General features: G+C 33.6%; 50 protein-coding genes and 1 long non-coding RNA gene across 76 annotated transcripts in view; 26 read left to right on the forward strand and 25 right to left on the reverse strand.

The window, feature by feature from the left end:
- The first annotated feature begins 12,956 nt into the window (after positions 1 to 12,956).
- On the forward strand, positions 12,957 to 249,752 carry LOC129809660 (small conductance calcium-activated potassium channel protein). The gene is made up of 16 exons (XM_055859676.1): positions 12,957 to 14,715; positions 75,581 to 76,118; positions 78,218 to 78,553; positions 94,746 to 94,847; positions 153,174 to 153,310; positions 158,312 to 158,540; positions 167,914 to 168,009; positions 170,084 to 170,400; positions 176,069 to 176,173; positions 206,379 to 206,517; positions 218,462 to 218,572; positions 222,188 to 222,315; positions 222,435 to 222,504; positions 225,260 to 225,361; positions 228,632 to 228,798; positions 239,497 to 249,752. The coding sequence occupies exons 2-16, from the start codon at positions 75,594 to 75,596 to the stop codon at positions 239,684 to 239,686; spliced, it is 2,754 nt and encodes a 917-aa protein (XP_055715651.1). The 5' UTR covers positions 12,957 to 14,715; positions 75,581 to 75,593; the 3' UTR covers positions 239,687 to 249,752.
- An 8,865-nt stretch (positions 249,753 to 258,617) lies between these two features.
- LOC129809667 (zinc finger protein OZF-like) lies at positions 258,618 to 262,011 on the forward strand. Of its 3 annotated transcripts, XM_055859691.1 has the most exons (5): positions 258,618 to 258,757; positions 258,830 to 259,690; positions 259,766 to 260,773; positions 260,845 to 260,982; positions 261,032 to 262,011. In XM_055859691.1, exons 2-5 carry the CDS (start codon positions 259,505 to 259,507, stop codon positions 261,032 to 261,034), a joined length of 1,335 nt encoding a protein of 444 aa, XP_055715666.1. In that variant the 5' UTR covers positions 258,618 to 258,757; positions 258,830 to 259,504; the 3' UTR covers positions 261,035 to 262,011. The 3 variants fall into 3 exon arrangements, with proteins under 3 accessions (XP_055715666.1, XP_055715665.1, XP_055715667.1); XM_055859690.1 differs by having other exon boundaries at positions 260,845 to 262,011; XM_055859692.1 differs by lacking the exon at positions 258,618 to 258,757 and having other exon boundaries at positions 259,425 to 259,690; positions 259,844 to 260,773; positions 260,845 to 262,011.
- A 5,458-nt stretch (positions 262,012 to 267,469) lies between these two features.
- On the reverse strand, positions 267,470 to 268,790 carry LOC129809679 (retinol dehydrogenase 12-like). The gene is made up of 2 exons (XM_055859704.1): positions 268,606 to 268,790; positions 267,470 to 268,537 (listed from the first exon to the last, which is right to left on the reverse strand). Exons 1-2 carry the CDS (start codon positions 268,698 to 268,700, stop codon positions 267,664 to 267,666), a joined length of 969 nt encoding a protein of 322 aa, XP_055715679.1. The 5' UTR covers positions 268,701 to 268,790; the 3' UTR covers positions 267,470 to 267,663.
- A 3,996-nt stretch (positions 268,791 to 272,786) lies between these two features.
- LOC129809676 (retinol dehydrogenase 11-like) lies at positions 272,787 to 274,732 on the reverse strand. Its single transcript, XM_055859701.1, has 4 exons — positions 274,304 to 274,732; positions 273,736 to 274,245; positions 273,483 to 273,675; positions 272,787 to 273,416 (listed from the first exon to the last, which is right to left on the reverse strand). The coding sequence occupies exons 1-4, from the start codon at positions 274,497 to 274,499 to the stop codon at positions 273,293 to 273,295; spliced, it is 1,023 nt and encodes a 340-aa protein (XP_055715676.1). The 5' UTR covers positions 274,500 to 274,732; the 3' UTR covers positions 272,787 to 273,292.
- Positions 274,733 to 275,590: 858 nt separating this feature from the next.
- LOC129809675 (retinol dehydrogenase 12-like) lies at positions 275,591 to 277,325 on the reverse strand. The gene is made up of 4 exons (XM_055859700.1): positions 277,066 to 277,325; positions 276,499 to 277,008; positions 275,843 to 276,041; positions 275,591 to 275,776 (listed from the first exon to the last, which is right to left on the reverse strand). The coding sequence occupies exons 1-4, from the start codon at positions 277,259 to 277,261 to the stop codon at positions 275,653 to 275,655; spliced, it is 1,029 nt and encodes a 342-aa protein (XP_055715675.1). The 5' UTR covers positions 277,262 to 277,325; the 3' UTR covers positions 275,591 to 275,652.
- A 349-nt stretch (positions 277,326 to 277,674) lies between these two features.
- LOC129809677 (retinol dehydrogenase 11-like) lies at positions 277,675 to 279,183 on the reverse strand. Its single transcript, XM_055859702.1, has 4 exons — positions 278,866 to 279,183; positions 278,298 to 278,807; positions 278,042 to 278,234; positions 277,675 to 277,972 (listed from the first exon to the last, which is right to left on the reverse strand). The coding sequence occupies exons 1-4, from the start codon at positions 279,059 to 279,061 to the stop codon at positions 277,849 to 277,851; spliced, it is 1,023 nt and encodes a 340-aa protein (XP_055715677.1). The 5' UTR covers positions 279,062 to 279,183; the 3' UTR covers positions 277,675 to 277,848.
- Positions 279,184 to 279,859: 676 nt separating this feature from the next.
- On the reverse strand, positions 279,860 to 281,608 carry LOC129809674 (retinol dehydrogenase 12-like). Its single transcript, XM_055859699.1, has 4 exons — positions 281,315 to 281,608; positions 280,746 to 281,255; positions 280,275 to 280,479; positions 279,860 to 280,204 (listed from the first exon to the last, which is right to left on the reverse strand). Exons 1-4 carry the CDS (start codon positions 281,505 to 281,507, stop codon positions 280,081 to 280,083), a joined length of 1,032 nt encoding a protein of 343 aa, XP_055715674.1. The 5' UTR covers positions 281,508 to 281,608; the 3' UTR covers positions 279,860 to 280,080.
- A 107-nt stretch (positions 281,609 to 281,715) lies between these two features.
- Positions 281,716 to 285,965, reverse strand: LOC129809681 (retinol dehydrogenase 12-like). Its single transcript, XM_055859706.1, has 4 exons — positions 285,712 to 285,965; positions 285,141 to 285,650; positions 282,936 to 283,143; positions 281,716 to 281,865 (listed from the first exon to the last, which is right to left on the reverse strand). The coding sequence occupies exons 1-4, from the start codon at positions 285,908 to 285,910 to the stop codon at positions 281,742 to 281,744; spliced, it is 1,041 nt and encodes a 346-aa protein (XP_055715681.1). The 5' UTR covers positions 285,911 to 285,965; the 3' UTR covers positions 281,716 to 281,741.
- Positions 285,966 to 286,277: 312 nt separating this feature from the next.
- LOC129809444 (retinol dehydrogenase 12-like) lies at positions 286,278 to 289,732 on the reverse strand. The gene is made up of 4 exons (XM_055859272.1): positions 289,638 to 289,732; positions 289,067 to 289,576; positions 288,112 to 288,319; positions 286,278 to 286,386 (listed from the first exon to the last, which is right to left on the reverse strand). Exons 1-4 carry the CDS (start codon positions 289,708 to 289,710, stop codon positions 286,278 to 286,280), a joined length of 900 nt encoding a protein of 299 aa, XP_055715247.1. The 5' UTR covers positions 289,711 to 289,732.
- A 783-nt stretch (positions 289,733 to 290,515) lies between these two features.
- LOC129809678 (retinol dehydrogenase 13-like) lies at positions 290,516 to 299,095 on the reverse strand. Its single transcript, XM_055859703.1, has 6 exons — positions 299,059 to 299,095; positions 298,385 to 298,815; positions 298,194 to 298,320; positions 297,638 to 297,808; positions 293,939 to 294,432; positions 290,516 to 290,634 (listed from the first exon to the last, which is right to left on the reverse strand). Exons 2-6 carry the CDS (start codon positions 298,492 to 298,494, stop codon positions 290,526 to 290,528), a joined length of 1,011 nt encoding a protein of 336 aa, XP_055715678.1. The 5' UTR covers positions 298,495 to 298,815; positions 299,059 to 299,095; the 3' UTR covers positions 290,516 to 290,525.
- Positions 299,096 to 306,627: 7,532 nt separating this feature from the next.
- Positions 306,628 to 307,819, forward strand: LOC129809699 (putative defense protein 1). The gene is made up of 3 exons (XM_055859732.1): positions 306,628 to 306,832; positions 307,125 to 307,338; positions 307,408 to 307,819. Exons 1-3 carry the CDS (start codon positions 306,667 to 306,669, stop codon positions 307,460 to 307,462), a joined length of 435 nt encoding a protein of 144 aa, XP_055715707.1. The 5' UTR covers positions 306,628 to 306,666; the 3' UTR covers positions 307,463 to 307,819.
- An 11,174-nt stretch (positions 307,820 to 318,993) lies between these two features.
- On the forward strand, positions 318,994 to 319,716 carry LOC129809698 (uncharacterized). The gene is made up of 3 exons (XM_055859731.1): positions 318,994 to 319,185; positions 319,256 to 319,472; positions 319,544 to 319,716. The coding sequence occupies exons 1-3, from the start codon at positions 319,017 to 319,019 to the stop codon at positions 319,650 to 319,652; spliced, it is 495 nt and encodes a 164-aa protein (XP_055715706.1). The 5' UTR covers positions 318,994 to 319,016; the 3' UTR covers positions 319,653 to 319,716.
- Positions 319,717 to 331,969: 12,253 nt separating this feature from the next.
- LOC129809650 (histone acetyltransferase KAT6A-like) lies at positions 331,970 to 370,911 on the reverse strand. 2 transcript variants are annotated; one of them, XM_055859647.1, is made up of 8 exons: positions 370,731 to 370,911; positions 359,852 to 360,478; positions 356,248 to 356,585; positions 356,036 to 356,164; positions 353,464 to 353,636; positions 347,124 to 347,391; positions 337,821 to 344,151; positions 331,970 to 332,845 (listed from the first exon to the last, which is right to left on the reverse strand). In XM_055859647.1, the coding sequence occupies exons 2-8, from the start codon at positions 360,446 to 360,448 to the stop codon at positions 332,570 to 332,572; spliced, it is 8,112 nt and encodes a 2,703-aa protein (XP_055715622.1). In that variant the 5' UTR covers positions 360,449 to 360,478; positions 370,731 to 370,911; the 3' UTR covers positions 331,970 to 332,569. The 2 variants fall into 2 exon arrangements, with proteins under 2 accessions (XP_055715622.1, XP_055715621.1); XM_055859646.1 differs by having other exon boundaries at positions 352,018 to 353,636; positions 370,731 to 370,900.
- A 3,844-nt stretch (positions 370,912 to 374,755) lies between these two features.
- Positions 374,756 to 376,232, forward strand: LOC129809684 (cleavage and polyadenylation specificity factor subunit 4). Its single transcript, XM_055859709.1, has 2 exons — positions 374,756 to 374,946; positions 375,012 to 376,232. The coding sequence occupies exons 1-2, from the start codon at positions 374,844 to 374,846 to the stop codon at positions 375,782 to 375,784; spliced, it is 876 nt and encodes a 291-aa protein (XP_055715684.1). The 5' UTR covers positions 374,756 to 374,843; the 3' UTR covers positions 375,785 to 376,232.
- Positions 375,774 to 381,369, reverse strand: LOC129809692 (FAD synthase). The gene is made up of 3 exons (XM_055859719.1): positions 381,171 to 381,369; positions 380,745 to 381,104; positions 375,774 to 376,147 (listed from the first exon to the last, which is right to left on the reverse strand). Exons 1-3 carry the CDS (start codon positions 381,255 to 381,257, stop codon positions 375,887 to 375,889), a joined length of 708 nt encoding a protein of 235 aa, XP_055715694.1. The 5' UTR covers positions 381,258 to 381,369; the 3' UTR covers positions 375,774 to 375,886.
- A 65-nt stretch (positions 381,370 to 381,434) lies between these two features.
- LOC129809683 (uncharacterized) lies at positions 381,435 to 382,658 on the reverse strand. The gene is made up of 2 exons (XM_055859708.1): positions 382,508 to 382,658; positions 381,435 to 382,439 (listed from the first exon to the last, which is right to left on the reverse strand). The coding sequence occupies exons 1-2, from the start codon at positions 382,514 to 382,516 to the stop codon at positions 381,573 to 381,575; spliced, it is 876 nt and encodes a 291-aa protein (XP_055715683.1). The 5' UTR covers positions 382,517 to 382,658; the 3' UTR covers positions 381,435 to 381,572.
- A 4,680-nt stretch (positions 382,659 to 387,338) lies between these two features.
- On the forward strand, positions 387,339 to 548,951 carry LOC129809663 (5-hydroxytryptamine receptor-like). Of its 6 annotated transcripts, XM_055859684.1 has the most exons (8): positions 387,339 to 387,999; positions 388,062 to 388,751; positions 402,247 to 402,368; positions 432,675 to 433,018; positions 456,639 to 456,882; positions 469,569 to 469,866; positions 504,306 to 504,904; positions 509,618 to 511,765. In XM_055859684.1, the coding sequence occupies exons 3-8, from the start codon at positions 402,262 to 402,264 to the stop codon at positions 509,685 to 509,687; spliced, it is 1,662 nt and encodes a 553-aa protein (XP_055715659.1). In that variant the 5' UTR covers positions 387,339 to 387,999; positions 388,062 to 388,751; positions 402,247 to 402,261; the 3' UTR covers positions 509,688 to 511,765. The 6 variants fall into 6 exon arrangements, with proteins under 6 accessions (XP_055715659.1, XP_055715656.1, XP_055715655.1 ...); XM_055859681.1 differs by lacking the exons at positions 387,339 to 387,999; positions 388,062 to 388,751; positions 509,618 to 511,765 and adding an exon at positions 548,345 to 548,951 and having other exon boundaries at positions 402,309 to 402,368; positions 432,083 to 433,018; positions 469,569 to 469,959; XM_055859680.1 differs by lacking the exons at positions 387,339 to 387,999; positions 388,062 to 388,751 and having other exon boundaries at positions 402,309 to 402,368; positions 432,083 to 433,018; positions 469,569 to 469,959.
- A 57-nt stretch (positions 548,952 to 549,008) lies between these two features.
- On the reverse strand, positions 549,009 to 562,258 carry LOC129809665 (gastrula zinc finger protein XlCGF46.1-like). Its single transcript, XM_055859688.1, has 4 exons — positions 561,966 to 562,258; positions 561,031 to 561,907; positions 553,824 to 554,042; positions 549,009 to 549,322 (listed from the first exon to the last, which is right to left on the reverse strand). The coding sequence occupies exons 1-4, from the start codon at positions 562,089 to 562,091 to the stop codon at positions 549,108 to 549,110; spliced, it is 1,437 nt and encodes a 478-aa protein (XP_055715663.1). The 5' UTR covers positions 562,092 to 562,258; the 3' UTR covers positions 549,009 to 549,107.
- Positions 562,259 to 562,725: 467 nt separating this feature from the next.
- LOC129809666 (gastrula zinc finger protein XlCGF46.1-like) lies at positions 562,726 to 570,517 on the reverse strand. The gene is made up of 4 exons (XM_055859689.1): positions 570,236 to 570,517; positions 569,307 to 570,177; positions 565,775 to 565,993; positions 562,726 to 563,108 (listed from the first exon to the last, which is right to left on the reverse strand). Exons 1-4 carry the CDS (start codon positions 570,359 to 570,361, stop codon positions 562,897 to 562,899), a joined length of 1,428 nt encoding a protein of 475 aa, XP_055715664.1. The 5' UTR covers positions 570,362 to 570,517; the 3' UTR covers positions 562,726 to 562,896.
- Positions 570,518 to 573,549: 3,032 nt separating this feature from the next.
- LOC129809651 (cell adhesion molecule Dscam2) lies at positions 573,550 to 745,095 on the reverse strand. Of its 2 annotated transcripts, XM_055859648.1 has the most exons (30): positions 744,932 to 745,082; positions 739,372 to 739,692; positions 726,189 to 726,376; positions 721,512 to 721,650; positions 716,580 to 716,741; positions 715,825 to 716,004; positions 715,538 to 715,699; positions 711,583 to 711,744; positions 711,265 to 711,435; positions 710,956 to 711,123; positions 710,673 to 710,843; positions 710,269 to 710,442; positions 709,988 to 710,149; positions 709,694 to 709,867; positions 706,796 to 706,945; positions 697,568 to 697,691; positions 686,196 to 687,040; positions 682,734 to 682,895; positions 660,628 to 660,912; positions 631,431 to 632,780; positions 626,338 to 627,463; positions 619,898 to 620,064; positions 611,252 to 611,452; positions 604,883 to 605,038; positions 600,786 to 600,911; positions 599,662 to 599,864; positions 596,143 to 596,253; positions 592,560 to 592,896; positions 585,376 to 585,439; positions 573,550 to 579,969 (listed from the first exon to the last, which is right to left on the reverse strand). In XM_055859648.1, exons 2-30 carry the CDS (start codon positions 739,439 to 739,441, stop codon positions 579,894 to 579,896), a joined length of 7,566 nt encoding a protein of 2,521 aa, XP_055715623.1. In that variant the 5' UTR covers positions 739,442 to 739,692; positions 744,932 to 745,082; the 3' UTR covers positions 573,550 to 579,893. The 2 variants fall into 2 exon arrangements, with proteins under 2 accessions (XP_055715623.1, XP_055715624.1); XM_055859649.1 differs by lacking the exons at positions 585,376 to 585,439; positions 611,252 to 611,452; positions 660,628 to 660,912; ... (9 more) ...; positions 715,825 to 716,004; positions 716,580 to 716,741 and adding exons at positions 611,769 to 611,936; positions 643,964 to 644,254; positions 704,699 to 704,822; positions 720,616 to 720,777 and having other exon boundaries at positions 578,854 to 579,969; positions 596,143 to 596,244; positions 604,871 to 605,038; positions 744,932 to 745,095.
- Positions 737,233 to 893,058, forward strand: LOC129809694 (cdc42 homolog). 5 transcript variants are annotated; one of them, XM_055859724.1, is made up of 5 exons: positions 737,233 to 737,243; positions 882,243 to 882,452; positions 882,523 to 882,632; positions 888,703 to 888,900; positions 889,018 to 893,058. In XM_055859724.1, the coding sequence occupies exons 2-5, from the start codon at positions 882,275 to 882,277 to the stop codon at positions 889,105 to 889,107; spliced, it is 576 nt and encodes a 191-aa protein (XP_055715699.1). In that variant the 5' UTR covers positions 737,233 to 737,243; positions 882,243 to 882,274; the 3' UTR covers positions 889,108 to 893,058. The 5 variants fall into 5 exon arrangements, with proteins under 5 accessions (XP_055715699.1, XP_055715698.1, XP_055715700.1 ...); XM_055859723.1 differs by lacking the exon at positions 737,233 to 737,243 and adding an exon at positions 752,666 to 752,675; XM_055859725.1 differs by lacking the exon at positions 737,233 to 737,243 and adding an exon at positions 782,461 to 782,470.
- LOC129809658 (kinesin-like protein costa) lies at positions 745,266 to 748,951 on the reverse strand. Its single transcript, XM_055859674.1, has one exon. The coding sequence runs from the start codon at positions 748,803 to 748,805 to the stop codon at positions 745,665 to 745,667; it is 3,141 nt and encodes a 1,046-aa protein (XP_055715649.1). The 5' UTR covers positions 748,806 to 748,951; the 3' UTR covers positions 745,266 to 745,664.
- On the reverse strand, positions 748,988 to 770,436 carry LOC129809655 (1-phosphatidylinositol 4,5-bisphosphate phosphodiesterase gamma-1). The gene is made up of 6 exons (XM_055859653.1): positions 770,061 to 770,436; positions 765,802 to 766,512; positions 759,273 to 759,886; positions 754,343 to 756,210; positions 749,354 to 749,493; positions 748,988 to 749,280 (listed from the first exon to the last, which is right to left on the reverse strand). The coding sequence occupies exons 1-6, from the start codon at positions 770,199 to 770,201 to the stop codon at positions 749,173 to 749,175; spliced, it is 3,582 nt and encodes a 1,193-aa protein (XP_055715628.1). The 5' UTR covers positions 770,202 to 770,436; the 3' UTR covers positions 748,988 to 749,172.
- Positions 775,025 to 776,404, forward strand: LOC129809696 (protein cereblon-like). Of its 2 annotated transcripts, none has more exons than XM_055859726.1 (4): positions 775,025 to 775,181; positions 775,325 to 775,560; positions 775,625 to 775,802; positions 775,863 to 776,404. In XM_055859726.1, exons 1-4 carry the CDS (start codon positions 775,094 to 775,096, stop codon positions 775,907 to 775,909), a joined length of 549 nt encoding a protein of 182 aa, XP_055715701.1. In that variant the 5' UTR covers positions 775,025 to 775,093; the 3' UTR covers positions 775,910 to 776,404. The 2 variants fall into 2 exon arrangements, with proteins under 2 accessions (XP_055715701.1, XP_055715702.1); XM_055859727.1 differs by having other exon boundaries at positions 775,031 to 775,181; positions 775,325 to 775,527.
- Positions 775,918 to 776,404, forward strand: LOC129809700 (RNA guanine-N7 methyltransferase activating subunit). The gene has a single exon (XM_055859733.1). The coding sequence runs from the start codon at positions 775,918 to 775,920 to the stop codon at positions 776,218 to 776,220; it is 303 nt and encodes a 100-aa protein (XP_055715708.1). The 3' UTR covers positions 776,221 to 776,404.
- On the forward strand, positions 776,571 to 814,053 carry LOC129809654 (uncharacterized). 2 transcript variants are annotated; one of them, XM_055859652.1, is made up of 7 exons: positions 776,571 to 776,846; positions 782,848 to 782,912; positions 782,995 to 783,372; positions 795,610 to 797,415; positions 804,822 to 806,301; positions 810,933 to 811,417; positions 811,674 to 814,053. In XM_055859652.1, exons 1-7 carry the CDS (start codon positions 776,774 to 776,776, stop codon positions 811,719 to 811,721), a joined length of 4,335 nt encoding a protein of 1,444 aa, XP_055715627.1. In that variant the 5' UTR covers positions 776,571 to 776,773; the 3' UTR covers positions 811,722 to 814,053. The 2 variants fall into 2 exon arrangements, with proteins under 2 accessions (XP_055715627.1, XP_055715626.1); XM_055859651.1 differs by having other exon boundaries at positions 776,591 to 776,846; positions 783,028 to 783,372.
- LOC129809691 (protein takeout-like) lies at positions 817,980 to 825,487 on the reverse strand. Its single transcript, XM_055859718.1, has 3 exons — positions 825,324 to 825,487; positions 824,856 to 825,260; positions 817,980 to 818,365 (listed from the first exon to the last, which is right to left on the reverse strand). Exons 1-3 carry the CDS (start codon positions 825,382 to 825,384, stop codon positions 818,085 to 818,087), a joined length of 747 nt encoding a protein of 248 aa, XP_055715693.1. The 5' UTR covers positions 825,385 to 825,487; the 3' UTR covers positions 817,980 to 818,084.
- On the forward strand, positions 839,899 to 858,665 carry LOC129809664 (cryptochrome-1). Of its 2 annotated transcripts, XM_055859686.1 has the most exons (5): positions 839,899 to 840,273; positions 845,278 to 846,379; positions 846,440 to 846,723; positions 846,793 to 847,127; positions 850,608 to 858,665. In XM_055859686.1, the coding sequence occupies exons 3-5, from the start codon at positions 846,570 to 846,572 to the stop codon at positions 851,757 to 851,759; spliced, it is 1,641 nt and encodes a 546-aa protein (XP_055715661.1). In that variant the 5' UTR covers positions 839,899 to 840,273; positions 845,278 to 846,379; positions 846,440 to 846,569; the 3' UTR covers positions 851,760 to 858,665. The 2 variants fall into 2 exon arrangements, with proteins under 2 accessions (XP_055715661.1, XP_055715662.1); XM_055859687.1 differs by lacking the exon at positions 839,899 to 840,273 and having other exon boundaries at positions 845,558 to 846,379; positions 846,445 to 846,723.
- LOC129809455 (45 kDa calcium-binding protein) lies at positions 845,304 to 846,305 on the forward strand. Its single transcript, XM_055859283.1, has one exon. The coding sequence runs from the start codon at positions 845,304 to 845,306 to the stop codon at positions 846,303 to 846,305; it is 1,002 nt and encodes a 333-aa protein (XP_055715258.1).
- LOC129809688 (phosphatidylinositol transfer protein alpha isoform) lies at positions 856,001 to 879,710 on the reverse strand. 2 transcript variants are annotated; one of them, XM_055859714.1, is made up of 7 exons: positions 879,495 to 879,710; positions 878,872 to 878,902; positions 872,734 to 872,845; positions 872,477 to 872,628; positions 868,946 to 869,023; positions 865,031 to 865,320; positions 856,001 to 861,751 (listed from the first exon to the last, which is right to left on the reverse strand). In XM_055859714.1, exons 1-7 carry the CDS (start codon positions 879,509 to 879,511, stop codon positions 861,613 to 861,615), a joined length of 819 nt encoding a protein of 272 aa, XP_055715689.1. In that variant the 5' UTR covers positions 879,512 to 879,710; the 3' UTR covers positions 856,001 to 861,612. The 2 variants fall into 2 exon arrangements, with proteins under 2 accessions (XP_055715689.1, XP_055715688.1); XM_055859713.1 differs by lacking the exon at positions 868,946 to 869,023 and adding an exon at positions 869,346 to 869,423 and having other exon boundaries at positions 879,495 to 879,620.
- Positions 879,823 to 880,774, forward strand: LOC129809685 (N-acetylglucosaminyl-phosphatidylinositol de-N-acetylase). Its single transcript, XM_055859710.1, has one exon. The coding sequence runs from the start codon at positions 879,823 to 879,825 to the stop codon at positions 880,690 to 880,692; it is 870 nt and encodes a 289-aa protein (XP_055715685.1). The 3' UTR covers positions 880,693 to 880,774.
- LOC129809697 (uncharacterized) lies at positions 880,820 to 881,506 on the forward strand. Its single transcript, XM_055859728.1, has 2 exons — positions 880,820 to 881,075; positions 881,132 to 881,506. Exons 1-2 carry the CDS (start codon positions 880,899 to 880,901, stop codon positions 881,486 to 881,488), a joined length of 534 nt encoding a protein of 177 aa, XP_055715703.1. The 5' UTR covers positions 880,820 to 880,898; the 3' UTR covers positions 881,489 to 881,506.
- LOC129809701 (uncharacterized) lies at positions 893,025 to 893,484 on the reverse strand. The gene has a single exon (XM_055859734.1). The coding sequence runs from the start codon at positions 893,425 to 893,427 to the stop codon at positions 893,200 to 893,202; it is 228 nt and encodes a 75-aa protein (XP_055715709.1). The 5' UTR covers positions 893,428 to 893,484; the 3' UTR covers positions 893,025 to 893,199.
- Positions 893,485 to 894,433: 949 nt separating this feature from the next.
- On the forward strand, positions 894,434 to 931,614 carry LOC129809661 (tyrosine-protein phosphatase corkscrew). Of its 2 annotated transcripts, XM_055859677.1 has the most exons (9): positions 894,434 to 894,540; positions 894,757 to 894,944; positions 895,048 to 895,177; positions 916,335 to 917,106; positions 923,812 to 924,288; positions 924,368 to 924,458; positions 928,837 to 929,140; positions 931,190 to 931,254; positions 931,337 to 931,614. In XM_055859677.1, the coding sequence occupies exons 1-9, from the start codon at positions 894,527 to 894,529 to the stop codon at positions 931,396 to 931,398; spliced, it is 2,103 nt and encodes a 700-aa protein (XP_055715652.1). In that variant the 5' UTR covers positions 894,434 to 894,526; the 3' UTR covers positions 931,399 to 931,614. The 2 variants fall into 2 exon arrangements, with proteins under 2 accessions (XP_055715652.1, XP_055715653.1); XM_055859678.1 differs by lacking the exons at positions 894,434 to 894,540; positions 894,757 to 894,944; positions 895,048 to 895,177 and adding an exon at positions 909,075 to 910,026.
- A 3,750-nt stretch (positions 931,615 to 935,364) lies between these two features.
- Positions 935,365 to 948,148, reverse strand: LOC129809693 (actin-binding Rho-activating protein). The gene is made up of 4 exons (XM_055859720.1): positions 947,309 to 948,148; positions 941,654 to 941,793; positions 941,072 to 941,231; positions 935,365 to 936,039 (listed from the first exon to the last, which is right to left on the reverse strand). Exons 1-4 carry the CDS (start codon positions 947,351 to 947,353, stop codon positions 935,794 to 935,796), a joined length of 591 nt encoding a protein of 196 aa, XP_055715695.1. The 5' UTR covers positions 947,354 to 948,148; the 3' UTR covers positions 935,365 to 935,793.
- A 12,300-nt stretch (positions 948,149 to 960,448) lies between these two features.
- Positions 960,449 to 971,663, forward strand: LOC129809702 (serine/arginine repetitive matrix protein 1). 2 transcript variants are annotated; one of them, XM_055859735.1, is made up of 5 exons: positions 960,449 to 960,487; positions 960,834 to 961,324; positions 964,376 to 965,679; positions 969,582 to 970,054; positions 970,288 to 971,663. In XM_055859735.1, exons 1-5 carry the CDS (start codon positions 960,477 to 960,479, stop codon positions 970,352 to 970,354), a joined length of 2,346 nt encoding a protein of 781 aa, XP_055715710.1. In that variant the 5' UTR covers positions 960,449 to 960,476; the 3' UTR covers positions 970,355 to 971,663. The 2 variants fall into 2 exon arrangements, with proteins under 2 accessions (XP_055715710.1, XP_055715711.1); XM_055859736.1 differs by having other exon boundaries at positions 964,403 to 965,679.
- Positions 971,664 to 995,353: 23,690 nt separating this feature from the next.
- On the forward strand, positions 995,354 to 1,016,600 carry LOC129809703 (uncharacterized). Its single transcript, XM_055859737.1, has 5 exons — positions 995,354 to 998,371; positions 1,007,676 to 1,007,761; positions 1,011,595 to 1,011,951; positions 1,012,031 to 1,012,776; positions 1,016,351 to 1,016,600. Exons 1-5 carry the CDS (start codon positions 997,325 to 997,327, stop codon positions 1,016,455 to 1,016,457), a joined length of 2,343 nt encoding a protein of 780 aa, XP_055715712.1. The 5' UTR covers positions 995,354 to 997,324; the 3' UTR covers positions 1,016,458 to 1,016,600.
- On the reverse strand, positions 1,016,495 to 1,021,884 carry LOC129809705 (phosphatidylinositol N-acetylglucosaminyltransferase subunit A). Its single transcript, XM_055859738.1, has 6 exons — positions 1,021,741 to 1,021,884; positions 1,021,585 to 1,021,675; positions 1,021,038 to 1,021,521; positions 1,017,322 to 1,017,533; positions 1,016,831 to 1,017,258; positions 1,016,495 to 1,016,769 (listed from the first exon to the last, which is right to left on the reverse strand). The coding sequence occupies exons 1-6, from the start codon at positions 1,021,749 to 1,021,751 to the stop codon at positions 1,016,598 to 1,016,600; spliced, it is 1,398 nt and encodes a 465-aa protein (XP_055715713.1). The 5' UTR covers positions 1,021,752 to 1,021,884; the 3' UTR covers positions 1,016,495 to 1,016,597.
- A 50-nt stretch (positions 1,021,885 to 1,021,934) lies between these two features.
- Positions 1,021,935 to 1,028,831, reverse strand: LOC129809707 (tryptophan 2,3-dioxygenase). Its single transcript, XM_055859740.1, has 7 exons — positions 1,028,474 to 1,028,831; positions 1,028,230 to 1,028,282; positions 1,023,313 to 1,023,414; positions 1,023,110 to 1,023,243; positions 1,022,626 to 1,022,985; positions 1,022,307 to 1,022,556; positions 1,021,935 to 1,022,242 (listed from the first exon to the last, which is right to left on the reverse strand). The coding sequence occupies exons 1-7, from the start codon at positions 1,028,491 to 1,028,493 to the stop codon at positions 1,022,028 to 1,022,030; spliced, it is 1,134 nt and encodes a 377-aa protein (XP_055715715.1). The 5' UTR covers positions 1,028,494 to 1,028,831; the 3' UTR covers positions 1,021,935 to 1,022,027.
- Positions 1,028,832 to 1,028,854: 23 nt separating this feature from the next.
- LOC129809708 (MTRF1L release factor glutamine methyltransferase) lies at positions 1,028,855 to 1,034,918 on the forward strand. The gene is made up of 3 exons (XM_055859742.1): positions 1,028,855 to 1,029,158; positions 1,029,218 to 1,029,732; positions 1,034,649 to 1,034,918. The coding sequence occupies exons 1-3, from the start codon at positions 1,028,958 to 1,028,960 to the stop codon at positions 1,034,902 to 1,034,904; spliced, it is 972 nt and encodes a 323-aa protein (XP_055715717.1). The 5' UTR covers positions 1,028,855 to 1,028,957; the 3' UTR covers positions 1,034,905 to 1,034,918.
- LOC129809706 (ER degradation-enhancing alpha-mannosidase-like protein 3) lies at positions 1,034,915 to 1,059,449 on the reverse strand. The gene is made up of 9 exons (XM_055859739.1): positions 1,059,151 to 1,059,449; positions 1,058,922 to 1,059,068; positions 1,058,700 to 1,058,852; positions 1,058,203 to 1,058,641; positions 1,039,779 to 1,040,147; positions 1,038,868 to 1,039,383; positions 1,038,568 to 1,038,802; positions 1,035,452 to 1,035,714; positions 1,034,915 to 1,035,384 (listed from the first exon to the last, which is right to left on the reverse strand). Exons 1-9 carry the CDS (start codon positions 1,059,279 to 1,059,281, stop codon positions 1,035,298 to 1,035,300), a joined length of 2,340 nt encoding a protein of 779 aa, XP_055715714.1. The 5' UTR covers positions 1,059,282 to 1,059,449; the 3' UTR covers positions 1,034,915 to 1,035,297.
- Positions 1,059,450 to 1,059,665: 216 nt separating this feature from the next.
- On the forward strand, positions 1,059,666 to 1,066,178 carry LOC129809464 (sodium channel protein Nach-like). The gene is made up of 3 exons (XM_055859297.1): positions 1,059,666 to 1,060,000; positions 1,064,842 to 1,065,644; positions 1,065,709 to 1,066,178. The coding sequence occupies exons 1-3, from the start codon at positions 1,059,666 to 1,059,668 to the stop codon at positions 1,066,176 to 1,066,178; spliced, it is 1,608 nt and encodes a 535-aa protein (XP_055715272.1).
- A 4,643-nt stretch (positions 1,066,179 to 1,070,821) lies between these two features.
- On the forward strand, positions 1,070,822 to 1,071,521 carry LOC129809709 (uncharacterized). The gene is made up of 2 exons (XM_055859743.1): positions 1,070,822 to 1,071,228; positions 1,071,299 to 1,071,521. The coding sequence occupies exons 1-2, from the start codon at positions 1,070,946 to 1,070,948 to the stop codon at positions 1,071,391 to 1,071,393; spliced, it is 378 nt and encodes a 125-aa protein (XP_055715718.1). The 5' UTR covers positions 1,070,822 to 1,070,945; the 3' UTR covers positions 1,071,394 to 1,071,521.
- A 208-nt stretch (positions 1,071,522 to 1,071,729) lies between these two features.
- LOC129809710 (location of vulva defective 1-like) lies at positions 1,071,730 to 1,073,643 on the forward strand. Its single transcript, XM_055859744.1, has 2 exons — positions 1,071,730 to 1,072,295; positions 1,072,653 to 1,073,643. Exons 1-2 carry the CDS (start codon positions 1,071,846 to 1,071,848, stop codon positions 1,073,424 to 1,073,426), a joined length of 1,224 nt encoding a protein of 407 aa, XP_055715719.1. The 5' UTR covers positions 1,071,730 to 1,071,845; the 3' UTR covers positions 1,073,427 to 1,073,643.
- A 4,257-nt stretch (positions 1,073,644 to 1,077,900) lies between these two features.
- On the forward strand, positions 1,077,901 to 1,078,775 carry LOC129809711 (uncharacterized). The gene has a single exon (XM_055859745.1). It carries the CDS (start codon positions 1,077,958 to 1,077,960, stop codon positions 1,078,675 to 1,078,677), a length of 720 nt encoding a protein of 239 aa, XP_055715720.1. The 5' UTR covers positions 1,077,901 to 1,077,957; the 3' UTR covers positions 1,078,678 to 1,078,775.
- An 869-nt stretch (positions 1,078,776 to 1,079,644) lies between these two features.
- Positions 1,079,645 to 1,097,190, forward strand: LOC129809712 (probable ATP-dependent RNA helicase DHX34). 2 transcript variants are annotated; one of them, XM_055859746.1, is made up of 4 exons: positions 1,079,645 to 1,079,711; positions 1,081,436 to 1,081,528; positions 1,090,059 to 1,093,293; positions 1,096,984 to 1,097,190. In XM_055859746.1, the coding sequence occupies exons 2-4, from the start codon at positions 1,081,454 to 1,081,456 to the stop codon at positions 1,097,148 to 1,097,150; spliced, it is 3,477 nt and encodes a 1,158-aa protein (XP_055715721.1). In that variant the 5' UTR covers positions 1,079,645 to 1,079,711; positions 1,081,436 to 1,081,453; the 3' UTR covers positions 1,097,151 to 1,097,190. The 2 variants fall into 2 exon arrangements, with proteins under 2 accessions (XP_055715721.1, XP_055715722.1); XM_055859747.1 differs by lacking the exon at positions 1,079,645 to 1,079,711 and adding an exon at positions 1,079,983 to 1,080,047.
- LOC129809715 (GPI mannosyltransferase 2) lies at positions 1,079,646 to 1,081,372 on the forward strand. Its single transcript, XM_055859749.1, has 2 exons — positions 1,079,646 to 1,079,711; positions 1,079,822 to 1,081,372. Exon 2 carries the CDS (start codon positions 1,079,864 to 1,079,866, stop codon positions 1,081,319 to 1,081,321), a length of 1,458 nt encoding a protein of 485 aa, XP_055715724.1. The 5' UTR covers positions 1,079,646 to 1,079,711; positions 1,079,822 to 1,079,863; the 3' UTR covers positions 1,081,322 to 1,081,372.
- Positions 1,097,146 to 1,123,831, reverse strand: LOC129809471 (photoreceptor-specific nuclear receptor-like). Its single transcript, XM_055859308.1, has 5 exons — positions 1,123,692 to 1,123,831; positions 1,116,144 to 1,116,259; positions 1,097,934 to 1,098,257; positions 1,097,607 to 1,097,861; positions 1,097,146 to 1,097,543 (listed from the first exon to the last, which is right to left on the reverse strand). The coding sequence occupies exons 1-5, from the start codon at positions 1,123,829 to 1,123,831 to the stop codon at positions 1,097,200 to 1,097,202; spliced, it is 1,179 nt and encodes a 392-aa protein (XP_055715283.1). The 3' UTR covers positions 1,097,146 to 1,097,199.
- Positions 1,098,304 to 1,111,161, forward strand: LOC129809713 (protein vreteno-like). Of its 6 annotated transcripts, none has more exons than XR_008752665.1 (5): positions 1,098,304 to 1,099,182; positions 1,104,478 to 1,105,475; positions 1,105,539 to 1,105,673; positions 1,105,741 to 1,105,897; positions 1,110,531 to 1,111,161. XR_008752665.1 is itself a non-coding variant. In XM_055859748.1 (4 exons), the coding sequence occupies exons 1-3, from the start codon at positions 1,098,422 to 1,098,424 to the stop codon at positions 1,105,667 to 1,105,669; spliced, it is 1,890 nt and encodes a 629-aa protein (XP_055715723.1). In that variant the 5' UTR covers positions 1,098,304 to 1,098,421; the 3' UTR covers positions 1,105,670 to 1,105,673; positions 1,105,741 to 1,106,143. The 6 variants fall into 6 exon arrangements, 1 of the variants encoding a protein (XP_055715723.1); XR_008752664.1 differs by having other exon boundaries at positions 1,110,536 to 1,111,161; XR_008752668.1 differs by lacking the exon at positions 1,110,531 to 1,111,161 and adding an exon at positions 1,105,956 to 1,106,143.
- On the reverse strand, positions 1,118,720 to 1,121,129 carry LOC129809716 (uncharacterized). Its single transcript, XR_008752669.1, has 6 exons — positions 1,120,754 to 1,121,129; positions 1,119,884 to 1,119,938; positions 1,119,703 to 1,119,777; positions 1,119,575 to 1,119,616; positions 1,119,337 to 1,119,491; positions 1,118,720 to 1,118,949 (listed from the first exon to the last, which is right to left on the reverse strand). It is a non-coding gene; the product is annotated as an uncharacterized LOC129809716 (long non-coding RNA).
- Positions 1,123,832 to 1,135,818: 11,987 nt separating the features above from the next.
- Positions 1,135,819 to 1,153,433, forward strand: part of LOC129809718 (dystrophin, isoforms A/C/F/G/H-like) — a gene marked incomplete at its 3' end in the record, with an annotated part of 29,239 nt that continues 11,624 nt past the window's right edge. The window contains exon 1 of the mRNA XM_055859757.1: positions 1,135,819 to 1,136,018. Within this exon, the coding sequence (XP_055715732.1) occupies positions 1,135,907 to 1,136,018 (112 nt within the window). The remainder of the gene's footprint in view (positions 1,136,019 to 1,153,433) is intronic.

Raw genomic sequence — 1,153,433 nt, forward strand, 5'->3', positions numbered from 1 at the left:
GTCCTATCGATCGTTTAGTTTTCTAAACAGGCCCTTCCTTCTCCTTCATAAAACATCGTTTTTACGTATATCTTAAGAATTAAACCATCAATTCTTTCTAGGCTTATGCCCTACAAAGACTTGTGCCCTCGATAAACTTACGACTTAAACCGAGGGACTGCTTATTATAATTAAAATATTGATCAGACTATATTTCCATCAGTTTCTGACTAATGACCAGCGCACAATAACTTTTGTTTGTAAAAATGTTTTCAAAATTCCCCATGAGAATGAGCGAGACAACTAGATGTAGATCTCATTCACTCTCATTGAAATGTCAAAAACATGTTTACTAAACAAAAGTTATTGTGCGTTGGCTATAATCCGTCTCTCGTCTTAAGCCGAGAAACGGCCTATTTACTGGGAAACTGATGATAATTTGCTCAAATCATTATTTTGATTATAATTACTTTAAATCGACTCTCTTCTCAAGTCGTAAGTGAGTCTTGAGCATTACGGTTTAAGCCGAGACCTGGTTTAGTGAGAAACTAGTAGGAATGTAGCCAAATCATTATTATGATTATAATTACGTTTAGCCGTCTCTTGGGTTAAGTCATAGGTGTGTTTAGTACATTAGGTATGTTTTAGAGGTTATCCTACAATTCTCGCAAATCCTACACTTTAAATTCTGACCATTAAGCCACATTATTCATTGGCTCTTTTATTCGCTTTGTTTACACTGCTATGGGCCACGAAAATTGGTACCAATTATTCATTGTAGAATTATGCATGCAACTATACACAATACTTGAATTGATTTATCAATGAATTCAAATCAATTGTAAAGTAAATCATATACCTTTGCGCGTCTGACACAGGGTTATTGCCCAATAATACACCTCCTGATTATACTTTCAAATATTGTACAAATGGTAGGAATTATAGGGGTAGGGATATCCTGTCTGACACTAGGGTAAGTGTTGCTGATTTGGTTAGGTTTCTATGAGTTTTTCCTAAAAGAGGTATGAAGGATAGAGATTAATTCAGGCTTTAACTCACGCTTACCACGAATCCACGACCAAGAACAATTCGTTACAATTTTAAAATAAGAATCATGAAATAAGGATTAAAAATATTCAATTTAATCGTTTTGCCATGGGGCTGATTTCTTTTTGTTTTTCATTTTCGGTCTAAGAAAATTTATATTTACATATTTAAAAGGCGCAGCTGACTTTCTCTTAAAATGCCTGTAATTATCACAATGTTATTATTCCAAGAAAATTGTGTGCTTGTTCATCTTCTGTGTAAATTTGGAGATAGCAACTGTTGTCTTTGCCTTGATCTTTGTCGTTCAAGGTAATCAAGAGTCGAATGGAGGCGCCTAGTTATTTATAGAAAACTCGCAATTTTCCTCATATTTCCCTCGTTATGTCTACTAATGAAACATGCAATATTAAATTTCACATTGAATTCGACTAATTCAGTTTCGACATGAGCACTCAAGCAGTAAATAAATAGAAATTGAAGAGGCAAAAAAATAAAAAATATATTAATGGAAAATTTAATAGGGGAAATGTTTGAATTTTCTAAAAACGAAAATAAGCTTTTCTCTGGGGGGTTCGAGGTGGGACAGGGTATGTTTTCGTGTTTGTATGTGATGTAATTCTATAAAGTTGAAAGTGTAAACAATCACCCACCACTGCCAGTAAGCTCGTGGCTGAATTTTGGTTTGACTTTCTGTGGAAAGTATCTCACACAGAAATAGCTTCTTAACACAATATGCCCATTATGGGGATGGTTTTGGTTTAAGTGACACATTGTATTAGAAAAGTGCGTTGTGACGACAAATCTATTTTTGATTCATTTGACATTAAACAATAAAAAGCCACATTTATGAGCTTTTGTGTACCATCCAAAAACCAAATGCAGCAAATATCTTTTTGCCATTCGACTGGATGAGGTTATTGATGATGGTTACATGACAATAAAAAGCAAAACCACAAATGGATATTCAATTTGAATGATGTCGATGAAAAATGACCGTGAATTGTGCCAAAAAAATGTCTCTAAAGTGCATATTTGGAGGTGTGACGTCATGTAATGGATATATAACACCCAGAAGCAAATGTGCATTATAGTGAGGAAATTGGATTTTGTGTGAAGAAAGGGTGCGGTAGAGAGTGAAATGGGGAAAATTTGACAGTGAAACGCGTAAATAAAAGGCTATGTATATTATTTGGCTTGGTGCCACAATTTTGCACGACGAAATTATGAAAAGCAGGGAAATAATTTATGCATTGTTTGGGATTCCGAGAGGCCTTTTCTATTTACACCAAAGCATTGTTATGTACATGCCAACTGATGACATAGCGGCGGGGAGTTTATGTTCATCTCTTCACACATCATCTCCAAGTCGCCGTAATCTCATATTAATTGACTACACTGTGTTGATCCACATACCATTGTCTTTTATACAACAGGGTGTTCTACTATGCTGAAAGTATCAGTTATATTTCATAAATTTCATAGAACTTCTTGTAGAGCGCATGGCCCGTTCGACAATTGTTAACCCAGTCGACGGCCAAACCCATGAATCCAGGGGCCTCTCGACATTTAATTTTTCCATACGTTTCTACATAGAGGCACTGAAGACTATTGGCAAGTTTTTTCCTAAAGAGAATTGACTTATCAGTCGGATATATTTCGAAATTGTGCACTAAAAGCTATCTAAAAATACATATTTCATAATGCTCGTCGAAGTAATACAAGAACTACGACAAAATTTGTCTAAGTCTAAGTCTAAGTAAGAGAAAAAATTGAATTTTCCGAAGGTTGAGTCGTCCGAAGGTAGCGTGCTTTCCCCTATAGATGACATTTCTCACTCCTCAAATCTTAACAATATTTTCAAAAACGTAACGGAATTCATGTAAAATTCACTTTTCCAATATTAAGAAAAATAATTTTAGAGAATTTTATCAATTGAATTAGTTGTGAAATAGGTGGAATTTGTTTAGGAAATTAATACAGTGCGTACCATTACCATAAGGTCATTTTGCAGAACTCAAAATTTTTGTCTGTTTTCGTTTTATTTAATTTCTTTTCTGCAAAATACTTTGAATTGTATTATTTTACACTTGATTATTGTATTTTTTTGACATTGTAACGGTTCTCCTTGATTTTTATGGTTTTCCGGTGTATCCTTACTATAAGGTCACTGGGGAATCAGTGGTGCAATAGGCAAGACCGTTGGCTCTTGAGCGGAAAAATTCCCCGGCTCGACTCACAGTAAGTGTATTGGCAAATATCGGCTTAAATATGGCAATCAAGAATCTCCCAAATATTTTCAATTGGATTGAAGTCAGGAGTTCGAGAGGTAAGGTGGCCACGGCAAGATTTTGATATTCAGACCTCAGATCCAATATAAAGCTTTTGCGCTCACATGGATCCCAGCATTATCCTTTTGGAATACGAAGTCTTGGCGCCGGTTTATTGGAATTAAAGGTAGCAGACTACCTCTGAGACCTTCAATATAATCCTGGCTTTTCAAATAATGCTCGAAACCATATGAACGCAGAATCTTTATATTGGATCCGAGCTCAAATATTAAAATCTTGGCGTGGCCACCTGAAAATATTTGGGGGATTCTTGATTGCCATATTTACACCGATATTCGCCAATACACTTACGTTTTGGAGTTTAAATCTGCAATTTTGGATCCTTGGAGCAAGTCTGAAGATAAGTTCATCGAAAATTTAATCGATAATATGCCTAATCGCATTCTTGAAATACTTCAGAAAACGCTGGAATCACTAATTTTAAAGATTTGCATAAAAATTATCTCGCCTAATAATATTACAAAAGAATTTATTGACATTATCGTAGTTATACGACCAAAAACGCGTAAAATATTAATATTTTGTAATATCTTAATATTTTTTTCTATTTTTATCTTGGTCTTAGAAATAGATAATTCTCAACCAAATTGTTCATGTGACCGTTAAGATTTTGATTTTTAACTTTTTCCGTGATACATCAGTTCTTTCAAGATTAAGATCACCATAACCTTAAAATCCCCTATTGATCATACTAAATAAAAGACTGTAAATCATTGAATCTATTATTTGAACCTTCAGTTATGAATCAAGTAAATAAAATTTTAGTAACAAAAATAATTTCAGTTGAATAAAAAAATATTCTAACCTAACATGAGGAATACCAAGAAATGTGACAGAAGGTTCTGACATTCTGTCATTTCTATAAAGAAATTGATAGACCTCTGTCACTTGGAAATAGATTTTGATTCAAAATTGTCACAAAGAGCTGGAGTTATCAAAGCTTTTTCTCAGATCTAAGCCATAAAATTTCAAAAATTACGAAGCTTTTCGTAAATCAGAAATTTCACAGATTTTTCAAAAAACCTAATGGTTAGATAACCTCAGATGAACAGACAAGGGAAGAGCCTATATGTTTGTATTGTATTGTGGAAAATCTTCCTCTGGGTTTATTATTAAGAATGACGACGACAACGGTGCCAACGATGATGAAGACATGAAGACGATGTCGATGTAACAATTGCAAATTGCTGTATCACAATATAGTCGCAATGATGGGGAGTATTTTGCCTTGGGTAACAATATTGAGCTCAGACGATGAAATGAATATAAAATGCCAATATTATTTAGCAAAGCAACATTTAGGGGTGAGTTGAGTAAAAGGAAAAGAGAGCAATCTTCATCATATAAGCCAACAAGAAAACTTCAATTAAGTTTGTTGATTCAGCAAGGCGGTTTTGGTGGTGTATAGAGTAAAGAAAACTCTATCAATGACTGAAAGAGACGTGAGAGATTGAGCGAAAATCTCTTGTGATATAGGGGAAATGCTTCTAATTTTGTCCAGTTTCTTATTTTGGACACTTTGAGGATAACATTGGACACTAAAAATAAATTGATTAAAATGATGGATTTTTATTCCAATATTTGATGAATAATGAATTCTATCTAAATATTTGTTCTTTTTGGAATATTTTAACACTAAATACGTTAAAATTTGAATATGATTTGAGTTAAAATTGCTTTGTTGAAAATTCAGTGTGAGCAATTGCTTACGAGAAATATGACAGAACTTCGTGGCTTACTTCAGTCTTATTTAGTTTTGGTGAAGTACTAACAAAGTTTGTTCGCTGTTTTTGAGTGATATTATTGAATATTCATTGAATATTGTGTTGATTCACGTTACTGATGATTTGTACATTTGACCTGAAGTGAGATTTGCCTTGTGAATTATATTTTTCGTGTGAAAAATGGGAAATTTTTTAAGACATTCACCAGTGAGGTGATGATTCTTATTTTGGACAGGTGTTTTTCTCACGAAATTTCGTGAAGTTTTAGCTTGTGTGATGACTAGGTTGGACAAATGCCTGGAGAAATGAAGGAGCATCATCTCTACGAAAGAGATGCAGTGAGAAATGCCTTGAAAGGCTCCCGGAAAGGGCAGGGAATGAGCGAATCCGCACGTACTTGGAGTACCGAAGTCAACTCACTTTAATGAATGATATGGAAAGTTTCTGGGCTTCTTGTGACATTCCACGTTTCCCTTATATGAACAGGAAGAGGACTTGGTAAGATTGGTTCATAAAATGAAGAACAATGGGCATCCTGTTGAGGCGGATTATCTGTCCAAATTTACAGACAAGTTGTAAAAATTAATAACCAAGTTGTCCAAAATAAGAGTCAAATTCACCTCTACATATCAATTCATTTTTAAACGTATTAAAACTAATTTTAGTAAAAATAAGATGAAAAATAGCTTGCCAAGTTTCTAAACAATCCTTCTGAAAAGAGAGTAACAAGAAAAGTCAATTAGTATTGAAAATATCGCACTTCAAACTTGGGATATCGATGCTTATATGCAGACTGTCCAAAATTATAAGCACTTCCCCTAGCGGTTCTCCATTAATGTTTTTAACACGTGCCTGCATTCATGGAGTGTCAAAGGTCAGAGGTGGGAAAATTTATCTACCACGCTCAACTGCTCACAAAATGTAGGACACTCACCCCTTTCGATCAATTTTCCACATCGCAACCACATCGTCCCAATTACACAAAATTTTCTCTTCTTTGGGGCGTCTTTTGTATGTTACTTATAGGTCTTTGATCCCCCTCAACAATCACAAAGAGGAATGTGGTTTGTTTGGGGGTGTCAAGCGCACGCAATGAACTTATCCCCCTTATCCTCAGGAAATACAATTTGATAAGGAAACAATAATATCCCTAAATTTGACGATTTTTGATGGATTTCTATTTCTCCGAAACGACGAAAGCCCTCATTTAGCACCAACTTTTTCACGCATCGTTGGCTCCATGTGAAAATAATATTTTCGAATGAAATAATCTCGTGTGATTTATGGGGAATAAATTTGTTATTTTTTGCACTCCTCCAGTTCGTAGTATCACACATAAAGCACCAATGAGAGCTTTTTGTGGGAAGATTTGGTGCTCTTTTAATACAGAGGTATGAAAAAGAGTTGATGGATTGTTAGATTTCGGATTGATGACAACTAATATTAGTCGCGTAAATTCATGGAAATATCTGCTGACTATCAATAATATATAATTAAATTTTTCTTTAATTATTTAATTATATCACTCGAATACTATTTTTTGTTAAATTCAGAATCCATTAATAGAGACTGAAGACCAAAATGGTATAAAATATTTATAAAAAAAATCCTGAAAATATAAGCTTTCAACGAATTTATGAATAATCTGGAAAGTGTTTCAAACTTTCAAATCAGTGTTAAATAATTAATAAAAATTTTATTAAATAAAAGTCCTAAAATTATAATATTTCAAGGGAATTACGAATAAACTTGAAAAAGTTTTATTCAATTTTATCTTTCAGAGAAGGCTTTATAAATAATTTATGAAATAATTAAAAAAGGAATAACAAACAATTAAATAAATAAATTTCCTTAAGGGAAGGTTCCGAAAATGCAATGAAGTCAATTTCAGAAAATTTTAGAGAATGCCTTAATAAGTAAAGTTAAAAATGACAAAAATGCAACAACGTTATATATTTTCATTTCAATTTTCTGGTGACAGGTATATTTGAAACTTAAGATCAAGTAAAAAAAAATTCCGAAATATCTGTCACCGTTTAACCCTTTAAGGACGATTGGGTCACCGGTGACCCAAAAATTAAATTTTTTCTACTATCTTCTAAATTTAAATTTTCTTAAAATAAATGTCCTTTTTATGAACCCACTTTCGCGCAACTCATCATTTTAAATTTTCGAACTTCCAACGAGTTCTTAAGTAAGTTTTCTCTGATATACCTTCGAATCGGTACAGCCCCCCCCATAAATGAGCATGATCTCGGATAGCCTTTTTTCCTGATTCCCCTGTCTCCCCTACATCCCCTAAAAACCATGTTTTTCTGGTTTTTCTCAAAATTGTCCCAAGTTTTTCAATGATTTTCGAAAATGTTTTAGAGGTAGTCTAGGCGAACATTTCGTCCAAGCATACCTATGACCGGAAAATTCGCCATTTTGAATTATTGAAGGTCAAAGGTCATCCAATTTGTTTTATTTAATTTCCAGTAGATCAGTAAGCACTAAGAGATCATGTGAAAAATTTATTTACGGAAAGCTCTATCTCGTGAGTTCGAGCATTCCGCGAAGCTCGCACGCTTTGCCATCTCTTTTTAATATTATAGATCAATTAGCCTTAGAAAACGTGCTTTTCAAGCGTTTGAGACAATTCTGTACTTATTCGAAAGGCATTGGAATCTCTGAAGAGTGTGTAGGAGAAAGTGGGGCGGTTCCACGTTGTAGATCTTTGGAAAATATAAAATTTTGGAATAATCAATTTGTATATGGAAAATGTGTTATATATAATATTTTGAACTCAAGAATAATAACCTGAATTTAGTTAATTTAATTTCATGAACATTTGGTAAATCATTTTTAAAAATAACTTAAGCTTTGTGGAACTGCCCCTCTCTTCCTTATCGGTTTTTAGCAGTTATAGAAACTTGTGCTTGATCGAGTATGAATTTTATCCAAAACAACGCATTGGAAATCATTCTGTCGAAGATAATTGACTAATAATTCCTCACTTAGATACATACACTAGTCTTTCATATATCATCAACAGAGTTCGAGCAACAAAATATTACTTTTTATAGATCATATCACACGTTCAAATTGTGGTGAGATGTTTAATGAATATAACTGTGTGTCAAAATCAAAACCAATTTTCAGGAAGATTAATTGAGACTTTCCGGTTAAATTATGTTGATATTCAGTGAAATTTTGTTACATTGAAATGACCTTTCCATTCCAATTTCTAGTATAACAAATTAAAATGCTACTCCATTTATTTTCTACCCGAAAAATTTTCACCCTACATTTGAGGTTTCATTTTGGTACTATATGGAGCAACCAAAAAATGAGGCAAAGTCCAAAACATCGTGGTCTTTGGAGGAAATTCAGCGGAAGTGATTAATGAAAATTAAGCTGAAGCATTCATTTAATTTCTCTATCTGGGGCCAAAATCAAAAAATCCACTCCCTAAGTCCCCCCTTTCACTTTCTTATCTAGACTAACTTTCTGTCCAACTCTGGAGTGAGTGCTTGGTTGGTTTGATGTTGGGAAAGGGAAACGAAAGCTCTCTGCGAACGTATGGTAGGGCGCTTTGTGAGGTAAAGTGAGTGAAAGGTAAAATAAATCTTGCGCGCTGCCACTTTTATCCTTTCTATATCTTTTTTATACCCCCAGGTTTGTGGGGGGGGTTGTGGAGGAATGGGTGGGCTAACGAAGTGGATTATAACCTATATGCGGCAATATAAATAATGTCTTCAATTCTGTACAGAGCTTTCTCTCCTTCTCTCACTTTCTCTCTGTTACTTGCACATTTTTGTCCTTTTGGGCTTATAGGGAATGTAACCAAGGGATCATGTCAGTGTATTAGAATTGTGAACTTTTTACAAATGAGAGGACAAAAGGGAGCAAAAGAGAAATGTGAGGAATGAAACGTGCGCGCCTGGAGAGAATTTCAAATTGAGAGAGCTTTTGTCAGTGGAGGCGCCGGGTGGGAAGGTTATCACGTTCTAGAACTGGCTCCAACGTGGATTTCTGACTGAATTTTTCGAATGTGAGTCGTTGTGAAATCATCAGATGGAAAGTACAGTTGTACTGGTGAATGCTTAGAGGGACATCATGAATACACAGTAAAAATAAATTAGAAATAAACCTATAATGTATATTACTGTTGTTTGAACTCCACGAGGGAACTACGTAATTACGTAAAAATCACATAAAATAACCAAATTTAATGTTAAAAATAATTTAATTACATACTATATTTCTTAACTGGTTGGGGCTAGTTTCAATCGATTATGAAATGGTAATTTATTGATTATAGCAAAAAGAGCTTTTCGACAATCTATGAATCTATGAAATTTGTTATGAGCCACATTTTGAATAATGCAAGTGAGCAAGAGACTATCCTTCATGAATTGAACTGCTAAACGATTCTATTAACTTGTGTTCTAATTTGGGTCACTTTATTTAAAATTTACCATCTAACTCTCAAGTTTAAGTATTCTGATAGGCTGAATGGCTTTGTCATCTGTTTTCTCAATCATTTAAATTAATCCAGAAGATTACTATAAAATATTTCAAGTTAATTGTCTTACAGTTTTCAAGACAATCTATTTACTAAATCCATTTAGTATCTCAAGATATGGAAGGTACGTTCAGGCTTATCAGGAATTCCAAGACCTTTTCAACAATCCCAAATATGATACAATTCGCTTGAGAAATATTCTTTCTAGACTTTTTTTAACATTTGAATTTAAAAAAAAAACGTTATTAGGAATGATTTAATAGTATTTTCGTATAAGAACGAAATATCCACCTGGATAAGGTCTAAAACATATTTAAATATGAAAATAGGTGTGATTAGAAGGAATCACACCTAAAAAAAAACACACAAATCATTTTCGAGCAATTCCAAAAAACATGGTTTTAGAGGGAAAGATGAGGATGGAAAATAAGGGGCATGTAACTGCTCCCAGGGTCGTCTTATGGAGGGTCCTGAAGGTCCCAACCCAAGTCTCTATCCCTAACCGTTTGGGCTCTAGGCATAATAACGGCCGGACGGACAAACAGCATGTCAATAAAAAAAAACTCGAAATTTCAAATTCCCAAAATTCTACCAAAATATGATTCCTTAAGAAGTACGGAGTTGAAATATATGCATAGTTCCACATCGAGAGATTTCATATACTGCTCTCTCTGTGGAGTTTGAGTTCGAACACTAGTACACTCCTATAGGAAAAACGTGTAAGATACACGGTGATGACATGAACTTTCCCAAGAAGTTAAATTGCTATTACAACCTTATCAAACAAGCGCTTTGACAAGTCTTTTAATCCTTTTAATGCACCTTTAAAACGTTTATAATTCGAAGTTTGAATTGCACTTTTAGTAGAAGCTCTTGCCCCGTAAAAGTCCGCGATGGTAACTTTTCTTTGTTTTTATTAGCTTAACTAAAGGTCAAAAAATCGATAGGGGGAAGTGGGGCTACTTTGAGCTGTGGGGCTACATTGATGCATTGTAAATTTAAAATATTTACTGTATAAAATTTATACATCCTATGGATGATCGGCATATACAACCTGTGATGGAGTTTTCCACCGTTTTCACTCCTGAGGTTGGTCATCAACGCTAAGACGGCGGTGGCCGCTAATAATTACAATGTACTTGTGTGGTTCCTTTTAAGCATTGCTGATGAATAAATATCTATCTATCTATATTAGTTTTAGTAGTCTAAACGCCTGAAATGGTTTAAAAATCGGGTTATAGTATTCTTTTTCGTCAAGTACGTGGCAAGTTAACTTTTTTATATGGAGCTATGTGAAGCCAATTCCCTAAATTGATCTCAGACTCAGCTCACGGTGCTCCGAGGAAAAAATGTATTTAAACAAAAATTTAGTATGTTATATTTATCCTTCGACGCGGTAAAGGGTCTTATAGTACGAAAAAACTTCTCAATTTTTATATATTTAGCGTACACAGTAAAAATAGGAGGATCATATTGATTCATAAATGGATCCTATTTGATTCATTTGCAAAGGATGGATCAAATTTGAAACTTTGAATGCACATTTATCACGATAGAGCATGCTTTATTGTAATCTTATTACTCACGACATATTTCTCTTATCTGACTGAACATCAATGGTAACTTTTCTTTGTTTTTATTAGCTTAACTAAAGGTCAAAAAATCGATAGGGGGAAGTGGGGCTACTTTGAGCTGTGGGGCTACATTGTTATACGATTTTTTCGCATATTTCTAATGGAAACTGAGTTTTAACTTGATATAATTTGGATAGACAAAATAATTGTGGATCTAAATAAAATAATTGTAAGGACCAGCTTCATTGGGAAATAGGCGAAAAAGTCGTATAACAATCTAGCCCCACAGCTCAAAGTAGCCCCACCTCCCCCTACTTTAGAATGGATCCTCGGTGATCCTTTCTTTTTTACCAGTGTAACGGTCGCGAGTGCAAAAAAATCCCAAATTGAAGTACGAGAAAGTGGCTTCAAATTTCAGGCAACTTTCCAGGGGCTAGTTTTTCGTGTTTAACAGTTCTTCAATGGGTGTTTGGTGACTAATTATACGAAGTGAACTTTGAACGGTGATCGACAGATCGGCGCCGATCTAGAATCAAAAATCAATAAATCGCTACCTGTGTGAACTGTGAGGAGCACAATTATCTACCCCTTATAAGAACTAATTGATGTAATTTTATTGTTATTTGATATAAAAATATGATAAGCTCAAATTGGTAAACACATACGAATCTGAATATGTTATGGGTGATCGGCGCCGATCAGCGGCTTTAATCGGCTGTTATGAATCCTGTTGAGAGATTTATTCGTTCGTTTCGAATTAAGTATTTTCGTATTGGAAAAATTAGCCAGTATTTTATTGGACTAGCCAGACTACCCACGAGTATCACTATTAAATGAGGATCCTTCTTCTGTACCTCTTTTATTACGTTTCGTTGTGGCTAGTGGCAATGCTTAATATGAGTCTATGATACCCATGTTACCAGTTTCATAAAAATTTCTGCAAACACTGGGCAAGATTAGTCTCTTGAACCAAGGACCTCTGTGCCGTTGATCTAATACTTAATCCACCAATCCATTGAGACCTCTTACTTTTATCGGCTGATCGATGCCGATAAGTCATCTTGATAATCGGCGCCGATTATTAGTTCTAACGAGTCGCTAAACTACCTAAATGTTGTCATACAACAATGAGTAGTAGTACACGAAAGTTATACCGTAGATGCGGATGATTTTGACCCCATCCTATTTGTAAGCTTTTCTTTACTTTTAGAACTTAAGGATGGTCTCTACCGATAGGATCTATCAGATCAGAACCGTTCTTAACCATTAGATTTAAAGAAAAGCTTACGAACAGTAGTGGGTCAAAGTCAGCCGTACTTACAGTACGGTGAAGTGGAGCACCTTTTTCACCTATGTTTAAGTGGACAAAGCCAGATCATAATGCAATTCAGCTTCTCAATCTGTTTGTGTAGCTGAATTTTATCACGATAAGACTAAATTTTATTTAAAAATGGGTGAAAAATCCGAATTTCAAAGGTGCCCCACTTCCCCCTATGTATGTGAAACTTTTCAACAAACTTCAAGAAAACTTTGAGAAACCCTCTACTTTTTTACAGTGTAGTTCTTTGGATGGGAAAAAGAGATAGCATAAGGTGAGGGAAATTTTGTGGGAAAAGCGAATGGAAGCCGATAGGCACCGGTTGTATTTTCAAAATATAACATTAATCTTAAAAGTATACAGAGAGGAAAAGTCTCTCTACTGGTTCACACATTCTCTCTCTCTTGTGTAGGAAAATTGTCTGCTCCAAATAGACTTTCCACCACAATCATCAGTCCACACGAGGACGTTGAACACGGAGGAACGAGGAAAACAGTTTTTCATATCGTGTCTCCCAACAAATTCTGAGTGTGTCTCTCTTGATTTTTCATTTCTCATAAATATAATTTTTTTTAAATCAAACTTACGCCATTCATCGGGATTACATAGAGTTCTTTTCTTCAATAAAGTGGTGACTAAATTAAAACTATCAGTTTTTGGTAAATTTTAAAAGAAGATATAGAGTTCAAATCTCAGAAGAAACATTTTAAAGTGATACAAAGCGCGAGGAATAAGAAAAGCCTAAGAATATTGCTTCGGCACAAACCACACGAGGCGATAAAGTAATTTTTAAATAAAAATTTGTAATTTGTTGAACGATAAAAAGGAATTTAATGATGTGATGCTAAATGGAGGAGACTCTGGTGTAACAAGAGCGTGGAAAGAAGGCAAATAGATAGGAGAGTGTGTTAATTTAGTGGAGTCTATAAAAATCGCAAAGTTGTACAAAGAGGAATTTAATTAGTGAAAATATAATTAGAACCAGAAACATTTTCCTCACCCTTTTCTAAATCAGAACAGTTTGTTCTTTCTGTTTTGGGTAAAAATAAATATGTTTTTTTTTTATTATTGTGTGAAATCCTGTGGACCAAATTTATAGACAATAATTCATTTTTTGCATAAAACCTTATTACTGAGTATTTTAGTGACGACCAACACTTAGGCATATCCATATCTACCCCAGTAACAAAGAAAAAAAGATTAATTATATACAAGAATTTGAAATTGCGTGTAAAAATCCATGTAATTCACACCAACACATTTTTTTCGTGGTTAAAACGGAAAATATCATTAATTTTCTTAAAGTGCTTTGTGTAAATTGTTCTCCCTCCAAAGACCTTTTGATAAAATAAAAAAAAGGAAAGCAGAAAACTGTCACAGGAAAAAATTATCACGATCAATATTTACAAGTTTTCCTCGTAGTTTTTTTTATTCTGTCCCACCCTCACCAAAGTAAAAAAAAAACTGAATAATACAAGCAGAGAAAACAGCGAATGTGAAGTTTTATACCCCAATATTGTGACCTAAAACAGTGCTTATATTAGTGACATTAGGCAAAAAGAGATTCCAAAGTCAATTTATCTAATTAATTAATACAGAAAAGTAAATAAATCGATTAAACACATAAAATTAATCAATATCTGTCGCACATTTAGTGAATGTTTCTGCACAATAAACAAACCAAAAGAAAAAGACAGAAAATTAATACACATTGAAAAGGGCACATAAAATTAATGTGAATATTTAGACTTGGAGCTGTGTTCAATGCAATTGTGACATATCATTGTCGAAAAAAATGTGCTTATGAAAATATCATTTCTCTGGCATGAAAGTTTGAAGAGGAAACCGACAAATATTTCTCATACTTAAACAACAACAAAAAAAATCCATTTTATCGCATAAATTTATCAAATGAACGGAGGTGGAAAAGTCAAGCGGAAAATGTGAAAGAGTGCGAGAAAATGGTAAATATTTTAGGAAGGAAGCGACAAGATAAAAAAAATATGAATAACTAACTCTGAGTTTTGTAAATTTATTATACGATTTATGAACCTCTAAAATAGTGATTCAACTGATAAAAAAGGCACAAAATTACGAATACCAAAAAAAAACAAAAACGACCAAACTTCGTTTGTGTATCCAGAAAGTGGACACGAGTCATTAATCAGAGAAATAATCGAGTTTAAGTGATAAAAGCAAAATATCAACCAACAAATTGGTAAGTCTGAACCATCAGTTGTTTTTTCTTCATCCCCCTAAAAACCTTCCCGCCCGTAAAATTGAATTAGCTTCAAATTGAAGAATAAAAAACCAGGCAAAAAGACGCGCAAAAAGAGACTCCTCGCGATGGATAAAAGTTCGTCAGTTCGATTTAAATGTAAATGGGGTGGAATAAAGTACAATCACTCATTCTCGGCTGCATATAAAATCGTGCTTTATTACTTGGATTTTTAGTTCTTGCGAGACGTCCGGCTGTTAAATATTCATGTATATAAAAATCGATTTATTAAAGTGATATATTAAGAGGGGAAAAAATATGCACAAGTTTTTTTTTGTGGGATTCATCAAAAATATATGATGTGTTAAGACATGCGCTCCGTTAGCACAATTTAAAGTGTCTCCCTATAGTTTTTAAGCTGACTATATATAGTGAAAATTTACTGCTTGACTTTATATGCAAGAAAGACATTCGCTCTTTTCACTCTTCACTTGCAATTTCCATCGAGTTGAATTATCCCACAGAACGCTAGATAGATAATTGGTATTTTGCCAAAGAAATAATATACATGCATTGATATGCGCTTAATGCGTTTGAAATTTGGAGATGTGATTTATAATCGGACTTAGTGATTGCTTCATCAAACAGGAAAGTCTCTATATTTCCTTTGCTATGATTTCATTTTGAAATTGTCTTCACTTAAACAAGATTAAAAGTTAACCGGCATGGCACAGAATCAAAGTAACATCATGGTCCACTTTTTGGGATGTGGGTGCATCCCACTTCTGAGTTTGTAGGCCCTGATATAGTTTGCAGAACTGAAAGTGCTATCTGTCTTTCAACTCCGTCGGTGTGAGTTGCCTCTTATGGTATCTACACACTAGAAGCATTTTTCTTCAAAAATTTCCTTTTCTGTTTTTAAATTGACGTTTCTGTATACAGATAGGCAAAATTTCTACACTGAGAAAAAAATGGGGGTGCGATTAAGTTTTCATCCTCATAATTTTACCACTTTTTAGGTGTAAAAATATTAACATTTTTTAATGTTAATTTTACATCTTTTTAAGGATAAAATTAACATGAAAAAGAGTAACTTTAACCCCCCTAATACATCTGAAAAGCATAATATTTACACCGATTTCGAATCAATACTGCAGGGTAAAATAAACATTTCCGGAATATTATTTTAACTTTTTCGGATTTCTCTCAGTATAGTTACCATTATTTCTAAAAGACTCAGACAAAACGTGTTCTTCTTGAACCTCGTCTGAGTTTCTAAACTTGCTTCCAGTGTTACGGTTTGCAGTTAAAAACTAAAGATACCCTCTATCATTCGAATGGTAACTGACGTTATGTAGAATTTTAAAGACTTAGGGAGATCATCTCTTTCCGAGTGCGTCAGTGGTGTTTCTCTTTTCATGGACACGAAAAACACACAGGATTCTTTGCCAAAGCTGCAGCGCACTGCAGCGCCGAAAGCTTCGGCAAAGAATCCTGTGTGTTTTTCGTGTCCCTGAAAAGAGAAACAGGAGAAACACCACTGACACACCCGGAAGGAGGTGATCTCCCTAAGTCTTTAAAATACCCTCTATCGTATTCAATGATGGGGATTCATCTTTGAGGAATTCTACTTTTTTTTCGACTGTACATTGTAAAAATGGAAGACTAATAATAATAATAATTTTCATTAAAAAAAACATTTAAAAAAAAAGCTCCTTAATGTGTAGCGGCCGTTATGTTACTTCACTGGTGTAAGGCACAGTGAAAGAACATAGTATACCTTCAGTCCATAGGTAAGAGCCTAAATAGACTCACACTGATCCTAGAGACTATTTTGCTTGAAAATTTGGCAGCAAAGATTAATCTCAAACTGTCACACATTGAAAGCTTAGTATAAATCCTTTACTGCAAAATTGTACAGGCTGAATGGGCTAAATACTTTCGATTACCAGCCTCAGTCTATTTGAGCCCTAAAGCTTTGAGAGGAATAAATGAAAGCTAGGAATTGGCGAGTTTAATCGTCAACTGAATACAGGTCGTTTGAAAAATTGTGAGACCTACACCTATAAACAATTAGGAGAATTATTATATTTTAATTTAGTATCACTCCTAATATGGATCTATACCAAGCATTATTTGCATCTGCAAATTCTTTCTTATCTTAAAAGGCAATTGAAGTTCGTGTGTCGATGGATTTTTCAAAATGGAAAAAAAAACTTCGTGCAGTGAATAAGTCCTTTGTTAAAAAAAATTTGAAGACAGTGGAAATTAATTCCAAAATGGTAAAACTACTAAGAACATCTCCTCTTTCAAAATCAATTCCCTCCTTGGACATTACAAGGGGCCAACTATTTTTCGGCCATTTTTCAGGAGACAGCATGAAGAATTCAATTTTGTGTAAATAAGTATCTCAGTTTAATGACTGAACAAAAACAACTTATTTCTTTTGTATTTGTATGAGCACTAATATAAACATCGAAACCTTTATATTTTTACCTTTCAAAATATGTTTTTTTTAATGAGTTAGCTCCTTGTCGTTCTAAATGATGTGCAAATTTTGCTGAAATTAGAATGACAAGGGATCAACTTGCTTGAGTTAGTCCCCTGTTTCACAAAAATTTGAACGATGAATATATTTTGTGCCCCTTTACTTCAAGCAAAATTATGCAAGTAATCAAAAAGATTAAAATTTTGAAAAACTTTTCTAATAACGAAATTTAATGACTTATATCATCTGAAAATTTATTAAATTGACTTTCTAAGTGCAGTAGAATCTCAAAATCGCAAAAAAGTGAGTTCACTCCTTTTAATTTCCAAGGAGCGAATTGTTTGAAGTTGGTCACTTGAGTTTTAAGGTAGTCTGCTTGCTCTAAAAGTGATCCATGCAGTCAAAGTCCAAAATACGCATCAACCCAATAATTATTGAAAAAATCCAAGTTATTGTCTTTGTAGACTCAATAAGTGTGGTGTGACTACGCGTTAAATTGCTTATACTATTGGCATCTCAAATCAATAAGTGCGATACACTTTGTAAAAATAATTACATATGAAAAATCTTATTGAAAAAGTGGTGCCCCGTACGTAAAAAAAAATTATAAAATATTACTTCAATACTAAAATCCGAAATTCGACATTCATCTGCCAGGAAACGCGAGTAAATTTCCCCATAGGAAACACTTTAAGCCGAATATAGAAGCAATAGCAGTCGTCCTAAGAACCAAAATAGCTGCCTTATAGAACCAAGTATTAGACAAGTATTTTAGTGCACTTTTAAAAGATTTAAAATGAGAATTTTCTATTTAAATTCCTATAGAAGTTCTTAAGATCCTTGAGAATGCGCTACTTTACTTATAGTAATCTCAATGATGGAATCAAGAGCGTTATGAGCAAATAAAAAAAATTTGGTTCTATATTGCCTTAGAGAATTCTACAATACTATATTAAGAAAAAATGCGTCTTGGAACAGAAGCATATTTTGCAGATGTTCCAGAAACACGGTTATGCCATTGTTTAGAATTACTGAAGGGTCATTAGGTCAAAAACGCCACAGTCGTACGAAATTATTGATTAGATAAAAGATCTTGGAATAATGTATTCCCTTTTCCTGTCCCCTTTCAGAACTTTTCACCCGACCTGTATGCTATTAGAAACGTACTTGTTGGTGTAGAATTATATTACATTACCGTACATTAATTTTGAAATCTTTTACATAAAAAATTTAGGGGGATGTGGGCCCACATTGAATTGGAGTTACATTAAAAACAATTTTTTTTCTTACCGTAGAAGCGGGTGACTCATCTCCTCCTATTCGTAAGCTTTTCTTTAATTCTAGCACTGAAGGATGTCTTTACCGATCCGATGTACAACGTCTAATCGGTGATGACCATTATTACACATTAAAATTAAAGAAAATATTGAGAACAGTAGGGGAGAAAGTCACTAATGGAGGACAAAATCATCCGCATCTACATCCTTTTTTTTTCTAAAAATGCTGCACCTCTTCATAATTTAATTTAGATCTATAACTGTTTTGTCTATCTGAATTGCATTATTTTAAAGCCCAGCTTTCATTAGAAGTATGCAAAAATATTGCGTTTTTAATGTAGCCCCAACTCAATGTAGCCCCATTTCGCCTTAAGTAGTTTTTGACTTCAATATTGAACACCCTTGTACAATAATTTCAGATTCATTTTTCTATGAAGATTATCTTGTTGCAAAACAGGAAAAATGCCCAAAATGCTTAACTTTTAGAATGCACTTTTCCTGCTTTGACACCTTTACTCTTCCTCTTTCCATTATTTATATTAAATTTATTATTATTTTTATACAAGAAATGTCGCGACATTATAAAATGTTCGCGACCCATTGTAATTTGGTTCAGTTCTACTCAATAAACCGCGAAAACTTCACCACGCCTTTTCATTTCGCTTCAGTGGTGCCGTGACCAGGAAAAAAAGTGCTAGTCAAAGAAGTGAAAGTGAAGAGCAAATCTTGCTCTGGTGAAGTGAAATCCGCTGAACCCTCCTGCATAGCCGATTTAGGAGTCGCAGAACCATCCTGTGCAGCCAAATTAGAAGCCGCTGATCCCTTCAAGAAAAGCAGTCTACTACAACGGTCACCACCGACGCCTTCTACAGCCCAAACCCACCTATCGAGTGACTCCTCTGCTGAAAGAGATCGAGAAGCTGCCTGTAGTCTTCAATTCATCCGAATCTGACGAAGAAATTCCTGTGTTCAACGAGGAAACACCAAGGAAAGCTACATCAAAGTCGTCTCAACATCTATCCTTGGGAGAACCATCAAAGGCTCCACAAAAGCTTCAGCCACAAAAATCATCGCTGGAGCCTACTCAAACATCTCAGCATCCTCCAGAGCCATCTCAGCAATCTACAAAGCCACAGCAGTCTTCAAAGCGATCACCACCACAGAAACCAACAAATCCTCCACCTCTGCCACCAAATCCTGTTCATCGGACATCTACATCGTCTACAATGTCGCTACAAGAGAGCAGAAACCTTCTTCAGTTCCAGGAACTCTACAAAAATATTCCTGTTTGTACGGGTGAGTCAAGAGTTATTGTCCATTTTCTCGCGATTTGTGATGGAATTTATGAGGAATTTTTCAAGCAATATGAGGGAGCAAGAGATATGGAATTTATTCGATATCTTTTGCTAAAAGTAGATTCTGAAATTTATGAAGTTCTAAGAGGTCAAAATTATAATTCTTATGAAGAATTTCGCAATGTAATTAATTCTGTAAATGAACCTGAATTGAGTATTGGAGAAGCTGCACTTTCATTACAAAAACTCTCGATAGGACCTAAGGAAACATTAAGACAATTCGCAAAAAGGGTAGAGGATGCGTTAAGGGCATTTGACTTGGCTTGTTCTGCCCATTGCGACGGGATTCTTTCCCCATCAGTTAAATCGAAAAATTTACGAGAGGCATTAGATGTATTCTGTAGTGCAATCCGCAATACCGATACAAGAATTATTATGCTGACGCGCGATTTTAAAACAATTAATGCGGCACTCACCTTTGCAGAAAACAGATTACGATCTCTTCCCTTCCACCCAACTGAGAATTCAGCGGAAAATATAGGAAACAGATCGACAAATAATTCTAATTTCAGAAATTCTCATGGGGGAAATCAGTCTAACCGTCCTAGAGATAATTCAAATCAGCCCCAAAACAACTCTTACACCCAAAATTCCAATTTTCGCCCAAATCATTCCAGAAATTTTCGCCAAAATCATTCCGCTCATCAGAATAACAATTCGTCTTTTAATCGAACTTCTAATAATAATCAATCTATTGAATAATACTGGTGGAAGATCTTCTTTAAATCCTAATGAAACTACGTTTTTCAATCCCCCAGGAGGTCAATTTAATTCCACCGCCCTCCCGCTTAATTCATTTCCTAATTGTTCTCAGACTCATGAGACACGCGAGTCGGAAAACGAAATTCGGTCGGCAGGTCAAATGCAATGAGATCACCTGTCGACCGGGAAAAAGTTATTAAAATACCCAGCTATTTTATTGAAAAGCCCGAAAATCCTCACTTATTAGAAGTATATTGCGTTTACAAAACAGATAGGGCTCAATTTACATTTTTAGTGGACACCGGCTCTCCTTTTTCCTTTATAAAACTTAGATGCTTACACCCGGAAATACCTGTTGTGGTCTCAAGAACAATGGCAATTGGAGGAATAACTGAAGGTGTAGTGAAGACACTCGGTACAGTCTCACTACGTATGGGATTTACGTCATTTGATCATCAAGATGTCTTAGCATTGCTCCACGTACTTCCTAACAGACCATTCCCTTTTGATGGCATCATAGGGAGAGATCTTTTATCAGCATTAGATGCAGTGATTCATGTCAATCAAAGGCTCGTTCTCTTTAACAAATTACAGATAGCTGTTCCATTCATTCCTTTTTCTCTGGATCAGCATCGTCTCCAAGATGAATTTAACTCGAATTCCCCTGGCCAAAATAATTTATCTAAATCGCATGCAAAAAGCGATCCGCTCTTATCGCCAGAATTCGATGATTCTCCCCAAAATCAGTCTTCCACGCATGACAAGACCAATGAGCCCACAGAAAGAATTTCTTCACAAAATGCTGATTCAGACCAAATTCAATTGAGACCCAATTCCGAAACTTATGTTGAATTTGCATTTCCGCATAATGAACCTCAAGTGTGTCACCAACATAATTTTGATGACAAAGTATATATTCCGGATTGTGTCATCACCCCAATAAATAATAAAGCGCGAATTCCCATAATAAATAAAAATCCGCACACAGTTCAAGTGCAACGCATTGCTCCGATTACTGACCTTCTCCACGAATATTGTGTATTCTCTTTGGAGCCCACCACTAAAAATGATGATTCAGATATAGAAGCAAGGGCAAATAAAATTTTGTCAATTCTTCAAGTTAATGAAAAACTGAATGTTAATGACCGAGAATTTCGCCGTCGGCGAGTGATTTCGCCACCGATTCCTATTGTAGCTTCTTCGGTATTGCTTGAACGACCGTCATTACCTGCTCTTCCGCCTCCTCTACCAAATGACGTCTATGAAACGCCTATAAGAAAACCTATTTTTTTTTAAATAACCCTTCCAGAGTATTCTTTTCTTTATATAAAAAAAAAAAAAACACCGCCAAAAAAAAAAAAAAAAAAAAGTAGCTATATACAAAAATAATTAATTTAAGTAATCTATTCATTGTGTAATGCTAATATTTGCAATATTTTATACCACTATTTATTATACTATATTTTATATTCTATACTATACTATACTTTTCTATACTATTGTATCATTATTATATTTGACGATCACGGTAAACAAACAAGCTATAATTTATAACTATTTATTGTAACTTATAATCTAATTGTCTTTTTTTATTGTAAAACATAGTCTACATTAATGATATGAATTTTAAAATTTTATTGCCAATCGTATACAAAAATACAAATTATATACAAAAAAAAAGAAAGATACACCATTGTAAAAAAAAAAAAAAAAAAAAAAAAAAAAATTTAATGTAATTAGATATATTAATTTATATGCCTTCGTCCAAAAGGGGAGGAGTGTTGCAAAACAGGAAAAATGCCCAAAATGCTTAACTTTTAGAATGCACTTTTCCTGCTTTGACACCTTTACTCTTCCTCTTTCCATTATTTATATTAAATTTATTATTATTTTTATACAAGAAATGTCGCGACATTATAAAATGTTCGCGACCCATTGTAATTTGGTTCAGTTCTACTCAATAAACCGCGAAAACTTCACCACGCCTTTTCATTTCGCTTCAATCTTTAGAAAATCAAAAATGAAATTTTGAGAAATGCTTGAATTCTTGACTTATACGGTCTTCACTTCAGACTTTATTTTTAATCACATGGGTTGACATCGACACCTCTAATACTGAAAAGTTTTCAGAGAAAGTTTTAGTTTTCGCTTGAATATTGAGGATTAATGATCCATTATATATTCTAAAATCACTAAAATTGCTTTTTATTTTGAATTTGGAGACCGTCAGGAACTGGGATAATCCATCGGCGTGAAACACGTTTTAGATTCCATGCCACAAAGATAGTATTGTTGCCCTGGATCCTGGAATAATAAATTATCCAGTTCTAAAGGCTGAGAACACGGTGTTCCATGCTTCCGGTTGCTCGAACCAACCAAGACTCTCCCTCCCTCCACACGTCCACACCATCTCGAACAACTCATTTTTCTCAACACGTTTTTAATGACGTTGATCCATTATAATATTACAATTTAATAGCTAGTCCAGTGCCCCATATCTTCCAAAAAGAGCCATCCATTAAGAACATAGAAAAAAATTGAGTTGCTTGAAACTTAAATCGTCCGAAGGTGGCGCGTTTTCCCCTACAATTGAATTTTGAATCAAAATTAGCTACCGGTTCTTAACTGATTCAAAACCGATTGCAATTGATTTAGGCTTGTCAATAATTCCAAGACCTTTCCAACAATGCTCAATTTTCTCAAATCTATTTGGAAATATACATTCTAGAGCCTTCTTAATGGTTAATCTAAAGGAAAATACCCATTCTGAGGAATGATTCAACGGTGATTTCATATACGAGCCAAAATATCCGGTAAAAGATATTCCTAAAAGAGATGGTATTTAAAGATAGAGGGAGTTTCGGGAAAAATGAATATCCTGGTAATGATCCTACAGTCGACTTTAAAGACTCCAAGCCTTTATCTCTAACCGTGTGGCTTCTAGCTTTACTGGCGAGCGCAGTAATTAGACTAACAAAGAAGTGATGCAATTGTGAAGATATGTTTGGTTCCCTGAGGTATGGGTGATGGAAATTTTAAGGGATAAAAAAAACCAAGAGATATATTGCTCACTGTGTAGTTCGAACAATAAAAATCAAATCCATTCAGATTTAAACTATATAAAATGCATACAATAGGATTGCAAGAGATAAAGTTACCCTTCCGTAAACTACAGAGATGGACTTCTTTTCAATGTATTCAGAAAAATATGTCATGTTTCCCAAAATTTTCAGAGTTATGTACACCATATTCTAATGTAAAATGTGAATGCTATGAATTTCAATTCGTTTTTTGAATTTTTTATTCGATGAAAATGAAAAGTATTTAATAAATAAGGAAGGATATTGATACTCATGGGTCAGTCATCACAAAGAGATAAAGAACTAGTAGTGATATCAAGTCTCACCCTCTGTTTACTTGATGTATTTCCCCTCTTAAGATTCAGAGCACTTAGACTTGGCCATTGAGAGAGGCGTGAAGTGCTATGAAAGCTTTGAGAATCTGAGAGGAGTTCCTTGAATCGGAAAGTTTTTCACTCGTGCTTCTTAAAGGAATATCTTGTATTTTAATCCTATTATCATATTCTAGATATATACGTTATGCAAACTTCGTAGTTTAGGATCTGCCTCAAGATTTACCCTTAATATAACTGTAAAGTATAAGCGAGATTAATAGAGATTAATAAATTAATCTAGCCTATTAATTTTAAGACTTATAAAGGTTAACCGCCCATCTTATGTTATGCCCTAGATAGGCTTATGGCTTAAGCCGAGTGGGAAACTAATGGAAATGTAGCTTAATCGTTAATTTGATTATAATTACGTTAAGCCGTCTCGCGGCTTAAGACGTAAGAGTATCTTGCACAATATTCTAAGTTATAATTACTCCAAGTATCTTTGAATCCTAACATACTTTTAATAAATTAAAAAATATATAATTTTTAAAAAAGTGTTTCAAGCATTTTATTTAAAGTATTTGAATAGCAAAATGATATTTTCTTAGATATTTTAGCAATACAATTTACTAATTGAAATTAAATATTTATAAATGATAAAATGAAATTTTCTATATCGTCATTGCAGAAGAACTTTTATAGCCAAGGAAAAATGTACAATGAAAGTATAACTTTGTCACTTTGTGAATTTATGAGAAACTTGTAGTTTTTCTTAAGTTTGAAAATTTCCATCTTAGAATTGCGAAAAAACACTGACAGTCTAAAGACAAATCGACCAATTTACAATTCCAACGTTGAGCTCTAATGGACCTTTTTGCAATATCTCCCAGATCCATTAGCATCTAACGTCCGTACGGTGGTAATGTTTCGTGAAAAACCATCTTAGAATCGTAATGCTAAGACATTGAACCTCTCGATTTTCCCTTTTTCTTCGGAGATTTGTTCTGATTTCTCATCACAATTGCTAAATAACATGGAACATTGTTAATTATTGATGAAAACTGTATGGTAGATAAATTCTTATCTAAGATGTCAAATGCATAAATGTATCTCAACTCCGTTTGTCACGTTTGAAGAATGAGGGAACGTAAAATTGGGAGGAGGGTACAAGTTAAATTTACTCTCTACTCTAATGGATTAGTTGGACGTAGTGATTTAAAATTCTACCTATCTCTCTCTCTAGTTCTCTAGAGCGAGGATTGAATTACAAAGTAACACAATTGAGAAAATGTTGTCGCATGAATTCTACAGAGGGAAAAAGTTTTCAGTTAGAGCCCTTGACGCCTTTATTTGAATCCCAAAGCCGTATTTGGAAATGTCATGGAAGGAAAATATCCTCTTCGACATGGTCAATTGACCTTTCTAATAGAAAATTCTCACATGGTTTCACATTGTTATTTAAATATATTTTCCCGGTTCAAATGCGGTAACCGCTCTATTGGGAGTTTTCTATTTAGTAAAACATTCTTAAAAAGCTCATTTACGATAATCCTTTAAAGACTTTATGTCCTCGGATCAAGCTCATATTTTGTTAAAGTGTGTTTCGTAACACCTAGGGGATAAACAGTTTTGGTTTAAAAACGGTTGGCCAAAACGGTTCGGTTTTGCAGAATGCTCGAACTCCTCGTGACTTACATTTTATACCTCACACTATTTTCGTATGATTTACCGTTTATCGGATATCAACCGATTTAAACCGATTCACAAATTACTCAAGGGATCGCCCAAAGTAGCTTATGAGTAACTTAATTGAATTTTGGATTGAAATTAGTTATCGGTTAATGGTTATTGGAATCGGTTTTGGCTTGTCGGAAATTCCAAGACCTTTGCAACAAACCTAAACGTGATATCATTTAGTTGAGAAATACGCTCTAAAGAGCCATTTTAATCCTTGGTCTTGAAAAACCGTTATTAGGAACGATTAAACGGGATATATCCAAAAAACATGGTTTGGAGATATCGTTTTTTTTTGGGTTACCGTACACCGGAAGTTGATATATCTCTGACCGTTTGAACTTTAGGACAGTGACAAGTTTGAAAAAGTTGAATATGTAACTGCTCTCTCTTTGAGTTCGAGCAGTAAGATAACTTCTCTTTTTATTAGGCTTGATGGGCCCCTGAGGATGTTAATAGTTCCCGATTCTAAACTTAATAAATTCGAAGTTCATTTTCAAAAGCCAAAGAAAAGATATTTTCACTTTTCGCTTCAACCTCGTGGTGGCTGAAATACTTCTTCGAATTTCAAAGTGTCTCGAGTGTGAGTCTTTCCTTTGATATGAGGAAAAACAAAGCAATAACATTCATAAGATTCCTATTTCATTATAATTCCTTTCCACTGAGTAATTTATTCAAGAAAGATTTTTAATGTCATATTTCCCAACTTTGTGCGATTGTTTAGTCGGAAAAATTCGAAATTGACTTTGAATACACCAGGCATCAATGACTTTTTGTGCAAATAGAGTTTTGTTTGCTTACTATCCAAGACACTATTGGAAAACCAAACTACAACTGGAAATAGAAAGGTGAGAGAAAAACTCATAATTTTGGACAGTTTCTAAATTTGGACACTTTGAGAATAAAATTGGACACTAAAAATAAATTGATTAAAATTATGAATTTTTATTTCCATATTTGATGAATAATGAATTTTATCTAAATATTTATTCTTTTTGGAAGATTTTAACACTAAATTCGTTAACTTTTGAATATGATTTGAGTTAAAATTGCTTTGTTGAAAATTCAGTGTGAACAATTGCTTACGAGAAATATTTATCACAGAACTTCGTGTTTACTTCAGTCTTATTTAGCTGTGGTGAAGTACTAACAATGTTTCTTCGCTTTTTTGAGTGATATTATTGAATATTCATTGAATATTATGTTGATTCACGTTAATGGTCATTTGTACATTTGACCTGAAGTGAGATTTGCTTTGTGAATTACGTTTTTCGTGTCAAAAATGGGAAATTTTTTACGAGGTTCACTAGTGAGGTGATAATCCTTATTTCGGATAGGTGCTTTTCTCTCGAAATTTCGTGAAATATCGTGAAACAGGAAGAGGACTTGGTAAGATAGGTTTTTGAAATGGAGATAATGCGCTGGGCATCCTTTTGAGACGAATTAACTGTCCAAATATACAACCAAGTTGTCCAAAATAAGAGTCAAATACATCTCTACATATCAATTCATTTTTAAACATATTAAAACTAATTTTAGTAAAAAAAACGATAAATAGCTTGCCAAGTTTCTAAACAACCCTTCTGAAAGGAGAGTAACAAAAAAAAGTCTATAGTATTGAAAATATCGCACTGCAAACTTGGAATATCGATGCTTATAAGCAGACTGTAAAAAATTATGAGCCTCTACCCTATATCTTTTACTATCTGTATTGCACGAAAATATAATTTGAAAATTCGAAATTGAGTTCAAATTCCTCAAACATCAACGACATTTTTTGAAAATAGAGTTTTATTTATCTTTTGGCTGAAATGCTTTTGGACAATCGAACTCTGGCTGTGAACGTATACCCATTATGAGACTTTCACTCAGTCAGGAGATGGCTTAACGTAATTATGATCAAAATAATTATCAGGTTGCATTTCCTTCAGTTTCTAACCAATCTATCTCTCGGTTTAAATCGTAAGTGTGTCTAGAGCATTACAGTATATGCAATGCATGCACTTACCTATTAAAATAGCTCGCTTTTCCTCTGAGCGACACATGCCGCGGATCCTGCATAACCGATAAAGTCAAGTGGATTTTTATTTCTAAATTTAGCCAAAAATTCCATCCTTACGCCAAATTTAGCTTCAAAAAATTGGAAGATATCTCGAGTTGGTTTACATTGAAAATCTTACAAACAAAAAGTCAATCTAGTCTTATCACTCATTTCTATTTTATTCCTCATCCAAGCAAGATACATACGCAAAACTTTCTTCCGGAGGGATGTAAGGTTGAGTTGTGGAATATTACATTTATATTACATTGTATATAAGGTAATGCAAGATGTGGAGCACGAGGGATGATCTCAGAAACTTTCTCATATAGGATGTGTGTAAACATGTACATATAAGCATTGTAATAATGTTCGTACAATTGAGAAAATTCAATCAATTTTTGTTCTTATGGAGGGTTAAAGGGGCCCGTATTACCTAGATTCCATACAATATAAATAGAAATGAAAATCAATAAGTGAAACACAACCCAAAAAATTCAGCCACAAAAAAAAGTATATTGATACCAGGAGAGCTTTTTTTCTCCTTTTTTTTTTGCATGGAGAAATGTGTTATTTTTCATCGTCTTACTTGAATGTTATTTTTTATTTTTTTTTACAAGATTTTTTTCGTATTGAAAATTACACTGTCCATCTTGATCTTTGCTTTTGCAGTAAATGGAGAAAAAATGGCAAAAGTCCTCCCTGGAGAGACGAATATAATTAAAAAGGCAGAGCAATGTGAGAGCTTTTTTGCTCGTTGAACCAAAGTAAATAAACTTGGGGTTGGTAACTCCAGTTCATATATATATGTTTATTTTTGTTTAATTGAAAAAAGAATCAGAATTTTTGCTCATTTTCGTATAAATAATTTCACTTGATTGCCCATTTTTCTAATGGGAGGGTAGTTCTTTTCCTGTCAGCAGAAAAAAAGAGAAGCTTTTCGTGAGAAGCATGGAAGGAAATTAAAATTTGGCAGATAAACAGATAGAAATAACAGACTTTTCTAACTTGAAACCATCATTCTATATTTGCTATTATTATTCCACATAGGGGTTGTTTTTCTTTTATCACACCCAAACATTCTTACTTTGTGAACTTGCTGTTGAAGCACCGGGGGACAATAATTTAAGTTAAATATTCACAGAGGGATCATTTACAGCTCAAGATACTTCCCTAATTCACCCCCAAATTTCCCATGAATTATAGCTCAGATTTAAATTAAAGATATTAGCTTTAGCCTCTCAAGAGGATGAAGGGATTACTCAATGATTTTCTACTTTTCGAATACGATGCCCCTAAAGTTACTAAGAAGGTTAAAGTGGATCCTTTACGAAGGTCTCTCTCTCAGAGATGAGTTGTGATAAGGGATTGCGAATTGTTCAACATTTATTATTTTATATGGTTTCAAAATATTGAGATGAATCGAGTGATATTGAATCAAAAAGGTCATACGATGACCTGATAAATTGATAACTTTGAGTAACTTTTCTACATCAAAAGCCATCAAAGGCATCAAATAATCTTTTCAATTGATTTGATGGGTCTAATACAGATGCCTATAAATATTTTAGAACGTTTCAGGAATTTATTCACATATAACTAAATTTTATTGAAATTTAATTGCATAAGGAAAATGGCAAACACTTTATCAATTTCAAGTATCCATTATTTTTGTATTGCAATTCAAGCCTTATCGGCATGTAATTAAACATTTATGCCTAGCGCACACTAACTTTTGTTTGTAAACATGTTTTCAAAATTGTTTGTGAGAGTGAGCGAGATGACTAGATCTAGATCTCGCTCACTCTCATTCAAATGTCAAAAAATATGCTTATTAAACAAAAGTTATTGTGCGTTGGGCATTTGTCTCATAAAATATTTTAATACCTCCAAGTTCCCTGATTGCCTAAAAATTTAAATCAGAGGTGAACAAGAAACGTTTGGAACCGAACAAATGTCAAATTAAAATTGTACATTAATGTTCAAAACGCTACCTGGACAAACTTATTTTGGCGTTTATTCGGTTTCAAACGGTTCTTGATGCTCATTCCTGATTTAAATTTTTTAACACATTTAAAACCAATCAAATCAGAGGATATGATGGGACTAAAATATGTCATGACATGACATTAAATATTTAATTATATACTGATCATATTTTTGTCTTTTAATTCGTCTCTTGAAGAATTTGTTACGTACTTCTAGTTTGTTTTTCAACTTGCATTAAAACAAAAACAAAATACATCTGACGATTTTTGGAAACTAGGAACATTTCTAACCGTGTTGTCACAATTCTTCATTACAATTTTAATGTGATTCGCATTAATTGTCGTTAAAGTGTGTTGAAATATGTGAGATGTGTCTCATAAGAACTTATAATTTAGAGTTTGCTCAAATAATTCTCATTAAGTTTTTAATTAAAAAAAAATTGAGTGCCAAGTCTTCCTTTTTATCAAAAAATAGGTCAAATTCCAAATATTAAGTGATTCAAAGACATAAATAACACATTTGAATGCCCATTAGCGACAATTAATGTGAATCGCATTAAAATTTTAATGAGCAAGTATGAGACACGGGTAACACTTCTGCAATATGGATTAAAATTTAAGCATAATATATGACCCGATAATTTAAAGGCATATGTCGATTTTCATAAAATTTAAAATTTAAGTGACTTGTGCTTTAAGAATATTTTGTCATTCATTTCTTTTCCATAAGCCTTTTTTTCCGTTGAGCCTAAAAGCGATTGCAAGAGCTTTTCGAAAATGCGATTTAGATCAATCTCTAAGAAGGGCTTCCTTGTAATTTTTATTCTATTATTACTGCCATAGAATGTGGTACACGGTGTGCATAACCCGAAAGTATTACGAAAATTTGATACAAGACTTAGACATATTATAGAATTTGCTTCTGGTATATACTGACAACGTAAAAATCTTAATATCCTCCCCAATTGATTAAATAGCACAATGTATTGTAATCGTCTTTTCGCAATAGGGAAAATTCAAAGATTATTTATAAGATAGTGTAAGCAGTTTTGGACATGTACATATAAAAGCCTTTGGCCACTCAATTAATAAGACATTATGAATCCGTAATACTGCGAAATAAGTATTATTCTTGTTCGATTAGAATACTGTAGGTTAATTTCGAACTGAATTTAATCATGAATTTTGAAATTTGCTCACTCTTTCAGAGGTTTTAGATGACCAAAAGAAAAAGGCAAAGAAGAATACGCTAGAGGTCTAAAGCCAAGGTCTTGTACTTTAAACAGTGAGAAAAACTCAAAGTTCAGTATTAAATTCGGTTCACAATTAGTCTACTGTACTCTACTCTAAAGAGGCATTAGGGGAGACTGGGGCACATGTAACCATTTTCGATAGATGCGAATTTGACGTGATTTTCCAAGGACACCGTGATTTTTTGGAAAATATTTCTTAGCTCATGTTTTACCCTTGGGTATAGGCAATTCGTCGAGGGTAATGCGGATGCTGGAAAACAATTGAGTTTTCCATAAAAATAAAATTTGTGTCCCTGTGCATTTTTCTCTTTTCACAAAATACCTGGGGTAGAAGTAACCACTTTCTGGGGAGGATGTAAACACCTTTTTTCCTACCCTTGAAATTAACTTTACACCACTTTCGATTATTTTAATTACTTAAGAGATATATAAAGACTGTATATTTTTCAAAAAATCACGACACTTTTTACAAAGAATACTTAAAATAGCAAAAAAACTAAAAGCATGCATATCAAAGACATTTTTTAATGGATTTTCTCCATATTTTGACATCATGTGATTTTTTATTGAACACAGCACCACCAATTTTTTCGTAATCTATGAATTATAGATATTTCGCATGAAGGTCAATTTCCCGCTCTTTTACCTACTCATTTTGTGAAATTAAAATTGCCTGGTTCCATCTACCCCAAATGCTGTTTTCTGACCAATTATTAATTCTTTTGAAATAATGAGAATCTCAATTTGTCTAGTAAATCCATAAATATAATCCTAAAAGATGTAGGAAAGAACTGGTATTGCTACATTTCGATTATTTTACACAGTTTTTAATTTCCAGGTGGAAATCCAAATGACCAAAATAATTGAAATATCAACATTTTCGGGAAAAATGATTTTTATTTTTAAAGTATTAGGATTTTATTGACCAATTCTTCTGTGGACATACATCCCCATGGTATCTATGAATACTTATGGGTTTTATCCTCTGGAGTCTTAAAATTAATGAAAAAATCACAGTGTTTACAACTACCCCAGTTTACTACTGCCCCAGTTCCCCCTACATGTTTTATTCAATTCTAATACAGTTTGAAAATAAGTGACAGTATGTTTAAAACATGCGAGATAGTGAAAAAGAAATGTTTTTAATGAGATATTCAAAAATTCGATATTTTTAAAGTTTTCAAGACAATTGAAGCTTATTATGTAAACGTAATTGCTTACACAGTAAAAAAAATTACCACTATTATAGTGTGTAATCTTTCACACCACTATTATAGTGTTAAATTTGGAAAAAATGTTTAATTAAAAATTGTTTAATTTAAAGTTGTTGAATTTCAAGTTGTTGAATTTGGAGTTGGTGAATTTAAAAATTTTTGAATTTTTGTGTGTAAACTCAAAAATTGTTGAATTCTACATATATGTTGAATTTTTGCTTTTTTAGACATATGGAATGTTTTTTGCTGTCTCAGGATCCCCCCTAATGTGAGATGCTTACATCTGATGCTCGAATCTTTACGATATATTTATTATACTTATAAATATTTGATGTTCTATATGACCTTTGCCCATCGAAATGCATCTTGACTGAAGTATAAGTCTTAAATGGAAATTCAACAATTTTTACATAACTTTTGTTTAAAAATTCAACAATTTTTGTTTAAATATTCAACAACTTTGGTTGAAATACACAAGGCTTCACACTATAATAGTGTGAAAAATTATACTATAATAGTGTTAATTTTTGATCATGTGACAAAAAATACCATAAAGTTGTGTATTTTTTCACACTATAATAGTGGTAATTTTTAGAATTTTTCAACACTTTTACTGCACAAAAAACATTGTTGAAAATTTTTTTACCACTATTATAGTAGTAAAATGTCAAAAATTACCACTATAATGGTGTCAAATTTTCAACATTTTCGAATTAAACAATATTGTTGAAAATTTGGAACTATAATAGTGGTAATTTTCAATCACGTGACAAAAAATTACCAAAATGTTGTGTATTTTTTAAAACATTTTTAATTTAAACAACTAAAATCGTCGATTTTGCACTATTATAGTAGTAAAATTTTACACATTTTTTTACTGTGTACTTCAGTGTATCCAACACCACGATCACAACAAAAATTTGACTGTCCTTAAAATGTATAAAGAATTGAAAAATAAACAAAATTATATTTCTGGTTGAATTGTACCAATAGAAGTTGGGGTGACTATTAAAATGAAGATTACGTCAACTGTCGAGTAAATAAAGTATTCCTCACAAGCTTCAAGTTTCTATAATCGTTATCTATCTCTAACTTGGCTAGTATTCCGATACGCTCTCAAACAAACAGAAATTAAATTTTGGGAAATTGCCTGATTCGCTATGAAAAAGACTATTTTTTATTACACTGAGAAAAAAAGGATGCGTTTAACTTTTTTCCTCGTAACTTTAACACTTTTTAGGTGTAAAAATATATCAACATTTTTTAATGTTAATTTTACACATTTTTAAGTGTAAAATTAACACGAAAAAGGGTAACTTTAATCCATAATACACCTAAAAAGCATAATATTTACACCGATTTCGGATCAATAATGCAGGGTAAAATTAACATTTCCGGAATGTTATTGTAACTTTTTCGGATTTCTCTCAGTGTATGAAGTTCCGGGAATTCTAAACCAATTACTACTAGTTCTAGGGGAGATTATGGTAGAATTACCCAGTAAATGAAATTTTTCTTTGAGTATGATGTGCAGAAAACATTTTTGTATCAAGCTTATAAATATTTAAATGAATAGAAAAGGAGGTGCAGTGGTTTCCTCGATACTCCTTGTAAAGGCCTCTATACATTGGGAACAATTTTCGTCAAAAATTGCGTTTTTGATAGAATTTTGAGGTTTATAATGCAGTCAATTTCCTTCAAAAAAGCAATTTTTGACGAAAATTGCCTCCAATGTGTAGAGACCGTAGAGGCCATAAGCCAAACTGGGATATTCGATTCTAATTCCATATAACTGATTCTGCCCCGGTCTGCTCTACTCACTATAAGAAATCTTCGTGTTAGGAGTATTGAGACAAATTGTTTACGTCTTGAATTTTAATAAAATTTTAGAATATTTCACCCGTTACAGCTAATTTAAAAAAAGGAAAATTGACGACGATTAGTTTGAACTTCTTTCTTATGTTTCATACATATTTCAGCCACCATAAAGTTTTGTATAACTTGTTTTAGATTTATTTTTTATGATTTCGCCTTAACAGTTTTTCATCATATTTCAAGAAAGTTATAGAAACAGTTTTGTGTATGATATGAATATGAACGAGTTTTGGTCTTTTTCCTTTCAGAATCAGACCAGTATAAGAAGTTCCTTATGCAAGAAAATTTCCTGTAATCCTCGATTTTACTCGAAAAGTCTGTCCATTAATTGTCCAATTAGCCTCAGAAAAAGTCGTTTGCAAATCTTTCCAATGAATATCATTCTTGGATAGCATTCCCTTACATAAAAATCCCAATACATCAGAGAAGAATTAATGGTCGTTAATTTAATGATGCCCTAACGATCTCATATTGTTAACCTACTCATGGGAACACATGGGAATATTGGATGTCATAATGAAAAAAAAGATTTTCCTATTAGGGATTTCCATCTGAATTTTCTGGGCTAACATCAAAAAGTCACAATTCCAACAGATGATGACAATTAATTTCAGAGAAGAATCCTGAGGAGTGCAGATGGTTTCGCTAGATGATGCTTATACAATTGTGCGAATTCTAAGAAAATTTCCACATGGTGAATCCAAAACAGTGCCAAAGAATGTGTTTGTGACACGTAGTATTCACCCCTTGGTATTTTAGTATCTCTTTCTCTATATGAGTTCCTTATGTCGAATATTTACAATGCTTATTTGGATATAAGACCTCAGATAAGAAAATCTATGTTGTGTATTGTGTAGTTGCTTGTGAGAAGAAAATGGAAGAGAAATGGATGAAAATGTTCTTTGAATATTTCAGGCAATTATCATGTGACTTTTCCCAATGTATTCATTGGCATTTTCACACACCCAAACTTCTCTTGTACATCCATGAAAATGCTCAACGGCCTTTCCCTCTTTTTTTTTTTTGATTCACTGACTTGTCTTCTCTTTTTTCTCGCGCGATCATCTGACGAAGTGTTTGAGCGCAAAAAAGAACTATTTAGTCTTTTCTCTAAAAAAAGCATCCAACACGAGACAGCATAGTAATAAAAAAAAAGCAGCACGTTAACATTTTCTGTGTTGATGGCTCCCCAAAGGAGAGAAAGAGAAACGCAAGCGCGTATTTCCTTCGTGTAATTTTCATCGCGACGGGAAATGAATTTTATATGTATACCCACTTTCACATAATTGCAAATCATACTGTGGATGAAGGAACATGGAATGAGGGGAAATTTCCTTCGATGATTCTTATTGTAATGTTTTTATTGGCTAAACTCGCTTCGAATTTTACCCTGTGGTGACATTCACTATAATCAACTGATTTCAGAAAAAATTCATACTGGAGTTAGAAATCAAAATATAAAAATAAATTCTGATATAAGTTAAATAAAGTCTGATATAGTTATCTTTAACCTTTTAAGGATTAATATATTATTTAAGCAAAAAAAGACACTGACCAAAATATTGGAACAAATTTTTCTTTGAAACAAATTTGAAACTACAAGAGACAGTTATTTGTTCAAATTATTTTTTTTTGTTACGAAATATAGTAAGAATTCTTTTAGAGTTTTCTTTGGGAACCGTTTTGATACGGTGGAATATCTACAAATTTGAGTCGATTTCGTTTCATATAAATTTGTTCTTAAAAGTTGGAGTCGAATATAGACATTTTGTTCCCATTGTCGGGAACAAATTTGTGTAATTGAAAAGACTTCTCCGTTTCGTCTAACAGTTAAGGCCTTTACTTCAGTCGAGATGGATTTCGTTGACGAAAGTTCATAAGCAACATCAAATAAAAGTCAACTTAAGAGCGTTTTATACAGACGCGTGCATTACAAAATCATATGAAAGTGCTGGCACCAAGACGGGAAGGGAATCTCGGGAATCTCGAATTACAAAAACGTGAAACCATAAATATTGTAACTCAAAAAATGCCCATACCACAAATTTGGCGTCCTCCTCGCTACGATGGTAACTTTCGGAACAAATTCGTTACTAATATTGGGTGTCTTTTTGTTTCTCCTAGAAGGTACAAATTTGTTCCAAAAATTTTCAGTGTCCATAGACAAGCTAATTTATGGAACAAATTCGTTACTAATGTTGAGTACCTACCCGAGTCTCATAAAAGGAACAAGATTGTGACAAAAATTGGGGTATCCGTGGACGAGCTAATTTTCGAAGTTACAATAAAGGCTTGTTTGAAGGTTGTAGTAGATTGGGCAGTATTTCGAAAAAAAAGTGGTCAATAAAATGAAAAATAAAAAGTTATGAATCATTTTAATTTTATACTAACCAAAAATATATTTCACTTATCAAAATTAAATTGTCCGCGATCCCAATAGGGATAAGCGGTTGAAAATGATGATGATGACAAAAATTAAATTATTAACTGGTCGTTTTGAATTTATTACTAATGAATTTGAATTTCTTACTTACCAAATTTGCTAATTTACTGATCCAAAATATATTTCTAATTGGATATTTTTTTGTGTTATTCGTCGTAGGATTAAGCAATTATTAAAGAAATGTTTTGTCAAAAATAATAAGAAAAATCTTAATTTCTTAAAGATAAACCTATTCATTAGTATGGAAATCTTTGAATGGTAAGAAATTTTAATGGGACACTAGTATTTTATCACTAATTGTTCTGTCAAAGTCCTTGTCATGGTCCTTGTCGTACGTGTCTAAAGGATTTGAGGAGCAAAAGTAGAATCAACGTTATTTATCTTCAATTAATTAAGTTGATTTAGATTAATTATAAAATCAAAGATCTGATAATAACCCATTCATAAAGTCTAAAAGTTAGCTAATGATGTACAATGCGTAATCACAGAAAATGTTCCTCAAATAAATTGTAATTTGAGAAATTATAATGATGAATTTTTTTGTTATTCAAGATACCACAAATGCTAATTATAATTAAAGACATGAGATACAATAGTAAAAAACAACGTGTAGAATGTGTTTATTAGAATATGTTAGAAATATTTAATTTTACCCAAAATTTTTGGAGCAATATTTTTAATTCACAATTTATAAAAGATCACATATTATCGTCATAAAGAATTTTATCACGAAATCGAGTACTCAAATAAAAAATTCGTCAGTTTGTTACACATTTTCCCTTGAATTGTGTGAATAATGAAGATCAATGAATTTAATAAAGAATTTAATAATATTTATTATTCAATATATCATTTTAAGATATTGCCACCAGGTAAGCTGATTTTTTAAATTTCTTTATTTTTCAAAACCATAAATCATAGTTATTTTGCGAATACCTATAATCTTTATTTATATCAAAATTTATCATCACATTAATTACGTTTGAAGACTACATAACCACTTGATATTATGCTACTTGTGGTGCCAAATTGGTTTTTGTGGTCAAATAGAACATCTGATACTTTATCGAAATTTCATTGTTTATTAGTGTTATAACACTTGCACATAATTTTAATGTGACTTGACTCGCAAAAAATAGTTAAATTAATTTAGAGCATTAGTGCGAAAAATTGGTGTAATTTTCAAAGTCAATTTTTTAATGTGAAACATATTTATTCTTTAGGTAAATTTAACCCTAATTTTGGAATTGAAATGTTTGTCTTTAGAACAAACTCTAAAAGAAACATTTAGTGATTCTATAGTTTAGTTCTCAACCCTAGGATAACCATTTATGCACACCCCAAGACTCAGATTACGAAGCTCCATGTCTCCTGCTCGACTGCCCAGATGCCCATCCCTTTCTCCCATTCCCTTTCTTGATAATACTTTTTTTTATTAAAACTACAGGTTAATATACCCTTCAATTATCTTAGTCTTAGCATAATCTATGATTTCCCAGGATTTACAAATGTCACACCTAACTCATTCTATGATATTAAATATTTTGTAAGATGAAAGTAATGCTAATTTATGTGAAATTCATTAATTTAAAATTATTAACTATTCTTCGTGCTGGTAATATTCATATGAGAAACATACTGTTTTTAATTTAAATTTATTTGCTAGTTTAGTATCTTGCAAAGACTTCAACGTTTTGTACTTTGTCTTTTCTTTGTTTTGTTCTTATAGCCCCTTCCATTTAATTTTCCGCATAACACACTCAATTCGTCTTAGTTGCTTCCGGGGTGATAATGCCACCAAAAAAGCGAAATCGGGTGGATTTCTTTAAGGATTTCCTTTTATTTGGGGAATGGTTTGAGGTTGAAAAAATTTTGACACATTGTGATTTTATGAGGGTTTCTGATTTCTTTCTTTTCATCACCCTTCAGTTCAGCATTTTCCACCATCGTCACCATTTCTCTTCCCTGGAAAGTGGCTTTTGTGAGCTTTTCTCGGGTGTAAAGTTCAATAGAATATAAGAATGTCTCCCACTCCCTCATTGTCTCGCTTTTCCATTGACCTCCCGTGGAGAAATTGGTCACATTTCCTCTGTTACGACGTCTATCGAAGCCCAGACTGTTGGGATGATGATGTTGCATGATTCTGTATCTTTTTCTGCCCACCTCCTCTTCTGGTCTCTGTGGTCTGTCTGGATACTATGTCCTTCCAGTACAGGATTAGGGAAATTCATGTGGGAATAGAAGGCTTCAATTTTGCACGAAAATGCTTTCAAGTATTTCATACAGAGGGAGAGTAAATAATACTTCTAAAACCACATTACAACTCAAGCTGTAAAGGAATACCCACGGTATAGAGGTCTAACCAAAGTACATTTTTTTTTAATATGATTGCATACAATCTTCTCCTTTGTAAGAAAATTTTCCTATTCAACCACATAAAGGAATAAATTGTTATGTTTTCGTTGAAATGAACGTCAACTTGTCGCTGTCAAGTCAATCATGTTGAACTTCCAAAATGAACTGGCTAAATTTTAAATAGACTTTAAAATTGTACCAGCATCTCACCAAGATGCTCAGAGTTACTAAGATATTAATCATCAATTTTAATTATACAGCGCAGTGGAACGAAATTCTCTTGTGAAATAAATGGGAGACCGTGAAGAATTATATGGGAAAATTTGGCAAGTTTTAGATTCATTTAGTTCAGTGCAAAGCTGTAGATAGTAATTGTCGTTGCATTTAACTGTCGCTGCGGAGTAATAAACGATTATTACTCTGTCTGATAATTTGAAATATTTAAGCAATTACAAATCGCGATATTTAGAAAAAATAAATTTGTATTTTTACTATTTTAAACACTTTCAAAGTTTGAAATTAACTATGTCTAAAAGAAGTTTTCGAAACGATTTACTCTGCTGAAGGTTTATTAAGAACAATAAGACGCCGGTGGACACATATTTCGAGCTGTATCTTTTACCCCTTTTACCCATAATGACCTCTACTCACTGGGAAAATTTATATCCATATTGAAGCAAATTGCCTAAGTTTGTGTAGGAAAAACCGTTAAATATGGATGGAATTTTCTTTAGTGTGTAAGTGCCATAAATAACATTTGTATAGGTACTGACGTGAGAAATGGTAATGAAAATAGGAAGACGAACACTTCCTCCGGTTGCGTCAGGGTTGTTTATCTTCTCAGGACACGAAAAACACGTAGATCTTTGCCAAAGCTTTCGACGCTAACAACGCGCCTTCCTCAGTGGTGAAAATCGTGAACAATGTCTCTGAAAATTGTCGTATTTTATCTCCTCCGCTCCTAATGAGGAAACACCAGGGAAACATAGGATTTAGCCGGGGTAGCACCTCTCCGGACATTGATCACAAGCCAACTCAACACAGCCAAACAAGGTTGGCTTGTGATCAATGTCCGGAGAGGTGCTACCCCGGCTAAATCCTGTGCTTCCCTGGTGTTTCCTCATTAGGAGCGGAGGAAATAAAATACGACAATTTTCAGAGACATTGTTCACGATTTTCACCACTGAGGAAGGCGCGTTGTTAGCGTCGAAAGCTTTGGCAAAGATCTACGTGTTTTTCTTGTCCTGAGAAGATAAACAACCCTGACGCAACCGGAGGAAGTGTTCGTCTTCCTATTTTCATTATAAATAACATTTACGTGATTGTTGAATACTTAATTCCAAAGCCTCTGTATTTCTTAAATAAATAATATAAATAAGAATACATTTATATGTGTGGAGTAAGAGGAAAAGAATTTTGGAAAGGACCGGAACTTCTGTGAAACACTACCGATTTCCTCAATGATCGGTACTAATCTGACCGGTCTTATGAAAGCAACCCACTAAGTAGTTAATTTGTATGAGTCCTTAATTAAGTAGTTCATATTAAGGGCTTGAAAAATCCTTCACTAAGTACTTAATTAAGGACTTTCAACTATTAAGCACTTTTTAAGTAGTTACCCTAATGCCTATAAAACATATACAGTGCCCGCTTTCTAATCCGGATCGCCGTAATCCGGACAAGTTCTCGACGGTTACATTTAAAATACTTTTGAGGTTATGTATGCATGCGTGTTCAGGAATTAAAATGAACTATCCTGTGACATTTTTGTTTAATAAATGAAGTATAACAAAATAGACTCCTCCAATTATGTCTTTTAATCTTCTGTAAAAGTTTTATTCTAATTCTACAAAAAAAATCTTGTATTATATTTTGGAGACGTTGAATAAATTAAAAAAAATCCATCCGGATTACGAAGCGGACATCTGTCATTTTGTCTCCCAATCATCCGGATTACAAAGCGGGCACTGTACTTTTAATACTTAATTTTTTTATATCTCAAAGAAATCCAACAAAAAAAAACACTTTTGCCTAATTGGCAAGGTGTACTCGTTGTTATCAGCTCTGTTGAGTTTTCTGAGCATGCACGTTTTTCTCTATCAGCAACTGTTGCCTTACAGAACTGATGTTCTGTCTCAAATCCCTTGGAATTTTTCAAATGTGACTGGAAAAGAAAAATTGATAGGATAATCGATTAAAACATATGATTTCGAAAATTTTGTAAAATGTAAACTCCCAGATCATGAGTTTATATGGGACTCAAGGGAAAGTATACATCCTGGTTCCCGGTTTATGCGCTGGTAGGACTAGAGAAAGATTCGTCAAAATTTGGGTGGGAATCTTGTGAGCCTTGTGGGAAACTTATTTAATAGAATATGGGACAGTTGTTGGAAATTTACGCTTCGATATCTCAAGTTGAAGGCATGAAAGGAAAGATTTAACAGATTTCGAGATACTTGTGAACAGAATTATATTTCCCAGACTACAAGAAGTTGGGATTAAAGTGAGGGCCTTGAGTCTATACTTACCAAATTATAATGCAAGCAAGAATGTTGAATTATACTGCACTGATATCACTCATCTTAACTTTTCATAGATTTATCACTAAAAGAATGAAACTTTTGTAAAGACATTTTACATATATATTAGCATTTTGTGGTTATATTTTTTTTCTGGAATGTCAAATTATTCCATCTGTTTCTATCCAATGACCAAAGAGACAAAGTCACTAACTTTGTCTCTTTGGTCAGAAAATTTATCAAAAGAAATTCTGCTCGTCTGACCAGATTATTAGCAAGTGCAAGAAGAAGAGGTCGGGCGTCTTTGAGATGTATGAATGAAATGTTCGCTAGGACACTCTCTAAAACATATCCAAAAATAAAATGCACCGATGGTCTGGTTCTTGAGATATTCCCAAAAGAGTGATTTCTGGAGGAGAAGGAGTGGGATGAGAGGCAAATGCATATGTTTTTTCGATTCCTTAGATTGACTTTGGGGGGGGGGGTACTCAGAACAATCAAGGTCGCTAACTTTGTCTCTTTAGTCAGAAAATTGATCAGAAGAAATTCTGCTCTTCTGACCAGATTATTAGCATGTGCAAGAAGAAGGGGTTGGACGTATTTGAGATGTATGGATGAAATGTCCGCTAGGACACTCTCTAAAACATATCCAAAAATGAAATGCACCGTTGGTTTGGTTTTTGAGATACTCTTAAAAGAGTGATTTCTGGAGGAGAAGCATAGACGTTGGGGTGAAATTGAAGTGACCTTTGGATTCCTTGGATCAACTTATGGGGGGATACTCAGAGCATTCCAAGTCGATATCTTCATCAGTTTGTCCAAAAAATGGGATAGAAGGATTTCTGTAATTTTTTCCTTGCGTTTAACACTTTAAAATTCTTGAAAAAGTCGATGAATAAAAAAAAGTAGGATGTCAAAAAAAAAGTTTCTTCTACAAATTATACCCTTTGAGTTCCTCTAACGAACAGTCCAAGTGCGAGAATTGTGGGTCACTCCTGGTCCCAGCAGTAGATGGTCAAAAATGACGCTGCAAAAAGTGTCTTCTTCGACATAAATGGTTCTGGATGACCATGATTTACCCATAGCCAATTACATATACCAGATTCTGAAAGCTAATGAACCAAGCTTTCCAACAATAGTTCACTCATCCAATTATGTTCATCAGGAGCTGAGATATACCACTCCAAACTTTTTACCTCTTCTACTGACAGAATATATGAACTCATCTAATATATTCCTTACAGCTGATATCAATTTTTATCTATTTATTTTCCAAAATTGATGCCCTGGTGGTGAGTATTTCCTAAATGATTTGGATTCTTTGAATACGAAGCCGCTATCTATTTTAGCTTTTTCCAAAGATTCTTTTCTCCACAAATCCTTTTAATAAAAATGACCACTTTGAGGTAAAAAGTAAGAAAAGATATGGGGCAAAAAGTGACAAACACCGTAGCAATTTCTGATGTCTCACAGCGAAAAGAAAACGTCATTGTCTCGTGTCGCCGCTTGTAGCTGTAGACAGTTATTTTGATGAAGAACCGATAAAATTAAATATTACGCACAACCCAATGTATGTACATATATACTCTGGACTCTGGAGGATAAAAATTATGTCGAGATTTATTAAATCTAAGATATTTAGTTTAAAAAGAACACAAATTAATTCTATTACTGGAACCGGTGACGTCGGGGAAAGGGGAGTCAGCTTGGAAAATTCTAGATTCTTCCCAAGGCTTTCGGCTCAGACTCCAAGCCTTTGTCAGTGGTCAAATCTTGTCTTTTCTTGCTTTGTTGTAAAATCAGGGATTTCACAGCGAGACAAAGCGAGAAAAAACAAGATTTGACCATGGAGGACGGCTTGGAGTCTGAGCCGAAAGCTCTGGGAAGAATCTAGTATTTTCTAAGCTGACCCTCCTTTCCCCGACGTTCACCTGTTCCAGTAATAGTATAGATAACCCGTCGGATAATACTCTCAATACAAATTAATTCTTTCCATTATTTTTTGATTTTGTTTTTCTTCTACACTTATGTGACGTTTGCTGGGAAAACTTTCGGCATATTTAGCCAGATTCAGAATAGTTGAATTGGATTTTCTTGCCAAAAATAGCTTTTGGAAAATAACTTAAAATACGCTTTTATTGTTCAGAGAGGAATCAGTGTTGTAAAGGAATGCATTTCCTATGAACTTATGTCATCTAGGTATTTTTTTTAATTTACGGGAGCCCGTAATACAGCGAATCAAAATGTGATAATTTTAGACCATACCTGATTCTGGTACTATTTGCCCCAGAATTTTTGAGAATGGTCACAAAATTACCTTTAAGAAAACGACTGTGTAAATGTATTTCCTTACAAAATACAGGAAAACTATCACAAAGTTGTAGGGTGGTAAATTTCCTATAAAACTGGTCTAATTAGAAATTTATAGGGCGCTCGGGTAGCTTGTAAAAAAATAAAATATCCGTTTTGTGACTCTGCCCCAGTCTCCCCTGAAGTATAGGATTCACACTCCGTTCTTTTAAATAAAAAAAATATAGTCCTCATCATACTCAATTCAAAAGGCAATTCAACTCTAAAGCGGTCTTCAGACTAGTTTAGCCCAGTTCCCGTAGGACTCAAAATGCTAAATAGCGTGCAATTTAATTGCTTTTTGAGGGCCTAATAGGTTATTTGTCTTTAATAATCCAATCTTAAATTAAAGTTGAATTAAAGTTAAATTTTCTCAAAAAATCATGATTGATAAGAAATTAGGGCAGTTAAGCCATTTCGCTAAACCTTAGATCTGAAGCCCGTATAAGACGATTTGAAAAATAAGAAAATCTCCAATTTTTCATTGTCCAGGGATTACGAAATAAAGCAATATTTAAGGAATATCACTGAACATATCACACAAACCGACAATTTCGACAATGTACGCAGGAACAACTTCCGACAAGATTTTTCTAAGAAACGTACCTAAAATTAGGTAACCTAGGAATTATGATTGACTCTTTTTCTTTAGTCTTTATTATATTATACTTATTGTACTGTTATAGATTTTCAAAACCAACAATATCAGTAATAGCAAAAGTTCATTGTTCGTATCCGTTTTATTAAATTTTTATAAAAGTTCTATACTCCGGCTTGACTACATAGTTCTGTGAAATTGCTCTTTTGTTTAAACCACTTGTTTTTCATCTTCACCACAAAAGGGTACCAATATTTGTTTGGTAATACTATTGATTGGGCAAGACAAATAATAAAATTAATAACATTTTCAAAATGAAAAACAGAGTGTAATTATGAATCTCAGTAAATGACGATATTGCCAACAGAAATTAATTGTTTTTCAGTTGAAATTGAATCAATATATTTCTGTGATAGGTGAATTCGATGAAAATTAATCAAACAGTATCATCAATAGAATTCTCAATAAATTAAATGTGTAAGTGAATGAAGAAAAATAAAAGGCCATTATGTTTGATCAAAGTGCAGCATTTGTATTGCATCAAAGAACCAGGAAATCAATAAAGTTCTCTCTAACGTGGTTGATGCCTTCCCAGTAAACTTTGAGTTCACTAACTTTTGCGAGGAAAGTTTTTTTTTGGCAGACAAACCCATTGAGGTTCAAGAGAATGCATAATGTGCAAAAATGTTTCTTGTGATTTTTTGTGTAAATGAACTACAATCAGAGATAATTAATAGCAAATACAAAATGCAACATAATGGGTAAATATTGTTTTTGCTCTGAATAATAAAATGGGAAGCTGAGGGAAATGAGGCCATTTGCCATTGGTAGCAAATTTTGAAATATTACCCGCAAAGTTCTGGAGAAGATGAGAATTGTATTCATCCTTTCTCTGAAATACAGAGATATTTCTCTGACACGTATTCCTTTTGAGTTAAACAATAAATGTTAAATTGTCTGTTGTGTATCTTTCACACATGAGACAGATAATTATATACAGAGAGATGTGATGTCCTGAAAATGAAGTTGAGTGAAATTCTATCAGTTCAACTCATCTTTCAAAGACTATGATGATCCATCACGATAGAAAAGTCACTCACACCTCATGAACGCGCCTCTTTTATTCTAATAATAAACCACGGACGGTGCATAAAAGAGTCCGATTCTCCCAGAGGAACAGATGTTTAATTAGATGTGAGGCACTTTTGCATGATATTTGCTCATTAATCAACAAAAAATATATATAAAAAAGGGAAGACTAAAAAATATAGAGAATATATACTCTTAATGTAATGTACTTCGGATGAATAAAGGATAAAAACCAGCGATATCCTGTAATAAAAAAATGTTAATAGGCAATTCATGTGCCAACATGCAAAAATTCATTCTTGTCTTCTAATCCATTCGCTTTGTTGAAAGCTTCAATTACTATTGAACACATGAACATGACGCACATTTAGAGAACAAAGGCATATCTTGATTTGAAAACCTCACTAATAGGTATAGTACTGAGGTTTACCATTTCATCATTTAATTACAAACATTGAAGCCGTAATATTACTGAGTTCATAAATAAATTCTTAATATTCATTATAGTTTTCAAACCCATTTCGATCTACCAAAATAATAATAATTGAGTTATTAATCGATACAAACGTTGTTGGCCAATAACATTGCAATTTAATTTACAAAGCAATAAATTTTCAGTTAGTAGAAAATACCAACATTTCACAAGGGACTGAGCCCTTTTCGAGATAGGACCCAAATCTATTCTTCGAGAATATTTAGACTGTAGAATTAGAAAGTAAAGATTTAGTGCAAATTCTAAACTGTTAGGGGAAGGCACTCTCCCTTCGAACGTTCATGCCTTCGAATAATGTGATTTTTTTTTAATTTTTCCTAAGAGATTTACACATTTCTATTAAATAATTACTTAACATGTGATAATCATGTTTAAGTTACCTTAGGAAAAGTAAAATAAATTCACATTATTCAAAGGCATGAACGTTCGAAGAGAGAGTACTTTCCCCTATACACTGAAGGCTTAGGATCATCGATTTAGAGATCCTTTGCATAAATTTCCTTTACCTAATCCTTTTCTGCTAAGTTTTATATGTTAAATATTTTTTAGGATCAGCTTGAATTTTTTATTTGGGCTCTTAGGGTTGTCAGTTCAATACCCTATGTAGGGGAAAGCACTCTCCCTTCGAACGTTCATACCTTCGAATAATGTGAATTTTCTTTAAGTTTTCCTAAGAGACTAAAATATTTCTATTGAATATTAGTTAGCTTAAATATCAATTACTGATAATTATGTGAAAATGTGTGGAAATCTTTTAGGAAAAGTAAAAGAAATTCACATTAATTCGAAGACATGAACGTTAGCAGGGAGAGTACTTTCCCCTATTATTCTAAAATTAAAAATTCAACAAATTGCCAAAAATTATATTCTAAGCACAATTGATCTACTTCTGTCAAAACGATTACTTTTATCTTTTGAAATCATTTAATATAATCATAGTAAAATACTGAAGAATATGTTCAATAATTTTTCAAAGTTTTCATTTTCTCTAAAATCGAGAGTATCAAGCGCAGTCTTGAAAATTCACTGGAATATTTTATCACACTTGAACGTTATTCATATAAATCTACTATACTCGCTATTTTTCTGCCATCTGTGAAAGCTCGAACCTCGAACACATAATTTTGAAAAATTTGTTTTATATATGTATGTACTTTGTCATATTATTGGCAATATTGTACAATTTTATGGCTCGTGGGTATCTTAACACATTTATCATTTAGGGAAAACTGGGGCAGTAGTAATCACGGGGTAGTTGTAAACACAGCAATTTTTTAATTAAATTTTAGACTTCAGAGGACGAGACTTATATGAATTCATAGATTCTAAAGGGATCAGCACCTCAGAACCCCAGCTGTTTATGGACATTGTCCACTACTTCTTCCCATCCACTGGTAAAAATAAAAGGATCAAATTGATCCAAATTTGATCCTTTTGCAAAGGATGGATCAAATTTTGAAGTCTGAATGCATATTTTTCATAAGAACATGCTAATTTGATCCATCTCTTGCAAAAGGATCAATTTGATCCTTTTATTTTTACCATTGTCGTTCTCTGAGACGTCCTCTCATCTTCGTTTTTTTAGGCGAACTGTTTAGTATCTTTCTGGAATTTTTTTATAGGCTTCTTTCTGGCATTCGTTGAATGTGTCTCAGCCACCTAATTCGGCGTGCTAGGATGGTGACCATATTATGTGGCTCCATTATAGAGGGCGTTCAGCTCATGGTTCGTCCGGATGCGGTACTCTTCACCAACTGATCCTCTTACTGGGCTAAAGATCCGTCTCAAAAATCGCCTCTCGAAGTCCAGTAGCGATTGCTTTTCAGCTTGTGTTATTGGTACTACCTTTAAGCTATAAAATGACAATGGGCTTAATTATATACAGGCTACAGACCTAAGGCTTAGTCATACGGTTTAACTGCTCTAATTTCTTATCAATAACGATTTTTTTGGAATAGTTCAATTAAGGATTGGATTATTAAAGATATAACCTATAAGGTTCTCAAAAAGCATTACAATTGCTCGCTATTTAAGTTTTTGAGACCTTGAGGAACTGGGATAAACCTCTAGTCTGACGACCGTTTAAGTTGACGAACATCTCCTTTACCGCTGTTGCAATCCGACTTTTGACAATGATATCATCCGCATACGAAAACAATTGCGGCGACTTATATAGGATGCATGATCGTTGGTTGTATCTACGGATCCTAAAATGATCTATTCTACGGCGAGATTAAACAGAATCGGAGACAGTGCATCACCGTGCCTTAGCTTGGACGTAGAGCATTGTAGTTCTAGTTTCTGCGACTTTCACCTGTCAGGCGTCTTCTATACGGGAGGATTTCGAAATGCACCCCACTGTGCTATGCATCGGTGAGTCTCGGGAAATCTCCCTTAGTGGTTCATTCCCGAGATAAATTTTCTCCACCGTCTGTTATAAATTCTCCAAGTGTGCTCTAACTAAAATAGTTAATCTGGAAGACTTTCTATTTTATTTCGAAACGTTTTAGACGTCAATCACATAGTATTTTACAATCAAAGAATTTGTTAAAGAGTAGTAAAGTTAATATTATGGCTGGTAACGAACACTTTATATGAAAAAGGAAATGGGGCATCCATCCCCATCCTCTATATCAAAACCGCAGGATTTTATGCATATATTGTTGCTAAATTAAGGAAATATCCTAAGTTTCCATTTTTTTGTAAATCAATTTTATTCTATTTAACTTTTCTTTATTTCTTTTCAATGATGTCTATTTAACAATTCGACCATATTCGAAAAAAAGTAGGTTCGATTAACTTTTTTTCCTCATAACTTTAACACTTTTTAGGTGTAAAAATATATCAACATTTTTAAGGTTAATTTGACACTTTTTTAAGTGTAAAATTAACATGAAAAAGGGTAACTTTAACCCATAATACACCTAAAAAGCATAATATTTACACCGATTTCGGATCAATAATGCAGGATAAAATTAACATGTTTGGAATGTTATTTTAACTTTTTCGGATTTCTCTCAGTGAATGTGTAGGTAGAGGTCTTTTAGCACATCCTCTGTACTAGGGTGTTTCTTGACTGATTTTTACACAAAGATAGCTGTGATTGGCAACCCCCTCACTCAGACAACACAGCTCAAATCTTAATTGACTCTACAGACAGAGAAATTTACTTACATATCTGGCAGTCTTTCCTATATAAGCGTAGGTAATTTTCTTCATTATGGACATAAATTTCTCTAGTGTGTAGGACCCATAAAGCTGAAAATTGTATTATAAGACTTGTTAGTTTTACAATATTATTCCTTCTCGATTTTTCTAAAAGTTTTCTTTTTCTTTTTTTAAGTAGATGTTAATAAGCAGTAAAGAGTAATAAAATTATAAGCAAGAGCTACAAACAGAGACTGCTATAAAGTATCTCCACAAAAATCAATTATATCATCATAATGAATTATTGAAATTTGAAGCCTATTCGTAGATATTCCCATTTTCTCAGTCAACAAGCCATATCTCTCATAAGCTCTCTACATTTAGAACCTACTCATAATTTATTGATGTATTATTTACATTCACATAGCCTCAGATAACCTCCCTCCTCAACGAACTCCATCACCAATTATCCTGTCAATGAGCAAATTGATGTGATTCACTCATTCTGGCGCCAGAAATCTTCCAACCAGTCTTATCACTGTAAAGTCCCCCTCACCACCCGTAGCAATGTGATAAATTATTAAATTCATTTGTCGTTCTCAATTGACCCATTTTAACAGTGAAGTACACTTGACAAGGAAATGTCCTCCTGCCACTCCAAGTTGAAATACAATTAAGTAGATTCTGCAATAGATTTAGCCCGGATGACTTATTTTAAAACCACATTTCTGCGGAATGGGAAAATATTTCAAATACCAAAGTGAATTCCAATCGATTTTTACTCACTGCTTTTTGTGGGCCAAAATGAAAAGGGTAGAATTACCAAAATCGTGTGAAAATTCTATGGACAGAAGAGGAATTTGAGGGCACTGTTCAAATGAAATGGATCGGGGATATATTAAATATGCTCTGGAATATAAGAGAAACTTTCTGAAAATTTTATTTTTACAAATTCAGGCAGAAACTAGTTCAGAATTTTCTGTTACATCATTAAAAATTTGTTACTCTAACTCTAGTCACATGGAACTTTTGCAAAAAAAAACATTCACCTGTTTGATCTAATTTCAATGAAAGTTTTCAATATATAAAAATAATATGTAGCACTGAAAGGATTTAATTTAATCTAATTTCCAGTACAATGGTTGAATGATTAAATACTGACAAATTTGCTGATTTATTGTCATGTTTTTATCTCCACAGCTTTTCATCTATTAACGAGATTTTCCTTCTCATTCAAAAATTGTTGGGGATTATCTTTTGCTCTAATTCTCTGCTTTTTATCCACTCTGTTTTTTTTTTCCTTAATTAATGGCACGAAGCTCGTGTATTAAGTGTATTTAAAATTTAGTTCACCGCAGAATGCGAAATTAAAAGAGATTATTTTTCTCCAAAGGTAAACCACTGTTTCTCATGTACTTAAAAACATGTAAAAAAATTTTCCTAGGATTTTTTTTGTCTACCACAATTTACCGGTAAAAAACCAAAATCACATGAGACATTTTGTGATAAATTGATAAGGGTAATACGAGTGCCTTTTCGGAGAAACGTTAGGGGTTCCATAAAAAATGCAGAATTTTGGAAATGCCAGAGGTAAAAATATTGAATTTTTCACAAATGATACCTCTCTAAAAATCTTCAAAGTCATTCAAGGATTGACCGTGCTTTATTTTTCACAAAAAAATGCTTTGGCAGAGAGATTCTATTTTTACAATGGGGTTGTTCATTAAAATTTCATCAACAATAAAGAATTTTGTCATTTGGGCGAATTGTGGCTGAAATTAAATTAAACCAAAAGTGTCCTCATGCATGATTTATGTTTATCTCTTTCCTCTATATAAATATTTTGTCATGATGACAATTTGAACTAGAGAAATACGTGGTTTTTTATGTGCATTCAAAATCAACATCATTCAAATTTTGCAATTTCAACGACTTTGTTGAGGGAATTTTGCATTTCAAATGTATCACAAGAATGAAAAAAAATATGTTGAAGAAAATTCATTCACTAAAGCATCCCCAAAGCTCTCACAATGTCGCATGGCAATTTGTAAAATTCAAAATATGGTGGAAATTGTGAATTTTTCACCAGCAGTCTCATCATTCACACATTAGTTCAAAGAAAGAAGAGAGAAATGCCCCAGAGAAGATTTTCCGAGGATGGCAAAAAGTGAATTAAAAAAATATATATGTAGCCAAAACCCGCGGGAAATAACTGAAATTGAACTGAAATTTTCTCATATGGCCAGAGAAAATGTATTAAAGGGCGTTGAAATTGTGGAAAAAAAGTGTCTAAAGCAGCGCTTAAAGCTCTTCGCTGAATGCTCCTTTTCAGTTGAAGTTTAAATTCTAACACTATCCTTATTGTAAAGGATTAATATTAAATATTCATACTAAACTTTAAGCTTAATGCATTCTCTTGAAATCAGAGGAATACAAGAGAAACGTTTAAAGAGTTAATTATACAGTACCAATTTTACAAAAATAAAGCCCTCAATGTGTTTTTTAAGGATCAATAATAATCTGTATCCAAGTATTGCGTGGTATATTTTCACGAAAAGTACAGCTTGCATACAGTTCATTCTTATTTCATTGAAGAGCCTTCAAAGAGAAGTTATGTGAGTTAAGTCCCCCAATTATCCAAGTTTTAATACCGTATTATACCAGTTTCCTGGGAGATTGAAATATCAAATTCAAGCTTTTTGCTACCAACTGCAAAATTGAAATTATACATTTAGTGTACTAATTTTAATAGCTACATTAAAAAGTTTAATTGATGGGTAAATAGAGTTTTTAGTTGGTATATAATTAGATAATAAATTGGAAATATAAAAAAAAAGAAATATAATGTTTAAAAATATTATAGAAGTTGCAAAATAAAATGGTAAATTTGGTGAATCTGATAAATCAATATGTCAAACTTAATAAGGGTCCTTGTTAGAGTCTATTTTTTATGGTAAATGTCTTATAATAAGGTATAGTACCTTCTAGTCGGCCGGTTTCTCAACCAGTGCGACTATTTATTCAATTTACTTAGATTTGTTATAATATGGTCTTACCGATTTAACATTATAAGGTGTATTATATTACATATAACGTAAATCAGTGAAAATTTCATAGAAATTGACTATAAAACGTTAAAAATTGGTTAAATAATTCAACTGGCCGAGTTGAGAAACTGGCCGACTAGAGGGTACTTTACCTTAATAATAATAATAATAATGCTGTCACAACATTCCATGAAGAAACTAGGCCTTCCCGCAAGGGAATTTCTAGACATTCACTAATATTTTTTCATATACGGGATGAGTTACTGGATGCAATCTGAACGCCTTCCTGTAGGGGAATTCTGTAATTTTCGTGGCATTGTCACGCGTGAGTTCAAAAAATGACAATGTCAAACAAGCTTTTGTTGTCATATCATAGAGTTCGAAAATGCAATTCACTGATTATTTTAATGAAATCCCTTTACTTGGTGATGTTATACACATACAGTCTGTCTTTGTTGATTTGTTTAACAAAATTCATTGTCATATGATAAATTTTCGTTCTAAATTCGGGAACAGGACAGCATTAAAGCTCAATGACCATCTAATGGTAATTGGAAGTAGTTCTACAAAGCTATTTGTAACTGATATAAATCGGATTTACAATTAGTTCTTTAGAATTAACTAGATAAAAAAAAATTAAATTTGTCATATGACATTGTCATACTGTTACAGAATTCCTCTACTGGTGACCTAAAGGGGATCCGAATTCGGGACACTTGCATCATAGAGCGGGTGCTCTACCACTTGACCCATTGAGTGCCCTAAATGTCTTATAACCTGAAAAAGTAGGTGAGATTGTTAAGAATCTCACCTAATATTTATTCAAATAATTTTTCTATTTATTTTATTTAACTTCCTTAAGTTTATTTTGACTGTTTATTAAAAGAAGAATCGTCTGATCATTGATTACGATTACACAATATTCATTTACAAATTTTTAATTTATTATTTTAATTTTTAAGGATTATTTTGCTGGTTTCTCGTGATGTATTTAGTAATAGATTAGAGCTCTTGGGTAGATAGACCCCTTGCTTCACTCCTGCGATTGTAAGCGTGCTATCATACTAGAATTTTTTCAATTTGTAAATTCAATTTAATTTTCAGATGAATTCTTCCTATGCGCTATTTTGCATTAAAAATCATTTGAATTAATAGATTTTCGTTTATTTATTGTTATAACGACTACTTGGCCCATCAAAACATGTTTAAACACGCTAAAATAGCAAAAATGTGGTTGCTCAATTAAATTTGAATTTAGCAAATTAAAATGCTAAAATTGGTCATTAATTTCAATTTTATTGCAGTTAAACAAGTATCCTTTTGAACCAAATTGTTCTCATTATATTTATTTACTCGTAATTAATTATTATATGAGGCCAAAAAATAAGATAAGTACAGTAATTTAGTGATAAACTTGTACGCGAGTGAAGTATCAGTATCGGGAGTAATTTGCTAATTTCCTCTTAAGCAATTATTGTACCAAGAAATCTCCTGTTTATATGACTTCACACAGATTTTCAAAAAGATGTTTGAGAGTCGCTTCATCAGCTCTTTCCCTACAAATTTTTCTTCTGGCTTTGAGGATCCTTTTGAATAACAGATAAGTGATTTATAAGACATTTTAAGTACTATCTCACATTTTCCGAAGTCATTCACAATTAAAAATATTGAGCAAATTTCTTGCAAAATGTGTCCTGGCTGCGAGAATTTTCAAGTAAATTCTAGAAATCTTATAATGCTCAATTGGCACAATTGAATTTAAATTTAAATTGTAAAAATCCTAGTGTGATAGCACTGTAAAATTGAGTACCGCCTTTGATCCTGCTCGATATAAAAAAAATCAAACGTCCTGAGGAGGGGACTTTGGCACGTCACATGTATTAATATCGTAGAACGGCGGTATTATCGACATTTTAAATATTTTGATGATTGATAAGCTATCAAACATTGACCAAGAACTCAGCCAAGATTGAACTTTATTAGGACCCTGAGTACCCAAGGAAGGATTTGTATTCTTAAAGTTTTGACATTTTTAAAGTTGATAAAATCCAATTCCCCTAAATGATTACTACGAACTATAAGGATGTTCAAATCTAAGATATTATTTTACCAAAAAATCGTTAAAGTGGCTCGCTGTATATGCTATATAGTCCGGAAAGAGTTAAGTAAGAAGGAGCCGAATCTTAAATGTATGTCATCTGATACAATAAGAGCCCAAATAAATTCAATCTGATCCTCGATTAAGCTATTAAATGTGGCAATAAAGATTTATCCTAAACTTTTTTTTTTTAATTTTTTTTACAATGTAATTTATTTAATATTTCTGTGTAACTTGCATTTAATTCTTACTCTACTAACAGTTTTCAGCCTAAGCTGTTCTCTGTCTTATTTATATTATATTTTTAATTGTCTTATAAGTTTGTATTATGTATATTTGTGATTAGATTTATAATATGTTTTTTGTCATATCCTTTTTATTTTTATCCTAAATTAAAGGCTTAGGATCATCAATCAGAGGTCTTTTACATAAGCTTTCTTTACCTAATCTTTTACTGCTAAATTTTATGAACTAAATATTTTCAAGAATGAGCCTAATTCCAGCTTCAGACTGGAGGTTTAGCCCAGTTCCCGAAGGTCTCAAAAATCTAAATAACAAGAAATTTTATTGATTTTTCAAAATCTAGTGAATCATTTGCTCTTATAAACCAAACCTAAACAACAATTTTCTAAAAAATCATGCCTGATTAGGAATTAGGGGAGTTAAGCCATATGGATAAGTCTCAGGTCTGAAGCTATCCTAAGTCTATTTGGGCTCTAAGGTATGTTTTTGACAGATCATCCAAAATAAATGTTTTCCGAACGCAAAGAACAGGGGTTTTTAGTAAAAAAAAACCCTTTTCTAGGTACAATTTTAAAATGTTTTAGACCAAAATCTACTTAGCGTCTGTGGCTTGAAAAAAATCTATTCATTGTTTTATTTATGTACCGATTTTGATTAAATTAGTCAAAGTTACAACATCGTTCTTATATATGTATCTGGCTAGCGCTTTTAGATTAAATTACAAGTAAAATTGTTTTTAAGAATACACTGGTAAAAATAAAAGGATCAAATTGATCGTTTTGCAAAGGATGGATCAAAATTACATGTTCTATTATGATAAATGTGCATTCAGAGTTCGAAATTTGATCCATCTTTTGCATAAGGATCCAATTTGATCCTTTTATTTTTACCAGTGTAATAATAGGACACCAAAAAATTGTGCTTATACGAGAAATACTTTAGATTATACTTTTCAAAAGACTTCTGAAAAATTTATGTTACATCGTATTATAATCCGATTTTGATGATTTTAAGTCGTTTGAATTGCTGATAAACTTTTTCATTAATTTTTCAATTACCGAAGCTTTGAGTTTAGAGAAAATGCATCAAAAGCAACTTTAGATTTTCTTTGAAAGTGCTTTTGGAAGTTTTCCAAAAGCTTTCTATTCTAATTTCACTATAAATCTACTTCAAGTTCGAGCTGTAAAACTAACATCCTAAGGACCCAATACATATTTTCTAATTTTTTTGGTTGAAAACACCTTCAATTTGATCGTTCCACCAAAAATAAATTGAAAATGTATTGCTGTGCTAAAGCGGAGTTAAATCAGATAAATTAATCAATTATAATTAGTTAAACTATTTAATTTTTTTTAATGATTGCCTGGATTTTTTTTCAAATATTATACTAAAAAGTCATAAGTTACTTAATGCGAACAAATGTATCTTATATATTTTTCATTATGTAAATTTTCTACATAATCTATGGTAATTTACGTGATATATTCCAGTTTATGTAATATTCTCAAAAATGCTTTCCATATTCATGTGACGGAAGATATAATGTGAATGGACTTTAGGGATAGAGCAAAAAAAAAAAGAAAAATAAAATAAAAAGAGAAAATCGATTAACGTGTGAGACATTTTCTATAAAAGGTATTCCGAGAGTTGAAAATACAAAATATAACCAATAGCGAATTAAAAATTAAAAGATAACCCCTTGTATATTGAGAGGGTTCGTGGACTTCCAATCGTCCGATGGACGCATTACACATGTAATTCTAACTGGTTTCTCATGCTATATGCATACATTATTTACAACATGGAATCGATTTATGATATAACAGACAAAACAGGGAAATTTCATTATCTCTGCTCATGTGGAAATGCCTAAACCTTTTCCTTCTCTCCAATTGTTCCACAATCTAAAATGAAAACTACACAAAATTAAAAAAAAATGTGGAGATTGCAGCATTTTCCAATGAAAAATCAATTTGCGGTGGCTCTATCAGTCGAAAAAAAATAACAAACATCGTGTTTAACATTCAGGAGCCGATAAAGAGGTACTTTGGAGTGAAATTGAGCGTGGAAAATACCTCAATTACATTGCATATTTAGATACACATTTCACGTAATTTTGGGATTACCTGCAATATATATGCTAAAATATTTTCTATTATTAACTATACATTTTGTCGTGTGTCACATCCGTCGTTCCTTCTATCATTACAAATTATATATATATTCCCTACGTCATCAGCATTTCCTTTCTCATCCCCATAATTTATGCCCGGTGAAAGTAGGAAAAAGGGGGTCACCGAAAAAGGTGGAAAATGTCACGAAGGGAATGGAAATTGTGCATCAACCTCATTTTCAAACCGTGTTTTAAACCCATTTTAGAGAAACTTTCTTCCACCACACAACTGATGTCTTTTCCGCGGTTAATTTATGACTTTAATGCATTTTTTTTCCATACGGAAACTTTTGTAATTCCATTTCTGTGTTAATTACTGCTACATGTTCCACAACGTAATGTTTTGAATAATGGAGCTTTGGGAATAACTGACAAGTGTCGAAAATGAATTGATGGCATTTGTAAATTATGCAGAAATCATCTGGTCTCTCAGGATAAACATTCGCTGGAAATGTTATTTGAAAATTTTGTATACAACTCTGTATGTCAACACTATTGACTGATAAATCCCAAGACACGTGCAAAAGACTTAATTAACATGTAGAAATGGGAAAAGTTTAATGGGACCGTTGATTGAGGGCACTTAATGGAAATACAAACTTTTAACATACTTTTAGAACATAAAGTTGCTTAAATATTCAAGATTAGAAATTAAAATTTTACATATTGTCACATGCAGAATTCCATGATAATTTTTTTAAGGAGATATTTATTTATTTATAATTTTTAATAAATATTTTAAAAGCAAAATAATCGATAAAAAAAGGTTCATGAAACTCCAAGTGTAATTATACAGATTAGAACTCAATGAAAGTATCAAGAAATAGATTAGAGCTTTTTCACCACTATAATAATATACCGATTGGAATAGGTATTCGTGAGGATTTCTATAATCTACGATGCTTCCAATGAAACCCGTATTTAATGCTTACATAAACGTAAAATTTATATATTTTTGTCCATCGTAAATGGTATTTTATCGCCTTGGAGTAATGTATTTTCCCACCCACTACAGTCTGGAATTTTAAAGATCCAATTTAAATATATTTTTCAGAAGCACGAATACCCATCTAAAAATATAGTTACTTGAAATTTAAAACAAAGAGCTGAGAAGAGCTCTGGAAAATATTACCACTTTAAGTATAAAGTTTTTCTTCCTTTTTTTTACCGCACTGCCCTTTGGCCCTTTTATTTCAAGTAGTAAAACTTACTATCCGGCTAGTAAAATCTACTATCCGAAAATTAGAAACTAGGAGAGGCCAAAGTAAAATCTAAAGGAGGATAGTAGATTTTACAATCCGACTATTAGAATTTACTATGGATAGGGCAAGTGAGCCTTTGAATGCGGCAGCCTTTCAATGTTTCAATTTTTTTTCTTATTTCCCGAAGCGAAAATTCTGCAGGCCACTTTCCCCTAAATTTTAAAATTTGCAAGATAAGATTCTTAAGAAAAATGTCTTTAGAGGATGTGATTTTCTATTATCTTTTGAGACAGTTGAATTTAAAGACAGGATATGTAGAAAATATCATCCAAGTTTTTCTCGGTGTATATATAACTTAAATTTTTCATTCTTTTCTAAGAAGCTTTTAAGTCTTTATTACATTATTACTTATCCTTTCCACAGAAATAGAGGAATGTAGGCATGATTCGCACAGATTGAACCTTCAAACGATGCGAATTTTCTCTTTGTTTGCAAAGAGCTGACTTACTATTTCTCATCTCGTTTCATGAGCTTAATAATTAACTATCTTATGGCTAAGAAATGACAAACTAGCTCTTTGCAAACAAAGAGAAAATTTGCGTTGTTTGAAGGTTCACTCTATGCGAACCTTGCCAACATTCCCCTACTGGTCAATAAATAAAGAAAAATTGAAAAAAGGAATTTGTCAATTTCTGCTGATCGCTAAGGAATTAAATATAACCATTAGAAAATCTTGCCATTTGAAAAAACATAAAATCAAAATAAAATTTATAAATAAATGATAAATAATTATAAAATAAAATTAAAAAAAAACTATATAAAAGCAAAGGATATGGATTTATTTGTATAAATCCATATCGTTTGAAGAAAAATTTAAAATTCTTTAGTTTCCCTTTACTAAAACTTATAATATTTCACTAGTTTTAATGTTCCAAATGTAATACTTATAAAATTTTATTTTTGTTGACTTAATTGCTTTTTTACTGTTCAGTACTACAGTGCTAATATTTACTTTTACTTTAAGTAAGGCGCAGATTTGCAGAAAACGGTAGATACTTGAGTACCTTAGCCTTATGCCCTAGATGGGTCCTGGTCAAAATCCCGAAAGCCAAAATCTGTTAGTGTAAGATGAGAGAAACATGAAAATCTAAAATTTCATGAAAACTTAATGAAAATTTCACAAAATTTTCGCTACATAATGAATGCATTTTTTCTACTTCTCAAATGACATATTTTCAGAATTTTCGAGATTTGGTTTTTCGGGATTATGGCTTTCGGGATTTCGAATCATTCGGGATTTTGGCTTTTCGAGATTTTGGCTTTTCGGGATTATGGCTTTCGGGATTTTGGCTTTTCGAGATTTTGGAGTTCGGGATTTTGGATTTCGGTATTTTGGCTTTTCGGAATTTTGACTTATTTGGGATTATGGCTTTTCGGGATTTTGGCTTTTCGGGATTTTAGCTTTCGGGATTTTGACTCATTCGGGATTTTGGCTTTTCGGGATTTTGGCTTTCGGGATTTTAGCTTTTCGGGATTTTGACCCATTCGGGATTTTGACCCATTTGGGATTTTGGCTTTCGGGATTTCGACCCATTCGGGATTTTGACCTTTTCGGGATTTTGGCGTTCGGGATTTTGGCTTTCGGGATTTTTGGCGTTCGGTATTTTGGCCGGCACCGGCCCTAGATACCTTACGACTTAATCCGAGAGACGGTTTAACGTAATTATAATCAAAATAATGATCATTACATTTCCATCAGTTCTTTACTAATCCATCTCTCAGGTTAAGCCGAGAAACGGCTTTGTTAGTTGGAAACTCATGGGAATTTATTCAAAACCTTATTTGGATTATAATTACAGTGAACCGCTTCTCGGCCATAAGTCGTAAGAACGTCTAGAACGTCACGCAAGTCACGCGAAAGTCTAGTCGTCTAGAACGTTATGCAATTTAGAAATTTTTGAAATAGTTTAGATGCATTGAAACAGAAGGCATTTCATGAATTTTTAGTTACTTTATTTACCTTACTTAGGTGGATGCAAAGTACCTTTAAGGGATACTCATCTTCTAATCTTCTACCACTAATTTTCTCTAGTTCTGGCGTCTCTCCGACAGCTCCCTCCAGCATCTCAGTACCCCAGCTGTTTATGGACATTGTCCATTACTTTTTCTCATCGTTCTCTGGGGCGTCCTCTCATCCTCGACCCTTCAGTCTCACTGTTTAGTAGCTTTCCGGACGTTCTTTCAGCTGGTATTCTTTGGATGCGTTGGATGTGTCCAATCCAGCTAATGCGGTGTGCTAATGTCTGGCTCCTCATAGAGGACTTCTAACTCATGGTTCGTCCGGATACGGTACTAACTGTTTCTCTCACTGGGCTAAAGATCCATCTCAAAATTCGCCTCTCAAAGATCAATAGCGATTGCTCTCCAGTTTGGGTCATTGACACTACCTCTAAACCATAAAAGACAATGGGTCTCACTATATACTTAATGTACTACTGTATTGGAAGTTTGTATTGGTGAGATTACTGTAATTCAAAATTTTTTGGTGATCATCCGCCATTGGGATCGACGCCATAACCAAGATCAAAATGTGTTCAAGATCAAAAAGAGGTGACTTCAATACTACTGGCGTTCACTGGAAAATCTTGAAGTACTTACGATCCACGGTAACAAAATAAGAAACTTAAGAACTTAAGAAAAATAAGAAAATAAGAAACAAAGATATGCAAAAAATAAAATTAGTCATAAGTTGAAGCACAAATTGTTAAGTAATCTGTAAATTTTTAATTAGTAAAAGTGACAATATCATTTTCAGAATTTAGTCTAATTTATTAAAATATTTTTTTCAAAAACTTTCATGAATTTTTGATTGTTTTTAATCACGTAATTCAATCCATTTTTCACTTATTTTAATTAAAAGAAAGTTTTAAAACTGAAAATCGTAATAGTCGAGTAACGCTCGATTTTTTCAAAGTTTCAATGGCTTCAATAATTCTTACCTTATGGTATAATATAATAATGTTTTATTAGCTGGTACTACAATACACATCCTGAACAGGGACATGGTTCAAATTCATTAACCCATTTGAGGACCGTTGGTTACTAGCTGAGAAAAATAGCTAAAAGTAGATAGTGAGAAATTGTTTATTTCTTCCATTGGTTACCGGTGACGCTCTGATTTTCAAATGGATTAAGGAATATAGGAAAGCATGTGTTGCGTGTCATCCATGTAATCCCAAGCTTTAATTTAAAATTTATCCCTATCTGTTAAAACTTAGAAATCAAATTTATGAAAATTACTTAAATAATTTAAATTAAACTCATTTCTGTAGATATTTTTCTATTGACCGCAATTTTATATACATTGGCTATTTTGTATTTATTATAGAACATTTTGATTTTCTTGCATATAAATTTTTAATAGATTACTACAAACAATTTAGTGTTAAATTTTATGTAGTTTATGAGAAAAGTTGGAGTTCAGAAATATTACAAGAAGATATTCACCTAGATGCAGTGTGGGTTATTGCTCAAACGTGTTTTACACTTTCTGAACATCACATTTCTTCTATTTGAAACTTAAATTCTGAAACCCATCAACTATTTTAAAAGTTCCTTTTGGTAAATGTAAAAAAAAATATACATAAAGTAATTCAATTTGATAAATTTGATAGTAGTACAATGCTCTACTGCATGATTAAAATAACACATAAATTCGTATTAATAAACTTTACACAATTTTAACATGTCTTTTTTTTCGAGAAACAAATTTCTTAATGGACTTTTGTTGTCTAAATTCTATTATACTAATACATACTTGGATACGCTATAAAGCACCGTTTTATGTTTGAAGAACGAGTTAGTATACAAAAACTTAATAAAGTTTTGAGTTTGAAAGCTTCAACAGGCAAGCTTTGTATGATAGTACTTTTTTTGTTAGTAACACAACCATCTTAAAGTTCTCTTGAGTTAAATATAGCTAAGTAAGTTTTCTGAGCATATTCCTTTCTGTCTGTTGCCACGGTTTTCGCAATCAACGTGTCGCAAAATCAAATAAAAAATTTTCAAAGGAATTTTTTTGCCCGAAGCTTTCATACACATGACTGGAGAAATTTCCGTTTTTCGTAGAAAAATATTTTCTGCTTTGGAAATATCGAGTCAATGGGGGAGTTGGAAAAAAGGCTCTTGTACAACTTACTTAACCATGTACATGTGTCTGAGGCGAAGGAAGTGAAAGCTGAGGTAGGACATAGTCATGTTTTGCTGAAGAAATATTGCAAGTGGGTTTTGTATTCGTGGAAGAGGAGCTCTATGGTGACGACATGGCACAAAAAAGAAACTATCGAGGGAAGTTATGGTTAAATTACTTGATTTATGTATTTATACACATTTATTTGGCTGTGTAATTTAATTGTAACGCTCAAATATCACAATAATTAAGTTGCTGTAATTACTGAGTGTTGCCTATCTTTTATTCTGTACAGAAATTGGGTAATTATGATATCCCTGCTGTCCCTGCTGTACGATTCAAAAGTCGAGAGTTCGAATCTCCTTTAAAAATCTTTTTAATAAGGGGAAAGTGCCCATACTTTGCCCGGTCCCAAACGTCATAATTATACTAAATTTTCCTATGTTTTTCAATAAACGTGACTCATCGCACCCATATTTTATGAACTAGGGGAAAGTGTCTTGTTTTTAAAATATATTGCGGAGTCATATTTATTCGGAAATATGGGAATAAATTAGTCATTATGAAGCTTGAGACCGTGCAAAGCAAGGGCACTTTCCATTATTTCAGTGCATTAATTATAATTTTTAATTTTACTATTCGAATTCAAAACCATTCAGTAGTTCAAACGGTAAGAGATATCCACCTCTGGTCTTCAGTGTTTAACCCTTTAAGGACGAGAAGGTCAAAAATTGTGCGTCAGAAAAAATCACTTTTTCTAACTTTTTAGAGCAAAATACAACTTTAGAAGACCCTAGGAAAAGTTTCATTTTTGGGTCACCGGTGCCCAATCGTCCTTAAAGGGTTAAATATATAAAATATATAAAAATAAAATAAAAAACGTGCATTTTTACTTTTTCCAGCAAAAATTTACAAACAAATGTTTGTAAAAGAACAAAAAGTGCTCGTCAAATGATGGTGTTGTGAATAATATATGTGAAAAACGTGCAACTTTTATGAGCTTTTTAGTTCATTATACGATTTACGAGATAGTCTGTCTAATTTCACTCAATTTCAGTGGATATTAGGTGTATTGTAGTCCGTTTCCGTTATTTATTGATTAATTATTTTTTTTAGTATTAACAGTTTGATCTTTTTTAGGTTTTTTATTGGACAGGAAATGGGTCAGAATAGGCCTAAGGCCTAAGACCGTCTTCAGACTAGAGGTTTAGCCCAGTTCCCAAGGGTCTCAAAACCTTAAACAGCAACCGATTTTATTGATTTTTCAAAATGTAATAGGTCATTTGCCCTTAATAAACCAATTCTATGTCAAAATTTTCCAAAAAATCTTGACTGATAAGACATTAGAGAAGTTAAGCCATATGGCTAAGCCTTAGGTCTGAAGCCCGTATAAGACCTGAGCAAAGGGATTTAAAGGGGGGAACAAAAAAAACCATTTACGAACATTTCGTAGATCCTCAGCAGAAATTTTTTTTTTTCTGTAGAATGTCCCATAGACCAACTAGCGTTCTTAACTGTGTTTTGTTGAAATTTAATATATCTTTTCTTCATTTGTCGTCTTGTAAACCTACTTCCAATGAATTGTATACGTTGCAAAAATCCTGGCAGTTATAAACGTTACTATTCAATCCGTGCCTGAGCCGCTTCTAAGCCGTTGTGGTGTCATTGCTTTCTGGGTCTTTGTCACTGTACCTATAAGTTGGAGATCCGAGAGAGTCAGTCAGGTTTAGAATGACGAAATATAAGGACTTGTGGACTTGAGTCTCTTGGGGGAATCTGGTTGGGTGCTGGAAGGTGTGGCGGCTAGTCACTTAACTCTTTCGTCTCTTTTGGGACTGTAGTACCCAAAGAAGCATATGAATATTCTATGAAAAACGATGTATTTAATTATTAAGAACTGATAAAAATCCGATTCTTTTGGATGATTACAAACTATAAGAATGTCTAAATGTGAGATATTTTTTGTAGGTCCTCAACTAATTCCTGAGCTTAGATATTTTGGATTAAAAAATTGTTAAATTGGCTTGCAGCATATGCTGCGGTCCGGAAAGAGTTAAGAGTGCCCATTTCCTATCAATCCTTTCAACCTAAAAATCCGATCGGTAGTTTATATACTTAGGGGAGACTGGGGCAAAATTTGTCAAAACGAAAATTTCAATATTTACTATTTTCTAAAATAAAAGAGACTGAGGCTTGAAATTTTTATTATAGATAGCCTTTATGAACCTTCTTAAACTTACGAAGTTTCAAGGGATTCGAGGAAGGATTATGTAAAATAAAAAATAATGAAATTTTGAGCCCTATTTTTGGAATATTTGGCTTACAGAAAATATCAATACTGATTAGCTCAATTTAAGCACATTTCTCATTAAGATAGAGAAAAATTATCTTCGACAAAGTTGTAGAGGAATAAATTTCCTATAAAAATATGTCTATTTGATATTTTTAACGTTTGCGAGAGTAAAACGTTAAAAATTATCCGAAGACTGACAAAATTTGCCCCAGCAATTTTGAGAATCTCCACAAAATCGACTTTTAGAAAAGGATTCGAAAATCACATTTCTTTCGAGATTAGAGGAAAATAGTCTTCTGCAATGTTGTAGAGCAGTAAATTTCCTATAAGAATATGCTTATTATAAAACGTTTAAGTTTTCTCAGAGCTCGTGAAAGAATTAAATATGCGTTTTGCCATGTTTTGCCCCAGTCTCCCCTACTTACTCAGGTGGCTGCAACGTCCCTTGTTATATCATTTAATAAATATAAAATTTGTTTTATTATTATATTTACTGACATTATCTTTGAGGTTTAAAAACCGTGATGTTTTAAAGTAATTTGAAGATATTCCAGTATATAGTGTTATTTTTTAAAGTTTTAGTAGGGGAGACTGGGGCAAAAAGTCACAAAACGGATATTTTATTCTTTACAAGCTACTCGAGCCATTCAAAAATTTCTAATTAGCACAGTTTTATAGGAAATTTATCGCTCTACAACTTTGTGAAAGTAATTTTCCTCTATTTTGTAAGGAAATACGTTTATCGAGCCAATTTCTAAAAGGTAATTTTGTGACTATTCTCAAAAATGCTGGGGCAAATGGAACCAGACATTGGGTATTATCATATTTTGTTTCGCTTCCTTACGGGCTTCTGTAAATTTGAAAAAATACCTAGAGGACATATTTTCATAGAAAATTTATTCATCTACACCTTTGTAAAATACCGTTTTCTCTACGAAAAAAATGATAAAACGAAAAAAGCGCTTTTCAAGCTATTTTAGAAAAAAACATACAAAAGACTGCAAATCGTTTGACCAATGCAAACAAGAAGCGGCGAGACATGATAATGACGTTTCTTTTCGCCGTGAGACATCAGAAACCGCTTCGCTCGTTGTTACTTTTTGCTCTATACTTTTTGTTACTTTTTACCCCAAGTGGCCATTTTTAATAAAAGGATTTCTGGAGAAAAGAACTTTTGTGAAATTCTAAAATAGATAACGGATTCGTATTCAATGAATCCAAATTATTTAGAAAATATTCACCAGTGCATCAATTTTGAAAAATAAGTAGGTAATAATTGTTATTTTCTGCAAGGAAAATATTTCGAAAATAGGGCTAAAAATTTCAATATTTTTTTATTTTCTAAATTCCTTGTTCGAATTCTATAAAACTTACGACATTGAAGAAGGTCTATGGAGGTTATTTATAGAAAAAATTTGAACCGCTATCTTTTTACATTGGAAGATATTGAATTTTAAATTTTTCGATTTGTGACTTTTTACCCCAGTCTCCTCTAAACTTTGCAGAGTTTAAATATATAATTCTTTTCAATAAAAAAATTATTACTCTAAAAATACGAAAAAAAATCTCGGACAAATACTTAAAAGTTTATGAACCTAGGTTAATAGACGCGTAATTAAACAATACTGATCGAGACTTATATAGCATGAAAGAACATAAAACGAAGTATAGGGACGCCTTTTATGAAAGTGTGCCAAGTGTGAGATATATGTGAGTCTATCAAACAAACAAATCTATATAAAATGTTAGGAGTCTCACTCTCCTCTCTCTCTCTAGAGAAAGGTAAATTTTACCTTTTTGCCTGAACACATACATATGGACAGTGTAGGGGTTTGGGCAAATGATATAGAGAGGTTTGAAGGGTTGTTTGGGGTGGTGACCCACTGAGAAAATATTTGAAAACTCACCTCTTCATACAGCATAACTCTATATGTCGTGAAAGTGAATTCAAGCGTTGGGAAAGGTTGGGAAAGAGCGTTTCTGCTTTCTCATATTTCCATCCTCAATTTTCCAATGCCCCTTTTTTCGAACCCCTTTCGAATAATGTCGCACATAAACAATTGGGGATCATTTGCTATTGTGTCAAATATATCATTCTCCTGATATATCGGATTTCGCTAAAATATTTGATGGAAATTGGGAGGAAATACGGTGTGGTCGAACTAACGAAAATATCATTATATTGATCACCAGAAACTGACACGAATTAGTCATTCAGGAAATGTGTCTTGTATAGTGAGAGTTTGAAATTAGAGATGACTAGAATTGTCAATACTAGTTTTTATCAGAGTTTTCAATAAAACCGTGCTTTTGTGGTGTGTATTTGTATCCATACCATTAATCTGCTCCAAATAGTGGCATCTTTTTGACCACCAACCTTATTGAAACTGTGCTAACGTTTTGAAGTAAGGAACGGTGAGAGATAATGACTTGCAGTTTTTTGACTGATAATATCAATAACATTTACGACAGAATTCTAAATGATAGATTCTTACACGAAAAGAAATATTGCGTAAAATTATTCATAAATCTGTGAATTCCTATACTGAGAAATTACGAAATGTTCGTAAGTAATTCGTGTAGTCAATTTTCCCAGTAAGAATTTACAAACATTTCCCAACTGTTTTACAATTTTTTTCTGTTTTCTTTTTCTTTTTTTTTCAAAATTTTAAAATTGTGAATATAAAAATGTTTCGCACACTATTTTCTCACAATTTTGCTGACCCTATCCCTGGATCATACAAAATAATGATCCTCTAAACGCTAAACTCTAAGATAGAAATAGAACTTTAAGAGTTAGATCTTTAAGTCGACTATTAAAGACAGGATTAATCGCGTACTCGAATACAAGGAACGTATTAGTTATTATTAGGCACGTTCCTTATTTCGGAATACTCAAATATATTTTTCGCAATGTTTCAGGGTTTATATTTTTTAGGATTAAATTGTAATACGGGTTTCAAACTTGCAGTTTATCTTATCAAGATGCCGTGATTGCCGTGTTGATTTCACTGTGTTTGTCTGCTAATTTAAATTACTGTCAAAATGTAGAACTCATGCGATTGACCTGAAATTTTAGTATGTTCTAGGTGATATCAAGGCCTTTTCCGAACGTATCTATGATCCAGTCTATGTAAAGCAATTACCTAAATAAAGAGACTTAAACTTTCAAATATGGAAATAATCATACTTCCATGATCTTTATTATTTAATCTTATGGAGCCTAAACGAAATCTCTTAAAGCATTAAAAATAGTTGAAGCTTTAATTTTTAAATATTCATTTGCTTACGATAAGAGCTGCTGATCTTTTAGTGATGGTTTTAATAAAAACTCCTGTATTCATAGGAGTGTCAAAATTTTCAACTTAGAGCGCGTGTATCTTGGCATATTGCTTAATCCAAGTCGGATTACAAATATATTCTGAAAAGGCCTTGACATCAGCTACAATATACTAAAATTTTAACACAAACGGATAAGTTTTATGTTTTGACAATTTCTCAAAGCGGAGGACAGAAACGTCAAATAATATCTAGCGACCATGCCATCTCGTAGGTCTCGAACATTTTATCTAAAGTTACCATATACTTGGATAATTTTTGTTCAAATAGTTTTCTAATTTTTCTTTAGAAAGACCATCATATACCTTTATATCACGTAAATCATGCGTTCCTAAGAAGAAAATAATAAAAAAATAATATTTTAATGAAAATTTAAGAAAATCGAAATGGATTATTCTAGTAAGATAATTTTAGAATTGATTTAGGCAGATTACTACTCAGAATCCGTTTTTGGAATTAGACTTTCAGATAATTTTTTGGCGGAATCAATTTTTGGAAAAGTAGGTACCAATGTTTGCATTACTGAAACCATTACTGACTATTACTGAAACCACACTGAGAGAAATCCGAAAAAGTTAAAATAACATTCCGGAAATGTTTATTTTACCCTGCAGTATTGATCTGAAATCGGCATAAATATTATGCTTTTTAGGTGTATTAGGGGTTAAAGTTCTTCTTAATTCTACCCTTAAAAAGGTGTAAAATTAATATTAAAAATTTTGATATATTTTTACACCTAAAAAGAGTTAAAATTATGAGGAAAAAAAGTAAAAAGTTTTCTCAGTGTATAAGTATCCGTTTGCAGATTCTTCTGTCCTGTTTGGTACATAACATATCTCTAATAAGACATGGAATTAAAGAAAAGCTTACGAACGGCAGGAGGACAAAGTCACATGTACTTACGGTTTATTTAGTCTGACTCTGAGACTTTTCGAGTGAATGATTAGAATTTTAATTCTATTGAACTTTTTGCTCCTTAATCTTAAGATTCAATTCATGACTTAACACTTCGTAGAACCCTAACTAAAAGTGTCGCGGAGGGACCAAGTGGCAGCCGCTGCCATCTATCGAATTTTACATAATTTTTTGATATTTTTACGTATATTTAAACATTCGGAGCTTTAGTCAGTTCTTTTCTGGTGTCTGAATCAGAAATTTCATCTCCTTGGGTACTGTATCTAAAGATTTTTAACCATTCAATGTTTTCATCTTTATCAGAATCATGGAGTAAGGGAAAGTGGTCTGCCTTTGAATGCGGCAGCCTTTGAATGTTTCAATTTTTCTCTTATTTTTCAAAGCAAAAAATCTACTTTATGAACAATAGTTAATACTTAGCTATTTTCTATTAACTTCGCTTAACAAAATAGATTTTTAGCTTTGGAAAAAAAAAGAAAAATTGAAGCATTCAGAAACGGACGCATCCAAAGGCATCCCACTTTCCCCCATAATTCTTCTGAATAATTTGCAAAAACACTTTCAATTTGTTCTTTTAAGGTTTTTAACAATCAAGAAAATTATATCTGCAGAACGTCAAACTCCCATATAAAATGCATATGGCAGCAACTGCCACTTGGTCCTCCTTTCGGGTGCAGTTTTTTTGTTTTTGCAATATATTTACATTAATATTAAATTTTTATTAAAAATTTTATTAAAAATTTTATAACGAAAAAATAGCCAGATAAATTCTGCACGTATTCAATCAGGCCTCCAGGCGAAATGATATATTCTTCACTATAAAAAATTAAATTGAAAACTAAATTGGCAGCGGCTGCCACTAGGGTCCTTCCAAGTGTTAACCGATTGGATCAGATGTTTTTACTGAATGATTTAAATCTATTTCCTGACGGAATACCATCCACTGGATGATGTCCTGTAAATAAATTCATTAATTAATTAAATATATTTCTTACCGGTCCAGTTTTAGTTCCTACTGTACCATTCCTGGAATGACAAGATCTATAAGAGAACTTTTGCTGTACATTTTTCTCCCTTCTGATTTATTTTGCGTACTATAGTAACCTTCAAAACTACGTCGTAATTTAATTAAATTTTTGTGAATTTTTAGCTGATCTATCATGTCATCTGCAACATTTTTTTGAGTATAGAATTCCGAGGTTATTTGTAAATAATTCTCTCTACGACAAGCTTATCAAAGCTTTTTTATGATTTCGTAAATTACGAACCATTGAATAATTTTACTAAGGAAAAATTCATGAAATTTTGATGAAAATATTTGCATTTCAATCTTCCATCTAGAATATCTTTAAATTTGATACGGGATATCAACCTTTCTCTTTAATCTGTAATTGAGAGTTTCCTTTCAAATTTTGAATGCATTTCACCAATTAAACTGAAAAATTCTCTTCATTTGCGCCATCATGACCAGAATTTTAAAATTTAAAGCTACTTTTCCATCTACAAATGCACAAATTGCATTATTTTTCATCATAAATGGGATCCACTTGGAAGCTGTCGTTGGATCGTGATATTTATTCAAATTACAGAAATATTCTAGCCAGAAGTTGTGCTGTGAAAGAATTTGTTGTAAGAAAGTTTGTGCAATTTCATTGAAATTCTTGGTGGCACTCAAGACTTGCTTGAGAATGATACATAGCTAGAAAAATGAGAAGTGCTGTTTTAAGTTCGTGCTTTCAAGTATGTGCTGAATTTTCCATTTTCAGGGATCAAAATACGATGCACTCTTGAGCTCCCTCTCAAAAAAAAAGTCTGCCCTCTTGGCTTGCAGATCAAGCCTATAATGGAAAGAATGGCAGGGAGTCGTCATTCAATGAAAGCACTCGAGTATTCCGAGTATTCCTGAGTACAAATATGTGCACCCGGTTGTTTACTCAAGCACACAAACACATGGCAAAAGCTCCCGAAAGGCTCACTATATGAGAATCGTGGGGGTTGCACTCAAATAATGACCCCTATGTAGGACAAATCGCTAGAGGAATAATATTTGACGATACATTTGCATGCAATTCAGAACCTATGCAGGAACAAAAGTTTACATTTACGCCCTAAACAATCCCTTTCACGGTATTTTTATCGCTTGAGGAAAGAGTTCATATTTTTCCTCATATGTTGAAAGCTTTTTATGAAAAATAAATAAAACACTCGGTGAGATGTCACTCTTTTTTCACACCTCTTGACACTGAAACTGAATTTGTTTTTAATTAACGTACACATTTTGAGCTTTCTCCGGGTTTTTCCTAGCACAAATAAACAGAAGATTCCTCTATAACAAGAAGGGTTTATCAGTAAACCTTTCGATGTACAAAGAAGTGATTTAATTTACGTAGCAATGAAATTCAATTCAATTGTTGCATTATTCTATTATACTGCATGTGACTGATTCATGAATCACACCACATTTTCAGCATTTCTGATAAAATATTCACAAATTTTGAATATGTCCGTACCACAAGCATTAGTTTCAATTCTAAGACTATGGAAACAAAACAAGGAGCAAGAAATTTATGAGATTTAGGTATTGTGAAGTAACAGAATGATGTACCTTACCACCTATTTGGCTTTTTGTTTGTTAAATGCACAAGTTTTGAATACATCCTGGTACAAGCATTAGCTTCAATTCAGAAATGAATAACAAAAGATATTGTGAAGACTCTCACTTAGCTAATTAAACTGCCCATTCTGCATTCAAAATTTAGGCATTATTATCTTAGACTCTTTACAATCTCCTTCATAATTACAGTTTACAAGTTGCTCTTGATTATATTTATAAGTTTTACCACTTTGGTTTAGTTATAGAAAATGTGCCAGATACTGAGCCTCATCATAATAGTCTTCTAAGCATTTTATCACTATCAATTCAATTTATTTTTATCTCATTTCATCTTGTTACCACCTTCCCATGCGTCCATCGCCGTCTTAGCGTTGATTCCAATCTCCAGGACTAAACGATAGAAAAGTTCTTTCTCAGACTGTATATTGTTTGTTATAATATCATTGTTACAATTACATTGGAAATAGGCCAGACATAAAAGAGAGAGGAGAAAACTATTTCCGAACCAAAGATTGTTTGGAAAAGTGGGTGCTTTTTTACATTTAAAAACACTACAAAAAACAGGGGGGTGACATTAGCTCTGAAAAATGCGACCAGTGTTAGTATAATTTTTTTCCCGTTTTCGTACACATTTCACGAGATACCTCCAAAACTACGTAGGTTGCCAATATGGGGTTTTCGGTTGCCTATTCTATATTAAATTGGCTTTTATTTTGAATTTGTAATATTTGCTAATTCATTTTACAATGACAGAAAATAGCTAATGAACTCAAAAGTTTTTTCGGCACGCTAGAAACATATGGGAGACATAGAAAATGTTATGCAATAGACAAAAAATATCAAGATCTAAAAACTAAACATTATCATTTTCAACCTCTTATCCCTATTGGGGTCGCGGGTCCAGGATGTTTACGATCGATTCAAAGACGAACCTAGAGAAAATCCTGAATTTGAATCAGCCACCTTGTCCTAGGTCTTCCTCAAAGTCGAGGAACCTCTGAAATGGCTTGCATAGGGGGAAGTGGGGCACCTTTGAAAGTGGAGTACCTTTGAAATTGGGATTTTTCGCCTATTTTTAAATAAAATTGAGCCTTATAGTGATATAATTTAGCTGTACAAACAAAGTGAGAAGCTAAATTAAATTTTGATATGACTCAGTTCCGCTTAAATGTAGGAGAAAAATCCCAATTTCAAAGATGCCCCACTTTCAAAGGTGCCCCATTTCCCCCTATCTGGGAAATCATTTCTTCATTCCCACGCTGAACATGGCCATACTATCGAAGTTGTGATCTCTCAACACGAAGAAGCATCTCCTCGACTCCTAGCTTCTTGCGAACGACTTCGTTCCTCACTCGATCGCGGCGAGTGACTCCCTTAACCGCCCGGAATCTTACTCCTAATTTTACTTTATCGGTCATTACTTAAATTTCATGACCATTGCTTTGAAAACCAATAATTTAGCCGAGCGACTAAGCTTAGCCTTCCTCATCACGCTTCTGCTAAGTCCGCGACGAGACTTCTGCCTCCATCCTATCATCACTCGTGAATAACATTTCAAGATACTTGGTACTTTCCACTTGTTTTAATGGAATTGCACTCAATGTACACTGAGAGAAATCTGAAAAAGTTAAAATAACATTTCGGAAATGTTAATTTTACCCTGCAGTATTGATCCGAAATTGGTGTAAATATTACCCTTTTTAGTTGTATTGGGGGTTAAAGTTATCCTTTTTAATGTTAATTTTACCCTTAAAAAGGTGTAATTTAACATTAAAAATGTTGATATATTTTACACCTAAAAAGTGTTAAAGTTATGAGGAAAAACAGTTAATCGCACCCTCTTTTTTTCTCAGCGTATGTTTCAATGTAAATTGCATCCTACAAGCTGGCATTTTATCGATTTTGCAATTCTTATTCACACGAAGGTTGAATAAAAAGATCGCTCGGATGAAATTATTGAACCCGGTACGGTTGTGCTCACTGACAGATCACATGTAGAAAAAATCCTCTGGGGCCGAGTACCACCGTGCAGAATTTAGACTCGGTGGGTCTGTGCCTCTTGGCCGGAATACCACAGTATTTCAGACTAAAGTCATAGCGATCTTTTTCGCAATACGGAATCAGATTGAAGCTGGTATTTCTAACCGCAGGATAGACACAGTTTCTGATAGCAGAGCTACTCTACTATCCATCTCAGAATATAACTCCCACTCTTCGCTGATGCTTGAATGCCAGAAAATTATAGAAATAGTTTCGTTTAATTGTGAGATCGCTTTTCATTGGGTGTCTGGGTACTGCGGTATAGCGGGTATCGATGTGGCGGATCGCCTCGCAATGGCAGCGGCGAAGACTTGGGCGAAGACCGAATTTATCGGTTCTAAACCTTCTGCTTGTTTATCCTCCCGAATGAAAAATAGGAAACGCTCTGGGCTGCTTCAGGGAACTATCGCGCGCCGGTTTGTGCATGCCACAAGTTATGACAGGAAAAGAACGGAGTACCTGCGCTCTTAGAAAATTTTAGTCCCAACTATCTCATATGCAGTTATGGAAACTATAAAATATAGTAAGCATAGACCCATCCATATATTTAGCTAGAGTAACTAAATGAAATAGTTGACCAATATTAGTTACAGTATCTTTTTTATTTAGTTATCATAACTAAATTAGATTAGTAACGGGTACTATAACATATTAGTTCCCATAACTAAATAAATGTGGTTGATACCCATCTTATTGGCTGTAATAACTATATCATATTAGTTGTGGTTACTATATAGCTCGAAAAAACTTCAACACATAAGAAAAAACCACTTTTTACTATTGAAAAAGTTGTCAGAACTTTATGAAAATATAGGCCCATTTATTTGTATTAGTTGTGAGAACTAAAAGGAATTAGTGACCAATATTAGTTGGCATATCGATTTCATTTAATTAACAGAAGCAAACATAATTATATGAAACCATTATGAAATAATTGCCGCTACTTATACTCGTAAATGTTGCCTAATGTTCTCACTACTAATAAATTTATTATAAGTAAAATGTTTTAAGATTATACGAACTATTTTAAATTGATTGAATAAATCACCCGATCAACTAATTTTCATTAGTAATGATGTCTAAGCTTTTCTAAGAGTGTGGTGGGCACCAACCTCTGCAAAGCGCGGCAGTTTGCTCTATCCATTTCTATGATTGTTTAATATTTCGTCCGTTTCTCCTTAACGTAACGTTTTTGAAGAGAGAACGGTCAGAGATATCAACTTGCGGCTTTTTGTAAAAGGTTATACGTCCAAAAAATCTTGAAATTTTGTCTCTCTCAATGACTCAGACCCTTATTTGGCATGATTCACGCTGAAATTTTACTAAGATGATGATTGAAAATAAATTAATGACCCCAATCGACCTCTTGACCTGTTAAATGTAGCGTGCTGAAGTTATTCTTAAAAATAGCCTTTTATTGTCTTATTCTTATAGTCGAAATTTCACTATCGATGCGGTAAATGAATGGCCTCGTGAAATACTGTAACTACTCAGACTCTTAGAAATTCTGAAGTTGCATTAAAAGTATTTCAATTTTATGGAACTTGTTCAATTTGTTATAGTGAACCCCTTAATTTACAAAACTTAAACTCGGATTCTCACAATCTTCTGCGGTAATTTATTTTGTATTAAATGACTTTCCCTTGTTTCTTCCAAAGATTAATTGGTCTACATGTAAATCTGTTGCATTTTCAGTAAAGTTTCTCGTTCAATGTAATTCGCGTTACAATCGTACGAAGTGGCATTTATCTTGGAAAGTAGTAAATCACTGTGGTATTGTATGAAATATGACAAACCCTTTTGGCAGTTTTCCCCTTGAGAAATTCACATGAATTTTTTTTGAGAGCTTTTTTTTCGTTTGAGCTGTTTGGGAAGTGAAAAATTTTACATTTGCAAAATGGTTGTGTATGTTTATAAATTGCTGGAAAACAGAAAAATGGATCTCAAGAATGGGAAGTTGAACTGTGTTGAGAATTTCTGATGAACACAGAGTGGAAATGCAAAAATAATGGAGAGAAAAATAGCGTCTGTGAGAAATCTTTTGGGCGGGGAAAAGTTTTATAGGAAAACTCTTTTCGAAACTTCCATGGATTGTAAAAAAAAAACGAATAGGGAGACACTCTGTGACCATAAGGTTACAAATACCCCTGTTAAATCTAATAAATTGCCGGAGATATTTTATTTGAGGGTAGGAAATTGGAAAAAAACCGGGAAAAGTCTCGAGAGAGAGTGTCGGTGGGAAAAAGTTTCTATCTAATTGTTTGCTTTACCGGCTTTACCCTTCCATTAAAAGGGAGAGTCTCTAAAGAACTGGGGGGAAATTTAAATGATTAAGTTACCGCCTTTGGAATTAAATTTTAATTTGATTTGGCAAAATTTCTGTTCTCATTAATTTTTGCAGATTAGTGAAAAAGATGTCTCTGCACAACGAGCCGGACAACTCAACCAATTCCGGATACGGAAGTGCTGACGAAACCGTCTCACTTCTCGTCATAACGACTCCAGCCACAAAGACAACGACTACAGTAACTGTGACAACGACTTCCGCCATCATTGCCAAAGGGGCCTCCATCAATGGACCCACCACAAGCTCAGCTGCAGCCGGAAAGCCCGTCCTTATGCGCCAGGATCGCACCTCCACCTATCTCACAAGTCCCCAGCTGTCACAGACAATGGGTGGCTCGGAGGAGAGTGGAGGAAATGATGAGGAGCCCGAAATCTCACAGATTCGCTCTGTACCGGATCTCGAGCTTCAGTGTCGCCTGGAAGCACCTGTGATCTCAGTTTCAATGACCAATGCAGCTCATGAGCACCGTGGTTCTGTCAGTGGCTACCAGTTGGCACCACATTCGCGCTGCCGTGCCTGCCGCACATGCGAGCGACGCGCCTCGACTACGGCTCCTGTGTCTTCGCTACACCTTGCTCGATCGGCGTCTAAGGTAAGGCTAACGATATTTTCTGTTTTTTGCTCGAACTTCACAGAAACAGCAGTACACAAGAACCTTCGATTTTATCACCCTCCAAAAATTTATAACTTCCACCCCACGGAGACCATTTTTCTCAAGATATCTTCGCGTTCTATCCGTCTGTCTATCTGTCCTTCTGGCTGTCCGCATATCCATCAATCCGGCCGTTACCACACCTAGAGCCCAAACGGTTAGAAATAGCGACTTTGGACCTTCGAGGAACCCCACCATAAGTCGACATTTCAGACGATTTCTGAGAAATTATGTCACGCTGCTTGTCCGTCTGAGCATATACAGTAGACTCTCGCTAATTCGGCTCTTTGTAAGATCGGGCTACTTTTTAATTCGGGCAGCGGTTACATTTGAAAAAAGTTTGATTATGATTATCAAATGAATCAAATATGCTCAAATTTGGCATGGTTTGTCTTAGTTTTGATGTGATTTTGCATTATTGAGGGATTTTCATGCAATTTACGTTATATATGAGTGTGTAAACTCAATATCTATATGCACATGAATAAAAAATCGTTGCATTTCATAAAGTTTGTCGCCCGAATTTCTGTCTAATTCGGCTGACATTTCGGTCCCATATGCCCGAATTTGAGAGAGTCTACTGTATCCGTTCGGTCGTTACCACGCGTAGAGTCGTGTGATTTTTTTTAATTCTTGGATATATTAGATGAGTTCATATATTCTGTCAGTAGAAGAGGTAAAAAGTTTGGAGTGGTATATCTCAGCTCCTGATGAACATAATTGGATGGGTGAACTATTGTTGGAAAGCTTGGTTCATTAGCTTTTAGAATCTGGTATACTTAATCTGCTATGGATAAACCATGGTCATCCAGAACCATTTATGTCGAAGAAGACACTTTTTGCAGCGTCTTTTTTGACCATCCACTGCAGGGACCAGGAGTGACCCACGATTATCGCACTTAGACTGTTCGTTAGAGGAACTCAAAGGGTATAATTTGTAGAAGAAACTTTTTTTTTGGACATCTTACTTTTTTTTATTCATCGACTTTTGCAAGAATTTTAACATTTTACACGCATAGAAAAAAATGACAGAAATCCTTCTATCTCATTTTCTGGACAAACTAATGAAGATATCGACTTGGAATGTTCTAAGTACTCCCGCATAAGTTGATCTAAGGAATCCAAATATCACATCAATTTCATCCCCACGTCTATCCTTCCCCTCCAGAAACCACTCTTTTAGGATTTCAGTAATTTTTTCCTTGCGTTTAACACTTCAAAATTCTTGCAAAAGTCGATGAATAAAAAAAAGTAAGATGTCCAAAAAAAAAAGTTTCTTCCACAAATTATACCTTTTGAGTTTCTCTAACAAATAGTCCTTGTGCGATAATCGTGGGTCACTCCTGGTCCCAGCAGTGGATGGTCAAAAAAGACGTTGCAAAAAGTGTCTTCTTCGACATAAATTGTTCTGGATGACCATGATTTACTCATAGAAGATTATATATACCAGATTCTGAAGCCAAGCTTTCCAGCAATAGTTCACCCATCCAATTATGTTCATCAGGAGCTGAGATATACCACTCCAAACTTTCAACCTCTTCTACTGACAGAATATATGAACTTGTCCAATATTTTAAAGTTTATCCAGGTGGATATTCGCCCTTATAAGAAAATCCCGCTGAATCATTCCTAATAAATAATGGTTTTTCAAGGTCAAAGCTTAAAAAAAAGCTCTAGGAAGCGTATTACTTAACCGAATGGTATCATGTTTGACTTCGTTGGAAAAGTCGTGGAATTCGGGACAAGCCTGAACCGGTTCTAATCGGTTATGAATCAGTAATGAACCGGTTCACTACTGATAACTAATTTTTACCCAAAATTCAATTTACTCCTAAGGTGTATTTTGGGAAATGTTTTGAGTGATATATAAATCAGTTCAAATCGGTAATGAACCGGTAATGAACCGGTAAATAATCTTTGTCAGAATATAATTCTGAATATAGAGTCAGAATATAAAAGCTGTTTATTACAACTTTGAAATTTTCATCTGTTCTGCAAAATTCATTCTTTTCATGAAACTTTCAATCCCTCTATTGAAGGAGAGTGTGCGCAGTGTTCTCCACGGGACGCATTTGGCGCCAGCTGGTATGGCTGTTGGCGGTGGTAGTCCTGGCTACATTCATCAGCATTCAGCCTCTGTGCCACCGGTATTCATCACGACATCCCCAAATTCGGGATCACGTATCATTCGCCAGAGTTCGCAACCAGAGGCCAGCACTGCAGCTGTTGTGTGCTGTGGTGGCCACACGTGCATCCACCCACACTCTGTGCCCACGTCGTCGTTGCGGCAGTTGCGGGAGCCCGCAGCAGAGGGCATTGCAGGTATTGCCGCCGACTCACTGCGAATCAATGGCGCCATGAGGCCATTCAAACAGGTGAGTTCACGCATTTGCTATATTTATTTACAAGTTCTTGAAGAGATCTGTGTAGGTTTTTTGCATTGTGGGACTGTCTCCCTCTCTCTCTACCTCTTTTTCTCTCTCTCTCTCTCACTCCGTCTCTCGTAAAATTTTTGGTTGGTATAGTAATTGGGGATCTTCCGACTCGGTGTTGAGAGGGGCGTTTAAGCACTGTGTTCTGTGTTTAATTTTTAGGTTAAGTATCGTAAATGCTTGCTTTTCTTTGAAAGTAAGGTTATCTTTTTAAAAAACATTTTTCTTGAAATGTCTGACGACCAATATTTAAAAGCTTAATAATTTAAACCTCATACAAAATTACTGATGCTTTTACGTTTTAAAAGTGAGGTTATATTTTGCGAAAAGGAACAAATTTGAGAGGTTACATGGAAATTCATTTGTACTCAGGAAATGACTGCACCTCTGTTTTTCGTAATCTTTTCTTTAATTCTAGCACTTAAGAACGATCTGTGAACCATAGGTGCCCTTATAGATACAAGACTTAAAGTATCTACTAGAAATAGAAGAATAGAGTACTAGAATTAAAGCAAAGTTTGTAGAAAGCAGGGGTGCAAAGTCACCCCCGATGTGCAAAGTCACACACGTCTACGGTAAGGTTTTTTCAAATAAGAACTTTTAAATTAAATTTTAAATTAACTACTATCAATTAACTACCAATTTAAACATTTAATTCAGCATAGAATTCACAAGTTTTAAAAATTACAACCATTAGAAACCTGCCTGAAATTACGATATAATAAAATTTCAAAAAAAAAAAATAATTGCTAGAAATTTGTTAAAAGTATTGTAGATACGGGTGACTTTGACCCCCTTCGGTTCGTAAACTTTTCTTTAATTCTAATATTTAAGAATGGTTCTCACCGATGGACGTGGTAGATCGGATCGGTAAAGAACATACTTAAGTTCTAGAAGTAAAGAAAAGCTTACGAACAGGAGAGTGTCAGTCACTCGCAATTACGGTAAAAAAATGTTTTATATCTTTAAAATCGCTAATTTTAGTAAAATCGGAAACAAAAATTGTGCTTTTTCAATGTGCTTTTTCTAGGCAAATAGGGTCGTTAAGCTTTCCCTCACTGTATTTTTTTTTTTGGAGATAAAAATTGACATTTCACCTCTTTGTTTTTGTATTAAACATCGAGCGTCAATTAAACGACAATAGACTGAATTTTTCGTTTCCATTTTCAGCCAAAGTTTTTATGATTCAATAAACTGTGTCCTAATTTTCCTGGCTTAAATACAATTCACTTTGTATCTACTGAAAAATATAAATTAAATTATTATAGCACAAAAATATGTAAAAAATTCTGTGGTAATTTGTATAAATGTTTTTGAATAAAAGTTGGAAAAATGACTCAAATAATGTCAGAACAAAGGCATGGGAGTAAAGTATTTAGGACAATTTGTAGATAAGTCAATATTTCGCGTTTTATGGAAGAATACACTGACCATAAAGTATTGCCAACGTCTTATTGACTCAAGCACACGGGTATCTAATGAATTTTTCAGTGGAAAAAAGTCCAATATCGTGGGTTTTGTAAATAGATGATGGCAAATGGAAAGCAATCATAAAATGCTTGACATTTGAAATCCCACATTACTCTAATAGAAATGAATAATATTGGTTACAAAAGTTGAGTGCTGGAGCCTCTAATGAGAAATCCCTTCTTTGGCCAAGTGCCTAAGTTTCTTTTTTGTTCAGGAAATTCACAAATGCCATCATGAAATATCGAAAGACGACTTAATGGAATTTATTTCACGCCAAAACAATATGAACAAAGCTCTATTTTTAAGTAAAATTCACAGCGTTCCAGATGGTCTCTCTTTCTCTATTAGTAAATTATTGATACCCCATTGAATCCCTAAAAACCCTGTGTTCAATAATAAATTAAGACTTTTCTGCACTTTGATACATTCTTCGGTCTATAATGTCTGCAAATTGGGACAATTGGGTAAATCATTAGGTGGCAAGATTAAGTTTCTGTTCCTCGCTTTACGACTTCAACAAAGAAAGACACTGTAATTTCTATATTTATATGGATAGAATATTATTCTTCAATTGGTGCTTAATGGAACTTCGTGAGGTTTGCAACTAATGAATGATCAATCAGCCTGAGATCATTAAAATATAGTGGTATTTCAAAAGTTTATCAGTATATTGTGGCATTTTATCTTGAGAAGTCAAACTTTTTTAGAGTCTCATTGGTGTTTCCTCAATATTTCTTTTAAGTTATTCTAAAAGTTTTTTTCAAAACCATTCGAGAAAGATTTATAGAAATGATGGATAATTTAAGGAAGTGAATGCAATAATATTGTACTTTTTATTTTGCAAGTTTTATTACTAATCCTAAAAAGAGAAATTGATGTAAACTTTCCTACTTCACATAATTTCGCGTAATAATTTGACCATTTGCTGAACAAATAAAAGATAAATCTAGGAATAATTTCACTCTTAAATTTAATGAATATGATAAAAACCTAATTTAACCAGGTTATACCGAATATAATGTCAAGTTTTAAATTTTTTTATCTAGTTTTATCTGTTTTCTAGTCAAGGAAAATCAATACAAATAAAGTATTTCAAAATAAGGAAAATACAAATTAAACTTGAAATATATTTTTCTGTATTTAAAAATAAATGTAAAAAAAACTATTAAATTCAAAAGTAGGTAGAAATTCTGTAAGCTTAGGTAACATTAGTTAGTATGGCTCGTAGATAAAGAAAATATTTTAAATTTTTAATTATGCCCTTAACTCAAAAAGATAATTCTTAATTCGAAAAGTTAAAAATGTTTCTTGATTGCCAGAAAGCCAGACAAATCTCTATTGAACTATTGAACAAGATCATTAATTAAAATTTGCATATATGCGAGACATTTAAACGTCTGCTATTTATGTATGATAAACCTCATATCAATAAACCACTGATGTCACAAGAAAATCAGACTTAATAATCCATAAACTGAAATATTTAATAAATACGATATAGGGAAACGTGTTCAGCTTTCGAATCTGACGATATTCAAAAGCTTCTCTTACAAATTAACAGTCTTAAAAACTCAATAACCAATCGTTTGTTTAAATTATATTGCAAATAGAAATTCTCTCTAGAAATAGTTTAAAAATATTTATTCATTTGATCAATAAGACTTTCACGTATTCAAATAACTTCAAAATTTCGCCTATTTAACAAATTCTGATACTATAGGAGAGACCCTTGCATCTTCGTACAGAAAATGAAGCCTAAGTTTCAAGGTTTTTTAGTCGAATGCTACACAAGCCGAATTAATTACGCCACTATGTCAAAAAAAATCTCTTATTATGTGCGTAATTCCACCTCACAAAATTTCTGGAAATGAAAATTAATTAGAAATTTTTACAAACCCGCCCCGGTTTGCACAGCTACGTACGAATTTTGTCCACCTACGTACGCTTCATTTTCACGGTAAACACTACACCCGGATGCAAAGATTTTCACATCAGTATTCAGATGGAACATTCGTTAACATATTTAATTGTTTGTAGAAGGTGGGGTCGAAGAAGCACTTGTTCGGCTGGTTTCCTATCGGCCAATTCGTCAAAATATTTAAATTGATTTAATGTATCTTATAAAATGCAAGTAATATAACGGTCTTTCATTAATCAACCTCTTCCTATAAGGACAGATGTTCAAATTTCATATCCCAAGTGGTACAAAATAAGGTGGCAATAGGTCGTGACACAAGATCTTAAAGTACCAATAGGTGTTCTTCGACCCTATCATTCATTTGAAGATCAATCTTATACAATTTTTCATAAAGATGTTTTTATGATACTTGGAAAACAATTTTTGTATTGCGTTCTGACAGTCATTTTTATGTGAGTCTCTTATAATCACACCTATTGTAATCCTCGGATTTTCTCTAGCACCTTCAATTTGTCTTTCAGGACATGTTTTGAATATCACTGATTATGAAAATGACCACTGACCAATTTATAGTGAAATGTGGAAAATTGCACGTGAAAACAAGGAAACAAAGGCATCTGATTAAGTCTCATTAAGTCTCAATAAGTCTTTTGATGGAAAAGTGTGTGTTTTTCTTCGAGTTTTTGTGAAAAATGTTCATTATCTTGCTAATTTTTGTAAAGTATTATAATTATAAGGAATTCATCGAAGAGTCATATATTCCAGAGCGGCTTGCACAGTGCGGCCCAAAACAGTTAGAAATTACCAAAGTCAGTGGTCAATAGCTGTGACTGATATTTTTCCAAAACTGCAAAGTACGATTTTCCCGAGCTGACAAAGTAGGGGAAAGCGACCATGTTTCGTACGATCCCAAGCTTCGTAATGACTAAATCTTTCTTATGCTTCTCAATAAATGTGACTCCGAAATGTATTTTAAAAACTAAGCACTTTCCCTTAGTTTTACGAAGCATAGGCACTTTCCCCTAGTAAGTGTTTGTGAGTTATTGACAAAAACTCAGAAACAACTCCCTTGGAACAAAATATTTACACATTTTCTTTTTAAATTTCACTTCTTGAACTTGGAGAAAAGGCCTTGGCTATCACCTTTTTCAGAAAATTTAGATTAATTTAGTAAAATAGAAAAAAAAATCGACTTTTATGAAGTTGCAATATTACGAAGCTGCACAGGTTTCCTCTATAACAATATTTTGGTAAATATTCTGATAATGGTGGTTATATCCCGAACGATCTAGGGTGAAAGGAACACCTATTGACACTTCAAGAACTCGTGTCAGGACCTATTGACACCTTACTCTATACCATTTGGAACACAAAATTTGAACATTTATCCCTTTCAGAAAACGTTGATTAATGAGAAAACATCATATTACATACATTTTATTACATACATTAAATAAATTTTCACATTTTGAAAAATGTGCCAATAGAGGTTCCCTGTCGAAGAGATGTTCCTTTGACTCTAATATAACTTAAGCCATCTTCAGATGTCTGTAATTGTCGAACCACTAGTTAACTCGCGCTCATTTTTCGTTCAATGATAGCTTATCTTATCGTTTATAAATGCGTAGAGGGGAGTGGACGTTCCAACAAGATCAGAAGCAAGTTCGATCGATTTCTCCATATAGAACGTTTAACTGACTAAGATAAATACTAAAAACAAAAACCAGAGAGTCCATCTGTTGAAAACAAGCCTTTATTGGTAATTGGGTGGCAATCCGGAGCCTTATATTTGGTCAGTGAGATCGGTTGATCTAGGAATGATAAGGTCCTTTAAATATATCCTCGAATTTATATAATAATATGTTCCTAATATTTTCGTTCAAAATATTGAAATTCATCTTTAGTAAAATAAAACACAGAGTTTTGTATATTTTCAGTTAAATTTAAATTACATGATTTAAAAACTGTCACTTTTATCACGATATAAAGTTGTTAGCCTCAGCAAGCACAGTTAGCTGATAACGGCAGCGTTTTTAGCATACTTATCCTGAGTCGATTAGCAAAAATATGCTGACCGGTTAGCAGTTCTCGAAGAAAAAGTGCTAACCAAATATATGAAAATGACACTGCCTCGCGAGAGTCGTTTTAAGGTTAGTAGAATTCAGCTGAAAATACATGTTTTCAACTAAATTGAAATCGGTTATCATTAGCGCTCTCTGGAGTTTGTTAATCCTTTTGATTTCACCAAGTCAGTGAAAATTGTCAGTAGAAATGAAATTTCGTCAGTATAATTGTGTTATCACACTTGCACATTAAAATTTTAATATGATTCACATTAATTGTCGCTGGTGAGAGTCCAAATGTGTAATTTGTGTGTTTGAATCATTTTATATTCAAAATTTGATCTATTTGTTGATAAAAAGGTAGACTTGGCCCGCAAAATTTGATATAAATTGATTTATAGCATTAATGCGAAAAATTAATGCGATTTTCTCTTTAATTTTTTAATGTGAAAAATAATTATGCTTTAGGTAAATTTAAACTTATTTTTGCACGCCAAGTCCACTTCTTTATCAATAAATAGAAAAAACCCCAAATATTAAGTGACTCAAAGACACAAATAACATATTTGGACGCTCACAAGCGACAATTAATATGAATCACATTAAAATTTTAATGTGCAAGTGTGATAACGCCGTAAGAATAAAAGAGAAATCATAAATAGCGAATGCCCAAAAATAGTGAAATATATTTGACAAAGAGATAATAAAGAAGTTGTACACCATTTGGAATTTTTCAGTTTAATTTAACCGCACGTTTTTAGTTCTTTTGAACATTTCGAATTTTCTACAGCTGAATCTGCTAATTTACTGACTGAAAAATGTTTTTCCCATTCGTTTCGTGCCATACAACATTACAATTATTTTTTTTGGACTAAATTTCCAAGTTTATCTCTCAATTCACAGTTTTTTTTATTTTAATTAATTTTGAAAATAATTTATTTTGATATCGTTGTAAATTTATCTGCAGAAAATTCACTTAAAAAAACATTAAATAATTTACCGAACCTCCCTGCAACTGAGCTCGTGATTTTTATCGAAATTTTTAAAAATTTATTGAACCAAGTTTCATTTAAACGCAATACTGCTAGTAGATTTTTGCTAGTTATTTTTCGCAGAAAGCAATTTATTTTATGAGCGTGGAAATGTCTCTAAAAATTGCAAAAATCACTCAATATAAATAGATTGAAATTGGTAAATTTCCAATTTAACCCATTGCAATTGCTGCAATATTTGTTGAATTGTATTAAAGTACCATCAATTTTCCCAAATGGCGTGCACTGAGCTGATAAATGGGAAGGAGTTTAAGTATATGAGGATATTTCATCCTGAAAGGAAAGACGTATCAAGCATAGATCCGTAGTTTATTTCTCACAAAGATATTTCTAACATCTTTTAGCGATGGTAATCGCAAAAATAGATCCCTTGAAAGTGCATTTTATGCATTTTGAAGTGATGCTCCTCAAAAAACAAGACCACCGAGTCGGAGGTTATTTTGTGCGGGAATTTCTGGGTTTCTCTGCACAATTTAAAGTTATGTATTAAGTTTTGGGAAGTGTATGAGATGGGAAAATGAGAAAGAGAGAGAGAAAATGAGAAATTGTGTGTGTTTTGTAAAGACATAAGAATAATGCATTATAGGGGTTAATAACCACACTATTGAGCATGTCTACTAAATAGTGCAAGAAAAGTGCTAAAGAAGCCAATGAAAATTTTGAGAAAAAGGAGCAAATGAACCCTCTGAAGAACCCACAGAAAATCAACCTTTATTTCTGATTTACTGTGCTAATGTCTTTTGTGTGTTGTAAGACTTTTCCGACTTATTTATTTTTCAGTGAGTATTTTTTCTTTTCATTTTATGATTTAAAAAAAACTCCCTTTAATAGTTTAATCTACAACTAACAGACGACGATGTTTGCATAGTTTTCTTACCTTTCCATATCACCTTAAAAAAAAGCTTCCTCCCAAAATAATTTAAAAAAAAACGAAATGAATATATGAAAAATATTTAGAAATAGTAAGAAGTTGTAAAAAAAAACTATTCATTCATATTCACGAAACGTAGACTTGTGTAAACATTCTGTACTTATCTTCCTCTCTCTAAAATTAATTTTCTATTCTACCGGTGCTTTCCCGATGAAAAAAAAAAACACCGAAGACGCGTATCAAAAAGTATATAAAGAGGTTTATTAATAGTGAATGTATTTGGTGGCCACTTGACGCTACTATTTTTGATTTGCTCAATTTTCCTGCGCGTTTTCCAACTCTTTCCACTTCGATACATCTCTATTTGAGAGATATTTGTTGTGGGTTTTTCTTTCTTTCATTTCTATGGGATGATGATATGGAATACCCAGTCATACAAAAGAAAAAAATGAAAGAAACATACCATACCGGAAGACAGGGCAGTTTTACGCATGTTTTCTTGATTTTTTTGGATAAATTAGAAAAAATCTTCCATTTTTCTAACAGCCTGCAAATTATTAGCCGTACTCACTATGGCGCTGTTATCTTGTAATATCGTTATCTTGTTATCTCGTTATGTTCTCGTAATGTATTTTATAAATGAAAATTTATAACAAGATAACAGATTACGGAGATTACGAGATAACAACGCCATAGTGAGTACGGCTATTATAAATATTTATTACATTAAAAATAGTAGAATTTACTATAAGTGTAACTGAATCTACAAGAACGTTTTTTATAAAAAAAATAATAATAAATAAAAATAAAATAATAATTATAATAAAAATAAAATAATAAATTATTAGTTTGTCATTGACGTAGATTCAAATTCACTGTCTATAAATATTTTTATAAATAATTTTAGGTAGCAAGAGATCTGTAGCATTTATAGAAATTTTAATTAAATCCTAAAGCTCTTAGTATTAAATTTCATTAGTCAAAAACGAAAATTTTTAATCAAAGTAAATAAAATTCTTGTGATATCATTTTAGGATAGGCCATATGAAAGAGCAAATCCTATAGGTTTTCTTTTAATCCCATAATCGGCAAAAACATCAAGTCTAAAACAAACGGTGCCGGTCAATATCCCGGAAAGCCAAAATCTCGAAAAGCCGAAATCCCGAACGAGTCGAAATCTTGAATTGGCCAAAATCCCGAAAATCGAAAATCCAGAACGGCCAAAATTCTGAATGGACCAAAATCCCGAAAGCCAAAGTTCCGAAAATCCATAACGCCAAAATCCCGAAAAACCAAAATATCGAAAACCAAAATCCAAAATTTCGACGTTCGGGATTTTGACCTTTTCGGGATTTTTTCATTCAGGATTTTGGCTTTCGAGGTTTTAGCCTTTTAATATTAGTTTATTGATGTTTTAGTCCTGATATCTAGACTGGTTAAAGAATTTAAAAAATTCTTGAACAGATTTTGGGATGAGTCTCTATTTTTTATTAAATTGACATCTAAATAATAATGTACTGGAACAACAGTAAAACATGATTAGTAAAAAATATTTATTGTCATTTAGGAAACCTAGATCTTTATAAAAAAAGGTTTAATTCATTTTTATTTAATTTTATTAAGATTTAAGATGTTTCCAGGCAAAATGAAAAGTCTTTATCTGCTCTTCTCTTAAAGTGACATGAAAATTTCACTGTTTTTTAAATTTCAAATTGAAAACTGATTAAATTTGATTATTTGCTGACCAAATTTAATTTGTTACTGCTCATATGTATAGTTCCGAATATTAATGTACTTAAGATATCGTCGAGTTTCTCGACTCGACCGGTAAAGTTATTTACTCAATTTAACATTAATAGGTCAATTATTCCATAAGTAATACGAATCAGTGACAATATAATAGAAATTGTCATTCAAATATTCAAAACATTTGAAAATTAACAGACTGGTCGAGTCGAGGACACCGGTTGAGGTAGGTTACCTAAGGTAGGTTTCTGAAGAACGAGTTCCGATTCCCGATTCCAGTTAAAATTCCGAAAGCCGAAATCCAGATTGGGTCGAAATACAGAATGGACAAAATCCTTAATGGGCCAAATCCCAAATGGGCCAAGATTTCGAATGGTCCATTCGGCATTTTGAACTATTCGGAATATCGACCCATTCGGGATTTTGCCTTCTTCGGAGTTTTATATTCTTCGATATTTCGGCGTTCGGGATTTTAGCCAGCACAGTGACTTAGAAATAGCCTTTCATTTTCTCAGTTTTTCCAGGTTTTCCTTATAAATCCTTAAATATCCTTCAAATTCATAAAGGAATTGAATATAGGGCTGTATGATCCTTACAAAATTATTCTTATGGAAAAACGGGTTCAGGCTTAAGATCGTAGGGTTCTAAAAGATACGTCTATCCAAATGTATTACACTCTGAATCTTTTGTTAATTTTTTTACTTAATGGTAATCTTTTTGATCATTTCATCTTCAGAGCCTTAAGTTAATTTTTTCAGGCGAATTTAGTCGGAAAAAAGACAAGTTGCCTTACGTAATCCTTCTCTTGCATATGAAGGATATTTAAAACTTTATGAGAAAAATCTGGAAAATTTCAGGGAAGTGCAAACATATTTTTTTAAAGAAATCTTTTTCAATCCTCCTCTACAAATATTTCCCAAATCAATCAAATTTCTTAAAAACCTTTATTTCAGGATATTTCAGAAACCTGACTTTGAACTATAAATTTTTTTCTGAGAGATATGTTCAAAGAAAAGCGTTATCATTTTATTGCGATTGTCAATATTCATATAGTAAATACTTATTACATTTAAATTTTCAATTGATTTCCGTTTTACATTTTCAATCGAAATTATTTATTTAAAATGTGTGAAACTGCCCTATTTACCCTTAGGGGGAAGTGGGGCACTTTTGAAATTGGGAGTTTTCTCCTATGTTTAAGTGGAACTGAGCCATATCATAATGCAATTTAGCTCCGAATTTCGAAAAATCCGAATTTCAAAGGTGTCTCACTTTCAAAGGTGCCCCACTTTCCCCTACAGTATTTCCCCATGAGATGTTTTTCCTCGTATCGTATTTTTTCCACTGCAAAGAACAAACTTTTCCCATAATTTCCTTTTCAGACACCCTCCTCAATTGTATCCAGAATAAATCCAAAAGTATTTCTTTTCCTATCAGTTTCTGTTTTTCTGTCTTTCAACGCTTCTTATCCCCTACTCCCCTTCCTTCCCAAAACAAAAAAAAGAGAACAAAAATCCCAAACACATTTAGAGAAAAACCAAATGAAAAATCAGATTTGAGACTTCCAAAACGCACCTTCACAACATTTTCCGCACCTGGGTTTATCCAATAAGCCAAAGAAATGAGAAAGAAAAACACATCACGATGAAAAAGTAACTCAAAATAATTTAACTGTAAGACTGTAAAGTTGTAAGTAAATTTTGCCCAATGTACATAACTAGTTGAAATTTGTACATAAAACAACTGTTTTTCGCACTTGGGTTATTTTTTGCTCTGTGTGCGCCTGTACAGAAGATGTTGCAAGTCTTAAAGGAAAATCCATCCCAACAATTTCTTCCTCCAATAAATGTGTCTACGGGGATTTTGAGGTGAACGATAAAAATTCAACACATATATCCATCTTGTGTGTGGATGATGATAAGAAAAAAGTGTATGTTTTTAGCATTTCAATGGCTACAGCATCTTGGGCCAGAGACATGAGGTAGATAGCCTGATGTGCAAAAATCACAGTCATGACGTTACAAATGATGGGTTGAAACACCTGAGCAAAAGAGAAATGAGGGGATTTCCTTTTTGATACCAAAATCATACTGAAAAATTTTTCTATATTCTTTTTCTTTGCCTTTTTGACTTATAAGACATGAAGAAAAAATGACGTTGAGGAAGATTTAGGTGAATATGAATTTTAGGGGCAGAATACGAGGGGTTTATGACTCTTCCCAGAATTCAGGAGAATTGTCTTCATGATAATCCGTTTCTAAAACTTTTTTTCGATATATTTTCCTAAGCAAATGGGTAAATAAGGGAACTTTATACACACAGTTGAGTTAATCAAAAGAATCCCTTTTTTGTTGATGTTGTGGATTTGATTTTGAATTCCTTTATCAATTTCCTTTTCAATACCAAAATGAGAAACTTTAAGAAAAGTTTCAGTTACAAACTGAAAAGTTCAAGCGAAGAAAGATTAATATTTCATGAGCATCAAGGGATAAAGCTGTATTTTTTTAGAGTTTAAAAAATATTAATTAGGGGAAAGTACTCTCCCTTCGAACGTACTGCCTTCGAATAATGTGAATTTTCTTTCATTTTTCATAAGAGATTTTTTTCTTAATTATCACAAAATTATTAAATTGATTATAAGCCAACTATTATTCACAAAAATTCACATTATTCGAAGGCATGAATGTTCGAAGGGAAAGTATACTTTTCCCTACTATGCATGGAATCTTTTGTATAGCGTGAAGTCACATAATGTGGCCAGGTATAACAAGAATTGGCACAATATTCCTGTTTTTAAGTAAGACTAGACTGATATACATACTGTAAAGTTGTGTGGATTTCATATTTTACAAAATAAATAAGAATTTATACAGTCTGATACTTAAGTTACACTCTAATTTTAAAGCCTAGAAAATGACGATTATTCTTTGTTCTTTTTATTTAAAATTACTTAAAGGGGAAGTCTGAATTAGAATGTCAAAATGAGAGGTGGAGTAAACGCGCTTCAGAGTTTTGGGTTTCCCAAACTTTTGTTAATCTTCTCGACGCTCCTTTGCTTCTATTCCTGTATCTTCGAAAATATTTCGAATTGGCTTTTGCAAATTTTTATGGTATAGATAATTTATCTATACCTTTAAACAATAAAAAATATATATTCAGGTTTCCTCGTTAAGGGGTAACGTAAGTCACGAAAACTGAAAGCAAGTAGGAGGAAGTGGGGTACCTTTGAAAGTGGGGCATCTTTAAAATTGGGATTTTTCATCTACTTTTAAATGTAATTGAGCCATGCTATAATGTAATTTAGCTTCTCAACCTGTTTGTGCAGCTAAATTATATCACGATAAGGCTCAATTTTATTTAAAAATAGGTGAAAATCCCAATTTTAAAGGTGCCCCAGTTTTAAAGGTGCCCCACTTCCCCTTATACAAGATTTAAATTATATTTCCTATTATTTTCATTTAAAAAATCTGAAAATTCAGCCGCTGGGACCTGTATTTTGGAGACCTTTTTTGAAGAAAACTTATTATGTGGTGGACAAGATATCTTAGAGTATATTCATCAGAAATAAAAAAAAGTCTGTTAGCAGACGAATTAAACTCGTACTTGAAGGATGGATTTTTATTTCATTTTTATCACAAATTATTTTACAAAACAGAACATGGTTTAAAATAGGCCAAAAATGTTTGTTTTCGTATATGAAAGAAGTTGGCATTCACTTAATCTAATACGGGCTTCAGACCTAACGCTTAGCCATCTGGATTAACTCCTCTAATTCCCAAAAATACAAATTTTAATTTTTCAAAAATCAAACATTTTTCAAAAAAGATTTTTTTTTTGTTTTTTAATTTGTGATGAATCTTTTCTGAATAATCGCGACTACCGCAAAATAAGTTTTTTTTTAAAAAAAAGTATTCGAAAATCTGGGACAACGAGATAGGGGAAACCGGGATATAATTAGCCACCAAATGAAATTTTTCATTGCGTAAAATTTGTACAAAAAATGTTTGTTTGAGGCTGATAAATATTTCAATAAATTGGAAGGGAAGTATATACTTCGAATAAATAATGGTTTTCTCAATATTTCTTAGAAGGCAAACTATAAGATACCACTATCTAACTATACGTAGCTAATTCTGCCTCGGTCTCCCCTAATTTATTGTCGATAGTATCGACTGTTGATACTGAAAAATTTAAACGATAGTTGCACTTTACGTAGCTAAAATAGATATTTTCCAACAATGAGTAAGAAGTTGGCATTCACTTAATCTAATACGGGCTTCAGACCTAAAGCTTATCCATCTGGCTTAACTTCTCTAATTCCTCATCAGGCATTATTTTTTAAGGAATTGCTGTTTAGGATTGGATATTATAGGCAAATGATCCGTTATATTTTCAAAAATCAATAAAATATATTCTCACTTTTTTATTTAGATTTATGAAACCTTTAGAAACTGGGCTAAACCTCCAGTCTAAAGCCGGCATAAACAGATACAGATTTATCGATATTATCGATTCGATAGTATCGAAAAGTCACCATACCAACTCCAGGTCACAACGGTTGAATTTTCAAAATTTTTAAATAAGTTTTCAGAAAATATAGTTTAAGTTTTGGATTCTCATGTACCTTAGAGCTTCCCCTTAATATATTTTTTTAATTTGTTGAAATAATAGAATGGAAAAAATTATTGTTTAGTTTCTCTTCGTGACCCATGTAACCCCTTGCGTTGAATTGGTCAATATAGTTGTGACTCCGCTGTAAATTTTGCATCCTTTGAAAAAAAACATCTTGTTAATTTAACAAGAAAAGTTTCGTCAAATCGATGACCAACTGGATCTTGTTAAAAGTTTCTCAATAGGATGTTTTTCCAAATAAAATGTAAGAAAAAGTTTTGTCAAATTGGTGAATAACATCGATTTGGAAAATTTTGAACAAGATCCATTAATCTATTTGGCAAACCATTTTATCAAAGTAGTTTCGGTTAAAGCAAGGAGCTCTGCATATGGCAGAACGGGGATGTTTTGAGGGAGATCTAGTTCATGACGCTGGGATTTTTCCCTCTTTTATTGAACAAAAAGGGGTAACAGATTTTTAAGGTAGTTTTCTAAAATTAAATTACAAAAATGCATCTGAAAAACTTGATATCAAACATTTCCGATCTCCCCTATGTGCCTCCTTGTTGTTGATTCAACTCGTATAAGTTAATTTTTTTAGGAAATTCGTTAACACAATTAAATAAAATGCGGCATTACTTTACTAGATTTTTTTTAATATTTTAATAAAGAGACAGTATTCAACCTCTTAAATAAGTTTCTTACAAAAATAATTTCAGATCATGTGTCTTATAAGGGCTATAGTATCGCGAAGTTGATGTTATTTTTTTAGTTTCTAAGGGAATTGTATAACAAATCAAAATCACTTTTGTAATTTTAATCTCCGCCTATTAGACGGATAGTCACTCCCCCTACAACATTTCCAACTTGAAAATTGGCACAGTGCATTTTATTTTTGTTATATTCTACTCTATAATTTTTGTAATTTCTATATTTTGGAGTTTTACATTAAATACTGTAAGCTACAAGAGAACGTGACTAACTTTTGACTTCAGATAAAGTATTAAAAGGGGCGTGGCTTATTTTCCAGAGATCTTTTTCTAGTTGAATTTATATAAGTGGTTTGATTGGTAATTCTTTATTGTTTCCACAAATAATATAAAAGTAATCCAATTTCATAATTTTATTGGGAGAGGACAAAGCCTAAAACTATTATTTGAATACAGGAATTACTTAATAGGTCCCTTGCAAGAAGGTCCTGTTGCTCTATCGAATACTGTGGTACCTTTATTTTTTTAATTATTAAATGAATTTTAAACCAAATTCACCATCGAAGCATATAAATCAGTCAAACTTTAATGTTTCAGCAGCCATTATAAATGAAACAACTTTTCTATAAAGGCTTTTATGTGAACACTTTAATAAATACAAATTTTTAAATTTTCTATGTTCGTTTCAAATAGTATATTAAATTTAAATGGTGGTATAACAAATAAATATTGCAAACAATATAAACATAAAAGTTCCCCTATCAAAAATATTTATTTCAAATTTATGAACTTCACAAAATTAAATATGCATTTTTCATTTTAAATAATTTTTGAAATTCTTTGTTTGCCTTTTAATTTATAATATTAAATATTTAATCCCTAATAATATTTTACTTCCATTGCCTTCTAAAATTTGGCTATAGCTTTAAATACTTTCGAGCTTTAGCCAATCAGAAAATGCGATGGGTTTAAATATTTTATGGGATTTATTAAATACAGATAATGCTTTATCCATTTTAATTTTAAAGCAAATTGAATTTTCCTGTAGTGCAAAAAATATTTAAATGGGAAAATAGAGTAACAATCGTTCCGTTGATCTTTTTCCAATAGAGTTGTTTTGACTTCATGATATTCTACAGAATTAAATCGTAATAGAAAAACCATTTGCAGTCAAACACGAAGGATTTGATGACGAAAAATCGTTTTAGATTTAGATATTCCCTGAATCCTGAGGAAGAGCTGAAATTGAGTTGCAGGGTGATTTTTCAAAATGACAAAACCACAATGGAAAAAGTCAGTGAAAAGGAGGAAAATTGTGAGCATATGTGTGCACAAGAAGAATAAAAAAGAGGCACAATGCACAGGGAAAAAAAGGGGGAGTAAATAGGGTGAAGAAAGCTTCCACAGAGTCTGCATAGAATTTTATGAAGACGAAGACTCTCATAAGGCAACAATGTGGCCTTTGTGACGATAAATAAATTGTATTACATTGAATTTTTTTCCTTTTTTTTCGTTAGTCCCACGACAATTTCACAGATTTCTCTTCATCTTTCTCATCACTTTCTCTTCATATTCTTCTTTTTCATTTTTTAAAGTAAAAGAATTAAATAAAGTCTTATGAGGGAGAAATGCTTAAACGAAAGAATAATTTCTTCTTGGAAAATTACTTCTTTTCTGTTAATTTCTTGCTATAGGGTGTTCTGCTGTGTCCCCAAACTCTGTCGCAAAGCAGACGTACGCGTCTACGACGCGCCTTCACCGAGGCTACCAGCGATACCATGCAATATGTTAGAACGGTACATAAATTTACTACAAAGTCACTTAAAAAAAAAGATTCTTATCAATCATTTTTATTCCTTATAGTCACACTTTTCTGTTTTGATTACTTTGTCCAGCATTTCCGCATATAGATTGCAATTTTGCAAATATTTTATTTCTTTTATTTAAAATATCCCCTCATTTTGTCCCATTGAGACAGCTATTTTTACAAGGCGCATTGATGTAGAACAAATTGTTCAATGTTCATGACAAAATTAATTTTTGAAAAATTGATTTTGAGCAAGAAATTCAACAGCAAATTTTTTTATTGATATTTTTTGCAAAAGAATTTCTTGGCCTTATTTCATTCTAGTAGATGATGCACAACCAATTTTCCAAAACATTTATTTATACAGAGAAAACTTGTCTCCACAAACTCTTTACAAAATTGTTTGCGAAAAGTTTATCCAAAATTTGCAAAGTTTTGTGTTTTTTTTTCTTTTTCAAATTTCTTTAATAAATAAAATTAAAATATAAATCTAATGATCTAGTCTAGAGAAATAATAGCTTTAAAATCCAAATAATTATGGTCAAGAAGTGATAGGGGATAGGTATGTTCTGTTATTTTTTTCTAGTCATTTGATATTCAAAGAATTATTTTCTAAATTAAAAATAATAAAAATAATAAAAATCTTGCAATAATTTACATCTTATTGAGTGATTGGTTAGAGCTTTTTATGATTCAAAGCTGTAACCGATTAGCCCAAAGGATGATCTTAACTTTATAGAATTAATATTCAATAATTATTTTTTCATTACCTATTATCAAGATATTAAACATTAATAATAAATATTTAATCAGATGAAATATTGTAGTTCTATAGCATTTTTCTTATTGGCTAAAACAGCTAAAACTTTCCATGCTTTGAAAGCTTTCAAGCTGTTTTACGCAATCAGAGAATAAGATGGGACTACACAGAAAGAAATATTTTGTAAAATTGTTCGTAAATTCCTTGTGAATTCCTAATGAGGATTTGCGAAATGCTCGTAAATCGTACTACCCACTAAAAAGTTCGTAAAAGTTTGTGTACTTTTTCACAAATACGGTTCGTAATATGATCATTTGACGAACATTCCTTGAACTTTTTATAAATATTTGTTCGTAAATATTCGTAAACAAAAAAAATGTTCGTAAAATTTTGTGAAACATTTATTCGTACATTTTTGTCTGTCTAACCAAAATTTAGGAACAAATGACAAAATTGTGCAAACTTTTTTTGTGTGTTTACGAACATTTACAAACAAATGTCTGGAACAGAACAAAAAATACTCGTCAAGTGATCATGTCACGAACAATGTTTGTAAGAGAAAAGTACAAACATTTACGAATTTTATTTGTAAATTGTTCGTAAAGACAAAGACATGTTCGTAAAATTTTGTCAAACATTAGTTTGTACATTTTTATCTGTCTGACAACGAATTTTTATCTGTCTGACGAACGAATTACAAATTTTTACGAACATTTGTCTGTGTTCACGAATATTTCCGAACAACTGTTTGCAAAAAGTACAAAAACCTGCTCCTCAAGTGATCATGTTACAAATAATGTTTGCAAAAAGAGTATAAAGGTTTACAAACTTTATTTTGGGTTATTCAATTTATGAGCATTTCGTAAGTTCCGAGAAGAAATTCACAAAAATTTATTAACAATTTTACGAAATATGTTTTTCTGTGTAAAAGATTTGGTAGGATCAAATTTATTGAATGTGGATTATGCTTAAGAAATTAATTCTAAAAATGGGTTTTAAATTTTGTTGAATGCTTTGAGTAAAATTCTACAGAGGAATAAATACAAAGCTTTTGGCAAACCAGCTAAGAAATACTTGAGAATAATAGGATTTTCGGTAAAAGAAAATCATATGAAAATTGCATTGCATACAATAAGTTATTTATGTCGAATTTTGAGTTATTTGCAAACTAAATTGATTATTACTTTATTGAGCATTCAAATTGTCTATTCTCTTTAATATTTTTTTAAATAAGAAATAAGATCATTTTCAACTTATGAAAATTGGTAATATTGTCTGTGCAATTCAAGTTAAATAATGTCCAATTAACTCAATGTTTTACTTATATAACATTTTAGGAGTCTTTAATGACTATTTATAATTAAACAAAACATTAGGAAATTTTGTATTTTCATTTCAATTAATGCCCAACGCACAATAACTTTTGTTTGTAAATATCTTTGCAAAATTCCCTATGAGAGTGAGCGAAATGACTAGATCTAGGTCTCACTCACTCTCATTGAAATGTCAAAAACATGTTTACAAAACAAAAATGATTGAGCCTTGGGCATAAGTCTTATGAAGTTTGTTGTGCTTCGACTTTAATTTTTAAGAAATTTGACAATTTAAAATTATCTATCTATAGTGTGTGTCAAAAGTTTGTTGCCTAACGTAATTTCGAGAAATCACGTGGAAAAAATCATAGACATTTATTTCCTTCTTGTTTTTGCAAATTAGTTGTCTCTAATGCCCAACGCACAATAAGTTTAGTTTTGTAAATATATTTTTGACATTTCAATGAGAGTAAATGAAACAGACATCTAGACATCTCGCTCTCACTCATAGGAAATTTTGAAAATTTGTTTACAAACAAAAGTTATTGTGCATTGGGCATAATGACCAGCGCACAGCAACTTTTGTTTTTAAACATGTTGTCATAATTTTCTGTGAGAGTGAGTGAGATGACTAGATCTAGATCTCACTCGCTCTCACTGAAATGTCAAAAATACGTTTACTAAACAAAATTTATTGCGCTCTGGGCAAAACCCCCTCAACGCACAATAACTTTTATTTTGTAAACATGCTTTTGTTTTGATGTTTAAATGAGACTGAGCGAGATTTTGATCTAGTCATCTCGCTCGCTCTCATAGAGAATTTAAAAAACGTATTTATAAAAAAAAGTTATTGTGCGTTTGGCATAACACGTAGATCTCATTTATGTTTTTAGGATAATTTAATATATTTTATTTCATATATAAAATAATTGTTTGCCATAAGTTGAATATTTTTCATTGCCAAAAGTTTGTTGCCTCATTTGAAGAAGATACTCAAAATGCTCAGAACCGTTCAACAAAGTTAATGTAATTTATGTTATTTGGGCGGAATATCAAACATAATGCAACAAACTTTTGATACTCACTGTATATTGCAGATTATCTGAGAATATGTTTTAAAATTTAAATTTTTAAAATTTAGTTCAAAATCGACTGGTAACACGGGGTAAAACATTTTATTATGGTTAAAAACATTTATAAACATTTATCATTTTCAAAGGCAAAATTACCATTTAAGTCCAGTTTTTGTTTTCCTGCATCACAATAAATGTATTATTATCTTTCGATTTGTATGTAAATATATATTGTAATATATTAAAAATCGCATATTTAAATTATTATATATGATTGTATTGTTAAAAAAAAACAATTTATATTTCATTGATACATTATTTCAATGATATATTTTTATTAATTTTTATTTATTATAAAAGTTAGCTGAGATTTTGAATTTTATGTTGAATTTATTGTTGAGTTCGTGTTGAGCATTAAGAATTTACAACTAATTAACGACTATTTATTATAGAAGGAGTTTTAAGACAAAACTTTTGCAAAGTTTTTGGCAAATATTTCGCAAACTCTATCCACAAAGTCGCCCCATTTAACTTCTAAATAAAAATCATGTGCCATTTTAACAAGGAAACACTTGTATCCAACGTTTTTTAAAGAATGATTTATTAATATTGTTCCCCCTCAGAACCCCCTATTTTGTCACCCCAAAGTTTTGTAAGTAGAGCAAAAGAAAAGCTTATGTTTTTTTTATTATAGTATGTGACTTTTACTTGCAAATACACAGCATTTCACCCCCTCAATTGTTAATTGAACCACGCCCTCCCTTAATTTTGAATTGCTAAAATTTTCACAAGTGTCGTCGTCACTTCCCACTTAATCACTTTCTTTTTACCAAAAATAATTTTGCTTCTTTAATTGCTTCTTCTCTGAGCAGCACCAAAAATAACATTAATGCTGTATATAGACATTATTATATATATATATTAAACTTTTGTGTACAATAATTATACAAAACAGGCTATGTTCGACAGAAAAGGACACAGCTATACAGATGTAACAAAATTATACATTCGTCACACTCACAGGGGTATACTTTTCACAACCCCAAACGTCTTCTCTGCCACCCCACGGAAAATTAACACTAACCCATTTCAAATGGGCTTCGCGATATGGGGAGAGCTTTTACTAAACAAAAAAAAAATTCTATAGGTGTGGGAGAAAAAGCTCACACTCAATTTCTGTCCAGGAAGTTGGTAAATGAGCAAAAACAGTCCCATGTTATCACGGGAAATGGAAATTGTTTTACATGGGCTTTTTTCCCTCTGTGTATAAATTTTCATCGCTTAACTTTTCCCGTGGGAACCTGTCCAGAGAGTGCCACAAAAATTCATTCATGAAAAGCAGGGGTGTTAAAAAGTGAAAGGGATTTTGGGAGATGTTGCATTAGAAAAGACAAAGAGGTGTACCAAAAGCTTTTTATTCACAATATTCTGTTGTCATCAATCAAGCGGTATTATTACATGATGTAATCACACTGAGGATTTTTTTCCTGGATGATGCAAGACAAAATGTAAGGTGATGACAAATAATCCCTTAACATAATCTCGTCAAAAAGTGCTCTTGTTGACACTCATTATTTGATGCTGTGATCAGAGTTGAATTGGTGACTGATAGATTTTTATCTATAGACTGCTACAAAAATTTATTATGAAACCTAGATGGCGCTAATATAGATTTAATTGGAAAAATTTATCTGAGACACAAACTCATTGTTTCGATTTGCTGAGTAAGCTATGAACACAAAAAATCGCAAGGAGTTCATTTATGGTGTTACAATAATTAAAAATGAAAAAAAGAAATCTTGAACATTTTTTAGTACATGACTGTTCCCAAGTAGGGGAAAGTCGTCTGCCTTCAAACGAAAAATGGAGTTCCACATTTAAGATTTTTTTCTGAAGAATCCACAAAATGGATTTTATTTTCTACTACACCAAAAAATTCTCTTGTTCATTCGGCGTATATGATTACCTCATTTAGCACTTGCAAGTCCTCAGTTTTTCCTTCTGAGGAAATTAAAAAAGTGATGTCGATTTGTATGAAGGCAGCTGGCATAGTCTGCTTTCAAACGCAAGGCAGCTGCCTTTAAATGTTTTTTTTCACTGAGAATATTGAATCACTAAAACTAAATGGGCTATAAATGATTAGGTTGAAGCCTAACGCACTCACTAAAATCATCACTGCAGTCAAAAGACATTAAACAATAACTTTTCTTCACATTTTTCTGAAGCACTGTTTTGCACATGAAAATTTGGAAGAAAAAGCCATTGAAGTTGAAAATTGTCAAGTTGAAACATCCCGGCCGGAGCAAGATAGCAGGTTATAAGTATTTGTATGACGTTCGTCAGAGAAAAGTAGGAGTTAGATTTCACATGTTTTGATGTATGGAAAGATAGGATTTAAAGGCACACGACATTAGCATTTAAAGGCTGCTGCAGGGTGATATTTGCAAATTTTTGCCACCCACAAAAATTGTGTCATCTGAAACAAAATGTATTAACAGAAATATTAAGCCTGATTAACCTTCTATGTGTCACAATGGAAGATTTATTTGTAAAATGATTTTTACTATGAAAAATCACATGATTTGTGGAACATCAAAATTACAGTTTAGAGCTCATTTTCATTTTTTTTATCTAGCATCTAGGAAATAGGAGCTAGGCTCTCCATTTTTTGATGATTTGTGAGGATGATGGATATCTACCTAATAGTTAATAGAATATAATTTATGCTTTTGAGAACAACGAAAAAATCGCAACATTTGAAGGCTGCTGCATTTAAAGGCAGATGACTTTCCCCTACTTCAACATAATCGATTTTTCTTTGTGTTGGTTTCTGTCACGACTGTTTGGTAGTTTTGGATTGCGACAGGAACTGGGGTAAACATTCGCAATAAGATTACGAAGAAAAATCGATAGTGGTACTATTCTAATCAAAAATTAACAGGGAAAATCTTTCCTCTGAACATTTTTTTAGAACATGACTGTTTTCAAGTGCTTCAATATTATAGACTTCTCTTTGTGATAGATCCTGTCACGACTGTTTGGCCGTTTTGACAAACGACGAAGACAGTAAAAAGAGTCAAGACAAGAACTATTACAAACAAAAATCGATAATATAGAAGCACTTGAGAAGAGTCATGTGCTAAAAAAATGTTTGAGGAAAATAATTTCAATGAAAAATAATTCCAATAATTCCAATGAAAAATGAAAAGGGAAAATCTTTCTCCTGATCCTGAACATTTTGTAGCACATGACTGTTCTCAAGTACGTTAACGTAATCGACTTTGCTTTGTGTTGATTTCTGTCATGACTGTTTGGTGATTTTGAAATAAGACGAAGACTGGGAAAAGAGCCGAGACAGGGACCATCACAGAGAAAAGTCGTTAATGTGAAACAGATTGCTCAATCAGCGCGATCTCGGAAACTGATCGTCGCGATCACTGCAATCAGTGCAATCATGAAGACTAATTAGCGCAATCCGCCGATTTGCCACTCACGGTTCACTTGCTGGCTACACTTATTAACCCCCTGTATTAAACTTAAACCTTTAAGCTTCCTTTATCTTAAATTTGAGGAATTAAAAACGCTAAGTTTTCCTAGACGAGAAACCATGATAAGCGTAATATCCCTGTTGGGTGGCAAAGTATGATAAGCTTTACCACCCATTTTTTCATTACTTGTTATTCGCTGATACTTAATTGTTTCCCTTTTTAAAAATTAGTCAATCTGTGAAAAGTACACAGCGTGGTAAAGTTATTGAAAGAGTTTCTTAATAATAATAGTATGTTTATTTGAATTAAAAAATGGTGTCATTATGCCCAAAGCACAATAACTTTTGTTTTGTAAACATGTTCTTGACATTTTAATGAGAGTGACTGAGATCTAAATCTAGTCATCTCGCTCACTCTCATAGGAAATTATGAAAACATATTTACAAACAAAAGTTATTGTGTGCTGGCCATTACTCTTATGAATTCTGATGGAAAAACAATCACAAAAACTTGAAAAAAAAACATAACCTTTGCAAAACATAATTAGTATAATGTCCTACGCACAATAAGTTTCGTTTTGTATACATGGATTTAACATTCCAATGAGAGCGAGTGAGATCTAGATCTAGTTGTCTCTCTCACTTTCATAGGAAATTAAATAATTATATATTTACAAACAAAAGTTATTGTGCGCTCAACTTAAATCATATGAACCGTCACCGTTAAAGCTTGATATTTTTTGTGGTCCACAACTTTTCCGTATTACGAAATTTCACAATAAACAACATAGCAAAATATGGCAGAATTGTAATAATTTCTTCTGTTTCCATAGATATATTTTTTATTCTCTCGAAATATCCAATGCAGCCTGCAATATACATGTTTTATGATTGCAAATTACTCTGTGAATCACAATCGAAAAGAGTGAATTGATAAATAAACGGTCGGTTTATGATGGTTAATGTGATGCAGCCCTTATACTGATAATGAGATTACTTCTAGCAACGTAGGGTCGAAGGAACAACTGTTTGGTAGGCAACACCTATTGGAAATTTCGTCAAAATATTGAAATTTATTTAATGTATCAAATAGAAACAAATAATATGACATTTTTCCTCAATCTACCTTTTCCAACAAGGATAGGTCATCAAATTTAATACCCCAAATGGTACAAAATAGGGTGATAATAGGTCATGATATGATTTCTTAAAGTGCTAATAGGTGTTCGTCCGACCATATACGATTGATTATCAATATTGATTATCAATGATTATCATTCATCAACAGCATATTCACTTGGTACGTTATAAATTATTTATAGCTATGATTTTACATATTTAATAATTGCATCTATTACATTAGGTTTAATGAACGAGGTTTAGCTACAGGGGGCCAAAAACAAATTTGTAAAATTAAACCTACAAAGTATAATTTACTAAATATACCAACTTTTTGAGTGCATTCTACGTGACGATTGATCTCATCATAAGTGCATACAGAAGTGCAAATTTGATCATGCATGAAAAATGGCACTGCCCAGAATTCTTTAGTGAATATAGCGTCTCAAGTATATTGATTGACAGTCTTCAGTGTACTTTCTCTCAACTTCCAACATTCTCTCACATGAGCTTCACGAAAAAATATACAAAAAAACTCACAAAAATACGAAGTTATGTAAATTGCATGGTTTTTGGGTGGCATTAAAATGCTACAATTTTATTATTCCAACTGCTCTAATGACAACCATTTTTGGTGCTTAGGGTGGTTCATTGTTAATTTCATGTAAATTCACAATTTCTGTGTTGAAAATTGTCAGTTTGACCATTAAAAGTCTGGTAAAATGAAAAATTTGAACAGCTGGCCACGTTTGTCTTCATAATAAATAAACAATAATTATGTTTTGGCACGATATTTTCTAACACTCTATCCTCTTGAAAATTCCACCTTTTCCCAATGATACACGAACAATTTTTCCGTTTTTTTCCCATTATATTTAGGTATTTATCTTATACCGCATTCCCAATTAAAATTCTTACAATGCAGGAAGAATTCTAGGGCAAAAGTTGGATATTTCAAATATGCTAAAGCTCATGCTATTTACTGAATAATAAAATGGTCTTGGAGACAATAAAATGGATATTTACCACAAAGCAAACATGATAAGAAGGATGTTGTGGAAAAATCCTATGTTAGAGTTAAACTTCTCCAAATCTGCTTATGTGGCTGTAAACTTTTTTTTTTGTGAATGCCAAATCTGAGATATTTTGCGTGATCTACATTGAATGTGGGGCTTCGTTGAGCTCTGTGGGTGTCTGCTATATTGAAAATTATAATGGGAGTTACAGGAGAGATGGTAGTAGCAAATCCATAGCATAATACCCTTCTGTGACCGTACAAATATGGACCAAAACCACAATTTGTAGCATCTTCAATGTAAGTCTCCATTTCACATTATGAATTTTAATTTATTAATACTTAAATCTCTAAACAATTAAAATTTCTGCTACAAAACTTAATACTGAAAGTAATTGAGTCATAAAATGTGCTATTCGTAAATTGCTATTACGTTTTATTTTTTCTGAAACATTTAAGCATTGTTGGAATCCTGATAGTACCGTTAGAGTCAAATAAACTGAAATTAGGAATATATAATCTCAAATTTTCCAATTAAACTCTTTTAAACGATTTTTTTTATTTTGAAAATTCCCATAAGAATCTTAATAAATATTTACCCGTGTATAGAGTCATCGAAAACCTGCATCTTTTTAGAATCAAGCGGTATTGAATTATAACAGGAAAAATAAAGAAAACGTTTTAAGAAATTAAAATTAATTAAAAAATAAATTAAAATGGTTATTAACAATAATCTAAAACACTTGTAACGTATTTTTCTCCATTTCTCATCCGCTACTATTTTTCCGAACTAGATACAAACTCAATTTATATTAAGACAACATTTATAATAATAGTCCTATGTAAGTACTCTGTATTTTTGGGCATAAATAAAATTCCAGTTCAGTTCAAATTCAATAGATAGTCTTGAGTCCCACATTTTCTGAAAATTAATTTACGTTTCTGAAGGAAACTGGGCTTTGAAGTACTCCAATCTAGATAAATAAAACAATCATGTATTTAAATTAAATTATGGCTAGATCCAACTTCCTTTAGAAATTTGCGAAAAATAGCATTTTCAATGTAGTCCCAACATTCCCCTATATACAATCCAATTTTTTTGCAACTTTTTATCATTCTGACTTCCAAACGGTAAGAGATATCGTTTTCCGATCTTCGACGACCCCCCATAAGTCAGCATTATCTACTGAGAGAAATCCGAAAAAGTTAAAATAACATTCTGGAAATGTTAATTTTACCCTGCAGTATTGATCCAAAATCGGTGTAAATATTACCCTTTTTAGGTGTATTATGGGTTAAAGTTACCCTTTTTAATGTTAATTGTACCCTTAAATAGGTGTAAAATTAACATTAAAAAATGTTGATATATTTTTACACCTAAAAAGTGTTATAGTTCTGAAGAGAAAAAGCTAATCACACCCTCTTTTTTTCTCAGTGTATAAAAGTAATTTTTTCTTTACCCCCTGCCCCCTCCCTACCATCCAAAACCGATATTTTCTTGCTTTATTTCGAAAACGTCTCCTAGATTTTATTTTAATTTTCGAATATGGTTTGAAAGTTCTCAAAGCGAATATTTCGTCCTTAGAAACCTATGTTCGAAAAACTTTTGAATATCGAATTTTGGAAGGTCAAAGTTTAACCACTTTGAAGGGCCTATTTTTCAATCGATTTGCATAAATTTGAATATTTTTGAAAAATATTGAAATTTACAATCCGGCTGAATCAAACGTAATCGGTTATGAGTTTGCAATATACCCGAAAGTGTTTACCTTTCTCGGATTTACTTTTTTTATTTGTTCGTATGTTTATTACACATGCTAAAATATTCTAAAACCTACTTTACTTAAGCAATTTCTTATTTAAGACATTTTTTTTTAATTTGTCATTTAATTTAATCGGTAGTAGAGCGGTATGTACCCAAAAAGTATGCGAAAAGATAATACACGGATAGCTCTGTCTCGTGAGTTCGAACACTCCGCAAAGCTTGGACGCTTTTCCATCTCTTTTCTAGATGTAGCTAAACGTTTCATCCTTAAACGCTTTTTGTCGGAAAATCGCTATTTTGAATTATTCAATATCAAAGTTCAACCACCCTGGAGGGCCTATATTTCAACGGATTTGATCAAATATGGATTTATTTGAAAGGCCTTAGAATTTCTCACAAGTCTAAACTAGGTCCAATCCATTATGAACGGGTTATGAATCTGTAAGTAATTTTTGTACAAAAATAACTTCTATTACTCTTAAATCTATTTTGTGGGAGCTTTTGAGTGATTTATAAATCGAGTCAAATCATTTATGAACCGGTATATGGTAAATTATGCCTAAGTACTTTTACACCATTCCACGAGTTCGGGCATTTCGTAAAACATGGAACGCATCGCCACCTTTTTTTCTTCAGCGATTCAGGGTTATAGGAAGGGTATGGAAATTCCGTAAAACTTTAATTCGATTTAACATTTTAAGGACGAGTGGGGCACAGGCAGACACGAATGTCACAAAAACTAAAATATTTTTTTTTTGTCTATTTATAGGACAAAATAACTTACTACAGTTAAAAACATTGTTTTTGGTTTTGGACAACGGTTTCCCAGTCGTCCTTAAAGGGTTAATTGAGATGCTCAGAGCAGAAATGGCCTCTTGTATGCATTTCCCTATTAAAACAGTCCAATTCTGCTCTGAGCGTCTCAATTGTAAGTTTAATAATGCGAAACTTAATTGAATTGTGAAGTGCTCCATTTCATAAGTAGATGCTTTGGTCAGTAAATATTTCTTTTATTAATCCAAACAGACAATAATGAAGAATCCTTCATGGTATAGGGTACACTAGAGTAATTTTAAATAGTAGTCTTCAATTTTGAGACTTCTTCACTGTTTTGGATAGACAAAAAGAAAAGGAATACTATCACTAAAAAAATATCACTCTTTTGTATTTTTGTTTTTTAAATTGTTAAGCTAAAATAAAAAGGAAATCGCAAAAATTAAAATAAGTACCATTGTACCCTACATAGAAAAAAAAATTTCTTAAAATAGTTTGTAAATGTTTGTACTTTTTCATAAACATTGTTCGTAAAATTATCACTTAGCGAACATTTTTTTGTTCTTTTACAATCATTTGTTCATAAAATGCTTGTAAACACACACAAAATGATCGTAAAATTTTGTTAAATGTGTGTAAAGTTTTGTCAGACAAACAAGTACAAACAATGTTTGTAAAATAACCAAACATGCTCGTCGGGTGATCATGTTACGAACAATGTTTGTGAAAAATTACAAACTTTTACGAATATTTTACTAGGTTATACGATTTACGAGCATTTCGTAAGTTTCTAATAGGAATTTACGAACAATTCTACAATTTTTTTTCTCTGTAGAATCTAAAGACGTGAGTCCTCTGTAGCAAAACTCTTTTCAATTTAACAAGAAAAGTTTGTCGAAAGGATGTTCTTCTATGCAGAATATGGGAAGGTTTTGGCAAATGGGCGGTCAACTGGATATTGTTAAAAGTTTGTCAAAAGGATCTTTCTCCATATAAAATGTGAGAACAAATTTGATCAAATTGGTAAACAATTTGTGTGGTGATTAGTTGACTACCTAGTAGTTCCTGGACATTTCACTTTTTGTAGTTTTTTTTATGTAAAAGAAAACTTGCACTTTTCCAAACAGCCTTTGAATCGGAAGTGGTTTTTCTTCCTCTCTCAATTCTGATTGGCCTATTTCCATATCAGTTATTGTAATAATGGTAGGGGAGGCTGGGGCAAAAAGTAACAAAACGGATATTTTATTTTTTTACAAGCTACCCTAGCGCCCAAAAATTTCTAATTAGTGCAGCTTTATAGGGAATTTACTGCTCTACAACTTTGTGAAAGTCATTTTCCTCTATTTTGTAAGGAAACATATTTATCGAGCTGTTTTGTAAAAGGTAATTTTGTGACCATTCTCAAAAATGCTGGGGCAAATAGTAACAGGTATGGGATATTATCACATTTTGATTTGCTTTATTACGAGCTTTCGTAAATTTAAAAAAAATAGCTAGGTGACATATTTTCATAGGAAATTTATTCCTCTATACCTTTTTAAAACACAGTTTTTTCTATATGAACGAGAAAAGCGCTTTTTAAGCTATTTTAGAAAAAAACTCACAAGAGACTGCTAATCGTTTGAAATGATGTTTCTTTTCGCCGTGAGACATCAGAAATTGCTTCGGTCTTTGTTACTTTTCGCTCCATACCTTTTGTTACTTTTTACCCCAAGTGGTCATTTTTAATAAAATGATTTCTGGAGAAAAGAATGTTTGTAAAATTCTAAAATAAATAGGTGTTTCGTATTCAAAGAATCCAAATCATTTGGGAAATACTTACCAGTGCATCAATTTTGGAAAATAAGTAGGTAAAAATTCATATCTGTTGTAAGGAAAACATTTCAAAAATAGCGCTAAAAATTTCAATATTTTTTATCTTCTGAATTCCATGTTCGAATTCTAAAAAACTTACGACTTTGAAGAAGGTCTATGGAGGCCATCTATTGAAAAAATTTCAAACCGCTATCTCTTTTATCTTGAAAAATATTAAATTTTTAAATTTTCAATTTGTGACTTTTTACCCCAGACTTCCCTATTGTAACAAATAACATACAGCCTGCGAAGGGACATTTCCATCGTTTATTCCTGGAGGCTAGAATTAACGCTAAGACGGCGATGGACACATGAGAAAAGGGAGCGGTAAAACGACAAAATGAGATGAAAATAATTTTAATTGAAGTGAATCTAAACCATTTGTCCGTTTATCAAGACTTTCTTTCGGAGTTTGAGAAAACTGGGTCGATTGCCATGTCATTATTACTTAAATTCGTTATTTAATTACTTCAAATAAATTACGCACAAAACATAATGGGCCTTTAACAATGTACATTGTCTGTACATTGTCTGTAATAGCAGCGGAGGCGCCGGGGTGCTGTGGAAACGCCTGGTATCAGTGTCACATGGCAATCTTAAGGCATATTGTCCTCAAAGGCGGAAACTTTTGCTATTGTAGCACTTGTTCTAGGTCTCCAAAATAGGGGCTACTATAAAAAGCATAAGGGTCATGAGGGTAGAAGGTGGTGAAACATTAATGAAGTAAAAGGTTTACAATGGAAACTATCCCTTTTCTTCAGTCTTGTGTGTAATTGGGGGTGAAGGGACAGTCACATAATTGGCATAACAGGTCGATTAGTCACAAAAGAGGCAAATTTGTGGTGTTTAAGGGTTTTTTTTTTTGGTTCAAAGCAACTAACTGGGTGTTTTGTGTACGCTACAGAAGCATACACATGTATATGTATACAAAAGCTCTATGACGAAATTTTCTCAGCAATCAAAAGATTGCGGAAAGCGATTTAGAATGTTTTCTTTCCTCATTGTTTTAGAAAAAAAAAAGAACAATAAACACCCACTTTGTTAATGCTTAAGAAACATGTTTGTTATCTAAATTTAAGATTGTGTGAAAATATCATTCAACTTCAGTATGGAAAATCTCGTGGGAAATAAATTAATTTGCAATGACGGTGAAAACTGTAGCAAATTGTTAGTGTATGTCATAAGAGGATTGAACCACAAACTTTATTAATACAAAATATTTACAAATTCAGCAATTGGGGTGTTCCATTACAATAGCAAAACTGAAAATCATTTTAGCAACAATTGTGCACCGATTTCCACCAAATTTATCCAATTTAGCCAACTTATACTCTTCAATTAAATATTTTGTGATTTTTGAATACAAATACATTCTCATATTATCCTTTATTTCCCGTAAACATTGCCTTTTTGAACTTTGAGAAAATAATAGCATATATAAAATATCGCTTTTCGCAGTAAAACGAGCTCAAGTTGATGCTATTTCATACATTAATGGTAATGTCGTTAATTCAGGATTAATAGACCAATTTAAAGAGAAACTGTATAAAAGCACAAAATGACTTTTTTATAAACTCTCATAATTTTCAAATAGTTAGTGGGATGATGGAGTCATGGGAGAATGGGTGTTTTAATTTAATTTTGCAATGTAGGGGTAATTTTATAAGATTTCCCTCGAGAGCAACATTATGGCCGTTGAGTTGTTCAGAAAATTGATCGACTTTTAATAATAATTATTTGTTGGGATTTGATGATGTTTGCTCTTAGGTTTACGATTCTTGTATAACCCCACTCTCTTTTAGCACCCTCTTACTTGAAAATGTCTTAGCATCTTAAAGGGAAATTACCACTTTAAATTTAAATATTATATTTTGGTCTCAGCTGAATTCAGCAGAGTTAAAAAAAATAATAAATCAAGTGAAATTAATTCATTTTCTCTTAATTGATTGTTTTAAATATTTTGCATTTCTTGTAGAGACTGAGGCACCTTTGAATGTGGGGCAGCTTTTATATTGGGATTTTTCCTCCTAGGTTTAAATGGAATTGAGCCATATCATAATTTAATTTAGATTCTCAATCTGTTTGTGCAGCTAAATTATAACATGGTAAGGCTCAATTTTATTTAAAAATAGGTGAAAATTCCGAATTTCAAAGGTGCCCCACATTCCAAGTTGCCCTACATTCAGAAGTGCCTCACTTCCCCTTTAATCTGTACTGAAAATTGTATTTAAACATTTCTTTATCTTATGACGAGCGCACAATAACTTTTGTTTCTAAACATGATTTCAAAATTTTCTATAAGAGTGAATGAGATAACTAGATAAGTCTCACTTACTCTCATTGTTATTTCAAAAATATGTTTACAAACAAAAGTTATTGCGAGTTGGACATTATAATTTTCTAAACATAATCAGGCTGTGCAAATAAAAAATATTTCTTTTCTTAATTTTCAAAAAAAAAACTCCTCAAGAATTGGGTTAGTACATAATGGCCCATAAAAATGTCCATCACCCGTTTTTTATGCATTTTGGAATTGTTTATTAAGCCGTTAAAAAAATCAATTTTAAATATTAAAAAAGGGTGGCTAGCATCTCATGCATTGCAAAATGCTGGAACTCATGATTCCGGTGCTGTACCTCATAAATACATACGCATTATTTACTGTTAACCAGAATATACAACCGATTTTAATCGGTTTATAAATTGCTCAAATCTCGCTAAAAAGCTTAGGACTCTTACCACACCCAGCTCTTCAAAATCCTATTTATATTTCGTACCGAAATGATAGAACTGCAATAATTGCAACCCCGGTACAGTTTCTTTGAAAATTAAAAAAAAAATAACGAAATTTAATCTAATAATTCCAATTTGCGCGTATTTCACTGAATTTAATACATCTTCTTGCATGTTAATTGACATAAATAAATACTAGATGTCATTCTCTAATGCAGTATAGACTTGCACAACGACAATTCAAAATATGATTCAGAATTTGAATTATAGTGAAACACATAAATATATTTAAAAACAAATTTCCATAAGCAATGAGAATTTTCCTTTATTTGATCTGGGAGTTAGTTGTATGGAAAATACAATCGACGCTTGCAGCGACAGTTGTCGTATCTGTTTTTTCGGATTTTCAGGTTGCAATTCATTTTGAAATATTTTTAATTTTTATTTTTATTTTTAGCTCTGACACTGAGTGAGAGAAATCCGAAAAAGTTAAAATAACATTCCGGAAATGTTTATTTTACCCTGCAGTATTGCAGGAAAAATACATACACCAAAAACGGTGTAAATATTATGCTTTTTAGGTGTGTTAGGGGTTAAAGTTACCCTTTTTTATGTTAATTTTACGCTTAAAAAGGTGTAAAATTAACATTAAAAAATGTTGATATATTTTTACACCTAAAAAGTGTTAAAGTTATGAGGAAAAAAAGTTAATCCTATTTTGACCCTGTTACTGACTTCAGACCTAACGACCCAGACCAACTTACAACTCAAGCCGTGCGTGAGACAGCTTAATGGGAAACTGATGCAAATGTAATCTAATCATTATTTTAAATATAATTACGTTAAGGCGTCTCTCGACTTATACGGGTTTCAGACCTAAAGCTTAGCCATTTAGCTTAACTCCTCTAATTCTACATCAGGCATGATTTTTTAAGAAATTGTTGTTTAGGATTGAATATTAAGAGCAAATAATTCATTAGGTTTTGAAAAGTCAATAAAATTGCTTGTTATTAAAATTTTGGGGCCTTCGGGAACTGGGCTAAACCAGTTAGGCTAAACATTTAACTTCTTTAAATTCTTATCAGTCAAGAATTTTTGAAAAATTGGGACTTAAGATTTGATTCTTAAGGACAAATGATCAATTCATTCTGAAACACCAATAAATTGAATTGCTATTTAGGATTCTGACACCTTTGGGAACTAGGCTAAATCTTTAGTCTGAAGACCGCTTATGTGTGTTCACAACATAAGGCTTACCCATATGACTCAACTTCTCCAATTTAACAATTACGATTTTTTTTTAGAAAATTTTGATTTAGAATTGGATGTATTAGATTCTGAAGAAAAAAATAATTGGTCGCTATTTAGGATTTTGACATCTTGGGAATTGGGCTAAATCTCTAAATGACTAGGTTAACAATTGCTGAATAAGTCACAAGGGTTGTGCTATCTACTGACTATTCAGTCAGTAAATAATATGTTCTATCTTAGTAGATGGTAACCGGAATTCGCCGGGAAAGGGCGTCACTCTCAGGAAAACGACAACTCTTTTGGAAGCTTTCGGCTCGGTATCCAAGCCTTTATTAATGGTCGAATCAATGAGAAATTAAAAGTATTGTCTCTCAATCCAACTAGGAATCTACAGGGCATAACAGAGGATGTGGGGGCAGTTTTCTAACATCTTCTGTTATAAGAAAGTGAAGGAGATGGATCTCTACGGATTCGCCAAACCTGAACCATCGTCCGGATGTTTCGAACCTTCAAAACGCCTTTTACAGTGGACAAATCTGTAATTTGTCTTTGAAAATCTACGCTCTACAAATCACAGATTTGACCACTGAGGAAGATGCATTGAAGCGTCGAAAGCTTTGGCAAAAAAATTTGTGTTTCGCTGTCTTGAAAGGATTGCACCCCCTGACGCATACAGAGCGTGTCCATCTCCTTGACTTTCTTATGCTATTGGTGCCGTCAGTAATATAATATTTAGAGGCATCCTCTCCATCCTCTGTTATGCCTTGTAGATTCCTTGACAGATTGCCACAAAAAAACTCTTGAAAATCCTCATTGGTTCAACCACTAATAAAGGCTTGGAGCCCAAGCCAAAAGCTTTGATAAGACTTGCCGTTTCTCTTAAGAGTAACTCCACTTCCCCGACAAATTCCGGTTCCTTTCTACTAAATTTCCCTAAAGCCGATTCTTTCACAATACTCTGTTTAGCTGAGTATAAAAATATAGTAACAATCGAGGAAGAGGTTTCATTACTCTTACCATTCGCACCACAAGTTCCCAATTATAAAACAATTATAAATGGAATATTTAAATATTCAAAAAAGAATATTATAGAGCGTACAACCTATTCGACACATGAAAACCCAGTCGACGCCCGAAAGACACCAAATCCTAATCCTTTATTCCTTTGGGGCTCTTACTGTTAGAATGATTCACTCACATGAAGTGAAACATGGATGGTACTTTAAGTTCTCCAATTTCTCTTTGTTTTTAATATTATTTAGGTAAGCCTTATCAGGGCTTACAACATATTTTTGGAACCTTCTTAAATAGAATATATGTATAAAGAAAATTCAAAAAGAACAAAATCCAATGATAGAAAAAAATACACATTCGACAATTGTTGATACAAACGGCGAACTGTAAATTTGAACGCTATCTAATCCGATAAAATCTTAGACAAGTTTCTCTTGAGAGCTTTGCCACAAAGTCCCAAACATACAGCGAAAATTGTGCTGGATATACCGAAAATTCTCTAAACAAATAAAATTTTCCCAAGGAGATCTGGGAGTGTTAATTGTGGAGCTTTTGCTACTTGTGCTTTTGCCTGCCCCTTTTCCACGCCAATTGTGCATGCGTGTGTGTGTGTTCTTAAGGGATGATTCCAAAAAAGAAGATATGCCCGTCAATATCATTGAAGATAGGAGGGTGTGTTTCTTGTCGTCATTCTTAAATACAAATCGCTATGTCGGATTTTTCTTTTTGCTTGTCGTTTTCACGGAGTTGCGTGATTGAGTACAGTGTTCACGGAGGAAAGTCAAGTGTGAGGGGAGTGGTGCAAAAAATATATAATCTAAAAGAAGGAGAAAATTAAATGAGACTATGGGAATGGAATTAAGTTTAATCTCTCACTAATAAGGTTATTTCTTTTGCTCGATGGTAAAAGTTATTTTGCATTGGGGGAATTTTTGGGTGTCGTATGGATTAATTGGGATGAGATTTTCATTTGCGCTATGGCCCTTTTTCCTCTCCCCAATATTATTGACGATGATTGAGTCGGTGAGGAAAATGCTGCTTATGTGTGTTTTAAGTTTTCTGATGAAAAGCTGTGCGTGTTAAACTTCGTTTGTCGTCGCGACGCCGTTAAATTCATCGACCCATTGCATCGTTTACATCGACAGTGTCGTCGTAAGTTTTCGTTATGTCGTCACCGATCTCTCTCTCGGTTTTCCACGTTTTCCACTCGTATGGCTCTGTACCATCGAGAGCTCCAAATGCCGACCCCACCGAGTGAACTCACAATTTTTCCCACAAACTCCTCTCTCAGTTCGTTTCCAACTCTCGTTGTTAATGCAGTTAAACCACATTCATCTCGGCGAATAAACCGCGGAATTTCAATGCCATTTATACCCTAAATAAGAACAAGAAGTGTTCAACTAAAAGGATAATTAGATAGTGTTTCGGGGTGTGTTAACTGATTAACTTTCTTAGGCTTACTTCAGTGACCTTTAGCGGTGTGTGCTAATACAAGAAAAAAAAAGATAACGTGTGACACATTCAAAGAAGTGACCCCATAAGACTCCCCCATCGTAATCTTAAGATTTATAAAAAATTAAGTGGAGCCTTCCGGCAAAAAAAATAACAACTCTAGTGTAGAGGAAGTTTTAAATGAGGAAAGAGAATCTCATCAAATATGACCCAAGAAGAAAATTTACTGAAATTGACGAAGCAAGGATAAGGAGTTCCTAAGACGGTGTCCTAGCAGATAGGCCGCAAAAAGTAATATATATGTCTTCAAAAAAGTTAAACGAGCAGAGATAGAAGAGTGTCCTTCACACGAGGAGCACAGTTGTGCGGTTTAATGTATATGAGATAAGAAGGTGGTTAGATTGTGGAAAATATATAGGCGCCCGTCGGTTGTGCGTCTCTTAACGAATTTAGGAGTGTCTTGCAATTGAAAATATATACTTCTCATTTTTCCTCAAAACACAAAATGAGCTCACACACACTGGCACAGGGAAAAAAGAAATTAACTATATATCAGTTTCTTTATTTATTTTTTTTTACCCGTACTCTATCTTCACTTTGAGGAGTGCTCTGTGGTTGAAGAATGACTTCTCATCTTGCAAAATAGAACTGGAGGAAGATGGATTGGGGTTTAAATGCTCCCAAGATATAGGGTGTGTCAATTTTCGATTTGGAAATAAACTCCCAGTCACAAATACTTCAATATCAGTCGATAACAATACAATAACAACAAAAAAAAAACATTAAAATTGAAAGTCACTGCGGAAAGCCTACAATGAAATTTAAAAACAAAATAATTGTAGTTTTAATTGCTTTTCAATTTATCGGAAAATGAAATCTAAATTGAATATTTATTTAAAGTGGTATGAATAGTTTAAAGTTTTATGTTTGTGGGGAATATTACGATCGTCAATTTCATTTATATTATTGGCGTATTCGGAAACCATTTACTTTTATTTAAGAATTGAAATAATTATTATTATTTTGAACTTTTGGAATTATTATTTAACAGAACCGCAGTGTTCAAGAAAAAGGCTAACGCATTCACATTAACATCTTGAAATTATTTAAATTTCAGTATTAATTTTGTTCGCAGATTTTAGGTTCTTATTTAAAAATGGTTTAAAGAAAATTGAAAATGTTTTTAATAGCTTCGACACAACTTTTAGATCAGGGAAATTCCATGAAGTCAAAATTTGAATCCCTTTCTCTCTCAAACGTTTTGCATTATGTCTATCTCATTCCCTCGCACTCTTCTTCTTCTTTTAAATATCGCAACAAATCCAATTTAACTCAATCGAATTTGGAATGCGAAAGAATGAGATAGACGTGCTAAACTTTTAAGACGGAAATGGATGTGAATTTTGATTTCATGGAATTTTCTTGATCTAAAAGGCATGCCATAAAAGAAGCCATAAAACTCTAGAAATTAATTAATAGCAAGTTTAAAATTTTTAGTACAAGCATGTTCTAAACTAAATCGTTAATTCATTAATCAAAATTCGCGCCCCTTTCGTTGTCAAAAGATTTGTGTAAGTCTATCCCACTCTTTCGATCTCAACATTATATTGAACTAAATTGAATTTGTTATGAAGTTCAAAAGAAGAAGAAGAGTCCGAAAGAATGAAACAGACATATACAAAGCTTTTCAGAAATTATGAATTTTGATTTCATGAAATTTCCCTGATCTAAAATCTATGCAGGAGCCATATAACACTAAAATTCATTAAAAGCAAATTTAAAATTTTTAGTACGTTCTAAACAACATCGCTAATGGGGCTATTCTAATCAAAAATAAAAATGCAAATTCGCTTTTAATATTCCTTAGTACGTGAATAAAAAGCACATGATATGAAAATATTGTAGGCAAAAAATAGATTGAAAAGGACAAAAAGCTATTTTTTTTATAAATCATGAAAGGTTTTTCAGTGGAACAGCCCCATAATCCGCAAACAACTTCTTAGAAATTTATGGAAGAAAGCTTTATGATACATTTTGGGGTTTTATGATACAACTCATTGTAATTCTTCATCCGTTAATTCATCCTAGCTGTATTTTGATTCAAATTAGGATATTGAAAGAAAACGGCTATCAATTGGGAGCTCCTCATTAAAAGCTTTTCATATTTAGAACATTCCTGTACTAAACATTTTATGGAAGCGGAGCCTGAAAAATTAAGATCTATACAGTTTTGAAACCGATTTATTTGGGTGAATAAAACCGCTTTCAAATATAAAGAATATTTTAAAAATGTTTGTTTATTGTTATTTACAAAAAAAATTTAATAAATCTGAAACAACTGCAATTGCGTCCACGAAAACCGATTTTCGTGAATAGAGTAAGATGGGGTAATTCGGAACCATGTCAGTTTTTGGAGTTTTGAGATTTTCTAACTGTTTCAGATGGTCAAAGAAAAAAAGCAAACCATGAAGAGGTACAAGACTTTACTTTCGAATACTGTATCAGACGTAGTTGTATATTATCTTTAGTTTCTTCCGTTGTTAAAGGATTGTCTTCTTCTCAAAATCATAAAGACTCAATTTTCTCCAAAGCTTTCGATCATAGGTATGGGTCTCGGAATGACCCACTAAGAAAGACCCATACCGAGGGTCGAAAGCTTTGGAGCAAATTGAGTCTTTTTGGATTTGAGATGAAGACAATCCTCTGACGAACACCGGAAGAAACTGAAGATAATATAAAAGACTTTACATTCGAATTTCTTCTTTGTTTTCTCCATTTTCCATTTGAAACAGTTAGAAAATCTCAAAGTTCCAAATTAGACATGATTCCAAATTACCTCGTGTACCTAAAATTTGGGCCCGATCCGACGAGGTCGGATTTCACCTCGAATCACAAAGCCGAGATTATAAAGAATGTCAACTAAAATGTTATTAAAGTTAGGGTATATTGAGAAATGTTTTTCAATTAAAGCTTTTCATTTTTAGAACATTTACGAACTAAATCAATTCATGAAAGAAATTTACGTGAAAGTATTTAATAGCAGGGTAATAAAATTGATCTTGAAGGAGTTTTGAGTAATAAAATATATCTATTTTCACAGTGCCTATAAAGAAATAAAAACTTTTAAAAGTAAGAATGAAATTGCGTCCATCCGCTCATCCTCGTACTTTATTAAATATATTACGACATTTAAAAAAAAGTGACTAATGTAATTTGTTCATTAATTAAGGAATCATGTGAGAAATAGGGAAATAATAAGCTAAAAATATCCAGAATGTATTTGCATTGAGGCTTATTATTTTTAGCACATGCATGTACTAAAAATACACTCGTGATAACTTTAAAATATTTGTTTCTTTTTTGTGTAAATCACATGTGATGCAAATGCTAGTTGAATTCACGAATGATCATGAAAAAGAAACAATAAAATGGTTGACTTTATATTATTTTATACTCATGTCCGGCTATTGCTGATATATTTAATGCATTTAATGTTCATAAAACCTCCTGAGCAATGGCTTTGACTCTTACTCTGTAAAATCGTATATATTTTATTGTTAACTTCCAAAAGGAGCATAAAAAAATTCGAAAATGCTACTGTCTTCTCCATGGGAAATACTGAAGAGTTTCCTGGAGAAGTTCAAGATGCTATAAGTGGGTGAAAAAGTGCATCCTGGATGAAATTTTCTATATAGTTCAAGTCACCTTGCCAAAAAAGGTGTTTCTGACACGAGAAAAGAAACCTTTTCTTCTGCCCGAAAATATTTATGGTGGAAACTTCCTTTTCCAAGCAGACAGACACAGAAGCCACCAAACCCTTATTTTACTTCCTTCCCTAACACTCGAGACATGCTTAACTCATCCTTCTGGGGAGAATTGTCATGGGGATTCCTTGTGAATTTACACGCAAGTGACACAGAAAAGCAGATGAAGACAAACGCAAGAACAGTGATTTATCGATTGGCGTGTTTAATTTTTCCCCATTGAGCTTCTCTGCGTGTGTAAATATTGAGTGGTGAAAAAAAGGGAAAATCACAGCTCATCAGAGCTTTTTCCCAAGCACTCCAGAGGCGCCCCTTCCTTCAGAAAATTTAATTCCATTTCCCTGCCACGAGGAATCACTGAGATATTTGCCTAATAAATAGGGATTTGGGATGGAAATTCAACACCAAAGGCAAGCACGGAAAAGCAATATTTGTCTTGATTTGAAAAATTTCTAAACAAAATCATTGATATCACTTCCCCATAGAGTTCAGATTTCAAAAAAGTCTTAAGGCAGAAAAAAATCACTGAAAAGCACAATAAAAAAGGCCACTGTCCATAAAAAGAACTTTCTCAAAACGTTCAATTTTGAAATGAATAATAAATCAAATTGATTTCAGAACACATTGAAGATACGAATGTGAGATACAAATTGCACTTTCCTATATTTTTTTAACAAATCAATCCACAATTTTCTTCTGAAATTTTAATAAAACGAATTATTTAGCGACACATTCCCAACCAGCTGTCGATGATTGTATAGAATTGATGGTTCACTTAATATATTGAAATTAAAATTGTTTAGTGGTTATTAAAAAGAGAATTTTAATATTTAATAAAAGCAGCTTCTTTTCAATTTAAGAATGACTGAAAGAATTTTTTTATTAAAAAAATTAAAAAGTATATTTAATTTTCATGCTGAAAAAGCAAAAAAAATTCTACGTCTTAATTCGATGCGATGACATTGCATTCAATAGACGGGAAAGTCCCAAAACGACCCCATACCCAACATACTTTACATTGATCATATCTCTGCACTTCTTATGAATTTTAAATTAAATACTAATAATAATATTGGATAAGTTCATATATTCTGTCAGTAGAAGAGGTCGAAAGTTTGGAGTGGTATATCTCAGCTCCTGATGAACATAATTGGATGGGTGAACTATTGTTGGAAAGCTTGGTTCATTAGCTTTCAGAATCTGGTATATATAATCTTCTATGAGTAAACCATGGTCATCCAGAACCATTTATGTCGAAGAAGACACTTTTTGCAACGTCTTTTTTGACCATCCACTGCTGGGACCAGGAGTGACCCACGATTATCGCACAAGGACTATTTGTTAGAGGAACTCAAAAGGTATAATTTGTGGAAGAAACTTTTTTTTTGGACATCTTACTTTTTTTTATTCATCGACTTTTGCAAGAATTTTGAAGTGTTAAACGCAAGGAAAAAATACTGAAATCCTAAAAGAGTGGTTTCTGGAGGGGAAGGATAGACGTGGGGATGAAATTGATGTGATATTTGGATTCCTTGGATCAACTTATGGGGGGGTACTCAGAACATTCCAAGTCGATATCTTCATCAGTTTGTCCAGAAAATGGAATAGAAGGATTTCTGTAATATTTTCCTTGCGTTTAACATTTTAAAATTATTGCAAAAGTCGATGAATAAAAAAAAAGTAATATGTCCAAAAAAAAGTTTCTTCTACAAATTATACCCTTTGAGTTCCTCTAACGAACAGTCCTTGTGCGAGAATTGTGGGTCACTCCTGGTCCCAGCAGTAGATGGTCAAAAATGACGCTGCAAAAAGTGTCTTCTTCGACATAAATGGTTCTGGATGACCATGATTTACCCATAGCCAATTACATATACCAGATTCTGAAAGCTAATGAACCAAGCTTTCCAACAATAGTTCACTCATCCAATTATGTTCATCAGGAGCTGAGATATACCACTCCAAACTTTTTACCTCTTCTACTGACAGAATATATGAACTCATCTAATATATAATATTTGGAGATTAGAACTCTAGTTGTTTCGGAATTATCAGACATGCGGGGTGCCCAAAATTATATTCTTTATCCGTAGTTCCGTAATGTTCTAAACAGACCAACGGCTGTTGCTGAAAGACAGTTTAACGTAATTATAATCAAAATAATGATTAGACTACATTACCAACAGTTTGTCTAAGGTCAAAGAAATGCTCAACCAGGGGCCTCTCGACATTTCATTTTTCCATACGTTTTTGCATAGAAGCACTGAAGATTATTCGCAAGTTTTTTCCTAAAGAGAATTGACTTATCAGTTTAATATATTTCGAAATCGTCCATTAAAAGCTATTTAAAAATACATATTTCATAATGTTCGCCGAAATAATACAAAAACTACGAGAGAATTTGTTTAAGTAGCGGTGCAATATCTGCAAAATTTTTACAAGGAAAAGTGAAAAATATCTTCACTTTTTATTAGGCTTGATGGGCCCCTGGCTCAACAGAACCATCAGCACTTTCAACCGCTTATCTCTATTACGGTCGCGGGTCGTAGCTACAGTTGAATTTAACGTAGGGTAGAAATGGTTAAAAATAGGGTGGTAGTTCAAATTTTGATTAATCTGTTTTGATCAATCGATTTCCATCGCGCTTCACTTGAATATGAGTGACTGAAGTAACATATTAAACAATAAAAATAAAAAAAAACATATATAAAAATATAAAACATATTTTCCTAATTTTCCGATGCATACACTTAATTGATAGAAAATTCGTAACTTAGAAAAGAAAATAGAAAGAGCTTTTTTTTAAATAAGAATCTTTACGCTGATTTTGCTCAGAACCATCTAAAAAGATTGTTCCATTTAAGGGGTTACGTGGGTCGAAGAGACAGAAAAATACCATATTTTCTCTCATGTTATTTTTACCATAATAAATTTTTATTTTTATTTTTATTATTATTTATTATAAAAACAATACTTTCTTTATGTAGTCCCAAGCTGTTGTACCCCAACAGGGGCATTAACTGTATAATAAATAAATAAAATTAAAAAAAAATTAAGTTCTTAAGCATATAAAAGTGTAACATTTTAACTATATTTCTTGAAATTTTTATTATAATATCTCCAAAATTCAGCCGTTAGGACCCAATTTTCGGGAGAATGTTTTGAAAAAAAAAACATATTTTTTGTGGATAGGATTTCTAAGAGTAATATTCATTTGACGTCAAAAAACTAAATATTTCTTGTTAGCTCATGACTTAAACTCGTACACGAACAGTAGAATTTTCTTTACTTCGATCACAAGATATTTTATAGGACAAAGCGTGGTGTGAAATACCCCGAAAATTGTAGTTTCTTGTAAAAAATTCTGTCAAAAATCCAAATTTAATTTTAATAGTCAAAAATGTACCGTTGAAGTACGAGTTCAACTCATCAACTCTCACAAAATATTTAGTTTTTTTCTATCTTTAGATGAACATACTCTTAGAAATCTTGTCCGACGAAAAAAATGTTTGTTTTTTAAAAAGATCTTTGAAAAAAGATCCTTACGACTGCATTTTTAGGATTTTTAATTAAAAATTTCAGAAAATATAATCTATATATGTTGTATTTTTATATGCTTAAGAACTTAAATAAAAATAAAAATTAATAATAAAAAAAAATAGAAAAAATATGGTGTTTTTCAGGTTTTTGATCCACGTAACCCCTTAATTAAATATCAAATAATTGAAATTTTAGCTTAATAATGCCAAGTTGATGGATAAACATTCTATATTTTATATTTTTAGACGTTTAAGAAAGTTTTTGTTTTTTCACAAAGTTGGTATTCAACCAAAATCATGCCAATAACCATTCAAGAAGCAAAATAGTTGCCTTATAAAACCAGGACTTTGATAAGTTTTGTCAAGGTATTGTCCAGATTTGTGACTGTCTTAAAATGAGGTATTGGGGCTCATTTCCGGAAGGCTAGTGATGAAGAGTGTTTCAGTATATTCTAACTTGGACTGGTAGCAATTTTTGCTGCTAATTATGATCGAAATAATGATTAGATTACATTTCTCACTATAAGTCTTTTCTCTTCTTAAACCGTAAGTCTGTCTAAGACATAGGGTTATTAGCAAAGGAAAAGCTCTGTATAAATACTCCATATAAACTAAATTATTTTCTTTAATAATGACAAATATCTGAAGGGTGTGGCCTATTGACAGTGCGAAAAATATTAAGTAGTGAGAGTAGTTCAATTCATATCTTCTGTAGAGCGTACAATTAATGCAAATTTCTTTGAAAGGATTAAACAGAAAGTTCTTCAATCCAATTCATTTTATTGTTATAGTTTATCAATTTTAAAACTTATTAAACATTTGTGCTCAAAAGACCTATTAACATTATGAAATAATATTAGAATGATTTGAAATTTGTTCTAAAACATTCGGAATCCATTCTATACTCTATAAAATCCAATTAATTTTAACTAAATTACTGGTACAATTCATACTGATACTCTTTAAGAATTATTTATTCTCATTACAGTACACTCTCTCAATTGAGCATTTGGGGCAAAATGTCATTCGATTTATCGAGAGATTTGGGCCACATAGTCATTGTAAATTCCACAAAAAGCGCTCAATTATAAATAATCACGATAAAATAAGAGGAACTACAGCGAATTTGAACAAATTTGCTCCAAAAAAGAACCGATTGAGCTAGAGTCTACTGTACCTTAACAAATTGTATGTAGTTATGTCCGGTTAATGTTTATGAATACTTTTGCATATCTGAAGCCTGATAACTCAAGACTAAAAGGTGCAGTACACAATATCTCATTTGCATTTAAAATCCATTTCAGGCTTTATAAAAAAAACATGATAAGTTTGATAATTATTGATAATAAAATTTTAGAATTAAAAAAAAAACATATTTTTTCGATTTATTTTCATGACATGTGCATGATTTGGTTTTGCAGTGAATTCAAATTGGTACGACATTTTTTTCTAGTTTTTGTATTTGATCTGATGAAAAAATCCAATTAGTCTTTGTTGTTGAAATTTCCCCCGAAATATGGAAAGTCATTTTTCCCTCGAACACTGACAGGAAAATAAATTCTGCAGATAGTTAGCAGATATGGTTTTGAGTGCAATGTTCTCAAATCATACCGAGTCTACGTGATTAATTGCATGAAATACATGCATCACAACTTTATTATGTGCTGCATCATGATGCAGAACTATGCAATTCGCCTGTGAACTTGCGAGTCTTGGCGAATATTAATTTTATCCAAAATTATGCCTTGATATTTCCGTGTTGAGTTCAAGCTTTTGTTATCCTGCAATTCGAGAAATTTTTCATTACGGAGAAAATACCAATGAGTAATGTGATTTATGTTTCTGCACTAGGATACAAAATGGATATTCAGTTCAGTGAGTTTCTGTGGGAGGATGTGCAGAAAAATTGGGAGGGTCTATCTTTACGGAAATCGTAGTATTTAAATGGAATAGTAACAAGAATGGGAGAAGAGCATCTTTCCCACCTCTAGCGCTGCGATCGTTGAGAAGATTCGTACAGTTGATAACTTGTTGTTTGAGGTTGATCGGAGGAGAAAAAAACATAAATTTAGGATTTTATTACTATGGGGACATAAATCTATAACTGTGAACAGATATCCTTCTTACTGAAACATTCTTAGATTGCTATTCTGCCGCCATCCAATGTTGTAAGAGAAAAAAAGTGGCAATAGTCCCTGGAGGCTCAAGAAAATCCATCTCAAAATTATTCACGGAAAATTCTCATTTTTCTCTCTTGCCAAACATGAGTTTTCTTGCCTTGGGGATAATTTATGGGTATTTCCTCAGTGATTCCCTCCACAAGATCCATTTTTACTTGAAATCCATTTTCACCATTCTCGATATCAGACGCATATTTCCTTCATTCACCATTTAGCTAGAATGAGAAATTCCAGAAGCATGTGGCGCAAAAATGAGCTTTGGTGAAGTGTTGAAAAAATAAAACACTGACCACTTCCAAATCAATTTATAGATAGCAAGAGCAATTAGTATCGAAAGTCATTTAAATTATTTACAACCACGTGTGTGTGAGCTTATTTATTTATTTGGTGAGGAAAAGTGCCAATGGACTGTCATACTTTATGGCTTTTCAATAGTATATTTAAATCTATTTTAAATTACATATAAAAAAAATTACAAATAAACGGAATTTACAGTATAGAGGTGACTATAATAGAAAAATCCATACATCAGACACAGAGATATAGCGAGTGAAAAAGCTGCAGAACTAATAAAATATTTAGAACAAGTGAGAGGTGGAGGATCATAGCCAGAAAATAATAACAGATATCGTCGAAATAAATAATAAAAAGCACGAGGAGGATATATAAAAGTTTTTTATTATTATTATTTTTGAGTGGAAAGCTATTAACACATGTGAATAGATCATAGTATGGAAGACCATCGACAATTTTTACCACTGTGCCGTGTTATTTGCCAATTTTTGGGATCGCCATTGCCATCATCTGGATTTTATGTGGCCAATGATGATATTGAGTGCATCCTTCCTCGCAATCACTCGTCACGAGTTCATTTCTGAAGCAAACACAATAAATGACCTGACGTAGAGACAGCCGCACCCTATACCTCAAGGTAACAATCAGCAAAAAAAAAAAAAGAACAACCCTACCTGACATCCAAGATAAATTTCTCTCAGAAAACTCATTTTCTCAAACCTGTTTGACTTTCGCGGGATGTGCTTTTGCTTCAGTATCATCAATTTTCAACAGATTTAAACTCATTTGAATTATAGTGAAATATCCATTTCCATAAATAATTACGTTTACACAAAATCAATTATAATATATAGCTTTTGATATTCTTCATTCATATTATGTGACATGAAAGCTTTCAACCAAACTCACCATGCCTGAAAATCAATCATGTTCAGCTAAGTGATACAAATGCAATACTCAATATTTGATATAACAGAGCCTATAACAGGACGTATAAACTGATACATATAAAATTTTCAGTAATTTATTTGAACTTTATTACGAGAAATGTACCAAACTGTGAACAGCTTGGAAATATCGGACATTTTGAGTGAAACTTCGGACACTGCAGCAGCTGCAGCTAAATTGAATAAAATTATGAAAATGTTTTTGAATATTTTATTCTTAGGGAAATCAGGTCATTCAATGGGTTTAGTGATAGAGTACTCGTACTATGGTATAATGCCAGTTTCAAACTGGCGGTTTATCCCAGTTTCCGAACGTTTCAAATGTTTGAATAACAAGCATTTTTTCTATGTTTTGAAATGCAGGGTAAGTGTGCCAAATTTCGGCATAGTTGCATATAAGCACCGAAGTCCTAAGTTTGAAATGCAATATTTTTAATTCATATTGATATTTTTTGATACTTCCTTTTCGGGAGGGTTGTGTGGAACCTTGAAGACAAGTTTATCATCCTTGTTTTCTTTAAATCACTTCCTAAAATATTGAAAAAATAATAAAAATATGGACATTGCTTTGGGTAGTATTCCGGCCAGTTTGAGTGAAATGCCGGCCACCTTTTTTCTGACCACCTTCTGTGACGCAACGGATGGAAAATTTCAAAACGTCAAACGGAACGAGTTTAATATTTAGTTTATTACGTTTATATGACCCACAAGCCCGTGTAATTTGTCCTGAAAACTTGAAAAGTAGCATCTCAAATTTACGCGCAGATTTCCGTATCAATTTTCCCTTCCTGAACTCTTCCAAGGCCTTTTCCACATCATCTTTTTCATAGAAGCGTGTTTTTTTCCTCTGGACATTGTAGAACTCAGAAATTGAAAGAAAAAAAACATAAAATGAATAAGAAATTTAGGAAAGCAAAAGATGTTGCCGGAATAGGCAACACTACCTCACCGGAGAGACGATCACAAAGTATATACTTTTTTGTGCGAAATACAGCATCCAGCTGAGAAATTTCACCCGAAATTTAAAGATTGATTCACTATTTATTAACATAAGTAGAAACAATCTTTAATGAACACTAATCAATTTTCACGAAAAACACTGAAGGAAAACTTTCAGCACTTCACCACAAATCACAAGACTGCTAGAAACACAATCGATCTGTCACATTTTTTGTAAGACTCTTTCCACACTGAGTTTTTACAACGCAATTTAAATTCAAATTATACCTAAAATTTAACGGTCTTTGTTTTAATACTTCTTAAAATGAATAAAAATTCAAAAGCAAAATGAATTCATTGACTATTCGAAGATTAATTTATTTGCATGGCCGAAATTACACTCAAAATGGCCGAAATTAGAAGCCGGCCGAAATTTGACACACTTCCCCTAAAATGATTTTCTTAAATCTGTTCCCATATAAGTGACCTAAGTGCACATGTATAGTCCCAAAATATACAACCAGTGAAGAAGTTTCCATCGTTTTCATCCCAAAGGTTGCAATCGATGCTAAGACGGCAATGGCCGCATCGGGGGTGGGAAAAATCAGAGATGACAATAAAATCCAATTCAAATTTTTTAGCCACAGCATTGTATAACTATCCAACCTTTTCACTTTGCTAAAACTTTCCACATATTGTGAGGAATTTATGTCCACATTATTTATAATCAAATGTGATTAATTGATATTGAAATTTGGAAGAAGTAAAATTTGGTCACCGTGCTCGATGTGAAAGCAACTTAGTTCAAAGTTTCATTTCAGTCAGTATTTAGTTTTTAGATCGAATCTTTAAGAAAATGTTGATTTGTAAGATGACCGGGCTCTGAAGAACTCATATTCGTTATCTCTAACTGTTTGACATCTAAATGCGTAATAATTTTTTTCAATTTTACAAAACTTCAAATTTACAGTGAATTTTCAATCAGTGAATCAGTGAAATTTTAATTTAATTGATAAAAAATATTAAAAACGCTTGAATAATCAAACAATTACATGAAGTAATAATATTTTTCCGGTGGAAAAACGTGGAAAAACAATTTATTTTAATTTTGAATATTTAATGATTTTTTCTGTAATTAAAAATATATTTTTCACTATATATATTAAATTGATCCCCGGACATAAATAATAGAGTTTGTGGCTTTATGGCGGTCGTCGTGTCAACAATAGAACCCATCCTTCCGACTGAAAAAAAGCTCACCCTTCGTAAGAAAATGATTGAGTACCTATTAAAAAAATTTTAAGTATTTTCTGAGTATCCAATTTTACTCCTGTGTGAGCTTTTTAGGACTTTGGCGTTAATTGATTGTGTGAAATCAGCATATATTGATTTATGGGGTATTTTTTTTGTGTGACCAATTTCATCGTTACTTTGTTCCCTGGTACTATACCAATTCTTCACCCTCCGTGTCTATTCGTGTCACCCATTAAATATTCATGAAGGCATCGCGACACACGAGCTATAAAGCCGGGGATGGAAAAATTGCCAGTGAAACTTTGCGTAAAAATTTATCAGACACAATCAAGGGGGACATTCTCATCTAAAATGTAAATTGTGCTTTGTCCTAAACTTTTCCTTGGTCCTTTCCTATTAATTCAACAATATTGGTTAATGCGCAAAATTTACCTCTAAATTGACTCTAATGAATTTTAATTTACTGTCATGGGCAATTTAAGAAAAAAAAAGAAAATTCACTTCATAAGATTAATTGCGAAAGCTTTTCATTCAAACGTATTTAGGGGCAAATATATTGCCCGAAACAGAATTGATTTTGTTTTCTTTTTACATTTAGAATGATTGAAAGAGGACTAGTTCCAATCAACTTGCTTATTCATAAAAGTGCTTTCAAAAACATATTTTTAAAAATTAATAGTATACCTACAGCTCATTATATTTCAAAAGTATCTCTAAATAGTTCCCTACAAAGGTTCTAACACGTGTTTTCTTTCTCCAAAAAAAGAGAAAACATATTTTAATTAAATATTTACTCGATAAAAAGGGTCTTATTAGTTTTGAAAGGTGTCAATAGAATCTATCAACGCTTTTCCCGAGAGAACTTGTTTTTGTGAATAGGCCAATATTAGTAATTGACATCCCATCATTTATGAGTCTTGAGACACATGATCGCTTGAATGTTTCTCATAGGAATTTACAAGAAAATAAACATAATCATAAATACATTGTGGGAGCAATAAATCCATGTAATTTCCAACACAGACACTCCCCAGGAGATTTCATCTGCATTTTGTTCATTGGGCTTTTTTCTATGTTGATATTGAGGGTACTAAATGAGGACAATACTGAAGCAAAGGGATCACTTGATGATTAAATACATAGGACATTTTTATACTCATTTATTTACGTGTAATTTATTCAAGAGTGGTTTTAAGTAGTCTGAAAGTTTCTATAATGGTTTTTTTTTAAGATAGAAGAAGTTTCTGCATATTGTTTTTAAATTAAGCATCACTGAAATTAAATTAAAATAAAATTTAAGTGTACGTCAAAAACTATCTTATCAACAAATAATTTGTGAAGTTGAAAATTCATTTTGCTGTAAAGGAAAGTGCGAATACTTCGTACGATCCCAAGCTTCATTATAACTATTTTTTCCTACGTTTATCAATAAAAATGTAACTCATCGTAGGCATATTTTAAAAACTAGGCGAATGCGCCTAGTTTTTAAAATGCATTGCGGAGTCACATTTATTCAGACACATAACAAAAAAATTAGTCTTTACGAAGCTTGGGATCGTACGAACCATGAAAACTTTCCACTACAAACTAACCTAGAGCGATGACTGTTTTTATTTTCCAGTAAAACTTTTCAAAAATGTTTCTTGAGAATTTTGTGATACTTGAAAATATTCGTAAAATAATATTTTAAACTGTGAAAATGCACAAAATAGCGCAAAGAATAAATTAGACGTCAGGGTAGCAAAATGCAGAAGAATTCCAACTTTGTGGAATATTTCAGCTTTGTACAGGAAAAGTTGTTCCTTGAATGAATTTTTCATGAGTTTCATGAATTTTTATGCACTTTAGTCGCAAAAGTGAGTATTGGTATATTATCATGAACGTGGACATATATTTTTGTGCAAAAAATTGAAGTATTTCTTGTCCTTTTGAATACTATACACCTATTCAAGAAAAACAAGAGTTATGAAATTTAAAAAGTTTGTCATTTGAAGATATCTTTTTATCTGGAAGAATAAAAGTATTTTTATTCAATTTTAACAAATAAATTTTAAATCAGTCTGTGAAATAATATTTTGAATAATTCCTAAACTACCGTAAATGCGGATGATTTTGACCCATTCATGCTCGTAAGTTTTTCTTTAATTCCAATATTTAAGAACGGCTTTCATCGATCAGACATGGTAGATCGGATTGGCAAAGCCCATCATTAAATTCTAGAAGTAAGGAAAAGCATACGAACATGATCGGGTTAAAGTCACCCGCAGGGGACAAAGTCACCTGCACTTACGCTATCTATTTGAAATTTCTAAAATAATAAATAATTCGAAATTCTAAAATAATAAATATTTGTATGGAATAGCAAAATGATGTGAAAGTTCACTGAAAATCCGTGTCGATATATATTGAGTTTAATCGACACTCCTGTTCAAAAACGTACCATATATTTTTTATAATCCTAACATTGAATTATCATAAAAAATAAACTTCTTGAAAGTGTGAAAAAAAGATTTAATAAAGTTAATAAAATGTTTTTAAATGCTATTCAACTATTTGTTTTAAAAATTAATTCTTTGGTTTCCAGGGGTGACAGAAGTCACAGAATGTAGCGTAAATTATAATTATGATCATACATTTGTAAATATTTGTGGGCTCTGAATACTATAATGCCCAACGCACAATAACTTTTGTTTTGTAAACATATTTTGGAAATTGCCTGTGAGAGTGAGCGAGATGACTTGATTTAGATCTCTTTTGCTCTCACTGAAAGGTCGAAAACATGTTTACAAAACAAAAGTTATTGTGCGTTGGGCATTATAGTATTCAGAGCCTACAAATATTTATAAATGTATGATCATAATTATAATTTTGCTAAATACTAATATTTTCAATTTTAATTTTTTTATATTGTTTTTAAATATTTTCCATCGTTTTCTTCCCGAAGATTAAAATCCGTGTGAAGACGGCGATAGCCACTTGTAGTTTGCATAAAGACACAAAGAAAAAAAAACATTCATTGATTCATTCATTCATCAACCCTTTAAGAACGATTGGGTTATAGATGCCCTATAGAGAAGACAATTATTTCTGATTATTATTTAACGTTATTTCTTCTAATGCTTAACAAAGTAGAAGGTTGAAGGAATATGATGTTTTTGCAAATCTCAAACTATTTGTTATGTATAATATATTAAATATTGAACCATAAAAAATAGGAATTACCGCATTAACGAGCAAAATTTAATATATATATATATATATATATTTTTTTTTTCATTTTTTAAGCATTACCATCTTGGTACTAGGAACTACGATATACTATACGTAAAAACTTTTCATTAGAGCAAAAATTATCATTCATTGGTATTTTAGGAGATTTTTTTTAAGTTTACGAGCTATGTCTCAATCGTGAAAAGGGATACAAAAGGCATAGAATCAGCCTCTTTTGGAATAAATAATCCATTCTTTGCAAAATGATAAAATTTGGATCAATTTGATCCTTTTATTTTTACCAGTGTCTGTTTTTGCAATAAAATATTACTGTTGGAGCGTTGGAGGGGACAGTTAAATACCAATGGCGGCACATAAAAAACCAACTACAAATTTACAAAACTCTACAAAACATCGAATTTTGAGATCATAGAGAAAACTGTTAAAAAATTTCGCTGAGATTTATCTTTTAAATTTAATAATCGAAAACGACCGTTATAGTTAATCGTTCTATTATTTTGGTTTATCGGTTTTGTTTTTGTTGTTGAATTTTGGCCAGTGAACAGCTTCTCGTTATTAATCCTTTAAGGACAAGAAAGTCAAAAATTGGGGGTCCGGAAAAGATATTTTTCCTGTCTGTTCAAAGCAAAATATATATTTAGACAGACGTAGAATTTTTTTTGGGTCATCCTCCTTAATGAGTTAAAGGGCTAATGGTACTTTAACTGACATCAAGATAATATAAAGGCAGGACACTCATAAAAGGTTAATATCCGTCAAATGATTTTTAAGTAAATTCTATCGAATGCATCTTGAAACCGTTAAAAACAAATCTAAGCTGATAAAGTCTCCTAAATCGGATATTTTTTTCACGACTTATAAATAAATGAAAAGATTTATTATTTAATGGCTATCTTATGAAGAAGTTAAAATATCTTTTTCTCCCGAAGAAGACAAATATTAAAAAAAAATTTGTAAATAACCTTGAAGCATTGGTCCATAATTATTATACTGCGGATATTTTAAGCTTTGCTTATTTAGAACCATTAGAGTTCTCAATACAGAAAATTGCCTGGTTTCTTAAATTTTTTTTCAAAGCCCTTCCATGATACTTGTAATTTTCAATATATTAACAATCAGAAGAGTTTTATACGCTACTTTTTAATGAGAAAAATTTCTGTATAAGCCCTGATGGTACTCACTGCTCACGCAAATAATATTAAAAATTCTAAAGAAAAAAGTCCTAAAGGGTTCTCATTCACTTAAGTACCGGTGGTAATTGCCACAAGAAACAAGAGCACCATACAAGCAGCCTTTAGCACCTGCCTTGAGAAGATGGTTTGGGTGTCCGTATGTTTAATATAAACGAGGGTATATCATTACAGGATATCTGCAGAAAGACAAAAACCTTTATAGAAAGTGAGCTATCGTAAATTGTCAGGGAATTTCTAAATTTTGATTCATAATTCAAACTAAGGCTAAAAAATCATTTTAAAAATAAGGATAAGAAATATTGATCTTTTCAATTATGAAATTAGTTATTAAAAGAATTTTTACGAACTTTAGTTCAATGTTAATTGTATTTCAATACAGAAAATCGTCAATCAAAACAAGTGGCACTCGAATCATCCAGTTTTATCTGTCTCCACCCAGGATCGAACTGGAGACCTTTCGTTAACTAGACGAGTGCTCTACCAACTGAACTATTAGAGACCACATACTCTGCTTGACTTCCTACACGACCTTAACCAATTGCATTGTGCACTGCAATCGTTTACTCTAGGTCTGGGGGTTAAATTAGTTTAGTAGGGTCGAAGGAACACCTGTTCGGCAGGGAACCCCTATTGACACTTTTGTCAAAATTTTGAAATTTATTTAAGGTATCTAATAAAATGTAAGTAATATGACGTTTTTTTCATTAATCTACGTTTTTCGATAAGGATAATTGTTCAAATTTCGTATTCCAAATGATAAGAACAGGGTGTCAATAGATCCTGATACGAGTTCTTCAATAGGTGTTCCTTTCACCCTAATTAAGTTAAAAGAGGTTAGTAATTAAACATTAAATCTTTAATCGTCCTCTTAAAGTTTATTTCATATTATCCAATAAAAATCTTTAATTTATTTTAAGTGTCTGAAAACCTGAAGTGTGTCTGAAGCCTGAAAACTTTCCCTTATACTTATTTATAGATATATGGCGCTTCAACGATTTAAATGGCACATTTAATATATGGGTATTTTGAGATAAAACCCCTCAAACATTTTACAGTTTTAAAACAGTAATAATTAATATTTCAAGTGGAACTTTCTACAAGTTGATATGACGTTTTAGCTAGCTTTAATTATTCACATTTAACACTATTTTCTCTTTTGAAATATCTATTTTCCCTTTTTATTTTCAAAGTGTCACTATTGGACTTAATGTCAGTCACAATGTGCACAAAATTCTATATCCATTATTCTGCACTGAGAGAAATCCGGAAAAGTTAAAATAACATTCCGGAAATGTTAATTTTACCCTGCATTATTTATCCGAAATTGGTGTAAATATTATGCTTTTTGGGTGTATTAGGGGTTAAAGTAACCCCCTTTCATGTTAATTTTACATTTAAAAAGGTGTAAAATTAACATTAAAAAATGTCGATATATATTTTTACACCTAAAAAGTGTTAAAGTTACGAGGAAAAAAGTTAATCGCACCCTCTTTTTTTTTCTCAGTGTGTAATAAATTGAAAAATCGGAAAAATCCTCAAAATGCCACTCAAATCGCGGAGGTGCAATGGATAAAGTTTAGTTTGTCCCTTGCTGAACATGTTACATTTAATAAAAACGTGTAATTTAGCATCAGTCTAGGAGTTGCCTTTAGTGAATTTAAAGAAGCTAACGAATGTTTGGGATGTGGTGACAAAAGGAGGAAAATTACAATTCGAAAAGCATTTCTCGTACGATTTCTTCGGTGGGTTGAATTTACGAGATAATACATAAAATGGTGTGTCTGTGTGCGACGTGAAAATGGTTTTAGTGTCTGTCGTGGTCTCATGAACATATACTCATAGTGGGAAAAGTTTCCCAGCTTGGCTGTGTGCGAAGAAAATTTGGCTCCTGGCGCAAAGGGAAAGATGATGGGAATTAATTCAGTGTCGGTTAGACCACCTCATTAATCTCCCAGCAATATAGAACACCACAAGCAAATTGGATGTGATGATATTTGAGAGTAAATTTAACAATATAGCAAAGTGTTTATTTTGGAGTTGTTCTCTCTGGGCAAAAAGAAGTCACAATGTACTGCTACTCGAAAATGTGTTGAGAGAGATACTTTTTGAGTGGTTTTTATTCATTTTCTGTCTCTTGTCACACATTTTCTCCTCCAACCAGCAACCATTTCCCGACCCAAACTCCTCGATATTGACCGGCTGTGTTCTATTTTCGTTTATCACGATATAATATCATACATTATTAGGTGAGTGAGTTCATTGGGGCGACACTGAATTTACAAGAGACACCACCCAGGATCCCATTTAAAATTCTTCACTCTCTATTGATTTTGGGGCCCTTTTTAGTTCTTCCACATAAGAACTTCCTTATTCCATCTGCCATTTAACCTCAAAGACTCTCTAGGATATCTACAAATTTCGAGGTTATTCGACTTAACCTAATTTTTTTCTATTTCGCGAACTCCAATGTTAAAGTAAATTTAATGAAAATTTCACATAAATTCGCTTATTTATTCATCTTCTTCATCTCCCTGTAGGCGAGATAGGCATATTAAATATTGACACTAAAGCCACACTGAACATTGCTAACATTGGGTACAGCAGTGAAATTCTCGAGGGAAAAATTTGGGTGAAAAATTAAGAGGGAGGCATAAGATAAAAAAAAAGGGCAAGTCTGATATGACGTTGGAATTTTATCTACAATATTGTTTGGCGCTATATTTGCTACAACAACAAAATGCTTCCCTCACAAGTGTTTCTCAAAATTTTTCCTCTGCACTAAAAATATCCGCCTTGAAAATCACACAGTGATATAATTTAAAAATATCCCAAAATCTACAAGAGTTTTTGAACATGAAAAAAATACCCGCCAAAGTGGCACTTTTCTGTGTGCGTGTCTCATGATCTCATCCACTTAGTGTCACGCAGACATGCGGAAAAGACGGGAAAAGCGTGGCAAAAAGAATGTGTGAAAAAAGCGTAATTCATCAGGGTATAAACTTTAGTACCCTGCACTCCAAGGTGGTTAGACGATATACAAAAAATTGTTATTGCTAGTGTTTAGTCTAGACACAAAAAAGTAATTGAAGACACCAACCATTAAGTGCTTTTCGCATTTTTCTACTATTCTTGGGTGGAGAAGCTAAACATATTGCCCGGTAAATCCTGCTCTAACATCGAAAATTTACAGCGTTGAGACATCAAAAATACCAATAGGTTATGTAAATTATACAGTTCTCGTTCCATAAATACAGGTATCTCGGGTTCGAATCCCATTCGGATCATTAGAGATTTTATTGCACTGGAAATGTCGAATTGTTTCTAATTATTATCAATACGAGTCCGGAAATCGTCAGAAGTGGAAAATCACTCAGGGAAAATGCATCAACTTTTTCCAGAGCTTTCGGCTTTGTCTCCAAGCCTTTATCAATTGTCAAGTCTTTAGGTTCTTCTCTGAGTTTCGTTTAACTTGGTCAAACTTTGTTCGCCCTTTGTAGTGCAAACAAAGACTGGCTCCCTGACACCACAAAAATCCCAAGAAAAAGGAAAATATAAAATTTGTTATTGCCTATAGTAGCGAAAAATTGTTAAATTAATAAGACAGTGTCACCATTCTCTAAATGTGCCTGGTCTAAATAAGTCTGACCAAGTTGAACGAAACTCAGAGAAGAACCTAAAAACTTGACCACTGATGAAGGCTTGGAGACTGAGCCGGAAGCTCTGGAAAAAGTTGATGCATTTTCCCTGAGTGATTTTCCACTTCTGACGATTTCCGGACCCCCAATTGATAATACTAGTTTTCACGTCGGTTTTTTCTTTACAATGTTTCTAATTAATTTTACGTACTCAACTTTATGATATATAATTAAAAAAGAAACGAATGTCTATAATTCGTGATTACGAATAGGTTAGGGGTGATCTATTATATCACTCCTAACTCTTTGCTATTTTTTTTTAGCTAATTTAGATATTTATCAACAGCCACATTCTTTATAGAATATCACAATAAATGGTCCATCAATGCACAAAAAGTCTGCATTCATTTAATCTAACAGATATAGATTTATCGATATCGATACTACCGATTCAATAACATCGACAAGTTCACTGAGAAAAAAAAGAGGGTGCGATTAACTTTTTTCCTCATAACTTTAACACTTTTTAGGTGTAAAAATATATCAACATTTTTTAATGTTAATTTTACACCTTTTTAAGTGTAAAATTAACATGAAAAGGGTAACTTTAACCTATAATACACCTAAAAAGCATAATATTTACACCGATTTCGGATCAATAATGCAGGGTAAAATTAGCATTTCCGGAATGTTATTTTAACTAAGAAAAAGTTAAAATAACATTCCGGAAATGTTAATTTTACCTTGCAGTATTGATACAAAATCGGTGTAAATATTACCCTTTTTGGGTGTACTGGGGGTTAAAGTTACCATTATTCATGTTAATTTTACCCTTAAAAAGGTGTAAAATTAACATTAAAAAATGTTGATATATTTTTACACCTAAAAAGTGTTAAATTTCTGAGGAAAAAAAGTTAATCGCACCCTCTTTTTCTTCTCAGTTTTAAGACTTATTCCACAGTGCCCAGGATACCAGAGAAGTTTTATATTTGACTTGTTTATTATTAATATATCTCTTATTTCACTAATAATAGTGTCATTATTTTTAATATTAAGAATTGCTTTTAATACTGAAAGACTATCAGTAATAATTAATCTTTTTGTCCCCGATTCTAAGGGAACAATACAAGCATCCAAAATTGCTTTTGCTTCTGCATAAAACATTGAACAAAAGTCAGGGATTTTAACGCATTGTAGAACATTATCACTAGAGACCACACTGTAACCAGTTCCCAAATCTTCTTTAGAACCGTCAGTAAAAAAAAATTCATTTGATTCGTAATTCAACATTTTGATATTAAATTCTGATTTAAATTGCACTGGATGCGTATTATCTTTATCTTAAACTGAATATTAAAGATTATTTTAAATATTTAGGTCATATTATTTAGATAAGTAGTTGAACCAGCCAGATATTTATCACACACAATTTATAAATAGTAAACAAATATTTCTCTCGCCTCAATCCACCTTGGTACTCCGTGACTCTTCATCTGAAGCTTTTTAACAGGTGTGACATCGCTTTTTTGCCGCCAAATTTCCATTCAATTCGCCATAACACGGCATTTATAGCTCTACAGTGCAATTTCTGTATCACCTTTTCACCTTCTTTTGGGCGCCACTTTCTCAGACATCAAAGGCATGGGCGATGAAGAGCTTTTTATCACCAAAGACCCTCATACTGTAGAGCTCAAAGCTTAAGATTTGCTTAGGATTTGCTCGGAGATTAAATTTTAATAAGGTGTATCATGTGGGATGCTTTGGGCTGGCGCCAATTTCAGAGGATATCTCTCCATTGCTGAGTAACTGAGAGGAAAATTTAATTTTCCCTCCCGGATGTCCGTCAATATTGAGTGTACTTTAAACTATGTGTTATATGGTAAGGGAAATACTTTGGAATTCCCAAAGTTTAACCCCATAGAATTTTGCAATATCATCCAGAAAATTTCACTCAACATAAAATTTCTCGCGACACTCGATGGAAAAGTTTCTGTGATGATGCTGTTAGTGGCTAAAAGTTTAACGTTTTTCCTTTTTTTTGAGGGGGAGAGGATAAAAAAGCACTTAAGAACAGCATAAAGTCATTAAATAAAGTTTGAGTGCAAGCTATTGAGGAATTAAAATCTTTCCCTCAGGAAATTAACAATTTTTGAAGTCCTACATATTGCGAATCACAAACCATCCGATTGGTGTCAATTTAAGCTGAAAGTTCTACTAAAACCAAGATTCAATATTGGGAAAAGCTCGTGAAACAGAATGCAAATGATAATTACGCTAATTTGACTGGGGATCCGGTGCTTTTTAAAGCTCCAGAGAAGGAAATATTCAAATTACAATTCCTCCGGGGAATATAGAGTTGGGAAAAAAGAGAGCTCTTCCATATTCACAATTGTGTGGTAGCCTCATTAAAAATCCACACAGCATATGAATGAAAAATTTATCAGGTGCTCCATGGCAGAAGCATATGAACCATACTAGACAAGAGACGGACATTTCCGAAAGACTAAAAGCACTCAAAGAATTTCCTATGATACTCAACATTGAATAAGTTGAGTGGAAGAGCGCCGCATACAGCTCATTTATCATCCCCTATTAGTTTAAAATAATTTACCCAGTTGACATAAATCAATTTTGTATATGGATAGAGAATCAATAGCCAAAAGGGCATTGTGTGAATTTTGTGTCATCAATTTGTCACCATATGTCATCCTCTGCCTCCCCAAACTGCCCTTATCGATAACTATCGTCTGTAATTTGGCTCTTGGATGCTTTCCAGAACACAATTTGGGTGGAAATGGGGGTCGATTGAAATCTCAAGCATAAACCCTGACACTAATTCAGGAAATTATGATAAAACATTACTCAGTTTATGCTTTCAGCCACACAAAACAATGCAATGGTCAGCAGGAATGGTCCAATAGTTCAATATAATTATATGGACGATAAATTGATAAAAAAGATTGAATAATTCCTAAAATATACAAAGCATCTTAGTAATTTTTATCTTTGAGAACAGTAGTTATAAAGTTTAAAGAAGCTTTATAGAACTAAAGAAACTTGAAATTTTTTAATAAAAAATAGTAGGGAAAGTGTGCCAAATTTCGGCCAGCTTCTAATTTTGGTCACCTTGGATGTAATTTCGGCCATGGAAATTAATTAATTAAAATTATGTATGTTATCTTCGAATAGTCAATGAATTCATTTTGCTTTTAAATATTTATTCATTTTAGGTATTAACACAAAGACCGTTAAATTTCAGGTATAATTTGAATTTAAATTTCGTTGTAAAACTCAGTGTGGAAAGAGTCTTAGGGCCTTGACAGACTTGAGGATTAGCGGAGAGACGACTTAGCGTAATTATATTAGAAATAATATTCGAACTACATTTCCAGCATTTTCCACTAAGTCGCCTCTCGGCTTAAGTCGTAAGTTTGTCTAGGGCATTACAAAAGATGTGACAGATCGATTGTGTTTCTAGCAGTCTTACGATTTGTCGTGAAGTGCAAAAGATTTTCCTTCGGTGTTTTTCATGAAAATGGATTAGTTTTCATTAAAGATTGTTTCTGTTTCTGTTAATACTGAATCAATCTTTAAATTTCGGGTAAAATTTCCCAGCTGGATCCTGTATTTCGCGTAAAAAAGTATACACTTTGTGAGCGTCTCTGCGGTGAGGTAATGTTGCCTATTCCGGCAACATCTCTTGCTTTCCTAAATTTCTTATTAATTTTATGATTTTTTTTTTCAATTTCTGAGTTCTACAATGTCCAGAGAAAAAACCATCCCTTCTATGAAAAACATGATGTGGAAAAGGCCTTGGAAGAGTTCAGGAAGGGAAAATTGCTACGGGAATCTGCGCGTAAATTTGAGATGCTACTCTTCAGGTCTTCAGGACAAATTACACGGAAGATCTCAGGGCTTGTGGGTCATATAAACATATTAAACTAAATATTAAGCTCGTTCCGTTTGGCGTTTTGAAATTTTATCCGTTGCGTCACAAAAGATGGTCCGGGTGGTCAGAAAAAAGGTGGCCGGTATTTCACTCAAAGTGGCCGGAATACTACCCAAAGCAATGTTCATATTATTTTTAATTTTTCAATATTTTAGGAAGTGATTGAAAGAAAACAAAGATGATAAAGTAGTTTTCAAGGTTCCAGACAACCTTCCCGAAAAGGAAGTAACAAAAAATATCAATATGAATTAAAAATATTGCATTTCAAACTTAAGACTTCGGTGCTTATATGCAACTATGCCGAAATTTGGCACACTTACCCTAATATCGGTTGCTGTCTCAAATAATTAGAGTGAAGAATACTCAGCAATTTATTTTATAGAAGCCTTAATTTAATAAATAAAGAATTTCTTTCGATAGAAAAATGAAATAAACCAGCTAACATATTCAATACATATTAAACACTTGTTAAACTAGTACGTCAATGATCTGTACTAATCCATATCAAGTGAACATTTTTTGTAGACTTTCCTTTATCTGTTCAAAAGAAAGCTAAAAGGTCTATATAGATGGTTTTTCTCAATCTTTGAGCATGTCCTCTTCTTCATTTAAAAGAAAGGGAAGAAGGAGGGATTGAGAAGATATATTCCATCGTTTTCATGCCGGAATAAGTTGGAATCAATGCTAAGACAGCGATGGCCACACGGAGAGTGGACCAATAAAGAAAAACAGAGAGATGATAATAAATAAATTAAACTAATTAGCTTCATTTTAAGGATCTGTGAAATTCCTGGCGCATAGCCAAAATAAAGCGGACACGAAGTACTTAATTAATCACTTCTTACTAAGTACTTTTTAAGTAGCTATAAAATATTTACTGTGAAAGTTTGCTAACTAAGCTAAATATAAAAAATAACGTCTATTAACGTTGAAGTTATTATGCAGTCAATAGGGGAAAGTGCTCTCCCTTCGAACGTTCATACCTTCGAATAATGTAAATTTCTTTTGTTTTTCGTAAGAGATTTACACTAAATTATCACGGAAATATCAACAATTGATGATAAGTCAACTAATATTTAATAGAAATGTGTAAGTCTCTTAGGAAAACTAAAAGAATATTCACATTTTTCGAAGGCATGAACGTTCGAAGGGTGAGTACTTTCCCCTATATTTAATTGAAGACCCTGTTCAAATGATCTAGGAAAAAAAGATCATGTGTAATAAAATGATAGACCTTTTATTTATTCTAAAACCTACTAGAAAATTATCATTTTAATTTTACACCTGGCTAATTTAGACCCGGTTCCCCTGCTCTCCGCTGTTTAGCACAAATCCATTTTTTTCTTAAAAGCAAATTTCTCTCTGTGTTTCATATTATTCTCTGGCATTTATGCCTCGGCTTGTACTACAATTACCATAACTCCGCAATTCTTACATTTTCACAAACTATATATCAGAATTTCTCTTATTACTTCGAAGGATAAACGTAATAATTGTGAATTCGTATGGTATCTACGAACTTAACAAGACGTATACTGTGTTGTTATAAAATGTATTATGCATTAAATTCGTACCGAGAATTGCCTTCCTTTTCAGAGCTTATAGCTTTAACGCTATATATTCAGATTGATTACCTTTATCTATTAAACTTTTACGATTAATCGAGGCACTCATCTCAAAAGCTGGTCATCTAATCCATACATATTATGCGATTGATATTGTTTAAAATTCTATTTAGGATCCAATACGAGAATTTATAAAGGTCTTAATCCAAGTATTGTGCTTGACAGCCATCTGACGATACATTTTAGCTTTAAATATAAAGTTAAGAATAGAAAGGGGTTAGCGAGACTTATAACCAAAAGAATATTTACCTGCAAAAAGGGGAAAAAAGACTTTTAAAAAACTGCATACAGTCGAGTGTGCTAATTCGGGCGCTTCGCTATCTGGATCGTTTATGACTAATCCACTTAAAATAATATTTTTATTTTTATTTCCGTAATATAGTCACTACAGTAACATAATAGAACTATTCAACTTTGAGAAAAAGCAAAAATAATATTTTTATCTATTAAATGAGTGTAATCGACTCATTTGAATCTTGTGCCAGCTGGGTTCTTCACTAAAAAATTTCTAGCACTGATATTTTCGCTAATGACAGCTGATTGATTGAAAACATTTATTGTTTTTTCCTTGTGAAAAAAGTATTTTAAATCCAAAGGTTTAATTAAAAGTTAATTAGCGAAAAGGCGACCCAATTAGTGCATGCTGACTTATTTCAGTATTATCATTATTTTATAAATTTTCTTTAATATTTTAGATAATTTTTTTTATAATATGTTTCTGAATGAAACAGTAAATAATTCTATGGATTTAGAAGAAGTAAAAAAGAATTTCATCAGTCCAAAAACAAGTGTTTAAATAGCACTCTTCGAAAAACGATCCAGTTACCCCACCTTACTATATTTTCTCTAGATTTTTTTCAACGTAATAAAAAAAATCTTTTTAATTTAAGCTCTCAAGCATATAAAAGTTCAAAATTCAAACAAACCTTTCTGGAATTTTCATTTAAAATTTTTTTAAATATTCAGCAGCAGGGAGCTAATTTTTGGACCTTTTTAAACTAAGGCGGTTTTCAGACTAGATGTTTGGCCCAGTTTTCGAAGATCTCCAAATCCTATATAGCGCGTAATTTTATTGCTTCTTGAAAGCCTAATAGGTTAATTATCTTTAATAATCGAATTCTAAGTTAAATCTTTTCAAAAAATCGTGATTGATAAGGAATTAAAGCAGTTAAGCCGTATGGCAAAGCCTTAGGTCTGAAGCCCATATAACTTTGCTTTGAACAAGTTTACTTAGGGTAGATTCATCGGAAATAAAACAAAACGGAATTTTTCGTATTTTCATGCAAGATTACCTAGTCCCTTAACCCTTTCAGGACGAAAAAAGAAATTTAGATTTTTAGAAGTATACTATACAAAAAATTATGAGAGACACAGGGAATCAGTTGGTATAGGTATAGGTAGTATCTTTATGACTGTGACGTATTGCGTTCGAAACTCGAAAGCTGCATATTTTTCAGCAGCTCTATCGACAATGAACCGTCTGAACCAGAACCGAGTTCAGCATCGAAGAAAACATTTATTCAAAAAGGTGTCTGAAAATCAGGTCTCGATATCTGAATTTTTAAAATTTTCAAATAAATTTAAAAAAAAAATGTAGTTTAAATGTTATCTGCTTAAAGCTTTAGTTAAATATATATTTTTATTTTTCAGACAAGAGATAAAATATCTTGTTTTTTTTTAGTCTTCTTAAACCATATAACCCCTTAACTTTTTATGGACGAATAAGTGACTAGTGACCCAAAAAAATTTTCTTTCCTACGGTTATATAAAATTAAATTTTGCTCTAAAAAGTCAAAAAAAGTGATTTTTTATCCTTAAAGGATTAAAGACAGAATCATAATCATCACTTTCAAAATTCTTTGCTATAAGGGAAAAGTACCCCGGATCGGAATGTTGAGAGACATGCTCGATATTTAATTGAAAATATAAGCCTCAAAATACAATTTGGTATTTTTGCGTATGCTAATCGGTATATTAGTGATCTATTTAACTATATCTGTGCGTTTGAACTCTAAATTTTACAATAAAATAATAAAAAATAGATGTAATTGCTACTGTGTACTCTGTACCTCGGATCGTCACGAATTTAATCAGGTGTCTCACGGAATATCGGCTTTATAAATTAAATATACACTAATGCACTGTATTCTTGTAAGAATTAAATGGTAAAAAGTAGCTAATAATTTTTAAAAGTTCATTTTAATTGGTGCAATATTATGACAATAACTTGACGATCCGAGGAACACTGCCGATCGCCGGTGCTCTTCCCTTAATTCTCAAAATTGTGTTCTTATTGAGACTGCCGATGATATATTCTGAAATATTATTCTATTAAGATAATAGAAAAAATTGGAAGACAGAGTGAACAATGTGCCTGCAGCTAACCTGCAATCAAGTTAATGATATGAGCTCTACTTGTCACAGCTTTTCTGAAAACCCCAAGTCTTTAACTCTAATCGTTTGGTGTTTAGCTCTGGTAATAACCAGACAGATGGGAGGTTAGTGGGAACGCCCTGGGTAGGGATTCTGTAAGTGAAATTATCGGCTCACTTGTATTTTGGATTGATCAAGAATTGACCCAGTCCAGGTCAAAAACAAATAAAAAAACATCAATTTTTAAAGAGTATTCAGGGCTATTCTACGGAACTGGTGCTATTTACTATGCTATTACTATTGCTTCATAAACCTATTGTACGGCTGAATTACATTATGATAAGCCTTAATTCCTTTTAAAATTAAGAGAAAAAGGTCAATTTTTAAAGGTAATCCAATTCAAAGGTTTCAGTTAACCATTTTAGAAAAATGGATAAGCTTTTGTCGTGAAGGTTAGGATTTAACTGTCCAATGTGACTCGGTTTTAAAAATAGATCATTCGTTCTGAAAACAATTTTCAATGAATAAGTTTAGACTATCCACAGGAGAACTTTTACTAGAATCTCCCTAAGCTGAAGGGTGTCATGTGTATGATCTCATATTAATCATCTCTAATTTTAGCTCAATTAATTCCCACAAAATATGAATCATTTTAGTAAATCAGAAAATCTTTCTACGCGGCACTAAACACCAAAAAAAACTTAACATCCAATTAAAACTATCTACGCGCGAAATCAGCCATAATCTCTCTCAGTAATCTTCTATATGGAAAGAATAACCTTCTCCAAGGTGTCTGGTTTAATCTTTTTCTCTGCTATGCGTTTAATTTGCAAGCGTTGCTGTGGCGCGCCTTATCTCTGCAGCCCTAACTTAAGCTAGATATATTCCTCCTCCTTACCGTATAGTAAAGCCAGGGAGGATGTGTGATTAGGTTGGAAGGTAGGGGATGTAAAAGTGAGATATATGGTGCGACAATAGAGCATAAAAAGCACATATCTTAGCCTCTGCGAGCACCTTCAAATTAATTTTACATAAAAACGACACATAGATAGGGTATGAGTGGGAGTTTTTGCACTAAAACCACCCTAGTTTTGTATATAAAATTGTATGAGATACATTTTCTGTAGTGAATGCACATAGCGATGGGAAAAATACTATGTGAAGGAAGGATATGAAGGAGGATGAGACCTCAAGAGATGGGAAATATGAGGCAAAAAGACGAGTACAATGGGGATTGGCAGAAAGTCACTGTGAGATGATGCTGTAATTGGAGATTCCTGTATGGGGAAGAGATTTAAGATGATGTTGTAAAAAATTTTACCATCTTAGGGGATGCCTTGAGGACAGTGGCAGCAAAAAACCAACACTCTGGATAATCTTGATAATTAAAATTTTACGATACCATTTACGGTTATGGCAATAAATTAGTGCTAACTAAACTTCTCTTCTTAATATCTCTTCAATGCTCGCATAACAGAAATTTACTGGCACTCTTAGTATAAGAACGACAAACGGTATTGGTGGTAAATGAGGTGAAAAAAAATATAGCATGTGGAGTGAGAATAGCAAAAGCTTTTCCTTAATGGAATTTTTGATTTGTAAAGCTCTCTATACACTATATTCTTCGTATTTTTTTTGTTCTTCCCCCCATTTTTCTATATATAGAAAAAAAAGAGCAAAAATCCCAATGCAATATTTCATGTCAATAGGACCTTTTTACAACTCTTAAACCACTCAACAACGAAAAAAAGAAATTTCACGATACTTTCACACACAAAACTGAAAAAGGGACTCAACACAAAATTGCTGCAAATTAATCACGAACAACAAGAGAGGCAAAATACTCCAAAAAGTGCCATTGAGCTCGATTTACACATTTTACCATCACTTCACAATCCCAGAGACATTTCCATTACATTGATTTTATTGCATATCCTGAGCTTTTTTTTTAGGTGATTCTCTTTTCACTTGAAAAAAAGGCGCTGAAGTGGTATTTTTTCCAGCAAGATAGATACTAGCACGTCTAGCACTATATGCAAAATTTTTGGCTGAATAGCAATTGTTGAAATTCACTGACACAAATTGATAGACGTTTAATAAAATTTTTGATCGAGGGGCTGCTTGCTAATATCACCATGAATAAAGCATTGTCCACATAAAATTGAATAATTGAGCCCATAACATATTTAGGTCCATCACGTTTTGTTATTGACTGAAGCTATAAATGCTTTCAAGCTCTAGTCAATCAGAAAACGCTTCTAAACTGAAAAAATAATTGTATTAAATTTAAGAATAGGGTAAGAGCTCATAATTTCGACCAGTTTCTTATTTTGGACACTTTGATGATAAAATTGGACGGTAAAAATAAATTGATTAAAATTATGGATTTTTATTTCAATATTTGATGAACAATGAATTCTATCTAAATATTTTTTCTTTTTGGAAGGTTTTAGCACTAAATACGTTAAATTTTAAATATGATTTGAGTTGAAATTGCTTTGTTGAAAATTCAGTGTGAGCAATTGCTTACGAGAAATATGACAGAACTTCATGTTTACTTCAGTTCTTATTTAGCTGTGGTGAAGTACAAACAATGTTTCTTCGCCTTTTTTGAGTGATATTATTGAATATTCTTACTGAATATTGTGTTGATTCACGTTTGTGATGATTTGTAAATTTGACCTGAAGTGAGATTTGCCTTGTGAATTAGATTTTTCTTGTGAAAAATGGGAAATTTCCTAAGGCATTCACCAGTGAGGTGATACTCCTTATTTTGGACAGGTGTTTTTCTCACGAAATTTCGTGAAGTTTTAACTTTTGTGATGACTAGGTTGGACAAATGCCTGGGGAAACAAAGGAGCATCATCTCTGCGAAAGAGATGTAGTGAGAAAAGCCTTAAAAGGAATGCGCAAATCCGCACGTACTTGGATTACCGAATCCAACTCACTTTAATGAATGATATGGAAAATTTCCGGGCTTCTTGCGACATTCTACGTTTCTCTTACATGAACAGGAAGAGGACTTGGTACGATTGGTTTATGAAATGAAGAAAAATGGGCATCCTGTTGAGGCGGGTTAGCTGTCCAGATTTACAGCCAAGTTGTCCAAATTAATAACCAAGTTGTCCAAAATAAGAGTCAAATTCACCTCAACATATCAATTCATTTTTAAACGTATTAAGATTAATGTTAGTAAAATCAAAGACAATAAACCCTTGCCAAGTTTCTAAATAACCTTTCTGAAAAGAGAGTAACAAAAACATTCAATTAATATCGAAAACATCACACTTCAAACTTGGAACATCGATGCTTAAGCAGACTGTCCAAAATTATGAGCTCTTACCCTATATGAATATTGTTCAATTCTAATTCATTAGTGAAAATGAGTCTTTCTAGTCATTGTTGAAAAAAAAACATATTTATCTTTAAAATTATTTTTAGAGTAATTACTAGAAATTAATAGATTATTTAGCCCTCTGGGGTTAAATAAATAGTCTATACACACTAGGTAAACTTATATCCATATTATAGAGTTTTTCCTACAAAAGCGTTGCCTATTTGTTTTGATAAAGACACAAATTTCTCTAGTGTGTAGAGGCCATAAGTCTTTACATCCTTTCTAAGGTGCGTTAACGTTAATGTTAAGGTGCGTAAAATAATTCAAAATTCGAAATTGCAAATACTTTAATTAATAAAGCAATAAGTAACTACACACTATAATAAATTTTAATGAAAATCGTTTGTTTGCTTTTACATCACAATTATTCTAGTAAAACTACACAAAGACACAAGTCAGAAAAATGTGTAATCTAAATTTTGTGTAATGGTAAATTGTGTAATCTGCCGCACTATCTAGCAAATTATGAGACATTTATGTTTATTTTAATACAACTTTTGTGTATAAATCCATAGGCTTTATACATAATTTGTAGAAATGACCCAGATGGGTAGCCAGTACACAAAAACTACATATTTCAACACTGGAAACGTTTTAGAATACATATAGTGCTGTCCAGCTATAAATAACTACACAGAAAAATAAATTACAATGATAATCGTTACTTCACATTTTACAACAAATTTTATTGTAGTATACATAAAAATTCCATTCAGGAAAACATGCAATCTTATAATGTGTAATATAAATTTAGTGTAATCTGACGGAAAATTTAGAAATTTATGACACATTTATGCACATTTAATAGAGATTCTATGCAAAATTCCATAAATTTTAGACCAAACCTGTAGAAGTGCACAAAAACTACATTTTTGTGCAAATTTACAACGAAAATCGGAATAAAACGGTAAATAAATTTTTACTATGTGTAACTTTCACTAATATTTTTATCATCTAGTTCAAACTCAATTTAACAAGCCTTATTAGAAAATCTACCCGAAGTCTCAAGTGAAAATTTATATATTTTCTACTACAGTGCTCTTGAGATCCAAATTTTGATTAATTCTGACAAATATAAATGTACGAGGTGTGTTCAAAAAGTAAAGTGAATTTTTATTTTTCTCGAAAAATGCTTATTTATTCATCAAAATCTATTTTGTTCCTTTCAAAGAAAACCCTTTTAGATACAATGCGCTTGTGCTTAGGCTTTTGCTATTCCTTGAAGTCCTTCTGATATGCACTTCTTGATATATTTTCTAACACTTACGGCAATGGGGTCTTTATCTCCTTAATTGTGTTATAATGCCACTCTTCCTGGAGCTTTTCAGTTCTACGAATAGGAAAAAGTCTCTGGGGATCATAATCTAGTAAAAGCCATAGACGAGGTAAGATTAAAGCCCTGTTCTTGGCCAGAAAATCACGAACATGGATGTATGAAGTAGCTCAGTTTTCCGAGCAAACTTTTCTAGCACAAGTTTCATGCTCAAAACATCCAAAAAGAATTGCGTGGAGCTGATATGCTACACTGAGAGAAATCCGAAAAAGTTAAAATAACATTCCGGAAATGTTTATTTTACACTGCAGTATTGATCCAAAATCGATGTAAATATTACACTTTTTAGGTGTATTAAGGGTTAAAGGTACCCTTCTTCATGTTAATTTTACCCTTTAAAAGGTGTAAAATTAACATTAAAAAATGTTGATATATTTTTGCACTTAAAAAGTGTTAAATTTCTGAGGAAAAAATGTTAATCGCACCCTCTTTTTTTCTCAGTGTAATAACTCAAATACTTCTTTAATAGCGATTCCGCAATTTTCCATAAAAATGTCTTTATGGCTTCAATATTTTCATCGGTTTTTGACGTCCAAGTCGAGTATTATCATTAACATGTTCTAGACCTTCTGTGAAGAACCTGTACCTCTAATAAAAATTCTTTTTGTTACACCTGGCTAATTGTAACCCGGTCTCCCCTAATTACGAATTTGAACTATTCTGTTTTTATCAAATTTTTCTTATTCACAATGGTGTTCAAGATTTCGTTCTCAAAATAGAAAAATGGGATTGGGAAATTCAGAAAATGGGACATATACATCTTTTGATAGATAGGACAAAGCCTCAATGGACAGGTAGCCCCAAATTCATAAAGGTTATACTTGTAATATAGGTTCAATTGGAGTGAATTCAAAATTCATTCTGTGTCGATCAGTCGAATGGTGAACCTCAAAGTGCAATCTGTAATCCAAGTCCAAAAACGTGTAACCATTTCCCGTCTGTACGTGATTTTCCCAACAAAATTCGATACCTGATGAAAAGGATATTCATCTTCGAAACGTCGTACAGAATAAAATTGCGAAAATCAAGAAAGCTCTAGTGTTTCCGTCAATTCTTGCTTTAAAATGTTCATTAACCTTCATGAGAATAAAGTATCTTGTTTTTTTTTGTCAAAAAAAATGTAATCAAATTTTATCCCGATTCATGGTATCTTATTCATCTGAGTAGAGTCCCCTGAAGACAACTTTCTCGTTGATTCAATTTTGTAATTCGCGAGATAAGAAGAAAGGAGATACAGAGTCGTTGATTTGAACCAAAAATGAATCAACTTGATAATACTTTTGAAAGCAGCCATAATACACTTTCATTACCAATGTTCTAAAACATTCAAAATCTTATGTTAATAAATAAGGCCTTAATGATTTACTGTCCAGACCCATTACATACAATCAATACAAAGAGCGATAATCAATTAGAATCTTGATCTGAATTTGGAAATGGAATATTGATTCACTTATAATTTGCAGATATAACTCTATTAAAAACATGTCCCTTCTGTGTTAAATTTTAAGAATTATCACTAGACTAGTTTATTGCTAAATCTATATAATTGGACTTTTAAATAAAAACGGAATAAAGGTTCAAACTTTATTAAATTATTCAAAATTCCATTGTTTTTTTTTATTGTTTCCAACAAGCCAACAATTGAAAAACTGACAATAAATTGCATTCCAGTTTACCGATCCAATATCCGACTATTAATAGCCAGAATTTATTTTCTAATTACTTTCGGTATAAAAAGTATCGTATCAATTAACGTAAAAATTGAAATAAAAACGTTTATTTATAGAAAATTACAAAAAACCTAACATTCTTTGAGGATTTAGGGTAAAGTGGGGTAATTTGGAACCATGTGTAATTTGAAACTGTTAGATTTCTTAATAGTTTTAAATGGCAAAAGGTAAAATAACAGAGTTGTACTTTTGAAAGTAAAATCTTGTACTTCTTCGTTGTTTTCTTTGCCTGTTTTAGCATCTGAAACAGTAAGAAAATCCCAAAATTCCAAATAAACATGATTCCAAATTACCCCATCTTACCCTATGTGAATGAATTTTTACTAATTTTTACCTTTTTCTTTAAACATTTGCTATCTATGTCCTCTGGAGCTTTTGTTGGCCGCTCGAGGGTTAAACAATATACACACACAGTTCAGTTGCATTTATTTTTAACTTATCAACGCTTCTATAAGCCAATTCGAATAAACATTAATACATTTATAATACAAAACTGATTCAATGTGATTATAAAGCTTCGAAATTGCGCTAGGAATTTTTTAACTGATTATTAAATTTTTTATTGTTTTTTTGGTTATGTTTGCGGAAATTTGTAATAGTCGGATACTACAATTTAATAAATACGTTATCGCTTCTCATGGAAATTTTTAATTAGCAATTTTAAATTAGTATTAAATATCAATTTGCAAATATAAATCAGATAATATATTTTGTGAAACATAAATTAAGAACTCGCTATTCAAACTGCTTTGAAAAATGGTTAAAAGTTTCAAATATATCTTGTTGAAATTGGGATAGGGTAAGTGTGCCAAATTTCAGCATATTTTCATGCAAGCGCCAAAAACTAAAGTTTAAAATGTAATGTTTTTAATGCAAATTGATTTTTTATTACTTCTTCTTAAGGAGTATTGCTTGGAACCTTGTAGACAGTTTATCGTCCTGTAAAATCATTCTTAACACTAAACCTACCAAAACCAAGATCAAAACCGGTCAAATTGACCGTTTTAAAAACTTTTTAAACTTAACACATATTTAAACGGTACAATGTCGCTATTAAACATTATGGATTTCTTAAAATATGCATGTAATATATTTTTCAGTATTTATATTTTAATTTTTTCGTTTTGTTCATGAAAAATTTGTTGAGTATCCTACCCATCGTGGTCGGTTATTCAACCGAAATATATAATATATATAATATGAATTAAAAATATACAGTAGACTCTCTCAAATTCGGGCATATGAGACCGAAATGTCAGCCGAATTAGACAGAAATTTGTGCGACAAACTTTTTGAAATGCAACGATTTTTTATTCATGTGCATATAGATATTGAGTTTACACACTCATATATAACGTAAATTGCATGAAAATCCCTCAATAATGCAAAATCACATCAAAACTAAGAAAACCATGCCAAATTTGAGCATATTTGATTCATTTGATAATCATAATCAAACTTGAAAAATGACAATAAACTTTTTTCAAATGTAACCGCTGCCCGAATTAAAAAGTAGCCCGATCTTAAAAGAGCCGAATTTGCGAGAGTCTACTGTATAATAAATATATAACAGTATATTGGTCGATTTTTCAACCGACCACGATAGGAAAAACCACCAAAAACGTTCGGTAGGTTTAGTGTTAATAAATTTTAAAATGAATAAAAATATAAGCATAGCTTTGGTGGCCTATTTCGGCCACCTTCATTCTCATAGTTCTTTACCCTTCCGGAAGTCTTCCCATGTCTTTTTCACATCATCTCGTTAGTCGAAGTGATAAAATTCATGGAAATTCGAGGATCCAAAAAAGTGGCCGGAATTACAAGCTGGCCGAAATTTGGTACACTTACCCTATACGGAGATATTTATATATTTGCAAGTAGGGGAAGGCTTTCAAGCTTCACATTCACACACTCTCTGGCCTCGAACATTTAATATTTTTCTCCATGTTCCTTTAATGAATCTTATCTAATGGTAATTTGATAGCTAGTCTTGAGTCACACATTTCCTGGACAAAACTAAGACAGATTATAGGTAAAGTAAAACAAGGTATAATTTACAAATTATTCAATTCAAGATCTCCTTCTGCAGAAATAATTAATATTCCTGGGAGACAATTTTATCCTACATCAATATAATTAATTATATTTTATAAGGATTGAACTAAAGTTGCTATATCGACTCCATAAATATCCTTCTTATGTGTCAATGTATAAAAAAAGCTGTTGTGTACTAAAGAAAATTAAATTGTTGTGAGCTTGATTAACTCTCAAGTGGCTTCTGAATATTCTGTGCAAATATTTGCGATTTTCTCGAGAAATTTATCAAGAGAAGTGGCGAAAAAAAAAACCATTGACCTCCCTCAATACGAAAGCTTCGCTGGAGCTTTACTTCTCCCTGGGAAAAAAGAAATGATCGAGTTATTTGTGGAAGAGGGTGTTAAGAAAAAGGAATCCTGAGTGGAAAAAGACGATAAATAGAAAGTCATTGACACTTTTGCCACCCCCCTCCTCTATACATTTTTATACTTCACCAAAAATATCTCCCACACTGCTTATTTATTGAGCTTTTCCTCCCAAAATGCTTGATGTTAGCTGAATGGTTCTATTGCAATGGGAAATGTTTATGTTTTTTTTTGTGCTCTCCCCCAAAAGGTAGGAAGGGGCAGATGAAACAATAAATTTCACTTCCTCTGCTTCCGAAAATCACAAAAAGCATGCAAGAAAACACCAAACAATAGACTAACATACAAAACAGCGTATGTAAAGTTTAGTTAAGAGGAGAAAAGCTTCCAGAGAGCCTCTCAACATTTTTGCACACAATAACACAATGAACTTCTATCTTTCTGTAGAATTGTGTACAAATGCTGGATGTTGTATTATACCATATTACTAGTTTTGCTTTCATAAATAATGCCACATATATAGCAAAAAAAAAGGTATAGAGCTTTTTTTGCTAGCGGGAGCTTTGGGTTAGATTATTGGGGCACAAATGGTAAGAGAAGTAAAAGCACATTCAACGCCGAAAAGAAAGGATTCTCCATGCTTCATACGAAAAGTCAGTATGGAGAATTCTTACCGGGAATTTATGGGTAATTTTCCCGGAGGTCGAATTTCACATCATATGCACGTGGAGGGAAAATAAAAAAATGTATCCCAAGATTTAGAGGAGGTGTATTGAGAAAAAAAAATCAGCACACCCTCAAAGATTGGGATCATTTCAAAAAATGGGCGGGAAAATCAATTGGCCATTTGTTGTGATTTTATAGAAAATATTTTGTGACATTCTGTCTTTTCTCTTCCGCCCACCACCAATTTCTTGCAGCTCCGGAAACCTGTGTCCACGTTGTCGATTCCAGGCTCCATGAAGACACCGTGTGCCGGAAATCGGGAAACCGTAACGGCTGCATGCAACGAAGAGGCCGGCATCGCACTCGTAGGAGTTCATTCCGAATACCCCAGGTAAGTTTTGCACATCTCCTTGTTTCCCCATGAATCCCTCATCAATGCTAAAACTTTGTCTTTGAATACTAAAAGTTGCTCTTTTCTCTTTGGAGAAACTTGCCATAAAACTTGTATAGCATGAATTGAGAATAATTGTCATAAAGTTTTCTCTTTTGCAATATGATAAATATTAAGGTGAGAATCTTTACATTCTCATCTACTATTTTATTTATTATTATAATAAGATGTATGTGTATGTCAAGGGGTAACTCATTACGGGAAACACGGGTCAATCTGGTCAGGAATCCAAGGCGGAACCTAGGGAATCCCTACATTTTCAATGAACTCATGGGAAACTCACAGAGAATTCAGAGAACCCAGGCATTTTTCTGGGAAGTCAGGGAACTTTTTCTTCAGGGAACTCAAGGAATCGATATAGGGGAAAGTGCTCATGCTTTGCACGGTACCAAGCTCCAAAATGTCTAAATTTTTCCTATGTTTTTTAATAAATGTGACTAATCGCAAATCGCATACACATTTTAAAAGCCAAGGAAATAGTCTTGCTTTTTAAAATATATGCGGTGTCACATTTATTCAGCAACATAAGAAAAATTTTGTCAATGAAGCTTGGGACTGTCCAAAGCATGGGCACTTTCTCCTACATTGTCGAGGTACCGAGACCCAGAACCACTCTATGTGATTGCTTATGAGTTACCCCTTGCAATAAATTCTAGTTAGGGGAGACCGGGGTAGATTTAGCTAGCAAATGATATTTTTGTTTGTCTATAAATTATGAAAAATATTTTTCTGTTAGATTGATAAATATTTAAATGAATAGGCAGGGAGTTAATTACTCTGAAAGGATAGCAGTTTTCTTAATAATCTTTCTTAGGAAAACTGTAACACCACACTATTTAATACTATACGAGGCTAATTCTGCCCCGGTTTCCCCTACTCAAAATTGATAATTGTAGCGTGGCTGTATCAAATTTCGGACAGCTTGCAATTTCGGCCACGTCTTTTGTTCCTCAAATTTCCATCAATTTTAAGCTCTCGTATACTCCAGAAATTACACAACTCAAAAAAACAAGAAATGTCGCTTCGAAGAACGAAATGATATGAAAAAGACTTCTGAAAGAATTCCGAAAGAGCAAGGAACTCTAAGAATCAAGGTGGCCGAAATATTACTCGAAGCTGTGTCTATATTTTTATTCACTTTAAAATGTATTGAGAATGATTTTAGAGAAAACAAATACGATAAACTCTTTGCAAGATTTCAAGCAACACTCCTTAAAAAGAAGTAAGAAAAGAATTCAATTTGTATTAAATTAGATGCTATACCTCAAAAGTACTTTCGCATACCGTTTACCGGTACTCAACCGATTCGAATCGATTCATAAATCACTCAATAGATTCCACAAAAGAGTTTGAAGAGCAATAATTATTATATTTGTTCAAAAATTACTTATCGGTAAATAACCGGTTCACAATCGATTTGAACATTTGAACCGACTTGTAAATCACTCAAAATATTTCCCAAAATACATCTCAGGAGTAATTTAATTGAATTTGGTATAAAAATTATTTATCGGTTGTGAACCGTTTCATTATAATAATGGTGGCACAAGGTTTCATAGAGGAACTAGGCCTTCCCACAAGGGGAGTTCGGGACATCCATTATTATTATTTTTTCTAATACAGGGATGGGGTTGTCAGTCCCATGCCCCGTGGAATCAAGTGCAGTGAAGATCACTGGATGGAATTCGAACACCTTTAACGCCAGAAAAATTCCTGGTGACCTAAAGGGGATTCGAACCCGGGACACTTGAATCATATAGCTAGTGCTCTACCACTTGACAGACTGAGTGCGGTTCATTACAAATTCAAAACCGATTGGAACCGGTTCAGTTTTATAGGAAATTTCTAAGACATTTCCAAAGAGCCCAAACATGACCCCATTCCCTTGATAAATCCGCTCTCTAGTGTCTTTTTAGTGGAGTTCGAGCACTAAAATATTGGAGGAAAGCGGGCTACCTTCGGACGATTCAAGCTTCGTACAAGTTCTTCTTCAAGAGTGTTGGTTGCAACCTTGAAAAATAGTTTTCATCTTTGTTTTCTTTAAAACAATTCCTAAAATTTTTAAAAATTATTAAATAAAATACATATTGCCTTGAGTAGTATTCCGGCCAATTTGAGTGGAATTCCGGCCACCTTATGTGTGACCATTTTGTGAGAAACAACGGATAGAAAATTTGAAAACGTTATACGGATCGAGTTTAGTATTTAATTTAATATATATAATATTTATATGACAAGTAAGCATGAGATCTTCCTTACATTATTCTGAAACATGAAGAGTTGATATTGGCATCCAAAATTTGCCCTCAGATTTCTATAGCGACTTGCCATTCCTGAGCTCATTCAAGGCCCTTTCAACATATTTTTTTCGTTTTCATAGAAGCGATGCTTTTTTATTTCTTTGAGCGTCCTACAACTTATAAACTGAAAACAATGAAATAACTAAGATTCTTGGGAGAGCAAAAGATATGGCCGAAATAGTAAACTTTATCTCACTGGAGAGAAGCTCAAAAAAAGTTTATTTTTTTGCACGAAATACATGATCCAGCAGCAAAATTTCACTCGGAATTTAATGAACTCTAATTAATTTTACAAAAAAACATTGAAGGAACATCATTTGTACTTCACCACAAACCACTAAACCGCTAGAAATACAAGCGATACTTATCACATTTTTTGTAAGACTTTTTCCAAGCTTACATCATAATTTTAATTCAAATTATACCTAGAATTTAACGATCTCTGTGTTACTACACTCAGTTCCGGGATTATACACATTTTCGAAACCGAAGAAAACGCGCGTAATGGCGTTACGCATCGAGAAAATTTGCATACCCGCAGGGGTTTTCTTTTGAATAAATCGGCCGTAGACCGAATTTCGCGCGGAGTAGTCAAAACAAAGAGATTCAACTGCTTAATAGAAATGCATTCACAAACAATATTTTATGGTAAGAGTTCTTCAATAAATGGTTAGAATATTTAAAATTTTACCTCACTAAAAAGAATTAAAGTTTTGTTCTGAAAACGAAATACAGTGTTTTCAAATTTCCCGCGTCGCAACATAATATACATTCAGGCTATTTCAAAAATAATTTCATAAATTGACTCCCAATGGTATGCAAACTTTCAAAATTGTATATGCATAATTCCGTCAGGTGCATAATCCCGAAGTGCGTAATGCCGGGACTGAGTGTACATTCTAAAAAGAATAAATACTTATAGGGAAAAATTCATTGACTATTCTAAGATTAAATATTTAATATCAATTAATTTATGAGTTACTTGGCCGAAGTTACACTCACAGTGGCTGAAATTCAAAGCTGGCCGAAATTTGGCACCTTTACGCTATTTAACTATGAACAGTTAATGCAGAAAATTGTCCGAAAAACTGGCGTCACAAATGTTTTGCATATTGTCGGTATCTGTTGGATAAGCCACTGTCCTAACTGCATTTGAAGCATCGTTTACAACGACTGCAGACACAAATCGACTGCAGTTAGCACAATTGATTATCCAACCGACGATATATTGGAGTGTTCCTGTAGTTTATTTGAAAGAAAACTCCTGGTGCGTTTACAAATCGACCAGTAAAAATATAAGTCGCACAACTCGGGTTTTTACAAAAATCGTTTTGTTCGATTTATGGATAGTTCTTTATAACTTCAACCTTCCCTGTGAATATTATACTTGAAAGATAATTATTTTCAAAGTCATAGAGATTTTAAATCTCAAAAATCCTATGCTCTGCATGTAAAATCTCGGCTTCAAATCGCTCTCCTGTAAAATTTGCCTACTGCGAGTTGTTCGTTTCTTATTCTGAGCGGTCGAAATTTTCCGGGTGCATAAAATTATTTCACGCAATTTTCTACAGTCCGAAAAATGTGCATAATCCCGGACCTCCTGTAGTTTCAATATTTTTATCAATTTACACACTATATTTCCCATTTCCTTAAATGACAGAAAACAAATTGTCGTGAATTTTCTCACAGTGGCAAGCGACAATGTTTTCCTCCAATTACCTAGCGCCCCTGCTGAGAGAAATCTTCCGCTAGAGGCGCTATAACCCATTTTCAATTTTAATTCTCACGCTTTTAGTTAAAAAGTTTGTTCATATTGAACAAAAAAAAACCGATAAAACTTCTTTTAAACCTCGTTTTTTCTCTAAACCTGACCATTTCTATGCAGTTTTTTTTATCAAACTCCATTAGGTTATTAATAAGTAAAAATACAAGTTTATCAACAACAAAATTTCGAAAAAAAATATGAAATGCAAATTTATTAAGAGAAATTGCAGACTTAATCTTATCGAAGAAATAAAAAAATTCAATGAATATGAATAAGATTTCCAATTTCTAAACTTTCACTAAAAATTTCACTAGTGTTTTTCTTTCTGTCTTTCTGTTGCATTTTTTATTCAAAAAATATATAACAACACTGATGATCTTGTTAAAGCGTTTTTTTAAGGAAATTAAAATTTCTCAGAAATTTCCCAGGAGAACTATAAACTGAAAGAAATTTGAACACTTTATATTCTTGTTTTAATTCCTGTCTTGAGATGACATTTATAAAAGTGTACTACTAGCACTATTTATACTCATTTGCATTTAATTAATGATAAAATTTTAGTACGTTAGGTGTTTTATTAAAGCAACATTCTTTAAATTTCGTGTTTATATCTATGTATAATTTGATTCATTGTGAAAAGAAGTGATAATTTTCATTTGACTTCTCACACCAAACAATTAAGATTGCAGAAATGAAGTCATGAATGAAACTGTCTTATATGTTAACGTATAACGTGTTGTTGAATAGAGAAATTGGATAATGTCCTGTATTAAGTTCAATGTGCAGAAGCATGATTCCTGGGATATATCCATTAATATCCCTGAGTGACAGTTGAGATTGTGTACAGAAGGGAATGTTTATGTGTATATTTTGCAGGTACATGGAGGAGCGAGGCCTAGGTGGCGGCTTAATTAAAGGGTCTAGTGTGACTTCTGGTACGGGAACACAAAAGCACAAACCAAATGTTGGATATCGTTTGGGACGGCGGAAAGCACTCTTCGAGAAGAGGAAACGAATCAGTGACTATGCTCTAGTGATGGGCATGTTTGGCATTATCGTGATGGTGATCGAAAATGAATTGAGTAGTGCTGGCATATACACAAAAGTAAGTACCTACCATACCATCCATGTATCCCCCAATCTCTTGTTTCTTCATCAGCAAAATTGAACGTTAATCCGAGGGGTATGCGTGTGAGGAAATTTAAATTTTTCAGTTTACTATCTCCACTACCAAATGGGACAAACGATTTACCGTAAAAAGGTGCACTCGGATATAACCAATAATCGATTTAAGGACATCACTTTCTCAGCCTTGAACCGAAACTATAATAGTAGAATATTGATTTTTTTACGGGGAGTGAAGGAAAAAAAAAGAACAAGAAAGAGAAGAAACCACCCCTTTCTCAATTGATTCTGTTTCTGTTTTATTATTCTTCCATCCTCTCAATTCTATCAGTTTCTTTTTTTATACATCTACCCATAAAAATTTTCCTCAACTTTATAGTTTTCCTCTTTCCTTGCCATCTTTGGCAGAGCCTTTCTATTTCGAGGCAATATGATATGAATGTAACATTTTGAAATGGAAATTTCACAGACTTATAAGGCAGCAAGGGGTGTATGGGGTGAATATATTAGGATAGATGTAATGCAAAGAATTTTGTAATTCAAAAAAATATCAAATATCTTCATTCGGGCACAAGATATTACCCAAATAGGAATATCTTTTAGCCACCGTTTTAAAAAGAATAATCTTTCTCTTAGTACCAACTTGCTCGAAGGACCAAAAATTGGATGTGAAGTGGTGAATTTACAGAGTTAAGAAGTATTTTCAATGAGAGAGATTTATTGAAGGCTAGATACTAAACTTTAAATTTTGCAAAATAAAGCTTTCTGGAGACCTATGCTTCATAAACTAATTTAAGCTATCTACATAATTTAATAACAGGTGGATTTTTAGGAATTTTCAGTTGGGCATATGAGTTAATATGACTAGGGGAAACTGGGGCACCACCAAACACTGCGATTTTTTAATCGGATATTCGACTTCAGAGGATAAGACCTATAGGAATTTATAGGCACTATAGGGATGCTTGTCCACTGAAGAAATGGTCAAGATAGTCCCAGTAGTTTAGAAATAAAAATTAGTGTTTGGTGGTACCCCGTGTTTGGTGGTGCCCCAGTTTCCCCTACTTCTTACATTTCTTAAAATTCACCTTAGATTAGTTGATTAGATGCTAAGAGCATTCATTTACGAATGTAAACACAGGGGATGAAGGATGATCAGCGAGTGTACCGGGAGTGACAGATCGACTGATCGGTGCTGAGAAATCACTCTGACCGGCTGATTGGCGCGAATCAGTCTCTATGAAGCCCTTAATACCACCGCATTAGATTGAAACTGTATTGTCCCAAAATTCTATTTTGGGACAATTCAGTCTCAATCTGATGCGACCGTGTAAACAATATCCATGAAATTTCCCCTTAGTTTGAGGCTGAATTGTCCCAAAATCCGATCTTGGGACAAATAAATCTCAATCCAATTCAGCGATATAAATCACCTCTATGATCAACTGCTCGAGAATCTTATGCCGGCTTCAGAGTGGAGGCTTAGCCCAGTTCCTGAAGGTCTCAAAAATCTAAATAACAAGCAATTTTATTGATTTTTCAAAATCTAATGGAACATTTGCAATTAATATGTAATCCTAAATAACAATTTCCTAAAATATCGTGCCTGATAAGGAATTAGAGGACTTAAGCCAGATGGCTAAGCCTTAGGTCTGAAGCCCGTATTATGGAACAGGTAGATGAGAACGCTAATCAGTTCTTTGACGAAGAGATCCCTGGCGAGATACGAGCAAATATAACCAAAAATCCGGTTTAGTACAAATGTCTGAAATGGGGCATATTCCTCTGCATATTCCCGTGTCGTAATGTAACATTTGTCCCCAGGTAACTGATTATCCGCTCCCCTAAGCCCATAGCACGCAGCACAATGCTCCCTTTGCCCTGACCCTGAGTACCACAGACATGACCACTGATTTTTTCTTCCACTCATACTGCCTGACGTTTTCGTCCATTTGCGGAGGGGAAATTACACAGAAGTTTTAAATAGTAACCGTTAAGATTATTGTAGAAGGACGTCCAGGAACAATGAAAGGCATTAATATGCTAGGCCTTTGTCCGAAAAACCAGAAGCATTCAAGAAAAACCGAGGGGTAGATAATTATGCCGCTCACGGTTCACGGCAAATCTGCAAATTGTGCCGATTTTCCGATTTTGCACGAATATTGTCGACCTCTTGCAGGTCTACCGAGTAAGTCTCGAAAATCAGTGTTTCTAGTACAGTACATTAAAATTTACCACTGGAATTGTCAGTACAAAATCTATTATGTTACACGAATTTAAATGAATGCTATGCTTCATAAGAGCGAACTGACATTTAAATCTGCAAATTCTTTGCTAAAATCTGACGATTTTTGATAAGAACGCGCCGATCTGTTACTTTCTAACCAAATTGTGCCGATGTGTTGAATTCTTAGTAAAATAATGCCTATCTGTCGATTTGTAGCTCCAAATAGGCACAATTTTGTCGATCACCGCTCACGGTTCACACTGAGTGAGAGAGCCCCTTATTCGACCTCTTATCCCTAAGAGGTCGTATTTTGGAAATCTTAAATTTGAAGTGTTTTAACGTGACGCTCTTTGTCCACCTGTCCGTCTGTCTGTTTGTTTGCCTGTACTGCCGTTACCACATCTTGAGCCCAAACTGTTAAAGATAGAGACCTAGATTTTCGGGAAACCTCCCTAAAAGTCGACCCTAGGGCTATTACCATGGTCCTCAGCGTGTTAATGGTGCTCTGCCCCCCAGCAAAATCATGTTTTTTTAGTTATATATTTTAGATATTACCCAAGCGAACATTTCGTCCTACCGTTGAATACCGTTAAATCGGTCCTAGTGGTTTTTCTCGGTCAAAGGTTTGAAAGGCTCTAGACAGCGCATTTCTCAACCGAATGCTTTCATATTTGGGCTCGTCAGAAGGGCCTTGGAATTCTGATAAGTCTGAATCGATTCCATTCGGTTCCGATACGGTTCATAACCGATAACAAATTTTTATCAGAAAATCAATTTTATTACTCTAATGGATTTCGACCGTTTATTGTATCAATATAGTCTTCAACTGATGATGGGTGAGAGAGCTTCAAAGGTACAAGATCAGGAAGTAGTGTTTTATGTGAAATTGACAATTGTTCTCCTTGATACTTTGATGCCCTGAAGAAGATCCCTTCCAGGATCGAAACGTCGGCAATAATAAAGTAAAATTGCAGAGCATAAATTAGACCGAAATCCCGCCTTTGACTATATCAATTTTATTACTCCTAAGCTATTTTGGGTGATTTTTTTGAGTAATTTAGGAATCGCTTTAAATCGGTTGGGAACCGGTAAACGGTAAATTATGCGAAAATGCTTGTGAGATATAGGGAAAACTGGGACACCACCTAGCATGGGGTAGCACCAAACACTGCGATTTTTTAATCAGATATTCGACTTCTGCACACAGAAAAATTATGACTCTAAATTTAAGAATATATAAGATCCTGGGAACTTAAATTGGACGTGAATCCCCGAGGCGTTTAAGTTTAGAAGCTCTGAGCGAAAGAAATGAGCTAGAATCCTTAGCTCTTTCAAATTAAGAGATCGGGAACTTAAGTTCAGCATTGGCTGGAAAATGAAAAAATGTCTACAGATTTGCAAATTGCAACTAAAACTAAAAGATAAAGGATTTAGAATTAGGACATTGGCATTTATTCGATGGGATTTGAAATTAAATTCCTGGGTGTTTCTGTTTAAGAATTTTTCATTTTTCTGTGTGTGAAGACAAGACCTTTGGGCATGTATAGGCACTATAAAGATGCTTGTCCACTGAAAAAATGGTTGAGATACTCCAAATAGTTTAACAATGAAAATTAGTGTTTGGTGCTACCCCGTGTTTGGTGGTGCCCCAGTTTCCCCTAACGTCTAAAACGGTCTTCAGGCTAGAGGTTTCGCCCGGTTTTCAAAGGTATTAAATCCTAAATATTGAGCATTTTTATTGCTTTTTATGAGCCTAAAAATGTCACTTATCTTTAGTGATCCAATCCCAAGTTAAATTTTTCCAAAAAATTGATTGATAAAAATTAGAGCAGTTAAGCCACATAGTTAAACCTCAGGTCTGAAGCCTGTGTAAGTCATGAGTTTGAGCATTTCACAAACCTGGAATGCTTTGTCACTCCACAAATCTAGTCAGACAATTTAAACATGAAAGGTAATTTTAAGAAAAATGAACACATACCGTCGGTTGCGTCTACCTCTGTCGTATCTACATTTCCTTTGTGTCAGCATTTCACGCAAAATGGGACGTCTGTATTGTAGCTTGCACCGAATGCAGATACAAAACAAATGCAGATATGACAGAGGTAGACGTAACCGACGATATATCAAATATTCAAAAATTTGCATCTACGGCCGTAAATATGTTCTCTAACCTCCATAGAGGCTTGAGCTTACAGCATAAACCCCTTGAATATGAATGATTATGCTGGAAAGCTTGTCTCTCTATGTCTGTGACTATTTGAAAAATGTGAAGGAAGAGGCTTTAAGGAAGGGCTGACGAGTGAATATATCTGTCCATATGGCTATTTTCTATTTACATTTGCTCTTTTGGCCTTTTTTTCTCCACACACTTGACTATCACTCAAGCTAGTAGCCCCTCCATCTTGCCCATTTTGAGCATGTGGAACCACATAACAGCCCACAATATGTCACGGATCATATACACAAGCTTGATGACTCCCCTATGAATTTCAAGTTGATGGAGCTTTGCATATTTTTCTGAGATTAGTATATAACGTGTGTATCCAAGGCTTTTCTCCGCAATTTCTCTTTTTATACTATCGTCCACCTTTGGGAAGTTAAAAATTGAAAAATTCATTATATTTTGTTTTGTATAATGTAGGTATATTTACAAATGACAACCCAAAATGCAAAATGCAGTAAATTCATATTTTGATTAGGTTTTCTAACCGCTGGACTGTAATTGAAATCTCGGCTACATCAGAGCTTTCATATGAGCTTTTATATGAAATTTTTGGTGCAATTGCCAAATGCATTTACATTTACATCAATTTCAAAAGTGGGTGTGAATGTTGTTGGATGCCAGAATATGTGTAGTTTGTGGTAAAACTTTTCCAGAATCAATTTGAATATTTGGTAGAATTTGGAGTAAAGCTTAGCATTGAGAAGAGGATTTTGGGAAATGCTCCATTTGTCTGAAAAGCTCTCTGAATAGAATAACCCTGTCAGACACAAATGTTACACTATTCAAATGGAAATTTATAGAATATATACAAAAGAAAAAGAAATGAGCAATAGTTTTTAAAGGTGAATTCTGACAGAAATAAAATTTCACTAGGCGTCTCTATCGTTTAAAATACATGACCCCACAACTGACACCAATATCACATTCACCATAAATCTCCATTCTTATCACTCACAACTTCAGTTCTGTCTCGGAAATTCTCCTTCAAATTCACTTTCAGTTAAAGTGAGAAGTGAATCCTTAATGGGAATGCTTCTCCTGTGAAAGTGTCTAGTGTACATCACTCAAGTAAATTCGATTGTAATCATGTAATATCTTCATTTTTCTATTTCTTACTCTTCAGTCCTTTATCCATCTCATGAATATTTTGGCACTGAGACGATATTTGTGGTAAGGATCCTATGTGCTATTGCTCCAAAAAGGGGATAAAGTCAGATAAAACAGAAATAAGACCTAGACGGGTGGAAATCTTGTGTGAATTACATCAAGACAATTCTTGTGTGAAATTTTTCTCTGGCACAAATACCAGAAAATTGCTTGTTGAAGATGAAATTGTAAAACTATTGTCACAAGCATTTTCCACGTTGATTCACTCCCATCGACAAGAGAGACACTTTTCTGCAGAAAAATAAGAAGCATTCTGTATTCGGGGATCTTCCCTTGCACTCAGGGAGAAAATCTAGGGAAAATTAGAAAATCTCATTCACTTCTCTTCTTACATCTCAAACCTCTCAAACAGTGACAATCCCTTTTCATGGTGAGCTTTTCATCTTAAATTAGTTTTTTCTTTCATATAACTGTAGAAAAAAAACAGTTCAGACAAAGTAAATGACGAAAGTCTGAAAAAACTCAATTTTAATTCGGCCATAATAAATATTCATTCATTGTACTCACAACTTATATATTCGAACTGACATTTTCTTTGGTTTATTGTAGTTTGCGACTTTTACAACTCAATGGGGTGGTTCGTTGAACAAGGGAGAGAGGTTTCTCAACAAAGTTTTGAAAAGAAATAATTTTTATGTATTATTTGTTGTTTGCCGCGGTTTGGAAAACTGACTGGTTGGTTTATTTTCTAGTAAGTCCTTAACCTCATAAAAGAATTTTTTTATGATTGTAAAATAGTAAAACAGCGTCTACTGCATATACTTAATTTTGTGTTTTTCCTTGTGCATTTTATTCATAAGAAAATTGCCTGTGACTTAATAACTATATTTTTTTTAAGAATTATGTCCTAGACACACTTACGACTTAAGGTGAGAGACGGCTAAACATAATTATAAACAAAATAATGATTTTCTACTAACCGTGTAGAAAGACCGTGTCTCCAGGATAAGAAGGCCTGTGACCTTAGATTTGAACCAGGCAGGGTGGTGACAATAGCTCTAAAAAATGCGACCAGTTTTAGTGTACATTTTTCGCTGTTTTTGTACACATTTCATGAGATATCTCCGAAACAACGTAGGTTGCTAATGTGGGGTTTTCGGTTACCCATTCCATATTAAATTGACTTTTATTTTGTATTTGTATTTTTGGCTAATTCATTCCACAATGACAGAAAACACCGAATAAACTCCAAAGTTTTTTCGGCACTCTAGAAACATATGGGAAACATAGGAAACGTCATGCCCCTGTTTTGAACCCTGTTTCACAGTTTGCTCGCAAAAGATTGACGTAAGGTTTGGCAAACCTACTACGAAGACCTTACGACGAAGCGATTTTGTAGCAGATCCAGGACAAGGTAGCTGAACAAAATTCACTAACTTTCCTTGAGTTGTTTTGGGACCGACCCCGTATACTCTTCTGAAGTGGCGGAGGATTAACAGGAGAGGGCTGCTAATTTGGGTGTCCTATCCTTGATAGGAATAAGCAGATAAAAATGAATAAAAAATTATTAAAATAGAAAATTCCTAGTATCAAATTAAAGGATTAAGTATAAAGATTCAATTTCAATCATATCGAATAAACTCGAAATCAAACTGATTGGAGTTTTCGATTCCTCGAAAAACCGTACTGCTTTCCATAAGCTTCCGTAAGTTTCTTATCAGTTTCCAAGGGGTATTAACTATCCCTCTTGGATTCCTAAGCATTCCTCGCGAGTTGTCAATTGCTACCAAGGGATCTCAAGCATTCCCTGGCTTTCTAGGTGTTCCCCATAATTCTTTTAGAGGCTTTTTGGGGGGGTTCCAGTTACCTAGCCAGGCTTATTCAGGTTTCGCGCAATGATTGCCCCTTGGTTGCAACAGTAACGATAGCTTTAATGAAATCGTTATATGTTTGCTTCAGTGCCGGTCTAAATCCCGGAAACCCAAATCCTTGAGAAACAAAATTTTAAAGGCCAAAATCCCTAAAAACGAAAATCCCGACGAGCTTAAAACACAAAATCCAAAATCCAAAACCAAAATCTCAAACGGCAAAATCCCAAAAACCAAAATCCCGAATGGCCAAAATCCTGAAAAGGAAGAAATTATGCGGAGGATGATGTATATAGAATAAATTTCCAGAACACAGAAAATTTTCCTTTGCCATCAATAAGTTCAAGCGCAGTCGTGGAAGTAACTATGATCCTTAAGAATTCGGAATTTTGGCTTTTAGGATTTTAGCTTTTCGAGACTTTGGTTTTCGAGATTTTTGCGTTCGCGACTTGGGCTTTCGAAATTTTGTCCTATTCGGGATTTTGACGTTTAGAATTTGGGTTTCCGGGCTTCGGCTTTCGGGATTTTGCTTTTCTGAATATAGACCAGGACCCATATTTGCTTATATTAACAGAATTTCACTAGTGTCCCCACATTGAAACATTTAGTCGCTATTACATATTTATCTAGACCCTTTTATCCTTTCGATACGCAATTACTCCTGCGAACCCAATGTAACGCAAAATTACAAATTTTTGTCATTTTGTCCATGAGTTTGAAATCACTGTTATCTAATAATGGAACAAAATATTTGTTATCTTAATTCTTCACTGACGTCGGAAAAATAGCTCCACAGAGGTAGAAATAAATTTTGTTGCTCTTTCTTCACCTCGCTGAAAGTTTTGCAAATTTTGTTGATAAAGTTATGCGCGGAAGATTGACATTACGTCGATTTTGATAATACTTTCCTTCATTTTCTTTCTTAATTGGAATATTGGGTGATAAATTCTTTTCCTTAATAGTTACACTATATAAATTAATGGTCCTTAAATTGATTCGATGTAGGGAATGTAAATATAAAGGACCGTTAACACATTAATTAGATAACATCTGTTCACGTCCTCTAATAGATATTTTTCCACAAAAAATTATTTATTATTCACTACGAAAAAAATTCTAAATTCTACATTGATCTAATGAACTAAGATAAAAGCCAATTAATGAAAAGATGATTATAAATTCCATTCTTATGATAACTGCTAATTGGGATTTGGAACAAATTTTCCACTTTTAAATTTGATAAGATTTCGATGGGAAAATAGTTTTGTTATCTAAGTTGAATTTTACTGTAGAGTGTCTTTTGATTAATTTTATGCCTTTTAAAGCTAATTTTCCCTAATTAGGTTATAAGGCTATCCCTTTGTGTTGAAAATAAAATATCGAGGACACCGAGGGTTGACCTCTTAAAATTGTCTCGACCTTTTAGCCACATATATTGGCCCTAGAATTGTTTCTATGAAACGACGCGACTGATCAAACAAACACACATTATTTTGTGAATAATATTTTGGAACAATTTATGCTGTTTGTTCCAAGTCAATGGAAGAGTGTATGTGGTTCCAAAAAAAGGGATGGAAATTGTCTGGGAAATGGATTTATTTGTGACGCCAGGAATATATCCTTTCGAATGGGAATTTTCCTTTCTTATTATTTTCTTCGACATGACACAGACTTGGCAATCTCTCCTATCACTGAATCATTTTCATTTAATCTCTCCTATAACATCCATATTTTTCTCCGTGGGATTTATGATTTGTTGTTCTATCGAAAGTTTCTTCTTTTGGGTAGCAATTTGTTTCCTCATTCGATTCCTTTTCATGGTGAAAATGGTCTTTGTCTGATGGAAGTCTTTTCACTGTCCTATTTTTATTACTTTCAGTGTTCGTTCATTTAATTTGATGGATTTTTGGTGTATTTTATCTTACAGGCGACATTTTACTCAACAGCATTAAAAACATTAATATCCGTATCGACTGTGATCCTTCTTGGTCTTATCGTAGCCTATCATGCTTTGGAAGTTCAGGTAAATTTCTTTTGTTTTTCTGTTTTATTTTTGATGATATAAATACAATTTTGTAAATATTATGTTAAACTTAATGTCATATATTTACGATTTTTATATTGGATGATTTCCTGCCATAGGGAAAGTAGAGCACCTTTGAAATTGAGCTTTTTCCTCCTATTTTTAAATAGAACTGAGCCTTACATAATTTAGCTTCACAATAGGCTTAGGGGAAGTGGTCTTAATTTGGAACAGGGTGCATATATGCCTTGAGAAGTAATTTATAGCCATTGCTTCTTCTAAAATTAGTCTTAATACATTTAAAACTGAATAAATATGTAGAGAACAATTTGAATGTAATTTTGGACAAGTTGCTTTTAATATTGGACACTTTTCTTGTAATTTTGGACAGATAGTCCGCCTCAATAGGATACCTATTGTTGTTCACTTTAAGCACTTAACTTACGAACTCCTCTTCCTGTTTATGAGAAGGAACCGTAGAATGTTCCAAGGAGTTCGGAAGCTTTTCATTAATTCATTAAAAAGAGTTGACTTCGATACTCCAAGTCCGAGCGAATTCTTCTAATCCCTTGCCTGTTCGGGACTCTTTTAACTCTTTTATCGCTACATCTCGTTCGTAAAGATGATGATCCTTTGTTTTTTCGTGAATTTTTACAACCTAATCATCACAAAAATTAAAAATTTACAAAATTTCGAGAAAAGACACCTGTCCAAAATAGCAAGCATCACTTCACTGGTGAATTTCTGTCAAAATTTTTTGAGACACTTTATTTCTATTACAATGTAATCTTTACAATGTGCTCGTGTTGGAAGAATCTGCTGATCATAGATCACCCAGGAACGCCTTCCTCGTAGTGTGGTTGCTTCTTCCATGTTCCCAGAATTCTTGGGCAGAGGCGGTGCATTTTTATTACGTTAAATCACAGTGAAAATGTCTTTTTCTAGACATTCAGATCGGATTGATGTGCCCAAGAGCCAACTGTCTTACCTATTGCGCCACTGAGATCCCCACTCCAAGTTAAATGAACAAAATAATATCACTCATATCAAATTAAATAATATCACTTAAAAATATCCAAGAAAATTTAGAAGAACTTCACCACAGCTTAATAAGATTGAAATAAACAAAAAGGTTTGTCATATTTCTTGTAAAAAAAATCACACTGAAGTTTCAACAAAACAATTTTAATTCAAATTATATTCAAAATTTTACGTATTTCGTGGTTAAATCTTCTAAAAAGAATAATTATTTAGATAGAATTCCTTACTCATTAAATATTGGATGAAAATTCCATAATTTTAATCAATTTATTTGTGGTGTCCAAAATTACCCTCAAAGTGTCCAATATTACATGCAGTCCCAGAATACAAGCAATTCCTCTATATGAATCTAAATTACAAAAGGATAAGGTCTCATTTCATTTAAATATAGGACAAAAAAGTCTAATTTCAAAGGTGATTCAATTCAAAGGTGCCCCGCTTTTCCCTAACGTTAAAATTCACATAACAATTAGTTTAAAAATTTAAAAGGGAAATAATAAAATGGAGAACTAATTTTAAAATGCATCCATTTAAGGTGTTACAAAGAGCTTTTCCATTAAATTGTATTGCGATTCTCACTATTTTATGTTATCTGCTACCAAGGAGCAATTGCTATCAAATAATCCCCTTTTCTTTCTACCATTTTAAGTCATTTCCCCATGAAAACTGCACAAGTAGGAGCTTCTTCAATTATTCTTCCCATTTTTCGTAAGTTCTCTGCTGTTTAAGAGACACTTGTCTCGCCTTCTAAATACCTCTTACAAGCGCTATTTAATTGCACTGCACTTGTTTATTGCTCCTAAATTTCAGCCATTTCTTCTGAAGAACTTTCTGTCTTCTCGAAAGGATCTTGGAGGATTTTTTTTTGAGAGAAAAAGCTCCTGCTCGTATATTATGTGATATTTAATGCTGAAAAGTCTGAAATATAGTGCACAGTGAATTTGATCCAACAGAAAAAGCATTTTAGATAAGGAAAAATGTCAACAAGAATTCTAACATTCTTACTTGTTCTATATCTTGTGTCTTCCTGCAGTTATTTATGATTGATAATTGTGCGGACGACTGGCGAATAGCGATGACCTGGCAACGTATGAGTCAAATAACATTAGAGTTATGTATATGTGCAGTGCATCCCATTCCTGGCCAATACTATTTCCTGTGGACAACCAAGTTAGCCAATAAGAACAAGGCAATTGGCACAGAACTAGTGCCATATGATGTAGCACTATCATTGCCAATGTTCCTCCGTTTGTACCTGATATGTCGTGTTATGCTGTTACATTCAAAACTATTTACGGACGCTTCATCGCGTAGCATAGGAGCATTGAATCGAATTAATTTTAATACAAGGTAATTTATGCATTTTTCTATCTACTAATGGGTTCCCTTTCAGGCTGCTTCATCATTTAACCGCGCATCATTTTGAATTCTTTTCCGGGATGACGAGTGAAAAATCATTGAGTGCTTAACCCAGTTCACCCACATAATCGCCAGCATTAGAGTTGATGGGATATGTCATGGGTATTTTTTTGCAAATGAAGATAAAGATTCCAATATTATTTTGAAAGTAGTGACAAGGCAATTTTATGACTAAGGATATGCAGTAAAGAACAAGGAATTAAAAATACCATTAGCGAGTGAACATTGTTTGTTGAAGGGTAAATGAGTCATTAAGGTCCTTATAGGGTAAGGAACCGACGTAACAATTTATTAACAACAATCATGTGATCGTCGGATAGGAAATTTCAGCCCAGAATAAAACACTTTCTTCCCACCGAAAGCTCTGGGAAGAAAAGTTTTTTATTCTGGGCTGAAATCTCCCATCCGACGATCACTGAATTATTGTTAATAAATCATTAAAATCCCTTTACATAAGGGTATTCTTATTCAAAATCTCACTATCAATCGAGTTTAATTGTCTTTATTTACGGCTTTCTTGCAAAAAACTGTAACAAAATGATTTCGAAATAACTCAAATTCAAAATATTTGATGTGTTATGATAGCATATCACATTTTTTGGTTTTCAGAATCATTTTCTGACAAAAATTGTGACGCGCCATAAAGAAAGACAGGTGACAAGTATAATGCTGCCACATTATAAGATATCATCTGAGAAAATTTATGTTCGAAATATTTTCGGAAATATAGGAAATCTTTACTTTTTACAACTATCTATAATTTATTATAATGTCACCTGCTATTATCAACAATAATTGGGTAATTTAGACATAATGAACAGGTAAACTACAATAAAATGGTAAAATTAAACTTAAAATGATTTCTTAGATTAGTAGCCACTCTAACATAAAACCCATTCGGTGAGACAGATATCGCACAAAGAATAATTACCTGCCCCATTATCTCTTCCTTACAAAATTTTTTCACTTGTCTAGAAATGCTACAAGGGAATTATGTCAATTTCGGACAGCTTAAAATATCGGACGCTTCTCTTGTTTCTCAAAATTCCATGCATTCTTAGCTTTATTTCAGTTTACAGAAGTTAGAAAATGCCAAAGAAACATAGGAATGTCGCTTGTATATATGAACGAAATGAAAGAAAATCCTTGGACAAGTTCCAGATAGGGAGAGGACTACAAGAAACTCAGTGTCCGATATATCACAAAAAGCAAATTATCTGTATTTTTATTCAATTTTAAAAAGTATTAAGAATAATTTTAAAGATAATAAACTAGTAACAAAAAATTCAATTTATTTTGCAAATGTTATTGCAGTTCTACACGTCCGAAATTTGGCACAGTTCCCTTATGACTTTTCATTTAAAATTCCATTAATGGCGTACTCATTTATTTAATGATAAAACTTTTTAAAATGCAATAGAAAGTCTAATTGAATTTCTAGTCACAAGGCAATAAGATTTTATCAAAGGAACAAACCACTGGGAGAGAATTTCTTAAAATCATCGATGCATACACAGTAGGGTGCACTCTAAAATCCTTAGGGATTAAATAGTTTCTGAGTGACATCGTTTATTTAACCATTCCATGGTTTAAACTGAAAACAATCCAAATAATAGAAAATATTTCTTTTCATATTATTATATTTGTTTCTTTTTAGAAATTATTTCAATGCAGTATATTTACCCTCTGAAAGATTGAATCTTTATGCCTACGTTGTTTAAAGTGAAAAATTATTATTTCCGAAATTTTCATTTATTGTCAGTCCTGACTTTTTAATTGAATTAAATCCTGAAACAACTCTTCTTTCAAAATTTAATGCTGAAAATCGAAGTTTCAGATCTAATTGAAATTCCGAGTGACAACTGTCAATCAGATGAGTATACAATCGTCCAATTGTTCTCTTTAACTATACTTTCATTGGGGTATCTGTAGTAATTATAAAATGGTTCTATTTGAAGTGGAATAAAATTGTGAGAATAGCAGTCAAGCGGTTAAGTCCTAGCTGTCAAAAATTTTCAAACGTGTCACATCTTCTCTCTTGGGTGCACTACCCCAAGCTGAGGTACTGCAAATCTATGACCGCTAAAATCTCGAAAGCCACAATCCCAAAACAACAAAATCTACAAAATCCCAATTTGATTGAAATCTTTAATCGTAAAATTCAGTAATAACTTTCCCGATTTTAGTGCTCTCTCCAGTTGAGGCTTATACTGTACCCACTGCACCCAGTATACCGATTCGAAAGTATATCAGACAAAACTTACCTAAAAACCCGTTGGAAGTTCGAAAATTTAAACCAACGATTTTTATAAAAGTGAATAACTTCATGAAAATGACATTTATTTTAATGAATATGAAATTCAAATGTTTTGCTATCCTGAAAATCCACAAAATATCATGTTGTGCAGAAAACGTTTAAGCATTCTTCTTAGCGTTGCTTACTAATGAAGTATCAAGAATACATAAAATTGGAAATATGGAAGAACATCCAGCGCTAAAATGGCGAATATGTGAACTTTAACTTTCGACTTATTTTAGAATTTCGAATTTCTAATTTTCTGACCTTGTCTCTTCGAAAGATTATTACTGAACAGAACCAATCTGACCATCTCACCATTCACAAGTAGAGTTTTAAAAATTCGAAGATATATTTGAAAAAGCAAAAAGAAACATTCTTACTTCTTGATAGTTCCGCAGTCTAACATCCTGTTCGAATTTCGAACTGCTCAAGTGTTAAAATATGTAGGTCTTCACTTTGTTGTAGGGAAACCACAAAAAAACGAAATTTGTTGCTTCTGTTCCATTATTAGATGTGCAGGAACCGTTGAAACCGAATAAATGTCAAAATAAGTTTGTTCAGGTAGCGTTTTGACCATTGACGTACAAGTTTCATTTGACGTTTGTTCAGTTTCAAACGAATCTTACACACCTTAATCACTTCATAATCACTGAGTAATTTTTTTGCGAGATTTTAAGTATGATATTTCATAAATTTTCCCTATTTTGTATGAAAATTTAGTATGAAATTTCGAAACTAAGTTTGAATTCTTCGAACACCAACAACTCTTCGCGCAAATAGAGTTCCATTTACCTTTAATCCAAGACAGTATTGGAAAATCAAATTCTACTTATGTTTGTTCCCAATGAGGATTTTACGTTTCCCAGAGAAGTCTTGGAAATATTTTAGCGCATAAAGGAATTGACACAAAAATAGAAGTGTTAGCGACTATCTGCATGGGATCACACACAATACGCATTATGTACAGTGGCGGCCAAAATAATAGAATCAGCTCCGCAAAGACAACTATTTTACCTTTAGCATTTTTGTTTATTCCAATTCGTTGAAATAATTTTAATATAAAAATGCTTAAATAACCCTACGTCAAATAAGTATTGTTTTGGCCGCTAGAGGTCTCTATTTTTCATAGAATACATCAATAATGAAATTTGGTTTGAACAACACGATAGGACCACTTTTATTTATATTAAAGAATATGGTCTATAAATCGAATAAGTTTATATAAAGTCATATTTATAAACCATAAATGACAGTTTTCCAATTTTTTTGGCCAAACTGAATTTCATTATTGACGTATTCTGTGTAAAGTAGAGACCCCTAGCGGCCAAAACAACTTTTATTCTACAATTCTAATAATTTGATGATTTCTACTTCAGAATCATATCAACAAATTAGGAAAAAATAGAAAAGTTAAAAAAATATAAGTTTTGCAAAGTGATTCTATTATTTTGGCCGCCACTGTATATGTAGGTTATGTACCGTAGATGCGGGTCATTTTATCCTTCGTGGGTGGCTTTGCCTCCCTTCTGTTCATAAGCTTTTCTTTATTTCTAGAACTTAAGGATGTTCTTTACCGATCCGATCTACCATGTCTGCTCGGTGAGAACCGTTCTCAAACATTAAAATTAAAGAAAAGTTTAGGGACAGCAGGGGATCAAAGTCACCCACATCTACGGTATAGTGAGATATATTTAAAATTTTAGCTTTCAGGTTTTTAACTTTCGGAATTTTGATTCTTCAAGGATTTTTGGTGTTCGGGATGTTGGCTATCGGAATTTTGATCTGGACCCTTATAGACATCTATAGCACCATTGTTAAAGCCCTTTGACATTAAGTTAACTAAAACTCTAATTTTAGCATCATCTAGGCTCGAAGGAACACCTATTCGACAGGGAATTGATATTGACACTTTTGCCAAGATGATGAAATTTATTGAATGTATCTGATGGCAAGTAATATGATGTTTTTCTGCGGTGGCAGCCAGAATCCCGAAAGCCAAAATCCCGAACGTCAAAATCCCGAACGCCAAAATCCCGAAAAGGTAAAAATTCGGAAAGCCAAAATCCCGAATGTTCAAAATCCTGAAAGGAATGAAATTATATGGAGGAAAATATTTAGAATAATTTCCCAGGACACAGAAAATTTCCCTTTGCCTTCAGCAAACGCGGGTACAATCGTGGGTGTAGCTATGACACTTTTAAGAATTCGGGATTTTGGCGTTCGGGATTTTGGCTTTCGGGATTTTGACCAGGACCCGTTTTTCTATAATCTACCTTTCCTTATAAAAAGAGATGTTCAAATTTCATATCCTAAATCGGTACTGAGAGTGTCAATAAGTATGACATGATAAATTCTTAAAGTGTCAATAGGTGTTCCTTTCACCCTAGTTCACTTTCGAAATTAAAAAAAAATTCACTACAACTGGAACGATCATGACCGAAGTTTTATTCTCGAAAAGTTTCTTTGCTGAAAAAATAGCTTCCTATATTTACACAAAATGTTGCTGATGTTAGAAGTATCAAACATAATTTCGAATTTTGATTTTAAAAATTTATGAATCAGTAAGAAACTGTCAAAGAAGTTTCAAAGTGATTTATGAATTTATAAATTTATAAATTAATGAATAGATTTAACAATGGAACAGGCATATCACAAGCCCGTTGCTTTGATATTCCCCACAACAAAGTGAACATGTTAACATTCGAGACATTCGGAAATTCGAACAAAAAATACTTCAGCCACCACACGGACAAAACGAGAAGTAAAACAGTATTTTTTCGTTTTCGAAACCGATCTTCGAATATTCTTTTCTCCTGCAGGGGAATTCTGTAATTTTCGTGGCATTGTCACGCGTGAGTTTGAAACCTGATAATGCCATCCAAGCTTTTTTTGTCATATCATACAAGTTCGAAAATGCAAATCATTGATTTTTTAATGAAATCCTTTTGCTTGAAGATTTTATGAAAATAGAGTACGTCTTGGTTGACATGTTTAACAAAATTAATTGTTATTTGAATTGCCAGAAATCTCAAATATGTGACTTCTGACAATGCCACGTGAGCTGAAATGGCAATGTCACGGCTACAGAATCACATTTTCGAAAAAGGTCTCCTAAGATTCGAACCCAATTTGTTATATGGCATTGCCAGAGCATTACAGACTTCCCCTCCTGGACAAACAGCGACTGTGAGCACTCCGAATCTTTCATTTACAATCCCATCAACTCTACCACGATGTCGATGAAGGAAAAGCATGAAGTCTTGTGATTTTAATGCATTTTACTATGCTCTCTCTTCGCAGGTTCGTTTTAAAAACTTTAATGACAATATGTCCCGGAACCGTTCTACTTGTATTTATGGTTTCACTATGGATAATAGCGTCGTGGACATTGCGACAGTGTGAGAGGTAAGTGCTCAGTATAAAAAAAATATAGAAATATGAAGAATTAGAGAAGAAAAGAACTAACATTAGGGATGGGAGGAGAACTTAAGCTCAATTTGGAATTCTATATGTTTCTTTGTGGTATTTTTTCATTATTATTTTCTTTTTTTTCTTTATTGTTGTGGGCAGAAATTTGAGATGCAAAAATTCAATTTTATTTCCAATAATTCATTTGGTCAAATTTAATTTTGACCACACACATTTTTTTAATAGATACAATAAATTTTATTTGATGAATTTATGGGTTGTATAGTTATGTGTGTGGTTCAATAGGGATTTTCTTTCTTTTGTTGAAAAAAAATATGGGTTTTTATTTGTGAAAGATTTTGAACAATATATAGGCAACATTTTAGAAAGAAAAAAAGAATCAATTTATAAGGGAATTGCTTTTTATTTATCAAAAAGAAACAATCGCTCGAAATATTAATTTTCAACAGCAAACAGAATAATTTGAGAAACAATTTTTTATAGTTAATTTTCATAATTTTCACCATGAATTAATTGTGTTTAATTAATTCATTTCTTTTTCTATAAAATGCATGCTTTCTCTCACATTGTATTCAAAGTGAAAGCGAAACACCCTCTTTATTTTCTTCAATAAAGTTTTTTTTTCTACCCCAAAAAAAAATTATTCCGAAAAAATAATATTTACTGAGGATTCAAGGATATTTTCTTCTAATGTCCGGCATTTTTTTTTTAATTTTCCCTCCTTTACAGTTGAATAAATAATTCCAGAAGTTCCATTTGATTTTCTTTTAAATAACACAACATTAATTATGTTCTTAATACATTTCCTCCTTGAGTATTTTCCATCCTGTTTCAATGATTTCACATGTAAAAGACATTTGAAACAAAACTCGTAGAATTTAATCAATAATTGAAGGACTTGTGATGTTTTCTGTGTAGAGAATTAAATAAATCTCCTATTTCTAATGTAAATTAAATCCTTGAATTAATTAATCCTCAATTTGAGTCACTGCAAACATAATAAAATGGTTTAGTATTTAAACAACTCTTTGCCCTCTATCAGTTTATTTTAGGCAGACTCAATTAACTCTATGTACTGTGTAATTAGAAAATAATGCAGTATGTACAATTTATACATTGTATCCCTTGGATGACTAGTTTCCAAAAACTAACACAAGATACAACAATTTAAAACAAACATTATCAGTGATAGTTAAAAAAAAAATTAAGAAGGAATTGGTAACATTAAAAAATTTTGAGCATGATTTCAATTAGAATTTATTTATTTATTTTTTAATTATTTCCAAATAATTTAAAATTTATTTTAAACATATTTTTTTGAGAATGATTTGTTTTTTGTTATAGCCAATCAATTGACTCAACAAAGTTTGTTTTTTGATGGAGAAACGAGAGAGATTTTTTGAAGAAGTAAATTTTTTGCCTAATTTTTCTTTCTTATATTAGTTTTCCTTTAAAAAAAAAGAAATTATATAGAAAAATCACGCACAGCCATTTAGTTAAATCCACTTTTATTTTCTCTGTGGTTTGTTATAATTCAAAAGTTATGAGCTTTTGCCATTTCTTTGAGCTGGCTGAAGAAAGTAACATGAGAGAAAGTTATAAAGAGTTTTTGAAAATTTATAGTTTCCTTTTTGAGTTCTTATTTCCGTTGCTCAGTTTTTCACTCCTTTTAACGTATTACAATTTATCATGAAAGTGCTTATCGCTTGCCTTTAAAAAAATATCCCCACTCACTCTTTCTTAAATCATCATCACGTCTCATTGCGGTAAAAGAGGAAAATGTTAAAGACGAAGCAACTGAACAGAAAGCTTTACTTAATGAGTAATTTAGAGTTTTTCACCCACCTCTTTCAGTTTTCAAAATTTCCATTTGTGTAGCTATTGAATTTTAGACAAACATTTCTTTTTGTTTGCATCTCATTGATTATTCAATGAAATGTGCAAAATTAAGTGAATTTTCATACACTTTCACGTGACTAATCGATTGTGAGTCTTAAAATGAATTGAACATAATTCAAGAATTCATTTACAAAACTTCTTTAACACGACTAAATTTTAATGTGTAATCTTGATCAAATTGGTGCAAGAATTTAGCAATTACAGTAGAACCCCGCTATAGGCCATTGCTATATAGTAAACAATTTATCGACCGTTCATTTCAAAACACTGATTTTAAGTTAGGTTATGTTTTTTAGTACGCGATATGCAATGTTGTCATAATTATTTTAATATTTTTGGCAAACTTTATTGAGTAGTTGTGATAATTGTGATCCATAAATAAACAGAGCGAGGACAAGTACCACAATCGCAAAGAAAGTGGAAGCTGTCGAGCAATTTCAATACTAAAAGTCGTTGATAATTTTGAAAAATGACATGGACTATAGTGCGATCCAAGTGTCAAATCTGGAACCAAATATGTCCTATAGCGAGGCTCTACTGTATTTGGAACACAATGACTCTGCTACAAGTTTTAGATCATAATAGCTCCGGCTCACATTTAAGATCGGGAACATTTCTTGAAATCAATATTCCCATCTCTTTCTTTTTCAATAATTTTCCATATGTCTATCTTACTCTTTTGCAATCTTCTTCTTTTTTTAAACGTCACAACAAATTTAATTTAGTTTAATCTAATTTTAAAAACTAGGAAATAGTGGGATAGACATATGCGAAACTTTTGAAAAAGAAAGAGATGTGGGATTTTGCGAAATTTTCCTGATCTAAAACATGTGCCAACCAAAATCCCGAAAGCCAAAATCTCGAATGTTCAAAATCCTTAAAGGGATGAAATTATATTAATGATAATATGTAGAATAATTTACCGAAGCTTTTGGCTTTCGGGATTTTGACCGGGACACATGCCGGAGACATAATAATTTAATGAAATCAAAATTGACATTTTCTTTCTGAAACACTTTTTATATGTCCATCCCACTCTTTCGCACTCTTCTTGTTTTTAACATCACAAGAAATTCAATTTAGCTCAATTTAATTTAATGAAGTGGGAAGGATTGAGGTAGTCATATGCAAAATCGCTTAAGAAAGAATAGGATTTGAATTTTGATTTGATGAAATTTTTCTGATCTAAAAGTTGAGCCGGATTCATAATTTAGTATATTTAATATTGCTAAATTTTTATCAATAAATTTTATTTATATGGCTCATTTTGATGAAAAATTTGAAGAAAAATATGTTTTTTTTTTCGTTTAATTTTGGATAGTTACAAAATGCTCGTAAATTGAATTACCCACTAAAATATTAGCAAAAGTTCGTACTTTTTCATAAATATTGTTCGTAACATGATCACTTAACGAGCATTTTTTGTTCCTTTACAAAAATTTGTTTGTAAATGATCGTAAGAACTTAAAAAAAAATGTTCGCAAAATTTCGTCATTTGTTCGCAAAATTTTGTCAGATAAACAAAAATATACAAACAAATGTTTGTAAAAGAACAACAAATGTTCATTAAGTACTCATATTACAAATAATTTTTGTGGAAAACTACAAACTTTTACGATTTTTTTTGTGGGATACATGCTTTACGAGCATTTTGTAAGTCACAAACATTTACGAAAAATATTTTGAAAGATTCTTTCTTAGAAAAAAGTTCGCAAAAATGTGTACTTTTTCACAAACATTGTTCGTAATATGATCACTTAACGAGCATTTTTTTTTCTATTATTGCTCTTATATTTTGTTTATTTGACAAAACTTTATAAACATTTTTCTCAGGGGCCTCTCGACACTTCAGTTTTCCATACATTTTTGCATAGAGGCACTGAAGACTATTGGCAAGTTTTTTCCTAAAAAGAATTGACTTATCAGTCTGATATATTTCGAAATCGTGCATTAAAAGCTATTTAAAAATGCATATTTCATAATGTTCGCCAAAATAATACAAGAACTACGAGTAAATTTGTTTAAGTCGCGGTGCAATATCTGCAAAAATTTTGCAAGGAAAAGTGAAAAATAGCTTCACTTTTTATTAGACTTGATGGGCCCCTGATTTTTCTGCAAAAAACCGAAAAATACTCATCAAGTAGTCATGTTAGGAACAATGTTTGAAGAAAAAATACAAAAAATTACAAACTTTTTTGGAAGTTTTACGATTTGTAAACATTTCGTAAGTCCGCTGTGGAAATTCACAAACATTTACGAACAATTTTACGAAATATTTTTCTCTGTTTAGTAAAAGTCAGTTAAAATCTACTATATTTCTTTGCTAATCAAGGGTATGACACGATCTCTATATTCGATACGATTTTGGTTTTATAAAATTGAATTTTTAGCCCCGTGGCATTTATTTGATGATGATCACTCTTTCACGATGAAATCTAAATACGAAAGAATAGATTGATATATAGTGCTCTACATTTTATACAAAACGGAATAGAAAATTTGATTTCACAAAAATTTTCCCTATCTAAAAAGATATATCAAAGGTAATATACAAACATTTTAAATTATATTAAAATTCTACAATGGTGCTTTTAACGATTTTATGTAGATTAAAACGTACAGCGAAAGATAAAACTTGCAAAGCCCGAGGAATTTTTCAGAGCTCGTATCAAACAGTTAATTTATAAAAAAAAAAAATTAACAATATTTATACAGCAGAACAAAATATTTTTCTTTTTTTGTCATTATTTCCTAGGGAAAACTTAATTTCCTTAAATACACATTTAAATTATTTCGGTAGATGGAACAATTATTTGTTCGATTTAATTACTTTAAAATAATTAGTAAATCGCAATTAGTTAATTAACTAACTTTTGAAGTCAGTATTTATAAAAACCTTTGTAGTTCTGTAGGTCTTTAATTGCATTAAAACAACGAAATACCTTTCTTTGGAATAAGATTCCATTTTTACTCTTCTTAAACTTTTATCAAAAATTTATAGAATTTATAGTAGTTTCTACAACGTGCACCAAAGAAGCAAAGTGAATAAGTATCTTTCGAATGGTAAGACTCTCTCTTGATTGGCATGTGCGTGAATTTTCTCTTAGAAATTATTCCTTTGCTGGCACACCTTTTCAATTTAGTGAAATTCAATCGATTGAAATTTTACCTCTTACTCTTTCAAACTGAAGTAAGATATGTTTGTCTCTTTCTGTCAAATGAAAATTGAAATTTCAATTTCATTTTCAATTTCAATTTGAAATTTCATTTGACAGAAAAAGACAGATGTATCTGATTTCAGTTTGGAAGAGTAAGAGGAAAAATTTCAATCGATTTAATTTCACACAATTGAAAAGGTGTACCAGCGCCATTACTTTTCAAGCAGTAAAATTGTGATATGATCAGTGAATAAATTATTTTCTTCAGTAGAAAAATTTATATCAATTAGAATAACACACATTGTCAAAAATTTTAATCTTCGCTCAGAAAGTTAAAAAAAAAAAAACGTTTACGCTCTCACGTATGATCGCATATTGGGTCAAGTGCATAAATTTAAAAGGTTCGAACATATAGAGTTGAAATTGAAACCTACATAAAATACACATTGTTCTCACTATCAATCCTGTATTTGATATTTATTTTCGTTGGTTATATTAATCATTTAAGAACTAATATGAGAAATATGTTTTTAAATAACGTTTTAATGAATTTTTTTTTGCACATTCATATCTTGTTTATCACTATATGCAACACACACGGATATTGGTCAGTAAAATAGTGTAGTAAATCCACATTTTTATTACTCAAACAGATTTGTAGGGGCACAACTCATTTTCAGCAGACAGCCTTAAAAATTCAATTTGTTGTAGATAATTTTCTCTTGCTAATGTCTGAACAAGAATTACCTATTTATTATTTTTTTATTTGTTTAACCAATGACAAACATCGGAACTTTCGGGTTTATACCGTTACAAATAATTCTTGTGGCTTTTTAATTCAAATTAGTTGAGTAAGAAAAAAATTAATCAATCAAAAAATATAGGAGAAAGTGGCCTTTATATAAATATTTCATTTTTTAACTAAGTAAGAAATTTAGTTGTTCCTTTTATATATACCGCTTAATCCAGCGATAGAGTATTCTTTATTATGCTACCGAGGCAAGGTCGAATTCCTTTTCTAGATGCATAATGTCATGTCCCGAAAATGTCCACAATACCAGGACCACTGTAGCCACTGTAACCTAATAGTATGGTATATGTCCTAGGCAGACTTACGACTTAATCTGTGAGACAGCTTAATGAGAAACTGATGGGATTGTATTCCTATCTTTATTTTGATTAAAATAACGTTAAGCCGTATCTCGGCTTAAGTCGTGGGTGTGAAGTTCAATACTGACGAATTTTATGGTTTTAGGTCGACATGTCGTTCAACTCTCTTTCAGAATGTCGTTCAGCAAAGTCGACTGACTGTCGAGAATACCGCCGTACAAAATTCTTTCTATGAGTCGTTTTGTTTCGATCGTAATAATTCGATGCATAAAAAGAATTTTATCCTTTATTGCTATATTTGACAAATTGGCCGACATTCTGGCAGATTATCGAACGACATAAATTGCACTTCAAATATACGTGCGTTTAGGGGAAGGTGATCAGTGGACAGCTTCCGAAAGCGCTAGCCTACGAATATTGCATTTTTTTCTGATCAATTCCTATTTGAAAGCAAATCGTCTACCCTAAATAGTTAATAGAATATAATTTTTACTTGAGAAAGAGAAGAAAAATAAATATAAAATAATGGAATATGGTGAAAGGAAAAGCTATTGACACTTTAAAAATTTATCATGCCATACCTATTGACCCTTTCAGTACCGATTTGGAATGAAAAATTTGAACACCTCCCTTTATAAAAAAAAGGTAGGAAAACGTCATATTAGAGGAAAGTACCTATGCTTCGTACGATACCAAGCTTCTTAATGACTAAATTTTTCCTAGTTTTTAAAATATTGAACATTATTTTATCTTGACTTCTAGGACTTAGCATAGTTCATAATTGCTGTGCCATTAGATTTAAATGCTTCAACCAGCAAAATGGACTATATTTATTCCTAAATGAACAAGAAGTATTTCGAGCCGTCTGTCTCCCGTTTCAACGCTGAAGTATCAAACTTCCCTAAATACGGGTGCGATGAGTCACATTTATTGAAAAATATAAGAAAAATTCAGTCATTACGAAGCTTGGGATCGTACGAAGTATGGGCACGCTCCCCTACTTACATTTTCTTGGATAATAATAAGGGTAGCATAACGTTCCATAGAGGAACAAGGCCTTCCGACAAGGGGAGTTCGGAACATCCATTATTATTTTTTCTTATACAGAGATGGATTTGTCAGTCCGGTCAGTCCTATGCCCCGTTGAATCATGTGCAGTGAAGCTCAATTGATGGAATTCGATCGCCATTAATGCCAACAAAATTCCTGGTGACCTAAATGGGATTCAATTCAATTAAATTCAATTTTATTTCAATTAACTGCATTAGAACCCGGAACAGTTGCATCAGAGAGCGAGTGCTCTATCACTTAACCCAATGAGTGTCCCACACTAAATTGCATAGGGGAGACCGGGCTAAAATTAGCCACGTATAGTATTATGTTGTCTACACTTACTTACTTACCTATCCGGCGCTACAACCAATTACTGGTCTTGGCCTGACTCAGAACCCGTCGCCACTCGAGCCTGTTACGCGCCACTGTTCTCCAATTCCGCACCCCTAATGAGCTGGCGTCCTGGTCCACGCCATCGGTCCATCTGAGGCTGGGTCGGCCTCGCCTAAAGTCCACCCCTAAAGACTTTCCAGGCTGGGTCGTCCTCATCCTTGCGAACCAGATGACCAGCCCACCGAAGCCTATTGAGGCGTATTTGCTTGACGACAGTTACCTCTCGGTAGCGCTCATACACCTCATGGTTGTATAGGCTCCGGATTCGTCCTTCCTCACATATGGGGCCAAAAATCCATCGTAGGATCGCTGTCTACACACTAGAAGCAATTTTCGCCAAAAATTGTCTTTTAAAAAAAAAATTCTGACGTTTCTGCCTACAAGGATAGGGGAAATTTTCTTCAAAAAAGCATTTTTTAAAGATATTTCTCATAGTGTGTAGAGGTCATTAGATAGTGGTACCTTATAGTTTGCCTTGGAAGGAATATTGAGGAAACTACTCTTTATTCTAAATTACTTTCCTTACTATTCATTGAAATATTTATCTACCTCATACAAACATTTTTTGTACAAATTATACGATATTAAAAATTTCATTTGATGGCTAATTCTACCCCGATCTCCCCTACACTAAATGAATTTCAACATTTTGACAAAAGTGTCAATAGGAGTTCCCTGTCGAAGAGGTATTCCTTTAACTCTAATCCGACAATCTTTCCCTATTTCTTTACTCTATTAGTTTGAACTTTTCAAATTTATGCATTTAGGCGTAACATGCGATTATACATTTCATCTTTGTATTATTGAAAATATTTAAATTATTCAATAAATATTAAAAACGAAAATTGAAATATCTGAAATAAATATTCTGATCTAATTTGCAAAAATTTAAAACTTATTATTCTTTTCATTTATATTCGGAGAATTTGCATTTTTTTTAATGATCATTCACGGGTGATTGGTTTTTTTAAAATCAAACAGCATTTTTAAAAGTTATTATAAATTTTTCTACCGAATAATTCTATTTTATTCTGGCTGACCTATTGCATATTTCACTGCTATATATATATTTTCCCAGAAATTTGGGATATTTGTTCTAATTTCCAATGGCTACGCAAATTCTTGGGGAAATGGAATTGAGTAATACGAGTTAGGAGAATTCATTTGAAAAAGATAAATAGCAATTCAATGTCTTTAACTTGGACAAACCAATTAAGATTAATTTTGTGCTAAATAATACGATATTCATGTCAATTGCGAGTTGACTTGAGCTATCAGTGGCATGGAAAATACCTTTAGGCTAAAATTGTGATTTGCATAATGAAATGCCGCAGCAGAATTTGCAATTAATATCTAATCTATCGGACATCAAATATTTGACATCATTTCACCTCATTGCTATTTAATCAATTGCCTCTAGTGTAAGGTCATATTGTTCTACTACATGTTATTCTTTATCTCTAAAACACCTTTATCGCAGAATTGATTGAAGAAATATTATTAAAAAAAAAACTTGTTTGAGAGAGATGAAATTGTGTTGTAGAAGAAGCATGTCTAATGTTTTTCAATGATGTATTTTTGCTCCAATTTCTTTTCCAACTTGATTCCCTTGACTAATGGCTCATGTGGAATGAATTCTAAATTGATTCTTTTCTGTCCCTAATTTGTTGTTTGTTCACTTTAATTTTTCCCAGGTAAGAATTTGTCATGTGAATTAACTGCATGCAATTTCTTTCTCTCATGTTTCAAATCCCTGGTGCATTTATACAATACACAGGGAAGTTTTTTAAGTGCGGATTTTGTACTTAAAATTATTGTAAAATTGATTGTTTTTTTTTTGCAGTTTTTGGGTATATACACAATTCAGAAAAGGCTATTTTAAAATAATAAATTTTATAAAAATATCAGTTGAGCTGTTTCAATTAATCTCTCAGAGTAATGGTTTTAAGTACTTTTTCGCATTGTTCGTTACAACTGAAATCATGTTAATTACTCATCGTATAAATTTATTTAATCTTGAATTCAACAATAGGGCTTCATTAATTTCAGTAATTCATAGAGATAATATAAATGGCTATATATTACAGCGGATTTTAATTTATTTCTATGGGGTTTAAACAATTGAGAGAAATATTGTTATTGAAATTATTGCCATTTGAACCTTGGAAGGTACAATGTTATATTCTTTGCCTCTTGAATTAAAGAACTTTCTATTGATTTTGAGAAAGTTTCTTGGAGCTTATAGCTAAAGCCAGTTTTTGCATTAAATATCTTTATGACCACCGTAGTGTCTCTTTCGTAAATTAAACTACACTGCCTCATTATGCATTCACCTAACATTTTCTTCTCCAACGTAATTATATCGCTTATGAAAGTTAATATGACCTCCTTTTTTTTTGTAACGTAATCTCCCACTATACACGTTTATATTACTGTATTAGTTTGAACGTTTTCATTATTTAATATTTAATTAATTAATAAATAGCATGTTCTTTGCTGTTTCTTTCTTTTTTGAAAAGTAACATTGACATTGATTATATTTGGATTGTAACCCTTCTTGGATCTCTTTTGTTTGACATTAGTTTAATTCTAAATATTTGCCTGCGATATTGTTCAACAGAGTATTTTGAGAAAAAAAAAACAACAAACATATAGAGCAAGTGAAAAACTTATATACAAGAATGATTTTTGAAAAATATATTAAACAATTACACAGATTTTATACCAATTTCTTTTAAGTTCTCATTACATTTTTTATTTTTATTTATCCGTTATTCTTTTTGAATTTTATACCACATTTCTATCAGAAGGTTTTTTTTTTAAATTTGATTTTTGGTCCAAAATTTATTTTTTTTAGAAATCAAAAAAGATGTTAAAGAAAGATTTAAAAAAAGAGAAATTAGAATGTAAGAACGTGAATATTAAAATGTTGACTATATTGCTAAAACAATTTAAAAGCTAATCATATTAATTTTTCTAGAATTAATTTAGAATGTAACATGTAGTTTTATCTTTAAAAAATGATTCCTTTTTTTCTTCTCTTTTATTTCTCTGCGGATGGCAAAGTTGGGGGAGTTTAGCAATTAAAGAGTAATTCTCAGAGGAAGTATGAGAAAAAAATTATTTAAAAAAAACCCCTCAGAGCAATTTAAAAAACAGGAAACACGGTTTTCGTGTATTTTTCTCGCCCATCGAAAAAAAAGACAGCAAAAATCTCACAGATTTTATTTGTTTTAGACATTCAGGCTCTAGATATCATCTCATCATTGGGTTGAGTGGTAGGAAATTGAGAAGAAGATTCTTTTTATTGCTTGTTTGGATTAAATTAGATATTTGATGGGGAATGAAAATAAAAAAAAAGGAAGAAGACAAAAATACCAACCAAATCAACTTAAATTTTCCCTCAGACGAACTTTTTTTTTCTTTGCCACTGTAAATTCTTCCTAAGAGCTTCTTTGTACAGTAATTTGGTGGAGTTAAGAGAGCGAGAACCAACAAGAAGAAAAAAGCTTCTTAAAGCTCCGTAGATATATAGCTGTGAGTGAAAAAAAAAGATAGAAATTAATTGTTGAGCATTAAATGTGAAAATGGGAAAATTAATTTGATAAATCAGTTATCTTATGTTCCTGGCTATTTTTATATTTAAATTGAATCCCTTTTGTGCATTGTGGTGTGAAAAGCTCTACTAATTTGCATTGTTTTTCCTCATAAATTTACAATATACGATTTACAAAAAAAAAAAAACCCCCGAGTGCAGCATCTCTCATCATTTATCACAGTCGCATAATTCCTCCTCTATTTCATAATTCGAAATATCCTTTAAAAAAAATCAACCAACATAAAAAACCCATTTGTATCAAATATGCAAAAATTGTGCAGTTTTTTTCCTTTATCCAGTGTTTAAATAACGGAGAGAGAGAGAGAAAATAGCGAAAGTTTTTATGTGTGCTTTTTGTGCTTTTTAAAGCTATTCGCATTAAAAGCTCGAAAGAGTGTGAAATAAATTTTATTTCATCCCATAAGCTTATCATGTCACACAGATATTCCTGCAAGTCAATGAGAAAGCTCTATGCAGATATAAAGCTCATGCCCAGGGGATTCACCAAAAGCTCTATGTAGAAATAAGGGGTAACTAATATGAATCTACCAAATAAGTTAAATTTCTTGTATTCACTGGTGTTTTATCTCGAGAACCACGTCAATAATTTGTTTGATCACAGTATTTTGAGCAAATGTATGTGCAAGAAACACGAGAACAGAATAATTCTTTTTATGTTTTTTTATGCTAAAGCACTTTGTTAAATATCCTTCTATTTGAATTTGGTTGTCTCTTGTGGACAAAGCTCACCCACATGCAATGTTCTCTAAAAAATAAAATGTTCTGTTAATTAGAAGCAAGAAAAAAAAGAAGTATAAAAAAGAAACCTCAAAATTATGCAGCCATCACAGTAAATACCAAAAGCATTTATCGTATTTGAGAAGCAACAGAGAGAGATTTATTATTTAAGAGAAGCGTTGGTTTTTATTGTTTGGTTTCAAAATTTCAATCCAAATTAATTTTTATTTATTCTCACATTTCTCTTTGAGTTGAACACCATGAATTTATTAAATTTTTTTTAGTCACCTTTTTGTCAAACAATTTGATGTTGTCTCATTTGTTGTAGTATTTTATTGGCTATTTTATTGAATATATCTGTGTGTCGTCATTGTTTACACTAAATAAATAAAAAGGACATTGTGTTGTTTCTATTTGATATATCGAATTTAGAAGATAAATCGGTGTTGATATGCGAGAGAAGAGATCAATTAGGTCAATGTGAAATAGGGTGTTTAATGCATCAAAAAAAAAGGCAGAAATACTGATGATTTTTGTTTTGGTAGAAGGATATATTTTGAGAATATCTCTGTACATAAAATAAATGTTTTATCTGTGTTTTTATTTTTTGTCTAAATGTGCATAAGAATGGTTTATTTTATATTAAATATTTACTGTGTAAAATAAATATAAAAATGAAATTGTTAAATGATCAAGTAATGGTATAACCTATTATCCTAAATACCCTCTATCTTTGAATCAAAAAAAAATAGTTGAAGTAAGGACTGTATAATATTCAATGCTATAAAATATTTCAGTTACTTTGTATTCTGATTTTGGTCGAATCTTATCAAATATTATGATAAAACTAAAATATTTAATAGGAATTAATATTTATTTACATCTGAATAATACTTAAACTTTAAAGGATAACCAGAAAACTCTATACCTCTCTTCAAAAAAAAATGTTTTTGAAGCATATGGCATATTCGACAATAATTGTCAGCCCAATTTTCGATGTAACAAAACTTTTTGCCTTTAATTATGAAATTATTGGGTAAACGATAACACTTTCCTATGCAATCAGTCACAATAGTTGGGTATCGAAAGTAACAACAAGAAAGTTTCTTTCCCAATCAATCATTTTTGGCAGAAACTTCTGCTTTAAGGGGAAGCCTGAATTAAAAGGTAAAAAATTGATTTTCTTATTTCATAAATTGATAAACAAACTTTTTAAAAACATATCAAAAAATATCAGAAGTCAGTTCAAAGTATTTTCGAAGATACAGAGACAGAACCAAAGGAGCACCGAGCAGATTTATGAGCGCTTGGGCGAACATCCAAATCCTTGAAGAACGTTTTTTCAACTTCTAATTTTTACGATTTTATCAAATTGACAGGAAAGATAGCAAGAAAAACCGAATAAAATGAATAGGCTTATTATCTTCGGAACTAAAGTCTCTTTTAGTTGATCCTTAATAGTTTTCGAAAGCATTTTTCATAATATTCTAAAGAAAATGTTTCTCCCAAAATTATGTTTTTTTAAATCCCGTAAAAATTCCACTGTGAGAATTTTTTCTGATATTTAGGTACTTTTTTCTTACAAGAATTGCGGGCTGCACATTTCCTTCTAGTTAAGGACTGCTGCGACGAAGCGCTCCCGTAAATTATTTATTAGTCCACCATTTTGTATTTTTTTTTTAAATCTAGTTAAGCAATTTAAATATGTAATGCGAAAGCATTGATGAATTTCAAAAAAAGAAAATATTGCAAAACATAGATAATTTTTAATCTTTTAATTCAGGCTCCCCCCTTAAACCCTGTCTCTTTACCTTTGAAAGGTAAATTCTATTTATCAAGACTTATCCATAAGCTTTTGGACTGTATACACTAAGAAAATTGCCTTACCTCTTGATAAGTGCAATTTGAAATTTCGCGTGTTAGTATAAAACATTTAAGTGTAGCAATAGACTTAAAAATATCAGTAAGGGAGAATGGGGAAGATTCAGGCAAGTTCTTTTTTGTAAAACCCTTGTGCCAACCGCATATAAATTATATTCAGGATAAATAAGCTCTTCTAGTCTTATAGTGAATATTGTTTTCTCCATTTTACACAGAACATTTCCGATTTATTAATATCCGATTTATTATCCCAAAATTTTATATTTTCGTAAGCCATAAATTCTTAATGCCGCCTCAACATGCTCTACTTCATTTAAATATGGGTATATTAAAATGTACCCTATTACTCTACGAATCGGTAAGTCTTGAAATATCCAGTTCGGTGCCGATTGTCTAAAATGTATTCTGTGTATTCAAATTATGGCTAAAGTTTCGAAAATTCCAAGATAAATTTTAAAAACCGAAAAAAAGATATTTTGGCTTTGTGATAATTCCACATGGTGGTTCAGGTGGTTCATGTAAATTCTTATTTGAATTTCAGAGCGTCTCATGTGTCAACGTCAGTCTTGCGTTGTGAGGACAGTCAAAGTAACGAAGTTCATAACACCTCCTGCTTGCTTTTTTGTAACTCCATTATAATCAATAAGTAACTAGCATATTTAGCAGTTTTTTTTTAAGTTCTTATTTCAAATTGAAATAAGAACTTAAATAAAAAAAAAATAAATTGAAATTAAAGTCAAAATTAAATTGTGTTGTAAACTCGTGCGAAAATTATTTTAAAAATCGAAATACTGTTTGAATTTTTGGAATATCAAAGATATTTTGAGTAAGGAAAGAGTTATATACTTTATAGCCGAGACACTTTTGGGGAATCAAACCATGGCTGTGAATAGTACGATTCTGAGCCTTCACAGCTGGAGTTTGGTATCCCAAAATTGTCATGACTAAAATGTTAATGAAACTATTTATATAAAATTTTGTTGAATTTCGAAGAATTCAAACTCAATATTGAATTTTGAAGTTAAATTTTCACAAGGAATTAGGAAAATTCATGAAATACTACGCTAAGAAGCTGCTTAAAATAGTATCCAGAGATTTTAATGGGAATTAAAATTTTAATGGAATCTCAGTGATGCACTAAGCAAAACCGTTGGCTCCTGGACGGAAGAGATCTCTGATTCCACTCTCACCGTTGTGAGTTCGAGTCTTGCCCGGTGAAAAGATCTGAATGTCTGATTCAAACAATTCTCACATGTAATAATAACGTAATATAATGTACCGCCTTCACCCAACAACTTCGAAAGCGTGAAAAAAGCAATTACACCACCGGAAGGCGTTCTTGGGCGGTTTGCAATGGACTCAGCGGATTCTTCCAATAATGGATATATTATTATTTATGTTTATTTCGATGTACTGGGTACTTCTGCCATTTTGTACATTATTCGGTTTACATTTCTTTATTCATTTGCAACGAGCGGGATTCGAACTCACAACAGTGACAGTCGACTCGGGGGTTACACCCACCTCTCAAATCCGAGCGCTCTTACCAAATGGACCACGAACCCCCTTTATACCAGATATGACATTGTAAAAAATGATCAGTTTGTAATACTATATCTCGATACGATTAATAATAATAATAATAGTGATTATGATAATAATTGGAAATAAAATGGAAATGAAATATTAGTAGCCTTGTTTGCGCATAACAAAAGAGGCTGACACATGTTGACGCCCGAGACACTATGAAATTCGAACTGGAAGTACTTCAGCCACCACATGGACGAGACGAGAAGTAAAAATGTTCTGTTTTTGGATTTCATTAGAATGAGAAAAAAGCAAACTATACGACTACGAACAAACTGTTTCCATTTCATTGTGTTATTAGTCTTTTCCCTTTTTTCTTTTGTTAGAAAATTTAAATGCTTTCATAAAGAAACTTTAAAATTTTCCTCTGTATGAAATTGAAAACAAGTGTGGCACCTTTGAAATTGTCATCTTTCACATATTTTAAAATAAAATTCAGCCTTATCATGATGTAATTAAGCTGCACAAACAGATTGAGATTATAATACAGCTCTGTCCCATTTTAATATTGGTGAAAAATCCCAATTTCAAATATGCTCCACTTTCAAAGGTGCCCCACTTCCCCCTAAGGTAACTTTTTAATTTTCTTTAAATTCGAAAAAATAAGAAGAAACAATTCCTGATTTATTTTTCTTTTACTTGGCTCAGGTATACGTTTTACGAAGCACATAAAAGTTTACCCTGAGTGTTTTGTTTATTTTCGAACACCTGGAGGTAGTATGATATCTCCTAGGTTAAGCCATCAGTGAAAATTCCTCTTTAAATGGACGGTTATAAATGAAATAGTTCAGAGTGTATTAAAATAACATATCGACGGCTCCATTCCATACTATTCTAAGTCGACTTAGAATTATATTACTCCGAGAGATATATTGTTCCTGGTACCGAGATCTACAACTGGGAAAATTTGGTGGTCATCCGGCGTTCGGGTAACGAGATATTCAATTTTTTTCGAAAAAAATTACACGAGCAGCATAGCAAATCGCCAACTTCAAATGGCTCTCCTGAAATATTGTCATTCTGAGATAGAATAGTATGGAATGGAACCGTCGATATATAAGTTCTGAGATAACCACAAATTTTCAGATGGCATAAAAGGAAAAGAATTTCCAACATTCTGTGCTGTTTTCAAAATATGAAGTTGAAAATTCCAATTATTACACAGGATTTTAATTTTAAACAGTGTTGAATTAACCCTTTAAGGACGAATGGGACACCGGTATCCCGAAAATAAAAATAATTGTCTTGACTACTGAAAGTTATTTTGTCCTTTAAATAGTAAGAAAAACATATTTTTGTTTTTGAGACACCGGTGTCCCACTCGTCCTTAAAGGGTTAAAGTCTTTCTACCTGAATGCTTTACTTCTGAACGCGAAATCACTGTTTAATGTTTAAAATGTACAGTCCAACAGCTTATGGGTTAATTCGATTAATTCACAATCAAAATGGTCAGAAAAGTTAACCAGAGGATAGGGTAGTTCATGCAGATAATGTTTTATTAATGGCCTTTACACACTAGAAAAATTAACGTGCATATTTGACAATTTCGTCCAGATAGTTTCTCTTCTATAATTTGAGAAATTATAGCTCATTTTCCTAAACGTTCATAATCACGAAACAGTTTCGAGCAAAACTGCCCGACAATCCCCTACTGATATTTTTTAAAATCTCTATCTTTAAATTCCGAATTCCGAAATTTAAAACAATTTATAAAGTCTTCCATTGGGTTTTAAGAAGTCGATTTACCTTAAAAATATGCCAAAGATATCTAATATATTTCTGATGCCTTGAATACGACCCTCTTTTATACGATGTTAAAAATTTTGGCCTTCGTTTTTATTAACATACCGAAATATTTGTTTATAAATGCCTTATTGTATAATCTCCAACCTTATATTAGTTCCACTAAGTTCCTCTAAACTATTTCAAAGATGATAGGTCATACTGAGACTTCAACATTTCACAACAGCACAATGAATTTTCCTTACAACCATAAGGTGTGAAGAAATCGTTGTTTAAACCCAAGAAACTTGGCATTTTCATAGCTTCAATATGTTATTTCAATTTAATGTGTCTCTATCACGTGCTTTAGCACACGAAGAGAACCTGAAAGTTCTCCCACCCCCTCGAGTTCTCAGAAAGTAGGAAGTCCTTTAAAGTTTAATATTTACTGGAGATGGAAGACTGTGAGAGGAACATTATTGGAATTCTTCACATTTTCATATCAATAATCACATTTGAGATTGGAAATCATGGCAAATTGTACAGTATGGTTATTTTGGCACATTAGTGATTCATTTGGAAGAAAAAGGTACTTTTCCCTCCAAATTCTCTTCATGTTGTACAACTCATGAATTTTTCCGAAGAATTTCACTTGAGTATTTCGTGTGAATAAACATTCCGGGCATATTTTTTCATCACAAAATATTTCTATAATTAAAAAAGGTACAAAAAATATTGGTTGATATTACAACATCGTGTTTTTCCTGGTAGAATCACTGAAGTACAGAGTTCCTGTGAATTTTTGTCCCAAAACTTTCTGTAATAAAATGCCAGAAATGATTAATTCAAACATTCCTCTACCACTACGACGTAACTAAAAGTTCCCAATGATCTCTTGAGGAATTTCTGGACTGTTTTATCATTGAACTTCTACTTCACATACCATGCCATATCACCATTGCACTTGTAGATATTTTTGCGGAAAATTGAAAGAGTTTATGTGGGTTTCTAAAGAATTTAGAGTTGAGATATGGAGCTATTACGTACAAAGTGGTCGCAAACTAAGTTAATTCTGCTTGGGACAAGTTTCGTTCTATATTTCTTCCATTATCATAAGTTTGCATATATTTTAACTCAATTTGCAAGTATTACAATTTACTCCAAATCACAGTCTTACGAGTACAGATAAAATGTAAAGAATCTCGGCTAATTTAGTACACCTAGGGAGATGTGGGACACCTTTGAATAGGGGCAGCTTTGAAGTAGAGCTTTTTCTCCTCTTCACAAACCGAATTTGAACCTAAATTACTTTCCGATCAGGCTCGATTCCATTTACAAATGGAAAATAAAAGAACTATTTTAAAGCTGCCCCAATTCAAAGGTGCCCCACATCTCCCTATGAGGTACTAAAATCCCTCAGACATGCAGAACTATGATGATTTTGATACTGAATTTTGAATTAGTCAATCTTTTGAACTGTTCCCAACCGAAGTTTATATGACAAAAGTGTTTCGGCTAAAACAGATCAAGAAGTTCAAATGTCTCTTCTTTGGTTTTTTTTTTAAACCATTTTTTATTTTTCTAACCTCGAAGGCTAACAGCATGAATCTCTTTAAACTCGGCCGGTATTTCTTAAGACAAAAAATCATTATTCCTTTTAAAAGCCAGATAAAAGGTTTTTTGACTCTTTGATAAATCCTATAGATGGCTCATACGATTTCATGTTCGAATTTCAAAGTTAGATTTTACTTATCTTCTTCTTGCCTTCAATGCCTTTACGGGCCATCCGACCTCCAAATTCAAACAGCCTTTAAGTATCTCAAGTCCCAATAAAAAAACTTAGTTTTGAAAATTCCAAATTTTTAATTTCGGAGTTTGAATTATTAACTTACATTTTGTGCAAAAAGAGTTTCACATGTAATCGAGACACTTTTAGAGAATCAAGCAATGGTTCTAAAACGTATCAATGTGTTTTTTTTTTAATTTTTGCGAAGATTCTAATGGAAACTTGTTGCTCCATTTTCACATCAGAGGAAGGTGGGGCTACATTGAGCTGGGGCTATATAAAAAATGGTACTTTTTCGAATATTTTTGAAGAAAGCCGGACTTTAACGTAATGTAATTGTAGTAGGACTGTTGAATTTAGGGGAGTTGGAGGGAGAAAGCCCGTCCTGACGAAGGCTCTTCTAAGCCAACGGTACTTTTCACTGTTCAGCTGGGGTGGTAACTTTGAGGAGTACTATAACGGCGGCTAATTTCAAGTTATGAAATCGCTGTATATTTGTTTTGAAAAAACCGACGTTAGGGAAATTTACTAGAAGGGAACCGGAATTCGTCGGGGGAATGGAGTCACTCTTGGAAAAACGACAATCCTTTCCAAAGCTTTCGGATCAGTCTCCAAGCCTTCATCAGGGGTCGAATAAATTAGGAACTTCCAGAGTTTTATCTCTCAATCTGTCTAGAGAAGCTACAGGGCATAACAGAGGGTGTGGGGGCACTCTACTAACAAAAACAATTCACTTTTTCTTATAAAGAATTTGACACAAATTTTAAATTTCTCAACTTCTTCTAGAGACTACTGCAGAAGAAGTTGAGAAATTTTAAATTTGTGCCAAATTGTTTATAAAAAAAAGTGAATTGTTTTTGTTAGTAGAGTGCCCCCATATTCTCTGTTATGCCCTGTAGCTTCCCTAAACAGATTGAGAGACAAAACACTGGAAGTTCATAATTGATTCGACCACTGATGAAGACTTGGAGACTGAGCCGAAAGCTTTGAAAAAGGTTGTTGTTTTTCCAAGAGTGACTCCATTCCCCCAACGAATTCTGGTTCCCTTCTAGTAGAAATCGCTGTAGTTCCACGAGATGGAGTAGTGAGTATTCGACGAGTTATTCCGAAGGCACAATCGAATTGGCTCCTCAGTCGGTCTTTACCAGGAAAGCGAGGAGGACACCAGATTCGTGGCTGTCTTGGAATGTGCAATGGGGCTCAATTCCAGAAGAAGGGTGCTCCAGGATGTTCTGGTGTAAAACCTGTAGCAGTCGTGCTCGTGCTATAGACAAAACAATTGTGGATCTAAATTAAACGTTGGATAAATCTAGCTTCATTTCGAGATATGTGAAAAAATAGCGTTTTCAATGACGTCCCTGCTCAATATAGTCCCACTTCTCCCTATACCGAAAAAAAATTTTGCGATTATTGTTATAACCTCAATATTGTTCAATAATTTGTTTTATTAATTAAGAAATCTTTGAAAGATTCCTCCGAAAATTGATTTCCGGAACCATTATAGTTTTTCGACAAAGATATTGAAGTTAAAATCTTAAAATTTTGAAAATAATATAAATTTTGTGAAAATATAGATAGAACTTTTCTATTCGCATTTTTAGGATTTTGAAATTTGTGTTTATTTTGATAAAGATATAAGGGAGGATGAAGTAATTCAGGCATCTCAATTTTTTTTCATGACTTTTTTGTAAAATTCATATGAGCTATATATCAGCTGAATATATTCGATTATTCTTGGATACCATAAAATGTATAAAACAGTTGCTAGATATTGATTATTTATCCTAAAAATGTATATTTTCTAAATTCATGCATGCGTAAAACTGCCCGATCCTCCCCTAATATTTTATCAGGCTATTTATTTTTCCTGATTTTTCCATTATTTTCTCATCCGAGTACCTTATCGTAAACATGGAATGGAATCTCCCTGGAACGGGGGCAGCCAAAATCCAGAAAGCCAAAATCCCGAAGGCCGAAATCCGGAAAAAGGGCCATAATCCCGAAAGTTAGAATCCTGAATATTCGAAATTCTGAAAGGGATAAAATTATATGGCGGATAATGTGTAAAATAATATCCCAAACACAGAAAATTTCCCAGAAAGGAAGGGCGGGTGCAATCATTGGGCTAGCTATGACATTTTTAAGTATTTGGATTTTGGGATTTTGGGATTTTGGCATTCGGGATTTTGGTTTTCGGGATTTTGGCTTTCAGAATTTTGACTGAGACTCCCCCCTGAAAGTGTATAAATTTCTAGTAGTGTTAGGGCCTTGACAGACCTAAAGATTAGCCGAGAGACGGCTTAGCGTAATTATATTAAAAATAATAGTTAAACTACATTTCCATCATTTTCCACTAAGTCGTCTCTCGGCTTAAGTCGTAAGTGTGTCTAGGGCATTATATTCTACAAATTTAATAGATATAACACGCCAGACTTTTGATTTCCATTCCATTGCAAATCTCAAGAAAAAAATAAATAAAATAAAATAGGGGAGACTGGGGCAAAACTTGTCAAAACGCATATTTAATTTTTTCACGAGCTCTGAGAAAAATTAAACGTTTTATAATGAGCATATTCTTATAGGAAATTTACTGCTCTACAACATTGCAGAAGACTATTTTCCTCTATCTCGAAAGAAATGTGATTTTCGAATCATTTTCTAAAAGTCGATTTTGTGGAGATTCTCAAAATTGCTGGGGAAAATTTTGTCAGTCTTCGGATAATTTGAGACGTTTAACTCTCGCAAACGTTAAAAATATCAAATAGACAGATTTTTATAGGAAATTTATTCCTATACAACTTTGTCGAAAATCATTTTTCTCTATCTTAACGCGAAATGTGCTTAAATTGAGCTAATCAGTATTGATATTTTCTGTAAGCCAAATATTCCAAAAATAGGGCTCAAAATTTCATTTTTTTTTACATAATCCTTCGTCAAATCCATTGAAACTTTGTAAGTTTAAGAAGGTCTCTGAAGGCTATCTATAATAAAAATTTCAAGCCTCAGTCTCTTTTATTTTAGAAAATAATAAATATTGAAATTTTCGTTTTGACAAATTTTGCCCCAGTCTCCCCTACACAAACTAGTAGTTTGTTTTCTTAAGATCTTCTGATTAAATTTTACAAATAAAATATGCAAATTTATGTTACAATTTGTTTTAGAACAAACCTGTACTAAATCTTTTGGATAAAGATTTTCAATGTAATAGCTCCATCATAGAGATAATTTTGCTTATGTAAAAACTGATCCCTTTTGAAGGTGGATTTGTAAAATAAAAATCATCTTTTTAGGGAACTCTCCTAAGTATACTAAATTCCAATAAAATTTGCAAGAGTTAAATACTCAAGCATCATAACCATTCTCATTCTCGCTCCCTTGGCATCCAAAAGGGATTGTTTTTTTGATATGGTGTAAAAATATTTCTAATATTTGTTAATTGGTGCTTTGAGTGACACGCAGTATAACCATTTTTTGTTGCTAAGAATTGAGCACGCATTTCTTTTCCACATAATTTCCAAGTTTTATTCATTTTTTTTTTAACTCACCCTCCTTCCTTTCCGTGATTTTTTACGAAGAGAAAATTATTTTGCGTGATAAGCAGGATTTTTCCATGAATTTTGTATGTATTTTTTTTTTGCTGAAGAAGCGATTTTTTTTCTACAAGTGTTATATTTTCTGTTATTTCTATTTAATTTCACCCTTTTTTCTGAACTATCAACTGTAAGGTAAAAAGTACACCACAAAATATCAAAATTACACAACAAACACACAGTAAAAGAGTTGTAGGCAATATTTTTCTGCACTAAAAAAAATGTAACAGTAAAAGATTTAATGGTGATATTTTGGAGAGTTGTTGCTGTTTAATTGTAACCGTTTGATTTATAAATAAAAAATATCTAAGGGTAGTTTGTGGCAAATTGCTAACAAGTTGAAGTTGAAAAGTATTTCTATATTTTGTAAAAGTCCTGCAAATAATGCACTAAAAGTAAGAAACTTGAAGTCCAACTACACATATAGTTCTCACGAGTATATACCTACCCTTTTCAATCACATGGAAAAAGAGTAATTTCCTGGCAGTTGTCCAGGATAAAAATTGGGACAGATTTTTTTTATCGCCCACGTTTATCGAGTTTCAATAATCCACTAATTTTAATTCATTATCAACTTTGTTTTTTGCTCGTTTTTCTTTTTTTTTCTTTTAACCCCTAAATTGAAATATCATTTGTAATTTATCCCAATGTCCCATGTGTTTTTGACATTTTTCGATAAATTAGTGAGATTGAGCGAACAACGATAACATATCGATTACAAATTATTCTCCGGTCCGACAAATAGGAGATGTTATTTCGATTTGTGGTTGTTGTTAAGCACCATCCACAATATTGTTGAAATAATCTTTGACATGCACTGAATCACGGGCAAAAATTTTTCACATTCTTCTGGATTTGCTGTTAAACACCAAAGTGCCTTAAGAACCCTTCTATTTGATTGATAAATGTAGAATATATTCTCAATTATTTGAGATGTTACGTCTAAGATTGGTCTACGTTAATATCTAAGTTTGAATTTTAAAATTTTGATGGCTTTCAAACAATTGTCCTAAATATCGTAATGAATATTCCTTCAGATTAATTGAAGAACAACCTCATCGTCATATCAAACATGCTTAATAAAATCACTTTTTACGACATTCAAACGAGTTCTGTCTTACTAGGTAGGATTGACAGAATTCATATTAATTGTGTGCCCTTTCTGTACCACAATTTACTAGCCATAATTGGGGCAATTACGCTTCAACAAGTTTGTCTATAGTATGATAACAAATTGAATTAATATCAAGTATTCTAAAATTAGATTTGTTATCAATATTTGTAAAGCAAATAATAAAATTTATTATTTATTTTGTTTTAATATAATAATCTACGAACGTTAGGTACTGTCCCTAGAATAAAACCTTTCAACTCAGTCTGAATAATTGGTATTGCGCGTATTGAGTGTCAAATTTTTGATTTATTTTCAAAATAACCTAGCAAAGTCTCAAGATAAATATTAAAGACTAAATCTTTATAAAATAGAATTTAAAGTCCTTGTAATAAGGGATAATTCACACAATTGAGGGCACTTTTAAACTATTTCTCATATTTTATAATATTTTAGATCATAGTATAAACAGTATTCAATATGAATTATACTCGATATAATTTGATTCGAAGTATTGACTAATTGTACTAGATAATACAATATTCTGGTAGTAGGGCGAAGTGGGGCTATTTTAAGCTGTGGGCCTACATTGATATACGATTTTTTCGCACATTTCTAAAAGAAGCTGGGCCCCAATTGTTTTCCAAAGCTAAATTGCATTACGTTAAATCTCAGTTTCTTTTAAATACAAATACGAGAAAAAATCGTATATCAATGTGACCCCACAGCTCAAAATAGCCCCACTTCCCCTTATGGATGTTTCAGGCGTTCCCATTCTCTTTTACTGAAATTTCTATTTTGTTTTCAAATTAAGATACTTATCAGTCAGAACATATTTCTATTAAGATCCAGCTATAGAATTTTTTATGATCTGGTTTCTATCAAGGATCTAGGAACTCAAAATCTAATCTATTCCCTAATCTAATGAGTCTAATTAAGCTTTTTATAAAAATAATACAACTATCTTGTCATTTCTTGAACTGCCCATTTAGCTTAACTGGATTATATGAGTTGGCTTAAACGGTCTCCGAACCACCATCCAGCGAGCACCAAATGGTAACCTATGTAAATTCATCAGAAATCATAAGTATTTTCAGCTGAATTCCGCTAACCTTAAAACGACACTAGCAAGGCAGTGCCATTTTCATATATTTGGTTAACAGTTTTTGTTCGAGAAGTGCTAACTGCTCAGCTTAATTTTCCTAATCGATTCAACAAAAATATGCTGAAAACACTGTTTTTTTTAGCTAATTGTGCTCGTTGGACAGGGTTTCTGCCGTTTAACTAGGGTGACTAGTAATGATAAGTCGGCGGCGGGCAAACTTAAGCACACGTTTGGGAAGCAAATAAATAAGTAAAAGTCTGATTCAAAGATAATAAGACATAACCTTTTAACTCAAGTTTTAAAAAACTAAATTCTAGTTTAGAATTAGCTTAAAATTACTTCAAAATGGTCAAGAACCTTATGCAAAACTCATATCCTGATTTTAAGATAACTCGTTAAGATTTAAATCTTCAAATTTGTTATGAAAAATTAGGTTTTCTTTAGAAACAAAATTTTATTAATTAAATGTAATAAAACTAGAATTAAAGAAATTTTAATCTCAGATACTGGGATTATAAACTGCGTATCGTCGGTCGGTTGGCCTTCGTAGCAAACGACGCAACATTGCCTGGTATTTGGAATGAATGCAGACACAAAGCAAATGCAGTTAGCACAGTTGCTGATCAAACTGACGATATTAAATATGAATTTAAAAGAATCTTCGAATGACCTACATTAATAAATTAAAGGAACTTAATTTAAAAAAATCTTACAATTGGAAGTTCATAATTTAAAATTTTGTTACTTTAAAAATATAAATATTTCAAAACATTTCTGAAAAACATTATTTTCTTTGGTTATTTCAATTAATTTGTTGAGTTATTAAATTAGAGTATATATATTAAAGATTAATACACAGTACATGGTGTAGTTATTTATTTATTTATTTTTACAATTTGTGATTGGAAAACTTAAAAATATTAATATTTTTCTTTAAAACTGTTTTTAAATCTTAAGTAACGAAAAATTTAGAGTGAACTTCCTAAATATGATGCGTTAATAGTTTTTAAAAACATGCCACATACTTATATGCAGTTTTCAGTTTTAATTCAGGATGTAATTAAAAACCGTTTTTCGAAATCTTTAGTGTAAACTTAAAATTTTTAAGCATTTATTATAAAATTACTTTCATGGTTTTTTAAACTAAAAATTACGGTCAATTCAGATTAAAATACGAAAAATAAATATTATTAATATTAAATTAGCAGATTAGTCAGTAGAAAAAGATTCAAAAAGATCAGTAGAAGAATAGAATATTCTATTTAATTTCATTCTTAAACTGAAAAGTAAGATGAGATAAGAAAGGATTTTCCCATATGTTTATTTAATAATTGCGACCACCGCCGACTTACCACTACCGGCCTCAGTATGTAAACGGCAGACCGTATAGGTCAACTCATACAATCGAGTAAAAAAACAATAAAAATATAAGTAAATATAAACAAAGAAGTGTTATTATAGCTCTATTTAATTTGGTATCGATAATGCCCTAGACATACTTACGACTTAAGCCGAGAGACGGCTTAACATAATTATAATCAAAATTATGATAACTTTACATTTCTATCAATTTCTGACTAATGCGTCTCGCGACTTAAGAACAGAAATGGCTTAGTTAGTGGGAAACTGATTGAAATGTAGTTAAATCATTATTTTGATTATCATTATTTGGTTTAGGGGAAACTGGGGCACCACCAAACACGGGCTACCACCAAACACTAATTTTTATTTCTAAACTATTTGGACTATCTCGACCATTCTTTCAGTGGACAAGCATCCCTATAGTGCCTATAAATTCCTATAGGTCTTATCCTCTGATGTCGAATATCCGATTAAAAAATCGCAGTGTTTGGTGGTACCCCGTGTTTGGTGGTGTCCCAGTTTCCCCTATTATTTTATTTGGTTTATTACGTTAAGCAGTCTGTCGGATTAAGTCGTAAGTGTGCCTAGGATATAAGAAAGAAGAAGGCAATCATGAAAGATATGGGATTACTAAGCGACAATGAACTCTAAGAGAGAAAATGTGTTGCTGTCACTTATTCAGTCAGGAAGATAGAGCCCTTGAAGCAGAGACATACACGTACCTGATATAACATTTAATGTGAAAGGAAAAACTATGATGGAAAAGAAAGAAAAACAGCCAAAACAAAAGAAATGCGAGTGAAGTATCAGAATAAAGGAAAAATAGTAATTGGACAAACTACAAAGCAAGTAGATATTTAGCGAAAAAGAGAGAAACCGAAAAGTGATTGATGTTCAAAAAAAAAAAGGTGCAGGAAGCGATACCAGACAATAATTCAAAGTGCTCCCAAGTGTGTGATATAAATTTTAGTTTTCTCTTTTCCAATAACAAATTGAATTAAGCACTAATTTATAAAATCAATTTTAATAATCTAATTTTAATTGGCAAACTGTACCTTTGCGACAGGGCAGTATTTTCTTCCGCAAATGGCGCTAGCAACTGTTTTTAATTTTCAATTCTCAAACTAAAAAACAATCATTAAAATTGAATAAAAAATCATGAAAGTATTACCGTGCTCTCTCTTTTTCTAAATAAAGCTTATAATTCTTAAAAAATATTCTTTAACATAGTTTGACCATTAGATTAAATTTATGCATATCATAAAGGCCTCTACACATTGGGTGCAATTGATTTGAAAGATTCCAGTGATCACTTCACCAGTGAGATTTTTCTTCAACTCAAGACAAAAACACCTTTTTAATCTTTCCCAGAGCTTTCGGTCCGGTTATGGACCTTCTTCAGTGGATGACTAATGGCCTCTACACACTAGAGGAAAATATGTCCATATTGAAAAGTTTTTCCTACACAAGTACAGAAAATTTGCTTCAATATGGACATAAATTGCTCTAGTGTGTAGAGGCCATGAGACTATGTTCTTTTTTTTCCTAAGGATTCGTTAACTTTGTGGAAATTAAGGAAAAACATAACTAGCAGGAAAATTCGTTGGGGAGGTTTGTATGAGATTTAAATATTTCAAAATTTTATAATTTTGAAATTTTTTTCTTTCTGCAAAGACACTTTCTGTAACGTGTTTGGATCTTTAGCTTAATTTCCACAAAGTTAACGAATCTTCAGAAAATCACAAAAATATAGTCTTAGTCAACCACTGAAGAAAATCCATATTCGAACCGAAAGCTCTGGGAAAGATTAAAAAGATGTAAAAGATGTTTTTAGTTCCATTACGATTTGATACAATTTTCGTCAAAAATCGCAATGCAACAATGCAAGATTATTTTCTTCAAAAAAACAATTTTTGACGAAAATTGCTCCTAATGTGTGTATGCCTTAACGACCACCCTCGTATTCTTAAAACAAAATGTCAAAATGAAGTATTTTGAAGTAAAGGCCAATACATATTGAGAGCAATTTTTGTCAAAAATTGCTCAGAATTTGTAGAGTAAAATGGGTCCGTCAAGTAAAGTTTGAAATTTTAATATTTCTCACTGTATTACATGGGCAAAAGAGGAAGAACCACAAAGCTACTTTCTTATCTCTTCTATATCTTAGCCTTCCTTTTCTCTTTGCCCTTTTGAAACAGTTGAGAAAATTTCAAAATTCCAAATTAGAATAGATTCCAAATTACACATTACCCTGAATGCCTGAAATCTCTTGCACATATTAAAGTAAATCAGTTCATAATGCTGTATTTTGACAATAATTTTTCATAATGTACAGAAGCCATAACGCAAAATAAAGCCATCAAAATTGTTCTGAATATCAAATTTACGAAATAAAATGGAATTTTTAATATTTAAAAATGAAAATAAACTATTCTAACGGCGTTATCACACTTGCACATTAAAATTTTAATGTGATTCACATTAATTGTCGCTTGTGAGCGTCCAAATATGTTGTTTGTGTCTTTGAGTCACTTAATATTTAAGGGTTTTCTATTTATTGATAAAGAAGTGGACTTGGCCTGCAAAAATAAGTTTAAATTTACCTAAAGCGTAAATATTTTTCACATTAAAAAATTAAAGAGAAAATCGCATTAATTTTTCGCATTAATGCTATAAATCAATTTATATCAAATTTTGCGGGCCAAGTCTACAGTTTTATCAACAAATACATCAAATTTTGAATATAAAATGATTCAAACACACAAATTACACATTTGGACTCTCACCAGCGACAATTAATGTGAATCATATTAAAATTTTAATGTCAAGTGTGATAACACGGTAAATAGAAGGGTTCACACACATGAAAAACATATTTACTAATGATTGTTGTATTTTTCTGGGTATTGATGCAAAGTTTAGAGAAAATGTTTTAAATGTTTATATAGATGTCTATAAAGCAAAATTTAAATACTCTTTCCATTTTGACACTCTCACAAATGTTCACCAACTCGGTTATCCAATGTACCCCATCGTGACATCAAGATTCCATGACTTGGATCACGCCAATTACTTGAATGCTTTATGGCTCACCGCCATCACGTTTCTATGCGTGGGATATGGGGATATAGTCCCCAATACATATTGTGGCCGTGGCATAACGCTAACCTGTGGAATGGTGGTAAGTAAGAGATGATTGTAACAAAAGAAAAAAAATTAAGAAAAAAACCCTCCCAATCAACAAAAGAAATACTATAATCATCAACTACCTCTTTCTTCTCTTTTTTTTTTGTTATTGTGTGTTATAATATTAAACTTAATGAGGTATATACTATCATAACTTCCTGTTTCTCTCTCTCTCTCTCTCTCTGTGCTTTATTCTTCCTCTGTATCGTATTTCTACACAATTTTTACTGTGTACTTTCTCTTTCTCTCTCTGTATTTCCCAAAGCTTATCTTCCAAAAGCTCCTTAATATTTTCCTCGGTGAACTTTTCATTCTAAATTGTTTGTGTGTGTTGTGTGTTTCAAAATTGTAAAAAAAAAATAATATTCTTGAAGGAGGAAAACTCGACGAAAAGTAGGATATAAAAGCTATTCTCTCTACTATTGAGATTACATTGATGTTTTGTGTTGCTTTCGTCCTGCTAATTTTTCATAATAATGATGCAAAAAAGGATGAATTCACAGTGGATGTAATAATCCAAAAAAATAATAATAGAGATATGCTGCTTGATACGAAGATTCATAGTTGGTTGATATCATATTTCTCCCACTATTAATGCAAAAGAATTGTGGAAATATTGCGAAGTTGGGGTGATAGTTGTATAGTTTAGCGAAGAAAAAAAAACCAGAAAATAAACGATCAACCAATTGAGAGCAAGGATAAAGCTATGCTCTATGATAAATGATGCGATAAATTTGTGCAAGAGATGATTTTGCACTTGTATCGATTCTAACAAGACCAAGAATAAAAAAATAGAACCTTTGCCATCCATCCAGGAAAGTAAAAGAGGATAAGAAATGTGAATCACGTAGAATTTAAGTGATGAAAGATCTCGACGTTATTTGCCATTCCTTTTCATATAGATTTCACGATCCGGACAATTTTGCAAATTTGCTGAATAGTATGTGGTTGATTGCGATAACGTTCTTAAGTGTTGGATTTGGTGATATTGTGCCTAATACGTACTGTGGGCGAGGAATTGCCGTCAGTACAGGAATCATGGTGAGTTGCTGTCTTAAGTCTTGATTTTTTTGTTACAGTTTAATTTTTGATATATATTTTTCTTTTGTAAAAATGTGTCTACAAAATGCCACCTATTCTTCTTACAACTATCTATCACGTTCTTTTTGGTGTGATCAAGTGACAACAGTATTTTGAAATTCACTTTAGAAAGTATTTAAATTTGATATCTCTGTCTTATACTCTAGCCTAGAGCTTACCTAGAGTGAGAGACGTACGAAAGCTCTCCCACTTGTACTGAACTTCCTAAACACACTGCAAAGTAAATATCAATTCTTATTCCATGATGACGTGCTGTTTTAGTGTAAATTTAATTTAGATAGCAATCACGATAATTGTCTCCACAGCCTAGTGACAAAATGATAGTGATTAGTACGTTAATAAATTGACAATTCCAAAAGTTTCCCTACTAGAGGTATGAGCTTCTGGCAGTTTTCCTTCGGTTTGGGGGATATATCCCAAAAACCCAAATAAATTTCCAGGAGAATGCGTACGTTGTTAGTGGTTTAAATGAATTTCCCCACGGATACCACAGAGGTGAAAATTGATTTGAAATTCCCTAGGGTAGGTCTTCCTGGAGCAGGGGGTGGAACGTTTGCCAGAGAAGCCCCAGAATTGTTCCACCCGCCTGAACAATTACACCTCATTTGGCGCGAAAGATTCAGCAAAATCACATTGAATTCATTTTGACGCTATGAGCAAAATATTCAGCAATAATTCGGGCAGAATATCCGATTTGCAGATATATTTTAGGGAAGAGTGGAGCAGTTTTAATTTACAGATATCTCTCATTATTGAGCAGTCTTTGCTTAAGCATTATGCCCTAAACAGACTTATGGCCTAGACACACTTACGACTTAAGCTGAGAGAAGACTTACCCAAGAAGCAAAATAGCTACCTTATAGAACCAAGTATTAAACAAGTCTTTTAGTGCACTTTTAAAGGACTTAAAGTGATAATTTTCTGTAGAAATTCCTAAAGGAGCTCTTAAGATCCTAAAGAGTGCGCCACTTTACTTATAGTAATCTCAGTAATGGGACCAAGAGCGTTATAAGCAAATAATAAGATTTATGGTTCTACAGTGTCTTATTTAAGGGATACTACAAGACTATATTAAGAAAAAATTGTTTCTTGGGTAACGTAATTTAATCAAAATAGTGATTTGACTAAATTACCATCAAGTTCCTATTAACTAAGCCGTTTCTCTGCTTAAGTCTTAAGGATAGAAACTGATGGAAATGTAATCTGATCATTATTTTGATGATAATTACGATAAGCCGTCTCTCGGCTTAAGTCGTAATTGTGTCTATGGCATAAGATTCAAGCCAACAGACGGCTTAGTTGGAAACTGATTGCAATGTATCTTAATCATTATTCTGATTATAATTACGTTAAGCTCTGTCTCGGCTTAAACCGTAGGTCTTTTACATAATTCACGGATGCAACAAATTCAGTAAATTCATCAAGGTCAATTAAATTAAATGTAATAAGTTAAAGTAAAACAAAAATAAAACCTACATTTTAATGCATAAAAATTGTGACATTTTCCTGATGAAAGCAAAATTGTCAATTTATAGTGCCGTTGTAATTGTGCCAACATATAATAATTTTGAACTTTTGAACACTATCGAAAGAAATTTAAAAAATGCCAAAGTTTATGTCAAACTTTTAAACAACTTTTTTTTAATTAAAGAAGCTAAGATAGATTCTAAAAAGCAAACTAGTAATTACAACAATTAATAGCTTAGAAAACATCAGGATCATGACAACCAAACGCGTTGAAAGTATTGGAGTCGTACTGTACGAATCATCTTGGCAACTTAAAGGGGTTTCCCTAATTTCGAGGTCAAAAAACTTCTATATTTTTTTTAATGCTAAAATAGGTATATAAACTATCGAAGAACACACCTTAAAAATTTGAGAAGGCAATTCGACATATTTCCGAAGATACAGAGACGAAAGAAAAACGCGTTTTCTCCACTTCTAATTTTGACAGTTCTTTCGAATTAACAGGAAAGATTACGAAAAAAAACTTACGAATGGAATAAAACGAATAAAGGCCTATTCTCTTGCTTTTTCTCAGTAAAAATTACGAACTACAGATTTCCCGTCAATTAAAGAGAGGCGCTCCAGTGAATCATTCATTAGTTTTTATAGAATTTGGAAATCTGAATTTCGAGTTTTTTAACCTCATGCCTGTCCAGTCTGTCCGTTTGTCCGTGTGGCCGTCACTTTGTTACCTTGTGCCCAAACAGATAAAGACTTGGACCGTAAGTCGACCCTCAGACCATTAACAATACCCTTTATTTCCTCCATGCCTCTTCATTCCTTATCATAACCTCTTTTCGGGATTCATCGATAACGCGTTGCGTATTTTTTTTGGTTATGTTTTGAAAGTTGTCCAGGCAAACATTTCGTCTTTATGTGAAAATACCGCTGAATCATTCCGAATAACGGTTTCTCAATCTCAAAGTTTAAAAAAGCTCTACAAAGCGTATATCACGACCGATTGGGGTCACATTTGGGCTCATTGGAAAAGTACTGGAATTTCTGACAGACTTGAGCCGATTCCAATCGGTCATAAACCGGTAATGAAAGGGTTATAAACCGACAAGTATTTTTCCAAAAATCAATCCTACTACTCTTAAAATTATTTTGCAGGATCTTTTGAATGATTTATAAATCGGATCAAATCGGTTGAGAATCGGTAAACGGTAAATTATTAATCGTATCGGGATGCATCTGTTACAATTTATTCATGGTGTCGTATATCCCATGTTGGAAGAATCTGCTGATCGTAGATCGACCAAGAGCGCCTTCCTCGTAATGTAGATGCTTCTTCAATATTCCCGGAGGTTTGGGCAGAGGCAGTGCATTTTTATTACGTTATATCACAGTGAAAATGTCTAGATATTCAGATTTTTACAATGGGCGGGACTCAACTCACAACACTGTAAGTCAAGCCGGGGATCGATCCGCCCAAGAGCCAACGGTATTGCCTATTGCGCCACCGAGATCCTCCAACGGTAAATAATGCGAAAGTATTTTCAGGTGAAGCATCTAAGTTACGAGTTCAAGCACTTTGCAAAACCTGGGAGACTTTGCCACCCCTTTTTAGGCTTATACAACCAAAAAGAACCAAGATTTCATAGAATTTAAAGAAACATAACAAGTGTCCGATGTTGCAATCTGTCCGAAAATTGACACAGTCGACATATTTAGCATCAAACGCATTGTAAGATGATTTTGTGGTATGAAAATAATCAAGAAATGATAATAAAATACAAAAATTAAAATCCTTGCCTAAGGCATATAGTTTTGTATTTGGAATTCTTGCAAAATGTTAAAATTTATAGTAAAAGGGTACCCTTTTTATTATACCAAAAATTTAATCATTAAGAAAATTTTCTAAAAAAAATTCCATATTTTTCCGATAAATTGCTCCACTCGTCCCTATTCTACTTTTATTTTGCTTCACATTAAAATTTCCCAACATTTCAATGTTCAATGGGATACCAAATTCTGTCATGAATATTTTATGAAATTTGTGTGAAATTTCACTAACTGATTTTCCCATAGGGCTTTAAATTTACATTATTCGCACTTCCCAAAGTTATAAATACATTATTAATGCTAAAGAGTTCTAAGTCAATTTTTCATCTTGATCTCCAATCTTATTAAATCAGCCATTCATTAAAATTTACCACCAAAGTGACTTATGAAAAAGGGGATTTTGATTTCATTGAAGGGCCATCGAAGGACAAAAATCCCACTTAAAATTCACCAAAGCTATTTTTATTTATTCAGAACGTGTAATATCGTGAAAAGTCCATAAAATTGCTATATAAATACCAAAAATATTAGGTGAGATTCTTAACAATCTCACCTACTATAATCCTAACAAAATTTCATGTCGTCCGATCGACCTCAAATTTGGCCAAAATGTGTTTCAGCACTTCCTGATCACGAATATATATGTGGCTAATTTACGTTCCCGGCCGGCCGGCCGGCTGGCCGGCCGGCCGGCCGGCCGGCCGCTCTTTGGAGCTTAATAGCTCCTAAACTAAAAAAGATATCGACTTGCGGTTTTCGGCAAAGGTTATATATCGGGTGAAAATTGCAACTTGGTGCATTGACCCCCCACCCCCCACCCCTCCTTCCGCCATTTTGAAGACCCCCCTTTTTTTGTTTTCTCAATAGCTCCGCCCCTATGGCATCGAGCGGGCTCAAATTTTAGTATGTTATAGCTGGGCCTTAGAGCTTTCCATCAATACCAAACTTAAGGTCCCCTGACCCCCCAGACCCGAGCTATAAGGGTCCAAAAAAAATTTCTTAAAATGGCCATAACTCCGGTTCTAATTGTCAGAATTTAAAAAGTGAGGGCTTTTTGGAAAGCTCTCGTGAAATGCCACTTCCCCTTCTAACATCGCAAGTTCATAAAACCACCGCTAGGGGCGCTATTATTAAAAAGAAAATTTTTAAATCTTAAAAGTTAAATAACTCAAAAATTCCATTGTGCATCGGGCTGAAATTTTAATATGTTGTAGCCGTTGATTATACCTATCAAACAAAAAAAACCTTAAGTCGATCCATAACCCCTGACCCGAGCTATAAGGGGTCAAAGTTCGAACATTGACCGGCCTCTATCTCCGGTTCTAATTAACATATCGACCTAAATTTTACCTTTTTGGTTTCGTCTCGATGAGCACTTTCAGATGGAAGTTCAAAAAGTCACCACAGGTGGCGCTGTGATAGCGTCAAAATTCATCGAAATTCAAAGTCACTTTTCTCAAAAACGGCATTGTGCAAGTTAATGAAATTTTAGTATGTTGTAGTCCAGTCTAGGACGTTTCCAAAATGGTGCGTATGCGCGCTGTGGTTTCAATAGAACCGGAGATATGAGGGGTCAAAGTTCACAAAATTCAAAAAATCATATCTCCGGTTCTATGTGACCGATTTTGATGAATGAGGGCTTAAACGAAAGATCTCACCAAATGCTACAACTTTCTAGAACATTTGAACTTTGTGGGACCAACACCAGGGGCGCCACAGTCGAAAAACCAATTTCAATATCACATAACCTCAATTATCTCGACTGTCGCTGAACCGATTTTGATGATTACTTCGACATAATTGTAGAGCACATTTGTCTCTACATTTCGTCCATACATCATTTTCCGCTCAGACAACGCTATCACTCCGATTTTGCCGTTTAAGTGTGAAAAAATTGATTTTTCCCATAATAACGCTTTGAAATCACTCAAATGCCAATTTGACTGCCTCTACTCCACCAAGACACTTAAAATAGGGGTTTAAATGGAAAGTCCCGCAAAATACAACAATTCTTTGATATAGTTGAAGTTCAACAAATGACTACTTGGGGCACTCTGGATGAAAAAACGAGTTAAGAAACAAAAAACCTCGCTTATCTTGACTTCTGAGTAATCGATGAGATCATGTTCTATGGGAAAATTATAGAGAACATTCTGGTCTACATTTCACCCATATAACACTTTTCTGTCAGTTCATCCAAATCCTTGATATTTTGGTTTAAATACAAAATTTGTATAATTTCACGAATTTGATTCAAGATAACTGAATGGCGTCTCCCAACTTCAGCTCTAAATCGAATTTGCATGCACTCCGAGTTAGCTCACGTTAAGAATCTCACCTACATAAGCCGGTTAGGATTATCTGTCCCTTTATTCTGTACAGAGATTCGATTTAGAACTCGATACTTTTGGATGGTAAAAGGGGGAGGTGGGGGGGGGGGGGGCGGGGGTGCTGGATAGCAAGGGCAAATTTTTAGTCCTGAAAATCGATATATAGAATTTTTTATTTATGACTTTCAAAATATCCCATGAGAAAATGAACAAACAACTACCATCAGCATGTTTCAATTTCAATATAACAAGATTAGTTTAGAGAAAATTGTGTTCAGAATATTTTGCTCTACCGGTGATTCTGACGAGGGGTGAAGAACCATGAAACTGTGCTTTCATGTGGTCAAATTGCCCTGCTTTTGGGAACAAAGTTGCATAAAAAGCATTTTTACAGGCATAGCTTTTTTATCTGGCAATCAGCGTATGTACTTTTGTGTCCTTCCTTGCTTAAGGAAGATTTTCTTCTGTTAATTCTCTGATGATTTTGCTGAAAATTGCATATTTGATGTCACAGTTCACACAAAATTGTTCCATACCCTTATGTAACAGAATATAAATGAGTTTTGAGGAAGAAATGATAGAATGTTCCTTCCGAACTTTTCCATGGCATGTGCAACTATACCACAGCAGATGCAATGGAATCCTCTTGGATGCATAACTCTTGAATGTGGTCATGTCTCTGACATCTACAACACAGCTATTTTTCTAATTATTCAGAAACATTTTGCATTTAAATAAAATAACAGGAATAATGTTTATTTATATCCGTTTTATTTATGTTTTTATTCAAAAATTCCATGATATCACGTTTGATCATAGAAAATTTAATTCAATTCACATAAATTGTCGCTAAGGCGGGTTCAGATGTGTGATCTGTATCTTTGAATAACTTATATTCTGCGTTTGATATGTTATTTGATAAAAATACAGGGGTTATATGATAGCTGAACTTTTTGAAACTAAATTAGATATTTTTCAAAGGTCACATTCTTTTAAGAGCATTACAAATAATCCAACAAATGCTTAAATTTAAATCTAAATTTATCGACACTTTCAATTCAATGTTATCGAAAAGGTATCATTCCTCCCCAGGCTTGTCCCACAAAAAATTGGTTCAAATTGACTTTAAACATAAATTAAAATTAAAAATGTTTGTAATTCTCAAAAATCTTTTTATAAAAATAAAACACAAACCACTCATTTAAATGCATATTAGCGGCAATTATAGTAAAACGCATTAAAATTTTAATGAGCAAGTGTGATACCAGGATTATTATTCTATCTATCATAATTACAGGTTATTAAGTCAACGTAATATCTTAAATCGATTTTGGGATTTGTTTTATTTATACCATTCCTACCATTCAATAGCCCGTAGCTATTGAATAAGCCTTTTAAATTTCTAATCTCTGACATGTGCCACTATAAAAGTTCCAATTTATAGGAATGACCAAATAATGGTTAACCCCTTATTTTTGTGTACATTCTTCCAACAACAAACTCGGTAATTTTTTACAGTCGCCAGAAAAAAAACAAATATACTTTTGGGGAAGGGGATAGCCTGCAATAAGAATTGAGAAAAATAATTTGAAAAAATAAAAATAAAAGCAACCAAAGCAGGAATCCTGTGGCGATTTCCGTAAAATGCGGACCCCACTTAATTTACACACAATGTTACATATTTGTGCCAAAAATGTAATAATACTTTTTTTTACAGAGAATGAGAGCCTCCCTGGGAAAATTGTGCCAGTGGCACATAAACAAGGGTCGTTGGGGTGGTTTTTTTTTTTCGAGGTTTGGGGTGGGTATGAATTTTTATGGGAGTGACATACAAGATAAGAGAATGAAAGCTCTATTAAATGTGTGGCGCTTGAAGGGAGACGCACTGACGTTAAAATCTCACGCGATTGTCTCCCATTCGTTATTTGATGATGCTCAATTGACGATTTATAGCACTTAGTTATGTTCATTGCAATCTCCCCATGTCGCATCTAAACAATATCTCGTTCACAGTGTCATCATGTGAAAATCCATGAGCAGATGGACAAAAATTCTGAGTGGGATTGATCCGCAAGACCATAAATTTTGCAAGAGAAACATGGCAAAAATTCAACCAACTCCCAAACATAAATGCCAAAAATGCAGAAAAATACAAAAATTTATACGTTTTGACTGGCGATCCTTAAGGGATGATTGGCGTTTCTTATCTTACCCTCCCTCCCGCCGCCACCTCCTCAAAGAATCACTATTGGAAATATTTAGCCCATAGCAGTATTATATGTATATGTAGAGGAGAAAAAAAAGCACAAGATTTCACTACCAAAAGCACCCCACTTTTGTGGCACCCAAGTAGTAAAAAGAACTTTCTCAATTTGGGGCGCCAGAGAAAAGAAAAATAGAGAAGAACTTAGAAAGACTAGTAGGAGAGAAGACAAGAAAACACCAACCCCATATAAAAGTGTCAACATAAACTTGGTCTTTTCTCACAACTTTCATATACATTACAATTCGCTATTATTTACAATTTAGGAGCGCACAACGCAAGATGAAGTGACTTTGGCAATATTTTCATTCCTAAAGCATACTTACAATTTTAGCGATTATCTACATCGTTGTTATTTAATGTTGTGTATGATACGTCGAATGAGTAGAATAACCTTTTTGGCAAAAGCACCACATCCCAAAAGACACTGCAAATCTTCCTTGTGCGGGAGGATTTTCACCCAAGAATAGAAATCTCCTTGGTGCACGACTTGGAATATCCCCAGGAGAATATACATTACGTTCTGAGTGGTGCTTCTCAAGGACTCACTGGGTAAATTGCATTAAGTAATCAGTTGAAGAAGATAAAGTTGAGAAATGATGAAATATTATTATGTATTTTTAAAATACTTTGAATACTTCAAAATCTCATCATAAAATTAATAAAAATAGTAGTACTTAGGAATTCACTTAACGGACCCCAAAAAAATTATACATGATTTGAAATTCAGACCTTGTTTCGTATTTGAGCTACAGGTTATACGGTCTTCTGGCCTAAGATTGACTCATATGGCTTTAGCTTTCTAAATTCTTATCAGACAAAATTTTTGATAAATTGAATTTAAGATTAGATTATTATTTCGTCCCGCGACCCCAATAGGGATAAGCGGTTGAAAATGAATGAATGAATTATTATTTCGTATTAAGACACTTTATTTCTATTACATTGTAATCTTTACAACGTGCTCGTATTGGAAGAATCTGCTGATCGTAGATCGCCCAGGAACGCCTTCCTTATAATGTGGTTGCTTCTTACATGTTCCCGGAGTTTTTGGGCAGAGGCGGTGCATTTTCATTACGTTATATCACAGTGAAAATATCTTTTTCTAGACAACATTATGGGTCAAGCCTGGGATCAATCGTCCCAAGAGCTAACAGCGCTAACGGTCTTGCCTATTGCGCCACTGAGATATCCAAGATTAGATTATTAAGGACAAATTCATGTGACCGCATAACTATGCCAAATTCCAAGCCTGAAGTTTATCCATGAGCGTAATCCGAAAGTATTAAAATAATGTTTCAGTTGTTAATTTTATCCCTATACGGGCTTCAGACTTAAAGCTTAGCTATGTGGCTTAACTTCTCTAATTCTTTATCAATCACGGTTTTTAAAAAAAAACACCTTCGGATCATAAGACCGACCTATTATATTCTGAAAAGCAATAAAATTTGTTATTAATTTAGGATTTTGAGACCTTCAAGAACTGGGTTAAATCTTTAATCTGAAGACTACTTTACTCTGTAAATCTCCAAACATTTATCCATTTAGTTTAACCAGAATTGATTTGAAAAGTTTAAAAAAAATTAAAGATTTTCGCGACTGAACTTAACTTCAATTTTAAGAAATATCTGAAAATGTTAAAGTAACACCCCAGTTGTTAAATTTACCCTTATTTGGGCTTCAGACCTAAAACTTAGCCATACGGCTTCTCTTATTTCTTATCAGTCAAGTTTTTTTTGGAAAAATGTGACTTAGGATTATATATTGAGGGCAGATAATCCATTAGATTCTAGGAAAAACCTAATGAAATTTGTTAATGTTTAGGATTTTGAGGCTGTAACTAAAAATGGACGGAAAACACTAGACTTCTCTTGATTTTCGTAACTTTATTTTTTTACGACGTTTCGAGGATGAATGTCCTCTTCATCAAGTCTACGTCTACAGGTCTCGAAACGTCGTAAAGTCGTAAAAGAGCCGTAAAGAGAGGTCTAGTGTTTTCCGTCCATTTTTTTGCTACACCCCGGACTAAAATTCTTCAGGCTTTCTTGAGGCTTTTCGAAAATGGGCTAAACTCTCGTTTAAAGATCGCTTAACGGTCGTTTTACCTTTTAAGGTGTATTAGTCGTTATACAGTTACCCTTAAATAGTTGAAAAAAAATAACATAAAAAAATAAGAATACATTTCTACACTTAAAAAGTGTAATGACTATGACGAGAAAAAGTTAATTCTATTCCCTATTGCTTCTCAGTGTAGTCTGGTCTGTTATAGTCTTAAGCTAAGACCATCTTCCGACTATATGTTTAACCTAGTTTCCGAAGGTCTCAAAATCCTAAATAACAACCAATTTATTTTGTTCTTCTGATTCAAATAGATGAAGTCCCCCTAACAGCCCATTTGTAAGACAAAATTTTCCAAACATATTCGAATAATAAGAAGTTAAGCCTTATAGCTAAACCTTAGATCTGAAGCCCGTATAAAGGTTGGTCATTAAACCTAAATTTCAAAGATAATCAAAAACCTTATCCACGTTTTAGATATGAAGAATATAACAGTAACTTTTAATATTTTTCAACTGATCATATAGACTTCAATATTTTAAATCGTACCATTAGGGAAGAATAACATAATTTAGGTAAATGATGAGATTTTAACGTAAATAAATATTAAAAAATAGTTACTGTGTCTATGAAGGGGTTACGTGGGTTACAAAGCCCAAAATTTTTTTCTAATTTTTTTTCAATATTAATTCAAGGTTAAATTAAATTAAATTAAAAAAAAATAATTCAAGGTCTTAGGCATATAAAGGTAAAATATTGCTACAATATATTCTGAACTTTCATTTAAAAATTTTAAAAACTCAGCCGCTGAGACCTCATTGTCAGAGATCTGATTTTGTCCAAAAATCAGAACTAAATGGTTACATTATCAAAATTTTTGCATAAAAATTACACAAAATATAGTTTAAATATCAAACTTTTATATGCCTGAAGCTTGAATTAATTTTTTTATACTAAAAAAAAATAAAAAATATGCTGGTTTTTGTCTTTTTGACCCATGGCCTCTACACACTATGAGAAATTTCTTTAAAAAATGCATTTTTAAAGAAAATTTCTCCTATCCTTGTAGGCAGAAACGTCAGATTTTTTTAAAAAAGGCAATTTTTGACGAAAATTACTTCAAGTTTGTAGACACCATTAAGGAAAAATTCTCTATTCTCATATAAAGTTATGAAAAATTCCCATTTAGAGTAAATTTTGAACTAGGCTATTCTATTGTATTTAAGGCTTAAGTACTCTAAATGGATAATACAAAAAAATCAGACACAAAGTATATAAAAAATTATCCAAATTTCACATTTATTTTGTATGTGAATAATGCTTAGAATTTTTAATATTCAAATTTCAAAATAAACTTACTACTATAAATTAATTTTCATATTGCAATATTGACTCCTTGATCGAATTGAATTTTAATCTATAAAAAAAGTTTCTAAAGGAGAGGAGATTCCTTGGTAAAGAATTTCCCACAATTCAGAGAACTTTTCCTTGTGGTTTCTCCATCAAGATAAATTCAATGGAAATTGCTCGAAAATCTCTCTGGGAATTATTCGATTTACCCCCTTTTGGTGAGTACCCGAGAAGCCCACTCTTGAGTCCAGCCACAGAAAGGTTTTTCACCCAGAATCCCACACAAAAGTTGTGAAGAAACCTCAAAGTTGAGCTTTTTTTCTTTTCTGAGAAAATTCCATGGACATTTTGTATTTTTCACTTCATTGAAGATGAAAGCAATCAAAAAGGAGGATTTATTGATTCTCATTTTGATTGTGGTTAACACTGTGAGTAGAATTGATAAACCCTTTTTTTGGCAAACGAGACAGTCTGTCTTGCTTCCTAAAATTGTGTATGAGTGGTGTTTTCTCACAAAAGAAAACAAAGTACAGCAAAAGTCCTCAGTATTTCTACATTGGTGGTTCTTTTTCTGCAATTTATGTATTTCTAGGGTGCCGGTTGTACAGCTCTTCTAGTTGCAGTTGTTTCCAGAAAGTTGGAATTAACTAGAGCTGAAAAGCATGTACACAATTTTATGATGGATACTCAACTCACGAAGAGGGTAATTTTTTTGACTTTTTTTATCCCAACAAACTTTACTTCCTGCATTCACAAGTAACCTTTTCGAATTGACAATGTCTTCAATTGGGCCTTTTATTTACTCTATCAACTTGAAAATTATTCGAAGGGATTGGAACGATTGGAAGTCAGTCTTGACCGTTGAAAATTCGAGTTTGTTAATAATGTAATTCGTTATAAATTTATAGAGAAGTATTAATATTATATTTCAATATTTATTATAAGAAATTGGATTTATAAAAATACTAAATAAAATTTTAAATAATACGAAAATCTAAGAATAAACTATTCCATCAGTTTACTTTGGAAGAATGTTTCCTACTTTGATATGGCGATGAACGCACGAAATATACATTAACCGATTAATTATGCATTTAAGAAAAACGTCTAGCAGTTACGTTTCTGCAATTTTCAATTTATTTCACTTTAAATTTTCCAAGTCTTCTTCTAAGACCTCAGGCTCTTAGGTAATTAAGGTAATTTATAAATAAGACGATTATTCATAAATTTTTCATTTTAATTTTTTTCATTTTAAAATTATAGGTAATTGCATTATTGACAACCGTTGTTTCCCCTCCCTAAATGAAAGGATTTATCTATCAAAATAATTGATTAAATACTGTATTTATTTCATTTCCAATTGCAATCTAAAACTTCCGTTATATGGGTAGACCAAAATCTCGATTATTAAACTGTTTTAATCGTTTTAAAAGATAAAATAGGTTAATATCCGATTATGCGATTATTATTGAAAGCCACGTTGATAAATTAGCAATCATTTTAACAAATCATCCATCAATTTTGAGGAAAAAAACATGCAAACTTAATTTTCTAAATCGGTCTTTAATAGGTCATTCGTATTCTTAATTAAAGACAAGTCAAGGATTTATGCCAAGATGTATCAAGCTTCAAAAAAGCTAAGCTGAAAAAGAAGTGTGAAAATTTTTTATAGTTTGCTTTTAATTTTTAAGCTAGTTGTGAGGACCTTTAATATCTTAAAATACTAAAAATTGCGAGATGAACTTGTAACGAAGTGTCTTTGTCTCTTAAGGGGTTACCTGGGTCAAGAAGACTAAAAAAACATAATATTCTTTTCCAAATTTTTTTCCAACATAATAAAAATAATTCAAGATCTTAGGTATATTAAAGTTTGATATTTAAACTATACTTTCTAAAATTTTCATTTAAAAATTTTGAAAATTCAGTAATTGAAACCTGATTTTTGGTGTTTTTTTTTTTTGAAAAATAACTTAGTTTTCGGTAGACAATATTTCTCAAAATTGGTTTTTCTGAAATACAAAAAACAAATATTTCCTGTTAGGTAATGAGTTAAACTAGTACACGAACGAAGGATTTTATATTTACTTGATTAAAACTTTTTTACAAGACGAAATGTGGTATAAAATACGTCAAAATTTTTTTTTGTATAAAAATCTTCTCAAAAAATTTAAATTACATTTTTTTTTCAATAATCCATCGTACAAGGCCTAGTTTAACTCATAAGTTAATAGGAAAAATTTGGTTTTCGGATTTCAAATGAACCACTTCCGAGAAATCTTGTCCACCAAAAAGTATGTTTTTTTTTTAAATCTCCGAAAATCAAATCCCAGGGGCTGAACTTTTATTTATTTATTTTTTATATGAATATTTCAAAAAATATATTGTGGGAATAAACCGACGTGAAATGCAATCAACAGTAGGAGGTTTCGAAAGTCGTCGGGAAACTAACAATCACTCAGGGAAACACACTAACTACAGTAGACTCTCTCAAATTCGGGCATTTGGGACCGAAATGTCAGCCGAATAAGAGAGAAATTCGGGCGACAAAGTTTTTGAAATGCAACGATTTTTTTTATTCATCTTCACACTCATTAAGTTTATTTACTCATATTTAATGTAAATGTCATAAAAATCCCTTAATAATGCAAAATCACATCATAGCTAAGGCAAATCATTGCAAATTTAAGAACATTTCTTTCATTCAATTACCAAGATCAAACTTGAAAAATGTCAATCAACTTTTTTTAAAATATAACTACTGCCCGAATTAAAAAGTATCCCGATCTTAAGAGAGCCGAATTAGCGAGAGTCTACTGTATCTCCAGAGCTTTCGGCTCAGTCTCCAAGCCTTCAGCAATAGTTATAAAAGATTCATGAGTGATTGTTAGTTTCCCGACGGCTTACGGAATTCCCTGTTAGTCAGGAAATGTAGTTTAAATGTTGTACTTTTATGCCTGAGCTTGAATTAAATAAATTTTTTATTATGTTGAAGAAAATAAAGAAAAATATGCTGTTTTTTTTATTTTATTATTTTCACCTACCTAACTTAAAAATCTTAATTTTTTGAATTGAAGAATTACCTTTAAATTCTGTAAAGAAAATCTTTCAAAATAAATCTTTTTATTGGTATTTTTAATTTTACGACTATTTAAAAAGAATTATTCATTTTCTTATTTATTTGTTTTAAATTAATAATGATATTTTACGAATATATAGTTTTATAATTTTAATACATACGGTACGACATTGTACAAAAGTTCCTAAATGGAATAAAGTAAAAAAGAATTTCCTTTTATTCTTCGTCTTAACCTCAACAAATTTTTTCTGGATCTTTTCAAAAATTATTCTACTTCTGAAGTTCTAGTTTATCAACTCCATTAATGAATACATTTAAATTGTCATTCTTAATTATTCGTTAACAAATTGATAATCTTTTTTATAAATATTATTTTTAAATAGAAAACGAAAAAAAGTTTTTTCTATAACTAGTGAAAAAAAAGGTTTGTAGGAAGAGATAGAAGGAATAAAACTTTGTCTTGATAAAGTTTTTTTTTTTTAAATTGTCTTTTAAACAGGCGAAAAGTCAGATAGTTTCTAGAGAAAGAAATAGGAAAAGAGATAATTTTCAGCACATTTTGAACATTTTAAGTGCATAACCACCCGACTGGAAAATACGTGACTTGCAAATGATCTGCGAAATAGAGTTTCGAAAGGCTTTGAAATTTCGAAAGGTTACTTGTGAATGCAAAAGACTGTGTTTTTTGTTGTTGCAAAATGCTTATCAAGGAAAAGGTGTTTTAGGCATTTTTTGCTCATATTCAAGAATTTTGGCATAAATATAAATTTTTTGTGGGTTGAAATATCGTGGTGTGAAGAGCATCGCAAGAGATAGGGACTTTTCCCATACTCTTTTTCTTAAAGGGAAAATTTATTCAATATATTCTCGCATCCATTTGGCTGAAGAGTTTGCCTCGTGATAAATGTGCCAAAATCCATTTGCATGAAATATTTAGGGCAATTTCACAAATCAACGATCATTGAGTGGTGTTATACTTAAGTATCACTCACTAAATTGGATTACGATTGATCTATTGGGCAATTGTGGAGGTGCAAAAATTCAAAAATCAATCACTTGTTAAATCCCTGCGATGCGTGGGAAAAAATCGCCTCTAAGCGTTATTCGGTATTTCGGGATTCCGTGCCAAAACATTGTGCCAAAAAAGCATCAATAAATCCAAACCACAAATTCATCTACTTCATACAATTTTTTTTTCCTTTGGGGATTCATTTTCTTTTTTCACAAACTACCTTTTTCCAGCTGAAAAACGCTGCAGCGAATGTTCTTCGTGAGACTTGGCTAATTTACAAACACACAAGACTGGTTAAACGGGTAAATCCTGGCCGAGTAAGAACACACCAACGGAAGTTTCTACTCGCTATTTATGCGTAAGTGCATAATTTTGCAATATTGTGGAGTTTTTTTTCATGGTTTCCTAGCATTAGAACAACATCAAGGTTTATGGTTAAATGCTTATAAATAATTTTGTATTTCTCTTCCCCATTAGACTGCGAAAAGTAAAAATGGACCAACGAAAATTAATGGACAACGCCAACACAATTACAGATATGGCAAAGGTAAGAAAAAATCATCCTTAATTTTCTTGAATACTTTATTCACATGAAATATACTTCCTTAGAAACATTGCATTTTTATCTTTGAGAGAGTTGGCTACTTTCCAAAAAGATAGAAAAAAGATAAGATAGTAGGGGAAAACATGCTACCTTCGGATGACTCAAGTTTCGAACAACTCATTTTTTTCAATATGCCTTTAATAAACTTGACCCATTGTAATAATACATTTTAATCTAGATGATCAAATGCCTTAAATTTTACGAAAGGAACAATAGGTCAAATTCATCAAGAACGTAGAAAAAAAATGAGTTGTCCTAAGGCAGCGCTCTTTCCCCTACAACACAATTATCTAATAGTATTTTGTAAAGAAAATAGCCAAACTTCACATTCGTGAAATGTTATTTTTAAATAAAATGGTAACAATGGTTTGTCAAGTAAAGAAAAATTTATTATTATAATTTAATGAAATCTTAATTTTAGTATAGGGGAAGGCTTCAAGGCACCGCACACACTCTGGCTTCGAACACTTGATATTTTTCAAATGTTCCTTTAACCCTTTAACACTAAACCTACCAAGACCCGGTCAAATTGACCGGTATAAAATTAACACATATTTAAACGGTACAATGCCACTATCAAACTTTATAAATTTCCTAAAATATGCATGTAATATATTTTTGAGTGTTTAAATTTTAAGTTTTTGCTCTTTTCCAAGACAAATTTGTTGAATATTCTGCCCTACCGCGGTTTATCATTTGACCGAAAAACGACCAAAAACGGTCGGTAGGTATAGTGTTAACGACAGTTAGAAACAGTTTTCGCTAGCCGAAAATCAGCAATAAAAATGAAACCGATAAACAAAATCAGTAAATGGTCTTACATCTAACCTTACAAAGTCCAACGAAGTCTGATTTGGTGTATTTTTTGTCTCTATGAACGATAGACACAAAAACAGCCCAAAAAAGTCAGTCTGCAGAGAAAAGATCGTTTAACACGACAAAAGACTATACAGCCTGAGAAAAAGCATTTCCGCCGTTTGGCTTTGGAGGCTGGTCGTCAACGTTAAGACGGCGGCGGACGGTTGGTATGGGGGGGCTAATGTAAAGACTCATGTTGGTAATAAAAATACAATACAATACAATACAAATTTAAGTAATTTTTCTGATGATACTAATCACTGATAATTTTCACTCTGATGAAAAATATTATACTTGAGTACTGTAGTTTCTTTTACCAAAACGGTTTTGCTTAAAAAAAATCGGAAGTATAAAAAATAATTAAAATCAATTTTCAATACGAAAGTTTAAAAATTCGTTATTTTTTAGCTTAAAAATTTACTATATAGAAAATAGTTGGATACTTGCAAAAATTATCCTAGATTACTTCAATCTTCTACTTTGCAATTACGTCCAAACATAAGAAAAAATAAATTTAGATAGCCAGGAAAAATTATTTTCTTTATGGGACACCGGTGTTCCAATCATCCTTAAAGGGTTAATGAATATGGCCTATTCTTTCAGTGAATGTATGACATGAGACTATCTATTAAAAAATAATGCCACTATATCAGATTCATAAAAGAAATACAGGAAAAATATAAATTATTCGAAGCCAGAGTGTGTACGAAGCCTGAAAGCCTTCCCTTAGATAAAAGTTATAAAAGTTAGCAGAAAATCTAATTTTTCAACCAATTTGAAATGTCTCTTAGATTTAATTACATTCTTTAAAAAATTATAATTTCTTTAAAACAATTTTCGTTTAAAACCTAAAATGTGAAAAAAAAATCAGAGCAAAACAAAAATTTAGAATTCTTTGAGAATAGCATCCTTTTACTCCTCGTGAGGGCGTTGTTTTCTCTCACGAGTGGCGCTGGGAACTGTTCCCAATTTTTAATTCTTAAAATTCTCGTTAAAAGATTCAGGCGCGATACACAAAAGTTCTGAAAAATCGCAGCTCAGATTTTCTGTGTATGGAGTTCACAATTCATGAATAATTTGACTAACAGAAAAAATTAAAATAAAGACGTTAACTATTTGTTCATAACGTATTACTGGAATGTATCCACAATGTTCTTTATTTCATAAAGCAATAGGTTATAATAATGTTGCACATAACCGTTCACGCGCTTAAATATTTATTCATAAATTGCAATAACTGAATAAATATAGTAGAAAAAATGCAATTGATTTAACGTTCAAACTATCACAAGTCTCCTGTTCAAATAATCATTTCATAGATTAAACTATGATGATTGTAAACAATATCAACTAAATTAATCCACAGTACATAAATAAATATTTATGAAACATTATCCTAGTCTGATTGTTTAATGGATTTAAAATGAATTGAATAAACGTTAAAAATAAATCTTTAGTGCAATACATTTGAAAAATTAATTTAATTATTTAATTTTAAATAATAATTATTATCTAACTATTTTTAATTATATCTATTAAACTAACTTTTCGTTTAACCATATTAAACTATAAGATTTTCAAAAGTTTTCTGTAGACATTTCTCTCAACCAAACTAAAAGTTTTTCCAATTTTCCAATCATGGTCACATAAAGTCGCTCAAAAAAAAAAAGATCTCCAACTCAAATATAAATTTCACATTTCATTGACTTTGTTCTGATTGCATGATTTTCAGAAAATAAAATTGTCCCCTTTCTAATACAGAAGGATAAAGAAAACTCTTAATCATTCTCGTCTCATTTGATAGAAGCTTTTAGCAACTCTGTCTTTTCTTCACTTTCAGACACAAAACACAGTGTACGAAATTGTTTCGGACATGTCATCGCGCCAAGACGCCGTCGAGGAGAGACTGTCAAGCCTTGAAGATAAATTGCAGAGTCTGCAGGTTGGTATTTTTCTTCCACACTTCATTGTGCAGGGATCTTGGGGGTTGATATTGAGGGTGGTTTGGCACTCTGAAAGAGCATTCCGGATGAGCGTTTATTCGGTTTATTCTTCAAGCCTATTTGATATCAGGATCAAGGTTAGGGCTAAGAAAAGGATTTATGAGTAGAAAGGATAATTCGTGATTTTACTGGTTATAGGCGCTCACAATTTGGCCAATTCTTACAGAATTTATTACTGGAGCATTACGAGTGTATTATGCTATGAAGCAAAATTAAAAGAATCAGCACTTTATGAATCATATTACGTTCACTTGCTTTTTTTCTTACAATCTGGGATATATTTCCTTCAATTTTATATATTCTGTACATGATTGAATGGAAATCTTGTGTCCTAGAATTCCTTGAATGGAATTGTCCCCTGATAGTAGCGCTAAAAGCATATTCACATGAGACATATGCTTTATACGAGTGAGGAATAATAATAAATAAGATTCTTGGGAAGCTCGCCCTTTAAAAACTTAAAAAAAGTAAAGTGAAAGTAAAAAGTGAGTGACTGAAACAAGCTAAGGATTATGAAAATTATGTAAAACTTATTATAAAGGCCTATTACGATCCTTTTCGGTACTATTGCTCTTCTTTAAGTTTTTAAAAGGAAAGTATTTTTGTAAAACTTTTCATATTAGTCTTCAATTTTTTTCCCTGATTTCTCCTTTAAAGTCAATTAAACTTAAAGTCATGTCGCGGAACAGAAAAACTCCCTAAAGAGGACTATTAGTCCATTTGGCCAGTTAGTCTAAAAACGAATCAAAAAAGTTTCCACTTATGGCCATACCCAAATCTTGCTGTAATTTTTCAAAAAGTAACGTGAAAATGATAATAAAACTTATTCATGTTTATAAAAAAGAAAAATATTTAGATGAGAATACCAAATATTCTTTTGGAAATAAATGAATTTATTTAAAATAAAGTCATACAATATGAATAAAATTTTAATGTTTTAGGAATTTTTTTCTATTCATTTAATAAATAGAACATGAAGCACAGCTAATTTTCTTATTTTTTTAATATCTTTTATTTATAATAACTATTGAAGATTCCTTCCCATTCCCAGTAACCATAAGTTACATTAACGGTCATAATATGGGCTTCAGACTTAATTATAAGCGTGCCTTATCTCTCAGTCAGTGGTTTTGGAGACGTCAATTGATTTTGCATCTGGGAACCGTTGAGGTCATTGTGCTCCAAAATTGAAAAACGAAACGTTGTTTTTAAGCCAATCTGGTTTGTCTCGTGATTTCTACGACGGTGCAGAGTCTTGTTCGAACTTCCAAAATCCTTTTCCGGTGTCCATTCTAGAAATCAATCTTGCAATTGTGTTAGTTATTCTCCAAAATATGTTTATTATTTATCACCAAAGTGATTTCTACAATCAAAGGTAGTTCAGAAGAACCTTTCGTTCGTATTTATCTTAACTCTTTTTGCATTTTTTTTTCAATATAAAAATCTCTTCTTAGGGGCATATTTTTTTTAAAGGATTCTGGTAAAAAATCTGTACATTCGAAAGGTCTTGAAATTCTCAATCAGTCTTTGCCGAATTTAACCAGTTAAGATCTCGTGAGGCAATTGGTAGGAGTGTCTCTTAGGGCTTTGATCGTGAGATCCTTGGCCCTACTCTCATGATAATGAGTTGAATCTCCTCTTCCGATGCACAGAACTGAATGTCTTTAAAATGACATTTTCTCATGTTATGAAACATAATAAATTGCACCAGCTTTGCCCAAAAAATCCGGAGTCACGAAGCATCTAGATTGCATGGAGGTACTTCTGGACAATCTACACTGAATTTAGGGAATTTAGCAGATTCTTCCAATACGTGATATAAAACATGATTTATTACCTTGTAATAGAAAACATTTTTCGGTAAGATTAATAATAATAAGCGGTAATTAAATTTCTATCGAAAATACGATTGTGTACTCAACTTTAAACAGTTTGAGGTGATTTATCATCGGGTTTAAATCAATTTTGAATCAGTTTATACTTGCAAAAAACAAAATGTAATCTTGAAAAATACTTGAACTTCCGGCATTCTTTATAAATTTAGCTATCATATTGTACTGAAAGCCTTTGGTCAGTTAAAAAAGGCAAAAAACAAACGAGCAGTAAAAAATTCAAAATGGGCAGTAAAAAATTAAAAATGAGCAGTAAAATATCTGATTATGGTCAGTAAAAAACTTAAATCTTTACAAAAATGGGTCTATTTTATATATTTAACATTTAAAATAGTTACATATAGAGTGAAAAGCCCTTTATTTTCCCTTTGCCAAAATTTGGACGATAATATCACTGTTTCAAAATTTTTTGTTACTGATCAATTTTAACTTTTTACTGCTCATTTATTCAATGCCGTTAAAAATTTGATGCACAAAGTCGATATTCATTTCAATTGTGAAAGTGATTGAGTGCAAAATCAATAAAATGTCTAATTAATCTATCTGGGAATTCTACACCTCTAAAGAATTTATGTAAGAACTTGTTTACTATTTAGGAGTATTGCATTTTCTTGATGTTTTGCAATGATAGCCATAGGGGATGCTGAAGTGGTCAAATAAAATACCTTGACTATACACAATTTGAGCTGGAAATACGTATGATATAATGCCCTTATAGAGAAATGCTTTTAGCTGTCAACACAATAAGATGTTTCGGAATAGATAAATGAAATAAGCTCCGAGATATATATTTTATGGAGGAATTTTCTGAACAATAAGCTAATCTTCCTGTAAGGATTTGTATCTTTTTTAAGATCTAAATCCTGACCAATTCCATTGATAATGGACGAGAGATACGTGCAAAATTTATCGTGTATCATTTGAATATTCAGAAAGTGCTGAAAGTAGCAAAAGAGCTCCATGTTCTCGAGAAAGCTAGTAAAATTCTTTTAAGAGCTTGATAAATATTGCATTGAGTATCTCCTGCTGAAGTGTCAGATTGATCCAGTTTTTCAGATACATGGGGAAAAATCAAATCTATTTGCTGTCAGACTGTTTGATTAAATTCAAGTGTGAATTTATAGCGTGAAATCTAGAATGTGAACATTGAAATCGATTTTTGGAAATGTTTTCAGTAGATCTTTTTTTATTACCATTTTTTGAGTTTGACGAGATTGGCAGGAATATTGAAAGTTGCTTGAAAGAAAGCTAAGAGTTTGATGCATAAATTTCTTTGAAAAGCGCAGCTTCATTTTTTGTCTGATTTTTTGATTGCAGGAACAAATAGAATCTCTGCCTGAACTTCTGACACGGTGCCTGAGCCAACATCAGGAAAGGGTGGATCAGAGGAGAAACTTCCTGCATCCGGATGCTGCAGCCACGGCGTCTTCGTCCAATTTGCCAACTCCAGGACCACCTCTCGGATCACCATTTCCACATTCGAGGTAGATGTTCTATTCAATAACTCATACTCAATTTCTGGTAAAAGTCTTGTCTTTTCGCCTGGACTCCCCACATCAATCTTTCAGGTCCTTTCATCCCCAACCATTATGATTCTATTATATTTCCAGCAATATTGAATCATTCACTTGAGACTTTCTTTTCGTCCCCATGCCCCCAAAAAAAAACTCTCATTCACAAAGAGAAACAGTCATAAAGAGAGAGAAAAAATATTTATTGACTATATTTTCTTATACTTTCTACACACACTCTTGCTCTATTTTCCTCCTCCTCAACTTGTCCTCATGAAATAAAGTCATAGATCTTTAATAAATCCCTCCCCTTCCTTTATATTTCGTCTTAAAAGGATGACCATCTCGCACAGAAGACATAATCTTCAATTTATTTCTTAAAACATTTTATGCAAAATTGTTTATTTTAATTGCTATCACGAGCTTTCTTCCACACAAACACCAAGAGAGAAAGCTCGTGCTAAAAGTTTCAAAAGACGATGTAGCCTTTCACTATTGCAAAAGAGGAACTATACAGCTGAATCATATCCTTTCATGGAGTTTTAATTGCTTTGGCAAATTGACTTGAAATTTGTAACTCAAGACGATGGTAACGAAGTTTTTGCAAGTTTATCTTGTTCCACTAAGCCAATCAAAAGACAAATACGAGAGGGCTTCATTTTGGTTCTCTATTTATATCAAATTTTAGAAGACTTATTGAGGCTGAGGTTAATTTAAATGCTACTTTTATAACTTATTTTATTTCCCCCCTAGGAAATAAGCAAAATAATCTGAAATTTGAATAAATATTGACAAGAATTGCTGTAGAGTGTAGAACATCAAGAATTTTACGTTGCGAGTACGTTTATTATCAAAACAGAAACATAAAATTTATGATACATTTTTTTCTTCTTTTGAATGCAAATAAAAATATTTCTAATGAAATTTCAGTTTGATTTAACAATATCATATTTTTCTAAAATAATTTTTGTAGGGTAAAGTGGTACAAGTTGGACAATTGTACAAGTTGGACAGGGCTTTTTCCTTGATAAATTTAGTGCTTTATTTTTATTTGTATATTTTTAATGCATTAGTTTTATAATTTGGTTCCTAGTGCTTAAAAACAAATTTTGTACTGTATTTATCAAGAAAAAATCCCTGTCCAACTTGTAACACTATGTCCAACTTGTATCACTTTGCCCTATTAGGGACCAAAAAAGACTGATCCTTTAGAATATTTAGCCTGTAAAATTTAGAAGTAAAGGATTGATCAAATAATAACCCTCAGTGTATGACATTTTGGGATAAATCTTACTGACAAATTTTACAAGATTTTCATTCTCAAGGACCAGCCTGAATCTTCAGTCTTTCTAAAAAAAAACACTAAAAATTAATTTTGGAAAATACCATCTTAGAAAATTATTATTGCAATAAATTAAAAATTTTAAAAATATTTTTTTTATGATTAAAGGAATTGTGTTTAAATTTTCTTGTACACTTTATTTTATAAATATATAAAATATATCATATAAGAATAATAGCTTATGTTCTTAATAATAGCTTTGTCTATAAATTTTTTTTTTGAAAAAGCATTTCCCTAAAGCTTAAAGTATTCCAGTTTAATACTTTCCAGTTTAATATAGTTTTTTCAGTATTCAGTATTTTCAGTTTAACACAATTAACTTCCGAGAAAGTTTTCAAAAATTTTCAAAAAATAAAGATCACCCAAAAGTTAAGTACATAATCCCTGCAAAAATAGGTTTTAAAAATAATGTTAGCTCAGTAAATTTTATTTTATTTTATTTTTACATGTTTTATTTTTAAATGTTGAATTTCTGATAATTTAGCAAAATGTGTTTTTCTGTTTTTTTTTTAAATAAAATACTTCAAATGAATTACTAGAACTAGCCTGTCGTAAACCTTTAGGTATTTAAATTTGTTCACAGAAAATTCTTAAAAAGAAAAGCTATTATTTTTAGAAGAGACGTGGCTTAAGATATCTTTTTGCCCAAATATCTCAAAAAATGATATAACAAAACTTTAAAAATATAGGTTTTAAAAATGTTATGCTCTTTAGGTTGCAATTAGACTAAATGTTGCAGAACTCTTTTAATAATTTTTTTCAAAATAACATTTTATCTATAACAATTTCTAACTAAAAGAAAATAAAATTCTAACTAAGAAAATATTGAGTTTTGTGCCAAAAAGCAGCATTTGCGGGAAGTGAAACTTATTATAATAACTTTAATTTGACAAAAAAAAAATAAGTAAAGCACATCATTTGGTTAGAAAGATGAAAATCGAATATGCTCCATCGGGAATCACCCCAAAAATTTAATTAAATACTTTAGAAATGGCGATTTTGACTTAAAGATCCAAAAGACCAAAAACAATTAATAGAGCCGATCGGTAAATATTTCTGGATGAAGAATGTAATATTGGCTTTCCGGTGCATTAAACTTGACTCGGTAAAATATTTTCAAGCGTTTGCATTCTTTTGATAAAACTAAAATAAAGGAAAATGGGTGCCGTGAAAATTGAATTAAAAAAAAACAGGCAAACATTCAAAGATTCACTTCCGAAATTTTTTCTTTGCGGTATGAAGGAAGGATTTTCAGCATCGTTGTGGTACTTGCGGTGAGAAAGGGTATTATTCGAGTATCCTGAACCCGAAACGTTGTAGCTTTCACCTGATGAAAACGTCCATATATCTCCAGGGAGAAGACAATGCTTATCACATGAAGGGTGAGCTACCAAGGAATTATGCAGTATGATTTGCTAAAAGTGAGCAAAATCGGCTTTTGATCGATTTTGATCATTGCTCGTAAAACCGATAGAATAGGTTAATCAACTCGAACAAGTGATATTGTAATATAAGACCACGCTTCTTTCCATTGCACTTCTGTGGTCCAGATTAACATCGAAACGCTGAATTGGGATGTTCTACCACTCTCACTGTATTCTCCAGACTTGGCTGTTTCCGATAATCACTTGCTCCTGTCGATTACACATGTTTCTGTTATGCAGCACTTTGCCAACTTCAAAGAAGTGGAAAATTGAATGTATGAATAGTTTTGATCTATAGGAATGTCTCATTTTATCTTCGGGGTATCCATTTATTGGCAGAGAGATGGCAAAAATATGTATCCTAGCGAGCATCGATTTTTTAATAATTTATTTTTTTGATTTTCTTCAGAAATTGATCATGTTTATTTGATCAAAGAACGGCAGATTTAAAGCTGAGGATATAGTATATTAAGATATTTTAAAAACACTGTAATTACTTTTTATATAAAACTATTAGCCCCTCGGCAATTAAACCACATACGTATATTCTGGAGACCGTTTTAGAAAATGTTTATAAACATTCTTTAGAGTTTGTTAAATTCATAATGACGTATATTGAATGGTTATAACGGTTCTAACATTCCAACTTTTCCCCTTTACAATTGCAAACACTATAATTCTCTCAAATTTAGTGCGATAACTCTTAACGTTTGGTCTGTCCACCCCTTGAAAGGCGGAAAACAGGAAAGCATGCATATTTTCTTGGCCTTAAGAAGTCATGGGTGGAGATATACAGGCATCGAAAAATGCAATAAATATTTTGTGCAGAAGAATATTCCATTTTAGTCAGCAGAATATTCTATGTTGGTCAGAAAGTAATCCAGAATTGTTAAAAAATTAATCATACCTGAAATGTTCATAGAATTCATAATTTCTTAGTCTCCCTTTAACAGGGACACTTCACTATATTTTATTGCATTAAAGATTCAAGATTTAAAATTCAAAACTTGATTTTCCAGACTATCTTAATCAATTATTTCACTTTTATGCTCTCTTTCGCGCAGTTAGACCTCACTTTCATTTTCCAACTTAATTTGAATTCAATGAATATTCTAATAAACCTCTTTTTTTAAGATTTTTATAGAATGCCTAGAAATAATTTCTTAATCCCAAAATCTTTCCAATCGTACGACTTTTTCGGAACAGAAGTACTATGTAGGGGATGTAGAGTAAGATGGGGTAATTCGGAATCATGTCTAATTTGAAACTTTGATATTTCCAAACAGTTTTAGACGGCAAAAGAAAAAAACAACGAAGAAGCACTATCGAATGTAAAGTCTTATATACTTCTTCGTGGTTTTCTTTTCCTCTTTGACCATCTAAAACAGTGAGAAAATCTCAAAATTCCAAAATAGAAGTAATTTCAGATTACCCCATCGTTCCCTATATAATGAAAAATCTTAAGATTTCCAATTCTTTTTTAAAGACTAATAGCTTTATATTTAGCAAGCTCACCTAAAAATTTTCTATATCTAATAAGGTTCCAAAAGTCCTTGTAATCAACTTTAAATCTTAATAGAAATTTAAAAAAAATGCTTTTTAAGCTTAACTTTTAAAAGGTTAGTTGCACTAATTTTAAGGTCTCTATTGAACAATACGGATAAACATCTAATTTTTAAATATTTAAATTAAAAGATTGGGTCCCAGTCAAAATCCCGAAAACATCCTCAATTTCGGGATTTTGACCCATTAGGGATTTCGATCTATCCGGGATTTTAGTTTTTCGGGATTTTGGCGCTCACGATTTTGGCTTTCGGGATATTGACATTCGGGATTTTGACCGGCATCGAAAAGATTAATCTCTAAATTGAAGAATATAAATTACCTTTTTTTGTTTCAAAAGGTATAACATTTTTTTTGCAACAGATTAAAATCATTCATTCCATTAAAATTTCGTTCTAATTTTATATTTTTGAATTTCTATCTTTTTTTTTCAATATTTACAAATCCTTCTTGTTTAAAAATTGACCCAAACAAAGCAGTGTATGGTAATTTTTTTCTGCTTCTGAGATGGTCATCCTTGCAACACAATATAAATTTAATTTTAAAATTGTTATTCTTGTTTGTTTCTTTTTTTTACAAATTGGTCATGTTTGTTTTTTTTTTATCATGCATTTAGGAGCCGAAGGACACAAATTGATTGAATGAGTGTGGCATGAATATCATTCAGAGTTTTTTACGAATAAAAAAGCTCATTGAAAAGAGAGATGATGTAAGAAAGCCATAGAACTTGTCTAAGCACATGTACACAAAAGAATTTTCTTGTAAAAATGCCAATACAAAATCTTAAGTTTCTTTCTATGTCATTTCTTACGAGATACATCTAAAACAACTTTTTCCCTCTTTTTTGTTGCTAAATTTCCTGCTGTAAAAGAAAACAGCAAATTTTTCTCAACTTTTTTCTTCTTTTTTTCTTGCTGTATTTGGTGTTTTGGTGTCTAACACGACAAGAAGAAAATCGAAATGAAAAATGTTTCTCAAATGCAAATTCTCTACTTGTTCATATTATTACACTTCTCTATGTGAATATTTCTTATTTAATTCACTTAGTTTTTTTCCTGTTTTCTTTAATAACTTTGAAAAGAGGAGAAGAAAAAAGTTGACAACTCTCTTAATACACCTGCTTCCAATTTCTATTAGTTTGCCTCGATGTTGTTTCTAATTGAAAAGTGTTCTCTGTAATAAACTTTTCCTATTGCGCAATATTTTACCCATTTTGTGACATTTCTGAAAAGTCCATCTGAAGCATTGCTGAAAAACTTTCTCGGGACCATTTTCCGTAGCAGGATGACAAATTAAATTGTTGCATTGCGCTGGATTAAAAATTGAAAAGCTACAGGACTTTGTAGAAAATTCAAATTAAAGTTCATTTAAACTTACTCTGCAAATTTTCTATATGAAAAAAATAAAAATTGTTTTAAAATTAACTATTTTTGACCTCAATGTATCTAGCTGATTTTTTTTTACATTTCCATGAGTTTAAGAATATTTCCACAAAAATAAATGAGAAAATCCCAAAGGAAATCCCTTTTCAAGATAAATCAAATTTCTTAATTTATTCTATCACTTTCTTAAATTATTTAAATTCAAATTATTGAAGTCAATAAATAATAGGTGTGATGAGAAGGAATCACACCTAATTAGATATGCCTTGGTTTATCTAAAAAAGTACTTAATCCATATGATAATGTTCAAAGAAAGATAATTCAATGAAAAATTGCAAACCAGAAGATAAATTCTGGAGCGTCATTAGTATCACAATTCGTTACTGTCTGTTTCGTTTTTCGATTGCCTGATTACCCCTTTAAAGACGAATGGGACACCGGTGTCCCAAAAACAAAAACATTTTTTTTTACTATAGAAAGTTATTTTGACTTCTAAAATAGTCCGGGAAATTAATTTTTATTTTTGGGATACCGGTCTCCCATTCGTCTTTAAAGGGTTAATCGAAAATTTAGCCATAGCTAAAACCAATTATCTCATACAACATTTCATGTTGTATTAATCCGAAACGCTTTACCTTTAACCAATTGCTGGTCTTGGCGTGACTCACGACCCGTCGCTACTCGAGCCTGTCATGCACCACTGTTCTCAAATTTCGCACCCAATGAGCTGGCGTCCTGGTCCACACGTCAATACAGTAGACTCTCTCAAATTGGGGCATTTGGGACCAAAATGTCACCCGAATTAGAGAGAAATTCGGGCGACAAACGTTTTGAAATGCAACGATTTTAAATCTATCTGCCTACCGGTGGGAGCCAAAATCCCGAAAGCCAAAATCCCGAAAAGGTCAAAATCCCGAAAAGACCAAAATCCCGAAAACCAAAATTCCGAAAGCCAAAATCCCGAATTTTCAAAATCCTGAAAGGGATGAAATTATATGGAGGAAAATGTTTAGAATAATTTCCTAAGACACAGAAGATTTCTCTTTGCCTCCAGCAAGCACGGGTACTATCGTGGAAGTAGCTGTGGCACTTTTAAGAATTTCGGGATTTTGGATTTCGGGATTTTGACCGGGACCCGTCGGCCTTGTTTGCGCGAAGCATAGAGTCCGCCCATAAAGACTTTCCAGACTGGTTCGTCCTCATCCTTGTGAACCAGATGACCAGTCCACCGGAGCCTATTGAAGCGTATTTGCTTGACAACAATTACATCTCGGTAGCGTTCATATACCTTACGGTTGTATAGACTCCGGAACCGGCCATCCTCACGTTCGGGGACAAAAATCCGTAGTATAATCTTTTTCTCAAAGTGGCTAAGAATTTACAATTCGGTTTGTTGAGGGCCTACGCCTCAGACGAATATGTGAGGCCTGGCAGGATCATAGTTCTATACAGTAGTAGCTTAGTCTTAATTAGGAAATTATCTCTATAAAATATATTAACCAGTAACCAATGAATTTGAACTTAGATTTTGATCTTTTTCCGTCTCTCAAATAAACTGAAGGAAAAAAACGGTTTGAGATATCGACTTTGCCGTGAATTTATTTTCACTAGCAACATATTCCCACACAAGAGGGCACTGTTTTCTCCCGCAAGTGGCGCTGGTAACTGTTCTCAAGTCTTAATTCATAAACTAGGTTCTCTTTAATCATGTTTTCACATAATTAACGGCTCATTACACTAAAAAATTGTAGAACAGGCAATCGAAAGAGAATTTTTGCTGATGATAAAAATTCTCGAATTCTTCATTCCGCAGTATTCTTCCATAAATATTTGAGAAAACTTAATCAATTAATAACACATTCCTAATTCATTACAACAATAACAACACCTTCAACTAAATGATGCATATTAATTGGGAAAATATTGCTGAATTCCTATTTAAACAGCAAAGTCAAAATCCTTTTCGCGATTCTTTGAAATTTACACAAATATATAATTAAATCTGTGCAATAATTTATAATGCTTCGTCCTGTAATTCTATATACTCCAATTCAAAATGAGAACTTTGATGTTACTTCCACATTCTATATTCTTCCATATTGATCTTCAGGCATTTCAAATTACTCAATTGTTCTTCTTAGATGGCTTTAACCCCTCCCCTTCCTGTAATGATTCCATGAAAATTTTCATGACAGCCTCTTCAATGTAATTTTAATTATTCGCTCTTTCGGGAAATGAGCTTAAGTTATGAGAGCAATTGAAATAAAGCATGTAACTTTCTTGAAATTTTAATTAAGTTTAAATTCACTGCCATTATTTGGCCAGAGATGCTGTAATACAATTCAGGAATCTAAAAATAAACTTTCAGATATTTGCTCTCATTGATTTTTCCAGCAAGGGAAATAGCTGAGCTTTTGCAAACTGTCCCTGTCAATCAGATTCATATTAGAATTTCAGAAATACGGCAATTTGATAGAGTCAATCACAAAAAAATCTGCAAGGACTATCGAATATGCAAATTTGATATTTCGCATACACCATACCTGTTAAAAAAAACTTAATGTTTTGACTGTTGAATATGATTCTTTGAATATCACAGCAATTCTTGTACTCAAGATGCAACTTTCGCTGACTCGCCAATACCGGTCTCGTTGAAAAAAGGATAGAGCTTGTATTTCTTAAGTAATATGTTTTTATTCACACAACTTTCAATCATATTAAAATACATTTTAGCAATTAATAATAAAATTATTAAAGATTTCGGTCAATTTCGAATTTCGAAAGCAAAGTTGCATCGTCTTTTGTTATCATAGATGCTAGTAGTATAGAACTAAAACAAAACTGGACAATATTTTATTCTATCTTTTATAAAAAAAAACAAATCGTCGGTTGGATCAGCAATTGTCGTAACTTCCTCATCACCTCATAGCAGTTCTTGTATAGTATTTCCATCTTGTTAGAAGATGTGCTGATGAGGCGATGTCAAAGTTATGAAAATTGCTGATCCAACTGCCGAAATATTAAAAAATTAGAAAAAAAATACCAAGAAAATAATGCGAAACAATACGTCAAATTCAGAAACAATTTTAAAAGATTTGATTAAATTTGGGGCTTTTGGAAGGGTATTGAAATCTCGAACCCCGCTGCATCAATCTTCACCGCTAATGAATCCGTTATGTACCGATTTTTGAATAATTTTTTTTCGGAAATTATTTTTTTTACTTGACCTTAAGTTTCTTCCTGAGATAGAGGTCAAACGGTAGGAGATATCAACTTCCGGTCTTGGATGACCCCCGTCTATAAGTGGACATTACTTCGGACGGACTTTTTTCTTCCTAATCCTCCTCCATACCCACCTAAAACGATATTTTTCGGTTTATTTCGTAAACGGCACTATAGCTTTTTTTATTTTTCGGATACGTTTCACAGAGGTAGCATAGGCGATCGTTTCGTCCATACATACCTATGACAGGAAAAATCGACATTTTGAATTCATAAAAGTCAAAGACCAATCATTTTGGAGAGCTCATTTTTCAACCGATTTAGATAAATGTGTATTTTTGGAAAGGTTGAAATCGCGAATCCGGCTATGTCAATCCCAATCGGTAATAAATAATTTAAGTAATCAATTTCGATTTCAATTTCGAAAAAGAGAGAATGATTTTTGTTTAGTAATTAAGAATATTAAAAAGATTTTTATTCTAAAAACAAGAGAAGTTCTAAAACGTTGTAGTGATCTTTCAATGTTTGGAAATAGTTTAGCACAGCCTAATACCTTATATTTACAAATTAAATTATCTAAATTCAAGTTTTATAAGTTTTCAAACTTATAAAAAAATGTTTCTAAAATTATATATTTTGTGTGCTTAAAGCCTTAAAGACGGAGGGGATGGGTCTGACATCAGCAACTTCTAACCACCTATCGATATTTAACCTTTGCCGAAACCTACTTGTAGATATCTCTTTCCGTTCTCTCTTCGGAAGTGGTTATACGACGGACGGAACGGACGTCTACGAAAATCGATCTTTAGCGCAAATGGTATCCATGATCTATGAGTATCAAAACGTGTAAATCCAAAATTTGCATCCGATCTAACGAAGTCTGATTTCACCAAGGACCACAAAAACTGAGATTGTAAAGAATCTCAGTTAAAATGTAACGTAAAATTGTTCATAAATGTCTGTCAATTTACACTGTGGCATTACAAAATGCTCGTAAATCGTATAAATGTTTCTAAATGTTTGTAAAAGTTTATACTTTTATCACAAAAATGGATCGTAACGAGCATTTGACGAGAATTTTTTGTTCCTTTACAAACATTTGTTTGTAAATTTTCGTAAATATACAGAAACATGTTCGTAAAGTTTTGTCATTTGTTCATAAAACTTTGTCAGACAAACAAAAATGTTTGTAAAAGAATAGAAAATGCTCAATGCTACAATTTTTATGAAAAAAGTGTACAAGAACATAAATAACTGTTCTGAAATCGTCGTTTTTTTTTCAAATTTGAGTCACAACACTCAAAATTAAATTACCTGCCATTGCCAACGGATAAATCTTGTTTCCTAAACTAGTTCTTTTTTACCCATAAGCCCCATAAGCATCCAATTAAAAAGCAATGCTACAATATTTCTCAATATTCTCTTTCAAAGGTAAAACATGGGATAAATAGCTAAATATGTAAGATGGCTTGGAAGCACTAATTAAGAGCAAGCCACAATAGGTGTTCTCATGGAAATTTCCACCCACATTCATTGAACAATCCTCTGCTTTCTCTCTTCCTCTCTACCATAGGCGATGGTTGAACTATTTGTTGTGGCCTCTGTGTGTTGTTGAAATTGATTTTGGTGGGAATATCTATAGCAAAACTCCTCATCCGGAGGGGCATTTTTTCTCTGAGCCTTTATGTGTGCATGTGCTGGTCTAACGTATAGCATACATATTCAGTTTCTCTTTCAGGAGTGTCCCAGCGGCTGCCACAACACCCGCATATCCGTGGCCAGCCAGTCCCATTCTGCCTCCCATCTCCAGTCGTACCCCGCATCTGGTGCCGGAAACCCTAGTGCCCACCACAGCGGGTGGTGCTACATCACAGGACGTCACAGCGACGATGACCACGAGTCACCAGCCAGACAGGAGTAGTAGCTGAATCGAAGCCAGGTCAGAGCAGCGGCAGTCATCTTCAGATGCCTCCGACTCCTCACTTCGTGATGTCGCTACCACTAAATTTACTAAGCGCCGTGAACGAGCGACTCGTGTGTGAAGTGGATACCAGACACCCCCGCAGTTGTAGGTAAATAAGCTTTCTCATTGTACATAACCTCCTGCCTCAAATTGTTAAAGCAGCGAGAAACAATTTCTAGGGTATCGAACTTGTATTTAGTGCACTGTACAGAGACCATGCATATAGGAATATATAAAACGAGAAAATCCACTAAACACCACATTTCTAAATAAAAACCGAGAGAAACCAATAATACTGGCCGGGTGGAAGTTACCTGGGCAGAAATGTAAACACAGACCTTTTGAAATCAGAAAGCTTTCCTTTTAGACGCAACACCATGGGCTGATGTATAGAGACTATAGGATTACTTTAGGGTTTTTTTTCTGTGTTGTAAATCACTTCATCTCATCCGTTTCTCCTTTTTTTCCACTGATATCTGAGGGGTGGTCTAGTTCAAATCTTTCAAATCCAAACATTTATTTAGGGCTCTGATACTCCATCATTCTCTTGAAATTCAAATGCTGATCAAATATAGTTCAATGAGGTTTCTAAAATCTTAGGAAATGCTATTTCTTTTGCATGTATTTGATATTGTTAGTGGCGCCATCTCTAAGCTACATTTAGATTCAAGAAAGTTTCCAATTAAAACTACTATTAATTTATTTGACATTGATGAAAATGAAAAATTTAATAAAACCTCTATCTCTTTTTGATGGGCTTTAAACCGAATTATTCGATTTACAATAATGCTCATATTAACTTTATTATCTCAATACAATTTGTCAATACAAATCGAATAGCTAATGACTTTAATTAAATAGCTGCGAATTGGTAAATTCTATTTTGATAGGGTAACAAAAGCACTCATAGTTGATCTGTTTCAATATAAATGATATTGAACTGCTATTGAAATTTATTGAAGCTAGAAATTAATTTAATTATGCACTGGAAACTTTAATTGGACTTGGATCTTAAGATTTCTGATGTTTCTGTTTATAATATTTCTATCCCTATAATACTTTACGTAATTATTTGTCTGCTTTTAAATTTGGTAAAGTAATTTTAAATATAATATTAATCATTCTTGTGGAAGAAAAGGTTTCCTGAAGCACCGCAAGTGATGCTTCCATCGAATTTTCTTCTAATGTAAAGCTTTATTAAAGAACTTTACCAAAAAATTATTAAAGTTTCATAGGATTCAATTTTCATTTCAAATATATTTTCAATTTTATTTCATATTGATTTTTCGTAATTGCACTGGGGTAATTTCCCTTCACAGAAGTATCCCAAATGCTTTCCTAAATGAAAATAGCATAATTATATCGATTCGAAATAATTAGTTTCGCTCCCTTTAAAAAAGAATAAAAATGTTCATTTGCATTTATAATTAAAATCACGTTGATTCAATTAAACTTATTATGCACTAATAGAATTTAATGGGTCTTTTACTTCGTGCAGTCAGGTGAACTGTCGCACGAGATTAACATGTATATTTAATTAACAAAGTTCAATTGTTGCGCTTTATTAAATAAACGTTAAACCACAATTTTGTTAATTACTTTGAGAGAGAGAGAGAGATGGATGCATTGGAGCCAAAAAGCCTGCATGGATTGAATACTGGAACACCCATCCCTCCTTAAAAGGTCCATCCTCAATCACAATACATTTCTCATGTGAAAGCCTGGGTGTAGGATGATTTTGTAATTAATCTTAGTGGAATAAAAAGGGGTCATTTGGGATAGGTTGTTACAACAATGTCATTTTAATTACAACGTGATTTTACATGTGGACAAATCCTCATGAGACATCTCCAAAGACATTTGTAGACGGATTTATCGAGACAGCAAACATTGAGTAGCATTTCTAAATTAGCTGAATGGATTTTAACAAATTAAAAAAAAAATAAAAGTTGTAGCACGAAAAGACAAGAGAGTTTCATATATAAAATGTTTTTTAACAATATACACATTAACGAGTTTTTCAAACTCATAAAATTGAGCACTGGAAAGTTTGGACAACTTTAATATAATGCCATTGCAATTTTCCGATTGATCAATCGGTTGAAAAACATACCAATTGGCTCAAAAGTCAATCAGTTAAATTATTTCCAATTAAAGAAATCAATATCATAATTTTAGCATGGAATAAATAACTTTATTTAGTATTATTTTGAGCCTGAGTTTCTTCCAAATTTTCAGAAGATATCCAATATTCGAATTTGGAAAGAAAGAAATTTGGACCAGAATATTATTTAATAAAGATCCATAATTGTTTTTTTAATATATAATATAAATTACATTGCATTAAAGCTCAGCTTATTTTTAAAAATTGTGAAGAAATAGCGTTATCAGTATAGCACCACCTCCCCCTATACAGAAGACTTAAAGAAACTTCTAACAATTCTTACATAAGCTTTTCAAACCAAAAAGAAAGTGTAGAAAGTTTTAAGGAAGTTTAAAAGAAACTTTCAAAACTTGAATAAAATTTCCAACAAAGGAATATTAGGAGTATTAGTAATATTCTGAACGTTTGAATAGTACTTATTTCAAAACGAAAAATATTACAAGTGTCGAAAGTGTTATGGAACAAACTTTTAATACTTTAATTGGGTTTCTAAACGAAAGTTTTAAGAAGTCTTAGAAAATGGAATACTAAAAGAAACTTCCTATACTTTTTTTCAAGCGAAAAATCTTTGAAGAATTAAAATTTTTATAATTTGAAAAAAATGCTAAATAATATTCTTATTATAATTCTAAAATATCGTTAGGTCACAGTAGAGGAGACTGAGGCAGAATTAGACGGCAAATGAAATTTTTCATCGCATATAGGGGAAAGTGACCATGCTTGATACGATCCAAGCTTGATAATAACTGTTTATTTTCTATGTTAATCAATAGTTATGACTCATAGCAATATATTTTAATAGCTGGTGCTAAGCCTCACATTTCCTAAAAAAATTAGGATCCTAGCTCTTTTTTCCTAGTTTCAGGAAGCAAAAATCAAAAATAGGCCCAAAACTGTAATTTCGATACATGATATTTCATAAGTATTTCTTAATTAATGTCGCTGTACAGGAAAACTACTATCATAGGCACATAGAGAGTTCATCAATACTAATATTTATGTAAAAATATTTTTAATTGGTGGACACTGTTTTTGTGGGTGGTAACAAATTCATAAATTCTACTTGTGTCCATCCTATATTTTAAGAAGGGTCCATGAATGATAATTCTAATGTGGCAACTATATCATTAGATGTGATTATTTCATAATTACACCTATTGTAATCCGCCAATTTTATCGACAATTGACATAATCTTCAACCCTGTTGCCTGAATTTTAAAGTTGCAGAATGACATTTTCATGGACTCAAAGTGAAAAAATGGTTTTCACTAGCGCCCTAATGTCATAAAAACATGGCTTAGAAAAATTACATAAAAGTGATTTTAAAACTAATAACCAGTCATATAAACGATTTAAGCAGATAGATTAGAGTTCCGTCTAAATATTGATGTGCAATTTTTTGTATCCGGTGAATTTTTTGCCGTGAAAATGGGCCTCCGAATTGTCGAATCAATTATTATACAGGAAGGCCCCGGACCCAACTTGTATAAAAATCGCTACTGAATTTCCATTTTCTTCTTGAGGAAAATCTAAGGATTTCCAGGAATTATTTGAGGTTGGATTATGAACCTAATATGTAAGTGAGACATTTTTTTGTCATAGTGCAAGAATCGCTTCGGTTTGTGTGTTAATCAGAAAGTAATCACAAACCTTGAACATCATTTTACAGTATCAAGCATGGTCACTTTCCCCTACAGGTTGAGCCAATTGAAGTGTAACCATCTCCAGGGCCCTATAACTTTCATATTAGTAGTCGCAGCGCCTTTATATTTTGCATAATGATAGTTTATTTTATTTGGTATTTGGTAATTTAAGTGGAATTGCTAATTGTTCAACATTCTATTATTCGGATATAACTCCCTTGTGTCCTAGTTTTCCTAATGTAGTGGCTGAAGGACCAGTTTTAACCCAATTTTATACAATTTTGCTCCATTTTTGGTTTTTCGGTTTTGATCTAAAGTGAGTATATACGCGGCTACCAATGCGCTAACCTTTTTATACCTAAAATATCATGTAAGATGTTAAATATCACATAGTATCTTTGTGATCTTAGCCAACTTCCTTAATTTGATAAAAACTTTGTCATTTTAAACTGGAATTCCTCTGGAAAATTTCAAGATCGGTAATATCCCCCTTCTTCGTCTCAATCGATTAGCTCTTTCGAATTTAGCAATTGGCAATGGAATGATATTAGAAGTGCCTAACCATTCCAGTGTTCAGCTTTAAAAATCTGAAAGATGTAACACCATTTCTTAACAAGGAAATCGAGGAGTTTAGTGAGAAAAGTAAAAAAAAAATTAAAATACAAAAACAGCCAGGATAAACCAGAAACAAACTTTAATATTTAGACATTTTTTGTATTTCTTTTTCATTTTGTTTTAATTTTTTTTTTTCATAAATTAGAATAAAACAGAAAAAACGATCTTTTACACATATTTTAGAGAAAACAAAAGAAATGGCGACATTAAATATTTCAAAAATATAAATTGTATAAATTATCTTTAGGTACACCCAAGTGAGAAATTGTCCAAGACAAACTTCTTGCGAATCGCAGAAAAGCTTTACGTTTATATATGATAAAAATGAGAAAAACTGAACATAGTGAAATGGATGCGCGAAAATTGTAGAGAAAATATTGATTGTATGAGATATAGTAATAGCGTAAACACTATAAGTAGGGGAAACTGGGGCACCACCAAACACGGGGTACCACCAAACAGTAATTTTTATTTCTAAACTACTTGAACTATCTCAACCATTCCTTCAGTGCACAAGCATCCCTATAGTGCCTACAAATTCCTATCGGTCTTATCCTCTGATATCCAATACCCGATTAAAAAATCGCAGTGTTTGGTGGTACCCCGTGTTTGGTGGTGCCCCAGTTTCCCCTATATATTTAAAGTGAATGACAACAGTTTATTAAACAATTAAACATCACCCAGACAACATTTTAGTGAATGGATTGAGTGTGAGAATTATTTATTGTTTTAGAGTAAATAAACAATGAGGTTTTTTGGTAAAGGAGGTGCGAAAATAATGAGAAAATAGGGTGCCTGCATAATGCTAAGACATACCAAAAAGATAATTAGGAATTGTAGAGCAAATTTTTTGCTTCATTTTTCCTCAGTATTTTTCCCCTGTGTTCCAATTAATTTCAGAAACAGATCCGCAAAGTTCTCTTATCAATGAAAAATCATTCATTTATAAATTTCTCTTTAGCAGAAAAAAATAATTATTTGAAAATGTCACCTTTCTTTTACTAACTGCCACTGAAGGTTATGGGAAAAATTAAATTGAAAAAGAAATGACTATTATTATTCCTTCCATTCAATTGGCAAATTCCTCTCTACAATTTTTCCTTGAACCTGCCACAGTAATTTTCCCTCCAAGTGGCTCTTTTGAAAAATAATATTTCTTCTGTTCCTTCTTCCTTTTAGCGATTTCATCTTTTTTTTGTTTCACTGCTGAAAACCCTTTCGAGTGCACTGAAATATGAAAAAGCGAATCCTAAAGGTTTTTTTTCTCGAGCAAATCTTCGCGGTAAAAAATGATATTATTGCAATTTGCAATATTGCAATTTTATCCTTTAGAGATATAGAAATACTAAAATTGAATAGATATGCAAAAAAAAAGTTTAAAAAGAAACATAAAACAGTCGTCAAATGCTGTGAGATTTAGTATAAAAGAAAATAATAGTGACAGAGAGAAAATCTCAAAAGTAGCATGAAAAACGTGTTACTCTAAAAAATACAAGACATTGTAATAAAGCGTCGTGTTATCCACAAATGAACAATGCAAAATCATAAGAGATAAAAATATTAACATATTTATATTTCGATATTTCCTTATATTCGATGTAGACCCAAAAAAAAATTATAGAAAATTTTAAAATTGAAGATTCTCTTAAATGTTTCCAAATAAAAATTCGTTGTTTCGTATTTAAAAAAAAATTGTCAGTCTAAGGATCGTTTCAATGTTTCTCAACAGGTAATCAAACAAAATAACCAAAAAGAATGGTAATCTGGGACGTAATAATTTTATCACAATTTTCCGGCGTTTCACTTTTTTTAAAAAGAAAAACTCATAGCAAAAAAAATAAAAGAAAGAGGGTTTGAATAGCAGAAACATGTTAAAAAAAAAACTGACGCACAAAACTTAACAAAAATTGATCTTTCTAACTTAAGTCTAAAAAGAATTGTAGCAAAACAAACTCAATAGACGGTTTCCACAACGTTTTCACCTACAAAGAGAAAATTAACAAATTAGAAGAAAAACCAAGAATATTGATCTAAACTCGAGACGTTTTGTCTTTTGGGAAGACCTGCAATCTTCGATGTAGTTCCGTGGGATTCCCTGAGAATACTGGCAAGTGATTCTCTGTAGATTTTGCTTGAGGTTCCAATTAAGTGTCTGCAGCGACACCGTGGAATTCACTCAAGTGATTTATCATCATAATATGTTGAATGATGACACACTGACTTATTCAATCCCATTGAATTCCAACATACTCGTGTTGATCGATAGCACATGACAAAAACAGGAAACTCTCATGATTTTCACTTAATCCCCTTTTCTCTGATTACTCCGTGACCTCTAACACACCATTAGCCGACAAGGTGCTTCGATAACATTTATTTGATTTTAATTTGTTTATTTCAATTTCTACAAAAAATCACTAAATAATTTTTAATCTATAGAAAAATCATGCAATTTTTAAACGATTTCGAAGAAGATAAAAGAATATAGGAAAAACTGTAGCGGCAGTAAACACGGGGTAATTGTAAACGGGATATGGAAACTTCGTATTTTACATTTCGTATTTTACATGTTCGTATTGCACATTTCGTATTGCGGAAACTTCGTATTCTTACAAAATGTATGAAAGACGAAATGTGAAATACGAAATGGTAAAATACGAAATGTATGTACTAGAATATTCTGTGGGGACACTTCCGGTAATCGCCAGTGGAAATTCATTTCACCTCAAGAAGAAAAACAAATTTTCTGTCTTGCAAAAAACTTTCGTTCCTAAGCTTTTGGACCGAAAGCTCTGGGCAAGACAGAAAATTTGTTTTTCTTCTTGAGGTGAAATAAATTTCCACTGGCGATTACCGGAAGTGTCCCCACAGAATATCCATCACGCCAGCTCATTATTCAACAATGTACTAGAATACGAAGTTTCCGCAATACGAAATGTACAATACGAAGATGTAAAATACGAAACGTGAAATACGAAGTTTCCGCAAACCATTGTAAACACTGCGATTTTTTAAATTAAATGTTGGACTTCAGAAGACGAGACCTTTATAAATCCTGAAGGAATAACCTAACGAAATGATGAACATAAGTTCTTGTAGTGCAGACATAAATACCTGTGTTTACAACTACCCCATTTTTTACTGCCTTAGGGCAGAATCACATTGACAATAGAATGCTCACCGTAGCCATACAGCCATAATTTACGCATTTTCATTGGAATTCTTACGCAAATTTTCCATTACCGTATTACCTTATCTCATACTCGGTGGCACTAGGTGAAAATAATATTTTAAAAAAATTAAGAAATAAAACGAAAATGCGATAAACAGTGAGCAAAAAAAACTGTAAGAGAAATTAATCTTACAATTTTTTACTGTTTTCAGTTTATAGCATTTTCGTTTCATTTCTTAATTTTTTTCTTATATTATTTTCACCTAGTGCCACCGAGTATGAGATAAGGTAATACGATAATCGAGAAATTGCATGAGAATTGCAATGAAATACGGTGAGTATTTTACTGTCAATGTGATTATGCCTTTAATTTCCCTTATGTCGTTCTCATATGAGTTGTTTGTTTTTTATTTTTAAATGATTTTTTTTTAAAAATAATAAAATATAATTTTATTATGTTCAAATAATGCGAAATCAGAATTTCATTCTGAGCAAGTTCTTGAGTAAATAAAAATATTTTTTTTTACTAAACTCCGCCTACAGATAAATTTAAGTCACGCCCCCTGGGTAGATTTTTGGCCAATTAGAGTTGAAAGTGTGGATTTTCTTAAAGCCTGCTTGCAGTTCACTTCTACATGACTCTATCAAACTAAAAAACATTCTTTCCGAATACTATCTTGTTTAACTATTTAAATAAAACATTGCAAATAAATATATTAAATGAGACCGGGGCAAAATTAGTCAGCAAATGAAATTTTTTACTACCTATAATTTGTGGAAAAATGTTTGTGTCAGCCTGATAAAGATTTTCAATGAATAGAACAGGAGGTGTTTAAGTTCTAAACAATAACATCCCATTGACTAAATCTATTTACTCCTGGATAAATCTGCCCCGTTCTCTCCTGTTAGTTTTTGTTTGTATCACTTCTTATTCGTTTGCAGCGACTCTTAAAAATAAACTAGCTCTGTGATAAAAGTCTTAGAGACTTTATACAAACATAAACTCTAAATTTCAGTTATAAATTTTTTATAAAAAAGATTAGACAAAAGGCTTCTAAAAAGTATTTTGTATTTAAGTAATTGTGTAATACAGGTTTCAGACTGGAAGTTTAGCCTAGATCTCAACGGTTTCGAAATCCTAATACCTAAGGATTTATGACTTTTTATCTAATATATCATCGACTCTTAATATTCAATCCCAAATCAAAATTTTCTAAAAAAAAATCTTTTGTAAGAAATTATAGAGAAGTTAATGTGCTGTGTACACACTTAGCCACATTTAAGCCATATATCGGTTTAAGTCGTAAGTTTGCGCAGCCCATAAGCCTCATATGGCTAAACTGTAGGTCAGAAGCCTGTATCTGAACGTTTTTATCAGTGGACTACTGTTTTTCTTTTCAAAGCCACAGTAATTGATCAAGAAGTGACACAAGCGAGCTTTGAGCTTTAAGAATATATGGTTCTATAATATTTTATTTAAAGAATTCATCAGAACTTTGTGGCAAAGAAGGGGCCTCAGTGAATCAGTGGATAGAGTAGTGGATCCATGACTGTGAGGTCTCGGGTTCGATACTGGGCAGCTGCAAAATTTTCAGCTATTGTACTATTAGTCTCGAATTCGTCCAGTGAATGAATGGAAAAGTAATGCCAATGCATTGAGACGATGCATTGGCACAATTTTGACAACAATTTTAAAAGAGTTATCAATTTTTTAATTTTTTTTTTTTTGGCTACAATTTTAAAAGAGAGGTTGGTATAGGAAACAAGTTTCGACATGCAGAGTTCAGTCGAATACAAATACACATTCACTGCCCAGATCCACAAACCGAGGCTGGTTTACCGTGATAGAAAGCGGTACTGTGTGTATCAGAACGCACACAGAGCACTGTGATATAGAACGGGTTTACCCGCCTTGGGGATTAAGATAGAACAGGAGAATGGGGTGTGCATAATGGGCCCAAAAAAGTGACCTGTGTGCAGTATTTCCGAAAGGAATATAACCGACCCATAGACAAATCTTAATCTTAATCTTGTGTCAAGGAAAATATTTCTTATTTTTTTTCTCTTATATTATAAAACAGAAACCAAAATTTTAAATGTGACCTGTTAACAACTAGGTATAATTTGTTAATATACGACAGCTATTTTGCTTCATCCTAAATCACCAAGGCTTGTTTAATCGGACTTTGAGTCTAGAGAGCCTTACTTACATAAAAAATAGACCACACCCTTAAGACTTGTTAAAAAAACAGAAGCGGAAGTACTATTTTAAAACATTATTTTTAATTACCAATTCCTTTGTCCAGATTCTCAACGATACAAAACAGCAGGGATGCATCCAAAGAAAGTTTTTGGGAAATCCTCAGTGGAAAAGAATTAAGTTTCCTTAACCTTATATGCATCTAAAAGCTATTATGATAGACAAAAAAAGACAAAATAATTTGCATAAATATTAGACATCAAAAATGAATTTTCTAAATTCAACCATAGACAGCCACCTTTAGCTCATACAATACACCATTTTCTTATTATATCAAATATATTTTTGGTAAAGTGAAAATTGCACTCTGAAAATCATACTGAGTCTTACCTCCTATGGCTAGGGTAAAAAATCATTCAAATTTCTAAAATCGAAAGCCAGAACGATATGCACCAAAACTCTTTTTTCTCAGTTTCCTATTTTTAAAAGAATTTCAATTGATCAAAGAGCGAAGAAATAAAAGCTCGTGAAGAAGAACATTGCACAATATAGGCCTAGCTTCTGAAGAAGCACGATATTTCTAAATGTTTGCTTTCATCCAGAACTTCGAAATAGAATTAAAGACTGGATTCACAGAGCATTCAATTCTCTAACAATTAAAGATACAACAGAATTAATTTCAACTTATTTTAGTTTATTTTATATCAATTTTAACTTTTGCCCCCTTCCCATACGACCATCGCCGTCTTAGAGCCGAAATGGACTCAGTCTGATCCTCGAAAATATTTAAATTATAAATTTTGACAGTAAAGCGTTAAGTGAAGGAAATTTATGCAAAGGACCTCTAATAAATGTTCTGCATAATCGAAGCCCGTAGTGTATGACAAATTAGGATTAATCGTTACTGAAAAATTTTTCAGGCTGCATGTTCTTTTTTGGGTCCTTAGCGTCGATTTCAACCTCCGGGATTAAGATTAAGATTTGTCTATGGGTCGGCTTAAGCATTTATCGGTTCCACTGCATCCAGGCCACTTATTTAGGCCCATTATGCATATGCACTCTCTATTCCTTACAGTATCTTAACCCCCAAGGCGGTCATTCAGTATCTACATCTCAGCTTCTGTGTGCCTGAGATACACACACACACACACACACACACACACACACAGTTCCGTTCCTACTGCTTACCAGCCCTGGTTGGATCAGTTGCAGTGAATGTGTTTTGTATCGACAGATGTCTTCAAACAAACAAAACTTAATTTTGTACCAGCATCTCTTGCATTATAGGCAGTTCATTGTCAATGCATTGGCATTACTTTTGTCAATGCATTACTTTTCATTTATTAAAATATCAGGAAGTACAACTTAGTCGACCAGTGAAGGAGGTCCTTATTGCAATCTCTGGGCGGAATTTATTCAATCATTGGCGATCAACGAATCGATCACCCATCACACGAGACAAAAGTCCCTCATGAAAAATATACCTTACAGACCTAAGTATTTCTTTTGCTCTTCTCACAAATCATTATAGGGGCGTGGCTTATTTGTTAGTTAGGAAAGCTCTCTAAGCTCCGCCCCTGATTAAATAAAATTGCGGAGGATTTAGTTCCCATGTGGTATCATACACCCTTCTTGAATAGAACTTTTGGAAACATAAATCTGTTTGATTTCGAAAGGGGGCGTGACCTAAAATTGTTGTTGAGCGAAACTTATTTCCAAATAGGTCTTTCTGAAAAGTACGACGTTACATTCATCAATCAAGAGTCTCAAATAAATATTTCATCAACTAATTTTTATTCTCGATTTTTTTCTACAACATTTTAAGTAATTTGTAGTTAAATTTGAAATGTACATCGTGTAAGTACCTTGACTAAAAATAAACTACAGCATAATCCCATATATCCTTAGTACATTTTCTTTCGAATTTTCAAAAAACCAAACACCCTGTAAATATTTAAATTACCATTTTTATGAATAATTCAAGCAATTGTGTAGATGAAAAAGACAAGTTCCCCAATCCGGAATTCCTCCTCAAAAGTCGAACGTTTTGATGAAAAACTGTAGAAATCGCGATTATAGATGTGAAACATGAAAATAGAGAAAACACAAAAAAGAATAAACTTTGTAAATTCGATGATATCAAAGGCTGTCGGGTAATTGCTTTAATTTTGTTCTTGTACGAGAAAGATTGATATGGGAGATTAACGAGTCTCTAATTAGATGTGCGAGATGTTGAATGAAAATATTTAGACATACGTATGATGGAAAATTAACAAAATAAAAACAATATACAAAGAGACATAATGCAAAACCGCGAAGGAGATAAAAAGAAAAAAAAACATGAGTAAAATCAATTCAGTACCTTCATAAGGAATGCTCTTACTAAATAGCGGATAGAAAACAGATAAAAATCCGAGCTATATTATTGAAGAAGAAAAATATAACAGAAGAAACCTTGATAAAAATATTTATTCTATATTCTAGAAGAAAATATTAGATAAAAAAAATTATTACTTGCAATGGAAATTGAAAAGTGACGAGAGAAAATTATTTGAAAAAGCGTGGGTATTCGTAATTTTCCCAACATTGACCAAATTAGTAATAATAATATATTGTAATATATTATTATAAAAAGAAAATCTAGATATTAATTCCTTAAAATAAATTTTAATAATATATAAAAATTTAGGTGAGAGTTAATGAAAGGTTTAGGTTGTGTTTTTTTATTTATTTCTTTGTTCTAAATTTAAAAAAAAAAGAAATTGTTAAATAATTTATGGTGTTTTCATTTTCGAAAACCTATTGAAAGTGATATGGATAAGACCTTATTTTTAATTTATAATTTCATTCACAAGTTACAACCCCAAAACTTAAAAAAAAATCTAATTAACTAACTCTATACCCTCTTTCTAACTATCTAAACTGAAAAAAAAGTATTGAAAATGTACTTCTCAGCTAAACAAAAAATATTGAAATAACAGAAATCCCAATAAATTTAAACAAATAATCCAAGAAGGAATTTAAAAAAACAAAAAATATGAATCTTATTATTAAAAGTACTAGTTAAAAATAAATCCCATTTTACTGTCTTACAAGTTAAATTAATTGAAGAAAAAAATATAAAATAAAAATAATTAAAATTAAAAAAAAACACTTTAAAGTTTCTATGCAATTTAAAGAATAAATTATAAATTGTCAACATTTAAAACACTTTAAAAAGAAAGGTAGTAAATATCTTCTTAACTTTACCTTATCCACCAGTAAATACTATCTTAAAAAGTTTGTTTCTTGTTGAGAATTTAAGATAAAGAATTCTTTAATTTTTTTACTTATGTAAAAGAAAACTCTCTCTATGAACAACTATTTATATAAAAAGATGAAAAATAAATTTTATGAATTAAAGAAAAAAAAACACAAAAAGAATTCCCCAAGAAACCCTAATTATATATTGAAATTTATTAGAAAGAAATAACACTCAAGTTAAGTATAAGCAAATGTATTGTATAAAAGAAATTATTTAAAAGAAATATTAATAGTTAACAAATTAATTATAAATTAAAATGAAATGCTATTTATTTGAATGAGAATCATAATGTGAATGAGATAATTCCTGATTGTAATATTATTTAGTACTCGTTTTTTTGTGTAGGAAAATTAATAGGCAATCCTAATTAAAACGAAATAAAATTTATTTTTAATAATATTTCCAATTTTACGATAAATAATTAAATCACCTAGCAAAAATTTTGTTTTTATTTTAAATTATTTCCGAATCGTGCGAGCGAATTGAGAGAGAGAAAGAATTTTATGGGATTATTTGGGTGATTTTTGAGCACCACTTAATGATAAATATATACATAGAAAAATATGTAGTTATGAATTTAAAAAAAAAGAAGAGTTTTAATCCCAGTTGGGGATGTTTGTGATGAGAATGATAATGTGGATATCCTTCATTAATCTACCACAAAAAAAAATGATTGAAAAAAGCTTTAAATTACCACGACACTGGATCAATTCGACATGATTGAAAAGTTAATCAGTTAAACTCTCGGACAATGTATAATAAAACTTTGCACACAAAATTCCTAAACTCTCATTCTCTCAGAAATATCCCCCAAAAATTATTTGTATATAAAGTATATGATATTGTTACATAGTTTTAAATACAGAGAAAAAGATGAAAAAAAAGAGAGATATATAATGAATCTGTTTGCATATCGGGACATTAAAATCAATTAGTAAAACCAAATTTATTGTATTTCCGATGCCACACATTCTCTGTTCCGGCCAAAATTCTGCTCTGCTTCTGGCAATTCCATGATGAATTTTTCATAATGAATGGATTGAATTTTACGGATAGATAATCCAATGTGGCTTCCGCTCAGAGGTACACAAAGTTTTACATTGTAACTTGTGCGCATTTAATCATTTGACTTTTGATGCCATTTTCCTAGAGATTTCACATGAGATTCTCTCATGTTTCATTAATACACTGCCATCTAAATAGAAGTTAATGAGAATGAGGAGATAGATTCCTCCTTTCAGCTCTTCAAAAGTATCAACTTAATCTATAACCCGGGGGTAAGTACTTTGTATTACAATTGCAAAATAGACGGAGAATATTTTAATACAATGAACAACATATCGATCGTCCTTTTCTTACCAGTCGCTCATGGTGAATTATGATGCCCCATAAAACATATTACTTCCTAGAATATGAACACTTGAATTATAAATTTTGTAATAACAGGATATTAGGTTATTAAGCTCTTTCATTTTTTAACTTAAAACCATTCGCACTGTGGAATTAAAGGACTATTATTTTCATTAGGTGAAGGTGTAGATACGAGTTGAAAATGCATCATCATCAGGATATGATCAGGAAGGTGTTCAGGTTCGATCTCAAGGCACACCAAGGCAAGATTCTGAATTTGATTCAGCTACCTTGTCCTAGGTCTCCCTCGAGGTCAACGTCTCCTCACAATGGCTTGCATAGCTTTCCTGTGGAGTCTTTTTCTATTCATGCACTAAAAATGCATTTTGCAAAATTGAAAGTACAGCTCGAAGGACCAAAATTGTTCTTATGTTCTTAAAAATCTCACATATTTTAGTATACGCACATACTACATGATTTTGTTTGATAGCTTTATTACTTGAAAATATTACTTCTTTCCAAGCAATTTGGAGAAATGTTGTTGAATATTAAGGCTCGGGTACCAAGGCGTTGATAACTTGTCATTTTTTCATTAGTAGCTCCCAACCTTGCTCCCAACTGTTTTCCAAATCTGATGAGTGTAATAATCTAAGATAATAAACTAACTAAAAACTACTAAAGAAGACACGATACAGTGTCGAAAGCTCTGGAAACTTGAGTATTTTAATTTTGGATTAAACCACTTCACTGACGCTCATCAGACGGACAATTTTAGACTCTAGAAAGCATTTTTTCACTACTGACATCACCTGAAGTTAGCAACAATGCTGGTTGACATCTTTAGTCAGCTACAGTTGAATTAATCGATAAATCGATTAATTGTTGAAATTTAAATTTCCTCCCGTTCAGTCGGGTTTTGAACAATAGATCACTCCATGGCTATGTATTTTAAGCATTTTAAGTCCTCTTCTGCAGAACTTAGCAATTTAACTGCAAAATTTAAAAAGACGTGCATTCCAATTTTGAAAATATAGAATATTTAAATTTTCTTTTGCCTCATTTTACCTCAGATCCTCCCACTTCGTCCGAAAGATTAAAAGTTTAAATAGAAAGCTCGTGCTCAAAGCGATGAAGGTCTTCTTTAAACTTTCAGATTTCTCCTGAATTTTCATCTTCGGAAAGTCAAATTAATGGTTATGAAAAGACATTAAAAATTCCTGAGGTAGGGTTAGAGAGAATGCACTGAAATTCTATTTACAATGATATCTTCGACCATTATTAACCAGTCAAATAATCTTAGAATGGCTTAAGAATCTCTTTTGTAATCTCAATTCAAAAGCTTCTCTTCCACTTAAAATTCTTGGAATGTGGGTAAAATTGCAGCAAAAGTTTTTAATGAAAACAGACCAAGGGAGTTGAGCACTATTGTTTCTGTTAGATAACATATAAATTCAATCAAGAATCAATTTCAACCCAAATCAATTTTATATACTTGGGTATTTAAATAAAGCAAGATGAATTAAAAGGACTCTTCAGTGTCTCTTGATTACTTATAAAACCCTTTGGAATATGAAAAAAATATTCAATTTGATAAAATTATAAAAATTCCACCCAGTGTTTTCAGCAAATTAGAAGCTACTTTATACGCTTGAAAAATACTTTATCTTGTTAGAGAAGAATAAAGAACTACTCAAAGTTCCTTTGCTATAACAAAAAGGCTTATTAAGTTCCCAAAAGGAAATGTAAGAAATATGTCCTTTTCTTTTTCTTTTTTGATCTCTTATATTTCGATTTTTCATTATTTTATTAACATTATATGTTTTCGTTTCTCATCAGTCACTGGCACGATTGTCATTCGTAAATTTATTTTTCTTGATTTTATTTAATTTCCTTTCCAGTTTAGTTTGCAATTTTTCTAAGGATTTCATTGGGTCGTCTGTTTCAAAATTATAAATTTAAATTTATCTGTGTTTTATTTTGACTGGTTTTAACATTTTTTTTCCTTTTGGGCCTCATTTACTCACTTTTGCGAAACTCTTCGGTTTAAATGTTCGAACTTCCACCTAGTTTTTTTCTTCTCTTTGATATACCTTCGAATCGGTACACAAAAAACCTCTCTAAAAAGAGAGCTCTTAAATCGGAAAGGATATTACTGAACGAGAATATTGAATCTTTTGTACCACTGGTTGAAGAAACTTAATAAAAAGTGATTTAAATTGTGAAATTTTTGTTAAATAGATAAGAATAAATTTGTGTATTTCTTGAAAAGAATTGTGAGAAAATCGTTAACATTTTTTTTGTTTGGAATACGGAAAATACTACCAATTTCATAGCTGTAGTTTATGATTTCGTTGATATTTGATTAATTCGAAATCAATTTCGAAATTTTTAAATAAATTTTCGCACTAAGTGGGAAAAATTTGTAAAATTACTTTAAGAAAGTGATGATTATTAAGATAGAGAAAAGACGAAAAGAGAGGCAATAATAAGTCAAATTTTTAATGGAAAAATACCTGTGTTGGAAATAATTCACTCTAGTAGAGTAATATGATGATCAGTCAGATATTACTGTTAGCATTTTTTTTTTGAACTTTCTGAATCATCTTAAAAGCAATTCGAGCAATTTTCCATGGGTGCCAACTGTGATTCGGTCAGTTTTCGAGGGATTTCATGTCTGCCAACTTTGTACGCTGTGGGGAGGTACGCGTCCCGTCAAATAATATCTGCAGATATCTTTAAGATTTCTGTAGAGAAAATCTACACCTCTACAGAATATCTGCAGATAAATTCTGTAGATATTCTTACGAATTTTATTTGGGCTTGGGACAAAATTCGTCAGAATATTTCGGCAGATTTATGACGAATCTCTGATGAATTTCTGTAGATATTCTGTAGATTTTTTCTACATTCCAGACTTTCCAGACAAGATGTGTCAGAAGAGATGGAAAAATTTTTCACTGAAGTTTGCAAAATTCTATAGAGTTATTCTTAGTGATATCACGGTGTTTATATAAAATAAAGAATTCTGCGACGCCGTGTTACAAGTAGAGAAAAGTGAAGTGAAAACTTTAAACAGAGTGTCGACCAAAATTTCGTGTTTTTGTATCATTCGATTGGTGATTTTTAAGAAATTAGTATTTTTGCTCGCAGTTTTTTTACTTATCTAAAATGTGTACTCGGTAATGCTTGTTAAGCAGAGCATACAATTTTCTTTATAACTTCTACAGTTTCTTCATAAATCAACAATATTTTTGTGAAGTAATGGAGGTTATGCAGATTTTCTAGGGAGAAATTCTGCCGAGAATCTGCAGATTTTCTCTGAATGTACTAGAATATACCGTTAAAATTCAAAAAAACCTCCGAGTAAAATCGGCAGGTAGAGCAATGATTTGACGGGGTACGAGTGACAGGCAAGACTAAAAAAAACCCAGCTATCTTTTTTATACCATTCTTGCAGTTTAGAAAGTATTAATCTTATATGTGACAATACGATCAGAGTAATTATAGTGAATAAGGATATTCTGAGAGTCGTTCCTTTATTGTACCTCACACAAAGTGAAAACCGACACTCGAAACCCTTCGAAATTCAAACAGAAGTTTCATGACCATGACACAAGATTAATATTAAGGTCAATACTTTCTGAACTGCGAGAATGCCAAAAAAAAAAGATAGCAAGTGTTTTATCTTGCCTCTCTCTTGTATTTCGCTCGAAAACTGACCGAATCACAATTGGCACGCATGGAAAATTGCTCGAATTGCCTGTAATACGAATCAGACAGCAATTAATACGATTCAAAAAACAATTAATACGAACAGTGATATCTTACTCATGGTATTATTCCACTAGAGTGTACTCTTTCTAACACACATGATATTCCATTTGAAATTTTGAATACTATATACCTCTCTCTCCGGCTTTTCTTAATATTAATATTAATCTTATATGTGACACCACGGTCATCCACCACTCGAACGAAATTAGAAGTAAAAATTTCTGTTTTTTGGCTTTCGAAACCAATCTTCAAATTTTTTAAACCGCAGCTGTGAATGAATGAAAAATGAACTATATAGGTAAGGTATACTTAAAAATTGCTTAATTTTCTATTGAAATTCCTATTATTATACAAATTATATTTCCCCTTAAATTACATTTTCGAAAGATATTGTATCTTGAAATGTGGTTACTTTATGAATTGCATATTATAGCCTACAATATTTTCAAATTGCAATATTCAAATTTCTGTATAGTTCCTCACGAAGTTTTCATAGCCCCTGATTTTCTTTTTAAGCTCATCAAGAAAGCTCCCTCGGTAATCTGTTCACACTCTTGTCTCGTAGGCTAATTAATGAGTGGAAGCGATAAGAATCTCATGCAATTATCCCTTGTTACTTCCAAGCAATAATTAGCTGTTCTTTCCGCCATTGACAGTCAGATCGATAATAGAGAATACTATAAAAGGGAACATAAGGGGAGCTCACAGGCTCAGAAATGACCAAACCAGACAACAGTCCCCAGAGACAATGAAGAGTGAAGTGTTGTTATCATTAGTGTTGCTTTTCGTGGCATTTCTGGCCTTACCAGGCGCAGTGAGTGGTTTTTTTTTCTGTGGATGAAAAGCTACTGATTTGCTGACTAATGTATTTTGTTGGCTTTCGCAGAGATGCCAGGAAGACGACGTGAGTACCTTAGCAGACGATTATGATCCTTCAAGTGAAGTGACACGAATTGAGAGGCATGCACAAGTACCACCAGAGAAATATCAGAAACCTGATGCGCTCCTGCAAAGACAGAGAAGACATAGTCCCCCAGGACCAGGTCCAGATCCCCCATTTCCATATCCAGAATCTATGCCGGGTAAGCCCTTTGCTGTACCACAGAAGATCTATGAGCGAGTGAGGAGGTCTGCCAAAGGGACTGGTGCTCTCCCCCAGCGAAAAGGTTAAATGAATTTTTGTACAAAGGATTTTACACGAATTTTTACAATTTTCTGCGAGGTGCTCTGAGGACAAGAAACAGGGAAATAAAAATATTTGTTGCAGCAATTTTAAGAGTTTTTATGTCAACAGCCGTTGGTAAGAGGTTTATAGTTCAAAATCGTATTTATCGGTAAAGTCGGTAAAAGTTTTCATGTGTATAACTCAACTGTTATACACTCCTATTTAACCGATCCATATGTCAATTCCACTCATTTCACTTAAAAATCTTTGTTTACTTCGTTTACATATTTTGCACTACAAAAGTATTTAGTTTTTTAATTATAAAATTGAAATTGATTGAATTGAACTGAATTGAATTGAATTGAATTGAATTTGAATACAAAACATCTCGAAAAGATGGACAACAAGTCCCAGGGAAATGTAATTTTCCTTCCGGACGACTATATGGAAACTATCTGCCGGATTTGCCTAGGGATAGATAGCAAATTGGTCAGTGTCTTCTCGACTCTGGTCCTGGAGGTTAGTGATGAAGGAGAGAGCGTTAAGATTTCTGACCTTGCCGCTCATACCTTGAATTTATTCGTAAGTATCTTCCTGATTTTCCCCCTAAACTTCCCAAGAAGCGAATGATATCCTAAAACTGGGTATTAATCTCAGATCCATCCGGAAGATAAACTACCAAAGAACGTCTGTAAAATGTGCATTAATAGTATTCTTGAATTCCGTGGGTTTAAGATAAAAGCTCAGGAATCAGAGAGGAGTCTTATTTGTAGTCTTGAAGCTCTGGAGGAGCGATTAGCTAGGGAAGAAGCTGTTATGAAAGAATCAGCTAAAGAGGATTCCCATAGGAATAATGAGAATCCTCCTGAAAATGGAGAAGTAGAAGAGGAGAGTGTTGAGGGTGATATTCAAGTATCTACTGAATATTTTTGCTCAATCTGTAGCAAATTCTTCCAGAATCACCTTCAGCTGGAATCTCATGAAAAATACCACGAATCCACAAGATTAGTATCAACTTACTGCACATTTTTCACCTGCCACTCCTGTCATACTGTCTTCCTGAAAAAACTAGACCTTACTAAGCATTGGGAAGACTTTCCTGACCATTCACATACCCTCCCTCGGAATCAGGAAGAAGTCTTTGAGAATTGTGAATATTCCTGCGGAATCTGCTCCCAGAAATTGCCACAGATTGAAGAGCTCAAGATGCATGTCTTCCAGCATTCAGAGAAATTTGTGTGTCCTATTAGGGAATGCGGCTGGGAGTATGGGACTTTTGCCAGACTCAGCTTCCACATGCGGAAGAAGCATGTAGCCAGACAGGAGCACAAGTGTGAATACTGCCTGGAGACCTTTGAGGACTATACCGAACTCAGAAGTCACATAAGATTCAAGTGTGCAGAGAGGAAGTTCAAATGTTCCCACTGTGATAAATCCTTCTTCAACAAGAAAGCCTTGCAATTCCATCTCAAATGTGCCAATGATAAGAACTTCATCTGCGAAGTCTGTGGCAAGGGTTTTGGCTACAGAGGAGATCTCACCATTCACATGAGAGCTCATACAAATGAACGACCATTCCAGTGTAAAATCTGTGGGAAGAAATACAAAACTCCCAGTATGAGGATTGCCCACATGGATGTTCATATCGAAGGAAAAACCTATCCCGTGAGGATTTCAGGATTTCTTCAAATTTCCCAAAGAAAAATCTTTCTAACCCAATTTCATTTTGCTTTCAGTGTGATATCTGTGGATTGAGGCTGCAGTCGAAAGCCAGCTTCAGGGGTCATATGAGGCGCCACAAGGAATACAAGCAACATGGATGTGACCTCTGTGGACGACTCTTCAACAGCAAGTACCGGCTGAAGGTTCACAAAGTGGGCTTCCATAAAATCATGCCGAGCGCTTAGAAATGTCCCTGTTCAGTGATTCTTAAATTTTAGTATTTCAGCGAAATAAAAAATTTACCAATTCCAGGAGAGAATTGTAGCAGATGGAAGGCTTCCAAGGACAACCAGAAAGCATACCAGAAAACAGAAATCTTGAGTGGTTCTAAAAACCTTGAAAGTTACAGGGAAAATGAAGAGATAGGGATATGATTTGTTCTAGTAAAATCTTCCTTGACCGTGATGTCACATATAGGAGGAGGTGGGATTACTTTAAACTGTGGGGCTACATTGTTATACGATTTTGTCGCACATTATAAATGGAAACTGGGTTTCAATATGATGTAAGGGCCTTGACAGACCTGAGGATTAGCCGAGAGACGGCTTAGCGTAATTATAATATAAATAATGGTCGAACTACATTTCCATCATTTTCCACTAAGTCGTCTCTCGGCTTAAGTCGTAAGTGTGTCTAGGGCATAATTCGAACAGGCAAAATAATTGTGGATCTAAATAAAATAATTGTAAGGACCAGTTTCATTTAGAAATAGGCGGACAAGTCGTATAGCAATCTAGTCCCACAGTTCAAAGTAACCCCTCCTCACCCTAAGATTAATATTAAAACTCTCTGAATAACGATAATATCAAAAAAAAAAAAACAAATGAGTGAACCTGCTTCTCACTCGCAAATACCAAAAGTATAAACTTTGACGTACAAAGTTGGCAGACATGTAAAGTACTCGAAAACTGCCCGAAACACAGTTGGCACGCTTGGAAAATTGTTTGAAATGCTTTTCAGGTGGTGATTAAAAAAATCAATTTAAACGAACAGTATAACAGTCAGAAAATATTAATATTAATATCAATATTATGTGACACTACGATAACACTAACATTAACATCCTACATTGTATCATTATTGATATAAAACAAATTTTATAGAACGACTGTGCTATAATCCATGCAATTATAAAAAAAAACGTCAGAAAAGTCACAAATAAATACTTTTCTTCCAATAAATTATTTTTGGTCAAATTATTTAATACAGTAGACTCTCGCTTATCCGTGGACTCTTTTTCCGGGTGACATAAAAAAAATCCGTGAGAAAGTTGAATTTTAAAAATTTTGTTGACATATTTTCCCCGTTTTGGGTTTTTTTGTTAAAGCAAATGTGCTCTATCTACTGTTAATTCTTTCTCATTGTAACTTTTTTGGACAGTACGCATGTTTAGAGAGAATGTCGATTCAGTCAGATCAGAATTCACTCCATAAATTTGCAATGTAAACGAAAAAATCGTTAGATTTCAAACAATTTGATGCACTCTCAAAATCCGTGTGACATTTCGGTCCCGCTCCACGGATAAGCGAGAGTCTACTGTAAGACAATTTCAAAACTTGTGATCCGAAGAGGAATAAAACACCTTCCGATTAGGTTCAAATGCTGAATGAACAGTTCTATTAGGTGTGATTCCTTCTAATCACACTTACTGTAATCCTCGGATTTTCTCAAAGTGCTAAGATCGAGTTGAAATTCACAGGGTATATGTTTTGAACATCCCTGATGCCGAAAATCACAAGCCGGCAATTTCGAATCCGGTCGGCCGTAGTACGCAATATCTCTGGTTTGGAAAAAGATATATTCATATTTTTTTTTTTTAAATATATCTACTCGGGCGTACGACGATTTCTATGCTATTAGTTTAAAAAAAAAAACCGGTTCTAAACCGGTTAAAAATCAAGTTTTGTAGATTATCTCGAAATCTAAGCATGCGATTTTGAAAATTTTATGTTTATGTTGTAGCCCAGAATATTTAGACCAATTTTTAAAAAAAAAATTAAGACATTCGTCGAGTACTTCTCGGGATATTTAGAGTTTTCCGTTCAAGTTTCGAGTTTCGAGAATACAGTAGACTCTCTCTTAATCGGGAATATGGGACGAAATGTCATCCGGTTTATCGATAGATTTGGGCGTCAAAATCTTTGTAAATTCCACAAAAAGCGCTCAATTATAAAGAATCACGATAAAATAGGAAGAACTACAGCGAATTTGAGCAAATTACCTTCATAATTAAACGTGAAAATTGTCAACAAAATTTGTCGCCCGATTGATAAAGAGCCGATTGAGTGAGAGTCTACTGCATCGTTCGAGTTTGCCACAATCTAAATTTGCAATGAAGGAATCGCACCTCTATAAGCTAATCTAGGCTTATCACTGGCTTTTATATTTATCCATTTCGATCATTGATCGTTTGCTTGCGACAATTTTTTATCCCTAAAAATCGATTCCGAGGTTAGCTAAAAACAATATCAGCTAAGCTACCATAAGCTTATCAGGTTAGCAGTCCGCGTCCGCACCTGTCGATCCTCCGCTAGGAAAGTGTTTGGGTTTCATCTCAAGCCATTACAAGGTAAGATCCTGAATTTAATTCAACCACCTTGTACTAGGTCTGCCCCGAGATCGAGATCTCCTCACAATGGCTTGCATATTCTGGGTATTCTGAGAAATATTTCTTTATCCATATACTGAACATGACCATTCCATCAAAGTTGTGATCTCTCAATCCGAAGAAGCAACTCCTCAACTCTTAGATGCTCATAACGGCTACGTTCCTTACTTGATCACGACGAGTAATTATCTCAATCGGCCGGATATACCTCTTCATAAAAATTAGTGGAAATTATTAATAGACACAGAATTATAGAATAGAGTTGAAAATTAGGAGAAGGTTTTCAGGCTTAGCACACATTTTGATTTCGAACATTTCATATTTCACCATATTCCTTTAATAAATTTGACCTGTCTATGATAGTATATTTTAATAGCTAGTCTTAAGTCACAAATTTTCTGAAAGAATACGGAAGATTCCCGTAAGGAATACGAGAAAAATATAACATGTTCGAAACCAGAGTGTGTGCGAAATTTAAATTATCAAGAAATATATAAAAGTTTCTCATTTTTGAGCTAAAATTTTTGAATATGTTTACATTTCATTAATGTAGGCTAGAGCAGCTAGAGTATAACTCATTATTCTCAAATTAGAGGAAGGCGGGGCTACATTCAAGCTAAGCTACGTTGAAAACGATATTTTTCGCAAATTTCTAAAGGAAGTTGGGCTTATACGTATTATAATCTCTAGATTATATACAAAACAAATATGAACCTAAATTAAATTCTGGCTACGACCAGCTTTCTTTCGAAATATGCACAAAATAGCGTTTCCAATGTAGCCCCAGTCTCAATTCAAAAAAAAACAAAGCTTAGAGATTTAATTTAAAAGGGACAGATAATCCTAACCGGCTTATGTAGGTGAGATTCTTAACGTGAGCTAACTCGGAGTGTATGCAAATTCGATTTGGAGCTGAAGTTGGGAGACGCCATTCAGTTATCTTGAATCAAATTCGTGAAATTATACAAATTTTGTATTTAAACCAAAATATCAAGGATTTGGATGAACTGATAGAAAAGTGATATATGGATGAAATGTAGACCAGAATGTTCTCTATAATTTTCCCATAGAACATGATCTCATCGATTACTCAGAAGCCAAGATAAGCGAGGTTTTTTGTTTCTTAACTCGTTTTTTCATCCAGAGTGCCCCAAGTAGTCATTTGTTGAACTTCAACTATATCAAAGAATTGTTGTATTTTGTGGGACTTTCCATTTAAAACCATATTTTAAGTGTCTTGCTGGAGTAGAGGCAGTCAAATTGGCATCTGAGTGATTTCAAAGCGTTATTATGGGAAAAATCAATTTTTTCACACTTAAACGGCAAAATCGGAGTGATAGCGTAGTCTGAGCGGAAAATGATGTATGGACGAAATGTAGAGACAAATGTGCTCTACAATTATGTCGAAGTAATCATCAAAATCGGTTTAGCGACAGTCGAGATAATTGAGGTTATGTGATATTGAAATTGGTTTTTCGACTGTGGCGCCCCTGGTGTTGGTCCCACGAAGTTCAAATATTCTAGAAAGTTGTAGCATTTGGTGAGATCTTTCGTTTAAGCCCTCACCCATCAAAATCGGTCACATAGAACCGGAGATATGATTTTTTGAATTTTGTGAACTTTGACCCCTTATATCTCCGGTTCTGTTTTAACCACAGCGCGCATACGCACCATTTTGGAAACGTCCTAGACTGGACTACAACATACTAAAATTTCATTAACTTGCACAATGCCGTTTTTGAGAAAAGTGACTTTGAATTTCGATGAATTTTGACGCTATCACAGCGCCACCTGTGGTGACTTTTTGAACTTCCATCTGAAAGTGCTCATCGAGACGAAACCAAAAAGGTAAAATTTAGGTCGCTATGTTAATTAGAACCGGAGATAGAGGCCGGTCAATGTTCGAACTTTGACCCCTTATAGCTCGGGTCAGGGGTTATGGATCGACTTAAGGTTTTTTTTGTTTGATAGGTATAATCAACGGCTACAACATACTAAATTTTCAGCCCGATGCACAATGGAATTTTTGAGTTATTTAACTTTTAAGATTTAAAAATTTTCTTTTTAAAAAAAGCGCCCCTAGCGGTGGTTTTATGAACTTGCGATGTTAGAAGGGGAAGTGGCATTTCACGTGAGCTTTCCAAAAAGCCCTCACTTTTTAAATTCTGACAATTAGAACCGGAGTTATGGCCATTTTAAGAAATTTTTTTTGGACCCTTATAGCTCGGGTCAGGGGGGTCGGGGGACCTTAAGTTTGGTATTGATGGAAAGCTCTAAGGCCCAGCTATAACATACTAAAATTTGAGTCCGCTGAATGCCATACGGGCGGAGCTATTGAGAAAACAAAAAAAGGGGGGTCTTCAAAATGGCGGAAGGAGGGGTGGGGGGTGGGGGGTCTATGCACCAAGTTGCAATTTTCACCCGATATATAACCTTTGCCGAAAACCGCAAGTCGATATCTTTTTTAGTTTAGGAGCTATTAAGCTCCAAAGAGCGGCCGGCCGGGAACGTAACTTAGCCACATATATATTCGGAATCAGGAAGTGGCGAAACACATTTTGGCCAAATTTGAGGTCGATCGGACGACATGAAATTTTGTTAGGATTATAGTAGGTGAGATTTTGTTAAGAATCTCACCTAATATAAAGGGTCAAAATTAGAAATTTCTAATTCTATTTAAAGGCTGATGATGCTTCATCTATTTTCTCTATTCCGATGTCGCTTAGAAATTTTCTACATTTAAATAAAAGTTTAAAAGGCTTTCGAACAAGGTTTAAAATTAAAATATTTTTTAAAGAAATATCATGTTTCCATTTTAGCTTCGTTCTTGTGCGAAATTCGGTACATATCAGCTTTAGAGTTAGAGAAAATTTGACATTTTAAAGAAAAATCTAAAGAAAAATTTAAAAAAAAGATCTAACGCTTTTTTAAAAAAATAAGATTTTTTTAATTGGTGCCGAAAATATATTGCGTTTGCAAACACAAGTTGTTAATTGCGATTCTGCGCGTTTTTTCGATCCCGATATGTGCATAATCCCGGGACCACTGTAATGGAATACCGCCTGCCTGAGGACCAATTCGAATCTGGCAATTCTCCTACAACTTCTATCAAGGATCATCTAGTACGGCGAAACGCCGAACTCAATCCTGAAGAATGGATCATCTGCAGGCGTCTCTGAATCACATAGATCTTCTAAAGCAGACGATTATCCTTACACTGAGTGAGAGAAATCCGAAAAAGTTAAAATAACATCCCGAAAATGTTAATTTTACCCTGCAGTATTGATCCAAAATCGGTGTAAATATTACTCTTTTTAGGTGTATTAGGGGTTAAAGATACCCTTTTTCATGTTAATTTTACACTTAAAAAGGAGTAAAATTAACATTAAAAAATGTTGACATATTTTTACACCTAAGAAGTGTTAAAGTTACAAGGAAAAAAAGTTAAACGCACCCCCTTTTTTCTCAGTGTAGAAATTCCCTTACGGGAAAGCTTTGTTCCTTCATGGAATGTTGTGCCAGCATTATTAAGAACATCATAAGTAGCTTTCATTAAGTACTTCATTAAAAAAATTTGACTTCTTACATAATAAGTAATTACCCTAAAGGCCAAAAAACATTTCTGTTACTTCCTAATGTTTTGTTTTTTCAAGAGAAACAACAATAAACACTGAGAGAAATCCGAAAAAGTTAAAATAACATTCCGGAAATGTTAATTTTACCCTGCATTATTGATACGAAATCGGTATATATGCTTTTTAGGTGTATTATGGGTTAAAGTTACCCTTTTTTATGTTAATTTTACCCTTAAAAAGGAGTAAAATTAACATTAAAAATGTTGATATATTTTTACACCTAAAAAGTGTTAAAGTTCTGAGGAAAAAAAGTTAATCGCACCCTCTTTTTTTTATCAGTGTAGTTATTCTTCCTACAAGTAAATAAGTCAGCTAATCACAAAAAAGTAAGAAAGAAACTTTGGCGCCAATAAAAAGTTGTCCTAGTCAATTGAAAAAATAAATAAAATTCATTGCTTTTCTTTGAAAATTGATTTTATTAACAATCCCCTTTGAAAAACTTCCCTGAATATCAAAACAAAATCCCCAAAAAAAAAATTACATTTGAAAGCATTATAATATTGAAAAATCCCAGAAAGTTGGTAACTTTCAATCCCATTTCTACACATTTGGTAGGAAAAATCAGTCAATTGTTCTTATTAGAAAATTGGTTAGAAGAAATCCTCTTCTTTAGTCCCAGTCACAGTGAAACTTTGTTTCCACAACCATTCAGCTAATGTTGCATTTTTTGCCACCTCAGACGGTTCCATCTCTTCACAGTCAGCGAAAAATTTCCCAGATAATCCCTCAAGGTCAGGGTCAACTGCCAGACGAATTGGAGTCTGGGCTGCTGATCGGGGTGTCTTGAAGAAGTACTCCAAAATGGAGCTATCAATTTTCTTAGTGAGACTTTCTGGAAGGATTTTTTGAGCTGTGAAGCCTTCGTGGTAGCAATTGACAGTGACTCCGGTGCCTGAGAGTTTTCTGGCCAGATGTCGAGTGAAGAGTACATTTGCTAATTTACTCCTGAAATAGCCACTGCAGGATGATGTCCCAGTTGACTCTTGGGGGAGCTTTTTTGAGAATCTATGCAATTTGCTGGATTTAACGACAATTCTGCTTGGAGAGGACTTCCTGAGGACATCAAGGAGCAAGAGTGTAAGAAGGAAGTGTCCATAGTGATTCTGAAGCATTGTCATTTCAATTCCTTCCTCATTCTGTCCGGAATCTATTTCTTCAAAGCTATTTATGAGGATATCCAGATGCTTCTCATTCTCCCGGAAGTGCTCCGCGAAACTCTTAATTGAGTCAAAAGATGCTAGATTTAGTTCCTGGACAGTCACATTGGTATTCCCTGTTCTGTCAATTATCTCATCAATAATTTTTTCCCCTTTGGCGAGATCTTTCACTCCCAGAACTATTTTGGCTTCTCTCCTTGCCAGATCCACTGCAATTTCCAGGGATGATTCTCCACCAGTGATCACCACAATTTTGTCTTCCAACTGGACAAACCCCTTCCGGAATTGACCACCTTGGACGTATTTTCTGCAATTGAAATTAAAGTAAAACTTACAGAATCTTCATGAGAATGCCCAAAAACTCTTTGGTATTACCTAACTGGAGCAAGTAGCCTCTTGGGAATAGCCATAATGATTGTCCAGAAGACATTAAACACCATAGAAGTCCTCTCCACTATTGTCTTCATCATTCTCCGAGCTACTTTCTGACACTAAGTACTCGAGAAGATTCCCCTCAAAAAAACCTCAAATGCCGAGTCACAGCGTCAATAGCTGGTTTTACTTCTTTTTGCTCCGGCTATTTTTGTCATGGGCAGTGGAAGAGGAAAAAAGACAAAACATGAGGCATTAACTTGATAAAAGTGTTGTGAGACCAATTGCAAGGTTCTTTTTTTTTGGTTCCCTCAGTCTGAACTGCAATCCATGCCTTATTGCCCAGACTTTAACGGTTGATTTGGTTTTGTATAGGCTTTTGAGGACTCTGTGATGGGATTCACAGAACGACTCTCCATGCAGATCACATTTTTGCATAAGCGAATAAAATAATAAAATCTTATACCTGATGGATTTTGAAAATATATCGTAAAATTGGTTGATTTTGCAATGTTTTAACTTTGTGATTTTGGGTTTTAACCCTTTAAGGACGAGGAGCTTTCCGCTGAGCGAAATTCAACGAAATCAAGTTTCCCTCGATATTTTAGCCTAAATAAGAGATTTACGGTTAAAAAGAAATTTTCCCATCCCTAGGAGTCCTGGAAAACTATGGGTCATATATGAGCCAATCGTCCTTAAAGGTAAAAAAGCCCAATATTTTCCAGACAACTAGTTTGCTCGTTTGCTCTGTTATTTTTGAAAGATAAATAACTTGAATATATTTGAAATAATAAAAAATATTTAGAATATTTAAAAATTAAAACGATCAAAAATTAATTTTAAAAAATCTCATTCAATTTTTGATCTCAAAGACTCTTGAAGACTTGTACACAAAAACAATAATTTTTATGACAAAATGTATTATTTTTACTTAATTTTTAATTTTTATGATATTCATCGAAACAAATTTCGCATACTGGTAAGGTAACACAGAGATAAATGTCGCATGCCTCACAAATACAATTGGTCTTATAATCCTCTTTTCTGATAGCACCATGTGCTCCTCAGTTTTCTTCGAAACATGTTTGATGGTAAAGGGTAGGTGCAATGTTGCTTGTCTCTGGGAATTTCAGTCGTACAGTTGCACATTGCTGTGGATCCGGGAGTTCTTCCTGAGTTGATACGTTCTCGATGAAGACTTCAAAGTCAACTTCATCCACGTCTTGTTCCAAATATATTATGTCGCTTTCGTTCAGGACAATATTGTCGGCATCATCACTATCTTCCTGGCACAATACGTGGATGATTTCGGGTTCATTGATCATGAAATTTTTCTTCCATTTTTGAAGTCATATTCAAGAGTAAAAAGTTATGACGCAGAAGTATCTTATATATAAGTTATGTACGCAGAAGTATCTTATAAATTATCAAAATATCACCTTCTTCAGTCAGTATTGCACTGGGAAAACTCAGCTAATTGATATATCACACAAAATTACACGAATAATTAACTATTTTGCGCACACATAAACAAAAACATGAAACAGTCTAACCTCAAATCTTCGAAAAACCACTTAGAGATAAATTCAGTGTATTTTACCTTTAAGGACGATTGGGTCATATATGACCCATGAAAATTATTAAGCTTTCCTGAAAATACCAATAAACTATAATTTTTACTTTCTTGAGAAATATTATGTATAATCATTATAGTTTCTAGTTTCAAGAGCTTTTTGCTTAAAAAAAATTAGAAATATTAAAAATATTAAAATTCAAGCACCAACGTAAAAATTTGAAAATTCGTTATTTTTTAGCTCAAATATTTTTTATATAGCAAATAGCTGGAGATTTGCAAAAAATATCCTAGATTCCTACATCTTTCTACTTCGTGATTATGTACAAACATTAGAAAAAAATAACTTCAGGTAGTCAGGAAAAATTATTTTTTCTATGGGTCACGGGTGACCCAATCGTCCTTAAAGGGTTAAATAAGAAATACAAAATCACAATATGATTAAAATCATTAATAAAATTAATTTATCAGTTGCCTGGCAGTATCACTCCTAGGGCTCCCAGGAGTAGGAGTGCTTAAAAGTGTGTAGATTACAGATTTATGTTATTTATTTATTTTTATTTAAGTAATTGTGAGTTAGTGACAGTTGTTCCACCGTGTAGGTTTTCGATCATGATAGATCTAGGGCCTGCGACCTGGGTATAGAGAGGGAAGGGTGGGGATATAAAAAAAAATAAACTGTTTTTGTATTATGCCCAACGCACAATAACTTTTGTTTTGTAAATATGTTTTTGAAATTTCAATGAGAGTGAATGAGATGTAGATCTAGTCATCTCGCTCACTCTCATAGGAAATTTTGAAAACATATTTATAAACAAAATATATTTTGCGTTGGTCATTATTATTAAATTAACAGTAGAAGTTGTCATCCTAATTTTATTTTTTATTTCCAAATCAATAATCAAGAGGTGACTCATATAATATTAAACTGATAAGGGTTTTTTCTTCAGGTTTCGCTGACCTTGTGAGCTTTTTTTGGATCTTCTGGATTTTATTTAAATTTTTAGGGTTTCGCACAACTTTTTAAAAATTTATCTAGATTCACAATTTTTTCTTGTGTTTCTTTTTAATTTCACGAAACTCTTTTTGTCATTTTTGTAAAATTTATTGATACCATTGTCTTTAGATCCAAAGACAATGTTGATACTCAGTTTTATCGCACATGCTCATTAAAATTTTACCGCAATACACATTAGATTGTCTCTAATGTACATTTAAATGTGTGATTTGTGTCTTTGATTCACTTATGCTAATGAGGCAAGTGATTTTAAAAATTAAGAAGAAATTCAAAGACCTTTCCAACGAGCCCAAATATGGTACCATTCGATTGAGAAATACCTTATTTAGAGTCCTTTTAATCTTTGACTTTAGGAACCATTCAACGGTGTTTTCGTGTATGGATCCCCGTAGGTCCTAAGTCGCTATGTCTTACCCTTTGGCCTGTAAAGTAGGCGACAGCCGGATGGACATACGGATCAGCCGAACAAACAGCGTGACGTCATGTAGCAGAAATCGTCTGAAACACGAAGATTTGTTGAGAAAAGTGGTCTCCGGGGGGGGGGGGGGGGGGGGGGGGTGAATAAATCGAGGGATTATAAATACTGCTCTCTCTGTGCAGTTCGAGCACTAGAAAATATGAGCAGTTATAAAACATTTTTTTTTTACAACCGGTAAGGTAATTACTTAGAAAGTGCTTAGTCGAAAGTCCTTAATTAAGCATTTAGTGAAAAGTACTTTTCATGTTCTTATTACAAACTCTTGGAACGAGGACTTTTACAAATGATATAATTAATTACATAGCGTTAAATCGAGCATTTTATTTTTGTTATTCACTGCACAAAGCACTGTTGTTTTTTAAAATTAAATATTTGATCTTAGAACTTATTAAGTACTTAACAAGTAGTTAATGTATTAACCAGGACAAATATAAAATAATATAATATGGAATAATATTTATTCTAAAAATATATTCATTTAAACGTCAGCGCTTTGTGGTGAATAACAAAAATAAAATGGATTAACTCAGCCTTAACACTAAGTAGTTACTTAAGGTAAGGCCTTTGAAAAGCCATTGATTTGATAGCTTGCATTAAGAACATCATAAGTAGCTTTCATTAAGTACTTAATTAAAAACTTTTGACTTCTCACATAATAAGTAATTACCCTAATGGCCAAAAAACATTTCTGTTACTTCCTAATGTTTAGTTTTTTTTCAAGAGAATCAATAATAAACACTGAGAGAAATCCGAAAAAGTTAAAATAACATTCCGGAAATGTTAATTTTACCCTGCATTATTGATCCGAAATCGGTATAAATATTATGCTTTTTATGTGTAATATGGGTTAAAGTTACCCTTTTTCATGTTAATTTTGCACTTAAAAAGGAGTAAAATTAACATACAAAAATGCTGTTGATATATTTTTACACCTAAAAAGTGTTAAGGTTACGAGGAAAAAAAGTTAAACGCACCCCCTTTTTTTCTCAGTGAAATTATTTGCATATACTCAGTTTAAACCAGTTTTTGGACGTAAAATGCTCCTTTTTTAATTAATGGGTCCAACTCTAAATACTAAGTGATTCAAAGATACAAATCACACATTAAAACGCATATTAGTAACAATTTATGTGCCTCGCATTATAATTTTAATGACCAAGAGTAATGACACCATAAGACAATTAAAATATTATTCGCTATCGCGTGTTTTTGAATTTATTACACAATTTTCTTGCATAAAAACTTAATAACTTAGATATACATGTACCATATTGATAAAAAGACAGTTTAATTACTATAATGATATAGCATCGATTTGAGTTGAAAAGAAAAGTCTCATTTATTTTTCTTCATGCATTTTTTCTTATAACACTTTGTTTCAAAATATGTTTGTCTACTGATTATGATAGTCAAATTCACGATCATAATCAGATTAAATTGGTTATTAGGGTTATTAATATGGTTATAAACCGAAATTTAAGTATGGACAACACTAAATATCTCGTACAACATACCACTTTTCCTCAATCCGAGAAACTTCTTTACTTGGAATTATTAACAGTATGTACTTAAATCTCAATCTGGTTATGCTTGTGAATTTTAACTTAGAGGCAATCCAAAATCACTGGTAACGGAAATCATTGGGAATTTTGGCCAGACGAATGCTCTCGTTCCAGATAAAATCTCTGATATCTTCATCCCTTCCTTGTCCTTCCAATTTCTTATCTGGAACTTCTTCACAGTCACTGTGAAAAATAAAAGTTTAAATTAAATAAGAAAACTTTGAAGAAAGTGATTCAACAAAAAGTTACCTGAAGTATTTTCCAGAAACCGTTGATAAATCAGGATCAACAGCTAAACGAATCGTCGTTTGAGCTCCTGATTTGACGGATTTAGTAAAAATTGTAAAAATTGAAAATATCCATATTAGAGGCTTTGCGACATTTCTTCCGATTTCTGTTTTAATAGATCCTGGGTGGAGACTGTTAACAGTAACACCGGTTCCTGAACGAGGATAAAAAAAACATGACAAAGTCCTCCTTCAATCACAAATAAATGTCTTACCTTCCAATTCCTCGGCAAATCTTTGAGTTGTAAGGACTTGAGCAAGTTTCGAATTAGCATAAGCCTGCATCTTACTGAAGGATTTTTCAAGATGAAGATCGTCCTTTTTAATTTTTGCGTAAGCATAAGCCAAACTAGACACATTCACGATCCTTCCTTGAGGAGCTCTCTTAAGGTGATCAAGCAGAAGATGAGACAAGAGGAAGTGACTCAAGTGATTAACCTGGAGGGTTCTTTCACAACCTTCTTTTGTTATCGAATGCGGGATAAACATAACTCCAGCGTTGTTGATCAGAACGTCCAGATGCTTCTCCTCCTTTGAAAATTCTTCAACAAATTCTCGGACTGAATCCAGAGTATTGAGATCAAGGTGCCTATTGTAAACTTCTGTGTTCCCTGTTGCTTGGACAATTTCCTTACGAGCTGATTCACAGCGATCGTAGTCACGACATGCCAGATAAATCTTGGCATTCCTCCTGGCCAAATCAAGGGCTGTCTCCTTCCCAATTCCTGGCCAGAAAGTCATTTTATAAAAGACCGCGTAAAACCGAATAAAAAATTCTCTTACCTGTATTAGCTCCAGTAATTATGACCACTTTTCCATCCATTTTCACATGATCCTTCTGGAACTGACCACCTTCACAGTACTTCCTAAGCCAGTAGATACCCATTGCAGCAGCCGCTGCCCCAAAGAGATAATTCTCCAGTGGAATTTTTTCTCTCAGGAGAGCAATTTGTCCGGAAAAATTATTAAGCAACTCCATTTTATTCCCGCACGGTCAAAATATGAATGATTTGCCGAAAAGTGAAATGAAACAAGCAACTAAATTACGCTTATCTCTCCAACACGTCACACAACATGATAACATTTAGAAAGATAAAAAACGAAAATAGAAAAATACACATATTGATACAAATGACACTGAAATTTGTAATAATATTAGCTTTTTATAAATGAGTAGTTGTCCAACTTCAGACGAAATAATGATTTGACCAAATTCCCATCAGTATCCCACTAACTAAACCGTTTCTCCACCTAAATCGTAAATGTGTCTAAAAGGCATAGAAAGCTCTCGTTTCCAGATCAAATTATCTAAATACGTCTTTTAGAAAATTTAGTTTTTTCAAACTTATTGAGGTTTCATGAAATAGGGTAAGTGTGCCAAATTCCGGCCAGCTTGCAATTACGGCCAACTTTTTTGTTCCTCGAATTTCCATGAACTTTTAGATTTTACGTACTCTAGAGATTAGAAAATGCAAAAGAATAACAAAAAATGTAGCTTCGACAAAAGAGATGACGTGAAAAAGATATTGGAAGAATTCTCGAAGGGCAAGGAACTATGAGAATGAAGGTGGCCGAAATAGGGCACCAAAGCTATATCTATATTTTTATTCATTTTTAAATGTATTAAGACTGATTTTATAGTAAATAAAGACGGTAAACTCTTTACAAGGTTCCAAACAACACTCTTTTAGAAGAAAGAATTAAAAAAAAATTGTATTTAAAATATTACATTTCAAACTTGAGACTTTGACGCTTGCATGCAACTATGCCGAAATTTGGCACACTTACCCTACCCTTTTATAAAAACGAAAGCACGTGACTTCTGAATTTTAGTCATTGCAAAGAATTAACATAAGACAATTTTAATATTGATCCTCATCTCATGTTTCAAAAATATATCACAGATTTTTCCTGTGTGTCAACTCGAATATTCAAGTAGAAATATTTAATGCTACTTGAAAAACTGTATACTTAAGGTATCAATTACTACAATGACGTCGCTTTTTTCTCTCAACAACTTTAACGATCTGAGTGGAAAAGAAATTCTTCACTAAACCTCTTAATATGTTCTTTACACCAATAAAATTTTATTATAAAAAATAGCTAGTTACAAAATCAGAAATCATATAAGTTCACTTGTAGCGAAAATCACTGGGAATTTTGGCCAGACGAATACTCTCATTCCAGACAAAATCTCTGATGTCTTCATCCCTTCCTTGTCCTTTCAATTTCTTGTCTGGAACTTCTTCACAGTCACTGTAAAAAATTAAATTTTCTGTGAGATAAGACAGCTTTGGAGGTAGTGATTCAGCAAGAAGTCACCTGAAGTATTTCCCAGAAACCGTTGATAAATCAGGATCAACAGCTAAACGAATCGTGGTTTGAGCTCCAGACTTAACAGATTTCGTGAAAAAAGTAAGAGGTGATAATATCCATATTACAGGCTTCGAGATGTTCATATTTCTCCAGATTTCTGTCTTAATAGCTCCAGGATGGAGACTATTGACAGTAACGTTTGTTCCTGAACAAGGATGAAATGAAGGGAAAATGAGATTTTTGCTGTAAGCCAAATGCCTTATGTCTTAGATAGACTTATCACTAAACCCTTTAAGGACGATTGGGTCACCGTTGACCCAAAAATGAAATTTTTCCTACGGACATCTAAAGTTGTGTATTGCTCTAAAACAGAGGTGTGCAAGAACCGTTGAAACCGAATATACGTCAAAATAAGTTTGTTCTGGTAGCGTTTTTACTATTGACGTACATGTTTCATTTGACGTTTATTCGGTTTCAACGGTTCTTGCACGCCTCAGCTCTAAAAAGTCAGAAAAAGTGTTTTATCTGCCCCCCGATTTTTGACCCTGTCGTCCTTAAAGGGTTAAATCGAGAAACGGCTTAATGGGAAACTCATGAGAATGTAGTTTAATCATTCTTAAACTGTCTCTTGGCTTAAGTCGTATGTCTGTGCGACACATTACCCTCCAATTTCTTGGCAAATATCTGAGTTGTAAGGACTTGAGCAAGCTTAGAGTTATAATAAGCCTGAAGCTTCCCAAATTTTTTCTGTAGATGAAGATCGTCCTTTTTAATTTTTCCAGAAGCGTAACCAATGCTAGAAACATTCACAATTCTTCCTTGAGGAGCTCTCTTAAGATGATCAAGCAGAAGATGAGACAGGAGGAAGTGACTTAAATGATTGACCTGGAGGGTAGTTTCACAACCATCTTTTGTTATCGAGTGTGGAAGATAGAGTACTCCAGCATTGTTGATCAGTACGTCCAGATGCTTCTCTTCCTTGGAAAACTCTTCAACAAATTCTCGGACTGAATCCAGAGTATTGAGATCAAGGTGTCTATTGTAGACTTTTGTGTTCCCTGTTGCTTGGACAATTTCCTCACGAGCTGATTCACAGCGATCGTAGTCACGACATGCCAGATAAATCTTGGCATTCCTCCTGGCCAAATCGAGAGCTGTTTCCTTCCCAATTCCTGGCCAGAATGAAATTTTATACAAGGGGTTGCAAAGATAAGATTAAAAAATTTTACCTGTATTAGCTCCAGTAATAATAACTACTTTTCCGTCCATTCTCAAATGATCCTTTTGGAATTGACCACCTTCAATATATTTTCTGCAAAAGTAAAAACCCATTGCGGTAATTCCAGCCCCAAAAATATAGTTCTCCACGGGAATTCTTTCTCTCAAAAGAGTGATTTGTTCAGATAAATTGTTATATAACTCCATTACACTTCCACGGTCAGAATATGAATGATTTGTCGAAAATGAAATGGAACAATCAATTGTTATGCGTTTATCTCTCCCATATCATGATAACGTTTAAAGAGGTAAATGAGAAACAAAATTAAAAAAAACATGTAGATCCAAATTGTACGACAAATCGTAATTGATTGATTTCTTCTTAAATCGTTTTTAGTCCAAGTTCCGGTTTAACTATAGCCCCTTCCGAATCGCTATTAAAATTTCTTGTTCTCGCTGAATTTCCTGTCTTAACTAAGGTCAAAGGCGCACCTTCGTCAGGAAACAATTTTTTACAGGTTCGTTAAAATATGAAAATTTATTTATATCCAATAAAATGCAATACTGTTTTGTCTTTAATCTATCTCTTCCTGTAAAAAAAAATTATTCAAATTTCGTATCCCAAATAGTACCAAAAAACTTCCTATGGGTCATCATAAGACAAATTCTTAAAGTACCAATATAGGTATTCCTTTAACTCTAGTCTGATTTGAAAATACATTCTTCAATCCTTGTTGACTTTTCATAAAATTTCACTGTACCCATATTTAAATACAATTATAAATCGTATAAAATTATTTGTAACGGAAATCACTTCGAATTTTGGCCAGGCGAATACTCTCGTTCCAGATAAAATCTCTAATATCTTCATCTCTTCCTTGTCCTTTCAATTTCTTGTCTGGAACTTCTTCACAGTCACTGTGAAAAGTAAAAGTTTAAGTAATTATATAAGACAGCTTTGGAGAAAGTGATTCAGCAAAAAGTTACCTGAAGTATTTCCCAGAAACCGTTGATAAATCAGGATCAACAGCTAAACGAATCGTCGTTTGAGCTCCTGATTTGACGGATTTAGTAAAAATTGTAAAAACTGAAAATACCCACATAAGAGCCTTTGGGACATTTCTTCCAATGTCTGTCTTAATAACTCCAGGATGCAGACTATTGACAGTAACATTGGTTCCTGTATCGCAAAGAACAAATAAAATAAGAAGGTCTTCCTTTAATTTATAAACGTGTGTCCTACCTTTCAATTCTTTAGCAAATCTTTGCGTTGTAAGGACTTGAGCAAGTTTTGAATTATAATAAGCCTGCATCTTATCAAATTTCTTCTGTAGATGAAGATCGTCCTTTTTAATTTTTCCAGAAACGTAACCAATGCTAGACACATTCACGATCCTTCCTTGAGGAGCCCTCTTAAGATGATCAAGCAGAAGATGAGATAAGAGAAAATGACTTAAATGATTGACCTGGAGGGTAGTTTCACAACCATCTTTAGTTATCGAGTGTGGAAGATAGAGTACTCCAGCGTTGTTGATCAGCACGTCCAGATGCTTCTCTTCCTTAGAAAACTCTTTAATAAATTCCCGGACAGAATCCAGAGTATTAAGATCAAGGTGTCTATTGTAGATTTTTGTGTTCCCTGTTGCTTGGACAATTTCCTTACGAGCTAATTCACAGCGATCGTAGTCACGACATGCCAGATAAATCTTGGCATTTCTTCTGGCCAAATCGAGGGCTGTCTCCTTCCCAATTCCTGACCAGAAAGTCATTTTATAGAAGACCGCGTAAAACAGAATAAAAAATTCTCTTACCTGTATTAGCTCCAGTAATTATGACCACTTTTCCGTCCATTTTCAGATGATCCTTTTGGAACTGACCACCTTCAAAATACCTCTTACAGCAGTAGAAACACATTGCGATAGCTGCAGCTCCAAAAATATAATTCTCTAGGGGAACTTTTTCGGTCAGGAGAGAAATTTGTTCAGTAAAATTGCTAAATAAATCCATTTCACTGCCACCACGATCTGAATACGAATGATTTGCCGAAAAATAAAATGAAACAAACAACTAAAATACGTCTATCTCTCCCTCAAAATATGTTAACATTTTGAAAGATAAAAAAACGAAAATAGAAAAATAGACTAAACTGCAATGATTCAGATAGTAAGCATTAGGGGTCTTAACTTTTCCTTGTTTTTATAACGCTGTGTCATTATCATTTTTTCTTTTCTTCTTCTTAACTCTTTCGCGTCCATAGGGTAATGTCATGACTCGGGGAAAAAAGTTTTTTTTGGACATTTACATTAATTGAAATCTATCTGTTCGTGCACGACATCATAATAGAAGGATGTAAGATTCTTGGCTCATTTTCTCAAGACTCCAGTTAGATTTCAATTAATGTAAATAGCCAAAAAGAAACTTTTTTCCCCGGGTCATATATGACCCTATGGACGCGAAAGAGTTAAACGGACTGTAAAGGTGTGAATTTGATTATTGAGACTATTATTTACTAAATTATTTGAAAAAAAATCAATAATATTAATATATTTTTGTTATCTATGTGCTAGAGACAAGTTTTCAATATTTCAAGTTTTAAGTTTAAAAACCATTTTTAAGCAGGAATGACAAATTTATTCTGAAGAAAACTAATATAGGGCAATCATCTTATAGATGAACCCCTCATAAAAATAAGAAAACTAATGCAACTTGATTAAATAACACAACTTGCAATTTCGATTAGCTGATACAATTTTGTCACATCATAAACTGATTTGTTTAATTCATCTTTTTATTTTATAATCTAATTTTTTAATTTACACTTTTAATAATATTAATTAAAAATAAGAAAAAACCTCTTAAAAAATGTCAAATTATAAAAAAAATTTGAAAGCCAAAATCCTCGATATTTCTGAGTCTTAGAACCGCTTCAAAATCACGCAATTCCACCAAAAACTGTCAAAAATATGATCTCTAGTGAATATGAACAGCCAATAAAAAATTTCAAAGTCTTTAAATTTATTTCACAATTATTTGTAAGAAAAATCACTGGGAATTTTAGCCAGGCGTATACTCTCCTTCCAGATAAAATCCCTGAGGTCGTTATCTTTAGCCGGATCCAACAATTTCTTCTCTTTAACTTCTTCACAATCACTGCAATGACAATTTTTTTTGTTGGAGATTAGATAATGAAGCTTTGGAAAATGATTCGGCAAAGACTTACCTGAAGTATTTTCCAGAAACTGTGGCCAATTCGGGATCGACAGCACAACGAATTTGTGTCTGAGCCCCTGATTTAACGGATTTATTGAAAAGAAAGCCAAAGACAGGATTCATTATCCACTGAAGTGGTTTTGGGATGTTCATATTTCGTCCGATTTCAGTCTGAATAACTCCGGGATGGAGACTGTAAACAGTAATGTTGGTGCCTGAAGGAAAATGGTAGTTAGAGCAAGAACTTAACGTACCGCAGATGCTGGTAACTTTGCCCTCCTTGGATGACTTTGAGCCCCTCCTGTTCGTAAACTTTTCTTTAAGTGTAGCAGATAATGATGGTCTTTACCGATCCGATCTACCATGTCTAATAGGTGAGGACCATTCTTAAACATTAGAATTAAAGAAAAGCTTACGAAGAGTAGGGAGTCAAAGTCATCCAAGGAAGTCACGTGCATCTACGGTATGCTTAGTGTCCTACCTTCCAATTCTTTAGCAAGTCTCTGAGTTGTAAGGATTTGAGCAAGCTTCGAGTTGGCATAAGCCTTATACTTCCCGAAGGATTTTTTAAGATGAAGATCATCTTCATCTATTTTGGCTCTACCATACAGTAAACTAGACACATTCACAATCCTTCCTTGAGGAGCTTTCTTAAGATGCTCCAGAAGAAGATGAGTAAGGAGGAAATGACTGATATGATTAACCTGGAGGGTAGTTTCACAACCATCTTTAGTTATAGAGTGAGGAAGGAAAAACACTCCAGCATTGTTAATCAGGACGTCCAGGTGCTTCTCCTCTTTGGAAAACTGAGCAGCAAAATCTCTAACGGACTTGAGAGAGTTCAGATCGAGATGTCTATTGTAAATCTTTGTATTCCCTGTTTGCTCAATGATGTCCTGTCGAGCTTCTTCACAACGCTTTTGATCTCTGCAAGCCAGATAAATCTTGGCATTTCTCCTAGCCAGGTCCAAAGCTGTTTCCTTTCCAATTCCTTCAAAGAATTCATGGCTACTAAAGAATAAAATTGCGTAAGTACCTCACAATGCTCACCTGTATTTGCTCCTGTTATGATAACGACCTTTCCATCCATCTTCACATGATTCTTTCGGAACTGACCACCCTCAACGTATTTCCTATACAAGAAGATCGTCACAATAGCAACTCCAGCTCCGAAGATGTACCTCTCCAGAGGAAAATTCTCCCTTAGGAGAGCGATTTGTTCAGAGAACTCAAAGAACTCCATCACACTGTGATTCTAAAACGTGAATGAATAGCCCAAAAAAGCCTGAACCAGATATCAAAATGAAACATTATCGCTTCGATAGAGAATCGAATGTGATAAGTTAACCAGAAGATAAAGAGTAAAACTCTACAACTGATTCTGCGAAAAACGAATATATTGCTTTACATTAATCGTTAAAAAAAAAACAATATTGTAAATTTTGAAAATGTATTTCTTTAGGTTTAATTAAATTGTCTATTTGTAAGAGAAGTCAATTGGAATTTTAGCCAGTCGAAGACTCTCCCTCCAGATAAATTCTCTAGTATTTTTATTCTTCGCCTGTGGGAATATGAATATCGGATGGACTTCCTTACAAGCGCTGTTGAAAGAGAAAGATTTGTGATTACATAATGATCTAGCTACTGAAGTCAAATAGGGGAAAGCGCTCTACCTTCGGACGAATTATACTTCGCACAAATCATTTTTTTCAATGTGTTATGAATAAATTTGGCCAATTAAAATATTATACCTTAATAGCTAGTCCAATGCCTCAAATTTTCAGAAAAAGATCTATGGGTGAAATCCATAAAGAACATACACTGAGAAAAAAAAGGCTACGATTAACTTTTTTCGTCATAACTTTAACACTTTTCAGGTGTAAAAATATATCAACATTTTTTAATGTTATAATTTTACATCTTTTAAGGGTAAAATCAACATGAAAATAGGGTAACTTTAACCCATAATACACCTAAAAAGGGTAATATTTACACTGATTTCGGATCAATACTGCAGGGTAAAATTAACATTTCCGGAATGTTACACACAGAAAAATGATAAATTCTTAAATAGAAACACCCAGGAATTTAATTTCAAATCCCATCGAATGAATGCCAATGCCCTAATTCTAAATCCTTGATCATTCAGTTTTAGTTGAAATTTGCAAATCTGTAGACATTTTTCATTTTCCAGCTAATGCTGAACTAAAGTTCCCGATCTCTTAATTTGAAAGAGCTAGGGATTCTAGCTCATTTCTTTCGCTCAGAGCTTCTAAACTCAAACGCCTCGGGGATTCACGTCCAATTTAAGTTCCCAGGATCTTATATATTCTTAAATTTAGAGTCAAAATTTTTCTGTGTGTATTTTAACTTTTTCGGATTTCTCTCCGTGTACCTACAAGGTGTTACTTCAATATATTGCCAAAAATTGATATTTCTGGGGACATTTAGACTTATACAGATCCTAGATTTAGATTGAAGGACAACCTTTGATCTCTTGAAATCCATTTATGGGATCTGGGGCAAATTGTGGCAAATCAGATATTTTAAAAATTCGATATCTTCAAAGGTAAAAGATTTCTCATTTTTCAGATTTCTCTCAAGTGTAGAGAAAAAAATGAATTGTCCGAAACTTGAGTCCTCCGAAGGTAGCGCACTTTCCCCTACTTACGAAAAGAATTTCCCAGAAACTGTTGCTAATTTGGGATCAACAGCACAGCGGATTTGTGTTTGGGCTCCAGAAGTTACGGATTTGTAAATTAATAAATTGATTGCAAAACTTATAATCCAGCTGAAAGGCCATGGAATAAATGGTACATTTCGCCAGATGTCTGTAGAAATAATACCTGGATGGACTACGTTGACAGTAACATTTGTTCCTGGGAAATAGTAATAATAATAATAATAATAATAATAAAGTGAGGAATAATTACGGTTTCATGCACTTCTTTTCGACTTATATTTTTATTTACTGAGCTTTTCATAAAATCAAGAAAGAGTGTATTATTGCACAGATAAAGTTTAATTCAAGAAATTAGATAACTCATCTTTACTTTTGGGTTATGATAACAAAGAATACAGTAGACCCTCGCTCAATCGGCTCTTTTTCAATCGGGCGATAAATTTTGTTGACAATTTTCATATTTAAATATGAAGCTAATTTGTTCAAATTTGCTGTAGTTCTTCCTATTTTATCGTGATTTTTATAATTGAGCGCTTTTTGTGAATTTTACAAAAGCTTTGACGCCCAAATCTATCGATAAATCGGATGACATTTTCAATTGAGAGAGAGTCTTCTGTAAAGTGATTAGAATCGAATAGGGAAAGCGCACTCCCTTCAGACAACTCGAGCTCCGGACAACTCATTTTTTTCGATGTTCTTAATGAATTTGATCTAAGGCTTTATTCAGGAAATTTGAGATACTGAACTAGCTATTTAACATATTATTATCATAAAGCATCAAACATATTCGAAAAATATTGGAAAAATGAGTTGTAGGAAGCTTGAATCGTAGCACGCTTTCCCCTAACCAAAATCAAAATTATCTAAATTTCTTACTCAAAAGCCAAACGAACGTTTCTTTTCGTTCTTAGGTAGGAAAATAATCCCAGGCCAGTGGCATTAAACAGGGGGCATGAAAACCTGCACCAAAAATTAGGGAAGCCCGAAAATTAGAGAATGAAAATAAGGAAGTGTTTTAAAAAAAAGCTGCTGTAAAAAATTTGACCTGCATCTAAAATTAGAACAATATATGAATTGGTATCTGGGTGGGCTCATTTAGCCATGTATTTCACAGAGTTGGATAAAAACCAAAAACCTACCAAAAACCTTTAATAAACTACCAAAATCCTTTAATAAAAATGAACGCAGGACACCAATTGTCCTTTCCGGAAGCGAGAAGGTATTAATTCAGAGTTAAACTCCTCTCTTCAATTCTCTAAAGCTTTTGACGTACTGCACGTCCTGTGCTACGTAGGCTACGTAGAGCTACGTCAGTAGCTACGTAGGGGAAATTTTTAATGCATATTTTGCATTTTACATTAAGGAGATATAAGGTAAGTAATTTAGTTCTTTGGCTTCCATACACTTACTGACTGAATATAAATTTTAACACTGAATATCGTCAAATTCAAAAGACTCACCAACTTAATAGGGAGGGGGCCTAACACACTATAAAAGAATTTGAAGAGAGGTGAGTATTAATTAAAAAGATTTATACAATATATAAACTAAAAAACTGATCCTATGAGGCTATCCTGATGATTTGATGACCTGTTTGATTTGGTCTTGTTTTTATTTCAATTTCTGCGTTTGTTAGTTATTTAATGATATTCAGGAATTAAATTTAATTATTGGTTTAATCTTTCTTGTTTTTTAATAAAATAATATAAGTGACATTTCTTTCTACAATTGGGCGTATGCCCGAATGGCTCACAGCTCAGTTTGAGCTAGCCATTCTCAATTTTCTCTAACAATGCTTAAAACCGCACAAGTTGGACAGATCAGTGTTTTTCCTGTTTCTTTTTCTTTATGATTTTATGTGAAAAGATTTTGTTACAAGTTGTCTTTTATCATACATTTGATGACTAATTTACCATGGCATATACAACCTACGAAAGAGCTTTTCCATCGTTTTGGTCTGGAGGTTGGGCACCAACGCTAAGACGGCGGTGGACGCAAAGTCACAAACATCTCACAAAAATCCTATTGTAACGCGCTATTAAGACATTGTTGATGAAATAAATTATCTATCTATCTATCTATCTATCTAAACTCATTTAAAAAAAGCTTCAATTCCTTTCAAAAATTTGAGAAAAAGCCCAATTTTAAACGTGCCCCGCTTCACCCATATTGCCATTTGACTAAAGAACTTACCTTTTAATTCCTGGGCAAGCCTCTGGGTTGTGAGAATCTGAGCTAGCTTAGAATTTGCATAGGCCCTCATCATTCCGAATGATTTGTTTAGATGTAGATCATCCTTATCAATTCTTGATAATATGTAAGCAATACTAGATATGTTAATTATTCTTCCTTGAGGAGCTCTCTTGAGATGTCCAAGAAGAAGATGAGACAAGAGGAAGTGACTGATGTGATTAACCTGGAGGGTAGTTTCACAACCGTCTTTAGTAATCGAGTGCGGAATATAGAGAACACCAGCATTGTTGATCAGTACGTCCAGATGCTTCTCGTCTGTGGAAAATTCTTCAACAAATTCCCGGACTGAATCCAGAGTATTGAGATCAAGGTGTCTATTGTAGATTTTTGTATTCCCTGTGGCTTGGATGATTTCCTTACGAGCTAATTCACAGCGATCGTAGTCACGACATGCCAGATAAATCTTGGCATTCCTTCTGGCCAGATCCAGGGCGGTTTCCTTCCCAATTCCTTGTCAGAAAGTCTTTTTTATTCACCAGAGCATAGGTAGATTAAAAAGAAATTTACTCACCTGAATTAGCTCCAGTAATTACAACCACTTTTTCATCCATTGTTATGTAGTCTTTCCGGAATTGTCCACCCATAACGAAATTTCTGAATAACAGTATCACAACGATCACCACTGCAATCATCGATCCCAGAATACAGATTTTTAGTGAAATACTCTCCCTCAGGAGATTGATATATTGAAAAAAGTCTGATAACTCCATATCCTACTGATGCAACGTCCCAATGATGAATGATTTACCTCATAAAGCCAGCGAATTAAGATGTCCAACCTGCTATGGAATTAAATGCTTTTCATTCACTCATGTATTTTCTTCATAAGTATGTTTCTTCTACAATTTCTGAAGTTTTCTTGATCAGAGAATTGCTTTACAGCGTCATAAGTAAAGATAACAAGATATAATGTATAGTTCTTTTGCACATATCAATTTAATTGTCTTGTCTTTATATCCCTTTCATAAAAAAATGTTAATTCCAACATTTTGTAGCACCTTTGATCTCTTCGACAATAATTCATATTATATGGTAATGAAACGCTAATGATAAGATCAATATTTGTAATTCATTTATTTATACATTTCTATCGTACAATTCAGTAAGTCTCAAGCTCTCATTCCACAACCATTCAGCAGTCTGCTCGTCTTCTGCATGAGGAACTAGATCCTCCTCTTTGACTTCACTGCAAAAGATCAAAACAAAATAACACGTTATTGGTTGCATTAATAATCATACAATCTCAAGTTCATTAATTTGCGTGCTTCACGTAATTTTCAAGGAACAATTGTCCAAAGTGTCTCTTTTCCCAAGTCTCATTCGTCACTTGATTAAAAATACTTGATACAGAAAAGCTGATAAAAATTGAGAATCAACCTTCACCTTAACTTTCCACGTTTTATTGTTCGTGGTTCGTCATAAGTAATAAGGTAATTTTTATTATTTAATAAAGTGCTTGTACATCATTGTATTGCGTGTATCGAAGTTATTTTATTGATTACCAAATGAAATGTTGAAACGGAGGAAGGGTTCATAAGCATAATTAACTAGAAATGACCAGAGATTCATGATTTTTTTAAAGCTATTCATGAATCATATATCAATTCCATTGATACAAAGAAACGAAAAAATATAAGTCGTATTGACAATTTTCTATATTATTCCAAGGTCTTTAAACTCTACTCTTACCTTCACAAGGCTTAAAATACTTCTTACCCGATTCAACAGTTCATTGGATTCGCATAAGGCGTATGTTTAGTCGTATATAAGGCATATACTACTCTAAAAAAAAATTGAAGCAACTTATCTAAATATCGTATCTCCGGGCCCAGGGCTAGCCAATTATCTCATTACCCTAAGACCTAAACGTCTCACCCTCCCTACGAACGCTCTCCTTTCTAGTTTATCTCGAACGATCCCATTCTAGTCTAGCGTTTAGAAATAACCTCGTGAATTACAAAATTATGATCTTTAGAACGTTATAGAAGAACAGACCTTTTCATAGAAAATAGAATGTAATAAGTTATTCAGAAGTTTAAGAGAAGCTCAACAACTGATTCTGCGAAAAACTTTGATATATATTAAATAATAATAATGCTGGCACAACATTCCATGAAAGAACAAAGCCTTTCTGCAAGGGAATTTCTAGACATGCATTATTATTTTTTCTTGTACGGGATGAGGTTGTCAGTTTCATGTCCGTGGAATCAAGTGCAGAGAAGCTCACTGGATGCAATCCGAACTCCAAACACCTTTAATGCCAGGAAAGTACTTGGTGACCTAAAGTGGATTCGAACCCGGGACACTTGCATCACAGAGCGAGTGCTCTACCACTTGACACATTGAGTGCTTCATATTAATCTTAAAATAGTGTAGAGCGTATGGCCTATTCGACACATGTCAACCCAGTCGACGAATGGCCGTATCCCACCAATCCTAATCATTTATTCCTTTGACACGCCCAACCCCATGTAATCCATATGGGACCTGAAGGATGTTATATAGTGGTCTTGTTGCTTATGGCAATTAACACTAGTCTTCAATGAGTGATCGCCAGTCGCCGTGGATAGTTCACTTTGTAGAAGTGAAGAAAAATGGGTGATACCTTAAGTTCTCGAATTCTCCTAAAATTGTTTAATTTTATTTAGGTGAGTTCCATCAGGGCTTACAGAAGAAAAACTATATATCGTAAATTTTAAAAATGTTTTCTTTAGATTTAACTTAACTGTCTATTTGTAAGAGAAGTCAATTGGAATTTTAGTCAGCCGAAGACTCTCCCTCCAGATAAATTCTCTGGTATCTTTATTCTTCGCTTGTGGAAACAGGAATATCGGATGGACTTGCTTACAAGCCCTGTTGAAAAAGAAAGACATGTGATTACATGATCTAGGTTCTGAGGTCAAATACTTACGAAAAGAATTTCCCAGAAACATTTGCTAATTTGGGATCAACAGCACAACGGATTTGTGTTTGGGCTCCAGAAGTTACAGATTTGTAAGTAAATAAATTGATTGCAAAACATATAATCCAACTGAAAGTTCGTGAAATACATGGTACATCTCGCCAGATGTCTGTAGAAATAATACCTGGATGGACTGCGTTAACAGTAACATTTGTTCCTGGGAAACAATAATGATGTTAAGTGAAAAATATTAACGATTTCATGGGACATCTTTTTTGGACTAGGGCTTTTAGCTCCGATAACTACTCGAACTACACAGAGAGAGCAGTATAAGCCCTTGATTTTTTCACCTCCCAAAATTTTCATCTCCCTATCATCCACATCTACATCCTTTCTTTTCATCAGAAAGATGTCTTTTTAAAATATCTCAAGATCTAAACTATTATTTCTTTTCTTTTTTGGACTTTCTTAGTTGATAGTATCCTAGTGGTGTTGCCCAGGGGCTAAGGACCACCGATAAAAAACGACAAGTATTTTTTATAAAGATACTAAAAACTATGTTTTTAAAATGTAGAACGCGCGAAGAACTTGATGTTCTTAAATAAATATAGAGACTTCGTCTTAACACTGAAAAATACTGAGTGAGTGTAAACTTTTTGGAATATTTTTAGATTCTTCACCTTCAAGTTTCAGCACAAAAACAATATTCTTCTTAACTAATTGTAATTAAATCACTACACTTATTGATATCTAGAAACATTTTCAGAGGAAATTTCTGGGAATGAAATTTTAGAGGATATTTATTCCTAAAAACCTTGATTATCAATATAAACCGAATCCACTCCGCGATGGGTTCTTCTAATATAATAGTTACGTATTGGCAAATTAAAAAAAAGTCTTGGATACTAATAAATTGTTTATCTATGGGAACTATAGGAATCGTTCTTGTGGTAAAGAAACTTACCCTTTAACTCCTTGGCAAACCTCTGCGTTGTGAGAATCTGGGCTAACTTAGAGTTTGTATAGGCCCTGATCATTCCGAATGATTTGTTTAAATGTAGATCAGCCTTATCAATTCTTGATAATATATACAAAATACTAGATACGTTAATTATTCTTCCTTGAGGAGCCCTCTTGAGATGCCCAAGAAGAAGATGAGACAGAAGGAAATGACTCAGGTGATTAACTTGGAGGGTAGTTTCACAATTATCTTTAGTCATTGAGTGTTGAAGACTAGCAACACCAGCATTGTTGATCAGAACGTCCAGATGCTTCTCGTCTTTGGAAAATTCTTCAACAAATTCCCGGACAGAATCCAGATTATTGAGATCAAGGTGCCTATTGTATATTTTTGTGTTCCCTGTGGCTTGGATGATTTCCTGACGAGCTAATTCACAGCGATCGTAGTTGCGACATGCCAGATAAATCTTGGCATTCCTTCTGGCCAGATCCAGGGCGGTTTCCTTCCCAATTCCTGGCCAGAAAGTGTTTTTTATTCACCAGAACATAGGTAGATTAAAAAGAAATTTACTCACCTGAATTAGCTCCAGTAATTATAACCACTTTTCCATCCATTGCCACGTAGTCTTCCTGAAACTGTCCACCCATAATGAAATATCTAAAAATCAGTATCACAATCACAACCATCACAGTCACAACTGCTATTATCAATCCCAGACCCAGAATATAAAATTTCAGTGAAATAGTCTCCGTCAGGAGATTGATATATTGAGGAAAGTCCAATAATTCCATATCCTACTGATGGAACATTTCAGTAGTAAATGATTTATCTCGTAAAGCCAGCGAATTAAGATGTCCAACTTGATATGGGATTAAATGCTCTTTTATTCAGTCATATATTTTTTTCAATTAGTACCTATATATTTCTTCATCAGAGATTTGGTTTATAGCTCAATAACTAAACATATTAAGATTTAATGTTTAGTAGATTAAATGTGTCGTCTTCATATCCCTTTCATAAAAAATGTTAATTTCAACAAAGTTATACAGTAAAAACTCTGAAATTCGGGCATATTTGACCGAAATGTCACCTCAATTATAGAGAAATTCGGGAACTTTAAGCTTTTTTAAATGCAACGATTTTTTTGTTCATGACGTCGAATTTAGTATATACTCATATTTATTATAAATTCCAAGTTCCAAGTTTTTTAATAATTAAAAATCACTTCATAACTATCAAAAACTATGGCAAATTTGCTTCATTTGATAATCATAAATCAAACCTGAAAAATGCAGACAAACTTTTCTTAAATTTAACTGCTGCCCGCATTAAAAAGTATCCCGACCTTAAGACAACCGAATTAGAGAGAGTCACCTGTAGCACCTCTGAGCCCTTGGACAGTGATTCATATTATACAGTAATGAAAAGATAATGATAAGATCAATATTTATAATTCATTTATTTATACATTTCTATCGTACAATTCAGTAAGTCTCAAGCTCTCATTCCACAACCATTCAGCAGTCTGCTCGTCTTCTGCATGAGGAACTAGATCCTCCTCTTTGACTTCACTGCAAAAGATCAAAACAAAATAACACGTTATTGGTTGCATTAATAATCATACAATCTCAAGTTCATTAATTTGCGTGCTTCACATAATTTTCAAAGAGCAATTGTCCAAAGTGTCTCTTTTCCCAGGTCTCATTTTAAGAAAATATTTCTTAATAAATCTTTTGAAATGTGAAAACCATCCTCATTCATTGGAATATTTAAGAAAAGAATTATTTATGAAAGTAATACAGTACGTCTCCAATAGCGTTAATTCCTAAGCTTTTTCAATATCTATCTTTGATAAAAATTGTATAATTTTTGTTATGTATAAAAATGATTAAAAAAAACTTTTAAGCATCGAACAATCGTAATTAAAACGACTAATAAATAAAAAAAAACTCAGAAATATAAAAATCAAACGGATTGGTCCTATTGGAATGATTGGAATCGTACTGTATTTTCAAAGGGACAGATAATCCTAACCGGCTTATGTAGGTGAGATTCTTAACGTGAGCTAACTCGGAGTGCATGCAAATTCGATTTGGAGCTGAAGTTGGGAGACGCCATTCAGTTATCTTGAATAAAATTCGTGAAATTATACAAATTTTGTATTTAAACCAAAATATCAAGGATTTGGATGAACTGACAGAAAAGTGTTATATGGGTGAAATGTAGACCAGAATGTTCTCTATAATTTTGCCGTAGAACTTGAACTCATCGATTACTCAGAAGCCAAGATAAGCGAGGTTTTTTGTTTCTTAACTCGTTTTTTCATCCAGAGTTCCCCAAGTAGTCATTTGTTGAACTTCAACTATATCAAAGAATTGTTGTATTTTGCGGGACTTTCCATTTAAACCCCTATTTTAAGTGTCTCGGTGGAGTAGAGGCAGTCAAATTGGCATCTGAGGGATTTCAAAGCGTTATTATTGGAAAAATCAATTTTTTCACACTTAAACGGCAAAATCGGAGTGATAGCGTAGTCTGACCGGAAAATGATGTATGGACGAAATGTAGAGACAAATGTCCTCTACAATTATGTCGAAGTAATCATCAAAATCGGTTCAGCGACAGTCGAGATAAGTGAGGTTATGTGATATTGAAATTCGTTTTTTGACTGTGGCGCCCCTGGTGTTGGTCCCACGAAGTTCAAATGTTCTAGAAAGTTGTAGTATTTGGTGAGATCTTTCGTTTAAGCCCTCATTCATCAAAATCGGTCACATAGAACCGGAGATATGATTTTTTGAATTTTGTGAACTTTGACCCCTCATATCTCCGGTTCTGTTTTAACCACAGCGCACATACGCACCATTTTGGAAACGTCCTAGACTGGACTACAACATACTAAAATTTCATTAACTTGCACAATGCCGTTTTTGAGAAAAGTGACTTTGAATTTCGATGAATTTTGACGCTATCACAGCGCCACCTGTGGTGACTTTTTGAACTTCCATCTGAAAGTGCTCATCGAGACGAAACCAAAAAGGTAAAATTTATGTCGCTATGTTAATTAGAACCGGAGATAGAGGCCGGTCAATGTTCGAACTTTGACCCCTTATAGCTCGGGTCAGGGGTTTTAGATCGACTTAAGGTTTTTTTTGTTTGATAGGTATAATCAACGGCTACAACATACTAAAATTTCAGCCCGATTGCATAAGGAATTTTTGAGTTATTTAACTTTTAAGATTTAAAAATTTTCTTTTTAATAATAGCGCCCCTAGCGGTGGTTTTATGAACTTGCGATGTTAGAAGAGGAAGTGGCATTTCACGAGAGCTTTCCAAAAAGCCCCCATTTTTTAAATTCTGACAATTAGAACCGGAGTTATGGCCATTTTAAGAAAATTTTTTTGGACCCTTATAGCTCGGGTCAGGGGGGTCGGGGGACCTTAAGTTTGGTATTGATGGAAAGCTCTAAGGCCCAGCTATAACATACTAAAATTTGAGCCCGCTCGATGCCATAGGGCTGGAGCTATTGAGAAAACAAAAAAAGGGGGGTCTTCAAAATGTCGGAAGGAGGGGTGGGGGGTGGGGGGTCAATGCACCATGTTGCAATTTTCATACGATATTTAACCTTTGCCGAAAACCGCAAGTCGATATCTTTTTTAGTTTAGGAGCTATTAAGCTCCAAAGAGCGGCCGGACGGCCGGCCGGCCGGCCGGCCGGCCGGGAACGTAACTTAGCCCCCCATATATTCGTGATCAGGAAGTGGCGAAACACATTTTGGCCAAGTTTGAGCGCGATCGGAGGACATGAAATTTTGTTAGGATTATAGTAGGTGAGATTGTTAAGAATCTCACCTAATAATCATCGAATGGCCATTGCAAGGAGCTCTATGAAGCTATTAATATCTGAATCTGATTTCCGATTAATTTTTCCGAATTTATCTCATCAAATTTTTTAAATTTATCACACTGTTACAGAATTCCACTACTTACTAAGAATATTGTCTTGGTTTTGCTCCAACACGTCACATTTTTTTAATTAATTGTTTTATATATTACTGCTCGAACTCAAAGAGAGAGCAGTTATATAATTCACTTTTTTCGACTTGCGACGCGGCTAGATGCCAAACGGTAAGAGATATCGACTTTCCGGACTTTGATGACCTCTCCAAATAAGTCAACATTATTTAGGACAGGTTTTTTTCTTTTTCTCTCCACCCCCTGCTCCCTCTTTAAATATCGAACAAATGTCGAATATATTTTGGAGCCAGTCAAGATGAATATTTCATCATTAGACACATATGTTCAAAAAACATTTTGATATCGAATTTTCGAAGATCAATTTAACCGCTTTGGAGAGCATATTTTTCAACCAATTTCCTTAAAGAATTAAAGAAATGATCTTTTAAAGGATAATTGGTATTTTTTTGGTTTCAGAAGTCTTTTATGGTCTTTAAAGGTATTCTGTTTAGAAGAATATTTTTTTTTTTCAAATTTATTTACAAGATTGTCTATTACTCGTAAGGTCGCTTTCATTAATTTCTGGGTCACTTCCTGCATGTTCAGCGGATTTAAACCATTTTAGAAGTCACATGAAGCATGTAAATGCTTTATGCGTTATCAAGTAGGAAATGCAATTATAATAATTCCACTCAGGTTGACTGGTTGAATTTATAATCTTCCGAAACGTTAGCTTAGAAAAAATTGCTGTTCCATTATTTCTTCTAAAATTAACAAATATTGTTCATACATTTATTTATGAACAGTGTGCATAAAACCAAAGTATAGTTTGTAATTCTGTCGCACGATCTGGAACTATGCCCACAGAGAATTATTTTGCTTATCTCCCCCAAAAATCTTGACCAATTGAGCAAATTTAACTCACCTGAAATATTTTCCGCTGATGAACTCGAGTTTGGGATCAACAGCTACCTTGATGCTCGTTTGGGCACCAGATCTGGGAGTCTTCAAGATGAATGTGGACAAAACAGGTCCAACAGCATGAGCCAGTCGATGGATACGCATGTGGCGTGAGATATTCGTGAGCACATTTCCAGGATTTACAGCATTAACAGTGACGCGCGTACAGCGAAGTTGATGAGCCAGATGCCTCGTGAACAGTATCAAAGCCAATTTGGACTGATTGTAGGCTGAGATACGGTCGTAGGTCTGTCTGCTGTCCAGATCATTCTTGTTAATATGTCCCTGAGCATAGAAGTAGGAAGACACATTGACGATGCGACTAGGTTCAGATTTCTTCAGAGTGTCTAATAAAAGGTTTGTCAGCAGGAAATGCCCCAAATAGTTGACCCCAAAGTGCATCTCATGACCTTCCTTAGTCAGCAAGTAAGGGGCATAAAAGACACCAGCATTGTTTATCTAGAGAAAGAAATTTTTATTGAAACTATTTACTACTGAGGCCTCTGTCATTTTCAAAGACTGCAAAATTTGCAAATCTTTTATCTTAATTTTTTGTCAAAGAAGACACGGTAGAGGAGACCGGGGCAGAATTAGCCACGGATTAAATTAGACAGTGCATTGGGGTGTTATAGTTTTTCCTTAGAAAGATTCATGAGCTAACTACAATTAATTCAGTGTAATAACCTCCCTGCCTATTCATGGAAACAGGAAGGATGCCCATTTTTAACTATTCCAAGACGTAGAATGTCCCAAGGAACCCGGAAACTTTTCATAGAATTCATTAAGTAGATTTGATTTCGGTACTCCAACTACGCGCGGATTTGAGCATTCCCTTGTCTTTCCAGAACGGTTTAAAGTTTAAGGCTCTTTGCACTGCATCTTATTTGCAGAGTTGATGACCCTTTCTTTCTTGAGGTAATTATACAACCGATACAATCTACGTCACAAAAGATTCAATAAAAAAGACACCTGTCCGAAAAAGCAAGCATAATCTCACTGATGCATCTCTGACAAAATTGCCCATTTTTAACACGAAAAACAGGCTACAAATCACTACTAACGTGAATTAACACAATATTCAATAAATATTTAATAATATCACTTAAAAATATAGAAAATATTAATAATAATTAGTAGTTTGCGATATAGCTAAACAAGACTGCAGTACATAAAAAGTTCTGTCAAATTTTTCGAAAGAAACTGCTCACATTGAAAGTTTCAACATGGAAATTTTAATTCAAATCATATTAAAAATTCGACGAATTTAATGTTACGCCCTTCTAAGAAGAATAAATATTTTGATACAATACATTATTCATTAAATGTTGAAAGAAAATTCCACAATGTTAATCAATTTATTTGTGGTGTCCAAAATTATAAACAAAGGGACCAAAATTACAAGCTGTCCGAAATTATAAGCAGTTCTCCTATCACAGTCAGTTTTAAGTGATTTAATTCTTTTTATTACCGCTTTCTTTATGGCATCAACTGTGATAAGTCAGCGGTATTCGCATCAAGAATTTATTGACGTGAATATATTTAAATAGAATTTAATTCTAATCAATATTGTGTTATGGGTTGATCAAAATTGATTTTTTCTAGTCAAAAAGGATAATTGATTAACCACTCTAGTTTTTTACTGTGAAAACTGTAAAAAATAATAATAATAATTTTCACTTCTGGCCTCTGTACACTAGAGAAATTTATGTTCATATTGAAGTGTTTTTCCAGTACAAACATAAGGAATTTGCTTCAATATGGACATAAATTTCTCGAGCGTATATAGAAGCCATTAAAGTCAATATAATAATAATAATAATAATAATAATAATATTTATTTCCAACATCATATCTCAAATGCGGCTGCCGACCGACTTCACAACCGGTCTCCCCAAGTAAACGGCAGAAACCTTGGTTCACAGACCGTATATGCCGAAAAGTATTGTACAAAGCATGTTACATATTAATCAATACAATTCAATAAAATATTCAATAATTCAGTAATACTTTATGTAACAAAAAACACGTACAATCTCACTTATGGGAAGGCAGGGACAGGGCAAGCGAGACAGATGGGCCAAAAGCAACGGCGGGGCCACATAAGTGGCTCGTATTGTCGTTGCTGAGTTCGGAAGAACAAAAAAGAAATTCCAATCACCAATTTTTGTTCTTATAAATCCAAGAATATTTTAATAGTAAAATAATATTAGTAGAACGTGTAGAAAATGAAGAAAAAATATCTTACTGGTTTCATCAGTTTTTCTAAGAACATTAATTTTAATATATATTTATATTTAAAAATTATTTAAAAAAAAAACTTGAACGACTTGCAAACTCTCTTTCGCATTTACGGCCATAATCTGTATTTAGGCCCGCTTTGGAGTAGGGGAGGGCCTGCATGTTTGAGACGCGGGTAGTTTGAGATGCAATGTATTATTCTTTAATTGTGGCAAAAACACTAATCGAATTATTTTTGTTAAAGTCTATACTAGTAAGTATACTAATCGCTATATAAAATTTCAAAATAATTTTCTGAGTTTCGGAAATAATGCCTTAAAGTCAAAATACAAAAAAGTGTTTAAAACATGCCGGCTCTCCCCTATTTCAATTTTCCTTTATTTTCAAAACAAAAATTTTATTCCATATAAACTAAAACTAATAGTAGTAAATATTTTCTATTAACTTCGAATAATAAAATGAAATTTTAGATTTGGGAAATAAAAAAAATGGTAGGGCACATTTCCCTGTATGCTGCATTTTATAACTGTTTTAATAAAATTGCGTAATTTAAAATTCAATAAATCTGAACTAGCAAAGGCTTATCATAATTTTTAGTGTTTAAATTCTTTTTCAAAAAGAACGCTAAAATAAATAAATTAACAAAGTATTATTTAAAAAATATCTGATGGAAAATTTGCGATTTTTTATCTTCTATAATCACTTTTTTATGAAATTAAAAAAAAACTAAGTGTACCTAAATTTATAGGGGAAAGTACTGTCCCTTCGAATAATGTGAATTTATTTTACTTCTCCTGAGAGATTTCCACATGATTGTCACATAATTATCAGTATTTGATAATAAGCTAGCTAATATTTAACAGAAATGTTTAAGCATGAACGTTCGAAGGGATAGTACTTTCCCCTATAATAATATTTTATAAAAATCAAATAGTTTTGCGTGCAGAAATTTTTCTTAAGGAAAAATGAGATTATTTGTTAAGTCTGTCTGAATTGGAATAAAAGATTTATAAATAAGCAGAAAGAATATACCGTAAATACGGGTCACTATGCAATGCACTCCCATTTTTCGCAAAGCATTGCTTTAGTTCTAGGAAGGGATGGTCGCATTGACCATAAGGGCTATTAAGGATTAACCTTAGAGAATTACGGTAATTTACGTTAAAAAATAAAATTTCTATCAAAAATTTAAAGAAAATTCAAATTGAAAATATTTGAAATTAATTAGAATTTGAAAATTAGAATTTTGTCAAATAAAAAGATTTAATAGAAAAGAAGATTCTCTTTTTGTAGAATAATATTTGGAACTTTTTTTGAAATTAAACCTGTTTTTTAAGCTCTTATAATCTTTGCAAATTTTCCTTTCCACATGTGAAACATCAAAATAATTTTTTTTAGTGATAGAACATCCCATTTAGGTACTCACCAGAACGTCTAGACGAGTTTCTTCATCCAAGAATGTACTAACGAAGCTCCTGATGGAGTCAAACGATGCCAGGTCAAGAGATCTGTTGTAAATGTTGGAATTGTCGGATTTACGAACAATTTCCAATCGCGCTATTTCGCACTTTTCGTAATTTCTACAAGCCATGTAAATCTAAATTTGAAAAAGAAAAAGAACAGGAAATTTCAACGATATTTTCCGGGGAGTTGTTGTTTGTTGAACAAAAACAAGCAAAGAACATTCCAAGAATTCAATTGCACATATAAACCTATAATTTTAAATTGGGAAAATCAACTCAATTTAAGAGAAAAGCTTTCTTGCAGGTCATTTGGACGAGTAATCACTCTTGATTAATTCTATCACGCACTATTGAGCACTCATGAAACAGTTAATAAAATTGTTACCAGCGTCCATGCCCTCCTTTTCACATCAATAATTTCCTAGCACTTGCACTTAAGTCTTTGTGATTTAATCCTCTTTGTCACTGATTCACATTTAACCATTTATATTGCACAAATTTTCACTAGTTTTCTCTTACCCTGGCACCACGTCTGGCAAGATCAAGGGCAGTTTCGAATCCAATTCCAGAACTGGAACCTGTAATGATGACCACTTTTCCATCCATTCGATGATTCTTTCTGTATTGCCCTCCCTGGGCATATTGTCTGCAATAGAGCCAAGTGTTAAAATCTCTAAGAAACTTTCTAAAAAAAAAAACAGCGATTATACCTAACATTGTAGAGAATCACAAACAAGAGGAGGAAACTGGCCAGAGAAGCACCAAAAATAATCCATACTTCCACGTCTATTTGACTCAGGAGATCCAACATCTCTATCATAAGCACTAACTAAACTTCAACGGCAAGAAACAAAATCCAACTGCAAGTTTTTTTTACAATTCTAGAGGCCTTTATAGACATTTTGCAATCCAGTGGAACTTCCTGTGCTTCTTAGAGCCCCTCCATACTAATTTGTCCGGAAGACTTTGGTGTAACAGAAGCAAAGAGAAAACCTTGCCATGCGAGTGCGTTTTGTCGTTAAAGAATATATATTAGTTCTTAGAAGTTCACAAGTTATTGCAAGTGATCCAAAAACTTTTAGGCCCATTTTAAATGTATAAAGACTTTTTATAGGTAGTTTACTTCAATGTCCGTACTTATCTAAAAAGTACGATAAAAATTAAAAATAAATATTTTAATTTTTTGTGATTTAGAGAGAATGGGGAAGTATTTTAGTCGTAAATCTTCTATTTATTTCTTTGTAAGTGCCTATAAATTAGCTGAAGAAGAAACATTTTCTTGAATAGCATCATTAACATCGCAATGTTTTTAATATTACTTTAGTCTAATCAGTTAAACAGAAAAACAATTAGCAGAACGATACTTTCCAAGTTTTATATGTACCAGCATTTTCCAGATAGGGCTAAGTCAAACACTTTTGAACTGGGGCACCTTTGAATTAAGGCTTTTTCCTACTATTTTTAAAAAGGACTGAGCCATATCATAATGCAATTTAACTCTACATTGTGAATATAAACTATATCATGGTAAGGTTCAGATCCATTTAAAAATAAGAGAATAAGTCATATTTCAAAGGTATCCTAATTCTAAGGTGTCCCACTTTCCATGACAGAACTTTGACGTTTTCACGTGAAGTTCAAACGATTTTCCTCAAAAAGCAATTTTTGTCGATAATTGTTCCCAATGTGTAGACCGTGTAGAGATCCTAACTGCTCTTATAAAAAGATACTTACACTTTAGGGAAAAGAATCACCAGGAGTTTGTAACTTTTCATGATTTTTACGCATGGAGAGGCACTAGGCCTCCTGCAAGTGGGAATTTTAGCTAAGTTTTCTTATACGGGCTTCAGACTAAAGACCTAACCATATGGCTTACCTGTTCCAAATTCTTATCAATCAAAATTTCTTGGAAAAAAATCAATTAGAATTGGATTATTAAGGACAGTGACCTATAAGAATCTGAAAAAGCAGTAAAATTGGTTGCTATTCAGGGTTTTGAGACCTTATAGAGAACGGGGCTAAACCTCAAGTCTGAACATCGTTTTATACTGGGATTGGGTTTTATCGCGTTGTCAAGTCCATACCCCGCGGAATCAAATGCAAGGAAGTTCACTAATGCCAGACAAATTTCTCATGAACTAAAAGAAATTCGAAGACGGGGCCCATTGACCCGACTGACCCATTAAGTTCATTCATGAGAACAATTTGTTGCCCTGGGCCATGAGATATGCAATTTATCGGCCTTATCAGACCCAGGACACGGAGCCCGAATACACCCTCTGCCTCACTCCAACCAAGACTGACTTTCCCTGCACATAAATACGCTCCCTTCTGTACCGTTCTAAAAAGAGGAAAGTACTCGTTAATTTCAAAACATGACCGCTTCAAGTCTTAAGCCTTTAAAGACGATTGGAACACCGGTGTCCCATAAAGAAAATAATTTTTCCTGACTAAATAAAATTATTTTTTTCTTATGTCTGTACATAATTGTAAAGTAGAAGGTTGAAGGAATCTAGAATATTTTTTGCAAGTCTCTAGCTATTTGCTATGTAGTAAATATTTAAGCTCAAAAATGGCGGTTTTTTAAATTCTTACATTCATAATTTATTTTATTTATTTTTTATACTTTCAATTTTTTTTAAGCAAATCCCCTTTGACAATAAAAACTACAATACTCATACGTAATATTTTTCATTAAAGCGAAGAATATTATTCATTGGTATTGTCAGAAAAATTACTTAAATTTTTGGGCTATTTTTGTCCCTATCGTTCATAGAAGCACAAATACACCGAATCAGACTCTTTGGACTTTTCAAGGTTAGATGTAAGACTTATCATTGATTATGTTTCTCAGTTTAATTTTTATTGTTCATTTTCAGTCCGTAAAAAGTGTCTCGTCGTTAAAGGGTTAAACTCCCTCGGAGTGAACTGTCCACGGCGACTGATGCTGATTCAATGAAGTACGGAGATAACTGAATCAAACAAAAAACAAAGACTCCAGCCACTTTCATCACCCGCCTAGCAATGATGGATTGAGTGTGTCATAGGAATGAAGGATTGGAATTGGTGGGTTTGGCCGTCGACTGGGTTAAGAATTGTCGAATCAGCCATACGATCTACACTATCTAAAGTTGTTTTTTTCTTAAATATGTACATAATTACAAAAAGGTTGCATGAATCTAGGATTTTTTTTTTTGCAATCTCCAGCTATTTGCTACAGGGGAAGGATTTGCGGGTTCGCACACAAAAATGATGTTCAAGTTGAGTGATTTATTTTCTGACTATCAAGCAGACCGTATCGATTCCTCTACTATGCCACAAAATCTTTTACGTATAACGCTCATAATCCCACCTTACAAAATCCCAGGAAATCCTTAGATTCTCCTGTAGAAGAAAATGAAAAAATAGTGGCGATTTGTATGAAATATCAATGAAGTTTCTATCTTCGTACACAATTCATGTCATCATAGAGCACCCTATTTTCACCGTAAATTTTGCGCCGAACGCTAAAAGTTGCACATCACTGTTTAATTTACATTGAACTCTAATCTACTTGATTAAAGGTTTGTTAAAGGAATAAAACGCTTTAATATCACTTTTTTGGAATTTTTCTAAAACATGTTTTCGTGACAATAAAAACCACTTTTTGCTTGGTTCCATGAGAATTTTACTCTGGAAAACTGTTAATCTGGTAAATGTTTTCTTGAAAAGCCTTGATCTCACCACGTTCACTAAAAGTTCACTAAGTCAGTAAGTTTTTTAAAGCTTAAATTAAAAGTGACTAAATTGCTGCAAGCGAGAAGACCACACAGCTCCATTATTCCTCTATACGGAGCCGGATAGGGAGAGATGGGGCTACTTTTTTTTTTAGCTATGGGGCTACATTGATATACAACTTTTTCACATGTTTCTTAAGAAAACTGGGTTTCAACGTAATAAAATTTATATATATAAAACAAGACTAAATAAAATAATTGTAAGGCCTAGCTTCCTTCAGAAATATGCGAAAAAATCGAATATCAATGTAGCTCAATACACTGAAAGTGATCCGAAAAAGTTAAAATAACATTCCGGAAATGTTAATTTTACCCAGCATTATTGATCCGAAATCGGTGTAAATATTATGCTTCTTAGGTGTATTATGGGTCAAAGTTACCCTTTTTCATGTTAATTTTACACTTAAAAAGGTGTAAAATTAACACTAAATAATGTTGATATATTTTTACTCCCAAAAACTGTTAAAGTTATGAGGAAAAAGTTAATCGCACCCACTTTTTTTTCTCAGTGATAGCTCAAAATAATCCCACTTCCCCCTATATTCAAAAACGTTTTTGAATGCACACCACTAAAGTTTCCCTCATTCCCACAGCTGCAGGAATTAGGATTTAGCACAGATATTGAGTTTCCTTTAACGCTTTAAGAGGACGAGTGGGACACCGGTCGTCCCAAAAACAAAACCATTTTTTTCTGACTATAGAAAGTTTATTTTGTCCTCTAAATATCCCGAAAAATTAGTTTCTGTTTTTGGAACACCGTTGTCCCATTCGTCCTTAAATGGTTAACATGAAAAACAACATAAATGTGCGTTTATGTGAAATATGTTCAAAAATCACTTATGAAAGCGCTATGAAAGTTTATCGTACATGTGATTCTTTCATTGAACATTCAGTTGGTGCAAGCTTGAAAAATATTTTCAAAAAAGTAATGCAAAATTACTTTTATGGTAAATTAAGCTAATTCAAAACCTGCTCCAAATGGAATTTTTTCGCTACTCCAAATGGTAACGTCACTGTTTTCATGATAAATACAGTAAATTATATTTGGGCCAATCCATCTCAAAACGACCGAAAAAATCGAAAATCGAGGGGTCATGGTCTTAGATGTTTTTGAATTTTACATATGTTAAAGTACACGATAAAATAATATACCCCTATTTTTTTTTCGTCCGAAAAAAAATCGTGGCCGGAGATACATGGCGTCAAAGATGGCGCCTCGCGCTTCATTCCTCAAATGTGATTTTTAGCAAATATTTTAAAATGCTCTATTTCGGGAACGGGTTGAGATTTCTTCTTACTCTTTTTTTTATTTGAAAGATAATTTTATACTCTTTAAAACGATATACTTGATTTTGCATTATCTGCTTAAGTTTTTTTGTAACGGTCTTTTAAAAAAATTTTGAAAAAACTTAAAAATTAATTTTTTTCAAAAACCCCATTCTCAAACATTTTGATTTTTTTACTGTTGATCAATAACATTGAGTACTATATTCCCTGAAAAGGCGAGCTTCCACTTTTGCACTTACTTTTTTTTAAAAATATTTAAAAAATTACCATATTTTCAAAATTAAAAATAACCAGTTAAACTCAAAATTTTGAGTTCAACTTTTCAGGGAATATAGTACTCCACAATACTTATAAACAGCCAAAAAATCAAAATTTTTCGAAATCAAGTTTTTGAAAAATTTTTTTTTGATTTTTAAATAAAAATGTCTTTTATTGACAAAAATCAAACTTTAAGATACATTTGACACATGTGTCAATATGTAGATTTTTTTTTAAACGGAATTTCAAAAAAAAATTTTTTTTTAATTTTTCAAAAATAATCCAAAAAAATTTCCAAATTTTTTTTTTTTGAAAAACTAAAAGAAAACAAAAAAAACATAATTAGTACATGTGTTTAATATGATTTAAAGGCTTATTTTTGTCAATAAAAGACATTTTTATTTAAAAATCAAAAAAAAAATTTTTTTCAAAAACTTGATTACGAAAAATTTTGATTTTTTGGCTGTTTATAAGTATTGTGGAGTACTATATTCTCTGAAAAGTTGAACTCAAAATTTTGAGTTTAACTGGTTATTTTTAATTTTGAAAATATGGTAATTTTTCAAATATTTTTAAAAAAAAGTAAGTGCAAAAGTGGAAGCTCGCCTTTTCAGGGAATGTAGTGCTCAATGTTATTGATCAACAGTAAAAAAATCAAAATTTTTGAGAATGGGGTTTTTGAGAAAAATTAATTTTTAAATTTTTTCAAAAATTTTTTAAAAGACCGTTACAAAAAAAACTTAAGCAGATAATGCAAAATCAAGTATATCGTTTTAAAGAGTATAAAATTATCTTTCAAATAAAAAAAAGAGTAAGAAGAAATCTCAACCCGTTCCCGAAATAGAGCATTTTAAAATATTTGCCAAAAATCACAATTGAGGAATGAAGCGCGAGGCGCCATCTTTGACGCCATGTATCTCCGGCCAGGAATTTTTTTCAGACGAAAAAAAAATAGGGGTATATTATTTTATCGTATACTTTAACATATGTAAAATTCAAAAACATCCAAGACCATGAAGGGTACCCCTATGGTCGTCTTGAGATGGATTGGCCCATTTATATAATTCCTATACCACATTTTCATTATTTAGTTAATTTTGCTCCAAATAAAGCGAAAATCCATTCATATTCACGAATTTTAATTTGTTAATTTCTCAGAAAAAAGATCGACCATGTTTTCCAATGAAAACCACAATAAAGTGACTGTTGTTTATTCGTTTTGTTTAACATTTATGTCATATTTCTGACTAATTTTAGTTAATTTAAGTGCTAACCTTTATTGTTAACGGTACGTGAAGTTTTCAAATGAAATAATTACCTATTTCGTGAACAAAAAGGGTTTTTCTGAAATGTCTGCAAATGCTTCAATAGGAAACCCTAGAAATATGATTTTTTTTTGAGAGATTTTCCTATTGTTTTAGATAGTAAAGGAGATAAGACCAGAAATAAGAACAAATCCTGCATTCAAGAACAATTCAACAAGGTTTTGGAAGCCTTTCATCACGGTTTCACTTACATTTTTTGTCTCCAATTAAAAACTTTCCCTTGTCTCCATTTGGATTAATTTGTTTCCAATAGAAGCATTTTACACTCACGTATTTTTCTTGTATTTAAGAAGTTTTCAAATTATATCTAAAGAATTTTCACCAAACAGTAACATTCTAGAAGAGTAAAGGAGCAAATTTATGTAATTCTCTTCAGAAAAAAATATGAACTTAATGTGTTGAATCTTCTGTCAAAGTTAAAGCGTCTGAAAATTGTTTTGAATTAGGACTTTTACCCTACAATTACTCAATACTCAACTGCAGTCTATTTAAGTCAAATTACATCATGTTTATCGACTTTAAGGTTTTTTTTTTAAATTTTACTACATAATTGGATCAAATTGGAGACTTACAATTGATGTGATTATGAGAGAATCGCATCAATTGTGAAGTTTCCTGAAAAATGTTTGAAGATTCAATCTCTTCGATGCGCGATTCATCAATGTAAGTCAAGTTTTGAATTTTCTTCCACCGACAAAAAGGAATTCCTTTAGCAAAAAAGGTTTTTACATAAATAAAAACCCTTATAACTCCTCTACGCCATGTGATAGTAGTTTTTCAGAAAAGTCATATTAATTGTGCAAAATTGTATGAAGTAGGGTAAAGTGATACAAGTTGGACATTGTGTTACAATTTGGACAATTCGCCGGTACAAGTTCGACAGGGATTTTTTCTTGATAAATACAGCACTAATTTTTTTAAGCACAAGGAACCAAATTATGAAACTAAAGCATTAAAAATATACAAATAAAAATGAAGTACTAAATTTATCAAGAAAAAAAAGACCTGTCCAACTTGTACCACTTTACCCTAATCAAAATTACAGTTTTGGACTTGTTTTTAATTTTTGCACCTGAAACTAGGAAAAAAGGAAAGCAGTTCTTGGAGCAAAGCATGACGAGTTTTGATTCTAGTATCAGATTTTTTCTGCTGTATCGCAACAATATTGACGTACACTCACAATTAAAAAAATCAACAGAATTTTTCGTTTTTTTTTATTGAATTACCAACGTTTACACTTCTTATTTTATAATATTTCACTTTCAGTATTTTTTTCCTAAAATCTAAGCGAAATTGATCAATTTTTAACTAAATGAAAACTCACAATTGGGAAGATATTTCTCCATCCGACTATCGTTAAACGAGATGCCCGACATGTTTACAATTTTTTTTCACCTGAACCACCTCACAAAAATCTTTAAATCTTTCCTCCAGACACTTGAGCGAGCTTATGGGGCACAATATTTTATTTTTCAGGAAAAAATATTTTCCTATTTTACAAGCGTCAATTCACCAAATTTCCACATAATTCTTATCGACACTGTATTTTTTACACCACAAGACACTTCACCACTTATAGAGGCTTTTCCCCATAATTTGCACTATAATTTTATTAAAAAAGCTCGCGAAAACAATCACAACTTTGCGAATTAATTGCACTGTGAATTATTTTGTCTGCCATTTGACAACACTGAAAGTCACTGGAAATTTTCTATAGAGACGGTACTTCGCTCAAGACACTTCAGCTCTTAGTTGATCTGTTTTAGAACGCAGCTCTTAATTCAAAGCACGACATCTTTAGGTTGATTCGGCTCTTAAAATATTCTTACAGACAAGAGCTGTATTTTTGCAGATCCCATACAAAGTTAGAACTGCCTTTTTCTGAGTGTAGCTATTAAAATATTAAAGTATATAGCCATAGATGAGATTCATAAAGGAATAAGGGAGAAATAAGAAGTGTTTGAAGGTGGCGTATATGCGATCCATCAAAACCTTCCCCTAATACTCAGCCATTTTGATATAATACAGCTTTGAAATCATGAGGTTTAGCCTATCGCAAAGCCGTAACACTTTATCACCCCATTTATAAAAATATGTTCTCCCATGGACAAATGCAAATAATGAGGCTGTGGGAACTGAGTCGACCAATTGACAATTGACTTTTAATCTGTGGGAAAAACCAGGTTATCAGGATTTTTATGTTTAAAATAATTGAGTGATAGCAAAATTCTCCAGAATTGCAGCGAAAATGTAAACATACACTGAACTTTTGAACTTTCAATGGCTTATAAATTGCAGAAGATTTGAATTAATTCTTAGTCAAGTATTCGTCTTTGAATCGCAATCATGTTGCCGATTTTCTTAATTATCAGCCTGTGCTCTATGCAGGTTTTTGCAAAGTTCTCTTGTGATTTCGACAACTTCCATGGAGTTCCTGCCCAACCTGAGGACACAATCCCGTACAAACTAAGTGCTTCAAGCTACGAGTATGGTCCTGGAACCACCACTACGAGTAAGTTTAATGAACAATTAGGTGAAAGGAACATCTATTGACACTTTAAGAACTCGTGTCAGCACCCATTGACACCCTACTCTGTACCATTTGGGATATGAAATTTTAACATCTCTGTTAATAGTAAAAGGTACATTACAGAAAAACATTATATAACTTATATTTTACTAGATACATTAAATAATTTTCAACATTTTGAAAAAAGTCTCAATAGGGGTTCCCTGTCGAACAGCCGTTCATCCGACCCTAGTGAAAAATCTTCAGAAGTGTATTAAATTTGTGATTTATTTAGTTTCAATTAGTGGAGATGAAGATGCTATCCGTGGATTCTACGTTCGGGCATTCGATGAGCAAACTAACGATCCGATTGGGTCTTGGCAACAAGGACTCCAAGGAAACCCAATGCAGCAGTGCAATGCAATTATGCAAGCAGATCGTGAAGATAAAAAATCCGTTGAGCTCAAATGGAACTCTCCCATCGAAGGGAATGGAAAAGTGAAATTCCGGTAGTACAAAAACTAAATTAGAATGTTTTTTTTTAATTCCTTCTGAATTTAATTTTTCAAATCTTCCAGGGTTATGGTGATGAAGGATTACTCGACTTACTGGTGGAAGAATCTAAAAGCATAAATCCGTTGGAGAGATGAAAGCAAGAAAAATTAATAGGGGAAAGTGAGGCATCTTCAAAAGTGGGGCATCTTTGAAATTGGGATTTTCATCTATTTTTAAATACAATTTAGCCTTATCATTATATAATTTAGCTGGAAAAAAGGATTAAGAAGCTAAATTATATTGGCCAAATTCTGCTTAAACATAGGAGAAAAATCCCAATTTCAAAGCTGCCCCACATTCAATGGTGCCTCACTTTTCCCTGGCAAACAGCCTAAGCTGAATTTTAAGACTTTCAATGTGGTCTTACCTCCTTAGTAGACGGAATGTAAAAATTTTCTTAACCACATTTTAAAATAAATGCTGTTCGCAATAGAATTCTTTTTTTTTGCGACGAACGCCCAAGTTAACCCTTTAAGGACGATTGGAACACCGGTGTCCCATAAAGAAAATATTTTTTCCTAACTACATAAAGTTATTTTTTCTCTATGTTTGTACATTATTGCAAAAAAGAAGGTTGAAGGAATCTAGGACATTTTTTGAAAGTCTCCAGCTTTTTTCTATATAGTAAATTTTTAATGATGATTTAAAACACGGATTATGACCTATGTTTGGATTTATTCAATTGTAACTTCACACTGCATTTGACTATCATGGTGTCCATGTGCTATGAGTGTTGCAAAGTGTTAGTATCAGAAATCCCTTGTGACCCGATTTATCCCAATTATCTCCATACCTGAAGAAGGAGACAAGCATCTCAGAAACGTCGTGTGAAGTTACAATTGAATAAATCCAAACATACGTCATAATCCGTGTTTTAAATCATCATCAAGTATAACAAACTGATCGTACCATTTCAGTCAATTTTTAAGCTCAAAAATTACTAATTTTTAAATTCTCATAATGAAAATTAATTTTAAATATTTTTTTATACTTCCAATTTATTTTTAAGCAAAACCGTTTTGGGAAAAGAAACTAGAATACTCAAACATAATATTTTTCATTAGATTGAAATTATCTCTCATTAGTATTGTCAGAAAAATTATTTAAATTTTTAGGCTATTTTTATCAATATCGTTCATAGAGACAAAAAATACACCAAATCAGACTCTGTTGGCTTTTCGAAGGCCAGTTATAAGACCTTTTACTGGTTTTGTTCATTGGTTTCATTTTTATTACTGATTTTCGGTCCGCGAAAACTGTCTCGTCGTTAAAGGGTTAAGAAGTCGAGAGGCATCTTGACGTAATTATAATCTAAATAATGATAAGACTATATTCCCTGGATTCCCCGAATTTCTCGTGGATTCCCCAGCGAAGTCTCCGTGGGTTCTCTGGTCATGGATCGAGATCATTAACTCACTAACTCTGGAAAATTATTATCTTCCCTTTTAATTACACGGTGCGACAAAATTTACCTTTTTGTGGGTGTCTTTGACGAGAGTGCCAAAACTTGTTAGAGGGTCATTTAAGGACCTCAAATCTGCAATCCGTTTGTACGGGTCACCTCTAGATTTTTTTGGAAAAGCATTTTTTGTTTTTTTCTGTTTTATAAAATTCAACAATTCATATCTCCGGTTATAATTATCCGGTGGTAGTCACATAAAGCTAAACTGACGCGTAATTTCATCCTCTATAACTCTTGTGAACATATCAAGCACCTACGATGAAATTAAAGTATATTTTTTAAAATTTTTTTGAAAAAGGGCACCTAAAATGGTGCATTTTTCTGTGTTTTTTCCATCTTCTAGTAATTTTCCCACTTTAATAGAGCATTTTATATGTCAAATAACTATGCCTAAAAGTTAGAGAATTTAATATTCTTTCATTTTCTTTTGGTTTGAATTTTCTATCTTAATTTGTTTATTCACAATAATTTCTTGAAAATAAAATGCATTATTATAAAATAATAAGGCCTTTAGGTCACCAGGAATTTTTCTGGCGTTAAAGGTATTCGGATTGTTTCCAGTGAGCTTCGCTGCACTTAATTCCACGGGGCATGGGACTGACAATCTCATCCCGTACAAGAAAAAACAATAATGCATGTCTAGAAATTCCCTTGCAGGAAGGACTTGTTCCTTCATGGAATATTGTGACAGCATTATCATTATATTATTATTAAAACTTTGCTGAATTGGCTGAATTAATTTCTTTTCACAAAGAAAATTAAAAATTAATTTTTTTTTGTTGAAATATTATATTAAAGCCTTTATTTAAACATTTTATAAATCATTTTTTTTATAAAAAATAGATTGTTATAGAATAATCAAGGAGCAGCTTTCTTGACACTTATAGTAGTCGGGAAATTGTTCTGGAATGAAATCTTAAGAACGGAATGAGTGAACATGATATGACTCCAATATGACGATAAGCCGGTATGACAGACCATTGCTGTCATCCTTTACATTTCTACCTCATGGACTAAGACTAAGCAGATGAGCATGTTCTGCAGTTCAGCCAGGTTTTAAAAGAGGAGTAAGGTTTGTTGTGTAGACATAAAGGACTCAAATAGAGCTTAGGTCTCTGCAGCCCACAGATCGTACCACTTCCTGTACAATCTAATCTTATCCACCTCATGGACTACTCTGCTGATAGGGTATCTAGCTCTGAATTAGGCCTCTAGGGTGACGGAGGTGCCCCTGGATGCTTGGGTCGTGGTGATACCTTTGAATGGGTGATCTGTGTCTTTCTGATATTCCTACTATAACCTCTTCTTGTCCTCCCATATCCATACATTTCATTTTAAAGAACACATAAATTCTTGGCCAAGATGAGACTTATCCCTCACCATGCTTACTCCTGATACCGCGCGACTATCATTCACATTTTTTATTATTGAAAGGATTGAAATTGTAAAAGTGTTACGACATGAAGAAATTTCGGCATATACGATCAATGATTCAGTGGTTTGTGCCATTTAGCTGATAGGATTGGTAGTGAAGCCTGTCGGCAGCCGCAACCAGGCATAAGTGAAGAGAATAAATTGAATTGATTTGAAATTGACTCAGCATCGTCATATACTAATCGCGCGCTAAAAATTATAGGCTTGAAAAAACATTTCGTTGCACATTTAGATTGCACAATAGCCTTTGTGTTCACCGGGTTCACCGTATACAAATCCTTTCGACTTATCGATATCAGGCATTCCTGCATTTCCGCAGACCGGGACTAATACTAAAAAAAAAATCCGCATTGTAAATTATCTAAAAGCCTCCAATCATTCATACTGGATTTATATTTCAAGTTCAAGAGGCTTTCATTCGGGCAGCGTGCGAAGTGTACATCGTCCGATTCATGGCCATGTCACATATAAGATTAATATTAAGATTAACACTTCGAAGAACCCTAACTAAAAGTGTCACGGAAGGACCAAGTGGCAGCCGCTGCCACTTATCGGATTTTACATAATATTTTAATATTTTTACATATATTTTAACATTCGGAGCCTCAGTCAGTTCTTTTCTGGTGTCTGAATCAGAAATTTCACCTCCTTGGGTACTGTATCTAAAGATTTTTAACCATTCGATATTTTCATTTTTATCAGAATCATGGCGTCAGGGAAAGTGGTCTGCCTTTGAATGCGGCAGCCTTTGAATATTTCAATTTTTCTCTTATTTTTCAAAGCAAAAATTCAACATATGAACAATAGTTAATACTATTAACTATTTTCTATTAACTTCGCTTAACAAAATGGATTTTGAGCTTTGGTAAATAAGAGAAAAATTGAATAATTCCCATAATTATTCATATTTCATACATATTTCCCAATTCAATATTTCCCATAATTCTTCTCAATAATTTGCAAAAACACTTTCAATTTGTTCTTTTAAGGCTTTTATACACTAACAATCAAGAAAATTACATCTGCAGAACGTCAAACTGCCATATAAAATGCATATGGCAGCTACTGCCACTTGGTCCTTCCGAGTGCAGTTTTTTGTTTTTGCAATATATTTACATTAATATTTAATTTTTATTAAAAATTTTATAACGAAAAAATAGCCAGATAAATTCTGCACGCATTCAATCGGGTCTCCAGGCGAAATAATATATTCTTCACTATAAAGAATAAAATTGAAAATTAAATTGGCAGCGGCTGCCACTAGGGTCCTTCCAAGTGTTAATACTTTCTGAACTGCGAGAATGGCAAAAAAAAAGATAGCAATTGTTTTATCTTGCCTCTCTCTCGCATTTCCCCTCTGCGTACAAAGTTGGCAGCACTACATAGCTCGAAAACTGACCGAATCACAGTTGGCACGTGTAGGTTTTTTTCTCCAAGTAATCTGTCAAACAAAAATGGAAAAAGTAGCGTGGACTATTGAAGGGGTCTCGGTAGCTCAATAGGCAAAGTGTTGGCTTTGTGACGCAGAGGCCCTCGGTTCGATCCTTGATCGAAGCGCGTCCGGTGAATAATTGGAAAACAATTTTTCACCGTCCTTAAAAGCCAAGGTGTTTACATTCACACTTCACCTCCCTATAAGGTGAATCACTAAAATCAGCGACGTCACAGTGAGACTATCTACGTCATCAAAATGGCTACTCGGGTTTGGCGGGATCCGAAATTTCGGATGGCGCCAAAATAAAATTCAGAGTAAGGTTGCTATAGCTTATGCGTGGTGTGATTCTCCCTTCATTTTTGATTTGTATACAAACTGGGTACAAATTTATGGATAAAAAATGAAAGATATTCGCATCACACATACTCTAGTCTAAAATTAAACACATTTAATGATTTTAAGTTTCGCGAGAAAAAAAATCTGAAGAAAGTCAAGGGGGTCGTTAGGAAAATAGGATTTCGAGATTTGGGTGAACGCGTACGAAGACGAGGGAAAAATTACCTTGAACTTTAAAAGAGTCGAAAGTCGAAGTTAAATAAAAGAAGATAATTTAAAGATGTGAACGACTTTATTTCTTTCTTCTTTACATTTATTGTACATATCAGTTGTCTCTACATACACTTGCACTTGCAGACATCTCGATATTTTTGTTAATCATCTTCCTGTTGGTCTGCAGTAGTTTGATCAGCAAAAATCAAAAGTGTGGTCAGTAGAAAATAAAAAGTGGTCAGTAAAAAATTAAAAATGCTCAGTAAAAAATTAAAAATGAGCAGTAAAAAATAAAATTTGATCAGTAGAAAATAAAAAGTGATCAGTGAAAAATAAAAAAGTTGAAAATTTCCCTTCAGGGCAAAGGGAAATTTTCTGTTTTGGAAAATTTTTGTTTCGTCCTTTGGGGCAAAGGGAAATTTTCTGTATTTTGGGAAATTTTTAGTTTCGTCTTTTGGGACAAGGGTGTTTTGGGAAGTTAACAGTATCGCCTGTCGAGACAAAGGGAAATTTTCTGTTTTTTAGGAGGTTTTTAGTTTCGTCCTTTGGCGCAAAGGGATATTTTCTGTGTTTTGGGAAATTTTTAGTTTCGTCATTTTGGGCAAAGGAAAATTTTCTGTGTTTTGGGAAATTTTTAGTTTCATCCTTTGAGTCAAAACGAAATTTTCTTGTTTTTGGCAGGTTTTTAGTTTCGTACTTTGGGGCAAAGGGAAATTCTCAGTGTTTTGGGAAGTTTTTAGTTTCGTCCTTTGGGGCAAATGAAAATTTTTTGACAAAAGGGAAATTTTTGGAAAGTTATAAAATATGTTTGTGCACAGACAAAATGTTACAGACAAAATTTATGAAAATTGTGAAAAATGTATGAAAGACAAGATTTCCAAAGACAAAGTTTTCAAAAAACAAAAGTTACCGAAGACAAAGATTTCAAAGAAAAAACTGGGAAAAACAAAAGTGTAAAAAAATGGAAGAAAAAGAAGATTTCCGATCTCGATGGAAATGCACCTCTATAAGCTGATTTAGGATTATCACTGGCTTTTTATTCTTTGCTGACCAATTTAAATTTTTACTGACCGATTTTAATTTTTTACTGACCAATTTTAATTTCTTACTGATCATTCACTCTTAAATTTTTACTGGCCACTTTTAATTATTTACTGATCACATTTAATGTTTTACTGACCACTTTTAATTTTTTACTGACCACATTCAATTTTTTACTGTTCACTTTTAATATTTTACTAACCAATTTTTATCTTTTACTGCTCATTTTTAATTTTTTACTGACCGATTTTTATTTTTTACTGGCCACTTTTAATTTTTTACTGACCTCTTTTAATTTTTTGCTGATTAATTTTTATTTTTTACTGCTCCTTTTTAATTTTTTTCTGACCACTTTTTAATATTTCACTGATCAATACGAATATTTCTACTGATCATATTTAATTTTTTGCTGACCACTTTTAATTTTTTACTGCTCATTTTAAATTTTTTTCTGCTGCTCATTTTTAATTTTTTGCTTATCAACTCGAATATTTTTACTGCTCATTTTTAATTTTTTACTAACCATATCTTCTTTTTACTGATCATTTTTAATTTTTTGCTGATTAATTTTTTTTATTTTTTACTGATCAACTCGAATTATTTGCTGGTTATATATTTGCTGATCAAATTTGGAAATCCAACCCGTGGGAGCTCTACTTCTATGATTCTTATTCTTAAAAAATAGCACGTTCCTACTAACATGTCGCAAATGTGCAATGTCTGCTGTACTGATGAATTCCAAACACTCAATGGCAGCAGTTCCTTTGACCTAGGTCTGAAGCATGTAGAAGGCATCGAAGATCGATGCCTGTGTCCTCCTGTAGTATTTGCGTAATGCAACAATACTAAAATCTTCACACTGAACAGACAGCAGGAATCCCCTCAATTTTATCATTTTACACACTGATCCGTCATACAGGGAAGTCTTTTCTGTTGCAGCATTCGAAGCAAATCCTCTAATTACCTGTAAATTTCTTCCGAAGTGTCTCAAAACAATCCTGGGTGCAATCATTTTGTGACCAAACGACACATTTACAGCAAAAATAATCCAGCACTTTTACAATACAGAAAGTTATCAGAGTCGCACCGTAGTATAAGTTGCTTAAAAAATGTTGTTTTTGTTGAGAATTGTGTTTAATGAAGGTAATTTTATGAAATCAGAAATATTCCGTACTATTAACAAAGACAATTGATCAAATCGGTCGATTACAATAGCTGTGAAAATAAGAGAATCACAGTAATTATTCGGAATTGTCAAATGATATTTTTTCATTCTTCTTCTTATTCTTCGGAATGTGTTTCGGAAGAAATTTGACCCATAACCTAAAAAATGCATTTAGTGATAGCACCCGGCCGGAACAAAATCGGAGTTATAACATATTTCTATGATACTAGTCTGACAAAAATCTGAGTCCGATTTGTATTATATTTTTCATTTAACACTTGGAAGGACCCTAGTGGCAGCCGCTGCCAATTTAGTTTTCAATGTTATTTTTTATAGTGAAGAATATATCATTTCGCCTGGACGCCTGATTGAATGCGTGCAGAATTTATCTGGCTATTTTTTCGTTATAAAATGTTTAATAAAAATTAAATATTAATGTAAATATATTGCAAAAACAAAAAACTGCACTCGGAAGGACCAAGTGGCAGTAGCTGCCATATGCATTTTATATGGCAGTTTGACGTTCTGCAGATGTAATTTTCTTGATTGTTAGTGTATAAAAGCCCTAAAAGAACAAATTGAAAGTGTTTTTGCAAATTATTGAGAAGAATTATGGGAAATATTGAATTGGGAAATATGTATGAAATATGAATAATTATGGGAATTATTCAATTTTTCTCTTATTTACCAAAGCTCAAAATCCATTTTGTTAAGCGAAGTTAATAGAAAATAGTTAATAGTATTAACTATTGTTCATATGTAGAATTTTTGCTTTGAAAAATAAGAGAAAAATTGAAATATTCAAAGGCAGCCGCATTCAAAGGCAGACTACTTTCCCTTACTCCATGATTCTGATAAAAATGAAAACATCGAATGGTTAAAAATCTTTAGATACAGTACCCAAGGAGGTGAAATTTCTGATTCAGACACCAGAAAAGAACTGACTGAGGCTCCGAATGTTAAAATATATGTAAAAATATTAAAATATTATGTAAAATCCGATAAGTGGCAGCGGCTGCCACTTGGTCCTTCCGTGACACTTTTAGTTAGGGTTCTTCGAAGTGTTAAAAATATATGATATTCGTACCCTGTAATTGTCCGAGATATGTTCCACTCATTCTACAGTGTCTCTGATATGTTCCACTGCCACAATAACATCGAAAATAAATGTGCAATATTTTTACTATTTTGCAAAGTTTTATACGAAAAGAGGCATAAAAGTAGCCAATGAAGCTTAAGAATTACGTTTCCTGTAAGAAAATGGCCTCAACAGATGATAAAATTAATAATTGTGATTCACACGTACACGGCAGTCACACCAATACTAATTCTGGCAAAAAGTCTCTTCCACTAGTAAAACGACACAGTCTTTTATATGGAGGGTAGGCCTACAATCGGCCTACTATCCCGACTATAGTAGGCCTACTCTACCTATTAGTATATAATATTTATCTAATATTGTATAACATTTGTTCCGGCCGGGCAGCCTGAACTACGTACCAATTTGACAGTACCAAATTTCGGAAGGTGCACTGAGAAAAAAAGTAGTGCAAATTGAAATGAAAACAAAGTGGTTTTTCAGCGTTTTAGTGGAAATTACACACAAATTCCATCCTCAGAGCCTCAGTGAATCCTGTATTGACTCCCAGAAACTTAATAAAACTTGTACTATAGTGAAAATATCGCATTTTATTAAATTTGTGGCTCAGTACAAATTAGCCAGCTGTCAAATTGGTACGAACTTCAGCTTTTTTGGTACCAAATTTATTTACGGATTTTCAAGTGAATGTGGCCAGGATTCCTCTTCCCCAGTATCTCAGGGGGTAGTTAGCGTCTTCCTGGCCACCCCAGTGATATCCCGCAGTGAATAATTGTGAATTAATTAAAATAGAAGCTATCAAAAATTTGGTACAAACTTCAGCTTTTTGCTGATACCAAATTTCATTGAAAAAAGCTGAAGTTCGTACCAATTTGACAGCTGGCTATTCTGTACTGAATCACAAAAAATCGATTATTATTAATCGTATCGAGATATTTGTTACAAGGTAATCATTTTTACAATGTCATATCCCGTGTTGGAAGAATCTGCTAAGTCCATTGTAGACCGCCCAGGAGCGCCTTCCCGTGATGTGAATGCTTCTTCCATGCTCCCGGAGTTGTTGGGCGAGGCGGTGCATTATATTACGTTATTGAACATGTGAAAATTGTCTAAATTAGACATTCAGATCTTTGCACCGGGCGGGACTCGAACTCACAACAGTGAGTCGAGCCGGGGAATCGATCCGCCCAAGAGCCAACGGTCTTGCCTATTGCGCCACTGATTCCCCAAAAAATCGATAAAATGTTATAATTTTATTACAACACAAGTCCTATTAAGTTCCTGTGAGTCAATAGAGGATTCAATAAGCTCTGGAGATGCGTTTTCATCGAAAATTACCTTTATTTCTGTTGAAAACTAAGTAATTCCCTCTTCATATCCCATTTTTTCTCAGTGTATTAACGGTCAAATTTAAAATTTGGTACTTGTCAAATTGGTACGAAGTTCAGCTTGCTTTTAGTGATTCACCTTATAGGGAGGTGAAGTGTGAATGTAAACACCTTGCTTAAAAGCTCCAAATTGAACGCAAAAATATCAAGAAGGAAGTATGATAAAAGATAAGGGAGCAAAAAATAGGATTTGTGATGGAACAAAAAGAAAAATGATGAGAGATGAGTAAATAAGAGTGAGCGAAATGGCTAATATGGACCTGATTGAGTATGACAGCCAAAAACATAAAAAGGAGAGAGAGAGTGGACTATTGAAATGGAGAAGATGGTGATTGAAGAATTCCGCAACTTACACAGAAGGCGTATACTCCCACTCCAATCACGGCTAGAAAAATTCGTTTTCAAATGAAATGTACAAGATTTGGAGGAGTTGCAATTCAATTAGCTCTCCCTGTGCGAGTGAAATCAATTATTTAAGAGTATAGCTTCAAAGTCAAGAGATCGAGTATACCATAGATCACCTTACCACTCCTTTAATAGAAATAATTTTTCCGATGATAAGCAATGGACAAACATTTTAAAAACAAAAAATAGTTTAACGGATACTTTAATAACATTTTACCGTGTAAACAGACGGAATTCCCACGGGAATTCCCATGAGATTTTCCATTCCGGATGGGAATTCCGGATGGAAATTCCCATATTGAACTGTCAAATTTTTACCATCCGCTCTATGCGCCTCTGGTGGACTTCAAGCGCAACACAAAAATGCTCCGAAGATTTGAATTTCAAATTTTGTTTTTTCCGAATATAAATAACGGAATGTGTATTTAGAAGATATTTTACGTACTTTATTTTATTAAAGTGGCTTTATTATACCACAAGGATATTAGTAATATTATCTATTAATACATTTCATGGAAAATCTTTTAAAATTTCTCGAGAAATGATTAGAAACGTTGTTATAGCGTAAATATCTTGTCAAAAACCCCCAATTAAAGTGGATAAATCAACGACAGGCTTTGGATATCTTTGCTGATAGGACCTATTGATTAATTTTCGTTTAATTGTAGTGCTGATAATTTAAAATTTTATAAAGTGTTGGGAGAAAATGTATAAAATATCCCTGGGTGACCAAGCAGTCAATTCATTCGGAACAGAGATGTTTACAAAAATTAGTTAATTGTATAATAATTGAATACAAATTGTTTTAAAAAAACAAGAAGACTGTAAAATATTTTAAAATTTTATTTCCAAAAAAAGTAAACAATAAAAAATATTGAAGTAATATTTTATATCCGAAAAGGCAGTTTATATGGTTTCTGGCTATAATTTTCATCAGTGAACTTCGATAGTTCTTACTATTCTTTGTATTTCCTTATTTACATTATTATATTCTTTACATTTTTTAATAATAGGATTTATTGAAAAAGATAAATTTTGAATCTGCCTTTCCAATCATTTAAACCTCTTCTGAAATGTTATTGATGAATATTTGATTTAATCCAGAAACACTAATCCTTTCAAAATTATTATAGTATTATTATTCGATTTCAAATTTGCTTTTAAATCAATGTTTTGATCACTACAGGAGATTTTACATGTTTTTTCATATATTATTTGCTTAAAAACACTCCAAATTAAATTTTCGGAATTCTCCGGAAGCAAAAAGCTATCTCGATCGAGATAGCTTTTTTCCATTTTAGAAAATTGAATATTTCACCCTCCAACGGAAAATTTCCATTTGAAATTCAAAATATTTCAAGACATTCGGGCAGTTTCATGCACTTTTGCAGAGGGCGCTTGTATAGCAAATTTACCATTTGCTCGTGGGAATTCCCGTGGAAATTCCGTCTGTTTACACGGTTATTGATGTTCGGGGTCACACCGCCTCGTTATCACGACATTTGATTTTAAAATGATTTGTTTAGAAATAATCAATTTCCTAGAATTTCAGTGAAATGTAAATGAATATTTGCAAACATCAGCATTTTCACCAGTTTATAAAAGCTGAAAACTTGAATCATTCCTTAGTAAAGTGGTTCATCCAGGAATAGCAATGAACTGGCCGATTTTTTTAATTCTCGGACTCTGCTCTGTGCAGTTTTTAGCAAATTTCTCTGGCAATTTCAACATTGTTCATGGAACTTCTGCTGAACGTGAGGACTTACCTCCGTACAAAGTAAATGCTTCGAGTTACGAGTATAGTCCAGGAACAACAATAACTGGTAAGTTGAAGGCGAACTTAGAACTGATAACGAATCTTTGGAACTACAAAGACCGATTTTACGTTTTTAGTTACAATTACCGGAGATCCAGGAAATGTTTTCTGTGAATTCTACGTTCAGGCACTTGATAATAAAACCGATGCTCGAATTGGATCTTGGCAGAAAGGACCCCAAAGTAATCCAATCTTGAACAGAACTGTGATTAAGGAAGCAGATCTCGGAGAAAAACAATCTGTTGAGCTCAAGTGGGACTCTCCCAGCGAAGGGAACGGATATCTGGACATCTGGTAGTACAAAAACGCCAATTTTATTTTATATTTTTATATGCTTCCTCAATTATATCTTTCTTTTCTTCTAGGGTTAAATTAAGGACGAACGAGGGGAATTACTATTGGATATCATATCCAGATCCATTCAAAGGTTGTTCTATTGATACGAATGATGAAATATCATGTACATTCGATTAATTATGTTAAATAATGTAGTACATGTTCGTAGTCGTATTTTTTTAATAAATGCAATTTCGCACTAGATTTTTTTTTTTAGGATTTTTGATAAACTACTCAATAATTTGGTGCAGTGGAAACATATGGAAAGCATAAGAAGAGTTCATCCCTTTGCAAAACATATCCAAAAATTTGGAAATAATCGTACAACGTGTTTCGATCAATCCTAAAAAAACATGATTTTGCAGAGGAAGGGAAGGGGTTGGAGGGAAATGAAGATCACGTTAATGATCCTTGGATCGACTTATGGGGGGTCCCCTTAAGGTGCTAAGTTACTATCTCAATCTCAATCCATTTGGCTTCTACGTCTGATTAAGGCCGAACGGAACAGCATGACGTCAAGATAGCTTGAAGCTCTAGCTCTACCAAAAATTCTACTAGAATTTGACCCCTTAAGGGGCAAGGTGATAAAATATATACAGTAAGCTCTCTCAAATTCGGGCATTTGGGACCGAAATATCACCCGAATTAGAGAGAAATTCGGGCGTCAAACTGTTTGAAGTACAACGATTTTTATTTATTGTAAATTTCATGAAAATCCATTAATAATGCAAAATCACATAACAGCTAAGACAAATCCTGGAGATTTAAGTTGCAAAATGTCAACAAAGTGTTTTCAAATTTAACTGCTGTCCGAATTAAAAAGTAACCCGATGTTAAAAGAGCCGAATTAGCGAGTGTCTACTGCAATTAAAACGAATGATTATATATCGTCGGTTGCATTAACCGTTGTCGTATTTGTGTTTGTCTTGTATCTAAATTTGGCGCAAGCAACAATACAGACGTCATCTTTTTCATGAATTGCTGACATTAAGGAAATGCAGATACGCCAACCGTCGATGCAACCGACGACGATATACTGCTCTCTCAATGGAATTCGAGCAGTAGGGTAAGGTGGGGTAATTTGAAATTGTCTATTTTGAAATTCTGAGATTTTCTCACAAAAAAAAGTCAAGTTTTATTAACTTAATCACTCTGAATCCATTTTAACTGCTCGAATTTTATTCAAGTTCAAATCCACTGTATTATACGTTATGATAAGACTGATATTTTTAATCTTGCGTATCTACGTGTTCGAACTTAACTCTTTTTTCCGAATTTTGTTGACGCAGACGACATAAACCATTTGCGAGGGAGTATTTCCACCGTTTGGCTCTGGAGTACTCTTTCTGTGCTTTTAAGAGATTTATTATCAACAGCGCGCAAATTTTATTAGTAAAGACCTCTACGGCCTCTACACACTGGGAGCAAGTTTTGTAAAAGGGGTGGCACAGCGTCCGAGCCGAGGCTTTGCGAACTGCTGGAATTCCCAAGAGGAACCTCTGCCTTATATTACTTTTCGCAAATTTTTCTGATGCATATAAAATTCACCGAAGACCTGAAGTCGATATCTTTTACAGTTTGAATTTTATATGGTTCAGAAGATATAAAAAAACGCAAAAAATAGTATTTTTAATATTAAGCCATTACCATTACTTTACTATCTATTACCGATCCATCAGAGATTGTGACCGATGCAGTCATGTTCAGAATTAAAATGCCTTTCAAAAAAATCTAAGTTTGACGAAATCTGTTGAAAATTACGCCCTTTATTTATTTTTTTGCTACTGAACACAGATATAATTAATTTTTAGAAATAACTAAACCACCAATGCATTTTCACTAAACTCTGAAAGATCCAGGCGATCTGAATTATGATTGATATGTATTACTCCCTCCGTTCCAAAATAAGTTGTACGTTTGGGGAAAGGAAAAACTAGGGATTAAGGAATGGTTTCAGAGAATGTTTTTGTTACTTGCAAATATCTTTGGACTATCCTCCATGTTCAAGGATAATATGGGGATCTTACGACGATGGTAAGTTGAGGAAAACCGATATGTTGAAGTTGTTCTTTTTTGCTTCTTTTTTTCAGAGAGCTCCGGTAGATAGTTAATTACTAAAAAAATGGACTGTGATTAACATTACAGGCTAGAATTTTTTCTAAATTTTTAGTATGCACAAGTAGAACTCAAAAGTTATAACCGATATGACATTTTTTATTGCTCAAATTTTGCAAAATGAGCAATCAAAAGAACATTCTTCTTTTATATGTTCGAATATCTGGGTGCTAAATGATTAGAGATAGGGACTTGGGACCTTCACCGGATCCCCCCATAAGTTGGCTCTGGGACCATTAATATGTCCCTCATTTTTCCCCCATTCCTCCTCTTCCCCTCCAAAACCATGTGTTGGAGGAGCGAGCGGAAAAAGTAGGGACATATTAATGGTCCTAGGGTCAACTTATAGGGGGTCCCTCGAAGGTCTCAAGTCTCTATCTCTCACTATTTCTCACTTAATTTAGATTTAAAATAAAATGCAAAAATAAGAAATTTTTAAGACATTCGTTCCTCAACTTACCATCAAGACTGGACCCAAATTTTAGTTCTGAACATTAACAATAGTTCTTTACAAGAGATAATTGTTGATACACAAGAAATACATACATAAGAAATACATAAGAAATTAAGGCAATATTGAAGCCATTTGCACTGCCGCGTTGGAGTAAGATTGAATTATCGCAAAATCGGTTTTAATTGGCTAAATTCAGTTATAGGGTGTGCCAAATTTCGGCCACTTTGAGTGTAATTTCGGCCATGCAAATAAATTAATTAAAATTATGTATGTAATCTTCGAATAGTCAATGAATTAATTTTGATTTTAAATATTTATTCATTTAACTCTTTCGCGTCTTTAGGCTCATATATGACCCGGGGAAAAAAGTTTCTTTTTGGCTATTTACATTAATTGAAATCTAACTGGAGTCTTGAGAAAATGAGCCAAGAATCTTACACCCTTCTATTATGATGTCGTGCACGAACAGATAGATTTCAATTAATGTAAATTCCCAAAAAAAACTTTTTTCCCCGAGTCATCATGACCCTAAAGACGCGAAAGAGTTAAGGACGTCCCACCCGGCAAATTCTGCAGAATTCTGCAGAAATTCGTCAGATTTGAATTACTAACTGCCGAAAAATCAGCAGAATTTCTGCAGAATTTTGTTCTAAGGTGGATCCGATCGTTGTATGAAAATTCTGCAGAATTTTCTGCAGAATTCCTATAGAAAATTTTAAAATTATCGGCAGAATTTCTTTAGAGTATTTAGATGATTTCTACATTTCTTCTACCCTTCCTAATGTTTCTAAACATTATTTTAACTACGTAAAAATATGTATTTCAATTTATTTAAAATTCAATTTTTATTCAACAATTTTACGTGAATACTCTCTTTTTTTACAATATTATTATAATGTTATAATACAATATTATTAAATCAGCCATAATAGAAAATACGAAGGGGAAAAAATGGTTAGAAAACACGAAAGAAATTCGCGATGCTCACGAAGTCGCATGACTATCCCGAAGCCACACGAAGTATCCGATTGAATGACAAGAAACGTTAAAATTTCAAAAGTGCAGAATTGCAGATCGAAGTTTTGCTGGGGTCACAAAGACCGTTAAATTTTAGGTATAATTTGAATTTAAATTGCGTTGTAAAAACTCAGTGTGGAAAGAGTCTTACAGTAGACTCTCACTCAATCGGCTCTTTTTCAATCGGGCGAAAAATTTTGTTGACAATTTTCACGTTTAATTACGAAGCTAATTCGCTCAAATTCGCTGTAGTTCTTCCTATTTTTTCGTGATTCTTTATAATTGAGCGCTTTTTGTGGAATTTACAAAGGCTTTAACACTCAATTCTATCGCTAAACCGGATGACATTTTGCCCCATATTCCCGATTGAGAGAGAGTCTACTGTACAAAAAATGTGACAGATCGATTGTGTTTCTAGCAGTCTTGTGATTTGTGGTGAAGTGCAGAAGGTTTTCCTTCGATGTTTTTCATGAAAATTGATTACTTTTCATTAAAGATTGTTTCTATTTATGTTAATAGTGAACCAATCTCTAAATTTCGGGTAAAATTTCCCAGCTGGATCCTGTATTTCGCGTAAAAAAGTATATACTTTGTGAGCGTCTCTCCGGTGAGGTAGTGTTGTCTATTCTGGCAACATCTTTTGCTTTCCTAAATTTCTTATTCATTTTATGTTTTTTTTTCTTTTTCAATTTCTGAGTTCTACAATGTCCAGAGAAAAGAAACCATCGCTTCTATGAAAAAGATGACGTGGAAAAGGCGTTAGAAGAGTTCAGGGTTTGTGAGTCATATAAACGTCCCGTCTGACCAGATAAGCGTGGATTATAGCCTCAATTAACCCCTATCTTTCATACCTTACTTTTAAGAAGCTCCCATACAAAATACCCCTTACTAAATATATGCGAAGGACACTGTTTTGCGTTCATGGTGGTGAAGAGCGGAACTACGAAAATTATGTTGCCGGCCCTTGTTGCTCAGCTGTCAGTGACAAGATGGAATATTTTCCAATCATTTTATTTGTTTTTAAAATTATCGCAAAGATTCTCAGTGATTTTAGTGTTTTTTTTAATAATAATAAATGTGCGTGGGTGCGTTTCGTCTAGAGAAAAGTGTCGTGGTAACTATAAACAAATGTCCAACCCTGAAATACGTGTTTTTATTCCCTTTAGGGGGTATTTTTTAGGAGACAATTTTTTTCACAATAGTTTTTGCTTTTCTAAAGTGTTAAATCGTTCATCCTGGTTAAATAAAACATATTCCTATCTTTGTAGCTTCTATAATTTACATAAAATTTGAAGGTGAAATCAGGATGTGAAATTGACAGTTTCATTCCACCGCCATTGATGTACGTGGCAAAATCCAGTCCTTAATTCGGGCCTACCACTCGGATCTCGCCAATGAGGGCTAAAATAGTGCCTAAAGTTGGGTGTTAATTAATGACTAAACACTGGGTCCCCCTTACCCTGTGTCAGACGGGATATTAAACTAAATATTAAACTCGTTCCGTTTGACGTTTTGAAATTTTCTATCCGTTGCGTCACAAAAGGTGGTCAGAAAAAAGGTGCCCGGAATTTCACACAAAGTGGCCGAAATACTACCCAAAGCAATGTCCATATTTTTATTAATTTTTCAATATTTTAGGAAGTGATTTAAAGAAAACAAGGATGATGAACTAGTCTTCAAGGTTCCAAACAACCCTCTCGAAAAGGAAGTAACAAAAAATAACAATAAGAATTAAAAATATTGCATTTCAAACTTAGGACTTCGGTGCTTATATGGAACTATGCCGAAATTTGGCACACTTACCCTTAGGTCTCCAAATTTGTTGATGCGGCATAAATGGCCTTATTGGGAAACTTTTTTGTAATAATTCAAATACAATTAAGATCATTTTCGTTATTTAACATATAACAAAAACTTCCTTCTTTTAGAACTATCCACCAAGGCATCACGAAACCGTCCGTCACAAGTATCCTAGAAAATTCGAAAAATATAATTTTGGGAAAGCTATAAAAAATATTCTCAGTTTTGTTTCTGTATAATTACACGAAATCCACTTTTCCATTCCCTTCGATGGGGGAGTTCCAGTTGAGCTCAATGAATTGTTTTGTTTCGTCATCTGCATGTATAATTGCGGTGTTGTTCAAGATTAGAGCGCTTTGGGGTCCTTTCTCCCAAGTCCCAATAGGATCTTTCGTTTGATTATCTTCTGCCGAAACGTAGAACCAACGGAAAGTATCTCCACTAATTGTAACTATAAATCATAAAATCAATGTAAGTTCCGAATATTTTCCACAAATTTCTTCTAAGTTTGTTTTCAACTTACTAGTAATTGTTGTTCCTGGACTGTAAACGTGACTTGAAGCTGTTACATTGTACGGAATTTTGACCTCAGATTTTATTGGAACTCCATGCACAATGTTGAAATTATCAGAGAACTCTGCTAAGAACTGCACAGAGCAGAGTCCGAGAATTAAAAAAATCGGCCAGTTCATTGCGATTCAAAGATGAATACTTGACTAAGAAATAATTCAAATTTTCCGCTTTTATATGCTGCTAAAACTGCGTAGATGTGTAAATATTTACATTCTCGCTGCACACTGGGAAATTTGATACTATTTTAAATTAACTTAAAACATAAACATTTTGATGACGAGGTATTTCCCACAGTTTAGAAGACATTTTCGAATTAGGGAAAGGCTTTCAGGCTTCACACAAATTCTGGTTTCGAGCACTTCATATTTTTTCCCATATTCCTTTACAGCTGAATGTTGAAACTAAGAATAACTTCAGTTGAACCTCAGATTAGCGTTAATCTAGAGTTAAAATTAAGCTAGGTTTAAATTTTTTTTCGTATGCAGAAACGAGGAATAGTGCTTTGGCGTAAGCTGTTTTTGTCATACGGCAACCCCATATTTTGGCATTTCTGGCATGCCAGAAAGTGTCAATTCGTCAATGTTTTCGTTCGATTTAGCAAGATTCCACGGCTTTTTCTCGTTATTTGGTGATCTTGAACCATCAGACTTGCTAAAAATTCTCTAAAATAAAATAGGAATCAATATTGTGGATGTGAAAGAATGTGCATGTTTTTTTGGGTGCAAAAAAAGCGCGATTCCCGCGACTCCTCCTTCAGTGGCGACTCATTGAAGTTGCATATGGTGGATGTTTCTTTTTATTTCAGGCAAAATTGGCTTTTTAAGAAGTTGTAAATATAGTGAAGGCTTTATTTCTTTTCATTAAATCCACTAAAGTGCAGATTACATCAATTTGGTATCATTTAACAGTATTTTCAGGAAGAATTTAGGGATAGATGTGGACAGGCTTATTCCATCTTTAAGCCAAAAATTATACCTCCGAAATCGGGGGTCTAATTTTTGGCTTAAACGTTAATCCACTGTTTAAATTTATCCTATTTCTCGTTCAAACATTAGAAAACGGTGGATCATCCTCGAATTATCTTTATACTTCGATTCAAGATTCAGCTATTAATGAATTTGACCTACGGCAATACCATATAGAATAATAGCTAGTATCAAGTCACGTTTCCTGAAAAACTTTAGTCAGATTCATTAAAGGAACATGGTGTTCGAAAACAGAATACGTACAAAGCTTGAAAGCCTTCCTCTTTTTAGATAATAAATCTCCGCTTTTTTTCCAAAGTTTTTATCACATTAATCATCATTTCACGATGGAGACACTGGGATTCTCGGGTTTCTCGATGCAATTTTTGGGTTTCGCGATGCAATTTTTGGGTTTCTCGGGTTTCGCGATGTAATTTTTGAGTTTCTCGGGTTTCGCGATGCAATTTTTAGGTTTCTCGGGTTTCGCGATGCACAAATTGGGTTTCTCGGGTTTCGCGATGCAATTTTTGGGTTTCTCGGGTTTCGCGATGCAAAAAGTGGGTTTCTTGGATTTCGCGAAGCGTTTCTCGGACAATTGACGAGGGTTTCTCAATATGAGTTACCCCTTGCCGGCTCCTGCTTTGAGACCCTGTGCAGAACCGTCCGTGAACACTTTAACATTGCACCTAGAGGTTTCCTCAACGCAATTATAGAGCTCATCGTTTTCAGTTAAGATTCTGATTTTCTCTATATTCTCGGAAAACATTTCCTTTGGGTACGAAACATCTGACAACATAGCAGAATCCCGCCAAAGTATTTCCGGCTCGGTCCTTTGGTTCGGTGGCGTGTTTGCAATTACGAGTTTAAGCTAGTACACATAGTGTCCAGAAACTCAATTCCTCTGTAGTTGTTACAGTCTAGGCTATTACCTTTCTTGTAAATTGGGATGATGAGTGCCACGTTCCAATCTTTTGGCATCTACTCCGTTTCCCAAATTTTACGGATTAGACCGTTGATGCGGTTAAAAAGCTTATTCTCCCCATGCTTCACCAAATCCGCAAAGAGCGGATTGCCCTCGTCACATCTGTCTAAGTAGGGGCATCCTCCTCCTGACCTTCCGTAGCTAAATAGTTTGCGTACAACAGGTCTCGGAAGTACTCTTCCCATCTTGCTACAACTTCAGGTGCTTGAATCAAAAGGTAACCTACCCGGCGGGACCAAACTACGTATAAATTGTGTATATACGTTGTACGAATACTCAGTATCATCATGTACGCCCATACTTTTTACTCAGTAGGGGGAGGCTTTGAACTTTCGCATACAAAAATGATGTTCAAGTTCAGTGATTTTTTCTGACTACCATGCAAACTGTATGGATTCTCCAACTATGCCAAAAAAATGTCTTACTTATAAGGTTTATAATCCCACCAAACAAAATTCCAGGAAATCCTTAGATTTTCCTCCAGAGGAAAATGAAAATTTAATGGCGATTTATCCGATAGATGAATCAAGTTTCTATTATCGCACACGATTCACGCCATCATTGAACACCCCATTTTCACCGTAAATTTTGCACCGGACACTAAAAGTTGCACATCATTGTTTAAAGGGAACTCTAATCTACTTGATTAAACCATTTTTATATAGAATAAAACATTTTAATATCACTTTTTTGGAACTTTTCTGAGAGATGTTTTATTGACATTAAAAACCATTTTTTTGATTGGTTCTACGAGAATTTCACTCCGGAAACGGTTAAATCTGATGAATACTTTCTTAAAAAGTCCAAATATCACCAAATTTACACGAATCAATAAGTTTTTAAAGCTAAAAATTGACTAAAACTCTGCAAGCGAGAAGACCACACAAGATTCCACCATTCCTCCACGGAGCCGGATATGCACAAAAACGTTTGAATGCGCACCATTGAAGATTTCTCTGTTCCTGCAGCTGCAGGAATCGGGATTTAGCTCAGATATTGAGCTTCAGCAGGTGAACAAGCTAAAATTTTCACAAAACAGCTTCTCACGGACAATTTCTTTTCTTTGTCATGCAAAACAACACAATAGTGAGGTTATGTCAAAGATTGTCAAAAAACCAGTTGTAAACTGTATGAGCTTATTGCAGATGTGATTCTTTCATTGCACATTCAGTTTGTGCAAGCTTGAAAAATATTTTTATATCAAAGAAATGCAAAATTGCTTAATAATTACTCAACTGCAGCCTATTTGAGTCAAATTACTTCTTGTTTATCAACTTTACGATTTTTAAGTTTTCCTTTTTAGTGGTGGATCAAATCGGTAGATTACAATAGATGTGAATATGAGGGATCGTATCTAAAATGAAGTTTCCTGGAAAATATCTGAAAGAAGCAGTCTTCTATATGCGATCGATGAATCTGAGTCAAGTTTGTGAATTTTGTTCCACCCACAAAAAGTGCCTGTTCAGCCTAAAAGATTTTTACATAAATCTGATTCCTAATAACCCTTCTACCCTTTGTGATAGTAGTTTTTCAGAAAAGTGATATTAATTCTGCACAATCGTATGAAATATTGCACAGCAAAATTACAGTTTTGGACCTGTTTTTATTTTTTGTTTCCTGAAACTAGGAAAAAAGGATTAGACTCTCAATTTTTTCAGGAAAGATGGGATTTAAGGTTAGCTATTACAATATATAGCCATATGTGAGATTCATAAAGGAATATGGGAGAAATATGAAGTGTCTGAAGGTAGCGTATGTGCGAACGATCAAAGCCTTCCCCTACTATTTGCACCAAATGAGACCCGAAGTGTTCTTTTGTGTGAGTGCGTCCGTGTGAAGTATTATCTCTTACAGAGTAAATACGTAGTACTACATACATCGTAAATATATAATAAAAACCCTGTATGACAGAAAATGCTGTTGGCAGGCGTGTTGTCAGCTGCTTTGACAACGGGAAATATTTTCCATTGGAATATTCTGTTTACAAATTATGTGTTAAAATTATTAGTAATTTTAGTGATTATAATAATATAATAATTATGCGACGCTGTGTTATCTGTAGAAAATAGTGAAGTGATAATATTAACTCTTTCGCGTCTTTAGGGTAATGTCATGACTCGGGGAAAAAGTTTTTTTTGGGTATTTACATTAATTGAAATCTATCTGTTCGTGCACGACATCATAATAGAAGGATGTAAGATTCTTGGCTCATTTTCTCAAGACTCCAGTTAGATTTCAATTAATGTAAATAGCCAAAAAGAAACTTTTTTCCCCGGGTCATATATGACCCTAAAGACGCGAAAGAGTTAAAGAAGTTGCAAACCTAAAATACGCGTGTTTTTATTCCATTCTGTGAGTGTTTTTGGGAAATATTTTTTTTATACGATACTTTGTGATTACAGTGCTGTCTCTCTATATGCACACTCTCTATATGCACAGCTTTTGTGTCGGTTGCATTCAAAATCAATTTGTTTACATTTTGACAAAGTAATAAAGAAAATTATTTTCTTGGTAACTAATTTTTCTTGTTTTTAATTTTCTTAATTTTATTTTTTCTGTCTCATATTATATTTAAAATAACACGGGAAAATCTAGAACAATAAAAAAATGATAATTTATTAAAAGAAAGAAAAAAACCGTTGGGAATTTCAAAAAAAGTTGTGCATATTCAGAGAGAGAACTGTCAAAAAAAGTACCCAAACTGTGCATATAGCGAGACAGCACTGTATATAGGGTCGGAGGAATGTCTGTTCGACAGGGAACCCCTATTGACACTTTTGTCAAAATATTGAAAATTATTTAATGTATTTAGTAATATATAAAGTAATATAACGTTTTTTCTGTAATATATCTTTTACTATAAACAGAGATGTTCAAATTTCATATCCCAAATAGTACAGAGTAGGGTGTCAATAGGTGCTGACATGAATTCTTAAAGTGTCAATAGACGTTCCTTTCACCCTAATTTGTTCAATCGTTATCTCTGGCTAAATAAAATATATTAAAATCATTGTGACTTTTATAATTTCGTCAATATTTGAAAATTAAAACGGCAGGTGCATGTGACAAGTTTGTTTGGCAGCCATTTATTCTCGTGGGCGGACATATGTGTGCGTGTGTATGTGTGTGTGTTGAGTTATTTTCTAGATACAAGTACGTAGTTTATACAGAGTTTTCGTACAACTATGTACTCTCTGCACAGAAATACGTAGTTTATACTGTGTATATGAGTGAACTGGTATTTTTGAATGACAAGTACTCATCAAATACATTATACATGTGTAAACTGTGTATCTCTCCTCCACGAATAAGTCGTAAATACATTGTATGACATGTGAACTGTGTATTTTGGTCCCGCCGGGTACCTTATCCTTACATATTGACATCTGCGGTTGGAAACCATTGCGTTTAAACACTATTGTCCTGTAAAAGGCCCTGACTTTACTTACCATAAGATAATCTAGATTTATCACTGGGCTTTCATACCGTACTACTCCATGACGTTTTCTCTTTGATTATCGGACAGTGAATAAACTATCAAAAATAATTTTGCATAGCGAAATGAAGGATTGGAGCTTAGGAAAATCGTTTTGACTGAGTCCTGGAACGCAAATTTCTGTTCCAAAGCACGATGTTTACATTCTCACTTCACATCCCTATAAGGTGAATCACTAAATGCATTTTTCAGGTTATGGGTCAAATTCCTTCCGAAAACATTCCGAAGAATAAGAGTATTTTTATATGTACTATAGTTTTTTAATGAGTCATTAATTTGTCTTCTTCGCGCATTTAAACCCGGGACACGCTTTATTAGACAATACCGATAATGTACTGGGTTAAATATAGCCCCCTAAAATCTCAATAAACTGCGTCTCGACTGTTAATTTAAGCACCTCGATAACCTCTCAATATCATTCCCGATGACTTGTTGGCTATTAAACGCGCTGAAGTGAGTAATAAGTGGACTAATTTTCCGAAGATAAATCCTCAAGATCACAAAACGCCGGAGATTATGATTTTGATGACAACTATTTCTTTTATTGTTTTCCTTATCAAAATATTAATTTACTAACATCCTGTCTTAGAGATTAAGTAGTTTACAATAAAATTTTATACATTTTCCGCTTCAGCAGATCTTTTTTTTGTGTTTAAGTTTTCACTCAATTTATCATTTTAAAATTATTGTTTTTTCATCTTTTTTTTATGTATAATATACTTTTTAAACAAGTCACATATATATATATATATATATATATTAATTCATCTGCTCTATTCACTAAAACTCGTCGGTTCAGACAATGATTTTCATCTTCTTTTTCACAAATATAGAATTGTTTTTCTTTACTTTTTACACGTTTTTTCAACAAATTTGATTTCTTTGTACACAAAAATCCTCTTCTCACTCTCTTGCATATAAGTTAGAGTACAAAAAAAAAAACTTTATATTCTTTGATAAATAGTTCAATAAATGAAAGTGTAGGCAGGATTTTTTTTTTTTGGATTTGGGGAAAGGGATGTAATAAACATGGAAAAGTGATACAAAAAAGTATTTCATTTTGGTAATAATTTAATCAATAAAAAAAAAAAACAACACAATGTCAATTACTAAAGTAAATCCGTAACTACACGTAAATAACACAAATTCCACAAAAGGAATATCGAATAGGAGAAATTCGCTCTGATCCTCAATCTTTCACCTGTCAAATTCCACATCAGTAATAATAATATAATAATAATAATAGGAGGGTTATTAAAAAAAATGAGCAATAATAAGTAGAAATAATCCAATAGTGTACAGAATTATCTTCACAAAAAAATAGTTTTTTAAATTAAAAAAAAAATATATACACAACACTTGCAATATAGAATTTAAAAAAAATTACTTACGGCGCGAGCGACTTAATGACTTTCAATGTGTGCAACACTCTTGAGTGAGTTTCTCCTTCACATTCTTTCTTCACCTTCTCAATTAATTTTCTTCTCTTTTTTTTCTTCTTCTATAAACATTATATACTTTTGATTCTCTTTTGCCAAACGCTGGAATGTGTGTCTATTAGTCATAGTAATCATTGTCCTCTTCGTCATTGTCCACATCCTGTGGCTCAGTTTTGGTCACCCAGCCAGAACAGCTGGGTGACGATCTCGTACTCTACCGACGCATCGACCCATTCAAACTTATATAGTACGGCGAATAGACGGAATTCTGCTGAGCAGCTCGCTGAATTGAAGCTGGATCTTGATACTGAGATTGCATATTCATCACATTCATCTGCACGGGCAATTGAGGATTGAAACCGGCAGCAGCTGCTGAATTTGTGATGTAAGTGGCTACAGAACCGGCTGATTGCTGAGCGGCCATCCGATAGCCATTGAGAGTTCCATACGGAGACATAAGATTGGGACTGATAGTCACATTCGGACTCACCTAAACCAGAGAAAAGTTTACCATGAAAACCTTCCCTTCATTAAATTTATATTTACAAAAAAACATAGTAGACAAATGAGAGAACATTCGGAACAGTTGTTCATATTCGCCACCAGAGTGGCGCTTTGATCGCTAAGAAGTCTTTTTGTTAATTGATAATATGAATAACGATTTTCTTAAAGCAATTGTTATGGCTTCTACACATTGGGAGCAATTTTTGTCAAAAATTGCTTTTTTGAAGGAAATTCCCTGCAGAGTTGTAGAGGGAAACGTCAAAGGAGGAATGGTCAAATCCGGTCCCGGAATCGCCACGAACGGGACCTATGTCAATGGATAGACATTGGTATAGGTAACAACTTTTGTTCTGAGACCAATGTTCTAAACTATGGAGGAAAAGTTCTAGAGCATAAAAACTATTTCTTAGAAGGAAGAATGGTCAAAAGTATATATGGGCACCGATTCATCTTCATCCAGAAATGAGAGTAGGCGCATTTTGCAGATACTGGTATAAGATTTAAAAAAAAACTCCGGTACCCAGGACGATAAACGCTGGGAGTCCTTGTAAAAAAGCCTCTATCCTTCCGAAAAAATCGCTGTTTTGACAACGAATTACGCAAGAACTGCTAAAGCCATCTTGATGAAATTCAGTATAGGGTCAGTGTATTACTTAAACTTTTTATTTATTCATACCACCCCCTCCCAACACCCTCCATTCTGATAGCCCCCATACAAAATGAGAGCATTTTACTTTATAACTCCTTTCTGAGAAGAGGTATTTTCATCAATCCTCACGAAGAACTTTTTGATCGAGCTTGATTGAATGAAAAAAAAAATTAAAAAGTAATAACGTTAACAATAATTTTCCAGATTTTTTATATTTCGTTTTTCGCCGCATTAAGATCTGTTGGTACGTGAAAAAAGAAACATATCCTCGTTGTATAATCTAATTGGCATTAGTGGTGATTTTTTTGATATTGTAATCAAGGTTTTGGAGTTGCTTCTCGATTTATTGTCTACAGAAGTTGTACTAATATTCAATTTAGGTGATTAATAACAATTTGTGCGAAGGAATTCTTTCTATATTTGGACTATCAGACAGGTGGATGTTGGGGTGGTATGCAAGTTAAAGAGTCTTTCCTAAGCTTTGTTCCCAAGTCGAATTTCAGCTTTTTACCTCCTCTCAGAAAGGAATTATAAGGTAAAATGCTCTTATTTTGTATGGGGGCTACCATAAAGGATGATGGACGAAGGGTTCGGTATGTATGGTTAAAAAGTTTTCTTTAAGCCTTATTTGCATGCCGTATTTCAACTTTCTATCTTTTCTCAGAAAGGAGTTATAAAGTAAAATGCTTTCATTTTGTATGGGGGCTACCAGAATGGAGGGTGGGGGAGGGGGTGGTATGCATGTATAAAAAGTTTAAGTAATACACTGACCCTATACCGAATTTCATCAAGATCGCTTCAGCAGTTCTTGTGTAATTTCTTGTCAAAATAGTGATTTATAAGAAAGATTAGAGGCCTTTTTACAAGGACTCCCAGCATTTATCGTCCTAGGTGCCGGCAATTTTTCATTCTTATATCAGTACCTACAAAATGCGCCTACTCTCGTTTGTGGCGATTCCGGGACCAGCGCCCATATACTTTTGACCATTCTCCTTTCTGTCAAAAACGCAATTTTTGACGAAAATTGCTCCCAATGTTTAGAGAACAAAACAGAATATTTCGGCAATAAAATTCAATTTAGGGTAAATGTCCTAATTCAAAACCATTTCCAGACGCTTTAACTTTGACAGAAGATTCAACACATTAAGTTCATATTTTTTTCTGAAGAGAATTACATAAATTTGCTCCTTGACTCTTCTAGAATGTTACTGTTTACTGAAAATTCCTTAAATATAATTTGAGAACTTCTTAAATACAAGAAATACACACAAGTGCAAAATGCTTCTATTGGAAACAAATTAATCCAAATGGAGACAAGGGAAATTTTCTAATTGGAGACAAACAGTGTAAGTCAAACCGCGACGAAATGCTTCCAAAACTTTATTAAGTTGCTCTTGACTGCAGGATTTGTTCTTATTCCTGGTCTTTTCTCCTTTCCCATCTAAAACAATAGGAAATTCTCTCCAAAAAAATCATATTTCCAGGGTTTCCTATTGAAACATTTACAGACACTTCAGAAAAACCCTTTTGTTCACGAAATAGGTTCTTTCTTGGAAAACTTAATTTCCTCTCGAGACATTCTTGGGCGCTCCTCTAGTTCTTAAAATGCATTTTTTCCTTATATTTCAAAATTTCGCGCTGAAGTAGAAAAAAAAGATTTTTTAATTTCCTCACTTTCGGAAGCATCCAGTTGTTAAAACAGCTTTTTTCTGGTGCTCATAAAGCTCTCAAAATACATTTTGTCCTTATATTTTTTGCATGATTTCATGTTGAAGTAAAAAAACAAAACACTTTAAATTCCTTCAGGTGCTTTTTGTTGGCGCCTAATTTCTTACAGAGCTTTCTTGGAGCTCTTTTTGCTCCTAAAACGAATTTTGTCCTTATTATTCTTTAAAGATTTCTATGTGAAATAAAAAAAAATACTTTAAAATATTAAATCAATATTGTGCTGAAAATACGCACAGCTTAAGCATAAGATGGTTCAGATTGTGCATAAAACTCGTACTTCTCAGATATTTCTGATTTAAACAGAAATGCGTTGAATATAGGGCAAAGTAAATAATAAAATAAGTGGAATATTCAAGTATCTATTCTATATAATATCGAAAACCTATTTTATTCCATGGGAGAGAGTCCTATATCCTATACCGTAGACCTCTTAATGCATCTTGCATACATATCATTGCATACATACATACATACATACATTGCATACATATCAAGAGCAACTCAACAAGGTTTTGGAAGCCCTTTGTCGCGGTTTGACTTACACTGTTTGTCTCCAATTAGAACATTTCCCTTGTCTCCATTTAGATTAATATGTTTCCAATAGAAGCATTTTACACTCGCGTATTTTTCTTGTATTTAAGAAGTTTTCAAATTATATCTAAAGAATTTTCACTAAACAGTAACATTCTAGAAGAGTCAAGGAGCAAATTTATGTAATTCCCTTCAGAAAAAATATGAACTTAATGTGTTGAATCTTCTGTCAAAGTTAAAGCATCTGGAAATGAATTTGAATTAGAACATTTACTCTATCTAATAAATCTATACAATGAATTATAGTTTCAAAAAATATTTTCTTTTTTTTTAATATTATGTAGACTTCATTTTTAAGGTATTAACGTATGGCCAGTGAAATCCGCACAAAATTTTGAAGGCTTAAAAAAAATTAAAATGTATACCAGTATTAAAATTTATACCACTTTACAGTGTTGCCAGATGTGCTCTTAACATGACATAAAAGTTTTCCTAGATTTAGTTAGGAAACATGGCTCCCACAAATAATACTGAAGAGTATAGACGAAAATTAGTTTGTAATTTTTAGGACAGTCATCCCACATTGAATAAATCTGAAGTCGTAAAACATTTTGTGACTATGGGAATATCGCGAAGGAGTATTTATAGCATCCTGTCGAACTATGGGAACCGAAAAATCACTACACGAGCTAAGGGACCTGGAAATTTTAGCATAGAAGATGCGGGCTCGACTTGCAAGTTAACATCCAATAAAGTTGCAAAGTCGTACCGTGAGCTTGGTAACAAACTTGAATGTAGCAAAACAACGGTGAAGAAGTATCTGGAGTCTATGGGAATCAAGAGGAGAACCAGAAAACCGAAGCCAGCTGTCTCAGAAACTCAGGAAAAGAGTCAGAAAATTCGTTTGTCTCTTTTGATCCAAAATGTTTTTCACGCTCAGAACGACGTGTTTGTGTCATGGACGATGAGTCCTATTTCACCATGGATGGAAATAAGTGACAGGGGCAGTATTATTATGTACGTGATGACAATGTAGACAAGAAAGATAAGTACGTTGAGCATACTAAGTACCCGAAAAAGGTCCTTTTGTGGCTTGCAATCAGTGCTGCTGGAATGTCTGAGCCCGCGTTCCTCACAAAGAATCTAACGCAAAATTCTGACGTCTATATCAGAGATTGCTTGCCTAAGCTGGAAGCTTTCATCAAAAAGTATCATCGAAGGGACAATGTGATCTTCTGGCCAGACCTAGCACCCAGCCATTACTCAAGGAAGACAATGAACGCATTGGAGGAACTTGACATACCTGTTGTCAAGAAGCAAGAAAACTACCCCTAACGTCCCCCAATTGAGGCCTATTAAATCATTTTGGGCTAATATTAAGTGAAAGGTGTATGCCCGAAACTTTCGACCCAAAACCGAAGTCACGCTGAAGGGAAAAATAAAACGAGAGTTGAAGAAGATGCCAACATCCACATTTTCGACATCAATGGCGGAAGTTCCCCGAATGTGCCGAAAAGCTCATCGGATCGGACCGGATTTTTTCTTGAAATAAGTTCATACATATACCTTTCAAAACATGTAAAAAAGTTATAATAAAACTATGTACAAATATTAGAAAATTGTGTTTGAATTTTGTGCAGATTTCACTGGCCATACGTTATTCTTGGGTACAATCTTAACGTGGACACTCTTTATTGTATAAGGATATCTTAGTCTCGGATATTTTTTACGGAAACCCGGAAAGTTATGTTACTTTTGAATAAAAAATCGTTAAATTATCTCACTGGAAATGTTACAGTCCGGGAGGGGTTAATGTATCTGGGACGTCAAACTAAAACCTATTTTACTACGAATTCCGGAAATCACTTGGAAATATCAATCACTCAGGGAAAACACATCTTACTTCTTCAAAATCAAAACTAAGTCTCAAATAACGTTGTTTGATCTCCAAAAACATCTTCAATACCGAAAACAACAAAAGTCCGTCTCTCGCTGCTAACTTCACTTCGTTCCTAGGATACTCAAAGAAAATTGAAATAAAATGTCAACTCACCCTACTCGGTGCAGCTGCCATATGCTGAACTGGAGCCGATGCTGTATTCCTGGACGTCCTCCCTCCACCTCCACCCGCTGCCGCTGCTCCACTATTCGCTCCCCCTGAAGCGCCCAACGGTGAATTGACATTTCCCGGATAGTACTTATGATGGTACCCGAGAGATGCTGCCATCTGTGTTTGCAGTGAAGCTGGAGGGGTTGAAATATTCCTGGTGGGATTCTGCTGAACCAAATGCGTTGGTGGCGGAGTCATTGTTGCGTGTGGATGGTGATTTGGAGGTGGAGTTAGATTGACAGTTCCAGCTGGTGGTGTATTGCATCCTCCCGGCTGAATCATCTCCAGTCCATTCGTCAGTTGCTGCAACTTCGACAGGCTACACATATTTCCTGCACCTTGAGCCCCAACGGCCGCTGTTCCCCCTCCTCCTCCTCCACCTCCGCCACTCATTTGTGGAGTTGGAGTAGCTGAGGGTGTTGGAGTGGCAATCTGGGGAACTGGCGTATGACTCTGATGGTGAGTAGCATTCCCACCTGGGGATTGGATGTAGAAATTGTTGCCGGAACATGCCGAAGGCGATGGGCCCAGTCTCTGTTGAGGACTAGACAGTGGATTGTGAGCTGTTAAGTTTCCATGACTCCCGGACATCCGATGCTGAATGACTGTTGGCATGGATCCGTAGGAATTAGGAGACTGTGCTGGAAAATTTTGGGTCATCTGTGCAGCTCCAATGTAGTTTCCCTGAGGCGTCATTGCCTGATGATGTCCATGCAGCATATGGCCATATTGCATGTGCTGCAAATTCTGCTGCTGCTGCGTTTGTTGATTGAGATGTTGATGTTGTAGTTGTTGATGCTGTGCCTGATTTGGACTAGCCATCTGTTGATTGTTGACCGGAGGCGTTGCACTGTGTTGCTGTCTCTGATTGGCTCCCGGAGTTGACGTGTTCCTGTGATGCTGTGCACTAACCTTAGGCGTTGACGCCCTGTTGTTGCCTCCTCCTCCGCCACTCCTCTGACTCTGCTGATGATGTTGTGACATCTTTCGCGATTGTGACTGTGACATTCCTTGGCTCGGTACCATATTTGCAGCCATTGCCATTGCCATCTGATGCTGAGGACTAGATGTCGGCACCATACTGATATGTTGCTGTTGCATCTGTGTTGATTGATGCTGCTGCTGTTGATGCTGATGCACCGAACAATCCGAATACTGCTGTACTTGTTGACTATGTTGCTGTGGCACAACACTCGGCGGTCTGACATTCTCAACGGAATTCTGACTGGCTATATCACTACTTGTACTAGTTGGAGATTCCAATCCCAACTGACTAACATCAATATCGCACTGTCCATAGTGCAGACTGTGCACAGAATTTGTTGTCGAATCCGGAGTATAGACTCCCATTGATGGAATATCGGGAGCTGGGGGAGTATGTTGCTTAATGTCAGAAGTCACAGTAGTGACATCTGTATGTTGTTGATCTTCAGACTTTCCCATCATCTGATGACTCTGATGTTGATGATGCATTGAATTGATCCCCATGGTTTCCTGGTTGACCATTATAGCCGACTGATGCTGTCCCTGACTCGCTTGACTCATATGCCCCGACACATTCTTCTCTTCAGTCTTTTGATGATGACCCTTTGACTTTGACGAAGTATTTGACGAACTTGACGTCATTCCATGAGATCCCGATGTATTGTACTGCTGTCCTTTTGTCTGCATCATTCCCGCTTGAAAGGCTTTCTCCTCCGATTTTGACGATTTCGATGACTTTTGCTTATCACTCCTCTGTGACTTCTCCTTAACAACTGGCGGAGCAATGTGTTGCGTCTGCGGAGGTTGTGGTTGCATCGTCAGTGTGTTCTGATAGAGATTCTGTGGCAATCCATGACTGTACGCCATTGATGACGCCAAATCTTTATGGAATTTATTGGGGGACTTTTGTGTTGTCGGATCCAAATGTGGCAGGGGATTGTAGCCCTGGTAGTAGGCTTCCCATTGCCAATACTGTGGATGCGTTGTATGGTAATTCGGTAGAGAATTCATCGTAGCAAACTGCATCTTATTCAACTCAATCGCCTTCTGATCTAGCAAACTCTGCTGCGTTGAATGTTGTTGCTGATACTGCTGTTGTTGTTGTTGCTGCTGCTGCTGCTGAGTTTGTTGCTTCGAAGATTGCCTACTACTGTTTGACGACGTAGATGACGACGAAGACGATGAGGAATTTGATGAACTCCCACTACTCTTTGCACTCTCCTGCTGCTGTGGCTTCGTATTGTTTGCCGTTTGCTGTTGATGTCTACTAGTTGTTGATGTTGTCGACGAATTCGTCACACTAACTGTCGTTGAAGTCTTATGCTCTTTCTTATTTGGTGAATCATCCTTTCTCGGTTGATTCCCACCCAATTCTGTCTGATTACATCGTGTTTCAGTCTTTACTTCCAAATTATTGCTGCGACTATGAGATTTGTGTTCCATCTTGAAATCAGTAACAGTTGACTGAGACTTTTTTGTCACAGTTTGCACAGATTCTTGACTCGGAACTTTGACATTTGGCGTTGAACGGGAATCTTTAGACATTCTCCGAACTTCAGACAGACTTTCAGGCTCCTTCTGTGGAACTTGTGAAGGTTGTTTTTCAGGTTCTTTTTCTACAGAAGACGGAGTTTCTGCCGAATTCCCATTTGTGGACTTTGCTTCCCCACCTCCAGGTGGTGGTGGTTCACATGTTGCAACCTTCCCCCCTCCACCTGCTTTAGCAACATCCAAGGAGTTTTTTGGCTGCGGAAGTTCTTCTTTCTTTTCAACAACTTCCGATACTACAATTGCAGGAACAGGAGTTTCTGACTGTTCTTTGCTTATCTTAATCACAGACATCTCCTTGATTTCCTTTGTTATAGTCGTCACTTCAGTCTCGACTTGTTTAATGACATTCTTCACGAGATCTTCAGGTGGATTCTTCAGGATTTTAATTTTTTGACCATCAATCTCAGTTTCTGATTCTGAATCTGACAGAACTATCTTGTTAGGATCATTGTTGTCTTTATTCCTCGAGGAACTTTTGGATTTCTTCGGTGACTCTTCCATTTCCTTGGATTTTGATTTTTCTGGTGACGCCTTCGTCTCTTCTGCTTTCTTAGCTGGAATTTCCTTTGGGGGTTCCTCCACTTCGATATCCATAGGAATAGGATCAACAATCACATTAGGGCGTGTTTCAGTCTGACTTGATGGCTTTGATGTATAATTCTCATTGACTTTGAGGACACTCGTTGCATTTTCAGGAGCTGTCGCTTCTACTGGCTTGCTGTCCTCGGAAATATTCTTGCTTTCTTTGATAACTGGCACTTTTTCTTGTTGATCCTTCTTCACAGGTGACAACGAATCTCTCTTTTCTTCTTTTGGAACTTCAAGAGGTTTGGGCACTGACTTTGGGACAGATACCATGGCAACAGTGGATTCAGTTATTGTATTATTCGTTTTTGCAACAATCACAGATTTCTCTAGTTCGACAACCTTTTCAACAGGCCTCTCTTTCTTAGTTTTCTCCTTCGAAACTTCGCAACTTTTCTGTGAATTGTTTTCTGATCCACTATTTGAAGATGAAGATGACGATGATGACGAAGAAGATGAAGAAGATGATGAACTTGACGAACTGGATGAAGATGATTTTTCCTGCTTCAGAACATCCCTCATAACCTGTTTCTTTGTTTTCTTTGCAACAGCATCAGCATGAAGATCAACTGAAGAGTCCTTCTTGGCATTCAACGTAGATACAGATACTTCAGCTGTTGGAGGTATAACTGGAGGTGCCTTTTCAGGCTTCAGCTCGACTTTTACCTTTTCAGGAGATTTTGTCTCAGTCTTTGATTTTTCCGGAGGAATTTCTTTCTTTGGGACATTTTTGGGTGCTTCCACGGGAGCAGAATCAATAGGAATGACTGGGATTGTTGGTTGTTTTATTTGCTGTGAATTTATCGTTGAAGCTTTGACTTCTTTGTCTTCCATTTCATCGTCTGCTTCAGCTGATGATTCCTGAGAAGCTGAATCAGTTGTTGCTTCCTTCAACTTCTTCTTACTTCTCAATTTTGGAGTTGGAACGGGTTTTTTCTTCTCCTTTGGGACCTCTTCAACTTTCTCCGGAGTCTCCTTTGCTTTCACTTCAACAGATTTCTCCTTCACTTTCTCTTTGATCTTCTCTTTTAGTTCTTTTACTTCTTTTACTTCCTCTTCTCGAACTTCAATTTTCTTACTTTCTACCACTTCCTTTTTGACCTCCTTCGACTTGAGCATCTCCGGAATGGTTATCTGCTTTTTTGCTGGTTGTTCATCTTCACTGGTTGTTGGTTGTTCCTTCTGATGAACCTTTATAGCCTTCACTGATGGAGGTTCTCGCTTCCTTTTGACTGTCACAGGACTTTTAACTTCAATCTTCTCCTCTTCCACTTTCTTCACCTTCTCCGGTTTCTTTTTTGCCGGCGGCTCTTCAGGTACTTCCTTCTCAGTCTCCTTCTTCTTACTCTGGGCCTCTTTTGCTTCCTGCCTCAACGAATGCCGAACACCCCGATTGGAAGGGGCTGGAGTTTTGTTCATAATTCGTCGTGATCTTGCTCCAAGCAGAGAACTTTCGCTCATTTCCGACGGAGTATCCGATTCTTGACTGGAAGCTACTAAGGCTTTCTTCACCTCACTCCTCGATCTACTTGATCGCGTTGGGGTTTCTGTTCTTTCGACTTTCTCAGGTTTTTCACTTTTTTCCACCTTCTCTCTTTTCTCCGGTTTCTCACTTTTCTCCGCTTTTTCATTTTTTATCGGTTTATCGACCTTTTCCGGCTTCTCAGCTTTTTCAGGCTTCTGAACCTTTTCAGGCTTCTCAGCTTTCTCAGGTTTCTCAGATTTCTCTGATTTTTCCAATCTTGCAGCTTTTTCTGCTTTTTCTGCTTTTTCAGCTGCCTTCTGCTCCTTCTTCGACGGGCGGGACTTTTTCTTTTCCGGAGACGGTTCCCGATTGCTTTCGGCTGCTTGAACTGGAGTTGACAGACGCCTTTTGTTCCTGGAAGAGCTCCCAGCTACTGTTTTTGCAGGTTTTGGCGTTTCCTCTGGTGCTTCATCACCTCCAGATGCCGTTTCCGTTGACTTGAATCTGATATCCCGGAAAGTTGTTTCATTAAACTTGCTAGGACGGGTTCGCTTCCTCCCTGATGACGTTGTATCGAGGTATTCAGGTGTTTGGGTTGGTTGAGGCTTTTCCTTCGGCGGCTTCTCTTTGGGCGGCGCAACCGGTGTCGGAGCCGGAGTCGGAACCGGTACTGGAACCGGAGTCACTTGAACTGGTTTCTTTGGTGTCTTTGGCAATCTCTGGCCAGTTGACGTATATCGTCTTCGTTTGAGCTTCACTCCACTGTTGTCAATGATATTGCTTTGAAGAGCCGCAACAACTGAGATTGGATGTGATTTTATTTCTTCTTCATTTCCTCCATCTACCTTCTCGACATCCTTCTTCCTCTCCGGCGATGCTGCTGCACTGCTGTCGTCCGAATCGAGACGAAATGGATTGACCGAAGGTGTCAACAAAGGCGTCCACCTCAAACATTCACTATCAATTGGAATTCTCGATTTGCTCTTGCACACCTTTTCATGATGCGCTTCGACTTTTTTGTAGTCAATCACAACAACAGATTGAGCCTTTTCACCATCTTCACGCTGAATCTGCTTGACAAAGTGCAAAAGATTGAGAGTTGTTGCAATATCCGGAATGCACATTCCTGTATCCTTGGCCAATTTCTTGATTGAGAACGGTTCTCCTTGATTAGCATGCAAATACTCAAGCACCACAGACTTCCAGTAAGCATGATAGGACACCCTTCCAAGGTCTGAAAGTGGCTTTTCTGGAGTTCCTGGTTGACCCTCCTCTCGACTCAACAAATAACTGAAGTCAATGAGAAATCTCCCATATCCCTGCCTCTGATACTGTGGCATTGTCATGATGCAGGACACATTGTACTTCTGCTGGCAGTGCTTCTCTTTCGAAAAGTACCCTACCAAATGACAACCCTTTCGGTCATTTCTGGTCAGGACGTAAAATAGAAAAGGTTCCACATCGTAGTAGAGAGTTTTGTGATCGAGAAATAGCTTAGCTAGGAGACAGAGATTCTGACAATAGAGTTTGTTGACATTTCCATCCACCTCAAAGACAGAAAGTTCCCCACATCGGTAGATTTCTGTCCCTGGTGGATGACGCCAACTGCATTTGTCCTGATGACGCTCAAGGACGGCTTTGCTCTTGGTATACTTGAGGCAGAATTCGCACAGGAAGAGCTTGGGCAACCTACGACAATGGATAACAATATTCTCAGACTTGACATTTTTGTACTACTGAGAAACTTCAAAAACTCAAATATTTTCAATTTAAAGAAATGACTGAATAAATTATCCTAATGAATTATAACCGTTTCATTCCCGGTATATAACCGATTGGACTCGGTTCGGGTTTGTCAGGGATTCCAAGACCTTTCCAACGAACCTAAACTCGTTTAAATTGATTGAGAAATTTGCTCTCTAGAGCCTTTTAAACCTTTGACCTTGAGAACCCATTATTAAAAGCGATTCAAGAACATTTTTTCATATGTACCGAAAGTTCACCTAGACAACGGCAACGTCTGAAATAATTTTAAAAGAGAAAAACAAACCCCTTGATGCATCTTCATTGTTACGATGCCAAAAAAGATAAAGCTACATGATGATTTTTCACTTTAAGGCTATAATTCCTGTGAGAAACACATATGCAACTTAATAGATTAAGGTTTGACCGAGAGTGATCTAGTGTAGAAAAACCCTTGCCACAAGTTTCTAAAGTAATCAATCTGGTCCACGGACAGATATTACAGTGGGAGCGGTTACTTGCGGAACCGCTATATCCAGGCCTTCAATTGGGTCCATTATGCATCCCCAATTAAATTAACCCTTATTAAGGGCAAGATAGTTAAAGCCAGTTCGTTTTTCACATGAACTCCATTAACTCTTTCGTCTCCTTTGGGACACTGAGTACCCATGGAAACAACAATTTTTTTATACTATCTAGAATCGATAAAAATCTGATTCTTCTGGATAAGTACAAACTAGAGGGATGACCAAATCTAGGATATTTTTTGCAGGATCCTAATTAACTCCTGAGCTAAGATATTCTTGGTCAAAACTCGTGAATATTCGATTTTCTACTTCCTTGCAGATATTGTGACTTTTTTGATATTTCTAGAACCGAATAAGGAAAAACCTCTCGGGGCCAATAAGTATGATAACTAACAATCACAGATTGCATAAATTCGAAAAATATTTTTTTCTTAAATTTTCCAAAAACTTGTTCAAACTTTATGGGTACTCTCGTCCACAAAAATCTAGAGGTCAAATGTAAGGTTATCCTGCCAATGCCCGCCATTTGCTATTTGACAACAACCTGTAACAAAATTCCAAGCGGGAGCGACATTTTTGCCAAAATGGCCTATAATTTTGACATTTGGCAGCGCGGGAGACTGCTTTCAGGGAAGTTTTTCCTATTCTTCCAGATTTTGGTGAATTCTGATTGTCCAGAAAGTGTTTTTTTGGCTTTTGAGAAAGCTTAATGTGTCTACAATAACATCGTGTTGAGAGAAATGTGTTTTAAAGTGTTATTGTGTGAAATATTTTGAGAAATCTGTTAGCATGCAGGAATTTGGTGTCTTCTTGACCACTTCCTGGACATCCCACAAGATACTGGTCAATAATTCTTCTTGTTTTAGTAATCAGTCTTGTAAAGGAGTCATTGGACACGCAAAAATTATTCACAAAATTAAAGTTTGTCTCCTTCTCGTTCTTTTGAGGACGAGAGTACCCATGAGTTTTCCAATTTCCCAGAGGCGGAAAAAAATCTTTCTCTACAAAAGTATTCTCCCACCCCTCCCTCTTCCCTTCAACACCATGTTTTTTGGGATTACACAAGAAAACGTCATGCGATTTATTAACTTTTGGACATATTTTAGAGGTTGCCTAGGTGGACATTTTGTTACGGATTATTTTTTTAATTTTTATTTATTTATTGCACTTGAGCTATTATCCATGAAAATTGTTTTGCTTGATTACAAAAACAAAAAAAAAACTTAAAGCGTGAGTAAGTTGTGTTTTAAAGCGTCCACCGCCGTCAACGCTAAATACCCAACCTCCAGAGCAAAACGGTGGAAAAGCTCCTTCGTAGGTTGTATATGCCAAACATCTATAGGATGCGTATGTTTACAGAATGTTCACGCAGAGCAAATTGAAACATTTACAATAATATTGGAAAACCAAAATTAGAGTATATCATGCAAAACATACATAACTTAATATGAAGCGAAAAGAAAATAATGCTCAAGGTAAGAGATGTCTGAATTTGTAAAACAAAATTCGTTTGACATCTCTGAGTTCAGTTTTAAGTGAAATAATTTACAATATAAGAAAAATAAAAAATAGAATAAAATAAAAATTAATGAAAACTAAAGTAATAAAAATAGATTAATGAAGAGACATAGATTAGGTAGCCGAAAGTCAACGTAAGCCACAGAAGTATGTGTCAATACGAGGACAATGGAGGAAGAGCAGGAGAACGGAAGAGCAGCGCGAGAAAGACGTCAAAATTTAGAAAATTTAGAAAACAGGAAGACAGGCATGACTATGCAAAAATCAAATCAGAAAAAAGACAAGAAAGAAAAGATACACAAAAAGTAGCACACAGTATGCACCGCAGAAGGGCCAGATCGGCAAGAGCTGAATGATTTTTCAAGGTCAAATGATTAAAAGGCTCTAGAGAGCGTATTTATCAACCGAATGGGGTATATTTCGGCTCGTTGGAAAGGTCTTGGAATTTCTGATAAAACTGAACCGCTTTCAATCGTTTCTGAACCGATTCTTAATCGGTAACTACCCGAAATAAAAACTAAGTAAATTCTTGTATGAATCTTGTAAGTAATGACATGCAATGAAAGTAATTCACTTAATTGTTTTTCTCTTTTCATTTTCAATTCTTTCTGTACATTTTTTTTTTTTTTAATATTTTCTTTTTTTTCTCTTTTTTCTTTCATAATTGTTTTGTGAATAAAGTATATTATTATTATTATTAATGACAAAATATGAAATATTATATTTTTTTATTTTCTTTTTGACTTCCTATTTTTACGAAAATTGCTGATTGAAGGGAAAAGTAAGTTACAACAATTGCTGATCCAAGCAACGATATGGTCTTCAGTTAAATTTTCAGTTGAAAATTTCTGCTGTAAGAAAATAATAACTCACCTGGCATATTCCTGAGGAAATGGACTGGAATACCATGTATCAATCTCCCACTGGCCAAACTCAATGGCTGCTGGACATCTCTCCTGCGCTACAATGGCCATCGATGGCGGACTCAGGTACTTGGGCGTTAGAGAACTCCCAGCTACAGCTAGATTCATCTTCCCGCCCGGATTCATCACTTCCGTCACCACTTCCACAGCCTTCTCGCGGATTTCCTTGTACAGTTGCACATCCTTCTGCGTGACTCCCGGCGGAAGAGGTTGTTGCTCTGAAGACGAAGTACAAAAATGACTTTGAGTCTCCAAAAACACTGCCAAAAAAAAACGGTCACAGAAAGCAATCCAACAAAAACTCTCATACAAGATCAAATGTAGTGTGAAAATGCCGAAAGAAACATTAGGAAGATTAATGGAATAGTTAAAACAATTTAAAAATAAAAATAAAGGCCATTAAAAATATGAAATAATAAAAGCTAGAAAACTTAGTGGTGTGTGGATATAAAAGTAAAGAATTGATCTTTTTTTTTGGTTTTAAATCTAATTGGTTACACAACAATTACATTAATTATTGTAGGATAAGAGTAAGAAATGAAGCCGAAAAGCAAAAAGGATGGGAAGCTAATAAACATTTGTTTATCCAAATTCATCATCCTTAGATTTTTTTTTCATCTCACAAATCCCGCTTTTCTAAGCTTTTATTGTATATTTTTTTTTAAAGCACTTCACCAGCAACAATTAGTCAGACCGATTTCTTCCAGATAAAATTTCTTCTACATTTTCTTTTCTAAAAAAACACTTTTGCACCATTCTACATTTATTTATTAAAAAAACAGAATTTTGGAAAAAAGATTTTGAAAAACAAAATAGAATAAAAACAGTGGATTTTCAGAGGAAATCTATGAAGAAAATAATTTGTCTAAAAGGAAGAGATTAGATTAGGAAAAAGTCTCCAGCTCCAACCGCCATAGAACACTAATCAGAAAACCTCAAAGAGTTTCTTTCGTCTTCTTCATTGAAGTAAACCCAAAAAGGGGAAAATTTTGCCGAATATTTCCCCTTTTAAAGAGATTTTCCCCAAATATATTTTGTTGTCAATTGTATTAGAATATTTACCACACACCACTTAACCAATATTCGCTAAATTAAAGAATGATTAATTATAGAAAACAACAATCAACTGAAAGAAAATTGTTAGAAATACTGCAAAGCATGCTCTCCCTCACTCCCTCATACACTCTTTCCACAATTCCACCAGATTTATCACAAGAATGTTATAATAGAATTTGCAAAAAAAAATTGCACCAAGACTCTTAACAAAAGCACTCCCATTCGTTTTTTTCACTTTGATAAGGAAATCAATAGGCAAGTTCTGTTCGTAGTACATGTGATCCACTTATATGCACCCCCCAAATTTGATGGATTTTATGAATTCATGAAATTGACTTTTTATTTAAGTAAAGCACTTCAGACCGTTCCAGGAACTTGTAATTAAGTTAAAGGAAAGTACTCATGCTTTGTACGATCCGAAGCTTCGTAAATCGTTCCCATATTTCTCAATAGGGGAAAGTGTCCATGCTTGATACCATTGGAAGCTTCGTAATGACTAAATTTTTCCTATGTTTCTCAATAAACGTGACTCCACAATATATTTTAAAAACTGGCCACTTTCCCATAGTTATTAAAATATGGTTGCGATGAGTCACATATAAGGTAAAGTACCCTCTAGTCGGCCGGTTCCTCAACTCGGCCAGTTGAATTATTTAACCAATTTTTTAACGTTTTATAGTCAATTTCTATGAAATTTTCACAGATTTATGTTTTATATAATATAATACACCTTATAATGTTAAATCGGTAAGACCATATTATAATAAATCTAAGTAAATTGAATAAATAGTCGCACTGGCCGAGTTGAGAAACCGGCCGACTACAGGGTACTTTACCTTATTGTGAAACGTAGAAAATTTAGTCATTGGAATCATACGAACCATGGGCACTTTCCCCTACCATATTATTATTATTTTTTATTTATTATTATTATATATTTATTACTCTTAAGCATATACAATTAACAAAAAAGTATGCAGCAATAAGGCATGAATCAGGCGTCCGCCGCCGTCTTAGCGTTGGTGACCAGCCTCCAATGCCAAACGGCGGAAGTGCTTCTTCTCAGGCTGTATAGTCTTTTGTCGTGTATAACGATCTTTTATGTTTTATCAGACAAATAAATTTCAATTACAAAATAGGCCCTATTGCAGAGATAATCGGAAATATGCTCAAGGTAGATGTGACAGGAGCAACTAGGCTCGTGGCGTCACGAGTTCAATTCAGCGCAAAGAAAAAAAATTAATAAAGAAAAAATAATAAAGAGTTCATCAAAAGTGTAACAGAAAACCCAGAAACCCACATGAAAAATCCAAGAAAAGAAGAAAAGTTAGAAACAAAATAATTAATATAATAATTATTATAATAATTAATAATTAATATAATAATTAATATAATACAGTGCGCGAAATTCAAATAGGTATATCGAAATTGAAATAGGTATGTGGGTGGTCGGTTGGTCGGATCAACTTAGTACTATTATGTCAAGTAGAGGTCTACCCAACATCCATTTTTATCGTAGTGACCTGCACTCACTGTCGTCCGTGCGTGCATACTAATTTACGAAGAGGATGAGTCGTTTGGGTAACATTATTTATCAATTCTTCAAGAAATAGGACTCCTAAGGACGAAAATACTGCACTTTCAAAGGTAATACCATGTTATCTGATATGGAATTGATACAAATTTATTGCGAAGCGGTGACTTTTACTTATAAAACTTCTCAAATACTGGAAGGATATTGAAGTACCAATCACTACATGTCGTATCCGACAAATCCTGATGACTACAAACTGGCTACAGTGAATAAAACCGCTAAAGGAACCATTACTTAAGAAGCACCATTTTGCCGCTCGATTGAAATTTGGCAAAAAAATAATTATCATGGCAAATTTTGACGGATTGTTATAAATTGACCTTTTTCTCATCCGAAAAAATAATATTTATTCCGTCACTTATTGTCCAAAGAAATCTATTTTTTCTGAATTCCAATCGAACGGCAAAATGGTGCTTCTTAAGTAATGGTTCCTTTAGCGGTTTTATTCACTGTAGCCAGTTTGTAGTCATCAGGATTTGTCGGATACGACATGTAGTGATTGGTACTTCAATATCCTTCCAGTATTTGAGAAGTTTTATAAGTAAAAGTCACCGCTTGGCAATAAATTTGTATCAATTCCATATCAGATAACATGGTATTACCTTTGAAAGTGCAGTATTTTCGTCCTTAGGAGTCCTATTTCTTGAAGAATTGATAAATAATGTTACCCAAACGACTCATCCTCTTCGTAAATTAGTATGCACGCACGGACGACAGTGAGTGCGGGTCACTACGATAAAAATGGATGTTGGGTAGACCTCTACTTGACATAATAGTACTAAGTTAATCCGACCCACCGACCACCCACATACCTATTTCAATTTCGATATACCTATTTGAATTTCGCGCACTGTATTATATATTTCTAATATCCGTATATTATCGATTTTTATTGTTTTAATATTTAATCAGAGTGTTTTATATTATTAATACTACTAATTGGAACATTGTAATTGCGAGTAGCCACCGCTAGGCAGCGCTGAATATAAAAAATTTCTAAATGTAAGTTGTATCCTATAAAAAAAACCGCCGTGACTGGATATCCTAATTTCAACTATTCCAAACAATGACGTTTGGCACTACAAATGATCAGTAAATATATTAAATTTTCGAATTAGATCAATTTAGAGCACCGGCAAACTTTTATATCAGGAGAATTTAATAATCAAAATTCACATCCTTTCCTTTCTCCCTTTCTCTTACAAGTAACACGTAGTCCATTATGTCTGATCCACTCTTTCGCACTTAACATTTTGATTGAATCTTCCTGTTCTATTTAAAAACTTTGTCGGAGTTTTAATGCAGAGTAATTTTCATTCAAGTTTTAGCAAAGGAAAAATAAACAGGAAGGTTTTCTTTTTTGAACAGACTTTTTGTTTGTAACTAAACAAACCTTCCTCTAATAGGGGAAAGTACTCTCGTTTCGAACGTTCATGCCTTCGAATAATGTGAATTTTCTTTTGTTTTTCGCAAGAGACTTACACATTTCTATTAAATATTAGTTGGCTTATCATCAGTTGTTGATAATTTCGTGATAATTTAGTGTAAATCTCTTACGAAAATCAAAAGAAATTCACATTATTCGAAGGCATGAACGTTCGAAACGAGAGTACTTTCCCCTAATAGAGGAATGTAAATAGCCACTGCGGAAATTTCACTCGCGATGCACAAATTAAGGCAAATTTTGATTCTTCTGCAAGAACCACTTGCAATATCAGTGAGTTCTTCCAAGGAACTCAACAGAACTGCCTTCAGCTAAATATTGATTGCAGAAATGAGATAACACAATCAACATAAAAATACATCAAAACCATTTGGACGTAAATGCACAATACACATATGAATTTTTCCCATTATTGTGAGTAATTAACCCAATTTCCTCTCTTTTTTCTTCTTCTTCTTCTTTCTCTCACTCTCCAAAAAAAACCTGCTGCATCGGAAGCGCACACAACTCATGTCAAAAAATTTTTCAATCGATACTTCGGTTGAAGAAAACATGACACAGAAAAAACTTCTCTCTCTCTTGCTTACTCTCACATCACTCACAAATCAATTATTATCAATGAAAATGGTAGGAAGTTTTCATTATTTTTGGGGTTTTTTTTGAGCTCACTGAGAATTTTTCGATAAATTTTTGATGTTTTTTTTTTGCTTTTTTGGTTCGGGGGGAAGATGAATTTTTGAAGACTCTTACCCATTGAATTCTGATTACTGATGTATGGCTGTTGGGCTGCTTGGGATTCACCACGTCCAGTAGTGGAATTTGTGGCTTGTGATGGGGTGTTCTCGTTATCCCTCTGATTACCACCACTGTTTGCACCACCCAAACTGAATAATTTGCTATCATTGAAGAGTGACATATAGCGTCGTTCATGTTCCAATGTCTTGGAATTTACAGCAGATTTCACAAGATTACTTGGTGTCATCTGCGTCTGCTCCTTATCTATCCCTTTCCCATCATCATTATTATCTTCTTCTTCTCGATTTGTTGAACCACGTTTTTGCTTTCGCGTCGTTTGCCTCGAATTTGCAGCAGCTGGATTTTCTTCAGGCTTCTGCTGAGCCTGCTGTTTCTCAGCTGCCAAACTCTTGGCAAAATCCCTGTAAGTACTACGGGTTTCTTTCAAAACCACCCTCTGAGGTTCCTTTGTTGATTCCTGCTTCAGGGAATTCCTACTGGTATTCCCAAAGGATGATTGTTGACCAGGAAAACTTCCTTGAGTTGTTGCTGTTGTTGCTGTTGTTGATGTTGTTGTTTTTGATTTCTGCTTTGGAGGTTTTATTACACTCTCCTCCTCGGTAAATGTCCCAAAAATCCTCTGAGGATTTGTTGATGGTTGAGGTGTTGCTGCTGCTGAATCTTTCGAAAAAATATCTAAATTTTTCTTAGCTTCAGCTGCAAAACCCCAAACACCACCCTCTTTGTTGGATTCCGCTGTAAAACTGTTAAAAAGCCTATGAGGCTCAGGATTAATTCTCGTTTTAACTTGAGAATTGAATGTATGTGATGTCTCTGGCCACTTTTCCTGCTTACTACTACTCTCCCTCTTCACGGACGAACACGATTTTCCCGTTGAACTCTTTGCCTTTACACTTTCAAATTCTTCATCATCGTCATCATCATCATCATCTGATGATGATGTATTTGATGATGTTGAACCTGAACCTGAATCACTCGTACTGTAGCTTCCTGATGATGATGTATCATCATCATCATCATCATCATCATCGCTACTAGAACAAGAAGTTGTTGTATCCGACAACTGTTCCTGCCTCTTCCTATGCTGCTGATGCTGCTGTTGCTGTTGCTGCTGTTGCTGCTGTCCAACCTTCTGTCTAACTCCCTCCCTTTTCACAACACTCTCGCACTCACCACCATCACCACCCAATCTATTGTGAAAGATGGGTGATATTTTAGCACCACCACCGCGATCACTATTGATAGCATGAAGACGAAAAAATTTCTGCTTCTCTTTCGAAATACGGTCTGATTTCCCTAATTGTTGCTGCTGATTTGCTGCTGTACCCAGCACTGATGCAGCACGATTACAATCGACAATATTTTTTAAACTAGATACTGATGATGCCTTCGGTTGACTGACACTCTTAATTTTTTGCTGTTGAACAACACTCATTTTACCCGGATGACCACCACCATCGGAATCATCATCATCATCAGAATCTTCCGTTGTTGTCATTGCCACAATTGGCGGTACTCGCGGACGCTTTGTCGATGACACTGATGATGTTGGCGTCACACTGGCGGCGGCAGCGGCAGCGGCGGCGGATGTTGATGGCTTTTCCGGGGATACTCTTTACATTGCCAAATTTAAAAATTTACCCAAAAAAAAGGAACCATTTACCGAAAGAGATAAGACACAAAAAATTTTGCAACACAAGATGCCCGGAATTTCACAGAGCGCAATCACAGACAGGGACAGAGAAAGAGAAAAAAAGAAACAATAAAAGAAAATATATTAGCAGGATTCTGAAAAAAAAATTAAAAAATAGTAAATACATTGCACTCTGAACCGATTGAAAATAATCAGATTACCGAAACATCGAAATCCTATTAGTAAATAGCTTACAGCAAAAAATTAATATTAACAGCCTATGACTTAGAGAAACTAGCTGGACTTGGTTAGATTGAATATAATTCATAAAAGCTTGCCAAATGAGTGTTAAAAGACTTCATCTGGGTGAAACTGCCCCATCCTTCTCTATTTCCTAAAACTGACATGATCCGATTACACGGTAAAAAATTTCGGCACGTATTTGTTCCAAAAACTAGCTCGTCCGCGGACACCACGATTTTTGGCACAATTTTGTTCATTTTACGAGACTCAAAAAGATAATCAATATTAGTAATGAAATTTGTTCCAAAAACTAGCTCGTCCACAGACACCGAAAATTTTTGGAATAAATTTTGTATCTTCTAGGAGAAACAAAAAGATACCCAATATTAGTAATGAATTTGTTCCAATAAATAGCTCGTCTAGTATAAAAGCGTATCCCTCCTCTCACACTCAGTCACCCGTCACCAAAGTGAAGAGGACGCCAAATCTGTAGCAATTTTCGTGCTACATGGTTTCACTTTTTTAATTCGAGATTCCTTTCCCCTCCTGCTCCCAGCACTCGCATAAGATTTCGTCATGCACGCATCCATATAAAACACTCTTAAGTTTATTTTTATTTGATGTTCCTTATGAACTTTCGCCACCGAAATCCATCTCGACTGAAGTATAGGCCTTAACTGTAAGACGACGGATTTTTTCCTGAGAATGGGAACAAAAAGATTCCCCATATGAGTAACAATTTCGTTCAAAAAATTACCTCGTCCACGAACACCGAAAATTGTTGGAACAAATATGTTATGGATGTAGGAAAAATACTGTTATAAAAAATATGTACCAATTTGTTCCTGACAGTAGGAACAAAACAGCCGAGTGCAACAAATTCTATTCTAACTTTCTGGAACAAATTTGTATAAAACGAAATTTAACTCAAATTTGTAGACATTTCACTGTATCAAAACGGTTTCAAAAGAAAACTCTAACTGAATTGTAACTATATTTCGTAACGAAACTGTAAAGAAAACTTTGGAACAAACAAATATCTTCTCTAGGTACAAATTGATTCCAAAAAATTGTTCTAAGGAAAAATTGTTCCTATATTTTGGTCAGTGTCCAAAAGTTTTTACCGTGTACAGCAATAAATGGTAATAAAATGTGAGTAGAGTCCGAATTTTCTAATCCTACCACTGGATCACTGGATTTCTGTGATATGGCCTAAATCATGTTTCCATTATTGAATACACTTTTTCATAAAGAGAGCGTATTTTACTCAAATATACCATTAATTAGGTTGTAAGTGAAAAAACTCCGGAAGTGTTCATGCAAAATGCATTAATAACAGCCGAAAGTCATTATATTGAATTCCTATTTACGTAAATATAGTTCATAAAATAAAATTATAGAACAAAAAGTAGCGTTTGGATACAAGTGACAAAATTGTTCCAATGCATCCTGTTTTTAAAAGGCTCTACAAAAATATTATTCCTTCTCCTAAAAAATTCTAATAAGGCACAATTTGTAACTTTATAATAAAACTATCTAAGAAAAAAAAGTTTCAGTTAAAATATAGATTAGATCTTGAGATATTAAATTCTTTATTGGCACAATTTTGTCCGGTACTGTACCTCAAATATTTTTCTAGACTATCTCTTTTCTGAAATTTTGACAAATAATTCATTTAGATTCAGAGAGAACAGAAAAACTTTTATAATCACTTAAGGACAGTAAACTAACATTTTGGTATGTGTCTCGGCTTATCATAGTTTCTTTATGGCACAGAGTTTTCCCTTAAAATAATTTATGGAAATTGTTTTGACAAACCTAATTCCCAATTCAGAGAGTTATTAGATTAAATTTATTTCTTTTATTCTAAAACAAACTTCAAAAATTTTTAGGTGCGAAAATTGGTCAATTTTTAAAGTATCTAAAGTACTTTTTCACCTTTGCATAAAATTGATCATTGCTATTTCAAATAAAAGGCAAACTTCTTATAAATTTTTTTAAAAATTTATATCCCTTCAGACATAAAATCAAAGAAAACACTGAATTTTATTAAATCTTATGACAACATCTGTCACACATCTTATTCGATTCAAAGTGCAATGTAAAAAAAATTCAATCAATTGCAATATCTCTTACCTTCTCTTCTTGCTTTCAGCTACTTTCTTTTCCCTTCCAGCTGCTACTTTCCTCTCTGGACTTCTCTTCTCCTCCGCCTTAATCGAAGAAAAAGACTTCTTCTCGTGATGATCTAAACAATGGCGACATCTACAACAAATCCCAAAAGTAATTTTAAAAATAATCCTTTTTTCCTTCACAAAATCACTGTAAAATTGAAAAATTAAACTGACCTCCATGGACATTTGATTTTCTTGACAGGCACTGGATCCAAACAGCTAAAATGATAATTCTTATGGCACGCAAAGCAGCCAAGCAGGCACGGACCGTTCTCGGCAGTGCTGGAGTTGCATCCTTCGCAGGATCTGCACTCTTCGCAGTACCACTCACTCCCTTTGGCCACCAGAGCTGACAGCTCAACATGTGGCGCTCCCTTTCGACTCGTCAAATTCGCGCAAGTTGTGTGCATCGCCATGCCACAGGCTCCGCATGAACTAAGGATCTCAGGGATCCCGCGGGGTCCCTTGAGCTCAGTTCCTAAGCACTCTGCACAAACTGCTCCCAGACCAGACTGCAAAGCAAAGTTTAATTGGAGGATATTTTTATAGCTTTCACATTAAAAAAAAAAGTCGTAGAAATGTTGCAACGCACAGAAAAAAAATTAATTGAGGTTTTTTGGCAAGAGAACACAACAAGCTGAAAGAAATATACTAAAAAAACTTAAATGATTTTGAATATTTTGTTAAAAAGTCATTTTGAGCTTTAAATATATTCAGACGGTAGAACTCTAAATTCGTTCAAGATTCCTAAGTTCTTGTAAATTATAGGACGTATAAGTTTTTTAAAATTTATCAAACACTAAAAGTAATCATGATACTATAAAAATAATTAGCCGAGACACATACCAGACATCCATAAAAAATATGGAAAGTTTATTTTTCAAGTAAATTAATTTTCTAACCAAACTTATATTTTCCGTAGAATGAAATTATATAAAATACTTCACCGTGGCTCTGATGAATCGCTTTAAAAACAAAGGTTTGTGATGGAATTTTGTGCTATAATTTTGTCAAAAGAATTTTTTCCATAAAATTTCGGAAAATGTTGGCCACTGATTTATCAATACATTTTAATTTTTTCATGCAAAAAAACTGTAGAGTTAAATGTCCTAATTCAAACCCATTTCCAGACGCTTTAACTTTGACAGAAGATTCAACACTTTAAGTTCATATTTTTTCTGAAGAGAATTATATAAATTTGTTCCTTGACTCTTCTAGAATGTTACTGTTTAGTGAAAATTCTTTAGATATAATTTGAAAACTTCTTTAAAAAAAAGAAAACTACGCGAGTGTAAAATGCTTCTATTGGAAACAAATTAATCCAAATGGAGACAAGGGAGTTTCTAATTGGAGACAAACAGTGCAAGTGAAACCGCGACGAAAGGCTTCCAAAACCTTGTTGAGTTGCTCTTGAGTGCAGGATTTGTTTTTATTCCTGGTATTTTCTCCTTTCCCATCTTAAACAATAAGAAAATCTCTCCAAAAAAATCATATTTCCGGGGTTTCCTATTGAAGCATTTGCAGACACTTCAGAAAAACATTTTTTGTTCACGAAATAGGTAATTATTTCATTTGAAAACTTCACGTAACGTTAACAATAAAGATTAGCACTTAATTTAACTAAAATTATCCAGAAATTTGACATACAGTGGCGGCCATAATAACAGAATCAACTCCGCAAAGACCACTATTTTACGTTTAGCATTTTTTATTTTCCAATTCGATGAAATAATTTTGATATAGAAATGTTCAGATAATTACCTTACGTCAAATAAGTATTGTTTTGTCCGCTAGAGGTCTCTATGTTTCACAGAATATATTAATAGTGAAATTTGATTTGAACAACACGATAGAGCCACTTTCATTTAAATTAAAGAAAGTGATCTATGAATCGAATAAGTTTAAATAAAGCCATATTTAGAAACCATAAAAGACAGTTTTCCAATTTTTTTTTGAAAGAAATGAATTTCATAATTGACGTATTCTGTGTAAAATAGAGAACTCTAGCGGCCAAAGCAACCCTTACTCTACGATTCTAATAATAATTTGAAGAATTCTACTTCAGAATTATATAAAAAAAATTGGGAAAAAATACAAAAGTTAAAAAAATGTAAGCTTTGCAAAGTGATTCTATTATTTTGGCCGCCACTGTAAATATTAAACAAAACGAATAAACAACAATCACTTTATTGTGTTTTTCATTGGAAAGCATGGTAGATCGATGAAAAATTCGATGGTGAAAAGGTACACTTTTAATTTTTCTGAGAAATTAACAAATTAAAATTTGTGAATATGAATGGATTTTCGCTTAATTTGGAGCAAAATTAACTAAATAATGAAATTGTGGTATAGAACATATACGAATATAGTAATTTAGTACTGTATTTATCATGAAAACAGTGACGTTTCCATTTGGAATAGCGAAAAATCTCCATTTGGAGCAGGTTGCGAATTAGCTTAATTTACCCTACTCCAAACTATTTAAAATAGAAAATGACCAGCGATAAGCCCAAATAAGCTTCTGATAGATAAGATTCTTTACAGATCATCTCGGAGTGCTTGCAACTCTGAATGCTTGAAAATTCGATTGTGAGTTGAATTTTGGGGGTAAAGAATCGTGTTCAGCCAAGGTAATCCTTTTCTGCCATCGAAAACAGTTTGCTCGATGCGATCATTTACCCCCAAAATTCGAACAATCGAATGTATTTCGGGTATTTCGAGTTGCAGGCACCCCAAAGTTCGAGGTCACCTATAAAAAATCTCAGCAACCATAAGCTTATTTGGGCTTAACACTGTTTTTTTATAATGTTTCCTATGTTCCGCATACTCTGTCCGAAATATAGATAAGAAAAATGTGGACAAAAAAATAAACAAAAACAATTACAGTAGCACGATCGAATAGAAGTTATCTTTAGTATTTGTTGCATTTCATCATTAAAATTTTGCGTACAATTTTTTTCTCATTCACTGTTTGTTCCAAATTTCATATTTATGTACTCATTCCTTATCTCATTATCATTGTCATACATCTCAATATTAGCGACAGGAAAGCTCACTCATTTGCGATTTTTATAGGACCAGCGTTAGAGATACGTAGATTTTATTTTATTTTTTTGGCTGCGGTGACAACGATCCGACAGTAAAAGTATAATTAATAACTTAAGTGAAGATTTTGTTGGAAAAAAATTAAATTATTTAAAGATAAAGAACAGGGCCAGGGCTGTAAAGATTCACAACCTTTTGCAGGATTAGCAATTGCAATATTAAATTACTGTAAAAAATCAGTAAGATCATAATTGAAAAGCAATCAATTGAAACGATTGATTACTTGATTGATAATTGATTTCAATTTAAAAATAATGAAAAATAATATTTAAATTTACAAATATTTAAAAATATTGCTGGAAAAATTAATTAATGTGATTTATAATCATTTTTCCACTTCGTTGATAAAATCTTTAAATTACTTTAATTCTGCTAATGGCATTTTGAATTACATTTTATATAATTTTTTGACCCCTTTCATTTCAATCTTTCCGTTGAAAGGAAGCTTCAAAAATTTTGCCAATACCTCTTAAAAACTGAAAACCCCATTTTTTTTTAAAGAAAATATGTTATCAACAAAAGAATCTGTTTAAAAAAAATATATTCAGCACTGCAACATTGCATAAATTATTCTAATGGGTTAATTAAAATGTTACGGGTTTTTGAAAAAGAAAAAGAAAACGCCACCTAAAATAGAATGTTAATAAAATTGGGAAAATGCGTTTTTTTTTACCTTTGTGGAGGCCGATGTTGGCGTCTTAGCATCCGGAACCGGTGCAGTTGTTGGAGTAGCAGGTGTTGCCTTCTTTCTCGGTGTTCCCACTGCCTTCTTCTTCGGCGTCACCTTCACCTTTCCCACCTTGTACAACTTGCCCTCATTGATCAGCAACCCATTGGTCACTGCTGTTTTCACTGAATTCCTGATCACATCCTTAAGATCTGCATCAGGTGCCAATTGAATATTATTGGACTTTTGCACATAATTCTCAATGGACTTTATCGTAGAACCATCACATTCTCCCAATTCCTTTACGGCTTTCGCCACAAGTCTCGAGAGATCTGTGGTATTATTGACAGAAACACATCTCCTGGCCATTGGTGCCTTGTAGGAGTGCAATCCTTTGTTGTACACCTTAATCACCGAACCCGCCTCGACGGCCTCCTCCAGTTTCACCGCCACAATGTCCTCGTGGAACTTGTGATGTGCCCCAATAGCCTGACATATTCGCTGAATACTTGGCCGTTGCTTCTGGAAACGTATCTTCCGGATCGCCTCCAAGATCCACTCGCTCCACACCTGAGCGCTCACCTCGTTGGACGATTCTCGCATTTCGCGATTTGTCGTCTCGTTCACTCAACACTGTTGTTGTTGTGTTGTCGAAAGACAATGGACAACCAGAGAATCAAGAATATGGATGGAGAGAATCAGTAAAATTGCTAATGATTTTTTACACACTCACACACTTCCTCTCTCTGTTCTCTCTCTTTCTCTTTCTCTCTCTCTCTGAATGCATAACAAGCCTCAATTACACGCAGTTATCAAATTATTAAGACAAACCAAGATTTCTTTAAAAATATATAGGACACCTTCATACAGTTCAATTTTTTTCAAGACTCATTTGTCATACGTTTATGAACTACATTCAACCTAAAGTAGGGGAAGGCTTTTAGGCTTCGAACACATCACATCAGGTTAGATTCTTAACAATCTCAGCTACTATAATCCTAAAAAAAATTTCATGTCCTCTGATCGGGCTTAAACTTTGCCAAAATGTATTTAGCCACTTCCTGATCACGAATATATGGCAAGATAAGTTACGTTCCCGGCCGGCCGGCCGCTTTTGGAGCTTAATAACTCCCGAACTACGAAAAATATCGACTTACGATTACTTAGTTAAAGAGTCTTCTCTAAGCTTTGTTCCCATGGCGAATTACAAATTTATGCCTCCTCTTAGAAAGGAGTTATAAGGTAAAATGCTCTCATTTTGTATGGGAGCTACCAGAAGGAGTGATAGAGAAAGAGTTTGGTATGCCTGACTAAAAAGTTTTCTTTAAGCCTTGTTCACATACCGTATTTCAGCTTTCTATCTTTTCTCAGAAAGAAGTCATAAGGTAAAATGTTCTCATTTTGTATGGGAGCTAACAGAACGGAAGCTGATGGAAGGGGGTGGTATGCATAAATAAGAAGTTTTAGTAGTACACTGACTCTATAACGAATTTCATTAAGATCGCTTTAGCCATTCTTGAGTAATTCGTTGTCAAAACAGCAATTTATCGGAAGTATAAGATAAATGTCTTTTTACAAGGACTCCCAGCGGTTATCAGCCTGAGTCCCGGCAATTTTTTAATCTTACACCAGCGCCTACTCTCATCTCTGGATATAGATGAACCGGTATTCATATATACTTTTGATCGTTCTTCCTTCTAAGAAATACTTTTTATGCTCTAGAACGTTTCCTCTATGGTTTAGAACATTGGTCCCAGAGCAAAAGTTGTTACCTATACCAATGTCTATCCATTGACATAGGTCCCGTTCATGGCGATTCCGGGACCGGACTTGACCACTCTCCTTTTAGTCCTTTTTCCTTTTTTTATTACACTGAGAGAAATCCGAAAAAGTTAAAATAACATTCCGGAAATGTTTATTTTACCCTAGAGTATTGATCCGAAATCGGTGTAAATATTGTCCTTTTTAGGTGTATCAGGGGTTAAAGGTACCCTTTTTCATGTTAATTTTACCCTTAATAAGGTGTAATATTATCATTTAAAAATTTTGATATATTTTTACACCTAAAAAGTGTTAAAGTTATGAGGAAAAAAGTTAATCGCACCCTCTTTTTTTCTCAATGTAACAACAATTTTTTTCAATTTTCTGAGTTAAATAACTCAAAAACCCCTTTCTGCATCGGGTTCAAATTTTAGTATGTTGCAGCCGCTGATTATACCTATCAAACAAAAAAATACTTAAGTCGATCGATAACCCCTGACCCGAGCTATAAGGGGTCAAAGTTCGAAAATTGACCGACCTCTATCAATTAACATTTTGACCTAACAATTAACATTTTGAGCTAAATTTTGGGTTTTGGATTTCGTCGCGATGAGCACTTTCAGATGGAAATTCAAAGTCACCACCACAGGTTGCGCTACCATAGCGTTAAAATTCAATCTCATTTTTCTCAAGAACGCCATTCGGCATTTTGGTCAAATTTTAGAGTATTGTAGTCTGGGCTATGAAGTTTACAAAAACTGACATAACTTCGCTGTAGTTAAAATAGAACCGGAGATATAAAGGGTCAAAGTTCACGAAATTCAAAACATCATATCTCCGCTTCTATTTGACCGATTTTGACGAGTAAGTGCGCAAATTAAAAGTCTCGCAAAGCACTACAATTTTTTAGAACATTTTAATTTCGTAGAACCAATGCTAGGAGCGCTACAGTCAAAAAACAAGTTTCATATTACATAAACTCAACTATCTCGACTCTTGCTCAACCGATTTTAGTGATTACTTCGGCATAATTGTAGAGGACATTTATATTTATATTTCGTTCAAACATCATTTTATGTTCAGATTATGCCATATGTCCGATTTTGTCGTTATAATGTTGCAAAAGTACGCAAGTCCTGATATGAGCGCTTTTACTCGACTACATTATTTAAAATAAAGTTTAAAGGAAAATCCTTACAAAATTCAATCATTCTTTGATATTGCTATAGTTCACCACATGGACAAAATGCCCGTTGTGGTTAGAAAACGTGTTCCAAAACAAATGAATTATCTTATTTTTAGGGTAAAGTGGTACAAGTTGGTCAGGGCTTTTTTTCTTAATAAATTTAGTAGGGTAAGTGTGCCAAATTTCGGCATAGTTGCATGCAAGCGTCAAAGTCTCAAGTTTGAAATGTAATATTTTAAATACAAATTGATTTTTTTTATTATTTCTTTTGCAAGAGTGTTGCTTGGAACCTTGCAAAGAGTTTACCGTCTTTATTTACTCTAAAATCATTCTTAATACATTTTAAAATAAATAAAAATATAGACATAGCTTTGGTGCCCTATTTCGGGCACCTTCATTCTCATAGTTCCTTGCCCTTCGAGAATTCTTCCAATATCTTTTTCTCGTCATCTCGTTTGTCGAATCTAGATTTTTTGTTATTCTTTTGCATTGTATAATCTCTAGAGTATGCAAAAACTTAAAATTCATGGAAATTCGAGGAACAAAAAAGGTGGCCGAAATTGCAAGCTGGCCGGAATTTGGCACACTTACCCTATTTGATTTTTATTTGTATCTTTTCAATGCTTTATTTTTATAATTTGGTTCCTTGTGCTTGAAAAAAATTAGTACTGTGTTTATCAAGGAAAAATCCCTGTCCAACTTGTACCGGCGAATTATACAACTTTTAACACTATGTCCAACTTGTATCACTTTACCCTAGTTCCAAATCGAATTTGCATGCAATCCGAGTTTGCTCCCGTTTAGAATCTCACCTACAATAAGCTGATCTAGGCTTATCACTAGCTTTCTTTTATTAAAAAAAAAATTCGCAAGATACTGCAACAGTTTTTCTTCAAAATCGTTACAATTTGATAAATGAAAACTCTATTTTTTTTATTTTAATTTGTTATCAGACTATAAAACCAAAGAAATGTTTAATAGAAACACTTAATAATTTTTCACTATTTTAAATTATTAAAAATATGTATGTTTTTCTACACGAAAAATTTGGTAGTAAATTAATTAAATTTCTTATTAGATTAATTAATTGGTACCCTACCGGTTCGTAAGGGGTTAACACTATAAGAATGATTGGGTCATCCCAATGACTCCTAAAAAATCTTACTACCAACTAAAGATATGCTTTCCTCCAAATATTCAGAAAAAAATCATTTTTTCTGACCCCTTTGTCATTAGGAGGGTTAATAAGTTCACATATGTTCGAGATTCAAAGACCTTTCAGATGGTTCCATACTTGTCCAAATCGAGTTAAAAATGAATTCTTCAGAGCCTTTTAAACATTTGACCTTGAAAACCTACCATCGGTCATTATCATAAATGGACAAATCTTAGATCTGGGTAACATCCAAAACATATTCAAAGATAAGAAGAAGAATAGAAATCAGCTAAAAATAATATTTTTGAATTGGTAAATGATCATTTCTTAATAGACTGATAACTTGTCCCTATAATTTATTAATCGCCTGTATAAACTCGAACATTTCCCCTCACTATTTATTGCTTCTTCTCTTTCACCTTCTTTTCTTTTCTCACAAACACATTCACACAAAGAAATATTCAACCATTTCTCCCTCAGCCACTTGCATTTTTTGTGCCCTTGTCATTCCCCCTGCGTTTTCTCGGAGTCGACTCACTTTGAGGAGTCACGCCGGTGTCTCCCGCTTTTAATTTTCCCAAATGCACACACAATACAACCTCCTTATGAATATTTCGCTACAAATTTTTATCGTTGGGGGAAAGTCTACACAGCACAGGGAGAGAGAGAGAGGAAGAGAGATAGTAAGAGAAAGAAATAAGAAGGGAACTTGGACAACTCTTGTATACACAAAGGTGAGAAACTCCTTATTTCAACGATTTGAATGTTTATAGAGGTAATTTTACAGTCATAAAACTTTTGTTCAATTAATTATTTCTTGTGCAAAAATTAACCAGAAGAGAGAAGAATCAGAAGCTCAGTGCATTATTTTTTTTTCGCCGTGAAAATAACAACAAGAACACCTGAAGAAAGCCCATAACAGGAAACTTGGCCTTTTACAAATTGCACGACAATTTTCCCTTCATGTGATTCAACACAAAAGAGACTTTTATTTTGGTTGCTGCTGCTAAAGAGGTTTTTGCCTGAAAATTGAGGCTCAACGTTTGCCCTTTAAAATCGCACAATCAAGGTCACGATTATTATTGTTCTTTGCTGCTGTAACTTACAAAGTTTAACCAGTCAAACAATTGAAAATTGAGATATATTTTCAGGTATTGAGGTTTTCCTAATGAGCCAGATTTAAAGGGCTACAATCTAAAAACGATTAAGAGAGTTTGGATTCAAATAAAAGTTTAAAGGTCTCAAAAACCAGCTGAAAGTAGGTTATCTCTATTTTTTTGTCCCTATAAAACAATAGGACAAGATTATTTATTAAGCGTCAATAAAATAAGGAACTTTCCTATAATAATCCAATAATGAACCGTTGAGAGACAAACTCAAACAAGCTTTAAAGAAATTAGCACTCTTGTAAACATACTAATTACTAATTGGTTCACGAGTTTGTCCTATTGGTGATAATAGCCTGAGGTCAATGATCTTCCAACCACAATATTTTGGTTTAACTCACAAATGAAGCATTTGTTCATTCTCGAATTGGATGGAAAATTGAAGAAGTCTTCATTAAATATTTGATTTAAACTTAATTGTGAAAATAAGAAATACGTATTAGCATTGAAATTACGATTCAGCAAATAAAGTTTTGAATTTATCAAGTTTTATTGCCTGAATTTTTTGATACCTTTTTTTTACTGTAATTAACCTTCCACTCCAAAGAATAAATTTGGAAAAAAATTTACGAACCCTATGGGCCCAGATTTTCTTAAGCAAGAATTTATTTGACGGGTAAGGATAAATCGTTAATGCCAAATTTTATAGGCCGAATATTCTGGAAGATCAGACCGATTTTATAGGCCCTAAGTATTAAGAGAAACTATACTTCAGTCCGTTTGTTATAAGAGCCAAACGATGAAGGATATCGTCTTTTGAAGGGTCTTAAGACTAGAAGTTTGACACAGTTCCTGAAGGTCTCAAAATTTTAAATAATAAGCCATGTAATCGGCTTTGTTTTTCAGAATCTAATGGAACTTTTACCGACATAACATTCCATAAAGGACTAGGCCTTTGAGGCCTTCCCTCCGGGGGATTTCTAGACACGCATTATTATTTTCTCTTATACGGGATGAATTTGTCAGTCCCATGTTCCGTGTAATCAAGTGTAATGAAAAGCTCACTGTATGCAATCTGGCCACCTTTAACGCCGCAGAAAAATTCCTAGTGACCTAAAAGGAGTTCGAACTCGAGACACATGCATCATAGAGCGTATGCTCAACCACTTGACCTATTGAATACCCCTACCTTTAGTACACAATCCTCAGTTATTTTTCCCAAAAAAAAAATTGGACTGATAAGAATTTATAGAAGTTGAGACATGGATAAGCCCTAAATCTGAAGTCCGTTATTATCCTGTCTTCATTCCTCTGATTTCTCTCATATTTATTTTTTGTTTTTAAAAATTTGTCTTACGATTTTTTTTTAATTCAAACTGTTCTAGAGGACCTATTGGCGCATATTTCATTCTTATGACTCTATGACCTTGAATCGTTTTATTTTTGGTTTTTTCAACATCAAAAGGATAAGTTATAAACCTGTTTACAACTCTTCGAGCACCATTGGGCCACCGGTCACTCATAGAATTTTTTGACTGTCTCAATGTATTTTACCCTGTAAAGCGGTCTTCAGACTGGTTTAGCCCAGTTCCCGAAGGTCTCAAAATCTTAAATAGTGAGCATTTTTATCGCTTTTTGAGAACTTAATAGGCCTTTAATATTTAATAATCCAATCCTAAGTTAAATTTTGCCAAAAATCGTGATTGGTAAGAAATTAGAGTAGTCAAGCCATATGGCTAAGCCTTAGGTCTGAAGCCCGTATAAAGTCAATAAAAATAGTTGTTATTTCTGGGTTATCGGTGATATATACTGTTCCCCAATATATAAGAGAATATTTAGCCTGTAAAAATTTGGCAATAAAGGATTACATAAAGATACAGAATGTTTATATAAAAGACCTCTATGATGTTCCAAAAAGCCTTCCCTGTATGTCAGTTTCGGATAAATATTTTCTGTCAAATTTTACAGGTTTAATATTCTCGAGGATTGACCTGAGCCTATTTGGGATATAAAGAATTAATTTTTTTTTTGTAAAAAAATACATTCTTTAAAAGGGTTTCAAAGTCAGATTTCTAACATCCTTCTACTTTGCAGTTACCCATAAGGACCATTTTGTTTATAATTGTAAATGGCTCAAAACTGGTTTGTTTTTGGGCACTCAGAGTGTCAATAAAAACGAATTTTTCTTTGATTTTAAGGCTGGTTGGAAAGACCTTTTAAAACTTTAAATATATAAAATTTTGAAACAAAACGAGATGAAGCCTTTATTAGCATTTAATTTAAAATAGCGGGAGATTAAAATAACCGAGGACTTGGAAAACTGTCACAATTGCACGGTGATGGTGCGGTCCAACAAGATTAGGGGAAAGCACGGTACGTTCGGTCGACTCAAGCTTCGGACAATGCAATTTATTATATGTTCTTTATGGATTTGATCCATGAATCTTTTCAGGAAATTTAAGGCATTGGACTATTTATTAAAATATAATATTATATATTAATAAATATTAATTATTGAGTTTTTTGCCCACAATTTTGCTATAATTAATTTAAAAGTAGTGTTAACTAGAAGATATTCAATGCGTAAGTATGATGAAATAGTTTTAAAAGCTGAAAGTATACTAATTGCAGTGAAATTAATGAAACTAAATTTTAGCTGTCAAACTTTAAACCTCTTTCCTGTAAAGTTTACATTTTGGACTTACAATAGTCTTCTTCGGAATCGACGATATGTTGACAAATTTTAATAAAACATTTTTTTAATCAAAAAATAATTAGGGGTAGGTAGGACTATTTTGAGTTGTAGGGCTACCTTGATATACGATTTATTCGCATATTTCCAAAGGAAACTGGGTCTCACAATTACTTTATTTAGTTCCCCAATTATTTTGTAGAGCTAAATTGCAATACGTTAAATCCCAATTTCCTTTAGATTTAAATATTTTTACATCCTCTTTTTTTATTATTATTATTTTCAAATTCATAATCTTAATATCTTCGATTTGAATAGCATTGAAAACCAATTTTATTAAACCTATTAAACCAATTTTTAATCCTTGCCTTAACCCTTTAAGGACGATTGGAACACCGGTATCCCATAAAGAAAATATTTTTTCCTGACTACCTAAAGTTATTTTTCTTTTTCTGATCTTAATACGTAATTGCAAAGTAGAATGTTGAAGGAATCTGGGATATTTTTTGTAAGTCTCCATCTATTTGCTATAAATTGTTAAGCTCAAAAATGACAAATTTTTGTAAAAAAAAAACTACAATACTTAAACGTAATACTTTTCATTAGAGTGAAAAATTATCATTTTTTTGTATTGTTATAAAAATTACTGGGATATTTTTGTCCCTATCGCTCATAGAAGTAAAAAATACAGCAAATCAGACCTTGTTGGATTTTCAAAAATTGGAGGTATAACCTTTTATTAGTTTTGTTTATCGGTTTCATTTTTACCGGTTTTTATTTCATTTTTACACTGATTTTCGGTCAGTTAAAACTGTCTCGTCGTCAAAGGGTTAATCCTTTAAGGACAATTCTGTTACCAGTGATTCCAAAAAAAATTCTTCGTTCTTCTAAAATCATATTTTGCTCTTAAAATTAGAAAAAATATATATATATTTCTGGCCCTTAATTTTTAACCTTCCCGTCCTTAACCATTTAAGGACGAGAAGGTCAAAAATCCTAGGTCCGAATAAAAATATTTTTCTTAATTTTTATAACAAAACCGTAGGAAAAATGTCATTATTGTGTCACCAGTGACACAATCGTTCTTAAAGGGTTAATGATCAATTCACAAAATCGAGCATTCCACAAAACCTTATCCACTTCTTTATTCGGCTCATTCGGTTATTCAAAATTTCACACAAAAGTAAACTTTCAACAACTAAAAACATTTGACATTTTTTTTGAGTCAAGATATCGAACTTTGCACCTTCAAATAATAACTTTTTTTTTTCTGAATTATTGAAACAATGAACAGAATATTTGAGCTCATCAAATATTTAAAGTGATACCGTAACGTTGTTTATTCAGGTAAAAACAAGACAATTTGACGCCTTGAGCAATTCAATGATACCGTCCAAGATAATAGCAAATCAATAAGATGATTTCCTGATAAAATATTTAATGTAGGTCATAAAAAAATGGTTTAATCTATTCTTAGCCTTAAATCTAAAATTCTAATGACGTAAGTGACCGTAAAGACCGTAAATGCACTTGAATGAAGGGGTGTTAAAAGGAATTAGATTTAAATTTTAGGGATATGAGGGATATGATGTTCAATACCCAGAGGATGACCTAGTTTCTCCCAAGGTTTTTTTTTTTACTGAAAATGCTAGGACGGTAAATTCCGATCATCCCGATTTTTCAAAGTCGGATGAAGGACAGGGCTGTTTTTTTTTAAGCTTTCTGGTTAATCTATTGTCAACAAAACCACAATGTGCGTAGTTTTTTTCTTCCAGAGTCTTCTGCTTGTGCCCAGGGAATCTAGAAACACTATGAATCACCTCATTTCGTCACATTTCATCGCAATTGCAGCTTTTTACGAGCATCCCGGAGATTTAGAATCTTGAGGGGAATTGCTTGCTCATCCATTGGATTTGCATCCATAAACACTCAGCGAAATATACCAGTGAGAATTTAAGTAAGAAATGATGATGATTCACTTCCCAACCTAGACTCCTTCTCCCCCAAAAAACAAGCCCATCTCTCTCCCTCAACTTCCGCGAAAGGAAAGAAAAAAGAAAATGCGGTCATCGAGACAAGGAAGGGACAGAAAAACACTGAGACTTTTCCCCTTCAATTAATCAATCTCTTGTGGAGTGTTTATGGATTTTCCTGCCCAATTGGCGGGCTGGGAATATCGGAGAGATGGTGAGTGGCTCCGAAGAGTTGAACTAACCAGCGCGACATGTATTTTAATTATATAATTGCAAATGTATTCAGCAAACACATATCATCGTGAATATAATTTTTGCGCGGTGCAAAAGTGTTGGAAGCGAAAATGCGAATTAATCGCCAATTTCAATCGTTTCTCATTCTGCAGATGACCAGGCAGAGTGATCATTTTCTCATGGGCCAACAAGATTCCTAAAGTTTGTGTCTGGGTCAGGAAGTAATACCCAGGAAAAACAAGGAAATGCACAAGGGAGCAAGAGTAAAAAAACAGGTCAATTGCCGAAGAGTTGGGAAAATCAATAAAATTGCCATTGTTGGAGAGGACAAAGACCAAGTGTGGGTGTCCCATGGAATTGTCCAGGATGTCCAGGAAAGGGGAAGGCCACATTCAGGGCATCAACTATTCCGAAGAAAATCCCAAAAGATAGGACACTTTCTCACTGAATTCCCAAGCGCAAAAAAAAACTGGTTCTGGCACAAGAAAGCGCCATCCGGGACAAGAATGCACGCTAAAAAGCAGCAGAAAAAAATGTAATATCGAACGTGGAAATGTACAAAAGTCTCTCTTTCCGACACATTTTCAACCATTTGCTGCCGTTCCTTTTTTTCTCGCACGTCAAGCGCCCCAGCAGAAGAAAATGCGAATGGAGAAGCCGACGGCAGCCATCTTTTTTTCCTCACTCGCACCACTCTCACACAAATCACCCCAAAAAGGCCACTTTAGCCCCAAATTTCCCAAAAATTCCACCACAGGTCTCTACTTTGGCACTCACCTAGACAATTTAGCACAATTTCTGGGCAAATAGACACTGTTAATTGGGTCAAAAAGTCCCTCAAAAACTGTTTCGCACATCAAAATGGTGTTTTCTCACTGCGACTTCATCACCGACGGCTCACATCACTCACACACATTCAGCTCTTGCCAATATTTGTACAATGCCATGTATACATACACTACCTCTTTATTTTTTTTATAAGCCGGACGTCTCCCTGTCAGATATAATACCATTTTGCTCCACACTTCACTGCGATATTATTCTACAGCTGACTTCACAGCCTTTTCATATAACAATTTTAAAAAATTATCGGTTTTTTGTTCTTCAAGTAAACGAAAAGTGAACTATTTTTATATCCCAGCTTTCTCATGTTTTAATTCTGTAAACTAGATTTAAAAATAATTGCAACATTTTGGAAATTAATTTATATAATTGGCTATTTAGAATTCCGGATGAGAAAATTAATTTGATTTTTACACATTTGTTTCTACGCATTTAAGGCCCCTCCATACACCTACACATTTTGGAAGGGATTTTTTGTCAATAAATTCCTTTTGAGAAAGAGTGGATTATTCTTTTTAAATCACTTTTTAAAATATCAATAAAAGTTATATTGATAAATAAACAAGGACGGGTAAGTCATTCCCATTTTTTCTGACAAGGATTTCTGGTTTGTTGGGTTTCGCGATGCATTTTTTGGGTTTCACGGTGCAAAGAGTGGGTTTCTAGGGTTTCGCAAAGTTCTTCTCGGACAATTGACAAAGGTATCTCAACATGAGTAACGCCTTGTAAATTAAACAACCTCCTATTTTCACATTGAGGATAGTATTATTTTATTAATTTTTTTACTCCGTGTGGTTGGGATAGGGGAAACCGGTGCAGAATTATCCAGGGGTAGAATTAAACTAATTAGACAAATCAAATTTTCTAGTTTCTAGTCTATTTTATGTTTTAGATCTAGACGATCTAGACACACTTACGACTAAAGTCCAGAGACGACTTAAGGCAAGGGGTAACTCATATTGAGAAACCCTCGTTAATTGTCCGAGAAATGCTTCGCGAAACCCGAGAAACCCACGTTTTGCATCGCGAAACCCGAGAAACCCAATTTCTGCATCGAGAAACCCGAGAAACCCTATTTCTGCATCGCGAAACCCGAGAAACCCAATTTCTGCAACGGCAAACCCGAGAAACTCAATTTCTGCAACGCGAAACCCGAGAAACTCAAAAATTGCATCGCGAAACCCGAGAAACCAGAAACTCTTGTCGGAAAAAATAGAAATGAATTACCTCTTGACTTAAGGGGTCAATTCACAGATTCAGCTGATTACTGATTACACATTAATAAACCTGCTTTCCAATTCACACATCCCAGCTGATTACTGATTTAGCTGGTTTAAAAAATCTCCAAAAAGCTCCTAATCTGCTGTTTTCGTATTGAGACATATCAGTGAAATCAGCAAATTACTGATTAGTCGCTGATTTATTCTCGACCACCTCTCGCGGAGGCCGATAAACTGATTAAAATAATTTGACACTTGAAAATGAAAATGAAGAAATGCAAATTGTGAATTATAGACATATTTTCTTGGTGATTTTCTTTAAAATTATCAAAAAAAAAACAAATTTTGTATTTTTTTAGTGGGCTTTATTATAGATTTACTATAGATTTTTATGAAATGTTAAATGATGAATTCCTATCAGAAGAGACAACACAACAACACCAAGATCAATATAGGAAACTTTGAAGGCTCCATATCAATATATTTTAAAAACTCTGTGAGCACACATCTCGAGATTCTTCAGTTTCTAATTCCCAATCGTTAGGGGTTTCTTTTAGTTGCGGTCAGTTCCGTTCGTTCCGTTGGGATTTTCTCCAATCTCGTTACTGGGACTTCGCGCGATGATCTCGGGAAAGTTTTCCTGAATTTTCCTCCTAATCTTCTTCATCTATTGGCTACTTAAAAGACAAATATCCACTGTTAAGCATGGATAGGGTCTTTTCTAGATTATTTTTCTCACCAATCAAATTGTTCTCAAAAACATCTTGACGAACAGATTTTTTATTCTGAATGAAAAACACTTCCTTGCTCTCTGGTTGTCTTCTCTTTCCATATTTCACAAATCCGACATAAAATATAACACAATGATACAATATTAAATTTCTAAATATTATTATGCAATATTAAATTTTTAGTTATCTTGTTTATCTAATGTTGGCAAGGTAAAGAAATGAATATTTTCAATAAATATAATCTGAATATTCTGAATTGACCATAAAATGCGAGAAGTGAAAGAATTAATAAATATGATGATGTGAAAATCATGAAATTTCAGTTCACAACATTACAAATTTAATATAAAATGACAATAACCGGTTTGAGGAAATTTTGATTTCCCGCCAAACAGCAAACTCTTCACACTGATTTGCGATAATCAGTACCCGTTAAGAGCTTTTTTGGAGAAAGCTCGTAACCTGTGAATTGCTACGCACATTTGTCTTTAAATCAGCTAAACTGATGCTAAACAATTCAGCCAAATCCCTGAATTGACCCCTTACCTCGTTCATAGCCAAGTCAATTCCTGACTCACTACAAACGAGGCTTAGCATTCACTCACTGAGAGAAATCCAAAAAAGTTAAAATAACATTCCGGAAATGTTAATTTTGCCCTGCAGTATTGATCCAAAATCGGTGTAAATATTACCCTTTTTAGGTGTATTGGGGGTTAAAGGTACCCTTTTTCATGTTGATTTTACCGTTAAAAAGGTGTAAAATTAACATTAAAAAATGTTGATATATTTTTACATCTAACAAGTGTTAAAGTTATGAGGAAAAATAGTTAATCGCACCCTCTTTTTTTCTCAGTGCTGGAATCCACAAAACATAGCTTTTGTTTTTTTATGGTTTTTATGCAGGTATTTTTATATTTACTCTATTTACAATGAAACTATTTGTGAATTTATATCTCAGTTCACGTGCAATTATTATTGTTAATTGCAATTATTTGTAAAGTGAAAGCTAACTCGCGACTTAAACCAATTTAGGTGATTCTGGGCCTCAACAGACATGAGGATTAGCCGAGAGACGGCTTAGCGTAATTATATTCGAAATAATGATTAAAGTACATTTCCATTATTTTCCACTAAGTCGTCTCTCGGCTTAAGTCGTAAGTGTGTCCAGGGCATAAGTAAATAATTCTGATTGTAATACGTGAATTAGGAAGTAAATTTACAAGTTTTCATTTTCATTTTCAAAGGAGTATCAGTGAATTTCAGTAGAAATTGATAGAAATGTCTGCATAAAAACCAATGAAAGATATTTTGTGGGTGCATCTGCTTTAAAACTTTTATTCTAATTCTACCAATTCTACAAAAGAAAATTTGCATTATATTGTCAAGACGTTGAACGAATTCAAATAATCCATTTGGGTAACGACACCGAAGCGGATTTGTCATTTACTGCTAAAAAAATGACAAAAATGAAGCATTTTGAATTTTCACTTTACTTCAAAATGACTCCATTTTGACGAAAATTTCCTTCATATGCAGATGCCTTTTTTACCAGCTATTTTAACATTGGCTAGATATATATATTTTTAATTATTAATTTTTCTCGTATTTTTTGTTTTAATAAATTATCCAAATGATCCACATCAATGTATTTGAAATTAAAAACAAAAATTTATTTAAAAATATTCAAATTTGCATAATGCATAACGTTATAAATTCAAATCTTAATTTTCCTCTTCTTTCTAGTGGTGGCGCTACTGTCTTGAAAAGAGAAATCCTGAGCTAAAAACTGACAGCATTTCCGCTTTTTTTATTCAAAAATGTTTTTCTTAATTTCTGTTTTTTGAGGAAAAGTAATGTAAATTTCACTTCAATTATCTATCAGGAAAAGTGAAAATTTATTATTTGACGTGCTGATTCTCTTTTTTCTATTTGATACTCTCGAAAATGTGAAGTATGTATTCTGGACGTACAGGATTCTTCCTTCAATCCTCCATTGGAATTATCAGACAAATTTCCCAACACACTAGAAGTTAGGTTGTTGGGTTGGCCGGAGTGGCTGCTTTTTTCCTGTTTTTCCGTGTTTTTCACGCTTAAAAATGGATATTTTAATAGCAAATGTGGAGCATTTAGAGTTTAAGATCGAGAGGGATCTCAATGAGCAGTATGGAGCTCTTCCACTTCCCTTTCCCGGGATGGACAGTGAGTTGAACCAATTCTAACCTCAAAATGTCATCTAAAAAGGAGTTTTTGGGGCGCTTTTTCAGAGTCCACGGCGGCTGTTTGTCAATTCTTCAATGGAAGGGATGGAATGGAATGTGACAAGGGGGCTGCATGCCCCTTCAGACACATCCGGGGCGATAGAACAATTGTCTGTAAGCACTGGCTGCGAGGATTGTGCAAAAAGGGGGATCAGTGTGAATTCCTGCACGAATATGACATGACAAAGATGCCCGAGTGCTACTTCTATTCCCGATTCAATGCTTGCCACAACAAAGAGTGCCCATTTTTGCACATTGATCCTGAGAGCAAGATAAAGGATTGTCCGTGGTATGACAGAGGATTCTGCCGGCATGGACCCCATTGTCGCCATCGGCATGTCCGTAGGATCCTCTGTACGAATTACCTGGCAGGTTTTTGTCCAGATGGGAAGCAGTGCAAGTACATGCATCCCCGCTTCGAACTGCCTCCACCTCCGGAAATCCCTCGGGATCAGCTGCAGAAGCGCGCTCCCACGTGCCATTACTGCGGAGAATTGGGCCACAAGGCATCCTACTGTCAGAAGATGCCACAGGAACAGCGTGAAGCTGTGCAGCGACAGGATGAGCTTCGCTATCGCACAATGGGCTACATGAATCGCGGTGGCTTCGAGGAGGGACAAATGCAAGGTCCTCCGCCCCGAGGGCCCCCTAAGCCCCTGGAAGAGATCACATGCTTCAAATGCGGCAACAAAGGACACTACGCCAACAAATGCCCCAAAGGTCACCTCGCCTTCCTCTCCCACAATCCCCATGCCCAACACTTTGGTAAAAAAGTCTAAGTCAGTTTATTTGCGCCATCCCCCGCAAGGAGCGCTAATACTTCAACCACAAAACAGACAAAAAAAAAACAAAAAGAAAAAAAACATCCAAGAGAGAGAGACTCAGCTGCGTCCAGCGCGCTCCATTCCGTCGTTCCGGAGACAGTAGGCAGGATAGTACTTGATCTCGCCAGTTTTGGGGTCCACGTAGCGCAAATTGGGATTGGGAGAGGTATTGCTTCGGCCGCCCAGGGAAGTGTAGCCGACGTCATAGAGGCGACAGTAGGGCACATGGTTCTTCTGCAGATACTCCCAAACATCATTGCACGTCCAGTCCAACAAAGGACTGATGCGCATCAAATCGGGCCAGCCGGGATCGGTTTTCTGCCAATTGGAAAAAAAAGAAGAGAAAAGTGGAATTTGTGCTGAAGCTTTAAGTTCGAGAAATAAATGTATTTTTCAAATTGAATTCCGTGGTTTTTATCTCTTTGTTGATAAAAAAGGCAAATAAATGCAGAAATTGCAAATATGCAAATATTAATTTCAATTTCAGGAAAAAAATTACAGTTCTGTGCAAGAAATATTATCGCAAAGTTAAATTTAAAACCATTAAAACCAATTAAAATATCGCATTAAAGCCCCATTCACATGGTAATTAAATATTTAACGCCATAAAATATTTCAGTTCTATTGTGTACTCTGATTGGCTAGAGCTAGAAAGCATTGACAGCTCCAGCCAATCAGAGAGTGCCAAGGAACTATAAAATTTTATGTCACTAAATATTCAAAAAACAAAGTGAAAAGTGCTTTATATCTCCAGAAATTACTAAAGAACATTCTGAATGTCATTTTAAACGGTTTTAGAAAAAGAAGTCTATATTTTATATTGCTTAAATCGATAGACAAACTATCTAAAGCTGTCTATACACTAGGAAAAATTTACAAATTTACAAATTTCAGAAGTCAATTCAAAATACATTCCAAAGATACAGAGACGAAAGCAAAAGAGCAAGAGCGCTGAGCACATTTTCAAGCGCTCGGGCGAACATCAAAGACTTTGAATTGCGTTTCTCCAATTCTAATTTTTGCGATTTTGTCGAAATAAAATATGAAATTATGAGAATTAAATTACTTTAAATGTTTTTTTTTTCTCTGACAAGAATTACAAGCTGCAAATTTTCCGCCAATTAAGAAGTGCAGCGACGAAATGCCTAACGTTCATTAATCCGCCATTTTGGAATTCTTTCTTTAAAAAAAAAAAATATTTAAGCACTATAAATATATTATAAACATGTACCAAAAATTTCGAGACAATTGGATGAAAAATTCTTTATCTCATTATTTTTAAAATATTCCGAATCGATTTGAAAACAGTTTTGAGGAAATCGTTACGACCGTTGATGACGATTATTAAAATGTCACAACTTTTTTTTCTAATAACGAAGAGGAAATCTAAATAACCAACATTTTGAAAGCTAAGGAAGACTAATGAATTGATTAAATATTAAATTTGTCTAATTCTGTATGCTAGAATTTTTGCTACACATTTTTTTTAAATCAGAAAATGATTTTACAACCGATCAAATGCAATAACCTAATATTTTATGGTTAAAATTAGGGGGGTGACATAAGCTCTGAAAAATGCGACCAGTTTAGTGTGATTTTTTTTTCCTGTTTTCGTACACATTTCACGAGATATCTCCAAAACTACGTAGGTTGCCAATTTGGGGTTTTCGGTTGCCTTTTCAATATTAAGTTGGCATTTATTATGTATTTGTATTATTTGCCAATTCATTTTACAAGGACAGAAAATAGCTAATGAACTCAAAACTTTTTTCGGCACGCTAGAAATATATGGGAAACATAGAAAATGTCATGCCCTGGTTAAAACGTTGTTGTCTTCGAGAATTAAAATTCTTAAAACATCCGCAAATGTCTTTTGAACATTTGCAATTAAAATTATTATACTTTTCCATAATAAAATTTGGCTAATTCTTTTATTAACCTAGAAATTAATTAGCAGTTGTAAGGTTAGTTTAAACATAACCTGCAATAATAATATTTAAAATTTGAATGGAATAAATTTTAAAATTCTTTGTGATAATTATAAACAGGTATTCATAACACATTCGCATCCATTTTAATGAATTACAGTGCTCGCTTTCTTATTTAGCTAATTGGAAGACAAAATGACATGTCTGCTTCGTGTTATTCGCTTGTATTTTTTTTAAATTTGTCCAACATTTCGAAAATAAATATTTTTAAATATAAAATAGCACAAGATATTATTTTGTAGGATTAGAATAAAATTTATAAAAAGAAAACTAATCAAAAGGGCATTATTAGATACAGTAGAGTCTCGCTATAGGCCATCGCTCTATAGTCCACAATTTTTCGACCGTTGATTTCAAAACACTGATTTTAAGTTAGGCTATGTGTTTTAGTACGCGACATGCAGTGTTGTCATAATTATTTTAATATTTTTGGCAAACTTTATTAAGTAGTTGTGATCCATAATGAAGAGAGCAAGGACAAGTACCACAATCGCAAAGAAAGTGGAAGCCGTCGAGTAATTTCAATACTAAAAGTCGTTGATAATTTTAAAAAATTACATGGACTATAGTGCGACCCAAGTGTCAAATTTGAAACCAAATATGGACTATAGCGAGACTCTACTGTAGATTAGATTAAACTCAAAAACCTTTCAATTAAACACAATTTTATCCGAATCTGTTCAATATTTGTTTTTAGAACACTTTAATATATGACTAATGATGGTTTTCCAATGAAAAATGAACATGTTTTTTTTTTAATTTTACTGTTCACAAGTGCTTCTACATAATTGACTTTTCTTTGTGCTACTTCCTGTCACGACTGTTTGGTGGTTTTAGAACACGGCGTGGACTGAGAAAAACAGTCGAAACAGTAATAAACCCAGAGAAAAATCGATAATACAGAAGCACTTGAGAACAGTAAAGTGCTAAAAAAAAACACCTAAGACTACAAAAGCTGAGATTATAATAAAGAATCTCAGCTAAAATATATGCATTTTTCATTGGAATAGCACTGCACTATTATGGCCTCTACAGCGGAGGTGTGCAAGAAACCGTTGAAACCGAATTAATGTCAAATGAAACATGTACGTCAATGGTCAAAACGCTACTACAGTAGAGTCTCTTAAATTCGAACGCTCGGGGGGTATTTTTGACATTTCTGACCTCCCAAATTCGAACGATTTTTTCAAAACTAACGAAATGTACATATGTGAGATAAAATTGTACTTTGAATAAAATTCCCGTACTTTCTCACAAGTTTTAGCAGTAACATACTTCTTTTTCATTTTATACGATCATAATGTATGTAAACATTCAGGAAGAAGCACATAAATTTGATGTTCATTCATCCAGAATACGAACTTTTTAACATAACCTCACAATTGACATTTTGAATCCAAACGGCGTTCGAATTTAAGAGATTCAGATTTGAGAGACTCTACTGTATAACAAACTTATTTTGACGTTAATTCGGTTTCAACGGTTTCTTGCACACCTCTGCTCTACAGTCTACACACTATGAGAAATTTCTTTAAAAAAAAAGCCTTTTTAAAGAAAATTTCCCCTATACTTGTAGGCAGAAACGTCAGAATTTTTTAAAAAAGGCAATTTTTGACGAAAATTCAAAAACATTCTAACTCGAATCTTTTCCAAAATGTGTTCCTAGCAGTTTAATATTTAACCTTGAATATTTTGGTTATTCAAGGTCAAATTTATAGGAATTAAGGCTGCCATTTAAATAAAAAATTAACATGTTTTTTTCAGAAGTTTACTCTTCTCGAGTGCTTCTATATTCTACACTACATGATCAACTGCTCTTCGTGTTGGTTCTTATCACGACTGTTTGGTGGTTTTATAACACACCGAGGACTTGGAAAAGCAGTTGAATCAACACAAAGAAAGGTCGATAATCCAGGAGCACTTGAGAACAGTCATATGCTAAAAGACATGTTCATTTTTTATTGGAATAGCACCATTAATTATACACAAAAACTTTTTGATTGCACGAATCTGTTCTAAAATATGCTGCTAGCACTGTCCTGACCGTCCTGATCTTAAATATTTTGAATATTCAAGGTAAATTTACAGGAATTAAGGCGAAAAGTGCTATTTCAAAGAACACGACGTGGACAGGGGAAAACAGTCGAGACAAAAACCAACACAAAGAAAAGTCGATAATGCAGGGGCACTTGAGAACAGTCAAGTACTAAAAAAAATCATGTTCATTTTTTATTGGAATAGCACCATAAGATATTGCAGAAAGTGTTCCGGGAACGCAATAAGATTAAAAGAGAAGCTTTTATTTTAAGTTAAAATTAGGAAATCCCTGATATCCCTCACCGTTTCGCCTCTACACGGGCAAAACTGCAGAATGATCCATATTAATAAATTCACATTTTATACTCGCTATAAAATATTCCTATCAATCAATATTTTGTGTCCAATATTTGCAATCTCAGCAAATTATTGTTCTCAATATCGTTTCTTGTTCTGATTAAACATTGATGCAGTTTGAGACCTAAAAATTTTGCATACCAATTTTTAGTACATAAATGATAATTTATTTTTCTAGTTATTAAAAAAGTGCTTCGTAATTATAGTACGTTTACTGCTCTATTGATTCATTAACAGCCAAGATAAGAAAATCTTATCATTTCTAGTCAAAGAGATAAGAAAATTAAGCCATCGAATTTACGTACGTTCTTCCCGAAATTCTAGTCTGAAGGTCATTGTATTTTGAAGAATAAAATGCTCCAACAGGTTTTCCATCTAACGATTCTTGACCTCTTGATCTTGGAACAAGTCTAGAGGCCTCCCAAAAAAAATCTAGTTTTGAGAGAAATTATCTCGAGATGCTCTCAAAAATCAATTTGGCGGAAAATGTGGAGCACAATGAGGGAAAATTATTAGAATGTCTCTCTACGCACCTGAAAGTGGTCCAAGTTGCTGCAGAATGGATCTGTCCTCCGGCTTCCCATGAAACAGGCTTCAAAGGCATCCTTTTGGGATCCTTCGACATTGCAGATTTTCCCTAAGGCCTCCCTAATGGTCCCACGGACCCTTTTGATCTCTATGCTATAGTAGTTCTCACAGAATATCACAAATTCCTCAACTTCAGCGAACGGATCATCTGGCTGGAAGTACCAGCAATGCAGAGCACTGAGTGAGATACCTTCATGCTCCAGGAATTTTATCACCATGTGCAGAAGCACTGTGCAATCTTTTCCGCCGTTGAATGAGAGAAACACACGCTCGGGGAGAAAGTCTTGGAATGCCCGACGAAGGATCTGCAGAGCAAAGGCCAGAAATCACCAAATCATCATGACACGTCCGGAAGTTTCAAAAGGACTCACTTGATCTGTTTGAGCCACTTTTGCCTGCAAACTGTGGCTGTAGTCAGTCCCATTGGGGACTAGAGTCACCTCCTCAGTACTCTCCATCTGCACAACTGACTGCTTTCCACCTCGACGGGCTGTTTTTTATTTTCATCGCCACGAAACTTACATAAGACAAAAGTGAGGTTATGGCATTCCCACCGCAACTTGGATAAACTTGGATAAAAATTGCCGCCAATTACAGTCGTCGCTGGAAAATAAAGATTTTATAAAAAAAAGTTATTTCGCGAATAAATAAGCGTGATTTATTAGAAAAGGGTGTAAAATATGTTCTAAACAAGTGATTTGGTTATTATACAATTGCTAAATGCCTCATTTTATGTTTGAGTTCCACATAAAATGTTAAAAATGAAAAAAAACTTAGTTCCGGATAGCCTTGCGAGGAGCCCAACGCCGTGGAGGCGGAAGTGGTTGGAATTGATTTCTGGGCATTCCCAAATTTATGCTGTCTCGCCAGATCATAGCTATGAGCATGTAAAAGCCTCCTACAATTTTCGAAAAGACATCCAATGTTCCTAAGAAGAGTGGAGTTAGGACATGTACGCACTTCCTGATTTCCGCAATTAGCCGCAAACTGAAGTCCCCAAGAGCCTGGACAACGTGAATTGACGACACAACGGCTGATATGATCACTAAAATCGTCATCTTAATGAAGGGGATTATCTGGGAAGGATTGATACGGAGAGAGAGCAGAAATATCAGGAAATTGCGCAGTTGTTGCTGGATCCAGATGCCAAAATCCTTGCCCATACGTTGAATCAGTGGCCAGTCAAAGTCCTCCCATTTGAAATTGAGCTCCTGCTCAGCAGTCCTCGGTGGAGGATCATCAACTGACCGGAGAACTTTGAGTTTCAGGAGAATCTCATTGTTCCGGAACCGAACGGTTTTGATCTGGAACCAATACCTGCCGAATGTGTAGAATGACTCGAGTTCTGTCCAAATCAACACACTTTCACGATTATGACTCTTGGTCACACCAATCCAGTGATTATCCCCTTTTTGCCCATGCACACTCAGCAATTTGCAGCAAACAATATCCAAATCATTGGCAATTGCTGATTCACTGTGCACATCCACCACAATGACATCCCTATAACTCTCCAACGGTGACACCAGGCGCTTCTCCTTGAACTCGCCCAGGAAGATCCTGGACTTTAGCACCTTCTTGCAGAAGCTCTCCAGGGAATCAGAATCGGAAGAAGTGTCAGGTAAGTCTTGTTTGGATGACTGCAAAATAATCCAATTTATTATTGAGCAAATTTTGGGGCAAAACTGGCTAAATTTTCGGCACTTACCTGGGACATGGTGAAATTACTGATTCACACTAATGAGATTCGATAACACATCCCTCGATGGGAAAGAAAAACAGAAAAGATTAAGGTGATAAACCTCACGTCAAACCCAGGCGCAAGCGAACTACAGAGAAGGGGAATTCACACTGAAGTGGGCAGAGAATGGCTCAAAGTTTGAATTCTCAGCCGGTACAGTTCCTGGTCAGACAGGGAGTGCGCCGAGGAGCACCATTCAGAATTTTCAACAAATTAAGTGAATAACCCCTCTTTGAGAACTTTTCTTGTAAGATCCTTGACACACTTAGGACTTAAGCCGAGAAACGGCTTAGTGAAAAATGATAGAAATGTGGTTTCACCATTATTTCGAAAATTATTACGCTAAGCCGTCTTTCGGCTAATCCTCAAGTGTGTCAAGGCCCTAAGAATACCTTCCTTATAAGATCTTCAACGGTCTTGAAGAATTGAAATGAATCTTAAATGAAAGGGCTGCCAAAGTATCCCAGGATTTTCGAAATTCTCAAGCCCGTGACTGAGATGCTATACCTCAAAAGTACTTTTGCATCATTTGAATTGATTTTTGAGCGAAAAAAACTTATCGGTTCTTAACCGGTTCATTAGTTGGTTTTTAGAACCGTTTTGAACCGATTTTTATATCACTCAAAACATTGCCCAAAATACACCTCAGGAGCAATATAATTAAATTTTGAATAAAAGTTTGTTATCGGTTATGAACCGGTTCATTATCGGTCCATAACCTATTGAAACCGGTTCAGATTTGTGAGAAATTCCAAGACCTTTCCAATAAACCCTAACATGATACCATTCGATGAGAAATACTCTTTTTAGAGCCTTTTTAATTTTTGACATTGAAAAATCGTATTAGGAATGATTCAACGGTATTTTCGTTTATGGATTTAAAATTTTTAGATTTAAATATCTGCCTGTATGTAACCTCTCTCTATGTAATGCTGGTTCCAAGTTTTAAGAAATGTTCGAACTCATGACTTGGAGGCTATTCCTCGAAAGGTCTTTCACATCATTTACCGTTTACCGGTTCTCAACCGATTTAAACCGATTCATAAACCACTCAAAAGATCCCACAAAATAGTTTTGAGAGTAATAAAATTGACTTTAGGATTAAAATTAGTTACCATTTGTGAACTGGTTCAGAACTGATTGGACTCGGTTCAGGCTTGTCAGAAATTCCAATACCTTTCCAATGAGCCCAATCATGATCGTAAATTCGGTGATAAATCCTCTCTTTAGAGACTTTTTAACTTTTGATGTTGAAAAACCGTATTAGGAAAGATTCAACGAGATTTTGTACGTGGACAAAATGTTCGCCCGAGTAACTTATCCAAAAAATAAAAGAAATCGTACGATGCGTTTTCTCCGTTTTCTAGCAATCAAACCTTTTTTTAAGTAGTACAGGAACTGCAGGAGGATATAACATTTGTAATGGAATTTTCAATATTCATTTACCGGTTTATTACCCATTCATGTGGTTCTAAAAATTCAGACATGTTGAGAATTTCAATACCTTTCAAATAAATCTAATGTTTTTTAAAACGGTTAAGAAAAAAAAGACTTTTGGGTAGGTTTAAATATTTATCCTTAAAAAGAGGTATTCAGTACAAATTCATAAAATGACAAAAATGGCTATGGATCACTTGAGTGAACCTGACAGCAAAATATAAAATTGAATAAAGAAAAAGAATGCTACAAAACTCAACTTCATTAAAATTAATCTATATAATTAAAAAGGGGACCAACATTTTTGTCACTTCATGTGACGTTTCTGCACTGCTGTACGTCAATATTCTATCAAAAATGCAATTTTTGACAGGAAATTGTTCTCAATGTGTAGAGGCCTTTACAGGTTTCTAAGGCGGACAGACCCTTAAGGGGTAACATCCACCAGAGCGCTTAAAATTAAATCATTCAACCATTGAATTACAAAGATATTATTAAATAATGAAGTTCAGTGGATAAAATCATATTACATTGATTATACTAATTCAGAAGACCTACTGCATCAAAGCTCTTTAAAAAAATCACTAGTTTTTGATGGGAATAAAACTTAAAAAAAACCTTTTGATTTAACACAATCTAGTTCGAATCTGTTTGAAAGTGTCTTCCCTACAGCACTTTAATATTTGTCTTTGAATGTTAATATGCCATATCCTCTTTTTTGGGCAATAGGTTAATTAGAAAAATTTTAGGTTATGTCAGGTTTAACCTCAAAAATTCAATATAAATTTTGTGTAACAGAATTTCAAAGTTTATCTTGTAGATGAGTTTTTTTCATGAATAACTTGGCTACAATAAAAAAATGTTTAAATTGAATTCTAATGTAATAAAAATGTAACGTCAGAAATGTAACAAATGTTGGCTAAAGATTTAAACAAATATTTTAAACAAATATTTATAAAGGGTTGATTAGATTATTCAAAAATTGTAAATTTTGATCTGAGGGAGAATCACATGCTACGTTGTACTTAGAAATTTACTTAATTTATTACATTTTTAAATGAAATCGTCAAAATGTCATCCTAATAACTCCGATTCGAAATAATGAGCGTGTACTGAAGCTCTGTAAAAACAACAATAAACATGATAAAGATAATTAGAAAAATAACACGGTGAAAAGTACAGAAAATATGATCGATCTCACTTTCTTATTCGAACAAGTATAGGTTAATAGTTAATTCACTTTAGGTTATGTTTAAGAATAAACCTTCAAACAGCAAAGATATTTTTGTTCAACAATTTTATTATTTGTCCTTTAGATAAATGTTTGATTACTAAATTTAGTCGAAAAAAACTGAAGAATGAAACGCATTAAACCCGAAAGGATGGAAATTATAACCTAAAAAATGAATAAAAGATCCAGGCTGTTTGAATTTTAAATGTTCCTGGAATGTTTTTTCTTCTAATTCTAAAAGAAGAGGATTTTTGATTTAAAAATTACAATGTAATACAAACTTCGATAATATCTTCAAAAGATTTTAAGGTTATGTCATACTTAACCTTAAATTATAAAATATTCTTTTATTTTTCACCTAAATAAGAAAATTAGAAACAAGTAAAGGAAAAAAATTTCGATTTGATCTTATTGGACCAAGAAGTTAATGTGAAAAATTTTAGGCTGTGTTGAGTATACCCTTAAAAAAATGGATAAATATCCTTTTTATCAGGAAGAACGTCAATGTTGGATATAAACAGGAATTTTAAACCTATAATCGTTTCATACTGAAGAAACTGAATTAAAAAAAATATTTGAATTTCAAACGAATCAAATTTAAAGCTCAAAAATCTTATCACTTATTGACCAATTGAAAAACGTTTCTGGATTTTTATTTTTAATTTCTGTAACCAGAGATTATAGGTTTTTGAATAAATAAGATATTTCCGTGTTACTTAAAAATCTGAAATTTCTTATTGAGAGATTTATGGTTTGGTTAGGATGCATAACCTATCCTCAAATTACAAACTCTCTAAATTTAAAGTTTTCGGTTTAGCAAATAAAGTGAATCAGGCTCACTTGACTTCATTCCTTTATTTGGTAAAGCAGTTTCTCTATAATTCGAGGTTATGAATGACCTAACTTGAGAAGTTTAATTAATAGATTATATTTTCAAGTTCAATGTACCAAAAAATTTTTAAGAATATGATATACTTCTGAGATATGGTAAAGTTTTCAAACTTCGCACACATTCTGGCTTCGAACACTTCAAATTTTTTCCCATACTCCCTTAATAAAATTGACCTAATAACAATATATTTTAATAGCTAGTCTTAAGTCACACATTGCTTGAAAAAAATTAGATCGCATTCATTAAAGAAACATGGAAATAATTTTAAAAAATAGTTCGAAGCCAGAGTATGCGCGAAGGCTCCAAGCCTTCCCCTAAGATTTTGATATTCTGAAAGGTGTAAAATTTAATTTGAATTATAATGGCTCTGGCACACATTTTAGATCAGGAAATTTCATGAAATCAAAATTCTCATCCCTTGCTTTCTCACACGTTTTGTATATGTGTCATTCTTTCGCACTCCAAATTCGATTGGGTTAAATTCAATCTGTTGTGATGGTTACAAGAAGAAGAAGAGTGACAAAGAATGAGAGAGACATATGCAAAGCGTTTGAGAAAGGGATTTGAATTCCGATTTCATGAAATTTTCCTGATCTAAAAGGTATGCCGGAGCTATAAATATTTTATTTATAGTGAACAAATTATTATTAAAAAACATTCTTTATAGACAAGATTAGGAAATTCTGCTTAATAAAATGTCTTTTTTTTTAGGTTAAACTTAGCATAACCTAAAATTTTCAGATAACCTCTTTTAAAATTAGATTTAATTTTGCTTTTATTTGTTATTAACATCCAAATGAAATGTAATTAAATAAAATATCAGGGTGGGGTTTACTGAAGGGTTTAAATGGTTGAAAAGTTTAAACACTACTCCTGTGAAAAATAATAAAGGTTAGAAGGATTAGAAGGTAGTAAAAAAATTTCTTTAATTATTCAACTAAGAAATGTAAAAAGAACAAATTAACTTCAATTTCTATCCAAAAATTTCATAATTAGATTTAAAACAAAATAGACAAAAAAAACTATTTGTCTTCGATATTTTAAGAAAAAAATAACTTTGAGCTTATTTTCTGAAGAAAATAGTTTCTAAAAGATGTGCAAATTATTAACAAATTTATTTTTTATCTGCAAAATAAAGCGATCAAAAATTGTACTTGATTTGATAAAGATCTCTAGAAAAAAAGTCCAATAAATCCAATCAATTGATCCCTCCTCTCTGTGCTGCTTAAAATAGATCTCATTGCACTGTTAACTTATCTGGTTGCCGTTAATCAGAGTGGATAAAAAGCCCAGAATTTTCTGGGCTCTTCCTTTAATGTTGGAAGTTCGTCCAACGTGTTGTGTCGTTAGTAGTGTCTTTAAGTGTTCAGTGTTTGTGCAAAAAAAATGCAAGGACTAAGTGAGATGAGTGATAAGGGATATTCATCTACCCCGGAACCTCAATCTAATGTCAGGAGGCATCGATTTGAATTTGGGGCTAGAGATCCGGACTTGGTGAAGCGCAGGAGGTGCAGAAGTGCATTGTTCAGGAAAAAGAAAGTTTCTGTACCATTTGCTGGATACTATTCGGATAGCGATATGCAGCCGGTGAATCTCGCCAGGGGAAGACGTCGTGTAAAGAGACGCTGTTATACGCCAGGACCTTTCGTTGGGGAGCCGAATCTTGGGGATTTGAGCCCAATTGGAAGTGAGAAGGAGATCAGGAGTTATTCTTCCTCCAGGGCTTCAAGCATCGTCCTTTGTACCATCAGCAGCAATGATGATATTAATGGGCTGCCCAATGAAGTCTTCTATGATGATGAGGGAATTAGGAAGTTCCTCAATGAACGCATGACTTTAAAGGGCGTCTTAGTCATGTCCTTGGCGGGACATCTCTTGCCGAAATTTGAAGCTGCTAAAGTTAGTTTTGAAATTTTCATTGGATTTTTTTTCTAGCTTATCAATCTCATTTTCCATTTCAGTACGAGGTCGACGACCTCCTTAGCATGAAGAATGATGATTTCGTCGAGTTGGGCATCACTGGCAAGAGAGATATCGGACTGATCAAGTTGACAATCATGTCAACTGGTAGATCGCCCGCAACATTTCTAAGCGATACTCCAAGCGACAATTGAGGCCTCAAAGACTTTTCAATTTGAAATTCTAAATGACTTCAAGGAGTGTTAAGTGGATTTTCCCACGAAAAAAAATGTACAAGATGAATTTCAGTGGAAAATATTTGAGTGTCCAATAAAACTTGCATAAATGTGTTGTGCATTTCATCAGGAAAAAATGTGCATTGGAGTAATTTTTAATATCCAACGTTATCCTTTGTGCTTCCAACTCTTTCATTATTGCTTCCTGCTGTGTCCTCTATTGTTGTTTCATTCTGGCTAAAATAATGTTGCGGGATTAATTCACAGTTTTCTGGCCAACCTTTGAAAAGTGATTTGAGCAAAATGCACCAGATGTAACATTGCAGGTGAAGCAAATTAATTACAGTGGGGACTGAGGAGCAGTGAATATCAAGCAGAAAATTTCTGTATATTTTGTTGGTGAACGTGGGAGAAAATGTGCAAGGAAAATTTGTTGATTGAAAGAAAGCTTCAGAAGGGGTTTCTTAAGCTTCTGAGTGGTTCTTCCTACTCAAAAATGACGACGACTGTCGAGAGGTGAATATTCCAAGTATCTTGAAAATAAAATATTAATGAAGTAAGACTTTAAATTACATTCATATTGATTTTTTCGCTCGTTTCCGTTCCTTTAAAGTCACTCGAATATATAAATTTATAAGTTCAACAAGTTAAAAGGGCAATGCCTTTCGCTACTGAAGTATACGATTAAGATAAAATTTAGAATTTTTCGACAACTTTTAGGTTTCTCGCTAAATTTTTCTTATTAATCGTGGATTGGTGTAAGATTGGAACTTAAAATTTCTTTTTTTTAATAAATCCAGTACCTAACACATCAAGCTTATAAAATATCTTGAAAACTACTAGGGGAAAGCTTTCAGATTTTGCACACATTTCGTATTTTTTCAGAAAATGTGTGACTTAAGACTAGTTTCTATTAAAAGCCAAGTAGTGATTCCAAATAACCGGGTTTTTAGGATAGACGGTTAACCGGTTTTGGATGGCTCTGAAACCGATTAACCGGATTAAAACCGGTTTCAAATTTAGGATTAGATTATGAAATTTTGAGTAATTTTTCAGAACTTGAATTTTGATATAATATTTAACACATAAATATTGTATATTCCTTTTCTCAGTTACTTTAGAAGGTTTAGAACTTATTTATTTTGATGCATTATTTTGTATTTAAAATAGTTCAGGAAATTTCAGAGTACAGGAAAATTACTGGGAATTTTTCCAATAATATTGTACAGTGGAAAAGCTAAGACAATGTAGATTTCCGTAAAAAATAACTATTTTGTCATAAAATTTATTTTTTTGTAGAATAAATTGGTTATAAAGGTTATAAACGATGTCATTTTTGACAATCTTTAACGAGGAAATACTTAAAAATTTTATTCTAGATCTTGGAAAATGAAAAAAAAAGAATTTTATAGAGAACGTTTTAACGTAAGGTAAAGTACCCTTTATTCGACCGGTTCCTCTATTCGACCGGTAGATTTATTTATTCAATTTATTTATATTTGCTATAATATTAGGTGAGATTCTTAACAATCTCACCTACTATAATCCTAACAAAATTTCATGTCCTCCGATCGCGCTCAAACTTGGCCAAAATGTGTTTCGCCACTTCCTGATCACGAATATATGGGGGGCTAAGTTATGTTCCCGGCCGGCCGTCCGGCCGCTCTTTGGAGCTTAATAGCTCCTAAACTAAAAAAGATATCGACTTGCGGTTTTCGGCAAAGGTTAAATATCGTATGAAAATTGCAACATGGTGCATTGACCCCCCACCCCCCACCCCTCCTTCCGACATTTTGAAGACCCCCCTTTTTTTGTTTTCTCAATAGCTCCAGCCCTATGGCATCGAGCGGGCTCAAATTTTAGTATGTTATAGCTGGGCCTTAGAGCTTTCCATCAATACCAAACTTAAGGTCCCTCGACCCCCCTGACCCGAGCTATAAGGGTCCAAAAAAAATTTCTTAAAATGGCCATAACTCCGGTTCTAATTGTCAGAATTTAAAAAATGGGGGCTTTTTGGAAAGCTCTCGTGAAATGCCACTTCCTCTTCTAACATCGCAAGTTCATAAAACCACCGCTAGGGGCGCTATTATTAAAAAGAAAATTTTTAAATCTTAAAAGTTAAATAACTCAAAAATTCCTTATGCAATCGGGCTGAAATTTTAGTATGTTGTAGCCGTTGATTATACCTATCAAACAAAAAAAACCTTAAGTCGATCTAAAACCCCTGACCCGAGCTATAAGGGGTCAAAGTTTGAACATTGACCGGCCTCTATCTCCGGTTCTAATTAACATATCGACATAAATTTTACCTTTTTGGTTTCGTCTCGATGAGCACTTTCAGATGGAAGTTCAAAAAGTCACTACAGCTGGCGCTGTGATAGCGTCAAAATTCATCGAAATTCAAAGTCACTTTTCTCAAAAACGGCATTGTGCAAGTTAATGAAATTTTAGTATGTTGTAGTCCAGTCTAGGACGTTTCCAAAATGGTGCGTATGTGCGCTGTGGTTTCAATAGAACCGGAGATATGAGGGGTCAAAGTTCACAAAATTCAAAAAATCATATCTCCGGTTCTATGTGACCGATTTTGATGAATGAGGGCTTAAACGAAAGATCTCACCAAATACTACAACTTTCTAGAACATTTGAACTTCGTGGGACCAACACCAGGGGCGCCACAGTCAAAAAACGAATTTCAATATCACATAACCTCACTTATCTCGACTGTCGCTGAACCGATTTTGATGATTACTTCGACATAATTGTAGAGGACATTTGTCTCTACATTTCGTCCATACATCATTTTCCGGTCAGACTACGCTATCACTCCGATTTTGCCGTTTAAGTGTGAAAAAATTGATTTTTCCCATAATAACGCTTTGAAAACACTCAGATGCCAATTTGACTGCCTCTACTCCACCAAGACACTTAAAATAGGGGTTTAAATGGAAAGTCCCGCAAAATACAACAATTCTTTGATATAGTTGAAGTTCAACAAATGACTACTTGGGGAACTCTGGATGAAAAAACGAGTTAAGAAACAAAAAACCTCGATTATCTTGGCTTCTGAGTAATCGATGAGATCATGTTCTATGGAAAAATTATAGAGAACATTCTGGTCTACATTTCACCCATATAACACTTTTCTGTCAGTTCATCCAAATCCTTGATATTTTGGTTTAAATACAAAATTTGTATAATTTCACGAATTTTATTCAAGATAACTGAATGGTGTCTCCCAACTTCAGCTCCAAATCGAATTTGCATGCACTCCGAGTTAGCTCACGTTAATGCCCAGCACACAATAACTTTTGTTTTGTAAATATGTTTTCAAAATTTCCTAAAAGAGTGAGTGAGATGACTAGATCTAGGTTTCATTCACTCTCACTGAAATATTAAAAACATGTTTACAAAACAAAAGTTATTGTGCGCTAGACATAAGAATCTCACCTACATAAGCCGGTTAGGATTATCTGTCCCTTTTGTGTATGATCTAACATTAATAGGTCAATTATTCCATGAATAATACGAATCAGTGACAAATTCATAGAAATTGACGAAATTCACCATCAAATATTCAAAAATTGACCCACCGGTCGAATAGAGGAACCCGGTCGAGTGAGGGTACTTTACCTTACACACCGAAAGAGTTTTCCTCTTCATTTTTAAAATTCTATGACTAGTTAAATCTTGTTAAACTTAAGTAGAAAATTTAAATTGTGGAAGAAAATAATATTCGCAAAAATATAAAAAAAAGAATATTGGAAGGATAGCACTAAAGTTTTTAGCTACCTATATCCGCTATAAACTTTTATTTTTGTAAAATTTTGTAAAAGTATTGCCAAAACTATCCTTTTTTAAACAAAAAATCCAGATTTTTGTATTGGAAATGGTTTCTAAAGTATTTTTTTATATCATTATTTTATATTATTCTCTACAGAAAACACCCATGCATAACTTCTGGTTTTATATATCACGAAAAATATGATTATAATTTACACGAAATCCACAAATAATTTCATAGAAAAAATTCCATAGGCATTTTGACAAAAAAAGACAAAATATAAGGAAATCTTTGTTGTCTTTTATTCCATTGGTTGAAAAACTAATAAATACCGGAATAGAGATTATAACTTTTTTTTCCATGCTATCGAATCGATAGTATCGATAAATCGGTAACTCCTAGATTTAGTGAATAACAAGTTTGTAAATATTATTATACCATGTATTGTGTCTTTCTATAAAAACATGAATGTCGCTAATTATTTATATTAGCTACAAAAAGTATAGCTATCATTCCAATTTTTCAGAATCGAAAGTCGATACTATCGAAAAGAAGTTTTCATGTCACTCCAGATTTTGATAAAAAATTTACAAGAATCGTGTAACAATCTTGGTAAATTTGGGTATAATAAGATATATAGTTAAAATAAAGCAAGATTTAATAAAAAATTTCTACATAGAAAAAAATATTTTGTAAAAATGTTCGTACACTCTTAGAAAAGTTTAGACGTGATTACTAATGAAAATTAGTTGTTCGGGCGATTATTATCAAATCTATTTAAAATAGTTCTTATATTCTTAAAACATTATACTCATAATAAATTTATTAGTAGTGAGAATATAAGACAATATTTACGTGGATAAGTTGCGGCAATTATTTCATAATGCTTTCATACAATTATATTTGCTTGTGTTAATTAAATGAAATCATTATCCCAACTAATATTGGTCACTAATTCCTTTTAGTTCTCACAACCAATGTAAATAGATGGGCCTATATTTTCATAAAGTTATGACTACTTTTCCAATAGTAAAGAGTGGTTTTTATTTTAGTAATGCGTTGAAGCTCTTTCGAATTTTAAGCAACTAATAAGAAATATGCATCACAATGAATGCTATATAGTAACCACAACTAATATGATATAGTTATTACAGCCAATAAGATGGGTATCAACCCCATTTATTTAGTAATTGGAACTAATATGTTATAGTACCCATTACTATTTTGATTTAGTTGTGATAACTAAATGAAAAGGATACTTTAACTAACTGTGGTCAACTATTTCATTTAGTTACCCAAACTAAATATATAGTTGGGTCTATATTTACTGTATTTTATAGTTCTAATAACTGCATATGAGCTTGTACGAACTAATTTTTTCTAAGAGTGTAAATGTTTGTGAATTCCTATGGGGGAGTTATAAAATGCTCGTGAATCGTATAACCCACAAACAAGATTGTAAAATTTTGTACTTTTTTCACAAACATTTTTCGTAAAATAATCATTTGACGAACATTTTTTGAACTTTTACGAATATTTGTTCGTAAATGTTCGTAAACACACAAAAAAAATTTCGTAAAATTTTGTCATTTGTTCGTATTTGTTCGTAAATTTTTGCCAGACAAACAAAAATTTACGAACATTTTTATTAATTTTAAATGGGTTTGAAGCTTATCAATTATCATGTTGTAATTTTGCTGATATATTTTAATTTTCCAATTCTATTTAAAAATAGAACAAAGAAGAATAATTTTAAATCTGCCCCAACACAAAGGTGCCCCACTTTCCCATAAATGGACAGCGAATTTTGATTTATTAATGATCAAAAACAATTTAATATTGGACGTTTGGACTGGCGTGATTAGTGTATGATTGAAGATTTTCCAGTCATGGCCAGTGCGAATGGAGTCAACTCAAAATTAAAACACTTTTCTAGTCTTCCCAAGAATATCCTTATAGCCACTGAAGAAGGTCTATATTCGGACCGAAAGCTCTGGGGAAGATTAAAAAGTGTTTAATCTTGAGGTGACTGCATTCCCACTGCCGATCACCGGAAAATCTTCAATCAAAAACAATTTATTTTATTTTTCGTAAAAAAATTAAACAAATGTAAGGTTGTGGCGTGTCTTACCTAAAAAATAAACAATTATTTAAATGAGTGTAAAAGTAAAAGTAAATTGAAGAGTTTAATTTTGTAGCAAAATTAAAGATTTTTTTGGTTCCCCCTTCTCTAATTCCCCCTTTATCGAGGACTTACCGAGATTTTGAAGAATTCCTGATACACAAAGTGATTATTTATAAGACTTTCAGGATGTTTAACAAAATAATTAACTAAAATTATATTTTCATAGCATTCAATACAATCGCTATCTTATACAAAAAGAAAACTAAACAGAGAGCACTGACACAAAACCTAACCTATTGCTAGTCCCTCTTTCATGATTCTTTAATTAGGAAGATTTTTTCATTTTTAAATTTTCAAAATTTTAAGCTAAAAAAACATAACAGATCGAAATTAATTAGAATTTAGATGAATGTTCAATTCTGAAGTTATTAATTGCCTGCTTTAATGAATTTGAATATTTTCTGATGAGAAGACCTCTTTTTTGAGGTTAGATTACACATAACCTCAATTTCTGGGATAACCTCTTAGCAAAGGAAAAAATAAGGTTTATCTTTTTATATTTTGACATATGATTGATAACATTTCTTGTTTGAATTTGGAACTAGAAATTTTTTATAACAAATATTTTCCCATTATTTATGATTTTTCTCATAGAAATATGAATGAACGATTGTCAAAATATTACTAAAAAGAACTTTATGAGAGAAGGAACTTACAAAAAATATAAATATGAAATCGACATTACAATGTTGAAAAAACGTCCATTGCAAAACTTGAATTGCAAAATTCAAAATCCCAAAATTTGTCCCAATTTTACAACGCACAAAATCCCACATGCAAATCATACTTCTTAACTTGTGAGGTGAGCTTTCAACCTGAGAAGATTTGATTTATTTGTCAACGCCTTCACAAGGCGATAAAGTACTCCAAAAAAAAAGAAGAATGATAAAGAATGCGCGGAAAAGCGTGAGTGAGAAAAATGTCCCTCATTTTCCTGTGCTGATTCCATCGCGTTTTGGTGACTAAGAAGAAGATTCGGATAGGGATGATCTATGGAGATGGTTATAAATTGGATAGGTGAATAATTGGAAGTGCTGAGAAGAAAAGAGCGGGTGATTGTCATCGGGATTAGGCAAGCACTTGAAACACGTGATACCCTCGAGGTGTTTGATGATGACTAAGTTGCTCTTGGAAGTCTCATCAGCCAAAATCCCAGGAATATCCCGGGAGTTAGGGGAGGTAGGGTAACTTTAGTAGGGAGTTAGCTGGAGCATTTTGGATATTGTCGTGTGTCTCTTCTTTCACAACAATCACCGGAGAGATTGAGTTGTGTCGTGTCTGCTTCAGAGGCAGAGACCTGACAACACAATCACTGATAAAACATAGCGTTGTGGTATTCTTGACGCTCCAGGGAATTGTCTACTTGTTTCTGGAATATTTAGTAACCCAAATCCGGAAAAACCATAAATGTATTTCTTGGGTAAATTACAGAATAACCCCAATGATTCACACTTTCATAAAAAAATTTACAGTAGAACCCCGCTATAGGCCATCGCTCTATAGTCCACAATTTATCGACCGTTGCTTTCAAAACACTGATTTTAAGTTAGGTTATGTTTTTTAGTACGCGACATACAATGTTGTCATAATTATTTTAATATTTTTGGCAAACTTTATTGAGTATATAGTTGTGATAATTGTGATTCATAATGAAGAGAGCGAGGACAAGTACCACAATCGCAAAGAAAGTGGAAGCCGTCGAGTAATTTCATTACTAAAAGTCGTTGATAATTTTAAAAAAATAACATGGAATAGTGCGACCCAAGTGTCAAATCTGGAACCAAATATGGCCTACAGCGAGGCTCTACTGTACTTTGGTTAGGTTTCTGAGGTTAGAATTTTCAGCATTGGATTTATGACCTTCGGGGGACCCCCTAAATCGACCCAAGGATCGTAAACATGTCCCTAATTTCCCTACACCTCCCTCCTTCTCCACTAAAACCATGTTTTTTTGGTATTACTCGAAAACGCGTCGTGTCTTTTATTTATTTTTGGATGTGGTTTAGAGGTTATCCAGGTGGACATTTCGTACTTATACGAAAATCATTCCTAATAACGAGTTTTCAAGATTAAAAGTTAAAAAAGCTCTAGAGAGCGTATTTTTCATCCGAATGGTTTGATATTTGGGCCCGTTGGAAAGGTCTTGGAATATACGATAAAACTGAACCGGTTGCAATCAGTTCTGAACTGGTAATGACCCGGTTAATAACCGATAACTAATTCTTCTATAGGGTAAATTCCCTAATTCAAAACCATTTCCAGATGCTTTAACTTTGACAGAAAATTCAACACATTAAGTTAATTTTTTTCTGAAGAAAATTACATAAATTTGCTCATTGACTCTTCTAGAATGTTACTGTTTAGTGAAAATTCTTCAAATATACTTTAAAAACTTCTTAAATACAACAAAAATACTCGAGTGCAAAATGCTTCTAATGGAAACAAATTAATCCAAATAGAGAAAAGAGAAATGTTCTAATTGGAGACCAACAGTATAAGTGAAACCGCGACGGAAGGCTTCCAAAAAACTTTGTTGAGTTCCTCTTGAGTGTAGGATTTGTTCTTATTCCTGGTCTTTTCTCCTTTTTTATCTTAGACAATAAGAAAATCTCTCCAAAAAAAACAATATTTCCGGTGTTTCCTATTGAAGCATTTGCAGACATTTCAGAAACACCCTTTTTGTTCACGAAATAGATAATTATTTCATTTCAAAACTTTACGTACCGTTAACAATAAAGATTACCACTTAATTTCACATAATTTTTCCACAAATATTACATAAATGTAAGAAGAAACGAATAAAGAACAATCACCCTATTGTGCTTTTCATTAGAAAAATTTGGTTGATCAATGAAAAATTCGATGATGAAAAGGTACAATTTTTTTCTGAGAAATTTATAAATTAAAATTTGTGAATATGAATGGATTTTTGCTTTATTTTGGAGCAAAATTAACTAAATAATGAAACTGAGGTTATAGAAAATATATAAATAAAAATTGAATACTGCATTTATCATAAAAAAAAATGATGTTTCCATTTGGAATAGCAAAAAGTTTCCATTTAGAACAGGTTTTGAATTAGCTTAATTTACCCTATATTACAATATTTCTTTTAAACCTCTTGAAGATTTCAACAATCTTTCTGTCTAAAATTCACCATAGATTCAATTCCACATAGTTTTTTTTGATCTCAAATTATATGCAAAATCATAAACCTTCCACAAAAAATCTATAAAACATCTAATTCCAAATGGGCTATTCTTTAGTGGAAATTCTAATAAAGAAAAAAAAGCTTTTTTTAGATTTTTTTTAAAATTAAATACATGAAGAAAATAAATCAAACAAAATTAAACTAAATCACAGAATTTATATAATATTTATTCTAAATATGTTTGTAAGTAAAATGTGAAATATTTCAATTTGCAATCTATTTGCATTAAATTTAATTAAAATTAATTTATTTGAATATTTAATTGAGATCGGGAAATAAATTATACAGCGCAATTTAAATGAAAAGGCATGATTTAACTGGGATAGCATTTGACTTAAGATCCGCGTGCACCAACTTCCGGAAATCTTCATCCTCTTTACCTTGAGAGTATATGAAAATTAAAGGTAAAATATCCGGTATAGCAGAAATACTGAGGGTTGGCTTTTTGATTGTGGTATGGTGAGAAAAAGTTCATCATTTGATTGTGCCATATCATGTTTTTCTGGGGAAAGTCTTTTGGGGAGGGAGAATGGGAAAAATATGTTGAGGATGTTGAAGAAAGAGATCGAAATAGTGAGGGTGAAAAAGTCACGTCACAGCCTATAACTCTTTGTTTCCGGTGAGAAGATTTTCCCATCCCTCATCCTCATTTTATCTTCCCATTGTGTGCCGTCTTGGATGGGAATTGAGAGTCATTTGCTCCTGGTTTTCTTCCCTGATGTCGTCATTGTACCCCCCGGGGCGCGGTATTTTTGTTGCGGGAATGAGCTACGATGAACGCGCCAACGGCAAATCAGGCCTCCACTATGATCCAAAGTGAACTCGAAAAAGACTCTTCATATAGGAGGTGAAAGGATAATGATTATAGCTGGAGCCTGCGCTGCCTGATATTGATTTTGTATACCATCACGGTACTGCAACTATCCCTCAATCCATCATTGTGAGCCAAGGTGCCACACTGTGTTGCTAGTGAGAGTGGATCTTTGTCTCTCGCACCTCCAAAATTCACCTGCTCGTCATACCTTCATCTTTCATGAAATCTCTCACTGTTACAATATTAGTGCATTCCCTGAGATATTCTGGACAAGTTTCAAGCACAGGGATTACACTAGTAACACTTGCGACAGGGGGATTTCCTTGGACGTTCCAGTAGGTTTAAGAGATGGGAAAATTTACTTGAGCACAGACTACAAAGAAATTACAAAATGATTTGTTGCTTACCTTACAGTATGATCACTGTTTGACTGTGTAATTAATAAAATGGCAAATTTGTCTATTGTCCATAAAAATTATAAATAAAGGAAAACAATAACAAAATGCTGATCGAAATATAGAAGGAAAAAGATATAAACAAATAAATATGTTTAAAATGCCTTAGTTATATAAAATGCGACAATATGTAATTTTTCTAATAAATAACTGTAATTAATAAATATGTTTAAAATGCCTTAGTTATATAAAATACGACAATATGTAATTTTTCTGCATCCATCGCCGTCTCAGTAAAGCCAGAGAACCTCTTTTGATTGTAAAGGTCCCTACATTGTTTTGAGCAATATTCATCAAAAATTGCTTTTTTGAAGGAAAGTACTATTACTGTAATGGCCTCTACACACTAGAGAAATTTATGTCCATATTGAAGAAAATTCCCTACGCTTGTGTATGAGAAACTCTTCAATATGGACATAAATTTCTTTAGTGTGTAGAGGCCATAAGGGAAAACATCAAAATTCAGTGAAGAATCAATTTTTGACAGATTTTTGTTTTTTTACTGCTCGAATTCAAAGAAAAAACACTTCAGCTTGTTATGGTGCTGGAGTTTAAACACTGTAAGATATAGACTTCCGGTCTTTGCTGACCCACTCCTCCACCCCCCTAAAAACATCCTTTAACGAGTCATTTTTACCGAATCATTTTAGCTAAACCCCAAAATTCTCCATTTTTAATTTTTGAAAGTTGAAATTTTATTTTGAACAAAAAGCTCGCAAAATTCTCACATTTATTTATTTATTTTATTTATTAGAAATGTTGTTGATATTTCCATTAAGTCTGATTTGGTTCAAAATAGACAAATCGGTAATAAAACTGTGATTTAATTTATATTGAAAGTTCAATTTCATTGTTTGTTTCAGAGCTATTTTATGCTGATTTAATGCCAGTTTATTTTATCAATAAATTTATTCCTCGTATGCCACGGAGAGAGCAATATTATAATTCCAATTTTGGAATTCGGAAGTTTTCAGATAAATTGCATCACACTTTTTATCCGGCTGTTTGCAGAGCTAGAGGCCAAACGGTTAGAGATAGTGACTCATAGTTTTAGCCTCGTTTATTCTGAAAGATTAATCAGCTCTTAAGGAAATATTTCTTAATCGATTAGAATAAGAGTAAGTTTGTTTGATAGGCTTTGATATTTCGGACCGCTACCGGTCAAAATCATGAATTTGTCGAAATCCTGAATGGTTGAAAATATCGCAAAGCCAAAATCTCGAAAGCTTAAATTCCGAAAAGATAAAACCCTTAACCATTTAAGGACGATTTGATCACCCGTGACCCAAAAATGAAATTTTTTCAACGGCCTTCTAAAGCTGTACTTTGCTTGAAAAAGTTAGAAAAAATGATTTTTTCTGACCCTCGATTTTTGACTTTCTCCCGAAGTCTAAATCCCGAAAGTTTCAGATCGATTTCAGGTCGAAATCCTGAATGGTTTAAAATCTTAAAAAGCCATAATCCCGAAATCCAAAATCCTTAATGGTTCAAAATCCAGAAAGCCAAAATCCCGAACGCTCAAATCCCGAAAGCCAAAATCTCGAAAAGCCAAAACCTCAAAGAGCTATAATTCCGAAAGCCAAAATCCCCAAAAGACTAAAGCTCGAAAAGCCAAAATTCTGAATGGGTCGAAATCGTGAATGGTTCATAATCCAGAAAGCCAAAAGCCCGAACGCTCAAATTCCGAAAACCAAATTCTCAAAGCCAAAATCCCGAAAAGCTAAAATGTCGCATGAGTCGAAATTCTGAATAGTTCAAAATCTCGAAAAGCCAAAATCCTGAATACTAAAATCCCGAATAGGTTGAAATCTTGAATGGTTTAAAATCCCGAAAGCCAAAATCCTGAAAGCCAAAATCCCGAATGGGTCGAAATCTTAAATGGTTCAAAATCTCGAAAGCCAAAATCTTAAACGACCAAATTCTGAAAGCCAAAATCCTGAAATCCAAAATCCCAAAATGGTTGAAATCCTGAATGGTTCAAAATCAAGAAAAGCCACAACGCCTAAAGCCAAGATCCCAAATGCCAAAATCCTGAATAGTTCGAATCCTGAATTCCTCGGGATTTTGACTTCCAGGATTTCGGAATTCAGGTGTTTTTACTTTAGAGATTTTGACCCTTTTGAGATTTTAGCGTTCGCGATTTTGGTTTTCAGAATTTTGGCTTTTGGGATTTTGACCGCAACCCATCCCGGACAAGTTTGAATTAGTTTTACGTAACGTAAACCGAATATGGAAATAACGTGTGAACCGGTAAACATAAAATAATACTACGAAATTGATAAAAATTTTGCAAAAATCCAAATTCCATCTTGTATACCATATTCGTGTTCTGTTTCATACCGCTAAGCATTGTTTTGCATCAAAACATCAAAACAATAATTAAGCAATCATTTTTTAGGGAATATAATAATAAAGCTGTAAGTTTGAGCATTCCACAAACCCTCTGCCATTTCTTTTAATTTGTGTTTCTTCACGGAGTTCTTATTAATTAGAAATCGAGCCTGTGATTAAGTGATTAAAATGATTAATGATGTATTAGCGATTGATATTTCAAAGAGAAATGATATGCAAATAGAAGGAAAAATAATGGATAAAATCTTTTAATTGAAGAAGCAGACAAAATCAATGGTAAAAAGGAAACCAAAAATAAGTTTTGGAGAGTTTAACAGAAACCTCAACTGACAAAGCAGATGTTTAATCGTGAATGAGAGGGTTTGAACTTTCAAGAGAAAGTTTATAATTGTTGTAAAAAAAATGTTAACAAAGTTTTGTTGTTATGCAGTAAAATATTTCAATTTAAGAAGCAGGATTTGATGATACAAAATATCTCTGAAGTACCTTTTCTGATTTTCTTAATTTACCACGAAAACCACTAAATCATTACTGATTTTAATTTGAGGGAAAATACCCAAATTTTTAGATACCGAGACAAAGTCTTTGAAAGAATTTATCATGTGGAGTAACTTTTACATAAAAATTTCTCAACATTTTGAGGTTTCACTGTAAACAAGAAAAATTTCTAGAAAGATGATGTATGGAAATGGTAAGCTTGTAAGTTATTCAACTGCTAAACGATCTATTCAACATGATTAAATTGTGGTTAGATTGTGGAGTAAACTGCATTTAGTCTAAGTCGTTACAAGTGATAAATGACTTGGACGTCTCTTTTATGTACAAACTCCTAAATTTCTAAAATATGAATTGTTAATGAGAAGCAGTGTTTCTCAAGAAAACACTGAAAAATCATAGATTTGGAGTATAGTATAAAATCACTTAAATATTTACAATTTTCATTAAGACGCCTTTAAAATGAGAAAAACAAAGAGTATTTGAATGAAAGCTCTTTAATCTTCCTTTGGATTATTTTGCAATAATAAGAAGAAAAGACTCTTTGTCGGGTGAAGAGAAGATTGATTACTTCTTGTGTAAATTAATTTAAATCCAACTTCCTTTAATAAATAATTTGAAGAATTTAAAGGAAATCTTTTGAAAGTCTTTCTCTGTCTATCATTCTCTCAGAAATTTTCACATTAATTCATATTTCAAAGGGACTTTTCTTTCATAGATTTTCCGGCACATTATGAAAGGGTTCTCGGGCTGGGTATATCAAACAATCTCCATTGAAAGACCACATGGGGCTGAAAAGGAGCACATCCCCGGGAAGCACAATGGACAGCGTCAATTGAGGTGAGTACTGATGAATTCCAAGGACAATTGAGAGATTTATTTCCATGTCAGTTGAGACTGGTGTAATTTATATTTCAAAACCAAGACACACCTGTGTGATCAGGGGCAGTGGGTGTGTAGGTTTTAAATCCACCAGCATAATAAGAGTTCAATCGACTGAAGGGATGACCGTGAAAACTATTAATAAAAGGTGGGATACACTCTCTCCTCTATATAGCTATTTTCCCACCACAATGAGCACAAGGTGTATGGATTGGAACCCAGAGGAGCATAAGCTAGTGGTAAACCTATTACACTTTATTGGATTTCTGATTCTTTTATTGGAAATTCAATTTGTGATACAATTCGAAGGGAATTGCTGTTGCAATTGCAATAGAATGGGTGTAAATAATGTTGTTATTAAAATTTCAAGAGACGCAATGGAATTTTGAACTTGCTTTGGCACGCTCCAAGCAAAAGGGATCTATTGTGTATGTATTTACCTATTAAGCCAACTCTTGCTGTGAGGCTTTTTCCCAAAAGCCCAGCCTGACCTTTCATAATGTTCTAAATGAAGAGAAAATAGAATTTGTTCTCAATATTTTAGAGAAACATAGTTAATTTTCTAGATATTGTTTTTACAAAATATCATTGAGATCGGATAACAAATATTCTAAGAAAAACTAGCAATCAGCTTATTGTAGATGAGATTCTTAACGCGAGCAAACACTGAGAAAAAAAGAGGCTACGATTAACTTTTTTCGTCATTTAACACTTTTCGGGTGTAAAAATATATCAACATTTTTTAATGTTCATTTTACACCTTTTGAGGGTAAAATCAACATGAAAAAAGGGTAACTTTAACCCATAATACACCTAAAAAGGGTAATATTTACACCGATTTCGGATCAATACTGCAGGATAAAATTAACATTTCCGGGATGTTATTTTGACTTTTTGCATTTTTCTCAGTGAACTCGTATTGCATACAAAATCGATTTGGAACTAAAGATGAGAGATATTATTCAGGAATTTGGAATCAAATTTCTGAAAAATTGCAATCTTTTTATTTAAATCAAAATATCTAGGATGTAAATGAACAGTGACAGAAAGATGATAGTGGAATATAGAACAGAATCTCCTTTACAATTTTGCCCCAAAACTTGATCTTATTGTTTGCTCGGTAGCTGAGATAGTTCAATTTGATTGGAACACGTATTTTGACCGCACAGCGAGCAGTTCATGTGACGAACTACGACAATATCAAAGAATAATTTAATTTTGTAAGGATTTTCTTTTAAACCTTATTTTAAATAATGTAGTCGAGTAAAAATGGTCATGTCAATACCTTCACTGAGAAAAAAACAGGGGTGCGATTAACTTTTTTACCTCATATAACACTTTTTAGGTGTAAAAATATATCAAATTTTTTTAATGTTAACTTTACACCTTTTTAAGGGTAAAATTAACATGAAAAAGGGTAAATTTAACCCCTAATACACCTATAAAGCATAAGATTTACACTGATTTCGGATCAATATTGCAGGGTAAAATAAATATTTCCGGAATGTTATTTTAACTCTTTCGGATTTCTCTCAGTGTTCGTACTTTCGTAGCGTTATTGTGGGAAAAATAGTTTTTTTTGCACTAATTCAACAAAATCATATCGCATAATCTGAACATAAAATGATGTTTGAACGAAATATAGATGTAAATGTCCTCTACAATTATGCCGAAATAATCATTAAAATCCGTTGAGCAAGAGTGGAGATAATTGAGTTTATGCAATATGAAAATTGATTTCTCAACTACAGCGCCCCTGTTGGTTCTACGAAGATCAAATGTTCTAGAAAGTTGTAGTAGCACTTTGCGAGACCTTTAATATGCGCCCTCACTCGCCAAAACCGGTCAAATAGAACCGGAGATATGGCGTTTTAAATTTCGTGAACTTTGACTCCTTACATCTCCGGTTCTATAGGATTTCAATTAGGATTTCAATATTTCCTTTAAAATTATAGCCTATAGCCTCTCAATTTTGTGATTAGAAAATTTAAAGATTTCTGTTAATGGCTGATGCTTTATCTATCTCAAAATTTTTTTATATTTAAAGGTTAAGAGATTATCTCGGAACAGCTTTCAAATAAAAAAGTTTGATATTTTAATTTTAGCTCAACTGTTGTGACAGTTGTTACCTTTTAGCTTGACCCTTAAAGACGATTGGAACTCCAGCGTCCCAAAAAAAAAGTTTCTTCTCAACCAATTCCTTACCATGGTATTATACATCATACATAAATTGCGTGATTTCAGATGATTTATTCCTGGGCAATTGATATCCGGATTGCTGTCAGGAATCGATTTTTAGTACTTTTAGTCCATCAATTACTTGGAAAAAATAATTCGACAGAGATAGGAATACATTTTGTTGTGATTTTGCGCTTTGCGGAAAGTCATGCAAAATTTTTGCTCAAAATGAAAAAAAAAGATTGAAAAGACGACATCTCGTCAAGTTTGTTAAAATTGACCTCTATCCTCTTTCCTTATTTGAATTGTAATCGCCAAATCGTTTTCGTGAACAGTTACATCTAATCAGGGCGGAGCATTCTCATACATTTTCCATACAAAAGTATGGTATATTTTTTCTTAAGCGATTTTTTAGTTTTATTATAAAACCAAATGCAATCATTTTAAAACTTTTACCAAATGAAAGAGTATCTAATGTTATGTTAATGGCTCAAAATTTATAATGATTGCACGAGGATAAAAGTTTCTAAAACACATTTGAAAAAGACGTAAAATTCGCAATTTTTTGTATTTTTCTGACAAATTTTCTATTTGTAACACCAGTAACATTTTAAATTCAATAAAAATATATTCTCTGTACATGTGCCTACCATTTCGTGTTATATTTATTTTTGTGGGATCTAAGACTTAAAAATTAAAAAGAATTTAAGAAAAATATACCATTTCTGAATTAAAATGTTTCATCCGTTAGTTAATCATCCTAGCATCTAATGGCCTCTACACACTAACGAAAAATACGTCCATATTTTAGAGTTTTTCCTACACAAGCATAGGGAATTTTTTCAATATGGACATAAATTTCTCTAGTGTGTAGAGGCCATAAAGGGTTAAAGGATTAACGAAATTTAGCATTATAAAATTAAAGATCTTTATCAGAGACTACGAATCGGTATTCAAAAGCTTATTTAAATATTTTTAGTTCCCCAATTAACTTTTAAAAATCGTTTGGTGTATCGGTTCTGCCGGTATAAGATGTTTTTGGAATAAAAGAGGATGCTCAAATCCTAATATCGTGGGAATATGAGCTCAATCTGAGAACAGTGCTTGAGTTGTAGCTTCTCAGCAGCTGTAGTCGTAAAAAAATAATAGCTAATTGATGAAAATAGTTTATGGGAAAAAGCACGATTCGCCAATAGAGATGAATATCAAAGAGAATGTTCTGACTTGAAAATTTTGCGAAAAAAAATTGCCTCTCACAGTATCATTCTTGTGGTGGAGCGATTATTTATAATATGTAAACATACCACAACTGTTCTCATCCAAGATGATGACTAGCAATAATGAAAAACTATTAAATTTGATGCAGATAAATCGTCTGCTTTTCTCAGATAAACATTTCCAACGTAAAATTTGTAGCGTTGCAAAATCACGAACACAAACACTGAGGATATGAAGACGCTCTTTTCGATGAATGCTTTTCGTGGCTGGAGAGAGAGAAAATCATTTTCCTCCTCTATAGCATCTCTCTCCTCAGGAAAACCTTGTTTATTTGGTGCGTTAATGAATTTACTTTTGAAATCAAAACAGAACCCAACTCAATTCAACGATGAGATCTTTACAATCCCTCCTTTAGAGGGGATTTTGTGTATACCACCGTACGAAAATATGAGTAAAGAATATTAATTGAGACGAATATGACGAGTAATTAATTTTTCTTTCAATTTTATGTTTGATGGTAGCGAAGCATCAGTATAACCATTGAAAATTTGTGAGGAAAACAACAAAGTGCAATGAGCAATTAGGTCATTGATTTACCATTAAAATATAAATAAAGCATTTCACTTAGAAAGTGTTGATAAAAGTTCATGGAAGTAAAAAGTTGATATAGTTTATATAGGATGGGAGAGTGAAATTCAATGAAATATTCTCTGCGGCAGTAAGTTTCAACTCCATTGGGGGGAAAGTTTTAGTGTTTAGGGAGAAAGGGAAGGGGTGAGGGTGAGAAAAAACTGCACAAAATTGGTCCCCAATTAGTTGACACACAACTAGTGAAAGTTTAAATGCAATTTTGTGATGTTTTCAAAAGTTTGCGACATTTGTTTGTGCAGGAAGAGAACATGTGAAATGAATTAGAAAAAAAGTTAATTTTCATTTTGTCAGTTGAACTAATGTTCATGCTCAGCTTTCCGCACTTTATGACATAAGTCATGTGGAGAATTTTAATTACATTCTTTACAAAAAGGGCAACATAATTCTGTGTAATACATTGACTGTTCATTCCTCTAGTGATAATATTTTAGGAGAATTTTATAAATATGAAGTTTCGAGAAGGATTATGTTATGCTATTTGCTCGTCTGGTCGATAGGAAAGGTAGAGACCAAGCGGTTTGAGATAGTTATATGAGGTCTTTCAGGAACCCCCTTAAGAAATCCACCCTTGCATCGTTAAAAAGCCTTTAATAAGATATTTCAAAAATGTGTCGTGCGGAAATTACAAAGTATCAACTCTTCGTCCATATGTGAATATGCCCTTGAATTATTTCTTTTGAAGGATTTTTCAAGGTCACAGCATAAAGTGCTTTTAAAAATGTATTTCTGAATCAATTAAATATCTACTCAATATTCAATTGATCGTTTGGAAAGCTTTAAATCATTAAATTTAAAGTATTTAAATTTAATGATTTTGAGCATTTAAATTTTTAGTATTTAAATCATGTGTTGGCTTTAAATATGCTAAGCCAAGAGAAGGAAGATTTCTCATATTCCGCCAAGAAATTTCCTGCTCTTGGATTGTTGGTTTTTTGCCAACATCTCGCACGGAAAATTTGGGTTGTTTCTCGAAAACCTCTAGCATTTTCGTTACCATCCTCTTGCCCTCAATCTCAGGCGTTTGGTTGCTTCCTGGCTTCTTAGCAACAGTCTTAAGTCTCTTGAACTGAATTATACAGTACGACAACGATAGAGTAATAGAAAAATTATGTAAAATTCCATGTTAAATTCTAAACTTTTAAACAAATTTTGTTAAGTAAAAATCAGAGACAATTTTTAACGAGTGAAATAGTAACTACAATAATTAATAACCTAAAATATTGCAGGTATTTAAGAATCAAATATGTTGACTCTATTGGAGTCGTACTGTATTTATAATCTTTCTGACGGTGACACAATGAGTTTGGAATTTCACAAAACTAAAATGCTCTGCCACTTCTTATTTCTCGCACCTTTTCTTATCATGATTCTCGTATTGCTTTTGAATTTTAGGAAATTAATCTTTTATTTATTAAAATAGGAAATTTTCTTATGATAGAATTATGATTGGTTGATGTATCCCTGTTCTTAATCTACTTGCCTTTCAAAGTATGCTAAATTACTCAAAGTGATATAAATAAATAATAATTAAATCCATCAAATGTGGAGCTCAGAGGCAAAATGGCACATATCCTATGGCTAAAGCATAGGATATGTGCCATTTTGCCTCTGAGCTACACAAATATTTTAATCTTATGAGATCCCAGATTGGCTAATGCTTTGGAAACACTTACGACTTAAGCGGAGAGATAGGCTTAACGTAATTATAATCAAAATAATAATTTGACTAAATTCCCATCTGTTTATCACTAATTAAGCCGTTTCTCGGCTTAAGCTGAAAGACGAATTATTCAAAAAGTGATGGAAAAGTAATCTGATCATTATTTTGATTACAATTACGTTAATGCCCGGCGCACAATAACTTTTGTTTTTAAACATGTTTTCAAAATTTTCTATGAGAAAGAGCGAGATGACTACATCTTTCATTCACTCTCACAGGAAATTTTGAAAACATGTTTAACAACAAAAGTTATGCTGAGCGTAAGCCGTCGCCCTGCTTAAGTTGTAAGTGTGTCTAGAGAAGCTTCAAAGCGATTAAAAGTTTTAGATTTAGATAATCAGGGAAAGGTTTGCTATTAAAATATTTTATGAGATTTAAGCATGAGCAAAACTTAAGCCTGAATTTTAATAAAGTAAAGCTAAAAGTTTCTTGACATTTAAATTTAGCTAAAAGGTTGCAGATTAACTTTTCCAACATGTTTAATGTAAAATTGCATCCTTTTGAACTTACCTATTCATGAAATCCTAGGAGTAATCTAACCATTCTTAACACTTTTCTCAATTTGAGCCTAAGTTTTGTAACTATAGGGGCTACTTGTCCCTTCACCAACCAACTTACATTGAATTTGTGAAACAGATATCAAAAATCACTATCACTATCAAAGATAATTAAAATTCGATTATCAATCTTTAAGTCGAAACCTTTGGCTTGCCAGAAGCATTTTCAAGATGTGCTTGTGTCTCTATTTATCGTACCTATTTGACTATTTTACGTATATCCTGTCGTGTTTTCCCATAAAATTCTTCAGTATCTCTATATGATTTTCCATCTTTTAACTTATGATTTCTTTTCATTTTAATAATAATATAATAATGCTGGCACAACATTCCATGAAGGAATAAGGCCTTCCCGCAAGGGGATAGACATGCATTATTATTTTTTCTTGTGTACGGGATGAGGTTGTCAGTCCCATGCCCATTTTAACCTAGATTTTAAGTTAACAAAAAAATAGGGGAATGTTGGTATGGTTCGCACAGAGTGAACCTTCAAAGAACGCAAATTTTCTCTTTGTTTGCAAAGAGTTAGTTCGTCATTTGTTAGCCATAGGATAGATGAATATTAACCTCATGAGACGAGATGAGAAATGGTAAACCAGCTCTTTGCAAACAATGAAAAAAAACGGTGGCAGCCAAAATCCCGAAAGCCAAAATCCCGAAAGCCAAAATCCCGAACGCCAAAATCCCGAAAAGGCCAAAATCCCGTAAGCCAAAATCCCGAAAGCCAAAATCCCGAATTTTTAAAATCCTGAAAGGGATGAAATTATATGGAGGAAAATGTTTAGAATAATTTCCCAAGGCACAGAAGATTTCCCTTTGCCTCCAGCAAGCACGAGTGCAATCGTGGGAGTAGCTTATGATGCTTATGATACTTTTAAGAATTCGGGATTTTGGCTTTCAGGATTTTGGCGTTCGGGATTTTGGCTTTCGGGATTTTGGTTTTCGGGATTTTGACCGGGACCCGAAAAAAATTGCATCGTTTGAAGGTTCACTTGATTTATCGATACTATCGATTCGATAGTGTCGAAAAGTTATCATCCGCCCCCTGAACAATTTGGCCGTGCTGTTGATTTTGAGATACTCGAATCATATCCATTTCTCATCATCTGTGTCAATTCGATACTGGAAAGTCTCGTTTTCATTTTCCCAAATGCAAAATCTCTTACCAAAGTACATTTTTGAGTTTTCATTTCTCTTTCAATAAATTTGTTTTCCTTCCTTTAGTTTTTTTTCTAACGCGTGTAAATGTTTAAAAAAATACATTTCCGAGTCGTATTTAATGCCTTCTAATTTTTGTCTTATCATCTTCACCCAGAAACTCAGATTGGTGCTATCAATTGCTTTTGGTGTTTTTGTCCTTTGCGTCGAAATTGCCATTTCTGAAGCATATGAATCAGTTTTCAAGGTGGCTCTTGATGGTTTATGTTATTTATATGAAATATAAATAATATAATAATTTATTATGAAATTTAACATAATTCTATTCTATACGCTAACAGTTGAGGATCTAGTAGGGGAAAGTACTCTCCCTTCGAACGTTCATGCCTTCGAATAATGTGAATATTCTTTAAGTATTCCTAAGAAATTTAAAGATTTCTATTAAATATTAGCTGGCTTATTATCAATTATTGATAACTATGTGACGATCATGTGAAAATCTCTTAGGAAAAGTAAAAGAAATTCACATTATTCAAAGGCATGAACGTTCAAATGGAGAGTACTTTCCTCTATGAGGTTTCGGAGAATTAATAATAGTTTTACCATATCCAACAAAATTTTAAAGCATTTGAGACATTTTGAAAGGCTTTCATGTTATTACACTAAAATTGCAATTTCTCTGTGAACATTATCAATTAGATTTTTTGTAGAGAAGCAAAAATGTGAACTGGTAATTACATTTTGTACCAAATTTGTCAGAAAATTCCTGAACATTTCCCTCTGGCATACCAAAAGCTCAATTTTAAGCTTTGAATTTTATCTAAAATGTTTTACAGAGGATTAACTACTTCTCGCCATTTAATTATAATTTTGAGATATTCCTGAATTTCAAGGAGGATGTTTTTTTTTTAATTTAATAAACAAAGTCTTATTTTCTGTTATTTCGAATGAGTTTCTATTGCAAGTAATTTAAAATTGTCTTTTTTTTAAATAAAGAGAATCAAGGAGTGAGCTGTACTGACTGAAAAGAGGGAAAGCCACTTCATGGAAGTAATCATTTTTTAATGGAATCTGTTTATTTAACTTTGACGGGTGATTTGTTGAATATTTAAGGAGTTGAACGAGTTCTTAATAAGCGAATTGTTTGGAAATATACGTCAGGTTTAATATCCAATTTTTGAAAGTATGAGTTAAAAAAGAAAATAATGAAATAAAAGATCAGCAGAAGAAAGTGAGGGACAGGGAAGTTTTCCGACAAGGGAAAATGTGCTTCAAGCTGATTTGTGAGTGATCCCACAAATCATCCCCCAAAATGATTTATCTGTGTGGCATTTGTGGAGGATATTTTCTCCTTTTCATTAATATTTTAGGATATATGAAATATCCATAGCCCGTAACGAAAATCACTTCGCTGGGAATAGTTGTGTGTATGCTAGAAAGATATGCCGTTGGAAAATATTACATTCTTTCTGGGATTTTCTCATCACGTCCGGCAATCCGGGGGCCAGAGAGGAAAGAATTCTTTGGGTGTATATATATATGGTGTATTGGAGGGAATCTCTGAGGACAGGAGGTAGATGTTAGAGGATTGAGAAATGCCACAGGAATGGGCAAAGAATGAAGATAAGCTTTGGCAATTCATAGCAAATTCTTCCTTGTTTCTCATGTCATGAAAATTATGGATGGATTCCTAGCCCATGAAATGCGTACTTATGTGTTTTTCCTGCTATAACCAGCTTATGTAAAATTGAGTTTGAACATCCATTGGGGTATTTTTTTCCACCTGAGACCCTTGTAGCGCCTCTCCATCCAGTCATATCCTCCTGTCGTCCCATTCCAAAGTTTCATAATTTTCTGCCTCACACACCAGGTGGGAAAATTCTTTTTTTTTCTACCTCCCATTCCCCCCTCTCATGTGAAACTTTCACTCTGCAAGAAAATTGCGAGTGCACCATTTGTTTGCTGTACACACATATTTAGTTTATAAGTTAAACAAATATACCCCAGGTTGTTCGTTTACAAAATGAGCATAGAAATTGCGAGAGAAGCGTCTCCCAATGTGTGTGTTATACTTTCGATATATATCAGCGAAAAGGTGGAAGAGTGGAAAATTGCGTATTGATGAGGGGCCTTTTCCGAAAACGTCCACCCAAACCCAAACCACCACCACATCCCCCTGACAAAAAAAAATCGTCAGTAAGCCAAAAACTCGACGGTGGAATAGCAATTCTGGACTTTCATATGTGTGCCCGATTTTAGCATTACTCTTCCAATCTCTAAGTGGCGTTTGGAGATTGAAATTTGCAATTGATTGATTTATGGTATTCACTTACCTAAAGGGGATTGCATTTCTCATAATAAAAGTTTACATTTCTGTCTGGTTATTTGATGAGAGTTGTCTAATACATACAATTGAAGATTGAGACAGCATTACAAATCAAACATGAGCACAATAATTTAAATTCCAATTAGTGCTGTGCATATCTGGGATTCTTGCAATGGAATAGCACAGCAATTCAAATTCAAATGTAGAAGTTAGTATACATGGGATACGTCAAATGCAGTCTGATCATAAATGTAATCAATGAGTACGAGGTACATGAAGATCAGAAAGTCTTTGATTTCAATCCTTTCAATCAAAATCTATTGTTTTATTGCATTTTACTACCTCAATATTATTGTTTGACTTTACATTAATTATTAAATCTTCCACTCTGTGTACTATTGCGTAAGATTATCAAGTAAATGTAGTAGTATGTATTCTCTTATAAGTAAATTATGAATTGTTGATAATATTCATAAAATATTAAAAGACTAGATTAGTATTATATATATTCAGACTTAGGAGAATGTTGGCATGGTTCGCACACAGTAAACCTTCAAACAATGCAAATTTTCTCTTTATTTGCAAAGAGCTAGTTCGTCATTTCTTAGCCATAAGATAGATCATTATTAAGCTCATGAAACGAGATAAGAAATGGCAGGTCAGCTTTCTACAAACAAAGAGAAAATTCGCATCGTTTGCATGCGTATGCGAACCATGCCTACATTCCCCTATTGGATTGTCGCAGTTGTTTATGAAGCAAATTACCTTGTTATCACTAAATATTTTAGATATTTAAAAAAAAAAAATAAAACAACTAGATCTTTCGTAATTTACATTATGAAATCAATAATTTTTAACATTCACGATCCTATGAGGAACTTCACGGAATTTTTGTTTATTTACGACTATTCAGATAATTCGGTTAGGGGAAGTTTGGCATGGTTCGCTCGCGCGAACTTTCGAACAATACGAATTTTCTCTTCGTTATGAAAGAGATGAATCCGAATTTCTTAGTCGTAAGATACGAAATCATAGAATTTAGAATAACATAGAAAAAACATAGAATTGGCCCAAAATTGGTGATTTTGATGGTGCACATTTCATGTGATTTCTCACAGTTAAATTCATTTTCAGAAAAAAATCACTTAACCAATAGATGAAGGGATAATGTGAGTTGGTATTTACGTAATAATTTTTTGCATCGGTGGAAAATTTTCCGAGTGGCGTAAAACACGCAAATACTACACTGTGTATTGGTTCGATCACTGAAAGTGTTATTGTTTGCCAACCCATCAGGCAGCCTTAACAGATTGAAAATCAAAACCTAACCTCAATGAGGAAAACGGCTTGCGGAATCTTTGTTTTTCCCATGTTTTTATACTCCTCTTTTTCCCAGTTTGTCTTTGGAATCTTTGTCTTAGTAATTTTTGTTTTTTGGACACTTCATCTCTTGAAATCTTGCCCTTTCCCTTTCATGCTTTCAATATTATTAAAAATTTTGATTGATTGAAAAAAGTTTGGTTAAGTTGAAAATTGAGGTTATGTTGCAAACGACATTGTTGTGGTTCTCACCTGAGGAGGAATAGGAGTATTTAGTATAATGTCTTATTCCAGCCTTGTTGCCAAATGGTCCGAGTGGAGCACGGTGGGTTTTGTTTAGAACAATAGGGGCGGACCTTATTAGCTTAGATTTAAATTCGGACTTAGATTCGGACGACTCAAGCTTCGGACAACTCATTTTTTTTTGTGTTCCTAATGGATTTAACCCATGGTCCTTTTAAGAAAATTTGACGAATTTTACTAGATATTGAAATATAATATTGAAATGAGTCAAATTCAATAAAAAATATAGAAAAAAAATGAATTGTTCGAATCTTAGGTCCTCCGAAGGGAACGTACTTTTCTCTACATACTTTTACTGCTCTCAGAATTCGCTTTACGGCCGACTTATTGAATAGAGATCTCTTGCGGTTATGCAAATTTTCTAGTTGCATAATGCCATTTCGCGCTGGTTTGATCGATTTCGAAAAATGTGCATAATCCTTAGACTCCCCGTATCTAAATTTCGCAAGGTGTAGAAACAAAAGAGACGGCAAAGTAGCCCAGCTTTGCAGAGTGCTCGAACTTATAAAATACATATTGGGATTCTAAAATACGTATTGAGAAATTCGTATTTGAGAATGTTTTGGCATGAGTAACAAGTATACCTACAGACAGACGGAAAAGTAAATTCGAGAATTTGTTAATCATTTATGGGTACTTTCTCGATTGAAATCTATGCAGCCGGATTGGGAATTTGAAGACAGTGCGAAGGCCTTTTTAAAAATCGTCAGTTAAATCAGCATTTATCGTAACTTCATTTTTGCGATTTTGAGATATATACATATTTGGAATCAGCGTAATTTTGTTTATTAAACGAACTTCTGAAAAAGAAACTTTTATAAGCCCAATAAAAATTATTTTAAACAAAAATTATCGTAAGTGCCCTTAATTAAGAAAAAATTATCAGAATTTGTCGTAACTTCCATTTTTGGGGAAGTTACGACAAATTTCCATACAAAATTTTCAATAATCAGCATTTGCCGTAACTTCTTTTGCTCACTTGCGTGGCTTGTAATTTGCAGCAAAATTGCAATATTTATCAATAAAACGTTTTTAAACTCTTCCAAATATCGAAAGACACTGCGAATAGTGTTACATGAAATCATTTTAATTCAATATTTGCGAGAAAAAAGTGAGAAAAAATCCCTATCCATCTGTCATTAATTCAGAACAAAACAAACGCAATTTATTACAATTTATTTAATAAAACTTATTAAATAAAAACTTTTAGGGACAGGGATAACAGTATTATTGACTAATTTAGTCAAATAAAGGCGCTTATTATCACTAGAATAATTCAAATTGATATAATGCATTTTAGAAAATTGTCGTAACTTCCAGAATCTCCATATACATTAGAAGTTACGGCTTTATAAACGATGGAAGTTACGATAAAATATTATTGTGTTTCTTCTAACATATTTCTCAATATTGCAGCTTTTAAATAATTTTATAAAGATTTTCTCAAGTCAACTTACAGTTTATTAGTGCCACTTTTATTATTTTTACTCAAAAGTATCGCATTCGGGGCTCATTTTTAAGAAAAATAATATTGAACTGAAAATTTCGTCTCCTGAAAAGTTGTCAAAAGGAAGTTACGACAAATGCTGATTTAACTGACGAAATGTAAATGTGGCTAAATTGGTTGAGAAATTCAGCCCTCTAGAGCGGTGAAACATTGACTTTCAAAAATTCAAATGGCGAATTTTACGGTTTTAGTTGTCTGTGGACGAAATGTTCACCTAGCTATACAATATATCTGGAAATTAATAAAATTAGTTAGAGAAAGTTTTTCTAGCGTGGGGGTTCACCGAAGACCGGTAGTCAATATCATTGACCGTTTAAGCTGCAGAACGATGAAAAGTTGAAAAAAGATCTTTATTTGAGTTCGTGCAATAAAATTGAAGATTAAAAAAAATATTAGAATAAAGAAAAAGGATCGTAAGCATAATAACGAATATTAACCCAATAAAATCTCCTCAAAATTTTATTTTCAAAATTGGATTTAAAGTGATTATTAGCCATATTGGAAAAATATTTAAAATACGCAGTTAGAAAGAGTTGATTGTTTTATCCCATTCAGTCAATGTACCAGAAATACTTGAGATAGAATGTTCATATTTTGGGATTAGTTTCTTACAGATAAACGATCTGTGATTCAGGGTTTCTGCCGTTTACCTGATGAGATCGGTCGTGGTAAGTCGGCGGCAGCCGCAACCAAGCATTATTTGAGGAGAAATATATTGAATTGAATTGAATTGAATTAATAGATGATTTTTTGAAAAGATTTTTTTTTAATCTATTATAGGGGCACTGAGAGCCCCTGTCAAACACATGTCTTAACGGTCACTGAATTTAAATTTTGTGCATTAATTCATTATAAACTCTATTGATTTAAATAGAGTAACTATTCAAGAAAACAAATTAGCAACTAGAATTCAAATCAGAAAAGAGGAAAGAGGCCAATTCTAACAAATTCGACGGGAGGACGAATTTTCCGTTCGCTATTTTGAGCAAAAATTTTGCATGACCTTCCGCGAAGCATGAAAACAATAACAAAATGTATTTTTATCTCTGTCGGACCATTTTTTCCCAAGTAATTAAAAAACTAAATTTACTAAAAATCCATTCCCGACAGCAATTCGGACAGCAGTTGCCGAGGAATAAATTTTCTAAAAGCAATCAAATTTACGTATGATGTATAATGCCATGGTAAGGAATGGGTTAAATCCGACGGCTCAGAATATAAGTCGAACAACTCAATTTTTTACAACAATCGTTTTATTCGCTTTTTGAATACCACTTTATACCCTCTATCGTCCGTGTGAGTGTACTTGAATCATAATTATTTTCAAAATTATAGAGATTTTAAATCTCAAAAATCCAATAGAGGAAAGGCTCATAATTTTGTCCAGTTTCTTATTTTGGACACTTTGAGGATAAAATTGGACACTAAAAATAAATTGATTAAAATTATGGATTTTTATTCCAATATTTGATGAATAATGAATTCTATCTAAATATTTGTTTTTTTTTAGAAGATTTTAACACTAAATACGTTAAATTTTGAATATGATTTGAGTTGAAATTGCATTGTTAAAAATTCAGTGTGAGCAATTGCTTACGAGAAATATGAAAGAACTTCGTGTTGTACTTCAGTCTTACTTAGCTGTGATGAAGTACTAAAAATGTTTCTTCGCTTTTTTTGAGTGATATTATTGAATATTCATTGAATATTATGTTGATTAACGTTAGTGGTGATTTGTACATTTGACCTGAAATTAGATTTTCCTTGTGAATTAGATTTTTCGTTTGAAAAATAGGAAATTTTTTAAGACATTCATCAGTGTGGTGATACTCCTTATTTTTGGACAGGTGTTTTTCTCACGAAATTTCGGGAATTTTTAGTTTTTGTGATGACTAGGTTGGACAAATGTCTAGGGAAACAAATGAGCATCATCTCTGCGAAAGATATGTAGCGAGAAAAGCCTTAAAAGGCTCCCGGAAAGGCCAGGGAATGAGCGAATCCGCACGTACTTAGAGTACCGAAGTCAACTCACTTTAATGAATGATATGAAAAGTTTCCGGGCTTCTTGTGACATTCTACGTTTCCTATACATGAACAGGAAGAGGACTTGGTAAGATTGGTTCATTAAATGAAGAACAATGGGCATCCTGTTGAGGCAGATTAGCCGTCCAAATTTACAACCAAGTTGTCCAAATTAATAACCAAGTTGTCCAAAATTCGAGTCAAATTCACCTCTACATATCAATTCATTTTTAAACGTATTAAGACTAATTTTAGTAAAAACAAAGACAATAAACCCTTGCCAAGTTTCTAAACAACCCTTCTGAAAAGAGAGTAACAAAAAAAGTCAATTAGTATTGAAAATATCGCACTTCAAACTTAGAACATCGATGCTTATAAGTAGACTGTCAAAAATTATGAGCCTTTACCCTACTCTGCATGTAAAATCTCAGCTTCAAATCGCTCTTCTGTAAATTTTGCCTACTGCGAGTTGTTCGTTTCTTATTCTGAGCGATCGAATTGTTTTACTCGTTTTGCTTGACTTTCATTAAAATATGAAATTTTTACGCGATTTAAACGCTTGTGTATTTGCGACTTCTTTATTATTCTTACAATTCTTATTGATAATCACAATGTAAATATGAAAGAATGATTATCTTTTGTTTTTAGAAAGTAAATTAGTATTTCTGTTAGTAAAAAATATTTTTGATTAATTAAATTTTCTATCTTAATCAATAAATTATTAAAAGTTGATCAAAAATTCTGCCAAAGAATTTTTTACTTAAATATTATATTTCGCAATCTGGTAGTCTTTGTCACAGTGTATAAAATTATTTGAAATCCTCTTACCAATTGTACAATTTGCATTTGCATTACATAAAACATTTGGACACTGGCAATTCGTGCATTAAATCCTATGATAAATCCCACGCTGAGTGATCTAATAGTCTAGTAGTTTATTAATTTTTTTTTTTGATGTACCTGTCGTCTAAAATTCTAATTATACAAAAGCTTTTCATAAAGTCTACCTAACGCTGAATTAACTCAAAAATATAATCTGGCTAAAGGATTACTTTTTCCATCATTCCAACATCAAAAGCTTTATGATTGGATCATTACGTTGTATGTAGATTGCGGTTGCCTTAAACCAGGCACTTCGCGAAGAGCTTTAAGCACTTGGTCTGGCTTTTCGGGACATTCAGTTTTCCCATGTGCGGAGATAATTTTGAGATTTCTAAAGCGGTTGATGAGATGATGTGAGAGAAATATGCAGAAAAAAAGCGGAGTCAAAATAACCCCAAAATACTCAAAAGACAGCTTTCATTTGTCTATGTCGCTCAGAGCTTTCTATCTCCATCTCTGTTCGTCCCAATTTAGAAGGATATATGAATATTATTAAAAAAATAAACCAAAAAAGCCATCTCTTGGTTTTTTGTTGTTGTTGTTGCTAAAAGGAGGGGAAGATGGCTTGTGAGAGTTTCTAATGATGCTGTTTGTGGGGGGCGAATTGTATGAGTGGGAGTGAGAGGGAAATATTGGGGAGGATTAGAGCTTCAAAAGCATGTGAGAGCTTTTTTTTGTTGGAGGAATGGTATGTGGTCCCTGTCCGTCTTACTGAGAGACAATGATGGGAATTTTTCTTCTCAGTCCAACCAGCACCTTTTCAACTGGTGTCTGTGTATTTGCGGGAAAAAGTGTGCTGGAAAATCGTGTGGTGACGTCATTGGGCAGAGGGGGACTTTGTGACGGCAATTGAATGTATAGGAGAGAAGAGAATCTGGTGAGAGAGAGCTTGGAAGCTTTCCCCCAAAAAAGGTTCAGTCAAAGCCCAAACAGTGTGTTGTGAAGGCATGAGAAAATTCAGTCTCAACTGGCGCGTCGTGTGGAAAACATGCTGAAAGTAGCATCGATATAATTTAAATTAAAAAAAAAAACAATCCGAAAATAAGAAAATCCCAGGGAAAGAAAAAAAAACACTGTTGAGATCTTTCTTTGTTGTTTCTCAAGGAAGAAGCATAGATATAGCACAAAAATTCTGAGTGATTGAGAAGTAGTCAAAAATATCCATAAAGCATAAACTCATCTCTTTCAATAAATTAAATAAATATGATATAAATTACCGTGGTGCTTGAGAGAGAGGATTCCACTTGCCGGTGATTGAGACACATTAAGTGTGTTTATTGGGGGAGATGAAGAATTTCTTCTCCTGTTGTTCTAACTCCTCTTCACATCATTTATTTGAAATCAATCAGCAATTTTCCCAAGAGATAATTTGAGAGGATGATGAAGAGTGTTTTTCCACCAATATTTTTTCACACGCTCCCATTTTCACTCATGCTCCTGCAACAGTTACAAGAAAAATGCTCAAGCGGCAAAAAAGAACTTCATTTTGTACCAATTTTCATACTTTCTGAAAAAAACTGAATTTTCCGGCGACTCTTTAAGAGAGAGTAACTCGCGATTTTTCCATCATCAAACTTGATGCTCCAGGGCATTTTTTTTTATATTTCGGGAGAAAGTTATCACCCTGATTTTCGAGCTCCTAAAAAAAGGGTGACAATGTCATGCACAGCTGAAGGGTTTAAAAGGGTGTGAAAAACAAGAAATGTGTCGAAAGGAATAAAATAAAAATTGAGTTAATAATTGTCGGCTGAAAATAATATAATAACACAGAGAGGACATAGAGAGATACAGCCCAGAAATTTGGGAGAAAAGACAGAGGCAGAAAATTCACAATATCGCAAAATATCGGGGGGAAAAGGTTATTTCATTTATGATTAAATTGCTTCACCACCTTTTTTTTGGGGTGGAGAGCTTCCATGAGCTTCGACTATACTATGATAAAAAAAAAGATTAAATTTGTCGTGATACTCGAGTGGGCACATGTGTTGGGAAAAAGCAGAGAAAAAAAAATTGATGTTGAGTGTGAGAAAAAAATTGTCATCGAGTTGTGTCGGAGTTTATCACTTGGTTGAGATTCGCTTTATTATTAACTTTTATTGTAAGTTTGTCACATCGGCAGATTGAGACTAATTTTGTGCTTCAAACACTTGATTATCGCACTGCTGTGGATATAGTGGCACATCCCCTTAATATTCTTTGTTCCGGGAAAATCCACAATAGAAAGTGTTTAAATTTAAAGGAGTGTGAACTAAATATAGAAACTCCATCTAAATTGGATCAAATTAAGAAAATCTTTTTTCTTTCAATCAACTTGAGCATTGCAAATTTAAAGTTGTTTTCCAGTTTTGGAGTTTGTGAGAAAGTTTATGAACACTTTAGAATACAAATTGAATTTGAGCTAACCATTTCCCATGAGCTTCACTGACTGAGAGATTTTGATTAAATTAATTAGGTCAATTTTTATCCAGAAAACTCTGCTCAACCAGTGTAATTTTGTCTTTGTGTCTTTATTTATCCTATTCTTCATAAAATTAATGGATACTGTACATAAATAACGTGAATTAAAAAGCTTCCATGTTAGAATATCTCAAATAAAAATAACTTTTGGGAGTTAGGGCAGAATCACATTGACAATAAGATGCTCGCCGTAGCATCATCGTATTTCGTTAATTTACGCATTTTTTTACGCTTGGAATCGTACAAAGCATGGGCACTTTTTCCTATTTGTAAGAGAGGTAACGTCCCTAGGTTTTTTTGGTCCATAAAAGGTCTCACTGTAAATAATGTTGAATTTAAAATAAGGGCAGAATCACATTGACAGTAAAATGGTCAACGTATTTCGTTATTTTACGCATTTTCATTGCAATTCTTACGCAAATTCTCGATTACCGTATTACCATATCTCATACTCGGTGGCACTTAAGTGAAAATAATATAAGAAAATTGAAGAAATAAAACGAAAATTCGATAAACGGTGAACAAAAACAAAACTGTAAAACAAATTAATCGTACAGCTTTTTCGCTCACCGTTTATAGCATTTTCGTTTTATTTCTTAAATTTTTTCTAATATTATTTTCATCTAGTGCCACCGAGTATGAGATAAGGTAATACGGTAATCGAGAATTTGCGTAAGAATTGCAACGAAAATACGTAAAATAACGAAATACGTTGAGCATTTTACTGTCAACGTGATTCTGCCCTTATTTTAAATTCAACATTATTTACAGACCTTTTTTGGAGCAAAAAAAATTTAGGGACGTTATCTCTCTTACAAGTAGGAAAAACTGCCCATGCTTTGTACGATTCCAAGCTTCGTAATGACTTAATTTTTCCTATGTTTCTCAATAAATGTGACTACGCGAAATATTTTAAAAACTGGACACCTCCCCCTACAAATTTAAACATTTAATTTATGAATTGTGAGTGAAATTATTTAATGCTAACGTGAATGACTTTTATTGGTTCCTAATACAATAAAAAAAATATTGATAAAAAACAATATTCAAGTTTAAAATTGAAAATAAGTACGTACTATAAGTAAAAGTTGACAATTACACAAAGATTTTACACAATTATCGTTACAATGCTACACAAGCATTTAATTTAAAAAAAAAAGTTTATTACACTGCACAGCAAAAAAAAAATGCAAAAATGATCATTGGTTTGTTTTTTTACCACAGTTAATATTGTAAAGTTACACAAAATGTGTATTTTACAAAATCGTGTAATCTAAAAATGTGTAATTTTATGATAAATTGTGTAGGTAGACGGCAAAATTAGCAATTGATTACACAATTGATGTGCACAATTAGTTACACATTTTGTGTAAAATTACATAGATTGTCGTCAAAATGTGTAGAAATTTCGTAAATGTGTTGTAATCTCAGAGTAATACACGGAGAGGACGTTCGAATAAAAAATCTGTGCCAGTTTTCATGTAAAATAATTTTCCTCAAATTGAATAAAATGAGTGTAAGGTAAAGTGCCCTCAAGTCGACCGGTTCCTCAATTCGATTATTCAATTTATTTATATTTGCACTAATATTTGGCGTATGAGGTCAATTATTCCATAAATAAATACGAATCAGTGACAATTTTACAGAAATTCACGATATCATTCAAATATTGATCATCGGTCGACTCGAGGGCACTTTACCTTAACTGGCACTGGTTTCTCGGGTGATGCATGCACTTTTATAACAAATTCAACTACTTCAGACTTTTTTTTTGTTGATAGCTCGTATGAATTTAAAAAAAAATTAATTAATTAATTTGTTTAATTAATTTTTATTGAAATTAATTAAACAAATTTTTATGTACACAGAAAGAAATATTTTGTAAAACTGTTTATATATCGACGGCTCCATTCCTTACTATACTAAGTCGACTTAGCTTTATATTACTCCGAGAGATATGTTGTTCCTGAGACCGAGATCTACAACTGGTGAAAATTTGGTGGTCATTCGATATTCGGGTAACGAGAAATTTGAGACTTCCGAAAAAAAATTACACGGGCAGCATAGGAAATCGCCAATTATTGTTTTGATGTACTGGGCTATTTCTGAATTTTTGTAAATTTTTTAGTTTACAAATTTATTATTCAGTTTGCAATGATTCGTGGAAAATGTTCCTTCAAAGGCTTCAATCCAGGGGCGACATTTCATTTTTCTATAAGTTTTTGCATAGAGGCGCTGAAGACTATTGGCAAGTTTTTTCCTAAAGAGAATTGACTTATCAGTCTGATATATTTCGAAATCGTGCACTAAAAGATATTTAAAAAAAAAACATTTTTCATAATGTTCGCCGAAATAATACAAGAACTACGAGCAAATTTGTTTAAGTCGCAGTGCAATATCTGCAAAATTTTTACATGGAAAAGTGAAAAATAGCTTCACTTTTTATTACGCTTGATAGGCCCCTGCTTCAATCATTGAAGTTCATTCGTTGCAGTTAGAAGGGAGGGAAATTTTTAATAAAGCTTCTACTGTATACACATTTTTCTGATAGAAATATTTGATAAGATATTTTCTGACAAGAAGAGGGTAAAATGCAAAATTTACTGTTAAAGATATGAAACACATTAATGTCTTGAACAGCTTTTGGAAATAGATATTCGTTTACTCGAGTATGCCAGCAATTCTTAACAGATTTATCAAAGAAAAATTCAAATTCAAAGAAGTCTTAAATGGTAAGAAAAGAATATTTTTTGAATTATGTTTTCTTTTACATATATATCATGCAATTTTTAGTAATTTCATGTGTTCCAGTTGTAACAAAATGTTATGTTCTCCGGTGAATAATTCGAAAATGTACAATGATATCAATTTATGATTTTCGGTGTATATTCAATTTGACTTCCAGCATAATTATAGTGGACAACCTCATTCCTAATTATTATTTGTCCATATATCATGTTTTGTCAGCTTACGCAAAATTCCACCTTTATTAGTCGGAATGGAAAATTTGACTGAAAGTTGGTACAACGGGATCTCCAAACAAAATTTAGTGCGAATTCTGCAAATTAATCTCAACCAATAATGCGCTGATTTAGGTTTGTCACAAACTTTCTTCTTCTAATGATGCAAAATTATTTTAAAATGACAACAGTTCTTTTCAATTGACTTCAGTTATGTAAAAGCACTTTTTGATTACAATAACATAAAAAAACATCCTTGTTAAAATCGTATACTTTTAAAAAGAAAAATTATTAAATACGTAAACTGAAGGTGTGATAGATCCAAGATTCTTTTTACGTTAAACAAGAAATGGTATTAGGGTAAAAGTATCAAATGCTAATATAAATCTAAAGTAGAAGCAAAAGCCAACTTATGACCGAAGCAACTTATTAAATTTTGTTATTTATTATTTGCTCTTTAGGAATAAATGACTTAAATGACATGAAAAGCACTCGCTCAATGGTGCAACTGTCCGAGGTTCAAAACTCCTTTTTTAAAATTGTGTTTTTTTTTGTAATTTTGGGCACACTGGGCTCGGAGGTATTAGGAAATAAAATCAATACAGTACGACTCCAATACTGTCAATCTCTCTAAAGAAAAATAAAACATTAAATTCCAATGGGAAAAAATGTGTGAAATTTTACGATAGAATGTCAAAATTTTAATTATTTTTGTTCCGAAACATTTTTTAATGATTGAACTAGAAACTATAACGTTTGTTTACATAAGGAATTGTAGAAATATAAAAGTCAAATACGTCAAAAGACAAACTATTGGAATGGAACTGTAAAAAAATGTAGTTTTGTTAATAGAATTTAACAAGAAATTATAGAAAAGAAAATGCTTCATCTTGGGTAACGCCGCTGTGAGACGTGCCATATTATTATTATTATTATTACAGTAGACTCTCTCAAATTTTGGAATTTGGAACCGAAATGTCTCCCGAAATTCTGAGAAGTTCCGGCGTAAAACAATTTGAAATTCAACGATTTTTGTTAATGATACTAAATTTACTTATACACGGAAAAAAATATTTCGTAAAATTTTACGTAAATGTTTGTTAATTCCTACTGGAGACTTACAAAATGTTTGTAAATCGTTTAACTCACTGAAAAGCTCGTAAAAGTTTCTACTTTTTTTTTATAAAACATTGCTTGTAACATGATTATTTAACGAGAATTTTTAGTTTTTTCTTAACAACCATTTGTTAGTAAATAATGTTCGTAAAAACACAGAAAAATGTTCGTAAAATTTTGTCATCTGTTCGTAAATTTTTGCCAAATAAACAAAAATGCACGAACAATTTTTTATAAAAGAACAAAAAGTGTTCGTCAAGTGATCATGTTACGAACAAAGTTTGTGAAAAAGTACAAACTTTTATGAACGTTTTAGTGGGTTAGGGGAGATCAGGGCAGCATTAGCCACGTATCGTATTAGATAGTGGTATCTTATAGTTTGCCTTCAAAGGAATATTGAGGAAACCATTCTTTATTCTAAATATAAACTTCCCTTACTATTCATTGAATTATCAGCCTCAAACAAACATTTTTTGTACAAATTATACGCAATGAAAAATTTCATTTTGTGGCTAATTCTACCCCGGTCTCCCCTATACGATTTACGAGTATTTTGTAAGTATCCGGTAGGAATTAACAACACTGGTAAAAATAAAAGGATCAAATTGATCCAAATTTGATCCTCTTGAAAAGGATGGATCAAATTTCGAACTCTGAATGTACATTTATCATATTATAATATGTTAATTTGATCCATCCTTTGCAAAAGGATCAATTTAATCCTTTTATTTTTACCACTAAAACATTTACGAACAATTTTAGAAAATATTTTTCCTGTGTACTCATAATAGCAAATTCCAAGAAAAACTTTCATTATTGAGAACTAAGAAAAGTCTTGGTGAATTTAAGCCTATTTGCTTCATTCGAAAATCATAACTAAACTTTAAAATGTCAATAAACTTTTTTGCAAATTCAACAGCCTTCCGAATATACTAGTATCCCGATTTTGAAAGAACCAAATTAGCGGAAGTCTACTGTATTATTATTTTTTTAATATATTTTTTTTATTCGATCTCTACAATCGTCTCCTTACTATGCGTCTGCCGTCGACTCAGCGTTGTTGACCAGCCTTATTTTTAAATTATATCTACAAATTTTCTTGAAATACTGAATTTATTAAAAATCATTTTAAAATTAATGAACCGTTTTTTTTTCAATTAAAAAAAAAGAAATAGAAAAGCTAGACAGTTAGGTAAGAATATTGAAGATCTGATCTATATGTATGTACTTAAAAAGTCACCAAGTACTTTAATTTCACCCCCTAATAACTTTTACTAGAAAAGCTTTTCCTTCGATTAGAAAAAATAATCAGTCTTGCGGTCAAATTCCAGAATATAATCAGTCTGAACTGGCTACTGACTGTCTATTTCGTTTATCGATTGCCTGGTTAATCGTAAATTTAGCCATGACCAAAATCAATTATCTCGTGCAACACTCCATTTCGTATTAATCCGAGACACTTTCACTTCTTTTAAGCAGTAAAGCAAAATTATCTTTGTAAAATATATTAACCAATAACCAGTCGAAAACTTACCTCATTACGCTCGTGAATTTGGACTCAGTTGTAATTTATTAAAAATTATGTCAAAATATTACTCATTACGAAAATTAAAAACAAATATAATCGAGATGTGCCACGATAAAGTTTAAAGTGCGACTGTTACAAAATGAAAGAGCTTTTTTGTGTGTCCACGTCCGGTTTGTTGCAGAGTGGTCGTTTGGGTCATCCGGCCCAGTTCCCTCCTCTCCCTGATGGTTTGAGGGATTTTGATAAACTTCAGCTGTGCCCTTCTTTTTTGAGCTTTAGCGTAGTCTTTTAGCGCAATATTGGGAAATTTTGTCAGTGTTTTTATATTCAGAATCCCATAAAAAAGTGAGAAAAAAAATGATATAAAGCACCATATAACACAATAAAATAAAGAAGAAACTTCTGATACATGTATATAGAAAAAGATAGGCGAGAAAAAAAATCTTTTGCGAGTGCGAAAAAAGTGGTGCAGAGATTGTAAATTTTGTCACAGAGTTTTTTTTCCTTTTTTTGTGCGCTTTATATGAAAGTTACAATAATTCAAAGGCATATATAGCTACCATTAAAAGGAGCAGAAAAAAAGAGGAGAGAAAAAACTATATAAGAAAAAATAGGGGATGATTTTTGGGTTTGGGGGGTGTGAATGTGTTGGAGATTATGGGGAGGAAAATGTAACCATTTGTTATCATTTCATGCATCTTGTCTCCATAACGGCTTCTGTTGCTTCGCATCGCGAAAACTTTTGCCCATAGAAAAGTCCTAGTAAAGAGATTTTCCTCAATGCGAAGGGCTGAGATGGAAGAGAGTAAAAGGGTGGAAAGTTTGATGTGGATGGGGTTAAACTCAATAGGGGATGGTAAAAGACAAGAAAACTTGCAAAGAATATCTCACGCATTCGAAGGCGTTACCTTGTTAAATGTATATTTCCCTTAGTTCATAATATTATATAGACAATTCCTACAAAACCCAAAACTTAAGGGGTGAAGTACTATACAACCAAATCGATCAGAACTAATGTAACAAAGTTAGACCCATTAGACCTCTAAATCTTGCGAGAGTTTTGTAAGAAAATTACCATAATTGTTTGAGGAGAGAGATTGCTGAATTTTGATTTGAGTTCGGGTCAAAAGAATAATCGTAAATTCTATTTGATAAAATTTAAGACGATATGCTTATTCAATTTATATAACTACCTCAACTTGGAAATTATATTAAGTTTGTGAAACAATCATAAAAGTGTAATATTTTCTACCATTCAAATAAATTTGAATTTTCACAGAGTGATTTAAGTGTTTGAGTCGAATTTATTTGAAAGAATATGTCTGCAGAACATCTGGAGAGAAAATCAAAGGAATAGAAAAAAGCGACTAATAAAAGAAAAACCAATTAAAGAAAATGAAGAATAGGCTAAAAATAAGAAAAAGTTCAAGAATTATTGCAAGCCGCTCTTAGTTAACTCCTAAATGAGCCCAAACAGAAATAGATTTTGATTCTCCAATAGTGTCTTGGATAAAAGGTAAATAGAACTCTTAACAAATTAGAACAAAAAGTCGTTGAAGTTCGAAGAATTAAAATTCAATTTCGAATTTTCATACTAAATTTTCGAACAAGGGGAAAATTTATCAAATATCGCACTAAAAATGGCAAAAGAGTTACTCAGTGATTATGGAGTGATTAAATAGTTGGACAAGAACAGTAAACGTCGTTGTTCTGTTTTTTTTCTCACAACAATGTGAAGACCGTCACATTTTGACACTTCAGCACTTCGAAATTCGAACAGGATATAACTTCCGCCACCTTGCGAAAGTATTAAGAAGTAAGAAAGTCTCTTTTTTGGATCTTAAATAGATTTTCGAATTTTTCAAGATCTACTTCTGTACGGAAAGAATATGGTCCTCGGAGTAGAGGTTTGGTTCAGTAGCCGAAGGTATGAAATTCCTAGACAACTAGTAAGTAGAGGAAAGTGCGATACCTTCGGACGACTGAAGCTTCGGACAACTGAAGCTTCGGACAACTCATTTTTTTCTGTGTTCTTCATGGATTTAATCCATGGTTCTTCAAAATGTTATTAAAATATATTATTATAATGGGACAAATTAATTAAAAACATGAATTGTTCGAAGCTTGATTTATCCGAAGGTGACGCTCTTCCCCTACAGTGGTATTTCGAAATCTTATAGATTTACCCTTGAAATGACATTGAAAGTTTTTCCGAAAAATCTCCCCTGGTAAAAAATTTAAGCAATTAAGCCATATTAACAAGCAAAATTGGCATTACTCGGTTTAAAGGACCATGCCTAAAATCGTTCTTGAATATTTCGAATTTATAAACAAACTAGAGTCGTGATTTTTGAATTTATTTTTAATTTGCTTAAGTTATTTTTTTTTTCCTTAAAAAGCTTTTTAGCCACACGGATAAATATTATTTAGATCCGATGGTCGTAAGGGAAAGCGCGGTACCTTCAGGTGCCCTTAAGCTTCGGACAATTAATTTTTTTCTATGTTCTTAATGGATTTTATCCATAGCTCTTTTCTGGAAATTTAAGACATTCGACTAGATGAAAATAAATTGTTTGAAGCTTGAGCCGTCCGAAGGTAGGGCGCTTTCCCCTACTTATTTAATCAGTAGATTATTCATATTTTAAACATTAGAATCTGATGAAGAATTGTTAAAGATTTTCTATTCTTGTGCAGTTTCAAGAACTTAAAAAAAAACTTTTTTATTATTTAAAAAAATTGTTGTATTCAGAATATTTGTAAAGAACTATGATAATGTTCTATATTTATTTCAATTGGTTAAGAGATAGTCTTTCTTTTTTAAGAAATTGTTTTTTAGCTTGTAATTAACTTTTCTTTTACTTGGCCTCACTTCTGATTCCTAAGGCCTCCTCCTTTAATTAATTAATTAATTAAATCAATAAGAAAGAAAGAAAAATTATGGGCAGATAGAGTAACTGTACCAAATTTCGGCCAGCTTACAATTTCGACCACTTCTTTTATTTCCCAAATTCTCATGATTTTTTTTGTTTTTTCGTACTCTAGAGATTATACAACGTGAAAAATAACAAAAAGTATCGCTTCGACGAACGAGATGATATGAAAAAGACATTGAAAGAATTTCGGTAGGGATTCTGTAAGTGAAGTAATTTACCCAGGTGGCCCAAAATATTACCCAAAGCTTTGTCTATATTTTTTTTATTTTTTTTTATGTATAAAAAATTATTTTAGAAAAAAAAACAAACACGATAAACTATCCACAATGTTCCAAGCAACAATTCTCAAAAAGAAGTTACAGAAAATTCAATTTGTATTAAAAATATTAAATTTCAAATTTTTGGCGCTTGGATGCAACTATGCAGTAATTTAGTACACGGAAAGAGTAAAGAATAGTAAAGAATACACGGAATTTTAATCCCATTCCAACTGTAATAAAGTTTTCAAGTAGGGTCTTGTTGCCGTTTAAAAGAAAATTTAAAAATAATGTTTTCGTTATTTTTTTCGAACCATGATTCAGATGATTTGTTTTAATTTGTTGTCGTATTAAAGGAGTTAGAAAACCTGTTGAATAATGTACTTAAATGCATCAGGTGCAATATCTTGCAATGTTTCTTTCATGCTTCAGCTACCGAGTTTCGATACGCTCTTAGATCAAGTGGGATACATGCATCGAATACCTATCAAATTGCGCTATCTCTAAGTGCTCTCAAATGGTTTGATTGATATGTTTAACACGAGAATGGTACCAAGAAACTCTACGTTACACACCTAGTCTTTTGTCTACTTATTGGGGTTAAAAGTTGTGAAAAAGTAGATCACTTGTTATATTTTTTTTAAATAATTAAAAGCTTCTTAAGTCTCAGAGAAAGACTTCATAAAAATATGATCGGAATTGGCAGTAATATTGAAAATGATCGTTTGCTATTAGCATTAGATGAAAGAATAACAATAAAAAACTTAAGGAACTACTGAAAGTTATTGAATACTAAAACCTTTTGTTAGAGAAAGTCATAATGTCTAATAGCTAACCTACAATAACTTTTGTTTTGTAAACATTTTTTGACATTTCAGAGTGACTGAAATCTAGATCTAGTCATCTTGCTCACACTTATAGAAAATTTTGAAAACATGTTTAGAAACAAAAGTTATTGTGCGTTGAACACAATGCTCAACACACAATAACTTTTGTTTTGTAAACATGTTTTTTGATATTACAGTGAGAGTGAATGAAACCTAGATCTTGTCATCTCTCTCACTCTCATAGGCCATTTTGAAAATATGATTACAGATCAAAATATTTGTGAGTTGAGCTTAATGACCAGAGCACAATAACTTTTGTTTGTAAACATGTTTTCAAAATTTCCCATGAGAATGAGCGAGGTGACTAGATCTAGATCTCACTATATCTCATCGAAATGTCAAAAACATGTTTACTAAACAAAAGTTATTGTGCGTTGAGCATAATGCCCAGTGTATAATAACTTTCGTTTGTAAACATGTTTTCATCATTTCATATGAGAGAGAGAGCGAGATGACTAGATCTACGTTTCATTCACTCTCACTGAAATATCAAAAACATGTTTACAAAACAAAAGTTATTATGCGCTGGGCATAATGATCAACACACAATAACTTTACTTGAGATTACTTGATCTAGGTTTGGTTCACTGTCAGTGCGATATCAAAAACATGTTTACAAACAAAATTTTATTGTGCGCTGCGCTAGGCATAATACACAACGCACAATAGCTATGTTTTGTAAACATACTTTTGACACTTCAATGAGAGTGAGTGAGACCTAGATCTAGTCATCTCGCTCACTCTTATATACACTCTTTGTAAACATGTTTCGAAAACATGTTTACAAAACAAAAGTTATTGTGCGATGGGCATAATACTCAAAAAGGATATTGTAATCCTTGAGCTAGAATTTGTGGTACTTATTAGAAATCTTGATCTTGACTGCATATTATAAACCTTGAAAATCAAATTCAATATCACGCTCCAATATTCTTGGCAATATTTTTCATTTTCCTGCACGTGATCCAGACCACGCAAAGCCAAACGATACCTTATTGTCTTATGAAGTCTTCAAGACTTTCGGAATGTTTATGAGTTTGCTGTAAGTGTGCTAAAGAAATTCAATATCGTTCAAAAACACTCATGATTGAGACACAAGTAAAAAATAAAACTAAAAGGGGAGAGAAAGGTATTGATTTCTAAGAAAAGAGATCCCCCCTATGTAATGGGATCGCGTAGAGCTAATATGATTTTTAGATGAACATATTGGTACAAATTTAGAGAGAGAGAAAAAAATATCAAGTGCAAAAAGGACTCATAAGTTACTCAATCTTAGTACATGAGAGTCTTCGATGGGATTTCTGGGAAAATTATCGTGGGGCGGAGTCTTGGTAAATGGGCACGTGAGTGAAATGGATGTTGAGAGAAAATGTGGATGGCAAGAACTCTTCATTAGTAATTGAAGATTGCAATACCATAAATTAAATCTCATTCCACACAAACTTTCAGTTGGTAGAAGATGGAGTTGTCTTTGGTGTGAAAAGTGGCAGCAAAGTGGGTGGTTTTGAAGAAATAATATTGGGTGTAATTTAAAACGCAATATTACGACATATTCCACACATTTGCGCTGAAGTGTAAAGACTAATTGGACGGAGAATGTAATACGATAATCCATATCATTAATTAACTAACATATGTGTCTCACTCGTTCACATGCCAATTTATACATTGTTTTACTCACATGTTTATTAGGGGGTAGGGGTGTTGTGAGGTGTGAGTGAATTCCTACTTCATCAAGAAACATCATCATCATTGTCAGGTGCACAAACTGTCGACGATGTCGGCAGCAGGGGCACACTGAGGTGCTGTGTCAGATGGAGGGATTGGTGAAAGAAGTGTGTGAGTGACGATGAAGGAATTATTGAGTGGATTGAATGAGTTTCACCTGATCCTGGGAATCAATTAAATTTCAACATCCACTTTTGTGAGAAATAACACATCATCTCCCTAAAAACTTTGGGGGGTTGACAAGGGGAAAGAGAGAGAGAGAGAGTGAGAAGGGGAGACGGACCCAAAGGAAAATGGGGAAGTGATTGCAAGTTGGGCTGGGTGGCAAAAACAAGTGCTAAGCGAAAAATTTGCTGGCTGAGAGTGGAGGTGTTGTGGAGAGTTGGAAGATGAATGAGTTTCTCCCTTCATGGTGGCCATGGTCTCGTCCAGATGATAGTCCCCAGAATGAAAGTCCACCGTCATCAAATGATGACACGGATCAAGCGCCAATTTGGCGTCTCGGACTCTACAATGGACTCACAGGACTTCTAACTAATATCTCAACATCAATTAGTGGTGTTGCTGAGCACAGTTCTGCCACAAAGACTCCGGCATATCTCACATCATCACAGGCAGCCTCCAGTGTTGGGTCACTCTTCGACGCTACCACATCCGACCCGAACTCTCTCAATCTCACAGTCCAATCCATCGAATGGACTTATGCCAATTGCACACGATACCTCCACTGTGATCCAGTGAATAGTTTCGTGAATGATAGTGCAGTTAGTGCTATTGAAGTGAATTCTGTGGGTATAACCTACAATAGGACAGATTTCTTCTCACTAAATAGTGAGACATTGATCACTATGATCGTGACTGCAATAATACTCGGGATCGTCATTTTAGCGACTGTGATTGGTGAGTAAATGATCTTGTGAAATATTCCAGACTTTTACTTGTCTTGTTCCCTGTGAATGTTACACAACACTCGAAATATCTCTCACTCCTCATTGCCTGCCATATCAGTGCCTAGCTTGCCATTTTAGTGTGGGATTTACAGCAGGAGGCGAGCAATTGCTATGAAATAACACCACAAGACACCTTCAACATTTTACTGTTTATTTGCACGGTCCGATAACTGGCGCCAGCAATTTCAAGAATCTTTGTTTTTTATGAAATGGGCTATTCAATACTTCAATTTAACGTTGTTTGAGGACACAAGGTGTTGCCTTTGCAAATAACATCAATGATAAATATTAAATATAACCTTTAAAAATAATTTTACTAAGTTTAAATTTAGTTTTCTTAGTCTATGTCTTGAACCCTCACAAATTCACAATGCGTAAAACTTAATCAAAGGGAAAGGGTTATGTTATGTTTTAATGAAAGTAACGGTTAATTTGGGATGTAACCTATGATGGTACGATGAAGAATGATAGCCTCTAGGGCTATTTTAACAGGAAAATGCAAACACCAAGGCCTTTTTTGCTCTAAGCGTCTCATATATGATATTATAAAAACGCATAGGGGAAAGTGAGCTACCTTTAAATGCTCCATCGGCTCCATCCTTGGAATATTTCAATTTTAGCTGATACAGTCAGTCTCGGCATTATGTACTTCGGGATTATGCACCTGTCGAAATTATTCACATATAATTATGGAAGTTTTGCCTACAATTGGCAGTCCTAATCAGGGAATTTTACTCATAAGTTTTACTAATTTATTGTTCTAGAAATACGCAAAACTCGATTGTAAAACGATTAGGAATGCGCTTAAAAACACGCACAGTTGAATCGTAAAAGGGTTATTTATGCGCTTAGAAACACGCACAGGTCAATTATAAAATGGATAAAATTGTTTTAAAAATGCGTACGGTTTCTAATAATAAAATGATTAAGATTATGCTGAAGACACAGACAGCTTTTAATAATAAAATGGTTAAGATTATACTGAAAACGCACGCAGTCTAATAATAATAGAAATAGAATAGCTAGAATTGTGCAGAAAGCACATACAGATTAATCATAAAACTGTTAAGATTGAGCTGAAAACACGAACAGCTGAACCAGAAGAATCCTCACTGTTTGTGATTGAGCTGAGCGTGCTTTTAAGCGCATTCTTAAACGTTTTACGATTGAGCTGTGCGTGAAAATTTCAAAAATGTAGTTTAAATTTTGTACTTTTATATAAAGAATTTGAACTGAATTAAATTTTATTATGCTGCATAGTAATATTAGAGAATATAGGCTTTCCTAGATTTCTTGACACACGTAAAAGTATAAGAAATAAAAAAAAAACTTTCTTAAATCAAGTAATGTAATTTTTAAAACTAAAAAAAAGTAAAATTCTTAGCGCAGACTTGGCTTTATTTTTAGAGTGAATTTTCATTATTATTATCAGATATACCTCGGTATAAAGGTTGCCAAAATAGCTTAAGAGTAAAACAATTATTTTTTGGATAAAAACTAGTCTTGGAGGGGAAGGGGAGGGATGGGGAGAAAATGAGGGGAATATTAATGATCCTTGGGTTGACTTATAGGGGGGTCTCCCTTAGGCCCCAAGTCGCTATCTCTAACCGTTTGCCCTATTTAATATGATTTGTTGGTATTCAAGAGCCCTATGTACGTGTTACCCCCCTATCCCCTATATATTTTTTTTTAAATTTTCATGTCCAAAAATTAATTCAGGGACCCCAAATTACCTATATATGACCTTCGCAATTTGTATGGAGTGGCCCCACTGTGCACTGGTAAAAATAAAAGGATCGAATTGATCCAAATTTGATCCTTTTACAAAGGATGGATCAAATTTCCAACTTTGAATATACATTTATCATAATAGAACATGTAAATTTGATCCATCCTGTGAAGAAGAATCAAATTTGGATCAATTTGATCCTTTTATTTTTACCAGTGAGTAACATCACCTTTACCCACGTAACACATTTGTAAATTAAAATTTTAATGTCATTCGAATCAATTATCACAAATGTACGTTCAAATCTCTGATTTGTGTCTTTTAATTATTTTAAATTTAGATTATGATCTCTTTTTTTGAAATGGAGGTTACACTTGACCCAAAAAAATCGATCTCATCTAGCAACTTTATAGAACGATTTCAAAGTTCTGTAAAGTTCTTCAAAGATAGAATAATGATATTGGAATTCCTGAACTAAACACTACTTTTTATCACATATAACCTTAAATTTCTCATTTGCTAACCCTTTGAGGATCTTTAAGTTATCATTCAGTAGGAAAACAACATCCGGTACTCACAATTCCAAAGTAAAAAAAAAGCAAATGAGCAATTAAAATTAAATACGATTTTACTGAGCAAACTTAACTTACTGCTTACTTGTCCTTGCCTTTAGAAGTATCAGTAAAAATCACTTTCCCCCGACTGATAACTCATTGGTCCTGAAAAGCCTAATTAAACGCTTTGGATAAGTCCTTTACCAATTTTTCATAACCAACTCAATATACCGATATTTTGATTTTACACGAAAATTGCATAGGGTAAATGCCCTAATTTAAAACCAGTTCCAGACGCTTTAACTTTGACAGAAAATTCAACACATTAAGTTCGTATTTTTTCTGAAGAGAATTACATAAATTTTCTCCTTGGCTCTTCTAGAATGTTACTGTTTAGTGAAAATTATTTAGATATAATTTGATAACTTATTAAATACAAGAAAAACACGCGAGCGTAAAATGCTTCTATTGGAAACATATTAATCCAAATGGAGACAAGGGAAAGTTTCTAATTGGAAACAAACAGTGTAAGTGAAACCGCGACGAAAGGCTTCCAAAACCTTGTTGAGTTGCTCCTGAGTGCAGGATTTGTTCTTATTCTTGGTCTTTTCACCTTTCCCATCTAAAACAATAAAAAAATCTCTCCAAAAAAATAATATTTCCTGGGTTTCCTATTGAAGCATTTGTAGACATTTCAGAAAAACCCTTTTTGTTCACGAAATAGGTAATTATTTCATTTGAAAACTTCACGAACCGTTAACAATAAAGATTAACACTTAAATTAACTAAAATTAGGCAGAAATATGACATAAATGTTAAACAAAACGAATTAACAACAGTCACCTCATTGTATTTTTCATTGGAAAACAAGGTCGATTGATGAAAAATTCGATGATGAAAAGGTAAACTTTTAATTTTTCTGAGAAATTAACAAATTAAAATTTGTGTATATGAATGGATTTTCGCTTTATTTGAAGCAAAATTAACTAAATAATGAAACTGTGGTATAGAAAATATATCAATATAGGGTAAGTGTGCCTAATTCCGGTCAGCTTGCAATTTCGGCCACCTTTTTTGTGCCTCGAATTTCTATGAACTTTTAGATTTTACGTACTCTAGAGATTATACAATGCAAAAGAATATCAAACAATGTAGCTACGACAAACGAAATGACGTGAAAAAGATATTGGAAGAATTCCCGAAGGGCAAGGAACTATGAGAATGAAAGTGGCCGAAATAGGGTACCAAAGCTATGTCTATATTTTTATTCATTTTAAAATGTATTAAGAATGATTTTAGAGTAAATAAAGACGGTAAACTCTTTACAAGGTTCCAAGCAACTCTCTTTCAGAAGAAAGAGTAAAAAAAATCACTTTATATTTAAAATATTAAATTTCAAACTTGAGACTTTGGTGCTTGCATGCAACTATGCCGAAATTTGGCACACTTACCCTAGTAATTTAGTACTGTATTTATCGTGAAAACAGTGACATTTCCATTTGGAGTAGCGAAAAATTTCCATTTGGAGCAGGTTTTGAATTAGCTTAATTTTACCCTAGATTTTTCACTTTTAGAGTTGAATCAAATGAAGAATCACACTCACCGTAAACCAATTCAGGTTTAGATTGAAAATTATTGATTTTTAATTTCGAATTGTATTGTACGAAAAGTTAAGCAGATTTATTATATTTAGAAGCTTCATCGAAAGTGACATTTTAAATTTAAAGTTTAATATTTTCATTTATGATCATTACGGTGCTTCTGTACATTATGATGTGCCAATCAATATAAATTTTAAAAGACAGAGACGACATAATTAAATTTATTTCAACTTGAATTGATGTGAATTTAATATTTATTGATATGAGTAATTTGCTTCAAAATTTCGAGTTCAAGGCCGTTCAATCTTACCCTTAAAATTCCAGACTTTTCAGTTAAGTCATCAATGATGCAACAATACAGTCTCCCTTTTTGTTTATTGAAGTTATGTCTGTTTAATTAGTGCTTTAATCGCCTTGTGACTTGTGAGCTTGTGATGTTCACATTCAATTCTCAAAAGATTAATGTCTAGAAATACAGTCTCCTTTCAAGTTATATTATGTTTTCTCCTCTGGAGCCAACTCGTTAGATGTGTGTTATGAAATACCTTCAGGTTTTTTTTAATTCCCGTAATGGATGTTATCAAACTAATTCTTAAAGTATTTTATGTATGTTTATGCCCTTGGTGAAGCTTCCATAATTCCATTTTACCTTGAGATCATTCTTAAGAATGAACCTTTAAAGGGTTGTAGTAAGACTTATGTTCATTGAAAATTTAAAAGGAAGAAAAATGTTTCGAGTGTAGAGAGTCTTATATTGCAAAGTTTTCTAGAGATGAAATTATGGATGTAGAGCCAACAATTGCAAGGGATGTAAACATTTTCTCAAATGACCCTTTTCCATCATTCTGCCTCTTGGTGTTGCATTTGCAAGCGGGTTTATCTCTTTTTCTGGTGTTTTGTTAAGTCTTAGAAAGTGTAATAAATTGCCTACTTGAAAGCCTCTTGGGTACTCGTACTCCAACACTCTGAAAATATTGTGCTGCCGAGAGAAAATTTGTTGATCTCAATTGAGTACAAAAATGTTGAGTGAAGTGGAAGACATTGCTATGTTGGAAGATTGTTCTCTTATGTCCCTTTTATATAAGTTCTCATTTCTATAGAGATTTTCCGGGGAAATCCTTATCACCAATCTTCCAGTGTTTCTTTTTTTCTCTCCTTATGGTTTAGATTTTGGGGTTGGGGATATCACGAAAAAGTTTAATAATATGACAAATACACAAGATTTTTGAGAAACTTGAAAACTTTTTTTTTTCTTTTAAAGAATCTTGAGAAAATGTTCTGTAAACTTTGAGAGAATTCTGGGAAAAGTGCACGGCAAACAGATATCTTATTTTGATTCACATTGAGTGTCTTGTTTTATTTATGCTTGTGTTGCTCGAGCTCAAAGAGAAAGTAATGTAATATTTATTATTTTTGAATTTAATCCTCGCACCCTTAAGGAAACATAGGTATTTTGGCGAAATTTTAAATTTCTGAAGTTGAGTAGAAATTTGCGAAATTGTCCATTTTTCAGTCCGTTTGAGAACGATAATAACCAGTAATAAACCCAGATAAGCTTATGGTAGCTTACAACTCGGAATGCGTGGAAATTCGACTGTGAATTGGTTTTTGGGGAAAAAGAATACCCCCAAGCAAACAGTTTTCGGCAGCAATCGAATTTTCAAGCACCCCGAGTTGCAAGAATTCCAATGTCGCCTGTAGAGAATCTCGGCTACCATAAGCTTATCTGGGTTAATCGTTGGTCATTTTCTTTTTTAAATTGCTTTACTACAGGGCAACAAAAGAAAAAGAAAGTTCATTGAAATCGATTAATAATGGCTCCGGCACATCTTTTAGATCAGGAAAATTTCATGAAATCGAAATTCGAAACCCTTTTTTTCTCACATGTTTTGCATATGACTATCTCATTCTTTCGCATACCAAATTCGATTGAGCTAAATTGAATTTGGAGTTATGTTTAAGAGAAGAAGAAGAGTGCGAGAGAATGAGATAGATATATGCAAAACATGTGAGAAAGAAATAGATCCGAAATTCGACTTCATGAAATTTTCTTGATCTAAAAGGTGTGCCGCAGCCATAAACATTAGCGATAGAGTCTGGCCAATTTCGACATAGTAAGGGTAGGGTTGGGGTATAGTGAGATGGGTTAGGGACGTATGCGACCTATCGTCAGGAAGATCTCGATCTCCGAAACAAATTACTAAAATTTCCCCGAAATTGCTTCATAAACTCCGAAGATGTGGTCCGATCAGGATATGTTCATTTAGCTGAAACTGCAGCACCACTAAATACGGGGTAGCACCGAACACTACGATTTTTTAATGGGTATTAGAGTTTAGAGGAAGAGTGTGTTTCTGTTTAACCGACGCTTCAACCAATTGTCGGTCTTGTCCTGATTCAAGGCCCGTTGCCACTCGAGCCTGTTATGCACCACTGTTTTTCAATTCCGCACCCCTAATAAGTTGGCATCCTGGTCCACGCCGTCCGTCCATCGTAGGCTTGGTCGGCCTCGTTTCCTTGAAGCATAGAGTCCGCCTCTAAAGATTTTCCAGACAGGGTCGTCTTCATCCTTGTAAATCAGATGACTATAATCCACCGGAGCCTATTGAGGCGTATTTGCTTACGACAATTACTTCTCGGTAGCGCTAATACATCGTAGAATCTTCCCCTCAAACGCGACTAAGAGTTCGCAATTCTGTTGGCTGAGGACCAACGTCTCAGACGAATATGTGAGGTCTAGCAGGATCATAGTTTAGAGAAAGAGACAAATATATGAATTCTATATAAAATAGGGATCCACTGAAAAAATAAATGTTCGGTGGTACCCTAGTTTCCTCTATAGCTATGGTCAGGAGGGTAGAGCGAGCGACCTCAGCTACAACATACTAAAATTTCATTTAAAGTGAAAATGGAAATTCCGAGATAGTGGAGATTGAATTTTCGATCTTGATTTTCTCGTTTAATCAGACCTTATAGAAGAGTTGTAGCGTTTAACAGCTTTCCAAATCACCAAAATGTTTCAAAGTCTGGCAATTAGAACCGGAGATGTCTATTTCAAAATTGAGTTTTTGATTCCTTCTGCCGGTATCAGAGAATTCCGGTGGTGCTTACGTTTTTTTAATCGAAAGCTCTTAGATCCAGTTATAACATACTAAAATTTGAGACCGGTCTATGCCATGGGGTTTGAGTTATTGAGAAAATAAAATTTGGGGATTTTTCAAAATGCCGGAAAGCGGTGGAGGGATGGATATCATATCACCTTCTGATGTCATCCATCCGATATTTCACCGTTGCCAAAAATCGCTTGTCGATATCTTTTTCCGTTTTCCCGCCTGAAACACTTATGCAACGCAGAATCTGCCGGTCGGACGTACACTGAGAAAAAACGGGGATGCGATTAACTTTTTTTCCTTATAACTTTAACACTTTTTAGGTGTTAAAATATATCAACATTTTTTAATGTTAATTTTACACTTTTTTAAGGGTGAAAATAACATGAAAAAGGGTAACTTTAACCCCTAATACACCTAAAAAGCATAATATTTACACCGATTTTGGGTCAATACTGCAGGGTAAAATTAACATTTCCGGAATGTTATTTTAAGTTTTTCGGATTTCTCTCAGTGTACGGTCATGAAAATCGGTTATTAGCGGCTATGATATCTGTGATCTATGAGTGTCAAAATGTGTTTATGCAAAGTTTGGGCACGATCTGACAAGGTCGGATTTTATCTCGGACCACAAAAGCTGAAATTGAAAAGAATCTCAGCTAATTCTTACTCGATACTAGATATGGATTTACGGTTTTGAGTGCCCCCTATGGCATTCTAAAACCTGGAATTTGTATTTATTTTTAAATCAGATTTTGCAATTTCTCTCATTTTCGGTTATGCTAGGTTGATACTCTGTTCTTGTTGATACTGATTTTTTTAAAGCTAAAGCTAAAACATTATTAGACTTAAATCACGCATTTTCCGATAAAATTATGTCAGATTCATTAAAGGAACATGATACGAAATGTTCGAAGTCAGAGTACGTGCAATTGAAAACCGTCCCCTATAGGGAGAGAAATGTTTTTTCTCAATTGATTGGCCAAAGATATAAATTGAAAGATATAAAAGTATTAAATACCGTAAATGCAGGTGACTTTGTCCCCTTCCTGTTCGTAAGCTTTTCTTTAATTCTAATATTTAAGAACGGTTTTCACCGATCGGACATGGTAGATCGGATCGGTAAAGACTATCCTTAAGTTTCCCTGCAGGGGACAAAGTATCCCGGACTTACGGTACATTTTTTTTATTATTTCGGTTTTAGTATATTGAGAATCTAATAATCTGTGAAGTAGTTTAAATCGGTAATCTCATATTCATCCAAAACCAGTTGCGAAACAAAATTCCCGGTGTGCTCGATATCGTGAATTCGAGCATTCCGCAAAACTGAGTCTCTTTTTCAATGCCTTTTTCTCTCAATTTCCAAGAATATTTTTATCTCCAGTCCGGAAGATTTTTTTGTATGCTTGAGCTTATTTAAAAAATTCTGGCCAAGTCTCTGGCAAATATTGATAAATGAAAACCTTGAAGATAGCGCATATGAGATAATACAGAGTTTATTTAAAATGAAAGTTTATTTTTGAATGTAAATATTCAAAATTACCTCAATAATGTTCATTATCTGTATAATTTTGCCATTTTTTTTAACTCCCCATAAAAGTCTATATACCAAAAATTGATTTAGCCTAATCGGCAAAATTGATCTAAAGTATCTTCTCAAGACACGGATATTGTTAATAAGACAGGGGTTGAAGTGAAATTTTCGACTTTATAGTACCTTTTTATAACTTCCAATCTCTTCAATCTCAATTGTATTAGAATTTTTATCTGATATTCTTTTGCTCGGCAACTTTCCCTTTCACTCACTTAAATATTTTCCCGATATTATTATTCCATTATTTAAGATAATTGAATGAAACTTTGTGAAAGTTTCCACACCACATCACTTTCCTCAAAGCTTTTCCCCATATCTTTCTGGTTGAGGATGAAAATTTACCACCATTAAACTTTATCTTTTGGCCACACTTTGGGAATATAGAATTAAGGGCGCCGAAAGGTGCTAGCAAACTCTCTGGGGAGAAATTAAAGTTAAACACTTGGGTGTCAGGGATCATATTTCAAATGGTAAATTGAAAATTCCATCGCGACATATCACATCGTTTGGGCGGTAACAATACATTCCATCCTCCTCCTCAACCTTGACCTGTCACTCAATGTTTTCCCAGTAGACGCTTTTTTTATCCGTCGTTGATAAATGTGGCTTTATCAGAAATTATAATGGTTAAATGCTTGAATACCAATGAGGTACTTTTAAAATATTCATAAATCGAAAATAGAAAAGAGAGTGAAAAGCCCACAATAATCATAAATTAATAAACATCAAATTTATCGGTTAATGTGAGATCAAGGGTAAAATTTTTAGGAGCTTTTCATTTAGCGTCATTTATGAAAATTCATTGAGCATGTATGGAATGGCAAAGAATATTTAATTTATTTATTTTTTATGTTAAAAGATAATAGACAGAATTTATATTTATATATAATTTGTGTGTGGTACTTTGATCCTCTTTACATGAAGTGCTATTGATGGAAAAGTTATGCAAAGTATTTTGTAAAATCTCTGTTTTATTTCACAACGTAAATCATTCCATTCAATTGATGTTATTCACAGTTTAACTTTCAACAGTGCAAACTATCCCATAGTATTGAAGTATATGTTGAATGTTTGTCAGTAAAATGCGTTTTGCCTTTAGCTCGATTTCAATTGAAATCGTATTAATGTCAACATACAGAGTGCTTCATTCTCAATGCAAATAAACATAGGATTATTTTTTAAATAATAAAAATAATTTCATTTATATGTATATTTTATGAAATAAATAGAATATCCCGATTATCCACTGTACTGATATGCACTTGAACTTTTATGAAACGTTGTTTTTATTCAATATGAAAATCCTATAAACTACTCATACCGTAAATAGTAAGGTGGGGTAACTGGATCATTTTCCGAAGAGTGCTACTTAAACGCTTGTTTTTGGACTGATGAAATTCTTTTTTACTTCTTCTAAATCTATAGAATTATTCACTGTTTCATTCGGAAACATAATATTAAAAAAAATATATAAAAAATATTAAAGAAAATTTATAAAATAATAATAATACTGAAATAAGTCAGCATGCACTAACTGGGTCGCCTTTTCGCTAATTCATTTTTAATTAAGCCTTTGGATTTAAAATACTTTTTTCACAAGGAAAAAGCAATAAATGTTTTCAATTAACCAGCTGTCATTAGCGAAAATATCATTGACTAGAAAATTTTTAGTGAAGAACCAAGCTGGCAGAAGATTGAAATGAGTCGATTACACTCACTTATTTAATGGATAAAAATAATTATTTTTGCCTTTTCTCAAACTTGAATAGATATATTATGTTACTGTAGTGACTATATTACGGAAATGAAAATAAAAATATTATTTTAAGTGATTTGTCATAAACGATCCAGATAGCGAAGCGCCCGGATTAGCACACTTGACTGTACTTATTATCGCTCTGCCTACAATACTTATTTAAAACATCTTAAAGTTTTTTTTTTAAATTTCTGCTTAGAGTTCGTAATCAATGCTAAGACGGTGGTGGACGTCTATTACTCATTTCAGGATCATGGGCTCCATATCTTTACCTTTACACTAAATTCGATTTTTTTAAACTTCAAAGTGATAAATGACAAATACAGTAAAATCATTTTAAAAGTCGAACGGTTTGGTCCATACCTATCACAAACGTTGGATGCTATTAGCATTAAGGGGAAGGTTGTCGGTCTTCTCTACGCTCTCTGGCTTCGAACATTCCATATTTGTCTTATATTTCTTTATAAATCTAACCTATCTATGGCAATATACCGTAGATGCGGGTGACTTTGTCCTCCGTAGATGACTCTTTTCGTAAGCTTTGTTTTAATTCTAGCACTTAAGAATTGTCTTTACCGATCCGATCTACGATGTCTGATCGGTAAGGACCAATCTTATACATTACAAAAGAAAAGTTTACGAACAATACGGGGAAGTTGGGTGGGCACTTTTGAAACTGGGATTTTTCACCTATTTTTAAATAAAATTGAGCCTTATCGTGATATAATTTAGCTGCACGAACAGATTGAGAAGCTAATATATCACGATAAGGCTCAATTTTCTTTAAAAATAGATGAATAATCTCAATTTCAAAGGTGCCCCACTTTCAAAGGTGCCCTACTTCCGCCTAGGAGGGCGAAGTCGCCCACATCTACGGTATTGTAATTGCCAGTATTTAGTCATATATTTCTTGAAAAAATAGGCCGGATTTATTTTAAAAAAAAAAAGATAAATGTGAAATGACCGAATCAAGAGTATGTGCAAAACCTGAAGGCCTTCGTACGAAATTAACGGTTTTGAAATTAGCTTGTAAAATTTTACTGATTATATTTCTAATTAGAAATTATAGGGACGAAACTATACTCACGGTTTATATTTCGTAAAGCAACTTTATTTTTGTTCTTTTTTATGTTCTTAGTTCTTTATTTTCTCTTTCTAATTTTATTTATTATTTATTTATTTATTCACACCCCAAAATAAATTTACAATCTACAGTCGGTTTTTAAATCAGAAGGGCACAAAATATCAATTAGAAATTGAAACTCTCAAATTTGATGAAAACCCATCATTACAAATGATTGAAGTAAATTATTTTATTTAGACTAGAGTAAAGAAAGAATTAAAAAAGTAATCAATCAATTAGGAATTGAAAATGCATTCCAACGGAACATTTTAGCGAATAATATTTAAAAATTAATTTTTAATCCAAATAAGAGAAGAAGCTTCATGCTGATTAATCCAATGCTCAGTTAAATCTGAATTATATTTTCTTAAAATACATATCAAGGGATAATTAATTTCGGGGAACTTATGTCAATTTGGTCGGGGATACTACCGTTAAAACTCGGAGAAACTAGGGAACCTATAGGGCAAGTGTGCCAAATTTCGGCATAGTTGCATGCAAGCGCCAAAGTCTCAAGTTTGAAATGTAATATCATTAATAGAAATTGATTTTTTCATTCCTTCTGCTTTAAGAGAGTTGCTTAGAACTTTGTAGACAGTTTATCGTCTTTATTTACTTTAAAATCGTTCTTAATACATTTTAAAATGAATAAAAATGTAGACATAGCTATGGTGCCCTATTTCGGCCACTTTCATTCTCATAGTTCCTTGCCCTTCGGGAATTTTTCCAATGTCTTTTTCACGTCATCTCGTTTGTCAAAGCTACATTTTCTGTTATCCTTTTGCATTGTATAATCTCTAGAGTATGTAAAAACTAAAAAATCATGGAAATTCGAGGAACAAAAAAGGTGGCCGGAATTGCAAGCTGGCCGGAATTTGGCACACTTACCCTATGTATTTTTCAAAAAACCCCAGAACGCATACAATATTTTATAGAATTTGGGGAACTCATAAAGTTATTTAGAAAACCAGGGGATCGTATATAATTTTTCAAGGATCTCGGGAAACATATACAATTTTTTTTAGGAACTTAAGGAACCTAAATTTTTGAAGAGCTTAAGGAACCTATACAAATTTTCTGAGAACTCAATGACCCCATACAATTTTTCTGAGAGCCTGAGTTTCCTCTGTACAATTTTAGGAGAATCGGGGATCCCTTACTTTTTTGTCAAGGAACTTGGGAGACCTGTGCAATTTTTTGGGAACGAAGGGAACCTATATACAATTTTTCCGGGGACTCTAGGAACTTATGCAATCCTTCAGGGAAATCGGGGAATCCATACAATTTTTTTTTAGAAGAAACTGTGGAACCCATTGACGAGCTGGGGAACTTAGGGAATCGTACACTTCTTTAGGGAACTCTGGAGAACCCATATATTTTCTAGGGGCCTCAGGAAACTCTTGCATTTTTTTAAGGTATCCGAGAAACCCGTACATTTTTTAGGCAACTCGGGGGTCCCATAGAATTTTTTCACGGAAACTTGGGGACCTGTACAATTTTTCTGGGTACACAGGAAACCTATACAATTTGTCTGGGAAGTCTATGAGTTCATGTAATTCTTCAGGGAAATAGGGGAAAACATACATTTTTTTAAGGAAGCTTTAAAAAACTCGAAGAATTCGGACAATTTTTTAGAGGTCACTAGGAATCCGTACATTTTTTAGATGTTTCGAGGATCTCATACATTTTTGCAAGGAATTTGGAGAACTTAGGGCAAGTGTACATAAAATCTAAAAGTTCATGGAAATTCGAGGAACAAAAAAGGTGGCCGAAATTGCAAGCTGGCTGGAATTTGGCACACTTACCCTATACATTCTTTTCTCAGGGTTTTTTTTTAGGAACCCAGAGGGAATTCGGGAACCCATACCATTTTTTAAGGAACTCAGGGAACCCATACAGTTTTTGGGGATCCGAGAACTCGAACTACTTTGACTAATTGGGTTTTGAGTCACCTCTCTCTAGACTAGATACTCAGATTAAATTGAATTTACGAAATGCCTCTGGAGAACCAGAACAAAAATAACAAATTTGGTATTCAGAATAGGACACACGGTTGCTTTCACCACAAAAATTACAATATTATTCAAAGGTTTTAGTTGAAAATTGTCGAGTTCATAGGTGCAAAAAATCCTGAGCTTTCAAAAACATTCATCCAGATACAAATTAATTTAAAAAAAGCCATATTATAAGCACCTTGTTGAGCTTCGACCTTTTATAAATGTTATGTTATACATTATTGCTGTAGTAGTGACGATAGAAATATACGGGTACCCGGAAAGCATGAGAAAAAGCATAATTCAATTGATTTATGAAGTTAGTAAGCATGTAAATTGAATTAATTTTAAACTATTCTGTGGGGTGGAAGTTGTGTATACGTTATGTAATTTTCGGTTTTGTCTAGCTTTCCCCTTATCTTTTTGCATGGATACAAACCCCCCTATCGTATATGTTATATGAGATATCCTCTTTTGAGTGTGAGCTAGAGCATATAATAGTGCTGTGAAGTGCTCTTGTATGTTTTCCCATTGTAAAGATTGTGAGCTTTATAATATGATGGGATGTTCTTGTTATGGAGTTATGGGAAAATATAATTATTAATTATCATTCAAAGTTGTAATATGTCTTCAAGAACATGCTCATAAACAATTTTCATTTTAATAAATTTTGTGTAAATTTATATAATCCTTGTTGTGTTATTTTAGGGGGGCAAAATTTCATTATAAATATTTCATATTTATGGAGTTTCACATGAAAATAATAGTAATTTATTTTTTTTACAAGGTTTTTTGAGGTGTGCTCACCACTTGGTGCCAAACAAAAATATTATTCAAATATAACTTTTTATCATGCTAGTGGTATCACAATAAATCTCACTTCCGCTTTTTTTCATGACAAATTGAACTTTGAGGGTGGAATATATCATATAAATGACCCACGTGTTCACTAAAATGTAATAAAGTTTTAATTATATGAATTGTGTTCTCTTGTCCAATGATAGTCATACAACATTGAGTTGGAATATTCAGTCAACATGCTCATCAGTGAAAATAAAGGTTATTTTTGAACAAAATTTCAACTAATTTGATATTTTTATTGTCAATTAATCATAATTTTTCCACAATTGATGCCACTTTTGAAAAATCCCCATGCAATTTTTTTTAATTTTAAATTAAGTAATTAATTGCCAGATGATTTTTGGTGGAGAAAATTAAAAAAAAAACACTCTGTTGAAACTGTTGCTCATTTTTCAAACCACATTTATTGTGGGAAAGTGGTAATGGGGAAAAAGGGGAAAAAATATCATGCAATGTTGCGAAAAAAAGGTAAATATTTTGTCAGGATGGAAAAAAATTCAATTTGAAAATGCGCAAATAATTCCAAGTAAAAAAAAAATTATATCTCGCATATCTTGACACGGAAGACGTTGAAGAATATGAAATAAATTTCCATCCAATTTTCCTATATACTTACCGTCAAGTTTGCGCAAAAATGTGAAACCTGGTGAAAATCCCCACTAAGGGATTAGGTTTTCAATTCGTCACTTTTTGCTGCATCTTCTTCCACCGTCCTCTTGCAATTTAGTTATCTGAAAAAATATGAGCAAAAAGCCATGAAAAGCGATTCATATGAAAAATATTAAAATTGTTTATGCAAATAAACATTCGTCTCTTGGTGCAGTCAGCATGAAAACTTTATTTGAGATACTTTGCTGAAAAGACATCTCATTTAAATTTTCTACATTGTAGAATTTCAGCAGCATCATTTGAGTTCATTAAAATGGTTTAAGTTCAGAGCGAGAGAGTTTTTTGATATAAAGAAATGGTACATTGTTGCTCTTGATTTTATTTTTATTCGTCACAGGCAAAACGTGTACCAATTACCAAATTTGTTTGAGGCTCTTGTTGTCAAATCAGTGAATTTATATATGGTTTCGTGTCCGTCGCCATCTTAACAAATTGTACCTCTAATTCCTAGATATATTGTTTTGGTTTATTTTCTGACAATTAACATTTGTTATACTGTATGCTTTTTTTAGAAAAATTCTTGAAAGAAGTAAAGTAAGAAGGTGTTCGAGTTCGATATCAAGTTGCTCCAAGGCAAGATTCTGAATTTGATTCGGCCACCTTGTCCTAGGTCTGCTTCCACGACGCTTCCTCACAATGGCTTGCATAGCTTTTCTGGGGAATCCGAAACTTTTATCAACTGAGTCATTATTATGTTTTTACTGACTCAGAAACGTTTCGAATTAACGAATCATTCTAAATCCACTCCAAATGCCCAAATTAATGCAATCCTCACAACATTACGGAATATCCGTATTTGTGAATTACACGGGCTTGAGACCTAAGGTTTAGTCATATGGCTTAACTCTCATAATTTCTTATTGAGCAGGTTTCTTATAAAAATTTAAATTGAAAACTAGACAATAAGATTGGATACTAAGGTCAAGGGATCCTTTAGATTTTGACTCTGAAATTGCTTGTTATTCAGGATTTCAAGATATTCGGATACGTGATTAGACGCTAAATCTATAACGTGAAACTCATATTAGATACTGTACCTGATAAAAGTACTTTCGTATTATTTTCGATCATAGCAAAGTTGTTTAATTATCTAACTTATGATGGTTCGGACTCATGCGTTCGAGCACTTTGCATTGTTTTTTTTTGCTCTGAGCAATGATGTTTTTTCAGTTCACAACTCATTGGAACCGATGGATGTACTGATCCCTTAAAATATTATTTAAAATCGCGGAGAAGTATGGTAAAATGGAGTAATTAGGAATCGGACATGAACAGGAATTCTGAGATTTCTTTCCTGTTTCAGACGGGCAAAGGGAAAAAGAAGATAAGGAAGAAGTCCTACATTTGAGAGTGGTGCCGAGTTGCGCCAAAATTTCGTAAAGTCAAAATCGCAAAGAGGTAAAACCCGAATGGGTCGAAATTCGGAAACTCGAAATCCTGAATGGGGTCAAAATTTTAACTCTTTCGCGTCTTTAGGGTCATATATGACCCGGGGAAAAAAGTTTCTTTTTGGCTATTTACATTAATTGAAATCTAACTGGAGTCTTGAGAAAATGAGCCAAGAATCTTACATCCTTCTATTATGATGTCGTGCACGAACAGATAGATTTCAATTAATGTAAATACCCAAAAAAAAACTTTTTTCCCCGAATCATGACATTACCCTAAAGACGCGAAAGAGTTAAATGGGGTCGAAATTTGGGAAATCAAAAATCACGAAAACCATAATCTCGAACCCCAAATCCCTAAAAAACAAAATCGTAATGAGACAAAATCCCGAATTAGTTGAAAATCTGAAAGCCAAAATCCCAAATGGGTCGTAATCCCGAAAAGCTAAAATCAAGAAAATCCAAATTTGGAAAATCAAAATCCCAAAAGCCAAAATCCTGAATGGGTTAAAATTCCAATAAGCCAAAATCTGGAACGCCAAAATCCCGAAAAATCGAAATCGTAAAGAGACAAAATCCCCAAAGGCAAAATCCCAAATGTGTTGAAGTCCCGAAAAGCCAAAATACCATAAAGCTAAAATCACGAAAATCTAAATTCCGAAAGTCAAAATCCCGAAAGTCAAAATCACGAATGGATCTAAATCCAGAAAGATATGAAATTATACAGAGGATAATGTGTAAAATGATTTCCCAAAACACAGAACAAGAAGGTGCGTAGGGCGTCAAAAACTCCGGGAAGAAAAGTTTTTTTTCTATTCTGAACTGAATTTTCCCATCCGATGATCACGGGATTATTGTTTTTGGAAAATTGTAATGTCGATCCTTTACCCAAAACACAGAAAATTTCCCTTTGCCTCTAACGCGGGTGCAATTGTCGGAGTAGATGTGATTCGAAGTGGAATAATTCGTGATTTCGGCTTTCGAGGTTTTGCTTTTCGGCATTTCGCCTCATTCGGGATTTTGATTTTGGGATTTTGGCTTTGGGATTTTAGGTTTTGGAATTTTGGCATTGGGATTTTAGGTTTTGGGATTTTGACCGTGACCCATTTTAGGCTCATTTAAAACAACGAGGAAATCACAAAATTTCATTTTCTGTCCTATTCCAAACTACGCCATTGTACCCTAATACAATTGAATTTAAGGAATAAACATTTCTGGTTCAGTGCAAGAGTGGTCTATTTTATTACGGAAGTACATATGTGATAGGCCGCTTTTGCTCCGAGCGCTGCAAACAATATTTGGTTCATAAGTATTAGGAATCGGTTCAAACTTCAAACGTTTACAGAGTCTTCAGCGTTTGATCTTGAAAAACTATTATGGAAGTGATTCAAGGGCATTTTCGTGTACAGTAGACTCTCGCTTATCCGTGGACTCTTCGTCCGGATGACATAAAATAATCCGTGAGAAAGTCCAATTTTCAAAATTTTATTGAGATATGGTTCACGTTTTAACCCTTTAAGGACGATTGGTTCACCGGTGTCCCAAAAATGAAATTTTTCCTACGGCTATACAAAGTTGTGTTTTGCTCTAAAAAGTCAGAAAAAAACTATTTTTTCTTACCCTCAATTTTTGACCTTCTCCTCCTTAAAGGGTTAAGTTTTTGTTAAGGCAAATGTACTCTAATCTGCGGTGATTCTCTCTCATTATGACTTTTTAGGAACGTACGCATATTCAGGGAGAATGTCTCATCGATCAGGTCAAGATTCACTCCACAAACTTACTAAGTAAATAAAAAAAATCGATAGAATTCCAAAGATTTGATGTTTATCAATCTCCTAATCCGTGTGACATTTCGGTCCCGGTCTCATGGATAAGCGAGGGTCTACTATATTGATAAAATACTGGCGTATATATATCCAAAGTTAAATAAAAGAAAATAAATGGAAAACTGCACATCGAGTTATTTAAAAAAAAAAGGCGAGAAGTTGACATAATGTTACGGGGTTTCTCGAAGTCTTTAAATTGCTATCTCTAAGCGCTTCGCTTCTAACGACTTTAACAACATTAAAAAGCGATTTACTTTACTGTTCTATAAAAGTCTGAGGTAAATTTGTAAGCTTGGAATTCTTAAAATTTTGCGTAAATCGGAAGAATTTTATTCGTAAAAATTTTCAGTTTTAAAATATAGAATTGTCTAGGGGAAACTGGGGCACCACCAAACACGGGGTAGCACCAAACACTGCGATTTTTTAATCAGATATTCGACTTCTAAAGACAGGACCTATAGGAATTTATAGGCACTATAGGGATGCTTGTCCATTGAAGAAATGGTCGAGATAGTCCAAGTAGTTAAGAAATAAAAATTAGTGTTTGGTGGTGTCCCAGTTTCCCCTAATATATTTTAGTTAAAGCGCATTATATCAAGAATCAGAAGTCTTTTACGCAAAATATGAAGTATCTGCTTCTTGCGTCTGATCAATCCACTGTTTTGTGGGGCATAGGGCACAACTAATAAAATTACGAGAATATCTATTTTTATGATGCTTTATATTAGAAATTTGACAAATTTTGAAATATCCGTTTTATGCTTCTTAATTTGATGAGTGTCTTTCAATAAGGAAATTACTTCATTGACTTTCGAACAAATTTAAAGAATAATAAAACAGTATAAAGGTATGAAATCTCCCTCAGAATTGAGGCTGAATGTCATGAGGTATACAGAGCCAGAAAAAAAGAGACGAGAATCCTGAAAAAAAAAGTTCTCCCCTAAGAGATTTATGTCCCTTTTTTATGACGACACACACATTGTATAAAACATTGCTCCTTTTTTTTCTTCTTGTATGCTTTACGTTTTTTCAATATACCAAAGAGGACCCATCCTTTGCAAGGTTCATTAAGCCACATGGGAGAGGCATTTAAAGTTCTCTTCTGTTTGTTGCTTTTACCAAAGCCACACAGATCGCCATTAAAGTGAGTTTGAAAGTACTTTAAGAACAATATAAAGAGTGTCTCATGAAGGGACATGATCTGAAATTTAATTTGAAAGATGAGTGAGTGGATTAAGCAGCTATGGACGGGAAGTTTATTTAAAGCACTTCCTTTTTCATCAATCAATATTAGGTGAAATAACTCAAGTTGCATGTCAATCATATTTCCCTTGAAAATGTTGCAATTTAAAAGACAATTGCATGAGAATCATAATTTTGATAGACTTTGAACAAGACAAAAATTGTGAGCTTTCCGATTTAAGAAAATTCGTTGTGATGTACATGGCTTTGAATCTATATTTAAGTTCTCCTTTTCAAGTTCTCGAGATTCTCACACCAAATCGATATTTATCTATCTGTTCTTTTATTGGAAAACACATTATATATTTGTGCCATAATTCTCAGTATTATTTGCCTAACATGAAGTATTCACATTTACACAGTGCTACTATTTACCCATGGGAAAAGCTATCGGATGGAAAGGGTTTTTTTTTTGGAAAAGGCATAGATATGACTTGATTATGTAGATGGAAATCCAGTGAAGTACTACAATATTTAGATGTTAATCTTAAAAGGGATTCACGCGTCACCATTGAGGGTAACCAGGCGGATAATTTAGTGGCGCACATTTTCGACTCGGGCGGTTTATCAATTGAAAATATCCGAAATGGAAAACCACAATTTGCATTTTCTCAATTTCACAACACACTGATGATTTTATCGATTGAGGGTGGAATTGTGAGATATTGTCGAAGGGAAAACCAATTTGTTATGTCAAAGATTAAATTTTTTTTGGCTTTTATATTCTATACAGAAGAATTAGAGGATTGGGGACAAAAAAAATGCTCTCTAGAAATTGCTCAAGAGAAAAGTTTTACACGATATTGCTTGAGATTGCAGTGGAATCTTGTAGAATCAATTGAGTAGATCTTAAACATTTTAATTTATTTGATTTCAATTTGAAATGTTTATGTAAAAGATATTTTTAATGCTTAGAACAAAAATGCAAAAATCGAAAATCCCTTTCTTTAAAAAAGGTTATTGTTATTATTAAATGTATCTTGAAGATATAATAAATGATTTACTATCATTGTCAACTTAAACTTGCAATAAAACGTGTAAAATTTAAAAGAAAACTATGGTAAATCTACAAAACCTCATGTAGGTCGTCTTACTCAATTTTAGTTGTATTTATCACAAGGCTTACATGGACTATGAAGCCTGGAAATCGTATTTTTTCAATATTTTCTAATATTTAAAAAAATGATTTATTTTCTTCAAAACTATTTTGACGACATTTTGAGAGAAATTATAACCACGTTGCGACCACATTCTGACAAAAAGTTCACCCACTTTATGACCATATTTTGATAGAAAATATAAAAGAATTATAACTACATTTTGACGGAAAACACAACCACATTTTGTTAAAAATTATTAGCACATTTTACCCATATTATAATGAAAATTATGACTACATTTTTTTGGAAAATTATAACAGCATTATCACCATATTTGACCACATTTTGATAGACAATGTGTCCACAATTTGAAATAAATTTTAACTACATTTTGACCATATTTCTACTATATTTTGACCACATTTTGACAGACATTATTATATTGACACAAATTTTAACCACATTATGACTAAATTTTGACCACACTTTGGCGAAACTTATAACTCCATTGTAACCCACCCCCTGGCAAGTTACCTGAAATTTGAAGTCACTTTCTCATACTTCGATTTAAATTTATATGGGAATTTTTTTGCACTCGCTACCGTTATGCTAAATATTTAAAAAGTGAGAAATTTTTCCGTATTATAAGATACCTTTCCGTATGGAAGGATAAATATACTAAATTTTTGTTTAAATAATTTTTTTCCTCGGAACATTGTGAGCTGAGTCCGAGATAAATTTAAGAATTGGCTTCAAATAGCTCCATATAAAATGGCCAACTTTCCAGGGTGTTGATTATAACGATATTTTGACAGACAATATGACTATATTTTGACCAAAATTATAACCACATTATGATCACAATTTGACCGAAATTAGAACCATATTTTGACGGAAATTGTAGTCACATTTTTACTCCAATTTGCCGGAAAGTATAATCACATTATGTCCACACTTTGACGGAAAGTATATCCACATCATGACAACATCTTGACTGGAATTATAACCATATTGTTGCAAAAATTGCAACCATATTTTATCGAAAATTGTGTCCACATTGTGACAATAATTTTAACCACATTTTGACAGACATTACGGCAGCATTTTGACGGAAATTATTAGCACATTATTATGACATTGGGATGCTAAACTGAACGTGACGGGCCAGCGAATTAACTCTTTCGCGTCATTAGGGTCATATATGACCCGGGGAAAAAACAATTTCTTTTGACTATTTACATTAATTGAAATCTATCGGTTTGTGCACGACATCATAATAGAAGGATGTAAGATTCTTGGCTAATTTTCTCAAGACTCCAGATATTCAAGAAAAGAAAATATTTGAGATCAAAAATCACGAATTTCAAACTTTGTGAAATGACTTTTCTTTTTCAAAATTTTTTATATTCATTTATTTTTTTCAGCAAAAAGTCCTTTAGAAACACAAAATAGAATATCCAAAGATTGTATATTGCATATTTTGATATAATAAATTACTCTCAATTTTCCAGAAAAGCGTGTAGAATTTACCGGGTCATATATGACCCTGTGGTCCCCAAGGGTAACAGTGTTTTCGTCCCAAAGCTATAGCGAAATGTAGTTGGGACATTGTTTTTCTTTGTGAAATGCAGGTGGGACATCTTGCTCCTGGACATTTCATCTTATATCTGATGAATTATAACATATTTTGCAATATTTTAGAGTATTCTGCAAGCGTTTCATATTGTGCAATTGTATTGTGTGTGAATAAATATGTGGATGAGTTTATTTTTGCCAAATACCACTCAAAATATTGTGACAGTGACTGTTTAAGGGATTACCAGGAAGATTCCTTGAACACCAGGAGTACAGTGTTCATCAAGACAATCCAGTTTGCCATGGTTTTGGCCAAATTAGTAACTTCAAGCAAAAAAAACTCTTAAAAAGCCCGTGATATAGATTTTAAAAATGGTAAATACACTTCCCTTGAGGACAACAGGGTCATATATGACCCGGGGTTTTTCCGAGTTTTCACGCAATGGAAAATTTTTTTCCTCTCTGAACTATTATATTTGATCATAAAGCATTAGGAAAAACTCAATTTTGCATGAATTCATCTGCTGAATAAAAGTGGGACGCGAAAGAGTTAATAGGGATAAGCGATTGATAATGTGATTATGATGATTATTATGACATTTTGACAGGTATTTTAATCACATGTTTTGACTACATTTGACGGAAATTATAACAATATCATGACCACATTTTAACGGAAGTTATAATCACATTATGACTACATTTTGACGAGAAGTATATCTGTATCATGATCACGTTTTCACGGAAATTATAACCACATTATTACTAAATTTTGAGAGAAATTATAACCACATTATGGCTCTATTTTTGACTACATATTTGACAGAATTTATAACCATATTATAACCTTATTAAAACTATATTTTGACACAATTTATAACTTCATTATGACAATATTTTGACCACATTTTGACAGATATCATGACTACATTTTGACGGAAATCATTGCCACATTTTGGCAAAAATTAGAATCATATTTTATAGAAAGTTATGACCCTTATGACCACATCATGACTACATTGTGACTGAAATTATAACCACATTTTTATAAAAATTATAACAATAAGCTTCATTGCAGTTAATCATTTACTACGAGAAGGTCTAATTTATGAGATGTCTTGTCTACATTATTATTATTATTGCGATTACAATAATTTCCCAGGGGCGCTTTTCATGAATTTTCAGAAAATCGTTCCTTCAGTTGTACTAACCATTCATTCCGCGCTAAATTCATGTGAAAGATTACGGCTTGAGGCTTAACGCGACGTGAATTGATAAGTAAAATTGTTTGCAAATTAGAATTTCAAGAAGCTTTTATGTGATGGCAAATAAACTCTTACCCCTAAAGTTGGATTTATGTGACGTAATCTCCCATACCATGTCCTTAATCACTAAACTATTGTGCTCTTGCTGAAAATAGTATCGTTTTTTTGGGTGTAATTTTGCAGGCAATGTCTTCGTGATTGCGGCTATTTTGCTGGAGCGCAACCTGCAGAGTGTGGCCAATTATTTGATCTTGTCGCTGGCCGTAGCGGATTTGCTGGTGGCGTGTCTGGTGATGCCACTGAGTGCTGTGTATGAGGTATCCCAGGAGTGGCGTCTGGGTGCTGAACTCTGTGATATGTGGACATCGAGTGATGTTCTATGCTGCACGGCATCGATTCTCCATTTAGTGGCAATAGCTTTGGACAGGTGAGTGTCTCCCTCATACCACTAAATTATTGTCTCCTCACTTCATTGAAAATTCCCTCAATGGGTGTTATATAGATTGTGCTTTTCCCTGACTTTCTCACTCTTTTTCGCGTTTAACCATCCCCACGGAGCTTAATTTTGGGTGCGTAAATGTGGGTGGTTAGAACTTGGCAATAGAGATGATTGATGGTTTGATTGATTGATTGATGGGCTTCTCTGTCTGCGTGCTCATCTATATGAAAATTTTCCTCATTCTGTTGCTCATTTTCATTTGATACACTCACTCTTACAGCCCTACCTTTTGCAATTGAAAGGGCATATCACTTTTTGGGTAAATTGGGAGGAATAAAAGAACTTTAATTCTTATATTTATTTTTTTTTTGTAAAATAAATAAATTTTGGGTAGCAAAAAGTTAAGTGAGAGCTACGGAATAATTATCAATTTAGTAGGGAGGCTTTGAAGTTGAATTTTTTCACAAGGACTAGAATGGAATTTCTTTGTTACACTAATGGTCATTTTTAAAATCACTGATGTTCAAGACATGTTCTGTAAGACAGATCGGAGGTGATAGAGAAAATCCGAGGATCACAATACGTATGATCATGTGAGAGTCGCACCTAATAAATTGTCAGAGTGCAGTGAAGAATGGTTTTCCAAGTGTCATAAAAACATGTGTTAGGAAAATAGCATAAAGTTGATTTTAAAACGTATGATGCTTCCTATTAACGGTTAAAGCAAGTAGACGAAAGGTTTGTCTAAACACTGATCTTCAAATTTTTGTGTCCTGTGTAATGTTTACGATGAAAATAAGGCGTACGTAGGTGGAATAACTTTGTACGAAGCTGAACAAACCGAAGCAGCCACACGTAGAAATTTCCACTAAATTTTAGTTTTCTTTTAGATGAAAATCTAAGGATTTCTAGTGATTTTATGTGGTGGATTTACCAACCTAATGAGAGGTTTTTTTTTGACATAATTGTATAATTGATTCAGCTTGTATGTCATTCAGTAAAAAATCCTGAATCTTGGATATCATTTTCCGTAGACCAAGTTGCAGAAACTTCACCCTTAATTTAACACAAAATATGTAGTGATACAAAGTATGCACAATTGTGTAATTATCAATTTTTTCGCACGGAAAAAAGAGATGTAAAAACTTTTGAGGGTTAGCGGAGGTCGCGACAGTGTTCTAAAATTTATCGACTTCTCAAAACTTTATCAAGCTTCCTGAATTCACAAAGGTTTCCTAGTTTCGAAAGGGATCACTAGACTAACAAGGATTCTTATCAACTTAGCATTCCCTTGAACTATTGAAATTTCTTCAAAAAATGTGTTTTCAGAGGGGAAACTCAGTCCGGATACGGCAACACAATTCGCGGAGTTATCAATCCAAAATCAAAAACTACCTATTCTCCAGCGCTTTCGACCTGCTCCGTGTCTTTTTCAGTCTTCTCAGTAGTCTAGTGGTATAAAAGGTATATGGGATTGTTAATTTCAAAACAAGTCACTTTGGATTGCAAGCTAACAAAATCTGGAATGATATTACGGATTGATCTTTCCTGAAAACCCTGGTATTTTTCGGCGAATACAAAGTAGTCCCTTTCCAACGAAATCCATAGGGGAAACTGGGGTAGCACCGACCGAACACTGAATTTTATGTCTAAACTACTTGGTTTATGACTACCATTTTTTTAGTGGTGTGGCATAAACATAATATATGAATGTATATGCATGTCAAGTATATGTATATTAAGCATAAGTACTCAATAAACGATCAGTCGATCAACGAACATCAAGCTTATTGGATCAACCTTCCACATGGCGACCGTGACTCGGTCACAAAATGCCACATCCTAAAAAATTTAAAAATCTCATTGTGTCCCAAAAGTTAATCGGTAGTGAAAATGTGCAATAATCGCTACCATTATCGTCGAGTGTATAAGCGTGAAGATGAAGTGGATGCTGAGATAGTGCCACAGAATGATAAGATGGGATGCGAAAAAGACATATTACAGGAGCTCGCGAAGCTACAGCGAGTGGAAATAATATTATTTGTGATATTATCAGTGATCACTACTATCATCCTGTATGCAATCTACAGAAAATGGAAAGCTCGTATTAAGGCAAGAGCATCTCAACAAGCAGCAGTTTTAGCATTGAGAAGATCCGCAGAGAACGTTTTAGAATCTGGACAATAAACACGAAAGTGGAAAAAAAAAGTGATTTAAAAACTATAACATCCAGAATAGTGATTAAAATGAACTATAGTGCGAAAAATGCATTGAATAAAAAAAAAACCGAGTCCAGAAGATCAGCTGAACATCAATATGATCAGCGAAACATCAGCGAGATAAATCATCAAAAAAAAAGGAGAATGCTGAAAGAAGCTGTCATAGGATAAACTACAAGATTGCCACATCTCCGAAAATTCATCATGAATAATTTTTCACGTAGAGGTATGATCCCACAAAGTTCAAATTTCTAAAGTCCTGCGTACGTTGCATATAGTCTGGCTGATGACGTCTGGGAGCATCCGGTTGCTGAGTCGACAGGCAATTGCACCTAAGGTGAGCGACCAACGATGGACTTTGGCGAGAGAGTGGATCGTATGAAGTCAACGATTCATCATTGCTGAGTTGCCGATTGAAGACAGCGTGTGCAAAGTTGCAGAGTTCACCGAACAACAACTAGCAGCTGATGAAGCAAAGTCGGATCAAGTAGCAAAACAATGAATTGCAAGTACTGTCAACACTTAGTAAACAATAACATAAGAAGTAGGTCAATCATATAGGTCAAATTATATTATCTAAGATATGGGTAAATTTTAAGTTTTTATTAACTAAATGGGTGACTTTTCAATTTTAAATAAAGTAATTGAGGATTTAAAGAAACTCCTGCAGAATTTTAAGAAGCACAATGCTGATCGACAGTATGCTGTTGATTATGTAGAAATAAAAAGAGAAGTTACCAATGATTGGCATAATAGTTTTGTCATTGCCTATAGAAGTTTACTTACTCAATTAGAACCTCAAGAATTAGAAATTTTGAAAAAGAAAGGTCAAGAAGAAAAGAATTTGGTTGATGAAATTGAAAAATTTTATAAAAGTATACAGGAGAAGATAAATAAAGCTAAAATTGAAGAAAATTTAGTACTTGAAGATCGGACAGAAACAGAACAGACATCAATAGAAAACATGGCTCAATTCGATATAAAAACGGCTTCTCAAATTATTCCTGATTTCAGTGGAGAAAGTGATAAGATGTTAGACTTTATTTCGGCTGTAGAATTTTATTGGAACACCCTGAATGAACAGAGCAAGACTTTGTTAATCAATTTTGTAATTAGCATAAAGGTCAAGGGTAAAGCCAAAAATTCTATTAGTTTTTCTAACATTACAACTTATGCTCAGTTGAAAAAAGCTGTTTCTGAACGCTTCGAATCTAAGAAGACAGTCAGTACCTTAACTCACGAATTAGCACAAGCTCGACAAGGTCAAAGTTCAGTTACCGAATTTGCTGATAAAATAGAAAAGATTTCCCATGAATTATCAAAGATTCAGATTCTTGCTCAAGATGGTAGTAATGCAGAAGTAATTCGGGCACTGAATGATGCGACAGCAGCAAGTGCATTCAAGAATGGGCTCAAGAATGATCTTAAGGTAGTTGTTTTAGCGTCACGCACTCAAACTTTTTCTGAAGCAGTTTCTGTAGCTCATGAAGCTGAAGCTTCTCTCCCTAAAGATACAAAGCAAGTTAACTTTGTAAAATCATATGGTCAGAAAAAACATTTCAATAGTAACGGTCAAAGAGGATATTCCAAGCGCGGAGGATACCAAGGACGCGGCAATTCCAGTAGTCGAGGACAATCTTCTGGTAGTGGAAATAATTCGAATAATAACAGCCGAAATAATAGAGGAAATTACAATAATAAAGGGAATTACCGCGGTCATGGTAATCGAGCAAATTATCGCGGACGGGGTAATTTTCATAACAGCAATAACTACCGTGTTTGTATGATGCAAGAAAGTCCTGGTGCGTACCAAACGCACGGCTGTTGCCAACATTTGGGAAACGCTGTGGCCCCTGGTCCAGCGGAGCAACAGCCGGGGGCAATGATGCAAAACCATCGATTTACTCAGTAAACGTTTCTTTATCCAACTTTATCAAAATTTTTGTACCAGATACACAATCTATCTGCACCCTTTTGGTTGACTCTGGTGCAGATATATCACTTTTTAAAATTGAAAAACTAATACACTCAACTTTTCAAAATAGAAATGACTCCGTAAATTTTACAGGAGTTGGTACAGAAAATTTTAAATCTCTTGGAACATGTAATATTATTTTAAATTTGCTTTCGAGTCATTCCGTTCAACATAAATTTCATTTAATTGATGATAGTTTCACAATTCCATTTGATGGTATTTTAGGAAGAGACTTCTTAAAATTATATAAATGTAATATTGACTATTATAGTTACTTATTACATTTATCCGTACAAGATGAAGTCATTTCAATTCCTCTCTATGACAGAGCTGAGGAAGGTACCTTAATTTTACCACCTCGAAGCCAAGTCGTAAGAAGGGTTGATGCAATTATAACCGAAGATTCAGTTGTCATTGGAGAAGAAATTGCTCCTGGAGTGTATTCGTCAAGTTCAATTGTCAGTAATGTACCGTTAGTATCATTTTTAAATACAACGGATAAAAAATTAATATTGAAAAACTTTAAACCGAAAGTTATGCCTTTAAATTCATTTTACACTGTTGATTCTTTAAAGAAGGATAAGGAATATGATGAGCGAAGATTAAAACAACTTTTTAATGAAATAGATTTATCCAACGTTCCAGAATTTGCTCAAGATTCAATTCAAAAAATTTGCAGCAGTTTTAATGATATTTTCTGTTTAAAAGATGATAAAGTAACGTGTAATAATTAATTAAAGTTTTTACTAGATTGCGGAAATTCAATTTGAAACTTAACCCTAATAAATGCAAATTCTTGCAAAATGAAGTTACTTATCTCGGTCATCGACTGACACCTGAAGGTGTACTACCATATCCCTCAAAATTTCACGTCGTCCAAAATTATCCAGTCCCAAAATCTGCAGACGATGTCCGCAGATTTGTTGCCTTCTGCAACTACTATCGTAAATTTATTGCTAACTTTGCTGAAAAGGCAGCACCCCTTAATAAACTTCTTCGAAAGAATATTAAATTTTCCTGGGACAATGATTGTGCTAAGTCTTTTGATACTCTCAAACGAGATCTGATAAATCCGAAAGTATTACAATATCCAGATTTCGATAAGCACTTTCTTTTAACAACTGATGCCTCCAATATTGCAGCCTCTGCTATCTTGTCTCAAGGACAAATTGGTGAAGACTTACCAATTGCGTATGCAAGTAAATCTTTCACAAAAGGCGAAAAGAATAAATCTACGATAGAAAAAGAGTTAACTGCAATCCATTGGGGCATTCAACATTTTCGTCCTTACCTCTATGGTCGTAAATTCACAATAATCACTGACCATAAGCCTTTGGTATATTTGTTTAACTTGAAGAATCCGTCTTCGAAACTTATGCGTATGCGTTTAGATTTGGAGGAATATGACTTCGATATAATACATAGATCTGGTAAAGAAAACGCGAATGCAGATGCACTTAGTCGAATTGATATTGATTCAGAATTTCTTAAAAATCTTCTAGTTCTTCCTGTTCAAACTAGAAGTATGGCTCAAAATGAAAGAAAATTGAAAGATCAGAAAAAATTAGAAAGTTTAATGACTCCTAGCTGTGCTAAGCCTGATCACCTTGGTATAGTCGAGGTTTCTAAGCTTTCTGAGATTTCCAATATGCCTGAACTCATTTTCTACACAGACACAGATTTAATTCCATCAAATTGCTCAGGTGGCTCAAGCGCGCTTAAAAAGAAAAATAATTCGAAATATACAGTAAAGATGACGGCAAATTATAATGATCTGGCACTAGAGCAAGATCTACAAATTATTGAAAACACGTGCATAAATTTAAAAGTAAAAGAGATATCTTTATCCTTACAAAATGCTGTCTTTCGCTTTATTAACTTTGAAAGTTTTAAAGCAATCGCTAATAAAACGCTGCAGCGTATTAGAATATTACTGTATAAGCCACCAAAACTAATTTCTGATAAACAAGAAGTTAAAGCAATTTTAGGCCAACACCATCTAAGTCCCATGGGAGGTCACGTTGGCCAAAATCGACTCTATAAAAAATTAAGAGAGATATATCGATGGAAGGGAATGTCTAAGGATATTTCTAATTACGTAAAATCGTGTCAATCTTGCCAAATTTCAAAAAGTAGTTTGAATAAGAAGGAGCCAATGATGTTAACGCATACTCCGCAAAGTGCATTTGATATTGTATCGGTCGATACGATTGGTCCTTTTATTAGAACAAGTCGTGGAAATCGTTACGCAGTAACTTTGCAATGCGATTTAACAAAATTTCTTTGCATAGTGCCAATAGCAGATAAAGAAGCGAATACACTTGCCAGAGCAATCACAGAACATTTTATCTTGAAATACGGACTAATGAAAACCTTAAAATCGGATATGGGCACAGAATACATTAATAATGTTTTTGAAAAGTTATGTGAGACGCTTCACATCGACCAAGTTCATTCGACCCCATATCACCATGAATCTCTTGGTAGTATTGAGAGGAGTCATAAGACTCTCAATGAATTTTTAAGGTCCTATATTAATGAGCAAAAGGACGATTGGGACAATTGGTTAGGATATTTTGAATTTTGTTTCAATACAACACCAACTGTCCATGATTACAGTCCATTCCAACTGGTATACGGTAAAATAGCGAATTTTCCGTCAACATTACAAACAGAGTGTGTACAGCCTGTTTATAATATAGATTTGTACTCAGCAGAGCTAAAGTATAAATTACAAAGATGTTGGAAATTCGTTAAAGAAAAATTAGATAAAGAAAAATTAAAATATAAGTACTATTACGATAAAAATATAAGGAAATCGAATTTTAATGTTAATGATACTGTATGGTTAAAGAAATTTAATAATAAGAAACTAGATGTATTGTACGAGGGTCCCTACGTAATTACAGAAAGATTAGGTGTTAACAGTAAAATTAGAAATATAGAAACAAATAAGGAAAAAATAGTTCATAACAATATTCTAAAACATTTTCATAATTAAGTTTTACACTGGGATTACATATTAAAGAACATATAAATTAAAAAAAATTAAATAAAAAAAATAGAAAATAAAAAATGTAAAAAAAAATTATGTTAGATTATAATTTTTTTTCCTTTTTGGGGGGAGGTGTGGCATAAACATAATATATGAATGTATATGCATGTCAAGTATATGTATATTAAGCATAAGTACTCAATAAACGATCAGTCGATCAACGAACATCAAGCTTATTGGATCAACCTTCCACAGTGGACATACATCCCTATAGTGTCTATGAATTCATAGAGGTTTAGTCCTCTGAAGTCTAATATGATCGAATCATCGCAGTATTAGGCTTTACTGCGGATTTTTGTACGGATTGACCGTACAAGTAAGGTGAATAAAGAGGAGATAATCACTAAGGTTGATCTGTGTTTTTCATCGTTGAGGTCAATGGATTTTGTTGGGAAGGGACTGTTTCGCATCGGCAGAAAGATTCCAAGATTTTCACAATACAATCTCAACGGACGCGCCAGGCATTCTTCAATCATCCGGGGACAGTTGAAGTTCTGATTTTCCCCAAATCTTCAGTTTTCCCGGGATGAAGAGTGTCTACTTTGTCCGTTAAGATTTTTTTGAGTGGAAACCCTAGAATTTTTCCGCTAATACAAAACAGACCTTATTCAACGGAACCTATTGATCTCTGATATCAATAAACCACTGAGGCAGGCATGGAGCGCGTCAAAAGCTCTGGGGAAGAGGCGGTTTTTGATCTTAGGTTTCAAAAAACCACAAATTGTGTTGCCGTATCCGGACCGGACGGAGTTCCCACTCCGAAAACACCACACAAATCCACACGGCAAAGTCTCTTCAATATTTCCCGGGTTTTTGACGGTTCCGGAAACTGTTCCGGATTACAGGGTCTCCTGCAAGCTTCTGAACATTTTCCTAAATCGCGAGAATTTCCCGGCTTACTTAAAGTTTTTGAAAGTAATTTAGAAAATTTTTCGAATTTCTGATGACTCTTAAAAATTTTCCGGATTTCTTAACAATTTTCTAGGATATTCTCAGGATCCTAGAAAGGGTTTACGGGAATGCAAGTGGTGTGATAATTTTTTTTGTTACTATTCAAATTTAATAAACAGCAGAAGAATATTAAAAATAAATTTTATTGTTCAATAAGGTATAATTGAAAATGGAATAAATACGTACTTTCTATTGAAAATGTTAAAAAGAAAGTGAGCCCTTCCGATTGCAAAGGTGTGATATTTAGAAATAATAGTATGAGAATTTTCTCGGTACGATAGAATGCTGGAATTTTGGAGAAATAAGCACATGCTCATCCTGGCGTTGATGAGTAAAATATATTCAGCAGAAAATTTGCCACGACATTCCAGGGAAAAATCTATTAGACACCTCTAAGCTATTTTCTTGATAGCGAGATATGGAGGTAAATGTGTTTTGTGGAAAAGCTGCGGAATTGTAAAATTCATTTTCATTTCTCGAGATTATTTTACAAAATGCCCTAGAGGTGTTTTTTCTGTAACGCATATAGTTCTTGAAATCTCAACCAGTAAATGTCAATATTTCCGTTCAAATATCCTTATCACTCCCTTCCACTTGATTTCACGTTTTGTTGCACGTATACTCCTCCCCAAAAGTTGAACAATATCAACTTTCAAAAGTATTTATTGAAAATCATTTTAAAATATGCTATAGAAGACTTTAAGTTTCTTTTAAAGATATTCTAACACACCATTTTCAGAAGAAATTAATTTGTGTCATTTTAATGATTATTTTGTGAAAACTTTCACATGCAATTGCTAACATAAAAACTTGTACAATGCCATTACGAAAATGCTACTGAAATTTTAATGATTTGGTGAAATAATCAGTTAAACTTTCAAAGCTTCTGTTAAAATTTGAATAAGATTTTCAATAAACTTGAAAGTTGAATTGAGAAAGTTTCGAGTTTTAATAGAAGATTGAATTACTTTTATGTGATAATTATTTGCTGTTGTGAAAAAAAATCTTTTAAATATAGTTTTAGAATTTTTAAAACAATCATCTCAAAATTGTTTAATTTATTTCAAAACAGAAAAAGAAAATTTTATTAAATTTCTAATAAATTCTGAAGTGCTTAGTTAGAATATTGTGAAGAGAAAGTTTTAACGTCATTAACACTAAATGCCTAAGGTTAAAGGTGAACTTTATAGCACTGTTGAGCTATATAATGAATTGAAGTTGTGTTTGAAATTAAATACGATTGATTTAATGTATAATTAAATTATGTATAATTGGATTTATATCCTGTGTCAAATTTCAAGAATTAGTCTCACAAATTACGATTAACTGAGTTAAAATTATTACAATCTTAATCCCCACGACTAATTCTCAATTGTTGCATTGACAAAAAATATATTTCATTGCGTAAAAGTAAAATTGTACAAAGGTCAAATGTGTCGCACTAAATTTAAAATATAATTTTCATAAGGTCGAAAAAGTATTAAATTTCAACTAATAATTTGCAATATGTATTTACTTCTAAGATTAATTTAGAAAAGGGAAAATATCGGTTAGAAATAAAAACGACATCTTTCAAAGAAAGAATGTTACAGAATGAGCTATGTTTTGGTAAAAAAAAAATATTTAGTGGTGGTTATGGCACATCTTTCAGGTCAGGAAAATTTCATGAAGTCGAAATTCACATCCTTTTCTCCCTTAGACGTTTTGTCTATGTGTATCTCACTTTTTTGCATTCTTCTTCTTCCTTTAAACGTCGTAATAAATTTAATTTAGTTCAATCCAATTTTAAGAGCCTAAAAAAATTAAAGGAATATGAAAAAACGATTGAGAAAGAAAGGGATGTGAATTTTGATTTTATGAAAATTTCCTGATCTAAAAGATGTGCCACAGAGATATAAAAATCACTTTTCGGCAATCGTAAATCAATTTTGGTAAGTAAGTAAAAATGGCGGTGACCAGTAAATATTCAAATTTGGTCAGTAAAAAAATAAAATTGATGTTTGGTAAATATATAGTATTAGGTGAGATTCTTAACAATCTCACCTACTATAATCCTAATATTTTGTTTTCCTCAGTACCATCTTGGATGATAATTTATAAATTATATTATTTTTTTGCAATTTTATGTATTTGCTAACTGTGTGTTTTTTTTTTGGGAAAAATTGAATTTCGTACTAATCAAAATCTTTTTTTGTTGACCAAAATTGTATTTTTTACTTCTAAATTCCATTTTTTTACTGATCAAAATTGAATTCTTTATGCCTCCGGCACACCTTTTAGATCGGTAAAATTTCATGTGATTAAAAATTGCATTTTTATCAAAATATTTGTATCAGTTTATTCCACTCTTTGGGGCTCAAAATTGGACTGAACTAAATCTAATTTGGTGTGATATTCAAAAGAAGAAGAAGGGTGTGAAAATTAGGATAAACATATGCGAAACTTTCAGATCCCTTTGAATTTTGGATTTATGAAAATTTCCTGATCTAGAAGGTATGCCGGAACCATTACTGAATAAGAACTATTTTTACTGACAAAAATTGAATTTTAATAGCTTTGGCACATCTTTTAGATCAAGAAAATTCCATAAAGTCAAAATTCATATCCATTTCTTTCTTAAAAGTTTTACATTTGCCTGTCCTACTTTTTCGCATTTTTGTTTTTCCTTTGAACATCACACCAAATTAAATTTAGTTGTTTTTTTTATTTCAAAGTACTGGCAGAGACTTATGTAAATTTTTTGAGAAAGAAAGGAACGCGGATTTTGATTTCAAGAAATCAAAATTCGTACTAAAATTGCAATTCAATTGACGAAATTGAATATTTTACTGACACAAATTTCTATTCTACTGACAATTATTGAATTTTTTACTGAATAAGATCGAATTTATATTAACCAATTTTGTTATTTTACTGACGAAAAGAATTCTTTTTGCCTCCAGCACACCTTTTCGATCAGGAAAATTTCATAAAGTCTAAATCCACGTCCCTTTCTTTCTTAAAAGCTTTGCATACGTCTATTATACTCTTTCGTCCTTTTCTTCTTCTCTTGAACATGACACCAAATTAAATTTAGTTCAGTCTAATTTTGAGATCGAAAGAGCGGGGCAGAGTTTTGCAAATCTTTTGAGAGAGATAGGGACGCGAATTTTGATTTCATGAAATTATACCGAACTAAAAGGTGTGGCGGAGCCATTACTGAATAAAATCGAATTTTTACTGACAAATATTTTTTTTACTCAATAAGTTCGATCTTTTCCTGGCCCTTTTTTACAGATGATCTTTAATTGGTTTCAAATGCTATTCTACTGCTCAAAATTAAACTTGTTACTGAATGAAATCGTTTTTTTACTCACCAAAATGAAATACTTAACTGAATAAGATCGACTATTACTAAATACTTTACTGAATAAGATCGACTATTACTAACAATAATTTAATTTATTAATGAATAAAATCTATCTTCTACTGACTAAAATTGTAATTCTACTGACAAAATTGAACAGTCTTCTGATACAAATTGCTATTCTAGTTGTCTATTCTAGTCTTTCTCACTCTACTTCTTCTTCGTCTTCTTTTGAGCTTCAAAACAAATTCAATTTAGATTTGAGTGCAATAGAGCGAAATAGACATACATGTACTATACGTGTGAAAAGGAAAGGGATATGAATTTTGATTTCATGAAGTTTACCTGATCTAAAAGATATTCTGGAGGTGAAGTACAGTAAATAATTATCAAGATATAGAATTAAATTCTTCCTTGAATTCTTATCTATTTTTTGTTCACTTTTCTTGAAGATTTCAAGTTTAAAAAAATCATCACATTCCTTTAATCGTTTCTCATATTTCAGAGATGTTATCAAGTCTTTCGCCTTATTTATGTTTTTTTATGTGACTTTTTTCCATTTAAAATAAAAATTGATAAACTTCTTTGTCACAGTAGCTAAAGAGCAGAGAATACATAATCCATGAATAAAGAAATAAAGCTCATTGTAAATAACTGCAAGCCTGGTGAGCTTACAGGATTTAGACGTTAAGCTTATCTATGCTTTTTGTGATTTCTGATTCTATTTTTAGATATTTTCTGTGTGATTCTCGCTCAATTGTTTAATTATTTGATGATTAGATACGTTCAGTAATTTCGATTTTGTCTGTATAATTGTATCAGTAATAAATCCATTAAATCTAATGATTGTAAATTAAATGAACAAATTGCTTAGCAACAATTTATCTTGAGAGCAAAATGTCTAAACTGGATTTGAAATTGAATGGAATTCCCATGAAGAATCTCGTTACACCTTTTTGAGGGTATATACATTTAGTCAGTCTTTATATCGGTGCTGGAGCCCGGATGAGAGAAGGGTGGAGGGTTAAGTAATGATTTCCGCGAATGTAATCATGCTGATGTATGAGAGAGTGCCGCCTTGAGGAAGATTTATGTGTGAACCCATCCTCTTTGCTTTCTCTCTTGCAGATATTGGGCTGTGACTGACATAGATTATGCCCATCAGCGAACAGCCCGAAGGATTGGAGTGATGATTCTGGTGGTATGGACACTGTCATTTTTGGTGTCAGTAGCCCCATTGCTGGGGTGGAAGGATCCCGAATGGGGCAATAGGCTCAACGTTGAATACAAGTGCATGGTATCGCAGGATGTTGGATATCAGATATTTGCAACGGCTTCCAGCTTCTATCTACCCCTCCTGGTGATACTCGTCCTGTATTGGCGCATTTTTCAGACGGCACGCAAACGAATCCGACGGCGACAACAGGTGAATTTATACTACTATCGCTTAGTTAGACGAAAAACACCGGGCCACAAGAAAAAGCGTAGAAGTGAGATGAAGAGAGAGAAAACACGTCAGGTACTTTATGTTGTGACGCACTACACTAAATTATTTTGGATAATTAACCTTCCCTCCGTGCTTTTCTCGCCTGAGAAAAGAAAATACCTCAATGTCTTACCTTTTCTTCATACCTGAGCTATAAAACATTGTGCTCTTTCTTCGGCGAACTCTGTGTCATGACTCCGATTTTTCCCTTAATTTTCCTGCTATGCTTTCTCTAATATCAACCCACTTTTACCCCTATTTAAGCCATGATTCTTTCATCATTCACAGCTATTGAAATTTTGAAAATTTTATGCTTTGTTCAAAATTTCCATTCTGACTAATACCAGAAAGATTTCGCAAAATTATAGTGTTATTGATCCTGATTCTTCTATTTGGTAAAGAGGTTATTGTGAAAATTGTGGTTATGATACGCCTAACCTAAAATGTTTTCAATGCATAATTTAAACGGAAGAAATACTTTAAGTTTTTTTTCTTCAATTTGGCAACCTCTAAGACAAATTAATACTATTCATTTACTTTTATACCGATATCAAGCGTTTCATTGCATTTAATTCTTGCTTCATAATATTTTCTTAGGTTAACATTTTTTTTAACTTTGTGATTTTTACACAAATATTAACCAAAATGTCGCGAGAACGATAATTTCTTCATTCAATTTATTTAAATAATTTGAATGCCATATTTTCCATCGTTTTATCATGTTTTTAGGTTAAGTGAAAGATATTTTGAATAAATTCGGTCTGATGGGGTATAGCAGATAGTGGACGGAATAAAGACCCCTTTTCATTTTTTTCAAGTCTACGAAGCACTTTTTTTTAATATTCTTTGTTTGTTTTGATAGAAAGTTTGTTTTTTAGAATATTTTAGCATGAGCAAAGAGCTTTCGGACCAATAAAAAAGTAAATCCGAAAAAAGTAATCCGACCGATTAAATCTAATGAAATCATGTTGGAAATTTCAAAATCTTCAAAAAAAATCCAAATTTAAGCAAATCGGTTGAAATTTACGCCCTCCAAAGTGGTTAAACTTTGATTTTCGAAAATTCGATATTGAAATAGTTTTCGAATATAGGTGTCCTAGGACGAAATATTCGCCTTGACTATCTCGAAAACATATTCGAAAATGAAAGAAATAATAGAAACCGTTTTCGAAATAAACCAGAAGACATGATTTTGGAAGGGTAGGAGGGGGTGGGGAAGAAAAACAAACTTTCCTAGATAATTTTGGCTCATGGAGGGGGGGGGGGGGTTGCCGAAAACCGCAAAGTATCAATCAAGATTTCTTGGAAAATTATCACTTAAGATTGGAAAACATAGGCAAGTGATCCATTAAATTTTAACAAAGCAATAAAATTGATTACAATTTTAAATTTCGAGATCATCGGGAACTGAATTAAACTTTAGGTTTGAAGCCGGCCTAAAGGTACAACATTTAAGGTATATTTTTTGAAAATTTCATTAAAAAATCTTAAAAATTCAGCCGTTGGGATCTGATTTTCGGAGACCTCTTTCAAAAAACATACTTTTCGGTGAACAAGATTTCTTTGAGTATATTAATCTAACTTATCAAAAACTAAATACTTCCTTTTAGCTGATGAGTTAAACTCGTACTTGAACGGTAGAATTTTTTTCTACCTCGATCAAAACTTATTTTGCAAAACAAAACATGGTGTAAAATACGCAAAAATTCATTTTTTTTGTATAAAATTCTGCCACAAATCCAAATTTTATTTTAAAAAAGAAATGTAGCGTTCAAGTACGAGTTTAACTCATCATTTAATAGGAAATATTTAGTTTTTTGATGTCAGATGAATATACCCTAAGAAATCTTATCCACTCAGAAGTTTTTTTCCAAAACCGCCTCCAAAAATTAGGTCCTAACGGCTGAATTTTTAAAATTTTGAAATGAATGATTAAATTTTTAATGGTTGAGAGCTCTAATTAATTTTTTTGTAATGTTTAAAAAATGATAAAGGGAAAACATGCTGTTTTTCAGTCTGCGTTACCCACGTAACCCCTTAAAAGAAGTGCTAGGACGTGAATGAAAAAAAATGTTTCAGTATTTTTAAAATTGAATTTTCGTTGCTAAAACATTTTTTTGACAACAAAAAACTATATTTTTGTGAAAAAATACTGGCTCCATACTTTAAGTTTAATGTGATAAATATTAACATTTGCTTGTCAAAAATGCAATTGGTTTTGACATGGGGTAACATTAGCTTTGAAAAATACGACCGGTTTTAGTGTAAATTTTTTCCTGTTTTCGTACACATTTCACGAGATATCTCCAAAAGTACGTAGGTTGTCAATTTGAGGTTTTCGGTTGCTTATTCAGTATTACATTAGCTTTTATTTTGTATTTGTAGTTTTTTCTAATTCGTTTTACAATAATAGAAAACAGCTAACAAACACAAAAGTTTTTTCGGCACGCTAGAAACACATGGTAAACATAGGAAACGTCATGCCCCTGGGTTTTGATAAGATCGCAATTTATTAGAAATATAGTCATTCGAGGAGAGTTGGAACAGTGGGAGAGATGGACCACTTCGCCTCCTGCCTACACCCTATGCACGATCTCCACCTCATTTGGTCTATTTGTGCCCTTCAACATTCTAATGAAAACCCCCAAGTTACAGCTTTCTACCTATAAAATTGTACGAGAAAATTGAAATTGAATTTTTTGGATGTCTGAAAAATGGCCAAAAAACTTAATAGTTAGTTAACTTAATAGTTTTGGCAACACTTCCAATGTGAATTTTGGTCAATGTTCTTCAAAATCTTTTCAAGTAAATCTTAGAAATTATTTTCCCTAAATTTCTGGTAAGACTGACTTGATACACTCAGCAAAATTGCCATCGAAGTATATGAGCCACATATTCCACAAAATAAATCATTTATAATGAAAAAATAAAATAAACTCCAATAAATTCAATGAAATAGTGTTCATGTCTAAAATCACTTCCCTCCTATTCTAAATTAATAAAATAAACTATAAATATTTTGCTAAAATTAGGGGTGTTCCATCTCACCGGCACTTTTTTTGAATACCTCAAAATGCAACTTTTTTAAATCCTATTTTTCGAAGTGACTATTTTCATCTAGGCTTTTCTAATATTGATATCTTAAATTTAGAGTATTCAAATGATAAACCAGTGAGATTCGTCTTGGTCTCGCATTCAAAACGTATCCGCAATATTGAATATAAAAAAGGTGTTCCATCTCTCCTCGAATGACTATACATGTCAAAAGTGAGCCGAGACACATACACAAGCTCGTTGTCTGTGCTATAATAAATAATTTTATTTATTCTCTATAAGTTTTTACTGTAAATAAATTATTAAAAATGTTATAGCAGTTTGCAAAGTGATTCGTTTTCAAAATGGGAAGGTTAAAAATACTCTTAGCATTCATACTTTATCCTTGTATCTTTATGACTATTTGGTGTGTGTCTTGACTAACAGTATTTGTTCTTGGTTTTCACGATTAGTATGTTCCAACCTTGATCTTTATACTAGAAAATCGTCACAAAAACATACACAGAAACACGATAAAAACCTTTTGCTTCTCGATGTTTTGGTTTAGAAAAATTTTGAGATTTTGATGCTTTAACGCAATCGCCTGGCTTTGATGGTGTGTGTCTCGATTAATTGTGAATTTGAATCCTGTAATGAAATCTTTCTTTGCTATACAGTATTAATCTTTGAAGTTTTAGCTGACAAACTAAATTGGTGAGAGAAAGAATCATAGCTATTGTAACCCAAATTGGTCTTATCACTTTTATCTTCTACTCTGAACTCCTTGTACAGTCTAACATTTTGTTATTCAATACAACATCTTCTCCATATAGTTCTCCCTTAATCTTCCCAGGCAATTCTTTTGAATCTTGCCACTTTTTTATTTAGTTTTTCCCCTACAACGTTTAATTTGAAATTGCATGCCTTGAGTGCGTCTTTTAAAACCCCTTGCAAGACAAAAAAAAACCAAAGGGAGAAAACTTAAACCCCCTGGAAAATAATGAGTCTGAGAAAATTTCCAGGAAATTACTACAAAACACTAATTAACTCCCTCGATTGTGCATTAAAGTCGAATGAAGAGTAGCGAAAGCCAAAAGAGCGAAGCAGAAGTTGGGCATTTTTGAGAGACAGCACCGGGAAATGGGAGTTTGAGGAAATTAATGTGGGTGGTTTATAGCCACAAAGCGCTCTGGAGGAAGGAGGTCAGAGGCCTGTGATTTAGTGATTTTGGGCGCTAAAACGGGCCACAAAGAAAATTGTTGTAAAAAAAATCCCTTTAGATGAGGGTTAAATTGAAGCGAAGCTAAAATTACAAGCATGGCATTAATTCATTTTTTCCGGTGATGTTTGGTTGTGTAAATATTCAAGTATATTTGCACAGCTAATAGTAATAAATATTGCGTGGGAGGGGACATAGATAAAAGTGTTGGTATTTGCAGAGGAAATGAAACTGCAAAAATACCAAAAAAAAAATTTTTTTTTACTAAGAGCTTTTGATTAGGCATCTCCCTCGATATTTTTGTTAATCAAAGTACGCAAATATTTAATTATTTCCGAAAGTCTCTCCTTAATTAATGAATAGGTTTGTTATGCTAAAATATATTCATGTAATTTTTATATTGCACATATTATTGGGAAAGCTTTTTCTTTCTTTCTATACAATAATATTCGTTATCGTAAGTTTTCTCTCGCAAACTTCAGGCTTCGAAATGAGCGAGTTTCGATAAGGATTCTATTTTTCCTAACTCGCAGAAAGTTTTTGAAGAGAGAAAAATGAATTTTCTTACTGATTTGAACATGGTGAAACTGTAATAATTCTTGAAGATATTTTCCACAAACTTTCAGAATGGTTGGGTGAAAAATAATTGAATAATTTAATCATTTATATAAAGAAGTAAAGTTAAGCGAGATATTGAACAATTTGTGAAAGCATGCTCTTGTGTTGAAGCACGTTTTGGAAAAATGTTCTGGCACAAGAGCTTGAAGATGTAGCCAAAAGTCTTGTAAGAAGGAATGGATAAGACTTATAAGCAAAATACTCAAACTCTAGGATTAGATGATAAATCTTTAAGTTAAGACTTTTAACTTGATTTGCCAAAATAATTTTAGAGATTCAAGACTCGTACCTGAAGTGGCATATCATCTAATCCCAGACTTCAAGTACTTCGCAAGGTCTTACGCAGTTCTTTTTTAATAGCATTGAGCTATATGTTCTGTCTACCGTAGAAAAGTTGCAAGGGTATAAGTCGCTGTTAGAGTGAACCAAGAGCGGCGATGGGCAAAATAGTGCTCAAGTCGAAGTAAGAATCAGCAGATTGGCTCAATTTTTGGAAGAAATAGACAGATTTGCACCCAAGTGAACCATGAGCGGTACAATTAGTCCCTTGAAAAGTTCTAATGTTTCCTGAAATGTTATTAACTTTTAAAAAATCTTAAGAAAATTAAAACTTAAAAATTTTTAAGATTAAAATTAACTTGTAACCGGTTGTGACTTATCGGAGAATCAAAGACCTTTCAATAAATCCAGTTTTGTTTTTTAAACTGGCGTAGCAAATTCCTATATGAACGCAGGTCATCAATGTCCTTTCCGGAAGCGTCAGTGAAAAGGTATCAATTCAGAGTGAAACTGATCAGTTTTCCAGAGCTTTCGGCATACTGCAAAATTCTATTTTATTTGCGACCGTTCGAGATTTTAGCTCAAAGGAAATTTTCATCCATTCCTGATTTTTCCGTTTTGGCGATTTTGACCAATTTGAAATTTGGACCTACAGTAGAACCCCGCTATAGTCCATCGCTCTATAGTCCACAATTTATCGACTGTTGATTTCAAAACACTGATTTTAAGTTAGGTTATGTTTTTTAGTAGGCGACATGCAATGTTGTCATAATTATTTTAATATTTTTGGCAAACTTTATTGAGTAGTTGTGATAATTGTGATCCATAAATAAAGAGAGCAAGGACAAGTATCATAATCGCAAAGAAAGTGAAGCCGTGGAGCAATTTCAATACCAAAAGTCGTTGGTAATTTTAAAAAATGACATGGACTATAGTGCGACCCAAGTGTCAAATCTGGAACCAAATATGGCCTATAGCGAGGCTCTACTGTATTTGGAATTTTTGCTCTTTAGAATTTTAACCTATTCGATTTTTTGGCTCTTCGGGATTTTAATCATTTCAAGATTTTGAATCATTAGCAATTTTGGTTCTTCGGTTTTTCGATCTATCTAGGATTTTGGCTCTTCGGGATTTTGACGCACTTCAAATTTTTAACCGGTTTTCGATTTTGGCTTAACGAGATTTTAACACGTTTATGATTTCTGACATTTCTGATTTTATGGGATGTCAATCTATTCGAGATTTGGACTTTTCCATGTTTCAATCCATTCACGATTTTGGTTCTTCTGGATTTTGCCTATTTCGAGATACTGATTTACTTCCGATTTTGATGCTTTCAAACTTGTAATCATTCGGGCTTTTGTACCATTTACGATTTTGACTCTTTTAGGATTTCGACGTATTCAGAATTTTGGTTCTTCGGAACACATACACATTTGAGATCTTGGATTTCATGGACTTCATCCCTTTTGCGTTTTTAGTTCTTTTGACCTATTCGGGATTTTGACTTTCGGGATTGCAATGCACTTGCTATTTTGGATCTTTGGGATTTTGATTCACTTGCAATTTTGGTGCTTTTGGATTTCGACCCAATTGGGCTTTTGACCAGTTTTCGATTTTGACTCCTTGGGATTTCGATCAAATTCGGCTTTTGACCCATTTTCGATTTTGGTTCTTTGGTATTTTGGGCCCATTCGGGGTTTAGATCCATTTACTATTTTGGCTCTTTTAGGATTTCGACTTATTAACAATTTTGGCTCTTCGGAATTTAAACCCATTTTCGATTTTGTCTCTTCTGAATTTTAATCCATTTGGAATTGTGTCTCTTCAGGCTTTTGATTCATTTGCAATTTCGGTTCTCTGGAAATTCGACTCATACGGACTTTTGACCTATTTACGATCTTGGTTCATTTAGGATGTCGATGTGTTCAGATGTTTGGCGATTTTGAATCTTCTGGATTTCGACTCAGTTTTGATTTTAGTTCTTTTGGAATTTCAACCTATACTGGATTTTGATTTTTCGGAATTTCATCAACCCATTTGGGGTTTTCGCTCTTCGTGATTTGTTTCATTTGAGATTTTGTATCTTTGGAATATCGACCCATTCGGGCTTTTGAAGTATTTACGATTTTGATTTTTTTAGGATTTCGACATATTTATAATTTTAGCTCTTCTGGATTTTAACCTATTTACGATTTTGAATTTTGAATCATCTGACCCAGTCGAAATTTTGGCTCCTTGGATTTTTGACAAATGCGATTTTGGTTCTTTGGGATTTAGGCCCATTCGGGCTCCCATTTACGATCTTGGCTCTTTTTTAAATTTTCACTTATTTGGAGTTTTGACTCTTCTGAATTTAAAGACCTTTACGATTTTGGATCTCCTGGATTTTAAATCTAATGTGATTTTAGCCCTTTCTGAGATTTCGTCTTATTATGGATTTTAGCTCTTCGGGATTTCATCAACCCATTTGAGATTTTATCTCTTCTGGAATTTAATGCATTCGGAATTTTATCTCTTTGAGATTTTGATCATTTAAGATTTTGTCTCATTTGCGATTTTGGATCTTTAGGATTTCGACCCATTTGGGATTTTAATCAATTTACAATTTTGGCTATTTGAGTTTTCGGACTTTAATTCTTTCCTTTAAATTATTTTCTAAGATTCTGGTAAAATGAAAAATTCTATTAAAGGCCTTTGATAAAGCTTTTAAGAAAATTTTACTCAGAAATAAAATTATTTAATTAGGATATCTTAAAAGAATAATTTTAATTAGCAATTAAATTTGAAAAGTTGTACTTGTCCTATTTTTACTGATTTTAAATGTCAGGATTATTCATCCAAGTTTGTAGACTAAGTATAGGATGTCATTGGGATTGGGTATTGAGCTCTTTATGCCAAATTTAATCCCTTATCCTAATTCTATTGATTCATTCATCAGAGTTTTTGCAGTAATTCCCGACTAACAAGAACGGAAAGATTCCAGTGGTTATCCTAACCTCAGTCTTTATATTTAGAAACCTCATGCAAAATGAGTTGGAAAATTTCATTGATTTTTAGGAAGATTCCTGCACAATTCACTCCCAAAATAACTCAGAACATTGTTTACTAAATAATCATTGTCTGGATGTTTTTCAAAAACTGCTTCACAACATTTATTAATTACTTTTTAATTTATTTACCGTGCTATTTTGTTCGGAAAATTACCGTGAAATACTACATATAATTGATGGTCATTGACCGGAAGTATCTGAAAGATTTATTCACAGTGAATTGGTAGAATTTCGAGGGGAAAGCCATTAGGGTAGCAAAAAATAAAGGTGGACTTGTAGGTGGATTTCGTAAGCGAGAAAGAAAAACAAACCACGTGCGAGGTTATTTCCCGATGGAGTTTCTTCTGTGCAACTTAAAGTTCACATCTGGTATTTAAGGTAGTTCGCGGTGGTTTCATTTTCTACCTACAATATGATAAATAAAGGGATGTTTTGAGGTGGAGAGAGTTAGGAAAAATAGGGAAAGTTTGTGTTGTCACATTGATAATTCATTGGTTGGGAAAATGAACTAACATTAATACTAAATATATATGGCTTTGCCTGCCACATGACAGAATATCCTCACGAATTTTCCAGACCACTTTCAAGTGTCTCGTGGCTCTGTTATCTCTATACCAAACCATCCAAAAACACGGAGAAAAGACAGGTCAGAACCAAGTCTAGTCTAGTCACATGAAATACTTTTTATGGAAGCTTTCCAGTCATATAAAATGATAAAGAGGATATTTCTAGAAACAAGTAGAATATTCAGTGCCCATAAATTAGTAAAAAAAATTTGAAAAGTCTTATACAGTACTGGGTGATACACAATAGGAATTATGTTTATCTGTCAATCAATTGAGAGAACTCTTCCTTCAGAATGAAATTCAATAAAGAGTAACTAGACACTAGGTGGATAGCCTAATCCCTTTTTTCTGCACGTACGGCACGTACAGTAGATGCAGGTGTCTTTGACCTTCGGGAGTAATTCCCCTCTTGCTGTTTGTAAGTCTTTCTTTAATTCTAGCTCTTTATAATGACCTTCACCGATCCTCTTTACCCTACCTGATCGTTGACGACCATCCTTAAGTACTAGAATTAAAGAAGGGCTTACGAACAGCAGGGGGCAAGGTCACCCGCATCTACGGTAATACGGATTTCACACCTAAGGCTTAGCCATAAGGCTTAACTGCTCTAATTTTTTATCAATTACGATTTTTTGGAAAAATTAACTTAGGATTGAATTATTATTATTAATCGTGTCGAGGCCTAAGATCAAGTTTGTCTTTCCCAAAAATGGGCCACGTCAATGGGAAGCGGACTTGCCGACATCAAATTCCCTGTTCCGCATGAAGCAGGGGACAACGGACAAACACAGAAGTGGGGGGTGGTTTGGATCACCCCACAGTCACAAAGGATGTCACATTCGGAGAATTCCCATCGCTCTAGGACTGGATTATTAAAGATAAATGACCTAGAAGCAAAAAATTGCTCGTTATTTAGAACTTTGAGATCTTCGAGAACTGGGCTAAACCTCTAGTCTGAAAACCGCTTAAGTAACGTATAACCTGACTTCTTTTCTTTTTAAACAACACGGTCCTCATCAGATAAACGAAGCAAGATACCCTGTAACGATTTAATACCCGGTTTACCTTAACATCATACTTCGGACCTTCATAAAATTTGACCATTTTCCTGAGAACTTTATTACGTTGCACGTAGATGACAACAAAGTTTAGAATATCAATATTCTATATAGAGCTAATCTGAACAGGGTACTCTCCCATGTCTGGTCACGCCTTTGTGAGCATCCCATGTAGTCACGAAGTAGTTCACGTGAATCGTCGTTGCGTAATGCGGTAATTATCAAATTTTGTTGAAGAAACCGACTGCCCGTTAACCGTTAACCGTTGTTATTGGAATCACTACCAATATTTTTTCCCAAAACCACTAGCGCCACTTACACGGGCTTCAGATCTAAGACTTAGCCAAATGACTTAACTGATCTAATTTCTTATCAATTACGATTTTTTTGGAAAAATTTAACTTAAGATTGGATTATTAAGGACATATGACCAATTGGGCTCTCAAAAAGCATTAAAATTGCTCGCAATTTAAGATTTTGAGATATTCGGGAACTGGGCTAAACCTCTAGTCTGAAGCCAGCCCTACGGAAGAAAACTATCGTTAGGTGGTGCTATCGACTGTTCTTATTTTTCTATTTATGATCTTTTAGTCGTAAAGTTCGACGAGACTGAATAAAAATTGATAAATTATACGATTTTCACAGATTTTTTTGTAAGTCTTATTAAGCTCAACTAAGTTATAAAATTATAAAGGGAAAATGGGAACTTAAGGTGCCACAGGTGGCGACTATCTTACAACTAATACGAACATACGAAGTAAACTGTCCTCTGTGACTGATGTTCACCAAATAAAATACGGGCGTTGAACAAAAGCTCCTATATCATAACTAACTCGCCTAGGGAAGGCTCATCCCTAGGACGTTTGGATGTTTCATAGGAATAAAAGATTAGGAATTATGGGTTCAGACGATGACTGGGTAAACAATTGTCAAATACGCCATATGCGCTTAAAGTTTTTAAACAAATTTCTTTTATATGAATACTCTTTTACCTCGTGAATGTTAAAAAATGTACACTTAAAATTAAAAACTAATAACCCAGTTATATGGGTCAGGCGCCTAAAGTCGATTTAATGGTTTCAGGATTGAACATTTGTCTGAAGATTCAGGGGTTCCTTATTTAACAGGTTTTGCCTACCCCAGCTTGAAATTTAAAAGCAACTTTAAGAAATTTCTTTTATTTCCGAATTAATTCTTTAAAATTTATATAAGTTTAATCGGTCTTTAAAACCTAATTCGCATTGTTCAATGAAGGGAATCTTCATTTCGGTGCTGGCCAAAATCCCGAAAAGCGAAATTTTCGTGATTTTGACTTTCGGAATTTTGGCTTTTGGGATTATTGCTTTTCAGAATTTTGTTCCATTCGGGATTTTAGTTTTTCGGCATTTCGACCCATTTGTTTTTTTCGAAATTCTAACGTTCAGGATTTTGGTTTTCGGCCTTTGGGCTATCGGTATTTGATCTATCAGGATTTGAGCCATTGGGATTTTAGCTTTTGATATTTTGACTTTCGGAAGTTCGCCGTTCGGAATTTTGGTGTTCGGGATTTTGATGTTCGAGAATTTACGTTTTTGGGATTTTGACGTTCATGGTTTTGGCTTTTCGGAATTTTTGTTACGTTCGGGATTTTGGTTTTTCGGGAGTTCAATCTATTCCGGATTTTGGCTTTCGGGATTCTGGCGATCCGGAATTTGTCTTTTTAAGAATTTTGTTGTTCGGGATTTCGGTTCCTGAATTTTGGCTTTTAAGGTTTTGACTGGAACCTCTTCATTTGAATCGATAATTTTATTTGAGGTTTTAAGTTAAAACGCAACAATCGTTACCTTGTAATTTATATGGCGTCTCTGTAGCCGTCAATCCAGAGCAAATAGTAGGATCAATCTTATTTTACGTAGAAGTATCCGAAAAATTATTTCAAAATTTTTAATTTAAGTAAGTATTAAAATTATATTTCACTCAATCAACAATAGTGTCAATATTTTATTTGTAAGCCTTCCAAGTGCAATAACATTACAAACTTTATTGGACACATAAGCTTATTAATATTATCTCAAATTTTCTTTACTGAAATCAAAGGCCTTGCAATTTTTTCTCACTCATCTTGTGATTTTCTGTGTTACTCCCAAATATCTAATTTTCTCCCCCTAGAAAAGGCATCAATTTTGAGGGCTGGAATGATTTTTTTGTCATTGTCGGAAATTCTGTGCAAAAATAACCGTATTTCTGTACACACAAATCGATATTATGTGTATTTAATTGAATCATATGCGTTATATTTTGGCACGTGTACATCGACAACGACACTCAATCAACAGACTTTTTTTATGGTCCTATCTCTTTCTCGGTGGAAAATGTTGAAAAATCACTGAGGTAAAATATTCACGATGAGATGAATGATGGGTTAGAAAGAAAGTTGAAAAAAAGCTCCACAATCACTTTTTTTCGTTAAAAGTTTGTTTGTTCTTTCCATCAAGAAGACAGGTTCATGCGATATAGCGCAAACTTTTACCACTATATGTTCAACTGATCGTGATTAATTTAAATGACTTTTGCCTTCTTGGCTCTGAAAATGAATTGTTTGAGAATTTTCCATTAGACCGTCCAATTCTTCATCCATTAGACTGAATTTGTTCAGTCAATTTGCAAAATTTTCGTGCAGAAAACTGCCATTTAATCAGCTGCCGAAGAATACTTTATTCAGTGTGAAAATGCTTTTTATGACTCTGTTGATGTGTCTGTTCAATCGTGTTGAAAATCATTCTGGCACTTTTACAAGATGAGGTCAATGTCGAAAATTATGGGAGCAAAATTAATTCCTTTATAGGAATGTCTGTGGCGCCATCTATTTAAGAGATGTTACGCTTTAAAAAAATCCGAAAGCTTAAAGATAAACTTTCTAAATGTTATGGATTTTTCCTAGATTATTGCAAAACTACTTAAATCGTTGTTATTCCCAGACTCTATGTCGACGATGAATATCCTACAGTTACGTAATATATTTTGATAGTGAATAGTAAAATAAGAGTGCTTTTTCCCGTGATTGGTTGTCAGAACTCTCTTAATCGATCGAATGTAAATAATTTTCTTGCTTAGGAAAATGTTAAGAATAACAGATTAAAAAAGTTTTTTCTTATTATTAAAAAGTTCATTTTTTATAATTATGATTATAATATATATATATATATATATATATATATATATATATATATTTTTATATTTCATGATATGATTTTTTTATTCATTTAGCAATCATATGATTCGTCTTTTATCTTAATATTTCAGACGTTTTTCTGTTTTAGAATAATTTCGATTTAGTAAAGTAACCTAAAGGTTCAAGGGCCTTCCTCGAATAACCGGGTCAAAATCTGTAAATAAACTGTCTAAGAATATACCATAAAAAATTCAGAAGTCAATTTGAATTATTTTTGAAGCTATAGTCAAGTGTGCTAATCCGGGCGCTTCGCTATCTGGATCGTTTATGACTAATCCACTTAAAATAATATTTCTATTTTTATTTCCGTAATATAGTCACCACAGTAACATAATATAACTATTCAAGTTTGAGAAAAAGCAAAAATAATATTTTTATCAATTAAATAAGTGTAATCGACTCATTTCAATCTTGTGCCAGCAGGGTTCTTTCACTAAAAATTTTCTAACAGTGATATTTTCGCTAATGACAGCTGGCTGATTGAAAACATTTATTGTTTTTTCCTTGTGAAAAAAGTATTTTAAATCCAAAGGTTTATTTAAAAGTGAATTAGCAAAAAGGCAACCCAGTTAGTGCATGCTGACTAATTTCAGTATTATCATTACTTTATAAATTTTCTTTAATATTTTTGATAATTTTTTTTATATTATGTTTCTGAATGAAACAGTGAATAATTCTATGGATTTAGAAGAAGTAGAAAATAATTTCATCAGTCCAAAAACAAGCGTTTAAGTAGCACTCTTCGGAAAGCGATCCAGTTACCCCACCTTACTATATAGAGACGAAAGCAAAGGAACGCCAAGCAGATTTGCAAGCGTTCGAGCAAACTTCCAAAACTTTGAAGCACGTATTCTACACTTCTCATTTTTACGATTTTGTTGAATTGGCGGGAAATATTGAAAAAAAAATTATGGACTGATTTAAAGAAATTGCTTCCATTCATTTTTGCTGAAAAATAAAATATCGCAACACAAACAAGCACAGGGTAAAGAGGTCTACCACTTGCGGTTCACTTTGGGTGTCGATCAGTGCGATCCTGGACACTGATTGCGCAATCAGCATGATCTGGGAGACTGATCGCGCAATCAGCGCGAATAATGATACGATGTCAAATCTGGCCAGAAGATTGGGGGTACGTTATGTGTGTTGTTCATGATGTCCTGCATGAACAACACCACGTATGTTTCATCATCTATCAAGATGCACCCTTTGAAACCCACGGTTATAGGTCTTCAGTCCACTTCTGTGTTTCATATTGTTCACGAGATTGGGAGAAAACTTAATTTTACAGATGTCGAAGGATTATCCTTGTATTGTATTTCTCCAGAACTAGAGCACAAATACTCCGTTTTTTTCTGGCTTTTGGACAGCGGTTTTATTGTCAAGGAATCGAAGAACCACCTTCCGGGCGGTCTGGCGTGAAGTATTCGTGAGTTTTCCAAGGTGTACATAATTGATTCCAGGATTTTGGAAATAGACTTTAATGATCAGTTCCATTCTCTTTTGCATTATCATCTTGTATCTCGTTGAAAAATGCATAGAAGTTGATGGTAGTTTTACGAATAAAAATGCTACAGTGATAAACTAGTGACGTCTCTCATCAAAATGCCACATGATTAGGAACATTTTTATCGTGGACATACTTTAAAATGCTCAAAATTGTTTTAAAAAATTCGCTTGAGACTTCAAGATTATTCCATAACTTCGAAATTGATATTTTATTGAGAATATTTCACTATTTTTAGGTATTAAAAAATACTTCGTCATTTTAAATTCTGCTCATCACATTTGATATAATCAAATTTAAACTAAATTTAGAAAAATTCTGACCAAAATATTTCACCCATTAAATTATACTAAGACATTAATTACATTTTCTTACATCGTGACCATAATTCTTGATGAGGTCCTTAACCTGAATAAATTTGAATCTCACTAATTTTTTAATTTTGGAAATTGCAAATTAAATTCATGCAATGAATTTTGAGGAATTCATTATAAAAAAAGTAGCATCAACATTTTCCAACGATGTGACGTGAAAATATGTTGAATAAGAGGGTTTATGGATGAGAGAAGGTGATGAAGGGAAAATGAGAAAAGCTCATGAAATATCATCTCCCAGAGAGAGATACTAGCACTCACAAAAAAAGAACCCCAATTGTGTGTCAATTTCACTCCCTCGTTACATATTTCTGTGGTTTATATTCACAAAAAAAAAAATTAGAAAAAATGTAACTGACCTAAATAATCATCTTTCCATTTATAACATTCAGTGGTTATGGAATTGTACTTTTTTTTTGGGAACTCCTCCTCGAAAAAGTGGTTTTTCTTTGCAGAAGATTTTTTTTTCTGTGAGTGTGCTGTTGATGGAAGATTTTGTGATTTGAAATGATTTTGATTGATTCAATTGAGCAGAAGAAGATTAATATTGCAAAATCTTCGAAGGTTAACATGGGTTTTCTTTGCAATACAAAACCCATTGGTCGCTATAGAATATGTTGGAAGTATATTTTCAAGAAGATTTTCCATAAATATTGTGCGTATGTGGGATATTAAATTTATTACTTTGACTCATTCACCTCAGTGAATGTTCTCACAAATGAATTTGCACATTATACAGTCAGATGGATTTTCAAGAGTATCAAGAAAATGATGGAAAATGTTACAGATATTTCCCAACATCTCTCCGAAGTTCATTTTGAGAGGGTGGGAATGAGAGAAAGAGGAAGGAAAATCACCCTTGAAAAATCATTGAAAATTTCTCCATGAATATCTACAAAATTTTATTCAATATTTATGTTCATGTGTTCTTAATTAAGGAACAGAAATTAGGAGTAAGTCGATAAAAAGCCCTTCTGAATATGGTCTTTTAGTATATAATTTTCCACAGTGTACCACAGAATCTCATAATCTTATTTCGATTTTGGAAACAATTTAAATCTCATTGTATGAAGAAACTTCCTTCTTCCCGACAAAACGGAAAAAGAGATAGAAAATATGACTTCATATTCTAAACCATCCACTTTCCCTTTTTGGTGGATTTTGAGACGATATCCTTGTTCGTCATTTCCACCTCAACCATAAAATTGTTGGAGGGATTTTGGGTGAGAAGCCCCTTTTACACAATAATATTTCACTTCTACACTCAATTCTCGTCCCAGCACACACATATCATCCATAAACTGGAAAATTTTCACGTAAATCCCTGTTACAAGGCATTCTTGAACGGATTTTGTGTCATACATTTCGTCCCTCATTCCACAAGATTCTCTCGTCAAAAGCTCCCCCCAAAGAAGCTTGATACTCATTGCCACCCACTCTTCAAGTGTCCTCAGCACCAACTTTGTGGGTGCAGGGTTTTATTGAGAGGGAGAGTGAATGGAATCAGGAGGTAAGGATCCGTAGAGATGTGCGGTTTTAGAAGATATTGAATCTCTATTGACCAGAGTTGAAAAGTGAATAAGAAGATTAATTTATTTAGATTAGAAATATTTTATTCAGATACGACCAATTTTATAATTGGTCGTTATTATTTGGTTTAACATTTAACCTACAAAAAAGTTTTGTCTTATACGATTTTAATGACTGACCCTTCAATTCTGAAATAAATCTTTAAGCGTTAGATCTTTAAATCGCTCCTTAAAGGTCGATAAAAGTGTTCAATTTGTTTAAATCCCCAAGCTAAAACGATATGAATTTAAGTAGAGGAAAGTGCCCATACTTCGTACGATCCCAGGCTTCATAATGACTAATTTTTTCCATAGCGTCGCATCCATATTTTAAAAACTAGGAGAAAGTGTCCAGTTTTTAAAATATGTTGCGCAGTCAGATTTCAGAAATATAGGAAAAATTAGTCATTGTAAAGTTTGGGTCCGTGCAAAGCATGGGCATCTTCTTCTAATGAACCTGAAATGGATCTCTTTTAACCCTAAAGCAACCGACCGTTTTTGGTGGTTTTTCGGTCAAATGACCTAGTCCCCGGCGAGTGGCCTTTAAAGTTGAAGCCAATTTCTTACTTTCACATACAAATGCGTATGGGAATTTTTCTGCACTCGCGACAGTTACAAGATATATGTCAAAATTGAGGTGAGCATTGTGTACAAGACTTTGAGCCTTGTAAAGAGGGATAAATATACTATATCTGTCTAAATAAGGTCTTGTTCTGAGAAGTGTAAGTTCAGTTTCTGATCAATTTGTGAGTTGGCTTCAAACAGCTCCATATAAGAAAAACACTTCGTCGGGGGCTAGCAAATGACAAACCGTGGTAAGGTAGGATACTCAACAAATTTGCCTTGGAAAAGAGCAGAAAAATTAAAATATAAACACTGCACTGAAAAATTTAGGCAATTTCTGCTGAAAAATGAACCATCTAGAGTGTTTGATATTTTTTTTTATTTATTTATTTTTCAAATACTGCTTTTGAGCTAGAGCTCTTGAAAGCAGAAATTTAGACAGAGATATAGGTGTACAAAGAATTCAATGTTTGTGTGATAGCGGCCACCGCCGTCTTAGCGTTGGTAACCAACCTCCAGAGTAAAACGGTGGAAAACTCTTTCTCAGGTTGTATAAGCCATCTGCATCAAAAAAACAGGAATAAGATATGTACATTTATGAGAGTACGGGTAGGAAAAGAAAAAAAGCAAAAAATAAAAAAAATAAAAAGCAATCTAAGACGCCAAAAAGATTTGGATAACCCGCCGTTTCCTGTTCCTGGGAAGCTCATTCCAGAGAATTACTCCCTCAATGAAGAGGGATTTGATCGTCAAAAATTCAAAATAACTTTTCTTCCGGTCATGGGCATATTTGAACGCAATGTTTGTTTGGACTTGTTACAAAATAGGAGTATAATTTAAAAATGAATAAAATCGCTTCAATCAATTTCTAACCAGAAAAACTAACAAAATAAACGGAGTTTTTGAGGGGCAAGATAGAAGCGGGATTGGAGAAACAGGAAAAAAAACTTCTTGAGACAATAGTTGTACTTTTAAAAGGGGTCACCGGAAACCAGAAGCTTGATATCTCGTACCATTTGAGCTCGTTTGAGTTCGATGATAAGTTGTAAATCTTAGGAAATTAGTTTATATTTTAGCGATTTGTTAAATTATTTAATCTTTTATATTTATTTATTTATTCAATTCATTTGTTTTGAAATAATGTATCACTTGGATTCTGCAAGTTAGAAAATTAAAAATAAGTATTCCAAATTTAGTTGAGGAACCGGGCGACTACAGGGTCTTTACCTTATATTCTAATTCTAGGACATAAAAGGGTACTTTTTTTAACCACAGATAACACTACTATGGATAGTATAGGTAGATATTTTCGTTTTCTATCTTTTCTATAGTAGGGCAAACAAAGCAAATAAAAACGCACGAAGGAATAAAGCGATTTAATAATCTTGAATTATGTTCGGCACTTTCAGTCTCGAGAGTATCCAGAAGGAGGGATAGCGCGTCTTCATGATGCATGGCAGATATGTCCGCTAAGATGGTCTCTAAAACATATCTAAAACGGGAGCAAGGGAATCGCTGATTCAGTTCTTTCAAATAGAACTAAACCGTCGATTCCCTCCAGTTTTAGATATGTTTTATAATGGAGGCAGCTAAAGTCCCGAACGCCAAAATCCTGAATGTTCAAAATCTTGAAAGGGATGAAATTATATAGAGGATAATGCATAGAATAATTTCCCAAGACACAGAAAATTTCCCTTTGCCTTCAGCAAGTGCGGATCCAATCGTGGGAGTAGCTATGACCATTTTTAAGAATTCTGGATTTTGGCTTTGGGGATTTTAGTCAATTCGGGATTTTGGCTTTCGGGATTTTGGCTTTTGGAATTTTGGCTTTCGGAATTTTGACTGGGACCCGTTTTAGAGAACATCTTAGCGGATATTTCTCCCACATCCTGAAGACGTCCTATCCCTCCTTCTGGCCACTGAAACTGGCCTTCTGAAACTTAAAGCAGCGAAACTTAATTCGCAAACATCAAATTAGATTATTCCTTGGGGCACTTCTATCAGCGTTGTTTGCACTACTATGAGACACGAAAGTTTTTACCTGCTATCCATTGTTATCCAAGTTTTAACCCACAACGGTATTGATTCTAACCTTTGAAATATTGACTTTAAACTTCCCAGCGAGCACCAAATGCTAACCGATTGCAATTCAGCTGAAAACATATGTATTTTCAGCTGAATTCTGCTAACCTTGAAACAAAATTGGCGATTCAGTGCCATTTCCATATATTTGGTTAGCACTTTTTGTTCGACAACTGCTGCTCAGTCAGCAAATTTTTGCTAGTCGATTCAGCAAAAATATGCTGAAAACGCTACTTTTTTCAGCTAAGTGTGCTCGCTGGGTTTTTCATGTGCAGATTCAAATAGGATATTGTGAGGGCGTTGATTCCAATGCGTTATTTTCTGCGTGTTTTTTTTGTTTTAATCTTTGTGCAAATTTGGAACATTTGCTCTTTTGAGTAACATTCAAACTGCGCCTAATTTTTGTTCAGCAATTTAACCTTTGAAAGCCCATTGTTAACTTTTTAATGAATTCGCTGCTACTGAAAAAAATTAATTTAATTTTCTTCTTTTGAACACAAATAAACACATTGAGTTTCTAAATAAATTTTCTAATTTTTGGCAAATAATGTTCCCACGCTTATGTTTTCAACTCTGATGTTGAACCCTTTCATATAACACACGCCCCACCGGTGGATGATCATAAATTTGTGCCACAAAATCGTCTGTAGAATTTAATGTGTGAAATAATTTTTCCACCCTTTTGTATAGCGAAGCTTTTTATATCCATGGGGAGAGTCTTCTGCAAATTAAAACGTGTTGGGAGAGAAAGTGACCAGAAAAAAAACAGACATATTTATTTTCTGATCCACGAGGGAGGGTGGTTAAAAATAAACATATGCTTTTTCACTGCCAATAAATTTGACGTGGTATTTAAAAACAAAGATAATAAATTATTCTTTTTTACATATTTTTTTCTGCTATAGAGAAACATTTAATAAATGTACTGGAAAAGTCTTGAGGGAAAAGATTCATACACTTTTAAATCTTTTCCCTACTCCACCAGAGAGTCAATAATGTAATCCAATTTCTATAAATTGCTGTTTTGTTGCTTTAGACTGTGAAGAGTTGTTTGGGAGGGTGGTTGGGGAAGGGGATAAAAAGTCAGAATGGGTGGTAAAAGTAGCTCTGAAAGAGCCTCTGAACAAATATAGCATAACAATACAATCCATCTCGTCAAGCCATTCTCTGCAACTTTCCAAAGAGATCACCTTCTTCAGTCACCAGAAGTGGGTGGAAAGTAGATGGGAGGTATAAGCAATAATACAATTTCCCAGATACTAGAGTGCGATGGAAAAAAATAAAGCTTACAAATAGAGGTTTGGGACATGGGAACTTATAAAGATAGAAGAACGTAGGGCCAACAAAAAACGAAGAGGTGAATAAACACAACAATGAAAGTTGAAAGTTTGAATAAAACATTCGAAATTGGTTACCCGGCTCTGACGTCATTTGTTGTTTTTTAACACTGTCAAAAATTGTTTCTAATAAGAAAAAAACAATATTACTTTATAACCGTGCTTATCATGGAACTTTTTCACTAATTTTAAATGAATAAGATGATAAACTTATATTGAGAAAGTTCACTAGAATCATTTAACGCAAAATAGTTTTGTAATCAAGAAATTAGGGTAATTCGCTAAAAGTCGGACACATTGAAAATCGGAAATAATGAAAGTCGGACATAAAGTTGAATTTGTTTCTTAATTGTCTGTCTTTCCGAATTTTACCTTCTGAAGACAATTTTGTATTTTTTTTATCTAGCAGAAAGTTTTGAGTATTAGGAGAAGAGATCATAATTTTGGACAGTTTCTAAATTTGGACACTTTGAGGGTAAAATTAGACACTAAAAATAAATTGATTTAAATTAGATTTTAAGACTTAATTCGTTAAATTAGAAAAGGTAATTGACCACCTTTCGTCGGTCTTATTCTGTTGCTCTTACCATCTATATGCAGCTGATTTGTAAGTGTTTTCTGATGGTGACCCAGGTAATCTAACCGAGACCTTTAATAATAATAATAATAATAATTAATAATGGTGGCACAACGTTCCATAGAGGAACTAAACCTTCCCATATAGGGAGTTCGGGACATCCATTATTATTTTTTCATACAGGAATTAGGTTGTCAGTCCCATGCCCGTGGAATCAAGTGCAGTAAAGCTCACTGGATGCAATTCAAACACCTTTAACGCCAGAAAAATTCCTGGTGACTTAAAGGGGATTCGAACCCGGGACACTTGCATTATAGAGCGAGTGCTCTACCACTTGACCCATTGAGTGCCCCTAACCGAAACCTTTGACCACCTAAATATGGTTTTTAGCTCGCATTGAGTATTGGGCAATTCAGAATGGCCTCCATTTTAACCCTAAAAAGTCACAGGCCATTATAATTATCCAATAGGCTGTTGTGTGGTCCGATTAAACCTCTTACAATTTACGGGCAATTCATTCCGTTTGTTGAGAAAGCACGTAATCATCCTCAATTCGGCTTTCTGCTGGACAGACAACATTTCTCATATTAACCAAAGAGTTTGTTGCACTCTGCGAACACTTCGTAGGTATCACGAGCTTACGCAAAAAGTACTTGACTACTTTTGGTTAAGGCGTTACTCATATCGATAATAACCTGTGGGGCTGAACTGTTCTTCGTAGTGGATTGTAAAATGCTGTATTTACAGCTATGCAACGTACTTTTTTGGTCTTGGTCCCCGTGATCACATCTCAGAGCAATGTAACATCCTGGTGGATTGAGATCTCCCATTACTTCTCTGTATGAGGGCGGTGTCATTCCTTTTCCGTTCCGTCATCTCTGAGAGGAGGTCGCAATACTTAGCCTCACTACTGATTCCCGGAGCCTCTAACAGGGTCTGCGGACTTTTAGTTCTTGTTCCTAGTGCTAACTTGAATCAGCTGTCTGCACGGTAAAAAATTTCGGCACATATTTGTTCCAAAAATTAACTCGTCCACGGACACCATAATTTTAGGCATAATCTTGTTCATTTTACGAGCCTCAAAAAGATACCTAATATTAGTAACGAATTTGTTCCAAAATGTAGCTCGTCCACAGACACCGAAAATTTTTGGAACAAATTTGTACCTTCTAGGAGGAACAAAAAGATACCCAATGTAAGTAACGAATTTGTTCCAATAAATAGCTCATCTAGTATAAAATCATATCTCTCCTCCTCTCACACTGAGTCACCCGTCACTGAAGCGAAGAGGACGCCAAATCTGGCAATTTTCGTGCTACATGGTTTCATTTTTTTAATTCGAGATTCTCTTCCCCTCCTGCTGCCAGCACTCGCATATGACTTCGTGAACTTTCGCCACCGAAATCCTGGTCGCATTTTTCAGAGCTAATGTAACCCCTCTGACCGAAATCCATCTCGACTGAAGTAGAGGCCTTAACTGTAAGACGAAACCTTTTACACGAATTTGGTTCAGATAATGAGAACAAAAAGATTCCCCATATGAGTAACAATTTCGTTCTAAAAATTACCTTGTCCACGGACACCGAAAATTTTTAGAACAAATATATTACAGACGTAGGAATAATATTGTTATTATGTACCAATTTGTTCCTGATAGTGGGAACAAAACAGCCGAGTGCAACAAATTCTGTTCCAAATTTCAGGAACAAATTTGTATAAAACGAAATCAACTCAAATTTGTAGATATTTCATCGTATCAAAATGGTTCCTAAAGAAAACTCTAACAAAATTGTAACTGCATTTTATACCAAAACTATAAAGAAAACATTTTGGAACAAAAATATCTTTTCTAGGTGCAAATCGATTCCAAAAAAATTTTTTCCAAGGAAAACATGTTCCAATATTTTGGTCAGTGTCCAAACGTTTTTACCATATAGTACGCCATTTGTCAAGGGGATAGTTTTATTTAATTTTTGCCCCAAATGCCAGACTGTTGACGGAATATTACGCTACTTTCAATCCTAGTCTAACTAATCATTAACTTTTATTTGTTTTTTTTCGTTATTATTGCTTTTAATTTATATTCACGTGGATATGGCCCTGGTCGCCGCGTGCCTGAGAAGTCCATATCGATGATGATGGTTTATATCCACTGTGTTATAACAGCTTTTGCTACTTTAAATCCTCAAGTAATCGTAAAACCACTTTTTATTAACTTTTGATAAAAGAATTAAAATATTTAATAGGTTTTTATGAAATTTTACAGAAGTAGTCCACCTTTCTGAACTGGTTCGTTCATCTCCAAAACTATCTTTTTTTATTATTACTCTAAATGCGTCATAAGATTTTTTTTTCATTTTTAGATATGTTTTAGAGATTACCTAGGCGTACGTATTGCCCATATACGAAAATACTCTTAAATCTTTCCTAATGCCGGTTTTGCAAGGTCAAAGGTTAAAAAGGCTCTAGAAATCGTATTTTTCAACCCAATGGTATTGTGTTTAAGCTCTTTGGAAAGGTCGTGGAGTTTTTGATAAGACCGAACCGATTCCAATATGTTGTGAACCGGTAATAATAATAATAATAATTTATTGATTGATGCCCAGGTTACATAAAGTAACAAACAGGACTATACAATGAACCGGTACTGACTATATAATGAACCGGTACATAACCTATAACTAATTTTATCCGAAACTTTACTTATATTACTTCTGAGTTGTATTTTGGAGAATATTATGAGTCATTTATGAATCGGTTCAAAACGGTTGTGAATCGGTAATGAACCGATTATGAACCTATAAGTAATTTTTGCCCACATATCAATTTTATTATTCTTTAAATAATTTCGGGAGATCTTTTAAGTGATTACTGAATCGGTTAAAATCGGTTGAGGACTGATAAATATTATAATCATTAATGTCACGAAAATAAGTCAAAAATTTCGAATTGAAACTCATATTAGCGATGAATAAAATAAATCGTCGTAAAATCTCAATTAAAGTGTAATAAATCCCGACTTTACTAAAGCAAGAAGTGATTAATTTTAAATAAGATTTTTGTTGTCTTTTATAATTAAAATGAGTCCTCTTGTATTATTTGTAAAGGTAGCCAAAAATACTGTTCTTCTGTAAAAACAACTTGTTCCATTGTTTCATTTAAATTTACTTTTCTGAAAAACTTCTTGGAAAAGTTTCTTCAATTAAGTTTCTAATGTCAGTAGAAGGATTTAAAGAACCTTGAGGGCTTTAATTTTTTTTCCTCATTTATTTTTATGTTAAATGTAACAAAACCTAAACTGGCGTCAAAAAAAGAAACTTTTTAATCTGAGACATTTCATCATTTAACAAATAGACCCTCCTTTCTTGAGCAGAAAGAGTGCTCCTCAAGGGAGCAACTCCCTAACAAGGCTCTTGTGTGGTTTAAGCACCACTCAAAAATAGCTCTTTCATAAGTTCCAAAGGAATAAGTAAGAGGTCAAGGCGAGAAGCATAGCGAATTGGTGGTTGCAAAAGAATTTTCTTCGATTGTTGCCCTCCTTGTTTCATCTTCATCCAACAGCAAACTTCCATGAAATTGATGGGGAGGAAAAAATGTTGGCCATTGAGGAAAAGTTTTTCGCTCCCCAGCAACTTTCTAAATTACCTCAATATCGAGAAAATCAAGAGAGTGCAGAACATTGGCCAAGTGTTTGATTCTCTGAAGGGGGATTTTCTGTACTTTCTGCGTCTCACCAGACAAATCACAGCAAAATCACAAATGCAATTCTCTACCCCAATCGATCCTTCCCAACTGATAAGGCGGACTGAGTGGATAAACACTGCAAATTGCTAAATTCGCAATAAATTCTTCATTTAGACGTGGTGCCTCTGAGTAAGACGACACTTAAAAGTTGGGGGAAGGGACGTTTGTAACAGAATTCTGTCAGTGGGATTATCGTTCGAAATATATCCGAAAAATCCAATATCCCGAAGACAGTTTTTAAGTAATAATTTACAAGAAAAGTAAAATGGGTACAAGAACTGTCTGATTTTGATTATTTTTGAACTCAAAAGAGAGCTTTAATGTAATATACTTCTTTATCCTAAATAAATCAAACTTGTGCTAGATGCCATCGCTAGAAACAGAGAACTTTAAATTAGTCTTCTTATTTTTTTTTCGTTTTTTTGGCAACGAGGTTATTTGGAAAATGAGATTGTGTCATGTTTAACCTAGAATTTAGAACAAATTTATCTTAGAAAATTTATCTGCTGTAATGGATTTTTGTAGCTCGTTATTTGAGCTGATAAGTGAACTAATGTGTTTTTATAGAAAAAAAGTGTTTGAGGTTATGCAAAACATAACCACAATTTTCAAAATAACCTCTCGAATAAACGAATGAATTGAATAGTTTCCTTTTCAAAGTACCTACTATTCAATGCACGAAATAAATTAGTAGATCGGATTCTCTTGTTTTTGTTTCAAAGTTTTCAACAAAAACAATGGTTCTGTTAGAACTTATTTTAAATATTAAAGATTTATTGAATTGGAATTTCTCATTCCAGAAATAAAGGCTATTTGTGACATAACCACAAAGGGACTAAGATTATTGCAATACAATTTTTTTACAATAACTCAAAAATCCTTGCAAAACCGATTTCATACAAAATTAAACAAAAAAATCACTACAAAGTTACTCGAAATTGACAAGACTTGTATTCTTTCTGAATTGTGAGTTAGATTTTAAAAAAATCTAATTTTTCCATAAATATGTCAGTTTTTAAGGTTTTTCGCAAGATAACCTAAAACTGTTTTTCAACCTAACCTTATTCAGCAATATAACAATACGAGTAGACTCTCGTAAATTCGGCTCTTTTAAGATCGGGCTACTTTTTAATTCGGGCAGCGGTTATATTTGAAAAAAGCTTGTTGTCATTTTTCAAGTTTGATTATGATTATCAAATGAATCAAATATGCTCAAATTTGGCATGGTTTCTCTTAATTTTGATGTGATTTTGCATTATTGAGGGATTTTCATGCAATTCAATAATCTTAATTTTAATCTTCATGCAATTCACGTTATATATGAGTGTGTAAACTCTCAATATCTATATGCACATGAATAAAAAATCGTTGCATTTCAAAAAGTTTGTCGCCCGAATTTCTGTCTAATTCGGCTGACATTTCGCTCCCATATGCCCGAATTTGAGAGAGTCTACTGTATATGACCAAATACAAAACTGTTTTATGATGTATATCGGGAAAGGCTTTCATAGTCCTTTAATGCAAAACAATGAAAAACAATGAACAATGAACAATGAAAAACCGAATTTAATCTTATAAGTTTATATCGTAATGTGGAGATTGATTTAGATTTATAGCGGGATGACTTTTGTGAGGTTAGGAACAATTGAAATATTATTCTAAATTTCTAAAAGCAATTTTTGTTTAAATTCTAGTAACTCAGTGAATAATTTCAGCTAAATTATTTCCACTTAATGCTTTCTGACTGATTCCACTTTCATAGACTGTTATCTAAATTATTTTATTTCTTGTATTATTTGAAAAAAAAACCTTAGGTTGTGTCCTCGCTCTTTTCTTTCTAGTCTTTTTAGCTCTTACAGTGCCCAATTTGTAATCCGGATGATTGGGAGACAATATGACAGATGTCCGTTTCATAATCCTGATGGATTTTTTGAATTTGTTCAACGTCTCGAAAATATAATAGAAGATTTTTGTTGTAGAATTAGTAATAAAAGTTTTAAAGAAGAATAAAAAGACATAATTAGTGAATTCTATGCTATTATATTTCATATATTAAACAAAAACTTCACAAGAAAATTCATTTTCATTTCTGAAGAGGCATGGATACACAACCTCAAAATTATTTTATGTGTAACCGTCGTCGGGAACTCGTCCGGATTACGCCGATCCGAATTAGAGAGCGGGCACTGTATTTCTTTTAAAGAAGCTGTAAAAACCACAAAAATAATTTGTATCTGTCGCTTTACCACCAAAACCGTCAAATGAGGTTAGATTGAACGTTAAACATTGCTCAGAATACGTTTTCGTGGCTCCGATTTTTTTGGCACAAATGGGACAAGTCAAATGCAATTCAATTAAATGCGTGGGATCGTTTTGGATTTGCCTTATACATTGACAAAATTCAAGTTAATATCAATCCAATACGACGATCTGAATGGATTCATAACCTCAACCATTTCTATTCTAACTTCATTGAATTTGACAATTCGACAATTTCGTCTATTTTATTTTATTTTATTTATTTTTTATTGTCAACTATGATTTTAAATGTGTCTATGGCATTAGGATCAGGCTAATTATTCAGGCTTACAGGCTAAATATTCTCGAGGATCAGCCTGAGTCTATTTGATAAGTAAGGATTAAGCCTAATAATTTCGAATAAATGTGAATTATGACACATTTTAAGGAAAAACTTTGATATGTTTGACACTGCCGATAATTAGGTGACCGTTAATGTGATCATGGCTTTATCCTTCCGACTTTGGACACCTGGTACAGCTAGTCCTGTAAATCTTCATTCATTAAGTATGAAAATAGCCCGCTATTGATTAAAAAAAAAATCACAATTGATGAGAAAATCACTTTGTCGTTTTGGGACACAAATTTCAAATTAACATTTTAGAGGGGAAATAGAGGAAAATTCCTGTAGAAAGGAATTGTGAGAGAAAGTGAATGAAATTCAATTTTCCAAGAAATTGAATTAAATTAAGAGAGAGAGTTTTTTTCATTCTCTTCTAAGGTTTTGTCTTTTGTGTAGGACGAAAGTAAAGAAAATGGTTGCAAGGGAATATTTTTGGGGCACAGGAAAGATGAGGGGATCACTTTCTAAAATTAACATAGAATCCAATATTTCCATCGAGCAGCATCATAAATACATTTGAATGGAGTGTTATGTGTTTGGAATGCAAGGAAAAAAAGGGGTTTAGTTTGAAGAGGTTTTTTGGTGTCTGTGGGGAGGATGGGTTTGTGGGTGGAATTTTGGCTAAAGTGGCAGAACCGATGGATTGCTGGCAAGTTGAGCCGACTTGAATACAGAAGTGGTCCTATTCGCAATAATAGCTGTAGCATAAATGATGATGTTTTTGCGTCCTGTGCAAACCAAGAAGGAAAACAATAACGAGGAGAATGGGATGTATCCTTCATAGTTTTGGTGATGCCCAGGAGGTGGAAATAACACATCTCAAGAAGTCAGTGTTGAAATATTTGCAAGAGACACATCACCATTGGAAGAGTGCCGGAGTGTCTTTGGGGATGCCACTCTGATGGAATTGCCACGGTGGCTTGAGAAAACAAACAACTCCCTGGCAAATCCCATTCTCAGCCCAAAAACACACACGCATCTCATTTCTCATGATATCTTCCACTCACATTCGCTCCCATACCTTCTATTTGGATTTTGGGGGAGGATCAATCCACTCAGAAATGCACTTTATGTCACAAGATGGCTTACCGCAAGCACGTCTGCCGCAAGCAATTTCCTCACTGTATCTCACAGCAATGCAACCGTGCTTCTTGCACCTCAAACAATCGCACTTAATGCCACTTTTCAGTTCAAATTCAACTGATTTGCCCCTTTTTTAGTTGAAACCCAATACACCATCTCATCGGGACTATATTGAGGGGCATATTATGCGTACGTGATACTTTTTCTCATCATCCCTATTTACATCTCACCCTCACCCTTCGTCTGGGAAAACCCTGATCACGGGGAGGTTTAGGAATTGGCTGATGTGAAAGGAGAGACTCAGTGCTCTTCCGCATGAGAAACTCTTACGACCGTATAATTTTCACTGTTCCAGGATTTCTCACCTAAAGGCTAAACTCTAGCTCTTTTTGTTTATTCGTCGGATCAAAATGGCTAAAATATTGCCGATGGCAGGAATGAAATTCTAGGCACATTTTAGCCGTAAAATGTTACTTTAGCAGCTATACCTTTCAATGAAAATATACAACCCCATCCAGAAGTCACTGAGACTCAATAATAGACAGTAAATTTCCTTCCTGGAAAATCCCTATGCTGGAATTTTATTTCCATTCGCACTCGACAATATGTGCGGCTATAATTTGAAGAGCCGGTAATTGGAAAATGGGATACTTGAAAATAAATTTCTTTACAGAATGAAAACAAATTTCTTGAAAGAGAGAAAAACATGCTTGGCTTCTTTCAAAATCAACTGACTAATTCTCTAAAGTTGTTTTACATTAATACTCTACAAGATCACAACATATTAATTTCAGATGGAAAATGTTACTTCTAACACAGAAAATACAGAAGTACAGTAAGTGTGCATTGCAAAATTGACGATCTGTAGGATAAAGTGGTACAATTTGGACCATGGTACAAGTTGGACAGGGCTTTTCTTCTTGATAAATTTGGTACTTCATTTTTATTTGTATATTTTTAATGCTTTAGTTTTATAATTTGGTTCCTTGTGCTTAAAAAAAATTCTACTGTATTTATCAAGAAAAAATCCCTGTCCAACTTGTACTGGCGAATTGTCCAACTTGTAGCACTATGTCCAACTTGTATCACTTTACCCTACTTTATTTAAATAATCTTAACATTCCAAAAAAATCAATATGGAATCGGTAATGAACCGATTGAATTTTTATCGAAAATTAAGTTCTATTGTTTTGGTGGTTTTGAGGTAATTTGTGAAGCGATTTCTCCACCAATTATTGTACCATAAAACTTTATTAAAAAAAAACGACCTATGATGAAAAAGCTTGGGTCGTTTCACTTCGGAATATGCATGCACATCAATGTTAAGTCAACGATAGCCGCGTGGTACGAAAAAAATTGGAGAGATTAACTAAATTATTATTATTGTCATTTGAACTGTTTATAATTTTATACATAACTTCAGAAAAAAGTGAGCTGATAAATAACTACTTTTTATTTTAAAAAAAATAGCACTTCTACACAATTTTCTGTAAAATTTTTAGGTTATCTAAGAATTAGTTTAAATCGGTTGATAACCTAACTTAAATAAATGGTCACTTATATGCAGGACACCCCTATAACTTATGTCGAGAGACGGCTTAACTTAATTATAATAATCAAAATAATGATTAGGCTACATTTCCATCAGGTTCCCATTAAGCCGTTATTGAGCTTAAACTGGAATGCGGGCTTTAGACCTGAGGCTTAGCTGCATGGTTCAACTTCCCTAATATATTTTTAGTCAAGGATTTTTGGAAAATAAAGGTTGAAAAATTAATATCATGCGCAAATAACCTTTAAATTTTCAAAAAACCAATAAAACTAATTGGTATTTTTAATTTTTAGACCTTCGGAATTAGGCTAAAGCAGAGGTTTGAAGCCGGTATAAGTCTGACTAGGGCATTACTTTTAGAAACAAGGCCTTCTGCACAACACCTCGCCATTCCATACGATCTAGTGCCAGTATCTACCAGCGTTGTAGCACACTCGGTTGTTAAAGAGATAGTTCACTAGGCTCTTCTACCTTATTTGGGGACGCTCTCCTTCTTCTCGTCCCCTTCATTTCGTTTATATACTGTCCTAACCATTCTTTCTTCTGGCATACGGTATAATAAATATTACAGCAAATGCGATCGAACCATCTCAGTTTTGCTAAACGGTTAACAACTTCTAAGTCGAGATTGAAGTTGTTGACCGTTAAACAGAAAAAGTGTCGAAATGGAAAATCTCGAACGATTACTGGCTTTTCCCATGATTTTTACTACTAAATTAATTTCTTAATCGAAATGATCAGTTCCCAATTCCCAACAGATTTTCGAGTGTTCCGCAGATCTGAGGCACATTGCTATCTTTTAGTTGCAATTTGCAAAACTGTAGACATTTTTCATTTTCCAGCTAATACTGAACTCAAGTTTCCGATCTCTTAACTTGAAAGAGCTAGGGATTCTAGCCCATTTCTTTCGCTCAGAGCTTCTAAACTTAAACGCCTCGGAGATTCACGTCCAATTTAAGTTCGCAGGATCTTATATATTCTTCAATTTAGGGTCAAAATTTTTCTGTGAGCACAAAGCAATTGTGAATCTAAATTAAATTATGGTCAGATCCAGATTCCTTTTGAAATATGCGAAAAAATAGTATTTAAATGTAATTCCACTTTCCCCTATATTTGATCGATTGCAAATGTGATAATTTTACCTTACCAAGTACAAAAGCTTTCTGAGCATTAAATTTGTGAAATTCAGAGTGTTATAAATTTCAAATTCTGATAAAAATCAGGTTTATCATCAGGTTTATATTGTAACCTGCAAAATTACACAGAAATATGAATATTTGTTGGCTTTCATATTTCAGTTTTTACTGAACTAATTAAACTAATTAAATGTTAAAACGAAATTAATTTTCGTGGAAATATTTCAGTTATAATTTGGACGTAAACAGAAATCTTTTTTTATTAATTATGTCCTAAATTTTTGAGGTTAGACTCTACAAGTTAGGGCTTAAGATTTTCTTTTTTCTTAAGTTTTTATCTTAAAATTACCTCTTCAAAAACCTTAAAATATCTTAAAATACCTAGAGTTGGTAAATTTCAAGAAATTTAATGAATTTCCGCCTAAAGTAGGTGGCGACTGCTGTGAAATTTCTGAAATCTCACCATCTCTACTCAGGACAACGAAAGCCTGGGATGTGTAAAAGAAACCCGTAATTTTATGTAAGGTATAGGTTGAAATGTCGAACGAAATTTTGATAAGCCAAATGGTTAGGTTGTGTCAAGCTTGAAAACAATTAAACGTATTCCACTTTAATCTCCATTTGTAACAATTCGAAATATTTTTTTTTAATACTTATAAGCCAGAAATAAATTTATAAATATATTCCATCTTAACCTAACCCAACCTAGCTTAAATACAGTATCTCTTTACGAAAAATTTACTTAGTTAAGTTTGTTTATGTGGAATTAAACAGAATGAAAGCTTTCTCAAAATACCAAATTAATTTTTAAAATTGCATTTAGAGTTTAAATGTAGTTCTTAGTCAGAATTTTAGGTTAGATTCTCAGTTTCACCATCACAACAATTTTTATTTATTTTTTAATCAATTTAACAACTTACCTACTGACTTTTTTAAAATCCACGAATGCAATAAAAAATCGTAATAAAATTAGTTAGGTCACATTTAAGTAATAAGGGTTTCAGACTAAAGGTATAGCCTATTTCCTGAAGGTCTCAAAATCCTAAATAACAAGGGTAAGTGTACCAAATTTCGGCCAGATTGCAATTCCGGCCACTTTTTTAGTCTTCGAATTTCCATGATATTTAGTTTTTGCATACAATAGAGATTATACAATGCAAAAAATAGCAAAAATTGTCGCTTGGATAAACGAGATGACGTGAAAAAGATATTGGAAGAATTCCCGAAGGGCAAGGAACTATGAGAATGAATGTGTCCGAAATAGGCCACCAATTCTATATCTACATTTTTATTCATTTTAAAAAGTATTAGAAATTATTCTAGAGAAAATAAAGGCGATGAACTGTGTACAAGTTTCCAAGCAACACTCCTTAAACAGTAATAAAAAAAAATGAATTCGTATTAAAAATATAACATTTCAAACTTGAGACATTAGCGCTTGCATGCAATTATGCCGAAATTTGGCACACTTACCCAAACACTTTAAATTGATTTTCAAAATTGGAAGAATAAAAGGCTTCAAATTTGAAGCTTCTGCCCTAGTCTAGACACATTTCCGATTTAACTCTTTAAGGACGATTGGAACACCGGTGTCCCATAAAGAAAATACTTTTTCCTGACTACCTAAAGTTATTTTTTCTTAAGTTTGTACCTAATTGCAAAGTAAAAGGTTGAATGAATCTAGGATAATTTCTCAAAATCTCCAGGTATTTGCTATATAGTATCGAAAAATTATTTTAATTATTTTTTATACTTACATTTTGTTTTAACAAAACCATTTTGGATAAAGAAACTACAATACTCATACATAATATTTTTCATTAGTTTGAAAATTATTATTCATTGGTATAGTCAGAAAAATTACTTAACTCTCTAACGGGTAAGACCGCCTCCAGGCTGTCTTCACAAAAATCACATTTACAGCGACAATAAAGGTTTTATTTATTTAAAAGTGCTATAGTGTCCTCGGTAAGTCTTATAAACATCTCTTGAAAGTTTGGACTCATTTTGACTCTTCGTTTTGTTACTATCCCCAGTTTTGTGTGACAGGTCAGAGAAAAAGCAACAGAAAATATTTGTGCAAAAAAACTCATTTCCAATTTCCATAAAAATACCGATTTAAAGTTATCTGACTAAAATAAATTTATTTTTCACTGAAAGATGTGTCATTCTACTTTGTATATTTTATTTAAAAAATTTTAAAAAAAACTAAAAATGTGAATTTTAGAAGCGAAAAGAGTTTCAAAAAATTTTTATATTTTCTCACCTAGCGCGTAAACTAAAAAAGATAATGAAGAATGGATGGTTTTTTCGACTTTATTGGATTATAATTATCCTAGAAAATATTGTTTTAGAACTTTTCTTCGCATATTAAAGAAAACACCGTTAGAGGGTTAAACTTTTAGGCTATTTTTGTCCCTATCGGTCTTAGAGTTAAAAAATGCATCGAATCAGACTCTTTTGGATTTTCCAAAATCAGATATAAAACGTTTCATTGATTTTGTTTATCGCTTAATTTTTCATTGTTGATTTTCGGTCCGTGAAAAGTGTCTCGTCGTTAAAGGGTTAAGTCGAGATACGACTTAACATTGTTATAATCAAAATAATGATTTGATTAAGTTCCAATCAGTTTCCTGCTAACTAAGCTGTTAATTAGCTTAAGTCATGAGTGTGTCTAGTCTAGGGCAAAGCCTCAAATCCGAAGCCTATCAAAAGGTTGTTCTACGAAATTCCACTCCTCTGTAAAATAAAACAATGCAAGAAAAACCTGAAATATTCCTTCAAAAGCATTTACAAAATCGGATGTATCCGATTGACAAACCTTTAAATCCATGAGAACCTTCTGTAAAAAAAATCCACCCAAATGGATTTCTTTTTCAACTCTCTCTCTCTCTCTCTCTATCTCTCTTCTGGCTCGAAGATTGGCAAATAAAATAGGGCACACACCTTGACGGAAAATCCTTTTATCGGGAAGTCGAAAGCTAGTAAAAAAAAAATAAGCGCGGGAATGAGAGAGATGGGATGTTTTGGTGAAGAAGTCCAAGAGAAAGAAAAAGGGGTTGAAGAAATTCCTGCAAGACGGAAGAATGTGCTGGAAGTTGAGGGTAGAATTTTGTGAGAAGAAAAAGGATGTTGATTCTGATTGTAGATGGGTTGGGGTATTGTTTGTCTTTCTAGGTGAGTGGAGCCCAGGCTCAGCCGTGTGGAATGATTGCAACGGCTGCTGGAGGAAGTGCTGGTGTGGCAGCTGCGGTTGTCACAGTGATTGGGCGTCCATTGCCGACAATCAGTGAGACGACGACGGCTTTTACAAATGTTTCGTCAACCAATACGAGTCCGGAAAAGACGTGCAACAATGGCGTGGAGAAGGAGAAAAATCAGGTGGAGCCTGAATCGACAACGGTGGATTTGTCTGTGGCTTATCCAACAACATCAGCAGCTACATCGGTCAGGACAACAATAACACGGCGAAAGCATCACAATTCCACAGACTCGAAGAGGGAACGAAAGGCTGCTAAAACACTGGCCATCATCACAGGCGCCTTTGTCTGTTGCTGGCTTCCGTTTTTCATCCTTGCCGTCCTCATTCCAGTCTGTGCCTCCTGTGACATTTCACCCATCGTCATGAGCATCTTCCTGTGGCTGGGATACTTCAATTCAACCCTCAATCCCATCATCTATACCATCTTCTCTCCAGAATTCCGACAGGCCTTCAAGAGACTCCTGTGCAGGCGCAAGAGTCATCGGTTGAGGACTCGACACATGGGACTGAGACGGTAAATAGCTAATCTTCATTGTGCTTCCCCTTTTTTTCTTACTTTTATTATCCACAAAAAACCATTGACACCCACAAATCCCCGTGGTTAATTGATGAGTGGGCAGATAGACAATTCACCAATCTTCAACGAATTTAATCGAATCCCTTCTGTTTTTGCCATAATCAAATCCTATTTCTTCAATGTGGTTTTCTCCTCAAAGAAACCAACTGATATGATAAAAGAAACAGTCTGTAGCTGAAGAAATTGACACGCATTTTCAGCATCTTTCCCAACGCACCATCATCCTTCTTTTCTTCAACAACAACTCACAGTTCAGGGGCATAATATTGCAAAGGTATCTTAATAAAAAAAAATATTTTTTCTTTGTGAAGCATTACACCCGAAAAGCTTTAATAGAGCTTTTGAGATGCTTCGGTATTTAGAGGAGATTTAATCTTGACATTCCATTTTGTAAATTTCTGAAAATGACCTCAGGACGTTTTGTTGGTGTTGCCATGCGATTAGACCACTTTATGTTGCAAAATGTCTTTCATAAACACATTTGCCACAAGCAATTTCCACACTGCAAATGCCTTCAATGTGACTGTGCTTTGGACAACTCAAACAGTTGAACCTATTGGTCAAAGCATACCTATCAAGTGATTAAATTGAATGATTTTGATGGTTTGGCAGATGTAATTTAATTTTACTCGATTAATCTATAAAGGCTTGATATTTAACTTGGAAAAGCATCATCAAGAGAAAGTAATAAAAGTTAAATTATTGCATTTCTATCTGCTACAAAGAACATTTGCAAAGTTAAATTGGTTTGATTGGTCCTTTAGTTTTGATAATCTTATCTAAAAGGAAATATTTATTACGATGTTTGTTACAAGTTTGGAAAAAAAAGTCCCTTCTATGTGATTTTTACACTGTCATACGATTTTACAAAACTTTAAAAACTTTTATCAAAAATGTAATAAATTACAATGAAAAAGACCATCTTTATTAATCGCTTTGTGGCATCTACACTGAGAGAAATCCGAAAAGGTTAAAATAACATTCCGGAAATGTTTATTTTACCCTGCAGTACTGATCCGAAATCGGTGTAAATAATATGCTTTTTAGGTGAATTAAGAGTTAAAATTACCCTTTTTCATGTTAATTTTACCTTTAAAAAGGTGTAAAATTAACATTAAAAAATGTTGATATATTTTTACACCTAAAAAGTGTTAAAGTTATCAGGAAAAAAGTTAATCGCACCCCCTTTTTTCTCAGTGTAATATGCACGTGATACATCATTAAATTTTGTCATTGAAATTGTTTAGTAAATGAATTCAATTCACATATAATTGAGCATTACACAATAAATTAAAATTGAAAATTTGCAAAATCAACCACAAATTTAAGTAAATAACCATAGTCATCACATAAATTAAATTGCTGGTTCCGATTTAGAGCGGACGCATCATAAGATAATTGAAAAATCCAGTATAAATGTTTTTAATTAGCTCATTAATTGTCATTTGAAATTAAATGAGATTATAATGTCTCTCGCAGTCGCACTTGCGGCAAGCAATTTCCACACTGCACATACCTTTAGTATGACCATGCTTTTGGCAGCTCTAACAATTTCAACATTGAAAAAAAAAATAAAACTAAATTTTCTTTTTATAATTATTAAATATATTGTCAAAATTCTTATTGGTTCTTTCTAATTTTTATAAAACAAATTTAAAAAAAAAAACCAAGCCTTGTTCTCTTATTTTTCCAAGAGATTATATTGAAAAGTGAGGTTATGTCAGAACGAAATATTAGAAATTTCCACGGCGATTGCAACACCAGAGCCTTAATGGAGGTAGGGCTACATAGATAATGCTATTTTTCGCGTTTTTCTAAAAGAAGCTGGGCCTTATCATAACTTAAATTAGTTCAACCATTATTTTGTAGGGCTAAATTGCATTACGTTAACTCAGCTTATGTGAGACATACAGTGCCCGCTTCGTAATCCGGATGGATTTTTTGAATTTGTTCAACGTCTCGAAAATAAAATAGAAGTTTTTTTGTAGAATTAGAATGAAAGTTTTAAAGAAGAATAAAAATACCTAATTAGAGAATTCTATGCTATTATACTTCATTTATTAAACAAAAACTTCACAAGATAATTCATTTTCATTGGTGAACAGACATGCATACATAACCTCAAACTTATTTCATATGTAACCGTTGAGAACTCGTCCGGATTACGCCGATCCGGATTAGACAGCGGATACTGTATGTGAAAAATTTTGTTTTCATTGTAGCCCCAATCTCAATATGACCCTACCTCTCTCTACATTTACTTTATAAATAATTACATTTTTTTCTTTTACCTGTGAAATCTCGATATGTCTCAAGATTGCAACATAACCTCTAATTTGTTAAGTTAATTTTAGGTAAAACTATATTTTGCAGTATATTTTGCTGAATTTGACTCAGTCACCTTGTTCTAGGTCTGCCTCGAGGTCTACGTCTCTTTACAATGGCTTTCATAGCTTTTTTGAGGAATTATTCTTCATTCATTCGCTGATTCATCTCGGCAGCTTGTACTCGCGATCTTACTTTTTCGGTCATTACCCAAATCTCATGACCATAGGTGAGAATAGGAATGAATATAGCTTTGTAAACTGACAATTCAGCTGAATAACTAAACTTCACCTCCCTTTTCGCTTCTGCCAAGCTTCCTGCAGAAGCTTAACTGATACGCTATAATAGTTCAGTGTCCATTCTACCATCCCTCGTGATTGAAAAAAAAAGGATAACACAAAGAATAATTAAAAAATACTAACAATACTAAAAATACTTTCCAAGGCATCTTTACCGAAGCAAAATGTCTTTATTGCATTTTAAAGGGTCTTTTGTTGAATCTTATAAGCGTTCCCAAAAACGCAAAATCATTCAATTTGGAATTGAAAACTTAAAAATAGCTTTTGTTTTGAAGAACTTTGGAAAAGCTTTAAATCTACTTTTCTCAGGGAAAGCTTCAATGTTGACTTAGAAGATATCTTAAGGGAATCTATCAAGTTTTCCGCTTCAGTCTCTTTAGTTCAGGCTTACTAAAATCTAAAGTTGCTCAAATTGGGATAGAAGTGAATTTTGCAGAGAGATGCAAGAACTTTCGTTCTAGAGCTTTCAATGGGTCAAGTGGTAGACCACCTGCTCTATGATGCAAGTGTCCCGGGTTCGAATCCCTTTAGGTCACCAGAGTAGGAATTCTATAACTCTGTGAACGCCTTCACTAATGAACGATTCACTTGTGAAAGGATCTGCTAGAAAACTAGAAAACGACTGCTAGAAAAGTTATTCTGTAACTTTGTGTGAAGCGAGGGGGAAGTGTTTTGAAATTTTCAGTAAATTTCATATTTTCATTAATATTTCAACTAAATAAGTATGACAAACACTAGAATTGAGTGTTATAAAGGATGTAGTGTTGGTTTTAAGGCTGAATATGGAAAGATTTTTTTTTGGAATATTGGAAAGATATGGAAAGAGTATGGAAAGAATAAATTAAGTGAATTAAATTAAATTTTTCAGTAGCTTTACCGAATGATAACATCAACTTCATCGAAAAATTGACAAGTGAAACACATAACCTCAAACGTGAAGCTATCGCAAGTTACAGAATCTCTTTTGCTATCACTTCAACGAAGCGTTCACCAATTTTGACAGATGATCACATCACAGAGTTATACCGTCTTCAGACTAGAGGTTTAGCCTAGTTTCCGAAGGTTTCAAAATCTAAAATAGCAATCAATTTAATTTGTTCTATTGATTCAAATAGATTAATTCCCCTTAATAGTCCATTTCTAAGTCAAAATTTTCTAAAAATTTTCGGCTGATAAGTTTCTAGAGAAGTTAAGCAGTAAGGCTAAGCCTTAGGTCTGAAGCCCGTATTACAGAATTTCCCCCCAGGATTTTTTTTGGCAATGAACCTGTTCGAATGGAGTTCGGTGAGCCTCATCCACTTGACTCCATGGGGTATGGGGACTGATAACTCCATCCCTGTGTAATGATGAATTACAATGGATGTCCCGAACTCCCCTTATGGGAAGACCTAAGTTCCTCTATGGAACGTTATGCCCCCATTTTAAGAACTTTCGCCACTTTTACAATTATATTGTGATTTAACTTTTTGGTTAAGTTCAACATAACCTCACATTTCAAAATAACCTTTTATCCATGAAGCCACTTAAGATGTTAACTTTTTAGACAGCGCAGAGTCATTTGCTGCAAGAAAATGTTAGTAATGATGGAGATTGTTCAAACTTTGCTTCCATTTGATAAACTTTTATTAAATATTGTTACAAAAGTTTTTCTTTCAAGAGCAAAATAGTGTCCATGAACTGTTGCGATTACGCGAAAACTCTCTGCAAAAGTCAATGAATTTGTAGAAAGAGTAATCAATAGAAAATTGGCAAGAATATTAATGGATCGTGCAATCCTGGGTAAAAATACAAACAATTGCGGGGGATGTTAGAAGAAAAGAAGGAGCAATATGGTGAAATTAGGGAAAATAATGTGTGAATAGGAGGATATGAGAAAAAAAGGAGTTAATTAATTGATTTGTACATACAAACACAGCCAAATAATCTTCTCAATAGGAAATTATTCAAGTAATTGATATACTGGATGGTATTAATAGAAGTCAGAATAAAATAGAAGCATATGTTGAAATTTATTTACATGCCTCAGGGGGGCGCGGCGGGAACGATACATAGGACTACATGTACAAAAAAAAAATTACAACAGAGTTTTAGCTTGAAATAAACACTCATGAGTTATTGAGAAAGTCATCCATCAAAAGATATTGGCACGAAGACATACGCATAAACAAGGAAAAAAAAGATCCAGAAAAGCTCAAAATATACCGAAAAAAATGAGAAGATATGAGAAATGAAAAAAGGAGATTTATTTAATATTTTAGGCAAAAAAAGAAGATATATATAATAAATAATACCGGGGATGCGTGAGAGAGTCGACTTTTGAAAACCAATCTTCCAATGAAAGTATAGAACATTTATTATAAATTTTCATCTGTTTCTTATTATGTTTGATGAAAGGTATAAAAAAAAGGAGAAAAAGAGAAGAAAATTTATTTATAGAATGAATTTAAATGAGACAGTGCGAAGAGAAATTTATTGTTAGAAAATTAAAATGTTGAATTTGCATTTTGCGAAGAAGAGACGATGTGTTTACTAGACAAGGTGAAAATGACGTAAATTAGTGAAAAATTAAGATGCGGGTGTTTTCCCATGAGAATTTTCCATCTCTTCAACATAGATTTTCTCTTAGGCCTTTCTCTTTCTCTCTTTCTCCTTGGTCTCTTTTTTCTTAGTTAAGTATCTCGTCTGGGGTAGATAATGACGCAAAGGTACTTGGAAGGATAAGCAAACGAAAAGAGATTTTTATGTTAACCTAAATTCCTCTACTGTCTCCTTTTGGCGCGACGGCATTTCTCTGCATAAGAAGAAAAGTGAGAGTATTTATCCTTTGAAGAGATTATCTTCAATTTTCATTTTTACCCCCATTTTCGCTATATTTGCTATATTTTCTTATTCTTTTTTTAGGGAGAAAAACTAAGACAAAGAGGAGGGCTGTCAGGCTTCGCACACGGTGTGGCTTCGAACACTTTATATTTTTCCCATGCTCCTCTAATGAATCTGATCTATTTCAAGAAAATATATTGCCATTAGGTTAGATTCATTAAAAAAAATACATCAAGAATATGAAGTGTTCAAAGCTACAATATCTGTGTACGAAGCTTGAAAACCTTCCCCTACTCGAAGAGAAAGAGAGAGAAAAAGTCCTTTTTTTGTCTTCAGACAAACAAAAAATTATGTGAAGTACAATCATTAATATTTATATGATACGGAAAAAGAAATATATATAAATATAGGACAAATTTTATCCTTAAGAAGAAAAAGCATAGGGACAAAAAAAGGGGGAGGAAAATTCACGAGAGGAATCGCAGGATAGATTTATGAAAAGAAGAATAAATGGGTGAAAAGAGGATCAAGTTTAATGGAATGAAGAGTTGGGGAGAAACTTTTTTTGTTGTTGTGCGTGAGTTTTTTTTTCTACAAAAAAACAGAAATTCCGAGACCTTTCACCAACAAAAAATACATATTTTCCGGATTATATACTCCTAGCAATTTTCTCAAATGCTTTGCACTCATTTCTGATGTAGACATAAAAAAAACTGTGAATAAATGTTCTCAACAAGGGAGTAAAGTGATGAGTAGTAGAGTGATGTGCTAGGAAATGTCATTTTTTACACTGGAATACTTTGAGTGGCTGAAAGGAATAAAAGGATTTTTCAATTTGAATATTTTCCAAGGAAAATTATTGAATGCTCTACAAATGAAACTCTCTACATTTGCGAAAGAATGAGTGGAGATACTTGGAAAGTTTTTACGTTACGTAACACATAGTCAAAAGGCTATGTTTTTATACGACGTTTTGTTAGATGCAACGTAACCTATTTTTTTTTAATTCAAAGCTCTGGAATTGGTTATAGGCTCTTTTGCTTCACAATTTTAATCACAAATTTATTACTCTTCAAGAATTTATAAAGTGGTTCTAATTCTCACAATTCGAAAGGTAAAATAAGCTTTTATATACTATATTTTATAACATAACCTCAATTTTATGATCTACCATTTCTAACCTTTTTCTCAAGGATTTTGAGGATATGAACTTTGAAATTTCGATAATGCCATAAATACAATTTTTTTTGGCAAAAATCACACGATCTGGCGCTTTTTGTATAAGATTTTGAACGATCTGTGACCTTAGTGGTATACTCTTTCATTGAAGAATTTAAAAAGACAATGAAAAAAAGGAAAAGCGAAATTCTCTGATCAAATACTAACCTAATTTGATGAACTTTGAGCAAATAATAGCGCGATGTGGCGCTTTTTGAGCAAAAATCAGCACGATATGGAAATCTTTCACCAAAAATTCGTACAATTTGGCAACCTTGGACAAAAATTCGCGCAAACTGGCATTCTCTGAGCAAAAATTTGCTCAATCTGGTAATATTTGATCAAAAATTTCCTCGATCCGGTGATTTTTGAGCAAGAATTTACTCTATATGAGGAATTTTTAGCAACATTTTGCTTAATCTGGCGATTTTATAGCAACAATTTGCTCAATGTGGCAATTTGAGTAAAAATTTACTCAAACTGGCGAGTTTTGAAGAAGAATCTAAGCGATCTGACAATCTTTATTTTATAAAAATCTCGCGATTTGTCAGTCTTTGAGCAAGTATTTGCTCGATCTAGCATTTTTTGGGTAAGCATTTTCTCAGTATACCAATTTTTGATCAAGCATTTGCTCAAGCTGCCTAATTTTGAGCAAAAATTTGCTCGATCTGGCAACTGGTTAAATAAAATCGTACTTATCTCTCAATCCTTGACAGATAAGTACGACAGAATTTACTCCATCTGGTAATTTTTGAGCAAGAATTCGTTCGATTTGGAAATCTTTAACCAAAAATTGGCGTGATTTGTAAATCTTTAAGCAAGTATTTGGAAGATCTGACGATCTTTGAGCAAAAATTCCAGCGATATATGTAACATACTTTATTTAAAAGGAAATTTTTGTACAGAATATCCTAGGCAGTTTTCTCGCGATCTGGCAATCTTTCAGCAAGAATTTGCACAATCTTGCAATATTTGAGCAAGAATTAATTCGATCTGGCAACATTTGAGCAAAAATTTGCTCGATCTGGCAGCGTTTAACCAAAAATTCGCGATATCTGGCAATATTTTAGCAAGAATATGCCCAATCTTACAATATTTGAGCAAGAATTCGGAGAATCTACCAATCTTTCAGCAAGAATTTGTACAATCTCTCGATTTTTGAGCAAGAATTCCCTCAATCTGGCAATCTTTGAGCAAGTATTTGCTCAATCTGGCAATCTTTAACCAAAAATTTGCAAGATCTGGTGATTTTTAGCTAGAATTCACACAATGTGTGTAATAAGCTTTGTTAAAATAAATCGCAGGGTCTGGTAATCTGTACAGAATTACGCGGATCGTGTAATCAAATTGATGCAAAATTTCTCGCGATCGGACAATCTTTCAGCAAAATGTCCATAAACTAGTAAAATTTTGCTCGATCTGGTGAGATTTGAGCAAGAATTTGCTCAGTCTAGCGATTTTTTTTGCAAGAATTTACGCGATATGGCAATCTTTGAGCAGAAATTTGTTTGATCTGGTAAACTTTGAGCAAGAATTCGCCCAATCTGGTGTTTTTTTGAGAAAGAATTCGTGCAATTTTGGCGATTTTTAATCAAAATTTCGCGCGATCTTGCTATCTTTGAGCACGAAATTACACAATCTGGCGACTTTTGAGCAAAAATTTAAAATTTTTCTTGCCAATTTTGATATTCTCATTCTTTCTATAATTTATTTCAAACTATAAGAATTTCATTTTCATGCTTTTTGCTTAGCATTTCAGTTTATTATACAAATTTAGAAGAAAAAAAATATTTCTAAACTTGTGCCAAGTGGAAAAAATCCAACTCTTTCTTAAAAAAAAGTTTAGAATAATTTTCGTGTATTATTTGGCCAGATTTCGTACAAAAAACTCAAGAAAGCATTGCTGTTAGATGAAGGAAAAAGCTGCCAGTCTGAGTGAATTCTCGGAAATTTATTTTATTCATGTCGCTATGAAAATATTTTTTCCGTAAAAATGAAGCCATTCCGTAGCCTCTCTCGAGATGAAAATTGTGAAGTGAAAATTGTACTGATAGTGCAGAAAGGTTTCCATTTAATTTTTTGCTAATTATATTGCAGAACAAACGTCAAACTTAAACTTAAAATACCAGAAAGATATTTGAGTTTAATTAAAGAAAATGTGTGCTTTTTGCCAATAAAGTAACGAAAAAGATGCTTGAATTTTGTTTGACCATGTCTAGGGCTATTTTTCAGTAATTTTAATATTTTTAACAAAGTAAAATCGCCTTGATTTTCAGAAATTTTTACTTCGTAGTTATGTTTTTAGTTTGAAATTTATGAAAGAAACAAACAATTTTTCTGAGTTATTTTTAATTTAGAAAACGTTTTGATTCACATTTGTAACAGCTCTGTAATATTTAGTCAATTAAATTTACCCTCCAGTTATAAAACGTTTTTGTCCCAACTCCAAAATGAGTGTGAAATTAGAATAATTTTATGTCTGGCTCTATGGCTTGCAAAAGCTCTAGCGTTACAGCATTTAATTAGGAAAGTGTGAGAAAAGTTTACTAATTATCCTCAAAAATTCAAATTATTTTACCATGATGATTTTCTTTAGTGAAATCTGCAGTCTAATGAGAAATTGAAGAAATGCATTTGCCTTTTGAGAAATGTTCTTTGAGGATTGTCGGAAAATTAAATGGAAAATATTAATGAGAGTTTATGATAATATTCTTTTTTCTTGGATTCGACTGTGTCTCCGTCTATAATTCTTCGACTTTTATGTATTGTATTTGAATAAAAAATAATCTTCGTCCCCACTGTCTCTCTAATTCTTAATGGATAAGGGAAGTGCTCATAATTTCGGACAGAGTGCATATAAGCAGCAATGTTCTAAGTTTGAAGTGTAATATTTTCAAAACAAATTGAAGTTTTTATTACTTTCTTTTTGGAAGTGTTGTTTGGGATCTTGACAAGCAGTTCATCATCCTTGTTTTTTTTGTAAAATTAACTTTACTACTCTTAAAAAGGTATAATTATGTAGAGATGAATTTGATTGCAATTTCGGACACCTTGTTTGTAATTTTGGACAACAGATTTGCCTCAATACGATGCCCATTGTTGTCCATTTCAAGAACCAAAATTACCAAGTTCTCTTTTTGTTTTTAAGAAGGAGCTGTAGAATGTTCCAAGGAGCTCGGAAACTTTTCATTAATTCATTAAAGAGAGTTGACTTCGGCACTCCAAGTACGCGCGGATTCACGTAATCTCTTGCCTTTCCGGAACTCTTTTAAGGCTTTTTACACTACATCTCGTTCGTTGAGATGATGATTCTTTGTTTTTGCAGGGATTTTTACACCCTAACAACCACAGAAACTAAAAATTTGGAAATTTTCGAGGAAAAAGACACATGTCCAAAATACCAAGCATCATCTCAGTAGTGGGGTAAATTTGTCACAAAAGATACAAGATACAAGATAATCGAGAAAAATAAATCAATCAAGAAATCAATTACGATTCCTTTACCAATTAGAAAGAATTGATAAGAAAAATCCAGATCTTTTTAAAAAAATTCAAATTTAACCAAATCGGTTAAAATATGGCAAGTTGAAAAAAAGAACATTATGTGTATAACTGCTCTCTCTTTGAGTTCGAGCAGTAAAAAAGTTCATTGAAATCGATTAAGAAATATTAGAGGTTAAGGGTCGGGGTACATTGAGGTGGAGCTGAGACGGATGTGTGCCACCGTTAGAAAGGTTTCAATCTCAGATACAATTTACTCAAATTTAAACTAAAAGCATCGTCTAGTTTTCGAAATTTTCAACATCGAATTTTCGAATTCAACGTCGAATCTCAGCTAAATATCGAAGAAAATTTATTAGTACTTCACCACAGCTATTAAAGACTGATGTAAACAAAATTTCTGTCATATTTCTTGTAAGATAAGAAACTGCGCACAAATAAGTTTAAGACTTAACCTACCGTACGTTTTTGGTCGTTTTTCGGTAAAATGACAAACCGCGGTATGGTAGGATACTCAACAAATTTGTTTCGGAAAAGAGCAAAAAATTAAAATTTAAATACTGAAAAATATATTACATGCATATTTTAAGAAATTTATAAAGTTTGATAGCGACATTGTACCGTTTAAGTATGTGTTAATTTGAAACCGTTCAATTTAACCGGGTTTTGGTAGGTTTAGTGTTAAACAAAGGAATTTTAATTTAAATCATATTCAAAATTCAACGTATTTAGTGTTCATATCTTCTAATAAAAAGACTAAATGTTGAGATAGAATGCATTACTCATTAAATATTGGAAGAAAATTCCATGATTTTAATCAATTTATTTGTGATGTCCGAAATTACCCTCAAAGTGTCCAAAATTGCATACCATCCCAAATTATAGGCAGTCCCCTATTTAAATTATGCAAAATGAAATTATTTTCTTTTTTTTAATGTTTTGACAAGGTAAGGAAATTGAGTTTCTGCTCTATTTTCTACAAGTCAAATCGTATAGAAAAATATTAGTGAAAATTGCAAAAGATTTTCTTGAGATATTTGAAAGTACCCCAAGAGAGTGAATTTAAAGAAAACTTTCTGACTCTTTGCCAATTTTACTTGGCATCTTAACTTCCTATAGAGAAGCATCCTCTTAAGCCATCTATCCTCAAAAGAGTTTCTGTAGCTCCAGGCATGTTGCTCAAATAGCATCAAATCTCAATTATTGGTGGTTGGATGGAAACATGAGACGACTTCATAAGGACAATTTTCACACAATTTATGACTCAATAAATCTCACAAACTAAAAGTCAAAGATGAAATTCCTGTAAATAGAACAGGTCTCTTTTGTTTGGGAAGAAACTTTTCTTGTATGTAAAAGTTTGTTGGTGTGAAAAGAAAAAGCACAAGAAAGGAGGATAAATTGTGCATTTTTCTCGCCATTTGAGAACTTAGACATATTGAATAAAAGTTGCTAAAGTGAATTTTGTTTGAGGAGAATGGGGAGAAATCTAATAAGTGTTCAAGTTGTCTCTCCAATGAATGTAAATTAATTAAGAGACTTTGAACAGTGCACAATGATATTTTGTACAAGTTGCAGACAGGAGTCATGTAACTCTACCAATTGAGATTCATGCCAAGAAACTTTATACAATTTAACAAGTCTGTACCTACTCTCATTGTTATTGCTCTCTAGAAACGAAAAAATATTAATGATAAAGTATCTCTGAGGTAAACCATATAAATTTAAATATTGAGATCTCTTTTTTCCAAGGGAAAGATAAACTTTCACGTGTGCTGTTAAAAAAATATTTTTACTCCCATTTTTCATTGACAAATTTTCAGGCATATCCGTTGAATGTTTAAAGTTTAGCAATGAAAAATGATAAAGTGGTCCCATGAAAAGGAAGCAAAAAAAAAACTTTCCCATCCATTTATCAAAAAAATCACGATTTATGAGATGTGTATTAAAAACATTTTGAAAATCTCAAATCCACATCATTTATTTTGCTCTTGTTATTCACCTCAAAACACTTTTTTTTCAACTTTTTCTCATTCCTTTTCATTCATGCAATAATCACATAGATTAAAACGGGTTAAAATATGATATCATAAAGAAATGAGTAGTGAAATTGTGGAATACAATTTCCCCGCAATATGAAAAAAACTCGTTTAGAAAATTTCATATCAAAATGAAAAGCAGCTAAACAATACAATAAATTCTGCTTACAAGCTAAGAGAAAAGCATCATCAACATATTTCTTTTAAACACTCTGGCTAAAGCTGGTAAAAATCTTGGATATAATGAACATCGCGTGAATAGAATGTACCGAGCAAAAACCCTCATGATAAATAGAACACAATATTTTTCACCCTACTTTGTGCATCAAATTCCAGAAGAAAATTAAATAAAAATCCATCTCAATTTTATACACATTCTCAGCCATTCTTTTCCCAGTAAACATTGTATGTTTGAGAAAAATGGTGATAAAGGGGTTACTCATGCGGAGAATACAGTGTCATTTGTCTGAAAAATATTTCGAGAGACTAAAGAAAAATGCACAATATTCGGGTAACCCGATAAACTCAAGGGATCTGCACAAGCTTTCGCAAATACAGGATTTATAAATTGGAATAGGTTTAGGCTTGTCAGGAAACCCAAGACGCCCAAGACATTTCCAACGAGCCCCAACATCATACCATTGGTTTAGAAATACGCTCTCTGGAGCCTTTTTAACATTTGGTCTTGAAAAATCGTTGTTGGGAATGATCATCATCGTTTTCAACCGTTTCTCCCTTTTGCGATCGCGGGTCCATGATATCCAGTTTAGCAGCCCGTGCTTTTCAATCCTCCACTATTTCAGGAAGATGTTCGGGTTCGATTTCAAGGAGCGTCAAGGCCAAGATCCTGAATTATGATTCAACCACCTTGTCCTAGATCTCGAGGTCGACGCTTCCTCACAATGCCTTGGATAGCTTTTCTGGGGAATCTTTATTAAGAATAATTCAACAGTATTTTAGTATAGGGGGAAGTAGGGCACCTTTGAAAGTGGGGCACCTTTGAAAGTGGAGCACCTTTGAAATTGGAATTTTTCAATGTTTAAGTTTAACTGAGCAATATTTCATAATGTAATTTAGCTTCTCAGTCTGTTTATGCAGTTAAATTATATCACGATAAGGCTCAATTTTATTTAAAAATAGGTAAAAATCTCAATTTCAAATAGTTAGATCTCACGATCATAAATCATATATTAAGTGTCCTCATTTTTTGAATCGACATAAGAATGTCGAAATGTTTATATTAATTTTTCTGAGAATTATCTTTAAAAGTTTCGGCTTATATGGATCACTCTTTGATGTTTAAGAATCACAATGTTTATATTACCTTGAAAAGGAATGTACTTCTTGCGAAATTCAAATCGGTATAAGATCATAAAATTCTAAAAATAGATATCTGATAAAAGTCAAAGAAGATCGAAGGGAGAGCAACCATATAAATATCATGTATCAATAGAAAGAAGAGAGAATAAAGTGGACATCGAAAGAAGAAAGACGTCTTCTTTATTTCTTAATTCTGATTTCTCCGCTCGGAAATCATAATTAAAGGTATCCCACTTTCAAAGGTGCCCCACTTCCCTCAAAGGACGAAATGTCTGTTTAGGTAATATACCAAACATATACAAAAATGAAAAAAAAAATCGACGCACATTTTCGAGCAATCCTGAGAAAACGTGGTTTTGGAGGGGAAGGGGTTACTTGGGGAAAAATGAAGGTACTTTAACCAGCCTTGGATTGACTTATGTGGGGGGGGTCCCCCGAAGGTCCCAAGTCTCTATCTCTAACCGTTTGACCTCTAGAGCTAGCGACAGCTGAAAGGATCAGACGGACACACCTTCGCTAAAAAGAAACAACTCTGGGCTTAAGGACAGCCGTAACTTGCCACATGATGTATAAAGGGAACAAAAATGGAGCTTCCATACTTCTTATGGGTCCTCTCACTAATTTCATGCCATTAATCCTTGATCGACGTTGCATGGGGTCCCTGAGTCTCCTAAAGACAAAGAATATCACATTTATATTTTCCACAAATATCACAAAGAAGATTTTTGCACGTAGATATGCCCTCAATATTCATTGAAATGATACTAAGAACCGGCCTTGAAAAGGATTTCTTTATGTTGAGTAGTTATTACCGAAAGATAGAATAAGCGAGTTTTCCGTGAGTTTTCAGTCCCCGAGGGCTGTCCAAAAACACCGATTTAGTTCCGATGAAAGCTCTAATACACATGGAGGTTCTTTTCTTGCTTCCATGAACTATGATTAAGGAATGGTTTGTACAAGGAAAATATTTTTAGACTCCTCCTATACAAATCATTTTTTGACACCATCATCCTAGGATGTATACCATTATTGAGATCATACAAATTTTGTTTAATATTTCTATTAATTCTGTTGAAGTTGTTTTTTCTCTAATTTCACAGCAATCGGTTAAACTATGATCCAGTAATGTTATGATCGTTTATAGCTCGGCTCAGGAAAGAAAGGTCTCGAACCTAGATGTAATATACTTTAACTGAATAATTGTGTATCTGAAGTTTAGGTAGCATCTCATGAACTCGCATTTCCCTCGTACTACAGACGCAGGGGCCTCTTGACATTTCATTTTTCCATACGTTTTTGCATAGAGGCACGGAAGACTGTTGGCAAGTGTTTTCCTAAAGAGAATTGACTTATCAGTCAATTCTCTGTCGTGTATTAAAAGCTATCTAAAAATACATGTTTCATAATGTTCGCCAAAATAATACAAGAACTACAAGCAAATTTGTTTAAGTCGCGGTGCAATATCTGCAAAATTTTTACAAGGAAAAGTAAAAAATAGCTTCACTTTTTATTAGGCTTGATGGGCCCCTGACAGACGCATACATTAAGGCCATTTACACCGCCGCATTGGATTGAGATTGAATTGTCCCAAAATCGGATTGTGGGACGAGTCAGTCTGAATTTAATGCGATAGTCTAAATGACCTGAATGACACCGTTTAGATTGCGGCCTTAGGGCCTCGACAGACCTGAGGATTAGCCGAGAGACGGCTTAGCGTAATTTTATTCGAAATAATGATTAAACTACATTTCCACAATTTTCCACTAAGTCGTCTCTCGGCTTAAGTCGTAAGTGTGTCTAGGGCATTAGATTGAGACTTAATGATCCGAAATTCGATTTTGGAACAATTCAATCCCAATCTAATGCGGCGATGTAAATAGCCTCATTGTAAGGAATCCCAACTATCTACTAGAATATTCACCAAACTCAAAAAAAAAACAAGAATTCATTGTCAGTCAAATATTCGAATGAGTTACCCCTTGATGGTAACAATAAAAAGGACAAAATGGGAATAATATGATAGTTTTCATATGCGAGAAGAATAGTATCTGAATCGTGATCACACAGAAATGTAAGACACTTTTAGTATCAATCAAAAGGAACATAACGATATGTTTGAAAATGTTATTTATCATTTTGTAAGAGGTATTGTAAAGTCGTTTAATGGAAAAGTACTTCTTTACTTGCATTCATGTTCGTTTCCCAATACTATGTAATTGGTTTTTATCCTTTATTTATTTGAAAGCTACTTACAATATTTTTCAAAGCTCTATGAAAAGTCCTCCATAATTGGTATAAATACGAAGAGAGTTGTTATATGATTCATGACAAATTTTGAAGACACAATGTGGTTTTTTGATTAGTAAAAATGTGAGGTTATGTTATTTATAACCTAAAAAAGACAATATATTTCTTATCGTGAATAAGAGTTTGTTATAACAGTAAACAGTTTTTTTTTACCTTTTTAACAGTAAATAAGAGCCAATTTAACATTAACATAGAATTTCCAAAGAAAAATTTAGGAATTTTGGTAATATAAAACACATGACTTTTTAGGTTATGTCATCTGTTCAACATAACCTTCATGTATTTCTATTTTAAATTTATTTCTCCTAGAAAATGCCACCGCAAAAGCCTCCAATAAATTGAGTGCAATTGATTTATACACAATTTTGCATCAACTATTTTATTTAACTTTGCTCGACAAATATGGTCATAAATAAATATTGCTATCTCATTTGCCAAGTATTTAGAAGGAACTGTTTTATATAGCATTTGTTTGCATAACGTTGTTAATGCACCTATAAATTTGAACATGTTTAATCTGCAAGACATTTGGAGCATTTGGAAATGTACCCCAAATAAATGTCCACCAACCTCTGATTTTGGACAAATTGTGATAGTTTGCATAACAAGAGCCAGGAGAACAAAGAAATGTTAGTTAGCAAATATTCTACCCACAACGTAGTGTGACATGTTAATTTCCCCAATAAAATGCTCTGTTGCAGAAGATGGTAAAGTACCTCAAAGGAAAGGTTGCTTTCACTACTCAGAGAGCTTAGTTGGGAAAATTTTCCCCTAAAATAGAAAGTTTCAGTAGAGCAAGAGAGAAGGGAATAAATTGGGAAAGTTTCCTTTGCATATTGTGAAGGATGCTCAAGTACGCAATCATGCTGCAAAATGTCGAAGGTTTGTAGTTTCCAATCAATTCTTCGACTGATTTATTGTGCTGCAGGGTGGAAAATTTTCATCCTCTTAGGACACAAATTCAACTTCAGTAATTAAATTCTCAAATCAACAAGAGGTTTCAACAATAAATGAACCATGATTCAAAAGTTTCTTACATTTGGGAATATAATAATAATTTTTTTTAGATAAAATACACCCACGATTCTTTAAATACAATTTCTACTTTTCTTACCTTACCTCTTGACCTTTCACATTACAAAGTGATTAAGAGATTTGTAGGAAAAAGAAAAAAAAAGTGTGCCAGATATCGACAAATATCCCGAGTATTTATCAATTTTAGCGTCTACTGAAGTAAGAGTTTTCTCAAGTTGAGATAAATGAGACATTTTCGCTCGCTGAAGCACTCAAGAAAGTCTAATTGAGAGTGAAATTGGAAGAATTTGCTTCAAATTGAAATTCATCTCAAATGTATCGTGTTTCCAGGAGGAATGAGGGAAATTTCCTACGGTGAGGTAAAGAACACTAGTCAAAGTTTGTGGCAACAATTAATAAGTAAGGATATTTTAATTGAAAATTATTGTGGTGTAGTAGCAATTTGTATGCACAAATTCATGCAAATTGAGTTATTTAGAAAATGCATCAAGGGGTTTCCAACCTAAATGAATCTTGTACTTACCGAGGTACTTGCTGCAACTTAACACGTGATCTGACATGCTTTATTGCATTTCATTTTACAAAATATTTGTTTGGAATTTATTGTACTAGAAATTTATCATTACAGTCCTCAAAAGGCGCTTACGTAAATTAACTCTAATATGTCGCAAATTAATCCTCTTATTTTTCTAGAATTTTTGAACAACTTCATTTTTGTGATTAAATTTATTAACTATTGAAAAAAAGTATATAGAATTTCGGTGAGTGATCTTAAATTTAATTTTCCATATTTATCATGTAACATTTTGGAAAACAAGTCAGTTTATTTTCCATTTGAATTTAAAAGAAATGTTAATTTAAAAGAAAATGCGTAAAAACTGAGAGCCTGAAAAATTTCACGGTTTTTTATGCTTCGTATGCTCGTTTAGTGGACAAAAGGACGCAGGGCTCTAGTTTAGATAATTCAACTGTAATAACTTATAAGTTATTTATTAACGAAAGCTGGATAGATTAAAATTTCAAGTTCAAGATTCAGGATTATTTGTAGGATTAGAATAGACTATAGCAACGTAGGGTAACTGGATCGTTTTCCGAAGAGTGCTACTTAAACGCTTGTTTTTGGACTGATGAAATTCTTTTTTACTTCTTCTAAATCCATAGAATTATTCACTGTTTCATTCAGAAACATAATATAAAAAAAAATTATCAAAAATATTAAAGAAAAATTATAAAATAATGATAATACTGAAATAAGTCAGCATGCACTAACTGGGTCGCCTTTTCGCAAATTCACTTTTAAATAAACTTTTGGATTTAAAATACTTTTTTCACAAGGAAAAACAATAAATGTTTTCAATCAACCAGCTGTCATTAGCGAAAATATCACTGCTAGAAAATTTTTAGTTTTAGCTGGCACAAGATTGAAATGAGTCGATTGCACTCACTTATTTAATGGATAAAAATATTATTTTTGCTTTTTCTCAAACTTGTATAGCTATATTATGTTACTGTAGTGACTATATTACGGAAATAAAAATAAAAATATTATTTTAATTGGATTAGTCATAAGCGATCCAGATAGTGAAGCGCCCGGATTAGCACACTTGACTGTAAATGATTTCTTACCGATATGAAGAGACTTAATAATGAAAAGAACACATAAAACATAATTCTATTACAAAATATGACCAAATTTTTTCTAACTAATTTTATGATCCCCAAATATTTGTTCATCAAGTTTTATGAATTCAGAAATACTATAATGACCAAAATTTTGAATTCAAAAATTTCGATAGCCAAATATTTGATGACCAAATTTTTGAGTCCTTAAATGTTGATTACCAAATTTCTAAACCCAGAACTTTCGATGAGCAATTTTATTACCAAATTTTTGAGTCGCAAAATTCAGTTGATTAAATATTTGACCGCTAATTTTTCAGTCCCAAAGTTTAGATGACTAATAATCAGGAAATTTTCGAGATTCAAAGTTTTCATCACCACTGATCACTGAAATTTTGATGATGACGGGTTTTTCGCGTTTTTCGTCTTAAAATTATAATGAAAAATCTTTCAGTCCCAAAGTTTATATATCAAAACATTTGGTCACCAAATTTTTCAGATTCAAAATTTTGATAACTAAATATTTTATCACCAAAATTTTATGTTCTAAATTTTAACTGCTCGAACTCCAAGAGAGCAGTTTTCACAATCGACTTTTTATGATGATAAACTTACCTTTCAAGTTTTTATGATTAAAAATTTTGATCTTCAAATTTCCTAGTTCTAAAATTTTTTGTTTTAAAATTTTGATGACACATTATTTAATTACCAAGATTCTTATGACTAATTGTTTGAGTATAAAAACTTTAATGACAAAATATTTGATAACCAAATTCTTGAATCCTAAAAATTATGAATAATTAATATTTGGTCACCAATTTTGTGAATCACAAAATTTTGTTCAACTAACTTGAGTCCGAAAAGGATTCTGATTATGATCACCAAATTTTGATTACTAGAATTTTAATGACCAAATCTTTGAGTTCCAAAATTTTGATGACGTAATATTTGATCATTAAATTTTTAAGTTCTTAATTTTTCGGATTATATATTTCGCCTTCAATTTTTTTTTGGACTAAATAGGGTAAAGTGATACAAGTGGGACATTAGTGCTACAAGTTGGACAATTCGCCGGTACAAGTTGGACAGAGATTTTTTCTTGATAAATACAGTAGAATTTTTTTTAATCACAATGAACCAAATTGTAAAACTAATGCATTAAAAATATACAAATAAAAATGAAGTATTAAATTTATCAAGAAAAAAAAGCCCTGTCCAACTTGTACCACTTTACTCTATTCGATACCCAAATTTTTAAGTTCTAAAATTTTGAGTCTCAAAATTTTGATGATCAAATAGGGGAAAGTGATACAAGTTGGACAGTGATACAAGTTGGACAGGGCTTTTTGTCTTAATAAATTTAGTACTTCATTTTTATTTGTATATTTTTAATGCTTTAGTTTTATAATTTCCTTGTGCTTAAAAACAAATTTTGTACTGTATTTATCAAGAAAAGAGCCATGTCCAACTTGTACCGGCGAATTGTCCAACTTGCAACACTAATTCCAAATTATATCACTTTACCCTATTTTATCTTCAAATTTTTCTGACCAAATATTTGATCATTAAGTTATTGACCCTCGAAACTTTGATGACTAACTATTTAATTACCAAATTTTTGAGTCCAAAAATTTGGCCATCAATTCTCTGATTCCCAAAATTTTTAGTACCATTTATTTGATCACTAACTCTCAGTCTCCTGATTTCTTTAAAAAGATTTCAAGAGATTTTTTCTCAAATTCAAAAGTATCGGGAAATGGGGAAATGCTTCAAATAAATTCATATTAAAAGATACTTAAAAACCACACTTGAAAGCGAAACGATAATTTGAACAATTGCAATTGTTCAAATAAAATCAAAAAGGATCTAAAATGAATTAATACTGTATGAAGTGGTTTATTTAAAATCGCAAATTGTGGTTTAATTTGTATGATTAAACTCTTCAAAATATGATTAAATCTATGCAAGTATTTTGATATGCACTTAGCACAAATTTGCAGTAACAAACAGACAATGATATTAAATTCTTCATCAACAAATTTAACGAATTTTACGAGGGTGTTTAGTGGTGGGAAAAAAAGGAGGCAATTTGTATCACATTTTCCCTCATTCACCATAAATATCTCTGCAGACTTGCGAATGTGAAAAAAGGAGAGAAATGTTTTTATTGCATACGAAAGATTATGTCATAAAGAGGACAATTCTTGAAAAAAAAAACCTTCTGTCGATACCATCAAGCCAAACACTTTACGATGCTATTCAAAATTAGGGAAAAGATACAACTTGATGTTGCCACTGAAGAGTAAGGAAAAAGTAAAAAAAAAAACCTTTTTTATCGTCATTTTGAATAACATTGTGTTACCTGCTTTTAATGCAAAACAATAAAGATATTCAGTATAATGTTTTTTTTGCACAAAAGATTTTCTGAAGAACCCTCTTCATTATTTAACAAAAAAAATAGATATAGAGAACCCTTTTTTATTGCCCAAGCATTCATTTGAGATCTCAAGCAAAAACTTTGCCTTTTCCCCTATTTTAATATGAAAATCTCTATGAAACCTGTTTTAACAATTTATCTGCAAGTGAAATGATATGATGTACTTCTTCTTTCCGCTGGAAATTGCGAGAATTTTTCAATAAAACTTTCATTTTTGATGCTAAAATGAAGTAGGGGGAAAGGGGAGTTGTTGGAAGAGAATGAAGAGCATATGAGGAAAAAATGTTCAACTCTTCCACAAAACATATTTCCAACTTCCCTGGAGAGGCAATATTTCAAAAGGATGAGAAATGGTCGAGAACACTGGGTCAGGAAATATATATAGAAAAGAACACGGAAAATGATTCAGATGCAATGTCTGTTGAAGAATTTTTATATTGAAGAAGTCTATGGCATAAAAAAGTCTATTAAATTCTGAGCAAGAGAGATGGAGAGGCTATACGTGCATAGTTCAAGGAAAAAATTATGACAAAAGCACACCAAAAATTGAGGCTGCAACCCTGAAATTAAACCCCTATTGTACATAGTCATCATCCCGAATGGTCAATAAACATGCACAAGTAGCTGATTCACAAAATTTTCACCGAAAAAAAGTTATTAATAAAATTGAAAATACAATGTTTGCACAATCAATTGAGTAATAAAATTTAATTAAATTGAATTCAATGAAAATAAGCATAAAAAGTCAATTGGAAATGATTTTTTTTAATAATCATAATTTTACCAATATCTCCGGATATTTAATTTTTAATGAGATTTTAAATAGTTTACCAATTTTTAATACAGTTTCAAGCATTAAATGCATAAATCCATTTCAACAGCTTCCATGGAAAAATATGGCAATAAATTTCCATCACTTGGAAAATTAAGAACGAAATAGGATGTATTAAGGTGCGGTAACTGGATCGTTTTCCGAAGAGTGCTACTTAAAAGTTTGTTTTTGGACTGATGAAATTCTTTTTTACTTCTTCTAAATCCACAGAATTATTCACTGTTTCATTCAGAAACATAATATAACAAAAAATATCAAAAATATTAAAGAAAATTTATAAAATAATGATAATACTGAAATAAGTCAGCATGCACTAACTGGGTCGCCTTTTCGCTAATTCACTTTTAATTAAACCTTTGGATTTGAAATACTTTTTTCACAAGGAAAAAACAATAAATGTTTTCAATCAACCAGCTGTCATTAGGGAAAATATCACTGCTAGAAATTTTTTAGTGAATAATCCACTTGGCACAAGATTGAAATGAGTCGATTACACTCACTTATTTAATGGATAAAAATATTATTTTTGCTTTTTCTCAAATTTGAATAGTTATATTATGTTACTGTAGTGACTATATTACGGAAATAAAAATAAAAAATATTATTTTAAGTGGATTAGTCATAAACGATCCAGATAGCGAAGCGCCCGGATTAGCACACTTGACTATACTGGTACATTTTAAGCTTCTGCTTACACTGTGCTCGTTACACTGAGAACCAGAAATCGCAAATAGCAAGAAAAAGACAGAAAACAGATGTAAAAGTCAAACGAAAGAATATTAAAAAATCGAGAAATGGGATTAAATAATAATACGAAAAAACAAAAAAAATACAAATGATAAAGCAGGACATTGTGAGACAACAATATTTATTTGTTTTTTTTTTATTTCATTTGAAATTTCGAATAAAAGCTTTGAGAAATTAAAATTGAGAACAGTTTCCAGCGCCATACTCGGCAAAAAATAGTGCCCTCATGCGGAGGAAAGGATTGTCAGGCCAATATTTCTCGGCATTGGTTATCATTTCGAAGTGAAAAAAAAAAATTTACATGAAAATGAAGCCATTCAACACTCTTTAGTAGGAAATACTAAAAATTAATAAAAATAAATTAAAATTTGATTCGTAGAACATAAAGATTTTCATTTTACTATCACAAACGAAGTTTTCGGAACAGAATTAAACATAGCCATCTAACTGCACTAAAACGAAAATGAGGTTTTCCAAACTGAAATACTGAAAATATATAAATAAATAAATAAATAATGAATACTGAAGAAACAATAATTTATTACCATCCTGTTCATTGAAATATTTATCAGTCTCATTCAAACATTTTTTTTTAATAAATACTGGGTTATAGAAAAATTTCATTTACTGTCTAATTTTGCCCGGATTTTCTTTTATTTTGAAATTCTGTTTGTTTTAAATTAAAGTTGTGGTAAATTCCAACAATTTTGTAACAATTTGGGCTGAATTATAACTAATATAACACGTCAAGTTTGAAATTTACCTCAATTTAGACTGAATTTAATTAAATTTTTAATTACACGACCACAATTGAATTTGAAAATCGATCGGACTTAAATTTAACTGACAGTTTAATAAATGACTGATTGAATTGATTTACTTTAATATTAATTACATTTTAAATTATGCAAGGCTAAATTAGGGCTCGAATTAAATTACATTTAATTTGACTTTTTGTCTAATCAATTACATTTTCATTTAAGCTGAATTTGATTTAAATTGACGTAAAATTTAAAATCAAGATGGAGCACAGTTCAAACTAATCGAACTAAATATAAGTCAAATTTGGTTTCAACTTACCTGAAAATTGAAATTAATTCAGACTGAGATTGTTAATTGGTTTTGAAAACGAAAATAAAAGGAAATTTAATATGAAAATTGATCGGACTTGAATATAACTCAAATTTAATTACATGGCCGATTGCATTTATTTACTTTAATATTGATTACATCTGAAATAATGCAAGACTTAAATTTGAGCTCAACTTAGATTAAATTTGAGTTGAATTTGTTGTCTAATTTGTCGAGCAAATCTTTTAGATCAGGAAAATTTCATGAAGTCGAAATTGGAATTCTTTGTTCCCTCGTACGTTTTGCAAATGTCTATCTAATTATTTCGCACTTTCGATATGAATTTTGATTTCATGAAATAGTCCTGATCTAAATGTTGTGCCAGAGCCATGAAAATCAATAAGTTTTTAATTCAAATTGAATTTGACCTGAATTGGCGGAAATCTAAAATCAAAACGGGCTAAATTTGACTTAAATTTAAAAACTATTTGAATTTAAAGCTTAAAGTGAATTGATTTCTATTGAAAATGTAATTAAAATCAGACTTGACTTTAAACTCAATTTAATTTAAATTTTTATACAGAAGACAAATTGGACTAAATTTTTCTTAAGATCTACCGAGTCAAATGAATACTAACCAAATTTGGATTTGATGTAAGTAAAATTTGAAATAAAATTGGGTTAAGATTAAATTCACCGGAGTGAAAAATTAAATTATATCACCCAAATTCAAATGTATACTTAATTTGGATCAGATTCAAGTGAAGCTCAAATTAAGCTTAAAATAAATTTGGATCAAAATTTAATTTATGAAAAAGATCAGACTTGAATTTTCATGACTCAATTTTGTTTGAATTTCAGTAAAGGTTGATATTAGTTAATATCAAAATTAGACTAAATGTTGAGAGAGTACTGCACTAAATTTGCATAAAATTCTATCTAACAACTAGTGAAACCAATGAAGACTTGGGAACTAAACCCAAACTTGAATTTTAGTCTAATTTGATTGGATTAAACTAAAGATTAAATTAAGGATATAGATTAAATCCTTCCATTCAGTAATAACCTTTCTGGTTTGAGAGCTCTTTCCGGTTAAGGTTTATATTCTACCAATTCGAAGGTATAGAGGAAACTGGGGCACTACCAAAAAGAGGTAGCACCGATCACTCATTTCTATATCTAAACTACTTGCACTATCTCGACTATTTCTTTACTGGACTAGACAAGCATCCCTATAATGCATATAAATTCCTATGGTCTCGTCCTCTGAAGTTTTATATCTTAATAAAAAATCGCAGTGTTCAGTGCTACCCCGTGTTCAGCGGTGACTCAGCTTCCCCTATATTTATCAGATAGAACTTAATTAAAAATCCGTTGTAAGTTCGAAAATTTAAACAGACGAGTTACACAAACAGAAGTGATTGAGTTCATGAAAATGATAAATTATTCTAATAGAATTGAAAGGTTTTGCTGTCGCCCTGAAATTTCATAGCATACAAAAAAATCACTTTTTGCAGCAAACGTTTACACACGGTTGTTGAGAACTAAAGTATCAAGAATACCGAAAATTTGAAATGGAAGATCAGTTAGCGCTAAAGCGGCGAATACGTGAACTTGAACTTTAGACTTCCGATCGATTTTCGAATAGATTTAGTTTGGTCTTGGAGTCGCTTTGTCTCTTCGAAAAACACGAAAAACTCAACAGAGCCAATTTGGATCAGACTTAAATTTAAACCCATATTTGATTTGATTATCAATTAGGGCTAAAATTCAATTGGACTAAATTTTTCTTAAGTTCTGTCTAAAAATCGATTCGGATTAGTAGAAAATCGAATTTGTATTCAAACAAGTTTATGGCCCTAGCACATCTTTTAGATCGGGAAAATTTCATGAAATCCAAATTCATACCCTTATCTTTCTCAAACGTTTTGCATATGCCTATCCCACTCTTTCGCACTTTGAGATTTGAATATCAATTGCATGAAATTTTCCTGATCAAAATGTTGTACTGGCGACATTATAATAAGTTATATTAAGATTAAATTAGACAGACCAACTAAAATACAAATTCTTAATTAACTTTTCTTAAAAATTAAAAATACAAAAACTTAATTAAAAGCTTAATTTGACTTAACTTAAGGTCGAATTAAATTTACGTCAGATTTGAATTTAAATTCAATTCTAATAACATTCCTAGGTTGAAAATCGAGTAGACTCGAATTTTTACTCAATTTGGTTTGGACCAACTTGAACTAAATATGACTTTAATTATATCTAAAAATCTATTCGAATTTAAACGCAGTCTTCACTAAATTTCAGTAAACTTTAAAGTTAATATTGAATTAGACTTGAACTTAAACCTAGTTTAAATAAATTTAAAATTAATCTTCTATGCAAATTCGATAAAATGTGAATAAAAAAAAGTCTTTTAAAATTAGATTTAAGACAATAAATTGATTGAATTAGTTGATAAATTCGACAAAATGTCCCATTGTCACCAATCAACAATTTTTTAGGAAAAAAATGCTAACGGAAACGCATCCATTCATTGTGTCTGACCTTTTAAAATAATCCGTAGGTTTAATTATTCAAAAATTAAAATGGAAGTTTCAGTTTCAGTTACTAATCCATTTCACAAAATTGCATTTTGAAACTTTGCAACCAACCCTGTGGGGCCTAGAGGCTAAAAGAACGTTTGGGATTATGTAGTGTATGTAAAATAATCCTTGAAATGAAAATTTTAACACAGAATAGAGAAGAGATAGAGGAAGTTTCGAAATAATTTTGGTGAGGAAAGTTTTTACCCCAGAAATTGGAGAATGTTACTTTGGAAGAGTGACAATTTTGCTGTTCAACAGGAAAATTATGGTTAGTGGACATGGTTTTGGGAAAGAGTGCATTCTGCTAAAGTTTTCATGAGATGAACTTCAACAAGTTTCACATATTTTTATGTTAACCGAACGTGCCACTCCTTCCATTTGGAAAAATGTAAGATGTGCTAAAAAGAAACAAATAGTCAACAACATGAACAGCAATTTTACAAAATAACCTTTCACTGTTATATGATATTTCAAGTAAAAAAATTATGACCATTTGTGAATTCTAGGGAGCACAAAAGCCATTTTTCTTCCCTTCTTGTTCCATTTCTTTAGCCATTATTGTAAAAGTCTTGTGAGATACTTTTCTCCGTGGCGTTATTGAATTATTCACTAAAAGTGCACCATCACAAAACTGTCTGGCTTCATCTCATTTTACAGCAATATTCTTGCATTGTATGGTGACACAATGCTAAAATCTCTTGTGCAAAAAGGACCCTTTAGGGTTAAGGAAACCCAACTAAATTGGTGCAGAGTGATAAATAAAAAACCAAAAAAAAAATGAAGAAAAATTGCTAGACCGTAATCACTCATCATCAATTTATTCCAAAGTTGAACAGTTAACAACAAACTCATAGATTTTAGATTAATGATCAACTTTTCAATAAAATCTGTGCCTACAATTAGAGATTAGATCACTCACGAGACGCATCACATTTCAATCTCATCCTTTGATGGCGATTTCAAATGTCGCAGACCTAGCGCGAGATAAACTTTTGAAAGTCGCCTTTAAGTTTTTGAAGTCAGTTTTTAGTTCAGAAAATCATGAAACTCACCAAAGTCCATCAACTTTCCATCCAACTCTCAAAGTGCTTTGTAAAAGTTTTATGAAAGTTTCCGCGAAAAATATTACAAAGGAAATGAAGCTAATCACTTATGGAATACTCAGGAAATTTCGGAAATACATGATATTAGTAGATAAATTATTTCATGAGGACACTTTAAAAATTCCGTTATAAGCCCTGGATACGTAATATTGAAATAAATTTCATCTAAAGTAAGATTTGTTAAACATTTTCAACAAGTGATTAAGTACTTAATCCTATAAAATATTTTAGCCCAAACGTGAACCCTGATTGGCTATTGTTTTGAAAGCTTCTAAGTCATGACCAATCAGAGAGCGCTATAGGTCTAAAACAAATTTTGAGAAAAAAATATTTATTCAAATGTGGATCATGTTACACTCCTGACTGTGATTAAAATTGCGATTAAGCATTGCCTGTTGCAAGACAAATAAAAAAATCCTTAATATGTTTTTTTTTAAATAATTTTTTATCATTACGAGACGGTTTCACAGTTTTTTTTATAATGGAAAAAAATTGAACCTAAAATAAAATTATTACAAAAGTTTCCTAAAATCGTATATTTAAAAAAAACATTTGATTCGAAAATTAAATGATTTTTTGCAATGAATTTTATTAAGTTTTTTGATAAGAGATGAAACAGAAGATGGACGAAAACACTGGAACTTTTTTGAGGCTCCACTCAAGAGATTCCACTCAATTCTTCCAGAGTTGTGACGAAAATTTATGCCAAAAGGGAGGTTCATTTTGTGTCTGTCAGTCAAATGGTTAACATTATAGCAGAAGTTGTGATCCATGTCCAAGTGCAGTGTAACAATTCCCACCTGTACATGGTTTTCCCTGCCATATTCGATGCAAGAAATTTACAAATATTTTTGACTAGTGTCTCTAAAAATTGTTCACTTGAATTGTAAATCTGATGAAAAGGATATCAAGAGAGGTTCAGTGTTTCCGTCCATCTTCTGTTACATTCAATCGGACCGAAAGTTTTCTGTAAAATCTTGAATAAAACTTCAGCTGCCCTACTCTTTCTCCTATTTAAGCCTCAACTACCTTTCAGGTTAGATTCTAAGGTTATACAATTTATCACAAAGTCCTCAAAATCCTAAATGGCAACCAATTAAATTGATTCCTAAGAATCATAAAAAGATTATAAAAGAGAAATAGGTTATTTGCCCTTAATTATCCAATTCTAAATCAAGATTTAAAAAAAAGTCTTGACTGATAAGAAATCACAGAAGTAAAGCCATATTGCAGCAAGAATTGCTACGGGTCCACACCAGAACTTGCTGGAACACCCTTCATCGCTTGCCTCCGGGAGTGAGCCCCATTGCCCATTCCAAGAGAGCCACGAATCTGGCGTCCTCCTCGCTTCCCTGGTGAAGACCGACTGAGCGGAATTATAGCGTTGTCGTAACTTGAAGTTAGCTGCAGTTATAGCACTCCTCAAAGTTACCACCCCAGCTAAACAATGATTGGTACCGTTGGCTTAGAAGAAGTCTTCGTCAGGACGGGCTTTCTCCCTCCAACTCCTCTAGGTTCAACAGTCCTACTACAATATATCTAAGCCTCAAGCCCGTGTTATCTTCATATTGAACTGAGCCAAGTTATGAACGATCAAATTCACAATCTAATCTTATAAAATCGGTTTGCACACCTAGATCAGTAAAATTTTATGAAATCAAAATTCGCATCCTTTTCTGTCTCATGAAGATTTATATAACACTATCCCATTCTATCAGACTCAAAATTAGGCTGAACTAAATTTAATTAGGTGTGATGTTATAAAGAAGAAGAAGAGTGCCAGAGAGTAGGATAGACATATCCAAATCTTTTAAGAAAGAAAAGAATATGAATTTCGACTTTATGAAATATTCGTGACGTTAAAGGTCCCAGAGAGCACAGTTAGCTGAAATACGCAGCGTTTTCAGCATTTTTTTGCTGAATCCATCAGCAAAAATATGCTGACCAGTCAGCAGTTCTCGAACAAAAAGTACTAACCAAATATATGGAAATGGCACTGTCCCGCAAGTGTCGCTTTAAAATTAAAATTTGATCTATACCATCTATATATTACCTAATAAATTTAGACAGAAAGGGATGAGCAGTAAAAATAAGTTAAAAAAAATAAAATTAAATTTGATCAGTAAAACATTTAAATTTTGGTCAGTAAAAGTTTTGAATCTCTATAGAGGAGGGTTTATTTGTATAATTAGCCTCCAATATGCTCACAGGTTAAGTGGAAAATTATTTATTTTCTCTTAGCCAAAAAATGCACGGTAATTTCACTCCTTGTAAAATTTTAAATTTAGTACTGATCAAATTTGATTTGTTCTGGCCAAATCCAATTTTTTACTACTCATTTGTACAGTTACATAAAATTATTTTTAAAATAACTGACATAAATTCCAGTTGCACACTCTCTTAAGTTATCTTTAATTTTGAAGTAACTCTAAGTATCTTTTTATACTGAAAACTTCAAAGTCTTCTTGTTTTTTGTGAAGTGTTATTAGTTTATTCAAAATTTTAATATGTTTCACATTAAATTATATCTTTAACATAGGCTTTGATTTAGTCACACTCTTAAGCCTCAAATAGACTCAGGTTAATCCACGAAAATATTATCCTGTAAAACTTGTCAGTAAAGATTTATACCTTTCATACACTTAAGGCTTAGATTTAGATCATCAATTTATAGGTCCTTTGTATGAATTTTCCTTTACCTAAATCTTTATTGCCAAATTTTTCAGAGTCTCGAAGATCAACCTATGTTTATTTAGACCCTAACAAGTTCAAATTTTCTTTAGTTTTAAAACAACTCATTAAGGTAATTTATGTTAAAAAAAAAAGAAAAAAATAGAGTGATTTGGTTTTATGAAGTGTCATAAGCTTTTTCAATTAGGTTTCGAGTTAGTCAAAGCCTAGCGAAGCTATAAACGGAAAGAATTTTTATTCAAGGGGCTGCCTGCTCAATTGTGCATACCATAACGTTTCCAAAGCTCTCAAACCCAAAAGTAATGGATTGAAGTACACAATGCAATTGGTCAAGGTCACGTGTTAAGTCAAGCAGGGCTTGTGATCTCTAATAGTTCAGTTGGTAGAGCATTCGTTTAGTTTCCTATCTCTACTCAGGAGAAGACTGGATGAACTTTGAGTGTTACGTGCTCTATTGACTATTCTCTGTACATAAATACAATTGATATTGAGCAAAAAGTAAGCAAATTCTCACAAAAAAAGGATTCATTTTAAAAATCACCTATTACGTATAGAATTTATACATTTTGTGTTATGCTTTCAAAATATTCTCTGAGATGCATCGATCGATATTTCTTGAGAATGTCGTTCGACATGTCGCTTGGTGTCGATCGACAAATGGTCGACACAAAAATAGAATTTTATTTGGCTGCCCGCAAGAAATAATCGAAGTCAATCGATGTCATGAAAAACGATAAAAACGTTTGAACGAAATGTTAACTGAATAAAAAGCGTAAACCAGGGGTGTGCAAGAACCGTTTGAAACCGAATAAACGTCAAAATAAACTTGCTCACAAGTTTCATTTGACGTTTGTTCGGTTTCAAACGGTTCTAGCATACCTCTGGCCTAAACCTTAAAGATCTTAGAGCTTTGCCATAAAAACGTTCAGGACTTTAAATAGGGGTTAAATTTTCAAGGGTTTTATTTTCTGTTGAATCATAAAAAGGCCATTTATAATTGCGATTTATACGCCACTATCGGCAATTAAGTGAACTTCTAATGTTTTAAAAACTTGTAAATATTCCAAATCCTCAAAATCAGTTAATCTTGAAACATAAGGATAAGTATGATTGGTATAGACTCCTTGTTAATAACGGCTGATCCTTTAATCCAAATCTTAGTAATTTACTAACTCTGATGGGAGCATTGTGTATGAATTTGATCAGAAATGCCTGATGAAAGTAAATGTGATAATTTAGTGTACCAATTGGTAAGCATTATGTCGCATTTTCCTTCATCTCAGCCTGGTTGAGGTCGTGATTGTTGCGTATCGAGCACAAGTGTATAGAATTTATCTAGTGGAAACGTTTGATCTTCTCCACAAGACGGCGAAAGTGCAAAAACGAATGAAGAGAAATCACGAAATTTGTATTTCATTTCATCTCCAAATTCGATATATTCCTTTCAGTATTGCCATTATTTTTATTATCATCGTTTTTTTCTCTCTCCTTTGCTCTTCTTTGGTTCATCCAAATCGACCTGAATATTTCTACCAAAGTTCAATCGATGGGCTTTTGGGGGGAGGTAAAAACCACGAAAATCGTCATATTGAGGAGATTTTTCGTCTCAATTTTATTTTGAGGATGGGATGGTTTGAGAGGGAGGTTCGTGTGCCTCTTCTTTGGGGGAGACCGCACATAACTAGTCTGGGTTTCAATTTAGGTGAATGGTGAGGGAGGGCTTCTTTTTGATTTCCAAACAGTCGCTCGTAGAGATGACAGAAGCAACTTTTGAATTTCCTCTCAATCTTTGCTTCAATTTTTGCTGCCTCCCACCTCCAACCACCCAGAAACTTCTACTCCTGGCTTCGTCAACTTTTTGGGGACAAGCTGAGGGATGGATGGCATTGTTCTGGAGAGTTTTCTTGGCTCCGTAGCAAAATTGTATACAAAATGGATTTTTTTTGAAAACCCAAAACACTCGAGGGCATCACCGTCGGAAGAGTTTTTTTTTCGTTCAATTGATCCTCCTTCCAAATTCCTCAGCACCTTCAACATCTCATTATCTCCTTTCATTTTCCCTCTCCTCCTCCTTTGTGGCTCAACATATTCACCACAAAGTCACTGACTGATAAGCCAGAGTTGGAGAAATTCTCAGGAAAATATCCAGAACCCCTCCGGTTTTCACATGATTCAAGAATTATTTAATATTGCATTGAGCTTATGGAATGCTGAATTAAAAATGAGGATTCTTGTTAACAATTTTCACGGAGTCAGCAGCCATTCTTCGCAATTAAAATTTCAATTTTGTCTATCGAACAAAATTGAATAGGGTTCTACCTGGGAAATTCATAAACTATTCAGTGGACTTATCAAAGTCTTTAACGTGGTTATTGAAAAATTTAAAAATCTTATCGGTTGTTCTTGACAGTTTTGACGAAAAAAAATAAGCAATCTCACAAAGTTTTTTGTGGATCTGGAAGGGTTTTTTGTAACGTATCTTTAAAATCGTTATATCAAACTTTTAATCTGTGCAAGCGAAAAGCATTTCCTAAAGATTTAAGAAGTTTTCACTCATTTGATATCACAGGAGCATAACATAAACCAAGTATCCGGAAGGGAGAACAAAGGTTTTGTTACTAAAACTCATCGTTTTGTTTAAAATTGATAGGGGAAAGTGCTCTCCTTTCGAACGTTCATGCCTTCGAATAATGTGAATTTCTTTTGTTTTTCGAATTGATGATAAACCAACTAATATTTAATAGAAATGTGTAAGTCTCTTAGGAAAACTAAAAGAAAATTCATATTATTCGAAGGCATGAGCGTTCGAAGGGAGAGTACTTTCCCCTATCCACTCATAAAGCTGAAAAACCCGGATTTGCAACTCTAAATTGACCGTTCTAAATCGGTAGGGGAGACTGGGGCAGATTAACCACAACCACTAAATAAAATTTTTCCTTGTCTATAATTTGTGAAAAATACGTTTGAATCAGACTGATAAGATGTAGGGGAAAGTGCTCTCCCTTCGAATATTCATGCCTTCGAATAATGTAAATTTTCTTTTATTTTTCCTAAGAGACTTACACATTTTTATTAAACATTTAGTTAGCTTATTATCAAATATTGATAATTATGTGATTGTGATAATTAAGTGTAGTTAAAATAGGATTAAGAAAAATAAAAGAAATTCACATTTAGAAGGCATGGACATTCGAAGGGAGAATATTGTCACCAAATATTGTTACGTGTGCTGAGGTAGTTCCAAGAACGGATCGGGGCACCACGGCTGGTCAGTATTGCACACCTATCCCCTCTATTTGTTAAAGTTCTATTTTGATGTCTTTAATGAAGGACAATAAAGCTCCAAGTTGGGGAATTTTGGCCGTGTCCCTTCTTGTAATACGTACTTTTGCATTCCTTATTAATCAAAAAAGTATTGCACAAAAGGATTTTTGTCAAACCTATCCTGAATTTTGAGTCAGCTCAAAAGAATATGAGTCTTCCAGCTCAAAATTTCATCCCGATGTTTTTGTTATAATATCGACAAGTATTTACAATCAAGCCAAATAGCTGTATTCAACTAAATTATAAAAAGGATTTTCTTGTGAAAATGACTTAACTCTAAGGAATTAAACAATTTTCACATTAATAAACCTTTCGTTTTCTCAACGTGAATTTTCGCAGCATTTCGAACAATGCCAACAGGCACCACCAAATTCACTTCGGCTTTTCTTTTAGCTCAGGCCTCCTTTAGGGATTTATTTCAGCTTTTAGTTGTTACAGCATGACCCATTGTTGAGCATATTTATTTAAAAAGACTCGCTTATTCGGACCTGAAACGGTCTTCAGACTGGAGGTTTAGTTCAGTTTCCGAAGATATCGTAAACCAAAATGGCAGCCAATTGTTTTGGATTTTCAAAATCTAATGGATCATTTGTCCTTAATAATTCAACTCTGTCAAAATTTATAAATCTTGCCTAACTAGAAATTAGAGAAGTTAAACCATATGGCTATAGGCTTAACTTCTTATATAGCAATATGGCTAAAGCGGTCTTCCGACTAGAGGTTCAGCCCAGTTCCCGACGTTCACAAAATTGCTGAAAAATTAGAGAAGTTAAACCATATGGCTAAATCTTAGATCTGAAGCCCGTATAAGCCTTAGGTCTGAATCTGAAGCTCGTATAACCCTGCAACATCACAGTGAGTCCTGCAAGAATCGTCCAATAATCCGCTTCCAACTGACCCCTCGCGTGAGAAAAACCCCAAGAATACTTTTATAAATTGAAATTTTTCTTACCTCTTTTTCAGAAGTGTTGTACAGCACTTTAAAAAAATAGTTTATCATAGGGTAAGTGTGCCAAATTACGGCATAGTTGCATGCAAGCGCCAAAGTCGCAAGTTTGAAATGTAATATCTTTAATAGAAATTGATTTTTTTCATTCCTTCTCCTTTAGGAGTGTTGTTATTTACTTTAAAATCGTTCTTAACACATTTTAAAATGAATAAAAATGTAGACATAGCTTTGGTGCCCTATTTCGGCCACTTTCATTCTCATAGTTCCTTGCCCTTCGGAAATTCTTCCAATATCTTTTTCACGTCATCTCGTTTGTCGTAGCTACATTTTTTTGTTATTCTTTTGCATTGTATAATCTCTAGAGTATGAATAACTAAAAAATTATGGAAATTCGAGGAACAAAAAAGGTGGCCGGAATTGCAAGCTGGCCGGAATTTGGCACACCTACCCTATATATTTTCTCCAGAATATTGAATATATTGAGCAGGAAATGTAATATCCTCTGTCTTGTATGAAATATCTTGCGCCTTTAGAGCTGCTTTTGTTAGAACAGACGATGCTCTTCTGTTTCTTTGAGCATTGTACCAGGTAAAAAGCTCATGAAATCTTAAAGAATAGAACAAAGTAGATGACATTAGAAACATGTTCTCATCGATCGATGAACTGATAGCAGAATATTTGCTTTTATATGAAAAACGTGATCCATCTGCGGAACTTTTGTCTAGATCAAGCGCCTAGCAAGTTGGCCTTTTTATATGGAGCTATTTGAAACCAATTCCTAAATTGATCTCGGACTCAGCTCACAGTGCTCCAAGGAAAAATTTATTTAAACAAAAATTTAGTATATTTATCCCTCAATACGGAAAGGTATCTTAGAATACGGAAAAACTTCTCACTTTTTAAATATTTAGCATAATGATCACGAGTGCAGAGAAATTCTCATACGCATTTGTATGTGAAAGTAAGAAATTGGCTTCAACTTTGAAGGCCACTGGCCGGGGACTAGGTCTAGATATAATTCAAGAACTCATCACTATAAAGCGGGTAAGGGCCTTGACAGATCTGAGGATTAGCCGAGAGAGGGCCTAGTGTAATTATATTAGAAATAATGGTCAAACTACATTTCTATCATTTTCCACTAAGTCGTCTCTCGGCTAAAGTCTTAAGTGTGTCTAGGGCATAAGAGGAGAGATTAAAGAAGAACATCTATCTGGAATAATGTTTATTTTTCTGGAGGGTCGCCGAAGATCGGATGCTGATATCTTTTACCGTTTAAGCTACAGATCGGTTCGAACAATAAATTCAACAATTTTTCCGTTGATGCAGATCGATTAATTAAATAAAACGCATTGTACTCAACCTACAATCGCCACAGAACATGAGACATTAGTTGAATTGCCAATAGATGGTGTTGATATCACCCTCAACGCTAAGAGCTACTCCTCTTCCTTATAATTCTCTAATAAAACATCTGCTTTATGGGAGCTATAAAATCACCCTAAAAGGCAATTGGGGCTTAATTTAATTTTAGAAATAAAAAAAAGTCCCAAACGATACCCTTTCAATATTGACCAGAATAACCAATTAAAATTCACCCCAATTTTGTGTGTGCACATGGCCTGAAAATTATTCAACCCAATCCAATGGAAAGCCAAAAAGGAAGTCTTTCCTCAAATCTGTGATATCTGTCAATGTGGTTTTCTCCATGGACTCAAGGCGTGATTTAATTTCTCTACAATTGCTCCCTAATGATTTTCGGATAGTTCAGAGAAGTGTCCGAAAGTGACGATGGGGACGGGGGGAACCTTTGACTTAATGGATTGCCTAAGAGAGAGAGGTGAATCTCTGAGCCCCTGAGAAGAGTATCTCCTTTCATGCCCAGAAAACTATTCCACTTTGCTAAATTAAAGTCGACAAAATGGATTGCAATTAGAGAAAGAAGGGGATGGCATTTGTGTTGTGAATTATTTATTCCTATATTAATTGAATTTTGGGGGTATATTGGAAATAATTAGTGAATAATTCAGCAAAAACTTGGAAGTTTTCCATTGCCTCCGGAGGCATTGCGCTTTTCCAAAGAAATATTTCTCTATAAAAGGCACAGTATATAATTTTGTGAGGAAAAAGATATCTATAAAGAGAGAACCGTGAAACTTTTTGCTGGACTTGTGCACAAATAAATTCAATTTTAATGAAATTCCTCTTATGGGAAAAATAATATTGGCCTTGGAGGAAAATTCGAAAAGAAAAGCGTAATATAATGTGAATAATATTTTTGGGAGAGGAATAATCGAAAAACTTCAAAGCTTTATTGAATAATTTGGTCCAACAGAGAAATTTATATGAAAGTTTTTCCACAATTTAGCAAATACTATCATTCTGCTGAATTTTCCGAGAATGCAAGAAGTGGGAGCAAATAGAACGTTCAAAAATCCATCATAGAGCAAAAATTGATTGCGCTACTGACATTTTGAACAAAAAGACTTGAGTGTCAATTAAAGTTTTGTGGTAGTTTTAAATCAATAAAACCCTCTCTAATCCAACCCATTTTCTCCCATATAATCGCCTTTTTCATCACCCCAAAGCCTATAGTTTGGAACTTTTTTTTTATTTTTGGGGGGAAAATGAATAAAATGAACCTTCCGGTGAAATGTCTGCCTTACTTTTCCCATTCAGCGCGCCAATTGGAACAGCCCTCACGTTCATCGATAGTCGATTGAGTGGGAAAATTTCTCGCCAAATGTTGAAAGGATTAAATTGCGAGCGCAAACACCACGGAGAATTATTACGGGGAAAGACTGGGTTTTAAATTAGGTCTCTATGATGAAGATTCAAAAGGATTTCCCATCAGCGTGGTGTAACTTTCAATTGGAAAATTGGATAGCTCTTCCCGCTATCCCTGATACATTCATTTTCGCGTAATATTTAATCTCGGATTCATGACAATTTGTAACATTTTCTGCTATTTTAATAACTTACATCAAATGAAAGCTTTTTCTAGGTTAAATTCAACATAACACTATATTTAAAATACCATCGGTTTGCTGAATGAGATTCATCTCAGGATACCACTTTAATTAAATTTTATGTAGATTATATTGGTACACTGTAAATTCCGGACAAATCTTTACAAATTTCAGAGTATTCTCTCTTCAAAAGTTATTAAACTAAGTTTTTTATAGGGTTAGATCCATCATAACCTCAAAGTTCCATTATTTAAATTTGAGGTTATATCCACAATAACCTCTCCAGACATTCACAATACTTTAGACAATTATAAATCTCTAAAAGCTATAAAACTTTAATCAATGAAACGTATTCTGAATTCTGACCATGAAATAGGTTAGAGGTCAAGCCAAAATGAAAACTTGTCTTTTGAAGTTGTAAAATATTGTCCAATTTCAATTATTAACTCTATTTGCGTTTCTTTTATCACAAAGTGTCTTATTATGACAAGGCTCAATACCTTTTGAAGATAGGAGAAAAAAACCACTTTCAAAGGTACCCCAATTCAAAGGTGCCCCACTTCTCCCTATGGCTTAACTTCTAATTTCTTATGAGCAAGGATTTTTCTTTGAAAATCTTAACTTAGGAATGAATAGTAAGTGTAAATGACTCATTATTTTTTGAAAGAACCAATAAAATTGGATAATAAGGTAAAGTGCCCTCGAGTCGACCGGTTCCTCGACTCGACCGGTGGTCAATTTTTGAATGTTTGATGGTGAATTTCTATAAAATTGTCACTGATTCGTATTTATTCTATTTATTTATGGAATAATTGACCTATTAATGTTAGATCATACGCCAAATATTAGTGTAAATATAAATAAATTGGATAAATGAGACGCTCAGAGCAGAAGTGGACTCTTTTAATAGGGAAATACATACGAATTAGACCACTTCTGCTCTGAGCGTCTCAAATAACTCTACCGCTCGAATTAAGGAACCGGTCGACTTGAGGGTACTTTACCTTATTTAGGATTTTGAGATTTTCTGGAACAAGGCTAATGCAGCTAAACCTCTTCTAGTCTGAAGATTACCTTACAGACATAGGGGGAAGTGGGGAACCTTTGAAATGGGTTACGTTTGAAAATGGACTTTTTCCTCCAATTTTTAAAAGGAATTAATGTTTATCATAATGTTATTTAGCTTCACAATGGGTTTGTAAAGCCAAATAATATCACGGTAAGGTTCGTAAGGTTCAGTTCCGCTTAAAAATAGGAGAAAAAGTCCATTTTTAAAGCTACCCCAATTGAAAGGTGCACCACTTCCACCTAGGTTTGATCCAGCTTAAGATTTTTAAATATTAAAAAACAAAGAACATTATTGGATTTTCAAAATCTAATCTAATCTAATAATAAATTATTTGGCCTTTGTATTCAATCCCAAGTCGACATTTAAGGATCTAAATATCAGGTATGAATTCCCAAATGCCCGCACACAGAGAAATTTTAGTGGAATGACAACTCCAATTGGTGTTGCCGGACACACCAACCTCAACCCCAAAATCAACTAACCCTAATTCGGTGTTCAGATTACACCAATTGGTGCCAAAATGGCAACCAACACCGGCATTGGGTTTCTGACTACACCAATTTCACACCAATTATTAACACCAAATTTAGCGTTGTTGGAACACCATTCTGGATTTTGTATCACACCATCTCAATAAAATATGGGTGTTCCTTTTGCACCAATAAAAGTGTGAATATTCCACCACTTTTTTTTAAATATAACGATTTTTTTTAAAATGCTGCCATATTGAAATAAAATAAATGAAACATGAATTTTTGATATCTCTAATAAATATTTTTATTAGAAGATTTTTGAACAGTTATACATTAAATGTAATAGTATAACATTATTTTTTTTGATTTTATATTTTTTAATCACATATTTTTTCTGAAGTTTTTGCAGTCCACAATTTTTTTTCTATAATATTTTGATTTTCTGATACAACTGTGATGATATTTTTAATCTTCTTACATAATTTACATTAAATATAATAAAATATATAACATACTTTTTTAATAATATTTTTTACTCGACTTTTTTGTGTGCTAAAGTTTTACTAACATGATATTTTTTATAATTTACCCAGATTGGTGAGGTTCTATTCCTCTTCAGAAATTTTTAACCGGGACAAATACTGAGAAATCTTTTTCAACTCACTAAAGGCTTAGAATCAGCATACAACTCCTCAAATTCAGAATTAATCTAGTAATAAAGGGAATATAAAATAATTTTAATTAAGTAAATTTTTAATAAACTGAATTTTAAAATACGGTGATAATATTTTGCAAGATATATATTAAAAGAATATTTACCAATTTGTGAGCGTATCAAGTGGACAAAGTCGAACATTCATCTTTTAATTCAGCAAGAGTGCACCTCTTGTCCACTTGTTTCCACCAGCTGGATATTTTTTCTCATCTGAAATATATAAAAAGTATAGTAAGAGTAGGACAGACAAATATGCAAAGCTTTTGAGAGAGAAAGAAGAGAATTTTGATTTCATGAAATTTTCCTAATCTAAAAGGTGTACCGGAGCCATAAAAGAAAAAGGAATTGCGGGGCAATCATATTCCAGATAGACCCCTAATAAAAAAAAAGAAATTTGGTTAACTATAATTACGGTTTCAAATTACATACCTTGACAAAAATCTCCACGACCCCAAAGGAATATGCGGTTAAAATGGTAAAAATCTCGTCTTTTTTTTATTTTATTGATGATGATGCTTGCACTTTTCCTGAGACATCTTCCGAACTGCCCTTTTAAGACTTCTGCCTTTAAATTCGCCATTCGCCCAGTTTGGCTTGAAATTTTTCAAAAGAAATGTCAGTAAGAATGCATTAACACAATTTTGAAAAAATAAATGGGATTTTTTAAATCTACTGAGCGGTAATTTCCTGATATAGATATTCAAAGGGCAAGCTTACCAAGAAATCTCTGTACAGTTTCCACTGGAAAACCTCATTGAAACATAAAAAAAACACTTCTACGACCAAAATATTATTCAAATTATTGGTAAATGAAATTACTTTCCAAAAATGCATTAATTAACACAATTTATACTCGAGGTAAAGTACAGAAATTTGCGTAAACATTACTTCTGCACTCTTCACTGGTCAATTTGGTACTGCTGCAGCGGGGAGGGAAAATAGCACACGAAGGATAGTGAAGAACACCGGTTGGCGTTATGACAGCACCATTATAGAGAATTACTGGTGTTAATGTTGCATCATTTTACACATTTTGGTGGCGGAGTTAATGCAACACCGCCTATGTATTTCATACAACACCTTCGATTCAAAACTTGGTGTGAATTTGATGTGAACGATACAACGGTTGGTGTTCCAGCAACTCCAACACCAAATTTAACCCCAAATTCAACACCGCTTTCTCAAAATCATTTCTCTGTGTGCGAACTTGAGAGAGTCTAGTGTAAATGAATTGAATTCTAATCTCCCAAAAACAGAAGAGATAGAAGAGATCTAGGTACAGGTTGCAAGTTATTTAATTATTTTACCAATTCAACCTAGAAGAACGGATTTATCAACTGAATGGTATCACGTTTGGGCTCATTGGAAATGTCTTGGAATTTCCCATAAATCTGAATCGGTTCCAAACGGTTCTGAACCAGTAATGAACCGGTTCATAACCGAAAACTAATTTTTATCTGAAAATCAATTATATCACATCTGAGGTGTATTTTGGACAATGTTTTAAGTGGTTTATAAATCCATTAAAATCAGGTCGTGAACCGGCAATAAACTAAACTGTTTCTGAACAGATAACTAATTTTTGCCCGAAAATTAATTTTATTACTCTTAAAATTATTTTATGGGATCTTTCGAGTTTTTTTTACGAATCGGTTTAAATCGGTTAAGAACAGGTAAATGGTAAATGATGCGAAAGTACTTTTGAGGGATAGCATTAACCCACGAATTCGAGCACTTCACAAAGCCTGGAACGCTTTACTACCTCTTTTTGCTAATTTCCCTTAAGAAATTATATTGGGTAATTGCTCAACCATCAGGAGCAGTTTTTACTATTTTCCAGAGACGTTGTTGGTGAAGGGTGTCTGAATCTTTTCATTTTTCATTACCAGAATTCTGATCGTCTTGGATCTCGGATTTAATGACACACTCTTAGAAAAGTTTACAGAACATTATTAAGGAAAATTACAAAAGTTATGAAGCCATTCAGATCATCGCATTGGATTGAGATTTACTTTAATTTTGTCAATTTTTGTAGCAAATCCGAAACGATCCCACGCATTGGGTTGCTCAAATTGGAATAGAAGTGAATTTTACAGAGAGAGATGCAAGAACTTTCGTTCTATAGGGCATTCAATAAGTAAAGTGTAGCAAATTAAGTCCCGGCATGTTTCGCAATTGTACACAAGCTTAGATTATTCTTTTCCTTGACTTAGTACAGGCTAATCAGTGTCTTTTAATTCTGATTGTCTTCTGGAAAGTTTGTCATTCAGGATCGTTCTACATACTCCATACTTTGAGGAAGTTTTCGAGGGGGTTCGCTTACCATAGTGACATTCAGAACATTTTTATATAAGACTGTGAGATTTTGAGAAATTATTGTTTTCAGATTAGGACCCTAATACAGTGATTGAGTAAATTTGGTGAATAATTATCTTAAAAAGTTGAAGAAGAAATTAATTCAGCAGATCACATATAAACAAACGCATGATATATTTTGCAAAAGATAAATGGTAAAACTTATTTAGTAATTTTTAAACATTTATTTTACCTTGATGACTAATCAGTTCTGCAAACTGGACGATCCAAAATGCATGGTCGATGTGCTTCTCATAGGTCCTAGATCCCCAGGCACACTCACGACATAAACCGCAGACGACTTAACGTAATTATAATCAAAATATTGATTTAACTACATTCAAATCAGTTTCCCACAAACTAAGCTGTTTCTCGACTTAAGCCGGAAGACGGATTAGTTAGAAACTGATGGAAAGATAATCTGATCATTATTTTAATTATAATAACATTAAGCCTTCTTTTGGCTTAAGTCGTACGTGTGTCCAGGGCATTACCTTATTTGAGGTTATGTTTAACATAACCACAATTTCCTTAATAACCTCTTTACAAAGTAAGGGCCTAGACAGACCTGAGGATTAGCCGAGAGGCGGCTTAGCATAATTATATTCGAAATAATGGTTAGACTTAATTTCCATCATTTTCCACTAAGTCGTTTCTCGGCTTAAATCGTAAGTGTGTCTAGGGCATAAGACATTAAGGCTTAATATATTTTAAATGAAAATTGATAGAGGTATTTTCCTCTAAAAATATCCTGTGTAAGGGTATTCCTCAACCATATTTACGTGTAATTTTAACTCTTAATTATCCAAACGACCATTTTCAAAGCCAAAAGCACAAAATATGGTATTATTTACTTTAGAACAAAATGTCTTTTCTTATAATTGTCTCTAAAAGTTTTTACGGCACGTGCTGTAAAAGTTATGTTGCTCTCAAAAGGGTTTTCCTTCATAGAAATTTTCGTAGAAAATTCCATTTTTCTTGAGAAGAGAGTTTGTGAAACCCTTTTCTCAGAAAGTTAAAATTTACAAAACTAAAAAGCATTATTGTGTTTATGCAACAAATGAAAATGAAAATTTCTTTTTTTTTTTGAGAGGAGAAGAGAATCTCTTTTGGGAGGAGAAAACTGCCCTTTTTGAAAGCTTTAATATGCTAAGGACGAGGAGAGCAAAATCTTTGGCAAAGTCCTCAAGCGGAAAATGGAATTCCTGGTCTTGAGATTATATTCCCTCTAAATATATCGTGAATTTTCCTCTCACCCATTCCACTTTTCTGCTCTGCAAATTCTTCCATTAGCAAGGAATTATTATTTCTTGTGAAAATAGAGAAAAATCCCAGCTCAATCAATCTTTTTTTCTGTTACTGGTGAGAGCGCATATAGGGAAAGTTGCTGAAGAAAAATTGCCATACATTTTGGCAGCAATTTTTCACTCATGACTTGTGTTGATACAGAGAATTGAATGAATGAATGAAGCAAAAAAAATAAATAGAGAATAAAAAAACATGTAAAAGAAACCCACAAATCTAATGAAGCAATTTAGTGTGGATAATTTTCTTTTCACAGGACAAAAAGAAAGCTGAAAATGAATCATTTGTAGAGGGAAATCCATTCCACAATTAAGAAAAAAAAATACCTTGAAGAAATAATTGTTGATAAAAGGACGATAATTTAGTGATAGATTGTTTTTAATAATAGTTTATTGCACAGAAAAAGAAATTTAATTTTCTTCTTCTCCTTTTTTTCCTATTTATTAACCTATGATTTACTCCATGAAAGAGAAATTGTAATATATTTAGTAAATAAATTAACAATAAGTAAAAAAGAAAAACAAAAATCAATTAAGTGTGAGTTGTATTGTAAAAAGAAAAAAAACTATTTAAGTGAGAAATGAATGATTTTTAGGAAGAAAAAAACAATATAAAATTATTTTTTTGCCCATTTGAAGTGAGAAAATAATATTGATGTTTGTTGTAAAAGAAAAAAAAGTGATTTTAAATCATAATGTTGCCAAATTCCCTGGTGGAATTCCTGTGTGTAAATAAAATAGGACATTAATAAGAGATAAAGAAGAAATAGGAAGAGAAACCAAAAAAAAAATTGTTGAGAACAAAGAATATTGTACAGATGAGAATAAAAGACGTCTTTTTGTTTTATCCTTAACTCCAAGATGACAAAACAGCCACAAGGATCTTTGGGGGAGGGAGGAGTGAAAAAAAATGGTGAAAAATGCTTTTGAAAGAGGAATAAATTATATTTTGTAGATAATGAAGAAAAATTTGCGGGGTTGCTCTCTCTCTCTCTACGTGGAAGGATTGGGAATTGGGAGTCACTTGGACTTGAAGTGAGTCTTCATGTGAGTATTTAGTGCTGTTGGTTGAATAAATCTCTTGCCACATTCTCTGCAAGCATGAGGCTTTTCTCCCGTATGAGTCATCACATGGTGCTTCAGAGTCTCTGCTTTGGCGAAAGATCTCTCACAGTGCGGACATTGGAAATCCTTTACACCCTGGTGAACCACCTTGATGTGACGCTTCACATTTGCTGTTCAAATATTCCAAAAAAAAAGAGACACCCAAAAAAAATTGATTAAAATCTTTTGCAAACTAGGGCAGACCGGGGCAGAATTAGCCAACTGATTTTTTTCTTTACCCGTAATTTGTGAAAAAAAAGTCTGTGATCACATTGATAAATATTTCAATGGATAAGGAAGGACTTAATTAGTCTGAATCAATCGAAGTTTGCTCAGTATTCTTTCTAAAGAAAATTATAACATCACACTGTCTAATTTTACCCCGGTCTCCCTTACTGACCGTAAGTATAATTTACATGTATTTAAATATTTGATTTCGTAAAATATTTAGCTCTTATCGCTTCCTCTGACTGTCTAAAAATTTGAATGCTTCAGAGAATTAGAGAATACAATTGTACCAAAATAGTTTATAAGATTGGCATAATTACTGATTGAGGTGTTTCAGAGAAAGATTTTTGAATCAAATAATAGAGATTTTTGAGACCTTAATTATCATTAATTTTATTTATTAAATTTTATACACTCAGTCCCGACATTAAGTCCTTCGGGATTATGCACCTGACGGAATTATACACATACAATTATGCAAGTTTGCCTACCATTGGGAGTAAATTTATGAAATTTTTATTGAAATACGCCTGAATGTATACTATCTTGCGACGCTAGACATTTGAAAACATTTTGCTACTTTTTCAGAATAAAACTTTAATTTCTTTTATTAAGGTGATTTTTTTTTAAATATTCTAACCATTTATTGAAGAACTCTGGCCAAAAAGTACTGTTTGTTAATGCATTTCTATTAAACAATTGAATCTTTTTGTTTGAACTACTTTTACTCCGCGCGAAACTCGTTCTACGGGATTTATTCAAAAGAAAGCCCCTGCGGTTATGCAAATTTTCTCTGCCATTTCGCGCGTTTTTTTTTTCGATCCCGAAAATGTGCATAATCCCGGGACTGAGTGTATCTTTAATGGTGTCTACACACTAGAAGCAATTTTCGTCAAAGATTATGTACATTTTTTTTTCAAAATTCTGACGTTTCTTCCTACAAAGATAGGGAAAATTTTCTTTAAAAAGGCATATTTTAAAGAAAATGCTCCTAGTGTGTAAAGGCCTTAAGGAGATAGTCTGAATTCTGAATAGATCAAAATTGAACTATTTTACGCGATTTTCTTCGGAATACAAAGAAACGACCAAACCTCTTGAAACTTTTAAAACACCTATGTTTATATGTACGTAAAGTGCATTAAAAAAAATTGAAAAAAAAAGAATTACAAAATGACGGAAAAATAAGTTGTTCATTGAAGCACCTTGTCAAAACAGAACTAATTTTTTAGGCATTTTTGTCAATAAGAGATAGAAAATTTCTAGAGAAATACAAAAACTAGTTCAATTACCGATCTTTGCTAGGTACATATTTTCACCATTTTTTGGTAACATGCCACGTGAATACCTCGACGACAAAATGAGATGTCCTTTGAACCAAAACCATTCAAACACTCGATTTTTCACTTCTTCAAAATTTCTAAAGTGCTACTCACGCACGCCATGAAAAATCAACCAGAATAATCGGTGATCGAAAGAATCTAGGTCTGAAAAATACAGGAAGGGTTTAGCTTTTTTAGTTGTCAAAACATGATCGTTGTCATGTTGCAATATCAGTCGTTTATGTAGCTATTTCCTATAGATAGTATTCCTTAGTTGAACCCTTTAAGAACGATTGGGTCACCGGTGACCAAAAAAAGAAAATTTCCTACGATCTTCTAAAGTTATGCTTTGCTCTAAAGTCAGAAAAAGTGATTTTTTCTGACCCTCGATTTTTGACCTTCTCGTACTTACAGGATTAACCCTTTAACGACTAGACAGTTTTCACGGACCGATAAATCAGCAATAAAAATGAATCCAATGAACAAAACCAGTTAAATATCTTATATTTGGTCTTCGAAAAGCCAACAGAGGCTGGTATGCACAGTTACAGCTGATTTATTAGGCTTATTTATTAATTAATCAGAAAACCTATGCACAAACACAGAAAATTACGTCCTGAAAGCTCTGTTAATAAATCAGTTGGTGTCCCCTATCCACCGCCTGAGGGCAGGACTAACGCTGAGAAAAACTTGAGAGGTTTTTAAATTTAAAGCATTTTGTACATTTTGAAGCATTCAAGAGATTATTTTTTGGGTTTATTTTACGTCTTTTTACTGTGAGATGTTGGAAATCCTAGTAATGATGTATGAACATTTATTTTCTTTGTGGATTTCGCAAAGAAAGAGTTACTAATTTGTAGAAGAAAAATAGATACGAAAATTTATAAAAATTTACAGTAAATATAAAATATAAGAAGAAATCTGACCATTATTTCTCAAATGAAGTCTATGTGTTCATTAAATCTTTAAAAACAAGACTGTTAAAATTAAAACCTCTTTGGGATATGTAAAATTAATTTCCATTGCCTCCTTTTCCTCACAGTCCCAGGTTATTTTCACTTGATTATAAAAAAAATGAAAATTTTTAAAGCTTCTCATCAAAAACATTTTTACTTGATTTTAAGGTGATCACCTGTAAAACTGTATAAGACAACATAAATCGTAATTTACTTCGTAAAATATATCAATTCCTAATGTTTTTTCTACTTAATTTGACGATAATAAGTCTAACAAGCTCCTCTCGAGGAGCATGTTTATAAATCAAAAATTTTATTAATCAATAAATTGTGAAGTACTGTGTATAGGAACACTTATTAATTTGAAATTAAGCTTTCAACTTAATAAGTAAGCTGGTTACTGTGCATAGCTTTTCTTATTTATTAACGAATTAATAAATCAACTGGTTACTGTGCATAACCCCCAGTCTGATTTGGTGTATTTTTTGTCTCTTTATAGGGACAAAAATAGCCTAAAATTTAAGTAATTTTTCTGACAATACTAATGAATGATAGTTTTCGATCTAATAAAAAATATTATGTTTGAGTATTGTAGTTTCTTTTCCCAAAACGGTTTTGCTTAAAAATAAATTGGAAATATAAAAAATATTTAAAATTAATTTTCATTATGAGAATTAAAAAATTCGTCATTTTTTTAGCTTAAAAATTTACTTTATAGCAAATATCTGGAGACTTCCAAAAATATCCTAGATTCCCTCGACCTTCAACTTTGCAACTACGTACAAACTTAAGAAAAAATTAGATTAGGTGGTCAGGAAAAATTATCTTCTTTATGGGACACCGGTGTTCCAATCGTCCTTAAAGGGTTAAGCAACTCGTAAACAAAAAAAAAAGTTTTTTTTAGCATGTAGGGTAGATTGGGTAAATTCGAAATCATCTTACAGAGACGCAACACCTTCAATACACACAAATTAATTTTTTTTTTCGAAAACGTAGTTTTTGGCCCTTCTTGGATTTTACTGATTAGTACAAATATATTAAATATAGCTTGAAAACAGGTTTTCCAATTACGGTATTCCGGAATACTGAAATCCCGGAAATTTTACACTTTTCCTGCCCGATATTTTTGAGATCTCGGGATTTTCGGGATTCCGAGATTTTTCGGATCTCTGGATTTTCAGAATCGTTGGCTTTTCGGGATCCCGTGATTTTCCGAATCTCAGAATTTTCAGGATCCCAGAATTTTCGTAATCCCGGTATCTTTCTGATCTCAAGATCTCGTATCTAATTTACTGAACCTAAATAAGTTTCCTGGATACAGCGGAATCGATAAAGATTTAAGCCGGAACATAACAAATCATAATTTTCTGCGAAAAAAAGTTTCCAATACTTTGTTTACTTGCTCAAGATTTGTGATACTTCGATCCTTTTCTTTTTGTCTAAAATCGTATTCCCGGGATTGAAAATTGGCACAATCGCTTAAATTTCACAGAAGCAATTTTTTTTTAAACAAAATAATAAGCATTATGCCCAACACCCAATAACTTTTGTTTGTAAACATGTTTTCAAAATTTCCTATGAGAGAGAGCGAGATAACTAGATCCCAGTTTCATTCACTCTGATTGAAATGCCAAAAACATGTTTACAAAACAAAAGTTATTGCGCGTTGGGCATTATATCAAATTGAAAACACACTTCAACTTTTTTTCACTTCTTTTCAAAATAAGCAAATGAATTTTTGTTGTCTGAAATACAAGGAACCAAAAAATAAGTCTGTAGCACATAAAATAAATAAAAAATTAGTTAGAGAAAGTCTCTGTTCCCATTAAGCGATAAGAAAATCTCCGATTCAGGCTAGATTCCTAATTCATTCAATCTGTCCTTGACAGTGGATGTTATTCAGAATTTGTATTTAGTAAGGGAAACTCGGAAAAGTGTGATACTCGTAGATAAAACGGTTTTTCCATTCTCCTCTATGCAGAAAAAAGAGAAATTCATGTTCTTCAAAATTTGAATTCGATTAAATTTAAGCGGACGTCACATTCTAAATCTTAAAACATCTAAGAAAAAAAAGTTCCAACTCTGAAACCCCAATATTTTGGCTATAAATAAAAATCTTTGGTACTCACCTTGAGTGGTGGATTTGAAATCACAAAATTCACAGGGCCAGAGAATTTCTCTCGTGTGCGTGTTCATGTGAATCCTCAATTCACGTGCTGTTACCTTCCGGAGACCGCAAACTGTGCAAACGTGATTCTTAATCCCTTCGTGACGTAAAATATGCACATTCAGCTTGTCTTTCGTGTTAAATCGTCTTGGACATTGGGTGCACGCAAAAGGTCTTGGAGCTGAAAGGTAAGATAATTTACTTTACTCATTTCTTGTATTAAAAGTTAGGCCGTTTTTTTCATCATTTTGCAAAAATAAATTACATAATTTTCGATATCACATTGATTCATACTTTTTGAAAATTTGTTTTAAATTGAAAGTTTTTAATACAATTCTATCAGTGGATTTTCTGTGGTATAAATCATTTGTTAAACTTTTTTTTATGCTCTATACATTTAATACCATTCAATTTGAAAGGGTGTAAAATAAACAACAAAACAATAATTTATGATTCTGTCATAATCGCAGCTTCTCGTAAACCGTGGTTATGCCAACTATCTTCAATCAAATTCATATTCAGTGAATGTATTTTGAATATTCCTGATTCTGAGACTAGCCACCAAAATCACTCCGGTAGTCCAGAAAAGTTTGGGTATAAAACTTGCAAGATTTCCCTTACAACCTCTTGTTTTCTTGAAATACTTCCTTTTCTATTTATTTTGCCCGTACATAAACTTGTACATGGTACGGAATTGTTGAAAAGATGATGATTTACATTAGCTAGAGAAAAGTTTCTCAGGATAACTTGTAAGGTCATCTAAAATAAATTATTAAAAGAAAAAGTTACTTACCTGGTAAATTTACATGGTAAGAAAAGCACTGGAGGGATCGACATTGAAAGTCGAAATGTCATTCCAAAATAAAATGATGTTTTGAAAATTATTATTCATTATTTTGCATTGACTGAGAGAAATCCGAAAAAGTTAAAATAACATTCCGAAAATGTTTGTTTTACCCTGCAGTATTGATCAGAAATCGGTGTAAATATTATGCTTTTTAGGTGTATTATGGGTTAAAGTTACCCTTTTTCATTTAATTTTACCCTTAAAAAGGTGTAAAATTAACATTAAAAATGTTGATATATTTTTACACCTAAAAAGTGTTAAAATTATGAGAAAAAAAAGTCAATCGCACCCCCATTTTTTCTCAGTGTTATGTGTACCCCATTAGGTCAATTTGCCAAAAGTCGGACTGTGCTAAAAGTCGGACACATAGAAAGTCGTACTAAGGTAAAGCGTCTTCAGCACCCAAATTACATACAAAGTTCCGTAGATAAGAATTGGGAAAAAAAACATAAAACAATTTTCAATAACATCATTTTTCTTTCGGGCTGACGATCCGATCTTCCGTTTTGATCGTTTCAGCGCTCCTCTTATAGTAAATTTTTCTATTAAGGGAAAAGGGAGAAGATCACTTATCCTCCCTGGTCAATTGCCCGATAAATGTCTTGATAAATACGAGAAACACACAAATAGATTTGTAAAATCCGAGAATCTTAGTGAACATCAAGAAACTAGAAAAAATCGTGCGTAAAAATAGGAATACGTCACCTTTTATTCCATTACTCTAACAGGGAAAGTGCTAGTAATTTGGGACAGCTTGTAATTTTGGACAATTCCTAAAATTACAAACAGTGTCCAAAATTACAAGCAAGGTGTCCAAAATTACAGTTGAATTACAGTCGGCGAAGTCTACACATTAGTCTATTTTTGACGAAGCAATTTTCGTCAAAAATAGACATTTTCAAAAATCTTGACGTATTTGTCTGATAAGGGAAATTTTCTTTAAAAAATATTTAAGGTTTGCTCCTAGAACCTCTAAACGCTTATAAGAGGAATTGTGATGTTTTCTTGGGCCTAGGTTTTCATGTCGTCTTCCCTTTGGTCGCATGTCAATTGAGGATAGTAGCGAGAGTTTGAAAGGTTCTGGCCTCCTTTCAGAATCGTAACAATATATTAACAGATTTATTTATTTTAAAGTGTAAAAAAAAATACAAGTCAAATTTGGAATTTCTATTTTGATTTTTGTTTGCATTATTTTAAATGCAAAAGTTCTTTCAGACATCTTATTCAAGTGTCCCTTCCATAGTTTTCTTCCAAGGCCGCAAAATGTTTGTCAGTATTTTAGTAACATTTGATTAAAAAAATAAAATTGTGAAGTATAGATAGATAGATAGATAATTTATTCATCACAATGTTTTAGAAGTACAAATTGTTGATCATGCGTGAGTATGTAGTTTTTTCTTTCTCCGGCCACCGCCGTCTTAGTGTTGATGACCAACCTCCAGAGTGAAAACGGTGGAAAACTCTTTCACAGGTTGTATATGCCAGTCATGAATCAACATGAATAAATAAATCATGGTGTGTACTAAACTCAAACATACATTTTACTCATTTAATGAGCAGAAAGAAAAGGCAAACAGAAGATGCTGCTCTGTACCATCCGTACTCTCTATTTACATTGTGAGAGAATTGAAAAATGGCTAGCTCTGACTGAGCTGTAAGCCATTAGTGGGCAAGGCCCTAAAGAAAAAAATCGTTTGGTGCAGTAATTAACATAAAAAAAATAGATTAGCTTAAATTTATAATTTAGGAACAGACGATCCCATGAAATCCGTGAAAAAAAATTGAAATCTAAAATTTAAAGGAATTCTTAAAAATAAAAAAATAAATAAAATAAAATAAAAATTACGAGTGGCAGTGGCGCCAGTGTCTTTAACAAAATTAATTAATTAATAAATCCAAAAGTAAAGAATGATTTAATGACAAAATAAAGAAAGGATATTCAGAGTTCATGATAAGACAGAGGAGAAAAAAGAAAATACAAATCCACTGAAACAAGGTGGAATCTGCCCCGCGGCATCCCCCCAGACCCACAGAGCCAGATGATCCCGGAGTCGCTCCACCCACCCCCATACATACAGGTCCAAGCTTCACATTTTATTTAACAATAAGGGGAGAGAGACCTCAGTGAAGCCGAGGGAGAGACACCGCAGCAGGGACCGGAGACGCAGGTGAAGAACTTCATCTCAAGCTCAGCAGAGCAACCTCGTTAGCTGAAGGCCAGAAAAGAAGTTAGAAAAAAAAAGTATCATGCAAGCTTTACAAACAGATCACCCCCTACAGGCCAAGGATGGAGAAGCCACAGTGACAAAAGATATCTTCCACCATAGATCAGTAATCAGGGATCAAAATTAAAAAAATAAATAAAAAGTTTATAAAGAAAAGAAACAAAAAATGCAAAAATAAAGGATTTCACTGATATATCGTGTTCGGTGAGTGAAGTTAAAAAAAAAACCCGTTGAAGACAATGAAAAACAAAATTATATTATAACAATAATTTCCAAAAAATTATTCATAAAAAATCGATCATTGAAAATTTAAAGGAGTGACAAATAATCTAAACAAAAAACAAAGATAATCTAAACATAAAACATGAAATTTTAATTGTGCCTTCATAATGTACAAAAATAATTTTTAAAAACTGTTGAAAAAATTATTGAATTTTATTATTTTTGAACTTTTTACTGCTCGAACTCCACGGAGAGAGCAGCATATCGTCGGTTGCATCTACCTTTGTCGTAGGGTAAATTAAGCTAATTCAAAACCTGCTCCAAATGGAAACTTTTCGCTACCCCAAATGGAAACGTCATTTTCCACGATAAATACAGTACTAAATTATTATTAATATAATTTTCTATACCACAGTTTCATTATATGGTTAATTTTGCTCCAAATAAATGGAAAATCAATTCATATTCACAAATTTTATTTTGTTAATGTTTCAGAAAAATTAAAAGTGTACCCTTTCACCATCGAATTTTTCATCGATCGACCATGTTTTCCAATGAAAAACACAATAAGGTGAATGTTTTTTATACGTTTTGTTTAACATTTATGTCATATTTCTGACTAATTTTAGTTAAATTAAGTGTTAATCTTTATTGTTAACGATACGTGAAGTTTTCAAATGAAATAATCACCTATTTCGTGAACAAAAAGGGCTTTTTTCTGAAGTGTCTGCAAATGCTTCAAAAGGAAACCCAGGAAATATGATTTTTTGGAGATTTTCTTATTGTTTTAGATGGGAAAGGAGAAAAGACCAGGAATAAGAACAAATCCTGCACTCACGAGCAACTCAACAAGGTTTTGGAAGCCTTTCGTCGCGGTTTCACTTACATTGTTTGTCTCCAATTAGGAACTTTCCCTTGTCTCCATTTGGATTCATTTGTTTCCAATAGAAGTATTTTACACTCGCGTATTTTTCTTGTATTTAAGAAGTTTTCAAATTATATCTAAAGAATTTTCACTAAACAGTAACATTCTAGAAGAGTCAAGGAGCAAATTCATGTAATTCTCTTCAGAAAAAATATGAACTTAATGTGTTGAATCTTCTGTCAAACTTAAAGCGTCTGGAAATAGTTTTGAATTAGGACATTTTATCTTAATTTAAAATTTTAAAGGTTCCTAAAAAAATATAAGACAGTTTTGGAATTTCTGTTTTTGATTTTTGTTTTTTTGTTTGCATCATTTTGTATGCAAAAATTCTTTCAAACTTTTTATTTGAGTGCCCCTTCCATAGTTTTCGTCGAAGGCCGCAAAATGTTTGTGGGTATTTTAGTAAATGTGGTTAAAAAATAAAATTGGGAAGTAGATAATCTAAACACAAAACATAAAATTTTAATTGTGCCTTCATAATGTACAAAAATAATTTTTAAAAAAAATCCTGTCGAAAAAATTATTAAATTTAATTATTTGTAAGCATTTTTACCAATTCATAAGTAAAATCTTACTGACCAAAAATGAATATTTATGCCCAGCGCACAATAACTTTTGTTTGTAAACATGTTTTTAAAATTTCCCATGAGAATGAGCGAGATGACTAGATCTAGATCTCACTCACTCTCATTGAAATGTCAAAAACATGTTTATAAAAAAAAAGTTATTGTGCGTTGGGCATTACACGGAAAGAAATATTTCGTAAAATTGTTCGTAAATATTTGTAAATTCCCGCTGGGGACTTATGAAATGTTCGTAAATCGTATAATCCACTAAAAAGTTCGTAAAAGTTTGTACTCTTTGCACAAACATCATTCGTAACATGATCACTTGACGAGCATTGCTTGATCTTTTACAAACATTTTGTACATTTTTGTTTGTGTGACAAAACTTTACGAACAAATGACAAAATTTCTCAGTAAACTCTCGCTTATCCGTGAGAGCAGGACCAAAATGTCACACGGATTTTGAGATTAATACACATCAAATTATTTGACATCCAACGATTTTTTTGTTCACATTGAAAATTTGTGGAGTGAATTTTGACCTGACTGAATCGACATTCTTTCTAAACATGCGTACAGTCTAAAAAGTTACAGTGAGAAAGAATTACAGTAGATAGTGCATATTTGCTTTAACAAAAAAACCCTAAAACGGGGACAAATATGTCAACAAAATTTTTAAAATTCAACTGTCTCACGGACTTTTTTATGTCACCCGGAAAAAGAGTCCACGAATAAGCGAGAGTCTACTGTACAAAGATTTTTCAGTGTGTAAAGAAACAAAAAATGTTCGTCAAGTGTTCATCTTACGAACAATGTTTGTAAAAAAAGCACGAACTTGTACCAACTTTTTAGATGGTTATACCGGTTATACGATTTACGAGTATTTAAAAAATCTATTGCAGGACTTTACAAACATTTACGAAAAATTAAAAAAAAAACATATTTTCTGTGTCTAGACTCTTTTGGATTTTTAATTCCCATTGCTATTTTACCAAATTATATTTTCTTTCTTTTTAAGAAGGTATTTCATTTAAAATTAAAATTTCTTGACAAAATGTAAATATGGATGGTTCAGAAAATATTCTTAATAACATTCTATGATCCTTCTATATTTACTCACGAAAACAGCCAAACAATATTTCCGGATTAAGTAAAACACGAATCCCGTAAAAGTAGCGATTTTCACAAAATTTAGTATAATATTCATATTCATGGATGTTATTTATTCAATGTACACACCTCGAAAAATTCAGATATTCCCATTTCTCTTCAAGTTCTCTTCATGAAGTGAGCATATCTGAATTTTGCCGGATGTATAACTTATTACCCGGCCGGAACAAATGTTATACAATATTAGATAAATATTATATACTAATAGGGAGAGTAGGCCTACTATAATCGGGATAGTAGGCCGATTGTAGGCCTACCCTCCATATAAAAGACTGTGTCGTTTTACTAGTGGAAGAGACTTTTTGCCAGCATTAGTATTGGTGTGACTGCCGTGTACACTAGATCCCGGCATTATGCACATTTTCGGGACCGAAAAAAACGCGCGAAATGGCATTATGCATCGAGAAAATTTGCATACCTACAGGGGCTTTCTTTTGAATAAATTGACCGTTGAACGAATTTCGCGCAGAGTAAAAGTCGCTAAAAGTAGTTCAAACAAAAAGATTCAAATGTTTCAACTAATTCAACAATATAAATGCATTAACAAACAGTACATGGCCAGAGTTCTTCAATAAATGGTTAGAATAATAAAAAAAAATACCTTTAAAAAAAGAAATTAAAATTTTGTTCTGAAAAAGTAGCAAAATGTTTTCAAATTTCCCGCGTCGCGCCATAGTATGCATTCAGGCGTATTTCAAAAATGATTTCATAAATTGACCCCCGATGGTAGGCAAATTTGCATAATTGTGTGTGCATAATTCCGTCAGGTGCATAATCCCGAAGGACTTAATGCCGGGACTGAGTGTACGTGTGAATCACAATTATTAATTTTATCATCTGATGAGGCCATTTTCTTACAGGAAACGTAATTCTTAAGCTTCATTGGCTACTTTTATGCCTCTTTTCGTATAAATCTTTGCAAAATAGTAAAAATATTGCACATTTATTTTCGATGTTATTGTGGCAGTGGAACATATCAGAGACACTGTAGAATGAATGGAACTTATCTCGGACAATTACGGGGTACGAATATCATATATTTTTAAATGAAAAATAATACAAATCGGACTCAGATTTTTGTCATACTAGTATAATGGAAATATGTTATAGCTCCGATTTTGTTCCGGCCGGGTACCTCAAGTGAATTTTTTATCAATTCGAGTGTCACGACAGAATTTCTTGAGAAAAAAAAAAGAGAGAAATACTTTACTTACCTCCGTGAGAATAGCTATGCTTCTTGAGATAGGCCGGGCACTGAAACGCCTTTCCACATACTTCGCATATATAATTATAGGGAAGGATATGCCTGGGTTTCGGCTCCCTTGGATTCTCTGGATCATGCCAGATCTTCACGTGATTCTGCAAACCCTCTTCAGTTGCATAGTGTCTGTCACAATTCGGTTCTTTGCATGGGAAAGCCCTCTTTTTACCATGCTTAGTGGCCATGTGCCCCTTCAGGGAATCTACTCTCGTAAATTCCTTCAAACAGATCTTACACTGAGAAGCCATTTTCAAGCCCTGATGCTTAATCCTCATGTGCGCTTCCAGTCGTTCCTTGAGCCAGTACTTCAAATGGCAATAGCTGCACTCCAAAGTGGGTGGCTCTCGGCGCTTAACTGGCTTCTCAACCTCTCCAGGAAGAAGAGGTTTCTTCTTTTTATGAGATCTGTAGGGCTTTTCTGAATTCTCTCCCAGCTTCTTGCCAGGCTTCCTCCCTCTCTTCTTCGGTAAGACATAATCTGGATCCGTTTGATCCTCTTTTATTGGCTCAATATCCTTGGCCAGTGAAGAAGATTCAGTAGCCACAGGAGGAGTGTATTTGTTCTCTGGAGGAGAATATTTCTCTTCCGGAGGACTTTCTGTATTGGAAAAATTTGACATATCGTCATCGTCCGGATCGGACTTTGTGACCATCAGGGGATCACATAGCACCTCGGGAGGTGTGTATTTTTGCTCAGGGACACCCAGAGCAAGGATTTGCTGGAAATGGAGGGCAGTGGTGGTGCACATTTGGCGGAAATTGTAAGCCTCCAGAAGGCGATTGTAGCAATTAAAACAGAGAACTTCGGGCAGTCCATCATTCTGGTGAATCTGCAAAGGTGATTAGGATTACGGGGATGCCAAGGGATTCTTTGGGAGTTTGTCTTACATCCAGGGATGTGGTTTCTTGGAAAATATCCGAGAGATTGTGGGTGGCAAAGATAAATATCTGAGACTCCTTCTGAGTCTTGATTTGACACCCTCGGCACCTTTCTAGGATATTCAGACACTCCATCTCACTTTTCACTTTTTCAGGACACTAAACAGATTTTTTTCTACAAGATACTATCACTTCCGGTTGCTCAATACCCTTTTTATTGGGGAAAATTGAAAGAAATTGTCTTTTGATGTTTTTGTTTACGCGACGTCCGGAGACAACATGGCAAGCTTCGCAGCAAACTTCAAGCCGTCCGGGAGTAGCTGGCGGCTTTGGCGGGAATAAATTAACCCCAAAATGCAAGAAAATATTTCTTGTTTTACCATTTAATTACCAAATTAGTGGTACAAGAACTCGAATTTTATTGTTTTATATCGAGCAAGGCAACGAAAAATTAATACAATTAGAAATAATAATGAAATTCAAACCCGCTTTACTTTTAAAATGGAACAGCGGTTTCAATTAAAATTGACTCCCAAATGGTATATTTTTGGTATTTTTTATGATAAAAGTTTGGGGGGCAAGTTTAGAAAATTCCTTATAAATATTATAATTTTTTTTGTATCCCAAAAGCAAATTTTCGTTTTTTTTTTCGCACGAGAAACAAATATGTAATCCAAAGCAAATTTCATTATAGGGGAAGCCGGGATTATTGATAACAATACTGTGTTAGTATAACTTTAAAGGGAATTTTAAGCTAAATAAAATAAGCTTTTTTCAAAAGAATATCACAATTTATTCAATAATTCGCATCGAAAATGACGAGGTCTGACTCAGTTTTGGAAATTAGATTAAAGAATCTTCATCCAAAGAGGACGGATTGACAATTAATTACAGTCAAAAATTCCACTGATTAAAAAAAATTGAAAGAAATAATTTGCATTCAGGTATTCAAATGCATCTTCTTGTGATAATTCAAAGCAGTTAGTTGGATAAATCTCTTCCCACATACGTTGCAAGCATAAGGTTTTTCTCCTGTATGGATCCTTTCATGATTCCTCAGGGTCTTTAAATGACCAAAAGATTTATTGCAGTGTGCACATTCATATTTCTTCTCACCCCGATGAACTGCCTTTACATGGTGTTTTCTACCTGCTGCTCATTGATTCCAAAATTTCCATAAAGAAAATAATAAGAGGTAATATAAATTTCCAATCTCACTTTTACTTTCGAATTTTATCACGCCTGAAGTATATGCCTTAAGATAAAATAACGTTCATTCGAGGAAATACACCACAGTGACTGAATAAATTTCATGGCAAACCATATAGTTCTCCAGTGGATCAGTGGATCAGTGGATAGAGAAGTGGCTCTGTGACTGTGAGGTCGAGGGTTCGAGACTAGGCAGCTGCAGATTTTTCAGCTGCTGTAATAGTCTCGAATTCGTCCAGTGAATGAATGGAAAAGTCATGCCAATACATTGACAATGAACCGCCTAAAAAGAGAGGTTGGTATAGGAAATAAGTTTTGACATGCAGAGTTCAGTCGAATACAAATACACATTCACTGCCCAGATCCACAAACCGAGGCTGGGGGTGGATTATGTAAAAATCGTGAACGTTCACTGGTGAAACGTTCACAAGTGAACGATTCACCGCTCGCGTTCACAACTGCTAGAAAAGTGATTATGAATGAATGAGTGAATCAGTTGCGGTGAAAAACTGCTAGAGTGAATTCGAAGACGTCAAAAGTTATTGTTTTTGTTCAGTGGTCATGTAGTTTTTCACAAATTTTCTAAGTTTTCCGCGATATTTTAGCAAAAATGGAGTGAAATTGGTGTTAAAATAATACAAAATGTGTACAAACCCGAGGCAAGTGTCTGTTAACATGATTGAGAAATTTTGTCAATCTTTTCAATTTGTCCGGAAGTGAATACTCTCTACGTGCCACGTAAACAGTGTTTCGATAAATTATATTTTGGCAATTTTTTTTGCGTTAAATGCTTTATAAACTCAATGATTTCGAGTCACATTATAAACTAGTTCTGTGAAAAAGCCTTACTTCCGGTCCTTCAATGTATTTTTCGTCCTAAAAATTGCATTCACTTCCAGTTTCACCCCATCCAAATGACGGTGAAAAATCTAACCTCAAAAAACTGAGTGAAGTGAATCGTTCACCGCGTTCATAATCACATTTTAGCGGTTCACTAGTGAAACGTTCACTTTGACCTGTCAAGTGAATCGTTCACCGGGTTCACTTACTTACATAATCCACCCCCTGGTTTACCGTGATATAAAGCGGTACTGTGTGTATCAGAACGCACACAGAGCACTATGATATAAAACGGGTTTACTTGCCTTGGGGGTTACGATAGAACAGGAGAATGGGGAGTGCATAATGGGCCCAAATAAGTGGCCTGGGTGCAGCGGTTCCGCAAGGAATATAACCGACCCATAGACAAATCTTAATCTTAATATAGTTCTCCAAGATTTTAACCACCGAATGTCGATCTGAAGTGGAACTACCCAGCGAGCACCAAATGATTTAGATTAGCGAGTATCAAATTAACTCTTTTCAATTCAGTTAAAAACATATACAGTAGACTCTTGCTCAATCGGCTTTTCTTCAATCGGGCGAAAAATTTTGTTGACAATTTTCACGTTTAATTATGAAGCAAATTTGCTTAAATTCACTTTAGTTCCTCTTATTTTATCATGATTCTTTATAATTGAGCGCTTTTTGTGGAACTTACAATGACTTTGACATCCAAATCTATCGATAATTTGGATATCATTTTCCCCCTATGCCCGATTGAGAGAGTCTACTGTATTTTCAACTGAATTCTGCTAACCTTTAAACGAAACTTGCCAGGCAGTGCCATTTCCATATATTTGGTTAGCACTTTTTGTTCAAAAACTGCTGAACGGTCAGCATATTTTTCTGATCAACTCAGCAAATATATGCTGAAAACGCTACCTTCTTCAGCTAACTGTGCTCGCTTGGTAAGGCAGGTACATTTTCAAAAAAAAAAAAGCAGAATTTGGAGAAAACGGAGAAAAAGCGTACATCGGTGGACGAAAAATGAGAGGCATGTAATTGGTTCCAGGGTCGACTTATGAAGGAAGGTGGCCCCGAAGCCCGAAGGTTCTAAGTCTTTGTTTGTAACCGTTTGGACTCTAGGCGTGGTAATGATCGGACGAACAGACTGAGAATGCGTGACGTTATTGCTCGTAAAAATGTAATATAAGGTCCATAAGATAATATAAGATAAAAGGTAAAAAAACATTGAAAGAATTAATTTGTCTTTAACCTCTAGTCATAAGTCAAAATTTTCCCAAAAATTACTTGATAATGAGTCATAAAAGTTACTATCTGTGATAACGTTGTGATAAACAATGTGACGTATTTTTCAGAAAAAATGTTAGTCTTGTGGTTATATCAAAATATGTCTTATTGAGACGTGAAGATTATAAATCTAAAACTACAGAAAAATAAAGGAATTCATTTTAGCATACACTTGTACACATAAAGGATTTCGTGGTGAAATTGGTAAGTGCGTCAACTTATGGACACAGAGATCCTTGAATTAATTTTTGCAGTTATGAGACCTAGTCCCGTGTCAGGCTCAAAGGGATAATATGTTCTAGGGTCTAGCAAACAATTTTTTCTCCATTTTTACACTTTTAAAATTAAATTATAAGACCGTTTTTAGCAAAAGTCACTGCGATGTACTTCCTAAATAAAACGTATTGCAAAACATTTCATTTCTAAAACCTGAACGTCTGTCTACGTATCAGTAAAACCAGTAAATTCGTACTCACCTTGAGTTGTGGATTTGAAATCACAAAATTCACAGGGCCAGAGATTATCCTTTGTATGAGAATTCACGTGAATTCTCAGTGCACTCGCTGTTACCGTCCGAAGTCCACAAATTGTGCAAACATGATTTTTAATCCCCTCATGACGCAAAATATGTACACTTATCTGGTTTTTCGTGTAAAATCGTCTTGGACATTGGCTGCACGCAAAAGGTCTTTCACCTGAAAGGTAAGTTCAACCCTTTGCAAAAGCTAGTGATAAACTAGTCTTAGCTTTTTAAAGCTTAGAATTTTTTGTTTGTAAAATCACCTTGCGTGGAAAATCTTATGAAATCAATCGCAAAAACATTTTGATCAACACAGAAGTTAGTCATACGAAATGTTCATTTTTAGAATAGTGTTAAATTTTGTGTGTAAAGCTTTCTCAGCATGGAACGACATACGATAAAGTTTCTAGTCCAAAACACTTTTCCTGTTAAATCTGATATATAGTTCACTGAATTTAGTAAAAACGATTATGACAGAATCATAACTAATTATAGGACATATCCTGTTAAAAAAATACTTTTACTATAAAATGGATTCATATTTTCCGAAAAGTTGTTATGATTTCAAAATATTTGTTCAAAAAGTTTCAATTTATTATTTTATGGTGGAGAATAAAATGTAAATGAATTCATTGTTTACGCATTACAATTCATTATTTTCAGAGCTAAAGTTTCACTTTTCCTATTCAACTTATAAACTAAAGGATTCAAAATATAATAATAATGCATATGATAAACAAACTAAGAGAAGTTTCTAAACTCTAAACCTAAAGTAAAATTCACTTCATTGACAGTGTTAGCCAAATATTGAGATAAGTAAACACTAAGTTAACGTGCAAGCCTTCGAATGTTGATTTTTTTTCTATTCTTCCGAAAGAAAAGATTCTGTACTAATTAACTAAGGGCAAGTGTGGTCTACTTTATAAGAAAAAATAATATTAGGGGAAACTAGAACACAATCGAACACGGGGTAGCCTTTTTCTCTGAAGTCTAATATTAGAATAAAAAATCGCAGTGTTGGGTGCTACCCCATGTTCGGTGGTGCCCCAATTTCTACTAAATATTAATTTTTTATGAATTAATCTGAAAATATACAATAATTCATAGGCTGACGTGTTCAGAAACCAACCACCTTCTCTCAAATTCAGTAAGATATTATAATTATCTAGTTAATATTTTAAACTTTTAATTTAAGTATATTTCTAGTATTTTTTGTTGATTCTTGTACCTTTTGTTAATCTGGTAGAGGAACTGGGGGGAAAATGTGACAAAACGGATATTTTTTATCTTGTTTAGAGCTCTAAGAAACCTGAGACATTAAATCAGCACATTACCACAGAAAATTTACTAATTCGACTATTTCACAAATTTCAGAACTTTGACAAAGATCATCCTTCTTTATGTTAGAGAAAACTTAATTATTTTTTAAAAGTTGATTTTACACAAATCTTTGATATATCGGGGCAAAAATTAACAAGCGTATGAGGTAGTTTATAAATTACGCCGACCAAAATCCCGGTGAGAGAATTCCGTATTTATTGAAATCCCGAAAACCAAAATGTAGTAGGACGTAGGACTGTTGAGCTCAGAGGAGTTGGAGGGAGAAAACCCGTCCTGACGAAGACTCTTCTTATTCAGTTGCGGTGGTGACTCTGAGGAGTGCTATAACGGTTAACTTCAGAGGACACTATATCGCCGGTAGATGGAGTTATAAGCGTCCAATAGATTATCCCGAAGGCACATACGAATCGGTTCCTCATTCCTCATTCAGCCTTTAACCGTGAAGCTGGGAGGAAGCTCGATCCATGGCTCCCCGGGAATGGGCAATGGGGCTCTACTCCGCAAGGCTAACGATGGAGGGCACTCCAGCATGTTCCGGTGCAAGGTCTGTAGCATTCGTGCTACAAAAATCTCAAATGCGTCGAAATCCCGAATAGTCAAAATTCGAAATCTTGATTTTTTGAAATTTCGACGAATTGATAAATTTGGCTTTCGCAATTCTGGCGTTCGAAATTTTGGTATTTTCGGGATTTTGGCGTTGGAAATTATTACATTTTGTAAGAAAGAAGTGACAAAGCACCTAGCTTTAAAGAGTAGCCCGTATTCACGAGAAAGAGCTCTCCGTGAATTATCTTTCGCATGGTTTTTTGGGTGTATACCGGTTTGGCATGAGTAACAACCATACGGACAAATAGAAAAGTAGATTTTAAAAAAGTAAATCATTTATGGGTACTTTACCTATTCATTACTGATGCTGTCGTGTTCAAAATTTCAAGACATTTAAAAAACAAAATAATTATAACAAATCGGCTGAGAAATATGCCATTTTGGTTTAACTTTGACCTTCGAAAATTTGCTCTCGAAATATTTTTTAGACATATTTAGGTGTCTATGAACGAAATTTCTAGTTTCTGAAAGAATCAGCATCCCCGACGCACCCGATTGAATTCCCAATGCATTCTATATAAAGGAAATATTTATCTTACCTACCTCTAAAACATATTCGAAAACGAAAAAAAATCTAGGAGCACTTTCCGAAAGAATCAAAATAAACATGGTTCTGGAGGGGAAGGAGGAGGGTGAGGAAGAAAAGAAGAAGAATGTCGTAGATAATATTGACTTATGGGAGGGATGGTCATCGATTACCAGAATTCAATATCTATTACCGTCGGACTTCTACCTGTGTCATAAAATTTCGTAGAAATAAAAAGGATTTTTGAAAAATATTGGATGACGATACACCAATTGCAAGTACTCTAACGATTAAATAGGATGCAGCTGGGTTGGAAATTTCAAGATGTTAAAAACAAAAAACAAAAAAAAAAACAAAATCCAAATTTGAGCAAATCGGTTGAAAAATGAGAGATCCAGAGTGGTTTAATTTTGACTTTCGAAAATTCGATATAATTTTTTTCGGTCATACACTGAGAAAAAAAGGGGGTGCGATTAACTTTTTTTCCTCATAATTTTAACACTTTATAGGTGTAAAAATATATCTACAATTTTTAATGTTAATTTTACACCTTTTTAAGGGTAAAATCAACATAAAAAGGGTAACTTTAACCCCTAATACACCTTAAAAGCATAATATTTACACCAATTTCGGATCAATACTGCAGGGTAAAATAAACATTTCCGGAATGTTATTTTAACTTTTTCGGATTTCTCTCAGTGTAGGTGCCTGTGTGCGAAACATTCACCATGGCGACCCTGACACCTATTGTAAAAAATATTAAACTTTGATCTCTTTTATTTTGGATGATATTCAATGTTTGAACTCTTGACTTTCACATTTCGCCCCACATTCCCCTATTACTTATCTATTAAAAGAAAAACATTAAAAATCGATTTAAAATATTTTTCTTTTAACTTTTAAGTCAATAATACAATTATGCGATTTTTTACTAAATTAATTCTTTGTGCAATTCATTTAATATTAAAAACAGCATTTAAAAAATATTTAGTGTTGAAAAAAATATATAACTTACCTCCATGAGAATAACTATGCTTCTTGAGGTAGGCTGGACACTCAAAAGCTTTTCCACATAATTCACACACGTAGTTATAAGTTTTCACCCGTTTCCGTTCCTTAGGATTCTCCGGATCATGCCAGGACTTCATGTGATTCTGCAAACCTTCTTCAGTTACATATTGCTTTTTACAATTTGGCTCTTTGCATGGAAAAGCATATGTTTTCCCATGCTGCGTTGCCATGTGCATCCTTAGATAATCAACTTGGGTAAATTCCTTCAAGCACACCTTACATTGAGTGGCTTTTTTCATTCCCTGATGCTTAACTCTCATGTGTGCCTCCAGCCATTCCTTCATACGGAATTTCGTATTACAAAGGTGGCATTCCAGAGTTAGTTGGCCCTGCCGTTTAACGGGCTTCTCAACCTCCCCAGGAAGAAGAGGTTTCTTCTTTTTGTGAGATCTGTAGGGCTTTTCTGAATTCTCTCCCAGCTTCTTGCCAGGCTTCCTCCCTCTCTTCTTCGGTAAGACATAATCTGGCTCTGTCTCATCCTCTTTTATTGGCTCATTATCCTTGGCCAGAGAAGAAGATTCAGAAGCCTCGGGAGGAGTGTATTTGTTCTCTGGAGGAGAATATTTCTCTTCCGGAGGACTTTCTGTATTGGAAAAATTTGACATATCGTCATCGTCCGGATCGGACTTTGTGACCATCAAGGGATCACATAGCACCTCGGGAGGTGTGTATTTTTGCTCAGGGACACCCAGAGCAAGGATTTGCTGGAAATGGAGGGCAGTGGTGGTGCACATTTGGCGGAAATTGTAAGCCTCCAGAAGGCGATTGTAGCAATTAAAACAGAGAACTTCGGGCAGTCCATCATTCTGGTGAATCTGCAAAGGTGATTAGGATTACGGGGATGCCAAGGGATTCTTTGGGAGTTTGTCTTACATCCAGGGATGTGGTTTCTTGGAAAATATCCGAGAGATTGTGGGTGGCAAAGATAAATATCTGAGACTCCTTCTGAGTCTTGATTTGACACCCTCGGCACCTTTCTAGGATATTCAGACACTCCATCTCACTTTTCACTTTTCCAGGACACTAAACAGATTTTTTTCTACAAGATACTATCACTTCCGGTGGCTCAATACCTTTTTTATTGGGAAAAATTGAGAGAAATCGTCTTTTGATGTTTTTGTTTACGCGACGTCCGGAGACAACATGGCAAGCTTCGCAGCAAACTTCAGACTGTCCGGGAAGATATTGGTTTGGCGGGAATCGCGGGAATAATCAGAGAAATGGAAGAAATGGGAGAATTGGATCATCGGGATCATCTTGGAGAAAGAGAATAAATTTAAAGTCCTTAATACACTTAGGAAGACTTTGAACATCTTCATATTAAAATAATAAAGGGCATTCTCAGGCAAAGGAATTTGAGAAGGCGTGGAAAGATTATCCTGAACCTATAATCCTGTTAGTGACCCAAGTAGCAAAAACCAGTCCTTAGAACGTAAATTTTAGGATATCTGACATGTTAATTTTCCTGAGATCACACAGCTCATTAAAATTTTAAATCGATTTACATAAATTGTCGCTACTATGCAATTTGTGTTTTTCAATCATTTAATATAAATTTGTTCTATTTATAGACAAAAATTTTCATTTGTTTTTTTTTTAATATGAAGACACTTATGTTTTAGGCTAATTTAATCTAAATCAATTTATACGGCCCAAGTAAGGTAAAATGCCCTGAAGTCGACCGGTTCCTCAATTCGACCGGTAAAGTTATTTATTCAATTTATTTATATTTGCACTAATATTTGGCGTACGATCTAACATTAATAGGTCAATTATTCCATAAATAAATCCGAATCATTGATAATTTTATAGAAATTCACCATTAAATATTCAAATATTCACTACCAGTCGAGTCGAGGAACCGGTCGACTCGAGGGCACTTTACCTTATACCATTTTATTTATAAATGGAACAAATTACTTATAAATAATATTTTGTTTCAAAAATTGTAAGTGAGATTGTTAAAAATCTTTTTGTTAAGGATTTCTTAAGAGCCATCACCGACAATTAAAGAGAATCGCATTAAAATTTTAATGACTACCCTATGTAACAAAGGATAAGTCATATTTAAGACCACTGACTGTCATATGACTGAAAATTAGGAGTCGTCAAGAAATACGTTACACTTTCTAACTGAAGACTTTGTGGATGACTACTGATATGACAGGGAAAACCGGGGCAAATTTAGCCAGGAAATGATTTTTTTTGCTTACAATTTGCGAAAAAAATATTCGAATCAGACCGATAAGTATTTCAATGAACAGAGAGGGAAATGTTCATTCTGAATAGAAGTTTATTTAGACTGTGTAGCTTTTATAGGTTTCGTCAGAGTTTGAAGCTCTTTCAACCCTTCAATTATGATATGGGTCACCGGTGACCCAAAAAAAAATTTTCCTATGTCCATATTGTGCACTATGTAACTAAACTAAAGCGATCGGATTCGTACCAATATTCGTTCTAATCCAAATTAAAATATCCCAATCAAAGTCTAAATCAGCCCCTGGCTAAATCTGTCCCGGTTCCTTCTATAATGTTCACGGTATGGCCAATTTGCTTGGGCCGCCTTTTATTAATTTTGTCAAAAGATTATGTGAAATGGAGTCTGTAAGAATAATGATGTTATTAATTGAAATGCTTGAAATACATCTATTTTGAACATTAGTATTGAGTTTAAATATTACGTATAAATATGCAAATGGTTCTTTAACGACGATATCACACGTGCACATTAAAAAATTGATCTGATTCACATTGTAGATTAGAGATGCACAAGAACGGTTTGAGACCGAACAAACGTTAAATGAAACTTCTACGTCAATGGTCAAAACGCTGCCTGAACAAACTTATTTTGATGTATATTCGGTTTCAAACAGTTCTTGCACACCTCTGTTGTGGATGGTGAGTGTCCAAATGTATTACTTGTATTTTTGAACAACTTTACATTTAGAATTTGATCTATTTATTTGATTAAAAAGGTATATTTGCCCTGAATTGATTTAATGAATGCGATTTTCGCATTAGTTTTTTAATATTAAGAATATTGTGAGAATTTTACGAACTTTAGTTCAATGTTAATTGTATTTATGTACAAAGAAATCGTCAATCAGAGCAAGCGACACTCAAATCATCCAGTTTTTTCTCAGTAGAGAGAAGAAAAATTCCTGCCTCCACCCAGAATGGAACTGGAGACCTCTCGTTAACTAGACGAGTGCTCTACCAATTGAGCTATTAGAGGCCACATGCTAAAATTTCATATATAAAGAATATTTTTCCGTTAGGTAACTGCAGGGTCACTGTAAACCTATATTTTAATATACAAGTGTGATACCAATAAAGAATTTAAGTGAAATTTAAGTGGAAGATCTTATTGGCTCAGTTGGTAAGAGTTCTGACTCAACTTTTGTAAGACAACTTTTGTGTGAGACTTTCAGTGATAAGACACACACTGATTCGACGTGAAGCACAGTAACTCTGTACCATGATGATTTTCACCATGATGACTGTCAATATTTGTTGCATTTTTTTATAATTTGTTAATGCTATGTGAACTTTAATTTGTTTTGAACTATTATAATTATTTTTGTTATATCACTTATTGTAATATTAATATCAGCGGCTTATACGACTAGTGATCCGGGGTTTTCTGCCGTCTCACCCGGTGAAGTCGGTTTTGAAGTCGGCGGCAGACGCAAAAATAGAGATTGGCAATAAATTATTATTATTATTATTATTATTATTGAGAGTTAACAATAATAAAGATTTTTATAAAGACTTTTTATTTCTTCAACTTTTTAATCTGATTTTTTTTATTATTGGTCGTAAAGCAGTCATATAATGGTTACCGTAATGTCGGCACTTCAACACAAAATCTACACAATTCCGATTGCTGTCAAACTTGAAAAATTATAGTCAATCTACTGACTTAAGAATTAAATCGCAAAGACGACAACTTCGTGACTTAACCCTTTAAGTACGAGAGGGCTTAAAAATAGTGGTCAGAAAAGTAATTTTTGCTGCCTTTTTATAGCGAAACATGACTTTAGATGGCTGTATAGAATTTTATTTGTTGGTTGACCGGTGACCCAATCGTCCTTAAAGGGTTAATGTTGTGCCTCTGGTCATGTTATGCCACTTGGGATTGCGGTATATGAAAAATGGATAACTCAGATGATGAAGAAAACCTCAAATTTATTACATAACGCTTTTATTCTCGAAAATCAGTGAAAAAATGTACAAATTAGATACCTAGAAAATTAGTAAATACAAAAATTACACAGAAATATGTCATAGAGAATGTGACAAAGCATCTAAAGTCCTAAGGAATTGTCTCAATATGGCAAAAAAAACGCAACACTTTTGAGCGCATGGCCAAAAAGGAAGATTACAATTTTTTTTCTTGTGCTGTTATTAACTTAATTTCCGATCAAATAAATTGATGCAAAAATTTATTCTTCAAATATGGAAAAATCTATAGCAATAATCTCTGGGGTATCTATTTTACTTTCTATACGTAAATTTTCTTTTTTTTTTCCTCTTTTTTTTATCTCTCAAAAATACACAAAAATAAGCGAGCAAATACATCTACATTTAATCCATTAGTTTAATTTTTTTTCTTGCATCTTTAATCGAACATTGGAATTTTTTTTTATTTCTTGCTCAAATATCTATGAATGTTTTTTTTTTCTTGTAATTAGTTATGTATTTTTTTCTGTAGTATTAGCAATATCGTATAGTTTGAGATTGTTTTTCTCATTTTAATTTGTTTTTATTTAGGATTATGCAATTTTTTTTTTATTGAGCGAAAGGGGAAAACAGTGAAAATATTTCAGTTTTCGTCTCAATTCACATAAAGCATCAATGCAAGGGTTGATTTTGTTAAAGGAAAGATATCAGCCAATAGAATGCAAGGAAATGTCAGCCATGTTGAAAATGCTCGTTTTCTATTGGTTGAAATTTTTTCACACAAATAATTATTGCAATTTTGCTTTATGTGAATGGGACTTTAAGTAAAATAATTACTAGAAAACTGTGTAATTGCAAAATAATTTTAAAAATAGGGTAAAATTAGGTAATTTGGAACTATTTACAATTTGGGACATTTGAGATTTTCTCACAGTTTTAGAGATTCAAAGAGAAGAAAAGCTGTTCCTTTTCTTCTTAATCGTTTTGCCATCTGAAACAATGAAAAAATCTCAAATATCCCAAATTGTAAATTGTTCCGAATTACCTCATTTTGCCCTAGTTACTTTTTTCTTTAAAAAAAATCCTGTGCTGAATAAAAATTTAATTAATTTTGTTATTTTGCACGATGGAGAAAGGAAAGGGTTACACAATGGTTTGCAGGGATGTGTTTGCTCAATTTATCTCCTCTCAACTATGTCCTAGAGAATTCTCTTTTCTATTTTATCGCCGTCTTTATGTCCTTGGCTAAGAGATAAAGAAAATGTCACACAGAAGCTAGCAATTGGAGTTAACAACATTCAACAAATACTAGCAATCGATTAGATAGTTAAAAATTTGATTATTTTATACGTTTTTTTTTCTTCTTCCATTTTACTGCGCTTTTACTTTTTCACCTTTCCGGGAATAATAGGTTGTTTTTTTTTTGTTTACTCGAACTTCGCTTCATTCTCTTTTCATTGATTAGATTGATAATTCTTTATTATATATTCATATATAGAGTAATATATATGTTTTATGTAATTCAAAAATTCATTTAATTCTAAGTATATTCTCCTCATCATCGCTTTCTTCTCATTATCTTTTTTTTTGCTTTTTTTTAATATCAATATTATGATAAATGCATAGATAGTAATTTTAATTTTTTTCCTTTAATTGGTTGTTTTTTTTCGAAAAATGAAAAAAATAAATTTTTAAAAACACCAAGATCTATTTTTTTCTTAAAATTTTTCTTTTCGATAATATCCGCTAAATTTATTACTCAAAAATGATTTCATTTCAATGAATATATTTTTTCTCTATCAGTAAATATTTTATTCTTTTTCTTCTCATCTATATCTCTTCAACTCTTTCTATCTTGTAAAATTTGATTTTGTGTTTCCAAATGCATTTAAATAAATTTAGAAAAAGAAATTCTTCTGTTTTTTTTTTAATAATCATAAGAGAAATTTGCAAATTTTGATTTCATTCTACGTGCACATCTAGAATGAGCAAATTCTCGTCAGTCGCCGAAATTTTTTTACCAAAGGAAAAACTAATTTTTAAAAATATATTTAAAAAAACAAAATATTAGAAAAAACTTTCTACATCTCTATTAGTTCATATATCTCTCAAGTTATTCACGATAGAATGTCACAATTATGTTTCCTCATAGTTATTATAAGTATTTTTTTCTTTTATTAAATATTTTATACCTCTTAGTTTAATTTTTTTTTTATGCTTTTAAGCGATCTACGCAATATTCTCCATCATCCACTGTAAGATTATCATGGACACTAATTAAATGCCTATTTTTTTCTTTTATTATTTTTAGAGGAAAAAATATGACTCGACAAAATTAATTTATTAAAAAAAATACACCTAATTAAAAAAAAAACACAATTAAATTCATCAACTGATAAGTGAGAATTTAAATAAAATATCACAAAGGTATTTTTTTCAATCAATAATTAATAAAAAATTATACACTTTTTATCGTTTTGAGCTCTGAAATTAGGTTTTTCATCAAAGAAAAACTCACAGAAAACTCAAATTTTAAACACAATTTTTTTTCAAGTTGATTTCATACAAAACATTTTCTCATTTGCTCCTGCTATTTCCTGGAGTGAAGATACATTTGGGCCCCCTAATGATCATACTGCTAAAAATATGGCTAAATCACTATTTGCAGATAAATCATTATTTTCGAAGACTAGGAATTTGTTTTTATTTTTATTTTTCGTTTTTGTTTTGGAAGATGGGATACCGGAAAATTCTCAAAATTTATTTCCTCCTTCGATAAAACCAACTCTTTTGAGGAAAATCAATCCACAACCTTTTGCAAGCACAACCAACTCTTGTTTTTTTTTCCTTACAGATAACTTAGTAAAATAAAATTTAGAACAAGAGACATGTCAAAGTTTTTCATGAAGGAATAAGAAAAAAAAGTGTTCAAAACATATCCATTCACTTTTCCTAAACTTTAGTGATGTTAAAATGCATTTCACGCTATCATCTCTCTGATTCAATTCACGATGCCTCTCCCTGAAATGGATTTTCCCGGGAATGGATAGGGGATTCAACTATGAGGGTGGGAAATCGGATGGAATTTCTACTTCTATGTGCACAATTGCAAGAATGACAGTAAACTCCGATAAAAGCATCAAATTCTCACTATTGGAAGATCTCATTTTATATGTTCCATTCACTAACTTTCACTTTAGGATTTACTTTAAAATGTGAGGTTGGGAAGAGTCTAACCTAAAAAAAGTAAGACAGTTTATAGGTTATGTGTCAAAAAACTTCAAATATCAATCTTATTTTTAATGAGTTAATGTAATTACGTGTGGAACTCTTAGAAGTCTCATCTCAATGTAATATAGAAATTGAAGTGACTTTAAATTGTATTATGCATCCCACATAACCTATTAAAATTACCAAGAGGAATATACACAAAGTAACTTTTGTTATCATTAGGATACTCAGTTTCACCAAGGTATGTGCTTTAAGTTTGTATTTTTCTAAGAAAGTTATTATAAAGCTAAACTTTTCCCCTAAAAAACCTCAACTGAACGCATTTTATTCTTTCGAAGATCTAAAATACGAAATTTAGCGATAAATATTGAAATATTAATATTAATAAAAAGAATCTAAATAATTCATATGAGGGTAATTATCAAAAAAGAACTTGAATAAACCAATGCATAACTAAAAGTTTACTTATCAAAAGGTTAAGAGGAAATGTTAGGTTATGTCACTCAAAACGTCGAAAACCAGAGAGGATTTTATGGAATTGCAAATTATCTTAGATGTTACGCCTGAGAGCAATTTTTATCAATAATTCAACCCGAAAAGTAGATTATTAAATATATATGAATATACCAAATGAAGACGTTCAATAAAAATTATTTGCGACGACGTCTGCAACTAAATTAACCAGAACAACACGCCTAAAATTACATTTCAATAAAATGCTTTTTGATAAATTCTAGAAAGTCAACAAAAAGTCAATGACTTTCTGAAAAGTTTTCACCAAAAATATTAGTTACAGGAGGTATAAATGTCAATTGGTCGTGGTAGAACAATTGGACGTGGTTAGTTTTACTTAATCAAAAAGAAAAAAAAAAGATTCGATAATTTGACTCATCTTTTAGGTGATAATTGTGATTTTACCATGAAACTTCGGAAATTTAGTAACTAGATTTTTGAGGTTATGTTTAATATAACTTCAAATTTCAAGATAACATCTTTACCAAACAAAAGAATTTGGCACAATCCCTCAAATTTAAGTTTTTTCTTGTAATGATTCCTTTTAAAATTAGTTTCACTTTTAAAAAATCGGTCAACGCGCGAATATAGTCGATGTCGCAGCTCGCCTACATAACCTCAATACTAATATATTTTTAATAATTCTATATTTAGTGGTTAGAATTCATTCTTAGCACTGGCTTTGAATTGACACCCTAGATGTTTTCGGAGCGGCGCCGATTTCTCCTAAGAGCTTTTCTAGTTCTAACCTGTGAGTTACCCCTTCGGGAAGGGTATAGTAGACAGAATTAGTATTGAGACTTAGTTCATGTTGGATCGTCGTAGGGATAGATCATTAGGAGGAACGCTAACGATTCTGAAGAAACCTCTGGCAAGCAAAGGCGCTCATCCTCGCGATTGCCTTTAGGGGTTCCGTCCTTACAGATTCCCTGACAGTTCTAACATGATTATTTTCTTTAGATTTATCAAAATAAAAAAAATATTAAATGCACTTCTTAAAATATTGTATTTATACTTTGAAACTTCGGAATTCTCGCTACGATCAGGATTTTCGAGGTTATGTTAAATATAACCTATAACTTCAAATTTCAAACTAACATCTTTATCAAATAAGAGAGTTTGGTACAGTCCAGTCTCTCAAATCTATTTTTTTCTAATATTTTATGATTCTTCTTAAAACAGGCTTTACTTTAAAAAAATTGTAAAATAATTAATTTTCGTTGCAGACATGCCTAAAAACTCTAGGTAATCCTAAATTTTACTCTTATGCCCTAGACATACTTCTGACTTAAGCAAAGAGACGATTTAACGTCGTTATTATTAAAATAATGATTAAATTACATTTCCATCAGTTTATGATTACTTCGCCTCTTGGCTAAGCCTAAAAACGGCTTAGTAGGAAACTGATGGGACTTTAGTCATATCATTATTTTGATTATAATTACGCTAAGGTCACTCGGCTTAAGTCATAAGTGAGTCAAGGGCATAACTTCGCGAAGATTCAAAATATTAGTAAAACTGATCACACTGATGAAACTTTCGCGTAATAAATCCCATCGCCTTGTTTGATTTTAACTCTTTTGAGGTTAGATATATCTTAACCTCACTTTTAAAGTAAACCCTTGACAAAGTTAGAGAAATAGCAACTATACCATTATTATTACCTATTTGACTGGTTTTATGTGCGATTGTTACTCGTGATATTCTAAATAAAATCCCTTATTTTAAGAGTGTATGATACAAGAGATTTTGCTGGTGTTCTTGAGGAACTTTCTCCTGAAAACAAATGCTTCAATTAAGTGATGAAACCTACAAGTTGATCCCTTTCTAAAATATATATCTTCATCCTATTTATGTTTTTTTTCTTCTTTGCTATACAAAAATCTCTTTCTATACACAAATTTTCTATAAAATAGTCAAATGATCTTCACTAAAAGATCCTTCTGTTGTTTTTTTTTTAAACGCCCAAATGATATCTTCACGCCAAGTTTTATTTTTGAAATTGAGAAAATTGAATAAATCGACACTTTTGCAAAGTGTCCAACAAAATAATTCCTGTGAAAAGCTCTAAATGCTTTTTAAATAAAATTGACACAACATAATTAAATGGAAATAAAAATCGTGCTGAATCCTTCCTCTCACACATTACAAAGTTTTGAAAAATTACAAATATTATAAAGAGTTTTTTTTTAATCTCTCCTCGGATCTAGTTTTTTTCTTGTATAGTACAAAAATGTGTCAAGAAACATTTAAAAAATTCTTGTAGTCAAAAAATCATATGATTTTGTATATCATATTTTTTTGTAAAATTGTGATTTTTGAAAAAACATTTCTTCAATCTTTTCAGTAGATCGCGATCGCATTTTTCCTCCAGGGAAATAAAAAAAAAATATTGTAAATAAAAATTGGCAGGAAAAATTTATAATAAATTAGGTAGAGAAAAATGGAGCAAATTTCTTTGGCACCAAATTGTGTGTCGTTTTTTCTTTTCTTTTTTTTTCTTAAAATAAATATCGACTTTCGAATTTAAAAATCGCTAAGCTTAAGATGGCAAAGGAATCAATGATCGCGATCTGTTCCTCCTTGGGGTTGATCATCTTATAAATTACACTGCCAGAGTATCGTAGGCTGTGAGTCCGGAGGTGCCACTTTGTTGTTGGTATTTGGTGCCGATTTCGTTTCTGCTAGAAAGGAAAATCCCATCGGATTTTTTTTTGTGTTTGACCCCAAATGAGAGAGGTCATGAGGTAGAAAAAAAAGAGATTAGTCATGTTGAACAACATAACTCCTTTCATCGTTTTCTCTCTCTCTCTAAACATTCAATGAAAAAACTTTCAGCCAAAAAAGAAAGGTGGAAGGCTGGAGAAAGGACTTTTTCTTCATTCTTTCGAAGGCTTTTCATCCTCACTCTCTCCTCTTCAATTTTTTTAAATACTTTCTTCCCCTTTCATTTCATGTTACAATATCTTGTTTTTTTTTTCTCTCAACTTTTGAAAGAGAGAGTGCTCCAAAAAAAGAAAATACAGAGACGGGAAAGTTTGTGTAAGTAGGGTAGTAAAATAGAAAGAAAAATCAAAGAAAAATTCGTTCAAGGATTAAGGCTAGAAACTTCGAAGGAAGACACGCCAGGAGACAAAAAATAAAAGAAGCCAACAATTAAGCATAAGAAACAAATTCAATTAATACCTTTTACTACTTTGAACAAGCCAAAATTTCCTTTTTCCTTCTAATATTTCCCGCGCTAAACACAGAAAAAATCAACATTAGTAAAAGCATTCACATGCACATTCTTCCGGCCCAAAACGAACATCAAAAGCAGCAATCATTAAAAAGTTTCTGCAATTAATCTCAACTAATTGCCCTCACACATTTCCAATCTTTTCCTTTTTTCCCTCTCATCGAATAAAAACTTCCACATCCAGCTATAAAAATCCCCAGAGCAAGGAAAAGCTTGAAAAAACGTGCAAAGACACTTCAAAATATCATATCATTAAACTTACGATTTCTTTCCACTGCAGACAGGTTTTGGTGTTAGTTGTGTTGTTAGTTGATTTTTGTAAATTGTTTTAAATGGTATAGCCAACATCAAATTTGTAAATATGTATTTTTTTTTCAAAGGTAACAGGCCACAAAAAGGAATTACGTGGTGAGAGAGGCAATGTTTGAAAGAGAAATTACACAACACATTAAATTTGTTTAAAAAGGGATTATAATAAAATTTTCAAAAAAAAGATTTGTGAAACAGGCCAAGTTCAAAAAAGCAGTAAATTTGCAAACGATGCTCAATTATTTTTTTTTTAAATTGTAACTTTGCAAAAAACGCCCACAAAAATTTTGCGGAAATTTTCTTTGCCAATATAACAAGAATAAAATTACGTGTAATACATTGCATTGCAAAATTCAATTTTACGCCTCTATGGTTTTAGTCGAGTTTGCACATTAAAAAAGGTAGGTAGAGAGCAATTAAATAATAAAACACTCCTAATGTCAACATTTAATCAATACAGGATTGCTCAGAAAATTGTAAACAAAAACTTGTGTGGGTGAGTAATTATATAAAGAAAATAATAAATATTTAGCTTTATTCAAGCTTTAAAACAATAATTTCTTATTTAGACAAATTATTTCATAAATATTATGGGGAATGCACAATTTTTTTTTGAAGTCATGTTTTCGAAATTTCACGTGTAAGTGAGCGAGATGACTATAGGGTAAGACGGGGTAATTTGGAATCATATGTATAATTTGGGACTTTGTGATTTCAGAACAGTTTTAGATGAAAAAAAGATAAACAACGAAGAAGTACTCTCGAATGTAAAATCTTGTACATCTTCGTGGTATTCTTTTTCTCTTTGGCCATCTAAAATACTGAGAAAATCTAAAAATTCCAAAATAGACATGATTTCGAATTACCTCGTCAAACATATTTTCGTAAAATTGACAATTATTAGCTATGGCTATAGGGACCCGAGTGAGTCCGATAACCTAAACGTAAAATAGAAGAAGAAGAAGATAGTTATTAGCACTAGAGTATTCAATGGGTCATGTGGTAGAGTACTCGCTCTATGATACCAGTATCCTAAGTTTGAATCCTCTTTAGGTTACCAGGATTTTTTGTGGCACTGAACGTATTCGAATGGAATCCAATGAGCCTTATTGCATTTGACTAAATGGGGCATGGGACTGACAACCCAATCCCTGTATTAGAAAAATGATAATAATCCGAAAATCTGCGGGAAGGTCCAGTTCCTCTATACGGAACGTTATGTCATCATATTATTATATATACTGCGTCTAATAAAAGATAACCAGACTTTCCGGTTTCTTTTGACCTGGTTGCCAAGTATTGATTTTTGTAGGGAAAGGCTAGAAGTTCTGAGCGTGGAATCTCCATAAGGCTGTTAATTCACCTTAAATGGTTTTCAGACTAGTAGGTTTAGATCAGTTCTCGAAGATCTCAAAATCCTAAATAGCAACCAAGTTTATTTATCTGTCAGAATCTAATACGTCATGTAATACGTCTAATACGTTTATTGAACCAATCCTAAGCCGAAATTTTTCAAAAAATTCAAAAACAAAATCCTGATTGATAAGAAATTAGAGCAGTTAAGAGCTAAGAAGTTAAGAAGTTACAGCTACGTTCAGAAGTTAAGAGCTAAGCCTTAGGTTCGACACCCGTATTATCCCCTAAGGATTAAGACTTGGGGTTTGTCTCAAAGCGGCCTCTCATTAAATATACCCGCCTTTTGGGCTTTGCCGAAAGTCTATAGAACACACGATAAATGCATGTTGGCACCAAAAATAAATAAACAAACAACATTAAAACAATGCAAGATATCTCTGAGATGTTATCAATCAGGTATTTTTGTATCACAGATGGTTTACGGATTTCCGATTTTTCCAGTCTCTTATGTTAGTTAAATGAATTAAAGTTAAATGAATCGGTCCATAAAGGGTCAAGATTGACATTTAACATTTATGGGACGTTGCAGTGGGTTTGGGGATTACCCAATGCCAGATATTAACTACTCTCCATAGTCCATGAACTCGTTATAAATAAAAATTGAAAGAAAGGTCATCGAAACGGTGATTATGAATCTTTTGGTATGTACACGATAATGGGCAACATTGAGGCAAAGGTTGTTTTGCACAACCAACTACGGGAAGAAGTATTTAAATATTTCAACCCTGTCCCTGAATCTTTCAGCAAGTCCATTCCCATCCTCGTGGCGGATTGTGGAAAAAACAATCTTAAAATTAATTCTTTCGTATCTTTTTTGTATTTGGGTACGCAAAGGAAAATATGGATACATCGGGCGGGAAGAATAACTTTTGGACTAGAATCGATAAAAATCCGATTCTTGTGGGTCAATGATATTTTTTGCAGGAGCCCAAATAATTTCAGTGCTAAGATATTTTTATTACAAAAAACGTTCAATTAGCTCGCTGGGTATGTTAAGGGTCCGGAAAAAGTTAAGGGCAAGATAGTTCAAGCCAATCTAGTTTTGAACAAAATCCATTAAACACTGCGACTTTAATTTTAATAATTCCTCATTAGAGAGCATTGCTTAACCAGAAAAGCATAAGAAGGGACGCTGAGACAAGTCAGCAATTTTCCGGACACTTTAGATTTTAGATATGACGCTGTCGTTATCCATGAAAAATTTAGACATGCCACAATCTTTATTCAATCCGTTAGACGGGCTTCAGATCTAAGGCTTAGCCTTATGGCTTAACTTCTCTTATTTCTTATCAGTCAAGATTTTTTGAAAAAATATTACTTAGGATTGAATATTATGGATAAATGATCTGGTTTAATTCTGAAAAATTAATAAAATTGGTTACCATTTTGAAATTTGAGACTTTCGGGAACTGGGCTAAACCTAAGGTCTGAAGCCGGCCTTACATGTGATGAAGTTTTAATAATTCCATCTGTATGGTAGACTTCCGTGTTTGTAAAGAAAATCCTACAGTAGATTTGGATCACATGAAATCCTTTTTTACCCCTGCTACCGCTTCTTATTTTTCCGCTATACTACTATGTTAGGATCCATATTCAATGTAGATTGATATTACATTTCTGTAAGGTCGCTTCCTGCACAACAGTCCCAAGTGAAGAATGCGACTCATACCCAGTTAGATAGAATTATACGGGCTTTAGACCTAAGACTTAGCCATATGGCTTAACTGCTCAAATCCCTTATCAAACAGGATTTCTTGGAAAGATTTAACTTAGAATTGGATTATTAAAGATAATTAACTTATTAGGCTTTCAAGAAGCAATAAAATTGCTCGCTAGACCTTCGGGAACTGGGCTAAACCTCTAGTCTGAAAACCGATTTACAGCTCTACTACCTTAATAAGGTTTATATTCTTCAACGCCAGATAAGCATGATAACGACGACTTCAGGATAAAACAAAATCGTGTATTGACTGAGGAGCATTGATCCGTTAATTTCAAGCTTCAACCGAAGATAACAAGCGCCTGAAGATCCCCCGCAACTTGAGAATCAGTGAATAGAGCGACCGCATTGGACACAATGGTCTTATCTCCATTGTAATTTTTACATTTATACTTATACTTCGGGAGGCCAACGCATATGGTTGGAACCTGTACCCATATAAAGTAGTGAGTATGTATAGCGCTATGTCATAGCGATCTCTGTCTGTTGTCTGATTGCAAAAGGCTCTTGAGCCTCTTGAGGAAGCAACAACAGTGGCAAACCATACCATGTACGTCGCGTGTGTCCTTCTTATTCTTATTTCGATCTAAACTTCCCGAGGCTCATTACAGTGCATAGCACAGCACAGTGAGATCCATTTCGAAATAGGGGGAAGTGGGGCACCTTTGAAATTGGTATTTTTCACCTATTTTTAAATAAAATTGAGCATTAATGTGATATAATTCAGCTGCACAAACAGATTGAGAAGCTAAATTACATTTGGTATGGCTCAGTTCCATTTAAATTAAACATAGGAGAAAAATCTCAATTTCAAAGGTGCCCCACTTCCCCTACCCTTGTTTAAAAAAAAATCCTCCAACCTTCGTTTGTTTCGTAAACATTACGTTTCATATTTTAGCGATAGTAGACGAAACGCAGCTTTAATCATCTCACTCATTACTCCTTATTACACGGAATTTCGAATAACTTCAAAGTTTTATTCTAAGTACAAATTCTCTGAATAATCCTGTAAATTAGTAGCTTTTCTAGAGACACATCCATGAGAATTACATTTCGTGTAAGAATTAGCAACGCTAGAAGGGGCGACAAAAAAAATGTGTGTAAAGATGGGAGACAAAAAGAAAAGATGCTCATCAGCGAAGAAAGAAATAACAGGGAATATTTCCAACTGATTTGCTCCTTTTCTTCCCTCCTGCCCAATTCATCTTCACACACAAACACCCAGCCCACATACGTTAATGTGTGCCTTTGAGCTGATTTCTAATATCAAACGATGACACAGAGGAAAAAAAATACAGAACAAGGGCACGATTTGGGGGGCTCAGGGTGGTAGATAATTAAAGAGACAGTAAAAAAAGAAAAAAAGAAATTTGTCAACAAAAAAAGAAAGATTCCTTCACATACCTCTCAATCAATTTGCGCATTTCTTCAGTTGTGCGCCCATCCTTCTGATGAGGAGACCTTAGGGCTGTGAAATTTCATATACAAATTACGATAATTTTCCTCTCATTGCACCATTTTTGCGTCATTTCTGTTCTACAATTTTTTTTTGTTATGTATTTTGTTGTGTAAAATGCTATTATTACTTGTGACAAGTGTGGAATTACGCGAAAGACCGAGAATTTTCCTCTTAAAACAATCGCATGGAAAGCATTATTTTTATGTTAACAATTTTCTCTGCACAGAGCTCTGGTGAATAAGGAAAAACACTCCACAAACATTATATGGGAAAATTAATCTCTTTAGAATGCTTTCTTCAGTGAAGACTTTTTAGTCGAATGAGGAAGATTAACCCTCAATTGTTCCTCAGGAAAACATCTGAAGTTAATGGACCAAGAATTAACCACAGCTTACATCTTGAATGCTTGTCAAGCAATTTTTGTTGCTCTCAGTCACAATGAAAAGCTAATCCAATGGCTTACAAATGGCTTTTTTTTTATAACATAAGAAATTCATCAGATCCAACGCCCATGACGCTTTTATCACATTTCTGAATGATATGATATACAAAATAAAACATGACGTAAGGTATTTACAAAAAAATTACACTAACGCTACTAGCGGTGGCCTGATGAAGTTTACATGTACTAAAACCTTGAATAACATTAGATTATCTTTTCACAGTGTCTAAAGTGACTTATACGAGCTGTTAAATGTGATAAACACCCAAGATATTTTCTCTAAAAACCGAAAATTGCAGTAAGGTTACACAAAACTACCTTATAATTTTAGACCACGCCCATTTTAAAATCTCTTTTAACTGAAAATAACATTATTCAATTTTTATGTCTTACGAATTTTAATTGCATAAATCATTAAAAAAAATGGAGTGGAGGAAGGCTTTTAGGCTTCGCACATACTCTGGCTTCGAACACTTCATATTTTTTCAAATATTCCATTAATTAATATGACCAATAATGGCTCCGTTCAGTAATAACCTTTCGAAGAGACAAAGCCACTCCAAAGCCAAGCCAAACCTATTCGAAAATCTACCGGAAGCCTAAAGTGCAAGTTCATATTTCCGCCGCTTTAGCGCTGATTGTTCTGTCATTTCGAATTTCGGTAATCTTGACACTTCAATCGTCAACAATGGCAACAACAATGTGCAAACGTTTGCCGCAAAAAGTGAATTGTTGTCAAGATTTTTGTGTAGTTTTGTGGAATTTCAGGATGGCAGAACACAGCAAAATGTTCTAATCGCAATTTTATTTAAACAAATGTCCATTTCATGAACTTGCACACTTTTGTGTAACTCGTCGGTTTAAACATTCGAACTTCCAACGAGTTTTTAGGTAAGTTCTCTCTGATATACCTTCGAATCGGTAAAGGAAAAACCTCAACCAGAGAGAGGCTCTCAAAACGGGAAGGTTATTACTCAACGAGAGGAATGGGTAAATGCTTTAATAACTAGCATTAAGTCACACATTTCCTCAAAAAATTAAGTCAGATACATTAAAGGAATATGAGACAAATGGTTCCGTTCAGTAATTATAACCTTTCGAAAAGACAAAGCCACTCCAAAGTCAAGCTGAACTTATTCGAAAATCCACCGGAAGACTAAAGAACACGTTCACGCGTATTGCTCTGCCATTTCGAATTTCGATATTCTTTACACTTCAATCGTGAGCAATGTCAACAACACTGTATAAACGGTGGCAGCCAAAATCCCGAAAGCCAAAATCCCTAAAGCCAAAATCCCGAATTTTCAAAATCCTGAAATGAATGAAATTATATGAAGGAAAATGCTTAGAATAATTTCCCAAGACACAGAAGATTTCCCTTTGCCTCCAGAAAGCGCGGGTACAATAGTGGGAGTAGCTGTAACACTTTTAAAAATTCGGGATTTTGGCTTTCGGGATTTTGGCGTTCGGGATTTTGACCGGGACCCCTGTATAAACGGTTGCTGCAAAACGTGAATTTTTATGTAGTCTTGTGAAATTTCAGGATGGCAGAACGTTTCAATCGCAATTTTATTAAAATAAATATCCTTTTCAAGAACTTGCTCACTTTTGTAAAATTCGTCGGTTTACATGTTCGAACTTCCAACGAGGTTTTAGGTAAGTTCTCTCTGTTTTACCTTCAAGTCGATACAGAAAACTATGCAGTTGTACGAAGCTTGAGTCATCCGATAATACCACGCAATTTCGAAGGTTTGAAGTTAATATCTCTAACCGTTTGTCCTCAATCTGCGGAAGCCGATAATTGACGAAATCACGCAAGTGAGAAAATCTTTCAGCGATCGTATATACTTTGGGTTCGAACACTACATATTTCTCCCATATTCCTTTAATGAATCTGACTTAATTTTATTCAGGAAATGTGTGGCTTAGGGCTAGGTATTAAAATATATTGCCATACGTCAGATTCTTTAAAGGAATATGGGAAAAATTTGAAATGTTCGAAGTCAGAGTATGTGAGGAGCCTGAAAGCCTTCCCCTACTTTTTTCGCATCAGACAATTTTATAGATGTTTAACCCTTTAAGAACGATTGGGTCACCGGTGACCCAAAAATGGCATTTTTCCTATGGCCTTCTAATGTTGCGTTTTGCTTTAAAAAGTCAGAAAGTGATTTTTTCTGATCCTCGATTTTTGATCCTCGCGTCCTTAAAGGGTTAATATAATTTAAAGGCATCAATTGTTTTGGGATTCTCACATTTACTGTCTGTGTCGACAAGAAGAGATAGGTTATGTATTTTTGCTTTGTCATGACTTTAGACAACTTTACACGTGACAGGACATAAACTTTAAAGCTAGGGAAAGAATAAACTTTACAAATAGGCGTGACTTAAGAAGGGGCGTGTCACTATCGTATTTTAATTTTATTGGTCGCTTCTTTTAGCTACATTTGTCCCTTGTAGATCATTCCTGACAGTCAAAATATCGTACTTGGCTGATTCGCCTCAGATTCTTTAAAAAAAGGCGTGGCTAATTTTTAACTGATATTGACGAGAATTTCCTTAAATCGCAATTGTGGTAATTCAATTTTTTTCATCAGGATTTCAAGCAAGCTTGTATCACAAGACGTAAACGTTAATTGTTCAGGGTAATAATGAAGTTTTTAAGTAGGCGTGGCTTTGAAAAAATGTATCATTGCTAAATTTTTCTTTTTTTTTGTAAATTATTTTCTCTAACTTAATTTTTTTTTGTTAACTTGATAATTCTTCTTGATTAATTTAGCTAGTATTCTTTACAATGTTTTTAAGTTTTTTTTACAAGCCTCAATGAGGTGTGGCTTATTTTTTAAGAGCCAAAATAAAGACTCCTCTGTATATTGAAATTTTTGTCACGAGTTGTCCAAGGGATGCTATGATCTACCCCTCCATCCTTTTGAATATTGACTATTTCAACATGTCAATATTATTTATTCCATTTGACCATAATATATAGACTTCCATAAAGGCACTTCGAAAGGTACCACTAGCCTTCTTAATAACCTAAATCAGACTGCTCTCAACATGTTTCCCAAGCCTCAGGCAACCTGTTCCCATCATCCCTGATAGCGCCATTTATCTATAATCATGACATTAGCAAAGTTGACGGCCATTCCGCATAACGTTTACAATAACTCTAAAAAGGGGCGTGGCCTAAATTTCCTTTAACAAAGTTTCCTTAGCAAATTCAGCACCTCAGATTTATTTTCCTGGACTTCAAATTTCACTCAAAGAACAATTGAGGGTTAAAATAGTTACAATTATTTAAGCTCTTATTTGCTGTGCTTTTGTCTCTATGAAGTCCATATTGTATTCTTTTTCTTTAATATAATATGAGAAATCGTGTTAGACACAGTGAAAGAATAAAAATTCCATTTCTTGCCACATGCCACAAACACACACACCACACACAGAAAAATTAATTGCCATTTTAATTTTGATGTAAATAGAAATTTAAAAACAAAAGGAAAAATTGTTACACATAAAAACACTCCACAGGACAGACACATAATGCTATAGAAAAATATGATTATATTATTTGATCTCTTTGTTGTAAAAATGTCAAGATTTTCTACCCACAAAAATGCGACAACCAAACATAATGTTAAAACAATTATTTGGTGAAGAAAAATGGAGCATGAAAAATCATTTAAGAAATAAAACAATGGCAGAAATTAAATTGGCGAAGGGTGAATGGATGGGAGGATAAAATAAATTAAATATTGATCATGAAAATTATTTGTTTCTATGCAATGTTTTATGCTCTTATGTAACACTGTATAATCTTCCCTTTTGAAGGGAAATAGTTTAATAAAAAATAAATAAATAAAAAAAGGGATAAATAAGAAGATGAGTACACCAAAGTGAATCAGTTCTCAATGTGATGAACAAATGGCGATGAAATTCAATCCATTTGATGATTTAAACCCAAAAGAAGAAACTATAAAAGATGAGTGATAATTGCAACTCAATTTGTAACTGTTGGTCTTTTTCTCTCACTGATTGAGAATTTTCTCGTCAGTTCATGTGTGAAAATTCAACTTAAGAAAACCAATTATGTTGTTTTACAAAATCTATTTTGACGAAACACATCAAGAACTTTTTCTATTGGCTATTAGACTCACCCTCGTCTGTGTTCTCTGTGTGTAAGAAGAAAACAGACATGAGAATCTTTTCTTCTACTCTAATAAATCTCTTAAGAAATTTAACGAGTTTTCCATTAATTAAAAAAGAAAATTCAGAGATATAAACGTGAGCGTTATTTTTAGAAAATTTCTTTGTCTCTAATTAACCCAATTGTTTTATTACATTTGAGGTTATGTTGAACCTAACCTTAAGTTCTAAGGCATAATTTAGAAAGTAAGAATTTCTTCATAAATTCAGACATTTCAAAAATAAATAAAATGATTTAGCGATGAAATTCCAATTTTTAGAAAAATTAAGAAACGTAATCTAACCTAAAAAAAAGTTGTGAGGTTAAAATTCGGAAAATTTCTTGTATTTGCAAATAAAGAGTTCTTTTTAAAATATTTTTTCAATATTAAAAATGTAATCAAAATGAATAAATATTTCATTCAATTTTTAAAGCTTTCTTAATATGAAACAATGAGACAATTTGAAATCGGTATTGCATGATTTTCTCATTGTTTTATTAGGTGGGTAAAAGAAAAGGAAAACTACTTTAGAGTGTAAGGTAAGGGCCAAAATACACTAGGGCTGATCCTTTGAATAGAATTTGGTAAAGGAAATTTAGGAAAAATGATCTTTATTCGATGATTTTAATCGCTAAATTGGGATAAATCTTCACTACCAAATTTTACAGGCTAAATATTCTCGAGGATTAGCCTGGGTCTATTTGGGCCCTAAGGTTTATACTTCTTCTTGATCACCTTTTTCTGTAAGTCCATCTAAAAGGCTGAGAAAATCTGAAAATTCCAATTCAGATCCTATTCCAAATTACACCAAATGTACCCTACCGTCTTTACCTCTTTACACGACTTTATATAAAATTATTCTTGAAGACAAATACAAGTATTTTGGATTGATATGATGTGATTTTTAAAAGCTATTTAGATTAGGATTCAAAATACAGCCAAGTTCCAAGTTCCTCAAATATGAACGACAAATAAACTCAAAATGTAAAAATTGAGGTTATGTGAAGAAGGTGTTCCGTGGAATCTGAATTAAAACTATTTTTCTCCGGTGCTTCGCTTCCTTATTTTCACCGTATTATCTGAATTAGATAAATATACATTTATTCATTGACAAATGGTTTTAAAGCGTAACAACATTAGAGAAACAGTGACTTATTTTCCATCTATTGCGTCTACCGCCGACTTAGAGTTTGCTGACCAACCTTCAGAGGAAAACGGTGGAAAACCTCCTTCACAGGTTGTATAAGTCGTTGCAGAAGATTCACAATTTCCTCGATAAATTCCATTTAATTAACATCAAATTACATTAAAGAAATCTCTAAACTTATTTTTTTGATTCAGGTTTAGTGCATTTCACATGAATTCTGCTAAATTTTTGAAAATGTTGTTCAGATTTGAGGAGTAAGAAATATCATCCATAACCCCAAACTTACATATTTTAGGAATTGGACTGTTAATTGGAATAAAAAATGAGCTTCATTTTCTAGTTAAAAAAGGACTAAAAAAGATTTTATTTAACCTCAAATACATTAAAAACCGTTAAAAATGCAAAATCCAATAAAATAATTGACAAATTTTGGATTTTTTTTAAGTTACTTCCATTTAAAGCTTAAAGGTTATGTGTAGCATAACCTCAAAACGTAGACAAGCTTTTTCACTGAATAAAAGAATAAGGACCAAACACGAAAAATAATGTAGATATATTTTCCAAATTTCTGTGACTAGATTAAAAGCTACATATAAAAGAATTCTGGAAATCCCTACCATAATATTATGCCATGATTTCTTTTAGGTTAGGACTAAAATAACCTCAAATTTTAAACGAATTATGTGAATGAAAAAATCAAGCTTCTGCATTCAAAATTTCCCGTATTTCCCGTTAAAATCAGCAACAAAAAGTCTTTAGGGGAAAGTGCTCTCCCTTCGAACGTTCAACAACTATATGATTATCATAAGCCATTGATATGATTAAGCTTATCATGAGCTATGCTATTGAGCTATGCTTATCATTGATATGATAAGCCAAGTAATATTTAATAGAAATGTGTAAGTCTATTAGGAAAACTAAAAGAAAATTCACATTATTCGAAGGCATGAACGTTCGAAGGGAGAGTACTTTCCCTTATGCTTTTTTTCCTGACGCTTCAAAACAAAAAGGAACACAATTGCCTGGGACATTAAAAATAAAGAAAACAAGGGAAATATCTAAATTTTATAGGCTTATTAATTTTAGAGTAACACAAAATATATTTTGGTTTTTTTTTGTTCAAAATTGTCAATAAAAAGACAAATATTTTATCATAAAGCAAAAGCTTATCGCATAATAAGCTCACAAAGCAGTATTTACAATGATTACTGCGGGATCTTCGAAGTTAATATCTCTGAATTCTTCCTGAATTCCTCGTCAAAAAAATCATTAGACGATTTTCAACCCTGAGAATTCCCATTAGACTCTCAATAAATCCTCAAAAATCAATTTTATCCTGAAAAATGAATCACTTACCTCCATAATTTCCACGGGGTCCATGATCACGATCGCATTCAGCCTCTGATATTTCGTTGCTCTCTTTGGAATCATTGAAGGAAGAGTTGCTTTCGGCATGATTACGTGGCGGTGGTGGAGGAGGTTCTGGTGATCCATTTGGTAGATTCCTGGTGGACCCTACGCTGCGACGTCCAACTGAGCCACGAGAACCGTAGTGATCATATGGAGCTCCGTACGGGGCACCGTACTGAGAACCATATTGATCTTCCTCCGGAGCACAATTGGCTGGATCATCGTACTCAGGACCACCCGGACCGCCATACAGTGAGCCAGAATTGACACGAGTATAGCGACGCTACGAGTAAGAGCAATTCAATGGCAATTTGTTTGAGTAAATAGCCAACAGTCACTTTTCACAGTGCTCATTTCCATTAAATTTTCCCGTCAAATAAACACATTTTGCGAAACTGTGATGGAAATGAGGCAAAGTGCCCAGACAGAGTTGGACTAAAGACGGATTAGAGATTTTTAATGGGATATTTGCAGCACAATCAAGAAATAAGATTAAATTTAGAGAAAAAATCTATGTCATTTTTGATATTCTTAATATTTTTAAAAGCATAGAATGAAAATTAGAGATAGTAATCGTGCAACCATAAAAAGTTAAATTTCCTTCTCAGCATTGCACTAAATGTAATCAAAATATAGAGATTTAATAGAAAACGCAGAAAGATTATTGATTTGTAAACTACATCTCAAATTCACATTTTCCACAGTGCAATTTATATTGTAATTGTGGTATTACACTTGCCTTTTAAAATTTTAATAGGATTTGGGGTAGACTTGGGCGCAAAAGTTTGTTTAAATTGATTTAGGATAAATGCGAAAAACTTAATGTGATTTTTTAAAAATGTGAAACATACTTCTGCTTCCTGTAAATCAAGTAAAATTATGTTATCTTAATGATGGAAAAAGGGCTAGGCTCCTAATTTTGTCAGGAAATGTGAGGTGCTGGTTTAGCTATTACAGCATATATCTATGGGTTACATTCATTTAGTAAAATAGAAAAAGAAAACGACTTTAATTGAGCTGCAACTGTACGAAGTTGCAGAAGTTTCCCATATCTTTTCATAACCGGTTCAGTACCGGTGCATAAGCGATAGGAACTTTAGACTTCTGATTTGTCAGAAATAGTGATTCCAACAACGGTTAACCGGTTGCGAAAAACCGGTTAACCGGCCAATTTTGAAGACGGTTTTAAAACCGGTTTTAGAGATGAAACCGGTTGAAAACCGTCTCTTTACAAAAATTTTAAAATTTTTCTTAAGCTTAAGTTTATTTCTTGAAAATCAAGATACACTATAAAATATTTCCTGAATTAGAAGGGAACCTGAAGTGCAATATGATTCTAAGTATAATCTATAGTACGGTAGTATGTTAATAATATATAAAAGCTAGCAGTAATGGGTGTTCTGTATACGTTTATTCCACTCTTGAAAAGAATTATTTGCTTAAAATTTATCGGAAATTATTTCAGGACTTCTACAGTTGAAAATATTTTTTTCTTTTAAACCTCAGTTAAATATTTAGAAGCCTAAAAAATAATTGTGTAATGAGAAAAAAATTGTAAAACATTTAGTATAATCTTGTAAAATATTGTTTTATGTGGAAAAGTAACAAGACTTTTACATCTCCAAAATCTAGAATAAAAATTTTTAAGTGTTTCCTCATTAAAGACTATAGAAAATGACAACGTTTGTAACTAATTTATTCTAAGAAAAATTAATTGTATGAAAAAATAGTTATTTTTACGAAAATATAGATTTCATTACCTTTTTTACGATACGATATTATTGAAAAAAAGTCCTAGTAATTTTCCTGCACTCTGAATTTTCTGAATTATTTTAAATACAAAATAAAGCAATAAATAAAATAACTAACAGAGAAAAAGAATATATTTATATCCTTTATATGTTAAATATTACATCAAACTACAAGTTCTGAAAAATTGCTCAAAATTCCATATCAAATTCTAAATTAGTAACCGGTTTAAAACCGGTTAGCCGGTTTCAGAGCCATCCAAAACCGGTTAACCGTCTATCCTAAAAACCCGGTTATTTGGAATCACAAGTCAGAACCTCCAAGACCTTTACGATGAGCCCAACCTTGATCCCATTTAGCGGAAAAATACTTACGCTCTCTAAAGCTTTTTTAACATTTGACCTTAAAAAACTATTCGGAATGATGATATATCCAAAAATGAACAAATAGACGACGCGTTTTTGAGCAATTTTAAACACATAGCTTTCGGGAGGAAGAAGAAACGTGGAGGGTAAATGAGAGGTATGTTCATGGTCATAGGATTACGGTGAAGGGTCCCCCGAAGAATCAAAGCTTCTATTTGCAATCGTTTGCCCTATAGATATGGTAACGGCAGTAAGGCAGGACAGACAAATAGTATAAGATTATTGGTTTCAAATAATTTTCATAGAACCCTAGAACCAGTATAATCTTTGAAAAAAAAAAATTTGAGAAGACAAACAGAATTAAAAGAGATGGCAAAGTGTCCCAGCTTTGCGGAATGTTCAAGCTCACGGTCATATATAACAATAAAACATATATAAAAATAAAAGGAATTGTAGGAAGCGTTTTCGTAGAAAGCAGAGACAAAAGGAAAAGTACGTTTCAAGATAATGTTTTTTTTAGGGTCATCGGAAATCGGAAGCTGATATCTCGTACCATTTAAACTCTAAATAGGTAACAAAGTGAAGAAAAGCAGAGTATATACACTGCTCTCTCTTTGAGTTCGAACAGTAATAATGTTAGAAATTTAAATAAAAAAGTATTACGAAAAGAATATAGAGTAAGTGTACCAAATTTCGACCAGCTTGCAATTTCGGCCACTTTTTTTGTTCCTCGAACTTCCATGAATTTTTGGTTTTCAAATAGTCTAGAGATTATACAATGCAAAAAATAAAAAAAATATCGCTTGGACAAACGAGATACTATGAAAAAGACATTGAAAGATTTTCGGAAGGGCAAAGAACTATGAGAATAAAGGTGTTCGAAATAGGCCGCCAAAGCTATATCTACAGTATTATTTATTTTAAAATGTGTTATGAATGATTTTAGAGAAAATAAAGACGATAAACTATCTACAAGGTTCCAAGCAACACTTTTTAAAAAGAAGTAACAAAAAAATCAACTTTTTGGCACTGAGTAAGGTTTAGAACGCAAGCCGAATACTTTGGAAAAATTGAATTATTCTCGGCAACTCTTTATCAAAAATCTCGCTTTCATAATATTCAAATTACCCTTCGGAAAACACTAACAAACTTTTTGCAATTATTCTCCATAAATTCTTTTCCATTTGCGAATAATTTGCATCTCTAAAAGTTTTCCAACTCATTAGAACTTGCAGCTCTATTTTGCAAATAATTTTTCTCTCTTTTTTTCTAATGCTCATTGTGCTCTCAAAAACAGTTTCAATAGCTGTTGTGGAAATCATCAAATTTAAAGTATCCCAAATGATTTATTAATAAAGAAAAAAATCTCTAATCTACCTTAAAGTCAAAATGAAAGAAAAATGGTGCAGACTTACATATTGATCCTCCTCAGCACAATTAGCCGGATCATCGTACTCTGGAGCCGGTGTGTAGATGGAACTCTGACCACCTTGGCTATTCTTGCGCGCATAGCGGTTCTGGCGTGGCTAGCAACCACAACAAAATGAACAAATGCCACCACCCAAGGCAAACAATTCATTTGGGGAATTAATAGCATCTCCTTTTGCGCGGATTCAATTTCACACGTTGCTTTTTCTGTGCCACCCCCTCAAACACTTAATCCCTTCAATCCGTCTATTTTAACTTTCATCGCCCCCTCAAGCCTTTGTCCTCATTAAGTCTCTCACTTTCTCACTTCAAAATTCGCTTCGCTTCCTGCTCGACTTTTTTTCCTTGCTGTCGAATAAAATAGAGAATATCGACAACGAAACTCCGTGGATGTTCTTGACAAAAGAGAAGCCTCTTTTCTTTGTGTGAAAAACCACAGCTTTTCCCTCACGCCTTCCCAGCCCCCCGCTCCCCCTCAACACTGTTTCGCGCGCCCTTTTGTACCGTGAAAAACCCCACAAACAATTATGAGGCTTGTATATGGTTCTCCTACTAAATCACAATGAATAATAAAATTACTCTTCACTGGAAAATTCAACAAATAAAACTTTACTAATTGCTCTCCCAACACAAACTCGGTCAATTAATTTTTTGGTTGACTCTTTCAGACAAATTCAAGAGACGACAATTTGCTATATACTTGCGTCTACTAGCTAGAGAGACTTTTCATCATAATATTTTTATAGTCCTTAATTTAAGGACCGTGAAAAGTACCAGGGAATATAAAGTACTTGAGAAAAAATTACAGTAATCCTATTAGATTCTTTTAAAAGAAAGTCCATCAAAAAATCAAAAGGGTTCTGGGCAAGTTAACAACATAGAAAAAACGTAAAAACCGTTTATTTCTTCTTCATTTTTATGGATCAATTTATTAAAGTTTAAATGAATTTCCTTCTCTCTGAAGTTTTTTTCCGCATGATACGAGTTTCATTGATGTACTATTACTTAAAATTTGGTTTTAGTTTTTTAAGTAATATTCAGATTCATAACATCAGAACATATTAACTTTACCTATTTCATTGTCTTTAGATCTAAAACAATTTCTTATTAAAAACAAGAAGGAATATCTTCATATGTAAGGGCCTTGACAGACCTGAGGATTAGACGAGAGACGGCTTAGCGTAATTATATCAGAAATATTGGTCAAACTATATTTCCATCATTTTCCACTAAGTCGTCTCTCGGCTTAAATCATAAGTGTGTCTAGGGTCTAGGGCATTATGGTAAAATGCTCAAGATCCACAAGATGGCGTGTCCGCATTCTTGTCGATGTTGACGTTTTTGTTCGCCATTTTGAATAAATGATAACATCTAAAAGTCATCAGATTGTACTGAAATTTTAGTATGATGTAGCTGATGTCAGGGCCTTTTCGGAACGAATCTGTGTTCCAGTTTAGGTCAAGAAGTTACCCAGATACAGAGGCTCAAATTATTTCATTTGATTAACTAAAAGGGCATAACGAAGAGCGGACAGGGTGGGACCATTGCCCATTTTATACCCGATATTCTATTTATATAAAAAATACTATAAGACTAAAAATAATTCAAGGGTACAAGGAATAAATTAAAAATAGGGCTAGCGATTGAACCGTAAATAGAAGACACGTTGATCGGTAGCAATCTGCCACTATAATCAGTTGATCGTCACCAATCAATCATCACAATCAATTGATAGGTACTAATCTGTGATCAGATAATCGGCGACAATTGGTCAGTGATCGGCTGATCCGTAACAAATAGTCGTTGTGATTGAGTGATTAGCACCAATCAGTCTCTGTGATCGAATAATCGGCAACAATCTGTTACTATGATTGGTTGGTCGGTAACAACCAGTCGTCATGATTGGGTAATGAACGTCGATCAGATTACCGACGATAATCTGTCACTGTGATTGGGTAATCGATAACGACCAGTCGTCGTAATTGGGTGACTAGCGCTAATCAGTCGCTGTGATCGGATAATCGGCGATAATATGTTACTGTGATCGGCTGATCGGTAACGACCACTCATCATGATTAGGTGAAGATTAGCGTCGATCAGTCACCGTGATCGAATAATCGGCAACAATCTGTTACTGTGATTGGTTGATCGGTAACAACCAGTCGTCGTGAATAGGTAATTAGCATCGATCAGTTACTCTGATCGGATAATCGGCGACAATCTGTTACTGTGATCGGCTGATCGGTAACAACCAATCGTCTTGATTGGGTGATTGGCTTGGATTACTCACTGTGATTAGATGATCGGTACCAACCAGTCGTAGTTACTGTGATCGGTTAATTGGCGACAATCTGTTACTGTGATCGGCTGATCGGTACTAAACAGTCGTCGCGATTGGGTGATTAGCACCGATCAGTCACTGTGATCGAATAATCGGCAACACTCTGTTACAGTGATTGGTTGATCGGTAACAACCAATCGCCCTGGTTTGGCGATTAGCACCGAAAAGTCACTGTGATTGGATAGTCGGCAACAATCCGTCACTGTGATCGGCTGATCAGTACTTCTACTAAACAGTGGTCGTGATTGGGTGATTAGCGCCGATCACTCACTATGATTAGATAAACGGCGACAACCTGACACTGTGATCAGCTGATCCGTAACAACCAGTCGCCCTGATTGGGTGATAAGCTTCGATCAGTCACTGTGATCGGCTGATCAGTACCGACCAGTCGTCGTGATTGAGTGATAACCGTAGATCAGTCAGTGTGATCGGATAACTGAAGAAATCTGTCACGACGATCACCTGATCAGTAACGACCAGTCGTCGTGATTTTGTGATTAGCTTCGATCACTCACTGTGATCAACTGATCGGTAACAACCAGGCGCCGTGAATGGGTGATCAGCGTCGATCAGTCACTGTGATCGAATAATTGGCAACAATCTGTCACAGTGATTGGTTGATCGGTAACAACTAGTCGCCCTGATTGAGTGATTAGCACCGATCAGTCACTGTGATCAGATAGTCGGCGACAATCTGTCACTGTGATCGGCTGATCGGTACCGACCAGTCGTCATGATTGAGTGATAACCGCCGATCAGTCAGTGTGATCGGATAACTGAAGATAATCAGTCACGATGATCGACTGATCAGTAACGACCAGTCGTCGTGATTTTGTGATTAGCGCGGTTAAGTTACTGGGTCAGCTGATTGGTAACGACTAGTCGTCGTGATGGGGTTTTTGTAGAGTTTATGTCTCGACATTTGTGTAACAGAATTACTTCCAACAAATTATCAACTTTTATATTGTTCCCTGAACAATTTCTTTGAATGATTTAAGGCCCCCTTAAATTCTAACGATCTATGTGAGAAAAGAGATACCTTGAGGTTGACGTTAAGACGGCGATGGTCGTATAAAGAGGTGGGGAATACAATGGCTCAGAAAGGAGATGCTGTAAATTCACCAAGTAAAAGAGATAAAATCGGGAGTAAACTGACACTGACCATTGATTGGGATCCAGAGCGTGAATGCACGTGTCCAGGATGCTGCATTGTTCCCGGTGGTCCCATAGTACCCACATGCCCAGGCGCCCCATGGCCATTCTGGTGTGGGAAGGTCTGGAAGTTCATTGCCTTGGTGGGATCCATCTCCTCCCGGAACCCAAGCAAGTGGAACGTGGCGTATGGGCAGATTTCATCCTCCATACCTCCATTGTGTGATAATTGTATGTGAAGTTGAATTATGAAAAGGAAAGATAAGAAGGGGAAGGCAATTGATTAGCAATTTCCACTCGACTTCGTGACGAAGGAGGGAAAAAAAATGTCTCCTTCTTTAAAACACCAAACAACACACAATGAACGATGAATAACATGAGAGATTGATGATGAAGCTAATTAATCAAACAAAAATAATACACTTTCTAACAAACGAGGGAAGTCTATCACTCTCGTTTGTTCTTAATTTTTTTTTATTTATTTATTTATTTTTTCTTGGTGGACTAATAAGAATATTGTATAACGATAAAAAAAGGGAGTGATGATGAGAACGCTAATTATCATAGCAACAACGAGATGGTAGGAAGAAAAAAGAAAACAAATACAAGAACAACTTTTACTGGCCTTACCAAATTCATCCCCCAACAGTCCGTTGATGAAAATTATCTTCTTCGGACAATTTAACCAAAACTCATATCAAAATTCCATGTCAGACAAATTATTTGGCAAAAATTGTTGCAAAACACATGGTAAAGTTCGAAATTATCATAAAAATTTTAATGTTTGTTTTGCTTCAGCATTTTTTTTTTGGTTTTTTTTTAACGGAAATATAATTAAAATAAAGGTATAATTGTTAGTAAAAAAATATATATAAAGAAATAAGGTAAAAACTGTCCAATTGTTTAAAAGAAAATGAGAAAGCAGAAAAGGCAAAATAAGCAATTTTTTTTCAATTCACTTTTCCGACTTTTCCCTATCAATTAAAATCTCAGTATTTTTTTTAAAGCGTATATACAAAATCCTGTATAACAAATAAAATCCATTAGATTTCCCTTCTAAATAAATTTACTTATTTTGCCTTTTGTAAAAACAAAAGTGAAAGAATAAACAAAATGAAATTGTACTCTATCTACCTGTGCCATGCGGATGGTAACATTCATCTGAGCCATGGTATCTCCTGGGAATTGGTGGTGGCTTCAGTTCCTCATACAGAGGTCTCCTCGGATCCCAAGTGGAGTGATTAGATCTCATACTACGGCCTGGGCTCAATTGAAATGCCAATGATGTGGATTTTTTTTTATATATAGGGAGTTTCACATTGACAAAACAACAGCAAAAATTGTTGAACGGAAATACCATGGAAATTTTCAGGATATGCGGAAAATGGAAGAGAAAACAAAAATGCGCGAATGAAGTAAAGTAACAAAAAAAAAGAAAATTTTTGTCACAAAAATAATTGACCTAGGATTGAAATGATGGGGAATATTTTGTGAACACAAAAAATGCTCAGTACAATGAGAGATGAACCCAATTTGTACGTGCATCAATTTTTAATATGAAAAATGTAACATTCAAATATAAATTCTAAAGCAATATACAACCTTATCCATCCGGGAACCACAAACCATTAATATTTTTTTACGTATATACTTGCATTTTTTCATTGAACCGAGTCTGTGTCCAAATGAAAAACTTTCTGATGTTGTTAACTTATTTGAAATTCAAAAGTCATGTTTACATGTCAAATTTGCATGACGTCTTTTATTGACTTTTGACAGCTGTCATTTTGCGGACCTACTATAAATTTATAATTAACTCTCTTGAGATACTTTAACGATATTTCTATAGATTGTAGAGAGAGAGAGAGATAATTTTAGAATGTTTGATTATGTTATTATTAACCTCAAATATTTTTAGATTCGAAAATTTCCAAGAATTCTTGTTACAAGGCTGTCTTAACCTATTCAATCAATGTACTAATGAGGTAGAATGTTCAAATTTTGGCGAGGTGCGTCTTATCGGGTACTGGATTTAAATTCTTTACATCCAATCATTTAAAACTGTATTAACTTAGATAATTAACCATCAAAGAAAATAAATTAGTAACCACAATTCAAATAAGGAAAGAGGTTATAGACTAATTTTAACAAATTCGATGAGATGTCAAATTTTCCGTCCGCCATATTGATCAAAAACTTTGCACGACTTTCCACGACGTGAGAAAAGAAACAACAAAACGTATTTCCATCTCTGTCGGGTTATTTTTCTTCAAGTAATAGAAAGGAGTACACTAAAGCAATCATATTAGTTGTGTTACTATATAGCATTTATTGTGATGCCTATATCTTATTAGTTATGAAGATTAATTCGTAATAGTTATTCTTTCCTTTAGAATTATTAAAATTATTTTATGCTTTTCATATTCATGTTCCATTTTCTTATACAAATTCTTGTATAAGAAGAACAACGGAAGTTTACATGTAAAATGATGCACAATATCACTCTACGATGGATAGGGGAGACTGGGGCAAAAAGTCACAAATCGAAAAATTCAAAATTCAATATCTTCCAAAGTAAAAAATATAGCGGCTCAAATTTTTTTCTATAGATAGCCTCCATAGACCTTCATTACAATAATAACAATTAATAACAATTGATAACAATTATTACCTACTTATTTTCCAAAATTGATTCACTGGTGAATATAGCCTAAATTCTTTGGATTCTTTGAATACGAATCCGCTATCTATTTTAGAATTGTACAAAAGTTCTTTTCTCCAGAAATCCTTTCATTAAAAATGGCCACTTGGGGTAAAAAGTAACAAAAGGTATAGAGAAAAAGTAACAAAATTGACATCAATCTTAAAACAAATAGATATTCAAAACGATTAATTAATTTTTTTTAATATCAATTGCATAAAAAATGAAAATCGAATATTCAAGTTATTTGTCAAAATCATATTATTAAATCGATATTTCCAAAGATCAAATAAAAGTAGTTTTGACATTTCATACAAACTTTTGACATTTGTCATTTTTACACGTCCGTCAAATCATTTCGTCAGATATCTTTTAGATTTCTGCGGAAAATATCTACACGTCGGGAGAGCATCTTCCGATAAATCTGTAGATATTCCTACGAATTTTATTTGGGCTTGGGACAAAATTCGTCAGAAAGATTTTGCAGATTTTCTGACGAATCCTGATGCATACTCTGACGAAGTTCTGTGGATATTTTGCCAATTTTTTTGCAGATTTTTTCTACATTCCAGACTTTCCAGAATTGATTTTTTTTTGCAAAATTCAATAGTGTTTTTTAGTGACAATCAAAGCGTTTATATAAAATAAAGAATTTTACAACGTCGTGTTATAAGTAGAGAATAGTGAAGTAAAAACTTTAAGTAGAGTGTCAACCTAAATTTCGTGTTTTTGTATCATTCCATTGGCGATTTTTAAGAAATTAGTATTTTGCTCGGTAATGCTTGTTAAGCATAACAAGTCATTTGCCTTATAACTTCTACAATTTCTTCATAAATCAACAATATTTTTGTGAAGTAATGGAGACTATGCAGATCTTCTAGGCAGAAATTCTGGCGAAAATCTACAGATTTTCTCTGAATAACTGGAATATACCGTTACAATTCGAAAAACCTCCGGGTAAAATCGGCAGGTAGAGCAAAGATTTGACGGGCGAATATTGAAACTTTCATGTAAAACTAAATCACAGAGGTTAAATTCAGGATAGTAATCAGATAAAACTGCACAAAAAAGAGATATTTCATAAAATTGTTCGTAAATATATGTGAATTACTACTGGGAACTTACGAACTGCTCGTAAATCGTATAACCCACTAAAAAGTTCGTAAAAGTTTGTACTTTTTCACTAACATTGTTCGTAAGATGATTTATTGACGAGTATTTCTTGTTCTTTTACAAACATTTGTTCATAAATGTTTGTAAACACAAAGAAAGTTGCTCGTAAAATTTTGTCATTCCTTCGTAAAGTTTTGCATGTCAAAAAAATATGTATACGAGCAAATGTTTGTGAATTTTCACTGGGGACTTACGAAGTGTTCGAAAATCGTATAACCCACTATAAAGTTCGCACAAGCTTGTACTTTATGTAATATCATCACTTGACGAACATTTTTTGTTCTTTTACAAACATTTGTTTGTCTGACAAAACTTTACAAACAAATGACAAAATTTTTGGAAACATTTTTTGTGTTTATGAAGAAATGTTCGTAAAATAACAAAAATACTTATCAAGTGATCATATTACGAACAATCTGTGTGAAAAAGTACGAACTTTTACAAACTTTTGTAGTATGTTACACATATTAGGAGACATTATGAGATTCACGATTTTTTTTCTGTATGGGTATTTGTTCCTATTTATTTAATTCAGCGACGTTTAAAAAGGAACATTTAAATATGGACAATACTAATTATCTCGTACAACATATCATTTCCCCTTTAGCCGAGAAACTTTTCAATTTATAAAAACTAGTGAGCACGCAGTGAGCACAATTAGATGAAAAAAAGGAGCGTTTTCAACATATTTTTGCAGAACAGGTCATCAGAAAAATGCTTACTAGTCAGCAGTTCTCGAACAAAAAGTGCTAACCTACAGAAATGGCATTGTCTCGCGAGTGTCGTTTAAAGGTTACACTGAGAAAAAATAGAGTGTGCGATTAACTTTTTTCCTCGTAACTTTAACACTTTTTAGGTGTAAAAATATATCAACATTTTTTAATGTTAATTTCACACCTTTTTAAGTGTAAAATTAACATGAAAAGGGGTTAATTTAACCCCTAATACACCTAAAAAGGGTAATATTTACACCGATTTCGGTTCAAAATTGCAGGGTAAAATTAACATATCCAGAATGTTATCGTATTTCTCTCAGTATAGCAGAATTCAGCAGAAAATACATATGTTTTCAGCTCAATTGTAATCGATTAGCATTTAGTGCTCGCTGGGCAGTCAAAATTTAATTTGATTCAATTTTTTGATAGCTGTCACACAAGAAAGCTATAAAATGCTAAATAAAAAAAAAACACCAGTTGCAATTCTCATGAAAATTTTGGTCTTCCCGAATGAATAAAGTTCTATGTAAATATTTTACATGTAGAATTCAGCATAGCAAAAATGTAGAAATGGGAAAAGTCATCTAATGAATAATTGAAAAATATGTTATGGATTCTTGGACGCTTACTTATAACTGTACCTCGCTTGATGCGGTCACAGGTGTTGTAGTTTGAGCCCGGAACAGGTGGTAGCTTCCTGTTGGGCGGGGCAATGTAACCCAACTCATCCCTAAGGTCCGGTCGACGCTTATCCAATGTTGCTCCCGGTCCCATTGTTTGATTGTAAACTACATCATCTAGAATTAATAATAGTTCCCAATTGAATGGGGGACACCAAGATGCTTTCTCTTTACCCATTTTCATTTTTCATCGTCAATAAATTCATTTTATTTTTCTTTTTTTCAAAACGTTTCACCGTCATCTTCACATTTGCTTTGCTTGCGCAATCAATATCAATTTGAGAGTCATCTTTTTTGCCTTTGGCACCGACAAGATTTTCTCAAGTCAAAATATACAAGTTATTCATGAATAAAGGAACAAAAAAATCAAATTGAGCAATTTGCAAACCAAGGAGAGCAAGTCTTTTTTGTGCAAAAAAATTGTGCAGTGAGCAAAATGCATCCTGTGCAGAAAAATGTGAGATTTTACTCTTTTTTTTTTTGAACAAATTTATGAAAAACCACGAAAAAGGAAAAATCATAAGATGGAAATGATATTAAACAAGAATTTTTTTTTCTTAAACTCCTGAATGATTTTTTTCGTCATTCTTTCGTGATAATGAAAAGCATCTTCGTTTGTGAGTGGGAAGGGCACATTTTCTACCAAGCATGTTCTTTTTAAAATCTTTTAAAGTGTGCAGAAAAATTCAGTTGGTGATATTAGTTGTCTCATCAATTTTTGAACATTACCGAGAAAATTTGTCACAAGATAATTCGCGTCATAAGTCTTCTAAAAATAGAGTATTTATTAGTGTACCATTAAGTTTATGCCCAAAAGAGAAAATTAATATAAATGCGAATTTAATTAAAGAAAATCAATAACAATGAATATGATGAATTTTCTCCAATTAACTGACACAAGAGATTAAACATATTTGGAATAAAAATATCCATGCGGATGAGTCATGAGAAAACTAATAGTACCAACCAAAATTAAGGCACATTGTCCAATTTTAAGGGCACTTTTGGATTATTCTTTCAAATAGAATATAGCTAAACACAGAGAATTAAAAAAAAGGATATCAATATGAGAAACAGAAATGTGAGAAAACTTAAAGAGACAGATGTTAAAGAAAGATATTGGCTTGAAGAAAATTTCAAAAAAAAAACTCAAGAGGTTAGAAGTTGCATGTGAAGAGATAGAGTGAGAGACAATATTTTTCAAAAGTCAATTAATATTATCAGGAGGAAATATTTTTGATGATGATGATGATGAAAATGTGAAATATTCCTTTATATATGGTGAGTCACTGTTAGGTACTTAATCTTCATTAGTGTATCATATCTCGTGCAATTTCTTTTCCTAAATAAATAATGTGAGGAGAAAGAGATTTTTTTTTCGTTTAGAAAACATTTCCAGCTGGTGTTCACAAATGTCAGTTTCATATGTCAGGTTAACTGTCAAATTCAGAAAGATAAACTTGACAGATGTCACCTCGCAGTAACTAAGAACTTTTCAATTTAGAAAGTCTTAATAAATACTTTTAAATAAAAAAATTGAAATAGTCCCTTTTTTAGACCATCAAGTCTTATGAGACTTTCTGAAAATCCTCAAGATCTATCACTTTTAAATACACAAACTTTAAAACTGACACTTTTGCCAAAATGTCAAGCCATTTTGCGACTAAAGTCATCTGACATTAAATAGCGGATTTTTGACAGCTGCCATTGTTACAGAATGCCTAAGTCATGTAAAACTGAAATATGGTTTTGTAAAATTTAATTGTCATGCCTTCGGCACATCTTTTAGACCAGGAGAATTTCGTACAATCAAAATTTACATCTCACAGAAAAAAATATTTTGTAAAATTCTTCGTAAATGTTTGTGAATTCCTATGGGGGAGTTACAAAATGCTCGTTAATCGTATAACCCACAAACAAGTTGGTAAAATTTTGTACTTTTTTCACAAATATTGTTCGTAAAATTATCATTTGACGAACATTTTTTGTAATTTTACAAACATTTGTTCGTAAATGTTCGTAAACACACAAAAAAAATTTCGTAAAATTTAGTCATTTGTTCGTATTTCTTTGTAAATTTTTGCCAGACAAACAAAAATTTACGAAGAAATGACAAAATTTTAGGAACATTTTTTGTGTGTTTACGAACATTTACGAACAAATGTTTGTAAAAGTACAAAAAAAATGTTCGTCAAATGATTATCTTACGAGCAATATTTGTGAAAAAAGTACAAAATTTTACGAATTTGTTTGTGGGTTATATGATTCACGAGTATTTCGTAAGTCCTCTATAGGATTTCACAAACATTTACGAACAATTTTACAAAATATTAGGTGAGATTCTTAACAATCTCACCTACTATAATCCTAACAAAATTTCATGTCGTCCGATCGACCTCAAATTTGGCCAAAATGTGTTTCAGCACTTCCTGATCACGAATATATATGTGGCTAATTTACGTTCCCGGCCGACCGGCCGGCCGGCCGCTCTTTGGAGCTTAATAGCTCCTAAACTAAAAAAGATATCGACTTGCGGTTTTCGGCAAAGGTTATATATCGGGTGAAAATTGCAACTTGGTGCATTGACCCCCCACCCCCCACCCCTCCTTCCGCCATTTTGAAGACCCCCCTTTTTTTGTTTTCTCAATAGCTCCGCCCCTATGGCATTCAGCGGACTCAAATTTTAGTATGTTATAGCTGGGCCTTAGAGCTTTCCATCAATACCAAACTTAAGGTCCCCCGACCCCCCTGACCCGAGCTATAAGGGTCCAAAAAAAATTTCTTAAAATGGCCATAACTCCGGTTCTAATTGTCAGAATTTAAAAAGTGAGGGCTTTTTGGAAAGCTCTCGTGAAATGCCACTTCCCCTTCTAACATCGCAAGTTCATAAAACCACCGCTAGGGGCGCTTTTTTTAAAAAGAAAATTTTTAAATCTTAAAAGTTAAATAACTCAAAAATTCCATTGTGCATCGGGCTGAAATTTTAGTTTGTTGTAGCCGTTGATTATACCTATCAAACAAAAAAAACCTTAAGTCGATCCATAACCCCTGACCCGAGCTATAAGGGGTCAAAGTTCGAACATTGACCGGCCTCTATCTCCGGTTCTAATTAACATAGCGACCTAAATTTTACCTTTTTGGTTTCGTCTCGATGAGCACTTTCAGATGGAAGTTCAAAAAGTCACCACAGATGGCGCTGTGATAGCGTCAAAATTCATCGAAATTCAAAGTCACTTTTCTCAAAAACGGCATTGTGCAAGTTAATGAAATTTTAGTATGTTGTAGTCCAGTCTAGGACGTTTCCAAAATGGTGCGTATGCGCGCTGTGGTTTCAATAGAACCGGAGATATGAGGGGTCAAAGTTCACGAAATTCAAAAAATCATATCTCCGGTTCTATGTGACCGATTTTGATGAGTGAGGGCTTAAACGAAAGATCTCACCAAATGCTACAACTTTCTAGAATGTTTGAACTTCGTGGGACCAACACCAGGGGCGCCACAGTCGAAAAACCAATTTCAATATCACATAACCTCAATTATCTCGACTGTCGCTGAACCGATTTTGATGATTACTTCAACATAATTGTAGAGCACATTTGTCTCTACATTTTGTCCATACACCATTTTCCGCTCAGACTACGCTATCACTCCGATTTTGCCGTTTAAGTGTGAAAAAATTGATTTTTCCCATAATAACGCTTTGAAATCACTCAGATGCCAATTTGACTGCCTCTACTCCACCGAGACACTTAAAATATGGTTTTAAATGGAAAGTCCCACAAAATACAACAATTCTTTGAAATAGTTGAAGTTCAACAAATGACTACTTGGGGCACTCTGGATGAAAAAACGAGTTAAGAAACAAAAAACCTCGCTTATCTTGGCTTCTGAGTAATCGATGAGTTCAAGTTCTACGGCAAAATTATAGAGAACATTCTGGTCTACATTTCACCCATATAACACTTTTCTGTCAGTTCATCCAAATCCTTGACATTTTGGTTCAAATACAAAACTTGTATAATTTCACGAATTTGGTTCAAGATAACTGAATGGCGTCTCCCAACTTCAGCTCCAAATCGAATTTGCATGCACTCCGAGTTAGCTCACGTTAAGAATCTCACCTACATAAGCCGGTTAGGATTATCTGTCCCTTTTTTTCTGTGTTCTTTCTTTTTCGAAAGTTCAGCAAAAAGTTTCTTTTTCAAAAGTTTAGCATAATGGCATCTAAACTTTAGTTAAATTTATGTCCATATTGAAGAGATTTTCCTACACAAGTGTAGCGAATTTGCTTCAATATGCACATAAATTTTTCTAGTCTGTAGAGGCCATAACTCTATTCCATTCTGTCGCCCTCAAAATTGGACTGTACTAAATTTAATTTGGTGTGACGTTCAAAAAAAGAAGAAGAGTGCGAAAGAGTGGGATAGACATATCCAAATCTTTTAAGAAAGAAAAGTATGTCTATAAGAAAAGTATGGCTTTATGAAATTTTCCTGATCTAAAAGGTGTGCCGGAGCCATTGTAGTCGAAATTGGTTTGAACTAAGTTGAATTTGTTATGATATTTGAAAAAAGAAAGAGTACGGTAGAGTGGGACAAACATAAGCAATTTTTTTTTTAGAAAGAAAACGTTGTAAATTTCGATTTCATGCAGTTTTCCTGATCTAAAAGCTATACCGGGGCTATCAGATTCAATATTACTATGGCTCCGGCACACCTTTTATACCGCGAAAATTTGATATGTTCGAAATTCATATCCCTTACTTTCTCAAATGTTTTGAATGTAGATGTTTCTTTCTTTCTCACTCAATATTTTATTGAATTAATTTTAATTTGGTGTGATGTTCAAAAGAAGAAGAAGAGCCCAAAGGACTGGAATAGACATATGCAAAACATTTGAGTGAATTTCGATTACATGAAATTTTTCCGATCTAAAATGTGTGCCGGAATCAAAATTTAATGAGGAAAGTTTAATCTTGAAATTTGCTGCAAGTTGTTAAGATTTGTCACTCTTAAATTTATTTATATATTTTGTAACTGATACATTTTCCAGAATGCTTCTTCTTCTTCCGTTTTACGTTATGGCTGTCATATGTTAGAATGCAGGCGTGAATGACAACCAATATTTGACGTTAAATCGAACTTATGTCAGTTGATTTTTTCAATTTTGATTAAACTGTCATTTTAAAATTACAGAAGACTCTTGGTAATTTGATTTTTTGAGATCGGGCTACATTTTAATTCGGACGGCAGTTAAGTTTGAAAAAAAAAGTTTGTTGACATTTTTCAAGTGTGATTACTATTACCGAATAAAGCAAATCTGCTTAAATTTTCCACGGTGTTTTTTAGTTATGACGTCATTTTAGATAATTTAAGAAGTTGTTTCATAGAATTTACAATGATTACAAGAACGTAAGATTAACAAAAAAATAAAAATAGCGTCAAACAGTTTGACGCCCGAATTTTTCTCTAATTCGGGTAATATTTCGGTCGCAAATGCCCGAATTTTGTGAGAGCCTACTGTAAATGAAATTTAATACTTTATATGACAGATATTACCAAATTGACATGCATTTTGGAACTGTCATTTCGCAAGAGAAATCGTAAGTCAAAATACAGGAAGTTGTCAAAATCCCAATTTTTGATTTAAAATTGATCAAATTTATATTTTTTTAAATAAATCCTTAGTACAAATAAAGCCAGTAGTTATCAATATTACTATTCGAGTTGACGTATAAAAATTATTGTACGTATCTTGTCCAAAAACGGATCACGTCAAAAGCATCAGAATTAGCTGTTAGCAAATTTCCTCCAACACATGTTACAGAAGGTACGGAAGTTAGTGGAGGATAGTAACCAATTAGAATCAAACACTAAACCGATCCATGACGTTAATGTCATATTCAAGTCTCAATTCTGACATTATTAATATAAATTCTCAAAAGCTGTCATTTTTTATATAAATTGAACCAAAAAGTACATTTTAAAATCAATATGATCAATATAAAATTCAATTGACATTTCGGTTAAATTTTATGACAGCTGTCATTAACTTTTTTTAACTTTTCATTTAAAATTTGTTATTTAAATAAAAAAAGAGACCAAAGCACCAATCTACTGAAACATTAACTTATTTTTAAATCAAGCCTGTCAATTTCATTTTTAAATGTCAAAATGACAGTCATGACGTTGACATTAATTTTTGACAGCTGTCACTTCAAAACCATCCGTTAGTTTTTTTTTTAAAGCGACATTTGTGAATCCCACCTATTGTGTTGTAAATAATGACAAATTTTGCAGAGAAAAAAATAAAACAATATGGGAAACCTACAGTAGACATCCTTTGGTCCACCACGGTCGTCTAACCGTCGCCTGGATAGAGCGACGCATATCACAAGAATACCCACCGCGACGACAATAACGGTCGCTATTAAAGGCACCATAAAATTAAGGTCCAGCCACTCAGGCATCCAAGGCAGGTATTGCTTGAAGCCGGGCCTCGTATCGCTCCCCAGTGGCGGTGAGATTGTTCCTAAACTCCATGTGAGGGTGTTTTTTGCGTGTGTTGTACGGGTATTTTGTGCACAAATGTGTATTTTGAAATGTCCATGGATGAATGTGAGTGTAATATGATGGCAGGAAAATTGACGGGATTGAGAGAATCATCAAGGGAAAAGGATATTTTGCGTGTGTTTTGTGTGTTTAGAATTCAAGAGGAATAGGATGGATATATTCAGGATAGGATGAGGAGTTTTTTTTGCCAAAACAGGGGGATTTTTTTTTGAGGAAGAAGAAAAAGAAACCGAGAAAAAAGAGAAAAGAATTAATATACCTTAAAGTTAATATACCTTTGTGATGATGTCCCTTGCTACGCAGGATACAAATCACAATAATGGCAATTAATATAACTAGAATCGCGGCAACTACAGGTACCACTAGGTTCAAATTGGACAGGATGATGCGTAGGGTGTCCTCAGCAGTGAGATCAGGTAATTTGCGCGGGGGTGCAATTGTCCCTGAAACAACCAATTTTCACGATTTGTTTCTTATCTTTTTCAGAGTTTCTTTTGCATTTAGTATTTTTGATTTTAAATTTTTAATAGGTTTTTGAATTTAGCAAAATTAATTTTTAAATTATTTTGTTTAAGAATATGAAAAATAATTGCAGGAAAATTTAGAAATCAACACATAAATATATCCTCATTAATTTTAAAGAGGTTTTCAATAGAACCAGGAAAAGCATGAAATAGGAAGAATAGGTAACTCAACACACTGCCAATAGAGACACAATTGAAATTATGTGAAAAGAATAAGAATAACAGGGGTTAAATTCAAGGCAAATTTCCATTTATACACCAAAAATATTTGTACAATAAAATTATTTGTTTTAGAGAGAAAAAAATCTAATTATTTCAAAATGTTCTACAAGTAATTTTAAAGTATTAAATATCAAGTCAGTTCATATATTTGTCACAGCGAAAACAACAATAAAAATACTAATTAATTCTGGGCGAATTCCTAAATAAATCCCGCCCATAAAAACTTAGGTCACGCCCTCATTGGCCTACAGCCAACTGAAGCAAATATTTTTCAATTTACAATACTTCGAAATAGTATAGGCCTTAAAAAATAACGAAACAAACAGATGCCGAACAAAGGTGGTTCACAAAATAACCCAAACCCCATAGGATTTTGAATTAAAAACAAAAGATTTAAGACTTTCATGTAATATTATTAAATTAGAATATTAAAAAAGCAAAATGAACATTTTAGGGTGCACTTTTACAAAAAGTCGTAAATAATTTAAATACATTTCAGATTCTTGGAATGTTTAAAAAAAGAAGATGATTATGACTTAAGATATTTAAAACTGGATAATTTTAAGTAAAGATATAAATTTTTGAATTCAAGAAAAACATAAAAACTTTAATTGCATGTGGAAAAAACTAGGAGATCATTGCGATGAATGTACGGGATGCGTTCAAAAAGTAACCTGAATTTTTCTCTTGAAAAAAAAAACTTATTTATTCATCAAAATTTATTTTGTTCCCTTTAAAGTAATCGTCCTTAGATTAAAACACTTGCACTTGCGCTTTTTCCATTCCTCGAAGTCTTTCTCCTAGGGTAGACGGGGGTATTACCAAAACGCTCCTATAATATCGATCAAGCGAGGCTTGTAATATCGACTTCTCTTCCAATAGATAGATAAAAAAATAATTTTTCTACATAAACATTAATTATTATATGATTGTTTAATTATTTTGTGTTTCACGATATCACATAAAAAATTTCCCAATTTTTCCGGTAATATTTGCACAAGAAAAGTTTTTTTTTTAAAAATCTGTGCACAGAATTACAATAGTAGCCATTCCATAAATTCACTTTGCTGTCATTTGTCTTAACTCTATCCGAATTAACTCTATAACGAATTTCAGTAAAACTCACTTTATTGCAAGTCTTAGTGGTCAAATATGATACTTTTGTAGAGAAAGAATTTTTTCCGCCTCTGGGAAATTGGAAAACTCATGGGTACTCTCGTCCCCAAAAGAACGAAAAGGAGACAAAGTTCAATTTTCCAAAAGCCAATAATATCAATTTTGTGAATAATTTTTGCGTGTCAAATGACTACTTTACAAGGTTGATCGCTAAAACAAGAAGAATTATTGACCAGTATCATCTGGGATGTCCAGGAAGTGGTCAAGAAGACACCAAATTCCTGCTTTCCAACAGATTCCTCAAAATATTTCACACAAAAACACTTTAAAACACATTTCTCTCAGCACGATGTTATTGTAGACACATTAAGCTTTCTCAAAAGCATAAAAGACACTTCCTGGACAATCAGAATTCACCAAATCAGGAAGAATAGGAAAAACTTCCCTGAAAGCAATCTCCCGCGATGCCAAATGTCAAAATTATCGGCCATATTGGCAAAAATGTCACTCCCGTTTGGAATTTTGTTACAAGGTTGGTGTCAAAAAGCAAATGGCGGGCATTGGCGGGATAACCTTACATTTGACCTCTAGATTTTTGGGGACGAGAGTACCCATGAAGTTTGAACAAGTTTTTTGAAAATTTAAGAAAATAATTGTTTTTCGAATTTACGTAATATGTAATTGTTAGTTATCAAACTTATTGGCCCCGAGAGGTTTTCCCTTATTATGGTCTAAAAATATTTAAAAAAAAAAAAGTCAGGATATCTGCAAGAAAGCAGAAAATCGAAAATTCACGATTTTTGACCAAAAATATCTAAGCTCAGGAGTTAATTAGGATCCTGCAAAAAATATCCTAGATTTGGACATCCTTATAGTTTGTAATTATCCAGAAGAATTGGATTTTTATCGATTCTAGTCTAAAAAAAATTGTTGTTTCCATGGGTACCCAGAGTCCCAAAGGAGACGAAAGTGTTAACATGTTTTACACCTCTTATGTAGAGCCTGTCTCTATACGACGGATAAATCTACTATGAAAAGCTGGTAGATATTTTCGTGTCCCATAGTAGTGCAAACAAACCGAATAAAATTACAGCCAGGAATAATGCGATTTTATGTTTATAAATTAAATGCAGTATTTGCGAGACTTTTATTCTCAAAAATACTTAAAAGAAAGGATAGAACATCTTTGAAACATTTGAAATGTATGGCTGCTCATGTCAACATAATATTGGGAACATACCCAAGCAGCAATTTTTTCTTAAAATAATCTTGTAGAATTCCCTAAGTAAGGCACTATAGAACCAAAAATCCATTTATTTACTTATAACGCTCTTGCTTCCATCACTGAGATTACTATAAGTAAAGTGGCGCACTCTTAAAGATCTTAAGTGATGCTATAGAAATTTTCACAGAAAATTTTCGCTTTAAGTCTTTTAAAAGTGCACTAAAAGACTTGTTGGTTCTATAAGACAGCTATTTTGCTTCTTGGGTAGGTACTAACATAACGTAAAAGAAAAATCAAGAATCTAATGTACAGTCCTCAAAATCTGAAAATTCATGTTACTTTTTGAACACATTTCGTATTACAGGTTTGATATCCTTAAGGAACCTTTATCAAGTTTCAGGAAGGACAATTAAGACTTCAAAGCTACTCCGCATTAGAGCAAAACCTATAAGGATTGTGGATAAAGATGGCTGTCGCACTTTAGTGGAATATGCGATCATTTTGAGTTTATCGCATCTAAGTATTGCTTCTAGAATAATCAAAATACCTAACGACAATTAGAAAATAAAACATAAATTTCATTACTTTAAAAACTTACTCTTTTGTCCATGCTACATCACCTTCTTGAGGCTAGTAAGCAAAAGCTATTATTCATTCAAGCGGAAAAATAAAAGACGATTTTTTTCAAAGTTTTTTCTATTTATTAAGATATAAATTTTGAGTATTAAAATATAAAAAAATTAAGAAAGAAAAGAAATTCAATAATTTTACTCAGTTACATCAGAAACCGGTCTTTTCTGCAAGTCTCTGTTATGAATATTATGAGCAATCATCCGGGAAATCGGCGGAAGGACCAGATCATCAATAGTCAAAGCCGGAGGTTCGGAAGAAGGCTCTTTTAAATCAGAATCCAATCCTTTTTTGAAAGTTGCCATGTGACTATTATGAGAAATAGTTTGAGGTGGATTATCATCATCTGACGTTGAAGTAGCTTTAGATCCAAAGCCCCCAATCTTAGCAATCGACGGCAAGATTAGATCATTAATAGTCAAAGCCGGAGGTTCGTAAGTAGACACCTTAAGACCAGGATCCAACCTTGAGTGAGGTAGCGATCCAGGATCTGGGAAATCTGCTTCAAGGCGGTACCGATTCCTCCTTTCAGGATGAAAGTCTGTAACATGAGACGAAGCACTTTTTTTGCTATTCAGAGGATGCCTAAGATTATTTACTGAACGGGATCTTTTCATCGAGTGTTGATAAGCAGCAGTGTCCGACGGATAACCGAACGTTTTACCCGAGAATGTCACCGGTTCTAAGTGATTCAAAAGAGCCTTTACATTGACGTGCAAGGTATGACACAGTGCTAAGTCAAGCCTCAGTTGCACATTTTCCTCCTTAAGCGCATTAACTTGGCGTTCGAGACCCTCCATTCTGTCGAAAACTGAACCTATACCCAACTCGATCTCACGAACACTGGTTTTTGGAAATTTGTCTAATACCATAGGTGCAGAGGTAGTTGTATCAACTGCTTCGCTAATAGAAATTAGGGTTGTGGTTGCAGTATCATCAAGCGATTCGCCAGACAAGCAATTGATACAATGTCCAGACGGTCCAGACGTATTAGCATCCGGTACATCGAATATTGGGCTCAAAGCCTCTGGAGAAATACAACAACAAACTGGTACAAACTACCCTCAAATTTCAACCAAGCAAAGCGGTTCCAAGAATTTTTTCAAAAACTTAAAGTCAACGGGCATAACTATCATTTTCAGTTAATGATTTAAATCGAAAATTTTAGGTTATGTGAAGCCTAACCTCAAGAATTCGAGGAACATACATAAAAAAAATTGAAGAGCTTTAAATTGTAAGGGAAAATTCTCGTAATTCATTAAATTACAAGTACATATTCTAGTATGAGATAGGCCTTTGAGGTTAGATCATACATAACCTTAAATTATAGAATAACCTTTTTATCAAACAAGTGAATCAGACCCCGCATATGTTAAGTACCCATTAAATATATGAAGTACACCAAAATGATTAGAATGGGAGTCTTCTTTGTGGAAGGATGCCTGTAAATACGACGAAGTATACCACGAATGATTGGATGGTCCCCTCTTGTAAGTTTTCTGTATTAATGGATACCTATGACAAAAATGACTTAGTATTCGGCTGAAGGACAATGCTGTTCGCTCATTCCTGGAAAGTTTCCTGGCACATTCACTGAGGTTTTCACAATAAAAATAAACTTTGGATTTGATATTTTTCACTGGACTAGTGAGAATTTCTATGTGTTAAAATTTTACGGAAGCAGACTTAACAATTGACATTAAATTTAATCGCGTTTGAATTTCCACTATCGCGCGATTGTGACACTTCGGGACTAATTTGATGACATCAAATGTAATAACTGCCACAAATACCCGAATAAAATAGATTTAGGAAAGCGAAAATACGGAAATATCAATTTATCAGTTGTTATAGGATGTCTTTTCGTTTCCGAACATTTTATTCGTTTTTTTAGGTTTAAATTTAAATTGTTCCAGAAAAAATAGGTATTTTTTAGGAGCCTGAATTTGTTCTTATCGCTTATCATCTTTTATTGTTATCTCATTTTAATCAATCCTGTCTTATTAAAAAGAATATGCATCACAAAATTCTTGAGGATAGTGCATCAATGAACTGCTTATTACTCAGATTACTCATTTACTAAATTACTCAGAGAATCCTGCTAACACGAGTTTCAGACTAACTAGCGGTTACGCCCAGTTCCCCGTTCATTTAATAAGGACGAGAGACTCTTTTGGATCATCGGTGAAGCAATAGTCCACAAGGAGTTAAATTGCTGCATCGGTTCGGTTACGGTTACTGCTACCGATCTGAGCAGTATCGTTAAGAGTGATGTCTCTTTGTTTAGCATGAGCAGATCTTACTCATATTTCACCTTCGCATCCTGAAGCTGAAGAGACTGAATCTCTGTAGAACAAAATCGTTCTGCTAAGAGAACGAAAAGACTTTTTGCTATCGGTATTTGGCGGATTATTCGGAGGATTTCGAAAAGCCTGGAACACTTTGCCAACTCTTTTACTTCTTGAACTCCACAGAGAGTTGCATATAATCCCTCTGTCACGCTTTGTATCCTTCCGGATGTCGCCAGCTCTACAGGCCAAACGGTAATAGATAGCGACTTGGGACCTTTGGGGAAGCCCCCCTATAAGTCGACCCAATGATCGTTTCCCACCACCCCTTCCCTACTCCACCAAAGTCATGTTCTTTTCCTGATTGCTCGAAAACGCGTAATGCAATTCTTTTTTCATTTTTAGACATGTTTTTGACCTTATACAAAAATAAAGTTGAATCATTTCTAATTACGGTTTTTCAAGGTCAAAAGTTTAAAAGATTCTAGGAGCGTATTTCTCATCCGAATGGTATCATATTTGGGCTCGTTGGAAAGGTCTTGGAATTTTCTATAAAACTGAACCAGTTTCAAACATTTCTGAACCGGTTTCTATGGTTCTGAACAGATAATGGACCGGTTCATAATCCGTAAATAATTTTTATCCTAAATTCAATTATTTTATTCCTGAGGTGTATTTTGGGTAATTTTTTGAATGATTTATAAATCAGTTTGAATCGGTTCTACATCGGCAATGAACCGGTTATAAACCGATTGGTAATTTTCGTCTGAAAATCAATTCTGTTACTCTTAAAACTATTTTGGGTAATCTTTTGAGTGATTTATAAATCAGTTCGAATCGGTTCTACATCGGCAATGAACCGGTTATAAACCGATTGGTAATTTTCGTCTGAAAATCAATTCTGTTACTCTTAAAACTATTTTGGGTAATCTTTTGAGTGATTTATAAATCAGTTCGAATCGGTTCTACATCGGCAATGAACCGGTTATAAACCGATTGGTAATTTTCGTCTGAAAATTAATTCTGTTACTTTTAAAGCTATTTTGGGGGATTTTTTGAGTAATTTATGTATCGGTTTAAATCGGTTGAGAAGCGGTAAATGATGCGAAAGTGCTTTTGAGGTATAGCATCTAAATCACGAGTTCGAGCACTTCGTAAAGCCTGAGCCGCTTTGCTGCCCCTTTTGGCCTTGTTACCGATATAGAGGCCAAACGGTGAGAGATATTGACTTCTGGTCTTCGATGACCCTCCTTAAATTTACATTATCTAAAAAACGATATAAATTTATTCAGGCTCCTAAATTAGCTGCAAATTCATTTTTAGGTTTTAAGTTCACGCATTTTGAGTTCTATTCAAACTAATTTAGAAAGGAATGTGGTTTACAAGTTATTCTTTTGTCACAACTAAAAAAGGAAATGAAACACAATTAAAATTCGAATAATTTTGATTCCAACCCAACCCACGTAGGATTTTTTTTAATTTTAACATCTGCAAATAACCCTTCGTTGATGAACACAAATATAGCACGATAATGAACTGACTTGACATTCAGCTAAAGCATAACAGAGAACGGTCCAAAAAAAATGATTTGTTTTAAGTAACATGTAAACAACAATGAACAAACATGAGGGAATAAAATTGGTTAATAAATAGATGCTCTATATATGCCTTCTAGGAAGAACTCAACCCGTTAAATCATTAAGCAAACTTACCAATTAAAATTAAATTTTGTTCATTGAGCAATAAATGTGTGTCAAGTAACCAATTTAAAAAATATATATATTTAAACTAGTGACAATAAGGCAATATGAGTATAAAGTAAATAATGTAACAACTACAGTAACGTCATTCCATTAAGAATTTTTTTGTTTATTGTTTATCTACGGATAATTTAGATTTTAGGTTGTTTCAGGGAAATTTTTATTTCATTGGCTTTTATTGAAATTACTTCTTTTTCTTTTTGGTAAATAAATTAATTCAATTTAATTGATGTGCGAAAGGAAAGTCTTTTGCACAAAATTTCAATTCTCAATTGAAATGAAATTAATAGCCAAGGGTTTTATTTATTTTTTTATTTTTTTTGGTGAAAGAGAAAAGCAGCAAAAATCTCCCTTGCGAGAGAAAAGTGAAACAGAAAAACTGAGGAGATGGAAATGAACTTTTATCATAGGAAATTTAATTTTTAAATCACTTTGCGGGACATTTGAAATTTTTTTGTTCTTCTCAAATTGCATGCACTTTGAATCATGCAGGAAATTTCAATTTGTCTCAAATGGTTAATTCACATTTGTGTTGGACGAGTGTTCAGTGTGCCTAACTAAATTTTGTATAATGTTATTATTTGTTTTTTTTTTTAAACTGAAGGAAGGGTGCATTAAATGTGCAAAAATCAACCTTACCTCCCGTCACTGTGAGCGTGGCAAATTCATATTCAGCTACAGTGAAGCCAGCACTATTGTGAGCTGTTATCCTCAAATTGTACCACGTTGCCGGCTCCAAATCCAACACCACAAAATTTCCACCTGGTTTCACATTATTCGAAATCTGATTCCATTCCGTTTGATCCCTTCAAGGATGCGCCATTGCATGTGAAAAGTGCCGGAAAAAAAGACCATTGAGGAACGAAAGAAAAATAGGAAGATTCACGGTTAGAACAAAATGTTTTTCACTCCTAAAGTCCCCCTTGCTACTCTTAATATAGATGGAAGAATTTTTCAAGGGAGATTTTTATCAAGGGGATGATTGACTCTATTCTCTCTTTCTTCTTCTTTTGCATGAAGAATTTTTACACGAGATTTAAAATTGTAGCACAAACAAGGGGTATATATTTAAATTGTGATTCCACAACATAAATTTTTCTACAATATGAAAGACCTTCAGCTATTTCGTGATTGCCTGATGATATTTGATGATATAAGATTTAACAGAAAAATGGAATTTTTAGATCATTTCTATAAAATGAACAAGAACTTAAGCTTTCACACTGAAAACCTATCAGCAATTGTCACAAATTACTCTCGTTACCTAAATCAGCAATTCTTGTACACAGAAAAAAATATTTCTTAAAATTGTTCGTAAATGTTTGTGAATTTCCTTTGGGCATTTACGAAATGCTCAAAAATCGTATAATCCGCTACAAAGTTCGCAATAGTTTGTACTTCTTCACTGATATTGTTTGTAATATCATAATTTGACAAACATTTTTGTTTGTCTGACAAAACTTTACAAACAAATGACAAAATTTTACGAACATTTTTGGGTGTTTACGAACACATTTACGAACAAATTTTTGTAAAAGTACAAAAAAGCTTATCAAGTGAACATGTTACGAACAAAGTTTGTGAAAAAATACAAACTTTTACGAACTTGTTTGTAGGTTTACAAGCATCTCGTAAATTCCTAATAGGAATTCACAAACATTCACGTAGTACAATATTACGAAATATTTTTTCTATGTATACAATCCGTGTATTTCCATGAAGCAAGTACTGCTGACAGTAAAAAAATGTGTAAAATTTTACTACTAATGACCAACGAACAATAAGTTTTGTTTATAAATATGTTTTCAGAGTTTCCTATGAGAGAGAGCGAGGTGACTAGATTTTTGTTTCATTCACTCTCATTGAAATGCCAAAAACATGTTTACAAAACAAAAACTATTGTGCGTTGGGCATAATAGTGCAAAATGGACCATTTTAGTTCTTTAATTTAAAAATGGTTATAAAATGCACAATATTTTGGTATTTTATTGTCACGTGATTGAAAATTACCACTATTATAGTTGAACAATTTTCAACAATGTTGTTTAATTTGAAAATGTGTAAAATTTTAACACTATAATAGTGTGAAATCGATGATTATCGATGATTTTATGATTATCGTTTTTCATATTATTATAGTGTGAAAAAATACACAACTTTATGGTATTTTTTGTCACATGATCAAAAATTAACACTTTCATAGTTTGATCATAATTTTTCACGCTATTATAGTGTGAAGCCTTGTGAATTTCAACCAAAGTTGTTGAATTTTTAAACGAAAGTTGTGTAAAAATTGTTGAATTTCCATTTAAGACATATACTTCAGTCGAGATGCTTTTCATTGGGCAAAAGTCATATAGAACATCAAATATTTATATGCATAATAAGTATATCGTGAAGATTAGAGCATCAGATGTAATTATCTCGCATTAGGGAGGATCCCTAGTACAGGAAAAAAACATTACAAATGTCTAAAAGGGCAAAAAAAAAACTATAATAAACGAAATGAAATGAAAATTCAACAATTTTTGAGTTTACACGCAAAAATTTAACAATTTTTAAATTCAACAACTCCAAATTCCACAACTTGAAATTCAACAACTTTAAATTAAACAATTTTAAATTAAACATTTTTTTCCAAATTTGACACTATAATATTGTTGTGAAAGATTACACACTATAATAGAGTTAATTTTTTTACGGTGTACGTGTTACGAGAGTTACGACAATTCCTGTTACAAGCGACGCGTGATGTATTTCCAAAATATTATGCGGTTCATTTGAAGTCACTTACGGTAAAGTACCAAATTTCGGTATAGTTACAAATTAGCACCAAAGTTCCAAGTTTGTAATGCAAAATTTTTAATACATATTGAAATTTCTTGTTATACTTCTTTTACAGGAGGGTTGTTTGGCACATTGAAAAGTAGTTTATCATCTTTGTTTTCTTTAAATCATTTCCAAAAATATTGAAAAATTAATAAATATATAAACATTGTTTTAGGAAGTATTACGGCCAGTTTGAGTGTAATTTCGGCCGCTTTGTTTGTGACAACCTTGTGTAAAACAACAGATAGAAAATTGCGAAACGTTATATTTAATTCAATACATTTATATGATTCACAAGCCCTGATATCTTCCGTGTAATTTATCCTGAAGACCTGACGAGCTGACCTTGGTATCCCAAATTAACTCGCATATTTCCATAGCTATTTACCCATCCTGATATTTTGCAAGATCTTTTCACATTATCAAGATCTTTTTTACAGAGGCGGTGCTTTTTTTCTTTCTTTAAGTCTTCGACAATCCAAAAATTGAAAAAGAACCAAAAAAAAAGTTTTGGGGAAGCAAAAGATGTGGCCGAAATAGTAAGCATCACCTCATTGGAGAGACGCTCACAAAATGTCTCCTTTTTGACACGAAATACAAGATCCAGCTGGGGAATTTCACTCAGAATCTAAAGAACAATTCACAATTAACATGAACTAAAATAATCTTTACTGAAGATTAATCAATTTGAATGAAAAACATTGAAGGAAAATGATTTGCACTCTTTCCACACCGAATTTTCTATAACACAATTGTAATTTAAATTATACCGTAAATTTATCGATGTTGTTACGTTTAAAAAAAAATACTCAAAAGAAAAAAATCATTGACTATTCGAAAATTAAATTGATAATTTTAATTAATTCAGTTGCTTGGCCGAAGTTACACTCAAAATGTCCGAAATTTGGCACAATTACCCTAACGTGTAGAAAGTAACCAAATACATTCAGAACTTCACAATAATTTTTATAAAATCGCGTTATTTTTCAAAATCAAATTATTTTGTTCAAATTCATAGCATTTGAAATTGATTATTGTCATCTGTATTCTTGGAGTATCCACCCCCCGCATCTCCTCCCCCGTAATTCGGCCATCGCCGTTTTAACATCACTTCTAACTTCCGGAATAGACGTTACGACGGCGATGGGCGCCTGAAATTCGCGTAAGGGATATGCTTGTAATTTGGGACAGCTGGTAATTTTGGACATCACTAATAAATTTATTAAAAGGATTTTTTTTCTTCTAAAAAATTCAGGAATTTTTTATCGCAATTTTTCGCATTTGAAATTTTGTTCTTCTTCTTCTATTTTATGTAAGGCTCTCGGACTTACTCGGGTCCATATAGGCACTTTTGTTCACTTAGTTCAAATTTAAACTTTCCGTTATTACATGTACTTCACTCGATTTCACTATTTTATTTTATTTTTAAATTTATCACTTATTTATTTATCACTCTTTTTTTATATCACTTTATATTTTATGCTCACTTTTTCATTATTAATGCACTTATAGTTTTCTCTTATCTCATTAAATTTTCTGCATTGGATCACTATGTGATTTATATCTTCCACGGTTTCGCACTTATCGCATAATTCTGTGTCTGCTTTTTTTTATTAGTTTTAGAAACTTCTTATCACAGCAATGTCCACTTCTAATCCTTTGGATTATCTTTATTTGCTCACTTCTTAAATTTATATTTTTGAACCATAGTTTTTTTTTCTAATACTCCCTGTCTGATTTCATGGTTGAATTTTCCTTTAATTTCACAATTTTTTTTCCACAAATTTGTCCATTTTTTCCACATGAATTCTTTTCTTGTTCTGTCCACCTCTTTTCTATTTAAGCTACATTGGATTGAAATTTGGTTAACTAAAAATTAATTTGAAGTGACGTTTATAAAAAGAAGAAGAGTGCGATTGAATGGGAAACACATGTACCAAATTCCGGTCAGCTTGCAATTTCGGCCACCTTTTTTGTTCCTCGAATTTCCATGAGTTTTTAGTTTTTACATATTCTAGAGATTATACAATGCAAAATAATAACAAAAAATGTAGCTTCGACAAAAGAGATGACGTGAAAAAGCCATTGGAAGAATTCCTGAAGGTCAAGGAACTATGAGAATGAAGGTGGCCGAAATAGGGCACCAAAGCTATGTCTACATTTTTATTCATTTTAAAATGTATTAAGAATAATTTTAAAGTAAATAAAGACAATAAACGGTTTACAAGGTTCCAAGCAACACTCCTCAAGAAGATGGAATAAAAAAATCAATTTTTATTAAAAATATTACATTTCAAACTTGAGACTTTGGCGCTTGCATGCAACTTTGTATGCAAAACTTTTGAGACGAAAAAGGGATGTGAATTTTGATTTCATAAAATTTTCCTGATCTAAAAGGTGTGCCGAAAGCGAAAAGTAATAAATTGAGTATATTAATTAAATTTGCGAAATGTATTTCTGTCTCTGGCACACCTTTTAGATCAGGAAAAATGAATGAAGCATAAATTCACAACCATTTCTTTCTCACGCGTTTTGCATATGTCTATCTCATTCTTTCGCGCTCAAAAACAAATTGAACTAAATTTAATTTTGTGTGATGCTCAAAAGAAAAAGAAGAGTGCAAAAAGAATGGGATAGGCATATGCAAAACTCTTAAGAAAGAAAAGAATGTGAATTTTGACTTTATGAAATTTTCCTGATCTAAAAGGTGTACCGAAGTCATTATGGATCCGGCACACCTTTTAGATCAGGAAAAATTCATGAAGTCGAAATTTGAATCTCTTGCTCACATTCTTTGCATATTGTCTATCTCGTTCTCTCGCACTCTTCTTCTTCTGCTAAACATCACTCCAAATTCAATTTAGCTTAATCGAATTTAGAGTGCGAAAGAATGAGATGGTCATATGCAAAAGGTGTGATAAAGAAAGGGATGCGAATTTCGACTTCATGAAATTTTCCTGATCTAAAAGGTGTTCCGGAGCCATTATGGCTACACCTTTTAGATCAGGAAAATTTTATGAAGTTGAAATTCATATCTCTTTCTTTTTCAAACGTTTTGCATATACATGATCCACTCTTTTTAACTCTTCTTCTTCTTCTTTTGAACATCACACTAAATTAAATTTAATTCAATCCAATTTTGAGCCCGAAAGACTGGGATAGACTTATGTAAACCTTTTTAAAAAGAAGGTGACGGAAATTTTGATTACGTGAAATTTACCGATCTAACGGCGTTATCACACTTGCACATTAAAATTTTAATGTGATTCACATTAATTGTCGTTTGTGAGCGTCCAAATATGTTATTGGCGTCTTTGAGTCACTTAATATTTGGGATTTTTCTATTTATTGATAAAGAAGTGGACTTGGCCTGCAAAAATAAGTATAAATTTATCTAAAGCATAAATATTTTTCACATTAAAAAATTAAAGAGAAAATCGCATTAATTTTTCGTATTAATGCTATAAATCAATTTATGTCAAATTTTGCGGGCCAAGTCTACCTTTTTATCAACAAATAGATCAAATTTTGAATATAAAATGATTCAAACACACAAATTACACATTTAGACTCTCACCAGCGACAATTAATGTGAATGATATTAAAATTTTAATGTGCAAGTGTTATAACACAGTAAAAGGTGTATCCAAGCCATTATTCTTTAAAAAATATTCAACTTATAGGAAAATTTGTCAAGTTAGATAGCGCTGAAAGTCAAACACTCCGAAAGTCGGACAATGTTGAGCTGTTTCTTTAAATTTAAAAAAAAAATCCCAGATGATGTATTTTACAAATCAAAGCAGAATGAAGTATTTTTATTTTGTTAATTAAAATTTATAAATGACTTGTAAATAATTTAGCAAAGAATTTGAATTTTGCTTATGACAAATAAATATTCAAAAACACGAATATTAAGCAAAAGGTAAGAAAATCCTGCTCTTATTGAAATAGAACGCAAATACATTCTTTTTAATTTTTTTCCAAGAAATTTGGGCCAAATAGATAATAAGTATTTCTCAGAGACTTTCCCTGAAACTTTCTATTATCTCAGAAAAACATTGAAATGTCTCTAAATTCTCAGTTTAAGATTTATCATTCCCCGGAGAATACCCAAAAACGTTAGCAAAAGAAAAATAAGAGAGAGAGAGAGCAATCAGGAAAAAGGGTATTTGTCCCCAAAGTCCTCCTCCTCATTCTTAACATCCCAAGATAAAGCTTTCAAAGCTTCAACAAAAGGATAGTCAACTTACTTTCTCTTGTGTTCCACGACAAAATGCGACATGCGACATCCGCCATCCTTCCACGTTGGCAGCCGGAGTGTGATGGAATTCGAAGAGACATCGATAAATCGAGACATTTCCGGGAGAATTGGCTTGGATCCCTTTGTGCGCGTGTTGAGAATGTCCGAAGCCTCGCCAGCCCCAATGGTATTGTATCCTGTGGCATAAACCTGATACCTTGAGCCACAGAAAAGATTTTCAATTGTGTACTTTTGAGCATCAACAGCAACTTCCACCGTATCCCAATCTCCAAATTCCGGCTTGTAGTGCAATGTGTATCCGTGCAGGGGAGCTGAGTCAGTGTCATGGGGCTTAAGTTTGAGGGTCAGGGAGTCCGTTGTGGTGGTCGTGAGAGTAACTTGAGGTGATTGAGGTGGAGCCAAAACGATCAATTTGTGCGTGATTGAATCCTTGGCAATGGAATTTTCAGCTATGCATGTATACTCTCCGGCATCTTGACGTGTGACCTCCTTGATAAATAGTGAGCCCTCGGGCAATTGACGCATCCTATCAGTCGGCTGAAATACCACCCCCTTGATCATCCACTTGATATCGGGCGTTGGAGCACCAACAGCCAAACACGGAAGTTTCGTGTCTTCCTTAAATGTGGCCGTGAAGGTATCATCGAAGGAAGCAATTCTTGCCGGAACTTTTTCATTGGGAATAGCCATAACAATTCGACTAGCCTGACCCTCTCCAATTATCGTACTAGCAGTCACCCAAAACTCATATGGCTTATTCACTTCCAATCCCGAAGATTCCAAACTCATTTGATATGCTGGCACTTTCTGACTGGTGGGTTCACCCTCACTTCCCTTCTCCTTCCCATAGACCACATACTGCAAAATGACTCCATTGGGATGAGTAGGTGGACGCCAGGATACCAAAATCGCCTTATTGGACATAACAGAAGCTTTGACGTCTGTTGGGGCTTCTGGGACATCCTGTTCGGTTTGACAGTGAATAGGAGCACTCCGGACACCGTCTCCGCCGGATGTTGTGGCCAGAACTTGCATGGTATAGTTGGTGTATTTCTTCAGGCCATGCAAGACCGTATCACTCGAGGCGGTCTTCTTGTAATCCTTGTTTTTGTCATCTAGAGCGTAACAGATGAGCGCAAAAGGACGAAACGCACGGAAGCAGAAAATAATACTTGAGCATTTTACCAGCATGCATCATTAGACTGAACACTGGCAGATTTTTCAAAGATTCGCGCCACTCATTCTAAAGTGTCCTATTCATTCACTGAGAAAAAACGGGGGTACGATCAACTTTTCTTCCTCATAACTTTAACACTTTTTAGGTGTAAAAATATATCAACAATTTTTAATGTTAAGTTTACACCTTTTTAAGGGTAAAATTAACATTAAAAAGGGTAACTTTAACCCATAATACACCTAAAATGCATAATATTTACATCGATTTCGGATCAATACTGCAGGGTAAAATAAACATTTTCGGAATGTTAAAATAACATTCCGGAAATGTAAATTTTACCCTGCACTACAGGGCCTGCAGTATTGATCCGAAATCGGTGTAAATATTACCCTTTTTAGGTGTATTATGGGTAAAAATAACCCTTTTTCATGTTAATTTTACCCTTAGAAAGGTATAAAATTAACATTAAAAAAACGTTGATATATTTTTACACCTAAAAAATGTTAAAGTTAGAAGAAAAAAAGTTAATCACACCCTCTTTTTTCTTAGTGTATATTGAAAATCCTTTAAAAAAAACTAAAAATATCCATAGAAATAGATACCGAAATCATCAATCTGTCAAATTACTATCTGACTTATACTGAAAAAAAAAAAAATAAATAACAAAGACGGGAACCTTACGCATTAATAACCGTACTGCTTTCTTGGTTCCTGTCACAACTGTTTGATATTTCTGGAACATGACGAAGATTGGGATAAACAGTCAAGATAGGAACCAACGCAAAGAAAAATTGATAACACAAAGGCACATGATAACAGCCGTGAACTAAAAAAAATGTCCAGGAGAAAGATTTCCACTTTTAATTTTTCGTTGGAATAGCACCATAACTTATCGAAGGACAGTTTAAGGCCGGGACAGTTTTATCTTTTACGATTTTTGCTTATAATTTTAAAAAGGAATAATAATAATTCTTTATTAGAGATTTTAATAAATTTACGACGGTATAACTCCATTAGTGTCAACCTCTAAAAATGTTAGACCAGGATTTTTTTGACAAGTGCACTAGTAACTAGAACTAGAACCACAAATAACTTAGGAAATTGTAGAAATTTTTTATAAAAATCAAACACGTCTAAACTCTTGGAAACTTACTGTATACGGATTTAAATCATATCTCGAAATGCTATTTATTTGTACAACTGAACGTTTAAAGACGTAAGCCAAACGTTCAAAAACACGTTTAAAGAAATTTAGATACAACTATTCAGTTCTCAGATCAGTTGCCTAATGTACATATTTCTCTAATACCTCTCTGATAAAAAATTATAAAACGATATAATTAAATCTTTTAATAATGCAATAATTTTAAGCACTTCAAAGAACTATCATTTATGCTTTTTGTCCTATAAATCGATGATAAACGTACAGTAGACTTTCTCAAATTCGGGCATTTTAGACCGAAATACCATCCGAATTTTGTGTTCCTGAAGTCCTGGAAACACCAGTATTCAGTGCTGAAACTTAAATTTCCTTGAAATAATCTCACACTATTGAAAAACTTTTAGACACTCTCCCATTCAGATGACATTATTTTCCTCAAACCAAACTAACAATATTTTGGAATTAGGGCAGAATAACATTGACAGTAAAATGCTCGCCGTAGCCTCGCCGTATTTCGTTAATTTACGCATTTTCATTGTAATTCTTACGTAAATTTTCCATTACCGTATTACCTTATCTCATACTCGGTGGCACTAGGTAAATATAAGAAAATAGAAGAAATAAAACGAAAATGTGATAAACGGTGAGCAACAAAACTAAACGATTATTTTCTCGTACAGTTTTTTTTTTCTCACCGTTTATCGAATTTTCGTTTTATTATTTTCAATTTTCTTATATTATTTTCACCTAGTGTCACCGAGTATAAGGGCCTTGACAGACCTGAGGATTAGCCGACAGACGGCTTAGCGTAATTATATTCGAAATAATGATTAAACTACATTTCCATCATTTTCCACTGAGTCGTCTCTCGGCTTAAGTCGTAAGTGTGTATAGGGCATAAGATAAGGTAATACGGTAATGGAAAATTTGCGTAAGAATTGCAATAAAAATTGCGAAAATTAACGAAATACGGTGAGCATTTTACTGTCAATGTGATTCTACTCTTATTGTTACAATATTTAATCTAATAATCCTGTAGGGGAATTCTGTAACGACATGACAATGGCATATAAGAAATTTTGTTGGTGGATTCGGGAGCAAGATAATATTAAAGGCCAGTGAGTATCAAATCGCTATTGCAAGGAGCTCTGTAAAGCTCATAGTAATTAATATGAATCGTATTTTCGATCAGTTTTCCTGAATTTACCTAAAAAAAATCTAAATTTGTCAATTTGCAAATAAAAATCATCTTTATTTTGAAATAAAGGTGATTTGATAAATTTCTCTTTATAATTCACGATGTAACAGGTTAGTCTTCAATGTAAAAATATTTGTATTATAAAATTTGTAATAGTTTATTAATATTACGTCAGGTTGTTTTTTTTTTTACTTTTTTTATTTAACTTTTGTATAGTATTTTAGTTTTTCTGAGCTAGTACGCTGAATTTCTCAAAAATAGAGGGTAGGGTAGTTTTATACATGCATTATTTTCGGAAATACTCATTTTTGGTATAATAAGTATATATTTAGGAATTATACTATGGATTGTTAAATAGCTAATACAATAGAGACACTTAAAGGACATAGTTATTTTGAATATGGTTTATATTGGTTTAGTAAATCAGTCTTGAAAAAAAACACAGCTGCGTCAAACTGCCTTACCCTCGCGTACCGTAGATAAAATTCGGTTTTTGAACTTACATCAAGTCTGGATCGTACGTTAATGTCCTGGACACACTTACGACATAAGTCGAGAGACGGCTTAACGTAATTATAATCAAAATAATGATCAGATTTCATTTCCATCAGTTTCAGACTAATCCGTCTCTCGGATTAAGCTGAGAAACGGCTTAGCTGGTAGGAAACTAATGGCAATTTAGTCCTACCATTATTTTGATTATAATTACGTTAAGCTATCTCTCGGCTTGAGTCGTAAGTGTGTCTAAGGCATAAGTCTGGATACCTAGACTTTCGTCTTTGTCAAAGCATGGGAACAACACGACCTAAAATTTAAGTCACGCAGTTGTATCTCCTATGTGCTTTTCTCTGACAGTTTCCTTACCCCAACTCTTAAAATTTTTAAACCGCTTTTATGCTTGATGATTTGAGTTTTTTTAACACTTCGTAGAACCCTAACTAAAAGTGTCAGAGAGGGACCAAGTGGCAGCCGCTGCCATTTATCGAATTTTACATAATATTTTGATATTTTTACTTATATTTTAATATTCGAAGCTTTAGTCAATTCTTATCTGGTGTCTGAATCAGAAATTTCATCTCATTGAGTACTGTATCTAAAGATTTCTAACCATTCGATGCTTTCATCTTTATCAGAATCATGGAGTAAGGGAAAGTGGTCTGCCTTTGAATGCGGCAGCCTCTGAATGTTTCAATTTTTGTCTTATTTTTCAAAGCAAAAATGATAAATTCTGCACGCATTCAATCGGGCCTCCAGGCGAAATTATATATTTTTCAGTTTAAAAAATTAAATTGAAAACTAAATTGGCAGCGGCTGCCACTAGGGTCCTTCCAAGTGTTAATCAGCAACGTCAAAAATTAGCAAATGGGGTAGAAGGGGAATAGCTACTAGTTCTTAATTCAGCTAAAATCGTAAACTTCCGAATTTGCAAATAAGACACTTTAGAATGGGATGCGTATTTCTTCTGCCGCCAGATAAAAGTGAACTGATAAATTCACCCACTCAATAGACAAGATAGCGGATTAATTGAGAGATAGTGATACTTACCATACCACAAATCACTCGGAGCATAAACCACTTTGTAGCCCTTAATGACGCCATTAGCGGATTCCAGGGGCGGAGACACCCATGACACCCGAATCGTCTGCGACGTGAGAGTTGTGCAAGTTGTATCACTTGGCGGCTGATCAGGGGTTCCTTCGGCCGTGTACTGCTTCTCCTCATCACTCAGAGGACCCGCGCCGACTTTGTTGAATGCCTGAATGACTACAGAGTATTGCGTATATGTTCGGAGATTGTTCAGTTCGAGACTATGCTCCTTGCCCTCTTCTGTGACATAATTAACGGTTTCGTAGATGTAAGAGGTATTTGTGCTGGTAAGTCTGTAGCCAACGTAGTACCCAAGGATTTCGCCATTCCAGTCAGACCTTGCTGGTGGCTTCCAGGAAACTCTCAGGGCTGTTTGGCTAATGGGATCAATCTTGATATTTTGGGGCTTTCCGGAAGGTGCTTCTTCGGCTGTGATAATGGTCACAACTTCTGACGAATCAGACACTCCAATGGCATTTTCTGCGATAATCCTAATGTTGTACGTGGTAGCTGGACTGAGTTTTTGCACTTGAGCTTCATTTGTGTGTCCAGGAACAAAGACTCTCTCAACATCATGTTCCCAGGAACCACGGGATCTCTTAGATTCAATCACATATCTGTCCAAATTGGAATTTCCATCGTACGGTTTAGCCCAACTCAACTGAACAGTCCTTCCGGATTTATCCAAAACTTTCAAGGCATAGGGAATTTCCGGAACTTCCTGGATAATCATATTAATACTGGCATCGTCACTTCCAAAAGCATTTGTGGCTACGCAAGTAAACAGAGCAGAATCTGTGCGTTCAGTTCGTTTTATGGACAAACTTGACATAACTCCAGTGGTCAGAATCTCTTCTCGGATTGTATAGCGATTGTCAGTCTTTGGATCCAGACGATTATTGTTCATATTCCACAAAATCCCAATTGGTTTCTCCCCTTTAGCTTCACACTGAAGCACAGCCGGTTCTCCCCTTCTGGCTGTTTGATTCCTCAATTTCTCCGTAAATTCCGGTGGTGCTTGAACACTAACAAGAATCACCGCACTCAAACCACTACCAATCCCATTGATTGCCTCACAGAGATAGTATCCTTCATTGTTCTTCTGAATATTATTGACAAAGAGTGTACCATCTTCAACCCGAATATTGTCATTTGCCTTCAAATCCTTATAATCCCCAGGAGTATCCCCAACAGCCTTTTTCCATGTCACCTGTGGCTTTGGGAATCCATCAGCTTTGCACTCAACCTTGGCATTTGAGCCTTGTGCAAAAGCTTTATCAGTCGGCTCCAAAATCCAACGAGGTGGAACTGGAATATCGCATAAATTCCCATTAGTTAGTGCATTCCTCGTATTTCTCATAGGAAACACACAAAGCGACATTTCATTTTAGCATGCATTTGGACAGACGAGCACCAGGACTTTGATTCTCCATTTCTCACATTCCAAATATACATTTTATTCTTTTTTTTTCAAATTCAGAATAGTGAGAAAAGGACAATCAAATGCAGATAGAATATTTCAAACTCAAAATGAAACTCAAAAGAGAAATTTAACAAGGACAACTTAATAGAGTTAAGGAAAATTAATTGTTTGTTAAAATGCAGGTTATTTATCAATTTATGGAACTTGAGATGATAAATTAGTACACTTCCCTCTGAAAATAATGAATTTAAAAAGAAACAACCTAATGGGGCATGGAAGTGACAGCGCTATACCTGTAGAAAAAATAATAATATGGAAAAGTGCCCATGCTTCGTACAATCCCAAGCTTCGTAATGACTAAATTTTTCCTATGTTTCTCAATAAATGTGACTCATTGCATTTATATTTTAAAAACTAAAGGAAAGAGCCTAGTTTTTAAAATAAATAGGAGAAAGTACTCTTCCTTCGAACGTTCATGCCTTCGAATAATGTGAATTTCTTTTACTTTTCCTAAGAGATTTCCAGATGATCGTCCCATAATTATCAATAATTGATAATAAGCTAGCTAATATTTAATAGAAATGTTTAAATCTTTAAGGAAAACTTAAAGAAAATTCACATTATCCGAAGGTATGAACGTTCGAAGGGAAAGTACATTCCCCTATATTGTGGAGTCGCATTTATTCAGAAACACAGGAAAAATTTAGTCGCTGCGATGTTTGGAATCGTACGAAGCATGGGCATGGGTACTTTCCCCTAATGCATATTTCGAACTCCTTGTTCGACCTTGAAGAAGACCTAGTTCCTCTATAGAATTTTGGTCCAGTATTATTATTATCATTAACCTAATCTTTTAATTGAACACTGATAAAGTTATTCAATTTATTGCACATTGTAATATTAATTTATTGAATTTTAGCTAATTATAGCAAATTAATCTGAATTCTACAAATCATAATTAAATTAAATTGAACTCATGACAATGATTTTTTATTAATTTTTTATCTCTTTTTATTATCATTTTATAGATATAATAATGTTGAGAACAATTTTAATAAATTTACAAATTAACAAATACTTCAGTCGAGATGGTATTTTTTTATGAGAAAAGTTCATTTAAAACTTCAAAATTAATCTCAACATAAAAGGGAGGTATTTGACTCCCAATCTGCTGAGAAAAAGATTTGAGATTAATTGAAAATAATGAGAAAACTGAAAGATTGCATTTCGTCACTTGCATCAGCAATTGTTCTAAAAGCCTATACATTTCAAGAAAAAAAAAGTTTTCGAATTCAACCATTTCTCGCTAAAACTCGAGCTTCGGAAATAAAATTTTGGACAACTAAGTCTGATTTGTTAGTTTTTCACACAATAATTTATTATTTTGAATTTTGAAGACGAAGTGAAAACGTCGCTAGGACAGTAGCTGGTTCAAGCGACGAGATTTCTTGTTCGATAAAAAAATACTTTCGTAATATTTACATGTAATATTTGCCAAGTCTAGTTACAATTTTTTCTTCTACAGACTTTCAAGTTAAAATAGTGTACAAAATATCCATATTGGTCGTCGATTGAACCAGCAATTGTCGTAACTTCATCATAACCTAAATATACAGTGGTGGCGAAAATAATAGGACCACCTTTGCAAAAAACATTATTTTCTCTTTGGTATTTTTTTTATTCCAATTTGTTCAAATAATTTTGATGTATAAATGTTCAAATAATTATCTTACGTCAAATACATTATTATTTTGGCCGCAAGAAGTCTCTATTTTTCACAGAATATGTCAATAGTGAAATTATGTTTTAACAAAGTAATAGGACCACTTTAATTTAAATAAATGAATGTGACCTATAAATCGAATAAGTGGAACTAAAGCTATATTTAGAAAATATAAATTATTATTATTATTATTTATTATTATTATTATTTATTTATACACTGGACTTTTGAGACACAAATCTCTTGAAAGCAAAGTGTGGTAGTATAAGAAAAAGAGAGTAGCAACAAGCGTCATGTAAACACGCGTAAATGACAATTATCCTATTTTATTGTCCGAATTGAATTTCAGTATCTATGTATTCTGCGCAATATAGAGACCTCTAGCGGACAAAACAACTTTTATTCTACGATGTTAATAATTTGAAGATTTTGAAAAAAATTTGCCAATTTAATTAGATAATATTTAAAATGAAATTATAGTAAGTCTTAGTAGGGGAAAGTATTCTCCCTTCGAACGTTCATGCCTTCGAATGTTAATTTTCTTTTATTTTTCCAAGAGACTGACACATTGGTTAGTCAGCTTATTATCAATTATTGATATTTAAATTATAATTACGTATAAGTCTCTTAAGGAAGATAAAATTCACATTATTCGAAGGTATGAACGTTCGAAGGTAGAGTACTTTCCCCTATGGAAATTTTGAAAACTACGACAAAATACACCGTCTTAAGAAAACTTTAAAAAGTCAAAATTGTTGCCTCGATAGTTAAAAAGCGTAAGACTTAAATGATATGAAAAGAAATTATTATTTTCATATCATCAGACATGAGAGTACAATTATTGAATTTATCGGAGTTTTGAATAAGGTTTTTCTGATAAAAAATATTTCTTAAAAACCTTGTTTAGAGTAAATAAAACAAAATGTTTATTTTATATTTAATAAAAAGAATATTCTCTAAACGAAGTTACAACATTAGCTGATGGAAGCGACGATTTGTATAGCAAGCATTAAAGTTAAAGGATACCTATTTTACAGTTTGAGAAAAATCATGACAATATAGAGGGGAAGGCTGTCAAGCTTCGAACACACTCTGGCTTCGAACACTTCATATTTTTCCTTATTTCTTTAATGAATCTGACCTAATCTTTTCAGATTCATTAAAGAAATAAGGAAAAATATGAAGTATTCGACGGCAGAGTATGTGCGAAACCTGAAACATTTCCTGTAACTATTGAAATTCAAATAGTACATTACGCCAACATTTTTTTCAGCTGCTCTTTTGGTTGATACTTTTTTGTATCATTCTACAAAAAAAAAGTTTACCAAAAAATCAATACCATCCCTATGTCATACAGTATACAAATATTTTAATTACATTTACTTTTCGATACTATTATTTGACTATTTTTATTTTAATGTGCAATGATTCTATAACAATGATATCATTTTCCAATATCATTGCCCTATGCAAACAAAAGGAACATATTTGATTATTTTGAAAGAGTTTCTATAAAAATATTATCAGTGAATGAATTTAAAGCATAAATTTTCCAACAATAACATATTCCCTGTCTCATAGATAACAAAATCAATTTAATTCACTTTTGAAACATCCTCAAAAATTCAAAATTCCATGACCCCAATAAATCTCTGCAGCCAAAGACATTTTTTACGCGGGGGTGGTAAAAAGTAAACCTTGAGGGTGCAAGAAGTGCAATAAAATTTCACTGACATAAATTTATCATCTCATAGTTCCAAATTGAATTACATCATGCGATTTTTGTTCTATAAAAACACCACCATTAGTTGAGCAACATAAAAAACTATTAGTAAAGTGGATGGGAATTGAGAGTGATGGGATTCTGTTGCAAATTGAGTCTTTCCACCGTGAGCACTTTGGTCGACTAGGGAAAATGCTTGAGGAAAATAAAGGACAATATGGGATAAGGACAGGAGATTTTATTGTGCTCAGAGACTCATAATAATATTCGAGACACCATCCCCGCAGGAAATGCCCCACATCCCGACTTGAGAAGCTCCTAGGAAAAAAAAATTGGCCCAGAAGAGGAAAAATCCTATAGAAGGACTTACACATCCTTTCAAACCCACCGTACTATAAGATCCCCTGCAATTGAGACGCAATTCTTCGACTTTTCCTCATAGCAAGAAAATGCTAGCAGGGAGGAAAAAAAACATACGCTGACTTGGAGTGTTCTGGCGATGACGAAGGTGGGAAAAAAACAGACAGCCTGAGTGTGGGTGCGAAAAAATCCCGAGGACCAACATAAAATGGAAAATAAGGAAAATGTAGAGAAAAAAAGTGCAGGAATTTCAGAGCGAATGGGGAAGGTTGAAGAGCAAAGCGATATGGTTTGAGGGTGTCTCAATATTCCAAAAGATTTGGAGCATAATCTTAGAAATTTGACCTCTTTGAACAATTGCTTAAAAAATCCTTCCGGATTGAACCTTTTTTTTTTAAAAAAAAATTATTTATGCATTAAAAAACTTCGATAAAATTTTCTTAGACGAAAAATTGATAGGATTTAGAACTTATTAGGTATAAAGTAGGGGAAAGCTTTTAGGCTTCGCACATACTCTGGCTTCGAACACTTCATATTTTTTCCACATTCCTTTAATGAATCTGACCTAATATTTTTAGGAAATGTAAGACTTAGGTCTAGCTAAAATGGAAAAAAATATTAAGTGTTCGAAGCCAGAGAATGTTCGAAGCCTGAAAGCTTTCCTCTATAGTAAAATTCCCATTGCTGAAATTTTACTGCTAGTGTTTTTCTTTTCCTTTTTCTACTAAAGGTTTTAATTAAATTTTCAATCATTGAGATCTCAATGCTCGGTCAGTAGAAGTAGGCTTTCAGACTTCGCCCACACTGTGGCTTCGAACACTTCATATTTTTCCCATATTCCTTAAATAAATCTGACTTAATTTTTTCAATAAATATGTGGCTTAAGGCTGGCTATTAAAATTTATTGATAGGTCAGATTCATTAAAGAAATATGGGAGAAATATGAAGTGTTCGAAGCCAGAGTATGTGCGAAGCCACAAAGACTTCCCCTGAATGAGATGAATTCACATAAAAAGATCGATTATTATTAAAATATTTTTTAAAAAAATCCAAAGACTAGGCTTTCTGCACAACGAAAACTTTCAAGATATATAAAGTGCATACCATTACCATAAGGTCATTTTGCAGAACTCAATTTTTTCTGTAAGGTAAAGTGTGGTATTTCGGGACACTTTTTAGCACTTTCAAGTTTCAAACAGCTTAATGATCTCTCAAATTATTTTTTCCTTTGTTGATACAAATATTATATTTATGTTCCTTATGCTATCCAGAATAATCCCCAACGCACAATAATTTTTGTTTTGTAAAGTTTTTGACATTTCAATGTGAGTGAGTGAGATCTAGATGTAGTCGTCTCGCTCATTCTCATGAGAAATTGTGAAAACATGTTTACAAACAAAAGTTATTGTGCGCTGAACATAAGATTCTGATCGAAAAATGTTGAAAAATGCATCATTTTTTATACAAAATAACAAAATATGTAAAGAAGTAAAAGTAGTATATTTCGGGACATTTGCGTATTTCGGGACAGACAAAAGTAGCTATTATGCAAATAAATTTCACCGAGCCTGATTATTTACTTTTAAGTAGAAGTTCTAAACTTCACTCTTTCATAAAAATTTTATTAAAATTTCACTTGTAAAGTGACTTAAATCGAAAAAACTAAGCACTGTTTGTGTTGACATCTGCAAAATTGACCACACTGAAGGTTTTGTTAAAGTGGAATGTGACACTCACAATTCACGCGTATTTCACGCTTTAAATTAAATAAAATTTCAGAAGTTTTATGTTTATCTGATACGTAAAGAGCTTAATATTTCATATAAAACTTAAAAATAATTAGAAAACAAATATTTATAGGATTTTTGATGTGTCCCAAAATACCCATATTAAGTCCCGAAAAGCACCTTGTCCAGAAATACCACACGTTACCCTATTTCAATTCAATTTTCAATTTATTGGAAACCACACAAATTAGGGTGTATCCCTCTTACAAATGTGCAGTGATATTTTCTATTCGTTTTATTTAATTTTTTTTCTGCAAAATACTTTGAATTGAATTATTTTGCAACTGATTATTGTAATTTTTTGACATTGCAACGGCTCTCTCATTAATTTCATTGAAGAAATGCTGATTTTTATGGTTTTCCAGTAGTGTATCATTACCATAAGGTCACTTCTCAATAAGCACATATTCTTCTATATATTTTTTTAATTAAATTTTTTTCCACAAAATACTTTGATTTAAACCTATTTATAATAATTTTTTGACAGAGCAACATCTTTCTTAAATTTTAATTAAAAGAATATCAATTTTACACGTTTTTGATCGTATAACTACGATAATGTCAATAAATTCTTTTGTAATATTATTAGGCGAGATAATTTTTATGCAAATCTTTAAAATTAGAGATTCCAGTGTTTTTCTGAAGAATTTCAAGAGTGCGATTAGGCATACTATCAATTAAATTTTCGATTAACTTATCTTTAGGCTTGTTCAAGGCATTCGAAATTGCATTTTTTAACTCCAAAGTTTAAGTGTATTGGCGAATATCGGCGTAATTAAGAAAATTCTTTTTTAATAAATATTTTCCAGCACTGAGGTTTGTGTCTCAGCTCAAAGTTTATATTCGTAGCTGCCCATGAATTTTAACACAGAATCACAAATTACATAATCTAATTCAATGGACATTGTACATTCTATAGGCAGAAATATTCCGATTATTTCCCAAGATTTAGTCACAAAGTATTCTGCAAATAGTTTGTGTCCACGATAAACACTCGGAAGGAGTTAAAACTTCTGAAAAATTGAGACACCCTCATTGTGATATTGTCTCTTATCCATTTGAGGCAACATATTTCACATTATGCAAAAGAGAGAGGTACCCTTTACTGCCAACTTGGCTGACTCCGTGGCATTTCCAGCAGGATTTGTGGCTGTGCATGTGTACAATCCGGCATGTTGATGCCTCACATTCTGTACAATCAGCAAACTACAAATCCCCCAAGAGACCGAGAAAAAAATTTTTTTTTCAACAAATCCACGGGAAGAGATGTCCATGAGATTCATCGTGAGATAAATGTGAGAAAAATTACATCATATTACAATTACAATAATCTTTTCTTTTTCCTCCACTCCTTTTCCCAAATACCGCAGAGCTGGAGAAAAAAAAAGCATGAGGCGGAAACTAATAAATAAAAAAAGCTCATGCATATTTCTAAGCCTCTTTTACTTTCATGTTTTCCTCATGAAGGATTCATTTCCTTTTACTCTGAGGCTTTTTTTAGCGCATCTAATATCCGTTCCTGTCACAATGAACACACATTTTTCATCTTCATCTTCAATCCAGCATAATTAAAATAATAAGAAGCTCTCGTGTATTATTTTCCATCATTTATGTTCTTTTTTGTTTGTAGCTTTTTTTGGGAAAGCAGTGGAGGAAATTTAATGTGACACTGAAAGAAATTGTGTTGAAATTTGGGCAAATATAGAGAAATTATGATGCAAAATTTGTTTACTACTTTTTTTGTGAATCTTTATAAAGTTTTGTAAAATACTGAGATATTTACAATATAGAATGAGTTATATACATAAATTGTGATAATATTTAAAGCTTATTTTCTTTTTTGACATTGTACAAATATGAAGTACAAAGCTTTCACATTTCAATCAATTTTGTCATATATGCAAATGCAGCAGTGAAGCAAAATTTCAAGAGCGTTAATTTTTAAAGAATACACGATATATTGAATATTGACGTACAAATAAAGTGACAATTACACGACATAAATAATGTCACAGCTGTCACTTTTAAATTTTTAGCAGCCTTCAAAACCCAGCAATAAAGGAATTATTTATGAGAAATTTTTATCAGAGATACAAGACACGTATTTACAATTTAACATATGCTTGACGTTTATAATGACAACTGTAATAGTTATCAAAATAACTTTTTTATTATATTTTATTTAATTTAGGCAGTAAAAATCAAATTTGATCAGCAAAACGAATTTGATTTCTTGTTAAAAATTGCACTGGATCTCTATTCAAAATTTGGAAAACTTTTGACAAATTTGACTAATTTTAAATGGGAAAAGTCTTTTCGATAATATGTCATTGAATATTGTTAAATTGATGACTAAACACACGACTTCAATTTTAAAAATTGTATTGTATATTCAAATCTTGACATTTCTGTTACATAAAATTGACATCTGTCATTTTCCTATCAACCGTTATTTTAATTGACATTTTATGTTAAGCGGTATTGAAATTTTATTAGGGTAAGTGTACCAAATTTCGGCATAGTTGCATGCAAGAACCAAAGTTTTAGGTTTGAAATGTAATATTTTTAATAAAAATTGAACTTTTCTGTTAAATCTTTTTAAGGAGTGTTGTTGACCGTCTTTGTTGCCTCTGAAATCATTCTTAATACATTTCAAAATGACTAAAAATTTAGACATAGTTTTGGGTAGTATTTCGGCCACCTTGATTCTCACAGTTCCTTGTCTTTTCGGAATGTTTCCAAAGTTATTTTCACATCATCTCGTTCGTTGAAGCAGTGTTTTTTTTTTGTTTTTGCATTGTATAATCTCTAGAGTAAGCAACAACTAAAAATTCATGGAAATTTTAGGAACAAAAGAAATGTCCGAAAGTGCAAGCCGACCGATATTAGATACACTTAGCCTAGTAAATAAAATTCAGTTAATATTTGAATCTCTTTTGATCAACAACAAATTCTAAATGTGATTAACAGTGCTGAAACTTTTTCTAGAATTTTTTTATTAGTCAATAAATGATCCTAAATTGTACAGAAATGAGTCTTATTCATTTCATTGATTTAAATCATGCTCATTATCAAATTTCAGACACCTCCTTTACCATAAAAAATTGCCCTCAGTTCACAATGTCAATATAAAACCTTACTAATTTTATTTTAACAAATTTTACTGGTCGAATTTGATTTTGAAGTATCATAAAAATATGACTTTTTGTTCAATATAAAATGTATTTTTGTGCAGATATTTAATCGCAAATTAACTCTTTCGCGTCATTTAGGTCATATATGACCCGGGGAAAAAACAATTTTTTTGACTATTTACATTAATTGAAATCTATCGGTTTGTGCACGACATCGTATTAGAAGGATGTAAGATTCTTGGCTTATTTTCTCAAGACTCCAGATATTCAGGAAAAGAAAATATTTGAGATCAAGAATCACTAATTTCGAACTTTGTGAAATGGACTTTTCTTTTTCAAAATTTTTTATATTAATTTATTTTTTTCAGCAAAAAGTTCTTTAGAAACACAAAATAGAATATCCAAAGAATGTATATTGCATATTTTAATATAATAAACTACTCTCAATTTTCCAGAAAAGCGTGTAGAATTTTCCGGGTCATATATGACCCTATTGTCGGCAAGGGTAACAGTGTTTTCGTCCCAAACGTATAGCGAAATGTAGTTGGGACATTGTTTTTCTTTGTGAAATGCAGGTGGAACATCTTGCTCCTGGACATTTCATCTTATATCTGATGAATTATAACATATTTTGCAATATTTTAGAGTATTCTGCAAGCGTCTCATATTGTGCAATTGTATTGTGTGTGAATAAATATTTGGATAAGTTTATTTTTGTCAAATACCTATCAAAATATTGTGACAGTGACTGTTCAAGGGATTACCAGGGAGATTCCTTGAACACCAGGAGTACAGTGTTCATCAAGACAATCCAGTTTGCCATGATTTTGGCCAAATTAATAACTTCAAGCAAAAAAAAACTCTTAAAAAGCCCTTGATATAGATTTTGAAAATGGTATGTACACTTCCCTTGAGGACAATAGGGACATATATGACCCGGGGTTTTTCCGAGTTTTCACGCAATGGAATTTTTTTTTCCTCTCTGAACTATTACATTTGATCATAAAGCATTAGGAAAAACTCAATTTACATGAATTCATCTGCTGAATAAAAGTGTGATGCGAAAGAGTTAAATATATATTTCCATGAAATAGGAGAAAGCTTTCAGGCTTCGCACAAACTCTGACTTCGAACACTTTATATTAATCCCATATTTCTTTAAAGAATCCTCGAATGATCATTAAAGGAATATAGGAAAAATATAAAGTGTTCGAAGCCAGAATGTGTGCGTAGCCTGAAAGCCTTCCTCTACATTCGTCGCATCATTTTGTTGCCCGGAGAACTTTTAATGGTTTGAAAGCTTTTAAGCTCAAGGCAATCACAAAATGCTTTGGAATTAAAGTATTTGATGAGATTAAACATTCCATTAGATAGAATAATGCTTCACTGTCTAAAATGTATCATCTATAAAAAGCTCTGAGCTTTGATACATAGAAGCAAAAGCTCATCACTTAGCCAAAAATAAATTTGCCACAATTTTTCTAACAGTGCACAAGAGATTTATGATGCCCATTTTTACCTTGTTTGACGCCCTACATTGAGTGTGGTGGCCGCCCTTGGCCCTGAACTTGCGACAGGCTGCCCATTTAACGACCACGAAAAGACTATTGGGAAATCCCCTTTGGACACGATACACGTTAATTGAACATAATCGCCTTCATTGCTGGTGTCCGTTGACACAGCCAAGGGTTGAATCTGTGGCAATTCTTTTCAATATTCATCCCCCACAAGAACACAGCGAGATAGAGAGAGAGAGAGAAGAAAAAGAGGCAAGGATAATATTAAGAAATACTTTCTGGGCAATTTTATAGTAATTATAGACTTATTTTAATTACTATTTGCATCATTAAATCCCTCAGAGAAATCCCACATAATTGGTTGTTAGAGGTTCTTTCACCTTTTTTTCCTTCCACAGACTTTTGCAAGGGGAAACTTTCTACTTCTTTTTTTCTTTTTTTTTTTAATTTCCCCCCATGATACGTGTTATTTTCCCATGAGCCAACAAAAAAAAAGTTTAAAGCCCCATTTCAGTGGTGAGTATGAAGGAAGTGAAAAAAGTTTAAAAAGGGATTTTAGTCTGTATTATGAAAGCCAAAAAAAAAAATGTTGTGGAAAATTTGCAAATATTTCAAAAGCTTTTAAACGGTTGTCGCAATTAAATTATCAAACCGAGCTTAAGTGAACTTATTTTGCGAAATTTATTCTCTAAAAATTATTTGAAAATTTCCCAACAAAATTTTCCACCATTCTCCCCACCGTGTCAGTGTAAAAACTCCACATTAGAACATTACACAAAAGTATAGCGTGGAAGAAAAAAGGCATGTAATGTGGTTAAAGTCACCCTTAACAGTGAGTTTGGTGGTGGCTGTGGCATTTCCAGCCCTATTTGCAGCCACACAAGTGTAATTTCCGGCATGATGAGCCATCACTGAGTCAATATTCAGGGAGCTGCTCCTTTTTCCCTGCATTAATATCGTCACGTCGCCAGTTCCACCACCAAGGGGTACATTATTGAACCACCATGTGATATTAAAGGGATAATCTCCATGGACCACAGCGCAATTTAATTGAAAATAGTCACCGAGAAAGAGAGGCTCATCTCCGGCCACCAATGGGGCTATTTTTGGGAGAACTGCATGGGAGATAAAGGGTATATAATTGTGAAATAAATTGGCATTTTAACTTGGCCACAAAAAATATAATTTTTCATTGAGGGTTTATCCAGTTGGATATAACCAAATGTAAATAACATAAAAAATTAAATTTATGCTTATTTTCCCCAGAATCTCTGTTCAAGCTTCATTCTGCCCATTTTCTGTACTATGGACATTTAATTTGCCAGTGGTAACACAATTGAGCTTTCAAAAGTTACAACGCAATATAATTAAAATTCTGAGAAAACATTTTCCAAGCTGTTCCAAGAAAAAAAATTTATTAAATATTTGAATTTTCTAAAAATAAGCTAATGGAGCTTTTTGGTGAAATATTTAGTAATTCTTAGAAAATTATATTAATAGGATAAAAACATGGATTTCCGGAGTCATTGAGGAATGATTATATCATAACATTTGAAATCCAATTTTAAGCTCATTTCCTGTTTTACATAAGAACGCATAAAGCAACATTGAGGAAATAAATAATCAAAAGTTCTGTCTTTTATACACCGAGAAAAATGTAAAAAGTAATTTGAAAAAAGTTTATTATATCAATAAAAAAGGGATACACGATGAATTATGATAGACCACTAGTTCTACAAAATGCAAATGTTCCGGGTTCGAATCTCCTTTAAGTCATGAGAAATTTTATTCAATTTTTTTGAAAATTTATTCAAAATTATAAAAATTATTTTAGCTAAATGCACGAGAAATTCTTGGAGGCACTTACAAAATGATTTATTCAATTTCTTAATGAATTATTCAAATCCCCAGAGTTATCAATGGTCCTTCTCGATCCCGTGTTCACGATAAAGTATCAGACCACCTAATCAAACTTATAGATTATCTACTTAAAGCATTATTTTTAAAAGTTATTTAAAATCCTAAAATATAAATTTTAGAAAAAAATAAATTTAAGTTAATCTTGATCTACGAAAATTCTAAATCCTAGGCGAAAATGGGCAATTTTCCTTTTTTAATCAGGGAAATAATTATTTAATTTTCTGTTCTTCCTGCGTGATACTATGATAAGCAGTATTAGATTCTGAGAGGTATTCTACTACACCGCACCGGTGCTGACCAAAATTCCGAAAGCTAAAATTCCGAACGCCAAAATCTCGAAAAACCAAAATCTTGAAATCCAAAATCCCGAAAAGCCAAAATTGCAAAAGCTACAATAGTGAAAAGTCAAAATCCTTAACATCAAAATCTCGGAAGGCCAAAATCCCGAAAACCAGAATACCGAAAAACCAAAATTCCGAACGACAAAATTTCGAGAAGCCAAAATCCCGAAAGCCAAAACACCGAAAATCGCAAAACGCCAAAATTCCTAAAAGCCAAAATACTGAAAGCCAAAATCTAGAAAAACCAAATTCTCGAGAACCACGATAACGAAAAGCCAAAACCCCGAAGGCCAAAATAAAGAATGTACCGAAATTCCGAATAGCCAAAATCCCGAAAAGCCAAAATCCCGAAAAACTAAAATTCCCGAATGACCCAAAGTTCCGAAAAGCCAAAGTCACGAATGAGCCAAAATTCTGTGTAGGACGAAGTACCAAATGGGTCAAAATTCTGAAAAACTAAAATCCTAAAAGCCTAAAAATCTCGAAAAGGCCAAAATCCCGAATAGGTAAAAATTTCGAAAAGCCATAATCCATAAAAGGCGAAAGTCCTAAAAGTCACAATCTTGAAATCCAAAAAAGCGAATAATCAAACTCCTGTAAAAGACGAAATTGTACGGAGGATAATTTGTGAAATAATTTCCCAAAGCACAGAAAATTTCTGTGTTTTGGTTTTCGGGATTTTGGCTTTTCGGGATTTTGGCCCATTCGGAATTTCGACTTTTTCGGGGTTGTGGTTCATTCGGGATATTTGTTTTTTTGGGATTTTGATCTAGTCGGAAATTCAACCCACTCAGGATTTTGGCTGATTCGGGATTTCGGCTTTTCGGGATTTCAACTCATTCTTGATGTTGGATTTCGGAATTTTAACCAGGGTCCGTACTAGGCATATCTTCGACTTCAAAAACACTTTGCATATTGTATATGGATATAACTTATTACAGAAACTATTCCGGAGATCGAACTGAAAATCTAATCCGAGATACTCACATCCCAGAACGTGGGCTGAACTATAAGCTACTTTTAAAAAACAGATTACAAATTAAATAGGACAACTTCATATTGAACTACTAAAACAATCTTATTTTGCCCATAAGTAATATCTCATTTCCTTGAACAAAGCCCATCCAAGGATAATTTTAAGTCACGCCTTGTTAAGGACTCATAACAAATTTAAGATTATATTTTTGTTTTCTCGTTTTTTTATATTGTTAGAAAACCTATCACAAGTCTTGGAAATCATTCTGAAAATTATAAAATATTCACGTTTATTATTTCAAAAGTCGTTGTATTACTAGGGGCGTGGTCTATTTTCATAGGGTAGAATCTGTTGCAGCTAGATAAATTCACCATATTTTTCTTAAAGCATGACTTCAAATTTTCAGGCAGAGATTTCGCAGAAAATCAAGTATTAAATCTTTGTATCGCTTTTATCTGGGTGTAAGCCCATTATGATTATCTTCTTTGATGAAAGACTCTTAATTTTAAATCACATAGGAAAAAAATGTCAGTCAAAAGCTGAAGACATTAAAGTAAAAAGCATTTTCTCATTACTTTGTCCCAAAACTGGGTGTTGAAAGCTTTTCTGCTGTCTGATATTGCGTGTATCCTAATTAAAACTGATCAAAAGATAAATCCTCCTATACAAAGACCAACCGCAAAACCATTTCAATTTGCTTGGTTATTCATTGACAGTGCTGAAAGTCCTGCAGAATGGCAATTTCCAACAATTAATCTTGAACTGAGATTCATTGGAGAAGATTGTATATATCGGAAAATCATGATTCTATTCATTATCATCACCATAGACACTCAATTCAGTAGAGTGTTGCGCTTTTCCGGCTCCATTCTTGGCCTGACACATGAAAACACCCGCATGTTGAGCCCTCACAGACTCAATGCTCAGTACATTGGTCCTCTTTCCCACCTTCATCATAGATATATCGTCAGTGTCCATTATAGCATGACCATTGAAATACCACTGAATATCAATGGGCAAATCCCCATCTGGCACCGAGCATGTCAGCGTCAAATCCTGCCCCATGACCGCTGGTCCCTTTTCAAAGGCAAACGGAATGATCCGTGGCAGGACTTTTGGATGGGTATATTGAGTGCGAGTGAGCAGAGATTGAAAGGGAATAAAATAGGGAAGAAGAAAAGCCAAGGAATAAATTAGTGAGAATCTGCTTTGAAAGACGTTAACAACAATTTACCATTAACCACTAATTGAGCAGAATACTCCACAGTAGCTGCTCTATTTGATGCCTGACATACATAATTCCCCGCATGAATCCCCCTCACGGCATCAATGGTCAGAAGACTAACCTTCTTCCCAAATCTAACCGTTCGCACACCATACGTAGCATCAATGCTTGTACCATTGAATAGCCAGGAAATGTTCATCGGTAAATCACCAGAAGATATAGTACACTGTACTGACACTGAATCACCAGAATTTTGAGCTTCTTCCCCAAAATCAAATGGTGCTATTTTTGGTGGAACTGAAAGTGCACAATTATCAAAAGATCTTATGGCAAAAAAATAAATAAATTCAGGAAATAAAATAATAATCACAAAAAAAAGATAGCTTCATAAAGAAAAAGAGTGTGAGTTTTTTTTGCGCACCATTCACTCGCAATTCCGCTGAATGCTGCACAATTCCTGCTCTATTGACAGCCACACAGGTGTAATTACCCATGTGCTTCCCCACAACTGAGTCAATCATGAGATTATTGATGCGATTACCACGCTTTTCAGTGTAAACGCCAAGGTATGTCTCCAGGGGAAGACCATTGTAGTACCATGTTACGTTAACCGGTAAATCACCCCCAGATATTGTACACTGAGCCTGCACGGTCTCACCATAATTCATGGCTTCGTCCCCAAAGGTGAAAGGGGCAATCTTTGGTGGTACTTTTGGGTGAACATAAGGCGACAACAATTGTAAATTATTGCTAAATAATTGAATTTTCACTCAATGTATCGTGAATCCCACATCTATAACCAAACACTCCAACATACATTTCCTTTGCATTTGAGTTGAAATTTTCACGAAATTTTGTAATACAGAAATAATAGGAAAAGGCTTCCAGGCTTCGAACATACTCTGGCTTCAAACACTTCATATTTTTTCCCATATTTCTTAGTATGAAGTGTTCGGAACCAGAATATGTGCGAAGCCTGAAAGTCTTTCTCTACTTAGACAAAAAATCCTAAGAATTGGACTTAAATTTTGTAAATATTTTGTAGTAAGATATTTAAAAATTCCTGATAACACAAAATTCTGAAAAAATCCATAATGTGTATTAAACATTACTCGCCAAGGTATACTCAAGCATATAAACGTATTAGAAAAAATCACAATAAAGGAAAATGGATGATGCATGAGTTGACTGAAAGACGAATCTATATTATAATCGAGAAATATTATGATCATTATGATCTTTGTGATCCATTACAATTTTATGGTTCAGGGCAGAATAAAAACGCTGAGCTGGGATATGACCCGGGATATATATGATGAAATATGCTGGGATCGAAAGGATACTTGAACTGTCAACAATAGTCAATAAAATGCAAATATACGTATTTTAAGAGAAAATGTCTCTGGAAAAAAGCTATCTGAGAAAGTCTAATTCCATAAATGGATTCTGAGTAGTAAATTGCCTAAATCTATTCGAAATTTATCTGGCTAGAATAATCCATTGCGATTTTGTTAATTTTTTTATTAAAATACATTTTATCACAACTTTCTTAGAAAATATTTGAATAAAGATCATTCAAGTAGGAAAATAAGATAAAATGCACGAGATCTAAAAGATGGCGTGATCGTTATCTTCATTTGACGTTTATATCAGCCATTTTAAATAATTATAAACACAAAAATCTCATCCGATTGAGCTGAAATTTTAGTATGTTTTAGTTGATACCAAGGCCTGTTAAGAACATATATAAAATATGACCTAGGTCAAGGAATGCCTAGATACAGAGGCTCCAAGTTAAGGATATTGGCACTACCATGAATAAAGGGGTGCTTCTTTTACTCACACCAACACAAAATAGCGCAATAGTTAGGTGATGAGGTCTAACAAACAAAGAAAAGAAAACTAAGGTTTTTCCTAATAACAGCATATTATTTGAAAATCTAAAATTTTGTTGTTGTAAAAATGAAAAAATAAATAAACTAATGACCTTTTCGTTTATTTTTTTAATTATATAAAAGTAAATGAAGTTTGAGTCTCTGTATCTAGATGATTGCTTGATCTAGACCGGTATATAGAAACGTTCTGAAAAGGTCTTCACATCAGCTACAATATACTAAAATTTCAGCCCAATCGAGCGAGTTTTAAGGTTATGATAGTTATTCAAAATGGCGGACAGAAACGTTAAACTAAGATAGCGACCACGCCATTTTGTAGATCTTCAGCATCTTACCCTTATGCCGGAAATAGACACAGGCTGATCCTAGAGAATACTCAGCTCGTAAAATTTGGCGGTAAAGGATCAGCCCAAACTATCATAAACTGAGGATTTAGAATCAAAGATTAGCGTTTTTTCGTTAGTTTCTACTAAATAAATGAAGGGATTTTCCATCGTTTTCATCCCGGAGGTTGGAACCGACGCTAAGACGGCGATGGCCGCATGGGGGTGGGGAAAAAACAGAGATGAAAAATAAATCAATCAATCAAATCAATGAATATCCACACTCTGATTGCTGAAAGATTTCTTAAGTGCAATATCAATGGATTTTTTTACGCAGATAGAAACACTCTGACCGTCCCATTACTCCAATCTTAATGGATTTTAAGATTTTGTGATATTGCGTACCATTACTCTCCATGTTTTTTCACCCAATTGACACTTCGAAAAGCACCCAAAAACACCCAAAGTGAAGCCTTTTATTCTCAGCACTGGCGCTGATGTCGCCGAATCCCCGTATAATTTCACTAGACCTCATGAATTTAGAAGATCAGCCTGATCTTCCAAATTATGGGCTGATCCGTGAGTGTATCGACACCAATCCTCATTTTTCGGGCTAATCCCTAAGCCGATCCCTGTGTCTATTTTGGGCTTTAGGTCTGAAGCTCGTTTAGGCCTCATTAATTTAGAAGCTCAGCCTGATTCCTCAAATTTTGGACAGATCCCTAAACCGATCTCTGTGTCTATTTTGGGCTTTACGTGTGAAAACCTTCAATATCCTTCAAATGCAAGTATTTTTCTTGATTTTTAACAAAGTAAAATTTTATCAAGATTTAAATTTTTTTTGAAGGATTTTGAGTAAATTTTTAAGATTTTTAAACCAAAAAGCAATAAACTGTGCTTAAAAATATTCCAACCAGATAAAATAAAGTAATTAAGGATTCCGAATATACGTTGTTCTACGTACGTACGTATGTCCAATAGGTTTATATGACTAATAAAAAAATATTTAATTATTTGTAAAATTAACACCAATATTTAAACGGAAGTACTCACTTTCATATCAAACAAATAATCTCTTTGATACGATTGCAATAACATGGTGTAATTTTCAATAAAAATTATCAAAGTTAAATTGTGTTGTGTAATATAATTCCTATGAAAAAAAGCCTCAATTTGAACCACAAATTAAACTTGAATTCCAAATTGATTGAACCCAACCAAAATGATACTTTTGATGTGGTTCGAAAACATTAAATTAAATTCATAGTATTTGCATAAAACTATCCATAAATCAATCATTAAGTCATATTTGAAAGTAATTTAATTCATGTCATGTCAATTAATATTATTACAAACGATTTATCTATAATATTGAAGTCAGAATTTCTGTCTAAAATCCTTTGAATAATAAATTGTCAACCTCTATATTGAATAAACTACGTCAAAAAAGTTAATTTAGTATGTAAAGTTGATCAAAATGTTTCACAGTTATGAAACATATAACATGAGGACATCAAACTCATCTTCAAACTCTACTGGAAAATTTCCCAGAAAATTGCATGAAACCTTATTAGAGCCATCTCACTCATGTCATTTCCGTATGTATTTTGCTTGGGTATTGTATGGGACACAAAATGGAGTTGCGGTTGAAATGGAAATAAGGAGAGAAATTAATAACTCAGGAAGATACACCACAAACCATTAACTCTGAGCTCGGACGAATGGATAGCAACACCAGCACGATTTTCAGCCCGACATGAATAATTTCCAATATGCTTTGCCGAGACACTATCTATTGTAAGGGCATTTATGCGCCTTCCACGTGCTTCTGTGTTGATCTCCAAGAAAGCTTCCAGGGGTTGCTCATTGTGCAACCATGAAATATTAACAGGCAAATCACCACCGGAAACAGTACACTGAATTGAAACTGTGTCACCGTAGCTCATAGCTTCATCCCCAAAACTGAACGATGCTATTTTCGGTGGAACTGCAAACACAATTTTTTTTTGTAAATGGATTTGCTAACTTTTTTTCTGTCAGCCCTACACAGCTCAGTGCGGAGTATTTTATCCACTTTATCGCTCAATTTGAGGGTGATCTTCTATGCTATCTCATGGAAATTTTATGTACTTGCACTTGGTGCACTTTTATATGGTCAAACTCAAAGAAAAAGTAACATATACATTTTTTGTAAAAAAAAAACTGCAGAGAAATATTATTTTGAAGTTTTTGGGAGCCTCTTGAAACTACCTATCAATATTTTAAATCCCTGGAGTAGGCGATTTTCAGAAGCTTCACAAGCTTCACTAAAATATTCTCAAAGTATATTCAACTAACCTAAATCATTTAGAATTAGTTAAAGAATGGTAAAAACCGATAATAAAATGTTAGATATTATAGTGTAACCCTCTAAGGAGGCACGTAAACCGACAATCTTTCAAAATATCACTTGAATTATTCTTTATCATTGGTGACACACATAACAAATTTTATTGGGAAATACGAAAATCATTCTCATTGTCGAATTACAGGGTGAGTCAATTGAACTGCAACCAAATTTGGATCGCTGTAACTTTGAAATCATTTGGGATAGCAAACTAATATTTGCATAAAATTAATTCATTGTATTGGTTTCAAGTTCACAAAAACATTTTACGATTTCGCGACCGCTCTATATTTGATCGGAAAGGTTGAAATACCTATATTTAGGACCCTTCAAAACCTAAAAGTGATTAAATCTTCTGAATTTTGAAAGATACCTCGATAATTTTATCGGGGATACTGCCAACATTATAAATCGCTATGTTGGATCTCGAATTGCATCATCACCAATTATTATCGTTCTTAAGGTAAAGAAGAGAATTGAACGAAATCCGCGTCATATAGCTGCAACTAGACCAATAGATCTTGAGACTCACATATAACAAATAACCATGAAACAAATATCTTAAAAGGGCCTATATAAAGCTCTCTATGTATATTCCAAAAAGGACAAGATTTCGATATTAAAAAAAAATTCTGGTCAATAGGGTAAATAAGTTGCTTTGCATGGTCTTCAGCAACTCTGAGGGACAAGATTACCCAATTGAGCAATTCGTTAATAAGTAAAATGGCTGTAGAGTACGGGCCCAAATAGACCTAGGCTGATCCTGCAAAATATTTAGCCTGTAAAATTTGGCAGTAAAGATCTATCCCAAATTTCCATACACTGAGGGCTTAGGATCATCAATTAGAGGTCCTGTGCTTAAATTTCCTTTTCCTAATCCTTTACTGCCAAAATTTTACAGGATGAATATTTTCGAGGATTAGCCTGAGTCTGTGGCGTCAAAATTAATACCAATGGTTATCGGGAAATTGTCCTAGAAGGAGTTCTAAACCTGTGAATACATAAAGAAATATGTTAGAAATAGTGGATAACCCAACAAGTTTTGGAACGATTGGAACTATCACAGAAATTGCTCGTTGAACAAGATTGGTTAAAAATTCAACATTTCGAGCGCTCGTTAGCTTCCACTGTCACCGAATGCCAATTCTCCTGACTTCTCCAAAAGAGGCACTTTGTTGGCCAATGTCACGACTAAAAAATACCAGAATGTAGATCCGCTGAAGACAGCCTTTCGTCTTGAATTGGCTAACATTACGGAGGCTGACCTTCGGGCAGCGCGCGATACATTCATTGATCAACATAGAGCTATTATCCATTCCAAAGGTAGTTTTATTCAAAATTCTAAATAGACTCTCAAATTTTGACAATTTTTTGATTTTTTCTCGTTTACGCCAATAAATTTATCTTCAAATAAAAGAAAATACAGCACTTTCAAAAATTGCAGTTCAATTGACTCACCCTGTAGTGAAATTAATTTATTTTCGAATTATCTAGAAAAGTTAATTTTTTTGAAATAGAAAAAAGGTATTATACAATAAATTCGACTCTTGTTTTCACGTAAATTTAAGGACAAAAAGAGTCAAAGTTATCCTAAATTGAATTGAACAACGACTCTTCTAAAATCACCACGAAAACAAGTAAAAAATAATTTTAAAAAGAGTTAATAGGATTTTACTATGAAAAAGAATTATTTTTCATCGATTCGAGTATGTTTAATTCGTTTTTACTCGACTAAGCCCCTTTTCTGAATAAATAAAAGCTTTTGAGTACAGAACTTGGACAAAGACCACAAGATAACTTAGTTAGAAATAATCTGAGATCAATAGATAAATCGCTTACAAATTGCTCTGTAACGTTTTGGTAAAATGCTCTAATAATTCAATGATTTTTAACCCTTTAAGGACGATTGGAACACCGGTGTCCCATAAAGAAGATAATTTTTCCTGACTACCCAAAGTTATTTTTTTCTTATGTCTGTACATAATTGTAAAGTAGAAAATTGAAAGAATCTACAATATTTTTTGCAAGTCTCTAGCTATTTGCTATGTAGTAAATATTTATGATAAAAAATGGCGAATTTTTAAATTCTCAAATTTATTTTATTTATTTTTTTATACTTCTAAAATTTTTTTAAGCAAAACCCTTTTGGCAATAAAAACTACAATACTCATACGTAATATTTTTCATTAAAGCGAAAAATATTATTCATTGTTATTGTCAGAAAAATTACTTAAATTTTTGGGCTATTTTTGTCCCTATCGTTCATAGAAGCACAAAATACACCGAATTAGACTCTGTTGGACTTTCCAAGGTTAGATGTAAGACTTATCATTGATTTATGTTTACCAGTTTAATTTTTATTGTTGATTTTCAGTCAGTAAAAAGTAAAGGGTTGCCAGTTTAATGCCCAGCGCACAATAACTTTTGTTTGTAAACATGTTTTCAAAATTTTCTATAAGAGTGAGCGAGATAACTAGATCTAGTTCTCACTCACTCTCATTTAAATGTCAAAAACATGTTTAGTAAACAAAACTTATTGTGCGCTGGGCATAATGAAAAGTGAAGCTATTTTTTTACTTTACCCTGTTAATATTTTGCAGATTTTGCACCTCGATTCAAACAATTTGCTCGTAATTCTTGTTGGGGATTATAAATCATATATTTTTGAACAACTTCTAATGGCATAATTCCGTAATATATCAAAGTGATAAGTCAATTCTCTTTGGGGAAAAACTTTTCATTAGGTTCATTTTATTTCTGTAAAAATGTATGGAAAAATGAATGTGGTTGCCCCCTGGTAAAAAGTGTCTCGTCGTTAAAGGGTTAACATTTTGATTAGGTTTCCTTTAAAACGTCGATCGACAACAGAGAACGATTTTTCGGACAAATCTAGAAGAATTACACAGGAATCATCGAAATGTTGAAGGTTTTGTCGTTAACGATTAGCGAAAAGACAAGCAACATTATTAAAGATTGTCAATAGACATGTACTCCTAAAAGTTTTTTATGAAGTTCTAAAGATATTTAATCATGTTCAAACCGTTTAAAATCAGTATTAAACCCATACCTGAGTCCAAAATTGAGTTAATTTATAAAGATAATTTTTGCCTCACTGCTTAAAAAAAGGGAAAGTGTCTCGGATTAATACAAAATGGTGTGTTGTACGAGATAATTGGTTTTGGCCATGGCTAAATTTACGATTAACCAGTAACCAAATCTTTTCTGACTGGCTACATTGGAGAATTTGACCTCTGATTATTTCAAAGAGTTTTTTTGGAAAATGGGGAGAAAATAATAAAAAGAAGAATGTTTCAGAAGAGTAAAGCAAATTAAACAGCTAAAAAAATATCATAGTTAAATAACCATTAACAACTAGTTGAACTGTGAAATTCACAATTGCAGCATCATTAGCAGCTTCACAGGTGTAATTGCCAGCATGGCTTGCCTCCACAAAGTCAATATTGAGGGCATTAGACCGTTTGCCCACTTGGGATGTAGAGACACCCGAATCCCCCGTGAGAGCCAACCCATTGAACAACCATCGGATGTGAATTGGAAAATCGCCAGATGTCACGGAGCACTGAACACTTGCTGAATCCCCAAAATTTGCCGGTTCATCGCCAAAGGAAAAGGGCACAATTCTGGGAGGGACTTTTAAATAAGGGGAAACAAAAATACAAAGGCAGAAATAAATAAAATAGAATGATAAAATATTCTATAAAAATAGAAGGAAAAATTCTGTGAAAATAACCATTAACCCGCAACACAGATGTATGTCTAATTCTTCCGGCAATATTGGCAGCTTCACAGGTATAATTCCCAGAATGCTTTGCTGACACCGAGTCAATCATTAAATTATGCATCCTCTGACCTCGACTCTCAGTCAACACCTCGAGGTAAGATTGCAGAGGTTCCCCATTGAACATCCATGTGACATTTACGGGCAAATCCCCACCGGATATTGTACATTGAACTGACACAGGTTCTCCAAAATTCATAGTCTCATCCCCAAAGGAAAATGGAGTGATTTTCGGTGGGACTGGATGGGCAAATAAAAAAGCAATGGAAAAAATATATATATCAAAAAAAAAAGTACCATTGACAGTAAGATGAGCGGAAAAACTTGTAGCTCCTGCACGATTTTCCGCAAAGCATGAATAATGTCCAGCATGATGGCCAGAAACTGCCTCAATTGTCAAAACATTGACTCTTTTTCCAATTTTAGCAACAGAAATATCAGCAAAAACCTCTACAGTCTTGTTGTTTAACAACCAGGTAACATTAATGGGCAAATCACCGCCAAGAATTGTGCACTGGACAGATGCAGGTTCCCCGTAATTCAATGGCTCATCCCCAAAGTCAAAAGGGGCAATTTTGGGTGGAACTGTATTAAGGAAATTTGAGGTAGAGAAAGGCAAAAAAATATAAGCCAGAGAGAAAACATAATAAGCCAATCAAATAAGAACATAATTAGCCATAAAAGGAAGTATACACGGATAGAGAGAAAAACGTCCAACCATTAACCGACAGATTGGCCGTGTGATTGACAATCCCAGCGTGATTCTTCACCAGACACGTGTAATTTCCCGCATGTTCAGCAGAAACTGACTCAATGGTGAGGACACTAACTCTCCTCCCCTGACGCTGAGTCGACAGACCCATCACATTGTCCACTGGCCGCCCATTGAGCAACCACGTCATCTTGTCCGGGACGTCCCCGGATCCAGCAGCACATTGAACTGTCACTAGATCACCCACAAAAGGTGGCTCCTCCGGAAAGGAGAATGGGGCAATTTTGGGAAGTACTGCAAAGGACCATCCTCTGTTATTGACACACCCCCCATCTGACCTCTTGCAAAATATTTACATTGAAATCCCTTTAAATAAATATATGTATAGGAAAGTTTTTGCCGATTCCGAAACCCCAAACAAATCACTTCTTGCTGTGTTTGCATGCTTCGTCAAATAAATGCTAAAACTTTCAATAGTTTATTTAGGGTAAGTGCTCATAATTTTGGACAGTTTCTAAATTTGGACACTTTGAGGCTAAAATTGGACACTAAAAATAAATTGATTAAAATGATGGATTTTTATTCCAATATTTGATGAAAAATGAATTCTATCTAAATATTTGTTCTTTTTGGAAGATTTTGACACTAAATACGTTAAATTTTGAATATGATTTGAGTTGAAATTGCTTTGTTGAAAATTCAGTGTGAGCAATTGCTTACGAGAAATATGACAGAACTTCGTGGCTTACTTCAGTCTTATTTAGTTTTGGTGAAGTACTAACAAAGTTTGTTCGCTGTTTTTGAGTGATATTATTGAATATTCATTGAATATTGTGTTGATTCACGTTACTGATGATTTGTACATTTGACCTGAAGTGAGATTTGCCTTGTGAATTAGATTTTTCGTGTGAAAAATGGGAAATTTTTTAAGACATTCACCAGTGAGGTGATGATTCTTATTTTGGACAGGTGTTTTTCTCACGAAATTTCGTGAAGTTTTAGCTTTTGTGATGACTAGGTTGGACAAATGCCTGGAGAAACAAAGGAGCATCATCTCTACGAAAGAGATGTAGCGAGAAATGTCCTGAAAGGCTCCCGGAAAGGTCAGGGAATGAGCGAATCTGCACGTACTTGGAGTATCGAAGTCAACTCACTTTAATGAATGATATGGAAAGTTTCCGGGCTTCTGTGACATTCTACGTTTCCCTTACATGAACAGGAAGAGGACTTGGTAAGATTGGTTCATGAAATGAAGAACAATGGGCACCCTATTGAGGCGGATTAGCTGTCCAAATTTACAGCCAAGTTGGACAAATTAATAAACAAGTTGTCCAAAATAAGAGCCAAAGTCACCTCTACATATCAATTCATTTTTAAACGTATTAAAACTAATTTTAATAAAAATAGGTCGATAAATAGCTTGCTAAGTTTCTAAACAACCCTTCTGAAAAGAGAGTAACAAGAAATGTCAATTAGTATAGAAAATATCGCACTTCAAACTTGGAACTTCGATGCTTATAAGCAGACTGTCCAAAATTATAAGCACTTCCCCTATAGTGTATTTCTAAAATCAAAAGTTTGTATCATGTGAATGTCTTGAAATTCTTTTCAAATGCTACTTTCGCAAATGTTTACTAAAGTTCGAATCTTTGCCTTTTCAGTTTAAAAAATCATTTTAGTTTTTTTGCTTAAAGGATTTCAATTCCAGGAAAAAAAACTGATTTAAAAAAAACTTTCGAACATATTTTCAAATTCGACATTCGGAATTAAATTTTTAAAGTCTGATATCTTATGAATGTGGTTTGTTTAAAAAGCACACAAAATTGAACTGAAAACTTCAAAATTGTAAAGGCTTTTTGCAAATAAACTTTCAAAGGCATTTTCGAAAATTTAGTTCTTTACACAATGCGAATTTGCAGATTCTGTTTAAATTAAAACCTCATAAAAGTGAGAAAACCTAAAAACTCTAAGACACTTTTAAAACAAGCTTAAGTACATTATTATTAGACGTCAAACTTGAACAATCAGACTTAAGTTGCTATTTCCGGAAAATTAAAATTCGAAACGCAGTTACGAAATTTCATTTTGTCACACGTAATCTCATCTTCAATGTTACATTATTTGCGACATTTCATTTTAACTTTAAATAAATTTAATTAAATTGTTATTGCGTTTCAAACTTGAATTGGAAAACCAAAGTTCAGTTACTAATTCCGAAAAATAAAAATTCAAACTTTCCGTACAGAAGTAGATCTCGAAAAATTCGAAAATCTGTTTGAAGACCCAAAAAAGAGACTTTCTGACTTCTTAATACTTTATCAAGGTGGCTGAAGTTACATCCTGTTCGAATTTCAAAGTGCTCAAGTGTCAAAATGTGACGGTCTTCACATTGTGTAAGGAAAAAAACAGAACAACAACGTTTACTGTTCTTGCCCCAGTATTTAATCACTCCATAATCACTGAATAACTCTTCTGCTAGCCTTTTAGTGTGATATTTGATAAATTTTCCCCACCTTGTTCGAATATTTAGTATGAAAATTCGAAATTAAATTTGAATTCTTCGAACTTCAACGACATTTTGTGAAAATAGACTTCCATTTACCTTTTATCCAAGACACTATTGGAGAATCAAAATCTACTTCTGTTTGGGCTCAAAATGTACTTTCGAAATTATGTTTCGACGTACGAAAACTGATCTTGGGGCATTAAGTACATATTTTTCTACTTTTCATTTTTAGTACGTAGAAAGAGTTGAATTTCAGAAGCTTTATTTTTTTTTTCAATGTTTAAATTGAAAATGAATTTAAAAATTCGAAATTTCCGTTTTTTGAATTTTACTTTTGATCATAATAAAATATCGTTCAACTGTTTTTTTATGGTATGTCCATTTCAGGACTATCCTTGAACGTAACTTTAATTTTATAAACAAAAATTTGCTTCTTTGTTTTGTGTGGAAATAAGCACAATTTTTAAAATAGACCTTTCAAATAATTTATATTAGAAAAAGGTGCATTAATAACCTTCCTAGTCCTAGTTGTATATTATTTTAAATATATTTTTGTAATTACTTTAAAGTGATAGGCCCGCAGTATTACTTACAGTCTGTCTATACTTATGGCCTCGTTGAAATTTTCGTCAGAAAATGATTTCGAAAAACCAAAAAAAAATTGTGATGAGCTATCATAATTATCATAATACATAAAATATTCTTAATTTTGTGGTTCTTCCAAATCATTTTGCGATAAAAAATGAAGATTTGTGTGAGAAAAACATAAGTATTGACAGGTATTTATTTTTGACACATTTATTTTTCGAAAATGTTGTTTGGTTTTCGAAGATTTCAGACTTTTGAAATTCAAATATAACAAATTTGAAAAAAAACATACCGTAGAAAAATATCCTTTAAAATTATTGAGTAAGCTTGGTCTTATAAATTTCGAAAGTTGAATATCAAAAATAAAAATTTCTGATTTCGAATTATTTTTAAGTTTTCGGACAAAATATTAAAAAAAAAATATATTGTTTTTATAGTATTTACTCATTGGAAATTTTAAAGTTCACAAATCCTGCCGAAAGCTACTATCAAGTTCAACAAGTCTATCTCACTTAACCCAACAGAATTTGCCATATAATTATATTACGATATTATCAAGAGCTGCTTAATATAGATTAAATGCAGATGTGTGTTCTGTTGAAACAATCTACTACAAATTACCTTCTGGACAAGAGGAACCCTTCAAAAGGCAAGAGCTAAATTTAGTTTATGATATTACACATACAATTAAGGGGTTTGAGGGTGAGTTGAAGTGTTAATTGTTAATTTGGTTAAATGATGCATCAGCTTTTCACTCAAAAGCATCAAGAGAGAGAGCGAGAGAAAGGCAAATGAGCTTGAATCTTGAGGAGAATACCATTGACTGTGAGTGTTGCTGTGTAGCTAGTCGTTGCTGCTGCATTTGATGCAGTACACGTATAATTTCCACTGTGATCCGGTGTAACAACTTTGATTGACAACAAAGAGGACCTCTCAGAAATCCTCTTTGTACGTATCTCCAAATCCTTCATCTCAGACAACCCATGAAAATTCCACGATATCTTTACCGGACGATCCCCCTTGGACACCTGACACAGAAAATCAACAGAATCCCCAGGATTGACGTCATCCTCGTAGGAGAAGGGATTGATATGGGGTGGAACTTATGCAAAAGACAACAAACAAAAGCACCAAAGTTAAATTAATAAATATAAAATGTTTCAGGGTGAAAGATGATTAAAATAATAATAAGAATAATAAATAAAAACGATGGCAAACCGTGAACATTTAGTTGAGCACTGTGTTCAACAACACCAGCCCCATTCTCTGCCAGACACGAATACTCCCCCATATGCCCAGCAGACACTGACGATATGATAAGCATGCTTGTCTTATCCCCCAGATTTATCGTATTGATCCCTAAACTAGGTCTCAATTCCTCCTTCTTGAATTTCCACGAAATATTCAGCGGTTTATCCCCTTTTGTGACATGACACGTCACCTGAACCGAATCCCCATTGAAAACATCCTCATCGAAGGTGAAGGGACTTATGTGTGGAAGGACTTTAACAGGTGCAGAAGAGAAAAAAAAGACACCAAAAGAAAATCATCAATTTACAAACCATTCACGAACAATTCAGCGGAAAAGTTCACTTTTCCCGCCACATTCGAAGCAACACATGTAAAGATGCCCGAATGTTGAGCCTCTACCGAGGATATTGTCAGTAAACTAATACGATCACCAATTTTATTGGCCAGGATACCCGAATGAGAATAAATGGGTTTCCCATTGTGCGTCCATTTAATCACCAGTGGTAAATCACCCTTGGACACGTGGCAAGTCAATTGAATGCTATCCCCCGAATTTGCTTCCCCATCGAATGAGAATGGATGGATGTTGGGCAGAACTGTTGGAGGAGTATTGGGATAAAAATCAGAAGAAAAATAACAGAAAAGAAACCCTTCAATAAAAGGAAATTCAACAAAATATTTCTTCGCTCCCCCATTTTATTGTGAGGATAAATTACACATAAGTCAAATTGTGAAATGAACCAGATGCTTACAAATCCAAAAATTAATTTTCCAAGTCATTTTTCAAAATGCAAAATTATAATTTGAACTTACTGAATAAGACACAATGTGAAATAACTCAATTTAATATCGAAAGGCAATTTTCAAATGCGAAATCGGAGATTTCAGCTATTAAGAAAATGTTCAAATTTGTTATTAACAATTGTCTATTATGGAAATATATTTTCAAAATCTTAATCTGAAAATCAAAGATATATTCCAAGCGTTCGTAGTTGGAGTTTGCCCAAGAGAAAATACGAAGATCGGTTTCGAAAGTCAAGGAAAGACATTTTAGCTCTGTTCAGTAATAATATTTCAAAGAAATAAAGCCACTCCAAAGCCAAGGCAAACCTATTTGAATATCGACCCGCCTATCCATCTATTTCGAATTTTCGATGTTCTTGACATTTTAATAGTCAACAACAACCACAACATTGCGTAAAAGCTTGCTGCAAAAAGTGATTTTTTGTGTAGCTTTGTGGAATTTCAGAATAGAATAACGTTGTAATTTCAAATTCATTAAAATATATGTCCTTTTCGGTTTAATTTTCGAACTTAAACATATAACCGCAAAAACCTCAACTAGATAGAGCTCTCAAATCGGGAAGGTTATTACTCAACGCAAGGATTCGAAATTTTGGGTCTTCGGGATTTTGGCTTTTTGGAATTTTAACCTATTTGAATTTCAATATGATTAAAATAAATGTGCTTTCCATGATGGTTTTGTGTTAATCGTTGGTTTAAATTTTCGAACTTCCAACGAGTTTGTAAGGAAGTTCTCTAATATGTTGTATTTGAGTTTAACGGTAACTGTTCAATCTGGGGGAGCAGTTGGATACGAATGTGTAAGGTCTCTTGTTTTAGTAGGACTGTTTGTGGAGCATGAACACGGGCTACCCCTCATGTTGTTCCGGCATTTAGGAGCCTTGCATGGCTTCTACAGATATACCTTCGCATCAGTTATATACCTCAACTAAAAAAGCTCTAAAATCCGAAAGGCTATTAATGAACGTGGGGTTTAATTCTCGTTTCGTTCGCTTGGTGACTGAAATATTTTTTTTTTTTTTGAATTTCGAAATATCTCATAAGTGTCATGAGACCCATAATATTCCTGCCTCATTGTTAAAAATCCCCAGTTTTCGAAGTTATTGGTCTCTCAGCAGAGACCAAATTTTGGAGAATTAAACTCAGACTGTGAGCACAACACTGGAAATTTTGAACACTTTTTTGGATGCTCAAGCAACTAATCGAAAATAAACTGTCATTCAAAAGTCAAAAGTGACGCCGTTGTTTGAATATTTAAAATATTTAACACCAATGCTAAATCGATGGATTTTACATTATAACAATATTTTAAAAGTAATTTTCGAAATTGTCACACGTATTGGTGTTTTTGTTTTTTGGATTTGAAATTTCGAAAAACCAATGACCTTTCTAAATTAAATCCTTGATTATATCCGAATAATCTGCATATTGTAATAATAAAAATCTTAAACGCAGAAAATCTAAACTTGAAAATCTAAATTCCATGAATAACAAAAAAAAAATTCGATCACGTAAGAAACCTTTTCGAAATCAGCAGCAATTCTGACTCAATTTAAGATTTCGTTACACTTTAGTGAACAAAGAGTCTTTCTTACCAATGAAAGAACACCAGCGCAATACTCTTTTGTGAATATTCAAATATTCTTAATTTTCGAAAAAGTAACTTGGAACGCTGACTTTTTCGAATTCCATTAAGTAAATTAGTTTTTTACCAAATAAATTCTTAGATAGTATTTGTTACATGAGTTCACGATTGTTTATTAAAAATTCAGGTGTATTTTTTTACAAGGTAGGGTAGGATGGAGTAATTTGGAATCATGTATAATTTGGAACTTTGAGATTTCTAACAGTTTTAGATGATAAAAGGAAAAAAATAACAAAAAAGGAACAGATAATCCCAACCGGCTTATGTAGGTGAGATTCTTAACGAGAGCTAATTCAGAATGCATGCAAATTCGATTTAGAGCTGAAATTGGGGGACGCCATTCAGTTATCTTAAATCAAATTCGTGAAATTATATAAATTTTGTATTTAAACCAAAATATCAAGGATTCGGATGGACTGACAGAAAAGTGATATTCGTGTTTTTTTCTCTTTGACCATCTGAAGTAGTAAAAAAATATTTAAAATTCCAAAATATACATGATTTTAAATAATACCATCTTACCTTTAATTCTACCGATTTTCAATTAATCAATTTGTTCCGAATGTTCCGGGATCGAATCCTTTTACGTCATAGTAAATTGAATGGAATAAAAATTATAACTTTTGGTCTTTTACTGTTTTAAGTTTTTGGGAATTAAAATTGTTTTTATAGAAACGGAATGGATAAAATAATAGAGCACTCGCTGTATAGTTCAAGGGTCCCGTCCCGGGTTCGAATACCCTTTGAACTTGTAGCATTAGGGGATAGTGCCTAGCTTGGTATGATCTCAAGCTTCGTGATGTCAACATTTTTCTTATGTTTCTTAATAAATATGGCTCATCGTACTCATATTTCAAAAACTGGGCACTTTTCTCTAGTTTTTATAGAGAAACATAGGAAAAATTGAGTCATTACTAGGCTTGAGATCGTACGAAGCATAGGCACTTTCCCCTGAATGTATTGGAAATATATTTTGTGAGTTTCCACAAAACTTCTAAATGATCAATGTTTGGATTTGGAATATTTAGCCTAATCATAACTATTACTAATTGCTATTGGTTCAAATAAATCTATGTATATTTCAAAGACTAATTAACTCGGAAAATTGCCTTTCAAGTTTCGCTAACGTATACAAATAGTTATTTGCTGAGTTGTCAGCCTGAGGTAAGCCTTTGATTCATGCTTTCAATAACGCTAAAACGTTATCAAAACTTTCACTGACAATCGTGTAATTTTGTCCTCAATTGAGTAACAAACTTCTAGTGCATACTAAACACGCTAGGATATGCAATTTATCTGTTTATATAGGTTTGGTACTCTTTGGTGATTACCGTTTACATCAAATACAGCTGAATATTCAGCTCTTCCAGCACCATTCATGGCCAGACACTTGTAAACACCACGATGCTCCCCATTGACATTATCAATAGTTAGTGAGCTGGATTTAGCCGAAATGCGATTTACAATAACATTTAGTGCATCTCCACTGTTGAGGTATTCATCATTGAATTTCCATGAAATATTTATGGGGGAGTCACCCTTGGTCACGATGCACGTCACTCCGGCACTGTCGCCCGAATTGGCCGGTTCATCCCCAAAGGAGAAGGGTAGAATTTGTGGTGGAACTTCTCACACAGAGAATTTTGATGGTTTTTGGATGTGGTGGATAGTTTGGGAAAAGTGAATCAACATGAAAATCAACAAAGTCCATTTCATACTTATTCTCCCTCTCCCACATCATAGTACATGCAATTCCATTGCTCTCTTCCTCATTCTGATTTATGGTTTTGGCCTGATAACAAATTGCTCAAGTGAATGCAAGAGGAGTTTCCAACATAGTGAATTGAGGAGTTATTTCATTTTGAGAAAGTTAAAGTCCCACCCCGCAAAGTTGTGCAAACTGCAGGGATTTGTACAACTACAAGATAATTAAAGTCTCCTCACGAGGGTTCTTTCCTACATATATATTCACATTTTGCAAAAGATTAATTTAATCCAAAATGTTTCTCTGGCAATTCTTTTATAACCCATATATTAGAATGTTCACAAATAGGATTACGGAGGGAGTCCTACGTGTGAGATTTATATGATTTTTTTTTCGTACTCTCACATATTCCCAAGCATGACAATATCAAATGGGATGCTTCCAAGCCACTTCAAGCAAAAATCACGATGAGAAAAAAAAGAGCAAAGGAAATTCCACATATTCAATTGTAAGAACATCCAATCAAAAAGCAAATAACAGAAGAAAAAAAAGAATATCAAGAGATGAAATTCTACCGTTGACTTTGAGTTCTGCCATGTGAAATGTTCTCCCAGCCTTATTAGACACAAGACATGAGAAATTGCCACGATGTCTATCATTGATTGAATCGATGCTCAACGAACTCAATTTGGTTGACATCTTTATAATGGAAATTCCAAATTTTCCATTTGTAATTGTCTCATTATTGAGATACCACTGTATATCAAGGGGTGCGTCACCCTTAATCACCATGCACTGAACAGCCGTACTATCGCCATAATTTGAAGGATCGTCCCCAAAGGCAAATGGCATGATTTGGGGAGCAACTTTAGGAAATGAAAAATAAAAGGGAAAGAAGAGAAAAAAAGAAAATGTCTTAAGATAAGGCAATAACATCAAGCAAACCATTAACATTGAGCATCGTGGAATGATTGTAGGTTCCAGCTGAATTGCTGGCTGTGCAGGTGTACTTTCCGCTGTTGTCCCCATTGACAGCCGGAACCGTGAGAAAACTGGATCTATCACCAATCTTTGTCACCATCACACCCAAGTGACTCAGTATTGGCATTTCGCGAAACAACCAAGAGATTCTCAATGGCAAGTCCCCTTTGGACACATGACACGTTAACTGAACACTATCCCCAGAATTGGCTTCTCCGTCGAAAGCGAAAGGATTGATATAGGGCTTGACTACGAAGGGATAGTGGATCAGGAAGAAAGAAAACACAAAAACCAATAGTCAGATACAATAAAATAGTTTCTGCTGCCAAAAAGAGAACTTCTCACTATCACTGAGATGGTGAGAGGAAAATACAAGGAGAGTATTCCAAATTAAAGTCTGAATAATGCAAAGTTCAAAAGTCGAAATAATTGATTTAAAGTTTTTTTTTTAATTTTGCCGAAATTATTATAGATTCGCTTCGATAAGAGACCTTAGGGGAAAGTGCTCTCCCTTCGAACGTTCATGCCTTCGAATAATGTGAATTTATTTTGTTTTCCGTAACAGATTTACACTAAATTATCACGGAATTATCAACAATTGATGATAAGTTAACTAATATTTAATAGAAATGCGTAAGTCTCTTAGGAAAACTAAAAGAAAACTCACATTATTCGAAGGCATGAACGTTCAAAGGGAGAGCACTTTCCCCTAAGGTAAAGTACCCTTTATTCGACCGGTTCCTCTATTCGACCGGTAGATTTATTTATTCAATTTAATTATATTTGCTATAATATTTTGTGTATGATCTAACATTAATAGGTTAATTATTCTTTAAATAATACGAATCAGTGACAAATTCATAGAAATTGATGAAATTCACCATCAAATATTAAAAAATCGACCCACCGGTCGAATAGAGGAACCCGGTCGAGTAAGGGTACTTTACCTTACATGATTATAAAATCTTTCATAATACTTTAAAAATTGTTTAAAATTCGAATTTCCCAAAATTAAATGTGCAAGGTCTTAAACCAAAAACTAAAATCAAATTTAAAAGACAAATGCAAAAAAAAGAGTCTAAATATCAATTTAGACTTGTTCGCACTAAAATCTTCATCATTTATCGTTTAAAAATTAAAACAAAATTCAAAATCTTAATTAAAAATAAGATTTAATCTGTTGTTTTCCAATTTAAATTACTAGACGAAACTTTGGCTCCCAGTCGAAAAATCGAATGGGTCAAAATTCGGAAAGCCAAAATGTCGAATGGGTCGTAGTCGTATACAAATAATGCAGTATATCTCATTAAACCTAAATTCCAAATGATATATTTTTACGAATTTGTTTCTGAAATTGGTAAATGCAGTGAAGTATTCAGGATAGATCCTACCATTTCCACAATATGGCATTGGGTTCCTTGGGTTCATCATAGCCACAAATACCTGTTTAAGGCGAAAATTCCAGTATATTCGCTTGGATATCATCTTTACGCTTAAACCCTTACTGCAGGAGGGGAATGCGTATGCGTTTTTAGAAAGGATAGACAAAGAGAGGAGCTTAAAAATACCCCTTTATGATCTAGGTGTGATTTTCGGCCTATGGTACCAATCTCAGTTAATGGTGAGTCCCCGGGACTTTACTCACGCTACCGAAGATGGGGAGTCAGTAAGTAGCGGATTACTGAACAGTCTAGGCAGGACTCCTGTAAGAGCTGCCAGGGTTAGCTGTGAATAAGCGATACTTCATCAATAAAGCAGTCTTCGACCATGAGCTAAACCATAAGTTATGCAACTTCAATCCCAAACAAAACCCTAGAGGCCACACAATCTCTGGAGGCTTCTCTAAGGCCTCCTTCACCTGAAGGATTGTAATAAAGTGGTTTAATAGACGATCTCAACACTATACAAAAAAAAACATCAACTAAGTGATGCGCGGAAAAGCGCAATAAGAAGCTTTGGCAACCATTGGTCCTATGCTTATTTGTAGCTATCCTAGGCATCTATCTGCAGCTATCCTTTGCAAAATGATCAATTTGAAATTTGTACCTTTTATTTTTACCAGTGGACTTAGAAGACTTTTGGAGATGCCTCAATGCCTGCCACTAAAGAGAGATAATGTCCACATTGCAATGAAACTGTCAGAGTTTAGGAGATCTATTCTTGAAGTCATTTTTAGAACTTTTCATCGAAGATACTGAAGCTACATCATACACTAACTACACCTAAAGCCGTTTAAGCATTGGAATCTAGGGTATTCTACCCAAATTAGAACTTAATTAGACAATATTGGTACGGAAAACCACGATGCTTTTACACAATGGAGACCGTGGATGAGTTTCTTCATCACTTTAACCCTTTAAGGACGAGAACTTCAAAAATCAGAGGTCAGAAAAATCACTTTATCTGGCTTTTTAGAGCAAAGCATAGCTTTAGAAGATCGTAGGAAAAATTTCATTTCTGGGTCACCGGTGACCCAATCGTCCTTACAGGGTTTTTGGGGTACTCAGTCCGCCAGAGTGCTATTATTATTGAGGTGGGGGCTCCGCTACCCAAATTCGTAACAATACGAATTGATATATAAATAAAACGCAAATAATTTCGCGGAAAACTTTGTCCAGACTTGTCGATTCTTCCATTCAAGATTAATGTTCATCTCGCTTCTCTTTTTATCATGGAACCTTATCCCAAATGGCTTACAGCTCAGTAAGAGCTAGCCATTTTCAACCTCTCACAATGCTGCAAAGCAGTGCAGTTTCAACAGAGCAAAATCTTCTGTTTTTGTTTTTTTTTCTCTCTTTTTCCTTGGAATTTTGTGTATTCAGAAAAAAGTTCAAACATTGTGTTTAAATGACTGGCACATACAACCTGGGAAAGAGCTTTTCCACCGTTTTGCTCTGGAGGTTGGTCACTAACGCTAAGACGGCGGTGGACGCTAAAAATTGCACGGGATCTCAGTGAAACGAAACTGTACTTCGAAAGCATTGTTGATGAATAAATTTATCCATCTATCTATCTATCTATCTATCTATCTATCTATCATGAATTGTAAATGTCTAAAATAAATTAATTAATCTTCACAAACGGAACATTAAGAAGTTATCACCAAACTTGGCATTTTCAGTTAAAAGGATTTCGATTCATTCGGAATTTCGACCCATTCGAGATTTTGTATTTTCGAGATTTAAACCCTTTTGCGATTTTGGCTTTTCGGGATTTCGACTCAAAGGGACTACGATCCACTCGAGATCTTGACCCATTCGGGACTTTGGCTTTTCGGATTTTCGACCCATTCAAGATTTTGGTTTTCGGATTTTGCCTTTCGAGATTTTGACACGAACCGAAAAAACTTAATTATTTCGGTTCAAAATAAAATCAAAATTCCTTTTCAAAAACAAAATGAAAATTGCAAAATATGAATGAGAAATTGTCACATTTCCATTACGATTTTTTAAACAGGGTAAAATTAGGTAATTTAGAACCATTTCTATTTTGGAACATTTGAAATTTTCTTACTCTTTTTGATGGACTAATATCACTAAAATAAAAAGTAGACTACCAAATAGAACAAAAGGAAGAGTTAGAAAGAAAAGAACAGCTTTTCTTTGTAGTTTTTTCTTTCTTTCAAACATCTAAAACAGTGAACAAATCTCAAAACTTCAAATTGCAAATCGTTTCAAATTATCCCATTTTGCAAAATTATTCAAAAATACGAAATTAGATGGAATTTTGTCTATCAACTCTTTGGAATCCTTATTCAGACTTGAAATTCAATGAATTTACTAAACCTCTCATTGCATTTTCTATTTAGAAAGTCAAATACTTTATGTTTCCTGCATAAAAAAATTGTGTCATGAAGTGCAAAAAAGTGAATGAAATTTGCACTTGACACTTTGTAAAATTACGAGAAAGCTCAATAATCCCTACATTTGCATAAATAAAAGGGAGTTATATAACAAAAATGAAGTAATAAAAGTAAAAACATCCAATTTTCCTAACAATTCGCAAAATTGTACCATTAACACGAAGCTGTGCTGAATTCTCCACCAATCCAGCCACATTTCTCGCCTCACACGAATAAACACCCCTATGAATACCACTGAGAGATTCAATATTTAGATAGCTGGTGCGTGGATTAAGTCTGGATACAGTAAATGAATCCCGACCCGACATTATTGCTTCACTGTTGTGCATCCAACGAATCTCCACGGGTAAATCTCCCTTTGTCACCATACACTGCACCCCAATACTCTCGCCCAGATTCGATGGTTCATCCCCAAAGGCAAATGGTAGAATTTGTGGTGGCACTGAAGGATTTTAATTTGCAACAGTTGCCCGAAAAAGAGGAGGAGAGAAAGAGTAAGAGAGAGAGACAGTAAAAGGAATACTAATTTAGTTAAATCCACACCAAACTTAATTGCAATAAAATACCATTGACAATCAATTCTGTTGCATAATCCGTTGTCCCAGCTGCATTTGAGGCTGTACATTTAAATACACCTCTATGGATGTCCTTAACATTGTCAATACTCAGTGAACTCAATCGGGGAGACATTCGGAAAATGGTTACACCATTCTCAGAATTCACAAGTGGCTGTCCATTGAGTGACCACCTGATGTCAATAGGGACATCACCTTTAGTGACTGTGCAATGAACAGCATGACTATCGCCCGGATTTGAAGCTTCATCCCCAAACGTGAACGGAATAATTTGTGGTGGAACTTTAAGAAGATACCAGAACGAAGGATTTTTTTTTCTTAAGGGATATATTCAATTCTTGGGATTGAAAGGGTAAATTGGGAATAAATCAGGCGTAAAAATAAAATAGGTGACCAATGCTAACTAACACCATTTAAAATACTGTGAAAAATAGTGAGAAATATCCAAACCAGATGCGTCTTGATAAAACATCCGGCAATGAGATGCTTTACCCAGAATTTCAGACTTCTTTTTGTTTTTAAATATTAACTAAGGGAGTTGCAAAGTTTCAGGTACAAAAACGTACCAATATGGCAAAAAAGCACAGAAAAAATTATAGTTTTTTCTACAATACCGATATTTTTAATTTCAATAAGCAGAACTGTTGATTTTACCAATAAAATAATAAAAATTACCATCGTAATAAATTTCGAAATTAAGGATTTCGATAAAATTATAATCAGGAATATTGATTATAAGGGGGTTTCCTGAATCACAAATTCAAAAAAAAAATCAATTATTGCTTAAATCGATAGATAATCTATCTAAAAGCAAACCACAAAAATTTAACAAGTCAATTCGAAGTATTTTGGATGATACCGAGATGAAAGCTATCGAAGAACTATTATTTTTGTCCCTTAAATTCAGGAAACCTCCTTGAAAGACTTTCGAAGTGGTGGCTTCAAATACATTAAATTGCACGCCGGTTTTCTATCACAATTTTAATTACCAATTCAATCAACAATAATATTTCGCTATTTTGTAATAATTACTTTTTTCAAATTATTGACTATTTGACGACTAATATCCGAAAAAAATAAAATCGTAGGAGATTAAATTAGCTTTGGGATACAAATTTCAAAAGAAAACCTACAATTTTGTATCATAGAAATGCAATCGGTACTACAACTTGATCTTGATCTGTACTCTGAAAAAAATGTTTTGTTAAACGAACAAATGGATTTTGTTGATATTTTGTCAAAAGGATGTTACTTACCAATTTGACAAAACTTATTCTTGCATTTTATATGGAAAAACACCCTTTTCACAAACTTTTAACAAGATTGGCCGCCGATTTGACAAAACTTTTCCATATTCTGTATGAAAGAACATCCTTTTTACAAACTTGTCTTGTTAATTTGACAAAACATTTTTTTCAGAGTAAGTAAAATCAACAACTCGAATTTTGATTCAACAATTTTGACTTAATAGTTTTTATAAACACCATGAAATAAAAAGTTTACTTTCTAAAGTAAATAGACGTTGTGATAGAAAAACGTTCTTATTGTTCATAAAATATTCATATTGTCAATTCCACTAACAAATTAATTTCTACATTTGATTGCAGACCCGGATAAGTAACTTTGTACGAAATAAAATTGCAGGTTCTAAGAATTGATGTCACCCAGACACCAAACGGTTATAGATAACGACTTAAGATCTTCGAGAGACCCTCCCTTAAATCAACCCTGGGACCATTACGATGTCCCTAATTTCCCTCCACCCCTACCATTCTCCTTCATAATCATGATTTTTTTGGGATTGCTCGAAAATGTATTGTACGATTTTCTTTATTTTTGGGTATGTATAGGGGTTGTTTAGACGAATATTACGTTGATATACAAAAAAAACCATTGAGTTAATAAGAGTTTTTCAAGTTCAAACATCATAAAGGCTCTACATAGCGTATTTTTCAACTAAATGCTATCACATTTAGGCTCTTTAGAAAGGTCTTGGAATTTCCGACAAGTTTGAACAGGTTCCAATCAGTTATGAACCGGTAATGCACCACTTATGCACTGATCAGTAATTTTTATCCGAAATTCTGATTACTGATTTTTCAGGGCGGCAAGTAAAGGTTACTTTTCTGTTAGAATTTCTTCTGGAAAGCTATTTTCAAAAATTCTAATACAATTATGGCGTTGTAGATTGTACCATTAACACTAATTAGAAGAGCTATTAAATCTAAAATTAAGATATTACTCTCTATTATTTTTTAAAGATTAGGAAAAAATGATAAGTAGACCTTTTAAACTTTTCTTATTAATTTTTTTAAAAAAAATTTATAAAGAAATTTACCATATTGTTGCGATTTTATGTGTAATTTGGAACAAGAAGACTATTTTTCACCTCAAGGGTATAATTTTTGTGAGCACCACGTATATGATGGCAACTACTAAGCTCTTACAGTGTATGACAGTTTGGGATAATTCTTTACTGCTAAATTTTACAAGCTAAATATTCACAAGGATCAGCCCGAGCTTAGCACATCTATTGAAAATGTAAACATTTTCAATAGATGCGAATTTGAGGTGATTTTCCAAGCACACACTGATTTTTTGGAAAATATTTCTTAGCTCATGTTTTACCCTTGGGTATAGGTAATTCATCGAGGGTAATGCGGATGCTGGAACACAGTTGTCCATAAAAATAAAATTTGTGTTACTGTGCATTTTTCTCTTTTCACAAAATACCTGGGGTAGAAGTAAACACTTTCTGGGGAGGATGTAAACACCCTTTTTTCCACCCTTGAAATTAACTTTGCACCACTTTCAATTATGACTGTTTTGACTGTTTATTTTTCAAAAAATCACTACACTTTTTACAAGGAATAATTAAATAGCAGAAACACTAAAAGTATGCAAATCAAAGACATTTTTCAATGGATTTTCCCCATATTTTGACATCATGTGACTTCTTATTGAACACAACTAAAAATTTCCCATCATGAGATGCAGTTGTCAAACGAATGAAATGAAAAAGAAGAAGACAAAATATTTTACCATTCATTCTACACTCGCGACATCTACAATTACGGGGAAATTGTCTGTTTACATCTACCCCAAATGCTGTTTTCTGACCAATTATTAATTTTTTTTAATTATGAGAATCTCAATTTCTCTAGTAAATGCATTAATATAATCCTAAAAGATGTAGGAAAGAACTGTTATTGCTACATTTCGATTATTTTACACAGTTTCTAATTTCCAGGTGGAAATCCAAATGACCAAAATAATCGAAATATCAACATTTTCGGAAAAAATGACTTTTATTTGTAAAGTATTAGGACTTTATTGACCAATTCATCTGTGGACGTATATCCCCATGGTATCCATGAATGCTTATGGGTTTTATCCTCTGAAGTTTTAAAATTAATGAAAAAAATCACAGTGTTTACAACTACCCCAGTTTACTACTACCCCAGTTCCCCCTATTTGAGCCTCCCTTTTCCTTTGAAATTATAGGAATCGCTCCAGTTTGTCCGAGGGTGTTCTCTGAAGGATTTGCTCGGTTTATCCGAGGGTGATCTTGTGGGGAAATCTCCTTTTTCACCGGAAATACAAAAAAGAAAATAAGTAAATATTTACAAAAAGAAATTTTGTTAGTTTCCCCTTGGTTGTAAGTCAATTCACGGTGATTGCGAGGAATTAGAAAATCCTTATCCTTTCCTCAGATTCGTAACAATACTTTTTTTAAATTCTATATATCAACAATTTGTATTGTAATTTTAAATATTATTTTAGAAAAACCTAGTTAAAAATTGTAAAATCAACAAACAATTGGTAAATTTTACCTATATAGTAAAATCAAAAAATTTCGCTTAGTAGAAAATACTAATCACATTTTCCCTTGTTTTAAATACCTTTTGCAAAAACTTTGATTGTTTTTAAAACTGCCAGTACCTTTTCTTCTTTTTCTCAAAGCAAATTCCTGCTTCAAGGGATTTCTTCCAAAACTTTCTCAAGTTTACAAACTTTGCAGAATACTCAATTAATTTGCACCCCAACTAATTTCATCTGTGTTAAGAGATTAGTTTTAGTCATTTTATTTCAATGAAGTTGAAGACTTCATTTTACAATTTTGTAGCACTATTATTCACCCAATATCCTCATTGCAAACATTGCTTGTGCTTTAAAACGTGCTACACAAAATGCTTCAAAACTTTTCAATTTGCTAAAATCCCAGGGAAAATCATGTTGGAAATTTCTCACTATTTTTCTCCCCATCCCATCCCCCATATCATTCCATTGCAAAATGTTTCTAGAAGCTGGAGGAAACATCCTCTTGAGAGATACACAACTTAGCACAAGTACCATTGATTTTGAGTTCAGAAGTGACTTCTGCACTTCCTGCCAAATTTGTTGCAATACATTTGTACGTTCCACGATGTCTCCAGCTGAGATTGTCAATACTGAGAGAACTACTCCTTGGACTCATCCTAGTCACACTTATTTCTTCTTCTCCTGTCACAATTGGTGCCGAATTGAGTGTCCAGTGGATTTCAAGTGGAAGATCTCCCTTGGGTACCAAGCACTGAATTCCCGCAATTTCACCCAAGTTGGATGGTTCAGTCCCAAAGGTGAAGGGTATAATTTGTGGTGGAACTTTTGGAGTTTTAGTAGAGTGTTCGGGAAAAGTGAAGGAGCAATATGTACAGGAGAAAAGCAGAGAAAAAAAGAAGCATTCTAAGTTTTCTTGATGCCAAAAGTGCACTTTTTACCATTAACAAATAATTCAGACTCTGCCACAGCCACTCCAGCACCATTCTCCGCAATACATCTCAAGGTTCCACGATGTCTATCGGAAATGGACTCTATACTCAAGGCACTCAATCTTGGTGTCATTTTGACAATGGTCACACCTCCCTGCCCAGATACAACCTCATGGGCATTGAGTATCCATTTGAATGTTAGTGGAAGATCACCCTTTGTAACCATACAATTCACAGCAGTACTATCACCCGGATTAGCAGGTTCATCCCCAAAGGAAAAGGGCATGATATGAGGTGGAACTGTGAGGAAGAATATTTTTCCAAGGATCATCATGAATAGAGGACAGCTTTGTGTTGTAATTAATGGAATATTTTAAGGAAGACAGAATTATATCAATTAAAACTAAAAGACAAAGCAGTTTAAACTAAAAGGGACATTCTCAAACACACACAACTAATGTCGCATTCGATGACTAATGAATTTTAACTTTCAGAGTTGACATGATACAGAATTGAGGATAAAGATGAAGAATCTGAACTGATCAAGAGACAACTGGGAAACGAATAAATATAAAACTTTCTCGTGTTTAAAACAAACCCTACCAAGGGCTTAGATTAAACCCAAGATGTGTAGTTCTCAAACTCCATTTCTTAATACTATTCAAATCTATTTTTTTATAAAATTTCGTATGAAAAAATCCTTCTGTATTAAGGAATTAGGCATGCTTTGGTTTCGAATTTCTGAACTTTCGGATTCTTCCCCCCCCCCTTACCCCTTTGTAGGTCGGATTCTGGAATAACTATTCTGCGAAATTCGCATACTAAGAAAAAAACAGAAAAAGTTATACTGCCAATTTTTATTCGGAATTTGGATGGAACGGTTGATTAGTAAAATTAGTTTTCGGAATGTACTTGCACCTTCCGGAGCGAACAATCAGAAATCTCATTTACACTACACATCTACTCCTCATCAAAATTTCCCAACTCCTTGAAAAATTAACGGTTAATCAATACAATATTTTTGGATTTCAATACGATTTCTTCAAAATGGTTCTTAGGAAAAATCTTAGAAAGTGTTCGCAGTCCATTCAATTCAAAGTTATTTTTTTCAAAAATAAATAGCTAAGAACAAAATATACTAAAATTATTTTAGACAGATTTTTTTAAAGAAATCTAGGCGATTTTAGATTATTTTTAGGAAAATTTGTTATTTGACTGCTGTAAGAAGTGAAAAAATGTCCTTAAAGGTTCCCTCACTGAGAGAAATCCGAAAAGTTAAAATAACATTCCGGAAATGTTTATTTTCCCTGCAGTATTGATCCGAAATTGGTGTAAATATTATGTTTTTTAGGTGTATTAGGGGTTAAAGTTACCCTTTTTCATGTTAATTTTACCCTGCAGTATAGATCCAAAAAAGGTGTAAATATTACCCTTTTTAGATGTATTAGGGGTTAAAGGTACCATTTTTCATGGTAATTTTACCCTTAATAAAGTGTAAAATTAACAATAAAAAATGTTAATATATTTTTACACCTAAAAAGTGTTAAAGTTATGAGGAAAAAAAGTTAATCGCACCCCCGTTTTTTTCTCAACACTGAGAAAAAAAGAGGGTGCAATTAACATTTTTTCCTCAGAACTTTAACACTTTTTAAGTGTAAAAATATATCAACATTTTTTAATGTTAATTTTACACCTTATTAAGGGTAAAATTACCATGAAAAATGGTACCTTTAACCCCTAATACATCTAAAAAGGGTAATATTTACACCTTTTTTGGATCTATACTGCAGGGTAAAATTAACATTTCCGGAATGTTATTTTAACTTTTTCGGATTTCTCTCAGTGAGTGCTAGAATAGAATTAGTGAATTTTAGTGGATAATTTTCCAAGAATACGAAGGAAGAGTATTTTGATTTTCTTCACAATTGAATTGATTATGAAAACTGAAAAAACTGTGATTTATTTTCTTAACCTTAAAATATAATATTAATTGATAAAAAAAAACTTCAAAAGATTTGAGAACATTTCATAAAATTTTCCTGTTCAAATTATATTGGAATTCCCAAAAAATTGTACAGGAAGGACAGAAAAATCGATACAATACTTAGCAGATTTTTCTTTAAAACGTCTTTTAAACAGGGAATTCCGCTTTTAAAAAATCTCGTAACCGAAAAAACCCTGCAAATTCACTTCAGTGACACAGAAAAATTGCGGGGGCATTTCAACACATATTTTAAAAATGAACTCCCAGTAGTAGGTAATTCATATCAAATTCTTTCAATCCCTTTTCACTTAAGCCGGAACTCCCTGTATTTTAAATTGATCTTCTGAAGAAGGACTGACTTGTGGAGTTGAATGTGATTTACTCTTGGTAATTTCAAGTAATTTTGATGAAATCTATTCCAATGTATAGAGATAGAGAATATACAAAACCTGTGACCGAAAATTACAATCAAAATCTAAATAAATTTATTGGAACTCGCCAAATTATTAAATTTTTCTAACCGTTTCACAGTACTTTTAGAAATTGTGTACAGTTGATAAGACTTCTAAGCTCAATATTTTCAGGATCCAAAAATGTTAAAATAAGATCCCGATAATGTAACTTTAATCTTACGGTAATAATCCGAATTCTTTTAGGAGAATTAAGGGTCACAATTATCCATATAAACAGAAAGTTACATCTAAGAAGTCGTAAAATAATAATTTTTTTATATAACCTTAAAAATGTAACCGTTATGACTAAAAGAGTTAATTCTATCTCCTTTTTCACTGCTCGAACCGCCTGAACTCAAAGAGAGAGCAGTTATATAATCCGTTTTTTTTTTCAACTTGCAACCGCTCTGCAGCTTAAACGGTAACAGATATCCACTTCCGTGTTTCGATGACCCCAAATAAAAAAAAACATCTCCAGACGTTTTTTTTCCTTACCCCTCTCCAAACCCTCAAAAACCATGTTTTTTGGTTTATTTAAAAAATGAACTAGATTTCTTTTATTTTTTTGGATATTTTTAGAGATAGCCTAGGCGTACATTTTGTTTCCATATGGTTAAATTTGGATTTTTTGGAAAGTCTTGAAATTTCGAACACGGTTGGACCGATCTTTGTCAATAATGAATCGGCTAAGTACCGAAAATCAAAGGGCCCATCAAGCCTTATATAAAGTGAAGATATTTTTCACTTTTCCTTGTAAAAATTTTGCAGATATTGCACCGCGACTTAAACAAATTTGCTCCTAGTTCTTGTATTATTTCGGTGGACATTATATAATATGTATTTTTAGATAGTTTTTAATGCACGATTTCGAAATATATCAGACTGGTCAATTCTCTTTAGGAAAATACTTGCCAATAGTCAAAAACGTATGGAAAAAATAAATGTCAAGAGGCCCCTGCTGAAAATTGAATCATTTTTTCGGAAATTATTTTCTAAATTGACTTTAAGTTTGTTCCCGAGATAGTGGTCAAACTGTAAGAGAATATCAACTTCCGGTCTTCGATGACCCCCTCGCATAAGTGGACTTTATCTCGGACGGTTTTTTCTAGTCGTTTTTCCTCTCTCCAAAACCATGATTTTTTATTTATTTTGAAAATGGAACTATAGATTTCTTTTATTTTCGGATATGTTTTAGAGGTAGCCTAGGCAAACTTTTCATCCAAACCTATCTATGACTGGGAAATTCTTCATTTTGAATTATTAATGGTCAAAGGTCAACCACTTTGGAGGGCTCATTTCTCAACCGATTTTGTTAAATTTGGATTTTTTGGGAAGGTTTTGAAATTTCTTGTCCATCAGTCCCAATTGGTATTGAACTGGTCAAACCAGGGGGGTGACATTAGGTCTGAAGAATGCGACCAGTTTTAGTGTAAATTTTTTCCTGTTTTCGTACACATTTCACGAGATACCTCCGAAACTACGTAGGTTGCCAATTTGGGGTTTTCGGTTGCCCATTCCATATTAAATTGGCTTTTATTTTGTATTTGTATTTTTTGCTAATGCATTCTATAATGAAAGAAAACACCGAATGAACTCCAAAGTTTTTTTGGCACGCTAGAAACATATGGGAAACATAGGAAACGTCAGGCCCCTGGGTCAAACAATCGTTATTGACAACTGTTTGATCTTGAAAGTTCAGAATTTCGTAATAAAACAGCAAACCAACTCAAGTTCTTGTATACCAAAAACGTTTTTAGCAAATTTTGAAACAAAAATATTTTTAAAAAATCTGCAGGAATCTAAAGAGTTTTAGCCAATGATTTCTCTCGATTATCCAATTTCACTCTTCATTTTTATCCTTATCAATTCTTTTCAATTCTTATCACCATTATTATCTATCATTTGTACCATTCACTCTCAATTCAGCTGTGTATTCCATTTGACCGGCCAAATTGTTGGCCACACATGTGAAATTTCCACGATGCTTTGACCTTACAGTTTCAATGCTCAACATGCTAATCCTCTGGCCGCTCCTCGTGAGGAGAATATCATCAGTATTGCTGGAAATCCTCTTTCCATTGAACACCCAGTAAACTTCAAGTGGCAAATCACCTTTGGTCACAGCACAACTAACTGTGGCCATTGCCAATTCATCCACAGGATCACCAAAGTCGAAAGGGAGGATTTGTGGTAGAACTTTGTAGAGGCAATGAAAGGAGCAGGAAAGAAAAAAAAACCAAAAACATTAATACTGCAACTCAGGGAAAAATCAATTCTAACCATTGACGTGCAATTGAGCACTATGATGGACACTTCCGGCATTATTTTCTGCCCAACATGTATAATTCCCGGAATGTCGATCCCTTACGGATTCTATGCTCAAAACGGATATTCTTTGGCTGGTTTTACTGATGAGAATTCCATCATTTGTAAAAACCTTTCTGCCATCCTTTGTCCAGTAGATATTAACTGGTAAATCTCCCTTGTTAACACTGCAGTAAGCCGATACCATGTCCATTTCATTGATGACTTCCGTACCAAAGTCAAAGGGGACAATTTGTGGGAGGACTTTCGAGGTTAAGAAAACAGAAGAAAGAACTTATTTGAAAAATAGGTTAACTCAAAAAGTAAACCATAAATAAATCTACAGGATATTTTGTTAATGGTTACTTTTTTTAAAAAAAAGCCCCCACAAACCATTAACGGCCAATTCTGCAGAGTATTCAACCATTCCGCCGGAATTTTTCGCTACACACGTATAATTTCCTCGATGTCTTGCCCTCACAGATTCGATGCTCAACGTACTGATCCTCTGACTTGTTCGACTTATCAAAATACCATCATTTGTTGTGACTTTCTGACCATTTGTAGATCTCCAGGAGATATCAATGGGAGGATCGCCCTTATTGACCGTACACATTGCCGAAACCATATCGTACAAATTTATAACCTCATCCCCAAAACCAAATGGAACAATTTGTGGTAGAACTTTTTATCCAAAAAAAACGTCGTCAAATAGTTTTTTTGTGTGTGATTGCAATGTAGAAAGAAACACAGACAAGAAGCATCCTTATTAATCTTTCGCAATCAGCAAACTTACCTCATTTGAAAATTTTCATTTTATCTAGAAACCTAAAAAATCACAACTCTGTTTTTTCTGTGATCCAATTCACAGAACAAATAACCCCCTCTTTTTCTTCGCGACAATTTTTCACATCTCTTGTCGAAAAAATAAATTATTTAGTGTAAAGTTGTAGATTCCTCCAGTGCAACGAGTGACGTCCTTATGCTCTTCTTTTTATTGCAATAATTCTTTTTGTTAAATTTCACCATGTTTTACGATGCATGATAAAGCCAATGTATTTTTCTGTTTGATAATACAAAAATCATAAAAGTGACTCTTTCATTTGAGGATATGAAACACGATAAAAATGCTGTAAAAACTTCCTTTTGTAGTGCAAAAAGCAATATTTTTCCTAAGTTTGTGAGTTAATTTATGAGACATACTCCTGCATTTATGCATTTCTGTACAAGGAATAACAATTTATGCACTTTAATTATATTGTCTCTTTCTTTGATATGATAGAACCACACTTGACTTTCAAATAAAAAGGTAGATATTACTTTACTTGCAAAAGTAGGGATTCTTTATTAAACACTCGAGCACATTAAAAAACGGTTAAGATTTTTGCAAAATGTGAGGTTATGTACACAATAATAATAATAATAATAATAATAATAATTTATCTTATGGACCAGAATTAGTTTGAATTAGACGACCTGAAATAAAACTGGTTCTTAAAACAAGATTTTCACTATCTTGCTCTAGAGGTTAATTTAAAAAGTGAGGTTATGCTGAACATAACCTCAAAAACATAAGACAAATTTTTGGAAATAAATAACCTCAAACATTTTTTTCGGATTCGATTTCAATTTATTCAATTTCAATTTTAAATTCTCTCATTGAATTTCATAAAATAATTAAAGTAAAATCGGGTAATTCGGAATCATTTCCGATTCGGAATTTTGAGATTTCAAAATTATTTCAGATGAGCAAAAAGAAAAAAAGATGACCATGAAGCAGTACAAGTTTTACAAACAGTACGTGTTTTACCCATCTAAAAAAAATAGTTTCTTTTACCCATCTAAAAAAAATTAGGAAATTGCAAGATTCTAAATTACTTCCTTGTACGCTATTTTTCCTGAAAGTGTAATATTCCCTTTTTGATTTTATATATTTTTTAATTAAAGTTTTAAATTTGTGAATTGTTCATTTTTTGGCTGCTTCCTGATAAAAACCTACTAAGTTCTAACCAAAACAGAAAACAAACTTCTCATTTTATAGGTCAAGTCTGACATAACCTAAAAATCAATTATAACCAACCTCTCCTATCAACAAAAATTCAGGTTTCAAAATCAAATAAACCAAGAAACCCCTAAAAAATCATATTTACACTGAAAACAAATCACATTTGTTGACAAAATTCAGAAATATTTCTGGTTATGTATATTGCAAAATAGTTTTATCTACCTTATCCCCCACTTATGTTCCCCTGAGAAACTTTTACAATCATTTCAAAGTTCATTTTCTTCCTCTTTTCATTACAACGACGACTTCAAACCTCCACAAAATGCAATAATTTTCCAGCTCAATTGCAAAAGCCACCACGTGAAATAAAGTCAGGAAAATCTCAATGTTAAAACTTCTAAAACTTGTGACTGAGAAAGTTATTGCTAAAGCTTTATACCAAAGTCTCTCATCGTTATCTTATGTTTTAACTTTGAATCTTACACAATTTACTTTGTGTAGATTATGCGCTTGAAAAGTTACATTTCTCATTACTTTGAATCACTCGTCGTCACTTTTGCAGGAGGAATCCACAAATTGTGTAAAAAGGAATCAATCAACTTACCCATAACTTGAACTTCTAGGGCTCCTCTAGCACTATATCCTTCTGCATTTTTGGCCACACAAGTGTATGTCGCCTGGTCTGAATTCCTCTCGACATTCTCAATAATGAGGGTACCATTGGGGAAGACTTTCTGTTTTCGATTTATTGGCAGTGCTCGATTGTCTGCAGAAGAGAACACAAATTCAATATTATTTTTGGAATTTGTATGAAAATATTCTCTCACGACAAACTCGAACTATGATTTTTTATTGTGAGAATTTTGCGAACTTTTTGTTCAATATCAATTTTATTTGATTGAGTACAGAGAATCGTCAATCTGAGCAAGTGACACTCAAATCATCCATTTTTTTCTGGAGAGGAGATTGGAAAAATTCCTGTCTCCTGTTTTTGTCCGACAATATTACCAATCCTCACTCTCACGGAATAATATTTTACCATAACTCTACGAATCCTTCATTTTGGCCGTCTGTCTGGTTATCCGGTATATCAAACGGTAAGAGATAGCGACTTGGGGTCTTCGAAAGTGCTTCTCAAGATAACTAGAACTATCTTCATCATTCCCGAAGAACCAAACTAGGGTTTCCAAAATTCCGGAATTTTTCAAAATTCGGGATCCCGGGACCCTAAAAATCTAGGTTTTTAAAATACCGGTTTTCGGGATCCCGATATCAAAAACCATTCGGGATCCTGGAATTTTCGGAGTCCCAAGATCTTCGAGATCCCGGGATTTTAGAGATCCCGAGATTTTAGGGATACCGGGATGTTCGGGATTCCGGGATTTTCGAGATTCCGGGATTCACAGGGGAATTTTTGAGATCCCGAGATTTTCGGTGCCCCGGGGTTTTCGAGATTTCTAAATTTTCAGTTTGAAACTGTTTTTCGGGGTCTCAGTATTTCCGGTATTCCGAAATATTCGGGTACCCGGCATTTTCGAGATTCCGGGATTCACCGGGGGATTTTCAAGATCCTGAGATTTTCGGTGCTCCAGGGTTTTCGGGGTCCCGAGATTTTCGGTGCCCCGGGGTTTTCAAGATCTCGAAATTTTCAGTTTGAAACTGTTTTTCGGGGTCTCAGTATTTCCGGGATTCCGAAATATTCGGGGACCCGGGATTTTCGAGATTCCGGGATTCACCGGGGGATTTTCGAGATCCTGAGATTTTCGGTGCCCCGGGGTTTTCAAGATCACGAAATTTTCAGTTTGAAATCGTTTTCTGGGGTCCTAGTATTTCCGGTATTCCGAGATTTTTGGAGATCCGGAATTTTCGTGGTCCTGGGATTAACGGAGTCCCAGGATTTTCGGGGTCATGAATGTTCCCGAATCATGGTTAAGAATCAAGAGATTGTCAGATCAACTTTGTGAGAATAATGATACGAAATTCCAAGTAAATGTATCACATGGGTGACAAGTGAACAAAGCACTCACAAATATTCTATTCGATTCTCACACAAAAAAAAAACTTAAAAAAATCTAAACCATCCAATTTGACATTTCCAACTGTACCATTTCAGACAATTTCCTTTAAAAAAGCATTTTTTTGACGAAAATTGCTCCCAATGTGTAGAGGCTTTAAGTGTGGATACTTTCAATTTTAGAAAAGTTTTGACGTTAAAAATCGGTATATCGGTTATCGACATTCGGTCTTCGATTTCCCTCCCCATAAGTTAATTATTTAGGAAATACTTTTTCCTTCCCTCACACCCCTGTCTTTCTCCTCCAAAACCATATTTTTGGTTTATTTCGAAAATCGATTTTGGAAGTATTCAAGGTGAATATTTTGTCCTTAGACACCTACTATGACCGAAAAATATTTCGATATCGAATTTTCGAAGATGGAAGTTTATCCACTTTAGAGAACCTACTTTTTTTTTCGAGATATTTGAACAGATTTGCTGAAATTTGTTTTTTGTTTTTTTTTCGAAAGATCTTGAGAAAAAATATTTCGTAAAATCTTCGTAAATGTTTGTGAATTCCTATTGGGGACTTACAAAATGGTCTGAACCCTTTAAGGACGATTGGGTCACCCGTGACCCAAAAGTGAAATTTTTCCTACGGCCTTCTAAAGCTGCATTTTGCTCTAAAAAGTTAGAAAAAATGATTTTTTCTGACCCTCGATTTTTGACTTTCTCGTCCTTAAAGGGTTAAATCGTTTAACCCACAAACAAGTTCGTAAAAGTTTGTATTTTTTTCAAAATCATTGTTTGTAACATGAACACTTGACGAGCACGTTCTGTACTATTATAAACAATTGTTAGTAAGCATACAAAAAATGTTCGTAAAATTTTGTTATTTGTTCGTCATTTTTTGCCAAATAACCAAAAATTCACGAATAAATGACAAAATTTTACAAACGTTTTTGTATGTTTACTAACATTTACGAAGAAAGGTTTGTAAAGCACAAAAAAATACTGGTCAAATAATCATGTTACGAACAATGTTTGTGAAAAAGGTACAAACTTTTACGAACTTGTTTGTGAGTTATACGTTTTACGAGCATCTCGTAAGTCTCCAATAAGAATTCACAAACAATTACGAGCAATTTTACAAAATATTTTTCTCTGCGTAGAGTCACAAAAGCATTTTTGCAGAGTTTCTTTCAACGAGTTGACAAAAATTCAATCCCAAACCAATTTTGATTATCATGGACAAATGTAAAGTTGTAAATTGAAACTTTCTTTTAGAGAAGCTGATCAAAAGTTTGAAGCTTTTGAACTTTTGATATTTGTCCAAAATAATCAAAATCGGTTTGGGATTGAATATTGGGCAAGTCTTTAAATGAAACTCTATTTAAAAGCTTTTGAAACTCTAAAGAGTATTTTCCATTTAATTTTTGATTCATTTCTAGTTATTGTCATTAAAAAAGCCTTTTTGATTGTTCCTTTAGAAAACTTGATCATAGGCTTCTCCAAAATCTTTTCAAAGATCCATTTGAAGCTTTTAATGTAAAATTTTATGCAACGTTTCATTAAAATAAATGACCATAAATTAAATTGAATTTAATCGAATTGAATCATTTTCGTTTTTTTTTTTTTGGAAAGTTCGTAAGATTTAGCAAAAGATCTTTGAAGCCATTAGGGACATTTTTCTTGGGTAAAAATGATTTTAAGGGAAGCTAAATCTTAGCTTAGTTTAGGGAAAATGGGTAATAGCTCTTCCTGCCCCCTCGCTACGCCCTTGGGCCATATTTTTTAGTTCAATAATGTCGTAAAAAAAGTTTGTCAAAAAGATGTTTCGTCAATTTGGTAAACACCATCCTTTTGACAAAATTTTAACGAGATCCATTTGTTCGCTTAACAAAACCTTTTTTTTTAGAGTAAAATATTTGGCAAAACTTTAATGTAATTTCTGAAAAAGCTTCATGAAACTTCCTGAAAAAAAATCATACGAATATTTTCCCATGGGAAATTTTCCCAGAAATCCCAAAATAAGGATGTTATAGAAATGAAAGAGAACTCTTGACTTACCTCTCTCCCAGACAATTGATTCGATGGGATGTCCAGCAACTGGACAGGTCACAACGAGGGTTTCACCAGCAACAATTGCCTTCTTCTCCATTGGTCGAATGTACGGCAGTCCAAAGACATTGAGTTTGGCCGAATGGGTCGCAACACCCACCTTGCTACTTGCAATACATTTATAGAGTCCTCCGTCATTTGCATGAATGGAAGTTATGTTCAAATACGACACAACATCCCCATTAACTGTGACATATTGGCCCACTTGAAAACGATCATTGTTGACAATTTTCTTCTCATCCAACTCCCAGGAAATTTCAGGAGTGGGATTTCCACCAGCAACGCATCTGAGGAACATCGATGGACCCGGATGGAGGACCTGGTCAGTGAAAGCCTGCCGAATAACTGGTGGATCAAATCTTCCGCCAAGCTTCAATTCAGCACTCGCTTCAGCCGATTCCTGGTCATTTCGAATGAAACACTGATACATTCCCTTATCCTCCTTCTTCACTGACTCAATCCGGAGAATGGCATCACTGTGCCCAATGGACTTGCCATCCTTCATCCATGAGATTGTCTTGATGGGATTCCCTGAGAAGTGGCATGTGAACACAGCTGGTCGTCCAAAGTCAATTGTCTGACTCGGTGGGTCAATTTTAGCTGACAGAGGTGCCGTAACTGTAAGTACTGTCTCCACACTCTCTCCCCCTACAGAATTATTCACCACGCAGAGGTACTTTCCACTATCCTCAACCACAGCATCCTTGATGATCAGAGTCCCTGAGACCTGTTTCACACGTTCGTTGAGCACCACAGCCTGTTTTCTCGTTGTGCCCTCGATAAATTTGTACCATCTGCATTTTGGGAAGAAATTTGACAATATTAACAAAGTAAATCAATTTAAAAAGTTGAAACAGTCGATGAAAAAGTTTTGGCATTTGCAAATTTTCAAATTCGAAGTTGAAATGTCTCAGCTTGGAATAAATAGAATTGTTCAAAATTGACAATTATGTATTTCTAGAATAACTTTGAAAACAAAAGCTCGCCATAATGGTTATTCTCTCCATTAGGGATTTTCTATTCCCTATGATTCTTCACTGTGAGAGAAATCCGAAAAAGTTAAAATAATATTCCGGAAATGTTTATTTTACCCTGCATTAATGATCCAAAATCGGTGTAAATATTACCATTTTTAGGTGCATTAGGGGTTAAAGTTACCCTTTTCCATGTTAATTTTACACTTAAAAAGGTGTAAATTTAACATTAAAAATGTTGATATATTTTTACACCTAAAAAATGTTAAAGTTACGAGAAAAAAAGTTAATCGCACCCTCTTTTTTCTCAGTGTTCTACCCATAAACGGCTTGAAAAAAGCCAGATGAGATTTTTAAATTACTACATAATAGCTTAACCGATCATAAAAATATTAGTACCTTTAAAAAGGTCTTGAAATCCTTCACTGAGAAAAAAAGGGGGTGCGATTAAATTTTTTTCCTAGTAATTTTAACACTTATTAAGTGTAAAATTATATCAAAATTTTTAATGTTAATTTTACACCTTTACAAGCGTAAAATTAAGATTAAAAAGGGTAACTTTAACCCATAATACACCTAAAAAGCATAATTATTTACACTAATTTTCGATCAATAATACTGGGTAAAATCAGCATTTCTGGAATGTTATTTTAACTTTTTTCGTGCACTGCACAGTGCACTGAGAGAAATCCGAAGAAGTTAAAATAACATTCCGGAAATGTTAATTCTACCCTGCAGTATTGATCCGAAATCGGTGTAAATATTATGCTTTTTAGGTGTATTAGGGGTTAAAGTCACCCTTTTTCATGTTAATTTTACCCTTAAAAAGGTGTAAACTTAACATTAACAAATGTTGATATATTTTTACACCTAAAAAGTGTTAAAATTATGAGTAAAAAAAGTTTATCGCTCCCACGTTTTCTTTCTCAGTGTGTTTACATCCAACAAGAATTGGTAATTTCTTAATACTTTCTTGAACAAAAAAGAATGACAAAACATTAAATTTTTCTCCATATGGGAGATCGAGGTAGAATTACCTAGCAAATGTTTTTTTTTTCGAATTTGAGACGTAAGTATAAACGTTGAATAAATAGAGGTTTAGTCACTATTTTTTCTAATGCAAATTATAACACCCCATTGTCTAATTCTACCCCTGAATAGTCCTGCCCCGATCTCCCTTACCAAGCATATTAAGTGAGAGTCTTAGCAATCTCACCTACTATTAATCCTAACAATATTTCATGTCCTCCGATCGGGATTAAACTTGACTAAAACGTGTTTTGACACTCTTCTTTCAGATGGAAGCACTTTCAGATGGAGCACTTTCTGAGCACTTTCAGATGCAAGTTCAAAAAGTCACCACAGGTGGCGCTCCAATAGTGTCAAAATTTAAAACTCATTTTTCTCAAAAACGGCATTGTGCAAGTTATTTAAATTTTATACTGTTGTAGTCTAGGCTATGAGGTTTCCAAAAAGTGGCGTAAGTGCGCTGTGTTTATAATAGAACGGGAGATATGAGGGGTCAAAGTTCACGAAATTCAAAAAATCATATCTCCGGTTCTATTTGACCGATTTTGATGAGTGAGGGCTCAAACGAAAGATCTTACCAAATGCTACAACTTTCTAGAACATTTGAACTTCGTGGGACCAACACCAGCGGCGCCACAGTCGAAAAGCGAAATTCAATATCACATAACCGATTATGATGATTACTTCTACATAATTGTAGAGGACATTTGTGTCTACATTTCGTCTATACATCATTTTCCGCTTTGACTACGATATCTCTCCGATTTAGTGTAAAAAATTGATTTTCCCCCAATAACGCTTGGAACTCACTCAGATGCCAATTTCACAGCTTCTACTCGACCAAGACACTTAAAATGGGGTTTTAAACGGAAAGTCTCACAAAATTCAACAATTCTTTCATATAGTTGAAGTTCATCAAATGAACACTTGGGGCGTTCTGGTCGAAAAAACGAGTTCAGAAACAAACAACCTCGATTATCTCGGCTTCTGATTAATCGATGAGATCTAGTTCTACGGCAAAATTATAGAGAACACTCTGGTCTACATTTCACCCATATATCACTTTTCTGTCACTCCATCCAAATCTTTGATATTTTGGTTGAAATACAAAATTTGCACGATTTCACGAATTTGATACAATATAACTGAATGGCGTCCCTCAACTTCAGCTCTAAATCGAATTTGCATGCATTCCGAGTTAGCCCACGTTAAGAATCTCACCTACAATAAGCTGATCTAGGCTTATAACTAGCTTTCTAAAGATAGTATACGTAAGGTGTTACCCGAAAGACACTAGTAAAAATAATTCCATCTTTTATAAAAGCATTGATCTCATTTGATCCTTTGAAAGGTTCATCGTACTTAGTTATCACATTAAGACATATTTTATCATAAACCTATTATTCACAATAATATTTCTCACATTTTAGCGAAGAAGAAAGATGAATTTTTCATTGTTTTAAATCCTTATTCTGCAGTAAAATAAACGTCAAAAAGTCGAAAATTTTCGAAGGATCCCCGGTGATCTTTTTATTTATTCCAGTGTAAATTTCCAGGAATGTAATTTGAAAGATAAAAATTTTAAAAACTAAACAATATTTTAACCCAAAAATTTGCAAAAATGAAAAGATAACATTGTGATTCAAATTTGAAACAATGTTTATCGTTTTTGACTTCCGCGCCACTAGCGATAAATTCAGGAAGTTTTGATATTCTATTAAGGAGCTTATACAAAAAAAAATACATTTGAAAAAAATTTAACTAACACTGTTGAACAATCAAAATCTGATAACATAATTCTTATTGTCGAGTCACAGATGAATTGAATTTTTCCTGGAATAAATCTTTTCATAAAAAAATATACAATTTCCAATTTAAAACTTCAATAAACATAAAAACAGTAATAACTTACACAACATTTATATATGAATCATAATATTTAAATTCCAAGCTGAAATATTCAATTTCAAATTCAAAAATAAAAATAAACACAAATACTTTTTCACCAACCGCTATTTTTTTTTTAGGTACTTCAATCTCCAGGACAACGACAAAAGGTAGAGCAACAATGAAAGTGATTTTGGACCAGACGAATCCACTTACACGAACCACGGTAAAGGAAAACTGTACACAGAAATGTTCTAAAATGAGTCTGAGCTAAAAGGACACTCTACCGATAGACGGGAACTGGGAACGCTTGTCCAGGACATAAACCAACAAAAGTACTAACAGTCGGAACATCCTTCAGTTCAATTGTCTTGGATGTCACACGAGGTTTCACAGATCCAACGGGTTCTAACCAGAGAAAAAAAGCACAAGAATCCTTTTGAGTTCTAATGCCTCAATTACCTGAAGCTGGGAACGGGATACGATTGACCCAAACAGAGAAGCGATATTGAGAAATTCTTATGAACTTTGACTTCTTGCAGACGATCTCCGGATAATTTTGGTGGAACACTTCCCACGGGTTCTAAATCATTGGGACAGCATTAGGAAATTTTTTTCTGGGTAGGACAGGGAACCCTGTTTTGCTTCCCAAATTACACATTTTTGACTTTCTTGCTCAAGAACAGACAACAACAAAAATTAAGGGTTTGGATGTACCTAAAACTGGGAGTTGGAAAAGATTGTCCTAAGCACAATATTGACGTTGTACTTCCTCTTGTAATTGTTGATTCCTGCAGCCTGAATCCTGCTATTTTAGGCGCAACAGATCCCATAGGTTCTGCACGGAAAAAACTCAATTGAAAAAAATAACAAAGCTTTTCGGGCACCTGACTGTTGCGTTCAAAAATAAAAAATCTCATGCTCAAAAAATGTGCTAAAGAATTTGCGTGAATTTGCATGATAATTTTGAAAAACTGAAAAAAAACTGTGAACACACAAATAATGGCAATTAATAGAGAAATATTAAAAGCTGAGGCTGTGGAATGATGCGGAAGACCCACTTACCTACTTACTCAGGAAGTAAGTAGCAGGCCAAACGCTTAGTTCAATCAGTCCTCAAATCTCATCATTTCCCACAAAATTGCTCACAATCTGTGTCTGGAAAAAGGACAAGAGAAAATTCCTCATTATAGGTAGAGCCTTATGCCCAGCGCACAACAAATTTTGTTAGTAAAGATGTTTTCAAAATTTCCTATAAGTGTGAGAGAGATAACTAGATCTAGGTCTCACTCACACTCATTGAAATGTCATAAACATGTCTACAAAACAAAGGTTATTGTGCGTTGGCCATTATGCCAAACGCACAATAACTTTTGTTTAGTAAACATGTTTTTGACATTTCAATGAGAGTGAGTGAGACCTAGTCATCTCTCTCATTCTCATGGGAAATTTTGAAAACATGTTTATAAACAAAAGTTATTGTGCGTTGGCCATTATGCATCAAATGGAACACAATCAACGGATGAATTATTATTACTTTTATATCTTTCAGACTATAAACGTTAAACACGTTTAGAAGAATTAAATAATATTACAGTATTATCACAGTGAGTTATTCTACCTGAAAATAGGAACAGGAAATGCCTGAGCTTGACACAAAAGCCCAAAGCTTTGATTAACTCCACGAATAAATGTGCTACTCTTGGAATCAGTATTAAAAGCTGGTGATTTCCATCCAATCGGCTCTGAGAATTTTTCATTTAGAAAAAGCTTATATAATTTATAAAGAAGATGCCTGAATACCGAGAGAGAATACTCAGAGAAAAAAAAACCCGAAATAGAGAAAAAAATACCCTCTATCAACCAAGAAAAACTTTGCCAATTATCAAGTAATATTCATCTAAAACTCCATTCTAGAATATTTTTGCTTGATTTAAAAAGAAAATTTACTAAGTTCGAAAGTGTTTTTCAGTCGCATTGCTTTTTTAGGTTCTTTACCTGATTGAGGGCACTGGAAACGACTGAGCTTGGCACAAAAGAGCAAAACTGTGACCAACTTCCTTTTGGAAACTCATACTTTTGAGCTCGGAGGAAAATGATGGAGCTTTAGCACTCACAGGTTCTAACAAAAAAGGTTAAAAATTTATTTAAATTACTCTAAAATCAAAAAGGATAGTGAGCCATGTTGCGTTTTGCTGCTCAATATTTACGGTGAGAATAAAGGCTTCAATTTCCAACGATATTTTGATAAGAATTCTAATTCTAATGACTTCGACAGACCTTTTTAGATCAGGTAAATTTCATGAAATCAAAATTCACATCCTTGTCTTTCTTACACATTTTGCATATGTTTGTCTTCTTCTTTCACACAACAAATTCCATTGAACTAAATTCAATTTGTTGTGATGTTAAAAAGAAGAAGAGTGCGAAAGACTGTTAGAGGCAAATGCAAAGCGTGTAGGAAAGAAAGAGAGATGAATTTTGATTTCGTGAAATTTTCTTGATCTAAAAGGTGTGCCAGAGGTATAAGAAATGAAAAGTAGTGAGGAAAAATTGTGAGGCTTTGATAAAAATGAAGACTAGGTACATTAAAAACGTTTTCTTCTTCCAATATTGAAATTCTTCAAAAAATATTGAACCTATTAGTTGTAGGAAGTTGTTAGATGTCGATCTAGATTTATTAAGTACATTAATACGCCTGATCAGCCGGGATTCCAGACTAGACCCTCCTTTCTGAGATAAATTTTTAAGCTTTATCAGTCTTTAAGGGCCTCTATCAGTCTTTACGTTTTAGATTGAAATACAAAAAACCGCATAATAATTATTGATGCGGTAATTAGAAGTTTAAGTTCTTAAAGTTTTCTTTAATATGACAGGTGATTGTGAAAATCTTTATTGCCTTAATTAATTGGAAATATCAAAGTGATTTTGAAAATTATAAAATATCGTAAATATTTTACTTACAAAACGAAGTTTTTAATTACCGAATTGAGACTAAAATCGATTTTTTTATTATGTGTTTACCAACTGTTTAGAGATCCATGAAATTGATAATTTTTAAAGTAGTTTAAGTTGTAATAAATCGTAGTACGTTCAGACGAATAACACGATTAGTTAGTACATCTTGCCTTAAAAAAAAATTACAAATTAAATATGTCGTATTCTGAATAAGAGGCTAATGATGCTTCACACCAAATTTTCTGTATTTACAGGTTTAAAGGGTTCTTGAAAACAGCTCAGGAACTAAAGAAAACCTTGGGAAGATTGGCGTTCTATTTAAGCTTAGTTCTTGTAAAGTTTCTTGTGTTTTTTTAAAAAATCGACAGTAATATGAAACATAAAAAATCTTTGCCGGAGAATACAGAAAATATTTTAAATTTATATTGAATCGATGCCCCAAAATTAAGTGAATTAAATGAAATTAAGTTTTGGCGAAATAGAGAGTTTAAAATAAAAATTGTCCCTTTATTCCTTAAAGCATATTTGAGTATTCTAAAATATTTAAAATTATCGGTGCCGGTCCAAATCTTGAAACCCAAAATCTTAAAGGCCATAATCACCAAAAAGCCAAAATCTCGAAAAACCAAAATCCCGAATGAGTCAAAATTCCCGAAAAGTCAAAATCCCGAAAGCCATAATACCGAAAAGCCAAAATCCCGAAAAGTCGAAATTCGATCGCCAAAATCTTGAAACGCCAAAATCCCAGAAGCCAAAATAATGAAAATCAAAAATCCCAAGACGCCAAATTTGCGAAGGCTATTGTGTTAAGCCAAAATCCTGAAAGCCAAATCCCAAAAGCCAAAATTCCGCAAGCTAAAATCTCAAAAAACCAAAATCACGGAATGATCAAATCCAGAATAGGTCAAAATCCCGAAAAACTAGAATCTCGGAAGCCAAAGTCTAGAACGCCAAAGGCTAGAATGCCAAAGTCTAGAACGCCAAAATCCGTAAAAGCCAAAATTTAGAAGAAACAAAATCCCAAATGGGACTAAGTCCAGAAAAGTCAAAATTTTGAATGCTAAATCCCGAAAGCCAAAATTTCGAAAGCCAAAATCTAAGGGACAAACACAGAATAATTTCCAAAAATACAGAAGATTTCGATTTGTCTCTAGCAAGCACGGCTGCAATTGTGGGAGTACCTATGACATTTAAAAATTTGGGATTTTTCGTTCTGGATGCTGACTTTAGAGGTTTTGGCTTTCAAGATATTGGCTTTCAGGATTTTGGCGTTCAGAATTTTAGCTTTCAGTTCAAAGTGAAAAATAAATTTTCATTAGAATTCAAAAATTGCGCCTGAACTACAAAAGACCGCATTATAACCCTTTGTGAACGTGAAACCTCAAACATTTACCTTATTATCGGAACAGGAAAAGCCTGAGCTTGGCACAGTAACCCAAAGTTTTCACCAATTTTCCTTTTGTAGGAAAAACTTGTTGAGTCTGAGCTAAAGGTTGGTGCCTTTGCTCCAACCGGTTCTAAAGTCCCAGAAAAGAAATGTTTGTAGATTGAGATAAGAGATTGCAAATTACCTGATAAGTGGGACAGGAAAAGCCTGTGCTTGACACAATAGACCAAAACTACTCCCGACTTCTCGCACATAAGAAGATATCTTGGAATCCGTTGAGAAGGAAGGAGCTTTGGCCCCAACAGGTTCTAAGCAAAATTTAAAGTCCAAAAAATCAATGGAGATAGAATAGAATTTGAAGGGTCCTGAATATTGGGATTGAGATACTATAGTTCAAATATTTTTCAAGAAAATATAACCTTATTAGAGGTACCGGAAATGCTTGAGCTTGGCAAAGAAGAGCAAAATTCGATGCCACAGGACGTACAAAAATACTCCCTTTGGATTCTGATGAAAAAGTTGGAGCTTTCGCTCCAACAGGTTCTGCAAGCCAAAAAAAAACTATTAAAGTTTGCTAATAAAACTTTCCCTCTTGCACGGAGAATGTTGGGATGTGAGTGGAAACCCTGAATGTGTATCTTCTAAAAAAAACAACTACTACGCGAAAGTATGCCATCGAGAGAGAAATTTTTGCACATGGTGGAGAGGTCAGTGAAAGTTTATTATAGGACAAATCTGCGCATTCGCAAAACTTTCATTCACCATCCGGAAAATTTACGACTTCACCCCCGGATGTATCAACAGGTTTATCAATCGATTCCCTAATCAGCTGATTGTCATCTTCAAAAATACGGAATGCGCATGGCAAACAAATATTCTACAACATCTCCATGGAAACGAGAATTTCCCTTTTCTTGCCTCACACCATCGAAATTCAGGAAATCTGATGCGGAAATCTGGCATCAGACTTTTCCATTTACCTGAAAGCTGGCACAGGAAATGACTGAGCAGGGCAAAGAAGAGCAAAAGATTGATTCATTTTTCTTTCAATTCCAGAAAACTTGATATCAGTCGAAAGGGTTGGACCTTTAGCTCCGACAGGTTCTACAAGAAAATTTTTCCGGAAAATTGTTAAAAAGCCTAAATTACAAAAATTTTACCTAAATGCTGGGATAGGAAAAGCCTGAGCTGGACAAAAAAGTGTAACTGTATGATTGAGATATCTCTCAATCCAAGTTTTTTTGACATCTCCACTCGGTAATGTTGGAGCCTTTGCACCGACAGGTTCTTCCGGAAAAAATATCAAAAATCAATTTTCTAAGATCCTAATATTCACCTGAATGCTGGGACCGGAAATGCCTGAGCTGGGCAAAATAGTGTGATTGTATGCAATAAATTTCGCCTAATAGTTTGACTCTGAACATCTCCATTCGGAAGAGTCGGAGCTTTTGCACCAACAGGTTCTTTACAAACGCATTCCGAAAAAAACGAAAATCAATTTAAAAATCTTGCTTTTCGACATAATCACCTGAATGCTGGGACTGGGAAAGCTTGAGCAGGGCAAAACAGTGTTACAGTTTCCCCCATATTTCTCCGTAACATATACAAATTGTCTCTATTCGGAAGTGTAGGAGCTTTGGCACCGACAGGTTCTAATTCCGAAAAATATTTCTACATTAAAAACAGAATTGGAAAATCACCTGAATGCTGGGACTGGGAAAGCTTGAGCAGGACAAAAAAGTGTTATAGTTTCCTGCAAATCCCTCCGGATTGACAAATTATCTCTATTCGGAAGCGTAGGAGCTTTGGCACCGACAGGTTCTTATTTCCGAAAAAGAGATTCACATTAAAAAAAAAAGAGTTCAAAAATCACCTGAATGCTGGGACAGGAAAGGCTTGAGCAGGACAAAACAGCGTAATAGTTTCATGTGACTTTCTCCATATCAACAAATACAAATTGTCCCTATTCGGAAGCGTAGGAGCTTTCGCACCGACAGGTTCTAATTCAGAAAAAAGATTTTTTACATTAAAAACTATAAATTGGAAAATCACCTGAATGCTGGGACGGGGAAGGCTTGAGCTGGACAAAATAGTGTAATAGTGTGCAACAAATTCCTTCTAATAGATTGACTATGTACATCTCCATTCGGAAGGGTCGGAGCTTTTGCACCGACAGGTTCTTCGGAAAAAATGAAAAGTTTATAATTACGATTTGCTCTGTAAAATTCACCTGAATGCTGGGACTGGGAAGGCTTGAGCCGGACAAAAGATTGTTATAGTTTGATTGAGACTTCTCCGAATCCAGGTTCCCTGAATATCCCCATTCGGAAGTGTTGGAGCTTTTGCACCAACAGGTTCTTTGAAAAATACCCAAGAATATTTTAAAATTTAGTATGTTTTTTTCAATAAGCACCTGAATGCTGGGACTGGGAATGCCTGAGCTGGACAAAATAGGGCAAAGGTTTGCATGAGATTTCTTCTAATCCACATTTTTTGAAAATCTTCACTAGGCAGAGCTGGAGCTTTAGCCCCTACAGGTTCTGGAATACCAGGAAAAATATCTAAGTATATATTCTGAAAGTGCCTTCAAATGTTGGGATAGGTTCCTAGTTCTTTTTTAAAAAAAAAATCTATAATTAAGCACCTAAAATTTGGCGAAGGAAATCCTTGAGCAGGGCATAACATTGCAGTTGAACCACCAAATTCCACAAAGAAATCTTTCTGGACCAAACTTGGCATTTTAGGAGATGCACTGGAGACAGGTTCTAGATTCAAATGTTAGGAGATTTATTTTGAAAAATCCCTAGCGACTATTTGAATGATCAAAAAATGCCTTTGGGAGAGCCCTGATATCAAACTTTTACCTGAAACTCGGAGCTGGAAATCCCTGTGCAGGACACAAAATCGAGACTGAGGATGATTGATCGACGGAATTGGGTTTGTAGGTTAATGAGTGAATTCTAGGAGCTGTACTCGATACCGGTTCTAGGTAAATCAAAATGCGCTTGTTGAAATTTACCTAAATTAGTGAAATTAAATGCCTAAATTTGTTGGAATAGAGTGAATCGAAACTAGAGAATTCTCACCTAAATACCGGCAACGGAAAAGCCTGAGCAGGACACAATAGGGTTAAAGTTGAACCACTGTAACCACTAAAGGATCGACTACTATCTCCAGTTGGAAATTTTGGGAGAACACTTCCAATGGGTTCTAATAAATGAAGTGAGAAAATCAATAAACACCATGAATCACTTTTGAAATTGCCTAAATTGCCCTGAATGACGGAATAAGAGTACCCCTTGCACCTCTATTAATTATATACCTGAAAACAGGTGTTGGGAAAGCTTGGCCAGGACATAAGAGTGAGAAAGTTGATTGAGACTTTGCAATTATAATCCCCAATTTATCCAGCATGTTCACTTTAGGACTAACAATTCCAACAGGTTCTGCATGAATTATAATTGAAATTAGGTTAATTGGACTGATAGCACTTAAATGCTCTGAACTTGTTGGAAGAGAACGCCTGAATTTTTAAATAAATTTGATAGAATACCTGAATACAGGAATTGGAAAGGATTGTGCTGGACAGAGAAGACTTAAATCTTTCCCATTCTCAGTCATTCCAATCATCGTTTTATCCGCAAAACTCACTTTGGGAGACACACTTCCGACAGGTTCTGTAGAAGACAGAATTATCAAAGTCCCGGAAATTGCAATAAATGCTCTGAATGTCGAGGCAAGGATATTTTTGGAACGTTTCAAATAAAGAAAAGTCTTTACCTAAAGACAGGTATTGGAAAGGATTGAGCAGGACACAGTAAATTCAACCCTGTACCAATTTCTGCACTAACCAACGCATAACCAAATTTATCTCCCATATTCACTTTAGGACGAACACTTCCAACAGGTTCTAAAAAAAGAAACAATTGAAAGAAGACCAGTCGGGCCAGTCTCTACTAAAGATATTCACTGAATTGTTGGGAATAGAGTGACCCTAGCCATAGAAACTTCATTTGTAGTAAAGGACTTTGTGAATAGGCTCTACTCAAAAATAATTTCTGACCACGCCTTCTTTTAAAGTTATAGACAGACGAAGAGGTTGTTTTTATTTTTTCTTATGGTTAATAAGACACTAGATCACTACCCAATGAAACCATGACTACGATATGAATAGGAGGCGGGGCTTAAAGAACAGATCACGCCCCCAGTTAGACTCATGACAAGAACGAAAAATCTAAAAGGATAATCAAAGCCGCAGAATTTTTATAGAACCTTTAACTATCCTACAGGACAGTGGATATAGAAAATTTAAATGAGGAAGATGAGATAAATGGGTGTGGTTTCTAAAGGAGCGTGTCGTTTCTTTTCTTCCTTTTGCACAGCATTCTTAACAAATTCGTTCAAGATAGAAAAAAATAATTTATGATTAGAAAAGTTTCAGTTTCGGTACTACTGGATCACTACTCAGTGAAACCATGATGACGATTTCAATACGGGCGGGGCCTAAAAAACAGATCACGCCCCCTAGTTGGACTCATGACAAGAATGAAAAATTTTAGGATTATTAAAACCGTAGAATTTTTATAGAACTTTTAATAATCTTGTATAACAGTAGACAGAAAACAAAAAAAATAAAATAGGAAGATAAGTGGGCGTGATTTCTGAAGGGGCGTGTCATCTCTTTTCTTCCTTTTGCACAACACAAGAAATTCGTACGCAATTCTTTTGGTGATAAGAAAAGTTTAAACCTCGGCAGGTTAAATCACTATTCAAATACTTTTCTTACTCATAAGAAATAGGTACTTTAGTCAAGGAGTGAATAAGTGACTGTCAGAGTAAACCGAAATGGCGATCGGCAAAATTGGCTGATCCGGAGTTAAAAATTGACAGATCGGTACAATTTGGCCAGAAATCTATAGATCGGCATAGCACAAATCGGCAGATCGGCATGATTTTAGCAAAGAATCGACAGATTTAAATATCCGTGGGCTCTTATGAACTATAGCGTTCCTTTATTCCCCATATCTATATTTAAAAAAAAAAAGTACGTTTAAACTCATGTGACTTGTTTAAACCGTGTGGTTCGTTTAACTTCGTATCACGGAATTTCTACGGAAATTCTGCCGAATCGGCATACCGCCACGAGATCGACAAATCCATGCGACATCAGGAAATCGGCAGAATTTTTACAATACATCGTTACATCGGCACTAAAAGTGAACCGTGAGCGGCAGAGTTATCTACCCCTTGACTTCAGTTTTACATCTTTCTCTGATTAAGTAAAGCTTTCAATGCTTTAAATGTTTCTAAGCTTCAGACAACCAGTAAAGGCTTTTTAAGCATAATATTTTCGTTTAATATACTTAATTTTCTTCTTTCTTAACGTTTTATAATTCCTTGTTCTGTATGGGGTTTGTGGGAGGCGTGGCCTATTTTTTCTTAATGGTAGAATTATGTAAGCCTCGGTCATAATTGAATTTGTAAGAGTGACCTGTCCTTTCCTTTTATATCGAAAAATCAATAAAAATCGTCTTTACTCAGCTTAATAACTTTACATAACCATATCGGGGGCGTGGCCAAAAATTAATTTTGGGAGGAGCTTATTCAGTAAATTCAATAATATCCACAAATCGATAAAACATAGTGAAGAAGCCATCTGAAAGAACTTTTAATTACCTGAAAACAGGAATAGGAAAGGACTGAGCAGGACATAGTAAATTAACTCCTGTGCCAATTTCTGCATTAACCACAACAAAGCCAATCTTCTCGCCCATATTCACTCTAGGACGAACACTTCCAACAGGTTCTGGAGGACATTAAATCAATTATAAAATCACCACGAAAAAAAGACCTGAATTGTTGGGCAAGAGTAACTAAACCACGGAGTATTTAATTGTGATTGAATTACCTGAAGACTGGGATTGGGAAGGATTGAGCGGGGCAGATTAAATTCAATTGAGATGAAGCATCTACGACAACAGCCCCAAATTTATCACCCATGTTCACTTTGGGCCTGACACTTCCAACAGGTTCTTAAAGTGGATAAAATTGAGTTTTCAGATTAATTAGGTCATAAAATTTGTCACCCAATTCCTGAATGTCGGGACAAGGGTTTAAGAGAATCTCTGGGAGAGAAAATTGAGATTGTTAATTGCAGAGAGAACGTCTTACCGAAAAACTGGAATAGGATATGATTGAGCTGGACACATTAAGCTGAGAGTCTTATTGAATTGTCCCCGAGCCACGTTAATTTCATCCGCTAAATTGACTTTAGGACTGACACTTCCAACAGGTTCTAATCGATTACACAAGAGGAATAAAAATTAACCATCTGACCAAAATAACAATGTACTGAATGTTGGGATGGGTTCAAGAAAAACTCCCTGGAGAAATTAATAAAATCTTACCGATAGGCTGGCGTTGGGTAGGACTGTGCAGGACACAAGAGATTCAGGGTCTTCTCAACTCTTGCTCGAATCATTTTAAATTCATCACCGAGATTAACTTTGGGGCTAACACTTCCAACAGGTTCTTTAAATGAATGTCAAATTCAACCAAATTACCCTCTCAAATTTAACTTGAAAGTCTTTCACAGAAAATCCCTGAATGTTGAATGGTATAACATCACAAATTACCAAACACAAGAAATTGGACAATTCTCATCAATAATTCAGTGCACGCTTACCGAAAGGCCGGTGTTGGGAAGGATTGTGCAAGACAGAGTAAACTAACACCACTTCCCACCTTTCCACGTGTTATCTTCAATTCATCCGCCACATTGACTTTGGGACTCACACTGCCCACCGGTTCTATAAACAAATTCGACTTGAGAATCAATTCCCTAAATCAACCTGAATGTTGAGCAAATGGACCTCTATTGCATTCGAATTCGAAGGACATCTTACCGAAATGCAGGAACTGGGTAAGACTGAGCAGGGCAGAAGAGATTAAAATTGTGGCCACTTTTGATTTTCTCAACAATGAAAGAATCGTGAGTGTTTACTTTGGGAGCAACACTTCCAACAGGTTCTGGAAAAAATGTTTGAAAAACGTTTTGGATGGGTCAGAGACAAAGAATAATTTCCATTTTGAAGATGGATTTTATGCATTGAAAACAAAAATTCCCAAAAATTGGAAAAATGCAGTTTGTCTTAATCACTGAAAAACGGAAATTAATTTGTTTTTATTTTCTGAATAGTTTAATTTTCAGTCGTAAAATGTAATATTTGGGATATATTTTTAGTATTAAAAAAACGAGATGAAAAGCGTTTTCGTACTAATTCTTTAATCCTTAAACCCCAAATTTAAGTTGATCCCCGACTTGTTCCATAAAATCGGATGGTAACACGTGTTTCAGACTATACACACTTAGCACAATTTTCGAACATATTCAATTTTCTTTATATATAAAAAAGATTTAATTGGCTTTCAAAATCGTAACTAATAAGAAATTAGAGAAGTTAAGCCAAATGGCTAAATCTTAAGTATGAAGCAAGTATAAATGATCAGCCTCAACTGAGACTTTAGGAATATAGATATAGGTTCCTTGAATAAATTTTCTTTCGTGATAGTTTACCGCTAAATTTTGTAATTCAAATATTCTAAAAGATTAACCCGAGTGTAATAGGATCTTTATTGGTTCGAAAAAAAATCAAATTACTCAGTAAATAATTTCAAGTGGTCAGTATAATTGAATTTTAGTCAATGACAAAATAAAGAGTAATCACAAATTACTATAAATTAAATCGAATAATATTAAGATTCATGACTATTTTATTTTGGCTTAAGGGGGAAACTCAGGTGTCTCGGGGTTTTATTCACGAGTGATTATAGGATGGACATCAAACTATCGTCGCGAATCAGTCAATCTTCTGCAGTTATGAGGGAGCTTGGCAGAAGCCTTATGAAGAAAACCAAGTTTAGTTGTTCGGCTAACTTATCGATTTTCAAAACTGTATTCATTTCTGTTGTCACGTATGGTCATGAGATTTGGGTAATGACCGAAAGTATAAGATCGCGAGTACAAGCTGCCGATATGAGGTACCTCCGGGCGGTTAAGGGAATCACTCGCCGAGTTCAAGTAAGGAACGCAACTGTTCGTGAGGAACTAAGACTCGAGGAGTTGCTTCTTCGGGTCGAGAGATCACAACTTCGATGGTATGGGCATATTCAGCGCAAGAATAGAGAAAGTTTCTCCAGAAAAGCTATGCAAACCATTGTGAGGAGGTCGAGGCCTCGATGCAGACCTAGGACCTAGGACAAGGTGGCTGAATCAAATTCAGAATCTTTTCTTGGAACGCCTTGTGATCGAACCCGGATATCTTCCTGATTTGGCAGAGGATCGACAAGTGTGGGCTTTTCTAACCTAGATGGCCTAAGCCCGCGACCTCAATAGGGATAAGTGGTTAAAAATTATGATCATGATGATGAAAGTCATAAATGTTAATGTGTTAGTCAGACGAATCAGCCAATTTCAGTATGATTTTGTTAGAAAAAGGTATCATCTTTCCAAAGATCATAGATCCGATTGCAAAATTGATTTTGAAGTACGATAAATAGGACTGCCAATAGGATTCTACTCAATTTAAAATAATATCTAAAATTAATTTAATCAGCAATGATTTAATTGAACGCGCTACAATGTGGCAAATGTGGAATATGTTATCTTACGTCCTCCGTCCACTGCCGTCTTAGCATTCTTGCCCAACCATCAGATCAAAAACGTTGAAAATTTTTCGGAAAATCCAACTATATTTAATGGAACAGTATTCGAAGGATCCACATTATTTCAACAAACACTTGATAATACATAAATTTTGAAAAATATGTTGGTCATGATTAATATTTCCTAAAAGAAAAATATTTTTAAAATGAGATTCAAATTGTTTTTTCTATATTTCTTGCTCGAATTCCGCTTGAAACTTTGAACGTTTATGCGGACAGAATGATGGATATCTACGGATTTGTGACCTGGCACTTTTTCCCTGGGTTTCCCTCGATCTAATAAACTTTTTTAAATCCCGAATCCAACTGAGTTATGCCCTGGACACATTTACGACTTAATCCGAGAGAAAGCTTAACTCTTTAAGGATGAGTGGGACACCGGTGTCCCAATCGTCTTTAAACGGGTTAACGTAATTATGATCAAAATAGTGATTTGACTAAATTCTCATCAATTTCCCGTTAACTAAGTCGTCTCTCGACTTAAGCCAAGATACAGATTAATCAGAAACTGATGGAAATGTAATATGATCATTATTTTGATGACAATTACGTTAAGCAATCTTCATTTAGAAAACTATAATGCAATCCCTCTAATGTATTTTCTTACTACTTTTGCTTTTATTGTTAAGGCAATATTCAGTAGTTACTAGTCTCAAGAAAACGTATTTCGTAACTGAATTTTATTATCGTTGGAAATAAGACAAACTGCATTTCACCAAGAATCATGAAATAATTTCCAAGTCACTGTACAATAAATTGTCGCATAAAATCCAAAATCTTCAAATAAAATTGCATGTAGAAGTCTTGTGAGAATATTCTTCTTATGATGCCAAAATGCTGAAGCAAAGTACCCAATTAGCCAAAAACTTCTGCACTAAATTATCAATATATGAACACTCACCGGAAAGCTGGCACCGGATACGATTGTGCTGGACAAAGTAAATTCAAGCTTGCATTGACCCGACTTTTTTCCGCAATCAGAGTGTCATGGACATTGAGTCTGGGAGCAACACTCCCAACGGGTTCTATATTTCCAAAACAATTTGAGGGAAAGAAGCAAAGAAATAGAATTGTGACCAATTGTGTTTCCTAAAGCCTCGAAATATTGGGATAGGGAAGATGTGCAATAAGAGTGAAAAAAAAATCTCGACTTTTTGCTCCTCACCTAAAGGACGACACGGGAAAAGATTGAACAGGACACAATAGTGCTAGACTGCTATTTCGTGCCTCTGCAACATTTCTCGTTGTGTCGCCAGACATCAATTTGGGTGCAATACTCCCGACTGGCTCTGAATTGCAACAAGTGTGTTAGAATGGAACTTATCGATTTTCCCTATTGCTTGCCATGTATGAGAATTCGTTGGGATGGAAAACCCATTGAGTTCGCATAAAACATTCAGTAAAAAGACCGTAAAACAAATTTCATGAAATTTGTAGTCCACTTTTTCCCTCTTTTCTCCCTATCTCTTCTTCATTTTCTATATTTTCCTCACCTAAAAATAGCCACAGGAAAAGCTTGTGCTGGACACAATAATGTTACAGAATCATTTTCATGATTCACGAGGACTTTTATATCATTGCCTGACATGAGACGTGGCATTACACTTCCGACTGGTTCTACAACACGCAAAATACAATGCAAATGATTTGTAATGTACAATAAATTTAGCCTCTTGGTAATTTAGCAATCTATATATATATTTTTTTTAGAAATGTTGGGGTAGGATTTGCAAGAGAAATCTTTAAAAATAGAGAGTCCAGAGATGGTTTCGAGGGGCTTTTTTGCACAAGTCCAAATGAAAAGTGTTACAAATGCCGAAAGTTTGGCCACATACCGATAGATTGCCACAGGAAATGCTTGTGCAGGACATAGGAGAGTTACACTTTCTCCTGATTTCATGTCAAAACTACTTGTTTTTGAAGTTGAAGAGAATTTCGGAGAAACTCTTCCAACCGGTTCTAGAAAAAAGACATTCATAGAAAAAAAATCAATTCAACCCATAATCCCACTTACCTGGACTCAAAAAAAAGTGTTCAAAAGGAGAAAAACGGAACAAGGACAAATGTGGGAAAAAATCATGGAAAATGGTAGGGAAGGAATTTTCTCTTGTGCAAGAAGTCGATAGCCTCTTAAGTGATCCAATTTCAAGTGAATTATTGAAAAGCAATTAAGAAAAATCTCTCGGGTTATTTCTAGAACAAACTCAATAAATTGTGAAAATTTATTAGTTGACTTTAAGAGTCTTTCACTTGCACTTTCTCAAGTATTTTTTCTTTTATTTTCAAAAATTTAACACTTTTACTTTCCGAGAGAGCAATTTACGCGAACGCAACAGGGTACCCTATCCCAACATTCAGGCATTTAATGATCTTACACTGAAGGCTCAACAATTTTCTGAGACGGCACTCAGAACACTGATGACCAACAGCGATTCTTAAATACTATTACATAAATTTAGCATGCAATTCAATGTTGATCTATTGAATTAAATTGACGAAAAATGGGAGGTGCGTGTCTCTTTTAATTTTCAAAGTTAACAAAACGTGTTCACGTGCTTGTTCACACGTTTAGTGAACAACCGCGAAAAGTGAGATGTGAAGAGGCCAATTTTCAGCTGAAGAAAAGTGACAAGCACCTCCCACGTTTCTTTTTTTTCTCTTCAAAACAATAATTATGATTAATTTTTATAGAAATGGAAAGTGTCCAATAGATCTTTTTTACTTTTTCTTCTCTACACAGAAAATAATATTTTGTAAACTTTTTACTGTGCACTTTACAAAATGCCCGTAGGGGAAACTGGGGCACCACCAAACACGGGGTACCACCAAACACTAATTTTTATTTCTGAACTACTTGGACTATCTCGACCATTACTGCAGTAAACAATCATCTCTATAGTGCCTATAAATTCCTATAGGACTTGTCCTCAGAAGTCGAATATCTGATTTAAAAAACACAGTGTTTGGTGGTACCCCGTGTTTGGTGGTGCCCCAGTTTCCCCTAAATCGTATAATCCATTAAAAATTTGGTAAAAGTTTGTATTTTTCACAAACATTGTTTGTAATATGATCACTTGATGAGCATTTTTTTTTTCTTTTCACTAATATTTCTTAATCAATGTTCGTTAAAACTTAAAAGAATGTTTGCAAAATTTTGTCATTTGTTCGTGAAGTTTTCTTAGACTAACAAAAATATACGAACAAATGTTTGTAAAGGAACAAAAAATGCGCATCAAGTAAGTGCTCAAGTTACGAACAATATTTGTAAAAAACAAAAAGATTTTACGAACTTTTTCTGGGGTTCACCCACGCAATTTAAGTTCACAAAAATTTACGAACAATTTCACGAAATATTTTTTTCTGTGTATACCAAATATGTTTTTCTCATGCATTAAATTTTATTTAACAAATGACTTCCACAATATCATTTTTTTATCTTTTAAATCTTGGCTCCATTGCAAAGAATTAATATTCTTTTTTTTATTGTATAAGAATGAATAATAAATTATCTTTAATGTTTAAATGAGCCACTCTTTTACTTCAAAAAAAGTACTTGTTAATTAATATGAGTAATTTGCAAGAATACTTACCCGTGATCACCAATCTACCCTTGGTAGCACTCAATCTAGTCTCTCCAGTTAATCGATGCTTTGTGCGACATTGATAACTCTTGTAACCGTCCTCAGGTCCAACTTCGCGAATATGAAGCTCTCCAGACGGCAACACCAAGTATTTACCGTCTGCAGAAGGGTGAGAAAAACAATAAATTAGAACAAATTGGTCTGTAAAACCATTTAACAATCAAACAAACATGCAATTAATTAGCAACAATTAGCGATAGAAAAGTTAATAGTTCTTGAACTTGACAATTATTGGTTTCACTCTCTTACTTGACTGAAAGGTTTTATAAAAATGTGAGGTTACGTTACACTTAACCTAAAAGCAAAAAAAAACACCACGATCCTATACAAAACAATTTGTGAGATTGTTTGTAAAAGTTTGTGAATTCCTACTGGGGATTTACGGAATGATTGTTAATCATAAAACCTACTGACAAGTTCGTAAACGTTTGTAATTTTTCCACAAACATTTGTTCGTAAATGTTCGTAAATACGCAGAAAAATGTTTGTAAACTTTTGTTATTTGTTCGTAAAGTATGGACAGGAAAACAAAAGTCTACAAACAAAGGTTACTGAGAGAACAAAAAATGCTCATCAAGTGATCATGTTACAAACAATGTTTGTGAAAAATACAAACTTTTACAAAATTTGAATTTTTGTCAAATTGGTAAAAGTTTGCACTTTTTGACAAACATTGTTCGTAATATGATCACTTGATGAGTTTTGTTTTGTTCTTTCACGGACCTTTGTTCGTACATTTTTATTCGATTGACTATACTTTACGAACAAATGACAAAAATTTACGAATATTTTTCTGGGTATTTACAAACATTTACGAACAAATGTTTGTAAAAAGAGTACAAACTTTCACGAATTTTTAATGAGTTATATGATGCGTAAGAATTTTGTAAATCCCAGTAGGAATTCACAAACATTTACAAACAATTTTACAAAATGTTCTTTTCTGGATATTTAAAATGGAAAAATAACTTTTAAACAAAGTTAATAAAGAGATTCTTCTTTAAAATAAAAAGAATTTAAGATAAAGAGAACTAGTTCATAAATTAACCTTTATGTGATACTTAATCTAAAATTATTTTGTCAGTTAAATTTAATAAAAAAAAAATAATAAAGTAACTTAACATGTGTTTTTAAACAAAAACTAAATCTCTTTTTAATATAAACTCTCGTAAATAATAAGTTTAAAGATCTCTTATGTTTTTTTCTATAATTTACCTCCTAGTAAACTATTTGAAAGTAAAACAATTATAAAGAATAACTCTTATCACTTTAATTGTTCTTCAAACACTATAGATTGTAAATTAAAAGAATTTTTAAATTTTATCAACCAAAAATTAAGCTTTTTTTAAATAGGTTAAGTCCAACATAACCTCACATTCTCAAATAACTTTTGAGAGAATGAAGCCAAATAAAAACAAATTATTGACATGCATTACGTTAATTAAAATTTCTGTCTTTTTTATTTTTGAAAAATGAATTATTATAAGCTAGAATGAGCTGTTTTCAGAAGAAAAATTGGTAAAATTATTTCTTTATATTTGAAGATACTTGTGAAATGAGGATAAAATAAAAGATCAGTAAATTACAAAATTTACATTTTTTTAAAATATTACTTTTAAAAAATAAATAAAATATTTTCTCTCTACTTTTTGAATATTCACTCCCCAGCGAGCACCAAATACTAACCGATTTCAATTCAGCTGAAAACATGTATTTTTAGCTGAATTCTGCTAACCTTAAAACGACACACGCGAGGAAGTGCCACTTCCATATATTTGGTTAGCACTTTTTGTTCGAGAACTGCTGACCGGTCAGAGTATCATCGGTTAGATCAACAGCTGTGCTAACTGCATTTGCTTTATGTCTGTATCCGTTGTAAATGATGCACCGCTGCTTGGCGCTTGCAACGGATGCAGACACAAAGCGAATGCAGTTAGCACAGTTGATGATCGAACCGGCGATATCTTTGCTGATCTGCTCAGCAAAAATATGCTGAAAACGCTGCTTTTTCAGCAAACTGCTAGCTGGGTTATCAAAAATCAAAAATTTCATATTTAAATGCTTTTAAAATTCTGAAACTCAAAGTTTTCTTATCAATTATCTTTATTTTAGACAGAAGAAGCATTATCTACACAGAATTAAATATTTAATCCTATAAAATATTTCAGTCTAATCGCGTTCACTGATTGGATGAAACTTTGAAGGTTTTGAAAACCTACAAGCTCCAGTAAATCAGACAGTGCGATTGGACTAAAATATTTCGTAGAACTTAATATTTGATTGAATGTAGATAAAGCATTTTAAAAATTTTGAAAATATTTAAAAATAAATCTATATGGGGAAATAGGGCACCTTAGAATCAGTGCAGCTTTGAAATTGGGTCTTTTCTCCTATTTACAAATGGAACTGGATCTTACCATGATTTAATTTAGTTCAGCAAACCAATTGTGAAGGTAAATTTACATTATGATAAAGCATAGATTCCATTAAAAGGTAGGAGGAAAATCGTTTTTTAAAAGTTCTCCAATTCAAAGGTGCCCTCACTTCCCCCTATTTTATTTAATTTGAATTTAACAAATATCTTTAAAAATCTTTCTTCTCCATGCAAACATTTTAACTTTCACAGCTCATTCTACTCAAAAAAGCAAATCTACAAGCACTTAAACCTATGGGAAGGAGGATCATTGGGATAAAGGTAAGCCGTGAGGCTCATGGAGTATTTAGGATCACAGGAAACTTCAAGGATGGACAATTGAACCGAAAGATAAACCACCGAAATTCGTGCAGATTGAAAGAATTAAACCAAAAAAAAAAAGAATTGATAATCCGAAAAGCAAAATCAAGTACCGAAAATATCTCCTGAGAGATTCTCGGCCACAAGTTCCTCCGTTTCATTTTCAATCCACGCGGAAACCTCCACGAAATCAGCCACAAAGCTGGGAATGTGGCATTTAACGATGGCCGTATTTCCTCGTAAAACATGTTCATCCATCACATTGACGGAGTAGCTTTGAAAAATAACTGAAGAGGATTGCAAATGTTACATAAATTTGCGTGATTTAATTCACAAAAAAAGGGATTTCAGAGAAGGAAGCAATGGAAGTATCTTTTAAATTAGCCTTTTTCTTTGATATTATATACCGAATTTTGCTTCCGTGGAATAGACACCACCCTCTGTGTCTGTCCATTCAATAATCTCAACATGATCAGACACAAAAGAAGGTATGTTGCACTTGAAAATGGCCACATTTCCCTTTATCACGAAAACATCATACACCTGAGCCTCATAGTATTGATTGACAACTGCAAAAAAGTTATCCAACAAATTCAAATTTAGATAACACAATTTTAATAGGACTGATAAAAGATTTGACAAGGATTTCGGGAAGCGGCGTCAGTGAAAATTTATTTGTATAAAATACCAAAGTTATTCTCCTCATCAATTGACGATGTTATTTCGAGGGTTTCATCCAAAATCCACGCGTCGATCAACACAAAATCCGCCACAAAAGACGGCAATAAACATTTGAGTATCGCTGCATTTCCCCTCAGAACAAACTCATCATTCACTCGAGTTTGATAGAATTGGTTGACGACTTTAATAAAAATAGAAAATAAAATTGATTTGAAATTAAATCCCTGTTTTGAAATAAATATTTAAATCATGTGGGTTGCGCCATCTTTAAAATGCTCATTTCCTATTGGCTAATTTTTATCCCACTTTATTCCAACGGATTATCCTAAAGAAATTTAGATAAAGTTAAAGGACAAGTGTTCTAGGATAATTGGGAGAATTTCAAACAATTTTGTTTTATGAAGAAAATACCCAAGTTGTTATCCTCAATTGATGAATTAATTTCAACAGTTTCATCCAAAATCCACGCATCGATTGACACAAAATCAGCCACAAATGATGGCAAGAGACATTTTAGAATAGCAGCATTTCCCTTGAGAACGAACTCGTCAATAACGCGAGTTTGATAGAATTGATTGACGACTTTCCCCAGAAAGAGAAACAAATAAGAAATACATTTAAAAAACAATTCAGGACAAATAAAATCTGAGGATTCATGGGATAGAGATTGCAAATAATCTATTTTCTCTAATACCCATTGGTTGATCATTTCCCGGATAATAAGTCTTTCCCTGTGAATCCATCCAGAGATCCACAGATACAAAATCCGCCACAAAAGACGGTACCTCGCACTTCATAACCACAGAATTTCCCCGAATAACATATTCATTGTCCGCTTCGGCTTCATAAGGTTGAATAACAACTGTATCGAAAGGTTAATAAACATTTCTTGTAATAAATCGAAAAAATAGGGAAATTGTGTATGTTTTTGTGTATAATAATGGAAGGAAATGGGATTTTTAATGACCCTTCTTTGAGCTTCTGATTAGCCTGATTCTTTTACCAAAGGTACTCGTATCGCTAGAGTAGGTTAATTCCGTGCCATCTTCAGCTACCCAAGCTTCTACGTAAACAAAATCCGCTACAAAGGATGGAATCTTGCACTTCATCACAGCCGTATTTCCTCTAATAACGTACTCATTTTCCGCTTCAGTTATGTAGAATTGGGTCACGACTTATACACCAGAAACAAGACAAAAGAAAAAAGGCTCTTTTATAACTCAACAGGCAAAATGAATAATGAATTATGGGGAAAAATCCCACAGGAAAAAGGAAGTATTGGATCAATCCCATAAAATACCACCATGTAAAAAAAAATAACCATAATTTTCCGTTGAAACTAGAACAAGTCCATCTTCATCCACCCAGGATTCCACTTTAACAAAATCCGCCACAAAGGATGGAATTGAACACTTTAGAACGGCAGCATTTCCCCGGATTACATACTCAGTGAGAATTTCCGCCTCATAAAATTGATTGACAACTGAAAGGTGCAATTGCACATTTTTTTTTTAGATGAATAAAAAAAGATTATATAATGCAAAAAGAGGAAAGGTGCATTATAATGCGATATATAGAGGGAGAAGGCTCATAAGGATTTAGATCATTTTACACCATAAATGTCTCGTGCACTTTTGCGGTATTCTCTAACCATAATTGTCTGTAGCCACGAGTTCATTGCCATCCTCATCAATCCACGACTCGACTTTAACAAAATCCGCCACAAAAGATGGTATTGAACACTTGAGCACTGCTGCATTTCCCTTTATTACGTACTCCATCAAAATATCCGCTCCATAGTATTGATTGACAACTTAAAGACAAGATAAGTAATCAATCACTAAATCACTTTAGGGGACTTTAGTTCTTCATGATCTACCACATGAAATATTTCTAAATTTAGAAAAAAAACATTGATAATGTACTTAAACCTTTGTGCTTTATTTTTAGGATTTTTTCAAAAAAAACAACATCTAATAAGAGCCTTGACAGACTTGAGGATTAGCCGAGAGACGGCTCAGAGTAATTATATTCGAAATAATAGTTAAACCACGTTTCTATCAATTTCTACTAAGCCGTATCTTGCTTTAAGTCCTAAGTGTGTCAAGGAGCTAAGTCTGCTTGGTAAAGCTCCAAATAGATTCAGGCTGATCCTCGGAAATATTTAGCCTATAAAATTTGACAGTAAAGGATTAGGTAAAGGAAAAGTATACAAAGGACCTGCAATCGGTAACTCCAAGCTCACAATGTATCACAATGTGGAATAAATCTTTACTGCTAAATTTTGTAGGCTGAATATTTTCGAGGATCAGCCTAATGGCCCAAATAGACACAGGCTGATCCTCGAGAATATTTAACTTTGTAAAATTTGACAGGAAAGATTTATTCCAAACTGTCATACACTGAGGACTTTGGATCATCAATTAGAGGTCCTTTACATAAACTTACATTACCTAATTCCTTTGCTTTCGAATTTGACAGGCTAAATATTCTCGAGGATCAGCCTAAGGGCCTTGACAGACTTGAGGATTAGCCGAGAGACGGCATAGCGTAATTATATTAGAAATAATGGTTAAACCACATTTCTACCATTTTCCACTAAGCCGTCTCTCGGCTTAAGTCGTAAGTCTCTCTTAGAAACTCGATGTTTGAACTCAATTTTTAGTCCAAACTGGTACGACACCTTTTACGACTAAAAGCTTGGGAATTAAAAATTGAAAACAGTTGACAGCGCCACCTAGAGAACGTTTCTCCGATAGTGGCTCGGAAAAGAGGGTTGACAATGTCAATGAATTCCCAGCATATTTTACATTATCTATTTCGTAGAAGTAGTCAGTGGCAGAGAGGAACTCGTTTCACTTACAGGTGAAGTTTCGAAAGATCAGTTTCGAAAGCCAAAGAAAGTTTCTTTTTTACTTCTCGTTTCGTCCGTATAGTGGCCGAAGTATTTCCTATTCGAATTTCTAAATTCGGTGAGTGTTAAAATGTAGGGTAAGTGTGCCAAATTTCGACATAGTTGCAAATAAGCATCAAAGTCCGAAGTTTGAAATATATCATTTTTTATACAAATTGTAATTTTCCGTTATTTCATTTTCAATAGGGTTCTTTGGTGCCTTGAAAAATATTTTATCATCTTTGTTTTCTTTAAATAAAGTCCTAAAATACTGAAAAATGAATAATAATATAAACATGCTGTGGGTAATATTTCGGACAATTTGAGTGTAATTTCGGCCGCCTTGTTTTTAAACACGTTATGTGAAACAACTGATAGAAATTTAAAAATGTCGCATACGAAACGAGTTTAATATGTAGTTTACTACGTTTATACGAATCAGAAACCTGAGATCTTGTGTCATTTATCCTTAAAATTTACGCATAGTGACTTTTCTCCTATTAACTGTTCTAAGACCCTTTCCATACCAACTTTATCATAGAGACAATGCTTTTTTATTTAATGAAAATAAATAAGAAATTTAGTGGAGCAAGAGATGAGGCCGAAATAATAAACATTAGCTCACTGGAAAAACATTCACAAGATGTACATTTTTGTACACGAAATACGTGATACAGTTGAGAAATTTCACTTGGATTAAAGAACGGTTCACTATTAACTTAAACAAAAACAATCTTTAGTGAATACTAATCAATTTTAATAAATAGTCTCGAAGGAAAATCATTTGTACTTCACAGGCTACTATATAATAAAATAAATAATGCTGGCACAACATTCCACGAAGGAACAAGGCCTTCCCGCAAGGGGATTTCTAGACAAGCATTATTATTTTTTCTTGTACGGGATGAGGTTGTCAGTCCCATGCCCATGGAATCAAGTGCAGTGAAGCTCACTGGATGCAATCCGAACACCTTTAACGCCAGAAAAATTCACAGGCTACTAGCAGCACAAAAGACCTGTCATATTTTTGTAAGACTCTTTCGACCCAGAAATTTCAATGACACAATTTTTATTCAAATTATACCCAATTTTTAAAGATTTTTATTTTAATACATTCTAAAAAGAATAAATCTTTAAAAGAAAGCAGAATTTCTTTGACTATTTGAAGATTAAATCAATAATTTTAGTTAATTTTCTTGCTTGGCCGAAGTTACATTCAAAGTGGCCGAGATTTGAAGCTGGCCCAAATTCGGCACACTTTATCTATTATTTGCTTTTTTTTAAGCAATAAGGTTCACTTCATTATAATCCCTCATGATCATTGAATAATTATTCTTAACAACTTCCCAGTGTGATATTTCATAAATTTTTCTCCACCTTGTGGAAAAATTTAGTTTAAAAATTCGAAAGTGACTTTGAATTATTCGAACATCAACGACTTTTATTTATATAAACAGAGTGCGTTCACCTTTTGTCCAAGACATTGGAGTATCAAACTACAGCAGTAAATGGGAAGGGAAGACTGTGCCAAATTTCGGACATGCTACTGTCCTTAAAGATTTGTGCTTAACATACATTATTGTTAATTAGTTATTTGGAGACTTAAAAAATAGTTTATTATATTAGCTAACTTTAAAATTATTTTCAATACATTTAAAATTGAATGCGCGTTATATTAGACACCAAATTTATCGAAGTACCTTGCCCTTTTGGAACTTTTCCAAGAATTTTTCTACAACATCTTGTTCGAAGAGGCGACTGACTTTAGAACAAAAAATACTAAAATTTATAATAATTTGAGTAAGAAAGCAAGTGTCCGATTTTGCAAGCTGTTCGAAATTTGGCACAGTTCCCCTATTTAAATTTAAATAAGCCTTTTTGTAAATTTTTAAAAATTGGGATGTACAAATCTTAGAATTGAACCACAAAGCCCTACATCGTCGGTAAAGTCAATCAACATTGTACAGGCGCTCTATTAGTTTTTGAAAATTTGAGGAAGAAAAGAAGTGGGCGAAATTGCAAATTGTCCGAAATTTGGTACATTTACCCTACATAATCCATTAGTTTTGCTATATCGGGATATTTTGAGAGACCTCTACCCTTCCCTAAATAGCTAATTCACACGAAGCTTGGATAGAACCTTCCATCGTTTTTTTCAAAAGTTTATTCGTAATCTAGAAGCTAAACAGTTGAAGATATCAACTTATAGTTTTCAATTACCCCCACCATGCAATCGTATAAGTCAGCTCTTAATTCCCAATCATTAAAATAAAAATCCTCTGTGGTTTTCTAAAATGTTTTCGGTAAAATAAATAGGAATTTCGGAGAGGAATTCATGTGGAATTTCCTAACAAATAAAATCTCTCTCGGTTTAAAAGTGTACCAAAATTGTCTGCTGGCAGGAATTCTGTGCCATCGTGCGCCACCCACGCTTCAACTCTCACAAAGTCTGCCACGAAAGATGGTATAGTGCACTTGAGCACAGCCGTATTACCCTTAATTACATATTCAGACACAACTTCTGCCTCGTAGTATTGATTAACCACTGCAACCCAAAACAATGTGCAAAGCATAAGCAATGGTATCAATCAAGAAGCAAAATTATATGGGATAGAGGTTTTGGGAATATTGGTTGTTGACACATTTCTCCAAATGAATAATCTGGCCAACCCTTTGAATTGCCATGAAAACTATCCATAGCTGATCCATAAGTATTTCCTGAGTCATCCTGCCACGACAGGACACTCACGAAATCCGCCACAAAAGATGGTATTGAGCACTTAAGTACAGCAGAATTTCCCCGAATAACATATTCATTGTTAACTTCAGCCTCATAGAATTGTTGAACAACTTGAAGGATAAATAAAATTTAATTGACGACTATTTGCAAGCCAAAATATCAATTAAAAACGATTAAAAGGAATATTTTCGAGTCCCGCTTTTATATAGAAGTATTGAGGGCATTTCAATTTAAAAGTTTAAAAATAGTTGTTGTTTTATTTTTGCAACAAAAAAAACAGAATTTCCAATTGAAATGAAACTTGGAATCACTTTCAGCATTAAATTGCGTGAATTGAATAAATGGGATCATGTTGGATGAAATAAATTGACTTTCCACCACGTTTCTCACTCAGAATATTGTATACATCATGGCTTATAATGAATGCCTCAATGGGAAGAACTCTACTTGGAGTTCTTTGCATTTTTCTATCACCCTACTCTCTTATGCTACAATAGAATGTCACATAAATAAATCACATTGCGAAATAAATAAAAAAATGCAATAAAATGATCAAGTTTTTCTTCTTCTCGAAGCTAAGCTGGAGGAACTTTGTGAATGGAGTGTGGATAATGGATATTTTCATCTTTGTCTCTCTACATCAATGTCTTTGAATTAATTAGAGGGATGTTCTCCAAGGAATTACCATAATCCATTTTCGGATGAAAACTTTCATTTTGATCGGTGTGCCAGGAAACAATTTCCACAAAATCCGCTACAAATGACGGAATTTGGCACTTCATCACGGCTGAATTGCCACGAATCACATACTCTTTATTGACATCTGTGTCATAGTACTGGGAAACAACTGAAAATGATCATAATTTGTGATAAATGCACGAAAATTAGAGAAAAAATGCCTAAAAATGTTTAATGCGATTCTGAAGGGTAAAGAGTTATTTTAAGGCTCACTTTTTATGCACTACGTTTATGTTTCATACTAAACTGTATTCATGAAATTTGTAAAACAAAAGTAAGTTAAAAATATGACGTGAAATCCATATTCACGAAATAAAATTAGGTCCTTTCTAAAAATTAAATAAGCTCCGCCTAAGAAAACCATTGGTCACGCCCCCTATATGAAAAGAGGATACTGTATAAGGCTGACCTCTTATAGACCACGCCCTCATGAATCTTCTATTGGAAAACAAATTGAAGAACGTTTAGGGAAATCGTTAATTTAAAAAACGGTTAAATTTAGTTGAAAAACTACAACTTTCAAGTTGTGAAGCCCTTCGCCTATCATTAGTTCAATTAACACAACCGGTGACCACAATTCAACAAAAGACTTTGAACGGTTGCTGAAAGTTAGCAAAACCCATTTCACTCTACCTAGTGAAACGCCCAATTCCTTCCCGGACTCCCGGAAGACGAAAATACCCTTAAAGAGGCACTTCCAAAAGAGAGTGCACTCTCGAAGCTCTCGAGGCGCAGTTACTACACCTCTCGTGTCGCTGCTTGCCACCTTCACACTCAGCGATTGGCCGAAAGCAACCTTATGGTTCGAATACAACGAACATCGCCACAGTGAAGTTGGAGAGAACGATCCTACTTTACTGTGTTGGCGGGAAACATGACTACACTAGAATATTCTGGCTAAGGTCTTTAATCGTAGACTTAATTCTTCGAGGATGAGCATTAAAACGTCAGCTCCCAGCGAGTACTGCTTATTACGGTTATTAGATGAGCAAACTCGAATTCGATCTACGATTCCTAACCGGTCATTCGTATTAAGGCAATTTATGTAATTAAGCAGTAATTACAGCAGCTAACCCTTAGCTGATTCTTTCCATTCTGAAAGGCACGAAAAGACGCGAAGCAACTCGTAAAAGATGGAAACGCAGTGGTCCTCCTGATCGTGCTAACTTTATTAGATTACGCAATAGAGTTACTTCACAAATTCAAAGAAGTACAAAATCATACTAATAACGCTGGCTTGATTCTAATTTAGATATTGCAACCAATGCTCTCGGGGCAGACCTAGGACAAGGTGGCTGAATAAAATTCAGGATCTTGCGTGGGAGCGCCTTGGGATCGAACCCGAACATCTTCCTGAAGTGGCGGAGGATCGACAAGCGTGGGCTGCTAATTTGGATGTCATGGGCCCGAGACCCCAATAGGGATAACCGGTTGAAAATGAATGAATGAACCAATGCTCTATGCAATAACATAAGGCGATTTGGTGTGATAGTCTTTCCGCTCTGTAATTATACGAGTATCTGGTCTTGATACAACTGAACTAAATAGGTAGTTCACCTCTAAATTGGCGACTGTTGGCATTTGTTCTACTGATTCTGCCAGTCATTCTACCAATTCTATGTAAAACACTTAACTTCATCATCACTAACCTCTTCCTATCGAAATCTGTTCATACTTGGATTCTATGCGTCATCTTGATGAATTACAGTCAGGATTTCACGCTGGGAACATTACTACTTTGTGCCCAATTTGACATTGACCGATCTCTGAACAATCGTAACTTCGTCGTGTTACTTCTCTTTAGACTTTTCCAAAGCTTTTGATAGGATCTCTCATGATCTCCTCTGCTTCAAATTTTATGAGAAATTTAATTTATTCTTAACAGTGTCTCTGATTGCGTCTCACTCAGAGGATTAGAGAGAGTAGCTATCGAGGAGCCTGTTAAAAGCCAACAGGGCTTATTTCAGTCTATCAAGAGTTTTCCGGTCCAGAACGTTAGACATAAAGACTAAGCTGCTATTGTATAGGACAGGACTGTAATCCTACCAGTCCTTACATAATCGTCTGAAACGTGGGTCCTCAGCAAACAGAGTTGCGAACTCTTAGCCGCGTTTGAGAGTAGGATTCTACGACGGATTTTTAACCCCGTATATGAAGAGGGACGATTCCGGAGCCTAAACAACCATAAGGTGTATGAGCGCTACCGAGAGGTAACAGACGTCAAGGAAATACGCCTCAATAGGTTCCGGTGCCTCAATAGACCCAACTTGGAAAGTCTTCAGGGGCAGAATTTATGCCTCTAGGAAACGAAGCAGAAGAAGTGCGGAATTGGAAAACAGTGGTGCCTAACAGGCTCGAATGGAGACGGGTCCTGAGTCAGATCAAGACCAGCAATTGGCTGTAGCGTCGGTTAAGTAAGTAAATAAGTAATCCAGCTATCTAACCGAAACTTTTAGCGACCTAAATATGGTATTAGCTCGCATCGAGATCCGGACAATTGAAAATAGGCCTATTTTAAACCATAAAAAAACACGGATTCGAGATCGCGAATCACACCTCTCACAATTCATGGAAAACCCATTCCATTTGTTGAGAAAGCTCACAGTTTTGGCGTCATCTTTAACTCGTCGTTTTCTTGGTCACACCATATATTTTATATGAACTTAAAATGGTTTACTGATCTGAACAACGAACGCTACAGTAAACTCTCAAATTCGTGCATTTGGGACCGAAATGTCACCCGAATTAGGGAGAAATTCGGGCAACAAACTTTTTGAAATGCAACAATTTTTTGTTCATCTGCATGTACATATTAAGTTTACATGCTCATATTAATTGTAAATTTTATGAAAGTCTCTTAACAATGCAAAATCACATCACAACTGAGACAGAGCATGGCAAATTGGAGCATATTTACTTCATTCGATAATCGTAATCGAACTTCAAAAATGTCAATAAACTTTTTTCGAATTTAACTGCCGCCCGAATTAAAAAGTAGCCCGATCTTAAAAGAGCCGAATTAGCGAGAGTTTACTGTATCTGTAACTTTCCATGGCTATGTTAGTTCTTGGTCCCTGTGATCATACTCTTAGCATCATAACATACTGGTGGGCTGTGATCTCCCATCGCTACTCCGCCTGAGAACTGTATCATTCCTTTTCCGCTTGATCATTTCTGGGAGGCCGCTAAACTTAGCTTAATTTTTAGTTCTTGGAGCCTAAGCTAGATTCGACTACTTTTGGTTCCTAGAGCTACCTTCAATCAGTTTTTTCGTACGGTCTTTATTAAGGTGTAGTAATGCTTAACTCCTTAACTCACTTCCTCCGAGTGCCAGATTATCTATTGACAGATTAGCGGGGAGTTCCGATCTCAGTCTAGTTAATCATTTTCATTTAGTCTATTTATTATTTGTTGAAATTTCAAGCAAAGAGAAAATATTAGTATAGCCACGGTCTCTCGGAGACATTTGAATTTGTATTCATCACCTATCTAGAAAGATTGGTTACAGCTCTATGAATCACGATATTTTCGTTTTTCTTGTTCGTTTTCTTCTGGATGCTTGGTCTATTTTTTAATTTAGGGTAGAATTAATTATGTAGGCTTTTCTGGGTTTTGTTATACTATACCCTTAATCAACAACAAATTTAGACAATTTGAAGTCAGCTCTAACTGCAAAGGAGGGCGTGACTTAAAATTACATTGGGCGGGGCTTATTTTCGAATTCATCAAGTTTATCTGAATATTCAGTTTAATGTTTTGAAAGGATCAAAATACACTTTCTTGCTTTCAAAGCATGTTCGCAGCCCTATTCTGACTACAACATTATCATGTGTGTAGCATAGAATTTGTGATAACCTTAATTATATAGCATAGAGCCCTAAAACTGCATTAAACTTTTAAGTAACGCATTTAAAAAAAATAATTAAAAATTAAGGATGGGATTTCCGGAGGAAGGAGTCAAATTAAAACTGTTTAGAACGAACCAAAATCTCCACTTGGGGAGAAATTCTCATTCTGATCCGTATGCCATGAGACAACCTCCACAAAATCCGCAACAAATGACGGTATGAGACACTTCATGACGGCTGAATTTCCCCGAATAACGTGCTCTTTGTTAACATCAGCCTCATAGTACTGGGCCACAACTATTTGGAGGCAATTTTTCGGGGAGAAGCAGGGTAATACAAGAAATAAGAGAAATCAATGTGAGATGTCCTGACATCTTTAAAAATAACATTTGGCATTTTATCTCAGCATGACCCCTTGCACAGAGTGTTTCAAAAAGAGGCGACATATGACATGTTAACTTCTCACTCCAGTGACTATATCACCCATGTAATATCTGTCGTGTACAGAAATCAATGGGAGCCTCTGTGCAACTCAATTGAGGCAAAAAGTCATCTAAAATGCATTTATCGAGTCACACAAATACTAAAATGGGTTGCTGTAAAGAATATTACTTTATAGTTTATTATAAGCGCTGTTCTCTGGAGATCCACCAAAAATTTTTCCCCGCATAAATTCTTGTTAAACATTCCTCATTAAAAATTTGTTTTTTTTTTATCTGCAAAATCTCGCAAAAACTTTAACGAATTTCTTCTTTTTTTTTGCTTCTAAAAATCCCAACTGCAAGGCATCGTATTCTCAAATTCAAGTCACGGGCAGTGAATAAAAAAAGCCAAGTGGCAGACACGCTGCTGTTGTCTGTGTTGGACTCCCAGAGCAGCGGAAAAAAGTCAGTGTATAGTATCTAACATAATTCATATGAGTCACCCGTAATTGTAATTAATTCGCTTGGTGGATGTCTCCAAAGAACAACTCGCGCTCTCATCGAATATTTTGTCTAAAAGTGTCAGTGTTCCGGACAAATGAAACTTACCAGCACGAACATTCACGTCTCGAGATATGATGGATCCGATCTGATTCTTCGCCAGACACGCATAGACTTGAGCATGCACCTCCTGACGGTAGTCTTCAGCTCGGAATGGTGGGAAGACCAAATTACCATTGGGCAGAATCTGCAAATTCAATCACCAGTAAACAATTTAATTGTGGACTTTGTTGGCGGGATGGCAACTCAATTTCCTCCCCATCAAATGCCAAATTGTCTCTCACATAGTTGAAAAGTTGTTAGGTAGAAGATCTACATGGGCATTAGAATTTGTAGGGTCATATACCCCCTTATTGACCGTTTTAGCAAGATAGTTTTTTTTTAGAAATGCTTATTAAACGCAATTCAATTTAATTTATTTAACTAAAAACATACCAAAAACGTGTCATACACATTCGTGTCCTCAAAATGAAACTGTCCTAAGCGCATTAAATTTGTATCAGAATTTGTTGCTAATGACGCATCATGAAGCGTGCGTCGTTTGCTACGATTGTTGAGACAAAGAAAATGCAGTTAGAATAGTTTCATTCTGAAGAGACGATTTATAAGTAGTAAAGGATTTTAAGGAATAAGAGTGGAGGCCATATGACTCAAGATAAGTCACTACTTTCGTTTCCAGGTATGCAACTCCATTATAATGACACCTTATAAAAAAAGAACAAAAATTGCGAAAATTGCAACTCCTTGAATAAGGCATATCTCAATTAGTATAAAAAATTCATTACTCTAACAAGAATATTATGCGATTAATTAGCCATAACCGCTGTTACAAAAATTTAATCACAAATCCAAATTTTTAATCAAAATTTTCATATTTTATTAAAGGCTTAAAATTAAATTAATAAATACCTAATTTAATAACATGGTAATTAAAAGTAGGTTTATTCTTTTTTACCATCCATCATTAAATTGAGTAATAAAAAGCCCTATAATTAGATAGATAATGCCATACTCAAAATTATGCTTACAATTACTATAGTAATTACACAGAATTTTATGATTCCTTTTTACCGTGTTTATATATTGATTTACTAATTTTATTTGACTATTTAATTAAATAATTACACTCTTAAGTGAGATATATTAATTTGTTCTGTTTTCTAGGTATTTTCGGGAAAGGACTTTACCGGGTGGATGTTAATAATCTTATTTCATTGTTATTCAAAATATTGGACCTCAAAAATTGGGCAAGGGAATGTAAGGCAAAGGAAGGCAAGGGAAGGTAGGTAAAGGTAGGTGGGGCTACTTTGAGCAGTGGGGCTACATTGTTATACGGTTTTTTGGTATATTTCTAAAGAAAACTGCGTTTTAACTTGATTTAATTTAGGTAGACAAAACAATTGTGGATTTAAATGAATTATTTGTAAAGGCCAGCTTTATTTAGAAATAGGCGAAAAAATCGTATAATAATATAGCCTCATAGCTCAAAGTAGCCCCACCTCCCCCTATGGTACGCACGCACGAGTCTTCGAACAATACGATTTTCTCTTAATCTCAAAAAGCTGTTTCTGATGCATTTCTTAGCCACAGGTAACTATAAACCACATCATTTTCACTGCAAAAACAGACAGCCTATCCCTTTTTTTCTAGGTTCTAGGTCTCACAGTTAAATTTTTACTGATCGATCTCAAAGAGAGAGCAATTATATAATTGACTTTCTTTCGACTTATCACCGTCCTGAAGCTTAAACGATAAAAGATATCAAGTTCCGGTCTTCGGTGACCCCCAATAAAAATGATGTTTTTCCATGATGATGTTGAATGTCCAGATATTTTTTTTTCTTTTCCCCCGCCCCCCCTCCAACCCCTCCAAAATCATGTTTTTTGGTTTATTTCGAAAACGGCTCCTACAACTTCTTTTGTTTTTGGATAGGGTAAAAGGAAGACCTACTGACACTTTAAGAACGCGTGTCAGGACTTATTGACACCCTCTACTCTGTACCATTTGGAATACGAAATTCGAACGCTTATCTTTATCGAAAAACGCAGATTAATGAAAAAACGTTATATTACTTAGATTTTATTAGATGCATTAAATAAATTTCAACATTTTGACAAAAGTGTCAATAAGGGGTTCCCTGTCGAATAAGTGTTCCTTCGACCCTATGTTTTAGAGGTTTCCCAGGCGAACAATTCGTCTAAACATATGAATTTTTGAAGGAAAAAAATTTTACTACTTCAGTGGTTCTATTTTTCAATTGATTTGGTTAAATTAGATTTTTTGGAAGGGTCTTAAAATTTCCAACCCAATTGCTTCGATCGCAATCGATATAATGAATCGGTTGAAATACCCGTAAATGATCAATCTTTTCCACAATAATTCACATACACAGTTGATGAAGGATTCATGAATGTAGAATAATATTTACGTAATAACTTTTCACATAGGATGGAAATAGTTTTCAGAACTGGTTGTAGATTTATACACTGAATGTGTTATGGTCCGTACACTCATCAAGCATTTCTAATCTTGAAAAACCCAACCTCACTAATCAAAAGTCCGCTTCAAATACCGATGAATTAAGTCCGTAAGAAAGTTACGAATGTTCTCCTTACATAATTTTCTTTAATCACTCAGATACATTATCCACAGAACCTTAAGCCTTCAAGGCATACTTGCTCTGTGAGTATTTCGCATACTTCCGGATCTCCTTCATGGTTTTCCGGTTCGCATCGCGTTTTTTTTTTTGGAGTAAATTTTGGAGATATTAGGCATTCTTTGACGTTAGACATGACTGAATAGTCTTTCAGATTTTGACAGTCCAAGTCCAATAGAACATTCGTGAATGACATCGTCAAATAAAGCACTCGATCTAAATGTACTATACCCCAAATTAGTCAATTAGTCAAAAAAAAGTGTAACCGATTAAAGTCTACAGTATATACACCGTCTGTCCTTTTACCCGCTGAAAAAGCCACTCAAAACAAAATTCAATGCTGACATTTTACTTGTCAGCAAACCCAGCTGTGTTGATTAGAAAATTATTACAATTACAATTCGACTTGTCAGAATATAAGTCGAAAAGTTGTTTTTTTGCAAAATTCGTTCTTTTCGCTTCTCGGGTACTCCTTGACACCATGTACCCTCCCTGTGAATATTATTTCAAAAACTTGATTATTCCCAAAATTATAGGGGTTTCAATATTTAAAAATTCTATATTCCACACGGACCCTTGGGGCTTCAGTTGAGCAATCCATGAAACATTTTTAATTGTTGGTAAGACCTATCCTGAGGAAAAAATGCAATGTCGAACCTACATCACCCATCGTGCGAACCTTGCCTCCGAGGGCAAGTTTCGCACAAATCGTTATTTTTTTCAATTGTTTATCCGGGAAAATCTAAGAATTCTGCAACAGTAAGAGAGACACGCATAGGAATTCTAAAAGATCAAACATTTTTCTAGTGCAGCGTAGTCCGTCATCCATTGCTTTGTTTAGTCAGAAAAAAATCTTGAAAAACAATTTCGAGGAAATTTGCGAACCATGCCTATAATCCCCTAATATTTCGTTTAACTCTTCTGATTCATTTGGAACCCTAAATTTCTCATTGAGGGCCTATTTAAACATTTGAAAACAGTAAAGTTGAATAAAATTCACCTGTTGTATACCTTACGGTCCGGAAAGTTGAGCATTTATATCCTTCATAGACTTAAAAATGCTTTTCGATTAAATATTACAAAGATTATAAAAGTTTTGTACTATCTCTTAAATGAACTTATTTTATTAAAAAAAAAAATGTTCGAATAACTTTGTCCGAATGATTTTTTCTGAGATAAAACAAACATTCTATTGCCTAATTCTACTTTTTGCTAATACTGTTTTATTTCTCCCTGTTTCATCTTGACATTCAGCTATTATTTTTGAGTTCAGATTGATTGACTGATTTGATTGATTGATTGATTGTCGCCTTAGTAAAAACAAAGATTATATTACTAATTGAATACTACTACCAAACAAGCTTTTTAAACTATCATTTAAATTGTTTTATTTTTTACTTTTATTCAGCTTTTAACCTATTTCCTTTAATAAAATCCAAAGGTTAATGAATTTTATATAATAAATTCAAATATGAAATTTCTTTTTCGGATTTAGGGGAACTGTACCAAATTTCAGCCAACTAGCAATTTCGGCCAGTTCTTTTGTTCCTGAAATTTCAAAGACAAGGAACTATGAGAATCAAGGTGTCCGAAATACTGCCCAAAGCTGTATCTTTATTCATTTCAAAATGTATTAAGAATGATTTTATGGAAAACATAGAGGGTAAACTATCTAGATGTCAAGCAACACTCTTTAAAAAGAAGTAACAAAAAATTAATTTGCATTAAAAATACATTTCAAACTTAAGACTTTGGCGCTTTTATGCAACTATTCCGAAATTTGACACACTTACCCTAAAAAAAACATTAATTAACTGTTTAAATTTAATTTTTTATGATCAAATTCAAGTAAAATTCCGTCTAAAGTCACACCCTATTATTTTTTTTATTAAATGTCTATCAAAATTCGTTAACTAAATAAATAAAACTGAAGTTAACAGGTACAAATTTCCCATTTTTGAAATATCCTGTAGGTAAAACATTTTCGAGTAAACGAACTTTTGAAAATTTACCAGTATAAAGTGTCAAGAAATCATTAATAAATGTCAAAAATGCAATTGAAATTTTACCTGACGTAGTCCAGGAACATCCCCAACGGCTGTCCCATCGCTTCGGACCCAAATAATCTCCGGAGGTGGATTTCCGCTGGCTTTGCATTCTACAACAGCTCCAGTTGAATTGGAAAAGTCCACGCGATTTGTAGGTTCTTTGAGGAAAACGGGTCCTTTGAGGTCAGCATCATTTGTTGCAGCATCCACTGAAAAGAGAAGCCAAAAAACAACAAGTCACAGTGAGACAATGGCACAAAAATCTCTGATGGATTGTAGCAAGTTCAATAGGAAGGTGTGTCAGAGTTGTCTCAATTGTTATCTTCATCTCAAAGTTTATGTCGCAAGACAAAATTCCTGTCTTGCAAGTGAGATGCTCATTTGTTTTCAGAAAAGAACGTGAAGTGAATTTCAACATTCCAGAAACATTCTGGATGATACACCAACAACCAATTTCTACCGTTTGTCATGCGTGAGATAAAGACACAATTAAACAATAAAAATAGAGATCTAGTACATCACAATGTTCTTTTTTTGCCACTTGATGTGGGTTTAATGTCTTTTTAACAGAGTCTTGTACGAGTGTTTTAAAAAAGATTTCTTTTACTAATTGTACTAACTCCTCAAATTTCAGTATTGAGTCACTCTTTCTTGTCTTTTTATGGTACACTTTCATTGCTAGCAGAGTTTGAGGTGTTTTCCTAGGAACATCATGTCTCACCATCTCACGTAATAATTTATCAGTGAGAGCATGTGTTTATTTATCAAGCTATCCAAGATGAGAAATTGTGATATCGTATCTATTTGTTCTTTCTGGATGCAACCCAGAGGCGCATTTTATTGCTACATTCAGAACCTTCATTTTCCACTCAACAGAAAATATTTCTATCTTCTATTTTTACCGTCACATAAATTACACCAAGAATGTTCTCTCTGAGACATTCACACCAAAAAGGATTTATTGAAAAATTGAAAGATGCCTCAATAGGGAAGCAATTTAATTGAAATTTTCCAGTCTTCCAACTATTTTCTCCTCCTTTTCACTCCCATACCGCACGTGAGCATTATAAGAAAATTCACTGAGAAATTCCATCCCACCTTACAGTCTGCACTATATTTCACCCAACTTACATAGAATTTTCCAAAACCCACATTGTATACTGGGAAAATTAAAGCAGATAGTGAACTCCAAATATTATCGTCACGGTATAACTTTCAAAGTTTCACTCTCTTCACCCCAAAAGAATAATATTTCTTTATGGTTTAAAAGGAGGGTCACAGAAAGGAAAATCTTGTGGGTAAAGTTTATTAAAATTTTGTGGTTAGAGCAATAAAAATACAAAACTCATCTCTATATACATAAAAACCATTCATTCATCATACACATAAATCAAATATTAGCCTATTAGTCGTTCAATGAATCTGGTATTGAAAGTCAATAAAACAACTTGTCGTCTTTAATAAATAAAACACGATGAATATGGATAATACACGGAGTGTCAATGGAACAGTAAATAGAATTAGGGTTGAATGATCAATAAAATTTTGTTATTAAATTTTGAGATGTAGAAAGTCATTAAATATTCAATTCCGGAATAACTATCGTCAATTCTATCATAAAACGTTAGATATGCAATTTCTAAAATGACCTGATAAGACTTCTTCGTATTTGATATATTGTTGAAACGATTTAAAATTAAGAATTAGTAATTACATCAAAATAAAACATTTCAAAATGACTTTCCATTTACCGGCAATTTACTTTGACGTAAAGTTCTCACAAAATGATAGATGGCACTACTACTCGAAACAAAGATAGATCCATTACAATAAAATCAGTAGAAAAGATCTTTAGAGGACCCCCTAGGCCCCCTAGGTGCACAGCTATTAAAACGCTAACGAGTCCATTTAATTATAATATTCGAATTCTCATTTTATTGAAACTATTAAAATTTATTCATCATTAAAATTAACCACTCTGACGAGTTAACCGGGCGTTAAGTGGTTGCGATAAACAAATAAAATCAATAAAAATTTATCTCACTGAATAATTTCACAAAATTCAAACATAAAAAAACATAATGCACCATATAAACAAACTAATCTCGGCATGTGCAATAATTTAAAAAAAAATGCGCAGAATAATATAAAGCCACGCTATAAACCAACAGTCATATCCCGTTTTGCTCAAAAGTTTTGAATATTCTATCCCGCCCTTTTGCACTCAAAATTGGATTGAACTAAACTGAATTTGTTGTGATGTTCAAAAGAAGAAGAAGAAGAAGAAGAAGAAGTTTGCAAAAAGCGGAATAATCATTATTATAAACGTTAAAGTATAAGAGTATCCTGAATTACTAGGTCAAAAAAGGTCGATCTTTGTTATTGCTTAATAAAATAGATCAGAGGTGTGCAAGAACCGTTTAAAACCGAGCAAACGTCAAATGAAACTTGTACGTCAATGTTCAAAACGCTACCTAAACAAACTTATTTTAACGTTTATTCGGTTTCAAACGGTTCTTGCGCACCCCTGAAATATATAGATAAATTATCTATGGTGCCGGACAAAATTCCGAAAGCCAAAATCCCGAAGAGACAAAATCCCTAAGAGACAAAATCCCTAAGAACATAGGGGAATGTAGGTATGGTTCGCACAGAGTGAACATGCGAATTTTCTCTTTGTTTGCAAAGAGCTGACCTACCATTTCTCATCTCGTTTCATAAGCTTAATAATGATCTATCTTATGGCTAATGACGAACTAACTCTTTGCAAACAAAGAGAAAATTTACGTTGTTTGAAGGTTCACTCTGTGCGAACCATGCCAACATTCCCCTACTGTTGTGAATGAGACTTTTCAACCTTTAGAAAAGGAAGAAGAGACAAGATCTTGGTCCAGCAACATTTATAAGACCTTAAACTTCTTTTCAAATTTAACGATTTATTTGAGTTTAGATTTGTGTTCGTAACTAAAGGGAAAACACTCCCTTCCTTGTTTCTTACGGCTCATTTAGAACTTTGAGGCGACATCCGGTCTGAAAGCCTAGGCGGCCTTATCCTTGTCAGATCAATGGTGGCAGATTTTCATATTTTCCAGTTGTGAGTTCCCATCCTGTAGATACTACGCCACATTTCTGTCAACGAGGCGACGTGAATTAGAACCAGACTTGAGTAACTTATAAGGCTAGACGAAACGTCTTAAAGCGTAATTGACCTAATCTCTTATAGGGTCCAAGACGATAGGGCTCTTTATTCGGCAATGGTGGAGTTCTCATTCGGCAGGTACGCTATTCCTGGCTTATGATGAGAGGTCGACAAATTTGACAGGAGAAACTCGTGGAAGGCATAGAAAGGACGACTTAGTTTCAAAAGAAAGGTTACGCCTCAGACGAGCGAAGGCAACCTCGGGCAGGCAGAGGCAACATGGCGTAACAGCCTCGTCTCTCTTTCTGCGTAGCAAGGAAAGGGGCAAACACCTTGAACACTTCCTGATGGATGGACGTTAATTCTACCAACCTGGAAAGGGGCAATAATCTCGACATTCCTCGGAGCATAAGAATACCAGCCCCACAGCAAGACAGAGGGGGCAACAATCTAGCAACTCTCTCTGGAGGTATACCGCTGAGAGAGGGCAAAAGCCTCAGCAATCTAGTCGGGAAGAAACTATGCCTGATCTCTTCGACTAAGGAAACGAATCACGAGCACAGCACCCTTGGCTTCAGTCCAGAATACAAGCTGACGATGACCAATGGCATCCGCTCAATGGGCAAACCATTCAGGTCGCTCATTGAGCATGAGCCACTTTAAAGCTTTAAGGTCAGAAAAAAATAACTTTTTATAACTTTTTAGAGAAAAACATAACATCAGAAGGCCGTGGGATTTTTTTTGGGACACCGGAGTTCCAATTGTCCCTAAAGGGTTAAACTCCCAACTCAGCTTGTCTTTGTATTTTATAGCGCCTCAATGTCTATCGCTCGCTATAGCATATCAGTTGCTCAGAAGAATTTTAGTCTTTGATGCAAATGTGTTATTTTGTTGCCAAATGCTCGGATTTTCCTCAGGGAATTTTGTGGGTCGCCTTAGGAATTGCTTTGAGAATATTATGCATCACAACAATAATAAAATATCAGAAGTCAATTCAAAATATTTCCAAAAACAAAAGGATGAAAACAAAGTTCATCAAGCTGATACGAACGAGGTCTCTTCGGAAATACAGTTTCAGGCCAAAATATTCAACCTCATCAGCGCTTTCTACGTGGAGAGCTCTATCCAGGCAACACGAAACATGAGACAAAAGGCTCTGGTTATCTTCATAGATCTGAACCAAACCTTTGATACCGTCGATCACCATGTTCTCCTGCGCAAATTTGCTAATTATGGGTTTCTTAGAGCCTCGAAACACTGGATAGGGACATTTGTATATGCATGCCGACGACCTGTGTCTCATATACACTGGGAATGAACTAGAACTCATCAAGGAGATTACGCAAAGAGACCTTTACAGAATTAATAACTGGGTCAAAATCAGTAAGGTTAAGGTTACTGTGAATGCCGCAAAAACGAAGTTTAGGACATTCGACGAGACCGGTGACCGTTGTGATCTAATAATGAAGAACTCGACACTGGAAAGGGTTTCTCACTTCAAACTCCTTTAAGTCGTTATTGATTATGTTCTTAATTGGGGTTCTCAGTGGCGTAATAGGCAAGACCGTTGGCCATTGGGCAGAGAGATCCCCGATTTGACTCACAATGTTGAGAGTTCGAGTCCTGTCCGGTGCAAGTAACTGAATGTTTAGAAAAAAAAAAACATTTTCACATATGATAAAATGTAATAAAAATGCACCGTCTCTGCCCAAAAATTCCGGGAACATGGAAAAAGCATTCACACGAGGCAGACGTTCCTGAACGATCTACGATCAGGAGATTCTTCCAACACGAGCACATTGTAAAAATTACATTGTATTACAAATAAAGTGTTTTGAGCCTCATGTTGAAATGCTTTTGGCGACTAAACATCAAATCAAGTAGCGAAAAACAGCTAACTTATCAAATCTTCTTGCAAGCGGAAATTGTGGAATATTATTTTAAGACTTTCGATCCTAAGAAATATTTGCTACATTACATAACTTGATAATCTCTTTAAAAAAAAATTGTAAGATTTTATATGAAAATTTCACTAAACAAACAGAAAAGTCTCTGATTCTAAAATTAAATCCGAATAAAATTAGATCAGTTTTAAATTTGAAAATAAAAGATTGAAAAGAAAGGTCTTTTAATAAAAACTACCTAATGAAACTTCCAAGATCAAACATGTAATTAACAATAAATTACTTCTAAATAGGCCAAACAACCCTTCATAAATCCTTTTGTATATAGAAAAAAAATTACAGTCCATAGTTTCAAAAGCACGGTTGTTTCCTATTCCAGACCACCAGTCATGTGTATTGTTTAATGTTCTTGATCTTCCTCCGACATCCTCTCCCTCACATCCAACTATAGCACATTTTCATGAAATTCTGGCCAAACATAGCACTATATTGTGTTAAGCGTACGCATTGAGTTCAAGAAACTATTACAAAACACCATTTGAAATTTTATAATCACCCAAAAAGACTTGACTCAATTATTCACATTCACACAAAATCATCAAGCTCAAGCATCACTTGGAAGTCCACATGATAGAGGTACATATAGAAGTTAATAGGATCTTTCAATTTTTATAGCGGTGTTAATTCAACACAACCAGTGAGATTTTTGCCAAGATCTCAAGTGCCTAATCTATACAAATCTTTTTCTCACACTATCATTTTCTTTCTGGACATTTCGGCTGAAAATTTATTGCATTAGACGAAAATCATAGTGCTTGATTGTGGAATTATACATGGAAAATTGACGGCATTGTAGCTCAACGATAGTAATTTGTTAGTTCAACGTCTTACGAGAGACATTTTTATGTTCTCTCTCTCGTCTTTGCGACACTCCATCAAAACTCCCTCCAAAATAAAGTTGTATGCTTAGTTGTGGTGTCTTCTATGTCATTTATTTTGTTTGATATAGCATCGGCATGCACATAAGTGAAGATTCAACAGTGAATTTCTTAACAATAGAGACAAAGTACCAACTTCCGTTTTCATCGCCTCAACCAACTATCTCTTATAGGACAGACAGAGACTTGTCCAGGAAATTTACATAAACACATTGTTGGACACATTTTATATACATTATAATTTTTCCCTGGTGATGTTCTTTCAATTTAATTCCACTTGGACACTTTTTGGGGATCTCAGCAATTTGTAAGAGCAATTTTGCGGATGACTTACAAGACATGTTGTAATATGCAATTTATGGGAGAGTGGAGCAGTTTCACGCATGATTTTTGAATTAGACTTGTTAACAATTCTACAGAAAGCAAAACAAACAAAAACAAAACTTAATACATTCTGAGACATTAAGTTGGATTTTATGGAAAACTGTCTATAAAGGTGAGCGAGAAGACTAGATCTAGATCCCATTTATTCTTATACTGAAATGTCAAAAATGTGTTTACAAAACAAAAGTTATTGTACGTTGAGCATAAAATCATTGAATTTTTATAGTAAAAACAAATATAGACGGTAAGAAATAGTTCAATCATTAAAAAACTACATTTTGTCAGTAAAACCAGATATAAAGGGCTCTACACATTGGATACAATTTTCGTCAAAATCGCATTTTTGACAGAATTTTGACGTGTCTACCTGCAACAGTGCGGACGATTTCCTTCAAAAGAGCAATTTTTGACGAAAACTGCTTACAATGTGTAGACACCCTAACCCCAAAATGAAAATGAAAATGGAAGTTTCGAGATATTTGACATGGAAGATACGAAAATCAATTTTACGATTAATCGGACGTTCGATTAAATCGGATGAAAATGGAGTGTTTAAGTTATTGTAGTATTTAACGAGGGCTTTCAAAATCACCAATTTTTTCAAATTATGACAATTAGACCTGAGATATGACCATTTTCAAATTTATTTCTTTAACCTTTACTAGCTCTAATCAGGATGTCGAGGGGTCCTAGCTTGTTTTTTTTAATCGAAAGGTCTTAGGTCCAACTACAGCATACTAAAATTTGAACCCGATTTTTGCCATAGGGGCTGAGTTATTGATAAAACAAAATTTGGTGGTGTTCCTAATTAGCGGAAGGGCGGGATGGATCTGATATTACCATGTGATTTCGATGTGATATTTAACCTTTGGAGAAAACCGCTTGTCGATATTTCTTTTCGTTCTCTCACCAGAAGCGTTTGTGCTACAGTAGAGTCTCTCAAATTCGAACGATTGGGGGGTATTTTTGACATTTCTCACCTCCCAAATTCGAACGATATTTTCAAAACTAATGGAATTTACGTGAGATTAAATTGCACTTTGGATCAAATGCCCAGAATTTCTCACAAATCTTCGTGGTGGCGAACTTCCTTTCCATTTTATTCTCTCGTAATGTAAGTAAATATTCAGAAAACAGCACATAAATATGATCTTCAATCATCCACAACACGAATTTTTTAACATAACCCAACAATTGACATTTTGAATCCATACGGCGTTCGAATTTGAGAGATTCAAATTTGAAAGACTCTACTGTACTTAGAATCGAAATTGGTGAATATATATTCTTGATCTATGAGAGTCAAAATGTGTACATGTACATGCAAATCTTAAGACCGATCTGACAAGGTCGCATTTCACCTCGATCCACAGAAGAGAATGTAAAGAATCTTAGATTTACTGTTCGTAAGCTTTTTTTAACTGTAATGTTTGAGAACGGTTCTCACCGATCAGACATGATAGATCGGATACATAAAGACCATTCTTAAGTTCTAAAAGTAAAGAAAAGCTTACAACCGGGAGAGAGTCAAAATCACCCGCGAAGGACAAAGTCACTCTTGCATTTACGGTACGCATTTTATAGTTTATGGCCCCAATTTTGAAGCCAGGATCAATATCAAAATTTTAAGCTATTATTAACAGCCTGTTAAATATTTCGGACGATTCAAGCTTCGGACACCTCAATTTGTTTTCTCTGTTATTAATAAATTGAACCCATTTATTTGTAGTATCCAATTTTACCCTCAAAGTGTCCAAAATTACAAGCTGTCTCAAATTACAAGTAGTTGCAAGGGATTTTATAACAGAATTTTGCCAGTATTTAATTATAAGTAAGGAAAAATTTATTTTTTGTGATATTCACGTTTTTCTAATTGATTTTACTAATGCTCACAGCAAATGAAGGTGTAATGAATTTCTTAAACTCTCCAGAAGTCTTTAGAAAAGTTTGTGATTTTGATGAAGTTTTACAGCATCAATTGAGAAGGAAATCAAATTTATGCTGTTCTTAAATCAAGGGTTATAGATCTGCTTTAGTAGCAAGAACATTTCATCCCATTCGTTTTATAAGTACAAGGGAAATTGCCCTACCATCCCCTAATCTCACCATCGAGTTGAACCTGCATGGGAAATTTTCAAACCCAACCTGAACTAAATTCCTCAAGTTCATGAGAGATTTTTTGAAGAGATTCAACATTTTTAACACTGAAAATCTTACAAATACGAAAGGCACATGCAAAATGAATCTTTACGGTGATTGGTCAGAAAATAAAACAGCTGTCGCGTGCATTCGAAAAAACCAGCAGCTGCTCATCATTTTCATTCTTTTCGTCTTCTCCTTACTTTTTTTTATTATACTTCTTCAGTCCTCCACTTCCTCCTGTACCTCCTCCTTCTACAATTCTTTTCAAAGAATATTCGTAAACCTTTTCCCACTCATGCACCATATGGATATGTCTAGTAATACAAAGTTTATAAAGTTGGAACGTTTCGAAAAAAAAGCAAGATATTGGCACAAATGCGGTTTTTCATCCACTCCACACTCTCTTTCTCATTTACTCAATTGACACCCACACACATACGCATGCTTTCACACATGGACCAATTTGGTCTTCCTCCAGCTTCCCGCATCTCCCACTCTCAAGTGTTGCAAGTGCGTCCCATTAAAATAGCATTAAAAATTGCCCAATATCGCACCAAATGGAAACACATTTCAATCCCAGAAATGCTTCTCCATTGATATAGATTGACTCATTCATTTATAAGCAAATTCATTCAATGTCATTGAAAAATGACGCTTTCCCGATTTTACGGTGTGTTTTGTAATGGTTCGCGATTTATAAACATCGTGTTTAAATATCTGCGTTTATTTTTATTATTGCCTTGCAAAGTGCAATAGAAATGGTTTTCTTTTCTCAATGGTAGTGTTTGTGAATAGAATATTTACAATACTATTTGCATTTATCGGCATAAAATGTGTCTTTTAATGGACACTTTTGCCAAAGTGGAATAATTTTGGTTTACATTGATGCTAAAAAAAAACATCGATTAGCAATTTGTTTAGGAGGTCAAAGACCCTTGTACGTTACTACAGAAGTAATCCTAAATAAACATGGCACGAATTTTGAGTTTACACTCTTCAAATAATTTTAGTTGTTAGTATGAAACATAAAATTTTTGCAATTTTAATAACATGGTATCATGCAGAATAAAAAAGTTTCAAGAAAAAAATACTAGGAAAACATTGAAAAAAGAGGATTTAATATAAAATTAAATTAATCAATTTTAAAAATGCAAATAACGAATTATCAATCTTTCTACACAGAAAAACATATTTTGTAGAATTGTTCGTAAATGTTTATGAATTCTTACTGTGAACTTACAAAATGCTTGTAAATCGAATAACCCACAAACAAGTTCGTGAAATTTTGTACTTTTTGACAAACTTTGTAACATGATCACTTGATGAGCATTTTTGACAAAACTCTACGAAAAAATGAAAAAAAAATTAAGGACATTTTTTTGTTCTTTTACGAACAATGTTTGTGAAAATAATGCAAACATTTACAAACTTTTTAGTGAGTTATACGATTTAGGAACATATCGTAAAACGCTCTCAATATGACTTCTTAAAAATTGTGCTTAAAGGTTCAAATTTTGGCACAGACAGAGGAAATTTCGTATTTTGTTGACAAAACTATGATTTTTTTATTACCAATAAAAACAATTTTAAAATTAATTATTTAAGAAACAAAAACACACGCAGAGAAAATTTCAAGTATACAGATTCAATCTTCATAAGATTGTTTCAATCACAATTTTTATCTCAGAAATATCCTAATTTTTTGAATCCAGGGAAATGGGATTGCATTTTAGAAACAATGTAATTGATTTTATGAAAATGCCCATGCTTTGCACTGTCCCAAGCTTTATAATGACTAAATTTTTCTTATGTTTCTGAATAAATGTAACTCCGCAATTATATTTTAAAAACAGGACACCTTAAACTATTTTTTAAAATATGGCTACGATGAGTCAAATTTATTGAAAAACATAGAAAAAAATTAGTCATTTTAAAGCCTGGGACAGTGCAAAGCATGGGCATTTTCATAAAATCAATTACATTGGCCTCTATTCTGAGACCAAGATCAAGATCAAAATTTCAAGCTGTCAAATATTTCCAAGATCAAGATTTCATATTCTGACGCGAAGAATTTGTGGAACTTAAAATGTCTTAGCTAAGAACCAAGATTTCAAGATTTTGCACACTTAACGAAACGTAATTTCTGACAAATATCCTTATTTCTTTGCCGAATTTATTGAAATTTCGCCATATAAATTAGAAAAAAATAATCATAGGTTGTATTAAATAATAATATGACAGGATATTATCGGGAATAAAAGAAGTGCACACAAAACTTGTGACGTGCAATAAACCCTGAAAGCCTGAAATGCTTATGCAAGATGTCATTCTTTTACAGGTATTCTCAGGGTTTTGTACTTCAAAACGTGCACCTAGTACGTTTTGTACCATCACGATTAAATTACAAGATCAAACATAGTATTTTTCTTAGTCATTCTCTTTTTGTATCATCTCTTGTAGAAACATTCATCATCAAAAACGATTTCCGCATGAAACTCTTCAAATTGTTAGTATCTTGAAAATTTCAAGCATCTCCGAAAGGTTCTTGGACGTATTTCAAGAAAACAAGAAATTTGAAGTCTTGAAATCTTGAAATATTGGTTCCAGAATTGCAAATCTTGATATCCACACGGTTTGTGTCTTGGATTTCAAGATTCCAAGACATTTGACAGATTTTACATCTTGATCTTGATTTTTTGATTTCAGAATACCAAAATCTTGAAATTTTCTTGATCTTGATCTTAATCTTGGTCTCAGAATTGAGGCCATTGTTTCTAAAATGCAATCCCATTTCCCTGGATACAAAAAATTAGGATATTTCTGAGATAAAAATCGTGTGATTGAAACAATCTTATGGAGATTGAATCTGTATACTTGAAAATTTCTCTTATTTATATACGAGGCAGTCACATATTTTTTCAAATATTCAAAGACATTGTGAATTATGAATTATACAGAAATTAATCATTTTAATTGAATATTTGAATAAAGAGAAAAATGTGTACATAGCCTCTGCCTATCTGTCGTTAATTCAAAACAAAACAAGCAACGCGTCACAAAAAAATTATTAAACAAAGCTTATGAAATAAAAGATTTTAAGGATAGGAGAGACTGGGGTAAAAAGTCACAAAACGGACATATTAATTTTTTTAAAGGTACATGAACGCTCAAAAATTTTTAATTAGGGGAAAGTGTCAGAGAAAAGAGGAAAGTCATTTTCCTCTCTTTTGTAAGGAAATGCATTTATCGACCCGTTTTCTAAGAGGTAATTTTGTGACTATTCTCAAAAATTCTGGGGCAAATAGTATCAGGCGTGGGATATTATCACATTTTGATTCGCTTTATTACGGGATTCCGTAAATTTAAAAAATGCCTAGATGACATATTTTCACAGGAAATTTATTCATCTATACTCTACATCTCTGTAGAACAGCATTTTCTGTATCTGAACAAGAAAAGTGCTTTTCAAGTTATTTTCCAAATGCTATTTTCCTCAAGAAAACTCTATTCAATCATTATGAAAAGGCGAAAATGGCGAATTGGGCGAGATGAATTTGACAAAATCTGCCGAAGAGTTACCGAGCAAATGTCACTTAAGTGCAGAATAAAAACAAAATAAAAAAAATAATAGTAAGAAATGTTTTGTGCTCTTTTTAAACTAAATTTTAGATTCACTAAAACTCGACAAAATTTTTATCTTTCTGAATTAGGCTGTGTGTACTGTTTAATTTTTTCGGTTCTTCATCATCATCACTGTCTACAACATCAAGCAGCGACACATGACAAAGACGTTTCTTTTCGCTGTGAGAAATCAGAAATTTCTTCGGTTTTTGTTACTTTTTGCCCCATCCATACCTTTTATTACTTTTTACCCCAAGTGATCATTTTTAATTAACGGATTTCTGGAGAAAAGGATCTTTAGAAAATGTTATAACGGACAGCGGCTTTGTTTTCAAAGAATTTAAATCATTTAGGAAATATTCACAAGTGTATCAATTTTGAAAAATAAATAGGTAAAAATTTATATCTGTTCTAAGAAAAATATTTCAAAAACAGGGCTAAAAATTTCAATATTTTTTTATTTTCTTAATTCCTTGTTCGAATTCTAAGAAACTTATGACATTGAAGGATGTCTATGGAGACTATCTATAGAAAGTTTTCGATTTGTGACTTTTTGCCCCACATTCCCCTACTCGTGCTTTACTATTTAGTTACTTTATTTTACCACCTCGAGTGGCAATCTAGAATGGCTAGAATTTTCGACAGAATTCTGAGGAATCACAAACACCTGCAATTTTCTAAAAATTTCCAAAGAAAACCCGTTTCAAATAGAAGAATAATGACGTATCCCGAACGTATCAATAGTTGAATCATCTAATTTGATACTTGAGACTTGGATGTGCGACCATATGGATCCACTTAGTTTGTCATTCTCTCTCTCACACAATATTTTTAATATCAAGTTATGTTAATTTCCATGCCATTTTTTCCTCCTCTCACACTGCATTGGTTTTTATTAGAACAATCTCCGAGTGGCAAGTTCACCAAGTCAAAACTCTCCACAAATTTGCAAATGTTGCCAATTCAGCAAACAAAATATTGGGAACGCGTTTCGTTACAGCGAACGTCAAATTGCCGGTAGTTTTTTGTTTACATTGAGTGAGTCAAAATATTGATAAGAATCGATTGCTGCGTACCTTTTGGTGTAGCAAAGATGACAAGAACGGCCAATAGAATCCACATTATTCCGCGAGAATCCTCGTTCATGGCTGCACAAGAATCCTCCGTAAACACTATTTCTTTCACTTCTTCTTTACTCTTTTCTTTTCTATGATCTCAACAATGCCACTAACACACTATCACTTTCAACACTGAGGATAATTTACTTAATCCTTTTCACTGATATCCAACAATTTCCTCCAAATACCTCGTGGGTGGAGATGATTGATGGCCCTGGGGCGGAGGTTTTAGGTGGCTGGAACCACCCGCACTCGACGCGCCTTCTATTCCGCGCTCACCTGAAAAATATAGAGAGTGTTGGAAGAAACTTCATGAAATATTCACGCTTATATCCTCACAAACGTGGTATTATTCACACTTTACTGATTGAACTTTGAAAAGGACTCTTGTTTACTTAATCATGGTTATGGTCATCAAATTAAGCCTACAATATCATATTTCTTGTGAACTTTTCACGATGCTTTGATATTTCATCGATTGTTTTGTATTAGCTAAACATATTGCGGGCTTAATATTTAAACAGTAATTGAGTGAAACGAGAGCAATGAAACAGAGTGAAGGCTGGTGTGAAAAGTTGACCATTCTAATAAGCCAAGAAGGTTTCTTATTTGAATCATACTTGCATAATAAGACAATTTTAAATAAGAAGAGGATATGCTCCAAATTCACTAGAAAATGATTCATTTCCTATGGAAAAGTGTCTGACAAATTTTAATCGGCTATAAAAAATTAGATTTTTGACATATCTACGAGATACCGGTGAATACTCAAAGCCGACTTCAGGGTTACATCTCTAGAACTTACTACTAATATCAGTAGCAAGCATCAAACTCTGTCTAAAGTTGAAATTAAAGCACCTAAAGTATGTCCAAGAAACTTCAAATATTTTATTAGAAAAGTATGAGAGCATTCATAGATCTTCAAATTTTCTATTTGGTTAAGTAAAACCAGGAATGAAATGTTTTAAATTTCGTTAACTTGAATCCGTCATATTTTCGGTTTTATTAAATCAACTGGAAACCCGTATTACTCATTGGAAACAGATAAGTAACTCAATAACTAACACACTAAAAAAGATTTTAAGAAAATGCATTTCAAGTTTGACCCGGTAATAGCTTAAAAGTAGTGATTTTTTGGACAAACTATTATACTAATTTATTTACAGCTCTCGGTAGATGTGCTAATCGTGCTATAAATACAATTTTCGAGGCGTAGGGGAAAGTGTCCATGCTTGATACTGTAAAATGATGTCCAAGGTTTGTGATTATTTTTTGATTAACACACAAACCGAAGCGATTTTTCCATTATGACAAAAAAAATGTCTCACTTATTAGGTTCATAATCCAACCTCAAGTGTTTCCTGGAAATCCTTAGATTTTCTTCAAGAAGAAAATGGAAATTCAGTAGCGATTTTTATACAAGTTGAGTCCGGAGCCTTCCTTATAATAATTGATTCGACAATTCGGAGGCCCATTTTCACTGCAAAAATTTCACCGGATATAAAAAATTGCACATCAATATCCAGACGGAACTCTAATCTATCTTCCTAAATCGTTTGTACGACTGGTTATTAGTTTTAAAATCACTTTTATGTAATTTTTCTAAGCCGTGTTTTTATGACATTAGGGCGCTAGCGAAAACCATTTTTTCACTTTGAGTCCATGAAAATGTCACCCTGCAATCTTAAAATTCAGGCAACAGGGTTGAAGGCTATGTCAATTGTCGATAAAATTGGAGGATTACAATAGGTGTAATTATAAAAGAATCACATCTAATGATAGGGGAATGTAGGCATGGTTCGCACAGAGTGAACCTTCAAACGATGCGAATTTTCTCTTTGTTTGCAAAGAGCTGACCTACCATATCTCATCTCGTTTGATGAGCTTAATAATGATCTATCTTATGACTAAGAAATTCCTAAAGAAAGTTCTATGGGTAGTCTCCATTATCGTTCTCTAGAATTTCCTACCAAAATTTCGAGGGTGAAATCTCTGGAGAATTTACCACGCTGAAATGTCAATATTTTCCGAAAAAATCCTTTTGAATTCCCTTGGAAAATTTCACATAAAAATTCCCTTGGAAAATTTACCTGACTCCCAGTGCATTCTCGATGAATTCAAGGGGAAAATTCATGCGGAAGTTTCTACCAGCATTCATGTGAATTTGAAAGGGAAATTTCCTTCTAGTCACTTGGAAATAGCCTGGCCATTCCTGGAGGATCTCTCTAAATTTTTCGAGGAAAAATCTCCGAATTTTCCAGACCATCTCGAAGATATCTTAGGAAAATCGAAGGGAAAATTTACCCCGGGAGGGAAATTCCTTCTGGAGATACATGAAAATTCCATGAGAGTTTAAGGGAACTTCTGTGAAAGTTAAGCTTAGGTATACTTTGGGCGAAATGCTTTTCTTTTTGCAATTATATAATTTGTGCTCAAATTTTACTAGTTCTTCAGCTTCTTAAAGATTCTTAAAGAAGTAGGATGGCGACATTACTTCTGGACTTTGCCTTTATTTATGGCCTCCTCTCGAGAAACACAACTATGTTACAAAATGATTTCGAAAAACCCCAAAATTAAAAATATGTAATTTGAACCCTTATGATAACACTTCACAGTTTTTTTTTTTTTTTTTTTTTTGAATGATTTTCAGACCAAAATTGCGATGAGGCCAGAGGTAAAGATAGGCCACCACCCTAAAGGCCCATTTATAACTATGAAATACAAATTTGAAGTTGGAATACAACGCAGAAATGGTATTACCGGTTTTACATATTTGAAGTTCAACGTTGCATTTTTAAACTTCAAAAATGGAATACAATTTCTATTCCAATGTATTCCAACTCCCAAATTCAAAGATGTAATACCATTTCTAAGTTGTATTCCAACTTGATATATGTAATACAATTTCAACGTTGTATTCCAACTTTCAACTTTAAAGATGTAATACCATTTCTAAGTTTTATTCCAACTTCAAAGAGGTAATACAATTTCTTCGTTGTATTCCAACCTTAAAGTTGTATTACATAGCTATAAATGGATTCTAACTATTCCTTGTGGTTACTCATTTTGAAATTACGAATCGTTTAGCATAGAAACACTTCTAAAATCATAGAAAAATCATCGAATAGCGCATAATCGTATTTTAAGGATCACGAAAAAAATCTAAAAACGCAGAAACTTATATTAAAAGTGTAGAAATATGCCTGATCAAAAAAACAGATGCTTATAGAAACGTGAATCATTATGTCAATTTTTTTTCCTAAACTAGATCCCTTCCAGACCATAGACACATTATCCAGTCAAAAATGCATTAAAATTCATGTAACTACAGTTTTTTCTATCAAAATTTAAGTGTCTTTACCACAAATGAAAGGTCTTGAAAAATACTACAACTTTTCTATATATACATTAAAACTCCGTAAGGCCGGCTTCACTGAAGCCATTTAACAATATTTTTAGAAATGTCTTATGGAAGAGTAATGGTGTCTACACACTAGAAGCAATTTTCGTCAAAAATTACCTTTTTTAAAAAATTCTGAAGTTTCAGCCTACAAGGATAGGGGAAATTTTCATTAGAAAGGCATTTAAAAAAAAAGACTACTAGTGTGTAATGCCGGCTTCAGACTGGAGGTTTAGCCTAGTTTCCGAAGGTCTCCCAAATCTAAATAACAAGCAATTTTATTGATTTTTCAAAATCTATTGGATCATTTGCCTTTAATATCCAATTCTAAACAGCAGTTTCCTAAAAAATCGTGCCTGATAAGGAATTAGAGAAGTTAAGCCAGATGGCTAAGCCTTAGGTCTGAAGCCCGTATAAAGGCCATAAGGCAAAATTTGTCGAAGCGGATATTTATTTTTTACGAGCTCTCTCAGAAAACTTAATGAAGACTTTTATTAACAAGTTTTATCACTCTTATCAAAGGAATTGACGAAAAGATCTTTTTTGTTGTACATAGTTTTATCGTAGAAGGATCATTATTTGCACGATCTAAATTCCGTTTACAATTTTCTTTGCCGGTTATATTTTTAATCTCTTTCTGCCTTTTCATGTTTTTGACACACATTGCAAACATATTGATCCTCGTACGGAGGATGAGTTCACTAGTTTCTTATTTGAAAAAGTACTGTGGAAATACTGAGCAAATGTTTGCTAAATGTTTGAAAAATGTTTGCCCCCCTCCTTCGTCAAATCCTAGCTACGCCCTTGGGCTTCAGACCTAAGATTTAGCCCAGTTCCCAATGGTCTCGAAATTCAAAATAGCAGCCTATTTTATTGGTTTTCCAAATTTAATGGATCACTTTTCCATGTTGACCAATCTTAAGTGATAATTTTTTAAAGAATCTTGATTAAGAAGAAATTAGAGAAATTAAGCCATATGGCTAAGCCTTAGGTCTGAGGCCCGTATAAGAGCCCCACAAATGGCGCTAAGTTTGAAAAATGATTTTGAAAAATTCAAAGTCGAATATATCAAAAACGCAGCTGTAAATTTTGATTAAATTTTAGAATGTCGTAGCCGACACCAAAACCTTTCCAACGATAGTCAATTATCATCTTGAACTTCCTATTCCGAGTTGATAAGGGTCAAACTTTATCACTTTACCGAAAGCACTGGAATTTTTAGACAGTTTTTAAACAGATTTCGCATATTTACATTTACTATCAATCAAATGTCGTCGAAGCCCCAGGAATCCTTCCAAATTAATTTTCCTAACCACAACCCAATGATTCATCCGATTCATCGTACTCATCCGGTATTGAGAGTAAGTGAATCGTAGTGACCTTTACGCGTTTGTATTTCTGCCATTGTGGAGTTTTTTCATCAAACCCATGTGGAGCATAACAATTTTTTTTTGGAGCAAAACTGAGATAAACCCCCATCGGAGAGATGAAGCATTCGGTTTTTAGAGGCTCCAGTATGATAAGGATATAAAAAATAGTGATTCAATGGGGATTTTGAGACGCTGGAACAGCCTGAGAAACCGACGACTTTTCCGGCAGAACTCGGGAGAAATGTCCTGCGGGAACAAAGGAGGCCAAAACAAGAAAACAACACTCCCTGTCAGTTGAAGTGGGTGTGAAAAGTACCTCAAAAGGACACTTGGAGCCCCTTATGGGGCCAAAGGACCCTCAAAGGGGCCAGATTGTGTGAAATTGGGTGGATATGAACGCGAGAAAATCGATAAGTCGCTGAGGAAAATAGTATTTGAGCAAAAGGGCGACGAACCCACCCAACGTCACAGGATACATTTTCGCCATGATGGAAAATGTCCCGAATTTTCGCATCAGTTTTTCCGCACAATTTTGCATGTTTTTTGGCAAGTTTTGGGATTTTGGTGTGGCAGGCAACATCCAGTGGGGAAATGTGCAGATAATTGTAGCCAAAAATAGCAAATTTTCCGGCATTATTCACAAAACTGTCTGTGTTTATCGATTTCGCATGACAGGATACGTCGGAGGAGTTTTTTGATGTTTTTGCATGAGACAAATTTTCCGGTCAATTTTCCACCAAAAACTCACCGTCTTGTGGATGAAGGTGGCTGGGAAAAGGTTCCGTGACACACTCTATGCACTTTTGCACTACACAATTCCCTAAAATCCGGTGAAAATTGAATGAAACACGACGAAAAACACGGACACTGCTATCCAAAACGTCTATCCTCTGCCGAGAATCTTCGGAGACTGAGGAGCATGAAACAAAAATGACAGACGAATTTTCACGAAGGCAAAACGAAGATGGCCGAAGTGGATTTTAGGTGGATTTTTCGTCAAATCCACCCAAATTTGGGTGGATTTGACAAATACGAGGGAACTTTGAACGAGCTACACAACTGTCAATAAAACGTGGAGGAAATGAGTGAAAATCACAAATTTTATTATTTTTTCTTGTATCTTTTCACGTAAATAAACAATTACAAAAGATTATAGTGTAGAGACAAAAAGTGATTACAAAAATGATAAAAGTACATGTAGAATTAAAAATATTGAAGAGATTCTTGAGCATTCCCTTGGTAAATTCCTTTCAAAAATGAATAAAATTTGTGATAGTTTCCTTCACAATTTTCTGTAAAAATCTTTTGTAAAATTAATAAAACTGCCTAATTGGGTATTTCTGGTCCTTTGAGCCGTAATATTTTAAGAGTCCCAGAGAGCTAGCTTCGGGAAATGTGCCCAAGAATCGGAGTCTACACGAAATGTATCACAAAAAGTGGGAGAAGGAGGAGAAGGATTTTAGGGAAGGAATTGAGCTATATTAGCGCCGTCCTTGGGCATTGTCTTGTTGGATGATGAGTTTGTTCTTCTCTCGAGTGACTTTTGTTGCTGGAACCGCTGGCGACTGCAGCTGCTTGAGATTGTGACTGGGAATTGCAGTTTCCGCTTGACTCTTGCTATGGTATCGCGTGAGAACTTGAAATTTGGCCAGGAGCTTATTCTTGCTCTCACGCTCCTTCTCCTTTAGCTTATCCAGGGGCTTGTACTTGCTGAGTTGACCATCTCCGGGCAGCGGACAGAGATCCATGTCTTTGACTTTGAGTGGTAGGGCTTTGGAGGGATCTCCAGCGTCGTGATAGTGGGCAGGGAAGTGATCAGTTAGGGTGGAATTTGTGCTGGTCTCATTGAGATGACGCAGCATCAGTGTGAGCTTGGATTCATGCTGCCTCTGAAGCAGAACAGCATGTTTCTCACCCTCCAGACGAGCCTGCCGGACAGCATTGATGAGGACACGTTCCCTCCACTCCCAGGCATCCCTCTCCTTCTCCAGATTCACCAGCTGCACCTCCAACTTCCTCGAGGACTCCCTCAGATCAATCACTTTGAGAAAGTATTTGTACAGCAGCGTCCGCATTTCATCTTCTGACAGCTTATTCAGCCTGGCCATCAGTAGCATCTCCCCCTTTTCCCTGTCCATCCTCTCAGTCATGTCCACACTCTTCCTGCCACAGATCAGTTCATTCTTCAGTTCAATTGTCGTATCAATGGCTTCGATGGCTTCATCGTAAGTCAGAAGCTTCCGCTCCTCATTGTACGACAGTATCTTGTCCTTCTTCAGCTTCTTGTCGAGACTCATCCGTTGCTCCAGCAAATGATCTCGAGTCCTCCTCAGATTCCTAATCTCATGCCTCAGTGGATTATTTTCCCCGCCAGCTCCAAATTTTTCCAGTGTCTCAGACTTTTCCTGCAGAATGTGATTCAAATGACTAATCCTGGCACTCACAGCTCTCAAATTGTGACTCTTCTCCTCCATCTGCCCATCGGACGGCACCAGAGCCACTTCTGATGGATTCTTCGAATCCAGTTCCTTCAGCTCCGCTTCCAGAGCTTCCTTGGCCTTCTTCTCCTTCTTCACAGACTTCTGCAGACCCTCAAATTGCTTCCGGGAATCCTTCAGTGATTGCTGCAACTTCTTCACCGTCTGACCACTCTCTCCGGCAATCTGTTTGATGGAGATCAGATCCTGCAGGCGCTTCTCGAGATGAGATGTCAGAGCATTGAGCCTTTCAATTTCCCCTTTGTCCCTCCCATTGGCCACAGCTTTTGACAGTTGCTTCTTGGCCTTCTCATACTCAGCTTCAAGTTTATTCTTCTTTTTGTTGAATCTCTGCTTTGCCGTTGTCCGGGTGTCATTGTTCTTGATCAGATCCTCAATGAGCCTCTGTTTGAGGGAAATTGTGTGCTCAAGTTCCTTCATTTGACGCCTCGTGGCTTCTAAATCTGTCTCAATCTTCTGCACTTTTTTCACCAGGAGCTCCCGCTGAGTATTCCGGGGAGCAATTAAATCCGCCTGGGCATCTTCCTTGAGCACCATTTGCTCCCTGCTGGCCACACGATTGAGCATAGCGATTTCAATGCTGCTCAGACTCTGTCCAGGCTGAATGGACTTGCGTCTGCCATGACGTTCCTGCGGAGATGGCCCACGGGAAGCTGCCTGGAAGCTCTCGACACTGTCAAAAACTGCCTTTGGGTGAGATCTGAGGAATTCCTGATAGCAATCTCTGACGAGTGCATCAGTCTTTGCCTGGAAGTCCCTCATGAGATTGTCCACTTTCTCCTCGAGATCCGGTCGCTGGGATTCGGAATCACTGTCAGAGTTCTGCTGGCAGGAAGTGGCTTCCTGATCACTGGTCTCTTCGGGCTCATCGGTCTCCTGGATGGGTCCAAGGAGCCTCTGATTCCCATTGAGCTCTCCTGAGCTCAAGCATTCCTCGCATTCTGCTTTGAGGAAGAGCCATTCCTCTATTTGCTCCCGTTCCTGCTGACCCAAACTGGAGTTAGCCATGAGCTTACTGAGAAGTCCTTCGGCATTGGACACTAGCTTAAACCACTGGGATGCAGCAAATTGTAGCCCAAATGTGTCCACGGGATCAGCAAGGCCCTCCTGGACATTCTCAACGGTCAGAGGAGTATTGTTGTCAGAGAATGTGTTCATGACCACGTAGTTCCGGACACATTGGGCCTTAAAAGCGAACTGGAGATTGTGGATTGTCTCATTGGTGTGCTCTTCGTGGGAAGAAATTGTCAGGAGCAGAAGAGTCTGCGCCCTTCCGCCAAAAGAGTCCTTGAGCAGGGTGGTGAGATTCGTCCGATGATAGGGGATATTGTTGTTATAGAGAACCACATTGGGATCTGTCAGGCTGTTTACAATGTCCTCCAGAGTCTGCAGCCTGAGGTCTTTAGGGATACTCAAGTGTTGATTCATGCTGTTCATCACGTACATCCTATCAGTCCCACACAGATCACAAAAGCTCCCCGTGGACAGTCGGTGCTGGATGAGTCCCTCAGGAGACACCCATTGCTGCTCCAGGGTCACCGTGAAGATATTATGAGAAGTCTTATTCGACTTGTTGCTCAGGCCAAGTTTGAGCCACTCAAAAGCCTCTCCAACACTCCTACATGGCATATTTCCCGCCTCCAGGAGATCCTTCACAGTATCATCACCACAGATCTCCACCCATCCCACATTCACCACGTAATTCCTGTCCCTAAGCCCGGAAAGTCTCAAGAAGATCTCCCTAATAGACCTCTGCACAATTCCCTGCTCAGTTTCACTGTGCACACAATCCAATCCCGGTCCAAAGAGTGTGTAGGTCTTCCCTGTGCCCACCTGGCCATACGACACCACACTCGTGTCAAATCCCTCCAGCAGAACTCCAATCAACGGCAGAACAGTCTTCCGGAAAACATCTTCCTGACTACAATCCAGCGGCAGAGCATGGGCCACGGGAAATGAATGTCCTGCCACTTGCACCAGACCCGATGTGAGCATTTCAGTCCCATTTCCATTGTCCAAGAAGCCCCCGGGACGATGTATCTGCGAGATAGCCTGGACAACGCTCGTGTTGCTGCTGTAGTTGTTTGGAAAAACACGCACAGCAACTTGAATTGGTATCTGCATCCTATTCCACTCTATTCCTCAACATCTCCTTCAGCACCACACACAAAAAACTGCCCCTTGGAGCACCTCTAAATCCCCAAAAATACCAAATTTTCCCCAGAGAGCAATCAAAAACACCAAGCACAAAAAAAACTGCACCTTTTGTGGAAACTCCCAAGTCTCTGTGGAACATGTGGAAGGCATTTAAATTTGAACCCGCCAATTTTTGGGGCATTTATTTAACGACTCTTTTGTGTATACATAAAAATAAGATATCCTCTTAATTTAAAAGTACAGGAGAAAATATTTTTCTTTCTATTGTGTAAAATGTAAAATTTTGCTGTCAAGAAGTAAAATTGGAAGAGAGAAAGACACTACGCTCAATTGATTAACCTGTTCTTATTGATATATGCACCAGAAGGGTAGCCAGCTCAATTTCTTCGCTGTACTTGTTCCTCAAAGGCACACTCCGATATCCACTTTTGATGGCATTCACCTGCAAAAATACCCAGAAAAAAAATAAATAAAACAGCTTTTCGTCAAAAATAAGAGCCAAAAAATATCCTCACCGGAAAGACAGCTTGACCGATAAAATTGGGCTCCCCAAACATATCCTCATCTTGAACTTCAAAACGCAGCATCGCAAAATGCGGATTCTTCACGTGGAACTCACAGATTTCATTCCAGATTGGATTGAAGCCATTGTCCGCTAAATAGGCAAAGAATTCAGATTATTATTATTACACGCAATTGGAGCTAATGTTTTAATTGCAATCCCACAGAGTGCTTATTTGTTCTATTTGTTGAGCTAAGTCAATTAATCTTTAAGATCTTGGAGTCGCTGTGAAAGTTCGTGGACTTTCACTTAAGAAATTTTATATTAAGAGAATTGCAGGGAGATATTTTTAAAATAAGGAAAATGAATAGAGGCCAAATAGTCGGAGATATTGACTTGAGGATTTAAATGTGATTTCTTAGTAGTTCAGCGCTAAAATAGAATCCAAAAAAAAAACTTTACATAGGGTAAGATGGGGTAATTTAGAATCATGTCTAATTTTGAACTTTGAGCCTAACAGTTTTAGATAGCAACAGGAAAAAACAACGAAGTAGGGTAAATGTCCTAATTCAAAACCATTTCCAGACGCTTTAACTTTGACAGAAGATTCAACACATTAAGTTCATATTTTTTTCTGAAGAGAACTACATAAATTTGCTCCTTGACTCTTCTAGAATGTTACTGTTTAGTGAAAATTCTTTAGATATAATTTGAAAACTTCTTAAATACAAAAAAAAAATACACGAGTGCAAAATGCTTCTATTGGAAACAAATTAATCCAAATGGAGACAAGGGAAAGTTTCTAATTGGAGACAAACAGTGTAACTGAAACCGCGACGAAAGGCTTCCAAAACTTTGTTGAGTTGCTCTTGAGTGCAGGATTTGTTCTTATTCCTGGTCTTTTCTCCTTTCTCATCGAATACAATAACAAAATCTCTTTAAAAAAATCATATTTCCGGTGTTTCCATTTGAAGCATTTGCAGACACTTCAGAAAAACCCCTTTTTGTTCACGAAATAAGTAATTATAATTCATTTGAAAACTTCACGTACCGTTAACAATAAAGACTAGCACTTAATTTAACTAAAATTAGCCAGAAATATGACATAAATGTTAAACAAAACGAATAAACAACGAACAGTCATCACATTGTGTTTTTCATTGGAAAACATTGTCAATCGATGAAAAGGTACACTTTTAATTTTTCTTTTTTTTGTGAATATGAATGGATTTTCGCTTAATTTAGAGTAAAATTAACTAAATAGCGAAACTGAGGTATAGAAAATATATAGATATAGCAATTTAGTACTGTATTTATCATTAAAACAATGACGTTTCCATTTGGAGCAGGTTTTGAATTAGCTTAATTTACCCTACTTAAAATTCCAAAATAAACATGATTCCGAATTGGCCCATCTTACCCTACATCTGGTTCTTAGGAACAGTCTGTTATTGGATGAACTCTTCATGTAATGGCATCACAATGTGAAATATGAAAAAAATCAAGGCCCTAAGTCGTATTTATTAACCAATTAGCCGAGACACACACCTAACGATCTTCAGAAAAAAAACTTGATTATACGTTGCCATAAATTCTGCTTTTCATAACAATTCTATAAAAAAAACTCCTCCAAAAAAAACTGTGATACTGAATTCTGATATAAATTAACATCATTCAACATTATAATAAAAATATCTAGCTTTTTTAGTGTGTGTCTCAGCTAATAAAAAAAAACAGTTCATCATACAGATCTTTCTAATTATTAATTTTTTATTTTATAATATATTTTATTTATGAAAATAATTTTTTGTTTAAGAAATTAGAGCAAATAAGGTAAAATAGGCTAATTTGGAATATTTGAGATTTTCTCACTGTTTCAGATGAGAAAATATAAAAAGAAAATCATTCATAAAATAGAGGAAGAAGATAAATATGTAAGACTAATCGATTCCGTGGCTAAAGTCCCTGCCGTTATTATAAATCCCCAAAGATTAAATGGGTATACAATGTATGGGTTCAATTTTAACCCTCAAAAATTCGATATCTAAATATGTATTTTATTTTATTTCTATTAAATAGTGTCTCGGCTTAAGTCACAGGGTTATCTAGAACGTAAGTCTTATTGTTTTTTTTTTTTTTTCAAATTTAAACATTTCTTTTTCACTTGTAAAGACAAATTTGAAATTATTCAATTTTTTCACAACATGCTTAAAATATTAAATGAAAAAAACTATGTAAAAAATGTGAATAATCTCACAGTTAGCTGAGACACATTCCTATTTTTTTCTTTTTATTTCTTAATATCAAAGAATGCATGATTACGATTTATCAGCGTATTACAAATTTATCTGATTATTTCTTTTTGATAAAAGCGATTTTTGACAATGACGACTTTTTACACTTTTGTAATTAGTAAGATTTCGGTATTATTACAAGTATGCTGGAATGATTTGAACATAATACCGGGTATACGATATTCTAGGGCCATATCTATAACAAAAAGCGCTATAAAACATAACTTATTTTCTTTAGTTTTTTTTAATATAATCCAGGTTAGAGTTGTACTCTTGTACGACCACGCACTGGGAGCAATGTTTTGTAAAAAATGCTTTTTCAAAGGAAATTTGTCATGCAATTAGGGTAAGTGTGCCAAATTCCGACCAGCTTGTAATTTCGGCCACATTTCTTGATCCTCGAATTTCACTGAATTTTTAGTTTTTGCATATTCTAGAAATAATACAATGAAAAAAATAACAAAAAATGTCGCTTCGACGAACAAGATGTTCTAAAAAAAACATTAGAAGAATTCCAGAAGGGCAAGGAACTGTGAAAATGAAGGTAGCCGAAATAGGCCACAAATGTAATGTCTACATTTTTATGCATTTTAGAATGTATTAAGAGTGAATTTAGAGTAAATAAAGACGATAGACTGCCTAGAAGGTTCCAAGGAACACTCCTTATAAAAAAAAGTAACAAATAAATTCAATTTGTATTAAAAATATTACATTTCAAACCTGAGACTTTAGCGCTTGCATGCAACTATGCCGAAATTTGATACACTTACCCTATAGGCGAACACGTACGAATTTTTAAAAGAGACGATTTTAACAAAAATTGCTTCTAATATGTAAAGGTCATAATGAACAATGGACAATAAAATAAAATAATTATTAAAATAGTATTGTGATAAACGGTAAGCGTAGTTTGTGTCTTGGCTAAATTGATATTGCATGCACGATTTTTCTAATTTCCAATAATTTCATTTTGCCTTATTTCCTCTGTGATTTATATATTTTTCACGTAATTAGAAAATACTGTAATATTGAGAAAACAAGAAGGTAAAAATTAACTTTTTGTCATGGCAATGGTTACACTTTTTAGATGTAAGAATATATCAACAACTTCTTGTGTTAATATTACAACGTTATAACACTGAGAGAAATCCGAAAGTTAAAATAACATTCCGGAAATGTTTATTTTACCCTGCAGTATTGATCCGAAATCGGTGTAAATATTATGCTTTTTAGGTGTATTAGGGGTTAAAGTTACCCTTTTTCATGTTAATTTTACCCTTAAAAAGGTTTAAAATTAACATTAAATAATGTTTATATATTTTTACACCTAAAAAGTGTTAAAGTTAATCGAACCCCTGTTTTTTCTCAGTGAAGGGTAATTTTTTATTGGGGTAACTGTAACCCCTAATACACCTAAAAAGGTAATATTTACACCGATTTATGATCCGTGGGGGTAAAATTAACACTAGAAACATTTTTGTACTTAGTGAAAGAACCTTAATAATTGCGAAATTGCCTGAGAAAATTAGAGAAAAGCTTTCAGGCTTCGCACACACTATGGCTTCGAACACTTCATATTTTTTCCCATTTTTCCCTTAAAGAATCTGACCTACAGTAGACTCTCGCAAATTCGGCTCTTTTAAGATTGGGCTACTTTTTAATTCGGGCAGCGGTTACATTTGAAAAAAGTTTGTTGTCATTTTTCAAGTTCGATTATGATTATCAAATGAATCAAATATGCTCAAATTTGGCATGGTTTGTCTTAGTTTTGATGTGATTTTGCATTATTGAGGGATTTTCATGCAATTTACGTTATATATGAGTGTGTAAACTCAATATTTATATGCACATGAATAAAAAATCATTGCATTTCAAAAAGTTTGTCGCCCGAATTTCTGTCTAATTCGGCTGACATTCGGTCCCATATGCTCGAATTTGAGAGAGTCTACTGTAATTTCAATTCAATTTATTAAAGTTAACTTGTTCGAAGTCAGAGTGTGTACGAAATCTAAGTCTTCCCCTACAACAACAATTAAAATTTGGTACGAATTTATGACATCGTCAATACGGAGTGTAAAGAATTAATTGAGGACAAAAACGTAATTTCAGCATTCTGCGAAGTCTATTCAACTTCTTTAGCTTCCATATAAAATTCAGAAATTAAACAATAATTATCATTTAGGTTTCTTGGAATCTTTAACTCTTTCCGGACCGCAGCATATGCTGCAAGCCAATTTCACCATTTTTTAATCAAAAATATCTGCGCTCAGGAATTAATTGAGGTCTTACAAAAAATATCTTACATTTGGACATCCTTAAAGTTTGTAATCATCCACAAGAATAAGATTTTTATCAGTTCTGAATAATTAAAAAACATTGTTTTTCACTGAATATCCATATGCTGCTTTGGGTACTCAGAGTCCCAAAAGAGACGAAAGAGTTAATTATTTTTCACGTTTTTTGTATGATTAATTTCAAAAATATTTAATATTCAAGATTATTATTAAAATGTTAAAAAAAAAATATTGAAACAAATTCTCATGAAAAATAGAGACATCGGAGAAACTTAATAAAGACAAATGGATAGCAATTGAGCCAATATTGATTCTAAAAAAGAAAATAAATAAATAAAGCACTTCCCAATCAATTGCTTCAATTGCTGCAAATGAATTAAAATAAATGACAGAGACTTCAAATAATCTACTCACCAACTGCCTTGGTCTTGTGCTTGACACCAGCATCGAAAGAAGCCCCCAGAAGCTCCACTTCAACCAGAGGACTATTGATATTCCTGCCAGACTTGAACAAGTGCCTTCCGCCGATGATCCTGATGTTGATTGTCTTCCCTTCGACCCCAATCAGGGTATTGGGCATATTGGGATCAAAGACATCTGTAAACATAAAATCCGGCTTGAGGATGTATCCACAGACTCCATTGTCCCGGAACTTGGCCTGATTGATCTGCATCATTTTGTCGGGTGTCTGAAAATTCAGTGCAATCATCTGACTGCCAATATTCCAGAAGGGAATTGGATTGAAGTTTGATGAATCGAGACGTTGCCCTTTGGGATACACCCGACTGATCAACTTCCGGTGGTACTTGATAAAGTGCTGCTGATGCTGCTGGAAAAAGTATTTTTCTGCCTTTGTCTCCGAGAAGCTGCACATTTCGTAGAAGAGCAATTCACGATCCTCCTTGAATGGCACACTACGGAAGTAAATGATCATATCTGACATTTCTTTAGCCACTCGCAAATTCTTCTCCTTCTTGCGCCTCTCATCAGCCAAAGCTGAAGCATTCTGGGCAGCTTCTTTGATGGCTGCCATCCAATCTTCTGCCACAGCTTGACTTTCGCAGCCAATGTCAAAGACTTTGTCCATTGATGGGGTTTGGACGCGCAGCATAAATTGAATAGGACGATCAGGATCCACAATATCCACAGTCTCAATTTCCACAACTGCCCCATTCACATCCAGCTCCTTGTGCATTGTATTGGCATTTTCATCGCAGCAACCTTCAGTTGTTTCAATCACCGTGACATAGTTGGCTGGGAAATAGTGCTGCTTCTTCCCACCATAGTCTCCTGTCCACCACATTTCATTCTCCTTCTTCTTCACATTCGTGATAATCGCATGCTTGCAGAAGGACAATTCATCATCCCGCTGAGCCTTGTAGTCAAAGAGAGCCTTCACCGTAATCTTCTCCTCAACGGACGAAGGATCCATGTAACTCGATGTTCCATCACCCAAAGGATCCTCCAGAAAATCCCCCAATCCAATCATCGAACTACTCATACACTTCAGCATCTCCCTCGTGATCGGATACGTCAGCTTGACCGTCTTGTACAGCGGACTCTTGGCATAGTAATTGACCAGACTAACTAAACTCTCAAATTGTGTCCCAGGAGCCAGATACAATCTCCCATCGACAGTTATCCGACAATGTTTGATCTTTTTGTGTGCCCAAAATGATATGACATAAGTATTGGAATCCGTATCACTGGGCCTCACCAAGAACGTTCCATCCTGCTGCCTTTGCTTCAGTACCTTCTCTGCAAATTCCCTGGTCAAATTCGGATGGTACCACTCCTTATTCTCATGCTTCTTCGGCTGTGGCACTGGCTCCTTCAGCGTTATCGAAAATTCCGCACTCCTCAGAACATTCTGACGATAGTGCATGATCAGGGAATAGAGAGAGTCAAAGAGCAAATTTTCCAGCAGATAGTACTTGGTCAGTCCATTTTCATGCTTCAACTTAATCCGACAGTGATTTGGTCTGTCTCTGCGCCAGAATGACAGACAGTAATCCCCCACGAATGTTGCACTCTCCCGCACCAGGAATGTCCCATCCCCAAGATGACTGTATGCCTTTAGCAGCATCTCAGCCTCTTCCCGACCCCCCTCTAGCTTCCCATGGAACCAATTCTCCCCAAAATGCAGCTCATTGTTGTGAATGCTGTCCTTGGGCTTCGGTACTGGACTCTCAAAGTCTGTCTCTTCATCTCGCGCATCCTCGCGCTCTGGCCGATACATAAGTTTGTGCTGCCTCAGAGCAAATCGATGGGGAACCCATCGTCTAGAAATTAAAGGATTTTGCTTTGATTTTGCAAAAGAATCGGACTCGAATAAGACGACGTGAGGCACCTTTAAAATGGTCCAGCTTTAAAATTGGATTTTTTCTCGTATTTTTACATAAAATTGAGCCTTATCATCATACGATTTAAGCTTCAGAATCGGTTTATGGAGCTCAATTGCAACATGATCAAAAATCAAAAATAGGAAAAAAACGCTATTTCAAAAGTACCCCACTTTCTTTCTAGACCAAAAATCCGATTATTTCAATGATCCGGAGTAGTAATTGAGGCAAAGTACTAATTTAGATTTTTATCAAGTGTCAATGAGAACCCCTGTTCCGATTTTAAAACAATTTAGACAGATTTTGATGTTCAAAGGGGTTTTCTAGGGAAAGGTACCTCATCATCAAAATTCCCTAGGATATATTATTCTTTCTGCAAATACCCCTATAATATAATGATCTAAAAGACCTTTTAACACTTAAAAACCCGAGCCAAAAAATCACGTAAAATACCAAACTAACATAATGCCAGTGCAAATATTCTCAACAAAAAGCAATTTTTCAATAGTTTTGCGTTCCGTAACCGTGGTATCACATTAGAGAATTCCACATTAAACTTTTAATGTGATTCACATTAATTGTTGCTGATATGTGTCCTCATGTGCAATTTTTGTCAAGAGCTTCTAGAAATCAATTCATTTAGTGCTAAAAAAGTGGACTAGAGTCACAAAAACTGGTTTAAATAGATTAAAATAGTATAAATACAATTGATAAATTAATGAGCAAATTAATGAGAATTAAGCAAATTTATGAGCAAAATTTGCTCATTAAATTTTCATCAGGTACTACTTTATTGCAGTCATTTGGGGTAGTTTCTGCGCCACAATTTTCTCACCAATTTATTCGTGATTAAATTGTGATAAAAAGTAGTGCTAATACCTACTATTTGTCGCGCACTACATAGAGAAAGGACAAAAGATCTTGAAAAAGATCGGTGCAGAGGATGCACTGCCTCAATTAATTCGGCCACCATCTCATTTGACCACGAAATCCTAGAAGTTTATGAAGGAATATAGAATGTACAGTAGAGTCTCTTAAATTCGAACGCTCGGGGGGTATTTTTGACATTTCTCACCTCCCAAATTCGAACGATTTTTTCAAAATTAACGAAATTTGTGTGAGATTAAATTGTACTTTGAATCAAATTTCCGTACTTTCTCGCAAGTCTTAGTGGTAACATACTTCCTTTTCATTTTACACGACCATAATGTATGTAAACATTCAGGAAGAAGCACGTAAATATGATTTTCATTCACCAAGAATACAAACTTTCTAGCATAACCTCACAATTGACAATTTGAATCCAAACGTCGTTCGAATTTGAGAGATTCAGATTTGAGAGACTCTACTGTAGATCGAACACATTTTTGTTTAGCTTTTTTCTTACTTATCCTATTTTTTCAATTAAACGAAAGCTAATTTAATTCCCTATACATTCGTGTTATCACTTTAGCATAATATTGAACAGAATTCCTATTATGAAGCTCCAAACTTAAAATTGGAGTAAAATGTCACTTTTGTGTTTTTAAGTGTTAATTATCGGTAAACAAATTATCCTAGAATTTGAGGTTATGTACTACCTAACCTAGAACAACATGATTGTTTCGTTTCTGAATTAAAGAAACTGATCCAAAATGATTATTAAAAGCAATCACATTGAAAGAATTTCATTATAAAAATTGAAAGTTTCAGCCGCTGAAAGTGCACTTCTTGGTCATGTCGTTTCTAACCTCAACTTAACAATTTCACTTATTCTTTTATCTCTGAATCCCATGATTTTTTCCACTACAATTCGTGCATTTTAGGACCAAGCAAAGGAAATAAATATTTTCTGCCCCTTCTATGTATTTTCTCAAATTAAAAATATAAATCCTAACCTCAATTCTAACCTTAAGCACATTATTTAGTTATAAAACGTAAAAATTCACAAATAAAAACAATTTTCTGAAGAAAAAATTGAAAATTTCAACCGCTAAGAATGCTTCTTGGTTAAGTCATTTCTAACCTCAACTTCACGATTCGGACTAACCCTTTTATGTCTTGCCATTAATGTCTTAACAACAATTTATACATTGTTAGAATAAAAAAAGTAATTTAATATTTCCTAGATTTCCCATTATTTTCTCAAACCAAAACTATAAATTGTAACCTCAATAAATAAATGAAAAAAATTTTAACATTTTTTTAAAAAAAATTATTGCAGAGGTGAGCAAGAACTGTTTGAAACCGAACAAACGTCAAATGAAAATTGTAGGGGAAATTGCCCATGCTTTACATTTACACGGTCCCAAGCTTTATAATGACTATTTTTTCCTAGGTTTTTGATTAAATGTAACTCCGCAATATATTTTAAAAACAGGACACTTTCCCTAGTTTTTAAAATATGGATCAGATGAATCACATTTATTGCAAAACATACGAAAAATTTAGACATTGTAAAGCTTGGGATCATGTAAAGCATGGGTACTTTCCCCTATGTCAATTATTAAAACGCTACCTGGACAAACATTTTGATAACTTGTTCGGTTTCAAATGGTTCTTGTTCAATCCTGATTTATTGACAAAACTAGTGGAGCACGCCTTTTTACAGAGAAAAATAAGTCTAACCTCAATCCTAACCTTAGACACATTTTTTCACATTCCAGATCGCATTTTGTGGTAAAATTCAATGTTATACAATTTACAAAAAAAATCTGCAAAGTTCATATTTGTTTTGTTATCAAACAGGAAACAAAAATTAAATCAGGACCGCAAATTTCGAATTTTTTCTGATATTTTGAAGGTTAGTTCAAACATAACCTCAAATTTTAAAGTAGCGTAATTACCGAACGAAAAATAAAGTGCCCTTTTGGAAATTATACAGATTCGAGTTATTTCAATTAAGTGTTTTACACTGAAAAATATTTTTTTGATCTCAGCGCCCCTAGTGGTAACCTAGCGAACTTGCGATGTTCTGAAAAGTTTTCAAATTGCACAAAATTATCATGAAATTTTTCACTAACCTGTCAACAAGGTCCAGAATGAAGAGAATCTCCTCTTTTTCACTATTTCTTAGATCACAATCCCCTTCGTCGCTTGTCAGGGAGTTTCTCTCCTCTCCCTCCGGCAGCTTTTTGTGCTTAAGAATTATCTTTCGTCTCAGCTGTTCCGGTGATGGGAGTTCCTGTTCTTGCTTATCAATCTGCTGAATTAGAAGCATGTCATTGTCCTTAAAAACCTCCCTCATGGCATCTGCCATATTTCTCTGTTGCTTCAGAGAACAATTTTGTTCAATTGACAAAATCACTGGATATTCCGATGTCACAAAAGCATGATCCCGGATTGTCTTAATGACGTCTGTAAATTTTATTTTAGACGTAAATGTATGCCCATGAAAAATCAATGGCATATTGTCTGGACCATCCCAACAGTCCAGTTCAATGCAACGACATCCCATTCTCAGAGCTCTAGCATAGGCTTCAGTGGAGGAATCACTGGAGAATTGATCTCCTGTGAGATATGTATTGTGAGATGATGATATCCAGTAGTGTGATAGTGGACGTGTCATGTCCTGATATACACGATTGCACTTCCCATTCCAGATTTCGTTGTGTTTGGAAAACAAATAGTCCACAAACTGCAAGACATCAATCATCATCCCAATTAATATACCAATTTTTTTTAGTCTCTGGCCTCTCAAACACAATAGAGCCCCTACGCGCGTTTATATCAATAACCTAGCACTCAATTATACAATCTCTCCCCACACAAACACACAATATTTTTCCCTCTGACGCCACAACAATTCTGCAGAATATACCCACCCACAGCTATTTTTAATAGTTTCCCACCGCTTTCAGTGAAGCATTTTCGCCAATATTTTTTTTTATTTTCTTTGTAAATTCCACGCGTTGGAATTTAAGTTGAATGCCACCTATCTCACAAAAATTTATAAAATAAATATTTTATACACATCAGAGAAAGATGTCTGGCACGCGACTAATTCTTTTGTACTTCTCAAACACGCTTCTTTTTATTCCTAACATCCCCAGGGCAATTTGGAGATGATTGTAAATTTGCCACAATCTCAACACTTTATACATTATCATAAGATTAAATGGACCATTTGGCACTTTTTCTTCCTCTTAAATTCCTCAAGCATTTTCTTTTTCATTTTCATTTCAAAGCAAAAAAATAGGTTGAATATATTTTTTACATTTTTTATATAGAAATTTTTCAGATTCTGACGATTAGCAATGCATCATCGGAAATTGTGGTTTACCTAAATATTTACATTTTGGGAACTTTGAGAAGGCACAATCTTTGATGTAAAAGTGCAAAGGAGGAAATTTAAAATAACTAATCTCTAGCTAAATATTTTTCAATAATCAGAAGCATTCGATTTTGGAAGCCTCAGAGGAAATTTGTAAAATGGATAAGAGGTTATGTTGCGAAAAAATCTTTGAGGTTATATAACCTCAAAATGACATAACCTCACCTACCGAAGAGTATTTCGAGGCAAAAAAAACACTGTTTAGTGTAACGGGGCTTTCTCTCATTTCTACTGAGAAAATTTCATTAAGGTATCGAAAGTTGTACGTTAAGTCAAAAAGTAAGGTTATGTAGAACATATAATAACCTCAAAAGGTACTTATTTTAAGGGTAGATAAAATTCCTAAATCATTCGTACGAACAATCAATCATTTAGAACTTTAACTACCAAAAATACACAACTGTATTTCATAACGATGTTTTATAGGTTATGCTATTGAACACAACCTCACTTTTCAACGTAAGGGCCTTGACAGACATGAGGATTAGCAGAGAGACAGTTTAGCGTAATTATATTCGAAATAATGGTTAAACCACATATCAATAATAAATTTTCCACTAAGCCGTCTCTCGGCTTAAATCCTAAGTGTCTCAAGGACTTAAGCTCATGTCTTTTTAAGATCTTTCTTTTCTAAAGCCTCAGTGAATATTCCACTTTATTAATGTGCACTACAGTATTTAGAACATTTAATAACCTCAAAAGGTACCTATTTTTAGGGTTTTCAAATTCATAAATCATTCTTTCGAACAATCAATCATTTAGAACTTGAACTACCAAAAATGAACATCAGTATTCTTTAACCATGTTTTAGGTTATGATATTGAACACAACCTTACTTTCTTTTCTAAAACCTCAGTGAAATGTTTCACTTTATTAATTTGTACAAAAGCAGATTTTAAACTTGATATTTCAAAAACAGACCTAATTTCTTATTCAAGTAAAATACTATTTTGGAGTATTAGGTTATGGTAAAACTAACCTTTGTAAACTCATTAAAATTCAGTACAAATAGCGCAAACATTATTATTAATCTTGGACCCAATCAATTAATTAGACAAATTCTCTTTTTTAAGCTAGGAAATTAGTAAAAGACATGAGCTTATGCTGAACATAACCTCTAAATGGTAATTAAAATTTAACAAGGAACAATTATTTTTTAAGGTGTTTAAAAAATGGGCCAAATTAACAAATTTTGTAGACAAAGTGAGGTTATGTTTACATCAATTACTGCATAACCTAAAAATTCTGAAAATTATTTTGAGAGGGTAAAAATGGTAAAAATCTTAGAATTTCTTGTCCGAAAGCAAATTTTATGATAAAATGCTCTAGAGTCTCTCAAATCTGAATCTCTCAAATTCGAACGCCGTTTGGATTCAAAATGTCAATTGTGAGGTTATGTTAGAAAGTTTGTATTCAATTGAATGAAAATCATATATATGTGCTTCTTACTGAATGTTTACATACATTATTATCGTATAAAATGAAAAGAAAGTATGTTACCACTTAGCTTGTGAGAAAGTACGAGAATTTGATTCAAAGTACAATTTAATCTCACATAAATTTCGTTGGTTTTGAAAAAATCGTTCGAATTTGGGAGGTGAGAAATGTCAAAAATACCCCCCGAGCGTTCGAATTTAGGAGACTCTACTGTATTTATGAGCTTAATTAAAGCTATTTGTTAAGTTTTTTCAATCGACTTAAGAATCGGTTTTACAATAACCACAAATATCCCAAATAAATCAATTTCCAGCACTTGCATTGTTGTAAGTCTCAAAATTATGCATATTTAAATGATTTTTGTTTGTTAGCGAATAACTTACACTTCGTATTTTCTCCTGCAATATGAACCTTCGAGGTTAAGTTAAATATAACCTTAAATCATAAAATTACATCTTTAATCGACAAAAGAATCAGGCTAATTATTTAAGTAGCTGTTACTTGAATTATTAATGCAAATTAGCTTATTTTTCTTTGTTTTCACTATTCACAATGAATATTCCACTGCGGATTATGTCATTTTGAGGTTATCTTCAAACAATGTAACATAACCCTACTTTAGAAATATCTCTCTCTCTCTCTCTCTCTCTCTGGAGAGCTTTGAGATTTATATCAAATCTCAAAGACAAAAGAGTATATTTACCAAAAGACCAATCAAAGGAAATTTTATCAAAGTCTGCAAATATCAATGGGTAGCTTATCAAATATTTACTCTCCAAATAATTGCTAAATATTTCTCACTGGAACAATTTTCAGCATTTCGCCGCAAATGCAAACAAAGTGGTGCGATAACGTTAAACCCCTTATCAGGGTAAAATTCTAATTGCGCCAATATCAATGGAATATTTTTGCAAATTCTCACGCATCATTTTTATCTCACAAATAAAAAAATATTTTTTTTTCGAGAAATTGGCAAAAATCACGAATTAATCAGTTGGAAAAGAGTTCTTTAGTACTATTCGAAGAAAAAAATCTGAAATCATTGTTCCAAATTGAGCCATTAATTAGTTTGAGGACCCCCCTTTGCATGTCAGTGGGCCATTTGAGGCGGAGCACATTGTGGAGGATGAGCAGTAAAAAAGAGTCATTATCGTGTTTTTGTATCACATTTCCCCCGAGTTCATATCCTCTTGGCTCATCAGAAAAATTCCATGTCATTCCCCTTTTTCTATCTCTAGTTTCCACGGGGAGTGAGTTGGACAAATCAACAGAGTGACAATCTGCAGAAAAACCCATTAAGCTCAATAACATTCGGGCGCTTTCTCTCCTTATCACTTCACAACTCACCCACTTTTCCCAGTTCGATCGATAAATACATTGAAATTACTTGGAAAATTCACAAAAAATCCTGGGACTTTCTATTCCACGAAAATTCCCCCAAAAAATTCGTATTTTCAGCACGTTTTGTAATACAATGTTATTATTGTACAACAACAAATGAACTCAAATGAAAAGGATTTTCATTGTTTGTAACAGAATGCATGAAATTCTTGGTATACTAAAGTTGAACTTTAGAAGAGAATAAACTCTGCATTCTTTCCCAGAAATTTGGGTTTTTCCTAAAAACAAGGTCTAGAAAAAAAAACTTTTAAAAAAAATAGAAAATTGCCAAGAGCAAAGTCCAAACACTTTGCAAAATTCAATTACGAAAATTTTAAATTCATTACTGCCCTGAAGAGAGCCGAAATCCACCAGAAAAATGATTGCTGTCTAGACTCAGCCGAAAGGCTTTCACTCGAAAGATGGTTTGTATCTTGGCTAGCCAAAATTAATTTTTTTAATGAGCTCTGAATCCGAAAAAAGACATTTAAATATATTATCAACTTATTTTTAAATAGTTTGCATAATTTTACTTATCAAATTATTTCATACTTTGACAATGAAAAAATTTTATTGTATGGTTCAAATACTTTAAAAAGATTGACAATTTTTATTTAAATTTTGCAGTGTAAAGTCTTAACGCTTTTCGAAATATAATTATAAAAAATTCAAAATTATTGGCAATATTTCTGAAAAATTCAGATTTTTCTTGTTTAATAATTTAAATAATTATTTTTTTATTAAAAATTAAAAAAAAAGCATTCAAGAAATATCGAAAACATTTTCCCTACAAACTTTGCGATTTTTTATGCAGTGTTTATTGATATTTTGGGTCCCGGACAAAATCTCGACAGCCAAAATCCTGAATGGATCGATATTTTTGAATTGTTGAAAATCCCGAGATTGCAAAAATTCCGAAAGTCAAATTCCCGAACGCCAAAGTCCCGGAAATACCAAAATCACGAACGTCAATATTTCGAAATTTTTTCGACAATTTTCGAATTGTTCAAAATCCCAAAAAGGCTGAAATTCCAATAGGGCCAAAATTCCGAAAAGAACAAAATTCCGAAAGTCAAAATCCCGAACGTCAAAATCTCGTAAAGCCAAAACCTCCAAACGGCTAAATCCCGAAAACCAAACTCTTATATCGGTCCGAATTGTTCAAAATCCTGAAAGGGCCAAGATTTCGAAAAGAACAAAATTCCGAAAGTCAAAGTCCCAAAAACCCCAAAACTTCCAAAAGACTAAATACCGAAAGCCAAAATCCTGTATAATGTAGATATTTTCAAAGTGCTCAAAATCCAGAAAGGGCCAAATTTCCGAAATTCAAAATCCCAAAATTGCCAAAATCTCGTAAAGCCAAAATTCCGAAAAGATCTAAATTCCAAAAGTCAAAATCCCGAACGTCAAAATCTCTAAAAGCCAAAAACCTCAAAAGACTAAATCCCGAAAGTCAAAATTCCGTATGAGTCGATATTTTTCGAATTGTTCAAAATCACGAAACGCCAAAATCCTAAAATGGCTAAAATTCCGAAAATCAAAATTCTAAATATCAAAATACCGAAAAGTCCAAATACTCGAAAAGTCAAAACCCCTAAAACGCTAAATTCCGAAAGCCAAAATCCTGTATCGTCGGTATTTTCGAATTGTCCAAAATCCCAAAAGGGCCAAAATTCCGAAAAGATGAAAATCCGAAAAGTCAAAATCCAGAAAAGTTAAAATTCAGTAGACTCTCTCTCAAATGGGCATTTGGGGCGAAATGTCATCCGGTTTATCGATAGATTTGGGCGTCAAAGCCTTTGTAAATTCCACAAAAAGTGCTCAATTATAAAGAATCACGATAAAATACGAAGAACTACAGCGAATTTGAGCAAATTAGCTTCATAATTAAACGTGAAAAATGTCAACAAAAATTTTCGCCCGATTGAAAAAGATCCGATTGAGCGAGAGTCTACTGTAATATCCTTCGTACAATTTTCAGAATTTACAATTTAGATTTAGACCATTCGGAATTTTGGTTTTTCGGGATTTTGGACAGGAGCAATTTTTTTTATTCAAATATAAACATTTTTCAATTTTATCACAAAAAATAAACATTTCTTTTATAAATTAAATAATTTTTCGTAGACTCTGCACTTTGCAAAAAATACTTTGACGAATTTTAAATTATTGCAAAGAAAAATGCATTTAATATGAAATGTAAAGTTAATTTACATTATTTTTTACCTTAAAAAGTTAAGGTAATCCCCGTAATTACCAAAAAAATTACGAGAGAACTTTTCCAATTACACTGTACTTTGCAAAATTTCACTTTAAAAATCCCAAATTGAAAATTTATCCTCAAAAAATTGATGAATTTAATATCGAAAAAACATTATACAAAAAAAAGTAACTTCGCTTACCTCAGGCAGAGTAAGATAGGGTTCCTGGACATCCCGCTGCACATCCTGGATAAAGTCCTTTATGAGATTTGACACAAAAGCCTTGTCACTGGCCTCTGATTCATTCTGCTCTTTGAGCAAGAACCTCTGGAACTCCTGCAGCGTGACAATTTGATCATTTTTGGAGTACGGAAATGTCCTATCGAAGCAATCCTGCAGCACATTCGGAGTCAGCATGAGTTTCTGATAGAGCTTACTAAAAGCATCAAATCCAATCTCATGCCTCTTCCTCTGATCGACTTCATTGAAGAAATCACTAAGCTTTTGCGTGCTAATTTTGCAATTGATTTTCGAGAGAAACGACTTGAGTTCCTTCAGGGTCAGAGTCTCCCTGGAATTTTCCATGGCATAGAATTCCTTCCTCAGCCATCTTTCCACCACAAGGGGATAAGAAGATGTCGTAACCATGTGCATCATGTCCCGAAGTCCCGAAATCCACATATTCCTCTCCCTCTGATACAGAGCAGCCACAGACAAGGCACGCAATTTGAATTCAGCACCGTAAAAGATCACAAAACATGTCTGCTGATCAGCTTTCTTGCTCTCTTCTGCCCATTTGTCGAATTCCTTAGAATTCCTCCCAGCACGCACTTCCCTGATGTCACGGATCTCCAGGGAACCCTCGAAGCTGCTGCGATTGTCTTTCTCTGCGGTTATCGGGAACCAAATCACCTGCAACAGGCACCGTTTAGCCCACATTCTTCCGCAAAGAAAACTACTTTTTTCTGTTTTGCGGCAATTGCCGAGGGGTCTACTACTTCGGTTTTTTTCTATTTCCTTATTATTTAATTCAAAATTTTAAAGAATTATTTTGCAATGCAATTTTTAAAGAAACTTATTTCAAGTATAAAATCGTAAATCTTGCTAAAGTAATTTCAAGAGAAAATCTATTATGTTTAACCCTTTAACATGAATTTTAGACTAGTGGTTCAGCCCATTTCGTAAAAGTCAGGGAATCCTAAATAGCAAGCAATTTTAGAGGTTTATTTTTAAAATCTGATGGATCTAACATCCGTTCCAAGTTCAAAATTTTCTCAAGAATCTTTCGTGTTAAGAATACGGGGGTAGTTACGCCATATGGCTAAACCTTAAATCTGAAACCCGTATAAAGGCCACCCAAACATAAGTTGAGAATACATTTTTTTTCATAAAATAAATAAATTTTGAGTGCAAAAATAATTTTTATTGCCCGGATATTTATGCCCTAATGCAATTATTCCAAAATTAAAATTAAATTTTTACTGCTACGTAATTTAGTTAAGACCATTAAGACAGTTATAGACAAAATTAAAATATTTGGACGAAACTAAGATATTTGAAATTTTACTATTATGCCTTCGATCTTTTAGTTCGGTATACTTTCATGAAATCAAAATTCGCGCCCCTTTCTTTCACAAAATATCTTGCACAAGTCTATCTCATTCTTTCGGTCACGAAAATGGACTGGTCCAAATTTAATTTGGTGTGATGTTTAAAAGAAGAACAAGAGTGCGAAAAAGTAGGATAGACATATGCAAAGCTTTAAAGACAGAAAGGGATATTAATTTTGACTTTATGAAATTTTCTGGTTTAAAAGGTGTGCCAGAGCCATTAATCAACAAAATAAAAATAAACTACTCCATGGTCATCTTGACACCGAGTACCATAAATGGCATAAATTTGGTAGTCATCAGATATCCAGGTAACAAATAATTAATATTTTTCTTTCTTTAATTATTTTTTTATATTTTAATATAATAATTACTATTCGAATTTTATTGTATGCCTCCTCCATTTAGAATTTGGAATTGAGTATTTAGATCGAGTTCAACCTCTCAAAAATATTAAATATTTTAGGGATCAGAGTCAATCAGACCAAGCAACACCCGAATCCCCAATCCTTATCAAACTAGCGTAAAAATCACGTACATAATAGAAATACAATTCTATTACGATCTCTAGGTAACCTTCATCTTTTGAGAAAAAAAACAAAACTTGAAATTAAATTAGTTGCTCTCACGAAAAGAGCTACTTCAACTAAGTTTTCTAAATTACTACCGAGGAGTTTTTTCATTCAGTGTTATGATTACTTTGTCTCCGAGATGGGAGGGATTATTCGAGACAGTTGACAAGAATTCCTCTACTCTGATAGTGGTACATTGCAAATGGAACAATTGGGAGGGACAGTTCTGTTCATAAAGAAGAAGGAATGTGTTGCGTTTCTTATGTCCAATTCGGAGTCAGCTACAGTTATTGATATTACAGCTACTAGACACAATACAGCTATTTTTGCGAATTATGTCTACGCCGGTATCCTCTCCTATAATATCTTAACCTTCTAATGTCTAAGAGTCACTGCATGGTAGCATCACAAAAATGAAATTTACAGAGACAATAAATGATTTATGATTATTTAAAAGATCACTTTTAATAGTGCCCTTGAAAATAGTCTACTAACATCTTTTGAAAGTTCGTACTTATTTTTATTCTTCATTTAGTTGTTATCCCGTTTTATGTGACAGGCCAGAGAAAAAATAGGAAAAACTTTTTGTGCAAAAAATCTCATTTACAAATTTAAAAAATACCAGTTTAAAGTAATCTAACTAAAATTAATTTATTTTTTTACTCAAAGGTATGTCGTTCTACTCTGTAAATTTTAATTCAGAAAATTGAAAAAAAATAAAAATGTGAACTTCAGGACCGAAAAAAATTTCAATTTTTTTTTATATTTTCGCATTTCCGACTAAACTAAAAGATATAATGAAGAACGGATGGTATTTTTGAGTTTATTGGACTCTTTAATACGACCCTGAGAGAAGAAAATGAAGTCATGAATCTTTAAAACAATAATTTTTACTTTTTAAATTAATCAATTATTTCAAACGTTTTTAGTAAATTTTGCACGTAGTTCAAATTAACCAAAATTAGTTCAATTCTAGAAAGGCAAGAATTTTTCATACCTGTCTAAATTTGATTCCGGGATTATCGGAATAATGCACATGTGTATTATGCTTATGCATATATAATTATGCATGTCTGCCTACCATTTGGGAGTTGGAAGTTAATTTTTGGAATCATTTTTGAAAGGCATTGTATAAATGAGCAGTAAAAAGTTAAAATTGAGCAGTAACAAAAAAATTGTATCAGTGATATTATCGTCCAAATTTTGGCAAAGGGAAAATAAAGGGCTTCTCAATCTATCTGCAAAAATTTTTAAATATTAAATAAATAAATTATACCCATTTTTGTAAAGATTTAAGTTTTTTAATGACCATAATTAGATATTTTACTGGTCATTTTTTTAATTTTTTACTGCCAATTTTGAATTTTATACTGCTCGTCTGTTTTTAGCTTTTTTGAAATACTCCAATTTATACTATTTTGTGACGCAGAATATTTGAATCTCTTCAAACATATTTTTCAGAAAAAAAAACTTAAATTTCTTTTATTAATGTAAAATTTTTGAATATTCTGACAATTTATTAAAGAACACAGAACGAAAAGGGCAAAAACCTTGTGCTGAAAATGCTGCTTCTTTCAGCTAACTCTGCTGGATGGGAAGTTGACAAACGAAACTTTTTCAGTTATACGGGTTTCAGACCTAAGTCTTAGCCATCTGGCTTAACTCCTCTAATTTCTTATCAGGCATGATATTTTAGGGAATTGTTGTTAGGATTAAATATTAAAGGCAAAAGATCTATTATATTTTGAAAAATCAATAAAATTTCTTGTTATTTAGATTTTTGAGGCCTTCGGGAACTGGGCTAAACCTCCAATTTAAAGCCGGCATTATATTTAAATAGAAATGGACTTTTTATATCAATTCAGCTCCACAATCCAATTGTGAAGTTATTTAATTTGGTAAGAGTTAGAGATTAGATTAGACTATAATATTTATTTTAGTAATTTTTAATTAAACAACTCGCAAAATAAATTTAAAATCACTAAAAACAAATTTTCCCAAAAGCTTTAGAACTTCACTACTTCAAAAGTTCATTTTATCACTACTATCGCATAATTATTTTTTGTTAAATATTAGATATGAAATTTTACATATAAAATAATTAAAAATCATATTTCGGTTAATATTTTATGATACCATGGATAATAAATCAAAAAATAGTGTTTTGCATTGTCAATTCAAGTTCACTGCACCAATTCATCGTCCATCCGGAATCCGGACATTAAAGTGCTATTGACCCCTCGCTTTTTATGGGCATTTGCCAGGAATTTCGATTTACCTGGCCAGTTTCTCGTCTCAGCATCAGTGTTTTCTTCTCCGGCTTGCGCCGTGGGAAGAATTTGGTGACAATGGTACCCCTCTCGAGATTGCATATCGTCTGTTCCTTGATACCCAGCCCATTCACACCAAACACGTTCATCTTGGCGCCCCACCGACTTTCCGGATGCTCCAGGTGGCGACTGTTGCTGCTGCCCACGGCAATTTCCCTTCACTTTTCCACCAAAATTCCTACACAATCACCACTAATTGACCCATTAACACCGCAATATCGCCCCCTTTGAGCGTACTACAGGCCAAAAACAACGGGATTCGAGCGGAGCGAACAAAAATTGCAGCTCCTCCTGCGAATTTTTCAATTGGAACTATCTGAAGAAAAAAACTGGGGAGCAAAGAAGAAGAAGAATTGCCTGAAGCGCCATCTTAGTACTAAAAAGCGATGTTTTGGTTTTTTTTAGTACTCGAGTGGGCGCTTACAGACTTCACAGCTATCCCCATAGCAAAAGAAAGCGGAATAGGAATAACAAGCGAAAAAATCCTCGGAATTTTCCACTATTTGCCTTAAAAAATTCCATAGGAATTTTCCATAATAGGTTCCAAGGAAAATTTAATGGATTTATGCTGGATTTTTCATATAGAATACATCCATGGAAATGCTCGTGGAATTTATGTGGATTTTTCCACCAAAATAAAATGGAGAAAAAATGAAGCTGTCACATGCACCTCGTGATTTTACTTCCGAATATTAAAGAAATAGCAAAGATTACGAGGATTATAATATGTTTTACTAAATCAGCAATAACGAATTAACACTTTAAGCAATAAAAAAATATTTTGTAAAAAAAAATAATTTTTTCGAAAATATTTATTAATTAACATAAAAACAGTATTATTTTAGGTTGGCGACCTATTTAATGTAATCACTTCATTATTATCTACACGAAACGCAGTGTCGCATAATTAATTATATTATAATTGCCACATGAATCACTAGAAATGTTTGCGGAAGGTTTGGAAACAAATTCTAAAAGTTGCCGCAACACCATTTTATTTGTTTGACATTTCAGAAAACCAGTGGAAAAATCCATATAAAACACTATGGAAAAATAGTGGAAATTTCCATATGTTTTTTCCAGCTTATCCCGCGGACGTTTCACGTGTGAGTTTCCATATAAATCTTCCGCGGAATACCGCGGAATTTAACGCTGGAATTCCAGCATGTCGTACTAGTAAATTCCATGGAGCACTATGATTTCCATGGAATTTCCGACTTTAAATTCCATAGGAAAACTTAGTGGAATTTTAGCGTCAAATTCCAGCGAATTTAGCCATTTGGACGCAAGTTTTCCATTGGAATTTTTGCGGAATTTTGCTATGGGGATTGCTCGTTATTGGAAATTTTGTGATTGATTTGATTGCAAATTTGCTGGGATTAGGGTAGAGTAAGTACCTTTGGCCACTTTTAGATTTCACACTCTTGTACAACTACAGTAATATTTTGTCCAACTTAAACGAAATTTTGCATAGAGGTACTTTGACTCACTGTCTCTTTGTATATTCAATAAATTTTCTAGAAATTTTTGGTTATCTTATTGAAAATACATATTTTTCTCAACTATGCATGTTTCAGTATTTTTGGCCACTTGTATAACACTTTTGGTCATTTATTTCAGTACTTTTGGCCACTTTTTCTAAAATGAATTTTTATTAAATATGTAGTAAAATAATTTTAAAAAAACATTAAAAATAAACAAAAAATGCTGTTCATACATTTAATGTAAATAATTAGCAATTATTTGTATATTTTCAACATTATTTTGCATATTCTTCTATTCTATTAAATTTCTTATATTGAGAGTGACAAAATTTTTTCAAATTATCTTTCTTACTTCATAAATATAAATAAAAATTCAAGGTTTAATTAGAGTTCATGTATAATTCTAGATTTAAGAAAAATAAATTTATAAATTTCAAAATTAAAAAATGAGATTGTAAAGAAGTTTACTTAATCTAATTGGGACATTACTTTTTTGTTTTTTAGCCATTGCGACTGTCCTACTTTTTTCTTCTCTGATCCTCTTTCTCTCAGCTTTAGCCATCTTCTTTTTCTGCCTTTATGTCTGTTTTTCCTGATGAATATCAACCCATTTTTGTGACGTAGTGACAAACAGCCTTTCCGTTTCATTCTTTTCCTTGCGGTTGCTTTTCGTTGGACCTGGCCAAATCATAGGCAAAGCCAGTGGATCCTTCTCTTGGGAATGTGGTTCTGAAGTATTGACATTGTTAGCACTAGTTTCTCCCCAACGGTTAAACCCCCCGTTGGTATTTGAATTTGACATCATAGATGTCTTTAGGAGCGGCGCCGATTTCTCCTAAAAGTGTTCCTAGTGTTAGCCTGTGAGTTACCCCATCGGGAGGGGTATCATAGAGAGGATTAGTATTGTGAGAGTTAGTTCATGTTGGATCGTCGTAGGATATAGATCGTTAGGAGGAACGCTGAGGGTTTTGGAGAAATCTCTGGCGGTCAAGGCACTCATCCACGCGATTGCATTAAGGGCTCCGCCCTTACAGATTCCCTGACGGTTCTAACAACATTAAATTCCAACGGTTCCAAAATTGACTCATCTAGAACTTCAAAGAAACAAAGCTCCAGTTAAGAAAGGGGGCAAATTTGGGTGATATGCTTCAAATACCATATCCCTATAGAAATTTAAAAAAAAAAGATGTATCAGCTACATCTCCTGACCATGGACCTCCTTCTATAATGGTAGCTCTGAAATCTTCCAACTTTTGAGGATCTACTTTGCTCTCTACATGCATCAAGTGGGTCAAGTTCATATTCTGAGCCTCATTTTGCATGTTTTCGAGGAGTTGTGCCGGTGGGGGTGATCTTTGGATAATTTTCCTGTAATCTGTAATCCAGAACCTCTCTTGCCATAAGTTTCCATTGGGGATTTTCCACTAATTTTATTTCTCAGAGTAGTGCGGGGGAACATGGAATTGCTCAGCTGCTCTTCCCACTGGGGTTCCATTTCTAATTGACATCAACGCCTGGCGAAGGTTTTCTTGTAAATATGAGGTTCCTTTTTTCTTGGGCGACATTGCACATTTCCCATAAGCTGAGTAAATAACGCAACAGACAGAGTTACTCGTTTGTAGGAATTCTAATTGTAGTCAAAATCTTACCTTTATTGATAACTGAGAAGCCTTGAATCCCTTAGAACAAATTTTAGAATTCTATTGTATTAACCAAGATCACAATCAACATAAACAATGAAAATGTCACACGTGTTTCTAATGATATCCGTGAGGCGCGCCACAAGTAAAACAAATGGCCAATAGTATTTACACAGTAAATAAAAATAAACCCTTTTCGCCATATGCTAATTTCCAGGAAATCTCGTAAAAAATCCTTCAAAATTGACATCATTGCGTAATTCAGCTAATTTGAGATGGATTTTCAGTGAAAATTATTAAACATAGTACATCGAATATATAAAATAATTTAAAATTATTTCTCTTAACCTTTAACAAATTCCTTAAGAATGTCGCAATTTTTCCATGGCTGGTTCACCTTGTTGAGCATTATTCTAATTCTAATTTATTGAAATTAATTGGGTCGACAATGTATCCAATTAGATATTTTGTTTCCCTATAATATAAGACATGAAATATTACTCGTTTCAGAATTCTGTGAACTCATCATTTATCTCAAAATGGCAATTTTATTGCAGGGTAGAGTCAGTACTTTTTCGCCACCTAAATTAAAATCACATTTTAAGAGAATTATTGAGTTCATGTAACTACGAAATGAGTGTTATTTCGTGACCTCTAGCCTAACGAATAAGAAAACCATATCTGGTGCTTCCCCGACTAGATTATTTGCAAGTTAAATAAAGAAATTCTCGAAAAGGTGAACAGTCACAAAAAAATATGGAGTTCTTAATAAACTTTTCAACTGTCAGAGAAATTGTCTTACATAATTTTATTAAAAAATTCGGATGTGGTGACATAGGGCTTACTTTTTTCGGCTGTGTAAGTACTTTTCGCCACTAATTTTTCCAAGCATTTTACAAGTGGCACTTCTCACGGAATTTAGTAGAAACAAGCATGATTTTCAATTGATTTTTATCGCAAACAAAAAAAAATGTGCAAAAAATCATTCGAAATACTCTTATAATTGTGTGGTATCAGTGTTAAATAATAAAAGTACTGTGCCGTGTACTTTTGGGAGTTTTCGAAAGCTGCTGTTTCTTAAAATTCAATTAAAAACAAGTGGCGAAAAAGTGCTTAAAGAATGGCGAAAAAGTGTTTACAAAATGGCGTAAAGTACTGAAACATGCATTGTTGCAGGAAATGTATTTTTTCAACTAGATGCTCAAAAATTCCCGTGAAGTCTCCTGGTTCAAAATAGAGAGACAATGCTTCAAAGCACCTGGACACAAAATTTCATTTTATTTTGACAAAAAGTATAAGAATTACAGTAGACTCTCTCAAATTCGGACATATGGAACCGAAATGTCAGCCGATTAGACAGAAATTCAGGCGAAAAACTTTTTGAAATGCAACGATTTTTATTCATGTGCATACAGATATTGAGTTTACACACTCATATATAACGTAAATTGTATGAAAATCCCTCAATAATGCAAAATCACATCAAAACTAAGACAAATCATGCCAAATTTGAGCATATTTGATTCATTTGATAATCATTATCAAACTTGAAAAATGACAACAAACTTTTTTCAAATGTAACCGCTGCCCGAATTAAAAAGTAGCCCGATCTTAAAAGAGCCGAATTTGCGAGACTCTACTCACTGTATAACGTATAAGGGTGTCAATCCTTAAGGTGGCGAAAAGTACTTACTCTACCCTAAGTGGCCAAAAGTGCTTACATATGGCCAAAAGGGATGACCCTAGCCTAGATAGTGATTGCTTGAGATAATTGCTGATAGCTTGCAGAGGAATCATAAGTATTAGAAGTGTTGAAGGGTTTACAGTGGTTTTTAGACAGCGCGATGAAAACTCGCAATGAAAACTCGCGATAAATTTCTTATAGAATTAATCCTGCTTTTTTGTGCCTACAATCTCGAAGCAAACGAAGAAACTCTCCTCAAAGGTAACTGCCTTTCCGCGGCTGCAATTTTTGGGAAGGTGATAGGCTGACGTCTGAAAAAAGCTTCCCGGAGATTTCTAACCTCGCTTTTCTGGGTGTACTGACGTGTAATTTTGATTGGAAAAAAATCCCTGAAAATCTTGCAGACTTCATCATCTGCCGGGCTTGCGGAAGTGATGTGGCTCTGAGTAATTTTCTGCTGTATAAATTAAGTCCCCAGGCCAAGTACGCTGCCAACGAGACACTGTTCGAGGACCAGCCGACTCTGGTGCAGGAACTTGAGAATCCCTTTGGTATTCGCTACCGGATCGTCCTGCTGAAACACGCTTCCTGTGCCCTGATCGACAGTGTACAGTTCAATGATATTTCTGAGAAGATAAAGGTACAAGTCAGCAGGAAGGGCAAGCAATGGCTAATTTTGGATTGTTTTTTTTGTGTGATTGCAGTGGAGTAACTACTTTACCTGGTTTCCCGGATACTCGTGGAAGCTGTGCATGTGCAGTACTTGTGGGGCACATCTAGGGTGGATGTACGAGCCCATTGAGACAGCTGTGGAATCCCTGGATTTCCCCACAAAGGACGGATTCTACGCCATAATTCTTCCAAACGTTATTTCAGAATCTTGTGAGTTTAAAATTCCCTGCCTGGGATTTTTTCTTGAATGATTTTTTTTGTGTTCTGCAGTTGTGAATTCCCTGTTGATGCGAGAGAAAATCTTCAGGGAGAACTGAACAGCAAAATGGTCGATCCTCACCGCCATATCCGGAACCTCACGGAAGACCAGAAGAAATTCCTCGAGGAATGCGAAAAGGAATTTGCCAATCGCTTCACGGAGCGTGATTGGGAATTTGCCGAGTTCTACAAGAAGGAACCTCAGGTGCCCCCAATTGTGGATTCGTGGATGTCTCGGCAGTACAATCAGAATCACGGGAATCATCATCGGAACGATCACTACCAAAGAGATGGACGATATCGGGGTAGTAGGAATGACTACAGATCCCCTGGACGCAGCTACAATCAACACTATTCCCATAGATACTGACCAACCCAAAGCAGATGATTCCTTGGGGATTTTTTGGGGCTCCCGGGGGGATGTTTCTGAGTAAACAAAACTGTAAATAGATTTGGCCATTTTCCCAGGCGATGGGGTGTTTTTTCTCTGCACTAGATGTTTGTATTGCATGCCCTGGGATGAGACTGTGTAAATAAAGTGGGCAGAAAAGGCATTTTGTTTGATTTTTTCAATGAAAATCCCAATTTTCTTCGGGAAATCCCCATCGAGAAAGATTAGAAGTGGCAAGATGGAGAAATATTGGCGCCACTGGGCAATTCTCAAATTTTACCGCACACCCGAAGACACCACGAAGCACATCCGAAGGGTATCTTCGTGCAGTTCGGTGTCTTTGCGGGCGGCCATGTTGAAATGTTGCTGCGAAAAGGGGAAGGGGGCGAGGTGCATTAAGAATTCGTGAAGAAAAAGACGAAGAGTAGAGAGACAAGTAAAGAAAAAAAAGAGGTGATAAAAATGACGAGTGAGAGAATTAAAGACAATTCTAAATCAAGTGTACTGCGAAAATGTATCACATAATATCGTTATGAATGAATTAGATTCGCGTGTGTGCTTCGATGCGTTATCAACATTGCAAAATTTACAAATGGTTGAAAACGGTGAGAGCTTTTCCAACATTCCATCATCTAAGCTGGCTGTGCCTAGACAATTTTCTTCCGATGCCCCATTTTGATTTTTGAGCCACATCGCTTTTCCAAGCGACGTTTTAGGCCCCAAAACACCATCAAATACCACCAAAAATGCCACAATATTGCTCAACTGTGTCACCAGTGTGCCCAAATACGTTCAGAGATACAGTGAAACCCATGAAAATTCTGTGAAAATCCATCGCGAGTGTTTTCGTGGTGAGGTTAGACAAATTTCCCCCAAATTCCACCAATTTTTCCCTCATCCAACGCAAAAACATCCACCAAACCACCCCAAACATCCTCCCAACTATCCTCCCGATCAAATCCAAGTGTTTTCACCCAGAATTTTCCACTCGGGAAACGCTAATTAGGCTATTTAATTAAAGTAATTTCTCCCCAACAAATCGCCATTGAAGGTACACAGCAGCGCCTCTGCTTTTGAGAAATCGCCCGCAGTTATGCAATTTCTAATTCGTCGACCCAAGCGCCCCCCGCGCGAGATTAGAAGCCCCATAGCCGGAAAAAGGGGCCGACGCGTGGGAAATTAAAGGGACAGCGGATAATGTTAAAGACTCAAATTCAAAGCAAAGATTCTCAAGAATGCCGCCTTGTTTTGGGTAATTTCGGAAAGAAAATTCAAGGAAAAACATCAGAAGTAAATAAGGATTATTTATATCATGCCGTGTTTATTTATGATTAAATTTCATTCTTAAGAATAAGCGCTGATGTTCTCAGAAGTCGTAATAATTTAATGGGATTTTGAAATAAAACATCCAAATAGAACGGAAACTAATAGAAAATTATTAATAAATTAAAAACCATAAAGTTAAATTAGTGGTTTAATTGGGAGAGATATTCAAGAATGTTTTTATTTTCTTTTTATTTTTCAACACACTTTGTTTCAGAGATTATGCTTAATCTTAAATCTAGAACTGACTCAATAATAATTGTAGTATATAATAGTACGGTACAACGGGTACAACCGGTACAACATTCCATAGAGAAATTAGGTCTTTAAGCCTAGAGACGGTTTAATGTAATTGTAATCAAAATAATGATTATGCCCTAGACAGACTTATGACTTAAACCAAGAGATGGCTTAGTGGGAAACTAATAAGAATGTAGTTCAATGCCCTAGACACACCTACGACTTAAGCCTGGAGACGGTTTAACGTAATTATGATCAAAATAATGTAACTAAATTTCCATCAAATTCACACTAACTAAGGCCTTTGACAGACCTGAGGATGAGCCGAGAGACGGCTTAACGTAATTATATTCGAAATAATGATTAAACTACATTTCGATCATTTTGCACTAAGCCGTCTCTCTGCTTAAGTCGTAAGTGTGTCTAGGGCATAACCCGTTTCTTGACATAAGCTGAGAGACAGACTAGTCAGAAACAAATGGAAGTGTAATTTGATCAATATTTTGATTATAATTACGTTAAGTCGTCTCTGGGCTTAAGTCGTAACTTTATCTAGGATCTATGGCGTTAGACAGGCATCATTATAATTATTGTATAAAAATTAGGTTATCCGGATTATCAGTTTCGTGTCCTGTTAAATCAAGTATAAAATGAAGCTAACTTTACTATTTGAACACTTAAAATTTTCTATTGATCTAAAGAGGACTCGAACCCAGAACACTTGCATCTTAAACGCTCTGCTACTTAAAGCTTCGGATCCCTCAGTAGTGCAATAGGCAAACCCGTTGGCTCTTGAGCGGATAGATCAGATCCCTGGCTTACGAATGTGAGTTCGACTCCCGTCCTGTGCAAAGATCTGAATCCTCTCGTTCAGTAATAACCTTCCCGATTTAACTGTGTTATCACACTTGCACATTAAAATTTTAATATGATTCACATTAATTGCCGCTGGTGAGAGTCCAAATGTGTAATTTGTATGTTTGAATCATTTTATATTCAAAATTTAATCTATTTGTTCATAAAGAGGTAGACTTGGCCCGCAAAATTTGATATAAATTGATTTATAGCATTAATGCGAAAAATTAATGCGATTTTCTCTTTAATTTTTTAATGTGAAAAATATTTATGCTTTAGGTAAATTTAAACTTATTTTTGCAGGCCAAGTCCACTTCTTTATCAATAAATAGAAAAAACCCCAAATATTAAGTGACTCAAAGACACAAATAACATATTTGGACGCTCACAAGCGACAATTAATGTGAATCACATTAAAATTTTAATGTGCAAGTCTGATAACGCCGTAAGAGCTCTCTCCGGTTGAGGTTTTTCCTCTACCGATTCGAAGGTATGTCAGAGAGAATTTACCTAAAAACCCGTTGGAAGTTCGAACGTTTAATCCGAGAAGTTTCACAAAATTCAGTAAGTTCATGAAATGGACATTTCTTTGAATGATATTGCAATTAAAACGTTCTGCCATCCTGAAATTCCACAAAACTACACAAATTCAATTTTTGCAGCAAGTGTTTGCACACTGTTGTTGACATTGCTGACGATTGGAAGTGTCAAAGAATATCAAAATTCGAAAAATCAGCGCTAAACTGCGGGCATATGAACTTGCACTTTAGGCTTCCGGTAGATTTTCGAATAGGTTTGGTTTGGCTTTGTCTTTCCGAAAGATTTTTACTGAATGGAGCCATATGTGCAGTAGACTTTCGCTAATTCGGCTCCTTTAACATCGGGCTACTTTTTAATTCGGGCAGCAGTTAAATTTGAAAAGAGTTTGTTGACATTTTTGAAGTTCGATTGTAATTATCGAATAAGAGGACTCTGTAGCTCAATGGGCAAAGTGTTGGCTTTGTGACGCAGAGGTCCTCGGTTCGATCCTTGGTCGAAGCGCGTCCGGTGAATAATTGGAAAACAGTTTTTCACCGTCCTTAAAAGCTACAAACTGAACGCAAAAATATTAAGAAGGAAGTATGATAAAAGATAAGGGAGCAAAAAAGGATTTGTGATGGAGCAAAAAGAAAAATGATATGGAGAGATAAGAGGAACAAAAACATATCGTCGGTTCCGAAGAAGACTTTCGTGAAGGCCACCGATCAATGTCCGATTTCAAAAAAACAAACTGAGCTACTATACTTCTTCTCCCGGGTCTCTCAATTACCACTTTCATTCCACTGATCACGGAAGGGATCAGTGGAAGGAGCACTGAAAGGACGTCACATTTATGTGTTACTCAGAGTTCACAAAAATCTTCTTTGACCCTTGACAGTGTTGACAGACCCTCAATATTCATTAAAATGATATTGAGGGCCGTTCATGAAAAGGACCCTTCTGTGCGGAGTGCTATCGTAACTAATAGATAAAAATCTGCGGGTTTACACTTGCGTTGTGGTTGAGGAGTTCGTGTGTTTTTTCGACGCTCAATTTTAGTCTCGTGGTGGAAGGATCAGTTAATGTAATGATTACATAGTAATACATACAGTAGATTCTCGCTCAATTGGCTCATTTTTAATCGGACCATTTCCTCATTCGTTTAGCTGTTGCGTTTTTAAAATTTTGTTGAGAATTATTTCAAACAGTTTGACTCCCTTTCTCGATAATTGGGATGACACTTTAGCAATTAATTTTATTAGTTTTTCAGAATGAAATATATCATTTGTCCTTAATGATCCAATCTCAATTCCCGATTTTCAAAAAATTCTTGATTGATAAGAATTTAGAGAAGTTAAACCATCTGGCTAAGCCTTAGGACCTTGACAGACCTGAGGATTAGCCGAGAGGCGGCTTAGCGTAATTGTATTCAAAATAATGACTAAACTACATTTCCATAATTTTCCACTAAGTCGTCTCTCGGCTTAAGTCGTAAATGTGTCTAGGGCATAAAGCGGTCTTCAGAATATAGGTTTAGCCCAGTTTACGTAGGTCTCAGAATCCTAAATGGTAACTAACTTTATTACATTTTCAGAATCTCATAGGTCATTCCTTCTTATCTAATCCTCTGATAAATTTTCTATAATATCTTGACTGATAAGGAATTATAACAGTTAAGTCGTATGGCTAAGCCTTATGCCCTAGACACACTTACGACTTAAGCCGAGTGACGACTTAGTGGAAAATGATGGAAATGTAGTTTAACCATTATTTCTAATATAATTACGTTAAGCTGTCTCTCGGCTAATCCTTATGTCTGTCAAGGCCCTTAGGTCTAAAGCCCGTATAAGACCAGGCTGTTTAGCCTAGTGTATCTCCTCGTGCTCATTAGCTACCTTTCCGTTGAAAAGGGTCCACTATGCGGCTCCCAGAATAGCCGAAAATTAGTGTTTGACCAATTATTGTCTAAGTTTCTTCATGCGCTCTTCCACGCACCATTCAGCTTACCGTAGATGCCGGTGACTTTGTCATCCGTGGGTGACTTTGACCCACGATTGACTTTGAATGTAATCTCATGACTTTGACAGACTTACGACTTAAGCCGAGATACGGCTTAATGAAAAATTATGGAAATGTAGTTTAAACATAATTCCGAAATTACGCTAAGCCGTCTCTCAGCTAATTCTCAGGTCTGTCAAGGCCCTAACTAAGCATTATTTGGAATATAATTACCTTATCCCGTCACTCAGTTTAAACCGTAGATCTGTTCAGCACATTAGGATGAAGGTTGAGGATTTTAGGGCAATCACTGACATCCAAGGTGCTTATTTCTCGCGATTGTTGTTGGCAAAAACAACTTTTTAGAACAAGCAAAGTTCATGAGATCACCGCTAACGGCGCTAAAATATATTCCCTCGTTGTTTCCCTATTAATGTGTTTATCACAATTTCTCTTGCATTTTAGTTAAATCGTCTTTTATATTATATATATTTTTCCCTATTATATAGTTCCTTTTTGACTCGTCGGCAGCGACACGAACTCCTTCACGGAGTCCAGCTGCTGATCTCCTCTCCATTTTTTTCGCCACGATGACTGTCAATGTTTGCTGTATTTTTTTTACAATTTGTTAATGCTATGTAAACTTTAATTTGTTTTACACTGTTATAGTTATTTTGTTATGTCACTTATTGTAATATTATCAGCGGCTTATACGACTAGTGATCCGGGGTTTTCTGCCGTCTTACCCGGTGAAGTCGGTTTTGAAGTCGGCGGCAGACGCAAAAAATAGAAATTGGCAATAAATTATTATTATTATTATAGTATTCATAACGCAAATATTTCAGGATTAAATTGCATGATGCATATGCTTCATATTTATCAGTATTCATTAAAAATGCCTAAAAAAGTAATTGAAGTAAATACCTTGTAAATTACTCCGAAATTATAAATTTTCAATAAGCTAAATGAATTTTAATAGATAAATAAACCCTCACTCAAAATCTTGTTAAGAAAAGGTCGAAACAATAAAATGTATAAGCAATTGCTAAATGTTGAAGAAAGAAGTAAGGGTAGATTTTGACCTTTAGTAGGCACCTTAAAATTCATACAGATGGTTAAAATTTTAGTTTCATTCTGAAAGTTATTGAGTGAACATCATGTTGGACGATAGTCCATGTGATAATTGGATGTTTAAATCTGCAATTGATTGCAATATCTGTGAGTGTCTTTTTCTTTTTGGGGTTTAGAACAAAAAAGGGCCACGCGTGGAAAAATTAAAGGAATGGAAAACAAGCTAGAAAAGAAGAGAATAAGAGAAGGGAACACCCAGAGAATATTCTGTAACTCTAGAAGATTTTCCAATTAATAAATTGTTGAGCTTAATATTGCGGCATCTTCGGCACTGAGCCAACTTGTATAAATATTTAATTAATCATGTTTTATTATTTTTACACACAAACAAACGTCCATAAACTTTCATCTCTCTTTCTTGTTTGAATCTCCGGCGTATACATATGAGATTCTTTTTTGTCTGGCCGATTTTTACTTCTTTTTAAACCAAAAAGCGAGCTTTAGTATTTTTTTTTTAAATTTGAATTACATTTTCTTGGTGTCTAAAATTTGGTGTTTTTTTTTGGATTCTTCCTGAAAATTCCAAAAAAAAAAAAATAGTTTGCAATGTCTGCGGCGCATCACATTTCACCCAAAACTGTCCGGATGTCTCCAAAGGGGAGCATGTGAGTATGATAAAAGTTCCCAAAAGAAGAAAAAAAGACAAAAATGGCTTTGACTGAGAGATTCCAATCACACTAATCGCAGTTTCCTCCATTTCCATGGACGTCCGATGGCCAGATCCAGGACACACCGCATCAGAACATGTCGCGATCCTCCATTCCCAATGGGCTTCACATCATCGAGACTGGGGAGAGTCTCTGTGTTGTGACGTCACAGAAATTCGCCAAGGGCACCCGCTTTGGGCCGCTCATGGCGAAAAAATCCTACATACCCGTGGAAAATGCCAAATTCCCACTGATTGTGTTCGGGAGTCCACTATTGGATTCCAATGATGCTGAAATTGAGGAACTCTTCAAGATTCGCAATGCCTATTTGGACACGAGGAATGAGAATTACTGCAATTGGATGATTCACGTTAGTCCAGCGCAGTATTCCAATGAACAGAACCTCATCTGTTACCAGGTGAGTTTCTTTTCTTTTCCGCATTTATCGTTACTTTTTTTTTTGAAAGAAAAAAGGGAATGCTAATCGCAAAGATTAAACCGCTAATCACAAGAGAAAAATTCCAATGGAAAAACCTGTTTGCACAAGAAGTGTCTCCCAAAAAAAAAAAAAAAATAGAAAGAAAATGCTACAAAATAGCATCGCGCAAGTCTGTTTAAATTTTAAAGACTTTGAGATGATAATGTTGGAGGGAAGTCATCGGGTCGTGTAGAAAATTAACAGTGTATTTTGGCTTTTTGGGTTTTGGGCTGAAATGACACAGAAAATACCGGCGCTCCAGGTATTTTTTGTTGTTATTGCAAATGAAAATAGAATTTTATTGCTTTATTGTTGAGTTCAATTTTTATGACGGTTCTGCTGCATTTTTCTAACGGAAAAAATTTATCTTTGTTGAAAGTGTTTAGCACAATATGGCTAAGAAATAGGGTCAATTAAACAATGAGAAATGGAATTCTCCGTGAAATTCGATCACAATTTTTTTTGAATATTTTTTAATGGTGGTATTTCGATGAAAAGAGGAATATTTCTTCTAAACATTTTTTTAGTACATGACTGTTCTCATCTGCAACTGAATTCACGATTTTTCTGTCTGTTGGTTGTTGTCATGACTGTTTTCCTCAGTCCTCGCACTCTTCGCTGTGTTTTAAACCCACCAAATAGTCACGACAGGAACCAAAACAAAGAAAAGCCAATTAAGCGGAAACATATGAGAACCGTCATGTACTAAAACATATTTAGAGGAAAGATTTCCCGTTTTTATTGTTAACATATTGTTTTTAGAACTTTGCTGTTCTCAAGTGCTTCTACTCAATCAACTTTACTTTGTAATGGTTCCTGTCACGACTGTTTGGTAGTTTTAGAACACGGTGAGGACTAGGTAAAGCAGTTGAGATATATACCACTTGCCACTTTGAAACATAAAATAAAGTGCTAAAAAACATTTTCATGTTTTTTTTAGTACTTTTTTACTGTTCTTAAGTGCTTTTACATATTCGAATTTACTTTGTATTGGTTCCAATCTCTACTGTTGTCCCCAGTTTTCGCCATGTTCTAAAATCATTAAACAGTCTTGACAGGAAACAACACAAAGAAAAGTCGATTATGCAGAAACACTTGAGAACAGTAAAGTGCTAAAAAAAACATGTTCATTTTTCATTAGATTATTGCATAAGGCATTTTTGATATCTATAAACATGTCACGATTTTAAAGAAAAAAAAGGGTGGAAACGCGTCCCAGCCTGCGAAGTATCGAACTTGTGAATTATGTAGCTCAAAAATACTTTCTCATCATTTTCTATTTACAGGTTCTCAAGCGATTTAAACCGATTTATAAATCACTAAAAAGAACCCCTAAAATAGTTTTAAGACTAACCCGTCAAATCATTGCTCTAGCTGCCGATTTTACTCGGACGTTTTTTGAATTGTAACGGTATATTCTAGTACATTCAGAGAAAATCTGTAGATTTTCGGCAGAATTTCTGCCTGAAAATCTGTAGATCTTCGGCAGAAATTCTTCCGAAAATCTACAGATTCTCGGCAAAATTTCTGCATAAGAAATCTGCATAGTCTCCATTGTCTCAACAAAAATATTGTTGATTTATCAAGACACTGTAGATGTTACAAAGAAAATGGTATGCTCTGCTTAACAAGCATTACCGATTAAACGTTTTAGATAACTAAAAAGATGCGAGCAAAAATACTAATTTCTTAAAAATCACCAATCGAATGATACAAAAATACGAAATTTAGGTCGACACTGTGTTTAAAGTTATCACTTCACTACTCTTTACTTATAACACAACGTCGCAGAATTCTTTATTTTATATAAACACTGTGATACCACACTAAGAATAACTATTGAATTTTGCAAACTTCAGTGAAAAATATTCCATCTTTTCTGACACAGATGTCTGAAAAGTCTGGATGTAGAAAAATCTACAGAAAATCGGCAAAATATCTACAGAAATTCGTCAGAGTATGCACCAGGATTCGTCAGAAAATCTGCGAAAATTTCTGACGAATTTTGTCTCAAGCACAAATAAAATTCGTAGGAATATCTACAGAATTCTCGGCAGATTTTCGGCAGAGGTGTAGATATTTTCTGCAGAAATCTTAAAGATATCTGACGAAATTATTTGACAGGAATAGACCTGATTTTCAGACGAAAATTACTTGTTCATAAACGGTTCATTCCGGTTCAGAATCGATTTGAGCTGATTTATAAATCATTCAAAACATTGTCTAAAACACACCTCAGGAGTAATATAATTGAGTCTTGAATAAAAATTAGTTATCGGATATAAATCAGTGTATTGCTGGTTCAAAACCGATTGGAATTGATTCCGTTTTGTCGGAAATTCCAAGACCTTTCAAACGAGCCGAAAAATGGTACTGTTCTGTTGATAGGGTCGAGTCTACACATATGGACAGATTAAGGGTATTACAGTTTGTAATTCATTTTCTTTTTGACTAAATACAATGAAATTTTTAGTATAAGTTCTTTAATATAACTCCTTTCGATACCCTCCAAAGAATTTATTAAAATATTCCCCTAAGCCCCCCAAATAATTTGGATCTTCTGATCATATCAAATTCTCCACTTGTGGACACTTTTACACACTTATGGATGCTCATGTACACACTTATGGACACAAGTTAAAAATTGTTAGAAATCCAAATTAATGATAAAAAAAAATTTAGTGAAAGGGAATGTTAGTCAAATACTAAAATTTTAAGCAATTCATCAACTTTTATTCATTTTTTTTCTTTACATTTTTTAGAACAGTTAATTTTCTTTTGCACCTCTTTTATTTTTTTATTCTTATTTTTTTTTTAAGTTTTCTTCTTCCTTGATCTACTTTTCTTCATTTATTCGTCTTCTGTCTATTTCATATTCCTCAATTTTCTTGTCTCACTTGTTTGATCTTTGAACAACTTCCGGATGGCTTCTTAAAAATGTGTAGAACGACTGATTTGATGGTCTTGCGTTCTTAAAACCCTGTTTGGAATTGCGTCACTGAAATGATTTTCTCTACTGTCTGTGACTAATATCATCTTTAGTTATGGGAAAGCTACACTTAGCAGAATAGAAAATCCACCTCACAATTTCCTCCCGCGTTTTCTTTTTCAAAGCACTGTGATATCCTCCATGACCAGATACCTTATTCGGAGACTTTCTGTGTAGTGTGGTACAGGAATGTGCTGAGAATCCTTCGTCAAGTTCAGTCCATTTACAATAATGACCTTTAAGGCCTTCGTTACCCTCTGGCAGGAATATAGCTGCTGTTTTTTGTTGTTTTCTTTGCACTTTTAGTGGGTGCAATTGTTCTTGAAAACAAAAGTTAGGGTTGAAAAATATACAAACATTTAGTTTAAAATCTACAATTTTCAGACAATCTTTAAATAGGATTATACACAACACTTTTCCACTTGATATCAAACATTTACCTTAAATTTTACTTGATATTGTTTGCCAGAAATCTTTTTCAACTTCACATAAAAAACTTATCACAACGATTGACAGTTTTAATAATAAAATTTCGTGAGGGCGCCACTCGTAAAATATTACGTCCACGAGTGTGTAATCACCTCAAATAAATTTACGCTTATGGACATCTCCTAATTTAATATTTCTATACCAAAATATCTAAAATATCAAATAAAAAAAGGGAAATTAGTAACTAATGAAAGAGTATCAGAAGCATAATATTAAATATTTTCGGTAAAATATATGAAATTTTGGCATTAAAATTTGCAAGTGCGTTAGCAAATATCTTAAAAATTTCATGTATTTTTAATCAATTATCGCATCAGCAAAATATTTTTCTTAAAACAATTAGAATTGTGGTTAATTATTAAAGGAAATTTGTTTTGAAGTTGTATTTAAAGATAAGCCATCAAATAATGTTAATATTGTTATTTTCCAACATTAATTTTATGTAAAAAATAGAGATTTCTACGAGCTGTCCATAAGTGTGTAACATCCATAAGTGTAGACTCCACCTAAATATGTTTTTTAGAGCCTTTTGAACCTTTGACGCACGACGAGCAATCCCAAAAAAATATGGTTTTTGAGGGGAAAGTTGGAATTGTTAACGATCCTCGGGTCGACTTATGAGGGTCCCTCGAAGGTCCCAAGTCGCTATCTCTTACCATTTGGCCTCTAGAGCTGATGACAGCCGGACAGACGGACAAACAGCGTGATATCATTTGCCAGAAATCGTCCGAAACTCAATGATTTGTTAAGAAAAGTGGTCCCCTGAGGGGGGTGGAAAGTAGAAATTTGAGGGGATAAAAAAATCGAGGGATTGTAATATACTGTTCTCTCTGCGGAGTTCGAGGAGTAAAATGAATAAAGTTGTTTATCTAATTCTTTTTTTAACTCCTTTAATTTATTTTATTTATTTTTTTAACTCGAGGTCCTTAATTGAGAGATACTTGTGTATGATCATGAGTCTTTACAAAACACTTTTAAGCATATTTCTAATTAATAAAAACGGTCTTATTCGCAGAATAGTAAAATATCGTCGTTGACTTAATATTAGGCACTGCAATTCTATATTGTTCTATCTTAAATCTTAATCTTCTCAAATTTTAATTGATTCAGTATAACACAATTCTTACCAAAAGTTAAATGACTAATAAGGGAAAATTAAGAAAAAAAAACAAAGGAAGAGCCATTAGTAAGAAATAAACTGAGGTAGAATCACTCAAAAACAAGAAAAATAATTGGCTCAAAAAATATAGTGTTTTTTGCGTTCATTATAATTTTTTTTAAAATCTTGTTAACGACCACAATTTTTTTTATAGAAATTCTGAAAATTATATACTTCTTCCATGTTAAAAAAAAGTATTATAATTATTATTTGCAACATGTGTTATACATCAGCCAATAGCATATTATTATTATTTGCATCGATTTTTGCTGTATCCGCGTTTTTTTCAATATCCAGATTTTAATTGTTTTAAAATTGAGTGATTAAGAGTGATTTATTTCGCAAAGAGGTGAGTTCAAACGAGAAAAAAAGTTTTATGTTTATATATTTTTTTGCGAACTCCAGCTGAAAAAAATTATATTGCATAATTTCATAAACTATTAAAACCGGAAAATCGTAAAAATGAAGAGACAAGGGCTTATGCAAAAGACGACGTGACACTTCCGCTTTGTTACATTTTTGTATTTTTCTTTACTTTATTCTTCCTCTATTTAGCGCTTTAACTCACGTTGTTGCAGGGTTAAGTATTTTATGTGAAATATTCTTAACAATATCAATCCCTGATGCCGAATAATCGGTGGCTAAAAAACATTCCCAGCTGTCTGCCAGGATACTCTTTCGAGTTTAATAATTTCCAAACTAACAATGATATCGAAATCAAATTTGAAAAATTGATCAGCATATATCTTCAGTTCTAATCAACATTTTAATCTAGTTGATCAATTTTTAGGGTGTTGTCTGATCGAAGATACGAGAAATAAGAGTTCACAAAATTCAAGAATCGTATCACCAGTTCTATTTGGCCGTATTTGATGTATGAAAACATAAAATACACTCTCACAAAATACTAAAACTTCGTAGAACATTGGAACTTCGTAGGATCAACGCTAGGGGAGCCACAGTCAAAAACCAATTGAAAAAAGGAATACAGAAAAAAGGGAAGGCTTTCAAGCTTCGCACATACTCTGGCTTCGAACACTATATTTTTCTCATATTCTTTTAATGAATCTGACCCAGTACAGTTAACTGAAAAAAACAGCGTTTTCAGCATATTTTTACATATATTTATATTATATATATTTAACTAATATAACTAATATATATTTATATTAGTTATCATATTTATTGACCCCGAGAGATTTTTCCTTATTTTAGTCTAGAAATATCAAAAAAGTCACAATATCTGCAACTAAGCAGAAAATCGAAAATTCACGATTTTTGACCAAAAATATCTAAGCTCAGGAATTAATTGGGATCCTGCAAAAAATATCTTACAATTGGACATCCTTATAGTTTGTAATTATCCACAAGAATTGGATTTTTATCAATTCTAAATAGTCCAAAAAATCTTTTTTTCCATGGGTACCCAGAGTCCCAAAGGAGACGAAAGAGTTAAAGGAATGGAAAAGAAAAAAATAAAATGATCGAAGCTAAGCGAAGTCTGAAAGCCTTCCCCTATTTACAGTGACAAAATATAAATGTATACCGTAAACTAAATTAAACATTCAATTATTTTGTTGGAAGTTTAATTTCCATTTGCTATTTGAAAATTAACTCTAATAAATAGTTTGTGAAACAGTTAAAAACTTTCACCAAAATTTATTGCAAATTTCATGAGCAATCTCGCAAATCATTAAACAATGACAACAATATATGTTCCAATGAAGTGAAATCGCGGTAAAATCACGGAGTTTTTTTTTTACTTTATGATAGTAAGAAAAATCAATTTTAACAGCGAAGTAAATACACCTTTAAATACTCACCCACAACAAATATAATTGAGGTCAAATTTTGTAGACATGTCTTGGGCAAATATTTATCAAAATGCTCTTATCACACTGTTCGCGCTATTTTCCACGATAATAATTACTTTCTTTTTCAACTATTTTCCTGGTTTAATAAAATTCAAGAGAGACAGAAAAGTGCAAGATGAAATGGATTCTTTATCTTTTTGGAATTAGATTCATCAGAGGAAGTTTTGGTGTGGAAAATCTGCTGTATCATCTAAGTAATAGGATGTTTTGTTTAGTGTGATCTTAGTGTTAGAAGTAAATAGAATATTCTATGAGAATATTCTCATTATTCTTTCATTTAGATAAAAAAAGAAGGTCTTTAGTTTGTATCGAAAAAAGAAAATAAGCAAAATGAATTTTTGCTAATTACCAACAATAGTTAGAGAGGAAAAATAACAATGGAAGTATTCTCATGGAAAGTTAATAATAGTTGAGGGGGAGGGAGTTCAAAAATTGATTTCTTTCCGCATAATTATTCCAACGAAATACATATTCTATGCATAATCCACACTCATACACATACAAAGTCACTCGCGACCATGTAAAATATATAATAATATAGTATATATTTCTCATGTAACGTGTACCCCAACATACAAGAAACACCAAAATGAGAACCTAAATTATTGATTTTCTTCAGCAAACTCTACGGAGATATATTTCAATTTGACTTTGAGATATCTCTCTCTCCTCTTTTTTTCTGCCTTCTTATTCTCCATCTCGATTATTCTTTATGTAATTTACTACTTTTAATTGCCATAATTTTTCCTTCAATTTTCAAAGCAATATGACTTAATTGTTCTCTGGGATATTGAGCTCATGAAGAGATAGAGAGCCAGCGAGAGAGAGAACAAAAAAGAATTTATTGTTGAGAATTAAATTAATTTGTATAGTCATTAAAAAAAAGTAAATTAAACGAAGAACATTGCTTCAGAAATGACCTTTCAGGATTTCTTGCAGAAGAACAAGATTAAAAAAAAAAGAAGAAAACTCATAAATTGCAGGAAAAGTTAATTTAAATTGCTTTAAATCCATCTCTTGCACTAGATCTTTAATTTTATTATTTTACCCCAAAGCATTTTAAAGACTCGTTTGTCCTGATTTTTTTTGTTCCTGCTCACAAAGCCTAAATAAATCGCAAAATATTTTAAAATAGATTTCAGCTCAATATTATTTATCTCATTTCACAATTCAATATTAATTGTTTTGAATTGTAACATAAAATATGTTATGTTGAAATTTTGTGTCAAATAACTAAAATGTAATTTTTTGAATGCCAAGAGCGCATGTTTCAATTTTTATTCATTGGTGGTACAAAATAAACATAGCATATATACATTATGTATATATAGTTTATTTCCAAACCAAATGAAAATCAAAACAAACATAGGAATTGCAAGAAATTTCAGCTAGTACAGCCATGCTGTAGTGAGTGAGATAGAATTATATAAGCTTTCAGCATTCCATACAATTTATTAGTACAGTTTTATTCAATAAAACTTGCCAGAGATTGAGAAAGTTGCAATTGGAGAGAAAGTTACAATATTTGCCCAAAAATTTCTCTCGTAACTGGAAATTGTCTATTGATTTAAACATTGTTCTTGGCTTTTCTCTCTTTATAGTTATAAAACTTTGTGATTTTAAATGATAATATTTCACGGAAAAATCAATTATTTTTCGGAGGAGAAAGAGGAAGTGTAAGTTAATTTTGGAGTTGTAAAATAGGAAATTTTCGAAGAAACACATTTCTTGCGTGTCATTTTAATAGAGGAAATTGTACAATTAAAATCAACAATAAAAGCTGAAAATGTTTCAATAATATCCCAGAAAGCAATTTAAAAAAAGTGATTAAAATTTCAAAGAATTTTTTTAATTTCTCCATGCAAAATTCCTAGTTTTACATGACTGATGTTATTCACTTTTTAATTTTCTTAACCCTGAATTAACATTTTAACCCTTTCACCGAAATAATCACATGTTTATTTTAATTGAAAGGAGTTGCAAAGCGTTTCAGTTGTATGAAACCTATGAAACACTCAAACTCGTACATACTGTATTATTTATATAGCCTAAAGGGAGTTTCAAATTGTTCTATTAAAGTTCTTAAGTGGTCTAAAAGACATGGAGAATTCCATTGTGCTCATCAGTTTAAAAAGTTTTTATCGCTATAGCACTATTTTTGTGATTATTCGTTTACAATGTAACTGAAGTGATTTGGATAACCTAAAAGATTATACAAAATAGCTTACAGTCTTATTACGACTTTTGGCAGGTAAATAATGGTGTTATTCCAATGAAAAATGAATATGTTCAACATATTACTGTTCTCAAGTGCTACTACTCTACATAATCGACTTTTCTTTGTGTTGGTTCCTGTCACGACTGTTTCAAAGTCGATTATGTAGATATAGGGTATTTCAACAGGAAAAAATTGGCCCTATTCTCAGGGAGCTTTACAAGATGAGACAAGAAAGGTATTCTTCGACGACCATATGGTCGTACGTTATTTAGAGGTAGCTTGACGACCATCTCTGTATTGTAAAATCAGAAAATTGTTCTACACAGAAGGTCGTTCAGCTATCTCTAAACAGCGTCCGATCATTATAGTCGTAAAAAAAAAACTTTCTTATCTCATCTTGTAGAGCACCCAGAGAATAGTGCCAATTTTTTTTCTTCTTGAAACACCCTAAAAAGCACTTTAGAACAGTAATGTGCTAAAAAACATGTCCATTTTTTCATCGGAATAGCAACATAAATCTTTCTGCTGAATATTTTTTTTAGTACATGACTGTTCTCAAGTGCTACTACATAATCGACTTTTCTTTTTATTGGTTTTTGTCACGACTCTTTGGTGCTTTTGGAACACAGCGAGGACTGAGGAAAACAGTCGATACAGGAACCAACAGAAAAGTCGATAATGCAGAAACACTTGGGAAAGGGGAGTGACGTTTCCTATGACTTCCATGTGTTTCTAGCATGCCGAAAAAACTTTGGAGTTCATTCGGTGTTTTCTGTCATTGTGGAATGAATTTGCAAAAAATACAAATACAAAATAAAAGCCAATTTAATATAGAATGGGCAACCGAAAACCCCAAATTGGCAACCTTCGTAGTTTCGGAGATATCTCGTGAAATTTGTACGAAAATCGGAAAAAATTTACACTAAAACTGGTCGCATTTTTCAGAGCTATTGTCACCCTCCTGCTTGGGAACAGTAAAATGCTCTATAGGGACAGCGTTGTGAAATGCTCAAACTCGTGTTTCATGCTATATCCCAAAAGTACTTACGCATATTTTATCGTTTTCCGTTTACCAGTTCTCAACCGATTTAAACCTATTCATAAACCACTCAAAACATTGCCCAAAATACACCTCAGGAGTAATATAATTCAATTTCGGATAAAAAATAGTTATCGGTTATGAACCGGTCCATTACCGGTTGAAACCTATGGAAATCGGTACAGGCTTGTCAAGAATCCCAAGACCTTTCCAACGGGCCTAAATACGATACCGATCGGTTGAGAAATACACTTTCTGTAGTAAGGTGCGGTAACCGGATCGTTTTTCGTAGAGTGCTTTTGCCTAGATTCCAGGCGCAAAAACAAAATAAAATCAAAATGATAAGTATTTTCGTAAATCATTTGACCCTAGCAATAGAAAAAATAGTATGAGAACCCAGGGACAAAAAAAAGTTTAAAATTGTTGCACAGTGAATAGTGCAAAATCGTTGAGTTGCTTAATTTAAAAATGTTTAAAAAATGCACAACATTTTGGTAATTTATTGTCACGTGATTGGAAATTACCACTATTATAATTGAAAAATTTTTAACAACGTTGTTTAATTTGAAAATGTGTAAGATTTTAACACTATAATTGTGTGAAATCGGATAAATTAATTATTGAATTGCGATCTGTGTAAACTTTCTCACTATTATAGTCATACAATATTTTCAATAATGTTTTGTGATTTAAAACTATTGAAATCTAAAAATTACAACTATTATAGTTTTTCACATTATCATACTAGGATTTTTTTCAATTTCTAAATTCAATTTAATTTACAGATGAATTGTTCTTATGCGTTATTTTGCACTAAAAACCAATTCAATTGATAGATCTTCACTTATTTATTAATAAAAACTAATACTTGGGCCAGAAAAACCTGTTTAAATATGCTAAAATAGCATAAATGTGGTTGCTCAAATACATTTAAATTCAGCAAATTAAAATGTTAAAATTGCTCATTAATTTCAATTTTATTGCAGTTAAATAAGTGGCCTTTTGAACAAAATTGTTCTTATTAAATTTATTCACTCATAATTAATATTATTTGTGAGCAAAAAAATAAGATAAGTACAGTGACTTAGTGATAAACTTGTACGGGAGTGAAGCTTCAGTATCAGGAGTAATTTGCTGAGTTCCTTCAAAGCCATTCGAAGGAAATTGTTGTGTTAAGAAATCTCAGTTGGGAGTTGGAACGACTCCAAACAGATTTTCAATAAGACTGTATGAGAGTCGCTGCATGAACCTTTTGCCTACAAATCTTTTTTCTGGCTTTGGGGATCCTTCTGCGTAACATATATGTGACTTATAAGACACTTTAAGTACTTTCACACATTATCCGGAGTCATTCACTATCAAGTATCTCGCGGCACTATTTAAAATTGAGCAAATTTCTTGTAAAATGTGTACTGGTTGGGAGAATTTTCAAGTAATTAAATTGGCTCAATTGAATTTAAAATTAAAACGCGAAAAATCTTAGTGTGATAGCACCGTTATAATGTGAAAAAATACACTACTTTATGGTATTTTTTGTTACATGATCAAAAATTAACACTATTATAGTTTGATCATAATTTTTCACACTTATTATAGTGTGAAGCCTTGTGTATTTCAACCAAAATTGTTGAATTTATAAACAAACGTTGTTGAATTTTCATACAAAAGTCGTTGAATTTTGAAATACAAGTTGTGTAAAAATTGTTGAATTTCCATTTAAGACATATACTTCAGTCGAGATGCTTTTCATTGGGCAAAAGTCATAGAATATTAAATATTTATATGCATATAAGTATATCGTGAAGATTCGAGAATCAGATGTAATCATCTCGCATTAGGGGGGATCCCGAGTACAGGAAAAAACATTACAAATGTCTAAAAAGGCAAAAAAAACTAAAATAAACGAAATGAAAATTCAACAATTTTTAAATTCACCAACTCCAAATTCAACAACTTGAAAAAACTCTTCTGAATACTACACCGAAAATTAAGTAAAATTAATTCTAAAATCTCTAAAATAGTTAATCGAAAATCACACCGAATAAAAGTTAATTCTACACTAATTTGAGTAAATTTTACTCGTTGTTTTTTTCTGAGTGTGTAAATCGTTTTAAAATTTTAATGCGAAATTGAGTATTCAAGGGTTAATAAGAGGTAAATCCGGTAAATCAAATAAATTTAAAATTACTCTGAAAACTTGCAGAGCGAATAAGATAAAATGTATGCCAGGAAGATATTGCATCAAAATCTATTTTTGTAGGGTAATTGAGGGTTAGCAATTAATGTTTGAGCCAAGAGATAATTTAATTGCAAATTTTTGGCTTCAGTTGTTCATTTTTTACGTTTTTTTTTTTGTTTTTAAATAAAACTTTTTCTTGATAAGATGTCTTTTTTGCATGGCTCTTCTAGCTCTATGACCAGATCTTCTACACAGCTATCGTGGACATTGAAGTGGGTGACATTTTGAAGGTCTGGTATGCTCCAAAGTATGCAGCTAAGATGAATGTTGAGCTCCTCAAGCCCAGTCCGCACGAAATTGTCAATAATATTCTCAGACAGGTATCAATAGCTAGCATGGGAAGTCTAACGGATGACAATTTGAACTTTGAGAACAATGAGTATCCGGTGTATGAGGATATCACTGAGAAGAATAACTCAGAGATCTCCCTGCCTCCCATAAATAGCTTGATCAAGGCATCGTCGTATCAGAACAATAACTATCTGTGTTCAGAACATCACATTTATGATATGGACAAGAATTATGAGATCAGTAGTACTAGTTCTATTGCTCAGATGGACACTGCCCAGAATCCCAATCTGATGGTGTCTGATTTGAATTTTAGTCTAGTGCAGAATTTTGATGGTGAACCGGGTGGTAGGGGTGATGGATTGAGTTATGAAAAATGGAAGAGTGGCTTTGAGGTGAAAGTGGCTCATATGCCGGGAAAATTGGGGAGTAAGAAGGTGTCAAAGTATTTCTGTGAAGTCTGTGAGAAGGAATATATGACACTGGCGAATATCAATAAGCATATGCGTTCGCATAATTTGCATTTATGCAATCTCTGTGTGAAATCCTTCAAGAGTACGAATGAATTGAGGGAACATGTTTGTCCAAAGGAGAAAGATGTGAGCAATTATTCAAAATGTCCGGTATGCTTTAAGATCCTCTCGAATTCTTGGTCATTGAGTCGTCATATGAAGACGCACAAGCGCGATGAGGCTGGCAATAGTGATGAGACCAAGAAGCCAATAACAGATCCCGATGAATCAAATCCCAGTGATGAGGTTATGTCAAAAAATCCCCGTGTTGTCCTTGAGCGCCTTCAGATCGCCATGCCCGATGACGATCAGTCGTGCGATGATCCCAATTCCCGATCATGCGATGAGCGTTCGGTGTCTTCCACTTTAGTGCCATACTTTGAGGCCGATGACACGGCTAGGACTGCCGGAAGTGGCAGTGGTGAGCTCATGGAGCCGTGGGAAAGGGCTGAGGGGGAATTTTCGTCGTCTCTCGAGGGGGAGGATGACTTTTCGCCACAGCCCAGGGAGATGCTCGATTTGGAATTGGGAAAGGGCCTTGAGGTCAATGGGGCCACGGAGAAGTGTACAGTTTGTGGGAAACAATTCAAAAATCGAACTTATCTGTACAAGCATCTAAAGAGCGTTCATACGGCCAAAGTTATGAGGCCACCAATGCAAAAACCACCTCATCAACTTCAACATCCAGGCTTTCCCCCAATTGCCCCACAACATCCTGGGAAACTCGATCCAGGACAAATTCATCCCAATACTGACTACATGACGTCAGCTTCGCCCGTCAAACCGGCCATTGCCAAGGCACTGGCTTCGAAGTTGACCAGTAAGAAGAAGAATAAGAAATTGCCAGAAGATGATGGGGAATCGGGCTGTGGAAATTCACCCAGAAGTCCACTGACGCCCAACTCTGAACTTCTGGCTGGGGACTATATGGTGCCCTTCTCGAATGCCAATCAAATCAACATCAATACTTCTGGGAACTCCATCACCATTATCAGCAATGTCACGTACTGCAACACTCACGAAGGAGTTGTCCCTCAGGCGCCTCAGGGGCCAGGGCAGGCAGTTCCTCCGGCTGCCCAGGTGCCCACCACTTCATCCCATGGAGGTGGATTCTATCAACACGGGCAGCCACCGCAGCCAGCGGGACCTGTCAAAGTGGAACCGCAAGTGACAAAGGTGAGTCCCTTTCTGACTTTCCATTTCTAATCCTTAAAGACCTTTTCATATTTTCACTGGAATCCTTTATATATTGCCTAAAATATTTGTTGGGAATCTTTTGGGATATATTCGAAATCGTCTGCCGCCGACTTATCAACTATAGCACCCTCTTTTAAAAACCGGAAAAAAACCTGAATTATTAAAGTTACAAATAATAAAGCAGCAGCGAGAAAAAGGGGTAGCGATGGGTAGCAAAGCGCAGAAGAAAATGTCCATGCTTCGTACGATTCCAAGCTTCATATTCACTAAATATTTTCTATGTTTCTCAATAAATGTAGGGTAAAATGAGGTAATTTGGAACCATTTACAATTTGGGACATTTGAGATTTTTCACTGTTTTAGAGATTCAAGAAGAAAAAAATCTGTTCCTTTTCTTCTTAATCGCCTTTTTCTTCTATTTCGTGGTCTTTATTTCCGTGCTCGTCCGAAACAATGAGAAAATCTTGGGATCGTACACTTTAGGGCTTTGCGAACCGGTCGAATTCTCAAGATGTATCTCCTCGTAAATATCGTTTTCAGCATTTTTTGGGTAGATATCAGTTAAATATCGATTTAAATTTGTCGATAAATCTGCATGAAACCATTTTTAAGTTCAAAACTTATCAAGAGAATATTAAATAAAAAATCATTACCCTTTCGTTTTATTTTTGAAAATTGTACCGATATTTTACCGATTCTTAATTGGTTGTGACCGATGCAGTTGTGTTTGGAATTTAAATGGCTTTTCAAAAAGAGCCAAATTTGGTCAAATCGGTTGAAAACTAGGCCCAGGGTGGTTGAACTTTGACCATAAATAATTCAAGATGGCGATTTAACCGGTCAAGGGTGTCTATAAACGAAATGTTCATCTAAACTACCTCTGAAACATATCGGAAAATTACTGAAAATGCTTCAAGCATTGAAGGGAGAAAGAGAGAAGAAATAGAAATAAGTTTCGAAATTATGTAATTTTAGGAGAGTCCATCGAAGACCGGAAAACAATATCTCTTACCGTTTGAATTTTATATGGGTCACAAGATTTAAAAAAAAAACGCGAAATAAGTACTTTCGAATTTAATCTATTTCCGATTGTAACCGCTTTAGTCGAGTTTGGAATTTCAAGACCTTTCAAATAAATCTAAATTCGGTCAAATCGGTTAGGAAATAGGCCCTCCAGAGTGGTTGGACATTGACTTTGAATAATTTAAGAAGGCGACTTTTTCAGTGAAAAGTGTCAGGAAAAAATGCTCATTAGGACTACCTTCAAAACATGTCCAAAAATGAATGAAATCGCCACTGAAAATTTTGACAATAATAATAATTATTATTGTTATTAATTAATTAATGACTATTGGGGGGGGTCATCAAAAATCGGAAGTCAATATCTCGTACCGTTTGGAAAAGGTTGCTGAAAAGTAGAAAAAATTTAGATTCACTTCTGGTTGTCCACCGTATGGATATTTAATTTAGGGCAAGTCAAGGTAGGAGTTCGATCTATTTTTTTGTTCCTCAATTTATTTTTATTAGTCAACGTTTTAACTCTTTATGGGATCTTCGACTGGTATTGAATTAGAAAGTGTTGAAAGAGGAATTGGTGAAAAGTAGTGCTCCTTTACCTCATAATTGTTCTCCAAGATTTTTGATGCCCTGAAGAAGATCCCATGATTAAAACTTTAGATACTGCTCTCTTGGAGTTCGAGCAGTAAAAAAATAAAATTATCGAGATCCAAACAAAATTTTGGCTAATTCCAGAACTATTTTTGTCTTCTGTTTATGAGAAGGAAAGTGTCTCGGATTAAGAGAAAATGGGTGTGTTGTACGAGATATTTGACATAGTCCATGATAATTCTTTTCGTTTTAATACAATCTCTGAATGACACCACAACCACCACACAGATAACATTTTTTATAATATTTTCTTTTAAAAATGGCAGGTTTTATCAAGTAAATTATTTTCTTGAATTAAAATTAACGCCTGGCTGAAAAAAATGAGAAATAATTTAAAAAATGTCAAAATATCATATAGTGGGCTTTTTAAAGCTTCTAAAGTAAATTACACAACAATTCACATTAAAATACAGAAATAAGGAAATATTTAAATTCTTGAATCTTGAAAACCTTTTTAAAGTTTTTAATAAAAAAAACATTTAAATTAAAGAAAGTAATGCTCTTCGTGCTGTCAAATGACCAAATACGATTTATGATTTTTTATGTTTTTCTTGAATTTTTCCTTGAAAACGCACTATCTCTATTCTTTTATGCATTCAAAACTAATTCAAAATCTAAATCTTAGTAGAGAATAAGATAATCAATAATAACACGTTTTTCAGGTGTAGGTATGTTATCGGCTAACGATCTTTTTTTTTAAGATAATACTTTTATTGAGTATCTAATCATCTAAAAAAATTGTCGAAAAAGTTAAAAACATTTAAAATAATTTACAATTCTTAAAATCTACATTTTATAGCAATATTCTTGAAAAATACCAATTCCAAAAGAGTATTTACGAAAATAACCTGGTCTTTAATCATATTTTTCGGTTACATGGTATGTGTCTTGTCTCACTTTTTTCTCCCTTTTCCCCCTTTTCAATGTGTTTTAGCCAAGACACTAACAAGTTTTCTATTTTATGGAGCCATTCCAATGAAAAATGAAATGGCGATATCTTTTTCCTGAACATTTTTTTAGTACATCTGTTTTCATATTCTTCTGCTATATGGAATTTTCTTTGTGTTGGTGTTGGTTTCTGTTTCGACTGTTTAATTTTAATGATTTTAGAACATGGCGAAGACTGGGGAAAACAGTCGAGACAGGAACCAACATAAAGAAAAGTCGATTATGTAGAAGCACTTGAGAACAGTCATGTACTAAAAAAGAGTTTAGGAGAAAGATTATCCAATTATTTTCCATTGAAATAGCACCATTACTGATTAATCCAATTTACAGTCATTATCGCTCAAGCAGATTTCAAAAGGATTATTCGTTCTAAAAATTTTTCTATGTGCATATTTGAAAAATAAAAAAATAATTACTTTAAAAATGGAAAATTTCAAGTGTTCAAATTTAAAATGATGTCAAATGTGCCCATAACAATGTTCAGAGTAATTAGACCTTTTATTGATTCACTTGAAAATACAGTCAATTAGTTTTCATTGATGAATTTTCTATTGAATATGCAAATAAATTCAAAACCCCTAAAGCTACCTTTAAATGGCATATTCCGTATTTCAATTGTTGTATGTCAATTGAATAAGGTTTTAATTCATTTATTCATTCAATATATTGAGTTTTTGATAAAGTCAAATGAATTTCATTAGTAGTGTGGCGTAATCATGGGGACAAATTTATATTTAAATAGCCCTCAAATTATTTATTTATACAATAAAAAGTCTTTTATATCACTTTCAATTATGTCACTTTATTTTGAATGGTTAATTAGTCTTTTTGACAATGTATCTGCCAATTATTTTGCAATACATTTTGCTCGATGCAATACAATATATTTTTTTTTAAATATTATCGAGAAAAACAAAAGATAAAATTGCGAAAATACTTCTGACAGTAGTAATAAACCATCATTTCGGAAATATTGTAAATTAATTTTAATAGAAAAGATGAATTATATGTTCATTTATTGGTTTGGACAGGGTGTGATTTATTAGTTCTTCAGATACTTTTCTTAATGATTTTGGTGTCTTTAGCGAAAAAAAGGTCACACCCAAGTAAAAAGCGTCAAGCATATCTTGATTTGGGGAAATAGTTGAAATTGGGTCACGAATAATTAGCATTGATTTCTATTTTATCTTTCATAAAAATAAATTGATCATCAATTCAATATTTTTATTATTATTATTAAAAACTTTAAGGCTTTTTTAACAGACCCCTTTTGATGAATCCAAAAGAATTATACTCGTCAGAAACCAGTTTATTTATTTATAAATACCTGTTAAAATGATCGTTAAAAATCAATGATTTTTATTTACCCAGACATGAACCGGTTTCTTTGATGTTAATTTATCAATATTTATTGAATTTATCATATTTTCTGTCTATTCATCAATTTGTTCATTTAATGTTAGTATTGAAAATTTCTAAGGGTTCATATGTTATGGAAAACGAACGTATACTTGTTTCTACAAATTGTTAACATTTCGCAAAATCCGGAAAGGAAATAAATACTCGTAAATCATAATTAAAATTTTAAACATCGCGTAGTACAAAAAAACTTAAATAATCATTTCAAATAATCTCTTGAATCTGTCTCAAAATGTTCAAAACTATAAATTTTTAAAACTAACAAGTTTTTCTCAGCGCTTGTTCTGCCCTCGGGCGGTGAACACAGGAAATTTGTTGATTAACTTAATCAACAGCTAATGGGGTTTTCGAACATTGTTTTCTGATCAAAAAATTAATGAATTTAATAAATCTGCTAGATTCTGACCATGGCGACCGAAATTAGATTTAAATAACTTCTATTCAAACTAAAAAAAATATAAATACTTTTATACATATATTTTTCTTAAATCCTTGAATAGCAGGATCTCGGTAGATGTATTTGAAAAATACTGATTTGATGTAGAGGCTCTTTAGTTCGATCTCTGGTCAAACCATGGCCTGTGAAAAAAGATTATTCACTGCTAATTAGCCTAAACTTAAAGTTAAAAGCAATTAAAGGAACAATAAAGTATAGAAAAATATAATTATAGAGGACTTTGAAGAACCAGAAAAGCAACAATATAGAAGGATAAGCTAAAAGTGTGGAAAGTGGAAATAAAATGAATCATAAAAATATTTATTTCTTGATGCTAGATGGCACAGCGATCCATGCTTTGCTGTATGCTCGAACTAGCAACTTAAATGCTAATGTCTCAAAAGTGCTTACGCATTATTTAGCGCTTGCTGGTTCACAACCAATTTAAAGTGATTTATAAATCATTCAAAAGATCGCCCAAAATAGCTAAGAAATAAAACAATTAATCTTCGGACAAAAATTACGTATCGATTCATTAATCAGTTTATTGTCGGTTCGTAACCGATTGGAAGCGATTTAGAATTGTCAAAAATTCCATGACCTTTTCAACGAGCCCAGCGATTTGTTCGTAAATGTTCGTAAACACACAAAATGTTTGTAAAATTTTGTTATTTGTTCGTAAATATTCGTTTTCCTGTCGAACATTTTACGAACATTTACGAACAAATGACAAAATTTTACGAACATTTTTTGTATGTTTACGAACATTTACGAACAAATGTTTGTACAGTGCTGTCTCGCTATATGCACAGTTTGGGTACTTTTTTTGACAGTTCTCTCTCTGAATATGCACAACTTTTTTTGAAATTCCCAACGGTTTTTTTCTTTCTTTTAATAAATTATCATTTTTTTACTGTTCTAGAATTTCCCGTGTTATTTTAAATATAATATGAGACAGAAAAAATAAAATTAAGAAAATTAAAAACAAGAAAAATTAGTTACCAAGAAAATAATTTTCTTTATTATTTTGTCAAAATGTAAACAAATTGATTTTGAATGCAACCGACACAAAAGCTGTGCATATAGAGAGAGTGTGCATATAGAGAGACAGCACTGTAAAAGTACAAAAAATGTTCGTCAAATAATCATGTTACGAGCAATGTTTGTGAAAAAAGTACAAACTTTTACGAACTTGTTTGTAGGTTATACGATTCACGGGCATTACGTAACTCCCCCATAGGAATTCACAAACATTTACGAATATTTTTACAAAATATTTTTTTCTGTGTATTAACCGTGCTATATTTTTTCAACAAAATAATTTTCTTTTCGGGATTTTAAGCGTTTTGACTGATTGAAAGTTCAGTGTTTTCTGTCTTGTCTTAAGATTTTCTGATTAAGCCTATGATCGCAATGTTTGAGCCATCATTAATTTGGAAGTGAATAATATTAGGGGAAACTGGGGCACCACCAAACACGGGGTACCACCAAACACTAATTTTTATTTCTAAACTACTAGGACTATCACGACCATTCCTTCAGTATACAAGCATCCCTATAGTGCCTATAAATTCCTATCGGTCTTATCCCCTGATATCCAATATCCGATTAAAAAATCGCAGTGTTTGGTGGTACCCCGTGTTTGGTGGTGCCCCAGTTTCCCCTATGGCACAAAGTTATTTTTTGAGTATAACGTAGTTACGATTTTTTTCCAAATTAATTCAAACTTCTTAAAGAACTTACTTGTTTAAATAAATGTACATGATAAATGATCAAAAAATTACCCTACTAAAGCAAACGAGTAAATTTATTTTAAGTCACATTTTAATTTAAAAAATTAGTTTCTCAAAAGAAAATTTGCATAAAAAACAAATAAGTAACAGAAAATTAAAATTGGTCAGCAAAAAACGGTTAAAACTTACTTCTTTTGTTCATTTAAGATTTAAATACTAAATGGTTAAAGATATAGACTTGGAGTCTTCGGACGACCCTTATAAGTCAATTTGAAGATTATTAATAAAATCCTCACTACCACTGCATCCCTCCCCTTCATCTTCCGAAAAAAAGAAAAAAATCGTATGAGATGTTTTCCTGCAGTCATGAAAAAACGATTTTGGTGGTGAAAGTAATGAATAAAAGTAATGTTAATAATCTTCAAGTTGACTTATTAGGGGGTCATTTGACGACTTCAAGTGGATATTTATTTAGCTCCTATATTACAGAACAAGAACAAAAAATGAAAAAAATGATTTTATTGCTCTCTTTGTGAAGTTTAGAGTCATAGTTAAAAGAATTATCAATCTCTTTTTATGCACTAAAAGTTTAAAATAAATTCCATTGGGCTCGAGTGTATGCATAAATAAATAAAATTCTAGTTAATAAAGTTAATCGAATTAGAATTTTCAATAAATTAAATATCTACCGGAGCTCTCTTCTAAAAAAGATTGAAAAAAGAAATCTTTAATACACCATTTCCGTATGTTAACATCGTGGGTGGACCTCAATATTACCACATGAAGATTAATTTATAGTTAAAATATTTACTAATAATAAAAACATTCCGTAAAATCATTCCTTAATCTCCAACTTTTTTTGGTAATTTATGGTTTAATTGAATAATATTCGACTATCGTTTTGAATTTATCAATGATTTAGTACAAATATAAAATAATACACCATTCTCTCAAAATTTCATATTTTAATAATTTTTTCGGACTCCAATAGAGTCAATAGGCCTGGAAATAATTAGTTGATTCTATCGAGGTCCCACTGTACATTTTTTTTAGGATTTCTATTTTTTGTGGGGGGGTCGTTATGTATTCTACTGTTGGTATCTGAAAATTGACGAACTATGAAGAGAAAAATGAATTCAAGAATTTAGTGATTTGCAATTGAAATCCTGCTTTTTTTGCAGGTTGAGCATGTGGATGGGGTTCTGACTGAAAAGATAATGTCATCCAGTGATGATCGTTCAACCTCCCCAGCCACCTTTATCATTCAGAAGGTGAAGAAGGAGGTTGTTGTGTCTGAAGTGACACAGAATGACGAGCTGTCGCACATCAAAGACAGCGATTCCCTCTATCCTCCGCCACCGCAGCAAGCGCCCCCTTTGCTGCCTGTATCGCAGCCTCAGGTGAGCATGGGATCGATGCTGCAGCAACAGCAGAATCCGGTGACGGGAGAGATGGAGATGCAGAGGGATTGCATGGGAGGGGAGGAGACTGAGGGGGGTGTTTTTGATGAACTGAAAGATGAGGAGGAACAGATGGAATCTCAAGGGAATAGCAGTGACTCGCCGGAGAACTTGCCGGGTGCTGAGACACCCACCCATGCCACCGATATGCTCGGTCAGGAACCACTGACGCCCAAGACGGAAGAGAGTCTGCCAGAGGCGAAGATATTCACGTGTGATGAGTGCAATAAGACATTCGCCAAGAGATCCCAATTGACACGTCACAAGAATATCCACAAGAATATTTTATTTATTTGCCCATTTTGCCAACGGGAACCGTTCAAAGCCAGAAATTCACTGAAAAATCATCTCAAGACAAATCACAAGGATATGAGGGAGAAATGGGCCGATCCGGCTTATATTTCGGCTCAAGTGATTAAGGATCCGGACAAGGTGGAGGAGTATCTGAGGCAGTGGCATGAGAAGACGAAGTCAGTGATGGCATCGGAAAATCTTGCAGCTGGTGGTGTTAGTGAGTTGAGTCCAAGTCCGACGACAGCACCAACTCTGGCTGACATAAAGATGCTGAAGAAGAAGAAGAAGATGCTGATGAAGGCTGCTGGTGCAGCAGCGGCTAAATTGGAGCCGCCGGAAAGTACAAAGATGGAGGTGAAGCATGAGCCAGATGAGATGTTTAGTCAGGCAGTGAATCCAATGATGAAGCAAAATCCCATGATGCCACCAACAAATCCCCAGGGAATGCCACCAGGAAGTCAATCAATGATGCAGCATCAGCAGTATCAGGCTCCAATGCAACAGCAGCAACAGCAACAGCAGCAGCAGCAGCAATACAACAATCATCCCTATCAGCATCAACAGCATCAGCAGCATCAACAGCAAATGCAGATGAATCATCAGCAGCAAATGCATCACCAACAACATCACCCAATGCAGCCACAGCAACACTATGGGGCACCCGGAGGGCCACCTGGAGTAGCTCCACCGCCACCAGGAGCTCCTCCGGCGCCACCTATGATGCATCAGCAGCAACAATTTCAACCGCAAATGATGAGTCCGCCGCCAATGTGTGGACCTCCCATGGGCTCGTCTCCCGTCAGATCCAACATGCAGTCGCCGCCAATGTCGCCACATCCCTCGCATCACTACTACCCCATGGCGCCGGCGGGCGGCATGAATGGAGGCGGAGGACATCATCCGCAAGGTAAGACAGATTTTTCTTCTTTGAAACCTTCTTGATTTCAGCCACTGTCCCCCCTTTGCAGCATAATGCTTCATGCAAACCTTTAGGCGTTTTGATGATCTTGTAAAATTTATGCTTAACGAGAAAAACAAATGACTCATGAATTTCGTAATGAAAAAAGATTTCCTAAGTTCTATCCCAAATTTTCTTGACAGATGATAAGACGAAGTAGATTGCTTTGCCCTCATTATCATTGCCCTTTTTTGGCCTCCAATAAAATTTTCTGATAAATGTCAAAAGGAATATACTTAAGATTTTGTTAATCTTTGAAGATTGCTAAAAGTGGTCCATTTTTTTCAAGGAAATAAAAGAAGGTAATAGTTCTCTTGAGAGTTGATTACAAAGGTCCCCAAAAAGACAACAATTCTGCCAGGGGAAAATTTTCTGAAACGGCCTCTGTTTATATTCCACAGAAACTAAGATGTTTCCTTCTAATTTTTTATCAAAAACTTGAATTTTAATTTGTCTAAATCCCGAATGGGCAAAATCTCAAAAAACCAAAATTCCAAAAGCCTAAATCTCGAATGGTCAAACTCCCGAACGCCAAAATGTCGAACGCCTAAATCCCAAGTGGTCAAAGTCTAGATCGCCTAAATTCTAAAAAGCCATATTTCCAAAACAGTCAAAATAAGAAGCCAAAATGTCTAACGCCTAAGTCCGGAAGAGCCAAAATCCCAAAGAACAAAATCCCGAGTGGTCAAAGTCCCGGAAGCATAAATCCAGAACGTTTAAATCCCGACGAGCCAAAATCCTGAGTGATCAAAGTCTGGGAAGCCAAAACCCCGAACGCCTAAATCCCAAAAAGCCAAAATGTCTGAACGCCTAAATCCCAAGTGGTCAAAGTCTCGATCGTCTAAATTCTGAAAAGCCAAAATCCCGAACGTTTAAATCCCAAAGAGCGAAAGTACCGGAAGCCAAAATATGGAACGCCTAAGTCCCGAAGAGCCAAAATCCAGAAAAACTAAAATCCCGAGTTGTCAAAGTCCCGGAACCCAAAATCCCGTAGGTTTAAATCCCGAATGGGCAAAATCTCAAAAAACCAAAATTCCAAAAGCCTAAATCTCGAACGGTCAAACTCCCGAACGCCAAAATGTCGAACGTCTAAGTCCCGAAGAGCCAAAATCCAGAAAAATTAAAATACCAAAAAACCAAAATCCCAAAGAGCCAAAATCGCGAGTGGTCAAAATCCCGGAAGCCAAAATCCCGAATGGCCATAATTTCAAAAAACCAAAATCTTGCCAATATTCCAAAAGCCTAAATCCCGAACTCCAAAATTCCGGAAGCCAATATCGAACGCCTAAATCCCGAGTGGTCAAAGTCCCGGAAGTCAAAATCTCAAATGCCAAAATCCCGAATGGCCAAAATCTTAAAAAATCAAAATCTCGAAAGCCAAAATTTCAAACGCGCCTAAATCCCGAAGAGCCAAAATTCCGAGAAGCTAAGATCCCGAAAGTCCAAATCCAAACAAGCCAAAATCCCAAATTGTCAAACTCCTGAAAGGGACGAAATTATACGGAGGATGTAGAATAATTTCCCAAAATACAGACAATTTCCCTTTGCCTCCAGCAAGCGCGGGTGAAATAGTGGGAGTAGCTATGACACTATGATTAATTCAGGATCTTGGCCTTCGGTATTTTATAGTTGTTTTGTGTTTTTGGTTTTTTCAGATTTTGACCCATTCGGGATTTCGACCTATATTCGGAATTTTTGGTTTTCGGGATTTTGGTTTTTTTCCGAGATTTTAACCTATTCGGGATTTCCCTTATTTTTTTATTTCTTTATTTTTGCGGCTATTAAAAGGTAGCCGGACTTTCCGGTGTCTTTGGGCCCGGTTGCCAATAAATAGTCTCTTAATTTTTACACTCCTCAAAATTTCCACCTTCCACCCTCCGGAGAACATTTTTCTCAAAAAATCTTTGCGTTTCAGACTATTTTTGAGAAATGTTGTCACGCTGTTTGTCCGCTTGTCCGTCTGGCTGTTGTCAAAGGCCAAACGGTAAGAGATAGAGACTTCGGATTTTCATGGGACCATAGGTCGATCCCCGATGACCCTTATTTCCCCCATCCCTCCCCTTCTCCTTCTTTTTTTAATTTTTGGATATTTTTTAGTGATTACCCAGGCGGACATTTAGTTCTTATGGCCTCTACACACTATTAGAAATTTCTTTAAAAAATGCCTTCTTAAAGAAAATTTCCCCAATCTTTGTAGGCAGAAATATCAAAATTTTTTTGAAGAAAGCCAATTTTTGACGAAAATTGCTTCTAGTCTGTAGAACTGTAAGACACAATTATACGAAAATACTGTTGAATCCTTCCTAAATCGGTTTTTCATGGTCAAATGTTAAAATAGCTGTAGAGAGTGTATTTCTCATCCGAATTGTATCATATTTTCGCTCGTTGGAAGGGTCTTGGAATTTCTGACAAGCTTGAACCGATTCCAATCGATTATGAACCGGTTCATAACCGATAAATATTTTTTATCCAAAATTCAATTATATTACTCCTAAGGTGTACATTTTGGGCAATGTTTTCAGTGATTTTTGAATCGGTTCAAATCGGTTGTGGACCGGTTATGAACCGATAAGTAATTTTTGTCCAAAAATCAATTTCATTACTCTTAAAATTATTTTGTGAGGTCTTTTGAGTGATTTGCGAATTAGTTCAAATGGGTTGAGAACCAGTACAGTAGACTCTCGCTCAATCGGCTCTTTTTCAATCGGGCGACAAACTTTGTTGACAAATTTCACGTTTAATTATGAAGCTAATTCGCTCAAATTCGCTATAGTTCTTCCTATTTTATCGTGATTCTTTATAATTGACCGCTTTTTGTGGAATTTACAAAGGCTTTGACACTCAATTCTATCGCTAAACCGGATGACATTTCGCCCCATATTCCCGATTGAGAGAGAGTCTACTGTAAATAGTAAAAAATGCGACAGTACTTTTGAGGGATAGCATCAAAGTCATGAGTTCGAGCATTCCGCAAGTCCTGGGAAGCTTTGCCGCTCCTTGTTTTTATAAAAATCCCAAAAGTTGTTAAAGAAGATTTTTTTTAACCTTTAGCGACAAGACAGTTTTCGCTGACCGAAAATCGGCAATAAAAATGAAACCAATAAACAAAACTTGTAAAACGTCTTAGATCTAACCTTCGAAAAGCCAACAGAGTCTGATTTGGTATATTTTTTTGTCTCTATTTTTTCTGACGATACCAATGATAGATAATTTTCACTGTGATGAAAAATATTATGTTTGATTATTGTAGTTTTCATTCCCAAAACGGTTTTGCTTAAAAAAAAAATTGGATGTTTAAAAATTAATTAAATCAATTTTCAATATGAGAATTTATGGCTCCTGCACACCTTTTAGATCAGGAAAATTTTATAATGTCGAAATTCATATTCCTTTCTTTCTCGAACGTTTTGCATATGTCTATCCCACTCTTTTGCACTCTTCTTCTTTTTTTAAACATCACACCAAATTAAATTTAATTCAGTAAATTTCGAGTCCAAAGACTAGAATAGACTTACGCAAATCTTCTTACTTAGAAAGGAAAGGACGCGAATTTTGCTTTCATGAAATTCTACCGATCTGAAAAGATGTGCCGGAGGCGTTAAAAAATTATTTTTTAGATTAAAAATTTACCATATAGCAAATAGCTTTAGAAATCCTAGATTCCTTCAATCTTCTACTTTGCAATTACGTATAAGGGGAAAATCACATTGACAATAAAATGCTCGCCGTATAGCCTCACCGTATTTCGATAATTTACGCATTTTTATTGCAATTCTTATGCAAATTTTCTATTACCGTATTACCTTATCTCATACTCGGTGGCACTATGTGAAAATAATATAAGAAAATTGAAGAAATAAAACGAAAATACGACAAACGGCGAGCCAAAAAACCGTAGAAGAAATTAATTGTACAGTTTTTTTTGTTCACCGTTTATTTAATTTTTGTTTTATTTCTTCAATTTTCTTATATTATTTTCACCTAGTGCCACCGAGTGTGAGATAAGGTAATACGGTAATCAAAAATTTGCATAAGAATTGTAATGAAAATGCGTAAATTAACGAAATACAGCGAGCATTTTACTGTCAATATGATTCTACGCTAAACATAAGCAAAAAAATAACTTTAGATAGTCAGGAAAAATTATTTTCTTTATGAGACACTGGTGTTCCAATCGTCTTTAAAGGATTAAACTCTTTCTATACTTTGAACTCTTTAAAATGTTACAGATTCACTGCAATAAATTCAATCATCCCATAATCCGTCATAAAAATTTTAACGACTCACAATTTGAATGTTTATCGTCAAACTATTGAACTCGTAAAAAATCTGCAATATTTGTGATTTTATCGCTGACAAATCTCCATTTAATTTTATGGTTCTCTCAAGAGAAACTTTCCTTGAAATTGACCACACAAATCAAATCAAATTTCTGTGAACTTGTCTGAGAATAGTCCAAGGATTTCTGACTAGATTGCATCTCCTTGGAATTGGGTTACATTTCCTGTCTTCCTTGTTGGGTTGTCGATCTCTCTGTTGGCGATCTCTGCAATGTTGGCTTTTTTTTCTTGTGGGTTCAGGTGGAGGCCGGATGATGAACAACTTCCCAGTGAATTCCGTGCAGCAGCAGCAGCAGCCGCAGGCTGCATTGCGCGGTCCGCCGCCTCTTGTGGCCAGCCATCATCCGCCGCAGCCTGGACAGCAGCAACCGGGATATCCGCCACAGCATCAGGCTCAGTATCAACAGCAGCCGGGACAGCCGAATAACTGCTATGGGCAACCGCAGCAGTACATGAATCACCATCAGATGCAGGCACAGGGGCAGCATGGGGCCTATGAGATGATGCATCCCAGCAAGAGGCCAAGGCTCTATCCGCCACCGGGACAGGCAGCTCCGCCGCCAGCGCAGCACAATCCCCATGCCCATCAGGGGTATCCGGGGATGATGGGTGGGCAACCGATGCAGCATCACCATCCCTACATGCATCATCACCAGGCGCCGGCGGCACAGCAACCGCCGCCCAATCCGCATCAGCAGCAGCAAGCACCACAAGCAGGCCAAGTGGTCAGAGGCAATTTTTCGTAATGTGTCCCCCCTCTTCCTTCCTTCTAAAAGTCCTCCTACTTTTCCTTTTATTTGTTTATTTGTTTTATTTTATGTTTTTTTTTTTATTTTAACAATCGTGGAACCATGAAGGGGGATTTGTGTGGTCTTTTTTTTTCCTGGAAAAAAAGATCACAAGAGTTTTTTTTTTAAATGTTTTTACAAAAATTTTCCTTCATGGTTACCATTCGACATTGTCTTTTTATTCTTTTTACAGCCAAGCGACAAATTTATCAAGAAAAAGGTACGTGTTCGATTTATTTGATCCTCTGTGCCCTTGTTCAAAAAACAAAAAAAAACTAATTTTATTATTATTGTATTGTCTCGTAATTTTTCGTATCACTTTGCCATTTTTTAATTTTTTTTAAGATAAAATAACGAAAAAGGAATTCTTGAAAAAAAAAAGAAATCACAACTTCTTGTACAACTTGTTTAGTCCTATTACACTTTTTTCTTTTGATCGACAAAAAAAAGAAGGTTCTTTTAAAAGAAAAATAATAATAAATAAACAAAAACTACAAATTTATTATTTACTATATTTATTTATTGCTATTTTAAAGAGAAAAAAATGAAGTGAAAACAAAAACATAAATCGTAAAATATTAAAAAAAGGCTAATTAAAAAATCAAGCATGAAAATTTGTCTATGATAAATATTTTTGTGTAATAATCTCTTGACAAAAAAATCACACAACACTCAGCAGAACGAAAAAAACGGATGGTTTTTCTTAAAAAAAAATAGCGCGAAATTATTTCTAGATTTTTTGTCTTTAAATATTAAAAAAAATAAAGAAAAAACGGTCCCGTGAGAAATTTTTACGCTATAAATAGAATGAAAAAAAAAAATACGGAACGAGATAAAAGAAAATTAGAAATGAAAAAAAATCACAAATTCACTTTATGAATGAATAAAGTTTTTTAAAAAACTTTGCTGCTTGCTTTTCGATAACTAAGTAAGATGATAAAGAAAAAAAATGAAATTTTTAATAATTAACTATAACTTTCAGTTTTAAGGATCAATTTTAGTTTATCGTTTCTCTTCTTTCTTTTCTTTTTACTTTTTTTTTTAAAAATTGAGAAAAATACAAAAATGAGATTAGTTCAATCTCAAAAGGCATTTTCTCAACAACAACAAAATATTGATGCATGTAATCATAATTAAAAAAAAAAGAATTATAAAAAAAGAAACACAAAAAATAATAATTAGATAATGGAAGATTTATATCAAAATGCAAGAAAGAAAAAAAAACATTACAAGTTTTGCAATATTTCTTAATCAAAAAAAGTAAATAAATAATTGAGGAAAAAACAAAAATGAAGATAGTTTAATGGAGAAAATTAGAAAACCAAAAAAATTCCACTTAAAATCTTTCAAAGAACACAATTTTATTTAGTTTTTCTCACCCAAAATCCAAACCCCTTCATCTTCGACTTTTTATTTTTCTTTTTTGAAAAAAAAAAACAAAATGAAGAAAAATAGTAATAATGAGAGAAGAAAAAAAATCACACAATTATCCTAAATAATGAATAATAAATGAGGAAAAAGAACAAATTAAACTAATAAATATTTAATAATAAGACAATTTTTTTTGAAGATGAACATTAAAATGCAAAAAAAGAGTATGCTGCTATTAAGAAAAAAAATGCGTAATCGTGAAACAATTTTTATCAAGAAGAAAAACTTCAATACCGCGACTTCTTTATTTTTTATCCTATCATTGCAGCATGAAAATAATACAAAAAATACCTTACGTAAATTTTAAAAAAAAGCAAAGGCGATTTTTCATTTTTTATTAAGTTTCAAAATTGATAAATTAAAAAAAAAATTAATTAAAAGAAAATGTGTTAAGGAGAAAGAGAAAAAAGAGAAGATAACAATTTTTAGGAGATTCTATAAATTTAGGTCCTACTTATTATAAAAGTAAATTAAATGAAATTTAAAAGAAGAAAAAATGGAAGGAATATTATCTAGAAAAAAAAATCACTGATCTGGATGATTTATTTGCCAAAATTTAGTTATTATATCGAACACCAAGAATTTGGAAGAAATTGCAGAAAACAACAAGTAAAAAAAAACTGCAGAAGAAAAATCTTGAGAAACGTGAAATTTTCTTCAGATAAAACAACAACAAAAAATTTATCTGCTTCCACAAATTACAAAAAAAAAGAAATCTTTATTATTCCTGCCTTTAATTTCACCCTAATCCCCCTCTACCTGACTCAGAAATTGATAACAAGAACAAAATAAATAAACCTCATAAATTACATTTTTTAAAAAAAAAAATGCAAAAAGAATAAAACAAAAATAAGAAACTCACGGAAAAATTAATTTTTTCGCAAATAAACTAAATAACAAAAAAAAACACGTTTTGATGTTTATAAATGGGAAAAAGTAATTTTTTTCTTTTAGTATTTGTACTACCTTCAGATGATGAAAAAAAAATTAGTGAAAAAAAAGTTTAAAACTGACGATGAAGAAAATGACGTGGAAATAAGAAAAAAAGAAGTGAAACAGAATACAATTATTTTGTGTATAATTTATGAAGAGATGAAAGAAATGAAGAAAACTTGCAATTAAAAATATATTACAAAAAAAAAGTTGCCTGAGTCTTATTTACGAACCGGAAAATTGGACTGGGGAAAAATTTGCGAACAAGATGAGGAACTCGCACTGATTGAATGGGAAGTTTAGACGATTCATGAAAGTGGACTATTTGTCTCTCGTTTCTCTTCGGTAATCTTCTGTTTCTCAGTTTGAGGTTATATGTGACATAACCTCGAAAAGGAATGTAACCTTAGAGAAGGATATATCCGTACAGTGTATAATTATGTTACTGCTCTAATAAGGGCAGAATCACATTGACAGTAAAATGCTCACCGTATTACGTTCATTTACGCATTTTCATTGCAATTCTTACGCAAATTTTCGATTACCGTATTACCTTATCTCATACTCTCAAAATTCGATAAACGGTGAGCAAATAAACTGTAAGAGAAATTAATCGTACAGTTTTTTTGCTCACCGTTTGTCGTATTTTCGTCTTATTTCTTCAATTTTCTTATATTATTTTCACCTAGTGCCACCGAGTATGAGATAAGGTAATACGCTAATGGAAAATTTGCGTAAGAATTGTAATGAAAATGCGTAAATTAACGAAATACGGTGAGGCTACGGCGAGTCAATAATCTACAATCCTTATTTGGGAGTTTAGCAAATATCCTGGAAATCTTTTAGTCAACCAGGATCAGATGTGCTTATGAGGTTATGTATTTACTTAACCAGGACTACAAACCAATTGCTGGTCCTGGCCTGATATTGGACCTGTCGACAGTCGAGCCCGTTACGCGCCACTGTTCTGTAATTCCGCATCCCTAAATAGGCTAGCGTACTGGGTCCACACTGTCGGTCCATTAGATATTGGGTCGGCCTCGTTTCCTCGAAGTATAGAGTCCGCCCCTAAAGATTTTCCAGGCTGGGTCGTCCTTATCCTTGTGAACCAGCCCACCGGAGCCTATTGAGGCGTATTTGCTAGACGAATCACTTCTCGGTAGTTCTCACGTACCTCATGGTTGTATAGGCTCCGGAATTGTGCCTCCTCACATACAGGTCTAAAAAACCGTTGTAGAATCCTCCTCAACGTGACTAAGAGTTTGCAATTCTGAGGGCCAATTTTTGACCCTCAGAATTTTGGAGTTTCAAAAATTAGTCGTCTGTTTACTGAGGACCGACAAATACTCACATGGAAGAAAGATCTGAAAGACCCTTTCGCATCGGCCAATCGTTCTTCTCATGTCGACGTTTACTCGACAGATCTTGGGGTCTGTCGCCGAAAATTACACTATGGATGTATCAAGCCATAGTTAAACCACTGATCACATATAGAGCTGTAGTATAGTGACCATGAGGCGAATATAAAAATTCGGCTCTTGTGTTACAGCGGCTTCAGAGATTGGCCTGCATTGCAACCACAGGATCAATCCGTACAACTCCTACCGCTACGCTGCAGGTCTTGTTAAGCTTGCCTCCGGTTCCGCTTTATATAAAGGCTGAGACAGGTAAGACAGCACTAAGAATGCGTTCAGCAGGAACGTGGAAGATCGGGTGCCACCCAGTGGGACATGTTAGAATCATGGATTTATTGGCAAGAAGGCACCCTGACCTTCTAATGAGGGATGATTTCCACTTTGAGGAAATACTGCCTCAAAAGAATGTAAAAACAATACTACACACGAGACCTGAGTAAAGAGATTGGGAAGGGAACATCACTGAACCAGATACGGTGGCGCTCTTTACCGACGGTTCACGACTAGAAGGCCGGGTATATTTGTCCGGAACTCGGATTTGGCGGGTCTGTTCCACTCGGTTGGTATACTACTGTATTCCAGGCTGAGTTCACAGCAAACCTGGGGAATCAGTGGCGCAATAGGCAAGACCGTTGGCACTTGGGCGGATCGAGTCCCCGGCTCAACTTACTGTTGTGAGTTCGAGTCCCTCCCGGTGCAAAGATCTGAATGTCTAATTTAGGCAATTTTCATATGTTAATAACGTAATATAATGCACCGCCTACGCCCGACAACTCCGGGAGCATGGAAGAAGCATCCACAATGCGGGGAAGGGCTCCTGGTCGGTCTACAAACGGACTAGCAGATTCTTCTAATACGGGATATGGACATTGTGAAAATGACTACCTTTGTAATTTTCGGAGGGAAGCTCCGTCCGGACACGGCAACACAATCTGTGGAGTCTTCAACCCTAAGATAAAAAAACTCACTCTTCTACCAGAGCTTCGACACGCTCCGTGTCTTCCTCAGTGGTCGAGTGATGTCAAAGATCACTGGGTTTCGTTATTTGGGGGATCAGGAGACAGTTGTCTCCTGATGATTGAAGAGTGTCTGGTGCTGTGTCTCCGAGATCTTTGTGTGAGCACCCTGGAACCCTCCCGCCAAGTCTGTATGATCTCCCAAATAACGAAACCCAGTGATCTTTGACATCACTCCACCACTGAGGAAGACACGGAGCGTGTCGAAAGCTCTGGTAGAAGAGTGAGTTTTTTTATCTTAGGGTTGAAGACTCCACAGATTGTGTTGCCGCGTCCGGACGGAGCTTCCCTCCGAAAATTTCCACTGAGGCTGAACGGCAATTTCCCCCACGATACCTTTGTAATGAATATATCTCGATACGATTAATAATAATAATTGGGATTCCAAGCCTGATTGAGTCTGACGTTTCTGACAGGAAAATTAACACATTCTCAGACAGCAGAGCTGCTTTACTTTCCATTTCAAGAAAGAACTCTCGCTATTCACTAGTACTCGAGTGCAGGAAAATGTTAGAAGCGGTCTCACTTAGCCATGAGATCGGTTTACTTTGGGTGCCCGGGCATTGTGGTATTGCGGGTAATGAAAAGACAGATCGGCTTGCGGTGGTAGGAGCGAAGACCGAATTCATCGGTCTTCGCGGTCTTGCTTACACAACACCAAGCGATCTGGGCAGCTATAGGTAACTGTCGCATATCCAAACTGTTCATGTCACTTGGGAAGGTGACTGATGACTGAGTCAGAAAAACCACCCAATTAAATCACATCAAAGCCACAATTACAAAAAGAAAATTAAGAAAAGTAGCAAGAAAATTAATTATCTATTAGTTAAAACCTTCCCAAGTGATTACTGCTGGTGATGATCCTCTATTTTTCCAAAAATAACCAACTTCAGGAAATCAAAAAACATAGTCTAGTCGACCACTGAAGAAGGTCCACATCCGTACCGAAAGCTCTGGGCAAGACAGAAAATTTGTTTTTCTTGAGGTGAAATAAATTTCCACTGGCGATTACCGGAGGTGTCCCCGTAGAATATCCATCACGCCAACTTATTATCCAACAATTTTATCGACACTTTTACAATTTATATGAAAAATCTGCAATATTTCTACGCCACTTACGCTGTTTTACCTGGCTGACTTTAGTCTTTAGTCAGTAATATTCGAATTATTTGATAAGTAAGCAATAATTAAAATAAGATCTGAGAAAAAAATATTCTAGTCAAAGAAAAAATAATATAAATATTTTATTGATCATCTCAATTTTAATTGACCTACAAATTACGAGAAAAATTCTAATTTACTGACCAAAAATGTAGACATGAAAATCGTAGGTGATAAGCGAAAAACAAATTATCCGTTACTACGTGTAGTGTCATGTAAAGCTTATTGTACTTTACCATGATAAGGCTTTGCCTTACCGCGTGTGGAAATCGTGGAAGCTGCTCGGTCATATAATATGAATATTCAGTGACTAATGGACAGGCGGAGTGATCTTGAAAGCTCCGGCACATTTCCTCCGCTGGAAAAGCTAAAAACGTGTCCCAGAGAAAAGTCATCTGTGAGATGTTCGTGAAGATAATGGATGGGTCATTAGTGCGAGGCAAATCACCAGCAATTTATCCTCTCGACGTGTCATCAGACTGACCCACAATTACTCCCTTCCCTCCCTTCCCTTTTCATCAACCAAGAAAAACACCAAGCATCTTCCAAAAAAATTCGGTATATTCTCTCACAGCACTAACAAGACATTTAATAGAAAAATAACAAAAAAATAAATAGTTTATAGCTTCAGGAGGCTCAATCTGGAGATCATTCACCGCCCTGCTTAAATACTGAGTGATAGGGTAAGGCGGCAAAGACATTGTTGAAGAGAGCTTGAATAATTTTGCTAAAAGCATCCTCAATCACTTTCTGCAATTCCCCAAAGATTTCCTTCCAGTTCTCATTGAGAAATTCATTTGTGGTGGGACCGAGTGTTGGATCCCCATTGAAGAGATTCCCCAGGTAGATCCAGGCACGTGTTGTCTTGAATGTCAACTTTAGATTATCCGTTTGCAGGTAATCCTTTCCGTTCTTTGTGATCTTCTTTCCTGTTAATTACAAAAGTAGGAGGGAATTAGTAAAAAAAAAACTTGTCACGAAGTTGACTTGGAAACGCGTTGAAAGTGAACTTGGGAGCAACTTTTAGTTAAAATCGTGTTCCGGTAATTCTTGAATTACAGCTGTTAATGGATGTTAAAGTTATATTGTCCAGAGAAGAGAGCAATTCATTAAACTTTTGGTAATTGCTCAGAAACTTTCCTATTAGATTACTTCTTGAGATTAATCCATGAAAGCTACTCTCACAAAATTGAGAGAATTAGGAAACTTACTCGTTACACTCCCACCTCCCAAAGATATATCAAAAGCTTTGGGTATTCCTCGGAAAAGCTTCAATCAATTCCAAACTTTACGTTCTCTAAATGATTATCTTATCGGATTTCCCATGAAAATTTCTACAAAATTCTCAAAGAGATAATGAGGGTACAATTCAAATTGTAGGTGAGAATAAGTCCCATACAAAACGCAAAAAAATATCATGACGATGCAGTTTCCTTTCCTAATCATGATATTGACGAATATTTTCATTTTCAAAATTATAGACTCATTATTTCTGTGGCAATTCAAATGCTGAATATTTTGTAGAAAGGTAAATAGAAAGATATTTTTTGTGATTGAGAATTTTCAGACAATTGCATTTCGTGACTTTTATCTCAATGCAAGTTTTAAAAGAGATTTCCAAGTGTGTCAAGAATTCTTAGAGGAACTGCTGTATTGAAATTTTGACCTAGAATTAGTTAACGGCATGTCTTCAAGGCGATGCACTATCCATATTTGTCCAAAAGTAGCAGAAATCCGCTTGATATCTGTTCTGAATTCCAATTTTATTGCATTTAATATTATATATCGAAGTAATCACATTGAGACTTTTGAGATATTAGAGGAAAGAGAGGAAATATTGTAAAGATAACATTTTCTAACATGTATCTTTTCGTAATTCGTTTTTTAATATTTCCTCATTTTTACCTTATTACCTTAATTACTTAATCATTACTATTCTTTAATTAATTTAAAAATCTTAAAAATGGTTAATGAATTCATTGGACCTGATACGGTATTCACTGGTAAAAATGAAAGGATCAAATTGATCAAAATTTGATCCTTTTGCAAAGGATGGATCAAATTGACATGTTCTATTATGATAAATGTGCATTCGAAGTTCGAAATTTGATCCATCCTTTGTAAAAGGATCAAATTTGGATCATTTTGATCATTTTATTTTTACCAGTGTTTCGAAAAAGAGGTTATAATGATAAATATGGTTATGTTGATCCTAACCTAAAATATTTCCGGATGATTTGAATGCAAAATTACGCTTAAAATCCTGATTTTTTCCCAACTTATGAAATTTGAAAGACAAATAAAACAATTAAGTTGACTTTTATAGGGATATCAAGCCTTCTATCTTTTGAAAAATTTTTCAAATTTCCAATCAAGCAAGATTTTTTGGGAAAATCTTAAATTAGGATTGAATATTAACACTAAACCTATCAATGCCGGTCAAATTGACCAGTTTAAAACTTTTGAAAATTAACACATATTTAAACGGTACAATGTCGCTATCAAACTTTATGAATTTATTAAAATATGCATGTAATATAGGATAAGTGTGCCAAATTCCGGCCAGCTTGCAATTTCGGCCACTTTTTTTGTTCCACGAATTTCCATGAACTTTTAGATTTTACGTATACTCTAGAGATTCTACAATGCAAAAGAATAACAAAAAATGTAGCTTCGACAAACAAGATGATGTGAAAAAGATATTAGAAGAATTCCCGAAGGGCAAGGAACTATGAGAATAAAGGTGGCCGAAATAGGTCACCAAAGCTATGTCTATATTTTTATTCATTTTAAAATGTATTAAGAATGATTTTAGAGTAAATAAAGACGGTAAACTCTTTACAAGGTTCCAAGCAACACTCTTTAAGAAGAAAGAAAAAAAATCAATTTGAATTTAAAATATTACATTTCAAACTTGAGACTCTGATGCTTGCATACAACTATGCCGAAATTTGGCACATTTACCCTATTTGTAATTTTTTAAATAATCTTGTTATCTCTTTTCCAAAAAAAAAAACAAAATGTTGAGTATCCTACCTGACCGAGCGCGCTAGGAAAAACCACTGAAAACGGTCGGTAGGTTTAATATTACAAGCATATGGTCAATTAGATTAAAAAAAAACAAATATTCCTTGTTTGAGGAACAGGGTTGAATTTCGGTTGAAAAAAACTATCTAAAAAGGTTTTAAAGGTTAAACGTTTGCAATCTAAGTTTGATACAGTTTTGTTGCGAAAATGAGACTCAAATGCTGAGCATCCTCCCAAGTTTTCAAAATTTAAAAATAAAATTTTATAACGGATTTATAATATTTTTCAAAATATTTCCTGATTTTTGAGGTTAGATAGAATATTACTTCACATCTAAAACAAGAAGAAAAAACAATCCAAAAAATTAAAAAAAAAGAAAATTATGAAAAAGAAAATTATAATCTCTTGAAAGACTTGTTTTAGACCTCTCTTATAATATTTTAATCAAAAAATGTTGTGAATACGTTTTAAATTTTTGGGGTTAAGCCTAACATAACCTAGAACTTTTGAAATAATTTACTTGTTAAGCAGAAAAATAATATTCATTGTATAATTTTAATCTTGTCTTAGATAAAATAGCCGTATGGAATACTTTCACCCCTTTCACCATATTAATCCTCTATCTGGTAAGACCGTCTCAAGACGGTCATCATAAAAGTCACATTTATTGCAATTACAAAGTTTCTATTCATTTAAAATTGCTTTTATTTATTTAACTTTAATCCTACTGATATTTCTTCTGAAAGTAAATGTTATTAAATGTTGTAAATGTAAATTTAAATAAAGTAAAAGTGTGTTTTCGATGCATGCCTTGACACGTGGTAACTATTAGAGGGTTATAATACGCATAGTTTTTTCAGTCCTTTTTAAAGACTTTCTTTTTGCCAAAAAAGATTTCAAAAAAGATTACCACGAAACTTAACAAACCCTTAATCGTAAAGAAAATCTCATAAATCAGTGTTAGAAATCAATATAATAGATAAAAGGTTATGTTTAAATTCCGGTCCGTATTTGAATGAATAACCTCAAAGTCATATAACTCATTGAATTATATATATTTTGTTCTTAATTAGCATAACAAAGCATTTTTGAATGAATTTGAAATTGAAACTAGGTTGAATTTGCCCTTTGAGTCACATAAATAATTTATTATTACCATTTTACAGGAAATTATTTTTGCATATAGGGCTTTTGAGGTTAAAAGCGCAACTTTTTTTTTCGTAGGAAATTGAAATTACTAAAGATTAAATAATTTTGCATCTCTAAAGTCTTCTTAGCAATAAGATTTTGTCAGTTTGTCTTACAAAAAGACAGAAATTACAGATAAATAGAAGACTAATATGCCACTAGAGATGCTCCATTATTTTTAGGTTAAGCCGAACATAACCTGTATTTCAAGACAGCCTTCCATTCAAATAAAAGAATTAGGCGCTAATTACTCTTAAGGACCAAATTGCTCTACTTAATTCTATTTATTATAATAAACAATTTTCATGAAATTAAAAGATAATCTAATGCCATACATTCCTTTAGTAAAAAAGTGGTCAAAATTCCTAAAAATCTTGAAAGATTCACATTAAGGGGTTATATCTGGTCGAACGCCTAAAATCAAAGGGTTTTTGTGAATTTGCTAATGAACCGATCAATATGGAATTTTTAGGGGTTATTTTATTACATCATGAGAAATACAAAAATATTTCTTATTTAACCCTTTAAGGACGAATGAGACACCGGTTTCCCAAAAATAAAAACCAATTTTTTCGGACTATTTATAGGACAAAATAACTTTTTTTGTCAAAAAAATTGTTTTGTTTTTGAAACACCGGTATCCCACTCATCCTTACAGAGTTAAAATTTGAATAGAGAAAGACTTTCAGGCTTCGCACACACTCTGGCTATGAACGCTTCATATTTCTCCCACATTTCGGTGTCTTGGAAAATTATTCTAAACATTTTTTTCCATATAATTTCATCCCTTTCAGGATTTTGAAAATTCGGGATTTTGGCCTTTTCGGGATTTTGGCTTTCGTGATTTTGTCTGCCACGGGGGTATAATATGAAGTGTTCTAAGGCAGAGTGTGTACGAAGCTTGAAAGCTTTCCCGTGTATTTAATTGCGTGGACGAGGGTGGTTTTTAAGCGTTTTGCGGATAGCAGTAGAAATCGAATAATTTTTATCCGATTGGTTTAAATTTTTTAAATTAGCTACCTAAAATAATAATTAAGAAATATTGATTGTTGCGACTTTAGAAGCAATTTGAAAAAAGAAAAATTATTTTTAGACTAAAAAAATGACTTTATATATTTAGAAAACACGTAGTAATTCTTTATCAATCTTAATAGTCTATCTTAGCAGCTACCCTGCAACTTGAGGTTAAACGGATAGAAATTATCCGATTTCTGCTATTAGTCGCGATTAAAAACGTATTTTCTTGAAGAAAACTTTTTAAGATTGGCAATGTCTAGAAAACACATGGCTTTTCGTTCGACGTGCTTCAAAAAATCGTTGTTTTTGGACAATTAAAAATTATTTTCAGCAATGGATCTTATCCTACATAATTTCTGACGCCTTTTCAAGTTATTTAAGTAAAAACAATAAAAAAAGGCTAACAAAAAAATTTTACATGAATGTAACCCCTTAAAAGGGGTAATGTTTGCCAAAGACAGAGAAACGACTGTCAGAGAACTTTCAGAGACCTTTCTGATTTTCAGATAATAATAATAATAATAATGCTGGCACAACAATTCATGAAGGAACAAGGCCTATTTTTTCTTGTACGGAATGAGGTTGTCAGTCCCATTTCCGTGGATTTTCAGATTTTCAGATACCTTTTAAAAAAAAAACATTTTATTTGATGGACAAAATTTCTTACAGAGTATATATTCATCTGAAATCAAAAAAAAATAAATATTTCCTCTTAGCTGATGAATTAAACTCGTACCTAAACAGTACATTTTTTTAAAAGCAAAATTTGGATTTTTGAGAGAGTTTTCTACAAAAAATATTCCCTCTGTCCCGAAATAAATCGTACATTCTTTCATATAAAATGTACTAGCAAAAACGTACGGCTTATTTCGGGACAGAGCGAGTACCATTTTTGGTGTATTTTATATCATATTCTGTCTTAAAAAATTCCACCGTACGAATTTAACTCATCAGTTAACAGGAATTATTAGTTTTTCGACGTCAGAAGAATATAGTCTGAGAAATCTTATACACCGCAAGTATTTTGCAAAAAACGTCTCCAAAAATCCGATCCCAAAGACTGAATTTTTAAAATTTTGAAATGAAATCTTCAGGAAAAATAAATTAAAATGTTGCACTCTTATATGCTTAAGAGCTCGATTTTTTTTATTATGTCGGAAAAAATGTAAGAAAGTTTATGTTGTTTTTTTTAGTCTACATGATTCACATAATCCCTTAAAGCATTATGCTCGATATAAATTAATGATAAGATTAATAACACTCCTTAAAATGCTAAAATTCAAATGACGGTTTAAAATATCATGAAACCATTCTTTTTTAGAAATTCAGACAAAAATACTAATGATAGTAACTTAATAATTTGTTCATAAATTGATAAATATTGCCAATGAGCTTTATACTCATCAGAATAAAAGCTCACATTAATTCTCTGTTCAATTTTTTTTCTTTCTATAACATTAAAAAATATATATGTCATCAAAAATGCTTATATAATATCGGTATATGAATGAAACATAAAAATTTCTCAAATCCACTGAAAGTTTCCATGGATTTATTGCTTGAACTTATGCATAATTTCCTCAGTTTATTGCTTCAAGTTCAAGATTGTTTTTGATCACTTTTTCTTGTGTAATAGTTCAACATAAATTCATGAAGTTTTTGAATTTAATGTGAGGTTGATTAATGATAAATTTCTATAAATGAAATTTTCAAAAGTCATTAAAAGGGCGAAAAATAAGAATTTCCTTAATAAATTCTAGATAAAGTTTAAAAAAATAAAATTTATCTATTTATCGTAAATTTTAGGAAAAATAAACAATTGAGTAAAACCCTACGCATCTTCTTACCCAAAGTGCTCAATACAAAGAGAAGAAATTGTTTTAATATCAAGTGATTATTCAAGATTTTTTTCAAGTCACTTTTCTGCAGAAAATTAATTATAGTGAAAAACCTTGTTCATTTAGCTTTCATTTATCACAGACGATTTTTTTCTTCTTACTTCAAATGCTAAAACCGCAAAACGTTTTAAAGATAAATGTTCTAAAAGTGATAAGGTCAAGTCATGGTCGTACTATCATTTGCACTTTTCAATATTTAAATTTTCCCATCACAAAGTTGCATTTTTAAGGATTATTGATCTATTTAAAACACTTTCCACTGTTCACATAAGAAATTAATTTTGCTTGCCTGTGAGACGTATCTTAACGTCGACATTCTCAAGGGTGAGATTGCTGTCTCCTTTGCCCTGAACGGGAAGGATAAGGACGCGTCCGTTGATGGTGTAAGGGCCAATAAGGGCAACTTTTGGTGTATTGAGATCTAGCTCAATTTCTTGATCAACTGTATTCTTGAAACCTGAGATTCTCGTCACAGTGGCATTATTGAGGCCGTAGAATTTAACATTTTTGAACTGAAGATCAATATTGACCGGACTGTTGCCTCCTTGGACAATGCTCATGGATGGTACATTGATGGGATCAAATTGGAGAAGCTTGATGGATGGAATACCCTCAGGACGATTTTTTAGAACCCAATTTGTTCTCTCAATAATGCAATCATGCTCCTCATAGTTGCACTTTGGTATTTCACTGGCTGCAAAGATATCAGGAATTTTCAGTGGATCACTCTAACGGTGGATTCTAGGGGAAAACTCACGCAATTTCGCCGCAGAAGCCACGAAACTGAAGAGAACAACACAACACACCGACTTGAACATTTTCCTACGCGATCACTGCACTATCCAAGTTACGGGCAACTAATGGTAGCTGATCTTGAGCTCTGTCCACATTTATATAAGTACACACCGGAGTATCTCGCGCAAAGTGCCCGTGCTCAAGGAGAGCCTCTTGAGCTGGACGTATTGAATAAAAAATGATTTTTGTGCGAAGTCAACGTGAATGGTGATATCGGGCATCAATCTCACTCTTATTCTTCCCAAAACTATTCAGATAATCGATTTATTGATCAAATCTCAAAATGATAGGACAAAAATCCAAATTATAAGAAGAAAATTTCAATTTCATTTTCAGAGTAAAGATTCTCATAGAAAAAATGAGGGTAAGATTTAAATTTCAGGTGAAAATAAATTATACAGAGGAATTGGGAAGAGATAAAATATCCATAATTTATTCAATCACGAAATTTGTCGAATATTATCAATTGAAAATTATAGATTTATTAAATCTAAAAAGGTAATTGAAATGATGAATATGCCATCAAACTCATTGAAATCCAATTAATATTTAATTAAATTTGTATATTGACTAATCATATGTTCCTCTGAATTTATTTAAAGCGCTGATCCTCATGGACCATCCACAACAAATTAACAATTCAATGAATTTGATTAATAGTTCTTCATTAATTAAATGCATTTTCTTTAACTCTGATAAGTTTCACAAATTTAAAGGGGAGCAAAATATATCGACTGCTCCATGTCGTACTATTCTTTCTCAAAATAACAATATTTTAGAAGAACCATTTCATGTTGAAAAATTCGTATGTTGCGCGAATAATTTTTCTTCAAGAAATTAAATCAAGTTTAATAAGAAATAATAATATACCCCGGATTAAAACCGCTAAATCAAACTTAAATAATATTTATTTTTTATTTGCTTTTTTTGTAATTTAGGTTGCTCATTAGAATTTACAAGCGTCCAACACGGTTTTTGGACTTTGAGGTTTCAAGGTTATTTGGAAAGACAATTTAAAACTTAAAAGCTTTGTCGACCGTCAATAAGTCCTGACAAGAGTTCTTAAAGTGTCAATAGGTGTTCCTTTCACCCTAAATACTATCTAGATATGATTAGGGGAGACTGGAGTAAAAAGTCACAAATTGAAAATTTGAAAATTCAATATCTTCCAAGATAAAAGAGATAGCGACTTAAAATTTTTTCCATAGATGGCCTCCATAGACCTCCTTCAAAGTTGTAAGTTTCTTAGAATTCGAACAAGGAATTCAGAAAATTCAATTCAATTCAATTCAATTCAAAATAAAAAAAATATTGAAATTTTTAGCCCTATTTTTGAAATGTTTTCCTTACAACAGATATCAATTTTGACCTACTTATTTTCCAAAATTAATGCACTGTTAAGCATTTCCTAAATGATTTGAATTCTTTGAATACGAAACCACTATCTATTTTAGAATTTTACTAAGGTTCTTTTCTCCAGAAATCCTTTTATTAAAAATGACCACTTGGGGTAAAAAGTAACAAAAACCGAAGCAATTTCTGATGTCTTAAGGGCTCTACACATTGGGTGCAATTTTCGTCAAAAATCGCATTTTTGACAGAATTTTGACGTTTCTACCTACAACAGTGCGGACGATTTCCTTCAAAAGAGCAATTTTTGCGCCGCTTTTTGCTTGCATTAGTCAAACGATTAGCAGTGTCTTGTGTGTTTTTTCTTAAATAGCTTGAAAAGCGCTTTTTTTCGTTCAGATAGAGAAAACTGTGGTGTAGAGTCAGCCCTTTTCGCCATGTAAGTACTTTTTCACCACCTAATATAAAACAACTAATTTAAAGCATTTAAGAATAAGTAGCATTTCAGAATAATATGTTCTGTTCTAATATCCCAATACGTTATTACGTCTCTTAATTAATTGAAATTCGTTTTAAAACAGGTAGCGAAAAGTACTGAAACAAGCATAATTGGGGACAATACATATTTTTCAATGAGATTCTCTAAAATTCTCGAGACGTATCCTAGATATATAGATAGATATTGCTTCAAAGTATCTTTATACAAAAATTCATTTTAGTCTGACAAAAATATCACACCTTACGAGGCCCTAAAAGCTTAATGGTGGCGAAAAGTACTGACTCTACCCTATTTTAAAAAGGTGTAGAAGAACAAATTTCCTATGAAAATATGTTACCTAACTATTTTTTTAAATTTACTAAAGCTCGTAATAAAGCAAATCAAAATGTGATAATATTCCATTCCTGGTACTATTTGCCCCAGCATTTTTGAGAATGTTCACAAAATAACCTTTTAGGAAACAGCTCGATAAATGTATTTCCTTACAAAATAGAGGAAAATTACTTTCACAAAGTTGTAGAGCAGTAAATTTCCTATAAAACTGCACTAATTAGAAATTTCTGGGGTGCTAGGGTAGCTTGTAAAAAAATAAAATATCCGTTTTGTTACTTTTTGCCCCAGTCTCCCCTACTCTATATATACAGTATATCGACCCGATTTACTGTATCCGATTAATAAAGACCATTCTCAAGTGCTAGAATTAAGCAAAAGCTTACGAAAGTATGGTGGCAAAATCAGCCCCGGAGGACAGTTACTCACATCTACGATACATAAAATTCGATTTGTTACATATTCAAAGGGGTTTTCGCTATAACAAAGTACCAAAAAGAAATTAGCATAAAATTTCACTTCAGGGGCAAACCTAGGACAAGGTGGTAGAATCAAATAAAGGATCTTGCTTTGGAGCGCATTGGGATTAACCGCGAACACCTTCCTGAAGTGGCAGAGGATTAGCAGGCGTAGGCTGCTAACCTGAATGTCACAAGCCCGCGACCCTAATAAAAGGATAAGCATTTGAAAATGATGATGATGATGTCACTTCAGATTCTTACATAAATATTTAGATATTTTAGAGCTGTTTTTAGAGACTATATATTGACAATTAAATTGTTTTCTTTTGATACTATAAATTTTTAAAGTCTTTAAAATTAAGAGGTAAAAAAAATAATTTACAATTTTTGTAAAACAAGCGTAAAATTCATGAGAATTGTTAACTTGTTATTCTTATTTCAGAAAGATGTGTTTATTATTTAGAATTACAATTTGCATAACTCTACTCTTTCCAAAAAAAGAAACATATTTGTAAAAGCAAAATACTTGAAAGTTTCGATGTTTATATTGTGCTCAAACAAATAGAGAGGAACTTTAACAATTTCTGTCCAAATATATTAGCATATGAGATTATCATTGAATCCTTTGAGTTATCTTCTGAAAAGTTTCTCAGAATGAGTTGAAACGTTGTCCTGTAAATTCAAATAAAAGATTATTCTCACAGTGATGTTCTTAGTAACATTTTGTAGATTATTCGATTATTTGATTATTAGGGGCAGGTGCAGCTACTTTGAGCTGTGGGGATACATTGATATACAGGTTATTCGTATTATTTCTATACCTTCGAATAATGTTAATTTCTTTTATTTTTCCTCAGAGACTTACACATAATTATCACGTGATTATCAAAAACGAGTAAGTCTATTAAGAAAAGTAAAACAAAATTCACATTATTCGAAGGCATGAACATTCGAAAGGGACAGTACTTTCTTCTATACTTCACTATGGTAAAATGTCCTACTTGAAATATTAATTATTATTATAGGAAAACTAATATTAAATTTTTAAAGGCTTTTATCTCAAACATCTCAAAACATCTTAAAACTTTTATCTTATCTTACTTTTATCTTAAAACTTTCTGTTTTACTCCGGAGTAGATTGGTTACCAACGCTAAGACGGCGGTGGACGCATAATTACAAATCTTACAATAAATAGTTTACTAAAATTCGTCAAAGCTCAATTAGTTAGAAAACGTAGCTTAAGACTTTCTTTCCATTTGCTAAATTTTTTTGTGTCAAGAATGTTTATTAAATTTTGAACTTTATAAACTTTATAATAGGCATAATTAGGAATTTCTTAAGTCCTTGAATTTCTTAAATATTCATTTATTCCTAGCACTTTAACGACTTTAACTCTAATATTCGTGTACAGACAACAGAGAAAGTAGGAGCATGAGAAATTGTTCAACATAAAATTTTTGTAATACTATCTATCAGCTTACAAAAAATATTTCCTTTGAGATGGGTTCTATTCACTGTATTCTTGCAAAAATCAGAGAGATCAATTAAAAACTATTTTTAATTGATTCAATTATTGGGATGTAAATAAATACGTCTGGTCTGATCTATTATGGGAATTAAAAATATAAATTCTCCTGCTAAAATAACTGTTTTCCGTCTCGAAGTTCATTCTCTTTATCCTGAATTAATTACTTTGCTTTCACTGATGATTTCAGTTAAGATTTTAACATTCCACATATTGTAAATTGGCAAGAAAAGTTAGTCAGCAGAATAGCTTCCAGAATAGCAGAATGTAATGCCCCAGACACACTTACGACTTAAACTGAGGACAGCTTATCGTAATTATAATCAAAATAATGATCAGATTACATAGCCATCAGTTTCTGATTAATCCGTTTCTTGGATTAAGCCGAGATACGGCTTAGTTAGTTGGAAACTGATGGAATTTAATTAATTAATTTAATTACGTTAAAGCATTAAGTCGTAAGTATGTCTATGGCATAAGGAAATACAGTGGAGATAGATAGACAGATTCTCTTCATTAATCAATGTTTATGAGGAGCAACACAAGAGAGTCAAATGAGTACATTGTATATATGAGGACCTTATTGCAAAAACCCTATAACTTTTTTGATTACTTAAAAAAACCTCTAGAGAAATCTTACGAGCACAAAACGGCCACGGTTTCTCAACGAACTAAAAACCATTTATCAATAATTTCTCTCAGTATATTATTTTAGTGGCCGCCGCCGTCTTAGAGTTGATGATCGACGTTTGAGAAAAGCGGCGAATTATTGAAACGCTGATTATAAAAATGAGAGTCGTTAAAATTTACCAATCTTCTTCCCGATTCACACGACAATTTATTTGAGCTTTCAGTGATCGTAAACCAATTTCAAAATAAAAATATTTTTCCGGTTTTCAAACATTACAATTTTGGTCAACTATTGTTAATAGCGCTTTTGTTAAAAAATTATTTTCAAGCTTCAATATCTCGGAAACGCAATTAGGGGACACCGAGCTAGAATTGGGCACACATGGTATTAGACACTGGGATGTTATAACCTACCTTAGAAGGAATATTGAGGAAACCATTGTTTATTCTAAATATATAGGAACTTCCCTTCCTATTCATTGAAATATTTTTCAGCCTTGTACAAACATTTTCTGTACAAATTTTAATAAAATCTCAATACATAAAAGTTGATAATAAAATCATCTGACTAGAAAAAGGAGCCGTATGATGTAAAGCCCGTGATATACGTTACAAGGGATCAAAGTTTATAAAATGCAGATTCCAGCATATCTCTGGTTCCTACATTTTGATTTTTTGCAGTTTAAATAAAAAAAATAGCAATTTGGTTTGGAAATATGTTTACTATCTTATGTTTACAGTTTTTTTTAATAATTTTTTTTATTGATATTAGAAAATCATAGGGTAAGTGAGCCAAATTTCGGCCACTTTTAGTGTAATTTCGGCCAAGCAAATAAATTAATTAAAATTATGTATGTAACCTTCGAATAGTCAGTGAAACTTATTTTTCTGTAAAATATTTATTAATTTTAGGATGTATTAACTGAAAAACCGTTAAATTTTAGGTATAATTTGAATTTAAATTGCGTTGTGAAAACTCAGTGTGGAAACAGCCTTGAAAAGTGACAAGTCGCTTGTATCATTAGCAGTCTTATGGTTTGCGTTGAAGTGCAGAAAGTTTTCCTACGCTGTTTTTCATTAAAATTTATTAGTTTTCATTAAAGATTGTTTCTGTTTATGTTAATAGTGAATCATTCTTTAAACTTCGGGTGAAATTTCCTAGCTAGATCCTGTATTTCGTGTAAAAATCAATAAAAAAAATAGGAAAATATGTAAAAAATGCATTTATATATTACTAGAAATGTTTGAAATAAATATATAAATGTATTAAACTAAATATTTAACTCGTTTCGTGTGACGTTTTAAAATATTTTGCTGTTCTATAAAAGGTGGCCACAAATGAAGTGGCCGAAATTCTACTCACAGTGGCCGGAATATTACCCAAAGCAATGTCTATATTATTATTCATTTTTCAATATTTAAAGAAACTGTTTCAAGAAAACAAAAATGTTAAACAACTTTCCAAGATTCCAAACAACACTCCTGAAAAAGAACTAACAAGAAATATGAATATATATTAAAATTATTAGATTTCAAACTTAGGACTTCGGTGCTATTTGCAACTATGCCGAAATTTGGCACACTTACCCTAAACACATTTAAGTTGTGCAGAAAATCAAGACCTTTCCTGTGGTATTAAACACGTTAAAATCGATTAAGTCGTTTAACGTAATATCTAAATAAAAAAAAAACATTTGAAAAATATATCTTCAAATACTTCTCATTAGTCAAAAGATTACCATTCCAACAAACGGACAAAAAATACAATTTTGATAAAAATTCAAAAATAATTTAAGCGTATTTTCCATTATCTTTTCTCTTAAGAATCCCGTCTAAGATAAGCTAAAAAAGCTTATGAATAGATTTTTAATTGTTATCAGAGTATTATTTGTTTATTATTCTTTCAATAAAAATAAAAGTTCAAAGAATCTCACCTAACGGTTATTTTGTATTGCAGAAATGGGAAAACCAGAACGAAATTATCTCACACTGAACTTTTTCCAAACCATTATTCCCATTATTCCAATAGATCCAGCATAATATTAATATCTTTTATCTTATAACTCATAAGTTTACGAAGCCCTCGATTTCCCTTTAAAAAAAAATCATAAAATTGCAGGAAATTTAATGGAATGACATGAACTTCTCACCAAATTTTTTATCTTTGACATTGAAAAAGTGCGTAGTTGGGGCATAATAAATGTGCATATTTGAAAATTGTGTAATCGTGGCTTCTTTCACAACAATCCGTAGGCAGAAAATAAAGAAACACGCGTACGAGAAGAAAAGGAGAACATAAATATCCGAGTCGGAAGTTCAATGAATCCATTCGGGGGCATCGGATGAAAATGAAAATAAGAGTGGATGTGCATTGTGCGGCTCAACAATCGATATCTGTTTCATCCTACAAATCTGGCGGTGTGAGAGAGTTCAAGATCCACCCAAGATCACTCTCACCTGCATGGTTGATGAATTTTTTGATGACGGAAGGAAAATATCCAAGTAGAACGAGTCTCAATCTCGTGCCTTTTCTCTCGCAGCCCCACTTTTGTACACATTTTTTGCGGCTTTAAGGCTAATGGCAAGAAAAAAAGACAGTTCCCACCAAAAGTATTGAGACGAATCGACTTAAAATATGGCCTAATAACTAATCAAAGTCTGAAATTTAATTTGAAAAACTTGATATAAATGAATTTCGCATTAGAAAACCATTCAAAGACAAACTTACGCCTAAAGCCGAGAGACGGCTTAGTGGAAAAGTGGTGGGACTGTAGTCTAATAATTATTTTGATTATAATTACGTTAACTAACTTTATTGTAACTCTTAGTGGTCAAATATGATACTTTTACAGAGAAAGAATTTTTTCCTTCTCTGGGAAATTGAAAAACTCATGGGTACTCTCGTCCCCAAAAGAACGAAAAGGAGACAAACATAAAAAAATCACGATTTTTGACCAAAAATATCTAAGTTCAAGAGTTAATTAGGATACTGCAAAAAATATCCTAGATTTGGACATCCTTATAGTTTCTAATTATCCATAAGAATCGGATTTTTATCGATTCTAGATAGTCTAAAAAAAATTGTTGTTTCCATGGGTACCTAGAGTCCCAAAGGAGACGAAAGAGTTAAACTGTTTCTCGGCTTAATCCATAAGTGTGTCTGGGTACACCTGGTACATTAGCCACCGTTTTTACTGGAATTGGCACCTAGGTTACTTTTCCCTATTCCCAGAGCTGAAAATACCCATAAATGACATTTTGTCACGATTTAGGAGACAAAGATGACATCACTTATCACTCAGAGTGCTCGATCTCACGAGAAAGAGCTATCCGAGAAAGCTAAATTCTTTACGAGTATATTACGGGTTCACTACCAATTAAGTCTGACGTAGTCGGGTGGGAAATTTCAAGATCTTTATAAAAAACCAAGTTTAAGCAAATCAGTTGTAAAATATACCGTCCAGTGGTAAAATTTTAACATTTAAAAATTCGATGTCGAAATGTTTTTCGATCATGTGAGTCTAAGGACGAAATATTTGCCTTGAGTATCTCTAAACATATTCGAAAATGAAAACAATGTAGGAGCCGTTTTCGAAATAAACAAAAAAACATGGTTTTGGAAGAAAAAAAGACTGTCTTAGATAATATTGACTTATGGGGGGGGGGTCATCGAAGACCAGAAGTCAATATCTCTTAGGGTTTGGCCTCTAATTCACAGGACGTCACAAGTTAAAAAAAGCGAATTATATATAACTGTTCTCTCTTTGAGTTCGGGTAGTAAAAATGTATATCAGAAGAGCTTCGTTGACTGGTAAAAGCTCAAGTACAAGTTTAGGAGAATGTAGGTATGGTTCGCACAGAGTGAACCTTCAAATGATGCGAATTTTCTCTTTGTTTGCAAAGAGCTGACCTACCATTTCTTATCTCGTTTCATGAGCTTAATAAAGATCTATCTTATGACTAAGAAATGACGAACTAGCTCTTTGCAAACAAAGAGAAAATTTGCGTTGTTTGAAGGTTCACTCTGTGCGAACCATGCCAACATTCCCCTATAGTATCTGAGGGGAATTACTTTGAAGAGAACAAAATAGATTTCGAGGAGTAGAAAAATAAAAATTCATCATATTTTTTGAACGCATTTCGTATTTAAAGCGTCATTATCCTTTAACTCAGAATTATAAATATATCCTTAAGCTTTAAGCTTTGTTGAGATAAACTATTAGAACCAGATTCCTCTTTTTGCTCACTCTTTAAATAAATTGTTTATTGGTTTAAAAAACAAAAACAAATAGTTAGTTTACTTATTATATTGATCAAGCAATAGAATAGCAAATTAGAAAAACATAATTTATCGGGAAATCCCTGTGCAAAGAAAATTGGATAAATATTTGAAATGAATATTTTTGTATATCATTTGTAGTAATTGTACAATCTGGTTTTTTCAAATACAGAAATTAATGTAATGACAAGGTGAAAAAATTAAAAAGATGCAATAAGATTACGTCGTTGTCTTATTCACAACTTTTTCCGCAACAAATATTTTTTTCCCAGAAATCATTAAATCACGGCAAGTCATCAATTTGGAGCGTCATGCAAAACTTTGAACCTCACGTACATCTTAATAACTATATTCTTTCTTGTTAGTCTTTCTTGTTCCTTTGTACTCTCTTCATTGGCACTAGAAAAAAAAATAAATAACAGAGACTTCTTTTTACAAAGCACAAGTCAAAAATTCGTGTAAAAAGATACTCATTGTTCAGTTGGAAATACTTTTCAAGATGCTCAAGATCAATTTAATTCTCAAACACTTTAGAACATTTAGTGGACTTTGAGAGTTTGTAAGTTTTTTTTCTTGAAGTATTTCATCTGAAAATTAATTTCTTATTTGTTTTTGCTGGGTGGTTACATCAGGCGTATGCTAATTTATTTGGTCAGCAAATTAAATATTTTATTTGCTGGGTAATAAGGCAAGATAAATAGTTTTTCAATTAACCAGAACTTCTAATGACATCCTAGTTAAAATGCACGGAAAAGTTCATTAGAAGAATTCTCTCAAGTTGTACTCTCAAAATGTTGCACTAAGTCAAAACAAACGCACATGGTAAATAATTGCAATTGATATTATTCCTATTTGAATATTGCATATAGCGCACTGCATTGTTGATACATTATTCTCAGATTTACGAGGAATTTCTGAATAAATAATTTTTTTAACATTGTAAACAAATAGTAAAATATGATTTTATTAAATACATTTAAATATTCCATCTGAATGTATCTGGTATCTTGGGAAGAACTTCTCCAAGCCGAACTATATGATTCATACCTTCAGAGAACTTGAATGGGATTTTTGGATCAAAAATGCTGCTTTCAAATGTCACCATTGGGAGCATTCGAATTTAAGACAATATTCTTGTAATTCTTGACTTCATTTGGCCACATTGTACCATAATTACTTCTTTAGCGTACATATACATAGATTGAGGTTTTCAAGACAAAGTTTTACCACTGTTTCCGAGGGGGCTTCTCACTGCAATATTTAAAAAATTAATCACTCCTTTTAAAGTAAATTAAATCATTTCTTTAATAGAGTAATAATATTAATTGATTAAGTGATTAATTGACTTATACTTTGTTTCTTTTCATTAGGATAGTGGAGTAAATTCGCATCTGATCAATATAATGTTACTTATAACAGTTGCGCAGAAATCTATCAATAAATTGTATTTAGAAACTGATTTCCCACGCTATTGATTTTGAAATTAATGTGTTAAAGAAAATTTTTCTCAGGTGTAATCACAATGATTTAAAAGCATCGTAGGGTGGAATCACCACTTCTCGCCAGTGCCCCACTTTTCGCCACTTATATTGAAATCGCTATTTTTCGCAATTTGTGAAATAAATGAGCCGCAAAATTCTTTGTATTTTTACTGCTGCTACGTATAGAGTCGAAAAATAATAATTATTCGTAATTATTCGTAAGAGTAATATTTTTAGCAAGTGCATCGAATCCAATATTTCTTACCAAATATACTAAGTGTCATCAAATTTTCATCAAGCAAAAAATACTTTTTGGATCAATAAGTCGTTCATTAAATATTTAATTACACTTGTGGAATACATAAAATTTGTATTTAGTTAATTAATATTTCATTTTATATTATTTTTATATAAAAATGAGGTATGGCGAAAAGTGGTAATATTTTGGAATGATTTTACCACCTGTCGCCATCTCTTTTCAATAGGCGACGCTAACTTTACTTCGCAGATTGTCAGTTGTCAAATCTACATTGTTTATTTTCTGCAATAGACCTATAATTTATTTTCTCAAATAAAAGGGAAGAAAAATCGCTTAAAATGAGTAATAATAAGGTGATCATGAGGAAAAAGAAATGCTAAATGTATTATTTTCATAACATTGTCTAAAATAATTGAATTTGGAGTTTTTCAAGTGGGTGGCGAGAAGTGGTTACAAAACTGGCGAAAAGTGGTAAAAAGTGGCGACGAAGTGGTTATTTTTGTATTGTTCATAAAAATCAGTTTTTTATGTAGTCCAACGTGAAATTATAGGACTTTTGTATTCATGAATCTAGAGCCAATACATCAAAGTAACTTTGTGTCAAATTAGAGTTATCTTCTAATAAGAGTTCAAAAGTTATAATAAAATTAATTTATATTTTCCTTAAATATGGCGATAAGTGGTTACTCCACCCTACTTTGTTTTTTTTTATTAGGATAGTGGAGTAAATTCGCATCTGATCAATATAATGTTACTTATAACAGTTCCTCAGAAATCTATCAATAAATTATATTTAGAAACTGGCTTCCCATTGATTTTAAAAATAATGTGTTAAAAAAAAATTTTCTCTGCTGTGAATCACAATGATTTAAAAAGCATCGTATTATAAGAAAATATATTAATTAAAATTTAATTGAAGGACTAATGATAAAAATTTTCTTCTTTAATAAACATAAGAAAGTTATTGCCCTTTTTAGTAGGGGGATTCTATAACAGTATGACAATGTCATATGACAATTTTTCGTGGTTAAATCCGGGAGCAGGACTACATTAAAAGCCCTTGAGTATCGAATGGCCATTACAAGCATCTATATGAACCACTCAGTTATTCATATGATTATTATTTTTGTTGGCGAATATATCACATAAAAAATTCTCAATGTGCCATATGACATTGTCATACTGTTACAGAATTCCTAAATGGAACTGGACGTTATTATGATATTCCCTGCGTTACGTGAAAAGTCTTATGTTTTCTATAACATAATTGTATGAAAAAATGTACCACTTTTTTCGGAACAGAGAGAGTATATTTTTTTATTTGATTGATTGATTGATTTATTTATTTTTCATCTCTGTTTTTTCCATCCATTTTACATCACGTTTCGTCTTGTAGATTGTTTGTTCTTGTAGAATTCTTGTAGAAAAGTAAACAAAAAATCCTTCGTTCGAGAACTGGTCTAACTTATTAGCTAACAGGATATATTTTGTTTTTAAATTTCAGATGAACCAATTCCGAAAAATTTTATCCATCGCAAAGTAGGGTAAGTGCTCATAATTTTGGACAGTTTCTAAATTTGGACACTTTGAGGGTAAAATTGGACACTAAAAATAAATTGATTAAAATGATGGATTTTTATTCCAATATTTGATGAAAAATGAATTCTATCTAAATATTTGTTCTTTTTGGAAGATTTTGACACTAAATACGTTAAATTTTGAATATGATTTGAGTTGAAATTGCTTTGTTGAAAATTCAGTGTGAGCAATTGCTTACGAGAAATATGACAGAACTTCGTGGCTTACTTCAGTCTTATTTAGTTTTGGTGAAGTACTAACAAAGTTTGTTCGCTGTTTTTGAGTGATATTATTGAATATTCATTGAATATTGTGTCGATTCACGTTACTGATGATTTGTACATTTGACCTGAAGTGAGATTTGCCTTGTGAATTATATTTTTCGTGTGAAAAATGGGAAATTTTTTAAGACATTCACCAGTGAGGTGATGATTCTTATTTTGGACAGGTGTTTTTCTCACGAAATTTCGTGAAGTTTTAGCTTTTGTGATGACTAGGTTGGACAAATTCCTGGAGAAACAAAGGAGCATCATCTCTACGAAAGAGATGTAGCGAGAAATGCACTGAAAGGCTCCCGGAAAGGCCAGGGAATGAGCGAATCCACACGTACTTGGAGTACCGAAGTCAACTCACTTTAATGAATGATATGGAAAGTTTCCGGGCTTCTTGTGACATTCTACGTTTCCCTTACATGAACAGGAAGAGGACTTGGTAAGATTGGTTCATCAAATGAAGAACAATGGGCATCCTATTGAGGCGGATTAGCTGTCCAAATTTACAGCCAAGTTGGACAAATTAATAAACAAGTTGTCCAAAATAAGAGCCAAGGTCACCTCTACTTATCAATTCATTTTTAAACGTATTAAAACTAATTTTAATAAAAATAAGACGATAAATAGCTTGCTAAGTTTCTAAACAACCCTTCTGAAAAGAGAGTAACAAGAAATGTCAATTAGTATTGAAAATATCGCACTTCAAACTTGGAACTTCGATGCTTATAAGCAGACTGTCCAAAATTATAAGCACTTCCCCTAAGTTTTTTTTGAAAAAACCTCTCCTTAATCTTTTGTTATTTTTATTATATTTAAAAGTCATTTTATTTACGTGTATTATTATTATTTATATTTATTTACGTGTTTTCCCTTCGAATTATGCCTAACGCACAATAACTTTTGTTTTGTAAATATGTTTTTGACATTTCAATGAGAGTGAGTGAGATCTAGATCTAGTCATCTCGCTCATTCTCATAGGAAATTTTAAAAACATGTTTACAAACAAAAGTTATTGTGCGTTGGGCATTAAGGGAAAAGTACCCCTGATCGGAATGTTAAGAGTCATGCTCGATATTTAATTGAAAATATAAGCCTCAAAATACTATTTGGTGTTTTGTGTATGCTAATCGGTATATTAGTGATTCATTTAGCTATATTTGTGCGTTTGAACTTCAAAATTTTACAATAAAATAATAAAAAAAATAGATGTAATTGCTACTGTGTACTCTATACCTCGGATCGTCATGAATATAATCAGGTGTCCCACGGAAAATCGGCTTTATAAATTAAATCTACACTAATGCACTGTATTCTTCTAAGAATTAAATGGTAAAAAGTAGGTAATAATTTTTAACAGTTCATTTTAATTGGTGCAATAATATGACAATAACTTGACGATACGAGGAACACTGCCGATCGCTGGTGCTCTTCCCTTATCTTCTTAAATTATCCGCTTGAAAGTTAGCATAAGGAAAAATACATTGTGGCCAGAAGCTCTGATTTTCCCTACTTGAAAGCCCCTCGAAAATCTACTTAAGAAGTAATCCACTTAGACGGCTTTTTACTCTTCATCAACCTCCCAACTGGTTTTATCAAATCTAGATCTTTTATTTTCATGCGAAAGCGCGACATCGAGTAACTTAATGTCGTAAATCTCTTGGACAATCCCCCAAAAATCCAATTGCGTAACTTTTAAGAGTCCAAAAGCACTTTTAATTATTCCGTGCAGCGTTATCCTTCGGTTTTCATAGGAGCTTTTACAAGAGAAACACCAAAAGAATGTGGCTTTGAGGTATATTCCTGAGGCGCATGTCCTAAACCGGAGGACTTCCCCACTTTTTGGAGCACTCTCGGGCTGACTTCCAACACCACGGATTCATTCGGTGACTGTGTGTGTCACCGTGGGGGCCAACTCTCGCTCGTGGAATTCTTTGTGAAAGTCAAAACCGATAAAAGAGAGTGAATGGCTTTGGTATTTCATATTGCAAAAAATCGTGTCAGTCGCATTTGCAGAAAGTATCCCACTGGACAGTCTCGTCCAACAGGAAGTTTTTTGGTGTCTCTGAAAGTTATTCTAAAGTGTTCTAAAGGGAAAATCCCACGGAAAAGAATGGTTTTGAAACATTAAAGACACTTTCCAGGAAGTTTCGATTGAACCAGGAGAAAGAACGATGGCAAGGAGGAGAAGTCAAATGCTGTCAATTGGTTTAGTGGAGTGTGAGAACAAAATCGATTACAGACTGTAGGGTAAGGTGAAAAGGGATGAATTCCACGTGAAATAATCAAAAAAAAAATTTCCATTAAAATTTACCACAAAATTTGATTGTGATTTAATTATTTGAAGAATTTAATCATAAAACGCAATATTCGGATATAAATCAGATAAAAGTGTAATTAAATTTCGGATGAGCCACTTTTCAGTTTAAATTGCATCGAGATCAATATCTGCCAACTACTATAGAGAACAAGAACATCAATTAAAGTTTCGGGAACAAAATATATTGCCTTCAAGTTGAATTTTAATTAAATTCAAGAAACTTGAACTCCAAAATTATCGGGAAACCATATATACACGTAACTTTTCCGCAGCTTTAATCTTGAGAAATTTCTAAATTTTATGAGTGAGAAGTTTGTTGAAATTTATGTTGAAGATGCTTAAAACTACTCCGAATTAAATGAATTATTCACCAATGCAGGTACTCGAGGAACTCGAGCAAACAATAAATACGTCTTTGCTGAAAAATAAATGATAAGATTGAATAATTTTCGTGCACTGAAAATAATATATTGTCTGAATTAAAACGCATTAAAAATACTATTATAATAATATTAATAAATCTGAGTTAAATATAAAAAACAGGATATTAAACTTGATCGAAAATTATTGTATGATTTCTTTATTTATTATACATCCTTTTTTAATAGTCAAAAAAATTCTATTGGTAATTTAAGTACGTGATGGTATTTATTTAAAAATTATTATGAATGTATTAAACTCAATTAATTAAATTTAATATTGGCTTTCATGTTTTATGAATTAAAAAAAAAGTGATTTTTCCTAGATTTAAAAAGTTCCAAGAATTGATGAAATAAATTTTGTGGATAATGCCCTAGACACTCTCGCGACTCAAGCCGAGAGACGACTTAAGGCGGTTTTCAGAGTAGAGGTTTAGCCCAGTTTCCGAAGGTCTGAAAATCCCAAATAATAATCAATTTTATTCCTTTTCAAAATCTAATAGATCATTTACCTAAGGACCTTAGTCATTGAAAATTTTCGGAAAAATGGACTGATAAGGAATTGGAGAAGTTAAGCGATATGGCTAAGCCTTAGGTCTGAAGCCCGTATAACGTAATTATTATTAGTCGTATCGAGACACTCTATTTAGTATTACAATGTAATCATTACAATGTGCCTCGTGTTGGAAGAATCTGCGGATCGTAGATTACCACCCAGTAACCCCTTCCTCGTAGTGAATGATTCTTCCATGCTCCTGAAGTTTTTATTTGGGGAAAGGCGTACCATTTTTATTACGTTATATTACAGTGAAAATATCTTTCTAGACATTCAGTTGCTTTCACCGAGCGGGACTCGAACTCACGCTGTGAGAGTCAAGTCAGAGATCTCACCGCCCAAGAGCCAACGGTCTTGCCAATTGCGCCACTGAGATCCCCGGCTCAACGTAATTATAATCAAAAATAGCCAAAAAAAGCCTTTGAAAAACAACTTTAAAATCGCTTTTCTCGTTCAGATAGAGTGAACTCTATTTATAAGAGGTGTAGAGCAATAAATTTCCTATGAATATATGTCGAGCTCAGAATGAAAAATGAACATATCCTATGCTTTAACCATAGGATATATTTATTTTTCATGTCCTCTAGGTTTTTTTTTTCAAATATACGGAAGCCCGTAATGCAGCAAATCAAAATGTGATAATATCCCATGTCTGATACTATTTGCTCCAGGATTTTTAAGAATGGTCACAAAATTAAGGTAAAGGACCCTATGTCGACCACTTAAGGAGGTGTTTTGTGAAAAACTTATGAAAAAACAGTTATAATTTGTCTTTCTAGATAGGGTTTTTATCTAAAACTATAGAATAGATCCTTATCTATCTTATGGTGAACTTCATTTAGACATAATATAATTTTAAATTACAAAAAATTAAACTGTTTTATAAATGCGATGTGTTCCTCTACTCGACCACTCTGATATCAGAGTGCCTTTACTCGACCGCCTGGGGTTCCTCTACTCGACCACCCATTTTTTCTAAGAAATTAAATAAAACACAAAACTATAAAGTCATGCATTTAACTTTGGCTTTCTAACACTTCATGAATAACGCTTAAAATTAAGTCAATCATTAATATAAAATAGGAAAACTCAGTTTTATGAATTTATTCAGAAGTAGTAAAACATTTAACTGAAAAAGCTCTACTTCCTATGATTCGTCGACAGGTCGAATTGAGGAACATTATATTTGAAATGCACTTTCAATTTTAAGACCTTAAATTTAATGTTTAACTTAATCGTAGAACTAAAATTTTTGCACAGAATAAAGATAAAGTCCTCAACTTGCGATTAGACTCAAAATTTGAATTCTCAAGTAATCTATAAGAATAATAATTGAAATAATTCCTTAAGAAAACAATTAAGAATATCAATAAGAATGCTATAAATTGATGAAAAATTGCGAATTTTTATTTAAGAAATACTTTTAACACTTCGTAAAAGTGCTTTTTTCAGTGTTCTATGGTCAATTTCTGTGATATTTTCACTGATTTGTATTAATTATGAAATAACTGATCCTATGATGTTAAACTATTTGCCAAATATTATTGCAAATGTAAATAATTTGAACAAATATTTCGTCTGGTCGACCTGAGGAACCTAGGGTGGTCGAATAGAGAGGCGGTCGAATAGAGGATACTTTACCTTACCTTATAGAAAACGAATCGATAAATGTATTTCCTTAGAAAAGAGAAGAAAATGACTTTCACAGAGTCGTAGAGCGGTAAATTTCCTATAAAACTGCGCTAATTAGAAATTTCGGAGGTGCTCGGGTAGCTTGTAGAAAAAATAAAATATCCGTTTTGTGACTTTTTGCCCCAGTCTCCCCTACATAAAAAGTCTATTATTGATGCTTTACCGATCAGACTTAGAATTTTAAGACCTTTCAAATAAACCCATATTCGACGAAATCGGTTAAAAAATAAGCTTTCTAGAGTGCTTTAACCTAACCTTTTACTTTAAATAATTAAAAATGGCAGTTTTTTCGGTGAAAGGTGTCTATGGACGAAATGTTCACCCTGTTCATCTAAATCATTTAATCCAATTTTGAGATAAGCCACACAGTAAAAAAAGATCACGATGATAATCGTTGTTTTGCTGTTTTACCACGATTATTCTTGTAAATTTACACAAATATGTTTTCAAACAAAACGTGTAATCTGAAAATGTGTAATTCAAATTTTATGTAATGTAATGCAATGTATTATATCAACTGCAAATGATTACACAGTTGTGTACATTTTCTTACATATTTCGTGTAAAATTACACAGTTTTCAGACAAAATATGCACAGTAAAAAATTGTGTGAGAAATAAAGTTGTGTATGGGAAAATTTGTGTGAGAAGTGTCAAAATTTCATTGTTTACTATTGCAATTTTTTCTAAGATTTTAGTCATTTTTTGCATTTTCAACTGTCTAGGGTAAGTGTGCCTAATTTCGGCATAGTTGCATGCAAGCGCCAAAGTCTCAAGTTTGAAATGTAATATCCTAAATAGAAATTGATTTTTTTTATTCCTTCTTCTTCTGAAAGAGTGTTGCTTAGAACCTTGTAGACAGTTTATCGTCTTTATTTACTCTAAAATCATTCTTAATACATTTTAAAATGAATAAAAATGTAGACATAGCTTTGGTGCCCTATTTCGGCCACTTTCATTCTCATCGTTCCTTGCCCTTCAGGAATTCTTACAATGCCTTTTTCACGTCATCTTGTTTGTCGAAATTACATTTTTTGTTATTCTTTTGCATTGTATAATCTCAAGAGTATGTAAAAACTAAAAATTCATGGAAATTCGAGGAACAAAAAAGGTGGCCGAAATTGCAAGCTGGCCGGAATTTGCCCTAATTGCCTTCTGGAATCATTTATTGGATTCTTAAAATATGCCTTAGTCGTAAAAAAAATGAGGAATAATTATGTAACAACAGAAAACAGGGGAAACATCACGTAAATTAGAAAAATTGACGATGCAACTCTTGGCCATTTGCTTAACCCTTTAACGACGAGACAGTTTTCGCGGACAGAAAATCAGCAATAAAAATGAAACCAATGAACAAAACCAGTAAGAGGTCTTATATCTGGCCTTCGAAAAGCCAACAGAGTCTGATTTGGGCTCTATGAACGATAGGGACAAAAATAGCCCAAAAATTTAAGTAATTTTTCTGACAATACTAATGAATGATAATTTTCAGTCTAATGAAAAATATTATGTTTCAGTATTGCAGTTTCTTTTCCCAAAAAGGTTTTGCTTAAAAAAATTGGAAGTATAAAAAATATTTAAAATTAATTTTCATTATGAGAATTTAAAAATTCGTAATTTTTGAGCTTAAAAATTTACTATAGAGCAAATAGCTGGAGACTTCCAAAAAATACCCTAGATTCCCTCAACCTTCTACTTTGCAATTATGTACAAACATAAGAAAAAAATAACTTTAGGTAGTCAGGAAAAATTATTTTCTTTATGGGACACCGGTGTTCCAATCGTCCTTAAAGGGTTAATCTAGTCCAATAGACGTTTTATCGTTAGTGATTGGAAACTAAATATTTTATATCACGGAAATTTAGTAATTATTGATTCAACTAAATATTTCTCTCTCTAATTATATTATTGACACATTCGATGCCACGTAAAATGTTTAGTGGTTTAATTTAAAATGAATAAAACTAAATAAATGTTTGATGAACATTAAACTTTGGAAAATCCTAGAAAAAAAGCTAAATATTGTATTCACTAAATTTGAACTTTATAATATGATTTGTATTGTAATTTCTCTTTTACGATATACCCATTTATTTGATTTATATTCAGGGATGTTGCATTTATATTGGAAACAAATCATTTTATATAAGAATTTATAGACATATTCCATATTTCCTGAAGTTAATTGCATTTTAAATGCAATATGAACACTCATAAATCTATGAATAAAATTGAATAAAAATTGCATTTGCTGCGAAACTCTTGCAGGACTTTTGTGTGTATCCAGAGCAATCATGGGGATACTGAGAATGCTGCGACGGTGTCGAATGCCCCGATGGTCAGCAATTCTTGTACCCTTCATTTTCTATGCAATCTTTATCATTGTGGTGCTCAATCTTTCCTTCCCACTTCGGAAGCGTCCCGAAGATACAACTCCAGATTACTTGTCGACTGTTGGCAAGTCTCCAGAGACTGTGATTCTCGCCAGTGCTGATACAGATGGCACAAATCTCCTGAGGTCCACTTTTCGCAAGGCTGATTTGGATTCAGATGGCTTTCTGAATATTCAGGAGCTAGCAAAATTTATCAATGGACGAGTTAGAGAACATATCCAGGCTGCTGTTAGGGCTAATCCTTTTGCATTTGCTGAGATTGATGTATCCCCGAGAGATGGGTTAGTGACATGGGAGGAATATCATGCACATTTCCTGAAAGATCATGGACTAGATGAGGACTACATAGGTTCACACAGTGAGCAAAAGCATGTGGGATTGGACAGGAAGACCAAAGAGACCATAATGAGAGATAAAGCACTGTGGCTAGAGGCTGCAAGGACAGATCCTTTCAGTCTAACTTTGGATGAATTCCTGGCATTTCGCCATCCAGAATCCAGTGCTGCAAATTTATTGAGCCTCGTGGATGATTTGCTACGACAATTTGATCTCGATGGTGATGATATCCTCACAATGGAGGAATTTAGTTCGAATCCTGACGATGAGGAGGATGCCAAAGTGGCCAATTCAGCGTCTCACCGAAAAAGTGTGACGGAGAAAAAGGAAGAATTCCGGAGATTGATCGACAAGAACAACGATGGGAAAGCAGATCGCGGAGAATTGCTATCATACATCGATCCTCGACATCCTCGGCATTCCCTTCAGGAAGCTGCCACCCTTTTCAGTCTCGCAGATGCCAATCGTGATGCTAAATTGTCCATTGAGGAAGTTCTGGCCCAAGCTGGTGTTTTTCTCGCATCGAAGATGATCAACACCGCTGAGAATTTCCATGAGGACTTCTGAGGGAACTCTCGGAGCCTCTCTCTCAAGAATTTCCGTCCCATTTTTCAGCTCATTTGACTTCTCAAGAATTTATGGTAAACCACTCAATTTATTTTACAAATTTCTCTGCTATTTCAACAAACATTGTCTATCAGTGTAGGAATTCTTGCACATTTTTGGCGGGAGATTCGCGCACATGAAAACCTGGCATACATTTGGGCGTCTAAGCACTTTAACAGCTTCAATAATCCAAGCACTTGAATCAGTTGCAATTAGACCGGAATCATGGGAAGACCGCGAATCTTATGGTTCCGACATGGATTGCGTTTTCACGACAATCCCGCGCTTCTTGATGCCATTCAACCGTTCCAAGAAGAGGAGGAGAACAACAAAGGAATACAACTCCTTCCCATCTTCATTTTCGATGGTGAAACTGCGGGTAATTATCCCCATCATCCGCTTAATTTCCTTCTCACGTGTCATTAAACGTGCTTTTCCACTTTCATAGGAACATCACTCGTGGGTTACAATAGAATGGCTTTTTTATTGCAATCCCTCTCGGATCTCGACGAGGGTTTTAGGAAGCTCGGTGGAAGACTTCTTTTGTTCAAAGGGGACCCCAGTAGCATCTTCAGGAAGCTTCATGAGGAACTGGGAATCGCAATGATAAGCTTCGAGCAGGATTGTGAGCCCATTTGGAAGGATCGAGATCAGAAAGTGGCCAAAATGTGCCAGGATTTGGGGATAATATGCAATGAGAGAGTCTCCCATACACTCTGGACGCCTCAGGATGTCATTCAAGCCAACGGTGGAGTCCCTCCACTTACCTTCAAAATGTTTATGGTGAGCTTTTGATTTTTTTTTTACCTTTGATATTGAGAATGCAATTGAATAGGAAATAGGCGGTAGACAAGGGGCTGACAACTGTGCTCCTCACGGTTCATTCAATCGTTGAATTCTTGATCTTTTTTCTGGCAAAATTACGCCGATTTTATGAGACAATAATGATGATCACAAAGTTACTTTAAAGACATCAATCTTTAAGAAATTCAATGTAGATCGCTAATCTCTTGCAAAAATCGACAATTTATCGCTCTTTTTTTTAATTGGCGCCGATCGTCGATCATTCATAAGGATCAATGCCGATCGTCAATTTTTTGTCAAGATCGACACCAATTAGTAATCTTTTCTAAAAATACGCTCGCCGATATTTTGCAAATCTTTGTAATGAACATTGAATAGTAATAAATGCCCATTGATAATTTACTTAACCCTCTAACGGTGTTTTCTTTAATATGCGAAAAAAGTTCTAAAACAATGTTTTCTAGGATAATTATGATCCAATAAAGTCAAAAAAAACATCCATTCTTCATTATCTTTTTTAGTTTAGGCGCTAGGTGAGAAAATATAAAATTTTTTTGAAACTCTTTGCTTCTAAAATTAACATTTTTAGTTTTTTTTCATTTTTTTAAATAAAATATACAAAGTAGAATGAAATTGGAAATGAGTTTTTTTGCATTAATATTTTTTGTTGCTTTTTGTCTGACTTGTCACACAAAACTGGGAATAGCAACAAAACGAAGAGTCAAAATGAGTTCAAACTTTCAAGAGATGATTATAAGACTCTTACCGAGGACAGTATAACACTTTTAAATAAATAAAACCTTTATTGTCGCTGTAAATGTGATTTTTGTGAAGACCGCCTGGAGGCGGTCTTACCCGTTAGTGGGTTAAGTGAAAATTTACGCAGATCACCAATCTCTTTTTAAAGGTCGTTGATCGTCAATCTTCACTGAGAGAAATCTGAAAAAGTTAAAATAACATACCGGAAATGTTTATTTTACCCTGCAGTTTCGATCCGAAATCGGTGTAAATATTATGCTTTTTAGGTGTATTGGGGGTTAAAATTACCCTTTTTCATGTTAATTTTACCCTTAAAAAGGTGTAAAATTAACAATAAAAAATGTTGATATATTTTTACACCTAAAAAGTGTTAAACGTTATGAGGAAAAAAAGTTATTCGCACTCTCGTTTTTTCTCAGTGTTTGTAAAAATCGCTAACAATGGTGAATCTTTAGAAAAATTTTTGCTGATCTGCCGATCTACCGATCTTTAGAGAAGATTGATGCAGATTTAAAACCTTTTGTAAATATTGTAAATATCGACGTTTATCGACAATTCTTGGTATAAAGATCATTTAGCGCAAATATTTGTAAAGATCGACACCAGTGGTAAATCTCCAAACTGATCACTGTCGATCAACCGATCTTTAGTGAAGATCGATTCTGATTTGCAACCTTTCGTAAATATTATAAATAACGACGTTTATCGACAATCTTTTGTTTAAAGGTCGTTGCCCAAGAAGCAAAATAGCTGCCTTATAGAAACAAGTATTAAACAAATCTTTTAGTGCACTTTTAAAAGACTTAAAGTGAGAATTTTCTGTTGAAATAGAAGCTCTTAAGATCCTTAAGAGTGCGCCACTTTACTTATAGTAATCTTAGTGATGGAACCAAGAGCGTTATAAGCAAATAAAAAGATTTTTGGTTCTATAATGTCTTACTTGGGGAATTCTACAAGACTATATTGAGAAAAAATTGTTTCTTGGGTGATCGCCAATATTTTAATGATCGACACCATTGATAAATCTTCAAAACGATCGCTGTCGATCAGCCGATCTTTAGTGAAGTTTGATGCCAATTTACTATCTTTTGTAAATATTGTAAATATCGACACGCTTATCGACAATCTTTTCTATAAAGATTGCTAATTGACAATACTTGTAAAGAGAGACATCAATGGTAAAACTTCAAAAAGATTTTCGCTCATCAGCAGATCTTTAGTGAGGATTGATGCCGATTTACTACCTTTTGTAAAATCTCTTCTTCAAATTCTACAAAAAGATCCTCGCCGATCAGCCGATCGTTAGTAAAGATTAATGCTAAATCATTAATCATTGAGCTCCAATGCCCTAGATACACTTACAAATTAAGCCGACAGATGAGTTAGCGGAAAATGATAGAAATGAAGTTTATCCATTATGTCGAATATAATTACTCTAAGCCTAGCTCCTGGCAAGTTACCTGAAATTTGAAGCCACTTTCTCATATTTCGATATAAATTTATATGGGATTTTTTTGCACTCGCGACCGTTACGCTAAATATTTAAAAAGTGAGAGGTTTTTTCGTAAATATACTAAATTTTTGTTTAAATACATTTTTTCCTCGGAGCAACGTGAGCTGAGTCCGAGATCAATTTAGGGAATTGGCTTCAAATAGCTCCATATAAAAAAGTCAACTTGCCACGGGCTTGCGCTAAGCCATCTCTCGGCTAATTCTCAAGTCTGTCAAGGCCCTAATATTTGTAAAGATCGACACTGATAGTGAATTTTCAAAACGATCGCTGCCGATGAGCTGATCTTCAGTGAAGATTGATTCCGATTTGCAACCTTCCGTAAATATCGTAAATAACGACACTTATCGACAAACTTTTGTATATCGTAGATCGCCAATATTTGTAAAGATCGACACTGATGGGGAATTTTCAAAAGGATCGCTGCCTTGTCAGCCGATCTTCATTTAAGAATATTCCGATTTTTAATCTTTTGTTGATCGTCAATATTTGTAAAGATTGATACGATAGTAAATCTTCAAAAAGATCGCTGTCGATCAAATTAGGAGCTCAGAGCAAAAAAACGCTATTTTAATAGGGAAATGCATACCACTTAGAGTTTTTTTTGCTCCGAGCGCCTCAAATGATCTTTAGCTAAGATTGATACCGATTTGCAACCTTTCGTAAATGTCGACGCTCATCGACAATCTTTTATAGAAATATTGTTAATCGCTAATATTGTAATGATCGACACCACTGATAAATCTTCAAAACGATCGCTGCCGTGAAGCCGATCTTTAGTGAAGATTGATGCTATTTTTCAAATGTTAAAAAATTTCAACGTTTATCAGCAATCATTTTATAAGGATCCTTGATCGTCAATCTTTGTAAAACCGACATAGATCGCTAACAATTTATAAAAATATCGGCATCGTTGCTCAGTATTTTGCAAAAATCGACTCCAATTGCTATAAAGATCAACGCCGGTTTCTCATAAAAATCAATACCAATTGCCGATATTTATGAACTTTTCTGAAGTTTGATGCTAAATTAGTAAAAATCAATGCAAATTATGCCTCTTTTGCATAAAATCAGTAAACAAAAAAGCCACTTGTCTGCCCCTTGGTTCAATGTGAAGAGCTATAATTAGACTGAGAAGCATGGAAAGATAGCAGAGAAATATGATGAGAAAATCACATTTAATTTTCCAGTACATTTCTGATGTTGTGGGAAAACCTCTTCGTCCGGTACCCAATCCTGACTGGACTAATGTGCGTTTTCCGCAAATCCCGTCCAATCTGGCAACAGAACTGAATCTCTGGGAAACTATTCCTCATCCTGAGGATTTTGGAGTATTCCCTGAACCGGAAAGGTCTCTCAAACATCTCGAATGGATTGGTGGAGAGACTCAAGCTCTGCAGAAGCTCAAAGATCGCCTGAATGTAGAAGCTGAGGCTTTTCAGAAGGGCATTTACTTGCCCAATCAGGCTTCTCCGGATCTCCTGGGTCCTCCATCTTCCCTAAGTGCTTACTTGCGCTTCGGCTGCCTCTCTGTGCGTAGATTTTACTGGGATTTGCATGATTTGTTCAATTCCACGAATCCAGGAGCTAATCTTGGCGAAGCTCCTCATATTACCAGCCAATTGATTTGGAGAGAATATTTTTACACGATGAGTGTGAAAAATCCCAAATACGCTCAGATGAAAGAGAATATTATTTGCTTGAACATCCCTTGGGAGAAGAATCCCAACGCAGCAACGATTGAAGCCTGGAAGAAGGGACTTACAGGATTCCCTCTTGTCGATGCAGCTATGAGACAACTTCTGGCCGAAGGATGGCTTCATCATACCCTACGGAACACTGTGGCAGGATTTCTGACCAGAGGCGTTCTCTGGATCAGTTGGGAAGTTGGTCTAGAGCACTTTCTGAAGTACCTTTTGGATGCCGATTGGTCTGTTTGTGCTGGAAATTGGATGTGGGTATCTTCGTCGGCTTTTGAACAACTCTTGGACACTTCAAAGTGCTGCTGTCCAGTTGCCATGGCCAATCGACTGGATCCCACCGGAGAATACGTAAAAAGATACATTCCTGAACTAAAAAATCTACCTCAGGAATTTATCCATGAGCCCTGGAAGATGCCCATGGAATTGCAAGAGAAACTCAAGTGCATCATTGGAGTGAACTATCCAGCTCCAATTGTGAATCTCAAGGAAGCAAGTGACCGCAATTTGGAAGCCATGCAACGCCTCAGGGATTCTCTGATTGCCAGAGGAGCCCCAAAAGACGGACCACCCCATTGCAGACCGTCCAATAATGCTGAGATTTTAGCTTTTTTCAGGGTACCGCACCCGGAAATGCCCTAATTTGTATGCTGTTGAGATATGTCCCAAAGGACTTTGTTTTGGGTACAATTTTATTAAAAAAAAACTTTGCCGTTTGAAGAATTGATAATTGGGAATGTGAACAAAAAAATATCTTTAGTCGATGTTCAACTGACTTTAAAGACTTAAAAAGGAAATTCAGATACGTGAAAATATCATAAGAAAATTTATAGTAATACATTTTCATAGGATTAAAAAAACATGATTGAAAAAACGTTACTCAATGGTCCATGTCCTTTCAATTAATCGTGGTTAATTTAAATTTAATGAAAATTTAACTTTTCAGAACATTTAAAGTACATTTGACCTCCACTAGTGGCGCTGAAATCAAAATTAGGAATGTTATGCGTCTTGGAGGCCAATGGTGAACTAAAATGACAATTGTGGTTCAAATGAAAATTAATAAAATAAATTTTTGAACAACTTAAAGGAACATATTTTCTAATAACACATTTGAAAATTAAAGAACAGCATTTCTGCAACTAAAATATCTTAAGTTGAAAAATTAGAAAATGAGGTTATGTTAGAAAAAAACCCCAAAATAAAATTTAACAATTATTATCAATGTTGAAAATTTCTGCAATAAAATACGAGATTAATGTGACAAGTTTACCACTGAAGAAATGAACAAAAACGTTACTCTACACTGAGAAAAAAAGAGGCTACGATTAAATTTTTTTCGTCATAACTTTAACACTTTTTAGGTGTAAAAATATATCAACATTTTTTAATGTTAATTTTACAGCTTTTGAAGGTAAAATCAACATGAAAAAAGGGTAACTTTAACCCATAATACACCTAAAAAGCATAATATTTACACAGATTTCGGATCAATACTGCAGGGTAAAATTAACAATTCCGGAATCTTATTTTAACTTTTTCGGATTTCTCTCAGTGTAGGGTAAATTAAGCTAATTCAAAATCTGTTCTAAATGGAAATTTTTAGCTATTCCAAATGGAAACGTCATTGTTTTCATGACAAATACAGTACTAAATTATTATATTTATATATTTTCTATAGCACAGTTTCATTATTTAGTTAATTTTGCTCCAAATAAAGAGAAAATCTATTCATATTCACAAATTTTAATTTGTTAATTTTTCAGAAAAATTAAAAGTGTACCTTTTCACCATCGAATTTTTCATGGATCGACCATATGTTTTCTAATGAAAAACAAAAATGTGATTGTTCTTTATTCGTTTTTTTAAATTTATGTAATATTTATGGCAAAATTTGTGAAATTATGTATTAATTTTTATTGTTAACAGTGCGTGGGGTTTTCAAATGAAATAATTACCTATTTCGTGAACAAAAAGGGTTTTTCTGAAGTGTCTGCAAATGGTTCAAATGGAAACACCGGAAAAGTGATTTTTTTTAAAGGGATTTTGTTATTATATTCGATGGGAAAGGAGAAAAGACTAGAAATAAGAACAAATCCTACACTCAAGAGCAACTGAACAGGGTTTTGGAAGTTTTCCGTCGCGGTTTCACTTAGACTGTTTGTCTCCAATTAGAAACTTTCCCTTGTCTCCATTTGGATTAATTTGTTTCCAATAGAAGCATTTTGCACTCGTGTATTTTTCTTGTATTTAAGAAGTTTTCAAATTCCAATGAATTTTCATTAAACAGAACACATTCTAGAAGAGTTAAGAAGCAAATTTATGTAATTCTCCTCAGAAAAAAATTGAACTTATGCTGAACCTTCTGTCAAAGTTAAAGCGTCTGGAAATGGTTTTGAATTAGGACATTTACCTTGACTACATTTTTTTCAATGGTAAATGTTTTTCAAGTGTTTTATTAAATTAATTTTCTTTTAATTACCCACGTAGAACTTTCAGAAATTCCAGATATTATTTACTTAAGAGGTTATCTGTTAATCAGAAAGCGGTTCCGAATATAACCTCAATCATTCATTTACTTTTTCTTTTAAAAGTATCTCCATTTTCAACAAAAAAATCGATAATTTTGAGATGAATATTTGAAGTGTAAAGCAAAGTTGCCTTTACATCTGAACTATATTGACTTTAGTAATTTTAAAAATTGATAGTAAAATTTAGTATGTTTCACTTGTTAGACCACATTTTACTTCTTTCAGCTTTTCTGCTTTTCAAAAGAATATTATTATCAGTTCAAAAATGACTTTAATATTATGAACCTCATACTTTGGTTATTTAATCAGGATGATGTTTTGCATTTTAACTCTTTCGTCTCTTTTGGGACTCTGAGTACCCAAAGCAACATATATGAATATTCAGTGAAAAACAATGTTTTTTTTTTAATTATTCAGAACTGAGAAAAATTCAATTCTTGTGAATGATTACAAACTATAAGGATGTCCAAATGTAAAATATTTTTTTGTAGGACCTCAATTAATTCCTGAGCTTAGATATTTTTGATTAAAAAATGATGAAATAGTTTAAAAACTATGAGCAAATTTCTTTAATTTTAATTTTACCGGCGGTTAATTTTACCCTCAAAAAGGTGTAAAATTAACATTAAAAAATGTTGATATATTTTTACACCTAAAAAGTGTTAAAGTTATGAGGAAAAAATGTTAATCGCACCCTCTTTTTTTCTCAGTGCATAAATTTTTCTAGTGTGTAGGAGCCAAAAGTCTCTCAGAAAAAATAAAAGAAATTCACAATATTCGAAGGCATGAACGTTCGAAGGGAGCATACACGGTAAAAAATTTCGGCACGTATTTGTTCCAAAAATTAGCTCGTCCACGGACCCCATAATTTTTGGCATAATCTTGTTCATTTCATGAGACTCAAAAAGATACCCAATATTAGTAACGAATTTGTTCCAAATTGTAGCTCGTCCACGGACACGATAATTTTTGGAACAAATTTGTACCTTCTAGGAGGAACAAAGAGATACCCAATATTAGTAACGAATTTGTTCCAAAAAATAACTCTCGTCTAGTATAAAATCGTTTCCCTCCTCTCACACTCAGTCACTCGTCACCGAAGTGAAGAGGATGCCAAATCTGTGGCAATTTTCGTGCTACATGGTTTTACTTTCTTAATTCGAGATTCCCTTCCTCTCCTGCCAGCACTCGCATATGATTTCGTCATGCACGCGTTTGTATAAAACACTCTTAAGTTGATTCTTATTTGATGTTCCTTATGAACTTTCGCCACCGAAATCCATCTCGACTGAAGTATAGGCCTTAACTGTAAGACGAAATCACTTACACGGATTTGTTCCCGACAATGGGAACAAAAAGATTCCCCATATGAGTAAAAATTTGGTTCCAAAAATTACCTCGTCCACGGAAACCGAAAATTTTTGGAACAAATATGTTACAGATGTAGGAATAATATTGTTATAAAAAATATGTACGAATTAGTTCCTGACAGTGGGAACAAAACAGTCGAGTGCAACAAATTCTGTTCCAAATTTCGGGAACAAATTTGTATAAAACGAAATCAACTCAAATTTATAGACATTCCACTGTATCAAAACGGTTCCAAAAGAAAACTCTAACAAAATTGTAACTGTATTTTGTAACGAAACTGTAAAGAAAACCTTTTGGAACAAACAAATATCTTCTCTAGGTACAAATTGATTCTAAAAAAATGTGTTCCAAGGAAAACTTGTTCCAATATTTTGGTCAGTGTCTAAAAGTTTTTACCGTGTACTTTCTCTTATAAAGAGATACTGATGTGAAATTAATTATCTCGATGGGGAATTCCAAATCGTCGAAAAAAATCGATTCCGATTACCGACAATTTCCGGACTCCTCGAGAAAATTAGATAATGAGGTCCATTAATAAATTAATAAAATATTTAAGGATGGGTTTTGTGTATTTGTCAGCACCAACAAAATTGTTTTACTCGAATGCCATATGCAATTGCAGCGTATTTTTAGAGGTTACTGGAAAATGCTCTTTTTTTCAGGTTATATTCAACATAACCTCTTCATTTCGAAACTCCGAATTCTGTGGTTTTTCGATGTGTTATTAGAAAATTCCATTTCAAGAATCAAAAAATGACTAAATTAGTTCACTGTTCAGAAATTGCACTAAATAAGTCGATGGCACTTGAAAACTTTGCAGAAAAAGTTACATTACGAACTGTAAATAGAATAAAGATAGAAATAACTTTTTCATACCAAATATCGCAGAAAGAAATGTTTACAAGAAGAACATTGTCAAGCCGTAGCACAAAGGTTATTGAAATAAAAAAAATTGTGAAGGAATTAAGCAAAACAACCCTCTTTTATTCACCTTCAATAATTTATTTGTTTTTTATACACATACTGAACAAGTTTTAATTGATTAGTTTAATTTTTTTTTTTTTTTTAATATTTTCTTTTGTCTCAAATATCTGGACTTCTCTCTCAGACATCTCACCTCTGGTTTGTCTTTGCGTGTTTTGTGAACTTTTATTTTTCTTTCTTTTTTTGAAGAGGGCGAATAAAGAAAATTTTCTAATTTTGCTAAACATGTTCCACCTGCTGTTCTATTACTCCCATTTTCAATCACCAGGGGAAAAATATATAGTAAAAGGGACCACCCAATAAATTGGAGGGTTTATTATTAATTCAAATTCCAGATCAAAATGAAGGTGCGAGAGGACAAAAAATCCCCTTTTAATTGAAAGAATTGCTAAGCTTAAAGAAGAAAATATTTTAGGAATTACAACAAGAATCATTCTCACACTTCCATACGCCCATATTCTCTGTTTTTTTCTTTTGAAATAAACATAGTTTCTCCCACTTTTTTTTTCAATAAAAATAATTCCTACTAATGCTATTGACTTAAATCAAGAATAGTTTTTTTTCTCCTATTATCCTCTCTGTTATTTTCCTCTGTAACACCAGAGAATTCATTGTATTTACTAATCATGTTTTTTTTCTACTATCTTTAAAACCTCTTTAATATAACCATTATTATCCACATTAAATATTTCACACTATTGCTGGAAAAATGACGCTCTTCTGCTGAATAATTTTTCTTTCTCCTGTGAAGTTTACGTGAAAATATCTAAATACGAATCAGGAAGGATTTTTTATCGCAAATATTTTTCTTTTCTTTTTAAATACAATTTTCTAAATTATAGTTTATATTTTTTTTTCATAGAAATTAGCTGTGCTCTGTGGTATTTTTTTCATTCACTCTAAAATAGTTTCTGTTAATATTTTTTTTGTTAGTTCTGAAATGCATTTAGGTGGTTTCTCGATGACGAAAAAGAAGACTTATTTTTTCTTTGCTTGATTAATGTTAGTATCTTGCGACTCGTACGCTTTACTGCAACTCCTTTAAATTCCATATTTTGCAAAAAAAAAAAAAAATAGTATTGAACCTTCGGTATAAGCCCCGCCCAAAAATCTTTTAAGACACGTCTCTTTAGAGAAATATGACAAATGATGGAAAACATTTCGTGTTTTTTTAAAGATATTTTGTTGCTATACCATTTGCAGTAAAATAGTATTGAAATTTCGACAGAAGCCCCGCCCATCGATACTTTAGGACACGCCCCTTTAGATAATTGTGACAAATGGAAGAAAATATTTAATTTTATTAAGATTTTTTTACTACGCCATTTGCAGAAAAGTAGTATTGAAGTTCCTACAGAAGCCCCGCCCATTAATACTTTAGGACACGCCTCTTCAGGGAATTATGACAAATGAAAGAAAATATTTAAGTTTATAAAGATTTTTTGTTACTACGCCATTTGCAGTAAAATTGTATTGAAGTTCCTACAGAAGCCCAGCCCATCAATATTTTAGGACACGCCTCTTTAGAGAATTGTGACAAATGGAAGTAAGTATTTCCAAATTGGATCAAGGGCTGGCGTAGTGCGTATAGATAGGGAACTCAACGGTGAAGATGTGGATTTCAAGTCACCTTACAATGAAAAACAGTTCTTTAATCTTGCCCCAGGACCGAAAGCTCTGGGCAAGATTGAAGAAGTGATTTTCTTTGTGGTGACTTGAAATCCACTGGCCATCACTAAAGAGTACCCTATCTGCAAATATTTTCTAAATTTTGAAGATTTCTTGTAACTTCGTCATTGACAGTAAAATAGTACTGAGCTTCTGCATAGGCCACGCTCAAAAATATTTTAGGACACGCCTCTTTAAAGAACTGTGGCAAATGGTAGTAAATATTTCCAAATTAGATGAAGTACTGGCGTAGTGCGTACAGATAGGTGATTTTCCGGTGATGACCAGTGGATTTCAAGTCACCTCAGAAAGAAAAACCCTTCTTCAATTTTACCAAAAGACCGAAAGCTCTGGGCAAGATTGAAGAAGTATTTCCCTTTGTAAGGTGACTTCACTGGCCATCACCGGAGAAGCCCCTATCTGTATATAATTCCTAGATTTTGAAGATTTCCTGTTACTACACCATTTGTAGAAAAATAGTATTGAAGCTCTTATTTAAGCCCCGCCCATAAATATTTTAGGACGTACCTCTTTATAGAATTATGACCAACTGAAGTAAATATTTCTTAAATTCTTTTTCTTAAAGTTTATTTTTCTTTGTAACTGTGCCATATTTGAGTAAAGTTTCTTTAGCTGATTGAGTTTAAACATTAGCCACTGATAAAATTTAAACCACGCCCCCCATGCAACTTTTATTTAAAACGAACGAGAGGGATATCGATTTCATATTTATCTATATCAGGGCTTTTAAAACTAAATTCTCTTTAAAGCACAGAAGTAAGAAAGCAAAGTATTCAATAAGGTAGGTTTGATGATGTCCGCTGCCGTCTTAGCACGACTGACCAACCTTCAGAAGAAAACGATGGAAACGCTTTTCCAGGAGGATAAGAAAAGGTTTACTATCATGAGTTTATTCCATTTAATAAACCCAAAAAGTCTTAAAAATCCGTAAATAAAATTATTTATAGATTTGATAAGACCTTTTGAAAATAGTCCATGACAGAAACTCCTTGGCACAAACTTTTTGCAAATAACTCTAAAAAGAAAACTTTCTTTTCAGATTACACTCCTTTCGGTAGAATAAATTATCAAATCCATAATTCACGATTTTTATTGCATTTCTAATAATTCTTGGTTGTTTTTACGAAGAAGCTGGTACTATTTCAATGCTCCTAAGTTCTGTTCGTTGTTCTGTATTATTTATTCTTAAAGGCATTTTCTTTCTCTTAAGGCAATTGAGAGAAGTAGTGGATTTTTTCATGGAATATTCTGTGAAAATTGAAAGGAAAATTTGGGGTAAAAAGCACATTTTTCGCGGCACCTTACTGATTTATCACCGGTTTAAATTCATATAGAATTGTTGAGAATTTCAAGACCTTTCAAACGAATCCAGTTTTAATTAAATCGAGTGAGAAATATACGTTCTATAGCGGTTTTACTTCCTTTTTTTGATAGTAAGCCATTCAATTTCACAGCGCGTGAAGATTGTTAAAGGCAAATTTCGTGACATTTCAAAAGTTTTCAAATGAAAAGTTATTTTTAGTGTTTTAAATGGAAAATGTTGTTCTTACTAAAGCAATTCTCATGATTATTGTTTTCGTAATTCGTAAGAATTATTAAATTTGTGAAAAAAAAATTTAAACGGTATTGAAATACACTTTCAACGAGTGTTTCCCATTATGAAAAATTATATTTTCTTATTTATTTAATACACTTTATTTATTGCACAAATCCAAAAGCATTTTAAACTACCGTAGATGCGATTGAATTTGCACCCCTTTTTTCTTAAATTCCAGTAATTAGGAATGGTCTTAATCGATCCGATTTACAGGGGATCAAGAAATTATGCACATGCTAGAATTACAGGAAGTTCCGCTTTCAAAGAAATTCTCTGGACCGAAAAAAAACGCCACGAATCCACTTAAGTGACACAGTAAAATTGCATACCCACGGGAAAAGTTTTTGGATTAAATTACGGAAACCCCGTGATGTGTGCGAAATATTTTAAGCGTCAATTGCTCATAAGAAATATATTTCAAATTTACCGCGAGAAAAATATTTGCATACATTTAGGGGCAATTCAAAAATTATTTTTATGAATGAGCTCCCAAAAGTAGGCAATTTACATCAAGTTCTTTCAATCCGTATTCACTTAAGCCGGAACTCTCTGTATGCAAATACACTTATGCATCTTTGTTTACCATTAGGAGCTAGTTTGTGAAATCATTTTTGAAATACCCCTATATGTATGCATTTTTTTTGAGGCGGTAGGGGAAAGTGCTCTTCTGTCGAACGTTCATGCCTTCGAATAATGTGATTTTTTTTTATTTTTCGCAAGACACTTACACATAATTATCAATAATTGACAATAAGCTAACTAATATTTAATAGAAATGTGTAAGTCTATTACGAAGGATAAAAGAAAATTCACATTATTCTAAGGTATAAACTTTCGAACTAAGGTATGAACTTTCGACTTGAAATTCGTAACTTATGAACAGTTGGCGCTGAAAAAAGCCCAAGAATTGTCGCTAACAATATTTTGGATATTTTACGGCGTTTCTATAACTTTCAAAAGAAATCTCCTGAGGGTATGCAAAATTTCTGTATGCAGTGCCATTTCGCTTTCTTTTTCTTAGTTCCGAAAAAGTGCATAATCTTGGGACTCCCTCTGTTATGTCCAATCGGTCCAATCAGTAAAGACCATCCTTAAAGAAAGTTTACTAAAGATATATAGATAGATTGTATAGGGAGCATGGTACGATCTGTGGGCTGCAAACATCTAGGCTCTATTTGAGCAAAATCTTCCTTATCTACGGTATACAAAGGACGAGTTCATGTCCTAGAAGAAATGGGCGTGAGTGGGCGTGGCCTATTTTCTGCATAAAGTGATCTTTTCACTCTAATGCACAATTGTAAGTCTCATTTTAGCTTGGGTGATTCAATAATATTTAAAAAGAGAAAACTCAGAATTTTCACCGCAAAGTGATCACTCCTGCTAAAAGGGGCGTGGCCTAAAATTATCCATAGTCGGAACTTGTACCAAAGGTCCAATATAACCTCAATGCAAAATATGAAATAAAAAAGAATGTACAGTACAGTTAAGTCAGTTCAATTTTTTTTTCTATAAAGACTCTTGGCAAGGAAACCCCAAAATTGCCGTGCAATCTTCTCCCCAACTTTTCACCCCCTCCCAGCGAAAAAGGAAACCCATAAAAATTCACCACTAATTTGTCAATAAAATGTCATTTTTTTTCTAATTATTGTTCTATGCAATATATTTTTGTTTTAATAATTACTTTCTCGTTACATTAGCCATCTACCTTGACGTATTTTTTTTTTTGTCTCAATAATTGCTATTTTATATTTACCAGAAAAAAATTTATGATTTTCACTGAGTTTCACTGTAATTTTCTGCTCTAAACACGCATTATTATTTTTTTTTCTTTAATTTACTGCAAGATTTTCCCTCTCTGACTATTTTGTAGTGTTTATTTTAGTCTATTAAATATTGGTTCTGGAAACTGAAAACCAAGGTTTTTCTTTCTCCGAAAAAAAAAGAATTGAGGACGTGAAAAGAAGGAAAAAATAGTAGAGCTTTTCTCAAGAAAACAACAAAAAAAACTTTGTTCATTCTTTCTGACTCTCCCGAAATTTGTCACTGAACTAATCTTGTATCTTTCAAGATTTCAATATTATAGTTTAATTATTATTTTTCTTTTCATCTATCAGCCTGTAGAACTAATTAACAATTATAGTTTTTCTTCTCATTTTGTTGTGTTAAATGTTAATACAATTTTTTTTTCATTTAATTTGAATTCTCCATTAATTTTGCAGCAAGATTGTTTTCTTTTTGTTTTTTTTCTCATTTTTTTTTTACTATGGAAATTTGTTAATCATCTCACCGAATTTCCTTCTTCTGTACAATGGGCTGCGACCGTTTAATCTGTCTCAGCTTTCATGCCCCGAACTTCCCCAAGGTGACGCTGTTTGTCCAGTTCCTCTTTGGTTTTATCCTCAATGGCACGAATATCCTCCATTGTCAATCCGTGCCAGCGATCCATCCAGCAGAATACTTGTCTGCAAACATTATTCCCCATAACAAATCAATAAACTTTACTCAATAATGCGTAATCACTATTTAAATATCTTTATCAAGATGATTAATTCATCAGACAAAATTATCACTGGGCTTTTTACAACTTTCAAATCGTCATGCTTTATTAATTTCGATGACTGTCGAAAAATTTTCCAAGGTGGACAAATTCCATCCAGATTAGAGGGAGAATTTCCACATACACACCACAACCTAAAATATCAACGTTAATCCAACGAAAAATATTCATGGAATATAAAACTGAGCTAATAAAGGAGAGTTTGTTTGACTTTTGCAGCTAAGCGCTCTCTTAGAAAAAATACAACAAATGGTAATGAAGGAAGTGATAAAAGATTTTTTTTCAGTTCAACACTCTTGTTCGGAAGTTTGTAATTTGGCTAAGAAAATAAATTACAAGAGAAGCATATTTCCAAGAGATGCTGTGTATACGTGATCGGGAAAGTCTTGTAATTCAGGCAAGTAAACAAATTTCTAAAAGTTTTTATATTCTTCAGAAGTATACAGACTTGGTTAAACAATATTACACAAGATAGAGTCTATTAATCTCTCGATACGGGAAGGAATAAAAGTTAAATTTCCAAAATTAAGCATGATTTTAATATATTGTCTATCAAATGTATAAACCAGTGAGCCGAGACACAAACCAAAGAACCATAAAAACGGTCCTTAAATATTTTGCTATCCAACTTAATTATTGGTTTAAATTATATAAAAATACTAAAGTAAGAATTACTAAAGTAAGAAATGAAACAATATTTTTCCTGTTAAATATAAAATGACCAGTGATAAGCCCAGATAAGCTTATGGTAGCTGAGATTCTTTATAGCAACCTCGAAGTCGTTGCAACTCGGAATACGTGCCAAATTAATTGTGAGTTGAATTTTGAGGGTAAAGAATCGTATCGAGCAAACTGCTCTTGACGGAAAAAAGGGATTATATTTGCTCGACACGATTATTTACGGCTCCGGTAGGGGAAAGTACTCTCCATTCGAACGTTCATGCCTTCGAATAATGTAGATTTTCTTTTATTTTTCCTAAAAGACTTACACATTTCTATTAATTATTAGTTAGCTTATCGTCAATTATTGATAATTACATGATAATTATGTATAAATGGCTTATGGAAGATAAAAGAAATTCACATTATTCGAAGGCATGGACGTTCGAAGGGAGAGTACTTTCCCCTACACCTTTAAAATCAGGAAAATTTCATGAAGTTGAAATTGGAATCCCTTTCTTTCTCAGACATTTTCCAAATGTCTGTCTTATTCTTTATGGCGCTGACACACCTTTTCAATTTAGTAAAATCCAATCGATTGAAATTTTACCTATTACTTTTTTTTAAATTGAAATTAGATGTAAGATTTCTCTCTTTTAAATGCAAATCCAAATTGAAATTGAAAATGAAATTTCAAATTGTATTTGACAGAAAGAGACAACTGTATCTAATTTCAATTTAAAAGAGTAAGAGGTAAAATTTTAATCGATTGAAATTGACTAAATTGAAAAGGTGTTCCAGCGCCATTAGCACTCTTCTTCTTCTTTTAAACATCACTCCAAATTCAATTTAGTCCAATCGAATTTGGAGTGCGAAAGAATGAGATAACATATGCAAAACGTGCGAGAAAGAAAAGGATGTGAAAATATTATTTTATGAAATTTTCCTGATCTAAAAGGTGTGCTGAACTGAAGCCAATACCCCCAAAATTCGACTCACAATCGAATTTTCACGTATTCCGAGTTGTAAGCCTTCCAACTTGTCTGTAAAGAATCTCAGCTACCATAAGCTTATCTGGGTTTATCACTGGTCATTTTCTATTCTAAATACTTTGAGCACAGAAGACTAAGAAAAGAAAGTATCTCTCGGTACAATAAACTGAATGTTTGGAAAGTGACATAGTGATATTTTCACATGTGATAAAAACGTGATAAAATGCATCACCTTTTTCCGAAAAAATCCGAAGGTACGGAAGGCGCATCCACTGTGGGAGAGGCGGCTTATAATGGATTTAGCATATTGCTATATGATTGAATTGTAATACACAACTAAATGTCTTGATACAACGATTAAAAAACAAATACGATTAATAATATCCCGTTAAGTCCAATTGGTTTTATGATAATTCTTTTGTTATAGAAAAGAATAAACGCTTTTTATTACAATTTTTCAAGATTGTTCCAACATTTGCTTTAAGAAATAATAAATTTCACAGTAAAAATACATAGTAACTTTTATGGCATGTGTCTTTGCTAACTGTTCAAATTCTGCCTTATTAATTACTCACTCGCACTATTTTTTGATTAAAGAGATTTTTTTCATCCTATACTTGACTATTTTTTTATTTGAATCAAAGATTTGCGTTAAGATATATGATATTATGATTTCTTTTTTTAAATTGTTATCCTAAATGAAATAAAATTTGTTTTTTGTTTATTGTTTGATAACCTTATTCACACATTCACATTTAATACACGAGCATAAAGGAGAAGGATAATTGTGTACGGTAATAATCGTTTAGCTTTTCTTAATCAAAAAAAAAATTAAAGTAAAGACACAAACCTTAATTTTAGCTTTTATAGTTTATAGTTTAAAGGAATTTGCTGTATAATCCTGGAACAAAAGGAGACTTTGGCCACAACTCTAAGATCAATCTAAAGATCACGATTAAAAATTTAAATTTTTGCTATAAAATATATTTTAAAAATTAATATGTTGAACATGAGATATTTAAGAAATGTAATTATCTTTGAAACAGATATTATTTTTTTTATCTTTATTTCGAATTTGAACTCCGCACTAAAGATATTGGTTCCTTAAATTGGTATATTGTTAAAAAAATTCATAAAATTTAAATATAATCGCGTTTATAGCACCTTGGATCTGAACCAGTTTCTTCGAAAATATATTTTTATTCTTGTTGCTTGTAAGATAATTAATAGTTTTTACAGATATGACAGTCTATGCATTTCAATCTTTACTGAATGGTTTCCGTATCTATGTTTTTTATTTGAAGATGACGATTTGTCGGTTGGATCAGCAACTGTGCTATCAGTATTTATTATAAATTACTACGCAGCATGCGATAAATTTTTGTTTGCAAGAAATGCAGATACAAAGGATATGCATATAGCAATTGGTTATCTTATCGACGAATTCTTGAAAGTTGTAAAAAATCAATTTTGCAGAGTGCAAAAAAAAAACTTTGCACTTTGCAATTTTTTTTGCAAAGTATTAAACTCACCGATGGAAAGTTGTAAAGAGTCGTCGCTCGGACTTTTGGATGAAATTCTCTATCCGTGACTGAAGTCCAAACCATTTGAACTCGCACGTGACCAATTTATAGCACGTCATCACAGGATCGACCTTCTTCATCCAGTCGGGACCCACGAGCGGTCCACGCCCAGTCTTCTCCGACTTGAATTTTGTAGGATCCTCAGACGGCTTATAATCTGCCGATGATACAGGATCATTGGCAATGTCAATGTGCACAACATCACGGATTTTCAGCTTTTCCGGTGGCAATTCATGAACCTGTACCAACACATTGGTAGAGAAAGAAAATCCCTCAGAATAACATTCACCCACAATCAATCTCCATTTTAGTGCAAAAGAGATTATTTCCTGACACTTCTCACGCCAATTATCACTTCAAATCTCATTGAAATTCAATCATTCAATGGGAAAAGTCAATCTCTGTATCACATTTTAACAGCAATATGACTCATTTTCAGGTTCAATTGACTTTTAAAACTATCTCTGCTATCTTGTGGTTGAAGAAACCATGATACATAAAATATTCATATTGATTTTTTACGGCTCATTTTCTGGCACCAAAGATCAATTTAATGCAGAGGTTATTTCTCATAAAGATGGTGTTATTTGTGGGTAAACTTTGGCAATTTCTCAGAAGGAAAGAAACAACAACATGAGGATAAAATCTTTAGTGTTTCCAGTAAATCATGTAGCAGTGTTTTACAGCAAATTAATATGAATGTTTTACTTAAAATCTTTCCGCATGAAAAACTGCGTAAAACATCGGATGGAATCATTGGAATTACAAAAGGGTGCTTCATACAAATTGATACAAGAATAGTGATGAAATTGTGATTTAAGAGATTCATAGGTCAGGCTAGAATTCATTTCTTCTATAGCACTCTTATCTAATGTTAATTAAAATTAATTGACCGCTCAATTCTTAGATAAATCTTTAAGGTTTTGATCTTTAAATACATAATATTTTTTTAATAAAAATCTATAATTAAATTTAATTACATTTAAAACTTGATTTAGGACTCAAAATTTGATTTTTTTTTAAATCAACGCTACAATATTTAAACGTTTTAAGCTCTCTTTAAAAAAGAAAGAGCGACGAAGAAAAGAGCAACGTTTGAAGTATAACGTTAGATTATTTGAAATGTGAGGTTATTTTGGTCCTAACCTCAAATGCCAAATTGAATTTCTAAAACTAAAATTTCTTAAAAATTTCTAATAAACTTTAATTATCAACTTGGTTTCCTAAAAATTTTAAAGAATTTTAAAACTATAAATCCTGAAGTATAAGAATTTATCAAGTATGAGCTGAGATTCTTTACAATCTCATTTTTTTTAGGGTTAATTTAAAATCCATTTAATATATAAGATTTTGGAATAAATAGGGTTCCTTAGGAAGAACTAATTTATTGATCTACTTAAAACGTTACTTTTCTGAGCTTTAGACAAAGAAATTTAATTGTTAATTGAAATTTAAAGCTTAAACCGTTCATGGTCAAATGTCTGGTCAAAAAATATAAATAATCTAATTCACTAATTGCGCTAATATACTAAAATATTTGAAGATTAGAACCTCACGTTTTTGGAATAAATATATACTTAATTAACACTTAAAATCACATCGAAATTTTCTTATTAGTGAGAGTAATTTCTTATTAGTCAGATAAATTTTGAAATTAGAAGTATATTCGAAGTATGACTGATATATTATGAATATAACCTAACATTATAAAATAATTTTCTAGCTGTATAATAAAAGTAAGTTTATTAAGCTTAATGTTGAAAATTTGTTAGGAAGATTATTTGTAATGTAAGTTTATAGGTCATACTTCATATACTCAAGTTCTTCAAATATGAACAATACAATATTTTCAAAAATTCGCGTGAAATGCACTTAACCTAAATTAAGAAAAATAATTTCAGAGAATTTATTATTACATAATTTATTGCTAAATAAATATAATTTGTTGAAGAAGTTTACACAATACAATAATATAGAGAAAACATTAGAGAAAAATGGTTCTTTTCTTGGTTTCTTTTCAAACTCCACGCAAGACTTTCTTCACATAACCTCAAATTCCACATTTTGAATTCAACCGTTTCATTCGTATTTAAGGAGTTCATATTAAAGAACCTTGACTGTACAAACATTAATGAGAAAAATGTTTGAAATTATTCATTCAATCATTTTCAATCGATTGTCCCACTCGGTGTCGCGGGCAAGTCCGAAATCTAATGGTAAAAATTAAGAAATAGGTTATAAATAAATGAAATGGTCCAGTCATACCGTAAGAACATATTCGAAATGATAAAATATCCAGACATGGGTTTATAATTCGCCAAAAAGCAATTATTTCCAACGACTTTAAAATGGAATATAAATAGATCGTTTTGAAGGTTTTATTTATTACAAAAATTATGCAAATTCTAACCTTATAAACCTTTAAATCGATTAGCGAAATTAGAGAAAAAGTTGCTAATTTTTTTTTAATTTGTGTTTGAAATCATAACGCGAAATAGTGGATTTTGTAGATTAATGGTTTTAATAATTATTGTAACATTTTAAAAATAATTATCTTCCTAATTTAAAAATTTAAAGGTTATGTAATTACCATCACAACTTTACTTAAAAAATTAACTCTTCCACAATTTACTTTATTGGTTTCTTTAAAAACCAAATAAGTAATACAATTGCAATTTGTGATAAATAGATCTTATTTTATTTCATGTCTTTTAGATCCACAGATCTTTTCTTAAGACCTTCACTAGGTTTCGAGTTGCGACCTTCCCGTACAATAAATGACCAAAAGCTTACAGTTTACATTTTATTAATTCTTCATGTAATTGTTTTCCCAATTCTTTTTAGTTTTTGGGGTATTATTTTTTAAGTGGTCTTTTGTAAGTTTTTCCTACAAAAATTCAAATATTCATTTTGGGGTTAAGCTGAACATAACCTAAAATTTCAAAAATAAGAAGATGGGGCTTGATTTATTTTTCCACTACCCAGTGAGTACCAAATGCTGCCCGATTCCAATTCAGCTGAAAACATATGTATTTGAAGCTGAATTCTGCTAACTTTAAAACGAAACTCGCGAGACAGTGCCATTTCCATAAAATTTGGTTAGCATTTTTTGTTCGAGAACAGCTGACCGATTAGCATATTTTTGCTGATCAACTCAACAAAAATATGCTAAAAACGCTGCTCTTCTTAGCTAACTGTGCACACTGGGTAGTGGCGCTAGCGGTACCTTTTTAAAATAACGTCAACGGTCAAAATGATATTTCCTCCAAAAGAAAATCAATTTTAGAGCCTTCATGAATTCTTATTAAATGAAACACCCTCTATCAAAAAACAACAGAGATTGAGTGATAAAATTAGCATGAGAAACCCCTAAAAATGTCTCTAGGAGAAAAAATCTATAGAAAACAATTCTCTTTAGTCAATAGACACAATAGCACAATTTCTTGAAAGAAAAAGAAATCCTCAAACGAATGGACGATAACATAAAAAAGGAAATAATAAAAACAGTAAGAAGCCAATGAAGCCACAATGAAAAACAAGAAATTTCCCAAACAAGAAGTAATTGAGACAAACAAGTGCTTTTTGTATGGGTATGTTTTTTCCTTCTCAATTTTGATACTGATATATGTATTTTATCAAAATAAAGAAGAATATCTGGTTTAGAGTAAAAATTAAAGAAAAAATCTTGGACAACTTAAAAGATGTTATTAGCAGCAAAAAAAGAAGAATCTCAGAAAAATGTTTGTGTTAGTTTCAAAGTAACAAGAAAATAATTATCCAAGTTCAAAGGAAATTTTTTTTCTGAAGATATAGAGAAAGTACAATAGAGGTGAATGTTCATATCCTCCTTTGAATGAAACTTACATTGTGCTGATTACCCACGTCTCCAACATGGAGTGACTCGATGCAAATCACAAAGTTCTCTTTCATATATCCAGGATTCTGCATTTTCCGCATATATTTTGTTTTTTATCCACAATTTTCATTATATTCGATTTTTTTTTGTTTTTGCATTGACACATACGATAGCACAGAAAAAAAGAACACAAAAAATAACACGCACACAAGAAAAATTCACAGAATTTTCATGATGTTGATGTTGGAAAAAATCAATGTCCAATTGATTTTTTTTTCAATAATTTTTTTTGTAGGTGTTTTTGATTGGTTTTTTTTTATATATCACATTGTGGCGAAGCGTGCAACAGTCAAAAAAGAAAGAAAAAAAGAAACTTTTATGAACATCTGCGTTGATTATCTCACTTACATTATCATTGGGATCTAGTCCGGGCAAGTGAAAGGATTCAATCAAAATTTCAAAGTCCTTCTTCATAAATTTTGGATTCTACAAGTGTGGCATTTTTTGGTGAAGGATCAAGCATATTTGAAGAGGATAAATGGGTTCAAAAGGATTTTCATCAAGAAAGAAAAATAGTTGATTAAATAAATATTCTAAATACTAAATAATAATAAAAAATAGATAGGCCCTTATTCTACCATTGAGAGGAATTTGCTTTTCACTTGACCTATTTGCAAAGTTTTAATTTTTACAAAGTGCAAAATTTTATAAGCAAGCTCTTTTTATTAAGTTTTTACTCCGGAACACTTTTAGGTAAGAAAAATTTCATAAAATCAAAATTCATATTCTTAAATGTCTTAAACATTTTTACCTCAGTCTTTGACAATCAAAATTGAATTAAACTAAATTGAATTTGTTATGATGTTCAAAAGAAGAAGAAGAAAAGTACGAAAGAAAGAAAGAAAGAAAGAAAGAAAGAAAGAAAAGGGATATACATACATATAAAAGAGGTTTGAGAGAGAAAAAGACCTGAATTTTTATTTAATGAAATTTTCCTGTTCTAAAAAATTTTCCGGAGTTAGAAAAAGTTAAATTCAATAAGACTTTAGATTTAACAATACATTTTGCAAAGTTTATAAAAAAAATTATTGCACAAGAATGCTTCAATTTAAAATTAGACAATTAACATAAAACTTAATGGCTCCAGCTCACCTTTTAGATCAGGAAAATTTCATAAAGTCAAAATTTATATCCTTTTCTTACTTAAAAGTTTTGCATGCGTCTGTCCTACTCTTTCATAATCTTCTTCTTCTTTTGAGCATCACATTCAATTAAATTTAGTTCAGTCGAATTTCAGATTGAAAGAGTGAGATAGACTTATACAAATCTTTTGAAAGAGAAAGGGACGTGAATTTTGATTTTATAAATTTATACCGACCTAAAAGGTGTGTCGAAGGCATAAAAACTCTTTTCTATAAAATGTTTTTAAGATATAAAAAAAACTTGACATTTACGCAAAACACAAAAAATAAAATAAGTAAATTTTTTGGTTTAAAAACAATAAAATCTTTGTGGTTAGTTCAATTTTTAAATTGAAATATTTTTCATGTTTTTATTACAATTAACGCAGTAAAATTTTGTAGTATGAATTGCAAAAATATAAAATAGCAATCTGTAAAAAAAGCTTTTTTTATAACATCAATTATTGCAAAAGATAATGCCCAGCGGCAATAACTTTTGTTTTCTAACATGTTTTTGACATTTCAATGAGAGTGAGTGAGATAGAGATCTAGTTATCTCGCTCACACTTATAGAAAGTTTTGAAAACACGTTCATAAACAAAATATATTATGCGCTGGGCATAAAGCTTTTTAATTTTTTTTTCAATAAATATTCACTCTAATGGAACGTAACAGATAGCAGCCAAAAATAATAGACTGCGTTTGATTTTTTTCTTTAATTCTTCATAGCGTTTTCTTAAGTGTTATAAAAAAAATAAAGAATAGGGGAAAGTGCCCATGCTTTGCACGATCTCAAGTTTCATAATAACTAAATTTTTCCTGTGTTTTTCAATAAATGTGACTCATCGTACACATACTTTAAAAACTTGGGGAAAGTGTCCTGTTTTAAAAATATATTGCGGAGTCAGATTTATTCAGAAACACAGGAAAATTTTTGTCATTATAAAGCTTGGGAATCGTGCAAAGCATGGGCACTTTCCCTTACCCCATTTTTCAGTTCACCTTATTTCAATGAAGAATTTTCTTCTTATTTATGGAAAAATTAAAATTCCACATATAGAAGAAAATATTTTAAAAATTGTTGTAAATTTTACAAAGTAAAACATTCTATAACAAAAGAAGTTGTTAAATTTGGCAAAAAATAAAAAAATATATATTTTGTAAAATTCTTCGTAAGTGTTTGTGAATTCGCATTGGGGACTTACGAAATGCTCATAAATCGTACAATCCACAAACAAGTTCGTAAAAGTTTGTACGTTTTTCTCAAATATTGTTCGTACGATGATCACTTGATGAGCCTTTTTTCGTTTTTTTTTTAGAAACATTTGTTCATATATTTTTTGCTTGACAAAACTTACCGAATAAATGACAAAATTTTACGAACAATTTTTTCTGTGTTTTCGAACAAATGTTTGTAAAAAACAAAAAAAATGTTCGTCAAGTGCTCATGTTAAGAACAATGTTTGTTGGCTTCTTCTAGGACTTACCGTAGTTCTAGAAGAAGCCAACAATGTTTGTGAAAAAGTGCAAATTTTACAAACTTTTTAGTTGGTTACACGATTTATGAACATTTTGCAGGTGCCCAAGAGGAATTCACAAACATTTACGAAATATTTTTTCTGTGATAACAAAGCCTTTAATTTTTTCGGGATCATTTTGAATAATTAATAATTATAAAGATGTCCAAAATCATTTTGAAAAACACTTTTGGTAAGCGGACAAACTTATCTTGTTAAAAATTTGTCAAAAGAATGTTGTTCACCAATTTGAGATTTTTTTTGTTACATTTTATATAGAAAAACATCATTTTGGCAAAATTCAACAAGATCCAGTTGGCCGTCGATTTGACAATTTTTTCAATATTCTGCACGGAACAACATCCTTTTGACAAACTTTTAGCAATCCAGTTGGCCGTTGATTTGACAAAATTTTTCCATATTTTGTATAGCAGAACATCCTTTTGTCAAACTTCTTTTGTTAATTTGACAAATCTTTTTGTCACATTGTACCTATATGGAAAAACATCCTTTTGACAAACTTTTAACAAGATCAGCTTGGTCGCCGATTTGGAAAAACTTTTCCATAATTTTGTATGGGAGAACATCCTTTTGACAAACTTTTCTTGTTAATTTGACAAAACTTTTTTTCAAAGTAGGATAGTTTTTGCAGGAGCTTGTTTTGGATATGTTACGCTTCGAAAAGAGTAAATTTAAAATAATAATATTTCAAGCTTTTGTTTGTTTTGCAAAATTTCCAACAAAAGTTTAAAGAGCTTGAAGATAAAATCTAGAAAATTTTCAATGGTGAATAGGGCCCAGAATCTCAAGAAAAGCAATTAATGATGGTAATAAAACATACGGTAATGACTGTCCGGCAATAGGGATAGGCATTCCATGCTTCCTCATGAATCTCCAGGGATCCCTTTGGCGCCAGTAGTCGAATAAACGCTGGCACTTTTGAAGCTAAATGGTAGATTTTATACGTATACTGTCCGGAACTGTATCTTCCACCTGCAACCCATGATATCATCCCGCATTACTCATTCCATTCAACAAGTAATTCCCAGCCAAATAAACAATAGTAAAAAAAAAAGAACAAATAAAAATCACACTCACCCAGAAGCGGATGGTTGTCAAAGGGTTCATTCTTGAGCACTTCAATGCCTTCACCACCGCCTGTCTCATTTTTTGACGCCTCCGCAACGGAAAAGAGCTGTGCAACTTGATACTACAAGTGAACACCACAGAATTTCCCATACAGAAAACAAACATTGGGGTGTAGTGTTGAGAGTAATCGATTATAAAATGTGTGAAGGCTTCCATTGGGCAGTAATTAAAATGTGTGTTGAACGTGTTCTTTCACTGGGGCAAAAAACATATGGCAAGGCAAAAACTTTTCTGCTACTCTTTCTGAGTTTATACCATTGCTACTGGATTTTTTTTTGCGATGGGAAAACACTTTTTTCCCCGGAAGAATTTCACGCGAAAAAAATATAATTAAGGAACTTTTTTTTGGGTAAACTCGGAAATTTTTCAGCAATAAATTTACAAATTAATTTGAGTAAGGTATACAGTACACATTATACACATTACTAAACTTTTGACCATTTACCTACTCATTAACTCTTAACCTTCTATTGGCGTATAATAAAAATAAAAAAAAATCTCCCTTACTCTTTGATATTTGAAATTAAAACAGTTTTAAAGACTTTTAAAACAAAGTCTTGAGTCCAATATAAAGATTAAAAAACCTTTAGTGACATTTAATAAAAATAATCTAATGCCCAACAACTTTACTGAACATAAATAGTTCATCGAAAGATTGCTAGTGGCGCTGCAATCGAAAAATTTACATTAAGAATTTGGAGAATTTGCATCCTAGAACACTCCAATTATTCGTCCCATAAAAGTAATTAAAGTTGAAAGTTGATCCTGACATTGTTCTTTCTTGAATAAAAAGTTAATTTAGGAATATAAGAGTTTTTCTGTTTATCTTCCTCTACCTCCAGGGTCAAAAGCTCATTAAAGATATCAAAGAATGGAAAAGTTAATAAATAAACAAAACCACAATTGCAATACGCCGGCTTCTCTTATGAGAGACTCTTGAGAATTTTCTATTATTGAAAGTCTTCCAATTTGGTCAATGAAAATATTCAGCAGGATTGCCGAAAGCTATTGAAATTGCTGAGAAAAGAATAAATAAGATTGATATATATTTTTCACACACGCATGAAATGAATATAAAACATATTTTTCTACGTTATCTTCTCAGTATCTGAGTTCAAGTCTAAATGATAAGAGTGATGAAGAAAAATTATAATTCTAATATTTATGGCTCTAGCACACCTTTTTGGTCAGGAAAATTTCATGAAGTCGAAATTCGAATCACTTTCTTTCTCACATGTTTTTCATATGACTATCTCATTCTTTCGCACTTTTCTTCTTCTTTTGAGCATCACACCAAATTCAATTTAGCTCAATCGAATTTAGAGAGCGAAAGAATGAGACAGACATACGTAAAACGTGTAAGAAAGAAAGGGATTCAAATTTCGGCTTCGTGAAATTTTCCTGATCTAAAAGGTGTGCCGAAGGCATTAGGTCCATTAGGTCAATATTTTGCTAGATTTTAGTCAATAGGAATTTAAAATAGTTAAAAAAAAACTAATTTAAAAATTATTTATGGCTCCGGCTCAAATTTTAGATCAGAAAAATTTCATAAAATCAAATTTTACGTCTTTTTCTTTCTCAACCATTTTGTATACACCTGTCCCACTCTTTTGTACTCTTCTTCTTCCTTTGAACATCACAACAAATTTAGAATTAGTTCAATCCAATTTTGAGTGTCAAAGAGTAGGATAGACAAGTGCGAAACATTTGAGGAAGCAAGGAACGTGAATTTAGATTTCATGCAATTTTTATAACCTAAAAGGTGTGACCGACACCTGTGACATTACCATAATTTTGAAAGAAAAGGAAGGAAAAAGGAAATCATGCATTTTTTTTTGGTTAAAAAAAATAGCAAAATAAAATTGATTAAGAGAAATTAAGAAAACTACCCTGGTGGCTTTATGTGTCAAATACACCTTTTTGATCAGGAAAATGTTGTGAAATCAAAATTCACATCCCTTTTTCTCAATCATTTGGAATATGCCTATTCCACTTTTTCGCACTCTTCTTTTTTCATCGTAACAAATTGAATTTAGTTCAATCAAATTTTGTGTGGAAAATATCTTAGAAAGAAAGATAAGTGAATTTTGACTTCATGCAATTTTCCTGATTTAAAGATGTCTTTGGGAGATACAGTAGAGTCTCGCTATAAGCCATCGCTCTATAGTCCACAATTTATCGATCGTTGATTTCAAAACAGTGATTTTAAGTTAGGTTAAGTTTTTTAGTACGCGACATGCAATGTTGTCATAATTATTTTAATATTTTTGAAAAACTTTATGTAGTAGTTGTGATAATTGTGATCCATAATGAAGAGAGCGAGCACAAGTACCACAATCGCAAAGAAAGTGGAAGCCGTCGAGCAATTTCAATACTAAAAGTCGTTGATAATTTTAAAAAATGACATGGACTATAGTGCGACCCAAGTGTCAAATCTGGAACCAAATATGGACTATAGCGAGACTCTACTGTAATCCGATAGTTCGATTGTAAACAATAAATAACATCAATTTAATTTATTTAATTCTACTTAAGGTTTTTCAAAGTCAAAAGTAAAAGCTTTCTAAACATTTTTAAAATGTTGAACTGATTTCAACTCATTAAGAAACTGTTAAGAGTCAACAATAGATTTAGATGATTTATGAGCAAGCTTAAATTGGTTATCAACTGGTGCACAATCTGCAGCAATTAGAAAGAAAAATTAGATAATACTTCTTTTCTTAATCTAATATTTGCTTACAAACCAATTAAAATTGCTAAGATAATTTAATTTAAATTCTTATTAAGCGACTTTTGCAATTCTAGTCGAAGATCTATCGACATTCATTTTTTTCTAAACATTTTAACCACTTTTACATAAACACATAAACCTAATGGTCTGACTTCCATCGTTTTTAAATATTTCGAAAATGTGCAATTAATTCATCATTCATTCATTCATCATTCTTTTTAATAATTCATTATTCAGTTGATACCCCCTGACTTCTGTGTTTTTAAAGAAAAAATATTTGGATTTAGACAAATTGAAATTTAATAACACCTTTACAACTTTTAATGGGTCTGGCACATCTTTTACATCAAGAAAATTTCACAAGATCAAAATTCTGATTTCTATACCTTCTTTAAAGCTTTGCATATACACATATGTCTATCCTACTCTTTTGCATTTTTCTTTTTCTTTTAAACATCACACCAAATTAAATTTAGTTCAGTTAAATTTTGAGTCCGAAAGAGTGTGATAGATCTATGCAAATCTTTTGAAAAAGAACAAAAAGGTGTACTGGAGGCATAAAAATGAAAAGTTTCCCAATATCAAAATTCCTATCCTTTTCCTTTCTCAAGCGTATTGAAATCCTTTTTTTAACCTAAATTGAATTTGTTGTAATGCTCTCAAAAAGAAGAAGAAGAGTACACTAGACGTACGCATTTCCTACGTACTACATTTGATATAGAAAAGATTGAAAATTCTGATTTCAGGAATTTTTTCTATCCCAAACCCTCCCTGTCCGGAATGCATTAGTAATTGAATTTAGGCAATTGGAAAACACATGGAACCTCAGGTGAGATTATGCAAACACAATTACGCATAATTGCTTATCATTGGGAGCTAATATTAATTCATTTTTGAAATATCCCTTCATATTATGCAAAAATTTTGACGTGATAAATTTGAAAAGCATTTTTTATTGATGCACAACACCTTTTAAATGAGAAAATTTTCAAGAAAAAAATGTCTGTACTGTATATATCTTCAGTGTCAAAATCCTAAAAATCAAAATTCCGAAAAGCCAAAATCTCGAAATCCAAAAATCCCGAAGGCCAAAAATTTCAAAAACTAAAATCCCAAAAAAACAAAATAAAATTCCAAATATGTCGAAATTACGAACGCCAAAATCCCGAATATATACAGTAGAGTCTCGCTATAGTCCATATTTGGTTCCAGATTTGACACTTGGGTCGCACTATAGTCCATGTCATTTTTTAAAATTATCAACGACTTTTAGTATTGAAATTGCTCGACGCCTTCCACTTTCTTTGCGATTGTGGTACTTGTGCTCGCTCTCTTCATTATGGATCACAATTATCACAACTACTCAATAAAGTTTGGCAAAAATATTAAAATAATTATGACAACATTGCATGTCGCGTACTAAAAAACATAACCTAACTTAAAATCACTGTTTTGAAATCAACGATCGATAAATTGTGGACTATAGAGCGATGGCTTATAGCGAGACTCTACTGTAATACAGTCCTATGTAAATACTTTGTATTTTTGGGCAAGAATAAAATTCAATTCAATGGGTCAAAACTTCCGAAAAGCCAAAATCAGTAAAAGCTAAAATCCGGAAAATCCAAACTCCGAAAGTCAAAATTTCAAACACCAACATACCAGAAAATCAAAATGCAATCTTGAGAGTGGCTGTGACACTTTTAGGAATTTGAGATTTTGGCTTTCGGGATTTTGGGTTTTGGGATTAAGGTTTTTGAAATTTTATCCGGGACACGCCAATCTTGTTCTATCGAACTCAAAAATGAAGTGCGACATACATATAAAGGAATGCCAATTTCGGTTTCATGCAATTTTCCTTATCTAAAATGTATGCCAGATCCATTATGAACAGTCAGCGCCGAGAATTAGTCGACAAAATTGATACCGAAGACTTTTGCATATTTTACGGTGGTTCTGTGACTCACTTGAAAAAATCTTCGCAGAATTTTTACATTTTTTGGGTACATAGTGCCATTTTGTCCGTTTTTTTTCGTTCATAAACTGAGTTAGAGAAATCCAAAAAAGTTAAAATAACATTCAGGAAATGTTATTCTTCCCCTACGGTGATGATCCGAAATCGATGTAAATATTACCTATTTTAAGTGTAATAGGGGTAAAATTTATCCATTTCTTGTGTTAATTTTACCCCTAAAAAGGTGTAAAATCAACATGAAAAATGTTGATATATTTTTACACTTAAAAAGTGTTACTATTACGAAAAAGAGTTAATCGTACCCTACTTTTTTCTCATCAATGCAAGAATATGCATAATCCCGGGATCCTCTTTGATTGTAAATTATGTTGCTCGAGCACATTTAATTATTTTTTTAACGCTGCATTCTCCACAGTAATTAAAAATTTGATCCAATATTTCAGTCCAGTTCCGTTCTCTGATTGGCTAAAGCTTAAAAGCATTCAAAACTGTAACCAATCACAGAACCTCTTAAGACTAAAATATTTCATTGGATGAAATATTTCATTGCATGTGAATAATAAGTCTTTTTCGAAATATTTTAATCAAAAGCTTTTAGCAAAAAAATTAAAATTCTTTTCTCGTTAGTCGCAGATGCTCAGAAGAATCTTAAGATCTCGAATAAAGTATTAGAAATCACAAAAATTGATTAAGTGTGGGCGTATAAGAAAATTCTCAATAGTTCTCTCATTTAACTAAGAATATTAAGAACGACATGAAATATTCAATACGTAATCTTTAATTAATTGATGTAATATTTTTTATTTGAGGAAGAACCTTCAACTTCAATAACTCGATAATTTCAATCTTTATGGAGATGACAAGCAATAAACCAATTTCTAATATCATTCCTAATCTCTCTCGCAGTAATAAAATCGGATATTACGGATATTACATTGCTCTTGTAGGCTTGGAAATAGCTTGGAAATGGGGGGGATTGTAGGAGCTTCCTAGCATACCCTTAAAAATAGCCTCAGTATCTAATATATTTCAATGGGAGAGCCAGGAAGGCGATCGATTGCATATAATTGACCCCTTTGAGTGCGCCGCTCTGCCCTAAAAATTACTCATCATCAAACATCGCGAGGTTGGAGAGTTTTTCAATTGGTAACCGGGTGTGTATTTTAAATCCACGAAAAACTGCCGAGAGAAGCTCTGATAAGATAGCGGCTATCGAATTTAAGGGAAAAAAGCATTCCGAGCGTTGGGGAATTGGGGGGAACTGGCCAGAAATGGGGGGCTAGCAAATGACCATGCCGCAGGTGCGGATGATAAAAAATTACTGTCATGCCTGTGGGAGCCTTCTTCCGGGAGTTCTTTTTTATGGGAGGGATATTCTTACCTCTTCCACGGTGAGTGGCAAGGTGACACGGCTGCAAAGAGAAAAGAAATATACCTTCAATTGCCGAAGAGTGATTGAATAATCGTCGCTCGAAGTCATTTTGATTCACGCAATAAATGATTGCCCCACTTCGGAAGGGGGAGCACTTCATGAGGCAGGTGAAAATGTGCCTGTTTTTCCGGGAGTTTCTCCTGACCAAATTCACAACTAAAAAGAGGTCTTTTTCGAATGGGAAATTCCCCATTTTGGAGGATTCTTCCGGCTATGAGATCATCATTGGGAAGTGCCTCTAGTGACGAAGACCTTGACCCAGACGCCTATCGGGTCAAATTCCTTCCCAGCGCGTCCTCAGCAGCTCCCACCCTCTGGCTTACATTTCAGCAAATCATCACAAATGACGTGGAGTCCACTTGGGTACTTGGATTCGGCGTCTGAGTGGCCCCCACCTTGAGTTTTTCATGCCATTTTCCCACGTCAGAAACCGAGATTTTTCCCCCCTCAAATGTGTCAATATATTTTTCCACCACAAACATCCCCAATTTTCCCAAACTTACACCCTCATTTTCCACCCACACTTTACACCCACACCGCCACTGTATCCCCCAGATACCACTGATACTTACAATTCCTTAATTAGCATTCTGATTTGGACACTATTTGATGGGGAAACACAATTAAATGCACATGGGGAGTTTTCTTTCTAGGGCCAAAATTGAACCAAGCTGAAGTTTTTGCACATGAAAAATTGACAGTTTTGTGCTTTTTCGATTGGCAAAAACTGAGCGATTTTTCGCTCTTCCAACGTCATGGGGTTCAAGTCAAACCTTCCAGCTCAGCGACAGTGCTAAATATTGGATGTGTGAAGGGAGAGAAAAACAGGCTAGGAATGCTCGTGAGGGAATTCTGCTGAAGACTCTGCCCCGTACATGGCGAGATGAGTAGCCAGTGCCAATGAATGTGACTGTTGCTGAAGAGAGAGTGAATGCTTTGCTATCTTACGTGGAAACTTGGGTAACTGACGCGCTGGAGCACCTTGTGATCTCAATTATCCTCTATGTCATTGTCTGTCTGTGTCTCTACCGATGGATCTTCCGACCCCTGACACCCACACTTCGTTCCCAGCGCTTTCCCAAGCGCCACAGACGTGTGCTGCTCGTTTCAGCCCATCCGGACGATGAGTGCATGTTCTTTGGACCTACAATCCTCTCGCTGTGTCGCCGAGAAGACTGTCAAGTGTACCTGCTGTGTCTGTCCATCGGAGACCATGAGCAGAGGGGCAATGTCAGGAGAGAGGAACTCTTCCGTTCCTGCCAAGTACTCAAGATGCGCCCAGAAAATGTTACAATTATGAATGTTACTGAGCTTCCGGATGATCCGGGAGCTGAATGGAAGGTGAGCACTATTGCCAGGCAAATTGAGCAGATGATTGGTGCATTGGACATTCAAGCACTAATCACATTCGATCGGGATGGAGTCAGTCAGCATCCCAATCATTCTGCCATTTACTATGCTGCCTCGTCGCTCTGCCTCACCGGAACAATGCCAAATAATTGCAAATTTTACACTATCGAGTCAACGAATCTACTGAGAAAGTACATGTCAGTACTGGATCTACCCATAACACTCCTCCTCTCACGCAATTGGTTCGTGCTGCGCTGGCGAGATCGCAGGATCATTGTGAGGGCCATGAATGAGCATCAGTCGCAGTTGCTCTGGTTCAGGAAGCTCTACGTCCTCTTCTCGCGGTACATGCTGATGAATTCCCTGCGAGAGCTCAATGTATCGGACATAGAACTGGAAATGCAACTAGATGACTCATAAGGATGTAACATACTCTGTACATTTTGTGTCTTTTTTCCAAGGATTTATTCCTCCTGCAAAATATATTTTGTTTTCCCGCCAATCCCTTTTGTCGCTCAATTTTTCATGCAAGCAAGGAATTATTTTGCGCGGGATTTCGCTCAGTTCTGTTTACATATTTTGCATTCCGGTGTCCTCAGGAAAAGTCGAGAAAAGTATTGTTAATCATGTCGCAGCCCAATTCTAGAAATGTGGAAGTCAAGGCCCGATTGGGGAGTGATGAGAATTTCAATAGATGTGTGGAGATTGCTAAGAAAATCACCTCATCCGAAGGAGAAATCATCAAGCAGCACGATGTATTTTACAATGCTGCAAATGGACGCTTGAAATTGAGATTCCTCGAGGTGATTCTCAACTATTTTCAATGTATTCTATAAATTGATGACTAAGCTACTTTTAGAATCCCCCATCGCAACTGGTGTCCTACTTCCGACCAGACACAGAAGCGGCAAAGTTGTCGTGCTTCAAGATCCTTTCAGTCACCGAACCCGAGCTCTTGGACACCATCCTGACTGAGAGTATCGGTGTTAAGGGAGTGGTGAAGAAAGTCCGGACACTCTTCTGGTACAACAACACCCGCATTCACCTTGACAAAGTGGAAAATCTGGGTAATTTCTTCGAATTGGAAGTGTGCCTCACCCCGGAACAGAGTGTTGAAGAAGGCAGCAAGATTGCAAATGAATTGGTGGAAATATTCAAGATTGAAGAGAAAGATTTGCTAGCTGGAGCATATTTGGATCAAATTTTGCAGAAATAAACTACATTTTCATTTCTTTTTCCTTTTTTCAATTTTCCGGCAAATTTTTGCGTATTTGCGCTCAGTTTGGTCGGTTGAAGTAGGTTTTGGGGAAAAATCAACATAACCTCAGAAGAGCAGAATTTTTTCAGCAGTTTGTTGCCAACTTCAGCCTACAGTGGCATAAGAATTTTTCCCCGCTGTGTTTGTAGTTTTTTTATTTGCAAAAAAGTGCCCTGCCCAAAATATTTTTACACAAATGTAAGTGAAAATTGTGCAGTTGATATCCCCAAGATAGTATTTAACAATAAATTTTAGTGCTACTGCTTGGATATTTTGGGGGAAAGTGGGTGAAAAGTTGGCCCTTGGGGAAGAAAGACGAGAAATTGGTATGAAACAAAATGGCGACATGATTAGTTGTCTAATCAGGAAATTTTAATCAGTCGATTTCTGGATTAAATCAAAGGGATTATCTGCATTTTACTCATGAGTTTTTGAGTTTAGTAGTTGTTTTTTGGAAGTACAGTGAATTTGGTATTGTGGGATGAGTGCAATTGGGTGAAAAGTGGAAGAAAGTGAGCCGGTGTTTCGGGAAATTTTTGTTCGCATGAGAAACCTTCCCGGACGTCTCTGCACCTTATCTAACTTTTCCTCTGCAGAGAAGATAGTAAAAATCTTGACTAATCCACTCGACATTGCCCCCATCATACGGGGAATTTTTCCTGGTCTATTGCAGACTACGCAAAAGTCATCGGGGAGAGAGCTAACAAAAACAAGGGGGTGAAAAGTAGCTGATAAATCGCGGAAATGCAGACGATTAAATGCGTGGTTGTGGGTGATGGAGCCGTTGGTAAAACGTGCCTCCTCATCTCCTACACGACCAACAAATTCCCCTCAGAATACGTTCCAACTGTCTTCGATAATTATGCTGTAACAGTTATGATAGGAGGCGAGCCCTACACTCTCGGCCTCTTTGACACTGCTGGTAAGTCTCAAGATAAGATCCACCTTCGTGAACACCCTCCCCTAATCCCCAATGTCTCATTGACTTCTAGGTCAGGAGGACTACGACAGACTCCGACCACTTTCCTACCCTCAAACAGATGTCTTCTTGGTGTGCTTCTCAGTCGTCAGTCCCAGTTCCTTCGAGAATGTCAAAGAAAAGGTAAATTCCCCCAAGCCCTAACTTTATCTGTCGCGTGACTCCCCCCCAACAAATTTTCCCAACAAAATTTGCAATAACTTTCGCTTTCGCCACGAAAGAATTATATTTAGAACCAAAATGTGGGATGAAGATTCTACGCGTGTAAACAGTTTCCGGGATGCTGCACTTTCGTCAGGAATTACATAAAAGTTGGAAAGAGAAATTTTTTGGAGGAAACCTCTGAAGCGTATCTTTGATTAATAACTTCCCATTAATTGCATTAAATTGCGAGAATTTTAGTGCCTTTGAGTTTTATGATATTGATACTAAGAGGGTTAGTAGGACGATAATATATTTTAAGCAAGTAAAATTGTCTGAAAATTCGCTGAGGAATGCAGGGAGTAATTTTTCAATGGTGGCGGTGACTCTTGCATGAGAGTCACAGCTATTGCATTCAGTTGGAAATGGAATTTTGCAGCTGAATGGTCAAATAAATTGTATTTAGCTGTAATTATGATTTACTTAATTTTTTCTTGTCTTTTTTTATTTTTAAAATAAATTCAGTTATTTTATTTAAAATGATTTATGCCCAATGCACAATAACTTTTGTTTTGTAAACATGTTTTCGAAACTGCCTATAAGAGTGAGCGTGATGACTAGATCAAGATCTCACTTACTCTCATTGAAATGCCAAAAACAAGTTTACAAACAAAAGTTATTGTGCGTTGGGTATTGTGCCCAAGGACGATAACTTTTGTTTTGTAAACATGTTTTCAAATTTTCCTATGAGAGTGAAAGAGATGACTAGATACAGCTCTCAGCTCTGTCTCATTTTTGGGACAATTGAGACAGATTGAATCCAAGAACAATCCAGTTCGATAATAAATTTAAAAATTTAATTCTATAAAACTATAATTTATGTAGGATTTGGGAAAGGGGGATGTCGAGGGAAAACTCTCCTTTTAATTTAATAAATGGTGTAATTCAGTACTATGCAACTTCATCACGTCTCCTCCCATGAACAGAACTCTATAATACTATTTGTTCTACTGATCGGGTACTACGTTCCCAGTGAAATCATTCCAAACTCCAAATTCATTCCCACACGGCCCTTCCTGACAATAAGTTGACCCCCGGACAACTTCAGAGTCAATCCTCATTAAACTTTTATCATCATCAAGAGCAATCATCGAGTCTCCAGCGTTGCATGGTATTACAGCAATTCCCAAGCATGAAAAGATCACTCCCCACTTCTTCTTTCGTCTTCTGTCCATTTTGGTAATGTTTAACGATCTTGTGTCCTTTCGGTAGATTACTTGTCTTGTGACCTTCCTTCTTGAAATATTCAAAGTTTCTCCATTCTTTCGCTGTTTCGTCTTCAGCTGTATCTTCTTTGAGATGTCCTTACGCTCGCATCTTCTTTTTCTTGATCTCGTCTTCTCTGGTGAACATGAGGCGATCTCGTCTTCAACTTCTGCATGTAATTTTTCCACTACTTCAGACTCATATTCTTCGCATGGTATCAGTTTGATCCAATTCTCATCTTCAGAGTCATCTTTTTTCATCATTTCCGTCTTATTAGTTGCATCTTCACACTCGTCGTAGACATCTTTAGCTTCATCAACCAATTTCTCCTTATCACTCTCATATTCGTCACATCGAATCTGCATAATCAAATTGTCATCATCAAAGATTTCTTCCTTCGTATTTTCCATATTTGGAGTTTCATCTTCATGTTTGTCCTGTACCAACACTTGAAGAATCATTGAGACACCCTTTTCTTCATTGATCTTTAGTTCACTCTTCTGGAAATCAATTAAAGCTTCATCATGTTGCACAATGCGCAGTGCAAGCTCTTCTTCACTTCCAACACAAGACAAATTTCTCTTGACGCATTGATTGATAAGTCCTTTCTTCGTCAAAAAGTCCAATAATTCGTCGTATTGCACAATTCGTCGTGCAAGATCCATTTTCTTCCCATTGCAAGGCAAATTTCTCTTCTCACATTCTTTCACAAGTCCACACTTGGTAAGGCAAGTAATCAATTCCTTAAAGCTTCTCATCTTTCGTCATTAGTTCTACAGTTATCGTCTTTCGTATTCTTGTAACTCTTTAGCAGTTATCGTCTTTCATCTTCTTGTAACTCTTCAGCAGTTGCCGTCTTTCGTCTTCGTAACTCTTCCGCAGTTACGGTCTTTCGTCTTCTTGTAACTCTTCAGCAGTTACTATCCTTCGTCTTCTTGTACCTCTTCAGTAGATACCGTCTTTCGTCTTCTTGCAACTCTTTAGCAGTTACCGTCTTTCGTCTTCTTGTAACTCTTTAGCAGTTGCCGTCTTTCGTCTTCTTGTATCTCTTCAGCAGATACCGTCTTTCGTCTTCTTGCAACTCTTTAGCAGTTACCGTCTTTCGTCTTCTTGTAACTCTTCAGCAGTTGCCGTCTTTCGTCTTCGTAACTCTTCCGTAGTTACGGTCTTTCGTCTTCTTGTAACTCTTCGTTCTCACTTCTTGTGCTTTTGCACCGTCTTTTCACATATAATTGTTCTTTTTACGTCTTCTACTTCATATCACGTCTTTTCATTAATTTTTCATCGTTTTTCTCCACTCATTTTTTTTGTCGGCCTCCTCAAAATTCCACGTCTTTTTTATTTTTCCCAGCAATATTCTATCCCCATCCCGGTTGAGTCCCCATGGAGGATTTGGGAAAGGGGGATGTCGAGGGAAAACTCTCCTTTTAATTTAATAAATGGTTTAATTCAGTACTATGCAACTTCATCACGTCTCCTCCCATGAACAGAACTCTATAATACTATTTGTTCTACTGATCGGGTACTACGTTCCCAGTGAAATCATTCCAAACTCCAAATTCATTCCCACATTTATTTATTTTTGGTTGAATTTAAAAAAAAATGTAGACTTGGCTCTGCGCGATATTCGGATTCGGAGAAAGAAGTTTTTTGTTGACTTTTTTCAGGATTTTGACAGCTGTCACTCGAATGAAAGAGTCGAATATCAGCAATATCAGATAGACTAAAGCGACTTGAATGGATTAAACTGATCATTGTCAAATCATTGTGTTGATTAACTGATTAACTGAAAATTTTACCATGGGCAATATCAATTATCTCGTGCAAGCGTAGAAATGTTTGTAAATTAAATTTCAGAATACTAAATACAAATTTCAAGACTTAGAATGAATCGACAATTATACAAATTTAATGGGAAATAGTTCCTCTATAATCTCTAATAGATTTATATACAAAAACCATATTCGTTGTTAGCATTCTATTTTTTTTTAACCTTTTAAGGACGAATAGAACACCAGTGTCCCAAAAATAAAACCTAATTTTTCGAACTATTTAGAGCAGGGGTGAACAAGTACCATTTGAAGCCGAATAAACGACAAAATAAGTTTCTCCAGTAGGGGGATTTTGTAAGAGTATAAAAATATCATATGGCAAATTTTAAAATTTTTATATAAAAAAATCGGAAAATATCATTGGAAATAAGATTCATATCAATTACTAAGAGCTGTATAGCTCCTTGTAATGACCATTCGGTACTCACTGACCTTTAATGTTGTCCTGTTCCTGAATTTATCACGAAAATTTGTCACATGATATTGTCATATCGTTACGGATTTCCCCTACAGGTAGCGTTTTGTCTCTTTTGTCCATTGACCTACAATTTTCAATTGACGTTTGTTCGGTTTCAAACGGTTCTTGCTCACCTCTGATAGAGGACAAAATAACTTTCTGGTCAAAAAAATTGTTTTTGTCCATAGAGCATAGAAAGCTATTTTGTCCTCTAAATCGTCCGAAAAATTGTTTTTACTTTTGAAACACCGGTGTCCCCGGTGTCCCATTCGTCCTTAAAGGGTTAAGGTTTAAATCCTTAAAAAAATAATATACGCTTCCTTTTTTTAATATTTGTTTCATTTGCCTCTTAAAGAAATTGCTCACATTAAGATACTTGAAATTAAGGGTAAATAAGTCATCAGTGAAATAGTAAAAAAAAACAATTTAGTACTATACAAATGTACCAGATTTATCTGTCGAACACTGAAACAACTGAAAATTGGATAATAATATTATGATTCATTAGTTTCCAATGCTTATCTCTGACTATGACGTTTATCAGTTTTTTTTCTTTGATTATTTTTAACAACTCCAAAAAGCAATTGAAATTCGGTTCATATTCTGAAATATTAAAATTAAACTTTTTAATGTATAATAATAATAATATTATTATTACGTCGATGGACGCATGGGAGGTGGGAAATGTGAAATGCAAGATGAAAATAAATACAATACAATACAATACAATATTACCGTTAATTAAATAATAAATTAAAATATTTAAATTTTTCTTAGAGCTTTTGGGTATTTGGAAAAATATGGCCTTTTTTTGAGAGGCACAGCTTTCGAAAATAAAGAATTTTGAGATAATAAATCAATATATAAAATGGACAGATAAGCCAAGATCAACTTATTGTAGATGAGATTCTTAACGTGAGCAAACTTGGATTGCATGCAAATTCTATTTTGAACTGAAGTTGTGAGATATACAAAATATCAAGGATGTAAATGCACTGATAGACTGACCAGAATGTCCTATATAATTTTGCCCCACAACTTGATCTTATCGGTTGCTCTGAGGCCCAGATAATCCTTTTATTTGTTTTGTAATACGTTTTTTGCCCACAGTGCCCCTTGTGTATTGTACGTAGTGTTTTGTTAAGGCTTTCATTTGCGCCCTTTTGAGAACAAATGAGTTTGAATTTTTATTGTATCGTACCGCCATAAGTGATGAACGTTTGAACTGTCACCTAAAGTGCTCATCGACACGAGTCTTCGAACAAAAGTTTAAAAGTTCGAACCAGAGATAAAGGCCGGTTAGTTTTCGAACTTTGACTTCTTTTAGCTCGGGACAAGGGTTATTAAGTTGCTTAAAACTTAAGTTTTTTTATTGATAGGTATAATATGCGACTTGTGAAAAAAAACATGCTCAGTTTTTCATTGGAATTACACTATTACTCGTTAAAGTCGGTTAAATAGAACCGGAGATATGTTGGTTTGAATTTCGTGAAATCGTGCCTAAAAATATCTGAAAAACTTTAAAGTTGAATTTCTCGGAAACTATGAGGAATAGAGGCCTCAAACTTTGCATTCATTTAGAGCCGTCTGTAGGCTTGAGGTGTGCAAAATTTCACCAGTTTCCGAGATAATCTACTTTAAAGATTTTCAGATAATTTTATGCATTTCTCATCCAATTTTCCTTATTAATAACGATAATATGTTACATACAGTTTAACAATTATTAAACGAAATTTGCATTATTTATTTATAAATATCGTTCGAGTTTGCTATAATCCAAATTTGCAATGAAGGAATCGCACCTCTATAAGCTGAGCTAGGCTTATCACTGGCTCTTTTAGTCGAAAGTTCTAAGGCCCGTCTATAACATACTAAAATTTGAGCCCGACCGATGCCATAGGGGCAGAGCTATTGAGAAAACAAAAAAGGGAGGTATTCAAAATCCCGGAAGGAATGGTGGGGGGGGTGGGGAGTCAATATACAAGTTGCAATTTTCACCCGATATATAACCCGAATTCTGTGAACCTTTACTGAAAACCGCAAGGCGATATCTTTCTTAGTTCGGGAGTTATTAAGCTTCAAAAAGCGGCCGGACGGACGGACAGGAAAGTTTTTTAGCTACCCATATATTCGTGATCAGGAAGTGGTCAAACGATCCGGATGTAAATACATAAACCTCCATCAATTTTACAAGAATTAATAAAAGTATAATTCACTTGGTTCAAACTGGAAATTTAATTATTTATTTACAATGGGGTTAACAAAAGAATCCCAAGTCATTCATATGACCAAGCCTTCTCTTGTTCATTATAAATTTCTGTGCAGTGATAATAGAGAAATGTTGTAGTATAAGTTTCCTTTTTGTGTGATGACTCAAATTGCGGAATATGCAAATAATAAAATGATCAGTTTTCTGCATAAAGAACAATCATTTCGGAGGAATTTGCGTCTTAAGAAATTGGAAGTGATGTAGGGCTTTTGTTTGGTGTGCTTACAGTGGGTTCCGGAGATAACGCATCATTGCCAAAAGACGCCATTCCTGCTCGTTGGCACGCAGATTGATTTGCGCGATGAGAGCGGGACGCTGGAAAAGTTGGCCAAGAACAAGCAGAAGCCCATCACGATGGAACAGGGTGAGAAGTTAGCGAAGGAATTGAAAGCTGTTAAATATGTTGAGTGTTCCGCTCTGACTCAGGTAACAACGATCACTTATTAATGCTATTTTGTTGCAACATTTTACTCAGTTGAGTGAATTGATTGAAATATTAATAATTTTTTGATCTATTACTATTTGTGCTCTGTCGGAATGCAGAAAGGGCTCAAAAATGTCTTCGATGAGGCAATTCTGGCGGCTTTGGAGCCTCCAGAGCCGACAAAGAGGAGGAAGTGCAGATTCCTATAAAGATTAATTCAAAAAGAAACCTAAACAAAAAAAACAAGCAAAGGAGCTTCTTCTTGAGGGAGAGATTCACAATTTTTATTAATTTTCAAAAATCTTTTTTTTTTCTTTCCCACGTAGAATGAAAAAAAAATTCTCTTTGATGAATCAATGTTGGAAAAACAGAAACAAAAAAAACGTGCGTGAATTGTGCATTTAGGAGTCTTATCTTAAGGAAAAATGGTCTCTGGGAGAGATTTTTATGCAATTTTTACAAAGAAAAAAGAAACATTTCAAATGCAATTTTTTGATGGAAAAAAAATCAGAGCGCAAAAAACGAAGAAAAAAACAATTTAATTTAAAGAAAAAAAGACACAACAAAACCTTTTTAAACAACAAAACCCATGAAGATATAAAAAAAGGAAAAAGAGTAATAAAAAATGCCTTGTTCTTTTTTACAATATTCATCTTGTCATTTCATACTTGAACTAAATAACGATGAAGAATTAGAATATTTAAGTGAAATAAAAAGAAAATAGAAGAAGAAAAAATAGAAAGGAGAAATGCATAAAAATTATATTTTACTAATTTTTCAAGAAGAAAATTAAGAAAAAAAATCAGTAAAATAGTTATTTATAGAAAAAAAACATGAGAAAAAATATATTCATAAAATTAACATATTTGAATAATTTCATGCAATATCAATTGAAAAAAAAAGAAATGATAAAATTTCGATAGTGGTTTAACAAAAAAAAATATAATTAGAATATTTACATTTAAAGTATATAGGCGAAGAAAAAAAAAATAGTGAGGAACTGAAAGGATTATTTTTAAAGTTTTGGTATAACTACAATTTACCGCAACTTAATAAATGATTTTTTGCAGGAAAGAGGTATTGGCTTCTCATAAGTAAGTTCGGTGTGAAAATTTTAGGCCACGCCCATTTCAGCAATTGGTTTCCATTAAAGTTGGACGCTGTAGCTTCTGCACTGAGAAAAAAAGAGGGTGCGATTAACTTTTTTTCCTCAACACTAGGTGTAAATCAACGTTTTTTAAGGGTAAAATTAACATGAAAAAGGGTAACTTTAACCCCTAATACACCTAGAAAGGGTAATATTTACACCGATATTGGATCAATTCTGCAGAGTAAAATTAACATTTCCGGAATGTTATTTTTACTTTTTCGGATTTCTCTCAGGGTGAATAGTTTACGCCATCTATTGTTAAACATTCAAGAAATGGCAAAATATTCTTAGAATTTTGATAATTGGCGGGGTCTGTAGAATAAGCCACGCCTTTCACGTTCTATTCAATTTAATGGGACTGTCGTACTCAAAAAAATGTCCATCCAAGCCGGATATTATATCATCTACATCTTCCAGCAAATATTAACTGTTATATTTTGACCAAAATTAAACCGTTTTAGATCATGGGCGGGGCTGCAATATGAAATATAAACCACGCCCCTACGAAGTCTTGAATTTGCAAGTACTTTTGTAAAAGATTCTCTTATAGAAAAAGCTTGGATGGATGGAATCAGTACAATCGATACAATGCATACAAAGGATGTGGCTTCCAAAGGGGCGTGGTATCAAATATTTCAATTACGTCCATTAAAGTCGTAATAGTCGCATTTATTTTTTATAATTTTATTTATTTATTTTTCGAAATTTTACAAATAACTACCTTTTCCACTATCAATCTTAAACGATTTATTTGGGATAATAGAAACCAAATGGGTGTGGTTTCTAAAGGGACGTGGCATTAAATATTTAAATTACGTTAACATTTTGGTTGGGACAATAGCATCGAGTGGGCGTGGCTTTTAAAAGGGCGTGGCACCTTTACATTCGAAGATCATTAAAGTCACTTCTTTTGGAACTGGCATGATTGCTAGCGTCACAAAAATTATTTTAAAAAAATAAACAATTTTCAACCACTTTCAATATTAAACACTTCGGTTGGGACAATAGAAACAAATGGGCGTGGTTTTAAAAAGGACGAGCGTCATTAAACAAATAGTTAGCTCCGGAATTCAGTCATTTTGAAATAATAGCAACTGGTATTGTCTTTACATAGTAATAATAAATAAACAATTTTCTGCTTCTCTAGAATAAACCAGTTGTGTTGGGACAAAAGAAAGAAGTGGGCGTGGCCACAATAAATTTTCAGATCATTTCTGCTATAGTTACTTTGTAACTGGCATAACTGATAGCATCCACTCGACTTTATTAATATAAGGCAATTTACAATCACTTCCAATATTAAACACCTTGTTTGGGACAATGGGCGTGGTTTTGAAAAGAACGTGGCGGTATAAAATTTTTAGATCACTCCTACTAAAGCCAGTCGTTTTATAATCAGCATAGCTGCTAGTGTTCTTATAAAGAAAACAGTCAATCTTCACCACTTCCAATATTAAACGATGTACTTCGGAAAATGGAAACTATTGGGCGCATTGGGCGTGGTTTATTAAAGGACGTATAGTCTTTTTTTTAGATCACTTCTAAGTGGCTCATTTTGAAATCTGCATAGCCGCTAGTAATCTCGTAACTTCACAAAAAAAAAATCTTAACCATTTTCAATATTAAACGACTCGGTTGGGACATGGAAACGAGTAGGCGTGGCTTAGAAAAGGATATGGTGCCATTCAATTTTAAGAGCAATTTTACTAAAACCGGGTATTTTGGAATCAGCATAGCTGCTAGTATTCTCTGTAAATTACAACAAAACAATCTTTAATTTTTCCAATAATAAACAGTTTCATTGAGACAATAGGAAGAAGTGGGCGTGGCTTTTAAAAAGAGGCAGTGTTATTTATTTTTTCGGCTATTCCGGTGGAAACTTCATAACTGTGAGCATAAATTATCTCTTACAAATAACAATCTTCAATATTTTGATTTTTAAACAGTTTGTTTAGGAGGATCAGGAGGATATATGAAAAAGGGCGTGGCTTATCGAGCGTATCACCATTACATTTTAAAATAACTCACTTTAAAAATTTTGCATTTTTACTTCAATGATTAGACGTAAAATATGACAAAGTATTCCGTGAAAATATTTACTTGCAATTACTTTTGCAAATTTTACATACTTTGAATTTTTTGTAATTTTATAGTAATATTTTTTTCCTAATTATTGGAAATATATTGATGAATTTCGCCATTTCGGCTATGTTTTTGACAAAATGCATTTAAAATTTTAGGAAATACTGAAAAGTCTTAATAGAAATGACAGTTATCAAATAATAAAATTCAAGGGGGCGTGGTCTAAAATTCTTCAAAGGTGGAGCTTACTCTCAATGGCCATTAAAACTTCCATGCAAAATACGGAATTGAAAGAAAGTTGCGGTGAGAAGTAGGAGTCCTAAAGTTTAATCTCTATGATTTAAGAATTATTTTTAGCGAGATTACAAGAAAAAAAATCCTAATTTTAATATTTGTGGCTCAGTATTTTTGATGAAAGAGAAGAAAAAAATTATTTCTAGATTTAAGGGTTTTCTACTTGATTTTTTTTTAAAAGAAAGTCTTGTTTGCATTTTTCATAAAGTTTTATTGAATTGTTTTGAGCCAAGAGAGAGAAAAGAACCAGTAATTTTGTTGAAGAGAGCTACTAAAAAATGGAAAATGAAAAGGATTTTTCAAATTTTGAGATTGAAAGACTATTAATTAAATTTCCCAAATAAAATTCATATCTAAAGTGGAAATATGTTGCAAATTCTCAAAAGGGAGAGAAAACCAGTGAGGTTAAAGAAAATCAGGTGGATGGTGAAATCGGGAGGTTAATTTTAATTGTAAATATTCTGTAAAATTATTAATAATCAATTACAAATTTGCTAAAAAAAAAGGAATTTTTGGAGAGCGCTAAACAGATTTGTTAGCAACAGGAAAAATTACAACAGATAAACAGCATTAACCTTTTTATAATAAAAAAAATGCAAAACAAATATATTAATTTATATTTTCCAACGAAAAATGCCTTTTATTTTCTTTTGCCTGGACTTCCGGAAGGGTTGCCGGAAAGTGTTTTTATTATTATTTACATTTCATTCCGGTGATTTCTCGGCGGAATTTAAGCTACTGCGATGGAGATTTTCTAGATGATGATGCTGGAGGTTCATCCTTTGAGTTCGGGGATCTTGTCGAGCATCGCTGTGGAGGCTGTTGCGTTTTCCTGGATCATCTCTAGCTCCCTTTGCTGCCTGGCCGGTTTGATAACTGTGAAGTATCGGTAAACTCGCACACCGAGCAGGTATGTTCCGTAGACAGTAAGTCCCATGCATGTCCAGACAACTCCTCGGTGGAGTTTGTCATAGAGCTTCTCTCTCCTCGGGAGTCTCTTCATTTTTCCAGGGTTTTTCTGGACACCAAAACACTGAACTTTGCAGAAAGAAGAAAAGTGAGGTTACCCCATAGCAAAAGAAAGCGGAATAGGAATAACAAGCGAAAAAATCCTCGGAATTTTCCACTATTTGCCTTAAAAAATTCCATAGGAATTTTCCATAATAGGTTCCAAGGAAAATTTAATGGATTTATGCTGGATTTTTCATATAGAATACATCCATGGAAATGCTCATGGAATTTATGTGGATTTTTCCACCAAAATAAAATGGAGAAAAAATGAAGCTGTCACATGCACCTCGTGATTTTACTTCCGAATATTAAAGAAATAGCAAAGATTACGAGGATTATAATATGTTTTACTAAATCAGCAATAACGAATTAACACTTTAAGCAATAAAAAAATATTTTGTAAAAAAAAATAATTTTTTCGAAAATATTTATTAATTAACATAAAAACAGTATTATTTTAGGTTGGCGACCTATTTAATGTAATCACTTCATTATTATCTACACGAAACGCAGTGTCGCATAATTAATTATATTATAATTGCCACATGAATCACTAGAAATGTTTGCGGAAGGTTTGGAAACAAATTCTAAAAGTTGTCGCAACACCATTTTATTTGTTTGACATTTCATAAAACTAGTGGAAAAATCCATATAAAACACTATGGAAAGATAGTGGAAATTTCCATATGTTTTTTCCAGCTTATCCCGCGGACGTTTCACGTGTGAGTTTCCATATAAATCTTCCGCGGAATACCGCGGAATTTAACGCTGGAATTCCAGCATGTCGTACTAGTAAATTCCATGGAGCACTATGATTTCCATGGAATTTCCGGCTTTAAATTCCATAGGAAAACTTAGTGGAATTTTAGCGTCAAATTCCAGCGAATTTAGCCATTTGGACGCAAGTTTTCCATTGGAATTTTTGCGGAATTTTGCTATGGGGTAGATTGAATACATTTTCACGAAATTTCCGCTAGAGATCAGAGTAATCGCGCGACGGGGGGTTTTTTGACAGCCGTGACTCTAGCTTTTGTCTGTGAATTTGTGTAGTGGATTTTTGGAGACAAAAATTCTATAATTTTGTGATAAAAATGACATCCAGAAGGTGAGAAAGTCCTCCAAGTATCCCCCAAAAGTGCCACAGAGTGTTTCCAATAGTCTAGCATGGAGAAATTTGTGGGAATAGTGAAAATGGGTCAGATGGGGAGAGAAAAAAGAATGTCTTTCTGGGCAAGGGGAAATGGGGGGATCTGGTGAAGTGTTGCAGTGTGAGGCCCCAGTTCCTGAAGCTCTCTTGCTAAATTGTGGCTTTTGTGTGTAGGTGGTTCCATCCATCAATATCTGGTGTCGAGGCTGAGAAACTCCTGCTGGAGAATGGATTCGATGGGTCCTTCCTGGCGCGCTTGAGCTCCTCCAGTCCTGGCGCCTTCACCCTCTCAATCCGCCGTGGACAGGAGGTGACCCACATTAAGATCCAAAATCACGGGGACTTCTTCGATTTGTACGGAGGTGAGTGTGCCCCAGGAAGGTCTTCCTCGCAAAGCGCACCCACCCACATTGACCTCCATCTGCCAACACTGTCCACTCTTCCAATTTTATTGTTTCCCCCCAGGTGAGAAGTTTGCGACACTGTCGGAGCTGGTGCAGTACTACATGGAGAATGCCGATCAGCTCAAGGAGAAGAATGGCCAAGTGATTGAACTGAAGCAGCCACTGATTTGTGCCGAACCCACAACCGAAAGGTAAGCACTCTTCATGTCGCCCCTCCCCCCTTTTATTCATCTCTTTTTTTTGTACAACGTTTCCGAATCGCATTTTGTTAATTCCATGGCCGTATTCGAGGCACAATCTCATGCAAATTCAGCCACGATCTTGAGATCATCTCTCGCATGTCTCCACTCGGGATTTTTTTTCATGTGTAATGTCTCTTTTTTTTCGTGTCAAAATCTCACGCGAAATTCCACAAGAATGACTTTTATCAGGAGAGAAAAAGTGAGAAAATTGATTAGGAAGAGTGCAATGCACATCAATCATTGTTTCGCATTTGTTAAAGATGACTAGGAGCTTTCGACACCTTTTTTTTATTTGGCTTTCATCGAGCAACGGCCAGAGATTATGGGCGCAATTCCAAATCCATAATTCATTGGACAGTGGAGTTGTTTAATGCAAAAGAATGAGAAATTGCAACAGTGTCTTGCATGGAAGGGCTTCCATTTGATTCACTTTCATTAGGTTACAGTGCCGTCTCAGAAATGATCAAGCAGAAACTTCTGAGCTAAAATTGAATCAGAGAATGTTCAATTGGAATCTCATTTGAAAGTGATTCTTATAATGCTTATAAGAAATTTTCTTAACGTGCTTTTAAACATCGATTGAATAGACTTAAAAAAGACTCATTAAATAAGTTCCTACAAGTCCTTAAAAATTTAAGGTTAGAGATTTGTTTAAAAGTGAGGTTATGTTTAGTTATGATAACTTAAAAAAAAACTATGATAAAATCTGAATCACATCGTTTCTGATTGTACTAAAAGATGTCTTGAGGGTGGACTTGGTAGTCTGGATCTGGACTGCCATCCCCATGAATATTATTTAAGAAATTTAATTCAACTTTATGACAACTCAAAAAGGTTATTTCCTATATCTTGTAATTCTGTCTTGCTTTTGATATTTTCGTCAGACGAAAAAGGAAGATAACTATAATTCGATAAAAAAGATACACTTGACTCAAGTCTCTTATTCCACACTTTGAGGTTATAATTAACCTAACTTCTAAGGAAATTTTGCTATTTGGTGAAATTTGAAATTTTACAATGTTTTTTTTTTTTAATAAATTTGAACTAAAACAATCCGAAAGAGTTAAAGCATTTTAAATGGTCACGATTTCGTAGTTTTTGTTTTAGGTTAAAACTAAAAAAAACTAGAACAAAAACTAGAATTTGAAACAGTTTTATAACAGAATTTTTATCATGGTTCCACGGATCTAAAACTCCTATCCTGACAGCAGATTAAGTAATTACTACTACTACAATAATTTCTTAATGGGCACTACTTTAGACCGAGAAATTTGCAAAGTAAATTCTTTTTACATCTAGTAAAATACTTATAAATTTTCTTTCACTGTTCCTTATTGCTAATTCGAAACGACAAGTTCTTTTATTTAGAACTTTCCAACAAAATGCTTTCCAACAATATGCTTCACATGAATGAATAAAGAATCCTAACTAAAATGATTCAAGAGTTAAGATAGGAATTACCAGTCCAGTAATTAAAACCTGAAGAATATACAAGAAAAATGCTTCCTTTTATTTTCTTAATTTGATCGCAATATTATTACCGAATGAGAGTTTTTTTTATAGAAATTTAGCTACCTAACCTCAAAAAACAAGAAATACTTTAAACCACTGAAACTACGAATTTTTCTATAGTTTTACAATTTTCAGATAGTCTTTCGTTTTAGTCTACAATTAGAACTAATCAGAATATTTTCTTTGTGATCCAACTCGTTTTTCATTTGAAATAATGCATCACTACTAACCTTATAAAACTGTTTGAGGTTAGGATTTATTAAGTTGCTGAGGTTACGAATTTAAAGATTTGGATAATGTTGAAAATGGTAGATGCGTTCCTGATTTATTTTACTATACAAAGTATTTTCATCAGGTTAAGTACAATGTAATATATTCTCAAAAACACAACAGGTTATGTTGCCCCAGAAGTTTAGAAAGGGTCAGAAAATGAGAAAATCTAATCCCTTATGGCCTCTCTATACACTAGACTAATTTATGTCCATATTGAAGCGAATTCCCTACGCTTGTGTAGGAAAATGGTTCAATGTGGACATAAATTTCTCTAGTGTGTAGAGGCAATAGAGGCCATTAGATACACTTACCACTTAAACAGAGAGACGGCTTAAGTCGTCTAAGAATTAAAAGACGTTATATTTTAACCTCAAAGACGCTTTATTATAACCATAAATTGCTCTGACAATGCCTCTCATATGGAATTGTTTAAAATAAAAGCAGCTTCAGAATCAAAGATTTGTTTTTCATAAAGAACTTTCTCTTTAAGTTTTGACAACCCTTAAAATTCTTTTTTATAAACATGAAATTGTGTTGAAATAGCTTTTGTGCGTATTTAGAGACTTTTTTCGGCGATAGTTAATTGAATGAACAAAGCTGTCGTACCTGTATTTCACGCAAGAGGCGATACGATGTCTGTATCGTAATTTGCAGCAAATGCAGATGCAAAACAAATGCAGATACGCATATGACAACGATTGATGCAACCGACGAAACAGTGGTTTAGAACACGGAGAGGTTTGAGAAAAACAGTCAAGGCAAGAACCTAAATAAAGAAATGTCGATAATGTATAGAAGCACTTGAGAACAGTAAAGTGTTAGATAGTTGTTCAGGAGATAGATTTCTCCTTGTCATGTTTTTTTTTTAGCATTTTGCTGTTCTCAAGTGCTTCTGCATTATCGACTTTTCTTCGTGTTGGTTCCCTATTTTATGGCTATTTTCTCCAGCCTTCGATATGCTCTACAAGCATCAAACAGTCGTGACAGAAACCAATACAAAGAAAAGTTTAGTAGAAACACTTCAGAACAGTAAAGTACTAAAATATTGTTTATGAAATATTTTTCTCCTTATGTTTTTTTAGGACTTTACTGTTCTCAAGTGCTTTTGCATTATCGACTGCTCTTTATGTTGGTTCCCTTTCTTGACTATTTTCTGCAGCCCACGCCATGTTCTAAAACTACCAAAAAAAGTCGTAACAGAAACCAATATAAAGAAAAGTTGAGTAGAAACACTTCAGAACAGTATAGTGCTACAAATTTGTAGCACTTTACTGTTCTCAAGTGCTTCTGCATTATCGACTTTTGTATGTAGATTCCTATCTCGATTGTTTTCCCCAGTTCTCGCTGTGTTCTAAAACCACCAAACAGTCGTGACAGAAACCAAAAGAAAGAAAAGCCGGTTGAGTAGAAACACTTGAGAACAGTAAAATGATAAAAAAAGATGTTTATTTTTCCTTGAAATAGCACCATAAGACATCTTTAATTCAAGAAATTTAATATTTTCATTGCAGTTTAGTTGTTATGAAATTTGTTGTGATTTAGCGGAAAGACTTGAAGAAATTTGATACTTTCAAATTGAAATTTATCGGAGAATGCAAATCAATTTTCAAAGGCCGATTTAAAGATTTAGAAATAAAATATTTAAAAGCTACATTCAGTGTTTATAAAAACCTGTAATTAAAGCGAATAATTAGCGATGAGCAATGAGTTTATCAAAGTAATTTTATGCACCTTGTTACTAAATTAAAAGCTCTGTTTTTCTCCCGTTTTGAAACCGGTTGAGCTTCATCTGTGATTTATTTGTAAAGCGCTTTTCCTTGTACAACAAACTTAACTGTTGCTATCTACCTACAATAGTTATATTTTTTTGAGACCTTCACACAAGTTTCAATGTTGCATATTTAATGCATAATTGTTTTATTTCAAAAATAGTCTCCCAACCCAAGTTGATGTTTAGTACTTTAACAATTGATTTGTATTTCCTTATATTAAAAATTTATTTTATTTTAATATGATACTAAAATTTATGCAAATTGCTTTATTAAGAGTGCTTTTAGTGATTTTTATTTTATATTTTTCTTAACTGTTTTTGAATTTTAAAGCGTGAAGAGAAAATTCAAGAAGATAATCACAGTTTTCTTGAAGAAAAAAAATTAGAAAAACTTTGATCGTAAAAAAGGCGCGTAATGCGAAAACTTTTTCAAGTAAGATTTTGTAGAAAAAAAAATCAAGTCATTATGTACACGGGAAAGACGTTAAATGATTCATCCAATATTTATGGAGGAAAATATGTCTTTGAGAAAACTCGTGGTAGTTTTTTTGTTTCATGCTCTCTGTGGATGAATGCCCTTGCAAATTGAAGTGGTATTTAATCTGCAATAAAAATAAAGTAACAACTATCCGTGATAAAAATCAATAAGTCAAACAGAGATCAATGTTTATTATAGAAGCTTTTTGATCGACTGCGATAGAAAGAGAAAAGAGCAGAAAAAACTCATTTTGCTCAATAAACTCTCAAATACACTCTTGCACATCGTCGCGTCGCTTGAATCAGCAATTGTTGTATTAGTTGCACTTTTGCATAGAAATTGGAATATTTGATAATTCAAGCCGCATCTCCCAATGATTTTAATTCCAAATGAATGGAAGAGGCTAAAAATGGGATGGGGGGAAAATTGATGAGGCGCGACATGGAGTTTCGCATAATGTGATGTTATATAGAAAAGTGTTTTTTATAAATTATTTTGAGGTGGAGTGGTAGAGAGATGAGTATAGAGGTTGTAATTTGCGTACACAACAGTCTGTTTTAAAACTTAAACTAGTCGCTACTAGAATTTAATTTGTGCTCCAACGTGACTGCGTGTGTTTCTATTCTTTTTCTTTTTTGTTAATTCTTACTTCTCGAACACCAGGCTTTTATTTAATATAATTTAATATTCGGTGGACACATTTTGTTCATTGTTTTTGAAGGACAAAAGAGTGCGAGTGAATCAGATTTTTTTTATTAGTATTATTGTGTGTGAGCTCCTCGTGTCCGGAAAAGAACAATTCGCGCAGTATAACATTTAAATTCATCAGGTGATAATTTCCTCAATGAACTCTCTGTGACGAAGGGTACAGAGCAGATTAACACTCTAGGCATATAACCCCAGACATTATCAATTAAATGGATAAACCATCATAAATTAGTACAGTTCATGAAAACAAAATATATTTCCTCCTCCCAATCTGCAAATATTGATTTCATCTCCTGGGTATTTGATCTTCTGTTTTATTTTTTTCTTACCTGACTGAAAGACACATCAGGTTATATAGTAAAATTTTCTTTCCAAGTCACGTCCCATTTGGAATAATTCTGGTGTTTTTCCTCACGATGAGTCTTCTCAAAGGAGTGTTAAATGCAAATTTTTTCATATTTTTATTGGCAAATTCTCACTATTGAAATCACGTTATGGAAAAAAGCAATTTTAACTGAGCACGGAGAATGAGAGGCGCAAGTGTGATAAAAATTCACAATCTTCCAACTCAAATTCATTTCACTGGAGCAGCGAATGAGGAAAAAAACAAGAGCCAGATGTGTGAAAAAATGCAAAAGATTTCTTAATCTCTTAAAAATTGGTTGTACATTTTTTGTTTCCATTTAGTCTTTCTATTCAAATTGGTGGTCCATGAAGCTTTGTGTTATTATCAATAAGGACGCATGAACTGGAATAACACTAGATGTAGGGGATGGTGAAGCACTTTCATACAGAATTTAAAAATTTTATTCATAAATTTGTTAAGAGACTCTTAGAAAAAGGTTTATCTACGTAATATTGCCCTACACAGTAAAATATTTTTGGCTGTTTTACCATGATTTTCATTGTAAATTTTACATTAAACATGTAATCGTGTGTACTAATACGCATTTGTGTAATTTGTACACATTTAGTCTGAAAACTGTGTAATTTGTACACCTTTTATTTGAAAACTGTAATTTTACACGAAATATGTAAGAAAATATACAAAACTGTGTAATCATTCCCAGTTGATTACACTTTACCATTAGGGTAAAGTGGTACAAGGTGGACCATGGTACAAGTTGGACAGGTTTTTTTCTTGATAAATTTAGTACTTCATTTTTATTTGAATATTTTTAATGCTTTAGTTTTATAATTTGGTTAAAATCCCTGTTCAACTTGTACTGGCGAATTGTCCAACTTGTAACACTATGTCCAACTTGTATCACTTTACCCTACATAAAATTTAAATTACACATTTTCAGATTACACGTTTTGTTGAATCACATAATTTGTGTAACTTTACAAGAATAATCGTGGTAAAAAAGCAAACCGATTATCCTTGTAAATTTTTTTAATGTGATCCATTTATTTAAGTTGATTCATAGCTCTATCGTATAGAATAGTAATTGTAAAATATTTTAAAAAGGAGCGGAAAAGCATCCCAGCTTTATGAAATACTCGAACACGTGACTTAGACGCTATACCTAAAAAAGTACATTTGCATCATTTACCGTTTACCGGTTCTCAACCAATTTGAACCGATTCACTTAAAAATCATTTCAAAAGATCGCCCATATTAGCTTAAGGGCAGAATCACATTGACAACAAAATGCTCGCCGTAGCCTCACCGTATTTCGTTAATTTACGCATTTTCATTGCAATTCTTGCAAATTCTCAATTACCGTATTACGTTATCTCATACTTGGTGGCACTAGGTGAAAATAATATAAGAAAATTGAAGAAATAAAACGAAAATTCCATAAACGGCGAGCAAAAAAACTGTAAGAGAAATTAATCGTACAATTTTTTTTTTCTCACCGTTTATTGAATTTTCGTTTTATTTCTTCAATTTTCTTGTATTATTTTCACCAATTGCCAACGAGTATGAGATAAGGTAATATCGTAATCGAGAATTTGCGTAAGAATTGCAATGAAAATGCGTAAATTAACGAAATACGTCGAGCATTTTACTGTCAATGTGATTCCGCCCTAAGAGTTAATACAATTGATTTTCTGATAAAAATTACGGTTATGAATTGGTTCATAACAGATCTCCGAAATATCAAGTGAAGGGTAATTTTTAGCACATTTTAGAACTTGAAAGTTCTCTGTTGTTGTTTTCTTTAAATTATTTGCTCAAGGAACATACTCCGAAGTTTTAAGTTTACCGTAGATGTGAGTAACTTTGCACCCCTGCTTTTCGCAAGCTTTTCTTTAATTCTAGCACTTAAGAAAGTTCTAAAGATCATCGTTAAATGCTAGAATTAATGAGACGCTTACGAAAAGTAGGGGTGCAAAGTCACCGTCTTAATGCAAAGTCACCCGAATCTCTGGTACTGAAATAGTTTACTTTAGTCGAAAATTATTGATTTTGACAATTCACAACAGCAATTTATGTTTTTTTTTAATGAAAAAAATTGTTCTCCGATCCTCAAACTCTTACAGAATCTCTAAAAAAAAATAGATTTTATCTTTGTTAATGGTTATACTTGATCAAAGTTGGAACTATTTGCTGATAAACACGACAGATAAAAATATCATTATTTTTAAAAAGGATAAAGAACAAGCCAGGCATTAAGAATTGAATAATAGGGCTTTTTATTTCCTAAATAGCTCTGACATCTCACAAAAGTAGTGTAATTTATCCAAATTTTTTTAGGGGTGTGGTGTATTTTTCATTATTGAAAAAACATCAAGTCATGCATTCAAAAAAATTGAAATTTAAATTTAAATTGTCGATGATGTTTTATTTAAGTGGGGTTATAGTATTCCCTTATTCATTATTTTAAATAAAAGATAACTGTTTTATTGGTTACAACTCCTAAAACGGGCGTGGCTTAAAATAATTCATAGACGGAGCGTACCAAATACCTAATTTGAACAAATTTATTGTATCCATAAGCTAACTGATATTGCTTTCCGCATTCGAATATCCTTGATGTTACCAGAAACAACTCTTTCGCGTCTTTAGGGATTCTGGGTAGGGTAAAATGGGGTAATTCGGAATCATGTCTATGATGAAATATTGAGATTTTTTCACTGATTCAAAAGATCAAAGAGATAAAGAAAAGTACGAAGAAGTAAAATACATTACAATGGAAAATACTTTTTCGTTGTTTATTCCCTTTGCCATCTAAAACTATTAGGAAATCTAAAAGTTCCAAATTAGACATGATTCCAATTACCTTTACCTAAAGGAAAATATGAATACTTGTGAACATCAATTTTTTGAACTGTTCAAAATCGATTAAAATCCGATTCTAATGCAGCTATTAAGATGCTCTAATTATGGATATCTTTTGCAGGACCTTGACTATTTCCTGAACTAAGATATTGTGAGCTTATTACAGTAGACTCTCTCTCAAATGGGCATTTGGGGCGAAATTTCATTCAGTTTATCGATAGATTTGGGCGTCAAAGCCTTTGTAAATTACACAAAAAGCGCTCAATTATAAAGGATCACGATAAAATAGGAAGAACTTCAGCGAATTTGAGCGAATTAGCTTCATAAATAAACGTGAAAATTGTCAACAAAATTTTTCGCCCGATTGAAAAAGAGCCGATTGAGCGAGAGTCTACTCTACTGTACAGTAAACTCTTTCAAATTCGGGTATTTGGGACCAAAATTTCACCCGAATTAGAGCGAAATTCGGGCGACAAACTTTTTGAAGTGCAACGATTTGTTATTCATCTGCCTGCACATATTGAGTTTACATACTCATATTTATTGTAAATTTCATGAAAATCTCTTAATAATGCAAAATCACATCAAAACTAAGACAAACCATGGCAAATTTGAGCATATTTGCTTCATTTGTTAATCGTAATCAAACTTGAAAAATTACAACAAACTTTTCTCAAATGTAACTGCTTCCCGAATTAAAAAGTATCCCGTTCTTAAAAGAACCGAATTTGCGAGAGTCTACTGTAATATGAACTTTACTGAACTTAATTTTAAAAAGAACTTGAGATTAACAATTCCACATCGTTTCCCACAGTCTTTTTCATTTACAAAAAGTCCTTATTCTTCTGTGGAATATGGTATTCCCGTATTAGGAAAGCAAGAAATACAAATTAACGATTTCTTAAGTCTGTTCATAAGCTTATCAATTAGTGAATAAATAATTGTGTGACCAATTAATCAAGCTAAATGAGGATTTAGAAAAAAAAATCTTGTCACAATTAATTGGTCCCAATTGCCATTTGGCCTAAACACAATGAAATTCGATAGTTCCTCAATAGATAAATGTCCATGTAAGTCACTCCTAATAATTTCGCATGCATAAAAGGCTCAAAATTAATATTGGTACTGTTGAGAGATTAATGGATAGAGTCGCAATAAATATGTAAAAAATAAAATAATAATAATGTGTGGGTGCTTAAGACAGAAGGAATATGGATGGACGACGCAAATAAATGATGGAAAAACTAACATAGTGATTAATTAGCAAAAAAAATCATATATTATGACGAGGTTGAGAGGGTGAAGATAATAAATGGGCTGAGATGAATTGAAAAGAGATCTTGAGGTGAGCTGGATGATGGTTTTAAAAATAGATTGTCATGTATAATATGAAGGAGTTTTTGTTTGTGTGATTCACGTGAATTTCTTGGATTTTTGTGATGAATTTTTGCATTTTAGCTCTTGAGAGAGAGAAATATCATATATTTGCTTCTTGCCATTTAAGTCCATGTTTTTTTAAAAAGCCACCTCCAGCTCCTCTCAACTTGCGTCTCGATGACTGACCCAATGAGATTGAGAGATTGTCTCACGATCTTTTTAAATGTTGTTTTCTCACTCGACGAGGTGTATATCTCTCCCTGGTGTGTTGTCTCTGGGAGACGCGATTGACAGTGAAATAATAATATAAATGCAAATTGCCTCTAACACAATCGATTCCACCTTGACGATTTATATTTCCACCAAATGGACTCTGCAAGAAAATTTTTTGAATTTGGAAGATACCAATTTGTGATGTCTGTGAAGATGTTCTAAAAGACAATGCTCTTCTTGGCAAAGTCCAAACATATTTTTTTTTGCAAATTCTCATTTAGAATTTGGGTCTCAAAGTCTGCCATCCTGAAAATCCGTGTGAGTATTCTAAAAGTTATTAAGCTTACAAGGTGTGTTTTGTGTGGTTTTCCTCTGGCTCAGGTGTATATATTTTAGGTGAATCCCACCACAATGATGATGAAAGAACGCGAACAGGTTTTTACTGAAGGAACGTAATTAAATTTTTTTTTCATAGTCTGAGTCGGTGAAAAAATCTCTTCTCACTCTCACACAATTTTCTGCAAACAATCAATATTGAATTTATGAATGTTGCGCTTATATGCTAATTTGTGTCTTCAAGTTCAGGGATGCTATATACAGTTCTTTTTTTAAAATTATTTTCCTCTTCTTTTTTTTTTGCCTTTTTTTAGCACTCTCACTCCACTGTGCGATCTCCCACCTTCCTTCTTTTGATTTTATTGTAAATTTCAGGCAATATTGTTTGAGTTCTTGATTGTCGCTCAATGGTTTCATGCTGGTCTGGAGCAATGAAGATTCTGAAGCAAAAAAATTGCACCAAACTCTCCTGGAGTGTAAATTGGAATGTTTCTCTTTTATTGCTCACATATTTTCGCAATATTTTTTTTCTCTGTAGAAAATATTTTCTTGAACTTGTTCAATTTTTAGAGTTAGCTTTAGGTTACACTGCTAGAAATGGAATACTACTAAAAATAAAAGGTTCACTATGAACTTATTGAAGAGTTGGATCATACATGATCTCCAGTAAGGTTCAAAATTAAACTTTCAGGGTTCAATATTAACCCCGGAAGGTTAATTTGAACCTTTGATCCAATTTTCTGAAAGGTTTACGGTAAACCTTTTATTATTTCTAATGAATGTATTTTAAGATGTAATATTCATCATATTGCGGGCATTCAGTGCTTGGACTTGATGTTACTTGGCAGCTTACTTGGCTCCTTGTTTGATGCTCATGTCCCTCATAGAAGAGTTTTGCTGAGGAATCCGAGAACGCCTTGGATAACTCCTTACATACTTAGGACCAGGGACATGACATTTACTATGTTTCCCATATGCTTCTATAGCGCACCGAAAAAACTTGTGAGTTTATTAGCTGTTTTCTGTCATTGTAGAATGAATTAGCAAAAAATACTAATACAAAATAAAAGCCAATTTAATAACGAAGAGGCAACCGAAAACCCTAAATTGGCAACCTACGTAGTTTTGAAGATATCTCGTGAAATGTGTACGAAAACGGAAAAAATTACACTAAAACCGATCGCATTTTTCAGAGCTAATGTCACCCCCCTGCTTAGGACAATACATTATTTATTATTAATCGTATCGAGATATATTTATTACAAAGGTAATCATTTTTACAATGTTCATATCCCGTGTTAGAAGAATCTGCTAGTCCGTTTGTAGACTCGTCCAGGAGCGCTTTCCTCGCATTGTGGATGCTTCTTCCATGCTCCCGGAGTTGTTAGGCGTAGGTGGTGCATTATATTACGTTATTAACATATGAAAATTTCCTAAATTAGACATTTAGATCTTTGCACCGGGCGGGATTCGAACTCACAACAGTAAGTCGAGCCGGGGAATCGATCCACCCAAGAGCCAACGGTCTTGCCTATTGCGCCACTGATTCTCAAGGACAATACATGATCGTGATAGGGCTTTCGAGATCTGGGGGACGTCTGGTCTGACCACTGATTGCACTGGTAAAAATAAAAGGATGAAATTGATCCTTTTGCAAAGGATGGATCAAATTCACATGTTCTATTACGATAAATGTGCATTGAGAATTTGAAATTTGATCCGTCCTTTGCAAAAGGATCAAATTTGGATCAATTTGATCCTTTTATTTTTACCAGTGTGTCCTACCTTTAAGTGGCATCCTAACAGAGTCAGAGACTCATTCGCGTTGCTAAATTGCGGTACTACCGGAGTCAGCTGGATCCTTCGCTTGATCCATCCCAATTATGGCGCAATATCATCCATCTTGGCCTAAAAGAGTCATCTCAGACTGTTTTCGCTGACTTAGATGAGTTCTGGAGCTCTTCTTCTATTAGAATTTAACTTTGTTAGTATCAGTCCTCAGATGGTATATTCTGCTATCATGAGGGTGAAGTCAACAGGGTGTTGACGACCTCTCTCTTGACTTCATACGGCTTCTGCTACCAATTGCTCTTCTTCTTGCCTCCTATCTTGCGTCTCGATCGCAAATCGTGAGATCAGTTGAGAGTTCGTCCTCTGCTCTTGCTCTTACTCATGAAGTTCCTCGGGGTTTCATATTGGAGCCAAATTTGTTCTCACTTCTTATAAATGATCCCCCACGTGTCCTTAGATATTGTGGATTATACGAAAGACCTACAGGTGGTCGATTGTTCCGAGGATGTATGCCATTCTCTTCATACCTTTGAGGCCATTAACGACGACCTTTCCAGAATTTCTCAGTGGGCTAACTGCAATGGTCTCGTTTTGAATCCTGCTAAGTCTCAAGAAGCGCTAATTGTACATACAAGATGGTGGAATCCCGATCCTCATACTCTATTTTTAGGGAATGAGATTATTGCTTTTGCTTCTAAGGTCAAAAACTTGGTTATCATCTTCAATGAAACCGTCACTTGGTCCGACCACGCAGCTGAGATTTGCAGAAAGGTTTTTCATACCTTGCATACCCTTAGACGACACCAAGTATTCACCCCACATCTTCTTCTTCTTGTCTCATCAAATACAGCACCCTGAGTATAGTGACAAAAAAATTTTTTCCTTGTTGAAACACCCTAGTGTACACTTTACCCTAATGCCAAATGCCTTGGCAATGAACCACTTCAACAAGAGAGGCTAGTACTGAAACGAGTTCGACATGAAGAGATCTTTCGATACAAGTATACATTCACTGCAACTGATCCAACCAAGGCTGGTCTGTCGCAATATGGAAGCGGCACTGCGTGTTCCGAATTGGCACACGGAAGCCGAGATATAGAGCTAGAAGATCGCCTTGGGGGTTATGATAGAGTGGAGGAATAGAGAGTGCATGGGCCTGAAGGGCCTGAACAAGTGGCCTGGATATCGGCGGTACCGATAAAGGTTTTAACCGACCTACACACAAAACTTAATCTCTTATCGCCTATAAAAGTTTCAGAGATACTGTCCCTATTTAGATCTGTACCACTGTTGATAATATGGGAATTCTAAGTTTATTTTCTAACAGTGTTCTTCGGATTAGTATACCTCTGAGATTGTATCAATTCCATCTCAAGCAACTCTTGCATGAAATCAAGCATACAATTTCAACTATACGTTTCTGTCTCTTGGGATGGATATTTTTTTTAATTGAAGCTTATACACTAATGGGCAATTTAAGCATGGCACATGATTTCAACGATGTTGACAAGGTTAAGCTCGTGGAGTGATTACTAAATGGGGCTTCTTATATATTTTATTTTTACCTCATTTGCACAGTTTTCTCACAGAGACTGCGAATATAATTTGTATTTTGTCTCTTGCTCATCAAGTATATTTTTTCTTAGGCAATATTTCAATATAATATGTATTAAATGGTATTATATCTCCTATATTATGTGACGCACAATTTGTATTGTGATCACATGAGGATCACCTGAAAAATTCCACGTGATCATTGTTGCTGGGATGTGTTTTGAAGAAGTTGAGCAAAAAAAGGGAAAATTCGTCTGTTTTTTTGAGGAAATAAAAACAGACAAATTTATGGATTTATAAAAAAAAATCCTCCCACTTAGCACTTAGTATTTTTACTAATTATAGCTACAAATTCACCTGCCCATCATCCGGTAATTTAGGCCTCAGTTGTTTTCTTACCTGTCTTGAGGTATTTGTCACCTGTGTTGACTCTTTGAAAAATTTGTAGGAATATTAAAAATTGGTGAGGTATTTATGTACAAAGAACAACTTTTCCATTTAGTTTGTTTTGCCATGGGAATGTATGGGTATTTTGCGAAGAAGTTGGGGTAAAAAAGCGCGTGTACCCAAGTGGGAGAGAGAGATGGAAGTATCTGGGGAGACAGAGTGAGGTGATACGATGTGTTATGGGTAAAATGACAAGATCACCTAATGAATTGAATCAGTTGCCGGACAGAAGTTTTTCAGTGATCAAGAGATCGTCGAAGTAGGTGCACTTTTTTTTCTCTCTCACCAGGAGATCATCTCTCCCATCAATTAGATTTGGATCAGAGTCCAAAGAGGATCTTTGAGGAGAATTTATTGTTTTATACAAAGTGTACAGTACAAGCCGATTCTAGTTTATCCTGGGAAAAAATATCAACAATTCATTAGAGATATTTTATAGTGATTGAAAAAGATAAAAAAAAGAGGAAGCACGCAGAAAAATTTGCTGGGAAAAAGAGAGTTGCGTGTGGACAACAAAAAAAACATAAATAATCCAAAGAACTATAAACGACAAAAGAAGTATTACAGGAAGGAAAAAACTGAGAGAGCGAGAAATCTATAAGAAATTCCAATAAAACCTATCATGTCTGGAGGATTTTTCTATGAGAACATCATTCTACATCTCATTGAAAACGAGAGTAAGAATTCCGAGACGAAGGACAAATCTAAACGACAGAGCAAATTTAAGAGATTTCTCAAGAAGATCGGACGTCTTATGCAGTAAATGATTATTATATCTCTCACAAGTTTTCATCTCTCCTCCCAAAGAAGTTTTCAGTTTGTTTGTGAATCAGTTGTTTAATTTTAAGTGCGTGATCTTGTGATCGTGGGTGTTTTACATATTTGTGGCTTATTTTGGAAGTTTTTTTCTTTGCTGGAATGTTCAAGAAGTACGTTTCAAAGTTATCTACTGCTCTTGGGGCAGTTCACTATTTGGCGGAAAAGAAGACCAATCAGTCTCATCAGGATTCTGATGTGCTAGATATCTCCTCGACATCGATCTTGCCTTTGCCAGAGATCATCCTGTCAACTGCAATTGCTGAACTCCGGAATACACTCTACTTCTATCCGTTAGTATTAATTTCTTTTACCCAATGATCGCTCTTGCAGACGCGCAATCGGTTAAGTGGTAGAGCGCTTGCTCTATAATGCTAGTGTCCTGGGTTCGACTCCGTTATCCCTAAAATTTTTTTGCATTAAAAGTGTTGGAATGGTATCCAATTCACTGGAGGTAATTCCACAGGGCTTGGGATATATCACCTCGTCCTTTAGCAAAAAAAAAATTAGTAGTTTGAAAATCTCACTTGCAAAAAGGTCTAGTGTCTCTATAAGATGTATACCGCCTTGTTATTAATGATCATCTGCAAATAGTGCAAATAAAAAGTCTAAAGGTATATCAATCCGTGTGAAAACCAAATAAAAACCACGATAATGGGATGAAAAAAATGCCGATCGCAGCCTCTGAAGTGCTTCGATCATTGCGAAATTGAATATTATAAAGTATATATAAACTTGAGGAACGCCATATGAAGTAACACCAAGTCTGATACTATGAGTGAATGGAAGTGTTTGTGAGAGAGAGAGAATGGTGATGATTGAAGAAAAAAAAACAACAATCTTTATTGAAGCAATCATTTTAAATACAGTATCCATCTCACTGACTATTTATCCAATAATCCTCATTAATTACTTTTCAAATGCATTAGATTTGTTTGACGTGTTTGTTGTATTTTTTTTCTATATCTCTTCTCTCACATTCTGTCTTGATGGAAATTTATGGAGCGACTTTGATGACAGGCCAATTAAATTATCCTTCACACTATTTTCCACTTTCTGTTTCGTGAATCATTCTTTGCAATTTAATTGTAATTACTATAACTTTTATTCTTCTTTTCAATTTATCTTTCACTTATGGTAATATTTTTCTTACATTATCCATCTGTTTTGTGTTACCCTTCAGTTCCTCCTCTCACACTTGATGATTTTTTTTCCTAAGAATTTGTCTCAGCTCTGAATGATGATTGAATTTGTGGGAGAAGTGATTTGAATACTAATAATGCAATCAATAAGTGATTTAAGAGTTAGGGATAGAACAGATTGTTCGTCAAGCGCTAATTGTGTCATCGGCAAAAAATGTTACACGCAAATTGAAAAAAATTCAACGCTAAGACGGCGGTGGCCACATAAACGCAAAGCATATAATTACTTGAAAAGGACTCGAGTGTAAGCACAATAAGTAAATAAATAAATAAATTAAAAAATTCTATATTTAGCAAAGACACATACCTAACAATAAGACAAATAAATCTTGCCAAAATTTTGTCAAAAGGATGTCGTTTTGACAAAACATTTTCTGACATTTTGTATGGGAAAACATCCTTTTGACAAACTTTTACGAAGATCAAGTTGGCCGCTGATTTGACAAAACTTTTCTATATTCTGTATGGAAGAACATCCTTTTGACAAACTTTTCTTATTATAATTAGACAAAATTTGTTTTCAAAGTAGATTAATAATTTTATTATTTTTTTGAGAGTTCCTAAAATTCTTTTTTATAATGCAAAATAGTGGGGTGTTTTTGATTTGAATAGAACCGGGGATTTGCAAAAATTACAAGAAATTTTAACAAGGTATTTTATGACTGTCTGGAGTGTGTCACGAACCTCTTTTTATTTGAAAGAGTCTTAGAAAAGATAACGAAATACCAGTAAAAAATAAATAATTTTCTTTCATTATTAGATAAAAAGAATAAGACACTCCAAAATAATGATTAACTTAATTTTTACTAAGCCTTAGACAGGAGAGGTAGGATGTTTTCTTGATGAAAATAACATATCTGAAGTGATTCTAGTAGTGCTTCGAATTTACTTAATGTATTTATAAAATCTCTTAAAGTTACACCTAATTGGGACAGTAAGAATTCTTTCTTACCCTTGATATTTTTCGCATTTTAGAACATTGGTCAAATTTTTCATATATTTTTTTTACATTATTTAGAACTTAGCATTTACTTTTAATATACAGACTTTACTAATTATCGCTTTGTTAATAAATATCGGGAAAGAAATGTTACAAAATAGGTGATATCATTTTTTTAAGGAGTTACGTAAAAAATAGAACTCTTGTTGTTCTATACCTCCTCTGGTGCTGTATCTCGGTTATGCGGTGTACGTCTCGGGTCATTATTTTCTTTTTTTTTAATATAGTCTAAAATGAGGTAATTTGGAACCATTTACAATTTGGGACTTTTGAGGTTTTCTTACTGTTTTAGATGAGCAAAGAGAAAACAAAGACCGGGAAATAGAAGAAAAAGACGATTAAGAAGTAAAGGAAGAGCTTTTCTTCCTTTTGCATAGCTAAAACAACGAGAAAATCTTAAATATCCCAAATTGTAAAAGGTTCCAAATTACCTCCTTTTACCTTATTTTGTGATAAATTTTGTTTATCCTTTTGTAACGAAATTTAATATCTTACAGCTCTTAGTGCACACTAATATTTCTTCTGGATTTTTTTTTTAAATCTGTTTCCTACTGATATTTACAGCTTTTAAATACTTCCATAGTTAAAGTATAAAATATTACTGTATTGCACGAAAATAGGGAAACCCGAACAATTATATTTTATTTCAGAGAATACAGAGAAAACATATGTTTTTTTTCTAAATTCAAATGCTGTCAACTAAATATTATCTTTTGTAAATTATTTACAAACTAAACAGAATTATTTTATTCATTCATTTTCAACCGCTTATCCCTATTGGGGTCGCGGGCCCATGACATCCAATCTAGCAGCCCACGCCTGTCGGTCCTCCGCCACTTCAGGAAGATGTTCGGGTTCGATCCCGAGGCGTTCCAAGGCAAGATTCTGAATTTGATTCAGCCACCTTGTCCTAGGTCTGCCTCGAGGCCGAGGTCTCCTCACAATGGCTTGCATAGCTTTTCTGGGGAATCTTTCTTCATTCATGCGTTGAACATGTCCATACCATCGAAGTTGTGATCTCTCAACCCGAAGAAGCAGCTCCTCGACTCTTAGTTCCTCACGCACGGCCACATTCCTCACTCGATCTCTACGAGTGATTCCCTTTACCGCTCGAAGGTACCTCATCTCGGCAGCTTGTACTCGCGATCTTACCCTTTCGGTCATTACCCAAATCTCATGACCATAGGTGAGAATAGGAATGAACACAGCTTTGAAAACCGATAATTTAGCCGATCGACTAAGCTCGACCTTCCTCAACACGCTTCTGCCAAGCTCCCTCATTACTGCAGAAGCCTGACCGATTCGCGACGAGAGTTCTGCCTCCATCCTACCATCACTCGTGAATAACACCCCGAGATACTTGAACTTCTCCACCTGTGTCAATGAGTCTCCACTAACATGTAGAGTGCATTTCACAGATTGTCGGGAAATCACCATTACCTCCGACTTTTTGTCGTTCACCTTCATACCTGTTTCGGCACAAACATTTACAAATCGGTCAAGTGTGCGCTGAAGCTCTTCTTCGGAAGATCCAAAAAGAACCAAATCATCTGCATAGAGGAGATGGCTCACCCTGAAATCCCCAATACGAATCGCATTCCGCCCCCGACTGCGTTCCATAATCTTGTCCATGTATATTATGAACAACAATGGTGATAGAACACACCCTTGACGCAGTCCAACACTCACTTGAAAACCTTCCGATTTGGATCCGTTTACACGAACACAGCTACTACAGTCTCTGTACAATGACTGAATGGCTCCTACCAATTCTTCATCCAGTCCGTACTCGTGCAGTACATCCCAAAGTTGTTCTCTCGGTACTCGGTCATATGCTTTTTCCAAATCTATGAAACAAGCATAGAGTGGAATTGCATACTCCCAAGCCTTTTCGACAATCATCCTCAGGGTAAAAAGCTGATCCGTGGTGCTTCTACCAGGTCTGAAACCGCATTGTTCCTCACCAAGTCTGGGTTCGACTATTTCTCGGCATCTTCTCTCAAGGATTTTGGCATACACTTTGCCGGGCAAACTCAGAAGGGAAATTCCCCTATAATTGGAATTTCCCTTCTGATTATTTTATTAAAAATATATTTCAGTTTTCATTAAACCAATTTGTTGAAAATTATGTCTTCATTAAATTATGCAAAATATAATAATTTGCATAATTTAGAGAAAATTTATTTTGTCTGAATAAAATTAGTTTTTTTGCACAAAAATTACAAAATATACGCTGAAGAGATTATCTTGTAAACAATCTTATGAAATTTTATAAAGTTGATTCATATGGAAATGTAACAAGAGCATTGGTTATCTCTATCGTCATAGGGATATTTACTTTAAAATTATTTCTCAATTTTGTTGAAATGGTAATCAAGATTTTCATATCATAGTACTTATTATAAAATAGAAATTAAACATCGGCGTTGAAAACCATTTCCGGCTGAAAAATCGAGATTTTTGATAATTAAACGCAAGATTTTGACAATATTTTCCAAAGATTTTACAAGACTTTTATTTAGCATTATTTTCAGAGATCAGCAATATTATTATTTATTTATTTTGATCATTATGGTAAAATATCTCTATTAATTCTTTTTGGACCAAATATTAATCCATGTTTGTTTATATCCTCGACACATCTTTTAGCTCGGTTTAATTTCATGTAATCGAAATTTACTTTTTTAAAAAGCAACGGACGCGAATTTTGTTTTCATGAAATTTTACCGATCTAAAAGTTGTGCCGGAGGCATTAATTCATACTTTAAGTTTAGTGGTCCTTCTTGCTGCTTAGAAATGAAATCGGGAACGGTATATTCAGTCTAAACATCGTTATTATCTGACCGAAAGGACCGAACACATTTTTTTATTAATTCAATTTCAGTTGCTTCAAATACTCAAGAAATCGAAATCAAAAAATTTCTACAAAAAAAATCTTTAATAATAACTGTAGGAAATTTGGCCAGTTTGCAATTTCGTCTACTTCTTTTGTTCCTTAAATTTTCATGAATATTTAGTTTTTGCATATTCTAGAGATGATACAATGCAAAAAAAACAGAAAATATTGCTTCGACAAACGAGATGAAGTGAAAAAGACTGGAAGAATTCCAGCAAGAAAATATAATAATTAAGGTGGACGAAATTTTACCCAAAGCTATGTCTATATTTTTATTCATTTTAAAATGTATTAAGAATGATTTTAGAGAAAACAAATACGATAAACTATATACTAGATTTCAAGTAACATCGCTTAAAAAGAAGTAATAAAAAAAATTGTATTACAAATATTGCATTTCAAACTTAAGACTTTGGCGTTTGCATACAACTAGGGTAAAGTGTATAATTTGAAATTAGTGTTACAAGTTGGACAATTCGCCGGTACAAGTTGGACATGGCTTTTTTCTTGATAAATACAGTACAAAATTTGTTTCTAAGCACAAGAAACCAAATTATAAAACTAAACCATTAAAAATATACAAATAAAAATGAAGTACTAAATTTATCAAGACGAAAAGCCCTGTCCAAATTGTACCATTGTCCAACTTGTACCACATTACCCTATGCCGAAATTTCGTACACTTACTCACCCTTGCTTAAGATATTTTGAAGGTACGGTAAATGAAGTTATGTTAGTATCTTGACTTGAGTGATATCGACATCTTGGGCAAACAAAACATCAATCTAATGCTCGTTCAAAGGCACAAAATCAGTGAACCACGATACCACCGCGTATTTGAATAGAAAACCCTCCCATCGATTATCGTGTTCATAATTCATTTAGCAATCAATTTTCCAGCATATTTATCACAAAAGTTCAAGAAATATATGTGTGTGTTATGTATAATGCTTTACAATAAATTACAAAATGATCACTTTGGCAGTAAGAGTGACGTGTGTAGAGAATTCCATCACTGTTGTGTGATATATAGAAAAATGGCTTAAGTGTCTCATTGAGTATTTTTCTTGAGATCATACAATGTAAAAATAAGAATAATTAGAGGCAGGTATATTGCGTAGTTTTTCTTGCGTCTTCCATCTGTGGTGATTTTTTTTTCTATGTCTCTTCCATCAAGTCGAACTAGTTTCCATTTAGAGAGATTGACAACAACCAAAGAGATTCTGTGAGAGAGAAATGTGCTTTTTAGCGCGAGATTTAGAAGCAAATGGATAAATTAAAAAAATTGAAGCGCGTAAAATACCTTTTTGAGCAAATGAGGGAGGAAAGGTGTGGGATAATGGTAATAAATGGTCATATGGTGCGGAAACAACCATCAAATTTAATGTTTTTTTTTTGTTGCAAAATGCGCGTCAATGAAAGCTCTTTTTTGAAGGTTTGTTTTGACTCTTTCGGGTGAATAATGTTGGGTGTTGCTTCTTTTTTTTTCCAATTGTGCTTCAGGTGGTTCCACGGGAATTTGTCGGGAAAGGAGGCGGAGAAGTTGATTTTGGAGCGTGGCAAAAATGGCTCATTTCTAGTCCGTGAATCTCAGAGTAAACCCGGTGACTTTGTCCTCTCTGTCCGGACAGACGACAAGGTGACCCACGTGATGATCCGGTGGCAAGATAAGAAGTACGATGTGGGTGGAGGAGAACAATTTTCCACCTTGTGTGAACTCATTGAGCACTACAAGAGGAATCCAATGGTAGAGACATGCGGGACAGTTGTTCATCTGAGGCAGCCATTTAATGCCACGAGGATAACAGCGGCAGGGATTAATGCACGCGTAGAGCAGTTGCAGAAGGAGAATGGGGGTCATTGCTATGGGAAGGGTGGATTTTGGGAGGAATTTGAATCTCTGCAGCAGCAGGAATGTCGACATTCATTCTCACGCAAAGAGGGTCAAAAGTTGGAGAATCGTGGTAAAAATCGCTACAAAAATATCCTCCCGTTTGATCATACGCGCGTGAAACTAAAGGATGTGGAATCGGGAGTTCCGGGAGCTGAATACATCAATGCCAACTACATCAGGCAGCCAACGGAGAGTGAGCAGGGAGACATCAATGCATCATCGGAGAATCTAAATGGTGGACAGGCTATGTGTGCATCGTGTCAGCAGAAAAACTGCCCCAATTGTCAGGCACTAAACAAGACGTGCGTTCAATGTGCCATGAAGAACGCCATCCTGCCCGCCCCATCCACCAACTGTACAAATTGCACCAAGAAGAATGAGGTGAGTCTACTTGAATTTAATTATTTCTTTTAGAAATCTTTTTTTTCAGCTTTATTGAAAAATATTAAAATGAGAAAATAGGGTAAATTAAGCTAATTCAAAACCTGCTCCAAATGGAAATTTTTCACTACTCCAAATGGAAACATCATTGTTTTCATGACAAATACAGTACTAAATTACTATATTTATTTATTTTATATACCACAGTTTCATTATTTAGTTAATTTTGCTCCAAATAAAGCGAAAATCCATTTATATTCACAAATTTTAATTTGTTAATTTCTCACAAAAAAATAATAGTGTACCTTTTCACCATCGAATTTTTCATCGATCGACCATGTTTTCCAATGAAAAACACAATAAAGTGACTGTTGTTTATTCGTTTTGTTTAACATTTAAGCCATATTTCTGGCTAATTTTAGTTAAATGAAGTGCTAATCTTTATTGTTAACGGTACGTGAAGTTTTCAATTGAAATAATAACCTATTTCGTGAAGAAAAAGGGTTTTTCTGAAGTGTCTGCAAATGCTTCAATAGGAAACCCCGGAAATATGATTTTTTGGAAAGATTTTCTTATTGTTTTAGATGGGAAAGGAGAAAAGACCAGGAATATGAACAAATCCTGCACTCAAGAGCAACTAAACAAGGTTTTGGAAGCCTTTCGTCGCAGTTTCACTTACACTGTTTGTCTCCAATTAGAAAATTTCCCTTGTCTCCATTTGGATTAATTCATTTCCAATAGAAGCATTTTACACTCGCGTTAGCATTCCGGAAATGTTAATTTTACCCTGAAGTATTGATCCGAAATCGGTGTAATTATTACTCTTTTTATGTGTATTAGGGGTTAAAGTTACCCTTTTCATGTTAATTTTACGCTTAAAAAAGGTGTAAAACTAACATTAAAAATTGTTGATATATTGTTACTCCTAAAAAGTGTTAAAGTTTTGAGGAAAAAAAGTTAATCGCACCCTCTTTTTTTCTCAGTGTATTTAAGAAGTTTTCAAATTATATCTAAAGAATTTTCACTAAACAGAATACATTCTAGAAGAGTCAATGAGCAAATTTATGTAATTCTCTTCAGAAAAAATATAAACTTAATGTGTTGAATCTTCTGTTAAAGCGTCTGGAAATGGTTTTGAATTAGGCCATTTACCCTAACTATATTTCGATTGCCAGAAACATTTTCTCCTTTCAGAGGGAGATCTCAGCCTAATTACCCAGACACTCTTATACGGGCTTCAGACCTAAAAGGCTTAGCCATATAGCTTACCTTCTCTAATTTCTTATCAATCAAGATATTATGGAAAAATATCACTTAAGATTGGATATTATGATCAAGTGATACATTAAGTTTTGAAAAATCAATAAAATTGGTTGCTATTTCTATTTTTTTCTATAACAAAAATGTAACGGACTTTTACGAGACTAGATGTCGACACTGAGAGAAATCCGAAAAAGTTAAAATAACATTCCAGAAATGTTAATTTTACCCTGCATTATTGATCCAAAATCGGTGTAAATATTACCCTTTTTAGGTGTATTGGGGGTTAAAGTTACCCTTTTCATGTTAATTTTACCCTTAAAAAGATGTAAAATTAACATTAAAAAATGTTGATATATTTTTACACCTAAAAAGTGTTAAAGTTATGAGGAAAAAAAGTTAATCGCATCCTCTTTTTTTTCTCAGTGGATATCGTTCACCGTTTGGCAGATTTTGGTACTAGCTTTAGCAATCAGACGGCCAAACTTAAAGCAGAACCTCAATAAAATAAATTAATACCCTTTTCATTGCCGATTGTGACCGATACATACGTTTAGGAAATTTCAAAGCCCTGAAAAGAGATCGACTTCGTCCAAATCGTTTGATAATTCATACCGTTTAGTCTTCAATCCTTAATTAGGGAAACTTTTACGAATTATTACCGATTCTAAACTTTTTGGAATTCCAAAACCATTCGAATAAACACGATTTTGTTCCAATCGGCTGAGAAAGAAAATCCTCTAGAATGATTTGATTTTGATCGTAAAAAATCCAAGATATCTGCCTAAGCTATCTAAAGAATATATTCAAGAATTCAGGGAATTGTAGAATTAATTTTCGAGATAGGAAAAAAATTGTATTAGAAAGGCCGAAGGAGGGTCAACGAAGACCAAAAGTCCACATCCCTAAAAGTTTAGCCTATAGTTCTGAACTCTGAATGCAGCCATGCAGCCAAATTTAGGACTGTTGAGCCTTGGAACTCAATGGGTCAAATAGTAGAATACTTGCTCTATAATGCAAGTGTCCCGGCCTTGAATCTCCTTTAGGTCACCAGGAATTTTTCTGGCGTTAAATTACTTGGATTATTCTTTGGTTTAAAAAGTTAATTTGTGTTTAATTGAAAATTTTTAATATTAGAAAAATTATTTGAAAGTACATTTACGATGTTTCTAAAACTTCTCAAAATAATATTTGTTTTTTTCCCTAAGAACAAAAAGCATTATAACTTTTAGAGTTCAAAAAATGATCTTAAAAAGCTTTTTTTTAAGCATAAAGTTTTAATAATCATTCGGATTAGATAAAAAAGTTAAAGCTCTTGGTAAATTATTATTAATGGAATTAGTAAATGATTTGTTTATTCTAGAAATCTCTAAATTAAGGTCTTATCTTCCTAACTTTACTACCTATTGTTTATAATTTTGCCTGAATTAGAGAGAATTAGTATTAAGATGTTTTCCTAGAAACACATCAGCAATCTTTCGAAACAATCCCAGAAGATTAATAGTATGCAATAAAATCAGATTTTACGATTACTATAACAAGTCATCAACTAATTTTATAGTATTTTATTTGAGAATTGTCGTGAAGCTTCTGTATTCTTAGAAGTATCATAAAATGATTTAACCTCAAGATTATTCTCGTTCTGCGAAATAAAATGTGCTTTTAGCTCAGATTCTTTACAATTTCAATTTGCAGTGATTTGCATAGAAACTATTGTTGAGATGTGTTTAGAAGGTTTTTACAAAATATTTTTAGATTACGCTACAGCACATTGTTTGTCAATAAAGTTAGATAGTGTAATTTTATGTCTAAGAATTATTCTCAGACTTTATTAAGCTCAGGATTACTCAAGATTCTGAACTAAGCTACGGTGATTTTCATCTAAGTTGGTATGCGCTTTACCTAATTGTTTTATGGACCTAATGTGTTATATTTTTTTATCCTTGTGAAATTAGGAATATTCAGAAAAATTATCAAATACTGAGCTAAGCGAACAGGAAAAGTTCTTTTAAAATATTCTTTAGTTATATCCCATTACAAATATTCTTTTAAAAAAATACCTAAGGAAACTTCTTTTTAACGTTTTTCAATTTATTGTAACTTTTTTTTATAAAATAAAATAAATTAGTTCCCAAAAAAAAGCGAATATTCAGGAGTCTGAAATTTATTACCTGTCAGTATAGTTCGTAAAACTCAAAATTCTCATACTTGCGAACCAAAAGACACATACCAAGCCTCACATCCAAGACTCAAACAAGACTCAAACCCAAACTTCTGAAAATAAGTTTTTTTTATGAAAATATATTTTTTTATTGCTCACTTTCCATAATTTCGCCCAAGAATATGTTTTAGATTCATGTGTAAAAAAAAATTTCAACGGTTATAGAGAGAACTATTCTAACTAAAAAAATATACAATATTAGCCGTACTCACTATGGCGCTGTTATCTTGTAATATCGTTATCTCGTTATCTCGTTATGTTCTCGTAATGTATTTTATAAATGAAAAATTATAACAAGATAACAGATTACGGAGATTACAAGATAACAACGCCATAGTGAGTACGGCTATTAATTGAAGATCTTTTCATTAAATATTATAGAACAGAAAAAAATCATCAATTTTTCTGATAAAATTATTGAAATATGCTCAGAATTTACTGCAGTCGATAATCTTTTAACTATTATTTTTACAAACATGTCCCATTGGTTGTTGCTATTTTGGTAAGTGTCTCGGGTATAGCTATGAAAAATTGCATTTTTTTTTCAAAAAGCAGAATCAATTCTTTGTGATTTGATTTTAATAAATAATTTTGATTTTCTGAGGGAAATATTTATTTAACAATATTATTTTATGATTGTGAGTTAATTTTTTCGTATTTCGAGTTCCAACCACTCCAAAGTTACCCGTAAAGAATCTTCAAGCTACCAAGGGAAAAAAAAGATTTCAAGGTTATATTGACTTGTAGAAGGGGTGATAATTGAAGACCTGAAGTCGATATCTCTTACCGTTCGACCCCTATAGCCACGTAACAAACTTTTGGACGTATAAAAATAAAATATTAAAGAAAGATAGATCATTTACGGATGCCTGAATGATTTACTATCGACTAAAGTTGACGCATCTGGATTGAAAATTTCAAAACCTTTACAAAAAATTTAAAATTTAAGTAAATCGGTTGAAAAATGGGACCTCCAGAGAGGTTAAACTTTGACCTTTGATAATTCGATGTCGAAATTTTTTTCGGTCATGTATGGACAGGATGTTACCCTAGACTACCTTCAAAATATATCCTACATGAAAAGAAATTGAAGGAGTCATTTCGAAAATAAATAAAAAAACATGGTTTTGTGAGGTATTATTATTAATGGTGTCGAGGCCTAAAATTAAGTTTGTCTTGCCTAAAAACGGCCCACGTCAATGGCAAGCGAACTTGCCATCATCAAATCCCCTACTTCGCATGAGGTAGGGGACAACGGACAAACACGCAAAGGGGAAGTGGTTTGTATTATCCCATCAGAGTCATATAGGACGCCACAATCGGAGAAGCCCCATAGCTGCCTGTTATCTTTCGAACGCGCTACGTCGCTTCTCAAACGATTAAGAGATTTCCACGTCCGTCGTCTAGTTTAGGTCACCAGCAAGACTAAGGTTTCTCTTATAAGAAAATCAAGGAGATGGACAGAAAAACACAAAATTCTTTTCCAAAGCTTTTCGACGCTTCACAGCGCTTTCCTCGCTGGTCACATCTGTGATTTGTCTCTGAATTTTCTGGAATTTCTCTGAAATTTCGTCCACACTGTTCACTATTCCAATTGAGGATTTACAGGGAAAACTGTAAATCCTCAATAAATGTATGTTTTTTTGGGATTGCTCGAAAACGCGTCGTGCGATTTTTTTCATTTTTGGATATGTTTTAGAAATTATCCAGGCGAACATTTCGTCCATATACGAAAATACGGTTGAATCATTCCTAATAACGTTTTTCAAGGTAAAAGTTTAAAAAGACAGTAGAGTGAACATTTATCAAGCAAATGTGGTCATGTTTGGGGTCATTGGAAAGGTCTTGGAATTTCCGACAAAACTAAACCGGTTCCAATCGGTTTTGAATCGGTAATGAACCGGTTCATAACCGATAAAAAATTTTATCTGAAAATCAATCCTATTACTCTTAAAACTATTTTGGGGGATCTTTTGAGAGATTTATGAATCGGTTCAAATCGGTTGAAAACCGATAAACGGTAAAGGATGCGAAAGTAGTTTTGAGGTATAGCATCTAAGTCACGAGTTCGAGCATTACGCAAAGTCTGGGACGCTTTGCCACCGCTTTTTTAATAAGAATTTCACCAAAACAAAGCTAATTAAATTCTCTTGAAACGACCCCTACGAAATCCAAAGCCTACTATGACTGACCTTACGTTAAGCGTTGGGGAATATTTTTCATGCATACGCTTTACGTCAACTTGCTTAGCGTGCGCGGCCTCTCCCATACTTCAGCTGCGTACTCTGGTACAGAAAATGATAGCGCAAGAGCAGTCGTACGCATCAGTTTTGGCTGAGCTACCCACTGAATGTTGATAAGTTTTCGCAATTAGTTATTTCGTGTCTTCATCTTGTTTATGACAAGAGGGAACAAGGAAGGAATCGAAGGAACCTCCACGCGTGTTTAGGGCTTTTATCGGTACTAAATCCGTGCTTCTGAATGATCCCCGGGGATTGACTTCTTCCACCACGAAGCTAAAATTCAGTGTCGAATAGAACATATCAACTTTATTTAAACTTCTAAAGGGGCGTGGCCTAAATTATTTTTTGATCTCCAAAGAGCCTTTATTGCATATTGCAAGCATTTCAAACACTTTCTTGATGTCTGTATGGTTAAAAAAATCGCATTTATGATCAATTAATTGGTTGTCTTTTGATAAGTAGTCAACTACTGATACATGCGACGAAATACAAAAAATGCGCAAGAATATGTGAATTCACCTGACATTGAACATTCAATTTTTCTTCTGAGAAATATTTGTACAATAAGAAAATTATTTGCAAAATTGTTCCTTTATTGGAAATACGTGGATAAATACAAGTTGTGTTATTTTATTTTTTGCACAATTGATCACGTTGTTTAAATTTCGGATGGGGTGTGCTTGAAAACCTCATGTGTTTGAGACAATAAAGAACTCTGTGAGTGTTGTTTACACACTCCACATTCATTGAAAAAAGTGCTTAAAAGAGCTTCAGTGTTGTACATATATTATGAAGAATAAGTGGGATAGAAAAGATAGAAGGAGAGTGATCATGCCATGGAGATAGATGGTTATAAAATAAAATGTTTCTGACCTAATTGAAATTAGTAATAAGTAAATATTTTGAGTATTATAATGACTTTAGCTTTGTTTATCCTTCAACAATTGTTGTTATGTGTCTCCCATTTGGTTGGGTATATAGATTATCAACTCGAGGCACAAACGGAGTGAGTCAATAACATCACGTGGCTTCGTGATGAATGTGAAGAGGGAGGAGAAGGACATGTTCAAGACGTACATTGCCACACAGGGATGCATGCCAAACACAATAATTGATTTCTGGAATATGATTTGGCAAGAGAATACTCGGGTGATTGTGATGACAACCAAAGAATATGAGCGTCGCAAGAATAAGTGTGCCAAGTATTGGCCAAATCAGGGTGACACACAGGAATGGGGTCATGCTAAGGTTACGTGCATCACGGAGAGCTCAACCAATGACTATACCTTGCGTGAATTTCTGTTTTCGTGGCGCGGTAAGGAGGAACGCCGAATCTTTCAGTATCACTTTCAAGTGTGGCCAGATCATGGGGTTCCTTCGGATCCGGGATGTGTCCTCAATTTTCTCCAGGATGTCAATCAGAGGCAGGAACAAATTCTGCTAGAAGGAGCTAATCCTGTGAGTCCCTTACTCTTTTTTTTTCATTCCCATCAAATAATTTTCTTCATACCCATATCGACTTTTTCTCCTCCTCCAGGGTCCAATTTGTGTCCATTGTTCAGCGGGAATTGGCAGGACAGGAACTTTTATCGTGATAGACATGATTTTAGATCAAATCATTCGTGAAGGTAAGTTGCTGTCTCATTTAGCAAACTCCATTAAACTAGATATCGTTCTTTATCATCTTTGCAACTTTGCGGGAGAATTATCTTTTGGGCAAATAAAAGAGATTCTATTTTTAGGAATGTCAACTGCTAAAAGAATATTTACAGAGCTTTTTGGGGCAAATAGTCTTATCAAAATTTACTTTTAGAACAGTCTGAGTACACAATGGAGTACAAATAACTTCTTCCTATTTTTTATTGTGAAATTCTTTTCTGGTTTTTGTATTTCACAATGGTATTTTTCTTGTGATGTGTTTTAATTTCTCAGAAAATATTATTTATTCTGGGCACGTGAGATAAGTTTTTTTTACAGGCAATTTATCTGCTCAATAAATATTGAGAGTGAAAATGGAAAATTTTTACCAAAAAGCGTAAAGTTCATAGGAAAATTCCTTTTTGGTTTAACTATGGAAGCAAATAGATTTCAAAAAATAATTCTAAAGATCAAGGTTTTATAAAGATATTGAACAAACTGAAGGCGATGTTGATAAGGAATAATAATATCCTTAGGCAAATAGTGCTCTGAAAAATGCTTTGTCAAGTGAACAAATGGATTTTGTTAAAATTTTGTCAAAAGGATGTTGTTTATCAATTTGACAAAACTTTTTTTTTCACATTTTATATGGAAAAACACAGTTTTGACAAACTTTTAACAAGATCTAGTTGGCTGTCGATTTGGCAATTTTTTTCATGTTCTGTATAGAAGAACATCCTTTTGACAAACTTTTCTCATTAATTTGACAAAACATTTTACCGAAATATTTAACACAAATTATCAATATATAGTCAAAGATTTTAACACTCGGTAAGGGTTAGTGAAAATTAAGACCATTTTAATGTCTTATTTGTTATTACGAAGGTTCAACCCTACATACAAACTTTTTGCTGATAGAACTTAAGTTTTTTTTATTATATTTTTTCCATTACGATCTTTTTCTTTTTTCGGCTCTTACATAGAAAAAAGAAAAAGAAAAACTCACTTTTGGCTGTATTAAGAAAAATTTGCCAAATTGCGGACAGATTGCAATATCGGACACTTCTTTTGCTTCTCAAAATTTTATAATTTTTTGGTTAAGAACGAGTACAAGATGCAGTGGAGAAGTTCTTAAAAAAATCCATAAGAGCAAGAGGAGCAAGGAACTTCGTAAAACTTGGTGTCCGATAATACACACAAAGGAATACCTGTATTTTTTTGTATTGAAAATATAGAAAAAAAATACGACAAACTACTTTTAAAGATTCCAAAGAAGACTCCCGAAAATCAAATAACAAAAAATTCAATTATCATTAAAAAAATAAATTGCATTGCAAACTTTGGAGACTAAACATAACGTGTTCGAAATTTGGCACAATTCCTAAATGCCTCCATGATATCTATCAAACTATTGTTTAGTATTTTTCCATATTCATTGGTTTATTGTAAGGGATAACTCATATTGGGAAACCCAAGATTTGCATCGCGAAACCCGAGAAACCCAATTTCTGCGTCGCGAAACCCGAGAAAGCCAATACTTGCATCGCGAAACCCGAGAAACCCAATTCTTGAATCGCGAAACCCAAAAAAACCCAAGATTTGCATCGCAAAACCCGAGAACTCCAATTTCTGCATCGCGAAACCTGAGAAACTCACTTTTTGCATCGCAAAACCCGAGAAACCCAAAAAATTGCTTCGGCAAACCCGAGAAACCAGAAACCCTTGTCAGAAATAATGGAAATGAATTACACATTGGTTTATTCAAAATTTAATATGGATATACAATTTACACTGGGCTCCGCAAATTATTATTTTTAATGGCTTTCACTTTTTCTCCGTAATAAATTAAATGAGTTTAAATCTTTTATTATTGTTATGATTATTTGTATACTAAAAGTCGAGGGAAATGGGTTTGCCTACGTTAAAGACGTAAATAAATTGCTGGAAAAATAACGCATATTTTTTGCTAATTATTGACCCAACCTATGAGAAAAATAACAGGATAAAATGAACAAGAATAAAATATTAATAAAATCAAAAAAATTGCTCTTTGAATATAAAAGGAATGACATTGAGAGCACAATGAAAAAGTCACTACGATTATCGTAGAATTCTTCTTCTTTTATTTTATGTAATGGCAGTTGACCTTTTTGAAATACAAACAGAAAAAATTATAATTTTCTTTCCTTTTCAATTTTATTTTCTACGATTAATCGTCTAAAATTTACTAGAATAATCGTTCTAATCCTAAACCACGATAAATTTAGTAATTCAGGAGTAAGTCGAATGGTTAGATGATCCCTAGGATTTTATCTGTAGGAAAGTTCAATCTGGCTAAAAGATTGCAGTTTAACTTTTTTTTTAAACATGTTTTAATCAAAACTACAACCTTTTAGCCACATTGGACTTACTTACCTATGAAATTCAAAGAGTCACCCAACTATTCTTACCACTTTTCTTAATTTGCAATTAATTTTTCAAATATTTGGGGCATGCGTCGCTTCAGGAACCAACTGATTCAAAATTTTTGAAGCAGATAATCATGAGGTCACTATCAGAGATACCTATAATGCGGTTATGAATATCAAGTCGAAACCCTGAGTCTTCCAGTAGCGTTTTCCAAATGTACTCGTGCATTATTACCATAAATTCTGAAGATTTTAAGATCATGATTTTCCATAAAATTAAACAATTGATAACGCAGATTCCTTCAGGCAGTGTCTCTGGACGATTATCCATACTTTAACTTCTTCTAACTTACCATTTTAACCTAAATTATAAAGTAAAAAAAAAATATTATTTTAATATTTTTATTATCAGTTTTATATGAATAAATTACCCATTGCAAACTTTAGAATGTACAAATCCACCTTTTGTCTCTCAAATAACATTACTTCAAAATATTACTAGGTTAAAAGAAGTTAGTTACACGTATTAGACCATTTTGAATAGTTTTTACAAATGTGTCAAGAAACTTTTGGCCGATGAAAAATGCTCAACTTTGGGAAAACAATCATTTTTGATATGAAATAAAATTAAATAATTTTGTGGAATACTGAATTAACTCTCTGGATTACAAGTAACTCATAATCTTTTCCACCTGTAGGGGAATTCTGTAATTTTCGTGGCATTATCACGCGTGAATTCGAAACCTGACAATGCCAATCGAGCTTTTTTTGTCATATCATATGAGTTCGAAAATGCAGTTCATTGATTTTTTAATGAAATCCCTTTACTTGATGATTTTATGAAAATGCAGTACGTCTTTTTTGATTTGTTTAACAAAATTCATTGTTATTTGAATTGCCAGAAATCTCAAATATGTGACTTCTGACAATGCCACGGCTACAGAATCGTATTTTCGAAAAATCTCTCCTAAGATTCGAACCCAATTTGTCATATTGCATTGCCAGAGCGTTACAGAAATCCTCTCCTGGTTTCTCGAACATAGGTTTGTCAAGAAACTTTTGGTCGACACTGTAATTTGTTTTTGCAGTTGTTTAATTTTTAAAAAAAAATCTGAGAAGTCTACCACAAAATAAAAGACCAAGAAGAAAAGTTCAGTCAGTAATCGTTGAAAATGAACTTTTTGTTACGATAATCGTTGTAAAAATTTTTACGATAATCTCAGTGAAAAATTACTGTGATCAGCGTTTTATTTTTGATAAATTAAACTAAGGAAATTTTAACTCGTTTTTGTTGTGCAATTGTTTATTGAATAATATTTTTTTTTAACAATTCTTACTTAAACTGGTGGATAAATTTAGATTAGTTTAAAAAGTTCAAGTTTCGCAATACTTAAACTCGAATAAACCTTAAAATTATATTTGGAAAATTCATAATTTATTCTTTATCAATAATATTACATTTAAAAATATTTAATTTTCTGTATTCTTTGATTTTTGTTTCAGAAATTAAGCTTTTTAGTCACATTTCTAATCAAATACTAATTTCTTTTTTTGGTCGAGAAATTATAAATTTAACAACTTGAATGGTAAATTTTAGTTAGGGAAATCAAAATTATTAAAGTTTTATTTAAGAAAAAAAACTATAATATATTTTTATTCTATAAAAGGCAAGATACCAGAAATCTATTACTTTACAACTTTTCAGAACGTGTATAGTTCGTCAAATTGCCACGAGGGGAGCTAAATTTTAGATGACATAACATTTTTTTCATGTGAATAAAAACGCAAGGTTGCGTTTAGGTTCTAAAATTCGCAAAGTTGCATAAAGCTCGCTTCATTGAATGATGTTTGCGTTATCCAATAAATTCATCCCATTATTTTGTCTTGTATATTTAATGTTTATGTGCTTGCTTCTCGATTGTTTGGCTTTAAGAGAAGTTGTTTATGATATTAATTGCAGGAGTGGAAACGGAGATCGATATTCAGCGAACAATCCAGATGGTGCGATCACAACGATCTGGCATGGTGCAGACAGAGGCCCAGTACAAATTTGTCTACTACGCCGTTCAGCACTACATCCAGACGCTCTTCCATGTGCGCAAAGCGCAGGAGGTGAGTGTCCAGGCGGGTCATGAGTATACCAACATCAAATATGCCGGAGATATTTGTGATCTGCAACGATCGCCACTTCCACCCTCCATGTCAACGCTCAATTTGAGCAACAGCAAGCAAGATACTCTCAGCAAGACGCACAACAAAACCAGGTGAGTCTGCAATTTCTTTCCTTTGGGAGAATTTTTTATTTCGGCTGTGTTCAGGATTATTCTGCTTTTGAAGCTTGAATTGAAAGTGCTAATTTTGATCAAAATGTTTTCATAATATTTACAAATAAAAAGTAAGCACTTAATCCTTTTCTAGAGTAAATTTGGCACCCTTGCCCTGCTCGAATTCTTTAAAATCTTTGACGTTTAGGGTAAATGTCCTAATTCAAAACCATTTCCAGACGCTTTAACTTTGACAGAAGATTGAACACATTCACAGCGAACAGACTGGGCTTTTCTACATGGTCATTGCTTTTTTACGCCTTCATTGCTTTTTTACACGTGGAAAAAATATTCAAAATATTGCGGCACCAAACCAATTTTTGCGCCAATTTGATGTTTTTTCCGTTTTCTGAGACATTATTCTTTAAAAAGAAAATGATTTATTAGTAAAATTTGCCAAATCTAAACACCTCGAATTAAGAGCAAAAAGCAATTGACCGGTCAATTGCTCTTTCCTCTTTTCTCAAAGTACTTATAATCGGAAAATTTTACTAGTATATCATTTTCTTTTTAAAGAATATTGTCTCATAAGGCGTAATAAATATCAAATTAGTCCAAAAATTGGCTTGGTGCAGCAATTTTTTTATTATTTTTCCACGTGTAAAAAAGCAATGAAGGCGTAAAAAAGCAATGACCATGTAGAAAAGCCCAGTCTGTTCGCTGTGATAAGTTCATATTTTTTCTGAAGAGAATTACATAAATTTGCTCCTTGATTCTTCTAGAATGTTACTGTTTAGTGAAAATTCTTTAGATATAATTTGAAAACTTCTTAAATACAAGAAAAATACGTGAGCGTAAAATGCTTCTATTGGAAACATATTAATCTAAATGGAGACAAGGGAAATTTTCTAATTGGAGACAAACAGTGTAAGTGAAAACGCGACGAAACGCTTCTAAAACCTTGTTGAGTTGCTCTTGAGTGCAGGATTTGTTCTTTATTCCCGGTTTTTTTTTCTCTTTTCCCATCTAAAACAATAAGAAAATCTCTTTAAAAAATCGTATTTCCGGGGTTTCCTATTGAAGCATTTGCAGAAACTTCAGGAAAACCTTTTTTGTTCACGAAATAAGGTAATTATTTCTTTTGAAAACTTCACGTATCGTTGACAATAAAGATTAGCACTTAATTTAACTAAAATTAGCCAGAAATGTGACATTAAATGTTAAACAAAACGAATAAATACCAGTCACTTTATTGAGTTTTTCATTGGAAAACATGGTCGATCGATGATGAAAAAGTACACTTTTAATTTTTCTGAGAAATTAACAAATTAAAATTTGTGAATATGAATGGATTTTCGCTTTATTTGGAACAAAATTAACTAAATAATGAAACTGTGGTATAGAAAATATATTAATATAGTAATTTAGTACTGTAGTTACCATGAAAACAGTGATGTTTCCATTTTGAGTAGTGAAAAATTTCCAATTCTCAAATTTTTTCGAAAAAATTGAGGTTCATGAAGGTAATCTATGATAAAAATTTAAAGCCTCGGTCTCTTTTTTCTTGGAAAATATCGAATTTTTAAATTTTAGAATTGCCAAATTTTGCCCCAGTCTCCAATATACTGCAAAATTCAATAGAAAAATCATTTTTAATTACCCTAATAAATCCTTAAGATACTACTGACAGTAGTAAGTTTTATCAATAAAGAGGAGGATTTAAGTCTTATTTTTTTTACTGAATAAGCTCCGCCCATAGCTAATTTTAAGCCACGCCCCATTGAGGGTTTAAAGGTAATTCCAAGTGCGATTTTCTTATTCTTAATTTTTTATTTAGAAATGCTAATAGTAATTCGGAAGTTGGTATTGCATCTTCTTCCTAGATCTTGGATATAAGGCCCATTAAATTTAGGCCACGCCCCCGTAAAATTTTTAGCTTGCCTTTTAATTTTTAAAATGTTTTTCTGAATACATTTTCGCCGTTTTAAGACTGTGAAAACCGCAAAAACTCTGCATTTGATTGATCAATTTTTCACTATAATGTTTTAGGTCGATATCAGACACACAAATTCCAACTCCGCCAAGATCAATTGTTGACTTCACGACACAAACAGGTAAGGGTATTGATTTTTCTTCTATTTTCACGTGCAATTATCGCTGACTATTTGTCTTCTATATTTTTTCTCCTTTGCAAAGTATATGAAAACATTCCCAAAGACATACGACCGCCACCTCCAACACCTCCAAGAAAATCATGACTAGCTAGAGATTGCTAATAAGAAGCCAGCATGATATGGAGTTAAAAAGCCAGTGATTTCTTCTTCTCGCAAATGATGTTTATTCTTCTTGGATAATTTGCAAAGGTAAAAAAAATAATTATTAGAAAAAAGGTGTAGCTAGAGAGAAGAAAAAAAAGAACCCCTCGATAATCACATTTTCAAACTGACAATTACTTTTAGAGAGAGAGAGAGAAAGAGAGAAAGAGATGAAAGAAAACTATGTGAAGTGTTAAATTTGTAGGATAACTAATTATTTTTTAAGGAAACTTCTTTACATTTTTAAAGAGAGAGAAAAAAAAGGTTAAAAACTCCAAGAAGTGGTGAATTTTATTTTGATAAAATTGTGATTTACAGGAAAAAAAACAAGGTCGATTTTCTGCAATTAAAATCGTAACAGAGTGTGAGGAATTATTTACAAATTGGAGAAGAGCATTTGAAAAATGATTTTTAATTTATTTTTTTAAAGGAGGCAAAATTTTTCGGAAAGTAACATTTATTTAGGAGAGAGATGCGGAAAAATTCTATTTTTTCAATTTTAATATTTTTTTTTTTTGAGTATTAATTGGAAGGTTTTTTTTTTACAAATTATTTGTTGTGGAAATATTGATTTTGAAGTTGAAGTATCAATTTCAAAATTAATATTCTTTGGGACATTTCATTTGCAAAAATTATTCGAATTTGCATCTTTTGTTGTGTAAAACTCCCGGAATTTTGACATTTAAAGTCTTTGATGGAAATTTATTAAATAGGCGAGAGGTTATGTTGCAAAGTGAGGTTAAAATATGAGAGAACGTAAAATGAGACGATACACATGCCATAAACGTACATGCTTTTAGTGCAAAAACCTAAATTTACAGCAGATAACCTAAATAAGTCATTTTTATAGGTTATGTTTTTAATTCTAAAAAGTATCTTGAATATAACCAAAAGAAAAGATGGTAATTGAACATAATAGGCTCAAAGTGGTCATTTTGCTCTCGAATTGCAGACCAAATTGATATTTTAGGCTTTATAGAAACTGGTTTGCATAACATAACCTTAAAAAATATCAATTTCAGTGGTTATGCTTTAAACGTAAATAACCTTCCAAAAGTAATTTTATCTGCTTCACGTATTAAATGCGTTTCTCACTTGTCAATGAAGCTTCAAAAATTCCAGTGCACAACCCTGCAAAAAAACTGCTTTCATTTCCTAACCATGAGGAATCTTTAAACATAATCACAAATTCGTATAAAAAGAAGATTAAAAATTAAATTACAATCGTTTATTTCACCTTTTTGCTTCAAAGATGACAAGGTTTTGCAAAAATAATTGCAGAGAAAATCTTGGTAATTTGGATAAAGTAAATGGTGAAATGAGGTTATGTTTTTTTACCATCCACCACTCACATGTCCTCAGCTTCAAGAGCTGAATCCGGATCATGACACTGCTGTAAGGCACTAACGTAACATATATATAATGAAAAGCTCAACAGTGTGCACAGACTAAAATCCAAAATTTTAAATAAAAAAACCTTGACAGGGAGTATAAGGGACAGTAAAACACGGTATTGACCTTTGGCTCCTTTCTTGGCTTGAGAAATTAAAAGGAGAAAAGAGCCAAAGGTCAATACCGTGTTTTACTGTCCCTTTATACTCAGTTTACTGGCCGAAAATGATCTAGTATACTTGACAGGGAGGTTATGTTGAAGGGCTGGAAATTACATAACCTAGAAGAGCACTCATTAATTGCCAAAAGTATAAAAGTTCTTCTATAGAATTTTTACAAAATAATGAGATTAGGGATATTTCTATGGGAGTTTGGAAATATTTTAATCCATTAAAATAGTTTCTTCTAGGTTATGTTTTGATAACCTTAATATCTTTTTACTCATTCTATTCAAAAATAGTATTGGAATATGGCCTATCTTCAGCAAATTGTTTGCTAAATATTCAAGAAAAAATAATAATCAAATTGCTTTATTTAGCTTGTATACGAATGATTTTGAATGTTTTTTTTACCGAGAATTTCATTTTTACAAGGAATTAGATGGAAAAGCATAAGACAATCGTACGAATTTTGATGTACATCCAGGTTTTAACATATTTACATCGAATTGAGCAGGGTAAATTGGGTATACAAACGTGAAGTGTGTTTTGAAGAAATGGCCTAGTTTTTCATCTAATTTCCTCTTCATCAGACGGAAATCCTTCAAATTGATTTTTAGGTTATGTCGTTTGCAATGTCGCATTTCCTAACCAAACTTTTTATAGTTTCCACGATTTTTCGCTGTTTCATAAAAGAAAACTTAGAGATACAGTCAAGTTTTTCAAATATGAACAATATTTTTAAAAACGTAATGGGATTTATAGGAAATGCCATTAACCTAAATTAAAACAAATAAGTTTAGAGAATTTATCATTTATTGTGAAATGAGTGGAATTTGTCGGGGAAGTTAATATTAGTGCAATAAAATGAAGGAAGCACCTGAGAAAAATGGTTCTAATTCAGACGCTAAACGGTCTTGCTTAAAGCACGACTGAGCTCCCCATTTTGAGGTTATTTCGAATATAACCTCACTTTCAAATATAACCTTTTTAAGACATTTTCTTCACATAACCTTAAATTTTACATTTCGAATTTAACCGTCATTAGTCGTTCTGAGAATCTTGACTGTCACTTGCTCCTATACATTTCTGTCATTTTGAGGTTAATTTATTAATCGTATCGGAATACTTGTTAACAATGTAATCTTATTATATTGCTTCTGTATTCCGGGATCTAATAATCTGCTAAGTCCATGTGCAGACCGCTCAGGAACGTCTTCCACACAGTGTTGATGCTTTTTTCATGCTCCGTGATTTTTTTTTGAAAAGAGGCTATGCATTATATTACGTTTTATCACAGTAAAAATGTTTTTCGTAACATTTAGTTGATTCACCGGATGGGGCTCGAACTCGCAACTGTGAGAGTCGAGTCAGAGATCTCATCTGCCAAAGGCACCACGGTCTTGCCTATTGTACCACTGAGATCCTCTTTTTGAGGTTATTTCGAATATAACCTCACTTTCAAATATAACCTCTTTGTGTATTAAAGAAATTTCCTTCAAAGATTAAGCAAAAAATAAAATAGAGATGAAGAGAAATTGTTGATAAATTATTTAGGAATAAATAAATTCTTTTGTATAAAATTTTGGACATTTTTTGAGCTGGTGCTCAAAAGAAAAATATAACTCAGAAAAAATGACTCAGTAAAATTACTATCCACAAAAGAGATTTTTCAAATTGTGAAGCAAAAATAATAAGGAAATGTCTTTGTGTATAAAAGTTTAAAAAGAAAAATTCTAACTGGTAAAGAAAATCATGTTTTTAATGGTTTTATGCGCACTCTTTTTAGGAGAGTAACTAAAAAAAACAAATCATTTTTTTTTAATTTTTAGTCTCTATTAAATAGAAATTTAATAAAAGTAATATTAAAAAGAATGCAACAGAATCACCTAAAAAAAAAACAAAACTATAACAATGATTTACAAAAACCTAATTATACAATCAGAAAAATACTGAAGAGATATTGAACATTATTTACATGAAGAAATTCGTTTGTAAAAATGTTATTGACGATGATAAACCAAACATGTACGATTGATGTATAGGCTTTAATTGTTGAAACAGATACATTTTGAAGTGGAAAAAATAGAATAAAATAAAACAACAAATTGAATAGTAAAAAAAAGTGTGTAGTTAGGATGAAATCAAAAGTAAATGAGAGTGACTCAAACTCTGTGCTTTCCATGTTTAAACAAAATATTATGAAAAAAAATAAACAGTTTAGGATGAAAACTTTTCGAAATAAAAGAAAAAGAAACTTTGCTGTATTGAAAAAAGAAACAATGTACTGAAGAAAACTTCCAGAATCAGAAGAAAAACATTAAAAAAAAATTAAAACCCACTGAAAGAAAAACAGCTGTTTTATTTTGTTCTATTTCAGTTCGATTTTATTTTACATAGAAAAGAAAAGAAAAAAAAAACATCTATTTTCTTTCTCATAATTAAATTTAATACTGCAAAAAACTATTCATTTCCCTCCAATCTTAAACACTATAGAAAATAATTCTTTTTTTTAAGACAACGAGAGGAACATAAAAATTTTCTACTTGAACGAATCTAGGGGATAAAAAGAAAAAGACCGCGTCTTTCGATTTTTTTTTAAATTAATGACTCATAAAATCTAATGGCTATAAAGTAAGTTTTTGTTCTTTTTTTTTTTGTTTAAATTACATAATTTGGTCGTGGTGCAATTTTAATTGACGGGAATCTCAACAATCGCGCGTGGTTTTGCTTTAGTTGATTCAATTGAAGAAATGCTGCATTCGGGGACATTTCTTGGGAGGGGACTTTACTGAGAGGGTGGATCGAAGTGTCCGCCCTGGAGCATTGCCTGAGGATTTGGGCTGATACTCCGTCTGACTTCGTCTTCCTTCTCGCGAACATAGGCCCGGATTTCTTCCATTGTCTTCAGCATGAAGATGGGAACATCGTCATCTCGACGCTGGAACAGAACTTCACCCTCGAAATCGATCAATTTGTGCTTTCGGGCTCTCAGGAGCAATCCCACTACTTTGTCCGAGATGTGCACGTAAATCTGCAAAAGATAGATGAATATTTGTTTTAACCCTTTTATCTATTTCTTGAGAATCTTTAGAGAAAAGTGTTTTTATCCAAACGGCTCATTCACATCATAAAAAAAATTGTTCGTGAATGTTTTGCGAATATCCACTGAGGACTTACTAAATGCTCCTTGGTTATTAAGTTTTTTAAGGTTTTATTTATATTTTTTATTTTTATTATTATATTTTTTATTATTATATTATATATATTATATATTATTTTTATATTTTTTATATTTATTTCATATTTATATATAAATGTATATTATATATAATATTATATATATAATATTATTATATTATATTTATTATTATATTTATTATTAAGGTTATTAAGTCGATAGGCTTCAGACCTATATCAAAGGTAAAAGGGATGATAAAAAAAACGATTTACGAGCATTACGTAAGTCCTCAAAGCAGGAATTCACAAATATTTACGAACAATATTAACGAAAGGATTTTCTATTTAGAAATTTTCTGACGAAAAATTGCAGAAATAGTATAGAAAATTTGGGAGACAATTATTGTATTAAGATTTTTCGTTGTCATTTTTTTTTTTTTTTGAAAATGGATAGGGGAAAGTCGTCTGCCTTTAAATGCAGCAGCCTTCAAATGTTGCGATTTTTTCGTTGTTCTCGAAAGCATAAATTATATTCTATTAACTATTAGGTAGCTATCCATCATCCTCACAAATCATCAAAAAATGGAGAGCCTAGCTCCTATTTCCTAGATGCTAGATTAAAAAAAATGAAAATGAGCTCTAAACTGTAATTTTGATGTTCCACAAATCATGTGATTTTTCATAGTAAAAATCATTTTACAAATAAATCTTCCATTGTGACACATAGAAGGTTAATCAGGCTTAATATTTCTGTTAATACATTTTGGTTCAGATGACACAATTTTTGTGGGTGGCAAAAATTTGCAAATATCACCCTGCAGCAGCCTTTAAATGCTAATGTCGTGTGCCTTTAAATCCTATCTTTCCATACATCAAAACATGTGAAATCGAACTCCTACTTTTCTCTGAAGAACGTCATACAAATACTTATAACCTGCTATCTTGCTCCGGCCGGGATGTTTCAAGTTGACAATTTTCAACTTCAATGGCTTTTTCTTCCAAATTTTCATGTGTAAAACAGTGCTTCAGAAAAATGTGAAGAAAAGTTATTGTTTAATGTCTTTTGACTGCAGTGATGATTTTAGTGAGTGCGTTAGGCTTCAACCTAATCATTTATAGCCCATTTAGTTTTATTGATTCAATATTCTCAGTGAAAAAAAAACATTTAAAGGCAGCTGCCTCGCGTTTGAAGGCAGACTATGCCAGCTGCCTTCATACAAATCGACATCACTTTTTTAATTTCCTCAGAAGGAAAAACTGAGAACTTGCGAGTGCTAAATGAGGTAATCATATACGCCGAATGAACAAGAGAATTTTTTGGTGTAGTAGAAAATAAAATCCATTTTGTGGATTCTTCAGAAAAAAATCTTAAATTTGGAACTCCATTTTTCGTTTGAAGGCAGACGACTTTCCCCTAGTAATAAAAATTAACGACAAGTTTTCAAAAAATCAGCAACTCACGTTATCATTATCACTTAAATATTTTCACGATGGATAAGAAACATAATTGTTTCCTAAATGCTATGCAATTTTTTTAAGAAAATGTCTACGGAAAAATGTGTATGAACTTTGTGAATTCAAAAGAAAACTATAAAAAATAAGATATTTTTATCAGATATTGATTATCAAAATTAAAAAATTGGAGAGCCAAGACATACAGAATCAAGAGTAGCTCAAATGAGTTATGTATATTTTATATTTTTTAATACTGATTTTCCCTTTTACCGGCTGTTTTCTATATTAGGGGAGACCGAGGCACAATTAGCCAGGGGTAGAAGTAGACAATGGATTTTTCTCGTTTCCCTTAAAATGTACATTGAGCAAAGTATTTTTTAATGAAAGCAGGAACATATCCCCATATTCCCAGAAATATTTATAAGTCTGATCCTGTTATCCTACAATTTAGAAGCATTTTTATATAATGGGAAATTGGTATAAATTTGTAGTTTTGATGTTACAGTTTTTGTCCCAGCATTTGGTTTTCTGAGTTGTTAGTCAAAATCTCATAATTTTACTTTTTTTCTGGTTTAGTTAAGTTAATTAAGAGATATTTTTCACTTGGATAATAATTATCTACTTTTTTATATAAAATGATAAACACTGAAACAGCCTTCGGGGCAAATGCAGCCACTCTTCTCAAATAATATTTGATATTTCCAGTTTAAAATTTCGTCTGGAAAACTGGCGGCAATTAATACCCCAAAAATGACTATATCTTCCCAGGCCGGGGCAAGTGTAGCCAATGTGTCACACTTTTTTCATTATCCTCTCTAGAAAAAGTCAAACATTTTAGAGCTTTGAATTACACTGTTTCATATAGCCAATAACCTAATGCTACTTATGAAACATAAAAATATTAGACAAACCTTATCATTTTTTACAAATTATTCGCGAAAAAAAGCCTCATTTGCTGACTAAAAGTACCCCGGTCTCCCCTATGTAAAGTAAAGACATCGTACATCCAGAGAAGTAATAAAATCACTCAATAAATCATTTTAAGGTGTGTCTCTGCGGTTACTGGTTAATAATGAGATGAGTTCTTTTGGAACGTTGAGTTTAGTAGTGAATTTTTGCAATAAATCAGACTGGTATAAAATTCATCGTTAAAATTAGAAAATGGTGAGCCAAGATAAATATTCTTACTCTTTACAATAGCAAAACTAAAAGATTTAACAACAAACTTCATATTTGATCATATCTAGTGGATCGTATTTTATCCTTAGAACTTTATCGCCATTAATTTGTATTAAATGTTAAGCTCAAATGGACGTAGGCTAATTTTTCAGGATACAGTAGACTCTCGCTCAATCGGCTCTTTTTCAATTCGGCGAAAAATTTTGTTGACAATTTTCACGTTTAATTATGAAGCAAATTTGCTCAAATTCGCTGTAGTTCTTCCTATTTTATCGTGATTCTTTATAATTGAGCACTTTTTGTGGAATTTACAATGACGTTGACGCCCAAATCTATCGATAATTTGGTTGACATTTTGCCCTATATGCCCGATTGAGAGAGAGTCTATTGTATTCGGCTAGTTAAATTTGCCGATAAAAGAATGAGTCGAAAATATCATATCGTAGATGCAAATAATTTTACACTTCTTGGATGATTTTGCCCCTTAGCTTTCGTAAATTTTTCTTTAATCCAATCTACCGTGTCGGTTCGGTTATGATCATCCCTTAAGTGCTAGATTTATAGAGAGGCATACGAACTTCAGGGGTTAAAGTCACCCCTACGGTATACAAAGAGTTTAGGATCCAGGATTAAATGAGGCCATTTATACCGCCTCATTGGACTGATTGAATTTGGACAATTACAGTGCCAGCTTTCTAATCCGGATCGCCGTAATCGGGACGAGTTATTGACGGTTACATTTAAAATCATTTTGAGGTCATGCATGTGTGTTCATAAATGAAAATGAATTATCCTGTGATGTTTTTGTTTAATAAATGAAGTATAATAGTGCAGAATTCTCTAATTATGTCTTTTTAATCTTCTTTAAATCTTTTATTCTAATTCTAGAAAAAAAACCTTGTATTATATTTTCGAGACGTTGAACAAATTCAAAAAATCCATCCGGTTTACGAAGCAGATATCTGTCATATTGCCTCCCAATCATCCGGATTACAAAGCGAGCACTGTACGTACAACCTAATTTGACAAATAATACCGATTTTGGGACAACTCAATCTCAAACCAATGCGACGGTGTAAATATCCTTAATGTTCTTTACATAAATTTCCTTTGCCATGAAACTTTACAGGTTGAATATTCTCAAGGATTAACCTGAGTCACCAGAGTCTATTTGGGGCTTTAGTTTATCTCTGAATTAAGAGGTTTATTACTAGGGGAGACTGGGGCAAAAAGTCACAAAACGGATATTTTATTTTTTTACAAGCTACTCGAGCGCTTCAAAAATTTCTTATTAGCGCAGTTTTATAGGAAATATACCGCTCTACAACTTTGTGAATGTAATATTCCTCTATTTTGTAAGGAAATACTTTTATCGAGCCGATTTCTAAAAGGTAATTTTGTGATTATTCTCAAAAATGCTGGGGCAAATAGTACCAGACAATGGGTATTATCATATTTTGATTCGTTTCATTACGGGCTTTCGTAAATTTGAAAAAAAAATACCTAGAGGACATATTTTCGTAGAAAATTTATTCATCTACACCTTTGTAAAACACCGTTTTCTCTACGAGAAAAGTGAAAAAAAACGAGAAAAGCGCTTTTCAAGCTATTTTAGAAAAAAAAAACACATAAAAGACTGCAAATCGTTTGACCAATGCAAACAACAAGCGGCGAGACATGATAATGACGTTTCTTTTCGCCGTGAGACATCAGAAATTGTTTCGCTTTTTAATTCTTTTTGCTCTAGATACCTTTTGTTACTTTTTACCCCAAGTGGCCATTTTTAATAAAGAGGATTTCTGGAAAAAAGAACTTTTGTAAAGTTGTAAAATAGATAGCTGATTCGTATTCATATAATCCAAAATATTTAGGAAATATTCACCTGGGTATCAATTTTAGAAAATAAGTAGATAATAATTGTTATCTTCTGCAAGGAAAATATTTCAAAAATAGGGCTAAAAATTGCGATATTTTTAATTTTCTAAATTCCTTGTTCGAATTCTAAGAAACTTACGACATTGAAGAAGGTCTATGGAGACTATCTATAGAAAAAAAATTGAGCCGCTATTTTTTTTTACCTTGTAAGATATTGAATTTTGAATTTTTCGTTTTATGACTTTTTGCCCCAGTCTCCCCTAATATTGGACTGCTAATTTGGATGTTATGGACCCGCGACCTCAATAGGGATAAGCGATTGAAAATGAATGAATGAATTAGTAATATTGTAAGGCAAATAGTTTTCATTAACTCACATTAAAGAGCTCGCCGAAGAAGATGTATTTGAGGCCATCATCTTCTGAAGACTGAGGCGCCCCACTGGAATTGATCACATCACACAGCTCCATCATCTCTCGGTAGACATGTAGATTTGCCTTTTGTCCCCGAAACTCAGTTAAACTTCCCGCCACGGGCCTTCGCAAAAGAAGAAGAGCAAAATTATTAGCAAAATATTTATCTCATCGCATGATTGAGGATAAATTGTGTGCATCGTGAGAATGACTCAAGGTGAGAAAGCGCATTTCCCCGGTAATTCAGCAAAAAATAAAAAAAGATGAAGCATAATATTATTATTCATAACAGAAAACTTTCAACCAACATTTGACTTATTTCCACTTGGGAAGTTTAATGTGGTTCAAAGTTATGGTCTTCCGAGCTAGAGCTCATTAACAAAATTGAAATGGTATCTGGCAGAAGTCCAGATTATTGACTTTTATCTCTAGCTATTTTGCTAAACTTGAGGGCATATGAATCATCTCTGTTGATGAATATTTATTTATTAATTATTTTCGATGGGATAGGAGAAGTTTCTGGTTGAATTTAGGGGAGAGACTTACTTTCCATATTCGTCTTTGCTGAACTGTGGTCTGGGTGATCTTCGTCCATCGACATCTGAGAAGGGATTCAGGAGCTGGGAATCATTGTGCCTTTTTGCAACATTGTTGAACATTGCCACTTTGGAAGACAGAGGGGAATCCTGCAATTTAGATTTAAAAAAAACAAAGAGATCACTTGTAAGATCGCCTGAAGATCACTTCCCCAAGAAGTGAAAATGAAGAAATAATTGAGGAAAGATGCGATATTGTGTGAAAAAAAAATGGTGAGATCTCAATTTGCCAGAGAATGTTGGTCGCCCTTCGTGAACATTCTCACGTGCGACAAAAAATGCGATCACGAGACTTTCTATTGTTTTTTTTTATCTTTCTCCCCCTCAAGATGATCAATTAAATGTTGGCAGAAGATTTTTTTTAAATATTTAATAATATATTAAAACTGCCATATCCCAAACTAAAAACAACATTTCTCTCCCACATAACAATTTTTCTTCAATTGGCGATCGTGGAAGATCGTGAAGATCACTCAGTTGAATTAAAAGGCAACAAAAGCAACTTTTTTTTACGTTTATGAATAATACATAATTAAGAAGTCAAACAATTGAAAGTTTCTACAGTTGCACGTAAAGTCTCTCGCTCTTAAACTTTTTTTTTTTTTGGATATATGAATCTGAGAGGAAAAGTATTTTTTTTTAAATGTTTTGTATGCAAAAATCACAACATTATTTTTTCTCTCTTTTAACATTGTCTTTAAATGCGAAAAAGTCAAAACTAATTATAAGTTGGATTGTTAAAATTTCGCACATTTTGCGTTCTTTAGAGCCAATTACGAGACGATTGTCATGATCGTCATGATATTTTCCTTTTTGTCTCTCATCCCATTCACTGATCTTCGGTCAATTCGCTTTTAGCTTCGCAAAATATTATTGACGTCATGCGGAAAAATTTTTGGCACACACTTAAATAATAGAAAATTTATTTTTGAGTTTAGTCATTTCGGCTTTAGGGAAACATTTCACACATTTTGACAATCGCGTATTAATTGCTTTGTTATTTTTTTTTAAAACACGAGGATCGCACTCTGCATGATCCTCGGTGTGACCATAAAAGGAAACACCAGCTGTTTTTTCTGAGGATTTTATTTTGCGTTCTCTTTTTCATGCGATCTTCAAATGATCATCACCCCTTTCACCCACAATTTTTACGTAATGCTGAGTGAGAGTGATTTTCATTGATAATTTGAACGATCGCATACACGAAGATCGCGATCTTGTGAGCTATATTGCTGTGCTTGGCTAGACACAATGATCCACACACGAGGGTATCAGATGAGTGATCGTGTCATCGTCCTCTGCTGTCTCGAGGATCCTGAAGAACCCCCAAAACTAATATCATTTCTCGTGCGATGTGAATTAATGGTGATCATTGGAATTTCAAAGTGCTTTTTATTTCCCAACTTTAATACATTTCTTGTCACTTCGAAGATCACTGTTGATCAATGATCTTTCAGGGGTCTGACGGGGGGGATTCTATGAGATCTTGCATCTTGTTAATTGAGATTATATTTTTGGCACTTCGCCTTTTGATCAGCGATAGAATAGATCAACCTATACCACCCTCAAGTGCCAGGAATCTTGTTAGCATAATCATCACTGAGAGAAAGGTCATGAAGAAATTTACTATAGAATTGTATTCAATGCTTGATAATAATCTCAAATGTGTACTATCTACACTATACACACAATATTTAAAATTCAATGTGTTATTGCAACACAGAAGTGTGATAATAAGCCTTGAAATTACACCTTTTTTAGTGGGAGTTGAAATAAGTTTGGGAAGGGTTGAATTAAACCATATAGGAGTTGAAGTAAAACACGTTAGTGTTACAATAAATGACTAAATTTCGTTCGGCATTTTTAATCAAATCTTATGCTTTGGACATACTTACGACTTAAGCCAAGAGACGGCTTAACGTAATTATAATCAAATTGACTAAATTCCCATCAGTTTCCCACTAAAGCGTTTCTCGACTTAAGCTGAAAAACATATTAGTCAGAAACCGATGGAAATAAAATCTTATCATTATTTTGATTACAATTACGTTAAGCTGTCTCTCGACTTAAGTCGTAAGTCTGTCTAGGGCATAAAGGGCATTTAAATATACTGAGAGAAAGTTGAGTGTTGCTAATAACACTCTATACTTAATCTTAATTTTTTATACAACAAACAATTACACTGATTTTTCAAAATATAGAAATTTTAACAAAAATATTGTTTTTTGAGAAATTACATCAATTAAGCCATATGAGTAATCTTTAGGGTTCAAGCTCATATAACATTCATAAGGCTTATTTTAGCAATCACCGTATTTTGCTGCAATACTCAATAGAAATGTCCTAAAAAGGACTGAAAATTCCAGTGATCATCAGTAAGATTTATTTAGTAACCTGAAGATTAAATAACATTTTTAATCTTTCACGGACCTTTCGATTAATTAATTTTCACTGGTAATATCTGAGATCATCAATCAAGAAATGTGTAAATTCTAAGCTTATATCACATCTACGATTTTTAATCTACAACTCATGATTTCTCATACTTTAAGCAGTCACGAAATCTTATAAGGCTGACCAGAAGTTGTCTGCTACTTTTACAATAGTAATTCTTAGTCATTTTCATGCAGAAATTCTGTGAAAAATATGAGAAAAGACCAGTTCTTCACTGAGAGAAATCCGAAAGTGTTAAAACAAGATTCCGGAAATGTTAATTTTACCCTGCAGTATTGATCCAAAATCGGTGTAAATATTACCCTTTTTAGGTGAATTAGGGGTTAAAAGTACCCTTTTTCATGTTAATTTTAACCTTAATAAGGTGTAAAATTAACATTAAAAAAATGTTGATATATTTTTACACCTAAAATGTGTTGAAGTTCTGAGGAAAAAATGTTAATCGCACCCTCTTTTTTTCTTAGTGTTCATGTGTTACTGGTGACACCATGGTCCTTAAAGGCTTAAATTTACACCAGTATTTTAAAACAAAATTTTATCACAAAAATTTCTATTCTTTTATTACCTGGTCTGACCAGTAGGAGGATTCTGTAACGATATGACAATGTCACATGACAAATTTTTGTGGTAAATTCGGGAGTAGGACAGTATTTAAGCCCAATGAGAATGGAATGGACATTACCAGGAGTTCTATGAAGCTCTTAGTAAGGTAAAGTGCCCTCAAGTCGACCGGTTCCTCAATTCGACTGGTAGAGTTATTTATTCAATTTATTTATATTTGCACTAATTTTAGCGTATGATCTAACATTAATAGGGCAATTATTCCATAAATAAATACGAATCAGTGACAATTTTATGGAAATTCACCATCAAACATTCAAATATTGACCACCGGTCGAGTCGAGGAATCGGTAGACTCCAGGGCACTTTACCTTAACCTATTTTAATCTGATTTTCGATAAATTCATCCGAATTTACCATATAACAAATTTTAAATTTGTCATATGACATTATTATATCGTTGCAGAATTCCCCTACAGGAGGTTAATTTTATAACTGTATGACAATGTCATATCACAAATTTTCATGAAAAATTCGTGAGTAAGATAACAATAAAGGCAAGTGAACATCGAATGGTCATTGCAAGGAACTCTATGAAACTTTTAATAACAGATGTGGCGGATTTTTGACTAGTTCTTTCGAATTTATTCCATAAAAATATTTGAATTTGTCATATGACATTGTCATACTGTTACAGAATACAACTTGTAAAAACTTCTCTGTCAGAGAATCCCTAGTTTTGTCTAGGCAAATTCCGCGAATCTTCTTAGGAAACCAGATATATAACTCACAAATTACAATGATTTTTTTCATGGAACTCAATAAAGTCCTAAAATCCCGTCTAACACACGGGAAAGTACTCTCCCTTCGAACGTTCATGCCTTCGAGTAATATGAATTTACTTTTAGTTTTCCTAAGAGACTTTCACATTTCTATTAAATTAGTTAGCTTATCATCAATATTGAAGGGAAATGTGTAATTTTCTTAGGAAAACTAAAAGAAAATTCACATTATTCGAAGGCATGAACGTTCGAAGAGAGTGTATTTTCCCCTAAGTATTTAATAAGTTCTTAACTCAGTGCCTTAATTTTGAGGAGTTGTAGAACATCCAACTTCTTAAAAACGATTACAAAAAATGAGAAAACCGTCAGTGCTTTATTCGGATAAATAGCGAAATTAATATGATATAATTCTGCTTAAACACTAATTAGGGGAAAGTACTCTCCCTTCGAATGTTCATGCCTTCGAATAATGTGAATTTTATTTTATTTTTCCTAAGACACACATTTCTATTAAATATTTGTTAGTTTATCATCAATTATTATTGATAATTATGTGATAATTACGTGTAAGTTGCTTATTAAAAGTAAATATTTTCCTTTATATTTATTGCAATATGTAACAAATGTAATAGTTTGATATAAAGAATTATTTGACAAATTATAAGGCAAAATGAAAAATTTCATTTGCTAGCTAATTCTACCTCGGTTGCTCCTATAGTGTTTTTTAAAGAAAAATTCGGTATTCCCATATGTGAAAAATTTCCATTTGGATCATGTTCTGAATTAGGTTCTAAGCACAGAAAAAAATATTTTTTTGATTAATTCTGCCCCGGTTTACTCATATTAAAAAGAAATCGATAAACTTGAAAACCTTGCAAAAGTTTACAGAAATTTTTCAATAATTCAAATCTCAGAGATAAATCTTACGAAACCTGCGAAAAGAGACGTCTTTATCTGATTTATTTTTTTATTTTCTGAAAAACATAATAAATTAGAATAAAAGAATTTTTATTCTCGACTGGACCTCCTCCCATCCGACGATCACAGGAGTTTTCCTTTGAATTAATTTTAACGTCGGTTCTTTATATGCTGGACACATCTACAACTTAAGCCCAGAGACGGCTTAACCCTTTAGGGACGAGTGGGACACCGGAGTCCCAAAAAAGAAAATATTTTTTATGCCTATTTAGAGGACGAAATAACATTCTATAGTCAAATTAAATGTTTTTGTTTTTGGGACACCGGTGTCCCATTCGTCTTTAAAGGGTTAACGTAATTATATTCAAAATAATAATTAAACTAAATTTCCATCAGTTTCCCAGTAAGCCGTCTCTCTCGACTTAATCCGTAAGTCTGTATGGGGTATTACATTTTGAGAAAATCTTATTCTGATCAAAATCAGGTGATATAAAAAGACTAAGGAACATTTATTCCATTAAACGTGAAAATTAAAATAGGCAAGAGATGTACAGATACAGAGCCCTTATGTTATGACAAAGACAATCCATAACTAAATCCAATCATAGATGGAGAGTGATAAGAAATTAATTCTAATGGCTAAAACTATTCAAAAATACCAACTTTTTCAAGCCGGAAAAGTCCAAGAGGTTTAATTTAACACACGAGGGTATCCGCAACACCTGTTTTGTGTAATTAGTTAACATCATTTTGTCTCAGTGCACTGTTTGAAGAAATGTCTCAATGGGCACATTCTTTTATGTAGGATTGGGTAATTCTTGGGCATGCATTCAAGATCAAGAGGACGATCTGTCTATTGATCAATCATCTGAGGAAGTACCAGTACTCACCACAAGATGCCTAATGGCTCCCAATTCATGATCAACATCCGTCATTTCCGCCTATTTACTCAAACTGCCGTCTCGCGATGAACAAAAAGCTGCCTCTGAGGAATTTCTCTCCGAACACGATCACTTCCTTCACTTCTGTCAGAAGCCTCCCACCAGGACTTGTGCAGTCTGGAAAAAAGTCTTGTAAATTCTCCTCCACAGAGCCGTGAAGTTGAAGAGTCAATTTTCTTTTGGATTTTTTTTTGCAATTTCCGAGCACTTGTTATTTTTTTTTTATTCACAGAGATGTCTCGAAACTTTGTTTTTCGTTTGTGATCTTAGAAAGTGATCGATGGTGGGAAAATGCTGCACACGCAAGAACACAATTTTTCTTTCTTTTATATAAATTGTCTCAGGGAATTTCTCCAAAATTGCTGAACTGAGCACTTTATCACGGAAAATTTAGGTTTGGCAAAAGAAAACAGAAATAAAATTTGGGAATTTTCCTCACAGACTCGATTCAAATGCGATTTCAATCGTCAACTGACTCGATCTTTGTGGATTTTTATTTGCGCGGGAAAATTGGGTGATCTTTGCTCACGGATTGTCTCAAGCCAAATGACTAGAGGCCAGACGGTGTGCAAGAGTTTTTATTTAGAGGAAAAACTGTCGGTGGGGAGGGATGCTCGCAATTGTGCGAATGCTTGGCGCAGATGAGGTGGGAAAGAGTGGCTTCTGCAGCTGATTTTAATTTTAGCTGCGCGATCAGAGAAAGGGTGATCATCTCTAAGTATGCGGGAGAGCAGGAAGAAGAGATGATCGTCTGTAGAAAATGCAGAACACAAGAGAATGTTGTGATCGATTTGGACTGCTTTCTGTCTCAACTTCCTCTCCCAAAAGAGACTATACTCTCGCAAAAATTATTTACGTAATTTGTGTGATTAGATCGAAAAAAGAAAGAATTTTAATAAGACAAATTCACCCCAAGAAAGATGATTAATAATTTCTCTGCGGCAAATTGGAAAATTGCAGAATGAATTTTAATTGAATGACTTTTTCAGCTTGTATCTTACGTGATCGCATGCATCGAGGGATTTTCCTCTCGACATCGCTCCTACGCTAAAAGACGTGATCTTCAGGGCTGTCGCCAAGAAGATCTTGGCAGTGAATTTTCACGATCAGTCCATTCACATCCCATATCGAGCCACAATTGCGATGTGATTTAATGGCAAATGAGAATCTACTTAAGACATTGTAAGGCAGGAGAGTCATAAAAATGTGATACAGCAATATTTTTTTTCTCTCTATTTTAGAAAGAAATTTATATACATACTCTTCTGCCTCATGTCGACCTTTCTTCCCAAAATAAGCCACACTTACTCGCTTTTTGGCTTTTTCAATTGATCGCGGAAATCTGCCTTAAGCATTTTCCACCACTCAGCGTCGCCGGAAAATAGATTGGCGTACACCAGAGCGTAAACATTTGCAAATTCCACAAGCTTGGAATCACCAGCGTGGGTTCATTCATATTGGACTATTCACCTCTTCTCTCTCTCTGGATCTCATCACATAATGTTCGATAAAAGGCAGGATGATCCATCTTTTTCGATCTAGATCATGAGCCCACATTGAAATCGTCAATTGGCCATTCATAAAGAGCGCAACCGAGGTGAAAATTCTCAGAGAATGAAGTCACTTGTGACGATCATTTGCGCTTTTCCGACTGTTTTTTTCTTTTATGATCACATCGCAATCCATAAAAGGAGATCACACCGAATGATCTTTCTATCGTCATAGATTTACATCATGGACATTATGCAAGAACTTGCCAGAAACCTCATAACATTCAATTACTTTGAAAAGCCATTAAAAAAATAATTCGATCATTTTCTTACGTGAGATTCTTCGTAATTTCACCTAATACAATCTTCCCAAAATTGTACGGCCTCCGATCGGACTCAAACCTTGCCAAAATGCGCCTCGCAACTCCCATGAATCCCGAGTGTCTAGAAAGAAAAAAATATTTCGTAAAATCGTTTGTTAATATTTGTGAATTCCTACTGAAGAGTTACGATATGCTTTGTAAATTGTATAACCCACAAAAAAGTTCGTAAAAAACGTAAGTTCGTAAAAAAGTTCGTATGCCGAAATTTGGCACACTTACCCTACGAACAATTTTACAACTTTTTTTCTGTGTAGGGGAAACTAGAACAGTAGGGGAAAATGGTCTGCCTTTGAATGAAAAATGATGTTCAAAATTTGAGATTTTTTTCAGAGTAAACTACAACATGAGTTTTACTTTGCACTACACCAAAAAATTCTCTTGTTCATTGAGCTTCTATGCTTACCCCATTCAGGACTCGCAAGTCCTCAGTTTTTCCTTGTGAGAAACTTGAAAATGTGATGTCGATATATTCAAAGGCAGCCTGCATGGTCTGCCTTTGAATGTGGTTAGGCAGCCTTTAAATCTTAATTTTTCACTGAGAATATTAGGTTTGTAACATTAAACGGCCCATAAATTGATTAGCATGAACCCTAATGCACTCAATAAAACCACCACTGTAGTCAAAAGTCATTATACAACAACATTTTTTACATTTTTCTGAAGCTCTGTTTTTCACTTGAAAATTTGTAATAAAACGCAATTGAAGTTGACAATTGTCAGTTTGAAACATCCTGGCCGGAGCAAGATAGCAGGTTATAAGTATTTGTATGACATTCGTCAGACCAAAGTAGGAGTTCTATTCTGCTCCCGGACAGGAAGCAGTCAGATGTTTCAATGTATGGAAAAAGAGGATTCAAATGCAAACAACATTAAGATTCAAAGGCTGCCGCAGAGCAATATTTGCAAACTTTTATCACCCACAAAAATTGTCTCATCTGAATCAAAATGTATTTGGAGAAATACCATCCAAGAATAACCTTCTATGATTCACAATAGAAGTTTTGTTCGAAAAATTATTTTGATTATGAAAAAACCCATAAATTGTGGAACATCAAAATTACAGTTTAGAGCTCAGTTTGGTTTTTTTGCCCTAGCACCTAGAAAATAAGAGCTAGGGTCTGCATTTTTTTTATGACTTGTGAGGATTATGAATAGCTATCTAATAGTTAATAGAAAAGAATTTATGCTTTCAAGAAAAATGAAAAAATTACAATATTCAAAGGCTGCCGCATTCAAAGGCAGACCACTTTCCCCTAGTAAACATGAAGTAGTTGTAAACACTGATTATTATTATTTCTATCCGGAGCATGTCGATGATATCTTCAGTGGACACGAAGCCCCCTATCTATGAATTCTAAGTCTCGTTCTCTGAAATCTAATATAAAATTTTACACTATACCTACCGACCGTTTTTGATCGTTTTTCCTAGCGCGTTCTGCCAAATAACAGACCGTAGTAGGTAGGATACTCAACGATTTTTTCTTGGAAAAGAGGAAAAAATTAAAATTTAAACACTGAAAAATATATCAAATGCGTATTTTAGGAAATTCATAAAATTTGAAAATGACATTACACCGTTTAAATATGTTTTAATTTTAAAAAGTTTATAAATCGGTCAATATGACTGGTCTTGATTAACTAATGTGTTTGAGAAAACAAGTGAAAAAAAAATGATTAAAAAAATTATTTTTTCAAATTTTCCTTTTTGTAATTCGCAGATCTTTTATTTATATTTTTCAAAAAAAAAATTTATTTTATGTCATATTGTATTGTATTGTATTTATTTCTTCACTACTATCGACAATCACATGTGACTGACCCACCTTACCTTGTGGCCATCGCCGTCTTAGTGTTGATGACCAACCTTCAGGGTAAAACGATGGAAAACCCCTTCGCAGGTTGTGTGTTTGTCAGGTTTACACTTTTACAATATTTCGAAATTGTGAGTTTGTCCATGAGTGTCATAATGGTAAGACCGAGAGCCTAGCTATAACAGCTGTTTGGCTACTGTTCAGCAAAATAATGCATTAGTGCAATAGAAAAAAAAGAAATGAAAGCGGCACAAAAACTACAAATACTCCAACATTCTAATCTTTTAGGTCACTAAAATTCTTCAATGATCAAATGAGGGGACCCCCACACGCACCAACAGATGTCCAATCAGTTTACCTCCAGCACAACTTCTAAACATTATTTAATTATATTTCTACTTGAACTTGAGGGGGTAATCCACAGCATCAATTTAAGAAAAAGAATCAAAGAAAGTAAAAAAAGGAAAAATAAATAAATAAACAAATAATTAAATAAACAAGGGAGAGGAAAACAAAAAGAAAATTAAAGAAAAAATAATTGTTTTCCAAAAGTTGATCATTTTTAATTCGTCAAAAGTTTGTTGCCTCATTTAAAAAAGTAATTCAAAATGGTTAAAACATGCAACCAATTTAATGTAAACCGGTTACATTTTGAATTTCTGTCATTTGAGAGGCAAGTGGTGGGTTTGTACATTTCTAAAGTTGTCAATAAAAGTATAAAATATATAAAGTAAAATAAATAATTATATAAATGTATATAAAAGTGATGGTAATAATAAGAAATAATATGTTTTTTTGGTAATTTATAATTTAGGTTAAAAATGGCAAATTACAAAAAGTTAAAAGGTGAGAAATCGTTCAGAGATACCAAATTTTATGGAAATTCACGTCAGTGTAGGGGAAAGTACTCTCCCTTCGAATGTTCATGCCTTCGAATAATGTAAATTTTCTTTTACTTTTCCTAAGAGACTTATACATTTCTATTAAATAATAGTTAACTTATCATCAATTATTGACAATTACGTGATAATTATTTTATAATTCGGACAAAGCTACTGATAGACCCAGGAATTCCATTCAAAGGCTTGAAAAATCTAAAAAAGGTTTTTGAATTTCAAAGATATTTCATATCTTTCATATATAGTTAAACTTTATTCGTTTCATTCGGGCAATAACTTTTGCTACCATTCCGACCAATTCGACAAAATCTTAAAAATGGAAATAATTAGATCAAGTGTGCAAAGTTCTGTTCTGATCGTTCATTTGTCGTAATTTTCATTATGCCAGTTTCGTAGGATTTCTTGTTCCTATTATCAAAAAACTGAAATAAGCATTTATGACAATTTTTTTTATTTAATTTACTAAAGGAATTTTGTAGAACTGTAAAAATCTGGTAATCCATCAGAGCTGTGCCATCCCTCATCGCAACCAAGGTCTAGTAAATAAAGTGCAAATTAAATGTTTCGCAAGATTATAATAAACTTTCTAGAACATAAGAAGTTTAGAGAAAAAACACTAGGAGCGCAAGAGTTTTAAGAAACAATTTCTAGAATACATAACCTCAATTATTACGATCCTCTGTGAACCGATTAATTGTAGGAGACATTCTCGTATAGCGATGTTCTAGCTCGGAAAACAATTTTTAAAGCACATAACCTTAAATAACGAAACTCCTACTTAACCTATAAGGTTATGAGTTTTGGTAGAACTAAAGCTAAACCTTGAGGCCAATCAATGTATCACTCGTTTCGCTTATAAATCGTTTTTCTGGTCAATCCATTATTATTATTCATCGTATCGGAATATTATATTTTGTTACAATGTAATCATGTTATATTGGCTGTTGTATTCCGTGATGGAAGAATATGCTAAGTCCATATGTAGACCGCCCAGGAGCGCCGTCTCCGTGATGTGGATGCTTCTTCCATGCTCTCAGAGGTTTTTCATCAAAGGCGGTGCATTTATATTACGTTTAATCACAGTGAAAATGTCTTTTTCTGACATTCAGTTTCTTGCTCCGGGAGGGACTCGAATTCACAACTTTTGAGAGTCGAGTCAGAGATCTCATCCGTCCAAGACTCAAAGGTCTTGCCTATTGCGCCACTAAGATCCCCTGTCAATCCATTCAAATGCCATATATTTCAGTAGAAATTTGCACCCATTATGTTTGCTCACAGTAAGAATCTCCCATACAATAAGCTGATCTAGACTTATCGCTATTTTTTTTAAAAATATATCTAAAATAATCTTATGGTCGTGATCGTGACTTTCTTGCAGGAAATCTCTTAAAATGCCATTAAGATGACTTTTAATGTAAATTAACTTCTAATATGTCTGATGAGAGCAGCCAGGAAAAGATTCACACAATTTAGTGATGATCGTGCCAGTAGGAAAAGTAGAATTTCCCAAATGATCACTCTTTCTCGAACAATTTGTAACAGCTTAAAATTTGCCCTTCTGAAGTATTTCTTAGCAGTAAATCGCTTAAAAGAATCCCTCTCATCTGGCGATCAAGGGTTAAGGAAGAGTCACAAAGTGATCGTTGATGTGTGAATATTTTAGAATAGACGATCGCCAAGAATTTATCTATAAAATTTATTTTCCCGCAACACACTGAGCTCACAAAATCCGCAGAAAATTCCAAACAGACACTCATGACCTAAATAAATAATCTCGAGATTTGGCATTTTTGATTTCCTGACCATTTAGGCTAGAGTTCTTGAGGATTGAGGAATATTTCTCAGATAATTGGCCACAATTAACGGCGTAATTTTATTATTAGGATTTCTCTGGGGAATGCTTGGTGCTTTGTGCTAGAGATGAAAAATTGCGATCGTCATCCCTTGTCACATCCTCCGGGCTTGTTTTTCTTCCACCCACCAAACGTTTGCCTCATTACTCATGCCAACTATTAATAAGTTCTGGTAGAGTTCGCAAATAACTCAGTGGAATCCATCATAGAATCACAAGAAATATTTATTTCTGAAAATTCTTTTCTTCGCTGACATTGACACACGCATTTTTGCCTCTTCAGCCTTTTTCACGATCTTGCCTCGTGGGTCTTTTATTCTTTTGGGAAATTTATGAATTGAAGAAAAATTATGGGAGTGTTTACTATTCTGTTAGAATTAATTCCGCAGAATTGATTCACATTTTTGGATTTCCTTCCGGATCTATTTGAATTATATTAGAATGTGATTCAGGTTTTTCATCATTTTCATTCTAAAAAAAAATAAATTATTTACGACAAAAACTTTAATTGCTTATGAGGCGTCCCGCGTCCCACATTTTATTAACTTTTGCGGCGTCGTGATTCTTTTTATTTGATCAAGTCAGGTTATTTTAAAATGTCAGATTGTATTTGATTTAACCTAAAATTTAAAATAAAAATACGCATAACAAACTATATTGTGAGGTTATATTCAATTTAACCAGATGTAGTTCGGTCAGTTTTGATTGATGAGAATTAAAACACGGGTTTTGACCTGGTTAGGATTTATTCCTTTTTTCTCTTTACGACGTTTCGGGGATTGTTGTCCCCTTCTTCAGGTCTACAAATTAAACAAAATTAATTTTTAGAAATTTTCAATAACCTAAAATAACATGGATCGTTCTTTTGACTTTCACTTACATTGAGATTAATTGGACAAATCGGGTCAGGGTTTTTCACAATCACTATCTTTTTACACAGAGTTGGACAAATTTGCACCATGACGGTCAAATGCCGACTGATGGGCTATTCCGTTACGTGGGATCGTTGACCCCCAAGTCTGGTGATTTCATTCCTCTCTCCTGTGATCCGATTGATGACGTTCTCCTTGCTCATGCATTTAACTAGTTCCTCCTTCACAAATGTGCCTACCAGGGAAGCAGAAGATTCTTTCCACAGTTGTGAAGGAGGAACTAGTTAAATGCATGAGCAAGGAGAACGTCATCAATCGGATCACAGGAGAGAGGAATGAAATCACCAGACTTGGGGGTCAACGATCCCACGTAACGGAATAGCCCATCAGTCGGCATTTGACCGTCATGGTGCAAATTTGTCCAACTCTGTGTAAAAAGATAGTGATTGTGAAAAACCCTGACCCGATTTGTCCAATTAATCACAATGTAAGTGAAAGTCAAAAGAACGATCCATGTTATTTTAGGTTATTGAAAATTTCTAAAAATTAATTTTGTTTAATTTGTAGACCTGAAGAAGGGGACAACAATCCCCGAAACGTCGTAAAGAGAAAAAAGGAATAAATCCTAACCAGGTCAAAACCCGTGTTTTAATTCTCTTCAATTTAACCTATAAAATTAATGATTTATTGGAATATACTTCCCAAGATTTTCGAATTAGATACAACAACCGGAGCATAAAAAATTTAAAGAGAAGAAGAAAAAAATACGCGATCTTATACGATTATTATTTTTTATTTAAAAAACTACTAGAGTAGTTTTACGATCTGTAACGATTTTAAATGTGATAACTAAAATTTGAAAAATAACATCTGCAAATTGATAGAAAAAGCCGAAAAAAACCTATCGTTACGTAATTAAAAAAAAACACGATTTTCAAATAACATTAGTAAAAGGTTGAAAAGATATTTTTATATTCTAAATATCAAGAAAGGGTTTTTTTTTTATTTTTGTGTTACCGGTGACCCATTGGGCCTTAATGTATTAAATTAAATGTATCGAATTTTGTAAATAAATCTTTCATTTTAGAAATTTTTATGTTTGCTTCATTTGAATTGCGAATAGTTTTTAAATCTTTATGTCGTCTAATATAACCTAATATTGCTAACCATAACTTCTTAAAAAAGACAATTGGATTTAATATTTAAAATAGTAAAAAAAACATGCTTAATTTCAATTAAAATTTTAGATGCAAAGAAATGCAAGAAATATTATAAGAAGAAAATTGAATTAAATTTGTTTTGAAATTTGATTAGGAATGTGTTATTGTGATATACATAACCTAAAAATGAGTTGGTTTTCTTGATTAGAAAACCTCCCCAAAAAGCATTTTAAATTGTATTTCAGTAAATTGAATATTTTTAAATTTTCAATGCAAACTGCAAACTATCAATGGTTTTTTATTCTTATTTTTTTTATATAAATTATAAAATTCCACATAACTATATTAGGGAACTAACTGAGGTTAGAATATTGTACAAAACGATCGAAAATATTTAGAACAATTTTATAATTTGCTGAGAGTGCTCCAATAAAATAAATTTAGCGGTAAGAGTAATTGATGACTTGCTTAGCATCATATGCAATATTTTTTTGAGGTTATGACATAACCACACATTTTCTTTAATAAGATTGTTTCGCGGTTAGGTAATACAGAATTCAAACACGTCTTTTTGACTTACAATATTATTGTAACTATAATTAAATTAATTAAGAAATTTATTTTGGTCAGAATTTTAGAAAATTCTTTCAACAGAAACAAAGAAATTTAGGGAATAGATATTTAAAGATGTGCCTATATAGGATAAATTTGTGAAGCTTGAAATTATTTAAATATTCTTCAATTTTTGTCAAGTTTCTACGAGCTAAAAGAGCCTATCGTATAAACACTTCCCTATTAATATAGCCGATTTTTGTTCCAACTCTAATAAGGTTATCAATTATAAATTCTGAAGAAGCTTGGCATCTTAGGCATTGTTAAAGTCTTTCTAATCAATTTCGAGTAATATTCGAATAAAATTGAGAATTTATCAGCAAAATGGAATGGGATATTTTTAGACTCATTTGTGTGGTGATTAGTTTGACTAGCTAGTAGTTCTTATGGCCTCTACATACTAGAGAATCTTATGTCCATATTGAAACAAATTCCTTACGCTTCTGTAGGACAAACTCTTCAATATGGACATAAATTTCTCTAGTGTGTAGAGGCCATTAGACATTGTATTTTTTTGTAGTTTTTATTTAAAAAAAACACATACCTTACCAAACAGCCTTTAGCCCTGAAGTGATTTTTCTTCCTCTAACGATTCTGTCTGGTCTATTTTCAAAGCAATCGTAACGATCGTAACAGCGATATTGTGACAAGTAACATAGAGCCTGCGAAGGGACTTTTCCATCGTATAGTCCTGGGGGCTGGTATCAATGCTAAGGTGGCGATAGACGCATAGACAGGGCGTTAAAAGACGAAATAAGATCAAAATAAATTTAATTGAAAAACTTTTATTGATTAATTTGGTTTTCTGTGACCTAATTATTAATTTATCACCTAATTTTTTTAATGTATTTAATATCTTTACATGAATTCGAGCTATATTAACTGGTATCCGCTTCTACACTTGTAAGAATAAAAGGATCATATTAATTCAAATTTGATCCTTTTTCAAAGGATGGATCAAATTTCAAACTCTGAACGCACATTTATCAAAATAAAACATGTTTTATCATAAACTTATCACTCAAAATATATTTTTCTCGTCAGAGTATATACCAAAAATGACTTTTCATTTATTATTTAGTTAAATAAAATGATACTTTTCAAATGATCATTGATATGATCCATTTATTTTTAAAAGTCAGTGTAGAAGTTCTAGATCTAGATTCTAACCTCTCTTATTACCAGATTTTGAAAAATAATATGCTTAGAACGAACAGAAAATATTTGAAGTATTTTTTTCTACACAGACAAAAAATATAAAATGGTTCATAAATGTTTGAGAATTCATGGGAACTTAGTCTTGGAATTACTTTGAATTTACAAAATGTTTGTAAACCGCATAAGCCACTAAAAAGCTTGTTAAAGTTTGTACTTTTTTCGCAAACATTGTTCGTAACATGATCACTTAAAGAGCATATTTGTTTTCTTTTATAAATATTTGTTCACAATTGCTCTTAAACACACAGAAAGATATTTGGAAAATTTTGTCATTTGTTCGGTAGGTTTTGCCAAACAAACAAAAATGTTTACGAACAATTTTTTATAAAAGAAGAACAATGTTCTTTAAGTGACTAAGTTACAAACAATTTTTGTTAAAAATGTACAAACTTTTTGGTGAGTTATACGATTTTCGAGCATTTTGTAAGTTTGCAGTAGGAAATTACAAACATTTTCGAAATATTTTACGATATTTAATGAATCATTTTCCGTAAAATTGTTCGTAAATGTTTGTGTATTCCTACTAGTCTTACGTAATGCTCACAAACATTGCTCGTAATATGATAATTTTTTATTCTTTTACAAACATTTGTTCATACATTTTTATTTGTCTAACAAAACTTTACGAACAAATGACAAAATTTTAAGAAAATATTTTGTGTGTTTATGAACAAATGTTTGTGAAAGAACAACAAATGCTCGTTAAATAATCATGTTACGAACAATGTTTGTGAAAAAAAGTAGAGGAAAGCGCGCTACCTTCGGACGATTTATGCTTCGCACAAATCATTTTTTTCAATGTGTTATAAATGAATTTGATCCATTGTAATATTATATTTTAATAGGTAGTCCAATACTTCAAATTTTCAGAAAAGAGCTATGGGTGAAATCCTTAATGAACATAGAGAAAAAATTGAATTGTCCGAAGCTTGGGTTGTCCGAAGGTAGCGCGCTTTCACCTACACTGAGAAAAAAAGAGGGTGCGATTAACTTTTTTTCCTCATAACTTTAACACTTTTTAGGTGTAAAAATATATCAACATTTTTTAATGTTAATTTAACATCTTTTAAGGGTAAAATTAACATGAAAAAGCGTAACTTTAACCCCTAATACACCTAAAAAGCATAATATTTACACCGATTTCGGATCAATACTGCAAGGTAAAATAAACATTTCCGGAACGTTATTTTAACTTTTTCGGATTTCTCTCAGTATACAAAATTCAACGAACATCTTTGTAGGTCGTATGACTTACGAGCATTAAGGTTCTAATAGGAATTTACAAGCATTTATAAACAGTTTTACTATATATTTTTTCTTTGCGCAGAAAAATGTTCATAAAATTTTGTTATTTGTTCGTAAAGTTTTACCAGGTAAACAAAAATGTGTACGAATATTTTTTTTTTGTAAAATATCAAAAGTATTTGTTAAGTGAACGTGCTGCGAACAATGTTTGTTAAGAAAGTACAAACTTTTACGAACTTTTTAGTGGACTATGCGATTTACGAGCATTTTGTAAGTCCCTGATATAGGGTTTCGAACAATTTTACGAGATATCTTTTCTGTGTATTTACTTAATGTTTTCCATGTTATAAAACTAAAAAATAAATTTTGTAATTATTTCGTAAAAGCATTTTAATTTTTTTAAACATTTTTATCATTCCATTTATGCAAACAAATACTCTTCATTTATTTTTTAATCGTTTCCTTTCTGATCTTTAGAAAAAGTATTTGAAAGTTCCTTGAAAAATTCTTTATAATTTCATCACCCTCTTTCAGTTTCAGCTGTCTTATTTTCATCAACAAGTTAAAAAAAATGTCTAGGAGACTTTCTCATTTTCCTGTTCAATCCTCCTTCAACTTTCTTGTAGCACTTGCTGTGGTCAAAATCTTTCTGTAATTTCTGAGATACTTCAATCATCATCAGCCAAGATGGAAATTTTCTATTTGTTTTGATCCACAAGATCAAAATGTAATGTTAAATCCTCAATGAACGTTCGCGTCACATTTTCTCGCTTATCCGCGATGGGAAAATATTTGTGTAGGTCATATGAAATTAATTGCTAGCACACCACCAAGGATATGTCTAATAAACACTCACACGAGAGGAGTGCAAAAGATTCCGGATGTGTTTATTGGAAGAGAATGTGGAGTGTGTTTTGGGCTATTTGAAAATTCCATTCGGGACGTTTATTTATCTGGCCACCAGAAGTGCGCTATACCCGAAAAGATTCTTTGAATCAACATCAATGGCCATAAATAGCAATATCCCTCAAAAATGCACTATGAAATCCACTGAAATTGTGTTTTTGTGCTAAAAATCTGGCAAAATTCTTCAACAATGTCTTGAAGAAGTTATTCCATTAAATCTCTCTGATTCAATGTGATTTATTTTTGCTAACTGAGAAAGAACTATACATAATGCCCATTTGGATTGGCTGAGGGCCAATATTATGTGCTTTTAGGAGGAAAATTTCTTGCCTTGAATTTGGCGCCAACGACCACTTTTTCTTACGTCGCGGTTGTGATGTCGACACACTTTCCGGACACCTCGTGTCTCCCCACGGGGACAAAAACATCCGCTATTAATCTTCTGGTGAAACAAATAAACCTGCCCGATGGTCAAGGATCAACAAATTTCAGTAAAAATAGCAGAGAATAATTTTGGCGGGAAATAATCATGAATGGTGTCCGTTGAATATTCAAAAATCGGAATTCCGCCCTATCTCTTCGTTTTATAGCACCGAAGTGGCTTCGGGAGTGGGATTCTTGTACTCGGGTTTGTGTTTTTATGGCAACGAGCAGCTGTCACTTCTCAAAATGTCTGACATGTAAGAATCTTTTTTGTTTCTTGGAAAAATTGCATTATCCCCAAGAAAAACCGCATTTCTACGAGGAATTTTCAGTGCAAGTGAAAAAACAAGTGTCAGTGCCTATGTGATTATTAAATTTTTTACATATTTTTCGTGGAAAATGAGTTAAAATGGGAATATTTTGATATGGTTAATTTATAGGTTATGTGTTTTGTCTGAAGGAAATGCGTAGAAAAACCTCTTGAAAATGCAGTTTTTCTTGGATTTTTCTTTAATTTTATTCGTGAATTTCGTTCATTGAAGTACAGTGGTGAATCTCAGTGAGTTTTGTGAGAATTTATTGGTGTTTTGTTGGTGTTTTCAGCGATGACCTACTGAACTACGATGAAAATGAACTGGGCGATGTCGACTTGGACGCCAATGAGGACGAATTGCTGCTGTCGGATGAGGAAACCAGTCCTACAAAGTCCTCAACGACATGGGAGACAAAGAGTCCTGTGTCGTCGGAGAGGAGTTTACAGCCCAGCACCCAGACAGATAACACAGATTGCAGAGAGCAAGTGGACAGCAGTACACATGTAGTTAGTGCTCCGGAAACTGAAGTCACAACAACTGACGATCAGCTGGAGACTTCTTCTGTTGAGTGTCAATCTCAGAAGAATGGGGAAGTGTCTTCGACCATCAAAGACACTGTCGAGAGTACTCCCACAAAGATTGAGCAGGCGTCTCAGGAATCTGAAGAGCCTCAGTCACAGGAAACAACAGACATCACCAGCGAATATCCCTCGTCGGAGACTGGAACTGCCACAGGGACGGATGATGTCATTGATCTGGACTATTCCTACACAGACGGAGGTAAGAAAAATCATTTAGAACTTTTCTTTAGGTGAGATTCTTAATTATCTGACGTATTACGATTCCCTACAAAATTCCCATCCGGCTCAAATTTTGCAAAATCAATTCTCTGGACTTTCTTGATTAGGAAAAGTTTTCTTTTAATATTAGAATTCCTAAAGTGAAGATGATATTGGCTTTATTTAAACAGATAGAAGCTAAAAGTTATTCACTTATTCTGGAGAGTAATTTCCGGAATTTCTTTGGAATCCATCCGCTTGTTTTTTGTTGGTATTAATTTAATTGAGATATTTCGTCGAATGTCTTAATATATTTAAAATTTTGGCCTTTATATTTAGAATGAATTCCGGGGCATAATCTATCGTAGCAGCAATCACAAAAAGTACTAAATCCTTAAATTCTCCAAAAATAAACTGTAATCCCAATATTTCAAAATTTAAAAAATAATTTTCATTAATTCGGAAACTGCGGTTAATTAATTTTTTAATGCGAAGCCAAATTAAAAAGATAAAAAAAAACAGAGATCTTATGAGCTACAGCGATTCAAGAGGGCTTATTGAATTTTCCTCGACCAAGGATGGAGCGACGGAGAGAAGGGCCGTTGCCTCTACGATATTTAAAAAATATAAAAAAAAACATAGAATAAGTATGACAAATTTCGGCATAGTTGCATGCAAGCGTCAAAGTCTTAAATTTGAAATGTAATATTTTAAATTAAAATTGATTTTTTTATTCTTTCTTCTGAAAGAGTGGTGCTTGGTTGGAACCTTGTAAAGAACCGTCCTTATTTACTCTTACATTTTAAAATGAATAAAAATATAGACATAGCTTTGGTGCCCTATTTCGGCCACCTTCATTCTCATAGTTCCTTGCCCTTCGGGAATTCTTCCAATGTCTTTTTCACGTCATCTCGTTTGTCGAAGTTACATTTTTTGTTATTCTTTTGCATTGTATAATCTCTTAGAGTACGTAAAATCTAAAAGTTCATGGAAATTCGTGGAACAAAAAAGGTGGCCGAAATTGCAAGCTGGCCGGAATTTGGCACACTTACCCTACTCAAACTTGGTTTCGAAATATTATTTTTTTTCTAAACGTTTTTATGAATTATCACACTAAAAAATACTGGGAAATGAGTGACTCAGTGATTATGAAGTGAATTAATAATGGGACTGGAATAGTAAGCATTGTTGCTTTGGAAACAAAGTGAGGACAGACATTTTGAAACTCGAATACTTCGAAATTCGAATAGAAAGTACTTTTAACTACCTTGTGGAATTATAAAAAAAGAAAGAATATCTTTTTTGGCTTTTCAAATAGATTTTCGATTTTTTCAAACTCCACTTGAATCCTTTCAGAACCTCTGAGAAAACCCTTTGACAGAGCTGTGGTATTTCATAAATTTTAATTTGCTGCTAATTTTCGAAATCAGTTATGTACGAAATATATTCTGTGAGGCCAATTGGAGAGAAAATTTGAGGATTACAATAGGTGTGATTATGAGAGAATCACACCTAACCAAGTACTTAACTGACTGTCAGAATGTAGTACAAAAATGGTTTTCCGAGTGTCAAAAGACATGTGTTAGAAAAATAGCATAAAATTGATATTTTATTGCACAATACTTCTTACAAACGGTGAAAACAAGTATATGAAAGTTTTATCTAAGTAGTGATGCCCAAATTTTTGTGTCTGGTGTAATTTTTCCGGGGAAAATGAGGCCTACAGAGATGGGCAAAAGTGGTACGCAGCTGAGCAATCCAGAACATTTTCGTAAAAAGTGCCACTATATTTTCATTTTCCTGTAGAGGAAAATCCAAGGATTTCCAAGAATTTTGTGAGGTGGAATTATGAAACTAATAGTAAGAGATTTTTTTGACATGATGGTATAATTGATTCGGTTTGTGTGGAATTCAGTAAAAAATCCTAAATCTTGGTCACCTTTTTCAGTACGAACCTGCAAAACCTCCCTCTAAGCTATTTCCTTTTTAGTCGAAAAACTTAGAGAATCAAACTCCGGTTGTGAGCATATCGAGTGTCCGTTCATTCACAGCCAGAGTTTGATTCCTCAATAGTGTATTGGCTTAAAGATAAATGGAGTTTGCACAAAAAGTCATTGATGGTCAAAGATTTCGGACTCTATTTCGAATTTTAAAATAAGATAAATTCGCAGTGTTAGAAAATTTATGAAAAATATCATACTAAGTTATAAGAATTACTCTTTGATTATGAAAGGGATTGATAATTGGCAGAAATATTAAAAGCCATTTTATTTTTCTTGATTCCCCCCACAAAAAATGAAGATTGATGCTTTCGATATTTAAGACAATTCGAAATTCGAACAATAAGGACTTCATCCACAAAACGAGAGTTAAAAATGTCGTTTCTTTGGCTTTCGGAACCGATCATCGAATGTCTTCTTTTATATACAGACTAATTGAATGTTCAAAGTGAAGATTTTTGTCACATTTTATTTTAAATTGTCTTTTTTGATAATAGAATTTCTGGAGGAAAACTTTTTAGGAAATCCTAAAAAGAACACCGGATCCAAGTTATTCTGGAAACATTCAATTTTTGTTAAATAACTTGATCAAAATTCATATCTCCTGCAAATAAAATATTTTTAAAAAGGGAATAATGCCCAACGCACAATAACTTTTGTTTAGTAAACATGTTTTTGACATTTCAATGAGAGTGATTGAGATCTAGATCCAGTCATCTCGCTCATTCTTATGGGAAAATTTGAAAACATGTTTACAAACAAAAGTTATTGTGTATTTAACATAGAAATTCAATGTTTTTTTTTTTTTTAATTTACCATAATACTTGCTCGAATCCCTAAAAACTTTTTATGGTAAAAATTTAAAGTTCGATTTCTTTTATCCTGGAGTTGATTTTCCATCTTGGTTTAAAAAAAATGGAAAAATTTGAGTTGCCCTTTCTATTGCAAACGTGCGAATTTTACTAAATACAATTTGTTCTATCGGGTTCGACTGAATATTGAGAATCTCACCTGGTATGAGTTGATCAGGGCTTATCACTAGCTTTTGTTAGTACACTCCGTGCCTGTTCCTTCCGCAGACGTTGAGGACTCTGATGGCCCTGGCGAGAGGCGAAATCCCAAGACTGTGGCCGAGAGGGAAAGCATGGCCTCAGACAGTGATGATCATCAATTCAGACACGATAGAAATATGCGAGGATTCCCACGGGGCAGAAGGGGCACAATGCGTGGGATGCCTGGACGATATTCCAGAGTCCCTCCTGCTGGGTATCCTCACTACCGCCAATCACTGCCGAATGAGAATTTTAACCCACAGACGCCCCAAATAGCTCCAGATTTTCAATTTCGCGGCGTCTCTCCGGATCTGCCGACTTCCAGTGCGCCGCAGATCTACGATGAGCGATCTCCGGAATTCCGTCAGCCACCACATTCAACTGGCTACAGACCCTGTGGACCTCAGGGCTTTGCTCCCATTATGAGTCCGTTTGAGCACAAGCCCGGAGGAGGAGGAGGAGGGCCTCAGATGTTTGGTCCGGGAATGGATTTTAGGAGTCAAGGACCGAGAGGAATGGATTTTGGGCCAAGGGGAAATCGTCATCAGTTCCGACCTTTCAATCCAAATGGCGTTAGGCCAAATTTCAGGCCGAATATGCCCAGAATGCCGCCCAGATTGGACGGCATGAGAGCCCCTTTTGGCAGTCAAGCTTCATCGTCATTTCCTGCCCCTCCGAGGCCCCTGCAATCATACCCTGGACCTCAGAATCACATGACAATGTCCCAGCAGCCACCGCCGCAGCCTCAGTCAAAATTGCCCCGGAAGGTGCTGATCAATCCCAATTTCAAGGGAGGCGTCGAAGCTGCCACGACGCAGTTGATGATGGACACTCTGCAGCATCCGCAATTTATCAATTCCATCAGCAGTCACGTGAGCCATCTGCACAGTGATGAGGAATTGCTGCGGCAGCAGGAAGAGTTCATCACGAAGAATCGCATGCACATCGAGAAGAGGCGACAGGAGAGGAGTCCGGAACGGGAGAGGGACAGAGATTATCTGTCACCGCCGCCGAGGAGAGAACGCAGAGCGTCGAGCAGGGAGAGGGGCAGGGGAGGCTGGAGGAGTCGCAGGGGGGATTCGAGGGAGCCAGAAAGGGGCGGAGAGTGGCGCAGGAGGAAAAGGAGTGCGAGTCCGGACAGAGGCAAAGGGGATGACAAGAGGGAAAGGCAGGAGGATGATGAAGATGAAGAAACGAGGGCATATAGAATTGAGATAGAGAAGCAAAAGGCCATGAGGGAGAAGATCTTGAGGGATAAGGAGATGCGAAGGAGGAAGGCAGCCGAGGAGAAGGCGAAATTTGAGGTGAGCTCCTTGAATTTTATTTTCTTTCATTTGGACAATTTACTTTCAGAAACATTGAAAAGCTTCATTTGTTATTGCTCTTAAATTTAATTGGTCTCTTAAGTTAAAAGTTTAGTGATATTTTTCTTCAAAACACCAAAAAATAGATTTTTTTGTTCAAAACGGGGGCCCATCAAGCCTAATAAAAAGTGAAGCTATTTTTCAGTCTTCCTTGTAAATATTTTGCAGATATTGCACCGCGACTTAAACAAATTTGCTCGTAGTTCTTGTATTATTTCGGCGAGCATTATGAAATATATACTTTTAGATAGCTTTTAGTGCACGATTTCGAAATATATCAGACTAATAAGTCAATTCACTTTAGGAAAAAACTTGCCAATAGTCTTCAGTGCCTCTGTGCAAAAACGTATGGAAAAATGAAATGTTGAGAGGCCCCTGTTCAAAAAATATGACTATTAAATTTACAAAAATTTGAATAAAAAATTAAAAAAAAAATGATATTAACACTGAGAAAAATCCGAAAAAAGTTAAAATAACATTCCGGAAATTTTTATTTTACCCTGGAATATTGATCCGAAATGAGTGTAAATATTATGCTTTTGAGGTGTATTAGGGGTTAAAGTTACCCTTTTTCATGTTAATTTTACCCTTAAAAAAGGTGTAAAATTAGCATTAAAAATGTTGATATATTTTTACACCTAAAAAGTGTTAAAGTTATGAGGAAAAAAAGTTAATCGAACCCCCATTTTTTCTCAGTGCAAGAAACTTAAATTTTAACAAATTATATTTAATCAATTTTTGAATTTCTTTTTTATTTAAGAAATATTACAGCTTATTTATCAACTTTTTAACTGAAATTACTTGGAAATATCGAACATCAATAATTAGGATTTTGGTTTAATCTCGTCATCAATCTTTTTTACTATAATTCGTGTTTGGTGGAAACTTGGAGAAAAAATCTCCGCAATATTTAAGCAATGTAAATAAAGCATAACGAATAAAAGAATTAGAAAAGAAAAGAAATAACAACGCAGAATATTTTAAAAAAATGAAAGGAAAGAGTATTCGACAGAAAGGAAAAAAATTATGCACCAACCAAAGGAAGAAAAATACTAAACAGAAAAGAAATTAATTATTTAAAAATAACCGTAGTATTCCATACTTCGCCGAATGCTCGAACTCGTGACTTCGATAATATACCTCAAACTATTGCGTCATTTATCGTTTACCGGTTCATAACCGATTTCAACCCATTTAAATATCATTCAGAAGATCGCTCAAAATAGCCTAGGAATAATACAATTTATTTTCGGACAAGATTTGCCTATCCGTTCTTAATCGATTGGAACCGGTTCAGACTTGTCAGAAATTCCAAGACCTTTCCAACGAGCCGAAATACGTTACTATTTTGTTGAGAATTACGCTCTCTAGATCCTTTTTAGCCTTTGACCTTGAAAAATCATAATTAGGAATGAGTGAATGGGAATTTCGTATAAGGATGAAATATCCATCTAGGTATTTAAAGCATATCCAAAATATGAAAAAAAAATCGCACGGCACGTTTTCGAGCAATCCCAAAAAAATCATGGTATTGAAGGGGAAGGGGAGAAGTTGGAGAAAAATAAGGGGCATTTTAGTTGTCCCAGGGTCGACCTTTAGGGGAGCGTTCCTTAAAGGTCACACAAGTCAAGTCTCTGTGTCTAACAGTTTGGGCTCTAGAACTGTCGGACAGCCGGTCTGACTGACACGAACAAACAGCGTGACTCAAAAAAACTCGAAGCTTCAGTATTACAATATTAATAGTTACATTCGTATTATCACTTTAGCACAATATTGAATAGAATTCCTACTATGAAGCTCTAAACTTAAAATTCGAGTAAAATGCCACTTTGGTTTTTAAAGTGTTAACAAAAATGAGGTCTGGCTTATATCCTCTACCCCATTTTGCCTTATTAAATGACGCTAGTTGGTTGACGTCGTGACTAAGCACCATTCTTTTGTTTTTGCCTCATTTTTCTTACGGTTCTGCAAACCGAAGAGTCCCTAAAGCTGTTTTGTTTCTGAAAACGTGCCTTTGGTGTTGAGTTCATTGAGTAAATGAACATATTCAGTGCTAAAAATGACAAGGATACACTTTCTTCAGACTAAAGGTTTAGACGAGATCCTGAAGGTCTTGAATTTGTAAACCAGAATTGCAGTGATTTTTTCCAAATCTGATGATTCATAAAAGATTTTGCCTATTAAAAAATTAGAAAAGTTAAACCTTATACGAGTTTAAGATCTCAAAATCGTAAATACAGGGTGGCTGAAAAAAATGCAACAAACTAAAGCGCTATATTATCCTCATTTTTTGTTCAACTTTTTTGAAATAAAGAAAAAATGGTAAACATCTTACACCATCTTAAACATCTTAAACAAAAATCTTATTTTGACATGACTATGGTCTTAAGTCTGTCAAAAAATGCATCGTAGTTTGCACGAATATGAGCCTTCTAAACGTCCTGCTATTCACGAGGAAGGGCTGTCATCAGCTCATTGATACTTTGCTACTTTTTAGTCCTAACATTGACCAACAAAATGCCTCTTTTAAAGAAGTCAAATGATTTTGCATCCAAGAATTGTGGAAGTCATTGTTTTCCCAAAATGATCTACGAAACATTTTTTTTAACCAAATCTTCGTCGCGTGATTTCTGCGTCGTTGTTGAGTCTTGATCGAACTTATATTACTTCTTACTAAAATTTTTGTTTATCCACGACTCCAACACTCCTTCCAGGACAATTTTCAGAAACACATTGCCATTCATTTTGACGGTACAGCCTAAAAACCCTCGTGAAAAGCGATAATTTGTCTTCAAGGAAGTCCAGACCTTCAAATAAGGTGGTCTTTGACTTCCGGTGGTCATTCAAACGTCTAAGTTATCGTATGATCTTTCCTTCAGATAGACACAATCATTTTGTTTCCACATAAATTGCTCAATTGAAAATTTTTCTTATCAGAAAAAATGACATTCTGGAACTGACCAGGAACGTACAAGCAATTTTACTCCTTCGTCGATCGAGCATAACTTCTTTGTGAGGATCGACGATATCTCTGCCGTGTAAGGATTTTTAAGGTTTCATATAGAGGTTCTTTAACAATATTTATTTCATGGTTGATTGCGATCTATGCGTCTCAGAGATCGTTTGTTTGCAGATGTGTGGCAGGTTTTGTTCAATTTGCTTCTTCACTTTAAGAACGATGACTAGCGATTAAGCAATTTTTTTTAGACCTCCATCAAAACATTTTAAAATGCTACTAGTATCCCTGTACCAAGTTATGTTTCCAAAAACGGAAAGTTTAATTACGTTAAGGGTTTTGAGGACCCCTAACGATAGCTGTTTCCGCATTTCCTGCAAAATATAGCGACATTAAATTGTCGCGTTTGAGTGCCATTACGGTTTTAAAAAAATTTAGAAAATATTATCGAAAATGCTTTTGTAGGCCAACCAATAAAATGAATTACCACTATGCAAAATATGAAACCGCTATCACCAGTGGTTTGATAGCTATGCGCTCTGAAAGTTGTTGCATTTTTTTTCAGCCACCCTGTATAATCATTATTTTGTTTAGAAATACGTTAAGCCATCTCTCGCCTTAAGTCGTAAGTGTGTTCAGCACACTAGAAGCATATCTTTCTCCTTAATTTATAATTAGGAATGTTTACATTCTGATCTGAGAGATAAAATGAGTAAATTAGAATAACTATCAATAACAAAACTTTTCAATGTTTCTGTTGTCAACACTTTGGACACATTCAAGTTGTGTGTAGCAAAGTTTTCTAACTCTGCGTTAAATGCTTCAAGAAGAAGCATACGTTAAATGCATGCAGACTTTCACTGCAATCGGAAAATTACCTTTGCAGCAACAACAGCAGCAAACGACAGAAAAGAAGCCCCAGGAAGCTCAACCAGCCCAGAAGCTTACCCCTCTAGTCGTGACCGAGAGCAAAATAATCTCGCTCAAGCGAAAAGCTGATCCGCCAAATCCTCAGCCAGTGGCTGCAAAACAGCCGGCGACAAATAGTGCTGCTGCTCCGGCAAAAGTTCCGGAACCACTGCCGGACTATTTGGATGATGATGTGGCAACTCCATCGCCACCACCGCCGCGAACTCATACGCCGCCGCAACCGCCTACGTCGAGTTCAGTGGCGCCAGTACAGCGGCGGCTGGTACTGAAGCCGGCTGTGGACACACAGAAAGTCAGCCTGGCCTTTGCGGCAGATTCCACGGAGACAACGAGTAAACCCAAGGGGATCTTCGACAGGTTGGAGAAGAAGATTAGTGTGCCAGAGGCGACAAAGAGGAAAATTCAAAGAATTGTGATTAACAATATGGAGTAAGTATATCGTGAGCCGGAAGTTTCTTACAAAAAAAAGCACCTGCAGTCCTCTCCGTTCCTTTGATTTTCCCATCTGAGTTGTGATTTTAGTTTGTTTTTTTTTGTGTTTATTCCACAAAATCATCCAGAATTTTAGTTTTTTTTTTTGAGATTCTCTGAAAAATCTTCAATTTTTTTTATTGCATGAAAGAACAATTTTTTTTATTTCTTTCAATCCTTCCGATTTTCAGCGTGAAGAGAACAAAAGTTTTAATACTTGGACGAAATGATGAAGAAAAATCAAAAATAAGAAAATGAAAAAGGGACAATTTTTTTCAGGAATTTTCTTATTCTAAAGGAGTTTTTTTAAGTGTTTATTTTTTTTTGAGAGAAGAGAGAAAAAGTTATTGAATGGCTTATTTTGTTCCATGTTTTTTTTTTTTGACTGATAAAAAATTTCCCGGAAAATTCCTCCCCTACAATTTTTTTTTGTAGTAAATTCAAGAGAAAAAATAGTTTATTAATTTTACTTTTATACTTTCTCCCAATTTCTTTTGGAAATATCTTTAAAATATTTAAAAAAAAAAAAAAAAAGATTCTGATTGCCCTTGGAGAGCAAATTTTTAGGAGTATCAACTTACAACTTTTAAAGTATCTTAATTTAAGAGGTTTAGAATAGTAAGAGAGATGGAAAGGTTTTTTTTTCATTTTTCAATAAATCTTACATAAGAAAAAGAAATTAAAATGTTGTGTAGTCACAATAACAATTATATATATATTTGTAAACAAATTTGCTCTTTTTTTTCCTTTTCATAAAGTAGAATTAATGATTATACTGAGAAGAATATTTTAGTGTTAAGATTAAAGAAAAAAATAATAATTATTGTAATATGAGAGGGAGATATAAAAAGATAAAAATGATTAACTTTTTGGGATTAAAAAAAGTTAAATGTGCGTGTGTGTGAGTTATAGATAAAAAAACTCAATTTTTTTTGTACAGTTTTAATTTTTCAAAATTCTTTCCGAAAGGGAATTAACTTTGTAGGTCATCAAACTATCTACTGATTACAATTCCTTTTTCAATACTAATAAAAAAGAAGAAAGAAAACAAAGATAAAACCAGACACTATCGCTGATAGAAGAAAAAATTTTATATGTTAGGCATTTAAAGGGACCGCAAAAAAAAAACAGTGGCATAGAAATCCACTGAATAATTCACGGAGCATTTTCTGCAGAAAAAAAAGAAGAAAATATTGTGAAAAAAATTATAAATAGAAAAAAATATGTTAGAAATTCTTTTATTGTGTGTATCAACAAAAGCACGACTCATCAGTCCATAACCATCAACAATTTTTTTTGTTGTCTCCATGAGGATAGAACACCCTTTTATTATTATTGTTTTTTTTACATTTAAAAAATAAATTTTCTGCAGTAGCAGAGTCAGAGATAACAATTAATAAATTATAAGAAAAAACACTATAGGTGAGATAATAAAATTGCAAATAGAGGTTTAACACAGCAGAAGACAAGGCAAAAAAAAATAAAAATAAAAAATATGCCAACTACAGAAAAGAGTCATCACCGAACGACGAATAAAAAAGAAGAGAGTAAGGAGGAAAAACTTAAATAATGCAAAAATGCGTCTTTTATTTGAGCGTAAACTTTTCTCCGTTGATTGATTAACTGTTGATGTGCCACTAAGAATTTTGTAATTTGACTTTTGTCGTAAGTGATCGAGCCACACGATCGCACCAGAGTCACGAACGGACGCGGGAATTGGACACACAATGCAGACACTGGCCGCAGGGGCTGATAACTAAGAGGAATAGTGCTAGTGCCTCAAGTGGAAATGTGCCTTTGATTTTTAGTGCAATTATCTTTACAAAGTTTCATTGAAAATGTTTTAAAATTTGTGCAAATTTAAGTGAAGAAAAATATGTAAACGGGGAACTTCAACAGCAAATTTGGTAAGTTAAAAAAATAAATTTTATATTAATTTTTTAACAAAAAAAAAATATAAGAAAAATGCAGTCGAAATTGGGAATGCAAAATAATTATTGACATGAAAAAGTGCCAAATATGAATTTTTCTCAAATTACTTATAAAATTCTAGTTCCTGTATCGAAGAGAAGAAATTATTTGAGTTTGAAAGAAGATCAGTATAAAAATTAAAATGAAAAAAGCTTCGTAAGAATTGGGCTACATTGTTTTGAAAAATACTTTGTTCAATTTGGAAGAGAAAACTTCAAATATGATAAAAATGATAAATTTACAAATCAATATACTGTAGTGGAAACTGCAATACTCTAAATATATATTCGAATTCATTTTTTTCTAAATTCAAAACAATTTTAATTTAAATTTAAAACTATTTTACTCTGAATTCAAAATCATATTTTGTTCTAAATTCGAAACTACTTTACTCTAAATTCCGAACCATTTTATTCTAAATTCAGAACAATTTAAATTTAAAGCAATTTAATCTAAATTTGAAACCATTATAAATTGAAAATCATTTTACACTAAATTCAAAATCATTTTCAACCATTCGAAACAGTTTTGCTCTAAATTTGAAACCAATTTACTCTAAATTCGAAACCATTTTACTCTAAATCAGAGGTGTGCAAGAACCGTTTGAAACCGAACAAGCGTCAAATTAAACTTGTACACGGTAAAAACTTTCGTCCACTGACTGAAATACTGGAATAAATTTACTTTGGAACAAATATTTTCGAAACAAAATTGTATCTGAAGACGACATTTTAATCCCAAATACATACAGATTTGTCCCTAATAGATACAAATTTATCCCAAAAATTTGGATGTCCGTAGACGAGCTAATTTTGGATCAAATATGTGCCGAAATTTTTTACCGTGTACGTCAATGATCAAAACACTACCTGAACAAACTTATTTTGACGTTTATTCGGTTTCAAAGGTTCTTACAAACCTCTGCTCTAAATTTATAACCATTTTTTTTTAAATTCAGTGAATTCGAAATCATTTTGATTTAAATTTGAAACCATTTCACACTAAATTCAAAATCATTTTTAAATGAATTTGAAAGTGTTTTACTCTGAATTCGAAACCACTTTATTCTAAATTCAGAACCATTTGAATTTAAATTGAAAGCAATTTACTCCTTATTTGAAACCATTTTTTCTCTCGTTTCGGAACCATTTTACTCTAAATTCTAAATCATTTTTCACTTCATTCGAAACCATTTTGCACAGAATTCGAAACCATGTTGCTCTGAATTCGAAACCGTTTTATTCTAAATTCAAAAGAATTTTAAATTTAAATTTAAACTGTTTTGCTCTAAATTCGAAGTAATTTTCCCACCCGGCAAATTCTGCAGAATTCTGCAGAAATTCGTCAGATTTGAATTACTAACTGCCGAAAAATCAGCAGAATTTCTGCAGAATTTTGTTCTAAGGTGGATCCGATCGTTGTATGAAAATTCTGCAGAATTTTCTGCAGAATTTCTATAGAAAATTTTAAAATTATCGGCAGAATTTCTTTGGAGTATTTAGATGATTTCTACATTTCTTCTACCCTTTCCAATGTTTCTAAACATTATTTTAACTACATAAAAATATGTATTTCAATTTATTTAAAATTCAAGTTTTGTTCAACAATTTTACGTGCATACTCTCTTTTTTTACAATATTATTATGATGTTATAATACAATATTATTAAATCAGCCATAATAGAAAATACGAAGGGGAAGGAAATGGTTAGAAAACACGAAAGAAATTCGCGATGCTCACGAAGTCGCACGACTATCCCGAAGCCACACGAAGTATCCGATTGAATGACAAGAAACGTTAAAATTTCAAAAGTGCAGAATTGCAGATCGAAGTTTTGCTGGGTTACTCTAAATTTGAAACTATTTTATTTTAATTTTTAAAACAATTTTACTCATAAATCAAAATAATTTTTGTGTAAAAATTCCAGCTTGTGTGTGATTTTCTCTGTTGTGTTCAATACCCAATGAAGAGAACATCCTCGAAACATCTCATCGTAGGTAATAAAAAATAAAAGTGCAAAAATCAAGAGAGGTTCAGCGGTGTTTTCGTCCATCTCCTGTTAAATTCTATTGAACCGAAAGTCTTCTGGGATAGAGAGAGTTGGGGCTACTTTGAGCTGTGGGGTTGGGGTACATTGATTTATGATTTTTCAATATGTACAGGGGCACAGGGGCTCTGAATTTAAAACGATTCTGCTGAGTTCAAAACCTTTATAGCAAAATTCAAAATAACGAAATTTAGAGTTCAAACCCATGGTTCTTCTAAATTTAAAAATACATACTCTAGTATTCCTGAATTTTAAACTTTAATAGGATTAAACACAATATATTCTATATTTTAAACTTAAACTCGAATTTTTGAAATCGATAAAAAAGATTTTTCAAAATTTAATATAACGATTTATTAAAAATTTAAACGTTTGTCCTAGATACGATTGTTTAGTTTTAGTAGTAGAAGACACGGATTTAATTTTACACAAATCACAATTTGTTTTAAATTAAATGATCATTTTTTGTATAAAATTCTCCCAAAAATCCAAATTCATTTCAAAAAATGGACAGATCAGCATATTTTAGCGAGAAATCATCAGACCGGTATGAGACTGGAAGATTATCGTGAGATCGGCAAACTGACACGACACACGAGATCTCCCCTATTTTTGGAAGAAATCGACATATCGGCACTCGACTGAACCGTGGGTGGGCGGCACAGTTATCTACCCCTTGGTTCAACTTACCTTCTAAGAGAAAAACATTTAGTGTTTTAAGTTAAAATCAACTAAATTAAGTAAACGTGCCCACGGCAAAAATAATTTTTTCACAGAGGTATCCAAAAATCAAATCCTACCGTTTTATTTTCTTTTTTTAATGAAATTTCAGAGGTATTGTTCAAATATTATACTATTTTATGCGGAATAGTTTGAATAATATACTTTTTTATGTTAGAAGAACTCAAGATTCACGTAACTTCTTAAGGGGGAGGCTAAAATTATAAGTTAAAAAAATAAAACATTTTCTTGCTTATGTAGATAGATAAACTCTAAGAATTTAAAGGTATTCGAACATACAAATCCGAAAGTAAAGGAGCGACGAGCAAGCTGTTTCAAAATAGTTTATCCCAAAATATGCAATAAAAAACATTAAAATTGTTTTGATTTGACGATTTTCTCCGGTATTTTTTGAGCTTAACATGAAATATAAGTTATATTTTTTTTTAATATTTTTCACGTCAAGTAAAGCTGTGATTTTATAATTTTTTTTCGAAAAATATTAATTTAAGTACTTTATGTATTTCAAGAAGTTTGGTCGTTACCTCACTCGAGAAAAGTCGCGAAAATTAGCTAATTTTTGGCCTCTTTATTCAGGCCATTCAGGCTTCCCCCTTAACTCTTTCGTATCATTTTTGGGACTCTGGATACTCAAAGGTAAATAGATATTCTGGGAACACTTTAAATCTTGAAAATTCAATTCTTGTTATGATTACAAATTACGAACATGTACAAATCTCGGATTATTCTTATAGGTCCTCGATTAATGCCCAGCTCACAATAACTTCTGTTTGTAAACATGTTTTCAACATTTTCAATGAGAGTGAGGGAGATGACTAGATCTAGACTTCATTCACTCTCACTGAAATGTCAAAAACATGTTTACAAAACAAAACTTATTGTGCGCTGAGCATAACTTCTGAGCTAATTATTTTATATTATATTTTTTAATCAAAATATCATGAAATTGTTTTGTTGCTTATACTGAGGTTCAAAAGAGTTAAGAAATTAATATAACCAAAGAGTAGTGTACAGAAAAATTTTCTTATCATCAAATCCATCAATTTTCAGTACTTATCAGCCCTTGCACTCAAACACCTGTTGAGCAGTTCGCGCCAAGCGAGAAAGATCGTGTTGTTCTCTCTCACACTGCGGGAGAAGCTCCCAGGTGAAATAAAAATTCACTATTCGGCGGTTTTTCAGTCGAGATCACACCGTTCGTCCATGAAGTTCGGTCCGGTCTCTTGCCCAGGTGATCTCAGTACTGCATTTCTCCCCTTCAATACCCCATAATTCAAACGCAATAGACCTACAGAGTAGTCAGTGATTTTTCCGGGAAGACAAAGTGATTTCAGTGATTGAGAATTTACGCGGAATATGGAGGGATTTCTGTGGCCATCCAGCCAATTGTGCACCACGCCTCATTGAGATCCATTAAGCGCCAGTGTCGAGAGATCAAGTGATCAAGTGGAAAATTCTGACACTCCAGACTCTGGAAGAATTAATTGTTCAGTTGAGAAATACGATCTCAATAGTGTCGTAGTTTTCTCAGTCGCGAGTGCAAAAAAAAGTATTTTATTTTAGCTTTGCTAAAAGAAAGGAAAAATCTTAAAAATTTATCTAATTGTTGCATTGACTTTTGCCTTGAACGTTTCGCTTTTATCTGTTGTTCATTTTCCACCTACTCTCTGTTTTATTTTTATATAAAATCGTTTTTCCACGGAGAGCATCAAACCTCAATGGGAAAATCCTCTGTGTTTGTGCAGAATATTGTGAATAATGTTTTTCCATTGAAAAATGTGTGTCAAATGCTAATCACTGCAGCTCATCCACCTGTTTTGTAATTGGAGAAGTGCGCTTGGTGATTTTTCATCTTTCTCACCATCATCATTTTCCTCATCTCATCTTGTCTTGAAGCAAGAGAGATAAATACACAAAAAAAAAATTGAGAGAGTTGAGAAGAAAAGCGATCGAGACGATAAAACATGGCTCAATTGAATCCATCGGTAGGTTTTCCACATGCATCTTTCTCTCACTTTTTCTGTGCACCCAGCTTTTTGTTCACCTGATTGATCCCCACTCTTCTGAACATCTCTCCTCAATGACAAGAGAGATGAGCATCTCTCCTCAATGACAAGAGAGATGAGCACGCAATAATTTTTCCACCTGAACCGATCTTTTTTTCACGCTCTAGCAGCTGCGATGGTAAAAATCCCAGAATGTGAATTTTCCATGGGCTTTTGTGTCCAACTCTCTGTGGTCAATGAATAAAATTTTTTAATGCTGAATAGTGTTTAAAATTAGATGATTTTTCCCGTTAGCTTCAGCACTTTTTGCTACCTTTTATTGTTCAATGGACATTATGACGATTACAAGTTTTTTTCTTGCTGATGAACTCAGAGAAATGTCCCAATTTTGGTTGCGGAAGTTGTGAAAATTTGCGAAATAAGAACACATTAAACTTCTGTGGTGTTAATCACGCTACAAAATGCTCTAAATGAGGTGTGCAAGGTGTCTAATGATACAGATATGTTCAATAGCGGAAGATGGGGCAATTCCATGCACATAGAAAAAATCTTTCGTTAAATTGTTCGTAAATGTTTGTGAATTCTTTCCGGGGAATAACGAAATGTTCGTAAATTGTATTACCCACTGAAATGTTCGTGAAAGTTTGTATTTTTCACAAATATTGTTTGTAACATAATCACTGATAAGCATTTTTTACAAACGTTTGTTCGTAAATAAACAGAAAACTCTTCGTGAAATTTTGTCATTTATTCGTAAAATTTTGTCACAAACAAAACTGTACGAACAAAAAAGACGTACAAGATGTACGTACAAGAGCCTAAACTGCTCGTCAAGTGATCATGTTACAAAGGTTACAAATAATATTTGTGAAAAAGTACAAATTTTTACGAACTTTTTAACGAGTGACACGTTTTACGAAACATTTTGTAAGTCGCCAGTACGAATTCACAAACTTTACAAACAATTTTATGAAATACTCCCTCTGTTCCGACAAAAGTCGTAGTTGTACATTTTTTATACAAAAATACTTTCAAGTTTTAAAATATTTTCTGGAATCAAATATTCAATCACATGAGAATATAATGCTTAATTCTGGGCATTTTACTATCGCAGAAAATAATGGAGACCGAGGCAAAACTTGACAAAATGGATTTATACTTATTTTTATGATCTCTCAGAAAAATTAATCGATTTATCCCTATTCGCCTCTCGACAAGGTGACTTCAGGAAGATTTTCGGATTTGATCTCAAAGCGATCCAAGGCAAGATCCTGAATTTGATTCAGCCATCTTGTTCTAGGTCTGCCTCGAGGTAGAGACCCTTCCACAATGGCTTGCAATGCTTTTCTAGGGAATCAGCATATTCGTTTAGGAAATTTTCTGCTCTATAATTTTTCAGAAAATAAGTCTGAAGACTACTTTCCTCTATCCTGATAAAAAATGGGCTATTCGAATTATTTCCCAATAGTCAATTTTGTGATTTTGAGTCAATTTGATTTACAGTTTATAGCTGTACATGTGCACATCTTTGTCGAAGACCTTTTTTCTCTATTTTAACGATAAATATTCTTTAATTTACTTAGGGTGAAAGGAACGTCTATTGACACTTTAAGAATTCGTTTCAGCACCTATTAACACCCTACTTTGTACCATTTGGGATACGAAATTTGAACATCTTTGTTTATAGTAAAAGGTATATTACAGAAAAACGTTATATTACTCATATTTTACTAGATATATTAAATAATTTTCAATATTTTGACAAAAGTGTCAATAGGGGTTCCCTGTCGAACAGACGTTCCTCCGACCCTAATCAGTAATGGTAAAAGAAGTATTCTAAAAATAAGGCTCAAAATTTCCATTTTTTTCTTTTTTCTTTATTCTTATTCCTTTCTCGAATACCTTCCTAAATACTTTGTCTCTTAAAAAGGTCCATGAAGACTATATATTTTTGTGATAAAAATTCACATCGTCAGTCTCTTTTATTTTAGAAAATTTATTAAATTATGAATATTTGATTTGAAAACTTGCCCCAATCTCCCTTATAGCTATATTTTTACGAATAAGACGCATGAAACCGCCCCAACCTCCCGTAGAATGCTTTTTGTAGTTCAAAGTAATGTTCGGAAAATAATTGATAACACTGATTCACTCCAAAGATATTCGATTGATAATAAACATTTTAGGCCAAATTGAAGATAACAGAAAAATAAACAGAAATGCAAGAATTTTAATCCTCAGCGGAAATGTTTTATGATTTTTTAATACTCGTTTTTTATTACAAGTTGAATATTAACATTTTTAGAGTGAGTTATTAGGCATGGAACAATAATGGTCTTCCATGCCTCAAAGAGTTTATGTATTTTAGAATTTAAGGTTATATTAGGCGTTATAGAGGATTTAAAAGTCCTCCTTTTTTCTTATAGTAAAAGAGAGTTTTTAAGTTTTCATAACTAAAATTTATGCTTCTGAAAATTGTAAAAACTCCTAAAATTCACAGAAAATATATTTTCTCTTCTTGAAACATAAATTGTAAATAAAGCAGAATGATTTGATTTAAATTTTCTTGGTTATTTCAAATACTCATAACTTAAACCTTAATTGTTCAACAAATTTTAAGCTTAAGAAAATGTTCTGAGGTAAGGGAGGGCGGAGCACTTTAACGCAAGGGCAGTTTCAATTTTTGCATATTTTTCTTAATGTTTTTAAAGGAATGTGATAAAATCTTTATATATAATGATCTAGCTGTTGCGGTTCGGTCTAACATAACCTTACATTTCAAAATTCTTTTATTAGTAATGGATTTAGGGTCAATTTATAGATGATACATTAACAATTTTCAAATAAATTGTCCGATTCGTGGTTCGGATTGATTTCCTGAATTTGTTCAACGTCTCGAAAATAAATATCTAACTACAAGATTTCTTTTTTAATTTTCTTGGAGGATTACAATAAATATTTTAAAGAAAGATTAATTAAAAAGATAATTATTAAAGAATTCTTTTTATAATGCATTTACTAAATAAGAAACTTCACAGAATAATTTATTTTCGCTAGGGGGAAGTGGGGCACCTTTGAAAGTGGGGTACCTTTGAAATTGTAATTTTTCACCTATTTTCAAATAAAATTGAGCTTTATTGTAATATAATTTAGCTGCACAAACAGATTAAGAATCTAAATTAGATTATGATATGGCTCAGTTTCACTTAAACATGGGTGAAAAATTCCTACTCCAAAGGTGCCCCAGTTTCAAAGTGCCCCACTTCCCCCTATATAAACTAGGGGAATGTAGGCATGGTTAGTACACAGTAAATCTTCAAAATATGCGAATTTTGTCTTTGTTTGCAAAAAGCTAGCTTACCATTTTTCATCTTGTCTCATTAGGTTAATAATTATCTTAGAGGGAAGTGGGGCACTTTGAAAGTGGGGCACCTTTGAAATTGGGATTTTTCACATATTTTTAAATAAAATTGAGCCTTATCGTGATATAATTTAGCTGCCCAAACATATTGAGAATCTAAAATATATCCCGATTAGGCTCAATTTTGTTTAAAAATATGTGAAAAATCCCAATTTCAGAGGTTCCCCACTTTCAACGGTGCCCCATTTCCCCCTATGGCTAAGAAATTACGAACTATATCTGCAACCAAAGAGAAAATCCGTATCGTTTTAAGGTTCACTGTGTGCGAACCATGCCTACATTTCCCTACATTTTAAATGAAACCATCAAGATGTCATCCGAATAACTTCGATTCGAATAAGAGAGCGCGCACAGTAAATTGTGATGGATTAAATTGCCATTTCGTAGTATTTAAGATAAACGAAATTTATTGATAAACACCTGAGTTATTAGAAATTGAAATGAGTTCATTTAAACTGAGCCACGAAATGCAAATAATCAAGTTTTTTTAATAAGAAAAATTGAGCTTATGAAATTGCAGATAACCGAAAGACCTGTATCTATTAATTGGTACTATTAATTTCAGTATCGAAGCTAATTTTCAACTTACGATAACATTTTGTAAAAGATCTACTCAACACAAATTTATATCAGATAATACATAAACATTTATTTTTTATCTCACAAATAAATTTTAAATCGTGAATTTTAATGTATAATTGACTACTCTACTGAAGTATTAAATGCTTCAAAATAAATTTGCAATATTGAAGGTTTTTCACACAGATTAATTATATTGTTTATAAATCAAAATTATGGTTCATGAACAAATTATCTTTTTTTTCTCCTGCTCAAAATTCAAGTGGCACTTGTAACGCTTTCAAATTCAAGTTTAAGTTTAATGCGTTTAATGCTTAATGGCATTTGCACGAAGTTACCATGCTCAGAAGTCTTTCACAATTTACGAAGATGAAGATCTATTATGATATCGATGATTTATGACTTAAAAATATTTCTAAATTAAAGTATCGACCTTTTCTTTTTCTATTATCAACTTGTAGTAACATAAAATTGAAAGTTTAACCTCGCGATGAGAAGAAGATGGTATAAGAGTGAAGATTTGCCGAAGGAGACTCCCAGGATGAGCCCCTTCCCTCGCGAAGGTCACTCTTGTGGCAAAAGTGAAAGACAAATCAGTGGCAAATCGCTTCAGGTTGCAATTAGCAATGCCACAGCGATTAATGCAGAGTCTGGTCAGCTTTTTTTTCTTCCTGCCCTCCTCTCTGACCAAAGAACTCGCGCGCGCTCTTGATCGATTTTCGAACGCCAAGAAAACTGGTCCAGAGCGCCAAGAAAACAGCCTTTAGCCCACGATAATACTCCCTCAATTTTATTTAGCATAATTTGATCGGGAATGAGGACAAGATACTAAATTCTAAGAACTGGTTTTTCTCTGGCTTCGCAGTCTATAGAGAGAAGTTAATTTCAATAAAATCCACTTTTTCTGATTTCTTTTATATCTCTCGCATTTCTTGCAAGACAAGGAAGCTGTAACGAATATTTTTTAAAATACTCTGCGGCTCTTTTTTTTTACAATCTCAAGCTGTGAAAGATAAAAAGGACTGTAAAATTTATTTTTATGACCACTATTGAGCTCTCTAAATTGAGTAGAACAATTATTTCCCGCATTTTCTTTCAGCAAAATACCTCAAGTGTTATCAAGCAATGTTTGTTTCAAGATTAAAATACCTCTGAAAATTCAGTTAATATGCCTTTGAGCACTTGAACAAATGTTTAGCGCATTTACTATAATGAAAAAGATCTCTTTTGGAATTGTTTTATTTTTATTTTTATTCTTGTTTAATTGTCAGTGAGACACTTTACGATGATGTCTTATACGTATTAAATTTTCACACGTTGAAAATACAAATGTGAGACTCTCACGCTGTTTGATTGCGGTCTCTCGCCCAAAATTGAGCTCAAGAAATGTGGAAAAAACACTTGAGGGCTTTCCCACAATCTCCAAGAGGCGCTTTCAATTTTTTAGGGTTAGATATTATTGCAAAATCTACAACTAGAATTCATAAAGCACTAATTCATGCACAGATATCTCCCAAAGATAGCATTTCCAATAATTATTTATCATGTAAAAGATGAAAATATGAGGTTTCTGTGAGGCACGAGACCTTCAAGAGGAAATTAAGTGGATTTTCTCAAAGAAATCTTTGTATGGAAAGTCTCAACAAAAAGTTAATTGTTCGTACTTTAGAGTTAACTCCCAATTATGAGCATACCCCATTGAGAAGCCTCTTGAGAATCTTCGAATCTTCTGAAATTCAAGCACATTAAGGTGCAAACACATTAATATAAAATATTTTGATTCAATTTTTTTTCAATAAATAAATTAGGGTTATAGCCGTTACTTTACCGATTCACCGCCAATTGTAACCGATGCAGTCGGGTTCAGAATTATAAGAGCTTTCAAAAAAGTCCAAATTTAACCAAATCCGTTGAAAATTAGGCCTTCCATGGTGATTGACTTTTGACCTTGAATAATTCAAGATGGCGAATTAAACGGTGATAGGTGTCTAAGAACGAAATGTTCAGCTGGACTAACTACGAAACATAGCCGAAAATCATTGAAATCACTAGGGCCAATTTTTTGCAAAGTCAAAAAAACATGTTTTTGGAGGGGTTAAAAGGGGTGGGGGGTACTTTGGGTAAGTTAGTTCGCTAGAGCATGCTTACTTGTGGGGGGGGGGGGGCAATTTTCGTAAAATCAAAATCACACCTTTTTCTTACTCAAACTAAACTAAGAAATATGAATTTTGATTTCATGAAATTTTCCTAATCTAAAAGGTGTGCAAGAATCATAAGAAATTAAAAATGGTCAGTAAGAAAATTAAAATTGATCAGTAATGCCTCCGGCACACCTTTTAAATCAGGAAGATTTCAAGAAATCAAAATTCGCATTTCTTTCTCTTTTAAAAGATTTGCATAATTCTATTTTATTCTTTCGGACTAAAAATTGGATTAAACTAAATTTAATTTGGTGTGATGTTCAAAAGAAGAAGGAGAAGAAGAGTGAAAACGAGCAGGATAGATATATGCAGATCTTTTGAAAAATAAAGGGATGTGAATTTTGGCTTTTGGAAATTTTACTGGTCTAAAAGGTGTGCCAAAATCATAAGGATTAAAATTAAACAGAAAAGAAATTTAGGCCCTGTACACACTTACGACATAAGCCGAGAGACGGCTTAGTGGGAAATTATAGAAATGTGGTTTAACTATTATTTCCAACATAATTACACTATAAGCCGTCTCTCGGCCAATCCTCAGGTCTGTCAAGGCCCTTACTCAGCAGAAACTTAAAATTGATCAGTAAAACATTAAAATTGGTCTGTAAAAAATTAAAACAGGAAGTCACAGTTTCTGTATATCGTCGGTTCCAAACAAGACTATTTCTAAACTTACAATAGTATAAAAAGTGGTATCATTAGATGCATTAAATCTGCATTCCTATAAAATTTAATGCTGATTAAGTTATTCCTGCAAACGTTATAAGGAAAAAACTGAATATCATCGTGCCCAATTATTGAGTTTTATGCGCACAATTTTACTGCTCGAACTCCACAGAGAGAGCAGTATATATAATGCCTCTATTTTTTCACTCCCCGCCCCCAAATTTCCACTTTGTAGACCACTTTTGTTAACAAATCTTCACGTTTCAGACGACTTATGAGAAATATCGTCACGCTGTTTGTCCGTCTGTCCGTCCGACTGTTGCCAGCTCTAGAGGCCAAACGGTTAGAGATAGCGACATGGGACTTTTGGGGGACCCCCCATAAGTCGACCCAAGGATCGTTAACATGCCTCTTATTTTTCCTCCACCCTTCCTTTTCCCCTCCAAAACCATATTTTTTGAGATTGCTCAAAAACGCGTTGTGCGATTTTTTTCATTTTTGGATATGTTTTAGAGATTACCCAGGCGGACATTTGACCATATACGAAAAAATCGTTGAAAATTTCTAAACGGTCTTTCAAGGTTAAAGGTTAAAAATACACTAGAGAGCGGATTTATCAAGTGAATGGAGTCATGTTTGGACTCGTTGGAAAGGTCTTGGAAGTTCATATAAAACTGGACCAGTTCCAATCAGTTCTGAACCGATAATGAACAGGTAATGAACCGGTTCATAGCCGATAACTAATTTTTATCAGAAAATCAATTCTATTATTTTTAAAATAATTTTGAAGGATCTTTTGAATGATTTATGAATCGGTTCAAATCGGTTGAGAACTGTGGTAAATGGTAAATGATGCGAAAGCACTTTTGAGGTATAGAATCTAGGTCACGATTTCGAGCATTTTGCAAAGTCTGGGACGCTCTGCCACCCCTTTTCTGTAAATATTTTCAAAATAGTGTTAACGGTTGGTATGTTAATGTGCTTCCACCTTAATCGTCTTCGTTGGGAATGCATCACAAAACGGTTAGATTTGCAAAACATTTATCTCAAGTGCTTATCAGAAAATCTCTGGATTAAGATTTTTGCTGGAGGTGTCAGAGAATAAGAAAGAGATATTTGTATAGAGAGAAGATTGTGTGTGTCGAGGACAAGTCCAAAAAATCCGTCTCATCATCAATTTTCCACCTACACAGATCTTAAGCTCAAAAGACAACATTTCTAGGCACAAGACACCATTCTTTAGTTCTCATAAATAACTCCATGGAGTTAGACGTAGATTTCCCGCGCATTTACCAATCCTGTAAGAAAACTATCAAAGTGCCCGTTAAAGTTTAAATAATATTCATGAGACTTATTCTCCAGTAGGTTTGCCAAGCAAATCCACTAATTGATGTGCCTCAGTGATTTTCCAATCGAGGGCTGAAGTGATAAGGCCTTTGGAACAGAATGGTATTTAATTAGCTATATAGAAGGTTTTCCGCGTATTCTTCCCACCCACACATCTCCAGTTGAATTCTTTTTTATTATTCACTCCAACATTAAATTTAGCTCTTTCAACCCAAGTTCAAAAGTATTTATGTTGTGTTTTTTTTTAACAATAAAACACATATTATTTGAGCCACTCAATTTGCAAATGCAGAGAATAGGCCCAAGAACATACAGCAATTGTTAGGTGGAATTGTGGGATGTGAAGAATGGCACAAAAATGTGCGAAATTTACCACACAGAATAATACTAAAACACATTCATTCTTCTTCCACGCATTTAAACACAGGCATCCAGAACTGGCTCCTTCCTCTCAAAACTCCGACGCGATAAGAATGCACAACAGGTAAAAATAAATTGCTGCTTAAACATACTTTTTTTCACTGATAACAACCACACACAATTACCAGACTGATAACAATGACGGTGGGAATGGAAATTTGAACTAAAATGTGCTAATACGTTATTTAGAAAGGTGGCAATGAGGTCACAAATTCACTTGACCACCGATTGTATCTCTTACGAGGGATTTTCTCTGCCTCACGTGCTTAACTCTGCACCAAAGTTCAGTCAAGGGGCCAAGAACTTTATTTGTTTGCATTGCAAAATATTTCAAATGCTCCAGTAGCTTTACCACACTCGATTTTAATCTAAAATTATTGAAGTTTCCCTGCAATAAAATCTTGAAAATGGGTAATAATGATGATCGTAAAAATATTGAAATGAAAGCAATTTCACTTTTACACTTTTCCTCAGACAACATTACAAAACGAATAATAAAATTAGGTAGAAGAAAATTGGTGAATTTAAAAGAAATTAGAAATTACAATAATTTAGAGCAAAAATCATTTTACAAGCTAAAAGTTATTAAAAAAAACTCTCAATTCGATTTTATATGGGTACAACTCTAACTGCAAGTGCACTTTTGGTGGAATGGCTTTAAAATTGCTTGGACTTACTGTGTTATCACACTTGCACATTAAAATTTTAATATGAATCACATTAATTGTCGCTGGTGAGAGTCCAAATGTGTAATTTGTGTGTTTGAATCATTTTATATTCAAAATTTGATCTATTTGTTGATAAAAAGGTAGACCTGGCCCGCAAAATTTGATATAAATTGATTTATAGCATTAATGCGAAAAATTAATGCGATTTTCTCTTTAATTTTTTAATGTGAAAAATATTTATGCTTTGGGTAAATTTAAACTTATTTTTGCAGGCCAAGTCTACTTCTTTATCAATAAATAGAAAAACCCCAAATATTAAGTGGCTCAAAGACACAAATAACATATTTGGACTCTCACAAGCGACAATTAATGTGAATCACATTAAAATTTTAATTGCAAGTGTGATAACGCCGTTAGGAGAAACTGCCCATGCCTTACACGGTACCAAGCTTCATAATGACTAAATTTTTCCTATGTTTTTCAATAAATGTGACTCATCGATCCCATATTTTAAAAACTAGTGGAAAGTATCCTGTTTAAAAAATATATTGCGGAGTCAGATTTAACCAGAAACATAGGAAAACCAGAGATATTGCGTACTACAGACGGCCGGCCGGATCCGAAATTGCCGGCTTATGATTTTCAGCACTTTGAGAAAATCCAAGGATTACAGTAGGTGTGATTAGAAGGAATCACACCTAAAATTTAGTGATTATGAAGCTTGGGACAGTGTAAAACATGGACACTTTTCCCTATAATTTTTTTAAAAATATTTGTACATAACTACCTGTGTGCACAGTTACTAGGGAGTCGCAATTTTCGCATTTCTTTCTTTGTGCAAGGTGTCATTCTTTGGAATTCCCTTCCTAGGAAGCGAAAGAGGGGGCTTATCTTGAATCATGTGGCTTCCATTCATTCCTCAAGTCCAACATCACAATCATAATGTTTAGGGCTAACTTTTGTATAGAGGACATACTGTCCTATTTATTCTAAATAAATTGAAATTGAAAACTACCTAATAAAATACCTATAGTGGAAAGCACGCTACCTTCGGACGACTCAAGCTTCGAATAACTCAATCTTTCCTCTACGTTCCTAATGTATTTGACCCATGGCTCTTTTCAGGAAATTTAAAGCATCGAACTAGCTATTAAAATATAATATTATATTGGGTCAAATTCATTGAAAACATATTGAAAAGAATAAAATATTCGAAGCATGACTTTTCCGAAGGTAGGGTGCTTTCCTCTATATTAAGATAATTCATTAATTTGAAAAAATGGATTTCGTTGGAATTTCAGAAAATTCTTACGTGGTCAATATTACTAAACAATTTCTTTTTAAAAGAGATTTTATCGTAGTTTTGCATTTCGTATTTCAGTAAAATAATTTTTAATTTTTTTAAAGCAGCTGATTATTTTTTATTTACCTACTAAAGATACTTAAAAATGTAATAAAAATTTGTAATTATTTCGGGAAAAGATCTCAATTCTGGATAAAAATTACACAATCATATTTATTTAGGTTACTTATCATATTGAAATCTAATTACTACCACCTTGCGCTAATATAATATTTGGAAAATAAACTATTTAAGACAATTGTAAAAAGAAAATAACTTATTAAAAAATAGCTAGGTATTTATCAATTTTGATAAGTTTTAAAGCAAATCAAAGCTTGATTAAATTAATTTCTAAAAATAAAGGAATGTGAATCTGGCTTTTGTCTAGAAGCGAAAATGGGCCTGCCTTTGAATGTACTAGTCTTTGAACATTTCAATTTTTCTATTTTTCTTAAGCAAAAATTCTACCTTTTTATCAAAGTTTATAGAAAATAGTTAATAGTATTAATTAGTATAGAATTTCGCTTTAGGAAGTAAAATGACAAAAATTAAATATTCAAAGGCTTGTTGTTTTTAAATGCAGGTTACTTTCCCCTAATTCTACTTTAATTTAGTAATTTTAAATTCTTCAAGCATAAAATAAAATGAAAACCAAAAGTCTATAAAAGAGACAACCTTAATAAGTAAAGGGATGTGGAGCACCTTTGAAAGTGAGGCACCTTTGAAATTGATCCAGGCGGAGTTACTAATTGGCCGACTATGTAATAGAAGGTCGATCGACAGGCCTTTCAAGGAGTTTACAGACTAGAGCCTTTGCTCAGTTCCCATATTAAAAATTTAAAATAGAAACTAATCGTATTGGTTTTTAAGAAACTCTAAATAAAACATTTGCCCTTTAAAATCCAATGACGCAAATCGCATATCCTTTGTACATAGCATAGGTCGTTCCCATAAGTTGTCCGTAATATCCGAGACTCCTTGCGAATTTTCGTTACAATCTTTCTTGTACTGGGAGGGGTTGTTAACTCCTTGCCCAACCCTTTCTAGAAAGACCAGATCCCTTGTTCGTTAGCCTAAGGTTAGTAACTTCCCACTGGGGGTTGGTTAGATTAGATTAGATTAGATTACAGTGGGGGCGGTTCCTCGCGGAACCGCTGCACCCAGGCCTCCTTTTGGACCCATTATGCATCCCCGGTTAAATTAATCCCTGTTAAGGGCAAGATGGTTCAAGTCAGCCCGTTTTTCGGATAAACTCCATTAAATAGGGCCGCTTCAATCTTGATAGGTCTTCATCAGTCAGTACCGCTTTACCTAGCAGCACTCGTCTGATGCTGCATAAGCTGGGGCAATCACACACATAGTGAGTGACCATCTCCTCAGTTTTATTGCATACTCTGCACATTATGTTACATTGGACACCCATCCTATTCAGATGTTTATTTAGACAGTGACCAATTAGAACATTAGCAATCTGCCGGGCTTTCCAGCGACTGCCTCCCACCAGGTACGCTGTCCTTTTCTTATGCAAGTTGATCATGAACAGTTTGGACGCGCGACAATCTTTAGTCGTGGCCCGTTCCGTTTGATGAAGTTTTAATAAATCCTCCTGTATATTAGATTTCCTCATTTGCAAGGAAATCCCTACAGCAGGTTCGGGACCAATGAAGGCCGTCCTTGCTACCGCGAGGCGGTCCGCTTCTTCACTTCCCGCTATGCCCCTGTACCCAGGTACCCAATGTAGACCAACATCACATTTCTGTGAGGCGGGGGTTGGTTACCTAATCTTCTATATCTCACCTGAGTGTTCCGGGACCTATACCGGTATCGCTTTAAACCCCGTCCTTAATTAATCGAATTGTCGAAATTTTCCAAGAAATCTTGACTGGTAAGAAATTAAAGAAGTTAAGCCACATGGCTAAGGCCGGCTTCAGACTACAGGTTTAGCCTAGTTCCCGAATGTCTCAAATTCCTAAATTGTGAGCAATTTCATTGCTTTTTGAGAGCCCAATAGGTCATTTGTCCTTAATAATCCAATTCTAAGTTAAATTTTTTTTCAAAAAATTGTAATTGATAAAAAACTAGAGTACACAGTAAAAAATCGTGTAAAAAAAATAACATGTAATTTCCAAATTACCACTAAAAAAATTGTAAATTTTGATTTTTACCACTATTAAAATGGTAAACTTTATGTAAAAAATAATTTGTGTAAAAATTTTCAGCGTGTAATTCAAACATGTAATTTTTACCACTATTCAAGTGGAACAGTGTCACTTAAAAAGTGGTAAATATTCAACAACGTGTAAAATTTGGTGCATGTACTCAAAAACGTGTAAAATCGCCATTACAGTTTGACAGCTGCTGGAAGCATCCACCTCGGTGAGTATTTTCTTTAGTTTTTTCAGTGTTATAGCCTCTAATTTTGTGAAAAAGACCAAATCCCTCAAGAAAAAAGTGGAATACTACTGATAGTGTGCATTTTTTAATATTTTATATGAGTGATTGTGAAAAAATCCAGTGTTGTGATTTACGTGGTGTCACTTTGAGTTGTATTCTATCTGCGCAAATTTTGTTTCGGAATCTTGTCCAAAGGGCAGTTTTCTGCCAGTGGTGGCCCCCACAATAACCACCCCTTGTGATCATCAGTCCTTCAGTCCAATCTTTAAGAACAACAGTGTGAAAATCTCCATATATTTCAACGGGTATTGAACATGTTACAACTTGTCATAATTCCACGTTCAATTCCCGGAATAGACGATTTCCTCCAGTGTTTCTACCCCGTGGGGCCCTTTTGTGCTCTTAGTGAATCTCAAATCCATAAGAGATTTTATTATTATCATTTTAATCTTTTCACAATAGCGTCTATGTCGCTCCTGGAACTACAAATCATAAATTTCTATTTTCCGTATTTGAAAACTGATTGTTTTTTTCTAATTTACAGATCATCATAATCTCATCCTGAATAGAGAAATCATGCCAAATAACCGAGGAAATTTGATGCTGGAACCTAAAAAACGACGAAGGAGAAATTATGAAAAGAAATTTTCAAGAAAAATAAAATTACACGCTAGAAATTACAGGTTGTTTTAATTTTACACGCTCCTTTTTACACATTTTTAAAATTACATTCTGCAAATTACACGCTAAAAACATTACACCCTGGAAATTACACGCAAAAAAAATATTACACGCTGAAGATTACACGTTTTAAAAATTACACTTTTCCCAAAATTACCACTATAATAGAGATGTCAAAAATTACCTACTATTATAGTGGTACTTATTTTTTACTGTGTAGTTAAGCCTTATAGCTAAACCTTAAATCTGAAGCCCGTGTAAGCCTCAAGGCCCAAATAGACTCAGGCTGATCCTCCGAGAATATTTAGCATATAAAATTTGGCAGAAAAGTTTTATCCGAAACTGTTATACACTCAGGGCTTAGGATAACCGATTAAAGGTCCTTTGCACAAATTTCCTTTACCTAATTCTTTACTGCTAAATTTTACATGCTAAATGTTCTCGAGGATTAGCCTGAGCATATTTGGGCTCTTAGGTCTGAAGCCCGTATTAAAGGGGCGAAATTCACTAATGGAAGCGGCGAAATATTGCCTAGTAGACTGCCAGTTTAAAATACATTTTTCCGATTGGTTGAAACATTTTTTAGCACTGCATTATGTTTTTACTGCATGTAAATGAAGCTTAACTTATCTGCATCATTAAAGTCAATAAAAAACAAAGAGTTTCAATATTATTGAAACAGCTATTGGTATTTTATTATTTGCTCAACTAACAGCAAATTGTCGTACGATTATAATAAGAAAGGAAAGTTTAGATTAAGATTATATTTATAAAATTCTTTCCAAAAGAAAAGTTTATTATTCTTATTCAAATTCGTAAACATTCCCTTATCTTTTATTCAAAAAAGTAGATTCATTAGCATATTTTTGGAGTTTGAAATATCGTTTGACGACAAATTTTAATTTATTTGAAATATATTTCTTGTATTTTTGTGGCACGAGACACATCTTTTAGCTGATGCAGTCGCCCTCGATGACAAATTTATTCAGTTTTAAATATTCAGTTGAAAAATTAATAGTGTGTCTTCACCAGAGATCAAACGTCTGTTGGTTGCAGCTAAAGCAAATATACCAGTTGGGAAGAGATATTGACCCCCCGATTGAAACCAAATGTTCTCCAGTTTCTCCGGGAGGCTTTTCATACATAATAATTTTCCCTGTTGGCAAAAGAGGCTGGAAAGTGGGAGAAATGATTGGATCTTCCGACATATGGTTCTGGGAGAGAAATGAGAGTTTGTTGACCCTCCTCCGGTCACAAGATTGAAGTCAATTGAACGTCCAAATAACAGAAAACTGTTCATTACATGAATTAAGTACACGGTGTACTGTATCGATCATTGCATAACGAATTGCCCGAGTGTTTTGAAACACAAGACCCACACGAAAAAAAGAGCCAGAAAAAGAAATGGTTGTACACTTAAAGAAAACCTCCTTGGAATTATTTTTTTATGCGCAACTCTTCATGCTTTATTTGTCGCTGGATTTGAGCTTCTGGGAGATCATTCTTGCAAAAATCATTTGACTCTTTTTTTCTGTCTTATTGGCTTTGCCGATTAAATTGCAAAATACTGGATTTTATAAAGCAAAAAAAAAGAAGAGAAAAATTTAAAAGAGCAATAATATGAAGTGAGAAAAAAACATGACACAATTTTCCCAACGATTTTTCTCCCTCTTTGTGTATACTTTTTTTCCCCATTCAATCTCAGAGAAAGTTTTTTTTTCTTCACTCTGTATCATTTTATTTCCTATTCCAATAAAACTCTATCTGTGGTGGCTCTCTTGGGCAATTTACGATAGGAAATTGACACCAAAAGTACCGACTTTATCAAGCGTTTTCATTTTACAAAAGTAGACCTAATAATTTGCTTTTGATTTCAGAAAAACCAGTCACAACTGAAAAACATTCAAAAAAAAAACAAGAAACCTCTTTTATCATTTACCAGAGTACCTAACAATTGATTTCAATCAAGTAAAAAACATTGTAAAACATGAAGAACCACTCTTAGTGCTTTTTCTCTCACAACAAAAGTATGTTACACGATTCGCTAATTGTTTGCATAAGAATCTCACAGTATCGTTAATGTTTGAACAGAAGAAATTGCTATTTGCCGAAGAATAAGAGCACGATTGGTAAATTCACAATATGTTCTATATTGGGCAACCTTTTTTTTCTTCAACAAATTTCCATTCAGCTTTCGCACAATTTTTGCCTCAAAAAACACGCAAAAAAAGTGGCATTAATTAGCTCATTCAGCAATTTTGCCGCAAGATCCGCCGGAAAATTCCCCTTCCCAAATGGCATGGAAAGAACTTCGTGAACTGACGGAATTTTATTGATAATCCCATTTGGCTTATCCCCGCTCTGGGAGAGTGCCAAAGGGTTAAGGAGGCAAAAAGAAGTGGAATGTTGAACTATAGTAAATCCTCTTGATGCACTTTTTTTTCTAAACATAAATTTTAAAGCAAAGGGGATAGTCATGTGGGAAAAATTAACATCCAAATAAAAACTTAGAATGATCTATGAAAATCTCTTAATATCCAGCAATTCCGACATGCTAAATTATTTGGGTAATAAATAGTGGCGAAGCAAATAAAATTCTGATTAGTGATATTTAAGGTTTGAATTTTTCAATGTTGTTTGAAATTTTGAAATATTACCATTTGTCTACGCTTGATTTTTACTATAGTAAAATAATTGAGCAGTATTAAAAATATGAGTAAATAGATAAATTTAACATTGCACCAAAAAAAATATTTCGTATAATTGTTCGTAAATGGTTGTGAATTCCCACTAGGGACTTACAAAATGCTCGTACACTGAGAGAAATGCGAAAAAGTTAAAATAACATTCCGGAAATGTTTATTTTACCCTGCAGTATTGATTCGAAATCGGTGTAAATATTATGGTTTTTAAGCGTATTAGGGGTGAAAGTTACCCTTTTTCATGTTAATTTTACCCTTTATTACCCTTTTTACCAAGCACCTCCGAGAAGTGCTTGGAATTATTTCAAGAAAACAAGAAATTTGACGTCTTGAACTTCTAAAAAATTGGCTCTAGAATTGCTAATCATGATATCTATACGATTTGTGACTTGGATTTCAAGATTCTAAAACATTTGACAGATTTCACATATTGATCTTGATCTTGGTCTCAGAATTGAGGCCACTAATTGTATTTTTCTGAGATTTTGTATTCGTTAAAAGTGTTATATAAGTATTTGGTCAGTCATAGTTCAGTTATTTTACTATTTGTTGGAAATTATAAAGCTTTTTAGGAATAATTTGAAAACCATTAGAAAAATTCAAATTCAAAACTCCTTGAAATTAAATCTTTTTTATTGCTTCTGTGAGATTGTTAAGAATCTCACCTAATTAAAATTCATTACAACTTAATAGTTTTGTCTTTGTATTATTTCCTGAAATTTATAATATTTTTTAGATCTAGATTAAGTAAGTGTTTGTGCGTCTCGTATGAATTACGTTTACTTGGTAAACATACTGAAAATGTTTGGTTTATAAAGTATTTCTTAAAGAAATGTGATCATTATTTAAAATGAATAATTAATAATTTTCTTATAAAAGCACACCAATTTTTAAAAATTAACCTAAATCCACAAAAGCTTGTCTAACGTGATGTTTTCAATCATTTCATCTGCGTAATTATTTTGCAATTTATTAACGTTAAGTTTGTTATTAGGGTATTGTTAACCTTGAAACATTTTTAATCATCCTAATTTTATTTCTAATATTTAGTTAGAAAATTGAATTCTAATGGCTTCGTCACACTTTTAGATCAGGAAAATTTCGTGAAGTCGAAATTCGAATCCCGTTTGTACATGTCCGTCCCATTCTTTCGCACTCCAAATTCGATTGAGTAAAATTGAATTTGTTGTGACGTTTAAAAGAAAAAATAGAGTACGAAAGAATGAGATAGACATATGTATAAAAAGCGTGTGAGAAAGACAGGGATTCGAATTTCGATTTCATGAAATTTTCCTGATCTAAAAAGGTGCGCCGGAGCCATAAATAACAAAAAATACACTCTCTGTTCTAAAAAAAAAATCGTACGCGTATTTTTTGTCATTGCGAAAAGAGTTGTTTTTTTCGGTTAAAATGAGAATAAGGATTCTGTTAAGGTAAATGTTTATTGGTTTATCTGCATCTGCATATGCCTTATGCATGAGCATATTTTAGATTTTTAGTAATAACAAAAGAATTTCCATAAATCATTTTTAGGGGAATGTTGGCATGGTTCCCATAGAGTGAACCTTCAAACAACGCAACTTTTCTCTTCGTTTGCAAAGAGCTAGTTCGTCATTTCTTAGTCATAAGTTACATCATTATTGAGCTCAGGAAACGAGATTAGAACTGCTAGGTAAGCTCTTTGGAAACAAAGAGAAAATCCGCATCGTTTGAAGGTTCACTCTGAGCGAACCATGCCTACATTCCCCTAATCCCTTAATTTCTTTAAATACGTTTTTTTCGGTAAGAGTAATTATTAACGAAAATGTCGTAGAATTTGTTACAAAAAAACTTAAGCTTTTGTTTTTAATTTAATTCAGGATTACAGTAGGGGGATTGAGGCTTCGCTCACGGTTTGGCTTCGAACATTTTATATTAATTAGAGGAAAGCGCGCTATTTTCGAACGACTCGAGCTTCGAACCATTCCTTTTTTTTGAATGTGTTTTAAATGAATTTGGCTTATTTTAATATTTTATTTTTTAATAGCTAGTCCAATGCCTCAAACTCCCAGAAAAGAGATATGGGTAAAATTCATTAGGAACATATAAAAAAATTGTTTTGTCCGAAGCTTGAGGGCGCTTTACCCTAGTAACACGAATATTAAGTATTTGAAGGCAGTGTGTACGAATAAGCTTTCCCATTCCCCTATTTAAATTTTTCTAGTATTGATTACTAGACCAAAATTTCCAATATTTCATTGAAAGTTTCAGACCTCAAAATTTCACACTACTTTTAAACATAATATGCTGTAAGTTAATCCATAACCCATTGGTGCCTAATTAGCAAAACGGCAATTTGTCATCGTATTAGTCTTTAACTGTCGTCTTGCCTTCTAATGACCCTCTGCCCTGGAAGATATTTTAATTTAAGAGAATACCGAAGAAACCAATTTATGCAACAGATCTCCAGACCCTTAAAAACAGTGATTTATGTATTTTCAGTTTTGCGACTTGCAGTGTTTTTCACCCCTTGATTTTAATTACATTCTTGCAGAAAACTCAAACGATATAATTGATTTAATAACTCTCTATATGGAGTTCTCTTCCAAGTTACTCTAACGAAGAATGCTAATTTTCCCCCTCAACATGCTAATCAGTTATGTTAGTAAATTATGCGATTAATTGTTACCTTTTAAATTGTGCACTTGATGGATTTGATTTCTCTGTTCGAGAAACCTTACATGTTTTGTGGTATTTTCTTGACGAAATAGCAAAAGTGAAGAGAAAAAAAGCTTCACTTGTTTGGGGCCAAATCAGAGTCACTTTCAATAATAAATTAATTATAAATATTTCAACTCGGGGCCAGTTGATTGAAAGTGAGACTTTGTTGAATTTCTTGGGTAAACATTTGGGGGATTTATTGATGTGTTTTTGGTGTCTTGTAAAAATAGTTGAAATGTGGTGTATTTTTTTTGTGGAGATTTTGCAGAGATTGTTCAACTTTCTTGTGGGGGGATGTACCTAGAATTTTGGGATGATGTGCCTTTTTTTGTGAAATCCCCCACGAATTGGCACATTGCACCACTTTGTGCTTATGCAGTGTCTGTTAGTTTAAAGACAACACATTCCCAATGCTGACTTCGTAAAAAGACGTTCATAGGGAAGTGGCCAGATAGAGACTTTATGCGACCAGACTCTGTGGGAAAGTGATGAGAGATTGAAGAGAGGAAAAATTGTGAAAAAAGTGTATAATTTAGTGGCGATAAGGACTATAAGTTGAGAAGCCAGAAAAAAATAGAAAAAAACATTAAGTTGCATTTATAGAGTTCCCATTTCAAAATAATCATTCACTCAACACATTTTCACCACCAACACATTTCCACCAAGTATTCTCACGATGCTTTTTTCAGCTTTTTGTTGGTGCAAAAGGAATAACACACATATTTTATTAATAGATCCCCATAGAGTTGAGTTTTAAAATTGGAAATTTTTGGTATTCGAACGGGACACTGAGGCTCAGTTGTGTGCTGAACTCGAGGCCGATTGGATGGCCAGAGAAATCCGTCCACCACAAATTAACTAAAAAATATTCAAATTAAAAACATAAAATAAAAGTTCTACCTTAATTGGTGCTCAGATCGTGCATAGAGTGATCAAGACAACAAAAAAGTTACTTAAGACAGAGTCCCGCCAAAAAAAAGTGCTCTAATCTCAATGTTCTGTGATCTTTCTGTGCGTTATTTTGTGCCTCAATTGCTGAGATTAAATTTGTAGTCAATTAATCAAATTGTAAATCCACTTGTTCTACAGCACGAGAGGTCAATTTTCGCCTCATTTGCTTTGATTTTTTACAAAGAAGCCTGTGTGCCATGATTTCAGAAGTGCCAGAGAATATTCTATAATTAATCTTACGAAAAACCAATTCAGAGAATATTCTTGTGTTTTCCCACAAAAGTGAAATGTTGTGAATAGTGCGAAAGAAGCCCAATCTCTCAAAGAAGTCCGTTAAGAATCAACGGAAGTTTCACATCCAGAATCCACAGAAGAATTCTTCCAAAGTCCAGTCATGAATAAATTGCGAGAGTTTCGCGCCAAATCGCCTCAATTGGGTGGGAATTTTCTCAATTCAATCTCACGCAGTTGCTCCAATGTTAGTCACAAATTCCTCAGGCGAAGTCCCGGTCGTCGTGCCAATCACCATCGTGCCATCTCATCCGGAAGCTACGATCTCACCGGTGCCACAGAGCATCGATTGGAGATTGGCCATCCGATTCTCATCAACAAAACCGCTATTGATGTGGACAGCATAGATTTGCGCAGTAAACCAACAGAAGCGGATTCAATGATCCTCGAAGCGGATTCCATAGCTGAATCGGAAGAATCCGAACTATCCTGCGCCCCACATCTTCAAGAGATAAGCTTCTCCTTCCTCCCTGAAGAAGAAGCCAATACAGCAGACTACGAAATCCCGCCAAATCCAAAGAGAGTCCCACCCCAAGAAACTCCTCCAAAGACCTTCTCAATGAACAAGTCCAAATCCTCAACAAATCTCCACAAATCCGAGCTCACTGTCTACCTCAGGAGATGCTCTTCAGTGCGCCTCATTAAGCACCAAGTATCCACAATTGAGATACCACGAGAAGATTTGAGAACTCACGTGCCTGGACGAAAATCCCTCCCACCGGAATTTCCACCACCGCCTCCTCCGCCAATAATCTCTGAGAATCAGTATGAAACTGCAGGGAGTCACCTCCGGAGAGCTAGTTACTCAAAAGCCGTCAAAGACTCAGATAGTGGAGAAGAAATTCCCAAAGAACCATCTCTGGAGGATCTTCAGGACATCCTCGAAAGCATGAAGAAAGAAACAGAACAGAACCCAGGAAAAAGTCTCACGCACATCCTATCTGAGAGTCGGATGAATTTGCTGAAAGGGAGGAATCTCAAGATGCCTCATTTCAACGCTTCTAAAGCAAAAAATGCCTGGAGTGGATTTAGGCACTGGGTGGAGGAAGAAGTGGCCAAAGTGCGTCCTCATGCAGAGGAAGAACCTGAGAAGGATGATCCTGCTACCAGCAACCATCAGCATGAGGAGGAAAATAGCCCTCAAGATGAGGTAACATTGTCATCATCCAGTGTGTTGTCCAGTTCACCCATTCTGTGTTTGTGAATTTTTAAACTGACGCGTCCAAAAAGCTCATTAATTTGTCTATGTTGCATATTTGGCAAAATACTCTGACCAGAGCCGGCTTTTACAAGCCCGCAGTCTTACTTGAAAATTGCAGTATAGGGGAAAGTACTCTCCCTTCGAACGTTCATGCCTTCACTGAGAGACCCTGCAGCATTAATCCAAAATCGGTGTAAATATTACCCTTTTTAGGAGTATTAGGGGTTAAAGTTACCCTTTTTCATGTTAATTTTACCCTTAAAAAGGTGTAAATTTAACATTAAAAAATTTTGATATATTTTTACACCTAAAAAGTGTTAAAGTTATGAGGAAAAAAGTTAATCGCACCCTTTTTTTTCTAAGTGTTCCAATAATGTGAATTTCTTCTACTTTTCTTAAGAGATTTATACATGATTATCACATAATTATCTATAATAATTGATAATAAGCTAACTAATATTTGATAGAAATGTTTAAGTCTCTTAGGAAAACTTAAAGAAAATTCACATTATTCGAAGGCATGAACCTATCCCCTATATGATATCGATCTTAAATTCATCAAAAATCCGTATCAAAACCGGTTTCAATGATTTTAGAACAATTGCTTTGAAAAAAAGTTTTGTCAAGTTAACAAGAAAAGTTTGTTATAAGGATGACAAATTTCTTCAAATTGATAAACAACATCCTTTTGACAAAATTTCAACGAAATCCATTTGTACTCTTAACAAAATATTTTTTTTTGAGAGTGAGTAGAAAGAGGTAAACCTTTACAGATAAAGTTTACCGTGAATATTTGTGCAAATATTTGCGAATTCTATTTTAACGAAACTTTGTAATTGTTTATAGAATTTTTATTGGGAGGTGTTCAGACAAGTACGAACATTTTAGTCAAACGTTCGCGAAGTTTTGGCAAATGAACAATTATGCTAATTTGAATACAAAGCACAAAAATGTCTGCTAGTATTTATTTTTCAAATAATTGTTTATGAGAAAGTGCAAAATTTTACAAACGTTGGAATTAAATGATTAACAAACGTTTTGTATTTATTTCCGGACGTTACAAACATTTACAAAAATATTACATATTCTGAGTTAGTAATGTAATTTCCTTGTTATATTTATAAACTACTCCTATTTCTCAAAGTTAATTCGCAAATGAAGTAAAATTCTTCAAATCTGATACTGACTTTAAGATCATAATATTTTTAATAATTTACTAAAAAAAATTGTGAAATTATTACACTGCCTGGGACAAATTACCGCTACAACTCTTTAATCAGAATTACAAATCAGTGAAAACAATTTCTTCTTTTACTGTTTAGTTCATAGAAACCATCTCCGCTGAAGTATAAGTTTATTTGAAATTTATCGAGAAATTCTAGAGATTAGGCCGTACAGAAAATTACCAGAGTTCCTCTTCCAAAGAAATATTCGGGATCGAAAAAGAGCCGGCGAATTCACTCCAGTAACACAGAAATATTGCATACCCACAGGAGAGGTCTTTGAAATAAGTTACGGAAACGCCGTGATATATGCAAAACATTTTCAGTGCCAACGGCTTATAAGAAATGTATTTGAAGTTTACCGCGTGAAAAAAATTGCATACATTTAGGGGCAATTCAAAAATTATTTTATAAAATGAGCTCCCAATAGTAGGAAATTCATATCAAATTTTTTCAATCTGTTTTCACTTAAGCCGGAACTCCTTGTAAACTCAATAACAAATGACCTCGTAATGTGCTGGATATACCTACGACTTAAGCCAAGAGATGCTTTAACGTAATAATAATCAAAATAATGATTAGACTACATTCCCATCAGTTTCCCACTAAGTTGTCTCTCGGCTTAAGTCGTAAGACTGTCTTCAGACTAGAGGTTTAGACCAGTTCCCGAGGGTCTTAAAACCTTAAACAGCAATCGATTTTATTGATTTTTCAAAATGTATATAGATCATTTTTCCTTAATAATCTAATCCTAAGTCAAAATTTTCCAAAAAATCTTGACTGATAAGATATTAGAGAAGTTAAGCCATATGGCTAAGCCTTAGGTCTGAAGCTCGCGTAAGACTGTTTAGGGTATAACACGGCTAGTGATGTATAAGACCGCTCTCTTATTTCTTCTTTATTTATTTATTTTTAACATTTTATGGAATAGGTATTTTTATCGATTGATAATTGGGTGTTTTCATAAACATGTTTATTTTTCCAAACGATCTCATACTATCGAATTTTTGTCAAAATAAGCCTCATGGCCCAAAACTTTGGCAAGAGAGTCGGTAAGGGAGGGTAAGAAAAAAAGAAACAAATGATCTCCATGCTTAAAAAATCAATTAATTAAACAATAAAGCATATAAAGTGTGTAAAAGCAATATAAAAGTTTAATGTGATTTGCTAGGATAGTTAAAAGTTAAATTTATGTAATATACAACACTGCTTTTAGAAATAATTAGATATTTAGTCAGTAAATGATAAGTAATTTCGACTGTAAAAGAAACTATTTTGATCAAACACGTAAATGATCCGAAACTATTTGTAATCGTACCTGAAATGCTAATATTTTATAAAATATTTGCTGATAAAATAAATCAAAATATTGCTATCAATATTATTATTAAATTAAATTTAAATTAAAGTAAATATAACTAAAATCAATAAAAATCAAGTAAGGTAAAGTGTCCTCGAGTCGACCGGTGGTTAATATTTTAATGTTTAATGGTGAATTTCTATAAAATTGTCACTGATTCGATCATACGCCAAATATTAGTGCAAATACAAATAAATAGAATAAATAACTCTATCGGTCAACTTGAGGGCACTTTACCCTACTTGCTGGATTTTTTAAATCGAATTTTCCTGTTTTATTAAGAAAGCTCTTTATAATCAGCACAACATTTTTTATTAGAATTGTAGTAAATACATCGAGGAATATCGGTGAAACCTTCCTTCAGTTAAATAGTTTTACAATTATCTGGTTCATAAAATATTAATTTATCACTACCGTAAATCATTAAATATTTAAGAAATTTTTATTCGAAAAGCAGAGAAGTTGCAACTCTAAATTGTGAAATGCTAATTAGCATATATATATATATATATAGGAACCCACTAAAAAATAATCTTCAGTCTCCATGCAATAATTAAAAGCTTTATTTTATCTTTTTAATTTTTATTATTAAGTTCTTAATCTAGAACTTCAATTTAAAAAGAAACGTCGCGTCCGTCGGTCTTGTAAAATTGCTTGGAATTCTGCATATAGAAATCTTTCTGATACAATATCTTCAATAAAAAAACTTCATATAGAAAGCACAATTTCCACGCAATTTTGACAAATTGTAGGCTTTCTGGAAAACTTAAGAATAAAAATATTGCAGGGTTTCATTGATATAAAGGTCGTTTGCTTGAGAAATTTTGCGAGAAAAGCTTCCTCTTAAAATAAAAATTTTTCAATAGCGACCGTGAAATTTTCAAAGATGTTACTTTCAAGATTACGTGGACAGATCTGTGTGAAAAAAGTGAAAAGGCTAATTCATAAATCAGTGAAAATATCATTTTTAGCACTACCTCGTAGTGCTTTAATTTGGGAGACGGAGAAAGTGATTTTTCAGACAAAATCCCACATCAAATTCTGAAGATCACTCCCTCGAAAAATTTCACATTTCCAAAACAAATTTCCATCACACTTTGAGAGAATTTTTCCTAAATGAGAGAAAGTCACGACAATCCCTAATATCAATTGCCGCACAGGGCGAAAGTACACGCATGTTGAATTTTTCTCATCATCGTAAATTCCTTTTGGAAAAGAAATAGGGGGGAATAATTTAAAAGTTACTTATTAAGATATCACCTTTGAAATATATAGGGGAATAATTCATTAATATCAATGAGGCAGTTAAAAAAATGCACCATGAAAGCAACTAGGAAACATTTGCTAATTTCATTAAACAAACTCTCAATCATTTAATTGAGTGATTGAAGATTTTTTTCTATGTTATCCATTAAGCCACTCAAACGTGTCGAAATGGCATAAAATTTATTCTTTAAAGTGTGTCTTCAGGGGGGAAAAAGAGGCCTATCGATGGTATAATTGACCTCTAAATTAAAAAGTGACATACAGGGAATTTCTTTAGGGCATTTTGTGGAAATTTTATTGATTCATTATTGTACAGGTCTTACAGTCACTCTTTTGCAATATATCATAAAATTATTTAATGTGTGATTGATAGCGGAAGATAAATTGCATTGAACAACCTTGACCTCCTAACTGATGATCTTGGCGCTTCACAAGAAGCTGTTAGTTTATTGTCTTTGACGAATAATTCTCTGTAGTCTCTGAGAATAAGAATACAGAGCATTTCCCATGAAAATTGCACACACTTCTGATTAATTGCAAGACAAGTTGGGACAGAGTTGATGAAGAATAGATAAGATTCAATGTTCACATGGCATCTTAAACCACTGATCAAAGCATAAACAGAAACAGACATAATCATTACTTAGATACGATCAAATATTTCATTCACTGAATATTTTAGGATTTCGAAGCTCAATAGATCAATTATAATAAATTTTCATTAGAAAAGCAAAGTGATTGATACTGTATGGCTAGTGTTTTTGAGCTATAGAAGATTAGGCAGCGTTTAGATAAGAAGTGTCAGTAAAAGTACAGACGAAAATTATATTTAAGTTATTAATAGAAAGGTTTTTATTAATTAAATTTTACTAAAATTAAATTATTAAAATAATTAAATTGGTAGTAGCCACTATATACCTATACAATATTAGTTTGGACAACTATATTAATATTAGTTGTGGCAACTATATAATTATTAGTATATGGTACTATTTCAATGAAAAATGAACATGCACAGTAAAAAAAAAATTACAATGATAATAGTTGGTTTGCTTTTTTACCACGATTATTCTTGTAAAGTTACTCAAATTATGTATTTGAGCAAAACAAGTAATCTGAAAATGTGTATCTTAAATTTTATGTAATCGTAAACTGTGTAATCAATTAAATGATGAAATATTGTACTTTTTAAGTAATGATCTATTGCTAATGCAAAAGTAGAGAGAATACTGTAACGGAAGTAGTTTTTTTTACATCTCATGGTATCAAATTTCACTTTTTTGTGTTACATTACGTCTTTTTTCACCGTACGGCCAAAATAAGCGAATAATTACACAACTGTGTACATATTTCAAAGATTTCATGTAACATTACACAGTTTTCAGACAAAATGTGTAGAAATTAAATAAATGTGTACCAGTACACAGAAATACACGTTTAATGTAAAATTTACAATGAAAATTATGGTAAAGGAGCCAAAAATTTTTTACTGTGTGTATTTTTAGTACTTTACTGTTCTCAAGTGTTTCTACATAATCGATGCTCTTTGTATTTGTTACGACTGTGTAGAACACGGCGAGGATTATGGAAAATAGTCGAGACAGGAAACACAAGAAAAGTCGATAATGCAGAAGCACTTGAGAACAGTAAAGTGCTAAAAAAATGTTCATTTTTCATTGAAATAGCACCATTACGTGAGATCCCAAATAAGTAGATAGAGAATACCCTGATGGATTTATCGTATTTACAAAGAGAAAGTTGCTTTGTCCTGGCGAAAAAGGACCTCCTTTTCCTCTATCACTTTCTTGTAATCGATAACAAAACACTTTTTTTCTTATTGTACCATTTTTTTTTAATAAAAAACCAATAGATTGGATTGATATTCTCGGAAAACTTATTGAAAAACAAATTCTATGGCAAATTCTTTATGAGAAAAGGGTTAATAGAGACTTCTGCTTTCGAGTTGCCCGATGAACCTGCAAAACATATTTTCCCGGTAGATGGCGACTTATGTCATACCAGCTACTACAGTAGACTCTCTCTCAATCGGGAATATGGGGCAAAATGTCATCCGGTTTAGCGATAGAATTGAGCGTCAAAGCCTTTGTAAATTCCACAAAAAGCGCTCAATTGTAAAGAATCACGATGAAATAGGAAGAACTGCGGCGAATTTGAGCGAATTAGCTTCATAATTAAACGTGAAAATTGTCAACAAAATTTGTCGCCCGATTGAAAAAGAGCCGATTGAGTGAGAGTCTTACTGTATATACTATATTAGTTGGGGGAACTACATAATATTAGTTGTGGCAACTATCATTTTATTAGTATTATTTTTTTCAGTAATTTAGCAATTAAATAATAAAATTCTTGAAAATTAAAATTAAATTGATATATTATTTATATTTTCTACATGATTTCTGGTTAATTTTGCGCTAAATACTGGCAAAAATAGATTATTGGACTGAGCAGGGAGTATCTACTAAAATCAGAGAATATTTACTAAATATATCAATTTTTACTGACTAAAAATGGTTTATTTCTTGTTTTTATAAATAAAATATTATGTTGCAAAATGAATATTTTCTTAAGTGATGAGGGTGTAAATATTCTAAGTTTAAATGATTAACTGTTTTATTGGTTAAAAAAAATCCAAATTAATCTTTAAAACTAAATATGCATTATCTTTTTTTAGTATTGTTGTGATTTATAAACAGTTTTTAACAAATAGTTCGCTCATCAGACCATCGTCATTACCACAAATTGGAATTTCTTTGCGTTTATTAAAAAAGCTTAAATATTTTTTAAACCAAATTGTACATTATTTCCATGGGGATTCGATCGTCGAAGATTGGCTCCCGAGTAAGTTGGTCATAAACGCTAAGACGGCGGTGAACGCATAAATCTCTTGCCTCTAAAAGAGGCGCACAGTTTCAAAGGCAATTTTATTTGAAAATAAATTAATAAAACAAACGTTCAGATACTTCAGATATGATCGATATGATAATCGAACCAGCATTATTTTGAGTTACAAAACCAGAGCTTTGTCTATTGGTCTTTTGAGGCCATAAAAGACTGATTTCGGATGTATCACTGCACATGACACCTCTAAATCTGAATCATCATTGAAAATCCCAATTTTATGAATCATTCCCCTGATTATTCATTATATCGATAATGACTTTGTTATCGCAAATCTCTAATCTACCATCTTAACAAGTCTACTGAGAATGTGACTTATCCAGATGAGGATGAGTAGAGAGATGGCAAATGGAGCTTATGACGAGACATCGGGTTCAACAATGATTAAAAACTGTGTTAATTTGTCTTCTATGGCCTCATACTAACAGTTAATTCTTACCTGAGCTCTTTATCACTCACGACACGTCTATCCGCTATTTAGCACTCGTACAGTGTCTTCTAACTGCTCTAAGAACTCAATTTTATTACCTCCAAACGGATGGCACCTTTAAGAGTGATTCAAGAGACTTGCTTTATAGCTTGGGGTGTTTCATTTTTTTCCGAATCTTCTTACAATGTCATTCTAATTGAATATTTGTTATATTTTGTAAACTTGTTTTTTAACGATTACGTATAGTTGATTAACCCATTAAGACCCAATAATATTATGAATTCGTAAGTTTCTTACGAAAGAAATGTTGACGTTAAGAATTTTATACTTTATATTATGTGATTCAGCTTTGATCTTCAGTTTTTTTTTTCTTAAATTAACAAAAATTACAGAATAATGCAAGCAATTACGTAAATGTGAAATCATCTCAAATTATGAAAAAAAATCATTAACCTAAAAAAAAAGGTTGTAGTAAAGGGGATAAGGTGTTCACGATCTAAAAGATCCTGCCCTAATCTTCATCTTTTCCTACAAAAATTAACGAGTACCGTTTTTCAGATGAAAAATACACAATTTTGTAAAAACAAAACGACACTGGTCAGGATTGGACGATTAATGCGATTCTATCATCCTACTCTTTATTAAATTTTTGTGCAAATCTATTGAACAATCCTGACAGGATAATAGTGCTATTCCAATGAAAAACGAAATGAGGAAATCTTACTCCTGAACATTTTTTTCAGCACGACTGTTCTCAAGTGCTTCTGTGATATCGACTTTCTTTGTGTTGATTCTTGTCTCGACTATTTTCACCACTCCTCGCCATGTTATAAAACCACCAAAACAGTTATGACAGCAACCAACCCAAAGAAAAGTCGATTATGTAGAAGAATTTCAGAACAGTCATGTAATAAAAAATATTCAGGAAATAGATTTCCCCTTTTCATTTTTCACTGAAATAGCACAATTTTTTCCTAGAAACAATAAGTCTTAAATTTTTGTTATTCCGGACTTGGAAATAATAAAATGTCCCCGACAACTATTTTAAACGATAAATAAACCTGAACATGTTTTTTTTAGTATTACACTGTTCTCAAGTGTTTCTACATTATCGACTTTCTTTGTGTTCGTTTCTGTTTCGACTGTTTATTGCTTTTCAGAACATGGCGGCGACTGGTTAAAACAGTCGAGACAGGAACCAACACAGAAAAGTCGATAATAAAGGAGCACTTGAGAACAGTAAAGTGCTAAAAAGAAACATGTTCATTTTTCATTGGAATACCACTATAATATGGTTTGTGCAGCATTGTGATAAAACTATTTTTCGTTTGTTCAATTAAAACTAAACACCCTTAAGGTTCTTCGTGTATGCAAAAAAAGCTCTTTCATTAATTCCTTCCGCGGCCTGTCGTCACTTTCTAATGGGGCAATTTGAAATATGGGAACAGCGGACAAGATTGGAATGCAACAATTAAAAAAATATGAAAATATTATTACTTTGAGAGAGAAAAAAATGGTGTGTTTAGCTGAAAATGAGCGCCAGCAATTGCATGATAACTTGTTGACTCCTCTATTGTGTGTGTCTGTTCCAAGTTTCAACTCTTCAACCAAAACATGCCATCCGGAAACTCTTCTTTCCACTCCACACGTCTGTGTCTCGCACACCTATACCCATTCTCTTCGCCTGGCTGCCTCGGAGTCTCCCCACATTTGTCCATTCCAGAGTTGGCCACGAAGAGGGAAACTCCGGAGAAGCAACCAGAGTCAGTTTCCACCCAAGAGACCCCAGAGTGTGAAGTGTCTGTGGCATTAGTTGTAGAAGAAGAAAAACAACACCTTTCCTAACTAACTAGTATCATCTCTCATAAATGTGGATCTTCAGTACTCTCTATCAATACCATTTTGAGGTGGTTTTAGCCAGAAGCACTTTACGAGTGATAATTTTCACATTTTACAAATTGCACTTGAGAACGTGTTTCTTCTTAAAATTATTAATTAATTGCCGTGAAGTGAAATCAAAGTGAAATGCTGATGGTTTTTCCTTCTCTTCTTCAGGGTCAAAGTGGATTTGAAGAACTCCGACGCTACGTGAAGCAAGGCGATGATTTCAGTAAGGAAATGCTGGCGATTCTCCAGGAAAGGTAAACTACTTTTTGCTTATAACTCTGATCTCTTGCTCAAACCACTCAAGATTGTGCAGTTAATTTATGATACGAGTTTGTGAAATTTTCTGGATATTAATTGATATCATGATAGTTACGTTCGGAAATTATTTTAAAGACTCAATTGCAATGGATCTGAAGAAGTTCTTTCGAGGAAAAAAAGTTTTCAAGAGAAATTAGGTCAAATAAATTTTCTTTTAGCAAATTTTTGCAAAATACCCAACACTTTCTTGTGAGAATTTTACGCTTCATCAAAAATTATCTTCATTGGAAGTTGGACGTTAGGAATTTAATTAAATTCAATTTCTAAATCGCTGAACAGTCTTTGTGAATTTTAATATATCTCACTTTATTTGTCTATGCACTGAAAGAAAAATCATTAAATTTTAAGAGGAACAAAAGTAATAGTTTACTGAATATATTGACTAAAAATTGTTATTAAAATGAAATATTTATTAAAAGAAACATACAAAGATTATAAGAAAAATTATGAATCATCAAGCTTTGATTTTTAGACGAATAAATACGAATAAATCTCAATGAACAAATACAGAAGAGCAAGTAAATTACTTGATCAATAATTTTATCAGCATGAAAGATTTTTTTAGTAAAAAAAAAGTTAACATTTTTTTTAACTACTTTTTCTCGCAACGGAGTGTACTAAGTTTCAAAAAAATTTAGGGATTAAGAAATGATTTGCAGGGCCCCTAAACGATATTATAAAAAATATAAAACCAAAAATAATTCAAGACCATTAAGATTTGAGATAATCTTAAGATATTAAAGACCTTTGAGATAATCCCAAACACAAAGTATTTTTACTATCTTATGCCGGCTTCAGACTAGAGGTTTAGCCCAGTTCCCGAAGGTCTCAAAAATCTTAATAACAAGCAATTTTATTAAGATTTTTCAAAATATAATGAATCATTTGCCCTTGATATTCAATCCTAAATAATTCCTAAAAAATCATGCTTGACGAGGAATTAGAAGAATTAAGCCAGATAGTTAAGCCTTAGGTCTGAAGCCCGTATTATTGGCTTCCAAAAGCACAAAACCATTTAATTTGGATTACAAATCGATTTGTGGGGATGACTTTTTTAAAGCGTTGAACAAAATCTAATTTTTTAAAAATTTTCGAAATAGACTTTTAAGAGAAATTTAAGGAAATTTTTCAGGAAAAGCCACAAGGGCGTCTAGAAAGAGCTTTTAGGGAATCTCTAGCTGGAGCTTGCAACATCAGGCCTCTTTTGAAAGAAACTTTCAAGATATTGAAATTCGTAACTCAGATCCATAAGGACGTTTTTGTATTCCTTGTTCAAATTCGTGAAAATCGATGTAGAATGAAATAAAAAACAGAATTTCCTGGAAAACCGTTCTTAAGTGGACTTCTCTGTCCTACAAATCCTGATAATAAGCTCAAATTAAAATTGAACTGTGGGAATAAACCGACGTGAAGCTGCAAACAATATAGGGAAGTCCAGAAGTCATCGGGAAGGAACGATCACTCAGCGAAACACATCAACTGTCTCAAGAGCTTTCAGCTCGGCCTCTAAGCCTTCATCAGTGTTCAAGTTTTGCAATTCTTCTCTGAGGCTCGTACACGGTTTTGGTCAGGATTATAACAAGGCATAAGAGGGAACAATTTTTACAATTTGGTAATATTTGGCACAATTTTAGGTATTTTCCTTCTTCTTGGGTTTTGCTCAGAAAACCCAAGAGAGTTTCAATTATCAAGTAGTAGCTCAAAACCTAAGCTAAAGACCTAAAAAAATTGTGCTAAATATTACCAAAATTAAAAAAAGACAGTGCAGATATAGTGTCCTGTTCCCTCTTATTCCCTGTTATAATCCTGACCGAAACCCTGAACGAGCCTCAGAGAAGATTTGCAAGATTTGACCACTGATTAAGGCTTGGAGGCCGAGCCGAAAGCTTTGGAGATAGTTAACGAGTTTCCCAATTGTTAAAATTGGACTTTTATTTTGCAAATTTTCGAGAAAACTCTTGGTGAAATTGTGAAATTGGCTTGCAGCATATGCTGCAAGCCAATTTCACAATTTTTAATCAAAAATATCTAAGCTCAGGAATTAATTGAGGTTCTACAAAAAAATATCTTACATTTGGACATCCTTATAGTTTGTAATTATCCACAAGAATCGGATTTTTATCAGTTATGAATAATTAAAAAACATCGTTTTCCACAAAATATTCATATGCTGCTTTGGGTACTTAGAGTCCCAAAAGAGACGAAAGAGTTAAAGTCCCCCAAGAAGTACAAAATCAACCGCAACCTGGATCTACGGTATGGTTTTTTTTTTGAAAAAAAAAATCTCCAAATATCAAGAATCAATGGCTAAATTTTTAAATAATAGAATTATAGTTTAAATAAATACTGTACTTTTATATGCCTAAGAGCATGAATTAAATTATGCTAAAAAAAATTGAGAAAATATTCTGCTTTTTTAGTCTTATTGACGACCTACGCATCCCCTTAAAAAAAACTTTTCGATTTTGGGAAAAAAACAGAGAATCGATCTCTAATGTATATTTTACAAAAATATAGTAAAATCTTTATTTTTAATGGAAAAACATTTTCGTGCAGTAAATAATTCAATTTTGGTACGTAAAATCTGCCATTTTAATCAGTAAAAAAGTGATCATAAATCCCCTGAAACCACACCAAAAATGTCAAGATGGTTCATAACTTTTTCATTTTTCTTTTTCACTCATTTTCAAATATTTCATTAGTTTTGGGCATTTGTAATTTATAATTTCTGTTTAATATACTTATCAAATTTCATTTTTACTGATAATTTTTACTAAAATACTGCTTGCAATCTGCTGCAGTTTTTTTTTAAGTATCCCATGTCTAAATAAATATTTAGTTCTGATTGGCTAGTACTTTGAAATGCTTCCAAGCCCTAGCCAATTAGAAAACACGATGAAAATAAAATGTTTTATGAGATATGTTTTTAGATAACACTGTACTGCCAGTCATTGAAAGTTTTCAAAAATTTCCCTCAGTGATTCAACTGGCTAATTTCTTCTTATGGTTAATGTAATTTTCAATTGTAGTCAATGTATTGTTTTATTTAAAAACACGTAGGAAATCATACAAATTATTATGCTAACATTACTTTTCTCTCAGTGTAGAAAGAAATCTATGTGAATTTTATTATTTAAAATAGCTCTGACATAAATAGATTCGTTTGCATAATTTTAAAGTTAAAAATACATCTTGATGTGTCTAAAAATACACACAATCTACTTTTTGCATCTCATTTTTGATTTTACTTTAAAAAATCTTTATAAGTAAGTCATCTACTCGTCCGTAAAAACTCAACCAATAAACCTAATGGATATTGAGTGTTTTGTAATAACTTAATGGTTAATAAATCATCATCGAAATGCACGATTTATGATTGATAAGTCTTAGGAAATTCACATTATACTTATGGTGCTTGCGAAGTTACACCTAATAATCACTTTCTTCTCGGCAAATTAAAAGACAGTGAAAAAAAACTCAAATTATCTCTTTTTAATCACAATGTAAATGGCTAAATGCAAAGTATGAAGATGTGAGAGCAACAATTGCTTAATTGTATCACTGTTTTGTCTGCAAAAATGCTAATGTTTCTCTCATCGCAGTGAATTAGAAATTTGCCCAGAAATTGCTCAGAAAAGTGAGAGGGTTCGATGGTAATTTTTATACAAAAAAATTTTCCATCACTGGAACGAGTTTCCCGCCCAGAAAATTGGCTATTGAGACATAAAACTGGATGGTGACACAATCTATGAATTATTTTTTTTTGCAGGGCTGAAGCAGAGCTTACGTATGCAAAGTCCCTGACAAAGATGGCCAGCAAGCTGAACAAGGCGTGTCGAGAGGTTCCGGCCAGTTCGGCAAGCTCTTGGCGCGGTGTGGCAGCTGAGATGGAGACTCGTGGTGAGATCCACCGGCAGTTCTCCAGCTCAATGGCCGAGGAAATTGTTAAGCCACTCAAAGTGATCATGGAGAATCAGTATAAGGCCAGGAAGGCCGTTGAGGGCACAGTAGACAAATCCGCGAGAATCCTGGCTGATTGGAGAGCCAGTGAGGCCAAGGCGAAGGCTAAATGTGCCAGTGCGGCCAAGAAGAATGAGAAATTGCAAGACACAGGCTTGGACGTGAGGTCAGTGAAATTGAAGAATGCCAAGATTCAGCAGAAATTCTTCAAAAACACCAAAATATTCGTTTTCTCTTGTTTACAGAATACAGAGAAGTCCCTCATTGGGCATTCTTCACCATGGAAATGGCCTCCCACTGCCCACGAGGAACCCTGAGAAGGAAGAGCGTCTCACAGAGAAGGAAAAGGCAAAGTTGGAGACAAAACGCCGAAAGGCTGAGGAAGCAGTCAAAAGAGCCGACGTTGAGTACTATACCCTCTGTGTTAGGGCAGAAAGGGCCAGGCTTGAGTACGAGAAAGCTATAGGGAGGGGTTCGTCAGTTCTGCAATCCCTAGACAATCAGAGATTACTTCACATGCGAACCTACATCGATAGCTTCCTCAAACTCATCCCCTATGCCGCAGAATTCAATTTCGAGTCAGATCTCGGAGCCTCAGATGAAGCTCCCGTGATGGACATTAAGAACGACGCCCTAATCAAACACTTCATTCGTCCCGGACTGGGCAGGAGTAAGAGTGTAGTAGAGTATGGAAATAGGGCAGACACCCTTCCCAGTTCAGGGGTTTCAATCAATGGCCAGGCAAATGGATCAATTGCTGGGAGAGGGAGTCCCATTTGGGATCGAGGGATCGCCGATGGAGGATCAAATCAGCAGGATTCGGATTTCGATGAGTTCTCATCGCATGACGAGGATGAGGACTCCACCAGAAAGAGCGAAAAATCCCTGCCACAGAATCCACCTCAAGCCCCACAGACCAAGGCCATTGGACGCTGCAAGGCGATCTACAACTACGCGCCAAAGCTCTACGATGAGCTAGAACTGAATCCAGGTGAGTGGGATCTTTATTATTTCAAGTTTTTTATTCAAAAGTATATTAAATCATTTTTTCCTAATTATTTGCAAATTCTGAATGACTTTTCATGAATAATGGGCGGTCTATACTTCGACATTGAAACGAGATCCAGAAGGCCTGAAATACTTCTGATTTATTCAAAAATATAGTCCATTGCTGTTTAAACTATTGAAACTTAAGAGCACAGCAATTGTGAACTATGCCCAAGTTGTCCTAGTCCAAGTCGAAATCTTTAAAATTTCTACTTTCCACTTCCCGGGCTGGAGACTACTTTTCTCAACAAATCTTCGCGTTTCAGAAGATTTCTGTGAAATGTCGTCACGCTATTTGTCCGCCTGTCTATCCTAGATCTAGAGGCCAAACGGTAAGAGATAGAGACTTGGGACCCTTGGGATTTTCGAGGTACCCCTCATAAGTCGAGCCAAGGACCCAAGTTATTAAGAAGGTCTTGGATTTGGCGATAAAACTGCACCGGTTCCAATCGGTTCTGAACCGGTTCATAACCGATAACTTGTTTTTATACGAAAGTCAATTACAAGTATGGTACTCATAAAATATTTTGGGAAATGTTTTGTAAATCGGTTCAAACCGGTTTATGAACCGCAAATGAAACCGATAAGTAAGTTTCGTCCGAAAATCAATTCTATTACTCTTATAACTATTTTGTGGTGTCTTTGAGTAATTTATGAATCGGTTGAGAACCGGTATTCGAATTCGAACATTTCCCAAAGCCTGGGACGCTTTGTCACCTCTTTTTATGAAGATATTTTTTTATGAAGATAGAAGTGTTTTTTCTGTAACATCTTAAAACTCATTTTGAAAAAGAAAGATTCAAAACAAAAAGTATGTTAATTTTGAGGTTTTCCGAAAATTTCTTAAATTTTAATAAATCAATAAGACATTTGGTGAGATTTAGTGAAATTGAACTACTCTGAAAAACAAAGAGTTTTGTTAAGCTGACAAATGTATCTTGCTAAAATTTCGTCAAAAGGGTGTTGTTTGCCAATTTGACAAAACTTTTAACAAAATTCAGTTAGCCACTGATTTAACAAATTTTCCATTTTCTGTATGGAAGAACAATTTTTTGACAAACTTTTCATCTTAATTTGACAAAAATTTTTTTCAGGGTAATTTTTTAGACTGAAAAAAGAATTTCGTCGAAATATCAAGAATAGTTTGTCGAAGGATGTTTTTCCATACAGAAGATTGAAAAGTTTTATCAAATCGACGGCCAACTAGACATTATTGTTAAAAGTTTGCCAAAAGGATGTTTTGCCATGTAAAATGTTAGAAAAAGTTTTGTCAAATTGGTCATCATTTTGACAAAATTTTAACAAGATCCGTTTGTTCGCTTAACAAAACTTTTTTTCCGAATAGATAGATATTTTCTTTTACAGACTTATATATAAAATTATACAAAACAATAATACTCAAAATATTTATAAAATAAAAGGTTTGTAACATTTCGCAGATATTTATTACATAAAGATCCTTCAGTAAAAAAATGCAATGAACTTCCTTTTGGCAAATTTTTGACAAAATACTTACAAACTTTTTATCTTGAACTCTGGGAATTTGTAGTGTTCACAAAAGCTTGTAAATTATTTTGAAAAATTAAACATAGGGAATTTTTTGACCAAGAGGTCATACTAGAATGTTAGGTTATAAAATGCTTAACCTCTCAAAAACATTAGTCCGTTTAGTTAATCATCCTAGATTTAGCCTAAAAACAAAAAACTCAAGACATTTTTCTTTATTGCTGGATTTGGCATAAAAAAGTATACATTAAAAAATTATTAGGCTTGAATATCTGGAAATCTCAAATAATTTCCCTATTTGTTCGGGTATTAAAAAAAATAGGTTAGGTTTATCATGTTTAAAGTATAAAGACGTCTCTAAACGATAAAACCTTTTCGAAATATCGAGAGAAAATATACTGCACTTCAATTTTTGTAATTTTTAAAAAAAGTTATATAAAAGTGAGGTTAATTCAAGCATAACCTAAAAAACTATTTTTAAAACAGCACAACAACAAAAATTGAACACTGCAATAAGACATTCCGTATCCAAATAAGCATGTATAGTTCATGTTTTATAGCACTTGCAAAAATTTTTAACATCTTGATGTTAAATAAAATTAAACCACTACTGAAATATGACAAATTCATAAAAAAATAAATAGGGTTAAGATTTCATGCACCAAACACGAAAAAATATTTTTTTAGTTTCTGATTCCAACCTCAGAAACTTAAAAAACAAAGGCATTATTTAAGGGCTAAGACTTTTATTTAGCTAAGCAGATTGTTTTAAATGTGAGGTTATGTTGAAACGGTCTTCAGATTAGAACTTTACCCCAGTTCTCAAAGCTTTCAAAATCTTGAATAATAATCAAATTTATTGGTTTTTGGGAATCTTAATATGGTGGCGGCATTAGTTGCAGCCTGTATTTATTTATGACCTCGTCGCAAGTTTTGTCAGAAAATAATTCCGAAAACCACAAAAATGTGATGTCCTATTATGACACATCAAATGCTTTTAATTTTGAGATTTATGGAATCCTTAAAATAGCAGCAGGAATCACAAAATTTTAAACCTCGTAATGGAATAAACAGCTTACATTTTTTAAAGGTTAAGTTCAACGTAACCTCACTTTCTAAAATAACATTCTGGCCAAATAATGATTACAGTAGACTCTCGCTAATTCGCCCCTTTTAAGATCGGGCTACTTTTTAATTCGGGCATCAGTTCAATTTAAAAAAAAAAAAAATTTTTGACATTTTTTAAGTTCTCGAATGAAGGTAATATTCTGAAATTTGGCATGTTTCGTCTTAGTTATGATGTCATTTTGCATTATAAAGGGGGTTTCATGAAATTTACCATAAATACGAGTATGAAAACTTAGTATGTGTATGCGGCGAAGAACAAAAAATCGTTGCATTTCAAACAATTTGATGCCCGGATTTCTCTCTAAATTGGGGGGACATTTCGGTCCCAAATGCCCGAATTTGAGAGAGTGTACTGTAATTTATTTTTGTATTCAAAGTAAAAAGTGCTGACGAAATTTAGTTATAAAACTTTTCATAATTACCTTGAATTTTACTTTTTAAAAAAATAAATTGTTTTTATTTTTAAAATTCGTAATTGACAAAAACATTAAATTCTGCTTCACTGAATATTATTTTTCAAAAGTTTTTGTAACGTAGGGCTTTCAAGCTTCGCACACACTTCGAACATTTAATATTTTCGCAGATTTCTTTAATGAATCTGACATTTCCTGAAAAAATAAGTCAGATTTACTAAAGGGGGGATATGCGGGATATGGAAAAATACGAAACCTAAGTCTTTCCCTAATTTTACCAAAAATAATTAAAATATATTTTATGAAAACCAAAATAGAAGTTTCTATTTCGAAAGAAAGATTTCCTAGCCAATAGAAATCGATCATTTCCAATATGGCTGACATTTCCTTGAATTTGATTGGCTGTTGATTTTCCTTTTGTAAAAATTCATCTTGCGAATGATTTAACAAAAAAAATCTCTTCTATTTCAGGTGATATTATTGAAATACACGTGAAACAGGAGGATGGCTGGTGGCTTGGAGCCCTGCGAGATCGCATTGGAATCTTCCCTGCCACATATGTGGAAGAAATCTCCTAACCCTAAAAAGTCTTCCAAAAAAGCGACTCTTGAAAAATTGTGTAAAAAATACTTTATTGCAGAAGACGTAACAAGAAAAAAGAAAATTGTTGCTAATTTATATTTAACAAAATTTTACTTTGTAATAAACAAAATATTGACTACCTTTTCTTTTTCTTTGACTTCGCCCGCAAAGTCTGAGTTTTCTGGCCAGATGGATAATCCCTGACAATATCAATGTGGGATTTTGGTGTGAGCCACTCGCAGAACTTGATGATCAAGTGACAGAGAGAAACAACGAGCAAATACGGCCACACTCCAGTGATGAGATAACTACAAGAGTTTTTCTCAATTTCCGGAAGATTTTTAGGAAGACAAGAAATCAGTCACTTACCTGGTAAGTTTCTTCCCAAGAGGTTGATCAGGTTCCCTGAGAACTCTCTGGTAGACTTTTTCAGTCCTCTGAGCCACATTGTCCCAGCTGTAGAGATCAGCTACGAGGGCATTAGCAGCAAAAGGACAGAGAACTTCATTCTTATCTTCAGCTTTGGCATCATTTCTGTGGATTCCATTTGAGCTAGATCCAGGTAACTTTCGTCGATTTTTGTGTCTTTTAATGGCTAGCAAGAGACCCTTGAGGAGTGCCTCAACACTTGGCTCAGTCATGATGATCAATTCATCTGGCAGTACTTCAGGAATTCCTCCCACTTTTGTCGACACAACCTGGAGTCCTGTGGCTGCAGCTTCCACAATTGCCATGCAGTAAGCCTCTGTCAGGGAAGTATTGAGGAAGATATGTCCTCTGGCCAGGACATCGCGGACCTAAAGAAATTATTCTCCGCTACTTAAATACCAAATCTAATCCCTTCCACCAAATTGACTTACTTTGGAATGTTCTAAGGCTCCCAGAAGAGTCACTCGATCCTGCATGTTGTTCTTCTCTCTTATCTCCTCCAGGAGACCTCTCTTTGGACCATCTCCCCCTACTAGGAAGCTTACATGGCGCATTTCAGGCATTTGACTGATTTTTGAGATGATTCCCACCAGCAAGTCAATGCCTTTCCGGTAAACCAACCGCGAAACGATAACCACGGTTACTGCAAAACATTTTCGATAAGGGCATGATGAAGTCATAATTGCACTTTTTGCAGATATTAAATTGCAAAATATACCCAAGTAGCAAAATGTTATTTTTTAGATTTTTTTTTAAATTTATTTAAAATACTCAATAAATTAAATAGAAATGAAGGTTTTACAATGTTTTAATTTAAAATAAAAAAAAAGCAAAACTTATTTTGGAAATTTATATCTAATGATCCTTAGTTCACAGATTAATAAAATTACAACATCTTTAAAGAACAGTGAAATATTCTTTTTCTTTTGGTTTAATTTTTGTTTTTTAGTTATCAAAAGTATCAAATTAAAATATATATTTGAAAATTTTCATTTGAGTACAGGGGGTTCCGGAATTTTGCAAATTTTCGGAACTGCAAAAAAAACCGCACGGAATGGCATTAAGCGTCCAGAAATTGTATACCCACAAAATATTTCTTTCGAATAAGCTACAGGAGTGCCGTAATAGATGCAAATAAAGAGAGTTCCGCTTTGAAAGAAATTTTCGAGACCGAAAAAAAATCCGTGAATTCACTCCACTGACACGACTGACACAGAAAATTTGCATACCTACAGGAGATGTCTTTGTAATAAGATACGGAATCGCCGTGATGTGTGCATAATATTTTCGGCGTCAACTTTCCGGCCTATTTTCCGTACCAACAGTTCATAAGAAATGTATTTCAAATTTACCGCTTTAAAAATATTTGCATAATTTAGGGGAAATTCGAAAATTATTTTAATAAGCTCCCAATAGTAGGTAATTCATATCAAATTCTTTCAATCCGTTTTCACTTAAGCCGGAACTCCATGCAATGATTTCGGAAATTCTAAAAGCAGTTCTCTAACAAGTGAAGAAATATTTTCTGTTTTATTATTTGACGCAGTAGCATTCTGTAATTTAGCAAAGAGATTACTTTAAAATATTAGGATAAGTTAGATCAATTATAAAAGAAATCCGGCATATTTCAAATATTAAACATTTCGAAAATGAAAAAAGAAAACACTCGGAAATCATAGAATACTAAGACGCGTATTATCCTCATTTTTTGTTTAACTTATTTGTATTAAGGATAAAGTGGTAATATGTATATCAACATTTTGGAATATTATCGGTTTTCTTCAATACGATCTCAATTTAACTTAATTATTGTTTTAGGTTTTAGGATTTTTTTTTCACAAAAAAAAACGAAATTCTACAACTGGCCTAAAACGTGCAAGCTAAATTACTTCTTCGCTCTATCGAGTATAATTTTCTTTTGAGGAATGATAAAATCTTGTAGTTTTTGGGATTTTTAAAGCTTTTTGGAGGTCTTTTTAATTTTTTTATTTAAAGATTGTGTGCGTTATATGCGTTTCACGGGCCATTTGTTAGCAGATATGACGCAAATTTCGTTCAATATGCTTCTCTACCTTAAAGGTGATGACTACCTATGATATGAAGCAATTTTGAAATAAAAAGTTTGATTCCATTCAGGTTTTGAAGAACCCTAACAATAGCTGCTTCCAAACTTACAGTAAGCAATAGCGTCATCAAATTGTCACGTTTGAGTTCCATAACAGATTTAAGAAGTTTCGCAAAATAATTTTGGAAATGCTTTCATGAGCTATGAGTTGGAAAGTGTGGAAAGCTATGTGCTCTGAATCTTGTTGCATTTTTTCAGCCACCTTGTAAATTGCGTAACGATTATGAGTGCAGAAAAATTCCCATATGAATATGAACTGCATGTGAACTCTGAACTAGAAGGTGACTTCAATTTTGAAGGCCACGCGCCGAGAGGTAGTCTGAGATATTTTAAAATTTTTAAAGATCGGTCTTCTTCGGATGCAAAATCTAAAAACATTTTCAATATAATAAAAATTGAATTCGGATTTTGAGGTTATGTTTGACATAATCTAAAATTTCTAAATCACATACGAATAAGAAAATCGTCATTTATCTTTTAACTCTTTCGCGTCCATAGGGTAATGTCATGACTCGGGGAAAAAAGTTTTTTTTGGGTATTTACAATAATTGAAATCTATCTGTTCGTGCACGACATCATAATAGAAGGATGTAAGATTCTTGGCTCATTTTCTCAAGACTCCAGTTAGATTTCAATTAATGTAAATAGCCAAAAAGAAACTTTTTTCCCCGGGTCATATATGACCCTATGGACGCGAAAGAGTTAAAGCTTGAAATATAACTACACTTTTTGCTATTAAAATTTTGTGAGTTAGGTTAGATCTAACATAACCACGGATTTCAGGATAATCCCTTTCGAATAAATATAGCTATACGATTCTTGTTATTTTAAATTAAATAAAAATTTTGCGGTAAATTTGTCTATTATATCTCATTCATAAATATTTCTAATTTATTTAAAAAATATTTAGTTTAAAATTTAGTCTTTTTACTCAGGTCATAGGGTAAATTAAGCTAATTCAAAACCTGTTCCAAATGGAAACTTTTCGCTACTCCAAATGGAAACATCATTTCTTCCCATGATAAATACAGTATTAAATTTTTATTTATATATTTTCTATACTACAGCTTCATTAAATAAAGCGAAAATCCATTCATATTCACAAATTTTAATTTGGTTATTTCTCAGAAAAATTAAAAGTGTACCTTTTCACCACCGAATTTTTCATCGATCGACCATGTTTTCCAATGAAAAACACAATAAGGTGACTGTTGTTTATTCGTTTTGTTTAACGTTTATGTCATATTTCTGTCTAATTTTAGTTAAATTCAGTGCTAATCTTTATTGTTAACGGTACATGATGTTTTTAAATGAAATAATTACCAATTCCGTGAACATAAATGGTTTTTCTGAAGTGTCTGCGAATGCTTCAATAGGAAACACCAGAAATATGATTTTTTTGGAAAGATTTTTTTATTGTCTCAGATGGAAAAGGAGAAAACACCAAGACTAAGAACAAATCTTACATTCAAGCGCAACTCAAAAGGGTTTTGGAAGCCTTTCGTTGCGGTTTCACTTACACTGTTTGTCTCTAATCAGAAAATTTCCCTTTTCTCCATTTGGATTAATTTGTTTCCAATAGAAGCATTTTACACTCATGTATTTTTCTTGTATTTAAGAAGTTTTCAAGCAATATTAAAAGAATTTTCACTAAACAGTAACATTCTAGAAGAGCCAAGGAGCAAATTTATGTAAATCTCTTCAGAAAAATTTGAACTTAATGTGTTGAATCTTCTGTCAAAGTTAAAGCGTCTGGAAATGGTTTTGAATTAGGACATTTACCCTATCTAATATTTATTCTTAATTAATAAAGAATAAGGAAAGTAAGATATATCTATGAATAGCTCGAATAGCTATAAGAAAACCATTCAATATTCGAAAGGGTCCTCTAAACTTCCATCAGTATGATAATTTACTCATAGAGCATAAATCACTCATCATTAAATATTTCTTCGTAAAAAGAAAAAAATGTTTCTTGGGTATATTTTGTGAATTTTTATATAAAGCTCAAAAGGAACTTACTTGTGTTATCCTGAGGTCTTTTAATGGGATTGGGGGTGAATAGGGCAGTGTCGACTGCATTGGGTATGACGGAGACTTTGTGGGCAGGAACGGAAGCCCTCAAGACGGTATTTTCCTTGCCGATGTGGGAGACACAGATGCAGTGATTGCAGGTGCAGAGGGATATTTGGAGGAATTTGTTTGTGACAACTGCTGAGAGATCAGCAAACCCAAACAGGCTGTGATCCGTGAAGATAACCCTGAGATTGAGTAAAGAAGCCACCAGCATCATCTCATGAGCCAGGGCAGAAAATGCTGAATGCCCATGGACAATCTCAATCCTCTCCCTCAGAAGGATGTCTCTGAGGAGGGGGATGTTGCAGATCATCGTGGGCAGGATGCATTGATTGTAAAAAGTCTTAATGGGAAGGTAATAAACTTTCAGACCATTGGTCATGTATCGGATTCCAGTTCGCTCTTCATAGGAATGAGTCACAACAATAACCTAAAAATTCATGCAGAACTTTAGTCTTTTGCTGGGGTTTTCCTGTTTAGTTTGACTTCCTACCTTGTGCCCCTTTTCCAGGAGGCACTGGGAGAGATTGAAAATGTGCTCCTCCACTCCTCCACAATTTGGATAGAAGAAATCTGAAGACATACTGAAGGCCAGCACAAAAACCACTTGTTATGCCCTTTTCTTGGCAATTCACTTAAATTCTCTTACCATATCCTCATGCTAGATATCCATTGGTCAAATTCACAGCACAAAACACACTAAATTTGCCTTCATGGGGCAGAAATCCTTTTTTTCCCAGCTGATAAAAAATTGTTTGGGTTTTTGATTCCACAGTTCCACACTTTCCCGCAAATCTTTTTGTTTCCACATTTTGAACGACATCAGCTGACTAGATTTCGATATCGATAAAAAACCGTTTTTATTGAACGAAGTAGCATACAAAATTGTTTTTTTCTACATTTTCCTGGAAAATTTTTAATAGAAATTTTGTGAATTCACTTTAGAGATGGTGCATCGAAGCTCCAATTGAGTTTAGTGTCCAGTGGAGGAATCCAGGAGCGTGGAATTAAGAAGGTGGACAAATTGAAGAGGTCCAGGAACACTTTGTAACGGTCGCTGAGAGTTGATCGCAAATATTGGTACCCAGAAGAGCCTCCAGTGCCCAATTGTTGGGATCCCAGCATCCTCTGAACCATTGTGACGTGATTATCTGCAAGATTTTAGTGAATAGTTCAAGAAAAAGTGCTAAAAATTGTGAGAAATCCGATATGTACATCTCCACTTTGTGATCAGGGAATCAATATCAGTTAAGAGCACAAGGATCTGATGAGGCTGGCTGAATCTCGGCTCATCTCGGTAAAAAGTGATCATAATTGCTCCCTGTAGTGCTTTGTGGCTAAATCGACGGTCCCCACGAAGCACAAGAGCTTCGTGGGAGCTGGAATCGAAGATGGAGTTGTACACTCCCTTGCGCATCTCAATGTCCATCAGCCGGTAGTTCCTGTTGGACTCATCAGGCTCATTCTGAATAGGACAAGTAAATTGGTAAGTACTTTATCAATTTTTCACCTTTGAAACCTTTGAAACACTTGCTTTAGCCTCAATTTCCTCATGCTTGAGGAATTTGTCTACACTCTCCTTGAACTTGCCCCAGAAATTAAATCCATCCTCCTCGAGGCCTGGTGTTCGCTCCAGCCACTTTTGCACCAATTCCAGGAGCGATGACTCCTTGTGCGATTCCATTATTGCCTCCACTGCCGCGGGATCTTGCCCAAAGACTACAGAATAATTCTGATTGTACTTCACTCGATGCTCCATCTTCACTCCCAACTTATTCTCCATCAACCTAAACTGGAGACTCTGGAAACCCGATGCGGGTGCCAGGTGTCGACGAAAATCCATAAAATCCAGCGGGGTCATGGTCTCCAGGATGGGTATTTGTTCGTTGAGGAGCTGCAATAGCATTGAACAAGAGTGACTTGAAAACTAATACTTTCAATCAATTGCTTGGTTCTTTTCTATGGTTTCCAATCTTATTAACTATAAGAAAATATCAAATTCCCAGTTCCCAACTCACTTTCAGTATCAGAACAATTCGATTGAGTCGCTTCACAATCTCCAGAGTGCGTGATTCCTCAATTCGCTCCACCTTGAACAGATCTCGGATTGAGTCCAATTCATAGAGGATTTGCTTGAACCACAGCTCATAAGCTGGAAGAATTGGATTATTCAGAAGGTTTTCTTGAAAAGGGGGATAGGATTTTGTAAAAAAAAAACAACCTTGATGGGTGACGATAAAGAGATGCTCATCATGAACTTTGTCTCCAGTTGTGCTGGAAACCAGCCTCTGGGCATTTAAAACTTTGTCCAGCATTAGATACTCTGTGAAACAAAAAAAAAAACCCAAAAAAAAAAACATTAGGACGACTGATTTATTAACCGTCGGTCGGTTGCATCAGCAATTGCCGTAATGTAATTTCATTTTAATTCCATGTCTGAAAATTTGTTCAGTGAAAGAATTTTATTCCTGGAACTCAAAGATAGGAAAGGGTACTAAATTACTCCCCGATTTTGAGTTAGAACGTTAGAAGCGAGCAGTCGCTTCAATCAACAATTGTTGTATTTGTTTTATAATGATTCTAAACAAAACAAAGAGATAATTATTTAATTATATTTTTGAATATTTTAATTAAAAAAATCATTCTTGTATTATCCCGGTTTTCGGTTTTCGGTTACAGACAATGGGTAATTCATTTCGGGGAACTCGAACTAATCTGACCAAGAAACCCATGGGGGGAGCCCGGGGAACCCATAAATTTTTTCAAGGAAACCGGGAAACCAATATGTATTTCAGGGAACACGGAGAACACATACATTTTTCAAGGAACACGGGGAAATGATACATTTTTCACGGAACCCGGGGGAACTCATATTTTTTTCAGGAAACTTGCGGGGAACGCAGGGAACCCGTACATTTTTTCGGGGAACCGGTAACTCGAGCCACTCCCCCTTGGTTACAGATTTTCGACTTTACTTTTTGCAGGGGCCTCTCCACCTTTCATTTTTCCATACGTTTTTGCATAGAGGCACTGAAGAGTATTGGTAAGTTTTTTCCTAAAGAGAATTGACTTATCAGTCTGATATATTTCGAAATCGTGCATTAAAAGCTATCAAAAATACATATTTTGTAATGTTTGCCAAAATTATACAAGAACTACGAGCAAATTTGTTTAAGTCGTGGTGCAATAGCTGCAAAATTTTTACAAGGAAAAGTGAAAAATAGCTCCACTTTTTATTAGGATTGATAGGCCCCTGATTCTTTGCTAAATTCTCCATTATTCTATAAGTCAACATTCGTAAAGAATATTTTGTCAGTTTTACACTAAAATTTTGAAATCTTTCCTCCTTTCCTCACTTCTCTACAGATCTCTGTTTAAACTTTATCTTGATCGGGACTGCTACATAAGTGACAAGCTAATTTCACGATTTTTATCCAGAAATATCTTAGATCAGGAATTAATCGAGCTTCTACAAAAAATATCTTAGATTTAGACATTCTTATAGTTCGTAATCATTCACAAAAATTATTTTTTAATTAATTTTATTTTGTCTAATCTAGTGTCGAAATCTTAATTTTATTTTGTCCTAATTGATAATGAGGGCGTGCCCAAAATTATTTTTGGGCATAGCTTGCGTTGGTGGTCAAATATTATGTATTTAATATTATTTTAAGGTTTGGGACAGGGGTAGTGTGACACAAGGTGATTTTTTAATAATGTGATTGGGGTGAAAACAAGAGCAACAAAAATATTCTTATATGCAAAAGAGTAATTCTGGTATCAAAATATGCGTAAAATGTAGAAAAAGATAGGAAAAGTAGTCTATCAGAGACAGCTGTTAAACCAGCCTTATGCCGAAAATAGACACAGACTGATCCTTGAGAATACTCAGCTTGAAAAATTTGGCGGTGAAAGATCAGCCTAAACTCATACACTGAGGATTTAGGATGAGAAATTAGCGTTTTTGCGTTAATTTCCCCGTAATTTCATTAGACCTCATGAATTTAGAAGATCAGACTGATCCTCCAAATTTTGAACTTTAAAGAAAGTGATATGAATATTGAAAAGTATCAAGAAATTCCCAAAGATTTCTGGATAGTGCATGATGTTGGAAAAAACGTATCTGGGAAGGAGCCTTGTCTAGCTTCTCTTAATTTAGCAAAATACTTTACTTTTTCTCATCTACTGGGGCTCTGATAACTCTAAGGAATATATGGATATTGATAAAATTCAACTCTTTTAGACGATTGCAAACAAGGATGTCCCAATTTAGAATTTTTTGCAAGAGGTTGAATAATTTCTGAAGATAGGGTGACAGGAACACCTATTGACACTTTTAGAACTCGTGTAAGAAGCTACTGACACCCTACTATGTACCAGTTGGAATACAAAATTTGAACATTTTTCTTTATTGAAAACGTAAATTAATGAGAAAACGTTATATTACTTACTTTTTATTAGATACATTAAATAAATTTCCAAATTTTGACAAAAGTGCCAATAGGGGTTCCCTGTCGAAGAGGTGTTCCTTTGACCCTACTTTTGATTTAAAAAAATCTGAAAATAGCTCGCTGGATATTTTACGATCATGTAACAGTTAAAAAAAAACAGGGTGCTAATTATGAAATGCTTCTAGTCATGTTATAATTATTTTAGTTTTATTCTCCCTACTAATTGTTCATATTAAGGAGAAATTTTTAGTATTATCAGTATATTAATTACCATGCTTCAGAGTGAATTACACTATCAAAATCGACTTGGTGTATACTGAAATGATTTAAATATTGCTATATTTCATGTCTAATGTTAAGATTAGAGCCATACTAGTCATAACTGCAAGTACTTTATTTCAAAAAGTTGCTTCTAAGAAAATGCACAGAAAGAGTAATTGTGGCTAGAAAATATTGGTTTGGGTTTAGCCCAGTTTCCTAATGTCTCAAAATCCTAAATACCAACCATTTTTATTACTTTTGCGGAATTTAAGGTCATTTGTCCTTAATATTCTAATCCTAAGTTCAATTAGAAATCCTTAGTTCAATTAGAGCGGTTAAGCCATATGGCTAAGTCTCAGGTCTCAAACCCGTATTAAATGCTATACCTTAAAGCACTTTTGAATTATTTACCTTTAACCGGTTCTCAATTCATTGAAACCGATCCATAAATCACTCAAAAGATCCCCTAAAATAGTTTTGAAAGTAATAGAACTGATTTTCGGATAAAAACTACTTATCTGTCGGTTAATAATATTAACCTTAAATCTTAGTTTAAGGATACTTAAGGAAGAAACCATCAAGCCCCAAAACGTTTTCAAGGAATATAAAACAATTGAATTACCACGGTAAACTTTATTTTTTCAACAATTACTCAGCAGAATATCACAGAACTAAGCAGAGCACAGCTTAAATTGAGTAACGACTGTTCATTTTAATTAAAAAAAAACTTTTTTGAAAATGAAGAAGCTGCCCAGCGACCCCATATAGCAAGGTGGGGTATCTAGATCGTTTTCCGAAGAGTGCTACTTAAACGTTTGTTTTTGGACTGATAAAATTCTTTTTTACTTCTTCTAAATCCATAGAATTATTCACTGTTTTATTCAGAAACATAATATTAAAAAAAATTATCAAAAATATTAAAGAAAATTTATAAAATAATGATAATACTGAAATGAGTCAGCATGCACTAACTGGGTCGCCTTTTCGCTAATTCACTTTTAATTAAACCTTTGGATTTAAAATACTTTTTTTTCACAAGGAAAAAACAATAAATGTTTTCAATCAACCAGCTGGCATTAGCGAAAATATCACTGCTAGAAAATTTTTAGTCAAGAACCTAGCTGGCACAAGATTGAAATGAGTCGATTACACTCACTTATTTAATGGATAAAAATATTATTTTTGCTTTTTCTCAAACTTGAATAGTTCTATTATGTAGTATACTGTAGTGACTATATTACGGAAATAAAAATAAAAATATTATTTTAACACTTGGAAGGACCCTAGTGGCAGCCGCTGCCAATTTAGTTTTCAATTTAATTTTTTATAGTGAAGAATATATTATTTCGCCTGGAGATCTGATTGAATGCGTGTAGAATTTATCTGGCTATTTTTTCGTTATAAAATTTTTAATAAAAATTAAATATTAATGTAAATATATTGCAAAAACAAAAAACTGCACTCGGAAGGACCAAATGGCAGTAGCTGCCATATGCATTTTATATGGCAGTTTGACGTTCTGCAGATGTAATTTTCGTGATTGTCAGTGTATAAAAGCCTTAAAAGAACAAATTGAAAGTGTTTTTGCAAATTATTGAGAAGAATTATGGGAAATATTGAATTGGGAAATATGTATGAAATATGAATAATTATGGGAATTATTCAATTTTTCTCTTATTTACCAAAGCTCAAAATCCATTTTGTTAAGCGAAGTTAATAGAAAATAGTTAATAGTATTAACTATTGTCCATATGTAGAATTTTTGCTTTGAAAAATAAGAGAAAAATTGAAATATTCAAAGGCTGCCGCATTCAAAGGCAGACCACTTTCCCTGACGCCATGATTCTGACAAAAATGAAAACATCGAATGGTTAAAAATCTTTAGATACAGTACCCAAGGAGGTGAAATTTCTGATTCAGACACCAGAAAAGAACTGACTGAGGCTCCGAATGTTAAAATATATGTAAAAATATTAAAATATTATGTAAAATCCGATAAGTGGCAGCGGCTGCCACTTGGTCCTTCCGTGACACTTTTAGTTAGGGTTCCTCGAAGTGTTAAGTGGATTAGTCATAAACGATCCAAATAGCGAAGCGCCCGGATTAGCACATTTGACTATAAGCTAAAAATATTACTTGTTAGCGTAATTTTGCAAAAGGTTAGCAGAACTTTTCTAAATTTTAAATTTTCATATTCGTTGGGTGTATGAATTTGCCCCACATTCCTCTATAATCATTATATTTCGAAAAATACTAAAATTACTTATTAGTGTACTACATTCCTGCTGCTTTAAAAAATTAATAATTTAAAATATTTTATTAATAAAAAAAATGTAATAGTCAAAAAATTATAAAATGCAGTTCGGACCATTGCTGATGCAAGCGACAAAGTACTACGTGGATATTTTGCCACATTTTCCACTTACCGCCGTACATCATTCCCTGTTCGGGAAGATCATCGCCAAGACGCGATGGACCTCTGAAAAATAACCCACAGATTAGTCTAAAAAATAATTTTTCACGAGATAACTTTTATTTTCACTAGAGTCATGCGACATTTTTTTTTGCAAGTTCACATTATCACATTTTATTAAAAAAAAAATAAATCATAGATTCTGGACACTGAATGTTCCCTAAGAATCCTTTTCTCTTTTTCTTTTTTAAACTCACCCATTAAAAGGACAACTCATTCTTTGTACACTTTTTTTAACCCTTTTCACAAATTTCTCACAGAAGAAAATGAAGCTATAGGAAAATCCTGAGGAAACCTTTTTAATTTAATCCACTCGCGAGGGCAGTTAGAGAGAGACTGAGGCAAGAGAGAAGCCTCGGGTGCTCTTGAAAGTCTAGACAACTCACTGAAATAATAATTTAGATTACGTAGAGATCACCAAGAGAGAAACACGAGAAATAAACTTAAAATATTCATTGATAAAACCATTTTAGCACGCGGATTTACTGCGGGATTAGGGGGAATGGGTCAGGAAAGGTCATGCGATAGTGAGACCGTTTTTTGTCGTACCATTTAAAATTGTTGGCGCGAATCGGTTTTTTGACGTTTCCAGACGGCGGAAAAATATTGATTTTGAGAGTTTACCTCGATGGGAGGATGTTTTTCCTGAATTTTCGTGAATTAAATTGAAATACGAGCAAAATGTTGAGGAATTTCCGTGCCCTGGTGTCCCACAGATATTTAAGTGCAATTTCCAGAGGGTGTCAGGGCCGGGGTGTGAAAACAGCAGCCAGTGGAAGTGATATTGTTGATGTCTGGAAGGCCAGACTGGAGGAACTCAATGTTCCTGATGTCAAATCCTCCCTGGACAATATTCTAGCACATGTCCTCAATCAGAAGCAGGTAGGAAACAGCAATCTTTTTCTATTGGGATTCCTGGTTTAGTAGAATCATCCCTGCAGGTTTATGATTTAAGCGACAGGAAGGATTTGGCCCTGAGCCAAGAGCAATTGGAGCATTTTGAGAAGCTCTGCCACTGCAGAGTGGCCAGAATGCCCATTCAGTACATTGTTGGTGAATGGGAATTTAGGGATTTGCATTTAAAAATGCAGCCTCCGGTCTTTATTCCAAGACCGGAGACTGAGGAACTTGTGGAATTGATTCTGCAGAAGCAGGAACCCACGAGACCAGTGACTTTCCTGGAGATTGGCTGTGGATGTGGAGCTGTATCTCTGGCTCTGCTCAAGGCACTGCCAATGGCAAAGTGCAAGGCAGTTGATCAGAGCAGCATGGCTTGTCTGCTGACGCTGAAGAATGCCATCTACCAGAAGCTCTCGGACAGGATTTCCGTGTCTCAGCACAAAGTTAGTGACAGAGTCAAGGATGATGATTTCTCGGTTAAATTCGATTTTATCGTCTCCAATCCTCCTTATATTTCATCGCGGGATTTAATGGATCTCGATCCTGAGATTCGCTTGTAAGTATCTTTTTTCAAGGGGTTTATACACTGAGAAAAATCCGAAAAAGTTAAAATAACATTCCGGAAATGTTAATTTTACCCTACAGGATCCGAAATCGGTGTAAACATTACCCTTTTTAGGTGTATTAGCGGTTAAAGGTACCCTTTTTCATGTTAATTTTACCCTTAATAAGATGTAAAATTAACATTAAAAAATGTTGATATATTTTTACACCTAAAAAGTGTTAAAGTTATGAGGAAAAAATGTTAATCGCACCCTCTTTTTTTTCTCAGTGTAGGATTCAGGGAAAAAATGGTAAAATTAGGTAATTTGGAACCATAGGACACTTGAGACTTTCTCATTGTTTCAGATGAGCAAAGAGAAAACAAAGACCGCGAAATAGAAGAAAAAGGCGATTAAGAAGAACAGAAACAGATTTTCTTCCTTTTGAATTTCTAAAACGGTGAGAAAATCTCAAATGTCCCAAATTGAAAATGGTTCCAAATTATTCCATTTTACCCTACTTCAATACTGAATGCAAGAAAACTATCTCCACCGAATAATTCTATAAATGATCATTTCCCGAAACCAGTTTGACCAATGCAGACACCAAGCGGCGGCACATAGCATAAACGTTTCTTTTCTCCGTAGGACATCAGAAATTGTTTCGGTTTTTGTTACTTTTTACCCCAAGTGGTCGTTTTTAATAAAAGGATTTCTGGAGAAAAGGATCTTTGTAAAATTCTAAAATAGATAGCGGATTTGTATTCAAAGAATATCCCGATAATTTGGGAAATATTCACCAGTGCATCAAATTTAGTATAAGTATAGGTAATAATTGATATCTTCTGCACGGAAAATATTTTAAAAATAGGGCTAAAAATTTCAATATTTTTTATTTTCTAAATTCCTTGTTCAAATTCTAACAAACTTACGATATTGAAGAAAACCTATAGAGGCTATCTATGGAAAAAATTTTAAGCCGCTATCTTATTTATCTTGGAAGATATTGAATTTTAAAATTTTCGATTTGTGACTTTTTGCCCCAGTCTACTAATATCTTGATATATTTTTTAATTGTTGTATTAAAATTCGTAGAATTATACAATGGTGGATTTACAAAATGTCTGCACTCACTTTTTCTAAGAAGTTGCAGAAAATATTGATAAAACAAAAAAGAAATGCAGATACGACAATTGTCGATGCAACCGGCAAAATTGGATAATTTTTTGCATTTGTTTTATTTACGTCCTAGGGGTTTTCAAGACCTTTCTAAAACACACATAAACTTGAAAATCCGATAACAAGTTTTCGAGATATAATAATTTAAAGCTTATTTTCCGAAAAAATATGATATTGGTCAGCTGAATGTAATGAGTTATATCTCGAATTTATGGGCATAACTTGACATTTTTTATATATTTTTTTATTTTGATGCAAGATTGTTTGATAGTGGACTTTTGAAACCCGTTTACGTTTTTTTTTATTCCGAAAAAATAATGAATATTTTACTTCTTTTTTTTTTAAATGCGTTGTAGGTTGTAGGTCGGCGTAAGACATTTTAAAAATAAGTTTTAACTTGTAAATCCTTGAAATAGTTTGCGAGGCAAACTGATTCATTATTTATTTATTTTTGAAGATCGCGTGTTATCGGCTTTACCTACATACAGTAGACTCTCTCTTAATTGGGCATTTGGGGCAAAATGTCATCCGGTTTATCGAGAGATTTGGGCGTCAAAGCCTTTGTAAATTCCACAAAAAGTGCTCAATTATAAATCATCACGATAAAATAGGAAGAACTACAGCGAATTTGAGCAAATTACCTTCATAATTAAACGTGAAAATTGTCAACAAAATTTTTCGCCCGATTGAAAAGAGCCGATTAAGTGAGAGTCTACTGTAGTACTTTTGATAAAGATATCTCGACATTTTTAACATATTTAACTTATTTTTGCTTTAATATGTGTCAATAATTGCTTCGCTATCTGTTTATTCGAATGCCGTTTTATCGATCTCTGTCATCTCTGCAAAGATCATTCCTTTCTGCCAACTTTTGTGAAGATCGTGCTACTCTTTCGATCTGTCCGTTACTGCAAAAATCGTGTCTAATGACAGACTTACGGCTTAACTCTTTCCGGACCACAACATATCCAGCGAACGATTTTCAGTAAAACTCACTTTATTGTAAGTCTTAGTGGTCAAATATGATACTTTTGTAGAGAAAGAATTTTCTCCGCCTCTGGGAAATTGGAAAACTCATGGGAACTCTCGTCCCCTAAAGAATGCAAAAGATAGAAACTTGGACAAACTTCAATTTTCCAAAAGCCAATAATATCAATTTTGTGAATTATTTTTGCGTGTCAAATGACTCCTTTACAATGTTGATCACTAAAACAAGAAGAATTATTGACCAGTATCTTGTGTGATGTCCAGGAAGTGCTAAAAAGGACACCCAGCTCCTGCTTGCCAACAGATTCCTCAAAATATTTCACAGAATAACACTTTAACACACATTTCTCTCAACAGGATGTTATTGCAGACACATTAAGCTTTCTCAAGAGCCAAAAAAACACTTCCTGGACAATCAGAATTCACCAAAATCTGGAAGAATAGGAAAAACTTCCCCGAAAGCAATCTTTTTCGCTGCCAAATGTCAAAATTATCGGCCATATTGACAAAAATTTCGCTCCCGCTTGAATTTTCTTACAAGGTTGGTGTCAAAAAGCAAATGGCGGGCATTGGCGGGATAACCTTACATTTGACCTCTATATTTTTGGGGACGAGAGTACCCATCAACTTTGAACAAGTTTTTTGAAAATTTATGAAAAAATTGTTTTTCGAATTTATGTAATTTGTAATTGTTAGTTATCATACTTATTGGCCCCGAGAGGTTTTTCCTTATTCGGGTCTAGAAATATCAAAAAAGTCACAATATCTGCAAGAAAGCAGAAAATCGAAAATTCACAATTTTTGACCAAAAATATCTTAGCTCAGGAGTTAATTGGGATCCTGCAAAAAATATCCTAGATTTGGACATCCTTATAGTTTGTAATCATCCACAAGAATCGGAATTTTATCGATTCTAAATAGTCTAAAAAAATTATTTTTTTCATGGGTACCCAGAGTCCCAAAGGAGACGAAAGAGTTAAACGACTTAAAACGATATAGCGCTTAGTGGAAAACTCATGTGGTGTGTCTAGCCAAGGGGTCAATAACTCTACCGCACACGGTTCAGTCAAGTGCCTTTTTGCCGACTTCTGACTTCAGATCGGTGCTGATTTGCCAATCGCTATTCACGATTCAGTCTTGTTCCGATCAGAATATTTTCAATTTCAGATCGAGGCCGATCTGCCGATCGCCGCTCACGGTTCACTCAAGTGCCGATCTGCCGATTTGTCGAATTTAACAAAGATCGTGTCTATTTATCATTTTTCATCTCTGGAAGTCATGTCAATTTGTTGCAAAAATCGTGTCGATGTTTCTACAAATCGCTTTGAAATGCCAATCATCAACAATCATAAATAAAGATCGGTGTATTCTGTCAAAGATCGTGTCTATCTGTTTTCCTCTTCTGCAAAAATCATGCCGATTTCTGAATCTCTGTAAAGAACGTTCCAATTTGTCAATTTTTTCAAAGATCGTGTCTATTTATCGTTTTCCATCTGGGGAAGTCAAACCAATTCTATTTGATGGGGAAACCGGAAATCGTCGGGAAATGGGATCTCTCAAGGAAAACTCATCAACCTTTCTCAAAGCTTTCGTCTCAGGCTCTGAGCCTTCATCAGTGACTGGACCAAAATAGAGAGCCATTCTTTATTCATACTTTTCACAGATTTTCTTTTTCTCAACTTATGAAAAGTATGAATAAAGAATGGCTCTCTCTTTTGCTCCAGTCACTGATGAAGGCTCGGAGCCTGAGCCGAAAGCTTTGATGAGTTTTCCTTGAGAGATCCCATTTCCCGACGATTTTCCGTTTCCCCATCAATATAGTTATCCTCACGTCGGTTTTTGCTTCACAATCAAACCAATTCGTTACAAAGATCGTGCCAATATTTTTAAAAAATGCTTTGAAATATCTATCTTAGCAATAGTCGTGCGTAACGATTTATCTATTCTGTCAAACATCGTATCTATCCGTTATTGTCAACCTTTGCTAGAATAATCCCGATTTTTCGATCCTTACAAAGAACATGCCGATCTATCGATTTTTACAAAAGACCGTGTCTATTTTGTCGTTCTCTATCAGTGCAAAAATAATGCCGATTCGCTGATCTTTACAAGACCGTGCCGATGTCTATAAAAATCGTTTTGAAATGTCGATCTTGTAGCAAAGATCATTCAGAGAGACTCTTGCTTACTACAAAGATCGTATACATTTTGTCGATTTTTTTGCAAAGTTCATGTCATTTTGCCGATCTCTGCAAAAATTGTGCCGATTTTGCTAAAGATCATCCCTATTTATCGTTCTCTACCGCTGCAAGATCAATCATTCGCTTATCTTAACATTGTCCCGATCTCTTCAAAAATAGAATTAAAATGTCGAAATGCCGTTGATTGCGAATGTTGTACCTATTTGTCGACCTTGATCAAATATCGTGCCGATTTGTCGATTTTTGGCACAAAATTAGTCGATTTGCTTATCAGGAGAAAATTTATTCACCCCTCGATTTTCTCACGCAAGTTTTTGATATGGTTACATCTTTCTTTTTAAATACCTGCATTTTTCTTTAGCAATTTTATCAGTCTTTTGCTTCTTCTAGATCTACTCAAGTCTGATAAAAAATATTTTTAAACTTAAATTAAAAATCCAGCAAAAGGTTTTCAGGATATTAATTTCTCTTCATTGAAATTGGTTCACAAACCGAATATCAAATAAAATAATTACACCTACCGTAAGCTAGAAAGTTCTTATCACTGTCTTTCCTTCTGGCAGATACGAAGATCTCAGGGCTTTGGATGGGGGTGAAACTGGGATGAATGTGATAACTGCAGTGCTCAAAGTGGCTTCAAAATTCCTTACCGAGGACGGAACTCTGTGGCTGGAAGTTGATTCTCATCACCCTGAACTTGTCGTTCGATACCTGGACATTCACAAATCCAGCCTGAAGCTCAAATTTGTGGCCAGCTATCCGGATCTCTTCCAGAATGAAAGATTCATTGAGATTGTCCGTGATGTACAGGAAAAATAAAAGATTCAAATTCACTTCGCTTTTTTTTATTTACAAGAATTTATTATCGTAAAATTTTTTTTTTGGGTAATTAAAAACAATTACGAGGATAGATTTGAATGTACAGGTATTGGATTTCCAAGGAGCTAGAATTCTCTTCACAAAAAAAAAATGTCTCTACCATACTTCAACACTCCTTTTATACAATATTTACAGACAAATTTCTTTAACTTTTCTATCTTGTAATTTCTTTGTTGTATGAAAAAATCTCCACTCACGAACTCTGGCATTTTCTCTACCTTCGATATGATACAGGAAAAAAACAAAAAAGCTCTCGCAATCTCTTCGTCTTTGTATTACTTTTGTGTTTTTTTAGTTTCACATTTATCACAAAATTTTCTTTTTGTTTATAGTTCAGTTTAACCAGTTTACCGTGTTTCTCAGTACATTAAGTTCGTTCGCCAATTTCTTGCCTAAGGCCATCATTTGCATTATATTTATCTGCAAAGTAGATTATTGAGTTAGGATTCTTTAAGAAAAAAGAATTCAAACTTCAAGCAAGGCTTACTTCCAAATCTGGACTGTCCTGGAGGGCCTTCTTGAGGATCGCCCCGTCGGCCGAAAAGAGGAAGACAACGGGAATCGTTACGTCATCCTTGCCATCGCCAGACATTGCAAACATTGGCTGGTTATCACTTGAAGTGTTGGCTGTGTTGTCAATGATAATCACCGCCAGGGCTCCCCCCTTCTGGGCAGCTCGCGCCTTCTCAATAAACGTGCAATCTCCACGCTCAATTATTGCGATTCTGTTCTCTATTGAGTTCTTTAAGGCTGTTGGTTCAGGAAAAAAAAATTATTTACTTGGAAAATCAATTATCCTTAAACATAGGTAGTCTATTGAACTTGAAAATTTATGTTGCAAAAGTAAAAGAATTGATAAAATGTCTCAGCTTTGCGAAATGCTCTAATTTTGGGATTTTGAAGTAATCTCTTCTTATATTTCTTTTGATTTTTTTTTTTTAAATAATCGTGTTACCAAGTTTGAACTCTGTGCAAAGTTCTATACCGTTTCATTTATACAAGCTTTAGACCTAAAATTTAATTATGTTGTTTAACTAAGGTGATTTTTTAGTATACGATTTTTTATGAAAAATTTTCAATTGGGATTGTAAAGGGTAAATAACTGATCTCATTTTGAAAAATATTTGCAATTGCTTCAAGAGTTCAAAACCTCCGGGAACTGGACTAAACCTATAGTTTACAGTCCGTATTATTGTCTCTTATCGAAAATTCCAAAAAAAAATCCTTTATCAGTAACAACAGAAAACTTTCTAATTAAATTATAAAGATGTAGGAATGTTGCTATTGATTGATTCATCGATATTTTTTTTGCTCTATCTGTTGAGTTGAAGAGATAAAGCATACCATTCATGCGAGAAATAATTCTCAGACTTTTTACTTTGCTAAATTTATGGTAAAAGCGAAAGTACAAATTGCAAACGGATCATAATTTGTAAAATAAAAGTAATGTGACTCATTCATTTAATTAAGATTGATTTTCTTATCCTGAGAAAACTACGTCACTAAGGGAAAGTGCCTATTATGCTTCGTACAATCCTAAGCTTCGTGATGACTAAATTTTTCTTAGCTTTCCTAATAAATGTGAATCATTGCACTCATATTTTAAAAACTAGAGGAAAGTGTCCTGTTTTTAAAAAGGCTGCAGCAGAATGGTATTTTGGTAAAGTGGTAAGTAAAAAAAATAATCAAAAATGGTAAGTAAAAAAATCAAAAATGGTAAGTAAAAAAATCAAAAACCGTAAGTACAAAATTCACTTGGTAAGTAAAAAATCAAAACTGCTAAGAAAAAACTGCAAATTTGGTAAGTAAAAATACAAAATTGGTAGGTAAAAAAACAAAAACGGTAAGTAAAAAATCAAAATTAGTAAGTAAAAAATCAAAAATGGTAAGTAAAACTGCAAATTTGGTAAGTAAAAATACAAAAATAGTAAGTAAAAAAATGCAAATTTGGTAAATAAAAATACAAAATTGGTAAGCAAAACATCAAAATTGGTAGACAAAGTAATCAAAATTGGTAAGTAAAAAAATCAAAAATGGTAAGTAAAAACTGCAAATTCGGTAAGTAATAGTAAAAAATGCAAATTTGGTAAGTAAAAATACAAAATTTGTAAGTAAAACATCAAAATTGGTAGGTAAAGTAATCAAAATTGGTAAGTAAATAAATCAAATTTGGTAAGTAAAAAAATCGAAAATGGTAAGAAAAAATCGAAACTGGTAAGTAGAAAAAACTGAAATTGTAAGTAAAAATATCTAAAATGGTAAGTAAAAAAAAAACAAAATTGGTGGGTAAAGAATGTTTCACTGTTAGGACAATGGAAAATTTTCTGTTTAGGAATTTATCAGTAACGCCAGTTGGGGCAAAGGGAAATTTTCTGTGTTAAGTTCTGCCCTTTGGGGAAAAGGGAAATTTTCTATGTTTTGGGAAGTTATTAGTTCTGCCCTTTGAGGCAAAGGAAAATTTTCTGTATTTTGGGAAATTATGAATTTCGCTTGTTGAGGCAAAGGAAAATATTCTATGTTTTCGGAAATTATTCGAGAAATTTTCTTTGTTTTGAGAAATTATTAGTTTCACCCTCTGTGGGGCAAAAGCAAATTTCCTGGGCAAAGGGAAGTTTTTGGAAAGTTATGAAATATACTTGTACCATTTTTGTTTTTTTTTACTTACTATTTTTGATTTTTTACTTACCATTTTTAATTTTTTTACTTACTAATTTTGATGTTTTATTTACCAAGTGAATTTTTTACTTATTGTTTTTACCAAAATAATTAGCAAAAATGTTTTAGCATTTTTAAAGTATATTGCGAAGTCATATTTATTCAGAAAAATAGGAAAAAATTAGTCATTACAAAGCTTGGGATCGTACGAAGCATAGGCACTTTCACCTACATTTTTTTAAATTCAATTCTCCATAAGAAGTGAATTGCCGGTCTTATCGTTTTATTACCGATTGAAATCAGTTCCGGACTGATGGTGAATTTTAAGGCCTTTCAAATAAGTGGAATCTTAGCTCAAAGATCCAAAAAATGCAATCGATATTCTTGAATTCTTGAATTCGACATTTTCTACCGCTCATGCGTCCATCGACGTCTTAGCGTTTAAAAAATATGTAAACACCATCTTTTTGGAGAAAAAGGAGTACAACGACCATAAAAAGAAGGAAAAACGTTTTTAGGGAACATTGACTTAGGGGTTCTCATCGTAGAATCAAAATCGATTTGTTTAACCGTTGAGCTCCTAGGTCGATATCAGACTAGGGAACTTTGCAAGTCTTCTAGAACGTCTAGAACCCTTAATCCAGAAAGAGCTTGCAGCTCTTTCAACCTGAAACTGTGATTAAAATCTTCTTGACTTTATGGGGTATGACATCAACTTCTCTGAGGCCGCTTAATTGCTTTACTTATTCTTCTGCCTTCTACTTCTTTCACTTTTCTTCCCTTTCTCATCGGCATCTTTAAGTTTTTCATAGCTACAAACCGTTGTAGCTTTATGATCAGTAAAAATTGTCCGCAATGTTCTTTTTGTGATGCACCGTGTCGGTAATTAAGTGAATTTAAGAAATGAAATCAAAGTCAAGTGAGAAGTGATCCAAAAATAAAACTCACCGGAGCAGAGTCGATGTGGCTCAGCGAGAACGGCTTTCTGGTGGACGGATTGATCATCAGTGAGTTCAGGACTGAAGTGACTAGGACCGGCCTTGAGGATTTCATAACTCCCATCGGGCTTTTTGAAGAATACCGCCTGCAATTGCATCGTCGGACTGGCCGCTTGTTGTTTCGACAGTTCCACCATCTCCTGCATGAAGAGCAGTCCTCGTTCTGCGTCCTCTGGAGACTTGGCCTGAAAAGCAAACTTCAGAACTTCAGCAAAGGAGGACCCTAAACAAAAGTAAGGGAGGGCCTTACATTGTAGAAACTGTGCAGAAGCTGAACTTTGCCCTCTCCTAGCGAAACCATCGTGATGCCCATGTCATAGACAGTGCGAAGATGATCCGCATTGCTGACTTGAAAGTCCTGGGCACGGAGTCGCTTGTTGCTGGACACTCGGGGACAAACCCCAGTGACCAAATCCCTAATTGGTCTTCGTACGGTGTTAGGAAATAACTTGTTGGGACTCGGGCAGGATCGCATAAAGTCCAACATGTGGTACTCATCTTCATCTTTGAAATCCGTCGTGGCATTTGTGAATTGACCTAGTGACAGGGGCAACAGGTGGGCTTCGGTGGTGAAGATAAAGTCATCGAGATCTAGGATGAGCTCGGAATCATCGGCAAAGAGTAAGTAGAGGTACTTAAAGGTTTCCGACAGTACAAAGGAATCCATTCGGTCTTCGTGCTTCCCAGTCCGAACATCATTAACTGCAGCATAGCCACAGGGCACTTTGGCGTGTTGTTGTAGCGTCCTCAACACTTTTTTGCCGACCTATGGCAAGAGTTAGACTTGGTTACGGAAGCAGAAATACAACTGCACTCTTAAGGCTACAACAGTGTATATCATCGTAGGATATTTCTGTGAATACCTTAAGACGTTTGTCATACCGCCGCTAGAGGGCACTGCGCCCTAGTGAGGAGGTATATGACGCCTTGCTTAACGATTGGACATTTAAAATCAATCTAATTCTATCTAAATCGGTAAATGTAAACGTCCTACAAAGATGTTTGAATTTCGACCTTGAAAAACCAGCAACAAAGAACGACTAGGGGTCATTGGCCTGTGTAAACGACTTAACCGACTCGACTACCACCAAAAATTGGATTTCGGGATAAAATTCCAAAGATCCGTTCATCACTCGTAATTTAGTTTAGGGTTTTACTAACCTGGAGGTAGTAGTGATCACCAGTTGCCTTGTACAGGAAGTACGTGGACTCGATGAATTCTGGTCGCAGTGGATGCTGCCCCCAGTGGATCTGGAAGTCAAAAGTGAAGGCCTCGGGGATGAAGGTATGCATCTGCATCACCTGATACAGCATCTCGTGTGTCTGAACGGCTGGTTTCAGGTCTCCCGTGAGTACCTGAAGCCCAGGCCAGAAGGCCAGGAGGGCGTCCATGAAATTGCGCGATTTGGCATGGGGACGATGCATTAGAACATCCAGAAGCATCGGTCCCTGGCTAATGTACTTCATCACAGCGTTGTAGTGGCGATTGAAGCGTGCCAAGTAGCGCTCATCGCCCAGAAGGACATACGACTGAGAACAGAAAGTCATTAGGAAACTTGAAAGGCTGCCAAGATTTTATAATCTCAAAATCAGGGAGCATTAATAGTTTCCCGGGAAAGTTTTAGCTAGAGATCGGCAAAATAGATTGACCAATGTGGGGTGTATTCTAGAAAATTAGTACACAATGCTATTGAAATAAAATTTGTAAAGTACAAAGTTTAGAATTGGCTAACAGTGAATGAAACTTCAGAAAGAAATTTCTACCCATGGGCATGTGCCTTTCGGAGTTGAAGCCATTTTTGCCTTGAAGATTAAGTGAAATTACTTTGCAAATTATGATTTGCAAATTTTCACTATTGGGAGTTCAAGGTTGAAAATTAATCTAAATGAAATTAAAGTTTTCTTTTTGTTTGTTTGTAGAACCTATAAATTTTTTAAAATTAGAGAAGAAACTTTGCAAACTCAGAATTAAGAAGCTCAGGGCAAAAGTGCGCTATTGCAATATGCATTTCCGTATTATAATAGCCTACTCTTGTACTGATTGACACAATTAACAGTTTGTGTTCCAAGTTTCGCAATTTTGTTCTCCTCAAAAAAGCTCTAAAAAATGCAAAGTAAAAGATTGTTTGATAAAGTGATTGCAACTTCTCAATTTCAACTTTTTGAAAAACATTCATATCGGTTTTTGATATTACAGGGAAAAAGGTGAGATAACTTGACGAGATAATATTGACTTATAGGGAGTCGCCGAAGACCGGAAGTCGATACCACTTACCGTTTGACCTCTAGCCCGCTAACAAACTTTTGGACAAACAAAAATAAAATATTAAAAAAAGATATGTCAATTACGAGTAGATTATCGAATTATTATCAATCAAAACCTATGAAGCCAGATTGCAAATTTCAAGACCTTTCCAAAAAATCCAAATTTAAACAAAGCGGTTAAAAAAAGCGCCCTCGAGAGTGGTTCGACTTTGACTTTCGAATTAATTTCAGATAAGCTAGAAACAAAGTGTAATAAACACTGAGAGAAATCCGAAAAAGTTAAAATAACATTCCGGAAATGTTAATTTCACCCTGCAGTATTGATCCGAAATCGGTGTAAATAATACCCTTTTTAGGTGTATTAGGGGTTAAAATTATCCTTTTTTCATGTTAATTTTACCCATTTTACCCTTAAAGAGGTGTAAAATTAACATTAAAAAATGTTGATATATTTTTACACCTAAAAAGTGTTAATGTTATGAGGAAAAAATGTTAATCGCACCCTCTTTTTTTTCTCAGTGAAGGCGAGTAAAATTCTTAATTTTTAAATTTGCAAAAATAGTTTGTGAAACCAAAGATAAAATAATTTGGATGTATAAATTTTGAACTTTGCAATTTTCTTTCCACAACTTTGCAAATTTTCTTTTATCCTGAAAGAAATATTAAAATGAATTTCCATTTTGAATTTCTATTTGCACACTTTGTCCATCTGCTTTAAAAAAAATATAAAAAATTAAGAAAATATGAAAATTATATTTCGATTTACAATAAAAAAGTTCTTTTAAGAATGCAAAGTGCAAAATCAACAAAAAAAAGATTTAAGTTTTCGATTTCGATTTGTTGAACAGTATTTTTCTCAAGGGGTTATTTATAATAAAATAGAGTGGCTCGAGTTCCCGGTTCCCTGGAAAAATATATGGGTTTCCTGAGTTCCCCGGGTTCCCTAAAAAATACTCCCTCCGTTCCGAAATAAGTCGTACGTTTGGGAAAAATTTTTGTTCCGAAATAAGTCATACGTTTGGGAAAAAATGGGATTAAGGGAAAGTTTGTTGGTAAAAGTTTTGTGTATCAACAATATCTCTTCTAAAGAACTAATGTTAATGTTCAGAACTAAAATTGGGGTCCAATCTTCATGGTAAGTTGAGGAACGAATGTCTTAAAAATGTCTTATTTTTGGCGTTTTATTTTCAATCTAAAATAGGTGCAGAATGGTGAGGGATACAGACTTGGGACCTTCGGGGGACCCCTCCATAAGTTGACCCTGAGACCATTAATATGTCCTTTATTTTGCCCCCACCCCTCACCTACCCCTACAAAATCATGTTTTTTTGGGATTCCTCGAAAATACGTCGTGCGATTTTTTTTTCAATTCTGGATATGTTTTAGAGAAACATATAAATGGTCCCAGGGTTAACTTATGAGGGTCCACCGAAGGTCCCAAGTCCCTATCTCAAACCATTTTGCACCCAGATATTCGAACACATAAAAAAGGATGTTCTTATTTGAGGACATTATTGCAAAAACCCTGTATCTTTTTTGTCAGAGCAAAAAAACTGTCAAAAAATCTTACGAGCAAAAAACGGCCACAGTTTTTTAACGAGCTAAAAACCATTTATCAATCATTTCTCGCAGTATAATTGAATTAGAATTTGCAAGAAAAAGCAATTTCATGATCTACGAACATAAGACGTCCTTCTCATCATTATTTTAGACATCCCCAAATCTTCTTTATCCACAAGATGACCATCCCTGGAAAAGCTCTGGACATGGTATTATCCTACTTTTCCTCATTTTTCCTCCAGATATGATCAGTTTTGAGCCCATCCATATGATGACTATCCCCAGCACTGTTCCGGATATAGAATTCCCTAGCTTTTTCGCCATCTCTCTCCCAGAAATGGTCAGATCTGAGTCCATCCACATGGGGACCATCTCCAGCACTGTTCCGGATATAGAATTCCCTAGCTTTTTCGCCATCTCTCTTCCTGAAATGGTCAGATCTGAATCCATCCACATGGGGACCATCTCCAGCACTGTTCCGGATATGGAATTCCCTAGCTTTTTCGCCATCTCTCTTCCTGAAATGGTCAGATCTGAGTCCATCCACATGGTGACCATCTCCAGCACTGTTCCGGATATGGAATTCCCTAGCTTTTTCGCCATCTCTCTTCCAGAAATGGTCAGATCTGAGTCCATCCACATGGGGACCATCTCCAGCATTGTTCCGGATATGGAATTCCCTAGCTTTTTCGCTATCTCTCTTCCAGAAATGGTCAGATCTGAGTCCATCCACATGGTGACCATCTCCAGCACTGTTCCGGATATGGAATTCCCTAGCTTTTTCGCCAACTCTCTTCCTGAAATGGTCAGATCTGAGTCCATCCACATGGTGACCATCTCCAGCACTGTTCCGGATATGGAATTCCCTAGCTTTTTCGCCATCTCTCTTCCAGAAATGGTCAGATCTGAGTCCATCCACATGGGGACCATCTCCAGCATTGGTCCGGATATGGAATTCCCTAGCTTTTTCGCCATCTCTCTTCCAGAAATGATCAGATCTGAGTCCATCCACATGGGGACCATCTCCAGCACTGTTCCGGATATGGAATTCCCTAGCTTTTTCGCCATCTCTCTTCCAGAAATGGTCAGATCTGAGTCCATCCACATGGTGACCATCTCCAGCACTGTTCCGGATATGGAATTCCCTAGCTTTTTCGCCATCTCTCTTCCTGAAATGGTCAGATTTGAGTCCATCCACATGGGGACCATCTCCAGCACTGTTCCGGATATAGAATTCCCTAGCTTTTTCGCAATCTCTCTTCCAAAAATGGTCAGATCTGAGTCCATCCACATGGGGACCATCTCCAGCACTGTTCCGGATATGGAATTCCCTAGCTTTTTCGCAATTTTTTGCGATTTTCCTCCAGCAAATCCCACATCTTCTAAGATTTTCTTGCATATTATGCCCAAAACACTTCAGATAACTTTTGTGGTCAGAGGATTTCTGGAGCTTCCTCCAGAAATCCCAGATTTTCTAGGATTTTCTTGCATATTATGTCCAAAACACTTCAGATAGCTTTTGTGGTCAGAGGATTTCTGGAGCTTCCTCCAGGAAATCCCAGATCTTCTGGGATTTTCTTGCATATTATGTCCAAAACCCTTCAGATACCTTTCGTGGTCAGAGGATTTCTGGAGCTTCCTCCAGGAAATCCCAGATCTTCTGGGATTTTCTTGTATATTATGCCCAAAACACTTCAGATAACTTTTGTGGTCAGAGGATTTCTGGAGCTTCCTCCAGAAATCCCAGATTTTCTAGGATTTTCTTGCATATTATGTCCAAAACACTTCAGATAGCTTTTGTGGTCAGAGGATTTCTGGAGCTTCCTCCAGGAAATCCCAGATCTTCTGGGATTTTCTTGCATATTATGTCCAAAACCCTTCAGATACCTTTCGTGGTCAGAGGATTTCTGGAGCTTCCTCCAGGAAATCCCAGATCTTCTGGGATTTTCTTGTATATTATGCCCAAAACACTTCAGATACCTTTTGTGGTCAGAGGATTTCTGGACATTCCTCCAGGAAATCCCAGATCTTCTGGGATTTTCTTGCATATTATGTCCAAAACACTTAAGATACCTTTTGTGGTCAGAGGATTTCTGGAGCTTCCTCCAGGAAATCCCAGATCTTCTGGGATTTCCTTGTATATTATGCCCAAAACACTTCAGATACCTTTTGTGGTCAGAGGATTTCTGAAGCTTCCTCCTGGAAATTATAGATCTTATCACAGTTCAAGGTAAAAGAAGGTTCTAAATGGATTTAAAGTTATAGGCCTCCTTCACTCATAGTTTTTCTCATAGTTAGATAATCGACTTTAAAGATTTTCAAACACTTTCGTGCATTTCTCGTCCATTTTTCCTCATTTCCGAGTTAAATTCTGCACATCTCAAGCCTGAAGAAGGCACTAAACAAATGCAAAGTTTGAGACCCCTATCTCTCATAGTTTCCGAGATACTCGACTTTAAAGATTTTCAAACACTTTTGTGCATTTCTCGTCCAATTTTCCTTATTTCCGAGTTAAATTCTGCACATCTCAAGCCTGAAGGAGGCTCTAAACAAATGTAAAGTTTGAGGCCCCTATCTCTCATAGTTTCCGAGATAATCGACTTTAAAGATTTTCAAACACTTTTATGCATTTCTCGTCCAATTTTCCCTATTTCCGAGTTAAATTCTGCACATCTTAAGCCTGAAGGAGGCTCTAAACAAATGTAAAGTTTGAGGCCCCTATCTCTCATAGTTTCCGAGATAATCGACTTTAAAGATTTTCAAACACTTTTATGCATTTCTCGTCCAATTTTCCTTATTTCCGAGTTAAATTCTGCACATCTCAAGCCTGAAGGAGGCTCTAAACAAGTGTAAAGTTTGAGGTCCCTATCTCTCATACTTTCCGAGATAATCGACTTTAAAGATTTTCAAACACTTTTATGCATTTCTCGTCCAATTTTCCTTATTTCCGAGTTAAATTCTGCACATCTCAAGCCTGAAGGAGGCTCTAAACAAATGTGAAGTTTGAGGTCCCTATCTCTCATAGTTTCCGAGATAATCGACTTTAAAGATTTTCAAACACTTTTGTGCATTTCTCGTCCAATTTTCCTTATTTCCGAGTGAAATTTTGCACATCTCAAGCCTGAAGGAGGCTCTAAACAAATGCAAAGTTTGAGGCCCCTATCTCTCATAGAAACTATGAGAGATAGGGGCCTCAAACTTTGCATTTGTTTAGAGCCTCCTTCAGGCTTCAGATGTGCAAAATTTCACTTTGAAATTAGGAAAATTGGACGAGAAATGTATAGAAGTGTTTGAAAATCTTTAAAGTCGATTATCTCGGAAGCTATGAGAGATAGGGGCCTCAAACTTTACATTTGTTTAGTGCCTCCTTCAGGCTAGATATGTGCAGAATTTAACTCGGAAATAAGGAAAATTGGACGAGAAATGCATAAAAGTGTTTGAAAATCTTTAAAGTCGATTATCTCGGAAGCTATGAGAGATAGGGGCCTCAAACTTTACGTTTGTTTAGAGCCTCCTTCAGGCTTGAGATGTGCAGAATTTAACTCGGAAATAGGGAAAATTGGACGAGAAATGCATAAAAGTGTTTGAAAATCTTTAAAGTCGATTATCTCGGAAGCTATGAGAGATAGGGGCCTCAAACTTTACATTTGTTTAGTGCCTCCTTCAGGCTTGAGATGTGCAGAATTTAACTCGGAAATAAGGAAAATTGGACGAGAAATGCATAAAAGTGTTTGAAAATCTTTAAAGTCGATTATCTCGGAAGCTATGAGAGATAGGGGCCTCAAACTTTACATTTGTTTAGTGCCTCCTTCAGGCTTGAGATGTGCAAAATTTCACTCGGAAATAAGGAAAATTGGACGAGAAATGCACAAAAGTGTTTGAAAATCTTTAAAGTCGATTATCTCGGAAACTATGAGAGATAGGGGCTTCAAACTTTACATTTGTTTAGAGCCTCCTTCAGGCTTGAGATGTGCAGAATTTAACTCGGAAATGAGGAAAATTGGACGAGAAATGCATAAAAGTGTTTGAAAATCTTTAAAGTCGATTATCTAACTATGAGAAAAACTATGAGTGAAGGAGGCCTATAACTTTAAATCCATTTAGAACCTTCTTTTAACTTGAACTGTGCTAAGATCTATAATTTCCAGGAGGAAGGTCCAGGAATCCTCTGACCACGAAAGGTATCCGAAGTGTTTTGGACATAATATGCAAGAAAATCCCAGAAGATCTGGGATTTCCTGGAGGAAGCTCCAGAAATCCTTTGACCACAAAAGGTATCTGAAGTGTTTTGGGCATAATATACAAGAAAATCCCAGAAGATCTGGGATTTGCTGGAGGAAGCTCCAGAAATCCTCTGACCACAAAAGGTACCTGAAGTGTTTTGGGCGTAATATGCAAGAAAATGCCAGAAGATCTGGGATTTCCTGGAGGAATGTCCAGAAATCCTCTAACCACAAAAGGTATCTGAAGTGTGTTGGGCATAATATACAAGAAAATCCCAGAAGATCTGGGATTTCTGGAGGAAGCTCCAGAAATCCTCTGACCACAAAAGGCATCTGAAGTGTTTTGGACATAATATGCAAGAAAATCTTAGAAGATCTGGGATTTCCTGGAGGAATATCGCGAAAAATTGCGAAAACGCTAGGGAATTCCATATCCGGAACAGTGCTGGAGATGGTCCCCATGTGGATGGACTCAGATCTGACCATTTCAGGAAGAGAGATGGCGAAAAAGCTAGGGAATTCCATATCCGGAACAATGCTGGAGATGGTCACCATGTGGATGGACTCAGATCTGACCATTTCAGGAAGAGAGATGGCGAAAAAGCTAGGGAATTCCATATCCGGAACAATGCTGGAGATGGTCACCATGTGGATGGACTCAGATCTGACCATTTCTGGAAGAGAGATGGCGAAAAAGCTAGGGAATTCCATATCCGGAACAGTGCTGGAGATGATCACCATGTGGATGGACTCAGATCTGACCATTTCAGGAAGAGAGATGGCGAAAAAGCTAGGGAATTCCATATCCGGAACAGTGCTGGAGATGATCACCATGTGGATGGACTCAGATCTGACCATTTCTGGAAGAGAGATGGCGAAAAAGCTAGGGAATTCCATATCCGGAACAGTGCTGGAGATGATCACCATGTGGATGGACTCAGATCTGGCCATTTTTGGAAGAGAGATGGCGAAAAAGCTAGGGAATTCCATATCCGGAACAATGCTGGAGATGGTCACCATGTGGATGGACTCAGATCTGACCATTTCAGGAAGAGAGATGGCGAAAAAGCTAGGGAATTCCATATCCGGAACAATGCTGGAGATGGTCACCATGTGGATGGACTCAGATCTGACCATTTCAGGAAGAGAGATGGCGAAAAAGCTAGGGAATTCCATATCCGGAACAGTGCTGGAGATGATCACCATGTGGATGGACTCAGATCTGACCATTTCTGGAAGAGAGATGGCGAAAAAGCTAGGGAATTACATATCCGGAACAGTGCTGGAGATGGTCCCCATGTGGATGGACTCACATCTGACCATTTCAGGAAGAGAGATGGCGAAAAAGCTAGGGAATTCCATATCCGGAACAGTGCTGGAGATGGTCACCATGTGGATGGACTCAGATCTGACCATTTCAGGAAGAGAAATGGCGAAAAGCTAGGGAATTCCATATCCGGAACAGTGCTGGAGATGATCACCATGTGGATGGACTCAGATCTGACCATTTCTGGAAGAGAGATGGCGAAAAAGCTAGGGAATTCCATATCCGGAACAGTGCTGGAGATGATCACCATGTGGATGGACTCAGATCTGGCCATTTCTGTAAGAGATATGGCGAAAAAGCTAGGGAATTCCATATCCGGAACAGTGCTGGAGATGGTCCCCATGTGGATGGACTCAGATCTGACCATTTCTGGAAGAGAGATGGCGAAAAAGCTAGGGAATTCCATATCCGGAACAGTGCTGGAGATGGTCACCATGTGGATGGACTCAGATCTGACCATTTCTGGAAGAGAGATGGCGAAAAAGCTAGGGAATTCCATATCCGGAACAGTGCTGGAGATGATCACCATGTGGATGGACTCAGATCTGGCCATTTCTGGAAGAGAGATGGCGAAAAAGCTAAGGAATTCCATATCCGGAACAGTGCTGGAGATGGTCACCATGTGGATGGACTCAGATCTGACCATTTCAGGAAGAGAGATGGCGAAAAAGCTAGGGAATTCTATATCCGGAACAGTGCTGGAGATGATCACCATGTGGATGGACTCAGATCTGACCATTTCTGGAAGAGAGATGGCGAAAAAGCTAGGGAATTCCATATCCGGAACAGTGCTGGAGATGATCACCATGTGGATGGACTCAGATCTGGCTATTTCTGGAAGAGAGATGGCGAAAAAGCTAGGGAATTCCATATCCGGAACAGTGCTGGATATGGTCCCCATGTGGATGGACTCAGATCTGACCATTTCAGGAAGAGAGATGGCGAAAAAGCTAGGGAATTCTATATCCGGAACAGTGCTGGAGATGGTCCCCATGTGGATGGACTCAGATCTGACCATTTCTGGAAGAGAGATGGCGAAAAAGCTAGGGAATTCCATATCCGGAACAGTGCTGGAGATGATCACTATGTGGATGGACTCCGATCTGACCATTTCTGGAAGAGAGATGGCGAAAAAGCTAGGGAATTCCATATCCGGAACAGTGCTGGAGATGATCACCATGTGGGTGGACTCAGATCTGACCATAGATATAATACTACGGATGGGACAAGTTGAGCATTTTCCTAAGGAGCCAGTGAAGCGACCTCAAAAACTGAAATGAAATCAAGTGTTCTGAAGCAATGAATTTTTCATTGTTCTTCTTTTTCTTGTCGTGTTGGTGTGTGGTTTAATATCAGTGAATAATTCTCCTAGAACCATAGAACAAGAGTTAGAATTCTTGTTCTATAGTCTAGAATGAAGTGCTGTGTGAAAAATTGTGAAAATAGCTCGTGTGTTGGGATATATGAGAGTGTTCCCAGGTGAGTACCTCAAGAAGATTCTTTTTAATTGTCCACCCACCAAAGGCCGCCATAAAAAAAAAGTTCTTCCACAATAAGAAGAGGATATAATCCTCTATTAAATGGTAGGCTCTCAGGACCGGAATTCTATTTTTTAACGAGTTATCGGTGAAAAAAACCGTGAAGTGATCCAGTAACGTAGTCACGAAAATTTTCAATTTTTGGTGATACCTGAGCAACATAACTTTTGTGTGATTCAACAGTGTGCTTCATAAGATTCTTTCTAGTTATGTATTATTGGTATTAGAATCTTAATTCCAGTAATAATATTGGCTTTATTAATTTGAATAATATTCTTTATTTGATTTTAAATATTAATTTTTTTTTAAATGATTGCGGAAAGTTTTTTGATTTTTCAGCTACCCAAAAATTAAAAAAAAAATGTGAATTACCAGGCTCAAATTGGCTTTTTCGAAAGGCATAGGTAAAAGCCGAATCTGCAACGTGTACTTCGATATAAAAGATTTAATTTTTGCAAAATCCAGAAAAGGCAGAAAAAGATACTACCTACAGAAAAGGCACAATCCCATTGGTAGATGCATTTTTTAATTGTTTCTTTTGTCGGCAAATAGAAAAATAACACTATAGTCTTTGAATGAGCATTCAGTAGATTATTTATAGATTTTAATTTATTTCTTTAGCAAAGTTTTCTGATTTCTGATAACTAATTCTGAAATTTCTTTAGAACATTTCAGTTCAGATGATTTTTTTTAGTTAACAATAAGAATGACAAGAAGAATAGTAAACAATAATAAAACCAAAAATAATACTCCGTTCCGAATGAAGTCGTTTGGGAAACAAATGGAATTAAGAGAAAGTTTATTGACAAATGTTTTATGTACCACAATTATTTCTTGTAAAGACTTCTTGTTAATGTTCAGAACTAAAATTGAGGTCTAGTCTTTGATAAGTTGAGGAACGCATGTCTTAAAAAATTCTTATTTTTCGCGTTTTATTGTCAATCGAAATTAGATGGTAAATGGTGAAAGATAGAGACTTGGGACCTTCGAGGGACCCTTGTAAATTGACCCTGGGACCATTAATACGCTCTTCATTTCCCCCACTCCTCTCCCCCTTCTTTTGGGGATTGCTCGAAAACACAACGTGTGATTTTTTTTAATTTTGGATATGTTAGATATTACCCGGGCGGAAATTTGACCATGTACGAAAATACAGTTGAATCATTCCTAATAACGAATTTGCAGGATCAAGCTTTAGAGAGCGTATTTATGAACATAATGTTGTCATGTTTGAGCTTGTTGGAAAGGTCTTGGAATTTCTGACAAGACTGAACTGGTTCGGTTAGGAACCGATTTATAAACCATAACTAATTTATATTAGAAAATCAATTGTATTACTCCTGAGTTATTTTGGGCGATCTTGTGTGATTTAAATCGGTTGTGAGATTTCAATTATCGATCAAATAAAAAAAACGTTGTGAAATCCTGAAATTTATAGGCATGAAAATGTTCTTTATAACTTGGATATTTGAATTACTTTATTAATTACAGATAAATGAAGCAAAACTATTTTAGGGTGAAGAACTTCATTTACACATTTTAAACAGATTTTTTTTCAATTTTAAGAAAAAAATTATGTGTAGTGCAAACTTTTACGGGACAAAAAGTTTTTTTAAGCAAAAACTTGAAATGTTTAAAAATCTTCAAAACACTTTAAAGCAAAGACTACAACGAGACAAAAAGTGCTTTTTTTAAGCAAACAACTCAATTATACTTTTGAATTAAGCTTTTTTATCTTACATATAACAAAAGAAATCTGTTTGAAATGAAATTCTATTCCCTAAAAAAATCGCATAAATTAGTTTTTCAAAGATCCAATTTATGAAGGAAAGTGTCATGCTCATAAATTTAAGCATTTCAAAATTTATTTTTCATTGAGCCATACTTACAATTTAAATCACTCATAAGATCGCGCAAAATATTTTAGGATTAATACAATTGATTTTCTCATAAAAATTAGTTATCGGTATATAACCCGGTTCATAACCGGTTGGAACCGATTCAGTCTTCTCAGAAAGTTCAAGACCTTTCCAAAGAGTCTAAATATGACCCCATTCGGTTGATAAATGCGCTCTTTAGACTCTTTTTAACTTTTGACCTTGAAAAATCGATATTAGGAATAATTCAACGGTATATGGTAGAATGTCCGCCTGGGTAATCTCTAAAAGTAATCCAAAATTGAAAAAAAAATCGCACGACATGTTTTCGAGCAATCCCAAAAAAAAAAACATTGGTGGTGGGGGAAAATAAGGAACATATTACTGGTCCCAGGGTCAACTTATGGGAGGGTCCGCCGAAGGTCCCAAGTTCCTATCTTTAATGATTTATCACCCAGATATTCAAACATATAAAAAAGAAGTTCTTTTTATTGCTCATTCTGCAAAATTTGAGCAATAAAAATATAATATCGGTAATAACAGTTGAGTTCTATTTGCGCTTTCCAAAAATTTAGAACAGATTTTAGCCTGTAATGCTAATCACAGTCCATATTTAGTAATGAACTATCTACCGGAGATCATAAAAAAAAGCGAAAAAGGATATCTTCAACACATCGACTCCTCAACTTACCATCGTGGGAACATATTATCCCTGAACATGGAGGACAGTTCATACATAAGATATTTACCAGTAACAAAAACATTATCTGAAACTATTCGGAATGGAGGGAATAATAAATAATATTATTGTTTTTATCCTTTGCTACAATATTTCATATTAATAATTTTATTAAATAAATAAATAATAAATTATGAATTAACGCGTTATATCTAGGAGAACGCTTAAAAGAAGCGTGTGTTTTGTGATTTTAGTGATTTTTCTAATAAATCTGCTTATACAGATCTGTAACTGCTTAGACAGATTCTCTAGTGAAGTACATAGAATAATTCAGAAATACTGTTTTTTGCAGTTTTGGCAGAACCTTTAAAAAAAAACTCATAGTTTTTCATCTAAAAAAATGGCTTAATTATTTATAATAAATGTAATTGTTTATCAATCTTAAAAATTCAATGTACTAGGCCATATATCTAGGTAGGTACCCCAACAATTTCTAGTCAATTGGATGAAAATGACTACTACAGTAGAGTCTCTCAAATCTGAATCTCTCAAATTCGAATGCCGTTTGGATTCAAAATGTCAATTGTGAGGTTATGTTACAAAGTTCGTATTCTATAGGTGAATGAAAATCATATATATGTGCTTCTTCCTGAATGTTTACAGACATTATTATCGTATAAAACGAAAAGGAAGTATGTTACCACTAAAACTTGCGAGAAATACGACAATGTGATTCAATGTAGAATTTAATCTCACACAAATTTCGTTAGTTTTGAAAAAATCGTTCGAATTTGGGAGGTGAGAAATGTCAAAAATACCCCCCGAGCGTTCGAATTTAGGAGACTCTACTGTACTACAGTTCTACTGTTTGTCGCGGAAAACGTAAAAAATTCTACCCTTAATGCGAACATTGCCGCGCCGCCATTTTGCATTCAAAATTGAAATAAAAAATATTTTTGTGTTCCTTTATTATTATTATTAAATTTTAAAATTATTAAATATTAAAAAAATTATTTGTGTTCCATATGTAATAACCCCTAAAAATTTCAAGTAAATCAATTTATTAGAAAAGTCACACAAAAACACATAACAACCGTCAATTTTGGCTTTTAAAACCTTTTAAAGAAATTTAATTTGCAAAAATTTGAATATATTTTAGGTCAATCAAAGATCAATTTTTCTCGGCGGAGTCAGACGCTGAAGAAGAAATGGATGGACCAGTTTTTGGAGAGGAATGAGAAATTGTGTATTTCAACAACGCTCAGGATCCTCGACGAAACTGTTAAGAGTGTTCTACATTATATAGGGGAAAAATATCAAATTATGGATTTTATTAAAAACGTCAATAATTTTAGAAACTTCACAAGAGTTGTTATCATAAATTAAATCATAAGTTAATCATAAGTCAAATTTATCATAAATTTGCATTTTGAAATTATGTGAAAAAACTTAACATCAATTACTATTTGCAATAAAATCTATTAAAACGAAAATTCACTATTTTTTATAACTAAATAAATATTATCTAACTAAATTATGCCGAGTTGGTGTACATTATTTCATCATCAAAATTTCACCACCAACCAATAAGCTGATTTAGGCTTAGGATTATCAATTGTTTTTTTATCGACATTTTAAATTTTATAGTCACCTGATTATGATTCGGACGAAAAAACTAGAAAGAATTAGTATTAAATTATTTGAGAATTTCACTTATCGGGAAATTTAGAATTTAGAAATTAATATCAATTAATACTGTAATTAATTCCGATTATCGTAAAAAACAACCCATGGATTCGAAAAAAAAGTTTGCTAAGAAAACGTAAGACATGAAAAATCGCCTATTTTGTATTTCAAGTTAAATACAATATTAGCCCCAAGGCGATTTTAGGAGATCGAGCATCTCCCAAATAACCAGTGGCGTGCTCACTCAGTTTACACTGAGTGAGGGAAAAATCATTTTATATGAAAACTGGCACAAAATTTTTGTTCGGGCGTCCTCTCCCTATTTACTCTGAGGATCTGACCATTTCTGGAAGAGAGATGGCGAAAAAGCTAGGGAATTCCATATCCGGAACAGTGCTGGAGATGGTCACCATGTGGATGGACTCAGATCTGACCATTTCAGGAAGAGAGATGGCGAAAAAGCTAGGGAATTCTATATCCGGAACAGTGCTGGAGATGGTCACCATGTGGATGGACTCAGATCTGACCATTTCAGGAAGAGAGATGGCGAAAAAGCTAGGGAATTCCATATCCGGAACAGTGCTGGAGATGATCACCATGTGGATGGACTCAGATCTGGCCATTTCTGGAAGAGAGATGGCGAAAAAGCTAGGGAATTCCATATCCGGAACAGTGCTGGATATGGTCCCCATGTGGATGGACTCAGATCTGATCATTTCAGGAAGAGAGATGGCGAAAAAGCTAGGGAATTCTATATCCGGAACAGTGCTGGAGATGGTCCCCATGTGGATGGACTCAGATCTGACCATTTCTGGAAGAGAGATGGCGAAAAAGCTAGGGAATTCCATATCCGGAACAGTGCTGGAGATGATCACTATGTGGATGGTCTCCGATCTGACCATTTCTGGAAGAGAGATGGCGAAAAAGCTAGGGAATTCCATATCCGGAACAGTGCTGGAGATGATCACCATGTGGATGGACTCAGATCTGGCCATTTCTGGAAGAGAGATGGCGAAAAAGCTAGGGAATTCCATATCCGGAACAGTGCTGGATATGGTCCCCATGTGGATGGACTCAGATCTGACCATTTCAGGAAGAGAGATGGCGAAAAAGCTAGGGAATTCTATATCCGGAACAGTGCTGGAGATGGTCCCCATGTGGATGGACTCAGATCTGACCATTTCTGGAAGAGAGATGGCGAAAAAGCTAGGGAATTCCATATCCGGAACAGTGCTGGAGATGATCACCATGTGGATGGACTCCGATCTGACCATTTCTGGAAGAGAGATGGCGAAAAAGCTAGGGAATTCCATATCCGGAACAGTGCTGGAGATGATCAGCATGTGGATGGACTCAGATCTGACCATTTCTGGAAGAGAGATGGCGAAAAAGCTAGGGAATTCCATATCCGGAACAGTGCTGGAGATGGTCACCATGTGGATGGACTCAGATCTGACCATTTCAGGAAGAGAGATGGCGAAAAAGCTAGGGAATTCTATATCCGGAACAGTGCTGGAGATGGTCACCATGTGGATGGACTCAGATCTGACCATTTCAGGAAGAGAGATGGCGAAAAAGCTAGGGAATTCCATATCCGGAACAGTGCTGGAGATGATCACCATGTGTATGGACTCAGATCTGGCCATTTCTGGAAGAGAGATGGCGAAAAAGCTAGGGAACTCCATATCCGGAACAATGCTGGGGATAGTCATCATATGGATGGGCTCAAAACTGATCATATCTGGAGGAAAAATGAGGAAAAGTAGGATAATACCATGTCCAGAGCTTTTCCAGGGATGGTCATCTTGTGGATAAAGAAGATTTGGGGATGTCTAAGATAATGATGAGAAGGACGTCTTATGTTCGTAGATCATGAAATTGATTTTTCTTGCAAATTCTAATTCAATTATACTGCGAGAAATTATTGATAAATGGTTTTTAGCTCGTTAAAAAACTGTGGCCGTTTTTTGCTCGTAAGATTTCTCTAGAGGTTTTTTGAAGTCACCAAAAAAGATACAGGGTTTTTGCAATAAGGTCCTCATTTATCATTCTGCAAAACTTGAGATATAAAAAAAGTCATATCAGTAATAACTGTTGAGTTTTACTTGTGCATACTAAAAATTTAGAACAAATTCTAGCCTGTAATGTTAATCACAGTCCCTTTCTTAGTAATTAACTATCTACCGGAGCTCTTTGAAAAAAATGCGAAAAATGGACAACTTCATGGATTCCCCAACTTACCATCGTCGTAGAATTCCCATATTAGCCCTGAACATGGAGGATAGTTCATACATAAGATATTTACAAATAACAAAAACATTCTCTGAAACCATTCCTTAATTCTTAGTTTTTCCCCAAACGTACGACTTATTTCGGAACGGAGGGAGTACATGGGTTCCCCGTGAGTTCCCTCTAAAAAATGTAAGAGTTCCCCGGGTTACCTGAAAAAATCTATGGGTTCCCCGAGTTCCCCATGAGTTCCTTGAGTTCCCCGTGAGTTCCTCGAGTTCCCCGTGAGTTCCCTCAAAATTTTATGGGTTCCCCAGGTTCCCCAGGTTCCCTGAAAAAAATGTATAGGTTCCCCGGGTTCTCCGTGAGTTCCCTGAAAAAATGTTTGGGTTTCCCGAGTTCCCCGTGAGTTTCCCTGGTTCCCCGTGTGTTCCCTGGTCAGACTGGCTCGAGTTCCCCGAAATGGGTTACCCCTTGATTTTTCCGATGCAAAATCCAAAAAATAAGTTCTTATTTTTTGTTTCTGCTTGTTAAACTTCGTAATTTCTAATCTTGAATTAAAAACTTTGCACTTTAACTTTGCAAAGTAACTGAATCTTTTAATTCAGCCTTTGTAACTTGACAGTAGATTTTGTGTACAAAAAGTGCAATTTTTTTTATCTTTGAAAAGATAAAAAAATTTAACTCCTTAATTTCTAGGTAATACACTTTGCAATTTAAAAAAAAATACAGGACAGTCTAAAAATTCAAAGTACATGATCGGTTGGAAGAGCGACTCAATCCACACAATCTTTTAATAATAATTTTGTTGTAATTTTGTTAAAGTGTTGAGAAAAAATTACTGCTCGAACTCTACAAAGAGAGCAGATACGGTAAAAACTTTTGGATACTGACCAAAATATTGGAACAAGTTTTCCTTGGAACAAATTTTTTTCAAATAAATTTGTACCTAGAGAAGATATTTGTTTGTTCCAAAAAGTTTTCTCTACAGTTTTGTTACGAAATCCTAGTTACAATTTTGTTAGTTTTCTTTTGGAACCGTTTTGATACGGTGGAATGTCTACAAATTTGAGTTGATTTCTTTTTATACAAATTGTTCCTGAAATATTTACAGTTCCTGGAAACCACTTTTCTTAACAAATATTCGCGTTTCAGACGATTTTTTGAGAAATGTCGTCACGCTGTCCGTCCGCCTCTCGCCAACTTTAGAGGTCAGACGGTAAGATATTGAGGGGATCAAAGGTTATAAGGCTGTAGAAAGCGTATTTCTCATCCGAATGGTATCATGTTTTTGCTCGTTGGAAAGGTCTTTGAATATGCGATAAAACTGCACCAGTTCCAATCGATTCTGAACCGGTAATAAATCAGTTTATAACCGATAACTAATTTTTATTCGAAATTCAATTTATATTATTCCTGAGTTTTGAGTGATTTATAAATCGGTTCAAATCGGTTCTGAGCCGGTAATGAACCGGTTATTCACCGATAAGTAATTTTCGTCTGAAAATAAATTCTATTACTCTTAAAACCATTTTGTTGGATCTTTTGATTGATTTTTGAATCGGTTTAAATCGGTTGAGAACCGGTAGAGTGTAAATGATGCGAAAGTACTTTTAAGGTATAGTATCTAGTCACGATTTTGAGCACTTTGCAAAGCCTGGAACGGTTTATTATCCCTTTCATTTACGTTTTAAATTTTCTTGACTTGAACTTAGTAAATTTCATTCAATTTCATTTTTTTTTGAGAATTGGCTTCTCGTGAAAATTGTAAAGAAAATATATTTCACTCTGCACTTTGCAAAATGTACTTTGCATTTTTTTATAGAAAGAATTTTTAAAATTTAAAGAATCTGCAAGGGTTTCATCAAAGAATTTCAAGTAATTGCTTCTTAAAAAAACAACTATAAAATATATCATGAGTTGGACTAATTTTCTCAAATTGATAAACCCCTTCGATATGATGAGGAAGAGTGGGACAATTTGGGTATGGGTGCACGTTATCGATTTGCCAACGTTATTTTAAATGCAGCAAAACTTTGCAATAATCAAAAGTGTTTTGCAAAATCTTCATGGTCACAAAAATGTGGATAAGAAACCGAAGAAATCCAGTTTCACAGATGAGTGTTTTTTTGGACTTTTTTTGTGACACTGCATGGGGGAAAAAGGGGCAAGATTTTGAAGGACACCAAGAGGTAACTTACCTTCAAGCAGTACTCGTAATAGGAATCAATTCCTGCTCCAACGCCCGAATCCCGTCGAATCCAGTCGCCAGAGTGAACATTTAGGGTGGTTCCCATGAGATCGGAACCCCTGTGGCGAATCTTCCACAGAGCATCCATGGTTTTTGTGGCTTTTGCCTCGAAGATTGGCTCACCGCTGAGCCTGGAAAGTGCTGCAAATTCCAGCAGAATTGTCCCAGCGCATGCTGTACAGGTTTCTCGGGAGTGTCTCAGTTCGTCACTCTTCATGCCCGTTTGCAGATTGACTCGGGCATGGGGAATGCCCGTGGAAGTGTTGAAGGCTGGCAAAAGACGATACCCGAGATCTTTGGCCATTTCCAGGAGTTCTCCACGGTACCACATCATAAGATTGGCTTCTTTTTGGATGTATTCAGCCAGGATGTGGGCAGAGAGGAGTCCCCTGTGGAGGGTGGTGTTTGTCAGGAGGTCTGGGAATCACTGAAAGAGGAGAAACTTACCCAATCATCCGGATATTGGTCTCAAAAACTGACACTATGATATTGTTGTCGAAAGAGACATTCTGAATCACTAGCTTGACTGCATGCTCGAACTCCTCAAGATCCCCAAGGATCACTAAAGTGTCCAGGGTGTCTACCAAAGTCATTGAGAAGCTGCAAAGGAAGGATTATATTTTATCTACTTTAATGGCCAAAATAAACCTCTTTGGGGAGTAAACTCACTTTCCCAGAACATCATCCATGTCTCCCCGCGATGGAGTGATTCCTCGGTAGCGTCCAGCACAGCTGAGGGGCATCAGTTCATCAGCCGGAAAGGCATTCTCCAGGTATGCATGGTAGCCGTGGTAGAACATTTCTCTGGCCTCTTCCCTGAAGCAGAAAACCCAGTGAAATTAGTCAAATTCACTGGAAGATGCTTCCCTGGATAGATCACTATGGCCAGAATACTTACTTGAGCTCATTGCGCTCCTTGGTGGACATATTTTCCGTGGGCACAGCAGAATCTGCCACAGCTGCAGTTGCCATGAGCGATAGTAGCAGGAGTCTTGCCATTATTCGCTCCCTCACGTTGTATTTTCTCATTATTCACTATTTCATTACACTACGAATGTTTAACAGTTTGTTAGGTAAAGATCAACACCTGATTTTTCAATTAAAACTACCATTTAGAATAAAAAATATTACTTTCTGCGTGTCTCCATTGAAATTTATCTGACGTGTGCTTTTGACTGTCGCAACTCTCCAAACAATAAAAATATCGATAACTTCGTTATAATTGGAGACATTTTTCACGTGGAGACATTTTCCCGCCCAAAAAATTGTACTGGGCGGGAATTCCTCCACTTAATTACATGCTGCTTTATTCCTGCTAATTACAACCTTGTATTAGCCACAAGACGACCCTCCACGAATGTCTCTCCTTGTCTCTCCTCATCAGTCCTATCAAGAATTCCACTAAAATCAGTCATGGTTCTCGGATTTTCATTCACAGACTTCAGAAAGGCTTTCTGGAGGTCTCTGATTGAGTACTTTGAGACTAGCAATCTTCATGGGTATCGTGAATTTGTCAATGGTGATACCTTCTGGATCAGAAGGATTGTGTGCATCTGGATGCCAATTTTCTGTACTGGCTGGGGCATTCAACTTGTCCTGCACGAATACTATTTCTTCGTGTCCAATCCCATGATAACCACCCTTATTTCTAGTCAATATCCAGCCCACAATTTTCCCTTTCCGGCTGTGGCAATTTGCCCAAATAATAAAATTAGTCATGATGCAGCTTGGAATTATGCAGTGGAATTGTAAGTTTTATAGATGTCCTTTGCAAAGCCCATATAAGTTAGCAATAAATTCTTCAGAAGGTCTTATAACTAAGGGAAGGTGGGGCGATTATGAACTGTGGAGTTGGATTGTATTCTTATTTTATTGAGACCCACAATTTTTTTTGTATTCAAATTACATGATGTAAAAATCCAATTTCCATTAGAAATATGCGAAGAAATCGTATAACAATGTAGCCACATAGCTCAATGTAGCACTACCAACCCGTACACAGACTTCGATTTAATCAGAAAAGCCCTAAATAAAAAAGAAAAAAAGATATTGATTTATTTTAATAATAAGTTTTTATGTTCTGAATCACTCATTATCGCATACAATGGTTTGAGAACGATCATACATTTTTTTAGTATGAACATTCTACATTCCTTCACTTTATTGTAGAACGTTTAATTTCTCTGTTAAAGCTTTATTCATAAAATATTGCACAAGAATAGTTTTTCCATAATGTATTTATTTATTTTCCCAATCCAAAGCCATGGTTGCGTCTGCCGCCGTCTTACCATAACCGGTTATACCAGGTAAACTAGGTAAACGGTAGAAACCCATGGTCTGTTAAACCGTATAAACCAGCTCATATAATCGAGCTTCAAATGCAGATCCTAATGTTTTCCTTACCATAATGTTTTTAGGATTCTCCGAAATAGACATTTTAAAATCATGTTTTCTTTTGTAGGATCTTTAGATCTAATGCCTGAGACAGACTTACGAATTAAACAGAGAGACGGTCCTGCATAATTAATTAAGTAGTTCAGTTAGGTGGATTAGTCAATTTCTGACTAGGGGAGACCGGGGTACAATTAGCCAGGGGTAGAAGTAGACAGTGGATTTTTCTCGTTTCCCTTAAAATGTACATTGAGCAAAGTATTTTTTAGTGAAAGCAAGAACACATCCCCATATTCATGCTTTACTTTGTTTCTGGTTTAATAAAATTAATTAAGAGATATTTTTCAATTGGACAATAATTATCCACTTTTTTATATAAGATGATAAACACTGAAACAGCCCTCGGGGCAGATGTATCCACTCTGCCGTGGCGGGCTAGAACTATCAATGATTTTTCACTAATACATGGATAATTGTTAGATGAAAGAGTACTATTGATATTCCAAGCAATATTGCCATTTGGATGAACAATTTGTGAAATAAATTTTTTCAGGATGTTTGCATCAATTTTGCCGCAATTATAAAAATGTTATAAAAGAGTCGGCTTTTTTTTTAGGTTTAAGTGACATATTTAGCATCAGTGGGCTTCAGTGTATCAAGTCAAACAATATTTGGTATCTCCAGTTTAAAATTTCGTCTAAAAAACAGGTGGAAACCCCAAAAGTGGCTATATCTACCCAGGCCGGGGCACATGTAGTCAATGTGTCATATTTTTCATTATCCTGCCTAGAAAAAGTCAAGGATTTTAGAGCTGTGAACTACACTGTTTCATACAGCCAATATCCTAATCCTACTTATGTAACATAAAAACATTAGACAAACTTTATCATTTTTTTCACAAATCATGCGCGAAAAAAAAGCTTTTTTTGCTGGCTAAAAGTACCCCGGTCTCCCCTAATTCGTCTCTCGGCTTAAGCCGCGAAACGGCTTAGTGTGAAATTAAGGGGAATTTTGTCAAATTATTATTTTTATCATAAATTACATTAGACCGTCTCTCGATTTTAGTCGTAAGTGTGTTTAGGGCATAAGGTTTACCCGGTTTACCCATGGGTTAACTGTTCTATTTTTTTATTAGGCGAAATTTTTGAATAAATTTTCATGTATAAGGATAGTTCATGAAGGGTAACTGACCCATCAGATGTCGAAAAACAAACCTGAAATTGCTTGTTAATTGAAAATCAGTGACCTTATTGAACTTGGCTAAGCCTTAAGTTTGAAGGTCGGTTTAAGACAAGGTTTAAATTAAAGCCTGCTTGTAAGTTTGTCGCCGTAACCCTTAAGCAAGCGGTCTTCAGACTAGAGGTTTATAATATTTGAGACACGGGTGTTTGAGACGCGGTGGATTATTTTTGATTATTTCAACAAGTAATGACACAAAGACACTAATCAAGTTATTTTAATAATCTCTATAATAGTAAATGTATTAAGCGTTATATAAAGTTTCAAAATTATTTTCTGAGTTTTGAAAATAATGTCGTAAATTCAAAACGTCGAAACGTAAAAAAAGTGTTTCAACATGCCGGATCTGCCCTAAAGCAAATGCAGTTAGCACAGTTGCTGATCCAATCGATGGCACGGTCCGAAAAAAGTTAAAATTTGAAACAAATTTTTGATTTTTGGATCTTATCGATTTTATGCCATCTTTTCAGTATCAGTGCGCAAATAAAGTTGTAATTTTTGATAATATTGCCACAATTTTAATCTGGGGAAAGACCTACTAGCAAGACTATAGCATTACTGTAAAATAAACCACGCCCTTTTTATAAGTTTTCGGAGATTGTATTATTTTTTGTTCTCTTTTAAGTTATTTTTATCGGCCTTTCTGCAAAAGTCTGAAAAATCTAGGAAAATAAGAACTTAAAAATGTTCTCTTTCATATTTTCAAGACAATTTAGGTAGTAACAATAAAACAATGCGAATTATATCATGGCTAAAGTAAGGGCGCAGTAGGGAGAGGTCTTTATTCAATATTCATGATTTTTTAATAAATCAATAAACAAGGAAACTAAAAAAAAAATTCAAGAACAACGCGTTCACTACTTTGAAAGGTCTTATTTCGAATTCTATGATATATCTAAAAAAAATCTAAGATCATTAAATTTGTATTAGAAAAGGATTTATAGTATTTTTTTTAAGAAACGTTGCACAAAAAACTATATTAAAAACATTAAATTAATTTTTGGGAGAACTTTGAGGAAGCTGGATCAACTTCCCTTAAAGAAAGGTAAGATGTCGTCTCTAGAAAAACAGTTAGAGTTGGAGCGTTTCTTGGAGTTTTCCATATCTCTGCAAAATAATCAAAATCTCTTAAGAAGCTTTTCAGACTGAGAAAATGATCCATTTACCGGATTTTTTTTTCAAGAAAAAGTTTTTGGTTGTCTTCAGCAAGCTTCCGATATCTAACAGATTTATCAAGATTGGATTGAAATTATGTTTTTCAACCATATAATGAACACTTTTCTAATCTCGTACTACTTTGCAAAAAAACTAATACTTATTCTTTAAAAAAAGTAATGAAACAGTTGGAAAAAACAACTATCCGAATCACATAAAATCATCAAAATCGGATTGTAATAGGACTTTATGCCGATTTTTTCTAGTAAACCCAAAAAGGCTTTCTTCCTTAAAAACATTTCTTTTATGGCATTTTTCTCAAACTCAAACACAATCTTCTCCAAGAAAAGTTATTCAGATCAATGAGAACGTTTTTATACCTGTCGTCAGTTAAATCAGCATTTATCGTAACTTCATTTTTGCGATTTTGGGATATATACATATTTGGAAACAGCGTAATTTTGTTTATTAAACGCACTTGTGAAAAAGAAACTTTTATAAGCCCAATAAAAAATATTTTAATCAAAATTTATCGAGAAAAAATCCCTATCCATCTGTCATTAATTCAAAACAAAACAAGCGACGTGGCTCACAAAATTTATTACAATTTATTTAATAAAACTTATGAAATAAAAACTTTTAGGGACAGGGATAACAGTATTATTGACTAATTTAGTCAAATAAAGGCGCTTATTATCACTAGAATAATTCAAATTGATATAATGCATTTTAGAAAATTGTCGTAACTTCCAGAATCTCCATACATTGGAAGTTACGGCTTTATAAACGATGGAAGTTACTATAAAATATTATTGTGTTTTTTCTAAGATATTTCTCAATATTGCAGCTTTTAAATAATTTTATAAAGATTTTCTCGAGTCAACCTACAGTTTATTAGTGCCACTTTTATTATTTTTACTCAAAAATATCGCATTCGGGGCTCATTTTTAAGAAAAATAATATTGAACTGAAAATTTCCTCTCCTGAAAAGCTGTCAAAAGGAAGTTACGACAAATACTGATTTAACTGACGCTGTGTCTAATGATCTTTTCACACTAGAGAAATTTATGTTCATATTGAAGCAAATTCCGTACGCTTATGTAGCAAAAACTCTTCAATATGGACATAGATTTCCTTAGTGTGTAGGTAGAGGCTGTAAATGCGTTAAAATCATCAAAATCGTTGCAGAAATGGATCAAAAACAAAAGTTCCTCAAATAGCAGTGCCTGAGAGGATTTTCTCCGAAAGGTTCAAATAAAAGATTTTATTAATTTATCAGTAAGATCAAAATTTTTTTTGTGATCTCTCGAGAAAACTTTTATTATTATGGTATGAAAAACATTTTGTTCTTCAAAAATATTCTCTCAAGTAGGGTAGACCGGGGCAGATTAGCCAGCAAGTGAAAGTTTTCAAATAATAGGAAAGGATGTGTATTCTTCGAATAAGTAGTGATTTCTTCAATATTCCTTCTACTGCAGGCTATAACATCCCACTGTTTAATACCACGCGTGGCCAATTCTGCCCCGGTTTCTCCTACTCATAATTAATTTTAAATCTAGCCTCCCTCAACTCCTAGTCACGCCTTTCGATTATAAAACCGGTACATTTACTTTTAGATCCTTGTCTATGTTCGATAATGAAGAGAATGAAGCAAAAACGTTTTCATATTAAGAATCTTTTTAATTGTCTTATTGTTAAGATTTTGTTCAGATAGTATAAGACCTTCTAAGGAATTTTGTTTCTTATAAAATTCAACTAATTTGCTATACTAGAGATTCTGTCATATCCTGAAATTTTAATCTAGGCACAATAGATCCAATGGAGTCAAAGATGTGGAGTTCATCTTTGAGAAGATTAAATACTTGGGCCATTTAATTGATGGTCAAGATCCATATCCTAGTGAAGCTATATGGCTCCAGGAATTTCTGGACAAATATGATGTTCCCAGTCCATCAGGTTGGATGGATACGAGGGAATTGATGAGACGTTTAATGCCTAAATGCGACCATCTCCTATTGAAATGCATTTATGAGGATACAGAAGTCAATTGTTTTAAAATCTTTGATTTTCGACGGACAATTGAGGGCTTCTGCTGCTCATTCAACTATCTTCGGGAAACTGATGATTTTAAGACATCAGATGGACTAATTTATCCCAAGCTCACAGGGATTGGTAAAGGATTGAAAGTAGTGATCAATGCTTCAACGAATGACTACCTGTATCCACTTTTTACAAATGACGGTTTCAATGTTCTCATCTTCTACCCTCATGATTATCCGGATCCGTCTGCAGGGCTCATTATTAAGAGATTTGTTGGGCCTCTGATGGAATCTTTCATTCAAATGCGTGTGATCATTGTGAAAGCTCTGGAGAGTGTGCATTTCTTCTCTGAAGATCAACGAGGATGTCGATTTCCGGAGGATTTCTTGGAGGAATACAATAAATTCTACAGCTACAGTGATTGTCTGATCAAATGTCGTGTGCATAGTCTTATTGCTCTTTGTGGATGCGTCCCATTCTTTTTGCCGAGGAATTTTCAAGATCCTGCAATGGCTACAAGTCCCATGTGCAACCTCAATCATCTTCCTTGCCTTGATAAGTACAGGAGTGAGTAGAGAGAGTCATTAGGGGTAGAAGTGATAGGTTCTGATATTCTTATTTAATTTTCTAGTCAAAGTTCGTATCTACCGTCCAAAAATTACTTCTGTGAAAGGACTCGAAAGGGAACTGGAAGATTCTCTGGATTGCCCAGAGTGTCTTCCACTGTGCTCGTATGTCCGTTACGGAGTAGATCAAACCAATTCCTATATCTCTTCAAATATAGACGAACGTCCAGGGAATGGTTTTCTTGAGGAATTCATCAATAAGACCAACATTTCGATTATTAATGTGTACTTTGCCAATGCCGATTCAATTCTGTATCATCAAACTGTTCGGAATACTTGGTATGGACTTCTGAGTAGTCTAGGTGGGACTCTAGGACTCTGTATAGGCTTCTCAATTGTTAGCGTCATTGAGTTCCTCTATCACATGACTTTCAGGGTATACAGGGAACTCTATCCTTTGGAAAAGATTGAGTATCGTGAGAGAGTGTCCTACAAGGACATGGAAAAGATTCTCAATCGAAAATTTCAGAAGTAAATGGTCAGGAATTGTCTTATCTTTCAGTTTTTCAGTATTTTGTTTAGCCAAAAAAAATCACAAAATCATCCTGAGATAATGCCCTTTTGCCGTGAAACATTTTTATCAGAATTAGCTGAGGGGAGATTGATAAGGCCATGTGTGTGTGATTTCAGTGATTAGAGGAACACTGTGTGTGTTAGGGAATCACTGGTGAAAAATTCGTTGCACAAATCTCAGCATGATGTATCGCCCCGTTTTTGATTCATTACTCCATTAAGTTTGTGAGTTTGAGCAACGTGTGCCATCAATTTCTTGTCCATCGCTCATCCAAGAGACACTTTTGCGCTGTCCAGGAAGCTATAATTTTTGCGCAATGTTGTCGTCTGTGAAGCAAGTTGCCCTTGTGGTGTGTGTGTGTCTCATGGGATTGACCAGGAGTGAACAGGAAATTAAGTATCGCCTCTTTGAGGCACCTCAGCCCATGAATACGAATCACAATAGTGCCTGGATGGTTGTGGCTATAATCTTCATCCTACTCTTCGCTCTAACCACCGGGCTCAACATCTATCTCTGCAATATGCGTCGGAAGCGTATGCAAGAGATCTATGATGCTCAGCATCAATACATGGCCAAGATGCGCCAACAGGAATATTTATCGCAGAGATCAGGGCTCGAAGGACGTCACTACATGTAGTCCAATCAAATCCAGAGTATTTTCTCAGCAACTCACCAGTGTGGAATGTTTCTTTGTGCAAAATCCAATAGGGATTATCGACAGAGAGTGATTATACATTAAGTCCATGTCATAAAGAGTGTCGTATTTTGTGTGTTGGGCGTTTTCTTAAGGCCCTTTGAGGTCGCAAAGTGTTAGAACCTAGCATGATAACACACCCTACAGGTCTCTTTTTATCTACGCATTATAAACGCACTATATAACAAGGTTTATGAAAGTCTGTATAAGAAAAGTTAAAAATAAAATTATAATTTACCAGAAATGGCTTTAATTGGGCTTATAAAATATAAAACAGGAGCAACATTGGTGTCAGACATGGAACATCAAAGGTTTCCATTAGTCACAATAAATGTTTTATTGTAAATTTTGTGGCTTTGTACTCTTCTTATCAATCAGTCATAACAATTTTATAGAGAGAATTTTATTAATTTAGAGAGAGCTTCCTTATGAGCAAGCAGACTTGTGACAAAAAACGAATAGTTTTATCGGTATTATCTTATAACGTCCGTTAGTGATTTTTCTTTTTAGTTGCTGAAATTATAATCCCTATCATCCTAGCTAGATTAAAATTTTTAGAGTTCAAAAAATAAAAAATTAATAAAATGGGGTTTTCTCAGGTTGATTACACTTACGATAAGAAAACCTTATGAAAATTTTAAATAATTTTGTTAATGTTAATCAGTTTGTATTATTGGGAAATATTACCTTAATAATTCAACACTAAAAAATATAGCATTTTTTCAAAACTTACATCAAATCCGATTTTACTAATGTAAGCATCTTATTCAAAATTTTGTTTTTATAAAAAATAAATTAAAATAAAATAATAAAGTAAACGCCGACCTTTTGAACTAGTTTAGTGAAAATAGAACTGCAGCTGCAGAATCATGGTAATATTTCAATGAGAAAGGAAAATCTTTCTCCTAAATATTTTGTTAGTATACATATACATGACTGTATGATGATTTTCGTGATGAAAAAATCCGCTGAGTCCATTATTAGACCGCGCAGGAGCGCCTTCGGAAGGCGCTCCTGCGCGCTCCTGCACGGGGAAGGCGGCCTTCCCCGCGATGTGGATGCTTCTTCAATGCTGCAGGAGTTTTTTGAGCAGAGGCGGTGGATTTTTTATTAGGTTTCATAAGAGTGAAAATGTCTTTTCCTCACATTCGATTGCTTGAACCGGTCGAGACTCGAACTCAAAACTTTGAGAGTCGAATTAGAGATCTCATCCGCTCAAGACGCAACGGTTTTGCCTATTGTGCCACTGAGATCCCCAAGTTCTCAAGTGTTCTCAATAGCTTCTACATAATCGATTTTTCTTTTCGAGCCAGGTACCAACACAAATTAAGTCGATTACAGAGAAGTACTTGAGAGAAGTTCCCGAAGGTCTCAAAATCTTATATACTAGAAACCAATTTTATTGGTTTTTCAGAATCTAATAGAACAATTTGCGCATAATAATTCAATCTTAAGTAATTTTCTTTTTAAATAATCTTGACTGATAAGAAATTATAGCAGTTAAGCCATATGGCTAAGCCTTAGGTCTGAAACCCGAATAAGGTTTAGACGCGTTTATACTATTACAATCGTATTGTATTCCGCATAATCTCAAAAAGCATTCACTTTTTACAATTTTAAAAATCTTAAATTGAGTGATAACTTCGCGGTATGCTCTAAGTCAAAACTTTGATTTTAAGCATTATAAATTGTTTGCACATTAATTGTATCAATTAAATAAAGTTGGTCAGGAGTCGAAAAAAACGTGCTCACGACTTCGAATATTCCGCATTTTTTTTTTACATTTTCTCATTATTTTTTTAAAGTTATTTCAGTCATAACCGACTTAAACCGATTTGTCTGAGATTTCAAGCCAAGGAATAAAGTAAAAGGTCTACCACTTACGGCTGTTTATAAAGACTGATCAGCGCGATTGACCGATCATGAAGACTGATCGGCACGATTAGATGATCATAAAGACAGATCGGCGTGATTTGCCACTTACATTTCACTTGCTCACCCGGCTTATCTGGGCCTTGTTTTAGGCCCCTTTAAATGCGTTCTTATTGACTTCATTCGCAAGAAAAATACTTTTGAAAGCTGCTTATCCTTTACTTACTTTACTTAGGTGGCTGCAGCGCCTGAAACGTCCCTTTAAGGGACCGATCCTCTCTCACTAGCCTTTCCTATTCCTATCCTGGCGACTCTCCGCCAGCTCCTTCTAACACCTTAGCACTCTCAGGTATTTAAGGAAATTCTCTACTACTTCCTAAGTTGGTTTATGGGGGGGTCTCCTAAATACCCAAATTCGCTACGTGCAAATATTTAGCTTCTAGTTTTGTTAATGAACGGATGGATGAACGGTCAGATGGACAAACAGCGAACTGATGAGAAATCCAAAAGATTCAAAATTCTACCAAAAAATGAGCCCTGTAAATATGATTCGAAATATAATTTAAAGTAGAAGGAGCGTTCTGCTCTTTGGTGGAGTCCTAACCAAACGAAACCATACCGAATCAAATGGTTTGTAAGTGAGCCAATTGTATCTTAATAAAATGTTGTCAAAAGTCTGTTGTTTTCTAATTTGACAAAGCTTCTCACATTTTACAAGCACAGAACAAAATCTTGTAAAATTGTTCATAAATGTTTGTGAATTCCGATTTAAGGTGATTACGAAAAGCTCGCAAATTGTATAACATAAGAAGTTCGTAAAAGTTAGTTGATACTTCTTTCACAAACATTTTTCGTAACATGATTGGACGAGCATTTTTCGTTCTTTTACAAACATTTGTTCGTACATTTTTCTCTACTCTGAAAAAATGTCTTGTCAAATTAACAAGAACAGTTTTTCAAAAGGATGTTCTTCCATTCAGACTATGGAAAAGTTTTATTAAACCGAAGGCTAACTGGATTTTGTTAAAAGTTTGTCAGCAGAAGAGTGTTTTTCCATGTAACATGTGAGAAAAAATTGTCAAACTGTTAAACAACATTCTTTTAACAAAATTTGAACAAAATCTTTTTGTCCGTTTCACAAGATATTTTTTTTTTCAGAGTAGAAAACTTGACGAAATGACGAAATCCTACACTGAGAAAAAAGAGGGTGCGCTTAACATTTTTTCCTCAGAAATTTAACACCTTTAACACTTTTTATGTGTAAAAATATATCAATATTTTTTAATGTTAATTTTACACCTTATTAAGGGTAAAATTAACATGAAAAAGGATACATTTAACCCCTAATACACCTAAAAAGGGTAATATTTACACCGATTTATAATACCGATCAATACTGCAGGGTAAAATTAACATTTCCGGAACGTTATTTTAACTTTTTCGGATTTCTCTCTCAAGTGTACGAACACTTTCCTGTGTGTTTACAAACATTTACGAACAATGTTTGTGGGAAAATATGAACTTTAACGAACTTTTTAGTGGGTGATACGATTTACGAGCATTTCGTAAGTCCCAATTAGAAATTCAGAAATTATTATTACAAACAATTTTATGAAATATAATTTTTTGTATGGAAGAATATCCTTTTGACAAACAAGAAAATCTAAAATATCTCTAGGAAAGAATTGGATATTATAGTTCTGTTCGTAGTTTTCTTGTTTGTTAAGATTATTAAGCTTTTATCCCTGATCTTTCCTTGCTTTTTTTTTTAATTCAATTCAAAAGTGTAAAAGCACATCAAAAAAAATATAAGAAAATTAGGAGTTTTCTGTGTGTATTGAACGTATGACGAATTGTAAAATTGTGTTGCATGCGATTAATTATAGAAAGGTGACTATCAGCAAAAATTTTCGATATCAAAATCAAATCAATCACATCTTTGAAACAAGCGAAGCATACAAAGTTAACTGATAGGGAAAATCCTTGTTGCGATAATTTCACTTTGCGCAAAGACAATTCTTGTCTGCTCGACTAAATCAGTGTTAAATTTGATTTCAATCAATACATTGGCCAAATATCTGCTGAGGAATTTTGTCATTGGATTGCTATCATTGAAGGAGATCTTTCTTGGGGAATTTGGTGTTTTTTAAGAAAAGGAGATAATGGGGATTGTGCTACGAATATTTATCTGTGCTGTGTTGATTGCAACAGTGAGGTGTGAATATCCATCTAAGGATGTGAGGGAGACTCAGATGGATGTACCTGATTGGCCACCAGGTACAGATGCTCCTGATATCCCTAATCCGGAGCAGGATGATTTGCCTGATTGGCCACCACCAACTGATTGGCCAGACACGGAAGCACCTCCTGATGCTGAGAATGTTGAGGAATCTTCAGCATGGATGGTCACAGCTATCGTCTTTATTGTTCTCTTTATAATTGCAGGTAATTTTCCAGTGTAAATGTCCTATTTTTATTTTGATTATCGCATTATGAATAAAATTATCTTTTTCAGTGGGACTTGCTATCTACATGTTCGTTACTCTTCCACCCCGATACAGCACCAATAAGACCTTTACTCTGCCCAGAGTTAACACACCAGCCCACTAAAAATAGCAGCATCTTCCACTTTTATCAACATTAAAAATAATACTTATAGTGATCGGTTTTTTTTTAGCAAATAAGGAATTTTATAGTGTATAACTCCCGCCAATTTTTAAATAAATTATTCCTCCTAACATTATGCTTTTCTTACATTTGAGAAGAAATTTTAGTCAGTCATCTTAGTCTAGATCTAGTGATTTCTTGGATCTTTCATCAATCATGAAGTATTTTTGGGGCTATTTATGATTGTTTGTTTTGTCCTATTGAAACTTCTTGCATTTTATCGGCATTTCAAGTGGCTTCTCACCCACCAATAAAGCAATCATTGACTTGATTATTTGTGCCATTAACTGTACGAGTCGCCAAGATATCGGGCCGGAGAATGTCTTCGATTCATTTGTGGAGACTTCTCAGTCAGTATTTTTGTGCCCGTGAAGAAATAAAGGTGCTGCTTGAGTATGCTGTCTTACGTGATAATACTTAATCTCTTGCTTGCTATCCCATGGGGATTTGTAGTGGCTCAGGAGGATCGACTATGTGAGATCCTTGAATTTAATGATCCGGTGGAATTTGAGGCCTGCGATGAATTTATCGATACGTTCTACGAAACTACATATGATGAAGAGGTTGATAGTCCGCCAAAACTAAGACCGGAATCTGTAGGACTTCTAGCAGCGACTGGAAGTGCCTGTGTGATGATAAATCATGAATTCACTTTAAGCGAGAATTCTGGCCTCTACATGCCTGTTTACTCCGAAAGAAATACCATAAGAGTTGATTTTGTCGATATTACCGATCATGACAGTTTTGGAGTTTTTCCTAGATCGGAAGATTCAGTTTGGTTTGTGGAAGATGTGTTAGAAAATATTGCACCAAGTGAGCAGATCGACTTACCTGCAAAGTTTAAGGTAAATATTATGTATTTTTACCATACGTATTTTAATATTTTTTGATCTAAATTGAACAACCGAATAACTTGATAACACACACACATATCAGAAATATAAGAAATCATCGATATTGCTTGTGGAAAAATCACTGAAAATAGCCAAATTTTCATTGGAATTCCTTGGCTGGCGTACTTATCTGTTGACTTTGTTAAAGTGGCAAAAAGATTACAATGTTGATAAAAAAAAATGAATCATCATAACTTTATTTGTGTTCAATGATATTTGGATAGTTTTACATTTTAGTTAAGAGGAAAAACCGGCTAGATTTAGGATCAAATTTATCTAAATGTTATCCTGTTGTTAATGTTTTATTAGGTAAAAATCACAGCAGAAAATCCTACAGGTGGAAAAATATACCTTGATTTTATTCAAATTTTTAACACGGAAGAACCAGATGATGAATGTAGTCCCAGAATACCATCTATGACTGAAACACCTCCAACTGAGACGGATAGTACAACAGAAGAACCAACGGATTCTACAACAGAAGAATCAACGGATTCTACAACAGAAGAATCAACGGATTCTACAACTGAGGAACCAACGGATTCTACAACAGAAGAATCAACGGACACTACAACAGAAGAACCAACGGACTCTACAACAGAAGAATCAACAGATTCTACAACAGAAGAACCAACGGATTCTACAACAGAAGAACCAACAGATTCTACAACAGAAGAATCAACAGATTCTACAACAGAGGAACCAACGGATTCTACAACAGAAGAACCAACGGATTCCACTCCAACAGAAGAAACTGAAGATCCTTCTACCGATTCAACTCCGTCAGAAGAAACAACACAAGAATCACAAACAACAACGCAAGCTCCAACGGAGCCAGAACCAGAAGAAATTGAGCCAGAATGGAAAGTTGTAGCTGCTGTTTTCATCTCGCTCTTCTGTGGTGCTTGTGTTGTGATCCTTCTTCTGATCTTCAAACCGTTCTTAATGAAACCTACACCAGCTTCAAGTGGACTTGTATCCAATGAGCATCCAATGTCACGAACAACTCTACCAAGGCTTCAAGTGGATGCCGAATCGGGAATTTCAGGAGTCAATCGTACAGCAGAAACAAGATGGCCTTAAGAGTCAATGGCCACTTTTTAGGTTACTTTACCAGACCTATACGATATTCCTGTGGATGTAGATATTGTGACTCAATATCCACTCAATAATATCAAGCTGAAAGAACATACTCCAAAAAATGATTTATCAACAATTTGTATTTATCAAAATTAACGTCTATCATGTTACAACGTTAAGCTTATGTCACTATTTTTTAATAAAAATTCTTGAAGAACAACACGTGAAGAAAATAATCTTTAGGGTGGGTTCAATTTACGCATCTTCCATATTGATAGGCAAAGTTGATTGGTATTGTATTTTTTTGTGTTGTAGAAATATTTCTCTTCCATCCAAAATATCAACAAGGTGTGTCTCTTGTTATTGTACCGATCGGGTATTTAATTTCCAATAGACAAAGCGAGAATAAAAAATATGGCGCCTTAACGATCATCAAATAAAGTAATTGTCGGTTAGCGTTTCAAAGGTCGTCCCTTTCCTTACTTTTCACACTTTGGAATGTGGTTTTAATTGTGGTCAGAGTGTTTAAGAACTTTCCTGGAATTGGGATATAAAAGACCGTGTAGAGAAATATAAGAGAATGAGTTCTCATATACTGAACACTCTTATCGGGTAAGACAAAAACCCATTGATAAAAAAATTGTTCTGCCCAGTAAATTTATACTGCTTCGATGCCGAAAGTAGCGTTCAATTAATCAGCAATTCTGTGGCGATAAAAGTGCGCCAGATGATAAAAATTGTGACGATCAGTGGCCAGTGGCATGGTTAAATGCATTCATTAACAATTGACCCAATTAAAAGAGATCTCTTTATGAAATATTCTGGTTAAAAATACTCCATTCAATCACGGTGATAATGGTGATAATCCTATAGAACAGATCCAATATTTTGTATTTACAAAAATGAGGTTTTAAAGGAAAAATCGCTTAATAGAATGAACCACAAATCATGCACATCAGAAAACTACTGAAAAAATGGGTCGGCTGTTTGTTAAACGAACTTTTTATTGTGAGTGAAACGGTAAGTGAGACTTGAGGTTTTTTGTCTTACAAAGTTTTTTTTTACTATATCAATTATTAGATATAATAATAAATCGTACTCAAGTTTTTGATATTGGTTCTTAGAACTTTACCACACTGAAAAAAAAAACGGGAGTGCGATTAACTTTTTTTCCTCATAACTTTGACACTTTTTAGGTGTAAAAATATATCAACATTTTTTAATGTTAGTTTTACACCTTTCTAAGGGTAAAATAACATGAAGGAAGGGTAACTTTCACCTCTAATACACCTAAAAAGGGTAATATTTACACCGATTTCGGATCAATACTGCAGGGTAAAATTGACATTTTCGGAATGTTATATATTTTAACTTTTTCGGATTTCTCTCAGTGCACTAACGACATACAGTGTGTACCATTATCATAAGGTCACTTTGCAAAACTCAATTTTTTTTCTATATTGGTTTTATTTAATGTTTTTCTGCAAAATACTTTGAACTGAATTATTTTACAACTGATTATTGTAATTTTTTGACATTGCAACGGCTCTCCCATTTCCATTGAAGAAATGCTGATTTTTTTTGATTTTTCAGTGTATCATAACCATAAGGTCACTTCTCAATAAGGACATTTTCTTCTATATATATTTTTATTTAATTTTTTTCCACAAAATACTTTGATTTGAACCTATTTATGATAATTTTTTGACAGCACAACATCTTTCATAATTTTTAATTGAGAGAATATATGAATTTTACACGTTTTTAATCGTATAACTGCGATAATGTCAATAAATTCTTTTGTAATATAATATTATTAAGCGAGACCATTTTTATGCAAATCTCTAAAATTAGTGATTACAGCGTTTTTATGAAGTATTTCAAGAGTGCGATTAGGCATACTATCTATTAGATTTTCGATGAACTTATCTTCAGGTTTGTTTCGGGCATCCAAAATTGTAGAATTTAACTCCATAACGTAAGTGTATTGGCAAATATGAGCGTAGATATGGCAAACAAGAATCCCCCAAATATTTTCAATTAGATTAAAGTCAAGAGTTCAAGAGGTCAGGTGGCCACGGCAAGATTTTGATATTGTGAGCTCGAATGCAATCTAAATCTTTTGTTCTCACATGTATCCGAGCATTGTGAGTGATTGAAAGTGTCTCGGATTAATACAAAACGGAGTGTTGCACGAGATAATTGGTTTTGGTAATGGCTAAATTTCCGATAAACCAGGTTATCGACAAACGATATAGACTGTAACCAGTAACCAGTTGTGACTGGGGTTACGTTCAAGATTTGACCTCTCTAGACTATATCCAAAGATTTCCAAAGCATATTAAAAAAAAAGAGAAGTTGTAGGAGCCGTTTTAGAAATAAATCAATATAGGGGAAAGTACTCTACCTTCGAACGTTGGCAGGGAGAGTACTTTCCTCTACATGGTTTTGGTGAGATTTTGGAGAGGGATGAAGGGAAAATGAAGGTTATAATAATAATCCTTGGGTAGACTCATGGGGGTTCCCTGAAGGTTACAAGTCGCTATCTTTTACGTTTGCGCTCTACAGCTGAGCTGGCGACAGCCGGACAGATGAACAAACGGACAGACGGACGAACAGACGGAAGTTCGTATCTCATACTGTTTGGCCTTTAGTTGGATTAAGTTTACGATAACAAAAAAGAATATTCAAGAAAGATAAGTCATTTATGGGTATATTGTCGATTCATTACCGATTGTGACCGATGCAATGCATCCAGGTTGGAAATTTCAAGACCTTTCCAAAAAATCCAAATTTAATCAAATCGGTTTAAAAGCCTACCCTCCGAAGTAGTTAAACTTTTTGATTAGTTGGAAAATAAGCGGATTTTATAACTGCTTTCTCTTTCAGTTCGAGCAGTAAAAAGGTTCGTTCATATAAGGTAAAGTACTCTGTAGTCGGCCGGTTTCTCAACTCGGCCAGTGCGACTATTTATTCAATTTACTTAGATTTGTTATAATATGGTCTTACCGATTTAACATTATAAGGTGTATTATATTATATATAACGTAAATCAGTGAAAATTTCATAGAAGTTGACTATAAAACGTTAAAAAATTGGTTAAATAATTCAACTGGCCGAGTTGAGAAACCGGCCGACTAGAGGGTATTTTACCTTAACATAGAACCCTAAATATCTCAAATCCTTATAACTTCGGCACAACTTTTAGATCAGGAAAATTTCATGTAATCAAAATCCACATCTCTTCCTTTCTCACATGCTTTGCATATGTCCATCTCATTCTTTCGCACTCTAAATTCGATTGAGCTAAATTGAATTTGTAGTGATGTTTAACAGAAGAAGAAGAGCGCGCGAGAACGAGATAGGCATATACAAAGAATGTGAGCAAGGAAGAGATTCGAATTTCGACTTCATGAATTTTTCCTGATCTAAAAGGTGTGCCAAGGTATCATAAATCAATTTTGAAAATTTTAAAATAGATTAAAATGTTCAATTTTGATTTAACATACAGTAAACTCTCGCTCAATCGGTTCTTTTTTGATCGGGCGCAAAATTTTGTTGACAAGTTTCACGATTGATTTTAAAGGAAATTTGTTGAAAATCGCTGTAGTTCCTTTTGTTTTATAGTGATTTGAACGCTTTTTGTGGAATTTACAATGATTTTGATGCTCAAATCACTCGATAATTTGGATGATATTTTGCCCCAGATGCCCGATTGAGGAAGAGTCTACTGTAAATTCTATGGAAAATAGAGTTCGTATCGCCCCAAAAGGGACCATTATTTTCTTCACATACGAATTTCTCCTTATTTTTCTCTACAAAATCTGTTTCTTATTTTAAGGATTTTAAGGTTCCAAGTCATGATTACATTTAATTTGATAGGAAACTTTATCTCAACATCAATTTTTTACGTATTTTGAGATCATCACTATTCTTTAGGGAATGTTTCATCGATGTTTCACACAATTTTCATCAATCAACATTCTCTTACGTATTTTCATTAAATTAGAAAGTTTCCTGACTTGCGATAAAGGCTATTTTTGTAATTTTTGATAATGAAAGATAGCGTACGTGTGAATAATTATTGATATTGATATGAATGTGAAATTGATTTATTTGGTAAATTTTCCTAGTAAAGTGGCTATATTTCTCGATCGATTTGGATTTTTTGCGTCACTAGAAGCCTTTCTTTTGTAATTGATGGACAATAAATCATTTACGAAATAATAGGAAATGGATCTGCTGGGAATTTTTTGTGTCATTGTTGAAGCAGGTCTGAAGGATTCATACATGTTGAGAAATCAGAGTTTTAATGAGTTCCAGAGACTAATCCCATGCCTTAGTCATACATCTACCGGCATTGCTATCGCAACTCGCAACCCCTGATTTCGCTAATCCCCATGTAGATAGAGACTCATCACTGGAAGTCTCATGTAGCTTTTAAGACGTAACTGCCTCGGGGGAAAATTTCAGTCTCGATTTTGTGCTGGAAAGGAAGAAGTGTACTCTGAAGTCTAGTCTGTTCTGCAAAGTCATGAAGTGTCTCGTGATAGTGATTATTCTGGTGTGTGGAAGTAAATTCTCAGGAGGAAGTGTTATAGGGAGGCATGAACAATTTGTAAATCCTGAATTATGGCCTTCTGAGATAAATAATCCAGATGGTGCAGTGATACCGGACTGGCCTCCTACAAGTGAAGCACCTCCTGGTGGGAATACAACTCAAAATCCCATCATACCAGATTGGCCGCCTACGAGTGATGCTCCTGGGACTCCTGCACCGCCTACAACTACAACAACTGGAGTTATTCCTGACTGGCCTCCTACAAGCGAGGCTCCAGGAACCACACCACCTCCTACAACAACAACAACTACAGGAATTATTCCGGACTGGCCACCAACTAGTGAAGCTCCAGGAACGCCTCCTCCAGGGACTACAACGACGACGACAACGACAACAACAACGACGACAACTACAACAACTACCCCAACGACAACTACGGGGATTATTCCAGACTGGCCGCCAACAAGTGAACCTCCTGGTTCTCCAACACCTCCGCCACAAACTACAACTCCCCCATTTCCTCCAACAACTACTGGTCTCTCCACAACTCCAACAACTCCTGCACCTCCAACAACAACGACAGTTTCAACGGATCCCACATCACCAACTTTCCCAGATCCTCTTCCTGACTCAACCACACAAATGACACTCACTCCACCAACCCAAGGTTCTCCCTTGCAATCCAAAACATAAAATTCCTGCACTTAGAAATTCCTTAAAAATATTTAATTGTATTTTTTTCATACAAATAAATTCCACTTAATTTAAGGTGGCAGTTGGTTTTTTTGAAATTTCATATTTTGTCTGTTCGATTTCTACTTTTCGATAGGAATATCGAAGGAATTGTCTTATCGAACTCCCATCCCGTCAAATCATTGCTCTACCTGCCGATTTTACTCGGAGGTTTTTTTGAATTTTAACGGTATATTCTAGTACATTCAGAGAAAATCTGCAGATTCTCGGCAGAATTTCTCCCTAGAAAATTTGCATAACCTCCATTACTTCACAAAAATATTGTTGATTTATGAAGAAACTGTAGAAGTTATAAAGAAAATTGTATGCTCTGCTTAACAAGCATTACCGAGTACACATTTTAGATAAGTAAAAAAACTGCGAGCAAAAATACTAATTTCTTAAAAATCGCCAATCGAATGATACAAAAACACGAAATTTTGGTCGACACTCTGTTTAAAGTTTTCACTTCACTTTTCTCTACTTGTAACACGGCGTCGCAGAATTCTTTATTTTATATAAACACCGTGATATCACTAAGAATAACTCTATAGAATTTTGCAAACTTCAGTGAAAAATTTTTCCATCTCTTCTGACACATCTTGTCTGGAAAGTCTGGAATGTAGAAAAAATCTACAGAATATCTACAGAAATTCATCAGAGATTCGTCATAAATCTGCCGAAATATTCTGACGAATTTTGTCCCAAGCCCAAATAAAATTCGTAAGAATATCTACAGAATTTATCTGCAGATATTCTGTAGAGGTGTAGATTTTCTCTACAGAAATCTTAAAGATATCTGCAGATATTATTTGACGGGATCTCAAGAGATTTGTTTCTGGTCAAAAAGCTGTATACTTGAGGAAAAAGTCCTCAAAATCCGTGAAAAACATAAGAAAATTTACAGAAAATGCACTGATTCTGTAGAAGAAGGTCCAGAGATTTAGAAGAACGTGAAATTCATCTAGATAATGTCCAAATACACCTGAGAAAAGGTAAGAAAAACACTGTAACCTCAAAAATTTATTTGTCTCCAAGAAGCGCCCCATTTTCTGGACTTTTCTTCCTGATTTTGTACATCTCTGGCAAATTTGGTCTTTTGTAGGGTGTACTCTTCTGCCTTCAAGTGTCCGTAGGGTGTAGAATAATGAGATTATCGATCCAACAATTAGCCCTTTTGAGCCGCATTCTAGTCATCTTCATTCAGTGTCTTGCAAATCTCCTTCCGGATCACGATGCCGGTGTCTTCCTCTCACCTATGGCTCCAGGGAAGCCTAGGAAGCTCGATTGGCTGGTTGAGGGATTGCTGGGTGGCTTAAGGCGATGGGATGGTCAGTATTTTCTGCACATTGCAGAATATGGTTATACTTATGAGAATGTCCTGGCTTTCTTTCCCCTCTTTCCGCTCTGTGTTCGCACAATTGGTCAGTTTTTGCAGTATCTCTTGCCATTTCTGTCCCTCAGGAGTATCTTGCTGCTCGTGGCAGTGAGTCTCAATGTGTACTTTTTCGTAAAAGCCACACAGAGTTTGTATGAATTGAGTTTCCGGGTATTGGGTCAGAGAAGTCGCGCTAAAATTGTGGCTGTCTTGTTCTGCTTCAATCCCTCCTCGATATTCTTCACTGCTCCCTATTCTGAGAGCTTATTCGCCTGGCTTACATTCACTTTTATGCGTCAATGTGTCCAGGACATCTCGGTATCGATAACCTTCCCTCTGAGCCTCAGTATTCTCTGTCGCTCCAATGGTCTCCTCAACATTGGTTTCCTCTTCTATTTCGCCCTGAGGAAAATAATCCGGGAATTGAGTGTAAAGACGTTCCTGGGAGTTGTGCTCAAATCGGCTGTGATATCATTCTTCGTGGTCTTTCACTTTGGTCTCCTCCAGGCCTATCACTTCTACCTCTTCTGCCATCAGCTCAACATTAAATTCCCACAGCACGTTGTTGATTATGCCCAGGAGATGAATTTCACAATGGCAGGGAATAAGACAGAATTCTCTTCGCCCTGGTGCTCTCAGAAAATCCCAATGGCCTACAGCTATGTCCAGAGTCACTACTGGGACGTGGGATTTATGAGATACTATGAATTCAAACAACTGCCCAATTTTCTCCTGGCCATGCCAATTGTCATTGTCATTCTCAGTAAATTCCTTCACTACGTCCGATGCTTTCCAAGGTATTCCCTCCGGCTGGGAATCTTCGTCTCAGATTCTCTGCTCAGGACAATGAGAAAGGCCGATAGGGACACCTTTGTCTTTGTCATCCATGCCACAGTTCTCACGGTCTTCTGCATCTTCTTCATCCATGTCCAAGTGACCACGAGGATGCTGGCTTCGGCCAGTCCTGTGCTCTACTGGACAGTTGCAGAAACTTTTCGCTACGTCAAGACGACGACGCCTGAAGAAGTTGCCCAGAAGAGCCTAAGGGCCAAAGTCACCAGCAAGGTCATGAGCATTGACGAGGAGACAGATTCAATAGACACAGACTTCCTGGAACACTGCTGGTGGGAGAAATCTAATCACAGCGGACGTGTCCTTGCAGTCTGGTTTCTCCTCTATTTCATCGTGGGCATTGTGCTCTTCAGCAACTTCCTGCCGTGGACTTAAATAAAGAATTCTTTGTAATTGCGATTGTCAATAAAATTCTTCCAATATCAATCATTTGCTCTTTGGCATTTTCTTTAATTTCCCTCTGGTTTTCTTTTATCTTTTCATGTGAAGACCCCTGGATGACGCACGATGGGCAGGAAGAGCTCAAAGAGACGTCACAGCGACAGCAGCGACGAGGAAGAATGTCCCAGGAAGAATCCAAAGGTTAGTGGAAATTTTTTAATAAAAATAATTTTTGAAAAGCATAAATTAGGCCTCTAATTTATTTTAATATTTTTATTATATTTTTAATTTTATAAAACTATATTCTAAATTTAAATTCTACTGACCAAAAAGGCCATAGTTTAAAATTGGAAAGGTATTGAATTGTTCCAAAAAAATACTATATATACATGAAGCGCTTGGGTTCTTTTATAAACTTTTTTTAAAGTCTTTTATTTAGTCAAAAAAAAAATAAATAAATAAATAGAAAATAAAGAGGCGACAAAGTGTCCCCTGTTTTGCGAAATGCTTGAATTTGTGGGTTTGATGCTGTATCTTAAAAGTGCTTTTGCATTATTTACCGTTTACACCGGTTCAGAACCGATTTTTAAACTCAAAAGATCGCCCAAAATCAATTGATTTTCGGATAAGACTTAGTTCTTGATGAATTACCGATTCATTACCGGTTCATAACCGACTGAAACCGGTTCAGATTTGTCAGAAATTCCAAGACCTTTCCAACGAGCCCAAACATACCCCATTCGGTTGATAAATACGCTCTCTAGAACCTTTTTAACCTTTAACCTTGAAAAACCGGTATTAGGAATTATTCAACGGTATTTTCGAATGTGTATGAAATGTGTGCCTAAAGGCAACCTCTAAAACATATCATCTGATCAAAATGAAAGTATTCTAACTCAGATTTTCGTAGACTTTGAATTATTGATTACAAAGGGTAAAATAAGTTAATTCAAAACCTGCTCCAAATGGAAATTTTTCGCTACTCCAAATGGAAACATCATTGTTCTCACGATAAATACAGTACTAAATTATTATATTTATATATTTTCTATACCACAGTTTTATTATTTAGCTAATTTTGCTCCAAATAAAGCAAAAATCCATTCATGTTCAAAAATTTTAATTTGTTAATTTCTCAGAAAAATTAAAAGTGTGCCTTTTCACCATGGAATTTTTATCGATTGACCATGTTTTCCAATGAAAAACGCAATAACGTCACTGTTATTTATTCGTTTTGTTGAACATTTATATCATATTTCTGTCTAATTTTAGTTAAATTAAGTGCTAATCTTTATTGTTAATGCTACGTGAAGTTTTCAAATGAAATAATTACTTATTTTGTGAACAAAAAGGGTTTTTCTGAAGTGTCTGTTAATGCTTAAATCGGTGACAGCCAAAATCCCAAAAGCCAAATTCCCGAACGCCAAAATCCCGAAAAGGCCAAAATTCCGAAAGCCAAAATCCCGAAAGCCAAAATCCCGAATTTTCAAAATCCTGAGAGGGATGAAATTATATGGAGAAAATTGTTTAGATTAATTTCCTAAGACACAGAAGATTTCCCTTTGCCTCCAGCAAGCGCGGGTACAATCGTGGGAGTAGCTGTGACACTTTTAAGAATTCGGGATCTTGGCTTTCGGGATTTTGACCCATTCGGGATTTTGGCTTTCGGGATTTTGGCGTTCGAGATTTTGACCGGGACCCGCTTCAATAGGAAACCCCGGAAATATGTTTTTTTTTTGGAGACATTTTCTTATTGTTTTAGATGGTAAAGGAGAAAAGATCAGGAATAAGAACAAATTCTGCACTCACGAGCAACTCAACAAGGTTTTGGAAGCCTTTCGTCGCGGTTTCACTTACGTTCTTTGTCTCCAATTAGAAACATTCCCTTGTCTCCATTTGGATTAATTTGTTTCCAATAGAAGCATTTCACACTCACGTATTTTTCTCGTATTTAAGAAGTTTTCAAATTATATCTAAAGAATTTTCACTAAACAGTAACATTCTAGAAGAGTCAAGGAGCAAATTTATGTAATTTTCCTCAGAAAAAAAATCAACTTGTTGAATACTCTGTCAAAGTTAAAGCGTCTGGAAATAGTTTTGAATTAGGACATTTACCCTACTGATCGAAAAATGCATAAAATTTTACCTGTAAACTATTTATTACTGCTCGAACACAAAGACAGAGCAGTTATATAATCGTTTTTCCATTGTTATTAAATTAAATTGTTCAATGTTACAGCATCTGTGTATTTAGAACAATTTCCAATAAAATACAAATACGCACATAATACGCAGTTCAAAATTGGTTTTACGGGTTTGAAGGAACCGAAGAATGATCAATGTAATCGCTATGTGTATCATAAGTTTGAAAACGACGAAGGAGGTTTTGAGAATCATCAAAACGGTAAACAAAATTTAAGCGGAATTTATTCATGCAAATATTGATCCTGATACAAAAGCATTGAGCAACAAAAATAAATTTGTCCCTGTCTTTGATAAGAGTGATAACCCTTTAAGGACGATTGGGACACAAGTGACCCAAAAGTGATTTTTTTCCTACGTTTAGCTAAAGTTATCTCTTGCATTGAAAAATCAGAAAAATATGATTTTTTCTGACCCCCAATTTTTGACATTGTCCTTAAAAAAATCATTATTACCTATTCATAACCGGTTGTGATCTGTTCAGGCTTGTCAAGAATTTCAAGACCTTTCCAATGAGCCCAAACAAAACCCCATTCGGTTGAGAAATACGCTCTCTGGAGCCTTTTTTACCTTTGACCTTGAAAAACCGTTATTAGGAATGTTTCAACGACATTTCTTATATAAACGCAAGGTAAAACATACAAAAATGATTAAAAAAAACATCTCACGTCGCGTTTTCGAACAATCCCAAAAACATGTGTAAGGTATCATTTTATTTATTCATTTCTCTTACTGTTTTTTATTCTTTATCTCGCACTTATACATTTTATTAAGTCTTCTGATATCTCCTGCGCTTAGGTGAGTTCTTTGACCAATTTTTGCTGTAGGATCCTTGGGAATTATGGTAGGTAGTCCATTATTTGAGAAAGCATCTCTTTTATAGTGCAAAACGCTACCGTAGTCATATTTTTCTCCAAAACGTGTCACATTCACATCAGAATACTTGCTAAAATTATCTTTTGAGTCTGATCGGATGTTTTTCCACTCAATATTGACATAATCATCCCTATCGGCGGAACTATGCATGTGATGAAATCCAAGAACATGAAGAAATTCATGCATTATCGTGCCGATACGAAAGCATCCCTCATCCAGTGCATTTGCATGCAAATTGACTAGCCTTTTGCCACGACCAAAGCCAACTTTAGAAAAACATCCATTTTTCGCATTCTAAAAATAAATAAAATGAATTTTATGAACTAATTAAAAAGGAAGATTAATTTGACAAAAAAAACTTTACAGTCACATAAACATAGTTTTTATCTGATTTTTTCTTCTTTTGGAACATTATGCAAGATACTTTCTGAAATATATCCAATGCACGTTTGATGTACTTTCGATGAGGCTTGGAAAAATTAGGACTTAATTTGTAGGGCACTTTTGCACCAGGCCAATGATATTTATCACTACGTAAGCCATTTCTAGAACGAAGGCTTATTATTTGACGCCTGGTCAGCATCATATCACCTTCGTAGTAGCCAGAAAGTTCCTCAGCGTCTTGTACATAATTATCTGAATACAAATTAATTAAAGAGTAATAAATCGTGGCAGGAAATCACATAATTTTACATGTATAATTCCTTCTGGCGAAAATTATTGGGAAGGCAAAAAGAAATACAAGTTTAGCACCCAACATGATCACTAGAAGCACTACAAGGCTCATAAAATGCTCTTGATATTTATATAAGACTTCGAGATAAAATATATATAAATGATTAGTTTATAAGGAAAACTAATCGTTTAGTTATGTTAATTTAAATTACTAAATTCATTTGCAACGGTATTGCTTATAAATTTACATTTTTAAAATCAAAATAATGATTGATAAAATGAATAAAAATATTTGAAATAGTCTGTGTTTTAAAAATAAATGTTAGAAATATGCGTAATGCCCTAGACCACTTACGACTTAAGCCAAAATACGGCTTAACATAATTATAATCAAAATATTGATTTGACTAAATTTCCTTAGATTTTCCACTAAGCCGTTTCTTGGCTTAAGCCGAAAGACGGATTAGTCAGAAACTAATGGAAATGTAAACTGATCATTATTTTGATTATATCGATAGATGACTCTCCCTGTGATAGCCAGTGGATTTGAAGTCACTTCACAAAGAAAAACACTTATTCAATCATGCCCAGAGCTTTCGGTCCTGGATATGGACCTTCTTCAGGGTTCGACTAAAAAAATTTATGTCCATATTGAAAAAAATTGCTTACGCTTCTGTAGGAAAACTGACAAATATGGACATAATTTTCTTTAGTATGTAAAGTCTATAACACCAACGCTCAAATAAGTATTCATCGAGTGTTCCATAAACATTTGCGAGTGTCCCATGAAAACTCATAAGTATTTCATGAACACTTATGTAGTGAGTATTCCATGAACGCTCGTGTAAGGGAAGCGCGCTACCTTCGGATGACTAAAGGTTCGGACAATTTAATTTTTTCTCTATGTTCCTTATGGATTTCACCCATAGGTAGTTCTTTTCTGAAAATTTGAGGCATTGGACTAGCTATTAAAATATAATAATATAATGGGCTAAATTCATTTATAACACATTGACAAAAATGTTTTGTGCGAAGCATAAATCATTTTCAATGTCGTAAGTTTCTTAGAATTCGAACAAGGAATTTAGAAAAGAAAAAAATATCGAAATTTTTAGCCCTATTTTTGAAATATTTTCCTTGCAGAAGATAACAATTATTACCTACTTATTTTCCAAAATTGATGCACTGGTGAATATTTTCTAAATAATTTGGATTTTTTGAATACGAATCCGCTATCTATTTTAGAATTTCACAAAAGTTTTTTTATCCAGAAATCATTTTATTAAAAATGGCCACTTGGGGTAAAAAGTAACAAAAGGTATAGAGCAAAAAGTAACAAAAAAGCGAAGCAATTTCTGATGTCTCACGGAGAAAAGAAACGTTATTATCATGTCTCGCCGCTTGTTGTTTGCATTGGTCAAACGATTTGCAGTCTTTTGTGTGTTTTTTCTAAAATAGCTTGAAAAGCGCTTTTCTCGTTATCTCACTTTTCTCGCAGAGAAAACGATGTTTTACAAAGATGTAGATGAATAAATTTTCTATGAAAATATGTCCTCTAGGCAGGGGCATGATGTTTCCTATGTTTCCCATATATTTCTAACATGCCGAAAAAACTTTTGAATTTATTAGCTGTTTTCTGTCATTGTAGAATGTATTAGCAAATAAAACAAATACAAAATAAAAGCCAATTTAATATAGAATAGGCAACCGGAAGCCCCAAATTGGCAACCTACATAGTTTCGGAGATATCTCGTGAAATTTGTACGCAAACGGGAAAAAAATTACATTAAAACTGGTCGCATTTTTTAGAGCTAATGTCACCCCCTTGCCTCTAGGTATTTTTTCAAATTTACGGAAGCCCGTAATGAATCGATTCAAAATATGATAATACGCAATGTCTGGTACTATTTGCCTCAGCATTTTTGAGAATACACTCAGTCCCGGCATTAAGTCCTTCGGGATTATGCACCTGACGGAATTATGCACACACAATTATGCAAATTTGCCTACCATCGGGAGTCAATTTATGAAATCATTTTTGAAATACGCCTGAATGCATACTATGGTGCGACGCGGGAAATTTGAAAACATTTTGCTACTTTTTCAGAACAAAATTTTAATTTCTTTTTTTTAAGGTATTTTTTTTATTATTCTAACCATTTATTGAAAAACTCTGGCCATGTACTGTTTGTTAATGCATTTATATTGTTGAATTAGTTGAAACATTTGAATCTTTTTGTTTGAACTACTTTTACTCTGCGCGAAATTCGTTCAACGGTCAATTTATTCAAAAGAAAGCCCCTGTAGGTATGCAAATTTTCTCGATGCATAATGCCATTTCGCGCGTTTTTTTCGGTCCCGAAAATGTGCATAATGCCGGGATCTAGTGTAGTCACAAAATTACCTTTTAGAAATTGGCTCGATAAACGTATTTCCTTACAAAATAGAGGAAAATTACTTTCACAAAGTTGTAGAGCGGTAAATTTCCTATAAAACTGCGCTAATTAGAAATTTCTGAAGCGCTCGGGTAGCTTTAAAAAAACAAAATATCCGTTTTGTGATTTTTTGCCCCAGTCTCCCCTATCGAAGTAAAAGGTGTGCCGAAGGCATTAAAAATAAGTTTGTCGTCACAACATCCCCTAGGTAGACTTGGTCTTCTTGTATGCTGGATATCATGCTTCATAAATTTTATATGAGTTTACTAGCACTCGTTAAAATTCTATTAGAATGTGGTATCATCAAAATATTGAGGAAATGCAGTTTTTTGTCTTAAAAAATTTGAAAAACTTATAATTATTACACTTAGGGTAAGTGTGCCAAATTTCGGCCAGCTTCTAATTTCGGCCACTTTGAGTGTAATTTCGGCCATGCAAATAAATTAATTAAAATTATGTATGTAATCTTCGAATAGTCAATGAATTCATTTTGCTTTCAAATATTTATTCATTTTAGGATGTATTAACACAAAGACAGTTAAATTATAGGTATAATTTGAATTTAAATTGTGTTGTAAAAACTCAGTGTGGAAAGAGTCTTACAAAAAATGTGACAGATCGATTGTGTTTCTAGCAGTGTTGTGATTTGTGGTGAAGTGCAGAAGGTTTTCCTTCGGTGTTTTTCATGAAAATTGATTAGTTTTCATTAAAGATTGTTTCTGTTTATGTTAATAGTGAATCAATCTTTAAATTTCGGGTAAAATTTCCCAGCTGGATCCTGTATTTCGCGTAAAAAAAGTATATACTCTGTGAGCGTCTCTCCGATGAGGTAGTGTTGCCTATTTCGGCCACATCTTTTGCTTTCCTAAATTTCTTATTCATTTTATGTTTTCGTTTTCAATTTCTGAATTCTACAATGTCCAGAGAAAAAAACCATCGCTTCTATGAAAAAGATGATGTGAAAAAGTCATTGGAAGAGTTCAGGAAGTGCAAATTGCTACGGGAATCTGCGCGTAAATTTGAGATGCTACTCTTCAGGTGTTTAGGACAAATTACACGGAAGATCTCAGGGCTTGTGAGTCATATAAACGTATTAAATTAAATATTAAACTCGTTCCGTTTGACGTTTTGAAATTTTCTATCCGTTCCGTCACAAAAGGGGGTCAGATAAAAGGTGGCCGAAATTTCACACAAAGTGGCCGAAATACTACCCAAAGCAATGTCCATATTTTTATTAATTTTTCAATATTTTAGGAAGTGATTTAAAGAAAACAAAGATGATAAACTAGTCTTGAAGGTTCCACACAACCCTCCCGAAAAGGAAGTAACAATAAATATCAATATGAATTAAAAATATTGCATTTCAAACTTAGGACTTCGGTGCTTACATGCAATCATGCCGAAATTTGGCACACTTACCCTATCTGAAAAAATAGCGTAAAAATGAAAACTGAGATTGTAAAGAATCTCAGATAAAAAATTGCACGACGCGTTTTCGAGGAATTCCAATAAACTTTGTTCTGGTGGAGACGGGGAGGGGTGGGGGAAAATTAGGGGCATGTTGACCTTAAATCATTCCCAATATCGTTTTTTCAAGGTCAAAGGTTAAAAAGCTTTAGAGAGCGTATTTCTCAACCGAATGGGATTTTGTTTGGGTTCATTGGAAAGGTCTTGGAATTTCCGATAAAACTGAAGCGATTTTGATTAGTTATGAATCGGTAATAAAATAGGTTCTGAGCCTTGTTCTGAACCTAGAAGTAATTTTTCTCAGAAAATCAATTCTTTTACACCTGAACTAATTTTGATGAACCTTTGAGTGATTCAATCGGTTTAATCCGGTCCAATCAATTATGAACCGGTAAATGGTAAATGACACGAACGTATTTTAGATATAGCATCTAAGTCATCATGACTTCGAGCATTTTGCAATGCATGAGATGCCTAGCCATCCTTTAGGGCAGAATCACATTGACAGTAAAATGCTTACCGTATTTCGTTAATTTACGCATTTTAATTGCAATTCTTACGCAAATTTTTAATTACCGTATTACCTTATCTCATACTCGGTGGCACTAGGTGGAAATAATATAAGAAAATTGAAGAAATAAAACGAAAATTCAATAAACGATGAGCAGAAAAAACAGCAGTTTTGTAGCTCACCGTTTATCGCATTTTCGTTTTATTTCTTCATTTTTTTTTATATATTCACCTAGTGCACCGAGTTTGAGATAAGGTAATACGGTAATGGAAAATTTACGTAATAATTGCAATGAAAATGCGTAAATTAACGAAATACAATGAGGCTACGGTGAGCATTTTACTGTCAATGTGATTCTGCCCTTATTATTTACAACGGTGGTAGATTCTGAAACGTTTACTGACGATTCCAAATTTATATTGTACTAACTTTGCATCATATTAAAGGAATTTTGAGTTGGCTTACATTAAACTTTTTTAGTTGAATATATATTTTCAAATTGACGAAAAAAGAAACAATTTTCCTAAAAAATATTTTTCAATATCCTGAAAAAAAATCCTGGTAGACTTCGTCTAGAGAGAGAAATAAGGAGACCAACTTGATTAATTTCTCCTTCTTGGATCACAAAGCGGATTTAACAAGAGTCCTTGTGGGATTCTCCAACAATGATCAAATTGTTGAGAATGTCAGTGATTTCTGGCTCTTTATATCTCGGTATGAGAGTCTGCTGAAGAAGAGTGGCCAGTGTATTTTGCCTGAACCCACAGAAGTCACTCAGAGATCTCATTCCGATTACAATAAAATGTTCTTTAGTAACTTGGAGCTCACAGTGAAGTTTTCGGAGCTTCAGGGACGTTTGTCGACTTACTGCTCCAAAGAGATCACGACCAAGAGACTTAAACAGTTTCTGCAAATTGTTATGCACTATTTGGAATTTAAGCAGAAGGAGAAGTTCACAAAGTTGAAGAAACTGAGGAAGAGTCAAGCAAATTTGCCAGTTGCTAAGTACAAAGATGAGATTGTTCAGGCAGTGAAGGAGAATCAGGTGGTGATTATTGCTGGAGATACTGGATGTGGGAAATCTACACAGATTCCTCAGTATCTCCATGAGGCAGGGTATCGAGGGATTGCCTGTACTCAGCCAAGGAGAATTGCTTGTATTTCATTGAGTAAGAGGGTTTCGCATGAGATGCTATGTGAATATGGGATGGAAGTTGGGTATCAGATAAGGTTTGAGAGGAATAAGAGTCAATCGACAAGTATTTGTTTTATCACTGAAGGACTCCTCCTGAGGCAATTGTCTAATGAGGACAAAGTTTCTCAGTATGATGTTATTGTCTTGGATGAGATTCATGAGAGAAATCTCCATGGGGATTTTCTCCTAGGTGTCACTAAATGCCTTTTGCAAGTACGTCCGGATGTCAAACTTATTCTCATGTCAGCCACGATCAATATCAAGTTGTTCAGTGATTACTTTGCAGCTGAAGAAGCCAAGGTTATTGAGGTTCCCGGAAGGCTCTATCCCATTAAGCTTCACTATATGCCTCAGATTCAGGATTATGCGGGAAGTAGTAGGGGAGGTAGTCGTTCTGAGAAATTAAGTCCTGAACCCTATATTCAAATCCTACAGCTCATTGATCAGAAATATCCAGGAAGTGAACGAGGGGATGTTTTGATCTTTATGAGTGGAATCAATGAGATTACAGCTGTTGTTGATGCAGCTAAGGAGTATTCGGAGAAAAATGGGAATTGGATAATTCTTCCACTTCACAGTAGTCTCTCCCTTGAGGATCAAGACAAAGTCTTTTCCTACGCTCCAGAAGGTGTCCGGAAGTGCATTGTTAGTACAAATATTGCAGAAACTTCCGTGACTATCGATGGAATTCGCTTTGTTGTGGATTCAGGGAAGATGAAAGAGATGAGTTTTGATGCATCCTGCAAGATGCAGCGCCTGAAAGAATTCTGGATTTCTAAGGCTTCTGCGGAACAGAGGAAAGGAAGAGCCGGAAGGACAGGTCCTGGAGTCTGCTACCGATTGTATTCGGAAAAGCAGTATCAGGATTTGGAGGCTTATTCTGTGGCAGAGATCCACAGGGTTCCTCTTGAGAGACTCCTTCTGCAGATGATCTCAATGGGACTGCCCAATGCAAGATTATTCCCATTTGTGGAAGCTCCGCCAATGGAGAGGCTCGAGAGTGCAATTTTGTCCCTGAAGCAACATGATGCTCTGACGGCAAATGAGAGTTTGACCAGTCTGGGAATGGCTCTGGCCAAATTGCCAGTTGATGTTTCAATAGGGAAGATGCTCCTGATGGGCAGTGTCTTCCAGCAATTGCAGCCAGTTCTGACAATGGCTGCAGCTTTGAGTGTCCAGACGCCATTTACGAACAGGGCTTACCGAGATCACGAATGTGAGACTGCGAGGAAGGAATTGGAGTCTGATCATGGAGATCCAGTGACTCTCCTGAATGCCTTTCGGGCATGGCTAGAGCTAAAACAGGCCGGAGGGAGGAGAGAACGTGGCCACGAAGTGGAGAATACGAGACAATGGTGCAGAAGAAGAGGTCTTGAGGAGCAGAGATTCTATGAGATCACAAAGCTAAGAAGTCAATTTCAGGACCTTTTGACAGATTGTGGCCTACTAGAAGCGATGGAGACGAGAAAGATGACAAGTGCTGAGAAAACAATTCGCCACGGAGAGTTGAAGCAACTCAGGCAGCTGCGAAGGGAGCATCGGATGGAGAGCCCGAAAAAGAGGAAGCTCCTAAAGAGTGATTCCTGGCAGATTGAATCTGAGGACAATACTGGAGATTCTCAAGTAGATATCAGAGATGTAGAATTTAGGCTCAGCAATGACAACTACAAGATGCAAAATCTCCTGTCCAGTGCTTCAGCTTGCAGCTACAGGGATATGATGACACTAAAACTGATCTTGGTCAGTGGACTCTACCCTCAAGTAGCCATAGCGGATGAATTTAATTACTGCAAAAGTCCCAATCAGCAATTTTATCACACAAATTCCAAGCCTTTCACTTCCCTCCATCCCATGGGATACTTTGCCAATAATCCCGATGTCCTGCAACTCAATGACAGTGACAGGGTCGAGGGCATTGGGGATTACAGATCCAAGTTAATCATCAGCTCAAGGCATCAATTATTGTGCTACCTGAGTCTTCTGGAAACAACAAAACCCTACCTTATGAACACTCTGAGAATGCCAGCTGCTCAAACACTCCTCCTCTTTGCCCATTCCATCGATACAAATCTCACCTGCTCAAGGATCATTTGTGACTCTTGGCTATGCCTGGATTTTCCAGTTCCAGAATCCGGACTCATTCTCCTGCATAGAGCTTCAAAACTCAGGAAATTGTGGAATCACTTGCTAGAGGAGAAACTTAAAGTTCTGACAGAGAGCGTTGATGAACCAAAAAAGCCTCCTGGGCCGGAATTTGAGAAACTAGAGCTGGAATTGTGGGATGATTTGACTCTGTTCATGAATTCCAATGTCTACTACACGATCAAAAGGCTTCTTACGGCTGATCTCAAGGGTCTCTTTAGAGGAAAATCCCCAGAAGATGATGATACGGTGGCTCTGGAGCCCAATCCTTTTGCAGAAACCAAAGAATCTTACGTGAATGGGGAAAGAGGAGGAATTTACGTCACGGACAATATTATCTACGGAAGTGTCCAGGAAACTGATTGGAGTATCAATTTAATGGATTTGAGATGTGACTGGGAATGCAAGAATTGTGGCTTGGAATTGAATCTCACGGCAATTGAGAAGCTTCAGCATCAAACAGGTGAGTCCATCAGAAGTGGTTTATTTCCTTATTTCAGCGACAAGGGTTTTGAGTTCTTGAATTTATTGCTAAAAATAGGGTAAGTGTGCCAAATTCCGGCCACCTTTTTTGTTCCTCGAATTTCTATGAATTTTTAGTTTTTACATACTCTAGAGATTATACAATGCAAAAGAATAACAAAAAATGTAGCTTCGACAAACGAGATGACGTGAAAAAGGCATTAGAAGAATTCCCGAAGGGCAAGGTACTATGAGAATGAAGGTGGCCGAAATTGGGTACCAAAGCTATGTCTACATTTTTATTCATTTTAAAATGATTTTAAAGTAAATAAAGACGATAAACTGTCTACAAGGTTCTAAGCAACACTCCTTAAGTAGAAGGAATGAAAAATAATCAATTTCTATTTATTAAAGATATTACATTTCAAACTTGAGACTTTGGCGCTTGCATGCAACTATGCCGAAATGTGGCACACTTACCCTATTAGCTGAGATTCTTTACAATCCGTCCGTCCCGTCTGTCCGTCCGGCGTATAGGCACTTCTGGAGAGAGAACGGAGAGATATCGAGAAGTGGTTTTTGGCAAAGGTAAAATGTCGATGAGAGGCTAGAAATTGGTGATGTCTGATCGACTCCATCTCCCTTTTCCGCCATTTTGGAACACCCTCAAATTTTGTTATCTCAATAACTCGACCCCCTCGACCCCTATCAGCCTCTACTCTACACTCTAAAGAAATTTATGTCCATATTGAAGAGTTTCTCCTACACAAGTGTAGGGAATTTGCTTCAATATGGATATAAATTTCTCTAACGTATAGAGGCCATATGGCATCGACCGATCCTGAATTTTACTTACGCAGAAATTCTGCGATAATTCCGCAGATATTCCACAGAAATTCCATGGATATTGCACAGAAATTTCGCAGAAACTCCGTGGAAATTCTAATCTTCATTAACCGATTTTATTAATTTTTTTTCTCACAACGCCTTCTGTTGCAAACTATTTAGAATAGAAAATGACTAGTGATAAGCCCAGATAAGCTCATGGTAGATAAGATTTTTTACAGGGCACTTCGGAGTGCTTGAAACTCGGTCATAGTATCTAGAAATATATGAAAATTCGATTGTAAAATTTTAGTTGTGAGCAATTGCGTCGAGCAATTTCTATTCTGTTCTTGGCGGCCGAAATGAATAAAATTGGCTCAACGCGATTCTTTACTCCCAAAATTAACCTGTTAGGCTATTTTTAAACAAGTTTATTTCGAAATGCACATCACTGAACTATATGCATTTTTGTGTCTTGGAAAACTTCCCCTAGTGGTTTGTTCCTGAGATAATTTTTCTCCACCTATTGTTATACTTCCTCGAATATGTCCTGGCTAAAATAGAAAGTCTTGCAGAAGTCTATTTTAGCTAAGACACGTTTCGAACTTTAGTCACACACACACACACACGGAAATTTAGAATCAAAAATGTAAAAGAGTGATTAGGTTAATAAAGAGGTATGCCTCCTGTAGGGGAATTCTGATGGCCAATTTTTGAGACTCTCACTCGCACACGCGAGCTCTTTAGTGGCCGCGAGAAATTGGCTCGCCACACTGACTTGCATTTTCGAAAAAGATCTCCTGAGATTCGAACTCAATTTGTCATGTGGCATTGCCAGAGTGTTACAGAATTCCCCTACTGGTAATGAAAACTTTAAAAAGAGAAGCAGATGAAACACCCATCCGCAATTTCATACGTGTCCTACAACCCCTACTGCAAAATTCTATGCCTAAAAAAAGGAAATACTGTATATGTTTTAATTAAGTTTTTTTGTTTATCTTACTAATAAACCAATATAACAATGCAAAGTTGTTCTAGAATGAGATTTTATGATCCGAAAGATAGGCAATAATACATTGATCTAACATACCTGTGTTCGTTAAAAGAACCGAATTAGCGGGAGTCTACTGTAGTTCAATGACGCCTACTTTGCGTTGCGCAAAACTCTACCTTGATAAGCTTTACTTTCGAGATATTTTCGAAAATCCGTGCTTTGTCATAATAGCCCATTTTTCGGTAAGTTAAAATATTAGAACAGTGAAGCGTATTTAAGAAAACAATTGGAAAATTTTTGATGTCTCATTTAGCGATATCTCAATTAAACTTTTCATCCATATTTATTTATTTTCTAATTTCTTATTAATAAAATACTCGTTATCACAAATTCATAACTTATTTAGAAATGAAACTGGGACTTTCATTTTAGCTGAGACACACTTGGAGGATTATAACAGACAAAAGAGGGATTGTATCTTAGGAAAAAACCACTGCAGGGTATTTTCAAAGACTTGCTGGGCTTACTGGTGTATAGGCATAGCACAGTTTGTAGCATTTTCTAGGATATAGGATTCAGTCTTATCATTCACACGTAGATCTTGACAAATTCTAAGATCTTTTTGAAAAGCCAAAAAAGAGACATTCTTACTTTTTGATACTTTCGCAAGGTGGCTGAAGTACAGTAGACCCTCACTCAATCGGCTCTTTTTTAATCGGGCGACAAATTTTGTTGACAATTTTCACGTTTAATTATGAAGCTAATTCGCTCAAATTCGCTGCAGTTCTTCCTATTTTATCGTGATTCTTTATAATTGAGCGCTTTTTGTGGAATTTACAATGACGTTGACGCCCAAATCTATCGATAAACCGGATGACATTTTGCCCCAAATGCCCAATTGAGAGAGAGTGTACTGTACATTCTATTCGAATTACACGAAGTGCTCAAAATAAGCACAAAGCAACGACGTTTATATTGTTTCCATCTAATAATTTAATCACTCAATAATAATTATAATTACTGAGTAACTCTTGTGAGCTTTTCAGTGCAATATTTCATTAATGTTCCCCACTTTATTCGAAAATTTGGAATAAAAATTCGAAATTAAATTTCGTTGATTTCGCTGATGTCCGAAGATTTGAAATTCAGTTTCGAATTTTCATACTTAATTCTCGAACAAGCTGAGGAAAATTTATCAAAAATCACACTAAAAAGCTGGCAAAAAAGTTACTCAGTGATTATGGAGTGATTAAATAATGGGACAAGAATAAAAAGCTTCATAGAAGACCGACACATTTTGATACTTTAACATATCGAAATTCGAACAGAATGCACATCAACTACCTTTCGAAAGTATCGAGAAGAGAGAATGTTTCTTTTTTGGGTTTTCCAATTGATTTTCGAATTTTTCAAGCTCTTTATGAATGATAAGATTCTCCATCTTGCTGTAGCGTGGGCTTTGAATTCAATGCTAAGCCAGTTTTTGTAAAAAGGATCTGTACGTGTACCCACTTTTTTCAAATTTTCTTTTTTGTTAATTAATCTAATCTGTTTTTCAATTCAAATTTTTAATTACATAGATGCATTTTTTTTTATTAAACCTCGCTAGATTTGAAAATAAATAGAATATTTGATCGATTTTCTATTTTATCCAAGACACATTTGTGAGGAAACAGATTGGGTTTTATTTCAGGGTTGAACCAGTGCGGGAGATTTTCCAAGACTCATCTGTGTATTTTGTAATAGCCATGTTTAAAGGATCCTTTCCAAGCTAATCTATCCTTATCGTTGTTTTTTTTTTGTAATGCTTTCAATGTTCAGAGAAATTATTATTTAATCTTGAGTTTTTATTTTAATCCCATTTTCTTCCAGTTTGTCAGATCAAACAGGAACTTCCTGATAAACCGAAGGAAGAAGTCTCTGCAGCTCCCAAAGCATCAGGATCTAAGACCTATGAATGTGAAAAGTGCAAAGAAGTTTTTTACTCAGCTATTGATATCCTGAGACACAAGAAAAAATGTCAAACACTAAAATCTTAAGGATATTTTATTGTACAGAAGAATAAAGAGAGAGAGCTTCCAGTTTTTTTTATGTCCTCATGAGATCCTCAAGAATTCTCTCCACAGCCACTTCCCCAATTGTTCGCTTGAAGAAAGTCTGCTGAATCATCGTGGGATCAGCTGCGAGTTTCACAGCTGGCAGCAGGAGGAGCAAGTGTCCCAGGCGAACTCCTCCGCATTTCTCGTAGAGAAGTTGAATTGTTTGGTCCAAGAGGGAAGCCACCTGATGAGTAGCCAATAGTCCTACACTTTCAGGTTTGAAGATGATTAATGCTTTGAGGCATGCTGCTTCTGTGTAGTCTATTCGGGAGAGGGAAAACTGATTAATTGCCCTCTGGAATCTCGAAGCGTCTTCGGCTTTCTCGAAAAGACCTGGGAAGAATAAAATGGTTCAGGAATACCCTTGGGAATTTCTTTTTTTTAACAGGGACTTACTCAAATCTGCTGCAAATCCCCACTGTGCCGCTGTGAGGACAAAGAGATCAGCCCATGAGTCTTGGAGGAGGATTGTCTGGTCGCGTGATGGAAGTTGGGCAAAAGATGGGACATTTTTGGCCCATTTGACGGCCAGGAAGAGAAGTTTAGCTGCTGATTCGAAGATTGCTTCCTTCTGCTGGGGATTCCTGGATGTGACACAGAGGGAAATAGCTGATTCCTCTGAACTGCTAACTTCATCTTCTTTTGCTGGTCCTGGGAAGAGATTTCTGGCATCTAAAGAAAAATTTTAGGAAAAATATTTTCAAGAAATTCTCTCTTTGGTACCTTTGGGATTGTCAGTTCCTGGCCCCTCTAGGGTGCTCCCAAAGATGTTCTCAGACAGAAGATACACTCTGTTGAATCTCGAAGACCCGGTAGAGTGCAGTTGGTGGACAGAATCCAGGAATGGAGAAGAAGATGGGAAATATCTCGGAGGATCCATTGCGGAAAAATTGCTGAAATTTACGCTGGGCAAATGGAGGGGGAAGGGCATCAGGAGATGACTAGACTGAGCTCGTCTTTGTGGGTAAATGTCAAACGGTGAAGGAGTGTGCAGCTGAAGATTGGCAGCTCCTGTGCAGGATCTTGGCGCCCTTTCATGCTGAACGGCTGAAAATTCAAATTTATATCGATATATCGACGATGTCGTAATAATATCGCCGATATATCGCTAAAGCTGTCAAGAAAGTTAGCCGGCAGACAGTGCGTTTTTTGTTGTTATTCTGAGAAGTTCCTTTTACTCCTGGAAATTCCCTCCTCCAGAAAGTGTGACAATGGTTGTGGACTTTCAAGCAGCGATTGGGGCAATTCAGGATGCAAAATTCAGTCCGGAAATTGAGGAGGAAAATGAGGACTGCAAAGTTTACGTTACTAACATTCCCGATAAGCTGAAGCATCAGGGATTGAAGAACTATTTCACCAAGTTCGGCAAGGTCAGCAAAATGTACTATGCTCCTGGGAGCAGATGGGCATTTGTCACGTACCAAAACAAGGCAGAATGCGAAGTGGCCATTATGAGGATCAATGAGCTCTTTGGGATGAAAGCGGAATTTGCAAAGAAGAAGGACAAGGAAGAAGTTGAAGAACTGATAGAGAACATTCCTTTTGAGCAGACAGAATTCAAGGAAGAGGAAATAACCAAAGTGACTCCTTTCAAATTGCCAACATTTGATTGTGACTTTCCTCCTTTGCCCGTGACTGAAGAAGATTACAGTCATCCGGGATTGCTGGAGTTTGATCCCAAAAAAGAGTTTTTGCTCACACATGATGCATTTTGGGCTGACAAACTCAAGAGGGACTATGAGAAGAAGACAGAGAAAACATGTCAAGAGAATGGCATGAAGGAGAATTCTGTAAATAATTTTGTTATGCAGAAAACGTTAGGAAAGTGCAAGGACTTGAGGGAATTCCCTCTGATAAATTGCAGTAATTGCATAAGGAATAAAGCCGCTTATCGCTCAATAAAGGATTTATATTTCTGCTCAGCAAAGTGCCAAAGGATTTACAAGGACAATTGCAAGAAGAACAGCAAAGGGTGAGTTTTAAACAATTCATTTAAATAACAGTGGGACCTCGATATAGTCATCTAATTATTTCCAAGCCTGTTGACTATGGATTCGTTGACTCCATCGGAGTCCGAAAAAATTAATTAAAATGTGAAATTTTGATATAAAGGGGTATTATTTTATATTTGTACTAGATTATTTATAAATTCAACACAATAGTAGAATATTTTATTAAATTAATCCATAAATTCTATACCCTCTGGCCCAAAAAAGTCGTGTGTTTAGGCAAAAGTTTGAGATTAAGGAATGATTTTTAAGAAGAATATTTTTATTAGTAAATTACACTAAGTCCCGGAATTATGCACATTTTCAGGACCGAAAAAAACGCGCGAAATGGCATTATGCATCAAGAAAATTTGCATACCAACAGGCGATTTCTTTTTAATGAATTTGCTTAAAAAAATTAATTTTCTGTTGCTTATTTTTGTTTTTGATCCAAATATTCTTTTGAGATACTGATTTTTTAAATTAAAAATGTAAGTTAAAATAAATTTACACGTTTCCTTTACGGTGTTATCACACTAGAAAATTTCACATTGAAAAGTTGCTCATTAAAACTACTAGAACCACTCGAAATCGCTGATTTAGTCAGGACACATTGCTAGAATTGCTCAATGTCACGATGGCACACGGGTTGTCAGATGAGTGTTTTTGTTTTTGAAGCATTTCAGTCGTTTGAGTGAAAATGAGTGAAAAGAGAAGAAATTGGCACTATTTTAATCACAATTTTATCACTAATAAACTGGTGGGAGAGTTGTGGTTGTGGTTGTGGTGCAGAAACTACCCGAATGACTGCAATAAAGTAGTACCAGATGCAAATGTAATGAGCAAATTTTGCTCATTATTTGCTCATTAGTTATCAATCGTATTTATGCTATTTTAATCTATTTAAACCAATTTTTGTGACTCGAGTCTACTTTTTTATCACTAAATAAATCGATTTCTAAAAGTTCTTGAAGAAAATTGCACAAAAGGGCATATATCAGCAACAATTGATGTGAATCACATGAAAATTTTCATGTGAAATTCTCTAGTGTGATACCACGGTTAGAAGCGCAATTTTTATGATCGTTTATCATGCACATTTTTTAAAGAATGATCTTTTATTTTTAAGTATTTTAAATTTTAAATTATTTTAAATTTTAAAGAATTTAAAGGTCTTTAAACAAATTCGAATAAAGGACATTAGGCAAAAATGTATGGGAGTTGGTCTATGTGGCGACCACAGATGGGACTAGGTGCATTTTATCGGTAATGGTGTAGGATGAAAAACTACCGTGACCCAGGATGATATTCGCTGGGAGTCCTTGTAAAACGCCTTTATCCTTTCGAAAAAATACTATTTTGACATCAAATTACTTAACATCAGCTAAAGGGATCTTCATGAAATTCGGTACGGAGTCAATGTACGACTTAAGCTATTTATCCATGGATACTACCACCTCCCCTCACCCCTCCTTCCAGTAGCCCCCGTACAAAATGTGGACTTTTTTCATACTAACTTTTCTCTGAGAAGAAGTAGAAAGCTAAAACTTGGTACAGGATCAAGGTTTATGAAAGGTTCTTTAACCATGTATAGGTTCCTCCCCCCTCCACTAGCCCCCATGCAAAATAATGACTTTTTCCACTATAACTCCTCGGTGAAAAGAAGTAGAAATCAGAAACTTGACATAAGATCAAGGATAATTGAAGGCTCTTTAACTGTGTATATATACGTTTCCCTGCACCACTCCTTACCGCAGTCCCCATACAAAATGAGGACTTTTTTCACTATAACTCCTCTCTGAGAAAAGGTAGAAAGGGTAGAAAGCTAAAACTCGGCATGGGAACAAGGTTTATTGAAGACTATTCAGTTTATATAAAACCTGATTAATCACTGAAATCGATGATTGCAATGAGGCCATATCTCTCTCTATAACACATTAAAAGTATCAGACATAACATATTATAATATCATTAAAATCGGTTGAGAATAGCTTCGAAACCTAACACTTTTCTCATTATTTGAAAACTCTGATGACTTGGAGCGCCCCTTGCGGTCGACTTATGAACTTATATATACCGTCATTTTGTAGGATTTTTCGAGACCTTTCGATTGATTATTCATTGATTAAATTATGTTGATAAATCTCTGAAATATAAGGTAGAAAGTTTCGACTTTGAGCCATCATGTTTCAATGTCCTCCTACGCATGTTATGCATTCTAAAGACATATGCTTTTATGACCATTTCGAGAATATGCAGTCATTTAACATATTTTATGTTACAATTTATTCTTTCCCTTAAAAAAAACAGTAGAAAAGCGCACATTTCATATAAGAGATTATTTTTCTTCTACGAAAATAGTTTTTTTTTTTGCTCTAGAACTTTTCCCCCATGGTTTAGAACTTTGGTCCCGGAACAAAAGTTGTTACCTATGCTATGACCTATTCAATGATATAGGTCTCATTGCTGGTCGCACCATAGACCACTTTTGCCCATTGTCCTTTAGAACATTTTCTTCAAGAAAAGAAATTCACTATGTTATACTCAAAAAATCTAACATCCTATACGTTTTTTTTGTAATTAGAGTTCATATTTTATGTTTTCGCCATAATATTATTCACTTGCAAATTAATGATGGCTCAAAATTCCTTATATTGTGATCATAGACCTAATCAAAAAATCTTAAGACAAGAGAGAAAAGACAAGAGAACTTTCAATCGGTCAAAAAGCTTAAAATCACGTAAAGAAAATTATTTTGTTGGAAAATTATTCCACGGTATACCTACGAATTTTATCACAAAATTACCATGTCCTTACATAAATATTTTTTATCGTGTTCAAATTGTTACGTTGATATACAATAAGACTGGTTTTTATTTCGAAAAGATCATAATAAAATCATATAATATTAATAGTTCAATAATAAAAGATAAGTTGACTCTATCGGAGTCAATTTGGGTCCAAGTTGACACTATCGGAGTTCCTAGAGAAAAAAAATAGCGGTTGACTGTAATGGAGATTGACTCTGTCGAGGTCCTACTGTATTTCAATATTAATAGAAATGAATTAATAAACAGTACTTTTTGGCCAGAGTTCTTCAATAAATGGTTATTTTTATAAAAGAAATTAAAGTTTTATTCTGAAAACGAGGCACAGTGTTTTCAAATTTCCCGCTTCGCAACGAAGTGTATTCATTCAGGCGTATTTCTAAAATGATTTAATAAATTGACTCCCAATGGTAGGCAAACTTGCATAATTGTATACAGTAGACTCTTCGATATCCGGCACTTCGATATCCGGGTGACAGCTGCCAAACACTGGCGGTTGATATATTCAAAATTATTTTCACTAAACATGAAGTTTGTCCAGAGTGAATTAAAGTATTATTAACATTGTATCGAAGTTTTTAATACATAATTGTGATAAAAAATGAAACATAAGCACACCATGAAGAAAATTCTCTTGTTCTTTGTCAGACAGAAAATAAATTCACACTGCACAAAATAGAAAAACCGTTGATCATTCAAAAAACCTAAATGTCATTTTGTCCCCCAGTCAGCCGGATATCGAAGAGTCTACTGTATGCATAATTCCGTCAGGTGCATAATCCCGGGATTGAGTGTATGAGGGGTCAAATTTCGCAAAATTCAAACCACCATATCTCCGGTTCTATTTGGCCGATTTTTACGAGTAATGGCGCAAATGAAAGGTCTCTCTAAGCACTAGAAATTTATAGAACATTTGAACTTTGAAGGACCAACGCTAGAAGCACGACAGCCGAAAAACAAATTTTCATATTCCATAAACTCAACTCTTGCTCGACTCCTGCTCAACCGATTTTGATGATTACTTCGGCATAATTGTTGAGGACATTTATATTTCTATATTTCTTACTTCCAAACCGTATTTGCATGCAATCCGAGTTTGCTCACGTTAAGAATCTCACCTACAATAAACTGATTTAAGTTTATCTGTCCATTTATATTACTCTGGTCGAGAATGCTAATCTTACAAGATCGTAATTTCACAACTAATTCCAAAAATAGATATCGGACAAAAGATCACAAAAGGAAGATTGAAAGGCAGAGAAATATTATAAAAGATTGTTTCAACACAAATAAAGACAGAATAAAGTGAACATCGGGTAAAAAGAAGTACCAGTAGGGGAGACTGGGGCAAAAAGTCGCAAATGGAAAAATTCAAAATTCAATATCTTCCAAGGTAAAAAAGATAGTGGTTCAAATTTTTTTCTATAAATAGCCTCCATAGACTTTCTTCAATGTCGTAAGTTTCTTTGAATTCGAACAAGGAATTTAGAAAAAATATCGAAATTTTTAGCCCTATTCCATTTCAGCATTTTTGAGAATTTTCACAAAATTACCTTTTAGAAATCGGCTCAATAAACGTATTTCCTTACAAAATAGAGGAAAATTACTTTCACAAAGTTGTAGAGCGGTAAATTTCCTATAAAACTGCCCTAATTAGAAATTTTTGAAGCGCTCGAGTAACTTGTAAAAAAAAATAAAATATCTGTTTTGTGACTTTTTGCCCCAGTCTCCCCTATTCTTTATTTTCACTACTAATTTCTCCATTGGAAATCATAATTCTTTGTCTTAAGTATACATTATGGGCAAACGAAGAAACTCCTTCGTTCTATCGAACTTATTTTTAGAAAATTGGTAAGATTTTTCCCTTTGAAATCGGAAAAAACTGAATTGAGCATGTTTTTCAAAATTCCTTGCTTTTGTTAGGCCATTTGGCTATCACGATGCAGATTTTGTTTAATTCACTTCAAAGCCACTGCCTGTTATGAAAAATTTATTTAAAAATTCTAAGTTTGCTAATAGAGTGTAGAGAACATTTTAAGACCATGCCTAGCGGTGAAGCATTTTTTTGATCTTCATCATCATTCAATACACGAAAGATTTATTCATATTTAAGGCGTCTACACATTGGGAGCAATTTTCGTCAAAAATTGTGTTTTTGACAGAAATTTGACGTTTCCCCCTACAACGCTGCAGGGAATTTCCTTCAAAAAAAGCAATTTTTGACAAAAATTGCTCCCAATGTGTAGAGGCCATTAGGTATTAAATGCTTCTAGCAAAAGCCATTTAGGCTTTTCCAGCCAAATAAAACACTTTCGCGTTTAAGTTCCGTTAAATAAATAACTTTGTCAACAAACTTTTGGCCGAAACTGTATACATGATTTTAGAATTTCTTTAATTACAAAGAAGGAGATGGTCTGTAAATTTTGCTAAAGCTTGAACCTGTTTTTATAGGATAAATCCCCAGGAACCAAAACCCGAATTCCCACCTAATAAATCTTTGGTGACTATTACATCAGCCTGCAATCCCCGAGAACTCTTCTTGCGTTCTCTGGCCTCAATTCCAAATGCTAATTACCTCAAACTCCTCAATGACGTTCATGATTATGGTAAAACAGCTAAAGATCTGACTGAACCACCAAAAGCCCATTCGATGGTCATTGCAAGATGGGGAAAGATTTTCACGAGGGCTTTTGTGGTGTCTAATGACTCCTGCACGAATTTATCGAATGTAATCCTCGTAGAATTTGGCGAAGTTGAGAGAATCCCTTGGATAGAACTCAAGGAATTGAGTGAGGAATTAGCAAAAGAGCCAAAATACATTTTTCGGTGCAATTTAAAGAATGTCAATGCTTTGGATTACAACTTTAAAGTAAAGACGTATTTGGAGCATTATATGAAGTTCTCGGGATTGGCGGATAGGAAGGTGGTTTATGATGCCTTTGAGGAGGGGAAAATTCCAGAAATTACGTTGATTTCTGATGATCTTACGGTATCGAGCGTCAATGATCATCTGAAATCATTGCTTGAGCGATCAGTTGAGGATATCAGATTGGATACGAGATCTTTAAACTTTGTGGATGAAACTCCAGTTTGGCCTACGAAAGACGTGGAGATTATTATCTTGGACAATTCATTTTTGGATAAGGGGCAAATATCTGTGGCTATTTATGTGCAGTACATTGAATTTCTGCATCAGTGGAGATTAATGCAGGATCAGTGCGAATCTCTTGGTGAAAGATATGTTCCTCTGCCCGATGGGATGTGTCTGGTGAAGCTGGAGGATGATGGAAAGTGGCATAGAGCCATTTGCTCAGAAACCAGTAAATTCCGGATTTTGAGAATTATTCTAACGGATTATGGCATAATGGGAAATGTTAATACGGAAAATAGCAGAAAACTCCCAATTGACTTTGATTTCTCGACCCCACTCAAGATTTGCAAGATTGAAGGTGAGTTAGGGGATATTTCCTAAGTGGTTTTGCAGGAAAATATCATTTCTGGTTTTATTAAAGGCCTTCCGGAAGAGTTGACGGAGGAAAAGATTCAGGAACTGAAGAAAATGTTACCGCAAAACAAACGACTGATTGCAAAGGAACTTTTGGAGCTTGAGGACTCCTATTCACTTACCCTCTATGATCTTTAGAGCCGTACGTATGCTTCTAAATCTATCCCATTTTCTGGTAAGTGAACTAATTTTGCTTCTATCTCAAACAGGAAAGTACCAAAGTAGCAACAGGACATCAAATATCTGATGCATTTTAGTTCTACTGAAAATTCGTTTCGTTACTGTTGTGTCCTTATTTTATCACCAAATTTTATTCATGACTCTTTTGAGAACTTTTTCTAATTATTTTATTGAGGCAACAAAAATGTAAGTAATTTATCATGGGCTTATTTTACCAAAGAAAAAGCTGTACGTGTTTTATCAGAAAATTTTGATGTTTAAAAGCAGGTAAAAATGGCTAGTACAAAAGAAAATGGGTAAGTAGCGGTAATATTAATGGCAAAGAGAAGATTGAGAAGTTACCACCATTTAATTTTAATACTGAATATACAGTCGTAAAAATAAGTATAATTCCACTGCTTAATCCTTACAGAAACTCAACAAAAAAAGAAATGTCGAAAAAAATCATACGTAAACCACAACGTGCTTTCATGCCAACATAAAAAGTCGACATTTTGTTTTTTTATTCTAAGTATTTTTAGATATATAATAGAATTCTGTTTTTTTTTAGGCTGGAAATAAGTATAATTTCACTCAATAAATTGAGCGCTAGGGTATTTATTTGACAAAATTTAGGTTAATATCTTTTAATAATTTCATTTTTAACTATAATTAATAAATTAAGTTCCATTTTCTAAAGTTTTGCATTAATTTTTACCGAAATATCGTAGGAAAAATGTTTAACGAATAAAAATAAAAGGAAAAATTAAAGTCTTGGTGGCGATTTACTTTAGGAATTAAGAAAAATGACTAGGTTCTATCAGATAATTGTCAAATTTGTCAATATATCCGACATACATCGCCATAGCAAAAGAAAGCGGATTAAGGAATCTCAAGGAAAAATTTCTCGGAATTTCCCAGTATTTTTCCTTGGTAAATTCCACCGAAATTCTCCCACACTGAGAGAAATCCGAAAAAGTCAAAATAACATTCCGGAAATGTTAATTTTACCCTGCAGTATTGATCCGAAATCGGTGTAAATATTACCCTTTTTAGGTGTATTATGGGGTAAAGTTACCCTTTTTCATGTTAATTTTACCCTCAAAGCTCAAAAAGGTGTAAAATTAACATTAAAAAATGTTGATATATTTTTACACCTAAAAAGTGTTAAATTTCTGAGGAAAAAATGTTAAGCGCACCCTCTTTTTCTCAGTGTAATGAATATAGGTTTTTCCACCAAAGAAAATGGAGAACAAATGAAGCTGTCACATGCATCTCATATTTTCATTTCCTTATAATAAAAAAAAGTAGTAAATTTCACGAGGATATCGATATGTTTTATTAAATTAGCGATAACGAATTTACACTTTAGATAAGAAAAAGCTATCGTACAAAAAAAATATTTTCCTGAAAAAATACATTCCATGAAATAAAAACACGTATATTTTAGGTCCGCAGTCTATTTAATGTTATCACTTCACTATTATCTACACAAAACGTAGCGTCGTATAATTAATAAATATTATAGGTAACACAGAAATCACTAAGATCTTTGCATAAAATTTGCGAGCAAAATAATTAGGGTAAAGGTCCTAAATCAAAACCATTTCCAGACGCTTTAACTTTGACAGAAGATTTCAAAACATTAAGTTCATATTTTTTCTGAAGAGAATTACATAAATTTGCTCCTTGACTCTTCTAGAATGATACTGTGTAGTGAAAATTCTTTGGATATAATTTGAAAACTTGTTAAATACAAGAAAAATACGCGAGTGCAAAATGCTTCATTGGAAACAAATTAATCCAAATGGAGACAAGGAAAAGTTTCTAATTAGAGACAAACAGTGCAAGTGAAACCGCGACGAAAGGCTTCCAAAACCTTGTTGAGTTGCTCCTGAGTGCAGGATTTGTTCTTATTCCTGGTCTTTTCTCCTTTCCCATATAAAACAATAAGAAAATCTCTCCAAAAAAAATCATATTTTAGGGGTTTCCTATTCAAGCATTTGCCGACACTTCAGAAAAACCCTTTTTGTTCACGAAATAGGTAATTATTTTATTTTAAAACTTCACGTACCGTTAACAATAAAGATTAGCACTTAATTTAACTAAAATTAGCCAGAAATATGGCATAAATGTTAAACAAAACAAATAAAGAACAGTCACCTCATTGTGTTTTTCATTGGAAAACATAGTCGATCGATGAAAAATTCAATGGTGAAAAGGTAAACTTTTAATTTTTCTGAGAAATTAACAAATTAAAATTTGTCAATATGAATGGATTTTCGCTTTATTTGGAGCAAAATTAAATAAATAATGAAACTGTGGTATAGAAAATATATAAATATAATAATTTAGTATTGTATTTATCATGAAAACAATGACGTTTCCATTTGGAGTAGCGAAAAATTTCCATTTGGAGCAGGTTTTGAATTAGCTTAATTTACCCTATCAAGAAAATAATTTTCTTAATTACTTTGTCAAAATGTAAGGTCCCAGCGAGCACAGTTAGCAGAATAAAATAGGATTTTCAGCATTTTTTTGCTGAATCGGTCTGCTGGCCAATCAGCAGCTCTCGAACAAAAAGTGCTAAGCAAATACATAAAAATGGCACTGTTTAGCGCTCGCAGTGGATGATGGCAGAACTAAATACTGCCGGTAGATGGCGCCAGGAAGCATTTAGCAGCAAATTTTCTCTTTCATTTTTTTTCTTTTTCTCTCAAAATGTCAAAATGGACTTGGAATTTCCCCTGAAATTATTTATCAACTTGGGGGATATTATAATCACGATTTTTATTACTTATATTATTATAGGAATTATGCTGCGGTATGCTGCCTATAGAGAATGGTCAAATAAGAGTATTAAACATACTCCCGACCAAAAGTGTTGCATTTTTTAGTGAATTGCGTCATTATTTTCCCGAGAAAAAAAATTATTTTTTTCTGAGCAAATATTCAGTCGGGGGTTATAAAATTATTCATTATTTATGAAAAATATGTTTTTTTCTTTTGCAAAAAGCATATTTTCCTCAATTTTCGCAATTAAATATTGGCATCTTTCCTGGAACAGCCATTGATGTATTATGCTCACAGTCGGTCACAACTATTGTAATTGATCTTGAAACAGGATTTTTCTACTTTTTTAACTTTTTTATGGTAAATAAAGTTGCAGATGCATTTAAAAAAAATCCATTTAAAAGTTGTGACTCCCCCACTTAACTCTTTCGCCTCTTTTGGGACTCTGAGTACACAAAGCAGCATATGAATACTTTGTGGAAAACAATGTTTTTTTTTTAATTATTCAGAACTGATAAAAATCCTATTCTTATGAATGATTACAAACTATAAGGATGTCTAAATGTAAAATATTTTTTTGTAGGACCTCAATTAATTTCTGAGCAAAGATATTTTTGATTTAAAAAAAAAGTGATATTGGCTTGCAGTATATGCTGCGGTCCGGAAAGTTAATGAGTTCAATAATGCCTTTTAAAAATACTACAAAAAAATTTCTATGGATACTACAAAATAAAATATAATTGTTTTAACACAATTTAAGTTGAAAAATTTACATAAAAGCGTTTTTGTTTGTTGCGGCAAATGCGGAAAATATATATTTTTTTATGTTATAAAATGTTTTATATTTTACAAGTGAAATAAATGTATGATTCGTGCACGATGCATATGCATAATGTATATGCTGCACTTTTCTATTTATAAATTTTCGATTATAAATTTTCTAAAGCGCATTTTTACGCAAAAAACTACTTTTATTATCGTGGTAAAATAACAAACCAACAATTATCGTTTTTTTAATACTGTACGTATTCTTTTTTAAATGAAAAATTTATTCAATTTGATGATTCATTTTTTAAATTAAAATGATATGCATTTATATTTTTTAGAAGAGAGTTTTTAAATACCTTTAAAGTCAGGAAAATATGCTAATTTGTTGGAAATCATTTCAAATAATTTTGAGTAGACTGTGTATACCATTAAATAAAAATTATAGAGGCTCTAAATTTTATATGTTCTTGATCTTCTTGGTATTTCCATTAGGTTCCGAAGTTTTTTCAATATTTCTCGAATTTAGAATTCATTAAATATCAAAATATCTTGAGAATTCCCAAGAATTTCTTGGGTTATTAATTTTCTAAAATCACAGCGGACAAGAATTCTTGGCAATGCAATTTTAATTTAGGTGTAGTATATTTTTTTATAAATGAATTCACAATATTTTTTGATAAAATTAGATAAAAAAATTAAATTTATTGGTTGGAAAAGATTTAAGAATACATATTATTCAAAATATATTATAAATATGATTTTTTAAAATTTTTGTGAATTTTAAATTTTTTGCTTTATTTTTTAATGTCAAATGTAGTTATTGTAAGAATCATAAAATTGTAATAATGGAAAAGGTTAACCTTAGCTTCTACTCAACTCAGCAAAGACAAAAACCAAGTGCATTAAAGTCTCTCACTCGATTGGGGAAAAAGAATAACTTTGACTAATTGCCACTGCGATCGCTAGTGTAACTTCGAGGTCAGCAGAGCTCAGCTGAAAAAATATATGTTTTCAGCTGATTTGAAAAAGCTTAGCATTTGGTGCTCGCTGGGGTAAACAAATTGATTTTGAATGCAACCGACACAAAAGCTGTGCATATACAGAGAGACAGCACTGTATTAATTTATTCGAAATTTTGAATAAAATCCTGCTTATGCTTTTTTTTCTTTTCAAAAAGAATTTTCATAAAACCATAAAGTTTTTTCAATGGTGAAATAAGCCCTAAATTGATTGTTTTAAAAAATCAATAGAAGAGAAAAAATGTGTTTTTTTTTTCAAGTTTAGGTACAATGAAATGAAACGGAAATATCTGTCATTTCATCTTGAATGCTAAAACAATGTTAAGGCGGCGGTGGACGACTACAAGAGTTGAGATTATTAAAAATAATATTATAATGATATTTTAGGTTTCAAGGCTTAGACAGGAACCGTTGTGTGGGTTGTGTGCAACAGATTTAATCCAATAAGCACCTTGTTTGTTTGAGAATTCCGAAAATATCATTCGCCATTGTTTCACAAATCATACCGATATGTTTTCGATTTAAACGTGTTCACATATTAATCTAAAAACAAACAAGAAGCAAAATTTAAAAAAAAATCGATTAAGATATCGAACTTATAAGGCTTGAAACTTAGGATTATAGTAAGTGAGATTGTTGAGAATCTCACATAGTGGTATTATATATTGTGAAGCAGAGTACAACACGATTTTGTCGAAAATGAAAACAAGATAATATTTTTAAGCTTTAGAAATGAGATATATTAAAAATGTATAATAAGCTTGCTTAAACTTTCGAAAAACTAAGATTAATTGGAAATCAGATGTATCGAAAAGCATTTGAAGAATTTTCAAGTATTTGAACGATCTATAATAAGCGTGCAAGTTTACTAAAAGCGTAAATGTGTAAACGTATTCCGAAGTTTGGATTCGACCGAATAAGGTTGTATTTCACCTCGGACCACAGAAACTGAGATTGTATCCTCCAACGGGGGAGGCAATGAAACGTTGTTTTAAGCCAGTCTCAATTAGCGTGCAATTCGTATATCGGTGCTGAGTCTTGTTGGAATGTCCACTTCCTCTCATAAAAATGTTATGCCCTTGTAACCCTTTCCAAAACAATTTTCCTATAAATATTTGTAAGGAGAACTGCTAAAGGTCTACAAAGAGAGCCACGAATCTAGCACCTTCTCATTTCGCCGGTGAAAACGGATTGAAGAGTCGATTCGATTTTGTCTTCAGAATAACTCGTCGAGCACTCACACCGACGCGACCGCATTTTTATCTCGGACCATAGAAGCTGAGTTTGTAAAGAATCTTATATCCCTCAATTCTGAGATAAACCTTTAAGCGTCCAGTTTCTAAAACAGCATTTAACACATTCAGCCAATGTACTAGAAATACTTGAGATAGAATGTTCATATTTTGGAATTAGTTTCATAGAGATCAGGGGCCTCTCGACATTTCATTTTTCCATACATTTTTGCATAGAGGTACTGAAGACTATTGGCAAGTTTTGTCCTAAAGAGAATTGACTTATCAGTCTGATATATTTCGAAATCGTGCATTAAAAGCTATCTAAAAATACGTATTTCACAATGTTCGCCGAAATAATACAAAAACTACGAGGAAATTTGTTTAAGGCGCGGTGCAATATCTGCAAAATTTTTACAAGTAAAAGTGGAAAATATCTTCACTTTTTATTAGGCTTGATGGGCCCCTGTACAGATTAATAGATGATTTTTTTTGAAAAGAAAGAATGTTTATCTATTATGGTGGCGCGGGGAGTCGCTGTCTATTGATTTAGATAGAGTAACTATCCAAGAAAGCAAATTGGCAACTAGAATTCAAATCAGGAAAGAGGAAAAAGGGCGAATTTAACAAATTCGACGGAATGTCGAATTTTCTGTCCGCCATTTTGAGCAAAAATTTTGCATGACTCCGCGAAGCGAGAAAAGAACAACAAAATGTATTTCCATCTCTGTCGGGCTATTTTTTCCAAGTAATAGAAGGACTAAAGTTACTAAAAATCCATTCCCGACAGCAATTCGGATAATAATTGCGCAGGAATAAATCATCTAAAATCACTCAATTTGCGTATGATGTGTAATACCATGGTAAGGAATAGGTTAAAGGCTAATTCGTGGGGTCCTCAGTGGATCAGTGGATAGAGTAGTGTCTTTATGACTGTGATATCTCGGTTCTAAGACTAGGCAGCTGCGGATTTTTCAGCTATTGTATTAGCCTAGAATTCGTCCAGTGAATGTATGCAAAAGTAATACCAATGCATTGACAATGAACTGCCTAAGAAAGAGAGGTTGGTACAGGAAATAAATTTCGACATTCAGTGTTCAGTCGAGAACAATTAACATTCACTGACCAGATTGACAAACCAAAGCTGGTCTAATGCAGACCTGTGCTCGTTAAAAGTCGTGTAATATCGGAAATTTTGAGATAGAGACACAAATAATTCACTTGACAAATGCCTGGCGGCGCTGCGGTTACAAAAAATCTCTAAAGTGCCACAAAATATTTTCTTCTCTAATTTATGCTTATTAGCAGGTCGTGTCCCTTCTTATAGTATGTACTTTTGCATTCCTTATTAACCAAAATAGTGTTGTACAAAAGGGTTTTTCTCAAACCTATCCTTAATTTTGAGACAGCTCAAAAGAATATGAGTCTTCCAGCTCAAAATTTCATCCCAATGTTTTTGTAGTAATATCGACAATTATTCACAATTAACCCAAATAACTGTATTCAAATAAATTATTAAAAGGATTTTCTTGTGAAAATGACTTAATTCTAAGGAATTAAACAATTTTCACATTATAAAACCTCTCATTTTCTCTACGTTAATTTTCGCGGCACTTCGAAGAATCTCAACAGGCACCACCAAATTCACTTCGGCTTTTATTTTAGCTCAGGTCTGGTCTAATGTGATATAAAGTGGTACTGTGTATTTCAGGGGATCGGGAATTTCCCAAAACACAGAAAATTTCCCTTTGACCAAAAAAAACGAAACTAAAAATTTCCCAAACACACAGAAAATTTCCCTTTGCCCAAAATGACGAAAGTAAAAATTTCCCATTGTCCGAAAGGACGAAACTAAAAATTTCAAAAAAAAACACCATTGTGTAATACCATTATTTTATTTAATAAAATATACTTCTTTAAAATATATGAAAGACAAGATTTCCAAAGACAAAGTTTCCAAAACACAAAAATTACCGAAGACAAAGATTCCAAAGACAAACTGGGAAAAACCAAAGTGTAAAAAACAAAATGGAAAAAAAGAAAGATTCCGCAAACCGGAAATGTCAAACTGGTCAAACTTCTTTAAATTTTATTTAGTTTTGAGGCTGGTCAAAAGGACCTTCGAAATCTTTAAATGCGGAAAATTCTAAGGAAAGATTGAAATAGGCTTATGCTCATTAGCCTTTATCTCAGAATGTAGGGGATATCTTATAAAAGTTGATTTTTCAAAATTTATTTATCATGTTTGTAAAATCTTTGTACTATGTTGATTTCTATGGCTTATACAACCTGTGTAAGGAGTTTTCTATCGTTTTGTTCTAGAGGTTGGTGAACAACACTAAGACGGCAATGGCCGCTAGGCAATTGTCTGAATCAAGATGAATAATAAATACAAATACAAAAAGTGGCCGAGGAATCTGTGAAGCAATCTGATATGTCAAATAATATGACGCTCCCCCTGTAGAATTCGATCAGTAAAAAAAATAGAAAGTAGTAATTCGATATCGAATTTTTGATTAATCAATTTTTCGATTTTGGCGGTGCTTTTACGAAGTTGTTCTGAAGACTTTCAGTCATGAGACTTTTCGTGTTCGAGATTGGTTCCGTTCAGTAATAACCTTTCAAAGAGACAAAGCCAAGCCAAACTTATTCAAAAATCCACCGGAAAGTACAAGTTCACGTACTCGCTGCTTTAGCGCTGATTGTTCTGCCATTTCGAATTTCAGTGTTCTTGACACTTCAACATTTACAGCGACAATAAAGGTGTTATTTATTTAAAAGTGCTATAGTGTCCTCGGTAATAGTCTTATAAACATTTCTTGAAAGTTTGAACTCATTTTGGGTCTTCGTTTTGTTGCTATTTCCAGTTTTGTGCGACAGGTCAGAGAAAAAGCAACAAAAAATATTTGTGCGAAAAAACTCATTTCCAATTTCCAAAAAATACCGATTTTAAGTTATCTGACTAAAATAATTTTTTTTTTTTTACTGAAAGATATGTCATTTGTATATTTTATTTAAAAAATTTGAAAAAAACTAAAAATGTGAATTTTAGAAGCAAAAAGAGTTTCAAAAAGTTTTTATATTTTCTCACCTAGCACCTAAATTAAAAGAGATAATGAAGAATGGATGGTTTTTCGACTTTATTGGATCATAATTATCCTAGAAAACATTGTTTTAGAACTTTTCTTCGCATATTAAAGAAAACACCGTTAGAGGGTTAATACTGAACGAGAGGATTCGGGATTTTGGCTTTTTGGGATTTTGACTTTCGGAATTTAGGTATTTCGGAATTTAGACCCGTTCGGGATTTTGGCTTTTCGGGATTTTGGCGTTCAGGATTTTGGATTTTCGTGAATTTAACGAGAGGATTACCAATAAAATTCGGATTTGTAGAGATATCCTTTTTAAATTGGATTATAGCATTGCCTGAATCCAACTGGTAAATTTTTTTAAAAAGGAATTTTTTTGGAAAGGTTTTAAGATTATGGACTAGGTTTTGAAAGAACTAATAGTAAAGAAATTGGACGAATAGATCGGCTTAAAACTGGTGTAAAACAAGGTTTTTCGAAATCAGCAAGCTAATAGATTATTTTCGTATTATTATTATTATTATTATTATTAAATATTAAGTATTAATGGATTTAAGAAAAAATAATATTAACGTGGAATATATTTTTTGTACTCTAGAATTTTATTTTTACAAATTAGAAATATTGTAGATTTTTTTAAATATAAAAATTGTATGAATTTATGTAAGAAATCAAAATGCAATTTCAAAGTAATTTGGTGAGTTTGTATTTTCTAATCCTCATCCCTTGTGAAAACTTGTAATCATTCATCACTGGCAGAGGGTGTGCGCTTTTTTTTTTAAATCAATATAAAATTTCACTGGTAATGGTCTTTAGATGGATATATCATTGAGTGGTTATTTTATTATGCAATGTGAACCGTCACCTGTTAACTTTACCATAATTTGTGTCTCGTGTGTCGTATTAGCGAGTAACTTACAGGGGTCTCTCTCCTCTTCAAGTTACAGAAGTCACCCCCCATTTGAATTGAACCCTTGTGCCTTTATTTGTTATACGGCCAGCAGACGTATCGTCACGGTTGAAAATCTTTTTTGATTGTGGCCACAGAATCTTCTTAAGAAGAATTGCAAAGAAATTGTTCTTTTCGTCTTAGGAAAAAGGGGAAAAAATGCATGTTATCGATGGGGTGAAAATTGAGAAATAAATACCAATTGAAGCCACTTTCATCCCTCTTCATTTTGGGAGAATGCTCTGGACTGGGAGGAAGGGTGGGCAGTGGGTGTTTTCGAGAAGTGTAAATACGAAATTGAAGATCATATTTAGAGTTTAATTGCGTGAAAATGACAACTGTGTAAATATTGAGTGATTCGTGTAATCAATTAGTTTTCAGACCGCATTTCCTCGTCTCTTGTTGAACAATTCACCCCGAACTAAAAGAGAAAAAAACACCCCATAGAAGAGTGTTTCTGTCCAAATAAACCGACACTTTGTGTTCTTTTTCACATGCCATGTCTTGTGCAGACGTCCTGTGCTTTGGTCCTCAATCTCAGTGTGTTTTGCTGAAGATTGAAAACCAAAGTTTTTCCGGAGAATTGATATTGGTAGGACTCACCCTCTCGGCGCATATTGGCCTGAAGACACTTTGAGAAGCGACAAGCTTGACACTGATTCCTCCTTGAAACATCCACAATGCATCTGCCACCCTCCTTGCACACGTACTCCAAGTTTCTGGGCAGAAGGGATGAAAACACACAAAAGAAGTTTCACTTACATAACTTTCTTTTCATTTTACAAATCGTCGTGATGGGAAATAATGCAGAAAAAGAATCTGGCGCAACAAGGCATTTTTGCGTTCGCCGATTTGCTAGAACTACAGGGAGTTCCGGCTTAAGTGAAAACGGATTGAAAGAATTTGATATGAATTGCCTACTATTGGGAGCCTATCTATAAAATAATTTTTGAAATGCCCCTTAATGTATGTAAAAATTTTTCACACCGTAAATTTGAAATACATTTCTTATGAACCGTTGGCGCTGAAAACACTCTGAAAAATTGGTGCCGAACATTTTTGCATACGTCCCGGGGTTTCCGTAACTTATTCCAAGGGCTTCTCCTGTAGGTATGCAATTTTTCTGTGTCACTGGAGTGAATTCGCGGGATTTTTTTCAGTCGCGAGAATTTCTTTGAAAGCGGAACTCCCTGTTGAAGGTATTTGAAGCTTTAGCAAATTGGAGAACACAATTTGTCTTAAATATTTTACGAGATTTAATATTTAATAACATGTTCGATATGGATACCGCTTAAATAAAAAAGTTGATTGCAAATTTTGTAGCAAAATATTCATAAAATTTTTAGTAAGTTATGAGTATTATTGATTTATTTATTTTTTATTTCTTCTTGATTTGAAGATTTTTATATCAAAACACTGAAGTTCAGGGTTGTTTATAAATAAACGAGTGATAAGCCCTGCAGGGGAATTCTGTAACGATATGACAATGTCATAGACAATTTTAAAAAGGTTTATGTGGTAAATACGGAAAAATAATTGAAAATCTGATTCATATCAGTTACTAAGAGCTTCATGGAGCTTCTTGCAATGGGCATTCGATGCTCACTGGGCTTTAATATTGTCCTGCTTCCGAATTTACCACTAAAATTTGTCATATGACATTGTCATATCGTTATTATTGAATTCCCCCTGGTAAACGTATAAGCTAGAATTAGTTATAAGCAACACTGGTAAAAATAAAATGATCAGATGGGATCTTTTGAAAGTAAGTAGGGTAGAGTAAGCCCTTTTCGCCACCTTAAGGTTTTGTACCCTTGTAATTCTTACAATTTTTGTCGAAATAAAAAGAAATTTTCTGTACAAGTGCTTTGAAGCATTGTCTCTCTAATGAACCAGGAGACTTTCCGGGAATTTTTGGGCATCTAGTTGAAAAAATACATTTCCTGCAACAACCCAGCAACGAAAGTTCGGGGTTGGTACTAAAGTACGTGAAGTGCAAACTTGTTTGTACATGCCTTATGGGAATTTTACATTAGGTGACACAGGAGCTTTGCAGAACTATGTTCGTAGTTGGTGGTGAAATTGGAGTGGGGAATTTTTGAATTTAACCGTCATTTTGAATTTTAAAATTATTCAACGGTTTACCAACGTTTTTAAATGGTTCTCAACGTGTTTTTTAAATAAAATACTAAAAATATATTGAAATTTAAATTTATTAACAAAATTTGTTTATAATTACCATTATTGATAATTTTACTAGTTGCTAATCTTAATATTTTGATTTTTTACAAGATTGAGTTTTTATAATAATTTACGTTAGGAAAATATTAGTTTTTATTACATATTTAACTATTTTTTTTGTTCAGTCTTTCTATATTATTTTTTTTAATTCAATAAATTACTTAAGAAAACAATGAATTTCTCTCACAACTCTAATTTACTACATTTTTCTTCCAATTGTGAGATAAAGAAAGATTTAATATTAATTTTAAAAATTAAGTGTCATAGTAGATTTTCTATTCTGAGTTAAAATCTGGTATATAATGTTTCTTATTTTAGAGAAAGAATGAGCTACAACCTTTAAAATCACAGAAAAGTTTATATACTTTGAAATCACAGAACACTTAAAGAATATAGATATTTTTAAGTTAAATATTTTCAAATTTGTTATAGTTTAGGTTACGTTTAAAGAAATGTGAAAGTTTGAAATTGAACATCTATTAAAGAATACAAAAGAGCTTAAATGACCTATTTAGAGATTTGAATCTTAAATGTTTATTTTAGAATTGATGGATATATAGGAAAATAAGATCGTATAAATTATATTACTTATTTTGGACCAAGTTTTGAGAACAAAATATTCGAAGAAAAGAGGAAAATCATTTCCTCTTCAAATATGATCCGTTATAATGTGATCGACGGATTTATTTTATGAAATTCTACGCAACTCAGATGGAAGCGTTATGTGCTCAGGAAACGCCACTGCAAATGGGTCTGGAATTTCAGAAGTCACCTCACGGTGTCTCTCATTTACATTCAGATTCTGATCCTGTTCTGCTTCTGATGAATTATTTTCTATGTTTTCCATCCTTGAACTTTTCTCAGTCCTTATTTTCTTTTGACGCAACTTCGATTGCTGGCGCTCGACATGTAGTCTTACCTCATGTCTATTCAGATGCATTGTCTCTAAAATGGATTTAAAAAATAAATTTAAAAAAATATATTTTAAAAAAATATATTCAAAAAATTTTAACAAAATACCTGCGCTGTATTTAAAAATATTCAGGTCCAGGATATTTTTTCTCTTTCCCCTTCCCGTAACATTAAAATCTTCAAACACGTCAATTTTTGCAACTTTCGGTAAGAAATCTTTATCGCCAGGCTTTAAAAGGCGTCGAAGTTGTGTTTCCTAGGAAACTAATAAAATAATAATTACGATTTTTGATATTCAAAAACTTAATTCGAATATGGAAACATTTTTAGTAATTTTATATGATTATTATGGAATTGATTCAATAATTAAAATACACAGCACAAAGTTTACAGAGGAGATACATCCGATACATCTATAAATCTCCAATCAATAAACTCACAATTTAAAATGATATTTGATACAGATTTTCACAGTCAAATTACAAAGAAAATTAAATCGATTGTTCTTCCCAGACTATAGTCACTTTTCTCAAGTGATGAAAAATTGTATTATGAAATGAATCGAATAGTCTAAACAAAACAATGCCAGTTAGAATTCGTCAACACTAATGGAGCTACACTGTATAATATCATGAATACTTACAACAGCAGCTTTGATTCCTTCATTATCAGCCATTTTCTGCTCCAACTCCATCAACTTTTCCACGTTTTCGATGGGAAAGTAAGATTTCACGCCTTCAATATACTTATTCAGTAAGTTGAGCTGCACGTTAACTTTACCCTGTTTGGCCATCAAACCTACAAGAAATAAATGAAATATATAATATTAAGTTTTTAAATGATATCATATAAACTAAATAAAATATTGGCAAAGTACTCACCATCCACTTTCACCTTCAACTCATTACATTCGATCTTTAGATCTAAAATGAATTATAAAAAAAAATATTTACAGTAAATATATCCTTTAATATTCAATAATATTCAAAAATTCGTTTATTAAAAATACCTTTGTTGCTTTGAATTAACTCCCTCATTTCTCGTTGCAAGCCATCAATTTTCGTCTCCAGACATCTAATGGAATCTGTAAATTTTAAACAAATAAAACTTTTCAATTTATCGTCTATTTTAGTGTTTGCTATATGTAATGCGATTTATAACATGTTTTTTAGAGAAATTAATACACATACCACAGATCACCTCTGCCATTTCAGATTGTTCCATACTCAGACTGGCTGATTAAATCTATAATGTATGGCAAGAATTAAAACCAAATTATTAAACAATACGTAATAAGAAGAATATTATTTCTTATTTACAAAATTTAATATTAAATGTATCAAATGCATAGCAAAAAGGATTGCGTTTATGCATTAGACACTATGATAGAAAAAATACTTTTTTGAATGTAATATGAAGCCCCTTTTAGAAACTCCCGGTACAAATACGTAAACATTGATAAATTTGTGTCTATAGCCGTTTTAAAAAAATGCATTCAAAAAGCAAATAAGAACCTAACAGGCACTTACATTTTTTGGAGCCCCAGTTGCAATCTGGAACTCCAAAAATAAACTCCCGGATTGAACATGAGCAACATGAGCGAGAAATTGATGGATTTTTTCCTAATGTCGCCTTAAAATCACATTAAAAAGAAAATTTGCTCAACAATCTGTCTAGAATCTAACAGACAATTTCACTGTGACAAGGAAAAACGGTTTTTGGACCCTCAATTACAATCAGGAGCCTTGAAAATAAACTCCCGGAATAAACAAGAGCGAGACATTGATGGATTTTTTTCCTAATTCCGCCTTGAAAACACATTAAACAGCGCTAAACAATCTGGTCTAGAACCTAACAGACAATTTCACTGTGACGAAGAGATACACTTTTTGGAGCCCTAATTAAAGTTTGGAGCTCCAAAACGCGATTCTCGGAGTGAACATGCAAAAAGATGACGCCAATATAGCGTCTTTATTTTCGCGAAAATTCATTTCAATTAATCTCACAATCCCATATCACATAACACTTTTAAAATAGACAAACTTGATGTGGGGACTTACCTGAATCAGAATTGAGCCAAAAAAAGCACTGAATTGCACAAAATTACCCGGAAAAAACGATTGCAAAAGAGAAACAACAGCGTGATTGAAAAAATCAGCCATAACTGTTCAACTACGGACGAACCCCGAACACAGTTTGCAAACCTTTTGTGTCACCTAATGTAAAATTCCCATAAGACATGTACAAACACGTTTGCACTTCACGTACTATAGTACAAACCCCGAATTTTAGTGGTAAATTCAGTGGCGCCACAGCAATTTGATGGCCACCGCTGAGAACTAAAAATAGTTTTTCATGGTGACCACAAGGCTTCAAATAAATTGGGAGGCCGCCACCATCGCGGCTTTTGGAACCCCAAACTCTTTCGTTGCTGGGATTTTTTGTTTGCGACAAAAATCAATTGACAATTACGTCTGTTTCAACTAAATTCCGCGAGGTGCGCCACTTGTAAAATGCTTGGAAAAATTAGTGGCGAAAAGTACTTACACAACCGAAAAAAGTAAGCCCTATTTCACCACATCCGTATTTATTTATTTTTTTGGAAAACATTATTAAATAATTATATTAGAGCGAAGCTTAGTTAATAACAAAGTGACTTTCAGTGAAAAAATATCAAATACTGTACTGCAAAAACATAAAATATTTCAAGACAATTTTGTCTGAGCGTTGACAAGTTTATTAAGAACTCCATATTTTTTTTGGTGACTGTTCACCTTGTCGACAATTTCTTCAATTAACTCGCAAATAATCTAGTCGGTAGAGCACCAGTTATGGTTTTCTGATCCGTTGGACTAGAGGTTACGAAGTAATAGTCATTTCGTAGTTCCATGAGCTCACAATTCCCTGAAAAAGTGATTTTATTTGTAGGTGGCGAAAAAGTGCTTACTGGCGAAAAAGTACTGACTCTACCCTAGTTTTGAAATTATGGAATAAAATAAAGAAAAGCGCATTTAGTAATCTGCTTGCCACTGATTAGCCATATTTTGGCAAAATTAGTCATTAAAATGGGACTCATAAATTTGAGATGCATGAAAATTGGGTACAATGGGCCGCTGCCGGCCAAAATTCTGAATGCCAAAAGGCCGAACGCCAAAATCCAGAAAAGCCGAATCCCGAATGGATACACCAAAATCCCGAATTTTGGGAATTTGCTCCTTGCAGAATTTTGGCGTTCAACGTTTTGGCCTATTCGGGATTTTGACTTTTCAGGATCATGAGCCTTTAGGGAATTTGACTTTTCGGGATTTTGGCTTTCCGGATTTGGATTCGGACCCCAATGAGTTGGGTATGTAATTTTGAACAGAATCTAAATTTGAACTTCGAGACGTCCTCACTATTTTGGATAGACAAGGAAAAACCAAAAAAAAGTATTTTACCGTGATGTCTGTTTCTCTTAATCTTAATTCACCTAAAATACTGAGAAAATCTTAAAGTTCAACTTTTGATTATGTTTAAAGTCACTCCATTTTACCCTGGTTGAAAGGATTAGGAAATTATGTCCATGGCACAGCTGTATCAAGAAAATTTCATAAGGTCAGAATTCCCATTCCTTTCATTCTTCAAATCCAAACTGAATTTACTGTGATGCTCACAAGAAGAAGCGGAAATACGAAAGAGTAAAATGGAACGCAATAGGGAGGAATAGTTTAATTTAGAATTCGTTCCAAATGATTTTTTATCAAAACTTATCAATACGAATGGATTTTATATTTATCTGAAGCGCAACGATTCAAATAATAAGATTGTCACATAGATAATATTGATTAAAAAAATTGAAAAAAAACTTGCATACATCACGGCGTTTTCGTAAGTTATTCCAAAGATATCTCTTACAGGTATGCAATTTTACTGTGTCACTGGAGTTAATTCGCGGGCATTTTTCGGTCCCGAAAAATTCTTTCAAGTACATTCTTGGTTCACAACCGATTTAACTCAATTTATAAATCACTCAAAAGACTGCCTTGTAATACCTTAGGAGTAAAATAATTGAATTTCAGATAAAAATTAGTTATCGGTTATAAATCGGTTCCTTACCGATGCATAATCGATTGAAATTAGTTCAAGCTTATCAGGAATTCCAAGACCTTTCCAACGAACCCAAAACTGATACAATTTGATTAAGAAATACGATCTCTAAAGCGTTTTTAACTTTGGACCTTGAAAAACCATTATTAAGAGTGATTCAACGGTATTTTCGCATATGATTCAAGATTCCGTATTTCCATTAGGAGTTGTGAAATTCAACTATTTTTTCTGAAATTTTCTTTTAAAAATTTTAAAAATTCATCTGTTGGTACCCAACTTTTGAAGACCGTTTTCGCAAAAACTTATATTTTGCAGTTGTCGCGATTATTCAGAGTAAATAAATCAGAAATTAAAAAACCAAATATTTCCTTTCAGTGGACGAGTTTAACACGTACTTGTGCGAAGGATTTTTTATTTCCTTTATTACAAATCATGGTGTTAAAATATGCTGAAAATAGTGAAATTTAATTCTTTTTTTTTAATGCTTCGTTCAAGTCTGAGTTTAACTTATCTGCTAAAAAGAAATTTCTAGTTTTTTTTTTATTTTTTTTATGTATCTAATCTAAATATTCATGATTACACTTAAATATAGTATAAATGTTGTACTTTTATCTGCCTTATTAGAGCTTGAATTAAATATTTTTTAATATGCCGAAAAAGAAATTTTGAGAAAATATTCTGTTTTTTTAGTCTTCTTGAACAACGTTACCCTTTAAGGGTACCTAAAAGTCAGTTTGTCATAAGAATTCATAAGGTTTAACTCAACACTTAAAAAATAATTAAGTGTTGACAGTACACATTTTCGTGTAGTATTGAACCCTACTTCAAGTTGTTTCAACACTTATTTTAACACATTTCTGCTCGAAAGGCTTCCAAAATTATTACCTATTCGCTTTTGAGAACTTTCTTTACCTTCTTATGCTCCTCTTGAAGAAGCCCCGACATCCATCGCAAGATGGTACCCCATAGTGCTTCCCGGAAGCTCTATCGCCGCAGACTTTACAAAGGACACTAACTCCACTTCCAGACCCGGTCAGCTTGAAGTCCGTCATTTCCTAATACAAACAATAAATATCAAGTGATTTTATCAGGTGCCTTTTCACATGAGAAATCACGATAAGGTCCACAATCGCGAAGCATATGGTCAAGGATAATGGGGATAGATATTTCCTGTTTCGACTGGTCGCATGTTTTCTCATTTAGTTCAAGACAATTTTGTTATAGGTACAATTTTCTTCAATATTGTAGGGAATATTGATTTAATTGCTTTCTAATTATTATTTCACCTTCGACTTGTGCCTTTGTTTAAACTATTTGCTATTCTATTGACCCTTTCCTGGATTGTGCGGTTCTGGAAAATTGTCGGGCAATGAGGTTCAATTAGAGGGTAAGGAGTCTCAGTCAGAGACAATCAACCCTCTTGCGCAACAAATTACTGGCACGAGGGTTGATTGACTTTGCCACCCCTCGTGCTTCCGGACTGCCAAAAGGGTCACAATTAGGGTCAAAGTTGTATGTTGTGACTTTTATAGTCCTCACCTGTGGATGTTTTGGATGGTGAAGAAAATAGAAAAAAAGCAGAACAGAGGGTGAAAAAATAGAAAACTTAATAAAATATTCAGAACGGGGTTCACTAAATCTCTTCTATTTTTTTTGTCGGAACCCCCTCAACAATTGACTGATATTTTTTTATGGTGATTCTCATTGAAGAATCCTTTATCAATAAAAACCTCACACTCACGATGATTCACAAAAAAAATTAGGAAGATGAAAATTAGCGAGGTATTGAATGTTATAAAAAATTTGCATACAAACTTTGGTGTTTTATAAATTTATCAACCCTAATCCCATGTAGGCTTACGGCTGTTTGTGTCGCCCTAAACCCCATAAAAAATGAACAAAAAATTGATATAATCTTTTATGGATTTTTCATGTTCTAGAGAATACATTTTAACTTATTTAAAATTTAATTGAATAATTGCTTCACTTGGAACAATTAAAAAATATCACTGTTTTATATTTTAATAAATAAAGGTCTAACATTTTGAATTATTAATTGCCTTTTGTGGAATTGAATAGCACGAAAACCATTTTTTAAATGTGGGGTCGTCTGATTTAAATCCTTTTGCCTAATGGGGATAATTGTATTGTCGTTTTGAGGACATCTTCACTGTTATTTTGTAAGAGAAACATACAATTATAGAAATTGATGGCAGGTTTTCAAGCTTTTCAGGTCAATTTTTCAATTTAAAATTGAATAAGGCAGGATCAAAAGAGGTTTACTGATGACAGTTTTCGCGGAAATAACTCAATTTCCGTTCAATAATTTGTAAAGTTCTTGGAAAAACTCTTTTATTGTTTTTTATTCTAATTCGCATTGATAAATGTCTCAAGTTTGTTCGATTTTCTGAAAAATACTAATTTACTTTTTTCTTTTGGAATTACTAAAATAATCTTGTTCCTTTTAAAAATACTAAAATGAACCATCTCTTGTGATTATAAAAGTAAAGTTTTGCAGGGCAATCATCTTCTTGATGGACCTCTAAAAAAAGTAAAGTTTTGAGTAGGAAATCTATAGCCATATTACTGAATTCACTAAATTTGGATTTATAAATTTTGCAGCAGATTGAGCAATATTTTGCTAAAAATTAAATTTTAGTCAGTTATATAGTGTGTCAAATTCCGGCCAGCTTGCAATTCGGCCACCTTTTTTGTTCCTCGAATTTCCATGAACTTTTAGATTGTACGTACTCTAGAGATTATACAATGCAAAAGAATAACAAAAAAATATAGCTTCGACAAACGAGATGACGTAAAAAAGGCATTGCAAGAATTCCCGAAGGGCAAGGAACTATGAGAATGAAGGTGGCCGAAATAGGGTACCAAAGCTATGTCTATATTTTTATTCATTTTAAAATGTATTAAAAATGATTATAGAGTAAATAAAGACGGTAAACTCTTTACAAGGTTCCAAGCAACACTCTTTCAGAAGAAAGAATAAAAAAAATCAATTTGTATTTAAAATATTACATTTCAAACTTGAGACTTTGACGCTTGCATGCAACTATGCCGAAATTTGGCACACTTACCCTAAATAAAATGGAAATGATAAATTCTAAGTGCCCAAAAACATAGTGAACATTCTTTTCAAAGAAAAAGAGATGGCAAAGTGTCCTAGCTTTGCGGAATGCTCGAACTCACGAGATACCTCTCCGTAAATTGGTTTTTCGCATGATTTTTTGGTGCTCACTGGTCTACTACAGATCAATTGATTCATAAATCACAAAAGTATTTCGAAATCAAAAATTAGTAAAAAAATGATCATTTTAGTTTAGAATATTCTGGCATAAGTTAGGGTAAAGTGGTACAAGTTGGACAGTGGTACAAGTTGGCCAATGGTACAATTTGGACAGGGATTTTTGTTTTGGTAAATTTAGTACTTCATTTTTATTTGTATATTTTTAATGCTTTAGTTTTATAATTTGGTTCCTTGTGTTTCAAAACAAATTTTGTACTGTATTTATCAAGAAAAAATCCATGTCCAACTTGTACCGGCGTATTGTCCAACTTGTAACACTAATTCCAAATTATATTACTTTACCCTACAAGATGAGTCATTCACGGATCATTATCCGATTCATCACTGATTTCAAGACCAGTTAAACTTCGACTTTGAAAAATTCAAGATGGCGATTTTTCTAGGTCACAGGTATGTTTGGACGAAATATTCGCCTGTACCACATCTAAAACATATCCAAAAATTAAAGAAATCGTAGGAGCCGTTTTCGAAATAAACCAAAAAAACATGGTTTTGGCGATATAGTTTTTTTTTATTGGGGGTCGCCAATGACCGGAACTTGATATCTCTCACCGTTCAAGCTCCAGGCCGATGACAAGATGAAAAAAAAGCCCATTATATAACTGCTCTCTCTCTCTTTTTGAGTTCGAGCAGTAAAAAGAAGTTATAAACTATCTTGGCATTTTTGGTTTATTATAAAAGGATTTATAATTTGTATATTTTTTTAGAATTATATAAATAAAATTGAAGTTTCTACTGATAAATTTAATTTTCTAGTGACTAATATACTAATTTACTGAGCCAAAGAACTAGTTTGACTTTTTTTATTGTCAGGAGATATTTGTTTTTTGACTTCCCATTAATCTACTCTGATTTATCGTGATTAGGGGAGGGTGGGGAAGTTCACCCCTAAATTGCAAAATGGATTTTTGGACCATTTTGCAAAAAGATGATAAACAGAAGTAAAACTTTGTATATTCTGTGAATTGCAGTTGGGTTTAGGCTTAATAAAAATAATAACAATAATCCTTTAATTTCATTAATCTATTGTGGAGAAATTCATTTAACTTGAAAGGCAGAATGTGTGAAAGTCCCCCATTGCGGGGCAATTTCAAGATAAATAAGAGGCAATTTTTGAGAAAGATAAAACTTGTTTATAGGAAACTAGCGATACAAGAATTGATTAAAATTACCATTTTGAAGTCTATTCAACAACTAAAAATATAATCGAACAAGAACTTTATAACAGAATTTGAACACTAATTGATCATATAGAGAAAATTAAATATCGTCAAAGATTTTCAAGCCTATTTCTCATTAATTGAGCAATTTTATTTGAATTTTTATACGAAAGAAATGTCTTTTGTAGTGCTAAGCTAATTCTGTATATTGTTGGATAATTCTATCGCCTTAGAACATGCCCCTTTTAGTATAAAAATTTTATAATAGTATTTTAAAGTCTTGAATTTTTATTATACTAAAAAAATTTTACAATAACTTGCTGAAAACATTCGGAAAATATATTTTAACTATTAAATTCATCATTTTTAAGCACTTAAAAAACACTGAAAGACTATTTTTTAATTTTTTTTATGAACTTTTAGGAAATACTAACTTTCCATAATTTCGAACTTTATCGACAAAAACAGCTACAAAACGTTTTCAATGATCATTTTAAATTAATTTTGATTAAAAAAGTAAATTGTTGGACACTGGGCTTCTCCGTGTGCTTGCATGAAACTGCCCCTCACGAACTTTCGGAACCCAAATGAAAATTGTCAGAACCGTCTTAGATTTCATTCAACGCTAAATGCCTTATAATAATTATAAAACCACTGGTAATCTAATACAATTATGTTATTTCGATAGATAAGTGCAATAGTTCAGAAATTTTTGAAAATAAAACATTACAGAAAGTTTGATTTTGATGCAGTTTTATAAAATCAATTACAGAATTCAAACGAGAAGCGTCACGTAATTAATTATTTTTATGAACATGGGTCTCTGTTATCTCTTCAATAACATAATGGTTTTATCCCATTCCTTTCGTTGAAAATAAATTGTGCAGCTAATAAATTTGCTTATCAAAAGCACAAGACAGAATGTGACAAGTGAACAATATTGTGATTTTATGTTTGCTATTGGACTTACATTTTTTTAGTTCTATTAAATTGTTAATTATTTAAAAACCTTCTAAGTTTTTTTTAAGAATAAATAATCAGTTCAATAAAATCGGAGTTGTGGTCGCTTAAGTGCCAAAAAATAGAAAAATAGTTTTGTCTACTACACGGTAAAAAATTTCGGCACATACTTGTTCCAAAAATTAGCTCGTAACTCGCGTATGATTTCATCATGCACGCGTTTGTATAAAACACTCTTAAGTTGATTTTTATTTGATGTTCCTTATGAACTTTCGCCACCGAAATCCATCTCGACTGAAGTGTAGGCCTTAACTGTAAAACGAAAGTCTTTACACGAATTTGTTCCCGACAATATGGGAACAAAAAGATTCCCCATATGAGTAACAATTTCGTTCCAAAAATTACCTCGTCCACGGATACCGAAAATTTTTGGAACAAATACGTTACAGATGTAGGATTTTTATAAAAAAAATGTACCAATTTGTTCCTGACAGTGGGAACAAAACAGCCGAGTGCAACAAATTCTGTTCCAATTTCAGGAACAAATTTGTGTAAAACGAAATCAACTCAAATTTGTAGATATTTCACCGTATCAAAACGGTTCCAAAAGAAAACTCTAACAGAATTGTAACTATATTTCGTAACCAAACTGTAAAGAAAACTTTTTTTTGGAACAAACAAATATCTTCTCTAGGTACAAATCGATTCCAAAAAATTAGTACCAAGGAAAACTTGTTCCAATATTTTGGTCAGTGTCCAAAAGTTTTTACCGTGTACACAAGCTCAAAAGCAAAGAGGACCCAAGAGGAAATTAGTGTAAGAAAAACACAAAATCACAATTGTCTAATAATTGAGTTACCATTCCCATGGAACTTACTTCAAAATTCTAAAAGATATTCTTAACACTTCACAATAATGTCCAAAGAAAACTTTGAAATAAACTTTTTCTATCACTTTGTAATTTGATAAACCAATTCTTAGCTTCACAGAGCATTAAAAAACTTATGTAATTTAATATGAGCTTGAACTTGTTGGAAAGTTTATGGAAAATATCCGAGAGAGTTAAAAATTCTAAGAATGTGACTTTCTCGTCGGGTAAACTCAAGGATAATGGTGGGTTTGTGATGGGATTGATGGTGAGTCAAAGTGGATATGGAGACGTTGGACAGTTTGATTGGATGGTGGATGTGATAATAAATGCAGGAGAGTCGCGACTTCTTGAACAATTCCGTGCTGAGTAATTGAAAGTTTGATGAGAAATTGACATCCTGGAGAGTCGACTCTGGCCTCTGACCCGGAGGCACCATAGGGAAAGGAGTCCTTGGGGGAGTGGCTTAGGGTTGACTTCTTCATCCTATGGCCACGATGCACTAGTGCTTTTGCTCAGCGACCAACACGATGCTCCGCCTTCTGATTTCTCCCTCCTGATCACTTATCCAGTGCCTTCCTGACTCGCGGATTGGAGTAAAGGCCATTGGTAGTGGATGCTCTGAAGTCTCTGAAGTAGCTCCAACTGGCCACTTCATTTTTAATCCCAATTATAGGCACTTTGCGCGTTTCCGGGAAATCTATATATTTGCTTTTGCTCTGTATAGGCTGCCTTTTTGTGCCCCCAAAGACACCCTCGTCTCGTGTGAAAGTCTCAGGAAGTTCCTGAGTGTTTGTGGTGTTTGTCTCATGTCCCTCGAGTGGGTGAGGAACGATTAAAATCCATTAGAAGCTTGTTGAAAGTGTTTTCGTGTCGCCTCTGTGTTCTCGAGAGGTGGAAAAATCAACACGCATTTTTTCCAAACAGGGATTTTCCTCGCCACATTTTCCTGCTTTTCCTGGAAGTTCGAAGGAAAACCGTCGGGAAGTTGCATCATGATCCCTAATAAAAAATATTTCGTTTTTGTATGTGTATAATTTTCAAAGAAAATTCAATTAAGAATTCTTTCAATTTAGATTTCAAAATTAAAATTTTTAATTTAATTAAATTAAATTTAATTTAATTTAATTTAATTAAAAAAACTTTTAAAGAAGTTTGTTAATTATTTGTTGAATTTGTCAATGGTTGGTTTGGTTTGGTTTGGTATCTTGAGTTTCGAGGAACATTTCTGGAGCAATTGATAAGCGTTTCTTCATCCCATAATAAAATCCTCCCCAAAGAAATTTAACAAGGGTACCTGTTCCGTTACGCTTTGGACAAGGGGTACATGTAGTTTCCTATTTTATTTGTCCTAAAGCTATCTTTATTAGGGGAAGGTACTCTACCTTCGAAGTTCCAACGTTCATGCCTTCGAATAATGTAAATTTTCTTTCATTTTTTCTAAGAAACTTACATATAATTAACAATAATTGATGATAAGCTAAATATTATTTAATAGAAAAGTTTAAATGTCCTAGGAAAAGTAAAAGAAAATTCACATTATTCGAAGGCATGAACGTTCGAAGGGAGAGTACTTTTCCCTATACTAATTTCTTTCGTCTGTTTATTTTCTGTATTATGTTGTAATACTTTATGATTGCAGTAAATATAAGAAAAGTAAATTATTTTATTTTCTATTTCTTTGGTAATTTTTGGAAAATCAAATTTTAAAACGATAGAGAAGGTTTATGTTGCCAATACCCACTATTTACAAAATTTAAATTGCATTTTTCAATTTGAAAATGAAAACCTGTGAGACCTGTGAAAAGCCTGCAGTCAACTTATTACATATAACACTGAGAGAAAAGCGAAATTTTAAAATTAAGCTTTAAAGTTTAAACCTTTAAGGACGAGTGGAACACAGGTGTCCCAACAAAACTAATTTAGTAGTAAGGATAGACATATACAAAGATTTAAAGGAAAAAAGGGATGTGAATATTGACTTCACTAAATTTTTCTGATCTAAAAGGTGTGTCGAAGGTGTTTAAAAGTGAAATTTTAATGCAAATTTTGTCAAAGGGAAATTTAATAGTTTTCATTTTTTCTGCTACCATCTTTGGTGTTAATATTGTAAATTAGTAGACCCATTTTTGTAAACTTTTAAAATTTCTCCAATTTCCAATCAGCAAAAATTTTCAACTTTTGCTGATGAAATTTAATTTTTTAGTGTTTTTTCCATTTTTTAAGCTCCAAAGGAAATTAAAATAATGAAAAGAAAAATTAATGCCTCTGGCACACCCAAGGGGGAGATATTGGGGTGAAAATGTGTACACCACTTCCAGGCACTTCCACAATTTGTATGAAAGAGCCCTTTACACTTTCAGCGTTTCGGAAGACTCTCGAAAATGCTGTAATAGGGTAGAGTCAGTACTTTTCGCCACCATTAAACTTTAGGGGCCTCGTAAGGTGTGATATTTTTGTCAGACTAAAATGATTTTTTTTTATAAAGATACTTTGAAGCAATATCTGTCTATATATCTCGAATACGTCTTGAGAATTTTAAAGAATCTCATGGAAAAAAATGCATTTTCCCCAATTATGCTTGTTTCAGTACTTTTCGCCACCTGTTCTAAAACGAATTTCAATTAATTAAGAGACGTAATAACGTATTGGGATATTAGAACAGAACATATTATGAATGTTGAAATGCTACTTATTCTTAAATGCCTTAAATTAGTTGTTTTATATTAGGTGGCAAAAAAGTGCTTACATGGCGAAAAGGGCTGACTCTACCCTACTTCCAGCATTTCTTGCACTTCTTGCACTTCATGCACTTCTCATACTTAGGAATCAATAATTTATTTAATACACTCGACTCTTCGTTATCCGGCTGACGTGGGGACAAAATGACATTTTGGTTTTTTGAATCTGGTCAAGTTTTTTATATTTTCTGCCGTGGGAATTTGTTTTCTGTCGAAAAACAACAGAATTATCTTTGTGGTGTGTTTATGTTTCATTTTGTAGCACGATTGTGTGTCAAAAACCTTGATAAAATAAAAATAACACATTAATTCACTCTGAACAAACTGGATGTTTCGTAAAAAATCGTTTTGAATACATTAACCGCCAGTGTTTGGCAGCTGTCACCCGGATAACGAAGTGCCGGATAACGAAGAGCTGTGTGTATTGTGAAATAGGTGAAAAATCTAATTAAGTAAACTTAAATAAAATTCTCATTTATAAAGTTTATTTTTACGTATATTATATATATTTTTTTTAATATTTTGCTATTATTTTGAATTTCTAGCGGCAGATATTTTTGCATACTAACGATATTTTAATATTATTTGTGTTTTACAAAAGGAAAAGGTGTACCAAAAGACTTTTTTCTATGGATTTTCTAAGGGACCAGTGAAGCTACTTTTGGAAAAGAGTCTCTAAAAAACATATTGTCGTTTCCAATTTATTGAAACTGTTTTTGGAAGTCTGCAATTGACCAAAAGTACGATTGCAGCAACTAATTTAGCACTTCAGAAGTACAGTATCGGCCAAAAATTTCCTGATTGATAAAGTTATATTCAATAAATCAGGTGGAAACAATGATTAACCCTTTAAGGACGAGAAGCTTTCCGCTGAGCGAAATTCAATGAAATCAATTTTCCCTTGATATTTTAGCCTAAATAACAGATTTATGGTTAGAAAAAAATTTTCCTATCCCTAGAAGTCCTGGAAAACTATGGGTCATATATGACCCAATCGTCCATAAAGATAAAAAAGCACAAAATTTTCCAGACGACTAGTTTACTCGTTTGCTCTATTATTTTTGAAGGATAAATAACTTGAATATATTTGTAATAATAAAAAAAATATTTAAAGTACGAGTAAGAATTAAAACGATCAAAACTTAATTTAAAAAAAATGTCTCATTCAATTTTTGGTCTCAAAGAATCTTGAAGAGTGGTACACAAAAACAATAATTTTTATCATAAAAATGTATTAATTGTTTACTTCATTTTTTACTTTTATGATATTAATCGAAACAATTTTGGGTACTGGTAACACTGAAATAAATGTCGCATGCCTCACAAATACAATTGGTCTTATAATCCTTTTTTCTAATAGCACCATGTGTACCTGCGCCTTTCCTCAGTTTTCTTCAAAACATGTTTCATGGTAATGGGTAGGTGCAATGTTAGTTGTCTGCGAATTTTAGACGTAGTTGCACATTGCTGTGAATCCGGAAGTTCTTCCGGTGTTGATGCGTTCTCGATGAAGACTTCAAAGTCCACTTCTTCCACGTCTTGTTCCAAGTATATTTTGTCGCTTTCGTTCAGGACAAAATTGTCGTCTGGGCATTTTGTGGATGATTTCGTGGTCATTGATCTTGATTTTTTTCATTTTTGAAGTCATTTACAAGAGTAAAAAGTTATGAATTTTACAACATTTACGTAGAAGTATTTTATAAATTATCAAAATATTACCTGCTTCAGTCAGTATTTCACTGGGAAATCTCAGCTAAATGATATTATCACACAATATTACACGACACGAATAATTGACTATTTTGCGCACACATAAACAAAAACATGAAACATTCTGACCTCAAAACTTGGAAAATTCATTTGGTATTATTTTACGTTTATGGACGATTGGGTCATATATGACCCATGAAAATTATAAAGCTTTCCTGAAAATACCAATAAACTATAATTTTTACTTTGTTGAGAAATATTATGTATAGTTATTATAGTTTCTGTTCCCAAGAGGTTTTTGCTTCAAAAAAAATTAGAAATATTAAAATTTAAGCACCAATGTGAAAATTTGAAAATTCGTCATTTTTGAGCTTAAATATTTTTTATATAGCAAGTAGCTGGAGATTTGCAAAAAATATCCTAGATTCCTACATCTTTCTACTTTGGGATTAGGTACAAACATTAGAAAGAAATAACTTCAGGTAGTCAGGAAAAATTATTTTCTCTATGGGTCACGGGTGACCCAGTCGTCCTTAAAGGGTTAAGGCAAATACTTCTTATTTTTTTTGCAAAGAGTTGCCTGAAATCCATAAATACTACTTATTCATTTCCAAAAGAAAATTATTTATAACCTTCAACTGAATATTTCTTCGGAGAAATTACAACACAATTTAAGCTATAATAAATTTTAGGGATATTTACTCCATTTTATTATAATAATCGAACTTTTTCTAAAATGGCAACAAAGTTTTTCGAATTATACTGCCGCTCAAATTCAAAATCTGACCTAAAAGTAGCGTATAGTCTGCAAAATTTGGAATTAAACAGAAAAGACTTTACTTTCGGACACTCCCACTTCCACGGACTTCCAAGCACTTCATTTTCAGCTGTACACCACTTCCGACCCTAATATCTCCCCCTTGGGCACACCTTTTCGATCACGAAAATTTCATAAAGTCAAAATTTACATCCCTTTCTTTCTTAAAAGTTTTGTATATGTCTATCCTTCTCTGTTGCACCCTTCTTCTTCTTTTTAACATCACATTAAATTAAATTTAGTTCAATCCAATTTTGAGACCGACAGAGTGGGAGAGAGTTATATAATATAAATCTTTTGAAAAAGAAAGAGAAGTGAATTTTTACTTTATGATGTTTTACCAATCTAAAAGGTAAGGTGTGCAGGAGCCATAAAGATTAAAATCTATTTTAAATTTTTCTCAGTGTAGAGCAGACTTGTCCTGAAAGTCCTTCATTCTCAGAGAGAAGATGTCGCTGAAGTTGCGCTCAGCAGTGACATTTTCAATAAAAAGCGTAAATTTGTGTCTTAGCTAATCGATTTCTCAAGTTTTTGTCAAAGTTTCCTTGAGGCGTTTGTTAGATGTCAGCACTCGAGAATGGAATTTAATCGACAAGCTGACGGCCGACGTGTCAACTTTCACGGTGAAAGCGACACGTATAAAATCTGGCTACCAAAACATATTGCGTTCACTTTGAGGGTGATTTTTCCACGTAGAATCGCAGGAAGGACAACTTGTGACCATGGCCCCCAAGCAGAGGATGAAGATTGCCAACGAGAAGGCCGAGAAGTACATCACAATGCGAGGAAATGTGCCCAAGAGTTCGGTGAGTTTTCACCTTGATTTTTCGTGTCTGTGACGTAGAAAGAAATTTGGTGTTTTTCTTTATTTTTTTATCGCTTCCGGATGGAACAAGCAGAAGAACAAGGATGAGCAGTATTCTGTTGGTCCATGGCTCCTGGGACTGTTTATCTTTGTGGTGTGTGGCTCAGCAATCTTCCAGATTATCCAGTCTATCCGGGTGGCGTGAACTTTCACCCTTCCGGACAACTCCAAATCTCCTCTCGCGTGCCCACAATCCGGGAATCTGCCATCCCCAGGAATCAGACTGACGTTGGCATCAACTGAATATTTTTCACGGCATTTTTTTCCACGGATTTTTCCGGGCAGAACATTTCAATCTTTCTCTTGATGACTTTTTTTGTGCAATTTAATTTCTTTTCTCTCTTCAAATTCATTCCCAAGCAACAATGTTTGTATTTTGTACATTATTCAGGTGGAAAAATTGATGTGGTCTAAAATAAAAAATCACTGAATGTCATTTGATTTGCAAAGATTGCTTTTTTTTCCTTTTGAAAATTTCTCCCGCTCAAAAGCTCAAAACAAAAAGTTATTAGTCGTTATCGTTTCGCTTCGCTGAACGTCTCTATTGCGCATTTTTCGTGGTGCTTAGGCAAAAAAATCAGCACAATTCGTAAGATAAGAACACGTTTTAGTCTGTATTGGACAACAGGTTCGATTAGGTGTCTCTAATTTTGCTAAAAATGGCAAGGTTTCTGTGAGGAGAGGAAGATGAAGAAGATTGTGATCTACAAAATCCACTTTGAAGGGGATTTCCAGCGATTTCGGCCATCCAGAATCACCGAGAGTGTGGATTATGAGATCTTTATGCAGAAATTCTATGGTAAATATCTCAAAATTGCTGGAAAATGTGCAAAAAGTGTGAAAAAGTTCTTCCTGAACCGAGGTATTTTCAACCGGTCTCCATAGAAATTCAGTAAAATGGTCATTTTCTTTACGTAAGAGATTACATTTTCCCTCAGGACTGTGTGTCAAGCGCCTAAGTGATACAATTCAACTGATTTATTGCGAATTATTGGCTACTTTTTATCAATTTCTTATCAAATTGCACTTCTCACCATTCTTTCAAAATTCCATTTTCGCGCCATTTTTGGGTTCACTTTGAGAACAGCCAACTTCACTCTGTTGCAATTTCACCACATCCCGCCTGAATTCACCTCAGTTGGTGTTTTTATTTCGATGGAATCGGGAGTCTTTTCCGCGTTTCTCTTGCATTTCGCCCCATTTTGCGCCCCATTCCGCTATGTGAGTGCCCCAAAACAGCCCCTCATGTTGCATTAGTGCATTTCCGCGTGTTTTTCGTGTGGATTTTTGTGTAAAAGTTCGTGAAAAGTGAGTGAAAACTGTTGCTTGACATTGACACCTGTTGATTTCACTTTTTTTTCAACAAAACACTCGTGTTTTTCGCCGCGTTTTTCACACAAAATAAACCCTCCGGGAGTGAATTTGGGGCGCCGATCGGAGTCTTGGGGAGTCCCTCTAACTACGTGGAGGGTCACAGGTATCACGGTGTAGTGCAAAAAGGGAAAAAAGTGCATGAGAAGTTGAGTGTAAACAAGGTGTTTTTTGGGAAGGTTTTACAGAGAAGTGTGTAGTGAAGGTGCCCCCTTTTTGATATCCGGAGTTTTCTGAATCGTCATGGAGTCTCCGCCCGTTTTTATCGGTAAGCAGACCCCCAGGTTTCTTCTCCATCAAACAATTTCAAGATTAACTGGGTTTCCAGGGAGAAAATAGCCTGAAAACATTTCTTTTTGCCATGAAAATTACCTCTTTAACAAGTGAATTTCTTCAGAAAAGCCCCCATTTTCCGCTGCACTTGAGGCGAAACATCAAAAGAAATCCAGTTTCACTCTCAAAATCACCGAAGAAAGACGCAAGAAAGTGAAATTTTCATTAATTTTTCTCACACACTCCAAAAAATTCAACGCAGTCCATCTCTTTTGGCCAACATTCCGGTTAATACCTTTTTGCATATTTCTCAATGAATTCATCTCCCAAAATTGGGCAGTTTGCTCAGCAAATTAGCCAAATTGTCAGGTGGACACGGCAACAGGTGATTTTTTTTCCTAGCATAGAAAAAAATCCAAATATTTGGGCAGTAACTTTTAGTAAAATTAAAATGGCAAGAAAATACTTGAGGAATATTGGAGGCCTTTCTTCTGGCTCTAAGCAAAAGCGCAACTGTGTGGGTGAATCGGGTTTTAATTGGGAAGGTTTATCAGACGCCTATTTGCATATTTTCGTAATAATTTTACACACCGTGTGTCTTTTTGCGTGGATCTATCGACGAAAAGAAGTCGATAAATGTTTCAACACGATTTTTTGAACTTCTGGGAATGTTTTGCGGAAGTTTTGTGGGTTTATTTTATTAAAAAAGTAAATAATATTGATAAGATTGTCAATGAATTTAGACTAATAGGTTTTTAGCAAACTTTTAAAAAAGGGGCAATTGCGACTTCTATTAGCGGTGAAATTACTGCTTCAAAATTCCAAAAAATAAGTGGTAAGGGTAACTAGAAACAAATTTAGAAAATTAAAAATTTCTTAATACAATATTTTCCAAAATAACAGAAATTAAAGCTTAAAATTTTTCCTCAGTTAGCCCTCATGAACCTTCTTAAACGTGCAAAAAAATTAAAGGATTATAAGTTTTAAAAGATGCGACTGGCAGAAAATTATCAAAGAGGGATGTAGAGTATCTTCGAATTAGGATATTTTTGGAATTGGGATTTTTCTTCTGTTTTGAAAAAAGGAACTGACACTTATTATAATGTAATCTAGCTTCACAACGGGTTTATGGAGTTAAATCTTATCAAGGTGAAATCCAGTTCCATTTAAAAAAAAATTGGAAAAAGCCCGATTTCAAAGACACCCCAATTTAAAGGTGCCCCACTTCCCTCTACTGATTAATTTAATTAATGGATATTTTTCTCGTTAAGATATGCTTTGTTCCCATGTCGAATTACAGCTTTCTGCCTCTTCTTAAGAAACGAGTTATAAGGTAAAATAGTCTCATTTTGTATAGGGGCTACCAGAAGGGGTGATGAAGTAGGGTTTGGTATGAATGGTTTAAAAGTCTTCTTTAAACGTTGTTCCGGTGCCGTATTTCAGCTTTTTACCTCCACTCAGAAAGAAGTTATACGGTAAAGTGCTCTCATTTTGTATGACGGCCACCAGAACGGAGGATGAGGGGAGAGGGTGGTATGCATTAATAAAAAAATTAGATCATACTTTGACTCTGTACTGAATTTTCTCAAGATCGCTTTAGCAGTTCTTGCGTAATTTGTTGTCAAAATAGCGATTTATCGGAAGGATAAAGCCCTTTTTGCAAGGACTCTTAACGTTTATCATCCTGGGTTTCGGCAGCGCCTATGGCTATATGGATCTAGTTTGAATCCGACCGCCATAAAAAATAAAATAAAGAAGAAAAAACCATTCTTCCTTCTAAGAAATAGTTAGCTGAGATTCTTTATACGGGTTTCAGACCTAAGGCTTAGTCATATGGCTTAACTGCTAAAATTTTTTATCAGTCAAGAGTTCTTGGAATAATTTTACTTAGGATTGAATTATTAAGGGCAAATTTTTTATTATAGATTCCAAAAAAACCAATAAAATTGTTTGTATATAGGATTTTGAGACCTTCAGGAACTGGGCTAAACCTCTGATCTGAAGACCGCTTTACAGTTTGTCCCGTACGTGGCGATTCTGATACCGGATTTGACCATTCTCCTTTAAAAGATTATTATTAGAAAAATGTAAACCCTGCTTTGAGGTCTGATTTCAATATTTAGATTTTGATGCTAGAAACAAATAATTTCGATTTGGTAAAATTAAATTTCTCATTTTAAATAATTTTGTTTGCTGACTGAATGATTAAGATTGCTAAATTTTTATAACTATCATTTTTTGTGTAAAAACGTATGTTTTTATTTCACTGGGATGCAATCTAAGGTGATCTTTGACCACTTGAGAATTTTAGGTAGACCTTTAATGTCTTTTTGCTTTGAAACTTTTATCCGTATTCCCATTCAATTTATCTCATAAAAGCAATTACATTTTCGTATTTACAATTTGATCAAATGTGAATACAGCTGTAAGATTTGTAGGTTTTCTCTGATTCTAAATAGCCCATCTAACAAAGAAGCTGAAAATTAGCATTTCTAAACTTAATTTTGCTTATAGTTAGCCCTATAATGCTAAGTTTTAACATTTCATGTTTGTTAGCAGGTTTTGAAATGATAACATACTATATGCAAATATACACAATCTCAATCAAATCAAATTTTCCTTCCAAACTGAGAGGTTAGGTTTTTTTTTAATGAGGATTATCTTTAAGTTTATGATTAATATTGGGGGAAGTGGGGCACTTTTGAAATTGGGATGTTTCTCCGATGTTTAAGTGGAACTGAGCCATATCATAATGCAATTTACAGAGCGTCGCTCTGTTATGCCCTAGACACACTTACGACTTAAGCCGAGAGACGACTTAGTGGAAAATGATAGAAATGTAGTTTGAACATTATTTCTAATATAATTACGCTAAGCCGTCTCTCGGCTAATCCTCATGTCTGTCAAGGCCCTTAGCTTCTCAAACTGTTTGTGCAGCTTAATTATATCACTATAAGGTTCGATTTTAATTAAAAATAGGTGAAATTTCAAAGGTGCCCTACTTCCCCCTAATGCCTAAAAATACGACACAAATGTTGAATTCAAGTCTTAAAAAACCTAAAGAAAATCAGATTAAATAAAGATTTATAAAGATATTTTTAAAAACTCTGCTACTAATTAAAAAAATTATATAAATTAAATTTCCAAAAAAAAAACTTTTCTAACAAAAATAGTTAAGAAACGAGATATAGAATTTTGGTTTTAATTTTTATTTTAAAGTTTCAAGATTTATTTTCATGATCAAAAATACCCATTTGTCTTAAATAATTTGTTAAATGCTTTTTAATAAAAATGTCTAAATTGCTTAAAACATTTGAACATAATGATTTATTTATTTATTATTTTTTGAATATTTCAAAATAATCAGTAGTAATAAATCAGTATTCAGTAATTTTTTATATCACATTTTGCAATTCCTTATGTTATAAATATTTATATTCTACACTCATTTCTTGTGAATATTTATACTCTTCAAAATGAATAATTTTCTATCTAGGAAAGGTAATGAACCTGCAAAACTTTTATTTTAAATTAAAAAAATCTGTTATAAAAATGGAATCTGGAGAGTAATCACAATCAGTAATGCAGAATAAATCTAGGATCATTCAGATTTTTTTGCGGTGTATCTGATTTTTTTTCTGAATCATTTTTTTTTGTGACAAATATTTTTAAGCGCACTTGTTTTACATCTTTATTATTATTTTTTTTTGTTTTCAATATTTTTATTGATTTTGGTACCTTTTTTATTGATATTTTTTTAAAGAATCTTACGTTAGCAAATTATTGCGTTTATTTGCTTTCTGTTCTAAATTTTAATTAAAGAACAAGTTTTTAACTTTTCTTTCCAATATAAGTACTTTGGGTTTATCTATAAAATGTGTCAAATATTTGTTTTTCTTAGACTCTTCTTAACCTTTTTTTAAGGTATCCTGTGTAAGGGCCCAAATAGACTCAGGCTTAACCTCGAGAATATTTAGCCTGTAAAATTTGGCAGTGTTGATTGATCACATACTGTTATACACTGGGGGCTTAGAATCATCGATTAACTCTTTAAGGATGAAAGGGTCAAAAATCGGGGGTCAGAAAAAAACACTTTTTCTGATTTTTTAAAGCAAAACACAACTTCAGAAGACCGTAGGAAAAATTTCATTTTTGGGTCACCGGTGACCCAATCGTCCTTAAAGGATTAAGAAGTCTTAATTTTCTTTGCTAAATTCTTTACTATTAAATTTCACAGGCTAATATTCTCGAGGATCAGCTTGGGTCAATTTGGGACCTAACGTTGTAAGTAATGTTCTACGAAAGCCTAATCTCTTTATTCTAGAATTGAGTTTTATTGCGACTCATGATTGAAAAGCCCTGCGATCTTGCATGAGGGTTAATCCTTTAAAAATAAACAATAATATTTTGATCTCCCACGAAGATGCCAATGAACCAAATGCCAAAATGAGTTCAATGACTTTTGAGGATTTTATTTTGATGTCAGAGAAGCACGCATATTTTACCTCTCTCTTGCACACTCCGTACTCTATATAAACACTCACGAAAAAAATTCCTTTCCTCACCATAAAATTGTATTCGAATCACGATCTGGAGAATCTCCTTATTATCGTGGCTCTCTTCCCCAACTTCTTCATTATATATTGGGCGTTTGTGTGGAAGCCCCATAAAGAGTCCACCAAGACTCTACCTGGGCGTCTTCCTGATCAAACCACACACATGGGCGCGAATCTTATCAAATATAAACATACGGTGAGACTGAAGATTGAGAAAAGAAGATTGCTTATGCATTTCAGGTCATTGAAAGATTGACAACAATTTTCTGGGTTTTGTTTTTCTCCTCATCTTCGCAATTCTCCTCCTTCTATCTGTTCTTTTTTCTGTTTTCACTTCTCATGAATGTGTGCATAAATATTTGCTAAAGAAGATCTTTTTGTTGATGCAAAAAGACGTCACATTAAATGATCCATGAATTGATTCGTGATCTTTTTGCACATTTTCGCTTCATTTGATTTTTTTTTTATATGTTCGCGATGATGTTTGAGAGGGTGGAAAATCAGCGGAAATGCAAATTTTGCAGAGGATTGGTCGGAATGCGGATAGAAAGACAATTAAATGAGCTATTTTCCGAGGAGATTGATTGCTCCAGATTAACTTAAATGGTTTCAGATAGTGAGATTATAGAGAGTTTTGGAATAATATTTGTGGCTCTTTTTTAGAAGTTAGAGTCGATTTAGGAAAAAATCGTTCATTTCCTGATAAATTTAAGTCGATTCTGATAAGAAAAAAGTCATTTTATGGTTCATTAACCAGAAGCACGAGAAGTCTTCTTTTGAGATGTTTTCTTGACCAAGTTTGTGTTTTGTTTTTGAAGAGAGGCATATTGTTTTTTGAATGAGTGGGTTTCTCTGAGAATTTCTTGCGTTCAGAGAGGCGTCTCAATTTTTTAAAACTTACTCGTTGTGTACTATTTGGATGTGATTGTTGAGAAATCTCGATTTTTGCGCCCACGTGAACAAATACACTCCATTGAGCCCATTTGTGAAGCTATAAATGTACTCGATGAACAAGTGAAAATGATTTTGGAATAAGGGGTTTATATTCAAAGGGAAAATTTATGTTATGCATTTTTTGCAGTTATTTTTGTATAAAAATTCCTAAAATTCATTAAATGTTTGTAAAATATTTGTGATTTTGACAAATTTACAATGTATGGACGAATATTTAAAGTTTAGGATGTATGGATACTTTTTTTTGTTGTGTAGGCAGAATTTTGATTTTTTTTCAAAATAATTGAGGGTTTTAGTAATTTAGCTGTTGTTTTTAACCTCTCTCAGATAAACTTATATCAAAATTGAGTATTTTGAAGTAAATCGCTTTCATGTTGCATCAAAATGATGTTCTATTTTGACAAAAATTTCGTTCTTAAATAAATTTAGCTTTAAATGTGTTCATCGGCCTAATTTGTATTCTCTGATAAAAACTTTTGATTTTAAAACTAATTTTTTAAAGGCTAAACATTGTGGTTAGTGTTTTGAAGCTATGTACTTCAAAATGCTAAATTTTGACGTATTTTTTCAAAATTTGTATACGTCTTAATTATTATCCAATCGCGAAATATTTCAAATATCAAAGTTTTTTAAGCTGTTTTTAATTTTAAAGTTGATCACGAAGAGATATTTTGAGTGCGGAGTTTCTTTTTTTTACCAAACCATAATTTACATTTTTTGGAATTACGTAGAAATACTTTAGTCCTCTGGATCCCATTTCAGCGATGAAATCGGACCACCTCAGATTGTAATCGGAGACTTTAACCTAAATTATGACATTAATTTATGTCTTTTATGGTTTAAGTGAGTTCCCGGTCTTGTGCATGGAGGACTTAGAAGCAATGATAGAAAAATAAAATAAAAGTAAATATTACTACTTAATCTGTGGATTCTAAAATTCAAATCCAACATAAAATTAAAAAAAAATGATTGTCAATCAAATTGCTTAAATTACAATTATAGCACCATATATTTAAACCAATTCTTGGGAGAGATTCTTTACTATCTCATTTATTGTAATCGTCACAAAAGCTCAGGTCCTCTAATCGGCCCCTAACTTTTTCAAAATGTGTTTGACCACTTCCTGATCACGAATATATGGATGGCTAAAGATCTATCCCGTCCGTCCGTCCGTCCGTCCGTCCGGTCGCTCTTTAGAGCCTTATATCTCCTAAATTAAGAGATATATCGACTTGCAGTTTTCGACAATGGTTATATATCAATTGAAAATAGTATAACTTGATGCGTTGGCCACCCAACGTTGGCGTATTTTGAAAATACGCTTTTTTCAATTGTTCTGCCCCTATGGCATAGATTCGTTTAAAAAAAATACTTAAAGCTTCCCGAACCCCCTGATCCAAGATAAAAGAAGTCAATTTTTTTCATAAAATGACTAGCTCCGGTTATAATTGTCCGAATTTGAACAATGAGGGTGTTTTGGGCCCTCGTGAGATGCTACATCTTCGTCTACATCGGAATTCGTAAAACTACCCCTAGGGGCGCTATTATGAAAAAGAAAATTTTTCAAGTTGTTTGGCTTCGTCCCTGACAATTTAGATATTTTAGTATGTTGTATTTGCACTAAAATTAACCGGCCTATATCTCCGGATGTAATTAACAGGGCCCGATCAAAATCTAGAAAGCTAAAATGAAACGTCTCACAAAGAGCTACAATTTTTACGGCAATTGAACTTTGTAGGACTAACACTAGGGGTGCCACAGTCGAAAACTAATTTCCATAACACATAACCTCAATTACCTCGATTGCCGCTTAACTGATCTTGATGATTTCTTAGGCATAATTGTGGTAAAAATTTGCAATAATTTCAGAAAGTTGATTCTAAATTACTGTTATATTATCTCCCAACTTTAGTTCCAAATCCAATTTGGATACAATCCCAATTCGCTCAGATTAATAATCTCATATACTATATAAGCTGATCTAGGTTTATCTGTCCATTTTGTAAATATTTTTTAAACCAATATCAAACGCTTTGTGCGATGCTCATTAGTCGTTTCATTGAAGAGTATTATGCTCAACGCACAATAACTTTTGTTTGTGAACATGTTTTCAAAATTTTCTATCAGAGAGAGCGAGATGACCAGATCTAGATTTCATTCACTCTCACTGAAATGTCAAAAACATATTTACAAAACAAAAGTGATTGTGCGTTGGGCATTACCCAGTCTAAAAGATCATAGAAAATATTGCATAGGCTGTTTTCGTATTTCGTACGAATGAACTTAGAGTTCGAGCGACTTTCTTAAAATTTGACAAAAAATCAATTAATCTTTATGTGTTATTAAAATTGATGTGAAATAATTGCGTCATTTGAACAATATTTTCGTTACACAAAAATATTCATTAATATCCACCAAATATTGTCAGAATCTACATTTATTCCTAAAATTTATGATTATTTACTACATTCTTTATAGATATTTCCTCCTTATCTGAAATTAGTTGTAAGTTACACTCAGTAGACTCAGTATAGAATTGTATTTTGTTCAACAAAATAAAATCTCTTTTAATGTTTCTTCTGGAGGATTTTAATTTTAAATGGTGGAGTGTGAAAAGAGCTGCTGAAGGTGCGTTTTGTTGAGGGATTTATTCGGTATAAAAATCACACATGTGATAGATGCGCGCGTGAGGAAAAAATCCAAAGAGTAAAACGCTTAAAGAGAATCACTTAAATACACAGTGGAGTTTGATAAAGTTGAGGAGAAATACAAACAAGAGTCATTATCGGTACTAAATGCACACATTTTATGATTCATACCAACCAATAAATCGACGTGCAATCTCTTTCTTGCACTCGTTGATGGAAGGTGGGACAATATTTTCATGTGTCTTTCCTTGGCTTGAGGATGATAAATATCCCATTAAATTAATCATAAGGAGCTCCTCGAAGCTCCTTTTCCATGAAAGCAGCATTTAGTTCTTTGCAATTTGTCCATTTGGTTTGATTTATGACTGACTTATGCACCATGGCATTGGTAATTTAGGCTTTTGGGTTGAAAGGTTGCTCCAAGAGATTAAAGAGTATTATTGAGGTTTATCACCTTACCAATGACACTGCAATTTAGCATGATTTGTGAAGGATTCTTCAAATTGTTTCTGCAATTAGCGAGAAATAGCTTTTTTGATTTTTAATTAGCAAATTTCTTGCATACTTCCTCACATTTTTACGCAATATCGCTTTTTGATATTATGGCATTTTTCAATTCTTTGTTTGTTTCTATGGTGTTTATCCTCAAGTGAAATTGCCGGGAAATTCTTAGTTTCGAGGCATTGATTCCCTTTATTTAATTTCTAAAGGGGATTTTTTTATATTGAAAAAATATTGAATGATTTATGAATTAGTTGTTTGTTTTAACTTAAATGTTTCGTAAATAGAAAATGTGGTTAGAAATATGTAAAAATGTTTAGCGATATCTAGATTTTATTTTATTGTTGTTTTATATTGCCTTTTAGAATAATTTTTCGCTTATTATTTTTTAAAATATTTTTTTTTTTGGGTAAATTATATCACTTAAAGCAAAATTTTATTTTTTATAAACTGTTTTTTTTCTGTCTTTAATTAATATATCATTTATTCCTTCTGTTCAGTATAAATGTGTCTCAGCTAAAAGACGAATTACACAATTTCGATAAAACATCGCTAAATTTCGAAGGTTCAAACGAATTGTCGAATATTCAAATTAAATTTTCGTTCGAAACTGAAGAATTTACGATATACAGAATTAAGTTTGTTACAGGAGTAGCTTAGTATGATTTAAGACTATAATAGAACAAAACCAGGGAAGACTATCACGGATGACACTTCGAAATTGTGACAGAAAATCACTTATACCATGTCCGAAAATTTAAATAACAAACGAACTTGCAAGCATTCTGAAGTTTTCTAGAAAGAATATTAACTCGCCTAAGCTTTTCTGATTTTCTAATATCTAAAACATGTTTTTTATTTAGATTTTTAGTGATATTAAGTGGATGAAAAGTAATTGTGACTAAAATTCCATGTAAACTTGTTATAATTTCTCCCGCAAAGTATTAATTTCTATAAGGTTGTAAACTGTTGTTGGAAAACATGTAAAACATAGTTAAATTTTGTAAATGGGGTGCGACGAGAAACAAGAAAATTACCTTAAAATTTTCACGGTGAGCTGAGAAATACCATAAATGATTATCGTGAGTGATATTTTTTTCTCTTTGAGTGTACAAACCGTTTCTTCACAAAAGGAAAAGTATTTTTTATAAAAACGCAAGAAAAACATTATTTACATAGAATTACAAGCATCTTTGCTAATATTGTAGTGATTTTTATAGCTAGTATAGGTATGTGTCTCGGCTTACTCTTTTCTTTTAAACAAATTAATACACAAATTTATTTATTTTTATGGAAATTCCAGACATATTCGTAATTACCAGGTTTACTTAATATGTGATGAATAATACTAAAAAGGAAGATGAAAAATATGTGAAAATAAAACGAATACAACGAAATTGTAATAAACGGTGAGCGAAAAGACAGAATACGCGTAATATTTGTACAGTTAGCAGAGACAATAAGAAATTGTGCCATAAAACTTGATGTAAAATAATTTCATCACAATAACTGGGTTCTTATATTTTTGTTTTTCGCTAGAACACACTTCTATTCCATGTCATTGTCATAGTTATACGATCCTTTGAATTTTCATATCTTCTAGACTTACAAATTCTAAGTACTTTATCTTGCTTCAGATTATGAACTTATGACATGTGACCTAGACCGTCTTCAGACTAGAGGTTTAGCCTAGTTTCCGAAGGTCTCAAAATTCTAAATAGCAACCAATTTAATTTGTTCTTCTGATTCAAAGAGATTAATTCCCTTTATTAGTCCATTTCTAAGGCAAAATTTTCCAAAATTTTTCGACTGATAAGAAATTAGAGAAGTTAAACTTTATGGCTAAGCCTTAGGTCTGAAACCCGTATTAGCGCTTATGCCATAAAGTAAAATATCGGTTTGCGGCTTAGCTAAAAAACTGAAGACTTTAGCTAAATCCTTATTCATGCGAGGGCTTCGTACTTTATTCATGGCTTGTCCATTGCAGACATACAGCTTATTATGATACAGTGATACAAAAATCAATCACGGGAAAAAGAATTGTATACGTAGTTTAAATGAGATTTTAATTGAAATATGTAAGATTTAATACGTCAAGAAGGGCAGAAAACTAAGCTTCTCTTCCACGAAAGGGATAATTTTATAGCTTAAACTTGTCATAAAATATAAGTTTTTCTTTCTACAAAATGCCATTTGACAACTTGCCAGAATTATTGTCAAAATTGAATTACTTTATACCACGTTTTATGGCATAATTAATGTGTCTTCACTTACAGTTTTTTTTAAATAGTTTTATGGCTGCATCACATTGACCTTCAAACTTCTACCGTTGTTGTGGTACAAGATCTTGATTATTTTAATTGAATTATTTTCCTTAAAATCTGATAAATTAGCAATTAACTTAATGTGCCCTCAAGTCGAACGGTGGAATCATTTATCTAATTTATTTGCATATGCAATGATATTTGGCGATTGTTTTGACATTATGAGGTTAATGACTTCATAAATCAGTGCAATTTTCATAGAAATTGACTATAAAACATTAAGAGATTGTTAAGAATCTCACCTCTTGGAACGAATTCCAGGTTAAAATTGAATAAGTAATACTATCGGTACTTTACTTTATTAGGCTTACTATTCTATAAATCAAATTAAGATTAAGAGATAGTGTGATAAAATAATGATATAAAAAAGAAATAAGGAAAATTTTTTTTTAAATAGAGAATAAAATTCCTGACTTTGTGAAACTAAACTATTTTTGCGTGTTTTTTCTTTCACTGTTCCTCACTTTTTTGATTTATTTATTGTTTTTATTTATCTATATCATTATTCGATAGACAAACCTATTAATTGCGATAAACGATATAAATGTAAATATGTGAAAAACAGTGAAGATTTGACGACAACGATGAGAAATTTACAGTCAATGAGGCCATTTACACCGCTGTTGCATTAGATTGAGATTGAATTGTTACAAAATCTGAATCTAATGTTATGAGTTTACATTGTAATGTGAAGATTGGATTAGATTTTGGCAGGATAATTTGTGAGGTTAGAAACGATAGAAATATTATTTTCAATTTGTATTTACCGTCAGGAATATTAAAATTTAGGGGAATGTAGGCAGCCTTCGCACATTTTTTCGTGCTTCATATTCAGGACTTTTTTCTGACTAAACTGTAAAATGGGCAGTGAATTGCACTACATCAAAAAGTTCTCTGATCTTTTAGGTTTCTATGCAAGCCTAGTTCATTCTCACAGAATTGTTGGTTTTTCCTGGACAGGAAAATAAAAAAATATGACGATTTGTGCGATTCTTGCCCCCGGGGGTAGCATTCACACGATCGGGGTTTGGGTTCGTCATTGCTTTTTTTCTCGAAATAAATTTTATTTACAATTAAAAATTATTTTCCGATTGTTATACTGTATCCCCGTGAACCCACGGAAACTATCACTGCACTAAAAGAAGATATTTGAAACACCTTTTTTCACATTTTCTGGAGCACTGTTTTTTCTTCCAAATGAATATCGAAAAATCGACTATGAACATGTTCACACGGTTCACACTGTCAATAACCGTCGTCTCATGGAGATGGGAAGGAGACTATACGCCTGTCGAAGAGGAAATGACCACGAATGTCTCACTGTGGCTTATGAGGCTTTAGTGAGGTTATGATTTTCAAGCTGGAGTTGTCTGCTGGATGTACGAACGCTCACACATTCAGTGTTTGAAACCACACACAGTGTAGTACATGTGAATTTTCCGCCACCGTGAAAATAATTTCCCTCCGATGCAAAAAATTATTACATAAATATCATCTCAAGTATACTCTTTATCCACTGTGTAAGTAATTGTTTTTTAGAAATGAGTTGAATTATGAGAAATCAAATGAAATGTGCGCCATCCAAATTACCCATTTTGGGCCAATTTTCTATTTGTGATCCTAGCACCTAGGAAAGAAGGGCTTGGCTGCCTATTTTTACAATGAAGATAAGGTTCATAAATATTTAACTTATAGCTAAGAAATGCGGAACCAACTCTTTGGAAATAAAGAGAAAATTCGCATCGTTCGAAAGCTCACACGTGCGAAGGCTGCCTACATTCCCCTAGTAGCGATTTTTACGAAGGTGCACCGGTTTGATCAGCTACGTTCAAAATTCATCCACCTATATACGTCTCATTTTTGCCGTATACATTACACTGGACACGAAAATTTTCACATCAGTTTTTAAATGGAACTTTTATCTACTTGTTTTAATCGTTTGTAGGAGGTGTGATGCGTTTTAAAATCAATTTAATGCTATTTTTCTAAGACATGTTTTTGTGACACTCAGAAAACCATTTTTTCATTGCGTTCTGACAGTCGAATAAGTATGATTCTCTCTTTATCACACCTATTGTTATCCGATTCGTTTAGTAACTTAAAAAAGAAATCAATTTTTACCAAGCTACAACATTACGAAGCTGCAAAGGTTTCTCCAACTAGTTGGGTTGTTTATTTAAAAAAAATTATGAATTTTTAAATTTTTGACTTGTCATATTTTGTGCCATGTTTCCCTAATGGTATCGAGATTTGTTTGAGAATTTTGTGCGATTTTGAATGACATTTTTGGAGGATTTTTTTCATTGGTACATGACCCAGTAGGGAATTCTATAACGATGTGACAATGTCATATGACAATGTCGTGGTAAATTCGGCAGCAGGACAATGTTAAAGCCCAGTGAGCTTTCTTTAAAGCTCTTATTAACTGATTTGAATCCGATTTTCGATAAATTTTTCTGAATTTACAACATAAACATTTTTAAATTTTGTCATATGACATTGTCATACTGTTACAGAATCCCCCTATAGGATATCTGAATTACAAAGCCAGTGCTTTGTTCACTTAGGGAAGCGTACATGGCTCTCTGAGTGGTTAGGCTGTAGGGTTACAAAAGTCGAAATGTTTCGTAAGGATATCTATTTATAAGATTGTAATATAGTAATAATTTAGGGAAACTGGAGCCTCAACGAACACAGGGTAGCATCGAAGTTTGCGATTTTTTTTTAAAATTACATATTAGACTTCAGAGGACGAGACTTGTATGAGTTCATCGGATTCTTGTTCAAGTTAGTGTTTGGTGCTACCTCATGTTCGATGATGCCCCAGTTTCCCCTATAGTTTAGAAATTATGCAATTCTTCAGTGTTTCGATTACCACTCAAAATAGATTAATCTATAGTAGAGTACTTATCAAGTTTTAAGAATGCTCATCGAACTCTAGGTTTGTCCGGAAATTCCGCGTTGTTCAAAATTCTAAATTTTACAACTATCATCAATATATTTTACAAATTTTCTTGAATTTAAAGAAATATACAGTATGACTTTTTGGCTAAAAATAAAAGCGATGCTCTACTAGTTAGATTTACAGCCCTTCCAAAATGATAACAACGTAGCGATAAGATATGAGATTCTTCTCTTTCAGATTTTTGACAAAAAAGAAAACATTTGCAATAGACCTCGCTCTCTTCGAATTCCACATTAAATTGCTATGTATTTTCCCACCAGAACCACGCAGAAATGTTTAAATGTTAAACGGTGGTTAATTGTGTGTCTACAAAGCCATAATTGAATATGTTGGACAAATTGCAGCTGAACGCAAATTTGCATTAATTTTCATACATGATCGACTTAAAATGCGAAATGCATCCGAAATGGCCCAATTACTGGCCCTCTGTGCATCAAGAGTCTGTATCTTTTATTCTTTTATTCTTCTTTAATCGCCATTGAAGTATATAATACATGGTGGAAGATTTATGTCGCATAAATTGACAACTTTCTATTTGATATGCCTTGATGAAGTTATGTTGAATGGTCGATGGGAAAGCAAAATGAGAGTCAGAGAGACGCAAAAATAATCTTCTTGGTAAATTCTGCATCTCGATCTTGTTCACTTTTTGAGAGGATATATATCCATATAATGTTTCATCTATGAGGATCACAAAGCCACAAAGTGGTTTACGGATTAATTTATGATGTGTCTGAAATGGGTGTTAATCGCTTTTCACATTGGATGCATTTTGTGCAATGACATGGTGATAATGCGTGTTAGTTTCCAATAAGAATTTATACAAAATGTGGTTTGAAATGGGCGAGATAAATTTCCAAGTGCTAGATGGGGTAAAAATAGAGCAGATGGAAAATCTTAGATTCCAGCAATCTTTTTCTTCTTCTTTTTAGCTCTCCCACATTTGCTTCAACATTCAATTGAGATTAATTTGTGAATGATGATGAGAATGTTTTTGTGAGGGAGGAGTAGAGACAAGTTGGAAAATATTTTGGGAATATTTGAAATAGTCTTTTAGGAGATAGGGGAAAGCTTTCAGGCTTCGCACATACTGTAGGGGAGACTGGGGCAAAAAGTCACAAATCGAAAAATTAAAATTCAATATCTTCCAAGGTAAAAAAGAAAACGGCTCAAATTTTTTTTATAGATATCCTCCATAGACCTTCTTTAATGACGTAAGTTTCTTAGAATTCGGACAAGGAATTTAGAAAATAAAAAATATCGAAATTTTTTGCTCTATTTTTGAAATATTTTTCTTGGAGAAGATAACAATTATTACCTAGGGTAAGTGTGCCTAGTTCCGACCAACTTGCAATTTCGGGCACCTTTTTTGTTCCTTGAATTTCCATGAACTTTTAGATTTTATGTACTATAAAGATTATACAATGCAAAAGGATAACAAAAAATGTAGCTACGACAAACGAGATGACGTAAAAAAGGCATTGGAAGAATTCCCGAAGGGCAAGGAACTATGAGAATGAAAGTGGCCGAAATAGGGCACCAAAGCTATGTCTACATTTTTATTCATTTTAAAATGTATTAAGAATGATTTTAGAGTAAATAAAGACGGTAAACTCTTTACAAGGTTCCATGCAATACTCTTTCAGAAGAAAGAATAAAAAAAATCAATTTGTATTTAAAATATTACATTTCAAACTTGAAACTTTGGCGCTTGCATGCAACTATGCCGAAATTTGGCACACTTGCCCTACTTATTTTCCAAAATTGATGCACTGGTGAATATTTTCTAAATAATTTGGATTTTTTGAATACGAATCCGCTATCTATTTTAGAATTTCACAAAAGTTCTTTTCTCCAGAAATCCTTTTATTAAGAATGGCCACTTGGGGTAAAAAGTAACAAAAGGTATAGAGCAAAAAGTAACAAAAAAGCGAAGCAATTTCTGATGTCTCACGGCGAAAAGAAATGTCATTATCATGTCTCGCCGCTTGTTGTTTGCATTGGTCAAACGATTTGCAGTCTTTTGTGTTCTCTAGGTATTTATTCAAGTTTACGTAAGCCTGTAATGAACCGAATCAAAATATGATAATACCCATTGTCTCGTACTATTTGCCCCAGCATTTTTGTGAATAGTCACAAAATTACCTTTTAGAAATTGGCTCGATAAACGTATTTCCTTACAAAATAGAGGAATATTACTTTCACAAAGTTGTAGATCGGTAAATTTCCTATAAATCTGCGCTAATTAGAAATTTTTGAAGCGCTCGAGTAGCTTGTGAAAAAATAAAATATCCGTTTTGTGACTTTTTGCCCCAGTCTCCCCTACCTTCGAACACTTGACAATTTGCCCAAATTCTTTTGATGAATCTAACCTATCTATGGCATATTTTAATAGCTAGTCTTAAGTCAGACATTTCCTGAAAAAATAGGTCAGATTCATTAAAGGAATATAAGAAAAATTATGAAGTGTTCGAAGCTACTATGTGTACGTACGAAGCCTCAAAGTCATGCCCTATATAGAATGGAATGAGTTTTCATGTAAAATTGTCACGATTTCTAATTTATATTTTGAGTGAAATGTGAAAGAGTCTTTAACATTGCCAGAAAACATTATTTTTATTG

Source organism: Phlebotomus papatasi, chromosome 1, assembly GCF_024763615.1.
Source record: "Phlebotomus papatasi isolate M1 chromosome 1, Ppap_2.1, whole genome shotgun sequence".
NCBI lineage: Eukaryota > Metazoa > Arthropoda > Insecta > Diptera > Psychodidae > Phlebotomus > Phlebotomus papatasi.

Excerpts from the sequence above, each read along its gene's own strand:
- LOC129809660 (XM_055859676.1), top strand. The coding sequence starts at position 75,594 with ATGTCTCTGCACAACGAGCCGGACAACTCAACCAATTCCGGATACGGA. Across the intron at positions 78,554-94,745 it reads CCATGAGGCCATTCAAACAG|GGTGTTCTGCTGTGTCCCCA; the intron begins GTGAGTTCACGC and ends TTCTTGCTATAG. Across the intron at positions 206,518-218,461 it reads CCGTCAGTACAGGAATCATG|GGTGCCGGTTGTACAGCTCT; the intron begins GTGAGTTGCTGT and ends ATGTATTTCTAG.
- LOC129809667 (XM_055859690.1), top strand. The coding sequence starts at position 259,505 with ATGGACAACAAGTCCCAGGGAAATGTAATTTTCCTTCCGGACGACTAT. Across the intron at positions 259,691-259,765 it reads CTCATACCTTGAATTTATTC|ATCCATCCGGAAGATAAACT; the intron begins GTAAGTATCTTC and ends TATTAATCTCAG. Across the intron at positions 260,774-260,844 it reads TCGAAGGAAAAACCTATCCC|TGTGATATCTGTGGATTGAG; the intron begins GTGAGGATTTCA and ends TTTTGCTTTCAG.
- LOC129809679 (XM_055859704.1), bottom strand. The coding sequence starts at position 268,700 with ATGATGAAGACAATAGTGGAGAGGACTTCTATGGTGTTTAATGTCTTC. Across the intron at positions 268,538-268,605 it reads AGGCTACTTGCTCCAGTTAG|AAAATACGTCCAAGGTGGTC; the intron begins GTAATACCAAAG and ends TTTCAATTGCAG.
- LOC129809676 (XM_055859701.1), bottom strand. The coding sequence starts at position 274,499 with ATGGAGTTGCTTAATAATTTTTCCGGACAAATTGCTCTCCTGAGAGAA. Across the intron at positions 274,246-274,303 it reads AATTACTGGAGCTAATACAG|GAATTGGGAAGGAGACAGCC; the intron begins GTAAGAGAATTT and ends CTTTCTGGCCAG. Across the intron at positions 273,676-273,735 it reads ATTTGCCGAGGAATTGGAAG|GAACCGGTGTTACTGTTAAC; the intron begins GTAAGACATTTA and ends ATCCTCGTTCAG.
- LOC129809675 (XM_055859700.1), bottom strand. The coding sequence starts at position 277,261 with ATGGAGTTATATAACAATTTATCTGAACAAATCACTCTTTTGAGAGAA. Across the intron at positions 277,009-277,065 it reads TATTACTGGAGCTAATACAG|GAATTGGGAAGGAAACAGCT; the intron begins GTAAAATTTTTT and ends CATTCTGGCCAG. Across the intron at positions 275,777-275,842 it reads GTTTCTGGGAAATACTTCAG|TGACTGTGAAGAAGTTCCAG; the intron begins GTGACTTCTTGC and ends AATTTTTTACAG.
- LOC129809677 (XM_055859702.1), bottom strand. The coding sequence starts at position 279,061 with ATGGATTTATTTAGCAATTTTACTGAACAAATTTCTCTCCTGACCGAA. Across the intron at positions 278,235-278,297 it reads ATTTGCTAAAGAATTGAAAG|GAACCAATGTTACTGTCAAT; the intron begins GTAGGACACACG and ends TTTGCGATACAG. Across the intron at positions 277,973-278,041 it reads GTTTCTGGGAAATACTTCAG|TGACTGTGAAGAAGTTCCAG; the intron begins GTAACTTTTTGC and ends TACTTTTCACAG.
- LOC129809674 (XM_055859699.1), bottom strand. The coding sequence starts at position 281,507 with ATGGAGTTCTTTGAGTTCTCTGAACAAATCGCTCTCCTAAGGGAGAAT. Across the intron at positions 280,480-280,745 it reads ACTTGCTAAAGAATTGGAAG|GCACCAACATTACTGTTTAC; the intron begins GTAGGACACTAA and ends ATTTTCCTTCAG. Across the intron at positions 280,205-280,274 it reads GTTTCTGGAAAATACTTCAG|TGATTGTGAAGAAGTTAAAG; the intron begins GTAAGTCTTTGC and ends TTGTCATTGCAG.
- LOC129809681 (XM_055859706.1), bottom strand. The coding sequence starts at position 285,910 with ATGGAGTTATCAGACTTTTTTCAATATATCAATCTCCTGAGGGAGAGT. Across the intron at positions 285,651-285,711 it reads AATTACTGGAGCTAATTCAG|GAATTGGGAAGGAAACCGCC; the intron begins GTGAGTAAATTT and ends CTTTCTGACAAG. Across the intron at positions 281,866-282,935 it reads GTTTCTGGGAAATTCTTTTC|CGCTTGTAAGGAAGTCCATC; the intron begins GTAAGTAGGGGA and ends CTCTTTCAACAG.
- LOC129809444 (XM_055859272.1), bottom strand. The coding sequence starts at position 289,710 with ATGGGTGGACAGTTTCAGGAAGACTACGTGGCAATGGATGGAAAAGTG. Across the intron at positions 289,577-289,637 it reads AATTACTGGAGCTAATTCAG|GAATTGGGAAGGAAACCGCC; the intron begins GTGAGTAAATTT and ends CTTTCTGGCCAG. Across the intron at positions 286,387-288,111 it reads GTTTCTGGGAAATTCTTTTC|TGAAGTCAAAGAGGAGGATC; the intron begins GTAAGTATTTGA and ends GATCTTTTGCAG.
- LOC129809678 (XM_055859703.1), bottom strand. The coding sequence starts at position 298,494 with ATGATAGAGATGTTGGATCTCCTGAGTCAAATAGACGTGGAAGTATGG. Across the intron at positions 298,321-298,384 it reads GTGATTCTCTACAATGTTAG|ACAATATGCCCAGGGAGGGC; the intron begins GTATAATCGCTG and ends GCTCTATTGCAG. Across the intron at positions 294,433-297,637 it reads AAACTCGTCTAGACGTTCTG|ATAAACAATGCTGGTGTCTT; the intron begins GTGAGTACCTAA and ends TTCTTTCTCTAG.
- LOC129809699 (XM_055859732.1), top strand. The coding sequence starts at position 306,667 with ATGTTGCCGATTTTCTTAATTATCAGCCTGTGCTCTATGCAGGTTTTT. Across the intron at positions 306,833-307,124 it reads TCCTGGAACCACCACTACGA|TTTCAATTAGTGGAGATGAA; the intron begins GTAAGTTTAATG and ends TGATTTATTTAG. Across the intron at positions 307,339-307,407 it reads AATGGAAAAGTGAAATTCCG|GGTTATGGTGATGAAGGATT; the intron begins GTAGTACAAAAA and ends CAAATCTTCCAG.
- LOC129809698 (XM_055859731.1), top strand. The coding sequence starts at position 319,017 with ATGAACTGGCCGATTTTTTTAATTCTCGGACTCTGCTCTGTGCAGTTT. Across the intron at positions 319,186-319,255 it reads TCCAGGAACAACAATAACTG|TTACAATTACCGGAGATCCA; the intron begins GTAAGTTGAAGG and ends TTACGTTTTTAG. Across the intron at positions 319,473-319,543 it reads AACGGATATCTGGACATCTG|GGTTAAATTAAGGACGAACG; the intron begins GTAGTACAAAAA and ends CTTTTCTTCTAG.
- LOC129809650 (XM_055859646.1), bottom strand. The coding sequence starts at position 360,448 with ATGCGAGAATCGTCCAACGAGGTGAGCGCTCAGGTGTGGAGCGAGTGG. Across the intron at positions 344,152-347,123 it reads TTTCCTCAGGAATATGCCAG|GTTGCCCAAGCTCTTCCTGT; the intron begins GTGAGTTATTAT and ends CCATTGTCGTAG. Across the intron at positions 332,846-337,820 it reads TGGCAGCTGCACCGAGTAGG|GTGAGTCCGAATGTGACTAT; the intron begins GTGAGTTGACAT and ends TCTCTGGTTTAG.
- LOC129809684 (XM_055859709.1), top strand. The coding sequence starts at position 374,844 with ATGGATATTTTAATAGCAAATGTGGAGCATTTAGAGTTTAAGATCGAG. Across the intron at positions 374,947-375,011 it reads TCCCTTTCCCGGGATGGACA|AGTCCACGGCGGCTGTTTGT; the intron begins GTGAGTTGAACC and ends GCGCTTTTTCAG.
- LOC129809692 (XM_055859719.1), bottom strand. The coding sequence starts at position 381,257 with ATGGAGAGTACTGAGGAGGTGACTCTAGTCCCCAATGGGACTGACTAC. Across the intron at positions 381,105-381,170 it reads AAGTGGCTCAAACAGATCAA|ATCCTTCGTCGGGCATTCCA; the intron begins GTGAGTCCTTTT and ends TTTGCTCTGCAG. Across the intron at positions 376,148-380,744 it reads GCAACTTGGACCACTTTCAG|AAAACCGATCCCGGCTGGCC; the intron begins GTGCGTAGAGAG and ends TCCAATTGGCAG.
- LOC129809663 (XM_055859680.1), top strand. The coding sequence starts at position 432,508 with ATGAATGAGTTTCTCCCTTCATGGTGGCCATGGTCTCGTCCAGATGAT. Across the intron at positions 469,960-504,305 it reads AGAGAGAGAAAACACGTCAG|GTGAGTGGAGCCCAGGCTCA; the intron begins GTACTTTATGTT and ends TTGTCTTTCTAG. Across the intron at positions 504,905-509,617 it reads CGACACATGGGACTGAGACG|GGGGGCGCGGCGGGAACGAT; the intron begins GTAAATAGCTAA and ends TACATGCCTCAG.
- LOC129809665 (XM_055859688.1), bottom strand. The coding sequence starts at position 562,091 with ATGGAGTGTCTGAATATCCTAGAAAGGTGCCGAGGGTGTCAAATCAAG. Across the intron at positions 561,908-561,965 it reads AAGAAACCACATCCCTGGAT|ATTCACCAGAATGATGGACT; the intron begins GTAAGACAAACT and ends TCACCTTTGCAG. Across the intron at positions 554,043-561,030 it reads GCATAGCTATTCTCACGGAG|CTCCAAGACCTTTTGCGTGC; the intron begins GTAAGTAAAGTA and ends CTTACCTTTCAG.
- LOC129809666 (XM_055859689.1), bottom strand. The coding sequence starts at position 570,361 with ATGGAGTGTCTGAATATCCTAGAAAGGTGCCGAGGGTGTCAAATCAAG. Across the intron at positions 570,178-570,235 it reads AAGAAACCACATCCCTGGAT|ATTCACCAGAATGATGGACT; the intron begins GTAAGACAAACT and ends TCACCTTTGCAG. Across the intron at positions 563,109-565,774 it reads TTTCAAATCCACAACTCAAG|CAGGTAGAAAACACCATGTA; the intron begins GTGAGTACGAAT and ends ATCAATGAGCAG.
- LOC129809651 (XM_055859648.1), bottom strand. The coding sequence starts at position 739,441 with ATGAACGAGGATTCTCGCGGAATAATGTGGATTCTATTGGCCGTTCTT. Across the intron at positions 711,745-715,537 it reads CCTGCCAGCAGACAATTTTG|TTGTCAATCAATTTTATGAG; the intron begins GTACACTTTTAA and ends TGCACCTTTCAG. Across the intron at positions 620,065-626,337 it reads GTCGTGGAACACAAGAGAAA|GGATCAAACGGAATGGAATC; the intron begins GTAAGTTGACTA and ends GCATCCTTGAAG.
- LOC129809658 (XM_055859674.1), bottom strand. The coding sequence starts at position 748,805 with ATGCAGATACCAATTCAAGTTGCTGTGCGTGTTTTTCCAAACAACTAC.
- LOC129809655 (XM_055859653.1), bottom strand. The coding sequence starts at position 770,201 with ATGAACGTGTTTGGTGTGAATGGGCTGGGTATCAAGGAACAGACGATA. Across the intron at positions 756,211-759,272 it reads ATTCTGGACCTTGTTGACAG|ACGATGGGTTCCCCATCGAT; the intron begins GTTAGTGAAAAA and ends TTTAATTTCTAG. Across the intron at positions 749,494-754,342 it reads GCACAAGACCAAGGCAGTTG|CGGACAATGGCTTCAATCCA; the intron begins GTGAGTAGATTA and ends TTGCCTATTTAG.
- LOC129809696 (XM_055859726.1), top strand. The coding sequence starts at position 775,094 with ATGAAAACTCGCGATAAATTTCTTATAGAATTAATCCTGCTTTTTTGT. Across the intron at positions 775,182-775,324 it reads CGAAGAAACTCTCCTCAAAG|ACTTCATCATCTGCCGGGCT; the intron begins GTAACTGCCTTT and ends AAAATCTTGCAG. Across the intron at positions 775,561-775,624 it reads ATATTTCTGAGAAGATAAAG|TGGAGTAACTACTTTACCTG; the intron begins GTACAAGTCAGC and ends GTGTGATTGCAG.
- LOC129809700 (XM_055859733.1), top strand. The coding sequence starts at position 775,918 with ATGGTCGATCCTCACCGCCATATCCGGAACCTCACGGAAGACCAGAAG.
- LOC129809654 (XM_055859652.1), top strand. The coding sequence starts at position 776,774 with ATGAATGAATTAGATTCGCGTGTGTGCTTCGATGCGTTATCAACATTG. Across the intron at positions 782,913-782,994 it reads ATGTCTCCAAAGGGGAGCAT|TTTCCTCCATTTCCATGGAC; the intron begins GTGAGTATGATA and ends CACTAATCGCAG. Across the intron at positions 806,302-810,932 it reads CGGAGGACATCATCCGCAAG|GTGGAGGCCGGATGATGAAC; the intron begins GTAAGACAGATT and ends TTGTGGGTTCAG.
- LOC129809691 (XM_055859718.1), bottom strand. The coding sequence starts at position 825,384 with ATGTTCAAGTCGGTGTGTTGTGTTGTTCTCTTCAGTTTCGTGGCTTCT. Across the intron at positions 825,261-825,323 it reads GGCTTCTGCGGCGAAATTGC|CCAGTGAAATACCAAAGTGC; the intron begins GTGAGTTTTCCC and ends ATATCTTTGCAG. Across the intron at positions 818,366-824,855 it reads CGTTAAGATACGTCTCACAG|GAAAGAAGATCACAAAGAAC; the intron begins GCAAGCAAAATT and ends TGTAATTAACAG.
- LOC129809455 (XM_055859283.1), top strand. The coding sequence starts at position 845,304 with ATGGGGATACTGAGAATGCTGCGACGGTGTCGAATGCCCCGATGGTCA.
- LOC129809664 (XM_055859686.1), top strand. The coding sequence starts at position 846,570 with ATGGGAAGACCGCGAATCTTATGGTTCCGACATGGATTGCGTTTTCAC. Across the intron at positions 846,724-846,792 it reads TTTCGATGGTGAAACTGCGG|GAACATCACTCGTGGGTTAC; the intron begins GTAATTATCCCC and ends CCACTTTCATAG. Across the intron at positions 847,128-850,607 it reads TTACCTTCAAAATGTTTATG|TACATTTCTGATGTTGTGGG; the intron begins GTGAGCTTTTGA and ends TTAATTTTCCAG.
- LOC129809688 (XM_055859714.1), bottom strand. Across the intron at positions 872,846-878,871 it reads TGCCACTCACCGTGGAAGAG|TATCAAGTTGCACAGCTCTT; the intron begins GTAAGAATATCC and ends GTTCACTTGTAG. Across the intron at positions 872,629-872,733 it reads TGACAACCATCCGCTTCTGG|GTGGAAGATACAGTTCCGGA; the intron begins GTGAGTGTGATT and ends CATGGGTTGCAG.
- LOC129809685 (XM_055859710.1), top strand. The coding sequence starts at position 879,823 with ATGAATGTGACTGTTGCTGAAGAGAGAGTGAATGCTTTGCTATCTTAC.
- LOC129809697 (XM_055859728.1), top strand. The coding sequence starts at position 880,899 with ATGTCGCAGCCCAATTCTAGAAATGTGGAAGTCAAGGCCCGATTGGGG. Across the intron at positions 881,076-881,131 it reads TGAAATTGAGATTCCTCGAG|AATCCCCCATCGCAACTGGT; the intron begins GTGATTCTCAAC and ends AGCTACTTTTAG.
- LOC129809694 (XM_055859724.1), top strand. The coding sequence starts at position 882,275 with ATGCAGACGATTAAATGCGTGGTTGTGGGTGATGGAGCCGTTGGTAAA. Across the intron at positions 882,453-882,522 it reads CGGCCTCTTTGACACTGCTG|GTCAGGAGGACTACGACAGA; the intron begins GTAAGTCTCAAG and ends ATTGACTTCTAG. Across the intron at positions 888,901-889,017 it reads AGTGTTCCGCTCTGACTCAG|AAAGGGCTCAAAAATGTCTT; the intron begins GTAACAACGATC and ends GTCGGAATGCAG.
- LOC129809701 (XM_055859734.1), bottom strand. The coding sequence starts at position 893,427 with ATGAAGAGACTCCCGAGGAGAGAGAAGCTCTATGACAAACTCCACCGA.
- LOC129809661 (XM_055859677.1), top strand. Across the intron at positions 895,178-916,334 it reads GCCGAACCCACAACCGAAAG|GTGGTTCCACGGGAATTTGT; the intron begins GTAAGCACTCTT and ends ATTGTGCTTCAG. Across the intron at positions 924,289-924,367 it reads TGCTAGAAGGAGCTAATCCT|GGTCCAATTTGTGTCCATTG; the intron begins GTGAGTCCCTTA and ends CTCCTCCTCCAG.
- LOC129809693 (XM_055859720.1), bottom strand. The coding sequence starts at position 947,353 with ATGACGGATGTTGATCATGAATTGGGAGCCATTAGGCATCTTGTG. Across the intron at positions 941,232-941,653 it reads AGCAAAGACGAATATGGAAA|GCCCGTGGCGGGAAGTTTAA; the intron begins GTAAGTCTCTCC and ends TCTTTTGCGAAG. Across the intron at positions 936,040-941,071 it reads TCTTCGGCGAGCTCTTTAAT|ATTTACGTGCACATCTCGGA; the intron begins GTGAGTTAATGA and ends TATCTTTTGCAG.
- LOC129809702 (XM_055859735.1), top strand. Across the intron at positions 961,325-964,375 it reads CTATTCCTACACAGACGGAG|TACACTCCGTGCCTGTTCCT; the intron begins GTAAGAAAAATC and ends AGCTTTTGTTAG. Across the intron at positions 970,055-970,287 it reads ATTGTGATTAACAATATGGA|CGTGAAGAGAACAAAAGTTT; the intron begins GTAAGTATATCG and ends TCCGATTTTCAG.
- LOC129809703 (XM_055859737.1), top strand. The coding sequence starts at position 997,325 with ATGAATAAATTGCGAGAGTTTCGCGCCAAATCGCCTCAATTGGGTGGG. Across the intron at positions 998,372-1,007,675 it reads AAAATAGCCCTCAAGATGAG|GGTCAAAGTGGATTTGAAGA; the intron begins GTAACATTGTCA and ends TCTCTTCTTCAG. Across the intron at positions 1,011,952-1,012,030 it reads GACACAGGCTTGGACGTGAG|AATACAGAGAAGTCCCTCAT; the intron begins GTCAGTGAAATT and ends TCTTGTTTACAG.
- LOC129809705 (XM_055859738.1), bottom strand. Across the intron at positions 1,017,259-1,017,321 it reads GAGCCTTAGAACATTCCAAA|GTCCGCGATGTCCTGGCCAG; the intron begins GTAAGTCAATTT and ends TAATTTCTTTAG. Across the intron at positions 1,016,770-1,016,830 it reads CTTGGGAAGAAACTTACCAG|TTATCTCATCACTGGAGTGT; the intron begins GTAAGTGACTGA and ends AAACTCTTGTAG.
- LOC129809707 (XM_055859740.1), bottom strand. The coding sequence starts at position 1,028,493 with ATGAGTTGTCCTTTTAATGG. Across the intron at positions 1,028,283-1,028,473 it reads ATGAGTTGTCCTTTTAATGG|AGGTCCATCGCGTCTTGGCG; the intron begins GTGAGTTTAAAA and ends GTTATTTTTCAG. Across the intron at positions 1,022,986-1,023,109 it reads GAATTGTTCTGATACTGAAA|CTCCTCAACGAACAAATACC; the intron begins GTGAGTTGGGAA and ends ATGCTATTGCAG.
- LOC129809708 (XM_055859742.1), top strand. The coding sequence starts at position 1,028,958 with ATGTTGAGGAATTTCCGTGCCCTGGTGTCCCACAGATATTTAAGTGCA. Across the intron at positions 1,029,159-1,029,217 it reads ATGTCCTCAATCAGAAGCAG|GTTTATGATTTAAGCGACAG; the intron begins GTAGGAAACAGC and ends TCATCCCTGCAG. Across the intron at positions 1,029,733-1,034,648 it reads CTCGATCCTGAGATTCGCTT|ATACGAAGATCTCAGGGCTT; the intron begins GTAAGTATCTTT and ends TCCTTCTGGCAG.
- LOC129809706 (XM_055859739.1), bottom strand. The coding sequence starts at position 1,059,281 with ATGAGAAAATACAACGTGAGGGAGCGAATAATGGCAAGACTCCTGCTA. Across the intron at positions 1,059,069-1,059,150 it reads AAGGAGCGCAATGAGCTCAA|GGAAGAGGCCAGAGAAATGT; the intron begins GTAAGTATTCTG and ends TTTCTGCTTCAG. Across the intron at positions 1,039,384-1,039,778 it reads GTGATCACTACTACCTCCAG|GTCGGCAAAAAAGTGTTGAG; the intron begins GTTAGTAAAACC and ends CTCTTGCCATAG.
- LOC129809464 (XM_055859297.1), top strand. The coding sequence starts at position 1,059,666 with ATGGTTCTCGGATTTTCATTCACAGACTTCAGAAAGGCTTTCTGGAGG. Across the intron at positions 1,060,001-1,064,841 it reads TGGAATTATGCAGTGGAATT|GCACAATAGATCCAATGGAG; the intron begins GTAAGTTTTATA and ends ATTTTAATCTAG. Across the intron at positions 1,065,645-1,065,708 it reads TTGCCTTGATAAGTACAGGA|TCAAAGTTCGTATCTACCGT; the intron begins GTGAGTAGAGAG and ends TTAATTTTCTAG.
- LOC129809709 (XM_055859743.1), top strand. The coding sequence starts at position 1,070,946 with ATGGGGATTGTGCTACGAATATTTATCTGTGCTGTGTTGATTGCAACA. Across the intron at positions 1,071,229-1,071,298 it reads TGTTCTCTTTATAATTGCAG|TGGGACTTGCTATCTACATG; the intron begins GTAATTTTCCAG and ends TATCTTTTTCAG.
- LOC129809710 (XM_055859744.1), top strand. The coding sequence starts at position 1,071,846 with ATGCTGTCTTACGTGATAATACTTAATCTCTTGCTTGCTATCCCATGG. Across the intron at positions 1,072,296-1,072,652 it reads ACTTACCTGCAAAGTTTAAG|GTAAAAATCACAGCAGAAAA; the intron begins GTAAATATTATG and ends ATGTTTTATTAG.
- LOC129809711 (XM_055859745.1), top strand. The coding sequence starts at position 1,077,958 with ATGAAGTGTCTCGTGATAGTGATTATTCTGGTGTGTGGAAGTAAATTC.
- LOC129809715 (XM_055859749.1), top strand. The coding sequence starts at position 1,079,864 with ATGAGATTATCGATCCAACAATTAGCCCTTTTGAGCCGCATTCTAGTC.
- LOC129809712 (XM_055859746.1), top strand. The coding sequence starts at position 1,081,454 with ATGGGCAGGAAGAGCTCAAAGAGACGTCACAGCGACAGCAGCGACGAG. Across the intron at positions 1,081,529-1,090,058 it reads GTCCCAGGAAGAATCCAAAG|ACTTCGTCTAGAGAGAGAAA; the intron begins GTTAGTGGAAAT and ends AAATCCTGGTAG. Across the intron at positions 1,093,294-1,096,983 it reads GAAGCTTCAGCATCAAACAG|TTTGTCAGATCAAACAGGAA; the intron begins GTGAGTCCATCA and ends ATTTTCTTCCAG.
- LOC129809713 (XM_055859748.1), top strand. The coding sequence starts at position 1,098,422 with ATGGTTGTGGACTTTCAAGCAGCGATTGGGGCAATTCAGGATGCAAAA. Across the intron at positions 1,099,183-1,104,477 it reads TGCAAGAAGAACAGCAAAGG|GATAAATCCCCAGGAACCAA; the intron begins GTGAGTTTTAAA and ends CTGTTTTTATAG. Across the intron at positions 1,105,476-1,105,538 it reads CAAGATTTGCAAGATTGAAG|GCCTTCCGGAAGAGTTGACG; the intron begins GTGAGTTAGGGG and ends GTTTTATTAAAG.
- LOC129809471 (XM_055859308.1), bottom strand. The coding sequence starts at position 1,123,831 with ATGACGGACTTCAAGCTGACCGGGTCTGGAAGTGGAGTTAGTGTCCTT. Across the intron at positions 1,098,258-1,116,143 it reads GGCCAATATGCGCCGAGAGG|CCGTTCAGCATGAAAGGGCG; the intron begins GTGAGTCCTACC and ends TTGAATTTTCAG. Across the intron at positions 1,097,862-1,097,933 it reads AGGAACTGACAATCCCAAAG|GACCAGCAAAAGAAGATGAA; the intron begins GTACCAAAGAGA and ends ATCTCTTCCCAG.